The sequence below is a fragment of the Schistocerca serialis genome, chromosome 9, assembly GCF_023864345.2.
Source record: "Schistocerca serialis cubense isolate TAMUIC-IGC-003099 chromosome 9, iqSchSeri2.2, whole genome shotgun sequence".
NCBI classification, from domain to species: Eukaryota; Metazoa; Arthropoda; class Insecta; order Orthoptera; family Acrididae; genus Schistocerca; species Schistocerca serialis.
The window spans coordinates 205,133,433-206,244,059 of NC_064646.1; the positions used below are offsets into that span (position 1 = coordinate 205,133,433).

The 1,110,627-nt window shown below is 42.9% G+C and overlaps 1 protein-coding gene and 2 non-coding genes across 4 annotated transcripts; 1 reads left to right on the top strand and 2 right to left on the bottom strand.

Moving 5' to 3' along the window:
* Positions 1–4,582: 4,582 nt before the first annotated feature.
* Positions 4,583–4,659, bottom strand: Trnas-cga (transfer RNA serine (anticodon CGA)). The gene has a single exon. It is a non-coding gene; the product is annotated as a tRNA-Ser (tRNA).
* A 416,761-nt stretch (positions 4,660–421,420) lies between these two features.
* Positions 421,421–956,648, bottom strand: LOC126419105 (protein vestigial-like). 2 transcript variants are annotated; one of them, XM_050086203.1, is made up of 6 exons: positions 956,366–956,648; positions 658,794–659,028; positions 654,023–654,298; positions 556,080–556,347; positions 552,399–552,635; positions 421,421–424,248 (listed from the first exon to the last, which is right to left on the bottom strand). In XM_050086203.1, exons 1-6 carry the CDS (start codon positions 956,489–956,491, stop codon positions 423,966–423,968), a joined length of 1,425 nt encoding a protein of 474 aa, XP_049942160.1. In that variant the 5' UTR covers positions 956,492–956,648; the 3' UTR covers positions 421,421–423,965. The 2 variants fall into 2 exon arrangements, with proteins under 2 accessions (XP_049942160.1, XP_049942161.1); XM_050086204.1 differs by having other exon boundaries at positions 424,058–424,248; positions 552,399–552,640.
* On the top strand, positions 455,926–456,032 carry LOC126420172 (U6 spliceosomal RNA). Its single transcript, XR_007576036.1, has one exon. It is a non-coding gene; the product is annotated as a U6 spliceosomal RNA (small nuclear RNA).
* Positions 956,649–1,110,627: the final 153,979 nt, after the last annotated feature.

The following is a 1,110,627-nucleotide window of genomic DNA, read 5'->3' on the forward strand; positions in this document are numbered from 1 at the left end:
TCAATATTTGTTCTTTGAGCCATGTTGAACACACAGTCACCATTAGCACGTCTGAAAACGTCTTCAAACTTACTCGCTCCACCGTACTCTGACATGCACCAACACTCCTCTGAGTATGTGGACTACTGCCAGCGCCACCGTGCTACGACCGCAGGTCAAATGCGCCGCATGGTCATACCCCGAGGTGATTTAAACCCGCAAACCGCCCACCAGAGCGCTGTTTCACCATGTATCAGCATTATCCTTAATTTATGCGCATGAGTATATGTGCAAGTACATATGCGTTTTACAAACAGTAAAACGAATCATGAAAAGAACATCGCAGTTATCAACTCATTATGTCAACAGACTTGGGGGTACTACTAGAGTATAAAATATGAATAAAATACGTAGGGTGGCGCTGCATGAACAATTAAGCAGCTTTACTACGTGTTCATTTTTAAAGAGAAATTCTAAATCTTCAAGTAAGTTATACTTATTTCTATACATATTACCCGTCGCTGCTTTAAAAGCAGCGTTTAGAAACATATTCCACTAGGAGAACAATAGATCCCTCCAGACATTTGGAGAAAAGAGAAGCAGCTGTATGAATATCAAGGGTTTAGATGGAAAACCAGTGCTAAGCAAAGAAGGGAAAACTAGAAGGAGGGATCGGTTGATAGGATATTTTCTGGGACATCAAGGGATCACTAAGTTAGTATTGGAGGGAAGTGTGGGAGGTAAAAATCGTAGAGGGAGGCCAAGAGATGAATACAGCAAGTTGATTCAGAATGATGTGGGTTGCAGTAGTTATTCGGAGATGAAGAGGCTTGCATAGGATAGAGTAGCATGGAGAGGTGCATCAAACCAGTCTTAGGAGTGAAGACCACAACCTCAACAACTTATTTCTAGTATTGATTCCCTGAAGTGAGCTGTTGATTTCAAACTGAGATACGAGGTGCGACAATAAAGTAATGACACTGATTTTCTTTGCAGTATGTGGCAACCCTGCAGGCTTGCGTATACACAATATCTTTGACCTTGGCCTATAAGCTGCTTCTAGTTCAAGTGGCACAGTGCTCAGTCGTGAGTTGTGCTGTAATAAGTTAACACACGTTTGTGTCTCTCGTCACGGAAATGGAAACGCATAATAATGCGCAACGGTATGCCATTTCTTTTTGCGCTAAATTGGGTGAAAACGCGACGACAACTTACGGTAAGCTTCAGAAGGCTTTTGGAGAGAAGGTTATGTAAAGAGCTCCAGTTTTTCGTTGACATAAAATGTTTAGTGAAGGCAGAACGAATGCTGGAGATGAAGACCGTAGTGGACGACCATCAACCTCACGGACGGATGTCAAATGGCCAGGATGCGTGAACTCGTGCGATATGATGGAAGATTATCCGTGAAAATGATTGCAGAAGAACTGAACATCAATCGAGGAACGGTTCGTCTAACAATAACTGAAGATGTTGGTATGAAAAGTTTTGTACAAAAATGATTCCCAAAAATCTCACACCACAGCAAAAAACACGGAAAAATATGGCAGCCGATCTGGTAGAGCAAACGGAAATCAATTCACAATTGTTGAGCCGTTTTATCAATGGTGATGAAAGTTGGTTTTTTCAGTACTATTCAGAGAAAAAACTCCAAAGTTCGCAATGATGCTCCAAAGGATCACTCAGATCAAAACAAAAACTCGCATGTCAAAGTCAAAAGTGAAATGCATGCTTGTGTGCTTCTTTGATTCCAAGGGAATTGTTCATAAAGAGTGGGTGCCTCCTGGATAAACAGTTAACCATTATTACTACAAAGGAATTTTAGAAAGACTTCGTAAAAGGAGTTCTTCGTATCCGTGCCGACATTGCTGATAACTGGATTGTGAATCACGATAATGTGCCATCCCACACTGCTCTGTCAGTATAGCAATTTTTAACCTCAAAACAAATTTCAGTACTACCACAGCCACCTTATTCGCCAGATATCACTCCGTGAGACTTTTTTATATTTCCAAGAGTCAAAATGACGGTCAAGGGACACCATTTTCAAACAGCACAAGATGTCCAAAAAGCTGTGACGAAGGTCTTCGAGGATATTACAGAAGATTAGTTCCAGAAATGTTACCATCAATGGCAGAAGCGCTGGAAAAAGTGTGTGCAACCAGAAGGGAGCTACTTTGAAGGAGACAACAGTAAACTTGACTAACAAGGGGAGGCCATGAAGTTTGGAACGCGGATTTACTGCAAACTTCGTACACTCGTAGTACTCAATTAGTACAACAAAATGTATAAGCAATAGCGCGTACTTCTCAAGCGTTATTGAGAAAATCACAAGATAATTTTGGTCGTCAAATATATACACTTATGCGTGGCCATTTTTACCGTGAAGCGCCGGCAACCGAGTGGTTACCGTTCAAGTCCCGTAATCGCTGGGTCGCTGGATCGAGTCCCGCTCGTCAGTCTTTTTTTTTTATTTCTAACACAGTCATTTTCCTTACTGTTTATATTACAGTTGATGTAATGGGAAAAATACGTGTAATCGGATGAACTTTCATTAAATTTACAATGTTATTTGGCAGCCTACAAATTTTTATTATCACAAATAATATAATATTCATAACTACCTACTAGTAAACGACCAAACGCATAAAGTGATACTGGAAATGTATGCTTGTCCGTGTCTTCAAAATTGTTCGTATTTAATCGAAAGAGAACGAGAAATTGCTTCTCGTGAAGACGCTATTAAAATACACTCGATACTGCATGACCAACGATCAGCGCCGATATTTAAGGGAATGCTGCGTTATGCGTGGTTTGCTTCCAAATTATCGGCTGAAAGAGAGGTTTTTGAAAATGTTAAGGTTTGTTTTTCCACGGCAAACCTGAAAAGAACTTGCGTGTGCGGAAACATAGTATTTCTTCAATGCAGCTGGCGCCGTTTAACTTTGTTTTTCATGATTTTACGAAAAATACCATCCCGCAACTTGTAATCGAAATACCGAAAGCGACGATTAATTGTACATCTTTCGAAAGCCGTCTGTGTCGGTCAAAACTTGGAGGTAACAAGTCGTTTCGGGCTTCTTCCAGGTATAAGGGATTTCTCAAATCACGGACAAGCATACATTTTCAGTATCACTTTATGCTTTTGGACGTTTACTAGTCGGTAGTTATGGATATTATATTATTTGTGATAATAAAAATTTGTAGGCTGCCAAATAACATTGTAAATTTAATGAACGTTCATCCGATTACACGTATTTTTCCCATTACATCAACTGTAATATAAACAGTAAGGAAAATGACAGTGTTAGCAATAAAAAAAAGACTGACGAGCGGGACTCGATCCAGCGACCCAGCTATTACGGGGCTTATACGCTAACCACGGCCACGCATAGGTGTATATATTTGACGATATTGGACGACCGAAATTATCTTGCGATTTTCTCAATAACGCTTGAGAAGTACGCGCTACTACTTACACATTTTGTTGTCCTAATGGAGTACTACGAGTGTACGAAGTTTGCAGTAAATCCGCGTTCCAAACGTCGTGGCCTCCCCTTGTAAAATGGTCAGCAATTTTTTTTTTTTCACATTAGTCTCATTACTTTATTGTCGCACCTCGTATGTTATTAATGTTAATGGACCAATTTATCGGGAAATAGCGGGTAGTTAGCTCTTGCGGGTAATCCTCGCTACTGGTCCAGAGGAGAGGCCCTCCACAGGCCGCTGGAGCGCGCGCGTGTGTTGCCCCCTCGCTACCGAGTTTTTCCCCGGCGCGCGACCAGAATGCCGCAGCCGCCGCCTCAGATTCCGCGCCTAATTTGAGCGCCTGCCTGCACGGCGGCCATCATTAATCTCTGAGCAGCGCAGCGCCTGGTACGGCACCCTGGCTACACTTGCAGCGCTCGTGTCGACACATCCCCTGCCGCAAGGACCAGCCTGCGTCTCATTCCGCCCTGCCGACTAATGGACACTCTGCACCCAGTACTGCGCCCTCTCCCCTCTGCAGTGGCGGGGATAACGTCCAGACTATCAGCTGACACGTAGGACGTGTTTCCGTGATGATCATAAACAGTCTCAGTTAACGGTAAGGAAAGAGGAAGTGTAACGAAGAATCGGCGAGGAAAACACTGGCAAGAAGAAGGGGTAGAATGATAAGACATCTGTTAAGTTATCAAGGAGTAACTTTCATTGCACTACAGGGAACTAGAAGGCGTAATGGCACAGGAGTGGAATTCGTGGCGGTCCGCATCCAACTAGTCGAAAGACTTAACTTGGAGTGAAACTTCCTGCAGATTAAAACTGTGTTCCGGACCGAGACTCGAACTTGGGATCTTTGCCTTTCACGGGCAAGTTCTCTACCAACTGAGCAACCCAAGCACGACTCACGACCTGTCCTCACAGCTTTACTTCTGCCAGTACCGCGTCTCCTACCTTCCAAACTCTACAGAAGCTCTCCTGCGAACCTAGCAGAACTAGCACTCCTGAAAGAAAGGATATTGTGGAGACATGGCTTGGCCACAGACTTGAGGATGTTTCCTGAATGAGATTTTCACTCTGCAGCGGAGTGTGCGCTGATATGAAACTTCCTGGCAGACTAAAACTGTGTGTCGGACCGAGACTCGAACTCGGGACCTTTGCCTTTCGGGGGCAAGTGCTCTACCAACTGAGCTACCGAAGCACGACTCACGCCCGGTACTCACAGCTTTACTTCTGCCAGTACCTCGTCTCCTACCTTCCAAACTTTACAGAAGCTCTCCTGCGACACTAGCAGAACTAGCACTCCTGAAAGAAAGAATATTGGGGAGACATGGCTTAGCCACAGCCTTGGGGATGTTTCCAGAATGAGATTTTCACTCTGCAGCTGAGTGTGCGCTGATATGAAACGTCCTGGCAGATTAAAACTGTGTGCCGGACCGAGACTCGAAGGAAGGTAGGAGACGAGGTACTGGCAGAAGTAAAGCTGTGAGGACGGGGCGTGAGTCGTGCTTGGGTAGCTCAGTTGGTAGAGCACTTGCCCGCGAAAGGCAAAGGTCCCGAGTTCGAGACTCGGTCCGGCACACAGTTTTAGTCTGCCAGGAAATTTCATATCAGCGCACACTCTGCAGCAGAGTGAAAATCTCATTCAGGAAACATCCTCAAGTCTGTGGCCAAGCCATGTCTCCACAATATCCTTTCTTTCAGGAGTGCTAGTTCTGCTAGGTTCGCAGGAGAGCTTCTGTAGAGTTTGGAAGGTAGGAGACGCGGTACTGGCAGAAGTAAAGCTGTGAGGACAGGTCGTGAGTCGTGCTTGGGTTGCTCAGTTGGTAGAGCACTTGCCCGTGAAAGGCAAAGATCCCGAGTTCGAGTCTCGGTCCGGAACACAGTTTTAATCTGCAGGAAGTTTCACTCCAAGTTAAGTCTTTCGACTAGTTGGATGCGGACCGCCACGAATTCCACTCCTGTGCCATTACGCCTTCTAGTTCCCTGTAGTGCAATGAAAGTTACTCCTTGATACCTTAACAGATGTCTTATCATTCTACCCCTTCTTCTTGCCAGTGTTTTCCTCGCCGATTCTTCGTTGCACCTCCTCTTTCCTTACCGTATCAGACCACTTAATTTTCAACATTCTTCTACAGCAGCATATCACAAATGCTTCGATAGTCTTCTGTTCCGGTTTTCCCACAGTCCACGTTTCTCTACCATACAACGCTCCATCGTACATTATCCACGGCTACGTAGAGAAGTCACTGAAATACCGGGTGGTCAAAAAAGGATAAATTTGAAAACTGAATAATTCACGGAATAATGTAGACAGAGAAGTACAAATGGCTCTGAGCACTATGGGACTCAACTGCTGAGGTCATTAGTCCCCTAGAACTTAGAACTAGTTAAACCTAACTAACCTAAGGACATCACAAACACCCATGCCCGAGGCAGGATTCGAACCTGCGACCGTAGCGGTCTTGCGGTTCCAGACTGCAGCGCCTTTAACCGCACGGCCACTTCGGCCGGCAGAGAAGTACAAATTGACACACATGCTTGGAATGACATGGGGTATTATGAGAACCAAAAAAATACAAGCGTTCAAAAAATGTCAGACAGATGGCGCTTCATCTGATCAGAATAGCAATAATTAGCATAACAAAGTAAGACAAAGCAAAGATGATGTTCTTTACAGGAAATGCTCCTCCATCATTCCTCAACAATAGCTGTAGTCGAGGAATAATGTTGTGAACAGCACTGTAAAGCATGTCCGGAGTTATGGTGAGGCATTGGCGTCGGATGTTGTCTTTCAGCATCCCTAGAGATGTCGGTCGATCACGATACACTTGCGACTTCAGGCAACCCCAAAGCAAATAATCGCAAGGACTGAGGTCTGGGGACCTGGGAGGCCAAGCATGACGAAAGTGGCGGCTGAGCACACGATCATCACCAAACGACGCGCGCAAGAGATCTTTCACGCGTCTATCAATATGGGGTGTTTTTTTTTGTTCTAATAAAACCCCTGTCATTCCCAGCACATGTGTCAATTTTTACCTCTCTATCTACATTATTCCGTGGTTTATTAAGTTTTCACATTTATACTGACTTTTTGATCACCTGGGAATAATTTTAACAGGAAAGAAGAACACATGAAACTCAGAGATATATGGACAGTGGCGTTACAGAATCGATGAGAATTTTTTATCTTTGACGCACTGTGATCGATAGTGATATTTTCTCATTGACAAGGTTTATCTCTGCTGTAACGTGAAATCCAGACCATACCCATTTTCCATGGTATTTAGGCCGTTCTTCGACGTCCGACTCATCAGTCGGCAAGACTCATCAAAATCAGGAACACCTCCGAAGATGTCCAGCGTAGCTTTGGACGAAACGACAGAGATAGAAGAGTTCCATGGATCACGGCCATACGACCCGGAAGAATTCTCGGTAGCTGAAACATCCGGTCGAGAAAGCCTTCATTGTATGATCCAACGTACATTCTCAGAAATTTCTTCCTGATATTAAGGCATTCTCTTGGCCAGAAATGCCCTTTTTGCTGATCCTAGTCTCCTTTTCATGTCCTCCTTCCTCTGTCCATGCTGGATTATTTTGCTGCTTAGGCAGCAGAATTCCTTAACCTTGTCTGCATTGTGATACGCAGTTGTGATGTTAAGTTTCTCGCTGTTCTCACTTCTGCTACTTCTCATTATTTTCGTCTTTCTTCCATTTACTCCAATATGTTGTACGCATTAGGCTGTTCATTCCATTCTACAGATACTGTAATTCTTCCTCACCTTCGTTGAGGATAGCAATGTCATCAGAGAATCTTAGCACTGGTATCCTTTCACCTTGAATTTTAATCTCATTGTTGATCCTTTCTTTTATTTACGTCATTGCTTTTTCGAAGTATAAATTGAACAGCAGAGGCCAAAGACTACATCCCTGTCTTACACTCTTTTTAATGCGAACACTTCGTTCTTAGTCTTCCACTCTTATTGATCCCTCTTAGTTCTCGTATGGCCTATAGATTGTGCATTACCCATTCCTCCAAATACCCTACCCCAATTTTTCTCCCAATTTCTATCTTGCGTCATTTTATACTGTCGATCACTTTTTATCGTTGAAAATGCTGTGGACGTGTCTTGATTTTCCTTCGGTCTTGCTTCCATTATCAAGCACAATGTGAGAACCGCCTCCCTGGTGCTTTTATCTTTGCTTACGCCAACTGATCGATACATCACAAATTATCACTTCTCTTCTTGTCAGAAAATTGGATGCATGAGTTTTTAAGCTGACTATGCGATAACTCTCGCACATGGCGGATCCTGCTATTTTCGTAATTGTGTGGATGATGTTTTTCCGAAAGTCTGATGGTGTATCGCCAGTCTCATACATTCTATCCACCAAACTGAGTTGGTGCCCCTTTCCCCATCATTTTAGAAATTCCTGTGGAATTTTTATCGATCTCTTCAGCCTTATTTGATCTTAAGTCTTTGATCTTAAGTGCTCCAAAGCTTTTTTAAATACTAATCCTAGCACTGGAACCTCTATCTCTTCCCTGTCGACTACTGTTTCTTTTTCTACCACGTCACCAGACAAGTAAAGAGAGGTAGAAAAAAATGAGAATAGCGAGAAACTTAACATCATAATTGGTGGCCACGAAGTACATCACGTGAAGGAACTCTGCTTCCTAGGTAACAAAATAACCCGTGACGGACAGTGCAAGGAGGACATAAAAAGCAGTTTGCACTGGCGAAAATGGTATTCCTGGCCAAGGATGTCCAGTAGAATCAAAAATGATCCTTCACTTGACGAAGAAATTTCTGAGAATGTACCTTTGGGGCACAGCGTTGTATGGCAGTGAAACGTGGACTGTGAGAAACACGGGTCAGAGGGAAGAGAAGCATCTGAAATATCGTACTTCAGAAGAACGTTCAAATGACGTTCTCCGCGGAACCAGCGAGGAAAAGAGTGTATGGAAAACACTGAAAGAAGAAGGGACGGGATGACAGAACGTCCGTTAAGGCACAAGGGAATAACTTGCATGGTAATTGAGGGAGCTGTAGAGGAAGACAGAGATTGGAATACAGCCGGCAAATAACTGAGGATGTAGGTTGCAGTTCCTACTATTGGCACAGGAGACGAATACGTGGCGAACTGCGTCAATCAGAAGGCTGATGATATAAAAGAAAGAAAAAAAGAAAGAAAGAAAGAAATCCTGGGGCAGAAGTCATGTGTTGGCTACAGAATGCAGCTGGAGCGTCGGCACAATGCACGACGTTCTCTCTGGTCCCTAACACCTGATAGACATCGTGTGCACCACCTCTTCACTCCTCTGATTGTTTTCACGCTTTGTTCCCACAGAACCAAATATTTGTACAACAGATTCATTGGCTAATTGTCTGGTATTCTGCCATGGTTGCGCTCTATTGAATGGGAATACTGAGACTCCCCAAATGTCCATTTTGCGACAAAATTGAGTTACCTATGATTTTGTACATATAGGCCGATCATGTAGAGAAACCCTATGAGTTACGGTATTTTCTGCGTTGTTATGTAGTCACTGTATCACCTAAGCTGAGCCCGCATCTCGTGGTCGTGCGGTAGCGTTCTCGCTTCCCACGCCCGGGTTCCCGGGTTCGATTCCCGGCGGGGTCAGGGATTTTCTCTGCCTCGTGATGGCTGGGTGTTGTGTGCTGTCCTTAGGTTAGTTAGGTTTAAGTAGTTCTAAGTTCTAGGGGACTGATGACCATAGCTGTTAAGTCCCATAGTGCTCAGAGCCATTTTGAACCTAAGCTGAAGAGAAACCTCACATATACGAAAGAGATAGGCTTTCAAATTTGGGCAGCCACAAGTGGACACGTGTCGCACATGTGAAATGCTTGGTGTAAAAGGCAAAAGTCCATCTCTGATTGATGCTGCTAAAAGGGGAGCAACAGCTAAGTTAATATTACGCTTGAGGCAAACTGATAAATTCTTCAAGAAATTACTGAAACAAACCAGTTGTTTGATTTTATGCCGAACCTACAAGTTGCCCCTGATATCTATACAAGAGATACACAATGTGATCAAAAGTATCCGGGCACCTGGCTGAAAATTACTTAGAAGTTCGTGGCGCCCTCGATCGATAATGCTGGAATTCAATATGGCGTTGGCCCACCCTTAGCCTTTATGACAGCTTCCACTCTCGCAGGCATACGTTCAATTAGATGCTGGAAGGTTTCTTGGAGAATGTCAGCCCATTCTTCACGGAGTGCTGCACTGAAGAGAGGTATCGATGTCAGTCGGTGAGGCCTGGCACGAAGTCAGCATTCCATAACATTGCAAAGCTGTTCTATAGGATTCAGGTCAGTACTCCATTACAGGGATGTTATTGTCGTGTAACCACTCGGCCACAGGCCGTGCATTATGAACAGATGCTTGATCGTGTTGAAAGATGCAATCGCCATCCCCGAATTGCTCTTTAACAGTGGGAAGCACGAAGGTGCTTATAATATCAATGTATGCCTGTGCTGTGATAATGTAACGCAAAACGATAAGGGGTGCAAACCCCCTCCATGAAAAATGCGACCACACCATAACACCACCGCCTCCGAATTTTTCTGTCGGCACTACACACGCTGGCAGATGACGTTCACCGGGCATTCGCCATACCCACACCATGCCACCGGATCGCCAAATTGTGTACCGTGATTCGTCACTCTACACAACGTTTTTCCAGTGTTCAATCATGCAATGTTTATGCTCCTTACACCAAGCGGGCGTCGTTTGTCATTTCCTATGTGATTGTCTGGATAAATGTCTGCCTATTGCACATTACCGAACTTCTTCAACTGTCGGCGGTCTCTGTTAGTCAACAGACGAGGTCGGCCTGTACACTTTTGTGCTGCACGTGTCCCTTCACGTTTACTCTTCACTATCACATCGGAAACAGTAGACCTATTGATGTTCAGGAGTGTGGAAATGTCGTGTACAGATGAATGACACAAGTGACACCCAGTCAGCTGACCACGTTCGAATGTCTAAAGATTACTGATATGGATTACCTGGCAGTAGGTGGCACCACAATGCACCTAGTGTGAAAATCGTGTGTTTCTGGAGGTGTCCGGATACTTTTGATCACATAGTGTATTTTACTTACATCAGCTTTCAGTAAATGTTCCTAATGTGCATGACTTTGTGGAGTGGATGAGCCAGGTTTTGGCTCATCATGAAGGAATAACACAAAAAAGCCCCGATGAAGTCTATTCATTTCTTTCTGATCATATAAATAAAAATGTTGGACAACATGTTAAATACCTTTACTTGTTCTCCGGCTCTTGCGGAGGCCATGGTGCATGCAATGGTGAGATTTTTTTCAATGCTTATGGCACAGGGAAGCTAAAGCTCATCACTCAATACTTTCCAGTAAGAAGTCATTCCTACCTTCCGTACAGAAGAGTTATCAGGATGTGAAAAAGAAAAATTAGAAATATGGATTGTCCAGCAATAAACACTGAGTTATGTACTGATTTATGATTGTTTATTACAGTTTCCTGAGAAACTTCACATGTTCACAAAATAAATTTTGGCTTATCGCCAAAGAAACGTATAGAGGTTGCCTGCACTGTATTCATATTCATCCTCATTCACTGGCTACCGTGCATTAAAATTCTTCCCTCTGCATTCAATTTAATGAAAAATGCAGAATTTTAAGACTTGGGATTCGTATCTCCTGAAAATTTTAGTTTTTTTTGAAATTATGGAGCTTTTCAATATTCCCATACAATTGAATTCTGTACAGCTGAACACACAGTGTTGTTCAAAAGAGCAGGCACCTCATATATATATTGTAAGATGGCAAGAACTGTGCCACTTACATGAAGTCATTAAAGATCACCTAACTCACGTTGAGCGAACAGCAGGGCTGAACAGAATGACTGACAAGGCACAATGCATCTTGTAGAGGGTATAGTATGGACGTATTGGAATAATTAATGTCGGGTGATGGTTTTAAAGTAATTCACACGACATGAAAGCTTTGTGGAAACGAGTCGATTTACTGGACGGTAGTTTACACCAGGGAAGTATTTAGAGTTGACTGTGGCTGGCTGGGGAATGGCGAAGGGAAGCGACAATAGCCAGCTTAGGGCGGCTCAAGCTCTGAGAAAGCGGTAATGCGGCGCGGCCTCCAGCCGCCTTAAGATGAGTAACAGTGACTCGGTGGTTGACCCCATGCTGTTGTACCGGGAAGCAGACGGAGATCTTGTATGCTGTTGATAAATGTCCGTCGTCCCATTTTCAGGGAAACATGCGAGAAAGCCGCACAAAGCTACAGTGGAGCAGTCAACAGAGGTCAAAATATGCGTGTTCGTGACTATAGCAACTTCACGCTGAATTCACGGTCCGCAGAGTCTGAAGCAAATCAGGTGAAGAACGACAGAACGAAATACGCCGGCCTCCGATGAAAATGTAGGACCAAGGAATTTGAAGTGCTCTCCTGGGAGTCAGAATTCCGGAAAAATTGGTGTTTGTGCAGACGTTAACCTTGATGGGTGGTCTGGGAGGAGCCAAAATAGAGGAAGTTGAGAGGATGGGAAATTTTGTGGGAATTTGTTCACTTACCAGAGCAGGCATTGGTCGGTACCGGGAAGCGACACATAATTAACGCGACTTACGCTGCAATTGGCGTAAGTGATTTTGCTGGAGGGGAAACCGAGGCGACGAGCGGACTGGGAGAAGTCTCAGTAGAGGTCTTCCGTTTCCAGCTTGCCTAGAGTGCGGACGTGGCATTCTTTACTCAGCTTGCCTGAGAAAGAGTGAGCAAATTGTGCAGTTTAGGACTTGAAACGATTGAGCTTGGAGATAGAAAGTTTTGGTTCAGCTATGTACTGAGCAAGATAGCTAGGAGTGAATAGATGAGTGCAGCCTTGCAGCACCACGAGGTCGGGCAACGTCCGCACAACGACACCGCTCCGCCAAGCTGAATTCAGTGATATTGCGCCTGCTCCGGCCACTGATTAATTTGCTGGATCACGTCGGCAAAATTTCCATGAGGGTTTCATGGGCCGTGTATTGTAGAATTCTTCTCGCACTTCGCACTACGCCTGGGTCAGTCGATAGGAATTACTTTTGATTTATCGAGCTTTACTCCACGCAAACGCAATTTATTACCACTGCCAGTTAGGAGAGTCATGTAATATGATGATTGAAGGTCGGGAGTTAAAATAAATTTGTGCTAATCGACTGCATCTGCTTTCAATCAAGTAGTTGAAATCCCAAGTCACTTTCTTTATTAATTTCATGTTCACCATTTGTATCTGGTGTTCAATAGCTGAATACAACATCAATGTGCACCCTTTTTTAAATTAAAAGTGATCAATTCTGAAGAAATTAATGTCAACACTACCACCACACTTCAATCAGGAGTCACAGGGCCATATTACTTTTTTGCGTTATCCGATATTGCGGCAGTTTTGCACTCCCTGTTGATCTGTTAGTCAATTAGTGGGGGTGAACACACGCCAAAACCAGCTAAGTGACGGGTGGGGTGTCTTTTTTTTTTTTTTTTGGTTATCAGTCTACTGACTGGTTTGATGTGGCCTGCCACGAATTCCTTTCCTGTGCTAACCTCTTCACCTCAGAGTAGCACTTACAACCAACGTCCTCAATTATTTGCTTGACGTATTCCAATCTCTGTCTTCCTATACAGTTTTTGACCTCTAAAGCTCCCTCTAGTACCATGGAAGTCATTCCCTCATGTCTTAGCAGATGTCCTACCATCCTGTCCCTTCTCCTTATCAGTGTTTTCCACATATTCCTTTCCTCTCCGATTCTGCGTAGAACCTCCTCATTCCTTACCTTATCAGTTAACCTAATTTTCAACATTCGTCTATAGTACCACATCTCAAATGCTTAGATTCTCTTTTGTTCCGGTTTTTCCACAGTCCATGTTTCATTACCATACAATGCTGTACTCCAGACGTACATCCTCAGAAATTTCTTCCTCAAATTAAGGCCGGTATTTGATATTAGTAGACTTCTCATGGCCAGAAATGCCTTTTTTGCCATGGCGAGTCTGCTTTTGATGTCCTCCTTGCTCCGTCCGTCATTGGTTATTTTACTGCTTAGGTAGCAGAATACCTCTACTTCATTGACTTCGTGACCATCAATCCTGATGTTAAGTTTCTCGCTGTTCTCATTTCTACTACTTCTCGTTATCTTCGTCTTTCTCCGATTAACTCTCAAACCATACTGTGTACTCATTAGACTGTTCATTCCGTTCAGCAGATCATTTAATTCTTCTTCACTTTCACTTAGGGTAGCAACGTCATCAGCGAATCGTATTATTGATATCCTTTCACCTTGTATTTCAATTCCACTCCTGAACCTTTCTTTTATTTCCATCATTGCTTCCTCGATGTACAGATTGAAGAGTAGGGGCGAAAGGCTACAGCCTTGTCTTACACCCATCTTAATACGAGCACTTCGTTCTTGATCGTCCACTCTTATTATTCCCTCTTGGTTGTTGTACATATTGTATATGACCCGTCTCTCCCTATAGCTTACCCCTACTTTTTTCAGAATCTCGAACAGCTTGCACCATTTTATATTGTCGAACGCTTTTTCCAGGTCGACAAATCCTATGAAATTGTCCTGATTTTTCTTTAGCCTTGCTTCCATTATTAGCTGTAACGTCAGAATTGCCTCTCTCGTCCCTTTACTTTTCCTAAAGCCAAACTGGTCTTCACCTAGCGCATTCTCAATTTTCTTTTCCATTCTTCTGTATATTATTCTTGTAAGCAGCTTCGATGCATGAGTTGTTAAGCTGATTGTGCGATAATTCTCGCACTTGTCAGCTCTTGCCGTCTTCGGAATTGTGTGGATGATGCTTTTCCGAAAGTCAGATGGTATATCGCCAGACTCATATATTCTACACACCGACGTGAATAGTCGTTTTGTTGCCACTTCCCCCAATGATTTTAGAAATTCTGATGTAATGTTATCTATCCCTTCTGCCTTATTTGACCGTGAGTCCTCCAAAGCTCTTTTAAATTCCGATTCTAATACTGGATCCCCTATCTCTTCTAAATCGACTCCTGTTTCTTCTTGTATCACATCACACAAATCTTCACCCTCATAGAGGCTTTCAATGTATTCTTTCCACCTATCTGCTCTCTCCTCTGCATTTAACAGTGGAATTCCCGTTGCACTCTTAATGTTACCACCGTAGCTTTTAATGTCACCAGAGGTTGTTTTGACTTTCCTGTATGCTGAGTCTGTCCTTCCGACAAACATATCTTTTTCGATGTCTTCACATTTTTCCTGCAGCCATTTCGTCTTAGCTTCCCTGCACTTCCTATTTATTTCATTCCTCAGCGACTTGTATTTCTGTATTCTTGATTTTCCCGGAACATGTTTGCACTTTCTCCTTTCATCAATCAACTGAAGTATTTCTTCTGTTACCCATGGTTTCTTCGCAGCTACCTTCTTTTTACCTATGTTTTCCTTCCCAACTTCTGTGATGGCCCTTTTTAGAGATGTCCATTCCTCTTCAACTGTACTGCCTACTGCGCTATTCCTTATTGCTGTACCTATAGCGTTAGAGAACTTCAAACGTATCTCGTCATTCCTTAGTACTTCCGTATCCCACTTCTTTGCGTATTGATTCTTCCTGACTAATGTCTTGAACTTCAGCCTACTCTTCATAACTACTATATTGTGATCTGAGTCTATATCTGCTCCTGGGAACGCCTTGCAATCCTGTATCTGATTTCGGAATCTCTGTCTGACCATGATGCAATCAAATTGAAATCTTCCCGTATCTCCCGGCCTTTTCCAAGTATACCTCCTCCTCTTCTGATACTTGAACTTGGTATTCGCTATTACTAGCTGAAACTTGTTACAGAACTCAATTAGTCTTTCTCTTCTTTCATTCCGTGTCCCAAGCCCATATTCTCCTGTAACCTTTTCTTCTACTCCTTCCCCTACAATTGCATTCCAGTCGCCCATGACTATTAGATTTTCGTCCCCCTTTAGATACTGCATTACCCTTTCAATATCCTCATACACTTTCTCTATCTGTTCATCTTCAGCTTGCGACGTCGGCATGGATACCTGAACTATCGTTGTCGGTGTTGGTCTGCTGTCGATTCTGATTAGAACAACCCGGTCTCTGAACTGTTCACAGTAACACACCCTCTGCCCTACCTTCCTATTCATAACGAATCGTACACCTGTTATACCATTTTCTGCTGCTGTTGATATTACCCGATACTCATGTGACCAGAAATCCTTGTCTTCCTTCCACTTCACTTCACTGACCCCTACTATATCTAGATTGAGCCTTTGCATTTCCCTTTTCAGATTTTCTAGTTTCCCTACCACGTTCAAGCTTCTGACATTCCACGCCCCGACTCGTAGAACGTTATCCTTTCGTTGATTATTCAATCTCTTTCTCATGGTAACCTCCCCCTTGGTAGTCCCCTCCCGGAGATCCGAATGGGGGACTATTCCGGAATCTTTTGCCAATGGAGAGATCATCATGACACTTCTTCAATTACAGGCCACATGTCCTGTGAATTCACGTTACGTGTCTTTAATGCAGTGGTTTCCATTGCCTTCTGCATCCTCATGTCGTTGATCATTGCTGATTCTTCCGCCTTTAGGGGCAATGTCCCACCCCTAGGACAAGAGAGTGCCCTGAACCTCTATCCGCTCCTCCGCCCTCTTTGACAAGGCCGTTGGCAGAATGAGGCTGACTTCTTACGCCGGAAGTCTTCGGCCGCCAATGCTGATTATTTATCAAAATTTAGGTAGTGGCGGGGATCGAACCCGCGGCCGAAGACGTTTTGATTACGAATCAAAGACGCTACCCCTAGACCACGTGTACAGCGTTACAAAATATATATATATATATAAAAATGAAGTCCCACACTCCGTGTCAGAGCGTAGGGGAACGAAGAAGGAGACCCGCACCGCCGTACTGGGCAGGGTCCTGGTGGAGGTGATTTGCCATTGCCCTCCTCAGATATGACCAGTGATCTTTTCAGTGCGGATGCACACCAGGTTCGAGCTCTTACGGGAATCTGTGAAATGCCGCGGGTAATGGCGATAATGGGCTAGGAGCCTTCATTAGTAGTGTGTGGACAAGAGTTGAGATGTTGGTTTTGACGGGAGACGTGCAGTCGCGACAACCGCTGCATCCGGATGCCACAGTGGTCAGCTCATCTGCCTACTAAGCGTGAGACTCGGGTTCGAATCCAGGTGCGGTACAATTTTTCGACTTTCCCCATTGATTTAAATCAATGCCCCACTAGCAGCTGATGTCAGTCTTTTAATTGTGTCTGGAAATCTTTTATTTAATCAATAACTTCCTCTTGAAGCTCAGATGCTAAATCATCCTCAGCAGCCATTGACACCCGCACAGCACATCTCTCGTATGATGCGGGCTAAAGGAGCAGAATACAATTTTTAAAAAATTCTGCAAGCATTACTCTCTTCCGTTTAACGCTTGTCCTTTTCGATCTCTAACTCGTCGTACGCCCCTCGTCGGTGTAAGAACCTTTTCGCTAGAAGGCAGCCGAGACGGACTTTCGTTCTCAATTCGTCTGCCCCTTGCATCACGGGCATCGTCACAGAAGCGAGTCTATGCCTCCCAACTTGGGTATCGGTGCCGCAGTCGGGCGTGCAGACAACCTGCCATAACAGAGGCCTGTCCAGTGCAGATCACGAGGCGAAAGTCGGCTCGCTGCGTGACCGCGTGCGATCCGCTCTGCTGCCCCACGTATCTGACTTCTCTGCTCTAGGAGAACCACGTAAAGCGTGAACCACAACCGGTGTACATGATGGATATGAGTTTTAATATTACCCACAACTAGATTCCTTCAGTGTTAGAGAATTGTTGTTTAGAACGCAGAGCGCTAAAAGCGTAGGTTATTGCAGCGGTCTACGTGTAGCGTATTTGACTACTAATCAATACGACCTGGGTCCTGGGTTCGAATGAAACCACTGATCCAATTCTGAATAAAAAAAAAAAAAGAAATCAGTAACGGCGATCGAACAATTTCGCTGTAAAGAGTCAACTACATTCTAAGAGTCAAAGATTGAGGAGGAGCGGACAATTTTTCGGAGCACCTCTTGTTCTTGGGGTGCGAAATTTCTCTTAAGGGATCAAAGGGATGAGGATGCAGAAGACAGTGGAAATGGCTGCATTAAAAACACTCAATGTGTATCCTATAACACCCCAATTACAGAAACCCTAATAAACAACCCTTTGTTGTAAAAGAAGTAGGAAAATTAGTCATCCTGACAGTGACGGAAGCTACTGACGACAACAGTTACAATTGTGATAATTTGATTAACAGGAATGTCATGTGAATAATAATATTTATCATGAAATAGAGACTAAATGACAGAGTATGATAGGTTACGCAACAAAAACATCAAACAAAGAATTGCAAAATAATTAATAACGAAGGTTAAAGGGCAGATGGTAAACTGGCCAAAGATTACATTTACCATAGAAGAGAGTTGTAGACGCATCGAAAAGGAAGTTCGATGTAACTACAATGTTACTCGGAAATGGAAATGTTAGCTTCAGCTGCCATCTAGTCGCTCTCTAGTACTATTGCGATAGTAGCATGCATGTAACCGTTATTAGACTGTTTTAAGCTAATCGGAAGTTTGAATGTATTGCGACATAGACTGAAGCATTATTCAGAAGTCATACTAAAGCAAAGTCATCTTTACCGTTAGCAAGATAACGGGTTACGGAGATTGGCGACGAAATTAAATCGTGTGAGATTTGTGATGGGACTTAGCCTTCGTGATACTGAGTAAGCACGAACAGCCGGCCGGAGTGGCCGAACGGTTCTAGGCGCTACAGTCTGGAACCGCGCTACCGCTACGGTCGCAGGTTCGAATCCTGCCTCGGGCATGGCTGTGTGTGATGTCCTTAGGTTAGTTAGGTTTAAGTAGTTCTCAGTTCTAGGGGACTGATGACCTCAGAAGTTAAGTCCCATAGTCCTCAGAGCCATTTTGGAGCACTAACATTCAAGGACCTTGAAAAGGAAAGATCTCCGACAGAAAAACAATTATTAATCTCGAGTAGACAACAGACAAACGCAAACACGAAGAACGTACAATTGCGCCGAGTTGCCAGAAGCTGTCATCAACGACAGGATTACTGATTCAAACGGAAGCAATTCCCTGAGTGGGAAATCGGTATGCTTGCTCAGCGTAGGGACAATTAATTACAATGAACAATAAAATTCGATTCAAACTTTAATTCTTCGTGTCGCCAACATAATTGAATAGACATTATCATGTGCATTAGTGACAATTAATTGACTATTAGAATATTATGAAGTGAAAAGTGAATTCATGGTTAATTAATAGTGAACAGTCATCGATTTGTCCCAAGATTATGCAACAAAAAAATGGTTCAAATGGGTCTGAGCACTACGCGACTTAACTTCTGAGGTCATCAGTCGCCTAGAACTTAGAACTAATTAAACCTAACTAACCTAAGACATCACACACATCCATGCCCGAGGCAGGATTCGAACCTGCGACCGTAGCGGTCACTTGGTTCCAGACTATAGCGCCTAGAACCGCACGGCCACTCCGGCCGGCATTACGCCACATTCTCAACATTGATTAAGTATATGTTATCTCTGGAATTACGTCGTGTAGTTACTGAACACGCAACATGGCGACGTCTTGACGGCAGAACAACAGTTTATTAACTTAACATCCTCATAATTCCATAATGTGGCCACGACTTGGGTGATGAATAGAAGATTCAAGACTTTATATTATTATTAGTATTGAACATCCATTATCTAACCGGGCATAATACCAAGAAGAACTACAGTTAGCCAGTTCGCGCAAGCTGAAAAGTCTGTCGCGGACTCACAACAAAAGAAAATCACGCAAGGTGTTTGTGTTTTTCTACTAGTTACAGGGTGGCGTTGTCGTGAGCGACGGACGCCGTTCCACGCCATACCGACTGAGACAACCATCACCACCGAGTCGTGTCAACTCTAAGGAGACGCAGACGCCACAATCGGTAGAACATGTCGTCTGTAATTGGAAAAAAGTGTCACAGTTGCCTCTACGGGGCAAAATATTCTGGATTTGTCCCCCATTCGGATCTCTGGGAAGGGCTGCCAAGAGGGAGTGACCTCTAGAAAGAGATTCAACATCCAACGAAAGGATAACGCTTACGAGTGGGAACATTAAATGTCAGAATGAAAATGAGGTTAGGAAGATAGAAATATAAATTGGGCAATACAAAGGCTCAATATGGGTATAATGGAGGTTAGTGGGGTGAATACACGATCCACTCACGTTAATGTGACCACGCCTTTTTTCGACGTCAACGTTCAACAACCACTCACAGACGGCAGGTAGGTGGCAGCACTAATGTTATTGGGTACATAAAGCGTGTTTGAAGAGGGGGGGGGGGGGGAGGGACACGGAAAAACAGTGCAGTCTTTAATGAAATGATAATTAAATCGAAACCCTTAGCTGCCGACAGGTGTTACTGATACATATCAATGGGGGCAGTTGAAAACGTGTACCCCGACCGGGACTCGAACCCAGGATCTCCTGATTTCATAGCGGACACTCTATCCATCTGAGCCACATTTTTTTTCCTCATTTTGTTCGATTTTGTTCGTTGCATTTGTTCGGTGCGGATGTCCCATGACACCCGTTCAAGTTCATTGTTGAGCCGTTGCCTCAGTTCTTTTATTACAGAGGGCAGCTAACCCTCTGACCGAACACGCTGAACTGCCATGCTAGACGAGGGCACAGAAGATAGTGTGACTGCAGGGACTTTATCCCTTGCACGCCTCCCGTGAGGCCCACATTCGCAGCTGTCCACAACCTACATTCGTGGTGTTCCTAATAGATATTTGCCCATTCACTCATTACTCGCGCCAGACTAAGCTGACGAGTCCCGTAAGAGTTCGGGCAAAGCGTGCGCATGTGGGTCTCAGGAGAGGCGTGCAAGGGATAAAGTCCCTGCAGCCGCACTATCCTCTGTGCCCTCGGTGGCTCAGATGAATAGAGCGCCTGCCATGTAAGCAGGAGATCTAGGGTTCGAGTCCCACATTTTCAACTGTCCGCATTGATATATATCAACAACACTAAGGGTTTCCATTAAATTATCATTTCATTCTAGAGAAGCTGCACGTTTATCAATGGTATTTGTTCTTTTGGGAACAGATACGATGCAGTCTTTGTCGCAATGCGGAAGCGGAGTGATTTATATTACGTCCAAAACGACATGATCATTGCCTCTCGGCCCAAGCGTGGAAGTATGTCCAAAACGACAAAGATTGTAAACTGTCCGCGTGCAGGCGTAGTTAAAGTAAAACGCCGTACGTGGCAAAAAGGCGCTATCCAAAATTAACGCCTAGGCAACTGTGACGCATCAGGGGCCAGGGCTGAACGACAGCGGCGGATATGTGTACGGGTATATAAGCACGCAACTGTTGAGTAACTTTAGCCAAAACTACCCAAAAGATAACATTGGCTGCTTGTGCGCAGAACGCTCAATTGCCAACTGTACTTGGAATGTTATGTTGAAGTTGAAACTTCAGCAACTTCGTTAAACAGTTATCATCAAATAAAAGTATATTAGACAGCCAACGGAAGGCAGGCTGTCCAGACCAGAGAGAGTTCAGTCTTGTAACCTACTCCGACCGAAAGGCGAGAGCCGAATCCCCTCAGCACCCGTACAGGCCGAACACAGAACATTCCCGCCCCCACGACAGTGGCCGTGGTTAAACGTTCCAATCAGCAACTCGAAAACCGGCGGAAAATTCCACTCCATTGCCGGAGCACTACCATTCCACCAATGGAGATTCTTGGTGCCAATTTCTGCGCTGATTTTGCTACGTCACAGAGCTATGCCCTGAGCAAGCCAATCACAGTTACTATTTTGCAGAAAGCGCGGGAATTTTCCCGCCACAACTGCCTGGGTACACAAGTCATTCCCACGCCTCGCTGGTAGCCCACCAGAAAGTGTTTTCGCTAAGTTTCTGCGAAGTAACGGAACCTCTAGCCCAGCCGCTACTTCAGGCCCCTCCGGGCGTGTCTTTTGACAATGTCGGCGTCTGGAAAGCATTCACTCGACTCCCTCACACCCATCGGCTTACCCTTTCAGAATCAACAGAGCCCGCCTATCACCGGACTAGCCGGGTGACGAGAGACGCTGCGTGGGAAGTCCGCATGTGAAGGAATAGCAACTTTCCACCGCATGCAATTAGAGAGTAGAATCGTAAGATAGAAATATGAGAGGGGGCTCATGCCACCTCTCATTGCCCCTACGCCATTTTAGATTGTAACTGGTGAGTGGTTGGCTCACTTAGGAGCAAGGTAGTGAGTCAATCGCCCAAGAACAATCTTGCAAACTGACTCCACATGCCGCACTCTATAAAGAAAATCACTGCAACTGGAAAATGCAGCTCATAGAGGGAGGATCATTTATGATGTAGCCAACATCACCTTCTTAATATGGAACTCTAACACTCACATCACACATCCATACCCAGGGAGCCCCTTCCAAACATCGATTCACACAGGCATTCACATTCTAAATATGGCATGGGCATGTGAGCCAAATATGGAGCAGTTTATTCTTTACAATCAGAGTTGGAGTGCTCCGCAATTAAATGCCCAAAATATTACAACAATTTGTACCATTAAACTAACCTGAACTCACTCACACATGATACTATTTAAGTTAACAATCTCTTTGTAAGCTATCAGAATCTAATTACAACCTCCAATTCATTCTGTCTCCCTGCAGAAAGAATAACCTTTACAAAATGTTCCCTGAACTGATGATCCATTCACAATGACAGTGGTGGTATCTGCTTCAGTTTATGGGGACGTCAGGCACACTGTTTGCATACACACAACAATAAATACAAAATACAAAAAAAAACAACATGGTGTGGAGAACAATATAGTAATTTGTAATTTGTGCGCCCTACCCTATCACTTACATAAGAATTACAGTGAAAAACACAAACACATATAAGGTATAACATACATTACAAAAACAACACTAGAGAAAGAAATTTAAGAAAAAAAACAAGGTTCATGGGGCATCAAATTGTGCGTGCACATTGCACAATGTTCACGACTGTGCTGAGAATGAGGCACTAAATCACATTGTTAGAAATATTCGAAGCACTTCACAAATTCCACAGTACTGACATCACATAGGGCTAAACGTCGGGTGTTGTTGCTACGTTGTTGCAACAGCAATAGGGTGTGCTGGAGCATCTGCAGTACTCTGTTGATATTGCAGCAAGACCCACGGATATGATCACGGCAGTACGGTAGGAAGACACAGTGATAGGCTCTCCTCACATCGATTAATTGTCTCTGAGGTCTACTTGTTGAGATACATCACTAGTCTAGGTCTCTTCTCTCGCTGGACAGTACATTACGTTTCCAAATATTGCAGTTCGATGAGGGATGATGGCACGTGGAGTGATTCCATAAGTGTGTGAGGTCATCCATACAGGATCGAACTAGTAGCGACGATTGCTATAACTGCTCTCTAATAGAGAGGAGAAGTTAGAAATGAGACAATTCATTTGTTAGAGTTTGTGGCACGATACTGCTTTGTGTATGCAGATCGGCCAATGCTAGTGAGCTGTAGAAACCCAAACAGGTGAGTATATAGCGTCCCATTGTGTCCTGAGGCACATGAGATGCCGGTTATGACACCATATGTTATCTTCTTCGTGTACTCACGACAACGTGGTCTGCCACAGGGAATCCCTCCAAACGGCTGCCGCGTCCGGAGAGCTAGCTGGCTGTTGCGTGTTGGTCGCGTGTCAGAGTCAACGGCCAGCCTCACTTTCGCTTGTGGCCCGGCGAGGGCTGTCTGCCGCCTAATCCCTCAGGTATACGGCCCGGTGACTGTCAGCTTGTAGGACCGGATGCTCTCGCACCCTTCACGTCAGGTGGCGCGCTGACGCTCTCCTTCCTGCAGGTAGCCGATGACCTCTTGTTTTTGCTCCGGCTGGCCTCTGCATTGCCATGATACCCATCATCTGCACAATTCTGACAAAAATCTTATGCCTAACTTTTTCCCATGACCTTCTATGTTATAATAAATTTACATAACGACACATTGATGGTCTGTCATTTCAAACACTCTTATTTTACTTTTATAGTTATTAATCTATGGCTATCATTATAACAAAATCTTGGTGTATCTAATCTAGACATGGAAATGATTTATCTTGATATTTGTGTTGAGACCGATCTCACTATTGTATATGGTGTGTGACAACTGATGCCATGTATTGGATGAACAACTAAATGTGCGGGCCCGCACTAATATTACTATTAATTATATATATCGACAGTAGACATGCTCAAGAATTAACTACCATTTGCCAACGATCTACGTTCTATGTCTTTTAATTAAATTATGTTGTTATGCAGGTCTAAGTTTTTCTGTGCTATAAAGAACATGCAACTATTCTACTTTCGCTCGCCCGTCGTCCCTCCATCTCCGGTCTGTGGTTTGGTGACCTGAAAAGTAGCATCCCAACAGGCGCGCGCCAAACACTTGTGGTAGAAAACCGCCACAATATTAAGGATTTAGTTATTGTAAAATCCTATAGTTTAATTTATCCTAGTATATGGTACTCTCTCTATTTTTTTTACCTTATACAACACTCTTACATAATTCATGTTACGCTGAGATGTCTCGCTGCTCGCCGCTATTGGCGACAGTGATGTGCGCGCCGTACGACATGGCCTCCGAGTTCTCACTACGCCTCACTGAAACTCCAGAGACTGGGTTAGCCATGGCTATACAAGACAATAAATTTATAGTTGCAACTTCTTTTTCTATGTTATGCAGTATTCGCGACCAAAGCACAGCTTTCCAGAGGCAATGTAATATGACCAAGCTAGGACTGGTTCCTGTTGAGGATTCCGTCGCCCACCACACACCAGCTACACAGTATGTCACGAATTTCCAAGTATAATTCCTTGGTTATTCATCTGTGACAGTCACAAGCAGCACGCTAAATCCCCAACCAGCACATTGGCATGGTAGGCTTTATGCCCGCATTTCTACCGTCTAGGCCCTAGGGCACCATTGGAGTCAAACGCTCACAGGTTCACCCCGACTTGCAAGACAACGATGCTGGCGCATCACTGTAAAAACTATACTGCCCATGTTCATCCTCGAAATCACGCAATATACCACAATCTTGCAGTGCACTGACGCGTGCCTGCAAGCATTGGTATGAACGTCTCACGAACTGGTTGTGGCCGCTATGGAGCGTATCACGACTTCTCAGAACGCTTCTGAGAGCACGTTCTTGTATGCGCCCGTTTGTGCGACATCTCCTCACTCATCATTATCCCTCAACATGGATACCAGACAGGAAAGGACTAAAACATTGCTCATGGAAAGATAGTGTCTCCTACTCCACCGACATTGGAAGTCGCGAACAGAAACAAAAAAAGGATAGCAGCAGTAAATTCTTATGCGAGACAACGAAGCGTGTTAATACTCGTACTTTAGCAATCTTAATCTATTAATGCAACGATTATCGTTCCCCGAAGAAAGGTTCATATATTTGCCTATTCTACTATGTACACCACTTACACTACTACTATAGCAAGGTTCATGTATTTGCCCATTCTACTATGTACACCACTTACACTACTACTATTCCACGAACTCCTTTATGTGAGAGATGTGGTGGAGTCCTATGGACTTCTTTCCTTTCAGCGTCTCCAATTCATAAGCATTGTGGTGAGCTGCTCTCCTTATACTGTAGGGGCCGTTGTAAACAGAATAGAATTTTTGGCATTTCATTTTTTGTTTGTTCGAAAGTCGGAAAGACTTCACGAGCACCTTTTGTCCAATTTGGAAGTGTCGTAGACGAGCTCCCCTGTCGGCACGTCTCTTCCTGACCTCTGCTGCAGCCCGTATCCTCTTGAGAGCCAAATCCACTATGGCTTGGTGCTGCGTTCGCGCCCTTGGTGGGAAGTTTACGACCTCGGGTATCAGGTCCTTAGGAATCCGGTTTTTCAGTACTGTAATGGGTGCCAATTTTGTTATCCCAAGGGGTGCCTCATTGATCACCTCCTGGAAGTCTTTAAGGAAAACGTCCCATGTCGTGTGCTGTTTGTTGCAGTACAATCGGAACAAGTTTCCGAGTTCCTTAATAACCCGTTCTGCAGCATTCGAGCTCGGATGGTGTGAAGATATAAAAATGGGATCAATTTTACATCCACGCAACGTCTCCTTCCATGTTTTTCACTTAAACTGTGGCCCGTTATCAGAAATAATTTTACTCACATGACCAACCTGTGGTAGGAAATCCCGGATTAGGGCTCGTGATACAGTTCGTCCTGTCACCCTCTTCAGTGGCGTAAAGGTAACGTATTTGGACGTTAGTTCAACAAACACTAATACGTGAGTATATCCTCTTCTTGTTCTTGGCAAAGGTCCCATCAAATCTGTTGCTGCTAATTGTCTTAATTTGGTCGGTACGATTGGGTATAATGGTGCCTGCATGCTCACAGTGGTGTGCTTAGCCCTTTGGCAGTCTTTACACACCGACAGTACCCTCCGAATTCGACGCTCCATGTTTCGAAAGTAACACATGGTCCTTAGCTTGAGATTGCACTTGCGTGGTCCGAAGTGTCCATAACTGAGGTGAGTATGCCATATAATCTTGTTTATTAGGTGTTCAGGGATGCATACCCCCCATTCAGTGTCACTGGCATAATTTCGGTGGAAAATTATGCCTTTCCGCAAGAGGTAGAACTGCCTGATGGTGGCGTGTCTTCTGTCTATCCATTTCTGTTTCAATAACACTAGGGCAGGGTCCTTGTCTTGCTCCTTCTTGATGTCCTGCATACTACAGGTAATAAAAATTTCAAAGGCTACTTTCTGCATATAGAAAAGGCAGTAGTGATTTTCCTCCAGATCTTCTTCCACGTTGTGCTCAAATCCGATCGGTGACCGTGATAAGGCGTCTGCAATAATGTTCTGACTGCCGGGAATATATTCTATCGAAAAGTTGTACTGCTGCAGATATGATGCCGACCTAATGAGCCGCCTGTGATTAAGCTTTGCAGTCATCAAGAACTCGAGTGCCTTGTGGTCTGTGTAGACCCTCGTCTTGCGACCAAACAGAAGGTATCTGAATTTTTCAAACGCCCATACAATAGCCAGCGCCTCTAACTCGGTTACTGAGTAATTCCTCTCACTCTTGGCTAGTACTCTGCTACCAAACGCAATTGTCTTCCACACCCTGTTTCCTTCATGTACATAGTCTTGGAACACCATGACACCCAGACCTGAGTATGAACTGTCCATTACTATGCAAAGCTCTTCTGCTAAATTAGGGTGTGATAGGATCGGTGAATTAGGATGTGAGAGGATCGGTGCTTGTAATAATGCGAATTTTAATGCTTTCCATTCGGATTCGGCCGCCTCATCCCATTCCCAAGGAATCTTCTTTCCTGTAAGTTGATGCAACCTAGGACTGCTCTTAGTTTTAACATGTATAAAGCGGTTGTAAAAATTTATGATCCCCAAGAACCCCCTTAACCGCTTCTTTGTCGTAGGAATGGGAAACTTTTCAATCGCTTCGATCTTTTCGGGATTTGGCGCAATGCCCTCACCCGTGATGATATGTCCTAGAAATTTGACAGAGGACGTCCCAAAGTTCACCGAGGACCGCATTGTGCTCTCCCCAAGATTTCTCCGCGATCAGCAAATCGTCCACATAGCTGGTGACATGACGTTTCAAATAATCGCTTAGTATGCCGTCCAGCCCCCGAATGAATGCGGCAGACGAAATGTTCAAACCAAATGGGAGACGACGAAACCGGTAACATCTTCCAAATGCTAAAAAGGCTGTGTACTGTCTGCAATTTGGATGGAGGTCGATCTGCCAGAAACTCGATTTTAGATCATCTGATGAGAAGATTGACATTCCATGGAAGTTTTGTAAGAGTTCCTCTAATCGTTCCGGTCTGTCTGTTTCGGGTTCTATTATGGTATTAATTTGTGGCGAGTCCAAGACTAAACGAATACTACCATCTGCCTTCTCGACTACTCTTAACGGGTTATTATAGGCTGAAGCCGTAGGTTCTATTATTCCTTCACTCAGCATTCGCGTAATTTCAGCTGCTACTTTCAGTCGATATGCCAAAGGGATTGGATAGGGTGGCACACGAAACTGGTTGTGCGGACGTACACGAAATTCATATTGGAAGTTCTCTATTGATCCTGTCTTGGGGAGGAAGACCTCCGCATTTTCTACTAGTTATTTATGAAGTTCTTTGCGGTGGTCGCACCTTATATTCTTTATTGCTTCCACTTTGCTCCTATTTTCTCCTTTATTTCTCCCATTATTCCGACTTCATTCTCATCCGAGTCCTCTCCCCTACCCGCAACGTCGACCTGTTCTTCCTTTCTGTCTTTCAGACACGCATAGTTTATCCGTACACAGTTAGACGGTAGTTGAGCTTGGATCAGCTGGTCGTCGAACTTAGTGTGGACGGGATTCCCTTTCCTCAAAACCACTTCACCTCGTCCTAGATCAACTATCGCTTCATGTTCATTTAGGAAGTCCGTTCCTATTATCACGTCGATCGCCAGATTTGGCACGATCCAGAAGCTAGACTCTATTTTGTGTCCTTGGCAGGAGAATTCCAGTCTTGTTTGTTGGGTGACCTCCGTACATTTACCCGCTAATGCCCCTTTTATTTTGGTTTTCTTAACCGATAGGACAGGCCAGTCCATCTCCTGAGAGCACCTCTTGTATGCTGCCTCAGATATTGCTGTTATGTAGCTTCCACTATCTATTATCGCATTCATACTCTTTTCAGCTATTGCTACTGTGATAAGAGCCTGCCGATCTTGTCAAGGAGTTGTTTTATGTTCCTCGAGCAGGATTTCTGATAAATCTTCGTAATTTATCATCCGTAGTTGGCCAGGTCCGAAATTACGTGCGAAATTCCGGCGGCCTGTGTTCGCACTAGTCTGGGGTGAATCGCTTGTTAAGCTCCCCCTCCTCTGACGTGTATTAGGATTTGCGGGTCTAGTTTCAATCTCCTGGTTCCACTGTTGTCCTTGGTTTCGCTCTCTCCAATTACGGTCGCTTTGCCGTTCGTTATTCCTCCTATCCCAGATTCCTTGTCTAGATTGACCCTGCTCCCTGACGTTCTGGTTTCCGTGTCTTTGGTTTCCATAACCTTGAATAGCGTAACCTTGACTTCTGTAGCCCTGGTTTCCTAACTGACCAGAGCGATTATGCGATCTGTTGTCGTCTTCCCTTCCTGGCCCGTGGTATTTGTTACTTTGCCCCTTCTTCCTGTCCTTTGCGTCTTGTTTATCAAAGACTACTTCGAGTTCGCGCAATAGACTCTTGAATGCTTCTATGTCAGATCCACACTTCCCGACAAGTGTCTGTTGGTACCTAACTGGCAATTTGGAAAAGCAAAATTTAATGATTTCTCCGTTGCTATATGGACTATCTAAAAATTGATTCTTCTTGTGTAAATCATCAAGAAATTTGGCTGCGCTCCTATGCCCGGACACTTCCAGTTCAGGACAAAATATTATTTCCTCTTTAATCCTGTCTTGCGTTTCCTTTGACCAGTAGGGCCGCAGGAATGCGCCAACAAATTCCTGATAAGTCCGACACGTCGCTGCCACACCCCGCATCTTTTCCGCGGCTTGGCCTTCGATGTGTCCACACATGAATTCTAGTTTTGCCTGGGTTGGCCATGATACCGGTAATGAATTTGTAAACTGCATCACCCAGCTCTTCGGATGCATCGACCCTCCATTTTCTTTGAACATCTGGAATTTTAGTATAGACAGGAAGTGATCGTGATCAAAATCCTGTCTGATCCTCGCACTGGTGTTGTCATTCGTTTCCGATACTTGCACGTCTGCTGAGTGTCCTGTTCTATCTTGCTGATAACTGTGATGTGCTACCTCTGTATCACAGTGGAAGTGGCACTCAGAATTCGCTCTCCTAAGTGGGCTATAATTATTGGAGCTATTACTCGCTGTTTCTGCGTGTGCATTGTTAGTTCCGCACTCGGTCATTGGGCTAGAGCACGGCGGGCTTTTCCTCGGAGACACAATTCTGCGTATTCCATCATTGGTATCCGAACGCGCAGTGCTCGTGTGCCCGTTTTGCTCTAGTTTTGCTATCCGACTCTCTACTTCTTCCATTCGATTCGTGGTGTTCGCAACCGCGATATTACCTTGAGTTTTTAAGAATGCTAGGGATTTTGAGTGGGATTGTGTTGTACGTCGCAAGCGCCCTGCGAGTTTAGAAGTTGCTTCCACGACTTTCATTGCCCCTATTGCTGCCGTTTTGGCCAGGCCTGCTACTTTTTGTGCAGCCATTGACATTTGTTTTACTTCTCCACATTCTTTCTTTATTGTTAGTAATTCCCCACGAATTTCCCCTATATGCGAAATTATTGCCTCAGTGTCCTTCTTACGCTTTTCGTCAGCTTCTTCCTTCTCCTTCTTACGTTGTTTCTCCTCTTCTCCCTTCTCCCTCTTACGCTGTTCTTCAGCTTCTTCCTTCTCCTTCTTACGTTGTTTCTCATCTTCTTCCTTCTCCTTCTTACGTTGTTTCTCATCTTCTTCCTTCTCCTTCTTACGTTGTTCGTCAGCTTCTTCTTTCATTGATCGTAGGAAGCTCAGTATTGGGTTTACATAATCTTTTTGATCCTCTTCAAACGTAGGAGATGTAACTCTGGACACCTGGGCGCTAGAGCTCTGAAGTGGCCGAGCTAGTCCCTGTCTGCTCTCGTTCGTTTGATTATAAACTTTTGCTACCGTCTCGACCTGTGTGCCTGTCTCTGTTTCATCCTCTACTTCACTATCATAATCACGGCCGCAACGCTGCTCTGAGATCGCGTCCAAATCACCTTCCTCATCAATGACCCTGGCGTCCTGTCCTGCTAAAAATGTGACCATCTCATCTCCGAACCTATTCCCGTCAGTAATCTGCCCCTTATCCATTATGCTATCCTCTTTTGTTTTAGCTTCGCTCGATAATAGTCGTGCCTTACTTCTCGTTATCATTCATGAAAAACAAATTTATCTAAAATGCACAATAAAATTAACCTACTCCATATATTTTTACACATAGACATAAAATTTCAACAACGCCTCTCCAACGCTGTAATTATACGCACGATTTGTTGTGGTACAGAAACCGCACACAAACCCGACAAAGTGTGATGTGGTACGGATACACCATCAAAGGAACACAAAAACAATGAACAAAAGAATATATACACTGAAAACAAAAACTGTAATCATGCGCCGCTACTTAAAACTAAACGCGGAACTACCAGAAAAAAACTAGGGTATAATCAATAAAAAATTAAGCAAAAAAAAATTCTGAGTGTCCCTACTACTAATAATACTTGCTTATCAGCGATTCACAGGAAAGATCCGAGGCTAAGGGTCGCTATTTTATGCGAGGTGCCGGGGCTAGCAGTGTATTTAACACTAAATTCTTCTAGAATCTACAAATGTAAATGATGCTCTAAGCCCCCCCCCCCCCCCCCCTTTTCTAACTCCGACTTTTGCTGCTGCACATGGATCAAAAAGATACGCGAACTGACTGTAACAAACCCTGTAAGTGGAGTAGAAAAAGATTTTTTGGACACTTGCAGTAATTTAATTTGATAAATAAGTTAAATAAAGGAAGGTTTCATTAACGTAGTGAGAAATGATAGGGTTGCTCTACCGATTAACAGAATGAAAGTTCTGTCCAAAATAACAACATGATTTATTAAGACTAAACACAAAATAATAAACATAAACACATGAAACATTTACAATACATCAAATTGGCTCAAATTGGATACTCAAATAAACGCTGTGAAGGTGAAGTTGTCCCTAAACTAGACTGTGACGTTTATGATGAAGTGGTATGTGGAGCCAATTCCTTGCAACTCAAATCTTAAAAGAGACACACAGCTAACCCAACATTAATTGCTGCTACGTTAGTGAGAACTCAGACAATGAACATCCAAGATAGAACAAAGTTAGAAAAGACGAACAGGCGCGCTCTGCTGAGCTCTGATTATCCCGTAGGAAAAATGCCTGCTGTGCCGGTGCTGCGGACGTACATTACCAAGCTGTCTTCTTAGCTGCAAGGACACGATCTGGCGTACTGGAAGCGATGGCTGGTTGCTTCGACGTCCTGTCGTGGTGATGACAATGTCGCGAGTATAGCCCGAAACAAATTGTCCTGGTCTGGTTGTTCCAGACTAAAGACTTCCTGCCAATACAAACGTGCCTCTGAGGGAGACGAAGAAGGCTCGCCACACAATCACTGACGGTACAGTGATTGATTTTAACAAGTGAAGTCACACAGTAACACCGATACAGTCAACTTTAGCCAAAACTGCCCAAGACAGACAACATAGGCCGCTTGTACGCAGAACGCTCAATTGCCAACTGTACTCGGAATGTTACGTTGAAGTCGAAACTTCAGCAACTTCGTTAAACAGTTATAATCAAACAAAAGTTTATTAGACAGCCAACGGAAGGCAGGCTGTCCAGACCAGAGAGAGCTCAGTCTTGTAACCTACTCCGATCGAAAGGCGAGAGCCAAATCCCCTGAGCACCCGTACAGGCCGAACACAGAAACATTCCCGCCCCCACGGCAGTGGCCGTGGTTAAACTCGAAAACCGGCGAAAAATTCCACTCCATTGCCGGAGCACTACCATTCCACCAACGGAGATTCTTGGCGCCAATTTCTGCGCTGATTTTGCTACGTCACGGAGCTATGCCCTGAGCAAGCCAATCACAGTTACTATTTTGCAGAAAGTGCGGGAATTTTCCCGCCACAACTGCCTGGGTACACAAGTAATTCCCACGCCTCGCTGCCGGCCGATGTGGCCGATCGGTTCTAGGCGCTTCAGTCTGGAACCGCGCGACCGCCACGGTCGCAGGTTCGAATCCTGCCTCAGGCATGGACGTGTGTGATGTCCTTAGGTTAGTTAGGTTTAAGTAGTTCTAAGTTCTAGGGGACTGATGACCTCTGAAGTTTAGTCCCATAGTGCTCAGAGCCACTTGAACCATTTTTGAACGCCTCGCTGGTAGCTCGCCAGAAAGTGTTTTCGCTGAGTTTCTGCGATGTAACGGAACCTCTAGCCCAGCCGCTACTTCAGGCCCCTCCGGGCGTGTCTTTTGACAATGTCGGCGTCTGGAAAGCATTCACTCGACTCCCTCACACCCATCGGCTTACCCTTTCAGAATCAACAGAGCCCGCCTATCACCGGACTAGCCGGGTGACGAGAGACGCTGCGTGGGAAGTCCGCATGTGAAGGAATAGCAACTTTCCACCGCATGCAATTAGAGAGTAGAATCGTAAGATAGAAATATGAGAGGGGGCTCATGCCACCTCTCAAATTGTCTCATTGAAGCTCATTGGCCTGGTTATATATATATGGAAATTTGGAAGCAATTGAGTTTGTATCTTCTTCTTCCTTCTTGAAGGTGTTAACCGTGTCCGATTGTCAGAGTGTTCTTAAAGATTCCGAAGATGAAATAAAACTAACAAATATTACTGGAATACAGTATATTCAGTATGAACAGAGAAGTTGACGTCTTACTGAAGTAAACTGCATCTACAGGAATTGTTGTCGATGTGAGATTACCGTGTACAGACTACTTTCGTGAAGTCAAGAGCCACTGCTAACAGCAATTGCAGCTTATGTGGCGTGTGTCCCAAAAAACCAAAGTTGGACATTATGCGGCATTACAACATCAAATTACTACAATGCCGTGGTTTACAAAAAAGCATTTTGACAGATATACGATTTCGACCATCACTCGACTCCGCTTTAACCATACCTCGTTGCTTTTACATCTGTACAGAATCAACATTTACGATTGCCCTGGATGTGAGTGTGATTCCGAGTCAGAAGCTGATGTGCACCATATTTTGTGTTCGTGTTCCAAATCTGACAATGAACGATTGAAATTTCTGAATATTTTGATCAATATGTTTTACCTTCTGCCTTAATCAGCGTCGTCTCTTTTGGTTTCTAAATACTTTCGTCTGCATAAACTGATTGTCAATTTTCTTAAGTGTATAAGGAAAAAATCTGTATGGCTTATATTTTCATTTGTGCGTATCAGTTGTCATTAAATTTGAGAGGTAATGTCAATTGATTACATAAACATGTCTAGTTTGCTTATCAGTCGATTAATTAAACATTAGTTGTAGTAAAAGCTTGAGATTTCCATTCTGTAACTACGCACTTTTGTATTTCCTTTGTACAATTATGTATTCTGTGCAAACATGTATTCCGGCTGGCTAAATAGGGCGTAAACTCTGGAGGCAAAATAGAACGAAACAAAATAAAAAATATACTCCATTATTAAGCAGGAGCCAACTGTGCAGGCTGCAGCTGTGTCAGACAAGCACACTGTTGACAATCAGCATTGTGACGCCTGTTCAGTGGTAGTAATTCCTGTGATCCTGTTTGGTCGAAATGACACCGTGACAGCAACGTACTTTTAAAGAGGCCGGTCGAGGGCCAGGCAGAAGACTGGAACACGAGGAGTAGGGGAACTCACGTACCTCTCCCAGGTTCTCTTAAATCTGTTTTTTTTTTTTTTTTCGCTCTCTCTGTGCCTGCGCACTTGGGAGGAGGGGGCGGGGACCTATCTCGCTGAGGCCTCGGTATGGCCCAGGAAATAGGGGACAAAGTGTCTCGGATATGACAGAAGAGGCAGCTAACTTTGACGTGGACGCGGGCAGGATATTCGACTTCACGAGAGAGAGCGCCGTCAGCACACACGGGACGAGCTGGTAAACGTCATTTTCTCTCTTAGCGCTCTCCAGCAGGCGTTGTCGGCTTTATTTGGCTCGTAGACCACGCAGGTTATTTGCGACAATGTTCACGAGAAAAACAACTGCGCTAACTCTCTTAGCGATGATCAAAGAACAGCGGAGAAAATTGCGAAGAAGATTCTGGACTCACCGATGGTCTAGACAGCGAACTGCTGCTATAGGAAGATTGCGTAAGGCCGTACAACTATCTGAGATACGTACTAGTACAAGTTATACGCTAATTCAATTGCATTATCGTCCCATTTTCAGTTTTACATATCTACAAACGTCATCAGTTGATATTTAATATTTAAATTGTACCAAAAAAGACTTACTTTTGATAGTTTATCAACGGGCCGTAGCATTGAAACGGTACACTTTCATAGCACACAAGTAATAAGACTATAAACATCAACTATAGGAAACCGTTCGTTAGCTACTGACATGCTGTTTCCTGTCATTTTATTATAACAAATTGTATCTAAAACTACTTGTATCTCAGAGATCCTCAATTTTCTGACGCTTTGCAATAGCTTAAACAGTTTATATTCGTACGACGTGTTCTATCGGAAAGAAAACTCACCAAATATTATATTTAACCATATAGAATATGGTAGTTCCTACGTTCTGCTTGGGACGTAAAACGAAGTCGCATCTCATTGGCCACGCTCCTCTCCACGACGGAAACATCTAACATGCCAGATGTTTTATTTCACCTCCGTGCATTAGGGGAACGTTGAATTCCACGCCGTGACGTCACCAGCTCCACGTCCACGTGTATGTCCACGTCCCGTGGACAACGGCTTTAAGATATTACTCATCAAAACAACTGCGTTTATTGGCGAAACGAGAGCTTTTGTAGAAATTTCAATCATCAACTTGCTACTCCGAATGCGAAAATATTTTCTTCCAGACATATACGCAGGAACAAATAATGGTTACAATGAAATAAGAGAAATCAGCGACTGTACAGAATGATTTAATTGTTCGTTTTCTCCTGAGCGTCGTTCGAAATTGGAATGGCACAGCAATACACTACTGGCCATTAAAACTGCTACGCCACGAAGATGACGTGCTACAGACGCGAAATTTAACCGACGGGAAGAGGATGCTGTGATATGCAAACGATTAGCTTTTCAGAACATTCACACAAGGTTGGCGCCGGTGGTGACACCTACAACGTGCTGACATGAGGAAAGTTTCCAACCGATTTCTCATACACAAACAGCAGTTGACCGGCGTTGCCTGGTGAAAGTTTGTTCTGATGCCCCGTGTAAGGAGGAGAAATGCGTACCATCACGTTTCCGACTTTGATAAAGGTCGGGTTGTAGCCTATCGCGACTGCGGTTTATCGTATCGCTACATAGCTGTCCGCGTTGGTCAAAATCCAATGACGGTTAGCAGAATATGGAATCGGTGGGTTCAGGAGGGTAATACAGAACGCCGTGCTGGATCCCAACGGCCTCGTATCACCAGCAGTCCAGATGACAGGCATCTTATCCGCATGGCTGCTACGGATCGTGCAGCCATGACTCGATCCCTGAGTCAACAGATGGAGACGTTTGCAAGACAACAACCATCTGCACGAACAGTTCGACGACGTTTGCAGCAGCATGGACAATCAGCTCGGAGACCATGGCTGCAGTTACCCTTGACGCTGCATCACAGTCAGGAGCGCCTGCGATAGTGTACTCAACGACGAACCTGGGTGCACAAATGGCAAAACGTCATTGTTTCCGATGAATCCAGGTTCTGTTTACAGCATCATGATGCTCGCATCCGTGTTTGGTGACATCGCGGTGAACGCACATTGGAAGCGTGTGTTCGTCATCGCCCTTCTGGCGTATCACCCGGCGTGATGGTATGGGGTGCCATTGGTTACACGTCTCGGTCACCTCTTGTTCGCAATGACGGCACTTTGAACAGTGGACGTTACATTTCATATGTGTTACGACCCGTGGCTCTGCCCTTCATTCGGTCCCTGCGAAAAAAATGGCTCTGAGCACTATGCGACTTAACTTCTGAGGTCATCAGTCGCCTAGAACTTAGAACTAATTAAACCTAACTAACCTAAGGACATCACACACATCCATGCCCGAGGCAGGATTCGAACCTGCGACCGGAGCGGTCGCTCGGCTCCAGACTGTAGCGCCTAGAACCGCACGGCCACTCTGGCAGGCTCCCTGCGAAGCCCTACATTTCTGCAGGATAATGCACGACCGCATGTAGCAGGTCCTGTACGGGCCTTTCTGGATACAGAAAAAGTTCGACTGCTGCCCTGGCCAGCACATGCTCCAGATCTCTCACCAATTGAAAACGTATGGTCAATGGTTTCCGAGCAACTGGCTCGTCACAATACGCCAGTCACTACTCTTGATGAAGTGTGGTATCGTGTTGGAGCTGCATGGTCAGGTGTACCTGTGCACGCCATCCAAGCTCTGTTTGACTCAATGCCCAGGCGTACGAAGGCCGTTATTACTGCCTGAGGTGGTTGCTCTGGGTACTGATTTCTCAGCAGCTATTCACCCAAATTACGTGAAAATGTAATCACATGTCAGTTCTAGTATAATATATTTGTCCAATGAATACCCGTTTATCATCTGCATTTCTTCTTGGCGTAGCAAGTTCAATGGCCAGTAGTGTTTTCTGAAGTTGGTTCGATGAACAGTCCGCCAAGCACTTAAGTGTGAAATGCGGAGTAGTTTGCAATGTAGATATAGACGATAGAAAAAAGATACGAAGAAGTTAGTCTGGCACTGTAGGAGCCGCTGCAGCCCTCGGTCCCTTTAACTGTGCTGTAATTGCACCTGTCGGCTGTGGGCTTCCCTGACCTACGCCGGCGTGTGACAGGGAGGCGGTGTGCGCCGCCCACTGTGTCCGCTCCCGCCCCCGCTGCCGCCCCCCGCGTCGCAGGCGCGCCGGGCCGCGCTCTCACGACGCCTCGGAGCTTCACGCCGCCGGAAACAGCCCTCTTTTTCCCCGGCGTTTTTCCGCCTTCGCCTCCCGGCGCGTTTCGTGATTTATGCGTTAATTACGCACCCTGCTCGGTTCGCACTCGCCGCGCTTCCCTACACTTCTGGCCGTCGTTCTTGCACCCGTCTCATCTTCTTCCTCCTCCCCCCCTCCCACTCTCTCGTTTTACTCGTGTGTATGTGTGTGTGTGTGTGTGTGTGTGTGTGTGTGTGTCTTCCTAAGACTGAGCACTCCGCCACGAGGCATTAGCTGCCGGCGGGCCGTGATGCGTGCGCCGAAGTTACGCCTCGAGGCGTGCTGTGGAACACGTGCTTCGCACCGAGTGCGTCTCTCGTTAGCCTTCCCTCTTCTTGCTTCCTACCGAGGCATATGTCATTTGCAACGTGCCTGTGTAAAACACCATTGCTGGGTGGGGCAGCCTTTGAGAACTTACTATGAGAACACGGCATGTGCCAAACCCGATTTCTCGGGAACTGCGCTCAGTGGAAGAAGAAGCAAAATAATCGAACTCGTGTCTCGCCTTATCCGTAGCTACTCAACCATTTCTGAGAAAACGACGGTCAAAGTTTTCGACGTAATTTAGATGCCTTTTAGCGGGCGGTAACTTCGACACAACTGGTGGCATAGTGGATAGGGTCGTGGCCAGTAACTTTTCGGTTCTGTGTTCGAAACCCAATTATTGTTTGTATTTATTTTACTTCATTTCATTTTTTTAATTTTTGTTATTGACCTAGCCATATTCTTAGAACGTTACTACACGAATGCTTTTTTATCAAGTTAGGGGACACAAAGGGGTTATATTAATTGTAAAATTACAACTGGCTCCACAATAAATGTCGTATATTTATTGTACGTATAATATATCTGCATGCTATTTCCAGCAGTTGGAATCTTCTTAAATCCTTATATTCTTATATTTCATTCTTATATCACTTCCTAATTCTTAAATTTTATTCTTCAGGAAGCTTCGGTGCATTCCGTTTGATCATACCACTCTTAGAAACGATCTAAATATAAAAATTCCGAGCACCATGAGCATCGCTCAAAAGAGGTTTGCCACTGTGACATTTCTTGATATCAAGCTCACTCGGGTAGGAAATGTCGTTAACATTGGTCAGGATTTTGTGTTTGTGTGGATCTGCAACCTCCAGATGGTTAATAAACGTAAACATTGTCATAAATGAAAAGCACTTGTTTGATTTCGTTCTACAAAAGGTGCTTTTCATTTATTATAATGCTGTTCTAGCAAGAACCGACGGAAGATTCTGTTAATATGGTAAACATTGTCGGTAGTAGGCTGCAATGCGATGTTTATTTGATAGCGCGGTTAGCTAATTTCGATTAGGCGTCATTATCAAGCACCTGTAAAATCAACATTGAAAAGCAATACATTGCCTGCATTCAGCGCCATGTATAAATAACACTTTGCACGCCTCACACTATGATAAGGCACTACTGTACAAATTTCTTATTTACATTTTTAACATGTGCATAACGGATCACTTTTACGGAAACTAGCGCTTCCAGTTAATTGTGAATCAAGCTACACTGCAGGAATTTCATCGGAAACAATTGTAAATAATTATTTCCATTCATTTATTTTTTTAAATTCATTCCCTAAACGTACAATTACTACACCAATAAGAACAATGTTATTTCAATATACGTTGTAAAACATTCGTGTAGTAGTAATCGTCCACAAACAAGGGTAGATAGATGAGAAACAAAAATAGAAATAGTACACCCTGCTCGAAAGACTGAAGCCTTGACCCTAGCCACCGTGCCACCGATTTTGTTGGGCTATTCATACTTTCGTTAAAAGATACATAAAACAGCTCGAAAACTTTGTCGCTGTCTCAAAAACGGTAGAATATCTACGGATAAGCTGGAAACGTGTTCGCTTATTTTGACCCCTATTCCTTTTAGCGAAGATTCTGGGAAATCGGGTTATGATATTTGCAGTGTTCTCTACGTTAGTCTCGCAATGGGCTACAGAGAACGGGGCTAGTCGCATTGACGTTTTTCATGGTTTCCCAACGCACTGCTGCAAACTGCATGAAAGGTCTCTTTAAGAGACCGACCGCCGATTTCTATATCCACGCTCTATAAGCCACCTTGCGGTGAGTAGCGGAGGATACATTGTGTACCTCAGTCATTTCCCTCCTTTTTCTGTATCAGTCGCGAATAGTTCGCGGAAAGAACGATTGCTGGTAAGCTTCCGAGTCTCTCTGATTATTTCTTCACTATCTTTTCGCGAGATAAACGTAAGAGGAAGCAATATATTTAACGACTCTTCTAGAAAAGTACGGTCTCGCAACTTTAAACCACAACGTGATGCTGGACTCCTCTTTTGCAGCTTCAGCCACTCGAGCTGGGTAACCGTTTCTGCAACAATTTAGCGCCTTCTTCAAGAATTCGTAATGAAACTACCTGTTCTTCTTTGCATCTTCTCTGTTTGCTCCATCAAGCCTTCCTTGTACAGATCCCATACTGGGGAGAAATATTCAAGCATTCGTGGAATGAGAGTTTTATAAGATACTTCCTTTGTTCAGGGATTCTTCCAGTGGATCTGTCTGGCATGTACCTTACTCGGAACTTATTTTATGTAGTCATTCCACTTCAAATCGCTCCGATGCATACTCCTAGATATTTTTCGGAGGTAGTGCTTCCAGTGATAGTTCTGAAATCGTGTAATCATAGAATGACTAGTCTTTCTGTCTTTGTATTTACAGTACGTTACATTTGCTTGTGTTGAGAGTCAATTGTCACTCTTTGCAGCAAGAGTCGATCTTCGGCAGGTCTTCCCCCATTTAACTACAATTTCCTAGCGTCGTCACTCCTTTGTGAATAACAGGGTCTTTCGCGAAAAGCAGGGTGGAAGATGAGGTGGTAGGAGCCAGAAGTGGCGTAATGTTTGAGGCCGTATATCATAGATGGATTAAAATCGGTAATGGTGACAGAATTTGGAATGCATGTCTTGGGTGGGTGAAGTCGATGTTGTGGTTAGAAGTGGAGATCAAGAGACGGGGTGACTGAAATGATTTAAAGTGTTGTTGGTCTCGAGCCGCTGTTTATAGTCGCATACAATCCCCGGATCTCCCTGCGCCATTTGATGCTCTTTTCTTTTTCAGAGCTGGCACTGATATCCCGTGAAAGATAAATTCTCCTAGTAGTTTCCTTCTCTAGTCAGTGTGATTGGAGGCGACATTTTAACAAACTGAGCGTCGGATGACAAGCGTTATTTAAATTGAAATTATTTAAATTATTTTTAACTGAATTAAATTGAAATATCGTGGTGCAAACGCCAAGTTTCTGGGGCAGCGTAACTGAGGAGTCTGACGAAGTAAAGACAGAAAACCTTATAAACAGTAACAGAGGTTTCAATGCAAATAACGCTTGGAATCCCCGGACAGGAGTCCAGGCAGCGAGTACACATAACAGCAAAACTCGCAGCGCCTAAGGGAGACGATTGAGTGCGTCGTCGAAGTATTGTGCATGAAATGGAAACAGTAACCCGACGAACACGTGGAAGCTCACGATTAATCAGTCACCCGGAGGAAACGTGAGAGACCGCAGCATGAGAACCAACAGTCTCGAAAATGTTAAGGAATTATAGCACAGGACACTTTCAGTTGCTTGCGTGAGGGCCTGGCTGGTAATTTTCGGTCCATACAAAGGCGCGCTGACCGCACCTGTGCCGAGAGCAAATCCGACGCGCTTCGTGAGTCGACTGGTAGAACTTTCAGAACGCAGCAAGCTGACTAACGAAAGACAGAAAGGGCAAGGCCATCCACTAGGGTAAAAATTTGCAGTGCGAAACAGCATGATTACAATAATGATATACAAGTGCTCTTTACACGATTTCTGTTTCGTAACTCGTAATGCACTCATTTCGGCATACTGCCATCGTCGAGTGTTCTGTAAATACATTAGTATATATAAACTATAACTTATCTAAATGTGTTACACATTCGACTGACGCTTTTATCTTACGTGCTACCATATGATGTCTTTCTTGGAATTTGTATTTAGACCTTACTTGGACATTCGTCGTAGACGTAGTGATACATCTGATTTTTATATGTATATTAATCGATTTTCGTGCTTTATTTTCCCTCTTGACAGCTTGCATGACAGCGGATCAGCGATGATGTGTGGACATTCGGTTATGTTTTGATTATGCTTACAAAATATGAAAGAGAAGAACATATATACTCATGAACCCTAGAACACCAATGTTCCACGGACGCCCTAAGGTACCCAAACGATCTGTTCCTACACATCTTGTAGTAGACAAACCTAGCCCCACATACTAAACAAGCAAGAAATTAAACAATCTCCTCAATCAATGTTACACATATAACAAAAAATATACAGGTGGCTGAAAACATCAAAGGCAAGATTTGTTTCTTTCGACATTACTATCCTATACACGAACATCCCAATCCAAGAAATAACAGATATTATTGAAGAAAACCTACTGAAATACATACAACTAATAAAACTAGCCTTACACAAAAATTATTTCGAATTTGACAATATGATATGCACGCAAAAGAAATGGTGTCGCTATGGGATGCAGCATTGCTGGAACCATAGCTGACATATTCCTTAACAGCATGAATGAGAAATTCTTCAAAACGTAAAACTTGACAAATCAAAAAATCATATAGTACTATAGATACGTAGATGACACTGTAATTCTTGTAGAAGGTAGTCTCACTGACACAGCTGAAAAACATATGGCACTCGACCAATTAGACCACAAAATGAAATTTACCATATAACTAAACTAGTAAAACAATTAACTTTCTCGACTTAACTATTCGAAACGTCAACAACAAATTATTTCCAAATTTCCAAAATTCTGTAAATTATTTCCAAATTTACAGAAAGCCTACCAAAACGAATTGTTTTCTCAGCGCACACTCATGTCATCACAAAACCCACAAATTCACATTTTTCCACGCTACGCTTAACAGAGTGATAAATGAACCAATAGAAGGCAAAGAAATCCAGAAGAAAATGAAAATAGAATACATAGCCCAACGTAACGATTATGAATCCAAGATTGCTCCAAAACTATAAGGCAATAAAGCGCAGCCAAAAAGCCTCAGTATACATGAAGACATAATACTAAACACACATACACAAAACGAAAAAGCAGAAGGCAACATAATTAACCGCAGATTATGTAGGAAATGTCTCAAGTAAGATTAACCAATTATTCAAAAAAATCTGCATCGTCTTTGCATATCAAGACAGACACATCATCAAACACAAAATCTATGAAGGCAACTCGACAATTCCCATACATAACAAACCTGGCATTTATAAAATTCCATGTAATGTATTTCACAAACTCTACGTAGGACAAACTGTCAAAACTTCAATATTGGATACAAAGAACGCACCAGAGACGGTGAAAACAACCCATCCACGTTCTCCCAATATCTGCAGACCCTAAAACAGGACGTAAAATCCAAAAATGAAGCACTGGAAACCCTCTATATTAAGCAAAAGGAAGCAATTATGAACACTCTAGAAGAAACAGAAATGTATTCACATGCACACAATAACCCTCTAATTTTACTGAACGAACAAACCGATCTCAAGCACAAAAAATACGCTGAAAACTTCATTGATACTATAAAGCAGAAAAACTGGGGAAAAAAACAGAGGTAGTAAGTAACACACATCCATAGTAACAGCATAAACACCATACAACAGACACATAACGCCAATAAAAACATCACAAATCATAAACCATCCAAAACTTGTTAAGTAAAAATAAAAAGTTAAAAGTAAAATATAATGATTTCAAAACAAACCAGACGTAATTTTACGAAAACACATAATCAGAACGAAAGCCAATAAAACAATCGAAACATAACCGAATTTTCGCACATCCCCTACTTCTAGTGGTAACTATGTGAACATGTGATATCGTCGATCGACTGTCACCCAAGCTGTCAATAGGGAAAATAAAGCACAAAAACTGACTGTATCTAAAAACCAGATAAAATAGTTCATCTACAACGAACGTCGAAGTAACGTCAAAATGCAACTCGAACAAAGAGAGCATATTGCAGCATCGTTATCACACGCAAGATAATCTAATGTATAATACCTTTATAATCATAGATACAGTTAACAATAGTAAGATTATCCCCTATTACTGTATTTACATAACATCTGACGATACCAATACGGTGATATGAGCTCATTGTGATTTACGCTATAAAACTCCTACAAGGAGCAGTGTAACTGCTGTATCATTATCGTAGCTGAAAGAAACAGCATTCTTCTCATTTAAGCGCACGTATAGCCGTAGTTTACCGACTAGTGTTCACAATCGTAGTGTTCTGCGAAATATAGGTAACTGTAAATGCATACTTCGATTTTAGATCGTATAAGTTATGTGAGAGTCTGTTGTAGATTTAAAGTTAGTTGTGTGACACATGTATTTCTCCAGTTTTCTGACTTATGATTTTCATAAGCTACGTGCTTCTGAATTGTAATTTCATGGACATTATGCTGCAGCCTACCTGCTGTTCACTTATGCAAGAAAATTATTATTACTGAGGTAAAATATTTTATATATTTTATGGCAGCTAAACAATTTATTATATTAAAATATTTATTATATTAAAATATTTTATATGTTTGATTGTTGTTGTTGCTATTAAAATCATACACGTCTAAGGAGCGTTAAAAGTGGAGGTGATGGCAAGTTATTGTTGAGAAAGAAGTGGCGAGAGGCCCAGACAAAGACAGAAAGAAACTGAGAACCGTCCACTCCCTCTTTCATCCCCCCCCCCCCCCCCCCCCACGACCCTGCTCCCGGGACAGAACCTAGGACTCCCCCTCCCCTGGGTTAACTGGCAATTTGAAGGTAAGATGAGAGTTTTTTATGGTTATGGCTCCATTTTATGACAAACAGATGATTTGTCTCACAATACGTAGCTGTGAATTAACTGACGTGTGTTGTCTGTTGCTTACATGTAACAACAGCTATCATTTAATACGGACTGAATATATTCTCATAGATAATATGTTCTGTTATGTAAAGGTTTTCAGGGAAGTCGCTGAAAGAAATATCCCCATTGTGGAGAGCTACGTCAATGGTATGCTGAAGTCATATCTCCATGTGGCCAAAACTTTTGAGTCGTTTCTGCCAGAAATGAACCAGCGAGTCCGACACGTGCTCGAGAGTGCAAATCTCGCACAACAAAGCGCGTTTACTTTCTAATCGTAGTTGGATACCAGGCATTAGGCATCAAGCAAGTTATGCTGTTTAGAAAAGCTGAAAGAGCGCACACTTATTCTGGTTACAAGTTGAATACGAATACGAAAGACACAATTGATGATTATTTTTCATTCCTAAACACAAATCACATCTACTAGGAAAAACATGCTCTCCACGATGTTTATAGTAGTGCTGGAATTCCTTATATAAAACATTTATGTGAACACGCTAGAAAAATTAACTCCATCCGAACAGATCTCGGAAGACCCAACACTACCGACCGACCGCCTTGTCATCGTCAGCTTATAGGCGTCACGGGATACAGATAAGTGGCGAGCGTGTGGTCAGCTGGGTGTATCCCACTTGGCAATGGTGTTCGGCAGACCCGCCAGTCACCCACCCATCGAAGTACTTGCCTAGCCCGACAGCGCTTAACATGAGTGATGCCGGAATCTGGTGTTACCACTGCAGCAAGGCCGTTGACCTGTGTTGACATACACGTGTTGATAAACATAATCCCTTCTTAAAGACTTATTTATTATGCTTTATAACTCGTTATTAGAGCCTCGTAAGTCGTATATTGCATGTTAGATGTCCCATGCTTATGTAGATGGACTGTGTAGATACATGAATAAAGTATTAGGTAAATTATTCGTTAGTATAATTTGTAATACGTTGTTTAAGAAAACTAAGCAGAGGGAAGACGGCAGTAGCTTCGTGGAAGCGTAAAGGAAAAAGTTAAACAACTTATTTTGTAGTCACTTGTGTACGCTTCATTCTTGTTACTGTAAAATGCAGCTACCACCTATCAGGAAAAGGTCTGTGCCATTGGAGGGATAAGGAAAATTCTGAGCATAGGCTGATGATTTAGTTACCTTTCACACATATATTTTCTTCAGCTAAGTGCCTTTCATGCTTCCTTACAGTCCGTCTTCGTATCGTTCACTATTAATACAAAATCCGGCATCAATGTTTTTACGTTTTACTACATTGTGCTGCATCGTATTTATGTGGAAAGGCATCAGAGTTCCTCGAGGTTGCGTTGATTTACATTATTCTTGGTTATACTAAATCCCTCTAGTGAACTCCTAATAAAATTCTATGTAGAAGGCTCTCAACGTTTTTTTAAAAAAATTTTCTTTTTGTTGCGAAGATCATTCTGCGTAAAACATTCGCATTTACTTTTTTCAATTGTTGTTTAGTTTTATCCAGTAACCTCAGTTCACCTGCACAGCTGTATCACAGAATTTGTTTTTCTGTTTGCAAAGAAATGTGCGCTGATTTGAAAATTCCTGCCACATTAAAATTTTGTTACGAAACGTGATTCGAACCAGGAACTTTTGATGCGAGAGCAGGTAACGGACAGCGCTTGAATAGCACAGAAAAAATAATAATAATAAAAAAATAAAAAGCAGAGATAGCACTTGCCCCTGAAGAAAAGATCCCGGTTTACTTCTCGCTCTGACATACAGTTTCAATCTGTCAGCTAGTTTCAGAACTTATTGTCATGCTCATTCACTTAAAATCGATTTCACCAGTAGGGCTTTTTCATCTGATCAACAGGTAGCATATGTGTCTAAAAATCTAAAGATGTAAGCCCCACGAGTCTTCGTCCAGAAAGTTCTTTTTCTTGCTGCTGTGCGTCGATGTTATGAGGATCGCATTGCACACTGGACGTTAGTTGATTTCCTTATGGCATCATCTTGTAATGTAACAAAGCTGCTGTACTTAGGGACAGATGATCGTAGCAGTTAAGTCCCATAAGATTTCACATACATTTGAACGTTTTTTGCTGTACTTAAAGCATTGGGTTTTTAGGCACGTCTGGTATCTGATGGTGAGACTGTATGGTCTTCAAGCCGACTAAAACTTTAAATGAACGTTAAAATAAACTGTGTAATACAGATGTATGGACAGACTGACAGTGTTACTGGTATTAAAAAGTTATACGGTATTTTCCAACTGATTTTCTGCTTCACTTCTACCATGCTCCACTTCTATTTCTTTCAGTATCGACGCGTCGTTGGGTCTGCGGTAGGGATAGAACACAGTGGGTGCGGATGCGTGAAATTCTCCTTTCAGTAGTGGGTGTTAACGAACAAATACATATTATGTCACTAATTTAGAGGCCGGGCGGAGTGGACGAGCGGTTCTAGGCGCTAGAGTCTGGAACCGCGCGACCGCTACGGTCGCAGGTTCCTTAGGTTAGTTAGGTTTAAGTAGTTCTAGGGGACTGATGACCACAGCAGTTAAGTCCCATAGTGCTCAGAGCCATGTGAACCATTTGAACTAATTTAGATCAAATGTTTCAGCGGAGCGAAACTCCCTAGCAATTACCCAAAGGACTTTTTTCTGAAATTTCACAGCTAAACGAAGAGACGGAAATGGACAAACTGGGTATTAAATTACAACCGTAGGTCTAGTTCTGCGATAAAAACGTTTACTTGCTTGAAAGCAATCAGGCTAACTAAGGAAAACTTAATTAGTGATTTGAGGGAAAATTAAAATATTTCAGGAGCAGCTACTGCTAGCTATGTAAATGAAGTGCAAAAAAGAATATCTTTTCAGAGTCTAGCTATTCCCCGCATGAGAATTTACACTGATGCAGAAACTGTGAAGTTCTTTCTTTCATACTGAAAAGTAAAATAAATACCACGTTACTGCATAAAATGATTGTCCTCTTCTTTCTCTTGATCTATGCAGGGTGTTCGGAAATTCACGTTAAAAACTTCTAGAACTTGTAGAGGAGAGTGATTAAATAACATTTTGGATAGGAACCCGGAAACATACCGTTTCCGTTGCACGCGATTTCAGTTTAGATGTGTACATGCCCACATCTACCCACATCTACTGACAGAAAGAGAAACGTCACAGAGTTGCGTGTCCTGGTATGCAATAGGATGGACAGGATAACGTTTACTACGTCACATGGTCACCTGATGTATGTATGCGAAGCTTAATTTGTGGGGCTCCTGTAGAGACAGAGGAAAACTGAAGAGACATCTGGCACGAGTTCTGTCCTCTGCACTAGAAACTGAAGAGACACCAGGTGGTAAGTCGAGTGTGTACCACAGCATGCTTCGTAAGTACAACGCCTGTAACAACGTTGGTGGTCACCACATCGAGCCGCTGTTGTAATGCATCAGTGTTGTTCTCTACTTACGATGTGGTGGGTTCTTTTTCGTTTTGGGATAACGTAAACACATAGTGTTTAAGTGTTAATACAAACAAATGTGATGAAGTGATAAATGGATGTTTCGTTACGTTTCCTTTAGAATTGTTACCTAATACTTGTTCTGCGTCACGCGTAATTCAATTCCTGAAGCAGAAGCGGATGAGTGAAAAATCTGAATTGAAACCATTGCAGAGTGGAGACAGTAGCTTTCCGGACTTGGGTTCCTGTTCAAAATATTGTGTACTCACTTTCCCCTACAAGTCCTGCAGGTCTGTGACGGTAATTTCCGAACACCCTCTATGGTCTTAATAATAACGAGAATGATGGTGATGAGGTCCCATACTGCGGGTAGCGTGAGACCCGCACCGTCGACTAGACAAGGTCGTAGTGGAGGTGCTTTGCCATTGCCTTCCTCCGTCCGTAATGGGGATGAATGATGATGGTGATGAAGAGAACACAGCAACACTTAGTCATCTCGAAGCAGGGATAATCCCTGACCCCGCCGGGAACTGAACCCGAGACCCCGTGGTCGGAAATCGAAAACGCTACCGCAAGACCATGAGCTGAATACAGATCGATATTCAAATACATTAATTTCATGATTTCTGAAAAAAAATTGAAAATAAAAAGTATGAACAAAGGGTCACATGTTTTGTGAAATGATTTATCTAAAAGCAAGAAATAAAACAGATTAAAAAAATTCGATGGTCCTAAATTGATTTACATGAATTATAGCATCATTCAAAGGTGTGTCAAATGTTACTCTCATCTATTTTATTTTTTACTTTTAGACAAATCATTTCGCAAAACCTTTGACTGTTTTTCTTTTAAATTTTTTTCTCTGTAATGCATTTTTACAGATGATGCCAGTCCTTGGATATCGAAGAAAAATGTGAAAAATCGATAACTTCAGTGTCCAGATACCCTATTCGCTACAATGTTGGCATACACCCTCGACCATAATGGCAGTTTGAGCATCGGCACTTCAACATCGATCACAGAGTATACAATTGTTATCCTTACACACTGCCATAAGGGTTGTCGCGCGCTCGGCGTAAATCCAGCGATCCATAATTTTTGCCGCGTCTTGTTTATCAGTTGTGAAGCAGATGGTGCACGGCTCCCGGCATGTGGAATGCTTCTTGGCGGCGGAGCGGGGAGGACAAAAAAGCGCGGCGATCATTAATAAAGATGCAGTTATGCGCCTGCTCTCGACTCAATGAAAACGCAGAATGCAACCGAGTGCGTGTCGTCGGCATGCGAGGGGGAGTGCGTACGACTGCGTGCGCCGCGTGGCTTCGCGTCGTCTTCTTCTCGTCCCAGGCGGGACGCATGTGCTGCGTTCTGGACCGGAGAGGAGCGGCGGCCAGCTTCATTGAGAACAGAGCGCCACAAAAACGACCCAGCTCCTCCGTCGCCGCTTTCCGCTCCTGTAACATCTTATTCTCCCTTTTTTTTCCCCTCTCTTGCTGCGATCGCGTGATATCGTCCTGCTCCGCGCTAAAGTCTTACGCAACGATCCGCGCAAAAGGCGTGGCGGGTGCGCTTCCGGGCTCTTGCACAGTAACTGGAGGGCAAATATAAACTACAACAAATCATTGTTCGAGCAAAAACTTTAACTCGTAGCGGGAACACAGCATCCACGTCACTTTTCAGCTGCCGGAAACATACAAGCCCAATGGATAGCAGTCAAGCGGATCCACCCAACTTTTCTGAAACTGGTAAAACCGAGTCCATAGCTTACAGGCAATGCAGACTCATTAATCGTGTCAATATTTCTATAAACTATTTGCAGTGAAACTTTGTAAAGTTGTAGCAATTGTGAACAAACATGTATATTGCAAAGGAGCGTTACACGCTTGTTCATCCTAAGACCATTTTACAATGATATTAGACATCTCAGCAGAATGCAGGTGTCCCACATAAAACCAGTACGCCTCACGCCCGAGATTCAAGTAACATTCAGCTAACAATAAAACAATAGATAATAGTAGCGTTAAAAACAAGTTACTTGTTTAAAAGAGATACTGGAAGGGGTGGCATCCAGGCATCGCTGAGTTCATGTGATGACGTTACCAGTAACACGCTGTAATTCTGCCGGCATGATGTTGTTAATTACTGTAGTATGTTCAGTTCAATATCATCTATCGTGCGAGGACTGTCAGCATATACTTTGCTTTTGAGTGTTCCCCATAGATAAAAAATCACACGATTTTAAGGCCGGGGACCTAGGGAGGCCAGATGCCTCTATTGACAAGTCTATCTTCAGGGAACATCCTCTGTTTGGATGTGTGACCGGTTGATCCATCATGTTCGAGGGCTGCTTTGAGCTTCTCTGCATATCTTAATTTTGCGTAGAAAGTCCCAGAGATCTCTGGAGATGAAAAATGTGTGACCAATAGGCGCATGTCGGACAACGCACAAAACACCGATCTTCTCTGAGTGGAGAGGTACTTCACACAGAATATGTGGGCTGTCTTGCGACCAGTACCTGCCATTCTGGGAGTTAACATAACCTGACAAATGAGACCAGGACTCATCTGATATGAAGTAAAGCAATGTGTCCAAATAACTGTTAGTAACTGATATTAACAGCCACTTAATACATCAAAAAGCTAAAGAAATTTTTGTGGACTGGCAAGACAGCCAATCAACGAGGACGGGAGGCCGAAGGGCACGCGTTTAGCTCACGCAGGCTGGCGTGAGGTCTGGAACAGGCCAAGGTCTTATAGTAGCAAAACTAGTACGTAGCTTCTGGAATACTTAACTTTAATCCACAATTGGTAAACATCGGTCTGACGGTACATGCATCACAAGATAAATAGCAATTGATAATGGCGCCTTGCTAGGTCGTAGCAAATGACGTAGCTAAAAGCTATGCTAACTATCGTCTCGGCAAATGAGAGCGTAATTTGTCAGTGAACCATCGCTAACAAAGTCGGCTGTACAACTGGGGCGAGTGCTAGGAAGTCTCTCTAGACCTGCCGTGTGGCGGCGCTCGGTCTGCAATCACTGATAGTGGCGACACGCGGGTCCGACGTATACTACCGGACCGCGGCCGATTTAAAGGCTACCACCTAGCAAGTGTGGTGTCTGGCGGTGACACCACAGAAACTGTTACACCTCCTAATATCGTGTGGGGTACCAGCGAGCACGCAGAAGTGCCGCAGCACTACGTGCCATGGACTCGACTAACGTCTGAAGTAGTGCTGGAAGGAATTTACACCATGAATCCTGCTGGGCTGCCCATAAATCCGTAAGAGTATGAGGCTGTGGAGATCTCTTCTGCACAGCAAGTTGCAAGGCATCCCAGATGTTCAAGTCTGGGTAGTTTTGGTGGCGAACGGAAATGTTTAAACGCATAAGAGTGTTCCTGGACCCACTCTGTAGCAATTCTGGACATGTGGGGTGTCGCATGGTCGTTCTGGAATTCTCCAAGTCAGACGGAATGCACAATGGACATGAATGGATACAGGTGGTGAGACAGGATCCTTACGTAAGTGTCACCTGTCAATGTCGTATCTAGGAGTATTAGGGGTCCCATATCACTCCAACTGCACAGGTATCACACCATTACACACCCTTCACCAGCTCCAACAGTCCCCTGCTGACATGCTTGGTTCATGGATTCATGGGGTTGTCTCCATACCCGCGCACGTCCACCTACTCGATGCAATATGAAACGGTACTCGCCCGACCAGGCAACATGTTTCCAGTCATCAGCAGTCCAATATCGGCACTGACGGGCCCAGGCGAGGCGTAAAGCTTTGTGTCGTGCAATGATCAAGGGTAGACGAGTGGGCCTTCTGCTCCGAAAGCCCATATCGATGATGATTCATTGAATGGCCCAGAATTGAAATCTGCAGCAATTTGCGGAAAGGTTGCACTTGTGCCACGTTGCAAAATTCTCTAGAGTCGTCGTTGGTCCCGTCTTGCAGGATCTTTCCCCGGCCGCAGCCGTGTCGAAGATTTGATGTTTTACCGGATTCCTGATATTCGCGGTACACTGCGAAATGGTCGTACGGGAAAATCCCCACTTCATTGCTACCTCGGAGATGCTGTGTCCCATCATTCGTGCGTTGACTATAACACCACGTCATACTCACTTAAATCTTGATAACCTGCCATTATAGGAGCAGTAACCGATCTAACAACTGCGCCAGACAAGTGTTGTCTTATATAGGCGTTGCCGACCGCATCGCCTTCTTCTGCCTCTTTATGTATCTCTGTTTTTGAATATGCAGTCGGTCGGAGCGGTCGTGCGGTTCTAGGCGCTGCAGTCTGAAGCCGAGCAACCGTTACGGTCGCAGGTTCGAATCCTGCCTCGGGCATGGATGTGTGTGATATCCTTTGGTTTGTTAGGTTTAATTAGTTCTAAGTTCTAGGCGACTGATGACCTCAGAAGTTAAGTCGCATAGTGCTCAGAGCCATTTGAACCATTTGAATATGCATGCCTATACCAGTTTCTTTGGCTCTTCAGTGTATAATGAACTCTTTTTTCCTGATCCTCAAATTTCAATTTTTGCGCCACTCTCATACGACAAGCTTTTAATTTCGCATCTTTTAGCAGACGATGGCACGATGTACGAGATAGACCAACCAGCTGCGGTAGCCTCCTCACTTGTTGGGGCTTCTAATAATGTTCATGCGCCTTCTGTTTGTAGTTTCAGGTGTCCTCACTGTCGGCCGCCTCTTCCTCTGCACATTCTGAACGGATACTGCAGCCCTCCATTTCATTTACAGATCTTGAATAATGCTGGTCGTGGGGAGATTCCTACCGATTTATGTGGGACACCCTAATGGAAATGTACCGTAATTAAAAAATAGCAAACAACTAACTTACCGGTCAACTTAGTTCCAAATCAAATGCTGCACCATGTAGTGACATCTCCAGTCACACTACGCATTTCAGTCAAGCTTAGACTTCCATCAGGGCCATAATGCTACCCTTGCCTTTCTATTAAAGTCCTCGTGCGTTCGTACTTGAAAAGCTGAATCAGCGTTCCGGCGAAACAGAGACCTCTAACTCAGGGACATGTTTCATCTATTTTAGTTTTACCGACGGAATTACTTTTAATAATCCCTACTTTGTGTTATTTAAGGAATCCTTCACTGTATACTTTGTGTTATTTAACTGTTTGGCTTTAACATGTTGGTTTTTTGTCGAAGAGATTTCGATATTGCAGCTAGAAGATGTCGAATTTTTGGCGCCATATTTCGGATGACAAGCGGGCAGTCATCTTCGCTTGACTTTGACAACAGTAAAATTCTTTTTCCACAGCATTTTGGTTGAAAACCATACAGTCATCTCCAGGGAAAAACAGTAGACGTTGTTAGCCGAAGTATCGTGGCAAGAATTCAGCATCATCCAACAGCAATTCCGAATCCTCACAGAATACTCGTTACATCTAGGAAATGTCGAGGTACACGTTTTGAAGTATATATACAGACTGAAGTGACGAATGAAAATTTTTACCAATACCAGGATTCGAAGCTAGGCCTCCCGCTCATTAGGCTTGTGGGATAATAACTACGCCACCCTGGCAGAATGGCTACGTACTACTGCATGGAGTATCCTAGCTCCTGTCCCTCCTCAGTCCAAATTCCCATTCACACCTCAGCCCCCTTGGTATTCTCCATAGTGGTTAGTGCATCTGCCTAGTGTGTACAAGAACCAGGCTCAAATCCTGGCGTTGGAGATGGTTTCAGTTTGGTTTCTTATTGTTTGGTTATACATTATCAAAATGTGAACTCTTACAGTAATTCATCAATTCAGTCTGCATACACACACTACAGAGGTTTGACATTTGAAAAGATATCTGGAACTATATAGTATTATTTGACAAGTTCACAAGTTTGTTTTCGTAATTTCTTTCATTTACTTCAGAACACTATTATATTGTAATTTTTTTCGCTGCTGGAAAATTCTGTTTTGATTTTTTTTTGTTTAATTTTCCTCATGGCACATATAAGTTAAGTCTGACACTGGTACCATGTTAATGAATAGAGCTGTTAGTGGAACAATTACTAATGCTTTTTCTTAATGGACAGAATGCATTCGTAGATGTGCGGGGTGTTCAAAAAGTCTCTCCGCAGTGCCGTATGATTGTTAGCCGCGCGTGCCGTATGATGGTTCGCCTGCCTGGGTTACTTCCCTTCAAGTGCACTCTCCCAACATTCCACTGTTTCGTTTATCTCAGCCAGCGTCAGTAGTATCGCTGGAGTGTGTCCTTACGTTTTGACGTGAACGTTTAAGTTTAGTCCCTTTGTTCGTTTGTCTGGTTTTTGTCACTGTTAAAATGCTAACGATTGAAGAACAAGTGTTTTTAGTCGAACAAGTGTTCAAAGCTGACGGTTAATACACAGTTTCAGTTGGTCAAACATTTAATTCAGTTTTCTCGGAGACAACACTCCCACACCACGATACTGTGCGACATTTGATTAAAAAATTTCGAAGTACGGGTTCAGTGACAGATGCACCTAGAAGTGGTCGTCCTAGCGTATTCTCTGAGGATAAACTACTTAATATTTCCTGTAAAATGTCCATGAGTCCGAACAATTCAGTAATGAAACTCGTCCAGGAAATCGATGTTAGTGTCGGAATTGCCCACACAGCTGTAAGGAAAAAATTAGAACTTTTCCCATACAAAGTGACAGTCGTGCAAGAACTAAAAAATGCTGATAATGGCAAGAGACTGCATTATTGTAAGAAATTCCGTTCAACAAAATGGAAGGGACATTGTCAATGAAACGTTTTTCACTGATGAGGCGTGTTTTCATTTACACGAACTCGCAAAATTCTCGTATGTGGAGTACTGCAAATCTATTGTGTATTCATGAGGAACCACTTCATTCTGTGAAAATAGGAGTTCGGATTGCAATTTTTAGACGTAGGATTGTGGGTCCCATATTTCTTCAACAAAACAATAAACACACAACGATACTGCAGTGATATTCTGTACCCTTTCATAGGAGAACTTGTGTTAAGTGAAATACTGAACGATTATTTTCGACAAGACGGTGCAATCGCGCATACAGCTCGCGTTTCAATGTCACTGCTTGCTGATGTTTTTGGTGATCGCATAATTTCACAGGGGCTTTAGCTTCCACGATCGCCTGACCTAACACTACCTGATTGTGGTGGTGGTGGTGGTTAGTGTTTAACGTCCCGTTGACAACGAGGTCATTAGAGACGGAGCGCAAGCTCGGGTTAGGGAAGGATTGGGAAGGAAATCGGCCGTGCCCTTTCAAAGGAACCATCCCGGCATTTGCCTGAAACGATTTAGGGAAATCACGGAAAACCTAAATCAGGATGGCCGGAGACGGGATTGAACCGTCGTCCTCCCGAATGCGAGTCCAGTGTGCTAACCACTGAGCCACCTCGCTCGGTAACACCACCTGACTTTTTCAGCGAAAGCAAGTGTGTATAAAAACCGTCCAAAATCCATCGATGAATTGAAGACTGCATTATCCACTTTCACTGCTTCTGTTACAGAAGAAATGTTACAGCTTGTGTTTGGAAACATGATTAGACGAACTGAATTGTGTATTGAGCAACAGAGGGGACACTTTCAACATTTAATGTGAAAATCTGTAAGTAAAAATGAGTATTCAATAAATTAATAACTAGTATTTCATTTCACTGAGTTTCATTTCGGTATATGCATTGCGGCATATGGGACACGCGGTTAACAATTGCGGCATATGGGACACGCGGTTAACAATCATACGGCGCTGCGGAGAGACTTTTTGAACACCCCGTATTATGCTAGAGCAGTTAAAATCTCCGATCATTTAAAGGTACTGTCAGGATGACTTCTATTATTGTTTTCAGCTATTATTCTTATGGCGTTTTTCTGTAGTTTTAATACTGTGGACGTATTTTGTGCTCTTGACTCCCAGTTATACTACTCGTAATATCTGAGTACGCACACAATTATTGTGTAACTACGAGACCACTATCTGCTACACTCGTATCACAAAACTTTAAGGAGGAAACATGCTGATGACATGTTCTTTCCTAGTGTCATTACGTGTGCATACCACTTCAGCTCATAGTCAATAAGCATTCACAAATGTCCGCCACCGGTAGCTGAGTGGCATGCCGGCAGCGTGATCGGTCAGAGGATTATCAACCCTCTGTAATAAAAAAAAAACTAAGCTAGTCGATGAACAAGGAACTTAAACGGATGTCTTACGACGTCCACCCCGAGCAGATGCAACGAACAAAAGCGAACAAAATGAGATTTAAAAAAAAAAGTGGTCAGCGCGACGAACTGTCAATCCTAAGGGCCCGGGTTCGATTCCCGGCTGGGTCGGAGATTTTTCTCCGCTCAGGGACTGGGTGTTGTGTTGTCCTAATCATCATAATTTCATCCCAATCGACGCGCAAGTCGCCGAAGTGGCGTCAAATCGAAAGACTTGCACCAGGCGAGCGGTCTACCCGACGGGAGACCCTCGTCATACGCCATTATTATTTAACATTCACAAATAGTTTATGTTTGTTACACACTTCATGGAATTACCACTAACATTTAACGCGCCAGTAGTGTAATCCTCCTCAACCTGGTTTGTTTTCTTCATGTACAATGTTAGTTTTTTGCTGATTGGCCATTGCAAAACTCACTGAGGGTTTCACTTCGTTTTTCCATTAAGAGTTCTCGCCTTTTATCTGTAATTTCGATGTTGTCGTCATCCACGAAGTATATTCCTCCCCACTGCCCCCAGAACACTATGTGAAAGTTGTGGTTTTCTTGTTATTAAAGTCTCGTGATACATAGACGGTGAAATACACATCCTGCAGCGTCATTTCAGTGAGAACTGTTGCAAGCCAGGTAAGAGCATCATCAGCACCACGGGAAGTATCGTGCATTTCCATCTTTACTCCCCCCGCACCTCTAGCAGGGTCTTAATTAGCGGGCACGGTACTTCCTGAGCTATGACACGGCTCGTTTCGTCTGTCAACCGCTTGCGCTTTCCCGACGATTTAATATCGTTTTTTGTTCCGCAAGCACACCTAATTTAAAACAATTACGGCTTTGCGCGTCTCATTAAGCGCTATCCGCAGAATCTCGCCGCTCGGCGCGCGGCCACGGACGACGGGCTGCAAATTGAATTCTCCCACTCAATTAACGGCGGGCGCCCTGTCCAGGTAAGCCGGCGAGTCGACGCAACTGCGCTTCCTCATTTATACGGCCCGGGAACGCGAGCCCTCGACAAGACGGCCTGCGTCCTCGCGAGAAAGAAGTGCGCCGCGCTCCGATAGATTTGCCGTAGCCGAGGACAGTGCCACTGCGTACCAGTCGAGTCTATCTCGCAACGGCGCTACGCTGCACCAATCCACGACACAAAACATCTGACATTTATGTGACCTCGGTGGACTAACACGTGTTCTGGTGCACGGTCATTAAAAGTAACATACACTGCTTGACAAAAAGCTTGAAGCACCCCTAAGACATGGTCGGATGTCTGTTGAGTGGTACTTAAGATAGGTAAATATATTAGTGAAATCAATGGAGAGTGAAGTAGAAATTAGAAAATAAATGAAAGACTTAGTTTAGTTTAGAAGAATTACACACTGGCAAACAGCGGGCAAAGCAGCGGTGACAAACGGCCGGCGCTTGCAAGTCAGCGCAGCACGTTCAGAGGGAGCCATCGCCCTCCCCACATAAGCGGAAGCTGTCGATTCAGCCGTCAGGGCATCGCCCGACCGGCTCACGTGTTTCTCAATTGACACATGTGATCAAAGGCCCTCGCCTACATTCCGAGAGCCAATGACCGACGTTAAGAAGATTCTTCGAGAAGCTTTTCAACGTGACAGAAGAGGCAATGACCGTGAAGTCGTTCACCTCCAGCGAACTGAAGTGAATAAATACGCGAGACGCAGTGGGCCCAACAAGAGGAGTAGTTTCCAGTTCAGTTTCGGTGCTGAAGACCGTCACGCAGGAAGAGACTACATCGTACACAGAAGCACCTAGTCCGCCACTGTAATGGAATAGCAAGCAGCAGCCTCGCCGCCTGAAGACAGAAGTTAGAAGGAATTTGAAGACTGATTTTTACGTACCCGGGTGACTCGTGAGGACGGGAAGGAGACGGCCTCACATCAGCAGTCACCTGTGAGCTGGGGTGAAGATCTGACAGCCGAAGACTGGCAAGCTGGATTCCGTTGTTCGAGTCCGGGACACTGGCCTTCCCCCGCCGCGCCGCTCCGCTGGCCGACGCACAACGCTGTCACACGTGGCCTCAGAGAGAAGAGGAACACTGGGACGCCACATCCAAGGTATCACCATCGGATTCACGACTTTGTTCTCAATAATTAAACGGGCCGCTTCACGGTGCGCGTCTCCAGTCAACTGGGCGAGACGGCGACACGAGATACACACCACCAGGCGTAATCAGACGCCGCCACTGCCGTAGCAGAAGGCTTCGCAAACGACACAGCTGCCGCTCTCCCAGCCAGAACATCCAGTAAGGAAACAGTTGTACAAAACTTTCAATAAAAGTTATCTTATGTAAAAATGTTGTTTCTTTCTACCTCATACCCGAGCCAAGGAAGAACCCACCCTGCCCACATGTTGTTAAGAGAGAAAAAGTAATTTATTTAGTGTTTTTCGCCCTGACATAATGCTTTAGAATCAAATGCCCTTTGCAGTAATGCTCATCCTGTCAATTGACTAGCATCAAAAGAGAAAACCGAGTTACATGTCAAAGTAAATTCATACACGTACACAACATCTGAAGTATGTAAATAAAGCGACAGGTGGAGTGGCCGCCGGAGTGCATTAGTGTTAATGAAACAGAAATTTTATCTCAGCTGCATACGACTATTGCATTAAGTGCAACAGCGACATATGTATATCTGTGCTGGACCAGGACTCAAACCTGAATGCTCCCGTCCTCCATAAGGGTTGCCTCAACCTCCTCTGTCATCCAAACACGCCTACGGTTCAGCCCAAATTCCCACATGCCGCACACTTACATGTATAGTGTCCTCCGTCCATTTTTCCCTAATGCGACGGTACGTAACAGTTACTGCCGAGTAGTTGCCCTTCCAAAAAGCAGTCCATACGAGCAAACCAGTTGAGACTTTGCTTGGTATTGTTCGCACCATAGGTAGTCGGGTTATGCATTGCTCTATTTAAAAAAGAATAGCTCGATGTAATGATTTTATCTTGGAACTCTTCCATTTGGTCCGCGTTTGCATAGAAAAACAGTAATATCAGAAACTGAGTCCGCCTCGATGCAAAACACCTTGTTATTCGTTTATTTCTTTACTCTCCCAAACTAGTTTCGGCGACAGATATCATCATCGTCAGAGGGTCTTTTTTAATCTAAAACATGCAGAAAATAGCATGGTTATACAAACACAGTAGCACATTATTACATTTTTACTATTCGTTTTTTGAAATATAGTTTTCTGTGGATTCTTTCATACTACCTTATTTAATGTATGTTACAGCGTGTTTTAAGTAATTATTGGCGCTGTTTGCGACATATTTTCTGTGCGATTTTTTTCTGTTGCCGTTTTTTTCTTAGCGAACATCATGTCATCTGCAACCATGTGAGCGCCTGTTAGTAAACAAAATACCAAAAGGTGAACTTCGTATGTCAGCAACCCCAAGTATATGTTGCTGACATACGAAGTTCACCTTTTAGTATTTTGTTTACTAACAGGCGCTCACATGGTTGCAGATGACATGATGTTCGCTATGTAAAAAACGGCAACAGAAAAAAATCGCACAGAAAATATGTCGCAAACAGCGCCAATAATTACTTAAAACACGCTGTAACATACATTAAATAAGGTAGTATGAAAGAATCCACAGAAAACTATATTTCAAAAAACGAATAGTAAAAATGTAATAATGTGCTAATGTGTTTGCATAACCATGCTATTTGCTGCATGTTTTAGATTTAAAAAAAACGCACTGATGATGGTGATATTTGTCACCGAAACTAGTTTGGGACAATAAAGAAATAAACGAATAACAAGATGTTTTGCATCAAGGCGGACTCAGTTTCTGATATTACTGTTTTTAGCTCGATGTAGTCATAAGGTAGAGCTGCGCACATCTGCTTTCATGCCCCACAGCTAATTCTCTGCGATCCTGCAGTCAAATAGGCAACGTATTGGCAGAATTACAAGTTAATAAAATATACAGAAATACAAAATAGAAGTTAATTTAAGAACAAGGGTTCCATTCTCATGTCTGTGACTGATGTAAACGACAGATAATTATGTCGAATAATGTTTCCACAGGAAAGGACGTCTCAAGTAAACAGGAAATGGTCCTACGACAGTCAATGAAAATACAGACAGGAAATACCCTTACCAAATGTAGTAAAGTTCCGTTGAGAGCATTACGAGAACGATAGCGAAACCCCAAACTATATTCTAATGAAAGATGCGCGAAAACTAAGTACATTTAGTAATCACAATATACGGAATATTCAACAGGTCAAAACAGTCAAGAGTTCAACATTATGATTTACTAATTACCACACACGGTACAAAGAATAGTAACACATACTCTATCTGTTTTCTGTTCGGTATTACAAGCGGCAAACGTTAGAGTCATACGCTGAAGCACATTCAAACCTTTCCAAATATAACTGTCTTCAGAAGTTGAAGTATGTCAGCAGCTGTTCACCGCCCAGAATCAATCACCTAGACAACCGAATCACACACGTTACTGCAGACAGGTACACCTTTTTCTAGAACTCATGTAAAAGTGTCCAGAATCCCTCCCTTGAGCTCTTCTCTCTAAAAGGCACAGTCCCCACTTCATTCCTATATTTTTCCGCCATTGTCTGCTTTTCCATTGGCTGAAGGCAGTACCTACCAAAACACATCGTTCTGAAGTTCTACCTGCATGATTTGACTCATCTCACCACTTTTGGTAATAAATGTAATAAATATAAATATAAATATAAAATATAAATATAATAAATACAACAATATTTTAATATGAGATGTTATAAATATTCGGGCACCCTCAAATCATTCATAATAATTACAATTAAAGGTATGTTCATAAACAAATAAGCTAGTATTCTTGCAGAAGTGCACTCATATTAAATTGACAACGAATTGTCATAAAATATTGTTTAATCTCCTATTTATACCTTCTTGGGAGAATAATTTTTTGGTCCTCTTTTCAACTGTGTTGTCCGTTAACTCATGCGACTCAGCACATTCAAATGAGCACAGTCTTTTAATAGTACTTGGAATCAACATTTGAATAAAGTTACTGGCGAAATAGTAAACTGCTGATTAAGTAACTACACGAGTATAACACTATGCGAGACAGTCATGCTGCATTCATTTTCTGTGTAATTGTGGAGAATACAATGTCCTGACAACCATTTGCATAATAAGAAAGATATAAAAGACATCGTAAATCAGTAAATAAGATAGATACAGATTAATGGATTTCTGGAATCATAGCTATCATGTTATCATCTGATGTATTATTTGTTGAAATCGCATGAAGCATTTCAAGTTTCAGTCACTGTGAAATATCAATTTCAGTAGTATTAAAGATATTGAAAATATTGTTATTCATTGGATGCGCCTCATTTTTCTGAGATCGCAAATGTTTTCAGATCCCTTTAACACTTTGACAGTTAATTATCATAGATTCTCGAAGAGTTTTAAGAACACATATTTCAGCTTGTCTCACGCCCCACTATTTTTTGGAGTGTTGAGCCCTGCACAAAGGAAATGCGAACAACAGCCGTCCAAATTTACAGCTTTGGGATTTACCCATTTCTGGCGACACTGTTCGCCTTTGTGCCTAGACTCCCTTGTGCCAGTCATCTAACCGAACCTGCTGCAGCGCGCTCTGAGCCCTGGGCCGACTATCGTTCAGCCGTATAACAATTTCATCTTACCTCATGTAAATAGGCTGTTTAGGTTTCTATGTTGGTAACGCCACATAGCGCTCTGTATGAAAATCACTGACTGTACTGTGTGCAGTCTGTGGCTGGTTCGCATTGTTGGAATATTTACTATTGTAGTGTTGGGCAGCTGGATGTGAACAGCGTGTAGCGTTGCGCAGTTGGATGTGAGCCGCCAGCGGTGGTGGATGTGGGGAGAGAGATGGCAGAATTTTGAGAGCGGACGATCTGGACGTGTTTCCATCAGAAAGAGTAAATTTGTAATACTCAATATTATGAACTGATGTATATGTATGATGACTTTCGAAAATTATTAAGGTAAAACATTGTTTGTTCTCTATCAAAATCTTTCATTTGCTAACTGTGCCGATCAGTAGTTAGTGCCTTCAGTAGTTAGAGTCTTTTATTTAGCTGGCAGTATTGGCGCCCGCAGTATTGCAGCAGTTCGAGTAACGAAGGTTTTTGTGAGGTAAGTGATTCATGAAAGGTATAGGTTATTGTTAGTCAGAGCCATTCTTTTGTACGGATTATTGAAAGTCAGATTGTGTTGCGCTAAAAATATTGTGTGTCAGTTTAGTGTTGATCAGAATAAGTAAAGAGAGAAATGTCTGAGTACGTTCAGTTCTGCTCAGCTGTTCGAAAATTAAATAGCGTAAGACGTTTATCAGCACAGTAATTCATTAATTTTTCTAAGGGGATGTTTCACTCATATGTACCAATACTAGGCAACCACATCGCTCGACATCATGCGAGTAAAGTTACACTAATTGCTTACAGCAATTCAGCTGAGTCCCACATGAGTTCATACGAGTGAGTACATCTGCACAGAAAATATCATTTCGCCATCAAGACGCATACATGTACATGTTCATATGTGAAGTGTCTGTCCTTTCGGATGTGCCCAAAACAAACGTCCCCACATAAATTAGCATTAGTGTTGCTTGCGTTTAGTGTTGTTGTCAGGTCTGGTACTGTATATAAGTGCTGTGAACAGTGTCACATGTTCACCTGTTGACTGATCGCTGTGAAGGCCAGTGAGATGTTGCGTATACATATGAGGCAGCGTTGTCAGCAGCAGTCACAGTTTGTAAAGGCCATCATTGTGAGTCTCTAATTTCATGGATGGTCAGATCGTGCAATATTCAGATCAGTGGCGCATTTAGATGTGACAGTGGCTCGATATTGGACTCTATGGGAACGTGAGGCAGGCATACTCTTTGTCAGGGTGTCCAACAACCATGATCACCGTAAGGGAGGATCGACATACTGTGCTTCAGGCACATCGCAGCCCTTCCACACTGGTACTTGCAGCTGCAAGGTGGCTTGGTTTGTAAGATAAGTCCAGCAATAATATTAGGGTGCCCTGCAAAATAACTACTGAGAAGGTTTTGACTACTTTTGAGGCACAAATCACAGTTGGTTCAAAATGGCTCTGAGCACCATGGGACTTAACATCTGAAGTCATCAGCCCCCTAGAACTTAGAACTAATTGAACCTAACTAACCTAAGGACATCACACACATCCATGCCCGAGGCAGGATTCGAACCTGCGACCGTAGCGGTCGCGCGGTTCCAGACTGAAGCGCCTAGAACCGCATGGCCACTGCGGCCGGCACAAATCACAATTACTTTGATTTATTCAGATACAGTTATTGACAAAACGAATGATAAACAATGACAATTTTCATATAATAAGGCCTTGATATACCTGACTTAGGGGTCAGGGGGAAGGTACTAACAATCGTGCATGTGAATTAATTGTAATCACGACGTGCCTAATGACTTTCATCTTCATTTTAATTGAAAACAACTGTACTGCAGGCGAGAACACCTCATTCCTGTGGTCAAAGCTGAACGTACACATCATCTTGTGGCTGCGTTTCGATCTCACCATAGTATTGCAGGTGGGAGCTGAAGTGGCTGCAGAACCAGTCATTGTCAGAACCAACGATCCTAGCCATCCGCTGGGTGCAGATTAGCCAGAAATTTTTGGTTCAAATGGCTCTGAGCACTATGGGACTCAACATCTTAGGTCATAAGTCCCCTAGAACTTAGAACTACTTAAACCTAACTAACCTACAGACATCACACACACCCATGCCCGAGGCAGGATTCGAACCTGCGACCGTAGCAGTCCCGCGGTTCCGGACTGCAGCGCCAGAACCGCTAGACCACCGCGGCCGGCCCAGAAATTTTTCTCCGAGTCGTCAGTACATCGGTTCCGGCGAGCAGGCCAGTGGAGTCGATGGTGAATCTCAGCGCAGAAGTCTGGCAGCAGAGGCTCCGCAAGATCGAGTGATTTTGTGATCGAATGTTTATTAAAAAGAAACCTCGCTTTCCTGTGTTTTGCGTCTCCTACGAAATTCGTATTGGCTGGGTTGGCTCTGAGCACTATGGGGCTTAATTTCTAAGGTCATCAGTCCCCTATAATTTAGAACTACTTAAAACCAACTAACCTAAGGACATCACACACATCCATGCCCGAGGCGGGATTCGAACCTGCGACCGTAGCGGTCTCGCGGCTCCAGACTGCAGCGCCTAGAACCGCACGGCCACTTCGGCCGGCTCATATTGGCTGGCCTCCGTATCTTTCGAGCACCGACTGATAAAAACGCCCCTTCGAAAACACCAGGCCCCTTCCTGTAGCCGGTTAACCAATAATGTATGTGCCTACCATTTTCTACAGAAAACAGTCGCTTCAATCTCTCTCTCTCTATCTTTGTTGTTGCTTCTGGATCACGGAGCCTCAGGTTCAATTTCCGGAAACGTCGTGGATTTTCCCCGAGCGGGGTCTGGGTATTTGTGTTGTCCTCATCATTTCACTAGCATTCAGGAAAATTGTGGGACTGGAATTACATATTCCAGTAACGATTGCTTGGGCTTTTGTACGGGCGCTGATAACCAGCCGTTGGGCGCCCCACAAACCAAAATCATCATCATCATATCTGACCTAGAGTTTATTTACATTAACCAATGTGGGCGGTTGTTGTATTATACTGTGTTGTATTGTATGGTACTGTGGACCTAGAAACGACGGAGAGGCTTCGTCCCCGCCGTAACCCTCAGTGGTACGCAACCCCACAACGGGCTACAGCAGTCTACTCACCCCACCGCCGCCCCACACCGAACCCAGGGTTATTGTGCGGTTCGGCCCCCAATGGACGCCCCTCCCTCCCCTCCCCCCCCCCCCCGACCCCCACCCCACGAAACGTCTCACACCAGACGAGTGTAACCCCAATATTAGCGAGGTGGAGGAATGATGGTGTTTGCATATGTAGAGAAAAATGTTCAAATGTGTGTGGAATCTTGTGGGACTTAACTGCTAAGGTCACCAGTCCCTAAGCTTACACATTACTTAACCTAAATTATCCTAAGGACAAACACACACACCCATGCTCGAGGGAGGACTCGAACCTCTGCCGGGACCTAGCTGCACACTCCATGACTGCAGCGCCTTAGACCGCTAGGCTAATCCCGCGCCGCGTACGTGGAGAAAGTGTTTGCACAGAAATCGCTAACATAGTGTAACTGAGGCGGGATAAGGGGAACCAGCCCGCATCCGCCGAGTCAGATGAGAAACCGTCTTAAAAATCATCCACAGACAGACCAGCACACCGGACCTCGACACTAACCCGGTGGGCGAATTCGTCGCGGGGACCGGCAAAAATTCCCACCCGGAAAGCAGTGCGTTAGACCGCACGGCAACCTGGCGGGCGTTTGTTATATCGTGTCACCATTTCCTTTTCTTTTTTTTTTTCTTGCAGAGTCGTTATGTTCAGCGATGCCTCACATTTTCAGAGGCTCAATACTGTGGCATCACAATATGTCTTCGAAAAGTTCATCTCCAGGATACGGTGCTTTCTGGAGAAGCATTCAACTTTCTATATTTGAGCACAATAGTGCCTCATACTCCGTGTTTGCGCCGTGGAAGACACCATCTGTGTTCGTTCAGAACGAAGCTGGATATCCCTGCGCGTCGCTACAAAAGCGTGACCAATGGCTGGTGAGCTATTGAGCCTCGCCTCTCCCTCAGTAGGACTTCCACGAATTGGCTCTGGCAGTGGCGACCGACTCTATTGTTCTTGGTGATGTTCTTGCTTTTTCCTCCTTTGAGAATTCTTTCGACATTCTCTGACTTCTACAACACATGCTAATCCGAATCAAGATTAAAAGAGGAGTAATATTGCCTTAGTCGGCTTCTGACTATCACTAGTGCTGCTGTTTCTTGTGTTCCTGGGCTTTTAAATATTGTAAAAATGGTTCAAATGGCTCTGAGCACTATGGGACTCAACTGCTGAGGTCATTAGTCCCCTAGAACTTAGAACTAGTTAAACCTAACTAACCTAAGGACATCACAAACATCCATGCCCGAGGCAGGATTCGAACCTGCGACCGTAGCGGTCTTGCGGTTCCAGACTGCAGCGCCTTTAACCGCACGGCCACTTCGGCCGGCTTTAAATGTTGTAGTCAGGTGATTCTTACATTGTGGGTCTGCATACATTATGCGACAGTTCCCAGGTAAACGGTCGGGTAACACCACCCAAGAAACGAGTAATGAGGTGCCAGCAACCGTGGCCGATCCGGTCTAGACGCTTCAGTCCGGAACCTCGCTGCTGCTACGGTCGCAGGTTCGAATCCTGCCTTGGGCATGGATGTGTGAGCTATCTTTAGGTTAGTTTAAGTAGTTCTAAGTCTAGGGGACTGATGACCTCAGTTGTTAAGTCCCATAGTGCTTAGAGCCATTTGGATCATTTGAGTAATGAGCTTCCTGCAAAAAAATGTGTCATCCCGCGTCAGTAGTTGGAGGCTAACAGCTGACCGACAAGGACCATGCGTAAGCTGCCATTAATACCACAATACAAATGGCTTGGTGCTGTGACCGGAAAGCATGGACTGCTGATAAATGGTTTCAGCGATGAATGATGGTTCTATTTTACCCAGGATGACCATAGTCGTCGAATGTGAAGGTGATCTGGGGAGAGATTCCATTATCGGAACTAAATCGACAGATACTGAACTAAACTCCGTCCGAACAGGCCTTGGAAGGCCCACCGGTACCGACCAGCCGCCGTGTCACTCTCAGGCCACAGGCGTCACTGGATGCTGATATGGAGAAGAATGTGGTCAGCACACCGCTCTCTCGGTCGTATATCAGTTTCCGAGACCGGAGCCGCTACTTCTTAATCAAGTAGCTCCTCAGTTTGCCTCACAAGAGCGAAGTGCATCCCACTTGCCAACATTGCTCGGTTAAATCGACAGACTTACAGGTAATATTCGGAGTATCACAGGGAAGTGTGATAGGACGGTTTCTGTTTCCAATATGTATAAATGTTTTAGTAGAAAGTGTCGGATGCTCTTAAAGGGTATTCGCAGATGATGCAGTTGTTTATACCAAAGTAGCAACGCCAGAAGATTGTAAGAATTTGCAGAACGACCTGCAGAGGACTGATGAATGGTGCAGACTCTGGCAGTTGACCCTGAACGTAAATAATTGTAACATATTGCACATACATAGGAATAGAAATCCACTACTGTACAGCTACACTATCGATGACAAACAGCTGGAGGCAGCTTCTGCCGTAAAATATCTAGGCTTAACTATCCAGAGCGACCTTAAGTGGAATGACCATATAAAACAGATAATGGGAAAAGGGGACAGAAGACTCAGATTCTTCGGAAGAATCTTAAGGAAATGTAACTCATCCTCGAAAGAAGTGGCTTATAAGGCGCTTGTTCGCCCGATTCTTGAGTATTGTTTATCTATCTGGGATCCCTGTCAAGTAGGACTGATAGAGGAGATAGATAAGATCCAACAAAGAGCGGCGCGTTTCGTCACGGGATCGTTTAGCTGGCGAGAGAGCATTACGAACATGCTAAACAAACTCCACTGGCAGACGTTACAGGAGAGTTGTTGTGTATCACGGAGAGATTTACTCTTGAAATTTTGGGACAGCACTTTTCAGGAGGAGTCAGACAAGATATTACTTCCTCCCACATACATCTCACGCATTGATCACGAGGAGAAAATTCGAGAAACCAGAGCCAATGCAGAGGATTACTGACAATCATTCTTTCCACTCACTATTCGCGAGTGGAACAAGGTTGGAAGGATCAGGTAGTGGTATCGAACGTACCCTCCGCCACACGCCATTAGGTGTCTCACGGCGAATGATGCAGATTTAGATTATTGCAATGCTTTGGACAGTCATAGCGTTATTACTCTCCGCGTCAGGCATGAATTCAGGTCAGCTGAGAAGTCTGACGCCACAACACAACTGCACGGCCATCTTGCGTCCATATGTGTTAGGTCTCATACGAAAATATCGTGGTGCCATTTTTCAATAGACAACGCTTGTCCACATGTGACACGAGTCTGTATAAACTCCTTTGGCTAGAAAAATCCCCCGGTCAGTCCCTGATAGAACATGAATGAGACTACCACGTATGTATAGTCCTTCTCAGTGCCAGTATCCTGGATGTCAAGGACCAGTTACAACAGAATCTGTATGTCCATCTTTGTGATGGGAGGTCTGAGAGACTTCGGCCGTTCACTTAAGTAATAGAATTGAACACTCACAGCCGTCCTTACGATGTCATTTATTACATGACTACCAGTTTCGGTGCTTCAATGCACCATCTTCAGGCCTTAGCTGACACTGATGGGGGTTAACTCCATCCGTAGACACGATGCATCAGTGGCTACAATCTATAACTGGTTTTCGCAGACTACCTGTAACAGGGATTTTGTCTCTCCATCAACTATCAACTGACTTAGGAGTAGTCGGTAGTTGGTGACTGTAGACACAACATCGTTGTTACATGTAGTCTGCGGAAACCTGTTGTAGACGTCGGCCCCTGATGCATCGTGCATATGGATGGTGTTAGCCCCCTCAGCGTCAGCTAAGGCCTGAAGATGGTGCACTGAAGCACCGAAACTGATAGCCATTCAAAAAATGACATCGTAAGAACGGCTGTAGGTGTTCCATTTTATTACACACTTACAATAGACGTTCGCTAATTTATTTTAGGAAGAGAGACGATAGCCTTATAGCACTCTTCCCATCCATATCAGTGCATACATCCAGGTCAGATGGTGCGCAATGGCATTATGGCACGTGGGCTCATACTGCCAGTTTCTTTGTAAATGCGGTTTGACCTTTTAATCTGTGAAATAATCATATGCCCTCTTTGACCCGCGAATGAAATAAATCTTATATTAGACAACTCTCCTCCATAGCAAGGGTAACATCCTGCATGTGAGCACCTTGGATAGATGTTTTTCTATTTCTTTCAGATACTGAAGCCATGAGCCTTCCTGTTCAATGGAATGTTTGCACTCTAAGCACATTGTTGAACCTGTGGCCCGACATTTTCAGTTACAAACGCACTGGGCATGGGACCATCGAGTTTGGACTGCGGAGCAAAGGAAATTTCTCACCTGTTTGGATGAATTATGTTTCTTGTTACACCAGGTCTATGGTCAAGTTTTTATATGCCATCATCCAGACGGACTGCTCCTGGAAACCTACACCGCGCTACAGATGCAGTAATGTGCTGTGGGGGAGGGACGGAGGGACATCCACCTGGCTTCCAGATGACCTGTGGTAATAATCGAATGCACCATCACAGCTGGCGACTACTTGTACATTACAGTAGACTGCCTGAATTCCTTCATGACTGATCTCTTCCCTGAAGATGATGGTATCTTCCGACAGTAAAACTGTCCGTGTCACAAGGACAAAATCGTGCTACAACAGTTTCAGTAGCACGATAACCACGATAGCGAATTCAGATTGATGTCTTGGCCAGAATTCAGCCTGATATGGCCCGATTTAAGATACCTGGGAAGTTATCGGGGGTCAGATCTGTGCCCACAAACCACGGCGTGGGAGGGGTGGGTGGGGGGGGGGGGGGGGGAGAGTAATTCACAGCAATTACGTGACCTGCAGGTCACAGCAATAAATTAGCTGTTAAATACGCCATATTTTAATGTCTTGATCATGGCTGTGATCAGCAACCGTAATTAATTACGTCACAAATTTCCAGCCAACCGGTTGCAAATAGAATTTAAAATTCTTTAACTAGTTTTCACCGCTAACTAGGGGCGCCTTCTTCAGAAGCAACTGTTACCTTACCTAACAATATCACAGGAGGGTACATTAATAGCTTGTAGGCATTAGAACAAACACTTAATTTTTACAAATTTAGTTACATAAAAATGTGGGTAAAAGGAAATTTGAGCGACATCGCTCTAGTCAAAACATTAAAACCGCGTGAATACATAACAGGTATAGTCAAAATTTTAAAACAACATGTAAATATGCCACTAAGGGCACTAAAGTGGTATAGGACACAAGTGAGCAACAGCGACTGCGCGAACGGGCCGTAGCAAATTACGACGTGAACATGATACAGCTTTACAAAGGTTTAATAACATCTATACGAAATTAATATAATAGTGATTGACAAATTAACAGGATGTAAATAATAAAAGTAAGGGAGAGGAAAACAGTATTTAAGGGCCTAACAGGGAAGCGGATAACCAACATTAGCTGTCAGACATCTTTAAGTAACGGCTTTAAGCCACTGAAAAAATTTTTATTACGTGACTGCAGTTGTTCGTTTAATATGAGGCCATCAATCAGAGACAGATGTTTGAAGATCTGTAACTCGTCCAAAATATTTAGTCTAAAACCTTTTCTTTCACAGTGCAAAATTCCGATGTCATGAATTTCTATAGGTTTGTGGCCTGTGATCAACAGGTGGTCGACAAATGTTGAGTTATGAATGTTAGAACCATTTTTCCCTAAAAGATGCTCCTTGTATCTAGCAGAGAAATTAATATAATAGTGATTGACAAATTAACAGAATGTAAATCATAAAATCAAGGGAGAGGAAAACAGTATTTAAGGGCCTAACAGGGAAGCGGATAACCAACATTAGCTGTCAGATATCTTTAAGTAACGGCTTTAAGCCACTGAAAAAATTTTTATTACGTGACTGCAGTTGTTCATTTAATATGAGGCCATCATTCAGAGAAAGATGTTGTTGTAATTGTCTTCACATGTGTCCTGATTCCTGAGTTCTGGAGGGGAGACCGTTCTGATTTTAAATTATGTGTAAGGTTGCTATGCAAGCTGTTGTTAGTAGAAAAGGCTACGTTGCAGTTATATTTGTTCCTGAGTAATCGATGAATCCTGTAAGTTACTGGCCCTACATTCGGAATGGAAAAATATGTTTTTGTTTTCGTCAACTTCGTTATTAAAAGGAGTGCTGAGAGTAGTAATTCTGGCTTTAGTCTGATTTCTGAAGATTGTATCTACTATAGTCGGCTTATATTCGTTATTAAATGCAATGGTCTTTTGCAGATTTACCTCAGTTGCAAGATTTTCGGCAGACCGTGGTGCGGTGAAAAAAAGCTTTTTTATGGGATTCAGGATGCGTTGAAGAGGCTGGTACAATCTGGTCCGTGTATGTTTCTTTGCCGGAAATGTTAAAGGATAGTCCATCGTCAGCTATCGTTACTGTAAAATCCAAGTAGTTTACTAACGATGTTCATTTTCGCGCTCACAGGTGAACGTAATTTTTTCGTGCAGATTTTAAACAGATGGTCAATATTAGATCCAGGGCCTTTGTAAATACTCAAAATGTCATCAATGTATCGGCAATAAAATAAAGTACCTAATGTTGAGCCTGAAAAACTTTTAAAGAAATTTTCTTCTAAGGAATTTATGAAGATATCGGCTAAGACACTTGCTAACAGATGGCCCATAGCGAGTCCGTCATGTTGTTGGTATAACTATCCATTAAATTCGAAATAATGATATTTCAAAGCGATATGTAGTAAATTCATAACATCGGTAATTTGCTCGTCAGTAATGTCTTCTTAAAAGACCGTAATTTTTTTTCTACAATATCTGAGGTCGTGAGTACAGGTACATTCGTATATAAATTCTTAATATCAAGAAGAAAGCGCCCCTAGTTGGCGCTGAAAACTAGTTAAAAAATTTTAGATTCTATTTGCAACCGGGTGGGTGGAAATTTGTGCCACTGGGATTTCAAGATGCAGTTGAGCATCGCTTCAAAGCCCGAAATGACTGTGTGAAATAAATGAACAGTTAACAATGTAATGGCGAAAATTTCTTTCAAAAAATTTATATGACTGTGCTCTCCAACGAAGGAAAGGTCATTAACGTACTCAAAGTTTCAAGAGGCACCGTATCGACGATTTATACCGCATGTAGGAGAAGCGGAAAAGCATCATCCGCTAAGTCACAACGCAGACACAAGTGTGTGCTGACTGATCGTGACAGACGGTCACTGAAGAGGATTGTGACAAAGAGTACGGAGACGCTGAAAAAGTCTCTGCAGAACTGAATGTCACACTCCCGAACACCGTCAGCACCCAGACGTCGCTACATAAGCAAGGAATTTCGGGGAGAGCTGGAAAACCAAAACCATTCATCAGTGATGCAAATTCCCGTAACAGGAAAACGTGGTGCCGAAGCTTCAGGATCCAGACTATGGAGGAATGGAAGAAAGTCATTTGGACGGATTAGTCTTGTTACCAACTTGTGGCCGAGTTTACGTCCTAAGAGTGAAACATGGCTGGGGTTCGGTGATGGTTTGGGTAGCAATATGGCGGTATTCCAAGGTCGCTTTGCCCTTTCGGCTGATCCATACCGAGATACAGTGTTTGTTCCCATAAATGTGATGCTGTATTTCAAGATGACAGTTGCCCTGTTCACACAGCTCGCATCGTCCAGGACTGGTTTTCTGAGCACAAGGATGAACTGTCGAATCTTTCCTGGCCACCACAGTCACCAGGTCTCAATATTGTTGAACCACTGTCGTCTGCTTTGTTGAGAAGGGTGCGTGGTCATTATCTACCTCCAAAATCGTTACCTGGCCTTGCCACTATTTTGTGGGGTGAATCGTATAAGACTCCCTTGGAAATCATACAGGACTTGTATTTATCCATTAACCCCTGTATGCTTCATGTTGTTGGTGTCCTGCCAGGGTTTAATGTTTTAACTATAAAAAAGATTTGCTAGCGTTGTCGTGAGCTCTCGTGACGCGCTCTGCTGTCTTCATCGTCAGACTTTCCGACTGTTCCCGGGTAGAGGAAGAGGGCGAGAGAGGAGCTATCTGGTCTGCTCACACCGTGGCTCACTGTGAGCCGTTACCAGGCTGTTCTCGTAATTGACACAACTGCGCTGAGCGATATACGAGCGAGTAAAACGGATACGCTGGCGGCTGCAGCAGTGGAGCAGGGTGGGAGGGGGAAGGGAAAGGAAAGGAAAAACGTCGTTTTCCGGCCTGGGCCGCTTTTTGCTGCTCTGCGTGGCGCCGCGTGTCGTTTCTTTCGCAGCCATTCAACAAACAATTATCTCCTTACACTGTTACCGGGTTGCGCAACATATTTATTAGGTACTCGCAGCCTCCCCTCTCTTGCAAGACTGCAGGGGAGATGCGTTCACGTGCTCGTGTCTTATACAAGTCCCCTGGACTGAGACACACCTACTGAAATTTTCCTTAAAACTTTTTACCCTCGATCTAAGTTGCAAGGTGTCAAAATGTCAGTTGACTGTGAGAGAGCTCGTCTTGACACGGCTCGCTCAGCTCCCCCCATCCCCCCCCCCCCCCTGTCGGAGGTTCGAGTCCTCCCTCGGGCCTGTCTGTGTGTGTTGTCCTTAGCGTAAGTTACTTTCATTTGGATTAAGTAGTGTGTAAGCCTAGTGACCGATAACCTAAGCAGTTTGGTCCCTTAGGAACTTACCACAAATTTCCAAATGAAATATCTTGTGTATGAAATTGCTTATTTTCATCTGAGGTGAAATGACCACATAGCATCATTTTATTTATTTATTTGTGTAACTTGATCAGAGTAGGACCATTGGGTCCTCTCCTACATAGAACCAGGGTTTCACACATACAATATCTGTTACATCATAATTCCCTGAGAACTACGTTTCCACGACTAAACCGCTGAACCGATACCCATGAAATTGGTTATGAGATAGCTTTAACCCTGGGGAAGAACATAGGCTGCTTTACACAGTATGTAGGACAAAATACTTATTGATTTGAATAATATTACGTGTATTAAGAAAAAATATTTACTCTTTGAAAAAGCTGTTTACTCTTTCAATTTTGTACTTTATCGTAACTTTGAAAATATTTTTGTTCATTGGTATGTTCTACGTAATATGATTCAACGTAATCAATAGAATGCCTATTGAATAGACAACACGTTTAATCCATACTTCCGTATTAATACCAGTATTATTAAATGCAAAAGTAAGTCTGCCTGTTACATTTTGACGACTCTACCGCTGAACTGATTCCGATTAAATTTGGTATGAAGATAGCTTGAACACCGAGGAAGATCATAGGCTACTTTAGAAAGTGTTCTCTTTTTTGAGTACTATTAACATTTTTAAATGCTGTATACGTGAATGGGATGCAGAAGAGGCTGGCGCGATGAACGGCGACTCTTAGTGTTTCTAGATTATTCCGTGACAGTGCGAATTTTACGAGTGGTTTATAATATTGAGCTGCTACAGCACCTGACAGAGCTGGAGAGTTTTTGTACAGATACAACACAGAATGCAACGGTAAGCCCGAGAACCATATTTAAAACTATTACGATAAGGCTAATGTAGCGAATAGTTCTAAGAGAGCTCGAGCTGCGAAGTTACTCGAATCCAACAAACCTTGAAGCAGCCTCAGGTCCAGCATAACTTGGATGCTGAACGTCAGGTACCCGTAGGAACTACAGAAACAGTAGAACACTCAAAATTCCATCTATTTTAGACACAGAGCGTCACCTATCTGTTACGATTTTCGAGGCGCTTGAAGGCCCCTGCGATAGAGAGGCATCCTACCTTTCCTTGTGGAACGTGACAGGCTTTTGGTAAGGCTGCACTTGATTATGATCTGTTGATGCACTATGTTAATAAAAATTAGTCATCTAAGGGGGATGGATAAAAAGTATAGGCACTGTAATGCATTGAAATGGAAGAAAGAAACGGTTCGTGTGTGTTGCTCTGTTAGCAAAATGTTACATCCAGTACTAGATGATCCACAAGAACTCACAAAAACTCTACTTCTGTACGAACGTGATAAATCGAGGGATCTTTTAAATATAGTCAGAAAATATGATGCATGCTTTCAGATTCCTCATACAGAAGAAGCGCATTTGTTATGTACCGGTACAGCATACATTTTTTATACAAACGTCTCTACACCGCTATACAGGGTGGACAAAAATTGTGTCACGAAATTTTAACCGTGTCTAGCCGGTGGCAGTAAGAACCAAAATTCTAGGTGCGCAGTCAGGAACCGTGCGACTGCTACGGTCGCAGGATCGAATCCTGCCTCGGGCATGGATGTGTGTGATGTCCTTAGGTTAGTTAGGTTTAAGTAGTTCTAAGTTCTAGGGGACTGATGACCACAGCAGTTGAGTCCCATAGTGCTCAGAGCCATTTAAGAACCAAAAAGACTAATGTTGTGTCGGTCGACAACGTACAATTTTTGCATTGAACACATGGTGTGTCGTGGGGCGATCACTCTGTTTTTAAAATAATTGAAAAGCCACGATCGCTTCAATACCGTTTGCTAGATGGCCGGTTTCCGCACTCTGAAGGTGCCATCATCGGATCTGTAAAGGTATAACATAACAGGTTTGAGGAAGGGCTTACATGAGTTAACTATATACATTACAATTATTACAGAACCACATACCTGAAACGTGGATTAACATTTATAAAACCATATGAACATCATGGCACATGAGGCAGACCATCTGATAAAAATCATTGTCACAACCAATAAAAAATAATTAAAAACCACTCTCATGGTCTTTCTTTCCATAAAATATAAAACTGAAGTCACCAGATGAAACTACCACTGTCCGCGTAACACCGGTCGGCATCATCACCGCCCTATTCCGCGCAGGCTCACCTGCTGTGGTTCCAGCGGTTCACAACCGGCCACCAGATAGCGCTGTCCAAGCAGCGCATACACAGTCCCACGGTATAACCACTCACTACTACTAAAACACAACTTTACTATAACCGCTTGCCACATACCCATGCAAAGCCCACATTTGCTCATACATTTCCTGTACTTACTATAATCACTATAAAGTACGTCAATTACAAAGTGAAAGCAATTGAGGCACAGACATCCGTTAGCGCCTTACAAAACTACATATTATAATTTACCTTTATTCAGTTTCATAGTTGATTCGTGTCTTGCTCATAACGAATGTATAGATGGCGAGAGACATTGTAGTAAGTTAATACGTTCTTTTTTAGCGCTTACAATACCTAAGACCATAGTGCCTAGACAGGTAAAGCCCAGCATACAGGTTTTAATTGCTCGTCACATTGTAGCTAAGTCGTGTTATGAACAGCGCTCTGTGTGCATATTCCTGACGTCCTTATATGAATAAAGGTAAATTATAATATGTAGTTTTGTAAGGCGCTAATGGATAATGTCTGTGCCTCAGATGCTTTCACTTTGTCATTGACGTACTTTATAGTGATTATAGTATGTACAGGAAATGTATTCGCAAATATGGGCTTTGCATGGGTATGTGACAAGCAGTTTTAGTAAAGTTGTGTTTTAGTAGTAGTGAGTGGTTATACCGTGGGACTGTGTATGCGCTGCTTGGACAGCGCTATCTGGTGGCCGGTTGTGAACCGCTAGAATCACGGCAGATAAGCCTGCGCGGAAGCCGACCGGCAGTGATGAAGCCGACCGGTGTTACGCGAACAGTGGTAGTTTCATCTGGTGACTTCAGTTTTATATTTTATGGAAAGAAAGATCATGAGAGTAGTTTTTTATTATTTTTTTATTGGTTGTGACAATGATTTTTATCGGATGGTCTGTCTCATGTGACATGATGTTCATGTGGTTTAATAAATGTTAATCCACGTTTCAAGTATGTGGTTCTGTAAGATTTGTAATGTATATAGTTAACTCATGTAAGCCCTCCCCAAAACCCAGGCGATCATTGTAGGCAAAACCACCCCTTCCTTCCGCCTCCTTGATTTCTATCTCACCATCTATGGCCGTCCTATCGCCCTCACCCCCACCCTTAAGTACCTTGGCGTCACCCTCAACCGTCGCCTCTCCTGGACTCCCCATCTCCGGACAATCCAAGCCAAGGCATGCTCCCGACTCCATCTCCTCAAGCTCCTTTCCAGCCGTACGTGGGGTCTGGACCCCTCCACCATCCTCCACACCTATAAATCCCTCATCCGCTCTATCCTTTGTTACGCCCATCCAGCCTGGATCCCCGCCCCCCCCCCCCCCCCCTACCTTTTATAAATCCCTCCAAATCCTTGAACGCTGGCAGCAAAAATGATTCTATGAGCGTCCAAGGTAAATTCTAGAGGGAATTTCATCATTACCTGATGCCTTTTCGTTTTAACTGGCCTTATTCCTTTTGGTATAGCGCGCGCAGAATAGTGTGGTCGGTAAATGCACAGACGGCAGGGCAGGTGTGGGGAGAGTGGTGGTGGTGGGGGCTGTGGGCAGGTGTTGTAGGGGAAATGCCGAGTGCTGGAGGGGAAGTGCCGTTCTAAACTGAAGCCCACGCTCCCTATTTCTGTAAATATTAAGTGGATCCCCTCCATGCCCACACTTGCTTGGTGACCATTCAAAAACATATCTGACCTCTGCTTTGACTAGTACCTAGAAAGAATTCCCGCGAAAACGCAGCGATTTATTTTCGCCCAGCTTGTTAAGCATTTGTAACTTTCAGAGAAGCGTCATGAGTGGCGAATTTTGAGTAAAACCTATAAATTTCTCTTTGTTGCCATGTTAAAATTTACTTCTTTTGCCAAAAATCAGTGGAGTATACGCAGTCTCACCTCACTATCATGTTGCACAGAAACAGCTGTAATATAATTCTGAAAAAGTGGTTTACTAAATTTATTAAGTGAGGAAATGAGGAAAAATACGGTCAGTATCTTATGAAGAAGCACATTCTCGGTACAAAATAATCGTGTAATGTCTTCACTTATGTTGTTCCAAAACACATAGCTATTCTCGTTTCATTAGCTATCGATGGCCCTTAAAAATTACATTATTTCATCTGCACTTAGTGGAATAATGCAGTGGATCATGAAGTTTTGCACAATAACCATACGGAAAAATACCCTCCTCCTTGTTTTCTGCCATTTACTAAAACCTCATTTCGATACCCCAAACCGTTTATGAAGTATGAGGGATGTTGTGGACATTTCTCTCTGGCCTTATTTCTGACGCGGCGCGGTCGCAAACGAGTGTGCTACATCACATCAGTTTACTCAATATTGGTGACAGGTAGAGATCTCCACCCAAGTCTAAAGAAAAATTCTACATTTTAGCCAAATCTCATACGTAGTAGTATAATATGTAATATGAATCAAACGATCATAGCATCCCTATTTTTCATTGAAAACTTTCTCGAATTTCGCACAGGGTCTTACTTCCACGTAAAAATCACAATAACCATGTCCATTAGTGAAATGATCGACACACCATAATGAACCTGACATATAAAACTACAAGAAAAACATAAGTGAAATATTTTTACCAAATAGTTTCTGTAAAATCGTTTGAGAAAGACTGCATGTCGTGCACTTCGATTCTATCGTCGCTGACCAGCCGAAAGGTGATAGACAGCGCCTTGAACGAAAATTGGTCACTGCGCTTCGGCCACTGTATCCTGCACGGCTCTACTGAGAGTGAGTTAGGGTGTATGACGGTCAAAAATCAGTACAGTTGAAGAATCAATTTGGGTGAAAACATTCTTAAACGTAGAATTTAATGTTATCTGTTTCTGTCTGTGTGTTGTCGCCAGTTTGAACACTACCCAGGTCTAGGAGAGACTGGTGAGATCATATAGCAGAACTTACTAGTCAGTTTAGTATATTCATGAAGACCCCAAGAACACCCTCTTATAGAGTTTCAAGAGCCAGTGAAGGAGTGAGAAATCTGGAAATGTGCTGTAGCACACTATGTACCAGTCTCCTAATGACTGCAAAATTGCGGCGTTCATAGAGGCATTTAAGCAGTTTGCACTTCACATGAAAATGTAGGAAGAAGAATAGTATGTTATACAACAGGAAGCCTCATCTGCCGTAAATTTCACAGTGGTCTGTGAGACCTGGTGATCAAGGAAGGCGGCATTCGGTTACGATTGTGGACGGGGCCGTAATCAGTTCATATTGGTTGGCTTTTCTTTTAATCACACACAGTTTATTTAAAATCAAAAACAAATTAAAATAATGGAAATAATTTAAGAATTATTTCACGGCTGAAGGCCTTAATGGCAATAAATTAAGAATTGTTTAACAGCTGAAGGCCTTAATCGCAATAAATAAAGAATTGTTTAACTTGTTGCAACTTACAAACTACAGTTATTAAAATATTGACATCAAATCACCAATGTTTTAAAGGTTAACTGCTAAAATACAATTGCCACATTAGAATTTTAAGACAATTAGCGACAGTCACGGCTGAATGCCTTTAACGCCAGGAATGGCAGTTATGAAAAAATTTAACAAACACTCTGTCTACAGCAAGGCAATAGCAAAAGTTAATTTGAAAGACAGGTAACCGATCACCAAGCAAGTGAGACAAAATGATAGTAAACTTGGTAGCACAACCGTTTAAACTTGCTGTAACGACAAGAATGGCAATTATATTAAAAATTTGGAAACATACAATAAAACAGCAAATATAATAACAAGGTTAATTCAAAAGGACATGCAACTGATCACCAAACAGGTGAGACAATGATGATAACTTGGTAATACAATAATAAAATAATAACACAATAATAAAGCATAAGGGATAGTCACGGATGGTGCTCCAGGAATGGACCTCTGAGTAGGTCAGGCCAAAAACAGTTTCGCGAGCGACGAGAAAGGAAGCCAAGAGTTGTATTCACTTCACAAGATGATAACTCAGACTAGTGGCGGCCTAACGACTGACTAATGATAATCTACTGGAGTTACCCAACGTCCGATAACCAATGCAATGTTGGAACACCACGCCAAAGCCGGAACCGCCGGTCAGCACTACGTCCTCAGAATGCTGTATTTAGAGCGTCCGAAAGGAGAAAGGAACCACTGCTACCAGAGTAGAAGAAATACCAACCGACCTACAAATGAAGGAAACTGTCAAAACTACACGCGTTACCGGACAGCAGCGGCAAGGCAAGGAAACCCACGCTGCCATTACGTACACTAATCTCCAGGTTAGGTCACTGGGGCGTTAGCGGCCATCAGGCAGGAAAAAATACCGCTGGTTGAACTTAACAAATAGTAACACATAGAATGTAGCAATTAGTAATGAGAAGTCGAAGAAAGCTAATTAGATCCGCCTTCCCCAAGCACTCCACTCGCTACTCTTCATCTCGGCGACACTGCGAGCATCAACATGAACCCAAGTCACTGGAGAATCGCGATATCTCACAATGGTGGAGGTTTCACTGCTGGGATTAAAATCCACTCAACTTAAAGCTTGTTGGATCCGGTTGACGACTAGGTCGTGTAACCTCACGACCACAGCCCTTCCATCCGGCAGTGGATGCGTACCGCCAGCGGGCCCACCATGTTCTCGCACTGCCCTCTTGGCTCCTCCGGAGTCCCCAACCGAACTGCTCACTCACACGACCCGGAAGAATCCCGACGTTACCCCAAAGATAGGGCCACAGTTACTACATATAGAAAACGCCGCTGCTGCCAGTAGTGGACAGGCAACGCTTGCCAAACCAAGTGGCGCCAGTCAACACAAGAAGAAGACAAAAACCGAAACCATGTCAATTAAACGCTACAGTCTGGTCTTGGGTGTTAGGAGACTAAATAGTGGCCTAACCAAACTTACTGGTACAGTTGTCCTTAAGTACAGGGATGTAAGATAACTCTACAAAAACTGAAAGACACACACAAAAATGAGACATCACTGGACAGAGCATCTCTGCAAGTTTCGAGTCGTAACACGTTCCATGGCGTATTTGCACTAGGGCACAGGCGTGACCAAACATTTAGAAAAATCATACGCTCCATATTGTGGCGTTGAAACATACTACGCCTGCAGAAAGGCAACCAAATGAATCAGTTTTCAAACTGGAGACAGTATCTCGCCGGGTAATAGCTCTGTACCACGAGCACCCTCCACCGCCGCGATTAAAGACAAATAGCGGCAGCTACACAGGCGACCCCCACTAGGAGGGACTTTGGTACGTGATGTTAAAGAGATGCAGCTCAATCGTGGCCCTCGCTATCGCCCATGCATTAGTTAAGGGAGCCTCTCCCTTCGATGCTGTTGTTGCTATTGTATAAGGGGAAATTTATTGCTGTATGTTCATTTGTAAAGACTCTTCGTACACTTGGAGAAATCTATCAGTTAAGTAAATATTCTGTTCACTGCATTTGCTTATTCTGTAACACCACACCCGTCACTTATCTGGTTTTGGCGTGTGTTCACCCCAGCTAATTGACTAACAGATCAACAGAGAGTGCAAAACTGCCGCAATATCGGATAACGCAAAGAAAGTAATAAGGCCCTGTGACTCCTGATTGAACTGCGGTGGCAGTGTTGACATTAGTTGATTCGGAATTGATCACTTTTAATTAAAAAGGGGTGCACATTCATGTTAGATTCAGCTATTAAACACCAGATGCAAATGTTGAACATAAAATTAATTAAGAAAGTGACTTGGGATTTCAACTACTTGATTGAAAACAGATGCAGTCGATTAGCACAAATTTATTTTAACTCCCGACCTTCAATCATCACATTACCTGACTCTCCTATCAGGCAGTGGTCATAAATTGCGTTTACGTGGAGTAAGGCGCGATAAATCAAAATTAATTCAAATCGACTGACCCAGGCGTAATGCGATGTGCGAAAAGAATTCCCCAATACACGGCACATGAAACCCTCGTGGAAACTTTGCTGACGTGATCCAACAAATTAATCAGTAGCCTAATTCAAGCCAGAGCAGGTGCAATATCACTGAATTGAGCGTGGCGGGGCGGCATCGCTGTTCAGACGTCAGCCGGCCTCGTGGTGCTGCAAGGCGGCACTCGTCTATTCACTCCTACCTATCTTGCTCAGTACATAGCTGAACCAAAACTTTCTATCTCCAAGCTCAATCGTTCCATCTGCTAAGTCCTAAACTGCAGAGACTCTCACTCTTTCTCAGGCAAGCTGAGTAAAGAACGCCATGTCTGCATTCTAGGCAAAATGGGAACAGAAGACCTCTACGGAGACTTCTGCCAGTCCGCTCTTTGCCTCGGTTTCTCCTCCAGCAAAATCACTTACGCCAATTGCAGTGCAAGTCGCGTTAATTATGCATCACTTTCCAGTGCCGACCAATGCCTGCTCTGGGAAATGAACAAATTCCCACAAAATTTCCTTTCCTCTCGACTTCTGCCATTTAGCTCCTCCCAGGCCACCCATCAAGGTTAGCGTCTGCACAAAACACCAATTTTTCTGGAATTCTGACTCCCAGGAGAGTACTTCAAATTCCTTGGTCCTATGTTCCCATCAGGGGCCAGCGTATTTCATTCTGTCGCATTTAACCTGATATACTTTAGATTCTGCAGACTGTGAATTCAGCGTGAAGTTGCCATAGTCACAAACACACATCTTTTGGCCTCTGTGGACCGCTCCACCGTAGCTTTGCGTGGCTTTCTCGCATGTTTCACTGAAAACGGGATGACAGACATTTATCAACAGGCGTACAAGTTCTCCGTCTCCTTCCCGGTACACCAGCATGGGGTCAACCACCCACTCACTGTCACTCATCCTAAGGCAGCTGGATGCCGCGCCCCGTTACCTCTTTCTCAGAGTTTGAGCCGCCCTATGCTGCCTATTGTCACTTCCCTTTGCCGCTCGCCAGCGGCGCGCTGCCACCTGGCCGTGGTCAAATCTGAATACTTCCCTGGGATAAACTAGCCTCCAGTAAATCGATGCATTTCCAAAAAGTTTTCATGTCATGTGAATTACTTTAAAACCATCACCCAACATTAATTATTCCTATACGTCCATACTATACCCTCTACAAGATGCATTGTGCCTTGTCAGTCATTTTTGTTCAGCCCTACTGTTCGCTCAACGTCAGTTAGGTGATCTTTAATGACGTCATGTAAGGGGCATAGTTCTTGCCATCTTACAATTCATTTATCATTTCCGCTCGTCTCCAGCTGCTGCACCACTCTCTAGCCCACCTATCCTTACCATTCATTGTGCATGAGGTAGTGCACAACATCTACGACTGCAGCTAGAAGACACATACACTGTACACTGGACTAATAAGAGTCATGGAATATGCCCTAATATTTTGTCGGACCTCCTACTGCCGGGAGTAGTGCAGCAACACGATGTGGCATAGACTCAACAAGTCGTTGCATGTCCCCTTCAAAAGATGTGAGTCTTGCAGCCTCTATAGCAGTCCATAACTGCGAAAGTGTTGCTGGCCCAGGATTTTGTGCACTAACTGACCTCTCGATTATGTCCCTTACCTGTTCGAGAGGATTCATGTAGGGCGATCTGGGTTGCCAGTACGTTCGCTCGGCTTGTCCTGAATGTTTTTCAAACCAATAGCAACCTATTGTGGCCTGGTGACATGACACTGTCGTTTGGTAACATGAAGTACATAATGGCTACAGATGGTCTCCAAGCAGCCGAGTATATCCATTTTTAGTCGATAATTTGCTCAGTTGGACCAGACGACCCAATCTATTCCGTGTAAACACAGCCCATACCAGTACGATGCCACAACCAGCTTGCACCGTGCCTTGTTGTCAACTTTGGCCTGTGGCTTCGTTGGGTCTGCACCACACTCGAACCCCACTATCAGCTCGTATCAACCAAAATCAGGATTCATGTGACCAGGGAACAGTTTTCCAGTAGATGTGGTCACAATCTCAGGAAAGGCGCTGTAGATGGTGTCCTGCCTATAGCAAAGGCCCAACTTCGGTTGTCTGCTGCCGTAGCCCATTAACGCCAAGTTTTGCCGCACTGTCCTATGGGATACATTCGTCGTATACCCCACATTGATTTCTGCGGTTCTTCCACGCAGTGTTGCTTGTCTGGTAGCGCTAACAATTCTTCCAAAACACCACTGTTCTCTGTCGTTAAGTGAAGGCCGTCGGCCATTGCCTTGTCCTTGCTGATAGTTAATGACTGAAATGCGGTATTCTCCCCACACTCTTGACATTGTCGATCTCGGAATATTAAATTCCCTAAAGATTTCCGGAATAAAATAACTCATGCGTCTACTTCCAACTACTATTCCGCGTTCATAGCCTGTTAATACCCGCCGTGTGGGCTGTAATCACTTCGGAAACCTTTACACGTGAATCACCCATGTGAAAGTGACAGCTCCGCCAATGCGCTGCCCTTTTATACCTACTGTACGTTATACTACTGCACATCTGTATATGTGCATGTCACTATCCCATGTCTTTCGTCACCACAATGAATATTACACAGGGTGTTTGTTTGAACTTCATACAGCTACATATCTCGAAAACTACGTGTCTCACGAAAAAAAGGTTCTAAGTTGGGAAGTTAATATCAGTTTGTGCTACAACTGGCCATCCTGCATGGGCGGAGTCAGCTTTGTGTTTTCAAATGGGACTCCCCTCCCCCTTTTTAATATACATTCTCATACATGTCAATATATTTCATTCGTGGTTTTTTTTTTTTTTTTTGTCGTCAGTCTACTGACTGGTTTGCTGCGGCCCGCCACGAATTCCTTTCCTGTGCTAACCTCTTCATCTCAGAGTAGCACTTGCAACCTACGTCCTCAATTATTTGCTTGACGTATTCCAATCTCTGTTTTCCTCTACAGTTTTTGCCCTCTACAGCTCCCTCTAGTACCATGGAAGTCATTCCCTCATGTCTTGGCAGATGTCCTATCATCCTGTCCCTTCTCCTTATCAGTGTTTTCCACATATTCCTTTCCTCTCCGATTCTGCGTAGAACCTCCTCATTACTTACCTTTTCAGTCCACCTAATTTTCAACATTCGTCTATAGCACCACATCTCAAATGCTTCGATTCTCTTCTGTTCCGGTTTTCCCACAGTCCATGTTTCACTACCATACAGTGCTGTACTCCAAAAGTACATCCTCAGAAATTTCTTCCTCAAATTAAGGCCGGTATTTGATATTAGTAGACTTCTCTTGGCTAGAAACGCCTTTTTTGCCATAGCGAGTCTGCTTTTGATGTCCTCCTTGCTCCGTCCGTCATTGGTTATTTTACTGCCTAGGTAGCAGAATTCCTTAACTTCATTGACTTCGTGACCATCAATCCTGATGTTAAGTTTCTCGCTGTTCTCATTTCTACTACTTCTCATTACCTTCGTCTTTCTCCGATTTACTCTCAAACCATACTGTGTACTCATTAGACTGCGTATTCCGTTCAGCAGATCATTTAATTCTTCTTCACTTTCACTCAGGATAGCAATGTCATCAGAGAATCGTATCATTGATATCCTTTCACCTTGTATTTTAATACCACTCCTGAACCTTTCTTTTATTTCCATCATTGCTTCCTCGATGTACAGATTGAAGAGTAGGGTCGAAAGGCTGCAGCCTTGTCTTACACCCTTCTTAATACGAGCACTTCGTTCTTGATCGTCCACTCTTATTATTCCCTCTTGGTTGTTGTACATATTGTATATGACCCGTCTCTCCCTATAGCTTACCCCTACTTTTTTCAGAATCTCGAGCAGCTTGCACCATTTTATATTGTCGAACGCTTTTTCCAGGTCGACAAATCCTATGAATGTGTCTTGATTCTTCTTTAGCCTTGCTTCCATTATTAGCCGTAACGTCAGAATTGCCTCTCTCGTCCCTTTACTTTTCCTAAAGCCAAACTGATCGTCACCTAGCGCATTCTCAATTTTCTTTTCCATTCTTCTGTATATTATTCTTGTAAGCATCTTCGATGCATGAGCTGTTAAGCTGATTGTGCGATAATTCTCGCACTTGTCAGCTCTTGCCGTCTTCGGAATTTTGTGGATGATGCTTTTCCGAAAGTCAGATGGTATATCGCCAGACTCGTATATTCTACACACCAATGTGAATAGTCGTTTTGTTGCCACTTCCCCCAATGATTTTAGAAATTCTGATGGAATGTTATCTATCCCTTCTGCCTTATTTGACCGTAAGTCCTCCAAAGCTCTTTTAAATTCCGATTCTAATACTGGATCCCCTATCTCTTCTAAATCGACTCCTGTTTCTTCTCCTATCACATCAGACAGATCTTCACCCTCATAGAAGCTTTCAATGTATTCTTTCCACCTATCTGCTCTCTCCTCTGCATTTAACAGTGGAATTCCCGTTGCACTCTTAATGTTACCACCGTTGCTTTTAATGTCACCAAGGGTTGTTTTGACTTTCCTGTATGCTGAGTCTGTCCTTCCGACAATCATATCTTTTTCGATGTCTTCACATTTTTCCTGCAGCCATTTTGTCTTAGTTTCCCTGCACTTCCTATTTATTTCATTCCTCAGCGACTTGTATTTCTGTATTCCTGATTTTCCCGGAACATGTTTGTACTTCCTTCTTTCATCAATCAACTGAAGTATTTCTTCTGTTACCCATGGTTTCTTCGCAGCTACCTTCTTTGTACCTATGTTTTCCTTCCCAACTTCTGTGATGGCCCTTTTTAGAGATGTCCATTCCTCTTCAACTGTACTGCCTACTGCGCTATTCCTTATTGCTGTATCTATAGCGTTAGAGAACTTCAAACGTATCTCGTCATTCCTTAGTACTTCCGTATCCCACTTCTTTGCGTATTGATTCGTCCTGACTAATGTCTTGAACTTCAGCCTACTCTTCATCACTACTATATTGTAATCTGAGTCTATATCTGGTCCTGGGTACGCCTTACAATCCAGTACCTGATTCCGGAATCTCTGTCTGACCATGATGTAATCTAATTGAAATCTTCCCGTACCTCCCGGCCTTTTCGAAGTGTATCTCCTCCTCTTGTGATTCTTGAACAGGGTATTCGCTATTACTAGCTGAAACTTGTTACAGAACTCAATTAGTCTTTCTCCTCTTTCATTCCTTGTCCCAAGCCCATATTCTCCTGTAACCTTTTCTTCTACTACTTCCCCTATAACTGCATTCCAGTCGCCCATGACTATTAGATTTTCGTCCCCCTTTACATACTGCATTACCCTTTCAATATCCTCATACACTTTCTCTATCTGTTCATCTTCAGCTTGCGGCGTCGGCATGTATACCTGAACTATCGTTGTCGGTGTTGGTCTGCTGTCGAATGGGGGACTATTCCGGAATCTTTTGCCAATGGAGAGATCATCATGACACTTCTTCAATTACAGGCCACATGTCCTGTGGATACACGTTACGTGTCATTCGTGGTAGATGACTGAATAATGGCAAATATCAAGTATACCTGTTTTTGCAATTAATAACCGATGCATTTGGTTCTACATTTGATCTACGATGTAAATTCACTGAAGAACCAAAGAAACTGGTACACCTGCCTAATATCGTGTAGGGACCCCGCGAGTACGCAAAAGTGGTGGGACACGACATGGCACGGACTCGACAAATGTTTGGAGTAGTGCTGGAGGGAATTGACACCATGAACCCTACAGAGCTGCCCATAAATCCGTAAGAGTACGAGGGAATAGAGATCTGTTCTGAACAGCACGTTCAAGGCTCCCAGATATGCTCAATAATGTTCATGTGTGCAGAGTCTGGTAGCCAGCGGAAGTGTTTAAGCTCAGAAGAGTGCTCCTGGAGCAACTCTGTAGCAATTCTGGACGTGTGGGTTGTCGCATTGTTCTGCGGGAATTACCCAAGTCCTTCGGAATACACAACGGACATGAATGGATGCAGGTGATTTGACAGGATGCTTACGTACGTGTCACCTGTCAGAGTCGTATCTAGAGGTATCAGGGGTACCATATAACTCCAACTGCACGGGCCCCACACCATTACAGAGCCTCCATCAGCTTGAACAGTCTCCTGCTGAAATGCAGGTCCATAGATTAATGAGGCTGTCTCTGTACCCATACACGTCCATTAGCTCGATACAATTTGAAACGAGACTCTTTCGACCAGGCACCATGATTCCAGCCACCAAGAATCCAGTTGACGGGTCCAGACGAGGCGTAAAGCGTTGTTTCGAGCAGTCATTAAGGGTACACGAGTGGGCCTTCGGCTCCGAAAGCCGATATCGATAATGTTTCGTTGAATGGTTCGCAGGCTGACGCTTGTTGATGGCCCAGCATTGAAATCTGCAGCAATTTGCGGAAGGGTTGCATTTCTGTCACGTTCAACGACTCTACTTAAGTCGTCGATGGTCTGTTCTGGCAGGATCTTTTTTCGGCCGCACAGATGTCGGAGATGTGAGGTTTTACTGGATTTCTGATATTCGTGATACACTCGAGAAATCGTGAAACGTCCCCTTAGAAAAACTATAAATTACTTTGCCGGTAAACGTCTACGTTATTTGATACAGACAGCTGAGTAAAACTGAACGTACTCAGAAATTTCTGTCTTTACTTATTCTGATCATCAATAAACCGACACACAATATTTTTAGCGCAACGCAATCTGACTTTCAATAATCCCTACAAAAGAGTGGCCCTGACTAACAATAACCTACACCTTTCATGAAACACTTACCCCACAAAAATCTTCGTTACTCGAACTACTGCAATACAGCGCCAATATTGCCAGCTAAATAAAAGATTCTAACTACGGAAGGTGCCAACTACTGATAGGCATAGTTAGCAAAATGGAGAATAAACAATGTATTTACCTTAATAATGTTCAAAAGTCATCATATGTATATCAGTTCATGATATCCAGTCTTACAAATTTCCTCTTTCTGACGGACACACGTCCATATCGTCCGCTCTCAAATCTCTGGCATCTCTATCCCCGCATCCACCGCTGCTGGCGGCTCACCTCCAACTGCGCAACGCTACGCGAGGTTCCTATCCAGCTGCCCAACACTAGACAAGCGAATACTCCAACAATGAGTCCAACCAGCCACAGACTGCACACAGCGCAGTCAGTGATTGTCATACAGAGCGCTACGTGGCGTTACCAACACAAAAACCTGAACAGCCCACTTACAATCGTCGTACGTGAAAATCCCCACTTCATCGGTACCTCGGTAATGCTGTGTCCCATCGCTTGTGAGCCGACTATGACACCACGTTGAAACTCGCTTAAATCTTGATAAAATGGCGTTGTAGCAGCAGTAACCGATCTAACAACTGCGCCAGACGCTTGTTGTCTTATGTAGGCATTGCCGACCGCAGCGCCGTATTCTGCCTATTTAAATAACTCTGTATTTGAATAAGCATGCCTATACCAGTTTCTTTGGTGATTCAGTGTGCTCGCTTGTTTCCGTACGACAGGTGTCGGCGTCTGACCGAAACCTGTATTATAAGCAGTGTGGAGCAGGCCACCTACACTCTACCAGCCAATAAAGTAGAAGAAATACGCCGTGAAACGTGCCGTGCGCTCACCAGGGCTACACCACTGAAACAGAACATCTCGAAGGAGCAGAGAGCGGCCATCCGCGAGTTATGCAGCGATCCTGAGTTGGTGGTCTTGCCTGCTGACAAAGGCAATGCTACAGTACTGTTCCTGCACTCAGAAAATAAGAGAAAAATGTACGCACTTCTCGATGAAGTAGCGTACAGAAGGATAGAAGGAGACCCAACAAGTCGCCTTCAAAGAAGAACCGTTGAACGTCTTCGCAGTACCTTTGATGGAAAAACTGTCGAGAAACTTCGACCACGAGTGGCTGCACCGTTGCGACTGTATGGGCTACCAAAGGTCTACAAGGATGGGACACCTATGAGTCCAATAGTCAGCAACATAGGAGCAGCAACCTATGAACTGGCACAAAATCTGAGGGGACTCCTTGGTCCATTTGTGGGAAAATACGAACACCACATCCGCAATTCCATCCACTTTGTGCAACGTATACAAGAACGTCGGCTCCAGGATACCGACTTGTTAGTGAGCTTCGACGTAGTGTCCCTCTTCACTAGGGTACCACTGAAAGACTCCATAGATCTGATAAGCAAGAAATTCGACAACAACCTAACAAGGCTCTTCGAGTTCGTGCTCACTTCATCATACTTCCTGTTCGACGGAAATTATTGTGAACAGACAGATGGCGTCGCCATGGGATGTACGCTTTCACCGGTTGTAGCCAACTTTTTTACGGAGAATTTCGAGGAGAAGGCACTCAGAAAACCTACACACACCGATTTGTACCAAAATGACTTCAGTTGCAACCACAACTCCCAGCGTGGAGGAGTTTTGCGCACACTTGTTCACAGGGCACGATCTATCTGCGATCAGGAGAGCCTTCCAGCAGAATTGCAGCACCTCGAGACAACATTTCGGAAAAATGGGTACAACCAGAAGAAAATGAGACACGCACTCAGACAGACTGTGCCAAGAGAACAAGAAGAAGAAACAGAAGAACACAAGTCATTGGTGTGCATTCCGTTTGTCGGAAACACCTCAAGAAAAATCGGTAGAATCCTGGGGAAACACAATGTGAAATGTGTATTCCGACCCCCTGCTAAAACCTTGACTCTACTGGGTTCAGTGAAAGATGACCTAGGCCTTCGAAAACCAGGCGTTTATCAAATTCCCTGTCAGTGCGGAAAATCATACATTGGGGGAAAGTCCGCACTTTAGAAGAGAGGTAACGCGAACACAAGCGCCATACCGAATTACGCCAGGCCACTAAATCAACCGTGGCTGACCACTGTATAAAGACTGGCCGTACTATGGACTATGAAAAAACAAAAATACCCTGTCAGTCCTCCTACTTCTGGGACTGCGTTACTAAAGAGGCCATGGAAATTCGACTGGAGGACGACCTAATTAATAAAGACAGCGGCCTTCAATTCAGTCAGCCTTGGAACCCTGCACTCAGCCTGGAGAGAAAGATGCGGGCCCAGAGATCGAGGACCGCCTCCGACGACGGCAGCGGGGAGACTGCAGTTCAGACCCAGGCGCCGCTTCCCCCACCACCTCCAGTAGCTGTCGCGCCGGCCGCACCGAAGACATCAGGAGAGGAACGGTGGAGGGGGTAACGTCTAGTATATATAGGGCGCCGAGAGGAACAGCACAGCATTCGTCAGCAACCAACTGAAGATGGCAGCGTGTACGTCTGCCGAAATATTGTGGTTCAAATGGCTCTGAGCACTATGGGACTCAACTGCTGAGGTCATTAGTCCCCTAGAACTTAGAACTAGTTAAACCTAACTAACATAAGGACATCACAAACATCCATGCCCGAGGCAGGATTCGAACCTGCGACCGTAGCGGTCTTGCGGTTCCAGACTGCAGCGCCTTTAACCGCACGGCCACTTCGGGCGGCGAAATATTGTGGGGAAATTACGACACTACCCGGTCGGATACTCGAGGACTGTTCAAACCTGCATTGCCATTGCCAACTCTGAGACGCCTGTGGGGTGGTATGAATATGTGATACCACAGGAGAGACCCACTTCCCTGTCAGTACCGAGTCCTGGGCCCGCGGCTGCTTTGAAGTAAATGTTCAGTGCGCCATTTCTGGGTTGCCCTGTGTTCCAGTTAATAGTACAATGCTGACTGGCAGTGCCGACTCGCGGCTGAGGCGCCTGCAGACAAATCGCAGGGGACGCGGCGACAGCTGGGGGCGTCGCCGGCTGCAGACAGCTGGGCCCGTAGCCTGCCCGCTGCTCGACCCTTTATTTATGGGGACCTGGCCGTGCGGCGCCGCTAATAGATTCACCACGGCTGCCGATGGCCGCGATAGCGCCGCCGATATATTCGCCAATGCAAAGCGGCCGCTCTCGCTCCTTTTTCCCGTATTTCCGCGGCCTTTCTTTTCAGCTGTCCCCGGGACGGAAATTGGCCGCATTTCTTTCTTGCGCTTAGCTGCCACGGCGCTCGCAGGGAGCGCCAGTGGCTCCGGAGACAAACGGGCGCCCATTTCGCAGTCCAAATTCCTCTGCTTCCGACGCTCTTCCGCGATGTCACCGCCAGTAACGCAACGCTGCATTTACGGACAGAGGACGATTGATTGCCATTCTGCGCTCCTCAAATGTAGGACTCGAGATTTTAGACTAACGTTTCAAACTTTTCGGAAGATAAAATGATCAGTTTTTGTCCATTTTTAGAGTATCTGAAACGTAACGTCAGCCTTTTTCTTTAGCGAACAATTTACAGCAAACGCTTACTAATTCGGATGCTCTAATTCGGAATTTGTAATAGTTCGGACTGGCTTCTGTTGTGAAGTGAAACGCCACCTTACTATACGTGACATCACTCGTACCCAATTCATTTCATTGCCTGTTGAAGAAAATTCACGGTAAACGCAAGCGTCTATTCACATTTGGCACAATTTTGAAACACGATAAGGTCTTCAATACACAGTTCTTTATTAAGCGTCGGGCGCTTCAAAATTTCATCATCAGACAGAAGCTGTGGGATGAAGTGCAAAAAGAATTAACGATAGTAAATATGAGGATTAGAACTTTAATAGTGGCAAATATTTATTTACAGTTCGTACAAAATAGATACGTGTTTCAAAGTTTTACTCGCATTCAAAGTAGTCACCACTATTGTGTATAACCCGTTGCCAGCGATGTGGAAGTCGTAGGATAGGATACTCTTAGAAGTGCCAGTTGTGTTGACAGTTCAAGCGGCGCGGTCTATTGCCCGACGAATTTGTAGCAGTTCTGAAGCGAATGCCGTGAAGTGTTTCCTTCAGTTTAGACATCGAGTTGAACTTACGAGGGCTTAAGTCAGTGGAGTGCAGTAGGTGGTATAGCACTTACCAGCCCCATCAGTCAAACAAATACGTAACAGCTTGCACTGTACATGCTTGATCAGTGTCCTGCAAAACGATTGTCAGGTCCTGCAGAAAGTGTCATCACTTCTGTCTCTAAGCTGGTCGTAGGTTGTGTTCCAGAAATGAACAGCATAGAGGCAGAAGTGATGAAATTTTCTGCAGGACCTGACCATCATTTTGCAGGACAATGCTGAAGTACGTACAGTGCAATCTGTTACTGATTTGTTTGACTGTGGGGCTGCTAAGTGCTATACCACCTACTGCACTCCACTGACTTAGCCCTCGTAAGTTCAACTCGATGTCTAAACTGAAGGAAACACTTCACGGCATTCGCTTCAGAACTGCTACAAATTCGTCGGGCAATAGACCGCGCCGCTTGAACTGTCAACACAACTGGCACTACTAAGAGTATTCTACGACTTCCACATCGTTGCCAACGGGTTTTACACAATGCTGGTGACTACTTTGATGGTCAGTAAAACTTTGAAACACGTATCCATTTTGTACTAGCTGTAAATTAATAGTTGCCACTATTAAAGTTCCAACCCTCATTTATACATAGCAACTTAACTATGTGTATTAGTGATCCTTATACAGAATTTGTAATTAACATCAGCCTTACGTTTTAATTAAAGTTCAGTAAAAGGCTCACGAATCTGGGCACACATACTGAATTTAATACAGATCTCATCTCATACAAGTATGTTTGACAGAGAGGTTGTGTATACTAAGAGAACCAGTACCAAACTGACTGTGGCAATTAAGTTATCTAAGAAGTACAAGAAGACCGATAGTTGGCACTAGCGCTGACTGTAGAAATGCAATCGAAGAACAACTCTACAAAGAAACCATACGCAGCGACGAACCACATGTCAGAACATTGTGGACAACTTGGAAAAGATACAGTTCCGCTACATGCAAAGGGAAGAATCTCATACTGACACTAGAAATTTTTACATAGCATGAGAAGTGCGACGTAAGGTAACATTGTGAATAACGTAACACAGATAATGTTAGTCAATAAACAAACCAGAATATATATATTTGCAACGTTTAACTAGTGTAGAACAATGTACATCACAAAATAAAGTGAAATATAAGTTATGGAAGAATAAGTTTACAGTCATCAGAATCTAAAATTTTACGTGAGTGTGACTAAATGCAGTTATATTGCAATAGTGGAACATATAATAAATGACATAAAAGAGAACCATCTAGAAAACATTTACAATCACTACAAGCTAAAATGGTACCAGAGTATGACCAATGTGATCATATTGCGATAATCGAACGTATAATGAATGGCATACAACACAACCATTTAGGTAGGCATGACAACAGCTTGAAATAAAATAAAGCTAATATTACAATTAAAAGGATGTAAATATTTTTAAAAAATCCTGATGATATAATATTGGACCGTTGTAACAGTCTAGCTGCTGTAAGTTTTCAACCATGACAGGCTAAAATGTTACATGAGTAGCGGTCTATGACCAACTGTAGTCATACTTCAATAATCGGAAGATAGTAGTTGACATACAACAGAACCACATGTCTAAGCCTAGATGAGTGGCAACAACTTGAATTAAAATAGAGCCTAATATTGCGGCTGAAGAGATTTTTTAAAAATCCTTTTATTAAAAAGCATAATGGTATCAGATTATAGGGAATAGCAGACTAGGTTGTGGTAGCTGCATATCAAGGTTAGTTATCAAAAACTGATGGTTCGGCATGCATAATGCTAAAAAAGTGTTCGTACTATTTCGAAAATAATTCTGTTTGTACATGTTATATGCAATGTTGTGTAATGCGAACGTATATAACAGTGTAACCATATTAAAGATGAGAAGTAAAAATTTCTTGTGTCCATAATGTTAAATCCATGGAATAGGAAGGTACGCGTATTGCGTTGAAATTGTAAATTGAATCAGATGAACAGTATGAAGTCTTAATGTTAGCGAAATGCAAAGTACAGATGCGTTTGTAATTAATGGAGCATCGCATCGCTACTTTGTGTTGTGAGATCAAGACCTTTCCATATTTCAAAGTTTGTCAAACTCATTTTTTGCAAAGTGATGCCCGCCTCGATAGCTGAGTGGTCAGCGCGACGGATTGCCGTCCTACGGGCCGGGTTCGATTCCCGGCTGGGTCGGGGATTTTCTCCGCTCAAGTATTGGGTGTTGTGTTGTCTTCATCATCATTTCATCCCAATCCGGAGCTCAGGTCACCCAATGTGGCATCGAATGTAATAAGCCCTGTCCCGCAAGAGGCCTCCCGGCCAATGACGCCAAATGCTCATTTCCATTTCCATTGCAAAGTGATGAACGCATCCTCTCCTTCTCCATTAGCTTCACCCGTTGCCGACATTAAGTAATAAGCACGCAACCGTGGTGGCTTGCCGTCGCCCACATGACGAGCTGCAGTAAATTTCTTCTGTTTGATCGCTTAAAAGTGTATTAACGTATCATAGCGTGCCAAGTGCGGCACTATTTTTCCTGGGATTCGTAGGTTGGCACTACTTCCCGTGGTTTACCGCTGGATAGAGTGGCGTGGCTCTCTGGCAGATGAGCGGGTTTTCTGTCGACGCAGAGGGCTGAGTGGAAGAAAATGAGCGGAGCCGTGAGTGTTGACGGCGCTGGTCGGCTTCTGGCAGAAATTTGGCCGCAAGTCGACAGCCGGCTAATTTATGTGAGGTCGCCCACATGCACAGTAATCGTTCTGCCCCTGTTGATCTGTGCAGACATGAGGCGCTGAAACCTGTGGCTTAAGTATAATGCAACAAATGTGTTCTCAATTACGAATGTCATCAGAGTCCAGTTTCAAAATGTACCGATGAGAAAGAAAGCTTTTACTGGATCGGCGATCGCACCCAGCTGTCCTGCTTTTACGCGAGCTGTCGCCTTAACCGCTTTGGCCAACTGAGTCCGCTTTCCGCTCCAGTGTGTCTACATCCCGTACTTGCAGAGCTGCTGTGAATCCTGCACAGGGAGAGAGTTATGATTATTGTTGCGGCTTTGTCGTGGTATTGTAACACTTATATCGATTAGAAGTAAGTTTACATTATGTAACTCTGTAATTACGAAGTGTGTATCCTTTGTTGATTAAGGTTATTGATTTGTGACAGGAAATTTAAAGTATTGTAATCTATAAATGGAAAAAGCCAAATAATGTTTAAAATAATGATATTTTATAATACGTGTATATTTAGAAGAAAACGTAGTGTATTGGATGCTGCTTCATGCTTAGGGCACTTGTATTGTAAAATGTAAAAGATGTAGAGAAGTCCCTCCGCAACGGAAGTGGCTCTGCGCGATGTAAAAGGTGGTTTCGACGGTCGAACTGGGCGGCTCCTTGGTGTGAACGGCACGCAGTCAGTGGCTAGCCGTTGCACGGTATACATCGACGGTGCCAAGAGAGGCAATTGGAAGCCGCTTTGCAAGCAATTTGGGATCGGATGTGGATTTGGCTGGTGCATGGTACTCTCAGCAATAAGAAATGGCTCTAACACGATAAAAATCCATCGCCAAGAAGAAATTTTATAGAGCATTCAGACATCAAGAGCCGTGAGTACAGTTAGCCACCAAGTCGCTTGACGCCTCAGCTTCGCCAGTGATCCACCAACTTCATGCATACAGATATGTATCAGAGCATGGACCAGCTAATTTGTGTGAGTGATTTTAATAATAATCCAAGTGCTATAAACCTGTGTTTAGTACCATAACTTTTATCCTGATCATGAACGTATGCAGTGTTTATGAAACCGAGTATCCTGTTTCAAATGCTCTATTATTTTTTATTTATTCTGAGGTGTGGGGTTGATCTGTTATTCTGCGCAACGGATTAATCTGAGATGTACCCTTTACCCTGTGGCTCCTGCAAGATGCAATTTCCACCTCCACACTACTACAGAAGTCAGACAGACGCTCCTAACCTTCTAAAGAGAAATGCCTGAAAAACTCTCAGCAATAAATATCTTCTGGAGTCGTCCACTGTAAGGAAATGACACAAAAATTCACAAAATTTCTTACGTAACTAGTGGGATACTTCGGTACTGGAGTAGTGATAGTGTAAACAAATAAAAAACAACATGAAACAAACGAAAGTTATTATTTATTTTGCAAAAATTCTGAGAAATCACAATGGCACTTTTAGTTATGAATTGAACAAGTTCTTTTTGGAATGTTACCTCTCAAGGATAGGATTCGCTAATGAAATTTCTATACAAAGTTTAAGATGGTTGTTGACTTGGCAGAATGGCTCAGAGACGCGCCTACTCAACTTGAATAATTATCGTTAGGAATGTTTCTAGGTACGGTTGAGGCTGTCGCGTGTGAAATGCAGTGAAGCGTACTGTTGTGGAGGAAATATGGGGCTTGCAATAGCTGTAGCACACAATACCGTAAGCTGCGATGACTACTGTCTGAGCGGCTCGCTGCTGACAAATAAGATAACTCTCGTTCTATCTGGATTGACCTTCGCCAATCAAACTTTCCCTATGCCTTGATGAAGTCAAGGATTCCTATTCGCCCCTAGTCTAACTCTTGGCGTGGTACACCGGTCAGATAACCAGTCCACCGCGATGCCACTCAAAATTCGCTCACAGGCATTTAACTATAACTCTGTCCGTTCATACCGCACAATAAGTGTGTCGGCCAACACAGTGAACAACGCTTAATTGCAAGGACTAAATATAGAGTAGCACTTCGAATCGCTCTCAACAGAGGTGCTCTCCCAGTGAAGTACTGAGAAGAGACTTGTTCCTCGCTCCAAGAGCGACAACGGAACGGCGCCTCTCCACGCCAGACGTAAAGGGGTATATCTTCCGGTCTCTTCCATTATTCCTTCAGCTCAAGGCATCAGAAATATCGTCTGCCAATCAGCATTGCTCTTCTAAAATGGGAGAATGACGTTTCGTTTAAGGCAACTAATCCCGAAACCTGTAGCATTGGCATTTGGCGTTTGCTGTCTCCCTGTGAAAATCTCTGAAACTGCGTGCTATGTGTAAAGAATGCGTAGGCTGGCCGCTCCCACAGAATGTAGCGGAATTTGCTTTTAAGGCAAACACGGGGTTGTTCCCCCCTTTCACTCAGGCCCATGCTGTCCGCTACACGGGCGGTCACCGGCCGACATAGGCTGGGTTGTCCTCTGAAGGGACCGGTGTCCCGTCGTGCGGTTTCTCTCCCAAACTAAAAGCTTCTGTGACCGCCGTGTCTGGAATGTATGTGTGTACGCCAGCCTCGAGTATTTCAACCACGGTGCACTTACTTGTTAATTGCATATCGTTTACATGAATTCATACAACATTGACTTTATCTTATCGAGTTTGGGTTCGAATGAAGCGTCTTGATGTGCGGAATATGATTGTGAGGGCGGAATATGTAAGCAATGAAGGTCAGGAGACCACGAAATCTTACATTATGTTGATCAGATATGCAAGGACTATTAAAAGTGAAGCTAGTTAGAATTTTACTAAAATACTCTCAGCTTATTACAAAGCATCGAATTGCAAAAATCCAGTGCCAGACTGTGTAAATTTTACTGTTCAAAATACCTGCTTCACAAGTGATGAAAAAAATGGAAATAAGTTACACTCATTTCAAACTTAATTTAGCTTTTATTACTATCATGAACGAATTTTTGAAGGTAATTGAGCCCAATGTTGAATAATTTGCCTTGAAAAGTAAAAACATAAACTATTTCAAGTGAAGCTAAGAATTAAATTTAGTTGAATTGAATTTTGCTACTGAAATAATCGTAGAGTTTGACTAGTAATACAATATTCTTTTCATATTAGAAAGATAATTTGAATGTTATTGCTACTAAGGAAATCTGATACATTTCTATAAATGGGAGAATAAACAGTCTAATTCAGGTACTAGTTATTTTTATTTGTGGTACTTATATGTCAGTTAAGTCAGAACCCCCTCCTGGCCAGTTTTAGTTCTGCACTTCTCGCAGTAATATTTCAGTACTGATCCAAGTAACAATCTTGAGTGTAGCTCCTATTAGTATGAGTTTGGTACAGATTTTGCTTTCTATGTTTAGTAGTACGTGCAGTATTGGTGACAGCTGCTATACACAGCTCAGAGCGACCTGTGTCCATTTGTATCCTGTGAAGTATTCAAAGGGAAATATTAATGACAGTAACTTCAATAACTAATACTTAATTTTCTTAAACATATATTTACAAATTCATGTGCGTAATTGGGCTGGTGACCGTTCATTTTGTTTTATTCAGATACGAAATTCACGACGTTCGTTAGACCCCAAAGCTTAAAGCCTGTTTAGCTTTTCTATTAATTGCAATATCTTCAATATTACAGTCCGATACCTTTATCCATTAGATACACACGAGGTCAAAATTCCCAAATACTCTCAGAGGGAACATTAGTTTGTGTCACGACAAAAAAATGGTTCAAATGGCTCTTGACACCATTATTATTATTATTGGACTCCAGCTGCACAATGTATTGCTGACGATGAAAATTTGAGCTGATCTGGTGATAACAATGTGATGTCACTGTGACAGACACTCCACGTGGAGGCTGAGAAGCACTAGGCTCCACACCATTGTCCGAAAAGTACAGTATTCAATTGAAGTTGGCCAACAAGCACTTGTGGGAGAGAGAGGAGAGAAAGAGAGTATGTATGTGTGTGTAAGTATGTGTGTGTGTGTGTGTGCGTGTGTGTGTGAGAGAGAGAGAGAGAGAGAGAGAGAGAGAGAGAGAGAGAGAGCACAATTACATATGAGCCTAGTTATCGGACGTTGTAATTGCGTCAGGGTCAATGTCGTAAATGTCGATGAAGTTATCAGTGATATACATATACTTTGGGCCAGAATTGTCCTGGAATAGCTACCGACTCGAACCACATATCTGCAAGTCGAGAGTCAGCGTGAGCCTTAGCTACCGAATTACGGTGCGGGGTCCCTATTAACACAAATGATAATAATCTATTCAGTTTTAGTCCGGAGAGTTTAATGGAAGGTAACTACGGTAAATCGATCTAGGTGTTCTTTGAACTACGCACGTCCATTGTGAGCAGTGTGACACGCCGCATTGTCCTGCTGCTAGACGCCATTATTCCGGGGGGGGGGGGGGGGGGGGGAACTTCACGCAGAGGTGGACATAGTCGCCAAGGATAGTTTCATACTTGTGAAGATCTTTCTACCTTCCAGAATGAGGAAATCACCACAGAATGCCACAAAAACATTCCCCAGACCACACGCCAAATGCCGTCTGTCTGATGGAGCGTAAAAGGTAATTCATTTGGGAAGGCCACCTGATTTCACTCTGTGTACGTCTAATTGGTATTGTCGCACAAATTTCAACCTTTGTCGCTGGTGAACAGCGGTCAGCTTGGGGGTATGAACCAGCCGACTGTCGCGGAGGCCCATACGCAGCAACGTTCGCTGAACGGTCAACGAAAATACATTGTTGGTAGCCCCTAGGTTCATCTGCGTGGTAAGCTGCTCAACAGTTGCACGTCTGCGGCGCTCGTACACACCTGCGCAACCATCGTTCACCACTGTCGTCCATAGTCCGTGATGTATCACAGCTGCTTCGGCGCCGGTTTTGAATAGCGCCATTTTGCCACGCACGGTGTACTTGAACCAAGGCGGTTCTTCAACATTCAACAAACTTAGGCGTTTAGGAATCTGTTCCACCCTTTGCCCGAAAGCCATTCATCATATCCATTTGGGCGTCAGATAAATCGCTCCGTTACACTGTTCTCCGCGTCCCCACTCCACGGCTAGTGCTGCCATCTCTCGTCTGTGAATGGTTATTTCAACGTTGACTTCGAACATCGATGATGACCACATTAATATAATTATACAGGACTTAAATTGCAGAACTCATTATATTTACAGACGCTGCACGAAATACATATAGGTATGCGTATGCTCTGCTAACGTGTATCAATGACGTTTACAAAGATAGGCAGATGCCAATCCCTTAACTGTTCGTTCATGTTATAAAATATGGTTCAATTTGGTTTGCTTTAAATAGCCTTTGAATCTTTGGTGCTGTGTAAAGAATAAATAAAACAGTTTGTGAACCAAGATAATCGATATCAATGGTAACGATCCGCACTGACGAATTTTCGTCCTAAGTGCTGGGCGAGTTAATTTGTTTGTTCGGAAGGGGAGGGCTTTCGGCCAGTCGCCAACGCGATGACGGAAACGAGGTCCACGCCCTACAAACGTTCTCAATCGATTTTACAGAAACTGTTCTTTTTAAAAAAAAGAAAAACATCATATTTGCATCACTTGTAGTTTTAAATGTCAACTTCGTGATGAAGTCCTCATCATTTCGTTAATGATCATATTTGCATTTTAATAAGATATTGCACGAAATTCGAAAACGTTTGCAATGAAAAACTCGGGTTACTATGATTTTGCGTTCGGTGCATATTACATCACATGTTGCTGCACATGAAATTTAGCTGACATATCGAATTTTTCTTCAAAAATGGCTCTGAGCACTATGGGACTTAACTTCTGAGGTCATCAGTCCCGTAGAACTTAGAACTACTTAAACCTAACTAACCTAAGGACATCACACACATCCATGTCCGAGGCAGGATTCGAACCTGCGACAGTAGCAGTCGCGCAGTTCCAGACTGTAGCGCCTAGAACCGCACGGCCACTCCGGCCGGCGAATTTTTCTTCAGACTTTGCTGGAGACCTCTGTCACCAATTTCGAGAAAACTGATTTTATGTATCGCACTCATTTTCGAACGTGTGTGCCAGTGATAAAACTAAAATGAAATATCCAGAACATTCTTCATATCTCGTAAACAGTTTGAGATATCGAAATGACATTTTGCCAAATGATAGCCAGCAAAGCGGAGAGTGTTTTACCAGATGGTTAATATGATAAACTTCATTACACACAGTGTTATTGAGCTAACTACAGACTTTTCGATGAAAGGATATAATCTGTAAAGGTCATCGATAGGTAGTGAAACGAGTATTGTTGTGGGCCTGGAAACAACGTAAGTGAAGACATTGCACATTTATTTTTGTACCGAAGACTTGCTTTTTCATAAACTAATGACCTTACTTGTCCTAAGTTTCTGACTTAATAAACTTTATTAACCACCGTTTCAGGATTATGTCGCAAATGCGTCTGCACAATATATTAGTGAGGTGACATCGTGTAAACTCCGCTGTGTTTTGGCAAAAGAAGCAAATTTTAACACAGCAACAAGAGAAGCGAAGAATGTACTCAAAATTTGCCACTCATGAGGCACCTTTGAAAGTTACATGTGGTTAACCTGTCAGGCGAAATAAATAGCTGCGTTTGTCGCATTTTCAACGGAATTCTTTTCAGATACTGTGCAAAGCAGAGGTGACAGCAAATTATAATATCCCTCGCACCACTACCTCGCTGCATGTTGTCACATAACTTAACGTGTCCACAAGTCTCCGATGTCTGCTAATCTCCCTGTCTGCGAGGCTCAGGACATCCTACGAAGTAGAGAGGTCAAGGCTTTGCTAGACAAGTCACCTACACAGTTTATCTAATGGGAAGGGCGGAGTAGCCTCCACCGCTGTACTGGAGTTCCGCACCTTTACAATCGGTCGTTATTGATGTAAATACGCAGACTGAAGCAACGAATGAAAGCTTATATCAAGGATGGGATTTGAAACCGGATGTCCTTCTCACCAGGCAGATGCGCTAACCACTACGCCACCCTGGCACAGTTGCTTTTCACAAGTACACGGACTACCTGGCATGCCTCCCTCCTCGATCCGAATTCTCACTCCCGCTTCAGCCCCTAAATTCGAACAGCAATGTACAGGCTCTCAAACTGTATTGGAATAGCACCTCAGCATCAAACGGAATGCGGGACCCTGCCTGAAACCCAGGTATGGGTGCTTTAAGCAAGTGAAACAACATGGTTCCAGAGATCTTTTCAAGTCTCAAACATCTATGATATTTTGTATACTAATGAAGCGACGAATGAAAATTTGTACCGAAACTGATTCGAACCCAGGTCTCCTGCTCACTTGGCAGATGCGCTAACTTCTGTGCTGCTCTGGCACGGTGACTTTCCACATCTGCATGTACTACCTTCTCTGCACGATAGCGATGGAGATACTATCGAAGACAGTACTGCCAAAGCCGAGTTACTAAACACAGCCTTCCGAAATGCCTTCATAAAAGAAGACGAACTAAATATTTCAGAATTAGAATCAAGAACAGCTGCCAACATGAGTAACGTAAAAGTAAATATCCTCGGAGTAGTGAAGGAACTTAAATCACTTAACAAAAGCAAGTCTTCTGGCCCAGACTGTATACCAATTAGGTTCCTTTCGGAGTATGCTGATGCATTAGCTCCATACTTAACAATCATATATAACCCTTCGCTCGAAAAGATCCGTACCCAAAGACTGGAAAGTTGTACAGGTCACACCAATATACAAGAAAGGTAGTAGGAGTAATCCACTAAATTACAGGCCCATATCGTTAACGTCGATATGCAGCAGGATTTTAGAACATATATTTTGTTCGAACATTATGAATTACCTCGAAGAAAACGGTCTTTTGACACACAGTCAACATGGGTTTAGTAAACATCGCCCTGTGAAACACAACTAGCTCTTTATTCTCATGAAGTGTTGAGTGCTATTGACATGCGATTTCAGATCGATTCCGTATTTCTGGATTTCCGGAAAGCTTTTGACACTGTACTACACAAACGGCACGTATTGAAATCGCGTGCTTGTGGAACATCGTATCATGTTAGTTATGTGACTGGATGTGTGATTTCCTGTCAGAGAGGTCACAGTTCGCAGTAATTGACGGAAAGTCGGCGAGTAAAACAGAAGTGATTTCTGGCGTTCCCCAAGGTAGTGTTATAGGCCCTTTGCTATTCCTTATCTCATCACCATCATCATTTAAGACTGATTATGCCTTTCAGCGTTCAGTCTGGAGCATAGCCCCCCTTATACAGTTCCTCCATGATCCCCTATTCAGTGCTAACATTGGTGCCTCTTCTGATGTTAAACCTATTACTTCAAAATCATTCTTAACCGAATCCAGGTACCTTCTCCTCGGTCTGCCCCGACTCCTCCTACCCTCTACTGCTGAATCCATGAGTCTCTTGGGTAACCTTGCTTCTCCCATGCGTGTAACATGACCCCACCATCTAAGCCTGTTCGCCCTGACTGCTACATCTGTACAGTTCATTCCCAGTTTTTCTTTGATTTCCTTCACTACTCCTAGGATATTTACTTTTACGTTACTAATGTTGGCAGCTGTTCTTGATTCTAATTCTGAAATATTTAGTTCGTCTTCTTTTATGAAGGCATTTCGGAAGGCTGTGTTTAGTAACTCTGCTTTGGCAGTACTGTCTTCTATAGTATATCCATTGCTATCGTGCAGAGAAGGTAGTACATGATATGGGAGACGATCTGAGCAGCCGTCTTCGGTTGTTTGCAGATGCCGCTGTCGTTTATCGACTAATAAAGTCATCAGAAGATCAAAACAAACTGCAAAATTATTTAGAAAAGATATCCGAATGGTGCGAAAAGTGGCAGTTGACCCAAAATAACGAAAAGTGTGAGGCCATCCACATGAGTGCTAAAAGGAACTCGTTAAACTTCGGTCACACGATAAATCAGTCTAATCTAAAAGCCATAAATTCAACTAAATACCTAGGTATTACACTTACGAACAACTTAAATTGGAAGGAGCACATAGAAAATGTTGTGGGGAAGACTAACCAAAGACTACGTTTTATTGGCAGGACACTTAGAAAATGTAACAGGTCTACTAAGGAGACTACCTACACTACGCTTGTCCGTCCGCTTTTAGAGTACTGCTGCGCGGTGTGGGATCCTTACCAGAGAGGACTGACGGAGTACATCGAAAAAGTTCAAAGAAAAGCTGCACGTTTTGTATTATCGCGAAATATGGGAGAGAGTGTCACAAAAATGATAGCGGATTTGGACTGGACATCATTAAAAGAAAGGCGTTTTTCTTTGCGACGGAATCTTCTCACGAAATTCCGATCACCAACTTTCTCCTTTGAATGCAAAAATATTTTGTTGACACCGACCTACATTGGGAGGAACGATCACCAAGATAAAATTAGGGAAATCAGAGCTCATACGGAAAGATATAGGTGTTCGTTCTTTCCGAGCGCTATCCGAAATTGGAATAATAGAGAATTGTGAAGGTGGTTCCATGAACCCTCTGCCAGACACTTAAATGAGATTGGCAGAGTGTCCATGTAGATGTAGATGTAGATACTACCGTTGCGTCCTCCCTCAACGGTACAAATTCCCATTCATGCCCCAGCCCGCTTGATATCTGAGAGCTGAAAGTCTGTTGCTGTTGTAGTCTTCAGTCCTGAGACTGGATTGATGAAGCTCTCCATGCTACTCTATCCTGTGCAACCTTCTTCATCTCCCAGTACCTACTACAACCTACATTCTTCTGAATCTGTTTAGTGAATTCATCTCTTGGTCTCCCTCTACGATTTTTACCCTCCACGCTGCCCTCCAATACCAAATTGGTGATCCCTTGATGCCTCTGAATATGCCCGACTAACCAATCCCTTCTTCTAGTCAAGTTGTGCCACAAATTTCTCTTCTCTCCAGTTCTATTCAATACCTCCTCATTAGTTATGTGATCTACCCATCTATTATTCAGCACTCTTCTGTAGCACCAAATTTCGAAACCTTCTATTCTCTTCTTGTCTAATCTATTTATCGTCCATGTTTCACTTCCATACATGGCTACACTCCATACAAATACCTTCAGAAACGACTTCCTGACACTTAAATCTATACTCGATGTTAACAAATTTCTCTTCTTGAGAAATGCTTTCCTTGCCATTGCCAGTCTACATTTTATATCCTCTCTACTTCGACCATCATCAATTATTTTTCTCCCCAAATTGCAATACTCATTTACTACTTTAAGCGTCTCATTTCCTAATCTAATTCCCGCAGCATCACCCGATTTAATTCAACTGCATCCCATTATTCTCATTTTGCTTTCGTTGATTTCATCTTATATCCTCCTTTCAAGACACTGTCCACTCCGTCCAGCTGCTCTTCCAAGTCCTTTGCTGTCTGTGACAGAATTACAACGTCATCGGCGAACCTCGAAGTTTTTATTTCTTCTCTATGGATTTTAATTCCTACTCCAAATTTTTCTTGTGTTTCCTTCACTTCTTGCTCAATATACAGATTGAATAACATCGGGGAGAGGCTACAACCCTGTTTCACTCCCTTCCCAATCACTGCTTCCCTTTCATGTTACTCAACTCTTATAACTGCCACCTGGTTTCTGTACTAATTGTAAATAGCCTTTGGCTCCTTGTATTGTACCGATGCCACCTTCAGAATTTGAAAGAGAGTATTCCAGTCAACATTGTCAAAAGCTTGCTCTAAGTCTACAAATGCTATAAACGTAGGTTTGCCTTTCCTTAATATATTTTCTAAGATAAGTCGTAGGGTCAGTATTGCCTCACGTGTTCCAACATTTCTACGGAATCCAAACTGATCTTCCGCAGGGTCGGCTTCTACCAGTTTTTCCATTCGTCTGTAAAGAATTCGTGTTAGTATTTTGCAGCAGTGGCTTACTAAACTGATAGTTCGGTAATTTTCACATCTGTCAACACCTACTTTCTTTGGGATTGGAATTACACTCCTGGAAACTGAAATAAGAACACCGTGAATTCATTGTCCCAGGAAGGGGAAACTTTATTGACACATTCCTGGGGTCAGATACATCACATGATCACACTGACAGAACCACAGGCACATAGACACAGGCAACAGAGCATGCACAATGTCGGCACTAGTACAGTGTATATCCACCTTTCGCAGCAATGCAGGCTGCTATTCTCCCATGGAGACGATCGTAGAGATGCTGGATGTAGTCCTGTGGAACGGCTTGCCATGCCATTTCCACCTGGCGCCTCAGTTGGACCAGCGTTCGTGCTGGACGTGCAGACCGCGTGAGACGACGCCTCATCCAGTCCCAAACATGCTCAATGGGGGACAGATCCGGAGATCTTGCTGGCCAGGGTAGTTGACTTACACCTTCTAGAGCACGTTGGGTGGCACGGGATACATGCGGACGTGCATTGTCCTGTTGGAACAGCAAGTTCCCTTGCCGGTCTAGGAATGGTAGAACGATGGGTTCGATGACGGTTTGGATGTACCGTGCACTATTCAGTGTCCCCTCGACGATCACCAGTGGTGTACGGCCAGTGTAGGAGATCGCTCCCCACACCATGATGCCGGGTGTTGGCCCTGTGTGCCTCGGTCGTATGCAGTCCTGATTGTGGCGCTCATCTGCACGGCGCCAAACACGCATACGACCATCATTGGCACCAAGGCAGAAGCGACTCTCATCGCTGAAGACGACACGTCTCCATTCGTCCCTCCATTCACGCCTGTCGCGACACCACTGGAGGAGGGCTGCACGATGTTGGGGCGTGAGCGGAAGACGGCCTAACGGTGTGCGGGACCGTAGCCCAGCTTCATGGAGACGGTTGCGAATGGTCCTCGCCGATACCCCAGGAGCAACAGTGTCCCTAATTTGCTGGGAAGTGGCGGTGCGGTCCCCTACGGCACTGCGTAGGATCCTACGGTCTTGGCGTGCATCCGTGCGTCGCTGCGGTCCGGTCCCAGGTCGACGGGCACGTGCACCTTCCGCCGACCACTGGCGACAACATCGATGTACTGTGGAGGCCTCACGCCCCACGTGTTGAGCAATTCGGCGGTACGTCCACCCGGCCTCCCGCATGCCCACTATACGCCCTCGCTCAAAGTCCGTCAACTGCACATACGGTTCACGTCCACGTTGTCGCGGCATGCTACCAGTGTTAAAGACTGCGATGGAGCTCCGTATGCCACAGCAAACTGGCTGACACTGACGGCGGTGGTGCACAAATGCTGCGCAGCTAGCGCCATTCGACGGCCAACACCGCGGTTCCTGGTGTGTCCGCTGTGCCGTGCGTGTGATCATTGCTTGTACAGCCCTCTCGCAGTGTCCGGAGCAAGTATGGTGGGTCTGACACACCGGTGTCAATGTGTTCTTTTTTCCATTTCCAGGAGTGTATTATATTCTTCTTGAGAAAAGTCTATGGAATCATATACTTACATTTCATTGAAGCACGTATGTCTGGGTTTCAAGCAGGATATCCCGTTTCGTTCGATGCTGATGTGCTATTCCGACACAGAGAGCCTTTGCAATGCTGTTCGAGTTTAGGTGGATTACAAAATGGGCTGAGGCGTGAATGGGAGTTTGAATTGAAGAGTGGGATGTGCTAGGGTAGTCTCGGAGGTTGTGCGCACTGTGCCAGGGTGGCGTAGTAGTTAGCGCATTTGCCCAGTGAGCAGCAGATCTGGGTTCGAATCCTACTCTCTATAAAAATTTTCACTCGTCGCTTTAGTCTGCACTTATACATCGTAGATGTTTGAAACTGGAACCACGTAGTTTCATTTTTTCTTTTTCTGTAGTGGGTACTTGTAAATAGCAGGGGCGAGGAGGAACTTAATGTGAATGGGACTGCATTCCGAAAACATAGTCAAGAAAGAGAACTGCGCTCCGTTGGCTAGGTAGCCTGGCAGCCGAATCGGTCCAGAAGTTCCAGACGTGAGAGCCCAATAACACACGAGGCCGAAGCAATTGCTGGTAGTAGGCAGAGCTATCGGTGGGCGTACCAGGCAGGGCGGGAGCCGAGTGGAAGCGGCGGCCCCTTGCTGGAGCCGGCAGTCCAGACGTATGGGCGGCCGCGGCCGCAGTCGCCGACAGCGCTCCTCCATTTGGGAGGCGCTTTGTGCTCGCCGCCAATCGCCGCCGTGGCCAACCAGCCGCCGCGGATTCCTTCTGCCCCTCTAATGAGCTCCGGGAAGGCCGCACGCGCCTCCGCTGCTCCTACAATGCCGAGAAAAAAGTAGTTCACTCTTTTAGAGATTTCCGGTTCACTCAGAGCTGTTGTTGCAATAGAGCATAGTGGAGCACATGAAATGATTACATTTACAGATCAACAGTACAAGTGGTTCTGAGCTACCACTTATCGACCCAAGTTCAAACACACATATTAGTATGTTGTGTATCCTCCACGGGCGGCAATGCAGGTACTGTCTCTGGTTCAAATGGTTCAAATGACTCTGAGCACTATGGGACTTAACAGTTGAAGTAATCAGTCCCCTAGAACGTAGAACTACTCAAACCTAACTAACCTAAGGACATCACACACGTCCATGCCCGAGGCAGGATTCGAACCTGCGACCGTAGCGGGCGCGCGGTTCCAGACTGAAGCGCCTATAACCAATCGGTCACACCGGCCGACCACTGACTCTGGCATCCAGTATATTGTTCAAATGATTACTGTTTTGGGATACGTAATGCCACAACTGCTCGATCTGTTCACGTAGTTCAGTAAGAGTTGTTGACTGAGAAGTCGTACGGGTCACTTCTCAGCCATCAAATGGTTCAAATGGCTCTGACCACTATGTGACTTAACTTCTGAGGTCATCAGTCGCCTAGAGCTTAGAACTAATTAAACCTAAATAACCTAAGGACATCACACATCCATGCCCGAGGCAGGATTCGAACCTGCGACCGTAGCGGTCGCTCGGTTCTAGCCTGTAGCGCCTAGAACCGCACAGCAACTCCGGCCGGCTTCTCAGCCATCGTATCTCACACGTACCCGATTGGAGACTGGAGGTCATGCTGACCAGGGTAGTTGCTGCAAACCTCGCAGAGCACCTTCAGTTTCAAGGGCAATGTGTGGACGAGCGTTATCCTGCTGAAACAACACCTTCGTGTTGCAAGAACGGCAAAAGAAAAGGTCTAATAACATTCTGCACATACCGAGCGCTGGTTATCATCCCCTCCAGAAACACCAAAGGTGAACGACAGTTATACACACTACTGGCCATTAAAATTACTACACCAAGAAGAAATGTAGATGATAAACGGGTATTCATTGGCAAATATATTATACTAGAACTGACATGTGATTACATTTTCACGCAATTTGGGTGCATAGATCCTGAGAAATCAGTACCCAGAACAACCACCTCTGGCCGTAATAACGGCCTTGATACGCCTTGGCATAGAGTCAAACAGAGTTTGGATGGCGCGTACAGGTACAGCTGCCCATACAGCTTCAACACGATACCACAGTTCATCAAGAGTAGTGACTGGCGTATTGTGACGAGCCAGTTGCTTGGCCACCACACACCAGACATTTTCAATTGGTGAGAGATCTGGAGAATGTGCTGCACCAGGGCAGCAGTGGAACATTTTCTGTATCCAGAAAGGCCCGTACAGAACCAACAACATGTGGTTGTGCATTATATTGCTGAAATGTAGGGTTTCGCAGGGATCGAATGAAGGGTAGAGCCAGGGGTCGTAACACATCTGAAATGTAACGTCCACTGTTCAGAGTGCCGTCAATGCAAACAAGAGGTGGCCGAGACGTGTAACCAATGGCACCCCACACCATCATGCCGGGTGCTATGCCAGTATGGCGATGACGAATACACGCTTCCAATGTGCGTTCACCGCGAAGTCGAAGTCGCCAAACACGGATGCGACCATCATGATGCTGTAAACAGAACCTGGATTCATCCGAAAAAATGACGTTTTGCCATTTGTGCATCCAGGTTCGTCGTTGAGTACACCATCGCAGGCGCTACTGTTTGTGATGCAGCGTCAAGGGTTACCGCAGCCATGGCCTCCGATCTGATAGGCCATGCTGCTGCTAACGTCGTCGAACTGTTGGTGCAAGTGGTTGTTGCCTTGCAAATGTCTCCACCTGTTGACTCAGGGATCGAGACGTAGCTGCACGATCCGTTACAGCAATGCGTATAAGATGCCTGTCATCTCGACTGCTAGTGTTACGAGGCTGTTGGGATCCAGCACGGCGTTCCGTATCACCCTCCTGAAACCACCGATTCCATATTCTGCTAACAGTCATTGAATCTCGACCAACGCGAGCAGCAATGTCACGATACGATAAACCGCAATCGCGATAGGCTACAATCCGACCGTTATCAAAGTCGGAAAAGTGATGGTACGCATTTCTCCTCCTTACACGAGGCATCACAACGTTTCACCAGGCAACGCCTGTGAACTGCTGTTTGTGCATGAGAAATCGGTTGGAAACTTTCCTCATGTCAGCACGTTGTAGGTGTCGCCACCGGCGCCAACTTTGTGTGAATGCTCTCAAGAGCTAATCATTTGCATATCACAGCATCGTCTTCCTGTCCGTTAAGTTTCGCGTCTGTAGCACGTCATCTTCGTGGTGTAGCAATTTTAATGGCCAGTAGTGTAGTTTATCGCACCCCAGACCTAAGGACTGGGGTGAGGACAGTGTTTCCTGGACGAATGCGCTTCGCGAGGCAGCGCTCACCATGTCTACGTCGTACGAGTATGCGACCATCCCTTGCATGGAGGGAGACTGCTTTCATCGTTGAAGACAACGGCGTGCCGTTCCATCTTCGAAGAGAGCTTCAGACAGCACCAGTCGAGCTGCGCACGTCGATGCTGTGGCGTGAGTGGAAAACAGGCTAGAGGCGTGCGTACCCGTAGTCCCAATCCTAGAAATCGGTCCGCAACATTTGGTATTGACACGTGAGGGCTCACAGGCCCTTTTATCTGTGCTGTGGTAGCTATAAAATCTTCCACTGCTGCCCTTACGATGCAACTGTGTTGGCGGTCGTCTGTCCTGCGTGAAAGTCCAGAATCTCGTCTGCAGGTGTGAGAATGTTCATGTGATTACTGATACCGGCATCGTTGCACAACTGTCGCAGCACATCCAGTTTGCGTGGTAATTCTCCAATAGGATCATCCCACCACTCGGAATGTGACAGTTTGACCCCTTTAAAACTCGCTCAGTTGGCTGTAGGAAGCACGAGTGCGGCTCCATGGCATGGTTGCCTACTTCCCTCACACGTTTGCACCACGCTCTGGCTTCTTGCTATGAACACTTCCTATTAAAGGCTAGACGCAAAGGGCGTTTTGGTTGCTATGCAGCTACGGTATCTGCTGGAGGACGGCGTTGAAACCATTATTAGTACAGATACTGTCCCGCAGTTGGCATACGCCGTCATCTGATTAAAATCGACGTCGTCTTTGCAGGTGGACTAATTTTGTCGCGAGAGTGTATATTCGCCATTCACCATACTCTCCCGTTCGACTGTAGCAGTAAGGTTAAAGTTTATCTTCGAAACCATGTGTTTTTCGTTCTATTTTTTTTCCCATGCCCGTTTAATCCGTCTGTTTAAAAAATAAGCGGTTTTCTCTTCCTGCTAATTCCTTAGGTAAACGTGGAAATCGAACAAAACCTGAAAAATTTTGACTTCCTCAGTTTCTAGAATAAAAACATAAATTTGTGTGCATCTGCATATATACTCCATAAGCCACCGTACGATGCATGCCAGTGATTTCCTTGAGCCGCTACTGGTCATAAAACAATAAACAAGCAAATAAAAGATAACCTAGTCCGTCTACCGTTCGCTGCTTTTCTCGAAAAGTGGTAACTGGTTGAATCACCAGGATGCCCCTCTTAATTCCAATTTTTGAAACTCCTGTCAAAAACCATGTTGTGATCGGGAATCATACCACTGTTTGAGCATTACGAATAGCCATTGCTAAAGGGTAATCTGTCCGTCTTCAAAGGGCTACCAGCAGATAAAGGCATATAATGTAGACACACGCAACAGATCAGCTTTAAGTTTTTAATTTATTACTGTCACCGTAATTTCTTTCCTCTTTTAATACTTCTCAGAAATAACGGGCATATCTTTAATCTATTAAAGCAAATGAATCATTGTACTTCCTTGCTACGGCCCTCCGTGAAAATATTTGCAGCCAAGGACTGGTGCCATTCTGCAGTACAACAGATGTCTGTGAACGACGACAAGGAACAATAGTATAGGCCAGGTTGGGAGTTGGTCCTGGTGCACTGCACCTACACGCTTACCTTCAGCCACGACACACGGCAAAAGGGGCATTACTCTCTCAATAGCACTAGTACCAGTTCTTACACTGTGTATTTGTCGCTCGTTTCTGTCGCCATTATTTTTAAAGTAGCATCGTTCCCTTTTCCCATTTTCATTTCAAACCAATGCAAATTTTACGAATAAAAATTACTCCTTTTCTAAAAGAAGGTTTATTTAAAAACAAAAAGTTTTTGCTCTGCTGCTGTAGATAATTGACATTTGTTTTTTTTTATTCGATTGCAAGTAGAAACAAAAAACACCTTTTATCACCGAGACCAAACAAATACCGAAAAACACCGGTTACTCAGAACTAAAATAATACTATCGGTTTTAAGCCGTCGGTTTTTCCCATCCCCATGCTGTAGCTGTGGTCACATCATTGTCTACGACAAACAGTTGCGAAGCTCTACAAGTATAGGTCAAACAACTGCAGCGTTTTGACAACTGAAGCGATGCTAGCGCACAAAGCGGCTACATTACTGATAGAATGGGATTGTCAGGATCAGTAAACAATGCCCTTGAATATCTGAAACTAGCCTTTACAAATAGCTTCAGGTACATGAATATGTCACTCACTTCACCAAAAGAAATAACTTTCATAGTAAAATCTTTAAAAACAAAGTGTTCTAGTGGTTACGATGAAATATCAATAAAGTTAATTAAGGCATGTTCTTGTGAGTTTACTACAATTCTAAGTTACTTGTGTAACCAGTCAATTATAACTGGGATCCACAAGGCTCCATCGTAGGGCCATTGCTTTTTCTTGTGTACATTAATGATCTCTCATCAGTTACACTGTCAGAAGCAGAGTTCGTTTTGTTTGGAGATGACACAAGTACTGCAATAAATAGTACGTCGAGTGTAGTTCTAGAAAGATCTGCTAATGATATTTTCATGGATATTAATAAATGGTTTAAAGCCAACTCACTGACATTAAACTTCGGAAAGACTCACTATATGCAATTCAGAACCTGTAAGAGGTTTCCACCCAGCATATGCATAAAGTATGTAAAAGAGCAGGTAGAAGAGGTTGACAGTCTTAAATTCCTGGGATTACAACTTGATAATAAATTCAGTTGGGAGGAGCACACCACAGAACTGCAGAAACGCCTTAACAAATCTGTATTTGCACCTCGAGTGTTAGCAGACATAGGCGACATAAAAATGAAAAACATGCATACTTTGCCTACTTTCATTCCATAATGTCATTTGGTATAATATTTTGGGGTAGCTCTTCAAGTCAAACAAAAGTTTTCAGAGTCCTAAAGCGTGTAATACATATTATTTGTGGAGTAAATTCACGGACGTTCTGTAGAAACCTCTTCAAAGAACTAGGTATACTAACTACTGTCTCTCAGTATATTTACTCCATAATAAAATTTGTCCTAAATAATATATCTCTTTTTCCAACAAACAACTGAGTTCATAAATACAATACCAGGAACAAAAATGAACTGCACAAGGACTTAAAAGCACTTACTTTAGTTCAAAAAGGAGTCCACTACTCAGAAACACTCATCTTCAATAATTTGCCAGCAAACATAAAAAATTTTGTTACAAATAAATATCAGTTTAAAAGGAGCCTGAAAGACCTACTAGTGGCCAACTCCTGCTCCATTGACGAATTTTTTAAATAGAAACAAATCATGTATTGTATATACTCATACTATTAGTATTGTTATTTCAGCTTTTAAAAAATGTAAAAAAATGATGTGTTGTATATACTCATACTATTAGTATTGCTATTTCAGCTTAAAAAAAAAGACATGTTCCACATCCACGAGGATCTCCCCAGCACGGATCTATGGAACGAAAAACTAACCTAATCTAAGCAATGTAGTAACAGAAGAATGGCATGACAGTAACTCAGAAATTGTTATTTTTAATGCTGTTACTTCTGTATTTCCCGAACGGGGCTGTGATTTTTCCACAACGAATAGCAAAATGCAATTATACTAACATACCACGACCCACTAATGTCAACGTATAATAATAAAATTCAGGTGCAGTGTCGTATATACGGTTCACAGTGGCCGAGTCGTAAACACATCATCGATAATCCTGTAAGACGAGAAATGAATAGAGGAGAACACAAGCAAATGGGTATATTGCCTCTTATTCTAGTTTCGAGAAAACTCAGTTAATGTCCACAAGCTTTTAGAATTCTCTTGAGACTGCAAAATGGAATTTCAAATTTTTTATGTATACTACACATAAAAATAGTTGGTAGAATTTTTTGTTCGCATGTTGGATTAACAGGTAAGTGCGAATGATTAGTTTAATATCATAATTCGTACAAGTCTGTATGTACTTGTATCCCTATGCTTCCAGAAAATTGTGACTTAGAATAATGTGATTTATATTTTCTCTATAATGCTTTATTATTGATGTTTTCAATTAACTTATTGCTAATTAATTGATACTTAGTGCTATAACAAGATAATATGCATCAAAATGTATATACAGTGTGGACATAAACAGTCTGAAAAACTTGGAAAGATATTGCAGGGTAGATTGTGCTGCGACCTAATTGTTAAGAAAAAAAATTCGATACGTTGTTCCTTTTCCAAGCTAATCAGCATTCATGTTAGCCAATCGGACCGTTCCGTGCGCAAATTCAGGCGGCCCGCCGGATACATTTGTCAAATTGTTCTCATGTTATACCTCTGCATCAGAGTTTGACAGTTATTACCGTCCCACGTCCAATTTTTGTACCGTTCTCTTATTCGGTTGTAAGAAAAACTGGAAATGAGCGTACGGCATTCTGGGCCGGGAGTCCCCCATTCGGTGGAGTTCGGCCGCCGATGGCAGGTACTTAATGCATTCGGTGGCAGGAGGAACAAGACTTTTGGTCAGGTGAATACAGGGTTATAAACACAAAATCAAATAGGGGTAATGCAGGAGTAGGTTTAATAATGAATAAAAAATAGGAGTGCGGGTAAGCTACTACAAACAGCATAGTGAACGCCTTATTGTGGCCAAGATAGACACGAAGCCCACGCCTACAACAGTAGTACAAGTTTATATGCCAACTAGCTCTGCAGATGATGAAGAAATTGAAGAAATGTATGATGAGATAAAAGAAATTATTCAGGTAGTGAAGGGAGACGAAAATTTAATAGTCATGGGTGACTGGAATTCGAGTGTAGGAAAAGGGAGAGAAGGAAACATAGTAGGTGAATATGGATTGGGGCTAAGAAATGAAAAAGGCAGCCGCCTGGTAGAGTTTTGCACAGAGCATAACTTAATCATAGCTAACACTTGGTTCAAGAATCATGAAAGACGGTTGTATACATGGAAGAATCCGGGAGATACTAGAAGGTATCAGATAGATTATATAATGGTAACACAGAGATTTAGGAACCAGGTTTTAAATTGTAAGACATTTCCAGGGGCAGATGTGGACTCTGACCACAATCTCTTGGTTATGAACTGTAGATTAAAACTGAAGAAACTGCAAAAAAAAAGGAATTTAAGGAGATGGGACCTGGATAAACTGAAAGAACCAGAGGTTGTACAGAGTTTCAGGGAGAGCATAAGGGAACAATTGACAGGAATGGGGGAAAGAAGTACAGCAGAAGAAGAATGGGTAGCTCTGAGGGATGAAGTAGTGAAGGCAGCAGACGATCAAGTAGGTAAAAAGACGAGGGCTAGTAGAACCCCTTGGGTCACAGAAGAAATATTGAACTTCATTGACGAAAGGAGAAAATATAAAAATGTAGTAAATGAAGCAGGCAAAAAGGAATACACACGTCTCAAAAATGAGATCGACAGGAAGTGCAAAATGGCTAAGCAGGGATGGCTAGAGGGCAAATGTAGGGATGTAGAAGCTTTTCTCACTAGGGGTAAGATAGATATTGCCTACAGGAAAATTAAAGAGACCTTTGGTGAAAAGAGAACCACTTGCATGAATATCAAGAGCTCAGATAGAAACCCAGTTCTAAGCAAAGAAGGGAAAGCAGAAAGGTGGAAGGAGTATATAGAGGGCCTATACAAGGGCGATGTACTTGAGGACAATATTATGGAAATGGAAGATGATGTAAATGAAGATGAAATGGGAGATACGATACTGCGTGAAGAGTTTGACAGAGCACTGAAAGACCTGAGTCGAAACAAGGCCCCAGGAGTAGACAACATTCCATTAGAACTACTGATGGCCTTGGGAGAGCCAGTCCTGACAAAACTCTACCATCTGGTGAGAAAGATATGTGAGACAGGCGAAATACCCTCAGACTTCAAGAAGAATATAATAATTCCAATCCCAAAGAAAGCAGGTGTTGACGGATATGAAAATTACCGAACTATCAGTTTAATAAGTCACAGCTGCATAATACTAACGCGAATTCTTTACAGACGAATGGAAAAACTAGTAGAAGCCGACCTCGGGGAAGATCAGTTTGGGTTCCGTAGAAATATTTGAACGCGTGAGGCAATACTGACCTTACGACTCATCTTAGAAGAAAGATTAAGGAAAGGCAAACCTACGTTTCTAGCATTTGTAGAAAGCTTTTGACAATGTTGACTGGAATACTCTCTTTCAAATTATAAAGGTTGCAGGGGTAAAATACAGGGAGCGAAAGGCTATTTACAATTTATACAGAAACCAGATGGCAGTTATAAGAGTCGAGGGGCATGAAAGGGAAGCTGTGGTTGGGAAGGGAGTGAGACAGGGTTGTAGCCTCTCCCCGATGTTATACAATCTGTATATTGAGCAAGCAGTAAAGGAAACAAAAGAAAAATTTGGAGTAGGTATTAAAATCCATGAAGAAGAAATAAAAACTTTGAGTTTCGCCGATGACGTTGTAATTCTATCAGAGACAGCAAGGGACTTGGAAGAGCAGTTGAACGGAATGAACAGTGTCTTGAAAGGAGGATATAAGATGAGCATCAACAAAAGCAAAGGATGTATGTTGCAGTGCGTTCTGGGAGATTGGGCTTGCACAGGATAGAGTAGCATGGAGAGTCGCATCAAGCCAGTCTCAGGACTAAGGACCACGACAACAACAACCACGTTACACTTCTTGCTTAATTCTTATAGACATTAGCTTCTATGGTACTACCATATGACGCCTCTTGAATTACTCCTCCATAGAATGCACAACAGCAACCACGTTACACCTCTTGCTTAATTCTTATAGACATTAGCTTCTATGGTATTACCACATGACGCCTCTTGCATTACTCCTCCATAGAATTCGAAACTCATAGAATGCACAACAGCAACCACGTTACACCTCTTGCTTAATTCTTATAGACATTAGCTTCTATGGTATTACCACATGACGCCTCTTGCATTACTCCTCCATAGAATGCGAAACTCCTACATTGCACTACAGCAACGTTGGCTGTTTTATAAGTCATATAAGACTAAAGCGCCTGCGAGAGAAATTATCGCTGTTGTCCGCCAATGAAAGTGAAGTTATAGCATCCCGGTCGCCTAAGCTGGCAGAAACGAACAATCGACACGGAGTATCTGCCTCTGCGTGGCCGAGTAAATAGACTGTAGTTTTTTAAAATGAGATAAAACGGGATTCCGCATCATAATTAAATGATACCTCCTGTCTTTATCGCCGAGCGATGTGGCGTAGTGGTTAGCACACTGGACTCGCATTCGGGAGGACGACCGTTAAAATCCCTGTCCGCCTATGTAGATTTAGGTTTTCCGTGATTTCCTTAAAACGCTGCAGGCAAATTTCGGAATGGTTACTTGGTCGATTTCTTTCCCCATCCCCGAAACAGTGCGAGCTTAGGCCCCGTTTCTAATGACTTCGATCTCGACAAGATCCTTTGTACTTGTCTCTGTCTGCAAGTCTAATTTCAATAGTTTCCTTTAACACGTAGTCCCAAAAGTGAGAGGCAGTAGCAGTTATCTTTGTCTCATCATGCATCATTCTGTGCCGTCGTTTAGACAGTGCTCCGCCATCACATTTCTCCATTTTAAAAATAGTGTGGGGCAATCAATGGTGTTCAGTACGTATTACGTACGACGTGAAACGCGCAAGTCACTTGGCCAATAAACGTTTCCACAAATTTCCTGAGAGATGTACCAGAGACGTCTAGATCAGCTAGCGCAGGCGCTAAAAGGTATACTGCATTACGCACTTGTGTTTTGGTTGACAGTACCTTCGGTTATGACTGATCAAACTATTGCATCATTGCAGCTTGTGGCTGTCGGACAACGTTAAACGTCTAATACACATACGAAAAATAAATCGCAATATCAAAAACTAATTCATGTAGAGTAATGAAATTTCGGGAATACATTTGTATAGGTAACATACAGGGTGACAATTATTGAACTATGTGAACAAAAACGTAAATTAGTTACAAACCACGGGGTGAACACACTTTATTCAACATGTAAACGTCGCTACAAATATTCGGATTTTGGGTATGACATGTTCGACATGCCTGCCATCATTGGCGATGATGTGACGCAGACGAGTAGCGAAATTGTGCATGACCCGCTGAAGTGTCGGAACATCGATGCTATCAGTGACCTCCTGAATGGCTGTTTTCAGCTCAGCAGCGAATAGGCAGCCAGGCCAGATAATGGATTTCCTGGCTACAAACATGCGGACAAATCAAAATAAAAAAAGTTTTAAAAATGGACCTTTTCAGGGTCAGATTAAGAGACTTGGCCCTTCAATCTGAGTATGCCATTTGAGTATAGAAGATATTAGCCTAGCTAAAAGCGAGTACCTATCTAAACTCCTTGTAGATAATGATATTAAGGTAGTTCTAATTCAGGAAACACATGCTCCAACTATGGAAGACCTGTGTAGAAGAGGTAGGACCCAGGGCTACGATCTTATGGGTGCTACATATCACAGTGTGTATGGTGTTGGCACCTAAGTAAGGAGTAATATCGAGCATGCTCATCTCATTTCAACAAATTCAGAAAATGAGATCCATTATGAGTCTACGCAAGTGGAGGAAACCATTATAAATATTATTTACAAGCCACCAGATGTGCCATGGCTACGGGATGTTCTGCCAATTACTGCCCATCCATCGATTTATGCTGGAGATATTGATAGTCGCCACAGTCTCTGGAACTATGCACGTGACAATGAGTGTGGTATTGCACTCAACGACTGAGAATGAAAATGAAAATCTATACCTGGTTTATGATGCCATGGATTTGGGAACTTTCAGATCGGCCGCTTGGCGGAGAGTTTACAACCCGGATCTCTGCTGCGTGTCCTGGGACTACAGAGGGCACCCAGTGTCTATATCCAGAGAGGTCTTACCTAATTTCCCACACGGCCAGCAGAGGCCAGTAATCCTCGATATGGGGCTCTCTGTCCCGATAGCGAGATCTGTACCACGACCCACATGGAATTTACGCAGGGCTGACTAGTGGAGTTTTGCTGACCATATAGATAAATATGTCTGTTTTATTGCACCAGAACCTAAAAACTACCCTAGAGTCGTCGGTGCTGTTCTTACTGCTGCTAAGAAGTTTTATTCCTCGTGGGTACAGAAAGGGATATACACCAGGCTGGAATGGACATTGTGAACAACTTTATGAACAGTATAGCGAAACTGGGGACAGCGAAGTTGCAGACGACCTCCTCCAAAGTCTTGACGCTGCTGGAGAGTACGATGGTGTGATATGGTAGAAAAAGGAAACCAAAAAGTAAACTTCAGACATTCAAGTAGAAAGGCACGTAGCCGTCTTCGTAAGCTCGGCGGAGCTTCCAATAAACCCGGGCAGAAACCTGGTGTTTCAGGTAACCAAATCGCTAACCATGTAGCTGAAACATCTACATCATCTTGTGACAAACAACACACTTCTAAAATAAACCACCAATTCACCTCTCTAAAAGCTCAGTGCCCGAATGAATACAATTTCTCTTCACCATTTACACTGACTGAATTGGATGAGGCCATGAAACAAACGAAACACGGCAAAGCACCTGCTCTGGATAATATACCCCCGGAATTTCTGATAAACATGGTTAATGGTGGAAAAAATGGCTGGTCCACTTTTTCTCCAATATCCTAGATAGTGGATGACCGCCCAGCGAGCTAAAGAGAACAAAAATAGTGGCAATTTTTAAACCAGGTAAACCAGCTGACCACCCTCAAAGTTTCAGACCAGTTTCCCTTTTGGGCTGTGCTTAAAACTCTTGGAGAGACTCATCTATAATAGAATTAGCGGCTTCATTCTGGAAAATATCGCAGCTGAGCAACTGGTTTTCAGACCACAGAGAAGATGCTGCGACCAGGTACTGGCCCTAGCAACTTTCATAGAGGCTGGTTTCCAAGAAAACGTAAAGACATCTTTCGCATTCTTAGATCCATCCGCAGGATATGACACAGTCTGGAGAGAAGGAGTGATATAAAAATTACTAAAAACAGTCCGATGCCGAAAAACTGTAACTCTTATCAACACCATAATAAAGAATAGATATTTCCGTGTTTGCTTGGGAGAAAATGTGAGCAAGGAGAGGAAATTAAGTAATGGTCTACCACAGGGCTCCGTCTTAGCCCCTCTGTTATTCAACCTATATCTCTCCGATCTCCCAAATACCAGGTCAACAAAATTCTGCTAGGCGGACAATATTGGCTCTAAGCTCTATGGGCTTAACATCTGATGTAATCAGTCCCCTAGACTTATCCTGGTCCTACTATAGGAAATAACTGTGTGAGTTAACGAGCATTTCGCTCTCATTTAAGTATACAGCCGAGAGAGTCAGCCTTCAGGAATTGTGAAACGAGCCCTACCGTCGAGGACTGTGTGCTACAAAGAGCGCAGATTCGCCACGAGATGGGGAAATTCACAGGCGCCTATTGTGCTGTAGTGTGCGAGTGAGACAGACGAGAACGTACGTCACAGGGAAACTCCGTAGAAGCCGTTTGTGGCCAGAGAGACGCAGCAGTGTTAAATATAAGGGGCAACATTTATGAAAACTATTTAATTCAGTAATAATGCAGGGAGTGAAGCAACAGTAGATTTAATCTACCATCCTTCATAAGTTTTCAGGATGATCCCAATAAAACTTGAATATTGATCATATCGATAGTAGTTTAGGATTTACTGTTAAAGTGAAATTCATAAGTTTTGTAACAAAGACCTGAATGCTAAAATCTGAACGCTTTAGTCAATCATTACGATCGACATTTCATATAGAAGCGCATCATTAAAATGACAAATGTAAATATCAGCTGTGTAACTTCATTTATTTAAAAGATACAGTAAATTTAAATTACGAGTATTTTCAATTAAGTATCAGATCTTCATTTCCTCAACACAAAACACATTGAACGTTGACAGCATTACACCTTATTGAATCATTGGGAAATAGAATATTTGTTGTAAAGTTTAATGCATAATAGTTAATCCTGTTCTTTATTTATTTATCAGAAAGCACATTGGTGCAAGGCTATTGCCCGTGACATTCAAAGTAAAGAAGGAAATTGTATTGGTTTTATGTAAAAGAATTTAACAATGGATATTATTGTTACTTTATTTAGAATGTGAAAGTGGTCAAGATTTGGTTATTTAAATATGTTGAAATGTAAAATAATGTAGAGTAAGCTGTAGCCAATTAGATGGATTGGCTCAGGAAAAGGAACTACCATAGTCAGATGAGCGGGTATGCTCAGTGCCCAGGAAACGCGGCTGGGAACGAGCAGAGGGACAGTGCTGGCGCAGACGCGAAAGCGGACAGATAGTTCGGCTGGAGACACCAAAGGGTACAGTTCGGACTGAGACGCGAAAGCGGACACGCGGTCCTTAGGCAGCTAGGACGTGAAACGACTTAGAAAATTTCGCGTTGTGTGGTATCGTGGGTCTTAGTCTCTGAGCAGTGAGCAGCCAAGCGCCTGGTGTGAACTCTTAACTTTTCGCATGGTTGACGAGGTGCAGTACCGAACTTTTAATTCACGATGAGATTGTGAATGATCGAACTGTGTCAAATGGTTATGAGCTCTAGTGTAATAGTAATTCTAAATACGACCACTTTCGCTATTAGTTTTCTTTCTGAATAAACATTATTCTAACCAAATCGCAACTGTGTGGCCTACGCCATTTAGGGGTCGTTAATTTAGTTCCCGATATTATTATTGCAGCTATTATGTGTTACATTAACTTTGTTTCATACCATTTCGCAAACTTGCCGTCAGCCAGACAATTTAACCAAAGGATCACAGGTGACTAATTTAGGGCGTCTAATGCGATACATGTGGGTCAACCACTAGACGAGTTTGAACCTAGACATTTCGACGAAGAGAAACCGCATGTGAGCCGAACATCTTTGGGATGTTAGTTCGCAACCTGGAGATTGTATATATTAATCACTCATTGATTATGAATTAGTAGTGGTATTACTCTCAATACAAATTTTACTAACAGGAAGAATATCCGCTAGTTGATCCGACTCGTAAATTTTCTCAGCACTCGTGTTATTAATCAAAACTGGACCTCTTGAGAATCCAAGTGTTGATCCTATTGACCCTCTCCAGCCAAGTTCTATGTTTTGTCCTTTTTAGTTCTGTTTTAAATGGATTAACATTTAGAAGTAAACGAAAGCCTTTTATTGATCGTTTCATAATTGCACCTGGATTTTCGTACGAGCCAGGAGGAATCTCCATGGCCTTGCTGCCTGCTAGCCGAAGTTCATTGTTCAACTCGATGATGTCTGGAATCCTGTTATGGGTTTCCAGCCAATTGGTGCAATGCTCTACTCATTCTTGCTTTGATGTATTGGAGTGAGGGGGAGGGGGGAGGTATTTGCACTTGATACAGATGAGCACTCTTGTAGAGTCCTCACAGGCTCAGCTGACGTGGTGATGTGCATGCTGCTTGTTTTAAGGATTCATCAAGAGAAAAATTATACGTAAAAGCAACAGTTCTTCTGGTGGGCGTAAATACCCTTACAAATGGCTCTGAGCACTATGGGACTTAACATCTGAGGTCATCAGTCCCCTAGGACTTAGAAATACTTAAACCTAACTAACCTAAGGACATCACACACATCCATGCCCGAGGCAGGATTCGAACCTGCGAACGTAGCGGTCGCGAGGTTCCAGACTGTAGCGCCTAGAACCGCTCGGCCACACCGGCCGGCTGTTTTTAGGAGTATTAACTCCACCAAACCAGATGCCTGCTCAAACTCCTTGTCTCTAAAGTGGATGGTGCTCTTCGTTAAGCGTATAGGTAGCTTTGCCAGCTTATATAGCTGATTTCGACTCTCCCCATATATATTTCATAATTCATTAGGACTCTGACATTTGATGAAATCGGAGATAGAGTTCAAATGGTTCAAATGGCTCTGAGCACTATGGGACTTAACATCTGAGGTCATCGGTCCCCTAGAACTTAGAACTACTTAAACCTAACTAACCTAAGGGCATCACACACATCCACGCCCGAGGCAGGTTTCGAACCTGCGACCGTAGCAGTCGCACGGTTCCGGACTGAAGGGCCTAGAACCGCTCGGCCACCGCGGCCGGCGGAGATAGAGTATCTTTTTCTTTCTTTGACATTTTCTCTTCTTCTTCTTCTTCTTCTTTTACTGCCACCTGACGCTGTAATTACGAGTGAAAACTGTTTAATAATTTCTGTTACTGGTCTAGACGTTTCAGAGACTGTCCCAGTTTTAAGAGTCACAGTTTGCTACGAACGGCTTTCCAGGCCTCTACGACCTTGCGTTTTGTCATGATCCCGCATACTGATCACTACCCCTCATTCTCTCTCGCATACTGATCGTACTTCAAGAGAGTGCGCATCTTGTATAGTTTCGTACACAGCTTTCTCAAGCTTGTCAGTCTTTCCATGAGTAACCTCAAAAGAGTTTCATTGCCTTCTTCTCGAGCTCTTCTTTTTGTAATATCTTTTACAATGTTTTTTGAAACTTTACAGTAGCCACAAGAGCCTCGTTGAGTTTTTCGTTTGTCGCCTCGATTATATTCTATCATTCAAGTGCCGCGTCTGAGATTCACCTCTCGTAGCTGCTGCCTTGATAATGCCATGCAATTCGACGTGTAAATACATGTTTGGTTTATACTTCGTCCTATTGGGAAGAGCACACCGCATCCATGAGAATTTGCCCATAGCCTACGTTGTACTGCTTGAAAGCTGTATTAAATTATGCATCACCCCGGGTCAGCTGCTTTGGGAGTACGTCTGGCTCAAATAAATTTATAGACGAATACAGAAACATTTCTTGATTTTATCCTGGTTCTTCACTGCGACGTCACTAAATATGAGTACACTGTTTGATTTCACTTTTCAGTACATCGCTGCTTTCGTTGAATATCTGGTACGTCACCGCCCTCAGTGCTGGACAATATCTCTTTGAAAAGCTGATATTTTGGCTGAAACATGTTTTTTAAAAAAAGCTCGAAGGGACCTCTTTAGAATGTCTTAGAACTAAGTTAGATTTTCCATAACGTGAAGAACCCATAATTAAAGAACGTAGGTTATCGGGAAGTAATGAGCCACTCTTCCTCTTCCTTCTCCGGTTTCCAGATCACCATTGCAGGACCAGTTGGTCACCAGAAGACTCTTGTGTTTCGTCCACTACATTATGACAATAACTAATCGTCCTCATTGCCAAACAGGGCATTTTATAGGGAACATATTCTAGACTATTTTATAAATTCTTACACACCGCAGGGAATATAGAAGCTTAAATATGAGCGCAGTTCTATGCCCATATCTGGCACACTTGGCTCATGCACTTCCACCACCATTCTGGTGCAAAATGAATCAAACAAATGAGGAGCGGTTTCTTCCGATGGACTCAGAGTTCAGCAAGCAGACTCCAAAAGCTTACTCCACAATGCCTTGCAGACTCGGCGAACGTATGTTTGCCACCTTAGTCAGCAGTGTGCATCACACTTTACGCTATGACTTGTGTACGTTACATCCTTGAACGTCTGTTCCCGTAGATGTCTGCACTCTGCTGTGAAATATTTTAGTTGTTACAGGGAAGTCTCCTACTGTGGTGTTATTATCCCTCAGCATTACTGACGGCGAACGAACGTTGCCGTGCAACAATGCGGAAATATGCATTGATGTATCACATGGTCGATGCCACTCATCTCCGAATAACGGCACTTTAACTTCACAACATCTTGGATTTTCCAAGACGATAACTGGATGGAACTCTGGATCAGATATCATACCGCCATATCATACCGTCACTGATACATTTACACCTGTGGTGGTTCAACTGTAGCTAACGTTAAACGATATAATTACCACATCATGTGGCTTTTTACCTCAGCTACTACTGCCATACACCTCGACACCTTCGCCCTCTGCCAGCGCTCTCACGACTGGGTGAACTAGTCATCGACTGCTGTTTATGTACAATTTTTGCACCACGGTGACCACTTTTTAAAAATAAAGTCCTTGTATAAATGAGGGATACGCCGTTCTTACAGCTTGTTCACAGTCAGGATGAACAAGGTAACGATGGTTTGTGGAGCAACTGCGCTCATCATTAACTTAAATGAGGGCTGTGAGTGTATACAGCAAGTTATATCCGCTGATATGTGTGCCGTTACATAGCTGTTTAGGAATAGCAGTGACTGCACAGATTTGATGAGGTCTAGAAGACGGCTTAACCTAAACGTTCTGGATATTCATGAATGTGTTACGACAATTCAGCTGGAGGATTATGTGTTCCAAGAGATGACGATTCACTTACAACTGCCTATTCCATGCTCAAGCGGTTGAATATGCGAAATATTTGTAAAGTGCTCTTGGTTATTTATAGGAAACTTTCTGAAAGATGTATCAGTTTAAATGCAGTAGACTATTATACAGGGTGTCCGAAAAGTCTTTCCCTGATTATATAAATTGATAACTCAGGCTAGAAGTAAGATACAAATATGAAACTGGTGTCTAATTGTTTACAAACTATCAAAGTTTTTTTCACACATCAGTAAACTCCCACTTCCATTGTTGCCCAATGACAGTACACGTCGATATGACTTTGCGGTCGAAATGCTATCACGTATTGAGGACGATGATGGTTATCTCAGACGAATTGCCTTTTCCGACGAAGCCACCTTTTCTGTCAGTGGAGTAGTGAATCGCCATAATGTGCGCATTTGGGGTTCACAACCCCCTGGCGAGGTCATGGAGTGCACCAGAGGCAGTCCAAAGGTGAATGTTTGGTGCGCGCAATTGCACGATCGAATTATCGGGCCATTCTTCTTCGCTGAGGCTACCATCACATCTGCAGTGTATCTGGACATGTTGCAACTGTATGCTGTTCCTCAGCTGCTTCAGTATCACCCTGATGTCTTGTTTCAGCAAGACGGTGCACCGCCTCATTGGGGTTTGAACGTCCGTGCCTATCTCGATATGACTGTTCCTGGCCGATGGATTGGTCGTGATGGGACAACGGTTTGGCTTCCACGCTCTCCTGACATAACCCCATTAGACTTCTTTTTATGGGGTTAAGTCAAGGACGAGGTCTACTGAAAACGTGTACCAGATCTTGAAACCCTGCGGCAACGGATAACCACAGTCGTTTAATAGATCCCTCCAATGATGTTGGCTAATGTGTGGACGGAAATTGAATATCGCCTAGATGTGCTACGTGCTACCAAGGGTGCTCATGTGGAAGTTTACCGATGTGTGAAAAAAGCTTTGATAGTTTGTAGACAATTAGACACCAGTTTCATATTTTTACCTTACCTCTAGCCTGAGTTATCAATTTATGTAATCAGGGAAAGACTTTTTGGACACCCTGTATATTCACAAAACAGTTTATACCTTGGCTGTATGATATTTCATACATATTTAAGTTAAAGCCTCAAGTGTTAAAAGATGATGAAATTCTTTCAACGTATAGGCCCTCCTATAACCATTATGGCATACATGCTCGATGCCATTTTTAAGGACATCCACTCACTAAACTCCATTTTGTTGTAAAATGGAAAACGATTGATGATTTGTTTTCCTACTCAGTGTATTTATTGAAGATGCAGAGGTTTACCAAGCCACAACAAGTTATTAGAGGCAGCTAGGCCTCACCCGCTCCATCCATTACAGCCAGATGTATGAGCTGTTCACACATCGCAGGCCGTTTGTCAGAGGCCTGATAAATGGCTTGCACTGTGGGCTCTTCATATCTGATACTGCCCGCCCCGATAGTTCAGTGGTCAGCGTGACGGACTGTCGTTCTAAGGGGCCCGGGTTCAATTCCTGGCTTTATCGGAGATTTTCTCCGCTCAGGGACTGGGTGTTGTGTTGCCTTCATCATCATTTCGTCCCCATCCGGCGCGCAGGTCACCCAATGTGGCGTCGAATGTAATAAGACCTGCACCAAGGTGGCCGGACCTGCGCCGCAAGGGGCCTCCCGACCAATGACGCCAAACGCTAATTTCCACATCTGATACTCATTCAGTGCTGACTAACTTGGTGAGAGAGGCCGGTCCAGAGGCAGTGACACCCTGACAGGTGGAACTGACACCTCTGGGTGCGGTAGAGGCAGTGAACAACGGTCCAGGGGTGGCGGCAGAGGGTTGCAGCCTGGGGGTGGCAGTGAGAACGGCGGCAGCGCCATGATTCGTGATATGACGAAACTGTATATCCTTTTAATAGGTCGTCGGATAGGACATGTTTCTGTCGGGAACTGCGACTGAAACAACATCTCTTTACACGCGGCAAGCCTTATTCACTTTAGTTACAGTACGTAGTAGCAGCACAAAGTTTCGAAAATAGCAGCCACCTGTACGTCTTAAACTTGGCCTGAATGGTGTTCAAGCCAACTGGCAACATTACCCACACAGGAATTCCGCCAGTGAAGTGTTTCTCTACAGTCTGTACAGGTCCTACAATAACACAGTTTGGCACAGGGGATATGCAAGAATTTATACACTGCCCGTTGTAATACCGTTTTGGTTTAAATAGTACACAAATTCATAGAAAGCAGCTCTTACATGTGGCTGTGAATGACACAATATTTCTGTGTTAATCATTATTGCACAATAAATATCATCTAATTACACAACATTCAAACCCATGAAGTTAACGCCAACATGGCCTCATAATGCATATTAACTATAGTGACTCTACGGCCTAGCATTCAAATCTCAATCGGAGTATGGAAAGCATAATTCTAGAATGTCACCTTATTTCTTATATAAACCATCATATTGCTTACATACTCCCATTAGTACCATGAACTTTGAGCTTTGGGATCAACAGGTTCCGAAGTTTCAATTTCAGTAACCATAGCAAAGTCATTTTCCGGTTTCAGACCCACATTTACTCGTTTAGATCCACATGCAATGACTTTATGACCTAGCATTTGAATGTCAATTGGAGTGTGGGAATAATCACACTCGTCCATCATCCTGTTCTTTATGTAACTAATCATACCTCTCATATATTCCAATTTGTACCACGAATATTGAGTTTTGTAATGAACACATTGCGCGATTTCAATTTCAGTAACAACAGAAAAATCATTTTCCAGATCCATATACATATTGATGTGTCGACAGAAGTGCCGACACAGTGTTATTTTGAGGGGGCCGATAGGCACGCTATCTAACGCAGATGGGCGTGAAGTCTGGAACAGGATAACTATTGAATGGTAGCAAGAAAAGTACGTAGCTGGAATATACTTAACTTTATTCACTCCTTGTGATACATCTCTCTTGACTATACAAATGAGACTCGTAAGATACATGCACTGTTACAATTGGCGCCTTGCTAGGTCGTAGCCATGGACTTAGCAGAAGGCTATTCTAACTGTCTCTCGGCAAATGAGAGGAAGGCTTCGTCCGTATTGTCGCTATCAATGTCGTCCGTACAACTGGGGCGAGTGCTCTATCGTATATCGAGACCTGCCTTGTGGTGGCGCTAGGTCTGCGATCACAAAGTGGCGACACGTGGGTCCGACATGTACTAAATGGACCGCGGCCGATTTAAGCTACCACCTAGCAAGTGTGGTGTCTGGCGGTGACACCACACATATTTACCTGTTTACATCCACAAGCAGTCACGTTATAGGAGATTGCAAACAGTGGTACTCTTGATGGAAAACTTTGCTACGCTTCTGTGATCTGCGGCAACTCTGGCGCTGGTGGCGACTGCTGCTGCTGCGTCTGCTTTGGAACTAGCTGCTAGGGCTGGTGCTGTACACTTGGAAGATACCAGGTCAGATAAACTAGGAAGCCCATCTGAAGACTGCTGATTGATGTGGGTCAGGAGAGTGTTGTGCTGCGGGAACAATAACCAGCCATAAGTGTAAATTCCAATGTATTTGTTAATGACAATAGCAATAATTATATTATTATTAGATACTTACTTTCACATCTAACAGTCTTATTCCTCTTGTTCCTGGGAGCACTGGGCGGCCCTTTCTGCAGGCACTTCATCATCCTCCCACTATGAAGTTCAGACCTCAAATGACGGATGGCGTTGGCTGATGGATTCACAACATAATAAAGGGAGTGGAGGGGATAGTTGTGCTCCTATTGATTCACTGGGTTTCCCCCGTTTTATTGTGGACAGTTCGACTGAGAGGGGTTATTGCTCTTTTCATGTGATGTGACACGATTGCTTACGGCCTGTGGTAACCTTGCCTTGAATTTACGTAATCCAGGTGTGCAATCGCGTACAAGTTCTTATTAATGAACCATCCTGAAATAAGGTTGTTATCTGGGCAGGAACGTACACTGATATTATACTGACTGGTAACCGACGGACAGCTATTTTGAGTCTCACTTTGGTAGTTATTTTTTACTTTTTCCATGTTCTTTTTTTTCCATTCAGTTCGAATATCAGCGTTTTTTAAACATATGATTCATCAACTATATGCAAATATTTGGTAACAAACACACATAAGATTGTCATTTTCATGAAAAATGCATGTCTTCCTATTTATAATTACATATCACACAAAAATCCAATTTCCATGGCAAATATAAATTTTTTTCATCTATCCTTTATAAAAGATGTTAGTAATAATTGTTTGAATTAAAAGACATTACAAATTAATTTTTTATCTTTACGTATTTTACACTTCACAGAAACGCTTACAGAACCTTTGTTTAAAAATATACCAATGCCACGAATCGAGCGCTTGCTGCCCAAAGGTCAGACAAGAATTCCATCACAGAGTCACGCGATCCGTCGAAAAGACGATAATGCTTTAGGGCATTAAACAAACATCGATTTCCTCGAGAATTGTTGAGAGTTGCACCGACATGCTTTGGGGGTTTATGTTTGAGTCCTGATCTCCACAAACCATAAATACAAAATATCTTCGATTGCCTTGTCAGTAAATAAGCCTCGGTTGGATCACACAAGGTTCAGTCCATCACATAGTAGTTCTCCCACCAAGGAGAAAGATCCGTGGCAGTAGGCCTACGAGAAAGCGAATCCGTGTCCTCCGCGTAAGCACCCAAACACACTGACCACTGAGCTATGGAGAACTAGAGCTAAATGGTGTCATTCACGGAGCGCAAACGGTCTGCCTGCGAGATAATTGTGAATCTATGGTTTTGAGTCGCCAGTAATCTCAGTATGACTACTGTCCTAGTTAGTACAAATGTACCTGAAATGTAAATTTATCAGTTGTAAGTCCCCAATGTAACTGAGCTAAAATTTCAACCCTGACCCACGGGTGTGGAATCTGGTACATGCGCAACATCTCGTTTTAATGACGGTAAACGACGGCATCTACGGCGCCAACACGGCCATAATGGACAGAACGAGCACAGCATGTACCTTGGCCTCCATGGCCATCTCACCTTAATAATCGGTATTTTTCTCGCTGAGGTCATCTCAGAAGTGAAGTGTACAGAACTGTCACTAACAGTGTCGAAGAACGGGAGCAGTGACTGGCACAGTCTTGTGAAGATTACGAGATAATGAGGGGGTATTTAAAATAATTGCTATCTCATTGTAGAAACAAGTGCAGTATTGGCTCCAAATGTGACGACGATCCTTCAGCAGGCACAAGCGTCGAGAACATTATATCATGCAACACAGTAAAGTAGAATTTTACTTCTTGTTAAGGTAATCCTTGGCTGCAATTTGAACCACAATAGATGGGGAGTTTATCAAAAAATCCACATTTCAGATACAATCATACTAACAAGGACATTAGTAGATACTGAAGCCAGTGGCGGCTCGTATTCACACATTTGCAATCTCCTCATAGACGGATCGTTCGTGCACCCATGCTTAGCTGAAATCTTTTGCTTTTACTATGACGTGTTTACAGCCGTGTCACTTTTCGCTACTATGATACAGCCTGTACAGGAATTTTGCACTTGGCACCTGTCTCAACCCAAACTGGCTACTTGTGACGTTTGCGGCATAAAGCGGCCCTTTCACATAACCGCCCGTCGTGGGACGGTGGGCTCGATCCAGCATGAGAAACACGTATGGAGTATCAAATGGTTCAACAGTAGGAGAAGGCAGTCCAGCAGTGAAACCCAAAGACTCAAGCACATGCTCGATGGGATTTACGTCGGCGGAACAGGAAAGGCAGACCATTCGCTGAATATCCTTTCGTCCCAAGAGCCCCTGCAACCGCTCTGTTCAATGGGGTCGATCATTTTCATTCATAAAAATTAATGAAATGGGACTGTACAGTTCCAGAGACGTTTCAAGTCTCAAGTATAAATATACAGGATGGTCCATTGATCGTGACCGTGCCAAATATCTCACGAAATAAGCGCCAAGCGAAAAAACTGCAAAGAATCGCTTGATACGGGCAAGTCTTCAGGTCCAGATTGTATACCGATTGCGTTCCTTTCAGATTACGCTGATACAATAGCTCCCTACTTAGCAATCATATACAACCGCTCGCTCACCGATAGATCTGTACCTACAGATTGGAAAATTGCGCAGGTCGCACCAGTGTTTAAGAAGGGTATTAAGAGTCATCCATCGAACTACAGACCTATATCATTGACGTCGGTTTGCAGTAGGGTTTTGGAGCATATACTGTATTCAAACATCATGGATCACCTCGAAGGGAACGATCTATTGATACGTAATCAGTGTGGTTTCAGAAAACATCGTTCTTGTGCAACGCAGCTAGCTCTTTATTCGCACGAAGAAATGGCCGCTATCGACAGGGGATCTCAAGTTGATTCCGTATTTCTAGATCTCCGGAAAGCTTTTGACACCGTTCCTCACAAGCGACTTCTAATCAAGCTGCGGGCCTATGGGGTATCGTCTCAGTTGTGCGACTGGATTCGTGATTTCCTGTCAGGAAGGTCGCAGTTCGTAGTAATAGACGGCAAATCATCGAGTAAAACTGAAGTGATATCAGGTGTTCCCCAGGGAAGCGTCCTGGGACCTCTGCTGTTCCTGATCTATATAAATGACCTGGGTGACAATCTGAGCAGTTCTCTTAGGTTATTCGCAGATGATGCTGTAATTTACCGTCTAGTAAGGTCATCCGAAGACCAGTATCAGTTGCAAAGCGATTTAGAGAAGATTGCTGTATGGTGTGGCAGATGGCATTTGACGCTAAATAACGAAAAGAGTGAGGTGATCCACATGAGTTCCAAAAGAAATCCGTTGGAATTCGATTACTCGATTAATAGTACAATTCTCAAGGCTGTCAATTCAACTAAGTACCTGGGTGTTAAAATTACGAACAACTTCAGTTGGAAAGACCACATAGATAATATTGTGGGGAAGGCGAGCCAAAGGTTGCGTTTCATTGGCAGGACGCTTAGAAGATGCAACAAGTCCACTAAAGAGACAGCTTACACTACACTCGTTCGTCCTCTGTTAGAATATTGCTGCGCGGTGTGGGATCCTTACCAGGTGGGATTGACGGAGGACATCGAAAGGGTGCAAAAAAGGGCAGCTCGTTTTGTATTATCACGTAATAGGGGAGAGAGTATGGCAGATATTATACGCGAGTTGGGATGGAAGTTATTAAAGCAAAGACGTTTTTCGTCGCGGCGAGATCTGTTTACGAAATTTCAGTCACCAACTTTCTCTTCCGAATGCGAAAATATTTTTTTGAGCCCAACCTACACAGGTAGGAATGATCATCAAAATAAAATAAGAGAAATCAGAGCTCGAACAGAGAGGTTTAGGTGTTCGTTTTTCCCGCGCGCTGTTCGGGAGTGGAATGGTAGAGAGATAGTATGATTGTGGTTCGATGAACCCTCTGCCAAGCACTTAAATGTGAATTGCAGAGTAGTCATGTAGATGAACGAAACTTGTCTAGCTTGAAGGGGGAAACCAAATGACGATACGGTTGGCCCGCTAAATGGCACTGCCTCAGGTCAAACAGATATCAACTGCGTATTTTTTGAATAGGAACCCCCATTTTTATTACATATTCGTGTAGTACGTAAAGAAATATGAATGTTTCAGTTGGACCACTTTTCTTGCTTGGTGAAACATGGCGCTGTAATAGCCACAAACATATGGCTCATAATTTTAGACGAACAGTTGGTAACAGGTAGGTTTTTTAAATTAAAATACAGAACGTACCTACGTCTGAACATTTTATTTCAGTTGTTCCAATGTGATACATGTACCTTTGTGAACTTATTATTTCTGAGAACGGATGCTGTTACAGCGTGGTTGCCTGTAAATACCACATTAATGGAATAAATGCTCAAAATGATGTCCGTCAACCTCAATGCATTTGGCACTACGTGTAACGACATTCCTCTCAACAGCGAGTAGTTCGCCTTCCGTAATGTTCGCACATGCATTGACAATGCGCTGACGCCTGTTGTCAAGCGTTGTCGGTGGATCACGATAGCAAATATCCTTCAACTTTCCCCACACAAAGAAATCCGGGGACGTCAGATCCGGTGAAGGTGCCGGCCATGGTATAGTGCTTCGACGACCAATCCATCTGTCATGAAATATGCTATTTAATACCGCTTGAACCACACGTGAGCTATGTGCCGGACATCCATCATGTTGGAAGTACATCATCGTTCTGTCATGCAGTGAAACATCTTGTAGTAACATCGGTAGAACATTACGCAGAAAATCAGCATACATTGGACTATTTGGATTGCCATCGATAAAATGGGGGCCAATTATCCTTCCTCCCATAATGCCGCACCATACATTATCCGGCCAAGGTCGCTGATGTTTCACTTGTCGCAGCCATCTTGGATTTCCGTTGGCCAATAGTGCAAATATGCCGGTTTACGTTAGCGCTGTTGGTGAATGACGCTTCGTCGCTAAATAGAACGCGTGCAAAAAATCTGTCATCGTCCCGTAATTTCTCTTGTGCCCAGTGGCAGAACTGTACACTACGTTCAGAGTCGTCACCATGCAATTCCTGGTGCGTAGAAATATGGTACGGGTGCAATCGGTGTTGATGTAGCATTCTCAATACCGACGTTTCTGAGATTTCTGATTCTCGCGCAATTTGTCTGCTACTAATGTGCGGATTAGTCGCGGCAGCAGCTAAAACACCTACTTGGGCATCATCATTTGTTGCAGGTCGTGGTTGACGTTTAAAATGTGGCTGAACACTTCCTGTTTCCTTAAATGACGTAACTATCCGGCGAACAGTCCGGACACTTTGATGACGTCGCCCAGGATACCGAGAAGCATATATAGCACACGCCCGTTGGGCATTTTGATCACAAAAGCCATACATCAACACGACATCGACCTTTTGCGCAATTGGTAAACGGTCCATTTTAACACGGGTAATGTATCACGAAGCAAATACCGTCCGCACTGGCGGAATGTTGCGCTATACCACGTACTTATACGTTTGTGGCTGTTACAGGGCCATCTATAACAAAGCGAATTGGTCCAACTAAAACATTCATATTTCTTTACGTACTACACGAGTATGTAATAAAAATGGGGGTTCGTATTTTTTTTTTAAAAAGCAGTTGATATCCATTTGACCTTGGCAGCGCCATCTAGCGGGCCATCCAAAGCGCCATATGGTTACCCCCTTCAAGCTAGACGAGTTTCGATCTTTGTAAGTTTTTTCTTATTTCGTGAGATATTTGGCCTGGTCACTAGACTGAAACGACGAATGGAAATTTATACCAAGGCTTTGGTTCAAGCCTGGGTCTCGTACTGACTTGGCAATGTGCTAACCACTACACCATCCTGATACAGTGGTTTTGCACAACTGCACGGGCTACTACGACACACCTCCTTCCTCATTCCAAGTTCCCATTCACACCTCAGTCCACTTGATAGTTCCCCTAAACTCTAAAACTGTATTCGTGATGAGCAGGTGCTATTCCAATACATTGCAGAGCCTCTGCAATGCTTTTCGAGTTTAGGGGAATGCCAAAGGAGCCGAGGCATAAATGGGCATTTGGACTGAGGAGGGGGGTGTGCCGTGGTAGCCCGTGCAGTTCTGCAAAGCCACTGTGCCAGGGTTAGCACATTTCCTAGAGCAGGGTACTCGGGTTTGAATCATGACCTAGGTACAAATTTTCATTCGTCGCTTATTGGGTGATCTGGGTGGCCATATCATTCGCTTGAATTGTACAGAACGTTCTTCAAACCAATCGCAAACAATTGTGGACTAGTGTCAAGGCACATTGTTATCCAAAAAAATTCGTTCGTTGTTTGGGAACATGAAGTCCATGAATGGCTGCAGATGGTCTCCAAGTAGCCGAACATAACTATGTCCAGTCAAGTTGTTCCACTCAGAGATGGACTCACTTGGACCAGAAGATCCAATCCATTCCACGTAAACACAGCCAACACCATTATGGAGCCACTACGTGCTTGCACAGTGCCCTGTTGACAACTTGGGTCCGTGGCTTCGTGGAGTTTGCACTCTTGTATCCATCCTGGAAGGCGGCGCGTGGGTAGGCCGAATTTAGGAAGTGAGTAGGAGCAGGAAAAGGTGATAATCTCTCGGTACTGCTCTTAGAAATGGTTTTACTATACCATAATATTAACTGAATATATAACTTTGCACTGAGGTGCGAAGCCTTAGACCCGTCGTAAGTAGTACATAGTCTCATTAGCAAGCGAAATGTCCCTGCCGTCTACTCTTGATCTGATGGGCAGAATCTGGAGTGGAGCTCGTAGAGCTCTCCCGCTCCGGCTCGACTGCGCTGTCGTCGGTGTCTGTGGTAGTGCCAACATAGCAGAGCGCACCTACGTTGTGGCATCGTAGCTATCGATACCACACGCACCACACTCGAAACTTACCATCAGTTCTCACCAAACAAAGTTGGGACCCATCTGACCAGCCCATGGTTTTCCAGTCGTCTTGGGTCCAATCGATATGGTCACGAGGGCAGGAGACGCATTGCACGTGAAATTGTGCTGTTAGAAAAGGCACTCGCGTCGGTCGTCTGCTGCCACAGACCATTAACGCCAAATTTCACGAGACTCTCCTAACGGATACATTCGTCGTACGTTCTGCAGTCATTTCACACAGTGTTGCTAGACTAGCAACAGCTCTACGCAAACGCCGCTGTTTTTGATGGTAAAGTGAAGTCCGTCGACCACTGCATTGTCTGTGGTGAGAGGTACTGCTTGAAATTTTGTATTCTCAGCACACTCTTGACACTGTGGATCTCAGGCTGTTGAATCCCCCACGAATTCCAAAATGAAATGACCCATGCGTCTAGCTCCAACTACTATTCCGCGTTCAAAATCTGCTGATTCCCGTCGTGTGGCCATAAGAACGTCGGTAAACGTTTTACACCAAAAACCAAAGTACAAATGACAGATCCGACAATATAATGTCCTTTTATACACTACTGGCCATTAAAATTGCTACACCAAGAACACATGCAGATGATAAACCGGTACTCATGGGACAAATATATTATACTAGAACTGACATGTGATTAAATTTCACGCAATTTGGGTGCATAGATCCTGAGAAATCTGTAGCTAGAACAACCACCTCTGGCCGTAATAACGGCCTTGATACTTCTGGGCATTGTGTCAAACAGACCTAGGATGGCGTGTACAGCTCGACACACAGTTCATCAAGAGTAGTGACTGGCGTATTGTGACGAGCCAGTTGCTCGGCCACCATTGACCAAATGTTTTCAGTTGGTGAGAGATCTGGAGAATGTGCTGGCCACGGTAGCAGTCGAACATTTTCTGTATCCAGAAAGGCCCGTACAGGACCTGCAACATGCGGTCGTGCATTATCCTGCTGAAATGTAGGGTTTCGCAGGGATCGAATGAAGGGTAAAGCCACGGGTCGTAACACATCTGAAATGTAACGTCCACTGTTCAAAGTGACGTTAGTACGAACAAGAGGGGACCGAGACGTGTAAGCAATCGCACCCCATACCATCACGCCGGGAGATACGCCAGCTAGGCGATGACGAATATACGCTTCCAGCGTGCGTTCACCGCGATGTCGCCAAACACGGATGCGACCATCATGATGCTGTAAACAGAACCTGGGTTCATCCGAAAAAATGACGCTTTGCCATTCGTGCACCCAGGGTCATCATTGAGTACACCATCTCAGGCGCTCCTGTCTCTGATGCAGCGTCAAGGGTAACTGCAGCCATGGTCTTCGAGCTGATAGTCCATGCTGCTGCAAACGTCGTTGAACTGTTCGTGCAGATGGTTGTTGTTTGACTCAGAGATCGAGACGTGGCTGTACGATCCGTTACAGCCATGCGGATAAGATGCCTGTCATCTCGACTGCTAGTGATACGAGGCCGTTGGGATCCAGCACGGCATTCCTTATTACTCTCCTGAAACCACCGATTCCATATTCTGCTAACAGTCATAGAATCTCGACCAACGCGAGCAGCAATGTCGCGATCCGATAAACCGCAATCGCGGTAGGCTACAATCCGACCTTTATCAAAGCCGGAAACGTGATGGTACGCATTGCTCCTGCTTACATGAGGCATCACAACAACGTTTCACCAAGCAACGCCGGTCAACTGCTGTTTGTGTAAGAGAAATCGGTTGGAAACTTTCCTCACGTCAGGACGTTGTAGGTGTCGCCACCGGCGCCAACCTTGTGTGAATGCTCTGAAAAGCTAATCATTTGCATATCACAGCATCGTCTTCCTGTCCGTTAAATTTTCGCGTCTGTAGCACGTCATCTTCGTGGTGTAGTAATTTTAATGGCTGTGTATGCGATACTAGCGCCAACTGTACACGTGGATGTCGGTATCCTATGACTTTTGTCGCCTTATCGTATAATTGGTTGGAGTGTGAGAATTTGGTTGTGCCAGGAAGTACCATCTCATCGGTGATTACAGTGTATCCCCCAAAATGTGATGCAGGGCAGCGCGAGTCTTACACCTGCTACGTATTGCTGGACGTGGCGGTCGGCTCGAAAGGCAGAGCGGCAGCGAAATTTGTCAGCGCGGTCGCCCGGTCGGCGAATCCGGCAGTCGGCGGGCAGCTGTCGCTGCCGGTTCTGCCGGGTCCCTGAAGGGCCCTGCGCAGTGCCGCGGCTATCGCGCGCCATCGCACTCGATAGTGGCCGGCGGGGCGGCCCGCGCTCTGCGTCACAGCTGCCGGCCGCTCGCTCTGAATACAATGCGGACCCGGCCGGCCGGCCCTTATCTGCGCCACCCTTTTGTCTCTGCGTCGCATCCGTCTTCCTGCGCACCGGGCACGCGTTTCCGATGATATGCGGTGCGGCCCTGCCGACTACGTTCCGAAATCGCTGTCAGCCTCGAAAATCTCTCAGAACCATAAGCACTGGAATGGTACTACTACTACTACTACTACTTGATCAGGCCCAGTGGACCGCACGCATCTATAAGTTTCCTCCCCCACTGCATTCTGTCCATTGCTGCTATCCGCCATCCGTTCACATCTATTGATGCTTGGTTTAAATCTTCATGGACTCCATCCCTCCAACGCTTCTTGGGTCTCCCTGGCGCTCTCTTTCATGTAGGTGTGAAATCCAGGAGCTTCCGAGGCCATCTGTGATCCTCCATCCGGGCCACATGGACGGCCCACTGCATTCGTTTGGCTTTGACAGTTCCTGCTATGTTGGGCTGCTGGTATAGTTCCTCAAGCTCTTGGTTGTATCTGATCCTCCATTCCCCTGTATCTGCACCCAGAACCGGACCGAAGGTCTTCCGAAGCACTTTTCTCTCAAAAACAAGGGGCTTATGGAAGTCCTGTTTCCGCATACTCCATGTCTCACAGCCATAAAGTACAACAGGCTGGATCAGGGTTTTGTACAGTCGAATCTTAAACTGTCTGGAGAGATATTTGGACCGAAGCAGTTGTGCTAGGCTGTGGTAAGATCGGTTTCCTGCTAGTATTCTGGCATTGACCTCTGCTTCACATGACGAGCTCTCAGTGAAAAGTGCCCCTAGGTATTTGAATTTTTGCACTCTCTTGTAGGAATGGTCCCCAACCTGCAGTGGTTGTAGATGATCAGCAGTCTGACAATGACCACGCGTCATAACAAGGTACTCTGTCTTGGCTTCGTTTATGTTTAGCCCAAATTTGCTGGCAGCCTCCTTTAGTGCTTTGGTCATTTGCTCCAACCCCTCTTCCGACCTAGAGAGTAAACAGACGTCGTCTGCATAGGCTAAGTATGACAGTCTCTTTCCTTCGATTTCAATCCCTTCGTTCTTTTGGAAGGTCTCGCGTACGACCTTCTCGAGGGCAAAGTTGAACAGGATAGGTGACAACCCATCTCCTTGCCTGAGTCCTGCCACAATTTCAAACTCCTCAGTAACGCGATTTCCCATCTTCACCCGTGCACGTGTTTCGTTCAGACAGATCTTTATTAGATTGATGAGTTTCTCTGCGCCGGCCGAAGTGACCGTGCGGTTAAAGGCGCTGCAGTCTGGAACCGCAAGACCGCTACGGTCGCAGGTTCGAATCCTGCCTCGGGCATGGATGTTTGTGATGTCCTTAGGTTAGTTAGGTTTAACTAGTTCTAAGTTCTAGGGGGACTAATGACCTCAGAAGTTGAGTCCCATAGTGCTCCGAGCCATTTGAACCAAAGTTTCTCTGCTATGCCAAACTCCCTTAAACAGTTGAGCAGGCTCTTCCGATGTATGCAATCATAGACCTTCTTAAAATCAACGAATAAAATATGCATATCTTTACCACACTCACCCAGTTTCTCAGTGAGCTGCCGGAGACTGAAGATGTGACCTACTGGAATGGTAGCAACATCAACTAATCCTTGCCACACACCTTAAGCTAGCTTCCTGACTATAGGTGCAAATTTAGGTGTAGACGCAGATGTAACCAAAAATGTAACTTACGAGGCTTTCCCAGAAGGCAAGCCGGCCGGAGTGGCCGAGCGGTTCTAGGCACAACAGTCTGGAACTGCGCGTCCGCTACGGTCGCAGGTTCGAATCCTGCCTCGGGCATGGATGTGTGTGATGCCCTTAGGTTAGTTAGGTTTAAGTAGTTCTAAGTTCTAGGGGACTGATGACCTCAGAAGTTAAGTCCCATAGTGCTCAGAGCCATTTGACCCACTTTTTGACCCAGAAGGCAATACACCGCATTCTTTTTTTTTTCATCCGAAAACAATTCCACGAATGCGAAACGCTACGTATGTATGTCCGTGAGTGAGCACGCCAAGTTTCCGTCACTTTCAAAATGGCGTGTATAGGTGATCTACGTTACAAGCAACGTGCCATCATTGAATTTCTCACTGCAGAGAAAGAAACTGCGGGGAATATTAACAAACGCTTGTGTAAAGTCTATGGCGCATCTGCTGTCGACAGAAGTACAGTTAGTCGCTGGGCACGGAGGGTGAGGTAATCAGAAGGTCGTTCGGCGGAGCTCCACGGTTTGCAGCGGTCGGTGAGACCATCCACGTCTGTCACACCTGACATGTTGCAGCGAGTTGATGGTGTAACTCGCGAGGACAGATGCATTACGACTCGGCATTGACGCTGCATCTGTCAATCAGCAAAGGAAGTTCGCACAGTGAAGCACTGGCTCCGCCACCAGGAAAAGGATTGGTACCGACAGGGCATTCACGCCCTTGTTTCTCGCTGGAGGAAGGCCATAGAATGGGATAGAGATTATGTGGAAAAATAGGGTGTGTAGATAAAACACCATTCTTTTGTGTGTGTAATTGTCATTTCGTTCAATAAAGAATCTTTCTAGAAAAAAATGCGGTGCATTACTTTCTAGGCAACCCTCGTAGTATAACTGAAGCTGAATTTTCTGTCGACGCTGAACGGAAGTGACAATGACATCAAAAAGGTCTTTCCTGATGTGATGCAAAATATTATTTATCTAATCACAAAGCTGCTTTCGGCTTCTTAACCCATCGTCAGGTAACAACTGAGTATCGTTGACGACAGAAGATAAAATGACGTGCTGTTTATCCAAATATTACTGATACAGCTACAGAAAATATAAGAAATTATGATATTCGTAGTGTTTACAACGGAAAATGGTTCAAATGGCTCTGAGCACTATAGGACTTAACATCTCAGGTCATCAGTCCCCTAGAACTGAGCACTACGTGAACCTAACTAACCTAAGGTCATCACACACATCCATGCCCGACGCAGGACTCGAACCTGCGACCGTAGCGGTCACGCGGTTCCAGACTGAAGCGCCTAGAACCGCTCGGCCACAAAACGGTTACGACATTCATGTGCCGCCTTACGACAGTCTAACAAAGTGGAAATCATTTCATGAGCAGATATACAATATTTTCTAAAACATCCAAGAATTATTTCCTAGTCACTGTCATAGCATATTATGGCTAAATAATTCACTCTTTTCTGTGCCGTAGGTACGTTTGAACATTTTATTCCGGTTGTTCCAATGCGATACATGTACCGTTGTGAACTTGTCATTTCTGAGAAAGCATGCTGTTACAGCGTAATTGTCTGTAAATACCACATTAATGCAATAAATGCTCAAAATGATGTCCGTCGACCTCAATGCATTTGGAAATACGTGTAACGACATTCCTCTCAAAAGCGAGGAGTTCGCCTTCCGTAATGTCCGCACATGCATTGACAATGCGCTGACGCATGTTGTCAGGCGTTGTCGGTGGATCACGATAGCAAATATCCTTCATCTTTCCCCACACAAAGAAATCCGGGGACGTCAGATCTGGTGAACGTGCCGGCCATGGTATGGTGCTTCGACGACAAATCCACCTGTCATTAAATATGCTATTCAATACCGCTTGAACCACACGCGAGCTATGTGCCGGACATCCATCATGTTGGAAATACATCACCATTCTGTCATGCAGTGAAACATCTTGTAGTAACATCTGTAGAACATTACGCAGGAAATCAGCATACATTGCACTATTTAGATTGCCATCGATAAAATGGGGACCAATTATCCTTCCTCCCATAATGCCACACCATACATTATCCGGCCAAGGTCGCTGATGTTTCCCTTGTCGCAGCCATCTTGGATTTCCGTTGCCCAATAGTGCATATTATGCCGGTTTACGTTAGCGCTGTTGGTGAATGACGCTTCATCGCTAAATAGAACGCGTGCAAAAAATATGTCATTGTCCCGTAATTTCTCTTGTGTCCAGTGGCAGAACTGTACACGACGTTCAGAGTCGTCGTCATGCAATTCCTGGTGCATAAAAATACGGTACGGGTGCAATCGATGTTGACGTAGCATTCTCAACACTGACGTTTTTGAGATTTCCGATTCTCGCGCAATTTGTCTGCTACTGATGTGCAGATTAGCCGCGACAGCAGCTAAAACACCTACTAGGGCATCATCATTTGTTGCAGGTCGTGGTTGACGTTTCACATGTGGCTGAACTCTTCCTGTTTCCTTAAGTAACGTAACTATCCGGCGAACAGTCCGGACACTTGGATGATGTCGTTCAGGATACCGAGAGGCATATATAGCACACGCCCGTTGGGCATTTTGATCACAAAAGCCATACATCAACACGACATCGACCTTTTGCGCAATTGGTAAACGATCCATTTTAACACGGCTAATGTGTCAGGAAGCAGATACCGTTCGCACTGGCAGGATGTTACGTGATACCAAGTACTTATACGTTTGTGGCTATCACAGCGCCATCTATCACAAAGCGAAAAAAGTGGTCCAACTAAAACATTCATATTTCATTACGTACTACCTGAATATGTAATAAAAAATGGGGGTTCCTATTTTAAAAAACGCAGTTGATATCCGTTTGACCTATGGCGGCGCCATCTAGCGGGCCAACCATAGCGCCATCTGGTTTCCCGTTTCAAGCTAGACGAGTTTCGATCTTTGTAGTTTTTTCGTTTGATGCTTATTTCGTGAGATATTTGACCCGGTCACTATCAATGGACCACCCCATATACTACACACACAATTACACACACACACACACACACACACACACACACACACACACACACACACACGGACACGGACACACACCCAGACAGAAACAGAGAGAGAGAACTTCAGACAGCTAAAATATCTGGAAAAAGAAACGAGGCTTCGTACTGAAGAAATGCTCTGAGCGAAAAGTTAATAATAGTAAAGGGGACACCCGTCTGTGCTACAACTAAGCACCTGCTAACCACGCCCTCCTGTGTGGGCGTTGTCAAATTTATATTTTCTAATGGAAGCCCCTCCCCCCCCTCCCCCCTCCACATTTCATTGCACATTCGGATTCTACGCCAAAAAATGCTTGCGGATTACTAAACCATTGTTTTCCATTCGTGGTATATGGCGCAGTAATAGACACATATCTACTGTGCCTGTTTTCGCAATAACGAATCGACGCATCTGTTTCAACATTTCATCATCATCATCATTATCATCATCATCATTTAAGACTGATTATGCCTTTCAGCGTTCAGTCTGGAGCATAGCCCCCCCTTATACAGTTCCTCCATGATCCCCTATTCAGTGCTAACATTGGTGCCTCTTCTGATGTTAAACCTATTACTTCAAAATCATTCTTAACCGAATCCAGGTACCTTCTCCTCGGTCTACCCCGACTCCTCCTACCCTCTACTGCTGAATCCATGAGTCTCTTGGGTAACCTTGCTTCTCCCATGCGTGTAACATGACCCCACCATCTAAGCCTGTTCGCCCTGACTGCTACATATATAGAGTTCATTCCCAGTTTTTCTTTGATTTCCTCATTGTGGACACCCTCCTGCCATTGATCCTATCTACTAGTACCTGCAATCATCCTAGCTACTTTCATATCCGTAACCTCAACCTTGTTGATAAGGTAACCTGAATCCACCCAGCTTTCGCTCCCATACAACAAAGTTGGTCGAAAGATTGAACGGTGCACAGATAACTTAGTCTTGGTACTGACTTCCTTCTTGCAGAAGAGAGTAGATCGTAGCTGAGCGCTCACTGCATTAGCTTTGCTACACTTCGCTTCCAGTTCTTTCACTACGTTGCCATCCTGTGAGAATATGCATCCTAAGTACTTGAAACCGTCCACCTGTTCTAACTTTGTTCCTCCTATTTGGCACTCAATCCGTTTATATTTCTTTCCCACTGACATTACTTTCGTTTTGGAGATGCTAATCTTCATACCATAGTCCTTACATTTCTGATCTAGCTCTGAAATATTACTTTGCAAACTTTCAATCGAATCTGCCATCACAACTAAGTCATCCGCATATGCAAGACTGCTTATTTTGTGTTCACATATCTTAAACTCACCCAGCCAGTCTATTGTTTTCAACATATGATCCATAAATAATATGAACAAGAGTGGAGACAGGTTGCAGCCTTGTCTTACCCCTGAAACTACTCTGAACCATGAACTCAATTTACCGTCAACTCTAACTGCTGCCTGACTATCCATGTAAAGACCTTTAATTGCTTGCAAAAGTTTGCCTCCTATTCCATAATCTTGTAGAACAGACAATAACTTCCTCCTAGGAACCCGGTCATATGCGTTTTCTAGATCTATAAAGCATAGATACAATTCCCTGTTCCACTCATAACACTTCTCCATTATTTGCCGTAAGCTAAAGATCTGGTCCTGACAACCTCTAAGAGGCTTAAACCCACACTGATCTTCATCCAATTGGTCCTCAACTAATACTCGCACTTTCCTTTCAACAATACCTGAGAAGATTTTACCCACAACACTGATTAAGGAGATACCTCTGTAGTTGTTACAATCTTTACTGTTTCCATGTTTAAAGATTGGTGTGATTACTGCTTTTGTCCAGTCTGATGGAACCTGTCCCGACTCCCAGGCCATTTCAATTATCCTGTGTAGCCATTTAAGACCTGACATTCCACTGTATTTGATGAGTTCCGACTTAATTTCATCCACCACAGCCGCTTTATTGCACTGCAATCTATTGACCATTTTTCCACTTCCTCAAATGTGATGCTATTTCCATCATCATTCCTATCCCATTCTACCTCGAAATCTGAAACATTACTGATCGCATTTTCACCTACATTGAGCAACTCTTCAAAATATTCCCTCCATCTGCCCAAGGCATCCGCAGGATTCACCAGCAGTTTTCCTGACCTGTCCAAAATACTTGTCATTTCCTTCTTACCTCCCTTTCGAAGACTGCTAATTACACTCCAGAATGGTTTTCCAGCAGCTTGACCCATAGTCTCCAACCTGTTTCCAAAGTCTTCCGACGATTTCTTCTTGGATGCTGCAATTACCTGTTTGGCTTTGTTTCTTTCTTCAACATAACTTTCTCTGTCTACCTGGGTTCTGGTATGTAGCCATTTTTGATACGCCTTCTTTTTCCTTTTACAGGCTGCCTTGACTGTATCATTCCACCAAGCTGTTTGCTTCATCCTACTTTTACACACTACTGTTCCAAGACATTGTTTAGCCACTTCTAGTACTGTGTCCCTGTACCTTGTCCATTCCTTTTCCAATGACTGTAATTGACTACATTCAACTAACTGGTACCTTTCTGAGATCGCTGTTATGTACTTGTGCCTGATTTCCTTATCCTGAAGTTTCTCCACTCTTATCCTCCTACATATGGACCTGACCTCCTGCACTTTCGGCCTCACAATCCCAATTTCACTGCAGATTAAATAATGATCAGTGTCATCAAAGAATCCCCTGAATACATTTTCTATGTAAATATAAGCTTTTGTGTTTTAACGGTAACTTAATAACAACGAAATACTCGATTGGAAATACCATGGATTTAATTAATCAGTAAATGGAAAATTCATCTTGTTAGATATCGCTAAGTTCCATTGCTGTAACGTTAAACATTGTAAGAAATAACCTAGTAGTATTGGGCAAGATGTACCAACTAGAAATATATGAACTGATCAGTCATATAAAAAAGTACTATCCATAATTACTTCTATTTTTGAGGAGAAATGTAAAGGCAGAATGATGTGTTGGTTTTGGAAAGTTGCCTTGCAAGAACCCTGAGAATTATCTTCCTAGATCACTTAGAGAATAAATTTCTCAGAGAATAGATCCAATGGGCTGGTAAAGTCACCAATTACCGAGAACACAATTGAACCATTAAAATGCCAAAACTTTGATGAAACGCTATGGTGAAGAACATCAATATGTAAAAGCTTGAAAATGTTATGGTCTCTGGAACTTCTTAAATAAATGGTTTTTGATATATGTTGCTTAGATTGAATGACGCCACTGGGCTACAGTGACACTTTCATTGGTATCGAATGAATCTTCTCGAGCTGCAGATCAAGTTGTTCAGTAGATAGAGGGGGGGGGGGGGGGAGTAGAGTTATACACATATTCTGATTATCTGTATTTATTTGCATATCAAATGGTGGACAATGATAATTAATGGAAAACCAGAATTTTGATACTTAATGCTTCATGCTTATAAATGGAAATCTATGATAATTTCTTAATGAACATTGGTTAATGGCTACCTATTCAAAGCAAATCTCATAAATTTTACATGAGGGTCAGGGCGAAAAACTGAAAATAATTGTAGTAAGTATATAGTGATCATTGTGAAAATAGTTAATGTACAATAGAATAGAATACGTAAGACTATTGAAGTTAATACATCACACCTGTCGTAGATTCTGCTGGTAAACTATTCATGATTTCACAGGGGAAATCTTCAGAGTGGTGCTCTGAATTGGTAATATTATAAATTGACTCGAAAGTCCCTATGACTCACTCAGAAGTGGCTTGGTTTCACCGTAAGTAGCTGTTGGTGACTGAAGTACTGAAATATCTGTGTCAGTGTCAGCGGCTCTCGCCTACGCTTAAGCGTCAGATGACCTGAAAATGTATATAAGTGCCGCAAACGCATGAGACCAGCCGGTGGCTGAAGCTGAGTAAGATAGCGGATCGTGAGTCGAAGCTATGAAGTAGAAGTTACGAGACGAAGTTAGGAGATGAAGTGATTTCTGACTAACTGTATCCGACAAGGGAACTTTGCTTTCTTGCGTTTCCTGTTTAAGATTAATCAGATTGACTGGGATCTGAATTTTCCGAGTTCCAACCGATCGCAGTACTCCTTAGAGAGCTCATGTCCCCTTCTCTAGGGTATGTTTTACTTGGTTGTCCAACAATATTCTCCTCTGAAAAAGTCGCTCCTCACTATTCCTGTCTCTCTCTTCACCCAATGAGTCAGCTTCCCTCTGGCATTGTTCTGCTCTCCATCCGGAAAAAGTTTAGATAAACCAATGTTCACAGTTTTTACGTCCATAAACAACGTTTTTTGTAAGAGCTATGCGATCGGCGGCGTCTCACAGTTTACAAAGGCTTAGATTGAGGTTCCCTCCTTCGGCAACGTACTGATCTCCAGCGTCCATCCCAGAAGTTAGCTTTCTACACTCGACAGACGAGAGTGCCCCTCACTAAAAATTCTCCTTGACTTCACCTTGTAAAGCATTTGCAAGAACGGTCTCTACAGGACATCTTAACTGTTCTCTACCTGCACGGCAGCTGTCTGGGTTGACCCAGGGGAGCGTGCAGGCCTGCAGCGGCAGTGGTCACTTCTCATCACTGGACGTCTCATGAGGATGCGGCAGGGTGCCTAACAATTATGGCACTTGCCTCTGCACTTTTGTCAGCCAGTGTGCCTCCAAAACATTTCTCTTATTTCCAGCTAGCATGCAAATCTGTTTCAGACTATTAATATTCATATCATTACTCCGATTGCAAGTAGTTCTTGAGATCGATGGTCGATCTAATATGAGATTACGTGAATTTGCATATGTTGGTGGACTGTTCCAGAAAACAGACCCATAACAATCGGTCAAAACTGACTCAGAAGTGAAAAACAGTGCGCAACATAAACGACTTGGAAATTAGTGGCCCTAACAAACAAGTCAAAGGTGTGGTCCTTTCCAAAACCAGTAGTAATAAATGGAGTTACGGGGTTCATCTGTTCACTGAAATCAAAGATTAGTCGACTCTGACTGTAGGTTATTGTATAAAATGGAAACAGATGATTTACAAGTGATACAATAACTTCTCCAAACCGACAGAGGCAAGAAAAACTTAGAACACAAAATACTTACAATAAATTCAATTAGATACGATCACTGAATGGCCAAGTCCAGAGGGAAATAGTGGAAAGAAAATTAGCAATTAATCCACGCTCTACCAAAATAAATCAAATACCACGTTGGACGTGACGATTGCAGTGATCTGCTGTGGGCTAAAGGTGATCACATGCAGTCGTGTGTCACCCATGGAACAAGAAGTGTAATTCGTAACAAGATTTCGTTAACTTTAGTAAGAACCACCCGTGCGACTGTCTCGTCATTCTGATTCTGCTGTAGGAGTCCGGTCTCAGACTCCTAAAGTCGTCAGAAGAGAGCGAGGCGGGGTGCGGTGGTGGGATCCTAGCTATGCTCGAGAACTCCAAGAAAACAATAGAAAATTAGGTAGTAATAAAGGAACGTCTTCCAAAGCGCCGTGCCTCAGCCAGGGCAACAGGACAACGCCTCGTCAGCAGTGGAAAGCCAGTATGTGCACGACTTGTAGAGTGCCAGCACAGCCAAGCATCAGGTGGCGGCTGTTAACATCACAGCCGGCTGTCGACCCTATGAATCGATCTCCAAAGTGCCCTCGTAGATGTCGAACATTTGCACTCAGGTGTTAAGCTACAGGTCCACATGAAGTACTCGCTGACACGCATGGGTCTGCTGTCAGCCAGCAGCATCGGTGTCTGCCACAGGAACTGGATGAGAAGTAGCGGTGCCAGCCCTCTCGTAGGCGGATGACGGACGGCATCCAGATCGCACAGGTCAAGCCTATAGCAGGACTGCGCCGGCCGGGGTGGCCGAGCGGTTCTAGGCGCTACAGTCTGGAACCGCACGACCGCTACGGTCGCAGGTTCCAATCCTGCCTCGGGCATGGGTGTGCGTGATGTCCTTAGGTTAGTTAGGTTTAAGTGGTTCTGAGTTCTAGGGGACTGTGACCACAGCAGTTTAAGTCCCATAGTGCTCAGAGCCATTTGAACTATGTTTTTACCGCAGGCCTGCAGGGTGACGGCAGCCTCCACACTACATCAGTGTTGCCTCAGAAGTTGGTGAGCTGTGCCAGATCGAGTCTAATCTTTGTCTGATGTACTGACATCTCGACAGGTGATGTGATGGTAGTGTAGCGTCTCTAGGCTGATCGTTGCCCTGGCGACGTGCAAACAAGCCCTGCGCGCCCGCCGGGAGTTCGTAAGAGCCGAGTCCTGGAGTACGACTCTGACTGGCCGCGGTCAGCTCTTCAAGCCCTGCCCACCGAGAGAGACAGTGTGTGACTTGCCGTTATTGGTGTAGAGAGTCGTCTCCAATTTTACTGAACTGGCGTAATTGCAGATTTGGATGTCCTTTTGTTCACTGAAATTTTAAGTGTTTGGATTGGACAGCATTTCTTGTGCAACGGTCGTTATTATTTATCTGGAGTCTCACTCGGTTCGTGCCGTGCATGGCTCTCTGAGATTTGGTGCAGTTTGATTTGATGGAACAGTTACCATACGGTTTATGCAGAGTGCGTTGTTGTGTATCTAGTTCACCTTATGTGATTTTGGGAATTATGAGCTTTTATGGGCCAAATTGTGCCGTAAATTAGGAAGATTAATGAGTACTTAGGGATAGTTTTAAAATTTGTTCCATCTCATTTATTACTTTATAGAGATACGAGTTTTTCTTGAATTTTTTTGATTTTAGAGGCCATTGTTAAATGTGTTTAATTGTTTTAGACCCTGTTGTGCAAACTCAAGACTTTGATGCGTTCTTGGGGGCTGAAGCTTTGTGCTAAATACCATCAATTTTAGATGTAAGGCATTTCGACCGCTTAAGACACTGGCTCCATTAACAGACCTTTGCCGGATCTGTACCGGCAAGACCTTACGTTTAAAGTATGTTTTCCGGGCTTTAATTTGTTCACTTCGTTTTGTTTGGTTCGAGTTAGCTTTGGTCTCTGAGATACATTGGCGAGTGGTGTAAATTTTTCTTTTTTTAAACTCCTTGTTATGTTAAAATTTGCAAAGGTACTTTTGGATGCGTAACTGACTAATTTTCTGGCTTCTTAGCATTAGCTTCTAACGAGCCTTTTGGCGAGTAACGTTAGAATACGCTTGAAGTATCTTGGCTTTGTGCATAAGCTACGGTATTCTTGTTGACAGCTCTTGCTAATTGTGTTCCTGAAATTGGGGCCCTCGCGTGATTGTAGCGTGCTTGCCGCGAGCGGAAGGCCCGTTGATGTGTTTTGGGGTATCGGCTTGCATCTGGGGCGGCGAACCGTGGTGCGAAAGTTTACATCGGCTGTCTACAGATTAAGTTCAGTTTTACCAGCCATTCTCTTTCCCACCTGAAGGTCATTATTTTAACTCGTGCCTGTATACGTAGAGGCCATGTTGTCAAGTTGTTGTGAGCTTTAAATTCAGTCAGTTATACAGGGTGTTCCACTCAAACCTCCCTGATTTCAAAGACCCAGGGGGAAAAAACACAGTAGATACGACAATGAAAAATGCACCACATTCTAGAGATCTCAAAGAATTTATTTATCACCAATACACCTCTACATATGGACCATTTGTTGCACGAAGAATATCGAGTCTATATTCAATTTCTTGCCAAGTTCTTTGTAACCTTTCCTCTGTTATTGTTGCAATTGCATTAGTGATACGATGTCGCAACGTAGGAATATCGTCCACTTTGGTCGCATACACGCCGTCCTTCACATATCCTCACATGAAGAAATCAAGCGCCGGCCGCGGTGGTCTCGCGGTTCTAGGCGCGCAGTCCGGAACCGCTCGACCACTACGGTCGCAGGTTCGAATCCTGCCACGGGCATGGATGTGTGTGATGTCCTTAGGTTAGTTAGGTTTAAGTAATTCTAAGTTCTAGGGGACTGATGACCACAGCTGTTAAGTCCCATAGTGCTCAGAGCCATTTGAACCAAGAAATCAAGCGGCGTAATGTCGGGCGAACGTGGTGGCCGGGCAATGGGTCCTACATGTCCGATCCAACTATTGAGAAATTTCCTATCCAGAAGACAGCCGTTGACCAATGTGGTGGAGCCCCATCTTGTTGAAAAATGATGTTGGTTTGCAAGTCTTGTATCTGAGGGTACACAAACTGGTCCAACATATCCAGATGCGCTGACCCATTGAGTGTTTGTACCGCAAAGAAGAACGGTCCAGCAATCCTGTCGTGCATTAGCCCACACCAGACGTTTAGTTTAGGGGTATCATGAACATGTTCAATGACAACGCGCGGATTTTGCGAACAACAAATCCGAACTTTATGCCTATTAACCCTTCCTGATACGTGAAGGGTTGCCTCATCTGAGAATAAACATCTTTCCAGGAAGCTGGCATCCATATCAATACGCTGCACCATATCCGTAGTAAATTGTTGTCGGCGTGGTTTTTCGTTCGGCGCCACATGCTGCAGAATACGCAGTTTATAAGCACACATACGAAGACGCTGGTGAACTACATGATGCAATGTTGATTGAGGTACATCAGGTTGCCTAGATGCTTGACGAATTGACTTCCTTGGCCTACTGAGAAATGTTTGTCTGATGTCCTCAACTGTCTCTCCTGAAATTAATTTAATTAATATGCACCGCCAGAATGTTTCAGATCACTTCCTGTTGCCAGAAACTTCCTATACCATTCCTTAATTGTTTCCACATCAGGTGGATCACATTAATACACACGACGATAATTTCTTTGCACAGTAATCGGCGATTTTGTTTCTGCAAACCAGACTACCGCTAGCGCGCGCTGCTGTGGAGTTGGCATTTTCACTTCATGCGACCATGCTGCACTGTGGCGACGATACTTGGCGCTTCTGACGTGGGAGTATAAATCCTTTGAGGTGCTTTACAATGTGGTGCAGTTTTCATTGTCATATCTACTGTGGTTTTTCTCTCCTGGGTCCTGGAAATCAGGGAGGTTTGAGTGGGACACCCTGTACTTATTTCACTTTGGTTGATAATTACAATGAGTATCCTACGACAGTGTCTTGCATACAAAATTTTCCCAAAATCTGAAGGTTGTTTTTTTAAGTCCCAATTTTTAGCAAATAATGTTTTAATATAATGTCACCTTGATTCATGTAAATATTATTTCGTTTTTGAAGAAAATGTATACAAATTTAGATCGTTTGTTAAGGGTATTTGTATCTACCTAACATAGTGCGAAGACTGTCTGTTGGTGGCTTGGAGAATATGTTTTACCGAAAACTTTTATGTAACTTTCATGAAATATTAATTGTAAAGTTACAGCCTTAAGAGCTGAGATAGTTTAATATTTTTTCTTTAATATCATATCTTTTTAAAAAATTCCATTATGGTGCTACTGGTTGTAATTATTAGTTAATCTTAAGTGATGGATTCCAGAGCATATTTAAACTGGCAGGTATTGTTCATGCACTTTGTTAAAGTACTATCTTTATTAAAAAAGTAAATATGAATTTGTAAATGACAAATGATAACTGTCGTGGGCCTGTCCTTCCAAGTCTTGGTTTCTCATCCCATCCTGTGTTAAGGGATTTCAGTTGGCAGAGCAGCTGGCAAGAGCAGTGCCTTTTCAGCTAGACTCGCGGTACCATAGACGATCAAAGACAGCTAGTCCTGCTGAGGTTGACCTCAAAAACCTCTCCTTTTACTGGATAAATGCAACTGACACAAGGGCTGAGGCTACGTACTTGCCAGTCGGCAGTCAGTAGTCAGACATTTGTTAAGAAGGGTGGAGTATTTATTTATGTTAGCGCTTCCAGTTCGCTCTCCAAGGCCGGGGATGACTATGACATCATGTGACCTGATTTTCCCACCCTGCCAGCTCTTCTAGTAACCTCAGACTTTGGCAATTTTCCGGCCGCGGTGGCAGAGCTGTTCTAGGCCCTTCAGTCCGGAACCACGCGACTGCTACGGTCGCAGGTTCGAATCCTGCCTCGGACATGGATGTGTGTGATGTCCTTAGGTTATTTAGGTTTAAGTAGTTCTAAGTTCTAGGGGACTGATGACCTCAGATGCTAAGTCCCATAGTGCTCAGAGCCATTTGACCCGTTAGAAACTTTGGCAATTTCACTTTTCAGAGACTCTTATCTACTGGAGACTTATTGTTGCGTTGTACCTAGTCTTCTTCCTTACGAAACTCAGCCTTGTCAGAAGTGTGACGGTATCTCTCGGCTTCCATGATGTCATTATGCTTCGTTTGTTGACCTGAGCGCTTAGTCGTTCCTCCGCGCTGGGATAGTTTCTGTGTTTACCCCAACTCGCTCAGCATTTCTGCCCAGCTGACAGCATACTGGTCATTGACACAGGTGGTTCGACGCTGCCGGGGTAGCACTTGGACAAATTTTTAGTGTCTACTGGCGATACTAACCTGGGGCATAACATCTCTTCCTTCGTTCAGAAAATTCGTCTCGAATTTTGCGGGTTTGGAGTACCTGTAATAACCTTGCCCTAAATATTTTGTTGCAGTAGCTACACATTATACAACTTTACTCGTTCTTCCATTACCATACAGCTCATTTACGTGATTTTCAGCGGTTGATACACTGAAGAGCCAAAGAAACTGGTACAGTTGACTAATATCGAGTAGCGCCCCCGCGAGCTCGCAGAAGTGCCGCAACACGACGTGACATGGACTCGACGTCTGAATTTGTGCTGGACGGAATTGACACCATGAATCCTGCAGCGCTGTCCATAAATCCGTAAGAGTACGAGTTGGTGGATATCTCTTGTGAACATCACGTTGCGGGGCATCTCAGATGTGTTCAATAATGTTCATTTCTGGGGAGTCTGGTGGTTAGCGGAAATATTTGAACTCAGAAGAGTGTTCCTGAAGTCACTCTGTAGCAATTCTGGACTTTTGGGTTGTCGCATTGTTCTGCTGGAATTGCCCAAGTCCGTCGGAATGCACAATGGACATTAATGGATGCCGGTGATCAGACAGGATGCTTACGTACGTGTCACCTGTTAGAGTCGTATCTAGACGTATCAGGGATCCCATACCACTCCAACTGCACCCGCCCCTCAGCATTACAGAGCCTCCAACAGCTTGAACAGTCCCCTGCCGACACGCAGGGTCCATGGATTCATTAGGTTGTCGCCATACCCCTACACGTCCATCCGCTCGATACAGCTTGAAACGAGACTCGTGCCACCGGACAACATGTTTCCAGTCATCAACAGTCCAATGTCGGTGTTGACAGGCCCAGGCGAGACGTAAAGCTTAGTGTCGTGCTGTCATCTACGACGCACGAGTGGGCCTTCGACTTCGAAAGCTCATATCGATGATATTTCGTTGAATGGTTCGCACGCTAACACTTGTTGATGGCCCACCATTGAAATCTATAGCAATTTGCGGGAAGGTTTCACTTCTGCCAGGTAGAACGATTCTCTACAGTCGTCGTTGCTCCCGTTCTTGCAGGATCTATTCCCGGTCGGAGCGCTGGTTGGACATTTCGTGTTTTCCCGGATTCCTGATATTCCCGGTACATTCGCGAAATGGCTGTACGGGAAAAATCCCACTTCATCATTATCTCGATGATGCTGTGTCCCATCGCTCGTGCGTCCTCTATAACATCACGTTCAAAATCACTTAAATCTTGATAACCTACCATTGCAGCAGCAGTAACCGATCTAACAACTGCGCCAGGCACTTGTCTTACATAGGCGTTGCCGACCGCAGTGCCGCTTTCCGCTCGTTTACATCTCTCTGTATTTGAATACGCATGCCTACACTAATTGCTTTGGTGCTTCAGTGTACATCGGAGCTGTAATTTAGGTATTTGCAAAAGTCGTTTCTCACCCACTAAAACAATTATTCATATACATATAGGTTCATTTGTTAGTTTACACGTAAATTGCTTATTATGTCTGAGCTTCATTTACAATCTAATCAAAGGGTATTTTGTGCACTCGTAGATCTGAGACGTGCACTGACATTCGTTAAAAAGAGAAACCGATTACACAAATCACAATAAGAACAACTCCAGCCCTGGTAGATCACACTTACAGTCGTGATCCCACGGTGATGTATATCGTGGTATTCTTGTATGTGCTGGAACATTTGTTTGGTTGTAATTATCCCTTTTTGCGTTGCTACAACTTCGTCTAGTGAGCGTAGAATGTTTGGATTCTGGGTACTATTTAGGAATGTTAGGTGATGGGTGGGGCTTCTCCGGCCAATACAACACAGGTTGTTCCCACTTGAGTGCACTCATACCAGTGATCGTAGCTGGTAGAGGAAATGCCGCGCCTGGTAAGTCACAAATCGTACCGTTTGTTATTATTTCACCATTCCATAATTCCACTCTGTTCCTACCTATTGGTTTCCCTTGTTCGTAACGGTTTGTTATGAGCACTTCCAATGAAAAAATTGAGTAGGCTCATTGGGTGCCTCCTCTCTGGAAATGTAGATACGACATTAACACTTCCGTTTGACATTAACTTCATTCGGCTTCTCCCAGGAATAATTGGACCTCACATGCCTGTACGCCTATCTGTACCATCCTATTTGGGCAAATCGTAACACTTTCCCTCTGGAAACTCTGTAGGTCCTCCAACAACACTACAGCGTAGCCATCTCCTTGCTCTGAAATTATTAATACATCTTTGGTCTGTACATGCACCGGTGTCGGTATGTGACCGGAGAGAAGGAACCATAATCATTATCTCCCTCTCCCTTCAGAAGGCGAGATTACCCAGTCAACTATACGCACATATACAAAAACAACATTCTATAGATTACATGATAATTAGAAATAAAAAACACTTTGAAACATACCATAAATAAAACAAAAGAAAACTGAAATACTTCCTGATAATCTACACAAGAACAAACTAGGCATACAACAATCTGAAATCTTATCTGGTCTTAGGGTTTAATGCTTTTTAGACGTACTGTGGTTATCAGTCGCCTGTTTCTTCTTTGTTCCACCAAACTTCGCATTCTGTACTTCAATGCTGCTGGTATCTGTGGCAATCCAAATGGCTCTGAGCACTATGGGTCTTAACTTCTGAGGTCATCAGTCCCCTAGAACTTAGAACTACTTAAACCTAACTAACCTAAGGACATCACACACATCCATGCCCGAGGCAGGATTCGAACCTGCGACCGTAGCGGTCACGCGGTTCCAGACTGTAGCGTCAGAACCGCTCGGCCACTCCGGCCGGCTAAGGCTGTGGCAATCCATATACAGCTTCTGAAAAGGCTTAATATGTTAAACGTGAATAATTGAAGTCTTCGTTGGTTCTGCGTTTCAACACTGACGGGTAACATTATTTCCACTACTTGGTATGGTCCATGGTAGCCGGCCAATAATTTCTTGGTTTTGCCTATTGGTGTATATGGGTTTGTTACTAACGTCCATTGCCCATTCCTGTACTGAAGTAACTTCCCTACGCATTGTCCTATCTGCTCTTGCCATTCTAAGGCTTTCGTATTTGTGCGTTTTAGTGTTGTTAAATGTCTCGTAATTTCTTACCAATCTTTTTTACTGATTCAACGTCGGATCAAAGCTTCGGCTTCATCACTTGGAAAGGCGAGTGCTTTTTTCTCCCATATATTATCTCGCATTATGGAAGACCAGTAGCCGTATTTACTTTAGAATTACGTGCAACGTTTACAAACTTTAAATATGCATCCCAATTTCCATGATTTTGCTAACGTAGCAGATCAACATATTCGAAATCCTGCGATGAAGTCTCTCTGTTCTCGCTTTGGCTTGAAGGTGGAATGGGCTTCATAAGTATCGAAGCAGTTGCTTCATAAGATCGAACATGAAATTGGTACTCTGATCTGTAAAACGTTTGTCTGGAATGACCAACGTGAACAACCAATTATTTACTAACGCTTGAGCTCCAGTACTCGCTTTTTGGTGAGGAATAGCAACCATTAGTATATAACACAAGGAATGGTCAGTTATAGTCAATATGTATTTCTTTCCTGCTGGTGTTTTATAAAAGGCCTGAAATGTCCATCCCCAGCGTTTGAAATGGTTCAGATGCTTCCAGCATACGTTGTAACGGACTTGGTCAGTGGCTAAGATCAGCTAGTTGCGCACTAGGTACGCAGTTCCTGACATATTGCTCGACATCTCGTTTTCTAGTCCTCGACCAAAACTTTTCAGCAATTTGTCTATCAGTTGCTCTTTACCCACCATGGTCTGACGACATATGGTCATGTGCTTGTGCCAACACTTCGTTCTGGAAAACTGCAGGTACTGCCACTCGTAATCCGCATTTTGCTATTCTCCACAGTAAGCCGCCGTGCGATTTGGACTGTGGTTGTTACTGAACAGCTGACATTCAGCATCAGCATCCTGAGCCTTCTATCATTCAGTAACGATCCTACCCAGTGCCTGCAGAAGACAACTCAAACTATCGGTGTTAGGATGCCTTTTCGCTGACTTGTGTATCACCTCGTAATAAGATTTACTCAGTCTCTCAGCGCCCACCTTGTTAATTTGTCGCAAGTGTCCTTCAATCATAATAACCATTTGAGAGCAGCGTGATCTGTCATTACCGTAAACGTAACAGAGGAAGTATGTAACACCATAGATTACTGCTCTCATCTCCTCGATTGTGGAATATTTGTTCTCTGCTGTGTTCAACTGTTAGGACGCGTACGCTACAGGAAGCTCTTTACCATTTATATTCTGTCCTTGTACAACCCCCCGAGCTATATTACTTCCATCACAAAACAGAATAAATTCTTTGTAAAAATTGAGGAATATCAAAACTGGGTCTGATGTCAGTGCTCGCTTTGAAGTGTCGAACACAGTCTGATATTCGGTAGACCATTCAGATTTTGCTCCTTTCCGTAATAAACGGTTTAAAGGTCCAGAAATTTCAGCAAAGCCCTTTACGAATCGACAATCATAATTACACAGAATGACGAAACTCTGCAGATGTTTAATTGTTTTTCATGGTGAAAAATTTCGAACTTCTGAGATCAAGCGGGGATCCGTTCTCACGCCTTCCTTGCAAATTATATGCCCCAGATAATTTACTTTCCTTGTTGCAAAATATTTATTGATGGTTAGATGTAGTCGTGCTGTTCTCTGTCTTTCTCCTACACAATGCTTCACTGTATTGTCCTAGTTGCGTTGTAGTTCGTAACAACGCTGCTATCTGCCCGTCCATAGCTTCCACCAATTCATTCAGAGTCGCTGCTCATGTTTCTGGCATTGGTGTAAATTCCATCTGCTGTTACGCGCAAGAGAATGAAACTGCACACACAACAGGCAAAAACAAGGAATTGAACTACAATTAATATTTACGTAGTATCATAGACCAACGAGACTCTGTGCCATGGTGTGCTTCTTGACTAATACTCCTACACATACCACGTAAACAGCTTGAACACATGGCAAGCCAAGTCCAGATAAATTGCAGTACATACACCTCAATGGCTGCAAGTAAACATCACTAGTGTTCCAACGGATCTGTAACAAGTCTGTAGGTTCCTGCGGTCTAACAAACGACAGTTTTAACGTACTCTGAAGATCCCTATGGCTCGACATCGCTATGCGAAAATGCAGAACAAGCAAGCAAGAAATATCAATCACACACCACACCTAATCATTACTAACTTCAACTCGTAGCCTTTTTTCTCACTCTGGAGCTGCGTAGATGGTGAGCTGCTGTCGTCCTAGATGGGTGGGTGTCGCACCACTGCCAACCATTTGCTGACACCAGATATAGGAGTCCGATCCCAGACTCCTACAATCGTCAGTAGAGAGCTGAGCGGATAAGCGGTGATGAGATCCTAATTATACTCAAGAGTGCAAAAGAAACATCACTGGCAATAACACATTTATTAGGCAGTGAAACAGGATTGTCTTCCAAAGCACCACACCTCAGCTGGGCTCGCGGAGCAACGCCTCATCAGTAGTGGAAAACTGGTGAGCGCTCGACTTGTAGTTTGGGCAGCACAGCGAAGCATCAGGTGGTGGCTGCTACGTCACAGGCTTCGATCGGCCCGCAGCCTCTCGAATAAATCACCAAAGTGCTCTCGTTGACGTGGAGGATTTGCAATCAGAAGCTATGCCCCGGGCCCACCCATGCAGGGGTTGGTTCAGCACCTGTTTAGGACACAGGAGCCAGCAGCATCGGTGTCTGCCACAGTAATGGGATGAGCAGCAGCCACCCCTCTCGAAGGCTGATAATGGACAGCATCCAGGTCATGCCTCCAGCAGGCATGCTGAATGACGGCGGCCTCCAAGCCCCATCAATGTTACCTCGAAGATGGCGGAGCAGCTGGTACCCTGTAGTGTCCTTCCAGCCAGACTTGTGGTTCCAAAGACAATCTAACACAGCTAGGCAATCCAAGGGTCAACCTCCAACCTCGGATCCCACGTGACAGATGCAACTGACAAGGTGGTTGAGACTATGTACTGGGCAGCCAGCAGTCAGCACTCAGCAATCAGACATTTGTTAAGAAGGGTGGGGTATTTATGTGCTGCGGTGCGCTTTGCGACTGTGGAGATGACTATGACATCATGTGTCCTGGTTTTCCCTCGCTGTAAGCTCTGTTGGTGGCTTTATACTTTCACAACGTCACCTTTCAGAGGTTTCTCCTGCTGGCTTGGCAGTTCGCATCTCGATACTTACTGCTTGGTTTTACCTAGCCATTCTTACGAAATTCCACTTTGTCATTAATATGACGGTATCTCGAAGCTTCCTCGCAGACCTGGGCGCTCAGTCATTCCCCCGCACAGCGATAACTTCCGTGTTTGCAACTCGCTGAGCATTTCCCCTATCTGGCAGTCTACAGGTCAGTGACACTGATGGTTCGATTTCCGGGAGCTGCCCAAGTATAGCCCAGACGAATTTTTAGTATCTGCCGGGGATACTATACAGGGATGTAACGCTGTATTCACCTTGGCAACTAGGACTTACCATGATTCTTCATCACAAGAAGGTGGACTGCCACCACCACCTGGAGAAACGGACTCCAAAGCCGAAACCTGCAGAGCAAAGATGACCTCCCGTCTCCAGGTCTCCAAGTATAAGTCAACTCTCTCTTTCCTAGCCTGTGAGTTAACAAGTGATCTGCAAAATCACGCTTCCCCAAATTATGTGAGGAGAAGTTGCCAAAAACAGCTGTTTGCCAATCAGAAAGTTTGTTACATGCACTTCCAATGGAAAGCTACATAACAAACCTCTCGTTCTCTCCTTCAAAAAGTTTGTTTCACCCGCTAGTCTGTCTCGTATTTTTTCAAGTTAAACAAAATCCTTACAATTTGGTATCAAACTCCCACTCAAGAATAGTTGCAGCTCAGTCCAATGTGATCAAACCTCCGGTTCCTTTTCTTGGAAAGTGGTGATGATCATCACGTGTTACATTCTCATCTCCAGCAATGGGATCAAAAAGCCTATGGCCTAGCCACAGAAAGCCGCTCCAGCTTTTTTTCAAAATGGGACCAACATTTCACAAGATTTTACCTCGCATGGACATGGCAAGATGCTAGCTGCTGTTCCGGCCACCTGCACTGTGTACATTTATGACCAGTATCCGACCTGTGGTTGTTAAGCACTGCAGTGGGCAGTTTGGTTGTATAAAGAAACGCACAGGTCTCCTGTTAGTGCAGCTATTTTTTTCTTCTACATTCCTCCAAGCTATTTGTGCAACCTGTACGCCAGACTCCTGTACAGTTACTCGAAAAATGTCTCCCAGTTACACAACCATGGCGTCTATGGTACACAATGGTCAGTGGAGCAGCGACGGACCCCCGGGACAGGGCTCACCAGAGGGCAGGGCAGCTGGCACGTGGAAGCAGCACAGGCTTTAGAACTCGGGTTAGGCTGTCCCTTGGGGGCCTTCCCCATGCGGCTGGCAGGACGCCCGTTGCTACGGTGGCTCACCAAGAGTCGCCTGATTTGCCAGACTAGTACCACACGCAGACCAAATACTCAGTTAATAGGATTTGCTTTATTAGAGGTATGTTGTGACTGCTACAATTATCTGCGTCCCACACGAGCATGGAAGTTAGCATTACTCTAGCAAGGAAGAAAAAAAAAAAGAAACCTATTACATGATCGAAGAATGAATAATAGCAGTAATAAATGAAATAACAGACTGACTCCATCCTTAAGTGTTTCAAGATAAAACAATATAATAAAAACATTATTTATAAAACTGTAACTGAAGGTGACACTTCTAGGGTATTGCATTTTCTGAAAGTCACTTTTCAAATGTACAGCTGCTTAAGTTGGGGAACCACACTGCTATTCCTTTGGGCGTCTTCTTTGGTTGATCTTGATGCACCAGCCGGTGTGTGCAGTAGTGAAAAGCAAGCAGGCAGCAGGGAGGCTGAGTGTAAGAGTTTCAGATGTCCATATGAGCCTCTGCTACAGTTGGAACAATGGCTGAGAAGGCGTCTTGGAGGATCGTATTAATTAACTCAGCCAGAGACCTGCTAAAACGCGTAGAATTTTTTGTCACAACTTATTTCGATGGCAGATCAAGATGAAGGCAAGATTTTTATATTACTTGTTCTAGATAGATGTGTTACGGAATATCAGTCATCTTAGTGCAAGTATTGGACAAAGTTTACTTGGAACAATATAAATTTTATGTTCTCAGTAGGTCTGAATTTCACTGCAGTAAGGCATTTGATGATCCCATGCCCTATGTAAAGTTCTGATTCATGATTTTTGTTAAAACTACCATTTCGTATATTGTACTTGCATAAATCGACAATGTCTGTGTTTGACACATATAACAAAATGTTGACTTGTAACCTCAGCAGCAAAGGATTTTAAATATTGCATTGGCTGCTTGCGTTAATTTTTGTGAAATACCTATCAGGTTTCAATAAATTATTTTCAGTAATTACTTGTTTTCAAATTTCAGAAATGCATACAAAGTAACAATACTGCTTCCATACATCTTATTTCAAGTGTTACTACATCCCTAAATTAAATTCTGCTTCAAAGCCATTCAACATAGTTCAGAACAATAAACCAAATTAGCTCATCGAGAGAGATATGTGGAAAAAGTTTGGTTGAAATCGATGTCGTCGTTTAGGAGGAGATATCGAACGTACTTACAGACAGGCAATGATATTTATAAATATTTACCAAAGCTATTCATTAATTAACCTTCGACTGGCCTTTAAAAAAAGAAAAAAGAAATTTTTTAATATAAAATCTGTTGTTACATCTTGACTTTGCTTCTCTGTAGAGTCACCATCCAAATTCAAACACTCCTCGTTCTGTGACACAAGCTTCTTTAAACCCCGTCAAAATGATTCCGACTGGTGTTTCAGCCAGCTGTTGACAGCTACTTTGAGCTCATCGTCGGTCGTTAAGTGCTGGGAAGACAGACAGGCCTCCATATTGAAAAGAGATGAAGGTTGCTTGTGTCAAGTCCAGATTAAAGGAAGGATGTTGAAAATTCTTCCACCCAAAAAGTCCGGATTTTTTCTTCATTTTGTTTGCAGTGTGGGGTCGTGTATTGTCGTGAACGAGAATGATTGGTTCGACAATCATCCTACCCCGCTGGTTTTAGACTAACGTTCGAAAATTCGTAAGAGTCTCTCAATTAATCTATAATGTCACAGTATCCTCATGGATTACTATCTTGAACTCTGTTGTTAAAACTCCTTTCCTATTCCCAAAAATCGTAGCCATCATTTCCTGTTGTGTTTTGACAGCGTCTGCGTGAATATTTTGGGCTTATCGGGAGAATGAGTACTGTTTGGACTGGCCCTTAGTTTCAGAGCTCACGTACTGCACCAACGTTTCGTCTCTAGTCAAGATTCTGTTCAGAAATTCCTCCCGATCTTCGTGGTAGCACTGAAGGAATATCAAGGTCGAATCGATTTTTTCACCTTTGTGATCATCAGTTTGACATTTTCGTACCCGCTGTGCACAAAACTTGTACAAACCTGTCTCCTCTGTGACAGCATCAAAGGGAGTTGTCCTTGAACCTCGGAAACGTCGGAAATGGTGAACCAACATCACAAAGAATAGTTTCGTCAACATGCTGTACAAGTTCATCAGTGACGTCTGAATGTCTTTTTCGACCACGTTGATAACACACATCGCTGTGACCGTTGTTGAATTCTGAAGCATGGTAAGTATTTTCTATGCGTGTTTTTGATGTTATAAAACACGATTACTGGCAGCAGTGCGCCCTGTGTAATTTGCAAGTATCTCTTTATTAACGCAGTGACGGTTTTTAATAGATTATGTATGATGATGGGGTGCGTGCAAACTTGAGACAGGGCAGCTGGAAACGCTTGGGCCAAGCTGGTTGGTGACCACTGGACGGAACCGCACACTGGGTGATGCAAGACTCTTGGAACTGAAGTCGGTCCAGAACCCACAGGGGAGGCGCCAGAGTAACACCACTGCTGTAGTCATCACCATCACTATCAAGGGACGCCATCAACAGGCAGCTAGCTGTAATAGAAGTCCTCTCCTGGGGTGCGATGTGGTAACACACTGTCGCCATCATCCTGGGACGCTGCCTTCACAACCACTGTGACTAGGGTCGAAGATAGGGACCCGGCCCGCCGACACTAGACATCCGCCGCCGGGAATGGTCGCTGAGACAGGGCACTGACCTAACCCACTGCCGCAGCCGCCCAGCCGCCCCCCCCCCCCCCCCCACGCTATCACAACAGATGCCCACGGCGCGTGGTTCTGTAAGTAGGCTGTTTAGGTTTTTATATTGGTAACGCCACGTAGCGCTCTGATGAAAATCACTGGCTGTGCTGCATGCAGTCAGTGGCTGGTTGGCATTGTTGTAATACTCGCCATTGTAGTGTTGGGCAGCGGTAGCTGGATGTGAACAGCGCGTAGCGTTGGGCAGTTGGAGGTGAGCCGCCAGCAGTGGTGGATGTGGGGAGAGAGATGGCGGAGTTTTGAAATTTGTAAGAGTGGATGTCATGAACTGCTATATATATTATGACTATTAAGGTAAATACATCATTTGTTCTCTATTAAAATCTTTCATTTGCTAACTATGCCTATCAGTAGTTAGTGCCTTCCGTAGTTTGAATCTCTTATTTAGCCGGCAGTAGTGGCGCTTGCTGTATTGCAGTAGTTCGAGTAACCAAGATTTTTGTGAGGTAAGCGATTTGTGAAACGTATAGGTTAATGTTAGTCAGGGCCATTTTTTTGTAGGGATTTTTGAAAGTCAGATTGCGTTGCGCTAAAAATATTGTGTGTCAGTTTAAGCACAGTCATCTATAATTTTTCTAAGGGGACGTTTCATATGTCGACCCTTAGCCGAGGATACCTCGCTGGAATCTTCTGATTTTTTCTTGTAGTTTGTGTAATTAGTGTAGCCTTTGTTTATTGCTAGTGTGTAATTGTAGAGAGAATCTCCTTGGTAGTTGCAGTCTTACATTGTTGTACAGTAAAACAGGTGTGGCACGCATGTAAATTTGCACCAAGTATTTCGCAGCTGCGCTTGCAATTAACTAGATATTATTTTCAGCGCTATGCTAATGTGTTCTCTTATTTTCTGTATTATAGTGTGAAATATTGTGACAATAATGGCGTGTGAAAAACGTAACAAAATGGCTCTGAGCACTATGGGACTTAACATCTATGGTCATCAGTCCCCTAGAACTTAGAACTACTTAAACCTAACTAACCTAAGGACATCACACAACACCCAGCCATCACGAGGCAGAGAAAATCCCTGACCCCGCCGGGAATCGAACCCGGGAACCCGGGCGTGGGAAGCGAGAACGCTACCGCACGACCACGAGATGCGGGCAAAAACGTAACACTAGGCTCCAAAGTAAACAGAGAAATAATACTGATGACGAGCGTAGCTTACCAGCACCGTTGTGTAATGAATTAACAGACATTCAAAGTAGTAATTTGGTAACTGTGCATAGGGAAATGGAGCCGGCGTCAAATAATGGTGTAGACAGTGAAACAGGTAGTGAACAGGGAAGCATTATCGATCGATCGGTTGGCAGCAGCTCGCCTCAGGAATCGGAAATGACAGAACACAATATTGCAAATACTGTAGACTCAGGTTTTGGGTTCTCACCATTTTCTCAAATGAGTCAAGACACATTTTCCGCTTGTCAAAATGTGAATGTTGGCGGTGCAAATTCACTGCCGAAAAGCACTGAGGAACATGTTTCAGACACCAGTGCATTGTTATTACAATTAATGCAACAAATGGGACAAAAGCCTCAAAAGTTAGACACAATGGAACAAAATCAGAGGCAAACACAGCAAAAGCTTCAAAAGTTAGACACAATGGAACTAAATCTTCAAAAGTTAGACACAATGGAACAACACCAGAGACAAACACAGCAACAGTTAGACGCAATGGAACAAAATCTTCACACCACGCTTGAACAAACACGTGAAGATTTAACTACTGAGTTACATAAAATCGAATCGAAATGTCAAAAAGTCTGTAACGACGTAAAAACACAAATTTGTGAGCATTTTGAACCTATTTTTTCGCGGCATGAAAATGCATTACAGAATCACGAAGCAGCCATAAAAGAATTGCAAATTATTGTTCATGAAAATCATGAGACCTTGCAAGCTAAAATGGACTCAGTTGCATCTACCGATTCAGTTACGCAACTTGCAAAAACTTAGGAAAACTTAAAGGACACAATAGAAAGACACATGGAGGAAATTAGTTCATTATCACTGAAAGAAGTTGAACTTTCGGATCAGCTAAATAATTTATCTACAAAGGTAGATGATAATCTGAATGACAAAAAACCGGCAGTCTTTAATGACACAGAAGAGTGCGAACAAATTAGGAAATTCAAACAAAATCAGAATCAAATTAATACGCAACACCAAAGAGAAATCCGGGAAGTACAAGATCAGCTGACACAAGTAATACAAAAATTACATATTTCAGAGGACACTCGCGCTCCAACACAGGAAGAGGGACTTAGAAATACGGAACAACCACAGAATAATAACACAGGACACTTCGGAAATTATGAAAGAAATTGGCAAGGCACACCGAATTTTGAGATGGAACCGCCGAAACGACGTAACAATGAACGACATGTGACTCGCCGACATGATGATTTTGACTATACGCTGTTCATTACTACATGTAAATTCAAAACATTTAAGAATTCTGGCAACGACATTCATCCACAAGCATGACTCCATCAATTCTCTCATTGTTTTCCTCCCAACTGGTCATTAGAGCACAGATTAGAATTTATGTGTGGCTACTTAGAGAATGAACCAGCTGTAAGAATGCGATCGATCATTCACGATTGTCACAGTGAAGGAGAATTTTACCATGCCTTCCTCTCAGCATATTGGTCTCAAGCTACGCAAGACCGAGTAAAACATAGCATCATGATGATGAAACACTTTGAACACTCTGAATTTTCCAGTCTTATGAAATATTTTGGAGACATGCTGCATAAGAATCAGTATCTTTCAAACCCATACAGCCCCTCAGAACTCATCCACATTTGCTTAATCAAACTACCTGAACATTTACAGCATATTATTTTGGTAGGACGTTGCAAAGATGACATTGAATCTTTTCAGGGGCTGTTACAAGAATTGGAAATTGACACTGACAATCGCGGAACGCGAAAGCAGGAACACAACAATTACAGGTCACATCCGTCGCAATTCCGTCATGAAAGAAATAACAACTGGACACGACAAGGCTATTCTTACAACGCAAATCGTGAACAAAACAGACCCCACCCATATGACACTCACTGGCAGAGTAGTAATAGTTACAGAGAAAGATCGTATTTCCGTAGTAATGAATATGACAGAGACAATCATAGAAACAGACAATGTGGCAACCAGAACTATTATTATCACGGGAGACAAAATAACTTCAGACGCAATGGTCCACCGTGCAGTGATAATTCAGGGAGAAATTCTCCACCACTTAACCGACAAGAAAGAAACTACAGGAACTACCAACATGACGACAGACGATATAATCATAACGACAGACCTGAATTTCATCAGAACTGGCGGGATTCAAACAGGGCAGGGCACTCTCGACAAGGTGAATTTGTGGAAGTTAGATCTCCAAATCCCAATAACGACGCGCGCCAACAAAGAGACAGACAATGACTTGCACCACAAGCAGCCACGTGCGCCAGCCGGCTCAGCGAAAAATAACATAGACGCTAACCTTGAGAAAAATTTTAGCATTCCTTACCGACGTATACGACATGATGATTGTGTTCAAGTTGATATTCTGCATACTAGGAAGAGTAAAGGTTTAAACCACATTTCACATGTAAAACCGTTTATTGAAAGATAATCTGCTTTTTAACTTTGTCTTTGCCATAAAATTTTTCACTTCACATTTCTAGTATGCGTTGTCAATCTTAGAAACTGTTACCATGCAACAATGTTTGAAGTTAAATATGCAATCAAGAACCAAGAGAACTTATCTAAACAGAAGTTACGAATGCATTATTATAGTGAACAGATGTCAGAGTGTTATTGTGTGTGTACATTCTTGCTTGTTAGTTGCATTGTAGTTCAGAATATATCGAAAAAAATGTATAGGCCATGAATATAAATCATGTTAGCAAAAATGATTTTCACTATGTTACAAGAATTAGGATAGGAAAGGGAACGATTGCATCATGGTTGTAGCACTTTAGGTTGCACGCAGCTGCACTGAAGGTCCATATCTTTCCAAGGAAGTACAACACCAAGTGAGACAATCTGAAGTTCTTCTCCCAAAAGTATTTATCAGCGTACCCAAGACACTGAAATGTCGTAGTAATATTCCATGTTATCATTTTGGCAGTACATCAGGTACACCAAACAGTGGGACCATAATAACGTCTCCATCGCTCACGGTGGTGGACAGCACGTAGAATTAGTGCAAAAACCAAATATAGTGCTCCATGATCAAGAGGATAAACAGGACAAATGGATATTGCAGTAATTCAGGGTAGTTAGGTCAGAAGGTGAAGGACATTAAGTCACATACTAGTCTTCATTGGGAATTACATTAGTAGTTTGCAACATTCATAGCCCAGTTATTGAACATTTCTGTACCATGTATGTAGTATTACAGAAAAATGTTCATTAATTGTTTTACAGACAACTTTGTCATTGGTCATTTCAATACTGTAATCAGTAGCGTTCATTTCCCAGTTTCAAAGCATAATCAGTAGCATTCATTTCCTTGTTACAAAGCATAATTAGTACCATTCATTTCCTAGTTACAAAGCATTATTAATTAATCATTGGTCATTTAAATACAGTAATCATCTCAATACAGTAATCAGTAGCATTCTTTTCCCAGTTACAAATCATAATCAGTAGCATTCATTTCCTAATTACAAAGCATTATTAATCATTGGATGCATTGGTCATTTCAATACAGTAATCAGTAGCATTCATTTCCTAGTTACAAAGCGTAATCAGTAGCATTCATTTCCTAGTTACAAAGCATAATCAGTAGCATTCATTTCCTTGTTACAAAGCATAATTAGTAGCATTCATTACCTAGTTACAAAGCATTATTAATTACTCATTGGTCATTTGAATACAGTAATCATCTCAATACAGCAATCAGTAGCATTCTTTTCCCAGTTACAAAGCATAATCAGTAGCATTCATTATTCAAGTGACATATTATTCATAGCTGATCAGCATTACTCAGAACTCTCTTAAACTGGTATCATTATTTGGGACTGGTAATACATTTTTTTGTTAGCAATGCATTGCTTTGGGTAATTATAGGGGAAAGCAAGAAAAAAATTTGCTTCTGGGTAAATGAAAAGTAGTGAACTTCGAATTAGCAGGTAGAGAAATGTGTATAAAATTGTGTTCCATAGCTGTCCTTTCCAAAACCTTCCGTCATTATACTATGCAATATAACACCTGCTGTCAAAGCAAACTGCAACAAATACTTAAATAACTGCATAGGATAAATACATAACTTCAACAATATCCTCATCTGTAAAGAAAATACTTCATTATCCATCACTTCATTATCATAACTCCATTATTATCATCACCTGTAAAGAAAAACTTCATTATCCATAGTGGCATATTCTTCATCATAATTCATCAGCATTCATTATCATCTGCAAAAAAAAATCGTTTCATTACTCATTACATAACTATTCCTTATCTCTAGCATATTCCATCACTAAAACTAAGATGTGCAGTTCTGTATGACAGCCTGCATCAATCGCCTTGTATTCTGAAAGAAAAAATTAGTTAAGACTGCTATTCTACGATGTGTATAGTATATTCTTGTTAATGCTTGTTAATCCTGATCCATTTACTCTTCATCACGAAGTTTGCATCTTCTTTCGTTCATTCCGAAGGTGAAATTCCCATTTCTGTTTAATTTATTTCTTTTACGCATCATTTCATTCTGAAATTGATGAACAAAGATTAACGTCTTGCATTTACATCATATACTCACTAAATAATGACTGGTTTATTTTAACATAATTAAGCATACAGCATACCATGACAGAAAACGTAATATGAAAAAAAAAATAGACAGTGTTCAAATGCAAAAATGTACAAAGAATATCACAATGCAGCAGCAAAAAATGTAAAACAGTCACAATGTTGAGATATCATAGGGCAAATGTCAAAGTCAACTGGTGTGTGTTATATCTTAATTATTTCACAGTGCATATAAACAAATTATGAAAACAATCGTACATACATAAAAAAAATGATGACAAGAAATGTGACCTTCTTTGAGTTCACCTTGTATGTTGTGTAGTTAGTAGAGGCGAGAATTAATGACTTTAATGAACAGAGAATGTAATAAAATTAATATGTCACTAGATAAAATTGCATAATTATTCATAGCATACGTAATTTTATCTGTAAAAATGTGCACAGTCTGATATGTAACGACAAGAAGAGCGACCTGCTAATCTTACTTTGCCGGGCACTTGCCAAGAAAAAATACGACAGTCATCAGTAAGTAATCACATAAATGTAATTGCATAAATGGTCATAAAATGTGTAAATTCATCTCGAAAAATATGCACGGTCTGATGTGTAATGACAAGAAGAGCGACCTGCTAACCTTACCTTGCCGGGCACTTGCCAAGAAAAAATACGATAATCATCAGTAATTAGTCATGTGAATATAATCGCATAAGTGATCATATAAATTAGTAAAATACATCACATAGTATGTTGAATCATAAAGTGTCTTCATTCAATAAAGGGTTTAATATTGGAGACATGGTGGTTGCCTTTACTTATTCTGGTTCTCAGAGTTTCGACGTGTACAACATTGGGGTGAGGAATGCTGCGAATCCGATATGGACCTGCGTATAGAAGTTCAAACTTACTGCACTTACCTTTTATTCTGCTGGATAAATAGTGTGTACGTACTAATATCTTCTGTCCAATGTGAAAGTCACGGCGTGTACAAACCTGTTTTTGCAGTCTTCTCCGGCGCTCTACGGCACGTTTGATGTTGTTCAGCGCAATGTTAATTATTTCATGGTGCCGTAGTCGACGAGATGTAGGAAAAGTTACTAATTCTTTAATTTTGTTAGGTGGTTCAACATTTTTCAGTATAACAGACGGAGAGAGCATTGTGGATTCATTTGGTATGGAATTGATTACATCTTGGATAAAGACTATGTGTGTGTCCCAATCAATATGTCTTTTGTGGCAGTATATTCTACACAGTTTACCAATTTCTTTCATTAATCGTTCACAAGGGTTCGAAGAAGCATAGTACCTGGATATATAGATCGGAGAAATGTTTTTAGTTCGTAACATACATGTCCATATAGCAGAACGAAATTGTGATCCATTGTCAGAAATTACTTTCAACACATGCCCTACATGAAATAGAAAATGTTTTACAAATGCTTTCGAAACGGTTTTAGCAGTAGCTTTGCGTAACGGAGTGAAAGTAACAAATTTTGAAGTGAGTTCAACAGCGACAAAGATGTAGCAGAAACCTCTATTAGTTCTCGGAATTGGACCAAAAATGTCTACGGCGGCCATATGTCTCAATTTAACAGGTACAATTGGATGTAATGGAGGAATATGTAAAGTTGTGTCTGACCTAGCTTTCTGGCAGATTTTACATGACGCTAAAACTCGTCGTATACGTTTTTCCATGTTGGTAAAATAACAGTTCTGTCTCAGTATAAGAAAACATTTTCTGGCCCCGTAATGTGCATAACTTAAATGAGTATACCAGATTAATTTGTTAACCAGTTCGTCAGGAATGCATAATAACCAATTGTTGCTGTCAGGATGAGAGCGGCGAAACAGAATGTCATTGCGTACAGTGTAATGGTTTCTAATCGTAACATTTTTCTTATCTTGCCAAAGGTGTTTAATCTCTTTCCACACGTTGTCTTTATTCTGCTCTTGTGCTATATCCTGTAATGACGACGAAATAAAATTTTCAATTGCAACTTGTTGAATGTACATAACGCTGAAATTTGCTTTGCAGAAGTTGGTTGCGATGTCTTGCTGATTGTTGCTGAGAGAACGAGATAGTGCGTCTGCTACAATATTTTGTGTGCCGGGAGTGTGAACAACTGTGAAATTAAATTCCTGTAAATAAAGCTTCCATCTGCTTAATCTGTCGTGTGTGAATTTGGCTGAAAGTAAAAATTGTATAGTTCTATGGTGTGTGTAAACGGTGGTGTGTCTTCCATAAAGAAAGTGCCGAAATCTAGTAAAAGCCCAAACAACACATAACGTTTCCAGTTCTGTAACAGAATGATTTCGTTCAGCAGGTGACAGAATGCGGCTTGCAAATGCGATGTTTTTAATTACTGTTGAGCCATCTTCTTCAATTTCCTGAAAAATATATACACCTAAAGCGGTGTTAGAACTATCGGTGGCAATGGAAAAATTTCTGGTAAGATCTGGGTGCGATAAAAGTGGTGCATTCAACAGAGCATGTTTCAGGTTCATAAATTCAGAATGTGCTTGCTTATCCCAAGACCAAATAGTGTTTTTACCTGTCAATTGGCATAATCTAGGTGTGTCTAAAGCAGAGTGATTAATAAATTTACGGAAAAAGTTAATTAAACCCAAAAAGCTGCGTAGTTGTTCCTTCGTTGTAGGAACAGTAATGTCACGTAGAGCTTGAAGTTTTTCCGGATCTGGCGCAATGCCTTCTGCTGAAATTACATGTCCAAGAAATTTTACAGAAGTTTTACCAAAGTGCGATTTACTGAGATTAACTGTGAGTCCTTGAGCATGAACAGTTTGTAACAGTTGCTCTAGAATCAGATTGTGTTCAGTCCAGTTAGCTTCTGCGATAAGAATGTCGTCTACGTACGTCGTGATTCTGTCTTTAAGTTCTGTCGGAAGTATTGTGTTTAAATCGCGAATAAAAGCTGCAGAAGAAATAGTTAAACCGAATGGTAATTTACAAAATTGGTATCAGTCGCCAAAACAGAGAAAAGCTGTATACTTTCTACAATTCTGATGGAGCTGAATTTGCCAAAAACCCAATTTCAAATCTAATGTAGAATAAATAGCAGTACCACGAAATTTCTGTAGTAGTTCTTCTAGTGTCTGTGGTCGATCTGTTTCATTAATAATAATGTCATTGATGTGACGCGAATCAAGTACGAGACGAAGTGAGCCATCTTTTTTCTTGTTACAAAGCATAATTAGTAGCATTCATTACCTAGTTACAAAGCATTATTAATTACTCATTGGTCATTTGAATACAGTAATCATCTCAATACAGCAATCAGTAGCATTCTTTTCCCAGTTACAAAGCATAATCAGTAGCATTCATTATTCAAGTGACATATTATTCATAGCTGATCAGCATTACTCAGAACTCTCTTAAACTGGTATCATTATTTGGGACTGGTAATACATTTTTTTGTTAGCAATGCATTGCTTTGGGTAATTATAGGGGAAAGCAAGAAAAAAATTTGCTTCTGGGTAAATGAAAAGTAGTGAACTTCGAATTAGCAGGTAGAGAAATGTGTATAAAATTGTGTTCCATAGCTGTCCTTTCCAAAACCTTCCGTCATTATACTATGCAATATAACACCTGCTGTCAAAGCAAACTGCAACAAATACTTAAATAACTGCATAGGATAAATACATAACTTCAACAATATCCTCATCTGTAAAGAAAATACTTCATTATCCATCACTTCATTATCATAACTCCATTATTATCATCACCTGTAAAGAAAAACTTCATTATCCATAGTGGCATATTCTTCATCATAATTCATCAGCATTCATTATCATCTGCAAAAAAAAATCGTTTCATTACTCATTACATAACTATTCCTTATCTCTAGCATATTCCATCACTAAAACTAAGATGTGCAGTTCTGTATGACAGCCTGCATCAATCGCCTTGTATTCTGAAAGAAAAAATTAGTTAAGACTGCTATTCTACGATGTGTATAGTATATTCTTGTTAATGCTTGTTAATCCTGATCCATTTACTCTTCATCACGAAGTTTGCATCTTCTTTCGTTCATTCCGAAGGTGAAATTCCCATTTCTGTTTAATTTATTTCTTTTACGCATCATTTCATTCTGAAATTGATGAACAAAGATTAACGTCTTGCATTTACATCATATACTCACTAAATAATGACTGGTTTATTTTAACATAATTAAGCATACAGCATACCATGACAGAAAACGTAATATGAAAAAAAAAATAGACAGTGTTCAAATGCAAAAATGTACAAAGAATATCACAATGCAGCAGCAAAAAATGTAAAACAGTCACAATGTTGAGATATCATAGGGCAAATGTCAAAGTCAACTGGTGTGTGTTATATCTTAATTATTTCACAGTGCATATAAACAAATTATGAAAACAATCGTACATACATAAAAAAAATGATGACAAGAAATGTGACCTTCTTTGAGTTCACCTTGTATGTTGTGTAGTTAGTAGAGGCGAGAATTAATGACTTTAATGAACAGAGAATGTAATAAAATTAATATGTCACTAGATAAAATTGCATAATTATTCATAGCATACGTAATTTTATCTGTAAAAATGTGCACAGTCTGATATGTAACGACAAGAAGAGCGACCTGCTAATCTTACTTTGCCGGGCACTTGCCAAGAAAAAATACGACAGTCATCAGTAAGTAATCACATAAATGTAATTGCATAAATGGTCATAAAATGTGTAAATTCATCTCGAAAAATATGCACGGTCTGATGTGTAACGACAAGAAGAGCGACCTGCTAACCTTACCTTGCCGGGCACTTGCCAAGAAAAAATACGATAATCATCAGTAATTAGTCATGTGAATATAATCGCATAAGTGATCATATAAATTAGTAAAATACATCACATAGTATGTTGAATCATAAAGTGTCTTCATTCAATAAGGGGTTTAATATTGGAGACATGGTGGTTGCCTTTACTTATTCTGGTTCTCAGAGTTTCGACGTGTACAACATTGGGGTGAGGAATGCTGCGAATCCGATATGGACCTGCGTATAGAAGTTCAAATTTACTGCACTTACCTTTTATTCTGCTGGATAAATAGTGTGTACGTACTAATATCTTCTGTCCAATGTGAAAGTCACGGCGTGTACAAACCTGTTTTTGCAGTCTTCTCCGCCGCTCTGCGGCACGTTTGATGTTGTTCAGCGCAATGTTAATTATTTCATGGTGCCGTAGTCGACGAGATGTAGGAAAAGTTACTAATTCTTTAATTTTGTTAGGTGGTTCAACATTTTTCAGTATAACAGACGGAGAGAGCATTGTGGATTCATTTGGTATGGAATTGATTACATCTTGGATAAAGACTATGTGTGTGTCCCAATCAATATGTCTTTTGTGGCAGTATATTCTACACAGTTTACCAATTTCTTTCATTAATCGTTCACAAGGGTTCGAAGAAGCATGGTACCTGGATATATAGATCGGAGAAATGTTTCTAGTTCGTAACATACGTGTCCATATAGCAGAACGAAATTGTGATCCATTGTCAGAAATTACTTTCAACACATGCCCTACATGAAATAGAAAATGTTTTACAAATGCTTTCGAAACGGTTTTAGCAGTAGCTTTGCGTAACGGAGTGAAAGTAACAAATTTTGAAGTGAGTTCAACAGCGACAAAGATGTAGCAGAAACCTCTATTAGTTCTCGGAATTGGACCAAAAATGTCTACGGCGGCCATATGTCTCAATTTAACAGGTACAATTGGATGTAATGGAGGAATATGTAAAGTTGTGTCTGACTTAGCTTTCTGGCAGATTTTACATGACGCTAAAACTCGTCGTATACGTTTTTCCATGTTGGTAAAATAACAGTTCTGTCTCAGTATAAGAAAACATTTTCTGGCCCCGTAATGTGCATAACTTAAATGAGTATACCAGATTAATTTGTTAACCAGTTCGTCAGGAATGCATAATAACCAATTGTTGCTGTCAGGATGAGAGCGGCGAAACAGAATGTCATTGCGTACAGTGTAATGGTTTCTAATCGTAACATTTTTCTTATCTTGCCAAAGGTGTTTAATTTCTTTCCACACGTTGTCTTTATTCTGCTCTTGTGCTATATCCTGTAATGACGACGAAATAAAATTTTCAATTGCAACTTGTTGAATGTACATAACGCTGAAATTTGCTTTGCAGAAGTTGGTTGCGATGTCTTGCTGATTGTTGCTGAGAGAACGAGATAGTGCGTCTGCTACAATATTTTGTGTGCCGGGAGTGTGAACAACTGTGAAATTAAATTCCTGTAAATAAAGCTTCCATCTGCTTAATCTGTCGTGTGTGAATTTGGCTGAAAGTAAAAATTGTATAGTTCTATGGTGTGTGTAAACGGTGGTGTGTCTTCCATAAAGAAAGTGCCGAAATCTAGTAAAAGCCCAAACAACACATAACGTTTCCAGTTCTGTAACAGAATGATTTCGTTCAGCAGGTGACAGAATGCGGCTTGCAAATGCGATGTTTTTAATTACTGTTGAGCCATCTTCTTCAATTTCCTGAAAAATATATACACCTAAAGCGGTGTTAGAACTATCGGTGGCAATGGAAAAATTTCTGGTAAGATCTGGGTGCGATAAAAGTGGTGCATTCAACAGAGCATGTTTCAGGTTCATAAATTCAGAATGTGCTTGCTTATCCCAAGACCAAATAGTGTTTTTACCTGTCAATTGGCATAATCTAGGTGTGTCTAAAGCAGAGTGATTAATAAATTTACGGAAAAAGTTAATTAAACCCAAAAAGCTGCGTAGTTGTTCCTTCGTTGTAGGAACAGTAATGTCACGTAGAGCTTGAAGTTTTTCCGGATCTGGCGCAATGCCTTCTGCTGAAATTACGTGTCCAAGAAATTTTACAGAAGTTTTACCAAAGTGCGATTTACTGAGATTAACTGTGAGTCCTTGAGCATGAAAAGTTTGTAACAGTTGCTCTAGAATCAGATTGTGTTCAGTCCAGTTAGCTTCTGCGATAAGAATGTCGTCTACGTACGTCGTGATTCTGTCTTTAAGTTCTGTCGGAAGTATTGTGTTTAAATCGCGAATAAAAGCTGCAGAAGAAATAGTTAAACCGAATGGTAATTTACAAAATTGATATCAGTCGCCAAAACAGAGAAAAGCTGTATACTTTCTGCAATTCTGATGGAGCTGAATTTGCCAAAAACCCAATTTCAAATCTAATGTAGAATAAATAGCAGTACCACGAAATTTCTGTAGTAGTTCTTCTAGTGTCTGTGGTCGATCTGTTTCATTAATAATAATGTCATTGATGTGACGCGAATCAAGTACGAGACGAAGTGAGCCACCTTTTTTCTTAACAATATGTAGCTCAGTCCGTCAGTTCACCTGATGATGGCGACATGTATGATCGCCGAAATATTGTGCCCGTTGGACACTATCGACCGGCAGCACACCCGTGGATAATTTGACTGACAATATGTAGCGGGTTTATGTACGGACTAACTGCTGGTTCAATAATTCCTTGGTCAAGCATATCCTGTAATTCTTTCTTAACCTGTTCTCTGTGGATATATGGAATGGGATAATGCTTTGATTTAAATGTGTCGTGCTGTTTGACTTGAAATTCATACATCAATCCGGACATAGTACCAGGAACATTGTCGAAAACTGGAGCTTGCTGTAAAAGAATTTTGTGTAGTTGCGTGCGTTCGTCGTCTGTATTTGCATTGCTTTGTTTAACTTTGTCAGAAATCATCTGCATTACGTCGTAGTCAGCTGCGTCTGGAGTGTTATAGTTTTGTACGTACGTATCCGTGAACAATGTGGAATTACAGTCTATGTTACGTGATACGGAAATGACCTCTGTGCGATTAATTGTTTGTTCTTCCGCATATAGTGAGTGCTGAAATTATAAAGCCAATTGTACATTTTCATCCTTCAACATTAAGTAGGAATTCTGAAAATCGATAACTGCGTCGTGTTGTACCAGAAAATTCGTATCTAAAATAATGTCTGTCGTCAATAACGGAATAATCCAAAAATTTGAGTGAAATGTGTGACCTGCAATGCAAAATGATAAGTGTATCCGTAATTTAACGTCTACTCCTTTATTCGATACTACTCCTTTCACTTTCGTTTTACTTAGTGGTAATGTAGGATAGGTATTCTCTTTGTTACGCTCGTTGAAAGTCTCCTCATTTATAACTGACATAGGTGATCCGGAATTGATTACTGCTGAGAATTTCGATGAACCAATTTTAATTTCGATGACAGGGTGTGATATAGTTTTTTGAACAACTGGTGTTTCCTGCAAAAGAGTGTCTCTGATGTCGTCAAAAGTAATAACATTTTTGTGAACAACATTCTGTGTGTCAAAGGTAGTGCTTGTGTTACTGGATGATGCGACCTGTACAGTATCTAGTCAGATTCTATCTGACGTGTTATTATTATCTGGAGGATGTTGTGGAATTTCTACTATTTGAACTGTTCTATTATTTCTTCCAGACGTATTACGTTCTGGATGATATCTACTGTCGGGTTCATTCATGAGAATATGTTCTTGCGGATGATTTTGGTGTTGGTAAGACCGACTGTTATTATATGAACGCTGAAAATTTTGCTCATTATTTTTACGTTTGTCATAATAGTCATTCCTATACGGTGCATTGCGATAGGAATTGAAATACTGTGTTTTCTGTACGTAGTTGTTCCTTTGCTGCGGTGCGTTACTATTTGTTGTACCAGGGACTATACGTCCACGCGGCGAAACTTTAAAGTTTGGTTGACCTTGTGCATTACATTGTTGCTTAGGTATGCTAACCGGCTGGTTTTGTTACTGTTGTTGTGAAAAACCTCTATTGTTACTAAAATATGGTTCCTGCTGCTGATAATTTTGACGATATTGATAATTAAAATTCTGTCTGCTATTAAAGTTCTGTTGGTTATCATTCCTAAAGCGTCTATTACCTTTACTATTAAAATTACGTGACTGATCGTAATTACTGTAAGTTTGTTGACCTTGGTTATTATATGAAAAATTTTTGTTTACAAAGGAATAATCAGATTGTTGTACTTCCAAGAGCTGTAACAGATCTCTGAATGCTGAAATATTTTCTTTTTGCTGACCCGTTAGAAGTGACACTCTTAATGACCGTAGTAATTTAGAAATGCATAATGGTATAAGTGCAGATTCACTGTACGGTTCACTTAGGTACTGGTTTTTTTGCACCATGTGTCAAAAAATTGCGTCACACTGGGAAAATTAGAGTTCTCATAATTTGGTAAACTAATTAACTGATCTTTAATTCCGCGCTGTGTCGTCTTCGACCAATATGCTGACAGAAAGGCATTCTGAAACTCTTCTACTGAGTAACATTGTCTCGCGATCGGTCTCATACGAGTTGCCGGTTCGCCTTCCAAAAAACTGCAAATAAATTCAAGTTTATGTGTTACAGGCCAAGTCGGTGGAAAAGCAAAGCTAAATTGTTGAATCCAATCCAGTGGGTGAATCTGTGTTCTGTCATTCCTAAACACTTTAAATTTTCTTACTGATAAGCAATGTTTGTAATCGAAATTATCATCTCTGTATGACGGAACAGGTTCAGGATTGTTTGGGAATCTGTTTGACTGTGACTGTTCTGAATCTAACTCACGTACTCTCTGTAGATTACCTAAATTACACGCGCTGCGTGAGTCTGACAAATGTTTGCAAAGTGGCGTCTGCTGTGATGTGTTATTAACTGAAATATTTTTTATCTCTGTTACCTCTTGCTGTAAACTTGACAATTTTCTACGCAATGTGTTATTAGATGAATCGATCTCATTGATTGTCTGTTGTAGATTTTGAAATTCAGGTGCTTGATTAAATGAAACCGGTGAGGTATCGTCTGATTTACTGTCATTATTACTTTCAATAACGTCAATACGACTGGCCAATGCATAATATTTTTCAGTCAGTATTTTTACCTGATCATCGGTTTTAGTGTCACAAGCATTAATTTGTTTTTGAATTTTACGTGTGGTTTCGTTCAGTTTTTTAACGTCAGCTTTGACGACATCGGAATCCTGTGTTAGTTCTAATTGTTCGAATCTGTCTGTCACTGTCTGAATATCTGCTGTGTGTGTATCTGTTTTTGATTTAAGATCAGAAATTTCATCACGTAATTCGGCGTTCAACTGTTCGATGGTATTAATTTTGTCGGATACTGTAGCAATATTGTTGTCTACGTATGTTTTTGCCTTCGCAAACAATTTACGTTTGTCTTCCTGTCTCTGGGTAGTGATTGTTTCCATGACTTGACGTTTTACTTTATTTTGATCCTGTATAAATTTGCGGAAACGCGTATCACTGTTTTGTATGTGGTGATTAAAACGTTCGTCAATCTGAGTGTTTTGTTGGTCGAATTTCGCGTCTATCTTTGCATCCATTGTGCGCGAAAGTTCTGCTGTCATTAATTTAAACTCGTCGCGTAATTGTGTTGCCTTTTCAGAGCATTGTTTAGCGACTCCGCTAATTTCGTCTCTAAGTGTTTCTGTTGTAGCTGTTTGCGTTTCCCTTAATTCTTGAGCAACAGATCTAATTTCTTCGCTACTTTTTCTTGAACAAGCCTCAATTTCCACGTGTAACTGTTCCTTAGTATCATGACACTGCGCAGCAACGTCTCTAATTTGTTCACTAAGCTGTCTGGAATTGTTGTCTAATTTTTCATTTAACTGCCTGGAATTGTTGTCTAATTTTTCATTTAACTGTCTGGAATTGTTGTCTAATTTTTCACTAAGCTTGTCTTGTTTTTCATTCTGTTGTCTGACCTGTTAATTAAATTGTTTGAAATTTTCACTAAATTGTTGTTGTACCAACCTTGCCATAATTTGTTCAAAGTCAATATTACCGGCTCTATTCTCGGTGCTGCTTGATTGCGTACCTGCAATTGTCGCGTTTTGTGTGACCATTTGGTCATTCTGTAATTTACAAAAAGGTTTCCCAGTCAAATGTACACTGTCGGTCACTATTTCGGAATTAAATAAATCCATCGTACTTTCAGAACACTGTCCATTTTCATTAGAAAAATTTGTCTGTTCATTACTTGAATTTTCCAAACCGGGTGTGTTAAGCTGGGCAGCGCTCATCACAATAGAGTGCCCCGCGTCATCAATTGTCGTCAAATTAACAGAGGAGATAATTGAGTTCGTTTGTTCATCATTAAGATAAAACTCATCATTAGTGGTTGGAACGCACTGATTGTCAGTGAACGCAGGATTGTTATCATTACATTGCGTGTCACAATTACTATCGGTCAAGTTGTTTAATTCGGTTATTTCACTCATTAGACCTCGCGATGCACTATTAATAGTCTTTCGTGACATTTTTACAATAGTCACAATTATTCACAAATGAAATAAGCACAATGTAAAAAGCAACAAACACAAATACAACAGAGCAACGAATTGCCGATGATCTGAGGAAAGAAAGTCACAAAATTAGTAAAAGCGTTGCGCAAAATATGCTAATTATATTTTAGTAAATAAGAGCAGATATCTGGCTACTTTTCAGAAGATTCTCGAAGAAATACGATCCTGGACCGGATGTGGCCAAGTGTAACCTCCCCGCAAAAATGGGCATCGTGCTAAGTGTAACCTTCCCGCAAAAATATGAAAATGAAAAGAATTGAATAGAATTGCAAATAGTGCCAAATGTTAGCTTCCCGCAGTAATAAAACTCAATGATATTAAAAATGTGCAAAAGTGTTAAGTCCCCACAAAATTAACGTTAAGGTGAACCTGATAAATTTTATAAGGGCAGCTACGCTGACCTTAGGCCCTGTGCAATAATTAATCTGATAAATTAATTCAGGGAGGAAAAGCATTGGAAATATTGTTTCAATTGGAATGATGCTTTTTTTTTAAAAAAAAAAACGATTGCTTTGAAAACAGAATTATTATTGGGGCATTTCTTGAACAAATTAATTATAATTAACATACATTACATTATCAGATATGCGCAATGCTGCTTCATTACCTTATTTAACAATATATCTCGTCCAGAACCTTGACCAGAGACCCATGTCGACGCCCGCCGACTCCTCACACACAACTCCGACTGAGTACAACTCGCAACTGAGTCCAACACGCAACAGCGTCCAACTCGGAACTCTCCCGCAGTCAAGCGCAGACTAGCAACGATAAACAACTCTCTGGTCAGAGATTCTGTCATGCCTCGCCATCGCTGCTACTGAATACATACGTGTTTCAACGCAAAGCATTTCACTTTTGTTTATCATGAGGTAAGTACATTGACTTCCACAGAACTTTGCTTATGGGCGACGATAATTACGACACTTGGCACATTTTTTACCCTTAAGTAATGACAGAGATTATGTTACAACAAGAAGCAGAATTTAGCGCTACAGGACACGCATTTGAGTGATTAATTTTGTACTTAAAACGTTTATTTTTAAAGATATTTGAAGTACAATGATACAAGGGTTTTCCGTGATACATTTTATTCCATTGCTGTAATCTGTAACACCTGAGGGTATAATTACATTAATACTCAGGGGGGTACACGCTTACTTTGTGTACCATGTGTCTGGCAAGCACAAGGAGCCCTAGTTAATATGGTATTTGCTTATACAACTTTACATGTCGGTACCATATTTCTCTAACACATAAATTACACAGCTATCTGATCATTTAACTGAGAGAGACAAACATTTATTTTACTACATCAGTGACAGATGTTTACGCAATTACACAGTTGGGTAACTTCACAGTTATGAAATTGTATTTTGTCTGTACTTTGTAAACTGTTCATATTTTTTCGGAACCATTGTGATGTTATGAGAGCTTTGAATGATGTATTTGGTAAGGGAGCATGATTTTAAAGTACGTTTGAGGTAGATGACACTTTTGACATGCGCAGAGAATTTTTTTTAGGTTTTGAAATTATTGGAGGAAGCTATGACGATTTTGAGATTTGGCTGAGGTTTTATGATGTTATGATGACGATGTGTATTACGCTGTTGCGGTATGTTTATGATCAATAAGCTGATGCTATATGAGGAATTTGATTATGCTACGTATTTATTATGATGAAATATTGAAGAAGTGTCTACGAATATGTATATGTGTAATAAAGCAAGGAATAATGTGTAGTGGTTAGGGACTCTGGTTGGTGAAAAAGGATACTGGAGACCAAGAATCATACTTTAAGAGTTATGAAATGTGTGTAAATGCGTGAATCTATCAAACGCTGGCGAAAATTTTTTGGACACTGTTATATTTATAGGATTTTGTTTCTATAGATTTGCAACGCAAATTCTCGACCTGTGAAATTTTTTATATGAGACTGTCACTGTAATGCAAACTGGTGTCGTAAATATTTCAGTAAGAAAGTTAAGTGACCACCTGCACGTAATGAGTCGTGGGCACCCAGCTGCGCGACAATGGCCTGGAAAAAAGCCATTTGTGTCTGCCTTTCAGAGGCACAGGTGAAAAAAAAATAGGGGCCATTATCCTCACTATTGACATTCCTTTGTAGAAAGCATCGCAAATACGACACGCTCAAACTTGAAAACATATGATACCACTGTGGAGCTCTTAATTTGTGATGTTTACTGAAATGTCTAATGAAATGACGAGAAATATTTTATGTCTATACACCTGATTATGACTACTGTCTTTCTAGTTGAGAGATTTTTTTTACTACCTTATGAAATGCCATATGGCTAATGAATGATGTTTCATGCCTTCCTTTGTGCATATTTGCTCATTTTCTTTAATATCTAGTTTCTAGCTGCACTGCAGCATTGGTTAAAATAAAATTTTATAGATGTACTAATATAGGTATTTTATGCCTACAGATCCAGTAAATAAATAATTTAATGATCTACTTCCAAAAAAAAAGAAAAAAACAAAAAAACAAAAAAAACGAGGGAGCACAAAAAGACATTTCCCTTCACAGGAAGTGCATAGATAATTTTTGTCAATGACTTGGTACATTTTTGGTACAGTAAGTAAAGGTGATGCATCACCCTAGTGTTAGGATGTGACATAGGTATTAAACATGGCCATTTTTATTTTTACTGTAATATTTTTACTGCTTGAGCTTTGCCATGTTTAGGTATAAGTTATTGCATTTGGTGCTGCTGTGTGCCAGGCATAGTGCTACTAAATTTAACTTTGTATTACTCTGTTAAGCCAGTTTTACTACTGATTTATTTTTCTTGTTGCTGCACATTGGCTCATATTAGTTGTAATGTTGCATTTTATCTGTTAATTTAGATTTACTGCTGCTTGCTTTGCAAATTGGCATTTTTTTGTCATTGCTGTTTTTGTTGATTGTTATGTGCTGCTGCATTGCCTCATCCATTAGTTTAGCATCTGTGCTCAGTAGACTTAAGTTAGCTTAAGATGGGGTAGGCTATATGAGAGAACGAGTTGTGATGAATTGGAAGAAATGCATTGAGAAGCTGTAAGAAAATGGTTTGGCCAAAAAAGTATTTTGAAAGAGGATATGAACCAAAAAAGTAGGGTTTAGGGACAACAGGTTTAGGGAGGATTTTCTTGGAAATAAATAATGAGATAAGAAATATGTGAACATATAAATACAGAAAGCATGCTTGGATAGGATATTTTTGGTGGAAACAAATGTTGAAATAAAACGAAAGATCTATGGAATGAAGTTTTTGGGTTGGACTGCAGTACCAAATGTTACACTGAAAGCAAACCCTGTCCTTTCCCCCTGTGTTATTCTGCTATGTGTTTGTGTACTCTTGCATTTTTGTGTTTTTCCTGTCTTTATGTGTTTAGCTAATAAGATTTATGTTGTAGAATTTTTCTAATACTCAGCTACATGAACTATGATGAGGAATACTGTTGTCTTCAAATATAATTTGCATTAATAATATGTTATTTACTTTGTAAAGATGTTAGACATTATTCATTCTGTTCCGTTTTAATGCTCATGTGTGAAGTTGATGTTTCAAAAGTTATTCTGATCTTTTATGTATGAACTTATGTCATAATTCCTGTAACACTGATGTATATGTTATTTCGATTCTTTTGTAAAGCCTGTACTACAAATGTTATCTGTATTGTTATGTTCTTTAATGATGTATTTTGTACCTTTGTAATTGTATTCTTATGTTATAAAATTGTGATTGACACCAGTTCATCAAATTAAGTAACTTGTAAGTTCCATTTCACTGCACACATTTCTGTTGGTCATAGTATATGGACAATATGTGAGAAGTAGGGACTGTTAGTGTTTGCACGTGTGTTAAAAATTCAGCAAGGGACTGGATAACAGCATTGCTGGTTCTAAGGACAATTCCAAAAACTTTGTGAGTTCACAAGTGGTGGTTATGGACTTGCTTTATTATCCGCAAGACTCTTCAATGGTGATTGTGCACCTGCACAGTCACAACAGATGGCTGCTGGCCATCTCTACAAGGACTACATTGGGTCTACACCTTTGCTGACTCACCAGTACCATTATTTCTACAAGGACTGCAGTGGGTCAGCACCTCTGGTGGCCCACCAATACCACAATCTCTACCAGGACTACAGTGGGTCTGCTCTGTGATGACCTACCTATCAGTAGTCTTCAAAACTTCGAATGACTCTGTTGTGGGTTTGCTCTGTTGTGGCCCATTACCTGTCTGCATGTCGAGAGTCAGCACTGTCTTTCCGTTGGAAGGACAACACTACTTCTTCAGGACTGCATGGAAATCCACTACTGTGGTGTGCATTTTCTTTTACTGCTCAGACTTTGAGAAAAACACTGCAATTTTACTGTGATGAATGATCAGGACTGTCTTTATGGACTGTGAGAAAATTTTAGCTTTTGACCAACATTGTATCAATAAGTGTGTGCTTTTGATTTCTTTGTTATTGTAGTTACGAAAAATTTTTTCAAATCTGTATTGGCCAGTGCCCAAAATAATTTGCAAAATTTTTTGTGTGGAGCATGGGGGCTATGTAAGTAGGCTGTTTAGGTTTTTATATTGGTAACGCCACGTAGCGCTCTGATGAAAATCACTGGCTGTGCTGCATGCAGTCAGTGGCTGGTTGGCATTGTTGTAATACTCGCCATTGTAGTGTTGGGCAGCGGTAGCTGGATGTGAACAGCGCGTAGCGTTGGGCAGTTGGAGGTGAGCCGCCAGCAGTGGTGGATGTGGGGAGAGAGTTGGCGGACTTTTGAAATTTGTAAGAGTGGATGTCATGAACTGCTATATATATTATGACTATTAAGGTAAATACATCATTTGTTCTCTATTAAAATCTTTCATTTGCTAACTATGCCTATCAGTAGTTAGTGCCTTCCGTAGTTTAAATCTCTTATTTAGCCGGCAGTAGTGGCGCTTGCTGTATTGCAGTAGTTCGAGTAACCAAGATTTTTGTGAGGTAAGCGATTTGTGAAACGTATAGGTTAATGTTAGTCAGGGCCATTTTTTTCTGTAGGGATTTTTGAAAGTCAGATTGCGTTGCGCTAAAAATATTGTGTGTCAGTTTAAGCACAGTCTTGTATAACTGTTCAAAAGGGGACTTTTCATAGTTCCAACCGCCGCGGTATGACACAGCACAACTGTAGCGCTGCTGCCAAGGAAGTGGATTCCAGTTGTGCCGGCGCAGCTACAAATTATTGGAGTTTCTACATCACCTCAACTCCATTCATAGGAACATCCGGTTCACCATGGAAATAGAGAAAAATGGTTGTTTGCCTTTCTTGGATGTCCTGGTTCGAAGGAAGAATGATGGTTCTCCAGGGCATTCAGTTTATCGGAAGCCCACTCATACTGATTTGTACCTGCAAGCAACGAGTTGTCCTCACCTGTCGCAAACAATGAGTGTGCTTAAAACACTTGTTCATAGAGCTCATACTGTCTCAGATCTACATAGCCCACCTCAAGAACTCGCCCATCTAAAGACAGTACTCAGCGAAATTGGGTATTCTATCCGGCAGATTAACAGGACACTAACAGTTAAAACTAACAAGAGGAAGTGGATAAAGAGAACATGCCGGAACAATCTTTAGCTTTTCTTCCTTTCGTTGGCAACACTTGGTTTAAAATTGCAAGAATCCTCCGACAATTTCAGACAAAAGTGGTTTTCCGCCCACCATCGAAGACTGCGGACCTTGTGGAATCAGTAAAGGACAATCTGTTACTACGAAAGGCCGGAATTTACAAGATACCGTGCCAATATGGTATGGCTTACATAGGTCAAACCACACGCACCGTGAAAGAACGCTGCAACGAACATCAACGTTACACCCGCCTTTTGCAGCCAAAAAAGTCCGCTATTGCTGAACATCGTATTTCCACGGGACGTTCAATGGAATATGAGAAAACAATGATTTTGCCTACACCAACATCTTTCTGGGACTCCATTATTAAAGAATCCGCAGAAATACGCCTGGCGAAAAATCTGTTGAACCGCGACAGCGGCTACCAGCTGGACGGTGCTTGGAATCGCATCTTCACGATTTGCTGAAGTCGAAGACGACAGAGTGCGCCGACGGCCGCGGCAAACAGCAACGTAGAGGGCGACTGAGTTCTGCTATTCCACCGGCGAGGGCGCTGCCGGCGGGCAGTGTAGTCCATCTATCAAGTCTTCGACGCATACGCAGAATAGTTACAGCTTGCTATATATTGCGGAACGATGGACGTTTTCGCCAGTCAGCGACGGCTCACCTGAAGATGACTAGCAAGTGCCAAGTTGAAATATCGTGCGAGGTATTGAACGACGACCGCCTGCAAGCCCGAAATTTGTTGGAACATACGTATGAGCGTCTGCCAGCCGCTTTTGTCCCCGCTTAGAATATTGCGAGGAGAAGCAAACCTCGCCCAGAGGGCCAACAACTGATGCATTGCAGTTGAACAACAAATGTTTTTATTCTGTCATCTGGAGCCATTTATGGACAGACCCCCACCACCCTCTTCGTCACGCCCAGCAGAGAACCCACTTTCGAATCCGGCGACGTTCAGTGGAGTCCCATGCCTGTTTACATCTCTGAATTTCTCGAACGCAATTATGCAGCTATGAACATTTGCGGGAGAAAGTGCGGTTGATGTAAAGGTGTGTGACCTCAGATTGCAGCCTTGAAATAAAAGATTTTTGGCAGTATGGGAGGGTTTAATATTGTCATTTGAGGTTGGAAAAGGCACAATACGTTAGGCGGGATCCCCTTTTGAAGGGAAACCTTATGATTGGGCCGCATTGGTTCGCAATTTAGCGACAGGCAACTGGTTTCTTTTGGTGGCAGGGAATACGCAGGGTGTAAGTAAGCACCACATGAGAAGCACTCGGTTTTAGGATGCGAGAGCGTCTACTTTAACGCTACGGTAGGACGCAAAGCTCTCCTTTCGACTTGGCGCAGCAGCGCAGTTGATGCTTCCACGTCTTGGAGCTCCACAAGGTTGCTGACGACTTGTCTTCACATATGGGCCAGCACATCCGCAGTGTACAGCTTTCCACAGCCCAGTCATACTTATGGTGAGCACTGTTCGCTGCACTGGCAGAGTAGTTCAGTTTGATTTCACACTTGTGGAATCTAGGAAGATCGTCTGCCTCATCTCATTTTGCAATGGTAATGAATGTATGGACTTTTGGGTTTTAGTCACCATCTTCTACTCACTGTTTCGATCCAGAATCACAGGATGAAATAGTTGTCCTGTATCGTGAAGTTTAGGAGACGATAAATTCTTTCGAGAGTAAAAAAGACATGGTTTTTCCATTTAATCCTCATGCAAATTCGGATAGGTATAATTATTACAGGTTTTTAATTATTCATTCTCTAGGTTCAGTGGGGAACGCTGAACATTTGTGCCAGACTGGGATTCGAACCCAGGTCTACTGCTTACTAGGCACACGCGCTCACAACTGAGCCATCCGGACACAGTGGTCATAACACCTGCGTGGACTACCCTAGCACAACTCCAGTCAGAGCCCAATTCTCAACTTTTCCGCACAGTACTGACGCAGAGCCCCTTGCTCGTTACCTTCATTAGTTGCGGCATCTCGCCGATTCACGCAAGTGTTTGAGATTGCTGTGCACCAGTACTGAAGTGATCATGTCCGAAAGAACAGACACGATTTTGATCCTGCAGCCAATATAAATCAAGGCACAAAGAAATTAAAGACATTAGCTGCCAGCGGGTATTGATTTAAGTCAATAGGGAAAGCTGAAAATTTGTACTGGCTTGGGATTCGAACACAGAGCATGTCTGAAAAACCAGACACCATACACATAATTCAGGTGAGTACGAACAATGTTTCCTTCTGTCTGGATGCAAATCAAACTCGAACTCTTTCGGGAATCTGCGACTAGCTGCTAATAATGACGGTAATGTGTAAAGGAGACCCCATCAGTAGTGTGTGGCTAAGTTGAGAATTTGGGTCTGGCGGAAGGCATGCTAGGGTAGTTCGTGTAGGGTTGACGTGGTTGTGTTCAGATGGCACAGTGGTCAGTGCATCTATTTCATAATCCCTGTCCGGCACAAATTTTCAACTTTCTCCATTGATTCAAATCATTATCCATTGGCAGCTAAAGTCTTTAATTCTTTTGTGTTCCTATTACGTGTTACATGTCGTAATTGTAAAATGAGAAGTCGCTGAAATTACAAATAGCACAATTTAAATAAAGATAGTCTACGTTACAGCGTACTACTGATTCTGATTTCTTTTATTAAGCATCTGGGAGCTGTAGACCCTCACCAAAAAAATAAAAAAAGAGTAAAGGTTACTTCTTAAAGAGGTTGCCTGTCCACATTTAGTTTTGGAGGGTTAACAGAAATTCTACACTGCAGGGTTTTGCAGTTTTCTGCACCTCTACCTCACAACACCAACACTCATGATTCCATCCCCACACACTTCACACAGCAAACGATCTCGACTTGTTATGTTTGGGGGCAGTGAGTGATAGAGCGTACCTCAGAACTGGCTGTAGATGCAGTAACACCGTCCATTGCAATGGCTTGCTACTTACATACTGATGAACACAAAGGAGCTGACTCAAGCAACTTTACCTTCAAAGTCTCCATTTCCAACTACAGAAGCATCATGATTCAGTAAGCCATTGTTTAATTTTGATAGCTAATCGGAAGTTAAATTATGAACAGCCCTCACAGATACACTATGTGATCAAAAACATCTGGCTGAAAATGACTTACAAGTTCGTGGCGCCCTCCATCGGTAATTATGGAATTCAATATGGTGTTGGCCCACCCTTAGCCTTGATCAACGCTTCCACTATCTCAAGCATACGTTCAATCAGGTGCTGTAAGTTTTCTTGGGGAATGGCAGCCCATTCTTCACGGTGTAATGCACTGAGGAGAGGTATCGATGTCGGTCGGTGAGGCCTGGCACGAGGTCTGCGTTCTAAAACATCCCAAAGGTGTTCTACAGGAATCAGGTTAGGATTCGTGCAGACCACTCCATTACAAGGATGTTATTGTCATGTAACCACTCCACCACATGCCGTGCATTATGAAGAAGTGTTCGATCGTGCTGAAAGATGCAATCGCCATCCTCGAATTGCTCTTCAACAGTTGGAAGCAAGAAGGCGCTTAAAACATCAATGTAGGCCTGTGCTGTGATAGTGCCACGCAAAATAACAAGGGATGGAAGCCCTTCCATAAAAAACACTACCACACCACAACACCAACGCCTCCGAAGTTTACTGTTGGCACTACACACGCTGGCAGGTGCCGTTCACCGGGTATTCGCCATACTCACGCCCTGCTATCGGATCGCCACATTGTGTACCGTTATTCGTCACTCAACACAACGTTTTTCCACTGTTCAGTCGTCCAATGTTTACGCTCCTTACATCAACCGAGGCGTCGTTTGGCATTTACCGGCGTGATGTATGGGTTATGAGCAGCTGCTCGACCATGAAATCCAAGTTTTCTGACTTCCTGCTCAGCTGCCATAGTACTTGCAGTGGATCCTGATGCAGTCTGGAATTCCTGTGTGATGGTCTGGATAGATGTCTGCCTATTACACTTTACGACCCTCTTCAACTGTCGGAGGTCTCTGTCAGTCAATAGACAAGGTCGGCCTGTACGTTTTTGTGCTGAACGTGTCCCTTCTTGTTTCCACTTCACTATCACATCGGAAACAGTGAACCTAGACATGTTTAGGAGTGTGTAAATCTCTCGTACAGACGTGTGACACAAGTGACACCCAATCACCGGGCCACGTTCAAAGTCCATGAATTCCGCGGAGCGCCCCATTCTGGTCTCTCACCTGGCAGTAGGTGGCAGCACAATACACCTAATATGAAAAACGCATGTTTTTGGGGTTACACATAGTGTGTAATGTTCTTTAAAATATAATTACTTAATGTTCTTTAAAAATAATTGTGCTTCTTATCCAAATTTACTGTGTGTTCTGTTGTTGAGAAAATGGTGTGCTTAATCAGTTTTACGGTAATCCAAAGAAAAATTAAACAATTTAATCTGGAAAACTAGTATTTGATGCCTATAAAGAAATCTGTCTCACCGAAATTTACTCAGTCTCGTGAACACCGCGTTCTGTGGCCCCGTGCAATAAACTTATAAAATTCCCTATGCAAATAAACAATGAAATACATTTTTCTTAGCTCCGGACTCGCAGCGGATGTAATATTGGTATTCTGTTCTCTCCATAGTACACGTACAAAGTATTCAATCTTGGCTCAGCGAAGTTCAATGCCGGCTGTAAAATAGCTTCATCCAAACGTTAATACTTTTCTGAATCCGGCACATTAATTTTTTTCTGACTCTGATTGAAAAATCATTTCTTTTAAAAAATAATCATTGGGTTTAAATATACACAATGTGGAAGACGATGAGGTACTGATAAGGGGATATGCTAAGACCGAATGGTTGAGTCTGAAACTTGAATTCAAAATAAAGTGTCTCCTTCACAAAATCTGACATAAAACTTTTAGGTTAACATCAAAATCAGTGAACTTCTCAACTGTTGTACATTACTCACTTACTGACGTAGTTAACAGTACTGGGATAGTTACACAACAAAAGGTCTTACATCGTTTGACACAATAGATTCCAAAATTAACTTATCTGTATCAGGATTACAAAATACTCAAAATGTTAGAAATCGGGTCTACCTGTGTTAGAATTAGCAAAATCCACATTGCGTTGCTGCATACTTAAAACTAAATATACCATATTTCATTACCACTATCCTACTTGTCTTACTGCTTCCCACCTTCCATCATCCAATTTTCTCCCTCTGCTCATGGCATTGGAGCTATTGGAGATCAGCATTAATACTTCAGTGTGGCTTTGTAGAATAGGGATCGATGAAGAATCTTCAATTTCAAATGTACTGAGGATGATGATCATCACAATACTGATGTACTGAGAACAATCAACTTTGGGTGTTGGTAAATATGGTGCCACGTACCAATTGCACCTTTGTACTAGAATGACACTATGGTGACTTGTTTAACTGTTCTTGGACGGTGGACGAACCTACTACGGCTAATGTTCAGATGTGAGACTGCAAATAATTGGACTTTATAATACTGTCACGTCTATATGGCAATAAGCTTCAGCCATGCAACAACTTTTCCTTAACCATTTTCTTGATGACTAGGGATATACTTTACTCTTAGCTTCACTAATGTTGTGCATCTTCTAACAACATGATTTTAGAACATTATGTGCATGAGTTGAGAGACTTTACGTTTGCAACTTATGCACCAGAGCACCAGCTTGCTCAAGAGCTCAATGATTTGTACTGTCTTTAGGATTATATTGTAATGATTATGCAACACCAATTATCCATACTGTAAATACTGACGTCAAAAAATTGCCATACAGTTGGTGTCCAGTGCACATCCAAACAGTATGGCAAATTTAACAAATCCCACTGGCGCCCGATATTGTAATATATTTCATGAAAAACGACTTGAAATGGCTGTCACATGTAGAACAGATTGTATGTTTGACGCCACTGACCCAAAGATGTTACCTGAGTGGCAGAATCAATTGTAAGCAGGGGCGCGCAGAGTGCAGTAGCAGTTCCCGTTGCATTCTGTTAAAAGGTAGAATGTAAGACTTTAAGCTAGCGGCTACCAGTGAGAATTTAGCTGTTGGCCTATGGAAGTAGCATAATACAGTTTTGTAAGGTAATGAAACTTGGTATATTTAGTTTTAAGTATGCAGCAACGCAATGTGGATAAATGTAGCAAAATGTCTATTTAAGTTCTAAATCAGCCTATACTGAGTGTTGCAACATGACAACATCTAATAAATGTTGAAACAGTGAACAGTAAAGCTGCAATATCCAAATAAAACCATGAACTGGACTAAGCCATAGTGCTGTACATTATGACATGTCAATTCTATACAATATAACGAAACAGTCTGCCTGTACGTATAATAATCCTCAAGGAATGCGGCGTCAGTCTGTCTGTCAGTATATCAATATTAGGATATAAGCTAAATGAGCAAGACATAAAGATTTAAGCAAACAAGGAAGACAATATTATTGGTAATGGATAATCCTTCATAATGACCTACAATGGCCTATATACCTATCATAATGCATATAGCAGTGGTTAGACATATTAGAAAAATAATGAGATGGCTACATGCAATTTGCAGTTCCTGAAAAATAGCAAGAAAATTTATACGAAACTGACGGGTAAAAAAACAATTTAATAGCAGTAGTGTAATGTCTTCAGAATGCAAGACGTCGAACTAAAAAAATAATTTCGTAGAATAAATGCCGGAAAATTTTCTTTTGAAGTGAGTGCTGCTGAAATATGCGTGCATATAGTTTAGTTCATAATGGTAGCCGTAGTCTTGGCGCTAAAACTTACCTTATAGGTATTTCAGTCATTTCTCACTATTGCTACATGATAGAAATAGAAATTCAGTACATCTTCAGTACATATTCAGGTGATGCATAGCTACAAAAGACGTAAAAGGAAATGGACAAATTCTGTGTGTCAGTGTCAAAATCTTGTGTAACGTCGTAGTCTGGGAAAGCAAAAACGTATAAAAATTAATTTACGTAATGGTAGAATGTGCTATGTTGTCTTTGCTTAGCGCAATGTAATTGATCCAGTTCTGTGTTTGGCTTGGCATAATATTTTTGCGATGAATGTAGATGTGCTTACTTTTCGAAATCGATGTTTTCAAATAAATCTGCTTGACAGTTTGGTGCCGGTGATATTGAACTCCGGTTATTTTGCTGTGGACTGATTTGCTACTGATAATTTGGAGATTAATCTCATAGGATCTGTGCACCGCTGTTAAATCAGAATGGCATTGCGAGTAAAAGAACGTAGCTTTGACGTCAGTGGGCCTGATGTATGTGGAGCAGAGTTTTGTTTTGGTCGGCATAGCGCTACATTGCCTTGAAGTAAGCTGTGGCGTGCCGCTGTGCTACCCGACAGTACTGTTGACCGCGTCGCTGGTGGTTTCAAGGACGGCATGGCACTTAGAGACCTGTTGCAGATATCATACTTCTTCTGTACGTAGCCTGTATGGTTTCAGTTGGCTGGGCTACCCACTGCCCTTGACCTTGACTAATTTGTATCATTGGAAAAATCTTAGCGTTATCAGAGCTGCTTTCAGTTTGTACAGGATGACTGTGCGGGGTCGGCATATCGGAATCTGTATGTTTGCTTGTATTAGATAAATGGTGAATTGAATATAAAATATTTTCTTCCCCTTGCGTAGTCTGTTGCGTAGATAATTTCCAACTTTTTTTGGCATTGCTCTGACGGGCTGTCTCGTTAGATGGAACTGATTGATCGTAGATAGTAAAATCCTTTTCACACAAAATGACATCTGCATCTATACCGGTCTTCTGAATATGCTTCCTACAACGTTGCTTTCGTGGCTTAGGCTTTTCTGTGCTGGTGCTGAAAGTATTACTCTGAGCGGTCTCTCAAATTTTATCTGAAATATCAGAAATGTTGCTTGACAGTGTAAGGTCAACTGTGCCTGAAGATATTTTATTTTATGAAAGCTGCTGTTAACTGCAGTTCTCTAACGTAATCAGAGTCAATATGTTGTTCGTTAGAATTAGAAGTGGGCTGTTGAAATAAATTCGAACTGTTGTGACCATCATTCTTACTGGCTGTGACGTCAGATTGGGATGGCTTATCGTTGATGATAAAACTCTGTTTGCTCAAAATAATATCTGCATCTGTGCTGAAATTCTGAATGTGACTTCCACTAAGTTGCTGGGTTTTATTTTCTGTAGTAATGGACATTAGTAATGGACACGTCTTGTTGTAGCTGTCAATTATGAGTTCAGACCGTGTGTTGTCACGATTGTACATATCTGGTTTGAAAGAGATGAACGGAATGGTGATATAGTGCGTGGTTCCACAGGAATCCGTATCAATAATAGATCGAACAGAAGTGTTGTTAGAAAAATTTTGCTCCTCAGAATGAGTTGCAAAGTATGTTAGTGGTCTGTGAACGGTGTACATAGTTTGCTTTTCCACGGTATTAATTCCACAATCCAAAGATTCAGTGTAAGGGAAATCGTCTTGTTCTTCAAAAAATTTTGCGTTGTGACGCAGTGACACTGTAATATTTCTTGTATGCGTCACGGAAGGAAACAAACCCTGTTCATTGTTGAGACTGAATGTGGCATCTTAGGTTTGATTGTTGGCATCATTAATCTGAGGGAAACAAAAGTTATTTCTTAAGGTTTGACTTTGCTGTAGGAACCTGTTCTGAAAATCGATCGGTGGGGAATAGCATTTATCAGCACAAAGGTTGACTGAGGCAGAAGTGTTCGCAGATGATGAAGCGGAAAGCTGTGGTGTGAACGGAAGGTTTTCAGTACAAAGGGTGGTGTTATGTGTACCATTTTTGTCTTGATAGAAAACTTATTTACAGTTAGTGTCATCATGATTAATATGGGCCATGATAACTTCACTATTAACTGTTTCAGACGGTGTGGATGATTCAACAGAGCGATCATGTGCGTTACTCCAGACGGTATTGTCGTCAGTATCAATCGAATGTAATGAAATTTCTGACGTTGGAAACTTGCCTTGCCATCAGATTTGGTGAGCACAATGGGTTCATTAATGATTTCCGAAATTATCAAACTACTGTCGCTGACGGTACCGTGGTAGGAGAAAATGACAATGTCATGCCGTTTAATATAGGTCATGGTTAATTTCTCAGTAAAATTTTGCTTTCTATTGTCGAAGTAATTTTCAATAAAATGTGAGGTTTGCGACTTCGCAACTTTTCTAAGGGCTGTATGGAACTATTTTCAATGGCCTTAATATTTGCATCTATCTGTTTGACACGGTTATCAGTCGATTCTGTGTACAATTTAGCTCGTTACGTTTGATGGAAAATTGTTCATTGAGTTGAGTAAACCGTTCATTCATCAGAGTAATGAAGGCGTATTATTTTACTTGTATCTCTTGTCTTAACTGAGTATTCAGGTTAATCATCATTTGCATGAGATTTTCAAGCGTCGCTTCTGTATTGTTTTCAAGTGGTGCGTCGGGTGTCGTCTGTTTAGTGTTTTGTGGTGTCGAGACGTCGTCTACAACCATGGACGTCTCGTTTGCAGCATGCTCTGCACAATTACCGTTAATAAAATCTGACGGATTTTTAAGAACTGACTGAGTACTGTGCGCTATTGCTTCCTCTGACATACTGTTGGCAATCTGATTAATTGTGTGAAAAGTAGGCAAATCACTGACCTCATTCGTTAAACAATCAAGTTTTGAATTATGCACATCAGCCATGTCCAGATCAGCAGCGTCCGCAATACCGGAATGTACCGTCTGACTACTAGTCAAATTAGTGGATGTAATTATAGTGTCAGGGATTTGTTCATTATTTGGAGAAGCGGAACCCACGTTTTCTGTGGTGCTTTGCAACTGTTGCGCGGCAGAATGGTCACTATAATTCTCAACATTGTTGTCAATAATAGGAAAATCATTCTGTTTCGGTATTTGTAATTGTGAGAACGTTAACAATTTTAAGCGGCATCGTAAATAAAATCCAGGGTACAAAATCAAAGACAAAAATATTGAGCAATACAATCAATGGAAAGCAAAATGGAGCATAAGAATAACGATGAACTGTGCAACATTTTTATACAAGTTAGTAAACTGCATTGCACCAAAAAAAAAAAAAAAAATGTAACTACTATTATTGCTACAGAGTGGTTGTGAGAATAGAATATATATCCAGAATGAGATTTTCACTCTGCAGCGGAGTGTGGGCTGATATGGAACTTCCTGGCAGATTAAAACTGTGTGCCGGATCGAGAGACGAACTCGGGACCTTGGAATGTAGGAGACGAGGTACTGGCAGAAGTAAGGTTGTGAGGAGGGGGCGTGAGTCGTGCTTGGGTAGCTCAGTTGGTTAGAGCACTTTCCCGCGAAAGGCAAAGGTCCCGAGCTCGAGTCTCGGTCCGGCACACAGTTTTAATCTGCCAGGACGTTTTAGAATATATATGTCTGACTACAAAGCAAGCGACTGGCAGAGCTGTTGCCCAGTGTAACGTTCTTTAAAATGTAGCTTAGTGTAACATTCTTTCATAATAATTGTGCTTGTTATCCAGATTTACTCTGCGTTGTGTTGTTGAGCAAATGGTGTGCTTAATCAGTTGTACTGTAATCCAAAGAAAAATTAAACAACTTAATCTGGGAAACCAGTATGTGATGCCTATAATGAAATCAATCCCACTGAAATTTACTCAGACGCATGAACACCGCGTTCTATGGCCCTGTGCAATAAACTGATAAAATTCCCTAGGCAAATAAACAATGAAATACATTTTTCTTAGCTCTTGGTATTCTGTTTTCTCCATAGTACACGTACAAAATATTCCATCTTGGCTCTGCGAAATTCAATGCCGGCCGTAAAATAGCTTCATACAAATGTTAATACTTTTCTGATGATGGCAATTAAATTTTTCTGACTATGACTGAAAAATCGTTTCTTTTAAAAAATATACATTGGATTCAAATAAACACGATGTGGAAGAGGATGAGGCACTGATAAGGGGATATGCTAAGACCGAATGGTTCAGTCTGAAACTTGTATTCAAAATAGTTTATCCTTCACAACATCTGCTATAAAACATTTTACGTTACCTTCAAAAACAGTGAACTTCTCAACTATTGTATAATTCTCACTTACTGACGTAGTTAACGGTACTTGGATAGTTACGTGACAAAAGGTCTTACATAGTTTGACAATATAGATTCCAAATCTTCATCTTGAGGTTGAAAAATTGTAAAGAAAAACAGACACAGTAAAAACTTTAAACAGCAGGAAAACCACACCATGTGGTAAGCAGCCATAATAAAAAAAAAAAAAAAAAAAAACCACTGACGATGCTGCAACGGCAGTGAAACGTGTCTGGGACAAAAAACAAAATTGTGTTTTGCTAAAGGCGGACACCACCCAAAAATATATGTTATACACTACTGGCCATTAAAAATGCTACACCACGAAGATAACGTGCTACAGACACGAAATTTAACCGACAGGAAGAAGATGCTGTGATAAGCAAATGATTAGCGTTTCAGAGCATTCACACAAGGTTGGCGCCGGTGGCGACACCTACAACGTGCTGACATGAGGAAAGTTTCCATCCGATTTCTCATACACAAACAGCAGTTGACCGGCGTTGCCTGGTGAAACGTTGTTGTGATGCCTCGAGTAAGGGGGAGAAATGCGTACCATCACGTTTCCGACTTTGATAAAGGTCTGATTGTAGTCTATCGCGATTGAGGTTTATCGTATCGCGACATTGCTGCTCGCGTTGGTCGAGATCCAATGACTGTTAGCAGTACATGGAATCGGTGGGTTCAGGAGAGTAATACAGAACGCCGTGCTGGATCCTAATGGCCTCGTATCACTAGCAGTCGAGATGACAGGCATCTTATCCGCATGGCTGTAACGGATCGTGCAGCCACGTCTCGATTCCTGAGTCAACAGATGGGGACGTTTGCAAGACAACAACCATCTGCACGAACAGTTCGACGACGTTTGCAGCAGGATAGACTACCAGCTCGGAGACCATGGCTGCGGTTACCCTTGACGCTGCACCACAGACAGGAGCGCCTGCGATGGTGTACTCAACGACGAAGCTGGGTGCACAAATGGCAAAACGTCATTTTTTCTGTTGAATCCAGGTTCTGTTTACAGCATCATGATGGCCGCATGCGTGTTTGGCGACATCGCGGTGAACGCACATTTGAAGCGTGTATTCGTCATCGCCATAATGGCGTATCACCCGGCGTGATGGTATGGGGTGTCATTGGTTACACGTATCGGTCACCTCTTGTTCGCATTGACGGGTCTTTGAACAGTAGACGCTACATTTCAAATGTGTTACGACCCGTGGCGCTACCCTTCATTCGATCCCTACAAAACTCTACATTTCAGCAGGATAATGCACGACCGCATGTTGCAGGTCCTGTACGGGCCTTTCTGGATACAGAAAATGTTCGACTGCTGCCCTGGCCAGCACATTTTCCAGATCTCTCACCAAGTGAAAACGTCTGGTCAATGGTGGCCGAGCAAGTGGCTCGTCACAATACGCCAGTCACTACTGTTGATGAACTGTGGTATCGTGTTGAAGCTGCATGGGCAGCTGTACCTCTACACGCCATCCAAGCTCTGTATGACTCAATGCCCAGGCATATCAAGGCCGTTATAACGGCCAGAGGTTGTTGTTCTGGGTACAGATTTCTCAGGATCTATGCACCCACACTGCGTGAAAATGTAATCATATGTCAGTTCCAGTATAATATATTTGTCCAATGAATACCCGTTTATCATCTGCATTTCTTCTTGGTGTAGCAATTTTCATGGCCAGTAGTTTAGATTCCAAAATTAACTTGTTTGCATCAGGATTACAAAATACACACAATAGTACAAATCTGGTGTACCTAATCGACCTATACATTAAATAAGATGGAAAATACTTGGTTCCTTCATTCAAGGGACGGTACTGTTAGAATGAGCAAAATCCACACTGCGTTGCTGCATACTTTAAACTAAATATACAAAGTTTTATTACCTTACAAAACTGTATTATGCTGCGTCCATTGGACAACAGCTAAATTTTCACACTTAAAGTTTTACATGCTACCTTTAACAGAGTGCAACGGCAACTGCTGCTGCGCTCTGCGCTCCCTTAGTTACATTCGATTGGGCCACTCAGGCATCATATTTGGTTCAGTGCTGTCACAGATACAATCTCTTCTACATGTGATAACCATTTCATGTCATTTTTCATGAAACATATTATAAAATCGGGCTCCACGTACAAGTGGACCCCTCACAAGTGGAGGTGTCCTTTATTAATAACCGACAACAATTAGAAGGTACCAACAGAGGCGGTGTGGGGAGGCTCCGCTGCTGGCGTACATTGTGGGTTCTTCAGAGTGACAGCTGGCGGTGGCTGTCTGCGCAGATTACAGGTGCAGGCCAGGGCAGGCTGGTGAGTTATAGCGGCAGATGAGGTGGCGGATAGGCCGATAGCGGTCCGTCATTAAGGGACAATGGCGCGCCCGGGACGGGCTGAGCAACAACACGTCACACATACACACACACACACACACACACACACTACTCACACGTGGGCAGCTGCGTCCGCACATAATTCCACAAGGCGCCACCTGGCTGTGTCAGCTACCGGTGTCGCATAAACGTGTTGGGACTGAATAACTGGTACACTACAGCGGCTTAACGAAGTTTCTCGAATATCGCCATTATCCTTATCGCTTCCTGTTTCTCCAGAATCTTCCTCTCCACCTCCGCCTGCCGTTCGTTATCTTCCTCCGCCAAAATACGCTAACCTGTGGTAGTTCGATACATGTCGGTCCTGGTTTATTTACTCTTTTGTAATTCTGAAAACATTCGTAATGAAGTCTCTTCATTGAAGTCTCTGGTGTGTGTACCTAAGCTTTCTGGTACACCTGTCCATTGCAATGAATGTGAGAACGAAAATACTTGGTGGAGTAAGTTTGGTTCGGTTAGTGAAAAGTATGAATTTTTTATGGGCTAGTCGGATGTGATTTAAATATTTGACATGTCAGCTCTCAGCGGAATTTTTGCAAACTGTGTAAGGTGTATTCAGTGCAGTCAAGTTGGCCTGGAACACTCTATAAACATCACGTAGGACTTGCCAGTGAAACTGAACTGAAGTGTGGCAAGTGTTCATACATCACACCTTTTTCAGAACAGTGTTGCAGTAACTCCAAATGAAGAAAATGGTTGCAAAATCTACGAACGCCACATTAGATTTGTTTATGCCTTGCGTCCAATTGGTAAAGTTGTTACAGCAGGTGCAACCAAGCTTACGAACTATAATAGGTTTATAGGGTCTAAAGTAGAAGATGTCTGTGTAGAATCTATGAAGAAAGCTGTGGAAGAGGCACTAATAGACAACAGTGATAACAGAGACTGGACTGCAACATTCGATGGTATCTGGCGTAAACGGGAACACACGTCTCTTCATGGTGTAGTAACTGCCACCAGTATCTATACGGGGAAAGTTTTAGATGTAGCAGCAATATCTAAATATTGTAGGTGTCCACAGAAAAATAAAGGTACACTGGCAAATAATTACACAGCTAACCATAGTGGCAGTAGCGGAGGAATGGAAGTGGCTGGTGTTGCTAGCATTTTTTCAACGTTCCGATGCGTTTGATAAGGTGTGATACGTGAATTACCTTGGTGACGGTCAAATGGTTCAAATGTCTCTGAGCACTATGGGACTTAACTTCTGAGGTCATCAGTCCCCTAGAACTTAGAACTAATTAAACCTAACTAACGTAAGGACGTCACACACATCCATGCCCGAGGCAGGATTCGAACCTGCGATCGTAGCGGTCGCGCGGGGTGACGGTCATTGTAAAGGCTTCAAACATATCCACGAACTGAAGCCCTATGGTAATGATGTCGCAGTGTGGAAATTAGAGTGTAATGGACACGTACAGAGGCAGCTTCATTTCTCGTCAAGCCATCCATTCCAGCCACTAATTAAGAGACTAATGATTATGCTACCTTTGCACGGTCAAAATACCGCGGCTCTTTAAAAATCCGCTCAGTGAGAAGGCCAGACTTCGACGACTGAAAGCTTCGTACAAAAAACAAAAACACCGTGATGGTAAAGGGTATGATGGGAAGGAAAGGTAGTGTAGTTGACAAAATACAGAACTATTAAGGAATGACTATTAGGCAAAACACAAGTAGTGTCTATGAAATGAAATAGGGCTCTTTTTTTCACATTCTTTCAACCGATGAAAGTACCCATCATTACTTGTGTCCCAAAGGAGAAAACAGTTGGTGTAAGTACAACTAGGGATTGCTAGAAGGTGAAGTGTACACTCATAAACATAGTCTGCCTGATGCGATAATGGAGGTGATAAAATCTATTTTCAAAAACTTAGCAGCACCTGAACTGTTGAAAAAGTGTGTTCATGAAAAATCTGAAAACCCCAATGAAAGTGTAAATAGTGTTATATGGCCAATAATCCTCAAGATTGGGTGTGGTGGAATAGAAACAATTCACTCCGGTGTGTATGATGCTGTTGCTGCATTCAATTATTGCAACCTTCTAAGGTGCAAAGTATTTCGAAATAAGGAAATGAAGATGGGTTTCAGCATTGTAAACTTTAGACAATGAACGTCTTCGGGCAGCTGACAGGACTGTAAATAGCCTAGAAATAGAAGCCAGTGTAAATAGGAGGAGGACAAAGAGGAAGCTGGAGGAGGAGTTTGCAAAAGACGAAGGTAATCCATCCAATGGACCTGGAGTGCACTAAAAACGTAATCCAAACTTTTTCGCTCCGTTCTGAAAACTTTTATTTTTTCATACAAATTACATGTTTTCTCAGAACCTATCAAACCAAATTGCTTCAAAATTTCCGCAAATGTTACACAGTTCTTTCTGAGTGACTTAACTAACCCTTTTTCCAAAAGCCTGTATATTGTTGAATTTATAAACAGAAATGGAACAAAAGTAGTGAATTTTCATTACAATAGAAAAAATTAATCTCTAACAATTGTGTTTATTTTTTTAAAACAATCCCTGTGTTAAGTTGTAGCCAATACTTCAATATGTAGCCTGTAAAAATTTCAACTTCCCATCTCAAATACTTTCTGAGAAAACATGTAATTTATAAGTGCTATTTTAACATTGGAAAGATAGCGTTTTCCGGAGCCCCATAAGCCCCGGTCGTGTGTCGTTGAGTGCGAGTTAAAGAAGACTGCACATGTCTTTAATCAAGACATACTGTGCTTTTACCTTCTTATAATGATAGCTTGTTAACTTTGGTTTCAGTTACCTCCTTTATTGCTATAAATAGCTTTGATTCTTGCTAGTTAACTTGTTAATACAGTGAGAAAAAGATTCGTGCCAATTACTCGGTACTTAAGGTACTGTTTGCTAATGTAATTGATGTTAGTTTGCCAACCGTGTGCGTCCATCCAAATCGTGTTGATTTTCCGTCTTGAGTGGGGGCTCCTTGTCACCGTTACGCCATCGGGCGCTGTTTTGAAACTGAATTGCAGTTGGCGGGTGTACTTTATCACCTTGTTGAGATTTTAGTGCGTGTTCAGCAATAGGGCTCAGTCTTTTTTTTTTTTTTTTTTTTTTTTTTTTTTTTTTAATACTGAAGCGCTTGGTTTCTGCCCCCTTTACTGGTATGTGGGGGTATAATTACGCTCTTAGCCATATTGTGTCCTGTTCATGATTGAGGAGTTAACGATCATTTATGATTTAATTATTTGTTGAACTTAAAAATTCTTTTTCTTGCCAGGGAATTCTAGCAGTTTCTCCAGATTTCCAGGAGGTGTCTGATCTGATTTAATCGAAGTAGCTACCCGGGTGCAATCGATTTCATTGTAAAGTCGCGGATTGCGCTGCCTCTTGATCAACAGTACTCACGTAACAAAAAAAAAATCCTTGACACAACATTGTACCTGTCTACATACAACACGAGCCGTGTACCTCCATCTTCTTGGAATGACTGGAACTGATCGGTTGTCGGACCTCCTCCGTCCAATAGGCGCTGCTCATGCATGGTTGTTTACATCTTTGGGCGGGTTTAGTGACATCTCTGAACATTCAAAGGGACTGTGTCTGTGATAGAATGTCCACAGTCCACGTCTATCTTCAGGAGTTCTTGCAACCGGGTTGATGCAAAACTTTTTTTGGTGTGTGTAGGAATGCGTTAACGTGGAACCACTTTACGCTGGTAAAAAAAATTAATTCCAATTTTAGGCACCACTTGCCGATCTGGCTCTGCACAGCTTCTCGAAGACGTCTCCGCTTCTCATATTGAACAACTTGTGTAAGTGGTGGCTAATAATTCAACATTCTCGCTTTCTCGCTTGTTTGACCTTTTCTGCCCACGTCCGGTGTAAGATGGCTATTTTGATGATGTTATTGGATGTCTTAATATTTGTAAAGGAAAACGAAATATTTGAAGAACTGTGGACAGAGAAACAGTCGTTAGGTAGCAGTATCTGTGTCTGCGATGGCAACACTGTGGAGTCGAAGAATCTTTGATAGTCAGTAGTGGATAGCTGCGGTGTGCAGGACGCACCGTCGGAACTACGTTGAGTTGCAGATTTATTACGAGGAGGATCGATGTCTCAGAACAATGGCTGGATAGCATACGGACATAGAAAAGGTTTTGAAATGAAGAACAAGGTATTATGTGATGAGGTAAAATGTTTATTTCTATTTTTGTAGACTTGTATTGTTGGTCCACTTCACCCTCGTCAAAGTCGAGGTTTTGATACTTGTTCTAACGACTGATGTTCTGAGTTAGTTTACTGTACCATGGAAACCATTAGATTAAATGAATTTTCATATTAGAGTCTAGATATTTTCTTTGATGGGTTCCTTCCCAACTGAAATATCAGTGCTTGACGGTTACGTTATGTGTTTGATTGGCATTCTGTGTAAGTTTTTGAACCCGGTTTTCCTGGACCAGCTGCAGTTAGCTTTTGGCGGTGTTTTTTTTTTCTTCGCAGTCATGCTGTGTATCTGTTTCTGCCAGTACTTCATTTTGCCCGTGAGATTCATAATACGTGACTGCTTCGTTTCCTTTGTGCAGTGTTGGTTCCGTCGATTTCTTTGTTTTACCAGGGCTATACGTCAGGGCAGAAATTTTCATGTGTTTCAGGTTACATTCTTAAGCAGATCGACATTACAGTTTTTACGCGGTCAAGTTTTTTTTCTGACCAGGTCTGCTGAACGTGAATTTATTGATTTTTCTTTTCAGTTTCATGTCAGTGATATGGCATTGTACTCAGTAGCACATTCAGGTTGTCAGCTCACATTCCCAGAATTTTATTTACGATAACACACCCACAGGTAAAGGCTAGTCACTCCTGTACCTAATCCACTGCATCTCGAAATAGTCCTAAACGTCTTTCTCGCATTGACAGCTCCAGATTTGTATCTGGTGGCTAAAATTGAAACTAATTTTTTTCCAGCGTAAATCGATTCCACATTAACACATTAGAATACCTACCAACTTTCGTTGCCAAACGTCAATTACAGCCCAAACTTTATTTCTGTGAGTAGCTCCACTTCAATTACGAGTATAACCACGCTGTGGATACATGTGAGGAAAGCATGAATAGTGTAAAACATGTGAGGTAGATACCTGTTCACTCTCGGGAAGAAGGAAATCAGGATATGCACTACGCTGATGCTAAGAGATAAACCTTAAATCACCTTTTAAATACTGAGTAGTTTTCGATAAGACGCAGGTTGCTGGGTGGTTTGTTCCACAGTCGTATCGCTGCAATGGAGAAGGAGACGGAGAAAGATTTAGTGTCACACACTGATGCAGTCAAGACGTTGAACGTATCCGATCTCGTACTGCAGTTACGGAATGGATGATAGGCCTCTGATACGTGAGGAGAGCTTCAGAGTAAACCAGTGAGAGGAACGTAAGCTCCACCGTCTGCACGATTTCATAGGCAGCAAGTGTAACATCCGCTATCCTTGGATCTTGTTTACGAGCAAGAATCCCGACATGCCCTCAGCACAAATACTTCCAAGTGTTTCTGAAATGCTAGAAGGTAAAAGCAGTATCAACACTGAGGAGTTATCGCATTCCTCCATCTTTACTGTGCCTCCACGTTGGACTACGTCTTAATTAGCGGAGCGGGTGCTTCTGAAGCTAAGTCGTGGCTCGTTCCGTTTCGCCTGCCAGCCCATTGCATTTCTCGACACATTTTTCGCATAGAGATCGTAATCGCGCGATAAGAGAACTCGATTCAAGGGCATCTGCAGTACCATCGACGACCGGAGGTGACCGCAGGGCGGTGGCACCATTCAGACCTGGCGGAGGTGCGTTTTAGGTGACAGTGATAACGTTCTCAGCGCATGTTACGCAGTACCATCAACACTTCACTACAGCCAGTGACTCAGGATGAGCAGGATATCAGAATCACGAGCATTCCGAGCTAATTGTCGTGGCATTTAAGTTGCTTCGAGCACCAAAATTCTCGTCGTTCTACATTTTCTCTGAGACGTTTAGTGCCACAGCAGACTTGAACAACAGTCTAACCTACTTGTTTATTTTTGTGCTCTCTCGGCATAAGGTTTGGTCGCGTGGAGCAGTGACTGATGAATTCAGCAGAGATTACTACAACCAATAAATACAGCAAATTCATGACAACGAGCTGTTACAGTATCTGGTCCATCATATTTCGGGCTTGCAGCCGGATCACGTTGACATCTTGGCACGATATTTCGGCTAACAAACATGCAGCCATCTTCAGGTGAGTACGAGACTGAAGATTACTGTTTTTTTTTCTTTATTGTGATTTTAATACCAGTATAACAGGTAGGCTGGCAGCAGCACAATACGCCGCTCTTCAGCCAAAGATAGTACAATGATAAAACAGAGAAGACACATGGGTTGGAACAAAATGGCGGGAGAAAAACAGTAGACACATGAACAGAAAAAAAACATGAAGCTGTTCACACTCGAAGACAATGCACATTACAAATTGTTGACACGTGGCACAAACACTGAAGATGTCGATGGCACTGGTGAACGATGGAGTGTGACGGTGAACACTGAACACTAAACATGACGGCACACACGAAACACTGATGGTGGTGATCTCCGGCGCGCGAATGTCCACTTAGCGTGTGCGAGTCCGGGGACCTGCCAAGAGGGGAACAGGGGTGAGGTGGGGAGAGGGGAGAAAAAGGATGCCAATGGCTGAGGAGACGGGGGCAGGAGGAGAGGGACAGGGGAGGGGAGGCCCGGGGGAGGACGGGGGAGAAAAGGAGGAGGGAAGGAAATGGGAGAGAAGGGAGGGAGGGTGCCCAGAGGAGCAAGCACAGGAGGAGGGCGGGAGGGTCAAAGTTGGTAGGAGGGGTAGATGGAGGGGAGGAGGGCATAGTCAGGGAGGGGGAGCTGGCGGAAGTCACCTTGGGAGAGGGTAAGGAGGGTGGAGAGATGGAGACCGGGTCGGACGTGCAAATACAGGCGCAGCAGCGGGCGGGGGTGGGAGAGGATCGGGGAGACGAGCGGGTGAGGAGGATCGAGTTTGCGGGAGGTGTACAGGATCTGTATCCTTTCAAGGAAAAGGAGGAGGTGGGGGAAGGGGATGAGATCGTACAGGATCCACGTGGGGGAGGGGAGGCGGATGCGATAGGCGAGGCGGAGAGCATGACATTCAAGGATTTGTAGGGATTTATAAAAGGTAGGGGGGGTGGAGATCCAAGCCGGATGGGCATAACAAAGGATAGGGTGGATGAGGGATTTATAGGTGTGGAGGATGGTGAAGGGGTCCAGACCCCATGTACGGCCGGAGAGGAGCTTGAGGAGACTGAGTCAGGAGAGTGCCTTGGCTTGGATTGTCCAGAGGTGGGGAGTACAGGAGAGGTGACGCTCGAGGGTGACGCCAAGGTACTTAAGGGTGGGAGTGAGGGCGATAGGACTGCCACAGATGGTGAGATAGAAATCAAGGAGGCGGAAGGAAGGGGTGGTTTTGCCTACAATGATCGCCTGGGTTTTGGAGGGATTGACCTTGAGCAACCACTGGTTGCACCAACCGGTGAACCGGTCAAGATGGGATTGGAGAAGGTGTTGGGAGCGCTGTAGGGTGGGGACAAGGACAAGGAAGGCGGTGTCATCGGCAAACTGGAGAAGGTGGACGGGGGCTGACGGCGGCGGCATGTCCGCCGTGTACAAAAGGTACAGAAGGGGGGAGAGGACAGAGCCTTGGGGCACACCGGCAGAGGGGAAAAAGGTGTAGGAATCTGTTATGTATGGTGACATAGGAAGGACGGCAGGAGAGAAAGGAGCCGATCAGACGGACGTAGTTAATGGGAAGGGCGAAGGTTTGGAGCTTGAAGAGCAGACCGGAATGCCATACATGGTCATAAGCCTGTTCGAGGTCCAGGGAGAGGAAGATGGTGGAGCGACGGGAATTAAGCTGTTCGGAAAGGAGATGAGTGAGGTGAAGGAGAAGGTCGTCAGAAGAGAAGGACGGCCGAAAGCCACACTGGGTAACGGGAAGGAGGCGGTGCTGGCGGAGATACTGGTGGATGCGTCGGGTGAGGATAGATTCCATGACCTTGCTGAAGACCGAGGTAAGGCTGATGGGACGGTAGGAGAGATGGCAGACGGCAGTGTGCCAGGTTTAAGGAACATGAGGATACGGGAGGTTTTCCACAGGTCGGGGTAGTAACCGGTGGACAGGACTACATTGTAGAGCCTGGCCAGGGTGGAGAGGAAAGAGACAGGAGCTTCACGAAAGTGACGGTAGGTGACACGATCATGACCAGGAGCGGTGTTGCGTTTTGTGCGGAGTGTATCAATGAGATCCTGTGTAATGATAGGGGCATTGAGTTCCGTGTGTGCAATGTTGTCCAAGTACTGGAAACCAGGAGCGAGGGGAGGGACAGAGGTGTCAGTTCGATCGCGGATATCTGGGAAGAGGGAGTAATCGAACTGGGGATCATCGGGGATGGAAAATGCATCGGAGAGTTAGGAGGCAAAGTGATTGGCCTTACTAAGGGTGTCAGGGAAAGGGTGATCATCATGGAGAAGAGGATAATAGGGGGAGGGTTTAGTTCCGGTAAGGCGACGGAAGGCCGACCAGAACTTGGACGAGTTGATTGGTAGGGTAGCATTTAAACGGGTGCATGTCTGTCGCCAGTCCTGGCGTTTCTTAGCCGCGAGCAAATTACGAATGTGTCGCTGGAGTTGCGGGTGGCGTCGTAGTGTGTCCGGGTCACGCATGTGGAGGAAGGCACGGTAGAGACGACGGGGGAGGAGGAAGACGGCCTGTGGGGGTAAGGTAGGATGGTGTGGGTGGACGGCGACAGTAGGGACGTGGGCCTCCACGGCCTCAGGCAAGGTCTGCTGGAGAAAGGAGGTGGCATGGGTGACATCGTCATGGTGGTGGTAGGTGAAGGGGTGGCTATCGACCTGGGTGGAAAGGGTATCCCGGTAGGCATTCCAGTTGGCACAGGAATAGTCATGGACTACTTAGGGGGAGGGTCATTACGAGGGTCGGGGCGGGGGCGACGACCGTCTGAGATGGTGAGGAGGACAGGGAGATGGTCGCTACCAATAGGCTCCAGGACATCCACCGTTATGCGGCCAAGGAGGTTGGGGTAGGAGAGGATAACATCAGGAGTGGAGTTGGATTCGGGACGGGTATGCTGGGGGATGGGGATGAGGTCGCCTTGAAGGGAGGAGAGGAACAGATGCCACCGCCGTAACTGGGCAGCGGAATGACTATGGATGTTGAGGTCGGCGGCGATCACGTAGGAGGAGAAGGTACGATCGATGTGGGAGAGGAAGTCGAAAGGAATAGGGGCGTTGGGGCGGACATAGATGGTGGCGCAGGTAATGGTAAGGCCGGGGAAGAAGAGACTAAGGATCAGGTGTTCGGTGGGGTCGGGAAGGAGAGGTTGGAGCCGAACGGGGATCTGGAGGTGGTGACCAATGGCAACTCCGCCACGCGCAATTGGGAGGGGATTATCGGAGCGGTGGAGGAGATAGGGTGAGGTGTGGATGGAGTGGTGGGGTTGGAGGAAGGTTTCATTGAGGAGGAAGGCATCCACGCAGTGGGTGGCAAGGGTGTGCAGGAAGAGGTTCTTGTTGGCGGGAAGGGAGCAGATATTGTTGAAAAGGGTACGTTGCTGTCGCGCCATGACAGGGATTTAGACGAGGGTGTCAAGACGGGAGAAGGTGAAATGGGCCTGGTTGTTGGAGTAGAAGATTACTGGTGCGCGTCGTTCTATATATACCGAAAATTGGCGCGGCGGCGCCTGCGCAGTGGAGAAGGCTAATACCGCGCCCCCTATCTAATTTGGCGCGCTCTGCAGCAGAAGCGGGCCGCGCATGCGTAGTGGTGTACCTACATTTGCGCTATCTTTCGTAAAGCGCCTTCGCGCAGCTGAGGTGCGGTAGTCGAAAGTATAAAATCAATTTTCGTCAGCCGTCTCACTAGATGCAGACCCATGTCTCTGTGAAGCGATTAAAGAAATTACAGGATTCCATGCTTTAACCATCTGAAAGCCGCCGTCTCGATTAATAAGATCTTTTGCCAATTGTATCTCCACGGACTCCTTGATAATGGATTCCCAAAAAGATCTAGTTGTCGCTAAAATTTTTGTTCCACAATAATCCATGGAGTGTCCCGTCGAAATACAGTGTTCTGCTATGGGTGATTTGTTAGGCTGTAGTAGACGTGTGTGGCGCTCATGCTCCACGCATCTTTCCCGTACTGTGCGAGTAGTTTGGCCAATGTAGGATTTGCCACATTGACAGGGGATCTTATAAATACCCGCCTTCCTCAGACCCAGATCGTCCTTCACAGAGCCAAGCAAAGCTGATATTTTCGTAGGTGGTCGGAAGATCACTTTAACACAATGCTTCTTTAAAATCCTTCCTATCTTACAGTATCTGTTAGTACATCTGCAGTGTACGTTTGTCAGATGTCACAACAGTCAAAGGAATAGTATGGAGCCAAATACGCCGTACATACCTGGTGATCAAAAAGTCAGTATCAATTTGAAAACTTAATAAACCACGGAATAATGTAGATATAGAGGTAAAAATTGACACACATGCTTGTATTGACATGGGTTTTTATTAGAACCAAAGAAAATAACAATGTATCGTTAGATGTGTGAGAGATCTCTTGCGCGCGTCGTTTGGTGATGATCGTGTGCTCAGCCGCCACTTTCGTCATGCTTGGCCTCCCAGGCCCCCAGACCTCAGTTCGTGCGATTATTGGCTTTGGGCTTACCTGAAGTCGCAAGTGTATCGTGATCGACCGACGTCTCTAGCGATGCTGAAAGACAACATCCGACGTCAATGCCTCACCATAACTCCAGACACGCTTTACTGTGCTGTTCACATCATTATTCCTCGACTACAGCTATTGTTGAGGAATGATGGTGGACATATTGAGAATTTCCTGTAAAGAACATCATCTTTGCTCTGTCTTACTTTGTTATGCTAATTATTGCTATTGTGATCAGATGAAGCGCCATCTGTCGGACATTTCTTGAACGTTTGTATTTTTTTGGTTCTAATAAAACCCCATGTCATTCCAAGCATGTGTGTCAATTTGTACCTCTCTATCTACATTGTTCCGTGATTTATTCAGTTTTCAAATTTATACTGACTTTTTGATCACCCAGTATATACAATGAGGTGACAAAAGTAACGGGATACTTCTAAATATCGTGTCGGACCTTCTTTTCCCCGGTGTAGTGCAGCAACTCGACGTGGCATAGACTAAAGAAATCTATGGAAATCCCCTGCTTAAACATTGAGCCAAGCTGCCTCTGTAGCCGTCCGTAATAGTGAAATTTTTAGCGGTCTATGGAATTAACGTCGGCCGATATGGGTGACCAAATCATTCGGTCGAAGTGTAAAGAATTTTCTTCAAAACAATCGCCAACAATTGCGGCCTGGTAACATCGCACATTGTCATTCATAACAATTCCATCGTTGTTTGGGAAAATGAAGTCCACAAATGGCTGCAGACGGTGACCAAGTAGTCGGACATAAGACTTTCCAGTCAATGATCGATTCAGTTTGACCAGGGGGCTCAGTCCATTCCATGTAACCACAGCACCCATTAATATGGATCCACGACCAGCTTGCACAGTTCTTTGTTGACAACTTGCGTACATGGCTTCGTGATATCTGCGCCACTTTCGAATCCAACCATCACCTCATACCAAGTGAAATTGACCCTCATCTGACCGGTGCGTAGCCGGCCGTTGTGGTTGAGAGGTTCTAGGCGCTTCAGTCCGGAACCGCGCAGCTGCTACGGTCGCAGGTTCGAATCCTGCCTCGGGCATGGATGTGTGTGATGTCCTTAGGTTAGTTAGGTTTAAGTAGTTCTATGTCTAGGGGACTGATGATGTCAGATGTTAAGACCCATAGTGCTCAGAGCCATTTGAACCATTTTCACCAGGGCACGGTTTTCCAGTCGTCTAGGGCTCAATCGCTGTGTTCTCGAGACCAGGAGAGGCACTGCAGGCGTTGTCGTGCTGTTAGAAAAGGCATTAGTGCCTGTCGTCTACTGCTATAGCCCATAACGCCGAGTTTCGCCATACTTTAACCGATACGTTCGTCGTACGTCCCACATTTATTTCTGTTATTTTAAGCAGTACTACTTGTCTGTTAGCACTGAAAACTCTACGCAAACAACGTTGCTCTCGGTCGTTAAGGCCATCGGTGAGAGTTAATGCCTGCAATTTGATATTCTCGGCACACTCTTGATACTGTGGATCTCCGAATATTGAATTCTCTAACGATTTCCGAAATTGTATGTACCAAGCGTCTAGCTCCAACGACAAATCCGCATTCAAAGTCTGTTAATTCCCGTAGTGCGGCCATATCACGTCAGAAACTTTTTCACATGAATCACCGGAGAACAAATGAAAACTCCACCAACGCACTGCCCATTTTTACCTTGTGTATGCTGTACTGTCGCCGTCTGATTACGTTCAGATCGCTATCCTCTGGCTTTCGTCACCTCAGTGTATATTACCGGAAAAAAGTAACATCCTAGTTCAGTGGTACCAGAGTATGATACGTGCGTACTATGGGGTTATAGAGTTATTGACTCATTCGTCACGATCATCGGCAATTAGAAGGCGCTCAGGACGCCTGTCAGTACACCCTCTGTTTTTACTCTGCAGTCAGCAACTGTGCCGAGTTTAGAGGTGATAGTGTTTGCAACCTTCATTCCATGGTACAACCACGTATGTACTCCCACTGAACAGTTTGAACCATGTGAACGATGTCGCGTTGTGGGCGTATGGGAAGCTTGATAGACGTGTCGACGGATTGCTGCACATGTCAGCCAGTGTACCGGTTGTGTGTCGCTGCTGTCATCAGAGGCCTGTGGAACATTACCAACTCTGTATACCGTATTTTGGATGTTCTTCTAGTACAGTCAACATCATCGCATTGTGCGAGCAGCAACAGCCAACCGAACATCAAGCGGGATGAAATCCGTGCGTATGCTGCACTTGCCGTGTCATCAGTTGTCGTTGGGGATATTGTGGACCACCTGTTTCCAACAGGACTAAGGTCACGTGAGCCTCTAGCCAGTCTACAGCTGACACCAAGGCACGGGCAAGCATGGCTACTCGTGTGTTGTGAGACTGGATTGGCCCTGTTGTAATCAGCGACGAGAGTAGGTTTTGCCTATATGTGAGCGACGGACATTAACGTGTATGACGTAGACCCGGTGAGCTGCGTTCTTTCATGACATTCAAGATCAATTCCAGGCTTCACAATGTGGGAGGTGTGGCGGAACGGGTTTATAGTATTTCGTGACTTTAATTACTTATAAATGATATTTCAGGTAGACCAAAAAAATATAAAACCAGTTACGTATTGTCAGCGTAACAATTCGTTTGATCTCAAAAATGATTATCCCAGATAATACACTACTGGCCATTAAAATTGCTACACCAAGAAAAAATGCAGATGATAAACGGGTATTCATTGGACAAATATATTATACTAGAACTGACATGTGATTACATTTTCACGCAATTTGGGTGCATAAATCCTGATAAATCAGTACCCAGAACAACCACCTCTGGTCGTAATAACGGCCTTAATACTCCTGAGCATCGAGTCAAACAGAGCTTGGATGGCCTGTACAGGTACAGCTGCCCATGCAACTTCAACACAATACCACAGTTCATCAAGAGTAGTGACTGGCGTATTGTGACGAGCCATTTGCTCGGCCACCTTTGACCAGACGTTTTCAATTGGTGATGGATGTGGAGAACGTGCTGGCCAAGGCAGCAGTCGAACATTCTCTGTATCCAGAAAGGCCCGTACAGGACCTGCAACATGCGGTCGTGTATTATCCTGCAGAAATGTAGGGTTTCTCAGGGATCGAGTGAAGGGTAGAGCCACGGGTCGTAACACATCTGAAATGAAACATCCACTGTTCAAAGTGGCGTCAATGCGAACAAGAGGTGACCGAGACGCGTAACCAATGGCACCCCATACCATCACGCCGGATGATACGCCAGTATGGCGATGACGAATACACATTTCCAATGTGCGTTCACCACGATGTCGCCAAACACGGATGCGACCATCATGATGCTGTAAACAGAACCTGGATTCATCCGAAAAAATGACGTTTTGCCATTCGTGCACCCAGGTCCGTCGTTTAGTTCACCATCGCAGGCGCTCCAGTCTGTGCAGCGTCAAGGGTGACCGCAGCCATGGTCTCCGAGCTGATAGTCCATGCTGCTGCAAACGTCGTCGAACTGTTCGTGCAGATGGTTGTCGTCTTGCAAACGTCCCCTTCTGTTGACTCAGTGATCGAGACGTGGCTGCACTATCCGTTACAGCCATGCGGATAAGATGCCTGTCATCTCGAATGCTAGTATACGAGGCCGTTGGGATCCAGCACGGCGTTCCGTATTACCCTCCTGAATCCACTGATTCCATATTCTGCTAACAGTCATTAGATGTCGACCAACGCGAGCAGCAATGTCGCGATACGATAAACCGCAATCGCGATAGGCTACAATCCGACCTTTATCAATGTCGGAAACGTGATGGTACGCATTTCTCCTCTTTACACGAGGCATCACAACAACGTTTCACCAGGCAACGCCGGTCAACTGCTGTTAGTGTGTGAGAAATCGGTTGCAAATTTTCCTCATGTCAGCACGTTGTAGGTGTCGACAGAGGCGCCAACCTTGTGTGAATGCTCTGAAAAGCTAATCATTTGCATATCACAGCATCTTCTTCCTGTCGGTTAAATTTCGCGTCTGTAGCACGTCATCTTCGTGGTGTAGCAATTTTAATGGCCAGTAGTGTATTAGCACAACGCATTTCGGCAGCGTGCTGCCATCATCAGGTGCATTATACAGTTACTTATACATCAGTGATAGGTTATGTACATTAGCTGTGTGTGTCAGTGTAGTTAAGGATCGAAAAATAAACGTGTGTGGTAGGATAAATCCGTTATTTCTTCAAAAACTTCTCTGACATTAAATGTTTATTTCATTGACAGAATAGTTTTCATTTAGTATTCATGTAACATCCTCCATATTGGCAATACATCTCGATAAAAGTCCTCATCTTCACTACTGGTTTATATTACTGTTTTTTTGAAACTGTAAACAGTTTAGCTTACATCCTGTAATCTCTGGTAAGATGTTAACAGTCTTTGAAATTGTAAGTAATTTATCTTAGCTTTTAAAACTCTTTGGAAAGATGTAAACAGATGTTTGTGAAAATGGTAAGTTGTGTTTTACCTGTTACTGCGCTCTGTGTGCCAGAAAATAAAATCGCCAACAGACATGTAAGTAAACGTGTTAATATATTACTTAGTCATGCTATTGACGTAATGTACACACTGTAACAGATTTATCCTTTCACACAGGTTTATTTTTCGATTCTTAACTCCAATGGCACACATAGCTAGTGTACATAACCTATCAGCTGACGTATAAGTAACTGTATAATGCACCTTATGATGGCAGCATGCTGCCAAAATGCATTGTGCTAATAAAATACTAGTAAAAAGTGACTGCATCAGTATAACTTATACCAGACAATCTTATAATAAAGTCGGAAACCTCGAACAACAGCCATATAACGGATAAATTTAAATTTAAAGATAAATAAACTGCCGGAAAAAAATAGTACATCTGATTCGATGTCGATGACCTGGGGGATAGTAGATGTACTGGGTTAAACGACGTCCGCTAACAGATAGGGTGCTACCAGTGATCTGTGCCACCCTTTAACTGGGAATGCTCACAACCAGAAGGCTGTGTGTGGTGCAACCGTGCAAAGCACTCCTACTTCCTACAGCCAACTGAGTGAGTTTGAAATGGTTCAAACCGTGGCGACATCCTACGTCAATTGTTCAACGATGTCGGTATCAGTGATCACGTGAACATTCTCACACCTGTACACGAGGTTTGCAATGTCCACGCAGCACAGACACCCGCCAAGATCGACGTATCGTAAAGGCACCTGTGGCAGATCGTACAGCTTTCGAAGCACAGATAAGAGGGCTTGTGAGTCTAGACGTATCAACACGAACAGTTGAGAACCGGTAATTAGCAGTGGGACTACGGGCACGCAAATCTTTAGCCCGAGTTCCATTCACGTCACAGCATTGACGAGCCCAGTGCGACTGGTACTGTCATAGGTTCACCTGGAAGACGGAATGAAGCGCTGTGGTCTTCAGCGATAAAAGCAGGCTCTTCCTGCACGCAAGTGATGGTCGTTTGCCTAGTGGAGGAGCAGGAGGAGCAGGAGATTATCACTTAACGTCCCGCCGACAACGAGATTATTAGAGATGAAAACGAGCTCGGATTAGGGAAGGACAGGGAAGGCAATCGGCCGTGCCCGTTCAGAGAAACCATCCCGGCATTCGCATGAAGCGATTCAGGGATATCATGGAAAACCTAAATCGGGATGGCCGGACGCGGGTTTGAACTGTCGTCCTTCCGAATGCAAATCCAGTGTGCTAACCACTGCGCCATCTCACTCGATGTAGATCTGGTGAGCGGTGTCTCGCAGAATGCATTTGTCGAAGACACAGTGGCTCTACTTCAGACCTTATAGTCTGGGGTGCGATAAGCTACAACTCTCGTTCACCTTTAGTATTTCTGGAACAGACTCTAACCAGCACTAGTTCATTCAGAATGTTGTTAGACCATTTTTCTGCCGTTCTTGCAACCGGAGAGTGATGTGTTGTTGCAGCAGGATAATATGCGTCCACATACTGCCAGTGAAACTCGTCGTGCTCTGCAAGACGTTCAGCAAGTTCCCTGCCCGGCACGATCTACGGACTTGACTCCAGTCGAGCACGTGTGGGATGTGATGGGACGAGAAATCAATCGTGCATTTCGTTAAGGGGGTAGGACGTGAAACGGGCCGACTTGGAGCAGGAGAGGCACCACAGGACATTTTAATTTGCACTGTCTATACTTTTACAAATAAATACATAAAACTTTGTTGGCATGACCAGGAAGGAGTAAGAATTCACACTCATAGCAGAAGAAGTTCAAAAACGCAACAAAACAAATTTTTTTTACATGTGAAATTTCATCATTTTTTTCACTTGGTATTGGCTGCATTTGTTGCTGTTGGTACACTTTTCTTCATAAGTAAGAGAGATTCGTCGATGAATTTTGCACAGCATACAAACCATACTTACAGGTGCATGAAACTCTAGAATTTCCCAAATCTGTTAAAAACTGTGGTAAAAATTGAGATAATCAACTATAAAATTCGAGTTTTCTCTAAACACGAAGTTTAAAACGTAACAGCCCATTCATTTTTCCACAGATTAAGTAAATTCTAGAGTTTCATACACCTGTAAGTATGGTTTGTAATCTGTGCAAAATTCATCGAAGAATCTCTCTTACTTATGAAGAAAAGTGTACCTATAGCAACAAATGCAGCCAACAGTAAGTGAAAAAAATCATGAATTTCACATTTTAAAAATGTTATTTTTTCGTGTTTTTGAACTTCCACTGCTATGACTGTGAATCCTGAATCCTTCTTGGTCATGCTGTCAAAGTTTTATTAATTTATTTGTAAAAGTATAGACACTGCAAATTAAAATGTCCTGAGGTGCCTCTCCTTCTCGAAGTCAGCCCGTTTGGCGTCCTACCCCCCTTAACCAACAACGCTCATAGAACTATGTGAACAGGTCGAGCAGGTGTGGCGTAACTTATCCCAGGACAGTATTCGCCGTCTGTACGATCAACTAAAAGCCAGAGTCGACGCCTGCATTGCCGCCCGTGGACGCTACGCCGCGTACTGATATGGGTGCTTCACCATAGGTCGACACCGGGTACCTCAGAACGCCTTGTGCTATTGATCAGTAAATGTATCATTTCATGTACTCCATATGCACTTTGTAACAATAAATCGTGCGTTAATGGGAAACCTCTAAAAGGGAGTAATAATTCTTTTTTCCGATAGTGTGTGTTCTGAGAAAAAATTGCGGGGAATTATTTACTGAACGATCGTCTTAGTTTTCGTTTACAATCAACACGTCAATACTGCTACATTTCTAGCTCGACAATCGCTGCACGTCCTGGGCCCTGACTTTCTTGGAGCTGAATCATGGTTATCATTGTACTACTCCCAAATTAAAGAATTCCCGCAAATATGACGGCAGTTGGTTGATGATTATTCTTTTCTTTAATCTCCGTATATTATAGCAAGATCGTATAAGGCAAATTGGCTCTTTCGGGAAAACATAACTGCTCTTTTGACATCATCAACAGTTTCCCATATTCAGTTTTGAAGTGCATATTGCACAAAGACATTTAAAAAATGGTGGTACATGATTTCTTGTTTGATGATATGTCCGTTGTTATGGCAGTGATTTTAAACTTGATATTACGGTCGGCCGCTGTGGCCATCGGTTCTAGGCGCTTCAGTCTGGAACCGCGTGACCGCTACGGTCGCAGGTTCGAATCCTGCCTCGGGCATGGATGCGTGTGATGTCCTTAGGTTAGTTCGGTTTAAGTAGTTCTTAGTTCTAGGGGACTGATGACCTCAGATGTTAAGTCCCATAGTGCTCAGAGCCGTTTGAACCATTTGATATTACATTTGGTGGTAACAGACTTTAGCCAGTTTAAAATACTTTCTGCATTTTTTTTTTCCAGATTCGAAGCATTCTGTATAAGGGATTTAATTGAGTCTTCGCATGTACCAAAAGTGCTGTGAGTGCTTACAAACAAATATTACTTATAGTTCTCCACCTGACGCTGACATTGCAGCGGTCAAGTCATTTTTATTTTGTGATGTTAGAAATTTTCCCGGCGTACTGATTGTTCCATAAAAACACGGGAGAACTTCCGTAAGTCAGTAACATCTTGCCACCATATTTCGGCACAAAGTCTTTTGGCCATCTTCAGGTGAGTACAGCTGGAGAAGTACTGGCGAATACGCGCTGAGCTCTGCTATTTAAAGCCAAAGGGGCTGCATTGCGCATGCGATGCGCATGTACTGTTTAGCATGCGCGTTCACAACTCCGTGCGCTGCGCCTGGCGCCCTCCGCGGTGAAAACTTGGCATTTCGATATCAGGTCGATCTTCATCTTTATACCGGTAACTACGTTGACTACGAAGTTTCTCTACAATGGGATTCCAGACGGAATTTAACTGGTAACTGCTATCTCGATTGGTAAGAGTCTCGCTGTCTGACAATTTTATTTCTATGGAGTCATTTATAATTGAACTCCAGAAATTTAATGTTTGAGCCACAATTATTGTATCATTGTAATTCATAGAATGGCCAGTAGAAATGCAATGTGCAGCGATTGCGGACTTGGTGGGTTGGAGAAGGCGAGTATGCCGCTGGTGTTCCACAATACGTTCCTGCACCGTTCTTGTTGTCTCCCCTATATATGACTTGCCGCAATCACACGGAATCTTGTAGACACCTGATTTACGTAGGCCCAGGTCATCCTTAACGGATCCCACCAGTGATGATATTGTAGGAGGAGGGCGAAAGATGACTCTAACTTGAAGCTTCCTCAATATTCTACCTATCTGTGACGAGATGTTCCCAATAAAAGGTAGATAAGCCGTTGACCTGAACACCTCTTCTTCTTCCTTGTTGCGTCGTTTGTAGGACTGCATAGCTATGAATTGCAATGATACAATAATTGTGGCTCAAACATCAAATTTCTGGATTTCAATTATAAATGAATCCATAGAAATAAAATTGTCAGACAGCGAGACTCTTATCAATCGAGATAGCGGTTACCAGTTAAATTCCGATTGGAATCCCATTGTAGAGAAACTTCGTAGTCAACGTAGTTACCGGTATAAAGATGAAGATCGACCTGATATCGAAATGCCAAGTTTTCACCGCGGAGGGCGCCAGGCGCAGCGCACGGAGTTGTGAACCCGCACGCTAAACAGTACATGCGCAGCGCATGCGCAATGCAGCCCCTTTGGCTTTAAATAGCAGAGCTCAGCGCGTATTCGCCAGTACTTCTCCAGCTGTACTCACCTCAAGATGGCCAAAAGACTTTGTGCCGAAATATCGTGGCAAGATGTTACTGACTTATGGCAGTTCTCCCATGTTTTTATGGAACATTTTTATCGAATCACAGGGCAATATAAGGTTTCGTAACGTTTTCTAATTTATAAATTATGATTTGTGAAAAGCATAATCAGAAATTTTCTAAAATGTTGTGTATGTAATGTGATAACTTTATTAATGCAATCGGCTTTGTAACATTGATTTGTTTATGGTTTGTTGAAAAAGCAGATCGAGAAGGCGTGAGGGCATTTCAAAAGAACGTAAATCAGTATCTGGTCGGGAACAAAATGATAACTGCAGGCTGGATAATGATTGGACCCTCATCGATTTCCTGGAAGAAAAATTTCTTCTAATGTGGAAACACACATCGGTGACGACCATTCGTAAGAAACAATGTCTCTAACTTATGCAGAAGAATTATTGGTTGATTGTGATCTTGCTGGATTTCGTGACCCACACCATTCCAAAAGTACTGTTGGATACTTCGACTTTAAGCGTCTCTTCAGGTCTGATGAGAAGCCAAAAAGCAGGAGGTCATCTGGTGACAGTAAAGAGATTTAAATTTTTGAACCAGTTTGATGAAATTACACATACGAGTGTACCGTTTCAAGCTCTCTTAGGCGAGGTTTTTTTAAGAGTTGGAGCACCTCCACGCCCACACCGGCATTATGGCCAGCACAAAAGGTCTACTGCCATCTCTGCATAAGGGTTAGTTTTCACTAGAGTGAGGTCTCACTGGATGTGGGTAATGCGATGTTTCCGTACTTCTGGTTAGGGATAACCATTAATACGCGCTCATCTGGAGATAGATTGGGTCGAAAGTTGAACGAAGGGTAGCGGCGAGGACGACAGGGTTGACTTATATCCTGAAACACTGAAATACATAAATTATGGAGAAAGTAAAATACTTCCTATTAATATGCACGTTTTTTACAGTAAAATCTTAAAATTGGAAAATGCAATGTCGTGTGGCTAGGGCCTCCCGTCGGTTAGACCGTTCGCCTGGTGCAGGTTTTTCGATTTGACGCCACTTCGGCGACCTGCGCGTCGATGGGGATGAAATGATGATGATTAGGACGACACAACACCCAGTCCCTGAGCGGAGAAAATCTCCGACCCAGCCGGGAATCGAACACGGGCCCTTAGGATTGACAGTCTGTCACGCTGACCACTCAGCTACCGGGAGCGGACTGAAATTCTGTAATCTGTTCATGCCTAATTAATTATATAATACACAGCCCATTATTACATTGTCCAATCACATTGTGACGATCTCTCCTTGAATAAGCACCTTTTGCTGCGCGGAAAGCGGCGAGACGCGCAGGAAGAGAGTCAGTGAGGTAAGGGGAGGCAGCGACAGGGATGTGGAGCCATGCCGACGACTCCAGTGCCGTGGCCATCTGCACTAGGCTGCCCCGTTCATGATCCATGATGCGAACAGTCCGATCGAGTTGATGGTACGTTTTCTCCATTGGGTTTAAATTTGGATCTTTTAGAAGCCAAAAGAATATGGTACACACATCCTTGAGCTATTCGAACCTCGCACATACACTATGAGCTGTGCAATACATTGCATTGTTATACTGGTAGATGCCATCGTGGCGAGGAAAAACAAATTGCATATAGGCGTGGACATGGTTCCCAAGGATAGATGCATACTCGTGTTGATTCATTGTGCATTACAGAATGATATCACCCAGGGAATGTCATGCAAGCATTCCTCAGACCGTAACGCTCCCTCTATTGCTGCAGGGTGTTTGCTTACAGGTAGCTCACGTAATACATGTCAACGGCTATCTGTCCCATGGAGCATGAAACGTGATTCATCTGAAAAGGTCACCTGTCGCCACTCAGTGGACGTTCAGTTTCGGCACTGGCTTGCAAACTCCAACTTTCAACGCTGAGGAACAGTAGTTAGCTTGAGTGCATGAATGAGGCGCCTGCTGGGGAGGTCCATACGCAGCAATGTTCGTTAAACAGTCGTTGAGGAGACACTATGTAGCCTCTTGGTTCATCTGGGCAGTCAGTTGCTCAACAGTTGGACGCCTATTCCCTTATACAAATCTCCACAGTTATTGTTCAGCCCTGTCATTCATCGTCTGCAGTGCTTGAATTGTGTAGCATTCTGAGAACGCAGCATCCTTTAGGCACTGTATATGAGACGAGTGGACAGGACTCCACAAAGAGTACGCTTATATACCTTGCTGTTGTGAACAGTTTTTATCAACCTTGAAAAGAATTGAAAGCAAACATGTGTCAGCTCTTTAGAAGGCTGTGTTAACGCTCAAAACACTTTCTCGTCTTTTTATTTTCTGCTAATGATTTGAAAAGATGGCTTGCTAGCAGCTGCAATGCCAGCCCATTCGATAGTTCACTGCGACAGATAATATGTGGCGTAATGAAAGACCTAGGCAACTCAATAGGAAGCGAGCTGCAAGGAACTGACTCACTGTCCCTCACTGAGGAATCACCTTGCTCTCGGCGCTCTTGGGATCACTCACTCCTTTAGTTTCCAGCAACTGCTCTCTGCTCCCCTACTGCTACTGAAGTGTTGGCATAAGAGCCAACACTGTGTTGCTAGAGGAGGCCGAAATGCACACGTTTAATTACACGCTGACTGGCATGAGGTCTGGAACAGTTAAGGGAATTAATAGTAGCAAATAAAGTACGTAGTTGATATAATACTTAACTTTAATCCACAATTGGTGTACATCGCTCTTGACGGTACATGTTATAATCTCAATATCAAATGCTATGGCGCCTTGCTAGGTCGTAGCAAATGACGTAGCTGAAGGCTATGCTAACTATCGTCTCGGCAAATGAGAGCGTAGTTGTCAGTGATCCATCTCTGGCTAAGTCGGCTGTACAACTGGGGCGAGTGCTAGTAAGTCTCTCTAGACCTGCCGTGTGGTGGCGCTCGGTCTGCAGTCACTGACAGTGGCGACACGCGGGTCCGACGTATACTAGCGGACCACGGCCGATTTAAAGGCTATCACCTAGCAAGTGTGGTGTCTGGCGGAGACACCACAGCTACCAGTTCCCACTCCCCTACTGTTCACTGCTCCACTACCACTCACCGCTCCCAACTCACTTACTGATTTACCTTGCAGTGCTCTCGGTTCGTTCATTGATTCAGCTCACAGATCCCATTGATTCTATCTTGACTATCCATTGGAGTTTGGCTTGCTGTACATATTTTTCTTTCACATTCCAGTCACATTAATGTGAGCACTGCCTGTGTTTGACATCAATGTAAGATAACCACTGACAGACGGTACATGGCAGCACTAGCAATGGAGGCTATATAAAATGTGTCACAGAATGCAGTTGTAGTAATGTTGAAATGGAGCAATTTATCTCAAGTCCAAGAGTACATAATAATTTTGTTGGGGCGAAGAGTGGAAGCATTTCAAGCATTTCCGAAATGGCTACACCTGCAAACTGTTTCCATGCTGCTGTGGTTGAAGTATACCATGCATGGTAAAACGGCACTATCCAAAACTGGCGCCAAGGCAACTGTGGTGCACCACAGATGATGGATGACAGGGTTGAACGATAACTGTGGAGATTTGTATAAGAGAATACGCATCCAACTTTTGAGCAACTGACTGCCCAGATGAACCAAGAGGGTACAACAGTGTCTCTTCAATGACTGTTTAGCGAACATTGCTGCGTAAGGACCTCCCCAGCAGGCACCTCATTCATGCACTCAAGCTGACTGCTGTTCATCAGCGATGAAGGCTGGAATTTGCACGCCAGTACCGCAACTGAACATCCACTGAGTAGTTTTATTTCAATAAAGCAGATTGACAATACCTAACTTTGTATTTAGAACAAGTGTCGTAAGCGATGGGCGACATGCAAACAGTAATGTTCTTCGGTATAGACAAAGTCCAAACAAGCAATGGATATGGATCATTAATAACTGATATCGTAGCACTCTCTGCTAGGCCATGCTAATACTGTCCACTAATATCCGGTCGAGGCTGGCAGGAGTGGCGCTTGTATTCTAGGGCGTGCTAAAACAGTCCACCAGTATCCATCCAGTTGAGGCTGACAGGAGCAGCGCTTATATTCACTTCTTGCAGAGGTCGCTCGTGTCGCGGCGCGGTCCTCGTCAGCGGACTATTGGCTGACATCGCCTCACCGCCTTCTCTGGTCTTGCATTCTTCCTCTTCGTTCTGGCGCTTGTGGTTAAGCCAGAACACACTTCATTTACAGCATTCTTTCCTGCAGCATGGTCTATATCATAGTGACTAATTTAGCGTTTTACATTGGACACTTCTGTACCAGCCTGCTGTAGAATCATGTCTCCACTCAATGAGGTCACTGGAAAGAGATTTCTGATTCAAAGAGCTACCGCTCCTTTATTCTTAGTTACCAGTCACTCACTCTGCAGATGGACCTAGCTCTTTGAACCAGCCCTGGAGCAGTATGTTCATCTCTGCAAAGGATGGCAAGGCTCCTTCACAGCATCATATGGTGCTCAGAGTCTGATTTTGGAGCTTAGGAAAGCTACACACTTACAGTTTGGCTAAACAAATTCCATTCCAGGATCAAACGGGTGGTGGCAAGAAGGGCAGTTTATGGTGTAAACACAGTTTAAGTTAATTGTCATAATCATAGAGCTGCCACTGGAGAATGGTATGGTCGAGGATGGTGGTGATTACTTTTTGAATAAAAGCCTGTATCCATGTACATACCTGCAGGTGTATCTGCGGATATCAGCAGTAATAATTACGTTGAGGTTAAAAGTTAAGACACTGTCAGTATTATGATATTTATATCTTTGCATTAAATGCAGTCGATGATGATGATGATGATGATGATGATGACAATAATAATAATGATTGTTTAAGTCACTTCTATTACCCATTTGGAATGGAGTGGCACTACATTGGCTTCAACGTGCAGTGTCATAGAAACAGCACATTGTATTGTATTGTATTGTATTGTATGTTAACCGGGGACCTAGAAACGACGGATAGGCTCCGTCCCCGCCGCAGCCACAGTGATCCACAACCCCGCGACGACTACCGCAGTCCACTTCACTCCTCCGCCGCCCCACACCGAACCCAGAGTTATTGTACGGTTTGGCCCCCAGTGGACCCCCCAGGGAACGTCTCACACCAGACGAGTGTAATCCCTATGTTCGCGTGGTAGAGTAATGGTGGTGTACGCGTACGTGAAGAACTTGTTTGCGCAGGAATCGCCGACATAGTGTAACTGAGGCGGAATAAGGGGAACCAGCCCGCATTCGCCGAGGCAGATGGAAAACCGCCTAAAAATCATCCACAGACTGGCCGGTTCACCGGACCTCGACATAAATCCGCCGGGCGGATTCGTGCCGCCGGGGACCAGGCGCTCCTTCCCGCCCGGAAAGCCGTGCGTTTGACCGCACGGCCAACTGTGCGAACAGTAGATGCTTTGGTTATACCTGAAAGGCAGTTGTTTCTGTATTTCTGTAAAATTATGCACACAATCAATTTTCATATAAGTCAGAAGCTACTTCGCACATACTTTTGAGTCATTCCAGTTTCGTTTGTAGTAACAGAAGTAGCTCGTGCAATTCATGAAAGATGCCAGATATCTACCTGAAGGCATTTCTAGGATATTCCTTCTTTTCGAATCTTCACTTCATGTTCAGTAGCACACTCAGCGTCGTCAGTCATCTAGTCTAGGTCTTCGCCTACAGTTTTTCTCCTCTACAGCGTGCTCAAATACCGCGGAAGATATTCCTTGGGGTCTTAACCGTCATCCTCTCATCGTATACCTTCTTGTTGTCAATTTTATTCACGTATGACTCCTCGTCGAGAACTGCTTCATTTCTTATCGTGTCAGTCGACTTAATTTTCAGTATCCTTCTATAGCATTTCTTGAGAAACGCTTTGATTTTCCTTTCTCGGCTTCTCCATGGTCGAATGCAATGCTCTGCTGTAAAAGTATATTCTCACAAATTTTTCCTCAAGTAAATGCCGATGTTCGATACTATCAGGCTTCTCTTGGGCAAGAATGCCTTTTTTTCCCGTGTTACTGTGCCTTTTAGTTCCTCCTTGCTTTTTCCATCAACGAAGCATAGTAGGATCCTTTCACTTCCTTTACATTGTGGTGCTCAAGTTTGATGTTAAGTCTATCGCTTACCTTATATCTGCTTCTACTGGTTATTACTTTCCTCTGTCTGCTGTTTATTCTGGATTCGTAGTGTGTGCTCATTAGCCTGTTCACGTCATTTAATAGGTCCTCACATGCGTCACAAATAATGTCCGGTATTCGTATCAAACGTATCTACAATTACAAAATGCAACGTTTATTAGGATGAGAAGTAAAGCATGTTAACATTACTTAACATTATGCTGAATTAACGTACAACTGATAAATGAAGTAGATGACTAAATTTACGCAGCTGCGCACGTGGTTCGCCATGCCACGGTAACACGCCACTTGTAGGTTTCGGGGAACCATACCGCCCACTAATCGAATCCACTCAGTGGATAAATAACGAGGGTCGACATGCCAACCAATATCGGGTTGGTAGCCGTGTCCCACTTCAGACACACGATTCGCAAACATTTAGAAAACGTTCGCACACTTCTACATGGGATAAGGCTACATACTTACAGTTTGGGTAAACAAATTCCATTCCGGGAGCAAAAGAAGTGGCGGCAAGAAGGGCATCCGAATCCCTCTACCACTAAAATGGCGAAATACAATTATGAACTTGCTGACAATGTGAATATTGGGGGTAAAGGCCAGGAAAAAATACGAAGAAGGATAACTTCAAATAGTAAGGAGATGTAACGGCAACTTGTAACAAGTCATTTGTTGACCTAACGTTCTGAGAACATTTAGCAGAAAATCTTACATCTTTATCGTTCATTTTGACAGCATGCAGACTGTAGCAGGAATGGCATAGGCTCAGTGGTACTAAAATGTAGTTATGATCGGCCTCCACGTTCTTCAGCAGACAATAATTTAGATCATGCGTCGCCAAACAGGATCACGGGGGTGAATGCACTGATCGCGCTCCTGCCTAGAACTCTGAGCGCAGTGCCGAGTGGTGCTGAGGGATGAGGAGGAAGAGGAAAATGGAGGCTGCAGCTGGACACCGCTGGAGCAAGGCAGCCGGCTTGTCACAGTTCGCTAACAATACTAACTGTGCTATATTAAATTTACTCTGTGCATTAGGAATACCATGTCAACCATGCACTTGTCCAAAAGAAGAAAAAGTGGAGCAGTCACATTATTCAGTTCGGAATGGAAATTGCTTTAGTTTTCTTATAACTCAAAAGCCATGGAACATGCTTAATACGCCACCACACTGAAAAGACTCTCATTGCATCATCATTACTAGTCACAAACACGGCATGATTCACTTGTCTTCTGATCAATGAGAGTGAATGCTGACTGCACTTAAGAGAGCCTGTAGAGAAAAACTGAGTTAACGTTACATAGTGCAGTGACAAACAATTATGGCCAACATTACCAGTTATTTGAATTCGTTGTGTTAATGAATGGGGAGAATCATTTGGTAAAAGATAAGGTGGGCTTGATTGATGGTATTAAACAAAAATTAATTTTGTAAAAAAATGGGCTTAAGATTCATGACACGGAACATTTCCCGGCACGCAAGGCACTAATTTGTGGATCGGATATGACTGACTATTTTTCAATAATTCAAACATTTAATCATGCTTCCTCAAAAAGATTCCAAGAGGCAGAACGTTGAAGACTGATTTCGATTTATTTGTCAGGCCATTCTCACTTTCGGGTGCTGATGTACCTTGTTATTACCTGCAACTTAAGTTGATAGCTGTACAGTGTAGCACAGGGCTCAATGAAATCTTTGTCCAGCCCATTTTACAAAATGTTATCCCAAGAGCAATATCCTTCACTGCATAGACAAGCCACTCAAGTTACTTCAATGTATGACTCAAAGTGTATGTGTGAACGGTTTTATCTGTTGCGAAATTGACAAATTCCAGCCAACATTGTGTTTTAACAGGTTTTAATCTGGGTAGCTAAATATGTTTGACTAAATGACGAAACATAGTTTCAGGTACATGCCATATTCTAAAATCCAAATGTCTAAAAATTTATGAACATCACGACTTAATGTTAAAAGTCTGTATGTAAAGCCTTTTGTAGTTAACCTCAATGTGTCATCACGGTACAGTATACTTACTGAATTAAGTAGTAAGGTTATTACTTTGACAGAAAAATGAAAAGTTCAACATAAATGTGAGTGATGCAATACTGATTATAAAAGTATGCTGTAATATTCACATCTTAGAAGTAATAGCTCTGTGCTGCAAACACGCCTTTCTAAGTGTCCTGCGTGTACGGCGTACAGCCATTGCCAGACAGCTATCTGACTCGCACGCGTGCTCACAATAGCCCAGTGGTGGATGAGACTCGGCTGCTCTCGCAGAGAGCGGGCGCGCTCCAGGAGCGCAAATCTTGGTCAGGCTTGAAGTACGCCGAGAGCAGACTCACTGTTGGAGATCTGGCGTATCGAAAAAATTAAAGCGCTTTACAAATATTTAACACTATGCCGTCCGGCGACACCACAGTGGTGTCGTGCGCGAAATAGTAGTCAACAGCCGGCGACACCATAGTGGTGTCGTGACCATAGCATCGTTCAGTGGCCGGTGACACCACAGTGGTGGTGTGAGCACAGTATATCGCAGTGGCCGGCGACAGTACTTTAGTATCTTTTGCATTCTGTTGGTGTTTGTTTTAGGTTACAATAAGTTACACACGTCATCAAGTACGTAACCTTTCATGATGGCAGACAAAAGAGACGATACGACTATTTACGATGAATGCGCGGACGTCTAGTCTGTCGTTTCGGACGAAGTGGCCGAGTGGGAGGAAGACCTGAACATCAAAAATATGAAAGTGAGGCAGAACTGTTGGAAGATAGTGAAATACGTCCAAGCAGAATTCGGCGAATGCTGCAGTTGCCAACTGATTCGGATAGATCAGAAGAAGACGACAGTGCACAGTGGTCAGACTTTGATTTATTGACGACCAATAACAAATCTGAAGGATCGCCCGGTCGAAACATATTTCCCAGAGATACACAGAGCGTCGAGGTTATCGTAGAATTGTATACTGGGAACGATCTATTTGAATATATTAGCAACGAAACCTACAAGTACTACCGTCAAAATTGCAATAGAAGAAACTGGATAAAAAATGCCAAATTTGTCGACGTTACGGGACCCGAACTTATTAAATGGTTTGGGCTTGCTATCCTTATGGGAACTGTAAAAAAAGCAAGCATCGATGATTGTCAACAAATCCGTTGATATACACAAATATTTCGCAAAACGATGTCCTGCAACCGATTGAAACAAATGGTAACATTTTTACATTTTTGAGACAACAATAATCTGGATAATGCCAATCGGCTTTTCAAAGTGCAATTCGTAATTGATTATTTTTCCAAAAAGTTTAAAGAAACCCTTAATCCAAGTCAAAACATCTCAATTGATGAAGGAATGATACCATGGTGTGGACGGTCAAATTTTAAAGTTTACAATCCGTAGAAAATTACGAAATATGGCATATTCATTCGTATGCTGTGTGATTCGAGTACGGGATATATTTCCTCATCCAAGATATGTAGCGGCGCTGGACAGCCTTTAGCAAAAACAGAGATGGAACTATTGACACCTTCTTATGGAAACTGGCATCACCTATACATGGATAATTATTACAACCGTGTAGTACTTGCAGATAAGTTACTTGAAAGAAAATTCTAGTTTGTGGAACGATACGACAAAATATAGGAATTCCGGAAAAATTAAAGCGCGCAAAAGTCAATGTGTTTGTCGCTTGTCATCAACGGAAAGGTGAATCCTCGCACGGGTATGGAGAGCTTCGAAAACTAAACCGATAAGAATGACATCTACAATACATAACGCCACTTTGACTGACACACAAAGAAAATGTAGAAAAACCAATTACACAATAAAAAAACCTGAAGGTGTATTAGACTACAACAAATACCTGAAAGGAGTGGATCGGGCAGACCAATATTTGAGTTATTACCCTATATACAGAAAAACTATAAAATGCTCAAAAAAGGTTTGCATGTACCTCTCTAATTGCGCATTACTTAATGCGTTCCGTACATGGCAATATTTCAATACCGACCACAAGAGTCTCCGATTTCACGATTTTTTATTAAAAGTATCTGATTCGTGGATAAAAGACCATGTACCTGCTTCTCAGCAAAACTTGGGGGTTGCCACTACCTCGCGTACGTGTCATCATGATCCGGTTGGCAGACTTTCCGGTCACATATGGCAACAACAGCTAATACTTATTCCCGAAAATAACAAATGAAAACGAAGGAACTGCCATGTATGTTCCAAAAACAAAAAAAGGAGAACAACAAACTTAATGTGCAAGTCTTCTGGAGTTGCGTTACATCTTGGAGACTGTTTTGCTGCATATCGTACGAAAAAGAAGTACTAAGTACCAAAGGATATGCAAATACACAAATATGTGGAACAAAAAAATTTTGTATTTGTGATGCTTCAGTTTCTCCCGGCGTATTTGTTGCTCGAACAGTCCACGAGTATACTGCCGGTTCATAGTGTCCAACGGGCACAATATTTCTACTCAAGGACGCGCATCTACCAGAGGGAGACGCCAAGAAATTGTCACCTCAAGGACCTGTACCACCAAGACTTTATGGACTCCCTAAGGTTGGAGCCGGTTGCGACACCTGCAACGTGCTGACATGAGGAAAATTTCCAACCGATCTCTCATACACAAACAGCAGTTGACTGGCGTTGCTTGGTGAAACTTTGTTGTGATGCCTCGAGTAAGGAGGAGAAATGCGTACCATCACGTTTCCAACTTTGATAAAGGTCGGATTGTAGCCTATCGCGATTGCGCTTTATCGTATCGCGACATTGCTGCTCGCATTGGTCGAGATCCGATGACTATTAGCAGAATATGGAATCGGTGGGTTCACGAGGGCACGGAACGCCGTGCTGGATCATAACGGCCTCGTATCACTAGCAGTCGAGATGACAGTCATCTTATCCGCATGGCTGTAACGGGTCGTGCAGCCCCGCCTCGATCCCTGAGTCAACAGATGGGGACGTTTGCAAGACAACAACCACTTGCACCAACAGTTCGACGACGTTTGCAGCAGCATGGACTATCAGCTCGGAGACCATGGCTGCGGTTACCCTTGACGCTGCATCACAGACAGGAGCGCCTCCGATGGTGTACTCAACGACGAAGCTGGGTGCACAAATGGCAAAACGTCATTTTTTTCTGTTGAATCCAGGTTCTGTTTACAGCATCATGATGGCAGCATGCGTGTTTGGCGACATCGCGGTGAACGCACATTTGAAGCGTGTATTCGTCATCGCCATAATGGCGTATCACCCGGCGTGATGGTATGGGGTGTCATTGGTTACACGTGTCGGTCACCTCTTGTTCGCACTGACGGCACTTTGAACAGTAGACGCTACATTTCAAATGTGTTACGACCCGTGGCGCTACCCTTCATTCGATCTCTACAAAACTCTACATTTCAGCAGGATAATGCACGACCGCATGTTGCAGGTCCTGTAGGGGCCTTTCTGGATACAGAAAATGTTCGACTGCTGCCCAGGCCGGCACATTCTCCAGATGTCTCACCAATTGAAAACGTCTGGTCAATGGTGGCCGAGCAACTGGCTCGTCACAATACGCCAGTCACTACTCTTGATGAATTGTGGTATCATGTTGAAGCTGCATGGGCAGCTGTACCTGTACACGCCATCCAAGCTGTGTTTGGCTCAATGCCCAGGTGTATCAAGGCCGTTATTACGGCCAGAGGTGGTTGTTCTGGGTACTGATTTCTCAGGATCTATGCACCCAAATTGCGTGAAAATGTAATCACATGTCATATCTAGTATAATATATTTGTCCAATGAATACCCGTTTATCGTCTACATTTCTTCTTGGTGTAGCAATTTTAATGGCCAGTAGTGTACATTTGTACGAGACAAGCGCACGGCAAAGTGTTAATATTCGCAGCTGCAAATGTGGCTCTCATCTCGCTTCACTGCACAGACCTCTTCCTATCGCCGACAGACTCGGAATGGAAGTTCCTATGCAAAAAGATGTGTTAGAGATAGCACATGAGAAGTTTCTGTCTGATGATGAAGTCAAAGCTGCGACGATGTCTCAAACGGCACGAGAGTTGCCACATGAGGCAGACGTCCGTGTTTGAATTGGAGATGGGTACAAAGTCTTAGCCTGTCTTTATTGTAGTGTAGCAGTTGCTTCACAAAGCGGTGACTGCGGTGCTGGTCCACTGTGCTCGGACGGCCAGGCCAGGGCAGGGCAGGAGGCGGCGCCGGCAGTGCCAGCAGCGGCTGAGCCGACGCCGAGCTGAGTAATTGGCGTCGGGCGACAGATGGACGCCGCGATAGCGGGACAATAGGCAGGCGGCTGGCGAGAGGCTGAGAGCCAAAAGCGAGCCAGCGGCGGCCACATCTCCACCTGAAACAACTGCTGAACACACACACAACTATACCAGGAAGCGAGATTCTTCTAAATAACACGTCGTAGGGCTTGATTCAAATTATGATGCAGGTATGAGGCATCTACTTTATAATTATCACATAGATATGATACTGCGTGAAGAGTTTGACAGAGCACTGAAAGACCTAAGTCGAAACAAGACCCCGGGAGTAGACAGCATTCCATTAGAATTACTGATAGCCTTGGGGAAGCCAGCCCCGACAAAACTCTACCATCTGGTGAGCAAGATGTATGAGACAGGCAAAATGCCCTCAGACTTCAAAAAGAGCAGGGGTTGAAAAGATGTGAAAGTTACCGAACTATCGGTTTAATAAGCCACGGCTGCAAAATACTAACACGAATTCTTTGCAGACGAATGGAAAAACTGGTAGAAGCCGACCTCGGGGAAGATCAGTTTGGATTCCGTAGAAATGTTGGAACACGTGAGGCAGTACTGACACTACGACCTATCTTAGAAAACAGATTAAGGAAAGGCAAACCTACGTCTCTAGCATTTGTATACTCAGAGAAAGCTTTTGACAGTGTTGACTGGAATACTCTGTTTCAAATTCTGAAGGTGGCAGGCGCAAAATACAGGGAACGAAAGGCTATTTACAATTTGTACAGAAAGCAGATGGCAGTTATAAGAGTCGAGTGGCATGAAAGGGAAGCTGTGGTTGGGAAGGGAGTGAGACAGGTTTGTAGCCTCTCCCCGAAGTTATTCACTCTGTATATTGAACAAGCTGTGAAGGAAACAAAAGAAAAATTCGGAGTGGGAATTACAATCCATGGAGAAGAAATAAAAACTTTGAGGTTCGCCGATGACATTGTAATCCTGTGAGAGACAGCAAAGGGCCTGGTAGAGCAGTTTAACGGAATGGACAGTGTCTTGAAAGGAGGATATAAGATGAACATCAACAAAAGGGAAACGAGGATAATGGAATGTAGTCAAATTAAGTCAGGTGATGCTGAGGGAATTAGATTAGCAAAAGAGACACTTAAAGTAGTAGATAAATTTTGCTATTTGGGGAGCAAAATAACGATGGTCGAAGTAGAGAGGATATAAAAAGTAGACTGGCAATGGCATGGAAAGCGTTTCTGAAGAAGAGAAATTTGTTAACATCGAGTATAGATTTAAGTATTAGGAAGCCGTTCCTGAAAGTATTTGTGTGGAGTGTAGCCATGTATGGAAGTGAAACATGGACGATAAATAGTTTGGACAAGAAGAGAACAGAAGCTTTCAAAATGTGGTGCTACAGAAGAATGCTGAAGATTAGATGTGTAGATCACATAACTAATGAGGATGTATTGAATAGAATTTCGGACAAGTGGAGTTTGTGGCACAACTTGACTAGAAGAAGGGATCGGTTGGTAGGACATGTTCTGAGGCATCAAGGGATCACCAATTTAGTATTGGAGGGTAAAAATCGTAGAGGGAGACCAAGAGATGAATACACTAAACAGATTCAGAAGGATGTAGGTTGCAGTAGGTACTGGGAGATGAAGCAGCTTGCACAGGATAGAGTAGCATGGAGAGCTGCATCAAACCAGTCTCAGGACTGAAGACCTCAACAACAACATGGTGAAGTCAATGATATTTTGTCTTTGCCAAGTTGCAGCATGTCTCAATAATGTACCACATATTAACTGAAATCATTACCTACTGTGTTGGAAAAGTTTTGGAATTTTATCAAAGAAATTATCAAGATGTCTTTAGAAGTAGACACACAGGGTGATTCAAAAAGCTGCGAACAGCTTGAAGAAACTGACAGAGGAGTCTAAATACAACTTGTGCTCTCAGAAGTAATCGTGGACCACTGAAAGCTTTGGAATGCTTAGAACAACGGGGATAATCAGTGCACACGCTCCGTAAGTTTGAAGGGGTGTCTGGTGGCCAGGTGAAACTACTCCCTTGCTTTGAGTAAAACCTTTTCTGAAGATATGCGCCACCCCAGGAACTTTCACTCTCCCTGTAATGTGCTAAACATGTCTGAATGCAAAAGAATATACTGGTCCCTGTATTTAATGACAGTTCATGGGTTGACCCCTTCACATAATTTACAATGCATTGAACAATGTCTCCAAAAGTGTGATTAAGTGCAGGGTGTTCTAATTTCGTCCTGTAATTACTGAAATCATAGAAGGATGTAGTATCCCAATGACATTTATTGATTTAATGAACAAATAAATCCAATCTTCAAACATTTTGACAGTCGTGGCTCGTCAAATACATAACTGAAACAAGAATCCATGAATAATTAGTTAACGAAGTTGAAATGGAGGCTGATAATGTGATTGTAATACCCTTTCATCTACTCTTAGTTAGCTCATTATCCTGAAAGACTGCTAATTTCTTGAGGTAGGGTGATCGAATAGCAAAACTCACCTATAGAATCCCACATGTAAATTGGCCTGCTGTAGGCACTGTCTGGGCAGGCACAGTACTGGGGGATACAAAATAACTGAGTCCCTATTTTGCTAGAGCTGTCAAATCCTTTATGAAATGCTGTGCTCGATTCGTGCAGAGTCAGTTAACAGCGATGGGCTGCATTGCAGGCTGCAATTAGAACTGGTGACTGATCTTACAAGCTGTATCCGTTGTCGATGTTCCAGTAAGTTGCGAAATCGAACCCAGGTCATACTGACCGGTATGCTGACCACCGGTCCAAATCGGAGCTTACAAAAACTCCTTCTGGGCTAAAGAGACAGTGAACTAACTCAGCCGATCACCAGGTCTCTGCTTCACGTCTTCTTTCTCTGGGAGTCCGGAACGGAGTTCGCTGAGAAGTCCTGTTCTCTACACGAACTCTGAAAAAATTTAAGATGCATCATCCTCACCAAGTCGCGTGGCTACCAATAATGACTAGTCGTAAAGCTTAGCTCCAATCACAAGTGTAAAAATCGCCACAGCCAACCCCTTCAAAACACCACGAAAAATCCTATTCCGAACAAGAGCCTTGCCACTAAAAACGAGCACCTTGTTACATCTGCAAGGTTCGCCACCTGTCTGCCAGTCGGCTTGCTCTTTTAAAGCATGTGTGGGAAGACAGAGCGAAATATTGTACTTCGTGAGGTACCGGTGTGGCAGACAGTCTGCTGTAACCGAGTCTCAGCTCTTAGAATGCAGCTGGTAGAACCACGCAATATCCTCATTGCCTTCCCTCCAGTTGAGGGAAAGCCGAGGGCTTCTTTGAAAGAATGCACCCTCATCCCCCCCTCCCCCCCCTCCACCCCCCAAGGGGGCTCGCCACTCTTTGGTGGGTTGGTGCTTGGCTACAACAGGGCCCCAGCCTTTGCAGCATTTTTTCCCTTCCGTGCTGCATTTCTATCTTCTAGCTATTCTTTTTCCCCTCCCTTGGGGAACATGTCTGGGGTATTATTGTGAATGTTCACCATTGTTTTTCGCTCCATTTTCTTTTCATTATTTCCCTTCTCCTCTCGTTTCTCCGCTTCAGTGATTGAGGTTCCTGTTTCCTTCTTCCTCCCTGTGCGCTTCTGAAGGCCGGCTCACGCGTCTGACACGGAACAGGTGACTGCATAACACGTAATTCCCAGCCCTGGGTCGACAGGTAGGGTTTGCACGTGCCCCCTGGTACAGGCCAAGCCCAGGGAGAGGTGTTTGCCTGAGCTGCAACTTTTCCAAATTGCCAATTGGTCCCTCTGCCAGGTGTTCGGGAGGTGTGAACAATCACCTAAGGCGGGTGCGCCCTCTTGTGAAGGGGGCCACATGCTATCGCAAACGCTCGCAGTCATGGGGGATTTTCTCTCAATGAGTCAGTCATCTTCACACTCAGTGTCTACGAAATGTAAGCGTAATGAGGCTAATGAATCAAAGACCCTTCCAGATGTGCACGGTTCCCGTGCATATTGAAGATGGTGAGTCCTTCGCCACTATAAATCCATTTATTATTCAGAAAGGTGTTGATGCAACTGCAGGCCCTGTGAAATCCTGCTCTCATTTATGGAATGACACTTTGCTTTTGGAAACTACTTCTGATTCTCAAGCACAACAACTGATTGCTGCCTCACTTCTCCACGGCTATCCTGTTCGTGTCGAGGCCCATAGAACTCTGAATTCTTCCCGTGGCGTTATTTACATTAGGCTGCTCAACGGTCTGACTGAGGCCGAAATCCAGTCTTATCTTCCTAATCAGGGTGCCATTGCCGTCCATCAGATGATGAAAAAGGTAGATTCCACCTTAGTGCCCACCCACACTCTTTTTCTCATGTTTGATAGAGTGGTGCTTCTATCCAAGATCAAAGCAGGCTATGAAATTATCACAGTCCAACCGTACATTGCAAACCCAATGCGCTACTACCAGTGTCATCATTTCAACCACACCATAACGTCTTGTCAACACCGAGCCAAATGTGTAACCTGAGGTCCGCACATGAAGGAGATTGTCCACCTCCTTCTCCCCACTGTATCAACTGCAATGGCGACCACGCTGCCTCCTCTCTGGTTTGTCCCATATGTCTTGATGAGCGGGCTGCCCAGGGGATCTGGGTAAAGGAAAAAAATGCCTTATCCAGTTGCTCGCAAGTTATTGGCTAGTCACAAACCCTTCGTTCTCTCATCTGACACCTGTAGCCCTGTTCTTGTTACCTCTCGCTCCATGAAGGACATGACCATTCAGACATGCCACCTGAAATTCAGCTCTGAGATTGTGAAATCGCCCAGTGTCAACGTAGCAACGCCGTCACCCTGTCCAACTGTGCAACAAGCCATCAAACTCTCGCCTCAAGGCGAGACAACCAGTAGGCCAGAAAGGAGAGGAGTACTCCTATGAAGACTTCCTACGTCCCTCCAGCCAAACAACACCCGAGTCTTCCTCTAACTGGAAAAGCTCGAAGAAGTCCACCAAAGGCAAACTATCTTCTCCTTCGCCGACTCAAAGATCCTCTTCGACGGTATCGCCAGGTAATATCTTAGCCCAGCTGGCCTCCATATCGCCGGTGTGCACCACCAACCGTTTTTCAGCGTTGGGCTCCACAGACCGATCGCATAAGCAAGCTGATGCTCCTGTGGACCCCAAGGAGCAGGATACTCCTACATCTGTGCCCTGTAGTAGCGACTCTCCACAGGCTGTCACTCGGCAGCTGCCGAGGTGACACCCCTACATATCTTCATCATAACTCCCCTCCAATGGAACGTTCGCGACCATTGGTCCCACAAAGAAGATTTACGACTGCTTTTAGCATCGCAACGTTCCCTTGTACTCTTCCTTCATTAAACGAAATTGCGCCCTCATGACCGCTTTGCACTTCCACATTTCTTACTGGTTTGTTTTGATCTTCCCCCAGAGATCGGCATTCCATCTCATGGGGGCGCCATGCTGCTCATACAGGATGACACTCATAGTCAACTCATCTCCTTGACTACCCATCTTGAAGACTTCCTTCAGCTTATTGGGCAGCTACCTCCGCCATTTTTGCTACTCGGCAACTTTAATGTGCATCATCCCCTTTGGGGTTCTCCCAGGACGTGTCAGAGAGGTGCCCTCTTGGTTGACCTTCTTAACCAACTTAACATCTTCTGCCTTAACACTGGAGCACCCACTTTCCTTTCCGACTTCTCACACACCTATACTTCTGCACTGCCCAGCCTGCCCATCCTCTTGAGTGGTCCGTTCTTTCTGACACCTATTCGAGCGACCATTTCCCAAGTGCTATCCGTTTGCTGACTCCTACCTATGAGGTAACATCCCAAAGCTGTTCGGGCTCACATGCGGTTCCTTTTCGTCGAAATGGCTTGGCTCAAACTCGTCAAAGGGTTTAACCACATGTGTCGCATTACACGCCCTACATTAGACACTTGTGACCCTTTGGTTAAATTTTCTGGCTGCTGGCAAGTTTGCGAATTTGTATGAACCATTCAAAGTTAATATAAGATATAGCAACAGCAATAATAATATTGGGAGCTAAATTAACGACTCATAAGTGATGTAGGCCACACAGTTGCGATTTGGTTAGAATAATCTTTATTCATAAAGCAAACCAATAGCGAAAGTGGTCGTATTTAGTTACTGTTACACTCGAGAGCATATCCATTTGACACAGTTCGACCATTCACAGCCAAATCGCGAATTACAAGTTCGATTCTCAACCTTGTTAACTACGCAGATGCGCGGCTGCTCACCGCTCAGAGACCAAGTCCCGCGATACCACACAACGCGACGTTAACTAAGTCGTTTCACTTCCTAGCTGACTAAAGACAGACTGTCCGCTTTCGCGTCTCAATCCGAACTGTACCCTTTGGTGTCTTCAGTCGAACTGTCCGCTTTCGCGTCTGTCCCCGGCCACGTTTCCCGCGCGCCGAATATCTTCGCTCAACTGACTAGGGCAGTTCCCTATCCTGAAGCCGTCCATCTTATTGGCTAACGTTTATCCTACATTACTTTACATTTTACTCTATTTAAATAATCAAAGCTTGACCAGTTTCACGTTCTAAATCAAGTAAAAATAATATCCATTACATATACTAAATTAAAACTACGTCCGAACAGGCCTTGGAAGGCCCAACGGTACCGACCACAGGTGTCACTGGATGCAGATATGGAGGGGCATGTGGTCAGCTCACCGCTCTCCCGGCCGTATGTCAGTTTACGAGACCGGAGCCGCTACTTCTCAATCAGGTAGGTCCTCAGTTTGCCTCACAAGGGCTGAGTGCACCCCGCTAGCCAACAGCGCTCGGCTGACCAGATGGTCTCTCATCCAAGTGCTAGCCCAACGTGACAGCGCTTAACTTCGGTGATTTGACGGGAACCGGTGTTACCACTGCAGCAAGGCCGTTGGCAATATCCGTTACATAATAAACGTTAAATTCTTTTACATAAAACCAATACCATTTCCTTCTTGGGTTTGAATGCCGTGGCCAGTAGACTAGCACCAATGTGCTTTCTGATAAATAAATAAAGAACAAAAGCAAGTATTACGCACTAAACTTTACAACAAATATTCTGTTACCTAATGATTCAATAAGGTGTCATGCTATCATCGTTGAATGTGTTTTGTGTGGAGGAAATAATGATCTGATGCTTAACTGTAAATACTGATAATTTAAATTTACTATATCTTTTAAACAAATAAAGTTACGGAGTTGATATTTACAACGTTTGTCATTTTCATGATACACTACTGAATGAAATATCGGTCGTTAAGATCGACCAAAGCATTCAGGTTTTTGTTACAAAACTTGTTAATTTCACTTTAACAGTAAATCCTATACTATTGTAGACATGATCAGTATTCAAGTTTTATTGGGATCACCATGAAAATTTATGCAGGATGACAGATTAAAATTACTGTGGCTTGATTTCCTGCTTTACTACAGAATCAAATATTTTTCATAAATGTTTCCCTTTATGGCCGATCTTAGGTCCGCCGTATTTAACACTGTTATGTCTCCTTGGCCACGTAGGGCTTCTACTGGATTTCCCTATGACGTAGGTTCTCGTCTGTCTCACTCGCACACTACAGCGCTTAGGCCTCGATAGACAATAGATGCCTGTGAGTTTCCCCATTTTGTGTAGAATCTGCGCCCTTTGTGGCACATGGTCCTGGACGACAGGGCTCATTTCACAATTCCTGTAGGCTGATTCTTTCGGCCATATGTTTAAATGAGTGCGCAGTGCTCGTTAACTCATACACCTCCACTTCATAACATGTTGGCGTGCCATATATGTAATGAAGTAGCACCCAAATTTATAAGACACAAATTCATAATACAATAACATAAATACTCTAAGCGCTAGATCAATAGTGTAATTATTTGTAGTGGTGCTGATGCAGAATGCTTTAATTTTAAAGAAATCTAAAATAAATTATGAATTGCGGAGTATTAATTAGATGCCACATAAAACTATTCTTTTATCAAAATCGACTGTCTATTGAAATTCTGCAGAAATATCAGTGCCACTCTGCTCACTTTCACATAACCTTTATGTCACAATGAAGTCTCCAGCGGTGTTCCACAAATTCGGAGCCGAGTGCCCCACCGAAATTCTGTATGGCTCTGCATTCCATCGCCAACGTTTTCCGGGAACAAGTCTGTTGAAAATCGATCGTGTGTAGATTCCAGGATCTGCACTGAACGCTTCCCCCAATGCAATCGATATGAGCTGATCTAAACTACACGGTAAACAATTAATTTACAGTGTTTGCAAGATGATCGTAAATTCTTCAATGATTCTGACTCGTTATTCACATCCCACTAGAGACATGCATCTTGTGACAGAGTCCCAATAGACTTAACCGGCAAATTAATATTTTCTTTTAATTTAAATAACTCTCTTAGATTCAAAACTAAAGACAAATATGAACAAATCACATTCCTCGTTTCATTCGGCGCAGTGAAGCTGCGCACACAAATCGTTACTAGATATAAAAATAAATTATTCCCCCGAAATATTCTCAGATAAGTAGATAAACACACATCTGTCGTCCTAGGTAAGCATTATTAATTTTCATTTTTCCAAATTTCTCCAACCTCCATGCACCCATATTGGCGTGACCATAAGTTATAATTTGGAAATTACAAAAAACATAAGACCATCTAAAACTTTTAGTCTGACACATAAATACAGATAAATAAATCCCTCACATACCCCAAAAACCTAATTTCTTTACCTACTTTCCCCTTCTCTTCCATCTCTAGACTAGACATATCCTACTCGACCCACCCCTCAATTTCGTACTCGTCCCAAAATAATTCATTAAATGCTTCTTTCGCCCCAATTTCATTTTTTCTCCCCTCTAGACCTCTCGCTATCCTAAGCTTCTCTCGAGTCCACAAATGAGGCAATAACGATCGTGATGCTCTACTGTACAATCGCCAATTAGTTACAGTAATATCACATTCCTCCTTAAGATACCATTCTGTCCAAATATCACTTTCTATGTTAGAATCAAACTCATTGTGCTCTCTCTTAAAATTATCGACATTAGCAGTTAACATCAACATTATCATGAAATAAAGCATTACTTTTTACTTCCACGTCATTACAAACACCTTCACAAACAACACTTTCAACAGCCACTGATACATCTTACAACTCGCTACATAAAACCTCATTTACCGTCGTCAACAAATCACCAATATAAAAATTCTTCATAGTTTCACATTCCTCTGCCGTTACATCACATAAATTGTAGCTATAGCGTCGTGCAATTTCAGAATCAACAGTACCATTAAATTCCGCTGTGTTTTGATTTAAACCTGAGCGTAACACCTTTTCCTCTCCTACACATTCCTGTGCCACATTCATTTCAGATCATACATCAAATTCAGATCCTCATTCATTCTCAAACATGCATTGAAGATCCACAGATCCATCGAGAATTTCGTGTTCACCTCCATTAGTAGGAAGATACGCACACATTGCTTCCTCTGAAGTAACAATACTAGCGGCTTCAACTTCCGTAACTTCAGCACATAAAACATCATTACTACCTTCCTTCAAAAATAATTCATCAATATCCGCCGATACACACACAAATTCATTAACAGCTGACGAGACTAATGCTACGCAGCCCTTATTAACCTTCTTAACAACTTTTGCGGTCACAGTGTCACCTGAAACATCACCACCTATATTACTATAATCGTTACCGCTGATTAGTGCCTCTTTAGAAATTTCTGTACCATCTAACTGCACCAAATTCAGCTCCACCTCAGCCTCCTTTAAGCACATAGAATCTTTCATTGTATTAATATTCACACACTCTTTCGTCTCACACTCATAAAACAAATCATTTATCCCTAAATCGTCGTCATCGTCTTTATGGTGCTCTTTGATTCTCTTAGGATTACATCTTTTACATATGGTCTAATTTGAAAATTTACCTATTTGGTTCTCATCTCTTCCTAATTTCATTTCAATATTCTGACGCCTTTTTGCCGATTTATTAACACCTATCACATCCTCGCTTCCTATTCATCGCCATCTCCGGACCTGAGATGCAGTGAAAATTAGTTTCCCGATGTCCCATTACGCTGGATCATTTCGCCAGGTGCCGGTTCTTCAAATCTATTTTCTTGGTATCGATTCCAGTCACGAAATTATCCGTACCCATTACCCCTTTGAAATTTATCACTGGATGTGTTCCTGTTACCGTTTCCCTTATCAAAACTGCTGTTTGTGTTCCGTTGATAACTTCCCGGATTTCTTTCATAGTAATCACTCGGACTGTAGTTATGATTTCCTCTCTGAAAACTGTTTGTCTGCTTACTTGGCGGTTTAAATTTCAACACCCGTTCTAATTTTTCTACAAAGTCCAAAAATTCATCTCTTGAGTTGTTAGGACTGAAAATTTTTCGGTAACCGCCTTATTAACGTCTTAATTTCAGTGTGCAAGCAGTAAAGGAAACAAAAGAAAAATTCGGAGTAGGTATTAAAATCCATAAAGCACAAATAAAAATTTTGAGGTTCGCCGATAACATTGTAATTCTGTCAGAGACAGCAAAGGAGTTGGAAGACCAGTTGAACGGAATGGACAGTGTCTTGAAAGGAGGATATAAGATGAACGTCAACAAAAGCAAAACGAGGATAATGGAATGTAGTCGAATTAAGTCAGGTGATGCTGAGGGAATGAGTCACTTAAAGCAGTAAAGGAGTTTTGCTATTTGGGGAGCAAAATAACTGATGATGGTCGAAGTAGAGAGGATATAAAATGTAGACTGGCAATGGCAAGGAAAGCGTTTGTGAAGAAGAGAAATTTATTAACATCGAGTATCGATGTAAGTGTCAGGAAATCGTTTCTGAAAGTATTTGTGTGGAGTGTAGCCATGTATGGAAGTGAAACATGGACGATAAATAGTTTGGACAAGAAGAGAACAGAAGCTTTCAAAATGTGGTGCTACAGAAGAATGCTGAAGATTAGATGTGTAGATCACATAACTAATGAGGAGGTATTGAACAGAATTGGGGATAAGTGGAGTTTGTGGCACAACTTGACTAGAAGAAGGGGTCGGTTGGTAGGACATGTTCTGAGGCATCAAGGGATCACCAATTTAGTATTGGAGGGCACCGTGGAGGGTAAAAATCGTAGAGGAAGGCCAAGGGGTGAATACACTAAGCAGATTCAGAAGGATGTAGGTTGCAGTAGGTGCTGGGAGATGAAGCTTGCACAGGATGACATTGTAATTGTAATTGTAGCATGGAGAGGTGCATCAAACCAGTCTCAGGACTGAAGACCACAACAACAACAATAACAATTTCAGTAAGCACTCCCAATGGACGTTTCACGTGCATTAATCTCGCAAGTTCACGTTTACAAAATACTCGCATCGACCCGTTCCCATATTGAAATGTTGGCCCGTTTAGATACTCATTTTGGAGTCGCGTTTGCTTCGCTTCACTGCAGAACGTGTTCAGGAAACTGGTTTCAAATATTTCGTAGGTAGTGAACGTATCACTGAGTATATTTTTCCACGATTGCGGCTCATCTTCCAAATGGCTTTCCACTAATTTTACCTTCGCCTCGTCGGACATTCCCCTTATAAAACCATCCCTGCATGCTGCTAGAAAATTTACTGGGTGATATTTCCCGTCGGCTCCAAAACACTTGACCGACTTATTCTTTTCCTTTCAACTTGTAACAACAGAATGATTACAAGCTTACATTGATATGTACATTACATTACAGTTATATTCTTAACGTTATAGGCTTCAGCAAAATTACAACAAATGCGATGTCTAAACCTTTTAATGTTAGACTGGTGACAATATGATACTAACTAACAAGCCACCTGCACTTCCTTCACTATCTGCTATATTTAGAGATGCGTAATCAGTACTTGCATGACCGTCAACAGCCCGCATCTCGTGGTCGTGCGGTAGCGTTCTCGCTTCCCACGCCCGGGTTCCCGGGTTCGATTCCCGGCGGGGTCAGGGATTTTCTCTGCCTCGTGATGGCTGGGTGTTGTGTGCTGTCCTTAGGTTAGTTAGGTTTAAGTAGTTCTAAGTTCTAGGGGACTGATGACCATAGATGTTAAGTCCCATAGTGCTCAGAGCCATTTTTTTTTTTTGACCGTCAACAAATGGACCACAGTCGTCATCGGCAAAAAGCCGTCTCTTTGCTCAGGATTTCGATATCACTGGCATACTGACACTGTGGCATTGCACTGTTTTCATCCAAAGTCAGGAACATAAATATGTTAAGACAAGGAAAAGTATGTATAGCTGACAGCGCTTTCAAACGATACGAATGGAAATTCATGTTGCCAGGATGTACAGCAGTTGGAACCACAGCAACAGCATTATCAGACTAATGCCACTAAATATGCGGTTCGCAGTTCCTTCTTAATTATCACAAATATTTAACGGGGGAAAAGAAGCTATAAAATATAATTACTTAGCGTTTATGAATCATACTCGGAGTTAAGCTACAGAAAACCCCCGTCTACCAGTATAAGGCTTTCTACAGGCTTCAGTAGACCTCAAGCTGATACTTGTTTCATTCATACCTATGCACAGAGCGAGGTGGCGCAGTGGTTAGCACACTGGACTCGTATTCCGGTCGACGGTTCAAACCCGCGTCCGGTCATCCTAATTTACGTTTTTCGTGATTCCCTATATCGCTTCAGGCAAATGCCGGGATGGTTCCTTTGGAAGGGTACGGTCGATCTCCTTCCCAGTCCTTTTCTAATCCGAGCTTGTGCTCTGTCTCTAATGACCTCCTTGTCTCCTCCTGAAACCTATGAATCAAAAACGGGGGAGGGAAAGCACATTCTCTTACAGCAGCGTGAGAACCGCATACTAGTGCAAATGTAATGACGATGATGATGTATGATTTGTGGGGCGCAAAATGTGCGCGCTTATTAGCGCCCGTAAAAATTCTCAACCTTTGCTTAGTGCAGACTCCCCACTTTCATGAATGATGAGGACAACACAAACACCCAGTCATCTCGAGGCAGGTGAAAATCCCTGACCCCACACGGAATCGAACCCGAGACACCGTGCTCGGGAAGCGAGAACGCGACCGCAAGACCACGAGATGCGGACTAGTGCAAATGTAACTTGCATTGCATGTTGTGAGCCGGCCGCTGTGGCCGAGCGGTTCTACGCACTTCAGTCTGAAACCGCGGGACCGCTACGGTCGCAGGTTCGAATCCTGCCTCTGGCATGGATGTGTGTGATGTCCTTCAGGTTCGAATCCTGCCTCGGGCATGGTTGTGTGTGATATCCTTACGTTAGTTAGTTCTAGGGGACTGATGACGTCAGATGTTAACTCCCATAGTGCTCACAGCCATTTGAACGATTTTTTGCATGTTGTGAGACTTTTGAAGAGAACTGCATTCATTGCCGTGCCCTTGAAGGCTGAGCATTTGAATATTGGGTCGATTTATTTTACTATTTTTGTGACCATTGTACATTCAAGAGGCAATAATGCGTGAAAAAGTCATCAGGAATTAATTAACTCTGAAGTGCTTCAAACGAGGTTTTCCTTAATTAAACCGTTTGTCTCTGTATACAGGATAGGGCTATCGTACTTAAAAGTTGCACTGTCAAAGTGTATCTCATTCATAACATTATTTACATGTCACGTAATATTTCGGCCATATAACATACCTCTTACCAACACATCAATCTGTCGTCGTATTTGTTGTTAGTTGTATTCTAGGATTCTTACTCATTCCGAAGGAATATGATGTCGATACCTATTTCTATTACTATTATGAAAGGAACCATTTGAATAGACATGTTTGATTTCTCGGGACAGTTAAATGACGTGGAAGGAAGTGAGGTGGCAGAGAAAGACCTCTGAATATGGAGAATCCGGCGACAGAATGGCGCTGGAGCCTTTGATGAGACCAGTGGGGCCCACAGCGCATGCCAAGTCACGCGCCGCGCCGCACCGCACCGCAATATCGCCACCTCCGTGATAAACGGCCGGAGCCCCACCCCACGAGACAATGGCCCACAGTCAGCTATGGCCACCATTAATGATGGCAGGTTGAATGATCGCTGGCTGTTGCATCTGCCCGAAATGAGATCGCCACGGAATGGAGCGAACCTTCTCGTAATAATCTCTATTATTACTGGCCGCATTGCATAATTTATTTTACAGCGATAGCCACGTCATAGCAATAGGGAGCAATAAAATACTTTGCAAGCAAAGGAACTGTCTTCTGCAATAATGGTTACACAGTACTCTGAGCTGAAAAAAGTCGTGAGATGCCTCTTGATGTTGTATCAGACCTCTTTTTGCCCGACGAGTGCAGCAAATCGTGGTGGCATGGAGACAAAGATCGTTGGAGGGCAGCTGCAAGAGTATTGAGCCATGCTCCCTACATAACCGTCCATACTGGAGGAAGTGTTGCCGCTGCAGGATATTCTGCACCAAACGACCTCTCGATTATGTTCAATAAATTTTCGATGGGATTAAAGTCGGACGATCTGCGTGGTCAAATTATTCGATGTGATCGTCCAGAATATTTTTCAAACAAATCACAAACAATTTTGACCCAGTGACATGGCACGTTATCTTCCATAAAAATTCCATCGTTATTGGGGGAAATAAATTCCATGAGCGGCTGCAATTGACCTCCACGTAGCCGAGCATAACCATTCCAGTCAATTATCGGTCCAGTTGGACTGGAGAGCGCAAATCATTCCATGTAAACACAGCCCACACCACTATGGAGCCACCACCAGCTTGCACAGTATCTTGTTGACAACTTGGGTCCATGTCTTCGTGTGGTCTGCGTCACATTCCAAACCTACCATTAGCTCCTACCAACTGAAATCGGGATTCATCCGACCAGGCCACGGTTTTCCATTCTTCTAGTGTCCAATCAATATGATCACGAGCCCGAAAGAGGCGCTGCAGACGATGCCGTGCTCTTAGCAACGGCGCTCGTGCCGTTCGTCTGCTGCCGTAGCCCATTAACGCCAAATCTCGCCGTACTGTCGTAGCGGATATGTTCGTCATTCGCCCGACATTGATTTCTGAGTTTATTGCACACGATGTGGCTTGTCTGTTAGCACTGACAACTCTACACATACGTCGTTGTTCTTGGTCGTTAAGTGAAGGTCATCGGCAACTCCTATGTCCACAGTGAGAGGTAATGCCTGAAATGTGGTTCGACGCAGTCTTGACACTATGGATCTCTGAATACTGAATATCCTAACGATTTCCGAAATGGTCTGTCCCACGCTCCAACCACCATACCGCTTTCAAAGTCTCTTAATTCCCGTCGTGCGGCCATAATCAGGTCGGAAACCTTTTCACCTGAATCACCTGAGTACAAATGGCAGCTCCGCCAATGCACTCTCCTTTTATAGCTTGTGTACGCTATTCTATCCGTATGTGTACATGTGTCTAACGCTATCCCATGACTTTTGTCACCTGAGCGTATATGGCGAACGTCAATACAGCTCCTAGACGTATGGAAAGAAGGTAAAATTTAGAAGCTAGAGAGATTTAATTACCTAGGAAAATGGACAGAAACTGGTCCGACATGAAAAGAAACTAAACGAGTAACAATAAATCAGTTTAGCGTAGATTTTAGCTATGAATATCTTCAGTGAGAACGATAGTTTGATGATTGTAACATTAATATATCTTCAGATGGTGCTCCATCCTGAGGCTTACACGCAGTGCAGAGTCTGAACCACGTAAGAACAGGATTGTGTAAGAAAGGAACGATATACACTCCTGGAAATGGAAAAAAGAACACATTGACACCGGTGTGTCAGACCCACCATACTTGCTCCGGACACTGCGAGAGGGCTGTACAAGCAATGATCACACGCACGGCACAGCGGACACACCAGGAACCGCGGTGTTGGCCGTCGAATGGCGCTAGCTGCGCAGCATTTGTGCACCGCCGCCGTCAGTGTCAGCCAGTTTGCCGTGGCATACGGAGCTCCATCGCAGTCTTTAACACTGGTAGCATGCCGCGACAGCGTGGACGTGAACCGTATGTGCAGTTGACGGACTTTGAGCGAGGGCGTATAGTGGGCATGCGGGAGGCCGGGTGGACGTACCGCCGAATTGCTCAACACGTGGGGCGTGAGGTCTCCACAGTACATTGATGTTGTCGCCAGTGGTCGGCGGAAGGTGCACGTGCCCGTCGACCTGGGACCGGACCGCAGCGACGCACGGATGCACGCCAAGACCGTAGGATCCTACGCAGTGCCGTAGGGGACCGCACCGCCACTTCCCAGCAAATTAGGGACACTGTTGCTCCTAGGGTATCGGCGAGGACCATTCGCAACCGTCTCCATGAAGCTGGGCTACGGTCCCGCACACCGTTAGGCCGTCTTCCGCTCACGCCCCAACATCGTGCAGCCCGCCTCCAGTGGTGTCGCGACAGGCGTGAATGGAGGGACGAATGGAGACGTGTCGTCTTCAGCGATGAGAGTCGCTTCTGCCTTGGTGCCAATGATGGTCGTATGCGTGTTTGGCGCCGTGCAGGTGAGCGCCACAATCAGGACTGCATACGACCGAGGCACACAGGACCAACACCCGGCATCATGGTGTGGGGAGCGATCTCCTACACTGGCCGTACACCACTGGTGATCGTCGAGGGGACACTGAATAGTGCACGGTACATCCAAACCGTCATCGAACCCATCGTTCTACCATTCCTAGACCGGCAAGGGAACTTGCTGTTCCAACAGGACAATGCACGTCCGCATGTATCCCGTGCCACCCAACGTGCTCTAGAAGGTGTAAGTCAACTACCCTGGCCAGCAAGATCTCCGGATCTGTCCCCCATTGAGCATGTTTGGGACTGGATGAAGCGTCGTCTCACGCGGTCTGCACGTCCAGCACGAACGCTGGTCCAACTGAGGCGCCAGGTGGAAATGGCATGGCAAGCCGTTCCACAGGACTACATCCTGCATCTCTACGATCGTCTCCATGGGAGAATAGCAGCCTGCATTGCTGCGAAAGGTGGATATACACTGTACTAGTGCCGACATTGTGCATGCTCTGTTGCCTGTGTCTATGTGCCTGTGGTTCTGTCAGTGTGATCATGTGATGTATCTGACCCCAGGAATGTGTCAATAAAGTTTCCCCTTCCTGGGACAATGAATTCACGGTGTTCTTATTTCAATTTCCAGGAGTGTATTCTCAGGAGGATACGGGGAGTCGAAGAACAGGAGATGGTCAGTACAGAAGACGAGCGAGGCAAGAATTGTACACCCAAATTCTAATCTCTGACATAGTAAGAGAAAGACGCATAACTTTCTTCGTACGCTTCCTTAAAATGGACCAACTGGTGTAGACCCAACGTCCTTTCTTTGTGAAGAAGGTGAACAAATTATGCAGGATGCAAGAGGTACGTAGTATGTAGAAGAAATGGGAATACCGAAGGAGATTTATAATAGAATACTTTCAAATAATCTTCCACAAAACCCAAAGAAATTTTGTCGCATGTAAAGGCTTTTAGTGACACCAAAGTTAGCGTCCAGTCACTCATGGACGAGACGGGATCTAAAGTTGAAATAGCAATACAAAAGAGGAAATGCTTAACTCCATTTTCAAATGTTTCTTTACAAAGGAAAATCCGGGCGTATTACTCCAGTTTAATTCTCGTATCGCTGAAAAGATGAATGAAATAGATATTAGTATTAGTGGCATTGAGAAACAGATGAAATCGTTAAAATAGAACAAAGCTCCTGGGCCCGATGGAACCCCTATCAGATCCTATACGCAGTTTTCGGCTGAGCTAGCCACTCTGCTAACTATAATCTGTCATAAATCCCTCGAACAAAAAACTGTGCCCAGAACTCGGAAAAAGGCACAGGTTACATCTGTCTACAAGAAGGGTACCAGAAGTATACCACAGAACTACGGTCCAGTATCCTTGACATATATTTGTTGTACAACCTTAGAAAATGTTCTGAGCTCAAACACAATGGGGTTTCTCGAACAGAACGACGTCCGCCTTGCCAACTAGCATGGATTTCGGAAACACAGATCATGCGAAACTAACTTTTCTCAGATGATTTCTTAAAAGCCGTCCACCAAGGTAGACAGACACAGTTTTTCTCGATTTCCGAGAAACATTTGACTCAGCACCACATCTATAGTTATTGTCGAGAATACGATCATGTGAGGTGCCAGATGAAATACAGGGTTATTACAAATGATTGAAGCGATTTCACAGCTCTACAATAACTTTATTATTTGAGATATTTTCACAATGCTTTGCACACACATACAAAAACTCAAAAAGTTTTTTTAGGCATTCACAAATGTGTTTCAGGAGAAACAAAGGAACAATATACACACAGGGTAAAACAAATAAGTTGCCAAGTTTATCAAGGTAAAGATTTGGAGTACTTACAAAAAAAGCTCTGCATTAGATGGGCATGCAACTCAACTTTCAATTAAATAAACTGAAAACCATAAGAGTAGTAAAATGCTTACAGAACCGCGTATAATAATTCATGCGTTCGATATTACCACAAACCCGACTTCATTAGATTACGCGGGACTACCACCACCATAGTAATATGCTGATAGACCTCTGTTGACATTAATATATCAAACGAATTATGTACATTTGTGAAATCTGGATACCTTACAGTGTGAAGATCATTTTTCAGTAATCGATTTGTGATACATACAAAGGTATATATTTTCAACGATCAATAATATATTAAGGTCCGTCTCTGGAAGTACCCCGTGGTTATAGTTAAAGCAACTACTCACGGAGGCCAAGTGCGGGCTGAAATTGTCGTATGCAGCGAAACTTGGTAGATATGCTAATTCGTTAATGCGGAACCGATTTACACCGAAAAAAATTAATTCCAGTTTTGGCCACAAAATGCCAGTCTGGAGCTGTACAGCATGACGGCGGTGTCTCTGGTGCTCACATAGAACAAATCGTGTAATCAGCGGTTGATGATATCATTATTATACCTTTCTCACTTGTTTAAATTTTTCTGCCTAAGTCTCGTTCCTAATCATTTTGAAAAGCGTATGTATTTAGTACAGTGATGGCGAGGCATGACAGAATCTCTGACCAGAGAGTTATTTATCGTTGCTAGTCTGCGCTTGACCGCGCGAGAGTTCAGTTGCATGTAGGGAGTCGGCAGTTGCAGTTGCAGTCGAGTTGCGAGAGAGTTCAGTTGTACGTAGCGAATGGCGAGAGCATGTAGTTGCGCGCGAGAGACAGTCGCTGTTGTGTGTGAGGAGTCGGCGGGCGTCGACATGGGGCTCTGGTCAAGATTCAGGACGAGGTATATTTTTTAAATAAGGTAATGAAGCAGCATTGCGCTCATCTGATAATGTAATGCATCTTAAGTGTAATTAATTTGTTCAAGAATCGCCCCAATAATAATTTTGTTTTCAAACCAAGCATTTTTAACAAAACAAACATTTTATTCAAAGAAAATTTCCCATGCATTTCCTTAAAGAAAAAATTTACTTAAGTTCAAAGAATTATTGCGATGCATTTCCTCCAAGCTATGGCGAAAATAAGAGCAGATGCAGTTTTACTGAGGTAAGAATTTGAGTTTAATTATTTGACAGGGCCTAAGATCGACATTTCGGTCTATTTGCGTTTTCATTGTCACTGAGATTTCATTATCATTGAATTGTCTTACATTTTTGTGGGCAGCTTACATTTGGTTCAGATTGCTAGTTCACACATTTATTGTCATTGATTTACATTTTTTTGTGGGGAGGTTACACTTGGCGACATCCGGCCAGGATCGTATTTCTTTGGGAATTTTCTAAGAAACTGTCAGATATCTGCTCTTATTTTCTTAAATATAATTAGCATTTGGCGCAAGGCTTTTACTAATTTTGTGAGTTTCTTTCCTCAGATCATCGGCAATTCTTTGCTCTGTTGTATTTGTGTTTGTTGCTTTTTGCATTGTGCTTATTTCTTTTGTGAATAATTTTGACTGTGAATAGTGTATCGCGAAGTATTATGAACGAAATTACCGACGTAAACAACGTGACCGATAGTAATTGTGACACGCAGTGTAATGATGACAATCCTTCGTTCACTTACAATCAGTGCGTTCCAACCACTAATGATGATTTTTGTCATAATAATGAACAAACGAACTCGGTTATGGCCTCCGTTGATTTGACGACACTCGATGACGCGGGGCGCCCTATTGTAATGAGTGTTGCCCAGCTTAACACACCAGGTTTGAAAAATTCAAGTAACGTACAGACAAATTTTTCTAACGAAAATGGACAGTGTACTGAAAGTACGAAGGATACATTTAATTCCGAAATAGCGACGCACAGTAGAGATTCGATAAGCAGACCTTTTTGTGAGTCACAGAATATCCAAATGGATACACAAAACGTGACAATTGCAGATACACCATCAAACAGCACAGATAATAGAAATGCTAGTTTTGGCTCGGATCCAATTATGGCAATGTTGCTACAATTTAGTGAAAATTTCAAACAGCTTAATGAAAATTTCAAACAACAAAATAAAAAAAACACTTAACTGAAAAATTAGACAACAATTCAAGACAGTTAAATGAAAAATTAGAGAACAATTCCAGACAGCTTAGCGAGCAGATTGCAGCCGTTGCCGCGCAGTGTCATGATACTAAGGAACAGTTACGCGAGGAAATTGAGGAAATTGTTCAAAGAAAAGTAGCGAAGAAATTAGATCTGTTGCTCAAGAATTAAGGGATATGCAAACAGTTACAACAGAAATACTTAGGCAAGAAATTAGCGCAGTAGGTAAACAATGCTCTGAAAAGATTACACAATTACGCGACGAGTTTAAAGCAATGACAGCAGAACTTTCGCGTACAATGGATGCAAAGATAGACGCGAAATTCGACCAACAGAACTCTCAAATTGACGAACGTTTTAATCTTCACATACAACACAGTGATACGCGTTTCCGCAAATTTATTCAGGATCAAAATAAAGTAAAACGTCAAGTAATGGAAACAATCACTGCACAGAGACAGGAAGACAAACGTAAATTGTTCGCGAAAGCGAAGACACACGTAGACAACAATATTGCTACAGTGTCCGACGAAATTAATACCGTCAAACAGTCGAACACAGAATTATGTGACGAAATTTCCGATCTTAAATCAAAAACAGACACATACACAACAGATTTTCAAACAGTGACCGACAGACTCGAACAATCAGAACTAACACAGGATTCCGATGTCGTCAAAGCTGATGTTAAAAAACTGAACGAAACTACACGTAAGATGCAAAAACAGATTAATGCCTCTGATTCTAAAACCGATGATCAGGTAAAAATACTGACTGAAAAATGTGATGAACTGGCCAGTCGTATTGATGTTATCGAAAGTACTAATGACAATACATCAGACGATACTGCACCAGTTTCATTTAATCAAACACCTGAATTCCAAAATCTACAACAGACAATCAATGAGATCGATTCATCTAATAACACCTTACGTAGAAAATTGTCATGTTTACAGCAAGAGGTAACAGATATGAAAAATATTTCAGTTAATAACACATTACAACAGACGCCACTTTGCGAACATTTGTCAGACTCATGCAGTGCGTATAATTTAGGTAATCAACAGAGAATATACGACTTAGATTCCGAACAGACACAAACAAATAGATTCTCTTCCAATACAGAACCTGTTCCGTCATACAGAGACGATAATTTTGATTACAAACATTTTCTATCAGTGAGAAAATTTAAAGTGTTTAAAAATGACAGAACACAGATTCATCCGCTAGATTGGATACAACAATTTAGTTTTGCTTTTCCACCGACTTGGCCCGTAACACACAAACTTGAATTTATTTGTAGTTTTTTGGAAGGCGAACCGGCAACTCGTATGAGACTGATCGCGAGGCAATGTTACTCAGTAGAAGAATTTCAGAATGCTTTTCTGTCAGCGTATTGGTCGAAGACGACACAGCGTGGAATTAAAGAGCAGTTAATTAGCTTACCAAATTATGAGAACTCAAATTTTCCCAGTGTGACGCAATTTTTTGAGCATATGGTCCAACAAAACCAGTATTTAAGTGAACCTTATAGTGAATCTGCACTTATACAATTATGCATTTCTAAATTGCCACGATCATTCAGAGTGTCACTTTTAACAGGTCAACAAAAAGAAAACATTTCGGCATTCAGAGATCTGTTACAGCTCTTGGAAGTACAACAATCTGATTATTCCTTTGTAAACAAAAATTTTTCATATAATAACCAAGGTCAACAAACATACAGTAATTACGATCAGTCAAGTAATTTCAATAGTAAAATTAACAGACGCTTTAGGCACGACAACTACCAGAACTTTAATAGCAGACAAAATTCTAACTATCAATATCGTCAAAATTTTCAGCAACAGGAACCACATTTTAGTAACAATAGACGTTTTCCACCACAACAGCATGAAAGTCAGCCGGTTGGAATACCTAACCAACAATGTAATGCACAAGGTCAACCTAACTTTAATGTTTCGCCGCGTGCACGTATAGTCCCAGATCGAACAAATAGTAACGCACGGCAGCAAAGGAACAACTATGTACGAAAAACACAGTATTTCAATTCCTATCGCAATGCACCGTATAGGAATGACTATCACGACAGACGTAAAAACGATGAACACAATTATCAGCGTACATATAATAACAGTCGGTCTTACCAACAGCAAAATCATCCGCAAGAGCATATTCTCATGAATGAACCCGGCGGTAGGTATCATCCAGAGCGTAACACGTCTGGAAGAAATAATAGAACAGTTCAAATAGTCGAAATGCCACAGAATCGTCCTGACAATAATAACACGTCAGATAGAATTTGACTAAATACAGTACAGATCGCATCTTGCAGTAACACAAGCGCTACTTTAGACACGCAGAATGTTGTTCAAGAAAATGTTATTACTTTTGACGATATCAGAGACACTCTTTTGCAGGAAAGACCAGTTGTTCAGAAAACCATTTCACACCCTGTCATCGAAATTAAAATTGGATCATCGAAATTTTCAGCAGTAATCGATCCTGGATCACCTATGTCAGTTATAAATGAAGAAACTTTCAACGAGTGTAACAAAGAGAATACCTATCCTACATTACCATTAGGCAAAACGAAAGTGAAAGGAGCAGTATCGAGTAAAGGTATAGACGTTAAATTACAGACGCATTTATCATTTTGTATTGCAGGTCACACATTTCACTCAAATTTTTGGATTGTTCCTTTATTGACAACAGACATTATTTTAGGTACGAATTTTCTGGTACAACACGACGCAGTGGTTGATTTTCAAAATTCCTATTTAATGTTGAAGGATGAAAATGTGCAATTGGCTTTAGAGTTTCAGCATTCTTTATCTGCGGAAGAACAAACAATTAATCGTACAGAGGTCATTTCCGCAACACGTAACATAGACTGTAATTCCACATTGTTCACTGATACGTACGTACATAACTATAACACTCCAGACGAAGCTGACTACGACGTAATGCAGATGATTTCTGATAAAGTTAAACAAAGCAGTGCAAATACAGACGACGAACGCACGCAACTACACAAAATTCTTTTACAGCAAGCTCCAGTTTTTGACAACATTCCTGGTACTATGTCCGGATTTATGTATGAATTTCAAGTCAAACAGCACGATACATTTAAAGCTAAACATTATCCCATTCCGTATATCCATAGAGAACAAGTTAAGAAAGAATTGCAAGATATGCTTGACCGGGGAATTATTGAACCAGCAGTTAGTCCGTACATAAACCCGCTACATATTGTTAAGAAAAAAGATGGCTCACTTCGTCTCGTACTTGATTCACGTCACATTAACGACATTATTATTAATGAAACAGATCGACCACAGACATTAGAGGAACTTCTACAGAATTTTCACGGTACAGCTATTTATTCCACACTAGATTTGAAATCGGGATTTTGGCAAATTCAACTTCATCCGAATTGCAGAAAGTACACAGCTTTTCTCTGTTTTGGTGACTGTTATCAATTTTGTAAATTACCGTTCGGCTTAACTATTTCTTCTGCAGCTTTTATTCGCAGTTTGAACACAATCCTTCCGACAGAACTTAAGGACAGAATTACGACGTACGTAGACGACATTCTTATCGCAGAAGCTAACTGGTCTGAACACAATATGATTCTTGAACAACTGTTGCAAACTTTTCATGCACAAGGACTCACAGTTAATCTCAGTAAATCGCACTTTGGGAAAACTTCTATAAAATTTCTTGGACACGTAATTTCAGCAGAAGGCATTGCGCCTGATCCGGAAGAACTTCAAGCTCTACGTGACATTACTGTTCCTTCAACGAAGAAGCAATTACGCAGCTTTTTGGGCTTAATTAACTTTTTTCGTAAATTTATTCATCACTCTGCTTTAGACACACCTAGATTATGCCAATAAACAGGAAAAAAAGCTATTTGGTCCTGGGATAAGCAAGCACATTCTGAATTCATGAACCTGAAAGAAGCCTTGTTGAATGCTCCACTTTTATCGCACCCAGATCTTACCAGAAATTTTTCCATTGCCACAGACAGTTCTAACACCGCTTTAGGCGTACATATTTTTCAGGAAATTGAAGAAGATGGCTCTACAGTAATTAAAAACATCGCATTTGCAAGCCACATTCTGTCACCTGCTGAACGAAATTATTCCGTTACAGAATTGGAAACATTATGTGTTGTATGGGCTTTTACTAGATTTCGGCACTTGCTTTATGGCAGACATACCACCGTCTACACAGACCATAGAGCTATACAATTCTTACTTTCAGCTAAATTCACTCACGACAGATTAAGCAGATGGAAACTTTATTTACAGGAATTTAATTTTACGATTGTTCACATTCCCTGCACACAAAATGTTATAGCAGACGCACTATCGCGTTCTCTCAGCAACAACCAACTTCTGCAAAGCAAATTTCAGTGTCATGTACATTCAGCAAGTTGCATTTGAAAATTTTATTTCACCGTCATTACAGGACATAGCAAAAGAGCAAAATAAAGACAACGTGTGGAAAGAAATTAAACACCTCTGGCAAAATAAGAATAATGTTACGATTAGAAACCATTACATTGTACGCAATGACATTCTATTTCGCCGCTCTCATTCTGACAGCAATAATTGATTATTATGCATTCCTGACGAACTGGTTAACAAATTAATCTGGTACACTCATTTCAGTTATGCACATTACGGAACCAGAAAATGTTTTCTTTTACTGAGACAGAACTGTTATTTTACCAGCATGGAAAAACGTATACGACGAGTTTTAGCGTCATGTAAAATATGCCAGAAAGCTAAGTCAGACACCACTTCACATATTCCTTCATTATATCCCATTGTACCTGTTAAATTAAGACATATGGCCGCAGTAGACATTTTTGGTTCAATTCCAAGAACTAACAGAGATTTTTGCTACATCTTTGTCGCTGTTGAACTCACTTCAAAATTTGTTACTTTCACTCCGTTACGCAAAGCTACTGCTAATACTGTTTCGAAAGCATTTGTAAAACATTTTCTATTTCATGTAGGGCATGTGATGAGAGTAATTTCCGACAATGGATCGCAATTTCGTTCTGCTACATGGACACGTATGTTACGAGCTAGAAACACTTCTCCGATCTATATATCCAGGTACCATGCTTCTTCGAACCCTTGTGAACGATTAATGAAAGAAATTGGTAAACTGTGTAGAATATACTGCCACAAAAGACATATTGACTGGGATACACACATATTCTCCTTCCAAGATGTAATTAATTTCATACCAAATGAATCCACTATGCTATCTCCGTCTGTTATACTGAAAAATGTTGAACCACCTAACAAAATTAAAGAATTAGTAAACCTTCCTACATCTCGTCGATTACGACACCACGAAATAATTAACATTGTGCTGAACAACATCAAACGGGCCGCAGAGCCCCGGAGAAGACAGCAAAAACAGGTTTGTACACGCCGTGACTTTCACATTGGACAGAAGATATTAGTACATACACACTATTTATCCAGCAGAATAAAAGGTAAGTGCAGTAAATTTGAACTTCTATACGCAGGTCCATATCGGATTCGCAGCATTCCTCACCCCAATGTTGTACACGTCGAAACTTTGAGAACCAGGAAAAGTAAGGGCAACCACCATGTGTCGAACATTAAACCCTTTATTGAATGAAACCACTTTATGATTTAACATGCTATGATGCCATTTACTAATTTTTATGACCACTTATGCAGTTATATTCACATGACTAATTATTGATGACGATCGTATTTTTTCTTGGCAAGTGCCCGGCAAGGTAAGGTTAGCAGGTCGCTCTTCTTGTCGTTGCACATCAGACCGTGCACATTTTTCCAGATGAACTTACACATTTTATGACTACTTATGCAATTATATTCACATGACTAATTATTGATGATGATCGTATTTTTTCTTGGAAAGTGCCCGGCAAGGTAAGGTTAGCAGGTTGCCTTTCTTGTCGTTACACATCAGACCGTACATATTTTTCCAGACAAACTTACGTATTTTATGAATAATTATGCAATTCTATGTAGTGACGTATTAATTTTATCAAATTCTCTCTCCATTAAAGTCTTTAATTCTCGCCTCTATTAACTACACTACATACAAGCTAAACACAACGAACGTCACATTTTGTCTTTCTTATGTATGTACGATTGTTTTCATGTTTTGTTTGTATGCACTGTGAAATAGTTAAGGTATAACACACACCACTTGACTTTGACATTTTTTGCCCTATGATATCTCAACATCGTGACTGTTTTACATTTTTCTTTTTTTGCTGCTGCATTGTGATATTCTCTGTACATTTTTGTCTTTGGACACTGTCTATGCTTTTGACATATTACGTTTTCTGTCATGTTATGCTGTATGCTTAATTATGTCAGCATAAACCAGTCATTATTTAGTGGGTATATGATTTAAATGCAAGACATTAATCTTTGTTCATCAATTTCAGAAAGAAATGATGCGTGAAAGAAATAAATTAAACAGAAATGGGAATTTAAACTACAGAATAGACGAAAGAAGATACAAAAATCCTATGAGGAAGAGTAAATGGATCAGAATTAACAATCATTAACAAGAATATACTATACATCGTAGAATAGCAGTCTTAACTAATTTTTTTCTTTCAGAATACAAGGCGATTGATGCAGGCTGTCAGACAGAACTACACATCTTAGTTTTAGTGATGAAATATGCTAGAGATAAGGAATAGTTGTGTAATGAGTAATGAAGTGATTTTTTGCAGATGATAATGAATGCTGATGAAGAGTAATGATGAAGAATATGCTACTATGGATAATGAAGTTTTTCTTTACAGGTGATGATAATAATGAAGTTATGATAATATGGATAATGAAGTGATGGATAATGAAGTTTTTTCTTTACAGATGAGGATGATGTTGAAGTTTATGTATTTATGCTATGTAGTTATTTAAGTATTTGTTGCAGTTTGTTTTGACAGTATGTTTTATATCATATGGTATGATGACTGAAGGTTTTGGAAAGGACAGCTATGGAACACATTTTTTATACACATTTCACTACCTGTTAATTCGAAGTTCACTACTTTTCAGCATAGTATGCGTTTCTTCTTTCAGCTCAATAATCCATTTTGTATTTTTTCCAGGAGAAGCCTTTCATGATACTTACTAAACTTGTTACTTATTATACCTATACTAGTACTTGCATTTTTTTTTACCCAGTTGTGTCACAACCTTGCTACAGCTGACTCATGACGAATGACGTTACACATTTTTCATTTACAGGAACAACCCAGAAGCAAATTTTTTTCTTTTTCTCTTCTTGCTTTCCCCTATAATTACCCAAAGCAATGCATTGCTAACAAAAAAAATGTATCACCAGTTCCAAATAATGCTATCCATTTAAGAGAGTTCTGAATAATACTGAATGATGAACAATGTTTTGTACTATTCAATACTTGCTAGCCACTGAGTGCCAATAATTAGTTTAACTAAATGAATTATGTTAATACTATACCATTCATTAGCTCCTGTTTTTAATGATGACTTTTGATGTTTTGTAACTCGCCACTGAGTGCCAATAATTAGTGTAACTAAATGAATTATGTTAATACTATACCATTCATTAGCTCCTGTTTTCAATGATGACTTCTGATGTTTTGTAACTGGCCACTGAGTGCCAATAATTAGTGTAACTAAATGAATTATGTTAATACTATACCATTCATTAGCTCCTGTTTATAATGATGACTTTTGATGTGTTGTAACTGGCCACTGAGTGCCAATAATTAGTGTAACTAAATGAATTATGTTAATACTATACCATTCATTAGCTCCTGTTTTCAATGGTGACTTTTGATGTTTTGTAACTGGCCACTGAGTGCCAATAATTAGTGTAACTCAATGAATTATGTTAATACTATACCATTCATTAGCTCCTGTTTTTAATGATGACTTTTGATGTTTTGTAACTCGCCACTGAGTGCCAATAATTAGTGTAACTAAATGAATTATGTTAATACTATACTATTCATTAGCTCCTGTTTTCAATGATGACTTTTGATGTTTTGTAGCTGGCCAGGAGTGCCAATAATTAGTTTAACTAAATGAATTATGTTAATACTATGCCATTCATTAGCTCCTGTTTTCAATGATGAATTTTGATGTTTTGTAACAGCCAATGACTGCCAATAATTAAAAATGTTGTACTATTCAATACTTGCTGGCCAATGAGTGCCAATAATTATTATAACTAAATGAATTATGTTAATGCTATGCCAATAATTGACTCTCCTTTTCAATGATGACTTCTGATGGTTTATAATTGACCAATAAGTGCCAATGTTCACTATAATCAGTTAATTTTATGAACATTATTCTGTCATACTAAATATGCTTTGTAACTGGCCAAGGACTGCCACTGTTTATCGTAATACGATTACCCATGATGCCAATAATTGCTATAATCAGTTAATTTTATGAACATTATTCTGTAATACTAAATACATGGTACAGAAATGTTCAATAACTGGGCTATGAATGGCGCAAACTACTACTGTAATTCTCAATGAAGACTACTATGTGACTTAATGTCCTTCACCTTCTGAGCTAACTACCCTGAATTACTGCAATATCCATTTGTCCTGTCCATCCTCATGATCATGGAGCACTATATTTGGTTTTTGCACTAATTCTACGTTGGTGTGCCTTGTAAGAGCGTGGTGTTGACACGACATGCTGTCCACCACCGTCAGCGATGAAGACGTTATTATGGTCCCACTGTTTGGTGTACCTGATGTACTGCCAAAATGATAACAGGGAATATTACTACGACATTTCAGTGTCTTGGATACGCTGATAAATACTTCTGGGAAAAGAACTGCAAATTGTCTCACTTGGTGTTGTATTTCTGTGGAAAGATATGGACTTTCAGTGCAGTTGCGTGCAACCTAAGTGCTACAACCATGACGCAATCCTTCCTATACCTTCCCTAATTCTTGTAAAATGAAAAAGTCACATACAGTGCGTGTGCACTTCCTTTCATTTGTTAATAAGATCAGTTATCCTGAAATTACTAAAGACTTCTATAGTGCATGTGCACTTTATTACATTCCTTGATTTGTTTGTTTGTTGTAGAAAAATACTATAGAGTACTACAGTGCGTGTGCACTTTTGTCATTTGTCAATATCATTTGTACTCATTAGGTTTATTTGTCGTAAAAATATTAGAGAGTTTTTCAGTGCGTGTGCACTTTATGCCACTTGTACTCATTACGTATATATTTTGTGGTTTTCTGATATGTTCTGTACCACAGTGCGTGTGCACTTTTGCCATTTATTAATACATTTTGTGATTTGCTGATATATTCTCAACTGCAGTGCATGTGCACTTATGTCACTTGTCAACATGATTTTTTTACCATTGCGTTTATTTGTTATGAAAATGCTAAAGAGTTTTTCAGTGCATGTACACTTATGTCATGTGTTAATATGTTTTGTGCTGAACGTCAGTAACTGTGCACTTATGCCATATGTTCTGTACTCATTGTCATTGTCTGAAATGTTTTGTACTCGGTGCATGTGCACCACATTTAATTCATGTACTACATCTGAATATTCTGTAAATTGTAAAAGTTAATTAATTGAAAAAAAAAAATTGTTGCTCATGGCAAGTCCAAATGACTCACCATCGCTGCCAAATTTTTGCCCCCCCCCCCCCCCCCCCCAGTGGAGGGTTATGAAACGCGTATGTATTTAGTACAGCGATGGCGAGGCATGACAGAATCTCTGACCAGAGAGTTATTTATCGTTGCTAGTCTGTGCTTGACCGCGCGAGAGTTCAGTTGCATGTAGGGAGTCGGCAGTTGCAGTTGCGGTCGAGTTGCGAGAGAGTTCAGTTGTGCGTAGCGAGTCGCGAGAGCATGTAGTTGCGCGCGAGAGACAGTCGCTGTTGTGTGTGAGGAGTCGGCGGGCGTCGACATGGGGCTCTGGTCAAGATTCAGGACGAGGTATATTTTTTAAATAAGGTAATGAAGCAGCATTGCGCTCATCTGATAATGTAATGCATCTTAAGTGTAATTAATTTGTTCAAGAATCACCCCAATAATAATTTTGTTTTCAAACCAAGCATTTTTAACAAAACAAACATTTTATTCAAAGAAAATTTCCCATGCATTTCCTTAAAGAAAAAATTTACTTAAGTTCAAAGAATTTTTGCGATGCATTTCCTCCAAGCTATGCCGAAAATAAGAGCAGATGCAGTTTTACTGAGGTAAGAATTTGAGTTTAATTATTTGACAGGGCCTAAGATCGACATTTCGGTCTATTTGCGTTTTCATTGTCACTGAGATTTCATTATCATTGAATTGTCTTACATTTTTGTGGGCAGCTTACATTTGGTTCAGATTGCTAGTTCACACATTTATTGTCACTGATTTACATTTTTTTGTGAGGAGGTTACAATTTCTATACGTGTTTCTTGCATTCGCAGCACCAGATTTGCACCTGGTGGCCAAAATTGGAACTAAATTTTTGCCTGTGTACATCAGTTCCGCATTAACGCATTAGAGTATCTACCAAGCTTCGCTGGCATACGATAATTACAGCCAACACTGGACCTCTTTTAGCAGTTTAATTTTAATAACCATACCATTCATAACATATCCTCAGAGCAATAAAACGTAGACTATGAAGTTATTTCAAGAAAGAATTGAACTAGGCATCTTAGTGAATACAATAAATCTAATCTACATATTTGTAAAACGAGATAAATGTATAAAGAAATCACAAAAACCTATTATGCCTTTCTCTGGAAGAACAAATACATCTAGAGCATACAGACTATACCTCTGCCACCGCACAACCTGAACCTCAGGTACTGATCACCTAGATAACAAGCGCCATATAACCTAGACGGCTCTTTTTATGACCTACCTTGAGTGGACGTTGCAGTCGTGTGCATCTAAGAATTAGTGTTTAGAGACAGACACTACTTTGTGGTGTCACCAGCGAGCTCTACCTTTGCCACCGTCTCACACGCTCCAGCCGTTGTCTACCATCTGTCTTGAAAGTGAAGAGCGACCAGACGAGTACCCACTCTCTCTACCCAGCTAAATCACATGAAGTACATACAGGCTATTACACAATCTGCTCAAAAGTATCTGGACACCCATAAGTAACGAGAAATCGACTACTAGATGCCATGACAGGAGGATGGGTCGGTATAAAAGGAGATGGCGACTATTCTGGTGTCAGGGCAGGAGCAAAGAAAAGGAGTAACAGCAGAATGTCGACCAGGAGCGCTCAGAGATATAGAAACAAAAACCAATCATTCGATGCCACCTGTGTAACATATCCATCAGAAATACGTCAACCTTTCTATAGCTGCTCATGTCGAGTGCTGGTGATGTGACTATGAAGTGTGTAAAGCCTTGTACCATAGGGAAGCAAGGGAGAGGATGTTACTCTGGGTTGTCAGTATCCTCTTTCTACAACACAAAGGCACACTGGATTGATACTGCTCTTTATTTACAAGAAGCTGCTACTTAACTTGAACAGAGTCCACGTTCGTGGTACAAGCTCATCAGCAATAGTCCTCTTGCAGACAATATCTGTACTCCTGCTATTATACTAATCTGGTCACTACATACTGTTGTACTTTGTTACTAAGCAAGGCCGCTCTGAGAATTTACAGCCGCCAAACTAGAAGTCATTTATTGAGTGAGGCACTCCGGTCAGTGGCGACGGCGGCTAAATACATACTGTCGAGAGGGCGTTGGCGCCATGGTGTTTGTCAGTGTGTCTCTAGCCTCTCTCATGATAGGTGCGCATCATCCAGCGCCTACTGTCGATCTTCGAGCTACATCTATAGCGACTGGTTTGCTGGCGATAACCCACGCCATCACAAAGTGGAAACGTGAAGCAACAATCATAACTAAAACAAGACCAAACAGACCACATGCATTGACAGACAGGGACTGTCCTGCTTTGCGGAGGACGTTTCTATAAAGTAGCAAAAAAATCGATGGAAGAAATCATACGTGTGTTCCAAAGTGCTACCGGCAGTAGCAGACCAACTCGTACAATGCCTGTTAAAAAGAATGGGGTAAAATGTCGAACACCTCATAAGTCACACATTTCTACTTTGTGGCAGCAATCCGATGGAAGGGTTTGTGTTTTGCCACTGCCTGGAAAACGTTACCAGCCATCATGTGCAATACCATCAGTTAAGTATGGAGATGTTGATCTAGTGTGAGGGTGTTTTCCGGGCTTGGGTTGAGGACACTTTGTAGCGCTTAATAAAACTCTAAATATGCAAGGTTATGAACATATTTTAAAGCGCTGAGTGTTGTATGCAGTAGAGTAATAGTTTGGTAAACGGTGAAGCAACTGTAAAATAAATATTTGTGGACAGTGACATCCATGAACCGGACTAGCTGTCTGGAGTCTCGACCTGAACCCAATGGAACATCTATAGAAGGAGTTCGAACGTCGACTTCGCTCCAGGCCACAGAATCCAACATCAATACTTCCCTGGTTTTCTGTCTTGAGGGAGCAAAGACCCCCATTCCTACCCAGACTTTTAGATACCTCACTGAAAGTGTCCCCAGCAGAACTGAAGTCGTCACAAAGACCATGTCCGCGTACTTTCGATCATATTGTTTGTTACATAGGCCTTTTTGCCGTGAACCTTTTAAATGCATGGCACCACATCGCTCAGGCACGCCTATAAGGATTTATTTTCAACTAACCATGTTAAACATACAGAATACAGAAATTAGTGATATAACTAATGCAAGAAATTCACTCCAGATAACCATGCGCTGCGCTGTGCTGCTAGGTAGGAAACTGATTCTTAGGTACATGGTTCTTCAGGAGAGACAGCGGCCTTGCCGCATTGGTAACACCGATACCCGTGAGATCACCGAAGTTGAGCTCTGTCGGGCTGGGCTAGCACTTGGATGGGTGACTATCCGGTCTGTCGAGCGCTGTTGGCAAGCGGGGTGCACTCACCACTTGTGAGGCAAACTGAGGAGCTGCTTGATTGAGAAGTAGCGGCTCCAGTCTTGTAAACTGACACACGACCGGGTGAGCGGTGTGCTGACCACATGCCCCTCCATATCCGCATCCAGTGACGCCTGTGGGCTGACGATGACACGGCGGCCAGTCGGTACCGTTGGACCTTCCAAGGCCTAATTGGACGGAGTTTATTTTAGTTTAGTTTTTTCAGGAGGAGGCTACTTCCCAGAATACGAGCATTGCCCACTCACCAGATTACCAACTATAACTGGTGAGCCGAAACCAGAGAAGTGGTGATGTTGGATGCTGTGGGGTGGAGCGAAATTGACGTTCTAATTCCTCGTAAAGCACTTCCCTTGGGCCAGGTCATTTCAGGAATGTTATTATCCACAAAACATTGCCTCATACATGCTGCTATATGAGAGGGTACATTGCCATTCTGCTGTATGAGAGCCGGCCGCGGTGATCTCGCGGTTCTAGGCGCGCAGTCCGGAACCGCGCGATTGCTACAGTCGCAGGTTCGAATCTTGCCTCGGGCATGGATGTGCGTGATGTCCTTAAGTTAGTTAGGTTTAAGTAGTTCTAAGTTCTAGGGGCTGATGACCACAGATGTTAAGTCCCATAGTGCTCAGAGCCATTTTTTTTTTTTTTTTTTTTTTTTTTTGCTGTATGAGAGCATGCATTATCATCCTGATACAATCTTAGTTTCCAGACTGTAACTCTACTTTACTCAGTATGCATTGCTGTAAAATGTGTTCATATCCTTTTGTATTTAGTATTTTATTTAGCATCTTAACGTAGAAAGACTCCTTCAGTACGACCACCTCCTGTTTACTGCTGACAGTTCAGCTGATGGCAGGTAACGTCCTTCAGGCTATAGACAAACCCAAACCCTTCCATCGGATTGACACATGGTATAGCATAATTTAGCAATCCTAATCACTCGTTTCCAGTCATCCACTGTCAAGTGGCGTCTCTCTCTGTATCACCTCAAGCGTCATCAAGCACTGACTACTAACGTATGTCGTATATTATAGGCTGCTCAGTAGTTGTATTCCCTTCTTTTTAACTCCCTATGCACAGTCATTGTGCTAGCAGGACAACTGGTAGTATTTTTTATCTCACGAGTAAGTCCCTCTGCTGTTTTCATGCCATTTTTAGAACCCCTTCCCTCCACAACGCGCCAAGATCCCTGTCTGACAGTACATAGCGTTGCCTGTTCTTGACTTAACTGTGGGTGTTCCTTCTCATTTGCACTTGATAGTCATATCACCAACATTCAACATGGACTGTTTTGAAAGAGACATGTCTCTGGTGGATCTGTTACTCAGGTCACATATATGTTTGGAATCACTGAGTCTCCTGACAGAGCCATTCTGCTGCTACCGTGTCTCTACTGACAACACTGTATTCTCTATCTCCTTTTATACTTGCGGGTCCGCCTCAAGTGACATCTGGTGGTCAATCCCACATTACGTATGGATGCCTGCATAATTTTGTTCAGATGGAATGTGTTGGGAAAACTATCGCTGTCACCTCTTAACGTGTGTGTGATGCAACATACGATGAACATTAGAGGTTAAATACCCTAATCATACCTAAACTAACGGTAAATGTTCTACGTGCACACTTACATAACGATACAGACAGACGCAGTGGAATAACGCTGTTGGCTGGATCGTCACGTGATACACTCCCCATTGCCACTGTGCACAACCCACAACTGGCCAGTTGATGTGCACACTACTATACAGTGAGGTGATAGTAATCATGGGGATACATCCTATATTGTTTCGGACCTCCTTTTGCCCTGTGTAGTGCAGCAGTTAGACGTGGTAAGGACTCAACAAGTCGTCGGAAGTCTGCTGCAGAAGTACTGAGCCGTGCTGCCTGCGAAAGCCTTGCCGGCACAGGATTTTGTGCGCAAACCGAGCTCTCAATTATGACAGTATTCAATGGGATTCACGTCAGGCGATCTTGATGGCCGTATCATTCGCTCAAATCATTCAGAATGTTCTTCAAAAGAATAGCGAACAGTTGTGGCTCGGTGATATGGCACACTGTTGTTCTAGAGCATGATGTCCAGGAATGGCTACAAATGGTCTCCATGTAGCAGACCATAACTATTTTCTGACAATGTTAGTGTCAGCTGGGCTAGAGGACCCAGTCTATTCGCCGTAAACACAGCGCACACCCTTATGGAGCCGTCACCAGCTTGGAAAGCGCCTTGTTGACAACTTGGATCCATGGATCCGTGTGGTCTGCGGCAAACTCGAACCCTACCACCAGTTCTTGCCAACTGAATTCGGGACTTATCTGACCAGACCACGGTTCTCCAATAGTCTAGGGTGCAATTCATAACGTCACGAGCCCAGGAGATGCGCTGCAGGTGATGTCGTGCTGTTACTAGAGAGCCTAGCGTCGGTCGTCTGCACCCATAGCCCATTAACGCCAAGTTTCGCCGTACCGTCCTAACTGATACGTTCACAGTACATCCCCCATTGATTTCTGCGGTTATATCATGCAGTGTTGCTTGTCTGTTAGCACTGACAACACTGCTCAGATGCCGTTGCTTTCGGTCGTTAAGTGAAGGTCGTCGGCCACTGCCTTGTCCATGGTGAGAGGTAACGTCTGAAATGTAGTATTCTCGCCTCATTCTTGACACTGTGTATGTCGGAATACTGAATTCCCTAATCATTTCCGAAACGGAATATCCCACTTTAATAAACATTTTTGGTACAGTGATCAAAAATTTTTAAAATTTTTCTTTTTAAAATTTAGTCTTGATCACAGCACGTATAAGAACATAGACCGGTTTCGGTCATATCACATGACTATCATCAGACCCATGGCATCCTTCGAAGATGGTAGGTGGAGCATTCTTCTCAGCTGGTGTGATGTCAACTGGTTGGGCCCCTACGGCGCGGCGCCACGTGGGTCGACAGCGCCTAGTAAAGTCATGTATTTTCGAGCCTTTCGACTCTTGAAACAGGTTTTGAACCTTACACCTAAATTTCAATGCAGCCATACTAAGGAGAGCATCTGTTTCAGTCTAGTTTTAAACGTAAACAGTCACAGCTGTATTTATATTTATTTCTTAGACACAAAAACAGTGTAATATTGACTGTAATGCTTGTTTGGCACTGATCTGAACACATCCTTTCTTGCTCTTGCATAAATGCCGGCTGGAGTGGCCGTGCGGTTCTAGGCGCTACAGTCTGGAACCGAGCGACCGCTAAGGTCGCAGGTTCGAATCCTGCCCCGGGCATGGATGTGTGTGATGTCCTTAGGTTAGTTAGGTTTAATTAGTTCTACGTTCTAGGCGACTGACGACCTCAGAATTTAAGTCGCATAGTGTTCAGAGCCATTTCAACCATTTCTTGCATAAATCAAAACCTTGCTTCTGCATAAATAAAAAGCAATGAATGAACTAGTTTTATGCTATTATATATGACCAAACATGAAATCATCACAGATAACTACAGAACTATCTGTAATATTTTCAAACATGTCTAATGAGACACGTATTATGATGAGAGGCTTCTGACACAAATAATACCTACGAAATGCTAATTTATAATCAGCAATTGTGAAATGACAAATGCCTGCACCATGTAAAACAGGAAAAAATATTAATACTGTAACAAAAATAAAGTCTCGGAATAATCAGCTCCAAAAGCAATAAAGCGATAAACTATTCATATCCAGTGTCAGTAGTTTATGAAAGCAATACTAAGAAATATTAAGAGTAGAACAATTACTTCTGCTGGAAACAGTGCTTGTGGGAAAAGCAAGTTTTGCTGTCTGATACAGTGAATCTGTTAATTACACTCTGTCTGCAGAATAAAATTTGAAACTACTAACTTAACAAAGAGAAAATGGAGTTTCATTGTGACCAGTTGATATCACAGCAGCTGAGAATAGTGCTGGACCTACCATCTTCGAAGGATGCCATGGGTCTGATGAAGGTCATGTGATATGACCGAAACCGGTCTATGTTCTTGTAACATACGTGGTGTGATGAAGACTGAATTTTAGAAAGAAAAATTTTGGAATATCCCATGCTTCTTCGTTAAACGGTAATGGAGTTAAATCGCACGTGCGTTTGAGTTGAGAACTATTAAGCTCGGGAAAAATCCGCCGTCGCGCAGCCTCCCAGCTTGTTGGCGGGACAGAAACGAGCGGCGAGTAGCCGGCTGCGGGATACACTCTGCAGGCTGACGTCCGGCGTCCGCGCCGTGATGTAGGACGTCGGCTTTGCGCTGCCACGACGGCGTTTGTGTTCGGGCCTGCTGCGCTCCGCCGTTCCGTGCCGTGCTGTTCTCTGCTGCTCGGCGAAACCCCGCCGACAAAATAAAAGCAGACGCGTCGGCGCTACCTGCTTGTAGGGACACAGGAAAGCTTTTTGGAGCTGCCGGGTCCTCCGGCCGAAGATACGAATCTCATATTTATGGTGTCCTATTGAGGCCGTCTGACGCGTTGCGCCAGAGGTCTGTAAATAAAGGGGCAAACGGCAGCGCGGTGGCGATTCCGCGCGCTTTCTACTCGCCGGCCGCCGACCAGTAGGAGAGTAACGCCGAGGCGGGTTCTTATGAGTAGCGCCGGAAGGCCACCGGGTTGTCATTTCACTGCACGTCCAGCGGGATGGACGGCTTACCTTAGCTACCAGTTTCCTGCTTTTTTTTTTTTTTGTTGCTTTACGCTAGTTCGATATTTAATCAGTCTTGTACAGCCCAATCCTCTAGAGGTTCAGCCGCCTTAGACTGGTGCAACCCATCAGCCACGTTTCGTCTGCAAAGCGTGACTGTTGTGTTTTACGTAACTGCTTTTGCGCAGGTAACTACGCTGAGTAAGTATGAAGTGGAGTGTCGTGTTCCTTCTTGGGATGTTGATAAAAGAGAAATGAGAAGGTGCAAATCGATGCCGAAGAACAGACTGTTCCTCCGAAATAGCACCAAGGCGGTCAACGAGTTTGAAGTGAACATTCGTAAGACGAATCACCGTCAAAATTGCCGGAATAAAGACAAAGGCAACTTTGAGAAAACTCAACAAAAGTAGAAGTCTCGTGCTCTAGAGGTTCACCCACTTTATTGGAAAAAATTGTCTGGTCGAACCCATCAGCCACCTCTCGTTTGCAAAGCGTTGCGGACAACTGCGTTAGTTGACGACGACGATGATGATGATTTTGGTTTGTGGGGTGCTCAACGTTGTGGATATTAATAACTAATAAAGGAATAACCTGAGGAACGTCATATTTGATGTACATCCTTCTGTTGTGAAAACAAACAATATGTCAAAGTCGGAGATCAAAGTTTTGGAAGTTATTAAAATTAAAAAAAAAACGTAATTTTCCGACAGTCAAGAATTTAAATAAATACAGTGATGTAATAGTTCACCTTCAGTGACTATGTACAATGATCTGATAACACTTTCAGTGTTCATATATAAATTTGGAAAGTTTTTAGTTTCAGAAAACCTCTGTAACTTTTCTGTAATAATAATTTCAAGACTTCTAAGTAAATATGTGTATTGTGTGTTAGGGTGCGTGTGAATGAGAATGCGTGCGTGAGAGTATGTGGGACGTTCGGCATTATTAAAAATCATTCATGTAATTCTCTACAGGAACTGGCAAGTGTTCCAACTCCGTAACGTGGGAACGAATCCACTAGTGGTTCCCCTACTTGTGAATGTCGGATGTCCAAATATGTATGCTTATGTATAAGACAGCCAGAACATTCGCCAACACATAATAAGTTTCCAGATGTAGAGTAAAGCTTATAGTTCATTTTGTTTTGTTTATTTAATTAGGGAGTTTTGTGTTAATTTGATGACGTCAATGAGCCTAGAGAAGTGGTTGGTGTTTGCTAGATTTTGGCGCGAGCCGCGCCCTGGAAGTGAGTTCTCATTGGTCGTAAGTGCTGACAGCCAATGAGAAGCGAGGCGGTTGGCCGCCTAGCGAGGAGATAAGAGTTTTGAGCGTGGGAGAGCGAGAGGAGAGTCGCGAGCTAGCTTTGATTGGAGGCGGTTATGCTGGATGTGACTTTTCGCATTATGTGTAAGATGAAGTCTTGGGATGACTTCCGCGTTATGGTCCAGTGTTAATGGTATCTGGTAGTGACCAGAAACTGTTTATGAAAACTTTAGAGTGTTGTGATAATTCGTTCCGACGAAAATCGCGAGTGAACTTTGAATTATATAGCGTGGCGGTACTGAGTATATTCTTACTGAGTATTTTATGGCGAGCATAAACTTTAACTAAAGACAACCATTGAATATCGTGTGCAGAAGAAATTGGCAAATCATTGACTGTGTTACAAGTAATTGGTTTCGGAATTTGGTAAGGTAAAAGTTCTGGCTGTTTTAGGTATGGTGATAACTGTGAGCAGAAACTTTAGTAATTTTCGTGAATGTGGGCTGATGATCTTGCTTAACGGCAATAAAGATCTATTGAAGGCCGAATCATTTCTTTAAAGTACATAGAAAATTTTCAGAAAGTTTTACTTATAGCGGCCTCCGGCGTGTAGCTATGAGGTTACAGTCTCCTCAACACTGCTTTTCTGTGATCTCGTAAGTAGCTGCAGTCAGAAGTTTACGTGCGAAGATCTACCGCTGTAAAGAGGTAGGTGAACAAAAATTATAAAAGAAATTGCATTGCAGCAGCAACGTATAATCCGTCGCAACTGGTGCATCGCACCTACGCGCGTAAAAAATCCGTCGCAAGCGTCCGTACAAATTCCCAACCTTTTCACTGACGAGTCTCGCCATTTTCCCGAATGGTGATCAAGTGATGAGGACAACACAAACACCCAGTCCCCGGGCGGAGAAAATCCCCAACACGGGACCCCGTGATCCAGAGGCAGCAACGCTAACCACTAGATCACAAGCTGTGGACAAATGTGTTAGTGTAGGTAACTGCTGAGTGTGTGTGAGGTGGGGTGTCATGTTTGTCTTGGGGCTGTTGATTAAAGAAAAAGAAGAAACTGAAACTCGCTGCTGAAATACAGTGTGTTATCCCCATGTACCACCAAAGGGGCCAAAGAGCTAAGATTCACCATCCCTTCAACCAGTCGCTGTCAGATGTGCTGCAATAAAGACAAACGCAGCTCCGAGACAATTCAACAAAACTAGAAGAAATCCAAAACGAACTTTTTAAGTCTACTCGTGAGCTGTGCTCAGACAATGCTTTTGGTAGGCTACTGCATAAGTACAGCAGGGCTATACGTCCGTGTCCTGGTCATATCAGAGTTACGTGACACAAATTTTTATTCTATCGAGTACTCCGCTAGAGAATAGGAATACGCCTTTTCCACTTACAATGAACACATTTATTAAAACAGATGCTTGCTGCACTAAACAATCATGTTCCCCTTATGGCACTGAGCCAGATGCAGTCGATTGCCCTCTTCCATAGTGAGACTCTCGATCCGGAAGGTCTGGCCATTCACGAAGGGTGAGTTTGCTGGTAGCTGGGAACTCCATTGACAGGCGCATAATGGGGTCCCTTAGCGCACTGACTGCCAAGGAGGGGAAGAAATCCAGTGTGAACTCAGTGTATACACCAGATGTGGAACGAGTGCTTCCGGATGTCATGAAGAGCACAGGGTGCAAGTAACTGCATGTCGATACTGGCGATGCGTGCCGGTCTCGACCAGAAGAGATTCTTTATTGTTCCGGGTGGCTAGCTGAACTGATAGTCGGGCAATCATGCTTACGAGATGAAGGCAGAGCTCGCTATCTCTAGCATCGTCGACAGGAGCGACTGTGGACATTTGGTACAGATCCGAGGGGAGGATCTGAATCAGAGGTTTAGACGGTTCTGCGACAGTTCAATTTGCAGGTTTCTGGACTTTCCACATAGGGTGGTGGGCTTTCGCATTCCGCTTAATACATCAGATGTCCACTATACACAGGAAGTGGTTAAACAGTTAGTGGGAGCTGTGTGGGGTGAACTGGGCGGTTTTTTAGGTTAGAGGGTCTCGGAAAGGTGCAGAAAGGGCTTCAATCTCAAAGAGTGCAGGACGAACACAAGGAGCGGGTAGACATACCAATAATCAATATTGTAGTTGTACACTGTCGTGGCTGCGTTTGGAAAGAACCAGAATTCCAATCGCTAATAGAAAGCACTCGTTCTCAAATCGTTACAGATACCGAGACATAATGCCGGAGGTATGCTCAGCCAAAATTTTTACATGGGACCTAACAGTGTTTAGAAGTGATAGATTAAATACAGTTGTTGGTGGTGGGGCCTTTATTGTTGTTAGAAGTAGTTTATATTGTAGCGGAATCGAAGTAAATATGTCCTGTAAATTAGTATGAGTAGAGGCTATACTTGACAAACATAACAAAATAATAATCGATTCCCTTTACCGATACACCAACTCAGGAGATACAGTTGCTGAAAGGCTCAAAGAAAACTTGAGCGTAAATTCAAACACATACGCGACTCACACAACTATAGTTGGTGGCGACTTCAATTTACCCTCGATATGTTGGGGAAAATACATATTCAAAACCGATGGTAGGTACAAAACATCGCCAGAAATTGTCCTAAATGCTTTCTCCAAAAATTATTTCGAACAGGTAGTGTAGGAGCCCATTTGAAGTGCTAATGATGGCGAAAATATACTTGACTTCTTAGCAACAAATAATCCTGAGCAAACAGAAAGCATCGCGACGAATACAGGGACGAGATTGTTGTTGCAAATTCAAAAAGTAAACGCTAAATATATCTATTTAAAAAAAGGAGATGAAAATTAGCTTGACGATTCCGATAAACGCTTCCACTCATTCCCAAATAACTGCATAAATGTAGAAGAGATGTGACTTAAATTCAGAGAAATAGTATCTAAGGTATCTGAGAGATTTATACCAAATAAATTAATAAAAGATGGTGCTAATCCACCATGGTACACAAAACAGGTCAAAACACTGATGTACAAGAAACGAAAGAAAGCATGTCAAATTTAAAAGAACACAAAAGCTTCAAGATTGGCGATGTTTCACTGACACTTGAAACTTAGCACGGACTTCAATGCGAGATGCTTTTAATAGCTCCCACAATGAAACTCTGTCTCGAAATCTTGAGGTGAATCCAAAGATATTCTGGCCGAATGTAAAGTACACCAGCAGCAAGACAATCAATACCTTCACTATGCGATACCAATTATTGTATAACAGGTAACAGCGCCGCTACAGCGGAATTATTGAACATAGTTTTCCGAAACTCCTTCATCAGGGAATGTGAAGTAAATATTCCAGAATTCGAATCGGTAAGAGGTACAATATGAGTAACTTAAAAGTAAATATCCTCGGTGTAGCGAAGCACTTTATAAGGGCAAGTCTTTCGGTCCAGACAGCATATCAGAAAGGTTCCTTTCAGAGTAAGCTGATACAGTAGTCCCATACTTAGCAATCATGTACCACCGCTTGCTTGACGAAAAATTCGCACCAAAAGATTTGAAAGTTTGCATAGGCCACACCAGCACTAAAGAAGGAAACAGGAGATATCCGCTGAATTGCAGATTCATATCACTAACACCCAATTGCAGTAGGAGTTTAGAACATATACCGTGTTCGAACATTACGAATCACCTGGAAGAAAACGATTTATTGAGAAATAGCCAACACGGATTCAGAAAATATCGTTCTCGTGAAATAAAACTAGCTCTTTAGTCGCACGAAGTAACAAGTGCTTTCAGCAGTGCATCTCAAATTCGTCCCATATTTCTAAATTTCCTACAGGCTTTTGACACTGTTCCTCACAAGACGCTTCTAATCAAATTGCGTCCGTATGGAGTATAGCTTAAGTTGTGCAACTGAATCCGTGCTCTTCTGTCAAAAATGTCGCAGTACATACTAATCGAAGGCAAAGCATCGAGTAAAACATAAATGATATCTGGGGTTCCAAAGGAAGTGTTATAGGCCCTCTGCTTTTCCTAATCTATGTAAATAACTGTGAATATAGTCTCACCAGCCCTCTTAGACTGTTTGCAGATGATGCTGTCCTTTGCCGTCTAGTAAAGTCATCAGAAGGTCACAACGAATTACGAAATGACTTAGATGCGGTATCTGAATAGTAAGAAAAGTGGAAATTGTTTATCAGTAAGGAGAATCGTATGGTTATCCAAATGAGTACAAAAAGAAAGCCATAAAATACCGATTACACGATAAATCACAGAAATTTAAAGGCTGTCAATACATATAATTTGGCAGAATTATTAGAGGAGATAAAAAAAGAAATACTATTGCTCTGTGACACTATTACACAGGTTCTCCGCTCTACCGCTTGGGGTCCTTGAAGGCTTTGACACTAACCTTCCTTTAGGCTAACGTTCACAGTTGTTTTGACTGGTTCTTACGCAGCAAGATGACACTGGAGTCCGTTTTGTAAAACGCTACATCTTACGGTAAGAAAGGCGAAGTTTTCATTATTCCTTGCAGTGTACTACACCTCTGGATAAAAATTAAAGTAATATTGTTTATGTTGTATTATGTGTATTTGAAAGTTTCTACTCATACTTGCAGATTCTTTATGGCTGATTACATTCTAATTGAGGCAGCTGACAGGTATCTGATTTATGGGGAGACACGAGCAGCAAGGCGCCTGTTTTGCAGAACGATTTCCGGGGACGAGGTTACCAGCTCATGTCACATTTCAAGACTTGATGGCCGTCATCGTGAAACAGGACCCCTTAGAGAGGACCGATGGAAAAATGGCAGTCTTCGCAATGTGCGAACTGTTCAGTTTGAGAAAGCTGTATTTAAGCAAACTGAGGAGACGAGGCATTCAAGCAAGAGAAGGTACAAGACCTATCAGTTGATGACTTTTCCCAGCGCGAGAAATTCTGCTAATAGTACCTACAACAAGTTCTAAACATCCCTGATTTCCAAACGTGTATTTTGTTTCCTATAAAGGCCGCCTTTACTATGGAAGGCATGATCAACAGCTACAAGAGCCATGACTGCGAGATGGAAATGCGTAAGTCTATTGCGTTCCACTATTTACAGAGATTTACCATAAATTTGAGGACTAGTATTGTTCCGACTATCTGATTGGGCCGTATTTTCTGCAGAGGAAATTACAGTGACGTACCAGGTGGCTGTAAATAAAGTGCAGCATTCAGGCCACTCCAGAGTGAGCTGTAAATATCGTATGCCAGTGAAACATGGTAAATATTCTAAGGCATAAATGCAGAACCGATTTACGCTGGAAAACAAGTTACTTCCAAGTTTGGCCACCAGGTGCTAATCTAGCGCTGTGAATGAAAGTAAGACGTACAGAAATGTTTCCACAAGTAATGGATTACGAACGGGACATGTGCAGAAAATATCAAACATATGAGAAAGCTATAATGTTGATTTTATTATAACCCGCCGCTTGCACAGTTTGTTCAGCATTAGCACCGGAGACGTCGATGAGACGCAGCATCCGTAAAACGACCTGATCAACAGTCGCTCGCAGCAGTTCTGGTGGAATCTCAGCTACGTACTCCTGCACACCAGCTTTCAGGTCAGGTTGAGATTGAAAGTGTGCCAGGTAAACGCGTTCTCTTAGATATCCCTAGAGAATGGATTCAGATCAGGTGATCTTGCAGGCCAATCATCTGGAATACCTCTGGAGTTAACACGTTCGTGCAAGGTTGCATTAAGCCAGCAACAATTGATGTCACCTCATTTTGCATGGAAACTGTGGTTTCCACACTTTGCGCTCTTCCAAAGCAAGAATCGCCTGCTGTACAAGGTGGTCTCATTAACGAGCGGACGTCACGGTACACGTGGGAGGCCCTCAGGGTGTAATTTTTTCAAGGAAGGACGGACCGAGAATGAAGGTGCATTTGGATCCACATCACACAGTCACATACGGCGAGTGCAATGGCCCTTAGTACACAGAACGCGGCTTAACAGCACCCCTGTATTTATTACATCTGTCACTCCAGAGAAATTTGCCCGGCCACACGTCATCAACTTCTATCTCTGTCAGAAATCGAAGAGAAAATTCAGGGCGTTACTGCACTGCCTGGTCTTATGTGGGTACACTGTAAAGTAGATCGCAAAACTTTTCACGTGGCACTGCACGAGCGCTAGCTCTATCCGGGGCACGTGTTCGATGGTCTGTTACAACATCGACCTCGTCAGTAACTTCCACCAGATAGGACTCCTTCACCTTCCAGGTTCCACACCAAGCTCACCCCTGTTTTTGAATTTCGATATCATCTTCTTAAAACCACTTAATGACATCGCGCTTCTCCTCAGACCTTTCAGTCGGCGATACTCTCTCAATGTAGCATTGTAATTGCTACCGTTCACATAAAACAGCGCATGGCCTCTCTTCTCGACGGCCATACTGTTTACTCACGTTATGACTTGTCAAGTGACAGCGTGGATGTCATTTTGACATGCAAATAGTGTACAGCGCCAGATGCCCAAGTCGTGGCCAATATTGGAACTAATTTTTTTCCAAGGTAAACCAAATCTGCATTAACACTTTAGCATATTAACAGTTTCGCTGGCATATGATAATTGCAGCCCATATGGGACTTCCGTGAATAAGTGTACTTCAATTATAACCACCCGACACTTTCAGTAATGGTGGGGAATGTACTTCTAGTCCTCAGGCAACGTTTACGGTTCCAGCATGACTAAGCCGCACCACATATTGCCGTTCGTATCAAAGAACATTGAGACAATGTTCTTCCCAATTTTTGGCTTGGGAGGGCTGGGCCAACACCATGACCACCTACTTCTCCAGACCACACTCCTAATGATTTATCTTTGTGACGGAGAAATGAAGCGTTTGGTGTGTGAGACACCGATAGGCACTCCAGAAGAACTGGTGCAGAATTGGCTGAAGCTGCAGCCATTATTCGTGAAACAACTGATTATTTTGGCCGTGACAGACAACCATTAGTATGCGGATGTTAGCAGATTGTGCAATAACAAAAAAAAAAAACGAAATTTTCAGCAACGTCTCTAAATAGTTCACCACTAGCATCACTAACGTCACAGCCTTCACGGTCAATTAGAAGGTAAACGGTACAACTATGACATATTTGCCACGTAAAAAATTGTCTGTTTATGTATCTCCTTTAAACATTAATTTTGTGTATGAAATCCTATAACCTATGACCACACATTGAACTATTGATTGTATTTAAGTGGAGGCTAAGGTCTGATGTGAATAAAAATTTCTGAAATAGATGACAGCTACCCACAAGGCAAGTATTATTTACACTAAAGATAAAATTTAAAAAATCACCAATATTCAGGGGAACTAAATGGACACTTAATACTCATCTGTTGAAAATACTTACCTACAAAAATACAATAGAAAAATATATGTTAACAATACAACTACATAAGATAACAATCTGCAAAACATATATGAAAGAAGTCGTTCCACCCTTTTATTGTTAATTCCCTACTAACATTTATATCTTCTTTAGCCTTATTCAGTATGCTACTGAAGAAAAAGAAATGGCACATAAAATCAGTTTACGTAAAAAGGGCGTGTATGAGTTCTGCACCATATCACTTATTATTTTCCACGCAAATTCATTTATGTCTCTATATCAGTCACTCGCAAATAATTACGGGTCTTACTGATTTGTCTTCAAAACAGTTACTGCAGTATCGTGGATTTCATTCAAAATATATTTCGCAGGAAGAGGTTCCACCTGAAAAAAGCTTTAGAGGACTAGGCAGTCAAATTACAAAATACGTATCGCAGAAACAGAGATAACTGCAAAACGATTTCATTTCCAGTTCATAATGAAGCACTTACGCCGTAATCATTTAACATGCTCTTCAGTTGTTTAGTACACTCTCGAAACTTGTTGTAGTCTGTTGTCATAGTACACAGCACCAAAATCGATTGTACTTAGTGACCTACAGTATTCTGGCTCAGGACAGCTCCAATTCTCTGCGCATATACATGAGCATAAATTAGCCTCAAATGGTTTAAATGGCTCTGAGCACTATGTGACTGACAGCTGAGGTCATCAGTCCCCTAGAACTTAGAACTACTTAAACCTAACTAACCTAAGGACATCACACACATCCATGCCCAAGGCAGGATTCGAACCTGCGACCGTAGCGGTCGCGCGGTGCCAGACTGAAGCGCCTAGAGCCGCTCGGCCACTCCGGCCAGCAACTTAGCATCCACTCTGCAACTCACTACTCATCACATTTATCTTTCACATTTACTCTACCAATAAAATTTAAAAGAAATTGCAATTTTAAGAAAATGGTCTGTAAACTGGGCAGATTACAAAAGGAAACTGAGTTGATGGAACAATATTTACGGCAAATAGTTCTGTGCTTGCTGTGGAGGATGGCCAGACAAACAATCTCGTTAATATAACAATGTTTATTTCAATGCTTTAGCTCGGGATTTGATCTCCGGAATAATGCAAGTGGTGATACAGTAAATTCATCCAGTTTACTTCCTGACCACATATCACATAAAGAAAGGTACTGAAGTTCAATAACAGCAATTCCAAATAAACGAAGCGTAGTCATTAACAGCTATAACTATTCACATGACATCAATGCTACCGCTCATAGCTCATCACTCATCACACGGAAATATCGTATTCTAATCTCACGTCAAAATTTTCGGCGTGTGTTTTGTAGCACTGCAGAATAAATAAATAATCATCACCCTACGGATTATGAAAACAATAAATGGTACCCCCAAATTTCTTCAAGAAACTTTCCACATGCAGCAATATAATGTAACTTCCTAAAACTAAAAAAAAAAAAAAAAAACTAACTGAAAAAGCAGGCGTACAGATATAAATAATAAAACACTGTAATCATAATTCATTCACACTCCATCCATTCTCAAACATTTCATCATTCACTGATCTAGTATACATCTTCAGCCCACAAATTTTCTTCGTCCTAGCAGCCTTTTGGTTTGAGGATACTTTGTTTTATAAGCATTGGTGTCGACTACGGCAAAGTTAAAAAGAATCTTTATCGATGTTAGATGACCTTCGTGAAAATATTTAGATACAGACGTCTTTCTTACGTGCTAAATAAAACTTGGAACTTAGTGTCAAACTTCGTCTGTTTTACTTTCTCAGCATACATTTTGTTCGTTCCTAAAGCTTCAGAGAGTGAATTTCTTAAAACAATTTTGATAAGCAATTTTCTGCAGCGACTGCAAGTTTCAAATTACAGTAGAGTCTTGATTATCCGAACTTCGGTTATCCGACCTTCTGTGTTACCCGACCCTTTCACCGCGCCGGCCGTGCGCCAGCCGACGACAGATCAGTGACTAACGTGTTGTTTGTTGATACTCAGTTCATTGTCGCCGTCTGCTGCTCCTCACTCCTCAGTGCTAACTTAGATCTGTAGTGGAGTGGACGTGTTGCACTTTGTTTATTGTAAAAATTTGTGGTGATGGCTTCAAAACGGAAAAAGGTGGTCGTTTCAATGGAAGAAAAACTGAAAACTTTAAAAAGAATAGACAATGGTGAATTTTTATTAAAAGTGGCGCAAGATTATAACGTCGGGAAAACAACAGTTGAGACTGGAAAAGAAACCTCAATGAAATTGAGAAGTAGTGTTCTCAGCGAGCAACCTCGGCTGTTTTGGAAGATCGGAAAATCATGAAAAAATGTGATTATGAAAAAGGAAGTGAAGCTTGTTCCTATGGTTTACTCAACATAGAGATAATGGTGTACCCATGTCGGGACCTATTTTGCAGGAAAAAGCCTTAAAGTTTCGTAACGAACTAAACGAAGGTGAACCTGATGTGTTCACAGTTAGTGTAGGCTGGCTCGATAGATTGAAGAAAAGATAGGAATTCGGCAACTTAATGGCGGTGGTGAAAAGCATTCAGCAAATTTTGAAGCTGTTCAATTGTTTAGGAATGACTTCACAAGGTATTGGACAATGAAAACTTAACAGACGATCAAATTTTTAACTGCGACGAGGCTGGTCTCAATTACAAAATGTTACCGGAAAAAACATTAGCGTCAAAAGCCGGAAAAGCAGCGCCAGGCTACGAACGTAGCAAAGAAAGAGTGACAATTACTGCACGCAGTAACGCCACAGAAAATTTGAAAATGAAACTGTCTATGATAGAAAAAACCAAAAAAAACGAAAGCAATTAAAAATGTATCTAAAAATGCATTGCCAGTGAAATATTACATTCAAAAAAATGCTTGGATGAGCTCAGACATTTTTAAAGAATGGTTTTTTAACGAGTGGCACAAACTGAAAAGTTTTTGAAAGTCAACAACTTGCCTCGCAAAGCACTGTTGCTTCTTGGCCGTGCCACTTGTCATCCTAATGAAGAATAACTTCAAGATCAGGATATAAAGGCCATGTTTTTGTCTCCAAATGTCACATCCTTATGTCAGTCTATGGACCAAGGGACCTTAGAGACACTGAAGAGAAACTACCGCAGAAACTTGCTTTCCTCTTTAAATAATGCTATCGACAAGGGAGAAGACATGCTAGAGCAGTTGCCCCATATTAATTTGAAAGACGTAGCTTATGACGTGGCCCAATATTGGGACAGTGTTGGAGCAAATGCAATTGCAAAATCGAGGAAAATTTAGCTACAGGAAAATCAAAAAAATTCTCCAGTTGATGAAAATCTACAGCAGCAGACCGAACCAGAAAATACTACACTGCTTTCATTGTTACGAAAAGTTCCGGGATGTGCTGACGCCACAGAAGATGACATAAATGAATGGATTGTCCAAGATGAAGAGTTTGAAGTGACGGATTAAGAAATAGTCAACATGGTAAACGAAAAAGAAGAAGACGAAGAAGCGGATGTAGCGAGGGAAAGTGCGCCCAAGATTTCTCATAACGAAGGACACAAGGCCTTAGAAACTACTTTAAAATACGTAGAGCAACTGGAGGGAACATCGTCTACCGAGGTTTTACTTCTTAAGAGACTACGTGCTTTAGCGGCAAACAAACGGCAAACAGCAGGCAAACAAAAGACAATTACTAACTTCTTCACACAGTAAATATCTATTCAGTCTAATTTGATTTGTATTGTATTAAATGCTTAACTCATTCGGCCTACTTTAGTTTAATTTTTGTGTTTTTTTTTGTATTATTTTCCGTGTCATCCGACCTTCCCGCTTATCCGACCTTGCCGTGGCCGGTTTAGGTCGGATAATGGAGACTCTACTGTACCATAAAATAATTTAAGTCCCCTCCCATGGCGTATGCTGTCTTACATTCTACTGCAGATGAATTTATTAACTTTCCAATGATTTACGTATACAGAGAAGGGTTGACCAAAAATATGGAAACATCAAAAACACGGCACACAGCCATGCGTAATACGTTGTAGGAAACGGATCGGCATTCAAAACAGGTTCTAATGGCCTCGCGACGGAAAAATGAAAGACCCGTGCGGTTTTCAGGCGAATTTTATACCATTCTTCTGCAGAATAGTGGAAAGTTGAAGTAACGATGATGGAGGTGGAGAGCGATCATGCACCTTTCTCTCCACAAAAGCTCAGAAATAGATCTGGTGACTGTGGAGGCCAGGGAATTGCGACCGTTCGTACTCGTGCTGACAAAACCGGTCCCGGACGATGCGAGCGGTGTCAACAGTGGCCTTGTCTTGAAGCACAGCACTACCATTGGGGAACAAAAACTCTACTGTAGGAAGGACCTGATCAACAAAGATTGTAACATAATTATTGGCAGTAATGCAGCCTATGGAATACCACGATATGACTCCCGAAATCATCACCGAACCTCCGACACGATTTTTCTCGGGACGTAAACTAGATCCAAAGTTAGGGAGGCACCGCCATCCGAACACCAACACTTTTCCCACGTTCGATATGATTTAGCTCCTACACAATGGTCTCACAACCACACTGAACTCTGTTCTGACCGCGACTGATACTTCCAACGTATGGAAGACATTGTACAGTCGCCGTTCGTGGTCAAACACAACAGCACAACCTGAAGGCTTGTATAGCATCTATATATACATATTCAAGCTTTATTTCTTGCACTATTTCCAAATGTTTGGCCAAACCTGCGTCTGCCTGGAACTTATAGGAAAATCCATACCTCTCCCTCTGACTGTAATTTTTGTAAGTCCAACTATCTCCCACTTTTGTTTCATATCCTCCCAGCATTATTTTCAAATAAATGTATGGTAAATTTAAATATTAATAAACAGTAAAAGAAGTATAGTAGCACTAGGGTTGAAAATTTAAGTCTTACTTATTCTGGAACGTAAATAAATCGGTGGGGCTGTCAGACCCAGCCCGTCCATATGCTGAATCGACCCTAAGGGGCCCACGGATCTAGCATTGCACCATAGGCTTCCAAGGCAGCCAGATCTCCAGATAACTGATTTTCTTTTAGTGGGTGTCAGTGATAGACTCCGTCTACGTGGCTCCTACACTCCTGGAAATTGAAATAAGAACACCGTGAATTCATTGTCCCAGGAAGGGGAAACTTTATTGACACATTCCTGGGGTCAGATACATCACATGATCACACTGACAGAACCACAGGCACATAGACACAGGCAACAGAGCATGCACAATGTCGGCACTACTACAGTGTATATCCACCTTTCGCAGCAATGCAGGCTGCTATTCTCCCATGGAGACGATCGTAGAGATGCTGGATGTAGTCCTGTGGAATGGCTTGCCATGCCATTTCCACCTGGCGCCTCAGTTGGACCAGCGTTCGTGCTGGACGTGCAGACCGCGTGAGACGACGCTTCATCCAGTCCCAAACATGCTCAATGGGGGACAGATCCGGAGATCTTGCTGGCCAGGGTAGTTGACTTACACCTTCTAGAGCACGTTGGGTGGCACGGGATACATGCGGACGTGCATTGTCCTGTTGGAACAGCAAGTTCCCTTGCCGGTCTAGGAATGGGAGAACGATGGGTTCGATGACGGTTTGGATGTACCGTGCACTATTCAGTGTCCCCTCGACGATCACCAGTGTTGTACGGCCAGTGTAGGAGATCGCTCCCCACACCATGATGCCGGGTGTTGGCCCTGTGTGCCTCGGTCGTATGCAGTCCTGATTGTGGTGCTCACCTGCACGGCGCCAAACACGCATACGACCATCATTGGCACCAAGGCAGAAGCGACTCTCATCGCTGAAGACGACACGTCTCCATTCGTCCCTCCATTCATGCCTGTCGCGATACCAATGGAGGCGGGCTGCACGATGTTGGGGCGTGAGCGGAAGACGGCCTAACGGTGTGCGGGACCGTAGCCCAGCTTCATGGTTGCGAATGGTCCTCGCCGATACTCCAGGAGCAACAGTGTCCCTAATTTGCTGGGAAGTGGCGGTGCGGTCCCCTACGGCACTGCGTAGGATCCTACGGTCTTGGCGTGCATCCGTGCGTCGCTGCGGTCCGGTCCCAGGTCGACGGGCACGTGCACCTTCCGCCGACCACTGGTTACAACATCGATGTACTGTGGAGACCTCACGCCCCACGTGTTGAGCAATTCGGCGGTACGTCCACCCGGCCTCCCGCATGCCCACTATACGCCCTCGCTCAAAGTCCGTTAACTGCACATACGGTTCACGTCCACGCTGTCGCGGCATGCTACCAGTGTTAAAGACTGCGATGCAGTTCCGTATGCCACGGCAAACTGGCTGACACTGATGGCGGCGGTACACAAATGCTGCGCAGCTAGCGCCATTCTACGGCCAACACCGCGGTTCCTGGTGTGTCCGCTGTGCCGTGCGTGTGATCATTGCTTGTACAGCCCTCTCGCAGTGTCCGGAGCAAGTATGGTGGGTCTGACACACCGGTGTCAATGTGTTCTTTTTTCCATTTCCAGGAGTGTATTCAATAACTTTGAGTCAAATGCAACGCCACTTAGCAACAGCAATGGACACAGTGACTCCTGTTCTGCTACCGAAAGTGTGTAGTGTTTCTGGCTATCGACTGGAAGTTTGTATGTCTAGTGAAGGGCGACAGGTGTGTGGAACCTTTGATAACCAAGGTTGTGTGTACGTGCAAGTAAAACTTGGGTGGTTCTTTTAAAATAAAAACTACGTAGGCCTATGAGTAAGTTGAAATTCTCTTCAAGTTCTATCTTTATACTTGTAAAAGCTATAGCTTGTGAACTCGAATAAATATTTCTGAAACGTATTTTACTTTCATCTTTCTGCATGATTGAAAACGCCAGTAAATATATTATTCAAAAAACAGGTAGATTTGATGATTTATTCAAGAGAATGAACTCCATAAATTGTGAAAGTCAATAAAGCGTTCGTCCACCATTGGCCCTTATGCGAGAAGTTATTCGACTTGCCACTGATTAAAACAGTTGTTGGATGTCCACCTGAGGGATATCGTGCGAAATTCTGCCCCACTGGCCCTTCGGCTCGACAAAATCCGGAGCTGGTTGGAGGTCCCTGCCCAACAGGCTCCAAACATTCTCAACTGGGGAGAGATCTGGTGACCTCAGTGGCCAAGGTAGGGTTTGGCAAGCACGAAGTCAACCAGGAGAAACTGTCGCTGTGTGTGGGCGGGCGTTATCTTACTGAAACGTGAGCCCATAACGGTTTACTATGAAGGGCAGCAAAACTGGGAGTAGAATATATCGACATACCAATGTGCTGTAAGGGTGCCGCGGATAAAAACCAAAGGCGTCTTGCTGTCGATTGAAATGACACCTCAGACCACCATTCCTGGTTGTCGGGCCGTATGGCAGTCGACAGTCAGGTTGGTATGTCATTGCTGTCTGGGGCGTCTCCAGACACGTCTTCGGCCTGCAATCTCATTGACTGGAGTACAGTTGTCTTCAGTGATGAGTCCCTCGTCGAAGTCAGCCTCGATGGGCAGCGAAGACGTGTCTGGGAACGACCCGAACAGCAGTGGGATACCAACCTCACTGTCGACTGCCATACGGCCCAACAACCAGGACTGGTGGTGTGAGATTCCAGATGCACGATGAACTGACTTCAGGAGGATGCTTTGAAATGCAGATTGCTCCCTACCTGCACACGGTTGAGACACAGACTTCGAGGAAGGTCTTGACACTGCCTGTCTCTTTAAAGTTTTTAACTACGCCATTTTTCTTGTTTTGTCCGGTGGCGTCCTCCGATACTGGCGTCGATAATTCAGCAGTAGCGTTATCAAAGATTTGAATTTTGCGTATCAGGTAAAACATCGGCATTTCTCTTGATGTGTCATCATTTTAATGCTGCAACAAAGGTCAAATGAAAAAAAAGAAAGAAGAAAAATCTTAGAGCTGCTAAACTTTTTGCATGCTCTGTCTCTAATAATTCTCCAAGTTACGATTTTTTAAGTGATAGCAGGACTTTATGGACATCCCGAATTTTTGTTTATATAAACTACAAAGTGTTTTGTTTGTAAAAACTGTACATAATCGTCACAAAAGTGTTCCCCGCGATCCCTGTTCGTACAAAATTGTGTATTTTTATCAAACTGCAGACTCATACTTTTTATTTCCAAATTACCGATTGCTGGCAGTGTCGCTTGTCTGCAGGTGACATTTTTTAGCTACAGAGTAGCCTCTCGTAAAGGGACTCTTAGTTCACTGTCTCTATCGTGTCATGTATGACAATGACTGACAGTTCCTTTAGAACTTTAACGCTGTTAATGAGAGTGAAATGACAGTTCCTTTACAACACGCTAATCTGTAACTACAACATATGATCTGAAGACGTGCGTCGATGTCCGAAACGGAAATTCGGAAGTAAAAAGCAGCGATTCTCGAATGAACTTCACTTTCATACATTGAGCTAAAACATTCTATTACATGGCAAATTTTTGTATACCCTTGGCGTGAATAAACGAAATTAAAGTGTTTTATGGAGTGTAACGAACATTCATTGAATTATACCTACTACCTTACTTACTAAAGAGGAAGATAATTTCAGTTCATTTACTGTGGAATTTTAACTAAGCGGCTGAATCTGAAAGAAGTTATTTAATTTGAGAAGTATTAAAAGCCAGATCTATGGACTTATAATACCTTAACAATGTGAATTTAAAAAAGGATATTTTGATGCTTAAGCTACACACTGAATGTTAATGAAGATTACGCAGCCTAGTTATCTGGGAATCAACCCTACGGAATATTAATGTCGAAAAATATTAGTTTCAACTTGTTGCTAGTAAACAAGGCAACGGTGTTGCTGAGTACCTATTGAAACAGCATCGCTGGTTGTTTGAGCAACGAAGAAAATCAATAACTGAATTTCTGAATGTGATAGTAGAAAAGAATTTTCCTTTCTTTACGATATTCTTCTCCAGGCGAACCTGCAGAAATTAACGACTTACAATCAAAACAATTATTTGCTGATAATAGAAGTCTACGACATTTATGAATATAACGTAGGCTCCGACGTGACAGTTCAAATTTATTAAACTGAAAGAGACAGTGAATCATAATAACTATATAGTATCGAGTATCAGACTTCGATGTACTGGGTACTGGTCACAGGACCGAACGGTGCCTGGATGCCGGGATACCATAGGAACAGTCCTTAAAAAAAAAAAAAAAAAAAAAAAAAAAAAAAAAAAAAAAAAAAAACGTGGCAGGGAGGAAAGAAAGAAAATAAAATTTCTCGAGTTGACTTGGTATGTGACGTTATTTCAGTGATTACAAAACTGAGCCAAATTTACAAAGAATTTGGCGGTATGAGCCCTCGAACTACTTTGGTGCCACAGCGCCTCTGTCGTGGATACACGCACTGTTTCAACTGGAAAGCGTGTCAGAAAACTATTGTATTCTGTCCTGAGGCAAAATTTTCCAAAATTACTGTTGCAACTGATCAATGATATCCTTGATACTGGCGCTCGGACGGGTTCGACATCCAAGCTGGTTCCAGACATGTTCTATCATGAACAGTTGTGAGGATTATACTTGCTATGGGAATACCTCAACATCACGCAGGCAATTTTCAGAGACGAGTGACATGTGTAGGCGAGCATTGTTTTGTTTAAAAATAGCATCACAATACTGTCGCATGAGAGGTAACACAAGAGGACGAAGTATATGCGTAACATACCGCTGAGGCATCGATTCGTTCAGTCACCAAGTGCCCCGACATGAAGTCATACCCGATGGCTCCACCCATCATCACACCAGGAGGAACAGCGCTGGGCCTGGCTATAACATTGGAAGAACGGGATTTCTCCCAGGTAGCCGCTATACTCGTCGACAATGGTCATTCCGGGTAGTAAAGAACCGTGATTACTTTTCTCGGATTTGTTATTTTTATTTTCGAGTCCAGGACATAAAAAATTACAAAAACTAATAAGTACTGATTCACATAACGAATTTGCAAAATTAAATATGTACAGTAGTATTTATGACACAGATTCAATAATATATACAAACAAGCAGCAGATAAACAAGCAGTAAGATGATTATATTTTTTGACGAGCCCAGCATTCGGCGGTTATCACAGCAGTTTGGCTGGCTGCAGCAAGATCACAGATAGTGCATGCAGCCGGTAGGTTCCTGCAGACTAGCAGATGATGTTCGTCCTGTACATCACCACACTGACAAGTTTCCTCCTCATTACTGAAGCCCAACTTCCTGAGGATGGCTTTGCACCTTGACACCCCCAACTCGCAGTCTGTTTAAAGTCTTCCAGGTCACGTATGACAGGTGTGAACATTCGGCTATTTCCTCCTTGACCGTTATGTGATTGTCTTCAGCTTGGGAATCTTTACCAAAGCTCCTCTCTGCGAGTTCTGGGAGATGAACGAATTGCCATAGTTTTCTGTAGGAAGCTTTTTCTTGACATCAGTCTTGGCTGTTGAGGGTCATGTCCGAACGAAGGATGTCTAGGGTCGATTTCTTGTTTTTTCTTCCCCACTTCTGTTGCAGCTTGCCTTCGAAAGCGTGGCGATGCTATACCCATAATTTGGTACAGCTTACTGAGAGGAGTAGGTCTTAAGTAGCCTGTAACAATGCGTCCTGTCTCGTTCAGGGCTGTATCTACATGTTTAGCATGTGCAGAGTTTTGCCAGACAGGTGTTGCGTATTCTGCAGCGGAGAAACACAGTGCCAAGGCAGATGTTCTAAGCACTTTTGGCTGGGCACCCCAGGGGGTTCCTGTAAGTTTGCAGATGGTGTTGTTCCGCGCTTTTACTTTGAGGCTCGTTTCTTCACAGTGGGCTTTGAATGTGAGGGAACGGTTTATCTTCACCCCAAGGTGTTTAGGAGTTTCGCAGTGGAGTATTTGTTCTCCTCTTCAAGTGATGTTCAGTTTCCTTTTGGCTTCCCTATTTCTAAGATGGAATGCACAGACTTGGGTCTTTCCAGGTTTCGGTTTCAGTTGGTTTTCATCGTAATACTGATGGCAAGGGGTTACGAGGGCTTGGTGCACAACACGGCAATCTTCGCTTCTGGTGGTCAGACACGGTGGACTGGGACATTGACGATGAGTACGCGGCTTGCCCTCACGTTCGTATTCAGTCCAACACTGGACCACTGTCTCATCCGTATGCCCCGCAAAACCGGACACTGCACGATTCAACCTGCCGGCCTACCACAATGAAGCCCCCTTTAATTTTGTCGAGTGCTGATAGCGCTCTCTCACAGTAGTACGTTGCATCTTCGTGTCCTTCACAATGGTCACTAAACGTCTGATATTGTTCACAGCCCCTATACGAGGTGCGGTCAAAAACTGAGAAACGATTTTTTTTTTTTGCATCAAATGCTAACGCAACTTTCATTTGCTGTAATTTGTCCAGTAGCCTGATCCGTTGAGACAGGCAGCGGCAAGTTGGAACACGTCCTGACTTAACAGTCAGTGTACAGAGACGCTTGTGTGAGATTGTGTTCACCGTTATAATTCCGTAGGCTTCCGCGCCCAGAGTCAGTCGACATAAAAGTTTTCTGGGTTTGGTACCGCGTCATAATGTAAAAACTACTGCTGCTAGCAGCTGTATAGCAGCAGTAGTTTTTACATTATGACGCGGTACCAAACCCAGAAAACTTTTATGTCGACTGTGTTCACCGTGTTTATCGAGCATTATAGATTTCGAACAACGTGTGAATATTTAAGGTCCGGTTCAAGTTGCAAAAGAAGCGTCAAAGAAACTCATGAAATGTTGAAACTGGTGTATGGCGATAATGTTGTAGCTCTGTTTTCGAGTGGTATGAGCGATTTAAAAGCGAAAATGAGTCGATAGAAGACAAGAAATGTTCGGAACATCCATTAACCTCAATAACAGAAGAAACGTTCAGAAAGTGGCAAAACGTTCTAACAGGCATATAACTATTAGAGATCTTACTGAAGAACTTAGCATTTCGTAAGGCCCGTGCAAAGAATTTAATCGATAGTTTGCAAATAAGACGAGTGAGTGGAAATTTGATCCCAGACTACTGAGTGTCGAACAGAAGGAATATCGTGCGTCAGTTTGCCCGGAATTGAATGATCGTCATTCAGATCCGGGATTCTTGTTCAAAATTGTAACTGTATATGAAATTTGGCTCTATGAATATGACTCTGAGAAGGGAATTGATAGTTCCCAATGGAAAACTATTGAATCTCCTGGCCCTAAAAAGATCTGTCAGTGAAAATCGAATTTCATGCTACTTGTTTTTTTTCGATATTAAGTATATAATACAATCAGAGTTCATTCCATTGAGAAAAACGACAAATGGGGAATTTTACAAGGACGTACTGCAACGTTTGCGAAACGATGTACGAAGAAAGAGACGAAAAAATTGGTCAGTGGCTTCCTTCTTCGTCACAACAATGCACCATGCCTTACCTCGCTTTTGATTAAGGAGTTTTTGACCGGAAAAAGCGTTCCTGTCTCTCCACATCCGCCTTACTCACCAGATTTAGCACCATGGTACTTCTGGCTAATCCCAAAAATTAAAGTCGTGGTTAAAGGAAAACATGTTGACACCATTCCTGACATTGAGAGGGCCATACCAAAGCAGCTGGACGCCCTTCCAAAAGAAGGCTCCCAGAATGCATCCAGTCATTGCTTCAACGTTGGGATAAGTGCATTGCTAGTCAAGGACAGTACCTCGAAGGAATTTAAGTCATATTGCATGTAAACTTATTTTTTTGCTTCTAATAAAATTATTCAAAAATGTTCAAATGTGTGTGAAATATTATGGGACTTAACTGCTAAGGTTATCAGTCCCTAAGCTTACACACTACTTAACCTAAATTATCCTAAGGACAAACACACACACACCCATGCCCGAGGGAGGACTCGAACCTTCGCCGGGACCAGCCGCACAGTCCATAACTGCAGCGCCTTAGACCGCTCTGCTAATCCCGCGCGGCAATAAAATTATTCACGGTATTTTTGGATCATACCCCATATACTCCAGCAAACCTTGTAACGACAGAAAACACGAACAACATTGATGTACTGTGGCAGCTGTTCCAGTTGTCACAGAGAATTCAATTTTCCAATCATACCCGCCGATGGTGTATGCGTGTACGAAGATACGCTGATATCCGACCATGCCTTCTGGGTGCCTCAGTTTTTTGTCGGACAGTATGTATTCTCCATGAACTCTTCGTGTTCAGTATGGACACGCTAGAGACAGTAGAGCAGGATGGCTACATCCCCGGCTATACGGAGTCCTACAGAGCGCGGGCCCGCCTCCCCGCGGCTCCACGTGCAGCGAGCGTCGCGGGGATAGGGCGGCAAAAACCGCCGCTTCCGCAGCGGCTGCTGCTGCCGCCGCCGCCGTCGCCTCCACTGCCACCAGCGTCCCGCCGTCCGCTATTATTTAGCCGGTGATTTATCGCGCGCCAGCCGGGGTAACGAGCCACACGTGACAAACCCACTCTCGCAGAAACCCACTCTCACCCGTATGCAGGGCTCACCCGCCCTGAGGCCCGCTCGGCAGCCTTGCGCCACAAGAGCGCTTCGTCAGGTGCACACCCGCACAGTACAGTACGCAAGAGCTTCAGCTAAGCTCTCCACCACAAATACACTTCCTGAAAGAAAGTTAAGCATCCAGAAGACGCAGTTGGATGTCAGTGGAACTTCGTACACGTACCCACCACTGGCGGGTATGTACACTACTGGCCATTAAAATTGCTACAACAAGAAGATATGCAGATGATAAACGGGTATTCACTGGGCAAATATATTATACTATAACTGACATGTGACTACATTTACACGCAATTTGGGTACACAGATCCTGAGAAATCAGTACCCAAAACAATCACCTCTGGCCGTAATAACGGCCTTGATACGCCTGGGCATTGAGTCAAACAGAGCTTGGATGGCGTGTAGAGGTACAGCTGCCCATGCAGCTTCAACACGATACCACATTTCATCAAGAGTAGTGACTGTCGTATTGTGACGAGCCAGTTGCTCGGCCACCATTGACCAGACGTTTTCAATTGGTAAATCTGGAGAATGTGCTGGCCTGGGCAGCAGTCGAACATTTTCTGTATCCAGAAAGGCGCGTACAGGACCTCCAACATGCGGTCGTGCATTATCCTGCTGAAATGTAGGGTTTCGCAGGGATCGAATGAAGGGTCGTAACACATCTGAAATGTAACGTCCACTGTTCAAAGTGCCGTCAATGAGAACAAGAGGTGACTGAGACGTGTAACCGATGGCATCCCATACCATCACGCCGCGTGATACGTCAGTATGGCGATGACGAATACACGCTTCCTATGTGCGTTCACCGCGATGTCACCAAACACTGATGCGACCATCCTGGATTCATCCGAAAAATTGACGTTTTCCCATTGGTGCACCCAGGTTCATCGTTGAGGACACCACCGCAGGCGCTCCTGTCCGTGATGCAGCGTCAAGGGTAACCGCAGCCATGGTCTCCGAGCTGGTAGTCTATGCTGCTGAAAACGTCGTCGAACTGTTCGTGCAGATGGTTGTTGTCTAGCAAGCGTCCCCATATGGTGACTCAGCGATCGAGACGTGGCTGCACGATCCGTTACAGCCATGTGGATAAGATGCCTGTCATCTCGACTGCTAGTGATACGAGGCCGTTGGGATCTAGCACGGCGTTCCGTATTACCCTCCTGGACCCACCGATTCCATAGTCTGCTAACAGTCATTGGATCTCGACCAACGCGAGCAGCAATGTCGCGATACGATAAACCGCAATAGCGATAGGTTACAATCCGACCTTTATCAAAGTCGGAAACGTGATGGTACGCATTTCTCCTCCTTACACGAGGCATCATAAAAACGTTTCACCAGGCAACGCCGGTCAACTGCTGTTTGTGTATGAGAAATCGGTTGGAAACTTTCCTCGTATCAGCACGTTGTAGGTGTCGCGACCGACGCCAACCTTGTGTGAATGCTCTGAAAAGCTAATCATTTGCATATCACAGCATCTTCTTCTTGTCGTTTAAATTTCGTGTCTGTAGCACGTCATCTTCGTGGTGTAGCAATTTTAATGGCCAGTAGTGTAAATACACTGCTGGAAAAAATTAGCACACCTGGAGAGTTGACGTCGATTTTCATCCGATGACGGCATATGCCATCTGGCGGATAGTACTTGTACCGATAATGGTTTCAAAGTCGTCCGCCAACAGATAGCAAGAGGCCTAGCTAGCAGAGCGCCGTCTGTGTCTACTGCTTAGTAGGAACTGTCACGCCAAAAGGTTCAGTGTGGTGCAAACGTTTGAAGAAAGTAGGCAACCATGCCACGGGGACGCAGTCTTGATTCCTACAGTCAACTAAGCGAGTTCGAAAGGGGACAAATTGTGGCCTTCCGAGTGGTGGTATGGTCCTTTCGGAATGCACAAAAGTTGGATGCGCTGCGTCAGTTGCGCAACGATTCTGGTATCAATAGTCACGTGAACATTCTCACACCCAGAGACGAGGTTCTGGACTTCCAAGCAGCACAGACCCCCGCCAGGATCCTCGAATCCAGTGGCATATCGTACAGCTACCACAGTAGAGACAAGAGAGCTTATGAGCCCAGACGTTTTAACCATAACTGTTGCAAACCAGTTATTAGTAATTGGACTTTGGGCAAGCACATATCTAGCCCGCCACAGCATCGACGTGCATGGCTCGATTGGTGCCGTCAGAGAACCACTTCGAAAATGGAATGGCGCACCATGGTCTTCAGCGATGAAAGTAGATTCTGCCTGCATGCAAGTGGTGGCTGGTCGCGTGTAGGACTTAGATCTGCTGAGCGATGTCTCCTAGAGCGTATTCATACAAAAGTCACTGGCTCCACCCCAGTTGGCTGCGATAAGGTACAATTCTCGTTGACCTTTGGTGTTTCTGGAGCAGATACTAACCAACGCTCGGTACGTGTAGAATGTTGTAAGACCCTTCCTTTTGCCGTTCTTTCACTCCTGTGCACGCCCTGCAACATTCTGTGGCTTCCACACCATCGGTCCGATTGGACTACGGAATCACCACCCCTGTGTAGGCTTCCATTAAGACAACAGGAACGGTTGCGTTTTGAGTGCTGCTTTCACCCGTATCCATGCACTGATGATGAATCTCTCTCAATGTGTTCAGCGATGAATCGCAGTTCTGCGCCACTCCGGATAACCATCATTGGCAATTATGACGGTGACATGGGAAGGAGTCCCGTTCTTACAATTTTTTGATGCTACCATCATGATGTAGGGGCCCATCAGGTGTAACTCCTGGTGACAGTTGCTAGTGACTGATGCACAACGGTATGTCACGGATCTCTCGGGTCCTCAGGTGTTACCTCTCAAGTGACAGTATCTTGGTGCCATTTTTCATCAGGACAGTACTCTTCCATACATGCCACGTGTCTCCATGAATTGTCTGCATCATAGCCAGGAATTCCCGTGGTCAGCAAAATTCCGAGATCTGTCCCCACTAGAGCATGTGTGGGACCAGTTCAGATGTCAACTCCATCCCGGTGACAATAACCAGGATATCAAGGGGCCAGTTCCAACAGCTGTAGGCCAGAGTACAAGGGCTTGATGGGACCCTTCCCATCAGAATCAGTCCATTTATCCAGGCCGGACGGGTTACAATATCATACTAATAAATGAGTTCATACTGCCAACTTCTTTGTCAGTTTGCTTATGTTTTGTTAACTCCCCAATAAAAACAGTTACCTTCACACCCTGTGAAGTTTTATTTCATTTTATCATCCTCTTCTGTGTTGTGCTTCAGTTTTTTTGTCTGGCACTGTATTTTCGGAACGGTTAAACCCATTATCTAAATGAGTTGTGTGAAAGTCCTTAGTCTTTTCATAGCTATATTCATTGCAGAGATATTAGCACCAACTTCATTTCTAAAATGCAACTTTGGTAGTTTCTACCGCTAGTATCGCAATTCCAAAAGAGAAAAAATCAATAGCGTTTGACACTTCAAAACCCGATTATTAATCTCGGTGCGATTTCAATACTTAGAACTAATGCTTAGTCTGTTTTGAACTGCTGTCTTATGCCGAAGTTATTGATTCCGTATCCAAATACGTATACGAGAGGATCGCGAGTAGTTTAGTCCTACACGTACGGGTATCCCAACAGGCGGGGTCTAACACGAATGTCATTTCAGAGAATGTGAAAAAATTGTTATCAGAAGAAACTGAAACACTACTCAGAGGGTAACGAATAAGCTAGGAAAGAGATAGGCGAACGAATTACGGTAAATGTTCTGCTGGTGTCGCCCACACTCCACGTGTTACACCCGAGAAAATGCGAGTGCCTCTGATATTAGTCAACCCGGTTTTGTTCGCATTTTGCGTGCAAACAGCTTCCACAGATCTTCAGTCCGCCCAGTAACTGCAAACGTGTATTGCATTAGACGATTGCACTTCGAATATTTAATACCGTAAATGGAATTTTAGGGAACAGTTTTGTTTAGTGACTTCATTTTTGTTGTGTACCTGAAGCAAAATTTGCGATGTAAGTAGGTATCTTACATTAATCTAATGATGCGAAGTTATTGTTGAACAACCTTTACATCTCAACTTTCTCCTACAGATCCATTCAATATACGATACCTCTTTCACAACTCTGGCAGAAAAAAGAGCAGATAAGTTACCGTAGTTAACAGGTGAATCACTCTTAGATGCAACGCCCTCTGATTTCCAGTTGATTTGATAGTCACACCACACGTAGCTAGCTGTGATTAGTATCAGTATTAAATTAAGCTTCTTTCAACAATTCATCTTTTGTGAGCAGACCGTCTTGGCGGCGTCAAGTCTGACGCGACAGTTCATGTAACAACATGAACTTCTGCATAAGGCAGCAATTAGTTTTTTTTATTCAAAACAGAGAGATGTTCAATTCTAAATAATGTAATTATTTCGAAATTACTAATCTAATTTTGTCTCTTTTTGATTACGTTACTAGCAGCAGAATTTACCACACTTCCATTTGAAAACCCTAAGTTAATATTGGTATCTGGTTACACGACAATAACATTCCTGTAATGGACTGGCGTGAGAAGAGTCCTATTCTGAATCCTATAGAACACCTTTGGGATGTTTTGGAACGTCGACTTCATGCCAAGCCTCACCGACCGACATCTATATCTCTCAACTACATCCACATCAACGTGGATACTCTGCAAATCACATGTAAGTGAGTGCCTGGTAGAGGACTCATCGAACAACCTTCACAATTCTCTGTTATTCAAATCTCGTATAGCATATGGAAAGAACGAACACCTATATCTCCTCAGTGCAGCATTCCTTGAAGAATGGGCTGCTATTTCCCAAGAAACCTTCCAGCACCTGACTAAACGTATGCCTGCGAGAGTGGAAGCTGTCATCAAGGCTAAGGGTGGGGGAACACCATATTCCAGCATTACCGATGAAGTGCACCATGCACTTTTAAGTCTTTCCACCGAGGTGTCTCGATACTTTCGATCACGTAGTGTATAAGGTAAAGGTGAAACACTTTTGAATTACGATTTTCCACACGAATTGTATCCTGAATGCGTATGTAAACTTAAACGTGGTAGTAGTGCATTGCTATGGTTACCACAAAGTGACTGGTAGCAAGCAGTTCATTATAAAAATTAATTTTTTGACTCTGTCACGGATGTGAATGTAACAGAGGTAGATGTAGATACAGAAACATGGCAGTATGACTGCATATTAGTTCCTAATTATGTAAATCGTTAGGATCCACTCCGTAGCCACTGTCTCTAACTTGGTGGAGGGCAAACTTCTGGTGGGTGGAAGACACTTAAATAGTCGTTATTTGTCCAGCAGGGGTATGTGAGATGATTGCGTACAGTTCTTCATCACCAGGATTTTCGCCAATGACGTAAGTTAAATTTCAAACCTCTCAATGGCGCCTCATGAGATGAGGGCATTATTCACTTTTGATGGGGATTTGTCAGTCGGATAAAGATACTACGAGTATATTCGGCAGTCCCCTTAGCACCGCTTGCGTGGAAGAAGCTAAGAAGGAAGTCCTACCAGGTTTTGCGATGCCCTTGGTTTCACTCAGCACTTACCCATAAGACTTAAAACAGTTCGCTACGTTGCATAAGCAGTTACTGTAGTCTTCCACACGAGACGTCTATACACATTCGCACTTCTCTTGCAAGTTAGAGGCAGTTAATGGAAAACCACTCCTACCAGTACCTCGCCAAGGGAATTACGTCAGCTCCTCCGAGTTGCCACAATAGAAAGATTGGTAAAGTGAGATGCGTAAATTTAGAAGCTGGGATAGTATGGTAGATAGACTCAACTTTTAAACTCCAGTTACAATGAAATCAGCAACAAAAGCAGATTGAGCTGGCAATAGAACAGGAAAAGCAAACATCAGTTGTAGCGGCAGTTGGCGACTGCAAGAACAGCACCTGAAACAGTATTAAGAGTAAACGTAGTCCTTGTTAACCAAAACATAAGTTACATCGCATTCGGCTCTGGCATTGTTGTTTATCTTCACTGAAGTTTTATATGAATGGGAGATCTACCCTCACCGCTTGCAACGGCATTTTCAAGCTTCCCTGCACTGAATTTTCGTGTTTTTTTTCCTTTTTTTTTCTTACTATGGAAACTGAAGTCAGTAGCTATCCCAAAGCATTTCAGAGATTTCTGATTTGTTCACTGCACACTTTTCATGCCAAAATATGATGTGCTTACGCGTTCCAATTCTTACAGCAGCAGGAATTTTCTCGTTTGCTGAACTGAGAGGAGCTTGCAGGCTTCATCATATTGTTTGTAATTCACGATCTCTAAAAGTCCCAACAAACAACTCTTGCACATCAAATTTACCTCGCCTAGAGAGAATTTTTCAGGGCAAAAATGCAGACTGCAGTACTAAATATGTTTCACAATGTTCTATTCTGTCCTCGACCGTTGCGTCAACGTCATAACTTGGCACATGTAGCCCAAACTGTCGCAGAGAAACAAATGTTAAGTCGCATTGACTTTGCCCGGCATCGTCTTCAACGCGTGGTTCTAATTAATTTTTACCTGCTTCCCTGAGACTTCCCTCAAACCTGACTTATTTTAAGTCACACAGTTGGCCTGACTGCTTTCATAAGTGAAATATACGACTGCAGTATCAAAGCATTGGCCACATCTGAAATTTGTGTCAAAGGGCAACACGATATGGCTGTAATGTCTATTTGATTAAAGCAGCTTGCAATCTAGCGTTGAATATCTAAGGAGGGATGGTCTCAAATAATCTGCTTCTTCCAGTGCAAGTTAGGTGTGGACTACGTTGCTGGTGGACGCAAGTGTGCCCGTATCTTTGGTAAATTTAGAAATGTATGTCTGTCATCACCACAACGTAAACCGCAATGCGTGAATCCCGATTAACCTTTCTGAAACAGCATTTACAGGCAGTGGATTAAGAGCAGTCTGAATGTGTTGTTGGGTTGTGATGATGTTGGTTTGTGGGACGCTCAACATCGCGGTCTTCAGCGCCCGTACAAGACCCCAATCTTTCCATTTCCAATCTCGCCGCGTCTCGAATGATGATGAGATCATGAGGGCAACACAACTACCCAGTCCCGGGGCGGAGAAAATCCCCGACCCGGCCGGGAATCGAACCGGGGACCCCGTGATCCAGAGGCAGTAATGCTAGCCACTAGACCACGAGCTGCGTACCTGGAGTCTGGAGCTTAGTGCTCTCAGTGAGTCAGATTAAATGGTCGCAGCGGTGACCGCATTGAGGAAACAACTTCAGAAGATTATGAGAGGAATTACCCGTCGTGAATTCATGGCAGTTCTTAGTGAAAGTTTTATTACTAGGAATCGTCCGAAAAACTAAAAATAAAATAATTTTTTTGGCTCCTCTAATCCTTTATGCGCCACTATTTAAGTGCAAATCTCTGACGGACTCTCCTCTGTGCTCGGTAAATTTAATGCGTAAAATGGGGAAAAATTAGCAACTTTCAAGAATATCTCCGGATGAAAAGCACAGCTGCCCGCTCACCCCAAAAAGGGAATGAAATGCAGTAATAAAAGAAAATCATTCACCGCCGTCATGGAAAAATAGCTGACTGTCAACTCTATAAAGGAGCCTATAAAGCTACAGCCGATTCACCATCTTTGGTACCGATATAATAGCCCCAGAGCGGGAACGCTACATCATATGTGGGTTCTACGCATCTCTTTGACAATCAGTCTCTTTCTTGGCGAAGGAAGTGGAGGATATTGTAGAAATCTAGGAATATATAGCAGTTTGACGTGACAAGTTCACCGAACACGTTTTATGCAGCTCTGCCGCGAAGGACATCGTGTTTGTACCTGGCGGAGTAGTAATTAAAATAGTAAAGCACAACAGTGTGCTTTCAACAATAAGAGAGTTTCGCTAATATGATCGCCACTAAATAACCATACCTCTGAAAGCGCAATATATTCAAAGGGCACTTCCTCTACGTAGAAAGGTAGAAAGAAGTTAGTTGATAAATTTATCCCACGATGTCATAGCACCTCTCGGTGAAGACGAGGAAGAACTGAAGCACCTGTTGAACTGAATGAACATTCTGGTGAGAACAGAATACGGGTTGAGAGTAAATATGCAAGAACTGACGATTGGCAGAAATGAAATTAGCAAAGAACTTAACATCAAAATTGTGAAGTTAGGTGGTATCCTTACCTTGGAAGCGAAACAATAAGACAACAAAGAGCAGAGCAGCACAGGCAAATAGAGCATTCCTGGAAGAAAAAACGTCTACTACTGTCAAACATCAGCTTCAATTTGAGGAAGAAGTTCTGAGAATGTACGTTTGGAGCACAACTTTGTGGATTATGGAATGCGGGAAAACCGGGAAAAAAGAGAATCGAAGCGTTTGAAATGTGGTGCTGCAGCAAGATGTTGAGAATTAAGTAGAATGATAAGAAATTAGAAGGCTTTCTGCAGAATCTATGAGGAGAGAACATACGGAAAATATGGACAAGAAGAAAGGACACGGTGGTAGGACTTGTGTTAAGGTATCAAGGAATAACTTCCATGGTGCTGGAGGGTCTGTAGAGTCTAAAAGCTGTAGAGGGAAGCCTAGACTGGAATATATTCAGTAAGAAATTGGGGACGTAGGGTGAAAATGCTGCTCTGAGATGATGAGTTTGATACAAGAAAGGAATCCTTGGCGGGCCGCATGAAACGAATCGGAAGACAGTAAAAAAGCACATAAAGTTAAATAGCAGTGCTACAGATAGAACGGCTTCATACTCGGTAAATCTCTGGCTGGAACTGCTCCGTCCGAAAACTGTGTGTTTGGAATAATGAGGTAAGTTTTGTCCTCACGATTGTTTTGCGTAAGATGATACAGATAACCGTTAAAAAGATTTCGGACGTTTACAAACAAGAGTTCAACGATATCCTACAACATCTAGCAGCCAGGATACAAATGGTATTACCCGAGCGAACAGCTGGAGCGTAACATGACGCCTGGGTAACCGCTGTCGGAATTGGCCCGGGTATTAGCAGGCGCAAGGAGCTGCAGAGTTTGATCAAAGACTGACTGCTGCCTGGCCTCATTAGCGACACCTTTGAAGTGGCGGAGCCCCGCTCTGCTCTCCAGCGATCATCTTCATTAGACTCCAGCTGCCGGCACCTCCTCCGCTGTCGACTCTCAGTCCTCACCCCCCACGCATCCTCTCTGTATCAACCAGCAGCTAGCACGGCCATTCCGTAGCGATGTTTTTCAAGTGACGATACATCACTGACTCTTTTCGGATTTAGACTTGGACGGAATTAAGAACTACTGAGAAAGATTAGTCATCCTAAAACGGACGTAACCTATTCTTTATTTTGGCTTATTCCGATTTACTACTGCTTTTCGGTTAAACTGTTTATGGAAAAACTTACATGGACTGTCATTCGGTTACGTATTCTGTAATGAGTTCCACAGGGTCCTAAAAGTAAATACGCGACTGATATCTTCCGTCACCTTGTCAGTTACCTTGTAAAATCTGAAAGTGACATACTGCACGTAACAAGTAAAGGTTCTATAGCAAACGTACACCAAACCACCTCGTAAAGTACTAGAATTAAAGCGCAACACACACTTTCCATTTAATCCAACCTCTACTCAATCTGTTTCTATAATCTCATCTGCTAGATAGCATCCATTTCTGAGAAAGATTGACTGACATCGCAAGTATGGGATACAAGCATACTTCAGTCCCATACAAAACAAGTACATATTAAGTGAGACACATAAACAGATAAAATATCTACAAATATTATTTAACAAGAGCTGCTGTAACAATAAATAAGATTGGGATACCATTGAAGATGGATATGTGGGTGGGTAGTGCAACTTAGTTATACGAAAACGTCTTTCATAAAACTAGTAAATCTGAAGCGTGTCGACTTATTATTGATAGAAATTTACGTCTGTTTGAATTCGGAATGTCCTTGGTGGAAAACTGTCATTATTAAACAGTGCAACAAACAAGTAAATGATCCCTCATTGGAAGAAAGTCGACGTCAACACTGAAGAAAGAGTGATGACCTGGCTTGAAATGACGCAGCTGTAAACAGTTTCAATTTCAAATTTTTGTTAACTGATTATAAATGCCATTATTGTTTCACGAGCACTGTCTTAAATAATGCGCGTTCACAGCATCAGTAGAACAAAATTGTTGAATCTTTGTCACTAGTGTCTTCAAAATATCGTTTGTTATATTATAAACGTTAGATCAATACACTTTCTTATGTGACAATTACGTAAATTTCTGACATTGAAACTGCCCTTAACAGCACAAATGAAATTTTAATTTGACGTGTTACTGAAGGACAATTGTGAAAAGGTAAACTTAAAACTGACTCAAAGCTATGTAAGACCCTTTACTAATACATTCCTATAGCAGTTTATTTGTATTGCATTGATTCTCCAGAGCAATGAAATGTCGGTTGACAATGTGATTGCAGAGATCTGCGTTTGGCAGCAACCTACCTGAGACGACTGCTGCAAGATCTTTGGTGCCGACGTTCAGCTTTCTTGCCGATCGCCGGTCCGTCAGAATACACCACAAATAAAACTTCAGTGGTTCAAAAGCAAACGTGACAAGACAAATCGAGTTAATTTCATGCCAAGAGCGCAGATTTCCGGAAACGACAGTGGACGGTCAGCCAAGCATCAGCCCCGACGCGCAGTCCGCCCGTTCATTTTTCACTTATCCGAGATTAAACCTTTGATGCGCTCATCCCCTCCACATAAGAGTATTCCAATACACTTTTGACATACTAAACCAGACCATTGACAGCTCACTGTCCCAAGTGAAGGCAGTTTATTTCACTCTTAATGTTCAGTGTAACTCGTACTTGCAACGCAACGTAGCTCACCTTCGCTCCTCAACTGTCTGTTCATCATATCATTCACAGATATTAATTTTTCCTAACGGGCAGAAACTCCTAAAGTTGCATCAAAATTACATATATATTTGGAATTAACATTTCTCAATAAATAACAACACTGAGCCTACGTAGTACATTACATTGCATTTGCACGTACAAAACCATTGCAATACAAGATAAGCAACCTTAACAAAGAAAAGAGAAAAAACGCAATGACAAGTGGCATCTACCCCTGGTATTGTACGTACGTATGCGAGCCCACTGGGGTTCGGCAGTTGTCTGTGCAAGCTCCCTGCCACATTCACGAACTCAGCACACAGAAGACCAAACAACCAAATCTGTGTTCAGATAGAATCCATCACTATTTTACAACCGTTAAGTTGATAATCATGCACTCTGCTGTGTACTAATGCAGCTGAAGTTTCATTATCAACCAAATGAAAATTTGATTAAATTCATAATAATACAAGACAACCCATTTAACTTTCAAGATTAAGGGAGCATGCTCATGAAAAAGACCAAAAATTAAAAAAAGAAAAGAGCATTTCATGCTGATTCCAAAAATATATAGTTTATGGGCATTATCATTTTCCGTTCGTTCTAAAATTGAGGTTGAACGTAATGTTGCACAGGGGCCACGCCCATGTGTCAGTTTGAAGTGCGTCAGAATACGTGTTGAATTATTTTGTTCTTCCTTTTTTTCCGTCGTTAGTTACGTATCGTTAACACAGGTGTATTGCACAAGGCATTGACTCCTAGAACCAAAGTACAGGCATTTTTAGAAGGCTATGGGTCGAATGTTAACAAAGATCTGAGAATATACGATTTCGGAATTTCACACGCGTGTAGTTTTGTGGTTATTGTGTGTTGTTTTGTTTCTGTGTGTGTGTGTTTCCTGTGCTACAAATGCTGAGAGTAAAGAAATTTTGACCCAAACAAAAGCTTCGCGGCAACCAGTTCCAAACACAACCGAACAATGCACATCAGCTGCTCCAAAAGTCGCCCACAGAAACTGTGTCTACAGGCAGTGCTTCTAGACGTAAACTTCCGCTTTCTGAATGTAATAAGAAAAAGCCTAGTAGTATTGTGAGCAGCATTAACGACAGAAATGTTATTGTGAACCTAAATATGCTGTCAAGACTTTTGAGGAATGCTGTGAAATGTAAGTACTGCAATTGTGAAGATAGTGTTGACGTTTCTGAGGACATTCCAGCAAGTAAGAATCTTTCAGTTCGGTTAGTGATTGCCTGTAACTCTTGTAGATGCACAGTGATACTACGATATCGCCAGTAACTGACAATCCACATTACACTGTAAATATTCAGCTTGCTTATTCAATGCGATGTATTGGAAGGGGAAAGAGAGCTGCTCAGACTTTTTGTGCAGTAATGGATTTGCCTCCACCTCCACTGAGGTTTGACAAATACAATAAATTAATACATAATGTTTTATGTGGTATAAGTGAACATTCAATGAAAAGAGCAGAAGAAGAAGCAGTGCCTTGTCTGAGACTACAGACATTGTAGCAGCATTTGATGGATCTTGGCAGAAGAGAGGTCATACTTCTCTGAATGGGGTTGTAACTGCCACATTTATAGAAACTGGTAAGATACTAGATTATGAATGTCTAAAAAGCACTGCCAGGGTTGTTCAAGTAAATTTATTGGCATCCACGTTTGTGTAAAGAACTTTGATGGCCGAAGTGGAAACATGGAAACGAAAGGAGTTCTAAACATTTTTATAAGATCAGAGGTCAGTCGTGGTATGAGGTATGTAGGCTACCTTGAGGATGACAGACCGCATGGGAACACTCTGATAGAAAAGCTTGAATGTGTTGGGCTTGTACAAAAAAGAATGGGAGCTCGGATGAGAAAATTATGTAAGAACTTCAGTGAAAAAAAAAAAAAAACCAGTCAGACTGAAAACACATAGGTGTTCCATGTCGTCTTACAAAAAGTGAAATCGTTTCTTTGACTACATATTATGGACTAACAATAAGGTGAAACATGAGACGAGCTGTTTGAGCAACATGGTTTCACAGAGTGTCAACAGATGAAACCCCACAGCAATGTTTGTGTCCAAAAGGAGAAGATTCTTGGTGCAAGTACTGGTTGAGCAATGTTATCTGGCAAACAAAAATCTACTTAGGAAATGTATGCATGGTCTCTCTCAGAATGCAAATGAAAGCTTCAACAGCTGTATATGGGAGACAATACCCAAAACTTATTTGTTGGGCTGACAATGCTGAAAATTGGTGTAATGAATGCAATAATAACATTCAATGATGGTGCTATGTCAAGGATCAATGTTATGAAGAAATTTAACATCCATACGGGAAGGAATATGGCTTCACCTCTAACTGCTATTGATAAGCGGAGGGTAACCGAAGCAGAGACAGCTGCAGAAGCTGCTACAAAGGAGTCAAGGTTCATATGGTTCAAATGGCTCTGAGCACTATGGGACTTAACTTCTGAGGTCATCAGTCTCACAAAAATTCGTATAGATATTTAGAATGACCTCCTCTACCTCCCTTGCCTACTTGAAAAATTTATAACATGATGATGATGTCGGTGATATTTGAGCTACATTTTTAAATATTTTTGTTGTGGTAAAATAACTTACTTGTCTTCTTCACAGATCAGCATCAGGGAAGGGAATTGGAGGCATAAAACACTTATGTGAATGTTGTCTGTACTCTGACTCTTTCTCCAAGCTGTGCAGTCAGTAGTTCCAAAGAAAATGGTACCGCAGTGGAATAGTGTTCCGTTTTTCATACTATTATAAATATTGTTGTCAGTACCAAAATATAATAAATATCTCAATTGTTTCTGGCAAATGCTTTGTTTAATGACCCTAATTGTGTATAAGAATTTCGAGCTATCTCTCATTTATAGATCAGTTGCACTATGACGGTGAAGATAATTCTAAAACTGCAGCCCGTTCAGGGGCGTAACCCTTTAGAAGAAATCAATATGTTTCTCCTTTTGCACCTGCATAACATTGGAAACACTGTCACACTGAGACTGAAAATGAGTGAGCAAGAATACACTGACTATATTCTTTGTTATCAGCGTCTCCTCATCAGAATGTTGAGGGGAATATGATGAAGTGAGGAAAGTTATTTTCAAATATAATAATTTATTTCGTGACAATTACTGTGAATTAAATTGAGGCTGTATTGAGCCACAATTACTTTCACCGGAAACGTAAATAGCAATATGCTAATAATTTCTAGGTTCCTCTGTATTACCAACGTGGTAATATTCAAATTAATAAAAACTGTATCGGTGCAGGTCGCACCTGAATGCACTATGCAAGACTGTAGCTTGACATGCAAATCACTTTCCAAAGAGCTTACACTGAATAGTATCAAGTCCAGATCCCAAGGACATCGCACACATCCATGCCCGAGGCAGGACTCGAACCTGCGACCGTAGCAGTCACACGGTTCCAGACTGTAGCGCCTAGAACCGCTCGGCCACCCCGGCCGGCTGTAGGAGGGGAGGAAATTATATGGTTTGCCACAATGACAGCTGAAAATCTTCCTCTTTCTTCCTGTAGAATTCTCATCCAGATTTTGTTGCTTTCTCTGTTAGCGAACTGAAATTAGTAGAATACCGGCCATCGACTTATGACTGGAGGAAAGATATCATGGCGCCTAAATGCAGCCCGCTTAGTGGGAACTTAGTGGTCGCCCTGCTTTCCTGTTTTCGCCTTCCGGACCAGTTACAGGCTTCGTTCATATCTCCGAGGACCTCTCGTGGCTATTACGGCTTTGAAAGGCGCTTTTGTAGCACTCTGGCTTAGGGGGCACTCAAAGTATCTTACCTGCATGATTGCTGCCCGTGAAAACTTATATTGGGGAATTTCTCTATATTTCACTATCGTCAACACACTGTCGATGACTGGCTGGTGCCACACTTCGCCACATTCCACAAATTGAGGAAAATACGAGCTAATATGTCAGAATTCAGAGACAGTGCTTTTCATTTCAGAAAGTTTATGAGAATACGCGTAAAATGAGTATATATATTTTTCCTTACATACGGCAAATAAGTGTCGTCACAACCAAAAGGAAAAAATACATACTGACTTCATGAATGTCTTACAGAATTCTAAACTATTAGTAATAGAAATGTGCTGCATAATATCAAAGGCCAAATAAACCCATTACAGTCCCCAGGAGACATCACACTAACAATGCGCAAAGCCACCTCTAGCTTTGATATCGGCCTAACTTCAGCCAGGAAGACACTCTACCAGTTTCCTAAATTATGCTAAGTCCAGTTGATACCACTTACTGAATATTAGGAGCTGTAGAGCTACCGTATTTGGGGCAGGTCGATTGCTACGTTGTAACTAGTGTTCCAAATTACACTAAACATTTTCTGTAAGACTAGGATCTAGTGAATTAGCGAGACAGTCGAAGTCTTATAAGGTGTCTGAGAGTTAGTTCAACCAAGAACGTTTGTACAGTGTCTGTCCATGAAGTTCCGAGAGTAATTTTATTCCTGGCGTATAAGCGACGTCAGCGCGCGAACTATCGTGACAACGTGAACAAACAACTGTAACAGATGCGAATTCTACCAGTCAGTTGTGAGCTTGCAGTGTTAGTAGAGGACGTAAGACAGTATGTGAACGTTGTTGGGCCACAAGTCGCAATGGAATATCATTTCTTCATCAAGTGTTCAAGACATTCTCCAGAGCGTTTTGAAGAAGAGGAAAGTATGTGCAAACTTTGTTCCGCACTCCTTGACTCCTGAACAGGAACAACAAATTGTGAACATTTAGACTTGACTGAAATGCGAAAAGCGGACAATTCTTTACAGGAAAAAATCGTCACGAGATTTGGTGTTATTAAGACCAACCCAACACAAAACGACAAAATGAAGAAATTCACATGAAGGGTCAACGCTTTGACGACATGACCTGCATTCAAGTCAGTGTGATACGCGAGTTGAACAACATCCCAAAGAAGGACTTCCGTGACAGTTCCACGTGATTGTATGAACGTTCTCTACATTGTATTCCAGTGCGCAGAACACCTTAAGCATTGAAATCCATATTTAAACTTTTCTGTGTTTTAATATTAATCCAATTTAGAGATCTCTTGAATTGATGCAGCACTGTGAACACAACTGGTTTTGCATGAGGTCATCGGGTTGCCCGATCTGCAAGTTTCGCAGGAGAGCTTCTGTCAAATTTGCAAGGTAGGAGACGAGGTACTGGCGAAAGCAAAGCTGTGAGGACGAGGCATGCGTCGCGCTTGGATAGCTCAGACGGTAGAGCACTTGCCCGCGGGAGGAAAAGGTTCCGTGTTCGAGTCTCCGTTCATCACACAGTTTTAATCTGCCAGGAAGTTTCATATCAGCGCGCACTCCGCTGTAGAGTGAAAATTTCATTCTGAAAGTATGTTGATTGGCCCTGTCATCTGACATGACCTTCCAAAATAATGTATTATGAATTCAGCAACTACCAAATGAAACAACAATTCAGTTTATTACGATAAAGCGACTCATAAATCATCTGACAAGTAATAATAATTCTTAAGTAAAACTTCGGCACATCTGCCTAAGGGATTTGGCGGAAGGTTTATTCGAATCAGGAAGCAAGTCATCAGAGTAATGCTTGAGGTCACTGTAAGTCTATAAAAGTGACTTTACTGTCCCTACGAATCATCTGACTGTCACACTTCGGTCTGACCATATCGATATTTAGGTAGAGGCTGAAGCGGCTGTAGAATCAGTCATTGGCGGCGCGCCACTGACCCGCGCCTACGGATGATTTGTAGTCACCCGAAATCTTTTTAAGTCCCTCAGCTCATCTGCTAAGGGAGGGACCTTGGCGGCGACGAATGCTGGCAGAGGAGATGGCTCCTGGTCCTCAAGCAAAGAAGAAGTCAAAGTTTCGGATGATGGGTATTGAATTAATTTGTACCGAGTGACTGTAAAATAGAGAACTCGTATTTCTGCATTTCGCATTCTTTACTCTATTCGTATTGGCTGAGCTACAGATATTCCGAGCACCTACCAGTGAAAAGATTCATAAAAACGTGCTGGCAGGTCATCCCAGTGTGCTTCCAAATGGCTTAATACTTATATATGCCATGCAAATCGGAATGCAAATTTAAATTAAGATAAATCACTGTCGACTGTCACTGTTACTAATATGTGTTTCAGTTCCCCGTTGTTGTTTAATGATTGTAGTTTAATGTTTTTGTATATTAGTTATAGGACCGTCTTGGAAAAAATGACTGTGTGACGTTGTCTTGGACGACGGGTGTGTCCTCACAAGACTCATCACGAAGATTTAGAATAAATTCCAACACTTTGTCACTGACAGTATTGACACAAATGCACTGGTGTATATTCAGAGTAATGTAAATGGGTTGGCCCATCTCACGGTGCAGATAACACACCAAACATCACGAAACAAGTACATGATGAACCCTCCTCACATTGCAGCTGAAACATCTCACTAGGTACACAATCGGTGCATTTGGCGCCTTGCTCCATTTGGAAAGGGGCCACACCATGTGCATCCAGTCAGATTCTGTACAGTTTCTATGCTGTTTGGTCTCTGAAATACGCTCAGAATTACGCACCAATATATGCAATGGCTTCTTCAGAGATATCTGACTTCAAATGCCCAGAGCTTGTCGTTTCCTTCGCAAAGTTTGGTCGTAAACTCGTTGAAATGGACCATCATTCACTGGCAGCAGAAATTCCTGTTGGGTATCAAACCGACTGTCGTTGACATGGTGTGAAACTCGTCTCTGGTCGCTCCAAATCAGGATCTTTATACGATGATTATTATTAAGCGGTGTTATGTGGTAGTGAGTGGTACACCATTTCTTGTAGACAAGCTAGACCACGCTGATGGACCAACGAATGGGAAAACTTCATTCACAGTTTGACGACGGGGACCTCCCTACAGGACGGGTCCTTTCAGCAGTATTGTGACACTATACTTCTACCCAGTGCGCACCTTATCAGGTGTGCATTTCGCCCTGACCATCCATGGATGACAATGCGCGACCAAATCGAATAGAAGATGTGGAGGAGTTGTTGAAACGAGAGGATATTCGGCGAATTGAGTGACCGCCCGTTCCAGCGAATTAAATCCCTACGAGCGCTTGTCGGATGAGATGGGTAGGCGTATACCAGCACAGTCACATGCGCCAAAGATGGCCAGCTGTTGGCATCTGCGCTGGTGGAGGAATGTAGTTCCCTACCACAAGAACTCCAACCTTCTGCCCAGCATGGTTCAAATAGTTCTGAGCACTATGGGACTTAACTTCTGAGGTCACCAGTCCCCTAGAACTTAGAACTACTTAAGCCTAACTAAACTAAGGACATCACACACATCCATGCCCGAGGGAGGATTCGAACCTGCGACCGTAGCGGTCGCTCGGTTCCAGACTCTAGCGCCTAGAACCGCTCGGCCACCCCGACCGGCTGGCCAGCATGGGAGTATGTTTCAGTGGTTACACTTCCTTCCATGATGATCAAACACCCTGTTAAGAATATTGTCCCGTCATTTGTAATGCCCAGGGGACTATCATGAATTGTGGTGTTTCAGTGTAATCATTGTCTTTGAATAAATGTATCACTTCTGTTCGTCTCATTGCACATTTATTTCCGTTACCTTTTCCGGCTTACTGTAGCAGTGATTTCTGTGTACGGTCCAAGTTTCGTCGAGCCATGTTATTTGGCAGTGGCATTCTATGCTAAAGTAATTTTCGTCCTTAAGTTTTCCTTATCACTGTACCAGGTGCTCCATCCTCTACAGTTTTATTATTTCCCGAATACGTTAGTGCAAGAAGGGTTGCCTCGTCACAACTGTCGAAAGGGGAAGTGCACTTACACAAGCGAACCTCCACCGAATTTTGCCGCCACCTGCGTGCGTTTTCCTCCAGGTTCCGCTCTGATACGTTCGCGTGGTCGTCTGGTTACAGTTAGAGTCAGGTCTTACAGTCAAACACGTAACACCGAAGCGAAATGCAGGAAGATCTGCAGCAGATAGGCACTTGGTGCAGGGAGTGGCAACTGACCCTTGACATAGACAAATTTAATGTATTGCGAATACATAGAAAGAAGGATCCTTTATTGTATGATTATATGATAGCGGAACAAACACTGGTAGCAGTTACTTCTGTAAAATATCTGGGAGTATGCGTACGGAACGATTTGAAGTGGAATGGTCATATAAAATTAATTGTTGGTAAGGCGGGTACCAGGTTGAGATTCATTGGTAGAGTCCATAGAAAATGTAGTCCATCAACAAAGGAGGTGGCTTACAAAACACTCGTTCGACCTAGACTTGAGTATTGCTCATCAGTGTGGGATCCGTACCAGATGGGGTTGACGGAGGAGATAGAGAAGATCCAAAGAAGAGCGGCGGGTTTCGTCACAGGGTTATTTGGTAACCGTGATAGCGTTACGGAGATGTTTAGCAAACTCAAGTGGCAGACTCTGCAAGAGAGGCGCTCTGCATCGTGGCGTAGCTTGCTGTCCAGGTTTCGAGAGGGTGCGTTTCTGGATGAGGTATCGAATATATTGCTTCCCCCCACTTATACCTTGCGGAGTATAAATGTAGATGTAGACTACAACGATATGGTTCAAATGGCTCTGAGCACTATGGGACTTAACATCTGAGGTCATCAGTCCCCTAGAAGTTAGAACCACTTAAACCTAACTAACCTAAGGACATCACACACATCCATGCCCGAGGCAGGATTCGAACCTGCGACCGTGGCGGTCCCGCGGTTCCAGACTGAAGCGCCTAGAACCGCTTGGCCACACCGGCTGGCCTACGACGATATGATACTGAACTATAGGGAGACGAATTGGAATGCAGCAGAGGACCGAAGGCTGTACTCACAACGTTTTACAACGCGATGTCTACTTTCTGCGCTTGTTTTTAGACGCACAGAGATGCGTTTGAGAACCAAGGGAGCTTTCCTCGTACAAAGTGTCATGGAAAAACCGATCCGCGGCGCACCCGATGTTGCCTGGAACGTTATTGAGTATTTTGGAGCACATCCAACGCACTGTAAACATAATTTAAAGCCGCGCGGTATTAGCCGAGCGGTCTCGGGCGCTGCAGTCATGTGGACTGTGCGGCTGTCCCGGCGGAGGTTCGAGTCCTCCCTTGGGTATGGGTGTGTTTGTTTGTCGTTAGGGTAATTTAGGTTAAGTAATGTGTAAGCTTAGGGACTGATGACCTTAGCAGTAAAGTCCCATAAGATTTCACACACACTTCATTTTTCATAATTTAAATGAAAATAACACGTACTTTCAATCCAGTGTCAACGGAAGTGTTTCGTGCTATTGGATTTAGGTTGCAATATTAGTCGAACCTGTAGTAATAATATTAATAATAATATGAATATTATTATTAATATGGTGAAAGTCATTACATCTAGCCCAGTAATGCTTATTTCTCATCGCAACTAGGACAAAGATGTATTGCAGTAGATCAGGGGATATCGTGCTCTTCGGTACAAAAGATTCTGCAGGAATGAAAATGGCACACCTTTAAGCTGCATCTACACCAACTGCTGTATGGAAACGGTTTCCAAAATCGGGTATCTTTCTGCAGACGTCTAGTAAATAAAGTAGCCGTCAATCCAGATTTCACAAAAATGTTCAAATGTGTGTGAATTCCTAAGGGACCAAACTGCGAAGGTCATCAGTCCCTACACATACACACTGCTTAAACTAACTTAGGCTAAGAACAACGCACACACCAATGCCTCCTCAAACAGCGCGGCCACTCCGCACGGCAATCCGGATTTCATCAGGCAGATTTTATGGGGAGATTAATGCTGTTTCTCCAATGACGCCACTGTCAATAGACACACTCCACATGACTGCATTCTAGAAAATCCTCACTGGTTACCACCACATCACATGCAAGCGCTGTAGGATATTGACGTATGGTGCGGCATTCTAAGAGACCACATCATTGGACCCGTTTATTTGGCTCCCAGACTAACTGGTCGGCTGTATTTGCAATTCTTACAGAATGAACTGAATGTTGGGCGTCTCCTAGGAGACATCCCACATCAGTTAGCGGTGAGGCACTGGTTTCGGCACGATGGTGCACCACCCCATTATGGTAGAGGGGTCAGGGAATATCGCAACAATGTTGATCGCGCACCTTGGATAGGTCTTTCGATGGCTAGCGAGATCGCCTGATCCAACGTCCTCTGATTTTTTCTTATGGGGTTATACGAAAGCCGGTATTTACGAAACGGAACCGAAAAATCCAGATGTGTTAAAAGAATAAATACGTTAGGTTGCGCTTCAATATCTGCAGAAATGGTTAGAGGTGTCCATGCTAATACCGAGAGGCGCTTACATCAATGCACACAAGGCAGAGCCCGCATCTCGTGGTCATGCGGTAGCGTTCTCGCTTCCCACGCCCGGGTTCCCGGGTTCGATTCCCGGCGGGGTCAGGGATTTTCTCTGCCTCGTGATAGCTGGGTGTTGTGTGATGTCCTTAGGTTAGTTAGGTTTAAGTAGTTCTAAGTTCTAGGGGACTGATGACCACAGATGTTAAGTCCCATAGTGCTCAGAGCCATTTGAAAAAAACACAAGGCAGATATGCATTTGAACATTTGCATTATGAGTAACGCAATTATAAAGATCTGTCAGTTTATAACACAGGTTTAAAGGAACATCATTCATTATATTCATTGTTCTTTATTGCAATCAATGATATGACAGCATTTGTGCAATACTGCCAATTGCAGAACACGAATTGGTGCGTTATGTGTTGTTAATAAATTGGCTGCCATATGTTGATAATGCCTTGAAACAGATAATTAATACGCCTTGGCCCTTGTGCGCGTTCTTTTGATCATTCTTCTACACAGACACCTTTCCTGAGCTCAGGAATCGAACCCAGCACCCATCCGATAGCAAGAACATTATCTAGACACGAGCTAAAGAACCAGTTATAGCTGTATAGTGTTTGTTTTCAAGTGCTGGTCTTACGTTTAGCAAGATCATCTCTCTGTTGGTGTGGAGTCCCCTTTCTGTTCTGCATAGGGAAACCTTTCGGCGTCTGTAATATCTGGGATTAACTAACGTTAATAGGGGACGGTGTTTGTGAGCCACCTGGTACACGTGCTTTGCTAGTTTTTAGGGTTTTGTACCTCAATCGGTAAAAACGGAACCGTCACAGGATCACTTTCGCATCCGTTTGTCTGTCTGTCTTTATGTCTGCTTGTCCATCTGTCTGTTAAAATCCCTTTTGTTCAGGAACTGATAAACGTATTGTGGTGTCACCGCCAGACACCACACTTGCTAGGTGGTAGCCTTTAAATCGGCCGCGGTCCGTTAGTATACGTCGGACCCTCGTGTCGCCACTGTCAGTGATTGCAGACCGAGCGCCGCCACACGGCAGGTCTAGAGACACTTCCTAGCACTCACCCCAGTTGTACAGCCGACTTTGCTAGCAATGGTTCACTGACAAATTACGCTCTCATTTGCAGAGACAATAGTTAGCATAGCCTTCAGCTACGTCATTTGCTACGACCTAGCAAGGCGCCATTATCATTTGCTATTTATCTTATGATGCATGTACCGTCAGACCGATGTTCACCAATTATGGATTAAAGTTAAGTATTCCAGAAGCTCCTTACTTTTTTTACTAGACGCAATTCCTTTAACTGTTCCAGACCTCACGCCAGCCTGCGTGAGCTTAAACGCGTTCCTTTCGGCTTCCTCTAAACCCCGTGAATTGGCTCCTGCCAATTCACAACACGTATCAAATTCAGATTTATTTGTTGTATGGATCTTCGGTGGTGTAAAAAATTAAACTTCTAAGTTAATGCTATCAGGAGATACGGCCTCCCGTTGACATACAATCATGAAATTTGACAAGAAAAAAATGGTTCAAATGGCTCTGAGCAATATGGGACTTAGCATCTGAGGTCATCAGTCCCCTAGAACTTAGAATTACTTAAACCTAACCAACCTAAGGACATCACACACATCCATGCCCAAGGCAGGATTCAAACCTGCGACCGTAGCGATCGCGCATTTGACAAGAATCAAGGTTTCAAATTACAAGTACAGGGAAAAAAAATCAGAAAAACTGTTGGTTTGTAATTACATCGCACGAAAAATATATTTCCTTTGTCTTTGTTCTCCGAACTCAAAATTAAAACTAAAACGTTCTTCAAAGTCTCAGAATTTGCGGAACAGATATCCTGCTACTATGAATGTCGATGAAAGGCAAAATTCGCCGAGATTCTCGGTTCGCGTCATGGACGGTCTATATACATAGCTGAGTTTTCATGGAACCCTCGTGCGGGTCCAACTCGCATCTGGCCACATTTTTTTTTTTAAGACAGAGCCATACAGTGGCAATCCTATACCTGACAGAAAACGAATAAGGAGGCCAGGGAATTCAGAGATGTGCTACGAAGAAGCAAACAAAAGACATTTTTTGTTTGATTATGCAGTCTCTTTGCCTTTTTCATGGGATTGTACGCTCTTGTTCAGTGCACCATCAGCAACGCAAGATAACTTTTTGTGAATGTTAGCCACTCGCACAGGCAAAAGGTGTTACTAGCCACCGTAAAGCCGTCAGCAGAACCACGCGCAGGTCGCGCGCCCTCGTGCTGCCAGTCCCGAGACCTCTCCGATGCGATGTCGGCAGAGCTGGTGGCGGCGACTTGGCAAAGGGCAGAGTAATGGGCTACGTCGTGTGGCGGCCGTCGCCACGAGGGGCAGGTGTGCCCAATTAAAAGGGCAGCTCGCGATGCCTTCTTGCTGCCGGACAAGGCGTCGGGTGGAAGGGGGGAGAGGGGAGCATGGCTGGACACTTTTAAATGCGACCGCCCTTCGGCCTCAGTACAAATTACCCAAGCGACAAGCACGTAATGGCTGACGCGCCCTGCATCCGGAGCAGCGCCCTTATCGCGCGTGCTGCACGCGTGGCCATCAGCGATCCACCAGAGCCAACCATTCACCACTTAACATCCAAATCCAGCTTCAGCCTCACTATTCTGTTTTAGGTATTGGCAGAGAGTTCAAGAATGTCAGTTATTCATTACAGACGGAATTTTTTCAGCTTTATTTGCCATTACTATAGCTAAGTACCGGGTGTAGCAATGATGTGTATTTATTCCTCTCTTCTACTGATCCGTCTCCTCCTTTCTCTGTCGATCTCCACCTCTCCCTCTGTCCATGCCCTCCTTCCCCCTCACTCTGTTCATCTCCTCCTCCCCCACTGGTTCAAAATGGTTCAAATGGTTCTGAGCACTATGCGACTGAAGTTCTGAGGTCATCAGTCCCCTAGAACTTAGAACTAATTAAACCTAACTAACCTAAGGACATCACACACATCCATGCCCGAGGCAGGATTCGAACCTGCGACCATAGCGGTCGCTCGGTTCCAGACTGTAGCGCCTAGAACCGCACGGCCACTCCGGCCGGCCTCCCCCACTGTTACCGTCTCCTCTTCTTTTCTTCCTCTGTTCATCTCCCCCTGTCCCCTCTCTGTATCCTCCTCTCCTCTCTTTGCCCATCTCTCACTCCTCCACCCCTATGCCCATCTCCTCTTTCCTTACTCTACATCGCCCTCCTCCATATCTCTGTCCCTCTCCTTCGCTTCCCCTTCACTGTCCATTTCCCCTTCCTCCCACTCTGAGCATCTCCTCCTCCCCCTATCTGTGTCTATCGCCTCCTTCACCCACTCTATCTGTCCATCTCCCCTACACCCTTTTCTCCACGTTATCATCGGTACCCCAGTAGGTTCTAATCCCCACAGTATTTATTTCCAGATACATAGAAGTGAAACATGGACGATAAATAGTTTGGACAAGAAGAGAATAGAAGCTTTCGAAATGTGGTGCTACAGAACAATGCTGAAGATTAGATGGGAAGATCACATAACTAACGAGGAGGTATTGAATAGGATTGGGGAGGAGTTTGTGGCACAACTTGACTAGAAGAAGGGATCGGTTGGTAGGACATGTTTGACGCATCAAGGGATCACCAATTTAGTATTGGAGGGCAGCGTGGACGGTAAAAATCGTAGAGGGAGACCAAGAGATGAATACACTAAGCAGATTCAGAAGGATGTAGGCTGTAGTACGTACTAGGAGATGAAGAAGCTTGCACAGGACAGAGTAGCATGGAGAGCTGCATCAAACCAGTCTCAGGACTGAACACCGTAACAACAACAACATAGACGAAAAAAAAACAGCAAGAAAGAACTGTACGACATAAACGGAAGTTGGTAAGCGTGTTTCTACATCGGAAAGACTAAGTCTATTCAGATTTTGCGTCAGTTGCGTGGGAGTGGCGTTAGTAGCGCCGCTAAAGGATACAAATCAGGCCTGGTTTAAATACATGCTGTAACGCTCAAGAGCGTTAGTTACCTTTGAGATTGGACGTTGTGAGCTGATATTAGTAAAGAACGCCTTTAAGGCGACAAAGAGGCCATTATCAACACCCCACTGAGTTCAAATAAGGTCGTGCAATAGGGCTACGAGGAGCTAGAAGTCCCTTCTGTGATATTGCAGAAAGACTTGGGAGAACTGTAGCCTCTATACAAGGCTGCTGGCAGCGAAGGTCACGAGAATGTACATTCACAAGAACATCAGGCTTCGGACAGTCACGTGGCGCTACTGAGAGGGGACACCACAGTGTTCGACGTATGGCTCTGGCGCATTGTAATGCATCTGCAGCAGTAATCTGAGCAGCAGTTGGCACCACTGTGACACAATGAACTGTTACAAATCAATTACTTGAAATGCAGCTCCGAGCCAGACGCTCTGTAGCGTGTGTTCCACTGGCCACGAACCAAACCCATTTGCGACTTCAGTGTGTCAAGCGAGAGCTCATTGGAGAGCAGGGTGGAGGTCTGCTGTGCTTTCTGGTTCCGCCTCGATGCCAGTAATGGTCGTTTGTTGGTTAGAAGTAGGCCAGTCGAGGGCCTGCAACCAACTTGTCTGTGTGCCAGACACTCTCGACCTACACCTGGAGTTATGGTCTCGTTTGCGATTTCGTATGACATCAGGAGCAGTTCGTGATTATTCCACGATCACTTACTGCAAATTTGAACGCCATTCCCGTGATTCGACTTGTGCTGCCCTTCATAAACTTCATTCCGGGTGATATTTTCCAACAGAATAACGCTTGCCCATCTACCTCTTTTGTAACTCAACATGGTCTACAGCGAGTCGACATGTGCCTTGACGTGCTCAGTCAGATCTGTCTCCAGTCGGGCATATACGAGATATCATCGACCGACAGCTCCAGAGTCATCCACAAACAGCATTAACCGCCCCTATATTGACCGACCATGTGTAACAGGCATGGAACTCCAGCTCACAAACTGACGTCCGGCAGCTGTACAATACAATGCATGCACGTTTGCATGCTTACATTCAACATTCCGGTGGTTACATCGGTTATTAATGTACTAGTATTTCAGATTTACAATGGTTTATCTCGCACTTGCATTATCCTGTGATCTTGCAATGTTAATCACTTAAACATGTATCTAGACAAATGTATTCCCGAAATTTCATTACTATAAATTAATTATTTTTTGGTGTTGCGATTTTTTTCAGTCAGCGTAGTAAATAATATGTGTACTAAAGTTTTTGTGTTTGATCTAGGGGTTCAGAAGGAGGTTTTTATCCGTGTCTTTGCCTGCGTATACACATGTCGCATATATTTCACTTACATTTAACATGTTTCACTCTTATTTTTGTACGTAGACCCCTTGTATCTCCAGCCAATTTCGTCATACAGTTTCGTTTTCACACAGCTCAACATTCATGACGCCACATCTCTTGAACTATGCCTTCGACAATGATATAATTTTGCATGTACATTCAGTGGTACATGTGGATATTGTCAGCGAAATGTGTCACTACTCCGCATAGTAGTAAAGTAATAATAAGTTAAAACGTCACACCTGATACGGCAGTTTTACAGCATGAATCACGAAAATGTAGTAAGCTATAAAAGTTTTTTCCTTTCATTATTTTCTAGACGTTGTCATCGACGAAAATTTTCTTAAGGCTTTGAAATTACGTGTAAAGTTTGTTGCAAATCACTAAGTGCTCTCATTTTCGAATAATGGTAAACAAAACTGGGTATGTGCGCATTGTGACCTACACTTCTTATTCACCCCCACCCCATACCCGTTTGATAGCTATGTGGTTTCTACATCCAAAGCGATGTTTGCCATATAGTAAGTAATACGTGTTCAAAGTTTGGTTGAAACCGATCCAGCGGTTTAAGAGGAGATGTAGAACATACATACGTATATTTTTAATGTGTCTGGATTTAACTAGTGGTCTAGGGATAGCGTCTTTCACTACTAAACAAAACCCCTTGTGTCTCATGTTCGAATCCAGCCACTGCTTAAATTCGGACATCGACAACAGCGGCCGAGAATTTCCGATATAAGGGAAAACCTTCTTTCTGGCTATGGCCTTGTCAAAGAGAAGCAGACAGAGGTTCGAAGGGATCGGGGGGGGGGGGGGGAATGGTTAGTACCCTCTTCTTGAAGTGGAGAACTACCCCGAAAGGCGGGAGAACCAGCGTTTAACAAAGACATAAAAGTGGAGAAATCAATGGAAACGTCTCCGTTAAAGATACATCACGTGATATGTGGCTTGTATTTGGAAAAAATGTCATGGTGATCTCTCCACTAGCAGATGTTTCGAGTTTAGTCACTTTCGGATCTCCGGGAGGGAACTGCAAAATGAGAGGTAACCATGAGAGCGATGCGGAATAGCGAACCAAAGAGTAACAGTCTATGAGTCGGAGCGTGTAAGGGTAGGAGAGAGGACAAGGAAGGCGGTGTCATCAGCATTCTGCAGGAGGTGGACTGGACGGGGGGGGGGGGGGGGGGCGGGGGGCAGATCTACCGTGTACAGGAGGTAGCGGTGAGAGGAGAGGACAGAGCCCTGGGGTACACCCATGGTGGGGTAGAAGGTGCGGGAATCGGCGTTATGGATGATAATGTAAGAGGGGCTCCTTTCAGGTAAGAGAATCCGTATATATATTGGCAAGCAAAGACCTTCTAAGGACACAACCCACAGATACCAACTCTTTCTCATAGACGTTGGAAATGGGGCCGCAAGAGGGATAGTCGATACTACCCTTGAGCCAGTGGCGCCAGACAAAACAGTCTACTAACTCAATGGCACCATGGCTCAGTTGTCACTCGTCGCCTCTGATTCCGCATGCAGCCCCAATGTACCTGACGTCGATAGTCCCTTTCCTTTCTCACCCTTGCACGTACAATTTACAAAATATGTATCACAGTTGCGGATTTTGAAAAAAGCAGACCCCATGCATTCCCTTACTCTAGGAGACACTGCACAGAGGCATGGGATTTAAGCCAAAATTTTGGCACAAGTTGCATTGTTTAGGAGTTTCACGTCACCACCTCATCTTCGTTTGCTAGCTAAATACTCCAGATGAAAAATTCTTACACCATCACCATTTTTTCAGAATAGTTTTATTTTATTATTCTGGTGAACTTACAGATTTACACAATAAATCAAAATTAAGGTATAAATGAAACAATTTACGAAAGTTAGAACGTGACACATTAATAGAAAAGCAGAATATTAGTAGTACATGGGATTAGACTCCAACACATCGTGCAAGCGAAGTAGGCATTCTCTTGTATCTGTTACAAAATTTTATTTTAGTGGGTAATGATGATTAAAGACTTTCTACTTGATGAAATGCTTAAATTTTCCTTTACCCTTTCACCCTTGGTGATGCTGCTCCGTTCTTCTCAAATGCCGTTTCTAATATCCTCCCAAAATAAATTTCTCAAAATACTGTCTCCATGTGCACTTGGAAATCAACTACGTTAGCACAGCAAGAATTGTTGATTACGTTCTTCAGGTAATTCCGGAGAAACTACATCACAGTGTTTTTTTATCTTCTTTTTGAATAAAATTCTGTATCTCCATAGTTTACTTTCGTACTTATCCTGAGCAGTGCTAATCTCTGTCGCACCTATTTCCGTTTATTCATCTGTTCACTGCAAGTGAATATGTGGACACATCATCCTATATTTTAAATATGTATCACTGTCGTACACACCTATGTGAAAGAGTTTTTCATTTGTTTGCACCGACTTGCTGATGCAGATATCTGAGCCACATAATATACGAACCGGCTACCACGATGTCGCCAACGTGGAGTGACTCTTTAGATCAGTGTCACGGGTTCCTTTCTATGGGTCTGCAGTTGGCGAGACGTTTAACATGTGGGATCCAGAACGCTCAACGTAACTGAGTTGGCAGTGGCTGCTGGCGAGCCGTAGCCGAAGTGATGGACTGTTGAAACACACGCCAAAAGTGTGCAAGGTATTTCTCTAAGGGATTTGGTTGGAGGCCAGTCTCCGACAAAGCGGTGGAGTCACTTAAAAGCTTTCTCCACGTGACCCTCAATCTAATTTCTGTGTCTCCGTGCTATCATTCAGCTGCTGAACAATCGCTAGTTGTGTAGAATTGTTTTCGATTTTCATTTAAAGATTCTCTTGTACTTTGTTAATATTTAACAATTTTCCACTCCGTATTTCCTTATCTATTATTGGAAGTTGATGATGCACAGGTTGTGACTCAAAAGTTACGAGAAAATGTTAAATTTTCATTTTCTTTAGTTTCCTGTCTTAAAAAATACAAATATCTTATATCAGTGTCTCCACAGACACCTGCTTTCGTAATTTTTCAATAGATGGCTGCTGTAGTTGCCGTGGGCTAGAGGGAATATAAGACACTTCCATCGAAGTTCAAAGAAACTTGGGCATGACTTCGCCTAGTGTCGCATCGTAGACTATTACCCTAAATTTCAGGTACTGCTGTTTCAAGCACTTTATTTTTATAACTGGTACCTGGCATCAAGACCAAGATAACAGGCGAAGAATGGTGTATGTTCTACAAACATCGCCAGTTCACTTCACTTAGTAGAATGTACCAGCATTGTTCTCTCTCTCTTTTATCTTCCGCTTTTTTGTAAGTTGAGATTGTGGAATACAGAGCATGTTCAAAAAGTATCGGAAATTTCCATTTTTTAAAAAATAATTTTATTTATTCGTCTACATTTATCTCATCTCTTTCAAAGTAGTCACCATTAGATATTATACCTCATGCCAGCGCTTCTTCCAACCCTCGAAACACTTCTGGAACTCGATCTTTGGGATAGCACTTAGCTATTTTAGCGATGCGCTTTTAATTTCATCTAAGCTTGTTAAACGACACCTTTTAATGTACACTTTCCATATCTGGCGAATATGGAAGCTGGGGAATCATAACAGTGTTGATTTGCGTCAGAACCCCACGACAAGCAGTGAAGTGGAAGCGGGTGTATTACATCTACTTCTACGTGATTACTCTGCTATTCACAATAAAGTGCCTGGTAGAGGGTTCAATGAACCACCTTCAAGCTGTCTCTCTCCCTACTGTTCCACTCTCGAACGCGCGCGGGAAAAACGACCACTTAAATTTTTCTGTGAGATCACTGATTTCTCTTATTATCATGGTACAAAAGCCACGAATTGTTTCGCTACAGCTCCGGTAGTTGTTTTCGGATTGACTCCTCCCACAAACGACGTTGAACTTGTAGGTAGTACCCCTTCTTGATTGTCTGATCTTTTGGCGAGAACCCATGATGCACTGTGCCGTTAAAATCGAAGAAAGCATTACATTCGACAGCACTTGCCGAGCTGTCTTCGGTCTTGTCGATCCAGAATGTCTCCACTGGGACGTCTGAGCCTTAGTTTCACCGTCATACCGTATACCCATGTTTCATCACGTATCACGACATGTTTCAGTAGTTTTGCGTCATTGTTGACCAGTTAGCGACTCTTGAGCAACTTCCATTAGCCGTTATTTTTGTTCGACATTCAACACTTTTGGCACAAATTCTGCTGTCACAGGTTTCATAAGAAAAACATCCGAAAAGATTTCATTGCATGAGGCAATTAATACGTCAACATCATCAGCAACTTCTCTGATGTGATTTGGTGACCCATCATAATCATTTCTTTACTTTTTCCACGTTTTCATCGATTGTTGACGTACTGGCGTTCAAAACGTTCGTCATCAGTTTCTTCACAGCCATCTTGGTAATGCTTATACCTCTCGTAAATCCTTGCTTTGCTCACAGCACGCTCATGAAAAGCAGTATTTAACATTTCTACGATATCGTTACTTTTTATTCCATTTTACAGCAAAATGTAATGCAAATTCTGATACATTTTTGAAACAAATCAATAATCGTCACTCGTAAGCAAATACGTGTTACCTTCTTGACAACCGTTCAAATGTTCAAATGTGTGTGAAATCTTATGGAACTTAACTGCTAAGGTCATCATTTCCTAAGCTTACACACTACTTAACCTAAATTATCGTAAGGACAAACACACACACCCATGCCCGAGGGAGGACTCGAACCTCCGCCAGGATCAGCCGCACAGTCCATGACTGCAGAGCCTCAGACCGCTCGGCTAATCTCGCGCGACTCTTGACAAGTGACGACCGACTAAGCAGCCAATGTTGCTACCAGTGTACAATTACTTTTCAGACAAGTTTATCAATACAACAATGAAAAATCGCGCGAATCGAACTAATACGACCCGCGAAATTCCAAAATTCCCGATACTTTGAACATTTTATTTAGTATACTTATTGCTCTTATCATTTTTAGTGTGCGAAACTGTGTCCTGGACTAGATTTTGAAGCAGGTTTCATGTCACTTTCAACGAGGTGACTAGTAACAACAATTCCTGCAAAAAGCAAGTGTTGACGTGGAATGTGTGAAGTCCAAACAGCCGTGTGAATTGATCTCTAGGTGTGAATATTTTTTTCTGTCATATTTAATCTGGGAAAAAGCTGCAGCGTGATTCGGGTTTCACCATAAACTGTAGTTCTCCCATCCGGTTCGATTATACAAAGACAAAAGCAAGCCAGTAACCTTCCCAGCAAGGCGCAGCACTATTAGCACCATCAGTTTGATAACAAGCGCTCTCTTGATACGAATACTCAAGTCTTGAGCATAAATTGTATGTAATTACTTATTCTTAAAGTAGCTCTTCGACAGGCAATTCTTTGATGCAGTACTCTAGCGCTCCAGGACAACCAGAGTGTGCCGGCCGTTGTAGCCGAGCCGTTCTAGGCGCTTCAGTTCGGAACCCCGCGACCGCTACAGTCGCAGGTTCAAATCCTGCCTTGGGCATGCATGTATGTGATGTCCTTAGGTTAGTTAGATTTAAGTACTTCTAAGTTCTAGCGAACTGATGACCTCCGATGTTAAGTCCCATCAGAGCCATTTGCACCATTTGAACCAACCAGAGCGTATGGCAATTGCTAAATGCACGGTGCCTCTTGCCACCACGTGCTGCCATAGCTGGAAGGCCGACACACGGTACATTTCATTATGAGTGAATGAAGTCGAGACCGGTAACAAATGGTTCAAATGGCTCTGAGCACTATGGGACTTAACATCTGAGGTCATCAGTCCCCTAGAACTTAGAACTACTTAAACCTAACCAACCTAAGGACATCACGCACATCCATGCCCGAAGCAAGATTAGAACCTGCGACCATAGCAGTCGCGCGGTTCCGGACTGAAGGGCCTAGAACTGCTCGGCCACAGCGGCCGGCTTCGGTAACAACAACAGTACATTTTTGTACTGCACGACACTCGACGTAGAAGAAAAAGACTATTATTAACAAGAGAAACTTCCCACCACAACCCCGTCGGATGTAGTAGTAAGGTGGCCCCGTGGACAGACAATCAAAAAGTGAACATAGATCAAGCATGAAAACAGGGGGATTGTGTTCTGAACTGTGAAATTAGAAGCAAAATCGAAATAGTGAACGGTCCATGCTCAAGAATCTCAACAGCGAGCGAACTTGCATTGCCACGGCGTAGTGGTTGGGTGGTCACGGTGTTGGGCCGCAAAGGGGTGAGATCCGTGTTCAAATCTGCCTTGTTCTCCATATTTTTTTCACAAAATTATGAACCACCTATCCAGTCAGTCACATGTCTGTTCGCTGTATTCAGATTTTTGCCTGTGCCGTGGTGTAACGTCCGTTTGCAACAGTTAGTTGTAAGGAAGGGAAACGGCCGGAGTGGCCGAGAGGTTCTAGGCTCTGCAGTCTGGAACCGCGCGACCGCTACGGTCGCAGGTTCGAATCTTGCCTCGGGCATGGATGTGTGTGATGTCCTTAGGTTAGTTAGATTTAAGTAGTTCCAAGTTCTAGGGGACTGATGACCTCAGATGTTTAGTCCCATAGTGTTCAGAGCCATTTGAACTATTTTTAAGGAAGGGACCTCCAGACGTAAGTGCATCCGATTTGTTGTACGTTGTTATGACTCTTGCATTCCGTTTTGGAAGTTTTGACTCCTGAATTCCTTTGTTGTAACGTAGTTCACCACGTTCATTTGTTGTTTTCATTTCTGTGAGAGGTCTATGCTGCATCTCGCCTGCTCTCACTATTCATCACATTTACTAACGACGGTAACATATTCTTACCACATGACTCATATTCTGTAATCAGTGTGTAATACGACAACTGCCAATACTACAGAAGGAGAGCAGACACGTCACACACCGGACGGAACGCTCATAATTTTCGTGGGAAAAAGAGTGTGGCTCGAAATAGATTTGAAGACGGGTCTCCTATGCTCTAGTCCAACATCTTCACCACACAACCACGGTTCTAATTCGCTCGACGTTACATACCTTGAGCTTGGCCCTTTCAAGGTTTCTATTTTGCTTCTTTCCTCACAGCTGAGTACACGTTTTTCCCGTTTTCGTGCTTGATCTCCGTTCAGTTTTTGACTGGCTATCCATTGGCCTATTTTATCACTAAATCTGTAGAGTGTGCGACTGGGAGTTTCCCTTGTTAGCAACAACTTGGCAAGGCTTATAAGTGCATGACAGTTTGCGCCACTGACCAGAGTTCGTAAACTGTGACAGGTCCGATCAAACTGTGTCACCTCAGTGGCAGGAAACTAGCAGTTTATGACACAGCGCAGATCTACGTAATAGCTCTGAGCTGTGAAGCGAACGAATTCAGACATCTAGAGGCAAATGGGCCCTACTTTGAAGGCCCCAGCTAATTGAACAGTTCGGTAAACGAATAATTTGGCAGCATTAAGCTCGTTCTTTCATGTCAGTCGGTACATACGATAATTTCCTGCGGTGCACAAGAACAGCCCTGAAGAAAAGCATTCAGGTATTGCCAACGAGGAGATCGATTTGAGTAAAACTTCGAACCTTTATTTCGTCTGCTCTTCCGAACTTTTGTGGCGCCTCATTGATGGCTGCGGCCCGAATTCAAGCATTCTTAGCGATGCGCGCCTCACAAGAGACATTAACCGAAGGAAGTGAAACGAGGACGACCAATATGCTCTAACGAAGGAAAAAAAAAGATTACAATTCCAGAAAAATTGAATGATTTATTCAAGAGAAAGGGCTTCACAAATTGAACAAGTAAACAACACTTTGATCCACCTCTGGCTCTTATGCAAACAGTTATTCGCTTTCACTTTGATTGACAGAATTGTTGGATGTCCTCCTGATGGATATCGTACCAGATTCTGTCCAAATGGCGCATTATATCGTCAAAATTTCGAGCTTCTTGCAGGGCCCTGCCCACATTGCTCCAGACGTTTTCAGTTGGGGAGAGATCCAGTGAACTTGCTTGCCAAGGTAGGATTTGGCAAGGACGAAGGCAAGCAGTAGAAACTCTCGACGTGTTCTGGCGGGCATTATCTTGCTGAAATGTAGGCCCCGATGACCAGCGAAGACTGCTCTGGAGACGTGGGATACCAACCTGTCTTTCGGCTTCCATACGGCCCGATAACCAGAACTGATTGTCTGGGATGCCATTTCTTTTCGTAACAGGACCCATTTGGTTGTCATCCGCGGCACCCTTACATCGCAGCGGTACGTCGACGATATTCTACAACCCGTTGTGTTGCCCTTCATGGGAAGCCATCCTAGGGCTACATTTCAGCAAGATAATTCCCGTCGGCACACGGCAAGACTGTCTGCTGCTTCTCTTCCTGCTTGGCAAATACAACCTTAGCCAGCAAGTTCACTGTATCTCTCCCCGATTTAAAACGTCTGGAGCATTATGAGCAGGGCTCTGCAAGAAGAAGCTCCGGATTTTGACAAGCTAACGCACCATAGAGTCATGGATGTCAGGTCGTATAGAGGAGCCGACTGTGCGTCAGACTACTTCCTCATTGTGTGCAGGCTTAAACTCATGTTCTCCTACATGCATAAGAAGAAGGGGACACTAGAACCTGCTCTGAATGTTGTGAAATTACGAGAACGTGCCATTAAAGAACAACATGCTATAGAAATCAAAAACCGTTTTGAGGTCTTAGAGACCCTGGAACAAAGAGAAACAGTGGAGGAAAGGAGGAAAGAAATAAAGTCCACGGTACTAAGTGTAGCGGAGGATATATTGGGAAGAAAGAAATGAAGAAGAGGAAATGATTCGACGAGACATGCCAGAATGCTACAGAAAAGAGAAGGAAGAAGAGGGGGAAGTGGCTAGCTGACAGGGAGAATGAGCAGAAAAGGGAACATTTTATCAACATCAGAATGGAGACAAACCGGATCCTAAGAGCAGAGAAGAGAACGTATCTAACCAGTTTTCTCTTGAACAAGTTGAGGCAGAGAGGCAAAACAAGAACTCAAGGCAATTCTTCCAATACATAAAAAATCGGAAATGTGGATTTCAGTGCCCAAATTTTTCCATAAGAGATAAGAACGGCTACTTTTAAATGACAAGGAAAGAATTGTAGAAAGGTGGAAAGAATACTTCTCAGGACTGTTTAATCGCCCGTACCAAGATGAGATATTACCTGCAAACACTACGGTGGGAAGAAGGCGTGAAGATCGCAATCTAAGGACTCACTCAGAAACAACAAAGCCCCAGGGGAGGACAGAACAACATCAGAATTAATCAAGGAGGGAGGTGAGAGCTTACACTTAGAGATATATAAACTGATCCAGTTGATCTGGAAGAAGGAGACACTGCCAGAAGAATGGAAATTGGCTATAACATGCCCAATATACAAGAAGGGAAGCAAAATGGAATGTGGTAACTATAGTGAAATCATCTTTTTGAATGTAACGTATAAAGTGCTGTACATCATTATCCTCAGAAAATTGCAACCATTCATAGAGAACAACATACAGGAGTACCAAGCTGGCTTTCGATCAAACCGATCGACAATAGATCACATCTTCACACTAAGACAATTGTTTGGAAAACACTGGGAATATGATAAAGATATCTACAGCCTGTTCGTCGATTTTCAACGTGCATATGACAGCATCCACAGGAATAGCCTATACAGTGCAATGCGTGACTTCAGAATCCCTGAGAAGCTAGTGAGAATGGTGCAAGCTTGTATGGAAGGGTCAAAGACAGCAGTACGTTTCCGAGGAGCCACATCAGAAACATTCGAGACTGAGATAGGCCTCAGACAAGGGGATGCTCTCTCATGTGTTCTGTTCAATGTCATCTTAGAGAGAGTAATAAAAGAGTGTAGGCAACAGGAGTGGGCTGGAGTAGAGATGGCCGGTGACTTCTATTGTCTCGCATATGCAGATGACATAGTACTACTAAGTGAATCAAAGCACGAGTTGAAAGAAATGTACCAGAAAATGGACAATTACGCACAGAAGGTAGAGCTCAAAATTGAATCGAGACAAAACAGAGTTCATGCAATTAGGAAGAAGTTAAGACCAGGAAGAATTTTTTGAGATAGATGGGAAGAGGTTCAAGAGAGTACAGCAGTTCAAATACTTGGGATCGCGGTTTACCATAGAAAACAACATAAAAATGGACATCAAGGAAAGAATAGCAGTGGGAACGAAATGCATGCATTCCCTCAGAGAGACGCTCGGCTCTAAATTGATCTCAGTGAACACTAAGATGAAAATGTACAACACAGTGATTTGCCCAGCAGTAATGCACAGTTCATAAACATGGAGCATGACTAAGCGAGAAAGGGAAAAACTATTAATATCTGAAGGAAGAGTAATGAGGAAGATATGGCGACCAGTTTTAGATAACGGAGAATGGAGGTGGAGGAAAAACGAGGAAATCTACCTTCTGATGCGACAACCAACTATCCTACAGAAGATAAAGAGCAAAGGAATACAGTGGGTGAGCCATGTAGCCCGTATGCCAGACGGAAGACAGGCAAAGTGGCACTAGCGGGGAAACCAAACACCAAACGTCCCATTGGACGACCAAGGCAACGCTGGATGGACGACCTGGCGAAGTACCTAGCAGCCCTGAGAATTGAAGACACCTGGAGGAACCGGGCCCAAAACAGGAAGGAATGGAGGCAGTTTGTGGAAGCAGCGCGTGGTCTGTAGGGCCTGTGATCGCTGAATATCTCTAACGCGCCAACTCGACAGAAATTGACGCAGTATCCATCAGGAGGACATCCAGCAACTCTATCAATCAATGCCAAGGCGAATGATTGCTTGCATTAGAAGTGGATCAAGGCTTTATTGGCTTGTTCTATTTGTGAAGGTCTTTCACTCCAATAAATTATCCAATTTTTCTGGAACTGTAGATATTTATTTGTCTGTACATGTACACCACATCTACCGATTTCCCTCTCATTCGGCTAATTCTTCGTGGTGTGCAGCCTTTTTTTTTTTTTTTAGAGTGTAGTTCAGACAAGAATAGAATAGACGCTTTTGAAATGTAGTTCTATAAAAGAATGTTGAAAATTAGATGGGTAGGCCGAATAACGAGTGAGGGTGTACTGAATCGAACTGGGCAGTATAGAAGTGTGTCACAACTTGACTAAAAGAAGTGATCGATGACAGGCCAAATACTGGGCCATCAGTGAATCGTCAATGTCGTACTGCAATAATGGTATCATCAATATGGTAATGGAGCAATGGAAGGAAGTGTGTGTGTGTGTGTGTGTGTGTGTGTGTGTGTGTGTGTGTGTATGTGTGTGTGTTAAGAGGGGAGGAGGGGAAAGAGGTAAAAGTGGTAGAGATACGCCAACACTTGGATGTAGGCATGTAAATAGGTTCAAAGGGTATAGGCTTGTAGACAGCAATAGTTACACATAGATAAAAGGGCTTGCATAAAATAAATTAGTGTTGAGAGCTGCATCAGATGAGTCTTCAGACTGAAGACCACAACAACAACAACATCTTGGAAGATTAATTGGAAAACCATCACTGTTTCACTCTTAAAAGCGAGTCTAAAAAGAGTCGCCAGCGTTTCTATAACTCGCGAGACAGTCAAAATTATCATTTTCCCAAATCAACAATCTAGTACCATATAGCTATCCACTAACATTGAGCAAAATTGCAAGACAGTACCACTGGAGTTAAAAACGTACGCCGGTAATAGTTTACACGTCGCCTCCAGCTTCTCGGTAGCAACTATCGTCTACAATCCCAACAAAGCCAAAAAAGAATAATAGTTCGAAGTATGTTGGTCAAAAAACAAAAATACCAAACTTCGCGTACGACAGAAAGAAATGGAATTTATTGGCTTCAATTAGATGTCGCGATGTCCATCTTATTCATTAAAGGCTACCTCCAGCCTTCAAATGGATCTGTTATATGATATAGGGCCTCTGCCGACCTAACTCTGTGAAATTCCTATTGTTTTACACTGCATTTGATTACCGAAATTTCATACTTTACTCCGACACTGCAGATAGCCGAAGTGATTCACTGCCGTAAGCATCGCTGCAGAAGTCAATTGCACCGATTAAGAAGCTGCTTCTGACGAAGATATTTGTAAAGGATGAACCATATGGCGTGCTAGTGAATCAGTGCAATGGGAAGACGTACTCGAGTCTTCAGAACGAATATTGCTCTGCCATGGATATACAGTGGAACCACAGTTGATCTTGTGCAAAACACAGAATTTTCTTTTTTAAATATTAATTATCAAATTCCACTTTTGGCACAGTAAACACTAGGAGGAGCCTATGGGTCACTAGAGATTTAGTATGGCAATACTGCTACGCAGTAAATCAATTAAATTGCTAGACAAACAATTATTGTTAAGCTACCGACGATGTACAAGTAGCTGCAAAGTTTTATGAAGTACACAACAGATTTCGGCTGCTTGCCACAATCACCACTCAGCGATAGTATGTACTCGGAGCCTCTTCTTACGTGACAGTCAGCATTAAGAGGTATTCAGACCTCCTCGTCCTGTGACTGTCGGTTTTACCATGCTCTCAAATTTTATTAACTTTTTGAAATGAATTATTGCAGTCTACTTATTTGTGACTGTTTTACATGTTGGACAATAAGCACATCGTAATGACATCCTCGGACTTACTTCTAATAAAAAACGTACACGCTATCCACTTATAATCTCAGGTAGTCTGCTTGCATCTACAGAAGAATTTAATGAATTACAGAAACTACTTCCAGGGACATCATCAACGAGATATTCACTGAACACAAGTAGGAGGAAATCCTATGCCCGGTTTCATTAACATCTGCATACAGACTCCACAAGACACCGCTCGGTGCATGGCAGAGGGTACATTACACCACTACTAGTCACTGTTCCAACCGCAAATAAAGTGAAGTAAAAACTACTGTCTATATGCCTGTGTACGATTCATAATTTCTCTTATCTTCATGTCCTTACGAAAAATGTAAGTTGGCAGCGGCAGTATCGTTCAGTCAGTTTAAAATGCCGGTTCTCTAAATTTTCCGAATAACGTTCCTCGAAATTAAAGTCGCCTTTCCTCCAGTGATTTCCATTTGAGAGCGATATGAAGTGGGACAAGCACGTAATGGCAGTTGTGGGGAAGGCGGATAGTCGTCTTCGGTTCATTGGTAGAATTTTGGGAAGATGTGGTTCATCTGTAAAGGAAACCGCTTATAAAACACTAATACGACCTATTCTTGAGTACTGCTCGAGCCTTTGGGATCCCTATCAGGTCGGATTCAGGGAGGAAATAGAAGCAATTCAGAGGCGGGCTGCTAGATTTGTTACTGGTAGGTTTGATCGTCACGCGAGTGTTACGGAAATGCTTCAGGAACTCGCGTGGGAGTCTCTAGAGGAAAGGAAGCGTTCTTTTCGTGAATCGCTACTGAGGAAATTTAGAGAACCAGCATTTGAGGCTGACTGCAGTACAATTTTACTGCCGCCAACTTACATTTCGCGGAAAGACCACAAGGATAAGATAAGAGAGATTAGGGCTCGTACAGAGGCATATAGGCAGTCATTTTTCCCTCGTTCAGTTTGGGAGTGGAACAGGGGGGAGAAGGTGCTAGTTGTGGTACGAGGTACCCTCCGCCACGCACCGTATGGTGGATTGCGCAGTATGTATGTAGAGGTAGATGTAGATGTAGAGTTCCCGAAGCACCTCCGCAATACATGCGTGTTGATCGAACAGACCGTTGAAACACTATGTGATGAAAAGTATCCGAACACGCCCCAAAACATACGTTTTTCATATTAGGTGCATTGCGCTGCCACCTACTGTCCGGTACTCCGTATCAGCGACCTCAGTAGTCATTAGAGATCGTGAGAGAGCAGAATGGGGCGCTCCGTGGGACTAACGAACTTCGAATGTGGTCAGGTAATTGGCTGTCACTTGTGTCATATATCTGTACGTGAGGTTTCAACACTCCTAAACATCCCTAGGTCCACTGTTTCCGATGTGATAGTGAAGTGGAAACGTGAAGGGACACGTGCAACACAAAAGCGTACAGGCCGTCCTCGGTCTGTTGACTGACAGTGACCGTAGACAGTTGAAGAGGGCAGTAATGTGTAATAGGGAAACATCTATCCAGACCATCACATAGGAATTCCAAACTGCTGCAGGATACACTACGAGTACTATGACAGTTAGGCGGGAGGTGAGAAAACTTGGATTCCACGCGGCTGCTCATAACCCACAAATCAAGTCGGTAAATGCCAAACGACGCCTCGCTATGTTAAAGGAGCGTAAACATTGGACGATTGAACAGTGGAAAAACGTTGTGTGGAGTGAGGAATCACAGCACACAATGGGGCGGCCCGATTACAGGGTGTGGCTATGGCGAATGCCCGGTGAACGTCATCTACCACCGTGTGTAGTGCCAATAGTAAAATTCGGAGGCGGTGGTGTTATGGTGTGGCAGTGTTTTTCATGGAGGGGGCTTGCACCCCTTGTTGTTTTGCGTGGCACTATTACAGCACCGACCTACATTGATGTTTTAAGCACTTTCTTGCTTCCCACTGTTGAAGAGCAATTCGGGGATGGCGATTGCATCTTTCAACACGATCAAGAACCTGTTTATAATGCACGGCATATGGCGTAGTGGTTACACGACAATACATCCCTGTAATGGACTGGCCTGCACAGAGTCCTGACGTGCAAACTATAGGACACCTTTGGGATGTTTTGGAACGCCGACTTGGTGCCAGGCCTCGCCGACCGACATCGATACCTCTCCTCAGTGCAACACTCCGTGAAGAATGGGCTGGCATTCCCCAAGAAACCTTCCAGCACTTGATTGAGCGTATGACTGCAAGCGTGGAAGCTGTCACCAAGGCGAATGGTGAGGCAACATCATACTGAATTCCAGCACTACCGATGGAGGGCGCCACGAACTTCTAACTCATTTTCAGCCAGGTGTCCGGATATTTCTGATCACACAGTGTACATCTAGCAGTCCAGCCCCAAAATGCCTTGACGTATTCCTTTAATCCGACCTGATGGGGATCCTAAACATTCGAGCAGAATTCAAGAACAGGTCGCGCTTGTGTTCTATATGTGGTATGAATTTTTTCAATATTTTCGTCGTTTCGAGCAGTTGATGGACGTCCAGAATGAGGTTTGTCATCAGTCGACATGTGGCCCATTTAAAATGGAGCAAATCTCTCATATACTTTAGTTTTACTATAGCGTCATCTTGGTAAGCTGTTTGAAACATTAAAACAGTTTTACCAGCATTTTACCGAGAAAAAAACAAAATTTCACAACTGCACGTTGTTCTCTTAAACTTGCCGAAACAAGAAAAATACGGGCTAGGAAAAACAATCACTGCAGATGAACAAAACAAGCCAGGTCGACAACACAGGCGTCACTAAACTGGCAATTAGTTGCGCTATTCACGCCTACCGGCAGAAATGCGTACTACAAGAGCTCCGCCCATTGCAATGTTATTCTGGTTACTTTTTGGGTACCCCCAAGCATACTGTGGGTTACATCGCAGCTGATTTGAATGTGAGGCGTCTGGAGCCCAATTGTACCGACACTGTACGAAGACAACTGCACTGCACTGGTCTCAACAGCCGACAATCGAGATTACGTGTCGTGCCTTGCCTTGACTTTTGGCTGTTCAGTTTATAACGTTCGCCACTTACAGTGGCGCAGTTTTCCAAACAATGAGGGACGCAGCCGGCGAAAGCACCGCACGTCCCACCGGATCCACGTGTGCTTCGGGTTATTTGTTTACTTATTTTTTTGCCGGCAGGTGTTGGCCCCGGGACCTCGTCCGCTTTACTCGGGCCGCTCGACGCCGGCCGCGGTGCCCACTCGTTTCCCGTATCGCCGGCTGTCCGGGACCTGGCCGGCTATCGGCGATCTGGAGGCGGCGGCGTATTAATCGCGGGCGCGCCTATTAGAGAGCGGCGCGCCGCCTTTGTGCGGCCGCGATACAAATTAGCGGCTCGTTACGTTACGCCCCCGCGACTGATGGCCGGCCGCTATCGAGCCGTGTCCGCCATATGTCTGCCGGCGCGCCGGACACGGGCCATTCCCAGCGAGCGCGCCGCGGCGGCGGCTAAGCGCTCCCACGACTGCGTACCGCTAAAATAAAGCGCCTCCCGGCTGCAGCACAAAAGAACGGTCCTCTAAAATATAAGTAGTGTACATCGCCGCCTACTCAGGTGCCGACCTAACCTCGTTACGTTGTACCGAATGAGTTTATCAGTCCAGTCACATTAATGTCACCACCGCTTAAATTCGATGTCAATGTGCAATAACAGCTCACAGACGACAGGTGGCAACTCTAGCACTGGTGCGTTCATTAACGGTGTCGGAGGATGCGGGGAACAATGCAGTCGTTGTCGTTACAAAATGGTTCAAATGGCTCTGAGCACTATGGGACTGAACTTCTGAGGTCATCAGTCCCCTAGAACTTAGAACTACTTAAACCTAACTAACCTAAGCACACACGTACATGCCCGAGGCAGGATTCGAACCTGCGACCGTAGCGGTCGCGCGGTTCCAGACTGTAGCGCCTAGAACCGCTTGGCCCACACGTGCCGGCTTGTCCTTATACGCACACAGAGCGATTTAACTGACGTTCAGATGGACACGATCAGTTGTTTTAGGGCCAATGGAGTATGCATTTCCGAAACGAATAAGTTCTTATATTGTTTACGTGCCTCCGTGGTTAAGGTATACACTGCACGCCACGATGGCGCTATCAGAAACCGACGCCAAGGCAGTTGTAGTGCACTACGGGCCATAGATGACACTGATGAATGACGGCTGCGGAGATGACCATAGGCGAACAGGTGTGCAATTGTTGGGAAACTGATCACCTAGGTGAACCAAGAGGCTATCATCAATGCATCGCCGCGCGGGATTAGCCGAGCGGTCTTGGGCGTTGCAGTCATGGACTGTGCGGCTGGTCCCGGCGGAGGTTCGAGTCCTCCCTCGGGCATGGGTGTGTGTGTTCGTCCTTATGATAATTTAGGTCAAGTAGTGTGTAAGCTTAGGGACTGATGACCTTAGCAGTTAAGTCCCATAAGATTTCACACACATTTGAACATTTTGAACAATGTATCCTCAACGACCGTTCACATAATGTTGCTGCGTATGGGCTTCCGTAGCAGGTACCTGATTCATGCACCCGTGTTGGCAGCTGTTCTTCGGCGATGGACGTCGGAATTAGCACGCCAGTACCGCAGCTCGACGTCTACTGAGGAGCAATAGGTGGCCTTTTCAGATGAATCACGCTTTATGCTCCATCGGACAGGTGACTTTTGGCCTGCACGGCCCTGCCGCAGTTGGCGGACAGGTTCAGGCTAGAGGAAGAAGCGTTATGGTCTAGGGAATGTTTTCGTGGGATTTCCTGGATGATCCTGTCATTCTGGTGTGCTATGGATAAATAAAAATATAAATCTATCCTTGGGGACTAAGTCCACCCCTACATGCATTTTCTTTTTCCTCTGCACCATGGCACTTACCAGCTGGACAATCCAACGTGTCACACAGCTCTTGGTGCATGTGCGTGATTCGAAGAGTAAATGGAAGAGTTTACCATACTCCCCCTACCAGCGAACTCCCCGCATGTTCGCGCCATGGATACTCAACCGGGAAACCGGTCGCAGTTGACCACAATACTGAAGTCGCCATGGTTCTACATCCATGTCGGTACATTCTACAACGTCACTGACTCTGTTCCTGCAACTCTCGCAGCGTTCCGCACTGCAAAAGCTGGTTATTAAGGACTTTGATAGGTGGTCACATTAGTGTGACTGGACCGTGAAATTAACAGTCATTGCTTACACGTGTGGGATTGTGAGTCAAAAAATTAAATAAAACTCACCGTCTAACAGAGTCAACAAATTTGCTCTCAAATACTCTCCATGAACCTTTACTTCCATGCAAAATATAGGACCAAGAAAATTTAATCAACATCATGCTCTCCAGTTAAATGAAATTCTCACACTAGGTGTCAAAATAAAAAACAGTGCGGACGGCAGTTCCCGGCCAATCAGAACTAAGTACATTTACAATAGGGTCACGCACACGCAGTATCGTGGCGGTTGGCAACTCTTCTCACTGTGCAAAAATACTTACAGGTGTCCTACAAAAATATGGACACACGCCGAGAAACGCGTGCTTCAACGTAAATGCGAAGCCTGCAAGTGGACCACGAAGGGCGCCTGTTCTCTGTCATCAATTCCCTGCAAGCGTCAGTCGTCGTCAGAACAGTGTTGCGTATTATTGTGAGTGCATTACGTCGGAAGTAAGTGAATTCGAACTTAGACAAATTGTTGGTGCTCGTATGGTCTATGCTCTGGTAACCAAGGGAGCCGAATTATTAGTGTTTCAAGAGGCGCCGTATCGTAGATTTATACTGTATACAGGATAAGCGCAGAAAACATCATTCTGCAAGTCGCAATGCAGGCGATTTGTTGAGTGTTCATGACAGACGGTCACTGAAGGACTGTGACGAAAAATAAGGGGATGACAGCAGCAAAAGTCACTGCAGAACTAAATGTCGCAACTCGCGAACCCGGTCAGCACTAAAAGAAGATGAAGGGGCTCCATAAGTAGGGAATTGTACGGCGAGCTGGTGTTCCAAAGCCTACCTCAGTGATGTAAATGTCAGAAACAGGAAAACGTGGTGCCAAAGCCATGAAATCTGGACTACGGAACAGTGGAAGAAAGTAATTTGGTCCGGTGAGTTTGGTTTCATACTGTTTCAACTTCTCGCCGACCTTACGTCCCAACAGTCCAACATGGCGAGGCCTCGGTGATGATTTGGGCAGCCATGTCGTGGTATTCCATAGGCCCAGTGGCAGATGCATATGGGGGACAACAGCATTGCCACCAGCGACGCCTCCCGCCATTCAGCCCGCACGCTATTCGTTCGTATCTTCGTATTCGTTCGTCAGTCGACTCGACTAAATCGAGTTACCGAGTAGTTGTACTTACCTATGTAGCACACGCGGCAGCGTCATTATATTTTATACATTTCTGTCTGGCACATGGATACACTACGTGATCAAAAGAATCCGGAAACCTGGCTGAAAATGACTGAAAAGTTCGTGTCGCCCTCCGTCGGTATTGCTGGAATTTAATATGGTGTTGGCCCACCCTTAGCCTTGATGATAGCTTCCACTCTCGCAGCCATACGTTCAATCTGGTACTGGATGGTGTTTTGGGGAAAGGCGACCCATTGTTCACGGAATGCTGCACTAACGAGAGGCCTGGCACCAAGTCGGCTTCCTAAACGTCCCAAAGGTGTTCTATAGGATTCAGGTCAGGGGTATGCAGGCCAGTCCATTACAAGGATGGTATTGTCGTGTAAACACTCCGCCACAGGCCGTGCATCATGAACAGGTGCTCGATCGTGTTGAAAGATGAAATCGCCATCCCCGAATTGCTCTTCAACGGTGGGAAACAAGGAGGTGCTTAAAAATCAATGTAGGCCTCTGCTGTGACAGTGCCACGCAAAACAACAAGCGGTGCAAGCCCCCTCCATGAAAAACATGACCACACCATAACACCACCGCCTAGGAATTTTACTGTTAGCACTACACACGCTGGCAGATGACGTTCACCGGGCATTCGTCATACCCACACCCTGCCATCGAATCGCCACATTGTGTACCGTAATTCCTCACTCCACACAACGTTTCTCCACTGTTCAATCGTACAATGTTTACGATTCTTACACCAAGCGAGGCTTCGTTTGACATTTACCGGCGTGATGTGTGGCTTATGAGCAGCCACTCGACATGGAATCCAAGTTTTCTCACCTCCCGCCTAACTGTCATAGTACTCGCAGTATATCCTGCAGCAGTTTGGAATTCCTGTAAGATGGTCTGGATAGATGTTTCCCTATTACACACATTAGACTTCAACTGTCTACGGTCACTGTCAGTCAACAGACCGAGGTCGGCCTGTACGCTTTTGTGTTGTACGTGTCCCTTCATGTTTCCACTTTATTATCACGTCGGGAACAGTGGACCTAGGAATGTTTAGGAGTGTTGAAATCTCGCGTACAGACATATGACACAAGTGACAGCCAATCACCTGACCACATTCGAAGTCCGTGAGTTCCGTGGAGCGCCCCATTCTGGTCTCTCACGATGTCTAATGACTACTGAGGTCCCTGCTATGTAGTACCTGGCAGTAGGTGGCAGCACAATGCATCTAATATGAGAAATGTATATTTCTCGAAGCGTCCGGATACCTTTAATAACATAGTGTCGCTAACACATACCTACGAGAAAGTCGAGGCCACTCTAGTGATCTCGATACGTTATTCCGTCTGGCATTTGTTCGAGGAAAGTCGCGAATATTCTACTGTTTTCTTGTACAGAGAACCTTCGATAAGTAGTGTTATAAGTACTTACCATTCGTCGAATAGGAAGTTAGTTTACATTCAGAAGCAGAAATATTAAGACTGAAGAATGACTAAGTAAGAAGTCCTAGTTGTAGCAAGTGCAAGTGTGAAGATTAGTCAAGAGTGAGAGTGATCAGTTGATGGTGAAATATTAATAATAGTAATTCACAGTAATTTGGTTCGAATGGCTCTGAGCACTATGCGACTTAACTTCTGAGGTCATCAGTCGCCTAGAACTTAGAACTAATTAAACCTAACTAACCTAAGGACATCACACACATCCATGCCCGAGGCAGGATTCGAACCTACGACCGTAGTGGTCGTTCGGCTCCAGACTGTAGCGCCTAGAACCGCACGGCCACTCCGGCCGGCACAGTAATTTCTCAGTAAAAATGTTCTTACGGGACTCGTAACAATATTTTTACTAATAACATGACAATAGTTTCCCATACATATCCCTTAATATTAGTTAGGTATGGGAAACTATTGATGCGTATATTTATGATCATAGTGATTTTCGAGAAGATTCCTAAAAACACATTGTTACTGAAAAGCCCGCTAAACCCGCTGGGCAGAACAGGTGATTAGGATTGTGGAAAGGGCCAAATAAGGTGTCGGTCAGGTTCACTCAAAATTGTAATTTATTGTAATTTAGAAACACCTTTAAACCAAAACGGCACATAGCCGAACCTTTAGAACTTCGAGTTTCAAAAAGGCAATTATTTGACGGCTGAAGGCCTCCAAACAAGAAATCTTAAAGCAACAAGATAAATCTCAAGTGGTAAAAACATGCAGTTAAAATTGCAAATAAATTAATTAACATATGTATACACAGCGAGGCTGAGAGCCTCAAGGCAACGGTGAATAGACAAACATAAACAAGATGCAAGACAAACAGCTGAAGGCCCACAGTAAAAATTTCAAGATTTTAAAATAAATTACCATAACCTTTCAAAAGGCAGGAGGCCCACAATTGATTATCCAAAATTCAAAAATACATAAAATCGAGTAAAAGCAAGAATTTTTTAAAATCATGGTTATGATAGATTAAAAACGGACAATTAAACACGGGTGAGGAGGACAATAAAGAAAACGGCACTCAGAAGCTTCCAGGGAGGTCGGTCTTTCAGTTAGGTGAAACAGATGGTAAGCCCAACTACACTTGATCCATTAGAACCCAACCAGGGGACAGCCACGGACCGACCGACAAAACGACTTGCTTGCCACCAATCGGTACAAGAGAACTCAAACACAAAAGTTACCAACGTGATTATCCACAATGAAATATGTATTAGCTGTCAAAACTACAGACCATGTTGGAGAGCGATAACAGGTGAGGAAAGGACGCTGCGCCCGCATCTCGTGGTCGTGCGGTAGCGCTCTGGCTTCCCACGCCCGGGTTCCCGGGTTCGATTCCCGGCGGGGTCTGGGATTTTCTCTGCCTCGTGATGGCTGGGTGTTGTGTGATGTCCTTAGGTTAGTTAGGTTTAAGTAGTTCTAAGTTCTAGGGGACTGATGACCATGGATGTTAAGTCCCATAGTGCTCAGAGCCATTTTTTGAAAAGGACGCTGCCTGAAATTACGTTAGTGGCCAGGGCAAGTAACCGGGACACTAACGGCCACAAGGCAGAAAATTACGCTGGTACACTTGAATTTGAAATACGGTAATATAGTTAACTTCACCGAAAAAGAACACTGCCTGAATTTACGTCAGTGGCCAGGGCAGGTAACCAGAACACTATCGGCCACAAGGCACAAAATTTCACAGCGGCTCGATTTTACCACTATAAATACTCGGTGTTGCTCACAGAAAAAGCTCCCCAACAGCGAACCACCGAACCGAACGGCACAACATGAACGTACGTGGCTTGGGTAGTTGAAACCAGTACTCAACTTTGACGTCCTGGGTCGGTGAACCACGAAGCTGGTAACGATCGGACAGCTCCACACACGCTCCGACACTGCGCAGGGACCACCAGCGGACCCAGCCGACTGCACCGTGCGGAGATAACTTCCCTAGTCCTTAGCAAACGACCGACTCCTCTCAGAATGCCGACATCATCTACAATAGTCGACAGTGGAAATAACGCCAACTACACGCACAACCTGACAAACAGTTGCACGAAGACCTGAACGATACGCAACAGTAACTATGCACGCACGAAGACAAATCGGGAGTCGTTGCGCGCACACACACACACACACAGACACAGTCAACTAATGAACGTTCGGTGGGCCAAAACGCGTCGTCCTGGAGGACGACCGACCGACGATCCACCAAGACTGTGGCTCGGCTCAAGTGATGCGTGGCGGCAATGGTCGGGCGAGCCATGTCAATGCAGACCTCACTGCTGCTCCAACCCGACTGCAGTAGTGCCGCATTGCAACTCCCCGACTGGTAGGCCCGGACTGCGCTCCAGACGCGGTCCAACTGACTGGCAGCCCGAACTCGCGACCCGAACTGCCTTACGACAGTCAACGACCGGGAAGTAATAGCAAGTCATACAAAGATACTACGAGAGTGGATATATCACGGTCAGGCAAAGGTGCAACTCAGTGACTGCAGTAATTTAAATTAACGTAGTGAGGTGGAAGTACGTTAAAAACAGGGTCTAAAATACATGATGGCGGGAACATGAGCCACGCACGGCCCAGTTACTATACTGTATAATCAGTTTAAATAAAACTTTCTTAAACTTTGCACGTGACTTGATTATTTTTTATTGTGGTTAAAAGTAAAGGTTGCTCAAAATATCTTTAGCGCCCCCTCCTTGAGGTTTTTCTGTATTCGCCACTGCGGTAGTCCCCATGGTTACTCAGCAATGCCGCATTACTGCCAAGGATATGTTGTTGTTTCGGCTGATCAGATCCATCCCATGCTGCAATGTTTGTCCCACAATGGTGATGTTGTGTTCAGAGACAACAGGGCCCTTCCTCTCTCAGCTCGCATTGTCGAGGAATGGTTTTGCGAGCACGAGGATGAATTGTCGCATCCCCCTGGCCACCACAATCAAGAGATCTCAGAACTATTCAGCCTCTGTGGTCTGCTTTGGTGAGAAGGGTGCGTGATAGCTATCCACCTGCATAATGGTTACGTGATCCTGCCACTATTTTTCAGTAAGAATAGTATAAGATTTCCATGTAAACCATGCGGGAACTTTATTTATCCATTCTGTGACGATCAGAAGCTATTTTGAATGCCAACGGATTTTCTTCGCCGTATTAGGCATGATAATGTGTTGTGTTTTCGATGTTTCCTCGTTTTTTCGCAACCTGTGTAGTTACTATGTGGCAAAGCAGAACCTGAAAATCATCGTTAATGGCTCTGAGCACTGTGGGAATTAACAGCTGAGGTCATCAGTCTCCTAGACCTTAAAACTACTTAAACCTAACTAACCTAAGAACGTCACACACATCCATGTCCGAGGCAGGACTCCAACCTGCGACCGTAGCGGTCGCGCGATTCCAGATTGAAGCGCCTAGAATCGCTCGACCACACCTGCCGGCCATCATTTATGCACTGAACTAATGGCGTTCTTTTACAAATAATCAGAAAATTGTGTAGTAGACGAGGGCATGCGGAGCTACCATTGGATTTATATGCTGTTACTGCAGTAGCCGTTGACAGAAATTAGTAGTAAGAAAGTCACTGCACTCCAAAGACGGAAAATAAATCCGAAATTCATCTTTTAAGCAGAACAGCCTATAGTCGAAAGGAGAAACACTGACAGAGACTCACCGCAATACAGGGACCTCAACAAAAACGTAAAGACGATCAAAAGAGATCAGAAAATACAAAACACAGGACTGATCGATTTGACCGTAAAACCAATGTGAACACAGAGCGCTTCGACCTAGTCAAGCTTATGTTTCACAAAATTGGGTTGGTCGAGGAGAAGTTGTTACTGGAAGATATCGAATTATAAAAACTGTCAACATCTCTTATCGAAAACTGTGCAGACAGTCAGTGACAAGCCGAAACCTGCGAGGTGAATCATGATGACAAGTCGCGAATGTGGGATCGTAAGAACTGGAACCTCTCGATAATAATGAAAAGGAAGCACCTCTGAAATATCTCCAGAATTGTAAGGCGTCAGCAGGTCAGATCAAGAGCGATGTACTTAATACTTGAAGCGAGAAATTTGACGAATCACATCTAAAATAAATAAAATAAGTGGGTCGAGGAAGGGAAGAGTCCATATTCACGGAAAAATGCAGAGGTAATTCTCCCCTTCACAAAGGAAACAGCACAGACGTCGATGATTACAGACCTATTACCTTTTGTAAGATAGTAAAATTCAATACCCTTGGAGAAGTCCATGATAACAATATATTTATTCACTACCGGTTTCGATCAAGGACATTCTTTACAGTGCTAGCAAAAAAATTGAAACAAAGTGAAAACTATAAATTTCAACAAAAATCACATTTTCATGAGAATTATTAGTAGGAAAAATTAAGTGTAATTATGAAGAACATATTGTGACAACTCCGCGTGTTATATATAGTATTCAACCAGAAAAGTATACCCCATTTCTGACTTGAAAACGTTAAAATAATACATAACGCTACAATATTAGCTTCAGCCAGCAGAAAACTTTGAAAACACGAAAAATGTAACAGCAGTAAGTGCACAGCACCATCGCTCAGGCGCAACAACGCCCAGTAGGTTAATATACAAGTGTTGATCAAAGAAGCGACAAGCCAAAGTCAAAACTCAAACTCAGAGATCAAAGTAAAAGATGAAGGTCAAAGAATAAGTTCCAAAATATGTGTACACAATAGCACAGCCCAGCAGAGATACACATGCACTCATGTTACAATAAAACAAATACAATAAGAAAAGATGCAAATGTATAAAAACACTTTTTCCTCGGTAAATTATTTTATTTTTATTTATTTTTGCCTTCTTATTCTCACTATTTTCATGTTTTATTTTTCACTTGTTTTCAATACAATATTATGTAATATATTAGTCACATAATGTTATTACTATGTGACATGATACAATGTCACACGAAAAAACAAACCTGCCATTTTGAGAAAACCGCCACATATAAAAATAAACATTATGCGCAGCTCGTGGTCTCGCCGTAGCGTTCTCACTTCCCGAGCGGGGGGTCCCGGGTTCGGTTCCCGGCGGGTCAGGGATTTTCCCCTGTCTCGAGATGACTGGGTGTTGTTGTGTCGTCTTCTTCATCATTAACATCATCATCATTCATCCCCATTACGGACGGAGGAAGGCAATGGCAAAACCACCTCCGCTAGGACCTTGCCTAGTACAATGGTGCAGGTCTCTCGCATCGACCCCTACGCTCTTTCAAGGAGTATGGGCTTCATCATCATAACGTTTTCAAGTCAGCAATGGAGTACAATTTTCTGATTAAACAGCATGTATGACGCGTAAAGTTGTCACAAGAGATGTTTCTCTTAAGGACACTAAATTTTCCCTAATAATAATTCTCATGAAAGTGTAATTTGTGTTGATATTCACAGTTTTCACTTTGTTTTCATTTCTGTGCTAGCACCGTGAAGATGGTCTGTGATCGAAATCGGTAATGAATAAATATATAGTAAGACAGCACAATGAATCATGCAATTCTCTTTGTATATCGATGCTTTGACAGTCGCCTGAAAGAAATTTGAAAATCATTACGAATCACCTCAGTTATAACTTTGACTTTTACAAGCTATTCTCACACGCATGGTTCAGAAAAGGAGTCAGTTCAACTGACCATATCCAAGCAGAACCCTCACTGATAGAGAAATGAACAGAGTACAGTATCTCACGTCACATGGCCTTTATGGACAACCAGAAAGAGTTCGACAAGACAGAAAGCTGAGCAGTATTGAGAGCGATCAACAGAGCACACATCGACTACAGATTTACGAGAATGCCACTCTACATGTTAAAAAAAGAAAGATTGGACGACTGGAAAGGTTCCCTTGAGAAGAAGAGTCACCTACGTTACTCGCTTTGGCCCTGAAGGGCGTGTTAAAGTTTCTGTCGTCATGATAGATTGAAAACGTCCCAGACCTCCTTTGCTTTGCAGATGATATGATCATTTTTAGCACCGACACAAGCAGTTAACAATAACGCATGTTCAAAGGTGCTTTCCAAACTGTAGCCCTCAGAATCAGTACGCTGGCTTTCTATAGTTTCCATAGATACTGTCAATATATTTACATACCTTTATTGATGATTTATTGCCGCTCGGGATCAGCCGAGCGGTTTAAGGCGCTACAGTCATGGACTCTGCGGCTGGTTCCGGCGGAGGTTCGAATCCTCCATCGGGCATGGGTGTGTGTGTTTGTCCTTAAGATAATTTAGGCTAAGTAGTGTGTAAGCTTAGGAAATGATGTCCTTAGCAGTTAAGTTCCATAAGATTTCACACACATTTGACCATTTTGATGATTTATTCATGTCCTCACACATGAAAGACAACTCAAGAGCCAAGCAGAAACATAAACAATCACCGCCCTTGCACTCGGTAGTTCCGTTGTGATATCCGAAAACAGGGTCTCTCAAAGAAAGATACATGGGGTACATACACAATGAAAGATTTACTGTTTGCTCTCCAGAATACTAGTCACTGGCATCAGAGTGTATGAATTTGGAATAACAAAACACAGTTATACTGAAAGCGAATTCCTAAATCGATGGAACTGGACCGCGTGCATATTAGTACCGGCGATCACTTTTCTTGTAGTCCAGCTGTCTATTAGGGTAAGCGTCCATCTCTTAATTATTCCATAAGTCATGGTAGATTTAGTAACTGTCTCATCTCTGCACAACAAATGGTTCAAAAGGCTCTGAGCACTATGGGACTTAACATCTGTGGTCATCAGTCCCCTAGAACTTAGAACTAGTTAAACCTAACTAACCTAAGGACATCACACACATCCATGCCCGAGGCAGGATTCGAACCGACGACCGTAGCGGTCACGGTTCCAGACTGAAGCGCCTAGAATCGCATGGCCACACAACGGCCGGCTCTGCACAACATCTGTGTTTATTTGCACAAGGAATATTGTAGCATTCATAGCAATTCCTAAATTAAATGACGCCATAGCGTTCAATTACACATTTCAGCATTAAGAAAATCAGTTGTGGCACCTTATTAACCACGAAAATTCTCTGAAAGAGCCTAGCACAAAACACATCACGCTCCCTTCTTTCTAAAAAACCTACCAGTTCAAATTAAAGTTCACTCTTGTTTTTTTGCATACACAGTTAAGGAAACGCGCAGCGCGGAAGAATCTAGGTATAAATAAAAGTCGCTTACAGCGAACTTGACGTTAAATAACGTGCTTATTTCGCTGTCGTCCTACAGATACTGTATATTCTTACCGCTGATACATTAGGATGCCCTTCGTGGGAACGAGATTTTTTTCATGAACATATTTTGTCCCCACTATGGGTACGTTTATTGACAAACAAATACTATTAGTGACTACTAGTCAATACGAAAAGGAACAGTAGGAAAAGTAGTAGGTGAATGTCGAATGGGGGTAAGGAATGAAAGAGGAAGCCGCGTGGTAGAATTTTGCACAGAGCATAACTTAATCATAGGTAACAGTTGGTTTAAGAATCATGACAGAAGGCTGTATATGTGGAAGAGGCCTGGAGACACTGTAAGATTTCAAATAGATTATGTAATGGTTAGACAGAGATTTAGGAACCAGGTTTTAAATTGTAACACATCCAGGGGCAAATGTGGACTCCGACCGCAATTTATTGTTTATGAACTGTAGATTCGAACTTAAGAAACTGCAAAAAGGTGGCATTTTAAGGAGATCAGACGTGGATGAACTGAAAGAACCAGAAGTTTTAAAGAATTTCAGAAAGAGCGTTAGGTAACGATTGACAAGATCTGACGAAAGAAATACAATAGAAGAAGAATGGGTAGCCCTGAGAGATGAAATAGTGAAGGCAGCAGAGGATCAAGTAGGTAAAAACACGAAGGCTAGTAGAAAGCCTTGGGCAACAGAAGAGCTATTAAATTTAACTGATGAAAGGAGAAAACATAAAAATGCAGTAAATGAAGCCGGCACAAAGGAATACAATGTCTCAAAAATGAGATCGACAGAAAGCGCAAAATGACTTATCAGAGATGACTAGAGGACAAATGTTAGGATGTAGAGACATATATCACTAGGGGTGAGATAGATATAATCTACAGGAAAATTAAAGAGACCTTTGGAGAAAAGAGAACTACCAGTATGAATATCAAGAGATCATGTTCCAATACCAAAGAAAACAGATGTTGACAGGTGTGAAAATTACTGAACTATCAGTTTAATAAGTCACGGCTCCAAAATACTAACACGAATTATTTATACACGAGTAGAAAAACTGGTAGAAGCCAGCCTCGGGGAAGATCAGTTTGGATTCCGTAGAAATGTTGGAACACGAGAGGCAATACTGAGCCTACTGTAAGTAGGCTGTTTAGGTTTTTATGTTGGTAACGCCACGTAGCACTCTGTATCAAAATCACCGACAGTACTGTGTGCAGTCTGTAGCTGGTTGGACTCATTGCTAGAATATTCACTATTGTAGTGTTGGACAGTTGGATACGAACAGCGCGTAGCGTTGCGCAGTTGGAGGTGAGCCACAAGCAGTGGTGGATGTGGGGACAGAGGTGCCAGAGTTTTAAGAGCGGACGATATGGACGTGTGTCCGTCAGAAAGAGGAAATCTGTAAGACTGGATATCAAGAAAAGATGTATATATGACGACTTTTAAATATTATTAAGGTAAATGCATTGTTAAAATGAAGAACAAACCGCGCTCAGTAACAAGTTGCGTTTATTTACCGCACTATGCATTTCGAGCCCTGGAGGCTCATCTTCAGGTGCTTTTTAGTGATTTACATCAGGTTTTTTAGTTGTTTGCCTGTTGATATTACATTCTTGTGTTACAACATGGTATATTGTAGATATAAGTTTAACAGCGTTAATAATATGAAACTAACTTACAGTTTAACATTGTATGATGTCTGCTTCTGTTGTGCAGTTGGTATACACAATACACATCTTTAATGTTGCAGCACATACTGGGATATATACATTGTCACATACTTTTTCGCACATTGTAGTAGCAGAACGTAACATGCCAAAGATTTTCGTTCAAACAGACGTTCTACTTCTAAATATAATCTATTTTCTTGTTTCACGGAAGATAATATGATATAGTATAACTAGTACACAGGTATTATTAAAATAATTATTTGGCACCATGTTGTAGGTTGTCAGCTGTTTGTACTATTATAGATTTGATTCCTCAGGAAAAAATAAACTTTTAAAGGTGTAGAAAAAATTGTGGCTGTTAAACTCTGTTTGTTCATTCAACAAGTTTTCGGCATATTTTTCTTTGTGTAGCATTATTTCTAACTGTTCTAGTAGATTAAGTTTTTTACTGTTGGGTTCTGTGTGAACTACAGTTAGGCTGCTGTGGATGTCGTCAAGTCTGTGTTTATTAATATACATGTGGTTAGCTATTGTAGATTTTTCAAAATGGTTTAGTCGAAAGGCGTTGGTGTGTTCTTTATACCGTGTGTGGAAGGTTCTTCCAGTTTTTCCTATGTAAAATGCAGGGCAACTGTTACATTGTAATTTATATATTCCACTGTGTTGTGTTATTGGCTTGTTTGTGTTCACTGTGTGAGGTAAGTGGTATCCAAGTTTGCTGTTTGTGGAGAAAGATATTTTAATATTGTTTTTTTTAATAAGTTAGCTATTTTTTGTGATACTGTGCCTAAGTATAGAATGCTTGTGAAGATTTGTTTTGTGTCAGTAATTTTCTTTTCAGTGTTTTTGTGAGTCATGTTGGTCTGAATTTTTCTAGATAGTTTATCAATTCATTTTACAGAGTAACCTTTATTTACTGCAATTGTTTTGATAGTATCTATTTCTTGTGTTAGTGCTTTGTGTTTTACAGGTAATGTATGTGCCCTGTTCAACATTGATCTAAATGCAGCATACTTATGTGTGTTCGGGTGGTATGAAGATTCATGTAATGTGATGTCAGTGTAGGTTGATTTTCGGTAAATGTACAAGTTATGTTCTTGTTGTTCACTCACAATTGTGAGGTCTAAGAAATTTATGGATTGTTTTGTTTCATGTTCTATTGTGAACTTTATTTTATTGTGGAGTGAGTTGAACGATGTGAGGAGTTCTTCAAGTTCATCTTTAGTGCCATCAAATAAGAGTAGTGTGTCATCTACATATCTCTTGTAATACACACTTTTTTGAACAAGTTTATTTTCTCCTTTGAAGAACTTATTCTCTAAGTGGTTGATGAAAATGTCAGCTAGGAAACTTGACATGCAGTTACCCATAGCTAAGCCTTCTTTCTGTTGATAGATTTTATTATTAAATGAAAAGTAGTTGTGGGACAGTACTTGTTCAAGTAGATCTACCAACTCTGTAATCTCTGGTATGGTTAGTTTTTTGTGTGTGGTGAGGTTTTTCTAATTATTTCAATTGTCTCTTTAACAGGTATATTTGTGAACAGATTGATAATGTCAAATGACGCAAATCTAGCTTCTCTGGGGATTTTCACATCTTTGAAGAGTGTTGATAACTCATGTGCATTTTTTATTGTGTATGTTGTTTCAAAAGTGTAAAATTCTCTGAGGATATTATTTAACAACTGTGAAAGTTTACATGCAGGTGTGTTCTTGGAGCTAACAATTGGTCTAATTGGAGAGTTCTGTTTATGGATCTTTGGCTGTGCTCTGAGTTTGGGGGCAGTGGGATTCATTAATGTGCAACTTTTAATTTGTTTATCAGACAGGAGGAGGTTACATTGGTTAAGCATTTTCTTCAATTTTTTCTGAAACTTAGTGGTTGGATCATGGTTCAGTTCAGTAATGTTATTTTCCTGAGGAATCAAATCTATAATAGTACAAACAGCTGACAAACTACAACATGGTTCCAAATAATTATTTTAATAATACCTGTGCTCTAGTAATACTATATCATATTACCTTCTGTGAAAGAAGGCGGTTTGTTCTTCATTTTACGAAAGTAAAACAGTCGCGGACGAAACACTGAAAAACAATGGATAAAATTAAAATACATTGTTTGTTCTCTATCAAAATATTTCATTTGCTAACTATGTCTATCAGTAGTTAGTGCCTTCCATAGTTAGAATCTTTTATTTAGCTGGTAATATTGCATTAGTTCGAGTAACGATGATTTTTGTGAGGTGAGTGATTCATGAAATGTATATGTTATTGTTAGTCAGGGCCATTCTTTTATAGGGATTATTGAAAGTCAGATTGCGTTGCGCTAAAAATATTGTGTGTCAGTTTATTGATGATCAGAATAAGGAAAAGAGAGAACTGTCTGAGTACGTTCAGTTTTACTCAGCAGTCTTTGTATCAAATTACGCAGAAGTTTACCAGCAGTCATTCATAAATTTTCTAAGGGGATGTGTCACTAAGAATTATCTTAGAAGATAGATTAAGGAATGGCAAACCTTTGTTTCTAGCATTTGTGGACTTAAAGGAAGCTTCTGACGATGTTGACTGGAATACTCTCTTTCGAATTCTGAAGGTAGCAGGGGTCAAATACAGGGAGCGATGGGGGATTTACAATTTGTACAGAAACAAGATGGCAGTTATAAGATTCGAGGGTCATGAAAGGGAAGCAGTGGTTGGGATGTTATTCAATCTATATATTGAGCAAGCAGTAAGGGAAACAAAAGAAAAATTCGGAGTGGGAACTAAAATCCATGGAGAAGAAATAAAAACTTTGAGGTTTGCCGATGACATTGTAATTCTGTCAGAGTCAGCAAAGTACCTGGAAGAGTAGTTGAATGGAATAAACAGTGTCTTGAAAGGAGGATATAAGATGAATATCAACAAAAGCAAAAGGTGGATAGTGGAATGTAGTTGCATTAAATCAGATGATTCTGAGGGAATGAGATTACGAAATGAGACACTTTAAGAAGTAGATGCGTTTTGCTATTTGGGGGACAAAATAACTGATGATGGTTGAAGTAGAGAGGACATAAAATGTAGACTGGCAATGGCAAAGAAAGCGTTTCTGAAGAAGAGAAATTTGTTAACATCAAGTGTAGATTTAAGTGTCAGTAAGTCTTTCTGAAAGAATTTGTGTGGTGTTTAGCCATTATGGAAGTGAAACATGAACATGGACGATAGATAGTTTAGACAAGAAGAGAGTAGAAGCTTTCGAAATGTGGTGCTATAGAAGAATGCTGAAGATTAGGTGGGTAGATCATGTAACTAATGAGCAGGTACTGAAGAGAATTGGGGAGAAGAGGAATTTGTAGAACAACTTGACTAGAAGGAAGGATCGGTTTGTAGGACACATTCTGAGGCATCAAAGCGTTCAAATGGCTCTGAGTACTATGGGACATAACTGAGGCCATCAGTCCCCTAGAACTTTGAACTACTTAAACGTAACTACCCTAAGGACATCACACACATCCATGCCCGAGGCAGCATCCGAACCTGCGACCGTAGCAGTAACGCGGTTCCAGAATGTAGCACCTAGAACCGCTCGGCCACTCCGGCCGGCTCTGAGACATGAAGGGAACACCAATTTAGTATTGGAGGGAAGCGTGGAGGGTAAAAATCGTAGAGAGAAATATAGGAATTAATACACTATGCAGATTCATAAGGATGTGGGTTACAGTAGTTACTCAAAGATGAAGAACCTCGCACAGGATAGGGTAGCCTGGAGAGCTGCATCAAACTAGTCTCTGGATTGAAGATCATAACAACAACAATAACAACTAGCCAGTCTCTAGTATCATGAAGCTGTGGAGTGTACAGATTGCAGCAGAAATCATGATAATACAGCGGGATTTTCGCTGCCCAGGGACTGGGTGTTTGTTTTGTCCTCATCATTTCATCATCATAATCATTCGTGACAGTGGCTATATTAGACTATGTCTCTATGATGTTCATTTTTGGAACACAACTTACGACCAGCTTAGAGACAGAAGTGATGACACGCTGTGCAGGACAAGACTATCATTTTGCAGGATAATGCTCAACCATGTACCGTGCAAGCTGTTACTGATTTGTTTGACTGATGGGGCTGCTAAGTACTATACCACCTACTGCACTCCCCTGACTTAAGCCCTCGTGAGTTCAGCTCGATTTCTAAACTGAAGGAAACACTTCACGGCATTCGCTTCAGAACTGCTGCAAATTCGCCGGGCTATGGACAGCGCCGCTCGAACTGTCAACACGACTGGCACTGTTAAGAGCATCCTACGACTTCCACATCGCTGGCAACGGGTTATACACAATGCTGGTGATTACTCTGAAGGTCAGTAAAACTTTGAAAAATGTATATGTTTTGTACGAGCTGTAAATAAATATTTGCCACCATTGATGTTCCAAACCTCGTATTATATACAAGTCCCTACTCAGTTTTCTATAAAAAGAAATCATCATTAACCTATACTTAACCTCTTAAATAATACAAGCTACATGCAGATGCCATATAACTTATTTTCTATTCATCATCATTTTACTATAACGAATTCTCTGGTTAAATCTCGCATCAAGCAAAATACTGTTTTAGATCTTGTCGTGGGTAAAGACCTTTTATTCTGTTCTTTCCGCGATGGCCAAGTAAATAAGTTCATGAGTGTGGAATTCTTAACATACTGAATGGTCTGACATATAAAAGCTGCCACTTTCTATTTCTTTTAGTCAATAACGAAGACTGGCGATGCATCCTTAAAAGCACTAGTTCTCCAATTGCACATATTAGCCCTTATAATCTTTAATTCCCATCAGACTTTTTTCCATTGTTTCACCTTTGCTGTTAAATTCACTAGTGTGGCTCTTACCTTTCCTTCCCATTGTTATCTCTAGGAACGTTATTTATCTTATTGACGCACACATTGTGCTCTTCCTTCCCATACATTAGTCCCGCTGGTGTTCACCCAGCTAATGTGCTAGCCACATTATTGATCATTTCTTTAAACTTCTCAATGTAGTCAGTCCACACAGTTTCTCCTGCATGACAATAGTGACAATAGGTACACATAATCGGTTTAAATCCCAGAAAAGCCATGCTACGGCAGAATTTCTCTAATGCTAGGTTGTGCTAGAGCATTTCTCCAGGAGAGTTTTAGTTTTAGCGAACCAAAAGTAAATAAGTATTTTCTATTTATCCGAAACCATATTCCACGCAAAAATGAGAACATGGATTTTCTTGAATTACAGCGCCAACTACCAATAATCAAAATAAATGTTTAAGACAAAATGTATGTAGTTTTTATGTAGAATCTGATAATGCAATAAAAATGGGGGAGGGGGTTCCTATTTGAAATTTTAAAGTTGCGTCCCGCTCCACCCCCAGGGGAATGGGGTAGCAGGCTAATTTTAGCACGAGCAGATGTCCCCCTCGAAAATAATCAACTTTGGATTCTACACATTTTTTCGTGTGAAGCTTATTTTTCGAGTTATTCTGGTTTGTCAACTAAAAATTTGCACTCTGTATAATGACAGTATCCCCTAGCTGTTGATACGGGATGGCTCTTGGTATGGGGCTACAAACATCTATACAATCAATAGTCAGCGGTTTGTCAGGCGCAACTGAATGTGTGCAGACCTAAGGCATCGATTGCACACTGACCAATGCAGTGGTTCGGAACCACATCAAGAAAGTGCTGACGCATGCACCAATGGAAAGAGCGGGCAGAGCCACACCTCTAGGAAGACAGAGGTAAGTGCCCTACGTCAATGCTGACTCAAGCAGCCGCCCACCACCGGGCGGCCCAGTTTGGTGGCATCTTCAAGAGCATCAGTACTCAGGAATCGGAAGGCATTACTTAGCCTGCATTCTGTGAGTGGTAATAGAGTGTGCAGTACTTGCATATAAGAGGACCGGAATCAAGATAAATTATGTTCAATTTCTTTTTTAGAAATAAAGTGTGTTATTAATCAGCAAGCATTTTGGATTCCTGCATGTTCCTTACTTCCTTTTTTGTGTCGGTGCTGGTTCCCACAGTAGGTGACACAGTAGAATGAAGTGGGCCTTTATTCTTCGATTGTTTGGTTTTGTCGTATGAAAAATTTGGAACAGGCTTGTTTCCTTCATCACTTCATGCATGGTGTCTGTGGAATAACAACAGGTTTGGTAGAGCACTTGCCCGCGAAAGGCAAAGGTCCCGCGTTCGAGTCTCGGTCAGGCACACAGTTTTAATCTGCCAGGAAGTTTCATATCAGCGCACACTCCGCTGCAGAGTGAAAATCTCATTCTGGAAACAGGTTTTTAACTTATTCGATCAACTGAGGACTTCAAAGGGGCGTCATAAATAATGACTATATCACATTAACTTCTTTTTGTATTCTGAACAAATAAAAATGCACCAGTTTCTTGCATACTCACGCTCCCTTTGCTGTGATAGGATTTATGTAAAAAATTATTCAATTCCTGTTGAAGTTGTTGTTGATCCTTCGACCATCAATCACCTTGTTCTTGCAGCCTATCCATGCTTTGAAACAACACCAAGTAATATTTCCTTTTAATACCACACTGTATTGACAAAATTGGAAATTTTCCCACTTCTTCCTTTGAAACTATTTCTTGATTCTGCAGATGAGATTAAACCTCGGCAATAATGTTATCTTTCGCACTGATATAGACCATACTAAAATTACACTCCTGGAAAGCCACTACCCATCTTCAAAGTCTTCAGTGCAACAATTTACATGTTTGCAAAAAAAATAATGCCCGTTGATCGCAGTATTCTAATGTTTGGGAACTGTACGTGCAATAATTGAACCTCTGATAAGCCCAAATGACTGCCAATGCCTCCCGCTCAGTGGTAGAATAGGGTCTTTCAGAGGGGGATAATGCTCAGCCCAGAAAGGAGAGAAGACAAGAGGTAGATGACCTTCTATTATTCCTGTTCGAAAGAGACATGCTCCCAATCCTAGCGAAGATGCAAACTCTGTTTATACAATAAATTTGAGTTGACCAGTGGGGTCTTTATGTCATTGAATGCTGAGAGACAGTTTTCTCTGTCCACTGCCAAACTGAGTTTTTCTGCATCAAGTTAAATAATACTTCTGTGTTTAAAGACTGATCTGGGTCAAAATGTTGGAAAAACTATGCAAGCCTGAGAAACAGTTTTAGTTGCTTCTTCTTTCACAGCGTCAGGAAGTTCCTAATTGCACATGTCTTTTTAAAGACAAGCAAAATTATCTCGGAATCAATCGGACAGCCTTAAGTTATATTTTTTTCTAGAAAAAAGTGGTATTTTCGCTTGTTAACTGTTACTCCTGCCTCTCGAAAAGTAACTAGTACCCAAGTTAAGATGGACAGATGTTCTTCCCATGTCGAGGTATCGATTAATAAGTCATAAACAAATAATGTCAGGCAGCTCCATACCACTGGTCACAGTACATACTCTGCATCTACAACTACATCTACACAGATACTCCGCAAGCTACCGGCGGTGCGTGGCGGAGGGTACCCTGTACCACTACTTGTCATTTCCTTTCCTGTTCCATTCGCAAATAGAGCGAGGGAAAACGTCTATGTGTTTCCGTATGAGCTCTAATTTCTGTTATCATCATGGCACTTACACGCAATGTATGTTAATGGCAGTAGAATCGCTCTGCAGCCAGCTTCAAATGCTGGTTCTCTAACTTTTCTCAATACTGTTTCTTGAAAAGAAGTTCACCTTCCCTCCAGGGATCCCCATTTGAGTTCCCAAAACATCTCTGTAACACTTACGTGTTGTTCGAACCTTCTGCTAACAAATCTAGTAGCCCGCATCTGAACTGTTTCGATGTCTTCCTTCATTCCGACATGGTATAGATCCCAAACACTCGAGTAATACTCATGAATAGGTCACATCATCGTCCTATATGCGGTCTCTTACATATGAACCACTTATTCCCAAAACTCTCCCAATAAACCAAAGTCGACCATTCGTCTTCCATAACACAGTTCTCAAATATTCATTCCACCTCATATCACCTTCCAACCTTAATCCCAGATATTTAAACTACTTGACTATGTCAAGCAGGACACTTGCACTACTGTATCCGAACATTACAGGTTTGATCTTTCTACTCATCCACATTAACTTTCATTTTTCCACGTTTAGGGCTATCTGTCATTCATCACACCAACTGAAATTTTTTTCTAAGTCGTCTTGCATCTTCCTACAGTCACTCAACTTTGACACCTTACCGTAGACCATGGCGTCACCAGTAAACAACCACAAATTGCTGTCCACCCTGTCAGCCAAATCATTTAGGTATATACAGAACAACTGCGGTGGGATGAACAGTCCAGTGCTAACGTTGAGACCAAATGGCAGCACTCCGAACTGATCATTTGCACCAGCATATAAGAATGCTGTATACTTTCTTGACACCTCTCAAAGGTAAACCTGCGATTATGAAGTTCCCGTATCTAACGCCAAGAAATTTCTAGGTAAGCTCGCCAATATACTCTGGACGTGTTTATACTGGCACTACCATTGTGTTCAGCACTTGGGTGTCGAGGACTCAGCAGAAATTACAACCGGGTTTCGATAGCACCAGGACTGGACTGTAGTAGGGTTTCTTCGAGATTGTGATCGAATTCATCTCAATCATTCTGTTGATTTCCTCTTCTACTGTTTGTTTCAGTTTAAAGGGTATGGGATAAAAACTGTGGCAGAATGTTTTGTGTGGTAAAACTTCAAGATTACATGTATATCCTTTGATTTTATTGGGCGCTTCCTTGAAAGCCTTGTAATAGCTGTTAAGGATGCTTCAACCTGATTCTTCTGCTCAGTTGTCAGATGCTTTGGTTCTTTTTTATTTTTCTAGCACCTGTTATAAGAGTCGAGGGGCATGAAAGGGAAGCAGTGGTTGGAAAGGTAGTGAGACAGGGTTGTAGCCCCTCCCCGATGTTATTCAATCGGTATATTGAGCAAGCAGCAAAGGAAACAAAAGGAAAATTCGAAGTAGATATTAAAAACCATGGGGAAGAAATAAAAACTTTAAGGTTCACCGATGACATTGTAATTCTGTCAGAGACAGCAAAGGACTTGGAAGAGCAGTTGAACTGAATGGACAGTGTCTTGAAAGAAGGATATAAGATGAACATCAACAAAAGCAAAACGAGGATAATGGAACGTAGTCGAGCAGTTGAACTGAATGGACAGTGTCTTGAAAGAAGGATATAAGATGGACATCAACAAAAGCAAAACGAGGATAATGGAACGTAGTCGAGTTAACTCGGGTGATGCTGAGGGAATTAGATTAGGAAATGAGACACTTAAAGTAGTAAAGGAGTTTTGCTACTTGGGGAGCAAAATAACTGATGATCGTCGAAGTAGATAGGATATAAAATGTAGATTGGCAATGCCAAGGAAAGCGTTTCTGAAGAAGAGAAATTTGTTAACATCGAGTGTAGATTTAAGTGTCAGGAAGTCGTTTCTGAAAGTATTTGTATGGAGTGTAGCCATGCATGGAAGTGAAAGATGGACGATAAATAGTTTGGACAAGAAGAGAAAAGAAGCTTTCGAAATGTGGTGTTACAGAAGAATGCTGAAGATTAGATGGGTAGGTCATATAACTAAGGAGGAGGTGTTGAATAGAATTGGGGAGAAGAGGAGTTTGTGGCACAACTTGACAAGGAGAAGGGACCGGTTGTTAGGACATGTTCTGAGGCAAGGGATCACAAATTTAGTATTGGAGGGCAGCGTGGAGGGTAAAAATCGTTGAGGGAGACCAAGAGATGAATACACTAAGCATATTCAGAAGGATGTAGGCTGCAGTAGGTACTGGGAGATGAAGAGGCTTGCACGGGATAGAGTAGCATGGAGAGCTGCATCAAACCAGTCTCAGGACTGAAGACCACAACAACACAACAATCATATAAACTGAGTACTTTAATCTCTTTCTCCTGACCTGTGGTGGTCTATCTACTTCTATCCTCTCATCAGTATCTATCGTGTGTGCCTTCCTTCCACAACAGTCTAGTAGGATTATCGTCTCATCAGACTGAAATAAATCTTTCCATCAAAAATGTCGATTTTACCGTTCTTCTCACAAAGACACTCCAATTCCATGATGAAATCGACTATTAATGTATTTATAACGGAGAACACATATGGAATAGCTGTATTTCCTAGTTTTAATGTCAACATTGTTTGCATCCTTACTGGCTGAGGTCGATTACCCATGGCACCAGCTCTCCTACAGTTATTCACAGGAAGAGTTGGCTATTTCCTTCATTGAGACAGATTACCAAAAAGCCTGCTCAAGGTGGCATTAATCATTGCTCCATTATCCAATATTACAGAAAAGTGAATTCCTGCAGTTGTTGCTTTTACGTCAGATATTGGTATGGCCTCATAGGTAGCTTCACATCTATTTGCATCGTCACAGAGTTTACCAGTTAAGTTTACACTGCGATCGTATCAGAAGAATTGAACCCTCTGCTCATAGCCTGTGAAAGTATCTTGAACTGCTCCTTCAGGGTGTGATGTGGCGGTAATTAGTTTGATGTGCTAGTCCCATGTTGAAGCGCACGCTCAAATTACATGAATTATTACAGGTGCGTGCTCCATCTAGACCTGGCTCTGTTGCTGTTATTGAACCTGGTGAGTCAGCTGATTCCACTGATTGTTATTGTTCGCATTTAGATTGTTGTTATAAATGGGACTGAATCTTTGGTCCAGTCTTTTTTGTCTTCCTTAGATCTAAAACCTAATCAATTAGCATTCGATCTGTTCTGGTTATTACAGTCACTCTGGCCATTGCTTCAGTAATCATTATACTGTGGTGGGTTATGTCGATCAGTTATGTGATCATGGAACAGATTGAAAGTATTTGCATCCCGCCTTGAAGTGCTTGGACCTTACATATTTCCACTCTCTTGTTCATATCTTAGACTCTTATCTCCTTGAATTAAGTCAATGGGGTCTAAGACCGACGTAAATTTCTCCACATTATCTTCAGTCACATGCATCAATTGATCTCGTATTTCAAATGGTAGTTTCGCTTTTATTATTCACAAGAAATCTTTATGTGCTATCTTTTCATCCCAAAACGGACCCTACTCATATTTCCCAAAATATATCTATAGATTCCCACATATACACGAAAACTTGCATATTCAATCTCTTTTGCAAACCACATGACCAGTATTCAGAAAGAAATGCGCACTCAAACTTCTCAAATGATTTATAGGTATCCATCACGTTGGTAGCCCAAAGGACTGAATCTTATTCATTTTATCTTGAATTTCTTCCATTGGTCCATGTTTGTATAAAACGACAATATGGAATTGTGGACCCACTTTGATGCAAAACATTTTTGTCTTTATTTATTTTATTTTATTTCCTATACTAGTTCCAGCGACAATAGCGTCATCATCAGTGGGTTTTTTCTTTATTCTAACACGTGGAAAATAGCGTCGTTATAAACATTATATGATTGTGTATGTTTGGTTCTAAATATTGTATTCTGTGAATAGTTTCATACTATCTTATTTACTTTAACTCACAGAATGTCTTTTGCGTTTGTTACCGTTATTTCCGGAATATTTTCTGTGATTTTATTGTAATTTCTTCGGCACACAGCAGGTCATCTGCAAATGAGTCAGCAGCTGTTATTAACGAATATGAAAAAATGAACTTATATACGTCAGTGTTATATAATTGGGAGTTGCGGTAGTGTGGTGGATACAGTTTTGGTCTTCGCTAGGTTTTTAAATAATATGGCTTAAAGTCACGTTCCTTGGTCGGCTTGTAGTTGCTTTTAAGCTCAGAAAAATATAGCTTTAATACCTTGGTTAAAATTCAAAACATTACACCATTTTACTGTTCGCGTGTGTCGCGAGAATGTTTTGCATATTACGAGAAGATTTTGAAATTTATCGAGGGAGTTCTGACGCCTTCTGTTCCTTATTTATGTAACTGTCTGTGAGGGGGGAGTGATTTTGTGTGTGTATGTGTGTGTGTTTCCTATTCTGTGTCCTGTGTCAGTTCTCTTAGAACCATGAAGAGTGTGTCGTTGCAAAGTTTTGCGTTTTCATTTATTACGTTTTTCCTTTCCACTGCAGCCTATTGTATGTAATAATTTTCTTCAGTTGTTAGTTTTCGCTGTAAATTGTTGCTGTGCTTCGGGATGTGCAAATCAGTTTCGATATTAGTGGAATGGTGGTTTTTATCCATTAGGTACTCTGTGAAAGTGGAATGTGTACTGGCAGCCTTCAGAGCTCTCATGTGCTCTTTGCACCTTGTTTGGAAGTTCGCGCTTCTTTGTCCTATGCAATGGGCCTGACAAAAGCTACATGTGAGTTGGTATATTCCTGCATTGCTAAATTTGTTTGTTATTCTTTTGTCTGATCTTGGCCGTTGTTAAATTGTGTTGTTTGTTGTAAATGTTATTGGTATCCCTTGCTTTTCAATATGCTTTCGATTTCATGTGATACTTCATTATTGTATGTTAATGTGTACCATTTGTTTCTTTTTCCTGACGTGGCATTGTTTGTTGTGTTGTCTGTGTGTTCTGCCTCTGTGTTTTCAGACCTTTGGTTGTGCTCTTGAGTGGGTGACTACTATTATTATTTTTCATTTTTACCTTGTTGTTGAGCTGGTTTATTGTGTCAATTTTGTATTCATTTTCAACAGCTATTTCTTTGATTATATTTAGTTCCTGTATGGAGTTTTCTGGTTTTAGCATCCACAGCATCAAGGTGGACCAAGAATCCCATATTGCTCTGCAGCATACCCTAAGACATAGCTGATTGATACTCACTCAACACATGTGGTAAAACACCTCTGAATCCTCTTATCAAAACTTGTTAATAGTTCTCCTGTCTGCTGAGTGATGTTGAAATTAGCTATTCTTAAGCAACTATTCTTCTGTCAGCAGAGCCATATAGAGTTTCTGTAGATCCTTGATGTGCAAATGGATTGGGACTGCGGTTGGTCAAAGGCTTGAAGAACATAAATACCGATGGCCGTAATTTTATGAATTATTTAATTTGGATACCTGTTTCGTTGCCTCATTGGCACCATGTTCAGATCCCTCCACATGTAGCAAGGTATGTCATCTAAAGATCTGTGATATTATAGGAATCACTGGTTTCAAATGGGTACTATAGATTTATGAAACTTCTTTCTAGATGTGGAGTCACCACACCTCTCGTTGCAGGGTGGTTCTTTTAAATAAGATATAGTCCTTATTCTTCCCCATCCTCTCCCTATCCCAATACTGCGCTCTGTCTCTAACATCCTCGACATCTACAGAACTTTATACCCAATCTTCATTTAACTGCTGTTTATGTGTGAAAATTTGGTTCTTTCATTGAATGATCAAAAAATTCACATTTCAAACAAAGACAATAACATGAACCAACTTGAAGAAAGAAAAACCTATTTTTAGAGGTGCACATCCCCAAATGATATCCCAAATGACTAAACAGACTTACACAACAAAATGTTTCTATGAAATTTTCATAAATTACTAACATTACAACCTACACATCAAGTATGGTCCTGACAAGAAAACAACAGTAATAATATATAAAAGGCAATAATTTTCTGATCTCCGTCCGAATGTTACTATTTGGTACCTGCACCAAAAATCAAATGGCTCCAAGCACTATGAGACTTAACATCTGAGGTCATCAGTCCCCTAGACTTAGAACCACTTAAACCTAACTAGCCTAAGGACATCACGCACATCCATGCCCGAGGCAGGATTCGAACCTGCGGCTGTAGCATCAGCGCGGTTCCGGACTGAAGCGCCTGGGACAGTTCGGCCACAGCTACCGGCCAATGTGAATCAATTACATCTTGATTTGTTCATTCTAAAATGATAGTACAATATAACAACCTATTAATTTTCTTGTTAATTTACTTATTTGGACATGTCCAAAACAAAAATCAAGCACCACACATTCCTGTAATTGGTTCACCTCGTTGGACATTGAATCCACAACCTTCAGAGTGGATGCACTTTTGTTCAACCTCCAGTACGAATTTAAAATTAGCGAGCATGGAGGACTGCGAATAGATGGCTCTGGGTAGGAGTGTTCAAATGGCTCTGAGCACTATGGGACTCAACTGCTGAGGTCATTAGTCCCCTAGAACTTAGAACTAGTTAAACCTAACTAACCTAAGGACATCACACACATCCATGCCCGAGGCAGGATTCGAACCTGCGACCGTAGCGGTCTCGCGGTTCCAGACTGCAGCGCCAGAACCGCGCGGCCACTTCGGCCGGCCGGGTAGGGGTGTGAGTCGGCTGGAAGCCTGCCAAGGTAGCCAACGCATTTGAGGTAAACAATGTTTCTCGATGGCGCAGTGATTAACGCATTAACGCAATTGTCCAGTAAGCAGGAGATCCCAGGTTCGAGTCCCAGTCCGCCTCGCAGATTCTGCACAAAGGTGTTATCATAAGTTCCTTCCCTTTCCTTTCCTTTCTGCCCCCTCTACCTTCAGTTACATAACGGCTACGAAGAGTATTCCATTTAATGAACTGTTTTCTAGCATCAGTGCAAATATTTTTGGTTTAAAAAAATGGCTCTGAGCACTATGGGACTTAACAGCTGAGGTCATCAGTTCCCTAGAACTTAGAACTACCTAAACCTAACTAACCTAAGGACATCACACACATCCATGCCCGAGGCAGGATTCGAACCTGCGACCGTAGTTGTCGCGCGGTTCCAGACTAAAGCGCCTAGAACCGCTCGGCCACTAAGGCCAACTTTGGTTTAAACGTGCTTGATTTGCTCAACCAGTAGATGCAAGACAAATCATGTTTTAGTGCTTCATACTAATGCTTCTCACTTATGCAGTAAGTTCAGTGAAGTTTTTGAAACAGGGTTAGGAAGAGCTATGGATTTTGAAGCTCATATTACGCTTAAAGGCAATGTGCAACTTCGACTTTCTCATTCTCGGCCTGTCCCCCATGTAACATGTTAGCAGGTTGCGCAGGAACTGCAACGATAGAAAGAAAATGGAGCAATACAAACCATTTCTGTAAGTCAGTGGGCATAACCCTTGATCGCATTATAAAAGCCGTCAGGAGTTTTATGTCTGTGTGCTGAAACAAAGCAACAATAAACCCTCAAACTGTCTTGGATTCGTTTTCTCTCCCACAACCAGAGGAATTAATTGACAGATTTGCACAAGGCAAATTCTTTTCCAAGTGTGATTTACGTGAGAGATACAGTTCCCAGTGGATGAGCAGTCCAAGCAATATTTTGTTATCAACACTTGCCTGATTTTACTCGTTTCAAAGACTGCCTCTTGGAACTGCTCCTGCTCCTGCTGTTTTTCAATGGTCCCTGGAATAATTAACAACACAGGTCCCTTCATGTACAAACTACTTGGATAATATTATTGTTACAGGTCATCACATGCTGTACATGTGGAAAATTTATAATGTTTCTTTAAAGTCCTTGCTGTGGCTGGATTGAAGTGTAACAAGGAAAAGCGCTCCTTTTCCCATAAAGAACCTGAATATTTACGATACGTTATAAATGCTCAGGGTATTCATCCTGCTTCTTTGCACTCGTTTGCAACTGTCAGTGCCTTGTAACATTAAGGAGCTAAGGGCCGTCATGACTAACAATAAGCTCACATATTACATTATGTTTCCTGCAAACACTGCACAAATTGCTACTCCACTGAATTGGTTGCTCCAGAAAGGTGTTCCTTTTGTGTAGCCCTAAGAATGTTAAAGGATGTATTGTTAAGTCCTCGTTGTCTGATTCATTTTCATCCAGCTAAGCCCATTGTGTTTCCTGTGGATCGATATTCTTACAGGACTGTAGCTGCGCTCTCCCATAGAATTGGTTCATCTGATCGGCCTGTTGCATAAATTCTCAACAAAGAGGAATGTAATTGTAGTCATTAGAATGGGTGAGTCAGGGAGAAAAGTACCTGCTTTGAGGAGTGACAGTATTGGTGATTATCAACAAAAAAACTTCAAATGAATATACGCCCTTTATTTAACCGCATCCAGCTCACATCCGTTGGAAAACGAAGGGCACTAGTCGAATGTCCTACGTCACCGGCACTGATATGTGAATACAACATATAACCAAAGAGACATTAGGCTACAGCATGTTGTCTTTGCTGACAATTTCAATGGGAACGTCAGTTTTGCATGGTAAGGGAACTTATGGCTCAAATTTTACGAGTGTGCGCGCAAGGCAAGGACCGTACAAATGAGTTCAGATCAGCAACAAAACAGCTTTCTACAGGAGCTGCAAAACGCATTGTAGTTGGCATCTTTTGTGAGGAAATGTACACAATTAAACAAAACATTATATCACAATGCTTCATTTACTATTAACCACATTTCTTCTATTCCCCACTGTCTTCGTTAGTTGCTGTTGAGAACAGGAGTTACGTTTATATGACCTTTTTTTTGAGAATGATTTATACTATCACCCCTCAAGTACTATTTGATTGAAGTTCCTCAACCTTTAACGGCTTTAACTACACAATTTTTGAACGCTGACTAGTTGTCTCAGTTACCAGTCGGCACTGACATAGCACTGGATTCGTTTGAGCAATCATGTTATCAAACCGATACATAAGGTTTTGAAATTCTTCAAAATTTCGCTCTAGATTTTCCGTGTATTGCTGGGGCAACTGTCTGCATAATTTTGCAATATGTGTGTAATCGATGGTCACGTTTCCTGGAAGAAATTCCCAAGTCAGTGGCGTATCGGTACCTTTCGCATCATGTGTTATCCGCACTGTCAGATGTTCTTCTGTTGTATAAAGAGAGTGACTATGTATGGGTTGTGACTCGTCCTTCCCACCAGAGGGAATTTTTTTCTTCGTCGCACGAAGTTCATTGGTATGTAATTTGTATAAAGCAACTCGACCTACATCATTTTACTAGACATGGCGTGGAATCCCAGATGTAGAAAATGTCCTCCCCTTGTAATATCCGTGCAGAACATTCATCTACTCCGCCACAACACTTTTTTCAGTGCTCACATCTGTCCACACCGTGTTAGAGCATCCATTCAGGAACACGCAATGGTTGTTGGTTGATTGGCTGATTCGGGGGAGGGGACCAAATGGTTAGGTCATCCGTCCCATCGGATTAGGGAAGGATGAAGAAGGAAATCGGCCGTGTCCTTTCAGAGGAACAATAGCGGCATTTACCTGAAGTGATTTAGGGAAATCCGCCGTAATGCGAGTCCAGTGTGGTAACCACTCCACCACTTCGCTCGGTGATAGTTTTTGGCTGCAGACGCATACAGTAAATTTCCTTTTGTAGTCTCCATGACATCCAGCAGTACTGCTAGTACTGTATCTATTTTTTCTTCTACTTTTTGTCTTGAAGGTTTTCCTGAGGTCCTTGTCTCAGACAATGAACCACAGTTCACGCCAACCGATTTTCAACAGTTTTGTGCTGACAAATGAGTAGACCATGTAACTACCCCTTCTTTTCATCCTCATGGTAAAGCTGAAAGGTACGTATGAACGTTCAAAAATCTGATGAAGAAACTCCTTTCCCTCCACACATAGGAGCAAGATTTAAGATTTTTCTTTCCTACCGCTGCTCCTTGCCATGTGACAGGAAGTCGCTGGCAGAATTACTACACTGTCGTAGTCCAAAAAAATGGTTCAAATGGCTCTGAGCACTATGGGACTTAACATCTGAGGTCATCAGTCCCCTAGAACTTAGAACTACTTAAACCTAACTAACCTAAGGACATCACACACATCCATGCCCGAGGCAGGATTTGAACCTGCGACCGTAGCTGTCGCGCAGTTCCAGACTGAAGAGCCTAGACCGCTCGGCCACAGCGGCCGGCACTGTCATTGTCACGACACCCTGTAGCATCTTCTGTGATGGCAGTGGATCATTTCGTTTCGCCGGGTCGGACAAAATTTCAGCCGCACTACGAAGTTTTCGTAAAATTTTGTGGCACAAAACAGCGTTGGGAGATCGGTATCAACACGCATGTTTTGGATCGACTGCTTAGTCTTTCAAAGTTCCTCTGGGTTCCATAGGCGTCACCAAAACCAGATGCGGCGTTCTTATATCAGTAATTTTGCTGCGGAATTCTTGCCCACAGACTCAGCATGATGCTTGGTCTACAGCAGTCATCTCTGCCTCTCCACCTCTCCGCCCGTAGCGGTCGGCGCGCTCGACACCTTCCAGAAGGGTATCAAAGGGGCCGAGGTCGCGTCGTCGCAGTCGCCGTCGCCATCGTCGACGCCGCCCACGGTCCTGCAGCCTGAGCCGAGGTGCGTGGAAGCACGGCCGGCAGACAGCCATCGCGATACTCCTGAAGTTCCACTTCTAGTCAACCCGACCACAGAGTGTGCATCAGTATGTGTGTCAGCGTGTGTTCCCGGTCGCTCGCAAGGTGGATATTGGAGGGCGGACACGAGTTGCCATCCGCCGTCGTTACATTCACCGCCTTCTCATCTACATCCATATTCAGGCCTCAGGAGAGCGGTATATGGAGAAGAAAAGGAAGATATATGTTGTGTTCATTGATCTTGAGAATGCTTTTGACTGTTTCAGATGGGACAGACGCGGTCCCAGGTTCGAATCCTGCCTTGGGCATGGATGTGTGTGATGTCCTTAGGTTAGTTAGGTTTAAGTAGTTATATGTCTAGGGGACTGATGACCTCAAATGTTGTCCCATAGTGCTCAGAGCCATCTGAACCATTTTTGGGACAGACTGATGGAAATCCTAAGGAAGCATGGTGTTGACTGGAGGGATAGACGTCTAATTAGGAATTTGTATTTGATCCAGAGAGAAAGAGTAAGAATTGGAGTTGTGATGAGTGAAGAAATTGAACTGGGAAGAGGTGTAAGGCAAGGCTGTTGTTTATCACCAACACTGTTCAGTATCAATCTGGAGAAAATTATTAATGAAAGTTTTGATGGAAGGAGTTCGTATAGGGGGTCGGAGAGTGGAGTGTATAAGATTTGCTGATGACATGGTTGTGATGGCAGAGAGTGCAAGAGAGATGGAACAAATGTTAGATGATCTAAACACAGAATTAGAAGAATATAGAATGAAGATTAACAAGAAGAAAACGAAAAGCTTGGTAAGTGGAGGAAAGGGGAGAACATGCCGTATGAAAACAGAGAGAGAGAGGAAATACGGCAGGTAAATAACTTCAGTTACTTGGGAAGTGTAATAATGGTATTGCTCAACAGAAATCAGGAAAATAGCTGTCAACGGCAAAAGACGGATTCAAGAGGAAACAGAAATTACTGTGCGGACCACTAAACAAAGATCTGAGGTAAAGACTTTCCAAATGTTATATCTGGAGCGTGGCACTGTATGGTGCGGATACCTGGGCATTGAGGAAGGAAGATGAAGGAAGATTGGAGGTACTAGAGATGTGGAGATGGAGAAGAACGGAAAAAGTGAAATGGGAAGACCGAGTAAGGAATGAAGAAGTATTAAGAAGAGCTGGAGAAGAAAGAAACATGCTGAAAGTCATCAGAAAGAGAAAACGGACCTGGATTCGACATTGTTTGAGGAGAGACCGTTTATTGAAGGGAGGAGTAGAAGGAATGAAATTGAAATTTATAGTCAACTATACACTGAGAGGAGATTATCATTCAGTATTCAGTAAAGTAACAAATACGTTGATATTCCTGTGGAAAAGGGTTGCTTCTAAGTTACATGTTTTAGATTGTTCAAAGTTTAATAAAGTGATCTAACATTTTGAATGTATTTTAGTATCCACTCGACGTTCTCCAGAATTAACTATAGCCACAAGGGAATTAAATATATTATCTGCCTGTGAGCATTGGTTTTGAAAAATTGAAAAGTTGAAATTTGTGCCAGAACAGCATTCGAACCCAAGTCTCCTGTTTACAGGGCAGATGCGCTGCCCACTACGCCACTCGGACACGGTGGTCATCTCAACTTCTCGAACTACGCCGGCCGGTGTGGCCGTGCGGTTCTAAGCGCGTCAGTTTGGAACCGCGTGACCGCTACGGTCGCAGGTTCGAATCCTGCCTCGGGCATGGATGTGTGTGATGTCCTTAGGTTAGTTAGGTTTAAGTAGTTCTAAGTTCTAGGGGACTGATGACCTCAGTAGTTAAGTCCCATAGTGCTCAGAGCCATCAGCCATCTCGAACTACCCTAGCACGCCTCCGGTCGGAGCCACATTCTCAATTTATCCACACACTACTAATGTAGTGCCCATTGTTCATTATCCTCATTACTCGTGGCATTTCGCCGATCCCCGCAAGAGTGAGAACCTGGTGTTCGTTATATACACTCCTGGAAATTGAAATAAGAACACCGTGAATTCATTGTCCCAGGAAGGGGAAACTTTATTGACACATTCCTGGGGTCAGATACATCACATGATCACACTGACAGAACCACAGGCACATAGACACAGGCAACAGAGCATGCACAATGTCGGCACTAGTACAGTGTATATCCACCTTTCGCAGCAATGCAGGCTGCTGTTCTCCCATGGAGACGATCGTAGAGATGCTGGATGTAGTCCTGTGGAACGGCTTGCCATGCCATTTCCACCTGGCGCCTCAGTTGGACCAGCGTTCGTGCTGGACGTGCAGACCGCGTGAGATGACGCATCATCCAGTCCCAAACATGCTCAATGGGGAACAGATCCGGAGATCTTGCTGGCCAGGGTAGTTGACTTACACCTTCTAGAGCACGTTGGGTGGCACGGGATACATGCGGACGTGCATTGTCCTGTTGGAACAGCAAGTTCCCTTGCCGGTCTAGGAATGGTAGAACGATGGGTTCGATGACGGTTTGGATGTACCGTGCACTATTCAGTGTCCCCTCGACGATCACCAGTGGTGTACGGCCAGTGTAGGAGATCGCTCCCCACACCATGATGCCGGGTGTTGGCCCTGTGTGCCTCGGTCGTATGCAGTCCTGATTGTGGCGCTCACCTGCACGGCGCCAAACACGCATACGACCATCATTGGCACCAAGGCAGAAGCGACTCTCATCGCTGAAGACGACACGTCTCCATTCGTCCCTCCATTCACGCCTCTCGCGACACCACTGGAGGCGGGCTGCACGATGTTGGGGCGTGAGCGGAAGACGGCCTAACGGTGTGCGGGACCGTAGCCCAGCTTCATGGAGACGGTTGCGAATGGTCCTCGCCGATACCCCAGGAGCAACAGTGTCCCTAATTTGCTGGGAAGTGGCGGTGCGGCCCCCTACGGCACTGCGTAGGATCCTACGGTCTTGGTGTGCATCCGTGCGTCGCTGCGGTCCGGTCCCAGGTCGACGGGCACGTGCACCTTCCGCCGACCACTGGCGACAACATCGATGTACTGTGGAGACCTCACGCCCCACGTGTTGAGCAATTCGGCGGTACGTCCACCCGGCTTCCCGCATGCCCACTATACGCCCTCGCTCAAAGTCCGTCAACTGCACATACGCTTCACGTCCACGCTGTCGCGGCATGCTACCAGTGTTAAAGACTGCGATGGAGCTCCGTATGCCACGGCAAACTGGCTGACACTGACGGCGGCGGTGCACAAATGCTGCGCAGCTAGCGCCATTCGACGGCCAACACCGCGGTTCCTGGTGTGTCCGCTGTGCCGTGCGTGTGATCATTGCTTGTACAGCCCTCTCGCAGTGTCCGGAGCAAGTATGGTGGGTCTGACACACCGGTGTCAATGTGTTCTTTTTTCCATTTCCAGGAGTGTATGTGATGTCTGTCCTTTTGAACATGTGCTACAGTGCTGTCGCGAATGTCGCAAGTGATTTTCGTCCAGCACTACAAATAGATTACTAGACCACGTTAATGATTTTAATAGTTGTGATTTTATCGTTATTTGGCATTATTCAAAGCAAAGTGAATAATATTACTTGTGCCTATATTCCCCTTGTTGCTAGTTGCACGCTATTTATCTTGCAGATAAAAACAACTACTCCATGTACTTTTCAAATTTAATTTTTTTCTTGAGAAACATATTTCACCTAATTGTTTTACGCGTCTGGAGTGGATGCTGTCGTCTATCATTGGCGTTCGCAAGGGGAAGGGTGAGCAAGAAACGTCACAACGCCGCTTCCCCTCTGGGATTTGGAGTAAGACAGTTTTTTTCCATATATTGAGCGGATAACCTTAAATTATCTAGGATAAAAGTTTTTTTTTGTGTCAGCTGAAAGCAAGGGGAAACTACAGCCGTAATTTTTCCCGAGGACATGCAGCTTTACTGTATGATTAAATGATGATGGCGTCCTCTTGGGTAAAATATTCCGGAGGTAAAATAGTCCCCCATCCGGACCTCCGGGCGGGGACTACTCAAGAGAACGTCATCATCAGGAGAAAGAAAACTGGCATTCTACGGATCGGAGCGTGGAATGTCAGATCCCTTAATCGGGCAGGTAGGTTAGAAAATTTAAAAAGGGAAATGGATAGGTTAAAGTTAGATATAGTGGGAATTAGTGAAGTTCGGTGGCAGGAGGAACAAGACTTTTGGTCAGGTGATTACAGGGTTACAAATACAAAATCAAATAGGGGTAATGCAGGAGTAGGTTTAATAATGAATAAAAAAATAGGAGTGCGGGTTAACTACTACAAACAGCATAGTGAACGCATTATTGTGGCCAAGATAGACACAAAGCCCATGCCTACTACAGTAGTACAAGTTTATATGCCAACTAGGTCTGCAGATGATGAAGAGATAGATGAAATGCATGACGAGATAAAAGAAATTATTCAGGTAGTGAAGGGAGATGAAAATTTAATAGTCATGGGTGAATGGAATTCGTCAGTAGGAAAAGGGAGAGAAGGAAATATAGTAGGTGAATATGGATTGGGTGGAAGGAATGAGAGAGTAAGCCGCCTTGTAGAATTTTGCACAGAGCATAACTTAATCATAGCTAACACTTGGTTCAAGAATCATACAAGAAGGGTGTATACCTGGAAGAATCCTGGAGATACTAAAAGGTATCAGATAGATTATATAATGGTAAGACAGAGATTTAGGAACCAGGTTTTAAATTGTAAGACATTTCCTGGGGCAGATGTGGATTCTGACCACAATCTATTGATTATGAACTGCAGATTGAAACTGAAGAAACTGCAAAAAGGTGGGAATTTAAGGAGATGGGACCTGGATAAACTGAAAGAACCAGAGGTTGTAGAGAGTTTCAGGGAGAGCATAAGGGAATAATTGACAGGAATGGGGGAAAGAAATACAGTAGAAGAAGAATGGGTAGCTCTGAGGGATGAAGTAGTGAAGGCAGCAGACGATCAAGTAGGTAAAAAGACGAGGGCTAATAGAAATCCTTGGGTAACAGAAGAAATATTGAATTTAATTGATGAAAGGAGAAAATATAAAAATGAAGTAAATGAAGCAGGCAAAAAGGAATACAAATGTCTCAAAAATGATATCGACATGAAGTGCAAAATGGCTAAGCAGGGATGGCTAGAGGACAAATGTAAGGATGTAGAGGCTTGTCTCACTAGGGGTAAGATAGATACTGCCTACAGGAAAATTAAAGAGACCTTTGGAGAGAAGAGAACCACTTGTATGAATATCAAGAGCTCAGATGGCAACCCAGTTCTAAGCAAAGAAGGGAAGGCAGAAAGGTGGAAGGAGTATATAGAGGTTTTATACAAGGGCGATGTACTTGGAAATGGAAGAGGATGTAGATGAAGACGAAATGGGAGATAAGATACTGCGTGAAGAGTTTCACAGAGCACTGAAAGACCTGAGTCGAAACAAGGCCCCGGGAGTAGACAACATTCCATTAGAACTACTGATGGCCTTGGGAGAGCCAGTCATGACAAAACTCTACCATCTGGTGAGCACGATGTATGAGACAGGCGAAATACCCTCAGACTTCAAGAAGAATATAATAATTCCAATGCCAAAGAAAGCAGGTGTTGACAGATGTGAAAATTACCGAACTATCAGTTTAATAAGTCACAGCTGCAAAATACTAACGCGAATTCTTTACAGACGAGTGGAAAAACTGGTAGAAGCCGACCTCGGGGAAGATCAGTTTGGATTCCGTAGAAATGTTGGAACACGTGAGGCAATACTGACCTTACGACTTATCTTAGAAGAAAGATTAAGAAAAGGCAAACCTACGTTTCTAGCATTTGCAGACTTAGAGAAAGCTTTTGACAATGTTAACTGGAATACTCTCTTTCAAATTCTGAAGGTGGCAGGGGTAAAATACAGGGAGCGAAAGGCTATTTACAATTTGTACAGAAACCAGATGGCAGTTATAAGAGTCGAGGGGCATGAAAGGGAAGCAGTGGTTGGGAAAGGAGTGAGACAGGGTTGTAGCCTTTCCCCAATGTTATTAAATCTGTATATTGAGCAAGCAGTAAAGGAAACAAAAGAAAAATTCGGAGTAGGTATTTAAATTCATGGAGAAGAAGTAAAAACTTTGAGGTTCGCCGATGACATTGTAATTCTGTCAGAGACAGCAAAGGACTTGGAAGAGCAGTTGAACGGAATGGACAGTGTCTTGAAAGATGAACATCAACAAAAGCAAAACGAGGATAATGGAATGTTATCAAATTAAGTCGGGTAATGCTGAGGGAATTAGATTAGGAAATGAGACACTTAAAGTAGTAAAGGAGTTTTGCTATTTAGGGCGTAAAATAACCGATGATGGTCGAAGTAGAGGGGATATAAAATGTAGACTGGCAATGGCAAGGAAAGCGTTTCTCAACAAGAGAGAAATTTGTTAACATCGAGTATAGATTTAAGTCTCAGGAAGTCGTTTCTGAAAGTATTTGTATGGAGTGTAGCCATGTATGGAAGTGAAACATGGACGATAACTAGTTTGGACAAGAAGAGAATAGAAGCTTTCGAAATGTGGTGCTACAGAAGAATGCTGAAGATAAGGTGGGAAGATCACGTAACTAATGAGGAGCTATTGAATAGGATTGGGGAGAGGAGAAGTTTGTGGCACAACTTGACTAGAAGAAGGGATCGGTTGGTAGGACATGTTTTGAGGCATCGAGGGATCACAAATTTAGCATTGGAGGGCACCGTGGAGGGTAAAAATCTTAGAGGGAGACCAAGAGATGAATACACTAAGCAGATTCAGAAGGATGTAGGTTGCAGTAGGTACTGGGAGATGAAGAAGCTTGAACAGGATAGAGTAGCATGGAGAGCTGCATCAAACCAGTCTCAGGACTGAAGACCACAACAACAACAACATATGATTTACTTCCTGCATCATGACCTGTCTCTAAACTGAACAACTGATTTACTCATATATGAAAAAAATGTTAATTTGAGGCTTGCCGCCCCACAGCCTGATCAATTTCAGAGGACGTCCATGTTTACTGTGTAAGTACTTTGGTTCTTTTTCGAACTTCTGGAATCAAAGTACCAGTTATCGATATCTACAAGACTGAAGGAATTTAAATGAATAAGGTTAGTAGGACATTTCGAACAATCATCAGGTATGTAAAAATTAGAACCACAAACTGCCCAAAGCACTATAAGCTGGTTGCTGACACACCATCTTTTTACGTTCAAATGAGTCTTTTTGAGTCACCAGTATCATGAGTGGTTTGATGTGGCCCACCAAGCTTTCTTATCTCCTCTTCGTCTTAGAGTAGCACTTGCATACTGCACCCTCAATTATTTGTTATAAGTATTAGAATCACTGTCTTGACTACAGTTTTTACCGTCTACAGCTCCCGTTAGTATAAAGGAAGTTATTCCCTGATTTCTTAACACATATCCTATCGATCAGTCCTTTTTTCTTGTCAGTGTTTTGCACACGTTTCTTTCCTCGCCGATTCTATACAGAATCACCTCACTTCTTCTGTTATCAATCCATCTAATTTTCAATATCATTCTATAGCACCACATCTCAAATGCTTCGTTTCTCTTCTTCTCTTCTTTCCCCAAACTCCATGATTCACCACTATATAAATCTCTGATTCAAACGTATATTCTCAAAAATTTCTTCCTCAGATTAAGATCTATATTTGGTGCCATTTTAACCCGTACTTGCCTGCTTTTGATATACACCTTGCATTGTCCACGATGTGTTAATCTACTTAAAATGTATTTAAATTTTTTTACTTCGCTAATTGCTTTCTTGATGTAGATTAAACAATACGGGCGAAAGAATGCATCCCCTTCTTACACCCTTTGTAGCCAGAGCACTTCGATTTTGGTCGTCCATTCTTATTGTTCCCTCTTGATTCATGTATGTATTGCACATATTCCGTTTTTCCCAATACCTTACTACTATTTTTCTCGGAGTTTCAAACGTTTTGCACCGCTTTACATTATTTAACCATTTTTCTATGTCGTAAATAGTTTGAATGTGTCTTGATTTTTCTTAAGTCTGGATCATCAATCGAAATGTCAAAATTGCCTCTCTGATGCTCCTGCCTTTCTTAATTACAAGTTGATCGTCGTTTTTATAGATTCTGAATTTTCTTTTCCTGTCTTCTGTATATTATTCATTATGGCAACTGTCAGGCATGACCTATTAAGCTGATTGTGCGATTATTGTCACACTTAGGTGCTCTTGCCATCTTCAGAATTGTGTGGGTGATGTTTTTTCGAAAATCTTATCGTATATCTTACATCACATAGTGTCTACCAACGAGATTGAATAGTTGTTTGGTTTTCAGTTCCGCCATTGATTTTAGGAATTTTGAAGAATGTTACCCGTACCTGCTGCCTTATTTAAACGCTGCCTCTACTACTGGATCCCTTATATATTACATACTAACAGTTATTTCTACTTCTGTCACATGAGACTGGTCGTCAAACATACAGAGGCATTCCATGTACTTTTTAGCAACCCACTCAGTGAGCTCCAGCTATTAAATAAGGAACAAGAAAGAGATATTAAAACAGTCCAATGATATTTTTAAGCTTTAATACTGCATGTAGCAGAACAGGCACAGATAGAACTGAAGACTTCTTCACATTATTTGTATGCAGCAATATTAGAAAAGAACGTGAAAAGATGGAACGAATGCCTTCGGAAAGTTGATCCAGAAAGATAGCAAATCAAATTTAAAAATAATTAATGTAAAAAATGGGAAGGAAACTAGCAGACTAAGGGAAAGATATTAGTGACAGGCACAAAGTCGTCTAATGCATGAAGGGGAAGAGGAAAGGAAAACCAAAAGATGTTCTGTTTCAGGAAAGAAGAACGCAATGAAATTCTTCTGCTTATAATTAATAAGGGAAAACATGTAAAATTAATTTATTTTCACTGTGCATCATCCGCTTTTTTAAAACTCAAATATAGTAATAATCGCAAAACTTCGCTGGAGCCATTTTGGGAAAACAGTTTTTACATCAATATGGCCCGCAAGCAACTTGTAGGTTTTTTTTCAGAAACGGACCACGCACAGGGCCATCAGTCTACTGACTGGTTTGATGCGGCCCGCCACGAATTCCTTTCCTGTGCTAACCTCTTCATCTCAGAGTAGCACTTGCAACCTACGTCCTCAATTATTTGCTTGACGCATTCCAATCTCTGTCTTCCTCTACAATTTTTGCCCTCTACAGCTCCCTCTAGTACCATGGAAGTCATTCCCTCATGTCTTAGCAGATGTCCTATCATCCTGTCCCTTCTCCTTATCAGTGTTTTCCACATATTCCTTTCCTCTCCGATTCTGCATAGAACCTCCTCATTCCTTACCTTATCAGTCCACCTAATTTTCAACATTCGTCTATAGCACCACATCCCAAATGCTTCGATTCTCTTCTGTTCCGGTTTTCCCACAGTCCATGTTTCACTACCATACAATGCTGTACTCCAGACGTACATCCTCAGAAATTTCTTCCTCAAATTAAGGCCGGTATTTGATATTAGTAGACTTCTCTTGGCCAGAAATGCCTTTTTTGCCATAGCGAGTCTGCTTTTGCTGTCCTCCTTGCTCCGTCCGTCATTGGTTATTTTACTGCCTAGGTAGCAGAATTCCTTAACTTCATTGACTTCGTGACCATCAATCCTGATGTTAAGTTTCTCGCTGTTCTCATCTCTACTACTTCTCATTACCTTCGTCTTTCTCCGATTTACTCTCAAACCATACTGTGTACTCATTAGACTGTTCATTCTGTTCAGCAGATCATTTAATTCTTCTTCACTTTCACTCAGGATAGCAATGTCATCAGCGAATCGTATCATTGATAACCTTTCACCTTGTATTTTAATTCCACTCCTGAACCTTTCTTTTATTTCCATCATTGCTTCCTCGATGTACGGATTGAAGAGTAGGGGCGAAAGGCTACAGCCTTGTCTTACACCTTTCTTAATACGAGCACTTCGTTCTTGATCGTCCACTCTTATTATTCCTTCTTGGTTGTTGTACATATTGTATATGACCCGTCTCTCCCTATAGCTTACCCCTACTTTTTTCAGAATCTCGAACAGCTTGCACCATTTTATATTGTCGGACGCTTTTTCCAGGTCGACAAATCCTATGAAAGTGTCTTGATTTTTCTTTAGCCTTGCTTCCATTATTAGCCGTAACGTCAGAATTGCCTCTCTCGCCCCTTTACTTTTCCTAAAGCCAAACTGATCGTCACCTAGCGCATTCTCAATTTTCTTTTCCATTCTTCTGTATATTATTCTTGTAAGCAGCTTCGATGCATGAGCTGTTAAGCTGATTGTGCGATAATTCTCGCACTTGTCAGCTCCTGCCGTCTTCGGAACTGTGTGGATGATGCTTTTCCGAAAGTCAGATGGTATGTCGCCAGACTCATATATTCCACACACCAACGTGAATAGTCGTTTTGCTGCCACTTCCCCAAACGATTTTAGAAATTCTGATGGAATGTTATCTATCCCTTCTGCCTTATTTGACAGTAAGTCCTCCAAAGCTCTTTTAAATTCCGATTCTAATACTGAATCCCCTATCTCTTCTAAATCGACTCCTGTTTCTTCTTCTATCACATCAGACAAATCTTCACCGTCATAGAGGCTTTCAATGTATTCTTTCCACCTATCTGCTCTCTCCTCTGCATTTAACAGTGGAATTCCCGTTGCACTCTTAATGTTACCACCGTTGCTTTTAATGTCACCAAAGGTTGTTTTGACTTTCCTGTATGCTGAGTCTGTCCTTCCGACAATCATATCTTTTTCGATGTCTTCACATTTTTCCAGCAGCCATTTTGTCTTAGCTTCCCTGCACTTCCTATTTATTTCATTCCTCAGCGACTTGTATTTCTGTATTCCTGATTTTCCCGGAACATGTTTGTACTTCCTCCTTTCATCAATCAACTGAAGTATTTCTTCTGTTACCCATGGTTTCTTCGCAGCTACCTTCTTTGTACCTACGTTTTCCTTCCCAACTTCTGTGATGGCCCTTTTTAGAGATGTTCATTCCTCTTCAACTGTACTGCCTACTGCGCTATTCCTTATTGCTGTATCTATAGCGTTTGAGAACTTCAAACGTATCTCGTCATTCCTTAGTACTTCCGTATCCCACTTCTTTGCGTATTGATTCTTCCTGACTAATGTCTTGAACTTCAGGCTACTCTTCATCACTACTATACTGTGATCTGAGTCTATATCTGCTCCTGGGTACGCCTTACAATCCAGTATCTGATTTTGGAATCTCTGTCTGACCATGATGTAATCTAATTGAAATCTTCCCGTATCTCCCGGCCTTTTCCAAGTATACCTCCTCCTCTTGTGATTCTTGAACAGGGTATTCGCTATTACTAGCTGAAACTTGTTACAGAACTCAATTAGTCTTCCTCCTCTTTCAGTCCTTGTCCCAAGCCCATATTCTCCTGTAACCTTTTCTTCTACTCCTTCCCCTACAACTGCATTCCAGTCGCCCATGACTATTAGATTTTCGTCCCCCTTTACATACTGCATTACCCTTTCAATATCCTCATACACTTTCTCTATCTGTTCATCTTCAGCTTGTGACGTCGGCATGTATACCTGAACTATCGTTGTCGGTGTTGGTCTGCTGTCGATTCTGATTAGAACAACCCGGTCTCTGAACTGTTCACAGTAACACACCCTCTGCCCTACCTTCCTATTCATAACGAATCCTACACCTGTTATACCATTTTCAGCTGCTGTTGATATTACCCGATACTCATCTGACCAGAAATCCTTGTCCTCCTTCCACTTCGCTTCACTGACCCCTACTATATCTAGACTGAGCCTTTGCATTTCTCATATATCAGTTTCCAAATTTTGCAGCTAACTAATTGAATTGGAAGAAACACATTGATGATCTGCTGAAACGGTTAGGTTCAGCGACTTATGCTATTAGGGTTATTGCAAATTTTGGAGAAAGAGTACTTGCCATCAACAAAAAATATGACACAATCAGTAAATTAGCCTACTATGCCTATTTTCATTCACTGCTTTCATATGGCATCATATTTTGGGCAGTTCGTCATTAAGAGAGAAAGTATTCATTGCACAAAAGCGTGTAATCAGAATAATAGCTGGAGCCCACCCAAGATCACCTTGCACACACTTATTTAAGGAACACGGGATATTCATAGTACCTTCGCAATACTTATATTTACTTATCAGATTTGTTCTTAATAACTCATCCCTATTCAAAAACAGCAGCGGAGTGCATAGCTACAAGACTAGAAGAAAGGAAGATCTTGACTATTCTGGATTACATCTCACTTACTCACGAAAAGGGGTGAATTATGCTGCCACAAAAATCTTTGGTCATTTGCCAAATAGTATTAAAAGTCGGACAGATAGCCAACCAACATTTAAAAGCAAATTAAAAGAATTTCTGAATGACAACTCCTTCTACTCAACAGATGAATTCTTACATATGAAGTAATAACTGTAAAAAGAAGTAGTAACTGTAAAAAAAGAATTAACTAATTATTTTGTCTAAATAAAACTTACCTTAAAGTGACACGTTCCACATCATTACGAAATGTCGTATGACACCTTCCACATAATTATGAAATGTCGTATTCATGATCTATGGAACAAGGATTAATGTATGTATGTAATGTATGTATGTATGTACAGGGTAGCATGAGAACGAAGTGCCTCGGAAATGTCCGGGAATTCTGTGAGTTGTATAATCAGCACAGTATACTAAAAAAATGGCTCTGAGCACTATGGGACTTAACATCTATGGACATCAGTCCCCTAGAACTTAGAACTACTTAAACCTAACTAACCTTAGGACATCACACAACACCCAGTCATCACGAGGCAGAGAAAATCCATGATCCCGCGGGGAATCGAACCCGGGAACCCGGGCGCAGGAAGCGATAACGCTACCGCACGACCACGAGCTGCGGACAGCACAGTATTCTGTCCAGTTACTTGTGTGACGGGCTCCTATTGTCTATAGTCGTATCACTTGGTCGGTAACATTTTAGCCAAGCAAAGGCGCACATTCCTAGATTCATCGTACCTGCCATCAACAAAAAATATGACACAGTCCGTAAATTCACAGGTAGAGCCGACAAACCATAGGATGTTGGGTAAGGGAAGACAGTAAGGAAAAAAACTAACCACTAAGAAAGAAGATAACAAAAACTTGACTGTAGACTGTCCACCTGATCGTAGGTGGAAACGAGTGAAAGAAACAACACTCACTTCATTTACACGCTCACATATCTGGTGTCGACAGTTGCACTGGTAAGTGAAATACTGCTAATGGTGAGCACACACTTCGATTTTATATTGTGTGCTAGCCGAGTACTCGGTGTTCCTCCTGTGTGTATTTATTCCAGTCTTCTATCAGTCCATCTCCTCCGTTCCCCTCTCTCTGTCCATCTGCTCGTTTCCCTTTCCCTTTTTAGGTCTCCTCCTCTCCCTATCTGTGTCCATCTCCACCTTATCCTTCCTTGTCTGTCTACCTGCTCCATCCCATTCTCTTACCACGTTATCACAGTATTTCATTCCATAACGTAACCGACATGTCTACCAAATTTAATTTAGGTGAAATAGTCCCAGAGATTTACGCTCAGCTTTTTAACCGTCGTTTTGCCCGCTTACGCAGACGTGAATTGTATTTCACATATTTTTGACGTATTTCACACATTTGTTACAGGTATTTCAACGGTACCTCTAGCGAATTTCGCCTTGTAGTTTCATTTACACGCAACTCAGTGTTTATGACATCGTATCTCCTGAACCAAGTGTCGTAAAAATATGTAATTCTGCAGGTACATCCAGTGCTATATGTTGCACTGTTTGCGGAATGTATTGTGAATAGAGTTAGTAGTAAAGAAGTTATACATTAAAACAACATGCATGATGTGGAACTCATATCTACTGAACTACGTGACATACAATGATTCAATTTTGTCGGCGCATTCAGTGGTACATGTGAATACTGTCTGAAAAATGTATCGCTATTACAGCTGGTAGTAAAGATGTAGTAAATTAAAACGTCATGTTACATGAGGCAATTTTACTGCTTGAAAAACGAAACTGTAAGCGATAAACTCTTTTCCTTTCATCGTTTTGTGGGGGTCGTCAGCTAGAAAAATTTCGTAAAGCTTTCAAATTATGTGTACAGTTTGTTGTCATGCTCTCATTCTCGAATACTGGAGGATAAAACGTGGATATTCACGTGTCGTGGGCTACGTTTTCACTCCCAGGGCCCCAATGTAGTAGGTAGGTAGTTCTTAGCCAACAGAGATTTTTTCCAGACAGTAAGTGATATGTATGCCAAGTCTGGCTGAAATCGGTCCAGTGGTTTAGGAGGCGACGTGGAACATGTACACCTACACTGAAGTGAGGAAAGTCATGGGAAACCGCCTGAGATAGTGCCGGACCTCCTTTTGCCCGACGTAAAGCATGAACTCGACGTGGTATGGACTCAAAGGGTCATTGAAAGTCCTCTGCAGAAATATTGGGCCATGCTGTCTCTAAGGCCGTCCATAATTGCAGGATTTTGTGCACGAACTGACCTCTCGATTATGTCTCACGAATGTTCAATGGGGTTTATGTCAAGGGATCTGGATGGTCAAATCATTCGTTCTAATCGTTCAGAATGTATTTCAAACCAATAGCGATCAACTGTGGTCAGTTGACATGGCGCATTTTCATCCATAAAAATTCCGAACATGAAGTCCATGAATGGCTGCAAATGATCTTCAGGTAGCAGAACATTGGCATTTCCAGTGAATAACCGGTTCAGCTGAACCAGAGGACACAGTCCATTCCATGCAAATACAGACCACACCATTATGAAGCCACCACCAGCTTGTACAGTGTCTTGTTGACAACATGGGTCCATGGCTTCATGGGACCTGCGCCACAATCTAAACCTATCATCAGTTCTTACCAACTGAAACTGGGACTCAACTCAGCAGGATATGGTTTTCCAGTAGTCTAGGGTCCAATCGGTATTGTCACAGGCCCAGCAGAGGCGCTGCAGGCGATGTCGTGCTATTAGCAAAGGCACTCTCGTCAGTCGTCTGCTGCCGTAGACCATTAACGCCAAATTTCGACACACTGTCCTAATGGATATGTTCTTCAAAGCTGAAGTCAACATTTTCATCTCTGGAAATGGTTATACTCTGTAGATGCAAAAGTTTAAAATCTTTGATCCAACAAATTTTCACTGCACGACATACTTATCTTTGTACTTGATAACGGCGTAACAGCCGAAAACCGGTTTGTGAAATAAATAATCATAAATATTATGGAATACTACACCAGTACTGCGTATTCACAAAATATTATTATATTAAAAATTTTATGTATTTTGTTATTAAAGTATCCTAAATTGGACTCCCCTCCATCAAGAGGACTTGCTTGTCTTTTGACTTTGCATTCTTCTGAACTCCAATGGGACCAAGTGTAAATAGTGGTTTAGTCTCGTACCGGTCTCTAGTGGGGTGCACAAGTCGCTCGCTTCACTTGTTACTTAGCAGTTAAATATTAAATGGAAATATAAAAAGTTTTTACATTATTTGTCTTCCCGAGTTAATTAATTTTGAAGTTAGCCAATCAGGCCGTTTGTTCTTTTATAATAACTTGTCATCATACACTGCTGGCTACCCAAAATGTGACACCGTGAGGGAAGCATCCAAATCAGATGAAACTGGCAGCATGCATTTGCCGCGACGACAGTTGCTCATGATTAGCATTTCAGCGCAGGCGCACATCACGGGCGCCAGCATCACCACCTGCAAGCACCATATAAATGGGAAACTGACACCCATGTGGACGTACTGGTTCATCCGTGCGGTTCTTTTGCGTAAGAAGCTTCAGTATGCCTCGAAGAAGACAGCGAGTGTCTTTAGGGTACACTTTAGAGTTCGACAGAGGACGGCGCATTATCCTTCAGAAAAATCGGTGATTGCGTCGGACGGAACAAATCAACTGTGATGCGGATGTGTAATCGCTGAATGCAGGAGGGAACGAGAGACCGACGACACCGACACCACCCACCTCGCTGCACCACTACGAATGATGACGAGCATATTGTGCACATGGTAGTGACGGATCGCTCTGCTACGTCACGAACCACATCAAACAAAATACTGTCTGTTACGTAGCAAGTAGTGTCCGCGCGTACCATTCGACGTCGTTTGCTGCAGCGACTGTCCGCAATGCGTCCATTGCTGCGATTACCGCTGAGTTAACGCCTTAGGCGTTTGCGTCGGTAACGGCACCATGAACGGCGGACGTGGACAACCAAACGGAACGACATTGATTTTACCGACGAATCCCGACTGTGCCTACACCACCACGATGGTCGGATTAGAGTCTGGAGATAGCGTGGTGAGAGATTGTTTAACTGATGCATCGCCATACTGATCCTGCACCCGATACTATGGTTTGGGGTGCTACTGGATTCCGCTACCGCGCCCCCCTTGTAGCCATTGCCAGTACACTAACTAGCCAGCGTTACGTCTCTGAAGTGTTGGAGCCTGTTGTTCTCCCATACCTTTGGAGCTTGGCGAAAGCCACATTGCAACAGGACAATGCGCAGCCCCCCCCCCCCCCTCCCCCCGGAGACACTCAATGTTCAAGACTTCTTCGTCGCCCATCGGACTGCATTGCTGCCTTGGCCTTCCTCTTCTCTCGACATCCTTCTTATCGAAATCGTCTGGTCGGTGATTGCTTGACGACTCAGCCATGATACACCGTCCGCTGCTACACCAGACTAACTTTGACAAAATGTGGTGGAAGCAGCAGGGACTGCTGCACCCAAACAACACATCCTCAGTCTCTCTTTGAATCGATGCCAAGGTATGTAGCAGCGGCTATAACCAGCAATAGTGGCGACACTCAGTACTGATAATAATGAATCGAAACTCCCAGCTGCCAACAGGTGTTGTTAATATACCTCAATTGGGACAGCTGAACATGTATGCCCCGACCGGGACTCGAACCCGGGCTCTCCTGCTTACATGGCAGACTGTCTATTCATCTGAGTCACCGAGGGCACAGAGGATAGCGCGACTGCACGGACTTATCCCTTGCACGCTTCCCGTGAGACCCACATTCCCAACTTCCACAACATTCTTAATGTTCCTTAAAGTTATTTTCCCATTCACTCGGTACTTGCGCCAACTAAGGTGACAATTCCCGTAAGAGTTCGGGCAAAGTGTGCGCATTCGCACATAAGAAGGTAAGTGGCCGGGTAGCCTTTAACTATATGAAGATAGTAACTGTTCCGAAAGAACAGATACCAATAATTACCACGCAGCTTCTCTAGAAAGAAATGATAATTAATCGAAATCCTCAGCTGCCAACAGGTGTTGGTGATATACCTCAACTGGGACAGCTGAAAATGTGTGCCACAACCGGGACGCCAACCCGGGATTGGGCAAATATCCTTTAGGAACGTTACGAATGTTGTGGGCAGCTGAGAGTGTGGGTCTCAGGAGAGGCGTGCAATGGATAAGTCTCTGCAGTCTCACTATCCTTTGTGCCCTCAGTGGCTCAGAAGGTTAGAGCGTCTGCCATGTAAGCAGGAGAACCCGGTTTCGAATCGCGGTCGGGGCACACATTTTCAGATGTCTCCATTGAGGTATATCAGCAACACCTGTTCGCAGCTGAGTGTTTTGATTAATTGTCATTTCTTTCTAGAGAAGCTGCACGGTCATCATTGGTATCTGTTCTTTCGGAACAGTTACTATCTTCACTTTGTATTGATCTCGTCATCTTCCTCACTTCAAATGGGGCCATATTTTCCGTAGTGACTTTTCCACCTGTTATTTCCCAAACCAGTCTGGCTGCAATATCTCCGGTTCTTCTTGATGTTGCATATTGGGTGGCCAGCAGTGTATTTTCTAAGAGTAAAATGTAAATGGTGTACAACACTATATAAAAAAAATTAAATGCTTTTAAAATGGTTCAAATGGTTCTGAGCGCTATGGGACTTAACATCTTAGGTCATCAGTCCCCTAGAACTTAGAACTACTTAAACCTAACGAACCTAAAGCCATCACACACATCCATGCCCGAGGCAGGATTCGAACCTGCGACCGTAGCAGTCGCACGGTTCCGGACTGAGCGCCTAGAACCGCGAGACCACCGGGGCCGGCAAATGCTTTTAAAACATAGGTTTTTACTATTTTCTGTTTTCTAAAAATCAAAAGCAAAATAGGGGCTTGTTTTAGGCAATTTTCTCTGTTGAATTCGTAGGGACATGTGGGACGTTAAAATTTATGGGTGTTCGCGAGTGGCATTTCGAGGTTGGGACGGGAGGGGGGGGGGGCGGGGAGTGGGGAGAGAGGAAGTAGTTATAAACTGTGAGCAGTTCGCTCCTGCTGCTTTGCTACCTCTGTGGTGGCAATCACGACGGCACCCTGCAGCCAGGCAGCTGCGCCGGTGGTCAGTCGTAGTTAATAGCGGCTGTGACCTGAGCTGGCAACTCGGTTCCGAGGTCGCGTATCGCGACGGGTGGAATGGGCCCTGACAGGGTCGGCTACTCGCAACAAATTAGAACGCTCGCCGATGATGTCTATCGGCGCCGGCTCGCTCTACGAGTGATGGCACCTGCTCCACCCTGCCCTCGCCCATCAGGATAGGGACAGCCTACAGCCTATCCTCTACTGAACAGGCCCATTCCCGTTCTCCACCGCCAACATTTATTCTCTCAGAAATGACGTGAACTCGTCGAGTAGATAGCCGATGACCCAAAAGTTACTTCTGAAAGACACACAAAAAGTAAATGACATCCTAAAAACCCTTTAAAGCTTCCTTAGTAAATAAAACAGATAATCATGATTATGTGAATGTGCACCTGCTTGCTTTACTTCTGGATTGTCTCCCTCTCAATGTACACAGGGTGGTCCATTGATAGTGACCGGGCCAAATATCTCACGAAATAAGCGTCAAACTATAAAACTACAAAGAACGAAACTTGTCTAGCTTGAAGGGGGAAAACAGTTGGCACTGTGGTTAGCCCGCTAGATGGCGCTGCCATAGGTCAAACGGATATCAACTGTTTCTTTAAATAGGAACCCCCATTTTCTATTACATATTCGTGTAGTACGTAAAGAAATATGAATGCTTTAGTTGGACCACTTTTTTCGCTTTGTGATAGATGGCGCTGTAATAGTCACAAACGTATAACTACGTGGTATCACGTAACATTCCACCAGTGCGGGCTGTATTTGCTTTGTGATACGTTACCCGTGTTAAAATGGACCGTTTACCAATCGCGGAAAAGGTCGATATCATGTTGATGTATGGCTATTGTGATCAAAATGCCCAACGGCCGTGTGCTATGTATGCTGCTCGGTATCCTGGACGACATCATCCAAGTGTCCGGATCGATCGCCGGATAGTTACGTTATTAAAGGAAACAGGAAGTGTTCAGCCACGACCTGCAACAAATGATGATGCCCAAGTAAGTGTTTTAGCTGCTGTCGCGGATAATCCGCACATCAGTAGCAGACTAATTGCGCGAGAATCGGGAATCTCAAAAACGTCGGCGTTGAGAATGCTACATCAACATCGATTGCACCCGTACCATATATCTATGCGCCAGGAATTGCATGGCGACGACTTTGAACGTCGTGTACAGTTCTGCCACTTGGCACAAGAGAAATTACGGGACGATGACAGAATTTTTGCACGCGTTCTATTTAGCGACGAAGCGTCATTCACCAACAGCGGTAACGTAAACCGGCATAATATGCACTATTGAACAACGGAAAATCCACGATGGCTGCGACAAGTGGAACATCAGCGAACTTGGCGGGTTGATGTATGGTGCGGCATTATGGGAGGAAAGATAATTGGCCCCCATTTTATCGATGACAATCTAAATGGTGCTATGTATACTGATTTCCTAAGCAATGTTCCACCGATGATACTACAAGATGTTTCACTGCATGACAGAATGGCGATCTACTTCCAACATGATGGATGTCCGGCACATAGCTCGCGTGCGGTGGAAGCGGTATTGAATAGCATATTTGGTCGTCGAAGCACCATACCATGGCCCGCACGTTCACTGGATCTGACGTCCCCGGATTTCTTTCTGTGGGGAAAGTTGAAAGATATTTGCTATCGTGATCCACCGACAGCGTCTGACAACATGCGTCAGCGCATTGTCAATGCATGTGCGAACATTACGGAAAGTGAATTACTCGCTGTTGAAAGGAATGTTGTTACACGTATTGCCAAATGCAGTGAGGTTGACGGACATCATTTTGAGCATTTATTGCATTAATGTGGTCTTTACAGGTAATCACGCTGTAACAGCATGCGTTCTGAGAAATGATAAGTTCACAAAGGTACACGTATCACATTGGATCAACCTAAATAAAATGTTCAAACTTACCTACGTTTTAATTTAAAAAACCTACCTGTTACCAACTGTTCGTCTAAAACTGTGAGCCATATGTTTGTGACTATTACAGCGCCGTCTATCACAAAGCGAAAAAAGTGGTCCAACTAAAACATTCATATTTCTTTACGTACTACACGAATGTGTAACAAAAATGGGGGTTCATATTTTAGAAAAAAAAACGTTGTTGATATCCGTTTGACCTATGGCAGCGATATCTAGCGGGCCAACCATAGCACCATCTGGTTTACCCCTTCAAGCTAGACAAGTTTCGTTCTTTGTAGTTTTATAGTTTGACGCTTATTTCGTGAGATATTTGGCTCTGTCACGATCAATGGACCACCCTGTAGTCTCTTCATGAGTGTAAGCTGTTACACACCCAAAAATTCCATTCATAGAAAAGACATATGTGCATAAGGTAACCTCATGCTCACAGTTAAGAACTAAATCTGTCTGCGAGAAGGAGAAGCGAATCTGACTGCGAGAATGTAAGTATGTCCTGCCTCAACCAATACTGTCTGTTAGGAAAAAGTAAATTGACTCTAAACTTCAATGAGAATAATTACACTCATCACTGTTAATTGACCCCGTGAAACTGAAAACTCTTATCCCCTGTATTTGGCTTACCTGTGTCGCCGTGGAAAACGCCATGTAGCTGCTAGCGAAGAAGTAAAGGTGCTTGTCAATTACTGAGCTGCTACTAACTAAAGAGAATCGCGGTAGTGCAATGTGACATCTCAAATACGAGATCTGTTCAAAAAATTCAGGAACATTCGTAATTACGCGCCTGTGGTGTGTTGGAGCGAAATGCGGTTGGCATCCCTGAACACGCCTGTGTTTACTGTGTAACTTCCGGGAGTTTCATTTGAAACGTCCCCTTTGAACAATTATACAAGACTGTGCTTAAACTGACTTACAATATTTTTAGCGCAACGCAATCTGACTTTCAAAAATCCCTACAAAAGAATGGCCATGACTAACATTAAACTATACCTTTCAGAAATCACTTACCTCACAAAAATCTTCATTACTCGAACTACTGCAATACAGCGAGCGCCACTACTGCCAGCTAAATAAAAGATTCAAACTACGGAAGGCACTAACTACTGATAGGCATAGTTAGCAAATGAAAGATTTTAATAGAGAACAAACAATGTATTTACCTTAATAGTCATAATATATATAGTAGTTCATGACAAATTAAAAAACTCCGCCATCTCTCTCCCCACATCCACCACTGCTGGCGGCTCACCTCCAACTGCGCAACGCTACGCGCTGTTCACATCCAGCTGCCGCTGCCCAGCACTACAATGGCAGACAACAATGCAAACTAGACACAGACTGCACACAGCACAGCCAGTGATTCTCACACAGAGTGCTACGTGGCGTTACCAATAAGAAAACCTAAACAGCCTACTTACATAGCCCCCATACTCCCCACAAAAAATTTTACAAATTGTTTTGGGCAGTGGCCAATAATGATTTGATAAAATTTTTCATAATTACAATAACAAAGATATCAAATGCACACACTTATTGATACAATGTTGGTCAAAAGCTAAAATTTTCTCACAGTCCATAAAGACAGTCCTGAACACATTGCAGTGTTTTTCTCAAAGTCTGAGCAGTGAAAGAAAATGCACACGGAAGTAGTGGATTTCCATGCAGTCTTGAAGAAGTAGTGCTGTCCTTCCAATGGAAAGACAGTGCTGACTCTCGACATGCAGACAGATAATGGGCCACAACAGAGCAAACCCACCACAGAGTCAGTCGAAGTTTTGAAGAATATTGGTAGGTAAGTCGTCACAGCACATACCCATTGTAGTCCTGGTAGAGATTACAGTATTGGTGGGCCACCAGAGGTGCAGACCCACTGCAGTCCTTGTAGAAATAATGGTATTGGTGAGTCAGCAAGGGTGTAGACCCACTGTAGTCCTTGTAGAAATAATGGTATTGGTGGGTCATCAAAGATGCAGACCCACTGTAGCCCTTGTAGAGATGGCCAGCAGCCATCTGTTGTGACTGTGCAGGTGCACAATCACCATTGAAGAGTCTTGCGGATAATATAGAAAGTCCATAAACCACCACTTGTGCACTCACAAAGTTTTTGGAATTGTCCTTAGAACCAGCTATGCTGTCATCCAGTCCCTTGCAGAATTATTAACACAAGTGCAAACACTGACAGTCCCTACTTCGCACATATTTTCCATATACTATGACCAACAGAAATGTGTGCAGTGAAATGTAACTTAATTTGAAGAACTGGTGTCTATACAATTATAAATTTACAACATGAAAATAAAATTACAAAGGTACAAAATACATCATTAAAGAACATAACAATACAGATAACATTTGTAGTACAGGCTTTACAAAAGAATCGAACTAATATATACATCAGTGTTACAGGAATTATGACATAAGTACATACATAATAGGTCTGAATAACTTTCGAAACATCAACTTCACACATGAGCATTAAAACAAAACAGAATAAATAATGTCTAAACATCTTTACAAAGAAAATAACATAGTATTTGAAAAATTCTTCAACATAGATCTTATTAGCTAAACACATAAAGACAGGAATAACACAAATATACAAGAGTACACAAACACATAGCAGAATAACACAAGTGGAAAGGGCAGGGTTTGTTTTCAGTGTAACGTTTGGTACTGCAGTCCAACCTCAAACGTAATTCCATGGATCGTTCGTCTTATTTCATCATTTGTTTCCACCAAAAAAAATCCTATCCAAGCATGCTTTCTGTATTTATATGTACACATATTTCTTACCTCATTATTTATTTTCCATTATCTTACCTCATCATTTATTTCCAAGAAAATCCTACGTAAACCTGTTGTCCCTAAACCCTACTTTTTTGCTCATATCCTCTTTCAAAATACTTTTTTTTTTTTTGACAAACTATTTTCTTATAGCTTCTCAATGCATTTCTTCCATTTCATCACAACTCATTCTCTTATATAGTCTACCCCCTCTTAAGCTAACTTAAATCTACTGAGCTCAGATGCTCAACTAAGGGATGAGGCAATGCAGCAGTACAAAACAATTAACACAAATAGCAATGACAAAAAAATGCAGAGTGCAAAGCAAGCTACAGTAAATCTAAATTACCAAGCAATTCAACATTACAACTAATATGAGGCAATGCGCAGCAAACAAGAAAAATAAATCTGGCTTAGCAGAGTAACACAAATTGAAATTCAGTAGCACTATGCCTGGCAAACAGCAGCAGTAAATGCTATAACGTATACCTAAGCATGACAAAGCTCAAGCAGAAAAAATAGTACACTAAAGACAACAATGCAGATAAAGGAAATGTATAATCGCATCTTAATGTCTATGTAATTAAAGTGGTGGACCACAAGAAGTTATTCTACCAAAAAAGTTACCAACTACTAGAAAAGAAAATTATGAATGCAGTTCCTGTGAAGGTAATTGTCTTTCTGTGCTCCCTCATTTTTTTGAAAAAAATTATTATTTACTCGATCTGTAGACAGAAAATATTTATATTAGTACATCTATAAATTTTATTTTAACCAATGCTGCAGTGCAGCTAGAAACTAGATATTAAACAAAATGAGTAAATAAATGCATAAAGGCAAGCCATATGGCATTTCTCTCAATTAGCAAGACAATAGCCATGAAATGTTTCTCATTGTTTCATTAGGCATTTTAGTAAATATCATAAATTAAGAGCTCCACAGTGTAATCATGTTTTCAAGTTTGAGGGTGTCATATTTACGATGCTTTCTACAAAGGAATGTCAATAGCGAGGATAATGGCCTCCCCTTTTTTTTCTACCACCTAATGGCTTTTTCTCAAGGTGGCTGGCACCCCTGGCCGCTCACAACGAATTACGTCACGGTCACTTACCTTTCTTACTGAAATATTTACGACAGCAGTTTCCGCTAGAGTGACAGTCTCATATAAAAATATTTCACAGGTCAAGAATTTGGGTTACAAATCTGTAGAAACAAAATCCTATTGATATAACAGTGTCCAAAAAATTTTCGTCGGCATTGTAATACATTCACGCATTTACATACATTTCATAACTCTTAAAGTACGATTCTTGTTTTCCAACATCCTTTTTCACAAACCAGAGTCCCTAACCACTACTCATTATTCCTACCTTATTTGTCGACACTTCTTCAATATTTCATCATTACAGATATGTAGCATAATCAAATAACTCATATAGCATCAGCTTACTGATCATAAACATACCGCAACAGCATAATACACATAGTCATCATAATAATAACATCATAACACCTAAGTCAACTCTCAAAATCGTCGAAGCTTCCTCCAATAATATCAAAACCTAAAAAAATTCTCTGCTCATGTCAAAAGTGTCATCTGCCTCAAACGCACTTCAAAAATCATGATCCCATACCAAATACATCATTCAAAGCTCTCATAGTATCACAATGGTTCCGAAAAATATGAGCATTTCGCAAAGTACAGACAAAATACAATTTCATAAGTGTGAAGTTATCCAACTGTGTAATTACGTAAATATCTGTCACTGATGTAGTAAAAAAAAAATTTCTTTCTCTGTTAAATGATCAGATAGCTGTGTAATTCTGTGTTAGAGGAATATGGTACCGATGTGTAAAGTTGTATAAGCAAATACCATATTAGCTAGGTCTCCTTGTGCTTGCCAAACACATGGTACACAAAGTAGGCGTATACTCCCCTGAGGATTAATGTAATTATACCCTCAGGTGTTACAGATTACAACAATGGAATAAAATGTATTACAGAAAACCTTTGTATTATTGTACTTCAAATATCTTTAAAAATAAATGATATAAGTAAAAGATTAATCACTCAAATACATGTCCTGCAGCGCAAAATGTGCATCTTGCTGTAAGATAATCTCTGTGGAAGTGTCGTAGTTATTGTCCTCCGAAACCTAAGTTCTGCAGAAGCCAATGTACTTACCTCATGATAAACAAAAGTGAAATGCTTTGCATATGGATATCCTAGTTATTACGCTTATTGCCGTGATGAAGAAAGTACTGTGCTTTAACGTATTGTTGTGCTACGGAAGAGGCTGTCTCATTGTAGCTATACCACAAAAGTTACAACTAAAACATGTTTTACTTTCCAGAATAATTCAGAAAAACTGTGCAGATATAAAACAGAAACACCGCAAAAGCAACAAGGTAAATTGTGTCACACATTAGTAGCATCGTGATGTAGTCGTGTAGCTGTCAAGTAAACTAACCACTGTGTCACCTGGTATCTCTCAGAAAGCACCTTGAATCCATAATGTATTTGCAAGTAAACGAAAATGTTGCATTAAAATCTCATTAGTAGTACCAGTATATGTTTTAAGTATGTGAGCCTTATGGTCGTTACGTAATCGTGCCACTAACAAGCAAGAATGTACACACACAATAATGCTGTATCGTCAGTTCACTATAACAATGCATTCGTAATTTCTGTTTAAATAAGTTCTCTTGGTTCTTGACTGGATATTTAACTTCAAACATTGTTGCTTATTAACAGATTCTAAGTCTGACAAAGCATACTAGTAATGTAAAGTGAAAAGTTTTATGGCAAAGACTAAGTTAAACAGCAGATTATCATTCAATAAACAGTTTTACATGTGAAATGTGGTGTAAACCTTTACTCTTCCTAGTACGCAGACTTTCAGCTGAAAAGCAATTGTCATGTTTTATACGTCGGTAAGGAATGCTAAATCTTTTCTCAAGGTTAGCGTCTGTGTTATTTTTCTCTGAGCCAGCCGGTGCAGGTGACTGCCTGCAGTGCGAGTCATTGTCTGTTCCTTTGTTGGCGCGCGTCGTTATTGGGATTAGGAGACCTAGCTTCTACAAATTCACGTTGTCGAAAGTGCCCTGCTGTGTTTGAATCCCGCCAGTTCTGATAAAATTCAGGTCTGTCGTTATGTCGGTAGTTTACATAGTTTCTTGTTTGTCGGTCATGTGGTGGAGAATTTCTCCCGGAATCGTAACTGCGCGCTGAACTGTTGCGTCTGAAGTTATTCTGACTCCTTTGATAATAATTGCTTTGGTTCCCATATTGCCCGTTTCTAAGGTAATCTCTGTCATATTCATTACTACGGAAACGCGATCTTTCTCTGTAACTATTATTACTCTGCCAGTGGTTGTCATGTGGGTGGTGTCTGTTTTGGTCACGATTTGCGTTGTGAGAATAGCCTTGTCGCGTCCAGTTATCGTTTCTGTCGTCACGGAATTGTGACGGATGTGACCTGTAGTGATTGTTTTCCTGTTTTCGCATCCCGCAACTGTCTGTGTCAATTTCTAATTCTTGTAAGAGTCCCTGAAAAGCTTCAATGTCGTCTTTGCAACGTCCTGCCAAAATAATATGTCATAAATGTTCAGGTAATTTGATTAAGCAAATGCGGATGTGTTCTGAAGGGCTGTATGGGTTTGTAAGATATTGATTCTTATGCAACATGTCTTCAAAATATTTGACAAGACTGGAAAATTCAGATTGTTCAAAGTGTTTCATCATCATGATGCTATGTTTTACTCGGTCTTGTGTAGCTTGAGACCAATATGCTGAGAGGAAGGCATGGTAAAACTCTCCTTCACTGTGGCAATCGTGAATGACCGATCGCATTCTTACAGCTGGTTCATTCTCTAAGTAGCCACACATAAATTCTAATCTGTGCTCTAATGACCAGTTGGGAGGAAAACAATGAGAGAATTGATGGAGCCACGCTTGTGGATGAATGTCGTTGCCAGAATTCTTAAATGTTTTGAATTTACGTGTAGTAATGAACAGCTTATAGTCAAAGTCATCATGTCGGCGAGTTGCATATCGGTCATTGTTACGTCGTGTCGGCGGTTCCATCTCAAAATTCGGTGCACCTTGCCAATTTCTTTCATAATTTCCGAAATGCCCTGTGTTATTATTTTGTGGCTTTTCCGTATTTCTAAGTTCCTCTTCCCGTGTTGGAGCGCGAGTGTCCCCTGAAATACGAAATTTTTGTATTACTTGTGCCAACTGAACTTGTACTTCCCGGATTTCTCTTTTGTATTGCGTATTAATTTGATTCTGATTTTGTTTGAATTTCCTAATTTGTTTGCACTCTTCCGTGTCATTCAGATTATCATCTACCTTCGTAGATAAATTAGTGACCTGATCCGAAAGTTCGGCTACTTTCTCCGATAGTGAACACATTTCCTCAGTGTGTTTTTCTGAACCAAGTTTCAGAGTGTCCATTTGTGTTGAAATCGAATCTACTGTGTCCTTTAAGTTTTCTTGAGTTTTTGCAAGTTGCGTAACCGAATCGGTAGATGCAACTGAGTCAATTTTAGCTTGCAAGGTGTCGTGATTTTCATGAACAATAGTTTGCAGTTCTTTTATGGCTGCTTCGTGATTCTGTAATGCATTTTCATGACGCGAAAAAATAGGTTGGAAATGCTCACAAATTTGTGTTTTTACGTCATTACAGACTTTTTTACATTTCGATTCGATGTTATGTAACTCAGTAGTTAAATCTTTACGTGTTTGTTCAAGCGTGGTGTGAAGATCTTGTTCCATTGCGTCTAACCGTTGCTGTGTTTGTCTCTGGTGTTGTTCCATTGTGTCTAACTTTTGAAGATTGTGTTCCATTATGTCTAACTTTTGAAGATTGTGTTCCATTATGTCTAACTTTTGAAGATTTTGTTCCATTATGTCTAACTTTTGAAGCTTCTGTCCCATTTGTTGCATTAATTGTAATAACAATGCACTGGTGTCTGAAACATGTTCCTCAGTGCTATTCGGCAATGCATTTGAACCGGCAATATTCGCAGTTTGAAAAGCAGAAAATGTGTCTTGACTTATTTGAGAAAACGGTCAGGACCCAAAACCTGAATCTACAGTATTTGCAAGATTGTGTCCTGTCATTTCGGATTCCTGAGGCAAGCTGTTGCCGACCGATCGATCGATAATGCTTCCCTGTTCAGTAATTGTTTCACTGTCTACACCATTGTTTGCAGCCCGCTCCATTCCCCTATGCACAATTACCAAATTACTACTTTGAACATCAGTTAACTCATTACTCGGTGACGCTAACACACTGCTTTCGTTTTCACTGTCATTTCTCAGTTTACTTTGAAGCCTAGTATTACGTTTTTCACACGCCATTATTGTCACAATATTTCACACGATAACACAGAAAAGCACAATTTGAAGAGCAAAATAAGAGAACACATTAACATAACACTGAAAATAATATCTAGTTAATTGCAGCTGCGAAATACTTGGTGCAAATCTAAATGCATGCCACAACTGTTTTACTGTACAACAAAGAAAGACTGCAACTACAAAGGAGATTTTCTCTACAATTACACGCTAGCAATAAACAAAAGCTACACTAATTACACAAACTACAAGAAAAAATCAGAAGATTCCAGTGAGGTATCCTCGGCTAAGGGTCGACATATGAAACGTCCCCTTTGAACAATTATACAAGACTGTGCTTAAACTGACATACAATATTTTTAGCACAACGCAATCTGACTTTCAAAAATCCCTACAAAAGAATGGCCATGACTAACATTAAACTATACCTTTCAGAAATCACTTACCTCACAAAAATCTTCATTGCTCGAACTACTGCAATACAGCGAGCGCCACTACTGCCAGCTAAATAAAAGATTCAAACTACGGAAGGCACTAACTACTGATAGGCATAGTTAGCAAATGAAAGATTTTAATAGAGAACAAACAATGTATTTACCTTAATAGTCATAATATATATATATAGTAGTTCATGACAAATTACAAAACTCCGCCACCTCTCTCCCCACATCCACCACTGCTGGCGGCTCACCTCCAACTGCGCAACGCTACGCGCTGTTCACATCCAGCTGCCGCTGCCCAGCACTACAATGGCAGACAACAATGCAAACTAGACACAGACTGCACACAGCACAGCCAGTGATTCTCACACAGAGTGCTACGTGGCGTTACCAATAAGAAAACCTAAACAGCCTACTTACACATTATTGTATGACTTTTAGTTACTGTTCCGTACTGTATTGAGTAGAACATTGTGTCGTGAATTTCGAGACGGCAGAGTTGGAGGAGCAATGCGTCTGCATTAAATTTTGCATGAAACTCATGAAAACTTCTACAGGGACGCACCAAATGATGCGGAAAGCCCACAGTGATGAGTACTTGGCCCGTCCTCGATGTTAAGAATGGTTCACAAGGTTTAGAAATGGCCGGACGAAAGTTAAAGATGACTGTCGTTGAGGACAGTCTTCAACGTCTACCGACGATAGTTATGTCTGGAACGTCAACGAAATTGTACGTGCCAATCGAAGACTGACCGTCCGAGAGATGCAGAAGAGTGTAACATTTCAGTTGGATCATGTCATGGAATCCTGACACAGCCACTTGGAATGCATCATGTTGCCGCCGTGTTCGTCCCGCGGCTCATGAGTCAAGACCTTGCAATCTGTGAAGACCTTTTGGATCGCGAAAATGAGAACGATATGTTATTCAAGAGAATCATACTTGGTGATGAGACGTGGGTCTACGGTTATGATTCTGAGACCAAGGTTCAATCTCATAATGGATCGGGAAAAGTTCTCCAAGACTAAGAAAAGCTCGTCAGGTCAATCAGATGGAAAGCCATGCCGACAGTTTTCTTTGACTTTGAAGGATTAGTTCATCACGAATTCGTGCCACAGGGACAAACTGTTAATCGATGGCACTATCCGGACGTGTTGCGACGCCTGCGAGAAAATGTCCGAAGGAAACGGCCCGAAATCTTATGAAACAATTCGTGGGTCTTTCATCACGATGACGCACCTGCAAAATTCATCTCTGTTGGTGCGTCACTGTTACGCAAGAAACGAAATCACTGTGTTACATCTTCCTCCATACTCTCCAGACATGGTCCCTGCGGATTTTTTTTTTCTTTCCAAAGTTGAAAATTCCGTTGAAAGGACGAAGATTTGTAACGATAGACGAGATAAAATAAAATTCTTAGACGGCGCTTCGCTCGATCCAGCAGGGGGCGTACCAAGATTGCTTCCGGAAGTGGAAACGGCGTTTGGCAGCAGCGTATCAATTGTGAAGGAAAGTATATTGAAGAAGTACATGCACAATAAAAAAAAGGTAAGCATGGAAAAATTTTGTTGAGAAAATTCCAAAATTTTCTGAACAGACCTCGAACGTGCAGTGCAAACTTGAATTTCATTAAATTTATCTCTCATAAAAAAAAGTATGTTCATCGAGTAATGGGAGCTGGATAATGACGTAGGACTATCTGAGTTCTGCCTAGTCAAAAGTTCTTCTCAAGGAAATGTATTAAAACAATCATCTTGTAAAGTTCTTTTAAAAAAATTGTGAGAAAGATTACGATTTCGTTCAATGAATTCTTAACTGTGGAATGGATACTGATCTCGAATTGTCGTGTCGCGTGTTGTAAGTGCAAGTTGTGTGCTTACTCTGTCTTATTGTTAACAAAACTTTACGAATCGATTTTGGCAATGCAAATCCCAATACCAATAACGAAATACAGTCACTGTAAAATACATTCAGCCCCTTAGGCACTGAATCATCTGGCCTTGTTCAAAACTGATAACTTTGGTCCCTGTGCACATAACAAATAAATTAAATTGTCTTACCTCTTAAGCTGGAACGGAGTAACACGATACACTGTGGTCTCTCATAAAAAATATGAATATGCTAACTACAAGCTCAGCAGTATGCAGTGCTGGCCTTAAAAATGAAATGCACTTGATAATTCTTTTGCCTGATAAACGAGACCATTTAAGAAAATGCAACTTCTTTAAAAAATATATATGACCTGGGCCGTTAGGCGGTACTGATTATGGTGAATTACTAACACTCAGTGTTTTTAGCAAAATGATATTGCAAATTATGTTTGACTTTTCTAGAACATCTGACAATCGAAGCTACATTACTCATAGTTGATTCACAAACAATGATATTTAACAGCAAGTTGTATTTAACTTCATTAATCCAACATAAATGCAAATCATCAGATAACACTTAGGTCTATTAAAAAATATTAAATCATTACAAAAATGAAATATCTAACTAGATTCTTTAACAAAAACGTTTACGTACATTCTGAGGTTACTCAACAACTGAAAATTATCAGCCAACTCATCTATACTAACGCGCTCGCAAAAACAGTAATCATAATTATTTAACGCTTTTACCTTATTTGCATGAAGACTTCTGCTTCGATGTTCAACAATACAGACATACCTACATTAATCTAAATCTTGCTGGCTTCACACACCACACCCCAAAAACTGCCTGCTCCATCGTCTTTCCTCATAGACAGCTACCTACAACTCTGCGTCTAGAACTCTCTTACTCTAACACACGAGGGATCCATTTGTACGTGCAGCCTGATTTTCTAACATAGTTCATGAAAAATGACATGTAATGGTTATCACATGTAGAAGAGATTGTATCTTTGACACCGCCGAACCAAAGATGTTGACTGAGTGGCAGAATCGATTGTAAATACGGGCGCGCAGAGCGCATTAGTAGTCGTCTTTGTACTCTGTTAAAGGTAGGATGTAAGACTTCAAGCTAGTGGCTATCTGTGAGAATTTAGCTGTTGGCCTATGGACGCAGCACAATATAGTTTTGTAAGGTATTGAAACTTTGTACATATAGTTTTTAAGTATGCAGCAACGCAATATGGATTTTTCTAATTCTAACAGTACCGACCATTGAATGTAGGAACCATCAGGTTGATTAGGTATACCCGATTTGTAATATTTTGTGTATTTTGTAAACCTCATACAAGGAAGTTCAATTTTGGAATGTGTTTTGTCAAACGATGTAAGACTTTTTGTCATGTAACTATCCAAGTACTGTTAACTACGTCAGTAGGTGAGAATTGTTGAACAATTGAGAAGTTCACTGATTTTGAAGTTTATGTAAAATGTTTCGTATCAGATTCTGTCAAGGACAAACTTTATTTTGAATACATTTTTTGAACTAAAGAATTCGGTCTTAGCATATCCCCTTATCAGTACCTCATCGTCTTCCATATCGTGTTTGTTTAAATCCAACGAGTATTTTTTAAAAGAAATAATTTTTCAATCGCGGGAAGAATGATTGAGTGCTTCTGTTCAAAAATGATTTAAATGGCTCTGAGCACTATGGGACTTAACATCTGAGGTCATCAGTCACCTACACTTAGAACTACTTAAACCTAATTAACATAAGGGCATCACACACATCCATGCCGGAGGCAGGATTCGAACCTGCGACTGTGGCAGCAGCGTGGTCCCGGCCTCAAGCGCCTAGAACTGCTCGGCCACAGCGGCCGGCTGAGTGTTTCTGTGCATGCTGTAATTAGTCTAATGTCGTCCTCGCGATACGTAGGGGTTGTTGTATATTCCTAGAGTCATTTAAAGCTGCTTATTGAAACTTGGTTAGTAGACTTTCTCGGGATAGTTTACGTCTGTCTTCGAGAGTCTGTCATTTCAATTTCTTCAGTATCTCTGTGATATTCTCTCACGGGTCAAACAAACGTGTGACTATTCGTGCTGCCCTTCTCTGAATTCATTCAATATCCTCTGTTTGGTACGGGTTCCACACACTTGAGCAATATTCTAGAAAGAGACGCACGAGTGATTTGTAAGCAATCTCCTTTGTAGAATGATTGCACTTCCCCAGTATTCCACCAATACATCGAAGCTACCAATAAACCTAAGTCTACCATTTTTTTGATCCAAAACTGTTGCTTGAGGCTAAGTGATCATTCTACGTAACATCCCTACAAAGTGCTACACTTAGGTATTTGTATGAGTTGGCTGATTCCAACTGTGGCGCATTGGCACTATGGTCATATTATACTCCTTTTTTGTTTTGTGAAGTGCACAATTTTACATTTATAAACATTTAAAGCAAGTTTCCAATTTTGAAATTTTATCAAAATTTGACTGAATATTTATGCAGCTTGTTTCAGATAGTACTTTATTACAGATAACTGAAACATTTGCAAAAAGTCTAATGTTACTGTTAATATTGTCCATCAATTTGCAGTATGAACAGAAAGGATGCCAGCACACTTCCCCAGGGCACATCCGAAGTTATTTGTACTCTTGACAATGATTCTATATCCCAGGTAATATGTTGCGTCCTCCCTGGCAATAAGTCCTCAGTTCAGTTACAAATTTCACTTGATATGCCATATGATCGTACTTTTGAAGCGTGGGTGTGGTACTGAGTCAATTTCTTTTCGTAAATAAAAGAATATTGCATATACTTTGCTGTCTTGATCCAAAGTTTTCGATATTTCTTGTGAAAAAGGTGTGAGTTAGGTTTCGCATGATCGATGTTTTCGGAGTTCATGCTGATTGGCATGGAGGAGGTCATTCTGTTGGAGATATCTTATTCCGTCGAGCTCGAGAGTCTACAACAAATCAATCAAGGATAATGGATAGTAGTTTTGTGGATCACTTCTACCCTTCTTGTGGACGGACGTGACCTATGCTTTCTTCCAGCTTCTGGGCACCGTTTTTTGTCTGAGCGGTCTACAACAGATTGTAGTTAGAAGAGGGCTAACCTAGAATTTGGTGTAGAATCTGACAGGAATTCCCTCAGGTACCGGAATTTAGTCCAGTTTCAACGACATTGACACTAACACATTGACACTAATATTTACTTCACTTATCTTTCCAGTAGTACGAGGACTATATTGGGGCAGTTAGCCTGGATTTTCCTTTGAAAACAAAGTTAAGAATTTCATCTTTTGCTTTTACTAGCCTTAATTTCAGTACCTGTCTCATTCGCTAGGGACTGTAAAATAATTCTAGTGTAATATATGCAAGTTTTATTCTGTTCTTACAATATGCATACACAATAAAGTGTTGGTTGGAGTGGAAGTACGCTAGCGTTCGCCGTTTTCATGACAGTGGGTAAAGGAGAAACGTGGTGAAGTACTAAACTGAACCGTGATTTTTAAAAAGAGTATTAAATGTTGGACTCGTCGTTATCTTAAGAAGCAGGGGAATCGATACCTGTGGCAAGGAGGGAGGAAGGGTGGCAGGCTCTCAGGGAAAGGTGAAGATACAGTGTGGTCTGGCGGTTTTCGTTGAAAAAATGATTTAAAAGTTAGTATTACACAGGCTTCTAACAGGGTCGGAACTAAAGCTTTTTATGGTTACTTACAAGTCACCATTCGTCTTCCAGAATATTAAAAATACTTCAAATCCCCATCCTAACTCTCTTATGGACGTCCTTCATAAGAGATGGAACTGGATTACGATAGTGAGGGATACAAGTCAATCAATACAGCTTGGCGGGACATTTAGAAGCTAGATGAAATATTAAAATAAACTAAATTAATTTTGTTATGAGTATTTCTACGACAGAACCACAGCAGCAACAGCTAACTGTTCTTACCTGTTACGATACAGGCGAAGTAAGGTTACTCGCATCAAAGCTGCAAAACAACTCTATAAAATCTTAGTTGAAAGCGCTGACCCACACTGTTTAGCCTCTAAGCTGGTCTGGATTCACGGAATGGAGCGGTATCTTACGTCGAGGCTGTGCACTGAATAGCAAATTTGTTGGGGTAGACGTCAGGAAGAGCCAATTGACGTACATCTGCTGTTCTTATTTCGAAGCAAACTGTTTGTCTTAAATCAGCGTACAGCATAGGAACAAGCAATCGCAACAACTTGAAGAGGGCGACTGCTCAGTTAGAAACGTCGACCTCCGAAAAACCGGAGGAAGCAGGGCCGCAGAAAAGACAACAACAGATCCAAGAAGAAGAAATCCCTTATCTGGACTGATACGGCTATCAGGCGTTTGTCCAAAATACCGGGGATGACTGGACTGAGATCCATGGGACCTGACAGATGATCTCCATTATGAATGCAAAATCACACCGATGAATAATGATAACTCACTTGACATCCGGGCATTCTGTTCGAGTGACCAGGACAAAGTGGTGAAGATGATGAAGAACCATATTATTGGAGATCCGATTAAGACAATTCTTGAGAAGAAGACGCGACAAGTTATGGCTCTGCTACGAAGACTAACGTGGATGTTCGTTATGAAAACAGTGCGACAGGTGCTGATGAACCGTGGATAGGACGCCACGGTGAAAGTTCACAACCGAACTAATAAGAAGAAACAGCCACTGCTCACTCTGGCAGTAGATCCTACTACTGACGCGGTTAGTTTGAAGAATACATAAGAGATCTTCGAGGTGACGGAATTGGTTGGCATCGAAGTAACAACAGAATCTCTCCCAGCAGGATTTGACATTAAACCACGATGTTATAAATGTCAAGAGTAGGGGCATATAGCTGAATATTGCTAAAATAAAGTGAACTGCGTTAACTGTGCCGGTAGTGATGACAGTCGCAACTGTGTTCAGAAGACTGAAGGTAATCCAATGCGTGCCCGCTGTTGGGGGTCACACGTTGCGAGCTGGCGTGGCTGCAAGGCCTTCAAAGTTACTGACAACGTTGGAGATAAGAAACAAGAGAAGTCGGTAAGAAGAGGAGGAGACGAAGAAGACGCGAGAATCGCGGGACATCATAGCTTGGGAAGTGGCCCAGCAGCGGCTCTGAACCCCGCCACCAACCATCACCCCTGCCAGTGACAGTAGTGGTGGGGACCGGTCTCACTGTGGGGAGCCGGGGCTGGTGGAGCCGAGACACTGAGATGGAAAAGTCGCAGCAGTGCCAGAAGGCAGTGCAAGACTACAAGCCATGGATTCTGAAATGGAGTTATTAGTGAAGATAGAGGCACTCGCCGATTGTTGCAGTGAGGAAACTTTTCCATCAGCTCGAGATCAGGCTCCTGAAGAGAATAGAAGAGGTGGTTCAAGCCGCAGTTGACACATTGCGCGTTTTTCATTCCCAGCCTAGGTTTTTAGAGAGGTTTACCTTAAGGCTGTATGGCAAATGCCGGGGAAAACATTTCCTCCTGTGCTCGGTAAGTGCTGTACCTATCTGCCCTTGCAACAAATCCGACCCTAATTAAAACAAGTAAATGGAGTTAAAACAGAATAGCTGAAAAGAGGTAAGCTCTAGATACAGCCCACCTTCAGCAGAGAGGATGAATGATGTAAAAATGACCTCATTTACGGTTTGAAGTTGTTACTAGCTCAAGACGTCAATGCTTCAATTTGTATTTCGTGTATACATTCACTGCCAATGTTACCATATGATTAATTAACTGCCCTTGAAATATGGTTCGCCTTATTAACGGTTTGAAGGAGTTAAGGTTGTAACATTTTCGTGGATTATTGTAGTCAAAAGAATTAGTTCAACTCTTAAATTCGACTAATAAGCAACCTAAATTATTTTCAGAGTTCCTTACGTATCATTAGCTCTAAATACCACAGTTTTAATTTGTAGTTTATGTTTACATTCGCTGCCAACGTTACCATGTGATTATCCAAAATATTTATGCTGTATTGAATGGATGGATAAGCATTATCAGAATTGTTCACGAATAATTAGCTCCAGATATCACAGCTTCAATTTGTATTTTATTTATACATTTGCTGCCTGAATTACTACACGATTAATTGTGACCTAAGTTTGTCCAGAGTATTTCTGATGCGCTGAATGAATCGATAAGCATTGCATGCGTATAGTATACGCGCTGAATACAGAAGTAGTGCTATAACAAAGAGTCATACACATCGGGTTCCATCATCTTTTTGTGTGTGAAAGAATAATAGTTTATATGTTGAACGGATGCTTAAGAATCGGTTTACCAGTGGAAAGACAAGAGATTATTGAAGAATCAGCTTGTTTTAGAACAACAGTTTACTGAAGAAAGGGTAACAATCGTTTTTAGCGAAGAATAAAGATTTAGTGGAGTGGATAAATATCCTTCGCTTCACAGTAGCTGATAGTCTCTTGTGCAATTTTTTCTTTTCTTTTTTTTATTTTTTTAATTTTATTTTTTTAATTTTTTTTTTTTTTTTTTTTTTTTTTTTTTTTTTTTTTTTTTTTTTTTTTTTTTGAAAGTGCTACTTGTCTGTCATATACCGCGGAAATCTCAAGAAGAGCTGCCTTTGCTCGAAATCTGTAACGGCGATGGAATTGAAAACGATTTAAACATTATATCTTTTTAGTGGTTACGGTACTAGAAAATTTCCCATGAAGGAAAATGTCGGTAATATTCATGATATAGTGCTTTTGACGATAGAATTTTGTCATGCTTCAATACCGTCAGAGGTATCTTAAATCAGGGAAAAATAACGGTATAATACATAATAAATTATTTTCCGCTAAAGCTGACAAAAGACGTTTCAAAACTGCTTCAGTTTGAAACTTTCGCAGAGTTGCGAAAAGGTCTTGGAGTACCTCGGACAGGACATAATTAGTACTTGGTTCGTAAACGAGAAAAATTTGGCCTCGTTTTTCTGATATTCAGCGTAATTTGTATCCATTTTCCTTAACATAAAAGTACTACAGTTGCGTAAGTTAAGCGCGTAGTCGAAAAATTAATTTCTCCGGAAGCAAAGCATGCACACTGAAGCTATGGAACAGAAATAATGCCTGCGAGTCTGTGTTTCTACAATTGTCTGTAACTGTTCGGTAATGTAAAGAATATTATTTGCATGCCATGTAAAACAAGTTGCTCGTTCTCAGCCCTGAATTTTTGCACAACATTTTCTCATTTTTTCATCTCGTCTTGTAATTTTATATTTAATTATCCTCTCGAATTTATCTTCACCACTGCCATTATTTTTCACTTGGCCTTTTGTTTCGTTTTACGAAGGGGTTATAAAATGCAGCCCTCGCTGCACATGTGCATCCCTCCATCTTTCTCGTTCTTCCTCAGCTCTCCCCTTCTTTCTCCGTTGAAACACATTAAAACATCTGGATATTACAAATCAGCACTTGTGAATCGTACATTTCACTGAATAATATTTCATCTCTACCCGCAGAGATACCGAGAATGTTGACCCTAAACGCTGAAATGTCTATGAAATTTTTCTCCATCTGTTGATTCAAATGAACAGCTTTTAATCATGTACATTGAGATACTGTTTCCTCTAATGTACAGGAAGGTATATAAACTTGTCCATGGGCTCTTTTCCTTGTATTGTGTAGTGTAACTAGGTAGAAAGAGTGCCAGAAATATTTTTTGTAGTTAAATGTGAATTAAGTCGTTTGTATGATGTACCGTTGCCTAAGGAAAGAAGGCGTCTAAGATGCGATCGAACAGTGAAGAGAAAAGCAGGCCAAAGTTTAAATCTGCGGAAGGCGAAATATCTTTAGGTGGTATTCCAGCAGCGCAAGATGAAAGCAGTTAAGCGCTAATGAGAGATGAGTGCTAAGAAAAAGGAGCGGTGTTAATGCGCACGGTTATTTTCAAGGAATTATTTTGCTGTCTAGAATCGGTAGTCTTTCGATTGTAATTTTGAGACACGAAGGAAAACTGTGTGATAAGATGAGACTTGGTTGTATCAGTGTTGCTTGATTATAATTTTCCTAATGATAATTTTCTGGCGTTTAGTGTTACAATAAACGCCGCAGTAAGTAGGACTATGCGGAACGTTTGAGAACCTCCCAGGACACAGTGGTAACTTTTGAATTACATTCTCCCTGGCATGAATAAGACTGATACGCAGCTTAGCCGTTTATTTACACCTTTCAGAAAACGTGACTGTTGTTTGCATCTGACTGGAGAAGGCGACAGACTTAATTATTCCACAGCGAGGCCGGCCGCTGGTGGCCGAGCGGTTCTGGCGCTACAGTCTGGAACCGCGCGACCGCTGCGGTCGCAGGTTCGAATCCTGCCTCGGGCATGGATGTGTGTGTTGTCCTTAGGTTAGTTAGGTTTAAGTAGTTCTAAGTTCTAGGGGACTTATGCCCTCAGCAGTTGAGTCCCATAGTGCTCAGAGCCATTTGAACCATTTTTTTCCACAGCGAGTAATTATAGCTGAAGACAGATTCACGCAGGTCGCCTAAACCAGAGATCATCGGTCGACTATCTGTCCGCTTTCATCAAAGAGGAAGGAGAACCGTCGTTTGTTTGTATCACGTCCGAACTTAACTTCGCTGCAATGAATTTCTGAGGAGAGAAACATAGATAAATGATAACGACAGGGAAAATTCGGTACAGGAATTAAATTACCGTACCCATAACTGAAATGACACGAGCTTCTTTGCATATAAGAAGCATAAATTTGGGAAAGGAATTTCAACTGCACGAAACATACTACGTTAGCTATGAAACAGATGTTGCTGCAGTGTTTTATTTGTGGCAAGTAATTTATGAGTTTACTGAAAGTTTTCGGAAGACAGGAAAACTTAGGCAATTTCAGTTTGCTGTATGATGAACTATAAATAAATCTGCACAAAATAATACTTCCAGTCTTAACCAGTAGAATCCAGCAGTGAACTGTGCTTGTTATTAACCCTCCCAGAACTGATATTTTTCTGGAGGAAGGAAAATTTTTCTTTATGCGGTAACGCTCTTAGGAGAGTTTTAATGATTTTAGTTGCAAGGTTTATACAAAAAAATATGTACATGTTTTCAAAACATACTTTGTGCACTTGGCTTCATTTTATGGACTAAAACAATTAATCAGGAAATATTCTCTATTGTAACAAATAGTGAAATGATTATTCAATAATTACCACCCAAAATAATAATAAAAATATACAGTTAAATATGGCGAACCAACCACACTTCTGTGTTCTCGTGGTCAAGAGCTCCTGCCCACTGCTGCGTTGACTTGCTGATAGTTTCGTAGTGATGCCCAACAGTTGGCAGCATGATAAAAAGCTGAACATCCGCAAATGTGTAGCTCAGGTTTGCATTGGTAAAAAATACTTCTGTTGCAGATAAGACACAGTGAAATTTAATATACACAACTGCTGCCAGTCACATGTATAAGGTAATCAGTGAACCTCAAATCTTCGAAGAATCGATAACCCTTATGTAAAACAGCTGCAAACATCTGATAAGCTGCAAATAGGTTGATGTGTTGAATATTTTGCTTAAGCGTGTAACCTAGAAAGAGTTTAGGCAAGGTTTGAAATTATGGTTCAAGCTTCTTGGGAATTGCTAAGTGTTCTCATATGTTATTAAACACAGCATGAATTTAATCTGGGAAATTTGCTTTACAGTTTGAGCCAAAACTAGTTTTCCACGCATCTGAATGTTTACAACGCCATACCTGCTGAAGTATTGTCGTACCGCTATATAATTTTGAAGGTACATTCACTGGTATACGGGGAAAAGGTCTGCGGACTGTATTGCATGTAGAGACAATAGTAAAGAAGTAATAAATGAAAATGTAAAGCGTGATGCAGAAGTTTGACTGCAGAAACTGTGAAAATGTAGACAACCACTAACTTTTTTTCCTTTGTAAGGTGCATGTATGTAATTTTATGCGTGGTTTCCTTGTTTTGGTGTCACATGTAACATTTGTATCGTTGAGTTATGCGCCTGCAGCTAGGTCAGAGACGTTCGCTGCCCAGAGACTAGTCAGGTCATTTTTGCTCTGCGGAGATGCTCGGACGCTGAGTATACTAAGTGTTAATCGCAAGGAGAGGGGTTTCGTGGCAGTGAGCGTGTACGGAGAGGACGCAGAACATCGGCTCTTAGGAATTATTTTATTAATATGGTGAAAGTTATTATTATTACAAAAGGAATATTATCATTATGTTTTGAATGAGATGCATTTTTTAAGACAGATACTATTTTAAGAACACTGGCATTTAAGGTAATCAATGAACATATTTTACTTTATTGCAGTAGCGTTTAGTTAGGCATTCTTGGTGAAACATAGACACACAAATCAGAAAGTTCTTGCTATTTTCATAATGTTTTGTCACAGTCAGTGTTAATGGATTTGAAAGACGAAAGGAGTTTAATCATTAGTACGAAGCTTTTTGTGTGAGAATCAATTTTCATGTTGAGCTACATTTTTTTCTTTCTCCAGTGTTGATCTAACGTAGTTGTAATTTCTAATGAAATATTTTCTTATTGCTTGCTAAGCCTTAAATGACGAAATTTTGTAAATGGATTACAATCAAGAAATTCTTTTGACATGCATTTTTTAAATACAGTTTCTTGAGAAGAATTTTTTGCAGCAGCCATTACATGATGAACGTTCCATTTTTATGTAAGATAAAGTTCGTCAGAACCAAGTTTTCACTGCACGTATTTAAGAGATCGCATACCACTACCGCAATTGTCTGTAGTTAGCATCAGCACCGAAATTGAGACGCCCCTTTATTTGTACTTCAGCAGTTGCACGGTGTTTTCCATTGTGACATAGGAAAGCCAAATACAGGGGATACGAGTTTTCAGTTTCACAGGGTCAATTAACAGTGTTGAGTTTAGTTATTCTCATTAAAGTTCAGTGTCAATTTTTTTTGTAACAGACAGTGTTGTTTCACACAGGGAACACGTCATTTACATTCTCGCAGTCAGATTTGCTTTTCATTCTCGCAGACTGTTCTTTACTGCCAACGTGAGGTTACCTTATGTACACGTCTCTTCTCTATGAATGGAATTTTTTGGTGGTAACAGCATACACTCATAAAGAGACTATATATTCAGAAAGAGGCCACCCAGAAGTAAAGAAAAACAGGTGCACGTTCACACAGTCTTCTTTATCTTTATGGAGATAACTTCCACCTTTTATCAGTTTGTGGGGAAAGTCAACGAGAAAACGTTTTGTAATCGTTTGAAATTATTCCTAAAGTCTGATGGAGGTCGCTAAGTGCTCTGATTCTCAAATACTGGATGAATAAAGTCCACGTATTAGCGCGCCGTCTGTTGCACTGCCGTAAGACAAACACGCAATTTCTGACTCTATTTATTGTATTATTGTGTGAAACTTCCAACATTAGATTATGCCTCTTAATGAGCAGATTAAGACGGCATATGCAATTGGTCAATAGCTACGCGAAATATTGAAGGTAAAATATTTGTTTCCCTCTAGAATTCACCGGTGTGAGGCAATAGTTTATGGATTATAACATTCCTGAAATGGTATAGCCTGACAGGAATCCTGACTAAACCCAACAGATCACCTTTGAGGTAAATTAGAACGTCGACTTCTCTCCAGGCCCCAGCGCCCAACATGACTATCTTCTCTGGTTTTCGGCTCTTGAGCAAGAATGGGCTAACATACCTCAACAGGCATTCAGACACGTCATTGGAAGTGTCCCCAATAGAGTTCAAGCGGTAATGAAGGCGAATGGTGGACACCTTGTAACCGATAGGGAAGTGCTCGGAGTTGTGTAATTTAGCGCTGTGCAGTCTGTAATCTATTTCTTATCTAAATAAAATGTTGTTTAGCAGAATAGATGAGTTAATTGCGGCGAGTGGTAAGTTTCTTACTGTACTCGTATTTCTATGGAGTGAAGCAGTTTTATGTTTGTGCTCTCACAACAGCCTGATCTGTGGAGGGGCCGCACGTATTTACGTTGTCATATTTGCGGCGTACAGCTTCCGCCGTCACAACGAGAGGGAACATGCTAGTATCTTGGATAAAGCGGACAGAAGAATAGCCTGAAACAATGGCCGGTGCTTTCTAGCACCTTGTTGCGGACACATAGTGAAATCGTCCCAACCGAACGCTTGAAACCACTTTGTGCACTGTCGAGTTTTCAAAATATTTAAGAACTCTGCTTTCAGAACGTAATTCGTCATTTGAGTTATTAGACGAATTTTCGAAAATTTGGAAAATCCGTAACAGCGTGTGTCTTGCAGCATCCACATCAGGTGGAAAGCCAAAGGCGCACCTTGGCAGTATAGATCCGATGTAGAGAAAGTGAATATTTTTGACATTGTTATATTAGGTGACATGTTACTTTTTATTTTTTTATTTTTCCACGGCAACATTATTCCAGAAATAAATTTAAAATAGTTAAATCCCCTAGTTCCGGCAAAGGTTTGTTATACTGTGAATGCTATACCCTCCCATCCACTTCCAACTGAGACCACTTCTGTGCCTTTTCAAATTATAGCTTGATTAAGTTAGGTATTTTCAGTAATTATACACCAAAAATAGCTTACCAGGAGGCTGCATAACGTCTTTAAAACGAACTACAATAGATCTCTGGTGATTCGATCCCCGGTATTCCGAGGTTCCGCGTAATTCGAGCTAGTCTTAAAAAAAAATTAAAATTTTACATGATAAGTTTTCATACGTTGTCCACGTCTACGTTTTACGCACTTTCGAGGGGTTACAATTTGAACTTCCTTTCAATTTTACATCTACAATACCGGTAAAACTGTCCCACTTAGGATTCTTGTTCATGATGTACAGAACTAACCTTGGCCTCAGAGGTCGAAGGTTCGAGTTCTCCCTCGGGCATGGGTGTGTGCGTTGTCCTTAGTGTAAGTTAGCTTAAGCTAGATTAAGTAGTGTGACCTCAGCAGTTTGGTCCCATAGAAACTTATCATCACAACCACCACACGCTCTCAGATCACGTTTACTTACGGATCACTCACTCAAAATAAATAAATAAATAAATGAAAACGTTAACACTCACAGATACAACAGCTAGCGAGGTTCGAATATGGGCACCAAGACGTCCTCTCTGACGTCATGCATACAACCTCAGTAACGTGTTTCCTTCTGTGCACTGTTTACTGTATAATCCCGATATGTTGAAGTTCATTTGTAACAGTCGTAGAGATACCCTGATGGATCCCAGTCACAATAGCGGTCGAAATGTTGGTTCATTAAAGACATGACGCGGTGAAGAACCGAAAATTTGGTAACATTCTTGTTCTCACTAGGTAGTCCAGTTTGACACAGCTCTAAAAGTATGTTTATCCTGTGCTAATTCTTCATCTGTACATAGTTATTGCAACCTACATCCTTTTGAACCTGTTTGTGGCAATAGTCAAACATTGATTGTTCTTCTCAAAGAATCTTCCCCATTCCAAAATGTACTTTTCTCCCCATCATCAAATTGGTGATGCCTGATTGCCCCAGGAAAAGTTCTATCAATTTCTTTCTATTTTAGTGAAGTTATGTCGTAATGCACTTTTCTCGACAATTCTATTCAGTACATCTTCATTAGTTAACTGATCTACGCATCAAATCTGTAGCATTCTACTGTAGCAACGCGTTTCAAAACTTTTTGTTCTCGCCATGCCTATATCGTTTATCGTCCACGTAACAATTCTATACAAGGCTCCACATAAATAACTGCAGAAAATACTACCCAACATCCAAATGTATGATCGAAGTTAGCAAATTTCTTTTTTAATACGTGGTTTTCTTGTAAAAGCCGATCTAACTCCTGAGTTTTACCATTAGTAGATTTTTTCCTCCGAAAACACGTGAAATACACAAAGATTAAATTTGCGTCATTTTGAATTTTCTTAACAGTTAATTGCTGACGTATTCAAAAACATTTACCTTTCTTTCCCCTACACGTCGCAAACCTACAACATTGTGTTTTCTCATAGAGCACGCCATTTGTAAAGCGTAAACTTATTGAGACTGCGATTTATTGTTCACGTTAAATACGTTGTTGCAAAGCTTCTCTCTAAAATTAATTTGGGTATTGTTCGCAGTGTTTTGTACCAAGGCTACAAATGGATTATGGCATTAGTAAAAGAACTACAAGATGCCGAAAGAGTACACCAAACAAAATTTTAAATTTTTATTTTTTTCATCAACCGATAACTGGAGTGTAACTCTATGCACCGTGCAGAAGGATCAACAAGATATACCCACTGGAATATGGCTTCAGTGGCTGTTGATTATCTTGAAAGATCCAGAATGCACATATCAAGCACAGGTGCAAAGTTGGGAGTGTCGACCATGTGGCACTGTACGTTTACCGTCAAGAAACTGCTAAGAGAACGCCTGATGAAATTTTCGCTTTATGTTGGTCTAGAGTCAACAAAATATTAAAGAGTAAGATGTGCGGCATCTGATGTTGTCCAGTGACGTATCTTCTGGACAAAATAGAAATCATCCACTCGTTTGTTTTCTGCTGTACTGTTGATGGCAATATATTGAAAACTATGACCTACTACTTCCCTGTAAGAGCAAAATACTTTTCGCCCCGCACTTTCTGCCTTGTAACAGGGATTTCGGGGATATTACACGACTCATCAGGAAGAATGACAGAAGATACAGGATGTTGCAGGGTAGTATGTGTTGATAAATAATTATTTAGAAAAAAATTCTATGCGTTGCACCGTTCCCGAATTGATTAGCGTTGAAACCAGCCAATGAAGCCGTTGTGAGAGCAAATTCAAGCGGCTCGTCAGAGACGGTGTCACCAAAACGCGTTCTTCGTTTGCTTTCCTAAAACCGAATAAGACAGCAAGGGAGGGGTGGGGGGTGGGGGGGGGGGGTGGGGGTAGTAAGGATCGAGCACAAGCCAAAGGCTCGTATCTTGTGGGCCACTGGCATTTATGCGCCCAACAGTCCGATAGGCTAATTTCAGTGCTAATTAATTCGGGAACGGCGCAACGCATAGAGTTTTTGTCGTAACGTTTATTCATCAACACAACCTACCCTGCAATACCCTTACAAGATTTTCAGACCTTTTTTGACCACCCTCTATCCAATGGAAGAATACTGTGAGCTTATGAAAAAAGAACAGTGCTCCTGGACCTTTCTCCATCACAGTGCTGAATTCAGATGATATTATAGCTTTCAAGAAATGGTGGCCCAGGTACTATAAAAAGGTGAGTCTATCAGATGATTCAGCAGGAAGTGGTATCTCTAAGGAAAATAAAATTACTTTTCGACTGCCCAATGCGAAGAGTATTGAATATAAATGAGATATGAAAGGGACGATTGTTGCTTATGAATATATTGATGGACTAGAAAAGCACACATATTCTCTTAAATGCTTCAACACACCTCTATTCATAAGAAAGCATACATCACTAATGGTGTTCCAATAATTATGAACAAAGTGAAGGCTCTGAAAAAACTTGCACAACATATTCCTGCAGGGAATGAGACGCTTTTAAACAGCCCACAACATACAAAAAAGAAGAGGATAATGAATGAGAAGAAAGCTCTCTGCAATTAATCTATACTACGTTTTCCTGGAAATTCTTATCAGTTTTGCTCGCTCCCTAATTTTCTGCCATGTGAAATAATAATAAAAGTTTTTTCTGGTAGTTTATTGTTTATTTCATTAAAATTTTTAAATTCCTTTGGTTGTGAAAATCATACTTTCCAAAAAAGGTATACATACACTACATATAATGCACAAAAATTGCCTGATACCTTACATGTTGAGTGATTTTCCTTTTGGTATTGTGACAAAATTGCAAAGCTGCAGAAAAATTTCATGTGCAAACTGTGTTTCAAACTATCTACAAAGTTTTTTGTGTCTACTGAACATTTTTACTTGTTTTAGATACGTTCTTTCTACATCTTGTAGTTCTAATGTACTATTGTAGTGACTGGTTGATTTTACCTACCGCACAGAGTGTCTAACTGAATCATAATGGCTAAAACTGCCAAAGTAAAGTAACAGAGAATCATTTCAGTACTTGCCGTTAACAATAGAACAAGTAATAAGGAATAAAGCCAACTTATTCGTTACCTTAGTCTAAAGATAGCTTTAGGAAATGTATGTTACTAATAAGATGTCCCCCTTGTAAAAATGAAGAAAGATACGATTAAATCCTTAGCATCGTCGGGTTGAAATTGCAGAAGCAGGCAAGTAATGCATAGAAACCGAAAAAAACGTGAGGGAGTAGTAAAAGTGTAAAATTCAGAAAGACGATTTAGTATTACGAAGCTTTCAAGGCAGGATTACAGGGGACCAACACTCGCTTAAATAGCACGTCGAAAACGCAATACAGAAGGCGACGGAAAATGTTGTTGCAGGATTGAAAGTTCAGAGATACAAAAATAAGGTTTTAAAATGATGGAGCGTATGGAGTATTTATCAAAATTGTTGGTTCCAATAGAGGTCTACTTTGGGTTCAGAATAAACAGAATAACGACTTAATTGTAGAAAAATAGAAACGAAATTGCTGTCTCTGTAATCATCAAAACTGAGGAAGACGTATTAGCAGCAATGCAAGATCTTCAGATCATGAAGAACGGTGAAGCAGACAAGTGACGCAGGGTAATGCTGGTATGAATTGTCGATGTAGACTTGAAAATGATGCGTATGAAACGAGAAACCTGACTCCGGATCACAAGAGTGCAAGATGCGGTACACACTGGAGGGAAAGGAGTTCCTGCACAGAATCATCATAGGTGATGAGACGTTGGTGCACCACTTTACCGGGGTAATGGCCCTTTCAGTGACATCGAAGGATCCTAGTTCACCATTGTGGAAAAAAATTCAGACTGTATCCCTCCACAGGAAGGGTTATGGCCACAGTGTTCTTGGACCTCAAAGGTTTGAGTCTTGAGGGATTTCTCCAGCAAGTGCAGTTTGATGCGGCACTATACTGTGACACCCTCACCAAACTCGGGTCCGCCATTCGACGAAAGAGACCAGGGCTCTTGAGTGAAGGTGGTGTGTTGTTGGACGACAACGCAAAACCACACACAGCAAGGCACGCATAGGATCTGACTTGTCACTTCAAATGGCAGAGACTGGATCATCCGGTCTACAGCCCCACTCTTGCCCCATCAGACTTTCACCTGCATTCAGCATTGAAAGCCACATTCTCGGGATGTGACTTCCAAATCAATGCTGAAGTGAAGCAGGCTGTGCGACAATTCCTTGCAGCGCAAACTACTTGCACGCTAAGACAAATGTTGGTGGTGACTACGTCGAAAAATAGTGCAAAGTGTGTATAGTTCATGATGCTAAGGTGCATTTGTTTTTGGCAGTAATTTTCCGTGTGAAAAACAATGTTGAAACTTCCTTTTGGAACGTCCCTCGTAATTGGCGGTGGAATATATCATTGTCTGCAGTTCCTTGATTCTTAAAGTCCTCGCCCTTCTTACCTGACAAATGGCCACTCACTATGCGAGAGTAAGCTGGACATCAACAATATACTTACTTTTTGAGTGGCTTGCTTCCTGGTGCAAATTCTCATGCTACGCACCCTTCCGACGGCTTGCGTGTCTTGACATATCTGTAACTGTATACTGCCTGAAGCTGTGATGAGTGCCTGTAAAGTTCAATATTGCTTATTGAATGAATGTTTTACATGCGCAGTAAATGATAACTTGGTTTTGTAGGAATATATTTTCTAAACGACTACATAAGAAGGGTGATTTTCACACTGATTTCTTAATCACTTGTGTCCTCGGTAGCTCTCCTCAGTTATCTGATACCTGTCGTAATTCCATAACTACAATACCATGTCTGGTGCGTCCAGTATCTTGGCTGTACCTTTGTATCGTTCTCCATCTAGTTTGCCAATTCATCAACACGACTGTGGGACAAATTACCCTATAACTTGTGTCTTATGCATGATCATTCTGCATTCAAGAGAAGATTTGCCTTTTATTATCGGTGTAGCTTTCCTTTCGGCGTTTACCCGATAGGAAACATACACAACTGTCACACTGTAAACTATCTGTGTTTTTCTTATCACTTTCTATTTCTGCTTTCTCATTCCACCTCACCTGCTAAACTTACACTATTATATCTCACTCTTCCCCTGACCACTCGACATTTACTTTATGTTGATTCCTTCTGTACTGTTCTCACAGGTATTTTTAGCTCTCACTACTTGCATTTGACAAAAACGTAATGAGTAAATTGCTTAATATTGATCAGACTGACAGTTCTTAGATTCCAAATATTCGTTTCTATGTATCATCATCATCATCATCATCATCATCATCATCATCATCCACCTATCATCCACCAATAATACACTCTAAGATAAAAAAAGGCGCGCCACGAAGGAGTTAGGCAGATTGGTCACAAATTGATATTCATACAAGTATAGACGCTAAATGGAAAACCGTAAACTTCGGCGGCCGCTGGATCAATGTGTGACGCTTGCAGCACAGTTTCACCGCGCAGCTGGCAAGGATAATGAACAGGGGACATGTTGATATCAGGGCATAACGTATTTGCGAATTTCATTCCACGTACTGAGTTGGACAGTAACTATGCCTCGCAGACGGCCGCGTGAGCGATATACAGGGTGAAAAGTATTTAAACCGACGAACTCTGGGAGGTTGTAGGGGGCATCAAAACAAATATTTTTCCCTAAAGTCGTTTTTTCCTATGAGGAGTATTTAAACCGGTAGAGGAAGATTTCTCTGGCGGCGAATTAATTAAACCGACGAACACTTTTCCATTTTTTTTATGACCAAGAGACAACAACTAGGTAGCAGATACGGCCCAATTAAACACCGACCCACACATTAACGAAGAACCGCACTTGATGAGCGCTAGGAACTGTGGCATGTAGGTTATCCTCACTCCAAACATGCGAATTGTGCATGTTGAAGACTCCATCACCCCCGAACGTTGCTTCGTCGGTAAACAACACAGAGGATGGAATTGTAGGATGCATTTCACACAGTTCCAGGTACCACTGCGAAAACTGTGCTCTGGGTGGATAATCAACTGGTTCCAGGTTGTGGACACGCTGTACGTGAAATGGACCTAACAATTGCTCTCAAAGTACTGTTCTTACATTCGTCTGATTCGTCCCCATGTTACGTGCAATTTCACGTGTGCTGATTGAAGGATCCCGCTCTACATGCTGCAAGACAGCTTCCTCAACTTGCAGCGCTCTTACCGTGCGACGGCGTCCCTGTCTGGTAATCTGCTAAATCACCCGGTCTCATGCAGACGTTGGTACACAGCAGCAAAGGTCGTATGATGCGGGATACGGCGATTAGGGTATTGTGGTTGATAAACCCCCTGTGCAGCTCGTCCGTTGTGGTGCGCTGCGTAGTACGCAACAACCATATCAGTGTACTCACTCCAGGTGTATCGCTACATTAGTAAACTGAGACAATGCACTACTGCACTGGTGGACAGCAGTTGCCTACAATTGAAGAGCGTAATACGCCTTCTAACAACTGAAGATCGTAATACGGCCTCTCACAACTGAAGAGCGTAATACGGCCTCCACCGGTTTAAATAATCCTCATGGGAAAAAATGACATTAGGGAAAAATATTTGTTTTGATGTCCCCTACAGCCTCCCAGAGTTTGTCGGTTTAAATACTTTTCACCCTGTACACAGATGTCAGCATTTGGGAGAGAACGTGTAATTGGGGTCATAGAAGCCGGCTAGAGTATTCGGCGAGTCGCTCGACGTTCGGACAGGAGTGATGTCACTGTTCGACGATGTTAGCAGGAATGGGCATACCATGGCTGAACGCGGCGTCAAGAAGGAAGTGGTCCAGATAGAGAGTCGACAGAACATGAGGACCAATATATGGTCAGAGGGGCAGTCGGAGCCTCGGATTCATCATTATCAGATATCCAATATGCATCTGCTGCTTCGGTGACCTCAAGGAGCATTAGTAGGCGGCTCACAGAAAGTGGGCTGAGCTCACAGCGCCCCTTGCACCGACTACCACTGGCCTCTCTACACCAACAAGCGCGTTTGCAGCGGTTCGGTCTGAAATCTCATTTAATGGAGTAGAACTGATGAGTCCCACTTCGAACTGAGCCCCGATAACCAGCGAGGACGTGTCTGGAGACGCCCCATATAGTGGTGGGAACCAACCTGACTGTTGCTCGCCAAACGACCCGACAACCTGTAGTAATGTTCTGAGATGCCTTTTTATTTCATTTAGTAGTAAGACCCTTTTGGTTGTCATCTGAGGCACCCTTACACCCAGTTTTGTTGCCCTTCGTGGTAAGCCACAATGCCCGTAAGCACATTGCTAGAATTTGTACTGCTTGCCTCCGTGCTTGCCAAACTACCTTGGCCACCAAGGTAGCTGGATCTTTCCTCAACGGAGAACATTTGGAGCATTATGGGCAGGACTCCCCAACCACCTCCTGATTTTGACTATCTAATGTTTCAATTGGAGAATTTGCGATGATATCCCTCAGGATGACACCCAACTGCTCTATCAGTCAAAGTCAAGCCAATCAACTGCTTGCACAAGGACCAGAGGCGGACCAAGCGTTATTGGCTTGCTCAATCTGCGAAGCTCTTTGTCTTGAATATCTCATCAAATTTTTCTGAAATTGTAATCATATGTTGGTCTGTACATGTACATCACATCTACCGATTTCCGTCCCATTCGGGTATTCCTTCGTGGTGCGTCTTTTTTTATATGGGTTTAATTATACTAATGGAGAAGGGTAAACGTTTCAGTTTTAGGTAAGACACTCTAGTCCGGAAACGACCGAGTCGAAAGGTAGAGGCGAAAATCTAGTCAAGTTCCACCTTAGCCTCGCGCAGCGCTCAGACTAAGTGCCCCAACTTCCGAACCCTTATGATGAAGTACAGATTACCCACTGAATACTCTCCAACACCCTACGATTATTTCCCCTGTTGATAAACTAGTAACTGTGCACGTAACTTGATGTCAGAGAGAACAAAATCCAAAGTCTACGGTACAGTAAGAATGAGTGCTATTTTCCTACACAAGTTTCACAAGCTGCTACATTTACAACAGTTATTCAGAATGGCGTCCCCCAGCGTCAAGGCAGGCACGGTACCATAGCACAAGTTCTGTCCCAACCGTTCTAATATCCCTGGTGTCGTTTCAACAATGTGGCAGGCAGCAAAACTTGTCGCCAGGGAATGCTCGTCCGTCAAAATAGGCGGCTCATATGCAAGACTTTCCATACGGCCCTACAACAAGAAATCAAGTGGGATGGAATCAGGCGAATGTGCCGGCCACGAAACAGGACATCCTCTGCCTATCCACTGGTCATCAAATGTCTGATGCAGGTATACGTGAACCCTCTGTCCACAGTGAGATGGAACAACTTCCGTTGACGAAGAACAAGTGGGATATGCTCCAGGAACTTGGGTAGTGTGTCTCTGATAAACACTATGTATACTGGTGCATTTCAGCTGGGAGGAAGAAGAAACGGGCCTAATACATAATCACTGACTATGCCTGCCCCAGATTGGCGGATAACCTGTGTTGATGACTCTTCACAGATGTAGCGAGGGAATTCTCATGGGCCTAAAAATGAGTACTGCGACCATTTGGAACTCCACGTCTGGTGAAACAGGCTTCATCCGTGAAAAGTACATATGCAGTAAACAGAGGATCGATGACCTCAGCGGCATGATCCCACAGGAACTTACCACAAAATCCAAGCCTCATTCACTCGAGCAAGCACTGCATCTTCTAAGTCGGGACATCGTGTAATTCGTCGCCGTCCTCGGTCTTTGTATTGTGGTACCAATTCCCCTGTTTCACTTAATCGCTGCAACAGTTTTGGAAACACAGTGTGAGCCGAATGTCTCCTATGCAGATATTTGGCCTTTTACAACCCTTCCGCTTCTCTGCTCCTCCTATTTGCTTACCCACACACGAGAATCATGTTTACAAGGTCCAAGAAGGGATACAACTCCTTTTGGTTAGCGCTGATCGACATTGGTACTTCAGCTAGTAAACACAGACTGCAATCTACAATAGTACAGACGTTGTACACCAGGACTGCTCATGTTAGTACAGAGCATTGGATTATTTGCGTTATTATCCCAATCTCTACACCTAATTGTTCATAGGGATTACCTTCCAACAGTCTTAGCAACGACGCTTGCAGAATGATTTTCGTTTACAACTTTCGACCCTGTCGTTTCCGGATCAGGATCCCTTCCATCATATTGACACATTTACACTTCTCTATCACCACTGAAAGTTTTTAACATCATAATGGAATCACCTAGCATATCACTCATGTACCATACAAATTGTCATGTTCACTAACCGAGGAAGTCTTGTTAGATGTAAGAAAGAACCTGAAGGCCCAAATCTTGCCAGTTTAAATTAATACACGAAAAAAATAAATAGCCACTTGTACTTAGTTTTACAGAGATTATGACTAAAGATAGCTTTCCTCATGTAACGCTGTTCATCTTTCGTTGCGTATGATTGAAATTGGTTCCGTACAATTATAGTTATAAAATACCACACTGTCCATGAAGCACCAAAAGAAAAGTCACTGATGATTAACAGTGAGTTCAAATAATAAAAATTTTGTGCGCTACATGTTATGTAGGCTAAGGAGCTTGCAACAAGCTTCGTATCTGAAATCGTGGAATCGGAGGTGGGAGGGGGAGGAGGGGGGGGGGGGGGGGGGGACAGAAGGAGCACATTTAATAAAAGCACACATAACTTAGTTTCAATAAATTGTTTACTTGCAACGTAAATGACAAGAAACAAATGGCACATTCAAAAATCACGTTTATAACTATCATACATTTACTTACACAACGGTGTCTATGAGTGATACGTCATACGAACGCTGCATGATACATACGTAATAAAGAAATATACACATACAGAGCATAATGATGAGTCGATAATTCCGCCTAATTAAGAGAAAACTGAGTGCAAATCGAAAGCACGCTGTTAAAGTGGCTGGCAGTTTGATTTGCTGTTTCAGCGAGCTTCCCAGCTTCCGTAAACTTAACACACCATCTTTAACGACCAAAATTTCAGTAGAGTGATTGATTTATAATGTGTCTAATGAGAATATAATTTTAGTGTTTTCAGTTATCTGGAACACTCGCCGCTGCAACAGTCCTTAGGTGCAATTTCAGGATTGGAATCCAGTTCTTCAAAATTAAAGACCTCCAACACTGTAGAGCTTCTACAATGAGAATGAAATCCCATCCATAACACAATGCACCCCAAGCGAATCTCTGTTTAAATACAATGCAGTATAATTCTGCAGGCAGTATAGACTACTACTGAGACAAACATCGTACAGTATCATCATTAGAGGACGCTTAATCTATGCCAAACATTTTCCGTTACTATACAGTCATCCGTATGTAGCCTAGAATATTATTTTGGAACAGCTGGTAAGAAGCTGCAAGAATGGTTCATATTTCATCGCCATCACTGAAACAGCACCTCGCTAACTGCCTTGCCGTACTGTACATATACTTATGTTGGAGAGCAAAGCAAGTGATCTGCGTCAGTCATATTAGTGCTTATGTCACTATAAACGGTAATAACTTACTTACTACCAGTCGAAAATTTTGCCATCTTTCAAAATCATCTCTAACACTGAAGCAAACCAAAATGTTTTCAAAGATACCAGAGTTTTCTTATAGTTCGTTGAAGCAGCTTCGTCTTAGATAATATTTGTTGCCACGGTAGCAGTGGCGTTAAGCAGCTTTCGCTGAACAAACGAAGTAAATTATTATTTCTATTATTACAAAGACAGTAAACGATAAAAATAATTTCTACTATGTCGCACAGCACGAAAAATACAACAAACTTTGAATCGATAAATAAATTATGAAAAGTCGCAGCACAAAACGTTCTTAACAGTATCATTGCACATATTTGTTAGTAGCCTTACTGTTTACAGTGAGATAATCATTAATATAATATTCCTAACATGGAAATAGTGGCAACATTTATCCACTTAATCGCAAAGGTTGGCTTCTCGTACGATCTCCTGGCGAAAGCCTTAAATTACGAGGAATACATATTTGTTTGCTCTATTTAATACAACAGGGCATGGAGGAAAGCGCAGAACCATATGGTGGCACACGGTGAACGATATACTACAAAACAATCTACTCACAACGGCTATGTATGAAACTCCAATGTCTTTTTCTGTGCTGCCGATCAGCTGCAGTCATAGCAACTGCTACTCTCATTTGGGTCACGTGGATCTCCACTAGCGAATATTATACTATTTACACAAGAAAATCGTAAGCAGTTCTTGCGGGCAACAGCAGCCGCACATTTAGTACGTCAGAGCTTCGTGGCGTCTGTACACATCAAAACACACACACACACACACACACACACACACACACACACACACAGAGCTCCAAGTCGCAAGCACCTGCGAGATCAAAATGCCTCCTTGTTAGTTACATCTGTCTTGAGAAAAAACTATTTACAAAACTCTTGCTGCACCTGTGTGACGAACAGCCTGTGCAGGCACACCCGCCAAACAATGACTGACCCAACTCGTCACAATATTTCTTGATAACGTGGTTACCTGCTATCTGAAAACGCAAAAATAGTCTTCAATGCAAATTATCACGCCAGAACATTCTATATTTGCACGCCTAATATTTTAAATACCTAACTTTTGCTATATGTAACGGAAGGTTTCTGCGGAACCTCACCACGACTCAAATGGTACAAAGATACACGACATCTGAAATCAGATTAGTTTGGCTTATTCCACAATAGGCTTCCCACAAGAATGTTGCGTCACGTTTTTACATATACTCTTCATTAAATTCAGACTTTAGGCTACAGCACTGTCACCACAGACATTACGTCCTACATTTCTCATTGCTTACACGGCTGCAACAAACATTTCGATTCGAACTGAAATGCGTGAGAGCCGTTTACTTCATTTCTACACAGGCGCTAATTCTGCACTGTGCTTCTCACTTGTACAAGTCCTGTGACCCAAGAAAAAAAATTCTCCTGGCCTTAAGTCACCAACACCGCAATGAACTCTCTTTCGTCGTTCTGTAGCTCGGATATCATACTTTTAAGTGTGAAGTCTCTTATTGCACTCTTTCGCGGTTGTCTTCGACACCACAGCTCCCACCTTTGACTGAAATACTAATAAATATCAGAAATCTAGAAGTATGTAATTGCAGATGATTTTTGAGAAGTCCACTGTGTTATTCGTATGTCACGTATGTACGGCTAAACAGTAGGACCGTTGGCTGCGTTCAGTGCTCGAGATCTGGAAGAGATTCGCACTTGATGTCCAGGAACGCCGCGTGCCGAGCGCCGAGTACTGGATGGACACTTAGGCCCGCGGAGTCGGCTGTGAGAGGCTGCTGCGGTGTGGCTGTTTCGGCTGTGGTGGTGCCGTCCTCAGGAGCGGAGCAGATGCGAGCACGCGCAGGCGAGGTCCTGGGGCTGTGGGTGCGCCGGCTGGAGCCCAGCGGCGCGCCTAGCCTCAGAACCAGTACAGGTCCTTGGACGACTCCTGCACCTGTGCCTCCAGCCCTGGAACACGACAACACACACCATTAGCGAGACCTTGTAGCACTTGGATTCCAAAATGTGGGGTTAGGGGCTGCATCTGCCCTTCTCTCTTTACAAACATGTACGAGGGACATTTCATAAATAATGCACAGATTGGTATTACTCTGGACTGTTTGATACAACAACAATGGCAATTACGTCAGATATAGTCCGTAGCTTGAGGAAGAAGCACGTGTTTTTGTTTTTACAAAATGGTTCAAATGGCTCTGAGCACTATGGGACTTAACATCTATGGTCATCAGTCCCCTAGAACTTAGAACTACTTAAACCTAACTAACCTAAGATATCACACACATCCGTGCCCGAGGCAGGATTCGAACCCGCAACCGTAGCGGTCGCGCGGTTCCAGACGGAAGCGCCTAGAACCGCTCGGCCACTTCGGCTGGCAGTACGGTTGCACGTTGGGTTAATCGTTTTGTGGTGGTCGTATGAGCACAGACGATAATCCAAGACCCGGAAGACGCAAAACGTCAACAGATGAACGAAGTGTGATACTTGTGGCAGATGCTCTTGAAGAAGATCTCAGTGCGAGTTCAAATGGTTCAAATGGCTCTGAGCACTATGGGACTTAACATCTATGGTCATCAGTCCCCTAGAACTTAGAACTACTTAAACCTAACTAACCTAAGGACATCACACAACACCCAGCCATCACGAAGCAGAGAAAATCCCTGACCCCGCCGGGAATCGAACCCGGGAACCCGGGCGTGGGAAGCGAGAACGCTACCGCACGACCACGAGATGCGGGCTCAGTGCGAGTTCGAGGAACTGTCTGAAGTCACGGGAATTCTCCCATCAGTATTCTGTATTCTGGCAAATGATTTGAAGAAGCCAGCCGGAGTGGCCGAGCGGTTCTAGGAGCTACAGTCTGGAACAGCGCGACCGCTACGGTCGCAGGTTGGAATCCTGCCTCGGGCATGGATGTGTGTGATGTCCGTAGGTTAGTTAGGTTTAAGTAGTTCTAAGCTCTAGGGCACTGATGACCTCAGAAGTTAAGTCCCATAGTGCTCAGAGCGATTTGAAACATTTTTTGATTTGAAGATAAGAGAAATTCCTGCGAGATGCATCCCACACTGTTTGACTGCTGAAGAGAAGCACAAACGCTGGACATTGCAACCTTGCTCAAAGAAAGATTCGACCGTGAAGATCAAGGATTCTTGTGTGGAATTGTCGCTATTGATGAAACGTGGATTAGAGACGTTGAACCGGAGTTGAAATCACAGTCCAATGAGAGGAGAGCGTCAGATTCTCCACGTCCAGAAAAATTTCGAAGAAACCAATCAAAGCTCAGTCAAATGATGATTTTTGCTTATGATCGCCAAGGAGTCGTCATGGCAGATAGAGTCCCACGTGGAAAAAGTATCACAGCATTCTACTATGGTAACTTCATGCCCGCCCGGTTGGCCGTGCGGTCAGTTGCACTATGTCGGCGATTGATGCGCAAACAAGTTCTCCACGTACGCGTACACCACCATTACTCTACCACGCAAACATAGGGGTTACACGCGTCTGGTGTGAGACGTTCCCTGGGGGGGGGGGGGGGGGGGGGGGGGAGGGGTCCACCCGGGGCCGAACGGCACAATAACCCTCGGTTCGGTGTTGGGCGGTGGAGGGGTGAAGTGGACTGCGGTAGTCGTCGTGGGGTTTTGGACCACTGTGGCTGCGGCGGGGACGGAACCTCTCCGTCGTTTCTAGGTTCCCGGTTAACATACAATACAGTACAATACAATGGTAACTTCATGCAAAACCTGAGCAGAAAACTGCACAAAACCCGACCTCAGTTGCTAGAAGTTGGAACACTCACTCTCCAAGAAAATGCACGAAGAATGGATGGGAAGTGTTGCCGTATCCTCCATACATCCAGCAAATAAGTCCATCAGACTTCTACTTGTTACCAAGTTGACAAAACCTATGCGTGGACGTCGTTATCTATTTCTGGAAAAGCTTCTACCATCTTTACCTGAGCCATTCGACAGATGAACAGACGTGGTGTCCTGTATGGAATAACAGAGCTTCCGAGACGTTGGGATTCAGTCATAGAGAAGCAGGGAGAGTATACTGAAGGACTGTGAAGAGATATTTAAAAAAAGCAAATAAGTAAAAAAATAGTGCATTATTTATGAAATGTTCTTCGTAACCAAAATATTCAAATTAGTAGGGAGTTGCCATTAGTGTATGACTAATCTCTCAGTGTGAAAGAAATTAACAAAAGAGACCTATCCTTAGCTTGACAAACTTCAGTAGCCCAATTTAACATGATGTTTGTAAATCGCCGGAACAGTTAGTCAGCTCAATAAATCATCGTCTACTTCTACGTTCGTACCACCAAATATTACACTGATTATACATGTAACAAATATGGCTCTAGGAGCCATAATATTCCCTCCAAAATCTCATTTCGTTATTGGGAAAGTAAATGTTAGCTGATGTATGACGCAAGAAGTGAAGTGCAGACATCTTCAGTTAATACTACTTCTCTAACACGTAATTCAGATTTGATCGACATTTATCGCAGTAATTCTCCATAGTAAGCTATCTTACACAAAATTTTGATTCGTTTCATTACCTTTCTAAAGAGCGGTGAATGGTCTCAGAAAATACTGGAAAAAAGCGTTACAAAGAAAGTATACTGTGCAACAAAATTAAAGGATCACTTTTTCGAAACGCGGTAGGTGTTTCCCACAGCGGCATGTAAGTTTCAAATTTGACTCAAAGGTGTCTACAACATTCCTCTGTAATGGTACAGAAGCATGGCAACCTGTGACGTCACCTTCGGGCTCGGCGATACTTCGAACAGCAAAGTGTCGACACATGCGAAAGAAAGGCTACAGTTCAGAAGCTCATCTGACGTGTAAGATGTGTTAACGGCTAACGGCGTCACATTGTCTCCAAATTGCACCACAGTTCTGCTCAGCAACACCGTGGACGTATCATACCATGGGAAGGTCGTCGCATCCCCTCTTACCCACATTTCAGCCCTTCTTTGTCTCCTTCGCGATCGAGGCCAAGACTGTGACGCCCAGTATTAAACTCACGCGCTTTTCTTCTGGGTGGCCGAGAAGAAGATTTCAGACGCATCGCCGCTCAGAATCGACAAAAGTATTTACTGAAGTTAACGAAGACGATGTTGGCCTGATGTACTCGACGATGCCCTTTAGCTACACTGTTTAAAGGATCGTCCTAAGAAATACCAAATTAAGATCAGCCTGAAGTTGCCTAAATAAGATGAAACCCGTAGTTGATAAATAAAAAAACTAAAATTGCAACCAAGACTGTTTTCATTTAATACTTAGAGGGTGGCAAAAGAAAGGACTTAAATGGAACTCCTTTTTCCTACGGGCGTACACACCCGCACATTTCGAGGTCGAAAAGGGCAGATGTCAGTGTGACGAGCAACAGGACGACATTTTTGACAACCTTTGACGCTGCTAACATCTCTGGACGTGACAACCCTTCTCTAAGAACACTGTGAGGCTGCATCTCCATTGAACGTAATCGCATCCCTTTGGAGTGCAGCGCGACTGCAATTGTTGCTCACGTGTACAGTATGGAACTACTAGTAACAGTTCAAAATCAACTGAGAAAATTTGAAAGTAATTTGAAGCATCAAAGGGTGCTTATGTTTTTTAAATCCTCCTATTTGACGCCCTCCTGTAGCGGAATCACGGAAGGGTGAGAACACACGCGTGAAAACAAGGGCAAAAGGTCCCTCTAAGATCCCCCCCCCCCCCCCGCTGCCACCCCTCCCCCCACTTCAGCAAAACCTCAGTGGCACTCATCCACATTCACTGAGGATTTTAAAATGTGTGCATTAAACCTACGAAGTAGTTCTAAAACCTGGAGGCAGCCAACTGGCATCAGAAGGGTGTAAAGTGGTTGCCAGTCAGCAGACATGTAGGTCTAACTCACAGTTGTCCTCTGTAAAGGCCCATTTTTAAAGACCTCAATAAATGTGGGCAGGTGCTACCGAAGATACTGCCGAACGCATGAGAGGGGGCGGGGGTCTCAGAAGAAGCCTTTGTCATTGTATTCACATATGTGCTAGTGTCGCACCTCTCCGTGATTATACGGCAGGAGAGATTGAAACAAGAGGGCTGAAAATGCACAAGCACCCTTTGCTGCTTCAGTTCACGCTCAAATTTTGTCGAATGATTTTGAACGATCCCTAATGGTTCCATTAAGTACACGAGAGTGAAAACAGCGGTCGCGCTGCACTCTAAAGGGGTGCCATCACGTTCAGTGTGGATGCCGAGAGAGTTTAAAAAGTCTAGGGGTGTCAGCAGCATGAAAGGAGTCAAGAACGTCGCACTGTTTTTACCGCGATATGTGCAGGAATCAACGCGACAAGGAAAGGTGTGATTTCATTGACTCCCTTTATGCCACCCTCTGACGCCTTTTCGTGTCGACTTTGAGCGGCAGTGTGTCAAGTGTTTTCCTCCGCCACTTGCAGGGTGTAAATTTTAAGTTGACAGAGCAGAATAACTCGAAAAATAAGCTTCAAATGAAAAAATGTGTAGAATCCAAAGTTATTTTCGAGGGGGACATCTGTTGGTGCTAAAATTAGCCCGCCACCCCAGCCCCCTGGGTGTGGGGCGGGAGGAACTTTAAAATCTCAAATGGGAAACCCCATTTTTTATTGCAGAAGCAGATTCTACATTTAAAAAAACGACGTACATTTTGTCTTAAACATTTCTTTGATTCTTGGTAGTTGGCCCTCTAATTCAAGGAAATCCATGTTCTCATTTTTGCATGGAAAATGATTACGGATAGATAAAAAATACTTATTTACTTCGTAAATTTTGATTCGCTAAAACTAAAACTCTCCCTCTCCCCCCCCCCCCCCCATAGGGTGGGGTTTGAGAGAGAGGAATTATAGCTTTACAAATGTTCATCCAAATATTAATTTTTTCCACAGATTCGGATGGTCATGAGGCCACACAACTTTATATAGCAAACAGATTATCGAACTAGCTAGAATGAAATTCTCACTCTACAGCGGAGTGTGCACTGATATGAAACTTCCTGGCAGATTAAAACTGTGTGCCGGACCGGTAAAGCACTTGCCCGCGAAAGGCAAAGGTCTCGGTCCGGCACACAGTTTTAATCTGCCAGGAAGTATCTAACTAGCTAACTAACTAACCAAACATCCTACTTACTGACGAGTGAACTCATTAACTCACAGAGTAAACAAAGTAAAAGACTAACTGAGGAAGAGACTAACCCACTCGCCAGCTAAAGATGAACATATTCCCCTTTAAGATTTTCTTGAATTACAGAGCCAACTACCAAGAATGAAAACAAATGCTTAAGACAAAATGTACGTAGTTTTTTATGTAGAATCTGATTCTGCAATTAAAAAATGGGGGGTTCGTATTTGAAATTTTAAAGTTGCCTCCCACCCCACCCCCAGGGGGCTTTGTGGTGGGCTAATTTTAGGACCAGCAGATGTCCTCCTCGAAAATAATCAAGTTTGGATTCTACATATTTTTTCCTGTGAAGCTTATTTTTAGAGTTATTCTGGTTTGTCAACTTAAAATTTACACTCTGTATACGAAAACCGCGTCATTTCAACCCTGGGTGTCGCCGTTCTTGACCCTATCGCAGAGGCGTCAAAATAAGGGGTGAAATATGGGTAATAGGGCGTCAGCCTAAATTCCCATCGTGCGACACATCCACTATGACGCTGGGTAGAATAGTGGTGAAATTTGGTGCCAATGAGACATCATTATGGTTCAAATGGCTCTAAGCACTATGGGACTTAACATCTGAGGTCATCAGTCCCCTAGACTTAGAACCACTTAAACCTAACTAACCTAAGGACATCACACACATCCATGCCCGAGGCAGGATTCGAACCTGCGACCGCAGCAGCAGCGCGGTTCCAGACTGAAGCGCCTAGAACCGCTCAGCCACAGCGGCCGGCAGACAATATTAACCCGTCTTCCAACATACATGAACATCTGATTTCCACCGTCACCAAAACTGCAGAATACGAACGTCTCCTGCGAGTGGGCAAAGTATTCTAGAATGCTTGTGCAAGGGAGAGACTATAGTTACTACTGTTAGTCGCATTCACTAGACCAATCTGTCATTACAATTCAGAATGAAAAACTGTAAACATGGGCTGTGCCGTAACAACACCTGCTAAAGTAGAATGACGTAGTATTTGCTGAAACATTCATTCAGAAAAGTGTTGCTGGCTAATTGCTTACACAAAATAGAATGACAGCGTGTTAAAAGAAACTTCTAACGATTCAGGAAACCGAGAGGACAGTTCACTAAATCTGGAAAGTAGTGCAACATCTTCATCTTCTTATGGTAAATAGCTAGTAAATCAACTGTGAAATTAGCTTCTGCCCTATAATGTGAATATAAAATTAAACGGATTAAAATGTAAAATACTGAAATCTATACTCCTTAAGCATTATATATTGGTGACTGAACAGGCACAAGTCCTATACAATAGCGAGTCAGGTCTCGTTTGACGAGGGAAGCAATCAAGTAATGTGTCGCCCACTTCACTCATCCTTCCCTACGACAGTCGGACACACTTCGATGTAACGAGTGCTGCTGAAGTACAGTGTCCTACTCAAACGTTTTCGAGAAATCGAAGTTCAAAGCTTTGCGTGCCCGTTGAACACCAACAGAGAGCGCCAGTCATCGAGCAGCAGAATTGACGCAACCAGCTCGGACGGGAAACTGCAAATCTGCCCATCCTGCGATCCTGTCACGTGACAGGAACCACCATAACCACTACAACGAGTCAGGTTATTTCGGAACTGAATAGCAGTGGTGTTGATGCCGGAGCTGCTGCTTCTACTGCTGCTGCTGACGACGACGAAGACAACGATGGTCAGGATGATTACTCTTATTGTTTCTTGCTGAAGAGAAATGTTTGGTTGTGGTGATACTGGTGTTTGGTAGAGGATCAGGAAGAAATACGACATTATGGAAATCGAGCTCTGTCATGAAGATTCGTAGAGCGCCGCCTTGGCTCGTCGCGCTTAATGCTACTGCTCAGTGGCTGGCGCTCTCACATGGTATTCAACAGTCTCGTAAAACTAGGAACTTCGATTTCTCCAAAAAGTTTAGAAGAACATTATACTACAGGCAGCATGCTTTACTACAATCGTGCGAAAGATGAGCAAAATCGGAGACTCGTTGGGCGCATTCTTCTTATTAGAACGATTAAAAAGACGTGCGTACGCTCGAGTAGTTGGCTTCATCAGTCGCCGCTTGCAGTCTCTCAGTCCAACCGACGCTTAACTCGGTACGCCAACAATTCAACAATGATCTGACGACATGAGATGACACACTGCGCCATATTTACACTGAGATGACAAAAGGCATGGGGTGCTTTTTGGTATCGTGTCGGACGTCCTTTTGCCCAGTTTAGTGCAGAAAATCGACGTGGCATGGACGCAGCAAATCGTTGGAAGTCCCCTGCACAAATGTTGACCCATGCTCCCTACATAACCGTCCATAAGTGTGAAAGTGTTACCGGAACAGGATTCTGAGCACCAACTGACCTCTCGATTATTTCCGATAAATATTCGATGGGATTCACGTCGGCGATCTGAGTGGCTAAATCGCTCGCTCGAATTGTCCAGAATGTTTCACAAACCAATCGCGAATAATTGTGGCCTGGTGATATGGCGGATTGTCACCATAAAAACTTCATCGTTGTTCGGGAACATGTCTGGTCTCGGAAACTGACATACTGCCGTGAGAACGGTGTGCTGGCCACATGCCCCTCCATATCGGCATCCAGTGACGCCTGTGGTATGAGGATGGCTTGGCGGCCGGTCGGTACCGTTGCGCCTTCATGGACTGTTCGGGAGGAGTTTAGTTTTTAGTTTTTGGGAACATGAAGTCCATGAAAGACTGCAAATAGTCTCTAAGTAGTCGAACATAATCATTTCCAGTCTATGGTCGGTTCAGTTGGACTATAGGACCCAATCCGTTCCATGTAAACGCACTCCACGTCATTATGGAGCCCCCGTCAGTTTACACAGTACCTTGTTGACGACATGGGTCCATGGCTTCGTGGGGTCTGCGCCAAACACGATCGCTACTGTCAGGTCTTACCAATTGAAATAGGGACTCATTTGACCAGGCCATGGTTTTCCAGTCGTCGATGGTCGAGACGGTATGGTCACGAGCACAGGAGAGCCGCTGCAGGCGATGTTGTGCTGTTACCAAAGGCACTCGCCTTCTGAATCCATAACCCATTAGCGACAAATTTCTCCGCCCCGTCCTAACGGATACCTTCGTCGTACGTCCCATATTGATTTCTGCAGTTATTTCACACAGTGTTGTCTGTTAGCAGTGACAACTGTGCGCAAATGCCGCTGCTCGTAGTTGTTCAGTGGAGGTCGTCGGTCACTGCGTTGCCCATGGTGACAGATAATGCCTGACATTTAGTATTCTCGGCACACTCTTCACGCTTTGGATCTCGGAATACTGAATTCCTAAACGATTTGAGAAATGGAATGTCCCATACGTCTAGCTCCAACGACAAACCGGCGTTCAGAGTCTATTGATTGCAATCTTCCGGCCATAGTCAAGTCTGAAACCTTTTCACGTGAGTCATGTGAGTACAAACTATAGATCCGCCAATGCACTGCCCTCCTACACCTTGAGTAAGCGATTTGTATACGAGGTGCGACAATAAAGTAATGAGACTGATTTTCTTTGCAAGACGTGGCAACCCTGCAGGCTTGCGTAGGCACAATATCTTTGACCTTGGTCTATAAGCCGTTTCTAGCCCAAGAGGCACATGGATGCAACTGCTCAGTCGTGAGTTGTGCTGTAATACGTTAACACTTGTTTGTGTCTCTCGTCACGGAAATGGAACCGCATAATATTGCGCAACGGTATGCCTTTTCTTTTTGCGTTAAATTGGGTGAAAACGCGACGACAACTTACGGTAAGCTTCAGAGAGGGCTTTTGGAGAGGTTATGTCAAGAGCTCAAGTTTTTCGTTGGCATAAAGTGTTTAGTGAAGGCAGAACGAATGTTGAGATGAAGACAGCAGTGGACGACCATCAACCTCACGGACGGATGTCAACTTGGCCAAGGTGCATGAACTCGTACGATCTGGTCAAAGATTATCCATGAAAATGATTGCAGAAGAACATCAATCGAGAAACGGTTCGTCTAATGATAACTGAAGTCTTGGTATGTGAAAGATTTGTGCAAAAATGGTCCCCAAAAATCTCACACGACAACAGCGAGAAACACGGAAAAATGTGGCAGCCGATCTGTTGGAGCAAACGGAAATCAACCCATAATTGTTGAGCTGTGTTATCACTGGTGATGAAAGTTGGTTTTTTCAGTACAATCCAGAGACAAAACGCCAAAGTTTGCAATGATGCTCAAAGGGATCACCCGGATGAAAAAAAGCTCGTCAAAAGTGGAATGCGTGCTTGTGTGCTTCTTTGATTCCAAGGGAATTGTTCATAAAGAGTGGGTGCCTCCTGGACAAACAGTTAACCAATATCACTACAAAGAAAGTTTAGAAAGACATCGTAAAAGCGTTCTTCGTGTCTGTGCCAACATTGCTGATAATTGGATTCTGCATCACGATAATGCACCGTCCCATATTGCTCTGTCAGTACAGTTATTTATAACTTCAAAACAAATTTCAGTACTATCACAGCCACCTTATTCACCAGATATCGCTCCGTGCGCCTTTTTTCTATTTCCAAGAGTCAAAACGGCGGTCCAGGGACACCATTTTCAAACAACACAAGATCTCCAAAAAGCTGTGACGAGGGTCTTGGAGGATATTCCAGAAGATGAGTTCCAGAAATGTTACCACCAATGGCAGAAGCGCTGGAAAAAGTGTGTGCAGTCAGAAGGGTACTGCTTTGAAGGAGACGACACTAAACTTGACTAAAACGGTAAGCAACATTTTTTTCACAGCAGTCTCATTACTTTACTGTCACACCTCGCATGTGCATATCGCTATCTCATTACTTTGTCAACTCATTGTATTTGAGTACTTGATTGCCCGGCTGGCAACGTCTGTAAATTCGTGTCGGTGAGTCGTGTGAACAGTTTTTGTGCAGCAAGGTGTCGTCTGCAGAATCGGTGGAGATAGGGGGAGCAGTTAGCTTACAGTCAGCGTACTGTGGAGAGCGTGGTGCGTCGCAGCTGATCAGACGGCGGCTGGGGAGACGACACGTGCAATATTCGCCCCCCCCCCCCCCACCACCATCGCCCCTCCCATGCCGCGGACCCCATCGCTTTGTTTGCGCAATATTAGTCTTGGAGTGGCCCCCGCTGAGCGGAAAATGCGAACATCAGCCCTCTCATGTTGGGGTGTGCAGCAGCACATACTTCCTAGGGGCGCAGGGTCACGGCTTGTCGTGGCGAACACACGGATGCGTCGGGGGTTAGGGGGTGCTTCTCTCCATGTGATTACACCTCAAGTGCCGATTCGAGAGGCACGTTATTGAACGTCTACAGAAGAGGCTCTATCAGTTCCACGTTTAAAATCAGGCGGCCTTCCATAGTGTAAAAAAAAAATTGGTCTGCTCTAAAATAAATCGAGGTGTTATCGGCTGTACGCACGTGCATAATAGATAGCTCCGAATTGACGTAAATTCTTATCCTGGGAAAGTCAGCTACTGATCGCTTGTTGCAAACATTTCGCTGTATTCTGAATATTTCCAACGAGATAGAGTGCACGTACCACTTAAAGAGTGCAAAAAGAGACACCTTTAACTAATGCAGTGATTCCCAAACATTTCCGGCTCCTGTAATTCATCAAAAATTTTTCCGCGGTGCCATTAGTCGCAACACTGGTCTATCTGCCGCTGCTGAAGTGCAGTTAATGCGCTTAGATTAGTTTTCAAATAAAATAATAAATGAAACACATTTTAAATTCACAAACTATTTATTGAACAGGTTTATTATTAACATGGAATACGAAGATTTTTTGGGAATTAATAGGTGTACACGTACCCTCTTTTCCTGTTTCACGTAATCAGAACTTCATGCCACGTGCCTTACAATGTGTTACGAAGTCAATGAATTTTTATGCGTTGTGGAGGTATGTGTTCCTGCTGCAGAACATTTGTAATAAAATGTTTATCGGTCGGAACCGCTAAAAACTCTGCACTTTTTACAACTTAAGCACAATTTTTGTAGTACCCAAACAACTCAGTCACAAGTCGTTTTTAGCACAACACGTCATTCTCTAAGAGGTAGTGTTTCTCTCTCTCTCTCTCTCTCTCAATTGTTAAATCCTCATTAAACATTAAAACCTTCCACACAAACAGAATTCAGCCACTGATAAGCAAAAAACAAAAAATGGTACGCTTACTGCATACATCGAAGAAAGACGTTTTTAGCACTCATAATCTGATGTACAGACACCCACTACGCCTTCATAGTATCGTCTACGACGTATAGCTCTAGGACCTAAATAAAAAGTAGGTTCTGAAATATTTTTGGCAAGTACTGTTCCACAGCTGCAAAATATCTAGTAAAAGGCAAATTTATTACGTACACCATCAGTTCCAGTATAATTTTTATTAAAATGTGCTTCTAGTTTCCGTCTATGTTTACCATCTTCTGTCAGTGGCCAAAAATTCGTTGTAGCATTTTCTTTGCTGTTGTATTAAATATAGTTGCATTAATATTGACTGCCGGCCAGTGCGGCCGAGCGGTTTTAGGCGCTACAGTCTGGAACCGTGCGACCGCTACGGTCGCAGGTTCGAATCCTGCCTCGGGCATGGATGTGTCTGATGTCCTTAGGTTAGTTAGGTTTAAGTAGTTCTTAAGTTCTCGGGGACTGATGACCTAAGCAGTTAAGTCCCATAGTGCTCGCCCGCATCTCGTGGTCGTGCGGTAGCGTTCTCGCTTCCCACGCCCGGGTTCCCGGGTTCGATTCCCGGCGGGGTCAGGGATTTTCTCTGCCTCGTGATGGCTGGGTGTTGTGTGCTGTCCTTAGGTTAGTTAGGTTTAAGTAGTTCTAAGTTCTAGGGGACTTATGACCACAGCAGTTGAGTCCCATAGTGCTCAGAGCCACCATCCCATAGTGCTCAGAGACATTTCATTTTCAATATTGACTCATGTAGCCAAACTTCAGCAGTGACATGTAATACAAATAATGACACTACAATGCTTACGTACGTACAGGGCGATCAGCTGCCCCTACCTACGTGTTTTACACAACTCGCAACGCCTTCAAGAACCACGCACGACATTTTCATATTCTCTCGCTCGCTAAGCACAAACTGTGAGTACCACAGAAAAAATGTAGAGAACATTCTTGTAAGAACTTTAATGGACGTATTTTTTGTACTGGGATACCTTTTCGCTAGAGACTGTAGTTTTCCAATTATTCAAGAAATATTTACAAAAATGACCTTCAAATGCGTTTGTCTTGATAACTCGAAAACCGTGATAGCCCGCAAAAACGTATTCCAGTACTGAATTTAACTACATTAATTTTCCTACTAAAAGGTCCTATTCATTTTTTTCTGTGGGACTAATAGTTTGCATGTAGTGACTGAGAGAATACGAAAATCCCGCACATTGTATTTGAGGGTGTTGCAGGTTGCATAAAACCCACAGCTGAATCACCCTGTATTTCTCATCTGCCTGTATCAGCTTTACTTGAAATACAGTGTGGCTACTGAACCATTAGACAGCTCATAAGACAAATAGTCTATACCGGGGACAACACAACTTCGCGGATCTCAGTGACTCTTGAATTATAATACGGCGCTTCTCTGAAAACGACGTGAAAAGAAAAAAGTCTGTTGTTAATGATGAGTGAGCGATATACTTGTACCTTGCATCGTCTGAAAAGTGTGTCTGAAGGACTGGATCAAACAGTAGAGAATAAGATGTGAAAGGGGGCAATAGGAAGGGAGGAGGGGGGGAGGGGCGTTGATAAAGATATACTAAAAACGAATCGTTTCGACTCTTTGATCGTCAGTTTAAAATACTGAGGAATTAATAGAAACAGCAACAATCCGGTTACTGTTGCGTCCAGTTTTTATTTTATATGGCTGTATGATGTGTGGGTTACATATCCAGCTACTTTTACACAATCTGATGATGCCCCAAAAGGGTTAAACGTCTTGATGGATTACGAATCACGGGGGACTCTATTACCTGTCCTTATTGGGCTCGATCTCTCTCTCTTTTTCACTCTTTCTCTCACTCTCTGTCTGTGTCTCTGCAGAACTCAGGGAAAAGTACTTCGAACTGCTGCAGATGTCTCTACAGCAAGGAGAAACGAATTATTATCGATAGAAAGCTTTAGATTTATCGACAAAGAGGGTACCTTGTGAAGCCTGAAGTCTGAAGCCTTTCGCCCATTGCACCCAGACGGCTGGGGTCGGGGAAAGGAAAAAGATTTCAATAAGAGCCGATTAGCGGCGACGCGTAACGCGAGTAGAGTTTCGGGCGGGGGGGAGGGGGGGGGGGGGAGGGGAGAGGAGAGGAAACCGAATCCGCCGTGTCACTCGTCGCCCCTGCAGGCCGCTTTTTAATTACACCGGCCAGCTATATTGCACTCTGACCGCCGCACACGTCACTGCACCGAGAATTCAAATAAATTTTGATTGGTTTTCGCGGGAGGCTCAGACGGCTACCGGGGAGGGTGGCGGCGCATTGACGGCCCGCGATATTGAAAACCCGCCTGAGGGGGACTGGGGTCGGGTGAGGGGTTGGGGGTGCGTATCGTGTTGCACGGCCGCCTGCCCTCAACAGGTGACCGGGCGCGACCCCCTGCGCAGTATTTATTAGCGAGTAATGTTGCGCAAACAATGCGCTCCGCTTCACGCTGGGGTAAGCACCCCCGTGCCCGCTTTTGTTGCCTTTTACACTCGGCGCTGCGACCCCTGCATCCCACTGGAGGGTGAGTCCTCCCACCGCGGCTTCCGCACCATTTCTAAAACGAATGACCTGCAGTAAAGAAACGGACCAATAGGCCCATTTGTTCTGCACTAAACGCATAATCGCATCTCTGTATGTGCAGGTGTTACCACCATAGAGTGCACTCCAGCTGTAAGCTTCGTAAAATAGTGTTAAATGGCTAGAATGATACTCTGAAACACGCATATTCAGGATTACTGGCGCAAATATTACGATCTGTCTTTCTTAGTCTCCCTTGTTTTCTTTTTCTTCGGAAGGATATATGTCTAGTCTATCTGTAGCAGCATCTCCTTCGTTATACAAAGTGGCGCACATAAAACCGGCCCCTGCGCTGAAAGGAATTTGAATGAAGAAAATCAACATACATCATCGCTTTCTTAAATTTTTATTGCACAGTTTCATTATTAACTAGTTTAAGTAACAGATTTACTTTTATAAGTTTAATAAGCGTATTTTAGAAAGGAATTTAAAGTCTGTGTTCAAAATGTTCTCCGCCAACAGCCAAGCAAAGTTGTGCACGTCGAAGCATTTTAAGGAAAACACTTTTCACAACTCTTTGAGGAAAATCATCACATATGTTGTTTTTTAAGAGGGGGTAGGACGTCAAACAGGCCGACTTGGAGCAGGAGAGTCACCACAGGACATTTTAATTTCTACTGCCTATACTTTTACAAATAAATTCACAAAACTTTTTTGCCATGACCAGGAAGGATTGAGGATTTACCCTCATGGCAGTGAAAGTTCAAAAACGTAGCAAAATACCTTTGTTTACATTTGAAATTTTATCATTTTTTCACTTATTACTGGCTCCATTTGTTGCTATAGGTACCCTTTTCTTCCTAAGTAAGAGAGATTCTTCGATGAATTTTTCATAGCGTACAAACAGTAGTTACAGGTGTATGAAACTCTAGAATTTTCCAAATCTATTAAAAAAACTGTGGAAAAAATTGAGATAATTAACTATAAAACTTGAGTTTTTTCTAAACTTGAAGTTTAAAATGTAATAGTTCATTCATTTTTTTCATAAATTTAATAACTTCTAGAGTTTCATACACCTGTAACTATGGTTTGTATGCTGTGCAAAAGTCATCGAAGACTCTCTTTTACTTAGAAAGAAAAGTGCACATACAGCAACAAATGCAGCCAGTAGTAAGTGAAAAAATGATGAAATTTCACACGTAAAAAAAAGTGTTTTGATACGTTTTTGAGCTTCCACTGCTATGAGTATGAATCCTGAATCCTTCCTGGTCATGCTGTTAAAGTTTTATTTGTAAAAGTATAGACACTGGAAATTAAAATGTCCTGTGGTGCCTCTTCTGCTCCAAGTTGGCCCGTTTGACGTCCTACCCCCCCCCCCCCCCCCCCTCCCCCCTTGATGTGTCAAGTGTTCTGGATTGTTGCGGTAGACTCTAGCCTTTAGAAGATTGTTGCGGTAGACTCAAGCCTTTAGAAATCCCCAGAGTTAAAAGTCACATGGTGACCAGTCGGGAGAGTGGGGTGGCCACAAGACTAATTGTTCTCTCTTCTGTAAAATCAGTATCTATACGAGATAGAACAAATCCGACGTATGAGAAGTTGCCCCATCTTGCTGGAAATATGCACAACATTTTTCGTTTGGAGTTATCAGAGCCGAAATTTCAATGTAGAATTGCAAGTCGCCGGCCGGAGTGGCCGAGCGGTTAAAGGCGCTACAGTCTGGAACCGCACGACCACTACGGTCGCAGGTTCGAATCCTGCCTCGGGCATGGATGTGTGTGATGTCCTTAGGTTAGTTAGGTTTAAGTAGTTCTAAGTTCTAGGGGAGTTATGACCACAGCAGTTGAGTCCCATAGTGCTCAGAGCCATTTGAACCAATTGCAAGTAAACATGTGTGTTGACATTTCTTTAACGTCAGTACCGCCATTACACTGTTGTTTATTTACAGTGATACACTTACACTTCCACAATCATGATTTCGGCTTCAAAGTGCCATTATCAACGGCTGAAGACAAAATTACACTTGATAATGGCACTTTGAAGCCGGAATCATGATTGTGTAAGTGTAAATGTAACACTGTAAATAAACAACAGTCTAATGGCGGTACTGACGTTAAAGAAATATATTATGACTGTGGCCCGGCATTATGAAAAAAATTGTGTGTGTTGATAGTTTCGTTGAAGAACAATGGCCCGATAATTCTGTTACCAGATACAGCACACCATAGACCAATTTTTAAATCACGTAACGGCTTTTGCAGCGTGCCATGATCATTCTCTGTAGCCCAGTGTCTTCTGTTTTGCGAATTAACGTAACCCGACAGATGAAACCAGGCTTCATCCTTCGAAAAAAGGAGGAACGGATCAAGATGAGCCGGCCGAAGTGGCCGTGCGGTTAAAGGCGCTGCAGTCTGGAACCGCAAGACCGTTACGGTCGCAGGTTCGAATCCTGCCTCGGGCATGGATGTTTGTGATGTCCTTAGGTTAGTTAGGTGTAACTAGTTCTAAGTTCTAGGGGACTAATGACCTCAGCAGTTGAGTCCCATAGTGCTCAGAGCTATTTGAACCATTTGGATCAAGATGTCCCCCAGCGACATTTTCCAGCAACTAATTACAGTAATGTGTACGCCTACCCTTCTCCGCTTCTTTGATTTTCTGAACAACACTCACACGGTAAGGTTTTATTTTCAAGCCATGAAGGATGCGTTGACATGACCTGCAAGATATTCTACATTGCTGTGATGATCATCGTGTTGACTTGTAGGGATTTTTTTCAATGTTTGCACAACTTCAGGTGTACGTACAGTCGGAGCCTTATTTCTCTTTGAATTAACAACATTGTCTGTCGAACGCCACTTTCTCACTAGATCCTGAATCGTTGATTTTGCAGGAATATTACTTTCAGGAAACTTCTCATGAAAAGTGTCACGAGCAGCTTTAATGGATTCAGACTGCACATATTCTTCAACAATGAACACACGTTCTTCAATTGAGTAAGGCGTGACAATGAAGTACACGGTTTATAACGACTATTTTCCGTATGAACTACTCACACGCTACTGCTGTTGGAAGCTGACAAGCTAGTAATGCTATTCACGCGCGTTCGCAATCCGGTTCGGGCCGGTTTTATGTGTCCCAATCTGCACAATATTGCAGTGCCTATGTAATGCAGAAGTGAGATGCAAAGTTCCTTCAGTCATGCATGCATGCATGTCGGAAGGAACAGGTGCTGCGGCGAGTACAGCCGTTATGAAATACATGAAATGTGTTCGCGGTTGCGAATATGAACAAGCAGCAGCTGTATAATCGAATGACGACAGTGAAAATTTGCGCCGGACCGGCAGTCGAACCCGGATTTCCCGCTTATCGTTGGCGGTCGCCTAACCATAAGGCTATCCGAGCACGGTTCACGGCAAGACCCAAACTTCAATACGTCGTCAACCATATGTCTCCAACTTGCACTCGTATATTCCCATACAGGAGAGACATTTTAATGGTAAGTCACTTGCAACGTTTCGACGGATAAATACGATGCTGCAGTCCCTCCTTTGTTCAGAAGTACGATGCGAAGTTCCTTCGCCTGTACTAGAATATACTGTACATAATGGATATACGAGCACAGGTTGTAGACACATGGTTGACGACAGAGGGAAATTTGGATCTGGCTGTGAGGGTGCTCGAATGCCTAATGATAAGGCAACAGCTCGCTATAAACGGCAAATACGGGTTCGACACTTGGTCTGGTACACATTTTCATTGTTGTCATTCCATTATACAGCTGATGGTTGTCCATATTCGCAACTGCGAAAGCATTTCATGTACCTACTTCGTTAATCTCCTCATTAGACCATGCAATGTTTCCTTCTCTTCTGTAGCACCAGAAAGGGTTTCCGTCGATTTTCATTCTCTCTTAATTTCTCTGATGCTAACTTTAACTTGCTAAGTCACTCCGCAGCATAGCATGCGAAAACCATTTTTTACCCTGCTTAATCTTGAATTTAATTTTCTGTCACGCTGCCCTTCTTTAAATCTTTTCAATGTCCTCAGTCAGTCCTGTCTGCTAAGGATCACTTAATGCAGCAATATTTCAGAAAATAACGGGGAAGTTAGTGTAGGCAGTCTGCTTATTAGATCTGTTGCAGCTACTAAGTGTTCTGCAAACAAAACGCAGTCTTGGTTCTCCTTCCTTCCTCACAACATTAGTACGTGATGGATCCCACTTCCGCTCTTCGTATTTGTAATATGTAGGTGCTTAGTTGATTCGATAACCTTTGAAATGGTGTGATTATAGTGCAACAGGAATTTAACGTTTTTTTTTCTTTTTTTTTTTTTGTACTCGTGTAGAGGACATCAAACTTTTTATTCGTTAAAGTTAATTTGTCGCACCATGCAGATATCTCCTGTAATATTTCTGCAATTCGATTTGATCTTCTGACAACTATTGCACACGAAATGATCGTATGGTATTTTTACCCCGGAGATCACAAGTGGGCTTGTTAGGCCGCCTAGCTCAAATTTTTTATTTGATGCCAGTTCGGGGACTTGCGCACCGATAATGGTGAAATGCTGATAAGGATAAGACAATATTCAGTTCCCGGGTTGGCAAAATCTCCGACTGCAAAATCTAAGAGGGCTTCTAAATTAGTTTCCTAAATGCTTTATTTAAATTAAGAAAAGCTTCGTTGGGAATTCCAAGGTATTATTTCTGTTTCACTCGGTGACTTACCGTCAGTTTTTACGAGCAGTGATAAATCTGACAGGAAATCGTGCAACTAAGACGATATTCCACACGCATTTTGTATCGTTATACGATTAGAAGCTGCTTTTGAGGAACGGCGTCAAATGCTTCTTGGCAATCTAGGTAAGTGGAGCCATCCTGAGATCTCCAGCCGATTGCACCTGTCGCTATGTGTGAATAAAGAGCCAGTTGTGTTTCACAAGTACGATACTTTTCTGAATCAGTGCTGGTTGTGTGTCGATCGATCGTCTTCTACGACGTATTTCACAATGCTGGAACACAGTACACGTTCCAAGATCCTACCGCAAATCGATGTTAATGATACGGATCTATAACTCAGTAGATTGTCTCTAAAACTACATCAGCACTTCGCAAACGAAGGCTTCTTTCGGCACTATTGTCTCAACCCATTTCCCCTCCCCCCCTTAACCCCTTTCACTCTACCATTCGCGAACAGCGCACAGGAAGAATAGCTGCCGCTCTAATTTCTACAATTTTCTCGTTGTGGTCATTTCGCGAGACGTAGGTGGGAGGAAGTAATACATTGTTTAACGCTTCCCGGAACGTACTCTTCAGAATTTCAATAGTAAACCGCTCTGTGATGCTCAATGCCTCTGTTGTAGCGTCTGCCAGTGGAGTGTGGTGAGCTGCGTCGGATCTTTTCTATCTCTTCCATTAGTCCCACCTCGGTCGGATCTTTTCTATCTCTTCCATTAGTCCCACCTCGTAAGGCTCCCAGCACCCAAGAATCGATCGAGAAGTATTTTGTAAGCCACTATTTTCTTGGACGAGTTAAATTTCCTTCGTATTCTTCGTATGAATCTCAGTCCACTATCTAGTTTGTTTTCTTACACTTGAGGTCGCTCTGGATGGTTACCCCTAAATATCTTACACTATGTGATCAAAAGTATCCGGACACCTGACTGAAAATGGCTTACAAGTTCGTGGCGCCCTCCATCGGTAATGTTGGAATTCAATATGGTGTTGGCCCACCTTTAGCCTTGATGACAGCTTCCACTCTCGCAGGAGCTGGAAGGTTTCTTGGGGAATGAAAATCCATTCTTCACCGAGTGCTGCACTGAGGAGAGGTATCGATGTCGGTCGGTGAGGCCTGGCACGAAGTCGGCGTTCCAAAACATCCCAAATGTGTTCTGTAGGATTCAAGTCAGGACTCTGCGCAGACCAGTCCAATACAGGGATGTTATTGTCGTGTAACCACTCCACCACATGCCGTGCATTATAAGCAGCTGCCCGATCATGTTGAAAGATGCAATCGCCATCCCCGAATTGCTCTTCAAAGTGGGACGCAAAAAGGTGGTTAAAACATCAATGTAGGCCTGTGCTGTGAGAGTGCCACGCAAGACAACAAGTGGTGCAAGCCCCCTTCAATGGTCCAGTGTTTACGCTCCTCACACCAACCATGGCGTCGTTTGGCATTTACCGGCGTGATGTGTGGCGTATGAATAGCCGCTCGATCAGGAAATCCAAGTTTTCTCACCTCCCACCAAACTGTCATAGTACTTGCAGTGCATCCTGATGCAGTTTGGAATTCCTGTGTGATGGTCTGGATAGATGTCTGCCTATTACACATTACGACCCCTTCAACTGTCTGTGATCTCTGTCAGTCAACAGACGATGTCGGCACCTACGCTTTTGTGCTGCACGTGTCCCTTCACGTTTCCACTTCACTATCACATCGGAAACACTGGTCCTAGTGATGTTTAGAAGCGTGGAAATCTCGTTACAGGCTTATGACACAAGTGACACCCAATCACCTGACCACGTTCGAAGTCCGTGAGTTCCGTGAAGCGCCCCATTCTGCTCTCTCACGGTGTCTAATGACTACTGAGGTCGCTGATATGGAGTACCTGGTAGTAGGTGGCAGCACAATGCACCTAATATGACAAACACATGTTTTTGGGGGTGTCCGTATACTTTTTATCACATAATTTATGTTAGATATGTTTCCAATAATTGGTCATCAATTGTGTGCTTGTGCTGTAGTGGATTTCTTCTCCTATGTATACGCAATATATCACATTTATTTACATTCGTCTTCACTTACCAGATCCTGCACCATTTATCAATTCTCTACAGGTCATTCTGCATATCGGTACTGTCTTCTGGCGTTGCTACTTTCCTACTAACAACCGCACAACATGCGAACAGTCTTAAGAAGCATCCGACACTTTCTACTAGATCATTTATATAAATTGTAAACAACAACGGTCCTACCACACTTCCTTGGGGTACTCCGAAAATTACCTTCACATCAGTCAATTTTATTCCGTTGAGAGAGACAAGTTGAGATATACCTGAAAGGAAGTTTTGAATCCAGTCGCAAATCTGGTCCGATGCTCTGTAACCGCTTTCCTTTTCTTTCTTTTTTTTTTTTTTCGCTAACCATCAGTTCGGGACTGTGTCAAATAACTTGCTGAAGTCAAGGATCACGGCATCAACCTGAGCGCCGTTATCTTCAGCACTGTAGATCTCACAGAGAAATAGGGCGAGCTAAGTTTTGCAAGATCTGTGTTTGCAGAACCCATGCTGATTTTTACAGAGGAAATTTTCGTTCTCCAGAAACGTCGTACCTCTTAAGCATAAAATATGTTCCGTAATTCTACAACTGATGTGCGTGGACATTATCAACCTACAATTATGTGCATCTGTTCTACGAAAGAGGAATGACCTGCGGTTTTTCTAGTGGCTATGTACCCTTCGTTGCTCCAGAAATCTACGATAAACTGTTAGTTGGAGAGCAATTCGATTGCATAAACTCTGCAGAACCTTGCAGCTATCTCTCATCTGATCCTGATGTCTTTCCACTACTAAACGATGTACTTCATTTTCTGTTCCGCTGTTGTCTATCTCAATATCCGCCATTTTGACGTTCGTACGATGACTGAATGGTGGCATGTATTACGATCTTCCGCGCTGAAGCAATTTCGAAAGACCGAATTCAGTAACTCGGTTGTCTCCATCATCTTCCGTTTCGGTGCCAGTACGCTACCTGTGTGACTGAATAGATAATTACGATCCGCTTGCTGATTCTACGTAAGATCAGAACCTTTTAGGGTTTTTAGTCAGATCGGTTGACAAAGTATTACTTTCAAAGTCAATGAACGCTTGTCTCATCGATCTCCTTACATTAATTTGCGCTTCAAAAATGGCTCTGAGCACTATGCGACTTAACTTCTGAGGTCATTAGTCGCCTAGAACTTAGAACTAATTAAACCTAACTAACCTAAGGACATCACACACGTCCATGCCCGAGGCAGGATTTGAACCTGCGACCGTAGCGGTCGCTCGGTTCCAGACTGCAGCGCCTAGAACCGCACGGCCACTCCGGCCGGCTATTTACACTTCGTTCAGCTTTTGTTTGCCTACTGGGTTTTGACTTCTCTTGAATCTGTGATGAAACTTTCTTTGTTTATGTAGTAGTTTCCTAACAAGGTTATTAAACCGCGGTGGGTCTGTCCTATCCCTTAACACTTTGCTCGGGAAATGCTTGTCTAAGGCATATTGAACGATACTTCTGATCTTCTTTCATTTGTACTCTACTTCTTCGGCCTCAGCAGTGAATATTTGGTGTTGACCACTCACTCAAATAGTCAGCAATTTGTGTCCTGTCACGCTTGCTAAGCTAAAATATTTTCCTGCCTTTCTTAACATCCTTGTAATATCCGTCGTCACATACGCTACCAGTGCCTCCCTCGTGTATTGACGTGACGTATGCGACTTCCCAGTCTCTAGATACTTCGTCGATCTAGCATTTGTGGATGACTGCCAAAAGTAGAACTACTTGATAAGCATATTCCGAAATTAACGTAATCGGTATACGGCCTGCACAGGAAGACTTACGTTTATTCAGTGACTTACGTTCGTTAAACTGAAGGTATCTCCTTCTAAATTCCACATGTCAGATGTGTGGATTTCATCAAGTAGTTAACAAGATAACAAAGCTGCAAACCACTGTTTTGCGATCAGCAGGAAAGTACTGTTGGCCAACGCATTCAAATAGTGTGACTGGTGTCAGCTCTTCACAAAAGGAACCTCTCTCTCGTACGATTCAAATTTCCATGAAAAATGGTTAAGTTCTACCCTTAAACTGTGACGAGAACCTGTGGAGAAATGATTGGTAGAAAATGAGAGCTAGAGGTCTCATCAGCTAGCTCACATTGATGTGACTGAATCTTATATTTGTTTTATCATGAGGAAAATAATGTCAGGTCTCAAAACAAGCAAATTAAGAGCAAGAGCAACGCAGGACTTCTCTTTGTTTATAATAAAAATGTTAGTTCTAAGCAGTTTCATGAAAAAAGTGAAATTTTGTTTAAAATCGAAGTAATAATTAAATATTCCTGCGGAGTGCACTGGTCAGTAGCTCAGGAACCGTCACCAGCGATACAGCGGTAAACGATCACGTGCTTTTATTTGCTCGTCGTCTCGAGCTGTAATACTAGCTCGTCAGTAAATAGAATTCGCTGACAAGCTCTAGTGTGAATTGTAATGGATATGCTAAATTATAGACTAATATCTTTACTGTCGGTCTACACCTACACTTCCCAAGAGTGCTTGGTGGAGAGTACTTCGTTTCCAGTGTTAGTGATTCTCTGTCCAATTCCATACGAGTATTGAGCGAAGTGAAAATTAGACACACACAAGTCACAGACGGCCGAATGCACCAGCCTCTATTAAAAGTTAACCGCGGTAATGTCGCCATTTAAAGCTACCCTACCCAAAATTCTGGTGGACTCACATCGATCAAATTTGAACGAAGGAGTCTGACCGTAGCTCACACCCGATTTTCACGAGATGACCAGAGATTTTATAAACGTACGGTAGTAAGATGGCTCCGCGTTTCAGTGTACTGAGATAGACTCGAGGCCACCGTGCCCTATACTCCAGATGAATCCGGAAAGATTGTTAATTTATGACTCAAACGTACCAGGAATAGAATTAAATTGTGTCTCTGCATGTGCCCACATTGTTTTTCTCTAACAAGGTAATCACTCGACTGTCAGATTTTTGTAAATTTTTATATTTATGGTATGTGAAGTTCAAATTTCAAATTTAGCTGTCTCAAAACAGTTCGATAAAACTCTCGAGAAAATCGAATTCTACGTTTTCCGACCATGTTTAATATGCTAAAATAAGGTAGAAAATTTTCAATAGTAAGTTGGTTGCTACGTGCTAAAGTATTTTTCGCTGGTTTGGAGACTTGGGTTCGATATCACTTGTATTCAAATTTTAGAGAAACGTAAAGTAGAAAAAGTTAGAAAAAAGTTTTTGTAATTTTTTTAACCCTTTCGTCGTGATTGACAATCTTATAAAAGATCGTATTTAAGAATTTCTGTTTGCAATGCAAATTGCAGTGCGCGATGTATAGTTTTGTTTATAAAAATTATTATTAGATTTGTTGCCGGCCGCGGTGGTTTAGCGGTTCTAGGCGCGCAGTCCGGAACCGCGCGACTGCTACGGTCGCAGGTTCGAATCCTGCCTCGGGCATGGATGTGTGTGATGTCCTTAGGTTAGTTAGGTTTAAGTAGTTCTAAGTTCTAGGGGACTGATGACCACAGATGTTAAGTCCCATAGTGCTCAGAACCATTTGAACCATTTTTTTATTAGATTTGTTAATTAGCATATGTTTGATGAATTTTATATTTAAATGACGTAGGTGTTCGAATAGAACAAATAAAACAAACGAAAAAGCGGTGTGCTACTTCTGTTTCCCATCTCGCTGAACATAAACGAACGGGCTCGTAGCCAGGTATAAATACACTTCTCCTCGTTGACGAAACAGAGAGCGTGAGACAATGACGTCAACTACCGGCGACTGTCTATAAAACTTATGAATATAGCTTGAAACCCCAATAAGAGGAGATGCTGCTACAGATTAAGCTGTAAGTTGCTTTGAAGCCGACGCCGCTGTGTCAGATGCTCCAAAACATTATCGGACGACTGCTTCAAGTCGCATTTCCTCTCTCGTGCGCACAAGAGTTGTTTTAAATGGAATATCTTACAGTGCTTTCGCGAATAAAACAGTTTGTGGAAGCCATTTTCAGACGTTTTTCTGGTCTTAAGTCCATATCTGATACAGTAATAAGACCCATTCTGCGTCGTTTTTGTTTTACATTTCGAATAACCAAGGAGAGAAGTAAGTGGCGCTTCAACAAGTTCACTTAAGAATGAAATATGAGTCCTTCACATTTTAGACTATGATCAGAATGATTAGTACACCAGTAAATGACGCAATCTGGCATCTCTGATCGAAACACTTCCACCAGAAGCTAATATTTGGGGCAACTAAAATGGCAGATGTAGTTTGTGACGTAATAACAGCACCCCTTATGTTATATCTCCATGGTAAAAAGGGTCTATTAACATCTTTTCATCCCCTGGGCGCCTTCCATTGCTATACACGGAATTAGCCGCGGTCAAATGCACTGGTGGCTGACGACCGTTTGCTGACCGGCGGATAAGGTTGGTGCAACACAGAAACAGTTTGAACGTTGTTTACTTTTAACTGTGATCCCGGGGCCTTGGTTATCTGGCCAACCGAGGTCGGTGCACTCGATCGGTACTGTTGTTGACGCTGCGGAAAGCGGTTCACCTGTTACTTTACGAGTACTTTTTTGCACAGCGGTGTGGTGAATTTCCCCCTAGGAGACGGCGGTGTGCGCAGACGCCGTCGGGCTTGTGTGCCGGCCACAGAGGCGCGAGGGTCAGCGAGGCCCGAGACCAATATCTGGCTTCCGCGCCGCGGAATATTAAACGCGCCGCATTCCTGCCTGCCCTCTGCCGCCGCCGCTGCCCCCGCCTTTTGTCCCGGCCAAGCGCAATATCGCTCCTCTCCGTCCTATTCCGCTCTGGTCAAGGCCCCTGGTCGCCGTCGCCCGCTCTCTTTGGGCTCTCACCCGTGGTTCACATTTTCACCAGCACAACCTTCCGAAATGTTCAGAGTTTAATTAGATTGCAGTGCAGTTGCTTAAGCTCGATTATTTAAGTTCATGTCTCTAATGTTGAAAATACAAAAGCAACGGGCTGCTAATGAATGTAAAGAAGACGTCGATTTTGATCCAATGACAGCATTTACCACCCGGCGGGTTGGTAAATGTGCTGGTAAAGATTTCAACGTCGTCCGCCAAAAGATAGCGTAGTGGCATAGCTGCCAAAGCGCCATCTCTGCCTACCATTTAATAGAAAATTCTTGCAGCCAGAAGGCTCAGGGACCAACAGATAGCGTAGTGACATAGCTACCAAAGCGCCATCTCTGCGTACCATTTAATAGAAAATGCTCAGGGTGGTGCAAACGTGTGCAGAAATTACGTCACAGAGATTCACTCGTGCTTACTACAGCCAACTCAGCGAGTTAGAAAGGAGTCATTCTGTGGCCTCTTGAGTGGCGTGATGCTCCATTCTGAGAATCGCCTCACAAGTTAAAAGTGTTGCGTCAGCTTGTAAGTCGGCTGTTTAGGTTTTTATGTTGGTAGCGCCACGTAGTGCTCTATATCAAAATCACTGACTGTGCTGTGTGCAGTCTGTGACTGGTTGGCTTTGTCGAAATATTCGCTATTGTAGTGTTGGGCAGTTGGATGTGAACAGCGTCTTGCGTTGCGCAGTTGGAGGTGAGCCGCCAGCAGTGGTGGATGTGGGGAGAGAGATGGCAGAATTTTAAGAGCAGACGATCTGGCGTGTGTCCGCCAGAAAGAGTAAATTTGTAAGACTGGATGTCATGAACTGATATATATATTATGACTTTTGAACACTATTAAGGTAAATACATTGCTTGTTCTCTATCAAAATCTTTCATTTGCTAACTATGCCTATCAGTAGTTAGTGCCTTCAGTAGTTTGAATCTTTTATTTAGCTGGCAGTAGTAGCGCTCGCTGTATTGCAGTAGTTCGAGTAACGACGATTTTTGTGAGGTAAGTGATTCGTGAAAGGTATAGGTTAATGTTAGTCAGGGCCATTCTTTTGTAGGGATTATTGAAAGTCAGATTGCGTTGCGCCAAAAATATTGTGTGTCAGTTTAGTGTTGATCAGAATAAGTAAAGAGAGAAATGTCTGAGTACGTTCAGTTCTGCCGAGCTGTTTCATAATAATATAACGTAAGAGGTTTATCAGCACAGTAAATCACAAATTTTTCTAAGGGGACGTTTGAAGCTGTACAACGATGCTGGCATCAGTGGTCACGTGAACATTCCCACACCCGTAGATGAGGTTTCGAACGTCCACAAAGCACAGACGCCCACCAGGATCGTCAAATTATAAGGGCAGCAGTCACAAATGCTACAGCTACCACAGTACAGAAAGGAGGGCTTGTAAGCCCAGACGTGTCAACACGAACTGTTGCGGACCAGTTATTAGCAGTGTGACTGCGGACACGCATACCTGTAGCCACGCGCCGGCGGTGCAAGTTGTACCTTATACGCCACTTAAAGTGGATTCGCACTGTTTACTATGTGTCCAGCATATGCACACAGATGTGCTACTGTGTACCGTATTTCCATCATGTAGTAAGCATCTGTGAGCAATATGGTCTTTTGGACCAGATGATGTGCGTTTTTAAATATTTTAGCGATGACAAACGTTTATAATGTGCTGAGTGTTATCCACTTGACATCCTGTGCCTGAGGTTCGGAGTAAAATGAACAGGTTTTATTACAAAAAAAAAAAAATGTTTAAGACCTGAAGATGACGGATAAAACTGTTGAAACCGGTATTTACAATGTAGAAAGTGTTGGATGTTCTTTAAGACTGTCCACAGATGGTACGGTTGTGTGCAAGAAAGCAGCAACGCAAGAATGGTGCACGCTCTGGCGGTTGTCTCTGAACGGATTAGATGTAAATATTGCGCATAAACAGGAAAAGAAATCCACTACTGTACAACTACATCACTGAAGACAAATTGCTTGGTACAGTATCTAAAGTAAAATACCTAGGAGTAACTATCCAGAGCGACCAAGTGGAACAAATAGCAGCAAATGCTTATGCAAGACAGGTTCATAGGCAGAATCTTACAAAAATCTACCTCACCCACGAAATAAGTGGTTCAAGAAATACTTCTTCGACAGCCTCTGAGTACTGCTTATCACTCTGGGACCTATACCAGATAGGACTAATAGAAGAATTTAAGAATATCCAACGAAGAGCGCTGCGTTGCGTCACTGAATCATTTTGTCGCCGCGAGAGGGTTAGACATCTATTCAAGCGTTACAAGAGAGGCGTTGTGCATCACGGAGAGGTTTACTACTGAAATTTCGAGAGAGCACTTTCCGGGAAGAGTCGGACATACTACTTACTCCCACATACATCTTGCAAAATGACCACGACTAGAAAATTGGAAAAATTAGAGCTAATATAGAAGTTTACCGACAATACTTCCCACGTGCCATTCGCGAGTGTAACAAGGAACGGGGAAATCTGTTTGTCGTACCAGAAATACCCTCCACCACACACCGTTAAGTGGCTTGCGGAGAATGATGAAGATGTAGACATGTGATACATAATGTCCTTCCTGTGCGGTGGAAAATCTTAGTGGAGAGTTCTGAGCACATTGAGACACACTTGTGCTAGCTAGACTATATAAGCTTATTTTCCGTCATGACTGCACGACAATTACTTGATGACCGGTTTCGGTTTTTAAGACCATCTTCAGATCTGTAGTGTCGGTCTGCGAATGTGGGCTTACGTGCCAATGGCAAAAGTAACGTGAAATGAAAGAAATGTTGGTGCTGTCCTCGACTCCATACCGTAAGGTGGCTTTCACAGTGCAGACAAGTATATTGTTCTGCAAAACTAAAGGACGAGGTATATAAAGTAACATAACATATCAACAACATGGTGGAAATGAGTTAAAGTGCGGAATGACGTTATCAGAGGTCTCCCAGTCGTGCACAGAAAGCTGGACGTCACATGGTGTGAGGTGAGCGTGATTATAGCATCATATGGGGCTGAGGATGTCAAATTAAACACCTTTCAGCCGTCAGTTTTCGACCTTATTTTATCAGGCAACCAGTTTCTGCGCTGTATTACACCATCTTCAGGCCCCTGACCGACGTATAGGAATAATCTACCTCGCTTGTGATCCAAGCAGGGGCCAGCAAGTAGATATCTACTTGCTACAGCGACCACTTCAAGCATCACCCGCCGACTGTTCAATCTCAAGCGAGGTAGAGTATTCCTACATGTCGGTCAGGGGCCTGAAGATGGCGTAATAAAGCGCCGAAACTGGTTGCCTAATAAAATAAGGTTGAAATTTGACGGCTGCAAGATGTTTAATTTGGCATCCTAAATTGAACAGTCGAGTCCCGCGACCATCGCTAAAAGATGGACATACAGAGATCAAATGGGGCTGGTCCCGCTACAGGAGACAGTTGAAGAAATGGGAAAAGTCAGTTTGTGTCAATCAGCGAGCAGTTACACCGCACTACTGCGGTGCTCTGCATTGCAACACGGACCGAAGACATTTGGTGGACTTCAACAGTAAAGAATTATCGGGTAGCTGAAGGAAAAACAAGGTGTGACGAGCGGAGCCCAGGAGTTTCGTATTACTCACAGCATTCTTTCGCGAGCACGTTGAGCGATCCGAAACACAGGCTTTGCTGCCCGAATGAGCAGAGCTGGTCGATCACTGTCAACTACAGCAGTGGATGACCACTACATTGTGTAACAGGCAAGAGGGGATCAACTTTAAACAATGGCTGCAGATGCAGCAACATTTCACAGGACTGCGAGGCACGCTACCTCACGATCCACGGTGGCTCGGCGTCTGCATAGTAGTGGTACCTCCACCCGAAGGCACCGTTTGCGATGGTGCGAAGAGAATTGGGACTGGACCAACGAGGAGTGGGACCGCGGGCTATCCTAGTATGAGAACAGATTCAGTCTGAGTAGGGATTCTGTACGTGCCCTCAAATGGCGGATTTGGCGTTATGGTGTTTCGTGGGCGTTCTAGCCTCCAAATCTCTGCACACGGCACACTCACCGGTTAGAGTTATTGTAACAGTACTCCTTCCCCATGTGGGTCCATTCAGAGGTGCATTCGGTCCGGGCTTCATTTCTATGGCAGACAACCGGCGGCCGCATCGAAAAGCGCATGTGGAGGAGCTCTTCGAACGAAAGAATATTCGGCGAATGGACTGGCCTGCCCGTTCACATGACTTTAATCCCATCGGGCAGGTGTGGGATACATTGGGGCGAGGTATTGCGGCACGCGCACGTGCACTGCCGAGCATCCAGCAGTTGCTAACGGCACTGATGGAGGGGTGGAACACCCTTCCACAGAAATTTCTTGTCACCATTATGGTCAGCATAGGAACACGTCCCAGAGCATGCATTCCCGTGGTAGCACACCCTAATAAGAATCATGTCCTGCCTTTATTCAAAATGGTTCAAATGGCTCTGAGCACTATGGGACTTAACTGCTGAGGTCATCAGTCCCCTAGAACTTAGAACTACTTAAACCTAACTAACCTAAGGACTTCACACACATCCATGCCCGAGGCAGGAATACGAACCTGCGACCGTAGCGGGCGCGCGGTTCCAGACTGTAGCGCCTAGAACCGCTCGGCCACTCCTGCCGGCCTGCCTTTATTAATGCCCAGTGGAACATCATAAATCGCGGTTACTTCAGTGTAATTATTATCAATGAATAAAAGTGTCCGGCCATCCTGATTTTGGTTTTCCGTGATTTCCCTAAATCGCTTCAGGCAAATGCTGGGATGATTCCTTTGAAAGGGCACGGCCAGCTTCCTTCCCCATCCTTCCCTAATCTAATGAGACCGATGACCTCTCTGTTTGGTCTCTTCTACCAAATCAACCCAATGAATAAAACTGCCGCTTAAGTTCGTCTCGTTGCGTACACCATCCAGTTACCTTCTGTACTCTACTCTAGCAATTCGTTCTATGTACTGTCCAAGCCGCATCGAGTTATGTTACTTGTCAGTGACACGTCATGCGGAAGTTACTTTCTTCCTCGAGTTTTGCATACCAGTGCAAAAGCGCCCACCTAAGCTCAGTCAGTCGCACTCTGACGACACGGCAGTGGCCGCTACTTTCTCAGTAATTGTGCCGGCGACAGATCCGCTGTTATCGCCTGTTAAGACGCCACAAGCGGTGGACAGCTAGGAGCGGAACCCTTTAAAGGTCGCGCGCTGTCCGAGGGCAGAGTGCTGTTCCTGATAGCGGGCGCTTCGAAATTAATAAAGGGAGCCAAGCGCGGCGCGCACTTTATCTGCCAGCTTCAGCTCTGCGCTCGTGAAATTCCAGCGGGGGCTCACTACAGGCGGCGGAATGCGTGCGGCTTCCTTTGAAAGAGAGAGAGAGAGAGAGAGAGAGAGAGAGAGAGAGAGAGAGAGAGAGAGGGGGGGGGGGGGGCGGGGCGGGCGCCGCCGCCGTTCTTTGCTCCGCTTGTATCGAGGAAACAAATTATCGGAAATTGGCGTCGGGATACGCTCGCCTCGCTGCTCCCGCTACGGTGAAAGGAAACGTAAAAGATCCGGCGGCAGTTCTTTGCAGCTGTATTTCCTGTAGGTGAAAAGTCGCAGTCCAAAACATTTGCCGATGTGGTCAGTTATTGTACAGTGGTTCGGTTCTGTAGAGTCGCGCCGACGGAGATCGTTTTGAACCTTGTGTTACTGTGTAACAAACGTTCTCTCCTCCGGTGGCGTGCTTCATACCATCCTGGTATTTAGTCCAGCTGCATTTTGCAATACAGATTTGCGACTGCAGTAATTGAGAAAAAACTTAGACGAGTCATTCTGCCGGCCGCAGTGGCCGCACGGTTCTACGCGCTACACTCTGGAACCGCGCGACCGCTACGGTCGCAGGTTCGAATACTGCCTCGGGCATAGATGTGTGTGATGTTCTTAGGTTAGTTAGGTTTGAGTAGTTCTAAGTTCTAGAGGCCTGATTACCTAAGATGTTAAGTCCCATAGTGCTCAGAGCCATTTGCACAGTTTGAGTCATTCTGCGGTTTTTCAGTTCCGTTATAATATATGTGCAGCTCGAGGGGTCAATGATGTACTTGCTTTGGCGGTACATGTACTAAAATTGGATCGATACAGACAAGATTAGCATGGCCCCTATGCAAGGATGACACCCAAAATCGTGAAGTGTTTCACAGTGGCAAACTGGCGAACTACCAGTCCAAAGGAATATTGTTAGATACCAGGTCAGTCCTAGGATTTTATATGTGTTATGTATCACTTCTTTCACCTCTGTAAACCCTTCTTATTGAAAAACATATGCCGAGTTGTACTGTGGTTTGGAGTCCATGTTAAGTTGTAGGAATCCCTATAATTATCTGCGTAAGTCAGTTCGAAAGGTGGCTGCAGTTTATGTATTTTACATCTTTGCCACTACAGCATTAAGTAGCGGCTTTAATTCAACGAAAGAGCCTTGTAACGGAGTAAATATATGCAGTAGACGTCTATGGCAGTCTGGTTTAGGTTGATATTAAATGATATCAGTGGTCTTCCGCCCACTTTTTTTTTCTTTCGTTTCATCTCTTTGGCTCGTTGAGCCATACTGCCAGCAGCGTGGTACATATATATCTAAAACATAATGGGTGATTCACCTGCCCCTACCGATGTTGTTTTATGCAACCCAGAATGTTATATTTAGCCTTCCAACACAAATCGCTAGATTTTCATATTCTCTCGGTCACTATGCGCAAACGGCTAGCCCTAGAGAAAAAATGTAGAGGATTCTTTTGTAGAAAATTTATAGTAGTTAAATTTTGTACTGAGATACTTCCTCGCCGGGGACCACGGTTTTCGAATTACTCAAGAGAAAAGTACAAAAGTGACTTTCAAACGCACCCCCAACCCCACACTCACCTCTCGCTATGCAGGATTTCTAATATGTTGTTCGTGGTACTCCCTCCTGCTGCCGCACAAAAATTTCCAACTACACGAAATATTCCCGATATTCTACCGTTTCTGTTTGTATTGTTCAGGCTATTAGCTACCAGTATAGTCGGCTACTTCGTTAACATTATTAATTTAAACGTTTGCGTGGGGGTAATGAAAGAAAAATGGTTTTTATGAACATTGCGCTAAGGCAAATAACATTGACAATTCGACCCAAATTCAATCCTTACAAGCACACCAGTTTCGTAGTAATGGAGCTTAAAGAATACAACGATGTAATTGTTTATTTCATGTTGTTAAAATTTAAAAAATTGTTAGGTAAAATTTACACAAATGCCAATTTTACAATTTTACAATTTCTAAAATTTTACAACGCTATAATATGGACAGTCTATAAAGACCAATATGGTGGAATGTGGGAAATAATTCGTGCCGTCGCAAATTTTTGTGAGAGGTAGAGCCATGAACAAAATACCAGGAATCCTGCCCAGCGTGTGCTGAGTATCGTAACCGGGATGCGTTTGAAGGTCACTTTTGTAGGTTTTTTCTTGAATAATTAGAAAACTACGGCCTCTAACGAATATCTGAGTATAAAATTTAACTACATTAAATTTTTTATAAAAAATCCTGTTAATTTTTTTCTATACGATAAATAGTTTGCACGTAGCGAGCGAGAAAATACAAAAAAGTTTCTTTGGGCATTGAAATGTGCGGTGCATATTTAAATACCTTTCGGGACTCGAAGATGAACAGATTCATAAAATACATCGAACGTCTTTAACAAAAATGTATTGGTACAGTTATGTACAATACAACGCGATTTTCAACCATAAATAAATGTTGCAGTAGTCGCTCCTCGTCTCTCCATAGCTTCTCTTACATAGTTGGTCACTTTAATTACTGGAACTGCTGTGTTGCACGCACTGTTAATATTCATTCCTCTTGCTGCACCAATAGTCGATATTATATTTTGGAAATGTGGGCTTAGTCGCTCGACATGAAAGAAAGAAAATAATGCTAGTCATTGCGTTTTCAACAAGTGCACACTCTCAGGATATCAGAAAAAATTGACGAGTGGCTTTTTTCAAGGGGGATGCGACGTTGTAGAAACGTATTCGTACGCCATTATCTTCCCTCCGCTGGTGTACCATCTGTGCTTTTGTACAGTTTTGTTCCCCATAATTTATGTCAACTACTCAGGTAATATTTTTAGATACAAATTTACATTTAGTTCCCATTATACATATTGCAACTTTCTTGTGTGCAGATTAACCATTTGTCTAATTCTGTCTACTCCCTGTCGCCGTGGCATTATAATGTGGTTCTTGTTGATTACGTGGTGTCATGCTTGATCTTTCGACTATTAATATTAGCTTTTGCCTTGGGTAACTATTTTTGTTGCTTTTAGTCACGGCAAAATTTTTTCTTTTTTCTGTCTTTGCAACACTTGCTGTAAAGTTGTTTCTGTTAGAACGCACAAACTGAAGATGTTGTATTTCTGAATCGTCAAGTTGGTAATTATTACCTCAGTCATATCCTTAAGCCAAAGGATTTTGCTCAGATTTCTAATTTTATAGCGCCGACCTCACAATTCAGTATTCACTGAACCTACTAGCTTTGCTCCTGTATTCTCTACCGATACTTCGATTAATTCTACTCATTTGTCGTTGGCTGTGAGCTCCACTCTCGTCGGCTATATTTCCAAGAAGGCTCTAGCCTTTCGTGTATCATAGCCGTACAACTCGGCAATAAAAATTCCTCGTGGATTTGTCTTATTGACGTTAAGAAAACAGGAAACTAAAATTCCCTACATTGCCAAGAGTTTTTTACTCCGAATTGGTATTATAGAGTCTGCTAGTGATTTACTGGCTAAACAACACAATGAGACGTCATAAACTACACAATAATTATAAACGTTGTTAAGCAAGTTTTTCCCTGACTATTACACAATATTTTAGACGAAGCGGTCGTCATTTTTTCCCCCTTTCTTCTTCTTTCTTCCTTTCTGTCGGACGCCCTCTGAATGATAAACCACTTGCTGTCGCTGCAGCTTCGAGACACTGATTCACATGTAACAAGCTATGATCTTTTTATAATTTAAAAAAAATGTTCACTCAGTTTCGTACCACTAGTTTCTTCAATGTAGAGTGCACTGCGTTAACAATAAGATTTTTTCGTGTTGTGATGTTGTGATGGTGCTTGTGATACCAGTGGCGGCGGTCGACAAAGACGTACAGGGTATCTACTGCACAAAGTCGTGCTATCACTTCAAAAAGTCGTAACTTGGAAATTATTAGAGCATCCTAGTTTGTTGTACAACGTTCAGCAGCTCTCAGGTATTTCTTTCCTTCGTCTTTTGTTGCAAATTTGACTTGGAACGCATTAATATGGCGACAGGTGAGCAGAAGGCGCAATGTCTCATCTAGTACGTAAAATCCAAATCTGCGGCAGAGGTACTGTGGAATTATCGACGCCGGTATAGAAGGACACCACCGGCAAAAAGAAGAATATGAAGTCGTTAAAAAACTTTAAAGGGTCCTTCCACTAAGTGAACGTACCCTGTGCCTCAAGCGCGTGTCGACAGAGTGCATCTTGCATTCAACTCACCCCCCAGATTTCAATTCGTCGTTATTACGTGAACTGCAGGTAGTTAGGTCAACTGTCCAAACAATGTTACATAAGCTGTTACGGATTTCTGTGTTCAAAGTGCAAATGTTCCAAGAAATATCGCCACACTCTAACAGCGCTTGGGAAAAGTGAACACTTAAATTTTTCTGTACAAGCTCTGATTTCTCTTATTTTACTACATTTATCATTTCTCTCTATGTAGGTTGGCGACAGTAAAATATTTTCACATTTAGAGCAGAAAGCTGGTGGTTGAAATTTCGTGAAAAGATCTCGCTGCAATGAAAAACGCCTTTGTTATAATAAGTGCCATCTAAACACGCTTAACATATCCGTGGCATTCACTCCCATAATTTGCGATAAAGCAAAACGAGCTGTCCTTCTTTGAACTTTTTCGATCTCCTCCATCAATCATATCTGGCAAGGATCCCATACGGCACAGCAATACTCCAGTAGAAGACGAACAAGCGTAGTGTAGGCAGTCGGTTTAGTAGACCTGTCGCATCTTCTAAGAATTCTGCCAACAAAATGTTTGGTTTGCCTTCCCCAAAACATTATCTATGTGATATTTCCAATTTAAGTTGTTCATAATTGTAATTACTAGATATTTAGTCAAAATGACAGCCTTTAAATTTGTGTGATTTATAGTGTAACCGAAATTTAAAGGATCTATTTTTGTACGTCGGGCATTATCTCAAATTTTTCTTATTGAGAGACAATTGCCACTTTTCATATTTGCTTTTGACCTTCCGATGACGTTACAAGATGGCAAATGACTGTATCATCTGCGAAGAATATAAGAGTGCTGCTCAGATTGTCCCATAAACCGTGTATGTAGGTTAGGATCAGCAAAAGGCCTACAACACTTTCTTGAGGAACGCCAGATATCACTTCTGTTTGACTCGATGATTTTCCATCGATTGCTACGTACTGTACCTTTCTGACAGGAAATCACGAATCCAGTTGTACAACTGAAGCGATTCTCCATAGGCATGGAATTTCCTTAGAAGTCTCTTGTGAAGACCTGTGTCAAAAGCCTTCTGGAAATCTGGAATTGGAATCAGTTTGAGATCCCATGTCCACAAAAGTCATTACTTCATGCGAATAAAGATCTAGTATTTCACAAGAATGAATCCGTGATGACTGTGTTTCAATGGACCGTTACCATCGGGGTAATCCACAGAGTTCGAATACAGTATATGTTCCAGAATTGCACTGTCGATGTTAGTAATACTGGTCTGTAATTCGGTGGATTACTTCTGTTTCCTTTCTCAAATACTGGCGTGGCCTGTGCAACTTTCCGGTGTCTTGGTAAGGATCTTTCGTTGAGCGAGCGATTGTATATGATTGTTTAGTACGGGGCTGTTGTATTGGCGTACTCTGAAAGTAGCCCTCCAGGTATGTTATCTGGACCGGAAGATTTGCCTTTAATAAGTAGTTTAAGCTGCTTCGCTACACCAAGAATATCTACTTCTATGTTACTCATGTTGACAGTTTTTCTCGATTCGAATTTCGTATTCTTTGGTACAAGAATTTCGGAAAATTGAGTATAATAACTCAGCTTTAGTGATATTGTCATCGGTAATATAACCATTCATATCACGCAGTGAATGTATTTATGATCTCCTGCCGCTGTTGTACTTTACATACGACCAAGGTATATTTGGATTTTCTGTCATATTTCGAGAGAGTTTTATTGTGGAAGCTATTTCGTGTGTTCTATACTGGCCTCCAAGCATGCTGAAAATGACTGCCTGAAAAATGTGCATGTTTTCAGATGATGGAACGTATCCCACTTCTGGATAATTTAATCATAGGAACATTATGATTTGGGGTTCAGAAGACCCGCAGAACACACGTGAGTTTATCCGTGATAACCCCAGGCTTAATGTATGGTTTCTCCTAATGCACGACAGGGCCCATTTTTCTTCGCAGAGAAAACCATAACGGAAAATGTTTACCCGGACATGCTCCAACAGTTCCTCCTACCACAGATCGAAGTGCTGCAGCCGGCTATCATCTTACATGATGTTGTTACACTTCCACGTTGGAGTTTGAATCTGCGGGGTGTGATGACTGACACATTAGCCAGGAGATGAGCGGATGCTGACAGTCCTATCGCAAGGCCATATGCTCTCCCGATGTCACGGCATTAGACTTCTTTTTATGGGGTTACGTCAAGGATAACGTGTGCACAACACCAGTCAGTGACACGCTCCACTGATTCGTGTGGGACAGATAGCAAGAACTGCCGATGCTGCAGTGTTGACCCGTACATGGGCAGAACTTGATGGTCTGCCAAGTAGAGAAGAATTGTAGCACAATAGTTTCCCAGTTAACTTTCTGAAATCATAGCGTGACTTTACGGACTTCTGTTTATCATGTTAGCATTCCGGCTCCTATGGGTTTATTTATCGATTGTCATTTTTGTTTGTAGTTCACTGTTGCTATGTGCGTTTACATACTGTCATTTTGTGGCACGGGGATAGTGAATAGAGCGGTGCACGCTAGAAAATGTAGTGTCAAGTGGAGAAATCGGAACATTTCCGACATATTCTTCTGTTTGAGTTCAGCAGAGGGGACGACAGCAGCGGAGGCAACCAGAAACATTAGGGTCATGTGTGGGAATAATGTCACTGTACAAAGTGTGACAAGAAAATAGTGTACTCGTTTTAAGGAGGATCGTTTTGACACTAGTGGCTGTCCACGTTCAGAGAGACTTTCGGGGTTTGATGGAGATCGTTTAAACGCATTAATTCATAATGATCCACGTCAGTGGACTGGAGAACTAGCAAATGAGATGAATTGTGATCATTGCATGCAGTGGGAAGGTTCAAAAATCGGTTGTACGGATACCGCATGCTCTAAGCCAAAATCACAAAAATCAGCAGATGGCCATATGTGCATCTCTGCTTGCTCATCATCAACTGGCTCGTGAACAACACCGATCATTCTTATCCTGTATCGTTACTGGTGACGAGAAATGGTATCTCTATGCTAAAATAAGGAAAAGAAAGGAATGGTTGTGTCCAAATAAAGCTGCAACTATCCGTACAAAGTCATGACACATCCGCAAAAGATAATGTTATGGATCTGGCGAAACAGTGACGGCGTGGTGTACTACGAATTGATTCCCCGAGGTGTAACCGTCACTGCTGACATTTACTGCCAACAAATTACACGTCTTGCAGACGCAATCCAAGAACAACGACCAGGGAGACAGTGTGGAATGATTTTACTCCAGCCGGCGGCGGTGGCCGAGCGGTTCTAGGCGTTTCAGTACGGAACCACGCGACTGCTACGGTCGCAGGTTCGAATCCTGCCTCGGGCATGGATGTGTGAGATGTCCTTAGATTAGTTAGGTTTAAGTAGTTCTAAGTTCTAGGGGACTGATGACCTCGGATGTTAAATCCCATAGTGCTCATAGCCATTTGAACCATTTTTTTTTTTAATTATTCTACTCCACGACATCGCTCGCCCCCATTCCACTAGACTGACAGGATTGGGAAGTCATTTCGCACCCACTTTATTCGTCTGATCTTTCATCCTCAGATTTCCACCCTTTCCGTTGTCTGTCGAATAACCTTCAAGGAGTTTCCTTTCCAGATGAAAATGCGCTCCGAACATGGCTCAACGAGTTCTTCCACAGAAGAACACGTTATTTCTACAGTCACGCAATCTAAAAGTTACCCCATCGTTGGCAGACTGTTGTAAAGACTTAGAGTATATTAATGATGAACTGAAGTTTATGTTATATGTAACTGTTGTCTTTGTTAAAAAGAAAACAAGAGTATTTTATCGATGAAGAGTTGATGTCATTGTTTGTCATAATAGGCTGCAAACAAAATGTAAATTTTTAAAATGTATGTGCAAACTGATTTGCTTTCGTTAATTTCGCCAACATAAATTAAGTTTGCAGTAATTTGTACGCCACGACCAAAGCAGAGAAAGAAATTTTGTATTTAAAGATAGCTGGAACTGCCTACACTGTTCCGTTAATGAGTCATAAGCCTCTTAGTCTTGATGTATTTTATTCCATTTTTAGACCCTATCGATTGGGGTTTACATATGTAATGTAGTGAATTTATTTATCAGCTTGGTCATTGTTCCATGAAATTGTGTGAGAACTGCAGGATGTCAATAATTTGGTGCCACGATACATCGGCGCAGAGTCTTTGGGCCTTTTTCAGGTGAATACTGGCGAAAGTTGGGGATGGGCAAACGATACTCACGGCCGAACAAGCTCGAGATTTTCAACACACCGCAAACTTCGACAGAGTATCGAGTGCTGTTCGAACATTCACGTGACATTTGATTCATCCAGCGTGACAGAAAACAATCGTGGGTATAAAAAATTACCACAGGAGTAAACTATGGTTCCGCTTGAAATTTGACAGTTTCGTGAAACGTGGGTTCGAATGGTAAGAAATCCTACCACCATACAACCTCCTTTTGCATTTGAACTAATTTACCTAGGAAGTTCTCGTGCAGTATTTACGGTTACCCTACATAAGCATTTGTGATGATTTTTTATGTAATGCTAAAAATCAAAAGCGAAAAAAATTGCCATTCAAAAATATTACTCTACTCTCAACGTAACACAATGTCTTCTTTTCTTGTAATTGACTATAATAAATCACTAAGTGAGACACAAATGAGGATACCTGTTCACACATTACAATGATGTGTAAAGAAGTTAGCAGTTTTTGACCAGCTTTAAAACGGCCTGGTAGCATTCAGGTGAAAAGAGAAAAGAAATTACTTGAGATCTGAATGTGTAATAAAAGAAACATACAAAACTGACAGTAACTGCGATAGCAGAATAAATAACAGTGGCAAGACCTGGAGATAGTATCAACAGATGTCAGTAGACTGCGGGACAAGCTAAAGCTCTAGTTACATTGAATCATCATTGCGATTATTTATTTATTAAATGCTGTGTTTACATACGAGCTCTACTATGAGCTCTACTCCATAAGACACAGTATGTGTTTCACATTTATTTTTAGGATTAAAATCTATATTATGTAGATAGTACCATCAGAAGTTGCTAGATAGTGCGGTGATTGAAAGCTCTAACAAAGCCACATGTAGAGTGGTACTGCAGCATAGCACAAGAGAATTCCATTTGAGACCCTGCTGGTGCATGCGTGGTGTAGTCAGTTGTCACTGCGCATGCGTTGCTAGAGCGCATGCGCTTCTGCTACAAGTCTGTACGCTGCTGTGAGCGCCCTCCGTGGTGAAAGCTCGCCTCAGCCATAGCCGATCTGTCATTTTCACACCGTAAAAATCGCAGCACGACGCCGGATATTCAGAGCGCGAAGTTTTTCTATTACAAGATCCATGTAATATCTGTCTAGGAACCTATACATGGTGGTCAGAACCAGTCTGAATAACTTGTAAAGGTGTTGCAAGGGAGGTTGTGCTAAAAAATAACTGTTCAGAAAAAAATTCGATAAGTTGCGCCGTTTCAGAGTTATTTAGCATTGAAATTAGTTAATCGGGTCGACGTGTGCGCAAATTCAAGCACCCTGCCAAGGACAGTGTCGCCGAACTACTTCTTCGTTTGGTTTCCACAAAGTGAAAAAGCTTAGCTTTTTCTCATCTAGCTTAAATATATCTCTTCCGAAAAAGGCACGTTTTAACACGTTATGAGCATTTGAACAAGTGGCAAGAGTATCACTGCATTTAAGTGAAGATAAGTTGCGCGCGCAATGACATGATTGTCTAACTTCAGTACTTAATAACTCGGAAACGGCGCAAAGTATCGGATTCTTAACAAGTATTGTCGGTACAACGTACCCTGCAACTACGTTACAAGCTTTTCAGGTTGTTTCTGATCACCCTGTATAAGATTTTCCGCTACTTCTTTCTACTGATCGTTAGATACATGATTCCACATTAACAAAATTCACAAAATTATCGCAATTTATTCCTTTTTACGCATTGATTTCGCTTCTAAGATAATTGTTCCAGTACCTTCCGTGATAGCGCGAAACTCTTATTAGGAACGTTGTCACAGTTGCTTCCTCCACACAGATGTGTTGAACATGTGATGCTATAATCATTACAAATTCATTTACTGTGATGCAGCTCAAGTATACGAAATTAGCTAATAATAAAACAAAGTTGTTAAGTAAAACGGCCTACTAAGGAAAAATGATTTCCGTCAAGAATATCATAGCGGCCGTGACCCAACTCTCACAAAAGACTGCAGGCCCAGGGAAACCGACGAACTAAAATTAAAAAGTAACAGGTGTTCGGACGGAAGATGGGTGATTATGGTATTTTCTCTAAGTTTTCTCCATATCTTCTCACAATATGGCCAAAGACCTGAAGAATTTTTTGGTTGACTCGAGAAGAAGACACCTGGAGACACTGAACTGCTCAATAATGGACACATTTATTGTTCTTTCAGTCCATTTTATGGGCAATATCCTGCGCCAGCACGGAAGCTCAAACGCTTGGAACCGCTGTTTGTCTTTGGCTTTAAGGGTTCATCTATTGTAACCATAACAGAAGACGGGAGACACGAGTGTTTCAACAAGCCAGACCTTCGTGGTATTTGTTATTGCTCTGTTCTGGCAGATCTTGAGAGCTTCTTCACAGCCACTCACCTAGTGTGATCCGTCTTCTTATCTTCACAGCTTCCCGTGTCACAGACGGTCGACCTAAGGTAGATGAAGAACTAACTACACTATTTATTGACTGGCTAATACGTTAGTGAACACACTAGGCTAACTCTCGCAATCTCCGCGAGAAGGCTTTCCCCTGAACACCCGGCAACCCAGCACACAGTATTTCCCCATACGCGAGAGGGAGCCGGCGCGATCGATATGGCATGTCCCTGCACACGACGCTCAGCTCGAGTGGGATGTGCATTCTAACCCAGGACAACATAAGCTCTGGACAGATGTTTTACTCGACAAAGGGAACCGTAAAACCGGCCGTACAGAGAACCAGCCCGGTCGTGTGACTGAGTGCAACCACGTTCTAGCTAAATCAGCGCTCGTTGCTACCTCGCAGTGTAAACGTCTGAGCAGACGCGGCGGCTTGCTGGTAACGTCATTAAATTGACTGACAGTGAGAAATAGAAAGGAATGACAGTGCTAACAGAAAAGGTAATGGAACGTTTAAGCAAAATGCTCAAGTTGAGTAAATCGTTCGCGTGCGGGGTGGAATTTAATTATCTACAAACAAAATGCACCAAGTTGTCTCAGAAAAACCACTTTATGTTTCTGTCTCTTATTCAGGACCATACAGTGAGACTATTGCACGTGCTTTGAGGAATGTGAACTTACAGGCTAAATTTCGTACGCGGAAGAAATTGTGTGTTTTGTCGGGTAATTCTATTGATGACAACCGTGATAAATACAACAGCTCAGAAGTCTATAAAATTAAATGTGGCTCCTCTGATTCGATTCACTTGGGTCAAACTGTCAGGAACTTTCTCACTAGATTTCGTGAACACTCTTATAAAAATAGTTCTGCACTTGGTTGCCATTTATCATAGGAGGGGCACCTTATGTTACTCGTAGATAAAGGACTGCAGATACTCCGTGTTGAGGCAAAAGGGCGTGAGATGGATATATTACAGGAATTAGAAATCTTTATACACCAATCGCGCAACCCATTTTTAATTTTGAACAAACAGCTCTGTTCTGGTCGCAAGTGGTTCTTTAAAATACTCCGTGAAATACTAGGACTGTAGTATCAACCATACCCGCAAGAATAATTCCATTCTTTTTATCTTTTCTTCCATACAGCTGTTTCCCACACTTACCCCTTTGCTACATGTATTTCTTGAGGATTTGAGTCCCCGGCATCCTTGACATTAATATTATAATTAATGCTCATTTACCGAATTGGTTGTTGTTACAGATTAGCTTACTGGTTTTGGATTTTATAATACGGCCACTATTTCCCTTTGCGTTCATGTGGTGTTTTATTACTACATTATTTATTTTGTCTTTTAACGAATTTCACCTGCACGATCTCCCTCAACTAATCTTGCGAGTCATTGTCCTATCTTACGATTGCTTTGACTATTTCTATTTTATTGAAAATTATTAAATTGTTTTCCTTCACTTGTTTTATTTATGTAACTTTGTATGTAGGTTTGAATTTATATAACTGTTCTGGAATTCTTATTCTGTTTATCCGTCATTTTACATGAACGTCTTTTGTCGATAATATTTTCTATGTAACTGCAAAATTCTCTTCTTTGTTCATTTTGTTATTCATACTCTGTAAACTTTTGTAAAATTTTAATTCTGTGTTCTACATTTCTTATGGAAAAGGAAAAAAGTTCAGCTTTTGTCGCTACGGGGCACTACTTTCGTATTTATCACTGTCCTCTGGTAGCTTAAGCTGTCTTCCTGGTTATCGCGTTGTAGCCAGTCCGTTAGTCTGTCATGACAGCTTCATTTGTCACATACCGTCTTTATATATCAGATCAACAAGATGTTCATGGTGTGTAATTCAGTTGTTTAGCTCCGACGACACTTGTAGTTTCATATTCTTGAATATACTTTGTAACATTTTCTGGTTTGCAGACACTTGAGGGCGGGTTCTACCCGAAGCGCGCCAAATAAAATCATTAGTTTATCAGCTGGTGGCTTCTTATTTAGTGACCAACACAGCAATTGTGCAGTGTTACTATTGATGGATAAATGTGTTCAGAAGTACCGACTTTACGAAAAATAACTGCAATTTTTGTCGCTCAGAACCAGGCTTAAAAGTAAGCAAGAAAACTGTGAGAAAAGTTATTCTGTTAATGAGATTTGATTTTAAAAGGTGCCAGGAAAAGAAGTCGCCATGTGTGAGAACGAGACTGCATTAATTTTTTACAAAAAATTAATCATCAGAGTTTATGAGACCAGTGGTCTGTCAGACTATACAAGCGTTCATAGACTTTAAGTGACGAAGAACTTGTGTGTTCGTAATCTATCTTAAGCCTTGTATCGTTTGAGTGAACCGTACTCCCATTGTCTGACGAATGTTTCAATATAGTCCAATAGTTCAACTCACTGCAGTCGTATGACGACGTAGTTTTTCGCGGCGACGTTCTTAAATAAGTGCTTTGCAGAGATCTTGCAGCGTCAGATTGATATTCACTTTCAAGCTTCCGACGATTTCCTACGTCCTCAGCGTCGGGAGATTTCAGTAGGGCGTTAGTTATTTTATTTAGCTGCCCGAATTGTGTCATGGAGACCTCAAGAAGTCGTGGAGCTTCCATATGCTACCAGAGGTTAGGTTGATGACTATGACTGTTGGCGGTGCTGATACCTTTCGATAGTGGATGTCTGAGCACTCACAAGGGCCCGTTTTATGCGCCGCTAATGGTGTAGCCACTGTCCCTCTTAAAGCTGTTATTACACATTTTAATTTCAACGGCGTCTTTGGTGACGGAATATCAGTAGGTACATGCATGGGATAACGCCTCTATTTCATCAGACCTAATAGTAAGTTTGTTCACGTTCGCCAACAGCAGATTCTGTTTGATAAAACGAAACTATTATCCCAAGCATCTACCGACTGAGGCCGCTGAAATCAGAATCTGTAACAGCAACTTTAACGGAGGCAGTTGTTGCACGCTTTTTAGTCCATGACAACTGCCATCTGATACTGAAAAGCAACAGAGAAATCAGCTGAGACATGCACTATCAAACTATGTCAGCCTCGCTAACAGTGTGCAGCAGTCATAGTTATCGACATAATCTCTTTTAACATGTGATGTCTCCATGACACAATTCGGCCGACTAAATAAAGCACCTACCTGCCTACTGAAATCTTGTAACAATGGCGAATGAGGAAGTCGTCGAAAGCTTGAGACTGAATACAAACCTGACCAGGTTAGAACACCGTGAAGTATTTAGTCATTATAGTCATAATTGCACAGATTATGACTGTAATTGCTACTTCACGATGTTCTAACCGGGTTAGGTTTGTAGAACACCATAAAATGAGTGCTTTGAGGTAAAGGGAAGAATATTTAGTTTCTTGTTGACCTAAACGAGTTACACTTTTTGACAACCCCTTCTGCCCATAGCAATAGTTTGAAAATGACTGCCGGTCTCAATACATATCAGGTGTGATCAAAGAGGAACGCAAATTTTTTAATTTCGTTGGCTTTATACATCCGATTTTCAAAATATTTTTTTCTTGTTCCTACACATGTTCCTGATGTATGTTTGAATTTTAAAATGTTTTGAATATTTATTTTATTGTGGACAGTCGCAAAATTCCACGTGTTTTCCAAAAAATTGCTCCAAGCACTATGGGACTTAACATCTGAGGTCATCAGCCCCTTAGGGTTAGAACTACTTAAACCTAACTAACCTAAGGACATCACACACATCCATGCCCGAGGCAGGATTCGAAAAAAATGGCTCTGAGCACTATGGGACTTAACTTCTGAGGTCATCAGTCCCCTAGAACTTGGAACTACTTAAACCTAACTAACCTCAGAATATCACACACATCCATGCCCGAGGCAGGATTCGAAACTGCCACCGTTGCGGTCACGTGGTTCCAGTCTGTAGCGCCTAGAACCGCTCGGCCACCTCGGCCGGCACAGGATTCGAACCTGCAGCCGTAGCAGCAGCGCGGTTCCGGACTGAAGCGCCTAGAACTGCTCGGCCACAGCGACCGGCTACGAGTTTTCCATTATTCGGTGAATTTTTGCTTTCGAAAAAGATGGAGCAAGGAATTCGCATTAAATTTTGCGTGTAAAGTCGAATCAAGTGCAGCACCGCTTTCAGAATGTTGACTGCGGCTTTTGGCGAATCTACTATGAGTAAAACAAAAGTTTACGAGTGTTATAAAAGTTTCAAAGTGGGTAGAGAATACGTTGAAGATCCAAGTATATAAATTACTGACGACACAATGCGGAAGAAGTAAAGAAAATGGATCTGGAAAACCGCGAATTATCGTCAGAGAGGTTGCTGATGTCGTCGGCATACTCTTTGGGCCATGCTAAGCAACTTTTTCGGATATTTTGGGCGTGAAGCCTATAGCAGTAATGTTTATTCGGAAATTGTTGAATTTCGACCAAAAAGGACATCGCGCAGACATCGCACAGGAATTGTTGAACGAAATCGACAACGATCCTAACTTCTAAAGAAGGTTACAAAATGTGATGAAACATCGATATACGGGTCAGATGTCGAAAACAAAGGCCGAAAAGTCCCAGTGAAAACTGCCTGAAGGGCTAAGACAAAAAAATTCGACAAGTTCGAAGTGAAGGATCTTCTCAGTGTTTTTTCGATAAAAATGGGCTAGTGCACCATGAGTTTCTGCCTTATTGTAGTACGGTCAATAACGAATATTACCTGGTAGTGTGCGCCTTTGCGTGAATCAATTCGAAGAAAACGACCAGAATCGTGGCAACACCACTCGTGGAAACTGCTTCACAATAATGCTCCCGCTCACACCTCAGCGCTTGTTCCCGATTTTTTGGCAAAAAACAAAGCCGTTGTGTTGCGTTAGCCACCGTACTCGCCGAACATGGCTCCCTACGACTTCTTTTTATTCCCGACGCCGAAGAGAACCACGAAAAGACGTCGTTTTGCCAGCATTAGTAACAAAAAAACGTTATCACTGAAGGAGGTGAACACCATAACGAAAAATGAGTTCCAGAAGTGCTTACAAGATCAGAAAAAACGCTGCCGTAAGTGTATTATATCTGAGGGGTATTACTTTAAAAGGAACAAAGTTGATGTTGATGAGCAAATAAATATTATTCAAGAAAAAAAAATTCCAATTAATTTCTGATCACACATCGTAGATTAAAATCCCTTTTAAAATTATGTCTCAGTCTCTCAAATACTCCTGTGTTCTGTTGCTGTATAATAAATGACAGATGCAAGTAAGACACAGTTTCTCTCCACTTTATACTGGAGTGGCATACACCGTCGATTTTATGTAATCCCACACGGAACAAGTCATAGGAGGGGGATGCGGCAATAGCGCTGGCCGTTTGATAAAACCTTCCATTCCAGTGATGAAGATGTCTGTTGATTAGACGTTCACCGATGTTAGTATCGAAGTACGATGATGTATTTTCGTGTAGAAATAACGCTCGCGAACGACAAGAGGTATAGTCTCCAGCAATAGTTGTAGCATGTTTGGAATGAACATCAGGCAATGTGCACGATTCAAAATGGTTGTCCCACATAACGTCCTAATGCCCTACCTGCGATTAGTTTTACGTGGCCGTTTCACTTTAAATCATTCCGTACTGGTTGATCTTTTTCAATTTCAGTACATGAACTGATAGACAGTCTTCGCTGATGACCGCAGAAGAGTATGATGTACGTGTTTTCACCATTCCAGCTAGCTGTAATAATCTACTAACTGAACTAACCCCTGGACTGAATAACGTCTCGACAGAGAGCCACGCGATGCTGAGCGGGCGCCGTGTCATCCTCTGCCAAATGACGTCATTTAAATGCAGAATGGAGGGGCATGCAGGAAGCATACCGCTCCCCCAAGCCATTGTCAGGTTTGCAGAACTTGGAGCCGCTACTTTTCATTCAAGTAGCTCCTTAATTGGCCTCACTAGACTGACTGCATAACAATTTCAGTTCACCAAGCAAGAAGAAAAAAAATATAGCAGAACCGCGAATTAAACCCGTGACCTCCGTCTGTCAGTCAGTCCCATCGTCTGCTCAGTAACGAGGGCAGGCAACACAGTTTACGATGAAGTTGTAAATGATGCATCAGCTGTGTTGTCCACAGTGTATTTTTTCAGGTGCACGCTTTACGGCCAAGTTCACGGCAGATTGTTGATAAACCTCCTCTCCAACGATCCAACATCACGGCCCTAAATCCTACTGCATGAACAATTTTTTGTCGATAATGTGGCTTGACTAACCCGGTTGCTCCTACGTTTCTCTACAGCGTGATAGATTGCTTCCATTGAGGATGTCACCTGCTGTGAAACTTTTCTTTGTGCATTCTTTGTGATTTCCGGGCACACCATCCTGTTGCAACATAGGTCAGACAGGTTTGCCAGTACCTGCATTAATAGAAACTCATACATAGCAATGTAGATCCTCCTCTAAATCGCCGCACGAAAGTCAATGTGGCAGATATAGAAACAAGACACCGTAGGATAGAAAAGCACTTGAAATCGCTCAACAGAGAAAAGGCCAGCGGACCTGACGGGATATCAGTACGATTTTACATAGAGTATGCGAAAGAACTTTCTCCTCTTCTAGTAGCAGGATACCGTAGGCCGCTGGAGGAGCAAAGCGTTCCTAAGAACTGGAAAAAAAACATGTCATCTCCGTTTTCAAGAAGAATCGTCGAACAGATACGCAAACCTGTAAGCCTATTTCTCTGACGTCGTTCTGGAGTAGAATTTTTGAACATGCTTTAGCCTGCGTATTATGACATACCTGGAGACCGAAAATCTCCCCTTTGTGAATCAAAATGGGATCACAAAACAACGATAGCGTGAAACCTAGATCACTTAGTTCGTTCACGAGTGTATCGGTGCTTTAGGTTGGTGCCCTGCTCCTTGATTCCGGAAGGTGTTTGAAACAGCTCCACTGTGCTACCTAATTAGTAAATTACGAGCGTATTAATATCAGGGCAGATGTGCGATTGGAATGAAGAGCTTGTAGCAAACCCAACACAAAATGTCATTCACTCCGGAGAGAAATTTCGTACGTAACTTAGGGTGTACGTAAAGGGACTGTTCTAAGACTATTATGTTTCAAAACATGTATAAATGACATGGTGGATAACGTCGGAAGGAGGCTTTACGCAGATGATGATTCTGTTTAAAGAAAAGTCGCAACGCTAGGAAATTGCAGCAAAATGCAGGAAGACATGCAGAGAATCGATGTTTGATGCAGCGATTGGCAGTTGCCTATTAACATGAGCAAATGTAAGGTACTGTGCAAAAAATGGGTAGAAATCCACATCATTATACGATTAAATGGTAGCAGAAGAATCATTGGAAGCGTTCACATCAATTAAATGCCTGGGAATACGCATACGGAGCGTTTTAAAGTGAAAAAAAAAACACATAAAATTAATCCCAGGTAAGGCAGATGGCAGACCGAGATTGATCGAAATAATTATCGGGAAGTTTAGTCCATCAGCGAAAGAGGTAGCTTACAAAACTCTGTCTCGACCGTGCCAGATAGAACTGAAGAACGAGAAAGAGACAATCCAAGGAAGAGCAATGCGTTTTGTCAGAGCTTCCTTTAGTAAGCGCAAAAGCGATACAGAGATGTTGAGACAACTTGCACACGCTGCAAGAGAGGCTTTCTGCATTATACTGTGGTTCGCTGTTAGGGTTCCGAGAGCGTACGTTTCTAGAAGTGTTAGCCAATATATTTCTTAGGAATCTCTCGTGAAGAGACCGTGAAGCTGAAAGTCGGACAGAATTGAGCTCATACGAAGTTATTCTTCCCGCGAACCTTTCGCGACTGGACAAGGAAAGCGGAGAAGTGAGAGTGAAATGCAAAGTATCCTCCGCTCGCGGAGTGTAAATGTAGATGTAGATAAACCGTGTACAGTACTTCAGTCTTGTGTTGACACATCCTAGACGATTATGTATTGTTTTTGAAGGTAGCGTCACCAAAGGCTTGTTAAACACACTGACTGCGATGATGCCGCCGGTGGACATTCTTTCATTCTGCTTAGTACAATATATACTGCAGTACTTTGCATTAATTTCTACTTACTGAATGAGCTGACGTCAGTGTAGAAGAATTCAAATACAATATGTTGTTCAGCGTTTCGTATTCTTGCAACTTCACCTTTCACAAAGTTTCTATGACCAATTTTCACCGAGCGAGGTGGCGCAGTGGTTAGTCACTGGACTCGCATTCGGGAGGACGACGGTTCAATCCCGCGTCCGGCCGTCCTGATTTAGGTTTTCCGTGATTTCCCTAAATCACTTCAGGCAAATACCGGGATGGTTCCTCTGAACGGGCACGGCCGACTTCCTTCCCCATCCTTCCCTAATCCGATGAGACCGATGACCACGCTGTCTGGTCTCCTTCCCCAATCCAATCAACCAACCAACCAATTTTCATCAAATTTCAACGTCGCTCTATATCCATTATAAATCTTGCTGCTGTTTATATTTTGGTATGAACAGTGAGACTTGCTTTATCATATAACATGGGCATAAATTTTTCGCTCAAATGGATCTCATACCGTCAGCCAGTTGGACTGCACGGCATTGCAAACGTCGAAAAATTACTGGTTTTCACAAGGTGAATTTTTGAGGTTGTTGAAATAAACAGTTTTTGATGTCGGTTATTCAGGCTTGTCGGAGTTTTATGACGAAGGAAACGCATTTATGGACACATCTGATAGTGACAGCAACCACGGTGATCTGTGTTGGTAATAGTGATGGCTATGGACCGCAGGATATCTATAGCAAGTAGAACTCTTGGAAGCCACAGCTGCAACTGAGGCTAAAATGATAACATAAGAAACTATCAGCCTCGATTGCGGTAATGCAACCAACCTTTACCTAGGTTTCAGCCCATGTAATTGAGCCTTCTTCAGAAGATAAACCTGATTCTATAATATGTCTACGAGGGCACGGTCCAGAAATAAAACTAAAACAGCCTGAATACGCGTAGTCACATTTTGAAAATGCGGTATATAGGTACTAAGTCACCACCAAGACTTGCGTTTTTAAAATGTGACTACGCGTATTCAGGCTGAGTTTTATTTCTGGACCACGCCCTCGTAGACATATTACAGAATCAGGTTCATCTTCTGCAGAAAGCTCAATTACTTGGGCTGAAACCTAGGTAAAGGTTGGTTTCATTACCGCAATCGAAGCTGATAGTTTCTTATATATTAGATTATCACGATTGCTGACTGGGCTGAAATCTTAAAAGTACTAAAATGATAACAGTTTGCCAGCCCAAGATTGCATCTTGGCCACATGCAACCAAGTATATGTTTCATGAACATGCCTCACGTGGCTGTCATTATATTAGAAACTCGCCATTCAAGGATGTGCTACACTAAACACAATCGAGCTTTTTACGGCATTATGCGCAAGGCTCTGCTGTTTCCACCGGCGGCATCGTGGCTAAGTGTTATTGACGTTGCCACTGACTATGTATTAAAGTAAAACCTTTGCGAAATCCGATTGGTATGTAGCTTAAATTCGTGCAGAACTCGAAGTGGGAAACAAAGTTTGATATGACCAGACGAAACTACTTTCTTCCGACTCTAACTGAGGGGGTCTTTGATTGTTCTGATAGAATGCTCATCTAACTATAACACATGAAGTATTAGGTCACTTTACTACATAAATGAATAAAAGATTTACTTAACTTTGAGACACTATTTTGCCACAGAAGTACTGGGTAATTCACAACTGTCAATGACTGGAAAAGCATCACCTGATGCTCTAATTACAAACTATTACTTGAGGTACAATATTAAACCTCTACTGAAGTACAAGTTCATCTCAAAATTTGACAACTATCAGTGTCCTACACGATGACGCTGACTGTTGTAGCTGAGGTCTCGAACTGAGGCAGAGCTCTTGCACGCTAGACATTATACTGATCTCAGCATGAGGACGCTACTATACAGAGAGGGGGGGCGTGTCTTCTGGAGTGTCTCCCATTGCTTTTTGCGGATTGCAGCGAGCCATCGCTAACGTTTGATATCGATGCCTGTTGTCGACTTTGGTGTGGCAGCTCGATCCCCGGACGTTATCACAAAGATAACCATCCTGGCATTCATCTGCAATTTCGCTTCGTGCACACGTTTCAAACAAGTGTTCTGAAAAGGAATGGAGGAAAGGAGTTTTGTGGTTTTAACGTCCCGATGAACTCGAGACCGAGCACTAGCTCGCGTCGGTCAAAGATGGGGCATTAAATCAGCAGCGGCTTATTTAAGGAAACCATCCCAGCGTTAAGCTGAAGCGAAGTAAGGCAACGTCTGGAAACCGTAATCACATTCATCGAGCGGAAATCGAAGCCACACTCCTTCCAACTACCGATAGAGGCGATCTGCAATGCTTCCCCAACGAGTTGCTTTCTGTTCAATCGTGAGGGAAAGTGCCACTGGTACGCGAGCAATATAAGCGAGCGATATATCGACAGATACGACAGAGGAAAATCCTGCTTTCTTCACGCTGTACTGTGTTTGCAAAACGCTATGTAAGTGTTGTCTGCCACTAGAGGCACTTTTCTCTTACGTACCGTTAATCTAAAGAATGATCTGTACAGTGCAAATCTGACACTTTGAAAATGCTTCATGCTGCAGTCCTAACAAAAGAAATGTCATCTCTTACTGCATAAGCATGTAATACGAATATGTTATGTTGTGTTACCATACTTCCACACATTCCGCATGCCGTTTCGTTCTCATTGCGCAGTTTGTGTTGCGTTATGTAATTAATTCTTAACAAACGCTCTATGTTTCTGACAATGTGAAAAATTTGTAATTGCGGGTAGATCGAGATAGCGAGCTTTACACCGAGTTCATTCCAAGTGAATCTTCTTAAGTGGATCAGTGACGACTCCCAACAAGCCGCAAGGGCTTTTAAAGTCGACGTTGAGTGACTTAAAATGTACGAATAGTAAACACTGACGAGAAAATTGCGGAGAAAATGTTGAGAGCGGCGGTTCTGCGACGGCTGTATAGAGCTTTCTCTAGCAGGAGGCAAGATAAATACCAGTGTTCTCCACCATGTGCTTAAGAAATCGCCTGGTGGAAAATGGTGCAAAACGAGACGAAAGCATTCAGCTTTCTAAAATTTTTACTGTAGCGTGCCTTGTGAAACTTTTTTTCTGATGTAACTAAGGGTCACCAATGTTTCAGAGAGGGAGTAGAGTTTATTGTTGTTATTCACTGACATAAAAGACAAAATCAAGTACAGCAAGTGAGATCACTATGATGGTTTCCTTATTTCATCACAAATCGGCTATTTCCCAAGCCCATTCGACTGCGTGATGTATTGTGGAACAATGCCTGCCTAGCACAGTTCAAATGGTTCAAATGGCTCTGAGCACTATGGGACTTAACATCTATGGTCATCAGTCCCCTAGAACTTAGAACAACTTAAACCTAACTCACCTAATGACATCACACAACACCCAGTCATCACGAGGCAGAGAAATTCCCTGACCCCGCCGGGGATCGAACCCGGAATTAGGTTGAATTAGGCTGAATAAACATTCAGTTGCAAAACACGGAATTTTTCACATCTACCTGGTCGTGGTGAAAAGTAATGTCTCCAAATTCTTCATGTGAAAATTCGTAAAGCATTTTAAATAAAATGAACTTTACTAAGATGCTACACTTTTATTCTTCATTTGTACAAATTTGCAGACCTCTGCCACTGGCGGGTTCCGAACTGTAGCATGTAACATGGCGGCGTGTAAAGTAGCTATGTCGGTGCATGAGAAAAAGCGAGTTCGTCCACACAAGGAGCACACTCTCAACGTAACAGTGCCAGACCCACACACGAAAGCGGCGACATCTATGACAATCCGACGCCACAGTTTAACTGTGACTATAATTCTCCATGCAGTCCCTACTTGGTCATATCTGATTTTCATCTGTTTCCAAAACTTAAAGAACTCCTTCGAAGACTTCACTTTGTATTGATGAAGCGGCACAAACAGAAGTGAGGTTATGGCTCCGTCAACAAAGTAAAATATTCTACAGTAACGGCGTCAACAAAAACTGGTCACTCATTGGGAGAAACGTTTTCACCGCCGGAGTAATTGTTGAAAAATAAATACGTAGACAAGAATAAAAACAATGTCGAGTGTTAATAACGTTTGTTTTGCTTTGAAATCTTTTACTAGTTTTCGCACAAAACATTCGAAGGCGTTGCTTCTCAGCACATCCTCGTACATGATAAACATAAAAGTAAGTACTGAGGAAAAACAAAGGCTAATATTAAAAATAATAAATTCAGATGTTAGGGATTCTTTATCGTAAGTTACTTGTGGAAAGTTCAGCTTTTTACTGAACGGAACTTAGACAATTCAGACAAGAAGGTAACAGAACCCTGTGAAATGTGGTGCTACATTCTGAAAAATTAAATGAGTAGATCGGATAACTGATAGGGGAGTGCTGAATCACATTGGGGAAAAATTAATTTTTTCGTAAAGCTTGACTAAAAGAAGAAATCGGTTGATGTGGCATCAATGAAAGGTAAATTTGAAAGTGGGAGAGGTAAATATTGTAGGACACAAAGGCTTGACTATGGCAAACAGTTTCAAATTCAAATAGGAAGCATGTATGAAGATGCGTGCACACGACCGATTACAGTCGTTTTTGGACTGAACGTACAACAATAGATTATTTAGGAGGAGTAAAGGCATGTGTAAGCATTTCAGCTCCGAAAAATATTATGTTGTTTTACGGTCTGTCGCCGTTTACGCTACCTCCACAAGATGTCGCCTACTCTATTGTTGGCCATTTAAATCACGTACAAGCGCCTGGTCAAGAACAGCAGCGCAGCAGATTCCGCGATGACACAGTAATAGTGGGGAATATGCGGCTGGGTTGATTTGCGCGGCGTCCTTTGTTTATCCCGATCAGCGGGGGAGGTGCTCCCGCAGAATTTACGAGGTCGCCTCCCGGGTAGGCGCCGCCCTTTGTCGCTGGCGTGCCATTCCCGTCCGAGTTGCAACGGATTTAAATAAGCGAACGGCTGCAGTCTGCGCCCGGCGGCCATAATAAATTAGCTGCAAGGTCGCGGAGTGGGGGCACATCCGCAGTAATTGCGCGCGCGCCGCGCCGGCCAATGGCTGACCGACACCCCCCACCCCGGCCACGCGCGGTGCCGGACAACGCCGCGTTGCCATAGCGACCGCGCTGCCGTGACGTCACAGCGGCCATTAGCATTCCCCGTCCCTCCCTAGCCGGCAGGCGAGCAGACTCTTCGCTACTGTTTTGCAGGATGGAGGGGAAATGGCGAATGTAGTCTTCGATCTGCTGATTTAACAAGTGTCGGCTACTGAAAAAAAAGAGGCAATAATTTCAAGGACTCACTACGGCACACAGAAACTCGCTGGGAGAAATGTAAGTTTCAAACGTTCATCTCTCTGACGAGCGCAATACAATCGACACGCAAGGCTGGTTACAGAATGACGGGTAATAGATTAATTCAGTGACTTTCTCAACATTTTCATTTATTTACTACTATCATTTTGTTTCCATTTTATTGCTTGGTTCAACTTGGTCAGTTTTATTATTTGTTCATTTTATGAGGAGTTACGGCGCGGTGACCGACGGGAATAGCAATTCCAAATCATCGCGGTCGGTGGTAACAGCTTCTTCAGTGCAGCCAACCTAGTCAGTCAGCAGTTGACAATGTCTTCAGAGAGCATGCGTTCACGTAAACAAAAGCTGATATACAGGAGTTAGAGATCGCATAACTGTTATCTGTAATTGGTTTTGAAAGACTTAAATTCGTTCATATGCTCAGTGATGGCACTCTTCACAAAAGTTACTGAAAGCTAAGGTAGTTAGCAACCAAAAACAAGAGAATATCGATTCGACGTTGTATACAATTCATTGAAATAGCTACTCCCATCAGCCACTGCGCTGTAACTCTTCATAAAGTGAACACGTAATAGACAAAATGCGTCCCAAACAGGGCTATTCACAACGGCCTCTGCTGTTCGTTTTCGACATTTTTTAGAACTTATCGATAACCCTCGAAGGGTGAATGTACTGCTATAATTTTAGGAGCTATACAGCAACGTCATCAGTGTCTGCTTCCAATAAAGTTTATCAACAGTCACTCTTCTTGAAATTGAAGGTAAACGATAACAGGAGATTCGGGCATTATGGAAAAATCTGGCAGTACGGAATACTGCGGTTCTCCTCTGTCAAGCTACTTCTGAGGCCGGCCGGTGTGGCCGTGCGGTTAAAGGCGCTTCAGTCTGGAACCGCGTGACCGCTACGGTCGCAGGTTCGAATCCTGCCTCGGGCATGGATGTGTGTGATGTCCTTAGGTTAGTTAGGTTTCATTAGTTCTAAGTTCTAGGCGACTGATGACCTCAGAAGTTAAGTCGCATAGTGCTGAGAGCCATTTGAACCATTTTGAACTTCTGAGGACTCCCATGACGCTCTGTGGGGAGCGTCGGCCACTTGGCAGCATGCATAATCTTCTTTGCTTTTCAGCAATGTTTGTTTCAGTTTTGTGAAATTTCTTTACGTAATCAACTACATTTTGCGTCAACTGTTAGATGTGTGCCTTACACACTTAGATTAAATGTAATGCACTTTCAAAGAGTATTGGTTTACTGGCTGACTGTGACGACTTTCCCTTCCCCGATAGGAAGAATATTTTCCAAGTTGGTGTGTCAGCTTGTATAGAATATCTCAGCGTTATGGCGCAACTGTTCCTTGTTCTTTCACGTGTTGTTATGCTCCGGCTCGTTGTCCATCGAAAACTTTGGTACTGATCTTGAAGATACCACCATCATTAAATAAAAGAAAGCTGTTCAATAGCAACAGAAAAATTAGGGCAATACCTATGGTAACTATTCTCCATACCAAAGCGAACTGGAACTCAAACCAAAAACGAAGCAACGCACCAAAGGCAAAAACATTCTAGGATCGAAAACATAAAACACAAGAAGCCATAAGCTTCCGAACAAAATAAACACTCTAAAAATTTACAATTACATGTACGAATGATTTAAGTGATGTGTCGTTTGGAATGGACCTCGTATCCCCAGCTTTACTGGAAGACAATGACTGTGAAAGTCTCTTCTTCGAAGGCAATTTATCCGTACATAAACAAGGAATATTCTGGGTGCAATGTTTGGCTTGCTCTCTTTGGGCACACCTCGACATTGATGGCACAGAAAATAAAGAAAATAAGCTAAACTGGTTTAAGAAAGGTGAAGAACTGTATTGTCTGTCAATAAATCTTCCTTTTTGACATGTATAATTTGTTTTCTATATTTTGAATCCTCTATGCCATATTATCTGACTGTTTCGTATTTCCCTTCATTTGGCGCTTGTCCATTCCATTTCTTTGTAATAAGGAGACTGTTTTCAAATTTCTTTCTCAGAATGTATAACATTTCACAGTATGTTTCAGTCTCTATTCGTTTCGGCTTTCGGCATTCTATACATGCCGATAGCAAATTATGGTCACAGTGGTATTCCTTAATGACCGAACCTCCTACGTAACAATTAAAATGTTGCACATACATTGGTCGTACTGTTCTCGTATATTTAAAGTATTGATGAAACAGTTTAGTGCGTCAGTATGGCTGTAAGGAGAGCGCAGTTAATAAGACTGAACAACTTAAAATCTCCTTCCAGTCAAAGGGGGCAGGAGCTCTGACAACACACGAAAATTTAACAGTGTTCTGATCGCCGCATTAACGGCTAAAATTGATGGTAAGTCTGTCGTTAGGCCAAATGTCTAATAAAAATATTGGCAATTAATGAAACGGTACCCACCGACCTGTTTCGTCCTAAATATGCAGGAGGTAAACGATGCATCAGGGTAAACCAGTTTCTTAAATCCGCAGAGCTAGAAATAGGCAAAGAAAATAAACCATTTTGAATTTGCGAAGATTTTTCGTTGGTTGATGTAATTCTTGCCCATGGAATTTTCTATTCCAGTGGTGTAAAAAGATTCAAATGGGTGTGGGAGGCTGTGAGAGACTGTTACGCTGAACGCCTCCAAAGAGAGAATTTAAAATTTTTTGCTGCTCTCCAGATATCAAAAATTTTCTATTATGTTTTCCTTTGTCCAAATTAGAATATGGACGACGTTCGCCAACAGGTACAACTGGACCTGATATTGTCTTAAAAAACATATGTGAACACCATAAGCGTTTTCATCTAAGCCAGATCCATAAGTTTGAAAACTGATCTTGTGGAGAGAGTAACACACAATCTGTAACTGGTGGGTATTGATGGTTATATGTTCAGTTTGCTCGACAAGGTGGCCATTACAGCCCGTATTCTATTTACTGCATCTACGGCTATACTCCGGAAGCTACTGCCTCGAGCTGATTGGGTGTGTTGTCCTCATCATTTCATCATCATTCATGAAAGTGGCGAGATTGAACTGAGAAAAGGTTGGGAATTTGTACAGGTGCTGATAACCGCGCAGTTGAGCACCCAACAAACAAAACATCATCATCATCATCATCCGGAAGCCACCTTGAAGTGTACCCTCTCTCTTTTTCATTTGCAAATGGTTCGTGGAAAGAACATGTTGATATACCTTCGAATGAGATCTATGTCCTGTGATTTTTCTCATCGTGATCATTTCGCGAAACATGTGGAAGGACGTCATCTGTTGCTCAATTTTTTTTCGAAAATCAATAGTAAACTACTCAGTAACGAAGCCCCACGCCATTCCTGTAGTCTGCCAGTGGAGTTTGTAGGGTATTTCTGTAATGGCCTCCAACGTATTAAAGGACTATGTGATGAAACGTGCCGTTCTTATCAAGCAAGCTCATGAGCGATACTCAGGTGCCTGCCTTATAAGCAACTTGTAAACCAGTTCTTTGGCGATGTTTTATATTTCCAAGGTCGTCCCAAGGAATCTCAGTCTGTAGAAAATTCCGGAAAATCTCTAAAAGACGATAGAGATAAAAATATACATTTCAAGAGACAAGTATGGAAAACAATGTTTATAAAAAGTCGAGTATGTGTTGAAATCCAAAGTGAAGTAGTGAAACAGATACAGGTGGAAACAACAACCCAGATAAATGTCAGCGATTTATCACTGATCAAAAAGAAGGCTACAACGGACAACACAACACACACTAAAATATGCTACTGCAACAGCCCCACTCGCCTAGCTATAACTTTTACGTACGTTCAGGCTGCGGCTAACGTTCCAGTCCTTGCCAAAATACTTGTGTTTTCTTATTATCATTAAGTGAAACTTAAGGCTCAAATGGCTCTGAGCACTACGGGATTTAACATCTGTGATCATCAGTCCCCTAGAACTTAAAACTATTTAAACCTAACTAACCTAGATGACTGGGTGTTGTGTGATATCCTTAGGTTAGTTAGGTTTAAGTAGTTCTAAGTTCTAGGAGGCCGATGACCATAGATGTTAAGTCCCATAGTGCTCAGAGCCATTTGAAGCCTAACTAACCTAAGGACATCACACACATCCATGCCCGAGGCAGGATTCGAACCTGCGACCGTAGCGGTCACGCGGTTCCAGACTGAAGCGCCTAGAACCGCACGGCCACACCTGCCGGCTGAAACTTAAGGGCCTGGATGATGACTGTTGAAAGTTCTACTTTAATGGCAAAAACAATTTTAGCTGAAACATGCTGATGTAACGAATGGCGAATTTCCATGAAAATCATCTGCTGACAAAAGTAAGTATACTGTGTCCCGTAGTTTGAATAATTTCCCTGACTGATATCCTAAATTACATGGATTTTAATTACTTCAACATCAATATTTTTCCCCCTCTGGCCCCCTCTCTTTCTCTGACACACATACATACACACACACACACACACACACACACACACACACACACACACAGGCGCGCGCGCACACACACATACCCTGCGCAGTCAGCGTTGTTAGACTCTAAAAGTAGCTCTATTAATAACAGCGGTTACGAATTTCGAATTTCGCTTCAGTTCCGCAGTATTATCTGCAGGACCGGTTGGAGAGCATTTTTCTACACAAGCGGCATCCCCTCTTCCCTCCCTCCCTCATACATTAGTTGACGTTTCTTAGACTCTTGCTAAGAGATTTAAAAATAAATCTTATTATATATTGAGTGCATAAGTAGCTTTCTTTTGCTACTGTTTCTCATATAAACTGTATACACGCCCCTCTTAGCTTGGCGCCCCAAGCGGCCGCTCGTGTCGCTTGGGCCTCAAACCGGCGCTCATTATTCCTGCACAATATTAGCAGGCGTACAGAAGTACAGAAATAAAGAAAACAATTGCTATTCTGAGCGTACTCACACTACCCAATGATCTAGCCAAGAGTCGGAGCAGCATACAAAAACTCAAGACAAATTGCTGTCCGTTCACCAAAGCAAAAACACAGTCAATCATAATACAGTACACAGTACCTATAAACTGTACGACAGAGGAGGGGGCCATTTGTGAGAGGACGATGCTTTATTCTTAAGCGCGTTAAAGGCGCTATAACTGTGTCGGCATCCGCCGCCAGAGTCAATGAAGGGGAAGTTTTCTATGAACGGTACCCGTCATACTATAAGTAGCTATCACTGACAAACCAAAATTCCTGCTACTTTTCAGTCTACTGAATACCCAGAAGAAGGCCATTTCAACGTGGCCTAAACGTTGGTTCATGCATTTGTAGTACGACGTGGTACCACACCCAGAAAACTTTCATATTCACGTTAAACTCATTTCTCTCCATCTTTGTGATGAAAGACTCTACTTTGTTGTTTTGTATCTTCAGACACTTACCCTCGTTTTGACACTGCGCAGTGAAATCGGGCAAGTCTCGTGAGATACCTATCAGGGTACTATAATCGGAACAAGCTGAGGCCACCCCTTTCTAAGACAGAATTCTGTACACTCCATCTAGGGAACATAGAAGCTCATCGTGAGCTCCGAAACACTTGACAGTAACGCTTGACACAAATTTTTCATCCAAAAACATTTTTTACGGGCAACAAAATAAAAATCTCCGCGTAAAATAATTTGATTCGTAAACGGGTAGTATCAAAATGTGGCTCCCATCCTCGAACAAATGGTACACAGTGGTACCTCTGAACCCCTTTTGGACTGACGGCGTATGCTTCGGTACCTTCGGTGCCCAACATCCAACACGAAAGATATAATCATTCTTCCCACGTCGATTGTCTTTTACGTTGCGGAGTTCTCGGCACCTGTGATATCAATATAGGAAGTAGCGCATGCATTGTATTATCCTGATTTGATTGTCGCCCTGCTTTCTTTTTGTGTTTCTGATTGGACGTAAATATCCTCTCACTAATACAAGTTCTCCTGAAGAACTAGGTAATAACACCCAATGAGAAAGCGTGTGCTGGTGGCTTGTTTTGATTGAAAGCACCATTACGACCCTGAGAGATACATCACTTGATTGTACGTGCGTGACCTGCAGCAGAATGACACCGCCTTCCCTTGTCCTTGTATCCTAATAGATGAATGGTGTCTTTGGATCTATTATTTTTCGTCTGCTATGTACATCTGCCTAATTACCTGAAAGTCACCCGGGGAAAAAATGGAAATTGCTCCTAGAAGACGATTCCTAAATATATAATCAGGGAAACGCATTAAGCAACCTGTACGTGAACTGGAGATTTTCGGTGCTCATCTTAATATAGCAAGCACCTGATCATCACAGGGTGAAATGTTCTACTATAATTTGAACTAATATTTACGTATGGAATACATTATTATGTATATTACTGTTTCTTCTGTGCACTGTCAAAAATCCCCGAAATAGCAGAATAAATTTTCCTTCTACAGCGGAGTGTGCGCTGATGTGAAATCTTCTGTCAAATTATAACAGTACGCTGGACCGTAAATCGAACCGGGGAGTTTTGCCTTTATGGGCAAGTGCTGTGTCGCAAGGTAGGCAGGAGAACCTCTGTAAATTTTCCATCTTTTTTGGGAATATTATTAACTCTCGCACCGATATTTCGGCTGACAACCGTTCAATCATTCTCAAGGTGCGTCATTTGCAAGATTTTCAAAGCACTTTACACTGTGGAGTAAACGCGCCTGTGTCAGAGATAACATTGCCGGTAATAAGAGCGTCAGTCACAGATAAAACTTTACACCCCAAAGAGTAAAACAAAGCAACCGCAGAGTCAGCGAATTCACAGTATTTGGTTTGGCCGCCTCGGTAGCTGCGCGGTCAGCGTGGTCGATGGCTAATCGAAGGGGCCCAGCTTCGATTCCCGACGCCGAAGGAATTTTCTCCTCTCGGAGACTGGGTATGATGTTGTGTTATCGTGCCCTTACGTTTGTATCGTCAGAAATGACATACTACTGTTGATATGGCTGTATTGGCGCATCTCGAAAGACAATAAAAAGTATTAGGTTGATCGTTGTGTATAACTGATGCTGGAATGCGAGTCCATGAAGACATAGAACAATATTTCCTTTGAGAGCGTACACGTCAAATGAGGAATGTCCGTGATTTTGTCGAGTGAGAAACCCTCGTCTTGGTTTTACTCTTAGAGGCGTGAAGTTTTATCTGTGACTGACGCTCTTCTTACCAACTGTATTACCTCTGGCGCATGCGCGTGTACTCCGCAATGCCCAGTGTTTCAAAAATCTTGCAAAAGCGACACCTTGCGAATGGCTGAGAGATCTTCAGTCGAAATATCGATGTAAGAGTTAATAACACCTCGGGCACACTCCCGAAAAATTATAGAACACTCGATCTGTCAGGAAAAGTTCAAGAAAAACTTCTGAAAAGTTTGGAAGTGAGGAGAGGGGTACTGACTGAATAACAGCTGTAAGGGCAGCTCATGAATCGTGCTAGAGTAGCTCAGTCGGTAGCTCACTTGGATGCGAAATGCAATGGTTCCCGGTTTGAGTCCCAGTTCGGCACACAGTTTCAGTCTGCCAAGAAGTTTCATGCGTACACTTATCTTTCTCGTTGTACCTTCAGGTAAACGCGTCGCTTAAGAATTCTTGTTGTGTGTTGAATTGCAATGAAGGCGCTATTGCCAAACAATGCCAGGAGGAATGTATTGTTGATTACACTTTTCTAGCAGCCGACAGACCTGTGCAACAGTGTAGCTTCTAAAATGATATTAACCTCAGTCACTTTCGTAGTTGTTTAAGTTACGAACGGTCTGCCTGTGCTAGGAAGGTGACAGAGAAACGGAAACGTTGTTCCAGCGAGTTAGAAGTAACTAGAAGTTCTAGATTAGTCTAAAAAGGGTGAAACTGCAGTGAAAAATCGGGCTTATGGGGTAGACATATAAACACTTAGAGACTTTAAAAAAACAACGAAAAACTGCTCAATTTTTCAACCAGAGCTGACGGCAGTTTTCGGCGAGCAAAGGATAAAAAAGCAGTGGGTTTTCAAATTGAGAAGTGCTACTTTTTATAAATATAATCAAAAGCAGTTTCCGGTAAAAAAAGTGTGTATTTTGAATTTTCAGTGTTGTTGGGTTATCCATGTAGTCTAGTGTCCACATTGATACGGATAATCGGGGGCCTTCTGTATACGTAGAAGCACGTTTAAAAATTAATATTATTTGCCAGACATCTTGTGCTCCGTCGAATTTTAAATGTGGCTGAACCTTGCTACCGACCAGGGAGATTATTTGCTCCAATCCCGCAATGGCACATTCTAGTCTGTAATAGGAAGCTCAGCAAGTCGTTCCTTCGCTTGGATCCCAAGCGGGCACATAGAGTGCTTAGGTTCAAATGGTTCAAATGGCTCTGAGCACTATGGGACTTAACATCTGAGGTCATCAGTCCCCTAGAACTTAGAACTACTTAAACCTAACTAACCTAAGGACATCACACACATCCATGCCCGAGGCAGGATTCGAACCTGCGACCGTAGCAGTCACGCGGTTCCGGACTGAAGCGCCTAGAACCGCTCGGCCACCGCGGCCGGCTAGAGTGCTTAGGACTGTGGGACTGATCGGGCCTAATACACATGTGTCTCCGTTACTCTGTGCTGTTGCATCAGCCGTAGCACAAGAGTTATTGAATGGCCTCGCGGAAATAACGCGACGTATTGACCTTCTCAGAGACCCGTGTCACTGGCTGCAAATGATCTTTGTTTATTTCACATCGTCGACCTTGATTGTAAGGCCGGAGTGGCCAGTAATTTCCAGTCTGCCCATCCAGCTTTAAATTGAAAGAAATGTCACTGGTTGTATGCAGGGATGACTCCCTGGAAATGATACGACCAATTTCCTGCACAGCTCTCTTAACTCTGAGCTCGTATTCCTCCTCCACAATGTGTCAGCTGCACTAAAAGTCCTTATATGTCACGTTGGAATTCATCTGAGAATCTTTGCAGTACAGTTCAGCTTAAGTCGAAACGCTTTTCATCCAGATATATGGTGTTTATTATTCCCCTGTTTTTCTAAATTATTAAGACAACCTACCGCTCCACAGACAGAACGACACAATGTCGTAGAAATGTAAAAGAATCTTCGATGTTTTAAATTTGAACTAACGTCTGTCGAAACAAATGATTCACCTTTCCCTAGCACGAGGTCTTGTCTCTCTCACTCTCTCTTCTGCCTTTGCTTCCGATGTAGATGCACGCTGCAATTGGAGGTGCAGTATTGTAGTGCACAAATGGTTCAAATGGCTCTGAGCACTATGGGACTTAACATCTATGGTCATCAGTCCCCTAGAACTTAGAACTACTTAAACCTAACTAACCTAAGCACAGCACACAACACCCAGCCATCACGAGGCAGAGAAAATCCCTGACCCCGCCGGGAATCGAACCCGGGAACCCGGGCGTGGGAAGCTAGAACGCTACCGCACGACCACGAGATGCGGGCTGTAGTGCACGGATTCTGTGTCAATGTATCACTAAAACTCTGAAATGTTCTTATTTAAAGTGAATTTACTGCATCTGCCTTTTCCACAACCGTATTTATCTGTTTCAGCCTTAATTTGAGACAAGGTGACGTGGAAGTCTGGATAAGGTGATGCAATTGATCGGCCGCCATTGTGGTAACCCATGGGCAAATTTGCATGATCAATGATAGGATCTGCCTTCATTATTTTACAAATTGTTATACGCAGTTTTATGCACGCCAGCATTGGCGATTGAAACCTTTGTGTCCGATACACGGTCTAGCATCTGTTAATGACTGACCACGAAAACCAGTTTTTGAAGTATGATTTTTATTCATTTCATTTTCTTTATCAGGACGTCTCGTGTTTGCTTGTAATATTGCTGTTCTCGTCAGTTCCATTAGCAAACATTTTCAATGATTAACTCGGAACCAGAGCAGAAATATGTGTTGTCATCGTAGTCGAATTAGACATGGCGTGCATTTTGCGTGCTGACCGATCTCTCTCTCTCTCTCTCTCTCTCTCTCTCTCTCTCTCTCTCTCTCTCTCTCTCTGTGTGTGTGTGTGTGTGTGTGTGTGTGTGTGTGTGTGTGTGTGTGTGTGAGCGCGCGCGCGTATGTGTGTGCGTGCGTGTAATCGAGATTGCTCATGTTACTAAGGAAATATTTCTCGACATCTGTGTGTGCGAGACTACAGATATTTTTCTTCCACGAATTGCATCTTTAAGCTGTGACAAGTTTCATCAACTCAGCGCCAGTGGACAAGGAGTTTACTTAACGCGTTTGCAAATGCGAAATTTGAGCAGTTGAATTTCTTAGTATGATTATTCATTTACTCGTTGCTGTCCACTACGTTAATCACAGCTACTTCGCAAATATTCCGAACACCCTCACAGCCACTTAGTGAGGAATCGTCGAGCCTCCCCATTATTGACTGCTCCGTCTGCTGTGATAAAAGAAGTTTAGGGTTTAACCTCCCATTGACGACAAGTCATTAGAGAAGGAATGAAAACTCCGTATTGAGGAAGGATGCGAAAGGGAAACGGCTGTGCCTTTCCGGAGGAAACATCCCAGCACCCATCTAATATGATTTCGCCAAATCACGGAACACCTAAATGTGGATGGCCGCCTCCCCGAATAAGAGCCCAGTGTTCATATTGCCTCTACAGAAGTGGTATGGACCACATGACAACAGCAATATGCTGCATGCATCTTACTGTTGACACTCGCAAATAGTGCGATAGTTATAATCTTCTGAAGAACTGGTTGCTGATTATTTCGATATAAATAAAATGAAACTCCATCCATAACATGTATGATGTTATTCCTTACTTGGTTTATTTATTTATTATTCCGAGGTTTCGAGTGGGAGTCTACACCATTTCAATTACTTCAGTCTGAAGGTCTGGTGCAGGCATTATAATATATACCCATTGTGATAAAAGAGACATGAGGGTAATGGTTAACGGCATCTAAAGGCATTTATATTACTGTTCATTTCTGATTAGTTGCATCAGATAAAGAATTTTTTTAATGCAACATAAATATTGGAACATGTTAATCAAGAACCGACTCGATAAAGTTTCTCAAATTTCTTACTGCTTGTATTACTAAAGTAGGCAGCAACAATTATTTTAAGATAACGAGCTAGTACACAAAGCATTAAAAATGAATAAAAACTCCGTGCTGGGGAAGGCTGCGAAAGGAAATCGGCTGAGATAACTTATTTCAAGGTTAAGTAACACCTGTCTCTCTGGTTAGTAAATAGCATCTAACGTGGCTAGAGACGATTCGCACAACAGCTAAGGCCAACTGCTGAGATGTAACTACATCTTGCGTCTTCTGTAAAAATGCTACGGAATATCTTTGCAAACTACCAAATTAACAATAGCACCACTAAGAAGACGATGAGAAATAACAACACAACAGTAAATCGAGTATCTGTTAACGAATTAGTACACTGTAATCTCAAAAATAAAATTACAGTCGTTTTACAGCGCTTAGCGTCACGATTAATCGCTGCGCGCCGCTGACGTGACTTCACAGCCCCATTACAATTACAGGCGCTGTGACATGAGCGTTTAAATACAGACACATACAAGCTACTCGGTGCAGCCAGGACGCCGATCTCGCGCTTGATAACTGAGTACTTAGCCGGTGGGGGTCATTTGCACCAGAGTCGCAGAACTCACGAGTTGGTTTTCAGCAGCTGCCATAAGGCATTAGCGTACGAGTAATTAAGATATATTACTTCCTGTCTTGTGATAGGCGCAATGACCTGTTTAGCCTGTCCGCTTGCAACGCTTGTTAATACGGCGCGATGAAATATCACCTAGCACACCAGACATGTCACATGTCCACGGCAGGCTACTGTTAACTATTAATTTCGCGGTTGAATGACATTAGGAGAAACTTTGCCGCCTGCATGAGTGTTACTGCTAGTTTCATTTCCGAATCCGTAGCGGCTTCACCTGAGTAATAGGCAGAGGGAACTACATCATACAGTTATTAAAAAGCATCTGTTACTTGCTTGTAACATCAATGTATTACAGCGAACACCTATTTCATAGTGGAAGATTCATCTTCGTGGTTCTGCAGCATATTACCGTTATCAACGAAAATTTAGTTCCTGTTTCATGTACGTAAAACTTCAGAAGTATATGTACGACGATTTTTTCCACAGACGTAAATAAGAATTAAGGTCTAAGCAAAACGGCCACTTCTCCAAATTTCAGATACAAAGCTCGACGTGCTACCTACTTAACTACTTACCGCGATTTATCAATGGGCGCGACAGTTTTCGGTCTTAAGTTGTGTTCTTACTTTGTGATAATTTTCATCAAAATCGATCAATATTTTGCCAGTGGACGCCGTCCAGGGCATAGCGCACGACGCACTACATCTTGTCTTCACCGATTATTTCCAAATCGCTGGATTTGACGGACGAAGTGATAATGTATCTTGGCTGGTCTCCGTTCACTGTATTTCACGTCCCTTGATTCTTTCTTCCCTGGGGAAAACTAAAATATACTATATACAAGCACATACCGACTACACCAGGTGGTATGCGTACTACTGCTGCCTACGATGAAATTTCAGATGAAATGCTGGAAAGTGTGCATTGATCTTTACAGGATGGACTGAAAGCCTTTATCTAAGCAGATGGTCGGCATTTTGAACACCACCTTTGAAGGCAAACTCTTTCTCTTCTTCAGCAATTGAAGCATATGTTACATGTTTATTCGCTTTTTCGCTGAGGTTAGTGCTGACACATGGAGCAGACAACTGCCGGTATTTACAATTTCCCAACTGTGATTAATCGTGGATTATTTGTACTAGAAGTTGTGAACACCCTAACTTGCCCACTTCATTGACATTTACTCCTCTCCTTGTCTGCTGTGGTTGTTCCGTCGTTAGTATTATTTAATAATCGGTTGGCTGGAGTTCACAAAGTACAACATATAGAAATGTCACTATTAGTATATCATACCAATCGTGCTTAGTGCACTCCATCCAAACGATTGTCAAATAATAGTAATGATGAAAAAATCCCCAAACGGCATCAATGAAGTGAACAAACTGTGAGGCAGTGAGGCAGCAACGGCGATTTCACAAAGCTGAAGGAAAGATTAGATTACATTCTAATTTATTCTAGCTTCTTTTTGTTATTGTCAATAGGCACTGAATCCTTTAAAAAATGACTTTCTAAAATAGACAAGCTTTGTAGAGAGAATTGAGATCTGTGTGTAGGGAGCAAATGTGCGTCCTTGGATAAACTTCATTTCTTAAAACACAGCATCAGTAGTAACTTCAGTCTCTCTCTCTCCCTCTCCGTCCATATATATATATATATATATATATATATATATATATATATATATATATGTGTGTGTGTGTGTGTGTGTGTGTGTGTGTGTGTGTGTGTCGGGGGGGAGGGGAGAAATTAATACAACTATAAAAATTCTAAAAAACAAAAAATTTGCGAGGGTGATTGAATTTCAAACAGAATTCTGAAAAGTTATTCCAGCTTAATAAGTGATGTCCCTAGTAATAAGTGCAATGTATCACTGGCACATGAAATTTTTCCAGACAGGTTAAAACATGCAGTTGTTAAACTTCTTCATCAAAAGGTGACCAGGCAGATTTAAACAATTATCGCCCAGTTTTCTTACTAACATCGTTTCCCAAAATATTCGAAAAAGTAATGTACTATAGAGTAGTCGCACCCTTAAGAGGAAACAATTTACGTAGTGTATCATAGTTTGGGTTCGAAAGAGGTTGCTCGTCTCAGGATGCTATTTATACATTCATTCATCAAATAGTACAAGCTTTGAATAATAATGTATCGCCAATTGGAATTTTTTGTTATCTGTGCAAGGCCTTTGACAGTGTGTATCTTGATACTCTCTCTGAAAAACTCGAGTTCCATGGAAATAATTCGTTTTCACACCGTTGGTTTAGAATCATACTTGACAAACAGAATGCAAAAGGTTCTGCAGAATAATTCAGACAATGTCTGAAAGATAGAAATATTTAGTGAGTGGAATAAAATCACAAAGTGCGTCCCACAGGGTTCAATATTTAGTACGCTATTATTCGTTATACATGTGAATGACCTTCCACTTAACGTTCAACAAGCAAAATTGGTACTTCTTGCAGACAATACTGTTGTTACAATAAACCCAATTAGAGAGAAAGCAACAGAACAGTTAATAAATGATATTTTCCAAGGAATTATTAAGTGTTTCTCTGAAAATGGAGCCTCCATAAATTTTGAAAAAACGTGCGACATTCAGTTCTCTGCAACGAATAGAGTCATACCAGCAATTGATGTAGTATATTAGCAGGAGGCCGTAAGTAGGGTAGAATTCTACAAATTTTTGGGTGTACATATTGATGAAAACTTGAACTGGAAGAAGCATATTATTGAGCTTCTCAAACAGTTTAGTTCAGCTACTTTTGCTCTTCGTATAATTGCTAACCTTGGAAACAAACGTATCGACTTACTGACACACTTCGCATATTTCCACTCAATAATGTCGTACAGAGTAATTTTCCGAGGTAACGCATCACGTAGAAAGAAAGAATTGATTGCACAGAAGCGAGCAGTAACAATAATATGTGGTGTTCACCCAAGGACATCATGTCGGTACCTCTTCAAGGAGCTAGGCTTTTTAACTCCGCCGTCACAATACATATTTCGCTTATGAAATTCGTCATGAATAAGCCATCACAATTTGAGAAGAACAGTGACGTACATACTTACAGCACTACAGGGAAAAATTAACTTTTTTAACCACTGTTAAAGCTGTCAGTGGCTCGGAGAAGTGTTCAATATCCAGCAATAATTTTTTTTATCGTTTGCCCAAAAACATAAAATGCCTGAAAGGTAGCGAAGCGAGTTTTAAATCTAACTTAAGATCATTTCTCCTAGACAACTCCTTCTATTCCACTGATGAATTTTTATTTAAAAACTGGTGGTCAGTAAAAAATAAAGAAACTTAATTTTTAAGTGTAGTTGCAGGAGTAGGAATACAAATTTACGTGTTCGTTAATGTTAACATTGATCATGCATACATATCCTGTAAACTGACTCGTTCCACATCATTTCGTTATAGAATCGTTCACATGATCAATGGGATACGTAACCAGCTAATTAACTAACCACTTTTAAACACTTTGAATGGATATTCCCAGGTATTTTATTGATTTGACTGCTTTCAGTGATTGTTCTAGAGTCATGCAAGCGTACAATAATGGATCTTTTTGCCTTATTTCAACGCAGCACGTTGCATTTGTTATTACCAAGAATTAACTGCGAATCCATGCATCAGGCGTCGGCGCTCTGCTAGTCTTTCTTGCATTTCGCTGCATTTTCTATCGTTGCGACTTCACTACATGCAACAGCACCGTCCGTGAAAAGCCTCACTTTGCTTCCGGAGCTAATCACAAGGGCTTCCACGTATACACTGAGGTAAGGAAGATCATGAGATACCTCTCAATATCTTGTCGGACCTACTTTTTCCCGGCTCGGTGCAGAACCTCGACGTAGCATGAACTCAACAAGTCATTGGAAGTTCCCTCCAGAAAAATTGGCCATGCTGACTCCTTAGCTATCCATAATCGCGGAAGTGTTGCAGGCGCAGGACTTCGTGCAAGAGCTGACCTCTCGATTATGTCCCATAAATATACGACTGGTGGCCAAATTAATCGCTCGAATTGTCCAAAATGTTCTTCAAACCAGTCGCGGAAACTGTGGCCCGGTGACTGATGCACTGTCATCTGTAACAATTACATCGTTGTTCGGGTATATGAAGTCCATGAATGGCTGCGAATGGTCTCCAAGTAGATATAACCATTTCCGATCAGTGATCGGTTCAGTTGGGTCAGAGGACCCAGTTCATTCCATGTGAACACAGCCCACACCAATATGGAGCCACCAACTGCTTGCACAGTGCCTTGTTGACAACTTGGGTCCATGGCTTCGTCAGGACTGTGTCACACTCGAATCCTACCAACAGCTCTTAGCAACTGAAATCGGGACTCATCTGACCAGACCACGGTTCTATAATCGTCTAGCAACCAACCGATATGTTCCGGAGCCCAGGAGAGGCTTTGCAGGCGATGTCGTGCTGTTAGCGAAGGCACTCGCGCCGGTCGTCTGCTACCGTAGCCACTTGATGATATATTTCGCCGCATTGTCCTAACGGATACGTTAGTCGTACACCCCTGCGGTTATTTCACACAGTGTTGCTTGTCTGTTAGCAATTGCAACTCTACGCAAACAACGCCGTTGCTCTCGGTCGTTAAGTGATGGCCGACCGTCACCGTGCCATTGGTGGTGAGAAGCAATGCCTGAAATTTGGAATTCTCGGCACACACTTGACACTGTGGATTTCGGAATATTGAATTCCTTGACGATTTCTGAAACAGAATGTCTCATACGTCTAACTTCAACTATCATTCGGCGATCAATTTCTGTTAATTCCGGTCGTTCTGCCATAATCACGTCGGAAACCTTCCCATGTGAATCGTTTGAGTGCATTTGAGAGCTCCGCCAATGTAGTGCAGTTCTATTCCTGATATGCGCGATACTGCCGCTATACATATACGCGCATATCGCTATCCCATGACTTTAGTCGCTTCCGTGTACTGTATTGTGTAAATTAATGGTCGCATAACACTACCTTGTGGTACGCCAAAGTTACTTTTACGTCTACACATTTCTCTCCGTTGAGAATGACACTCTTGTGTTCTGTTTCCGAAAAATTTTTGAATCAAATCACAAAGTTGGTACGATATTCCATAATTCGTATCTGTTCATCAGGTGTCTTTCCTGAGTCAAGGAACACGGATTCAAACCGAGCGCCGGTTTCTACTGCTTTCTGGGTCTCGTGGATGAACAGAGCCAGCTGTGTTTCACACGATCGATGCTTTCGGAACCCAGGTTGATTTATACAGAGGGGATTTGGATTTTTCGGTCTCCACAATTTTTTTTTTCGTGAAAATCGTTGAGAAACTGTTACTCAGACATCTATGAAAAGACGAACGCCTGGAATTGCGAGACACGAAAATGAATAAACGCGCCAGGGAACAGACTGAAGTGGAGAACGTAAAGAACGCAAGTCTGATCCAAATGTAACTCGAATAGAGATGGGTGGAACATGCAGCTAATCGTTTGGACAGTACACGGACCAAGGAAGTTCACTGCTTAATTCCACGAGACAAGCAAAGAAACTGGGAGAGAGAGAGGGGGAGGGAGGGGGCGTGAAGGTTGAAGTGATACGATTACTTTAGTGCACATGCTGAAGCATTACAGATGCGTTTATCTGAAGACGGTAAGTGGACGAAAATTCTAGAGGCACACTTTAGCATTGGGTTTCAAATTTCTGATGGTCGTGATGATAGCGACGATAGTTATCAGGTACAATAGAAACACTTCTGATAAGGAGCTAATCATGAATGAACACTGGTGGAGAAAACTGTCATCTATGATGGCGATTCTTCCGCCACCATGATTCGAAATTTTACCTAATGGTAGAGCGACGTCAAAAAAAGCGTCATTAACTATGGATAAAGTGAATAAAAGTTGACAGTGAATAAAACTGACAGTCAGTGGTTTTTACTCCTAACGACGATGGCGGAAACAGGCATCAAAACGTCGCGAAGTTTACACGAACTGACGCAGCTTGAAAACTGATAAGATTTTATTCAGACATGCCACCGCGAAAGACTCCTTGGACATACCGATAAAGTATCAGACGAGTTCCAAAAGTCAATGGAATTCCTTTCCCCTGGACAAGGGGATCTAGACAGTGACCGTCATTTTTTAAGGACAAATATTTTAGTACTTCTAACTTTTTTATCTGGGTGAAGAAAATAAAAATATTTTTTTGAAACTTTCTTGTAATGTTAGCTTTTTCTTCGTAACAACTGGCTAACTATTCTATCATGTTCAAGAACTAAAATATGGGTGCAAAATATATTTTGAGAATTTTTAGTGGCATTTGAAGTTATCAATACCTGGCAACGTATAAGTAGGTGACCTTAACACGCCTAGTTTCGTGACAACCACTACACACACACACACATCTGTCTTACAAGCTGTTTTGAATAAGGTGGGCAACTGCCGTTTCAGTCGGAATGTCACTGTATAGAGCAGGGAAAGCCTCAAGGAGCCAGCTACGGAGAGCAGGGTGGATGCGAAACAGATATTTTCATTTTGGGCAAGAACTGCTTGGCACTCAGCGCTGCCTGAGTGAAGTGACGTCGTGGTGCAGGAGCCAAACCTCCGACCGTTTCTTCCTCAACGCCTCCTTCAATTGCTTTACAACTTTAAAGTAATAATGCTGGTTAACTGATTTTCTTCGTGGATGAGATTCGTAGTGAACCATCTCCTCTTCACGCGGGAGAAAAATACCAACATAGTTTCCACACACCTAGTTCTCAGTTGTTTTGTTTTCTTCGGATGTGTCGATGATTCAACTACTGCTTCATTTCTGCTTGTAATGGTTTTTGATAGAATCTTGATGTCAGTAAGTTAATCTGTCACGGTGTGCAGAGGTAAAATCACAGATATGTGAAACATCCTTTGCAAAAAGAAGCCCTCCGACCTAAGTTCCTCTTTCGAACGTATAACTGTTAGTCACACGATTTAAAACACTGTGTTGTAGAAGCACCTAGCGGGAGAGCCGGCGACTACGATCTCCCTGCCTACAGGAAATAAATTCTGGTTATTTGTTTGCCTCCTCGCACCCAGACACCTGACTTCGGCCAAAGAATTTAATGTGTCCTCTTTTTTTTTTTTCAAATTTCGAAGTTACAGTCAGTGGCTCGGCTTGTGCTGCACACGTTTCATAGTTGCACGCAATACTGATTCCGGAAGCTCTGCCTCAGTAGATGGAAAAGTTTTTGACTCTGAATATTATATTCACAGTGTCTCGAAAACAGTAAAAAACTTCAGTATTTAATTGAATCAGTCCAGAACGACTGACAGTCTAATCGATAGAGTTGATTAGTAAAAATCACGATTACATTTTAAACAAAACTTCATCGGACTCTGCAGGACATTCTAGAAGAATTAAATGTCCATTACATCATGTCTTAATGTTCTGAGAAATGAAGATAAATAAGTGAGAGGGTAATGTGAGTTAATCAAATACACCATAAAAAGGAATAAAAAAAAGTGTGAAAGTGGCAGAAAGCGGTCGGGGAATTTACGTCATTGTTACCATTTTCGGTATACTGTAGATAAATTGTAATGCAAAACGCATATTAGGTGAATCTTTCCTGTCAAAAACACCTTGAAAACAATGAAATAAGACAAAAATAAATAATGAAAAAAATAAATTGAGAGGATCTTGATAAATATTGTTCAAGTACGAGTTCGGTTTCAGGGAAGGACGTTTTAGAACAGAGAAGATTTTCAACTTGAAAAACATGATCAGATACAAGACGACTGGGAGGTACGACTGTTTTGAGTATTTGGTTGTATTCATTGCTTTTAAAAAGGCGTGTAACTCAGGTGACGGTGTGTCTTTATTGAATGTCCTGAAAGAATTTGGGGTGGATACTGCATTTAGAAATCTGATTAAACAGAATCCGACTGACACAGTGTCAAAAGTGAAATACGTTGCATGGTCTCGGACCTTTTCTAACTCAAAACAGGCGTGAGGCTAGTTGATGGACTCTATCCACTCCTTTTAACTGTGTCAAGGAAAAGATCATTTGAGAATGGAGGAAGGCACCGAGCCAAGAAGAGGGAACTAAAGAACGGTTCAGAGTAGGGCCCAAAAGTGAAAGAAGTGTACGTTGATTGCTTGGTCTTTGCAGATGACCTAGCCATTTTTGTCAACAACATTAACTCAGCAGTCACAAAGATTAATTGATTGGCGGAGATAGCTCAGAAAGTAGGCTAACAGATCTTTTTGAGGGAAAGAATGTATGACAAACATCAGCAATGGTCGACACTGAATGACTTTAACCTAATCAATAGAAGAAATTTAGATATCTAGATGACATACTTCAACAGAATGGATTATCACCGGAAAAATTATCACCGGAAGTGATCATTGTTAGGATTTGCAAATGGGACCGAGCTTGTCACCTGACGAAAAATGTCTGTAATAAGAAATGGCTGAGCAAAAAAGTAATAAGAAATGACTGAGCAAAAAAGTCGAGTTAAATCACTACATCATGGTTGTCAAACCAGGAAGATTGTATGCTCCGAAAACTTTGTCAATAAAGAGACGAGTATTAGCTGACATAATAGTCAAAAGATCGCAGAATATTAAGGTAGATTTTAGGTAACAGATGGTTTAATGGACACACTGTTTGAAATAAAATGATGAAATGTACGGAAAGACAGAACCAGCATCATCGGTTAAAAAGTAAAGCTAGTTCTCTGGGAACATCTTCGGAATGGAATTTCATAAAGCCGAAGACAAAAATATTGTGATGCTTCTAAGAATGAGATAAATATCTTAAAAGAATCTGTAGCTCAAAGGAGAAAATGATGGATAAAAATGACTCTATACAAGTGATGAAAAATTGTCGGGGTTTTGAGCTAGGAGAAGAACTGGAAACACAGAGGGGGCCTCTGCCAGAATACCAGAAGACGGGCTGAAGAGATACTGGCAGGACATCAAAGCTAGCGGACGAACAAGAGCTAAAAATAGAAAATGACTAATAATAGTTCAAGTATGAAAAAATATAACTGAAAATGATCATAAAATAAGACGTTTATACAAATATTGCCAACGGCCTTGTTGCAGCGGTAATACAGAAGTTAAGCGCTGTCGGGGTTGGCTAGCAGTTGGATGGGTGAACGTCGGTCTGCCAAGTGCTGCTGGCAAACAGGGAGCTCTCAGCTCTTGTGAGGCAAATTGAGGAGCTACTTGATTGAGAAGCAGCGGCTTCGGTCATGAAAACTGACAACTGCTAGGAAAGCGATGTGCTGATCTCACGCACCTCCATTTCCACATCCTATACCATGAGGATGACACGGCGGTCGGTCAGTACCATTGGGTCTTCCGGGACCTGTTCGGACGCAAGTTTAGAGTTATTATACAACTATTTGGTTAATTTATATGTCGTCTAGCTGGGAGACCTGGGTGCCTATTTATTCCAATCTTCTGTTAGTGCAGTTCCTCCTCTCTCCATCTCCTACTTCCCCTCTCTCTTACCTGTCCACCTCTACTTCCTTCTCTCTCTATTCCTCCCCCTGTCCTTGTCCATCACCTCTACCCTTCCCTCTCTCTGTCCACCTCCTCCTCTTCCTCTCTCTGTCCATCTCATTCTCTCAACTTTCTCTGTCCATCTCCTCCTCTCCCTCTTTTTGTACATCACCTCCTCCCCCATTCTCTGCCTATCTCTTTCTTCCCCAGTCTCTGTTCATCTCCTCCTCTTTCCTTTCTCTGCCCATTTCCCATGCCCCTATCTCTATCCATCTCCACCTACCTAAGCCTATCTCCTCCACCTTCCTCGCTGTCTATCTATCTCCTCATCCTCTCATCTCTCTCCACCTAATCGAACTCACTCTACTAGGCCTGGTGGTCCCTACCCCTACAGTTTTTCTTTCCAGAGTGTAACAAATATGTTTGCCAAATTTGATTGAAATCGTTCGAGGAGCTTACGATGAGTTTTAACCGGTGGCTTTACTCGCATAGGCTGATGTCAAATATATTTCACACATATTTAACAAACTTCACACGTATTTGTATATTCACTTGTATGTCTAGCGAATTTCGCCCTGCCGTTTAATTTTCACGCAGCTTAATGTTTATGACGTTTTATCTCCAGAAGTACGTACTGTACAATGATATAATTTTGCAAGTACATCCATTGGTACGTGCGCCTACAGTCCGCAAAATGTGTTGTGAACAGATTTTTAGTGAAAAAGTATTTAATTAAAACGCCATGCATGATGCAGCAGTTTCTCACGCATCTCAGAATTTGATGTTGTATCTCCTGGATTATGTGTCGTTCAATGGTGAAATTTTTCTGGTGCGTTTAGTGGTATGTGTCAAACGCGTGTGCAAGTTACTACAGTTAGTAGTTAAGGAGTACTAAATTAAAACGCCATGCTTCATGTGGCAATTTTACTGCATGATCAGCAAAACTGTAGTAAGTGACAAATCTTTTTACTTCCATAATTTTGTGGGGGCCGTCAAGGAAATAAGTTTCGTAAAGGTTTAGATTATGTGTGAAGTTTGTTGCAAGTCTCTAACTACTCTCATTCTGAAGTACTGGAGAAGTAGAGTATGGCTATTCGCATAGGGTGGGTTACGCTCGTTTTTCGCCCCTCATCCACCCTCCCGTCCCCTTTGATAAATGTTTGGCCTGACCAATACAGTAATTCTTTCCAGACAGTAAATGATATGTGTATCAAGTTTGTTCGAAATAGGTGCAGCGGTTTAGGAGATGCAAAACGATCATTTAAACATACATACATTTTTATAATTTGTATGGATACAATATCGAAATCAAATATGACAAAAATAAATAATGAGGAAAAAAACTGAAAGGAAACACTCATGAAATAAAACGCATTTTTCCTGTTTTTAACAACACGCGACTGCGTCACCCTGCAATATGGTGTGTCTTACGGCAAAACGGACGCCTTCCCACCAGAGAGGAAGGCAGGCTTTGGTGTGGAGTGGAGTTTGCTGTTTGAAGGGCGGTTAGACGCCGCGGTGGCCTGCGTCACATAGACGGCTCGTTGCCCCCCCCCCCCGTTCTTTTCCTTCCCTCCCTCTCCTCCCCCCCCCCCCCCAACCTCCACCGGACTGCCAACGACCTCTGCCTCTACTTGCTCGCACTTCCTCCTCTAATTGCGATAAACTCCACAGCGGCCTAGTCTCAGGTCACCAACTCTCTGGCCTCAATGCAGGCCCTAACACATTCACAGTTACATCCATACGTGTGTGTGTGTGTGTGTGTGTGCGCGTACGCGCGCGCGCATATATATGTGAGTGTGCATGCGTGTAGTATGTATGTATGTTCACATCTCCTCCTAAACCACTAGACCGATTTCAACCAAACTAGTACAAATATCATTTACCGTCTGGAAAAAACCGCTCTGGGAGTAAGAACCATCTACCTATCAAAAGAGTGGGGGTAGGGACAAAAAAGCAGTGCAGCCCACGACGAGCGAATAGCCATACTTAAGTCATCCAGTGCTTGAGCATGAGAGCAACAACCTTTACACATAATTTCAAACCCTTATTCGTTGCTCATGCAGTAAAACTGCTGCATGAAGCACGACGCTCTAATTTATTACTTCTTTACCACCAACTACACACATTTTGCAGGCAGTATTCATGTGTAACATTAAATGTAGCAGCAAAATTACATAACTGACTGACACATAATTCAATAGATAAGGCGTCAAATACTGTGATCCGTGAACAACTTCGGCGTTATGTATGACGTTTCAATTTATTGCTTCGTTACTTCCAACAACACTATTGGAGAGACATTCGCAAGCAGTACGCACATACGCCGCTGAATTTACCTAGAAAAACATTTGTTTGTACCTCATATCGCTCAGGAGATATAACTGAGATGCGTAAAAAACGGCCGCGTCAAGCGTGACACTTTAATTTATTACTCGCTTACTATCAACTGTTTTCTGAACACAGTTCGCAGTAACTGCAAAATTTATCATTGTAAAGTGCACAGTTAAGGAGATATGACTTCATAAGCATTAAGTTACGAGAAAATGATATTGTAGGGCGAATTTCGCTAGATATACAGGTGAAATATGTGTACAAATAATTTGTGAAGTATGTTACATATATGTGAAATACATTTGATTTGTGCAAAGGTGGGCAAAGTCACCGGTAAAAATTTCGTCCTAAACCCATGGAACGATTTCAACCAATTTGGTACACATATTACTTACTCTCTGGAGAGAAATACTGTGGGAGTAAGAACCACCAGCGTCTTACTGGTATGAGCGTGATAACGGGGAGACAGAAGAGGTGCTGAGGAGGTCGACAGATAGCAAGAGGGAAGGAAGAGATGAACATTGATGCAGGGGAGGTGGAGATCGGCAGAGAGAGGGGGAGGGCTAAAATGGACAGATAGAGGGGAGAGAAGGAGATGGGCAGAGAAAGAAAAGGAAGAGATGGACAGAGACAGGAGAAGGGAGAGGCACGCAGAGAGAGGGAGGAGGAGGAAACGAAAAGTGAGGTGGACAGAGAGGAGGTGAAATATGAGGTGGACAGAGAGGGGGTGGGGGGGGGGGGAGGAGGAAATGTACCAATAAAATATTGGAATAAATACATACCTGGGCAACTTCGGGTAGTCAGCTAGTTTGTATATAAATGGCATGTTCGGAAAGTAGCCTGCCTTTGACTATCAATAAAATACTGCAACAGTTAAAGCAAATGTGTTAGACAAATCTTAAAACTACAAATTCCCGTAACTCTTCCGTTTACTCACCATATTTAATCGTTGATCAAAAGTTTTGCCGGCCGTTATGGCCGAGCGGTTCTAGGCGCTTCAGTCCCGAATCGCGCTGCTGCTACGGTCGCAGGTTCGAATCCTGCCTCGGGCATGCATGTGTCTGATGTCTTTAAGTTAGTTAGGTTTAACTAGTTCTAAGTATAGGGGACTGACGGCCTCAGATGTTAAGTCCCATAGTGCTTAGAGCCATTTGAACCATTTTTCAAAAGTCTTAACCAGCTGACAAATTCCTTCTGTACAATATTCTGTCGTCTGAGATTGCAGCCAGTCGGTGGCAGCGTCATAAAGTTTTTTCGTCGAAGTCAAAGCGTTGGCAGCAAAACCACTTTTATCAAATGCATGAAATCACTTTGAGCCTATAGCTGACATAAAGTGAAACGCCGGTTTTCAAGAACTTTGACGTGAATTTTCTGCACCACATCACTCTGCCTACAGACAAACGACTTCTGTCGGCTTCTCGTACAGTCTTTCTTCCAATCTTGAACAAACGACACCACTGACGCATAGCACCATGACTCATCACATTCGGTGCACATAAAGCATAAATTTGAATTTTTTTCTGAAAACCGAGTTACAGAACAGAACGTATTGTACATCTGAGGGGATATTCAACTGCAGTCTCAGAAACGGTAACTGTTGACGAACTAGAAAGTAGAAGCAATGTCCTTCTCGCTTACCCACAAAGGAGTATGCTTGCCTCCGCCTTTGGTTCACTTTGAACACCGACACGACTAGTGCGTGGTAAAAGCTAGTACGGTGTCACTCGAATCTTGCGCAGAAGTGACGTTAAAATGACGTGTCACTCGACGCAATATTTCTCTTGATCGTGATAAAGGTATAAAGAATAGCAAAATTTCAGGGTGTCTGCGGAAGAATAAAAAGAACAGTAAACAAAATGACAACTAAAGAAACGCAAAAGAAATTCTGTAAAACACTGGCTGTTCCATTGCTCTTTACGTATCTGAGGTTTGATATTAACAGTAACCAAGGAGGCCATAAATCGAAGAGTGATGTGAGAAATGAAGTTCCTCAGGTCAGTTAAAGGATGTAAACTATAAGTAAGAAACGAAGCGGTAACCTTAACATATTTCAAATGATGAAAAATCGACCACATATGAGCAGAAATAGAAGGAACATATAAACGTAATGCAACAGACAGATATCTTACAGATGCTTTGAATATACACCAAAAGGGATAACGAACATAGGTGGGCCCAGATAGCGATGGAGCTAAGAAGCTGACGCAAGTTTGCTGGAACCAAATCCATTAATGTTTATGATGATGATGATGATGATGATGATGATGATGATTATGATGACGATGATGATATATCTTACGTTGACTTTTTCCTAAAACTGGAAGAATTATCGGTGCTAATCGACTTTTGTCTATGAAAGTTGAATTGTGATTTTAAGAGTGTGTGTGCAAGAGCTGAGAATCATAGTAAATTATATTTGATAATAAATGTTAAAATGTCTTGGAACTTGACTTGAATTGACATTAGCGGTATACGTGAATACTGTCTGAGAAATTTATTGCAAATACAGTTAGTAGCGCAGAAGTAATAAATTTAAACGTCATGCATCATGCGGCAGTTTTCCACGCCTCTCATTGTTTATGATGTCATATCTTCCTAACTATTATAGGTAGGTTTATCTCCTAGACTACTATAGGTACGCGGTTCTCAACATCACAGCGATTGTTGAGTGACATAAGGGATAAGTGTACCAAGTTTGGTTGAAATCGGTCCGGTTGTTTAAGAGGAGCTGTGGAACGTACATGTCCAAGGCACACTGGGCAGACCCTAAGCCTTATGGTCTGGAATGCGGTAAGTTACAGCTCTCGTTCACCTTTGGTATTTCTGGAGGGGACGCCAACCAGCGCTTGGTATGTGCAGAATGGTTTCAGACCAGTTCTTTTGCCATTCTTGTAGCAGGAAGTTTATGTGTCTTTCCAAGAGGCCAATGCTCGCCCACACACTGCCCGTGAAACTCAACGTGCTCTGTAAAACATGCAGCAAGTTCACTGGTTGGACTTATTTTCAATCGAGCACATGTGGGATATGATGGAACGAAAAGTGACCCGTGTGACACGTCCCCCGCCCCTGCCCCATCCCCACAACAACACTTACAGTACGTGAACAGGTAGAGCAAGCACGGAATAACGAACTCCATAACAATAACGTTTGATCGACTGGATCCAAGAGTCAGTGCATGCACTGCCCGCCATAGAGTCTAAAAATTGCTCTAAGCACTATGGGACTTAACATCTGAGGTCATCAGTCCCCTAGACTTAGAACTACGTAAACCTAACTAACCTAAGGACATCACACACACTCATGCCCGAGGCAGGATTCGAACCTGCGATCGTAACGCCGGCCAGAGTGGCCGAGCGGTTCTAGGCGCTACAATCCGGAACCGCGCGACCGCAAAGTACGCAGGTTCGAATCCTGCCTCGGGCATGGATGTGTGTGATGTCCTTAGGTTGGTTGGGTTTAAGTAGTTCTAAGTTCTAGGGGACTGATGACCTCAGAAGTTAAGTCCCATAGTGCTCAGAGCCATTTGAACCATTTTTTGCGACGTAGCATCCACGTGGTTCTGGACTGAAGCGCCATGGAGTCTACATCGCGCACTAATATTGTTACTTCAACACGGGTCTATACCCGCTACCTCAGAACCGCTTGAGCTATTGATCTCTAAATGTTATCATTTTATGTACTCCAAATTCACTGTCGCAGTAACAAATCTTGAACGAATAAATTTATAAAAGGGTGAATTAGTTTTTTTCCGGGAGTGTACACACAAACACACACACACACACACACACACACACACACACACACACACACACACACACGCATACATTTCTATTATACGAGTATAAGAGGAATGCTGAAAATTAATGCTTCCAAATTTTTTATGTAAAGACTCTTACATGTTCTTAAAGAAAACGAACGTTATTAACATTCTTTATATTTAGTCTTCATGTCTATATATTTATTTCTCAACACATTCACCCTGGCGACGAACACATTTCTCCCTACGAGAGACCAGTTAGTGGATACTGTTATTGTCGAATGTTTGTTGCTGGAGTCACAGCCTCACCCTGCTTGCACCGCTTCATCACTATTTAAGTGCAGACCTCTAAGGTGTTTTGGAAACAGATGAAAACTGGATGAAGGCAAGCCAGGACTGTATGGAGGGTGCTCGATGACGGTGAACCCAAGGGCGTGCGATTGTTGCAGATGTCACAGGGCTCGTATATGGTCAGGCATAGTCATGCAAACGGAGAGGGATCTCCATGCGGGGACGAACTCTTCGAATACGTGTTTTCTGTTTTCCGAGGCTCTCGCAGTGCCTTGCGACTTTATACTGGTGCCTTTTCGCATCAAATCCAAATGCACCACGCCTTGAATATCCCTGAACATTGTGAGCTTGATTTTGCCTGCTGATGGCATGGTATTGGATTTTTTTGGCGTCAGTGATCCTTTGTGGTAGAGCTCCATTGCTGCTCTCTTGTTTCTGGGGTCAAAATGGCGAACTAAGCTTTCATCACCTCTCACAATGTTAATGGAGAACCCATCATCCTACCGGTCAAAACGCAAACGGAACTGTTGACAGACGTCCAGTCTGCTATGTTCTTGAAAGGAGTGAACATTCGAGGTACCCACTGTACTCAAAGTTTTCTGTACCACAGTTCTGCGTGATAGCCTGTACACACTCTCGTCGTATACCACACTTACGTGAAAACTGTGTCTGTATTATCTGACGTTTTCCCCGATAAGCCCATCAACTCGATTCTGGCGAGTCTCGCCGTAAACGGTCGTCCACTCTGATCTCTGTCGCACACGGTGAGGTTAGCACCACCGTATACTTCACTACGAGCACGAACAACCTACCGTCGGCCATTACTGATGTACAATTGTCACCGCCTTCATTCTTCTAAGGACGTCAATGCTCAAGGTACGTTTTCTGCGGTTAGAAACATGATTACAGCACGCAGTTTCTCACCCACCGACATAGTTACGTTACTCACCTACAATTTAAAGCCGTGTAGCGGCAGTGTGTTACAGCTTGCGTCAGCAAAGAGGGAAAGTCAACTGAGTAAAATGCATGACATTTAACACCATAAGTGATATTGAGAAAAGAATAAAAAATCAGGAGGCATTACTTTCCAGTACGCCTTCGCAGGTACAGTGTGTCTCTCCTAACAGTCGTCATGAGCATACAGGTCACCATGTCTTTCGAGCGACGCCCAGTGTCGAAGGAAAACGGCAGCTTGCTTCACGTTACAAGCAAAATAATATATGGAGCGGAATTTAACATGCCCCTCAGATTAGCCTAGCGTGACATTTGTTTTATTGATTTGTGTTAACAGAGACTGTAAAACCCGAAGAATAACCACATTCCCAGCAGTGACGGCATCGCTCTGGTCCGCGCTGACGTACTACCTTGAACCAGCGCTACTCATTCGCTGCTGGAGTACTGCTTATCCTTCGTGTTTCACTGTCCCTGTTAATACGTATCGCTGAAACGAATATCGCAGCAGACCAATCCGGGACCGCTCTATCGAATGGGAATGTAAAATTCCGGTTTAAAAATCATTTCATGTGTAACGGGAAAAACGACGGTTTCCACTGTCACTGGGTGTTGCACGAATGACATGATGAGCAGTATTTGTTTTAGGTGACTCCAGATACACATTGCAGAAATGGAATTGCAGACATCTGCCGGAACATCAGAGAAAATGCGGTTTCAAAGTCTTTGCATCAAACGTCTAGGGGTGATAGATCGTGTAATGGGGAATAGCTTTCCTTTGAGACATGATCTTCGCCGACACTTCCCAGTGATACTAGGCGTCTTACAGTAGTTGACGGTCCAGGGACCAAGAGTTTTCTACTAACAAGGTGTGCAACATACGACCTATCCGAGTAAGCTGAGAGTGATCTTCAATAAGAATACCATAATAATGGCTGTGTATAAGCGGATAAAGATAAGGAAGTTTATGAGGAACCTCAATTTTGCACGGCTCACCGCCTTTCACGTTGAGCAGATGACTGGGTGATAGGCAACACACATTGCACGCAAACGCTGCAAAGTATCTATGGCCTGCGTCTCTCATGAGCATAACCAGTCTTAAACATTTTATCTCCAGTAAACATTGTTCCCGTGAACTGATTCATCACCCCTACCCTAGAAGTTTGTCACAAGTACTTCGAATCAACCGGTATATCTAGTTTTACTGTTTCATGTTATTCGGTCTTACCTTGTATAAAATTAATGTATCTAATTTTATATTAGTTACTTTCGGAAGTAACGCCATGAGAGCGGGTAGAGAGTCGTGTTTGGACTGCTCAGTCGGTAGAGCATTTGCCCGCAAAATGCAAAGGTTCCAGGTTAGAGTCCAAAAATGGTTCAAATGCCTCTGAGCACTATGGGACTTAACATCCGAGGTCATCAGTCTCCTAGAACTTAGAACTACTTAAACCTAACTAACCTAAGGACATCACATGCATCCATGCCCGAGGCAGGATTCGAACTCGCGACCGTAGCAGTCACGCGGTTCTGGACTGAAGCGCCTAGAACCGCTCGGCGACCGCAGCCGGCGGTTCGAGTCCCAGCATACAGTTTCAATCTGCTCGGAGGTTTCTACGTCTAAGCTAGCTATGCACGGGATGGACACGTTGTTGTCTGCTAATGTTTTTAGCGCCATTCGACCACTTTCAATAGACTAAAATCGGTAGCTCATTAAAATTTAATAAACAATGCCAATGAGATGGGAGCCTCTGGACCATCAAGAGCCGCCATTCTCAAAGTGGAAGAAGTAAGATTAGGATTTAATATCTCGGCGACGATGAGACTGTTAGTGTGTGCGCGATTACTCATTTTTGGCATAAACTGGAAAGCAAAACGTTTTTCCTTTTGAGACGTAATATAGCAGCATTCGCCTCACCAACGTAACACCAGTACGCTAAGCAGGTTGCTCTGCTCTCTATTTTAAAACAGCAGCGCTGTGCTTAGCAAAAGGGTTCGCCTTCGGGAGGAACCCGGTTCATATCCTCATGCGGCCATCCATATTAACCTTTCACTAGTTTTCCTAAATAACTTATGATGAATGTCGAATCGTTCCTTTGAAATGGCCACGATCGATTACCTTATCTGTTGGTGCCTAACATGAAACTGATAAACTTATTACCGGAAGAATGTTTATGTCTAATCTTCCTTTCGTATTTCCTCCTCCTGAAAATCAACGGTACCAGCACTAGCACTAGACGTACCACAATAATATCTATTTCAGGAAGCTATTATACACTGATAAACTAAAATATCATGACTGCTGTCAACCTCGAGTTAAAATTTCGACTGATGGCGTTGCGATCACCCCGCATGGTAAAGTACGGGGGGGCGTTCAAAAAATAATGCAACCCATTTTTTTCCTCGGCCTATTTCAGTTGCAAATATATGAGATTTCCTGTGGGACGTCGAGGAACATTCACTCTTCAGCCCCTGTAGTCTCATGCAGTTATGGAAGGTGGTGGCCCTGTAAGCAGGCTTCAAAATGGCGTTTGTAACGGAGGTGTCATTCAGTTTCTTTAGGCAATATGAGTATCGCAGATATTCACAGACGCTTGCAGAATGTCTACGGAGACATGTCAGTTAGCAAGAGCACTGTGGGACGTTGGGCTAGGCGGTGGTTATCATAGCAACAAAGTAGCGCAAACCTGTCCCATCTCCAGCTTTCCAGTACGAAACACACAGCTGCGGCTCCCGGAATGTTGGTTCGTGTGGACACTTGCATTCACAACCAAACATTTCTCTGCTCAACACGAAAGTCGCTGTTCGTAGTGCTGATACACTCACCAGCAAGTTGGGATACTCAAAGGTGTGCACCCGCTGGGTTCCCCGCCACCTAACAGAAGACCATAATGATAAACGAAAGGCTTGCGCGTTACGAGGCTGAGCGCGAAAATTTTTTGTCGAACATCGTTACGAGCGATGAAACATGGGATCGTCACTTCGAACCGGAAACAAAACGGCAATCCACTGAGCGGCGCCACAGCACGCCTCCTCCGAAGATGAAGTTGAACGCCGCACTCTCAGTAAGTAAAGCCATGGCGACGGTCTTCTGGGACTCTGAAGAGGTAATTCTGATGTCCTCGGAAGTGTGCTGGGCTATCCTCAGGAAATTGAAGAAACAACTCCAGCTTGTTCGTCACCATAAAAACGCAAAGGAAATTCTCGTTCTGCATGACTACGTATGGCCTCACACTAACCTACGCACCTGAGAAGTCCCCACTAAACTTTATTGGGCTACTGTTCCTCATCCACGCTACGGCCAGGATCTCGCACCTTCCGGCTTCCACCACTCTGGTCCAATGAAGGATGCACTCCGCGGGTACCCGTGATGCGGAGGTTATTGATGCACCAAGACCTTGGCTGCGACATCGACCAGAGCGGTACCATGTGGGCATACAGGCCCTTCCAGTAAGGTGGCGTAAGGCCGTCGCACTGAACGGGATTATGTTGAAAAATAGGTATTGTAGCCAAAAGAGTGGGGAATAATATGGGGTATTAGAATCTTGAATAAAATCTAAATGTTTTCAGAAAAAAATGTGTTGCGTTACGTATTGAACGCCCCTCGTGTACAAGCAGAGCAGATACGAAACGTCAGTCATTCTAGTAACGATATGGGACGCAGATGGCGAAATCCACTGAAATAAGCGACTTTGACAGAGGGAATATTGTCATATACCGAAGCGTAGAAACGAGGAACGAGGCTCTCGGAAACGGAGAAGCTGATCAGCTGTCGCGAGCACCAATGGAAAGAAGGAGTAGGAGACAAGGTGTCGAACGTCCACATCTCATCTAAGAATATAGAGTTCGGAGACTTCATCGATTTCTAAAGAAGGATGGGCGGCGATTTGTGGCAAAGCTGATGACAGCCCAGTGCCGGCGCAGGTCCAAGTGTTTCTGAGTACATCGTTCAGCGCACAAATGCTGATCATGGGTTTCCGCAATACAACCCATACGTTAATTCTTATGTCGTTCCAACCAAAACGTAAATTATAATTGAAGAAGGCACGGATTCATCAAGATTGGATCGTACATCAACGGTAACGTGTCGCTTGAGTTACGTTCCTTGTTAAACAAGGTTGATGATTGAGTACAGATGCACCATAATTCAGGCACACGGCTGCTCAAAACACGCATCGGGCATAGTTATGTTGTGGGGAACATTCACCTGGGCTTTCGTGAAACCAGGGGTGTGCAGCTGGTCCCGGCGGACATGAGTGTGTGTGTGTGTTTGTCCTTAGGATAATTTAGGTTAAGTAGTGTGTAAGCTTAGGGACAGATGACCTTAGCAGTTAAGTCCCATAACATTTCACACACATTTGAATTTTTTTGAACCAGAGGTAGAAATCAAAGGCACCATAAAAGCATTGGATTACGCGAGCAGCATATCGAATCACCTACACCCCTTCATGCTTGATATCTTCTCCGACAGAGATTGCATCTTCCAGCACGATGAATGTCCGTCAAAAGGCCAGAGTCGTGCTACATTGGTTTTTAGGATACAGCTAGTGAGCTCATGTTGGTGTCTTGGCTTCCATATTCGGCTGTTTTTTATCTGCTGGTACACACCCGAAACGGTATTGGGCGCCAACTCTGTGCGGACAAACCACCAGCCTGTATTTTAAGTAGACATCCGGTGGGTCTTACCTCTAGAAATCTACCAAAAATTGGTCGAATACTTGCCACGCATCTATTACGCACCAAAACTGGCCCGTGTGTATCTTCCTTAATGCGACGGGAGCTGTTCAGGCGACTAAGAATAACTTATTTCAAAAACCGAATGTTGTTGACAATTGTCTCGAATAATTCGGTAACGATGTACGGGAGTGTGAATGGAATGTGGAAATATCGGTCTCGTATGTGAGCTATCTGTAGTTCTTATAGACACAAGAACTCCTTATCAACCTTGTGGCCACCATAGGAGCACCTCGCAGAGCGTGCATTTCTGTGCGTGGTGATCATAAACACTATTAAGAGCAATGTCCTGTCCTTAGTAATGCCAGAAAGATCATCCATCGCGTTGACTTCAGTGTAATTTTTGTCTTTGAATAAAAATGTCATTTATGTATTTCTCTCAGGCAGCTTCTGGACTATACTTAACAGTCCTTACTATGTATGGTCCAAGTTTCATCGAGCTATGTTACCTGGCGGTGACACATACGAAGGTTGCTGTCGTCCTTAATTTCTTCACACTAGTGTATTAGACGTGGCAGTGATGTAGAAGCAGAGCACGAACGTCGCAACTCTTACACAGAACAAACAACACGCATCGTTCCGGAGCATTTCGACGATCGTCAACAAAGAACACTGCGTTTCCCAAGGTCACACGATGGACAATAATTAAATCTGTGACCCATCAAGCCTGCCGATGTGGCCGAGTGGTTCTAGGCGCTTCAGTCTGGAACCGCGCGACCGCTACGGTCGCAGGTTCGATTCCTGCCTCGGGCATGGATGCGTGTGATGTCCTTAGGTTAGTTAGGTTTACGTAGTTCTAAGTTCTAGGGAACTGATGACCTCAGATGTTAAGTCTCATAGTACTCAGAGCCATTTGAACCATTTTTTGGCCCATCCATCCACATCAGGTCGGTGGCTAATAGGAAAGGTAATTCGATTTCATGTCAATCAAAAGATTGTTTTTGCCACTTATCGCTTCTTTCACCTATCGTTATTGAGTTTCTATTGTTGTTATTGCCTTCAATCCAAAGAGAGGTTTGGCAGAGCTGATTCATACGGTGCAAGACTCTTCATCTTTGCATAACTGCTGCAGCCTAAACCCAGCCTGCCTTTCTCGCCAAATTTTGCACATCATATTATCCTGTGCTAGAAAACTCACAAATCATTGATGCCCCAGGATGTGTCCAATCAACAAATCCCTTCTTTTAGTCAAGCTGTAGCACCACAAATTTACTCTTACCATTCATTTTATCGCATCTTCGTTAGTTACCCGATTTACCCCTGTGATCTTCAGCATTCTTCCGTAACGCCACATTTAAAAAAAATTATATTCTCTTCTTGTCCACAGAAGTCTACTCACTAGACAAATAACTTCAGGTAAGTATCCAGACCCTTTAAACTTACAATCTTCAGAAATGCTTTTCCAGTTATTACCAGTACACATTTTACACCATCACTCACTATCTATGGCAATCATCAGTTATATTACTGCCCACATAACACTAATCTCTTACTTTTAGTATCTAATTTCCTTATCTAAGCTCCTCAGCATCAACTCGCGGTCACATGTGGTGTTCCTGATGGGTAAAGTAACAAGGGCTCGCTATGTCCCAGAGGCTGTTAGCCGCGTGCTACTGCCATTTCTTCGACAGCAAGCTGGAATTTCGCGGACGTTCACATACGGCAGCCGTTGTGCAACGTGTTCTTCGTGGTGTACAACAACTGCCCTGGACAGCAAGATCACCGGATCTCACGCCAATTGAACACGTCGGGGACGTGATGAAGCGGAAAGTAAACTCTTTCCTCAGGGCGTCCAAAAACCACCGCCAAAATGCACAAGATGCTTGGTACAATCTATCGCAGCCTGCCATTATGCACCTTATTACCATTGCGAGATTACGTGCCTGCGTTGGCTCCAGAGGGGGTACAGTGCACACTGATGCGGCTGTACGGGCACCCTTTACCGTGACATTTCTTTCGTTTGGTGTGAATTCGTTATTGCATACTCCTAGAATGATGAATTACCTGCCACCGAACTTGTTAATAAAATGTCCTTGTCCTTGAGGGTGTTGCATTTTTCCCTGGCACTTTATTTGGGTCAACGAGATTCGCCAGGGATGACAAGACGCCTATATTTTAACGGTGCCCTTTATACCACATGTTACTACGACAGAGAAAAATATTTTGTAAATATTCCTTACGGAATATTTTACCTACGTACTGGCGTACCGATGACAGCACTTGGTACCGAAAACAGTAGTCATTAAAGAGCGACTACATCCTAAAGTAAATCATTTTTTTATCATTGTGTTGGTTGCAGTTCCAGTCGACAGTGGGGTATATATACATTCTAAGAAAAAAAAAAAAAAAAAAAAAAAAAAGGAACAACGTTCTACGAAGCAATTTTCCGAATGAAACGGACATCGGTAGCCCATATGTATAAGTACAGACAAATAAATGATTACAATTTCAGAAAAATTAGATGATTTACTCAGGATAAAGAGATTCACAAATTCAGCAAGTCAATGACGCTGACCCACCTCCCGGTTATTCGCATGGCACTGACTGACAGTGTCGTTGTTTGTCCTCCTAAGGGAAATCGTGAAAAATTCTGACTAATTGGAGCGTTAGATAGTGTAGATCCTGAGCTGGTTGGAGGGTCTTGCCCGTAATGCTCCACACGTTCTCAACTGGGGTGAGATCCGGCGACCTTGCCGCCCACGATAGGGTTTCATAAGCACGAAGAAAAGCAGTGGAAACTCTCGCCGTATGCCGGCTGCCATTACCTTGCTGAAATGTAAGCTCAGGATGGGTTCTCACGAAGAGCAGGCCAGCGGCGTGGCCGTGCGGTTCTAGGCGCTTCAGTCTGGAACCGCGTGACCGCTACGGTCGCAGGTTCGAATCCTGCCTCGGAGATGGATGTGTGTGATGTCCTTAGGTTAGTTAGGTTTAAGTAGTTCTAAGTTCTAGGGGACTGATGACCACAGATGTTAAGTCCCTTAGTGCTCAGAGCCATTTTTTGAACGAAGAGCAGCAAAACAGGGCGCTGCAGTCATGGACTGTGCGGCTGGTCCCGGCGGAGGTTCGAGTCCTCCCTCAGGCATGGGTGTGTGTGTTTGTCCTTAGGATGATTTAGGTTAACTAGTGTGTAAGCTCCCCCCTCCCCCCCCCCCCCCCCCCCCATGAACCATGGACCTTGCCGTTGGAGGGGAGGCTTGCGTGCCTCAGCGATACAGATAGCCGTACCGTAGGTGCAACCACGACGGAGGGGTATCCGTTGAGAGACCAGACAAACGTGTGGTTCCTGAAGAGGGGCAGCAGCCTTTTCAGTAGTTGCAGGGGCAACAGTCTGGATGATTGACTGATCTGACCTTGTAACACTAACCAAAACGCCTTTGCTGTGTGGTACTGCGAACGGCTGAAAGCAAGAGGAAACTACGGCCGTAATTTTTCCCGAGGGCATGCAGCTGTACTGTATGGTTAAATGATGATGGCGTCCTCTTGGGTAAAATATTCCGGAGGTAAAATAGTCCCCCATTCGGATCTCCGGGCGGGGACTACTCAAGAGGATGTCGCTATCAGGAGAAAGAAAACTGGCGTTCTACGGATCGGAGCATGGAATATCAGATCCCTTAATCGGGCAGGTAGGTTAGAAAATTTAAAAAGGGAAATGGATAGGTTAAAGTTAGATATAGTGGGAATTAGTGAAGTTCGGTGGCAGGTGGAACAAGACTTTTGGTCAGGTGACTACAGGGTTATAAACACAAAATCAAATAGGGGTAAAGCAGGAGTAGGTTTAATAATGAATAGGAAAATAGGAATGCAGGTAAACTACTACAAACAGCATAGTGAACGCATTATTGTGGCCAAGATAGATACGAAGCCCACGCGTACCACAGTAGTACAAGTTTATATGCCTACTAGCTCTGCAGATGACAAAGAAATTGAAGAAATGTATGATGAAATAAAAGAAATTATTCAGATAGTGAAGGGAGACGAAAATTTAATAGTCATGGGTGACTGGAATTCGTCAGTAGGAAAAGGGCGAGAAGGAAACGTAGTAGGTGAATATGGATTGGGGCTAAGAAATGAAAGAGGAAGCCGCCTGGTAGAATTTTGCACAGAGCACAACTTAATCATAGCCAACACTTGGTTCAAAAATCATAATAGAAGGTTGTATGCATGGAAGAAGCCTGGAGACACTGACAGGTTTCAGATAGATTATATAATGGTAAGACAGAGATTTAGGAACCAGGTTTTAAATTGTAAGACATTTCCAGGGGCAGATTTGGACTCTGACCACAATCTATTGGTTATGAAGTGTAGATTAAAACTGAAGAAACTACAAAAAGGTGGGAATTTAAGGAGATGGGGCCTGGATAAACTGAAAGAACCAGAGGCTGTACAGAGTTTCAGGGAGAGTATAAGGGAACAATTGACAAGAATGGGGGAAAGAAATACAGTAGAAGAAGAATGGGTAACTTTGAGGGATGAAGTAGTGAAGGTAGCGGAGGATCAAGTAGGTAAAAAGACGAGGGCTAGTAGAAATCCTTGGGTAACAGAAGAGATATTGAATTTAATTGATGAAAGGAGAAAATATAAAAATGCAGTAAATGAAGCAGGCAAAAAGGAATACAAACGTCTCAAAAATGAGATCGATAGGAAGTGCAAAATGGCTAAGCAGGAATGACTAGAGGACAAATGTAAGGATGTAGAGGCTTATCTCACTAGGGGTAAGATAGATAGTGCCTACAGGAAAATTAAAGAGACCTTTGGAGAAAAGAGAACCACTTGTATGAATATCAAGATCTCAGATGGAAACCCAGTTCTAAGCAAAGAAGGGAAAGCAGAAAGGTGGAAGGAGTATATAGAGGGTCTATACAAGGGCAATGTACTTGAGGACAATATTATGGAAATGGAAGAGGATGTAGATGAAGATGAAATGGGAGATATGATACTGCGTGAAGAGTTTGACAGAGCACTGAAAGACCTGAGTCGAAACAAGGCCCCGGGAGTAGACAACATTCCACTGGAACTACTGACGGCCTTGGGAGATCCAGTCCTGACAAAACTCTACCACCTGCTGAGCAAGATGTATGAGACAGGCGAAATACCCTCAGAATTCAAGAAGAATATAACAATTTCAATCCCAAAGAAAGCAGGTGTTGACAGATGTGAAAATTACCGAACTATCAGTTTAATAAACCACGGCTGCAAAATACTAACGCGAATTCTTTACAGGCGAATGGAAATACTAGTAGAAGCCGACCTCGGGGAAGATCAGTTTGGATTCCGTAGAAATATCGGAACACGTGAGGCAATACTGACCCTACGACTTATCTTAGAAGCTAGATTAAGGAAATGCAAACCTACTTTTCTGGCATTTGTAGACTTAGAGGAAGCTTTTGACAATGTTGACTGGAATACTCTCTTTCAAATTCTGAAGGTGGCAGGGGTAAAATACAGGGAGCGAAAAGCTATTTACAATTTGTACAGAAACCAGATGGCAGTTATAAGAGTCGAGGGGCACGAAAGGGAAGCAGTGGTTGGGAAGGGAGTGAGACAGGGTTGTAGCCTCTCCCAGATGTTATTGAGCAAGCAGTGAAGGAAACAAAAGAAAAATTCGGAGTAGGTATTAAAATCCATGGAGAGGAAATAAAAACTTTGAGGTTCGCCGATGACATTATAATTCTGTCAGAGACAGCAAAGGTCTTGGAAGAGCAGTTGAACGAAATGGATAGTGTCTTGAAAGGAGGATATAAGATGAACATCAACAAAAGCAAAACGAGGATAATGGAATGTAGTCGAATTAAGTCGGGTGATGCTGAGGGAATTAGATTAGGAAATGAGACACTTAAAGTAGTAAAGGAGTTCTGCTATTTGGGGAGCAAAATAACTGATGATGGTCGATGTAGAGAGGATATAAAATGTAGACTGGCAATGACAAGGAAAGCATTTCTGAAGAAGAGAAATTAGTTAACATCGAGTATTGATGTAAGTGTCAGGAAGTCGTTTCTGAAAGTATTTGTATTGAGTATAGCCATGTATGAAAGTGAAACATGGACGATAACCAGTTTGGACAAGAAGAGAATACAAGCTTTCGAAATGTGGTGCTACAGAATAATGCTGAAAATTAGATGGGTAGATCACATAACTTATGAGGAAGTAGTGAATAGGATTGGGGAGAAGAGACGTTTGTGGCACAACTTGACTAGAAGAAGGAATCGGTTGGTAGGACATGTTCTGAGGCATCAAGGGATCACAAATTTAGCATTGGAGGGCAGCGTGGAGGGTAAAAATCGTAGAGGGAGACCTAGAGATGAATACACTAAGCAGATTCAGAAGGATGTAGGTTGCAGTAGGTACTGGGAGATGAGGAAGCTTGTACAGGATAGAGTAGCGTGGAGAGCTGCATCAAACCAGCCTCAGGACTGAAGACCACAACAACAACAGTAGTGTGTAAGCTTAGGCACTGATGACCTTAGCAATTAAGTCCCATAAGATTTCACACACGTTTGAACAAAACAGAGCATAGAGTAACGTCGACCTGCCGCTGTGCCGTAAGGGTGTCACGCATGACAATCAAAGGGGTCCTGCTATGACAGGAGATGGCACCGCAGACCGTCACTGCTGGTTATCGGGCCGTATGGCGGGTGGCAGTCAGGCTGGTATCCCAGCGCTGTTCGGTGCGTCTCCAGACACGTCTTCGGCGAGGAATCTCATTGACTGGATAGAATAGTCTTCAGCGATGAGTCGCACTTCGAACTGAGCCGTGATGACCAGCGAAGAGATGATCCGGACAGCACTGTGATACCAACTTGGCTGTTGGCTGGCATACGGCTCGTCAACCAGGAGTGATCGTCTGGGGCGCCATTTCTTTTCATAGCAGGACCCCCTTCGGGTGTAGTCCGCGGCGGCATCTGTACAGCAGAGCGTTATGTCGACAATATTCTACGTCCCGTTTTGTTGCTCTTGATGGCAAGCCGTCCTGGGCCTATATTTCAACAAGATGAAGCCCACCGACACACGGCGAGGTTTCTACGTCTTGGCTTTGTACTTGCCAGACACTAACTTGGCCATCAAAGTCGCCGGACCACCCCCCCCCCCCCCCCCCCAAATGGAGCAACAACTTTGGCGATCTAGAGCGCCAATTGAAACAGAATTGGCACGATATTCCACAGGATATCCAACAACTCTTACAATCAATACGAAGCCGAATAACTGTTTGCATGAAGGCCAGAGGTGAACAACGCGTTACTGACTTCTCAGTTTGTGAAGACCTTTCTCTTTGGTAAACCATTCAATTTTTCTGAAATTGTAATCATTTTTTTGTCTGCACAAGAACAATACTGGCCATTAAAATTGCTACACCAAGATTAAATGCAGATGATAAACGCGTAATCATTGGACAAATATGTTATACTAGAACTGACATGTGATTACATTTTCACGCAGTTTGGGTGCATAGATGCTGAGAAATCAGTACCCAGAGCACCACCTCTAGCCGTAATAATGACCTTGATACATCTGGGCATTGAATCAAACTGAGCTTGGATGGCGTGTACAGGTACACGATACCACAGTTCAGCAAGAGTAGTGACTGGCGTATTGTGACAAGCCCGTTGCTCGGCCACCACTGACCAGACTTTTCAATTGGTGAGATATCTGGAGAATGTGCTGGCCAGGGGAGCAGTCGAATATTTTCTGTATCCAGAAAGGCCCGTACAGGACCTTCAACATGCGGTCGTGCATTATCCTGCTGAAATGCAGGGTTTCACAAGGATGGAATGAAAGGTAGAGTCACGGGTCGTAACACATCTGAAATATAACGTCCACTGTTGAAAGTGCCGTCAATGCGAACAAGAGGTGACCGAGACGTGTAACCAATGGCACCCCGTACCATCACGCCGGGTGATACGCCAGTATGGCGATGACGAATACACGCTTCCAATGTGCGTTCACCGCTATGTCGCCAAACAGGGATGCGACCATCATGATGCTGTAAACAGAACCTGGATTCATCCGAGAAAATGACGTTTTGCCATTCGTGCACCCACGTTCGTCGTTGAGTACACCATCGCAGGTGCCCCTGTCTGTGATGCAGCGTCAAGGGTAGCCGCAGCTGTCGTCTCCGAGCTGATAGTCCATGCTGCTGCAAACGTCGTCGAACTGTTCATGCAGATGGTTCTTGTCTTGCAGACGACCCTATCTGTTGACTGAGGGATCGAGACGTGGCTGCACGATCCGTTACAGCCATGCGGATAAGATGCCTGTCATCTCGACTGCTAGTGATACGAGGCCCTTGGGATCCAGCACGGCGTTCCGTATTACCCTCCCGAACCCACCGATTCCATATTCTGCTAACAGTCATTGGATCTCGACCAACGCGAGCAGCAATGTCGCGATACGATAAACCGCAATCGCGATAGGCCACAATCCGACCTTTCTCAAAGTCGGAAACGTGATGGTACGCATTTCTCCTCCTTACACGAGGCATCACAACAACGTTTCACCAGGCAAGCTGTTTGTGTATGAGAAATAGGTTGGAAACTTTCCTCATGTCAGCACGTTGTAGGTGTCGCCACCGGCGCCAACCTTGTGTGAATGCTCTGAAAAGCTAATCATTTGCATATCACAGCATCTTCTTCCTGTCGGTTAAATTTCGCGTCTGTAGCACGTCATCTTCGTGATGTAGCAATTTTAATGGCCAGTAGTGTACAACACATCTATTGATTTTTGTCCCATTAACCTATTAGGATAATTCCCGCTCGGTACTATTTTTTTCCCCCTCTTCTTGAGAGGGAGAAGGGGTGGTAAGGTGGCCAGCTTGGATGAGGTTTTCAGGCGGTGTACCACGCTACTTGGCTGGTAACCACGTAGCGTCTCAGATACATGCTACACAAACATGTAGGAAACGTTCTCACACTTGCACATAGGATTTACTCTAGACGCAGATAAGTGAGTTATTGTTTCTTTGGTGGTGGTGGTTGCGATGCCTTCAAACTCATAAAAAGCAGCAGCAACAGATACGGTCCTCAAAAGAAGGGGACAGTTGGAGGAGATCCCCATCAGACCCCTGGTCAAGTTCTGCCCTGCAGCGAAGCCACCGCCGCTGGTGTAGCTGGCGCAGCGCAGCGCCTGCCTTTGGCGCCAGAGCGCCGGCGCTCGGTGTCGCTGGTCCGGGCTGCCCCCACCAGGCGGGTCTCGCTGCCCGCTCGCTCCGGGCACAGGGCTAGGACCGAGAGCGCGCCGCGCCGGCCGCCGTATTAATTCGGAGGCGGCGAGCTGTGAGCGCGGCGACTTCAGTGGCAGCCGCGCCGCTCGTTAAGCCTTTTTGTCTCCGGCTGCGGTGTCCGCCATTTGATGTCGGACGTGTAAGCCGGCCTATAGAAAACACGGGTACGTGGCGGCAAAAACGAGCACGCCGGCGAGTCGCGCGGGCGCCTCCGGCCTGGCCCCTGCCTGTCGTTTTTATTGTCTCCGCTGGCCGGCGATGGCCCGGCCGGGCCGCGCAAGAAGGCCAATGGACGGCCGGCAGATTGCTTCGCGGAAAGCGGCAGCAAACTGCTGACCCCGCTGATGAAAGTGCCGGCGGTAAAACCGCAACTGGCTCATCCGCGCTGGAATTCCGAGGCCGCGGGCCCGCCGCCACCGGAAATGGTTCTGCCGAACCACTCACTACCTCTTGGCTATAGATGGCGTATCGCATCTGTTGCGCTCTCCATTTCGTTTTGGTACTAATAGCTGCAACGTCGACGTATAGTTCTTGTCATTGACTTCCTTATCGTTGTTGCTGTTACATCAACACAACGATGACAACTGAAAGTTGTAGAAGTAGTTGCTGCAGTAAAATCAAAGTGGTTAGAGCAGCAGGTATTCGTCCAGACCGTGGAGGCCAAGGGATGTCTACCGGCAGGCGTGTCATCCTCTGACTCGCGACGCTACGCGGATGCTGTATGGACGAGAGTGTGGTCAGCAAACCGCTGGGCCGGCAGCTCTGCAGACTTTCCAGACTGTGGAGCCCTACTATTCGGTCGAGTAGCCCCTTAATTGGCATCACGAGGCTGAGTTCACACCATACCTGTCCTTCCACTAAAATAAAATCCTTCGCAGAACTGGGAATCGTATCGGGCCCTACGCAGGTCAACTATCTACACTGACCACTCACGCTACGGAGGCGGACGAATAGTAATAAGGATTTCTGACGTTTGTTACTGTTGTTGTTGCTGGATGTTGCTTGGACGGTCCGTCACTCCGTTTAGTCCGGCCACGCTCAGTGCTCAGGCTCGCGAGCCTGTGCCGACTTGTCACTGACTGGGAGCCTGTCGGGTCATTGTTGCGGTGTCTATCGCTGTGCATATTGTTATACTGTACGTTATTGTGCAGTTTTATCCTTTGTTGGAATTAAAAAATGTCGTTGTTCGCTTTATTCCGTGTTCTCTACGGTACCTATTACAGTAGATTCATTGTGTGTACAGTTGTCCGTTTTCAACATGTCTAGATTCAAACGTAAACACGTAACTCTTTCACTAAATCAAACATTAGCAGTGCTACAAAGACTGGACGAAGGATAATCGCTCCAAAAAAATTGCAAAGGAACTGAATATAGGTATTACGACAATTAAGGCTTGGAGGAAAAATCGGAAAGACATTGAATCCAATAGAGTTACGATTGATGGTGAAAACACTCTGAAGAATAGCAAAGCATTAAAAAAGCCTAAACGTGAACTGCTTGATGTGGTTTTGTCAAGAAAGAGGGAAAGGAACTCCAATATCCGGGCCAATTCTCAAAGAAAAAGCTACAGTTTTGCACAAAAAACTGGAAGCCGAAAGCAAATTTGCTGCCAGTGAAGGCTGGATTGATCGTTGGAAAACTCGTCATGGTGTCCGATTTGTTACTATTTCCGGTGAAAAACTATCTGCCGATGCCGCCGCTGCTACGAAGTTTTCTGTTAAGTTTCAAGAAATTTGCAGAAGAAAATGAACTGTTGCCCTGCCATGTGTATAAAATCGACGAGACAGGGCTGAACTTTAAAATGTTGCCAACAAAAACGCTCGCAGCTTCAAATGAATCCGTCGTAGGAACGAAACTTATAAAAGATAGAACAACAGTAATGCCTTGTAGCAACGCAGATGGTACCCACAAGCTCCCATTGTTCGTCACTGGCAAATCCAGAAGCCAAGGGCATTCAAAAATATAAACTTTCTTCCTTGCCGCTTTATTACCACAATCAAAAATCTGCTTTGATGGACTGCAAGCTTTTTAAATCCTGGTTTTGCGACGAGTTTGTGCTATCAATCGAAAAAGACTTGAAGCAAAAAAATCTGCCTGCTCGTGCTCTAATGCTATTGGATAACGCGCCATCACATCCATCTGAGGAAGATTTGGTGAAAGGGGACATAAAAGCTCTCTTTCTGTCTCCTAATGTGACCTGATTCATCCAACCAATGGATCAGGGCGTTATCGAATGGTTAAAAAGGCGATATCGCAGAAAGTATATCAGCTCAGTCTTGGAAAAATCTGAAGGAGGTTATAATTATTTGAGGCAATGAAATCCCTGAACATCAAAGATGCTATCTACAGAATCGCTGCAGCAAGGGATGAACTGAAACCTGACACACTGCGGAAATCGTGGCGTAAGATTTGGCCACAAGTTATAACTGAAAATGAGCATACCGAAGATGAGCAAACCAACGACGCAATGGAAATCGTTAAAGATCTACAAACTCTGGATCCGAACGTCCCTGCCAATGAAGTTGAGGAGTGGATCAACGAATGTGACAAAGACTGTGACACTTTTGAAGAGCGACCAGATTGTTGCCGCTGTTAGCCAGGAAAGTGTGAATGAGGACTCGGACGGGGAAGACGAACTCCCCACCCGGATTTCACACAACGATGCAAAAGACGCTTTTGACATCGCCCTTCAATACATCGATCAGAAGCCAACTTCAACTCCAATGGACGTTTTGTGGATAAAAAAATGGAGGGAGACTGCAGCTAAATCTAGAATAACACCTGCTAAACAAAAATGTATCACTGAATTTTTTTGCAAGTAATTTGTTTTCGTTTTTACTGTAAAAATAATGGATACAGTGTAATCACTTCTTAGTTTATACATACAGTAGTTTATTTCTTTGTAAAAAATTTCTTTTTTATATACAGTGCTATAAACATATTTTAATTTACAGTATATATCGTGTATACGTTATTAAGTACAGTAGAGTACTGTAATTTGTTTGTCGTTTTTTCTTTTAAAACCAGTACATATTATAGTGTGTGTAGACGTTTTTTAGTTAATATATTGTTTAACACTGTGTAAAAAAACATCTTTTTATATTCTTGTAGACGTCTTTTAGTTCTTAAATCGTTTAATTTTTTGTACTAAATGTCTTTTTATATTTTTTGCAATAAATATTAGATTTTTCGCATAATCCGACCTTTTCTTCGTTCTGAGCATTGGCCCGGTCCCGAAGGTGACGGATTAGAGGGGTTCTACTGTAGTCACCTAAATGTTAGAGCGACAGTAATGGAAACAAACTCAGACAAGGAATAACAATATACAAAATCGCAACACCAAGTAGGAATTGTTTGACGCGAACTAAAGTTTATAGGCGTGTTTCTGCATCTGAAAGATGATTTCTATTTATACTTCGCGCCAGTCGAGTAAGAGGGGCGCTAGTAGCGCCACTGTGAGGGTGCAAATAGGGTTTGCCTTTAAATACACGCTGTAACGGTCGTGAGCGTTAGTTACCTCTGAGACTGGACGTGGTGAACTGGTGTTAGACAAGAATGCCTTTAAGGCGACAACGATGCCATCATCAAAACGAGATTGTGTATTAGGGCTATGAGAAGCTGGATGTTCCTTCTGCGATATTTCAGAAAGACTTGGCAGGGATGTAGCCACCGAGCATGACTGCTGGCAGCGCTAGTCAGGACAATATGCGGTCCCAAGAAGACCGGGCTCCAACGGCTACGTGGCACTACCGAGAGGGAAGACCATCGCATCCGGCGTATGACTCTAGCGCATCGTACTGCATCTGCAGCAGTAATTTCTGCACCAGTTGGCACCACAGTGACACAACGAACTGTTACAAATGGTTCACTTCAGGGACAGCTGTTAGCCAGGTGCCCAGTAGCATGCATCCCACTGACCCCAAGTGAGAGCTCATTGAAGGGGAGTGTGGCCGCGTATTGGCTAGGAAGAGGCCAGCTGAGGGCCTGCAACCAACCTGTCACACCAATTGTGTGATTGGATTAAAGAGTTCATAGATAACAGGACGCAGCATGTCATTCTCAGTGCAGAGAAGTATTCCTAAGTAAGAATGATTTCAGATGTGCCGCAGGGGAGTGTCGTAGGACCATTGATATTCACAATATACATAAATGACCTTGTAGATAACATCGGAAGTTCACTGAGGCTTTTTGCGGATGATGTTGTTGTACATCGAGAGGTTGTAACAATGGAAAATTGTACTGAAATACAGGAGGATCTGAAACGAATTGACGCATGGTGTAGGGAATGGCAGTTGAATCTCAATGTAGACAAGTGTAATGTGCTGCGAATACATAGAAAGAAGGATCACTTAGCTACAATATAGCAGGTCAGCAACTGGAAGCAGTTAATTCCATGAATTGTCTGGGAGTAGCCAGTAAGAGTGATTTAAAATGGAATGACCATATAAAATTAATCGTCGGTAAATCAGATGCCAGACTGAGATTCATTGCAAGAATCCTAAAGAAATGCAATCCGAAAACAAAGTAAATAGGTTACAGTACACTTGTTCGCCCACTGCTTGAATACTGCTCACCGGTGTGGGATCCGTATCAGATAGGGTTGATAGAAGAGATAGAGAAGATCCAACGGAGAGCAGCTGCGCTTCGTTACAGGATCATTTAGTAATCGCGAAAGCGTTACGGAGATGATAGATAAACTCCAGTGGAAGGCTCTGCAAGAGAGACGCTCAGTAGCTCTGTACGGGCTTTTGTTGAAGTTTTGAGAACATACCTTCACCGAGGAGTCAAGCAGTATATTGCTCCCTCCTACGTATATCTCGCGAAGAGACCAAGAGGATAAAAGCCTAGATATTCGAGCCCACACAGAGGCATACCGTCAATCTTTCTTTCCACGAACATTACGAGACTGGAATAGAAGGGAGAACCGATAGAGGTACTCAAAGTACCGTCCGCCACACACCGTCAGGTGGCTTGCGGAGTCTGGATGTGGATGTAGATGTAGATGTGTGTTGGACGCACTAGACCTACACCTAGAGTAATGGACTGGGCTGCGATTATGTACGACAGCAGGAGCATTCCCGCGCTATTCCATACACTCTGGCTGCAAATTTTTACGTCAGTATGGCGGTTCGACCTGTTTAGATGCCATTCAAGAACAGCATTCAAGGTGGTGTTTTCCACTAGAATGCAGATCGCCCACATACCGCTGTTGAAGGCCAAAATGCACTACAGAATGTCGGTATATTACTTGGGACTTCTCGATCACCGGATCTTTCACCAGGCGAGCACATGCCGGACATCAAGGGACGACAGCTCCAGCGTCCATTACCAACAGTCCCTGTACTGATCGACCAAGTGCAACAGGCATCTCCATCCCACAAACTGGCATCCACCCCCTGTACAACACAAAGTATGCATGTTTGCATGCTTGCATTCAGCATTCTGGCAGTTTCACCGGTTATTAATGCACCAGCAATTGCAATGGCTTATCTCGTGCTTCATTAACCTGTGCTCTTGCAATGTATTCACTCAAATATGTTACCTAGAAAAATGTATTCCCGAAATTTCATTACTCTACATAAATTTTTATTTTTTTTTTTTTGTCGTTACAATCTTTTTTTCCGTCAATGTAATTGAGGTTCTCGTGGGCGCTTGTTGACGTACTGCCCTTTGGCTCGCATCTCGTGATCTTCGGATAACGGTTGATTACTGATTTTTCTGACGTTTTGCCAGCAGGAGTGATTCTTCTTTTGAAAACTCCCCCTTATTCCGCTACCAGCACTCAAGGTAGAATCTTTAACAATTCCAGGTACGCATGTTGGTGAGACGTCGGAAAAATCTTTAAACGAACGTCGGTCAAAGATCGCGAGACGAAACAAAAAGGCAACATGAAAAATAGTGTAACAAATACAGTAAACTTCGTTGAGTATTGAGAAAAGAAGGAAAACCGATTATCGTAATGTTCATGAATGTAATTTGATAGGTAATGGTTCATTGTTACCGGAATGAAAGTAGATTAATGTGAATAAATAAATACAGAGATCTGCTTTTTTGCCTCTACTGCTAACATCTTTCCATATTTTCTATCCTTCCTTTTGTAGTCCTCTTCTCAGTCTTATTCGCTATTTTCCCTGTATCCTCTCACCTTCAGCCGAATTTCCTTTTCATTACTTAGTTTTCACCGTTTTAAATGGTTAAGTAATTTAATCGCATTGGGTTTCCTTGTTGTGTAGATAAATATTTGTAAAAGAAGAAAACAATTTATTAATGTGATGTCTAATGCATCAAAAATAATAACTGTGAAAACCGCCCTTCAATTTCTTCAGAAATGCATGTTATATGTAACTAATAAACTAAAATATGGAGATAACTTTAAGAATCTCAACAGTTCGCTTGAGTTATGAAACTTTAGTACCCAAGTGAGTAAACTGAAGAACAGTAGAGTATAGCATCTCCAATATTCAAGACGAATCTCGGGCTGCAGAATAAACAGGAAAGTGACTATCACTATTGACATCCATACTGCTTGAACACAAGAATATAAAATAGAATATAACTCTATACATTGGTGTCCTCATCTCCCCATACAAACTTCCAAAACGTTTCGAAACCGTGCGGTGTGAATAGGAACCTATGGGCAACACACAGGCTTACCACATTCGCGTTACACGACGGACATATACATGATGCAAAGCAATAACTGATGATGACGCCAGATCAGGGTAAGGGGCATCGAGACGAGTAAAATTTTCCACATAAACTAATTCAGACACAGAACAATGAAGAGCTAAAGTTTGACAACAACTGACTTCATTTCAAACACTTACCTTGAGATAATTTAATTATAAGTATCCTCATTAGTGTAAGGGGAACATATATGGTAAGCTAGATTCCATTTACATTTTCTAAGGCTCGAATTTCAACATAAAAGTATGAAACGATATGAAGGAAAGAGGGTTTAGTTAGTCGTCAATAGTGCAGACATTGGAGACACAATGATTGGACAGGATATAGTTCGCGCCTTTCTCTAAAGAACCAGCCCAGCATTGACCTGGAGTTATTTGCGGAAGCAACGGTACACCTAAATCGGTATACAGTTGATCGCTATTTCTCCCATGTGAGAGTTCAACATCGTTCCACTATTGCGCATGATTGCATGATAACATGAAACGAAGAAGCTTGATAATACGAAATGAAAAGGCAGGCAAAGAAGATGCAAAACATCTAAATCTACAGCTACACATATACCACGCAAGCCACAGTACAGTCCATAGCGAAGGGTACTTCGTACCAATATCAGCGATGTCTGTCCTATACTATACGCGGGGAGAAGAAAATATATTTTGTCCACGCTGTATCTTGTCAATTTTCGTGGCTGTTATTCAGTTAAGAGTTGTTGATGACGAACGCAAAGAGCCCCAAATAGTTTTAAGAAGTGCTTTTACACTGCCATGACCGGTTTCGGCTGTCACGCGTTATCTTCAAATGACTACTGTTGTTTTATTGCAGTATCAGATTCGTCAGCAGCATGTTGTCTGTTCCTGGGCTGCATAAGAATATTTGAGTAGTTAGCGCTGTCTCATATGCTCAGTGGATAGCTTGCATATGAGAGATTAACATGCTAGTACTACATTAATTAAACATTTGTTCTAGAGGGCGGCGTTTTGTCTCCATTTGCTCCTTATTAATTTTTGGACGGTTTCTGTAATTGTGTGTAAATGTAAACAGCACACACATATTACAAAATCAACTGTGGCACGCAGACATTTCACAATATTCTTGATGTCCCTTGCAGCTTTAGACATGTACTAAACGTATTGTGTTTCTGTTTACAGTTCAAAGCTTACCACTAAAAACGCTCTCTTAACATTAAGATCCCTACGTAAGAGATATGATGGTGGTAACATAACGGTCGACAGTGTTCTACGAAACCAGATACTCTAAATTTGGCCAAAACTGTTTCACGAAGAAAGTGCGGATAGTCTTTCTTGCAGGGAGTCCCATTTAAAATTTCCGAGCGTCATTGTTACACTTTCGTATCAGCTATGCCGACCTGTTAGAACCGTACTAGCGCATATCTGAATTGCTTGATGTGTCTTGTCACGCTTGCTTGACAGGAATCCAAAAACGAAAAACTCTCTGGAGCTGGTTGCAATAGTGTTTCGTATGCGGCTTCCTTCTACGACGCTATACACTTTCCCAAAACACTTTCAAAACACTTAAGTATTGCATTACCCATCCCTAATAATGAGCCGGACGGGGCGGCCGAGCGGTTCTAGACGCTACAGTCTGGAACCGCGCGAGCGCTACGGTCGCACGTTCGAATCCTGCCTCGGGCATGGATGTGTGTGATGTCCTTGGTTAGGTTTATGTAGTTCTAAGTTCTAGGGAACTGATGACCTCAGAAGTTAAGTCCCGTAGTGCTCAGAGCCATTTTGAGCCTAATAATGATTTTACGTTATCGTCCCATTTCATATCGCTTGTTGGTATTACTCCTATGACGTGCTCACGGCGTTCACCGCTAATGTCGTAATAGTATATTGTCAGTAACCTCCGAATCTTTAAGGAATCGAAGTCCCATGTTTAAAACAGCCACCAGCGTCAGACTACTTTGCAAATGAGTTAATGTGCTAAATATCTGACTTAAACCAGATAACTGAGAAAACGTCTAGGAAATGTTTGAAATTCTGCTTAAAGTTTGCTTGATGTCGCGAACTGTTCTCATTATCAAACCCTCTATGTAAACAGTATGGGCAATTTGCGCTCCATTATTAGCAAAAGCAACTTTTTCAAGCATATAAAATTTTATGGCGTATGTTCTGAAGTACGTGTCGTACAATGATAGAGGATGCTCCAGGAAGAAGGGTCAGTATTCAGGATTGTGACAGGAACGATCATTGGAAGGGAAAATGTCTCATAAACATGGGCTCTAAGATGCAGATCTTAAGAGCCATGAGCACTGTTCCATCTTCGATGCTGTGAAACAAGAAAACAATCCCTAGTGAAGTACATACCGTTTGAACCATGGGTACCTGTTCATTTGCGCTACTGTGAAACACATCTCATGTACTGAACAAGTGCTCATGGCTCTTACGGTATGCTTGGTAGAACCCATGTTTACTAGACTTTCGTACTTCGAATGATCGTTTATGTCATATGTCATATCCCTGAAAATTGAACTCAGTGAGGTATGTAGATATCGTCTGCAAAGGATGCTGCAATAGACTTATTAATCAAGAGGTAATAAACTAAAAAGGCAAGCCTGATGCTACCGTTTTACTGCATCAAAAGCGAAAATGTAGTAAACGATAACATTTCTTTTCCTTTCCTCATTTTGTGGGGACGTCAGAGGGGGGGAAGTTTCGAAAAGGTTTGAAATTATGTGTAAAGTTTGCTGATAGTCGCTAACCGCTCTCATTCTCAAATATTGGATGAGTGAAGTCGGTTGCCCTGCCTCAACACAACATAGAATTTGTGACTGTAATTCTTGTGTCACTGTGTTAAGATTTTAACATAAGATTATGCCTCTTAATAGGTAGATTGACAGTATTTTAATTTTTTAAACTGCGTCAGTACTTTCGTGAAAGACCGAAAATTAGATTTTTGTTGCTCCTGGAAGCTGTTACATAGAAAATCTGCAACACGTCCTGCATTCGGGTTCCGGGATAGTAGACTATTAATACAGATTGCTTCTTATCTTCTGTTATCGGCTTCTAGCGTTTTATTTGACAATGGAGCGAACGGCAACAACAAGCCGTAGGAGCCTACTGGCCGGTTTATTAAAATGGTACGTTAATTGAATTGCTTTATCAAAGGTACAGGAAAGCATCATACGTTTTTGAAACTGTTTTGCTGCATAACAATACACGTACCAAAAGACAAGGATTTTATTTAAAAAAAACAGTCTTGGTTACGAAATTATTTAATATCAGTCACGCGTTTCACGCTTTTGGGGCGCCTCAGATTGGGTGCTCCGCAGAGGGGCATTGTGCTGCGTGCAGCTTAAGCCGCGTCTATTTTATAAGGTAGACCCTATTTTGCTTTACGATGGTGGAGTCAGCTGGAGTGTTCAAGGTCCACCTTGCATTTTGTACCTTTTTATGACGGATGGATTAAACATCCCGCTACTGTTGCGTCCACATTCCATTTAATGTGGCTTTCAGACGAACAGGTTTTATATCCAGCCACTTTTACTCAATCTGACGATGCCCCAAAAGGGTAAAACGCTTCTCTGATATTAAATAAGTTCGCAACCAAGACTAATCTTAATCTGAAATAATTTGGCCGACCTCGGTGGCCGAGCGGTTCTAGGAGCTTCAGTCCGGAGCTACGCTACTGCTACGGTCGCAGGTTCGACTCATGCTTCGGGCATGGATGTGTGTGTTGTCCTTAAGTTAGTTAGGTTTAAGTAGTTCTTAGTTCTAGGGGACTGATGACCTCAGATGTTAAGTTCCATAGTGTTCAGAGACATTTGAACGATTTTTTGAAATAATTTGAAAATGGTTGCTGTAGTACCCTATCACAATGTGATAGAATAATTTTTATAACAATTTTATTTAATTTTCGTGTTTATCACTCCCCATTAAAGGGCAAGCGCACGTGTGTGTGTGTGTGTGTGTGTGTGTGTGTGTGTGTGTTTTCACGCACAAATTACGTATCTGCGTCATACGTTAGACACGATGAGCGCCTTGGTTTCTCTTACTGACGCAGTTACGCTGTTTCTTTTCCAAGTACTGGCGATGATTCAAAAGACCCTTTCTCAAGTTAACAACAAACCCACTGTGGCGCAGTTGCTCTAACGGCGTTAACAGTTTCATTGTGCCTTTCTTCACATGTCCGTTGAAATCGAAAAGTTGAAATTTTAAATGCTGTGTCAGTGAGATACGTTCTCATTCTTGAGTCACTCTGACTGGTACTGGGAGCTCTGCGCAGGCGCTAGACCATTGCAGACTTTAGCGACAGCGTTAGCAGTAGAGATGGGCAAACTGAAACACGTAACTGTTTCGAAACAAATGAAACAGTACAATGTAATGTTTCGATACGCTGTTTCGAAACAGTGAAACAGTTTGTGTTTTGTAATCTAATAAACCTACACATTTTATCATCTTGAATGCCTACTCTATAAGTATGTCCATATAAACACAAATGAGGTGCGAGAGCGCTAATCATATCGCAGAAAGCATGAAACTATCACTTAGGCGTCTTGGCAGTTTAGTATTTCCTGCAGCAAATGCGCTGCTTTCGTGTCGTATGACTTCCATACTTTTCAATTGGCTGAGGACAGCCATAGCTGAAGACAGAAGAACCACCACGAACGGAGCTGGAAGTGGGAGCAAACTGCAGAAACAACGGATATGCTACTGGGATTCCCATATTCTGTTAGTATGGGTAATATACCCAAAGGGAATCATTATGGATAATAGGCACAGTGACTATAGGCTCACAAATAACGCCAAATAATTCGAATAAATAACAAAATATGACAGAAAAAAATTTTGTCTTTCAAGGTGCTTCGAACTGTTACTATAAATTCACCATGCTTCCCAGCCTTTCCCGTTCACCATTACACTATCAGTGATACGTCAAACAGATTGCTTGCAATTATACCTACATCAAATTTATGTATATGTCTAATAACTGTCACTCTACGCCTTTTTTTATTCAAAATGTTGTAGGCTTACTTGCATTTCGTAATGTGATTACTGTACATGAACAGAGAAGCGTATGTTATAAAAAAGTGTGATTTAACTGAATGATTTTCACATATTTATTATTTTGAATGTGAATAGTATGCGTTGTTTTATTGTTTGGTTAGTGTTTATAAAGCAGATGTTACGCCATTTCGTAATAGGACAGTAAGCTAGAAACGAAGCTTTATTTTCGGATATCTTAAGCTTCATGCTATTGCTTGTCAAAAAGATTTCGACACTCTTGAAAGTGTTTCATGAAGTGTTATGTTGTGTTTCAGTACCTGTGCCGAGCCCGAATCTCGTCCGACACAGAGCGGAATGAAACATCATTGTTTCGAAACAATTAGTCCGTTCCAAGCACAGGTGGACTGAAACAGCCTTATTTTGAAACAACGATACAATTCCTGTGTCTGGCTCGAGATCGAATCTGGTCCGGTTATCCGAGACAGGGGCGGAATGAAACACCAGTTCCGAAACACTGAAACAGTTCCACGTATCGATACACTGTATCGAAACATAGAAACAGTGGCCAAGTCTAGTTAGCAGCGACCTATTTTTTTGTGCGACAGCGAACCGTACACACCACGTATTGTAGCTGCCTGCATTTATTCATGAGGTTCTGCAAACTGGAAACTTCATCTGTGGGCGTGGCACTGTTCTCGTTGCCGCGCACGTGTATACGCGGCAAGCCCTTTTCTTGGTTTATAATCTTCTGGGTAAAATATACTATTCGTTAAATTTTCCATAGACTCACCAGATTTCATTTCATTTTATTTATTCAGGTGGTTTCTAACCTGGTGTTACAAGCGTCTTAAGTGTGTCTCGTGTAGTTGACTGTTAAGTGTGCGTTTATAGTGTTGCGTCGTCGTCGATGGTGGTTTGCGGTGAAGGTGGTGGTGGTGATGATGTGGAAAGAAGCGACGAAGTGGAGGGAGTGAAACCAGGTGACGTCACATAATCTACAGCTCTCGACTAGCACCCAGGGATCCGCCGGGATTAGAGTTACCTCAACAGTGTCACATGCGGCACTCCATGAGGCATTACATGGAGGTTCAGCAGAACTATTTGTAAAATCAGAAAAGTTCGTTTAGGGATAGTCTTTTGTCGATGACTGAATGTATTCGTAAAATGGAAACTAAAGGAAATTCATACATCGGTTAGAATATCTCGTTAAAATAAGGAAGGATATGAGTTTTGAGAAGTCGCGTAAAACATCACACAGCGAGATTGTTGCATTTCGTTCCGCTAGCAATGCGATAGTTTCACGTAGATTTTTGAAAGAATACACTGTCATTTGACGTCTGTTACTATATTTTCCTCATGCACAATATAGATTTCGACTTTTCCACCGTTCTTGAGTAAAATGCTAAAAGTTCTTAGACCATTAACACAACATATCTGGTAAAGTCTAGGAGCCTTTAGCATTGTACCGGATAATAGCGTGAAAACTGAAATCTAGATTGTACAGAAGAAAATTACAGTACTGTACAGTCAAATGAAGGTGTATTCTTTCAAAAAATACTGTATGACTGCGGCTCAGCACCATCGAAAAAATTCACCTTAGTTCCGTCGTGAGTGAGTGAGAAGCGAATAGTGGTAACCGAAGTCCTGACAAGAGCAGACAGGACTTATTTATTCTGTCTCGAGGATTAAACGCTTGATAGTAACAGAATCTCAGTGGAGACATTTATCAACACATGTGGCGGATTGGCAACAGCCAAAGTAGACAAATGCCACACTGTTAAAAACACGCTGTTAGCAAGCTCGTTGCTTCCGTCAGTGTAGCCAGACATTATTCTGAAATACATTGCCAACAAACACACACACACACACACACACACACACACACACACACATACAGCTGTGGTAAGGGGAGGGAGGAGGGTTTAAGCGTTCGGCGAGCCATCAAAAATCACACAGACGATACACTTTATTAGCAGTTTCTGTTGACACAGCAATCATTTTCAGATCATGCTATTGCCATGGAAGTACATCAATAAATTTTTAACTTTCGAATACATACGACGACAAAACTCAGTTCAATAGCATAAAACCAGAAAAGATCAAAACGGAATACTCGAAGGCACTTATTTTGTGGATGTGTCTGACTCAAACACGAATGATAGCACAACTTCAAATAGTTCGAAAAAGAGCCTTCTCATAGTTTTATAAACGTTGCCAAATGCTTGACGGCCAATGGAGGCGAATAAATGTACTCTGCTGTTTTCCTATTTTGTACCATAAATTGTAGAACTCTTTGGTAACAACATGCGTTAAAAACCTCACAATATGCTGGTGAAGTAATAAAAACTATTTGAATATCTTCCTTAAAAATATGCTCTATTCGTATGACGTATTGACTAACGGCGACTTTCAGAGTGACGTCTGTGTGTTGGATGTAGTTTCCTTATAATCAGAAGCGATGCAGATATTTAAGTGGGTAAACGAATAAGAAAAACTACAGTTTCTTCGAATCTCACACTTATGAAAAAATGGTTCAAATGGCTCTGAGCGCTATGGGACTTAACATTGGTGGTCATCAGTCACACTTATGATTCAGAAGAAATATGAAGACCTAACCAAGGTTGCTTTGTTCACACACTTATGCTTAATTTTATTCTTATGGCTAGAACAACACAGATTTACCACTAGCGATCGTAGAGTCGTTTTGTTAGTGACTGACTGCAGTGATTGCGTGATGGATCATCTGGTCGATCTCATGTTTCAATTCATTTATTATATACCACCGTGTAAATCTTTCAAGCGGCTTATTCAGCAAAGTTTTTTAATTTCTGCATGAAGGTTTGAGAGGACAAGGACTTCCAACACATACTATAGGGCCTGAGAATTTGAACATGGTAAATATCAATGCACTACCAAAGAAAAAACCGGTAACTTATTTCAACAAGAAGAGAATGAATACCATGGACGTCAACGTACAGAATAACTTTGTTCTGTTCTGTTCTGTTTTGAAAGTTAATAGTCCCCGTGCAGAGCCAAACTTACTTACTACACTAGAAATTAAAAAAAATCCATTGTTGTTATATTTTTTTCATACTTCGGTCTTAATCCCTGTACTGGTTTCTGCTTTGAAGAGCGAAAAGAAATTAAATGAAACCTAATTTGCGTGTTTGTTGATACCCAACCCAGATGTGAGGATGAAATCTTTCTGACTGGGGCTGACGTAGGCCTTGACAGTGACATTTCGTGTTTCCTTCAAAGCTGATATGCACGGTACTAACTGTTAGTGAAACTGCCGCAGGAAAAGTCTAAGTTAGAACGTTAGTTTAAGCTGACTGCACGATGAGCCGAGAGTATTAGTCCTGCTTGTCGTTCCATGCCGGAAAGACGCTAGCACATTTATCCTAGATGACTGGGCAGCCAAGCAGTTTCACGGAAAACATTTCTGCGGAGGCGAGAAGCGAGAGAAAACCAGGAAATGTCCCTTCACGCACGCCTTGAAACAAGTTGCCTGCTCGCTGACTTGCTACTTCAGGTACAGGTGCAGTTTTTGCGTCCGTAATTGTTCTAGAATGCGTTCTAGGACGACACGGTCACTTTGCTGCAAGATTTATGGCTGTACAGTCGTCTAGAGTGTCAGTCCGGTTGTGCACGTGAAGTTATGCCAACTGCAAGTGAACAATATGAGCCATTACTGAACTGGGAATATTTACAAAGAGTAAGTGTAAGGAAAGTCATTATTGCAGTGCATTTATTTAACTGTAACGCCGGTAGACAATGGCGAACTTTTCGAAGTCATGCTACGATGTTAAGCTCTTTTAAATAGGCCCTTTGTCATGTACTACAGATCGACTCTGATTTTGGAACGCTGGCGCTCCAGCTTTAAGTCATCTGTGGTTTCTCTAAATCATTGACGATTCCTTCGAAATTACAGCTCTTTATCCATTCCAGTTCATCTGCTCGTCGAAGATAGCCTGCGGAAATGTAGCTCCCATTCTTTCTTTATTCGTTTAACCCCATGCCACATGAACAGCTATAAACAATACCCGTCCACCTTTTAAACAGCAGAGAATTTTTGGCAGAACTGCAGTTACCATTATCGTTAACAGCAGTTTCTGCAGGTACAGAGTCTCTGTCCTTGAGCTGACAAAATGTACACAATACTCCCAACTTTCTTAAGGTGTGTTTTCTCTAGAAAGTAAACTTCCGCAAGTAGTTCGCAGAAGCTACCTCTGCAAGTCCTCTGGCGTTGACACAACCCGAGCAAATCGACTTCCTCGAGTTCTTCCAAATTACAGATGGAACTATCGCATTTTAGTAAGTTTCTTGCGTCTTATCGCAAGTGCTTGCCGAATTTGCCAGTTGCTGAAAGTTATTCTCAAACTTTCAGAACTTTTATGTGTTCGATTCAGGTTCGAAAATATCAGTGCCGAAAAGAAGAAAGGCTCAATGACAGCTGGGCCGAAACAAACGTACTGTCGGAACCTCTAAACATACCGTGTGTTAGGCGTATAAGTGCAGACGATGTGATCATTGGTACCTTCCTACAATCATAATCATCATCATCATCATTTATTGCATTAACGAGCCTTTGAGGCCTACAGCAGAGGAACAATAGCAAAAAAAAACATTATAAACACAAGAAACCCCAATAAAAGGAATGTCTGTCAGTCAAAAGGGAGGAGGTATTTGCTGCAGATGGTACTCCATCTTTTCCGGTCTCTAGCATCTTCCTCCATGGCCGCCGGGTCCACTTCTTGAAGGATCGTCTTCCCCCGATCCTTCCATCGCGTTCTTGGTCGTCCTCTCGGGCGTTTTCCTTTGGGTTGAGAGTGGAGGACTCTCTCAGGGAGGGATCCGTCCGCTCGTTAGAAAAATGGCTCTGAGCACTATGGGACTTAACAGCTATGGTCATCAGTCCTCTAGAACTTAGAACTACTTAAACCTAACTAACCTAAGGACATCACACAACACCCAGTCATCACGAGGCAGAGAAAATCCCTGACCCCGCCGGGAATCGAACCCGGGAACCCGGGCGCTCGTTAGATGTGGACAAACCAGTGTAGTTGCCTCCGTCCCAATACTTGTCTAATGTGTGGCTTTCCAAACCTCTGGTACAGGTGTTCTAATTTTCTTCTTTCCCATTTACCTTCCATGTTATTGTAGACCGGTCCATAGACCTTCCGAAGCATCTTTCTTTCAAATGCGCATATTGAATCTTCTGTCGTTGCTGATGTCGCCCAAGTTTCACAACCGTATAAAAGTACTGGCCTCACCAGTATCTTGTAGAGATGGACTTTGTTCTTCTGGGATATCACACGAGATTTAAAAAGATTGTTCAGTCTAAAGAACACGCGATTAGCACTTGTTAGGCGTTGATGTACTTCTTTGGTACCTTAATACAATGACGCAAAAAATTCGCAACGCCAAGATAGAGTTGTGCAAAATAAAGGAAAGTTGGTAGGCATGTTTTTATATATGAAAGACGATGTCTACTTAAATTTCGTCCCAATCGCATAAGAGTGGCGCTAGGAACTCAACTGTGAGACTACAAATCAGATTTGCTTTAAATACACGCTGTAACGGTCGTGAGCGTTAGTTACCTTGAGTTGATGTTAGTCAAGAATGTCTCTTAAGCGACAGAAACGCTATTGTCAACACTTCAGTGAGTCTGAGCGATGTACCGTAATAGGGCTTCATGAAGATGAATGTTCCTCCTGCAATATTGCAGAAAGACTTGGCAGCAATGTAGCCACTGTCCATGATCGCTAGCAGCGCTGGTCACGGGAATGTGCAGTAGCAATATGACTTTGCTCCTGACAGCCATGTGGTAGTACCGAGAGGGGAGACCATCGTATTCGGCGTACGTCTCCGGCGTATCGTACTGAACCCGCAGCAGCAATCTGAGCAGCAGTTGGCACCGCAGTGACGCAACGAACTGTTATAAATCGGTTACTTCAGGGACAGCTCCGAGCCAGACGCCCTGTAGACGCTCCGAGCCACGCGTCCAAACACCCCCATTTGCGACCTCAGTGGTGTCTGGCGAGAGCTCAATGGAGGACACAGTGGTTAAAAGGACACTTGAGGGTCTGCAACCAACCAGTCTGCGTTCTACACACATTGGACCTACCGCTTGAGTTATCGTCTGTGGTGCGGTATCGTTTGACAGCAACAGCACTATCGTGGTTATCCCACTCCCCATGACTGCAAATTTGTATGTTAGTTGATGATTCGATCTGTTGTCCTGCCATTCATAAACAGCATTCCAGGGGGTATTGTCTAACAGGATAACGCTCGGCCATATACCGCTGCTGTAACGTGCATCTACACCTACATACATACTCCGCAAGCCACCTGACGGTGTGTAACGGAGAATACCTGGAGTACCTCTATCGGTTCTGCCTTCTATTCCAGTCTCGTATTGTTCGTGGAAAGAAAGATTGTCGGTATGCCTCTATGTGGGCTCTAATCTCTCTGATTTTATCCTCATGGTCTCTTAGCGAGATATACGTAGGAGGGAGCAATATACTGCTTGACTCCTCGGTGAAGGTATGTTCTCGAAACTCCAACAAAAGCCAGTACAGAGCTACTGAGCGTCTCACTTGCAGGGACTTTGACTGGAGTTTATCTATCATCTCAGTAACGCTTTCGCGATTACTAAATGATTCTGTAACGAAGCGCGCTGCTCTCCGTTGGATCCTCTCTATCTCTTCTATCAACCCTATCAGGTACGGATCCTACACCGGTGAGCAGTATTCAAGCAGTGGGCGAACAAGTGTACTGTAACCTACTTTCTTTGTTTTCGGACTGCATTTCCTTAGGATTCTTCAAGTGAATCTCAGTCTGGCATCTCCTTTACTGACGATTAATTTTATATGGTCATTCCATTTTAAATCACTCCTAATGCCTACTCCTAGATAATTTATGGAATTAACTGCTTCCAGTTGCTGACCTGCTATACTGTAGGTAGATGATAAAGGCTCTTTCTTTCTATGTATTCGCAACACATTACACTTGTCTACATTGAGATTCAATTGCCGTTCCTGCACCATGCGTCAATTCGTTGCAGATCCTCCTGCATTTCAGTACAATTTTCAATTGTCACAACCTCACGATATACTACAACATTATCCCCAAAAACCTCAGTGAACTTCCGATGTTATCCACAAGGTCATTTATACATATTGTGAATAGCAACGGTCCTACGACACTCCTCTGCGGCACACCTGAAACCACTCTTATTTCGGAAGACTTCTCTCCATTGAGAATGACATGCTGCGTTCTGTTATCTAGGAACTCTTCAATCCAATCACACAATTGGTCTGATAGTCCATATGCTCTTACTTTGTTCGAATCCTGCCTCGGGCATGGATGTGTGTGATGTCCTTAGGTTAGTTAGGTTTAAGTAGTTCTACGTTCTAGGGCACTAATGACCACAGCAGTTGAGTCCCATAGTGCTCAGAGCCATTTGAACCATCTTACTTTGTTCATTAAACGACTGAGGGGAACTGCATCAAACGCCTTGCTCTACTGAGCGTCGACATGTTGGTATGGGCTGCGCGATCACCAGATCTGTCTCCAGTCGACGACATAATCGGACGACAACTCCAGCGTCATCCACAACCGTCGCTGTACTGATCGACCAGGTGCAACAGACCTGGAACTCCGTACCATAATCTGACATCCGGCACCTGTACAACACAATTCATGCACGTTTGCATGCTTGCATTCAACATTCTGGCTTTTAATGTACCAGAATTTCAGATTTGCGATGACTTGTCTCGCATTTACATTAACTTGTGATCTTGCACTGTTAATCACTTAAACATGTTACCTAGAAAAATTTATTTCTGAAATTTCGTTATTCTAAATTAATTATTTTTTGAAGTTGTCATTTTTTCCCGACTCTGTATGTATCCATTTCAGCGTGTTCGTTGGTTTTTCTCCGCATCTAACGGTCTTCCCACAAAAAAGTCACATAACTTAACTACCAGACGTATTCTACACGGTCGTAACTCAACTACTTTTGGACTACGCCAGTCAGTATAGACTAAGCGTTTTGCGTCCCACTTAAACAACTGATCTGCTTCCCAGGAAAAAATAAGCATTAATGGTTTCCACTTGCCACTTGGAGAGACTAATCAACCTAAAACCATAATACTCCTGACAGCTATAATTATAAGACTGCAAATGAAATAAATACTGTTGTAGTGTTGTTCAGTACTCTATCCTCAGTCACCAACAGAAATATCTGCACTTACAAGCTTAACACCGGTTATGTAATTGGACATCGTCAGCCAAGGACGTGCAAAATAAATTTACAGATTACTTTCTTTCACCAGAAAAGTAGGATGTCAGTACAGACGTATTTAAATTTTAGGTGACTTTTAATATTAGCGTCAACATAAATGCATTATGAGTACATTTATAACAGAAGTAATAAATACTGTTTACAAAAACCGAAGTGTAATTGAAAGGCGAAGTAGATACAGTTTGCGAAATTTTTGTTACCGTTTTTGAGTATTTTATTGTACAACAGACAAGAGAAGTGAAACTTGCATACAGCATTCTCACGAATCTTTTAATCTGAACGAAGTTCTTTAGTTCTGTTTTTCTTCACGATTTTTTTCCCATAATAATGATGAGACAACAGTGGCGACTGCTTTGGTTTTTCAACACGACACCGTAAATTCCCAGAAGTTTGCCTATCTCATGACGCAACTATAGTAAAAACACTTCTGCAAGTACCTGTATCAAGTTCCTGAAATTAAATTACTCAAGCGACTTCCAGAAATAAACTTGCGCAAGCTTTTTTGTAATGTAAACCCTTCACCAAGTGCTTGCAGAAGTTACTTGCGGAAGTTACTTGCTAGCAGACAAACGTCTTTACGACGAAATCGATGGAACAGGTTCAGAGCAACTACGTAGAAGTTTGTTGTTTCAGTTTTTTCAAAATATTAATCGTCGGCATTGATTTACCTTAAAGGAAAACTAATATACTGTAGCTTCAACATGAAGTGACGCTTACTCAGAATACAATTCCCCTTTAAACGACTGTTGATATTTTTCATTTTTGTGGCCGTAGTGTCCGTAGTTGCTTTATAATTCTTGAGGATATTTATGATCTGTCGTTGCAACTACAAAAATGCGTGAATTTTTTTTTACCAGACGCGTCTCGCTTTATTGAAGTAAAGCATCATCAGTGGTCTGTAATTAAGTTACTTACAGTTTGATTTGCTTTTAGGTCGAAAAACAGAGTAAGTTAATTTGTACTTACGGTGTTTTCGGTTGATTTCTCGCCTACATCGGGAAATGCTGTCTGCCCGCACATTTTTGTTTTTCTGCATTAGACACTGATAATTTTGGTCTAACTTTGAGTTGTTCTACAGCACTATGCATTTCTTATATTTTTCACAACACACTTTTATTCATACCGCTGTATAAAGTGGAAAGGATCCGTCAACAGTACTGATGGTTGATCGGAGGTTGTGCAGAGAAATTAAGTTGTGAGACTTGAGTTTATCCTGGCATTTACAGTGCTCAAATAACTTATAGGAATGCAGCCGAGTGTCGTCGTCGACAAACACCGATATTTCGACGAGTGACCATTCTGTCATTCTGAGGGCAAGATTGCAGCAAATAAGGGCTGTGCAAGTGAAATTAAAACCTCGCAAAATATTACAAAATTTTTTCTAACAGTTCGTACTAATTGCCGACTCATCAGTCGAGTGGTATCCATAACTACAAAACAACTTTCGATATATTTAGCATGTTGGCAGTAACCATGAATACCACAGAAATATTTCTCTCTCACCTCCTCCACTTCAGACATACACTCCTGGAAATTGAAATAAGAACACCGTGAATTCATTGTCCCAGGAAGGGGAAACTTTATTGACACATTCCTGGGGTCAGATACATCACATGATCACACTGACAGAACCACAGGCACATAGACACAGGCAACAGAGCATGCACAATGTCGGCACTAGTACAGTGTACATCCACCTTTCGCAGCGATGCAGGCTGCTATTCTCCCATGGAGACGATCGTAGAGATGCTGGATGTAGTCCTGTGGAACGGCTTGCCATGCCATTTCCACCTGGCGCCTCAGTTGGACCAGCGTTCGTGCTGGACGTGCAGACCGCGTGAGACGACGCTTCATCCAGTCCCAAACATGCTCAATGGGGGACAGATCCGGAGATCTTGCTGGCCAGGGTAGTTGACTTACACCTTCTAGAGCACGTTGGGTGGCACGGGATACATGCGGACGTGCATTGTCCTGTTGGAACAGCAAGTTACCTTGCCGGTCTAGGAATGGTAGAACGATGGGTTCGATGACGGTTTGGATGTACCGTGCACTATTCAGTGTCCCCTCGACGATCACCAGTGGTGTACGGCCAGTGTAGGAGATCGCTCCCCACACCATGATGCCGGGTGTTGGCCCTGTGTGCCTCGGTCGTATGCAGTCCTGATTGTGGCGCTCACCTGCACGGCGCCAAACACGCATACGACCATCATTGGCACCAAGGCAGAAGCGACTCTCATCGCTGAAGACGACACGTCTCCATTCGTCCCTCCATTGACGCCTATCGCGACACCACTGGAGGCGGGCTGCACGATGCTGGGGCGTGAGCGGAAGACGGCCTAACGGTGTGCGGGACCGTAGCCCAGCTTCATGGAGACGGTTGCGAATGGTCCTCGCCGATACCCCAGGAGCAACAGTGTCCATAATTTGCTGGGAAGTGGCGGTGCGGTCCCCTACGGCACTGCGTAGGATCCTACGGTCTTGGCGTGCATCCGTGCGTCGCTGCGGTCCGGTCCCAGGTCGACGGGCACGTGCACTTTCCGCCGACCACTGGCGACAACATCGATGTACTGTGGAGACCTCACGCCCCACGTGTTGAGCAATTCGGCGGTACGTCCACCCGGCCTCCCGCATGCCCACTATACGCCCTCGCTCAAAGTCCGTCAACTGCACATACGGTTCACGTCCACGCTGTCGCGGCATGCTACCAGTGTTAAAGACTGCGATGGAGCTCCGTATGCCACAGCAAACTGGCTGACACTGACGGCGGCGGTGCACAAATGCTGCGCAGCTAGCGCCATTCGGCGGCCAACACCGCGGTTCCTGGTGTGTCCGCTGTGCCGTGCGTGTGATCATTGCTTGTACAGCCCTCTCGCAGTGTCCGGAGCAAGTATGGTGGGTCTGACACACCGGTGTCAATGTGTTCTTTTTTCCATTTCCAGGAGTGTATATCCTTGGGGAAAACTACCAACTCATATACGTCTGATTCATGACCATACTGCGGTCTAAGACTATGGATATCATTGGCGTACCTTCTCACCTATCTTCCTCCTGTCTAACTGCGAACCAGAATTTCCATCCCATTATTAACCAACTCTCAGTTTTCCTCAGTTTTTTCTTCAATTATTTTCTCTCCCAATTACTACCTGTCATTTCTCACTTATCCCCGTTCCAATTAACATCCTCATCAGGTTTGATTATTTTGATACTGCTGCCTTGCCTTTCTTTTGGTATATCAATAACCGAATTTGGCAAGGACGTAACATACTCGAATTTGGCAGGGACTTAATATTATCAAAATGGTTTTTATCACAATGTTAATAAGGCTTACATTATTATTATATTCATTACTTTTCTTACTTTCTTTGTTATTACGTTCATAATAATCATTCTGTGTGGGTGACCGAGTTTCTATTCACACTTCAGCGTCGACTGTCAAGAAAAACTAAGAACACCTTGTTAGATCTAAGCTGTCTGCGCAGCTAGGTGCCTAGTAACTTCGTATGCACTCTACAAGTGGAGTATAGCGGACCCCGTCTAGACGGAATTAACTCTAAGAAGTAATCGAAGACTGTAAGTCAAGAAATGTTATTATTTTCATTACAGATTAAAATTAAAAAAAAACTGAAACTTGAAATATGAAATTACAGACAGGTTATCAGAAAAACAGCCGAATGGTACGGAAAAGTACGACGGTGCCTGGAAAGCAATGCCTCACATTTCTTTCTTCAAAAACCATTTGTTCCGCACAAAGAAAATTACACACACGAAAGACTGATCTTTTATCCACAAACCCTAATTTTCCACGTAATCTCCTTCCTCTTCTACGGCTTTCCTCCAGCGTCACACAAGAGAGTATATGCCCTCTACGTACCATTCCTTATTCTAGTCCTGAAGCTATTTCTTCACTATGCGAATCACCTCGTCATCCTGAAAATGTCTTCTTCTCTACAGCCGAAACGTGTATAAGTCCGAGGCAGATAGGTCAGGGATGTCGTGTGCATGGGTTAACACTGCCCAGCTCAGTTTCGTGATGTATTAAAAAGTCCTCAAATTCCTGTGACGCCGTGTGTTATCGCATTGAATCAGAACATCCCCTGGGTTGGTACGGCGCCGAAGCCGCTGGAAGCCCATCTTCAGAGCGAGACCCTCAGCACGTTACAATGTCTCGTGTGTGTCAGTCGTGGACGATCTTCTCCCTCGCTCTAAATCTTGGAGCTCCACCGAACCGACTTCTGATGGCCTCATCCTCTGTGCCGCGAACGGCCTTGCCGCGGTCAGTACACCGGTTCCCGTGAGATCACGGATGGTAAGCAACGTCGGGCGCGGTCACTACTTAGATGGGTAGCCGCCTGGGTACGCAGTGTGCTGTTGGCTGCTTTCCCTTTGCCTTTAGGGCAAAAGGCAGGAGGGGTGCTGGCGTTAGGTCCGAAAACACCAGTCTTTGCGCTAATGTTCTGGATTAAGTTCCAAACCTCTGCAGCGTCTCATGAAGTGAGGGCATGCAGCACTAGTGATGGTGATTCGTCCGCCCTTGTTGCTCTTCGATAGAGGTAGGCGATGTGGCGGTACCAGGTTTCGCCCTCTCCCCTCTCTCATCGTCATCCAACACAAACATGACATTACACTATACACACCCTTTACAGTCACACCTATTACATACACTTCCACATACATATCAGATACACTTAATCACACAACTCTCCCACTTCGCGAAAGTAAGATGTCATTGTACGCGAAGGACTGGAAAACATTCTAAATTAGACGGATGAAAGTGAAATTCGGGGTTTCCCAGGCGATAGTGCCATACGACTTTACTCTTAAGCGTCAGTGTCTAGTGCCAACTGTACTCCTGTCGATTGCAGATGGTCTATAAACTTCACACAAACGTACGTGACTACGAAGTTGTCGATGATGCTGATCCACAAACATACAATATTTGCTGAAAGAATTCACCGCCATTTGACTGTATAATAATGTATTTTTCCTCTGTACATTCTAGATTTCGGCGTTTCCGCTAATATCGAGTACAATTCTAAACGGTATTAGACCACTGACACGAGGTATCTGGTAAAGTCAGCCCAAAACATGTTTGCAGATAGTATGACAATGGTCATGGAGCCGAAATAAGCTTGTAGCACCAGAAAATATTATTTTAATAAAAAAAGTCTTTGAATATAGCAGCGTTTTGACTTACTACACAATGTCATTACAAATCAACTATTTGTTATTAAAAACGCAATGGGTTATAGGATTACAACTAAACTGCAACAGAAGGAGCGATTTATTTTCGCTTGGCTTCTAAAATGTCTTTTTTACCTTGTTGCCATGTAAAAATTGGCTTACTTTACCAAAAAACATTGTGCTTTGCACAATTTCACCTCATTAGCATGCTAATACAGTTGCAGTACCGACAGAATCCGGAAACAGAGTACTATTAAACAAACAGCTGAGGACAAGTTAGGTATCTCATGAACAGCTCAGTATAAAAATAATTGTGTGATTCCTTCCCTTATGTTGTTACAAACCTATGCTGTCATTTCATCAACTGTGGATGTCGCTCAAAATGATTACCTTTTTTCATAGTAAAAAATCTGAAGTTATTTTTATATTTCAATAAATAAGAGAGTTTCACAAATTAACTAAGTGGCAAAATATTTTTCGTGATATCATTGGCCAAAAACTCGCTTCAGTGTCTCGAACTATCTATAAGATATGAAGTACGTTATCGATGCTAACTGTCATTTCACACAGCTATGGATGGCGCTTAAAATGATTACCTTATTTCATTGTAAAAAGTCTGTATTTATTTTTATATTGCAGTAGATAAGAGAGTTTCACAAATTAACTAAATGGGAAAATACTTTGAATTTGCGTAATAACATTGGCCAAAAACTCATTTCAGTGTCTCGAACTATCTATAAAATATGAAGTACGTTATCGATATTACAGTGTCAGTCTATCGTTTGCGCGTGTGACTGGAAGTGACTACACTACATACAATCAATTTTCTTGAGACTGTAGGTTTAAACTTTACATCAACTTTAAAGGAAAGCTGAATATGTTAGCTAAATTTCGTACACAGCAATGTATGGCCTAACCTGCACCAAGTCATGGTGGCTTATTTTTCATTGCAAACTATTCGAATTTCGCACAGTACCTTATTTAATGTCGAAATATCAGAGTAACTACGGCAATTAACGAAATGATAGACAGTTCATTATGAAGCTGATGAATATGGCTACGAAATGCGAGAGGATCAAATTTTTTTACCGAATAGTTTTTTAATAGTTTGAGATACATTTCCTATTAGCCGCCGTGCGTCCATTCCCGCGGTCTGGTCTAAACGGGCAGAAGCTTTTCCGTACGTAACGGACTCAGTAGGCACAGCGAACTGAGGCCCTTCCGAACCGAGGTGTGGACTCGCCCAGCACAGAAAAAGCGAAAGGCGTTTCTGTGCAGGGGAAAGTTATGTCGCGCAAACTGTACTATTGTGGTGTGATAGATCGATACGGCCTTCACCGGCGTGTCACAGTCAGCAACGGAAGCGCACTTTCCCGATGGATGGTGATAGAGGTCACGTAGCCACCAATCGGATCCAATGATGATGCGCGCCCGCTGAGCCCCATCTTCAGTGACTCCTACTACAAGCACCCTCTGCCGCCGCCATCTAGGGTGTTCCAGTCTGAGTCGCAGTCGCAGAGTTCAACAATCTTCAGTCTTAGTCAGCCTTCGACAGATCGCTCGTGCATTAGTAGCAGGAGTCTCACATTGCATGACACCCATACTTGCTTATTATCACACAGGAATTCTGATCAGGATCAGAATCCACTGCAAGTACTATGACAGTTAGGCGGGAGATGAGAAAACTTGGATTCCATGGTCGAGCGGCTGCTCATAAGCCACAAATCACGCTGGTAAATGCCAAACGATGCCTCGCTTGGTTTAAGGAGCGTAAACATTGGACGATTGAGCAGTGGAAAAAGGATGTGTGGAATGACGGATCACGGTACACAATGTGGCGATCCGATGGCAGGGTGTGAGTATGGTGAATGCCCGTTGAAAGTCGTCTGCCAGCGCGTGTGGTGCCAACAGTAAATTTCTAAGGCTGTTGTGTTATGGTGTATTCGTGTTTTTCATGGAGGGGGTTTGCACCCCTTGCTGTTTTACGTGGCGCTATCACAGCAAAGACCTACATTGATGTTTTAAGCACCTTCTTGCTTTGGAGTGGCCGAGGGTTCTAGGTGCTTCAGTCTGGAACCGCGCGATCGCTACGGTGGCAGGTTCGAATCCCGCCTCGGGCATGGATGGAACTTAGAACTACTTAAACCTAACTAACCTAAGGGCATCACACAACACCCAGTCATTACGAGGCAGAGAAAATCCCTGACCCCGCCGGGAATGAACTTGTAAGTCATTTTCAGCCAAACGTCCGGATACTTCTGATCACATAGTGTATGGTAAACAGTAAGTAGAAAAAGGGACAGGATGATAGGACATGTGTTAAGACATCATGGAATAGCTACCACGGTACTAGAGGACGCGGAGCTAATATCGTAGGGGAAGACAGGCATTATACTACACTGAAGAGCCAAAGAAACGGGTACATCTGCCTAATATCGTGTGGGACCCCCGCGAGCGCCCAGAAGTGCCACAACAAGACGTGGCATGGACTCATCTAATGTCTGAAGTAGTGCTGGGGAGGGGATGGGGGGGGGGGGGGGGGAACTGACACAATGAATCCTGCAGGATGTCCATAAATCCGTAGGAGTACGAAGGGGTTGCTGTTTGTTCGTTTGTAAGGTTTAATTGCAATGAATAGAGAAATCTACAAGTTAAATAAATCTTTAAAAAATGGGTCTGAGCACTATGGGACTCAACTGCTGTGGTCATAAGTCCCCTAGAACTTAGAACTACTTAAACCTAACTAGCCTAAGGACATCACACACATCCATGCCCGAGGCAGGATTCGAACCTGCGACCGTAGCGGTCGTGCGGTTCCAGACTGTAGCGCCTTTAACCGCTCGGCCACTCCGGCCGGCAAAATAAATCTTCAGTTCACTGCGTTTCTGCTTCTGCCCAGCTTCACTTTGACAACAGCTGCTGCACCATTTGTACCCCAGTCTCCTTACCAGTGTGTGTGAAGTTGTACACAACAGCTGCTCTATTTAAAACTTGTGAGAATCGATAGTATTGAGCCGTGCGCGGCTCGTGTTCATGCCGTGTATTGCTTGTCATCTTGTGTTTACGGTACTGCCGCATCGTTTCTTATTCGATTTACTGGTATCACTAAGTTGCTAGCTTGCCTGCCCATGAATGGCAGCAGCAGCGCTTATCGACAAGAGCACTGTCGTATTATCTTTGGTGCGGCCGCTAGTATTTCCGAGTCGTCGTGTGTCGGGAGTTGAGTTGGGACGGAGCAGCAGTGAGGTCTGGACAGCCATGACTCGCCCGACTGTTGCCGACACTCATGACTTGAGTGGGGACGACCTTGGTTGGTCGTTCGGTCCGTCGTCGTATCGGACGGCGTGTATTCGGTCGCCGACCGCTTCTGGGTTCTTTGTGTGTGTCGACTTGTGATTCGTCCTTGTTGTTCCACAGTGACCATTTTAGTATCGTTCGAGTTGTTTGCCGAAGTGTTTGAGCGGATCCGTGTGTAGCTTGTGGTTTTGACTGACCACTTATTGTAACGCTGTCTGCGTGTTGGATGCAGTCGGTCGGTTGAGACAGAGCAGCGAGGAAGTCTCCTCAGCTTGAGGTCAGGCCAGAACCGCTGGTGGTGTGCACGCGCTGTCCGATTGTGAGGCGCTAGCTGCGAGAGCTACAAAGTTCATTGCCCTCCAAAGCTGGACACTGAAATTGAGTGATCAGTTAACCTGTTATGACACCCCAACTGCTGTGACATCTCTTCGTTCATTGCCGGTTGTTGCTACCTGGGTCGTTCCAGCTAGCAGCAATGCATGGCGTGTTGGAGTCGGCGAAATTTTGCAGGCATCTTCTTGTATGGTCTTTAACTATTAAATTGGTTGTTACTTATCAGTGAAGTGCACCAGCGGTATTTTCTGCTTTGTGGCCGTTAACGCCCCAGTAACCTGCCCTGGGTGTTTTCCGGCAGTGTGTTTTTCCTCGCCGTGTTGATGTTGTCCGGCACGGCATGTACTTCTACAGCCTTTTAGTTGTTTGTTCATTTTTTTCTTAGAGTGGTTATTGTGCCTTGGCTGTTTTTAGACACCAATTTTGAAGACGTAGTGCAGCTGGTATCTTTGTCCTCTGCTGATACTTCCCGTTGTCGTGCCGTTGGTCGGGCGGAAGGGAATTGATTAGGTTGCTGGACAGTCCTTCAGCTGTCCCTGGGTCGGGTTGCCATCCGGTTATTTAACCTTACTTCTGGCTGCCTGTCTCACTTCATCTTACGTTACAGCTAGCTCCTCAGGCCGGCCTTTGGAACACTTCTGAGCGTTACTGTTCTGTTGGTTTTAGATTGCGATTTTCATTTTAGTCTCAAGTACTGTGCGAGGCCTTCAGCCGTCTATTAATTTAGTTTGTTTTAGTTTTTAAAAAAGGCCTTCAGTCGACTTGAGTTAAAATTTGAAGATTGATTTGTTTAAAAACTAAATTTTCGAAGCCTGTTCCATCTGAAATTCTTGTTATCCAGGCCCTAAGCCCTCAGTTGTTCAATGTCTTGTGTGTGGCCTTCAGCCGAGTATTTGTGAAATAGTTTTTTAAGTAAGGCCTCCAGCCGCGTATATTCTTTAGACCAATTTTTTTTATAGATTGTCGACTCCATGGAGTGTTCTGTGCACCACGACCTAATAGTGGATAAAATTGGAAGGAAAATCAGCATTGGCCGTATTTTGTTGTTTTTATTGTCCGAAAAATCGATTTTCGGTCACTTAGTGACCATCCTCAGTGCTATAATATACAATTAAAATTGATAGGCACTGGTATCAACAAGCTTAGAGCGAGCACATAAACTGAGCAGTTTATGTGATCGCTCTAAGCTTGTTGATACCAGTGCCTATCAATTTTAATTGTATATTACAGCACTGAGGATGGTCACTAAGTGACCGAAAATCGATTTTGCGGACAATAATAACAACAAAATACGGCCAATGCTGATTTTCCTTCCAATTTTTTTATAACTTGTGTTCAAGCCTCCAGCCATTCTTGTTTTTGGTGTGGCTTCGGGCCTCCAGCCCAGGAGGCAACTCAAGTTTTCTTAACTAAGCCTTCAGCCATATTGTTTTATTTTGATTCTTTTAAGGCAATGCGTAATTAAGTGGTTCTTAGGAAAATAGAAGTTTGTGTGTTTTGTTTAACTCACAGTAACTGATTACGGCCCCCTCCACAACCGTAACCTGATCCGCTCTATCCTGCGAAACCAGATTTCATGTATCTCAATCACGGATAGATTTTACAAACAGTGATGGATAGATTTGAGCTGATGGGGAGTATCTACCAGAATTCTTTTATCAAAGATAAGCTTTGGTACCTCATGACATCGACGTTTTTGTTATTGTATTTTTATGGGTACGAAACTTTGCTTATGATACTTTTCGTTAGTACGCCGTGCCCCCTAGGCGCACAGCGCCGTACTCACCCGCCATGGAGGCGGCCGGGTAGGCGGGGTAGGCGGCGGCCGCGGCGGCGTCGAGGTGGTGGGCGGCGGCGGCGGCGGGCTGGTCGTGGTGCAGGCGCGCGCCGTGCGCGGGGGCGGACACCCACGCGTCGCCGGCCGCCTTGCCGCCGTACTGCGGCAGCCGCGCGCCCGGCAGCAGCAGCCCGCTGTAGCCCGCCATGTTGTGGTGGTGGTGGTGATGGTGGTGGTAGTCGTGCACTGCCCTGCGCAACACGTCACGCACTCAGTACCTCACTCCGGCACCCAGCACCCCACGACACCCTAGCCTGCGTCGGGTAATTGGACATAGCACGTCGGCGCCCTGGTTGATGCCGCGTTTCTTGACATCCAGAAAGCGTTTGATACAGTCTGCGCTGCCGATTAGTGAATAACATACGAGCTCACTCAGAGTCGCACCGGATTTATGACTCGGTTAAGGGGAATAGTACGTCAAACGGGCCGACTTGGAGCAGGAGAGGCACCACAAGACATTTTAATTTCCACTGTCTATACTTTTACAAGTAAATTCATAAAACTTTGTCAGTATGACCAGGAAGGATTCAGGATTCACACACGTAGCAGCGGAAGTTCAAAAACATAGCTAAATAATTTTTTTTTACATGTGAAATTTCATCGTTTTTTCACTTACTATTGGCTGCATTTGTTGCTATAGGTACACTTTTCTTCGTAAGTAAGAGAGACTGTTCGATGAATTTTGCACAGCATACAAACCATACTTACATGTGTCTGAAACTCTAGAATCTATTTAAACTTTATGTTTAGAAAAAAATCAAATTTTGTAGTTAATTATCTCAATTTTTACCACAGTTTTTAATAGATTTGGAAAATTCGAAAGTTTCATACACCTGTAAGTATGGTTTGTATGCTGTGCAAAATTCATCAAAGAATCTCTCCTACTTGTGAAGAAAAATGTACCTATAGCAACAAATGCAGCCAACAGTAAGTGAAAAAATGATGAAATTTCATATCTAAGAAAAATTTATTTTGTTATGTTTTTTCACTTCCACTGCTATGAGTGTGAATCCTGAATCCTTCCTGGTCATGCTGACAAAGTTTTATGAATTTACTTGTAAAAGTATAGACAGTTGAGAGGGGGGGAGGGGCCTTGTTCACTAGGGGTCGAACCGCATAATAACCCTGGGTTCGGTGTGGGGCGACGGTGGGTTGGGTGGCCTGTTGTGGGATTGTGAACCACTGAGGGCTACGGCGGGGCGAAGGCTCTCCGTTGTTTCTAGGTCCCTGGTTCAATACACAATGGCTTTTTACGAGGCACCTGACTCTAAATGTCTACGTCTATTTACTGACACAGTAACTTTAGCAGGTAGTCAGAATGAGATTCCTCTGGAAAAGGATTAGGCAATAGTCATGTTGCTTGTACGAGGAAGTCAGAGAGATGCCACATTCGTAACAAAGGAACAAGGCAGATGAGCTCATGAATATCAATCTTATATTTACACTCTCTGACATAAAGCGAAGCACTCAGAAGGGGAGAGGGTGGGGGAAACATTATGGCACTTATGGACTGAGAGGGTATGTGATGTTGTTTCAGTGACCACAAAGTCCAGTCAAATTTACAAGAACTTGGTATGTGAGCCTACTGGTCAGTATGCACGCATGCATACTGGACGCATGCACTGATCCATGTGGAAAGGATGTTTAAGGCCGGTGTATCCTAATCATGAGGCAAAATGGCCGACTATTGTTATCATTAGTCCTTGATATGCTAGATACTACCACTAAGAGGAGTTGACGTCCAAGCTGCTCCCTCACAAGTTCTGTCTGGGCAGATCTGAGGATCTAGCTGGCCACAGGAGTAACTCAGCATCACACAAACATTTCAGAGAGGGACGTGCCGCATGAGCATTCTGCATCTTTAAAAACGGCACCACAATACCGTCGCACGAGTGGTAATACATGAGGACGCAGGTTGCCGGTGAATTACTGTTGTGCCGTCAGAGTTCCCTCAGTCACTACCGGCTGTATCATGAAGTCATAACTAATTGCAACTCATAGCATGACCCCAGGAGTAACACCAGTCTGCCACTCCAAAACATTTGAAGAATGGGACCTCTACCCAGCTCATCGCCATCTGAGGAGTGCAAAACCGTCATCGCTGAACACAATGAGACGCTATTCATCAGCAGTCAGTGCTTCCCGATCACGGCCCCATTCCAACGTAACAGTTTGTGCTGTGGCGTTAACAGCAGCCTATGCATAGGTTGGTAATTATCTAGTCTGCCTGTTGCTGGCCTCTGACTAATGGTGCTGATGACAGAGTGTTCCACTGACTACTTTACTAGTTCTCGGATGGCAGGCGTAAATGTGAAGGGGTTACGATATATCTGGTGCACATTAAGGGGGGTAGGACGTCAAACGGGCCGTCTTGGAGCAGGAGAGACACCACGGGACATTTTAATTTCCACTGCCTATACTTTTACTAATAAATTCATAAACCTTTTGTCAGCACGACCAGGAAGGATTGAGGATTCACAATCATAGCAGTGGAAGTTCCAAAAAAAAAAAAAAAAAAAAAAAAAAAAAAAAAAAAAAAAAAAAAAAAATTACATGTGAAAAATCATCATTTTTTTCACTTGTATTGGCTGCGTTTGTTGCAATAGGTACACGTTTCTTCATAAGTAAGAGAGATTCTTCGATGAATTTTGCACAGCATACAAACCACACATACTGGTGTATGAAACTCTAGAAATTATTTAATTTATGAAAAAATGAGTGTGCTGTTATATTTTAAACTTCATGTTTAGAAAAAACTCAAATTTTATAGTTAATTATCTCAATTTTGACCACAGTTTTTAATAGATTTGGAAAATTCTAGAGTTTCATACACCTGTAAGTATGGTTTGTATGTTGGGCAAAATTCATCGAAGAATCTCCCTTACTTATGAAGAAAAGTGTACCTATAGCAACAAATGCAGCCAATGGTAAGTGAAGAAAAGGTGAAATACAAATGTCAAAAAAATAAATTATTTTCTTATATTTTTGAACTTCCGCCACTATAAGTGTATATCCTGAATCTTTTCTGGTCATTCGGACAAAGTTCCATGAATTTATTTTTAAAAGTACAGACAGTGCAAATTAAAATGTCCTGTGGTGTCTCTCCTGCTCCAAGTCGTCCCGTTTGACGTCCTACCCCCCTTAAGGCGCTCCTTCCTCGTAGTGGTCAGAGGTGGTCGACCGAATCTCGACGACGAGTATGCGTGCCTTCACGTTCCCACACATCCAACATCGAGCCACTGTTAGATCCAAATGCCCCACAAACTTTGCTATTGAGCGATCCAACCATTTGGCCAAATGGAGACTCACAATGAGGCCCCTTTCAAACTCTGCCGGGTGCTGATAACGCTGTCTCACATGACTACGTCTTATCTCTTTATCCTTCTGAGTGGTCACTATACAACTGATGCTGTTCATCCCGCTTACACACCCTACCAGGCGTGTTAACATCATCAAGTCCTCTTCACATTTTGTGTCGGGCGGCGTACTTGGTTTTTTGCTACAGATCGACAAAAGAAAGGATAATCAGGAGAATGTGGTAGCTCCTGTCACAACCAGAAGGGACCGTACTCTTCAACAAGCAGGGGGTGCGCTGAAGCTCTGGCGGAGCGCGAGACTGAGGCGGCTTACCTGTGGTGCGTGTACTGCTGGTAGTGCGAGTGCCACGGGTCGGACTGGTGGTGTTGGTGGTGGTGGTAGGGGTCGGTGGCGGAGGCGGCGGCTGCCGCCGCGGCGGAGTACAGGTCGTGGTGCGCGCCGCCAGCTGACCCGCTGCCTCCCGCCCCGCCCACTGCCGCCCCCGCAGACGCCGCCCCAGACGTCGCTGCTGTGGGTGGCGGCACGTAGTTGCTGTTCCAGAAGCTGGCGGGGAAGTTGCGCGCTGACATCGGCGACGACTCTGTATGCACAGCAAGTGGCAGCCTCGTCACGTACTTATTAATTAAGGAAGTTGCTGTTGGGTCGCTACTTAAATGGATGAGTAAGAGATTTTTTTGCATATTTTAATATCATTACATGCTACTCTGATTTGCACTCTCGAAACTTTGCAAACTCCATTAATCCCACCTATAGAAACTACCCTTCCTACTTAAATGCTAAAGTACATAAACAATTAGCAATGGGACCGTGAGTGCAAGGGATCACCACCTACATTCCAGAAAGCAAACAGACAACATAATTGCTTGGACTTCAGCGGCCAGAGTCAGTTGATTAGACCCAGAAGAGGGCCGCTACAACCGTGGCCGAAACGTTGGTTTTCTGCAGCAGTAGTTTTATATAGTATGACGCGGGACCATACCCACAAAACATATATGTCGACATACGACATGCTCGAGGAAATTAACAGCAACTTTTTTTTAGTGTGTTCAGTACAGTTTTGGCATATGCTGTCGTCACCCTCGGAGATGTAGAAGGAAACCTAATATGACGGAATATTCACTTCCTTTATTGGTCAGCCGTTCATATCAAGAATTTTAAACAGCCACTCATTTTCCTCATATGAAGTAGCTGTATTCTTGTGGTGTGTTTAGTTGCCTCCATTACTATGGCTTCTTGGTTCTTGTTAATCACATCTCATTAACTTCTAAGGAATACATAAAACATGACATCAAAAAAACAACTCTATTCTGCAGTAGACACAATATGGTGGTTTCAACAAAGTTAGTTTAGATTCAACAATCGATGTGTCGATTCTGGTATTATTACTCACTTGTAGTGTTATCTGCACATATTGCCGTCGCACCTCTGATGTTGGTCGACGAAATATACTCCAAGACAAAAAAGCGACGCATCGCGGTGGGATTAACCGAATATGACGGAAATCTGTAGATGCGATGTACGTGTACAGACAAACAAATGATTACAATTTCAGAAAAACTGGATGGATTATGCAAGAGAAACAGCTTCACAAATTGAGCTAGTCAATAAGACGTTGGTCCGTTTTTGGCGCCTACACAAGCAGTTTTTCGGCTTGGCGTTGACTGGTAGAGTTCTTGGATGGCCTCCTGAGAGGTGTGTAGTTTGATGTGCTCCTGAGGGATATCGTGCCTAACTCGGTCTGATTGGCGTGTTACATTAGCAAAATCCCGAGCTGGTTGGAGGGCCTTGCCCATAATGCTCCAAACGGTATCAGTTGGGGAGAGATCTGGTGCCGCTATTGGACAAGGATGGGCTTGGCAAGCACGAAGACAGGCAGTAGAAACTATCGTTATCTTGCTGAAATTTATCCCAGGATGGCTTACCATGAAGGGCAACAAAACGGTTAGTAGAATATCGTCGACGTACCACTGTCCTCTAAGAGTGTCGCACATACCACCAAAGGGTCCTGATTGAAATCAATTGGCAACCCGAACCATCACCGCTGGATGTCGGGCCGTCTGGCCAGCAACAGTCAGGTTGGTGTCCCACCACTGTCCGGGACGTTTCCATACACAGCTTCACTCGTCATCGTGGCTCAGTTGCAAGATTCATTCGTCACTGAAGACAATTCTATCCCAGTCAATGAAATTCCAGGCCGAAGACGTGTCTTGAGACGCCACCAACAGCAGTGGGATACGAACCTCAGTCGTTCGCCGTATGTCCCGACAACGAGCAGTGATGGTCCACAGGGCCATTTCACTTCATAGGAGAATCCCTTTGGTTATCATCCGCGACATGCATGCAGCACACTGGTACGTCGACCACATCCTATGCCCCGTTTTGTTGCCATTCGTGGCAAACCATCCTGAGCTTACTTTTCAGCAGTGAGAGTTTCTTCTGCTTATCTTCGCGATTGCCACACCCAACCTTGCCCAGGAGGATCACTGGACCTCCCGCAAAAGAGAGAACATTTGGAGTATTATCGGCAGTGCCCATAACCAGCTGGTGATTTTTGGCACGACATCCTCAGGAGGGAATACAACAACTCTCTCAATCAATGCCGAGCCGAATAACTGCTTACACAAGGACCAGACAAAGGCAAACATATTCTTCACATCCCAAATTTTTTAGACTCTTTCTCTCGCATAAACCAAGCAATATTTCTGAAATTGCAATCATTAGTTTGTCTGTACATGTACATAATCGATCTACCGATTTCTGTCCCATTCGGAAAATTCCTTCATCTGCGTCTTTTTTTTCCTTTTTCCTTTTTTTCGTAGAGGTTGTTTTAGTACTCTTATTGGAGCGTAAGCACTAGGAATTTTAACAGTAAATCTTTCCGTGGTGCACAGAGCCTCTGACGTAGCGTCTACCACTGCAGTCTGAAGAGAGTTCCTGAGACGCCCTCACACTTACTCAGTGAATCCGTTTGGTCCAACTTCGCTCTGTTTTGCATGTTGTCTGCCTCCTCTATGAATGTATCCTAGCAAAGGTTTCAGACTGACTAACAACACGCGACTGTTTTGTAAGCTTCCTTTTTGGTGTGGATGAATTCCATTTCCTCAAGATTCTTCCTCTGAATCACCGCCCGGCACCTGCCGTCCTAAAACAATTTTTAAAGCGTCTTTACACGTATGATCTATCCAGGTGCATGCACCTAGACATTTTACAATTATTAATGCGCCCTGTAATACATCGCCAATAATGTAGTCGACCAGTAATATTATCATCCGTGTGTGTGTGTGTGTGTGTGTGTGTGTGTGTGTGTGTGTGTGATGATCAGTAATGGCCCCATTTAACACTCGTGGGGCACTTCGGAAGTTATACAGCGAGCCCGAGGTCCGAAGAGGAATGGCCAATATTCAGGGATTTGGCAGGAACGATCATCAGAAGCGAAAAAGTGGAGCTAACATCGGCTCTAAATTGCACACCTTAAGAGCTACGGGCACTACTTCGTCTTAGATACTGTGAAACATATATCTACTACAGACTGAGTGCTCATAGCTCTTAAGGTGTGCAGTTTACAGTCCATGTTTGATGGACTTTTTTTGTTTTGGTCCATCCTAGTACCTCTCAAAATATGGAAAGCAAAGGGCGTGCAGTAGAAGAGAGTTTTTTCACAGCACCGAAGATGAATTTCTCATAGCTCTTAAGGTACGAATTTTAAAGTCCATGTTCACTAGACTTTTGGGCTTCGAATGATCGCTCCTGTCATGTACCTGAACACTGAATATTCCTTCTGGGACAACATGTGTATTCGACGATTTCACACAGTTAAAAACTATTGTTGACTTTTATCTAATAGCAAACTGAGAACACCTGAGATGGCATCTTCTTAGAAGCGTGACCGAATATATTGATACCTGCTACGCATATCTTGCGAAACGACCACGAAGGTATGTTTTAGGGAGGTTCGGGAATACACAGAGGCCTACCAGCAATCGTTCCCGAGCACTATTCCAGAATGAATCACGAAAAGAATGTGGTGCCAACGCTACACAAAGTACTCTCCCCCACAAGTTAAAAAAAAAATGTTAAAATGTGTGTGAAATCCTATGGGACTTAACTGCTAAGGTCATCAGTTCCTAAGCCTACACACTACTTAACCTAAATTATCCTAAAGACAAACACACACACCCATGCCCGAGGGAGGACTCGAACCTCCGCCGGGACCAGCCGCACAGTCAGTGACTGCAGCGCCTACGACCGCTCGGCTAATCCCGCGCGGCGATCCACACGTCCTAATATGTGTTGTGACCAGGTGAAACTACTTTCGTCCGCCCACAACTCTGGGTTCTTTGATTGCTCTGGGAGAAGGCTCATCAAACTAGAACTCACGAAATGTTAGTTCAATTTAGTACATTAATGAATAAAAGATTTACTTCGACACACATCTTTGCCGCAGGAGTATTGGATAAACACAGACGCCATGGACTAGCATCACTTGATGCACTAATTAACTCTTATCTTGAAGTACAGTGTTTAACATTAACAATACTACAAGTTCATCTGAAATTTTAACACTTCATTGGTCCCACACTGTGATGTTTATATGCTGTAGCTGACGTCTCGAGCCGGTGCGGAGCGCTTGCATGCTCAGCACTGCATGGACCTCAGTACGAGGATGCTGCAGTTGCCGTATGGGGGAGGCTTCTGAAGCACTCCCATACCTCGTTGTGAATTGCACCGACCCTTCGCTAATGTCTGTGATATGGTATCGATTCGGATTGCCAACTTTGGTGTGCCAACACGATCTCACAAAATGCCTTGCGGAGTGTGTACCTGTATGTAGGTGTACATGTAGAATGTCATTAAGCTTGTATGATATTATATTTACTGAAAGATAATGTTGGTGTGTAGAATGCCTGCGTCAGTTCATAAGATCTCTGTTTATGGAAACCATGTTGATTCGTACAGAGGAGACGAAGCACTTGTTGAAGAAGTTTCGGAAGTCTCACTTACTACTTGGCAATATTCCACGTAGAAAAGTGGAAGAACGTTGCCTGGAGTGTAGTTACTTGAGCAGCATTGTCTTACATAATGGACTGTTCGAAATACAGAGTGACAGTCTAGCCTTATTACTGTATCCATCAACGTCCATTTAGTAACAACCTCTCTCTCTCTTCCTGACTTAATAGTTTACTTGGATGGGAGACAAAGGCTTCGCGCAAATTTACAAGGGTTGTGGGTTTGGCAGACGGACCCGCACTCCGTTTCGCAATGACTGCGCAGCAGCGGGCGATATTTCGCAGCGACACCGGGCATCGAGTACAAGTGTCGCCGCTGTCCCCGGGAGCAAATTCGCGCTGTAAACAGCCACTTGCCGGCTGTCGCTTGTCGCGTCCGCAGGTGGTTCGGCTCGGCGCTAAGTGGGCCGGCCCCGGCCAGCCAGAATAGACGAGCCCGGCCGTGTCGGCATTCCGCCGCGCCGCGCCGCGCCGCGCCGCCCCTACCGGCTATCTATACTCGCGTCGCCGCAGCCCGCCTCCGCCACGCACACGTCGACGCCTCGCATTCCTCCCTGGTCGCCCAGGCGAGCTGCTCGCCTCATCGCGTCGCTATTTCGGCTTGTGTGTGAAAGTCTTTCTTCTCGAGGTGGGAAAAAAAAAAGAATCCAAAAGCGTGATAACATTATATGTGCCACTAACAAACTTGATGCCACGATTTGACACTACTACACTAGTAACATCGGCAAAGCAGTTCACACCGTCAGCTTCGACATAACGCTACTATGAGAATGACAGCTAAAATTTTGAAATACTACGCTAAGTGGCTTGGAAGCCACCTCTAAAAAAGACAGCAACGCATCGTCTCTGGGAATCAAAAGTTGCCCTGACAGCATGTTCTCTCAGGATTGCCGCAGGGGTCACCCTTGGGCCCAACAATCTTTTCCTTGTATGTCGACGATATCTCGTCGCATCTGTCCCGCTGTAAATATTTGTCCGCAGCTCGTGGTCGTGCGGTGGCGTTCTCGCTTCCCACGCCCGGGTTCCCGGGTTCGATTCCTGGTAGGGCTCAAAAAAATGGCTCTGAGCACTATGGGACTTTAACATCTGTGGTCATCAGTCCCCTATAACTTAGAACTACTTAAACCTAACCTAAGGACATCACGCACATCCATGCCCGAGGCAGGATTCGAACCTGCGACCGTAGCAGTCGCGCGGTTCCGGACTGCGCGCCTAGAACCGCTAGACCTTCTGGCAGGGTCAGGGATTTTCTCTCCCTCGTGATGACTGGGTGTTGTGTGATGTCTTTAGGTTGGTTAGGTTTAAGTAGTTCGAAGTTCTAGGGGACTGATGACCATAGATGTTAAGTCCCATAGTGCTCAGAGCCATTTGAACCATTTTTTTGTAAATATTCCTATGCTGGCGATTTCCAGCTTTAACTAAGCGTCAGACGTGAAAACATCAATACTGCGATTGTCTACATAAATGATGCTGTGCCTTATGGCTCTGAGCACTATGGGACTTAACATCTGTGGTCATCAGTCCCCTAGAACTTAGAACTACTTAAACCTAACTAACACGAGACTGGAATGGAAGGGAGAACCGGTAGAGGTACTCAAGGTACCCTCCGCCACACACCGTCAGGTGGCTTACGGAGTATGGATGTAGATGTAGATGTAGAACCTAAGGACATCACATACATCCATGCCCGAGGCAGGATTCGAACCTGCGACCGCAGCGATCACGCGGTTCCAGACTGAAGCGCCTAGAACCGCACGGCCACTCCGGCCGGCTGCTGTGCCGTAAGTGGTACGAGGTGGCGCAGTGGTTAGCATATTGGACTCGTATTCGGGGGTGGGCGACGGTTCAAATCTGCGTCTGCCAATCCAGATTTAAGTTCCCTGTGACTACCTTAAATCGCTCGAGGCAAATGACGGGACGGTTCCCTTGAAAGGGAAGGCCGATTGCCTTCCCCATCCTTGAAGCAATTCGAGCTTATGCTCCGTCTCTAATGATCTCACTGTCGACGGGACGTTAAACCTAATCTTCCATAATTCTTTCCTTCCCTTAAGTGACATGGTGGGCGCAAAATCTAGGACTTTGTGAAAGAGTTCCAAGTAATTTTAATATCCATCAGAAGTTACTATGTTTTCAAGTCCGTGAGCAATTTCCTCCTGTTCTTCTCGACAGTATTTCGATACCTTACCAAAGGAACAATGAAGAACTTGGGTGTAGTTTGGATGTACATTTGGCTCTGAGCACTATGGGACTTAACATCTATGGTCATCAGTCCCCTAGAACTTAGAACTACTTAAACCTAACTAACCTAAGGACATCACACAACACCCAGTCATCACGAGGCAGAGAAAATCCCTGACCCCGCCGGGAATCGAACCTGGGAACCCAGGCGCGGGAAGCGAGAACGCTACCGCAGGACCACGTTGGATGAACACTTCACCTGGGCAAAGAATAGTGTCGTCATATACAGAACTTGCCCTTAAAAAGCTTTGCAATATATTTCCACGGGATGTGAAACGTAAACTTGTGCAATCAATCGTTCTACCGAATCTCCACTATTGCGATGTCATCTAACACAGCACGAGTAGTAACAACACTAGATAGTTAGAACTGACCGTGAGTAGTTGTGTTCGTTACATCTGAAACATCTGTCTACTTCACGGTGTCAGTGTTTTATGCGTCTAGTTAGGCTGGTTGCGCCTAAACAAGTTACGTGACTACCACGCGCCATGTTTACTTCATCGGCTCCTCAGTGCACACGCATCCCAGTGTCTGACATACGAAATTAAATAACTGTCGTCACATCATAATCTAAACATGAGGTCGCACTTACGTAGTACCGCAGCTGTACTCGTCATCAAAACAAAAACATTCGAAAACTACCTCTGTTATTGCCGTCCACCACTAGAACAATCTGCCCCGTTGTTTTCAAATGCCGGCCGGGGTGGCAGAGCGGTTCTAGGCGCTACAGTCTGGAACCGCGCGACCGCTACGGTAGCAGGTTCGAATCCTGCCTAGGGCATGGATGTGTGTGATGTCCTTAGGTTAGTTAGGTTTAAGTAGTTCTAAGTTCCAGGGGACTGATGACCTCAGAAGTTAAGTCCCATAGTGCTCGGCCAATCTGGTCGGCAATCACGTGGTAGGTGCGGGCCACCGCTAGGTCTATGCGTCTTCCGTTATCATTCATGCTATTGTCATGTATTAATACGAAACGTCTACATATATACTCCGCTAGCCACCAAGCGGTGTGTGGCGGAGGGCACAATTCGCGCCAAAGTCATATTTCCACCCCTCTGTTCCACTAGCGGATCGCGCGAGGGAAAAACGACTGTCTGAACGCCTCAGTACGAGTTCTGATTTCCCTATTACAATTTATGTTGACAAGATCCTCTACCTGTGGGCAGTTACTAGTGAGCATTCATTCTGAAGTACGATATATGTAAGCTGGCTGTCGTCTAAAGCCATGGCTTGCGATAATTCTCGTTTTGTCAGTTTGGTTTATGACAAGAGCCGCTCGGCTTCATCTAATCTAATGTACCAACATGTGATGTAACAAGACCCACTACTTCTGAAGAAGATATCTCTAGAAATATCGAAAATTAGGTCAAGGGCTAATAAACCTTTATTTTCAACTGGTTGGCTGATTTTTCAACCTCTTCACAGATTTAATTATTTACAGTGATTAAAAGACATGACACTCGGGGACTGCATCAAAATGAATTAACGTTCAAGTATCAGTTTGTCACAGTGGCCAATATTACGTGAAGAGGAACACCAGAGGAAGAATCGATCGAGATTTAGTAACTAAATGGTTCTGCAGTAATCATTCACCTCACGGAGGATAAACTTACGTCAGTCTGAAATAGCTACAGACATCCTCATTTTGACTCCTAGCATCTATTTCAACTTCAAAAGAAAACTCATATTCTCTACTCGTAATATACCAAGTCATGTAAACAATATGTTAGGTTCAAGAATGGACTGTTGTGTGTAGACAGTATCGCAGTGACAACTGCTTCCAGATACGTCGTTGAACAATTCAGAATTGTTACTGAGACTGCTGCCATGACAAGATGAGCTTGTCGGGACTGAGTTGGCTGTCAGAGCTCGGGGCAGAAGTGACTAACTTACGGCCGATACTCTGACTACTGCTTCTGTTGGAGACACCTCCGTCCGTTACACAGTTTGACAGCGCATTCCATCAGACCGTTAGATCCGCATGTTCCCTCAACCTTTGCACCTTCAACAGAGCACTTCGCTTTCGCGACTGAAAGATTTACAATTACCTACTGCTACAAAGGAAGAAAATGAGACTGTGATGGATATTTATGTCTGCTCCTCCGGAGCGAGGGGCAATATTTTTTACTGCGCCTTTGGCACACAACGATTCGCGATGCGGACAAATCGCAGGACGGGAACGACGTATGCTCTTTGCCTGAAGATATACATTTGTCCGAAACATCGTTTTTTTCTGTCGTTGTCGCAGGGATTCTGAAATCGGTCCTCATCTCTGAGGAACTGCAAGACAGCTTCAAGAATATATTTGAATTTGTTTCGGATACAATTCGTCCCTTGTCACATGACTAAACATGGTTCCTACTGTGCAACTTACGTTACATCTTGATCGTTGGAAATATGTATCTGAGATGATACATGATACGCCGGATATCTTTTAAGTTCGTTTTTGGAATTTAAAACTACGTGTGTGGAGCTGGCACAAATATAGTTATTAGCTTTTCCTTTTTTCCCTTTCATTGTCCTGGTAATTACGTAGGCTATACAGTCTCTCTTTTGATTAAGATGAAATTCTGATGAAAGGAAGGTGATGTGAGAATTTTCGTCAAGACTGAATGTTTGGCTTTCGCTTTTTGCAATAATTTCATCCGTCTCGGTTCCCTCAAAATCTCTCCTTCTGGGAGACATGCTCAGAAACTCGACGAATGATGGTAGAGAGAAAAACCGCGGTGGCAATGCATGGCTTAAATAGCGGACAATGACTGGTGTGCTTTGAGGCAAGAAGATCCCGGACCGATGGAAATCTAAAATATAGCGCTCTACAGTAATTCCAGTTGCGTTGTACGGTGTAGATATTGACCTGTGTCAAAAGAACCATAACAGTGACCTGCTAGAATGAAAACCAAAATGTTTCGGTGGACGTTCTATCTCACACTTCATGATCATGCGACAAATGGCGAACCTATTTCTGAGAAGATGAGGGGAAGTCGTCTACGGAGATGTGGAGACCGAGCAGTCCAAGATGCAACTGCAACACACTCGTTTCCACAGGCAATCGATGATGAACAAGCTAATGGGAACCTATGCACCGTTTACTAGGTGCCCTCCATATAATCTGAACAAAGGTATCCGGACACTTAATAGTATACATCAATATGGGTGTGCCAATCTTTCGCCTATATGTCTCGAAGTCTGCTGGGGACGTTTTAAATGAGGTATCAAAATGTCTTTGGAGGACTGGGAGCCCATTCGTTCTAAAGAGCCGAAAACAGACAAGGCAGTGACACTGTATGCTGTGTCTGGAGCGAATTCGACGTCCTGACTCACTCCAAAGGCGTTCCACTGTGGGTTCAGGTCGGGACTCTGAGCAAACCAGTCCATTTCAGGAATGTTATCGTCCACAAACAACTGCCTCACGTAAGCTGCTACAACAGGGTGTATTGTCATGTTGATACATACGATCATCGTCACCGAAATGTTTACCTATAGAGCGCAGAACAAAATGCTGTAAAAAGTGTTCATAACTGTCAGCATTTACCCCATTCTTAAGCGCAGTAAGAGGAGTAAAACCTGACCACGGAAAATACCGCCACACAGTTACATAATCGCCTCCGTATTTCACAGCTGCCACTACATATTATGATAGGCAAAGTTCTCCAGGCTTCAGCAAATCCAAACCCTTCCATTGGGTTGCCACGTGGTGTAGTATGATTCATCGCTGCAAATCACTCGTTTCCAATCACCCACTGTCTGGTACAGTCGCCCCTTACGCCACCACAAGTGTCACTTAGCACTGAATACAGAAACGTGTGACTTATGCGGAGTTGCTCGACCATTGTCACTCACTTTTTTCTGCTTGCGCACAGTCAGTCTGCTAGCTGGACTGCTTGCATCACTCGAAGTCACGAGTGGCTCTTGCGTTGGTTTTATGAACTTTTTACAACGACAATGTGCTATGTTCGACGATCCCTGTGCGTCAGTACATGAGTTTTACCTGACTTTGTTTAGCTGCGGTTGTTCCTTCGCGTTTCCAATTTATAATTACTTCACCAAAAGTCGAATTGGGAAGCCTTAGAAGGCTGAAAGATCTGTGATCAATTTGCTTCTCACGTGAGATCGAATGGCTAGCCCACGTTGGAAGTCACTCACCTCTCCTGACCGATCCAGGTAGCGGATCCACCTCTCCAGACATCTAGTGACCAATTTCGAATTATATAGAGAAGTCTGGTAGACCTCAAGATAGCGGGTCTCCACACTGACCAAGCATAACGTTGCTTCAAGTGGAGACAGAGCGCCAAAAGATCGGGACAAGTGCTGAGGAGGAGGAGTGGGAGGAGGAAGAAGAAGAAGAAAAGAAAGAAGAAGACGACTGTATTACCGTAACTACCTTGGGTAGTTTTTAAACTGCACTGTACACTCTACTAGATTTTCTTATGCACTGTTCCTACCTCACTCTGCTCTATTCTGTTCTATTGCTCGATTATAGCATTAATTTTCATACTTCAAGAATCTGGACTATTTATCTTCTGTTCTTATGTTGCAAATTGTACACCAAATAGTCTGTCCGTCTAAACTAACATTACGCTAAGTATTAATTTACCAAGGCGTTATGTCACCACTGTGCTCACAGTTCTCGTTAGACATTAACAATGCTATTTTTATCCAGCCTTTAATGAAGTCTTCGTGTAAAGTTGGGCATTGAATGGTGATGGGAACAACCGAATGGTAAAAACGTCTATTTGTCGGTTGCTGGAAAACAGTTGACTTATTCGGGTGTAGTTTTATGTGTCGGTTGAATTAGTTATTCATTCTTTAGTGTGAAACTATGGGAGCAACAGAATGAAACCAGTCGCTGCAGTCCGGTGCATTCTGTTCTGATGGGAAACATTCGATCGTTTTGCCGTTTTTCAATCATTGACTGCATTCTGTTATCTGTCGTCACTGTTATTGTTGTTACGATATTTGCATTTTATTGAGTGCTAATAAATAATTGCTAATTCAGTTTTTCATCTGTGATTATGAATAACATGAATAATTGTTAACAGCGAATTTCGCGTCTGGATCAAAATGCCGAAGCGCTCACTTCCGCGAGAATGAAAGAAATTATACGACTGGATAGAAAGTGATCGAGATAAATTACATTCCTATACAAATACTGCAAGGAAGATTCATGTTACGAAACTACATGATGAAGATAAATTGCTACACTTGGCGGTCACCGCAAGACGAAAGTGTATCTATGAAATTGCAATGAAATGAATACCCTTAGCTGCAAACATGCGTTGATATAAGTCAACGGGGACAGTTGAAAATGTGTGCTCCGATCGGGACTCGAACCCGGGATCTCCTGCTTAGATGGCAGATTCTCTATCCATCTGAGCGACCGAGGACACAGTGTGACTGCAGGGGGCAGGAACACTATGAATATAGTGCGGGACAATAAGTTGCGAATGTGGGTCTCACGGGAGGCGTGCCAGAGGTACGTCCCTGCAGTCGAGTCGCACTATCCTCTGTGTCCTCGGGGGCTCAGATGGATAGAGCGTCTGCCATCTAAGCAGGAGATCTAATTATAACAAAATGACGAGCAGAACGCTTACTTGGCAGGCATAATTAATGTAAATAGTATATCGCAAAGGAGGCCTAGACGACCAGAAATGAAGCTACATTTCGTGACAAGAGTTACCCATATAGTGTAAGACTGAAGAGGGAGATTCTGTCACTGAAGTAAATATTTGTTCTAAACCCTTTACATCTTTTCATGGAATACCTAAAAAAATAGAAAGTAAAGGTGTGAGTCCTAAGGACAGCCGTTACAGCTTAAAAACCTCTAAGAAAGTGTATCTCCCACCAGATCTAAACACCTGTAAGATGTATGAGTTATTTAAGAAATCATACCCTACTCAATCTGTGTCGTGTGAAAAATATAGACTTGTTTTCAGTACAGAATTTAACGTCGGTTTCGGGTACCCTAGAATGAACACTTGTAGTTATGTGATAGGGATGCTCCCGAAATCCGAACTGTTGAACATGCTTTAAAATCGTACCCGGAAAATAGCTGAGAAAGAGCGAGTGCAGAAAAATAATCAATCAACTGTCAACGGTGAAAAACTTCAATTATTAAAATCTGACATGTTTTATATTCGTAAAACAAGTTCTAAAGCAAACAGCAGGGCATAAAAAGAAACGGTGAAAAATCTTCAATTATTAAAATCTGACATGTTTTATATTCGTAAAAGAAGTTCTAAACCAAACAGCATGGCATAAAAAGAAAGTGAAAGTATTACCAAGGATTTCCAGAACAACTTACCTATCTCTAACATCACAACTAACGACGTGTACTACAAGAGACGTTAACGTTGTGCATATTTAATATTCATATATTGTCAACCGATAAATCATATTCCTTCGAATATGATGAAACAGTAGCCTACAAAGGGTTTTATTTTATGACAACAATTCTTGATCCCTCTGTTAGAAAATTAGATGTATTTTCAGACTTTTGCGGGGGGAAAGGGGGGGGGGGGCAGAACAAGAATTGGACTATTTTCCTTCTGCTGTATTACATCGTTCACCACGTCAAAAGACTTGACTACGTGAAAATGACTTTTCCAATCCGTGGCCACTCGTATCTCGAACGCGATCGTAGTGTGGCCAGTATCAACCCAAAAAAATGGGTTGAAACGCCGGGAGAAAGGATCCCCGATTCTTGGAATACAGAAGTACATTCCATGGCCATTGGGGTTGCCATGTTATCAACAAGCCACTTACGGTTCCAACAGAACAACCTCAGCCTCAAGGAGAGTTCTTTCTGCCTGACTATGCATATAAGACTGAGTGTTTTTTGTTTCATCCTTATTTTTATCATAACTTTTATTGTATTATTTACTTAAGGCAGTTTTTATTTTAAATTTTGTAAACAACTACACCTATTTACTTTTTAAAAAATCTGCAAGAAGGTGTTTTTGTTGTAGGTGCACAACTTATTACTTACGACAAGTATGCAGACCTACAACAGTTAAAAATGTTTTGCGGAGAAAACTGGAAAAGCCGGCCGCGATGGCCGAGCGGCTCTACGCGCTTCAGTTCGGAACCACGGGACTGCTACGGTCGCAGGTTCGAATCCTGCCTCGGGCATGAATGTGTATGATGTCCGTTGGTTAGTTAGGTTTAAGTAGTTCTAAGTTCTAGGGCACTGATGACCTCAGATATCAAGTCCCATAATGCTCAGAGCCATTTGAATTTGAAAACTGTAAAAATGATAAAAGCTTAACAAGAAACTGTGCCATCAAGATGACGCAGTTTTTCCAAAACCAATAAGTGCAAGTGTAAGGAGGAGACCCAGAGCCCAGAGCGGAAATGAATAAACGATGAATGAACATAGTTTACAAGGAAATTGTTTGGGCCTACAAAGTTTTGTTTGTTTATAAAGAATTAATTTTAGTGTATAATTTTCTATTTTACGACTTTTATGGTTTTTCCGTAACTAATAAATTTATGCACATTCATTTGTTACAATTTTTAATGACATCTTAAATAATACTGGTAGTTAGTTCTAATTGTACTAGGTTTAACAAAGTTAACGAATTAGCGAGATTTACTGACATTCCTCCTTCTATAATGACTTACCTCCTTTTTCCCTACAGAAAATTGAAGTTATTCGATACAATATTTTGTTTAGGTTGTTACAGTACGTTTACACAAAAACCTTGTAGAGCTATCTAACGACTATAAGTAAGGTTACACTTAACATAAATTTCAAGAGGATTGGCTAAAAATTGCATTTGGTACTGAAAATTTGGTGCTAAAATCTTCTTTCCTGAAAAATTAAGAAGAACTGACTTACCCCCTTTTTCCCGTGGACCCTTCATTTGCAAACACTTCGCTACTCGCTGGACCCTACGCAACACACCTGCATGCACCATGCCGAAGCGGCATGCACGCAAGCTATTAGGTCGTTTACATCCATGGGTGGAGATTCCAGCCCACAGGTTTAAGCCAAAGTGTGCCTGAAAGCCACGTTTACGGGTGACATGTGCGTAGTGTTTCGAATGTAACGGCTATTGTTTAGGTTGAAAATACCTTCAAGAATGAAACTAGATTCTTCAGTTTATATCACGTCAATTATAAAATGTTCGTTATCTTCCGCTTGATGCAAAAGCCATTCACAAAACTGAACTCGTCGAATGCGGTCTTCTGACCACTGGTGTTGAGTTAACGCGTAATGATATGGGTGCATTTCTTTACCGTGCAACACACGAACAACCAGTCTTTGAGATATCTGGAACTGCCTTGCTACATCACGGCTGCTTCGCGAAGGTGATCGGTGAACGGTTTCAAGAATCGTATCCTATATCGCTAACATACTTCTAGTCCTTGGACGACCTCTGTCCATTACTTGTGGACGAAGATTACAGGTTTTCCTAAGGTTTTGTTCCAGCCGACGAAAAACATTCTCATCGGGATGGCACCTTTGAGGGTACCATGCAGAATACACCAAGGCAGCAGCAGCAGCTTGGTTGTAGCATGCACCAAAAACATAGCTACGTTTTCATCGTTTGTGTACTCCATTGGAAAGTCTCCCTACGTGAACCTGCCAGAACTAGTTAGTGGTTGTCCACTGCACGTTTATAGGCACGTTTATAGGCACATGCATGCATTTTAATGCATCCCACTATCATGTCACAACAACTAGGTGCAAACCAGTGGGAAGATAGAGACAGAACTTGTAATGTATTTAAAAGTAAATGTATTTAAATATAAATTTATAAAGCAACACCAGTTATCAACTTTTTACAAAACCAACTAAATATATTTAATGCCAAAAGAACGAAAAATTAGCACTGAAGTAAATAAGAACACATTACAAATATACTTTTTTATTTGTCTCTCACTCACGATATTAGTCTCTAAAAAAGTTGGCAGCCCTAATAAGGTTTCACGCATATCCGCAAAAGCACAGAAAGTATGTAAATGAAATCACTCAAAGCCAGAGACTGAGTGAAAATATTCATGTAACTGACATTGTCGCAGAATAGTTTCATTTGTTTGAAAAAATAGACTGAACGAAAAAACCAGTCGATTGTCCCGTCACTAGCACTGGAGACGAAGGCACAATGTGAAGAGACATGAAGCTCGCTTCGTAGGTTCTCTATGTGATAGAATTTTTATGATAACACCACTAAACGCCATATATGACAAGGAAGATCATTTCCAAAAAAAATATTCCTGTATTTCCTGAAGTTATATAGGAGAATAACCGAAAAATTAAATCCAAACGATCGCACGTCAATCTCAACTTACTCTTGAATGCGACAACACTGTCTTAACCGCTGTGCCAATTCTCTCGATTTCAGAAGCGGTGTCAGTTTTGTTTTCTTGTCATGAATAAACTAGCGCCGATTTCAATGTACAGTTTTTTTTTACAAGAACAAGCTTTCATTTTCATTCCGGAAGGTATTTCTCTTCAAGAATTTTAATATATTTAGGCTGATATCGTTCTAGAGAAGCAGCTGCAAACGGTTAAATTGAAAACGTTTCTAAGGTCGATTCTTTCACAACTGGTACCTGGAAAATAGGTGTTACTTCGATTACGGCATCCTTTTCATACATTAGAAACGACGCAAAACTGTCTCAGTAGAGACCCTAGTCCAATGAATTCATTTAAATGTATTCTGCAGTTGTTAGACCAGGAACATTATTCCCAAACACAATGTCACACTTAGGTTTATAACATGTTGGGAAGAATTGCAATGTAAATGTGTTGGATGACGAAAAAAATAAAATATTTGGTTCACAAATCGACTATAGTAATACGTGGTAATTTCATAAAAGGAGTAAGAAGCTGAAATATTTTAGCACAAAAAATCCCTATGAAAAGTGATTATATTACGATGCCATCACCGAAATCACTAAGAAAAAGATGTGCGCCTACCAAGTATTCATGTGATTCCTACGCCAGCTCCAGAAAGAAAGGATGTTCTTTTTAAGTGTTTAAATATTTTATTGTTCAAAATCTGGGAATTTTAAACACAGCGTGGGCTACTGATAAGGTAGGTAACATCAACCCACAAAACTTAGAAGAAAACCCACATATCAAGCACAATAATCCTGTCTCGTTCACAGAATAGTACACGAATCATCGGCGACACTATTTACAAGAGCTCCAACCAGAATATGTTGTGTGACTTTCAGTTTATCAGTAAACTAATGGTTATTAAATGGGATCTGGAGTCTTGCTACGCGTCATCCGTCATCAGAAGTGCCGGCCGAAGTGGCCGTGCGGTTAAAGGCGCTGCAGTCTGGAACCGCAAGACCACTACGGTCGCAGGTTCGAATCCTGCCTCGGGCATGGATGTTTGTGATGTCCTTAGGTTAGTTAGGTTTAACTAGTTCTAAATTCTAGGGGACTAATGACCTCAGCAGTTGAGTCCCATAGTGCTCAGAGCCATTTGAAGCCATTTTCATCAGAAGTGTTGCTCTCTAGCGACACTAGCTTACGTTATGGCTCCATTAGCGGTGCCTCAATACCATAACTGTAGTCAGCTACCGGATACGCCTACTTCTTGTATACGACAGCACATGTTTTCCTTAACATTTGTACGGACATTATTTAACGTCCTTGTCAATACATACAAGGATCTTACATTGTACGAACTTAAGTTCTTCAAGATTGAACACTGTTAATCTCATTTGGGATTTACATGACCTCGCTTCTTTGGTAAAGCTGTATGGTATGATATCATCATTTGCACTTCTCTTTATTATTTCTTACCAAGTCATATGATGATGGGCTATAACCAAATCGCGTCATTATTCAATACCATCTGGATCTGTACAACTTAGGCGGCTTACCAGCAATTTTAAAGTGACTATCATAACACTTATTAAATAGAAGAGTGCGTAAGCATATCAACAAGAAATGAATTAATACCGTTACATAGTTCTACAACGTAAGTTATGAGTTTTACACTCACTGTACCCTTACGGCACCAGATTTATTTTGCCCAGTACGAAAATTTTTGAGTTACACCAATACAGCATTGTTCCTGATCACTGAGAACTTGTGTTACCTTAACATCATCTGTAACCGGTAAGCTAATATTGAAGTGATGAGCCTGACTGTCTCGGTTTGCGTAAATTCATTGTTTGTTTTATTGCGTAGCGCTGCAACTCGATTCCCGTGATTCTTGAAAAATTCCGTTTTAAAAATGATGACTGTAGCTTTCCGCGGAACAAACAACGTGTTTCTTGCAACACCTCGAGGCCTGACGTAAGAATGTGAGTGGCGAACGTGTGCTGAATAAACAAAATCCTCACCACAGCGGCCTGCGTTCTTTGAAATCGCTCCGCGACTTTCGCAAAAACGCCAAAGAAAGGGTCCTGGGATCGTTTTCAATGCGGAATCCAATATTTTTTTCAGTTTAGTAGGTGCTTATGAAGAGCCTGTATGTCCCCACGGTCAGGTTTTTGACAGGGATAACTAATACTGTAAGATAACCTACGATACGTTGTAGCACTTTATTACTGCAGTAGTTTATTTATCTTTATTTGCACCTGTCAGCTTAAAATAACTTAAATTGTTAAGAAAAATGATTGTTAGCAAAAAGAAACAAAGAATCAAGATTAGGGCTTTACGTCCCGTCATTCGAGAGCGAGGGCAATATCGGATAGTTTTGTTTTTAAGGTTGGGGAAGGAAATCGGCAGCGCCTTTTCAAAGGAACCATCCCAGCGTTTGCCTGGAGCGATTTAGGGAAATTATGGAAAACCTAAATATGGATTGACAGAAGCGGACTTGAACTGTGTTCCATCAGAATGCGAGTCCAATGTGCTATCCATGGCGCCACCTCGCTCTATATAAGATTTAGTAGTAAACATGTTGTTTCTTACGACTGCCGACGATAGCCGGTGAAGATATAGTCGGTCACTTCAACGCACAGGAATTATTCAGTGGATTGTAATGGAGGAGGATTATGTGGAAAACATCCGGTGGCCGATACCGAACAAAAACACTGTCACGAGTAACTTCCTGTGATTTGTGCCAAAAATTAACAGCTCATCAGCCGTTCAAACTTTCTACAGAATTATATACACCGAATTGGCAAAAGTCATGGGACAGCAATGTGTACATATACATATGGTGGAAGTATCGCATAGACAAGGTATAAAAGGGCAGTGCATTCGCGGAGCTGTCATTTGCACTCTGTTGATTCCTGCGAGAGGTTTACGATGTGATCATGGTCACATGACAGCAATCAACAGACTTGTAACGCGGAATGGCAGCTGGAGCTAGAGGCATGGGACACTACATTTTGGAAATCTTTAGGAAATTCAGTATTCCGAATTCCACAGTGTCAAGAGTGTACCGCGAATACCAAATTTCAGGCATTATCTCACACCACGGACAGCCCAGTGGCTGACGTCTTCACTTAACGGCCGACAGCAGTGGCGTTTGCGTAGAGTTGTCAGTGCTAACAGGCAAGCAACACAGTGTGAAATAAAAGCAAAAATCGTTGTGGGACGTATGACGAACGTATCCGTAAGGACACTGCGACGAAATCTAGCGTTAATGGGCTTTGGCAGCAGACGACCGAGGAGAGTGCCTTTGGTAACAGCACGTCTTCGCCTGCTGCACCTTTACTGGGCTCATGACCATATCGGTTGAACCTAAGCGACCGGAAAACCGTGGCCTTGTCAAACGAGTGCTGATATCAGTTGGTAAGAGCAGTTGGTAGAGTTCGAGTGTGGTGCCGTCTCAACGAAGCCATGGACCCAAGCTGGTGGTGTCTACATAATGGTGTTGTGTTTAAGTGGCTCATTGACTGGAAATTGCTATTATCAATAACCTTAACACAGTTGTTGGAGGATTTCATTGATATTGGTAATTACTTAATCAGCTGATGTCCCCTGTCCATGGTGGACCAACAGAGAGGAAACGGCTATGTTCGGCTACTGAAACGTCCCCTTAGAAAATTAAGAATGACAGTGCTGGAAAAACTCTTACGTTATCTGATTTTCAAATAGTTGAGCAAAACTAAACGTACTGAGACTGTTTTATCTTAACTTATTCTGATCATGTCTAAACTGACACACAGTATTTTAGCGCAACGCAATCTGACTTTCAATAATCCCTACAAAAGAATGGCCCTGACTAACAATAACCTATATCCTTCATGAATCACTTACCTCACAAAAATCTTCGTTACTCGAAGTACTGCAATACAGCCAGCTAAATAAAAGATTCTGACTACTGAAGGCACTAACTACTAATAGGCATAGTTAACAAACGAAAGATTTTGATAGAAAACAAACAAATTATTTACCTTAATAGTGTTCAAAAGTCATTATATATGTGTATATATATATATAAATTCATGACATACAGTTTACAAATTTCCTTTTTCTAACGGACACACGTCCATATCGTCCGCTCATAGTAACCTCTCAGAACTGTTTCATCTCTCTCTCCACATCCACCACTGCTGGCGGCTCACCTCCAACTGCCCAACGCTATGCGCTGTTCACATCCAACTGCCAAACACTACGCGATTAGCTTCCAACAATGTGTCCAACCAGCCACAGACTGCACACAGCGCAGTCAGCGATATTAATACAGAGCGCTGCGGGGCGTTACCAACATAAAAACCTAAACAGCCTATTTACACTACTTGGAGATCGTCCGCAGCCACCCATGGACTGCCGGCCGGAGTGGCCGAGCGGCTCTAGGCGCTACAGTCCGGAGCCGCGCGACCGCTACGGTCGCAGGTTCGAATCCTGCCTTGGGCATGGATGTGTGTGATGTCCTTAGGTTAGTTAGGTTTAAATAGTTCTAAGTTCTAGGGGACTGATGACCACAGCAGTTGAGTCCCATAGTGCTCAGAGCCATTTGAACCATTTTAGCCACCCATGGACTTCGTGTTTGCAAACAAAGATAGAATTTTTATGGATGACTATGCGCTATGTCACCAGACCACAGTTCGCGACTGCTTTGAACAACGTTCTAGACAGTTCGAGCGAATGGTTTGGCCACCCAGATCGGCCGACATAGTCCCATCCAACATTCATGGAACATAATCGAAAGGTCAGTTCGTGCGTAAAATCCTGCAGTGGCAAGACTTTCGCTATTATGGACGGCTATAGAGTCAGCATGACTCAATATTTCTGCAGGGGATTTCCAATGACTAGTTGAGTCCATGCCACGTCGAGATGCAAAAGGATGTCCGATGTAGTAGTTAACCCAGGACTTTTGTCGTGTACACTCAGTGGCCGATAAGAAGTGTGTCCAAGCCCAGCAGTGGAGTTACGCCATGCTGAGCCCTGTCTGTTATACAGCTGTCTTCCTGTGTGTTCCTGGAAGGCGTCTTGAGCTGCGTATGTATGCCATATACAGTGGTTCCCTGAATTCTGGCGCATGTTGTTGTTAATAAGCTCTTCGATATGATTGGCAGTGTGCTCATAGGAGAGATCAGAGGTATTCTATGCACATACTGTTGTAGTTACTCCTACAGCGATTAAAGATTATTGCGTGCATCCACAGTCCTGTTTCTAGATGGAGTATGTTAGTTATTGACAGCAACTGTGCCCTATTACTCGGTGCACCGCACATTTTATTGTACCTGTTGTCAGATGATGTGAGCACATACAATTGAATGAGAACTTGTGAACATTTTATTATATTTCAGATTTCTTCGCAATTGCTGGCATCTGACAATATTGTCGGTAAATTATAAATGTATTATTGGGCAGACTGTGTACCATTATTTAGAGCAAGTTTTCATATAAGGGTTCTCAGTGTTGTGCTAAACCTGCATGTGGTGCTCTGGCCTAGGCAAAATAGTTCGTTTTGAGTATTTTATGAATTTTACTGTTTGTTTAATTCTGGTTTTTTGTCTGGCAGTACCTGTAATTTTATTATTCAAATGGTTTTGGCGGTATGTGTGTACCCTTGGGGGTCTGATACCTGTATTGATCATTTTTGATTACTGCAACGGATTGCGATTTTGGCTTGATTCAGAGGCTACCTATATGTTGATACCACTGAATGTTGCAGTTTTAAAAACAGTGCTGTGTTTTAAAAATTTGTGGAAATCTACCACCGCGTTGTCGACATACACGGATGCGACCATCATGATGCTGTAAACAGAACCTGGATTCATCCGAAAAAATGACGTTTTGCGATTCGTGCACCCAGGTTCGTCGTTGAGTACACCATCGCAGACGCTCCTGTCTGTGATGCAGTGACAAGGATAACTGCAGCCATGGTCTCCGAGCTGATGGTCCATGGTGCTGCAAACGTCGTCGAACTGTTCGTGCAGATGGTTGTTGTCTTGGCTGCACGATCCGTTACAGCCATGCGGATAAGATGCCTGTCATCTCGACTGCTAGTGATACGAGGCCGTTGGGATCCAGCACGGCGTTCCGTATTACCCTCCTGAACCCACCGATTCCATATTCTGCAAACAGTCATTGGATCTCGACCAATGCGAGCAGCAATGTCGCGATACGATAAACCGCAATCGCGATAGGCTGCAATCCGACCTTTCTCAAAGTCGGAAACGTGCTGGTACGTATTTCTCCTCGTTACACGAGGCATCACAACAACGTTTCACCAGGCAACGCCGGTCAACTACTGTTTCTGTGTGAAAAATCGGTTGGAAACTTTCCTCATGTCGGCACGTTGTAGGTGTCGCCACCGGCGCCAGCCTTGTGCGACTGCTCTGAAAAGCTAATCATTTCCATATCACAGAATCTTCTTCCTGTCGGTTAAATTTTGCGTCTGCAGCTCGTCATCTTTGTGGTGTAGCAATTTTAATGGGCAGTAGTGTATTATGTGCGCTTCGTGGCGCGTCTCAGCACACGTGACTTTTCCCCGTTCGCGCCAGCGCTCGTCTTGAGGCGAGCTTTGAGGCACATGTGGGAGACGCGCCTGGGGCGGGCGGGCAGAGGCGCGGTCGCTCGTGATGCAGACGTAACCCGCTGGCCGGGCCGGCGGCGTGTAGGCAGGCGCCGGACAGCTGGCCGGCCCACGCCGGCGCGGCGCGCCCGCCGCCGGCGCTGCATTATTCATGGCGCTCTGCGGTGAAAGTCACCCTCTCCCTCTGCCTCTGCCCCTGCCGGCGCCGGCTTCCTTTTTTGCGGAAACCGACGCACCGGCAACGGCCGCGCCACCGGCACGTATCTGGACGATCGCCTCGCAGACTCTGGCCGGGTCACCAGCTCCCGTCGTACCAGAGTCATCTCGCAGTAATAGACCAGCCTAACGCATCAATAAAACTGCGTTGCATGTCTCAGGTCATTTAGTGTCATTCGTGAACGCCACTCAGGTGAACTTACTCTGCGAATTTTGTCATTTCGTTCCGTTGGGGTGGGCGGGGGCACAGGACACGGTTGCTCAGATAACACCAATAACGAGCCCATTTACCCTCCTGTGCAACAGGCAGCTTGGAAGGTATTGTATGCCCTGATGGCATCGCCTCAGTAGACAGTAACACACGCTGTCCAGTACGGCACAGTTGCGTAAGTCGCTTATTCCGTCCTTAACATTCCTTAAGTTTTGTGTTTTTGGTCGTTGGAGTGTTCAGCACACTTCTTCAGCTATCACTATGAACAGTGGTTTTGAATTACACTACTGGCCATTAAAATTGCTACATCACGAAAACGACGTGCTACAGACGCGAAATTTAACCGACAGGAAGAAGATGCTGTGATTTGCAAATCACCATGGCTGCATTTACCCTTGTCACTGCATCACAGACAGGAGCATCTGCGATGGTGTACTCAACGACGAACCTGGGTGCACGAATCGCAAAACGTCATTTTTTCGGATGAATCCAGGTTCTGTTTACAGCATCATGACGGTCGCATCCGTGTATGTCGACAACGCGGTGAACTCACATTGGAAGCGTGTATTCGTCATCGCCATACTGGCGTATCACCCGGCGTGATGGTATCGGGTGCCGTTGGTTACACGTCTCGGTCACCTCTTGTTCGCATTGACCGCACTTTGAACAGAGGACGTTACATTTCAGATGTGTTGCGACCCGTGGCTCTACCCTTCATTCGATGCCTGCGAAGCCCTACATTTCAGCAGGATAATGCACGACCGCATGTTGCAGGTCCTGTACGGGACTTTCTGGATACAGAAAATGTTCGACTGCTGCCCTGGCCAGCACATTCTCCAGATCTCTCACCAATTGAAAACGTCTGGTCAATGGTGGCCGAGCAACTGGCTCGTCACAATACGCCATTCGCTACTATTGATGAACTGTGGTATCGTGTTGAAGCTGCATGGGCAGCTGTACCGGTACACGCCATACAAGCTCTGTTTGACTCAATGCCCAGACGTATCAAGGCTGTTATTACGGCCAGAGGTGTTTGTTCTGGGTACTGATTCCTCAGGATCTATGCACCCAAATTGCGTGAAAATGTAATCACATATCAGTTCTACTATAATAAATTCGTCCAATGAATACCCGTTTATCATCTGCATTTCTTCTTGGTGCAGCAATTTTAATGGCCAGTTGTGTAGCTGCAAGCACAGAGAGCAATGTGTCGCGGCGCCGAGTGTAACAGGAAATAACGTACACTTGATTTCTCCGCGGCCGCTGCATAATATGTCGTATCAGTGAAAAGCACGTAAAGAAAAAGTTCATTATACGTGGAGGAATGGGTAAGCAGACGGGAGGAGAGGGGAAACTTGACACTTCTACGAAAATAACTCCTTTTAGAGGATGAATACTCGTTTTGTAATTTATTGAGGAGGAGCGAGTATAGCTATCGAGCTCTGCTAGACCAAGGGCAAGAAGAATTAAGCACAACGCTGTGATAAGAAATGAAATTATTTCTTCTGCGAATTTATAATGTGCCCTTTCGTTATAGCTGTTTATTCTGATATGGTAAATCAAATATAATGTGCATCCTAACTTGTCCTGGCATGAGATGACATGGTGTAATATATCTACTGTCATCTGTTAATGACTATGCACAGCAGAATTTATGTGTTTGTCCCTGTTATTGAATCAGATTGGGTTTACGACTGGAAACTGACTGCAAGCAAAGTTACATACTGACATTCACAAGTCTATAGAAACTATATGCTGTAACTTCTGTAATAAAAATCCGTTAGTTGTGACTTTAACATGACGTTAAGATTCGGTGGAGTACGTCGATACTTTTTGGAGGTACATTTCTAGAGCCGGTTGGAGTGACCGGGCGGTTCTAGGCGCTACAGTCTGGAACAGCGCGACCGCTACGATCGCAGGTTCGAATCCTGCCTCGGGCATGGATGTGTGTGATGTCCTTAGGTTAGTTAGGTTTAAGTAGTTCTAAGTTCTAGGGGACTGATGACCCTAGAAGTTAAGTCCCATAGTGCTCAGAGCCCTTTGAACCGTTTACATTTCTAGGCAAATTATTTACTGAATTGAGGAAGGCCTGAAGTTGTTCCTTTTGCATTAATACTATTTCTTCACAAACGGCTTCTGATCAAATTTCTTGCCTTTGCATTACCGTCTCAGTTGCGCCACTGGATCCGTGATTTCCTCTCAGAAAGGTCACAGTTCATAGTAAATGATGGAAAATCACCGAGTAAAACAGAAGTGGTATTTGGCGTTCCCCAAGGAAGTGTTACAGGTTCTCTGCCGTTTCTGATCTGTCTAAACAATTTAGGAGACAATCTGAGCAGCCACCTTAGACGGTTTGCAAATGATGCAGTCTCTTACCTTCTCGTAAAGTGATCTTTTACACAAGACATCTGTATGGTACGAAAACTGGCAACTGACTCTTAAACAAGAAAAACAGTGGAATCATCCACACGAGTACCAAAAGCAATCCGTTAAATTTTCGTTACAGGATAAATCACACTAATCAAAAGGCTGTAAATCCAGTTAAATATGTAGAGATAACTATAACCAACAATTAAAATTGGAACGATCACATAGATAACGTTCTGGAGAAAATGAACCAAACACTGCGTTTTATTGGCAGAACCCTAAGAAGATGCAACAGGTCTGCTGAAGAGACTGCCTGCGGTGGGCTTTCTGTCCTCTACTAGAGTACTGCCATGCTGTATGCTTACCTTACCAGATTGGAGGACATCGAAAAAGTTCAAAGAATTGCAATTCATGTTTTACCATCGCTAAATAGTGGAGAGAGTGTCACATATGAGTTGGGTGGCAGTCATTAAAACAAAGGCATTTTTCTTTGCGGCGACATCTTTTTACGAAATTTCTATCTCCAAATTTCTCCTCAGGAAGCGAGACACATTTTATTGAAAACCACCTACACAGAAAGAAATGATCGTCGTAATCAAGTAACAGAAATCAGAGCTCACACGGAAAGAGTGAAGTGTTCGTTTTCCCCTCGCGCTATTCGAGAGTGGAACGGCAGAGAAATACTGCGAAAGTGGTTCGACGATCCCTCTGCCATTCACTTAAGTGTGCGCAGCAGAGTACTTACGGGGATGTACGGGCGAAAGTGTTATATTATGACACCACGTCTTACCATGTACTGTTGCTGACTATTGTACCATACACTCATGAGCCAAAACGTTATGAACACCTGGTTAATAGCTTGTTGGTCCGTCTCTGGAACGAAATACGTCACTGATTTTGCGTACCAGAGATCCGACAGTTTTTCAGTGGGTTTGTGGACATACACTATGTGATCAAACGTATCCGGACACCTGGCTGACAGTGACTTACAAGTTCGTGGCTCCCTCGATCGGTACTGTTGGAATTCAATATGGTGTTCGCTCAACCTTAGCTTTGATGACAGCTTCCACTTTCGCAGGGATACGTTCAATCAGGTGCTGGAAGGTTTCTTGGGGAATGGCTGCCCATTTTTCAAGGAATGCTGCACTGAGGGGAGGTACCGATATCGGTCGGTGAGGCCTGGCACGAATTCGACGTTCCAAAACATCCCAAAGTTGTTCTGTTGGATTCAGGTCAGGACTCAGTGCATGCCAGTCCATTGTCTTGTGACCACTCCGCCACAGGCCGTGCATTATGAACAGGCGCTCGACTGAGTTGAGAGATGCAATCGCCATCCCCGAATTGCTCTTCTACAATGAGAAGCAAGAGGGTGCTTAAAATATCAATGTAGTCCTGTGGAGTGATAGTGCCACGCAAAACAACAATGGGTGCAAGCCCCCTCCATTAAAAACACGACCACACTATAACACCACTGCCTCCGAATTTTACTGTCAGCACTACACACGCTGGCAAATGACGTTCACCGGGCATTCGTCATTCCCACATCCTGCCAACGGATTGCCACATTGTGTACCGTGATTCGTCACTCTTTTTTCCACTGTTCAATCGTTCAATGTTTACGCTCCTTATACCAAGCGAGGCGTCGTTTGGTATTTGCCGGCGTGATGTGTGGCTTATCAGCAGCCGCTCGAACATGAAATCCAAATTTTTTCACCTCCCGCCTAACTGTCACAGTACTTGCAGTAGGTCCTGATGCAGATTGAAATTCCTGTGTGATGGTCTGTATAGACGTCGACCCTTTTGAACTGTCAGCGGTCTGTGTCAGTCAACAGACGAGGTCGACCTGTACGCTTTTGTGCTGCACGTGTCCCTTCACGTTTCCACTGCTCTGTCACATCGGACACAGTGGACCTAGGGATGTTTAGGAGTGTGGAAATCTTGTGTACATACTTATGACACAAGTGACACCCAATCACCTGACCACGTTCAAAGTTCGTGAGTTCCGCGGAACGCCCCATGCACTCTCACGATGTACTGTATAATGACTATTGAGGTCGCTGATATGAAGTACCTGGCAGTAGGTGGCAGCACAATGCACCTAATATGAAAAAACGTATGTTTTTTGGGGTGTCTGGATACTTTTTATCACATAGTGTATGGGGTATTGATGTGTATGCACGTCTCACGTAATTCGCGTAAATAACGGGCCGCTGATTCGCTCACTCAGTGATGGCGCCCGATAGCGACCCAGATGGGTTACATAGGATTTAAATCATGCGAACTTTGTCACCGAAACATCAACGTGAGTTCGCTATAACGCTCCTCCTATCACTGTAGCACGGTTCTGGCTCCGAGCCACGGACAATTATACTGCTGAAAAATTATATCGCTGTCGGGGAAGACATCAAGCATGAAGGGATTCAGGTGGTTGGCAGCTGCCAGCGAGTCTTCGATTACTACCACAGGTCCCATACAAGCGCAGGAGAATGTCTCCCATAGTATAATAATGCTCCCACCAGCCTGCGTCCGTGGCGCGCTGCACGTTTCGAGCCGCCGTTCACTTCGGTGAAGGCGTTTGTGGAGACGACCATAGACCTAGCGTCCCAAATACGTGATCCACCCGAAGAGTCGAAACGTTTCCATTGATCGACAATCGATTCGTGATGTCCCATGCCCACTGCATTCGTAATTAACTGTGTCGTTGGGTCAACATGCGAACACGTAAGGGTGGTCTGCTGCGGGGATCCACGTAGAACAATGTACTATGAACGGTGTGCTCCGAAACACTTGTGCGTGCACCAGCATTGTGCTCTTTCAGCATCGATGCCACACATAACGATCTGGTTTCCAAGCCCCACGTTCTGTGGAGAGTCGTGGACGTCCAACCATTTAGCGCCTAGTGGTAGTTCCACTGCCTTTCTACCTATTTCCGTAGATGCTCACGACAATACCACTTGAAGATTCGACCAAATTCGCCTTTTTCGAGAAACTCGTTCACAGGCTCTGCATAATAATAATGTTCCCTTTGTCAAAGTCGCTTATTTCAATGGATTTTCGAATTTGCCGTCCATACCTTCGCTAGGATGATCCCCCGCCCGTGTCTGTTCCGCTTACATACTCTAGTTACCGCGTCACGTGCCCGCAACGCTACCAGACGGTGTCCAACGTCGCGGTGGGCATTCATAAAAGCACCGGCCGAAAAAATTAGATCTAATACGGATCAGAATGAAACCGTGTGGGAACTCTTATTGACAAGAGTAACCTGTGGCTGTGAGCTAGGATTATAAATGTTTCTAACCGTTTGGTGCTCTCTTCACCCCAGCTCCGGTGTCGTACTCGCCATCCGATTCCAGAACGGGGACGAACATTAATCACGACATCAGGCACTTCCTTACCCGGCACTGACCGCAGTATGCTTGCACATCAGGTAGGCTATTTAGGCTATTTATTACGCCACGCAGACATTCTGGCTCATTTTGATCCTCACGAACTCCCAGACTGTGTTTCAGAAACTACAACATACGACGATTGTAGACCAACAGGCATGTCTGGGATGTATTGGAGGTCACAAGAAACGCCCGGACATTGGGCATTGACATCCACTTACTTTGGATAAATGGGCATCAAGGCACTCTCTATAATGAAACTGTTGACTGTCTCTCTAAGTGGAGCATTGCGGATGGACAGTTCCGCCCAACACCAACCCCTTACACGGATTTCAACCTTACGGTCAAGAAAGCTGCTTATTACGACTGGATTTATGAATGGCACATATCTCAGGTTTAAAAGGGCGGCCACCTGGTAGTCATACAACCGATTGTCTCTTCTCGACCACGGATCGCCTCGGTGAAGATTAGCAGACGTCATGTGATCTCAGAGATCACATGGGACACGGACGTTACTCCGCCCACCTCTGTCGGTAGCAAATCATCGCTTCTGGTTACTGACTACGACTCAACGGTGGTGGCGGACCCGAACTGCGTCTTATTGGCGTTTACCAAGTACTCGGCCGCACAAAAAATTTGTTGGGAACGGATACCCCTTCCCTATAAATGTTCGACACACATAAGTATTTTTTTCGCGTACTATTTAAAGGACGCCGGTATCCGGCTTTGACATATAAGTTTTGTGGATTTCGTCCTCTCATGGAACCGGACTGGTTCGAAAACTGGGGCGTATGTTTCCGTTTGTACTTTGCATTAAGAACTTATCTCTGTGTATTGAACTTGTACGCTGTTCTGCTCTGTAAACTACAATTATGTTAAGGTGGTACTTTTGTATATACTACTGGATGTATGGTCTTTGGTGTCCAAATTCAAAAATAAATAATCGAAATGAAATGTCTCTAATTGCTGCCATATTCACGTATATCAATCGCAGAGTCCTTTGCAATCAACAGCACAAGCATTGTACGACAGCACATACCAACTTACGGGTATCTAGACGGCAATAAATACAAAAAATATTGCAGTAAAAGTGCTATACGTGTTGTCAGAAAGTTGTGTCGAAAATGTATTTTGACGGCCAATACGTCAGAGAAATGTTTTAGACCCATTCCCTACAAGCAACGATGAGAAGACAACAGCTCAATACACATACCTTGATGAGCCAGAACGTTTTCATAGCCAATGATGACAGGAATGCCGCCAGGCAGTGGGGCGGGCACGTCAAAACTATGTAGGCGGTACAGAGGCGAATGAGGAATCATTCTAACTACAATACGCGCCGCTAATGGGGAAATCTACTGACATAAGCAACTCTGATAAAAAACAGACTGTTATGGCCTGGCACGCGGGACCAAGCGTCTTGTGAACGGCGTAATTGGTCCGCAACAGATGTCTCCTGCGTGCTCCCATGTTGAGCCAACGAGGTCGTCATTTACCATTCCAGTAGGCACTAAACATCCGAAATTGGACTTGGATGAATGGCAAGTGTTCCCAGTCAGTTGAATCACGTTTGATGGTACATGAGGTCAATGGCCTGACCACGTACGCAGGCCAATAGGGTAGTAGTATGTTGTGGGTGACATTGACCTGGGTTTCCTTTGGACCTGTTGCAGTAATCTAAAACACCACACGAACATCACTCCGTACCACCTGAATCCCTTCGTGCTTGATGTCTTCCTCGACTGCGCTAAGCTCTTGCAGCAGAATCACTGTCCTTGACATACGCCCTGAATCGTGCTACAGTGGTTTCAGGAGCGTGACAGTAAATTCACGTTTATCTCTTGGCCACGAAATTCACGTCATCTGAATCCTACACGGTCCAGTCAGATTAATGTGACCACCTGTCAAAATCCTGAATAACCACATTTTCCAGCACGGACCGCTGCGAGACGTGCGGAAACAGAGTCAGTGAGTTTCTGGAAGATACCGACAAGGATGTGGAACCATGTCGACTCCAGAGCTGTGGCCAGGTTTCTCTGGCGAGGATCCATGGTGCGTACAGATACTCGATTGGATTTAGATCCGGGAAGTATGGTGGACGGGGGGGGTGCGCTAAACCCATCCTGGCGCTTTTCAAACTACGCACGTACACTGCCAGCTGTGTGCCACGTTGCAGTGTCCTGCTGGTAGACTCCATCGTGCCGAGGGAAAACAAACTGCACATAGGGTGGAGATGGTCCCCAAGGATATTGCATACTTATGTTGATCCACTGTAGCTACCAGAATGACAAGACCACCCAGGGAATGCCACGAAAACATTTACCAGTTCATAACGTTCCCTGCTCTGGCCTGGACACTTCCGACAACTCTTGCAGGGTCATACATGCCGAAGGCCATATCTCTGATGGAGCATAAAACGTGATTCACCTGAAATGGCCACCTGTAGTCACTCACTGGACATACAGTTGCGTGCAAATTTCAGCTTTCGGAGCCGATGAATGGCAGTCATCGTGGGTGCATCCGAGAGGTCTGCTGCGGCGGCCCATGCGCAGCAACGCTCTCTGAACGGTCGTTGAGAAGATACTATTGCAGGCCCGTGGCTCATCTGGCCGGTCAGTTGCTCAACAGCTACACTTCTATTAGCCGATACACATCTCTGTAGCCGTCGTTCAGCCCTTCATCTATCTGATGACCTCAGATGTTAAGTCCCATAGTGCTCAGAGGCATTTTCAGCCCTTCATCTATAGCCCTTGCTGCACCACAGTAGCCTCGGCGCCGGTTTTGGATAGGGTGATTTTGCCGCACGCGATATACTTCACCACGGCAGGCAGGCGAACAGTTTACAAACTTAGCCGTTTCAGAAATTCTCCCACCTCTGAACCGAACGCTAAGGATCAAGCGTTATCGCCGAGCAGTTCCTCATAAGGCAAAGACTTCTGAAGTTAGTGCTAGGCGACACCTAAGGTGATGCAAAGAGTGACGCCACTGAACAGGTGATGACTGAGTGGCTTTAAGTGATAATTACTCAATATCCCGTATGAGTCACATGGAAAGGTTTGGGTTTGGCTAATGCCTGTAGAACGAAACGTGCCATTACGTGTAGCGTCAATAGTGAAATATGGGAGGTGCTGTTCTCGTATGGGAATGTTTTTCGACTTTACGAAGTGGTTCCGTTATTGCCCTTATGAAAACGCTAAATTTGGAACGATCTGAAGAATTTTACAGCATTCTGTAGTGCGCGCAATGGAGGAACAGTTCAGAGACGATAATCCTTTGTATCAGGCTGACAATGTACGCTGTCATAAAGCAGCATCTGTGAGATTATGGTTTGTGGACAACACCACTCCTTAAATAGACTCTCCCGACCTGAACCTAGTGGAATAGCTTTGGGAGGAATTAGAACGCCAGCTTCTTTCCAGATTCCATTGTCCAACATTACTAATATCTCTGGTTTCGGCTCTTAAGGAAGAATGGGCTGCCATTCCTCCACAGACATCCGGACACCCCATTGGAAGTGTCCCCAGCGGAGTTCAAGCCGTCAGGAAAGCAAAGAGTGGTCTCACGTTGTATTAGTAGGTGTACGGATGTTTCTGATCGCAAAGGGGTACGCTTAGATGTAGACAAACACAAAAACTGTGTTCCTTCAGAAGTCGGACATCGTTAATCGTCTTTCGTGCAACACGACGACAGAGCTAAAACTTGAGGATCATCGACTTAGTGACACTGAAACTAAAATTGGCAACTGCAGATCAGATTTAGGGTTCAAATGGCTCTGAGCACCTAGGGACTTAACATCTGAGGTCATCAGTCCCCTACTTCGTGTCTTGTGGAAAATAATTTGATGCTAAATCACAGTAAGACTCAGTTTTTACAGTTTCTAACTCACAATTCAACAAGAACCGACATTTTGATCAGACAGAATGGGCATATTATAAGCGAGACGGAACAGTTCAAGTTCCTAGGCGTTCGGATAGATAGTAAGCTGTTGTGGAAAGCCCATGTCCAAGATCTTGTTCAGAAACTAAATGCTGCTTTATTTGCCATTAGAACAGTATCTGAAATAAGTGACACTTCAACACGAAAAGTAGTCTACTTCGCATATTTTCATACGCTTATGTCGTATGGTATTATTTTTTGGGGTAATTCTTCTGATTCAAAAAGGGTATTTTTGGCTCAAAAACGGGCTGTTCGAGCTATATGTGGTGTAAGTTCGAGAACCTCTTGTCGACCCCTATTCAATAACCTGGGAATTCTGACATTGCCCTCACAGTATATATTTTCTTTAATGTCGTTTGTTGTTAGCAATATTAGCCTATTCCCAAGAGTTAACAGCATTCACTCAGTTAATACTAGGCAGAAATCCAATCAGCATGTGGAATGCACTTCCTCGACTCTTGTGCAGAAAGGAGCGCAGTATTCTGCTGCATCCATTTTCAATAAGCTACCACAAGAACTCAAAAATCTTAGCAGTAGCCCAAACTCTTTTAAGTCTAAACTGAAGAGTTTCCTCATGGCTCACTCCTTCTATTCTGTCGAGGAGCCCCTGGGAGAGCTAAAAAATTAAGCAAATTCCAGTGTTACATTCTTGATTTTCTTTATTTAAACTTACGACTTGTCACCTGAATATTTTTTTTATGTATTTCATTTCATCTGTTTTTAATATCGTGTTATAATTTCATGCATTGACTCGTACCATGACCATGGAGACTTCTCCTTAATTTGGTCCCACGCAACAATAAATAAATAAATAAATAAATAAAAGAACTTAGAACTACTTAAACCTAACTAACCTAAGGACATCACACACATCCATGCCCGAGGCAGGATTCGAACCTGCGACCGTACGGTCGCACGGTTCCAGACTGAAGCGCCTAGAACCACTCGGCCACAGCGGGCAGCTCAGACTTAGATACCAAGCTCGACAGACGATGCGGTAAATAAGTTGTGTCACACGCCAACACTGTCACGATTTACCTGTCTGTCCACAGTCGCAAATATTTTCATCAGTTTTGCGGTCACCATCTTTCTCCTCAGTTCACCCCGTGTGGACGAACCTCCGTGGAGTTTTAGGACAGCACCTACAGTACGGCAGCTCGGCGGGCCGCCACCTGTTCCGCGGGTTGTCGGTCGTCTGCGTTGGCGCGGTATTAATTGACAGCGCCTGCTTTACGCGGGCCGCCCCTATCTGCGACCATCTGCTCGTTACTGCGCGCACCCACGACCCATCACTCAAGCCGCCGGGCCTGCGGAAGAATAAAAACCGCTGCACCCGCCGCCCCCGTGATGGGACCGTGATAGAAATGTAAACTCGATTTTAAACTCTTTCATTAATTTTCGTGAGCCATGCTGTGGAGGGATGCAGAAGAGCTAAAGGCGGGCTGGTGGAAGGAGGGGAAAGGGGGGAAGGGGCAGAGATAGTTGGGAGGACAGTGGAACGGGGAAAGGTAAGGTGCTCGCGCGAACACAAAAACACGATTATAAATTCCCGGCGGCGCAGGCAAAGATGGTCCGAAACAAAAACGGGCGGCCGGCTGTTGTGTCCCGTGTCGCCGGACGGGTCCCGCCAGTTCCCACGCGGCCGTTGGATCCTCTTATCTGCGCATTCCTCAGAGGTGCTCCGGCGGCGCAGTCACTGGGCAGCGGTAAAGGATAGAGGAGCGCCCGATCGGCTGTCCGCGTGTACAGCAGTCAGGGACGGCAGTGGCTCACTTCGAGCGCACCCGTTACTCGGCAGTACGCTACCCGAGACCACGCGGCAACGTCACAAGGAGAGGCCATACGCTGGGTCCCGTCAGTTTCAGCCACCTTAGGCATGCCAGACCGGAACCACGTGGCGGCAACTCTAGTGGGTTTTGTCACTACGCGTCCCTTTTCACAAAATCCAGGTCGAAGGTTAACTATGCTTTAACTTGAAACATTAGTACTGAGAACGACTTTATCATAGCTCTTTGGGGGCTAACAACAATAGTCCACTGGTTAAAACTTTTTTTATTTACGTGTTTCGGGTATCCCATCATCAGTATATCGGATAAATGAACTTAGTACAGAATTGAACGAAACAATGAGTTTACTGTTACCAGTTACTGTTTATATATGTCCACAGCGCGTTTCGAAGGTTTAAACCTCCATCACCAGGTGGCTTTACATGTTGCCATGTGTGTGTTGTGTTACGAATTTGGGGTCAGCCGTGACACTTCCTAGTGGAGAAACAAAAACACTAGTCAGAAAGTTTTGGGGCGGTTTTTAACTAAATATTGGACGTATATCTAAATGTGGAAATGAAACAAGTAAAATGGATTATCAGTAGTGCTCACAGGTCCTTTCTCTTCCGTAATACATCACATGTAAACTGTCCTACTTGTAAAGAAAGCCGGCCGGTGTGACCGAGCGGTTCTAGGAGCTTCAGTCTGGAACCGCGCGACCGCTACGGTCGCACGTTCGAATCCTGCCTGGGACATGGATGTGTGTGATGTCCTTAGGTAAGTTAGGTTTTGTAGTTCTAAGTTCTAGGGGACTGATGACCCCAGAAGTTAAGTCCCATAGTGCTCAGAGCCACTTGAGCCATTTGTAAAGATATATGGTTTCTGGAAACCACTATATGCAAAGAACGTATAGCGAAGCAGAAAGACGAAGTACGAAGAATATATAGCAACAAACACTATTATTTCAGAATAAGTTTTAAAGGATTTTGGAGATCTTTGTTCTAGCTGAGAAATACATGCGTTAGAATAAATATTTCAAGTGGCATATAAGATATTTTCTGTCAAGTTTATTTAGCTTAAACGTCATACTCGTTTATATAATCAGCCGACAGATTGCAAAGCATAAATAAAATAATTATGTTGCCAACAGTGGTAAAAATGTACATAAATAACAATTTTGGCTGGGATTCAAAGACAGAGGATGAAAGGTTTACGAGAAAGAGAGCTACTTTTTGGATATGCTAGGGCTGTGGGTTCGTTAAACTTACATTTATTACGTGTTATCAGCGTCATCATCATTTTCTTTGGGCCTTTGTCCCACTTCAACGTGGGTTCGGCCTTGTTACTACGGATTTAGTATCAGAGGATGCCCGGATGCCCTTACTGTCGCCACATCAGTTACGTGTTATAACTAAGTAAATACGCGGGTTGGAACTTGAATAGTGGCAACTATGTATTCACAACCGATACAAAAGAGTTACATGTTTGCACCTGTTACTGTACTTCAAAGTAGCCACCAGTGTTGTGTAGAACCAGTTGCCAGCAGTGTGGAAGGAGTAGTGTAGCGTTAACAGAGCCTGTTCTGTTGATGGTGCGAATGGAACGGTCTACTGCCTGTCTAATCTCTGGAACAGTTCTGAAGCGAATGCCACGAAGTGGTTCCTCCATCTTCGGAATCAAATCAAAGTCACAAGGTCTTAAGTCCGGGGAATATGGTGGATGGTACAGTACTTCCCAGTCCCATCGACCGAACAGAGCAGCCACAGGTAGCGATGTATGCGCCCGCGCATTGTCGTGCAAAATGATGGGTGGGTTGCGCAGAAAGTGTCACCGCTTCTTTCGCAAAGCTGTCGCAGGTGATGCTCCAAAAACGAAGAATAGTACAGTGCATTGACGGTCTGCCGTGGAGGAACGTAATGCGTTAGGATAACACCATCACAGTCGTACGCAAGAATCACCATAACTTTCACCATACTGGGGATCTGATGCTCTTTCGACTTTCACAACCATTCGTTGGATTGGCGTTTCAGTTTTGACTTCGTGGCATTCGCTTCAGAACTGTTCCAGAGATTCGACAGGCAGTAGACCTCTCCACTCGCACCATCAACAGAACAGGCTGTGCTAACGGTATACTACGCCTTCCACATCGCTGGCAACGGGTTCTACACAACGCTGGTGGCTACTTTGAAGGACAGTAACAGGTACAAACATGTAACTCTTTTGAATCGGTTGTGAATAAATATTTGCCACTATTTAGGTTCCAACCCTCGTATTAAAGTAAGGCGTTGGGACCGAGTTAAATATATGCAGACAGATATGCTCTTAATAACCTAAACAGATACATGTAACATCAGGCTGAAAAAAGAGACACATGTCGTACTAGCACACGTAAATCGACCTGAAGATAACGGTTTAAATCTTCGAAACACGTTGTGGACACAAATAAACAGCGACTGGTAACAGCAGCTTTGTTGTTTCATTAGATATCAATAACAATAACGGTAAAGCCTAGCCTAAAAATGTTAGCGCTTAATGTTAATACGGAATATCATGTCAAACGATTTCTAACTCACTGCGGTGCATCGTGATAACACAGTGTGTCCTGTCAAGCGATTTCTATACCCCAGTACCTTTTATGTGACATTCTTGATGATGGGTTACGACCGAAAAGCGTAAATAAAAGAGGATTGAATAACAAGTGGATTGTTGTTGTTAGCGACCAAAATGTGGCGAAAAAGAGGTGCTCATTGGTTAACTGACGAAAAGGCCTGATATGGAAATTTTATAGACGAACTTGACAGAACGAAAGGTAAAATGCTATCGTTTCCTAATACAATCCCAGAAAAAAAATTCGCACACACTTGTAGAGGTTTCCAATTCATTCAAGATCTATTGGTGCAACAGTACGTATGGAGTACATGAAACAACTACATTTACAGATTTGAGCACCAGGTATCGACCCTTGCTGAAACATGCATATCAGTGTGTGATGTAAGACTACGGATGGCAGTCCATGCGCTGAATATGACATCCAGTCGATCGTACAGATGGCGAATACTCTCCTGAGATACCTTATGTCATGCCTGTTCGACCTTTTCACGTAATTCTGTATGAGTTGTTGGTTGACAAGTCGTATGAATCACTTCTCGTCCCATCTCTACTGGAGAAAAGACCGGGAGACCGTGATTTCAGGGAAATTGCTGAACGTATGGCAGAGCACGTTGAGTTTCATGGGCAGTGTGTGGGCGAGCAATATCCTCTTGGAACAATACATCACCTTGGTGTTGCAAGAACGGCGAAAGAATGGGTCTAAACACAATCTGGATGTACCGAGTGCCGTTTAGATCCGCCCCAGAAACACCAAAGGTGAACGCGAGTTGTAGCTTATAACCCCCCACACCGTAAGTCTTGGGGTGGGGCCGTTGTATCTAGGCCGAATGCACTCTACGAGACAGTGATCATCAGGTCTACGCCGTATGCGCAAACGACCATCACTTGCGTGCAGGCGGAATCTGCTTTCATCGCTGAAGACCACGGCGCCTTCACATCATCCAAGCAATCCTCTGACGGCAACGGTTTAGCCGTGCACGTCGATGTTAGGCGTGAGTGGATGACGGGCTAGAGGCGTGCGTGCCCGTAGTTCCACTGCTAATAATCGGTTCGCAGCAGTTCGTGTTGACACATCTAGTCTCACAAGCCCTGCTATCTGTGCTATGGTAGCTGTACGATCTGCCACTGCTGCCTTTACAGTAAGACGATCCTGGTGAGCCTCTGTGCTCCGTGCACGTCCAGAACCTCGTCTACGTGTGTGAGAATGGACACGTGACCACCACTGTTGCACTACTAGTACGTCCAACTTGTGTGGAAGTTCTTCGAAAGTTCCATCCCGCCACTCGGTCACAATTGAACCCTTTTCGGACTCGCTCAGTTATGTGTAGAAAGCACGAGTGCGTCTCCGTAACAAGGTTGCCTGCTTGCTTCACATTTTTGCACAACACTAAGCCTTCTCGCTGTGAGTATGCCCTACTATAGGGTAGACACAGATGGCACTCTAGCACCTATGCTAGTGCGCTATTTGTTGGGTTGGGGGACGATGTCGAAACCGTTATCTGTATATCTAACCCCCCCCCCCCCCCCCAGGTGACTTATGCTGTCTATCCATCTATCGCTTGCGCCTTGTCCCGCGGTTACGCAGGGTCGGCCATGTTAAACGAGTTTGTCATGTTAATTTTAAGGGGTGGCCGGATGCCCTTCCTGCCACCACCCCGTACCCCTCCAGGACGGAATTAGTGTACCCCAGCTGTCTGCGTCGAGTGTAGATCGTGAAATTGTGTAATGTGTTTCAAATGTCTGTGAGTCGTGTAACTGAGGTGGGATGTGGGGACCAGCCCGGTATTCACCTATTAGGATGTGGAAAACCGCCTAAAAACCACATCCAGGCTGGCCGGCACACCGGCCGTCGTCGTTAATCCATCAGGCGGATTCGATCCGGGGCTGGCGCGCCTCCTCGAGTCCAGGATGCAGCGTGTTAGCGCTCTCGGCTATCCTGGCGATTAGGTGACATATGCAATCATCGAACAAAATCGGTATTTCCGCATATATTAAGTTTTTTATCGGGATTGTAGAAGGAATCATCTTTCATCAGGGCATATTTGCCCACAAGACCTCTTCATCAGTCTGAAGACTTAGCGATTTGAAATACCAATAGTCGCTCGTAGAAAGTCCACTATGTCCATCAGATTTGCTTACCTCTGACTTCCAGTTATTGCCGCTTGCAAATTCTTTTAAAAAAATTTGGCTGGAAAACTGTGAGAAAGATTATGGGGGCTCTAGAAAGCTATTTCGCAGACCTTCTGAATCGTACTTCAAAGCTGATATCTGCTGAGTTTAAAATCGTGGAACATAGTTCATTGACCTTAAGAAGAGAAAGTCTAGAAAGTAAGTATCTGAGCTAAAAACCGTATTTTCACTCCTGGAACGAGAAAGTTTCTCCTGCCCTCGTACTCCCATGCCCTGACGCAAAAGACACGACAGAGACAATATAATTATTTCTCACCACCTCGCATAACAATTCTTTAAACTTTCCTTATAATTCCTCACGGCAAGAGCACCGTGTGTCTTCTGATGATTCTTATTTCAGTTCCTTTATCTTTGTAATGGACTGAGCCGACTTGTTACGATCCACGAAGCGGTCATTTCAATTCCTTCAACTCGTGATGCCTTGCCTCGTTGATAAGGACTACGAACACTACAACACTAATCTCGAATACGTCACACTAACGTCCTGCATGTGGTGTCCTTAACAGAAGCTCTGCTCTTCGCAGAATCTGATAAAAAAACTGTACCTACCGAGTGACGGAGCGCAGAGATTAAACCACGAGACCCACGACTGGAACACCCGGGATTGAAAGACCCGGGATTGAAATCCTGCGTCCGGCCATCTAGATATAGTCTTTCTGTGGTCTTTCTAAATAGCTCATGGCAAACACCTTAATAATTCTCTAGAAATCACATGGCCAATTACCTTCCCCGCCGTTGTCTAAATCGAGCATGTGCCCCTTCTCTAACCACACTAACAAGATTTTCAACCCTCATCCTCCTCCTTTTCTTCTCAGTTTATCAACGTCTTCCTTCCTTTATCCTACTAATGAATCCGCGTGCTCATTCCATCTGTTACCACAATAAATAAAAAAACATAAAATGCAACACATTTTTTGGCCAATTTCGGTTGAAAAAAATCTGGAATTGGAATTTGTTGTGGGACATTGTGAAATATTCTCTCTTCAGCCCATATAGTTTCATAGTTTAATTTACGCGTAGCCCGTACTAGTCTTTGATCGTTTCAACATCTACGTCACCAAAGAATCACACAAGCTCTCGGCGAGTTAAGAAAGCCTTTTCTTTGCTCTGCGGAGCGGAGTGCATGTTTCTCAGTGGATTGGACACTGCGCTGTGGTCGAATTACGTAGAGTGCTGAGCCGAGCCGAGGGGACGATGACACGACAACGCAGCGTTTCAGCGTAAGGAATATTCCGGCCCCTACAAGGAGGTTTGGAGGCGGGTGGAGGGATGAGGGGGGGACCGTGGCTCAGGCATTGTGCTGGAATCTGCAACAGCACGCAGGACAGCCTGCGTCGCTTGGTGGGTAGTTCCGAGCGTACACAGCAATATGGAGCAAGCTGGGAGTCAGAGAACCGTCAAGAGGTCTTCTGTGCGTGACGGAGGCGGGATGGAAAGTACAGGGCTATTCAAAAAGAAGGAACAGATTTCAAACCTTTATTGCTTCCAAACTACAGAAGGTAGAAACACAATTTCAACGTTCCTGGAAAGAGAAAAGTTCAAATTTTCTAAGCATGCCCGACATTACCTGAATGACACCGTTCCAGGACGTTGGATTGGAAGAGGAGGAACAGAAGATGAACCTCGCGCCGTTGGCGTCCCAGGTCCCCAGACCTCACACCTTGTGACTTTTATCTGTGGCGTTACGTGAAAGATCGCGTTTTTATCCCCTCTACGCCTGCGAAATGGCATTGTTGAAGATGTGAATCCGATAACGAGAGACCAGCTGCTTCGTGTGTAGCAGGAAATGAGCCACATTTCGATATTTGTCCAGTAACACACGGTGCTCGCATTGAATGCATAAAAATTTCAACTCTTCTCTTTCCTTGAACCCTGGAATTGTGTGCCTACCTTTTGTAATTTGGAAGCAATAAATGTTTGAAATCTGTTCCTTCTGTTTGAATAGCCCTGTACTTTAATCGAGAAGCACTGCAACTACTCGATATAAGGATTAGCATGGCTGACAATGCATTTCATTTACCGCTAGTGCTACTTTTCTTGGCGATCTTAAAAATCCTGCACTGGTACCACTGTGGTATTAATTTACGGGGTCTTATAAGTGATCTAGTTGGTTATGCTTGTGTGATAATGTCCAAGGAGTTGGCATTGGCCAATAGCCAAGATTATTAATAAATACAGTCTTTATAGAAAAAAATTTATTTTCGCCGTGGACTCAAATATGTAAGAGGCAACTGATACACAATTTTTCATAGGGATAATACTGATAGCTGTATCAGTTGAGCAAGAGTATGGGATGTCGGGGTAATAAGAACAATTCCCTGACACGTGTAGATTAATGTGTCTCAGTTCTAAACCAGTATTCAAACTTGGCTAATATGAGCGCCAATACTTTAATGGAAACGTTTACAATTTTCATGGGACGTCTAGAAACGACAGAGAATAGACTAAAATCCACATGCCAACCTTATTTAAAGTTTTATAAGTTGACAGAAACATAAGTAGGCGAAAACACTACGTAACGTGAAATACATTTAATCTTACTAGTGTTTTTTTACTGGGTCTCTCGAGCGTAATGAAAGTGAAGACTTGAGTTACAATACAGTAAGGCTATGCGAAACCAGCGAGTTTAGGCAGAACTGTGAAGAACGGTAACAAAAGTACATGCGATGATGGTGCAAGGTAAAAGCAGAAAATGTGTTAGCAACTGACTCAAACGCCTTCTGGACGAAACTCAACTACAGACCATGAGCTGCGTTCTCGTCTATCAACATGCATAGTGACATACGACATTTTTCAGGTATGACAAATCTAAGCAAGAAGTCGGCGAGATTGATAAGGCAGAAATTAGGGACTAACTAAGACCCTTTTAATGCCATCCACCTCAAAGCCAGACGTTGCTGGCACTACTACTGGAAATATTTACAAACCTCCGCAAGTCAGCTAACCAAATCCGCCTGTAAGGTTCTTCAGCCATCCAGTTGTGTATGTTGATGATTTTATCAGCCATAGTCACGTCTGGGGATATCAGGATGAAGACAGCAACGGAGCTATTCTAAATGAATGGATGGATACGCACAATCTCCAGTTCGTGAATAACGCAAAAGATCCAGGAACATTTCGATCTAGCAGATGGCTAGAGGACTGCTCTCTTGATCTCTGCATCATATCTAAATAAAGACACGATTCAATGAAAAGTCAAAGACTTCCCCACACAGCCAGCATAAGCCAGTCATAATTCACTATGGTACTTAAAAAATTCGATTAGTCACGTAACCTCGACGGAATTTTCAACTTGCGAACTGAGAACCGTTTCAGAAATGTCTTTGTTGTGACTTGGCAAGACAGCCAAGTCACTATGAGGTGAAGCCGAAAGGCACGCGCTTAAGCTCACGCAGGCTGGCGCGAGGTCTGGAACAGTTAAGGGAATTAATAGTAGTAAATAAAGTACGTAGTTGATGTAATACTTAACTTTAATCCATAATTGGTGTACATCGCTCTTGTTGATACATCAATAATAATCTCAATACAAACTGGTAATGGCGCCTTGCTAGGTCGTAGCAAATGACGTAGCTGAAGGCTATGGTAACTATCGTCTCGGCAAATGAGAGCGTATTTGTCAGTGTAGCATCGCTAGCAAAGTCGGCTGTACAAATGGGGCGAGTGCTAGTAAGTCTCTCTAGACCTGCCGTGTGGCGGCGCTCGGTCTGCAATTACTGACAGTGGCGACACGCGGGTCCGACGTATACTAATGGACCGCGGCCGATTTAAAGGCTACCACCTAGCAAGTGTGGTGTCTGGCGGTGACACCACAGTCTTAATAATAGCGTTCAGTGGATTCCCCCAGTTCTGTCCATTATGAACGATTTGCGGGTGTGATTAAAGTTAATGCCAGGAAATACATTCCACGTTCGAAATAAATACATCCCCTGGCGGTCTCAAGAATATGATAAGCTATATACCAAATATCAAGAATCCCACAATGACACGATACCTGATAACCTCTTAAGAACTTCCAATAAGAACAGAAGAAAAAAGTGGTGTAAAACAACGTTAGGGCTCAACACACTCTAGTCGGAAAGCCTTGAACCTTATAAGAAAATCTGGTGCAAACCTAAGGTTGTCACGTACAGTTACACATCTAAATGCCAGTTGTGTTGCAGCCAGACTAATGAAGATTTCGAAGATAGACAAGGCAAACACACGAACCATGAAAAAAGAACTTTGTATAAACGGGTTCTATCTAGAACCACATTCAGACTAATCAAATGACTTCCGCATTGAGGAGCTTGATATAACCATGAATATGCTAAAGGTAAATTAAGCTGCTGGCTTTCATGGCATATATCCAGAGTTTCTTAAAGCCGCTGGACCTAAAACAAAATTGTGTCTAACTGGAATTTTCAGTGAGATTCTGAGAACTCGAAAATTACCAAAACTTTTAAACAGGTCCCATCCAAAAACCAGGCTAAGACGGAACTGATGCTTCTCGCTACCGACTAGTATCAAGGCTCAGTATAACCTCTGACTACTAGAAAGGTTTATTCTAAATCGCATTCAAGAGGCCAATGATCAAATCACTTCTGCCAAACAAGGTGGCTTTAGGAAACATTGGAGCTGCTGCGACCAGATCTTAAGGTTGTCAACTCTAGTAGAGCTGAATTTCAGCGAGGTCTCAAAACAACTGCAGTTTTCCTGGATCTTACGGCAGCTTATGACACTGTCTAGAGCGAAGGATTGAAGTTTACTGAAATCATCCCATGCCAAAAGCTGGCGTTTCTAATAAACAACATGCTTTCCGACAGGCGCTAAAGGTCTTCCTGAACGAACAATCTAGGTGATAGAGATCTATAAATAATGACCTATCTGAAGGATAAGTCCTAGCCCCCATCAAGCATACAGACGACCAAGCATCAATCTTTCACAGTAAAGACCTGATGCTGTGTGAGAGTGTGCTGTCAAATGATCTGATGAAAGTCAATGATCTGATGAAAGTGAATGATCGCTTCTATAAATTGAGACTTCAGCCTAACCCAAATAAAACTGAGGTTACTGTATTCAACCGAAGTAATAAAGAAGCCCAAAGGAAGCTAGCTACATGTGACTGTCAACAGACTCGAACTATTACATGACTACAACCCAGTGTATCTAGGAACCACTCTGGATCGGTCGTTGACATTCAAACAACAGTGCATCAGATTACCTAAGAAACTTAGATCACGAGTAAATCTACTTCGCAAAATCGCCGAAAGCAGCTGGATTGCGGACGCTAATACTCTACGCTCTGCTGCAATCGCTCTTGTGTATTCTGCTGGAGAATACTGCGCTCCTGTGTGGGAAAACAGTGCCCACACAACGAAGTTTGATTTGCACCTTAATGAGGCCATGGGAGTTATCACAGGTACTGTGAGACCTACTCCCAATCAGTGGCTGACTGACTAATATTGCTCCACAAGATCTAAGGAAGAAAGCAGCTAAGATAAATTTGCCCAAAAAGATTACTTCTCATAGCAACTCTCACTCGTATGATGTCCTACAAGATCCACCATCAACTCGTCTGAAATCACGCAAACCAACTTCGGCTGTTTTAGAAACTGTCGGTTCGTTTGATGTGACCTCCGAATGGCGACAACGCTGGAACGGACATCCACCCAACAACGTACACCTGGATCAAGACCCAACAAAGAATATCGAGGGATTCGAGTTACAGCGCCAAATCTGATAGAGGCTGAACCGCATTAGGACTGTCCAAGGAAGATGTGGTTACACCACGGAGAAGTGGGGTTTCCGTCCATCTGCTGACTGCGACTGCGCGGCGGATGAGCAAACAGTAGATCATGTTGTTAAGAAGTGCCCACTTCGAGCATCTGACGGTGATCTAAAGACTTTACATGAAGTGACTGAAAGTGCTCTTGACAGATTGTCACATTTGGATATTTCCAGTTGATTGTAGATGCTCTTGTGTAGTTGTAAAACCATACGATAAATAAATAATAATTCCGTAGAAGAATTTTATTTAGTAACCTGTAGCTTATTTCGTTCAAAATTGTTACATTCTTACCTGTGTGTGTGTAACTTAAATTTTATTTTCTGGTATATCAACTCGTTTGTAAATGATCAACGTCCAACCATATTTAAAAATCAATTTAACTGAGTCACCCATGAAATACGTAACGATCTAAGTAACTAAGCTATAATGTTATCCTACTTATTCACAAAATTAACTGTTCTATTTCTTACGATTATGTATTCTAATGTGATCGATTTCGCAGTAAGGCAACTAAGCAGACACCATGAAATTATTGATGCCACTAGTGCTAGCTTAGAAGAACAATCGTAAGCATCATCCAGGACATTAGAACTGCTGATAATGTCACAGTTCTGACAAAGTTGCATTCGTAGTAAGTGGCTCTATCTGTTAACAGTTTGATCCTTCCCATGAGAGCCACTTCGCCTGAGTTGTGGCATTATGAGCGTATCAAAACACTAGATGGTATCTACGAACGTGCAACTGAGCAAGTTCATGCGACATGGATGATTTCATGGCGTCTGATATGAGATGATGGAGTTTAGCGTTTCTGAAAGTAATCTCGTTTGGGTAAATGGATGTCAAGAACACAACTGCTAATGGGGAATAAAACATCTTGCGAATATAGAGAACAAGTAAAGACACAGGTCATATCTTCTGTGTTCTTTGTGTTGCGGTAACATCACGGAACTTTTCAGGCTTACCTCCGTCTAACTTTTCACTCAGGTGAGTACTGCTACTTTCACAACGGCACCTGTTCTAATCTAAGGCCAAAAATATGATAACTTGAACAATGAGCGTACCCCACTGGACTGTTATGCGAACATTATTGTTCTCAATATGAAAACAAAACTGGCTAAGTGTGAGCAGTACGCGCTCTGAGGGTACCGTAAAAACTTAATTATGTACAATGACAGTTCATCGATAAAGGGAGCTGAGAATCTCTATGATTTTTGACTGTTTGCCGATATCGATAGTGGCAAGAGCAAAAGGCACCAGTCGAGGACGGCCAGTGCTATTGTCTCAGAACACAGCGACCCGCATCCTGACGAGGAAGGACCTGGTGCGGGACTTGGTCACCACATCAAGCCGAGTGTTGTGATCTTAATGGCCGTTTTGCTGAACTGTAATCAGTGAGCATGTGCCGGATTTTACTGTTTCCTGTAAAGAGAACGTTGTCCCCGTCTATGCCTTTGACTGATAACATAGACAGGTTCAAGTGCCGCTGTTTACTCTGTGTCTAGAACATTAGTGCTGGATACGCGGTCAGCTATGGTGTCACTCAGATTTAAATCTCCCAAAGAAAAGTAAGAATTCAACTCACGTCCGTTCTATTGACTGATTGCCTGTCTCATGATCGTTGGGTCAGTTATTGCTCCCGTGATTTGATTCAGTACTAGACTGTGCACGATTATTTTGCTACAGGGTGACAATTATTGAACTACATGAAAAAAACGTAAATTAGTTACAAATTACGGTGCGCACACACTTCATTCAACATGTAACCGTTATTAGAGATATTCGGATTTAGGTTATGACATCTTCGACATGCCCGCAATCATTTGCGATGATGTGATGCAGACGAATAGCGAAATTCTGCATTATCCGCTGACGTGTCGAAACATCGATGCTGTAAATAATCTCCAGAATGGCTGTTTTCATCTCAGCAATGGTTTTGAGGCTATTGCTGTACACCTTGTCTTTAATACAGCCCCATAAAAAGGAGTCGTACATCTTCAGATCCGGATAATATGGAGGACAATCGAGGCCCATGCCAGTGGCCTCTGGCTTCTCCAGAGCCAGAAACCGGGCCCCTAAGTGCTCCTCCAGGACATCACCCTCCTGCTTCGATGGGGTCGAGCTCCGTCTTGCATGAACCACATCTTATCGGAATCAGGGTCACTTTGGATAATGGGGACGAAATCATCCTCCAAAACCGTTCGGTAGTAACCGTGGCATCAAGGAATATCACACCGATTATGCCATGACTGGATATTGCACACCACATAGTCACCCGTTGAGAATTAAGAGACTTCTCGATCGCGAAATTCGGATTCTCAGTCCCCTAAATGCCCCAATTTTGATTATTGACAAACCCTTCCAACTGAAAATCGGTTTCGTCGCTAAACCAAACCATACAGGGTATACTAATTCCCATCATGCCCAGCGGCCAACCGTGCAGTTTGAACGTCCTAACGCAAACCGTTCAGAAGTTCAATGACTGCCACCCTGTACATTGGCTAAAAAATAAATCAGTTTTCTTATTTATATGCCAGTTCTTGCGAGGCACGTTAGAGGAAGTTTTTGGTGTGCATGAATTCCTTCTGCGTTCAAAATGTTCAAATGTGTGTGAAATCTTATGGGACTTAACTGCTAAGGTCATCAGTTCCTAAGGTTACACACTACTTAACCTAAATTATCCTAAGGACAAACACACACACCCCTGCCCGAGGGAGGACTCGAACCTCCGCCGGGACCAGCCGCACAGTCCACGACTGTAGCGCCTAAGAGCGATCAGCTAATCCCACGCGGCTTCTGCGTCAAATTGTGCATTATTACCTTGTTGCTAAATTTAAATGATTTCGCTTTTTATGTGCCTTTTCTTATGAGGCTCGGTAGAAGAAGAGTGCGTGGATATGACTGCTTTGTCATGACACGTAACCTTAAATGGTTCAAATGGCTCTGAGTACTATGGGACTTAACTGCTGAGGTCACCAGTCCCCTAGACTTAGAATTACTTAAACCTAACTAACCTAAGGACATCACACACATCCACGCCCGAGGCAGGATTCGAACCTGCGACTGTAGCGGTCGCGCGGTTCCAGACTGTAGCGCGTAGAACCGCTCGGCCACACCGGCCGGCACAGGTAAGCTTACTATGTTTTTCTCCCCTGTAGAGGCTGAATTGCAAGTTGTGCATAGGAAGGCGTCCGAGCTCAGGGTATGGCTCACGGGCTTATTTTACTTATGTCCTGTTTACGAAGGTTGACTTCCGCCTGGTACGCCGTCTTTACGTGCAGCTGCCACCGATACGTTTATCTTAAAGATTATTACAGTAACGTCGTGTCTACAAGTTTTCTATCTAGGACTACCCTGGCCCCTAATGTAGTAACTGAATATTTTGGGCAGTGCCATACTTGAACTGTCATTTGTGTTTTAACGACATCAGACAGTTTATTTGCTTTTTTTCATTTTAAATGTTTTTATTGCAGTTATCAGTTGCGACAAAGGTTTTTGTGAGTCCACTTACTCGAGAATTTAAAATTTGTCATTCTAAAAAGTTATCTGATTGGATTAAACGTTTTGCGACTGGCCTTGTCAATTCTGCCATAAGGTTTTCTGGCTAATTAACTTGTTCTCTTCTGGAGTTACGTTGTTCAAGTACCAGTGTACGGAAGTATTTTACATTCACTAAATACACTACTGGCCATTAAAATTTCTACACCAACAAGAAATGCAGATGATAAACAGGTATGCATTGGACAAATATATTATACTAGGACTGACATGTGATTACATTTTCACGCAATTTGGGTGGATAGATCCTGAGAAAGCAGTATCCAGAACAACCACCACTGGCCGTAACAAACAGAGCTTGGATGGCGTGTACAGGTACAGCTGCCCATGCAGCTTCAACACGATTCCACAGTTCATCAAGAGTAGTGACTGGCGTAATGTGATGAGACAGTTGCTCGGCCACCATTGACCAGACGTTTTCAATTGGTGAGAGATCTGGAGAATGTGCTGGCCATGGCAGCAGTCGGAACATTTTCTGTATCCCGAAAGGCCCGTACAGGACCTGCAACATGCGGTCCTGCATTATCCTGCTGAAATGTAGGGTTTAGCAGGGATCGAATGAAGGGTAGAGCCACGGGTCGTAACACATCTGAAATGTAGCGTCCACTGTACAGAGTGCCGTCAATGCGAACAAGAGGTGACCGAGACGTGTAACCAAAGGCACCCCATACCATCACGCAGGGTGATACGCCAGTATGGCGATGACGAATACACGCTTCCAAGGTGCGTTCACCGCGATGTCGCCAAACACGGATGCGACCATCATGATGCTGTAAACAGAACCTGGATTCATCCAAAAAAGTGACGTTTTGCTATTCGTGCACCCAGGTTCGTCGTTGAGTACACATCGCAGGCGTTCCTGTCTGTGATGCAGCGTCAAGGGTAACCGCAGCCATGGTCTCAGAGCTGATAGTCCATGCTGCTGCAAAAGTCGTCGAACTGTTCGTGCAGATGGTTGTTGTCTTGCAAACGTCCCCATCTGTTGACTCAGGGATCGAGACGTGACTGCACGATCCGTTACAGACATGCGGATAAGATGCCTATCTTCTCGACTGCTAGTTGGGCCGTTGGGATCCAGCATGGCGTTCTCTTTTACCCTCCTGAACCCACCGATTCCATATTCTGCTAACCGTCATTGGATCTCGACCAACGTGAGCAGCAATGTCGCGATACGATAAACCGCAATCGCGATAGGCTAGAATCCGACCTTTATCAAAGTCGGAAACGTGATGGTACGCATTTCTCCTCTTTACACGAGGCATCACAACAACGTTTCACCAGGCAACAGCAGTCAACTGCTGTTTGTGTACGAGGAATCGTTTGGTAACTTTCCCCATGTCAGCACGTTGTAGGTGTCGCCACCGGCTCCAACCCTGTGTGAATGCTCTGAAAAGGTAATCATTTGCATATCACAGCATGTTGTTCCTGTCGGTTAAATTTCACGTCTGTAGCACATCATCTTCGTGGTGTAGCAAATTTAATGACCAGTAGTGTAGTTGTAAGTGAACTATTAAAACAAAGGGCCAATGGCTTGTCACGTACGGTTCCTTGTAGCCAATCTATGCTGCTCAGCCGCACTTAGTGCATATCACGTTTGTCTCGTGCATCGTGCAGCGTCAAGCGGGGCTTCGCCCGACGCTATGGGACCTCAGAGACGACGAATAAGGTTTTGACCTTAAGAGCGAAGCTCCTTGCTACGAACCGAGTACCCCATGCCTCAACAAAGGATGGTGCAGCCTGTCCGTCAGAAAGCGCTGTTCTCGGAAAGAAGCACACCGACTGTTTAACCTCTTACTGTCAGGTCGTCTGCTTAAGTACGTATTTTCTCATCTCACAACATTCGTCAGATTGAGGGATGGAGAGAGAGTCGTAAGGGATACAGAATAAAAAAAAACAAACAGCGACAAATGGTTAATCGTCATCTGTACCGAAAGGAGATAAAAATACGAAGGCTGATTTCTTTTTAGCTGTGAGTTATTGTGGTGGCGCCCAAGTAAATTATACTGGTAATGAAGCATCAATATGCACAAATTGCAGTGCCGACTTACAGACATAATGTGACTTTTATACCAGACGGCAGTCCTCGCTGCCCGTTTAAGAACGACTTCGTTGCCATTACGGTCTATGAATTTTTCATGCGATCCACGTCCGCCGAGAGCGAGCGAGGAGTGGTACGCACTACTCCGAAAAACGTAATTAAGATTTCCGTGCGCGATGCGACGGCAGCCATATTGAGTGATTTACGGAGTCTGTGGTAGCAGCTGCCCCACCAGTGGGCTGTTTAATTCGCTCATTCTGACGGCCGCTGCGTTGTGCTGCCGCAGTAAGGCTATAAATGATACCTGAAGCCCCCACGCCGACGGTGTCTTCGTTGTTCCAAGTCTTCGAATTACTGTTAATGGAAACAGGTCCGCCTAGGAGACACATAACGCTATTGTGTGCCTTCGAAACCTAACACTTCCAGAGACTGTCGCTCGTAAGATACGGCTCATAATTACAGCAGTCTTCACTGTCATATCGCTGACAGAAAATGAAAAAAGTTTATGTTATAGTTACTCCTATCCCTAAATGTCTGCTTGCTCTATTATGTCGGTACTGTTTTCTGAGTTCACTGTTAAAAGCTATTTTCAGACATTCTCTAACTAGAAGCATTCTGTGTGTAATACCAGGGCTTAATTTCGCCTGGAAAGTGCCGGAAGAGTGTTCCGACAACTCCCAGGGTTTTTTAAAGCATTCGTACAAGTCGGCACCAGAGATTTGAAACAGTATACGCGTATTAAATGGCAAGGTAACTATGAACTACCGATGCGCCGACACCAGTGAACGTGATAAAGAGTGAACAACGTGTTTATACGAAATTATGTTTTAAACAGCTGAATTTCAGAACGGTATTCCGTAAAACATAGTTTCCCATTGCAAGTTTTATCACTACTTTTCAAAAATTGAAACCTGATTTTTATGACAGGGGTGGGGAATGAGAGTGGGGGATGGGGGTAAGGGATTTATGTAATTGAAGAGGTGTGTTGTGGCACCTAAAATTTTAGATATTTAGCACTGGCTGGTACTACTTTGATATGCGGAATTATTCGTTCCTTTCACTGCTTCTTTCATTCCACTCTAACGTACCTGTGTACTCTATACTTTTTCTGGTAGCTTCCAATACAATTTTTTCAATGTATAAGAGGATCATCGAAGAGCTTCGACGCAAGGACAAGACCACGTGGTTTACACATTGTCATTCACACTATTCCATACAGCGTTCTCCTGAGAACGTGAATGGGATGAGTGCAGCCTGCAACATTCCGAGGGCGGAAAGACCTCGAGTACGTCACTGTCTTCGTTTTATGGTAAACATCATAATGTTGACACCCTTCCCTTTAAAGTCGTGACCTGGTTGCAGACTGATTGTAGTAAAACTAATATTTTTAACGTACAGTTGTGTAGTGCGACTGCTTTTCCGGAAATTCAGCTACAACTTAAATAAAAACCTATATGTTACAAATACATGAAGCAATAACAAATGGTTGCTGTGCCGCAGCCGGCCGCGGTGGTCGAGTGGTTCTAGGCGCTTCAGTCCGGAACCGCGCAACTGCTACGGTCGCAAGTTCGAATCCTGCCTCGGGCATGGATGTGAGTGATGTCCTTAAGTTAATTAGGTTTAAGTAGTTCTAAGTTCTAGGGGACTGATGACCTTAGATGTTAAATCCCATAGACTCAGAGCCATTTGAACCATTTGCTGTGCCGCACGAAATTACACTCGCCAGTGCAAAGTGGATTCTTTAGTTTGCTCCAGGAGGAGATTGAGTGGAACGATAAAATACAAAATATTAGTTCACTTCATTTCAATATACAGAGTGATTCAGAAGTAACTGTATACATTTCGTGGGTGTAAAGTCTGGATCAAACTGTGAGTAAAATGTTAAATAACGTTTCGTCTGAAACTGCTTTATTTTACGAATTCTGATCCATAATGTCATTTGTGGTACGCATTATATCATAGGCCAGTTCATGCTTTTGGCGTGTTGTCTTCGCCGGCATATCGACTGATGCGTTGTCTACGATGCCCCTGCACATTTCAGTCGGGTGTTAAGAATGTATTGCGAATACATAGAAAGAAGGATCCTTTATTGTGTGATTATATGATAGCGGAACAAACACTGGTAGCAGTTACTTCTGTAAAATATCTGGGAGTATGCGTACGGAACGATTTGAAGTGGAATGATCATATAAAACTAATTGTTGGTAAGGCGGGTACCAGGTTGAGATTCATTGGGAGAGTGCTTAGAAAATGTAGTCCATCAACAAAGGAGGTGGCTTACAAAACACTCGTTCGACCTATACTTGAGTATTGCTCATCAGTGTGGGATCCGTACCAGGTCGGGTTGACGGAGGAGATAGAGAAGATCCAAAGAAGAGCGGCGCGTTTCGTCACTGGGTTATTTGGTAACCGTGATAGCGTTACGGAGATGTTTAATAAACTCAAGTGGCAGACTCTGCAAGAGAGGCGCTCTGCATCGCGGTGTAGCTTGCTCGCCAGGTTTCGAGAGGGTGCGTTTCTGGATGAGGTATCGAATATATTGCTTCCCCCTACTTATACTTCCCGAGGAGATCACGAATGTAAAATTAGAGAGATTAGAGCGCGCACGGAGGCTTTCAGACAGTCGTTCTTCCCGCGAACCATACGCGACTGGAACAGGAAAGGGAGGTAATGACAGTGGCACGTAAAGTGCCCTCCGCCACACACCGTTGGGTGGCTTGTGGAGTATCAATGTAGATGTAGATGAATGTGCCTCAGATTGCTTATCCCGATACGTGGACAGGTCGTGCAAGACCAGTTGTCCTGCCAGATCTCCAGATCTTAACCCCTGGACTTCCACCTTTGGGGCCGCCTCAAGAAGCTCATGTATGGTGTTGCGATTGAGAATGCGGCACAACTACATCAGCGAACTGAAAATAGCCGTGCAATTGCGCAGAATGGGATGAGTGCAGCCTGCAACATTCCGAGGGCGGAAAGACCTCGAGTACGTCACTGTCTTCGTCAACATGGACATCATTCTGAACATGTCTGGGGTGTACAGCACGTAGTCGAGTTGAATTTCGGGTCCCATCGTGTCGCTGCTTTCTCAGAAGAATTAATTTTTGTATTGCACTTGTGATCCCTCGTCTACTGCATACCTCTGACATGAAGCAATTGCAGACAAAACTTTATTTAACGTTTTAGTCTTATTTTGATGAAGTGTGTACGTTTGATTTTAAATCACCTTGTAGATATGAAGAATTTACTTAACCTGGTACAATTCATTTCCACAGGAATGTTCTGAGTATTTACTACTATCTCTGATTACTTAGGTTTCACTTGACACAGACAAATGTACAAGGCTCTTCTCTTGAAGTATCACTGACATAATGTTGACATTAAATTGTTCCTAAGGTAGTTAATACACTCGTGGCCTACCTAGGCGATGCCGTCATCTTGATCGGTGACTGTGAACTGGCCCGAGCGTTACTCTGCTCAGCCGTATCTGGATCACTGACTGCGGTGGCATTGCAAAGCTCTAGGAAGCGTGGCTACGCCAACGTTTCTCATTCGTCGGTGTGGCATGCAGTGACTATACTCTTCTATGGTTTCGTTGCGAGGCGTCGATCTTGCTTCGGCACCCCGTTCTTCGGACGACATCACAATTATCACTTCATTCGAAGAGTTGACTTATACAGCTGAACGCGAACTGGAGCGATACGAAGAGGGAGCCAGATACCGTTCTAATCCTTGCTGCTGATTAACAACCTTTACTCTGATACACCAACCAGCTTAATAGTGGTATTACGCCGTTTTCCACGCGCGTTTAGGCAGATGCTGGGCTGATCCCGATTCCACACTTCAGACAACGCGATACGCAGACAGCTAAAATACGATGACACTCAGGACAAAGTTAACTAGATTCTCAGACGACGCACATCCCTTCCCTCCTTTAGGGTAACTGACGATTGTTGCGACAGGAAAATCATAGGGCCACGAAGTTAAAATAACAACAAATTTCCTGAATTATGAGAACAGTGGATCCGTTAAGACAGGATAAATGCAAAGAAAGAGGGAGAGGGAGAGAGAGAAAGAGAGAGAGAGAAAGAGAGAAAGAGAGAGAGAGAGAGAGAGAGAGAGAGAGAGAGAGAGAGAGAGAGAGAGAGAGACTTCACTAACTGAATCGACAGCCAATGGTATGCATAATTAACATCTGCGAACGATTTTTTTCTGGCATCCATTATCTAAGAGTGAGGATAGAATAGAAATTAGGAGATAAGTTCTATTCAAAAGAAAATAAATGATTTGCAAAGAACAAATGCATTCTGTTTGTAGGTATATAACTAGTAAAATAATTAATTACCATTCCACTGTTAATACGTTGCAATGGTATCCCTCCACCTAACTGTGTTCCCAGACCCAACAAGTTTGTAGGTATATAACTACTAAAATAATTAATTACCTTTCCACTGTTAATACGTTGCAATGGTATCCCTCCACCTAACTGTGTTCCCAGACCCAACAATTAGTAATTAGTAAGATCAACTTCCACGTCTTCAAATTGATGGTTCAAATGGCTCTGAGCACTATGCGACTGAACTAATTAGACCTAACTAACCTAAGGACATCACACAGATCCATGCCCGAGGCAGGATTCGAACCTGCGACCGTAGCGGTCGCTCGGTTCCAGACTGTAGCGCCTAGAACCGCACTCCACGTCTTCACTAGAACAGTTTCTATAAAATATAGTTTTTTGCATGCTACCAAATTAAAATCTGAGTCTGGTATTCCTATTTTAAACAGACTGGAAAAGTTCACATACATTTGCTTCACTTACTAAACTGAAGATACCATAAAAAATATTGGAATGTCTTCAGAAAGACACTCAGTTTTGAGGAACACGACGCAGTGTTGGCGATCATTGCAAGAAGTCAGACGTTTCGACATGCTTTTATGATGAACGAATTATTAGTTCATTCTAAAACTGCTCTCTTGGCGCTGGGAATGACCAAAGACTATCAGATAATATAAGTTGTCTGATAAATGTATACGACTCAATAGTATGAGGTAAATGAAAGCGAACGTAACCACATTTAACTAATGGCTGTTTTTGTTTACAATTGCTGCAATTGAAATAAATACCTACATTAGTAATGATTCTGCCTGTAACTCTTGTATCTGTAATGGGATTGTTTGCCTAATAATAATATTACAAATTCGCTATTTAAAAAACTCCATGTTCTGCTAAAATTAAATACAGAACACCCTTTACTGTCATTCTCAGAATATACGAAAATTGATTTTTGAGTAAAGAAAAATATTTTCAACTACTTGCGGATGAAATGCTGCCAAACAATCAAATGCACAACAGTAGGTCAACCTTTGCAAGTTACCCTTTACATACATGCAGCTTCAAGACAGTAGTCATACCAAAGCCAACCGAAAGTTTACCTTTTACAGAAATAAAAACGAGAACCGCAGAGTATGATAAACAGATGTTGAAACATCTGTGGATAAATAGTAAGAAAACAGCTGCAACAGGGACTTAGCGTGAAGAGTAATCTTCTACTACCTTTTTAAGCCAGGAATGTCCTTTAGGTATCAACAATTATGTTCTAATTTGCATTAATGTTACTGATAAAGCAAGATTCGCCGATAATTTAAGTAAGGGACTTCAGCTTCCTTTCTCTAGTACTCGTCTCAAGCATCGCATGCAAAGCAGAGGAGCTCATTATGGCAACGAACTATGGACTGGTTTCTATGCTTCAGTTAGTTTCCGAACTATGTAAATAAGGAAACGAAAAAAATAACTGCAAGTACTTGTTACATTTTCGCGGGCGAATACAGACGTTTTTTTAGCTCTACCCATCGTTCCGGTCTTTAATACGTACATTATAATACGTTAACTTTTTCATGGTAAGACTTTAAAACGGTAGAAGAACACTCAACTATAACACGGCACGAACGTATTTAGCTGAAGCACTTATCAGTGGCAACGGTTGCTAAGTGTTCACCACACAGATTCGTAAATTGCATAACTCCTCCAGCCTTAAATTTCTTGAAAAATTAATGTTTATCAGTGATACCAATTACATAAACGCAAGTTAGTTTAGAAGTAATTAAACAGTTTACGTAATTAAGGCTCCAAATGCAGAAATGAGTTCTAGAAAGTCGTAAACATTATGTACACATTAACAAAAGAGCAATAATCTACGTGAAATACAAACGATATGAGAGAGCGTAGTACGTAGTTGTGAAAATATCAACAGAAGAGCAATAATCTACTTGAAATACAAACGATATGAGAAAGCGTAGTATGTAGTTGTGAAAATACTGATAAACGATAAAAGAACATGAGACGTCGTCGAAACAGTCGAAATACTGACGATAGTGTTATACTCTGTGTACGAAAGGTCAGTTAATACAGCCAGTTCGATATTGACAAATGAGGTCACTGAGAACGGAATTGTACGCTGCATAGGAAGTTTATTGAAGGGGGTTCAAAAAATGGTTCAAATGGCTCTAAGCACTATGGGACTTAACATCTGAGGTCATCAGTCTCCTAGAACTTAGAACTACTTAAACCTAACTAACCTAAGGGCGTCACACACATCCATGCCAAGGCAGGATTCGAACCTGCGGCCGGTCGTGGCGGTCTAGCGGTTCTAGGCGCGCAGTCCGGAACCGTGCGACTGCTACGGTCGCAGGTTCGAATCCTGCCTCGGTCATGGATGTGTGTGATGTCATTAGGTTGCTTAGGTTTAAGTAATTCTAAGTTCTAGGGGACTGATGACCACAGATGTTAAGTCCCATAGTGCTCAGAGCCATTTGAACCATTTTTTTCGAACCTGCGACCGTAACGGTCGCGCGGTTCCAGACTGAAGCGCCTAGAACCGCTCGGTCACAGCGGCCGGCTATTGAAGGGGGAAACGTGTCAATAGCCCTCTGTGTCACTGCAGTTTATTCACCATCATAATTGCCTTTTATTTTTTTCAATTTTGTATGGTAGTTTCGAGGACCTGCTGACGCCGTTTTCGGAGCAAATTGCTCTGTAGGATAGTAAGGAAACAAAAATAATCAGTGTGTCTGCTGAAAGATCGACTCGGGAGATCGCGAGGAGTTGTTTGTGCTAAGCACGGAAATCAGAGATCAAATTGGTCGATGCAGAGTCCATTGTTCTATCCAGCGTGCCATTTCGACCGGCCCCTGCGCACACCTGCTTGCTTAGCAAGCGGTGGCTATTTCCGGAAATAAAGCTCTCATATCGGCGACGAAGCGCTTGCGCAGCTAAGGGCAAGCTTCGGCCTCGGCGCTGACGTTTCTGCCGCATCGGCGCCGGCGTCGTGAGGTCGGCGTCGCGCGCCGGCAGGCCACGTCCTTGGTCGCCGCATTCCGTGGTCGCCTTCCGGCCCGGAATATCGGCGCTCGCAGTATAAATGGAACGGCCTGGCAGCAAAAACACCGCCTCAGCGCGCAGCTACTCCTGCTCGTCAAGTCAGACACTGCTACCCTTCGCGCTCACGGACTGAAGTCCCTTCCCCTGCGGAAAACGTGCTGTCGCTACACAAGATAAAGGACAATTCCGTTTTCACCTTAGCTGTACTAAGATCACAGTCATTTACTTGAAACGATCAGCTGATTTCGGCATTGTGCCATTTTCAAATGCACACTCGTAATTTTACAATTTTACACAATCACACCGTTTGTTTGTGTCTATACAATGTACTGTTGTCGCTTAAATACATTATCTGATCAAAAATAGTCGACACCTATTATGGGACGTTAATAATGGTTATGGCCGCCACCCTTCGCCATTATGTTGGCATGAACTCTGCTGGGGATGCGGCATCACAGACAGACTTACCGACTCTTCCCCCATATCGAGTGAAATAATTACTAAACGACAGCGTCTACTACGCTTAAGAGAAAAATATATAATTTTATTGGTTCCACTATGAGCTGCAGCGATGCATGGACCTTGTAACTAATACTGAGACAAAAATTACGCAAAGATAACACTGTTAGAATGTTATTAAAGGATATGTACGAGTGTAAAAAGCTCTTGTTCTCTTGTCAGTAGGTCTTGGATGGAATTAGGCCTTTGTAGCTTAGCTGTAACAGTAAATGTGAGCCGTATTTACTTACATAAACTGCTAGTCTATTAAAAGCATTAAAATATATTGTGACATCAAGAGTGGGTTATTTGAAGGACCTCTTTCATTATGGGCAAAAAGAAAAAAAAAAATTCATTTGCTGCAACTGCGATAGTTAAATACGGGTGTTTTCCATTTTGTTCTTAATTATTTCAGAGGCCATTTTATGTGTGATTACTAGTTGCGTATTCCACTCATTAGAACCCGCAGTCATTTATTTTTCTCGAAATCTGATAACATTTCTGGGTGCAACTGTTCCGAAAGGAAGCTTTATTTCTTTACATGGTCAACAAAAACCAAATGAATTGTTTCCAATGTAACTATAGGCTATAGCTACTTTGCAGTTTTAAAGTAAATGAAAGTCAACAGTATTATTATTGACTTTTACAAAAGTAACTAAGATTAAACTAAAGATATCATTTGGACCCAGTATTATAGCCAAAGAAAAAGTTCCAATAAGTAATTTTAATGCTCTTTATTATCAGATTCAGAATATAAACAAAATTTCATGTAATTACAGGCTGTAATGTTACAGGGACACATTCAATTGGGTATCTTAATATTTGTAAAGAAATTGCAGCCCATTCTTTCGCAAAGGCTTTCCACTGCGTTCACGTCAGGACTGTGAGCAGACCATTGCCTAACTGATAATTAATTGAAACCCTCAGCTGCCGACAGGTGTTGTTGATATACCTCAAAGGGGACAGCTGAAAATGTGTCCCCATCTAGGTATATCAACAACACCTGCCGGCAGCTGAGGGTTTCAATTAATTATCATATCATTTATTCAAGAGAAGCTGCACGGCCATCAAAGGTTCTTTAGGGAACAGTTACTATCTTCTTATAGATTTGAAAGGCTACCCGGCCATTGACTTTCGTCTGTGTGAATGTGCACAGGTTCTCCGAACTCTTACGGGAATCGTCGCCATAGTGGGCGCGAGTAATGAGTGGATGGGCAAATATCTCTTAGGAAGATTACGTACGTAGATTGTGGACAGTTGGGAATGTGGGTCTCACGGGAAGCGCGCAAGGGATATGTCCCTGCAGTCGCGCTGTTCATCCGTGTCCTCAGTGGCTCAGATGGACAGAGCGTCTGCCATGTAAGTAGGCGATCGCGGGTTCGAGTCCCGGTCGGGACACATATTTTCAGCTGTCCCCATCGAGGTATATCAACAACACCTGACGGCAGCTGAGGGTTTCAATTAATTATCATTTAGTCTAGAGAAGCTGCACGGTCATCAGTGGTATCTGTTCTTTCGGGAACAGTTACTATCTTCATATATAGACCATTGTCTTTCAGAAGCGTTACTGCCCAGAAACCGTTGCCTTACAATACTAGTGTACGACGGGGTGCATTATCATGCTGACACAGACAATCATTGTTTTCGAAGTGTTCTTCTACTGTACGCAGTACACTAAGAAGTAAGATGTGTTCGTACCCGTCTGCATCTAGCGTTTCCTTAAGCGCAATACTTCGGCCACACGCTAACCACGAGAAACACTCCCACACCGCAACATCACCTCCTCCGTCCTTCACTGTTGGCACTTCACACGATAGCAGGTAACGTTCTCCAGGCCATTCGCCAACTCAGACCCTTCCATCGGTTTGCCACCGGGTGTATCGTGGTTCATCACACCAAATCACTCGTTTCTTGTCATCCATTGTCCAGTACCGCCACTCTTTACGCCACCTCAAACGTCATTTACAACTGACCACGGAAATGTGTGGCTTTTGAGAAGGTTCTCGACCATTGTACTTCATTCTTTTATTTTCCTAAGCACAGTCACTGTGCTAACTGGACTGCTGGTAGCACTTTGAAACTCGCGAGTGATTCCTTCCACTGATTTCATTCAATTTTTTACAACCACTCACCGCAATGCTCGAGGTTCGCTGTCCGCCAACACATGCGGTCCCCCTGATCTTGATTTAACTGTGCTTGTTCCTTCGCGTTTCGACTTCACGATCACATCATCAACACTTGACCTGGGCAGTATTAGAAGGGTTGAAATGGTTCTGGTGAGTTTGATACTCAAGTGATACCCAACGGTTAATCCATGTTCGAAGTCACTGAGCTGTCCTGACCGAAAACTCTCGGTTAGCGCTTCTCTATTGACAATACAATTCTCCCCGTCTCCTTTAATAGTGGGGTGTGCACCTCTTGTGACATCTACTAGACAATTCCGCATTGCTTAAGGGTGTTCTCGTATGGGTCTACTACGACAGCATTTATGTATAAGTATCCATAATGTACCGCTATCAGTTAAAAAAACTGTTAAGTATTAGAGAAACGTGTAGCAGCTATCAAAGTAGTTTTCCTTCGTCCTTTGTTGCAAATTTGACTTTCAATGCATCAAAATGACGACAGATGAGGGCAACGCCCAATGTGTCAACTGCTATGCAGAATCCGAATCTGTGACAACGGTGGTGCGGCACAATCGACTCCAGTATGGAAGGGCACCACCGGCAAAAGCAAACGCAACGAGATAGTTCAAAGACCGTAACGAGAAATGTTTACCTGGACATTTGCAAGTAGTTCCCTTTTTTGAACAGGCCTCAGGAGGTGGCATAAAAGGCGTCAATGAAAACACACCTTTCCTTGCGCCCTTGATTCTTATACATCTCTTGGTCGAAAACGACAGTCCTCTGTGCAGTGACAACAGGACGACGTTCTTGACAACCTCTGACACAGCGACACCCCCCGGGCATTTCAACCTTTCTACGAGGGCAGTTCAATAAGTAATGCAACATTTTTTTTTCCTCGGCCAATTTTGGTTGAAAAAACCGGAAATTTCTTGTGGAATATTTTCAAACATTTCCGCTTCGTCTCGTATAGTTTCATTGACTTCCGACAGGTGGCAGCGCTGTACGGAGCTGTTAAAATGGCGTCTGTAACGGATGTGCGTTGCAAACAACGGGCAGTGATCGAGTTTCTTTTGGCGGAAAACCAGGGCATCTCAGATATTCATAGGCGCTTGCAGAATGTCTACGGTGATCTGGCGGTGGACAAAAGCACGGTGAGTCGTTGGGCAAAGCGTGTGTCATCATCGCCGCAAGGTCAAGCAAGACTGTCTGATCTCCCGCGTGCGGGCCGGCCGTGCACAGCTGTGACTCCTGCAATGGCGGAGCGTGCGAACACACTCGTTCGAGATGATCGACGGATCACCATCAAACAACTCAGTGCTCAACTTGACATCTCTGTTGGTAGTGCTGTCGCAATTGATCACCAGTTGGAATATTCAAAGGTTTGTTCCCGCTGGGTCCCTCGTTGTCTAACCGAACACCATAAAGAGCAAAGGAGAACCATCTGTGCGGAATTGCTTGCTCGTCATGTGGCTGAGGGTGACAGTTTCTTGTCAAAGATTGTTACAGGCGATGAAACATGGGTTCATCACTTCTAACCTGAAACAAAACGGCAATCAATGGAGCGGCGCCACACCTACTCCCCTACCAAGAAAAAGTTTAAAGCCATACCCTCAGCCAGTAAAGTCAGACGCTGAAGGGGTTATTCTGTTCGATGTCTTTCCCCATGGTCAAACGATCAACTCTGAAGTGTATTGTGCTACTCTTCAGAAATTGAAGAAACGACTTCAGCGTGTTCGTAGGCACAAAAATCTGAACGAACTTCTCCTTCTTCATGACAACGCAAGACCTCACACAAGTCTTCGCACCCGAGAGGAGCTCACAAAACTTCAGTGGACTGTTCTTCCTCATGCACCCTACAGCCCCGATCTCGCACCGTCGGATTTCCATATGTTTGGCCCAATGAAGGACGCAATCCGTGGGAGGCACTACGCAGATGATGAAGAAGTTATTGATGCAGTACAACGTTGGCTCCGACATCGACCAGTGGAATGGTACCGTGCAGGCATACAGGCCCTCATTTCAAGGTGGCGTAAGGCCGTAGCATTGAATGGAGATTACGTTGAAAAATAGTGTTGTGTAGCTAAAAGATTGGGGAATAACCTGGTGTATTTCAATGTCGAATAAATCAACCCCTGTTTCAGAAAAAAATGTGTTGCATTACTTATTGAACTGCCCTCGTACAAGAACATGATGGGGCTGCATCCCCATTGAACTTGATCGGACCCATTTGGAATGCTACGCGATTGCAATTTTTGCTCTAGTGTACAATTTGAAAACATTAAGGACTATTGAAAACCACTCGATGACATTAGAATGTGATTCGAAGCAGCAGAGGATGCTTATACTTCTTCAGTCCCCTGCTTAGCATTCTCTTGTTGCGTGATGATGGAGAGGTGCGGCAATGACTGTGCGTGAATGAAACAGCAAAGGGTTTTTCTAACCCCTCCTCCTCGATTCTGCAAAACCATCGATAGCACCCACCAACCACTTTATTGAAAATTTTAAAAATGGACTTGTTCAAGAACAACCTGTAAAGAAGTCCTAGTCGCCTGCAAGCAGAATCAGAGGGGTGTCACGGGATTACCTGCCAGCAGGCGACTAGGACTACTTCAACGGTTGTCTCTGCATCGTTTAATTTTAAAATTCTCAATAAAGGTGGGAGGGTGACACCGGGGGTTTTTTCGAACTGAGGGCTCTTGGAGAGACCCTTTTTATTCACGCACGTGTCAATTTCCCACACTACCATGATCACCCCTAAGGAGGACGTGAAACAGGGCATCTGGAGAAGCCTAGGTACTATTATATGCTTCGGATGGCGTTCGAATTTCGTAGAATGCTTTTAAACGGTCCCCATTAGTTCCAACCTGTATGCAACAACAAAATTTGTGTTCGAACTGCACTCCTAAGGGTTCAGGTCCGATCACGTTCAATGTGCTTAGAGAAAATTTGCTATGTCTAGGGGTCTCAGCAGCGTCAAACGCTGTCCTATTAATCACCGCACTGCGAATTGTCGTTTGCGACCGCGATATTTGCGGGAATCAGTGCCTCAAGGAAAGAGGTGGGTCACTGATGCCCTTTATGCTACCGAAATATTTTCCTTGGTTAGAAGAAAACCGTGTGATTTCAAAGCTGGGCGTCGCGGTTCTGACCTCTATCGCAGAGGTGTCAAAGAAGGTGTAAAATGTTTGGAAGAGTGGCTGTTACGACCTTACCAGGCGTGTGCCACGCCCACGATGGCGTTGGGCGAAATTGTGGTGAAATTTGGCGTCAGTGATACATCAACAACGCTCCTTACACGTCACATGAAATTCTCAGCTGTGGCCTTTTTTTCCCACGTGTCGACACCCTACTGTCTGAAGCGCCACCAAGCACGAAAGTGACTCCGCAGGGAGCCGCGCTTTCGCACCGTTACAGAGGAAGTACGAAGGCATCTTCGAACCAGTTTTCAAACTTCTGCGTTGTAGTGGAAGACAATTAAGGGACTTCGAAGAAGTGAAACTTAAATTCTGTTGCGCAGTGTACTTGACAATGACACATAGAGTAAAATGTATAAAACGAGAGCGATCCGTACGTTTCATTGTATTTAGACCCTGTTATCTTCAGCGTGAATGCTTGAGACATCATTCGTAACACGGTCAAAATTGATTGTGCCAAAAACGTAACGCAACTGGCAACGAAAAATTTTCAAAGACACAAGCAACAGTGGCGAATGAACTCCGGCATTTCGAGGAGTGTCACGTCAGTAACTGTCTTGTAAGAAAGACAGGAAGTGTGACACTGTCAGTTTATTAAGTCTCGAATATTGTTATTCGAAGAAGAACATAAAGAACAATCTGAGAGGTCATTGAAAAAAATTCGTGTCAAGAATGTTAAAAGAGGCAGAACATGTATCCTGACTTGCTCTTAGAAACGAAAGTTAGAATAAAGGATAATGAGTAATCTCCTATACTATCTGTTTTCATGGTAAAATGTGTCAGGATTACAGACAGACTATGATATCTGAAATCCTTCGGCTAATGAGGATAAACCACAGACGAAACACCCACTACGTCCAGAATGCAGGACAGCAGCCTTTGGCTACTTCTGTTTAACTTACATGGTGAAGAAGCAAAGAAGGGATAGAAAGAAGCCTTCGGAACGCATGTCAAGTGAAAGGGAAGCCGCGCGGAGTGACCTCGAGGTTATAGGCGCCATGTGACTGATTGTGCGGCCCCTCCCGCCGAAGGTTCGAGTCCTCCCTCAGGCATGGGAGTGTGTTTTGTTCTTAGGATAAGTTAGTCTAAATTAGTTTTAGTAGTGTCTAAGTATAGGGACTGATGACCTCAGCAGTTTGGTGCCTTAGGAATTCACACACATTTGAACATTTCTGAAAGGGAAGCAGATGTTTAAAATTAACAGTTCGCAAACGATACAGGTACTCTCTCACAATGAAAGGCTTTACGGAAAGGGACAATGAACACAGCACAGAATTTATAGTAAGGATGAACACGACAAATACTAAGAGAAATGGAAGTAATGATGGACTTAACAATCAAATTGGTGGATGGAGGGAAAGAGTGAAGGAGGGAGGAGGGGAGGAAAGGAGAGAGAGAGGGGGAGGGGGTGAGAGGAGAGAGGGGGTCTGTGAGGTGGAGATAAATATCGATAGCGAAAAAATATTCTTGTCAACCAAGTAATATTACGCAGGGCGATTTCAGAGAGCAACGTATCACAAGGAGACTGGCGCAGGTGGACAAACCCCTCGTCAATTAAAAGAGACCTACCTGAAATAGATATTAACTTGGTAGGTGTAGTTCAGAAGCACGGTATTGAATGAGAATGAAAACTAGATAAAACTGCACAAGAAGTATATGAAATGCGTTGTTATGAAAAAAATGTGAAAATTTAATTGACAGACAACGAACAGAAAAAAGAGATTCTAAAATGATAGGCAAAGAAGGTTGACTGTCTCTGACTACCGCTCGGGAAAGGATTCGTGTACCGGTCTGACAACAGCTTTACAGTGCCGGGAAGTTTCAGTGTGTTTATTGTTATCAGTTGGAGAGACGTGTTTTTCTAACTACTGATACGCAACAACAACTAGCTCATTTGACCCGATGGGGACGAAAATATCTAGGGCACCGAGATGTATTACAATATACGCAAAGAAGCGATTTCTGAGGTTTTCTCAGGGTGACTAATAGTGCATTTACGGGTGTTCCGCCGAACTGTTGTTTCCATGTTATTCATAATATTTCGACAACCGACTCGTCCAGTAATGTGCTCCCGCTGCCTCGACTGCAACCAAACTGTGAACTGTTGTTGGTCTCGCGTCGCTATTAATAGCAGAGTTAGACTCTAACAATGATAAAAAGTCTTCTTTGTAATGTTAAAGACGATCTATGTCTCCGAAAACCGTGTTTGTATCACATTCCCTGTGAATATGGCATGTCTTACATAGACCAATTAGAACAGTCGATGAGAAATTCAAGGAGTACCCGACTGAAACAATCAAGCATATAGGATATCAACGAGCTCTGCCTTAAATAGAAACGTGAAGTTAGATACGAGGAAACCGTATTCATGAAGCAAACGCCACGTTCCGGTATTGGATAACTAAGGTGTCTGTCTAAATACATACATCGGGAAACCTAAAAAAAAATGGGCAGAGGTTTCATTTTAGCAAGCTTTCGCGTCCGGCGCTCAGTTTGTTGAGCTCTCACTGGCCGTCGCACCTACCAGGGGTGTAAAACGCCGAGAGAATGGGCGTTTCGCGGGGCCTCGTGTTGGCTCTGAAAAACAAAAGAGCATCAAAGAGCATAGTGGACACTGGGAGTCGTACTAAGCTACTAGGGGGTAGTTTCTAGACTGGATCTATAACACGCCGACAGATGCAACTTTTTCAAGAAGATCGTTGGAGAACAATCCACAACTTTGCTGCCGCCATTATCAGTTTTTCGTGCGGAACAGTGCAGGCAACCCTTAACGTGTGTTGCTGCTAAGTTCGTCCCCAGGGCGCTGACCCAGGAGCAGGAGGAACACCGCGTCGAACTGTGCCAAGACCTCTGTCAGCTTTTCATGGATGACCCATCCTTCATGTTGAGGGTAATTACAGGTGACAAAATGACTAGGATCGCAGTTCTTCCACTTTTGCGCAGTTGTCGCGCTAGTTGCAGTGGGTGTTCGACACGTTTCGAAAAGAAGGCTTTCAACACACATTTCAGCTGTGGTAGAAAACGAGAGCAACACTATTCTTGTTGGAGTTCAGGCCGCAAGTACAGATGACAGTACATCTCGCAGCACCTGAAGAAGGAACTGGATCGGGTGTCGAAATATTGTGTATAAAATGGGAACAACAACTCGGCTGAACACCCAAAAGCATGCAATATGCAAAGAAGATTGTAGAGCAAGAGTGACCAAGAATTCAGCTCGTGAGCCATGCGCTGGCATCTGTGCCACAGCGCGCAGTACCGCTGCACACTTCTCCCTGTGTCATGGCACCGTGACTGAGCGGGAAGAGGGGGAAAATGCGAACACACCACCGTAAAATGGCAGTTTAGTCGCACTGCATACCATTGCTTTATATTTCACATTTCTCAAAAACATAGGCCACAAACAAAACAAATTTTTAGTATTATTTAATTATTTTTAGCGCACTAGAAACATAATTTTTATCTGGTACAAACTGTCGGCATACGGAGAGAAGCAGAAAATTTTATCGATTTTTGCACTCGGGCTGCCACTAATCGAAAAAAGGCCTCTCACAAAAAATATGTCGAGGAAAATATTGTAGCACTTATTTTTTTGCAACCTCATCATGGGGACGTGGAAACTCTACCTGAGGAATAGCAATATATACGTCCTAGAGAGTAAAAGTATCTGTCATCAAAATGGAAATTAAACGTGCAGGTTAATCAGTTACAACTGCACATGCACAGATGCGCTTTCAACTGAAATGGAAGCGATCTTGAAAACGGCTGGAAAAAAAGTTGTAAGATTGTCAGTGTTCTCAAAAAGCTTAGGAAACTATCTTTGTAATTCTTTCAAGGCTACAATAAATTCTTTACTTTAAGGGCACTAAGCTTATGGAACGGACAGTGTTTCTCAGAAAGTGTCCCTTCTGTAGCCGATTTTCTTTTTAAATGCATCCCCATGAAATCAGAATGAAGTGATTTTCTCACATTGCAGTGTCTTTCCATGGACAATATGTAGTCACGTTCACTTAAAATAGGCCGGCGTGGGTGGCCGAGCGGTTCTAGGCGCCACAGTCTGGAACCACGCGACCGCTTTGGTCGCAGGTTCGAATCCTGCCTTGGTCATGGGTGTGTGTGATGTCCTTAGGTTAGTTAGGTTTAAGTAGTTCTAAGTTCTAGGTGACTGATGACCTAAGAAGTTAAGTCCCATAGTGCTCAGAGCCATTTGAACCATTTTACTAAAAATATGATATTTGCAATTCATTTCGGATGTTCTAATTTTTGTTCTTTCACTCCTTTTTCCTTCATAAACTCAACAAGATCGAGTTTTAAATCCAAAAATCGTTCCGGGCATACCGCTTAACTTAACTAACGTACTTTACAGTGATGATGTTTGGTTTATGGGGCGCTCAACTGCGCGGTAATCAGCGCCCGTAGAAAGTCCCAATTTTTTCACAGTCTACGTTTTTTGAACAGTCCAATCTAGCCACTGTCACAAATGGTGGTGGTGATAATGAAATGATGAGGACAACACAAACGCCCAGTCCCCGGAAAGAGAAAATCCCCAACCTGGCCGGGAATCGAACACGGAACCCCGCGGCCCAGAGGCAGCAACGCAAGCCACTAGACCATGAGCTGCGGACGTAATTCACAGTAACATATAAGTTCTCCATTCTCTTCTTCCAGTTCCATCAAAAACTGTTGCAACTGACAGTGTCAGTTCAGAAATTTTACTACTCGTACCGTCAGTTTCTTCATGTGCCTGCAAATTTAGCACAGAGTCTTTCTCGGTGTACAGAATAATGAAACCCGACTGTCGATCGCTGTAATTTTTTTTTTATTGCTCTTTCATTGTCAACTCAATCCTTAGATTCTTTCTGCAAGGTCACTTATGCGACAACATAACGTATATTGTCCGTCCCGATAGCTGAGTGGTCAGCGTAACGGATTGCCGTCCTACGAGTCCGAGCTCGATTCCCGCCTGGGTCGGTGGTTTTCTCCGCTCAGGGACAGGGTGTTGTGCTGTCTTCATCGTTATTTCATCCCCATCCGGCGCGCAGGTCGCCCAATGTGGCGTCGAATGTAATAAGACCTGCACCAAGGCGGCCAAACCTGCCCCGCAAGAGGCCTCCCGGCCAATGGCGTCAAACGCTCATTTCTTTCCATAACACATATTGAAAACCAGGTGTGGACAGACGTGAAAATTACCGAACTATCAGTTTAATAAGCCTCGGCTGCAAGATATTAACACGAATTCTTTACAGACGAATGGAAAAACTGGTAGGAGCCGATCTCGGGGAAGATCAGTTCGGATTCCGTAGAAGTGTTGGAACACGTGAGGCCATATTGACCGCACGACTTATCTTAGAAAATAGATTAAGGAAAGGCAAAACTACGTTTCTAGCATTTGTAGACCTAGAGATAGCTTTTGACAATGTTGACTGGAATACTCTCTTTCAAATTCTAGAGGTGGCAGGGGTACAATACAGGGAGCGAAAGGCTATTTACAAATTGTACAGAAACCAGATGGCAGTTATAAGAGTCGAAGGGCATGAAAGGGAAGCAGTGGTTGGTAAGTGAGTGAGACAGGGTTGTAGCCTCTCCCCGTTGTTATTCAATCTGTATATTGAGCAAGCAGTAAAGGAAACAAAAGAAAAATTTGGAGTAGGAATTAAAATCCATGGAGAAGAAATAAAAACTTTGAGGTTCGCTGATGACACAGACAGCAAAGGATCTGGAAGAGTAGCTGAATGGAATGGACAGTGCCTTGAAAGGAGGACGTAATATGAGCATCAACAAAAGCAAAACGAGGATAATGGAATGTACTCGAATTAAGTCGGGTGATGCTGAGAGAATTAGATTAGGAAATGAGATGCTTAAAGTAGTAAATGAGTTTTGTTATTTGGGGAGCAAAATAACTGATGATGGTCGAAGTAGAGAGGATATAAAATGTAGACTGGCAATGGAACGGAAAGCGTCTCTGAAGAAGAAAAATTTGTTAAAGTCGAGTATAGACTTAAGTGTCAGGAAGTCATTTCTGAAAGTATTTGTATGGAGTGTAGCCATGTATGGAAGTGAAACGTGGACGATAAACAGTTTAGACAAGAAGAGAATAGAAGCTTTCGGAATGTGGTGCTAGAGAAGAATGCTGAAGATTAGATGGGTAGATCACATAACTAATGAGGAGGTATTGAATAGAATTGGGGAGAAGAGAAATTTGTGGCACAACTTGACTAGAAGAAGAGATAGGTTGGTAGGACATATTCTGAGGAATGAAGGAATCGCCAATTTAGTGTTGGAGGGCAGCGTGGACGGTAACAATCGTAGAGGGAGACCAAGAGATGAATACAGTAAGCAGCTTCAGAAGGTTGTAGGTTGCAGTAGGTACTGGGAGATGAAGAAGCTTGCACAGGATAGAGTAGCATGGAGAGCTGCATCAATCCAGTGGTGGTGGTGGTGGTTAGTGTTTAACGTCCCGTCGACAACGAGGTCATTAGAGACGGAGCGCAAGCTCGGGTTAGGGAGGGATTGGGAAGGAAATCGGCCGTGCCCTTTCAAAGGAACCATCCCGGCATTTGTCTGAAACGATTTAGGGAAATCACGGAAAACCTAAATCAGGATGGCTGGAGACGGGATTGAACCGTCGTCCTCCCGAATGCGAGTCCAGTGATCAATCCAGTCTCTGGACTGAAGGCCACAACAACAACAACAACAACAAATATTGAGAATTCTCAACCTCCCCTCTGTAATTCCCGTTCATTTTCGAAGGGTCGTGACGATGGACCGCTATCTGCCTACTTTCGTGCAGCCACTGGATCTGTGAACATCTTTCACACAACGAACAAACAGCGAAGGCTAAACGGCCTGGCAGCACGATTCTGCCTAACTGAAGAGAGTTGTGCCAACCGAAAAATGAAACAGATGGACGGTGGCACATAACAAGTCGACAGATTTACACGTTAAAGGAATTCCTAGTATGCCATTACCCACAGAATGCCATACTGACTTTCGTGCAGCTACTATATGAGAGACGTAGAAGGCGAGGTGCGCGCCTTCTAGTACACTGTTCTGGGTTGGCGTTGGACTCATTTTGATACAGTGTGCTACTCTGCATTTCTCACCGTCACTTGAGCGCGTGTGACAGGATCGCTGAGTGAAGTGCGTGAGCCCAGGCGGTCCCCTTTGTTTCTGGCGGCGCAGGCCCGGTTACGGGCACTTGGCCCGCCGCTATTTGGGCTCTCCAAGACACACACGCACAATGCTGCCGCGCTGATTCAGCCGCATTCCGTGGCGCGCTGCCAGCTTCCGACACAGCGCCCAACACACACGTACACACACGAAACTGCGCTGTCTCAGTGTAGCGGGGGCACCTCATTGTAGACACTTCTAGCTGTCATCTCGCGTGCCACTCGGGTTACTAATTTTGCTTACCTTTGTAGTACACAAGGTGTGATCAAAAACTAAGGTAAATTTTTATTTTTCTTGAACAATCTTTTTCATTCAGAATGAGATTTTCACTCTGCAGCGGAGTGTGCGTTGATATGAAACTTCCTGGCATATTAAAACTGTGTGCCCGACCGAGACTCGGTAGGTAGGAGACGAGATACTGGCAGAAGTAAAGCTGTGAGGACCAGGCGTGAGTCGCGCTTCGGTAGCTCAGATGGTAGCCGGCACGGTAACTCAGCGTGTTCGGTCAGAGGGTTAGCTGCCCTCTGTAACAAAAAAACTGAGTTAATCGATCAACAACAAACTGAAACGGGTGTCTTGCGACGTCCACACCGAGCAGATGAAACGAACGAAAACTAACAAAATGAGATTTAAAAAAATGGTAGAGCACTTGCCCGCGAAAGGCAAAGGTCCCGAGTTCGAGTGTCGGTCGGGAACACAGTTTTAATCTGCCAGGAAGCTTCAATCTTTTTCATTGATCAACATCAGCTTTGTCTCCATCAAAATAGTCCCCCGCAGATACAATACACTTGCGCCAGAGCTTTTTTCGAACCTGGAAGCACTTCCGGAACTCACTTTTCGTTATGGTGTTAACTTCTTCAGCGATTCAGTTTTTATCTCATCAGTGGTGGCAAAACAACGCCCTTTCATCGTTCCCTCCATCCTCGGTAATAGAAAGAAACTGTAGAGGGCGAAATCCGGCGTATATGATGACTGAGGCACCATAATGGTTTTGTTTTTTGTGAAAACATCACGAACACGAAATTAAGTGTGGGCGACAGTATAATCGTGATGGAATTTCCAATAATGGTTTTGCCACAATTCTAGTCGTTTTCTTCGAATTTCTTCACGCAAACCGCGCATACATTCGCTGTAGTATACCTTAATGACCATAAGGCTGGAGCTTATGATGCACTATCCAACAGCAATCGAACAAAACAGTAAGAAGAACCACCACATGTGATCGAACTCGTCGAACTTTTTTCCGTCTTAGTTCTTCGGGCAATTTCCATTGGAAAGACAGGACCTCGGTTTCGATGTCAAACGTATTATCATGTTTCGTCGCCTTTTATAATCTTCTTAAGAACTTTCGGATCGTTGCCGACTTCATTGATCAACTATTGAGCGATGTCTAAGGGACGTCATTTTCGGTTGAAATTCAACAATTTCAGAACGAACTTTGCGGCTACATGCATCATGCTCAAGACACCTGAAAAAATTGCCCACATTATCAGCAACCTCTCTGATGATGATTCGACGATTTTCCAGAACCATTTTCTTTACTTCTTCCACTCTGTCGCCAGTAACTGACGTGCTAGGGAGTCGAGGGCGGTCGTTGCCTTCAACGTCTTTTTGACCCTCTTTCAAACGTTTATACTACTAATGTCTTTTCTTGTTAATAGTAGAGTCACCAAAAGCCACAGTCAGCATTTCGAATGTGGTGCTGCACTTTACTCCAAAAAATGGTTCAAATGGCTCTAAGCACTATGGGACTTAACATCTGAGGTCACCAGTCCCCTGGACTTAGAACTACCTAAACCTAACTAACCTAAGGACATCACACACATCCATGCCCGAGGCAGGATTCGAACCTGCGACCGCAGCAGCTGCACTGTTCCGGACTGAAGTGCCTAGAACCGCTCGGCCACAGTGGCCAGCACACTTTACTCTATTTTTCAAGAAAAGTGAATGCAAATTCTTTACTCCATCTTTTTCGGAAGTTAAATTCACCGAATACTCGAAAGCACGTAAACTTTTTTGACTTTCAACGATCTAAATATTTTATACAAGTGAAAATGCAAACATATTTCAGGAACATGTGTAGCGACAAGATAAAAAATTTGAAAGTCGAATGTATAAAGCCTGCCAAATCAAAGAATACCCGCTACTTTTTTATCTCACCTCTTACAGAGTGTCCCATTTGTCTTGACCACACCAAATAACATTCTGCCGAGAAGCAAACTAAAAAATGTATCAATGTTGCTACCAAGGGGACACTGATTAGTACCACTGCCGTTCTTGTAACTTGGGTCGTTATGAATATTTGAGCAGCAGTAGTTTTTCTTAAAATAGAACCCTGCATTTTTTATTCGCTAATCCACTTCTTCTCCTCGAGACCAGTCCAAAACTATTTCATACTATACCATTCACCTACACATAACGGTAATGGTATTACAAGCATAACTGACTCTCAGTAAACAGTAAAATACCCGCGGTAGCGTAACTTTATCATTTGCTGAAAGAAATTGAAACAAGTAAAATGCACGCCAGTCATTCACTCAACAATCTACAGATGAAGGTAATGATGATGCAGGTTTAATCAAGGACTGTTTTTACTGTGCACAGCATATCGTTTAAAAGTTCTGTGCTGTAAACTGAGACGACAATAGTCGTGGGATAGCGACATGAACAAATACAGATGGCGGTAGTATCGCGAACGCTAGGTATAAAAGGGCACTGCATTGGCGAAGTTTTTATTTATACTCAGGTGATTTATATGAAAATGTGTCTGACATGATTTTGGTCGCATGACGGGAAGCAACAGACTTTGAACGCTGAATGGTAATTGGAGCCAGATCCATGGGACATTCCAGTACGCAAATCGTTAGGGAGTTCACTATTCCGAGAACCACAGTGTCAACTGTGTGCTGAGAATACCAACATTCAGGCATTACCTCTCACCACTGACAACGCAGTGAACGAGTGCCTTCACGTAACGGCCTAGAGCAGAGGCGATTGCGTAGAGTTGTCAGTGCTAACAGACAAACAATATTGGGTTGAATAACCGCAGAAACCAACGTGGGACGTACGACGGACGTACCCGTTAGGACGGCGTGGTGAAATTTGCCGTTAATGGGCTGTGGCAGCAGATGACCACCGCGAGTGTATTTGCTAAAGCAAACATCGCCTGCAGTGCAGCTCTTGAACTCCTGACAATACTGGTTGAACCCTAGACTATTGGAAAATCGTGGCCTTGACAGATGATCCCTGCTTTCAAATAGTAAGAGCTGAATTATAGGGTTCGAGTGAGGCGCAGACCCATGGAACCCATGGAACCATGTTGTCAGCATGGCACTGTGCAAGCTGGTGGTGTCTCCATAATAACGTGGACTCTGTTTACATGGAATGGACTAGGTCCTCTGGTCCTACTGAACTGATCATTGACTGGAAATCTTATTTTCGACTACGTGGAGACCTTTTGCAACCATTCATGGACTTCATGTTCCCAAAGAACGATGTAGTGTCACTGGGCTACAGTTGTTACTGATTGGTTTGAAGCACATTCTGGACAGTTCGAGCGAATGGTTTAGCTACCCAGATCGCTTGACATGAATCCCATTGAACATTTGTGGCACATAGTCGAGAAGTCAGTTCGTACACAAAATTTGGCACCTGCAACGTTTTACAATTACGATCGGCTAGGTAGTTATTCCTGCAGGGGAGTTACAAGGACTCGTTGAGTCCATGCTACGTCGAGTTGCTGGACTATGTCGGGCAAATGGAAATCCAAAAGGATATTAGGAGGTTTCCTAGGACTTTTGTCACTTCAGTACACTACATGTAGGCGTACTGTAAATAGGGTACTTCATTTCAGAATAATATATAGCGATATTCCTTCAATTGTGAGTGGGCGAAACTGATGCTAATGGCAGTGCTTCCTAAACTGCAATCCGCCCAATACTTGTGTTATGCAGGGATTGAATAAATGCTCCGCGAAAAACTGTTACTAATATGGTGTTTTCTTTTTGCGGAATTTTGACGATACTATTTTTTAAAATTTTATTATGATTTACTTTTTATTAGTTGTGCTTTAGAATTGAAGTAATCATCAAATAAATTAAGTTCTTCTAATTTCTTAAAAAAAATTCTTAGCCTTCATGAAAGTACAGGATCTCCCAGTGTGTCCTGTCAGAAACCTCCTCCTTACTGAAATCCAGGGACAGCCCGCAGAAGAGGAGTGTTGTGAGATCGCTATTTTTAATTAAGAGTTTGAGGCGAGGAGCATTTGGGGCCTGTATTTGATGCATTGTTGCTTCTCATTAACGTGGTACTTAATACAATACTAGGATGTCATTCCACGTGAGGAAAAAAGTACAAAACAGCTAAAATCTACACACAGATCAGCACAGAGAGTCGATGCCACTGATTATCCTCCATGTCTCACAAGGTACGCTTTACGAGTTGTCTTCTAATCCGAAATTTAGCGTCACGGATCCATTTGATGCCGTAAGTCTCGGCTTCAGTAAAGCTTCGGAAAGTCGGGACTATACCTACGCTTCCTAACGGTAATAAAGATTATATGGGGTACCAAACAAAGTTTGTGACAGGATTGAAGATTTTTTCGGTTATCTGCCCGGCGCAATGCGCAGCACGCTAGCTTGCGAAACAGAATGTTGAGTTACACAGGGATCGAACCCACACTCTTGGTACTCCGGCCAGCCTATGTGGCTTATAGGTAGCTTCCCACGCTCGTTTAGGCAAATCCTGGGCTGTTCCGTAAATTCTGCCCCACAGAAACGATACGCAAACAGTTGAAATGAGATAACACACAGGACAGAATTTACACGATACACAAACAGATGGCGCACACTACCTGCTTCCCTTAGGTTACCTTGACGGCTACGGCGTCAGGAAGGACATTCGGCCACAAACTTAAATAATAAAACAAAATTTTATAAATTTTGAATAGGTTGACCCCTTACTAGATGCGATGAACGCTAAGGGACACAACAGAAGATTGACATGTTCTTGGTACGGAGAACTTGGAGTGGATGATGGATGGATAGTCATCGAAATAGATAGAGGTAACTTCAAGCATGCACCAGGGAAGTGTGTTGTGGCTCTTGCTATTCATCTTGTATTTTAATGATATGACAGACAATATTAACTAGATCACTAAAACTTCGTAAAATTTATGATTGTAGTAGGGTATAAAACAAGACACATCATACTGAATTTGATATGTAACATACCACTGGAGACTTAATAATGCCAATTAACTAATGTATAAACTAAAAATAAAATTTTCTAAAAGCAGTCTTGATCGCATAAATACTGATAAACCTGAGATCGCTGTTTGCCTAGAACAATGTTTCAAAAAATATGTAATGCATAACTCATAAATTATGACTTCCTTTGAATGATATGTGGAATAGTAAAATTTAGGATGGTTTAGTAGCATTTCAACATTTCGCATCCCCCCCCCCCCCCCCCCTTAGTAAAAATGTAAATGTGTGTGTAATTTTATGGGACTTGACTGCTAAGGTCATCAGTCCCTAAGCTTACATACTACTTAACCTAAATTATCCTGAGGACAAACACACAAACCCATGCCCGAGGGAGGACTCTAACCTCCGCCGGGACCAGCCGCACAGTCCACGACTGCAGCGCCCAAGACCGCTCGGCTAAACCCGCGCGGCCCCCCCTTTAGTGTTCTATTGTTAAAAGTAACCTCTGATTTTTTGTAGATGAGCATTCATATTGAAGGAAGGACTGTTTGAATAAATCTGCAGAAATATTCAGTCTAAAATTAACGAGACATCAAATTGGTACGAAGTTTGCCAACGCTTTAAATCTTCATATACGTAAAACTGTTCACTTCACAAAACGAAAAAGAATGTCTGTTTCTTGTGACTGGAATATCAATGAGCTGTACAGCTGTACTCAGGTAACTCGTACCAATTTATGGGTGTAACAGTTTCTAAGAATATGATAGACTCAGGAAAGCAGGTGACAGCCTTCGGTTCAGCGATAAGATTGAAAATGCAGTCCTCATTTTCGGTAACTATATCTGTGCTAAGCAAGTCACTTGATAAAGTGTTTGGTGGAGGGTACTTCGTGTACCAGGTCACTTCCCCTCCTGTTCTAGTCACGAATGATTAGTGGAGAGAACGAATCCCAGTAAATCTAAGTGTGGACTCGAAGCACATCAATTTCATCTTCCGCGAGATTGAGGAAGCGACATGTTTGTTGACTCTAATAGCAACGAAACGCTCTCGGAAGTTTAACAGTAAACCACATCGTAAGGCACAACGTATCTCATACATCGTTTGCCACCTGAGTTGGTTGACCACCTCCGCGACTCTTTAGTGGTTACTAAATTAGCCTGCAACGAAGCGCGCTGCACCTCTGTGCATCTTCTCTATTTCCTCTACTGTTCCTGTCCAGTGAAGGTCCCAGATTCATCAGTATTATTCAAGTATAGGGCGAATGAGTGTTTTTTAAGCTACCTCCTTTATTGAAGGACTACTTTTCTGAAGATTCTTCCAACGAATCTTAGTCTGACCTCTGCCTTACACTAGATGAATTTTATATGGTAGTTCCCTTTCAAATGGCCGTGAACGTATACCTCAAGACGTTTTGTGGAAGTAAGTGCTTCTAGTGATTGTTTAACTATTTTGCGGTCATAGAATAGAGCATCTTTCATACAAATAAGGGTGGCACGAGTCGACACAGACTTTCCTTGACTCACAAGAAACGAAATGCTAGCTTGAAGACAGACGTCAAGTATCTCGCTAAAGGCTAATTACAAAATTTCAAGAAGTAGCGTTAAGGAATACAGAAATTCATTACGGCCCTCCACGTATCGCTCCTACATCTACATCTACATCTACATTGATACTCCGCAAGCCACCCAACGGTGTGTGGCGGAGGGCACTTTACGTGCCACTGTCATTACCTCCCTTTCCTGTTCCAGTCGCGTATGGTTCGCGGGAAGAACGACTGTCTGAAAGCCTCCGTGCGCGCTCTAATCTCTCTAATTTTACATTCGTGATCTCCTCGGGAGGTATAAGTAGGGGGAAGCAATATATTCGATACCTCATCCAGAAACGCACCCTCTCGAAACCTGGCGAGCAAGTTACACCGCGATGCAGAGCGCCTCTCTTGCAGAGTCTGCCACTTGAGTTTGCTAAACATCTCCGTAACGCTATCACGGTTACCAAATAACCCGGTAACGAAACGCGCCGCTCTTCTTTGGATCTTCTCTATCTCTTCCGTCAACCCGACCTGGTACGGATCCCACACTGATGAGCAATACTCAAGTATAGGTCGAACGAGTGTTTTGTAAGCCACCTCCTTTGTTGATGGACTACATTTTCTAAGCACTCTCCCAATGAGTCTCAACCTGGTACCCGCCTTACCAACAATTAATTTTATATGATCATTCCACTTCAAATCGTTCCGCACGCATACTCCCAGATATTTTACAGACGTAACTGCTACCAGTGTTTGTTCCGCTATCATATAATCATACAATAAAGGATCCTTCTTTCTATGTATTCGCAATACATTACATTTGTCTATGTTAAGGGTCAGTTGCCACTCCCTGCACCAAGTGCCTATCCGCTGCAGATCTTCCTGCATTTCGCTACAATTTTCTAATGCTGCAACTTCTCTGTATACTACAGCATCATCCGCGAAAAGCCGCATGGAGCACGAAGACAATGTTGTTGTTATTGATGTGGTCTTCAGTCCTGAGACTGGTTTGCTGCAACTCTCCATGCTACTCTACCCTGTGCAAGATTCTTCACCTTCCGCCACCTACTGCAACCTACATCCTTATGAATCTGCTTAGTGTATTCATCTCTTTTGGGCTCCCTCTATGATTTTTATCTTCCACGCAGCCCTCCAATACTAAATTGGTGATCCCTTCTTGATGCCTCAGAACGTGTCCTACCAACTGATCCCTTCTTTTAGTCAAGTTGTGCCACAAATTTCTCTTCTCCCCAATTCTATTCAATACCTCCTCATTAGTTATGTGATCTACCCATATAATCTTCAGCATTCTTCTGTAGCACCACATTTCGAAAACTTCTATTCTCTTTTTGTCCAAACTATTTATCTTCCATGTTTCACTTTCATACATGGCTACACTCTACACAAATTCTTTCAGAAACAACTTCCTGACACTTAAATCTATACTCGATGTTAAAAAATCTCTCTTCTTCAGAAACGCTTTCCGTTCCATTGCCAGTATACATTTTATATTCTCTCTACTTCGACCACCATCAGTAATTTTGCTCCCCAAGTAGCAAAACTCATCAACTACTGTAAGTGTCTTATTTCCTTATCTAATTCCCTCAGCATCACCCGACTTAATTCGACTGCGTTCCATTATCCTCGTTTTTTTTGTTGATATTCATCTTATATCCTCCTTTCAAGACACTGTCCATTCCGTTCAACTGCTCTTCCAAGTCCTTTGCCGGCTCTGGTAGAATTACAATGTCAGCGGCGAATCTCAAAGTTTTTATTTCTTTTCCATGGATTTTAATACCTACTCCGAATTTTTCTTTTGTTTCCTTTACTGCTTGCTCACTATACAGATTGAATAAGATCGTGGATAGGCTACAACCATGTCTCACACCCTTCCCAACGACTGTTTCCCTTTCATGCCCCTCGACTCATATCTGCCATTTGGTTTCTGTACAAATTGTAAATAGCCTTTCGCTCCCTGTATTTGACCCCCGCCACCTTCAGAATTTGAAAGAGAGTATTCCAGTAAACACGAAGACAATATTAGGCTATATGCAGTCAAGCAGTCATCCATCCCCCGCTCAGTTATTCAAAATTGTAATCATTATCTTTTTTCGCGAGATCTTGCAGAACTATTCAAATATTGTTCTAAGAAATCTAGAACTGTAGCACATCAATCACAGGAATTTAGAATGCATACTTATCGAAAGTCGGCTGCCTGCTTCACCAGACTCCCGTTGCATGCGCGAATGAAAAGCAAAGAAACCCTCATAAAGCGGTACAACGAGAAATACCGTCAACCGCGAACTTCACAGTGGTTTGCAGAGCACCGATGTAGATGCAGATTTCCGGCGGGCTTGTACCAGCGAGCTGCGTCAGGTGTCGCTCCGCTGGGAAGAGGGCAGCGACTCTGTCGGGGCCGTATTTACGCATCGCCGAGCGCCGAGTAAATAAAGGTGGCGGCCGTGGCGGCAGTGGCGGCGGCTCGGCGAGGCCTGACTGAAGAAGTGCCGCAATAACAGCGCCAGCAGCTGATACTGGACAGACCTGTTGTACGGCCGCAACGCTTGCGAGGTCGCGCAGGGTCACTCTCCGCGCAGCGCCGCAGTGCCGGCGTACACCATCCACAGCCACCACTAACTGTCCGAATTATAACATCGTATCATACTACCATAGGATGAAGTAAAGCTTTCACACCATAACTAGTAGGTACCTGACTCGGTGAACTTTCCCGGCGCAGTCATTGATGATATTCATATCGTGTCTCCAGCCGGAACATAACGTCTTCTTGACACAGAGAACAAGATGACGTTATGTTCCGGCTGGAGACACGATATGAATATCATTGTACATATCGATTCTCCTCCCTGTATCAGTTCAATTACGCCGGCCGAAGTGGCCGTGCGGTTAAAGGCGCTGCAGTCTGGAACCGCAAGACCACTACGGTCGCAGGTTCGAATCCTGCCTCGGGCATGGTTGTTTGTGATGTCTTTAGGTTAGTTAGGTTTAACTAGTTCTAAGTTCTAGGGGACTAATGACCACAGCAGTTGAGTCCCATAGTGCTCAGAGCCATTTGAACCATTTGAACCATCAGTTCAATTACAGTTTGTTTCATACTAGCTGACAAACCCGGCGAACTGTGTTTGTAACACCGAAGAATTTCATTTTCATGTATTCGTGAAAAAACACCCTTGAAAGTATGAAAGAGTTGTACAAAGAAATATGCATAACGTACAAATCTGTAAGTAAGGCTGCTTCGCGATTTTGTAAACGTCTGTAGGGCAACGCCTCTTGATAGCTGTATAGACGGGTTCTATTCTCGCATACAGGCGTTTGCACTTCGCAGATGAAAGCTGTCGAAAGCGATAGCAGGTGTTAGTTGATTCACCTGTAAGTGTGTCTTCGAAGTAAAGAATAACGGCATTACAACTCTATGCATGAAACGACATCTCTCAGCCGTCGTTTCTAGGCGCTTCAGTTCGGAACCGAGTGGCGGCTACGGTAGCAGGTTCGAATCCTGCCTCGGGCATGGATGTGTGTGACGTCCTTAGGTTAGTTAGGTTTAAGTAGTTCTAAGTCTAGGGGACTGATGACCTCAGATGTTAATAGTGAGCCGCGCAGGATTAGCCGAGCGGTCTATGGCGCCGCAGTCATGCACTGTGCGGCTGGTCCCGGCGGAGGTTCGAGTCCTCCCTCGGGCGTGGGTGTGTGTGTTTGTCCTTAGGATAATGGTTCAAATGGCTCTGAGCACCACGGGACTTAACTTCTGAAGTCATCAGTCCCCTAGAACTTACAACTACTTAAACCTAACTAACCGAAGGACATCACACACATCCATGGCCGAGGCAGGATTCGAACCTGCGACCGTAGCGGTCGCGCGGTTCCAGACTGTAGCGCCTAGAACCGCTCGGCCACTCCGGTCGGCTGTCCGTAGGATAATTTAGGTTAAGTAGTGTGTATAACCTTAGGGACTGATGACCTTAGCATTTAAGTCTCATAAGATTTCACACACATCTGAACATCTGTTAATAGTGCTTAGGCTCATTTGAACGATTTTGAAATTTCTCAGGCATCTCAATGCTTATGATGTCATATCTCTTGAAGTGTAAGTCGTACAATGATATTTGTGTGGGGTCATTCAGCTGCATATGTGGATGCGGTCTGCAACATTTGTTGGTGATGTTTGGTTTATGGGGCGCTCAACTGCGCGTTCATCAGCGCCCGTACAAAGTCCCAATTTTTACACAGTCAAACTTTTACACAATCCAATCTTGCCAATGTCACGAATGATGATGATGGTGATACCAAAACCCAGACCCCGGGCAGAGAAAAACCCCAACCTGACCCGGAATCGAACCAGGGCCCTCGTGTTCCAGAGGCAGCAACGCTACCCACTAGACCACGAGGTGCGGACGCAACATTTGTTGCGAATAGAGTCAGCAGCAAAGAAGATGTAAATTTAAATGTCATGCACAATGCGGCAGTTTTTCACGCATCTCAGTTTTTACGGCGTCATATCTTCTGAACTGTAGCCGGCCAGTGTGGCCGAGCGGTTCTAGGCGCTTCAGTCTGGAACCGCGCGACCGCTACGGTCGCAGGTTCGAATTCTGCCTCGGGTATGGATGTGTGTGTTGTCCTTAGGTTAATTAGGTTTAAGTAGTTCTAAGTTCTAGGGGACTGATGACCTCAGTAGTTAAGTCCCATAGTGCTCAGAGCCATTTGAACCATTTTTCTGAACTGTAACAGGTAGATGGTTCGTACCCCAACAGCGATTGTTGCCTGACAGTAACGAATATGTGTTCCAATCGGCCCTGTGATTTAGGAGATACGGGCATACACACATACGTACGTCTACTTTTGTAATAGGAATCAATACAAAGCGGGTAGTTCTAGTTGCTTGGTGGTGGCTGAAAGGTTCTCACGCAAAGCTGGGAATTCCGGGACATTCGGTGTCTACTGTAAGATGCAGCAGAAGGCTTTGTTGAAGAGTTACATTGCGCCCTAGAGTAGTTTCTAGTGCGCTTTTTTTATTCCGGACGCGCAGCCGCATCGGTGCCTTTGCCCTCAAAGGACCACTTGAGATATAGAAAATATCTGTTCAGCTTGGATGTCAACAAGAATCCTGTCTTTCCTATCCCATGAAAATTATGTGTATTGCCTCTCCTTCGAGACACTGTGTATACTTCGTCAACCAATTTTAAGAGACAGTTGAAGCTCGGACGGCATCAAGTTTATAAATTGTCTACGCTCGTTTGTACGCCTTAACAGGGAAGCTTTTGCAGCGTTCACCTATATTTCCATGCTTTTAGGGCCAGTTACGTTCGACACATTGACTACAAGTTTCCTACCGCCCATGCAAAGAGACCTTGGATTGAAAACAGAGAACATGATACTCTGGTAATTTGTTTGCTGGGAGGCGTCCCGCCAGCTATTCATTCCCTTCCTGGCCATCATCAAATCAAAGTGTCCTCTTTTCTACGGCATGAGTTGTTACTTTCGTATCTCGGAGTCTGTCCTCTGAACAGCCTGCATTTACGTTGTTTCATTCTGGAAACATGCCCTAGGCTGTGGCTAAGCCATATATCCGCGATATCCTTTCTTCCAGGAGTGCTAGGTCTGCAAGGTATGCAGGAGAGCTTCTGTGAAATTTGGAAGGTAGGAGACGAGGTACTGGCGGAATTGAAGGTGTGAGGACGGGGCGTGAGTCGTGCTTGGGTAGCTCAGTTGGTAGAGCACTTGCCCGCGAAAGGCGAAGGTCCCGAGTTCGAGTCTCGGTCCGGCACACAGTTTTAATCTGTCAGGAAGTTTCATTTATATTGTTGTTTGAGCACATTGGCTGGTTCAAATGCACTATGAGACTTAACATCTATGGTCATCAGTCCCCTAGAACTTAGAACTACTTAACCCTAACTAACCTAAGGATATCATACAACACCCAGTCATCACGAGGCAGAGAAAATCCCTGACCCCGCCGGGAATCGAGCACATTGGATTCGGAGTTTATTGCACTCTCTTGTTTGTTTGAAAATGAGAGTTGTGCAGCTGAGGAACTCTGTTTTGTTGTTCCTTCAATCTTCCTTGCAATGTCATCAAAGTCCCACATGTTTGACTACAGTATTTCATGTAATCTTTCTGAGTTTTTGCTTTTTAAGATTCACATTGCATTAAGATGTCATGTACGTAATTAATTTGAACAGATGATTAGTACTGTGATATTCATATCCGTCTAGGAACAACACTTCCTACTACTTTTCCCATGATAAGGCCAATCTCGTTTAACAAACATTTTGCCGAAAAAAAATTAGAACTCCATTTTAGAGATTTCCAGTTAACTACAGATTTATTGTTGCAACAGAGCATATGGAGAACGTGAAATGACTACATTTAAAGACCAATAGCTCAAGCGGTTGTACAGTACCAGGGACCGACCCATGCTGAAACACGCATGTCAGTATATTGTGTAGTGTCCACGGGCATCACTGCAAGCACTGACTCTGGCATACAGTCGACCGTACAGATGGGGGATACTGTCCAGGGATACGTTACGCCACGCCTGCTCCACTGGTTCACGTAGTTCTGCAAGAGTTGTTGGCTGACGATTCGCACTCACTTATCGTCCCATCGTATCCCACACGTGCTTGGTTGGAGACAAGTTTGGAGATCGTGCTCTCCAGGGAAGTTGCTGCACTTCTTGCCGAGCACATTGATTTTCACGGGTAGTGTGTGAGTGAGGATTAGCCTGTTGAAACAACACATCACCATCCTATTGCAAGAGCAGCAAAAGAACGGCTCTAAGAACATTCTGCACGTAACGAGCGCTGGTTAGCATTCCCTCCAGAAACACTAAAGGTGAACGAGAGCTTGTCATACCCCAGACTGTAAGGCCTGGGTGCGGCCAGTACGTCTTGGACGAATCCATTCTACGAGATAGCGCTCACCAGGTCTACGTCATACGCGCAGACGGCCATCATTTGCGTGCAGGCAGAATCTGCTTTCATCGCTGAAGACCCCAGTGCACCATTCTATTTTCCAAGTGATCCTCCACGGCACAGGACGAGCCGTGCACGTCGATGCTGTTGTGTGAGAGGAAGATGGGCTAGAGGTGTGCGTGCCCGTAGTCCCACTGCTAATAACCGGTTCGCAACAGTTCATGCTGACACATCTGAGCTCACAAGCCCTCATATCTGTACTGTGGTAGCTGCACGATCTGCCATTGCTGCCGTTACAATACGACGATCCTGGCAGGCATCTGTGCTGCGTGGACGTCCAGTACCAAGTCTACGGGTCTGAGATGTTCACGTGACCACTGATACCAGCAACGTTACACAATTTACGCAGCACATCCAATCCAACTCCTCTGGTAATTCCCCGAAAGGACTATCTGGCCACCCCGAAGGTCCCACTTTCACCTCTCTCAAACTCTCTCAGTTGGCTGTAGGAAGCAAGAGTGCGTCTCTATGGCATGATTGCTTGCTTCATAGGTTTTTCACTCTACAGCGAGTGTGCGCTGATATGAAACTCCGCTGTAGAGTGAAAATTTCATTCTAGAAACAACAACCAGGCTGTGGCTAAGCCATGTCTCCTCAATATCCTTTCTTCCAGGAGTGCTAGTTCTACAAGATTCGCAGGAGAGCTTCTGTAAAGTTTGGAAGGTAGGAGGCGAGGTACTGACGGAATTAAAACTGTGAGGACGGGGCGTCAGTCGTGCTTGGGTAGCTCAGATGGTAGAGCACTTGCCCGCGAAAGGCAAAGGTCCCGAGTTCGAGTCTCGGTCCGGGACACAGTTTTAATCTGCCAGGAAGTTTCATATCAGCGCACTCTCCGCTGTAGAGTGAAAATTTCATTCTATATTAACATATTTATAACGGAGACTTTGATATATATCTGTATTCGACGTCAAGATCATTTTTATGAGTGTTACTCATCTACGTGGTTTTTATTTTTGTTTACTTTTTTCATCTGTTAGCGGCATTTTTAATGAGTTACTCGACGACGCAAGAGGTAGTTTTTATTTAACTTTATGGTTGTAACTATTCACAAATACTGATGATAATCTGTTCCAAATAGAGCAATGAATAAAAAGATTTATCATAGCAGAGTGTGGTGGTATCGACTTTCACTAAATGTGCATGATCGGGATTTGAATCACACTGCTTCCAAATGCAAGTTCAGTGTTGTCATTAGGAACGGAACGCTTACACACTTGGTAGAGAATGGAGGAAGTAGTCGGATCTGGCCTTAAAAAGAAACGATACCTGTCTTCATCTCAGTCAAACACAATAAATCTTGAATCAGAATAGTGTTGGATGTCAACTCTTCTCCTCCCTCCCCCCCCCCCCCCCCCCGGCCACTTAATCAACCTGATTCATCAGTAGTCGTTGCAGCATAATTGTCTGAGTGTTTTTCCGAACGTTATCACTACGAGATGCTCATTAATAGATAACCCAATAGGCCAGGAGCTCAAATGACCAGAGATACTGCCGTGACGTGCGCTAGATCAACGACGTCGATATATACCGGGTTACTACAGGGTCGTCTCCATTTGGTGCCGAGCGGCTATAGGTACGCCATACGTGTGTATAGCCTGTTGAATATGACGCGGGCCCGGCAGTCGGCTGCAGCGTGTAAATCACGCCGGCAGTGTTACCAGCACAATGCACTGCCCTGTCGATATGCGCGGCCGCTGGGTCGGCCGTTATTCACAGCACACGACACACACCGGGCATCAGTTAGACTGCCAAACACGTCTCGTTCCTGATTCATCGCTTCTGCAGTCATCTGCGTCCCGTTTAGTCTGCCCTTCCTTCCCTTAGCGCGATTTGCACTGGCATTTATATTGAGAGAAGACTCTGAAGGTAGGAGCTCACATTGTTTTGACCTTAAAATCCTTTTATGAAGAGTTTGAATGGAAGGACAGCCCTCGTTTTGACTTTGTCTATATTTACGTTTCCTTTACGGACACAGTTCACAACAAATTCTTCCAAATGTCACGCTATTTTCTTTCGAGTCTGTGTATAACAAACCTCACAATTTAGTTTGTTCGCTCATGCCCGCCTTTAGGACTGTTTCAAAAAAAGGAATGAAGGAAGATTGGTGTTTCGCGTCCTGTCGACAACGAGGTTATTAGAAACAGAGCACAAGCCTGAAATACTGAAGGAAATTGGTCGTGCCCTTTCAAAGGAGCCATCCCTGCATTTTCATTCAGCGATTTAGGGAAATCACGGAAAATCTAAATCATGATGGCCGGTCGCGGATCTGAACCGGTGTCCTCCCGCATGCGAGTCCAGTGTGCTAACCACTGCGCTACCTTGCTCGGCAGAACTATTTCAGGTGTGATACCCTGCGCATCGATTGACTACCCTTCAGTGTTTGCTTTCCTGCCGGCGGTGGGGAACTGAACGTCGTCTGACGCCGCCCACAAGCTACAGGCGAGATGCGCCGCGCGCTGGGTCCCTATGCGACTTAATTATGCCAACTTGGACAGAGGAAACCGTAATTACCAACCTGGATCAAATTCCTACAGTCCTATAATTGTAAAATTAATGTTACATGGGACACTAGTCTCGCCTTTAACCGCAACACGAGCTTGCAAAATAAAGCTGCTACTTCATCAAGTTACCACTCGCATTACCACTTAGCGAACCCACTAATACAAGCCCCGCACCATACCACTGCTTCTCGTCTTCGTTTATCGTCTACTGGTTTAACACATTAGGACTAAAGTCTCTGCATAATAGCTATAAATAATAAAACAGTTCCGATTATTAGGTTTCCACCGCAACGACACGTGCTTTCACGTCAGCCCCACCTAGACATGTACATTTCCCTCAACTATTTTATCACAAAGCTGGTTATTACCTCTATTCTCTTAAACAGGCATCTCGCCAAATGCGATAAATACATCGAAGTCCCTCCAGTAAGCGGCTAATTTCAAGCTGCACAATTCTAGTTGCAGTTTGCCTACCTAACGCTTTCAGCGACGACAGAAACTTCATTTTCAGTATCTCATAATTATTGACCAAATTTCATCATCATTTACTTGCGCCTTTGTCCCACTTCAACGAGGGGCCGGCCTTGCTACTATGGCGATGTTAGTGTCAGATGGTGACTGGATGCCCTTCCTGCCACCACCCCATACCCCATGGGACAGTATTAGTGTGCCCCAGCTGTCTGCATCACGTGTAAGCCATGAAATAGTGCCAACGTTTTCAGATGTCTGCGAATCGTGTAACTGAGGCGAGACATGGGAACCAGCCCGGTATTCACCTAGTGGGATGTGGAAAACCGCCTAAGAATCAAATACAGGCTGGCCGGCACACCGACCCTCGCCGTCAAATCTGCTTGGCAGATTCGATTCGGGGCCAGCGCGCCCACCCTAGTCCAGGAAGCAGCGCATTAGCGACCTCTGCTAACCTGGCGGGAATTACTGACCAAATTTAAAAATTAAAAATGCTGGCGTAATCTGGTAATTGTTCTTATAGTTTTTGTGGTCTGCAGTCGGAAGACCGTTTTTATGCAGCTCCCCATCGTACTCTATTTCGTGTGAACCTCTTCATCTCCGGATAACTACTGCAAGCTACATTTTTCTGAATCTGCCTACTGTATTAATCCCTTGGTCTCGCTCTACGATTTTTACCCCCTACGCTTTCCTCCACACACTAAATTGGTGATCCTTTGATGTCTCAGAATGTGTCCTATCAACCGCTCCCTACTAATTAAGAGGTACAATTTTATGTAAAAACTTTAATACAGCAAGACAAATATTATAGTTAGGAACCGCGTATACAGCGTGTTTGTTTTAACTTGGGTTAACTAAATATCTCGAAGCCGTCACATCGTGAGAAAAAATGTTCTTGGTGAAAAGTTGGTATTAGCAAAGGGGACATCTGTCTATGCTACAACTTTCCGCCACCTACCCACCCCTCACGCATTGGCGACGTCAACTTTGTATTTTTAAATAGAGACCTCCCGCCGGCCGGTGTGGCCGAGCGGTTCTAGGCGCATCAGCCTGGAACCGCGCGACCGCTACGGTCATAGGTTCGAATCCTGCCTTGGGGGATGGATGTGTGTGCTGTCCTTAGGTTAGTTAGGTTTAAGTAGTTCTAAGTTCTAGGGGACTGATGACCTCAGATGTTAAGTCCCATAGTGCTCGGAGCCATTTGAAGCATTTTTGGAGACCTCCCATTCTTATTGCATATTTGGATTCTACGGCAAAAAATTCTTACGGTTTACTCAAACTATTGTTTTCCAATCGAGGTAGATGGTGCTGTAATCGACAAATATAAAGTGTTTGTGGTTTTGCAATTTGATTCTACATTTCATGGACGATGTAAATGTAAACCTTTGTGTTATACAGGTTGATATTTTTGTTCGAAATTTATTTTAGTGTTGTAAATTTGATAGTACAGTACAGTATGGTATGGTCAGCCGTTACAATGTCTGCTTAGAAACTACGTTTACTGTCATGCAGAAACAACGACCACTTGCCTCTCACCATTTGGGTGCTTCTCACCGTAACTGTAATTCACAATAAGTGCTCAAACACAAAAGTTTAAATTTACATCGTAAATGAAACGTAGACGCAAATGCGTCGGTTCTTTACAGCAAAAACAGGCATATTTCATATTTGTCAATCAAAGCGTCATCTACCGCGAATGGAAAACAATCATTTGAGTAAACTGTACGTACGTTTTGGCATGGAATCCGAATATACAATAAAAATTGAACTTTTCCATTTGAAAATACCAACATGACCCCGCCGATACAGGATGGTTTTAACTTTTCACGCAGAACATTTTTTTCGTACGATTCGTCGTTTTCGAGAGATTTACTTGTCTCAAGTCAAAACAAACACCGTGTATCTCTGTAGGCAGCGTAACTGACGGCGCGCCAGCTATCCAGCCCACATTCATACAGTATTTGAGACAGAGTACCTATCGACTTCCAACGAACTGCATACGAATTTCAAACTTTTACGACATTCTTCCTCGCTAACATCCCCCACAAAATGAAGAAACTTGTTTATGTAGCAAAACTTCAGCATCCTTCATGATGTTTCAATTAATTACTTTTTTACTGCTAACTCCATTCACAACACATTTTTCAGGTAGTACCCATGTATACCGTAGAATGTATCCGTATAATTATATAATTGTATGACCCGCAGTTCAGGAGATATGACGTGATGAACATTGAGATGCGTGAATAACTAGCTTTTGTTTGAAACGGAACCCTAATCGCCTAGACTATACTCATCCAGTGTTGACAATGAGAGCACTTAGCGTCTTCCAAAAAACTTTAAACGTAATTTCAATCGTTTTCTAAACTTTTCCTCGGTTACATACTTAACATCAACTATCTAACACATTAACTATTTTGCAAAGTAATCAGACGCTGAAGCTGTTTTATACGGGGGAGTTCCATTCTTTAAAGAAAGGGTTGTTTACTGCTCTCAACCGTTCGCCTTCAGAAACATTTGCAGCCCGGCCAGATGAATCTTGTTCGAAAGTCTATGGAAGTCTTGTTGATTGGGTTACTGAGAATAAAGTTACTCCCATTCTCTAACATTTTTGATGTGATGCCACACATAATGGGCACAAGCTCACTCAAGTAATTAACATCTAGGTCACATGACGAAGCAGATTCATCAGATGAAATATTAGTTACCCTCTTAAAAGATCACAATGGCCGTTGTGGAGCGCTGCAGGTGGTGTACAGCTAGTAACAGGCCGCCGTGTTACCCTCCCATGTTCTACATTCACATCTGCATCTACATCTACATAGATACTCCGCAAGCCACTGTATGGTGCACGGCGGAGGGTACCCTGTACCACTACTAGTCACTTCCTTCCTGCTCCACTGGCGTGTGTCTCCGTATGAGCTCTAATTTCTCGGATCTTATCTCTGTGGTCCTTATGCGCAGTGATTGTTGACGGCAGTATAATCGTTCGGCAGTCAGATTCAACTGCCGGTTCTCTAAATTTTCTCAATAGAGTTTCTTGAAAAGAACAACGCCTTCCCTTTAGGAATTCCTGTTTGAGTTCCCGAAGCATTTCCGTAACACTTACGTATTGTTCGAAGCTACAGGTAACAAATTAGCAGCTCGTTTTTGAATTGAATCGATGTCTTCCTTCAAACCGACCTGGTACATATTCCAAACATTCTAGCAACATTCAAAAATAGGTCGCCTCAGCGTCCTACATGCGGTCTCCTTTACAGATCAACTTTTTCCTAAATTCTCTTCAATAAACCAATGCCGAACATTTGCCTTTCCTATCGCAGTTCTCACATGCTCGTTCCATTTCATATCGCTTTGCAGCTTTACTCCCAGATATTTGAGTATGTCAAGGACACTAGTAATACTGTGCATTTTAAACTTCTCGCGGCGTAATGAATAGTCCACAAAATTTCGGGCATGCAGCCGGGCAAATAAAATTTCCTCCACTGATATTTCGGCCGCGTATCGTCCGGCCATCCTCAGAGTGAGTCACATGACTGACGACAAGATGCCAAGCGCGGCCTTATAGGCTCCAACGCGGCGGTGCCGCGCATACGAGGCACAGATGCTGGTCGGCTCACAATTTTAGACGAACAGTTGGTAACAGGTAGGTTTTTCCAATTAAAATACAGAACGTAGGTACGTTTGAACATTTTATTTCGGTTGTTCCAATGGGATACATGTACCTTTGTGAACTTATCATTTCTGGGAACGCATGCTGTTACAGCGTGATTACCTGTAAATACCACATTAATGCAATAAATGCTCAAAATGATGTCCGTCAACCTCAGTGCATTTGGCAATACGTGTAACGACTTTCCTCTCAACAGCGAGTAGTTCGCCTTCCGTAAAGTTCGCATATACATTGACAGTGCGCTGACGCATGTTGTCAGGCGTTGTCGGTGGATCACGATAGCAAATATCCTTCAACTTTCCCCACAGAAAGAAATCCGGGAACGTCAGATCCGGTGAACGTGCTTCGATGACCAATTCACCTGTCATGAAATATGCTGTTCAATACCACTTCAATCGCACGCGAGCTATGTGCCGGACATCCATCATGTTGGAAGTACATCGCCATTCTGTCATGCAGTGAAACATCTTGTAGTAACATTTATAATGGCATCGATAAAATGGGGGCCAATTATCCTTCCTCCCATAATGCCGCACAATACATTAACCCGCCAAGGTCGCTGATGATCCGCTTGTCGCAGCCATCGTGGATTTTCCGTTGCCCAATAGTGCATATTATGCCGGTTTACGTTACCGCTGTTGGTGAATGACGCTTCGTCGCTAAATAGAAAGCGTGCAAAAAATCTGTCATCGTCCCGTAATTTCTCTTATGCCCAGTGGCAGAACTGTACACGACGTTCAAAGTCGTCGCCATGCAATTCCTGGTGCATAGAAATATGGTACGGGTGCAATCGATGTTGATGTAGCAGTCTCAACACCGAAGTTTTTGAGATTCCCGATTCTCGCGCAATTTGTCTGCTACTGATGTGCGGATTAACCGCGACAGCAACTAAAAAACTTACTTGGGCATCATCATTTGTTGCAGGTCGTGGTTGACGTTTCACATGTGGCTGAACACTTCCTGTTTCCTTAAATAACGTAACTATCCGGCGAACGGTCCGGACACTTGGATGATGTCGTCCAGGATACCGAGCAGCAGACATAGCACACGCCCGTTGTGCGTTTTGATCACAATATCCATACATCAACACGATATCGACCTTTTCCGCAATTGGTAAACGGTCCATTTTAACACGGGTAATGTATCACGAAACAAATACCGTCCGCACTGGCGGAATGTTACGTGATACCACCTATCTATACGTTTCTGACTATTACAGCGCCATCTACCACAAAGCGAAAAAAGTGGCCCAACTACAACATTCGTATTTCTTTACGTACTACACGAATATGTAATAAAAAATGGGGTCTCCTATTAAAAAAAAAAAAAAAACAAACAAACAAACGCAATTGATATCCGTCTGACCTATGGCAGCGACATCTAGCGGGCCAACCATAGCGCTATCTGGTTACCTCCTTCAAGCTAGGCGAGTTTCGTTCATTGATGTTTTTTCGTTTGATGCTTATTTCGTGAGATATTTGGCCCGGTCGCTATCAATGGACCACCCTGTATACCGGCAGCGCGAAACGGCCGCGCGGTTAGAGGCGCCCTGTAACGGATTGCGCGGCCCCTCCCGCCGGAGGTTCGAGTCCTTCTTCGGGCATGGTGGGTTTGTGTTGTTCTTAGGACAACTTAATTTAAGTAGTGTGTAAGTCTAGGGACCGATGACCTCAGCAGTTTGGCCCCTTAGGATTTCGCACACATTTGAACATTTTCTTATATCCTGCAACTGTTTTTGGCTGTCATCCTTTATCGTGAAGATTTTCTTATATATTGGAGTCATCTGGGCTTTTTTTCCAGTCGCTTCAGACTTTGTGCTGGGGGAGGGATTCACGATAAACGCAAGCTCGGTAAGGGGTCAGTGCCGTAGAGTACTCTCTGTAAAACCGAACTGAGATTCCATCCGGACGTGGTGATGTCTCTCTACGCCATGGATGCTTAGGCTTTGTCGGCTATACGGGAGTCTGTCCTATGTTCAAATGACGGTATGTTTGTACGATTCTCCTGTGTGAACGATTTCTTGAATGTGAAATTTAAAACCTCGGCTTTCGTTTTCCTGTCTTCAGGCTCCCAGGTAGATGCTATCTTTCTTGACTTCCGGAAGGCGTTCGATACAGTTCCGCACTGTCGCCTGATAAACAAAGTAAGAGCCTACGGAATATCAGACCAGCTGTGTGGCTGGATTGAAGAGTTTTTTGCAAACAGAACACAGCATGTTGTTATCAATGGAGAGACGTCTACAGACGTTAAAGTAACCTCTGGCGTGCCACAGGGAAGTGTTATGGGACCATTGCTTTTCACAATATATATATATAAATGACTTAGTAGATAGTGTCGGAAGTTCCATGCGGCTTTTCGCGGATGATGCTGTAGTATACAGAGAAGTTGCAGCATTAGAAAATTGTAGCGAAATGCAGGAAGATCTGCAGCGGATAGGCACTTGGTGCAGGGAGTGGCAACTGACCCTTAACATAGACAAATGTAATGTATTGCGAATACATAGAAAGAAGGATCCTTTATTGTATGATTATATCATAGCGGAACAAACACTGGTAGCAGTTACTTCTGTAAAATATCTGGGAGTATGCGTGCGGAACGATTTGAAGTGGAATGATCATATAAAATTAATTGTTGGTAAGGCGGGTACCAGGTTGAGATTCATTGGGAGAGTCCTTAGAAAATGTAGTCCATCAACAAAGGAGGTGGCTTACAAAGCACTCGTTCGGCCTATACTTGAGTATTGCTCATCAGTGTGGGATCCGTACCAGATCGGGTTGACGGAGGAGATAGAAAAGATCCAAAGAAGAGCGGCGCGTTTCGTCACAGGGTTATTTGGTAACCGTGATAGCGTTACGGAGATGTTTAACAAACTCAAGTGGCAGACTCTGCAAGAGAGGCGCTCTGCATCGCGGTGTAGCTTGCTCGCCAAGTTTCGAGAGGGTGCGTTTCTGGATGAGGTATCGAATATATTGCTTCCCCCTACTTATACCTCCCGAGGAGATCACGAATGTAAAATTAGAGAGATTAGAGCGCGCACGGAGGCTTTCAGACAGTCGTTCTTCCCGCGAACCATACGCGACTGGAACAGGAAAGGGAGGTAATGACAGTGGCACGTAAAGTGCCCTCCGCCACACACCGTTGGGTGGCTTGCGGAGTATCAATGTAGATGTAGATGTAGAACTGCCGCAGCAGACTGGTCAACAAAGGACTGAACGGAAGCCTTAAACCCATAAGTCATGGCAGTGAAGCGGAGTGTGTGTGGTAGTCAGCTGTAAACGATCAGTGGAGTAAGATGGGTCGGGATAGAGACGTCAGTGACAGTCTGTGGAGCAAACAACGTCGAAACCGACTGGAGGCGTGTCGTGTGGCATAATAATAGCGATGTTGCCCCTTGAAATGGGGCGGTGTCGACTTCACCGATGTCCCAATCAGCCGTTTAAGTTGCAATTTGTGGAAAGCGTAGTTTCAGGCCGCAGGCGGTTGTTTGTTGTTATGGGGGCGCTTTTAGCGCCTCGAGTTGAGCCACCCGGTTCTGGCTACCGTTAACATGAATCAAGATGTTTAATTCAATAACCTCGGTGACCCAACGCTGCTCTTTCTTCTACTCCTTCGTGACGACTATGCTGTGGACACTACCCGCTAATTTAGTTGAACTTAATCGCGTAGAAAAATAACTAGGAGTAAGAAAAGTAGGTGACGTGAATCAATAACGACACCCCTAAATTGATGCTCCTACAGGATCTAATCGACAGTGAATGGCGTCAGTTGCGTATGGCAAGCCTGAAGGAGTTTGTTTACACTCTTTCTCACTGATTTGAGACCATTGTTATGGCAGAGACTATTTGCATGATTTAAGAGTTATGTCTGCAGGGGTAATTAATGCAGCAAATTTACATTGACAGATGGAGAAGAAATTGGTACGCATGCGACGGCAAAAAAAGCCGAGCATTTTTTTTCGGGGCTCATACCTCGCATTCTGTTCATGATAGAAACGTAGGGAAAAGTGTTTTGGGTAGTCCTTCGGCTGGAATTTGAATATTTCACATCCCCAGCAGCTTAGACAGATGGAGGAAATTGGTTGGTTCTTTTTGCATTAGATGTTGTTTGCAGTGTGTTTTAAGGGGTTTATGGAGGCACAATTTACTTCTTGGGCGGGTCCTGAGAACACCCGAAAAAAAGCGTTTTTCATCATTTTTTTCACCATCAGCAGCGGATGTCTAAATAGCTAACTGCAGCAAATTTCTCACATTTTTAACGATATATTCTCTAGGCTTTTATCTAGAGATGTCCGTTGTCAGCGTGGTGGTCTGTCACGCCAAGGGGCCCGGGTTTGATTCTTGGCTGGGTCGGAGATTTTCTCCGCTCAGCGACTGGGTGTTGTATTGTCCTCATTACTATTTCATCATCATCAGTGAAAGGCAACGGGAAACGACCACTGGAATCACTTCCCTAGACGCTCATGCGGTAGGCCTGTCTGACGAGGCTTCCCCCATGACAAGACCTGCCGTAAGGCAGAGCACAAAGTTAAGTTATCTAGAAATACCATCTCGCTAATTTCAAAAATACTTATCCGTTACCGAGTAACACCGCACCAACATCGTTTTTGGGTAGCAAAGACGAGCCGCGAATTTCAAGACGGCTATGCACAGCAAATTGCTGAAATTTTTGCCATATATTTCTAAGATCCCGACATCGAAAACCTTTGAAAGTTTTCTTTTCCGTACGCGAGATGAGGGTCAAAATTACCTTATTTCTACACGTAAAATCCGGTGTGAGACGAAAACGTAGTTTATAAAGTGACGCACGAGAAACACGCTGTAGCCGGCCGCGGTGGTCTCGCGGTTCTAGGCGCGCAGTCCGGAACCGTGCGACTGCTACGGTCGCAGGTTCGAATCCTGCCTCGGGCATGGCTGTGTGTGATGTCCTTAGGTTAGTTAGGTTTAAGTAGTTCTAAGTTCTAGGGGACTGATGACCACAGCAGTTGAGTCCCATAGTGCTCAGAGCCATTTGAACCAAACACGCTGTAAAGTGTCTCCATTATCATCAGAAAGGTTCTGGGAACACCTTGTTTTAGCACTGAAGCGCATGCAAATTTTTTTTGCAAGTAAAAATCCTATCTGAGGTGTAAAATTAGTTTTTCGTCATTTCCATTTCCCATACGTAAACTATCAAAATTTTAGAGATGCATAAAGGTCTTTTCATATGACATGCTTTGCTGTAACAGGCAAAAGAAGGAAACGACCGGAAAAACACCTGAAGGTACTGAGGAAGGTAGAGTGAGGCAGCTGGTACCCCACTATTCAGTCTGAATCTTTTAAACAGGAGCATATTCGCCTTTTTTTGCACTGCAATAGGAGCATTTTGCTGCTCGTACTTGGATACCCGGAAATGGCGGCCAGTTGTCATAAGCATTTTTCAAAACCATCTCCGTCTACTGATTGCCTGATTCGGGGAAGGGGACCAAACGGCGAGGCCATTGGTTCCATTGGATTAGGGAAGGATGGGGAAGGTAGTCGGCCGTGCCCTTCCAAAGCAACCATCCCGGCATTTGTCTGAAGCGATTTAGGGAAATCACGGAAAACCTAAATCAGTATGACCGGACGCGGGTTTGGACCGTCGTTCTCCTGAATACGAGTCCAGTGTGCTAGCCATTGCGTCACCTCTCCCGAGCCACCGTGTGTACAAAACGCGATAAACCAGAGTTGAGACGGCTGAGTTATGGAGTACCGTGCTTACGGTGCGATCGCCCAGAATGGCAAATCCGCATATGTACTAGGCCGTTGATTATACGTCGATATATCGATATTTATACCGGTACATATCGATATATATCGGCTTCCCGCATCCTCAGAGTAATGGTATCGAAATGCTGATATCGAGTGTGTGATATTTTTATTGCATGTTGTTTTTTCGCACTTTTCGTCATGTATTTTAATACGTGACGAAACCGAACGACGGAATCATCGGACAGCTTTTATTGTATCACTTACATGCACTTACCATTGTTAGCAAAGCGGTTACCGCCAAATGTGAACGTACATTGTCTTCCTTTCAATTCTTGCTCTGTGGGGGAATTCTTACTCTGTGGGGGATAAGCAGGCTGCTGGCTTGTTGACGTACAGAATATCTAATAATAGATCTATATTTAAAAATACAGTCTAAAACCGGCAGCATATTTACAATATGCAGCCGACATTTTTATAAGCCTAAACGTCAATCTGGTCCATCGATATATCGATACTTCACCTCGATTAATCAGCAGTTGCTAAGGATGTATTCTTAAATATCGATATACCGGATTTCCGATATGTTTAAAAATACCAAGGGGCCTAGTGTTTACTCACCCATGTGGTTGGGCGAACCGCTAGCTTCGCGCAGGGAGCGGTTGAAGTGAGACTCGACGGCCAGTTTCGGCGTGGGCTCGGGGTAGCTGTTGAAGACGACGCAGTTGGCGCGCAGGTACTGTGCGCAGCGGCCGCTGCTGCCGGCCGAGGAGCCCGCGAAGCCGCCGCCGCCGTCCACGTCGTCGTCATCGTCGCCGTCCGCCACGCTGCTGCCGCCCCCGCCGCCGCCCACGCTGGACGGGCCAGCCGAAGCCGCGGGTGGCGGCACGCTGGGGGCTGCGAACACAACAGTCCTCTCCAGTCACGGCACGAGACTACTCAGCCTCGGATGAACTAAGCCAGCCGACGTGGTGATCGGTGGTAATTTGTAATGCATTTAATAGGACATTCAGACCGTGCCATAAGCATCTGTGTAGACACCAGAAATAAGAGGAAGCGAAAAATTGTTAAAACGAAACGATTAAACAAACATTAGCAGATGAAATAATTGTCCACATGCGGGAGATCAAGAAAATAAAAACAGAAAATTGATTTTTAGCACATTTTTATTAGGTCGCTTTCTTGCCTGTTACTTCGGTACAAATTTTGCAACTGATTTCACATTAACTTGAAACTTTCAACACAGCTCGAAAGACTATGACAATACAATATTAACTCGCTTTCGTGTCTGATGTTTGGAGGAGATGTTTGGAGGAGGGCGCTTTGTGAACCACTGCTAATTCCATCTTTTCCTGTTCCAGTCGTGAGTTTTTCACGGTAAGAGCGATTGCCTCTAAGCTTCCGCGTGAGTTCTAATCTCTCTTACTTCCTCCTTCACAGTCTTTTCGCGAGATATTCGTAGGAGAATGCGATAGAATGGTTGAGTCAGGTGAATAATAGTTTACCCTCCCATGTTCTACATCTACATCTACATACACACTCCGTGAGCCACTGTATGGTGCACGGCGGAGGGTACCCTGTACCACTACTAGTGACTTCCTTCCTACTCCACTGGCATATGTCTCCGTATGAGCCCTAATTTCTCGTATCTTATCTCTGTGGTCAGGTCTCATTGATTTCATAGTTCGACACTTTACTTCGGAAGACGTCTCCCGCAGTGACAGAGAAACTGCATCGGAAGATAAAAAACCTGAAATTTGCCGTATGTCTGTTGCAGTCTCATCAAAATGTTTGAAAAATTTCACAGACACGAGACTAAAAAACATAAAATAGCTATTTAAATAAAATCATTAATGCAACACGGTTTTAAAACGTACTAAAAGTATAAAATAATTTGGTATAGTCCCAGACAGATCATCCTGAAAACTTGGACTTATCAATTTTTATTAGCTATTACAACATTTCTAAAATTTAAAAGCAAAATCGTGGGGCACTTCAAATAGATAAACGATACATCAATAATTCACCTTTAGTCTCTAACAATTTTATTAAACTGTAAATGATATGAACCATTCTGTGATTTCGTAGTTCACACTTTACTTCGCAAGACGTCTCCCGCAGTCGGAGAGAAACTTCATCGGAAGATAAAAAGGGAATGGGAAAGAAAGCAGACTGTAGAATTGGAGAAAATCGGAAAAACAAATGAGGTCACAAAATTCTATCTGAAAATTAGTAGTGAAAGAGGAACATTTAAGCCGCATATTAACATATGGAAAAGTAAAAATGCGGAATTACTAACTGATGACTGAGAGATATTGGAACGTTGGGTAGAATATTTTAGTGACATGCTGGATGATCCAGAGGCCCCTACTGAAGAGATCCTAATTCATCCAGAAGAAGATGTTAAGGCCATAGTTCCTCCCCTCTCTCAAGGACAAGTAGACAAAGCAATTAGCCGACTGAAGAACAATACAGCACCAGTGACGGATAATATAACATCAGAATTATTTAAAGCCGGAGGAACTAAGTCGCGGGTGCACAAGATTTTGTGCCTTATTTGGAAAAAGGAAGAGCTGCTACAAGAATGGAATGTAGGGATAGTGTGTTTGATACACACGAAAGCACATATATTCAAATGCTGCAACTACAGAGACACAACACTCCTTAATAGTGCATATAAAGTATAGTCACTTATCTTGTGTAGTAGACAGTCATCCGTAGCAGAAAACATTATTGGAAGTTATTAATTTGGATTCAGACCAGAAAGGTTAGCTGTGAATCAGATATTTACTCTCTGCCAAATAGCAGAAAAGACCGTCGAATTTAATGTTGGTGCACAGAAGCCCTTCATTGATTTCAAATCTGCGTATGACACAATAAATCGCGCAAAATTTTATGAGGCAGTGTTGGAATTTCGGGTGCCTAAGAAGTCGGTGCGTTTCATGGAGGCTATCCAAAGGTATCCCCAGTTTACTGTGCGAGACCAGTCTAGGCTACCACCCCAGTTCCCCATACGAACTGGGCTAAGACAAGATGTTGGGCTTTCCGGCCTACTCTTTAATTTGGCACTGAAAACGTACTATGTGCAAGGGGTATTCAGACAAGAGGTACTATTTGCTACATGTCCGTACAACTGTTGGGATATGCAGATGATTTGGACCTAATGAGTAGAACATTTAGAGATCTACAAAGTGCCTTCTCAGCTCTGAACTGAGGACCGAGAAGACGGGCTTGAAAATTACTTTAGAAAAAACCAAATATATATAATGGCACAAATCAACCATTCAGCCCACAGCAACCCTTGATGGAATGACTTTTGAGCGAGTGGAATGTTTCACTTATTGAGGCGCAAAGGTAGAAGGAAATGGCAGCACTTCGACTGAAAGTATGGTCCGCATAAGTGCTTCTAACCGATGTCATTTTGGAATGTTGCGACATTTTAAATCCAAGTTTCTGTCACGAGAAATTTACATAAACGATCTGGTTGATGGTACTGACAGCGGCATTAGACCGTTTGCCGATGATGCTGTAGTCTACAGGAAAGTAGTATCACATAGAAGTTGTGAAAAAAATCAATGAGGATTTGCAGAAAATAAATGCGTGGTGTAATGACTGGCAGTTACCTCTCAATATTAGTAAGTGTAACCTACTGCGTATAACAAGGCGAAAATCCCCGTTAATCTACAAGTACAAAATAAATGCCCAGTCTTTGGACGCGGTAACATCCGTCAAGTGTCTGGGTGTGACTATTCGAAATGAACTCAAATAGAATGATCAGATTACACAAGTAACGGGCAAGTTGAACTCTAGATTGCGGTCTATTGGTAGAATCCTGAAGCGATGCAGTCCTTCAACAAAGGAAATTGCTTACAATACGTTAGTTCGTCAAGTCTTAGAGTATTGTTCGTCTGTATGGGACTCTTACCAGTTGGGTCTGATTTAAGAGACTGAGAAGGTCCAAAGAAGAGCGGCAAGATTCGTGACTGGCACATTTAGCCATCGCGAGAGCGTTACAAATCTCATAGAAAGTTTGAAGTGGGACACATTTGCAGAGAGACGACGCGCTAAACGTAAGGGGCTGCTCACTAAATTCCAAAATCTGATTTTCGCCCAGTATGTAGAGCATATATTATTACCACCAACTTTCGAATCGCGCAATGATCACCAATCGAAAATAAGGGAAATTAGAGCTCGTTCTGAGGCGTTCAGACAGTCGTCTTTCCTTCGCGCGATCCGCGAGTGGAACAGAGGGGGGAAAATATGACCTTGGCGCGAATTGTGCCATCCGCCGCACAACCCTTGGTGGCTAGCGGAGTATATATGTAGACGATGAGATGATATATCATCTGGAATGTCAAAGCGTGATGAAGGCTTGTTAGACAGATTAAGGCAGAAAAATCTTTGCAATGCTACCACTGCTCCTGCCTCAGCAGCCAGATACACTTGTGACAATTGCGTCAACAGATGCCGTGCTGCCATGGGCTTGACAAGTCATATGAAAAAATGCAACCCATAAACACACAGACACTGCAACAATCATCTACCAAGATGTCGTGGCCAATGTATATATATATATATATATATATATATAGAGAGAGAGAGAGAGAGAGAGAGAGAGAGAGAGAGAGACACTAAGTGCCAACTCTATAAAACGCTGATACGCTCAGTACTTACGTATGGTTCAGAAACATGGACGATTACAATGTAGGGTGGTGGACTAAGATCACATCAAAGAAGTATATTGAGGATTTGGACCTATGTGTGGAAACTGGAGTCGGAGAAAGCGAACGAACGACGAGCTGTATGACTACTTCAAGGAGGATGATGTGGTCAAGTTCATAAAGTTATGTAGGTTGAGACGTGATGAACATTTAATACGACTCGATGAGACAGGTTCTGCAAGGAAAGCCTGCTGCAGTACAACTGGAGGAAGAAGAGCAAGAGGACGACCGAGGCTGAGATGGAGTGATGATGTTAGAGATAACGCTGCCCGAGTTGGCTGCCGTAACTGGAGATCCAGAGAAGAATGGCGGAAAATTATCGAGGACGCCAAGTCTCATCCTGGGATGTAGTGCCAGTATATATATATAAAAAAAAGAAAAGAAAGGGACCCCTCTACCTTAATATGCGACGTTAATTTAAACTTGATACCTATATCCGCTCCTGAGAAAAAGACGTCTTAACAGACGGACAGACAGACAACAAAGTGATCCTATATGGGTTCCATTTTCGTCGACTGAGGTACGGAATCCTAAAAAGAAAAGGAGTAGAAAGTAATGTGGGCTCACTGGAAAATTTACAATATTCGCTGTACTTTGTTTCTTAGGGTGCTCCTATTTTGTGATTTACGTTTGGTTCTTTCATTGGAGCGAGCTGTGTAATGGTAAGTCACCTTCTCCAGCGTTGCTACTGTCCTCGTCCTTGTGGCGCAGCGCGGGCCCTGGAGGCGGTGGTGGCGGGGAGGCGGGGCTGCCCCCGGGCCCGCCGCCGCTGCTGACGGAGCCGCCGCTGCCGCCTCCGGCGTGGTGCGCGGCCGCCGCTGCCGAGAAGTGGTGCAGCTCCAGGGAGCCGTGGTGGGCTGCGTGGTGCGCCGCGTGGTGGTGCTCCAGCGACCTCTGCACGTTGAACTGCAACATCGACGGCCGCCAATGAGCGATCTGCCCGAGTCACCCACTTGCTCAGCTTTGACATTGATACCGGGTGGTTATGCACTACTGGCCATTAAAATTGATATACCACGAAGATGAAGTGCTACAGACACGAAATTTAACCGACAGGAAGACGATGCTGTGATATGCAAATGATTAGCTTTTCAGAGCATTCACACAAGGTTGGCGCCGGTGGCGACACCTACAACGTGCTGACATGAGGAAAGTTTCCAACCGAATTCTCATACACAAACAGAAGTTGACCGGCGTTGCCTGGTGAAACTTGTTGTGATGCTTCGTGTAAGGAGGAGAAATGCGTGCCATCACGTTTCCGACTTTGATAAAGGTCGGATTGTAACCTATCGCGATTGCGGTTTATCGTATCGCGATATTGCTGCTCACGTTGGTCGAGATCCAATGACTGTTGGCAGAATATGGAATCGGTGGGTTCAGGAGGGTAATACGGAAGGCCGTGCTGGATCCCAACACCCTCGTAACACTAGCAGTCGAGGTGGCAGGCAACTTATCCGCATGGCTGTAACGGATCGTGCAGCCACGTCTCGATCCCTGAGTCACCAGATGGGGACGTTTGCAAGACAACAACCATCTGCACTAACAGTTTGACGAAGTTTGCAGCAGCTTGGACTATGGACTCGGAGATCATGGCTGCGGTTACCCTTGACGCTGCATCACAGACAGGAGCGCCTCCGATGCTGTACTCAACGACGAACCTGGGTGCACAAATGGCAAAATATCATTTTTTCAGATGAATGCGGGTTCTGTTTACAGCATCATGATGGTCGCATCCGTGTTTGGCGACGTCGCGGTGAACGCACGTTGGAAGCGTGTATTCGTCATCGGCATACTGGCGTATCACCCGGCGTGATGGTATGGGGTGCCATTGGTTACACGTCTCGGTCACCTCTTGTTCGCATTGACGCCACTTTGAACAGTGGACGTTACATTTCAGATGTGTTACGACCCGTGGCTCTACACTTCATCCGATCCCTGCGAAATCCTACGCTTCATCAGGATAATGCACGATCGCATGTTGCAGGTCCTGTACGGGCCATTCTGGATACAGAAAATGTTCGACTACTACCCTGGCCAGCACATTCTCCAGATCTCTCACCAATTGAAAACGTCTGGTCAATGGTGGCCGAGCAAATGGCTCGTCACAATACGCCAGTCACTACTCTTGATAAACTGTGGTATCGTGTTGAAGCAGCATGGGCAGCTGTACCTGTACACGCCATCCAAGCTCTGTTTGACTCCATGCCCAGGCGTATCAAGGCCGTTATTACGGCCAGTGTTGGTTATTCTGGGTATTGATTTCTCAGGATCTATGCATCCAAATTGCGTGAAAATGTAATCACATGTCAGTTCTAGTATAACATATTTGTCCAATGAATACCCGTTTATCATCTGCGTTTCTTCTTGGTGTAGCAATTTTAATGGCCAGTAGTGTAGTTAATTTACGGCTGCTCACAGATGTGATAGCGAAAGTGATATGCTAATGTGTTAATGCGGAACCGATCAACGCTGAAAAAAATAGTTCCAATTATGGCCACCAGGTGCAAATCTGGCGCTGTACACTGTATGACGGTATGACACCCACGCTGCCATTTGACAAGCTACAACTTGAGTTAACTGTGTGGTTATCGAGAAGAGAGACCGTGCACTTTTAGTGGTGAAGGGTAGCAATTACAGTACTGCACTAAGAGAGTATCGCCGTATGAAAGATCTGAGAAGAGGCGCGCTGCCGTCAATTTGTTTAAAGAAGACGATAATGTAATTCGAATACAGGGATGAGCTTGGTGCGGCACCTGGAAGAGGAAAGCGTCCTATTCCAGTGGAAGTTAGTGACGAGGTTGCTGCTGCTGTTTACTGACCACGCGAAACACGCCCTGGATAGTGTTAATGCTCTTGCAGGGTCACGAGAAGTTTCATCCCCTGGCCGACAGTACGGAAAGGTACCCGTAACAGATCCAGACGGTGCAGCAACTGAAACTACATGATCCGCAGAAGGGTTCTGAACCTGCTCTTCGGTTTTTGGCGTGGATCACAGTTGTTGACATATGGTCAGACAATTCTCTATGGAGTGACGAGACACATTTTTCACTGCAGGGTGCAGTGAGCTCACGGAACCGCCGAATTCGCGGTTCTGTTAATCCGTGTGTTACGCACGAAAAGCCACTGCATTCGGAGCATGTGATTGTGTGGAATGGATTCACAAGCACATTTATTCCCGGTCCGTTCTTCTTTGATAAAATGCTCCCAGAGAGCCTCTCAAGTGGACCGTGACGTCAGCACGTTGTCGAGACCTCCTTGTACAGCAAGTGATTCCATATTTGGAAAAGCGCAGCTGGGTGGAAACCACAGTTTTCATGCACGATGGGGCAACACCTCATGTCGCTCGCCCAGTGAAAGACCTGCTTAATGCAGTCTTTCACGAACGTGTTATCTTCAGAGTTTTCCAGATGCACAGTCTGTAAGGTCAGCTGATATGAGTTCATGTAACTTTTGTCTCTTGGTATATCTAAAAGAACGCATTTACCAGAGACACGTTAACACGTTGTCCAGATTCCACCGAGCTGCGAGCAGCTGTTGATAAAGTCGTTTTGCGGATGCAGCATCTCGTCAACATCTCCAGTGCTCATGTTGTACAAATTGTGTATGCGGCTATTAATAATTAAATCAACACTATGTTTTTCTCTCTTGTTTGACCTTTTCTGCCGACGTACCGATCTTACTCCATAACATATAGAAACGTTTCTATAGGTCGTTCTTGCATTCACAGATTTCCAGCTGGTGCCCAAATAGGTTCCGCATTAAGGCATTAGAATATCTACCAAGTTTCGCTCGTACACTATAGTTTCAGCTGCACTTTAATTGGGTGTTGTGTGATGTCCTTAGGTTAGTTAGGTTTAAGTATTTCTAAGTTCTAGGGGACTGATGACCATAGATGTTAAGTCCCATAGTGCTCCGAGACATTTTTTTGCACTTTAATTATAACCACCCAGTATCACAGATTTCGCGTTACGTGGTCCTTATTGCACACATTTCCTAGATGCGACTGATGAGACACATGTTAGTTGTGCAGTGGTGATGGGCCCGTCATTTCTCCTCGAGCAATGTTTGAAAATTCCATTTCTAGACGCAAAATGCTCTGGCATCGTAACACTTCTTTATAAGTGTTGGCCTCACATCTTATCAAATGACTTAATACATTAAACTGACCACAATAAATTAACGGGAACATTGAATTAAGGGCACTACAGCTTTATGAACGAAGAGTGCATCAAAGTCTTTGAAGGACACCGCGAAGTGTGAAACGCCAACTCAGGGTCTCAGGGTGCTGAAGGGAATAATCAATTAACAACATGCAAAGCCACGGGTCGCTGTTGAGGAGAAATCATTCTTTGTTATGGGGAGCCTTTGCAAACATTAATGCGTTATCGTTGGTTCATTCTAATGGTTGATAGGAACCGCATTCTGCTTTGGGTCGAAATGAAGTAAAATGGCCATAAACTCATACGACCAACGCTAGACATGTAAATAAAAGTACTGCCATAGCAGATACCTTATTCTATTGTTCCCTCAACGATTGAGGTTATCTTAAGACGCTAACCAATAATCAACGATCATTAATTACATAGCTTTCCGTAAAATTCCATACACATGTGTTTATAGAAGTGCCTAAGACGAACTGAAGACAACGTAGGGAGCACGTTGGTCGTTTTGAGAAGCAGCATTGTAAAGTTTGAACAAAATCTCGTAAATAAGATATCTCAATTACATCTGTTGTGGTTTTTTATTAACTTAACTCGTTGCTTCAAAGCCACGGCACCTGCGGAGAAAACCTTTACCAATAGGAAAATGCTTCATCTTTCCAATGTGACTGTAACACTGAGCATCAGACTATCAAACACATTGTAACAACCTGTAGCAGACGAGATTACCCTGGAAATCCACAAGGTGTCTCTGAAGTGATAGAGGCAGCCTTGAATGGACTGAAAATTTAGGTATTAATTCATATATTTCGTTCCTTAGACCTAATTCTATTTATTTTTTAAAATTATGCAATTCTTTAATGTTACTTGCAGTGCAGTTTGTATTGCCATACGTTAAATAAATAAATAAATTTCTTTCAATTATTTCTGGAGTAATGACATGTTTTAAAAATTGTAAATTGTATCCAAAATTTTATTCTTTAACGTATGCCATTAGTTGTTTAACATTCTTTACTTGTAAACTGAGTGCACGTAACATGGGCAAACTTACCACTGTTTGCTTGCTGGGCAAGTTTGCGAAACTTTACTGTGAAATCTGTCAAAAATAGAAACTTAAAATGTCTAAACTGTTTCAGTTTATGATACTAAGATCTTAGGTACTAAAGTATGACAATCTTAAGAATCAATGCATGATTCAGCACAATATAAAATTAATTTTATTTTCGCCTTACTACATAGCACAAACAATGTTAAGACGGTCATTAAAATTTCTGGCATCACACTATCACGTAAATTGACGAAAACTATGGTACGAGACACAACTTAAATTTGTTTACTTGCTTAAGCAATAATTACGATTACATGATTAGGAACAACTTTTGAACAGCATTTTCGTTCAGGAAGGAATTCAAGATCTTTATCGGAGTCGTAGTGATACGCATCATCCTCTGATTCGCGCAATTCGTCCCTGAAAATCATATTCCTGGCACGAATACCGCAATTGTTACAACTTTTGGCAAACCGTGTTTTTGGCAGTAACCACTGTTTACATGCACACATACTGGCAAAGTTGCAATTAGGGAAAATCCGGTATTAGAGACAGAGCTGTCATTTCTGTTTATAGTGGAATTATCAACTAATATGAATAAAGCACATCACGTACATGTTCTACGTGCAATAAGTCTGTTTCTCACTGATTGAATCTTACCACTGTTTACAGCTAAGATCTTCAATTATCCCCATCTCAGTTTACGGCCACATTTAAAACTCGTGCGCTTTCTTTTTTTGCTTCACCTGCATGGCACTAGTGGCTTTCATTTCCGTAGAGTTTGAGGTCAGGTTGTTAAAGCCTGTGACTGATTAGTGCGTGTAGAGCTTAGTACCGTGCGTACGTTTTTAGTGGCGATGATTATGAGAAAGATGGAAAACTGTTAAATTATGTACCAGCACATAGCGTATTCAGCTCTAATAGTCATCGAGGTGGCCGCTTGAAGTAAATGTCTCCAAGCAAAAAAGCGATCACGATCATCAACAACAGTGTTATATGTGCTGAATTCGCCACGCTTTATGAGATGATTTGGCTTGTAACTTTGTTTACTGAAAATCGGATGAGCAGGACTTTAAGGCCAACTCCTCCGATTTATCTTTCACTTCCGGCCAAATGCTACCGATTACAATGGTCAGAGTTATATGCACTAATGTCCTTCCATAACTCTCCACTGTGTCTAATGAAGTGGTATTACATTGTTGACAACAAACCGTTAGTTAAATGAGGCCAGGCAATTCTCTTGGTGCTATTTAAAAACAGTGGGTCGTGGGCAGTTATCGAGTTTCAAAGTCTCCTTTCTATTCATTTCTGTAATCATAAGTCATAACGCATTATTGCTCAAGTACTCATCTACAGCACACATACTGGTTTATTATGCTAAGGAACGAAAAGGGGAGGAGGGGTTTCCTGAGCACATTCCAAGGAAATTATATATTGGCCTCTAACGAATGACTGAATTCTAAAAGCAGGACATAGCTTCCACAATGGAACATCCTAGTGTGTATATCGTTAGCAGTTTTCAGAGTTTGCTATGCAGTCGACACATATTACACTTTTCATAACGTTATTTGTTACCCGGCTTTTGAATAACGCACCATAAAGTGAATTATATTGCATGTACTCGTATTTTATTTTATGAAGACTGGACATAATTGCTGTCTTGATCCTTATATATGCAAGATACGCTTATTTTATGTCTGTCGATCACTGTTTCTATTTCAAAACGATCGGTTTCGGGCAATTTCGCCCATCTTCACATAAAGTTTCTCAGTTACAGCGTAACCAGTTTTAATAGAGGAATCATTTGAAACTTCGGTTAAGATTGGTCACGTTGTATCTACGACATATGGCATGAACATGGGCGCCATTACCCGAAACGGAAGCAGCGATCGACAGACAGAAAGTAAGCCTATTTCATATTTAGCAACATGAAGTCACTTAGTTTAGCAAAATCGACGCTAGACGGCTAGCCGAAGCAGAAGAAACGACTGTCGGTGGATTTTCATATTACCAGTTATTTCTCCTATTCATTCTCATCGTCATTCGAAAAATATATGTTGAAGCAATATTTTGTTTAGGCGAAAATCAACAGCATGTACAAGCTTCAAAAAATGTATTACACTTTGTTGTCTGTAATAATATTTATTTGCTACCGGTTTCTATTTAAACCAAGTTCGCTGGAGCTACATAACACACAAAAGTAGACCAAATGTGACACTGAAATCCACAGACGAAACAGTAGCAACCATCTACGGAAAATATTGCAGATGTTCCATACATCATATAAGCCTTGAGACAGAGTTGACAAGAAATACTTGACCTGCAACTATTATATCAGCACATACCATAAATCGGTTTCAACAAATGTGGCGAAACAAGAAGTTAACACGAGGACTGAATGAAGCAGTCACACCAAGTGATGTATAAGCTGAAAGCAAAACAAGTCAAAAACCTTAAGAGTCATGAAAAAATAACATCCAAATGTAGATTTATACACTGAGATGACAAAAGACATGGAATACCTCCAAATGTCGTGTCTGATCTCCTTCTGACCGGCGCAGTGCAGCAACTCGATCGTCGTGGCATGGATTCTACAAGTCGTTGGAAGTTCCATGCAGAAATACTGACCCATGCTGCCTCTATAGCTATACGTAACTGTGAAAGTATTGTCGGTGTAGAATTTTATGCACGAAATGACTTCTCTGTTATGTCCCAAAAATGTTTGATGTCGGGCGATCTGGAGGCCAAACCATTCGCTCGAATCGTCCGAAATGATCTTCAAACCAATGCCAAAATGGCGCACTGGCCCGGTGATATGGCGCACTGTCAGCCATAAAAATACCATCGTTGAAACTTCCTGGCAGATTAAAACTGTGTGCCCGACCGAGACTCGAATTCGGAGCCTTTGCCTTTCGCGGGCAAGTGCTCTACCATCTGAGCTACCGAAGCACGACTCACACCCGGTACTCACAGCTGTACTTCTGCCAGTATCTCGTCTCCTACCTTCTTTACAGAAGCTCTCCTGCGAACCTTGCAGAACTAGCACTCCTGAAAGAAAGTATATAGCGGAGACATGGCTTAGCCACAGCCTGGGGGATGTTTCCAGAATGAGATTTTCACTCTGCAGCGGAGTGTGCGCTGATATGAAACTTCCTGGCAGATTAAAACTGTGTGCCCGACCGAGACTCGAACTCGAGCTTCTGTAAAGTTTGGAAGGTAGGAGAAGAGATACTGGCAGAAGCTGTGAGTACCGGACGTGAGTCGTGCTTCGGTAGCTCAGATGGTAGAGCACTTGCCCGCGAAAGGCAAAGGTCCCGAGTTCGAGTCTCGGTCGGGCACACAGTATTAATCTGCCAGGAAGTTTCATATCAGCGCACACTCCGCTGCAGAGTGAAAATCTCATTCTGGAAACATCCCCCAGGCTGTGGCTAAGCCATGTCTCCGCTATATCCTTTCTTTCAGGAGTGCTAGTTCTGCAAGGTTCGCAAGAGAGCTTGTGTAAAGTTTGGAAGGTAGGAGACGAGATACTGGCAGAAGTAAAGCTGTGAGTACCGGGCGTGAGTCGTGCTTCGGTAGCTCAGTTGGTGGGAACTCCGTGGTCTCGTGGTAACGTGAGCAGCTGCGGAATGAAAGGTCCTTGGTTCAAATCTTCAATCGAGTGAAAATTTTGGACACGACAATCCTTCCCTGTGGAAGAGGCATGGCTGTTACCATCTTCGACACGCGCGTCATCAATATCTACGCTCCGTCTGGCTCCACGAACCGTCGGCAGCGGTCTACTTTCTTCGGACATGACGTGGCGCCCCTGTTTTCTGGACGCTATGATCGCCTTATCATGGGAGGCGATTTCAACTGTGTCCTCCATCCGCAGGACCAAGTACCTGGTTATTCGCCATGCCCGGCGCTGCTCACCTTAATCGAAGATTTTCATCTAGTGGACGTTTGGGAGAAAATTCATGGCAATACCCCCGGTTTTACCCATTATACAGCACATTCTGCGAGCAGACTGGACCGGTTTTATGTCTCTGCTCACCTCGGCAATGAAGTCGCCCAAGCTGAACGATGGCCCCTTGCATTTTCGGACCGTTGCGCCGTCATTTGCTCCCTGGCTCTGCCACCTCAGTCAGTGTGGCGCAGCAGAGGTTACTGGAAGCTTAATACCTCCCTCCTTAATGATCCACACTGCCGACAATGTATTGCCACTACATGGGCGTCTTGCGAAAGACGCCTTCCGCAGTACACATCCACGTTCCATTGGTGGCTCAAATGTGCCAAACCTGCGATCAGAAAGGCCTTCATACAATGTGGCAAGGAAGCAGCATCGAGACACCACAAATTTTCACTACGCCGTCCTCCGTGAGCTCGATGCGCTCCCTCCATCACCTGACACCCACAGGGAACGACAACGTACTAAAGCTCGTCTCCTCTCTCTTCAACGTGCACGACTGCATGGTGTCGTGGTGCGTTCCCGACGACAAGACCTCCTCCACGACGAAACCCCATCCACAATCCATGCCGCATCCGACCATAGTCGTCGACGTCGGCTTTTCGTCCCCAACATCACGACCTCCGATGGTGTTCACCACACAACACAGGCGGCGGTCGTGTCCGCCTTTGCTGAACATTATCGCCAATTTTATAATGATGAACCGATGGCGACGCCCATTCCTGATGATCTCCGTCCTTCCCCTGATCGGACCCTCACCGTAGCGGAGTCAACGTCCATGATGTCTGCAATCACCGCAGAAGAGGTGGTAGATGCGATCAACAAAGGGGCCAAGAACAAATCACCCGGACCAGATGGTCTCCCAGTGGAGTTTTACCGGGCGTTCACCACGTTAATGCTTCCTCGCTGGACGGAAATGATTCAGGAACTCTTTACTCCGTCCTTCCCAATTCCACCTGAATTCGTCACTGGCATTCTTCTACCTGTGCCTAAACCGAAGGGAGGGTCTCATGTCTCTGCATATCGCCCCCTTACACTACTGAATGCAGACTATAAAATCTATGCACGCCTCTTAGCAGCGCGCATACGCACCGTCTTACCTACGGTCCTTTCACCTGAGCAGACTGCACGTGGTTGTGGGGCCACCTTACAAACAGCCCTAGGAGAATGCCGTGACCTCATTGCACTGGCGTCGGTTTGTCGCCTTCGTGCAGCACTGGTATCCGTCGATTTCACGAGTGCCTTTGATCGCGTCCGACACCCATTCCTCCTCATGGTGGCGACACGTATGGGGTTCCCATTGCTTTTTGTCGATGCCATTCGCCGGTTACTCCTTCCCGCGGTCTCGATGGTACAAGTCAATGGGAGGCTTGTAGGACCGATTCCTATACGCCGCTCTGTGCGTCAAGGATGCCCTATGTCTACTTTACTATATGCCATTGCACTTGAGCCCCTCATCACTGGACTTACCTCTAGACTGCAGGGCCTCACTTTGCGTGACCACACCTTTCACTGTAGGGCTTATGCGGACGATCTCCTCTTTCTCACCTGCTCCTCCACGGAACACAATGACGCCATCCAATGGATCCACCAGTATGGACGTCTTTCTGGTAGCATTCTTAATGTCCGTAAATCGACTATGATGCACATTGGGCGCGGCCTCCCGGCTATGGTGCCGACCCCACTCCCAGTTAGTGCCACCCTTCGTTACTTGGGTATCGAATTTACGAGCTCCACACACCGCACAGTGGCCCTGGCTTACCGGCGGCTTTTGCAGTCGATTCGGCACCATGTCCGCGGTCAAGTGCACCGTAACTTAAACCAACTCCAACGTGTGTCCTATGTCAACATCTATGTCGCCCCTAAACTGGTACACGTCGCCCAGATCCTCCCAATGCCGTTACTCCTTGGCCGCCGCATCCAATCAGCCTTTGGATATTTCGTGTCAGCAGGGGCACTTTTCAAAGTCCGCTACAACACTCTAACACTGCCTCCTGCAAAAGGTGGCCTCGGACTCATCAACGTGCGGGCACGCTCTTCTGCACTCTTTGTCCACACTCTGCTGCGGCACTGGCAGGGGCCGGTCCCGTCTTTAACACGCAGTCTCTTAGATATCCTCCGACCAGCTTCTCTCGATCCACCGATCAATGTGGCACCTATTTCTCCATTATTGTACTACGTCGCCAATTGTTTCATAGAACTCAGCTACGTTCGGGCCGATCTTCCAGTCACCCGTCCTCCCCGTACAAAAGATTATTATCGTTTGTTTATGCTGTCCAACCCTTGCGACCCCATGGTTCTACAGCATCCTGACATTAACTGGCGCACGGTTTGGGGGTGTGTGCATGCACCCTTTTTACCGTCGTCTGTGTCTGCACTCTGGTATGTTTTAGTCTATGGAAAATTCCCGACTAATAGTCGACTTTATCGCATAGGACTGGCCACCTCCCCACTCTGCCCTGACTGTCAGCTCGAAGACACCGACGAGCACCGTCTTACGTGCCCCCTGAAACAAAACGTATGGCTCCTCATCCAACGAATCGTGGGCTTTTACCTACGTGCACCGCCAACGACGTTAACCCCGGATTTCCTGTTGTTGCCCCAGACATTTCACTACCCTCTTGCTAAGCACCATACCCTAATCTGGTTTCGAGGACAGGCTTTAGAATATCTCTTTCGGAGTGGTCCGCATACAGTCCTTGACTTCTGGTACAAAGTTGTGACCGCGCATAGCACCCTCACCCGAAAACCATCTTACCGGCAAACTTTTGCCGGTTATCTCCGCAGTGTCTTCCTTGACCCCCCTCAAAGTTGGGGTGTACCATGCCTACCTGTCACATGATGCAACACCCTTATCCACGTTCTCATGCATCGACCAAAAACAAACACATTTTTTTTTTTTAAAAAAAGGAAGAAGACAGAATATGTTCTATTTTGTTGTATTTAATGTTTTTCTTTTTTAATATTTTTTTGTTATTTAACTAACAGTCATTTGTATATTTTTAAATGGTACCTTGAAGAACTCTTGCATAGTGAATATATATGTACTTTTAGTTTGTTCAATACAAATTTTTAAACAAAAACAAAAAACAAAAAAACCAACAAAAAGGAAAACAGGATATGTTCTAATTTGTTGTATTTCATGTTATTCTAATAATTTGTTTACCTAACACTCATTTGTATATGTTTAACTGGTACCTTGAAGAACTTTTGCTTTGTATATATATATATATATATATATATATATATATATATATATATATATATATATATATATACTCTCCGTTTCTTAAATAATAAAGATTACAAAAAAAAAAAAAAAAAAAGTTGGTAGAGCACTTGCCCGCGAAAGGCAAAGGTCCCGAGTTCGAGTCTCGGTCGGGCACACAGTTTTAATCTGCCAGGAAGTTTCATATCAGCGCACACTCCGCTGCAGAGTGAAAATCTCATTCTGAATACCATCGTTGTTTGGAAATATGAAGTACATGAATGACTGTGAATGGTCAATGATCAGTTCCGTTGGATCAGAGGACCCAGTCCATTGCATGTAAACACAGTCCACACCGTTATGGAGCCACCACTAGTTTGCACAGTCCCTTTTTGCAAACTTGGGTCCATGGCTTCGTGGAATCTGCGCCATGCCCTAACCCTACCGTCAGCTATTACCAGACTATGGTTTCGAGTCGTCTAGGATCGAACCGATGCGGCCAGGAGCCCAGCAGAGGTGCTGGCAGGTGATTTCGTACTGTTAGCAAAGGCCCTCGCCTCGGTCAAACTCTAGCCCATTAAACCAAATTACGCGTCACTGTCGTAACGAATACGTTCGCTGTACGTCCCACACTGATCTCCGCGTTTACTTCACGCAGTGTTGCTTGTCTCTTAGCACTCTACACAAACGCCGCTGCCCTCGGTTGTTAAATGAAGCCAGTCGGCCACAGAGTTGTCGATGTTTAGAGGTAATACCTGAAATCTGGTATTCACGGCACACTCTTGACACTGCGGATCTCAGAATATTGAATTCCCTAAAGATTTACGAAATGGAATGTCCCATGCATCTAGCTCCAACTGCCATTCCGTGTGCGAAGTCCGTTAATTCACGTCGTGCGACCACGATCACATCGGACACCTTTTCACATGCGTCACCAGAGTACAAATGACAGCTCCGCCAACGCAGTACATTTCGTTATCCCGTGAGTTTTGTCATCTTAGTGTATGACTGTTTTTATCTTCAGTATGACTTTCTAAACCCCCAGTTACCCTCCGTTGCCCATCTCCAAACTCCTTCTCCTTCACGCTCCTGAACCCCCATCAAAACGCCCCATTGCTCTAAAGCTCTGTAACAGTTTTATATGTCACTGTCCACAACCCCCGCCTCCCTTCCCTTTCTCAGCTTACCTTTCGTCAATAATTAGGTCTATATATGACTTAAAGAATGGAAGTGATATGGACATTTTCCTCTTATTAAATAAAATTTTGGTAACGACTCCATTAATATCTTTCATGCGTTTTAAAATACTAACTTCTGAATACGATCTATTTCAGGTAGATGTTACTCTAAATGCTCTACATTTATTTTGTATTTTTCCCAATTATGCTAAAAGTATGCTATCTTCCTACTATTTTTGTGTCCCGCTTCGATCTATGTAATGACGTTATTTTATATTCCACGTGTGTTTATGGCCGAGCGGTTCTAGGCGCTTCAGTCTGGAACCGCGCGAACGCTACGGTCGCAAGATCCAATCCTGCCTCGGGCATGGATGTGTGTGATGTCCTTAGGTTAGGTTTAAGTAGTTCTAAGTTCTAAAGGACTGATGACCTCAGATGTTAAGTCCCATAGTGCTCAGAGCCATTTGAACCATTTTTTGAACCACTTGTGGTCACACTGCAACACTTCTGGCTTTACAGCCATCATATTCAGGTACAAGAAGCTCTTCTTAGAGCAGCTGAGAAGGCAGCAGTGGTAAGATTATGTAATGTGATGTGATGTACCGATGACAGATGGTTTTTTTCGGTACGGGTTTCGCAAAAAACACCGCCTCGATTGTGGTCCTTCTCTGCGTGCGGAAGATGCACGCAAAAATTATAATCTTCTGTTATTAGTATTGGAAAAACTACACAGCGTATTTACTTCGATTTCATGTAAAAGCATCTCTCAATAGAGCGCTGTCATTCAATTATTTCAGAGGTACTGATAACCAGCAGAATAATAAACAACTGGTAAACGAAAAGGCAGACGAAGCACTTCGGAGGTCTCCGGATGGCGCCACCTAACTTGGATGGCGGACGGAGTGGTGCGGCGGTAAGATCACAGCTGGTCAGGCAGTCTCGGAGAACAGACATGTCTTCCACGACAAGTTAAGACTTAATTTGCAATGCCTAGTTTGTAAATCAGAGCTGGTTCGGCAGTCTCGAGGGACAGACACGTTGTCTGCCGCGGTCGATATAAGTTAACTCCTTATTAGCAAATATATGGTTATTTGTACATGTAATTGAGAACAGTGTGATAGTAATTATAGAAATACGAAGTTCATTACTTTGATGAAGAATGAAGATTATTTGTGACTCTAAACTGGAATGTACAGGGCGTTTCAAAAAGAAAGAGCAGATTTCAAACATTTATTTCTCAAAAACTACAAATGATAGAAACACAATTCAAACGTTTCTTGTCAGAGAAAGGTTCAAAGTTTTTCAATGGTCCGCGCAGAAGTTCCATGCAAATCCGCAGTGGCGCTGGCGTTTGTTTGTAGGAAAATGGCGACGACACCACAGGAACGATCATTTTGTGTGCTGCAATTTGCAAAGTTAGAGTCCATTGTTGGTGTGCAACGTGCATTCCGCCGTCAATTCAACAAACAGCCGCCTCGTCATAAGCAAATTTATGAGTGGCATCACAGATTCGTAGAAGATGGTTGCATCTGCAAGCGAAAAAGCACGGGTCGTCCACGCACATCGGATGAAAATGTCGAGCGTGTCCGTGCAGCTTACGAAAGGAGCCCTAGAAAATCCACGACACGGGCAAGTCACGAACTAAACATGTCTAAAACAACGGTATGGCGCGTTCTGAGTAAGCGTCTGCACATGAAGCCGTACAAACTGCAGTTATTGCAAGCATTGCGTCCTGACGACCACAACAAAAGGTTCGAATTTTCAACTGCAATTCTACAGGACATGGAAGAGGACAATTTTGCCGAACGATTAATTTTTTCAGATGAATCAACGTTTCACATTTCTGGTAAAGTTAATCGGCATAACGTACGAATTTGGGCGAGTGAAACTCCGAGGGACGTTATTCAACATGAAAGAGACTCACCAAAGGTTAACGTCTTTTGTGCAATTTCGGTAAACAAAGTTTATGGACCTTTCTTTTTCATGGAGAAAACTATCACAGGAACCATTTACCTGGACATGTTAGAAAACTGGCTATTTCCTCAACTTCAGGAAGATTCAAATCACTTCATCTTCATGCAAGATGGCGCCCCACCACACTTCTCTGAACCTGTACGACGGTACCTAAATAACACCATTCCAGGACGGTGGATTGGAAGAGCAGGAGCACAAGATCAATGTCATCGTCTGTGGCCTCCCAGGTCACCAGACCTTACTCCCTGCGATTTTTATTTGTGGGGGTACATAAAGGACTGTGTTTATGTCCCACCTATGCCCGCTACTCTTCAAGAGGTACGACATCGAATTGTTGCGGCCGTGAATTCGGTAACTAAAGACCAGTTGCGTCGTGTGTGGCAAGAAATGAGATACCGGTTTGATATTTGTCGTGTAACAAATGGTGCTCATATTGAGGTACAGTTTTGATATTTGTTGTGTAACATTTGGTACTCATATTGAGTGAAGGACCGTTGGAATTGTGTTTCTATCATTTGTAGTTTTTGAGAAATAAATGTTTGAAATCTGCTCTTTCTATTTCTGTAGTTTCTCGTGTTCTGCTCATAAAAAGCGAGTGGCGTCACGTATAAACAAATTAATTGAAAATTTAATTACTTCTAAAATATTTGTTCCTCGCTAAGAGGTTCTTACAGCCCCCATGATAACGTGCTGTTTACTGCGCACGGGACAACAACTGTAGAAGACTGCAGAATGCTGAACGTTCATTAGAAGCCGCGCGGAGCGGCCGCGCGGTTTAGAGGCGCTATACGCAGCCCCTCCCACTGGAGGTTGGGTTGTTTGGGGGAAGAGACCAGACTGCGAGGTCATCGGTCTCATCGGATTAGGGAAGGACGGGGAAGGAAGTCGGCCGTGCCCTTTCAAAGGAACCATGCCGGCATTTGTCTGGAGCGATTTAGGGAAATCACGGAAAACCTACATCAGGATGGCCGGACGCGGGACCGCCGGATGTATGAGTCCTGCCTTGGACATGGGTGTGCGTGTGTGTGTGTCTGTGTGTTGTTATTAGAATAAGTTATCGCGAAATAGGGGACATAGTGTCACAGACATGATACGTGAATTGGAGTGGCAATCATTAAAACAAAGGCGTTTTTCGTTGCGACGGGATCTTCTCATGAAATTTCAATCACCAGTTTTCTCCTCTGATTGCGAAAACATTCTGTTGGCACCCACCTACATAGGGAGAAATGATCATCACGATAAAATAAGAGAAATCAGGGCTCGCACGGATAAAATTTAAGTGCTCGTTTTACCCGCGTGGCGTTCGAGAGTGGAACGGTAGAGACACAACATGAAGGTTGTTCATGGGACCCTCTGCCAGGCACTTTATTGTGAATAGCAGAGTAATCACGTAGATGTAGATGTAAGTAGTGTGTGAGTCTAGGGACCGTTGACCTCAGCAGTTTGGTGCCTAAGGAATTCACACACAATTGAACATTTATTGGAACTCACGCATTCCACTCAGGGCAGTCGAAACAAATAGGCACCTCGCGTGTACTGCAATCTTAGTACAAAACAGATCAGCGACACGTCATCTGTGGCAACACGGAGGAGGTATGAAGGAACCACTCGACTGGTCGACGCCAACCGCTGTGGCCGAGCGGTTCTAGGCGCTTCAGTCCGGAACCGCACTGCTGCTACGGTCGCAGGTTCGAATCCTGTCTCGGGCATGGATGTGTGATGTCCTTAGGTTAGTTAGGTTTATGTAGTTCTGAGTTAGAGGGGACTGATGAACTCAGATGTTAAGCCCCATAGTGCTCGGAGCCATTTGAACCATTTGACTGGTCGACGTCGGAGCCAACGTCTTGTTGCACCAATAACCACCCCATCATATAAGTTCTGCTTGCCGTGGAGTGCACCCTTCATTAGCCCAAACAAATGGAAGTCGGAAGGTGCGAGATCCGAGCTGTAGCGTGGACGAGAAAGAACAGTCCAATGAAGCTTTGTGAGCTCCTCTTGGGTGCGCAGACTTGAGTGAGGCCTTGCGTTGTCTTGGAGACTGAGTAGTTGGTTTGCTTTTTTGTGGCGACGAACACGCTAAAGTTCAGTAGCACAGTAAACTTCAGAGTTGATCGTTGCACCATGAGGGAGGACATCAAATAGACCAACTTCAGAAGACCGTCGCCGTGACTGTAACGACTGGGGTGCTACTTTGAAATTTTTCTTCGGAGGAGAGGTAAATGGAAATGAGCGTTTGGCGTCATTGGCCGGGAGGCCCCTTATGGGGCAGGTCCGGCCGCCTTGGTGCAGCTCTTATTACATTCGATGCCACATTGGGCGACCTGCACGCCGGATGGGGATGAAATGATGATGAAGACAACACAACACCCAGACCCTGAGCGGAGAAAATTCCTGACCCAGCCGGGAATCGAACCAGGGCCCGTAGGATGGCAGTCCGTCACGCTGACCACTCAGCTATCGGGACGGGCGAGGAGAGGTGGTGTAGCGCCACTCCATGGATCGCCGTTTTGTTTCAGCTCCAAGTGATGAACCCACGTTTCATCGCCTGTGACGATTTTCGACGAAAAATTGTCACCATCAGCCTCGTAACGCGCAAGCAATTCCGCACACATGCTCCGTTTTTCTCTGTGGTCTTCTGTTAGACGGCGGGGAACCCAGCAGCCACACACCTTTGTGTAATCAAACTGGTGGACGAGCCTGTCAGCACTACTAACAGAGACATCCAGTTGTGCAGCGAGGAGCCTGATTACGTCCGTCGATTTCCTCGAATTGGAGTTTCCGCACGTTTCAACATTGCAAGAGTCACGGCTGCGTGTGGCCGGCCGGCACGAGAGAGATCGGACAGGTTTGCGCGACATTGTTGCGATGATGACATGCGCCTCGCCCAACGACTCACCGTGATTTTGTTCACTTCCAGGTCTCCGTAGACGTTCTGCAAGCGCGTATGAGCATCTGCGATGCTGTTTTTCTGCTAAAAAGAAAATCAGTGACAACTCCCTTCTTGGAACGTACCTCTGCTACGGACGTAATTTCGGAGGCTACATATTGCGCCGCCACGCCGCCACCTACCGCAGCTTCTCGAAACTATGAAGGCTGAAAAGGGAACATTCGATAATGTCCCACAGCAAATTAATTTTTTCAGCAGAAATTGGCCGAGGAGAAGGTATGTCGCATTACTTATTGAATGCCTCTTGCATTTTAGACGGTGCAGTGTAATGCATTTCTTGAAGCATGTTGGAAGAATTAAATACAGTGATTGGTACAGTAAATCTCTCCGTTGGTACTATTGTAGCGTCTGCCACTGGATCTGAACGAACATTACTCCGACACTCTCGCTTTCGCTAAGCAAGCCCATGATGAATCGTGTTCTTGTGCTTCGAATAACATAATCTACTTTCTTCATTAAGAGTCAAATTTCGAGAAATATTTAAGAAGACGGAGAACGAAGGTTTTGTAAGCTATTTCTTTGGTAGACAAAATTAGCGTACTTAACATTTTTTCAATACATTTGCTATTGGTTTCTGCCTTTCCTGCAAAATATTTTTACACGACTTTTTCCATTTTAAATGGCTCCGAACGTTCGATTATTTCTGCTGTTCGATTGCCGATGGACAATTCTGTAATCGAACAATAATGATCATTCTGGCTACTTATGCCCAATGCGTTACAACTGTTTAAGATGAGCTCCTGAACAAGAAGCGACGGTCTGAAGATCTTAATGCATTTCACTACAATTTTCTGGTGTCACAGTAATCATGTGCAGTATGACATCATCCGTGGGCAGCCTAGGTCATTTATAAATTTCGTGAACAGCGACGGTTCTAGAACAGTGCCCTGTGGTACGCGTGGGTCTTCTCTCGCAAGTGACGATTTCTCGTCGTTACGAAGGACATGCTGCGTTCTGTTGACTAGGTAGGTGGTACTCTCGTGTCAGCGCTGATGCACACTCATACGGAACTGGATCCGCTGTATATCGTGTGGCGGGATGACTCAGCTGAGCTGGTCTCAGCACACAAGACATCACAGTAGGAGCGCGCCGTCGCTATCTTTAGCCCCGGCGCTCGTCGCCGCTTGCCAGGTGCTGTGGTCACAACGCCGTGCTGTCCCAAGCAACTGCCCGACCTCAAGGCATATCACATGGACACGCAGCAGTTCATGCGGCAGCAAAGCCAATATGCAGATTAGTACCTCCCGAGAGAGAGGGAGAGAGGGACGGGGGGGGGGGGGTGTGGAGTGAGTGTGTGTGTGTGTGTGTGTGAGAGAGAGAGAGAGAGAGAGAGAGAGAGAGAGTTAAGGGGGAAGAGGGGAAGAGAGGAAGCTCTTAGCGGCACTGCGTGTAGACAGAGTCCGTAGCCCGATTGGTGTGTCGTCGAACTTGTATAGCCGTCTGAGTAACACTCGAGTCGCAAGATGGGCAGGTGGCGCGTTATCAGCGCTTCTGATGGTTGCCAGGGCGTGTAGACCCGATGACGCGTACAGTCTGTTCTGTTCCCCGCCCACTGTGCGAAACTAAGACTGTGAGAACCTCTATTATGAAAAACCGACGGTGCTACAGCTTAACACCATTAACAACAACATGATTTTGGCAGGGATCGCTGTCGTCTGTCGTGGTTTCTAACGCAGATATTTTCTTCTTCTGACTGCATTGAAGCGGTTTGGCGTGACTTTCCTTCCTGTGCACTTAGCGTATACGAAATGTCCTCAATTATTTGTTGGATCTATTCCAATCTCTGTCTTCTTCTAAGGTTTCATCCCTCAACGGCTCCCTACAGAATCATGGAAATTATAACACGACGTTTAGACACATGTCCTATCATGCTTCAGTGCGTACTTTTCACATATTCCTTTCCTCAGTGGTTCTTCAGAGAAACTCATCATTTCACATCACTCCAATCACATCTCAAACGCTTCGATACTCTTGTTAACTGGTTTTCGCAGACATCAGTTATTTCTCACAATACTGTGCTCCAAACGTACAGCCTGAGAAATTTCATTCTGAAATTAAGGCCTACAATACCACTAGACACCTTTTAGCGAGGATTTCTCTGTTGGCCAACTTTTGTCAAAACTGCCAATACCACAATAAAACTCCTATATACTAATAAATCCTGCCAATCTAAACCAACCCCAAGCAAGAAACGAGGGTACAAGTATGATTAAAGTTAATGTCTGTGACTGTCACATCCAATTGCTATATTTCCATAATTCTTCTGTAGGTCTGTTGAAATATAGTAAAACTGGGCAAAAGTCAGCTGACCAGGGGAGATAGTCAGCGCCTGGCCGTTATGAGTCGGCCACAGACCTGTTCACAGGACAAATAGCGCCACCGTAACAAGAGAGTGAGAATCAGGTAGGAATTTAAGGACAGTTTATTGTGTACAGGCTAAACTCCGCCAAAGAGGCGCGATCCGTTTTGCGTCCCAAACGACGAAAAGCCATTGTACCGTCGTTTTAAAGTGGGTAATCCGCTGGTGCCAAGAACACGTACCGTGAGCATAAAACGAGAGAGCGCTGTATCGTGGTGCCTTGCCCTCTGCAGGAAGTCGGTATACTGGGAAATGCTAGCAGCTAAGCAGTGAAAAGATACGATCTCTGGAGTGAGTCTAGAGGCCATCCGGCCCTTTTGTGTTTAAGAACCACGGACCCACAGCCATCAGGCTGGCACCAAGTTAACTCCCTTGTTCCTGACCCTGCTAAGAAACAGCTAACAAATTAGGTGGAATAGGAGAAAATAAATCGCTATGTGCACTTGGATAAGGCCTTGTTGGCTAAAATATGAAATAGGGCAGATCATGGCACTCACACTAAAAACCCACAAATTAATTAATAATGTTTAAAACGAGTATGGGAAGGAGATTATTGCAATCCAATATCGTGTCGGACCTCGTTTTACTCGGCGTAGTGCAGTAACTCGACGTGTCAGGAACTGAACAAGTCGGTGGAAGTGTCCTGCAGAAACACTGTGCCATACTGCCTCTACAGCCGTCCGTAATTACTAACAGGTTACCAGTGCAGGATGTCGTGCACGAACTTACTTCTCGATTATGTCCCATAAATGTTCGATGGGACTCAGGTCGGCCCGCCGGCCGCTATGACCGAGCGGTTCTAGGCGCTTCAGTCCGGAACCGCGCTGCTGCTACGGTCGTAGGTTCGAATCCTGCCTCGGGCGTGGATGTGTGTGATGTCCTTAGGTTAGTTCAATTGGCTCTGAGCACTATGGGACTCAACTGCTGTGGTCATAAGTCCCCTAGAACTTAGAACTACTTAAACCTAACTAACCTAAGGACATCACACAACACCCAGCCATCACAAGGCAGAGGAAATCCCTGACCCCGCCGGGAATCGAACCCGGGAACCCGGGCGTGGGAAGCGAGAACGCTACCGCACGACCACGAGATGCAGGCCTTTAGGTTAGTTAGGTTTAAGTAGTTCTACGAGGTGCATTCAAGTTCTAAGAGCGATTTTTTTCTCCGGACTGGAAAGAGATAGAAACATGCGCATTGTTTTACAATGAGGCCGCGTTCATTGTCAATACGTCCCAGAGATGGCAGCACCGTACGGCAGATGGAATTTTACCGCCAGCGGCGAGAATGAGAACTGTTTTAAGTACTTAAAATGGCGACGTTTTCCTTACTTGAACAGCGTGCAATCATTCGTTTCCTGAATTTGCGTGGTGTGAAACCAATTGAAATTCATCGACAGTTGAAGGAGACATGTGGTGATGGAGTTATGGATGTGACGAAAGTGCGTTCGTGGGTGCGACAGTTTAATGAAGGCAGAACATCGTGTGACAACAAACCGAAACAACCTCGGGCTCGCACAAGCCGGTCTGACGACATGATCGAGAAAGTTGAGAGAATTGTTTTGGGGGATCGCCGAATGACTGTTGAACAGATCGCCTCCAGAGTTGGCATTTGTGTGGGTTCTGTGCACACAATCCAGAATGACGACCTGAAAATGCGAAAAGTGTCACCCAGGTGGGTGCCACGAATGCTGATGGACGACCACATGGCTGCCCGTGTGGCATGTTGCCAAGCAATGTTGACGCGCAACGACAGCATGAATGGGACTTTCTTTTCGTCGGTTGTGACAATGGATGAGACGTGGATGCCATTTTTCAATCCAGAAACAAAGCGCCAGTCAGCTCAATGGAAGCACACCGATTCACCGCCACCAAAAAAATTTCGGGTAACCGCCAATGCTGAAAAAGTGATGGTGTCCATGTTCTGGGACAGCGAGGGCGTAATCCTTACCCATTGAGTTCCAAAGGGCCCTACAGTAACAGGTGCATCCTACGAAAATGTTTTGAAGAACAAATTCCTTCCTGCACTGCAACAAAAACGTCCGGGAAGGGCTGCGCGTGTGCTGTTTCACCAAGACAACGCACCCGCACATCGAGCTAACGTTACGCAACAGTTTCTTCGTGATAACAACTTTGAAGTGATTCCTCATGCTCCCTACTCACCTGACCTGGCTCCTAGTGACTTTTGGCTTTTTCCAACAATGAAAGACACTCTCTGTGACCGCACATTCACCAGCTGTGCTGCTATTGCCTCAGCGATTTTCCAGTGGTCAAAACAGACTCCTAAAGAAGCCTTCGCCGCTGCCATGGAATCATGGCGTCAGCGTTGTGAAAAATGTGTACGTCTGCAGGGCGATTACGTCGAGAAGTAACGCCAGTTTCATCGATTTCGGGTGAGTAGTTAATTGGAAAAAAATATTCGGAGGCCTTAGAACTTGAATGCACCTCGTAAGTTCTAGGGGACTGATGACCTCAGATGATAAGTCCCATAGTGTTTAGAGCCATTTGAACCATTTTCAGGTTGGCCGATCCGGGTGGCAAAAGCATTCGTTCGAATTGTCTGGAATGTTCTTCAACCCTATCGCGAACGATAATGGCCCACTAGCATTGTGCATTGTCATACATAAAAATTCTATCGTTGTTTGGGTGCATGATGTCCACGAATGGTTGCAAATGGCCTTCAAGTAGCCCAGTCTACTCCATGTACACACAGCCCACACCGTTATGGAGTTACAACTAATTTGCACAGTGCGTTGTTGACAACTTGAGTCCATGGCTTCATAGGATCTGCCCATCACTCGAACACTACCATCAGCTCTTAGCAACTCAAATCGGGACTCAATGGATGAGGCCACGGCTTCCCAGTCGTCTAGGACCCAACAGTTAAGGTCATCAGCCCAGGAGAGGTATGCATGCGATGTCGTGCTGTTAGTAAAGGCGCTAGTATCGGTTTCTGCTGCCATAGTTCATTACCGCCAAATTTCGCCACACTGTCCCAGCGGATACGTTCGTCGTATATCCCGCATTGATTTCTACGGTTATTTTACGTAGTATGATTGTCTGTTAGCACTGACAACTCTACGCCCCTGCTCTCGGTTTTAAGCGAAAGCCATCGGCCACTGCGTTACCTGAAATTCGGTATTCTCGGCACATTTTTGACATTGTGGATCTCGCAATATTGAATTCCCTAACCATTTTCGAAATGGAATGTCCCTTGCACCTACCTCCAACAATTATTCCGCGTTCAAAGTCTGTTAATTCTCGTGGTGCGGCCATAATCATAACGGATGCCATTTCACGTTAATCACCTGGGTGCAAGCGCCATCTCCGAGAATGCACTGCTCTTTAATGCCTAGTATAGGCGATACCACCGCCATGTGTATATGTGCATATCACTATCTCATGACCTCAGTGTAATTTAACACTGGAACAGGCAACCCACTATCAGTATCCGGACTGTGGCAGGATGAAATTTCGACAATGACATTGATAACAAGATCCTAAAATTTAAAGTAATTTGTGGTACGATCAGAAATATCCCACAAAAAGAGTCACGAAAGGGGTACAGATATAGTTTAATAAGCTATAGTAGTACCTACAATGTTCTATGGATCTGATACATGGGTTTTCATGCAGATGGATATAAGCAGTATAGTTCTTCGTAATGTTAATGGGTCAGCCACAGAAGAACGCTTCACAAATGAAGGCATTAGAAATTAATTATATTTTTATTCAATGCGTAAGAAAATAGATATAAAAAAAACAGTTAGTGGGAAAATGTAGACGGAATGCATGAAAATAAACTTCAAAAATGGTTCAAATGGCTCTAAGAACTATAGGACTTAATATCTGAGGTCATCTTTCTCCTAGACTTAGAACTACTTAAACCTAACTAACCTATGTACATCACACACATTCATGTCCGAGGCAGGATTCGAGCTTGCGACCGTAGCAGCAGCGCGGTTCCGGACTGAAGCGCCTAGAACCGCTCGGCCAAATCAGACTTCCAAAACAAATTTTTGACAATAAACCTAGAGGGACAAGACACAAGAGAAGAGCGCTGAAGAGATGGTTTCACATTTTTGACCAAAACAAGTGAAATCACGTAATCCACGGAGGTACTAGTAGAAGAATGATACCGAGTCCTTAGCTGTTGATCCCCTTGCCGGTGGCGCGGAAACCAGCCGAAGTGATAAAAATGCGAATCGTGTAAGGGAGTTTCTTCACGCAAGCCCACAAACTAGCACCAAAAACATCGCACGTCAAATCGGTGTTGGTGCAGGCCTCAGAATCTCCATGCGCGATAATTTACGTGTACGGAGGGAGTGTGTGATGTTTGTACCGAACTCAATGACTCCTGAGCAAAAGGTGCAGCGCTTGCAGGCGTCCCAGAATTTTCTTAAGTCAAACGATATGGACGCTAATTTTTTGTTGAATTTTCTTATGCGTCACGCGTTACGCGGAATGGAATATGGATACGATCCAACGACGAAGAGTCAATCGGCAGTGTGGCGGTCACCTGCAGAAGACTGCCCGTTAAAATTGCGTGCTTAGAAATGAAACCTGAAGGCCATGCTTATCGCATGTTTCGAGTCTCGAGGAATTATTCATCGGGAATTTGTAATCCCGGGCTAGACTATGTTGGGGACATTCTACCTGAAAGTTTTCAAACGCCTGCTGGTAAGAAGTGGCCGATTCATACTGCATAAGCACGGAAAAGGTGCCGGCAACACTAGTGTTCTTAAGCATCGGTTTTGGCCAAAAGATGGCAACTCCTCAACTAACCTCCCACCATCTCCACCCCACCACCAGTTCGTCTTATTTGGTCCCAGCAGACGGAATTTACTGAAGCTGCACATTTTCTCGATTTTTGTGAAAACCAGATTATGACGGCGTACTTTCGGATTACTTTTTTTTCGGTAACCACAAGGAGTAGAATCTCTCACTCTCCAACACAGTGTGTGCTCCTTCTTCTGGCAGTCTCCCTTACCTACCGTCCAAACTTCACAAAAGCCGTCCTGTTTTTGAAAGAAGGGATACTGCGGAGGTATGGGTAAGCCACATTCTAGGGGCCTGTATCCAAAAAAAATCCGCTCTCTAGCGGAATTTTCCATATTTGAAACTGACCGATTTAAGTTACGTATGCAAGGTTCCAGTTTCGAGCCCGGATCCAGTCAACGTTTTTATGTGCTAGAGTAGAACTGGCTGCCAGAGCGGCCTTTCATGGACAACCCTGTTAGCGAATGAGCTATCCAGGCTATCCAGCTAACAGCTTCGGCCGCAAAGTACCTGTCCTGTTTTTCAAACAATCGACTGTGTGTCTATTAGCGTGCTTCTTGACGTTCAGCAGAGTTGTAGTTTACATGTTATTCACAGAATTTCAACCACTGGGGCAGTCGTCTCCTTCAAGTCCATAGAGCTCGGCTCGACTTTCATACAAGGAGAGGAACTCCAACTCTAACGTACAGTGTTCCGAAGAAATGTTTCATCGTATCGTCAAACTAAGAAAGCGTTGCAATCACAATCAAGAACGCCTGAGACAGAGGCTGAGATTGAGCCAGAGGAAGAGAAGTCAAGATTCGCTGATCTAGCTTATGCTGGCCAACATCTGAAAAGATCGGCAGACTAAGGAAAGATGGCATCCAGTTTATTTTGCCCTTGTCAACAAAGACAAAAGATCTTCTTTGTAATGTTTCAGAAATCCGAGTGGGTATCGCATTTCAAGCGAATGTGGCATGTGTTACTTGGTACAATTGGAACAGTCGAGGAGAGACATAAAGATCACCGACACACCAGATTATAGCGTCCAAACAAACTACCTGTCGTCGAACACTGCTTCGAACAAAATCAGGAAATGAAGTACGAGAAGACCAGCGCCAAGATTGTGGGGCACCCTAATTAACTTCCATAACAGGTGAAGAAATAAGAGAAACGCCAATTAGAGGTGCGACGGTCAGACAGCTGGCAATGGTAGTGGGCACTTCACACATAGACCAGCCGACTAAGGCACATATATGAGGGCTTGTACAGCGCGATTGGAGACTAAAGAGCATGTAAAGGCATCAACAGCACGGCAGACTCGATCTCAAAGGCCTTGTACCTTCAATACATCAACTAACGACAAAATATACCTCACATGAGACCCAGGACACAGCAAACAATCAGGCATCAACAAGATGGCGAGACTCACCCAAGAAACAACATAGACGATGATGTCAACACTTTCTCCGATCAAATCACTGAATATAGAGGCCGTAATAGGTTATTGTATCGGAGTCACGTAAAACCTATATAGTAGACGTTGACACAAAGCCTAGTGACAAGAAGAACCAGTGGTGGGCGGACGGCTCGATGGCTTTTCCAGGTATCCCGCCCCACCTTCTCCCCTACTGTAGTATGGTAGTGGGAGTCTACAACTCTGATCTTTCCCATCATCTTTAAACTTCCTTAAATTTCAACAGTTTGCTAAAAATCTTATTTACCACCCTCTGTTATATTTTAATTTAAATTTTTTCTGTGTAACTCATTATTACCAATTCGATTTTTATGCTGAATACAATATTTGCTTTATGTCAGCACATGAAAGTTTGTAAAATGCACAACCCGTTTTAAAACATATCTCTAAATGTGCAATAAATGAAATAAAAAAATTATAGAGTCTATCGAAATAAATATGACGCAGAAACTTAACAAACAGTGACAGAGGTTTTATTTAAACAAGGTCTGGCATCCAGCACCCAGTATTTATTAAGATGTCGCTGATCATCATACACACCAGCGCCGGGAAACCCTGAGAGAATGTGTGTTTCACGGAATACCAGTGCGGGCTATGGAGAGAAGAAAGAAACATAAAGAGGCTTAACGGGCGTGAGAAGTCGAACTCGGCTATAAATTGCGCTGTGCAGCCAACAGCACAGTCTGGTGTCCAGGCAACGAGCACAGATAACAGAACAACTCACGGCAGCTGAAGAGGAACTGTTTTGGTCGTCGAAGCACTGTGTTTAAAACAGAAACAACAATTCCGCTTAAGACCTGGAAGCATACCATTAATTAGTTACTGAGAAAATGTGAAAGATCACGATCTACCACGTGGCTATTTACCAGCGTACACTTCGCGGTGGCTTGAAATATTCCTTCTGTTTTTTTTTTTTATCTTTCTTCCACTGTTGAATGAACAGATGCTTTCAGAGAATAAACTTCAGACTACTGTTGTGGTAAAAATGTGTATATCACATGCCGATACCACCCCACAGGCGTCACTGCAACGGAACTGGAAGTTTGCGTCTGACGCCGACAGCAGTCGCGCGGGATCTAGAGGACCCAATGGTGCGCGTCCGCTGAGCCACACCTGCAGCAGCTATATGCTTCGAACGCCCTTTGCCGCCGCAATGCAGGACGGCAGGCGGCAGCGGTTCAGCCCACGCTCATAGCTACTTCGCCACTTGGTGCTGCCAGACGCTGCCTAACCGTGGCAGCAAGCTTTAGCACACAGAGCTCTTCCTGTTGACATCGATACCTGGGCTCTATTTATTCTCGCCTCATTTGTAACGAGTCTTGGTACACTTGGCGAAATGCAAGTGAAATAAATCTTCCGTCTGCTGTGTCACTTGTTCACTAAACATTTTCGCCTCTGCCCAGCTTTCCTACGACCACTGTTGCCACACCGCTCTGTAACCCTCCTCTCCTTACCGTTGTGTCGTACACAACAAAATGCGACCCGCTTTTCATGGCGAGGTAAAGCTTTCGACTGCCTCGTTGCTAGGACTTCACACAGAGGTTTCATATTCGTACTCTTCCGAGCGTCCATAAAACTGCCAGAGACTTGGAAGACGCGGTAAGAGCGCAATAAAACGCGGCAGCCCCTCGCTTTGTCCGCGATGACACCGGCTGAGCGCCGGGGCGGCTGGCCGCGATTAATCCCGGAGCGCCGGTGGTGGCAGGCGGGCGCGAAATGGGCCGCGGAAGCGAAGCGGCGCCGAGCGATTTATACGACGCGAGTCGGCCGCTGATTCAGCCGTTTAAATGCGGCCCCCGGCCGGCCTGGCCTTGCGCCTGTTGTTCGCCGCGCCGCACCGCGTCGCGCTCTAGCAACAGGTTAGCGGCTCGCCACCTGTCGCACAACACCAAAGCTGCACCGTGATTCACAAAAATAAGAACCCATCCACCAATTCCCATATCCTGTATCAATATCCATACACGTTATAAAAATAGATATACGTAAAAACGCTAAAGGAAAAAAATCGCAACACCGTTCGGGAATACATTCGTCTAGATCAGTGGTTCCCAACAGGTGGTCCGCGGACCCCCAGGGGTCTGCGAGCTATGCCAGAGGGGTCCGCAAGATACTATTAGAATAAAAAATATATTAAATACATTTCGTATGATAACAATTTTTTTGTTTTGGCCGCTTCCTGCATGAGCAGAGCTTTAGCGAACGCTAACTTCTACGTTTAGCGTCGTCCTAGAGTGTAAAGACATCGGCAGTGAGCATCAGCAACTTCTTATTCATACGGAAGTAAGATGGCTTTCTCGAGGTAGGATCTTGTCAAGATTTTTTTGAACTTAGAAACGAGGTTCGTGTGTTCCTTCTTGACACAAAGTACGCGGATTTTCTCACTAACTGCTCTTGACTTTGCCCAGCTGCGCTCGTAGCTGATGTGTTTGAACACTTGAATGTGTTAAACTTGAGTTTACAAGGAAAAAATGTAGACATTTTCAAAGTTGAGGATAAGATTGGTGCTATGGTCAAGAAGTGTCAGATCAGGGCGTCAAGAATAGAACACGAGTCACTAACTAAACTTTTCTACATTAAAACAATTCTTGGAGTCATCAGAGGACAGTTTGCCTGACCAGATCAAGATCAATGTAGCCGAGCGTCTACGCAGCCTAGCCACCACTTTTAGAGAGTATGTCCTTGAACCTAACCCTAACGACAGATGGATTCGATATCCTTTTAGCTGTGAAGAAATAGACAAAATCCAAGGCCTCACTGAAGAAGAGCAAGATCAACTTATGGATCTGTCCAGCTGTGATACGATAAAATTACAGACTTCTGGGCAACAGTACGTACGGACTATAAGAAACTTGGAGATATGGCAATGAAAAACATCCTTCCATTTGCAACCACATACCGGTGTGAGCAACCATTTTCGTCCATGTGTTTCACGAAAAACAAATATAGGAATCGGCTCGGCATGCGGTCGGATTTCAGAGTGAAAGTTTCAAGTTTGGAACCTAATAGTTCAGAAATAATGGACTCAATGGTCAGATTGAACTCATCTCATTAAGAACTGAAAATTAAAACTAACTGTACTCTGATGGAGCACTCAGTTTTAACTGTACTTTTTCAAATAAATAATACCTTGTATGAAATTAGTGTTTTCTTATTTGTCACACGTCTACTCACTGCAATCTCAAATGTAGTACACTTGAAAGACCAATACACTCAGTTTTAATTTTTTCCTGTCATTTTCAGTTCATACTCAGTTTTTATTTTTTTAAGGATTTTGTTATACGAAAGACCCAGACTTGAAGACAAAGATTTTTAGCAATAATCAAAAATTTAACAATAACAATGATGGCTAAACTGAGAACGCTTTAAACTCAATATTTTTTCAATAATGAATACGTCGATGTTTTTTCGAAGTACCAAAAATAGAAAACGTATAAAAGACTCTTAATTTGGCTTTTTTAGGTACTTGATACTGTGATATGGCAAGATACCAATCATGCTCGATGAGGGGGTCCTCGAGAAAATTTTGTTGAGAACGCCTGCTCTAGATAACGCATTTAAGTGAATAACATTGCAAGATCACACGTTAATGTAAGCGCGAGATAAGCCATTGCGAATGCGAATCCTGGTACATTAAAAGTCGGCGTAACTGCCAGAATGTTGAATGCAAGTATGCAAACGTGCAGGGCTGTCGCATGCCAATTTGTGGAATGGAGTTCCACGCCTGTTGTACGTGGTCCGTCAGCATAGGGACGGTTAATGCTGTTTTTGGATGACGCTGGAGTTGTCTTCCTGTGATCTATATGCGCTTGACTGGAAATCTGCTGCTCGAGCAGGCCAAGGCAACGTGTGCATACTCTGTAGCGTATGTTGGATTACAACAGCGGTATGTGGGCGAGCCTTATCCTGTTCGAAAACACAGCTATTTATGCTATTAGGGTCACTGCAAAGTTTGGCGATATACATCCCAGTAAATTAGCTTACCACGCCTATTTTCATTCTCTGCTTGCGTATGGCATCAGAATGAGATTTTCACTCTGCAGCGGAGTGTGCGCTGATATGAAACTTCCTGGCAGATTAAAAGTGTGTGCCGGACTGAGACTCGAACTCGGGACCTTTGCCTTTCGCGGGCAAGTGCTCTACCATCTTTCTTTTCCTTTTTTTAAAAATAATTTTGTTCGCTTTCGTTCGTTGCATCTGCTCTGGGCGGACGTCGTAAGACACCCGTTGAAGTTCGTTGTTGATCGATTAATTCAGCTTTTTTGTTACAAAGAGCAGCTAACTCTCTGACCGAACACGCTTTTTTTTTCGTTATTGATCGTTGTGTTTGGTCGTTGCGGACGTCACATGACATCCGTTCAAGTTGGTTTTGTTGATTCTTCCACTCAGTTTTTTATTACAGAGGCAAACCAGCTCTCTGACCGAACACGCCGAGCTACCATGCCGGCAAAAAAACCATGTTCGTTGATCCGTTTGTTCACTTGTTTTTATTAGAAAAGGGTAGCTAACGCTCTGACCGAACACGCTGAGCTACCATGCCGGCACCCTGAGCTACCGTGTCGGCTGTCCATCTGAGCTACCCAAGCACGACTCACGCCCCGTCCTCACAGCTTTACTTCTGCCAGTACCTCGTCTCCTACTTTCCAAACTTTACAGAAGTTCTCCTGCGAACCCTGCAGAACTAGCACTCCTGGAAGAAAGGATATTGCGGAGACATGGCATAGCCACAGCCTGGGGCATGTTTCCAGAATGATATTTTCACCCTGCAGCGGAGTTTCAAAAGATTGTTCATTGCACAAAAGCATGTAATCAGAATAATTGCTGGAGCTCATCCAAGATCATCCTGCAGACACTTATTTAAAGAGCTAGGGATCTTCACTGTAGCCTCACTAATATATATTATATATTCACTTATGAAGTTTGTTATTAAGAATCCGAATGAATTCAAAAGTAATAGCATTGTACATGGTTACAACACTAGGAGAAAGGATGATCTTCACTACTCAAGGTTAAATCTAAATTTGGCTCAGAAGGGGGTAAATTATGCTGCCACAAAAGTCTTTGGTCACTTACGTAATAACATCAAAAGTCTGACAGATAGCCATATAGCATTTAAAAGGAAATTAAAAGAATTTCTACTCATTAGATGAATTTTTGGATATAGTAAGTGGGTAATTCCCCCCCCCCCCCCCCCCCCACAACCACCAAAAAAGTAAAAATATTAAGTGTCATGTAATATTTTGTATAATGTAATATCTTGTATAGACACCTTTTATTAACCTGACACGTTCCACATCATTACGAAGTGTCGTATTCATGATCTGTGGAACAAGTACCGATCTAATCTAATCTCTAATCTACTCTGGAATGCTGTTCATGACTGCCAGCACAACGGGTCAAACGACCAGAGTGACATGCAGATTCGCAGTCAGATGGCGTGGGAGTGCTTCTGCTGTCATACGAAATCGCACGACAGAGCACAACTGCAGTTGTAGGTCCAGCGCGTTCAGAACGGAGACAGGTTAGTTACAGGCCCTTAACCTGGCTCTGCCCATTCAACACTCGGCAATTAACGACAGTACCAGGCTTCATGAGAAAACACAATAGATCTCCATCCTGCCCTCCACTGAGCTCTCGCTTGACACCACTGAAGTCGCTTATGGCGGTGGTTTGGCGTTAGTGGAATGGACGCTGAAAGGCGTCTGGCTGTAAGCTGTTCATGAAGAAACCTATTTTCAACAGGTCGCTGTGTCACTGCGGTGCCAATTACAGCTCAAATTGCTGCTGCAGATGCAGTACAATGCGCCACAGCAACACATCCAACACGATAGTCTACCCTCTCGGTAGTGCCACGTGGCTGTCCGGCGCCCTGTGTTCTCGTGACCGTACATTTCCGTGACCACTAGAGACGGCTCGTTCGCGAGCTAACGGGTCCAAAGGAACGTTTCACCAAGATGAGCGAAACGAGCGAGGAACGAATTCTAAGGAACGGTCTTTCATAGTTCACTTCGGTAGCAGCTTTCTAGTTACAGTTCCCGTGAATGGGAAACGGCCGGTCTCGTTCCCGAACAGCACGTCGGCCGGTCTCTTTCCAGCCTCGGTTCCGTTCCCATCTGTCTCGAAAAAAAAATGGTTCAAATGGCTCTGAGCACTATGGGACTTAACATCTATGGTCATCAGTCCCCTAGAACTTAGAACTACTTAAACCTAACTAACCTAAGGACAGCACACAACACCCAGCCATCACGAGGCAGAGAAAATCCCTGACCCCGCCGGGAATCGAACCCGGGAACCCGGGCGTGGGAAGCGAGAACGCTACCGCACGACCACGAGATGCGGGCCCATCTGTCTCGGCCTCGCTCTCGCTCGGCCGGACTCGTCCTTCGCGTGGCCACTCGTCGCAGTTCCACTGCCCACTGCTCATAATTAGTTCGGTATCGAGTTGTTGTTGTTCCTTTCGTTCGCTTCGCACGCCCCTTCTAGATCTGTTTCAAACCTTTTTTGAACTCCTGGTTCTTTTCGTATTCTATTAGTGCCCACGACCGGTAATTAAAGTGTATTTTATAATTGCGTAAACTACATAAAAATTCGACATAAAAGTTTTCTGGGTCTGGTACCACGTCATAATGTAAAAAACTACTGCTGCTGGAGAAAAACCAACGTTTCTGGTACGATTGCAGCGGCCTTCTTCTAATAGACCCAGAAGAAGGCCGCTGCAACCGTGGCCGAAACGTTGGTTTTCTCCAGCAGCAGTGGCTTTATACATCATATGCGGTATCAAACCCAGAAAACTTTTATGTCGACTGACTCTGGCCGCGGAAGCCTACGCAATTATATATAAAAATTGCGTGTTATGTAATACATAATTTTTTCGCTTAACAAAACGGCGTACCAGCTTACTTCACTATTATGAAAAGCAGCAGAAGAAATATTCGTAAAAAGGCAAGATTTTTTGTTATTACACATGCAAAGGACGTCGGCATGGCACACACGAGTGGCAATTTTCCGTCTTTTTTTTTATTCAATGTAAAAAAGCATATTCATTGTTATGGAAGGCAGACAGACTTACAACCGAATGAAGCCTGCACTTCGTAATCGGGTATATGGTGTCACATTTTGTAAAGAGAATATAACTATTACAATATTATTTCAGTGGTACAGAGTGGCGCACGAAAAATCGGCCCCGAGTACTAGACTGCTCATTGTCTCTTACCAATCGTCATCTATTATTTCGAAGTTGTTTGCATTACTTTATTTGTTATTTCTTCACTGCCTAATTATTACATGTTTATTTTATTCTGCTCGTAGCGATCAACAAATGGTGCGTGATTGGCGAGCAGTCAGTACTCAGGGCCGGTTTTTCGTGCACCACCTTATATTGTTTCACTGCGATCAGCCACATAACGCTACAGTTGACTAAACGAGATGTTCTGCAGAATCACGAAAATTGCAAGTGTGTGAGAATTCTGTTATGAATAAAAACCCTTTACTGCAGGGGGGAGGCAAGTGCCCCCTCTTGGCGCCTTCCATCTTCAGTCACCTATGCTACTAATTTTCAGTTTCTCATAAGAATCATATACCAAGCACAGTGAATGGTGAACGAGTAACAATGAACGGTCCCCAAAAAAGAGCGATCACCAGTGAACTAGTTCTCAAGGATGGACGACTTTGCCCATCTCACCACTGCCACCAATCATGTACATAGCTACACTCCTGCCAAGTCTTTCTGCAGTGTCGCGGAAAGAAGATTAAGTCTCTCGTAGCCCTGTTGCATGATCTCGTTCAGCCGCAGTGAAGTGTTAATTACGGCGTCCTTGTTGCCTTAAGGGGGGTAGGACGTCAAACGGCCCGACTTGGAGCAGGAGAGGCATCACAGGACATTTTAATTTCCACTGTCTATACTTTTACAAATAAATTCATAAAACTTTGTCAGCATGACCAGGAAGGATTCAGAAGTCACACTCATAGGCGGCCGGACCTGCCCCGCAAGGGGCCTCCCGGGCAATGACGCCAAACGCTCATTTCATTTCACTAGTAGTGCGCTACTTGAGATAGTTTAGGTCGAAAAATATCTACGTGTAACTTTGCGAAGCGATATGAAATGGAACGAGCATGTAAGGATTGTAGTGAGCAAGGCGAACGGTCGACTTAGGTTTACTAGGAAAGTGTGATTTATCTGTAAAGGAGACCGCGTATGTAATACTAGTGTGACCCACACGTGAGTAGGGTTGGAGTGTTTGGGATGTCCATTAGGTCGGATTTCAGGAAGACATAGAAGCAATGCAGAGGCGTGCTGCCAGATTTGTTAGCGGTGGGTTCGATCAAGACTTGAGTTACGGAGATGCTTCGTAAACTCAAACGGGAACGAGAATCCCTAGAGTGATGGCGACGTTCTTTCCGAGGAACACTTTTGAGAAACGTACATTCACTTCTGGCAGAAGAGACATCATTGACGATCCATAGCTGTGCGAAATACTTCGAAATTAATTCGCTGACTGCAAATTTCTTGACATCAGCTGTATTAGGTATAGATCCACTACCTACTAGCGACATATGAAAATCTGTACCGGACCGGGGCTCGAACGCGGATTTTAGTGATTTATGATATAAAGGTGTGGCGAGAGTGACATATGGAAGCTTGGATCAGTCCGGTGAGCTTTCACGGACAGCGGAAGTGGTTAAGGTGACCGCTCTTAATAGACTGGAAAACCGAGCTCGAGTCCCATAAATGCATACATTTTCAAACGTCACTATTTGGTAGCTGTTCTATACCCAAAACAGCTGATGTCAAGGAATTTGCAGCCAGCGAATTAATTTCGAACATTCCACTTGGGCACTCTTGACGGCACTCTCGTTTTTGAGGGACTAATTTCGAATTAATTTCGAACTAAGAATAAGCATTTGGCAGGTGGCTTCAGAACGATTCTCCTGCTGCCAACGCACACTTCGCGTAAGTACCGCGAAGATGCGAGAAATTATGGCTCGTAAGGACGCTTTTTTACAGATGTTTTTCCCTCTCTCCATTTTTCAGTGGAGCTGGAAATGAATGACTGGCAGTGCTACATGGCACCCTCTGCCATACACTACACGGAGCATGCTTTTAGATGCAGATGTAAATGTCAGCTTCGTTCCATTGCCAGTGTCCACGATATCACTGATCAGTGGGCCAGCTTGACCGTTTATGGCACCCTTTCCAATCGAACTAGTGTTTTATGCAAGTAGGAGAAGTTGCAACGTCATACTGGTAAGTGGCCTCAAAAAGTTCTTTGTGAATCTGACTCGATGTTGTAATCGTTGTAATAACATCAGATACCCTCTCAATGCGCAAAATTTCATTTAGATTCCTCCTTCACGTTTTTTTGTTAGGATTTGTAGTTCTAACATTATAATGCTCGTAATGAGCCATCTATTTTTCAACAGCTATAGGATGAAATTGTGATTCTTTATGGATTTCCACAGAAAAGTAAAGATCGCGACGCACTTGTGAAATATTTATGAGGCACTACGAGTAGGAACACCTGCACTTCGTGCATATTATGAATTGGAGACCTCAGATGGTAAATATGATAATTAATGAAGCTAATGTTCTCATGATACGCCTCGACAAAGATGGGTTCCGAGATAACAAAACTTGTTGGCTTTAGATGTATTAACTTTCCTGTAGAAGCGACAGTATTACACTAGCTGCAACATTATAAATACCTGCGTATAACGAAGCGAGTCTGGTTACCGGCAAAAGCTGTGTAAGTTTAAACAACAAAAATAAAGGGGTAGTGAGTTAACGCGAATATGCTCGCCCTAACTATCATAATTCCTGATTCAGACCGACGGGCAAATGAGCCGGCGGGACTACAGACTGCTGTCGAGCGCCGGGAAATTTGCCTTTGGCCTCGCGCCGACACGGGGCGGAAAGCGGAGAAGTGAGAAGCGCTGGAGGTGCCGCCTGCCCCGGGCCATATACTCGCTGTGCGCCTCTACACCGCCGATGGTATCTGCGGCGAACGCAACGGCGACCACGGAGATGGCATCGGGTCCCGCGGCTGACGGAACGTAACAGAACGTAACGAGTGAGACAGGCGCGTGGCGAACGCCGCGCCGCTACCTATTACTTTCGGACGATAAAGCTGTCCGCACCGGCAGGCGAACCGTAGCTTTTGTGGCTGCACTACCACTCGCGAATACAGGTTTCGCTCGGGCGCAGTGCAGCTAAACCTCGAGAGGGACACACAAGACGCGCCCGCGCTCAGTGTTTTATGCGAGTAACTACTTGCCTCACTTTACAGCTGGCCTGATGGCCGCGCAGATAACGGCAAATAACGTGTTTTAAACTCTTACTTCTTATGACCTCTTCTCCGAGAACATATCACGGTATTATATTACATCCGTACTTTCGTACCGCCGCCGTCACGCGATATTGAGATGCGCTCGGACTAAGGTGACAAAGATATTACTCGGACAGCCACTAGTTCTGCCAAAGGGGGACACAAATGCGTCACGGTAAACGCGTGTTGTGGCCGGTGATATTGTCTTCCAACAGGAAATAAATCATTTTAGCAAATCACCATTAAATTTATTTCAGTACTTACGAAACACAGACAACATTGCGAGACTGGTAAAAACGCATCTTTTACTAAAGCTTGACGTTTGGTGGCATCAGGAAGTTTGTTTACGGTAATACTAAGATTTTCTGAAACCGACTGACCTCGTAAGCTTTGCACGGTGTCCTAAACAAATTCGACAGTTGGGCGAACATTTACGTACTAGTGGAGTTTAACACACGCATTGTAGTGGTGGTGGTTAGTGTTTAACGTCCCGTCGACAACGAGGTCATTAGAGACGGAGCGCAAGCTCGGGTTAGGGAAGGATTGGGAAGGAAATCGGCCGTGCCCTTTCAAAGGAACCATCCCGGCATTTGCCTGAAACGACTTAGGGAAATCACGGAAAACCTAAATCAGGATGGCCGGAGACGGGATTGAACCGTCGTCCTCCCGAATGCGAGTCCAGTGTGCTAACCACTGCGCCACCTCGCTCGGTACACGCATTTTAGAATCATGATATGCCAGCAATGAAGATACGTCTGTTAATACTAGATTTACTCGTATTAAACCCTTTAAAATACAAATAAACTAGTTAAACAGTGCCGGTATCTAAAAAAAAAATGGTTCAAATGGCTCTGAGCACTATGGGACTTAACTGCTGAGGTCATCAGTCCCCTAGAACTTAGAACTACTTAAACCTATCTAAGGACATCACACACATCCAAGCCCGAGGCCGGATTCGAACCTGCGACCGTAGTGGTAGCGCGGTTCCACACTGTAGCGCCTATAACCACTCGGTCACATCGGCCGGCCGGTATCTCAAGTAAGACAAGCTATATTATAAATATTTAGGCTTACATACAGTACAAAAGCAAAAATATGTAAGATGTTTCTGGTTACAGTAAGTTCCACAGGAAATTGTACGTCGCTATCTGTATGAAATAATAGACAATATTAAAAATATCCGTTTACGTGGAAAGATGTTATTAGTCTACTCTTTGCACAATTACCTAATAGTTAATCCCTTCGCCGCCCTTATCGGTTATAAAAAAAAGCACTCCTTCTTCAGGCCACGAGTGGCCTACCGGGACCATCCGACCGCCGTTTCATCCTCGTGGGGAGGATGCGGATAGGAGGGGCGTGGGGTCAGCACACCGCTCTTCCGGTCGTAAGATGATATTCTTGACCGAAGCCGCTACTATTCGGTCGAGTAGCTCCTCAATAGGCATCACGAGGCTGAGTGCACCCCGAAAAATGGCAACAGCGCATGGCAGCCTGGATAGTCACCCATCCAAGTGCCGACCACGCCCGACAACGCTTAACTTCGGTGATCTCACGGCAACCGGTGTATCTACATCTACATTTATACTCCGCAAGCCACCCAACGGTGTGTGGCGGAGGGCACTTTACGTGCCACTGTCATTACCTTCCTTTCCTGTTCCAGTCGCGTATGTTTCGCGGGAAGAACGACTGTCTGAAAGCCTCCGTGCGCGCTCTAATCTCTCTAATTTTACATTCGTGATCTCCTCGGGAGGTATAAGTAGGGGGAAGCAATATATTCGATACCTCATACAGAAACGCTCCCTCTCGAAACCTGGCGAGCAAGCTACACCGCGATGCAGAGCGCCTCTCTTGCAGAGTGTGCCACTTGAGTTTGTTAAACATCTCCGTAACGCTATCACGGTTACCAAATAACCCTGTGACGAAACGCGCCGCTCTTCTTTGGATCTACTCTATCTCCTCCGTCAACCCTATCTGGTACGGATCCCACACTGATGAGCAATACTCAAGTATAGGTCGAACGAGTGTTTTGTAAGCCACCTCCTTTGTTGATGGACTACATTTTCTAAGGACTCTCCCAATGAATCTCAACCTGGTACCCGCCTTACCAACAATTAATTTTATATGATCATTCCACTTCAAATCGTTCCGCACGCATACTCCCAGATATTTTACAGAAGTAACTGCTACCAGTGTTTGTTCCGCTATCATATAATTATACAATAAAGGATCCTTCTTTCTATGTATTCGCAATACATTACATTTGTCTATGTTAAGAGTCAGTTGCCACTCCCTACACCAAGTGCCTATCCGCTGCAGATCTTCCTGCGTTTCGCTACAATTTTCTAATGCTGCAACTGTGGCAAGGCCGTTGCCCCTATCCATTATAGCTTGGCACCTTTTTGCCATGCTTTTCACAAGATTTTCTGCATATGCTCTCGGTAGTGACCTCCAAACCGTCCTGATTTTATTTGAGAGCTGCTTCAAAGCATTATTGGCGTCCCGTTAAGATTCATTTTAATATACGACCAAACATATTGATCAGATTTGCATCCGGAGACATTGCAGGCCAATCCATCGTGTTACTATGCTGTACAGAGACGGCTGCGATGTTTCGGATCATTATCATCTTTAAGTAACCAGTTTGCCTCGTTCGAACCAAATAGCTCCTTAGCGATAGGCAATTTTGATAGATGTTGCACATTTTTTTCAGCATTTAAATTGGCTAAGGATGAGTGTATATAGCCAAAACTGCAACCGATAAAACAAAACAGTCACCTAAAAACTAAACTCCGTCTGAAAAGGCCTTGGAAGGCTCAACGGTACCGACCGGCCGCCGTGTCATCCTCAGCCCTCAGGCGTTACTGGATGTGGATATGGACGGGCATGTGGTCAGCATACCGCTGCCCCTGCCGTATGTCAGTTGACGAGACCGGAGCCGCTACTTCTCAATCAAGTAGCTCCTCAGTTTGCCTCACAAGGGCTGAGTGCACCCCGTTTGCCAACAGCAGTCTGCAGACCGGATGGTCACCCATCCAAGTGCTAGCCCAGCCCGACAGCGCTTAACTTCGGTGATCTGACGGGAATCGGTGTTACCACAAAACATTCAACTCTCACAGTATTTATCAATACACTGTGCAAAAGCGCAGTGAGTAGAGATTCGAGACTACGACCATAGATGTCACTGCGGACGTTACATTTAACATTATGGCGTACACTTTCTTGTAGTTCAAATGACTCTAAGCACTACGGGACTTAACATCAGAGGTCATCAGTCCCATAGAACGTAGAACTACTTAAACCCTACTAACCTAAGGACATCTCACACATCCACGCCCGAGGCAGGATTCGAACCTGCGACAGTAGCGGTCACGCGGTTCCAGACTGAAGTGCCTAGATCCGCTCGGCCACTTTCTTGTGAAACATTTATGCTTGCACCGAGACATCTTCCGTTCCTCGTATTTTCCGTCTTCTGCAAGTAACATTACAGCCAAACACGACGTATGTGTTGGCCATTATGTCAAAACTCTAAATGTAACGTCGTTATATCAGTCTAGCTCCATTTATTACGACTGTTTTATCAATAAATAGCTTTTTACACGTCCTTTGCGCACGCTACCATATTGCGATTCTAAAGTGCCTGGCTTCAGTGAACCAGAGATACCGCATACGGTATTGGTTTTCTAGGAACGTTATCTGTGGTACGAACAACGAAATGGAAGATACAAAGATAAGTGATCGCGGAACACAAAAGCAATAGTGGAAAGGCATCAGGATCAGATGAGGTACTTGTAAGACTCTAGTACTTGTAAGATTCTACGGAGATTATGCGAAAAACCTTGCTTCCCTACTAACAGCAAGAGCAACGAAGGACACTTAGTGACTGGAAAGAAGCGCAAATCATTCTCGTTTTCAAAAGGGTCGTAGAATAGATGCACATAACTATTGGCCTATATCACAGCCGTCACCCTGTTGTAGAATTATGGAAGAGATCTTCCGAAACCAGAAACTCAGCTCGCTCTGTTTCACTATGAAATCCGCAGTGCTGTACATATCAGCGCTTGGACTGACGCGGTTGATGTATTGTTCTGAGATTCCAGGAAGGCATTTCATACTATCCTGACTGGTGTTTAGTGAAAAAAATAAGAGCTTACCGAGTAACTGGCCAGATTTGCGACTGAATTCAAGACTTCCTTGCAGAGAGAACTCTACATGTCGCTCTAAACGGAATAAAATTGACAGGTGCAAAGGTTATTTCAGGAATAACCGAAAGAAGTGTGATAGAAGCGTTACTGTTTCAAATATGTGTAAATTATCTACTATAAAATGTCAAAAAAATCCATAAAGCTGTACGCAGATGACTCGGTTGGCTACAAGAAGGCAGCAAGGACCTGCAGAGGATGGATGAAGATGCACTCACTGGCAGTTGATCCTGAACGTAAATAAAAATGTAACATATTTCCCATGTATCGTGTAGGAAAAGAAATCCACTACTGTAAAATTAGACCATTGACGACAAATTGTTGGAAACAGTATGTACAGTAACACATCTTGGAGTAACCAGATGGAGAGACCTTAACTGGAATGACCATATGAAAGAAATATTAGGAAAAGCAGATGCAGACCAAGTTTCATAGAAAGAATCTTAAGTAAATGTAACTTATTCACGAAAGAATTTTTCTTACAAAACACTTGTTCGACAGATTTTTGTGTATTGCGCATCACTCTGGAACCCTTGACAAGTAGGACTGGTGGAAGAGGTAGAGAAGGTCCAACAAAAAGCGGCGCGTTTCGTCACGGAGCCGTTTAGTCGGCGCAAGAGCGTTACGGAGATTCTCAGTAAACTTCAATGACTAACGCTATACGAGAGCCATTGTGGACCACGGAATGGTTTATATTCCGAGAGATTCCGACAAGATAATACTGCCTTTCATATATGTCTCGCGAAGTGACCAAAACGAGAAAATTCGATAAATTAGAACTAATATGACGATTTACGACAATCGTTCCTCCCACTCGTTAATTGCCAATGGAACAGGAAAAGGGGGGGGGGGGGGGAGACATCAGTACCACAAGTACCCTCTACCACACACCGTCAGGTGCCTTGTGGAGTATTGATGTAGATGTAGATATCCACCCAATGTTCACATACGTTGTTTAGTGGCCATACCTCTTTCAACAGTCTGGTCATTCCAGATGAGATTTTCACTCTGCAGCGGAGTGTGCACTGATATGAAACTTCCTGGCAGATTAAAACTGTGTGCAGGACCGAGACTCGAACTCGGGATCTTTGCCATTCGCACTTGCCCGCGAAAGGCAAAGATCCCGAGTTCGAGTCTCGGTCCGGCACACAGTTGTAATCTGCCAGGAAGTTTCAGTCTGGTCATTGTAAATAATTTTTTTTTTATTTTATTTCACGTATATCATCACAGACTTGTAGGTCCTCAGACCAATGGTCCCGTGACAATAGACGTGGAATAAAAGAAATTTATGCCACTTTTTCGAGCCATTGTTCCATTGGCGACGCTGTCGCAGCTTGTGAAATCATTGTAAATAGTCCATAAAAAGTTCTTGGCCGATAGCTGCATCAGAGCATGCTGGGAGTCAACATGTGTTTGAGAAGACGGTGTAAGCACTAAGCAATAAATGTGTGCACTGAACGACCGAAAGAAAAAGGGATGTTGCGGTGGTAGACCAAATGTTGCACCTCTCTCATCTCCTGGGACACCCGCTTCCGAAAATCCCTTGGCGTGGGAAGAGGCTATGAGTGTGTACTGTACGGCGTTCTAGTCTCCTCTTCATGATGTTCGCCTTATCACTTCCTTTCTATGCAATCAAGCATCCTTAGTCACCACAAAGGACGCATATTCCCATATCTACTCCATGAGTTCCCAGAACGTCAATTCCGTACCTAAGCTTTCAATAAGACGCAGGACAACAAATCCATCAACTATTAATCAGTCTGCTACAGGACCGGCGACCAATTTATGAGCGGATGATGAATCTTCTTTCGCCTCCTAAGGTACCTAAATCACTGTCAAAACACGAATTTCGTCGCATACCACTCATACACAATCCGTCCAAAAAAAAAAAAGAGATAAAAGATTTTATTTCCGTCGTATAACCGGCATCAGTGCAATAACTACGCTATTAGCTTGAACTGAAACGGCAAAACAACAGATACCGTTTGTGAGCAGGCAGTGGTGGACGCGTGAGCGTAGTGCTCACCGTTGTTGTGTCACAAATTATAATGGAGCAACATCTCTAAATCAGATATTGAAGACATTCTCTAGTTTGTTCTGAGGAAGAGGGAAGTATGCACAAATCCGTCCCGCACACCTTGAATCTCGAACGAAACCAATGACGCGTGGACGCCTTCCGCGAAATCGGGGTCATGAGACAGAATATTTGGATCACATGATCACTTTACCTAGATCTTACAACGCCATCATATGCCGCGCTAAACTGGAAGCTGTATTTAATTCCCTGTTGTTACTATACAACTTTATGTTGAGCACAGGCTAGCACGCAACAAATAAATTACTCCTACTGTATCTAATCAGAAGACAATAATAAATCTAGTCACCAGGCATAATATCTGCAAGAATTTTTGAAGACGTCGATAAGAGCTTTCGTGTTAAATTCAGCAAACGCTAAGACGAGTTTACAATAAGGCTCAGCAATGACGACTTTAGGTATATAGGCCTACCTTACACATTCCGTGCGCTTGGTCGTATTATAAGACTGGTTCTTGCTGCGACACTCCGTGTCTCGTTGCACTCATATACTGGGTGGTTCATAGGTGCATGACCATTCATTTTGTAAGTCGCCATCTTGGATGCAAGTTGTAATTTTCATATGGAAAGGGAGTCTTCTGACATATCAGATAGATAAAGAATGACACGAAAAAGACAATGGTGCGTTCCATTCGAGCACGCTTTAACCATTTCCGATTTACTACTGATGCCTCTTTCTTGGAGCTGCTGGCGCTATCAAATGGAGATCGCACTGACACTAACCTGATATTAGGAGAAAGCAGAACTCGTGTTATCACACAGGATTTCAACCAATGCCACTCAGACAGGCAACCCATCACCCACAAGGACGTGGTGACATTTCTCGCGAAATTCCATGAAACTGGCTCTGTCGCAGGTAAGCCGAAAGCAGGACGATCGGAAACGGCTAGGGGTAAAGCAACACCAACCACTGTTCTGGCACCGTTCAGTAAGGTTCCCGAGCGTAGTATTCACCACGTCATTCAGGAAACTGTGGTCAGCCATAAATCAACAATGAAGGCTTTGGTCTCACATAATGCACCACAGCTCAAAAATGAATAATGCATACTCAAATCAAAGGCACCATTTGCTTTTCTCTCGTAGTTCTCTATCTGCTTAAGACATCAAATGGCCTCATTTCCATTTGAAAAGTACGAACTGCGTGCAATATGTCGGTTTCCAAAATATACCATCCCATAAAGCATCCATTACTGTATGATTATATGATAGCGGAACAAACACTGGTAGCAGTTACATCTGTAAAATATCTGGGAGTATGCGTACGGAACGATTTGAAGTGGAATGATCATATAAAATTAATTGCTGGTAAGGCGGGTGCCAGGTTGAGATTCATTGGGAGAGTCCTTAGAAAACGTAGTCCATCAACAAAGGAGGTGGCTTACAAAACACTCGTTCGACCTATACTTGAGTATTGCTCATCAGTGTGGGATCCGTACCAGATAGGGTTGACGGAGGAGATAGAGTAGATCCAAAGAAGAGCGGCGCGTTTCGTCACAGGGTTATATGGTAAGCGTGATAGCGTTACGGAGATTTTCAGCAAACTCAAGTGGCAGACTCTGCAATAGAGGCGCTCTGCATGCGGTGTAGCTTGCTGTCCAGGTTTCGAGAGGGTGCGTTTCTGGATGAGGTATGGAATATATTGCTTCCCCCAACTTATTCCTCCCGCGCACGGAGGCTTACTGGCTGTCGTTCTTCCAGCGAATCATACGCGACTGGAACAGGAAAGGGAGGTAATGGCAGTGTCACGTAAAGTGCCCTCCGCCACACACCGTTGGGTGGCTTGCGGAGTATAAATGTACATCTTAAACCAATGAAGGAGGTTCTGAATTACAATTGGTAGGCCACAATATGTAGACAACTCAGTGTACTCCATTTCGAACCCAGCGGTAGAGCACAGGCGCAAAAGCGAACAGATTTTAAGACTGCTGATTGCTGCTGGGTTCTTAACAAACCTAAGACTAACGACGAAACGAACGGCGGCTTACTTTTCCGCCAGCAGCAACTGAAAAATTACGCGCCGTGGCGTTGCTAAATTTCGTAATTTGTAATAACCGACTACAGTTTATGGCGTGCGGACAAATGTTCTGGGGAGAGGATCTGAAAGAATCGTGACACGGGCCGCTGCTCGCCGTGACAGCAACCTGTGCTGGGCTGCCGAGCGCTCAGGCAGACAAACGATCCGCCGGTGGCCCTCATAACCAGTCATTAGTCCTCAAGTGCCTGCCGAGCTTCTGTAGAGAGCGAGCGCGACAGAGACAGAGAGAGATGGATGGATGGATAGGTAGGTAGATAGAGAAAGCGAGAGCTGAGGCGGGGGGTGGGGGGCGACTAGGAATCGCTAGACACGCAAGAGACTACTGTGCATATATACAGCGCGGGTAGGAACACCATGAATTTTCACAAGTTTCTCTTTCCTTACTGAGTTTGAAGAATGGTGAAAAATAAAGACCCCTGGTAACATTCAAGCTTGTTTGTCGAATCTACTGTTTTCTGTCGACGGGCTAGTCAAACAAGTGCGCAGACGTGCCAACCAAGTTTGTAAAATTTAACCTCACATTTCAAGTAGCCGTCACACTTGTGCCGGGAGCTATGTGCTATGAATGCAGACAAAGCGATTCTTGCATTGCCTCTTGGACTTGTAGAGCGGAGTGAGTACATAATGTTTTGAATAGGAACCCATCTTCGTGCTACAACCATTTTATAACATGTTGGTAACGCAAACATTTTTATAAGCAATTTATTAGGCGTGACCCAGTACATTACTTGTTTTACAATTCCACTCACTCATAACCAAAGAAAAATAATCTGTTTTCACAACCTCTCTTCCAATTCGTATGTGCGGCGTCTCCCTGGAGCACCACAGTCACGCCTGGAGTGACGCTGAAGATACTTCTTTCTGGAAGCCGTTGCGTAATTGTGGCGAAAGGGATACACAAGCGATGGAGTAGGACGTTATGGATAACTATCTCGAAAAATGCGTCGAGCAACTCTTCAATTACAGTGAGCTTCGCTATACAGAAGGGTGATGTCGGTGTATTCTGCAAACGTTCTCAACCACGTTCCGCTAATAATCACAGACATGTGAATGAGGCTCGAACCAGGTCAGGGAGGTTGGATGGACGCCAAATGACGTCAGCCGATCAGACGCAACTACCCCCCACCATGACTACCCTGTTGCAAATCTACATTTCAAACATGTTTTCAGACGGCTGTGGCACGAAAGCGGTACGTTTCCGGGTATCGGTTCCTGTTAAAATATTATGTTCTCAGTCTCCTTTGCAAGTCCCAGAAGTTTGTTAAGTGTAATTTCTCAACACCCTGTATAAAGAAGGAAAAGACAACAGGACACTAGTGCAGCTGAGAGAGAAATATACTCAAAAAACCAGTTAAAAGAAATACTACACTCAGAACCTGATGATTACATCAACTTTCTCCTTATGGACAGTCAAACATTTAACACTTGCGATATTGTTCTTGTATGTAGCTGCCCTTGCCTGTTCTTAACAACTGGCAGTTTTTTTAAAGTTATAACTCGTGCGCACAAATGTGTCGTTGGAATTTCAAAACACTTTTAGGTTTATTGGACTTTTTACTTTAAATATAAATCTTTTGTCAATGCTAATGTTAAGTCTGAATACAGGTTCATCTTAAATTTAATATTAGCAATTGCAAAAAAATTAAAAGGAGTTTCAGTATTCAAATACACACCCTGGTAAGCAAACAAGGAATCTTTCTGTTTATTTTATTATTTTTTTACAGGCCATTTATATCTAAAGAAACACACAAAACACTAGAACAAAACAAAATTTGGCGTTTGCAATGGAGTACAGTGTGATACAAATAGAAACATAGAGAGATGCATAGTCCAACATTCCACTCGTTGGAATCATATGCTCCGATTGATATCTTTATTTACCTGCAGGAAAATCCTGCATAGCAACACAATATGCGAAAACAATACGATAAACGTGTACCCCAGATTGTCATCAAATATTTCGTTCTCATCAATGATTTAATAAATTAATTGCTCCAGACGTTTCTCCTCTTCATGGCACATTTTGAATACAAAAGCACACAAAACGCGTGAAACAGAGAACTTGAACGGGAGCTAATACCTATGAAACAGGGGACGATAAGAAATGTTTCAATAACTACGAATTTTCCAGTGATATCGCTACTATCATCTAGCAAAAACTACGCAGTCTTACCATACGTTTGTGGGAGCCGTCGATGTACGTTAGACACCGAAAAAATCATAATAATTGGCGTGACGTAATATTACGTTCGTCGCGCATTCCCATTTCCGCACCGCCGTAATATTATGTCAGCCTCACGCTAAGTGTTAATAAGTTGTTATAACGATTTCGTACTCCCACTGAAAACACAGTTATGCGAAATTCTCTTATTTTTCATTAAAATGCTGCAACCTGGGAACATACACATCGTCGTGGAAGAGCAGTAGAGCTTCGATTTTTTTTAAAAAAATTTATTGCACTACTGCTTGTATGGTGCGCGTATAATACTGATTTTCCCCTTAACGCCTTCTTGCTTAATATTTGGTTGGGAAAGACGAAACATTTCTACCGTTTTGGTAAATGTTATTTCAGTTTTGTTTTTATCCTTGATAGTAGTTTCCAAAACTGTGGAAATTCAGGATACATTGAGAAGAATTGTAATACAATTTCTCTCTAAGCGGCGAAACAACACAATGTCCGCCATCTTGTCAAGTCGGTTGTCAATCAAAATTTGTCTCGAACAACACCACTGTTTGCGAACACGTCAAACAAAGTAGCACAATTGTCAAATAATTTGATAAAATAGTAATGTTTAGCAAATTGTTCGCTCGTTTACGCGGATTTTAGAACACACAGTCCTTAGGTACTAAATGCTTAATAATTTGGTATTGATTTGCATATGTATTGTTCCCGGATGCGTGACTTAGTTTTATAATAAAACTGAAGTATCTGCTACTCAGTTACTGTAAGACAATTTCATATGAGGTGTGTGGGAAAAGTAATGAGAGAGAACATCGCGAGCGATCTGGCAGCGCTTTGTTGTTATAATTGTGCAAACTGGTATGTTCATCCCTTCCAGATGCTTAGTTCGACTTTCTGCTCCGTACAGCCATCATGTCATTTTTAGAGTACCACCAGTGAAGTTGTGCTCTTGTTGTATGTTACGTATGTTACGAATATGGAACAGCGGAATTCAGAGTAACGTTATGCCATCATGATCAGGGGCGTTGGTAGGTGTTTTGCCACCCTAAGGCATAACTGAAACCCGACGTCCCTTTTTTTCCCACCTTTGGTCTCCCCGATTCTCTATCTCCCCCCCCCCCCCCCCTCTACCACCAACATCCAACGGTAGAACAATACAAATCTCCTATTATACTTTTATTAATTAAATAAAATGACCAGATGTCTTCATTTTATGGGGACAGTCCACTGCTTTCATGCTTTGTCCTCAATTCCTATAAAACAATTTCTACAATTATGTCCTGTCTGTAAACATGTCATGACACTTTCTTCCTAGCTATTATTTGCATATACGTCAAATTTTAAGAAAAGACAGCTGGTTTATTTGAGAAAAGACAATGCAGTTCTTTTCTTGTGCTGCCTGTCTCAGACGCTGAGAGACAGACTTACAGACAGACACCATTTCATTCTAATGTATGGGTATGAAGAGCACTTACTTTCTCTATTTCTCCTTTTAGGTTTGTTGAAAAAGAAGTAAAAATGTAGATTAAAAGTGTGTGCTGGACCAAGACTCAAACTCGGGACCTCTGCCTTTGGCGGGCAAGCGCTCTACCAACTTTTTTCTTTTTTTTCCCTCGTTTTGTTCGGTGTTGTTCGTTGTGTTGGGTCTCGGCGGACGCCACAAAACATCCGTTCAAGTTGATCGTTGATCGTTGATTCCCTTACTCAGTTTTTTTTATTACAGAGGGCGAGCAATCTTCTGACCGAACACGCTGAGCTACCGTGCCGGCGTTGAATGTGTGTGCCCCGAAACTGAGCTACCCAAGCACGACTCACTACCCGTCCTCACAGCTTTAATTCTGCCAGTACCTCGTATCCTACCTCCCAGACTTCACAGAAGCTCTTCTGCAAACCTTGCAGAAATAGCACTCCTGGAAGAAAGGATATTGCGGAGACATGGATGTGAGGACCGGTCGTGAGTCGTCCTTGGGTAGCTCAGTTGGTAGAGCACTTGCCCCCGAAAGGCAAAGGTCCCGAGTTCGAGTCTCCTCGATCCGGCACACAGTATCGATCTGCCAGGAAGTTTCATATGAGCGCACACTCCCCTGCAGAGCGAAAATTTCATTCTGGAAGTCAAAACGTAGCTTGAGAATGTGTGATCGATTCTCCACAGGAAACAATGGTAGAAATAGAGACATCAACACAACCACTTTGTACAACTGACACTTGACAAACGATCTTCAGAGACAAATAAAAGATGTCATGGTGTAAAAGAACATTTGCATCAATGTCACGACTAAACCTGGTGATTGAGTAGTTTATTGATCCCAAAATAAGAAGAAATTATAAAACTAACATCATTTCCTACGCCTGCCTGAATTTCACCGCTAACAGAACGGCAGGGAGCGGACATGATCTTCTGACGTTTTATTGTTATTTGGCACCACAAAGATTTTTTAAAAAAATTGGCGAAGCTGGACTCCAAATCTGTTTTGCGAATATCCTGCTTCTCACAATTACTTTCGCGTTAGTAAATTTCCATTAGCTTCCAATGCAACCACGCATAGTCACGTTTCGACGTCTCCTTAGTCTGAAGACATGAGTGTTTTCCGGAATGTGTTCTGCCGTTCCAGAATTCTCAGCACACCCTAGACTAAGCTCGTTTCTGGATGGAACAGGCGGCTATAGTAGTCAAGTGTTTATACGGGAGGCTACAGATGAGCTAAAATTCATAAGAAAATAGTTCAAATGGCTCTAAGCACTATGGGACTTATTATCAGAGGTCATCAGTTCCCTAAACTTAGAACTACTTATACCTAACTAACCTAAGGACATCACACACATCCATGCCCAAGGCAGGAGTCGAACCTGCGACCGTAGCAGCAGCGCGGTTTCGGACAGAAGCGCCTTGAACCGCTCAGCCACAGCGGCCGGCGTAAAATTCATAAGAACTTTTGACAGTGAGACAGGTGTCAAAAGAAGGTAGCACACAAGTAATGATGCGAAACAACAGCAGGCATGCTAAGTAATAGCTGAATTCTGAAGATAAACGGTGCTTCTGCAGGATGAATATTAGAGATGAGATGCACACCTGTTGGACTATGGCATAATTACCCCAGTAGTCTTTATATACAAAATAATTATTTAACAAAAGCGTATGTGATACGTTATATTTTTACTGACGAGCACACAGTTTATGGTCTTGCGCTCTATCCCAACTTGACAATATAATAGTTGATGAGTAAGCATATTTTTGATAAGGAGGCTAATGTAATAATGTATTCATAGTAAACAGTTCATCGAGGAATATAGATACTTCCATCGACAGCCGCTCCTTCTTTGCACAGATTATATGAAAGCTTTTGATAACTCACGAAAAATCGAGACTTGTGGTTTTATATGGTACCCTCGCTCACCATCACTAATATGTGTGAAAATTCACGTTTGAAACTTTCCCTCCTTCAGTAAGTATTGAAGTAAGACAAAGCTGCAGAATGTCACCGTCCACATTTTAGCTTTTATCTTAACGAAGCTACTAGCGGAAACATCAGTTGGAAATTTTTAACGCTAGAGAAAATATGGAGCGACCGAAATTTCTGAGGAGAATTATGTGTACTGATGACCAAGTGACCTTCGCAAATAATAAAGATTTTTACAAAGGAGACTATTTGAACACTGTAAGATAATTAAGAAATTTAAATCATTCATTTCTGAAATAGAAGCTTTTGAAATCTGGTTTTGCGACAGTATACTGAAGATTATACGGGTAGATCGGATAACCAGTGAAGGGGTACTGAATACAATTGGAGAGAAAAGGTATTTATGACACTTCTTGACAAAAGAAGGACTCGATTGATAACACACATCCTAAAGCGAAACATTTAACCCTTCCAGTACCAGCGATTTCTGCCTGAAACGACCATTTTATTAATTTTTATATAAATCAGTGCCTTTAGCATGAAACCACCGATGTTGTTGCAAGACAGAGACTGCTATTGGTATACTGAGGTGCTTTAACGTATACAGTTCATTGTAGCAATCACTTTCCGTTATAGCATTCAGCGCAACAGTTGGTGCTGTTACGTGATTGTAGGATCTTGTGACATATCATTTTTTTAATAGTGGCTATACTAAGGATATCACTGACAGTGCAAGCAAGTACATCTAAAGTTACTGTAACATGAATTTCATTTTGTACTACTGCTTTTACGAGTGGATTCGAAATGAGAAGGGAATATGTGTGAAATCTTATGGGCTTAACTACTAAGGTCATCAGTCCCTAAGCTTACACACTACTTAACCTAACTTATCCTAAGGACAAACACACACACCCATGCCCGAGGGAGGACTCGAACCTCCGCCGGGACCAGCCGCACAGTCCATGACTGTCGCGCGTAGATCGCTCGGCTAATCCCGCGCGGCGGGTTCGAAATGAAACCACTGGAACAGTATGTAGTTTTAATACAAAAATTATTAAATTTTAGGCCTGTTTTTGTTTGCTATTTAGAACTTATTTGTTTTAGGCATTATGAGTTCATGGACGTTTCGAGATACGGGAGCGTCTAGGAAAATGCGAATTTGCTATCAAATCCATCACATGAAATGATGGATGGCAGGAGACTGTATGTCCTAGTAGTTCGAAAGAGAAACCACCTTCTTAAAACAACTGACTGTTTACTTTTTGCCAATTTCTCCTTGTATTATGATAATAAAGATTTTCGTGAAAAGTTTTATTATATTTGTTTTTATACTGTTGGAACAGAAGCCAAGTTTAAGTAATCGAAATGCGGTAGCTTAGAAGAGCTGAATGGATCACAAAAGAAATGAGAGAGTGAAAGACATCATCAAAGCGCATGGTGTTCTGGGTTCCGCTGACGAAGGTAAGAAAAGAAGGAAGATAACGATGTCAGGATGCCATTAGAGACGGTTAGCAGACAAATGCTTATAGCAATACCAATGAAACAGCCGGTTCCACGAGTAAGTTTGAAACTATTAGACTGTAGAGAAACGAGGTCTCGGACGACCAGTAAAAAAGATGTGAGCCGCAGTAAGCCTTACTGTGAAATGCCTGTTTCCTTTACTTTCTTTCTTCCTTTTTTTTGTTTTTTGGGGGGAAGAAAGAAGAAACATAATTTTACTTTAACAACAGGGCAGTTCGTAGGAGGAAAATTTAAAGAGAAATTTGAATTACACACTTTTCCAGAATGGAGACACGAATGAACAAGTATCTGACTGCTGTCACTCAAACGATAGTCGATGAGCCTCTGAATTTCTCTTCCCATAGTTGGAGAGCATGAATAACCAAACCGCCCGACCCGCCTGCGGCGCCACCATCGAAGCATTTCACTGCCGCCGGAATGTTCCTGCGGTAGTAAAACAGTCTACAGCTATCTCAGCAAGAAGATGTCGTGTAGCTATATATTCCGCGTTAAGCCGCGAGTCACAGGAACAAAACTCTTCTGCGCCTCTGGCACAACAAAAATACTCAAATAAATAAACTAATAATTAATTAAGAGAAATAAAGCCGGCAGCAGAGCGCCAGCTGCGAGTCTGAGATTTACCACTGCGGAGGCGTCAACAAGTAGCTAATCTGCTACGCGGGGCGCCGCGCCGGTGTAAATCACACGCGGATGGACACTTCGTTAGCGGCCGAGCAAAATAGAATGCGTCGGCCCGGCTGACACGCGCCGCATTCCAGGCGGGCACATGTGCTCTCTAAAGGCAACGTACCGAGACGAAAGTCGCAATTTAAGCAGGTCCGTCTCTGAGATTCAGCGCTGATACCGCACGGAGACTTCACGTCCGTCTAAAATAATCGGTGATAGATATCGAAAACCAGAGGTCACAAAAAAGGCACATACGAAACACCTTTATTCAACAACATAATCCACCATTTTACATGTAAAATGGTGTAAATGTTCGAAATTTTCCAAAAAATAGGACTAGCTATAACGACAAACAGTAATACACAAAATGTCGAAGAACCAGTTAGAATGGAAACCCAAGAACTAAGTGTTCGGCCTAAGGCGGAGAAAGAGTCTTCCTCTTATATTTTTCAACCCTTACATAGAACAAGCAACGACAAAAATGTTACATTGGCTCAGAAATTCATAACGTTTTTGTTTTACAGATTGATATTCCGGTTGCTATGGGTTTATTTATCTATTCCCATTTTTTATTTTATTGTTACCATTTGACTTTACCATTTTAATTTTGTCCTTTTTGTCATTTGGAGATAGTGAGTGGAGATGTGGACGCTAGAAAACGGACTATCAAGTGGAGAAAGCGGAACATTTGCGACGTATTTTCTGTTTGAGTTCAGTAGAAGGGTGACAGCAACGGAGCCAGTTAGACACATTAGCACCATATATGGCGACAACTCCATTGGACAGAGCACGGTAAGATAAAGGTTTGCCGGCCGGGATGGCCGAGCGGTTCTAGACGCTACAGTCTGGAACCGCGCGCCGCTACGGTCGCAGGTTCGAATCCTGCCTCGGGCATAGATGTGTGTGATGTTGTTAGGTTAGTTAGGTTTAAGTAGGTCTAAGTTCTAGGGGACTGATGACCTCAAATGTTAAGTCCCATAGTGCTCAGAACCATTTGAACCATTTTTGAAAATGGTTTTCTCCTTTTAAGGAGGATCATTTTGATATTAGTGATTCTTCACGTTCAGGCAGACCTTTGGGATTTGATGAAGATCGTTTAAACTCATTAATCCGCAATGATCCACGCAAGTATGCTAATAAACTGGCAACGTCATGTTGTGCTAGAAAACTGTGACGAACTGTGATCATTCCACCGTCGTGCGACGCATTGGGGAAGGTTAAAAAAAATCAGGTGTTTGGGTACCGTATGCTCTAAAGCAAAATAACAAAAATGCGCGGTGGCCACATGTGCGTTTCTGCTTGCTCGTCATCAACTGAATCGTGGACAACACCGACCACTCCTATCCTGCATCGGTACTGGTGCGAGCATCCACAAAAGATAATGTTATACGTCTGGTAGGACAGCGACGATGAGGTGTAGATGTAAATCACTGCTGATATTAATTTTCAACATCTGAGACGTGTTGCAGATGCACTCTGAGAACAAAGACCAGGAAGATTGCGTGAAGTGATGCTACTCCACGATAAAGCACGCCCGCATTCTGCTAGACTGACAGTAAACACTACACAGCAGCTGTTTAGGGACGCCATTCCGCACCCGACCCTTATTCACCTGATATTGCACCCTCGATCTCTGTCGATCAACCTTCGCCGGCTGCGGTGGTCTCGCGGTTCTAGGCGCTAAGTCCGGAACCGTGCGACTGTTACGGTCGCAGGTTCGAATCCTGCCTCGGGCATGGATGTGTGTGATGTCCTTAGGTTAGTTAGGTTTAAGTAGTTCTAAGTTCTAGGGGACTGATGACCACAGCAGTTGAGTCCCATAGTGCTCAGAGCCATTTGAACCATTTGATCAACCTTCAAGGATCTTCCTTTCCGGATGAAAATAAGCTCCGTGCATGGCTCGACGAATTCTTCGCTTCAAAACCACGTGATTTATACAGTCTCGGAACCGAAAAGTTACGCCAGCATTGACAGACTGTTGTAAATAGTGAAAGAGAGTATATTATTGACGACTAAAGTCCTTGTTACGTGTATCTGTTGTGTTTATTTAACTTATAAAAGACGCTATGAACCTATGCATCAATACATTAAAAGAAAGGTTCAGTAGCATGATTAAAATTCAGAAGAATTACATGACTTGTTGATTGAGCAACGACTATGGTTTGAGAGTATGTAAGTAGGCTGTTTAGGTTTTTATGTTGGTAACGCCACGTAGCGCTCTGAATGAGTATCACTGACTGTGCTATGTGCAGTCTGTGGCTGGTTTGCGTTGTTAGAATATTGGCTATTATAGTGTTGGGGAGCTGGATGTGAACAGCGCATAGCGTTTGCAGTTGGACGTGAGCCGCCAGCAGTGGTGGATGTGGGGAGAGAGATGCCAGAATTTTGAGAGGTTACTATAAGCGGACGACCTGGACGTGTGTCCGCTAGAAAAAGGAAATTTGTAAATTATATATACATATATATATGACTTTTTAACATTATTAAGGTAAATACATTATTTGTTCTATATCAGAACCTTTCAGTTGCTAACTATGCCTATCAGTAGTTAGTGCCTTCAGTAGTTAGTGCCTTCAGTAGTTAGTGCCTTCAGTAGTTTGAATCTTTTATTTAGCTGGCAATATTGGCGCTCGCTGTATTGCAGTACTTCGAGTAACGAAGATTTTTGTGAGGTAAGTGATTCATGAAATGTATAGGTTATTGTTAGTCAGGGCCATTCTTTTGTGGAGATTATTGAAAGTCAGATTGCGTTGCGCTAAAAATATCGTGTGTCAGTTTAGTGATGATCAGAATAAGTATAGAGAGAAATGTCTGAGTACGTTCAATTTTGCTCACCTGTTTGAAAATCAAATAACGTAGAAGTTTTACCAGCGCAGTCACATTCATAATTTTTCTAAGGGGACGTTTCAAGTAAACAAAAGAAAGAAGAAAGTATTGAGGAGTATTGGAAATGAGATTGATACGCAAATAAAGGTTATCGCGGAGCAATAAATTTTTTTCCGGATTCTTGCCTTGCCAATCCACAATGTGTTCGGCGGTTTGTTATCTAGTTCTACCGTCTGCCCAATGCCTGATCGGATGAATCACGTTTCTTGTTACAAGAGTTCAACTGCTGTGTCCGAATACGTCTTCATCCAGGCGAACGGTTGCTTGAAATATGTACAACGCCACGGACGCAGGCGGGTGGAAGCATTGTTTCGGCTTGCAGACATTCACCTAGACTTCCATGGGATTTGTAATAGTAATCGAAGGTACCATTGGAGTTGTAGACTACGTGAATATTAATTCGGTCGACCTGTACCTTTTCATGCTCGGTGTATACCCCCACGGTGATGTCATCTTCCAGCAGGACAACTGTCCATACCACAAGGCGAAAGACGCTGTATCGCCTGGAATTAGCATTGACAGCGTCGAAGACAAATGGGTGTCTATAATAATCAGTAACGAAGAAAGTAAGATCTTCTTCGTTGTTAGACCACGCCATACTTCCTCTATATGATCGACGTTTCGACCCCTCTACTGGGATCTTCTTCAGTATCTTCTCGTGTGCGCGATTGACTAAACACTATGTCGCGTTCTCCGATATAGGCTGAGTTTGTGCTGAGTAAATGGGATTGTTGTGTAAAATTTCTGTGGTACCATTGGTAGGCCATCGTCATTGCATAGTAAGTGAAGTTTCCCACACGAATGCTGAAGAAGTGGGGTTATTGGCTGAAATTCTTGTGACTACCGTTGGTGGTCTATCGTCATTGGACAGGAAGAGATTTCCCACGCTTGGGTTGGGGAAGAGATATTGGTTAAAATTGTTCCTGGCGTTGTTGGATGGGCCACCGTCATTGCATAGAAACGAAAAGGGTAGAGCAGGAGAGGAGGAATGTTTACCAAAAATATTATTGTTCGTAGAGATGGCTTCCCGAAAATTGTTTGTATACTCGAACACCGCGGTCGCATATTCACATCCTTGAAGTGGAGAGGCCACGAAGCCCGAAGCATATTGTCATCCTCTCTGCTGAAGTTACGAGCACATGACTTCTTAGAAATTTCAATCGCTCCTCCGACTTTTCTTCTGTAAACGTTGGTTTGTTTAGCCAACACAGGGACGTTATTGAACGGTTTGATGAGCATGATAGTGAACCGACGTTGATGTCTAGGCTAACGAATTCGCCTAATTTTAACCTGATGGGACACATCTGGGAAGCTATCTGGCGTCAGATCCATGCCATGAAATCGCCGATCTGTAAAGCATGGTAATTTTGTGGTGTGGCGGCTCGAAGCCACCACTACAATCCAAAGACGCAACTAGCGCTCAATCACAGACGACGACCTGTCTGATTAGTAGAAACGAGACGTTTCCACGCCGAACGGCTTGGGACACTGACCACCCTCCAGGAAATTTCTGTGGTTCGACCCACTCCCACGTGACGACACCGGGCCACGGTCGTGGCGCTTGTTCGAGACGTTTCCGAGAAACGCAGAAATGCGACGGCTTCAGCACAGTGCTAAACTGCGTTATTTAAAGCCACTTAACAACCTCCCCTCCCCACCTCCAGCGACCAGCGCGTCATCGCCAAACAGCTGAACAGTAGCATAACGTCCAGTCTGTACGCCCTGCGCCATAATGATGATGCTGCCGCCAACAGTGTCGCCGAGACTCGAACCTCTGTCCATCACCTCACCAACCAGACGCTTGGGCAGCTTAGCACTCTGCTGCCTTCATGAGAGTGCGCTGGCGGAGGTTCTACCGAGGACCCCTTCGCCCTGTGCCACACGGGCGAGAGTCCCTTTGCGGCACGTCAGAGCATCAGACGCCAGCAGTCCAGGTACGGGCAACGTAACACAAGACTTTCCTTGACACAGCAGCTGCCGTGGCGGCGTAAGGCCGGCGGTGTCGCTGACAAGGACGCCGCTGCAAGGTCAATACACTGCGAGAAGCCGTGTCGGTGTATTTGCCGCGATTGCCTGGAATTAGCATTGAAAGCATAGAAGACTAATGGATGTCTATAATAATCAGTAATGAAGAAGGTAAAATCTTCTCCGTTGTTAGGCCGCCTCATACATACTCTATACAATCGACGTTTCGACCCCACTGTTGGTATCTTATTCACGATCTTCAAGTGTCCGCGATTGACTGAACACTGTCAGAGACCTGTGTCGCGCTCTCCTACATAAGGGGAGTTTTCCCACGCTTGTGCTGAATAAATGGGATTGTTGGGTAAAATTCATGTGGACCAATGGTAGGCCATTGTCATTGTATAGTAAATCAAGTTTCCTGTGCTAATGGTGAATAAATGGGGTTACTGGCTGAATATATGTGGCTATCATTGGTTGGCTCTCGTCATTGGATAGAGAGATTTTTCCAGCACTTAGGCTGTGGTAGAGATATTCCTGCTGTTATTGGTGGGCCACCGTCATTTTTTGTAAGCAAAACGGCCAAAGCAAGATAAGGGTAATGCCTACCAAAAATATTATTGCCCCTAGAGGTGGCTTCCTCATAATTGTTTGTGTGGTCGAACACCGCGGCTGCGTAGTCACTTCCTTGAAGGAGGGGAGCCACGAAGCCGGAAGTGTATAAAAAATGGTTCAAATGGCTCTGAGCATTATGGGACTTAACTTCTGAGGTCATCAGTCCCCTAGAACTTAGAACTACTTAAACGTAAATAACCAAAGGACATCACACATATCCATACCCGAGGCAGGTTTCGAACCTGCGACCGTAGTGATCGCGCGGTTCCGGACTGTAGCGACTAGAACCGCTCGGCCACCCCGGGCGGCCGGGAAGTGTATAGTTATCCTCTCTATTGATGTTACACGAGTTCTTAGAAATTTCAATCGCTTCTCGGACTTTTCTTCCATAACCGTTGGTTTCCTTAGCCTGCACATGTACGTTATTGGAATCAATGTCAAGGCCACATTTCTCGTGATATTCCGCAAACACAGATTTCATTTTTTTCCACATTAGTTATGCTAATAGGATTGGAAAGACCGCCTTCTTACTCTCAAAGCTATCGTTTGTTTCTGGGGTCACTGACTGCATAAGCAAAATTCGCTGACAGGTGGCGTCCTGACCTATTTCTACAGCCGAAACAAAAAGAAGACTTCTGCTGATGCAGAACGGTTGCTCCTGATCACCTGCATACTCTTCGCGCCTATGAAATGGTGTGTGGATGTGGGAGCTGCATATATGCGAAACGGGAAAGCTGTTAAAGAACGTATCAAAGAACACGAACGCTACACGTGGCTAAAATAAAGTGTGAAATCTGTGCTAACAGAACTTCACGAGTACTACCGCCCTCACAGTGATTTCACTAACGCACGCGTGTTGGCTATGGAAGCCAAATTTATAGAAAAAAAGTCCATGATGCGATTGAAATTTCTAAGAACGAATGTAACTTACTAATTAATACCAACAACGTTTAGAAAGCCACCTCTGCGAACAATAATATTTTTGATAAATATTCCTCCCTCTCTTGGTCTGCCCGTTTCGCTTCTATTCAATAACAGTGGCCCACCAACAACAACAGGCAGAATTTTAACTGACCGCACTTCTCTATCATAAGCGTGGGAAAAATCGCTTTCTGTCCGATGGTGCTGACCCCAGTAACCTCATTTCTTCAGCATTAAGAGGGAAACTTTTCACTCACTATCCAACGACGATGGTCCACTGCCCATAACTCCTAATTGTCCAGCAGAAACTCGAGTAAACTCCCGTTTGGTAACAGAACACGACACTGGTCCTCGACAATGTTTAGTCAGCCGTGGACAGTACAAGATGCTGAAGCAGATCCCATCAGAGTGGTCAAAACGTAGATCGTATAGAAGAAATATGACACGTCTAACAACCCAGAGTATTTTAATTTCAGTGACAGAGGCCAAGAAGCCTGCAGATGTAAACGGCAATAAAGAGTCCCTTGCGTCCTTCGAACAGCTTCTTTTGCAGCGCCCACAATCGTCCCCAGTAGAGAATCACCGGCCATACCAAGTCATACCAGGACACTGTTATAGTGGCCTGTGCGTGGATATCTGGTGCCACATATCTCAGGAAACCTACTAAAGACTTGTTGAGCCTATACCATGGAGAACTGCTACTGAAATATTAGAGCAAGATGCTTTAGCTCATCAGTGTATGTAAGCAAAGGATGTTGTAACTGCATAGCATTTGTGTATGAGCACAGAATTATAGTCCGTTAATTGTTGGTTGTTTCATGAAGTCTTGCAGGGTTCCGTACATCAATCGGTAGAAACGGAACTCTTACAGGATCAGTGTGTTGTCCATCTGTCCGCCTGTCTGTCTGCCTGTCTGTCTGTCCGACTGTTAAAAACGCATTTTGGTAGATGTGTCTAGTTGAAATTTATGTCACATACTAATGTCTACGGTCCATTCACGGTGTCAGCGCTATCAAAACGTACGGCCATTTATGGCACACATTTTGATACATGCAAACTCACTCGTCAAAACCTGTAGAGTACTTCCTGTCGATCTAGAATCACGATACTAGACAAGAAATAATTTTTCACAGTAAAAGCAAAGGAAAGACCCCAAAATTGTGAATTTATCATTATATGACATAAAAAAACATATTTTTTGCGCCCTCTAACTCTTGGAATTCCGGCGACCAATATCTTGCAGTACCGATATCGATGACAGACAAAGAAACTGTCGATTTCCGCGATGTATGAATTGTCGACATATATAATTAAGTTTGTACGGAACCCCCTCGGCGCTTATCTGGATTTTTTTACTGTATGGCCACATTACGCAACTATTCAGTATGGTTTATCTAGTGCTTTTCTATTACGCTCGTGCAGACTGTATATGACATCTCTTTTCCATCCAAAAGCCGTTTCTTCGCTTCAGTTTCATTTTTTATTCGGATAATATTTTCACACCTTTTCCTTACACGTCTCTACACTGCTTAAATCTGGATCGCGATGTCCATCATATATATAATCTGCACATTGCAGATCATGTCCGTTGTTACCAATCTATAGGGGGTGGACAAAATAAAGTGAATACCACGCTACATAGTACATCTTGTTGCAAGTTGGCACCGCTGCGTACGTGCAAATACTGCGACGCGGCTGCAGTGCACAGCTGACGTGCCAAGTCTTAGAGGTCACCCTCCAGTGTATTATACTGTTTGTTCTTCGACAGTGAACACAAGCGAACAGTGAAATTAGATATCTGTCACTCTTCCAAAAAGGGCATCCCGTTGGTGTTCGGTTAGCGAGAGCATCTGAGACGAAAACGGCTGAACTGTTTAACATTTCACGAGCGATGGTATCCACGGTAACGGCAGGATACACGAAATACGGTAAAACATCGTTGGCAAAGAGGCGTAGCGGACAAAAGTCGAAGTTAACTGCTAGAGACTGACGAGCATTCAAAAGGATTATGATATGACAACACAAAACTACTGCGGTAAAAGTGATTGTAGAACTTAACACTCTTTTGAGTGATACTGTGACGACAAGAACAGTTCGGCGGGAGCTTCACAAGGCTAACATTCATGGAGGGGCTGCAATTGCGAAACCGTTACTGACGGAAGCCAGCGCAATGCTGCGAAATAAATAGCGCCACGATCATAAAACCTGGGCACTTGATGGCTGGAAGAATGTTGTATGGTCCGCTGAATCATCGTTTACATTGCTTCCCACAAACAGCTGCATTTATTTATGGAGACCACCAAAACAACTCTATGGTCCGGCCTGCCTGCTTGCTATAGTCAAGCATAGGCGAGATTCCGTTACGATTTAGCCGGCTCCGTCGCGGTATTCAACTGGTCCTATCGTTAGCATCACTGTCCGGATTAGTGCAAATAAGTATCTCGACATCCTTGTCGTTGAAGTATGATTAGCATATTGCTGCCGAACACTGCCATATTCCAAGATGATAATGCGCCCATACACCCAGCCAAAAACGATTCAGGTGTCATTTGTGGAGAATCATAATATCATCACATGCCTTCCATGACCTGCACAATCGCCAGACCTCTACATCACTGAAAAGTTACGGGAATTTAAAAGTTGAGACTGAGGACCAGATTTGCAGCCCCAATATCGCTGAAGCAATTAGGACTTATTTTGCTACAAGAATGAGAGAAGCTATTCCGCGAAGAGTAGCAGCTGTTCTCAAAGCCAATGGTGGCCCAGTTCCTTATTAATAAGTAAATATTGTGTACATGTCAGGAGTTCATATTATTTTGCCCGTCTCCTGTATGCACTGTATCCTTGTCTCTGAGTGTACGAGCTCGTATTTGACAGTCTTATACATACCACATTAGATCGCTGTTCGCATTTGCAATTCTACTGCTATAGCATTCGTCTAATGTCTTTTCAACGTTTTAATTCGTAATTTTGTTTATTTCACAGCTGTGGTGCACCTGGCGTTCTTCTTTTCGATAATTTTGCCAAAAATCTTCTCAATTATTGAATTATATGTAGACAGGGTACTGTATACATTTTGAGTCGCATAGTATTTATTTATTTATGACTGGTGAGGTTTGTCGCCGTATCCTACTCGTAAGGACTGACAGAGGTGGTGCAGTGTTTGGCACACCGGACTCGCATTCGGGAAGACGATGATTCAACCCCACGTCTGGCCTCTTGATTTAGGTTTTGCGTGATTTCCCTAAATCACTTCAGGCAAATGCCGGGATGGTTCCTTCGAAAGAGCACGGCCGGCTTCCTTCTCCATCTTCCCCTAATCCGATGAGACTGATGACCTCGCTGTTTGGTTTCTTCCACTAAATCAACCCAACCCTACTCATAAGGTTTCCTGGCGAACATTTTGCTTTTCCCGCATGCATTCTGTGACGAGTAACTTTCATCTCATGTATAGGCGCAATGATGTTCGTCAGTCTACCGGAAATGACCAATGTGAGTCTTCCGCGTACTACATATGAGAAAGTGAGCACTGTATGCATCCATACAGCGCAATTGTACATTAAACTTGATGTCTTAATTTTTATACGCTCGTTTTCGTAAATTTCACGGAGTTAGAGCGGGATATATGCAGCCGACACAGAATTAATTCTCTCACTGGCTATTTCTCACTGGCTAATGTTAATCTTACGCTGCGACACTTTTTGTGAAATATGTGCGGCAATCCCCATAAACTAGCCAAGTAGCACACCTTATTACCGCCATATATAGTGTCATCTTCGTTTCTCCGTCTAGTATGCTTCACCATCTTGATCATAACTGTAATTAACGGGAAGTACATCATTACTGTATCACAGTATCTCTCGCGTATAGTGAATGCCATTTTAGTGGGAGGTAATGTTCAGAGTCTTGTCTGTGTTGCTGGCTGATGTCGGTACTGGAATTGCAATTAGTCTTTCTCCATCTGCTTCCTTATAAATTTAGAAGCATTCTCTACTTGCATTATATTGGAACACGAATATATACCTATTTAATAGTCCAATGTATGATGTGACATATAAAGATATTTAACTTTAGAGTTACGCAATAGCTGGACTGCTGTATGTATTCAGCATTACTTTGTTTTTAATGGCTTATTGGTTATGTTGATGCTTATATTTACTCCTTATTTACACGCAGGTGCCTCACGTTGAAAGCATAAAAGGCTTCTAAATCGACTGCAATTAACGTAAACAACAAACAGAACTGAGTGGAAAATTAGTCTGGAATCATCCCAAAACAAAATATTTCCCAGCTGAAACCCCTACTAACCAGCGTCTTAGAAGCAATGAAATAAAACTGAGTTTTTTAAATACAGACAGATAGCACCCTGAATTGCAAAACCCGCACCATAGAATAAATGAAGCACCTTGCTTCAGCTACGTTTGCAAAATGCTTGATAACTGCTACAAATGATTTAAAGACAAGGAAATTGGTTCCTTCAACATATTTCAATTTACTAACAAGTTACAGTATTAATTTTTGAGAAAACTCAATTTACAAGAATAATATTTTCAAAAATCAGAAGCATGTTATAATGAGTAATTCCAGAATTTCTGCAGAGAGATTTCGAAAAACCTTGGTTTCTCTACATCTGTTTCAAAGCACATATATTCAGTAATTCCCTCTATCGTTAGTAATATTCCCCGTTCCTCAAAAAATAGTGCAAACCATGAGTAGAGCACCGGAGCCAAAAACAGCCTCTACAAAGACTTGAACGGCTTAACATTAATAACAAAAGGAGTCCTATACATGCGTATGCATACATTAAACAATCTTCCAGAGTACACAAAATGCGTTATACATAACGTGGGTGAAGACGTGGCTGAAGTAAAGAGCTTTATCGTTGAACTGCACTGTGTTTCACTGTAGCTGCACGAGTTACGCGTGTGTCTGACTGTTGCAGGAGAATGCAAGGAGTAATTGAGGATATCCTGCTGGCGCAGCACGCTTAACATCAAAATTACAGAAACCGGCAAGCTGTATGAAACATTTAGCAATAAAATGAGTATCAGCAGCTGAAAGCGGACTCTACAATTATTTGAAGATTTTGGCGCAAAAGTTTACATAACGTTTTTTTAACAATACGATTAAGCTGCGGTTGCCCACACTGAAAACTTACGTTAACATTATTTTACTATTAGCCATTATCTGCATTTATGTTATATAGCAACATGTCGTTTCCTACATTATTCGTTTTTCATGTCGTAATAAAACATCTATTCAGTCTTTGACAACATTTTGCGTTTTAAAGAAAAGAACTATTTCCCTTTTTGACGTTGTTCATGTTGCTGCTTGTTCGTTGGCAGCCCTTGCAGTAGCCAACAGAAAATATAGTCCTACGTATTCTAGGAAACTGTAAATTTAAGTATAATATTTTTATTCAGGGTGAAGTGGAACTCTATGAGTTGTTTTCACGCAGCGCATTTGGGTGCACAACAGGTTAAAACTGTGAAGGATAGCATAAGGCATCATTGTACGAAAATGAAACCCCTACAGTCGTCCTTATGATCTTATTTCTTGTGTAGCTACCACATTCGGGGCTTCAATGCGCCATCTTCAGGCCTTAGTCGATGCTGAAGTGATTATGACGACCGATGTATATGGACCGTGATAACCTCTTCAGCATCAGCTAAGGCCTGAAGATTGCGCAATGAAGCGCCGAAGCTGGTAGCTACATAACAAATAAGATCATAAGGACGTCTGTAGGCGTTTCATTTTCCTACAATAGTGAACGGCCCCGGTCCCCAAGCCTGCAATCAAAAGGATGCACATACAAAAAGATAATGCATCAAGTTGCAACTACTATACCGCCAGAAAACCGATCAGTGGAACGTGCGTTTTCCCTCCTGCTCGGATAGAAACAGAAAGGGTAAGACGTTTTACAATATTACCGTCATTGCTCGCTATCTTGTTCTTCCAAACTATTATTCCTACGAACGTAAAATTCACAAGGAACCGTTTGCTAAAAAGGAACGACGTTTTACGAATACAAGAAGTTATAAATGAAAAGCATAATATTGTGTATATAAAGAGATAGAAGCCTTGAATTACATCCTAAAAGTCGATTACCTTCCTTTTAGTTTTTGAATGTGCCATCAAAAATGTTAAAAACCTTGACAAATAAGACACTGCAGATATGTTTGAAATTCAAGAAAGGTCACCGACGAAAGAGGTGCTGATAGAGATCCATATGCTGATTCCATCAGTCACAAGGAGTCGAGCCGAGTACGTTAGATTCTAGCGCCACAGCGACAGCAGCGGATGCCTAGGTGGCAATCCACAGGAGTGAGTGGGGGCTGAAATTCCTATCGAGTCAAGCTCATTCACGTCATCTGTGGTAAATCACATGGGTACATTGGCAGTGTAGCTCCTTTCACAAGACAACGACTAATTTTCCTCTCCCCTTCCGCTGTAGTTGGCAAGCAACCGTGCAGCTTGTGGCGGAGGATACGTACTCACATACACATTTCGATCCCCTGCTGTGCTATTCAGGGGGTGCACACGGGAGTAAAGGCTGTCGGAGCCCTTCGTATGGGCCCTAATTTCTGAGATTTTATCGGCAGGTTCATTTCGCGAGAGGAAATATTTTGTTTCTTGTCTTATTTTTGTAACGAGGGCTCTTAAAAATGGTTCAAATGGATCTGAGCACTATGGGACTTAACTTTTGAGGTCATCAGTCCCCTACAACTTAGAACTACTTAAACCTAACTAACTCAAGGATATCACACACATCCATGCCCGAGGCAGGATTCGAACCTGCGACCCTAGCGGCCGCGCGGTTCCAAACTGTAGCGCCTAGAACCGCTCGGCCACTGCGGCCGGCAAATCTAGTATAGCATCAGTAACATCTCTGTAGTGTTATTCTCTTTTTCTGTTTCGGTGGAGTAGTCTATTGAAGTTTCCCCTATGTAACCGACACCGGTCACAGACTGTAAATTCTTTTAGATCAGGAAAAAAATGAAGAAACGAAAAACTTCTGTTTCCCATGTGGGGTTCTTCACAGCACGCCCGAGCAACTTCAATGCGAGCTGTAACGTCTCCTTGCTCGGATGCACGCTTGAATACGTCGTGGCATAACATCGATGAAGCCTGCCTTGGTCCGATTCGTCCCAGGCTTCAATGGCGATTCTGCGTAAGTCGCGGAGAGTTCGTGGGCGATATCAACATCCAAAACGAGTTCCTTTCAATCGATCCCACACGTGTTCGATTGGGTTCATGTCTGGCAAACAGGCAGGCTACCCCACTTTGGTGATCCTAGCACGACAACAGCACGCTGAGCACGCAAGTTAACACCCATGAAGACGAAATTAGCACCAAATAGTTGTCGATACGGTCCCTTATTGATCGCAGAATCTCGTCCCTCTACGACAGAACAGTGAGATTGTCTTCAACTATCACGAGAGGTTTACGGCAGCCCCATGTAATGCTGCTACAAACATCGCTCCATCATCTTGTTGCACACTTGAGACACTGTGTTGGAGACGTTCCATATTACCGTGTTGTCTCCAGACACGTTGTCTGCGATTATCAGGGTACAAACAGGCCCGAAATTCGTCAGTAAATAACACCCGACGCCAATCCTAGAACATCCATTCTGCTGGGTTTCTTTCCCATCGAAAACAGAGTATCTAGTGCGGGGGGTACGATGTGGTGCTGGCCATGGTCGTCGGGAATAGAGATTCAAATAATGCAATCGTCTCCAACTTTTGTGGGTGTATGTATAACAGACACGGCTGGTTTTTTTCTAAAATTTTACACGATTTCCAGTTACAAGTAGCGGCTAGAAACCACACACACTCATACAAGCATGTATGCATGTTGTGGTCCAGCGTAACTTTACGTTAATCCTCGACGAGATTTATCAAATACTTAGGTGGTTTGCTGAGAAGAAGAGAACTTCTGAAATAAACTGCGGAGTAGTCACTACTGATAATGATCTCACATCAGCATTAAATTCTGGCAAATTTTCGTACGCATGTGCGGGTGCCTGGAGCTGCCACAAGCAAACGGCAGGTCCTGTGCCTCGGCAGCTGGGCAGTGACGCAGTAAAACCCACGGTTTAGTGTCGGCGGTCCGGAGCGCTACGGCACGCTTCGCCACGCCGCGCCGCGCCGCGCCAGATAGCAGCCGGCGGCTGCCCGGTAGCGCTGATGGATGGGGACTCGGCTCACATTATGCGTCGGCCGGCGACACGCGGCGCTGGCGTCGCATCGCGTCGCTACAAGCGGCCGACAGCCTCCCGAGGCAGATACTCACCGACACGGCCGCTGCACATTCCAGACACGTCGACCTCCCACCGTACAGGCGCTAAGCCGTACGTGTACCAGTTCTTCAAAACCGAGTACTGCCCGTCATGTCTACCACGACATCGGGCGTTCACGTCGCAGGCTTCCGCGGTTTGGGGTTAACGTCACGACCCCAAGTGCCTTCAAGATCAAGCAACGGTAGCAAGCGAATACCTAGAAAGAAAGATCCTTTATCATTTAGCTACAATATAGCAGGTCAGCAACTGGAAGCAGTTAATTCCGTGAATTATCTGGGAATAGGTATTAGGAGTGATTTAAAATGGAATGATCATATAAAGTTGATCGTCGGTAAAGCGGATGCCAGACTGAGATTCATTGGAAGAATCCTAAGGAAATGCAATCCTAAAACAAAGGAAGTAGGTTACAAAACACTTTGTTCGCCCACTGCTTGAATATTGCTCACCAGTGTGAAATACGTACCAGACAGGGTTGATAGAAGAGATAGAGAAGATCCAACGGAGAGCAGCGCGCTTCGTTACAGGATCATTTAGTAATCGCGAAAGCGTTACGGAGATGATAGATAAACTCCAGTGGAAGACTCTGCAGGAGAGACGCTCAGTAGCTCGGTACGGGCTTTTGTTGAAGTTTCGAGAACATACCTTCACCGAGGAGTCAACCAGTATATTGCTCCCTCCAACGTATATTGCCGCGCGGGATTAGCCGAGCTGTCTAGGGCGCTGCAGTCATGGACTGTGCGGCTGGTCCCGGCGGAGGCTCGAGTCCTCCCTCGGGCATGGGTGTGTGTGTTTGTCCTTAGGATAATTTAGGTTAAGTAGTGTGTAAGCTTAGGGACTGATGACCTTAGCAGTTAAGTCCCATAAGATTTCACACACACACCTACGTATATCTCGCGAAGACATCTTGAGGATAAAATCAGAGAGATTAGAGCCCACACAGAGGCATACCAACAATCTTTCTTTCCACAAACAATACGAGACTGGAATAAAAGGGAGAACCGATAGAGGTACTCAAGGTACGCTCCGCCAAACACCGTCAGGTGGCTTGCGGAGTATGGATGTAGATGTAGATGTAGAAAACAAACTACATTGTTTTGGGAAAGAAAGAAAGCTCTCATAAGGGAAGAAAGACAAGAAATTAAATTTCACGGGTTGAAAGCGTATGTGTCGGTATCGAGTCACATTTACGGCGAACTTAATTGTATCAGTTCGACTATTTACTATGACGTTGCGGCACCCTCGCCTTTATGCGTACACTGATTGTTTGGGAGCTCTGTCGTAAGGGTCGTCTCGCCCTCGATGCCCTGAATATTGGTACTGGGACCCTGTTGACGACAGAGCTGGTCAAAGACGCGTCACATCGGCGAAAGATACGGGGATCTTGCCACGGGAGTACCTTAACATCACGCAGATAATTCGTAGATAGACCTGCCTGGTCGAGCATTGTCCTGTTGAAAAATGGCAGCCCGATACTGCCGTAGGAGAGGTAACACCTGAGGACGCAGGATGTCCGTGGGCGTGCTATTGTGCCATGAAAGAGGCCTCAGTTACTACCAGTCGTGATCTTAAGTCACAGCCTAAGGCTTCTCACAACATGACGACAGGAGTGACACAGTTGGTCCTCTCAAAAACATTGCAAGAAGGGACTTCTGCCCTACTCGCCGCCACACTCGCTGACGATGGCGAGCAGTGCGATTCAGCGCTAAACACAATGCGACGCCATTCATCAGTGATCCACGCTTCCCAGTTACGGCGCTACTCCAAACGCAGCCGGCTCTGTTTGTCTCCTGTTAAAGGTGCGGGATGACAAAAGAATGTTTTGCTCGGTGCCCATTTCTTGTTCTCGGATGGCAGGCGTAGATGCGAAAGGATTCCGATCTACTTTGGTGCACTGTACACTTAGCGTCAATTGTGGTGGTAGGACGTGGTTGGCCGGAACCTTGACGACGAGACCCTTCAAGTAAGTACCTTATGCAAAAATGACTGCTTCTGGTGACCGACTACCGCAACTGGTTTCTCTCGCTTTGAGGAACAGGAAGAAATCGGCTAGTTTAGATTTACATACTGAATTAAGGTGTCTCTGGACCCCAAGTATTTGTTTCCGTAGTGCGTCCTCATGGTGGAGCATGATCCGTGGACTGCTTGTTTTGTACGCTTGTCGTTGATCCTGTGGTTTGGGTAAACCTGTATTACCAATATTCCACGAAGAATATACATACTATTCTTTCCTCCAGACTTCGTTGCCTTTTCTGTTTTTTGATTTATCACCAGTTAACATATTATAAATTACTTTTTACCACCTGTGCCTGCCGCTCTGGCCGAGCGGTTCTAGGCAATTCAGTCCGGAACCGCGCTGCTGCTACGGTCGCAGGTTCGAATCCTGCCTCGGGCATGGATGTGTGTGATGTCCTTAGGTTAGTTAGGTTGAAGTAGTTCTAAGCCTAGGGCACTGATGACCTCAGATGTTGAGTCTCACAGTGCTTAGAGCCATTTTTACCACCTGTAATCAAATTTTTCTACCATTTGCTAACCAGTTCCAACACGCATAGGTTTTTTTTAGATGTTAGAAGATGCAGTACTCCTTACTCCGAAGATTCTCAAGCATGGTCTTATAGATCATGGCTTGTACCAAAGCAAGAACGCATTCAATTCGTTGACAGGTATGGCGGGAATCCCCTCCAATCATCGTCCGGATTCGCGTTTTGTTACGGCTCCCTGCTGGCTATCGTTTTCAAGAAAGTTTGTCTCCTATCTGAACTCATTAAACCAGCGGCGAATTGTTGTTGAGGTAGGTGAAGAGTCTCCTTAAGGCTCATACGAATGTTTCAAACGCTGATTTGCAGTCATTCTACCTTGTACAGCATATCACGTTGTATTACGAGGCACGAGTTTTCTGTATGAAGTGGGTTTCACAGGATATACTAGGTTGGAGGAATGCATCAAGTCAGTATCTGGACCAAAGGCAACAACAACAACATTCCAGAATGAGATTTTCACTCTGCAGCGGAGTGTGCGCTGATATGAAACTTCCTGGCAGATTAAAACTGTGCGCCCGACCGAGACTCGAACTCGGGACCTTTGCCTTTCGCGGGCAAGTGCTCTCCCATCTGAGCTACCGAAGCACGACTCACGCCCGGTCTCACAGCTTTACTTCTGCCAGTGCCTCGTCTCCTACCTTCCAAACTTTACAGAAGCTCTCCTGCGAAAGTTTGGAAGGTAGGAGACGAGGCACTGGCAGAAGTAAAGCTGTGAGACCGGGCGTGAGTCGTGCTTCGGTAGCTCAGATGGGAGAGCACTTGCCCGCGAAAGGCAAAGGTCCCGAGTTCGAGTCTCGGTCGGGCGCACAGTTTTAATCTGCCAGGAAGTTTCATATCAGCGCACACTCCGCTGCAGAGTGAAAATCTCATTTTGGAAACATCCCCCAGGCTGTGGCTAAGCCATGTCTCCGCAATATCCTTTCTTTCAGGAGTGCTAGTTCTGCAGGTTCGCAGGAGAGCTTCTGTTAAGTTTGGAAGGTAGGAGACGAGATACTGGCAGAAGTAAAGCTGTGAGACCGGGCGTGAGTCGTGCTTCGGTAGCTCAGATGGTAGAGCACTTGCCCGCGAAAGGCAAAGGTCCCGAGTTCGAGTCTCGGTCGGGCGCACAGTTTTAATCTGCCAGGAAGTTTTTTAACAACAACATTATCTGCGCTGGAGGCAAACAGGACAGTGTTAGCAGTCACACGAAGTGCGTTCAAGTACGTTCACATATAATTTGCTAATGCCTATTCGTGTCTTAATAATTCATAATGCTATAATTGGTAATCTTATTTTGCGTGAGTAATACTACTTAGCTCATACGTACGTTGGTGTAATCTCTAGAATGCAATCACAGTTTCATAACAGCTCTACTCAATACACCTACCTTCGACCTACGCGAAATTCAAACGTTTTGTTTCTATCTGCGATATCTCAAAGCTATTACTTATCTGTACAACAGTGCAAGTATCGACGATGTGCGCAATGTGTCTTGTTAGGAGACAAACGTGTTCCACTCACTCGCCGTACTCACTGTTGACAACAGCCCTCAAGCATGCATGCAGTACAGCTCGGTTCTGTATAGGGTTTGTTTTTACGGCAGGGTTCGTTGTACGTTACCAGTGAATCACAGCAATATGGATAAGTTTACTGATGAAGAATTTGCCGACGTGTTGGTTCACTGAATGCAGTGGATGTGCGGTGCAACGATAGTTTGCGGAGATGTTGGCGCAGCGACTATAGCTTCATCACAGCAGTTTTGTTTCTACGTACGTTGTGGGGACTGCACATGGAAGGCTTTTTCCTCTGTTCTGGTGGCATTCTCACGAAGGTACGTACGGATAACGAGTCCAAACCTCATAATTACTTTGGAGATATGTATCGAGCCACTTGACATCAAGGACCTGTTACACCAAAATACTTAGAAAATACCCCTGAATAACCGTGGAAACTTTGTCGGTGGAATTCGGAATCATCCTTTATATCAGTTTTTGTATCCAGACCAGTTGAAGACAATGGTTCAGTACCAAAAGAAAGGCGAACGTGATTTATTGGTAACCTAAATAGGATTTTCGAAACTAAGTTTCTGATTGACGATGGAAGTTTACAATCAATGTGAGTTACCAATTTGGACGTGTGGTGGTGAGACATGGATTTTAAAGTATAAACCTGTCAGTGATCAATGGAGACCTGCATGTTGAAATTACTAGGAGAGACAGTAAAACGAATAAAAGGACCAGGGAAGAAAATGAAGTAGAAAATGTAATTTTAAACGTAATGAAAATGAAGTCGAATGTGTTTTGTATGGACGAAGGAAATTCTTTACTGGATTCCAAGACATAAGAAAAGACCGAGTTATACCTAACGGAAGGTGTATAGATGACATTCGAAAACTTGCAGTGGTTTCATCTTTATTGCGGACCTTATAAGAAAATGAAAGAATGAGGTGCACGACGCTATACAACTGAAAACGATTATCATCTAAACGCTGTGTCACATGCAGATGTTGTAGTCTTAATACAGAATACTGAAGCATATTTACAACATTCGGTGTATAGAGCATACGAACTAAGGAGACAATGCTAAAATCTGAAAACTCAAGTTGTGGTTCCCTATAGAAAACATCCCCTAGAATGAATCTCCAGTTTTAGATATTTCGGGTGAGATGTCGACTTGAATAACAATAATGATAAACAAAATAAAATCTGTTAATTGCAGTACTTATGTGAAACGATGAATAAATATAAACTTAAAGACAATAGAAACAAAAGACAATAAATTTATTTTACAAAAGAATGGCAGTGTCCGTCTTGCTCTGTGGCAGTGAATCTTCAAGAAAATAAGAAAGCCACATCATACACAAGGCTAAAACGAGAATTTACGAGAAGAATTACAAATATTTAACTTCAACGACAAAGTCGAAGAATATAGGACAACTCGAAGCAGTATCTTAAATGTAAGGATGAAGCCAAAATTTCAGTGACTGTAAGTCACTGCAAGACCGCAGGATGAAAGAGACTTTGGAAAACTAAGAATAAATGGTTTTAAAATTGTGAAGTCAGAACAGGCATTCTATGTAAATCTTAAAGTGAAGAGGAAGAAGAAGAAGAGGCTATATGAGTGTATATAAATCTGAACACTATAACGCCTGGGAAAGTCCAGAGGACTCCTTTATTCAGAAGTGGAAGTGATAGTTAACGATGGTACCATGGGTAATTGGACACCTAAGCATCTCTCTCTCTCTCTCTCTCTCTCTCTCTCTCTCTCTCTCTCTCTCCCTCCCTCTTCCTCAAACCCTTTTCCATGTCCCATCCGAAGTGGGACTCGAGCACACTACGTCACCTTCACGGCACATCGGCGTCGCTACTCGAGGCCACTGAGTTTAACAACTCTTATATCAAAAGGTTGAAAAACCCTAGTATTTTCCCTAACGTATCCTTCGAAATTTCGGTTCGCTGGAGAGGTGATTGAAGTACGGCTAAAAAATTTATTTGGGGGACATTCATAGCTGTTCTGCAACATGTTCATGGTAATCAAATCCGCCACAGTTATAAAATCTTTAATACGGTAGTATTGCATGAGAGAAGTTGCTGTACGCTACCACTCTTTCGGGGCCTTAGCCCCATAATCAGGGGTATCTCAAATCTGAAGTAAAACAACAGTTGTACAATTTCGCGTGGTTCGCCTTATCAAGTTGTAAGCTGACTTGCGCTTTAACTTTCGTTTAGCAAGTAACTCCCACCTAATGTTCTATGGTGGCTTTATTGTTACAGACTGCATGGGTTCCCGGTGGCAGTTTTGAATCAAGAGGAATTTTACCAGGCCGCGATTGAAAAGTTGGGTTGTTTGCAGTCACAGTTTGGGATGTTACTTGGCGGTCCACCCACGGTAGAAGTTTGCCTATTAGTTGTTAGGGCACGGACATGACGTCCTACTACCGCTAGGTAGGCTTTTGTTCAGTCAATTTTTTCCAGTTTCTAAATGTCAGTCTTTAATTTCTTTTTTTAAATTTCTTAATTGCCTAATGGAGTAGCTTGCAACTCTTGTTTTACTTTAGATTTCAGATACACCTGATGATGAGGCTAAGACCCCGAAACCGTGATGGTGTATAACGACTTCTGTCGCGCCAGAAATCGCCCAAAAAAGTATTTTACAACTGCGGCGGATTTGTTTATCAAGAATGACTACTCGTCCGCGAAGATGAATCAGGACTGCCGAGGAGGAAATGCCACGACGCAGGCGTCAGCGTTGCTGAAGCTGAAGACGGATGAGGTTAGCCGCATTGATCGATTGTTACTGCCGATGTGGGACAGTGGCGTCACAAGCTCGGAGTTTCTCAGGAAAAGTGCGCGGCGAGCCCAGCGGCTCTGCAAGGGCACGCATCAGGAGGCGGCAAAAAAACCGAGAGACGGCGACCTTCCCAGAAACGCGAGTAAACCTGAAATCGCCAGGAGGCGCGAGTCGTGAGCTACTGGCGACAGCTCCGATGCGTGCCTGGCGCGCCGAGGTCGTGACGGCACCGCCGTGCTCGCTGGAGTTCCTCGCGTCAGGCAGTGTGAACTACCCTAAATGCTTACATCTACGACACGGCTGCTTAGACTAATGCGCACGTCAGGCTAATCCGTACGGACACGTGTATACACTGGATATTCCTCAAACCAGCATGAGATTGGTTCAAATGGCTCTGAGCACTATGGGACTTTACATCTGTGGTCATCAGTCCCCTAGAACTTAGAACTACTTAAACCTAACTAACCTAAGGACATCACACACATGCATGCCCGAGGCAGGATTCGAACCTGCGACCGTAGCAGTCACGCGGTTCCGGACTGCGCGCCTAGAACCGCTAGACCACCGCGGCCGGCCCAGCATAAGAAAAGTACCAACATTTACATATACATCTGTTGACTATTACACGACATCGTGTATACTGATACACAGCTTGATTAATATTATGGACGGTACCGCGGTGGAGTTGCTTGTGAGCCTCACCCATACAGAGAGCTATATCGTAGGTGCGACTGCGTGTGGTAAGGATGGGAAAAACCGACAGTTTAAATCGATAGCGGTATTTTAGTTCTGAATTACCGGCATTTTTTGGTATCTGTTTGATCTCGTCTATAACAGGTACTCTCATTTTTTACTGATAACTGGGTATAAAGCGGAGATATCAATTTGCCTCAGCAGTGGTGCTAAAATTTTGGATTTTTAAATAAAACTTTTTTAAAAACGAGCTTGGTAGTAAGTTCTGTGGCTTTTGAAAGATTGTTTCTGATGAAAGGAGTCAACTTACAGATCAACATATTTATAACGAATATTGTAAACAGATTGGACACTAAATATTGGCCAGTGGGCTAATTCGTTACTGAAATGTTAAGAATTGACATGTAATTTTTCCTGGTAAATGTTAAATTTTGCCTACTATCTAAATTATAGATTCGAATTTTTTAAAAGAGTATTTTTGGTTTTGTCAGTAGATAATCAATTGTACTCAAGGTCCTGTTAAAAAGTAAACTTGCATTTTAGCAAAAACGGATTTTTCATTTTAAGTAATCAATGGAAAAATACTACAAATTTTGCACAAATGTTCAATATTTGTCTGTTGTTTCTATAAAGTAATAAAACAGAAAGGAAGTTATAGCAACATTAAAAATCAAAAACTTAACAATTCGTTCATTGTTTACAAAAAACATAGAAAATATGGGTTTATTTGCTGTAGCGTTTGGAAACGGACAGCTTAAGACGACAACTATAGAGTTCTCGAACCTCAGCTTTCAGTCTTCGGCTCATTATGGGCAGTGAGCAAGTAGTGGTACGATCCTCGATTATAACATGGTATTTGAGTAGAGATTTACAAAATTAGAATCAGTAGGATAATACTGGTGAATTTTTTGTAGTATTCAACACCTCATTACTTTTCGAGAAAAGCAGTGAACGTTGGACAGACTAGGTTTTTTAGAATTGATCTACTTAATTTGAGATCTTGATACTATGTCTATTGAAACATTTAATGCAAAAGTCTTTGTTTGATTGCTGGAATTAATAGCAATAAAAAAGCGAAAATCATTTACTTCAAAAACCGATTATTTTGAATCGTTTTAACAGTCAGGTTAAACTGGAGGTGGAAAAAGACCGAATAACTCAAACCCGGTTGTTTCAGCGATAACTGACATCCCTAGTGTGGTTCCTGAATGAATCAGCAGCCTTTTCAGAAATCGCAGTCGCAACCGCCTGTGTGTTGACTGTCTGGCCCTTGTACCTTGTTGGTACGGCTGAAAGCAAGGAGAAACTATACCCATTACCAAGACACGAAGGAATCAGAGACATTAGCTGCCAGTGGCCATTGATTTATACCGATGGAGCAAGTTGAAATTTTGTGCCAGATCGGGATTCGAACTCGAGTATCCTACTTACTAGACAGATGCGCTGCTCACTATGCCATCCGGACACAGTGGTCATCACAACTGCGTGACTACTCTAGTACGCCTCCCGTCAGACCCAAATTCTCAAATTATACCACACATTGTTGATATAGTGCCCCTGCTCATTAGCCTCATAACTCGTGGCATTTCGCCAATTTCCATAAAATTTCTGCATTGAAGTGATCATTGGCCATCATTGCCTTACTGTCCGAAAGAACCGGCTCCACATACACACATACGTAGCTGTTATATTTCACATAACATGCAGCTCTATTGTTCAATGAATGATAACGGCATCCTGTTGGGTAAAATAGTCTCTAATTCACATCTCCGGACAGGGGGTACTCACGATGTCATAAGAAAATTATAAGTTCTTGAAAAAGTTAAATATTTTAACATCCAACAGGAACTTAAGTGTTAGGAAGCTTTCCTGTATGTGTTTGTAGTCTTACTGAAACGTGGACGATAAGAAGTATGAACAAGAGGAGAATAGAAGCTTTTGAAATGAAGCGCTGCAGAAGAATGGTCGGTACTAGATGAGTAAATCTGGTAACTAATGAAGAAAGAAACTACAGTGAGAAAGTGTAAGAAGATGTAGCCTGCAATAATTATTCAGAGATGAAAAACCTTGCCCAAGATAACTGCATCAATTGCATGAAGCACTCTTTGAACTGAAGACCGTAAGAACACCAAAACCAAAATAATTTTTTCGTGCCATCTGTATCATTTCCAAGCAATATTGTGAATGTTAGTTAGTAGTGAACTGAAAAAAACCCGAGTCTGACACAAAGTAAACTGCACTGATGGAGAACATTTTCATACTTGTCAGATTCATTCGTTACCCCCACTGTTCAAAACATTTATTTATGTCGTTTGCACAGACGCTCTGGCGTTTATGCCTGCATCTCTTCCGCATAATGAGTCATATTTCTAGCTCAGATTTCATTTTCGGAAATTAAACAAGGAAAATAAGTTGCACGACGTGAAGTTACGTGAATAAGGTGATGATCAAGGCCGTGATAGTTTTACAGGCCAAAATCAGATACCAGATACGCGCTTCCAGTTCATTCGTCCACGAGACTTTCCAAAAATTGTGTGCAATAATTTCGCTGAACTGTTTGAAATCAACGTAACACTTTTTACATGAAATTGCACTGGATACCGTAGACAGTGACATGCATTGCATTTGTCTTCAAACTACACAAGCGTTCTTTTTCCACTTGTGGGGAAAAATTGTGACTTCCAATGAGTTAGCTGCCATTAGTTTGTGAGTGTACTTAGAACGACAAGTATAAACAAGTACAGTAACAATTTCTGAAATACGGTGCTATTTGTTACTAAAAGGTCACGCCGGAATTGCTCCATCGCTTACTTTTGTTCAGTAGAGAACTTTGGAAATCCTCGTGCTCAACCACGGTGTTAAAATACCTCCACTCTCCACGCACCATATTTTAGCACTAACACGGACACGATCTTTTATCTTTCCTTCTTTATCAAACTTGTCCTAGTTTGGATCTGTGTGTCTTTCAAGCCAGTTGGTTAAGGCCTTGAACAGAATCCCTACCCTAGTGAAACCACTAACGCCAGCAGTTAATGGATTGTTCGTTTTTCGATATTTTTTGAAGATTTTACTTATTTCGTATATTATTGTTAATGTATGGTGTAAAATATTTTTTTTACGGAGTATCTGTTTGTGTGCCTTAAACAATTCAAATGGTTCAAATGGCTCTGAACACTATGGGACTTAACATCTCAGGTCATCAGTCCCCTAGAACTTAGAACTACTTAAACCTAAATAACCTAAGGACATCACACACATCCATGCCCGAGGTAGGATTCGAACCTGCGACGGTAGCGGGCGCACGGTTCCAGACTGAAGCGCCTAGAACGGCTCGGCCATCAGCGGCCGGCCCTTAAACAGTCTTTTGTCGCTGCTTGTCTGATATACAACACATCAACTAAATCTAGCACCCCAGCGAGATACGTAAAGTGCCTCTGACATTTTCTATCGGTAATGTTGCAGTGTTTGGATGCATGTGTTATTTTAACAACGAAATATTAGATGCTGTTAGAGTTCAGGCAATACTTAGATCAAAGTTCTCAATATGATGTTTGCGGTTGTCAAGGTGGATATACACTGTACTAGTGCCGACATTGTGCATGCTCTGTTGCCTGTGTCTATGTGCCTGTGGTTCTGTCAGTGTGATCATGTGATGTATCTGACCCCAGGAATGTGTCAATAAAGTTTCCCCTTCCTGGGACAATGAATTCACGGTGTTCTTATTTCAATTTCCAGGAGTATATATACATATATATATATATATATATATATATATATATAGAGAGAGAGAGAGAGAGAGAGAGAGAGAGAGAGTGAGAGGGAGCGGGAGGGACGGAGGGAGAGGGAGAGAGAGGGAGAGAGAGAGAGAGAGAGAGAGAGAGAGAGAGACAGAGAGAGAAAAAGAGAGAGAGAGAGAGAGAGAGAGGGAGAGAGAGAGAAAGAGAGAGGGGGAGAGAGAGAGAGAGAGAGAGACAAAGAGACAGGAGATTGGGCCCTGGTACTTGGCCGCCGTCCTCCTCGGCATTCCCATCCCGTCCCATTCCTACTCCTATTCCCATTCCCATCCCCATACACCGTGGCCGGCCAGGAATGCGACGCTGTCGTCGCGCCACTGAGTAATCGCCAGCGGCGACGCTTGGAGAGAACAGCAGCGGCGTGGCCAGACGTTCTCCGGCTCGTGCGCGGCGGCTAACCAGCCCAAATTCCACGCTTCCTGTCACACCTGGTGTTAAGATGCCGACTGTCCGCCCCTCTCGCACTCAAGCAGTGCTTGTCAAAGATACACAGGACATCCACCTTGACAAGTATCGAGAACCTCAAGTTATTCGCCAAGACCGTAAAAGACAAGATTCTAAGCGTCTTAGATGTGATGTTAAAGAAAGATGATGAAAATTAATTGGGACGATGAAATAAGAAATCTGCAGGTTCTCCTCATAATCGACGAGGAAAACAATATGTAGTAATAATAAGCAAAAGAAGTGATAAGATAATAGTACACGTGCTAACACATCAAGGAATAACTATCATGGTATTCTATCGGGGCATAAACGGCTCGTCAGTTAAGAGAACGCAACATCTTTCAACCATTTTTCATCCCAAAAGTTTTCTTGCCCATCTTCCTCGTGCTGTACTGTTGGTAAAGGGAAGGGGGGGGGGGGATTATATTGTATTTGGTTATTCATTTAGCGTATAGAACAACATATGAAATACAATCCAAAATACAGGAAAGAGACAGAAATAGAAATGATAAATCAAACTAACAAGAATTTGTTATATTCTAATGTACTCTTGTTTCCTCAGCTACGAAATTGGCTACGTTAAACGTAAAAGGTTGTTGGAGATTTTGACGTCGACTGGTATTGACCAAAACAATTATCGCATCACCAGCGCTGTAATGGAATCACAGCGCAGATGTATGAACTGGGCACGGAACGTTAAGAGACTACAACTAGTAAAGGCGTTCGGCAGGGCTGTATACTGTCACTTCTCTTTTTTAACGTTTACCCCCAAGCAATTTCCGGGAAAGTGTTGGCAGAAGAAAGCAAGGGTATCACTGTAAACGGAAAGATAATTAACAGTATTAGGTACTCAGGTGACACAGTTGTCATAGCAAATGATCTACCTAAGACTAAAGTTGTACTCTTCTCTAAGAGAAGAATCCAAGAAACCTTGTCAGTAAAAGGAAATAAAGGTGAACAAGTATCCGCCTTGAAGCGCTTGGGTACTGTGATGGATAAGCAGTGTGACTGCAAGAAAGGGGTCAGGTGCAGAATAGAAGGGGCCAGTAGACAACTTGTTTGCATGAAAAATCTTTCATACGATCCAATCTTACACTACACCTAACAATGTCGAATGATTCGTTGCTACGTGTTCTACATTTTTCTCTATGTATGCGAAACCTAGACCATTGACCGATACCTATAGAAAATAACTGAAACGTCTAAAATATATCTGTATTGCCGTCTCTGAAGCATCCTTAGGTCTGAAAATTCCGAACGAAGAAGGCCTGCATCAGATGAAAAATCAAAAAGAATTATTAAAAGAACGAGCTCCTCGCCAGGTCGCGAAGGCCGAAGGGATGTCAGCCGCCATGTCATCTTCAGTCTTGCAGCGTCATGCAGATGTGGTATGGAGGAGCATGTGGCCAGCACACAGCTCTCGGGACCGTTTTGCAAACGTTTCACACCGTGGAGACATTACTACGCCATCAAGTGGATACTCAGCTGCCATCACGAGGCTAAGTACACCCCGTACTAGTCCCCCACCCCCACTTAGGAAAAGTCTTTGGCAGTATTGGGAATCGGAATCCACCACCTGGATGCCATCTACGTGGACAAATGGTTCAAATAACTCTGAGCACTATGGGACTTAACTGCTGTGGTCATCAGTCCCCTAGAACTTAGAACTACTTAAACATAACTAACCTAAGGACATCACACACATCCATGCCCGAGGCAGGATTCGAACCTGCGACCGTAGCGGTCACGCGATTCCAGACTGTAGCGCCTAGAACCGCACGGCCACTCCGGGCGGCTTCTACGCGGACAACTGAGCTACGAAGGCGGACCACAGAAACAAAAGAAAACTCAGTATCTAGAACACATTGTAAGAGGCGAAACATACCAGTTATAGGGAAACGGTATGGTGGAAGACGAACGAACTCGTGGCTGAAGACATTGGGGTACAGTACAGTTACACGTCGGAAGATGCCTTCCATGTTGCAACTTCAGCAAAAGTCGGCTTAAGAAGAATAATGTCTATTCTCCTGATCCAGTCAAGGCTTGACGATGTATCAGCAAAATAGTCATCTGTATCATCCTGGCAGGCTCTCGATTTACACTCCTTGACAATTTCCTGAGTGGTCTGATTCAGTGCTCCCCAATCACTGCTTGGGCTTGCCTGCTTACCCTATTTGCGCAGAATGTAGTACACAATCCGCGTCCTATTCGAATGCCATTCGTATTCTTCCACCGTGCGAGTTCAGAGCCTTTTCGTCTCCGTACAGGATTAATAAAACCCCACTTCGGTTGTAGTATTCGTAGTTTAGGTTTCACCCCATTCGCTGTCAATGGCGAAGTTTCCATCATTCTATCAGCAAGAGGTTGGGCCAGTTGCAGGTGTGTAAGATGTGGCTACAACATGCATGGAATAAAATTTAGTATTTTTGTTAATGGACGCCTAGAGCGAAATCTGATCATGTAAGACATACCGTCGGGTCTGCACAACCTTCCCAGTCCGGAGTTCTAATGCATTCTCTCCGAAATACGAGCGAGCCGTAATTAATAGGTAGCAGTCATCAACTGGTTGAGCTCTGGCGTCCACTTCGAGGCAGGTCTTCAATGGTCTCTATCCAACGACAGTCGTTGAATGTTCGAATAACATCACCACGGTAAGCCCCAATTAGTCCAGCAATTGATAGTGATGACATCGCTTCCTGACATAAAGACATAAAGTGTCAATGTGCGCACGTCCTAAGGTTGCAATGTCCCTACGACGTACACTGAGACACCAGACTGTGTATACGAGCCAAAGTGTCCCGTTCGCGATTCTAGCCACGGTATTGAGAATTTAGGCTTACCTTTAAATGCGCTATCTGAATAAAGGTATACAGAAACGCCTATGTAATGCAGAACTGACGATAGAAGCAGCGAGAGGAGTCTGCGGCAGTATAAATGACGGGGATTGGGGGGTGGGGGTGGGAGGGGGGGGGGAGATAATGTGTTCGGGAGTTAGGTATTTGAACTGCTCCGTCATAAATAATCCATCTCAATTTGATAAGAACTCGGATGTCCGTACGTACAACACCATAGGGAAAAGTGGCCTCTATCGCCCATTATCAGGGCTGTCAGTGGCTCAGAAAGGAGATCAATATGCAGCAACAAAAATCTTTGATCATCTGCCCGATAAATCGTCTGACAGGGAGCAAAGCAAGTTTTAAATCTACCTCAAAATCATTTCTCCTGAGCATCTCCATCTATTCCATCGACGAATTGCTGCTGAAAAACTGGTAGCCAGCAAAAGAAAATCTTGTTTTTAAGTGTAATTGCATGAACAGGACTAAAATAATAATGTATTCGTTAGTCCTCGCACTAATCATATATACATATCCTGTAAACTGACTCGTACCACAACATTTATACACGAGAATCGTTCATACGATCTATGAAACATGTAAGATGTAAGTCATTAGAGAATCAGTAACAGCAGAAAGGGTCGTTCAGGGTAGCTCGGTGACTTCGATCGCGCACTAGTCATAGGATGACACCTGAGCAACAGTTCCATGAGGGACATTCCAAGCCTTCCAGAACTGTCCAGTTCGATGGTTGGTGATGTGGTTGTGAAGTGGAAACGCAAAGGAAGAACCGCAGCTACACCAAGATCTCATGTACTGACGGACAGGGACAGTCGAGCGCTGCAGGTGTTGGTTGTAAAAACTGCACGAAAACAATGAAAGGTATCATTCATGAGGTCCCTACCAGCAGTCTAGCTAGCACAATATCCTACTGTAGGTAGTTGAAAAGAATGTCGTACAACGATCGAGTAGCTCGGCGTAAGCTACACATTCCCGTAGTCAATGCTAAGCCACGCTCCAGATGTGTAAAGAGCGACGCCATTCGATAGTGGATGACTGGAAACGAGTGATGTGGATTGATGAATCAAGCTAATCCTCATAGCAATCCTTGAAGGACGTTCCTTGTTATCACGTAGAGCGCCAACAGCGAAGAACGGAGGAATACGTGTTACGGTATGGAGAAGTTTTCATGGTTAGGGTGTGGCCCCTTATTGCTCTTAAGAATACACTAAGTACTCAATGATATGAACACATTTTGCAGCAATGTGTACTGCTTACAGTAGAGAAGAAGTTCGTAGACTATGATTCTTTGTATCAACAATACAATGCACCCAGTCATAAAGGAGCATCTCTGAGGCAGTTGTGGACAATGATATTCCTGCAATATACTGACCTGCCCAGAATCCCGACCTGAATCCAATGGAACACCTTTGGGATGAGTTAGAAAGTAGACGTCGCTCCACACCCCGGCGTTCGACGTCACTACCTTCTCTGGTTCCCGTTCTTGGGGAAAAATGAGTTGCCATTCCCTCAGAGACATCCCGACACCTAATTGAAAATGTCCGCAGTAGAGTGCAAGCCATTATAAAGGCGAAGGGCGATCATTCGCTATATTAACGTCCACTAGTGTGTCGGGATACTTCTGATCCAGTAATGTAATTTGCTATACATACACTACTGGCCATTAAAATTGCTACACCAAGAAGAAATGCAGGTGATAAACAGATATTCATTGGAAAAATATACTAGAACTGACATGTGATTACATTTTCAGGCAATTTGGGTGCATAAATCCTGAGAAATCAGTACCCAGAACAACAACGTTAAGCCGAAATAACGGCCTTGATACGCCTGGGCATTGAGTCAAACAGAGCTTGGATGGAGTGTACAGGTACAGCTGCCAATGCAGCTTCAACACGATACCACAGTTCATCAAGAGTAGGGACTGGCGTATTGTGACGAGCCAGTTGCTCGGCCACCATTGACCAGACGTTTTCAATTGGTGACAGATCTGGAGAATCTGCCGGCCAGGGCAGCAGTCGAACATTTTCTGTATCCAGAAAGGCCCGTGCAGGACCTGCAACATGCGGTCGTGCATTATCTTGCTGAAATGTAGGGTTTCGCAGGGATCGAATGAAGGGGTGGAGCCACGGGTCGTAACACATCCGAAATGTAACGTCGACAGTTCAAAGTGCCGTCAATGCGAACAAGAGATGACCGAGACGTGTAACCAATGGCACCCCATACCATCACGCCGTGTGATACGCCAGTAAGGCGATGACGAATACACTCTTCCAATGTGCGTTCACCGCGATGTCACCAAACATGGATGCGACCATTATGTCGCTGTAAACAAAACCTGGATTCATCCGAAAAAACTGACGTTTTGCCATTCGTGCACCCAGGTTCGTCGCTGAGTACACCATCGCAGGCGCTCCTGTCTGTGATGCAGCGTCAAGGGTAACCGCAGCCATGGTCTCCGAGCTGATAGTCCATGCTGCTGCAAACGTCGTCGAACTGTTAGTGCAGCTGGTTGTTGTCTTGCAAACGTCCCTATCTGTTGACTCAGGGATCGAGACGTGGCTGCACGATCCGTTACAGCCATGCGGATAAGATGCCTGTCATCTCGACTAATAGTGATATGAGGCCGTTGGGATCCAGCACGGCGTTCCGCATTGCCCTCTTGGACCCACCGATTCCATATTCTGCTAACAGTCATTGGATATCGACCAACGCGAGCAACAATGTCGCGATACGATAAACCGCAATCGCGATATGGTACAATACGACCTTTATCAAAGTCGGAAACGAGATGGTACGCATTTCTCCTCCTCACACGAGGCGTCACAGCAACGTTTCACCAGGCAACGCCGGTCAACTGCTGTTTGTGTTTGAGAAATAGGTTGGAAACTTTCCTCATGTCAGCACGTTGTAGGTGTCGCCACCGGCGCCAACCTTGTGTGAATGCTCTAAAAAGCTAATAGTTTGCGTATCACTGCATCTTCTTCCTGTCGGTTAAATTTCGCTTCAGTAGCACGTCATCTTAGTGGTGTAGCAATTTTAATGATCAGTAGTGCATAATCCGATTACAATTACTTGGTAACTGACGTCTGTCACTTGCCGCCACAGTGTTGTTACATCGGTTGGCGGCTATGCTCAATTATAGGTGACACACAAACAGAACAAGTCACTTCACAAATTCTGTTAATTGTAAGGCGGTCAATGCAAGTGGCCCCCGCGAAGTGTGTCGCAAATGTCAGATTGTCTGTCCACAGCTGATTTAAGGTGACCAACGACCGAACTGTACCCGACGACGTGTTTTGTAGCCCTGAATTTGAACTCTGTCCTTGGCTAACCACAGTCTCGTGATGTGCAATGCATCCGAGAAAACGGCGGTCTACAATATGCGGCAGAACTAAAATCTCGGTCGATTTGTTCACAGAGATTAAATCTAACTTCTACGAGCAAAATGAGTTTCAGCGCTAAAAGCAAACTCTAATTTATCGTTGTAATTCTTTACCTGAAACTAAACGAGCTGCCACGTTATCAACCGTCAACCGATGAGCTACACATTGTTAGGCGACACGGGCAGATTCCAAACGCAAAATTAATGTTACGAAAAAAATAAGAGCAAAATAAAAAGTCAGTAGGATGATGAAAATTGCGCAGCAATGAAAGCAAAATAAAAGAATTACGTTTAAACCAGTTAATTGAGAAAATAATAATCAAACTCTCTCCAATAGATTTCAAAATTAAAAAGAAGTGTTTAGTTCCATTCAGTGAGATTCGAATCTACGACCTACTACACGGAAGGCTTATATGTTAGCTATTGTGCTACGTCATAACGGTGCGTTATGTGGTTCAATTTACGATTGTTGTGCCCCAGTCGTACGGTTGAATTGCAGCCTTCAAAAACTCGCCTCGACGCAATGTCGTGCGAAGCTTATCTAATATATCCCTATCTCTGCTATTAAGGTAACTGTATAGGTGACGCTGAATAGCGTCTTGTGCGGAAGTATCCAGTGCTATTTGGCACTTTTTTTTTTTACAGGGCCGCCTTGATCACATAACTTTTTTTTTTTTTTTACATTTCACTATGACCGGTTTCGGCCACTGCCATCTTCAGATCATAAAAATTCTGAGGTAGTATCAACGTCAAACTAAACATGTAGGTACATAGTAAGTGCCTACATGTTTAGTTTGACGTTGATACTACATCAGAATGTTTTGTGATCTGAAGATGGCAGTGGCCGAAATCAATCATAAAAAAAAGTATGTGACCAAGACGGACTTGTAAAATAACGTGTCAAACAAATAGTCACGGACTAATTTTCAGACTTTATGTCTTCAATTGACAGTACTATTTGGTTGGTGCTGTGTATGAAACGTGTGTATTTCGTTAGCATCGTTGTGTGTGTGTGTGTGTGTGTGTGTGTGTGTGTGTGTGTGTATCATATGTGATGAAATTTGAAATAAGAGTGCCAGACCCTTGATTCAGGATGCAAATAAATCCAAAAAAGAATGCCCGACAAGGAACTGGAAGTGAACTGACCAATAGTCGTGGCAGTCTGGCAACGGCGAACGGTTCGGTTATGACACTGAGCGCTCTAATTGAAGGAAATCAACTCCAACGCACGAGGTGTTAACTATCACGTAATTTTAATCGGACTATAGTTGTTTCCCTTGTTGAAAAGCGTTAACAAAGCGATTCGCAATATATAGAAAAATCACAAACTAAGTAAACTTTTATTCATCAGTTTTAAGTGCTTTGAGACTTCTTTGCCGATATCCTGCCACACTTGTCACGGAGCAGTCCCGCGGAGTGCGGCCTGGGAGCGCAGAGCACGGGCTGCCGCGCCGCCGGTTGCGGCGTGACCGGACACGGGCAGCGGCCGGGCTGCGCTGGTAGCGTGTGATTTAGGCGCCGGTCCCCACTACCTGCGGCTGCTCCTGCCGACAATTACGAGCGCGGCGCGGCTCCGCTCCGGACTCAAAGGCGCACCCGTCCTCCTCCCCCCCCCCCCCCCCCCCCTACCCCCTCCCCGTTGCTGCAGATTTATCAGGCGGCGGCGTCCGCCGGGCCCGGAATCTGATTGGAATGCTTTGAGCACCGCCGCCGCTGCCGCCGCCGCGCTCGCCTGGAGTGGAGTGGAGTGGAGTGGAGTGGGGGCAGGACACGACCCAGCCGTAGCCCGGGCCCGGTAGTTGGACGCCGGCCCAAACCTATCCCCTACCACAGCTCCCTCCAGAAAACTTCAAAAGCAAAGTACTCCAGTAACACAACCCTTCACGTCATTCGTAATTTCTATTGTTTACAAAAAAAAACGTTTTGCTTCTTTTACTATTTTCATTTTTTAAATTTTGTTTTGAGTATGGGAAATTGCTATACGTGCAGTAGAAATTAAAAAAAAAACATCATGTAGTTTATTGGTCCATGTATAGGATCGATAGAATTATAATGACAGGGTAGAGTTTGCTGGACGGAAGTGGATCTGTGTCAGGGTGAAGCGTGCCGATCGAAATGGCGGAGGCCGCTAGCAGAGCGCGCCGACTGAGAATAAAGTATCTACATCTGATGACGAATTTCAGTTTCAAGTACTGGAATTTACTACCGAAATTCAGTTTAACTGTAATAGGTATAGATATACTATCTAAAACGACGCGCGGTGGCCTTACCTTTTGCACTATCCGAGCACGATCCCCGGACCAACTGGTGCTTGCACATGTCACGTAGCTATCTATTTCTTCTTACAGATTATTAACTAATTTACCGACACTAGCAAATCTCGTGATTCCCGTGCACCTTTTAGAATCGAGACATCGAGAAGTCATAGATTATCGTTGTCATTTTCGTCACACGCCTGTCTTCGTCTTGCATATATTTGATGAACTACACGTGCCGGATGTGTGAGCGTGGGTGAATTAATAATCTATGTGAAAAAATAGATAGGTGTGTGTCATAAGGAAGTTAGGGTCGGTCTGGGGAGCGTGCAGATAGCCTTAGGCGACTGCTCGCTATAAGCGGAAAATCGGGGTTCGAGTCCCGATCTGGCAAAAAATTTCGTATGTCGTTTTAGGTAGTATATCTATACCTATTACAGTTAAGTAGAATGACACGAATAAATTTAAAATGAAAATAAAATTCAATTTGGTGGTTATCCATTAGCTGTGTACATCCCAGTGCAAAGGCGAAGCTAAAATACGCGTCTACAATTCTAAAGAATTAGGGCCTCGCATGCATCTTAGTTCCACACTTAACGATCTAGATTGATTACACTGCGGTGCCGTATGGCAATTTCAAATAAAAATAGACATGTGTGAGCTATGTCAACGACGAGGCTGTGTCTATGTAAAACCCGCAGATGTCGTCGCAGCCTCTAGCCAAAGTACTGTTTTAGTTAGTGTCGGAAAAACGCAAGACCAGTACTTATTGTCTTTTGTCTTTTTGGGAATATTGTGGAATTTACGTGTGTAGGAAGACATTTATGTATTCAATTCGTATTCCCTGTGATAGGATCCTAGTTTGATTCCTAAAATATATCTTCGACCAGTGATTTCTGACCACACTGAGACTATTGAAACCCAGTGTGATCAGATATTGGTGAGAAGTCCCCACCATTTTTTTTAAAAAAACGATGATAATTGATATGTAGTGTTTGTAGGTGTATTATTAAACTACGAAGTTATGAGTCAGTGAGACAAGTGGTATTACTTATTTCCAACAACTTTTTGCCATGGAATGATGAACCAACTGTCAGTGCATCGTGAGTACTACCTACCCGTCTTTCCCATAAACAATGCTAACAACTCACACTGAGCGCAGACACTCTTTTACAAAATATGATTCCTCTGCATCAGTCCTCTCTCTAGCGACATTTTCTGCACCCAAATTAAAAATCAACCAATTTAATGTATGAGCACTATACTTATTACTTGAAAATCACTCGATTGCTGGACGCCTTACGTCTGAACTGACAGATATTGAAAGACTTCAAGCAGCCAATGTCACTAATAATAATAATAATAATAATGTCTAAGCCCTACAGTGTGGTAGCACACAGGACTCGTACTCCGGAAGACAAAGTTTGGTTCAAATCCGCATCTGGCCATCCACTTTTAGATTTTCCGTGATTTACCTAAATCGCTCTACGTGAAAGTCAAGATGTTGCACGGTCGATTTCCTTCCTCATCCGCGAAACAATCCGAACTTTTACTCTGTCTCTAGTGATCTTGATGTCGACGAGATGTTCAACCCCAGTCTTCTTTTCTTCCTTTCTTCCACGCACTAATACCAGTATCTGAAAGAAAATGTAATTATTGCTAACTTACGTAATCTGTACTACAATCCTACGAACTGGTGATGATAGTAACGATGTTTTTGGAATAATTCTGTTTTTCAACTATGAGAAAACTTTGATTTATCGTAACGAAGGCTGTCAGAGATTAGTAAAATTCTGGAGAAATAATTAATGGTTGAACAAAACTAAGAAGGTTTCCACTGAGTTCCGACGTGGTACTGAGACAATTTGAACTGCATAAAATTTCAGTTTCAGTTACGTATTAGTATAAAATAACTTGATTCTGACAGTGCTATTCAACAAACATTCAAGATAAATAGGAAATTAATAGATACACAAATAGAGCATAAATGTAAAGAACGGAGGCCTGCATGTTAACTTTCACAATCAGTGATGTTACTTTATTCAGAATGAGGTTAATTTCGCTGTTGTGAGGCAGTGATTTGCTTGTTAAATAACACCCCAAAATAAAAGGCCAAATTAATAATATAACCGAAAGCTGATTCCATGGAACAGTTTCCTCGTGAAACAGTGAGGGGAAAATAACGTATTTATTAAAATTTTGGATGTAAAGATTACAGTAACCTTGTTTACCAAAATGTTTGCCAGATTTGACAGGTGACTGTAATTTTATCTTGCTACAACTCGTAACGACAGCTTTGTGTGACATAACATAAACGCTTCATGATCCCAGTTTTTGTGTATCGCTGTGATGTGTTCTGGAGAAGAATAAATAACTTCAGATTGCCCATGAAAACCACTAGAACCACGATCACGTTCAAAACTTAGTGAAATAACAGCAAACGACTTACACAGTTGTGGGGTGGTGTTATAAGCTCCTGTCAAAACACTGCATTGGGCCGAATATAAGCAACACTTTTTTCTAAAATTCGACCACAAAATATCAGAATGTAGTTTATGTGCGCGACCTCATACCATCGAAATTTCAGTTGTATTTCTTGATGCTTCGAACCAGGCCTGAATCTGCCTAATGTTTGGAAATTAACCTTTGTATGTAAGGTAGCACTGTAACCTGAAAAGCACCAATGCGTTTTACCGCATTTTGCACTTTATTTACGGCCCTTTTTCTACACTTTATTAACAAGAAGGCAGGAACAGCATATACATGTGGTCTGTGTTACGTAAATCTTAGTAATGTGATTCAAACCGGCTCTGTGTTATGGATATTAGCTGTTTACTTAATGTAGGAGAACATCTGTAGTTATTAGATACTGTAAACTCTGAAGTTGTTACGGTGTAGAATTCATTTTCGCGTTTTGTTCTTACGTTCTGTAAATTATTACCACAAAAAGCAAATAAACTGAATGTATTTTACGTTTATTGTACCTGTAGTGAGACTATTATCGCGTGGTGAGAAAATATAGATTCTCTGAAAGCAATATCGATTACTTTTACTTGTGGATTAACCTTGAAAGTGAAATCGCTGTTGGGAAAACATATCTTTAAAAACATCCGTTATCGCTAAAAGTGAAGAACCAGTCGAGAAATTAACGATATTTGTGATAACGATTTCATTTCTTTTATACGATCGCGTGACAATGAACAAATAGTTGAACAATGATTAATGAAGATGTATGGCGAAATGTAGCAAATTGTCTTTAATTTTTGAGGTGTCCTTCGGGCAGTGACTGTTATCGTGCTCACCTTTCCGCTGCTTTACGCCACAGGAAAATTTTTCTGCAAATAAGGTTGTAAGATTTAGTCTTCATCATTTAGTGGTGACGTCGAAAGACGGAGTAGTTATGATATAAATTTCACACTCGCACTTAGTTGTTGCGCAAAAAGTACATCGAATATAGAAGCTTTCAAAAACACATATTTATAGATACACACACTCAGAAATTAGTTAAACTAGTTCCACTCCCTCAGTCCGACCACGATTTTAGGATGATTTCCTTTAGTTGTCAGGCGCTTGCCGGAACTGGAAGTCTCCTTCCAGATATTCCCCTCCCCTCTTCCTCTTCCCTCACAAAAAAATCAATAGACGTGGTTGAAAAAGTGCTGCGATCTGGTATCCTGGATGTCAATGTGGACAGTGATGAAACAAATAGGCCTACGGGCAGTGAAGGTAACAGTGAAACCAGTGAAGACTAGGTAGTAGGCTGGTATTTCTGTGTAATGGATCTACATTACGGCTTAAAAACGTGATTAAATGCAAGCATATGGTGAACCATTTTTAAATGTGAGACTAGAAGTCCTCCCGGCGCCTACAGCGTTCAATTAACTTGCGGGAATGCAGCCGGGTGACATCGTCGAGAACCGCCGATATTTTTAGAGGAGCACAACCTGCCACTTTCAAGGCACAACTGGCAGTCACGTCTTGAAAATGCCAAATGTGCTCCTGTCGAAATTTAGGCTGTTGTCGACGATGTCACGCAGCAGCATTCCCATAAGTTATTTGTTTTTAAATGAGTAATGGGATAAATGTTTCTCCACTTTTACCCTTCCCTCCCGCCCCCAAGTGCGATAGTTTTATTTTTCCTCTTTCTTTTGCGGTACTATTCGAACCTATTGATGTGTGTACCTGGGCCCTGTAGCATACTTCCGCTCTTCTCTCCAAGAAACCGTAAAATACTGTCACATACAAAAGCTAGTGAAATAACTTCATGTGAGTATAATTTAATTCATCCTCCCCCCCTTTGTTTTCCCTACACAGTATCAACCTATTACTGCGTGTATTGCAGCATGCTGAAGCTAGTAAAACAGCTTCGTTTCAATATACATACCAGCTCAGCCTCTTGCTAAGTATGCTTGAACTGTTTTGGTAAATTTCTGGGAACAATGACACCAGAGTCCAAGATGGTCCACGCAAGTCGCTAACCTCAAATGTTCCGGGAATATTGAAGGCATCGAAACTATGCACGCTCTCCTCGTACCTAGCAATTTATTTCTCGCTCTTTCCTGGACCTGTGACATCTTCTCTAAATTTTTTTTGTTTCTTTAACTACCCCATACATATCTGTTCGATGTGATAACTTATATTCTGCATGAAAGTAATACAGGAATTGCTTAACGTAATATCAATAATACCATATACTCATCACCATCGCCATCACTGACTCATCACGTTCTATGCTTATTACAATGTTAACTTATCAAGGATGCTTGATTGGATGTAAGAGATTATGTGAAGACCTCAATCGTGCCAAGTGAAGTAAATAATAACTACTGTGGGGAGCAAGACAAACTTGATTAAGGGGAGTAAAATTCAAGATTCTGGCTATTGTTATGTCAGAGAGGCGATGAAATATGTGACAGAAAAATTTCAGAAGGAATATAAGTACAAGAGCAACTGCCAGCGCCAGCTTCCGGCAGAAAGTAAGAAAATGTTAGAAGATCAGCTGAATGACACCCACAGCGTAAACAGAAGGGAGTATGGTTTAAAAATCTAAGACGATGTTTAAAATTTTATATATGTCGTAAATGGCTCCGTATCGCAAATTGATGAATCAACGTTTTTGTCACTATTCCAAACGTCCTTTGTCATACCCTCATGGAAGCCACTCACAATTGTGGCGAAAGCGTTGGTTCAACAGTTTATAACACGACGCAATCTACAACGGCGAAGAATTGTATGGCAACTTCGGCGAATATCAACGAACGTACTTAAGCAAGAAGTTATTCTTGTTACTATTACTCCTAATTAAAAATGTATCGTCCTCTTCCAAAAGTGACAGTTGCGTCCCCAAACCGTGTTCCCCCGGGACGTGAGTGAGAGCTCCGCAAAAAACTATTACTTACATGCCGTTGTTTCTGTCAACATTTTGGCAATATTAATTACTGTTTTAAAATTTTATGATTTCAAATTGAAGTAATCAGTGAATAAAATTTGTTTTTCTTATTTTGAAAATTTTACTTATCTTCAAAATAAACAAAGTGTTCAATCAAAGTATTGCGACTGTCAAAGCGTTCCGTAGCGGAAAAGTTTGCGAACCCCTGCGCTAGGAGATTAAGTCTGTGCTTAGGGCCTCGTTTCAGAATCCTTCTTCCGTATCTTTACAGTTTACACGAACATTTGAGGTCACACTACGTATTAATATTAAAAGTGATACAAATAAAGAAGGTGGATACAGCACTCTGAGCCGTCCACTGATGATGGTGATGATGATAATTATACAGTAATAGTAGTATAGTTCTAATAATAATATTAATAATAGTAACAATAATAATTTCCTATCGATTTTCATGCCTCGTCTAGTAGCTTGAAAACAGAGACAATTCTCTTGAGGTACGCCACTGTGACGGGCTCCGACGGCTTATGAAGATGATGTAGTCTTTAAAATATTGCTTGCGTATAAGATACCGCGCCAGTTTTATTTTAATAAATAAATTCTGACAGATTAGTTTACTATAGATTACGAGGACGCTGCTCAAATGCTTTCTCGTATTCTTGCTAACAAAAAACTGTAAATATTCGTTATGTGCTGAAATGCTTTCTCACAGTCTTAGGATCTGAAACCTGAAACTATTGGTTACACTTCGGACAGAACTTCGGATTTCCGTAAATCCTTCTTCTAATAGCGAGCGATTCGTTTTCTTCATACATCAAATTATTAGGCAGAACTTTTTACCAGGCCTGAAACTAGCAGTAAATACAAAGGTTGATAGATAAACAAAACTTTGAGATAAATAATAAATATTCTAGATATGTCCACTACGAACAGGCATCCATAAAAGGTAACACGTGAGTTAAAAAGAAACTCCAAGCAGAAGTGATTGCTAATTCTTCACCCTCTACAATTCCACCCCCCCCCCCACCTCCCCACCACCACTCACCTACACACACACACACACACACACACACACACACACATGCTTCACTCCATTACTATATTGACACTTCCTTGATGCCTCTAGATGGGCCAATGAACCGATCTCTTATTTTACTCAATTTGTGACATAAATTTTATTTTCTACTCAGTTCGATTCAGTACTAGCTCATTCGTTATTCGATCTTTAGAAAGCTTCTATTCTCTTCTTGTCTGCACTGCTTATTGTCCACGTTTCACTACCATACAAGACTACACCCCAGACAAATATCTTCACGACTTCTTAAGACATAAGTTTATTGTAGATGTGAAATTTACGTTTGATTTTATCCAGGCAGGAAATGAAGACTCGCGACAAAATATCACCAGTATAGAGTCAAAAGTTTGCTTAAGTTTCGGGGTTCTGCAAGAATAGAGACGAGGGCCACTACATTATCGAAATTGACTGTATTTTTGAAACCAAAAATCGTAGGAAGTTATCTGCCACAAGCTTAAAAAAAAAAAAAAAAAAAAAAAAAAAAAAAAGAAAAAAAAAGAAAAGGAAAACAGCAGCAACGTATGGGTAATTCGGAAATTGAGATCTGAAGAAAGGCTAACGCATACATTACTACTAATTGTAAAACTATGTATGATTCGAAAGGTGATGAGAACAAAGTAATCAATCGTTTTCAGAAAAAAATAGTACTGGAATATTCTATGTGCCTTACAAAATTTCTCCAAGCAATTAATGCTGTCTAACAAGACTACTGCAATCCCAGCACATCAAGTGGAATAATATTTTCCATTATTTTTCAAATACTTGTGGTAAACTTAGTAGCATTACCTTACATACTGGACCATTGGAATCGAAAGATATAGAATATGTCAAAGAAATGCTTCCAAAGAGAGATCTAGTTGAGATGACTCGGTATAAATCTTTTAGGTCAAGTGGCCACAGCGAATATTGACCAAAAATCAGTAGGTTCAAATAACTGACCCAAGTGAAAAGGACACAGGTAACGTTGTTTCCTCAGTGGAAACATAACAACTAAATAAAAAATAAAAAATAAAAACTGTAAGATTAGCTGTCTTGAATACAACCCAGTCAGGGATACTTGGAGTCGAGGAATGTCGAGATATTCCTGCAGAAACGTGTGTAATAGTATATGTTACTACTAATATGTTTACAGGTGGTACGTGCTTGACAAACCTCGAGTAATACCAAAAAAACTGGTAAAAACTGATGCAAAAAATACTGTTGACAGTCAATTCATTTTCGTTTTGTTTCGCTATTATTATTACTGAATATTAATTGTGTTTGTTAACAGCATTGCTTCTTATCTAAGTTGATGTATTCCGAAACAATATGCGTAACTACAAAGCATGAAAACTGTAAATTTGTGACATGTTTTAGGGACACGAGAAAGCAGGTTTAGAATTTGTGGTCGAATAAATTTATAAATTAAATACATTTATGTTTCATTATTCAACGAACTTAGTACTGACAGGAACGATTTCAGAACTTCATTCGCTTGTTTTGCTCTTTACTCATTGTTCCCAGATATATTCTATTAAAATGTACAAAATATCATCATCAACTAAATAGTAATTAACATATCGATATAAAATACCGTCATCAACTAAATAGTAATAAGCACATCGGAGAACGTATTAAGTACAGCAGGAGCTTCACATTGTAGGTATCCGTATCACCAGCTCTTAATCTATGAATGACAATTTTCATCCTGTTGAGACAAGAATTTCAGAACCGTGGATGGTGTGGTATGCGCTGTTGAACAACTCAGTACCAAATTCCTTTCAAGTTAGTGATCTTGTTGCCTTTCAAGTTAGTGATCTTGTTGCATAGCACTGACATTCTAGTAGACGATAGTGTTCACTGCGCGCAAAGGAATTTAACTTGTGTCGCAAGAAGTTGAGTCTCAGTCACACAGTCAGCGGCGATAGCGTTATCTACATTGCGGGACGAGTGGAACACAGTGATCAAGGTGAATGCGGTACGCTTCCATTCGTATGAAATCAGGGCAGCAAGAAACACCAGTGTCATTACCCTCAACCCAGTTCTTAACAATTTCCTGTGTTCTTTCAAAATAATATTCAATTACCTGCTGCATTAAATATGTTTCAACATGAACATTAATATTCTTTCACTGATACAGTGTGTAAGCTAGTAAGCATTATCGTATTGGATCTAGCTAACACTCAATATGAATCCCATATCCTATCACACTACACTGTTGGAAGCTTACAGGTCTTGTGACACAAAACGCACACACTTGAAGTGGCATCCATGTATAATGAAGAGAGGTTTGGTTGTAACAAAGGCAATCCGTCTCTTTCGCTATTTGGAAGACAAAAATATACTAATTATAGCTGTCCTTTTTCAGGTTAGAATGACATAACGTCTTTTTTGCTTTGACAGTGTTGTTGTTGTTGTTGTGGTCTTCAGTCCTGAGACTGGTTTGATGCAGCTCTCCATGCTACTCTATCCTGTGCAAGCTTTTTCATCTCCCAGTACCTACTGCAACCTACATCCTTCTGAATCTGCTTAGTGTATTCATCTCTTGGTCTCCCTCTACGATTTTTACCCTCCACGCTGCCCTCCAATACTAAATTGGTGATCCCTTGATGCCTCAGAACATGTCCTACCAACCGATCCCTTCTTCTGGTCAGGTTGTGCCACAAACTTCTCTTCTCCCCAATCCTATTCAATACTTCCTCATTAGTTATGTGATCTACCCATCTAATCTTCAGCATTCTTCTGTAGCACCACATTTCGAAAGCTTCTATTCTCTTCTTGTCCAAACTAGTTATCGTCCATGTTTCACTTCCATACATGGCTACACTCCATACGAATACTTTCAGAAATGACTTCCTGACACTTAAATCAATACTGGATGTTAACAAATTTCTCTTCTTCAGAAACGCTTTCCTTGCCATTGCCAGCCTACATTTTATATCCTCTCTACTTCGACCATCATCAGTTATTTTGCTCCCCAAATAGCAAAACTCCTTTACTACTTTAAGTGCCTCATTTCCTAATCTAATTCCCTCAGCATCCCCCGACTTAATTAGACTACATTCCATTATCCTTGTTTTGCTTTTGTTGATGTTCATCTTATATCCTCCTTTCAAGACACTGTCCATTCCATTCAACTGCTCTTCCAAGTCCTTTGCTGTCTCTGACAGAATTACAATGTCATCGGCGAACCTCAAAGTTTTTATTTCTTCTCCATGAATTTTAATACCTACTCCGAATTTTTCTTTTGTTTCCTTTACTGCTTGCTCAATATACAGATTGAACAACATCGGGGAGAGGCTACAACCCTGTCTTACTCCCTTCCCAACCACTGCTTCCCTTTCATGTCCCTCGACTCTTATAACTGCCATCTGGTTTCTGTACAAATTGTAAATAGCCTTTCGCTCCCTGTATTTTACCCCTGCCACCTTTAGAATTTGAAAGAGAGTATTCCAGTCAACATTGTCAAAAGCTTTCTCTAAGTCCACAAATGCTAGAAACGTAGGTTTGCCTTTCCTTAATCTTCCTTCTAAGATAAGTCGTAAGGTCAGTATTGCCTCACGTGTTCCAGTGTTTCTACGGAATCCAAACTGATCTTCCCCGAGGTTGGCTTCTACTAGTTTTTCCATTCGTCTGTAAAGAATTCGTGTTAGTATTTTGCAGCTGTGACTTATTAAGCTGATAGTTCGGTAATTTTCACATCTGTCAACACCTGCTTTCTTTGGGATTGGAATTATTATATTCTTCTTGAAGTCTGAGGGTATTTCGCCTGTTTCATACATCTTGCTCACCAGATGGAAGAGTTTTGTCAGGACTGGCTCTCCCAAGACCGTCAGTAGTTCCAATGGAATATTGTCTACTCCGGGGGCCTTGTTTCGACTCAAGTCTTTCAGTGCTCTGTCAAACTCTTCACGCAGTACCATATCTCCCATTTCATCTTCATCTACATCCTCTTCCATTTCCATAATATTGTCCTCAAGTACATCGCTCTTGTATAGACCCTCTATATACTCCTTCCACCTTTCTGCTTTCCCTTCTTTGCTTAGAACTGGGTTTCCATCTGAGCTCTTGATATTCATACAAGTCGTTCTCTTATCTCCAAAGGTCTCTTTAATTTTCCTGTAGGCAGTATCTATCTTACCCCTAGTGAGATAGGCCTCTACATGCTTACATTTGTCCTCTAGCCATCCCTGCTTAGCCATTTTGCACTTCCTGTCGATCTCATTTTTGAGACGTTTGTATTCCTTTTTGCCTGTTTCACTTACTGCATTTTTATATTTTCTCCTTTCATCAATTAAATTCAATATTTCTTCTGTTACCCAAGGATTTCTACTAGCCCTCGTCTTTTTACCTACTTGATCCTCTGCTGCCTTCACTACTTCATCCCTCAAAGCTACCCATTCTTCTTCTACTGTATTTATTTCCCCCATTCCTGTCAATTGCTCCCTTATGCTCTCCCTGAATCTCTGTACAACCTCTGGTTCTTTTAGTTTATCCAGGTCCCATCTCCTTAAATTCCCACCTTTTTGCAGTTTCTTCAGTTTTAATCTACAGGTCATAACCAATAGATTGTGGTCAGAGTCCACATCTGCCCCTGGAAATGTCTTACAATTTAAAACCTGGTTCCTAAATCTCTGTCTTACCATTATATAATCTATCTGATACCTTTTAGTATCTCCAGGGTTCTTCCATGTATACAACCTTCTTTCATGATTCTTAAACCAAGTGTTAGTTATGATTATGTTGTGCTCTGTGCAAAATTCGACCAGGCGGCTTCCTCTTTCATTTCTGTCCCCCAATCCATATTCACCTACTATGTTTCCTTCCCTCCCTTTTCCTACACTCGAATTCCAGTCACCCATGACTATTAAATTTTCGTCTCCCTTCACTACCTGAATAATTTCTTTTATTTCATCATACATTTCTTCAATTTCTTCGTCATCTGCAGAGCTAGTTGGCATATAAACTTGTACTACTGTAGTAGGCGTGGGCTTCGTATCTATCTTGGCCACAATAATGCGTTCACTATGCTGTTTGTAGTAGCTTACCCGCATTCCTATTTTCCTATTCATTATTAAACCTACTCCTGCATTACCCCTATTTGATTTTGTGTTTATAACCCTGTAGTCACCTGACCAGAAGTCTTGTTCCTCCTGCCACCGAACTTCACTAATTCCCACTATATCTAACTTCAACCTATCCATTTCCCTTTTTAAATTTTCTAACCTACCTGCCCGATTAAGGGATCTGACATTCCACGCTCCGATCCGTAGAACGCCAGTTTTCTTTCTCCTGATAACGACATCCTCTTGAGTAGTCCCCGCCCGGAGATCCGAATGGGGGACTATTTTACCTCCGGAATATTTTACCCAAGAGGACGCCATCATCATGTAATCATACAGTAAAGCTGCATGCCCTCGGGAAAAATTACGGCTGTAGTTTCCCCTTGCTTTCAGCCGTTCGCAGTACCAGCACAGCAAGGCCGTTTTGGTTATTGTTACAAGGCCAGATCAGTCAATCATCCAGACTGTTGCCCTTGCAACTACTGAAAAGGCTGCTGCCCCTCTTCAGGAACCACACGTTTGTCTGGCCTCTCAACAGATACCCCTCCGTTGTGGTTGCACCTACGGTACGGCTATCTGTATCGCTGAGGCACGCAAGCCTCCCCACCAACGGCAAGGTCCATGGTTCATGGGGGGTGTTACCGTGACTAAATTTATGTAGCTTCATGGATATTATTACCAGAATGTCTGTGTGGCTCACGGTAAAGAGGTCGTTCCTTCCTCTTGACTAACGAGAAATGATTACAATGAATATAAAGAGCAAGGATTTAAAAACAATCTGAACAGGCTCCTTATACGTAACAAAGAGCCACTTTCCACTAAAATTTATTAACAAAGAGAATACCTGTTCTTATGGCAGTATCTAATAACAGTGTGCAATAGTGAAAATGTAATTCTTACCAATTCCATTGTGCAGCTAACAAATACCGCAAATAAAACTTAAACTTTTTTGAAACTGTTTTACAAAGGTTTTTATCCATAAAAGAAATTTGTTGTTAACACACATATAATTGTCAAATATGTAAAGGATGAAACAATGTAGGAAAGTAAACCATTACTAAGCATCTTACTTCACTTACTATTGTAGGCGGTAGTGATTGTAACTTGTGTTTCTTTTCTAAAGTGATATTTATATAACATACGAAAAATTATGTGAAGAAAGTCAGGCACGAAGTTGAGATCTATAAGCACCTGAAGGAACTTTCCCACGATTGCGCAAATCAAATGTCTCAGAGGGTATCTTCACTGGCCCATGGGCTCGGGAGCTTTTCGGGGAACAAGCAGTTTACTGAAATGTTACATGGCGGTGAGAAGTTAAAAATTGTTTTTTCCAAATTCGTAGGAAATAAGAGATCGCAAAATTATAAGGAGTCTATTGGAGAACTATTGTCATATTATGAAAAGTTTGCCTGTAACGTCCCTCTGAAATACACTTGCGTCATGTCCACCTCGATTTATTCCTCAAACTATGAAGCAGTTGGCGTCGAACATGGTGAGCGATTCAGTCAAAATACTGCAGTCATGGAGAAGATTATACGGGGAACTGGCCTCCAGATGACAGACCACTGCTGGACATTTGATAGGCATGTTCCAGGTCTAACTTACAAGCGAAAAGCCACGCCGAAGCGCGTAGCCGATTTATAATTTGATCAGAAGTTCTGCAAAATGTCAGTACAGACATTAATGACCGTAAAAGTCTTTACAGTTGGCCTACTGTAGGTCATGTACTCTAGGGGTACCTCACGTTATTTTCTTTATTCATTATAAAATAATGGACTGTTTGTATGATTTTTAATTTTTATAATAAACTGTAGGAAGAAACATAAAATTCCTAAGTTTCTTTGGGTTTAATTTAGTAGTTTGTGAACTGATATTTATTGAAATTTAGCAGCGTAAGTTTTTCATATGATCAAATGATTCTTGACTTCATGAATGTACAGTTTGTTAACAAATTTCCTATACTAAACATTTTAGGGTATACTGCACATTAAATAAATATGTATATTTGTGGCGTAAAAAAGGAGATGTATTTTGGCTATTTTTCATGATACTATGTCTAAATAAATATAGAAAATTGGATGCAACACCACAAGATGATTAAATGTAAAAATCCTAAATACAACTAATTTAAGAGTGTAATCTGCAGCTTATAAGAGCACCTTTCAATAGCTCTGTAAGTCCTACTCGGTAGCTGCGAGGTCAGCTCGGCGGATTGCTAACATAAGGGGCCCATGTTCGATTCCCGGGCGGGTCAGATATTTTCTCCACTCGGGAACTGGGTGTTTTGTTCTGTTGTCCTCCCGTTCGTATCGTCATAACTGACAGTCCACTACTGAGATGGCTGTATAGGCATGTCCCGGAAGCCGATAAGTTAAAAAAAATTGTTCTACAAGATCATGTTTAAATACCCAGGACACATACATGTTAACGACACTGGTAGCACCTTCCACAACCAGTTTATTGCCCTGAAATCCACGGTCTACCCGATGACTCTGTCTTGTACGATTACTGGCACACAATCAATGTAGTCAGTCGTGCTCAAACACCGACTGCTAACGGCAACAAATCGTCCAGACTTGGCTAATGATTAGCGTATTGCATTAGTGTCTGTACTTAACACTGTCGTTTCAGATTTTAAAAAACGTACATGCACAGTACCCTGTTAAACTGTAAACAAAAGGAAGGGACTGTTGATGCATTACATCTTATTGTCTACATTACGCAATCGTCATGATTTAGAGTCTACGTTCTTTTAGTAAGTATCCCGCTAAATACTGCAGGAAATGGCTTCCCGCAATTGAGATCTACCTCGATCTCCGGCTGAAACTTGGATCATTAAAGTACATAACAGAAATGATACGCAAACAGTTCTAATAGAGGTCCTCAGTTGCTAGTACGCGCTTAGTGTCTAGAACAATGCAGTATGCTGTAATCACAAAACTAATGCCGTGGGGAAAAAACTGACAGCACAAGTTTAAAAGTTATATAGGTCCGAGCGAGAGTGAACAGTAATAGAAGTGGCAAATGCTCTATTTCGATAGGTATTTCAGTACCTTCTATCTACATCTACATGATTAATCTGCAGTTCACAACTACCGTTTCATTCTCGAACAGCACGGAAAAAACACTTAAATCTTTCCGTGCGAGCTCTGATTTCTCTCATTTTATTGTGATGACCTTTTCTCCCTATGTAGCTGGACGCCAACAAAATATTTTCACCCCGTGATGAGAAAGTTTGAAATTTCATGAGAATGTCCTACCGCAGCGAAAAGCGCCTTTGATCCTAATTCGTGTATCATACCCACGGCATTTCCTCCCCTATTTCACGATAGTATAAAACGAGCTGCCTTTCCTTGAACTTCCTCGATGTCCTTCGTCAGTCCTATCTACACAGATCGCACACCGCACAGCGCTACTCCAGACAAGACAGTGTAAGCAGTCTCTTTAGTAATCCCTTTACATTTTTCAGTGTTCTGCCAAAAAATAGCAGTCTTTGCTTTGGTTTCCCCAGAACATTATCTACTAGATCGTTGTTATTTCAATTATTCAAAATGTTCAAATGTGTGTGAAGTCATATGAGGCTTAACTGCTAAGGTCATCAGTCCCTAAGCTTACACACTACTTAACCTAAATTATCCTAAGGACAAACACACACACCCATGCCCGAGGGAGGACTCGAACCTCCGCCGGGATCAGCCGCACAGTCCATGACTGCAGCGCCTGAGACCGCACGGCTAATCCCACGTGGCATTTCAATTATTCGTAATGGTATTTGAGTTTACAGCCTTTGAATCTGTTTGATTTATCGTGTAACTGAAATCAAGCGGATCATTTTCCAATTCGTTTTGATCACCAGATGACATTCGATGACAGTAAATGACAGTATCACCTGTAAACAATCTGTGAACACTGCTCAGATTGTATCTTCTAAGTAGATCAGGAACATCAGAAGGTCTGTGATACTGCCATGGAGAACGCCAGATATTACTTCTGTTTTACTCGATGGTTTTTTGTCAGTTATTATGAACTGTGACATATCTGGCAGGGAATCATGAGTCCTGTCACACAACTGAGGTGATACTCCACAGGCACGCAGTTTGATTAGAAGTCTCTTGTGAGGAACGGCATCAAAAGCCTTCTGGAAACCTAGAAATATGGAATCAGCTTGATGCCCCCTGCCGATAGCACTCACTATTTTGTGAGAATAAAGAGCTAGTTGTGTTCCACAAGAACGACATGTTCTGAATCCGTGTTGGCTGTTTGTCAATAAATCGTTTTCTTCGAAGTGATTCATAACGTTCGAGCACAGTATACTCGTATGTTCCAAAATCCTGCTGGAAATCGACGTTAGTAATATGGATCTGTAATTCGGTTAATTACTCCTATTTCGTCTCTTGGGTTGTTTTGGTGTGACTTGAGCCACTTTCCATTCTCTGGCTACGGATCATTCTGCGAATAACTGGGTGTATATGATTGCTGGGTATTAAGCTATTGCCCGCATCTCGTGGTCGTGCGGTAGCGTTCTCGCTTCCCACGCCCGGGTTCCCGGGTTCGATTCCCGGCGGGGTCAGGGATTTTCTCTGCCTCGTGATGGCTGGGTGTTGTGTGCTGTCCTTAGGTTAGTTAGGCTTAAGTAGTTCTAAGTTCTAGGGGACTGATGACCATAGATGTTAAGTCCCATAGTGCTCAGAGCCATTTTATTAAGCTATTGCATCAGCATACTCTGAAAGGAACCGGACTGGTATACAATCTTGACCGGAAGTTTTTTAAGCTGCTTCGCTACGCCGAGGGTATCTGCTTCTATGTTACTTATGTTGGTAGCTGTTCTTGATTCCAATTGTGGAATATTTTCTTCGTCTTCTTTTGTGAAGGAATTTCGGAAAATCCTGTTTAGTAACTCTGGTATAGTGTCGCTGTCATCAATAAAATCATGATTGTTATCGTGCAGTAAAGGAACTGATAGCGGGTCCTCTACATGTGACCAGATTCTCTTTGGTTTTTTTTTTTTTTTTTTTTTTTTTGTCAGATTTCGAGACAGGGTTTCGTTATGGGAACTATTAAAAGCATCTCTCATTGAAGTTCACGCTAAATTTCAAGCTTCCGTAAAACGTCACCAATCTTGAGGTTTTCGCATTATTTTAAATTTGGCGTGCATTTTTTTGTCGCTTCTGATACAGTGTTCTGGCCTGTGTTGTGTACCGTGGAGAATCAGTAACCTCTCTTATTAATTTATTCTGTATGTATCCCTCAATTGCCATCGACCCTGTTTCTTTGGATTTAAACCACACGTGGTCTAAGCTTACACTGTCTCTTAGTATAGTGTCAAGGAACTTCTTTAAATAGATGTGTTTTGCGTTTATTTTTGGTGGGTTTGGATCTTACGGTATTCAGTCTAGCTACAACAACCTTGAGGTCATTGATACCTTACGTGTCGTGATGCCACTTATTTGGCCTGGGTTGTTTGTTGCTACGAGGTCAGGTATCTTTTCGCAACCATTTATACTTCAAGTGAGCTCCTGAACTAGTTGTTCAAAATAATTTTCTCAGAAGGCATTCAGTACGATTTCCGTGTGTAGTAAGTGTTATCCTTGTATGGTGGATAAAGCTTTACAAAGTATCTGTATATCGTGGCGTATTAATGTGTGAATATTTTTCGATCCATAACGATGTCCTTACACAGACAACCTTCATGAAAAACGACAAACTAAGTGGTAGTGAAGTGACAACACGTCACTGCATCTGTCGTAAGGTTACAAATGGCGAAAGTACTGTGAAATCTTGTGAAAAACGTGTTGAAATTGTTTGAACTGTAGTAGCCACGAACATAGGTAGTTGTGTGTGCGTTTGTGTGTGTGTGTGTGTGTGTGTGTGTGTGTGTGTGTGTGTGTGTGTCTGTCTGTCTGTCTGTCTGTCTGTATGTGTGTGCATTGCTCTGAAAGCGACATCCACTAACTGAACGTATTTGGCGAGTATACAAATTTCCAATTTCGTGTTCCACACGGCAATTTCCAGTAAACTGACAATAAGTTGATAGATTTCAATGAGCTTTTTCACGGAGAAAATAAGCTGTTGAAAATTGAAAATAGCTCTTCTTAGTAATGAAACTTTTCCAGTTATTCGTAAACAAAACTAAGAGAAATTCCCCCTCCTCCCCCTCATGTCGTTAACATTCCAAAGTGGCTCAACTGTGCCATATTATGCATCACCAGAGCACTGGCAACAGGTACAATAGGCACTTAGTCGCATGACGATGGCTATGAACAAACAGTCCGACTGACACCTCCTTAGTGGAGCTCCTCAAAGCGACTGCCCCAGCTGCTGGTGACTGGCTGCTCTTTTAGTGAGGCTGTTAGCGGTGGCTTTTATGTGCAATTAAGAACGCTGTCACAGGATTCCTCACCACTATTTCTTCTACATCTTTTTACTCTCTACCAGCTGGCTAAGACAAAGTAAAGTCCCTCATTTAAACGTCACCATTTTCCTTTCTAGTTAATTACAAAAGCAGAAACTACGTGCCATTCGTCCGAGAAATCATAGAAATAATAACTCAGGAAAAACTTTTTTAATTTGACAGCAATCTCAGAGACTGTTTACGAGATCAGCATCAAGTAAGTGCAACGACTGTTACATTGGGTCTCGTAAAATACCACGTGTATGAGCGTAATTACTTACGACGCTGTCCGTAACTGTCATCGTTCGTTTCAAAACCCAAAACAGTCCAACCGCTGCCTTTCGCTCTAATGCTAACTGCTACGTGTTCCAAAAGCTGCTTCAGACACGAGTGTTTTTCTAAAATGGATAAGTAAATAACTCTAAGCTACAGGCAGCCACGCACATGGTGACCAACTCTCCAGTATTTCCTGCAATCTTCTGTATTATAAGATTTCTTTTAATCCTCCCAGCTCCTTTATTTACTGCCTGTTTCTCTCGTAAAGTTTTTCATTGATCACTGTTATAAATATTAATCGCGCGAAGTACTACCGATATGTCTAACATTTACAGAAACAACACAATGAAATACATTTCTCATACAGAAAAATGCCTAATTACTTGACTAATGAAACCAAGTATTTTAAAAAATGAAATATGATGGACATCTTACCCTAAATTGGTCTAACGGTTCCTGTGAAGTAAGCAATTCATCTCTGGTGTGGAAGGAGTTGGTCACCAAAAAGAATTTCGAACTCTGTTTACACTGTACTTCGACTGAAACTAAGTTCTTAATAGCTCTGGCAACTTGTTGAAAATGTGTGTCCGTGAATATTGGACCCCTTTTTGGACCAAGGTAAGTACTTTCATGTCTTTGTGTAGATCGCTTTTATTTCTAGTGCTGATAGTGTGTACTTAGCTATTGGTTGCAAAAAGAGACATATTACTTACGGCAAATTTCTTTAAGGAATGTATATAGTGAGAAGCAGTAGTTGGTACATCCAGTTCTTTCAATGCATTTTGAGTCTTCTTACGCACGTTTGCGCTCTAAAAGCTCTCCTGTCGGTTTGTGAAGTTACCCCAAACTACGGTCCCGTATAACATAATAGCGTAAAAGTAAGCAACATATGCAAGTACTTTTACATTTACATCTCTATTGTTACCCGTTCCAAGGAAACGAGATGTAGCTGAGTACTTGAAATTTATTGCGACTATCTCTCCTTTAAAACCAATTTTAGATTTTGGTCATCTCCCTTAAAACTATGATCAAATGTAGGTCGCCATAAGTACACAAAAGATACAACGTACAACACTCATGTACACATACGCAATCACATAAATTTGGACTTCTGTCTGGAACAACGGACAACAGAGTTCCAGAAATAAATTAAGATGGTTCCAGTTTCTTGGTTCAAACAATGGTTTTTGATCACGCGAATGCCGAAAATGCAAGTCTCCACCCAAATATTTCTAACTGGGTTTCCCTCTGCCTCTACTTTCAGCCTGTTGTGATATTTGGTTGAAAAGAACGAAGTTCTACAACCGCCAGCCCCCCTCCCCCATCCCTCTACTCTCTCGAGACAGGGATGGACGATAAAAAAATCACTACGTTTAGAGCAAATCATCGAGTTTATTCTCTTAACCACATTAATAGATATACTAACCACCATAGGTCTAATATTATCGAGGAAATAAATAAAAAAATTGTTCAATTCTCCCGACCAGACAAGCTTTCAGGCGGTTTTCCTTTGTTGTAAGCAAACTGGAGATACCCCCAAACATTCACAACGTCACTGTGCTAAACAGTTAAAGGATCACTTTTTCGAGACCCCGTAATTGTTTCCCATCCGACGTAGAAGTTTGAAATTTGACTCTGTGGAGGCTACAAACTTCCTCCGTAATGGCTCATAAAAGTGGCTCTCTTTGGCTTGGCAATACTTCAAACCACCAAAGTGTCGACTCATGCGGAAAGGAGGGCAGAACTCAGTATGTCATGTGAGTTGTAAGCAAGGTTAGTGATGTCACTTGGGCACCACATTTCCCCACAGTTCTGCCCAAGGCCACCGTGGACATGTCATACGATAAGAACTTCATCGCAGTTCCACTGAACTACACTTCACCTCTTCTTATGACGCGCCTGCGATGCGGGCCCGAACAGAGAGACCCACGGCTGAAATCACGCCGATTTCTTGCGGATGGTAAAGGAAATCATTCCAGACGAACTGCCGCTCAGAATCGACACAAAAATAACTCACGGGGTGGCGTAAAGATCGTTAGTGAAAGCACCCCTTCCCTCGAGGCTTTGGTTTCCACACATTTTGCGCTCGAATGGGTCAGCCAGCAGTGTGACGAGCAACAGGGCGACGTTCTCGACAATCTTTGAACGTGATCGCTTCTAGTTGGAGTGCAACACGGCCGCTATTTTTGCTCTGATCTATGAATAGGGACCGTCCAAAACGATTCGACGAAATATGAACACGATCCGGAACAGCGAAGGGTTCTTATGGTTTTTCAGCCCTCATGTTTCGCACACACCTGTGGCGTGATCACTGAGAGGTGCGATATCGACACTTGGGCGAATAAAACGGCAACTGATCTCTCCAAGAAGCCCCAATTCGACAACACCGTCGCTGTCATCCTTCCACGTTTGTTAACCACTTTAAAAATCTTGCTATGCACACAAAAAAGCCGTGAGGGCGTCCTACGCACGTGGTAGTGCTGGTAGTGGACATTCAGGATCAGAGAGGTGCGAAGAGGTTGCCTTCATGCAGGCGTCTAGGACTCTCGTCATGGGTTTTCTCTATACACATAGATTTCTACAGAGCTCAGCAAACGTGGGTGGATGCAACAGTGCATCTTTCCAAACGGGGTGATCTTGGAGGGATCCTTTGCAGTTTTATTCACACATGAGTCAATGGCGCGACCCTCTGTGATCACGTCCCAGGATGGTGCAAAGCAGGAGTACTGAAGAAACATAGCAACCCTCTGCAGATTTCGATCGTGTTCAGATTTCGTCAAATGGTTTTGAACAGTCCCTAGTCGTTTCACACTGTTCACCAGAGCAAGGTCGCACTGCACTCCATCAGGGGTGCCATCACAGGGCAGGGAGGGGGAGGGGTGTTCGGTGCATTGTTGCCCACTTTGTCCTTATCGAAGGAGTGAATCCTTTGCTGGATCTCAGAATTGTCAATAATGTCATTCTGTTGCTCATCGCACTGCGAACTGTCGTTTTCGACAGCGAAATGTTTTAAAATAAACGTCACAATGGCGGGGTGGTTTGATTGATGCCCTTTATATGAGCCTCCTGAGACCTTTTCCTGTCGATTCGATTCTGAGTGGCAGTGTGTTTTCCTCGGCTATCTGTAAGCAAACCGTGTGATTTCAGCGATGGACGTCGCCGTTTTAGCCTCCACGTGGAGGTGGAAAAGAAGAGGCGAAATATGGGTAAAGGAGGGTGTGACGACCGTCCCATCGTGTAACACATCCTCGGTGACATCGGGCATAACTGTCGTGAACTTTGGTGTCAATGTGACATCACTGAACCACATTATACCTGACATGACCTGAGATCTGGCCTTTCTTTCTGTGTGTCGACTCCTTACTGTTTGAAACATCGCCGAGCCCGAGGGTGATGCTGCAGGGCAGTAATCTGAGTCAAGGAAGGAAGGAAGGAAGGAAGGTGGGTAGGAAAGAAATTAAGGGATTTGGAAAAGGAGATCCTTGAACTGTGTTGTACACAGTAGGAATGCCCTGTCTCAACACAAATCAACGGGCAGCCTCGTCCACTGCAGTCCAATTTCAAGGGTGACAGCTACCGGGCTGAATCGCTGCCAGTAAAAATATGGGACCGTTCCCACCAGCAATACGCAGCTGGTGACTGTACTGGATTGTCGGCTCCCACTTTGTAGCCACTTCATCTGCTCGAGGCATTGTGCCTCACAGATCTCCATGAGCATCTGCAACAGGAGATTCATGTAACGTTTAGTTACGCGTGCGTTACAGCGTGTGACAGAAGCAGATGGTAAAGGGGAGACTCGTCAGATATCGTTACCTATGTGAATTTCATATTTTTACATCATTTTCGTTGATAAGGACTCTGTATCCCTGTACTTAGAAAAAAGTGTGGGAACTAAGTGGCTAATACAAATTGCATTGGAGATTAAAGTTATGCAACTCCAAGCTAGTTGAAGGAAAAATACGATAAAATTGTGGAACAGAAGGTAGATGAAATTATGCCATAAAAAAACAGAGACTGAAAAACAAGCGCAAGAACAGACGCAGAGTATGTGTCAGGAAATATTAAAAAGGAACCGAAAGTGAAAAACTTACCGAATCACAAAATAATCTCACTACCCACTACTTCGTAAGTTTTACGCAACTAAATTGATAATATGACACATTTTCGCTACTACCTGTAAGAAACGAAAACCACATTCTTGAACGGATATCTATAGCTTCCCATCTTTTGATGGAAGCCTGATACTGAAAACCAGGTAACTACATTCACTTAACACAGACTTTAGTACTCAGTAGGAACTGTGAAGTACACATTTTTTATTTGGTTCTTTGGTTTCTTTTCGTTAACTCTCGTACCCGTTAAATTAAATGCCAGTATTCACATTAAGCCCTGTAAATTTCGGGGTTCAATTTGGGAACAATTGCTTCAATTCTCCGCTACGACGTGGTAGAGGGCTTGCTTTTTCTACCAGACACTGCTTCCTCTCTAGGTGGCCAGCTCGTAGCTCCCATCACTGTCTGAACATACCTCTCCAAACGCCAATTGAATATTAAACAGTCTCGTGAATCAGTCTATTAATTAACGAGAATAGTATCAAAATCCCTACAGTAGTTCCTGAAATTAAGATAAACATACACACAGAAATCTCGGCGAGGGACTTTAATTTATATGTACAGATATCAAAGACATCTATAAAAATCTATTTATATATATATATATATATATATATATATATATATATATATATATATATATATATATATGTGTGTGTGTGTGTGTGTGTGTGTGTGTGTGTGTGTGTGTCCATTTTATTTTTCCATTTTCCGATTCTCCTCCAAACCACCGAACTGATTTCAACCATACATGGTACACATACCACTTACTCTCTGGCAACAAGATAATAAGAACCACCTACCTATCATAGTTCAGAAGATAAGTCGTCAAACTTTGAGATGTGTGAATAACTTACTCGTACATCATGCGTGGCGTTTCAGTTTCTTACTTGTGGCTACTAATTCTATTCGCAACATATTTCGCAGTCAGTATCCACATATGTCGCTAAATGTACCTACACAAATATATCATTGTACGAGACATAGTTCAAGAGATATGACGTCATAAACACCGAAATGCGGGAGTAAATGCCGCAACATAAATGAAATTTAAATACGTTTATTCTCAGTACTAAGACACTCCTGTAGTCGAGTCAGCTTAAGAATATCCCTGACCCCTGGTAGCGCTTTTGACTGCTTTCAACTGCGAAGCAAACAACTGCAGGCGAAAACAATAGTCACCTACAGACCTATAAAGGGGCGTTGCCACGGAGTCATTTACAATATCACGTTGTCAACTCGCAAAGCAGCTGCACCCAGCGTTCAGAAACTGTTCGGACCACTGTACTTACACATCTGTACATTATGCATATTTATTTGTAAGACTATTTCGTAATTTCGATGGCGTTTTCAAGGACTCATGGAAATGAAACTTTTTCGATGTTACGCTAAAAACACAGTTAACTTTTCGTTCTCGTTTCAAATAGAAAATTGATAAAATGAATACCTAGCAACGCAGGGTCTGTCATCTAGTAGACAAATAAAGATGAAAATGTCCACTACAACGATGCAACTGCTGTGGCGTTCCTGGGTATAACACACCGTACTGATACACCGATTATTATTTCGAGAGGATCTGCGGCTAGTTCTGTAAGTTACACATGAACACCTTACATCAGCAGTTTGAGGAAAACACGCACGTGATCACTGATGATAATAGCGTGTGTCTAATGAGTCTAAAAGACAAGAACCAGTTTCGTTAATGCTATAATAACAAAAGGAAGAAAGGAAGAAAGATCAAGCTTTAACATCCCTTAGATTACTAGAAAGAAAGCACTAGCTAACACTGAACAATGAAGGGACTTACGACCATCTACCTCTTTTTCAGAACAATCATCCTACATTCGCTTTAATCGATTTGAAGAAACTGAAGGAACCCAAGTTTGTCTTGACGGGACATCCACAACTAATGATGTTCATCATCAATGATAAAAACCGCTACGATTGTACAAATTATTTATAAAAACGAAAGCACAACCCTCTTTCAGAACCTGTGTCCCATCTTCAGGTGGCACTGCAAAATTATAAACCAATAATAACACTTATCCCTGTTGTTAACATAAGAAAAGCTAAACAGAACAAATAGAAATTCGTAGAGAAAATACACTGTACATACATTAAAATGTGTCATTAAAAGATGCATAATTGAGGTAAAAATAGCTTAAAATATGTTAAAATAGTGCATCTGTGGTACATGGCATGATACAGGATATCCTCTTCAGTCCTAGGTCTGCCAAAAAGCGTGTCGTAGAGGTGGACCTACATAAAGGACAAAGGTCACCAATTAAGAGAGAGAAAACCACCTTTAAATCAAATATGAAGTATTAACGGACCCAAATCCCCATTACAAAACTTACAATGGTCCGGGATTAAGGGCATACCACAAATGGCTCCACCTGAAGACAGATAAGCGGTCATCCCAACACAGAAACGTCCAAGAATGAGGGGGTTATACAGATTGTGCACCAGGCATTTAAGCAAGGATTCGAAACCGCGATCTCTTGCTAAGTAGGCAGTTGCGTCAACCACTCCGCCATCCGGGCACAGCGCTTATCGCAACTGCGCACACTACCACGGCATACCACCCGGCCGACCCACATTCCTGTCTAGCACCCCTATCCACAGTCCCTGTCCACGTCCTTCATGCTCACTACTTTGAGATTCCCGGACTCAAGATGGCCGATTTATTGCCCATCGAGGCGAATCAAATATATAAACGCGTGGCGTCTGTTCTTTCGGACACATCCGAAATGAAGCGTTTTCGAGAGATCCTCATTGCGCTGACGCTTTGAAACAGCTTATATTCATAAAAACGTTTTCCATAACAAAGTATCATAAAAAACACCTAACACGGAGTTTAATTCCAAAGAATTTCGTGTCTTCTAAGTTCTGCTTGTGACGTATATCTGATGCCGCATCTCACTGGCCACGTTCGTCTCCACGAGGCAAAACTCTGGCATGCCAGATTCTTCATTCCGCGCTTCGAAATGTGGCGTAACATGGAATTCCACGTTGTGATGTCACAGCTCCTCGTCCACGCACGTTTTCACGTTGCTTGAGAGGATGGCTTGAAAGCCGAGGTGATGGCAGAGAGTGGTTCGCTGCAGCGGTTGGAGCTCCGTTCGCTCTCGCTCGCGGACATCCAGAGCTGCAGGCTGCAGCTGACTCAGCAGGTGCTGCTCCGTAATTGGGAACACGTAAGGACAGGGGGAGGGGAGCGACGCGTGTTGCTGTTAGGTTGTTGTTGTTGTCGACTCGATTCCACATAATGGAGCGGACTATCGGCTGCCGCCGAAGCAATTACTGCAAGCAGCACGCTCATGAATTACAGATAGACAGACCCGTAATGACGTCTTCTGTACGCCATATTCCAGCCGCTGTGGTTGCGACCGCAGCTTTCTGTAATAGCCATTAATTGGCCGCCGAGGCAAACAAGTGAGCGGAAAACGTTGCTGGGTTCTTCCTTATTCGACTGCACACGCAACTAATGGAAAGCAGTACAGGCGGATTGGTGCTGTATATTGGTGAATTTACATTACCTTTATTGGTTCAAGTATATACATGTAGATGGCTACACCGAGTCCCTGTTTAAATGGCAAATAAATGGAAAAAAACTGACGGATAGACCCCGACGCAGAGCAGCTTATATCGCTACAAGCCACCACTCATAATGACTCAAAATCGTATCTGATTACGGATGCACTCACTACTTCGATGACTTCATTACTGAAACGCGTGATACATTATCTAATCATAAGTATCCCGACACCCCCAAGAACATACGTTTTTCATATTAGTTGCACTGTACTGCCACCTAATGCCAGGTACTCCCTATCAGCGACCTCAGTAGTCATTAGACATCGTGAGAGAGCAGAATGGGGCGCTCTGCAGAACTCACGGACTTCGAACGTCGTCAGGTGACTGGGTGTCACTTGTGTCATGTCTGTACGGGAGATTTCTACACTCTTAAACATCCCTAGGTTCACTGTTTCCGATGTGATAGTGAAGTGGAAACGTGAAGGGATGCGTACAGCACAAAAGCGTACAGGTCGACTTCGTCTGTTGACTTACAGAGACCGCCCACAGTTGAAGAGGGTCGTAATATATAATATGCAGACATCTATCCAGACCATCACATAGGAATTCCAAACTGCATCAGGATCCATTGCAAGTACTATGACAGTTAGGAGGGAGGTGAGATAACTTGGATTTCATGGTCAAGCGGCTGCTCGTAAGCCACACATCAAGCCGGTAAATGCAAAACGACGCCTCCTTTGGTGTAGGAAGTGTAAACATTGGATGATTGAACAGTGGAAAACGTTGCGTGGACTGACAAATCACGGTACACAATGTGGCGATCCAATGGCAGGGTGTGGGTATGGCGAATACCAAGTGAACGTCATCTTCCAGCGTGTGTAGTGCCAAAAGTAAAATTCGGAGGCGATGGTGTTATGGTGTGGTCCTATTTTTCGTGGAGGGGTCTTGCACCCCTTGTTGTTTTGCGTGGCACTATCACAGCACAGGCCTACATTGATGTTTTAACCACCTTTTTGCTTCACACTGTTGAAGAGCATCCGCGGATGGCCACTGCCTCTTTCAATACAGTCGATCACTTGTTCATCATGCACGGCCTATGGCGGAGGGATTACAAGACAATAACATCCCTGTAATGGACTGTCATGCACAGAGTCCTGACCTGAATCTTATAGAACGCCTTTGAGATGTTTTGGAACGCCGACTTCGTGCCAGGCCCCACGGTCCGATAGCGATACCTCTCCGCAGTGCAACACTCCGTGAAGAATGGGCTGCCGTTCCACAAGAAACCTTCCAGCACCTGATTGAACGTATACCTTCAAGAGTGGAAGGTGTCATCAAGGCCAAGGGTGAGCCAACACCATATTGAATTCCAGCTTTACCGACGGAGGGCGCCACGAACTTGTAAGTAATTTTCAGCCAGGTGTCCGGATACTTTTGATCACATAGTGTATATCCCTTGCGTAAATGCCGTGTTAACATTTTAGCTGCCAATTCCATCCAATGACAGCCGATCCTCTCATTCGATGGCGCAAGATTTCTTCCGCTTTTAAATAAGAAATCACGTATATTGAGGAGTTGGATCGTCTGTATTCTGCTGCCATTCTTTTATGTGAAGTCAAGCTGCTGGAGGGCGACACTTGTTCGTTGAACACGTAAAGAAACGAAAGACGTTGCTTCACGCTCTTTCATGCACGACGAAATTTTGCATGAGCTGGAGTAAGATTCTGTTGGCAATGGCTGTGAGTATGACGATTAATATGACGATCCTTTGTGCAAGAAGAACTGCGTCAAATGTCAAGTGATCAATTCTCATTCTGATTTCGTAAAACGTTCGCTAAAACGTAGCGTTCTCTCGTGTTGTTTCTTCATTTCCTGAACCATGAAATCCTTTTTTTTTTTGTTACAGGCAGACAGGAAAGACTGCAAGAAAAGACACAGCACAGCAGTGCACTGGCTGCAAGAGAACCATGTGCAGAAATCCTTGTTTCAAAGTATATCACACAAGAAAATTACACCATGTGAGAAAAATGTGTAACAGTTTATAGTTTTAGTCTGTAAGTTTTCAATTTATGAAAGTAGAATAAAGGACCAGGATCATAATTAAAAACTAGTTCGACCTTGGTGAACTTTTATATTTTTTTAAAAACTTAACATTCATTAGAAATAAAACGGAAAAACTAAACATTCAAAGACGATGGAAATATGTAATTCGAAAGGAGAAGAGTTTTCAGGCTTCCATAAAAGGTTAATATCAAAGTTTCGGCTGGTGTTCTTGATAAAAAGTATTGCAAACCCATTCTAACAAACGACAAGGTTTATATGGCAGGCCGTAAAGGTGTTAGTAAAGCGGAGAAGATGAAATATCAGTTTTGGAAACATGTCTAGAAAGTTCTGGGACTAAATAGCTTTGTTACCAATCAGGTACTAAGTCACTGACGGACTCATCGAATCTTCATAGTCTAGCACAGAAAAAAAAAAACATTTTCTTTATATTCTCAGGAATGTGAAACGTATTTCTAGTGTCCGCACTGCCTAGGAAATTCAAACCATCAACTGTTGCAGATTTGGATATCATGTGGTCCGCAGTACGTTGTTGGACGGTGTAATAGATGGCAAAAGACCGTCTCGGCCACCTTATCAGTTGACGTTAATGGTATCACCCGTAGCCAGCAGTGAATACGTGCACTGCTGACTTTACTCTGTGTACAATTTAACAAATACACTTACACATTCTCTACCGTTTCAAACTATGGTCTGTGATTCATTTTTCCACAATTCAATTAAAATTAATCCACCTACTTCTATTGAACACCGAGGTTTGCGGATCGTTTCCTTCGCTTGAGGGGGAAACCTCAAAATTAGAAATCCCTTCCAAAATATTCCCAATTGACACTCCCTATTTGAGTGAAAAGAACCTGATTTTACATTCCGTTAGAACTCGGACAGTCCGCTCTACCATAAGGGTAGAAAGAGAGAGAGAGAGAGAGAGAGAGAGAGAGAGAGAGAGAGAAAAGGAACGCGTCATGCAACCAAAGCGAGAAACGAGCACCGCTCGTAACACGAGCTGAAGCCTTTAGTGTCACGCAGCGTCATTGCTATCCCCTGCGCCGTAGTCTGTCGATTGTGTGCTTTGCTTTCCCACTCTGCCATTACCTACGTTTATTCTGAAGTGTATCCAGAATATTTGGTCTTCTGAATCTGGGTATAGTTGTTTAATTACATACTGGAGGGAATTTTTCTATTAAATGTTATATCGTGTTCACTGCATTGGATAAACTCGTATTCCGAGGCATTGCCGGTGCGGTCTTGGACTTGGAGTAAATAGAATAAAACATTGTTGTCTGTTCCCTCTCAGCGGTTGTACATATGTACTCGAGGAGATCCTGTACAGTACAAGGCAGCAAGTATTTCCTGTAAATGCTAGTCATTCCCTTCCCCACTGCAAACGAAAATTGTGCCAAGTGGCAAAATGTTTTCATGCCTCTGTACGAAATGTAATCTTCCACATTTTACTTTGGGGTCCATACTTCCACAGCAAAAAATTACAATACTTCTGCGTGTCCGTTTCTGTGAAGCAGCGCAGAAGCTTCCCCTCCCAGCACAGAGCAAAGACAATTTTGTTCACATGCACTGCGTAGAATCGAGTTTGATGAATCTCTGTACACTGTAAAAACACAGTCCATGATTGAGAGATTGTCACGCACTTATATGCTGCAACAATTTTTTAAAATAATTCCAGCAGTGTGGATTCTCTTGTATGTCTATAGTACTTGATGAAGAACCACATGGAAGCTTACTAAATTGTAAATATTTGCACATGTGGAGAAGTTTGTGGTTCGCTTACGAAAAACAGCATAATCCCGTCAACAACGCATCCGGTAACGCAAATTTATTTTTTGCATTTCTGTCCATATCTTTTAATCTACTTTCGCATATCACCACCATAAGCGTGTTAATCACCATGATCATCACTACGACCTCCTCTTCTCGCCCACCTCCACCACCACCACAACCACGAGCCTCATTGCTCATGAAAGCCAAGGTTTAGTTTTGTCTTCAGGTTCGGAACACCGTTTTAATCTGATAGGAACTTCCTCCGCAAAACAGTTGTCTTAGTCCTACTCTTCCTCCAGCTGCTGCTGGCGTTGACGGTTGAATCCAACGTATCTGGAGGTGCATGACTAGAGTTCACCAATTTGCAGTCCCTATAGCCACTACCGCCATCACTATAGCCTTGCACGCTCTTAAAGAGCCACCGAGCTAGGTGGCGCACTGCTTAGCACACTGGATTCGCATTCAGGAGGACGACGGCTCAAATCCGCGTCCAGTCATCCAGATTTAGGTTTTTCGTCACTTTCCAAAATCGAACCAGACAAATGCCGGGATGCCTTTTTTGAAAGGGCACAGCCGATTTCCTTCATCATCACTGCAGTATTCGAAAGCTTGTGGTCCAGAGCGTTAAACGCAAATCTTCTTTCCTTCCTTCCTTCCTTCTCAGTGGATTAAAAAACGCAAGTCCGGATCTCTGCAGTTAGGGAAACCCCTGTAAATGTCAGGGACTAGCTTAAAGCGGGTTACTCGTCACCATGTCGATGTCCTCTATTAATTTCTGATAGATACTAAAAACTGTGTTTTTACTCTGCGTACGTAAAGAGGAAATGGCTGTATTTTGAAGCGTACAGCAGCGGGCCAAGGTTGGTATTACGAAGGAAGAAAGATGAGTATTTAGCGTTCCTTCGATGACGAGGTCATTAGAGACGGGACATGTCAGATAGGCAAAGGAAAGCGCTCATGTTCTCTTCAGAGAAATCATACTGGTGTATGACTTAAGCCATTTCAGGGACCCATAGAAAACCTAAACCTGGACAGCTGGACGAGTGCTTGAATCACCGTCCACCCGAAAGCGATTCCAATGCGCCAAGATATTTGTTAGCTTATAAGGCTAAACGGTAAACAGCTGTTAATGCGCGGTTTTGGATTCTTATTCCCAGATCATTTTCACGGACGATCGCGGCATGCGTAACTCTGCATGGCAAATGACTTTTTTATATAGAAGGCGAGTAAAATGAAACTGAGCATAAAATATTTGTAAGACTGTTAATGAAGAGAAATCGTGATTTCCGTGCACTGATCGGTGGCTGTCACACTTCTGCACATGCACGTCACCTGCGTCGTCTGTCCCGATTACTTCGCTGTGTCATTATGCTTGAGCCAGTGAGAGGAGCAGACTTGTTTAGCGACTGCGATAAAACAGCGCGTTTTCATTGTCCAGTGTTATACTAAGCATAGCTGTTGGAAAACGTTTGCGGAACTGTTTGCGCAAGAACTTAAAGACTAGAAGTGTTTTGAAAAAACCTCCAGCAAAGTCTGAAAAAATGAGGCTTTGTAGCGAATAAAAACTAAAATGTCCGGAAAGAGTTCAAGAGAACAATAGAAGAAGTTGTTCGAGTGAAGGAAAGCGTGGAACGAAGTCTGTCGAATTCTCAACGCCATTTATCCGTGCAAGTGGGAATTAAGGGAGTGTCGTGACGAAACATCAGAAAGGATCTGCATCGGTATCCTTACAAATTTAATGTCAGGCATGAATTAAAGCGTCCAAACTATCGGGTTTGATTTTTTTCTGGTGCTCTCTAAGTGAAGTGAAATTGGACTTCCGGATCCTCAGTTTTTCATATCTCCAGATAAGGCCTGCTTCAGCAAACCATGGTTTTTTTTTTTTTTTTTTTTGGTCATCAGTCTACTGACTGGTTTGATGCGGCCCGCCACGAATTCCTTTCCTGTGCTAACCTCTTCATCTCAGAGTAGCACTTGCAACCTACGTCCTCGATTATTTGCTTGACGTATTCCAATCTCTGTCTTCCTCTACAGTTTTTGCCCTCTACAGCTGCCTCTAGTACCATGGAAGTCATTCCCTCACGTCTTAGCAGATGTCCTATCATCCTGTCCCTTCTCCTTATCAGTGTTTTCCACATATTCCTTTCCTCTCCGATTCTGCGTAGAACCTCCTCATTCCTTACCTTATCAGTCCACCTAATTTTCAACATTCGTCTATAGCACCACATCTCAAATGCTTCGATTCTCTTCTGTTCCGGTTTTCCCACAGTCCATGTTTCACTAACATACAATGCTGTACTCCAGACGTACATCCTCAGAAATTTCTTCCTCAAATTAAGGCCGGTATTTGATATTAGTAGACTTCTCTTGGCCAGAAATGCCTTTTTTGCCATAGCGAGTCTGCTTTTGATGTCCTCCTTGCTCCGTCCATCATTGGTTATTTTACTGCCTAGGTAGCAGAATTCCTTAACTTCATTGACTTCGTGACCATCAATCCTGATGTTAAGTTTCTCGCTGTTCTCATTTCTACTACTTCTCATTACCTTCGTCTTTCTCCGATTTACTCTCAAACCATACTGTGTACTCATTAGACTGTTCATTCCGTTCAGCAGATCATTTAATTCTTCTTCACTTTCACTCAGGATAGCAATGTCATCAGCGAATCGTATCATTGATATCCTTTCACCTTGTATTTTAATTCCACTCCTCAACCTTTCTTTTATTTCCATCATTGCTTCCTTGATGTACAGATTGAAGACTAGGGGCGAAAGGCTACAGGCTTGTCTTACACCCTTCTTAATACAAGCACTTCGTTCCTGATCGTCCACTCTTATCATTCCCTCTTGGTTGTTGTACATATTGTATATGACCCGTCTCTCCCTATAGCTTACCCCTACTTTTTTCAGAATCTCGAACAGCTTGCACCATTTTATATTGTCGAACGCTTTTTCCAGGTCGACAAATGCTATGAAAGTGTCTTGATTTTTCTTTAGCCTTGCTTCCATTATTAGCCGTAACGTGAGAATTGCCTCTCTCGCCCCTTTACTTTTCCTAAAGCCAAACTGATCGTCACCTAGCGCATTCTCAATTTTATTTTCCATTCTTCTGTATATTATTCTTGTAAGCAGCTTCGATGCATGAGCTGTTAAGCTGATTGTGCGATAATTCTCGCACTTGTCAGCTCTTGCCGTCTTCGGAATTGTGTGGATGATGCTTTTCCGAAAGTCAGATGGTATATCGCCAGACTCATATATTCTACACACCAACGTGAATAGTCGTTTTGTTGCCACTTCCCCCAATGATTTTAGAAATTCTGATGAATGTTATCGATCCCTTCTGCCTTATTTGACCGTAAGTCCTCCAAAGCTCTTTTAAATTCCGAGTCTAATACTGGATCCCCTATCTCTTCTAAATCGACTCCTGTTTCTTCTTCTATCACTTCAGACAAATCTTCACCCTCATAGAGGTTTTCAATGTATTCTTTCCACCTATCTGCTCTCTCCTCTGCATTTAACAGTGGAATTTCCGTTGCACTCTTAATGTTACCACCGCTGCTTTTAATGTCACCAAAGGTTGTTTTGACTTTCCTGTATGCTGAGTCTGTCCTTCCGACAATCATATCTTTTTCGATGTCTTCACATTTTTCCTGCAGCTATTTCGTCTTAGCTTCCCTGCACTTCCTATTTATTTCATTCCTCAGCGACTTGCATTTCTGTATTCCTGATTTTCCCGGAACATGTTTGTACTTCCTCCTTTCATCAATCAACTGAAGTATTTCTTCTGTTACCCATGGTTTCTTCGCAGCTACCTTCTTTGTACCTATGTTCTCCTTCCCAACTTCTGTGATGGCCCTTTTTAGAGATGTCCATTCCTCTTCAACTGTACTGCCTACTGCGCTATTCCTTATTGCTGTATCTATAGCGCTAGAGAACTTCAAACGTATCTCGTCATTCCTTAGTACTTCCGTATCCCACTTCTTTGCGTATTGATTCTTCCTGACTAATGTCTTGAACCTCAGCCTACTCTTCATCAGTACTATATTGTATATGAACTCATAAAACAGGCACCATTATGCATCAGAAAATCATCATTACTATTGTGAAGAGCAGTTGCACATTCTCAATATTGGTGTTTGATGAGCAATATCTAGTGTCCGCATTGTAACACGATTCTTTCATCAAACTATTACGCTAACCAATGTGTTCAGAAACAGTTTAATACATATGTGGAGCGATTCACAGAACGTGAATGTCTGTATGGATATTTTCAGCAAGACAGAGCAACAGCACTTGCTCCCTTGACAACCTTGTCACGACTGCATGAGGTGTTCGGTGAGAAGAGAACAATCAGCGGTGGCAATGCAGTCTCTTGGCCACCTCGAATCACCTCATCTCTGAGCCTTTTACTTGTGGGGCAAATTGAAGGGCCAGGTGTTCTCAAATAATCCTCACACACTGCAAGAGGCACAGCACGCACTGACAAAGCTATTGCTGCCATCCCTCAGACAGAGCTACTACAGTCTCTGACAGTTTAATAGAGCGACCACAGGGCGGCATCGACGTCAATGATGGTCATTTCCAGCATCTTCTGTGATGTTCATTAACAAAGGTAGATGCTGCTTCAGCCTTATATTAAATTTTCCCCGGACCAGTGTTATTTTGCTCACCCTATACTTACGAGGTACCATATAATTACAATTAAAGTGTAGTTACTCAGAGGGGTGCAGCGTGGGCAGCAAAACTTGGTAAGTATTCTAATGTTCTAATGTGGAACTGATTTACACTGAAAAAATTAGCTCGAATCTGGCGCCGTAAATGCAGGAACGACGTATAGAAAACATTCCATATGTAATGGATTGATAACGGGACGTGCGTAGGAAAGATCAAACAAATGAGGAAGGTATAATGTTGATTTTATTATTAACCGCTACTTAAACAATTTGTGAAATATGATCACTGGTGACGTAGACGAATTGCTGTACAGCGCCAGATTTGCATCTGGTGGTCAAAATTGTAACTACTTTTTTTCCTGAGTAAACGGGTTTTGTATTAACGCGTTAGCATATCTACCAAGTTTCGCTACCAAGCGATAATTACACCGTACACTAGACCTTAGTGAGCAGTTACACTTTATTTATAACCACCCGGTGCTAGATCGATTTTCATGGTTGTCAGTGTACTTTAATTATAACCACCCAGTAGATACATTCACACTCATTTGTGTGAATGAGAATGAGCACACGCATAAAACTAGCTAGTAATGCTTGATAGAGTACTCAATTAAAATAAAAGCTTAGTGGAAATGATTACATTCCTTTACTTCATAGAGGCTTTGATGTCCATGCAGAAGACATCATTAGCTCTGAATCTAGCACCGTATGAAATAAGACAGTTGGTCTAAGCAGATACTTGCCATGTTCAATAACACCTCGTTTTTCTCGTACGAACGTATACGCATACAACAGATCAAGTTTCATGACCACAGGTCTCTGTCTGTCACGCTGCCAAAGAATTCGACGTCCACGTAAACACGCCAATAAACCGTGAGTGACTGCTGTTGATGCTGGCACGCGTAGCGGGATGCTCTGTGCGCTTACGTATCGACGTGTGTGTGTGTGTGTGTGTGTTTGTTCCGTGCAGCTGGTGTGGGGGCAGAGCGTGGGCGGGGCCGTGTTAATTACTGGCATTCTCGCGGGATTCCTGGCGTAGCGATGCTCCGAGCAGGCGCGTCCCGGCAGGAAGTCCGCGAACGCTGGGAGCGCTGGTGACGGAGGGGGTGGTAGGGGGAGGCAATGGGGGAGGGGTGTGGTCGAAACCCGCAGGCGCAGGGTCTGCTCCGCCTGTGACTCAGTGCTGCCTATCACACAGGGCGTAGACTTGCTGCCCGTGCCAGAGCCTCGAAGATAACATCTACTAAGCCGAGTAGATATCTAGCGACATCATCAACACAGCAGCGACATGAATTCAAATGAAAACGCTAAATGTGAACCCGACAAATTCAGGAGTTGGGTGTAGGACGTTAGATGTCTGAAATGCTCAGACAAATAAGTATACATTATAACGAAAGTCGGATGATATACAATATGCACAAGAACCAAGAAGAACCGTGAGAATGCAATATCAAGACAGGAATTTTCAGGTCAGTGGGGTGAAAGGCAGCGCTTCAGTTTATCTCTTCTACTTTCCAGTCTGTACGACGAAGAAGCACTGAAGGAAGTAACCATGGGGTTCAGAAGTGGAATTAAGATTCAGAATGAAATGACATCATTTATTAGAATCCATTATGACACTGCTATCCTCTGTGAAAGCGAGTAAGAATTGTAGTCCCTGTTAAATGGAACGAAGTCTGCTGAGAACAGAATACGCACAGGTATTAGATTTAAGAGACACGAGAGCGATGAGGAGGAACAGAAAGGATATTAACGACAAACTTAACATCCAAATTGGGGATCGCGTAGAACACGAAGAGAAGGAATTCTGATAGCTTCGCAGAAGACTAGAAAATAATCGAACGAGCAGGGAGAATATATGAATGAGAATAGCACAGGCAAAGAAAGTATTCCTTGTCAGAAGAGGTCTGAACTTAATCTGAAGAAGTAGGTTCTGGGAATATACCTCTAGAAAACTGCATTGTTTGGAAATGAAACATGAACAGTGGTAACAATGGAAAACAAGGAATTTGAGACGCGGTATTGTAGAAGTACTGACAAATTAGTGGAAGCGTAAGGTGGGAAATGGGGACTGGCGAGAAGAGGATATGTGGAAAACAATCAAGGAGTAAGACGACAGAGCGTTGTTAGGACATTTAACAAAATTTCTATGAAAGGACTGGAATATACAAAGTGTTAGGGATATAAGTGCAAACATTTCTATAGATGACTGAGGATAGTGTACTGAACTACATTACATCAGTATATATTTACAGACTAATATTTGTAGCTGTTACGAGTAGTGTGTTTTGAGGTTGGAGACAGGTTTGCGAGACTTTCTGGCATGCTGACTGATGCTTCACCCAAGTTTCATCGTGATTTTGTTCACTGACATGTCTCCACAGATATTACGCTAGTGCCTAAGAGTATCTATGATGCTATCGTTTTTCATCAAAAGAAACTCGTTGACACCTCTCTGCTTAGAACGCACCTCCGTTACAGACGCCATTTTGAAGGCTACGTATAACACCGCTACCTACTGGAGTTTCAGGAAACTATAGGGGCTGAAGCGGGAATATTTCAATATGTCCCACTACAGAATTCCGTAGCTTTTCAACCGAAATTGACCGAGCAAAAGTGTGTTGCACTACGTACTGAATGCTCCTCGTACTTCTTTGGGCAATAAAACGTTGCCTCAACCCTCGTATTCTTGTGACATGACATGCAGTAAGTTCTTGCTCTTTGCTAAGACGAAGAAAGCGTTATGTGACTGGCATTTGCAGTAAAACGCCGGGATGATTTTCGGCCTGCAACGTTTCCTGAACGAGCATAAAGTAATTTTCTACCATCAAGGAATCTACCAAATCATCCACCGTTGGGAAAAATGCATCACGTTGAAGGTTGAATATTGAGAGAGGGGCTGCATCAAATATTCATGGTCACAACTTGATTTTTTTCGGAGTACTAATTCACACTTTACAACAACCCCTCTTACTAGTTCACAGGGATGCAGTTTAGCGAACAGAAACGCTGTGTTTTCGACAAAGTGAACTGAAATTAGTGGTACTTTCATGTGTTTGTTTATTTGGTCTCACTTTAAGTTAATCGAAACTGACCGACCAAAAGGTGTGTTGAATTACTTATTGAACTGATCTGTCAAGATTTTTTAGCTGTAATTATTGTTCCTACGTGAACATTGAAAAATATTCTTAAATTAATCTTCAAACGACTTACTCTCTAATTTGTCATCAAAAGTTGTCCCATTTCCAGTGAATGAGAGGAGCGCAGTAGATGCACGAATCCTGCATTGCCGTTCTATGGAAGATCCTGGTGGAGTGGTCTCCCGTTGCCGTTGCCGTCCTCCGACCTGTTAAGGAGGGTAGAGTGTGTGTCTTTGCCGTGTGCCCGATTGTGATGATACTTGTACTGTGTGATGTTGTGAATGGAAGAGAGAGGGCGAAAACAGCTGCTGGTACATAGCCTACTCCACTCAAAAAGCACCGTGGCGACCGTTGGGCTTTACTTCCCCATCTAATGGACGGAACACCATCAAAACTGTCGCATGCCCTCACTTCATAAGACACTGAGGAGAGGTTTCGAATATAATCCAGGACATTGCCGCAAAGACTGGCGATAAGGAACTTTAGTGCCTCTCCTCCACTTACCGACCAACTGACTTACGTCTCCTCTTGTTTCTGACAGTCCCAGAAGGGGTTATCCGTGATGCCTTTTCGACGTAATTGGGAAGGAGTATGCGGTCGTACAAAGATAGTTATTAGCTTTCTGCTTGCCTGAAATTTTCGAAACCAGGGCGAGCTACTATTGCCAGTTGTGGCAGACGGAAAGCAGCGATTCCTCTCTCCAATATTCCTCAGCCAGTTTCAGTATCCTCGACTTAAAACCTGAGGATAGTAGAATGACGTTCGCTACAGCGTCTTCTCCAACAGTTGGTAGACCTTTTCATTGTAAACCAAACCTACATGAGGTAGGACCTATAGAAATTCGATTCTCATGAGACCGTCGGTATCAGCAGCGCTGTGGAGGCGGCAGGCATGCCAGGCAGTCAGCCTGGCTTGGTGTGGCAGCCGGCAAGACGCGCGTGGCTGCCTCGCGCAGCGCGGCGCTCCGCGGGTCGGGATACCTCCCAGGGGCAGCGCCCGTGTCTGGTGCGCGCGGCAGCCAACACGAGGGCCGGGGTCGGGCGAGCTGAGGCAATTACTGACAGTGAGAAGCAGCCCACCGACAGTCAGGGAAGGCGCATCTCCCAGCCTCGAGATTAACTACTACGATGATCCTTCTCTGTGCACCAAGGCAAGCATTTATTACGGAAAGGTAAAGGTTCACGGAATTTACAGCATGGCACGAATATAAGCCGAACCTTTGCCCCGAAATTCGGCCGCGACAATTTAGCGTGCAGCTTATCTGCGTGATACTACTAATCCTCTACCTTTCAAATGATGAAAACCGAAATAAATACGTCAAAACGATTTATTGATCACGTTTAGTTTCAGGAGATTATTGTCACAAAAATTGGAAATTTGTGGTAAGGACTACGGGACCAAACAGCTTAGCTCATCGGTCCCTAGGCTTACGTACAACTTAAACTAACGCTAAGGACAACACACACACCCATGTCCGAGCGAGGACTCGAACCTCCGACGGGGAAGCCACGCGAACCGCGACAAGACGCCCTAGACCGCACAGCCACCCCGCGCGGCCTATCGTCACATCTCCAGGTAACAAACTGTTGACCTAAGAAAGGTACAAAAACCGTAACTGTAACTATTTTAAAACAGGAACTATCGAATTAATACAATGTTTATCAGAAAGTTAGGCAAACAGTCCTTTCATATACAGCGTCCTTAAAATCTCCGCAACGGTAAATAAAAGAAGTCCACTAGCTTCCTGCGCCGACGGCCTTCCCTGAGTAGTACACCGGTTCCTGTCAGATCACCGAAGTTATGCGCTTTGGGGTTTGGTTGGCACTTGGATGGGCGATCGTCCGCGTCTACGGATCGCTGTTGGCATGCAGTCCGCACTCAGCCCTTGTGAAACCGATTGAGGAGCTACTTGATACAGAAATAGCGGCCCCGTTCACAAAAACTGACAACGAGCGGAACAGCGGTGTGATGACCACAAGCCCCTTCCATACCCGCATACCAGCCTTGAGGATGACAAGGCGATCGGTCGGTACCGTTGGGCTTTCCAAGGACTGTTCGGTCGAAGTTCAATTTTAAACTATCTTTTTGGACAAAACTGGTGTCATAAAATACGCAACCAAGATGATTAAAATAGCCAGTGCGATTAGAGAAAGATGTAACGATAGAAACAAAAAATGTCGAACAACAACCGGCATTATACAACAAGAAACAGAACCCCTAATCTAAATGGTCTCACCAGACGTTAGCTGCTCGTCTTCTCTGGTACAGCGGCCAGCACCACGAGTGCAAAATAGATTGACTGAACAGGTCCCATCCAAGGAAGAACGCACAGCAGAGCATTCGCAGAATCAAGGGAACCGACTTAGCGGGCCAGAGGCTGCAAACAAGTGCGAAACCAAGGCATCTCATTAATTCTGCTTAAAACGTTGAGGAAATGAGGAAATGGCCTTTTCGTTTTTTATGTAAAATTTTCGGAAACAGTAATGTCATGTTCCTCATCGTTCCCTTTTGGCAAATTTTAATTGGCTGTACAAAACTCACACGAGTGACCCAAAGGGGGGAGGGGGGGAGGAGTGGTGGGCAGGGGAGTAAGTAAGTTACCATCTTTCTGTGACTTTTTTGGCATCGTTACCATCCCCCTTCTGCGGCTTAATGTTTTGCATGTTTTTGTGATGCTGTGTTGTATTACTGTAATATCTTCTTGTTAATTGTAATATTGTTAAGACATGCTGGCCCGATTTTCTGTTGTGTGCAGAAGTTTCCCTGTCTTTCAAAACAAACCCGCATTTATAAATCGTTTTTTGTCTGGCTCTTTGCCGTTGCTTTTCGCGTTTGTATGCCACTTCCAGCCCGCTATGTCGGTTCTCCTGGTTGTGTGCATGTGCTGTTGCGCGTTCTTACTAGGAATGGACCTGCTTAGATAGTTTGTGTTGTACTCTTGGCGCTGGCCGCTGTTCCTGAGAACTTACAACACAGATGTCTGGTAAGCCCATTCAGGTTGGGTGTTTTTCCCACGTTGTATGATGTCTACTCTTGCTCAACATTCTTTACTGTGGCTAATACTTCTTTGGTCCCAAGGGCTGTTTTATTCATTACAATCGGTACTTTACGGCGCCAATTTTGTGCAGAATGATAGGGAACTTCCATTATTTACGCTTACGGAGACTTTTACGACATAATATACTGAAAGGTTCGTATACTACACTTGCTAATCAACAGTATATTAATTCGGTAATTCTTGTTTTAAGGCTGCCGTACTCACGATTTTGTACCTTCTTTAGGTCAACAGTTTGTTTCCTGAAAACGTAACTATAAAGGCACAAAAGTTGTCTCGATTAATAAAATCATTTTACGCAGCTGTTGCGGTTTTCATCATTTGAAATGTATCATCACAGCTGTGGTTTCCTCTCGTAGCAAATGATTTATAAATCGGGTGTATTTTGACGGTGTAGAAACTTCAACTCTAATGCTCGTTCCTTAGATCCAAATGGAGCAACCATATCGCTAATGTCTGGACATTTTTTCAGTTTTGCTATGTTACATTTGGAAATCAAACCCGCAATATAGGATTTTAAAAACAAATAATTTTACGAGTGGAAAACAACCATAAAGTTCTTCAAAAAGGGTTGATCGGAGTGTAAAATCAACCAAGAAAAAGCAGCTGATAATGTTGCTCGTCGACTGCCCTAGATCGAAAGTGTTTCGTGTTCTCCACAACTGTTTACGGAAAGTCATACTGTGGGATGCGTAAAATATTTCAGCTCGGTAGCTTAAAAAATTGATTTTCTGATAAATTTTCATAACATCTCTACTTATAAATTTAGGAACAGTGTACAGGAAATAAGAATAAAAGGATCAATGAAGTGTAGCGCCTCTTTAGTGACGATGTATCAGATCGTGACCGCGACATTTCTAAAGGAAACGTACAATATTTATCTTAGGGAGTTTGTGGAGAGCTAGAACCTTGACGGCAGGGCGGGTATTAAAACTCCGGTCCTCTCGACTGCTCTTTCAGTGACTTAATTTATGTACCATTTCGCTCGGGAGACAGACTACTGCGGTGAAGTGCTTTTCACGACGTGTCCTCTTGTAGGGGAGGTGAGACTCTCGACTGCAAACTATATTAATTAATAACCGCACACGACCTGAAGAGCTCCCATGAAGGTATGAGGTTGCTCTAAAGTTTGAGAGAAAGTTGTGCTATCAAAGAGAGAGAGGATGGGAGGTAGGAGGTTCGGAAGGAAGGATGGGGAGAGAGAGGATAGGGACGTGATTGATGGGAAGGTGTCAGTGTACTGCGAGTAAGTCTATTTTCTCAGACCATTGTTTCACTTTAATGTATTGCACTACTACGTGAAAAATCTAACATTACACAAATTACGGTATTCTCAGCCCGCCCGGCTAGTCGCGCGGTCTAACGCGCTGCTACCCGAGCGGGAAGGCGTGCTGGTCCCCGACACGAATCCACCCGGCGAATCAGTATCGAGGTCCGGTGTGCTGAACAGCCTGCGGATGGTTTTTAAGGCGGTTTTCCATCTACATCGGCAAATGCGGGTTGGTTCCCCTTATTCTGCCTCAGTTATATTGTGTCGGCGATTGCTGCACAAACACCGGTTCCATATATACACACCCCACCATTATTCTAACCATGCAAACATTTGGGGTTACACTCGTCTGGTATGAGACGTTCCCGGAAGGGGGGAGGGGGGGGGGGACACTGTAGGCCGAAAGGCACAATAGCCCTGGGTTGGGCGTGGGGCGGCGGTGGGGTGGGTGGCCTGCTGTGGCATGTTGTGGGGTTGTGATCCACTGAGTGCTACGGCGGGATGAAGCCTCTCCATCGTTGGTAGGTCCCCGGTTTAATACAATACAATACAATACGGCATGCTTCTGTCCTGTACGTACTACAACCTTCCTTTCGCCAATTGGCCACATATATCATATTTTACTTTTCCCTCATATCTTACCCTCACCTACGCATTGAAATAGAGTGACTTCCAAACGAGCTCTGTTGAGCTCACACTAAGGTTTTGGAGAGCCTTGTGAAATATTCCAGAAACTAAAGTGGAATGTCTTATCTGAACATATACATTTCAGCTATAAAACAATGGAATATATAGCTGTGTCCGCCTGCTTAGCTAGGTGGTAACGTGTTCGCCTCCCATGCAAGCAGGCCCTGATTCGATTCCCGACCGGGTTGGAGATTTTCTCGGCTCGGGGACTGAGTGTTGTGTTGTCCTCATCACCATTTCATCCTCATCACAGGTCGCCGAAAGTGGCGACGACTGAAATAAGACTTGCACTTGGCGACCGAACTTCCCCGGATGGGACCTCCCCGCCAGCGATGCCAATCGCTCATTCCATTACATAGCTGTGTAAAATCATGCTTCATTCCTCTCCCTCGTACGGCTAGGCATTCATGAGAGTTGAATTTAGAGGTAGATGCTGTGTTCATAGAGACCAGTAAGTAAAAAAATTGCGAAACCATTTTCACCACGTCTGTCAAAAGGTTTATTTACAGAATAAGTCTTTCATTGTCCGGCGTAGTGAATGTTGTTTCGAAACTGATTGCTTAAGATTATGTGTTGTGTCGGGACTCGAACACGGAACCTTGCCATTCGTGGGTAATGGTGTTACCGACATAGCTACACCCCCGTCCCCTTACCTCAAGAGCTTTTTCTTTTTTCAGCCCTACCTCACGCTTGCTGTAATAGCCTTTTTCGACGCTGGTCTTACGTAGAGGAATATTCTTTTCGTAAAGTTTCTCCCTTTAATCGATAAAGTTGACGAAATGTCCACACACGGCTCTTCTCTCGATCACCAATTGGAATAAAGTACAATATTAGCACTCCACTTCTTTAGATGCAGAACCAACATACACCCGAGGCACTATTTCCTTAGAACTGGAGATACGTCAGCCTAGAATTCATCCTGGGATGTGCACGTGATGTGATGGCTAACAACCGACTGGTACTTAGGTCTTAGTTGGTGCCCTCTCTGAGCACTATCCACCTATTCCTTTGATGCGCTCTTGCCTCCCTAAGAGAGAAGGTCTTCTCAGCAGGATTACCTATTATATCTTTACAATTCTGTCGATCCTACTACATGGACCACTAAACTATAAGATATTTTACAGTACACATACAGAAAATGTATATATTCAGTGCAAAATTGCAAATCAATATAAATGCGAACAGAGTGTGTGTAAAATAAATGTAAAATGTTGTTCACGAACAAGTAGAAATAGCGACTGGCGTGAAGTTTTGGTGTTAGAGGGTGACTAATTTTTTGTCTAGTGGGCGCCAGACATTAGATTACCTGACACTGCTGTTGCAACTTTCCTAACAGTAATGTGGAGGAGCACCAGCGGCACAAGTGCGTTAACGGCAGACAGAGTTTTGCTGGCAGCTGCGAAGGCACTGCCGACAGCTACTGTGCTGTGGTCGGCTGCCTCTCTGTGGCTGAGACCCGGGCAGTGGGCGGTCGTGATGCACGGCGCTCCTGCATCCTGCGGCTGTCTACCTCTGTGATGTACGGCGTGCCGGGCTCACGGGACGCTCACCAGACGGGTCCGGTAGCGGCCGGCCAGCCTGTTACGCGATAACGCCCAGCTCACCAAGTTTCGGCGAAAGGCGTAGGCCTACTCTTGCGTGAAAAACTCCCCTGTCCTTTCTTTCTTACGCCGTCCATGATGAAATGACGACTAGGATCATCAGCTATCGCTTTACATATTACGCCAAACATACACTACCGGAAAAAGCAAGGACTGTGTTCCTTGGCATCATGATGTAATATACGCTATGGCGCTCAGCAGGCCTGTCTGGTTTGAATCTGCAGACAGTAACTGTGTTGAGTTTGGAGGTGAACTGTGTTCGTAGCATTCATTCTAGCGTACAACCATGCCCCAATGACGAGTGCGCATTCCTCTTCAAAATTTTCATCAATTTGAATTGGGTCAGATTGTGAGCCTGCGCGAATCTGGATGGAAGTATCAACGGATTGCTGCACATTTTGGTTGTATCAGCGGGATGTTGCTGCTTTCAGCAGTGGTCTATGGAACATTGTCAGACTTGTAGACCAGGTTCTGGAAGTCCGTGTAGTAGAGACACGCGTCAAGATCGCCACATTGTGCAAGCAGCAGTGGCCGACCGAACGTCGTCCAGGGAGGAGATCCGAGCACGTGTTTGACCTGCTTTGTCATGAGGGACCAGGTGCCATCTTCTGTTTGCTGGAGGATTAAAATCACATGTGCCTGTGGTCAGCGTAGCACTGACACTATAAAACTGCCACACATGGCTACTTTGGTGTCATGAAGTAACTGACTGGAGAGTGGCCGGCCGTAGTGGCCGAGCGGTTCTAGGCACTACAGTCTGGAACCCCGCGACCGCTACGGTCGCAGGTTCGAATCCTCCTTCGGGCATGGATGTGTGTGATGTCCTTAGGTTAGTTAGGTTTAAGTAGTTCTAAGTTCTAGGGGACTGATGACTTCAGAAGTTGAGTCCCATAGTGCTCAGAGCCATTTTGAAATGGAGAGTAGAATGGCGTTCGGATGTCTTCAGGGATGCGAGGGATGGACGTACACGTGTATGGCGTGCAGCTGGCGAGGTGCCTGTTCCAGAGTGCATTCGCCCTCGACACACAAGTCCCATCGCGAGCTTCATGCTGTGAGGCGAGCAGTTACAACTCGCTGTCACATTTGGTGTTCCTGCAAGGCAAAATAACACAGCCCGTTACATTTCACAGGCTGTTATTCCCGCCCTACTGCCATTTATTCGAGAAGAAAGTGATGCGCTTTTTCAGCAGGCTAAGGCACATCGCTTTTTGCTGTGGCGACACAACGTTCTCTTCGTAGCGTACAACGACTTCCTGACGAGGATCATTATCAGATCTGTCGTCTTATTTGACATGATGAAGCGGGACCTTACTAGTTTGCCAGGGCCTGCAAGAACCATTGCAGAACTGCAGCAAAAAGCGCAAGACGCTTGGTACAATCTGTTACAGGATGGCATTCGGCACCTTTATGATTGTTTGCATCCGAGAATACACTCCTGTACTACCGCCAGAGTGCGGTACATTGCGTATTGTAGCGACCCTTTGGGTACCCTTCATTGTGACATTTGGGTACGCTTTACAGTGACATTGTTACACCAAATTCATTTCATCTAAACTTGTTATGGGTACATACGCCTACAATGATAAACTTCCTGTCATCTCACTTGTCTATAAAATTATCCAGCCCTTGAGGGCGCTGAATTTTTTTCACGTCACAACATCATCACCTCACAGTAGAACTTACACCCAATATCCTTGATTATTTGTTACTTCAGTTTCTGTCTTCCCCTACAGTTTTTGCTGTTTTCTAGAACCATGGAAGCTATTTCCTGGTGTCTTAACTCACGTCCTACCACATTGTCTCCTCATCTAATCAGTGTTTCCCACTTATCTTTCCCTCATCATTTCATATTAGTTCACTTTCAATGTCCTTTTGCAGCGCCACATATTAAACGTTTCTGTTTCATCCTTTCTCCATGTTCCTACAGTCCACAGTTCATTTCCATACAGTGCCGTATTCCAGGCTTACATTCTCAGAAATTTCTTCCTCAGATTAAAGATTATGTTAGTCTGTTTCTTCCTCGCTTCGGCCATCATGCGTTATTTAATTTCAAATACAGCAAAAGATCCTTACATCGTCTACTTCTCGACAACCAATTCCAATATAAAGCTTGTCGTTTCTTTGTTTAGCTTACCTTCTGTTCTCACTGGACTGTTCATTCGATTCAAGAGGTTCTTAATTCTCCAGATTCTGCACACTAACTTGAATAATCACTTAGTAGTCATTTTCTCAATTTCCCCCGACGATTTCAGAAATTCGTAAGCAATATTATTTACCCCTTCTGCAGTGTTTAAATGCACGTTTTCCAAAGTTAAAAATTCATACTTTGCTGGACCCTTGCGTCTTCCTAACCGACAACTACTTCCAACACTGTCCTGCCGGTAGACAGCTTCTCCTCCTTGTAAAGGCCCTCAGTGCACCCTTTTTAACATTCCACCTATCCTATAGTACCGTGGTTTGATTTATTGTTATGAAACAAGGAAGAAAACTTAGGACTATACGTCTCGTTGACGATCACGTCATTAGAGAAGGGGCACAAGCTCGGAATGGGGAATTATGGCTAAGGGTGGGGTAGGAAATCGATTGTGTCCTGTTCACAGGAGCCATCCGAGCAATTGCCTTAAACGTTTCAGAGAAACGACGGAAAACGTAAATCTGAATGGGCGGACGTGAATCTAAACCGCCGTCATCTTGCATGCGAGTCTAGTGTTTTAACCACTGCGTCACATCGCTCGGGTTTAGCCGGCCACTGTGGCAGAGTGGTTCTAGGCACTTCAGTCCGCAACCGGGCTGCTGCTACGACCGCAGGTTCGAATCCTGCCTCGGGCATGGATGTGTGTGATGTCCTTAGGTTAGTTAGGTTTAAGTAGTTCTAAGTCAATGGAACTGACGACCTCAGATGTTAAGTCCCATAGTGCTTAGAGCAATTCGCTCGGTTTTAGTCTTGGGGACACGCCCTCCAACACAGATACTATTTGTAGTCGGAGTGAGACAACCTACTGGTGATTTAGTCCTGCTGAAATTGTGGGTACTTTATCTTCTCCGATCTTTTTAGAAAGCTTCGACTTGTGGATGCCCGATTAAGGATGCCTGAGGATGTAATCCTACGATTCCGAAATCGATCACAGAGTAATTCTAGCTCTGGAATACGTAACACAGCTGAAAAGAAAATATATTCAGCAACAAAGCAAACTTCTTCAGTAACCCCCAGAAATTAGACGTTCTCAGCGGGAGACAGTTGCTGCTTCCTGTGAATGTAGCACACCATCGCTTGCTGCTGCGAATCGTAGATGTTTCGCGTGATACTAAATTTACGGGAAAAGGGGATGAGGCATGCGGATGGATTTAAGAAATTATGGAGGGATCCCTAAAAGCACAAAGACAATGAGGATAGAAAAGGTTACTAAAACAGAACGAGTATCATAATGGAAAAAGCCCCAAAGAACAGAGGAATGTTGAAGAAAAAGAAAAAAACCAACACACGAAATTAGGAACAGGGCTTTACTGTGATTTCATTTTCAGTTGTGACGTGAAAGAATGTGCTCTGCGTACAGATTCAGGGCTCAGTGGAATTATGCCTATTTGTAAATCACTTAACACAGGTCTTCCACACACTGTCACTTATACCAAGGCATTTTTAAGACTTAAAATGTGAAAACTTTATAATCATAGCACATCTACAACCTCTGTGAAAAAGATTTGTCGTTAACGATGTTTACGAAATTATTCCTCTTCTGGATGATTTATTAAAATCAATTTAAAATTTCATTTCTTATATGCTGTAGTACAATTTAACTGGCGTTCTTATCAGTCTACTACGGGTCGTTACGTGCTTCATACGTAAGCACAATATCATGGTAAATTTGCTAATTTAGTTCCTAATTAAATAATTAACTTTGAGGTCGCTTAATATTAGAGTCTGAATGTGAATGAAATAAACATGCCATTCAAACTCTGAAGAAATGTTATACAAACTAAAATCTATTCTGCTACTAAATCTCTCTTCTACGAAATGGAAATGAGCTACAGCTAGTCCCATTATAGAAGTGAAAACAGTTTTGAAATATCTATGGAAATTATAAGAAACGTAAAACCAAATGAATTGAGACATCCTCGAACCCAGTATTTTAGAATAAGAAGGTTAAGGATACGTAGCTTGTACGCTAGCATCTAGTATAATCAAAAATGATAATATCCCTGTGTCTGTGAATGCGAAACATGACGGCCTTGGGACGTTTATCGCCGCGTGAAAATCATTGTAATGCTCAGGGTGGTAATAATTACATTTTCGCTACATGAGAAGGCCCCCCATGAAAAGCGGATGGTCGTAGGACAATGACACTTTTACGGAACATTTGTAAGGACATGCGGAAGAGAAATAACGAATAAATCATTGAAATAAAAACATTTTAATTTTCACAGGAGAGGGTAACATTTATTAATTGCACACGAAGTGCACGTTCGAGGTAACAATCTTTGCTCAATGTGGCAAGCGTCTGCATCCACGACAGCCTGGAACCGCACTGAAGATTGCTCTACTGCTGGCCGAAACATCTGGAATGTTCAGTTGTCGTGACACAGCTCGTGCACTACTCGAGATCGCACATTGCGTCCAGCATTCTCAGCTACGGCAACAGTAACTTCTTTAACCATTTTTGGCGCAACTGCCCGTCGGCGTCTCCCAGGAGCAATTCCTAAATCGCCAGTTAATTCGAACTTCCGAGCCATGTTCCTCAACCGTTGGGGAAAGATGACCTCTCCGTATTTCTTGAATTGCCGAAGCGCACCAAGAGCAGCAGGACTATTTGTGTTGTTTTGATAAAATAACTTTACGAGTAAAGCCTTGATGGCCTTGCCCAGACCTAAGTTGACTGTCTGCAATTGTAAAGTGGGAATAAATAACGGGCTAAGTGCCAATTTTGCCCTTTTTTAAGTTAGACCCGAAATTACGAACATAAGTGTCGTTGCCAACCAAGCGAAAGCGGGCTAAGCCGCAACGCTCAACTCCAGTAGCGCATATAAGGCCCGAAAGATAAAATGAGTGTTATGTTCCCGCCCACTAGTGAGACTAAAGCGGTCTATGTGCCGCTTGGCTTTGTTGGCAGCGTGTGACAGAGATTTTGCCCACACCGAAAAATGTAAGACGCTGGAAGAGTATCAGAATGCTATGCACCTAAGGACCTTCTAAAACTTATGGAGAATGGACACCTTTGTGTTTACTATGTTCCAGGCTGAGGACGTGTTTATTTTTTTAAAAAAGCAGCCCATGCCCATATTAACACAAGGAAAATAAATGTTTCCAAATGTAGTTGAATTCAAGAGAAAATAATTGCACCTGGTGCTGTCAAGATGAGACTGGAGCATCTACAAGATTTTCAGGAAACAGTTACCACTGACATAACAAAGAATTTTGTTTTACCGTCACAACAGCGTAAACATAATTTGTCAGCTGAAAAGAAAAAGTACCTGCAACAGATGCTGCCGTGTTGTAAAATAGCTAACAGAACAGTTTTCAAACAGTTAATAGTAAAAATTGCTTTGTGGCTCTATAAAATTAAAAGAAGGATAAAAATAGTTTAATCACAGGACAATATAACTGTAAAATGATTATCATTAAGAAAACTGATAAATGCTTGAGATTTCTTTCACTGGCACTTAACTCGTTTCTTCCGACACCTGTATGGCATTTTTCACATTCTGCGTTTTTCAGAATAAAATATTTATTTTCATTCATAAAAAGAAGGGTACTTAAAAATGCAATAGTTGTGTGACTCTTTCTGTAGAAAATAAATAAAAAATATTGTTGAGGATTTTTCATTAAAATATTTTTGTCAAAAAGGAAAAAAATCTGAATTACTCAGAATTAGTCTTTTGATAGTATCCCGTTATTGATTTCCACTCTCTAGCAGTACCGGCACCTAACGGCAAGTCATGACACTAACACTAATAATAACGCAAATCCTGCAGCGCACAGTCTGAACATCATTCCTATAAAGTTGGGTATCCATACGATAAATATCTTTCCTTCTGCACTGACTGTACTACCTAAAGTTTAATTATGACGACACTGTAAACCGCGTCTGTATAGTTATTTAATTCACAGGAAGCGGAATCTGTTCGGTCTCTTCACTCTAAAAAATGATTACATAAATGATGTGCAGACGTCTATTCGCCAAAGAAATCACTTCTATAAAACGTTAAGCACGACGCCAAGTACAGAATAACGTACTTAACCCAGATTCGGAGTATTCTACCAGTTTTCACGTTGTGATGATCTCCATTCCTTGAGAAGGAATTCTTCAGTAAAGTGCCTCTATACAGTAATTCACGACCGCCAACGCTATTGTCAAGAATGGCCTCATTTCAAAGAGCGAGACGTCCGGGTTTCTCAGCAGAATGGAATGCACTGACGCAATCTCGCTTCCCTACAGTCCTCAGCTTACTCTACACTTCTCTCCGAGTACTCTTGCCTTCTACTGCCGTGATCTCTAGACATGAATCTTTGAACCAGTCGCCGACAGGTATCGAAATTCACCAGGCCGACTATAACGGCAACGGTTTCTACATCAAGCACATAATACTTCGCCGTTATCTGGAAGTAAAGTTCTTTGGAAACACAGCGATGTTCTCACACAGCGTAATATGCTATGGTGAAAATATAAACAAAGTAAAATAATCCCGGCTGTTATGCCGTGGTCGAACGAATCTGTGAGAGAAACGTAACGCTTCGTCGCCATCTGCGAATGACACCTTCTAGGATGGTTCAGATCACACGCTGACTCGATACTTAACTAAGTAAAATTCCGTTTCTGCGTAATCCGGCGGAGAACATGACGTCACGTTCTCAAAATTCGAGAGCTACTGGCGGTGGTCATTGCTGTCGTCCGTTAATGTACTCACCGCGCAGTGGAAGACCGGTATACACCTTCTTCAGCACCGGATCCACATACTTTCCAGTTACGCACCCTCCTCCTTCTGATTAATATTACTGGCGTTTTTAATAATATCTGTCGCCTCTCTTTGTAGCTATATAAAACAAATAGTCGGAAAAACTGATGCCAGACTGAGGTTCATTGGAAGAATATAGCTCATCCACGAAAGAAATGGTTTACAAGTAGCTTGTTCGACCGATTCTTGACTATTGCTCATCAATCTAGAACACTTACCAGGTGGGACAGATAGAAGAGGTAAGGAATATCCGATGAAGAGTGGCACATTTCGTCACGGGATTGTTTAGTCGGCACTAGAGCGTTACGCAGATGCTCAACAAATTCCAATGGCAGACGCTACAAGAGAAGCATTGTTCACCACGGAGAGATTTACTATTGATATTTCGAGAGATCACTTTCCGTAAATATTCAGATAACGTATTACTTTCTCCCACATACGTCTCGCGAAATGACTGGGATGAGAAAATTCGAGAAATAAGAGATAATATAACCGACAGCCATTCTTCCAGCGCGCCATTCGAATGGAACAGTGAAGGGGGGAACAGTCAGTGGTACCAGAAGTACCTTCCGCCGCACACTATCTGGTGGCTTCAGGAGTACTGATGCAGATGTAGGCGTGCACGCCCTTGGCAGTCAGCATGTGGTAGGGGACTTTTCATTTATTTATTTATTCCATTGTAGCCTGTTACCCCTAATTAAAACACAGGCTGCAATCATTCTTACAGAAATTATGTAATATTCTAGTACATTATTGCACACTATGCAATACTACTCCCATCACCATTATTATTTCTTCTATTAATAATAAAAATTATTATTGTTATTGTTACCATTATTATTATTATTATTATTATTATTATTTAGGGAATGTGTAGCCTACTGAAATGTACGCTTCTGCCATCCAGAACCTGTGTATTTCAATGGCTTAAGGACAGGAAAAACGGTGGTTTAGTAACAAAATTTGAAAAGCACTGAGAAAGCGAAGACTCTTGCACTCTCGATTCAGAACGACAAAATGACGAAGGCAAAAGTTCGTAGAAATCTGTGCGTCTATAATCGATGCGAGAAGCATACAACAACAACCACCGCCATACCTGACAAAGGATCTAGCCGAGAACGCGTCAAAATTATGGTCTTACGTAAATTCGCTATGCGTGGGGAATGGGCAAAGCTTCTAACCAGTCACTCGTTGACAAAAAATGGTTCAAATGGCTCTGAGCACTATGGGACTTAACATCTATGGTCATCAGTCCCCTAGAACTTAGAACTACTTAAACCTAACTAACCTTAGGACATCATACACATCAATGCCCGAGGCAGGATTCGAACCTGCGACCGTAGCGGTCACGCGGTTCCAGACTGAAGCGCCTAGAACCGCACGGCTACACCGGCCAGCCATTCGTTGACCAAGCCGGTATGGCAACAGAAGATAGCAAAAGGAAGGCTGAAGTTTTAAATTTCGTGTTTAAGAAATCGTTCACACAAGAGGATCGTACAAACATAACGTCATTTGACCATAGGGCAGAGTTACCTGTAGGACATAGCAGAGAAACAGCTAAAGTGGTTCAAGTGACTGTGAGCACTATGGGACTTAACTTCTGAGGTCATCAGTCCTCTAGAACATAGAACTACTTCAACCTAACTAACCTTAGGCCATCACACACATCCGTGCCCGAGGCAGGATTCGAACTTGCGACCGTAGCGGTCGCGCCGTTCCAGACTGTAGCGCCTGGAACAGCTCGGCCTCGTCGGCCGGCGAAACAGCTAAAAGAGTTGAAGACGAATAAGTCACCGGGTCGAGATAGAATCGCAATTCGATTTTACAGATGGGACCTTACGGCAATGTACCCTTATTTAGTTTGCAGTTGTCGCGAATCTCTCATCTAGTGCAAAATAGCGACTGAAAAAAAAGAAAAAAAAGCGGAGGTGAGCCCTGGATGTAAGAACCGTAAAAGAACCGATCCGTAAAATTACAGACCAATATCCATAACATCGGTATGCTGCAGAATTCTTGAACATATTCTCTGTTTGAATATAATAAAGCTACTGAAGACTGAAAAGATCCTGTCCACAAATCAGCATTGTTTTAAAAAACATCGTTCGGGAAACTCAGCTTGCCATTTTCTCATGTGATATCCTGCGACCTTTGGATGAAGGGCAACAGGCAGATTCCATAATCCTAGATTTACGAAAATCATTTGACGTGGTGTCTCACTACAAATTGTTAACGAAGATACGAGCATACGGAAAAGGTCCCCAGATATGTGAATGGCTGGAAGACTTGTTAAGTAATAGGACCCAATACGTTGTCCTCGGCGGCGAGAGTTCATCAGGAGTACGCAAGAAAAGTGTGATAGGACAGCTATTATTCTCTGTACACATAAATTATCTGACGGAAAGGGCGCGCAAGAAAACCAATCCCTTAATGGTCGAATACAGGATTAATAGTATGTTATTTAAGACAGTATTCTCAGAGTAGTTTGAGGAACACTACTTGGGCGTGGGGATACCCTTCCCCCTATAATTCCTCCCTACCCTACCGTATGACATTATCTCAATCCTATTGAACATATTTATGACGCAACAGGAGAGATGAGCGGCTGCGTGGGTCTAGCTCTGACCAAAGTCCGCGAGCTGCGCGTGGCGGCTAAATGGTCGTATATCAGGATGGCTTCCGAAAGTGTCAGTGCCTCAAGGACTCCGTGATAACACGCGTCACCGCCGTAATCGGCGGAAATGTTGGGACTACACACGACTATTAACGCGTGTATCTTTAATTTTCACTTTAGAACAGGGTCTCTCTCTCTCAAAGAATAGGGGGGAAACCACATTAGGAGGTTCAAAAAATCCGAATTTTTTATTGCATAAATCGTTAGCTTAACTATCCAAAAAGACGCTGTGAAAATTTCAAAGCAAAATTCGCATTTGTTTAGATTTTATGAGCATAGAACCGAGTGCATAGTTCTCCAACGTATGAAGGTCTATCAAGGGGTGAATTACTGAGAGATGTTTAGGTGGCCACACACAAAATTCTGATGAAAGTTTTAATTCCACTATTTGGTGATTAGCTCCTAAACACTTGCACTCCGGACTAAAAGTCGTTGAATTGGCATCGAATTTAGCTGCGGGGCTGTTCAGTGAAGGAAATTCATCCCTTCTGATGGGCATGAACGAGCAGGGAATCGTAGTAGGTACGCAAAGCTTCAATTATGCCGAACAAATGGATAACCAGTGCGTGAGCCGTCAGAATGACCGTTGTTCATTGGAATCGAAGGAAGGTCGGAATGCTCGGAAAGTACTGCTGCAAGGCCAAAGCGAAGCCTATGAGGAAGAAGAAGTACTACTTTATGGTGCTGGAATCGCAGACTAATCGGTAAGCATTTTACTTTATTGTCAACTTCCTTGAATGTCCAGCTTCCGATAATTTATTTTGCAAACGCGTTTATCTCGAAATGACTTTTTTCACATTTGCGTGCAGTCTAACTCAAAAGGTATAGAACCGATCACTATGAAAATTGGTAGTATTATTCTTTATAAAATTACGAATTATATGAATCAACTTGTGAGATCATATGATTTTCAGGGTATTTTTCTTTGCATAAGTAGAGAAAAAAATCGTGGAAATCGAAATAAATTGTTTCAACGCCTGCAAAATTTTTAATTTTCATTATTTGCACCTGCATTGAGGTTCATATTCTTAGAAAATAAGCTATTAATGTAAAATCAAAAGTTTTTTGATTTCAGATGAAAATCTGAATGGCACGCAATTGCAGAAGTATACTCACAATCTTCAGCGTACATCACAGCGTAACTTTGTTATTTTTGGCTGAAATCATTCAAAAAAATTCACAGAAGCTGTGCGAAATTTGAATATAATGTCACAATTTGATTAAATTCTAATTAACTCTTCCCACCCAAAAAAATCCCAAAACATTTGTGTGAAACAGCCTCCTAATGTGGTTTCCCCCCCTTAAAGGAGGCACGGCTGCTGTTAGAAAAGTGGCATGTTGGGAAGGAGCTCTAATAGTATCATCGTCTTTCCAATATTATTCAGGTTTCCCGTGATTCCTGTCAATCATTTAGACGAACATCTGGACTGTCCCTCAAAATCCTCTCCTCTCTCCGTCCTCTCGGTGTAAACTAGAAGCCGGCCGAAGTGGCCGTGCGGTTAAAGGCGCTGCAGTCTGGAACCGCAAGACCGCTACGGTCGCAGGTTCGAATCCTGCCTCGGGCATGGATGTTTGTGATGTCCTTAGGTTAGTTAGGTTTAACTAGTTCTAAGTTCTAGGGGACTAATGACCTCAGCAGTTGAGTCCCATAGTGCTCAGAGCCATTTTTGTAAACTAGACGTTGACCTGTTAATCGCAGCCCCTTCCTCGGCAGTGTCCAGGGAAACTCCTGGATAGATTAAAATTGTGTGCCGAATTGGAACTTGAATCAGGAGCTGCTTCTTTCTCCCGCAACGCTCTTATGCATTGAGCTGTGTAGGTACGACAGACGACCAGCCCCTGAACAGTTTGCCAGTCCTGGGCCGGTACACAGTTTTGACAGAGAGATTAAAAACTGCTTGCACCCTGTTGCACACTGACAAATTCATTTCACACAAAGAAAATGTACCGTAATTAATAATAAATATAAACTTATCATGTTACTTTCTTGAAGTCACCACCATTTGGAACTCAACAGGAGACGCGAGACACAATTTTGCATGAGGAATAACCGAAAGATGTTGATATGTATGTTTCTCGTAAATAGTAATATAAGTACTTCCACCAACCATTGACATAAAATTAAAGAGAGGTGACAAAAGGTGATCATAAGTCTGAACTAAGCGTGTAAGCGTGTCTCCTTGACTGCAGGGCACCAGTAGGGCGCCTGTCTTGGAAAAAGGGGTGGCGGTAAGAATTTATGTTCCATTGGCAGGCCATAATAGGCTGAGCTGTTACATGGGCTGAAAGATAAACGTGTCATGAGAGAGCCATCGCATAGCATTTGGTTAAACTGTTTTGCTGGGAAGGTCAACCACCGTAGCACTGGAGACTCAGCCTCACATGCAGTAGATCTGCTTTAAACAACGCCTACAGTTTTGGGACCAGGCACTTGTTTGCCTTCGGATGGAAAGAGCTGGCCGTCGCCGGCTGCGTCATCAGAAATACGCGGCAGCGCGGGTCAGTGATCTCGGCCGAGGCGCAGGGCGCAACCGCTACGTCTGTCGCTCCAGACGACGCCAGGTGAGCACCGCCGTAAATCTGGGAGGCGGGAGGCGGCGGGAGGCGTAAATCCGTCGCCAGCAGCTCTTAAGTGCGGGACACCGCTTAAATAGTCCGCTCTGTTTCTCAGCTAATGGGACCTTCAGTAAGACACGCACAACCAATGCGGCACCAGTGTTCCAAGTATCCACGCCGAGAGACTTCCGCTGTGGAGTTCGCAGTTCTTCTTCATCTGCCTCTACATATATACTCGGCAAAGACTTCGTACGATGCTTAGCGAAGGGTACCTTGCATCACTGCTAGCCATTGTATTTCTTGTTCCACTTGCAAATGGAGCGAGGCAGAAGCGACTGTCTATATCCTTCTGCACGAGCCGTGATTGCTCTTAACTTGTCTTCTCGGTCCTTATGCGAGATGTATGTTGGTGGCAGCACGATCATTCTGCATTCTTTCGGAAATACCAATGCTCAAAACTTACTTTATAGTTCCCAGAATGAGATTTTCACTCTGCAGCGGAGCGTACGCTGATATGAAACTTCCTGCCAGATTAAACCTGTGTGCCGGACCGAGACTCGAACTCGGGACCTCTGCCTTTCGCCGGCAAGTGCTCTACCACCGAGCTACCCAAGCACGACTCACTCCCTGTCCTCACAGCTTCACTTCTGCCAGTACCTCGTCTCATACCTACCAAACCTTACAGAACCTCTCCTGCAAACCTTGCAGAACTAGCACTTCTGAAAGAAAGGATATAGGTTTTCGTGAAAGCACGTCTTTTTCCCTCCATGGATTCCCATTATAGTTTACTGAGCATTCCTGTAACACCCACGTGTTGATCAAACCTACCGGTATCAAATCTAGCAGTAAGCCTTTGGACTGCTTCAGTGTTTATCTGGTGGGGATCACAAACACTCCAGAAATGCTTCAGAATGGAGTTCTGAACGCGGTCTCATTATACAGGGGGGGTCTCCTAAGAGTCGTCAAGCGCGTTTTCTCTGCTGTTTCAGAAGGTATTTGGATTTCAGTTTTGCAACTTGTAACGGGAGTCATGCCAGACAAATACTGCTCTTCACGTCTTTCGTGTGACGCCCAGCGTCGATGGCAAATGTCGGTTTGTTTCTTATTACAAACAAAATTATTTTTAAAGCACAATTTCACGTGTCCATTCGACAGAGCGGTCCAAAATTGGTGTAGTTCTAAATCTGTTTTAGCGATGCGCATTAACAGGGACAGTAAAACATGAAGCATAACAAGTAGTACAGCAACGACAGCACCACTCTGGCCCACGGTGACAGCTACCGCCATGCAGCGGAGCTACACAGTCGCTGCTGCAGTTCTGATTATTCTTCGTGCCTTACTACTCCTGTTAATACACATCGCTAAAACGAATAGCGCACTAGACTAAATTGGGACGGCTACGTCGAATGGGCACGTAAAACTTCACTTTAAGAATCGTTTTGTTTGTAACGACAAACAAACCGACGCTTTCCACCTACGCTGGGTGTCGTATGTGAGACTTGATGAGCAATATTTGTTTGAGCAAACTCCAGCTACACGTTGCAAAAACTAAACTGCAGATATCTGCCGAAAAGCCAGAAAAGTGCGCCTGACGACCCGTAGGAGAGATACACGGCAGATGAACTACACTGTCCTAGAATTTTTCCAATAAATCGAAATCGAACATTCGTCTTCTTTACAACCGACTTTACATGCTCGTTCCACTTCGCGAAGCTTTGCAACGTTACGCGTAGATAGCTCACTGACGTTACAATGTCGAGCAACCCACGCAAAACTAATAATGTATTCGAACTTTACAGGATTGTTTATTCCGCTCATACGCATCAACTTCCATTTTTGTACCCTTAGAGCATGCTGTCTGACATAGTAATGCTTGGGTCTAAGGCAAGCAGCCACTCAACGCTGACACGTTTCCTGTTTAAGTATACAGAGAACAAGCGCCGAGCGATCACGTGTCCCTGGGGCGCTCCCTTACGAACACTTGCCGTCCAAGAGAATCTACTGGTTCTGTTATTTAAAAAGGCAACGTTATGTCCCCCACACTATAACCCGTGGACCACCAAAATTTATGTATTTAGTCGTATGGCTAGGGCCCCGTCGGGCAGGCCGTTCGCCGAGTGCCGGTCTTTCAATGTGACACCACTTCGGCGACCTGCAGTCGATGAGGATAATAGGGTGATGATGAGGACAGCACAACACCCAGTCCTTGGGCGGAGAAAATTCCCCGGCCCAGAGGGAAATCGAAACCGGGCCCAGAGGATGGACAATCCGTCACGCGACCATCCAGCTACCGGGGGCGGACACCACCAAAATGATCATGTTCGACAGTGTTCCTAACTGCATTACCTATCCTGATATGGCGAGAGGTAATGCAACATTGTCGAACATGATCGTTTGACTGATCCACGTGTAATGGTGTGGGGAGGCATAATGTTGCACGGGCGTACCCATCTCCGAGTTTAGAACACGGTATAATCGTCTGTCAACGCTATTGTAATACTGTACGACTTCCTTTTGTGCGTCTTTTCATCTGCCTACTAGGCCCTGACCTCATTTTTATGGAAGACGATGCATAACCGCATTAAACCTTGCAGGTGGGGGAGCTTTTGGAACGAGAGGATATTAAACGAATGGATTGGCCTGCCCGTTCCCTCGACTTAAATCCCATCGAGCACGTTTGGGATGCGTTGGTGATAGATATTGCAGCAAGTCCACATCTACCGAACACCATCCAAAACCTGTGAACCGTGCTGGTAGAGGAATGAAACGCCTTATTACAAGAACTCCATACCAACTTTGTGGCAAGCACTGGAGCACGATGCAGAGCACGCACTGCCGTTCGTATTGTTCACTCACTCTATTAACACCCATGAACCGCCATTAGTAGTTTGCAGGAGACCAACATGAATCGCGACAAGTACAGTGTAATTATTTTGTCAGAATAATAGTGTCATTTCTGTTCATCTCAGTCTGTATTTCGTTAAGCTACCTTCTCCACTGCTGTGTAACAGTTCTTTCTACGTATGGTCCAATTTCATCCAGCTACGTTGCTTGTCAAGTAACACATCATGCGAAAGTACCTTCCGTCTTTAATTTTCGCACACCAGTGTATATACTGACGACATGATGAGGCAATGGATATGTAAATTAAGATTTTATACTTATGGCTTCACGAAAGGAATTATTCTATAACCCTCAATGCTAATGATCAAATTGTGATTTCTGAGAGCGAGAACACACTCCAAATGCCTGCTCATATTTTATGCACAACAACTAAGGTTCAAAAATTCAAATGGCTCTGAGCACTATGGGACTTAACATCTGAGGTCATCAGTCCCCTAGAACTTAGAACTACTTAAACCTAACTAACCTAAGGACATAACACACACCCATGCCCGAGGCAGGATTCGAACCTGCGACCGTAGCGGTCGAGCAGTTCCAGACTGAAGCTCCTAGAACGGCTCGGTCACACCGGCCGGCAACAGCTAAGGTATGTAATCCATTATTCTCTTTAAATAAAATAGATGTTAAGAATTTCAGAGGCCTGGTGTCAATTTCAGCAAAATAGTAATAAATGATTAGAAAGCAGAAAAAGTAAATTCGTTCAATTTCTTTGGAAATACTACTTCATTTATAATGGAAGTATATATATATATATATATATATATATGTACAAAAAAAGTAAAAGATGTAGTTATACAAACGGAACAACCTATAAAACCCTCAGAACTAAGTTATGAAACGAAACACTACTTAAATTCCGCAAAATGATGTCTGTACCAATCACGATATTTTGAAGTGAGTTGCCGACTGTAACAAAAAGAAACGAACAAAGGATACAAGCTATTACGGAGAACAGTAGCTGGACACACACTACCACACAGGAAGAGGAAGTATTTCGAGTGAAAAGCTTAAACGAGCAGATTAAAGAAAACAGCAACAACTGGAAGGACGGTTTCACAATAATGGAGTACGTCAGAACACCAAAATCAGTGAGGAATTATTAGTGAACAGAAGATATTTGGGAGTCAGAGGAAAAGGTGGAGAGATCAATAGTTTCCAAGAAGAAGGCGTAAGTGGCAAATGCCTCATACATGCAGAAAGAAGAAGAAGAATTACGAAGGAGATGCAGATCTTACGTGAAATACTAGGTCCAAATTATAAAACAAAAAACTGAAATGAGAAATAGTTCTAAGAAGAGTAAATTACGAGCACAACACTCACATGCAGAGGTCGGTTTTATGGCTGCATAAGAAGGGTGAATGATTCCAGATGTGCGAAACTCAACTTCTCCTTGATTCAAAAGCGAGAACAAGAATACGTGGTACATAGAAGAGGTGGCTATACAAAAAGGAAGGAAGGAGCACAAAACCGATATGCCAGAACTGCTGTACTGCCGTTGGAGTCTTACCAAAATGAGAAACAAACCATGGGTGCTAGACAGTCAGATGATCGCCATGCTATACATACTTTACAGATGAAAACATCTGCCTTAAACTAAAAAAGAGACAGCGAGAACAACTGTCGTAATGGATTGATGCCCCACCGACGAAATACGTACATGTATACACTAAATAAACTCGCAAGGACGGAACGCTCACAAGATGAATCGAAATATTCACATTAAATGATTCAGATTATGGGGGTAAAAAGAAACCCTTCTCTTATAAATGAATATAACAACACAGTTTATTCTCAGCCGTGATCCTAAAGAGATGTAGCGGCACTGACAGCATAATACGTGTACAGCTTTATACCTCAAAGGACAATAGTTTTGAAACACCTGGTTCCACAAAACACGATAGTTCCAGCCGGCTTACTAACACACACTGAGATGACACTTGTCATAGGATAGATAAACTGATGGCGTACGCAAGGTACAGAAAGTCAGTGCGTTGGAGAGAAGTCATTTGTACTCGGATGATTCATTTGAAGAGGTTTCCGACTTGATTATCGTCGCACGACGGGAACTAACAGACTCTGAACGCAGAATGTTAGTTGAAGGTAGAGGCATGGAATATTCCATTTCGGAAATCGTTAGGGAATTCAATATTCCGAGATCCACAGTGTCAAGAGTTGCCTGAAATACCAAATTTCAGGCATTACCTCTCAGCATGGACAACGCAGTGGCCTTCATTTAACGACCGAGAGTAGCGGCGTTTGCATAGAGTTGTCAGTCCTAACTGACAAGCAGCACTGCGTGAAATAACCTCAGAAATCAATGTGCATCCGTACGACGAACGCATTCGTTAGGACAGTGCAGCTAAATTTAGCGTTAATGGGCCCTGGCAGCAGACGAGCGACGCGAGTGCCTTTGCTATCACCACGGCATCGCTTGCAGCGCTTCTACGGGACCCGTGACCATATCGGTTGGACCCTAGACGACTGAAAAACGGTGGTTAGATAAGTACCGATTTCAGTTGGTAAGAGCTGATGGTAGGGTCGAGTGTGTCGCAGACCACACGAAGCCGTGGACCGAAATTGTCAACAAGTCACTGAGCAAGCTGGCGATGGGTCCATAACAGTTTGGGCTGTGCTCGCATGAAATGAACTGGGTGGATCATCTAGTACGACTGAACCGATCATCAACTGGAAACGGTTGTGTTCGGCTGCTTGGATGCCATTTTCAGCCATTCACGGGTTTCATGTTCCCAAACAATGATTTCTCACCGGGCCACAGTTGTTCGCGATTGGCTTGAAGAACATTCTGGACAGTATGAGCGAATGATTTAGGCACCCACATCGCCTGATATGAATCCCATCGAGCATTTATGGGACATAATCGAGAGATCAGTTCGTACACAAAATCCTGCACCAGCAAAGCTTTCGCAATTATGGACTTCTACAGAGGAAGCGTGGCTCAATATTTGTGCAGGGGACTTTTCTCGGATAGTTGAGTCCATACCACATCGAGTTGCTATGCCAGGCAAAAGGAGGTCCGACACGCTATTAGGAGGTATCCCATGACTTTTGTCACTCCAGTGCAATAGTATCTCGGTGAATAAGCATGACACGCGTTACATTCCGCCGAGGCGTCACCGCAGAACGCTATGGGTTTGCAGACGTCGGCACGCGAACTTGGCCGCGCGATCGGCCTTCGACGGCGTAGTTTCGCAACAGGCAGCTCACCTGTAGCCTTCCGCGGATCCCGTCGGGCTCTGGCAGCGTACGCTCTTTCCGCTGAACGGCGGCTGACGTCAGCCCGCGGCGGCACTGCTGTAAGCCGCTTGCGCCACCGGACACCGCCACTTCAAACGCGCCGCCGTGTCCGCGTCCGTGGCTCGCCTGCCGGACCCAACAGGTTCTGCCGGCCGGCACGTCTTCCTTCAGCTTCTGCCGTCCGCTGCGTCCGCGCACCCCAAGGCCGAGCGACGATCCCAGAGGCTGCCTCACTTCGGAATTCTCGGTCCACCTTGCCAGTAGAAATTTAGACGACGAGGCCTTGTACATTATACCTTCACCGTGACGACGTGTTCCTTCGCTTTCAGAAAGACTTCGATACGGTCCCGCAGTGTTGGCTAGTAAATAAAACTAAGGTTCCAGTCACATTACCGTGACCACCGTCTATGTTCGACGCCAACGTGCAATATCAACTCACAGTCGGCAGATGGCGGCACTAGCATTGGTGGCTATATAAAGCGTGTCGTGGGACGCTCTCAAGAAGGGCAGTCAGGGATTGGAATGAAAAGATAAAAAAAAAAAAAATTAAATTAAAAGGACGCACACAACAGTCCCACCGATGTAGTAACGCAAGCGATTTATCCGACGTCCAAAACGGCATGACTATTGGTTTTCGGGCCAAGGGTGGAAGCATTTCCAAAAAGGCTAAGTTTACGAACTGTTCGCTTCCTGCCGTCGCTAAAGTATACTGTGCATGGCAAAAAGGCACTATCCAAAACTAGCGCCTATGCTGACTGCTGTTCATCAGCGATGAAGGATGGAAGTTGCAAGCCAATATTGTTATTGAAGGTCCACTGATCGCTGTTGGCGTCTACGGCCTTGCAACAATCGTCAGAAGGGTCCATGAAAGAGGAGGAAACGTTGTAGTTTGGGGAATGTTTTGGTTTCATTCCCTGGGCGGTGACGTCATACTGGAAGGCATAGTGGATCAACACAAATCTGCTGCTATCCTTGAGGATCGTCTGTATCCCTAGATGCAGTTTGTTTTTCCTCGTCACGATGGCATTTACTAGCAGGACAATGCAACGTATCATACAGCCCGCATTGTTCATGTGTGATTTGAAGAGAACCAGGCTGAGTCTGCCATACGATTCTGCATACCAAATTCCCCACAATAAGACTCAATCGAGAATCTATGGAACCACCTCGCTGGGCTGTTTTTGCCATGCATCTTCAACCGAGAAACGTAGAGCAGCTGTACACGTTACTACAACGTGCTCACGATGGCATTTACTAGCAGGACAATGCAACGTATCATACAGCCCGCATTGTTCATGTGTGATTTGAAGAGAACCAGGCTGAGTCTGCCATACGATTCTGCATACCAAATTCCCCACAATAAGACTCAATCGAGAATCTATGGAACCACCTCGCTGGGCTGTTTTTGCCATGCATCTTCAACCGAGAAACGTAGAGCAGCTGTACACGTTACTGAAGTCTGCTTTGCTCGACATCCATGATTGTGCTTTGCAGAACCCGGCGGCCACAGTGGCCGAGCGGTTGTAGGCGCTTCAGTCCGGAACTGCGTGACTGCTACGATCGCAGGTTCGAACCCTGCCTCAGGCATGGATGTGTGTGATATCCTTAGGTTAGTTAGGTTTAAGTAATTTTAAGTCTACGGGACTGATGACCTCAGATATTTAAGTCCCATAGTGCTCAGAGCCATTTGAACCATTTGAACCAGAACCCCACTAAGTCTCTTCCTGCACGTCTCGCAGTGGCCAGTGCTCCAAAAGGTGGTTATTCAAGCTTCTGACAGGTGGACACATTAATGTGACTTGAGTAGCGTATATCTGCATATATATCACCACAAGAAGAATATAGGATTGTTCGACAGGTTGTGACAAGTACACAGTTGAAAATGTTCAGCCGGCCGGAGTGGCCGAGCGGTTCTAGGCGCTTCAGTCCGGAACCGCGTGACTGCTACGGTCGCAGTTTCGAACCCTGCCTCGGGCATCGATGTGTGTGATGTCCTTAGGTTAGTTAGGTTTAAGTAGTTCTAATTTCTAGGGACTGATGACCTCAGATGTTAAGTCCCATAGTGCTCAGAGCCATTTAAACCATTTTCAAAATGTTCAAATGTGTATGAAAACTTATGGGACTTAACTGCTAAGGTCATCAGTCCATAAGCTTACACACTAAGGACAAACACACACACCCATGCCCGAGGGAGGACTCGAACCTCCGCCGGGACCAGCCACGTACAAAGTTGACAGTAGTTGAAATCATGGCAGGGGTTATAGGCACTGTGTCACCAAGAGTCATTGGGAAGGTGGAGTGAGATCTTGTGTTACCATACAACATTTACATATGACACCATAACAGACAAAAAGAAATTTACACAGTCCAGTGACATTATTGTGATCATTGGTCAAAAGCCTGAATGACCACCTTCTGCAGTGCGGACTGCTGCGTGACGCGCAGGAAGAATGTCAATGAGGTTCTGAAAATGGTTCAAATGGCTCTGAACACTATGGGACTTAACATCTGAGGTCCTTAGTCCCCTAGACTTAGAATTATTTAAACCTAACTAACTTAAGGACAGCACACACATCCATGCGCGAGGCAGGATTCGAACCTACAACCGTAGCAGCAGCGCGGTTCCGGACTGAAGCGCCTAGTACCGCTCGGCCACAGCGACCGGCCTTGAGGTTCTGAAAGGTACTGATAGGGATGTGGAGCCATGCCGACTCCAATGCTGTGGCCAGCTGCAATCGTTTCTCGGTTGAGGATCCATGGCACGTACAGCCCGATCGAGGTGGTCTCACAGATTCTCGATTGAGTTCAGATCCTCGGAGTTTGGTGGCTAGGGGAGCACCGTTACCCTCAAGCTTTTCAAACATGGACGATCTGTGTGACACATTCCACTGTCCTGCTGGCAGATGCCGTCGTGCCAAGAATAAACAAACTGCAGATAGGGGTGGATATGATCCCCAAGGAAAGATGCATGTTGATCCAGTGTGCCTTCCAGAATAAGAAGACCACCAAGGGAATACCCTGCAGTATGGACCCTTCTAACGATTGTTGCCGGATGTTTAGTTTCAGAGTTTCAAGCTGTACTCGCCAATGGCCATCTATGCGATGGAGCACGAAAGATGATTCATCGGAAAAGGCCACCTGGCGCCACTCATTAGATGTCCAGTTGCGGTATTGGCGTGCAAATTCCAGCTTTCGTCGCCGATGAACAGCAGTCAGCATCGGTGCATAATCCAGACGGCTGCTGTGGAGGCCCATACGCAGCAACTTTCGCTGAACAGTCATTCAGGAGACTCTGCTGTTAGTCCCTTGGTTCATCTGGCTGGTCAGCTGCTCAACAGTTGCACGTCTGTTAGCCCAAACACATGTCTGTAGCCGTCGCTCAGACCTTCACCTACAGTCCGTGGTGCACCACAGTTGCCCCGACGCCTGTTTTGGAGAGCGCCATTTTGTCATCCACGGCACACGAACAGTTTACATTCTTAGCCGTTTCGGAAATGCTTCGTTCCTTGGCCTGCAAGCCAATGAAACTGATCTTTTGAACTTCATACAAATCACTCCGTTTTCGCATTACTACAATGATCGCACTGTTTTCCGCGTCCCCCATCACATGTTGCTGACGCAATTACTTAGACTTCAGATGATCCAGAGTGATCGAAACATGTAATCGAGCTGAAAAAAAGTGTGGAACGGAGGTGGAGTAATAAATGGGAATTGCCTTAAATATCTGCTTTGAGGAATGTACAGGATACGTCTGCCCCACCGGGTCCCCTGATTTGTCGCCTATAGTGTGTGTACGGGAGGCGATTGGAAGATGTGTACCTTCATACCAGCCTCCAGCCAGCAATCTCCACAAACTGACACAGCATGTATTTCCGAGATGGCAATAAAGTCCTCAAGGCGACATTCGTATTGTGTTTGCTGCCGCGCCAAGCTACGTGTGTTACACGTCGTGCTGGTGTTTACGACGGGCATCAGTTACGGACATGGTGAATATTGCATCATTTAATACCCATTATTCGATTAACTTCTTAAGAAAATTTTATAAGTATCGGACTCATGTATTGTGGTGTAACACCTCCCACTTTCCTTGACGTATATTAAAGGTTGACTTTTCAAAGTGTACCTACACTACAGGCCATTAAAATTGAGATAACGTGCTACAGAGGCGAAATTTAACCGACAGGAAGAAGATGCTGTGATATGCAAATGATTAGCTTTTCAGAGCATTCACACAAGGTTGGCGCCGGTGACGACACCTACAACGTGCTGACATGAGGAAAGTTTCCAACCGATTCCTCATACTCAAAGAGCAGTTGACCGGTATTGCCTGGTGAAATGTTGTTGTGATGCCTCGTGTAAGGAGAAGAAATGCGTAATATCACGTTTCCGACTTTGATAAACGTCGGATTGTAGCCTATCGCGATTGCGGTTTCTTGTATCGCGACATTGCTGCTCGCGTTGGTCGAGATCCAATGACTGTTAGCAGAATATGGCATCGGTGGGATCAGGAGGGTAATAAAGAACGCCGTGCTGGATCCCAACGGCCTCGTATCATTAGCAGTCGAGATGACAGGCATCTTATCCGCATGGCTGTAACGAATCGTGCAGCCACATCTCGAGTCAACAGATGGGGACGTTTGCAAGACAACACCCATCTGCACGAACAGTTCGACGGCGTTAGCAAAAAATGGTTCAAATGGCTCTGAGCACTATGGGACTTAACATCTGAGGTCATCAGTCCCCTATAACTTAGAACTACTTAAACTTAACTAACCTAAGGACATCACACACATCCATGCCAGAGGCAGGATTCGAACCTGCGACCGCAGCAGTCGCGCGGTTTCTGCCTGAAGCGCCTAGAATCGCTTGGCCACACTGGCCGGCACGACGTTTGCAGCAGCATGGACTATCAGCTCGGAGACCATGGCTGCGGTTACCCTTGACGCTGCATCACAGACAGGAGCGCCTGCGATGTACTCAACGACGAACCTGGGTCCACGAATGGCAAAACGTCATTTTTTTTCGGATTAATCCAGGTTCTGTTTGCAGCATCATGATGGTCGCATCAGTGTTTGGCGACATCGCGGTGAACGCACATTGGAAGCGTGTATTCGTCATCGCCATACTCGCGGTATCACCTGGCGTGATGGTGTGATGTGCCATTGGTTACACGTTACATTTCAGATGCGTTACGACCCGTGGCTCTACCCTTCATTCGATTCCTGCCAAACCCTACATTTCAGCAGGATAATGCACGACCGCATGTTGCAGGTCCTGTACGGGCCTTTCAGGATATAGAAAATGTTCGACTGCTGCCACATTCTGCAGATCTCTCACCAATTGAAAATGTCTGGTCAATGGTGGCCGAGCAAGTGGCTCGTCACAATACGCCAATCACTACTCTTGATGAACTGTGGTACCGTGTTGAAGCTGCATGGACAGCTGTACCTGTACACGCCATCCAAGCTCTGTTTGATTCAATGCCCAGGCGTATCAAGGCCGTTATTACGCCCAGAGGTGGTTGTTATGGGTACTGATTTGTCAGGATCTATGCACCCAATTTTTGAGTGAAAATGTAATCACATGTCAATTCTAGTATAATATAGGTGTATTTGTCCAAGGAATAGCCGTTTATCATCCGCATTTCTTCTTGGTGTAGCAATTTTAATTTCCAGTAGTGTATATTAGGTACTGATAGGAGAGCTAGCGTATTACTGTTTCGGTATTTGTAACAAGAATTTCAAAATATTTCGACAAAGGTACAAGTGCACACATGTGCTTGCGTGTGTGTGTGTGTGTGTGTGTGTGTGTGTGTGTGTGTGTGTGTGTGAGAGAGAGAGAGAGAGAGAGAGAGACGAAATTGGTCCGGACAGGGCAGCATCCAGACGCGGGTTGCAGAGCAGTCGACGACAAACGGTGCGAAAAAATATGCCACGCTCATTAAGCGCGAGGCCCGCGAGAAATGACGCACCATCACGCCACGACACGCCAGTGGGAGCGACACGCGAGCCGTGGCGTGGTGCAGGGAATTCCGGCCTAGCACGGGGTGGGGGGCGACATTCGTAGAGCGCCCCCCCCCCCACACACACACACACACATTATATATAACACCAAGGCAAAATGAAAAGTTTAGGAACTAGTATAATGACGCTGATATTAATAAAATTTCGTTCAAAATGGTTCAAATGGCTCTAAGCACTATGGGACTTAACATCTATGGTCATCAGTCCCCTAGAACTTAGAACTAATTAAACCTAACTAACCTAAGGACAGCACACAACACCCAGCCATCACGAGGCAGAGAAAATCCCTGACCCCGCCGGGAATCGAACCCGGGAACCCGGGCGTGGGAAGCGAGAACGCTACCGCACGACCACGAGATGCGGGCAATAAAATTTCGTTTCTGTTACTTTGATACAAGTTGCACTGTAACGCTGGTCAGTTGCCAGCCTGATACTGAGAAAAGTTACGTTCGTGCGTCGTTTTATAGCTCAAGTCTATGTTCGTTCTAATCAACAAATCAGGATTCCTGTGACTCCATAAAAATTCTTTTTTTACATCCAACATAAATTGAACAAAGTTGCTTAATGTCCAGAAAGAATCATCTCCATCATTACAAACAGTTAGGAAATTTATGGCTGCATTTAAAAGTGGACAAATTTCCGCACAGGACGATCTTCTTGAACGACTCCGCAACACTGCAACCTCAAATTAAAAGTTCAATAAAGAACAGAATATGTATGGACGATCAGCCATCAAAATTGTACAAAATTTTTCCATGGAGAACAATGTCCATTCTTTTACTACTTTTCTTCCACTCAGCTATGTCTGGTTTTGATTTATTCGAAATCGAGCTCTGATCAACTACGGCTTAATGGTCAGGCACTTTAGCACAGAATCTTACAGTTATCACAGTGGAGGTCGTTGGTGTGCGGTAACAGAGTATACGTCCGGTTGTCTATCACACCGTGAACTGTGCTCGAGTTCCTGAAGATTATCCTCGAAACTGATTGCAAATAAATTAAAACGCCGAACACTGTTCAGTGGAAGAAAAGCAGTAAGAGCATAAGGTTTGCTCTCCATAACACAATGTTTCACAAATGAGATCCTCATCTTCCAGCGCTATTGTAGCAACTGCACAAAATTACGTTACCAATAGGTTTAGCACGGTACATTTTTCACAATGAACTGCCGGAAAGCTTTGTGCAAGATGGGTGTAGCATTTGTTGAAGACTGACCACAGGTAAGTGCGAAAACTAATTTCACGGAATTCTTTTGATAATTTTAGACGGGGCACAACTGATTGTGACCGACAGCCTGGTACTATGAATAACATGTGGGTTCGGCATCTCCCCACCAGACGTGAAACAGGAATCAAGGCAATGAATGGGGACAGACGTCCTTGCGCCAATAAACGTGTAATCGATTTCATTTGTCGCAAACAGAGCGGCCAGCTTTTTCAGGGATGTAAAATGGTTCTTCTCGTCGATCACCTTGTACATAGCAGAGCATAAAAAGGCCAAAACTACTAAAGTACTCTTGTCAATAGGATAATATACATGCGAGAAGGAACATCTGTGGTAAAAGAAATTTTAAAAAAATTAATTTTTTTGCATCAGGATAAAATAACTGCCAACGAAGGTGCTTTCTTAGCTGGAAAATGGATCGAATTGGAATACGAACTGCGGGAGCATCAATCGTACATATTTCAGGAGATACGACGTCATAAATATTGAGCTGTCTGAAAATGAAACTGTTGTGCAAAATTCGCTAGACATACAGTTGAAATATGTGTACAAATGCGCATGAAATTTGTTAAATATATGTGTAATATTTTTTACATATGCATATGCGGGCAAAGCCATATTTAGGAAGGTCATACTAAATCCCTGGAACGATTTCAATCAAATCTGGGACGCATACAGGGTGAGAATCATTGAAATATACGAAAAAAACGTAAATTAGTTACAAACCACGACGTGCACACTCTTTATTCAACACGTAAACGTCACTACAGATATTTGGATTTACGTTATGACGTGTTCGATATGCCTGTCGTCATTAGCGATGATGTGGCACAGACGAACAGCGAAATTCTGTATGACGCGCTGAAATGTCGGAACATCGATGCTGTCGATGACCTTCTGAATGGCTATTTTCAGCTCAGCAACGGTTCTGGGGTGATTGCTGTACACATTGTCTTTAAAGTAGCTCCACAAAAAGGGGCCGCACGTGTTCAGATCCGGACAATATGGCGGCCAATCTAGGCCCACGTCAGTGGCCTCTGTGTACCCCAGAGCCAGAATGCGATCCCTACAGTGCTCCTCCAGGTCATCAAACACTCTCCTGTTTCGATGGGGTCGAGCTCCATGAACCACATCTTGTCGAAATCAGAGTCACTTTGGATAATGGGAATGGAATCATCTTCCAAAACCTCCACGTACCGTTCGGTAGTCACTGTGCCATCAAGGAATATCGCACCGATTAGTCCGTGACTGGACATTGCACTACACACAGTCAATTGTTGAGGGTGAAGAGACTTCACGATCGCGAAATGCGGATTCTCAGTCCCCCAAATGCGTCAATTTTGCTCATTGGCGAACCCGTCGAAATGAAAGTGGGCTTCGTCGCTAAACCAACATACTAAATCCCATCACGCCCCGCGGCCAATCGTGCAGTTTGAGCGACCTAACACAAAACCGTTCAGAAGTTATGACGATTTTATTTCATATAGCTCTGTAATTAGTAATTGTCATAGTGTATTAGTTACAATCAGGAAAGAAATACTGTAGTGGTAGAAACAACCTGCTTCATGTTGGAGTGTGTGTGATAATGTGGAGACAGAAAGGAAGATGAGGAGATGGACAGATAGCGAGCGAGAAAGGGAACAAAGGCACAGATGAGGAGGAGAAGAAGGAGTAGGAGGACATAGATAGGGGAGGGGGAAAGGACAGATAGAGAGGAGAGCAGGAGATGGACAGAGACAGGTAAAGCAATAGAGAGGCAGGAAGATGCAGGAGGAGGAGATGAACATACAGAAGGTGAGGAGGAAACAGACATAGGAAGGGGTTTGTGAGAAGGAGATGAATAGCGGAAAGCTAGAGACGGAAATGGACACAGAAAGGAAAAGGGAGGAGATGAAGGATGAATGAGGTGATGGACAGAGGGGGGGGGGGGAGCAGGCTAACAGAGAGATGGGCGGAGGATGATGGACAGAGAGGGGGGGGGGGGGTTGGAAGAGATGGACTAATAAAAGCAAGAGTAGATATATACCTGGGCAATGCCGGGTACTCAGCTAGTGTAACATAGGAGGAAACGCTAAGTGAAAGTGATACAGCATTACCGAGACTTGTCGAGGTATCAAAAAAAAGTAGGAAGTAAAAGCAGACGCTGCATCATGAAGCTGTCAACACTCACTGTGAACTGCGAATACATCGTCTGTAATGACTGCAGCTCTTTATCGGAAAGTAAATGTTCTCATTAATGGAACCAGATAATTTAAAGCACATTCTCCACATTTAATGTCTTCTGTTGAGGGGAAACAGATTACCGAGCTGATTTGTTACCTCACTTTACACCGTTCTATCAGATGAAGTGTATCTCCGACAAGCGCTCTCTAATGTGACCAGTTTGTGGCACCTGTGCCTCTGCCGAGCACACAGAAGCACGGGCGGGCAGGTGCGTCTGCGAAGGCGCCGCAGCGGCTGCGTGTGGTCTCTTGTCTCTGCGTCAGCTGGCAGAGGAGAAGCACACAGAGCAGGACCTCTGCAGCTGCCGGCGCTGCAGGGCGCGGATGGCTGCCTCGGGCTGCTACCACGACGTCGCAAACACACTTCCGTAACTTAAGGTATCTGAGAATGGTCTCGCGTTCGAACACCAACAGTAACACTCGATTATGTAAATTTAGGAGGAGAAAGGAAAGAGAAGGAAATATTGCTGTCAGCTGCATCGAGACTTTATGTGGAATCGGCGGCGACGAGTAAAACGTATGCCGAACCGAGATTCGAACCCGGGATCTACTGCTTACCAGGCAGTTGCGAAGAAGCGAGCGTGGAGGATACGTGCCTGGGCTGAGGATAGGTGGCCCTAGGTGGGAATGTGAGCGGCTGGGATGTGTGCAGAGTCAGTCGCGATTAACACTGTGTGTGATGGTTAACGCAACTGCCTAGTAAGCACGAGGTCCCGGATTCGAATCCCGGATACCGGAGCAACACACATGGTCTCTCGTCGCTGCTAATTTCTCATAAAGTCCCTCTGCAGCTGGTATCAATAGTTCCTTCCCTTTCCTTTCCTTTCTCCTCACTCCATCCTCAAATCAAATGGTTTTGAGCACAGGTCATCAGTCCCCTAGAACTTAGAACTACTTAAACCTAACTAACCTAAGGACATCACACACATACATGCCCGAGGCGGGATTCGAACCCGCAACCGTAGCGGTCTCACGGCTCCAGACTGTAGCGCCTAGAACCGCTCGGCCACCCCAGCCGGCACATATCGGTGGTTAAAAGCCTTCAGCATTTGTAAGTACGAAACTAACTCAGGGTGTCGGAGCGCCGAGGATGGCGTAGTGGTTAGAAGTGTCGTGTTACGTAGATAAGTACAGTCGGAACACTGTTTCTCTTCCTGCTGCTCCTAATGTGTTTTCTTTACATTCACTTTTCTAATAGATTTTGGGACCGTCTTATTAATTAAATAATAGTGTGTCCTGTAATATTCGGTGTTATGTACAAACATGTAAGAGCAGTCTGTCCCAGGAGTGAATTGCCATTGCCAATAATTTACAAATTAAACATGAAGCACGCAAGTGCCAGTAAATACACAGAACGAGCTGATCACCTGGTGAAAAAAATGAGTCTAGGTATCACTCAGAACAAAAATATGGAAAAGACTGATACAATTGAAAAAGAATTAAAGTTTAATTTAGTCTCAGCTGTCTATAAACCACAAAAGAATATTTAGGAGCTATTTATTTTACGAGACTTATTTTCCAAGCAAGAACATCTTCAATTAAATCACACATGCAGACGAAATGCATTCTGTTACTGGTACAGGAATGCTCCCGCTGCTGTTTTTTCTTGTTGCTGCTGTTACCTTACCGTGCAAAGGAAAAAATTTATTTTTTATTCCCAGTGAACTGTAATTTTTCGCGCAAATTAGAATATACTTCACACAACAAGTACACTTTAACCATTGTGCAATCTTAATATTAATTACTTCTCGTGATTCACATAAAAATAACGAGTATGAAGTTGGCAGGTTCTAACTTTTGAAAACAGAAGTAGTAGAAAAAGTTCCGAAAATCGCATTGAATGTACCATTTGAACATATGAGCTGCTGCTTCAATTCGTGTGCAAGAATGGCTACCACACTTACAACTGTACTCCGAATTTACAGTCTTCTCGCGGTTTCAGAGGAGTGTTAAGGTAAATTACATTTATTATCCCGGTATGGAAACGACCCATATTTTGTATATGCAACCAGACGACGTTACTTGATGTATATGGTCCTCAAATGAATAAACAGATCAATTAAAACGAAGTCATTAAAGAGGTCAAATCGAATGTGGGAAGATGTGGATTTCTGAGGTGAACATAACGTGGTCAGTCGCACTTTTCTTTCATGCTTGGAAGTAATTAGGTATTGAAAACACCAACCAGTACACTACATTTGAGAATACTTTGGTTACGGCAGCAAGCTTACCAGATTTGAGCCTAGTTGCACGGGGGGCTCACTGCGTTCAGAATTGATAAGACCGCGAAAGTCGAGCCCAACGGTCGAAATTGGACACCGGTACCTCAAAGTGACTTACGTCTCCCTGGTTTGTGCTCTTCCCTTCCCGGATGGCGGAAGTGTGGAAGTGTTTATCTTGCAGCATTCGTAACACCGAGGTTGTTGGTCGGTTGCTGGTCGGAGCCACCAAAGGAAAGGTGGTCGCTTGCTCGCTCGGAAAGAGCTTTCCGGCAAGCGGCCAATGCTGTTTGTTTACGGTAGTCTGAACTTAACGGTAGTGATTATAGTGTGTCTGGTCAAGTCTGAAGCACGGAATAAATCCACGTACGCTTCTGACTGAAACAGTCTTGGTGTGGGCATATTGTCATTTTTTAGTTAGCACTGACAGATTGTGAGCCGAAAAAATGGTTTAAACTGTGTTAACGGATCTGACTATACATTCTGTCCTCCCCCGGTAGCTGAGTGGCAGCCGGCACGGTAGCTCAGCGTGTTCGGTCAGAGGGTTAGCTGCCCTCTGTAATAAAAAAAGAAAAAACTGAGTTAACCGATCAACGACGAACTTAAACGAGTGTCTTACGACGTCTGCCCCGACCAGATCCAACGAACGAAAGTGAAAAAAATGAGATTAAATGCCGGCAAGCTCAGACTGTTCGGTCAGAGAGCTCGTTGGCCTCTGTAATAAAAAAACTGGGTGAAAGGATCAACAACGGACTAGAACGGATGTCATGTGACGTCCGCAGCGACCGAACACAACGGAAAAAAAGAAAGATAGAAACGTGGTCAGCGCGACAGACTTTCAATCCTAAGGGCCCGGGTTCGATTCCCGGCTGGGTCGGAAATTTTCTCCGCTCAGGCACTGGATGTTGTGTGGTCCATCATCATTTCATCCCCATCGGCAAGCAACTCGCTGGAATGGCGTCAAATCGAAAGACTTGCACCCGACGAACTGGTCTACCTGACGAGAGGCCCTAGTCACACGACATTTATATTTACTATACATTCTGTTCTCTGGTTCTGTGTAGCGGTAGACTTCGCATGAATGTATGTTCTGAATGGAGAGTTGCGTGATCACTTTTACCATCTACGAATCAGGCGGATATTTTAATGTTGTTGTATAACTTTTAGATACTCGTTCTGCAACTGTTCTGTAACTGTAGCCTTGTAGGACGGCACGTGATTGATGGCAGTGTGCCTATTCATTTGTGCAAGAGGTTCTAAGGCCGTCTGCCTGCGCCAAGATTTTCTAGTTTCCTGTTGTTAACAGACACGTACTGCAAGGTAGCCTGTGACCATTCCTTATATGTGAACTGAATGGTGGACTGAGATTCCAGTACCAAGGCCTATGTGACGGCGCTATTCTCATGAGAAATATTTGGGTTCCTGCCAAGGGACGATTCGTTCTTAATTACTGTGTTGACTGTAATTATTCTTCGTGATTAATTGATATTCTTCTTAACTTGTAAGGTGTCAGGCAAATCCAACACCTTCCATGAAAACCCTGACATGATAAGCAAATCCAGTAGTATGTCACATAGCTCCGAATAAATCGTGACATTAAATTAACCAAAGTAATACGAGTAACGAGTGAGCAAATGGAATACCACAGACTAACACAAGAATGCCTAAATGCATGTCATACCTTCCAAACGTGAGACAGACGCAGTTCCGAGGGGAGAAACGAGAACAGAAGCCCAGAGCAGAACCGTGTTAAGCTGGAAGGGACGGACACCCACGTCGCCAGCTAACCGCTAGGACCACACCCCAGCCGCAAGTTTTAGCGTGAGACTTTTTCGCGTCTATGTTACGTCAGGACCACCCCCCAGCCCATGTTAAAAGCTAGAGCCCCCTAGAAGAACAGTATAGATCTTACGATAACACAAAAAGGGCCACCCCAACCGCAAGTTTTAGCGTGAGACTTTTTCGCTTCTCTGTTACGTCAGGACCATCCCCCAGCCCATGATAAAAGATAGAGCCCTCCAGAAGAACAGTATAGATCTTACGATAACACTAAAAGGACCACACCAGCTGCAAGTTTTAGCGTGAGACTTTTTCGCGTCTCTGTTATGTTGCAAACTTTAAAAACATTGCCCCACCACGAAAAGTATAACGTTTCTCATTGGATAGACAGAATTTTTGTAGGCGGAGCTTAAGGTTATCACATGCCTTTCCATTCTGCATCCAAAAGACGCTATTGGCAAAGGATCCAAAAGTCGCTAGTGGCAAAGGGTCATACGGCGGCCGGACTGCTTTGCATACCCTTCAGCAGCTTCTTGCGTTCTTTTCCTGTTTACATAAAGTGTGTACTCTAGAAGTTTCCATTAACGCAATGTACGGACACCAAAGGGTTGGTTTTGTGATGTCACCGCCAGACACCACACTTGCTAGGTGGTAGTTTTAAATCGGCCGCGGTCCATTAGTACATGTCGGACCCGCGTGTCGCCACTGTGTGATCGCAGACCGAGCGCCACCACAAGGCAGGTCTCGAGAGACGGAATAGCACTCGCCCCAGGTGTACGGACGACGTAGCTAGCGATGCACACTGACGAAGACTCGCTCATTTGCAGAGCAGATAGTTAGAATAGCCTTCAGCTAAGTCAATGGCTACGACCTAGCAAGGCGCCATTAGTAACATTGCATGTATCTAATGAGTCTCACTTGTATCGCCACAATCTCCAGATGTACCAAAAGGATGGATTGAAGTTAAGTATTCCAGCAGCTACGTACTTTTCTTTATAGCATTCATTACGTATCCTGTTTCAGACCTCACGCCATCCTGCTTTAGCTTAGCGCGTGCCTTTCGGCTTCCTCTCATTGTGTCTAGGCTGTCTTGTCTAGACAAAACAGGTTTCTCGGTTGACATTAAGTTATATGTATTCACATTTACAGAGGATCAACTTTCAGTACACATAACGGAACTATAAGTTGAAAATATTGCGACACTATAGGCTCATCTTATCTGAAAGGGCTTCAATGATTTTTCATTTAGCTTTATTTCATTGGTTTCATCTCTACTGACTTGGATTCCATTCCAGTGAATTTAATTCAACTGATACTGTTTAGGTAGCTGTGTATTTAGTTGCAATCGTCCAGCAATTATGCTTTCCTCCCCGTGACAGTGAACGGTCACAGAGTACTGTTGATAGTATTTGATAAATCGTGTATACTGAGAGCTTCAGTGGTCCTATCACACATCTTCCGGGCACTTTCGATCTTATTTCTTTTAAATATTGATCCTCAATGTAATCCACAGAGATGTATTATTAAATTCGGGAGCCAATCTCAAGTGCGAAATGGCTGTAAACCCATCTCCCACTTTCTCTCAGTTCGTAGGGGAAAAGTGTTTTGTTTGTGCCTTGTACTTCCTTTGGTTTGTTATCAACATGTTTAGTCCGCATACCACTGAACACTGCTTGGTAGAAGATACTTCGCGCGACTATTAACGATTTTTTCACCTATTCCATTTGCGTTCTGAGTGAAGGAAAAATGAATGCCATTACGTCTCTTACGCAATCTAATCTGTCATCATATTCTCATGACCTCTACTCGAAATGTACAACAAGGTTGAAGAACAAAATTGTCCTAGAAATGATTTCATTTGCCTCAAGATATGCAACCGAGTTAACATCATCTGCACCAGCGACGATGGGTTGTTTCTATCAAGGTACAAATTTCTGGACCAGTTTCGTTTGATCGTCCTGTATTATGCTGGTAGCAGAATTGTCCTCAAACATCGGTTCTGTATATATGGGCAACAGGGTGTCGCGAGAGCAACGTTTTCCTTTCTCCAGAGACTCTCATTTAAGTTCTGTTGAACTTTCACATGATTTAAACCGTCCTCTTTCGATTCTAACAGCGTGTCTCTGAACTAATTCGATGTTTCCTGTCATACTTTGTAAGAACTCCAACCGCTGGAGAAATACTCTAGAATTGTTCGCACAAGCATCTAGTCTGCAATTTCCTTTACAAATGTATTGCACTTTTGCTAAAACTATTCTACTAAATCTAGCATTCGCCTTTCTCAGTAGGTAGCTTACGTGTTCTTCCCACATCAGATCGCTCGTCACTAATCGCGTAAATATTTTTTTCGGTTTTTCATGTCGCTAATCTTGTTCTTTCTCTTAGTTACACGCACGATCTAACATTTATCCACACTTAATGAGAGTTGCTATTCAGTACACAGACAATGGGACCTTCGATTTTCTTCATACTTGGAGGATTTGAAGGTCAGTACCAGGACATCAGTTTCCTGAGACAAGTCGACGCAGTTGTGGTAGAACTCGAAAAAATGGCGTTTCAAAATTAATACATTAACAAGCTGTCTTACATATAAAATATGTTTGGTTTATTAACGTATTGGCCGATAGATAAATGTATAGCGTGATAGGACTGCAGTCGTGAAGTCTCTAGTTCGAATCTCGCAAGCAGCAGCCTTTTGCACTTTTCTTTGAATTACAGTGATTGTCAAATTGAAATATTTGTTAACGAATACTGAATCGTAATTTTTGTAAAAAATTACATGTTTTTATTTTTAGTTATTGGTTTCATGAAATTCCGATACTCACAAGAAATTAAAATTTGGTATAAACATGGCAAACATCAAACATTAAACAAAAAACATTTTTATTTCTAGAGACGTAACAGTATTATTGATATACATAATTTTTTTCAGTCAGCAAAATGGCTTTTCGCACGTCTGTATCAAATTTTAATTTATTTACATACAACCAAGAGCGAAAACTAAAAATATATGGAATTAAACGAAATAAAAAAAAAATAGTTGATGCTAGTAAGACTCCAACGAGCGACTTTACATTTTAAAACCCTTAACGCTGCACTCTTACATATCGATGAAAACGTTATCAAGGTAGAAATGTTGTTGGTTGGTTGGTTGGTTGTTTCGGGGAAGGAGACCAGACAGCGAGGTCATCGGTCTCATCGGATTAGGGAAGGACGGGGAAAGAAGTCGGCCGTGCCCTTTGAAAGGAACCATCCCGGCATTTGCCTGGAGCGATTTAGGGAAATCACGGAAAACCTAAATCAGGAAGGCCGGACGCGGAATTGAACCGTCGTCCTCCCGAATGCGAGTCCAGTGTCTAACCACTGCGCCACCTCGCTCGGTAGAAATGTTGTTCTACTTCACTGCGCTCGGGTGGCTTCTAATTTTCAAAGGTGATTTTTTCCTATTTTTTTTTTTGTCAATTGTGTGGTACTGCTTCAGGGAATTGATGTCCGGGGAAATGAACTTCAGATCCTGCAAGTATAAAAAAAAAGTCGAAAAGGGAGTATATGTCAGGTCATATCGTAAGCGGAAATTTTGTCCGCATTTTTTTTACGACATCCAACAACGGTACTTTCCTGCAGACAACAGTATCACCAAAGGATAATTTTATCATTTCAGATGCACCTTGATTTTCTAAGTGCTTTTTTGACATACTGTGCTGTAGGAGCTCCAAAGATCACCATCGAGAAACTTGGGCAGGACATGTTGGTGGTACTATCCGCACATTCTACACGGCTACAGTGGGAGCGTGCGACACCGACGCGCCCCACGGAGTGTGGGCGGCGCCTCCCCACCTCAGCGCAGAACAGGTGTCGTCGCGGGCGCGAGATTAATCCCCGCGCCAGCTATGAGGAGTCGCCCACCCGGAAATAAGACGCGACGCCCTTGTAATTACTGCAGCAGTCGTCTCGTCTTTATAAATAGCGGCGGCGCAGGGGCGGCGCCTCGGGGCCCGGTTCACCGCAAAAGACACAGCCGTGGCGCGCCGGGGGATGCGACGGCCGCTTAATTACCGCGACCGCCGCACCGCGCTCTGCCGTCGCTCCGTGCAAGCGGGGAACCTTATTGACGAGTTGCGAACTGCTGTAGGAGCAGACGCCGTCGTAGATGTCACCGCCCGAGTTGAAACATCGTGGCAGACAAGATCGTCGAGCAGTGGCAGTTTTCTGCAGTCGTTTATTTTATTTTGAAGCTCAAAGGTTATTTTAATATTGTGTTGATGCATAAGTTGGTAGTTCTTCCGTAAGTTTAATAAGCAAAACAGATACCCATAACAGAGACTTCAACTCTTCGTCAATGTTTAAACAATCTGCCTACACTAGGATAACTTTTCGTTTCCGCGACTGAAGAACTTACGTGGTTTCGAGGCGAAGAACTCGCCAACCCATGTTCCGAGCGCATTTTCATCCGGTAAGGAAGTTATTCGAAGGTATATTACGGTATATTAATAATTTTTACTTATGGACCGTCTGACAGCAACTGAATAAAACACAATTTTAGTGCCATACGTGTTTCGCCTTTATTTTCTGCAAGGCATCATCAGTGGCAGGTTGCGTGGACAATTTCCTACATATTACGCTCCTGTTGCATTTTTGGTGTTGTTCTTCTTATGAACGCCAATTTGCGGTTTTTTCCCCATTCCACAACACTATGCACTGAACGCTTGTCCACGCAACCCGCCACTGATGATGCCTTGCAGAAAATAAAGGCGAAACGCGTATGGCACTAAAATTGTGTTTTATTCAGTTGCTGTCAGACGGTCCATAAGTAAAACTTATTAATATACCGTAATATTGCACGCAACTGAGGGAGGCAGGACTATAAAAGTATTCGAAGGTAGTTCGATAGAGTGGAAAAGGTGGAAATCTGAAGGGGCAAGATCAACTGAATAAGGTGTGTGCGGAATGCCATACCAACCCAAGTCCTCTATAGTGTTTTTTCTTTTTTTCCAGTCTCAACAGAAAGCGGGAGGGCGTTATCGTGGTTCAAAATGGTTCAAATGGTTCTGAGCACTATGGGACTTAACTTGAGGTCATCAGTCCCCTAGAACTTAGAACTACTTAAACCTAACTAACCTAAGGACATCACACACATCCACGCCCGACGCAGGATTCGAATCTGCGACCGTTGCGGTCGCGCGGTTCTTGACTGTAGCGCCTAGAACCGCTCGGCCACTCCGGCCGGCGGCGTTATCGTGGATTAGCATTACTGCACGCATTCTTCCAGGTCGTTGTTCTTGGATTGCGTATTGCTAGGCGTCCCAGTTGTTGACAATAAATATCAGCAGTGATGGTTACACCTCGAACAACCAATTTTCAACACACAACACCGCCGCTTTTCCATCAGATGCAAGACTTTTTTTTTTTTTTTTTTTTTTTTTTTTTTTTGTGGATACACGCAGGTCTTTGCCCGCGGAGTTGCTGCTTTGTTTGTGCTCAACCATTCGTTTCTACTTATGTTAACACAAGGACACCATTTCTCGTCACCGTTAATGATACGTGATTGAAATGGTCGGTGAGAAAGCAGAGGTGCACACAAGGCCATCCAGTGATTTTGGCTTAAAGCATGCGGTAGCCATACACCCGACTTTTGAACTTTCCCCATTGTATACAAATGTCGCACAATGGTGGAATGATCGCAGTTCATCTCATTTGCCAGTTCTCGGGTACACTGAGGTGGATCATTGTGGATTAATGCGTTTAAACAATCTTCATCAAGTTTTGAAGGTCTTCCTGCATGTGGATGGTTACTAATGTCAAAACGATCCTTCTTGAAACGAAAAAACCATTTTCATCCCGTTCTCTGACCAACGGCATTATCCCCATACACGGCGCAAATATTTCTGGCTGCCCCCGCTGCTGTCCCCTCTCTGTTGATCTCAAATAGCGAAAATGTTTCGATTTCTCCACTTAGCATTCCATTTTCTAGCGCCCACAGCTCCACGCACTATCTCTCAATGACAAAATGACGATATGTGAACTCAAATAGCAACAGTGAACGACAAATAAAAAATGACGATCAATAAATAAACCCATAGAAACTGGAACACCAACATGCGAAACAAAAACGCTACGAACTCACGCACCAACCGAATACCAAACCTCCACTCAGCTCCGTTTTTTGTTTACTTTATTTGCAATAGATTCTGAAATCCTTTCATGACTTCCTCAGGCACTTGCATATCAGTATAAAGTACAATACCGTCATCGACGTAGCCAATGAGATTTCATAAACTGAGAAACTTTGAGTACATATGTGTCTGCATTACTGGCATATCATTTATTAGATAGCCGGTTTCAGTCGATAACGACACCTTCAAATTTATAAATATTTAGAATAAGAGAACGGCTAGTGTCATTTTAAATTTATGTACTGAAATAGTTCAGTAGTATAGTGAAGGGGTGGGACTTTTCTTAATCATTTGACGCATAAAATACTTAGCGGTCAAAGTGTGAGTTTCTAGTGATGCAGGAAGTTCCAGTACTTTTTGATTCACCTCCATTGTCCCAGACGTGCTGAGAGGATAGTGGTAGAACTGAAAGAAGCCTCACAGCATAAGGGACTGGAGACTAACGAATCAAAAATTTAAAATACGAAACTCCATAACTTGGATAACTGGTCAGCAGCAAGTTTTAATTTTCAGCATGTAGTGGTTTTTGAATACCTAGGAGCTAGTATTAATCAAGTTAATTCCATCCACTGAAATAAAACCCCACATTTTAAGTGATAGTAGGTGTCATTATATATTTAAAAAGCTGATGACATCTAGGATGGTAAACCAACACCATAAAATGACTATGTAGGGCTATGATTAGGCCCGTGGTTACGTGTGAACGTGAAGCATGGACGCTAACCAGTACTAATGAACAACAACCCAGAATATTGGAACGAATAATACTATGGAAGGGCCGGCCGTTGTGACCGAGCGGTTCTAGGCGCTTCAGTCTGGAACCGCGCGGCCGCTACGGTCGCAGGTTCGAATCCTGCCTCGGGCATGGATGTGTGTGATGTCCTTAGGTTAGTTAGGTTTAAGTAGTTCTAAGTTCTAGGGGACTGATGACCTGAGATGTTAAGTGCCATAGTGCTCAGAGCCATTTGAACCATTTTTTGGTATTCTGTGGTGTCAACTTGTAGAAGGTGTCCAATTTTGCTGTAGCATTTATGTTAACTATGACTCTGAGTCAACGTGATATTATGATGCATGCTACTCACCAACAAATTTTTAATCTTCAAGTTATCATTACCGGCTGCTTTTACAGGGTCACAGAAATCCAGCTGCATGCAACAAAACAGGTGAAAACTGAGCCGCAGTAGGACGTAGCTCATGCCACACGTTGACGGATGATATGAGAGTGCAGGAAGTGAGGGCGACGAAGAACGGCGTAGACTAAGGGAGGAGCGTATTGTCTGTTAAAACATCCGGTCGCAGACCGGTTCCACGACCAGCTCGCGAATAAATGAATGGCAAACTACATGACAGAGCCGCTCGTGGCATCAGCAGCCGGAAATGTGGCTGGCAAAGCAGTACCTCGGCGATATATCGCCTCCAAGCTGGCGTGTGGTATTTCGGCTCTGGAGAAAAAGTAGCGCCTCGCCCCCAGCGCGGAGACACCAACAGGGGCGGTGGCGCAGGAAGGACGCCACACCTCCAGCTGTCGCAGAGAAAAATGCTCGGGCTTGTCGTCTGTTACCATAATCTGATTACGAAGAGTGCAAACCCTGTCAACACTTTTAGGGGATGTAGAGGCCCGTCGCGCGGGATTAGCCGAGCGGTCTAGGGCGCTCCAGTCGTGGCCTGTGCGGTGGTCCCGGCGGAGGTTCGAGTCCTCCCTCGGACATGGGTTTGTGTGTTTGTCCTTAGGATAATTTAGGTTAAGTAGTGTGTAAGATTAGGGACTGATGACCTTAGCAGTTAAGTTTCATAAGATTTCACACACATCTTTTTCTAGAGGCCCACACCGTGAGAGAAGCGCAAGTCAAACTAGCAGATGCGGGAATTCCACCTTGCGTCCTGGGCAAAGTCCCCGTCAAGGTGGTTTGCCATTTCTTCCCTCAGGACTGTTATGAAGTGTGTATCTGCGTCGTGTGGTTGACTGAATACTCTGTGGACAGTTTGGTGTAGTGTTTGAGTGAAACCAGGTACCGGCACATAGCGTACTCTTTTCGCGTAGCACCAAAAAGGCCACCGAACTTAACCGATCCCATTCCACGGACGTATCACCAGCAACGTGACACATGCCCTCTTCCAACGAGACGCTGTGCAGAAGTTTGGAAGTATACTCAGGACGTTGTCGCAAATTCTGGTAACAGGAACAATACGCCACCACGACTCCTTCCGTTGCTAGCCAAACACTGGAGATGGAATTTTCTTCCACCACCAGGATTCCAACAGGCTACCTCCGAGACGGTAGCCACTAAAAAAGAGCGCTATAACTGCCTCGGCTACGGAGCCAGCGGGGTAAGGAAAGATGGCTCAGTTTCAGCTTTGTTGGCATTAACGTCCTCCATTTCTTTGTTTCTGCTGTCAATAAAGACTGGCAACCGATTTTACATTTATAGCTGGAATATTTTCTACGACTGTCGCCGTACACGTACTGAATTATGCAGATGGCACTTCAATATTTAGCAAACAACCAACGCAGTAGATAATGAATGGAAGAGCGAAACTTGTCGAAGTCGACCGTGAAATAAGAGAACAATGAAGGAAAGTAGTGTGTGTGTGTGTGTGTGTGTGTGTGTGTGTGTGTGTGTGTGTGTGTGTGTGTGTGTGTGTGTGTGTGTTTATGAAAAGGGAGCGATAGGCCCAAAAAAATGGAAACCTATAGTGTAGTTGCTACTAACTGGCCGTTCCACAGTTATGAAAACATTGGCATTAAATTCTGATTATTTGTTTTAATAAATTTAAGATATTAATAATCAAAATTTGTTTCTGGTATCAATTAACGCTTCATAATATGATAGTTTTAACAGTGAATCCGAATTCTGACTTAATATGGCCCGAACTTCGGTAAATTTTGTATGAGTGCAAGAAGGGCAAAAAATGTGTGTGAATTCCTAAGGGACCAAACCGCTGATGTCATCGGTCTCTGGACTTACACACTGCTTAAACTAACTTATGCTAAGAACAACACACATACACATGCCCGAGCGAGGACTCGAACCTCCGGCGGGAGGGGCCGCGCAGTCCGTGACATGGCGCCTCACTCGCGTGGCCACAAGTTGGCGACTTTCCGTTAGATACATTGTATATAGCCGGCATCTTCCAAATCGTGATGAGAAATCATGCATTAACTTTGAAGGACGAAGTTTTAACCAGATTAGCATTTTCGCTATAATATCTGTATTGAACAAATTTTTGCAGTTTTAGTTATCTACGTTTGTGTGACCATCCATTCACCGTTCGGAACATTCAAAGTGCAAAAACAGCGGACATGTTCTAGACTCATGGTAGTATCCCCACATATCTTAAATGCTAAGTTGCATTAAATGAGAGATTTAGTTCTTTAAAAGGAAAAGGTCTAATAATTAGACTCAACATTCTAGAGGCATTCTCACGAAAGGAAATTTCTAGAAGTTCAGTTAAGCCGATGGTGAAGGTGACACCAGCATAAGCGTATCATCGGTTTGTCCAACGATCCGGTAAATGGCCACGAATGTGCTGTATGAAAAACAAATTTGCGGAGATCTTCCTCTGGTTAATTTATGAATCACTGTTGTAACGTACCGTGACAGTAGTGGCCACTAGCAAATGTTAATTTCTTACATACTCCTCATATACGAACCTCTTACCTTCTCCACCGCTCTTGGTATCAGCGGACAGCCATCACTCTTTACGGTGCGCTATCTTCCAATAAACACACTGTCTGATCAAAAGCAACTGGATACCTGTTAGCAGAGATTAATATGGGATGCGCCCGTTCCTCGCCCGTATGATGGTTTGAAGTCTGCTGGGAACACTTTCATGAAGTGTCTAAATGTCTGTGGAAGAAGACAGCCCATTCTTCTTCAAGAGCCGGAAACAGAGAAGGTAGTTAGGATTGCTGGACCCTGGAGCTAAACCGACGTTCTAACTCATACCAAAAGTGTTCCATTGCGTTCAGGACGGGACTCGGGACAGGCCAGTCCATTTCAAAAATATTATTGCCCACAAATTATTGCCTCATAGATACTGCATTATGACATAGTTCATTGCCGAACTGTTCCTCTACCGTAAGCACGAAACAATGCTGTAAAATGTACTTAAACCCTTCCACATTTTAGCGTTTTCTTAAGCACAGTAAGCACAGTGCATCTGCAGAAAAGACACAAACATTTACAACACTATCAACGAAATTAACTTATTGTCATCCTCTTCACGTATGTTGTCAAAGACGACCAGATGTAGTACCCTCCGGGCAGATAATCTTCCTGTAAATGCGTTATTTAATGTCCTGTTGAGATTAATATTTTGCCGCACTTACAGTATGTGTCTATGGCACTAAGTGACGATATGAATGTTGACGAGTAAAATATTACTTCCGATATCACTAGGCAGGTAGAAATGGATATCACTTTGCACTGAGGTGACAAAATTCATGGAATGCCTCCAAATATCGTGTCGGACCTCCTTTTGCCGGCATAGTCCGGCAGCTCGACGTGGCATGGACACAACAAGTTGTTGGAAGTCCTCTGCAGAAATAACGAGTTGTTGGAAGTCCTTGTAGAAATATCGAGCCATGTTGTCTCTATAGTTGCCCACAATTACGAAAGTGTTGCCGATGCAGGATACTGTACACGAACTAACCTCTCGGTTATGTCCCATAAGTATTCGATGTTGGGCGATCTGGGTGGCCAAATCATTCACTCTAATTGTCCACAATGTTCTTGGAACAAGTCGGAAACAATGGTGGCCCGGTGACATGGCGCTTTGTCATCCGTAAGATGTCCATCGTTGTTTGGGAACATGAAGTCCATAGATCTCTGCCAATGGTCTCCAAATAGCCGAACATAACCATTTTCAGTCAATTATCGGTTTAGTTGGACGAGAGATCTCAGTCCTTTCCATGTAAACACGGCTCACACCATTATGAAGTCATCACCAGCTTGCACAGTGCTTGTTGATATCTGAGGTCCATGGCTTCGTGAGGTCCGCGCTAAGTCATCAGATGATCAAACGACTTGCAAAATGATTTAGATAAGATATCTGTATGGTGCGAAAAGTGGCAATTGACTCTGAATATGTAAAAGTGAGAAGTTATTCACATGAGTACTAAAAGAAATCAGCTAAATTTCGATTACGCGATAAGTCATACGAATGTGAAGGCTGTAAATTCAACTAAATACTTAGTGATTACAATTACAAATAACCTAAATGGGAACGATCACATAGATAATATTGTAGGTAGAGCAAACCAAAGACTGCAATTCATAGGCAGAACACTTAGAAGGAGCAAAAAAAAAAACAAAATGGCTTTGAGCACTATGGGACTTAACTGCTGTGGTCATCAGTCCCCTAGAACTTAGAACTACTTAAACCTAACTGCCCGAGGCAGGATTCGAACCTGCGACCGTAGCGGTCACGCGGTTCCAGACTGTAGCGCCTAGAACCGCTCTGCCACTACGGCCGGCCTAGAAAGCGCAACAGGTCTACTAAAGTGATTGCTTACACCACGCTTGTCCGCCCTATTCTGGAGTATTGCTGTACGGTGTGGGATCCGCATCAGGTGGGACTGACGGATGACATCCAAAAAGTACAAAGAAGGGCAGCTCGTTTTGTATTACCGCGAAATAGGGGAGATAGTGTCACAGACATGATACGTGAATTGGAGTAGCAGTCATTACAACAAAGGCGTTTTTCGTTGCGACGGGATCTTCTCATGAAATTTCAATCACCTGTTTTCTCCTCCGATTGCGAAAACATTCTGTTGGCACCCACCTACATAGGGAGAAATGATGATCGTGATAAAATAAGAGAAATCAGGGTTCGCACAGAAAAATTTAAGTGCTCGTTTTTCCCTCGTGCCGTTTGAGAGTGGAACTGTAGAGAGACAGCTTGAAGGTGGTTCATTGAACCCTCTGCCATGAAATTTATTGTGAATAGCAGAGTAATCACGTAGATGTAGACTCGAACCCTATCATCAGCTCTTACCAACTGAAATCGAGACTCATCTGACCAGGCCACGATTTTTCAGTCGTCTAGGGTCCAACCGATATGTTCAGGGGCCCAATAGAGAAGCTTCAAGCGACGTCGTGATGTTAACGAAGTCACTCGCGTCGGTCGTCTGCTGCCAGAGCCAATTAACGCCAAATTTCGCCGCACTGTCCGAACGGATACGTTCGTCGTCAGTCTCACATTGATTTTTGCAGTTATTTCACGCAGTGTTGCTTGCCTTTTAGCACTGACAACACTACTAAAACGCCACTGCTCTCGGTTGTTAAGTGAAGGCCGTCGGCCGCTGCGTTGTCCGTGGCGTAGAAACTCTTGCACTGCAGATCTCGGAATACTGAATTCCCTAAGGATTTCCGAAATGGAATGTCCCATGCGTGTAGCTGCAAATACAATTCTACCTTCGAAGTATGTTAATTCCCATCGTACGGCCGAAATCACGTCTGAAACCTTTTCACATGCATCACCAGACTACAAATTACACTAAAGCGAATGCAATGCCTTTTTTTTTCTTGTGTACGCGTTGCTCCCCACATCTGTATATGGGCATACTGCTATCCCACGACATTAGTACACATAGAAATAACGTCCGTTTTGGTATAAATTTATGCTTACTGAGCAGTTGCGTAGGTCATTAGTCATTTTTATCACAGATCATGACACATCCGAGCAAACAATATCAACCTTGTTCAAGAGGCGTCTTAGCTGTTTATCACACTTTGTTTTTCGAATTACACGTACCCAAATGTTAGGCTTAAGTACCTGATTTAACTATTTCTACAGCTTACCATGGCGTTGTTTTGGACTACAATGGAATGAATGAACAAAGAATACGTGAAGTAGAGAGAGAACTCAAGACTTTTGAAAAGGCACAGCAGAACTGTCACTGTTATTTGTACTAACTTTGAAACAGTTCATATGTAATATTCGATGTAATACGCTCACGTGGGCTTAGATTATGGAAGTATTCACTTTTGCGTTCTAGTGACTCTTCGTAGTCGTCGCGTTATAGTAAGACAAGAAACGACACGCAGGGATCATGGTGTGACGTTCTTCGTCAGCAGTAGTTCTAAATCCAGTTTAGGCAGAGATCAAAGCGCAGTAGTCCGTCTTTCTTTTTATGCGACGCCGCTTCCGGTCGAGAATACGTGAACTACAAAGAAAGGGATGAACTTCTGCAGAACAGGTTGTCTGTCACTGCGTGCCGTTGACAGTAGTGCGTGTAGTTCTGCTGTAGAATAAATTAGAGCTATATTTGCGATGTCCTTTTTCAATAAAGCCTTGTAGTTAATCTGAATACAGGTTTTGTAATTAGAGTACGTGGCTAATATCAAAGACAGACTTAAGTCCGATTTAAAATAATTTAAAATAATCGGCATTTACAGCTAGTGGGGTAGATTGCTCCTGCCACCAATACACCGCAGGTAGACTGGAATTGTCGACTCCCACTGTGTTGTCACTTCCGCAGCGTGAGAAAACGAACTTTTCCTAATTTTGCTAATGGTAAGAAAAACATAATTCCAGCCGTAAGGAAATTTAGGAATATATTTTTGACATGTTTACACACATTATAGAAATCTATACCATATGTGAATTTCCGAATGTTTACGCGATTTTTTTAGGAGTTAAAGGTTTGAAGCGATTTGCTATGATCGCCGGGCCGGAGCGCTTTGGTGGCTGCATGCAGACAGTATTTGCAGCAACATCGTAACAACTTTGGACCTTAAAACGTCTGATGCTATCTAACTAAATGAGACTCTAGAATGTAAGGACAACGCATCGCAGCAGCTCCTGAGCGAGAGTAGGAACACGGTATCGAAAGCAAAGTTTCGATAAGAAATGTATCGTTCTTATAAATCTATCGAAAGGAAAGTATTGACGCCTTGAGGTATTCTGAAGACTAGGGTAGATACTCTCTAACGTCTCGAAATCCCTCAGTCTCTACCTACAACAAAGAGAGATAGTCGATTTTTACAAATTTTAAATGGAATAAAGCAAGCGTGAAACCATGCAATGTTTTTATTTACGTTCTGCATTACAATTTTTAAAAATTCTAGAACTTGAAAAATTAAAAGAAAGGTTGTCAGAAAAACAGCTGAATAATACCCACAAATAAATAAACTGCATCTTACCTTAACTTCCCATTTTTTTCTCCGTACAGTCACCCAAAACAAAATGTTGTCCAGTATTTTCGTTGACACTCTACCACATGAGTTTGATAACAGGCTGTCTGCCTTTGAAAATAAGAGCTCGGAGGGCACTGATGTAACTGGAACTGCCAGGTATTCATTCGCTAGCTTGTAACTTTGGGGGAATAAAACTCGCAAATCTTCCCATTGCTCTAAAGGATTGGCCGAGACAATCGTCACAGGTATTTCAAATAAAGGCTCATCTCATTGTTCTGTGAAGTCAAAAAAGCATAAGAGGCGCCTGCAGCACCTTTTTTCTTATGTTTGCTGTGTACTAAGTCTTCAGACAACTGCAAAAGCGATATACCGTTTTCAGACAAGAATCGGTATGTAGTTCGTTAGGGTTGGTGCCAGAGGTAAGATCAAGATTAGTTGCTGACAGCAGCCTTGTTGTAGACAGTGATCTCGCAAAAACTCTTGCATACTGAAAATGTATATTTTTGAAACTTAGGACGAGCAAGCAGGATATGAAAGCCATATGAGTGTTTCCAGTTTGACCAAATTGCGTTCTATTTTCTTGGTTAGCTCATCTATTACTGGCTCTACTATATTTCTGCCAATGCTTTCATCAGGCTTCCTTAAACCATTTATCTACAGTTTTAGGCAGTTGAGCATTGGTATAATTTTGCTTAGGGTTACATACTGCTCACCTGATGGCTCGCTGGTGAGATGTTCTAGTGGCTTCAAAATATTAAGCTGTGATAAACAATGAAAATATAATAAACCATATTTGGGATCACTTTTTCTCTGCAGGGCCCACAGCATGCATGTGGTCAAAATGTGAATTTTTATAAACTGAGTCCCAGTTATATGCAAAACATTCGTTTAACTTCTTGTGCTGGTCGTATTTCTACACTACAAGCTTGTTTCTAGAGGTATGTCATTGTCAAGTGTGCCTGTTGATGTTACAATGAATATAGCTTACCTACGTACGAGATGTGATCAAAAAGTAACGGGAATCCTTTAATTTAGCAGGCCTTAGACATATGATTTACAAAACTTTTTTATCTTGCTGGTACACATACCTCTGATGTATATTGGCATTTTCAGCTGTTTTGAATATTTAGTTTATTGTTGACAGTCGGAAAGGTTATACTTGTTTTAGAGTGCTCGGCGAATTTTTACTTACGAAAAAGGTGGATCAGAGACCTTGCATTAAATTTTGCTGGAAAAATGGAATACAGTGCAGCAGCGCAATCGAAATGTTGACTGGCTTTTGGTGACTCTACCATGAGTTAGACAAGTGTTTACGAGTAGTTCCGGTAGGAGCCGAATATCATAGTGAAAAGTGAGTTCCAGAAGTGCTTCAAAGAGAGTAAAGAGCCAGGGTAAAGAAGATATTGAAGATGAAGATCGCTCTGGAGACCCTAGCACATAATTACCGACGACAATGCGGAAAAGTATAGAAAATGATAAGTTACCTTTAATTTACGTCTATGGTCAAAACAAAAAGTTTGTGACCATATACGTAAATTAAAGGTAACTTATTACATATAAGGGTCACTGTTTTTTTTTTTCGCGAAGATGTCGCAGCTTGTGAGTATAGAAAATGATTCTAGAAAATCACCGAATGACAATCAGAGAGCTTGCTGATGATGTCAGCATATCCTTTGGCTCATGCCAAAAAATATTTTGTGATGTTTTGGCCATGAAAAGTGTAGCAGTAATGTTTGTTCCGAATTTTTGAATTTCGACCAAAAACGACGTCGCGCAGACATAGCTCAGCAATTGCTGAATGAAGTCAATAACGATCCAGAACTTCTACGGAAGGTTATAACAGGTGATGAAACACTGGTATACGGGTTGACGTCGAAACCAAGGCCGACGCATCACAACAGAAACTGAAGAGCCAGGACAAAAAAGTTCGACTACATGTGAAAGTTCTTCTGTTTTCTTCGATTACAATGGGATAGTGCATCATGAGTTCCTGCCTTACGGTCGTACGGTCAGTAAGGAATACCATCCGGAAGTTATGCGCCGTTTGCGTGAAGCAATCCGAAAAAAAATGATCAGAACTGTCTCAAAATCACTCGCGGAAATTGCACACGACAATGCTCGTACTCACGCCTCAGTGCTTGTTTGTGATTTTTTGGTAAAATAGAAACCCGTTATGTTGCCTCAGTCACTGGTTTTGTCGGACAAGGCCCTCTGCGACTTCCTTTTGTACCCTAGGCTGAAGAGATCCATGTAAGGACATCGTTCTGCCACCATTGACAAGAGAAAAAGGGATTGAAGATCATCAAGAAAAGTGAGTTCCAGAAGTGCTTTCAAGATCGGAAAAAGCGTATTATACCTGAGGAGGTTACTTTAAAGGGGAAAAAATTGATGCTGTTATATTTTGAATGTACCTCGTATATTTACGTTTTATATAAAGTTGTTTTACAGTTTTTCTTACGTCTAGATGGAATGACGTTCGTAACGCATCTTGGAGCGAATATTTGTCTGGTGACAAGTTGAATGAATCACGTAATTTCACCTGTGTAGAATAGCGATTTGACAGATAAAATGATAGTTCACGCTCCTGCGACCCTTCATGTTTACAGTGTAAATCGTATCTATGAAGGCCAGAGATGGTGGTTGTATAACATATAAAGTTTTGTTGGTAACTGCAGTTAAGGGTCGTCTATTGTTTTTGTGTATCATGTGGTTTTTATTCGTTCTCTTTTTCTAAAATTTCAGTGAAGTTTTGGAAATAATTTTTATGTTTCAAATCGGTCTGTTCATTATGGATGTCATCGGGATATTTATTCGTATCTGTGTAAACTTCAAATTCTTCCAAAATGTTCACAGGAGGGTCTTTAAGTATTGCTTGTAGAATTTTTAAACCATTTTCGACATGTTCTGCTGTGTAGTTTTGGTTCTTTAGGTGTAAGTTGACGCGTGACTGGTTCCTTTCACATTTTCTCTTTTTTACTTTAAATAGAATTGTAAATGTTCTTCCCGGTTTCCCAATATAAAATTTAGTGCAGTCATTACATAAAATTTTGTAGACACTTGGGCTGTACTAATGTGGGCTTTTGTCTTTCATGATTTTAGTTTTATCACTAGACAATCATCGCTTATATGAAACGTGCATAGAAGTAAGTGTGCTACATTAATTGTAACATCAACAGGTACGCTTGACAATGGCATAGTAGCCGAAAGAAGCTAGCAGTAAAGATATACGACCAGCACAAGCTGAATACAATAATTTGCAGCTAATTGGGAATGTGTTTATGAAAAAATTGGGGTCATTCGATACATAATATGAGTAAAATTAGCAAGCAGAAAGTATGGAGTAAAAAAGTATAGATGAAAGAACTCGATACCAAGAAGTACCAATACGTTTCCCGCGTCCCCACCGCGGAGACAGGAGCGCAATGGTGGCAAGATGAAGACAGTTCTTCCAGTAGCAACGTCACAACTTAGGGCTTTAAAACGTCATATGAGACCTAATTTAAATGGGACTCTAGAATGTAAGGACATTCGTATCACAGCAGCTCCTGGGCACGAGCAGAGGACGTCGCGTGCACCTTACTGGCGCGTCGCTTTTGGCGGCGCAACAAATATTACACCGGCCGAAAAGCGGTGCCGTCCATCAGGGGAGTCACGTGACCGGTGCAGCGCAGAGCCCAGCAGCGAGCGGAAATGGATAAGCGCGAGTAATTAACTCCTTTTTTTCCGGCGCGGGAGCGGTCCTCGGTCAAAGGGGACCGGACTGGGAAATAATTAACCAGAGAACTGTGCGCGGTGCCGCTATATCAGACCATAAAGGAGATTTACGAGCGCGCGCAGCTCGCGGCTCCCGGGGGCACTCAGGGAAAAACCAGCAGCGGAGCAGCCCGGCCCAAGGCCGGGGACTGGCAAAAAGCCCGGCAATCACTCCGTACAGCCCCAGCCGCACCCCCGGCCGGGGCGCGCCAGGCTCATGGGCCGGGGTCACGCGACGGCGGACTGCCATCGTCTCTCCTCTCCACCTAGGCACCGTACTCTCTTTTTAAAATCACGATGTAATAAAAATTATTACTCGTGTCAAGGGTGACGCTGTCGGCGCTACGTTGAACTTATATACACTGACGAAAAAAAAGCCGCAACACAAGAAAGATTTGTGCGATATAAACGAAAGTTGGTAGGCGTGTTTCTTCATCTGAAAGATGTCTATTCAAATTTCGCGCCAGTTGCATAAGGGTGTCGCTAGTAGCGCAACTATGGGGATGCATATCGGGTCTGCTTTGAATACACGCTGCAACAGTCATGAGCGTTAGTTACCATTGAGACTGAGCGTGATGAGTTGATGTTAGTCAAGAATGCCTTTAAGACGACAAAGACCGCTATCAACATTTCGCTGAATTTGAAAGAGGTAGTTTAAGGGGGTTACCCGGAGCTGGATGTTCTTTCTGCGATATTACAGAAAGACGTGGCAGGAATGTAGCCGCTGTACACGATTACTAGCAACGGTGGTCACGAGAACGTACAGTCCCAAGTAGACTGGACTCCGGACGGCAACGAGGGAAGACCATCGTTTTTGGCACACGGCCCTGGCGCATCGCACTGCATCTGCAGCTGAAATCTGAGAAGCAATTGACGCCACAAAGACAGAACTAACTGAAACTTTCTGGCATATTAAAACTGTGTGCCGGACCGAGATTCGAACTCGGGACCTTTGTCTTTCGTGGGCAAGTGCTCTACTATCTGAGCTACCCGAGCACAACTAACGACCCGTCCTCACAGCTTCAATTCTGCCAGTACCGTCTCCTACCCTAGAAACACCACAAAAGTTCTTCTGCGGGTCGTGCTTTGGTAGCTCATATGGTACACCACTTGCCCGCGAAAGGCAAAGGTCCCGTGTTCGAGTCTCGGTCCGGCACAGAGTTTTAATATGCCAGGAAGTTTCATATCAGCACACACTCAACTGCAGAGTGAAAAAATCATTCTGGAAACATTCCCCAGGCTGTGGCTAAGCCACGCCTCCGCAATATTCTTTCTTCCAGGAGCGCTAGTTTTGCAAGGAAATGGGCAATTGAATCACATACATTCTGCTCCGGGGACTGACTGACTGAAATATCTGCATGTTAAAACGATTTTTTTATTGTTTTTCTAATCAGCAGTAAGCCGGCAGCCCTCGCGAAATTAGAACGCTTGGCGTGGACCCTGTGGGGCGAAGCAGAGGTTCTAAAAGTATTGCATGTATGAAGTCGACAGTGTGTGTTTCTCAGTGATCAACGAAATTGTTACTCTGCTGCGGAAAACTGAACGAGTTGGCAAATGCATTTCCCGTACATTGGTTCAGCTGTTTTTCAGAGTTGTTCTTGTGGGCTGCAGCAACTTTACGAGTCCATTTTGTAAAAGTTCCATCATCTGGTATAAATCGTAATAATGAAAATATCGTGTTAGAATACAATGGGAGGGGACCCTCACAGTTTTAAGCAAATGTCTGCTGTGGATCTACACAGTTAAAATTTGTGAATTAATAGAGAGAACAGGACATTTTTGCATCTGAGGTCATCCTTGCCCCAATATAGTCATGTAACAAAAGTTCCGTGTCAAAAGAGTAAAAACGGGGTAGCCTAGAAAAGTCCCAAAAACCAACATCACGATCGGACTCTGAAAGTCACCAGAACCGTAAAACGATGTAGTATGCAATAAATATGAGAAAATATGTGGGATCACTTACGCAAGTTCCATAAAAAACCATTCCCCCGTGGCAGCCGACCGGGAGCACTACTCAGGAAACCTGTGCAATAATACAGGGCTATTACAAATGATTGAAGCGATTTCATAAATTCACTGTAGCTCCATTCATTGACATATGGTCACGACACACTACAGATACGTAGCAAAACTCATAAAGTTTTGTTCGGCTGAAGCTGCACTTCAAGTTTCTGCCGCCAGAGCGCTCGAGAGCGCAGTGAGACAAAATGGCGACAGGAGCCGAGAAAGCGTATGTCGTGCTTGAAATGCACTCACATCAATCAGTCACAACAGTGCAACGACACTTCAGGACGAAGTTCAACAAAGATCCACCAACTGCTAACTCCATTCGGCGATGGTATGTGCAGTTTAAAGCTTCTGGATGCCTCTGTAAGGGGAAATCAACTGGTCGGCCTGCAGTGAGCGAAGAAACGGTTGAACGCGTGCGGGCAAGTTTCACGCGTAGCCCTCGGAAGTCGACGAATAAAGCAAGCAGGGAGCTAAACGTACCACAGCCGACGGTTTGGAAAATCTTACGGAAAAGGCTAAAGCAGAAGCCTTACCGTTTACAATTGCTACAAGCCCTGACACCCGATGACAAAGTCAAACGCTTTGAATTTTCGGCGCGGTTGCAACAGCTCATGGAAGAGGATGCGTTCAGTGCGAAACTTGTTTTCAGTGATGAAGCAACATTTTTTCTTAATGGTGAAGTGAACAGACACAATGTGCGAATCTGGGCGGTAGAGAATCCTCACGCATTCGTGCAGCAAATTCGCAATTCACCAAAAGTTAACGTGGTTTGTGCAATCTCGCGGTTTAAAGTTTACGGCCCCTTTTTCTTCTGCGAAAAAAACGTTACAGGACACGTGTATCTGGACATGCTTCAAAATTGGCTCATGCCACAACTGGAGACCGACAGCGCCGACTTCATCTTTCAACAGGATGGTGCTCCACCGCAGTTCCATCATGATGTTCGGCATTTCTTAAACAGGAGATTGGAAAACCGATGGATCGGTCGTGATGGAGATCATGATCAGCAATTCATGTCATGGCCTCCACGCTCTCCCAACTTAACCCCATGCGATTTCTTTCTGTGGGGTTATATGAAAGATTCAGTGTTTAAACCTCCTCTAAAAAGAAACGTGCCAGAACTGCGAGCTCGCATCAACGATGCTTTCGAACTCATTGATGGGGACATGCTGCGCCGAGTGTGGGAGGAACTTGATTATCGACTTGAGGTCTGCCGAATCACTAAAGGGGCACATATCGAACATTTGTGAATGCCTAAAAAACTTTTTGAGTTTTTGTATGTGTGTGCGAAGCATTGTGAAAATATCTCAAATAATAAAGTTATTGTAGAGCTGTGAAATCGCTTCAATCATTTGTAATAACCCTGTAAATACTTACTAGCCGTGAGTATTGGGGGCGCACGCGACTTGTAACTGAGGTGCGGTATGAATCAGGTATGTGACTGGTAACTGTTTAAACCGGGAAATCAGGAACTGACAGCAGAAAGGAGATGGACCCATCATTTTTACTGTATAGGTTCATATCCAACATTTTTTAAAGACTTGACGATACTTTCCCATTGTTTTGTAACATAATATTTTCATTATTACAGTTTACATCAGATGATGGAGCATTAAGTGCTCGGAAACCGGTCGTGTTCGTTGTCTTAGAAAATATTTTGCAGTGGTCTCACGTGAAGACGTGGAGGCAAGAGCTAGCTGGAGGTAACGTTCGATAACAACGTGGCAGGCTTGGCGAGTTGGTGTGGAAGACAATAAGTCCCATTTGTTCCAGTGGAAATTTGTGATGTATCATGTGTGTTCTACTTTCTAAAATTAGACTTATCTTGTCTTGTTTCTGGTAGAGTGTCTAGAAACCGGTTAGGTGAAGAGTAGTGACTGTTTGCGGTGCTCGTTCTCCAGTCCTGAGGTCGGATATGAGTATTTGAAACAAGCAGTATTGTACAGGCCACTGATCAGTGGTACAGGTGTAAGCGAGCCCGGCGACATTTATTTAGCTTGACAGTAAAACGTCACGAAATTTGCGGATCTTCGCCCGGTGCTACACGGGCTACGAAGCACAGACGAGGAGGAATGTTACTTGTTCAGCCTCGTACGCAGGCAACAGTGTATACAGTAGCTAGCAACAGTTCATTAGTTGCCAGAAACCTTCATATAAGGAGCATTCAAATGAAACCCGGTCAACAGCGTAAAGTAACGTAACGAATTTATTAACTCAAAAATATAGTTATACTTAGCACATATACTCAAAAATAGCCGCCAAAGCCGTTGGCACATTTATCCCATTGCGACACTAGCCGGTCGATTCGATCCCTGAAGCCGACCGTGGTGGCCGAGCGGTTCTAGGGGCTACAGTCTGGAACCGCGCGACCACTACGGTCGCAGGTTCGAATCCTGCCACGGGCATGGATGTGTGTGACGTCCTTAGGTTAGTTAGGTTTACATAGTTCTAAGTTCTAGGGTTCAAATGGTTAAAATGGCTCTGAGCACTTTGGAACTTAACATCTATGGTCATCAGTCCCCTACAACTTAGAACTACTTAAACCTAACTAACCTAAGGACATCACACAACACCCAGCCATCACGAGGCAGAGAAAATCCCTGACCCCGCCAGGAATCGAACCCGGGAACCCGGGCGCTGGAAGCGAGAACGCTACCTCACTAAGTTCTAGGGGACAGAAGTTAAGTCCCATAGTGCTCAGAGCCATTTGAACCATCCTTGAAGAGGCTAGTAGGCTGCTGTTGGATCCAGGCATGGACCCAGTCACACACTTCATCGTCCGTTGCGAATCGACGTCCGCGAATATCTTGTTACACAGCCTTCATCCGTAGATTTACACTGCCTCCAACTCCCTCCGCCGTCAAAAATCGAATCACTTCTCGTTGTTCCTGCTTACTCACCGGCATGTTCGGTAGTGGACGATAACGTTTGTGACTACAAATCTTTAACATAACGCAGCGCGTTAGGTTTCGATTCCAGCAATGGAATCTTCTTCAGAACCTATAAATTAAACCACATACGGGCATATATCACTCACTGAAATGCATCATCAGTCTAATGATTGAATAATAAAGAAATCGCGATACTTACAAAAATTAAATTATTTTGAGAGCCAAACACTGGCCATGTCACAGATTAAAAATTAAAACAATAAAGACGCATAATCATAAGATTATGCCTGTTAAAATTAAAACCATTAAGGCGAACGTAGACGGAGCTACTCCGGCCAGAAATAAGGACCACACGTGAGCGGCACGGAAACTAGGCGTCGCGAGCAGTTCCGCGGCGAGGCTCGGCCGCGGCCAAGCGCACGCGCGAGCGCAAGCGAAGGCGCGATAGACAAACTGTCTCAAAATTACTTAGAGCAAATATACATATAAACAAAATGTGACTGAAAGCCGTCCTACAAATGGACAAATCTATCTATTGGTATAGCAACATTAAACAATTTACCTGAGAACAAACTACAAAGCCAAGGTATATATTTTTTTTTTATTTTACATAGTAGGAGGGCGAAGCCCCGCTACAGTAACTAAAAAATTAGTGTCGAAACCATGCGTGCTAAGCATAAAATGTCTTTAACATAAAAACGCCTTAGCAACTATGTGTCATTACCAGGCATATTACGAAATACAAAGTCACACATGTACAGGGTTATTACAAATGATTGAAGCGATTTCACAGCTCTACAATAACTCTATTATTTGAGATATGTTCACAATGCTTTGCACACACATACAAAAACTCAACAAGTTTTTTTAGGCATTCACAAATGTTCGATATGTGCCCCTTTAGAGATTCGGCAGACATCAAGCCGATAATCAAGTGCCTCCAACACTCGGCGCAGCATGTCCCCATCAATGAGTTCGAAAGCATCGGTGATGCGAGCTCGCAGTTCTGGCAGAGGAGGTTTCTGGTAGAGGAGGTTTAAACACTGAATCTTTCACATAACCCCACAGAAAGAAAGCACATGGGGTTAAGTCGGGAGAGCGTGGAGGCCATGACATGAATTGCTGATCATGATCTCCACCACGACCGATCCATCGGTTTTCCAATCTCCTGTTTAAGAAATGCCGAACATCATGATGGAAGTGCGGTGGAGCACCATCCTGTTGAAAGATGAAGTCGGCGCTGTCGGTCTCCAGTTGTGGCATGAGCCAATTTTGAAGCATGTCCAGATACACGTGTCCTGTAACGTTTTTTTCGCAGAAGAAAAAGGGGCCGTAAACTTTAAACCGTGAGATTGCACAAACCACGTTAACTTTTGGTGAATTGCGAATTTGCTGCACGAATGCGTGAGGATTCTCTACCGCCCAGATTCGCACATTGTGTCTGTTCACTTCACCATTAAGAAAAAATGTTGCTTCATCACTGAAAACAAGTTTCGCACTGAACGCATCCTCTTCCATGAGCTGTTGCAACCGCGCCGAAAATTCAAAGCGTTTGACTTTGTCATCGGGTGTCAGGGCTTGTAGCAATTGTAAACGGTAAGGATCCTGCTTTAGCCTTTTCCGTAAGATTTTCCAAACCGTCGGCTGTGGTACGTTTAGCTCCCTGCTTGCTTTATTCGTCGACTTCCGCGGGCTACGCGTGAAACTTGCCCGCACGCGTTCAATCGTTTCTCCGCTCACTGCAGGCCGACCAGTTGATTTCCCCTTACAGAGGCATCCAGAAGCTTTAAACTGCGCATGCCATCACCGAATGGAGTTAGCAGTTGGTGGATCTTTGTTGAACTTCGTCCTGAAGTGTCGTTGCACTGTTATGACTGATTGATGTGAGTGCATTTCAAGCACGACATACGCTTTCTCGGCTCCTGTCGCCATTTTGTCTCACTGCGCTCTCGAGCGCTCTGGCGGCAGAAACCTGAAGCGCGGCTTCAGCCGAACAAAACTTTGAGTTTTTCTGCGTATCTGTAGTGTGTCGTGACCATATGTCAATGAATGGAGCTACAGTGAATTTATGAAGTCCCTTCAATGATTTCTAATAGCCCTGTACAATCGCACTATAATAAAGGGACAAAGCAGATAGACAAACAGCATCGGCCATTCGAAGCGGACTGTGGGTCAACTCCACTGGAGTAAAGGTTGAAGTCCTTCGAAATAACTTCTATTTTTTAGTTGCAGCTGATCATTAAGTAAGCTGTCTCTATCAATAATAAGATGCTTAAAAATTTGCAATTCTTCGAGGGTGTCTAGCCTACATCCCTTGACTTCATTATGCAAAAGCTCTGCGTCATTTAGAGGCTTGGGAGCATGCGCCTTTTGGACCAGATGTTCAGCAAATGTAGATCCTCGTGTCCCATCACCGCTTTTAGTCGGCAGATGCTCTTTAAACCTAACAGAGAGGGCCCTTCCTGTCTGGCCAATGTAATAGGAAGGACATTCAGCACACGTGATCTTATACACACCTGACAGCGATGACTTATTAGTACCTTTATCCAGGGTGTATAGTTTCATACTCTACCACCAACAACCTCAAAAAGAGCTTAGTTCATTCTCTGGATAAAGGTACTAATAAATCATCGCTGTCAGGTGTGTACAAGATCACATGTGCTGAATGTCCTTCCTATTACATTGGCCAGACAGGAAGGGCCCTCTCTGTTAGGTTTAAAGAGCATCTGCCGACAAAAAGCGGTGATGAAACACGAGGATCTACATTTGCTGAACATCTGGTCCAAAAGGCGCATGCTCCCAAGCCTCTAAATGACGCAGAGCTTTTGCATAATGAAGTCAAGGGATGTAGGCTAGACACCCTCGAACAATTTCAAATTTGTAAACATCTAATTATTGACAGAGACAGCTTACTTAATGATCAGCTGCAACTAAAAAATAGAAGTTATTTCGAAGGATTTCAACCTTTTACTCCAGTGGAGTTGACCCACAGTCCACTTCGAATGGCCGATGCTGTTTCCCTATCTGCTTTGTCCCTTTATTATAGTGCGATTGTACATGTGGATCTTTGTATTTCGTAATATGCCTGGTAATGACACATAGTTGCTAAGGCGTTTTTATGTTAAAGACATTTTATGCTTAGCACGCATGGTTTCGACACTAATTTTTTAGTTACTGTAGCGGGGCTTCCCCGTCTTACTATGTTAAAAAAAAAAAAAAAATTATACCTTGGCTTTGTAGTTTGTTCTCAGGTAAATTGTTTAATGTTGCTATACCAATAGATAGGTTTGTCCATTTGTAGAACGGCTTTCAGTCACATCTTGTTTATATGTATATTTGCTCTAAGTAATTTTGAGACAGTTTGTCTCTCGCGCCTGCGCTTGGCCGCGGCCGAGCCTCGCTGCGGAACTGCTCGCGACGCCTAGTTTCCGTGCCGCTCACGTGTGGTCCTTATTTCTGGCCGGTGTAGCTCCGTCTACGTTCGCCTTAATGGTTTTAATTTTAACAGACATAATCTTATGATTATGCGTCTTTATTGTTTTAATTTTTAATCTGTGATATGGCCAGTGTTTGGCTCTCAAAATAATTTAATTTTTGTAAGTATCGCGATTTCTTTATTATTCAATCATTAGACTGATGATGCATTTCAGTGAGTAATATATGTCCGTATGTGGTTTAATTTATAGGTTCTGAAGAAGATTCCATTACTGGAATCGAAACCTAGGTAAACGAGTAAAAATTACCTTGCAACTGAAGGCTGAAAAAATTGTTTATTTTCTGTTTTGTGACTACCTTCTCTTCGGCGCAAAACCACACTGGAGCTATGCAACATCAAACAGTGCGCTACGAGTTAATCTCTCTACCAACAGATGGCGTCCCATACACGCAGTTGCGTGGTGCCATTTTACGTGTAAGGCATTTGGTAAATGCACTGACCAGGTTTCATTTGAATGAACCTCATAATATGACACCGTGCCCGGGGTTTACGTAGCTTCCGTTGCACTCGTACGCACTACTTCGTGCCAGCAATGCTGTGCACAGAAACTACACCCACCCTTTTCGACAAAAGACTAGAGCGATATATGCAGTAAATGGAAAATATATATATAGCCAAGAGATGGTAGAACGAGAATTTGATCTCTACACGTAGCAAATATGAAATGCACATCAATAGCTCACACCGACCGGCTGTAAATTTGGCATTTCAGAAACATCAGAAACTTATTTTGGAAGACTACTTGGAGTAAGAAAAGTACTCCAGTACCGTCTTTACCCTTCTGTTTACTTATTTCTTACCAATCCGGTCCTTGATTTGGATAACCTAAACAGAAACTAACGTTCTATGACTACGTATAGTTTTGTTCTCTATGTGTTGATAATACACTCCTGGAAATGGAAAAAAGAACACATTGACACCGGTGTGTCAGACCCTCCATACTTGCCCCGGACACTGCGAGAGGGCTGTACAAGCAATGATCACACGCACGGGACAGCGGACACACCAGGAACCGCGGTGTTGGCCGTCGAATGGCGCTAGCTGCGCAGCATTTGTGCACCGCCGCCGTCAGTGTCAGCCAGTTTGCCGTGGCATACGGAGCTCCATCGCAGTCTTTAACACTGGTAGCATGCCGCGACAGCGTGGACGTGAACCGTATGTGCAGTTGACGGACTTTGAGCGAGGGCGTACAGTGGGCCTGCGGGAGGCCGGGTGGACGTACCGCCGAATTGCTCAACACGTGGGGCGTGAGGTCTCCACAGTACATCGATGTTGTCGCCAGTGGTCGGTGGAAGGTGCACGTGCCCGTCGACCTGGGACCGGACCGCAGCGACGCACGGATGCACGCCAAGACCGTAGGATCCTACGCAGTGCCGTAGGGGACCGCACCGCCACTTCCCAGCAAATTAGGGACACTGTTGCTCCTGGGGTATCGGCGAGGACCATTCGCAACCGTCTCCATGAAGCTGGGCTACGGTCCCGCACACCGTTAGGCCGTCTTCCGCTCACGCCCCAACATCGTGCAGCCCGCCTCCAGTGGTGTCGCGACAGGCGTGAATGGAGGGACGAATGGAGACGTGTCGTCTTCAGCGATGAGAGTCGCTTCTGCCTTGGTGCCAATGATGGTCGTATGCGTGTTTGGCGCCGTGCAGGTGAGCGCCACAATCAGGACTGCATACGACCGAGGCACACTGGGCCAACACCCGGCATCATGGTGTGGGGAGCGATCTCGTACACTGGCCGTACACCACTGGTTATCGTCGAGGGGACACTGAATAGTGCACGGTACATCCAAACCGTCATCGAACCCATCGTTCTACCATTCCTAGACCGGCAAGGGAACTTGCTGTTCCAACAGGACAATGCACGTCCGCATGTATCCCGTGCCACCCAACGTGCTCTAGAAGGTGTAAGTCAACTACCCTGGCCAGCAAGATCTCCGGATCTGTCCCCCATTGAGCATGTTTGGGACTGGATGAAGCGTCGTCTCACGCGGTCTGCACGTCCAGCACGAACGCTGGTCCAACTGAGGCGCCAGGTGGAAATGGCATGGCAAGCCGTTCCACAGGACTACATCCAGCATCTCTACGATCGTCTCCATGGGAGAATAGCAGCCTGCATTGCTGCGAAAGGTGGATATACACTGTACTAGTGCCGACATTGTGCATGCTCTGTTGCCTGTGTCTATGTGCCTGTGGTTCTGTCAGTGTGATCATGTGATGTATCTGACCCCAGGAATGTGTCAATGCAGTTTCCCCTTCCTGGGACAATGAATTCACGGTGTTCTTATTTCAATTTCCAGGAGTGTATATACTTTTATTATCTACGATTTTTAATGCATAAATTTTTATTGACGGCATAGCGAGGGACGGATGTGAAAGTTGAAGTCTGCTCCCATCGTAATTCAGCAGTTGACTGATACAAAGTGAGACAAGACACGAGTAACGGATCTCCTTTCGCTTAGACAGCAGCACAATAATTTATAACTAGCTAATGGCGTGTCTTTCAGCACTAACATGATGAATATACCACCAACGTACTAGCACTCATATGGGAACCAACTCACTTTAGACCTGTATGTCTGTGTGTGGACTTCCTCTCGTTGGGTACCAGATGCTGAGCTGAGTCATTACATAGTTCTTGCTGAACCACTGAAACTGCGTTTCATCTCAGCGACTCTAATCACCAGATGCATACTTCTGTGAATAGTTAAATTATAAATTAGCAACCAATTTTACCTTTTCATTTCGAATAGCGCAAAACTGTTTTGCGACTAGGTAAATGTTTCCATGGTCGAAATCGAATCAGTATTTGGCTACGACAATAGGAAGTGCACACTAAATAATGTTTTCCGTACAGGGAGGGTATGACCCCACACTTCCCAAAAACAGTTTCTTAAATATTGCGCACCTCGATTGATAACTAGAAATCATACCACGAAATATAAGCGGTGATAGCGTGTACGATACGTAGAAGAAATTATCTGGATCAGGCGCTATCCAATATGTTTGTTTCCATCTAATAGAAATGAAAAAGAAATACAGTTCTCATACAACTGTGGAATGTCCCGACCCAGTCTCCTTCAAACGGATCGTGACGGCAATCTCGGGGCAGAAATTGCTAGTGGAAGCGAAGCTCCTCTGCTTAACGAATCAAGAGATCGCGACCTTGTAAAAGCTAGCAGGCAATAACCCTGGATTCACAGTCGATTATTTGTCGTCACGTCTTCGCCCCCCTTCTTACTTCGACACACCTCACAGGCGCCAGAGAATGCCATCTCTCGTTGGAAAGATTTCGCGAATAAATCTCGAATGATTAAAAAAATTGGTTGTGCTGCCCGATGTTGGTGTTCATCAACCGATCTTGTCGACATCGTCTGGTACAGACAGGTCGATTACCTTGCCTGTAGACACCAACAGACGTCATAACGCCCGTGAATTACTTTGTCATCGAATGCGACTTACGAAACTGAAGAGACACCAATTTCGAATCTCAAGTGGTAGTGGACTGACCTTCAGAACGAATATGAGAGATCTGAAATTGTAAAATTTCACAAAATAAGCTCTCAGAAAATGGAACATCTTACGGAAGCTAGCCCATTTGTTCTTTTATTCTTTAGTTACGTTGTCCTTTCACCAACTGCTTGCGCCTTGTCGTCTTGGACACTGTTGCTCTAGGTCTACCTAACACATTTGCTTTCTTCGTTACACTTGCTCTTAACTGCGATCTTTTTCTCGCGCTGCATGTCAGCAACATATTCAATTCCGCCTAACGAGGAAGAAACTGGTTATCAGCCTGAAACTTACTTTCAGCACAGAACTGTACTAAGTGTGGCGGTAGTATATATTAGCCTTCCCCAGCAATTTCACCCAATCAGTTATAGAGCAATAGAAGGAGCAAAACCGAGGGAAGAATAGGGATTTAGCGTTCCCTCGGCGACGATTTCATTAGGAACAGGAGGTCGGACTGCACAAAGATAGGATAGAAAATGTGCTGTGACCTGTTTTTTCAGCATTCGAATTAAGTGATTTAAGGTGAAACTATGGAAAGCCTAAAACGGATAGTTACACGGGGATCTGAATTCCACTCCTCTCGAAATCGATTTCAATGCTTCAATGCTGCACAGCCTAGCTCCGTTGTTTCGTTGTAAATCCATATTTGACTTTTCCATTACTGCAAAGTAATTCTTACGGAGAACGTAACAATGGGTGTCAGAGGAAATACCACGGCCGTCAGCGGATCGACACAAATATTTTAAATTTAAAATGTGGCATTTACCGTCTACAGCAGTTCATGTTTTAACATACTGATGGCTGACTTCTTCCTCTGAGGTAACAAACGACAGATGCAGCTTCCTTTCATGAATGATCGATATTGCCGTATTCCAAATTTTCCTGTGCTGTTGTTCAGAACCTGGAGAGGAAAAGTAAAATTGGCATACACACAAAAGTAGCTTTCCTTTTTTGGCCTTTATAGAAGCTCTAGTAATCTTTCCTAATAAAAGTCAAGAAGTCAAAAACTATCCTGAGAAAGTCCATGGCATTTCAGTGAGAAGTGGACTACACATGGCGTACACGAAACCTCAGCATACTTAAGCGTGCGGCGAACTTTTGATAATTCAGAATTACATACTGAAACTATTTTGCTGAACAGATACCTAGTAAAATCATCCGCGAAAATTAAACTGTGACGGTCACAATGGCGGGATCATCTATTACTTTTTCTTTGTGACTGATTTGTGATATGCTTTCGGGCCTCCTGCGTCGAAATTGCAAAGACACTTTACTGCCTATGTGGTGGCCTACAACACAAAACAAAATATCGGTGTCTCAGAACACAAAATTACGAAATAGGAAAGAAAGGAAGACTAGATTTTAACGCGTGTTCAGGAGAGACGGAGCATAAGCTCGGATGACTAAAGGATGCGGAAGGAGAGCGGCAGTGCGCTTTTCAAAGGAACCATGCCGGCATTTGCCTAGAGCGATTTAGGGAAATCACGGAAAACTTAAATCTGGATGGCGGGACCGGTATTTGAACCCTCATCCTTCTAAATGCGAGTCGACTGTGCTAATTACTGCGCCACATCACTCGGTAAAATCACGAAAGCTCAACCTAGTAATTAAGGGGGAAGCAACATGTGCATCAGAAACCTTGATCTTTGGCGGTACAACGTCAATTAGAACTACAGAAAAGCAAAAAAAGAAACTTCAAGACAATTTTTTTTTCGTTCCGCTCTGCACAAAGGGAATCTGAATGAAAATATCTCACGATTTATGTAATATTTTGAGCAACTCACTGGCACAAAGGCGGCGGCGAATAAAATTTTGCGTCCAGTTTACGGAATGATGAGTTCTATTCCCGTCAAAATAATCTACTACGGTGCGCTGAAGAGTAATGACTCTGGGTTTTTTTACGTGAAAGCTCATAAAGCTTTTTAAATAAAACGTCAACATTCTTCATGCCTACATATTTATTTCTCAACATAGTCACCCTGATGACGAACATATTTCTCCCAATAGACACCAATTTGTCGATACCGCCACTGTAAAATGTTTGACTTTGTTGACGGAGCCACACCTTCACCTCTGCTTTTATCGCTTCATCACTATCAAAGTGAAGTCATCGAAGGTGTTCTCTAGGTTTTGAAAGCAGATGGAAATCGAATGGCGCCGTGTCGGTACTGTATGGAAGATGATCGATGGCGGTGAACCCAAGGCGTCGGATTGTTACAGATGTCGCAGTGCACGTGTGTGGCCTGGCATTGTTCTGCTGGAGGAGATGGTACTGCACGCGTGGACGAACTCTTCGAATGCGAAACTCGATTACAGCACGCTGTTTCTCGCGCACCAACATTGTTACGTTACACGCCGCCACATAGCATGGTACGATTCGGAGCCCTGTAGCGGCAGAGAGCTACACGTACATAGACGTGAAGAACAAAGATGTACAATGTTAATAACGTTTGTGTTATTTAAAAAGCTTTAGTAGTTCACATACAAAATTCGGAGGCATTACTGTTCACCACGCTCTCGTAATTCCTCAGCTCAGCTCCGTCTGGAAATAGTTATCAGAAAGGACGTTACACAAGACGGAACTAAATTCAAAATTTTATTCAGTAATTATCGACACTAAACGCTAGATCTAACAAGGGAACCTCCCCATCGCACCCCCCTCAGATTTAGTTATAAGATGGCACAGTGGATAGGCCTTGAAAAACGAACACAGATCAATTGAGAAAACAGGAAGAAGTTGTGTGGAACTGAGAAAAAATAAGCAAAATATACAAACTGAGTAGTTCATGGGAAGATAGGTAACATCAAGGACGCTGGGGCAGCGGGAGCTCCGTGGTCTCGTGGTAACGTGAGCAGCTGCGGAATGAAAGGTCCTTGGTTAAAAATCTTCAATCGAGTGAAAATTTTAATTTTTTATTTACAGTTTATGTGACAAACTCTTATGTTTTCATCACTTTTTTGGGAGTAATTATCACATCCACAAGAAAACCTAAATCGGGCAAGGTAGAAGAGTCTTTTTACCCATTCGCCAAGTGTACAAGTTAGGTCGGTCGACAACATATTCCTGTCATGTGACGCACACGCCGTCACCAGTGTCGTATTGAATATATCAGATGTGTTTTCCTGTGGAGGAATCGGTTGACCTATGACCTTGCGATCAAATGTTTTCCGTTCCCATTGGAGAGGCACGTCCTTTCGTCTACTAATCGCACGGTTTTGCGATGCGGTCGCAAAACACAGACACTAAACTTATTACAGTGAACAGAGACGTCAATGAACGAACGGACAGATAATAATTACGCAAAAATAAAGAAAGTAAAATTTACACTTGTGGGAAGACTTGAACCAAGGACCTCTGACCTCTTCATCTGCAGCTGCTTACGCTACCACGAGACCACGGCGCTCCTGAACTCGCGAATTCCGTAATGTTGCATATGTGACCCATGGACTACTCAGTTTGTATATTTTGCTTATTTTTTCACAGTTCCACACAACTTCTTCCTGTTTTCTCAATTGATCTGTGTTCGGTTTATCAAGGCCTATCCACTGTGCCAACTTATAACTAAATCTGAGGGGGGTGCGATGGGGAGGTTCCCTTGTAAGAAAATTTGCACATTTTAACGTGGGAGAAACAACAAGAATTTGAAGAACTTTGAAGAGCTGAATAGAGGAAAGATATCAGCTAATTAAATTCATTCGTGTTACTGTGCTGGACGTCACGGCGCAAAAAGACGTTATATAATTATTGCATTATTTTGAGATACATGTTGCGTCGTCCTTTAGTTGTTTTCCCCATTTTCGACATGTTTGTCCCTGAATCGAGACATAAACAAACAGCTGTCTTTCTAAAAGTTCGTAACAGCCTGTCCTACGTCTGTCAGCTCCTCGCAAAGTAACGGCACTCTAAATGCCGTCACACTTTCAGGTTGGGCGCTGATTTACTGCCACGCCTAGCTATTAAGCGCTCAGGCGCACAATGCGCGTCAATTACTCCGTTTAATGCCAATGGACCATTGTCCGGTGACAGCGTCCACGTCTCAAATGCGCCTGGAACTTCACTTGCACATTCTACTAATTCCCGACAGGTCGCAGTTTTATGATGCAAGTATAAAAAGAATGACCGCTCACGAATGTCGCTAATACTTCTTCCACGTCAACCTGATGGTCCTTAACCTCATCTCTAAAACGGAGGTCAAGCCGCAATTACTAAAATCTGAATGTCTTTAAATATTAAAAATCTGGTCAGTCAATGACTTTTTGTAGAACTATTTTGACACAGAAGATATTAAAAAAGAAGCAGTGCAGTCCCGCGCTACTGACATATTTATATAACTTGGCAAATCAATGAAAAAAAGTCTGAGGTTGTTCGGAGATGGTGTATGCAGCAAAGTGACAACATCAGGAAATGGTAACAAAGTGAAGAAAGGCTTGAAGATAGACCTAATACAAGTATTGCTAGCTGATCTTCCGCATAATATAATGCGTGTAAGTATATCAAAACTGCCGGTATCTTTTGCGACGGGCGATCACTGGAATCGTCACACTGCCAAGTATGTATCTAGGAGTATCTCTCGCGTGCGATTTAAGGTACAGCGACCATACAGACCTAGCTGTTGCTTGTACGAAGCAATTCGCTTACAAAATCCTTGTTCTTTGTTTGTCAGAATCCTTAACATATTGAATTCACGGAGGACAGAAAGAAAACTGAAAATAATTGCTGCGCGTTTCGTCGTGGGTTCGTCTATTCACCGTGATTGTCACGGAGATTATCAACAAACCGACAAGGAATTCTCTGTAAACGTCCCCAAGAAACGAAAACAATTGCACAAATGGCGATAGAAAATGGTTTTGGTGTGTGTTTGGATACGACTGAGCCAACTGCAGGACACAGAAATCAACTGGAATGTAGTGTCATACCATATTGTAGATTTATCTCATATAAACTGGCGACATTATTCAACAACAAAAGAAGTTAAAACTGCATTCCAAGCAGATACCAAACCCGAGCAAAGGCTGTAGTTTAAGATTAGGACGGGTGAGAACTGGATGGGGAAAGCGGTAGTTTATGAAATAAAGTGGCAACATTGTGAGATGAGGTATGTTGGTCAGACAGGGAGAAACCTTAAAATAAGACTGAAAGAAAATAGCGAAGAGTATGGTTCGTCGGCGGTAGCAAAGCACCTAAGGAATGAGTAGCTTACGTTTGGAAGCATGCCGGACACCTGGAATCTATTGCACTTAGAAGAAAATGGATGGCTGCTCTCAAATTTAGAGAACATAGAGACATTAGAGACATTTTGCGCTTTAAGAGACGAAGGTAGAAACATGTTTAAAAAAATGAAGTGTCTAAGGCGCATTTCGGGAACCACTTTAGCGATGTTCTCGTGAAAAACAGCCACCAACCTAATCTTAATTTTGTAAAGTTAATGTTTCCTGCTGGTTATTCTGTATGGATGCTACAATTGCAACATATGCGCAATGTTGGTGTTTATGATTTCCTAGGACTGACATATAAACTTTGAAAGATTTTGCTGTAGACAGCAGCATCATTGCGGCTGGGATATACACGTTACGTGACAGTACAATCTTTCAGTACGTGAAGGCAGTTGCCCTTAGCCAAAACTGAGCTTTGTGATATGTTAGGCATCAACATGAGATGTGCGAGCATATTTCTTGATATGTTTCACAGTACATGATTGCTGCTGGTTTTTTACTGTCGACAGTGCCTAACAGCTTATTAGATTTTAGGTACGTAACACTACACGGCAGTACAGAGAGTGGTTATAATTCAAGTGCAGCTATTCACAGAGGTCCAGTACGAGGTGTAATTACCGTAAGCCATCGAAACTAGGTAGACATTCTAATGTGTTAATGTGAAACCAATTTAGGCTTGAAACAAATTAGCTCCAATTTTAGCCACCAGGTTCAAAATGGTTCAAATGGCTCTGAGCACTATGGGACTTAACATCTATGGTCATCAGTCCCCTAGAACTTAGAACTACTTAAACCTAACTAACCTAAGGACATCACACACATCCATGCCCGAGGCAGGATTCGAACCTGCGACCGTAGCAGTCGCACGGCTCCGGACTGAGCGCCTAGACCCGCCACCAGGTTCAAATCTGGTACTGTGAATACAAGATAGACACATAGAAATGATTCCATCTGTAATGGATTACTAATGGGACGTGGACAGAAAAGGTCAAATAAGTGAGAAAGGCATAATTTTGATATTATTAACCCTCGCTTACACAATTTGTTCAATATGAGCGCCGGAGACATAGACTAAATGCTGTATAGCGCCAGATTTGCACCTGGTGCCCGAAATTGGAACTAATTTTTTTCCAAAACATTACATCTTATTACTACACTGACAACCATTACGCTATAGAATACGCTATAGAATATCACATATAGCATTACGCTATAGAATATCACTAAGTTCCGCTGCCATACGATAATTACAGCTTACATTGAACCTTTGTGATTAGTTACACTTTGATTATAATCACCTGGTGCTAGATCGATTCACATGGTTGTCAGTGTAGTAATAAGATGTAATGTTTTGTGTTTCCTTGTTTCGTAAAACTTGATAATGATACACTGTAGTCTGGTAACGTGTAGTGATAAATAAATCACACATTTTCGACAACTTGTGCGTAATGTTCTCAACACTGCTATAAGAAAGCGTTCATCATCGTGGAGAGCATTATATACAAAACTTCGGAAGCCATGTTGCAAAATGGGTGAAGAAACCAATTACTTACATCTCGCGTAATTATAAGAACGAATGGTTCAAATGGCTCTGAGCACTATGGGACTTAACATCTGTGGTCATCAGCCCCCTAGAACTTAGAACTACTTAAACCTAACTAACCTAAGGACATCACACACATCCATGCCCGAGGCAGGATTCGAACCTGCGATCGTAGCAGTCGCGCGGTTCCGGACTGAGCGCCTAGAACCGCTAGACCACCGCGGCCGGCAATTATAAGAACGGTATTACAATGACAGTTCTACCTTCAACGACTCATTAGAGAATGGAATAAGTAGAGAGAGAATCTGTCACGCACGGTATCATGGCTTGCGTAATACACATGTAGATGTAGGCTATTTCTGCAGTTGTAGACATATGTGAGCTTGACGTCACATTTGTTGCTGGATTAGGTGTAACTGTTACAGAAGAGGCGCTTGAAATGAGAGCGAGTGGAATTTTGTCTTCATGTCTTTACATTGTTAATGATGAGAGAAAGAGAGTGGAGGGGGACATAGCCCTCATACAGCCATCTTCAGTCGAATAACAAAAAAAAAAAAAAAAGTATTAACGTCCCTATCCCTCCCGTGGGCAAACCACAATTAACTCACTATAAACAGTTCTGCATGCCTTCGCTCCATGAAGCATTGCAGAAAATGTGTGCTACACGTATTTCGGGATATTGGCGTACAGCCTGGTCCTGCAGCTCCGTAATCATCGCTCCTCTATTTCCCGGTCAAACTCCGGTCGTGAAACACTCTTCCACCGCTCAAATCTCAAATTCGTACCGAGTGACTCCGGTGCGTCAGTCTGTGGGATGCACCGTTTTTAGACTTCACTCTCTGTTGTCTCCCAGGCAGCTCTGAACCTAAGGCAGTAAATATATCGCAAAGAAACACCCTCAAAGCAGACATTAATAACGTTCCTTGCGTAATTCTCACCTTCTAGTATTACTCAAGCTCATTTCTCCAAAATATAACTTAAAGGAGAATAATTTTTGACGTCAAGCGGTTCATTATCCCTATCTACTCCAATTTTTAAAATGTTATGATCTTTCTTCTCTCTGAAGCCTGATAATTTGTATCAAAAGTTAGAAAAAGTCTCAGAAAGAAAAACTCCGTGCAAAGTTTGTGTTTTTGGGCCGAAGGGAGAAATGGTATCATTTAACATCCAGTTGAAGTCGATGTACCTTAGAGAGGGACCACAAGCTCATCTAGGGAAAGAATGGAGCGGAAAGTTGCCCGCGATTTCTTTTGAAGAATCATCCTTGCATTCGAGAATGATAAATTAGGGAAACAGCGAGAGAACAGAAAAGACAAAAGTAACCGTGAGAATTTGAATCACGCTCCTCCCCAACATGAGTAAAATGTATTAACCGCTGTGTCTGTTCGTCGGTGAGTATTTGTGGAACGAATCGAACGAGACGTCTCTTCTCCTTCGCTATCGAAAACATCAGAGACCACGATGTCCTAGGAATAAAATTTGAAAATCTCTTCCAGACACGTCGTAATCTCTTGACAACTGTTCACAAGTGAAAGCAAACTGATACGTATCACCATCACATGTTTTAGAAACTGCTTTGATATGAAACTGACAACCTTGAGTAAAGTACTCTGACTACAAAAATTCTGCGCTTTTGGTAAGAAGTTAGACGCAAAGATGTTGATGGCAAAATCTGTTTACCAATTGTCAAAACGCAAGGGGATTTGTACGATGTGTTGTGTACACGCTTAATTCTCGAAAACATTAGACTTTCATGCTACAGCGGTTGAAAAGGTGTTTGTTTTATTCTCATTTTCGTAGGGAGAAAATAAGCCTCTCATATTTATCAGCGTGAAAATATGACCGCTTTAAGCGAACGGTATAACCTCAATGTAAGTAAGACTAAGATTAAACGTTCTGTCGACAGCGAAGTCATTAGGGACGCAACAAGTCCTTTCGAGAACTACTACAGTAATCCAGGATCAATACTTTTAAGTCACATTCAATATTCCTACTGGATTCTGAGCAAATTTCTAGACAAGTTATCTTTCACCTGAAACTGTATGCAATAATATCATTTAAAACGGAAATGCAAAGGGGAAAAAACAGTTTTTTTATTACTTTTTCTGAACGAGAACTGCCGTACTGGGCAATTACACTTTACCATCATTGGCATCGTTGGGTATCCTCACCATAGCGTTCAATTGTGCGAATTTTCCTCATGAGAAAAGTTTAATAATAACAAATATCGCCTAATAAATTTTATTAACATTGAAGATAAAGCAGCTGCAGTTACGAGTGAAAAAATTTCCTCGTGGTGAGGAGAGTAACCTCCCCTTCTCTCTCTCTCTCTCTCTCTCTCTCTCTCTCTCTCTCTCTCTCTCTCTCTCTCTCTCTCACACACACACACACACACACACACACACACACACACACACACACACACACTCACTCACTCACTCAGATGTAACAAAATTTTCTTATAAAATTCTTTCTAATATATGATGCAGACGACTTAATAAACTACAAAAATATATGAATCATAATGAATTAGACATTTCTTTGAATGTATTTTTCATACTGCACTTCCTCAGTGTAATTTCTTCTAAAGGATTTCACAGTCGTAGCAAATTACTTTACAGCGGTTGTCGTTCCTACATATTGCCAACCACACGCAAATAACGCTCCCGTGAGTAGAAACTGTTTAATATCTAGTGGCAATTGTCCGTAGTTTCTTCAGTCACGTGTTCTCAGTCCGTTTCGCGAATGGCTACTGCAACTATTGGACGAACGAACACTTGTTAGATATTCACTGCGGGGACATTGTGGACAGGACGTTGAGAACCTGCCTCTGACAGCCAAGTGCTAGTTACGCCGCAGGCATGCATGCTATGTTGATACTGTGCATGTCCCCTAAGTACATTTGAATATAATTCACTAAATAACTAGATTAATGTGCTATGTATCTTTTAGATGCAACCCGTCCTTATGAAAGATAGTCTCCCTAAGGGTTATTGAACTTACCGAACTGTTAAATTTCAAAAATTAATTTTAAACAAAAAAAACTAACTTAGTTGGCCTTAAGCCTGGACCATTCACACCATTTCCACTCCGATTACAAATAAAATAAGTTAATTCACTTCAGTGTAATGGCCATACTTAAAGCAATCTAAAACGCAGAGCAGACGTACATCGGGTGCATTAACCTATCTGTCGTTCACTCTGAATTAACCATACGACAATTTAAATTTTTTTGCTGCTGAAATGTGTCCGAAAAATTAATTATTTCGGCATTTTTGACAATGACATTCGGCGTATCGCGTTTCCAAAACATAAATTGTCTCAGTTTAAGAGAACTGTCGCTTTGGGTGGAAAAAATAAAAATTTCCGTTAGGTTAACAAGACGGTGACGTGGTTGTCGTTAGAATGGATAAGAAAAAAAAATCAACGTTGTGGCCCTACAAGACACCGGGAAGGCTTAACGAAATTCGTTTGTCGCCAGCAGGCAAGCGGTTACGACATCTTGTGGCTGACAGGTAGCTACGTTGTTATCATTAGTCGAGGTAGGAAAGGACAGAGAAAAAAAGAAAGGAGCCGACGAATGATTTGCTTTAATTAAGTGCCAATTAAGAAGACCAGCGGCTCACTAACTGTATCTGATCGGCCTAGTTTAATTGGAAGCGCGTAGCCGTATGAAGGCCGAACGAAATTTGTTCCGAGCAAAGACAGATTTTGACGAGAAAAGCACATTACCGACAGGCGGTAGAGGAGAAGGCGAGGCAATAATGCCGGCGGCGCTGCGACGAACACACAAGTTTCGTCTAGAGACCTTCATCTATTATTCATTTGTTGGTATAAAGGCAGCGCTTTCACTTTCTCGAACACGCAAGCGCGTTTACCTTTTTGTTATACAGCAGGGCAGATGCCCTTGTCATCCTGGAATGCCATTTCAGAAACCGAGAATGATTTAAAACTCACCGATTTCCAATGGTTTGAAGCTACGACGAATATAAACGTAACCTATAATGCTCGTTCATTATGCAGTGTTAACATCAATAAAAGCGACAAACGGCAGGGGCGGGCTCTTGACTGTAAATGAAAGAGAAGGGTCCTATGAATATGTGTCCGGAATACATCGTTGCCACTGAAAATGGCGTTGACGATTGAAAGTCCCTCTGACCACGTGCTGGGTGTTCCTTGCGTGTTGCAGGCTATATGATTGACGCAGTGTACTGTAAGCAGCAGAACGGTCCGGTATTCATGTCGGGTAAGCAGCAGAATGGTCCGGGATTCATGTCGGGAACAAGCCGAGATGGTGTTTGCTTACGGCCAAGCAGATGGAAACAGTCGAGAGGTATAACGGCTACATCCCAAAACAAGTACCTCACAGGCACCAACCACGTCACACAACATCTCAAGCCCTTTTTTGGCGTTTGTGTGATCACAGGTCCTTTCAGACAGACGAATGTGCAGAGAGGCGGCCGACGTTTCATACACCAGATTTGGAGGAGTGGGTTTTACAGAATATGGAGACGAACCCTAGAACAAGCTCCTGGCAAGTGGCCCAACAGCATGGTGTAAGGTAAATTAAAAGCCCAAAAAGGGTTTGAAATGTTGTGTGAGGTGTGGTGTCACCGCCAGACACCACACTTGCTAGGTGGTAGCCTTTAAATCGGCCGCGGTCCGTTAGTATATGTCGGACCCGCGTGTCGCCACTATCAGTGATTGCAGACCGAGCGCCGCCACACGGCAGGCTAGTCTAGAGAGACTCCCTAGCAGTCGCCCCAGTTGTACAGCCGACTTTGCTAGCGATGGTTCACTGTCTACATACGCTCTCATTTGCAGAGACGACAGTTTAGCATAGCCTTCAGCTACGTCATTTGCTACGACCTAGAAAGGCGCCATATTCAGTTACTACGTCTTCTGAACAGATAAAATTGTGACTGATATACCGCCAAGAGCGACGTTCATCATTAATGGAGTAAAGTTAAGTATGAAACTAATTACGTCCGTTTTCTGAATTCTAATTCCTTGTCATGTTCCAGACCTCACGTCAGTATAGTTCTTCCCTCTTCACGCCAGCCTGCGTGAGCTAAAACGCGTGCATTTCGGCCAACCCAACATGAGGTGGTTGGCGTCTCTGAGGGTACTTGTTTGAGAATACAGCCGTGATGCCCCTCGACCGCTTCCATCTAGTTACCCGTACACAAACACCATCTCGGCTTGTTCCCGACGTGAATGCCAGACCATTCTGCTGCTTACAGTACGCTGTGTCGATCACACAGCCTGCAACACACAAGGAACACAGGACACGTGGTCAGAGGAACTTTCACTCGGCGGCATTGTCTACCGTGCCAACTACACATATTTGACGAATGTTCGTAGGACCTAATTTCCTCCATTTCTAGTTAGGAATATGTCCCTGCAGTTTGTCGGTTTTATGACTGTTCACCCTGTGTATTACTATGCGGAACGTATAAACCACCCATTAAACTTTTTTCTTCAAAGACCGAACATTTGAAATGCTTTCGAATTTTTCTTTTTTTACTCAGTTCAAGTAGGAACCGTCTCAAAAAACGACCTTAAAATGTCGATTAATAACACTGAATCAAGTTTCATTTGTAACCCATGGAATTAAAACCGTACGCATTACTATATAGCCCACGAAGACGAAAAAAATGCTGACAACAATTCTGAATGAATTCAGAATTCGGAAAGCAGCCGAAATGTAATTACACAAATTCTGCTCCTGAAGCCAGAATGTGAGACATCACGGGCGACCGTAAAACTTTACTCATGAAGTGCAAGACGAAGGAAACACACAATCTGGATTAACTGAACTCGGAAAAAAAAGAGTAAAATCGTAGCATTCGTAGCAGTCAAGCAGTTTTATTAACTGTTATTTATTAGACTACCTGTTATATCTCTTCTAACGCCAAAAATATTTTTTTGACATACTTAAAGCGGCCTAAAGCTCAGCTGCACCTGGAATAATAGAGAGATGAATGAAACTAAAAAACAGTACATTACAATAAGAGTATCTATTGCCTTTGGTTCAATGGATACATGCAAGAATATAGGAATCAAGATTTGAATGCTGCTCCCTAATCTGCTCACTCGCTCTATTGGACTATATCTGTTAAGGGGTTACGTGTTCCTTCGGGAGGGCCGGCCAGTGTGGCCGAGCGGTTCTAGGCGCTTCAGTCTGGAACCGCGCGACCGCTACGGTCGCAGGTTCGAATCCTGTCTCGGCTATGGCTGTATGTGATGTCGTTAGGTTAGTTAGGTTTAAGTAGCTCTAAATTCTAGGGGACTACGTCCCATAGTGCTCATAGCCATCTGAACCATTTGAGCCTTCGGGGAAAAAAAAGGAAAGAAAGAAAAAGAAAAGAAAAACCTGCCCAACTGCCGTCAACAGTCTTAGGCTCTAGCAGCATACGGGTAAATGCAAAACACTAAAATCACAACCACAGCTATTTGGGCCTTGCACTACTGCCTGCGCACGATATTAAAAGTATTCGCACAAAGCGTTTACGGTCATTTTTCCGCCTGTAACGAAAACTCATGCTCACAGGCATTATTTGGACTGGTTTTACTGCTGATACTTTTCCACTGTTCAAAGTTACGAAATGATTTTAGTAAACTATAGTCTAAGCGAACTATAATTGCCGGCCGTTGTGGCCGTGCGGTTCTAGGCGCTTCAGTCTGGAACCGCGTGACCGCTACGGTCGCGGGTTCGAATACTGCCTCGGGCATGGATGTGTGTGATGTCCTTAGGTTAGTTAGGTTTAAGTAGTTCTAAGTTCTAGGGGAATGATGACCACAGATGTTAAGTCCCATAGTGCTCAGAGCCATTTGAACCATTTTTTCAACTATAATTAGATTGGATTTTAACGCTTTGCGGAGAACTGAACGATATTTTCTCACTTCAAATTAATATATTGGCTCTGAAAGGCACTGAATAGTCATGACGTTAGGTACTTCGTTCTTATACTTGCGACTTGGCGCCCTGTTCCCGTCACGTATGGAGCGAGGTAAAATCATTTTCTGCATACTTCGCTCTAGATACTTTTATTTTATTTGATTATCCCTATGCGACATATACGATTTAGTCTGTAAAATGGCTGCATATATTTCCTCAAATTTTAGTGATAAAAGCGTCGTCTTGTACCTTAAAATCCTTCAACGTGTACCGTCATGTCATTCTATAAAACACTTAAAATGCTAAAACAACTGAGGTTTCGGCCGTGTTGTGCGGCCATTTGCGGGACGTAGCCTAATTTTTCTGTCGAGTGGGTACTTCAGTGTGTCGTGTCTCTACTGTTCTCATAATTATGATCAACGTTAAATATCCTTCACCAGCCCTAAAAAGCCACAGGTCGGTGTTAGGAGAGAGGGAGGGGATATATGACTATTTGTTACCCCACTGCGAATCGGCGACCACCTTGTGACGGCCGTGTTTTCCTGCTGTTAGTGCAGGTACGGGTGGCGACACTTCTTCCTCGACTGTCAGTTCGACTGTCTTATGCATCACTATGCCAAGCACCGATTCTTTAACCTTTCTGATGTGAGCGCATTCTGCTGGAAAACAGCATAACCTGTTTCGAAAAAAATCATCGTTCTCGTAGTAGCAAACGGCTGCTATGGAAGACTAGAAGAAACTAATTGCCACTTCGCCTATGTTCGATTTTCAATTTTGCGTCACAAATCCTTAAGTCACAATCCTAACTGTAGTTTTGCAACAGAAGATCAAGCACCACTTACTAGTCTCTGGTTTACTGATAGTAAACGGAACGTGTGGAAACGCTGGTTTACAGCATCGGCTGTTTTCACAGACCAAACAAAACGCCTTCTTCAGTTGCTCTGTGAGCTGTGCGGTGTTTACGGACTTAATAAAATGGAGGAGGAGGAGATTAGTGTTTAACGTCCCGTCGACAACGAGGTCATTAGAGACGGAGCGCAAGCTCGGGTGAGGGCAGGATGGAGAAGGAAATCGGCCGTGCCCTTTCAAAGGAACCATCTCGGCATTTGCCTGAAGCGATTTAGGGAAATCACGGAAAACCTAAATCAGGATGGCCGGAGACGGGATTGAACCGTCGTCCTCCCGAATGCGAGTCCAGTGTGCTAACCACTGCGCCACCTCGCTCGGTTCTTAATAAAATGGTTCTGAGCACTATGGGACTTAACTTCTGAGGTCATCAGTCCCCTAGAACTTAGAACTACTTAAACCTAACTAACCTAACGACATCACACACATCCATGCCCGAGGCAGTGTTGGAACCTGCGACCGTAGCGGTCGCGCGGTTCCAGACTGGAGCGCCTAGAACCGCTCGGCCAACGGACTTAATACTAAGTTATCTGTAGTAATGATATGATTACAAGGTGCGATAATGGATGCATTCAAAACAAGGACACAACGCCTACTGAAAGTGCAACAAGGATGTCAAATATATCTGGAGCTTTAAAGATACGAAAATGTAAGAGTCTTTTAGGTGGTGACCTCAGAATTATCCAAAAAGACCAAAACATAATGTCACGAACTTTATGCATTCCGTTCTTCTTCAGTTCATTAGGGAGAATATACATTCTTAGGTCCGAACTTTCCAACTCATTATTCTCCTCTCAATGAAAATAACCCTAACAATGATTTAATGTCAAGTGTAGTAGTGGGTAAGGAAACCGTTGATGGGGCTGTAACTTGAAACGTATATGAGAACTGGAGACCTGGCAGTACCCACGCTGACAATGGTGAAAGGTAAATAAACGTAAATGTAGAGATCCCGCAGCAAAATGTACGTACTAATGACGTACAAGATAACATTGCTGAACCAGACAGAAGTAACTGCAAGGGAGGCCAAAAGAGAGACAGAAACGTAACTAAGAAAACCAAGACTAGAAGACTAGGAAACAAAATGTTGCATCCAAAATAAGGGCTATATGGCTCAAAGAAGTATCTTCTAAGAAACTAAACGATTCCGACATTAGCTCTGCCCATGCAAATGACTGAAAAAAGTAGGGCACGACAATGTAGGAAACAATTTGATAAATTTTATAGTGTTGAATCTCACGTTACCAAGCGTGCATTGATTTGATCATTGACTGCAGAATTTTAAACAAAACTGAAAAGAGAGAAAACATCAAACAAAAGTAAGTTTAGTATGTTGTAGGAATTTTGAGGGGTGGTTGTATGCAAAACATTATTTTTACAGACGTTGAGGATATCAAGTTGTAAAGAGGATAACGATTTGCAAACTAAGAGACGCCCTGGACGAGTTTGTGACTGTCGTGGAGTAGGTAGTGGGAAAAATAAAATTGATGATATCCGTGTAAAAGAGGTAATTGAGCAGATCAATAAATTCCCCAAATGTAAATGTTTAATGTTAGTTGCATTGTTACAATTGTTTTGTGTTTCATAACAGTCAATAAAATATACTCCCATGCTACAATAACTAGAGTTTTGTTACCTTCAGCATGTTTTCAAACAATTTTTAGCTTGCAAGTAATAACTTTCTATTTATTTAACTTCGTTTCCAATAAAGTAACCACATAAAATTGTTTCAGACTATGAAAGGCATGTGGTTTACTAATGCTTTATGATTACAGGCATAAAAGACTATTCATAACGCATAATTAGACCAAAGGACTTCCAAGTCTTTTAGTAGGTTGATGCATAACAAAAGCTAACAAGTAACACTCAAGGGTAAATAAGCTAACGACCGTGGCCTACAAATGTTACTCCATTCATAGCAGATGGAGAACTTGACTTCCCTCTCATAGGGTAAGTGATGGCTGCGAAGACTGGAATGGCATCGAGCTAACTGTCCTTGCTTAGCGAGCTCTGTCATGGTGTGATACACACTGAAGAATAAGATTTGATACAAAGATATAATATTTAAGAAAAGGCCGAATTTAATTAATATCAAGTCACACCTATAGTACTAGAGGTAGAAGCAGAAGAAATCAGTCGGACAGAGAAATTTAAATATCTAGGAGAGTCGACAGGCCGGCCGGGGTGGCCGAGCGGTTCTAGGCGCTACAATCTGGAACCACGCGACCGCTACGGTCGCAGGTTCGAATCCTGCCTCGGGCATGGATTTGTGTGATGTCCTTAGGTTAGTTAGGTACAAGTAGTTCTAAGTTCTAGGGGACTTACCATGAATAGAGAAATTAGAAATAAGAGACACACAAACCTTGAGAAAAATCCTAGGTCTGGTCAAAGAAAATAGTGAATTCAGGAAGCGACACAACCATGACCTCTGCTTAGAAACCATTCGTAGGGGCAGAATTGTTTTCTAATGCCACACTGCTCCTGAATCCCATAAGGTTGAGCAATAGGGTTCTCCTTTACCTCAACATGAAAACCAGGAGATGGGTTCACCGAAGTCGTAAAACACCTGCTATAAGTGGGGACATCACTGGACGCTATCTATAAACACACACCTCATGGAATACGCCGATTCCTATCAGATCACGGAAGTTAAGCAACACCGGGCGTAGCCGGTACTTGGAAGGGTTACCGCCGGGTCACTTCACGCGCCGTTGCCAGTTTTCCCCTTGCGTTTCCAGCCTGGTGGCGTAAACTTCCTGATCACCAGACTTTGCGCGAATGTCGTGGATTAAATTCCAAACCACTCCGCAGCGTCTCAGGGAGTGAGGGCATGAGACATTGTTGATGGCGATCCGTCCGTCGAATGGGGCCTTGCGATCGGTGGCCGTTTTTGTGTTATCGAGACGAGAAGGCTACGTGCCGATACCGGATTTTACCCTCTCTCTTCTACCACCTTTATAAAAGGCAAACACTGCACTTCACACACACACACACACACACACACACACACACACACACACACACACACACACACATACATTACAGTTATATATATGTATCAGAAACAAATAACACCAAACTCTCACACTTCACACGAAGGATAGGAAAGATGCATGCGAAGGATAGAAAAGCCTTTCCAAATAGGCGACTTAACCTGGCCCTCGTATCAATCGTGGCATATGCCTTTACTTTTTACAAACGGATTCCACTCAAGAATAACCTCTAAGAGCACCTGTGTTTCAAAGTAAACTTAAACTAAGAATTGGCTAAACGCAAAGTGAAGCGAGGAAGGAAAAGCACAAGAAACGAAAGCGGGAATACTGGGCTAAAGTTAAAACCCAGCACAAGAGAAAGGAAAAGTGCAGACGAAATAGCGTGGTCAAGATACGGATAATAAGAAAAGAAAAAGAAGAATATCATCCAGTGAAGTGAAATATTTCGAAAAGGGTCGTGGAACTGTAATTTAGAAGTACAGGAAGTGTATTCAAAGATGTTCAAATGTGTGTGAAATCTTATGGGACTTAACTGCTGAGGTCATCAGTCCCTAAACTTACACACTACTTAACCTAAATTATCCTAAGGACAAACACACACACACACACACCCATGCCCGTGGGATGACTCGAACCACCGCCGGGACCAGCCGCACAGTCCATAACTGCAGCGCTCCAGACCGCTCGGCTAATCCCGTGCGGCGGGAAGTGTTATCTCAAGTGCGAACATGAACCACTATCGCCTGTATATTGGAACGACGACAATGAAAACTTGTGTCGGACCGGGACTCGAACCCGAATTTATTGCTTTGCACGAGAGTTCGCCTTAACCGCCTCAACCATCCGTGCATGAGTCACGGCCAGACCCAAACTTGCACGTGTCGTCGTCCACGTGTCACAACCTGCACTCGTGCGCTACGTATTTCCCGTCCAGGAAGGACATTTCTATTGAGAGTCGAGGGCCTGGTATCGTCGAATAAGTACATAGGGACTGATGACCTTGGCAGTTAAGTCCCATAAGATTTCACACACATTTGAACATTTTTTTTTGAATAACTACAAAATAGCATGTCCGAAGGAACATTGCATCATACTTATAGTAAAATAGGCAGATGGAAGTTTGGGTCTGGCCGTGATTCGTGCACGGATAGCCGAAACGGTTAAGGCGACCGCTCGTATAAAGCGGGAAATCCAGGTTCGAGTCCCGGTCCTGCACAAATTTTCATTGTCGTCATTCCAATACACAATCGATAATGGTTCGTACTCGCAGTTCCGAATACATTTCCCCTATTTCTTGTTGACTGTAGTCGCTGCGGTGTCTGTTCCATCGGACATGCATGTGTGTCGGAAGAACATTGCTTCGTACTTCTTAACAACACAGGCACTGTTATTTCGTAACATAAAAGTCTTTTGTATGTGTGTGTTTGTCTATGTGTTTTAGTTATACGTTACAGTTTCCATAGGGCCTAGCCTTTAGTGGTTGCATTCAATCATTATCTGATGGCACTCCTGCAGGCCACATAACGAGAAGGGCAGATGCGAAGCGGCCTTTTTCAAAAGGCACGGAGAAGGGACAGGCCGTCCACTTAGTAGTACGCTTTCAGCGAGGCGGGAGGGGCCTCGGCCGTGTAAATCACTGCTGGAGACCCTCAGCTGGCAATTAGCGGCCGGGCTGGGCGCGCATTAGAGCGAAATGGCGGCCGTTCATCATCGCAGCCCCACATCGCTTGGCTCGACTCCAGGCCGCGTCTATTCGCGAGCTGCCCGCCGATAGCCGCATCGGCGCACTGCGATTCCGCGCGCTACCGTGGCGGCACCGGCGGCAGCCGTGTGCAGAAATCTCCAGACCCTACTGACCAGTCAGCCTCAGCAGTTCGGCAACGGGATCAACCAAACGTATTCCGCAAAGTCTGTTACATGCAGCGTGTTCTGAAAACAACGGCCAATGTGTGTATGTGTATGTGTGTGTGTGTGTGTGTGTGTGTGTGTGTGTGTGTGTGTGTGTGTGTGTGTGTGCATGACCGCATGGAATCAACGCAATGAGGCTGGTTGTCATGGGGATTGCACACAATGGCAGGGAGGAGCTATCAAGTTTGAACATGCCCAGGAACACACTGTGAATGGAATTACTCGATTTGCTGTAGTATCCAGTGCCTCTACAGGGAATGGTGTACCACTTGCAGCCTTGTAAGGACAGCGGTCGCAAAAAATGACTATGACCGACAGTGTCTGGGGACGAGTGTCACGCTTTGTCAATGACAAATACAGTAGGAATTACAGCTGCCAATAAATAGATATTCAGTTCAACCAGTTTCAGAGCGAACATTGTGGAGAGAAATGCAAGTTTGGAGTCGGGTACCTAACGAAATGCAATTGCTCACAAAGGCATGCCCACTCTATGGCAAAAAAAAAAGTAGCACCACGAAGGAATTATGGGGATGGAACAGAAATCAGCAGATGTAATGTACATATACAAACAAATGAGTACAGTTTCACAAAAAATTGGATGATTTATTCAAGAGAAAGAGCTTCACAAACTGAGCAAGTCAATAGCGTGTTGGTCCACCTCTGGCTGTTCTGCAAACAGTTATTCGGCTTGGCATTGGTTGATGGAGTTGTTGGATATCCTCCTTATGGATATCGTGCCAAATTCTGTCCGATTCGCGCATTAGATCTCAGAATCAGGAGATGCTCAGGAGACCTGTCGATAATGCTCCGAACATTCTCAGCTGGAGAGAGATTCGGCAACCTTGCTGGCCCAGTTAGGTTTGCGGAGTACGAAGACAACCAGTCGCCGTGTGAGAGCTGGCATTATCTTGCTGAAATGTAAGACCAGGATGGATTACCACGAAGGGCAACAAAACGAGGCGTAGAATATCATCGACGTACCGCTGTTGTGTAAGGGTCCCACTGACAACAATCAAAGGGCTCCTCTGTGAAAAGAAATGGAACCCCAAAACGTCAGCCGGCCCGAGTGGCCGTGCGGTTCTAGGCGCTACAGTCTGGAGCCGAGCGACCGCTACGGACGCAGGTTCGAATCCTGCCTCGAGCATGGATGTTTGTGATGTCCTTAGGTTAGTTAGGTTTAAGTAGTTCTAAGTTCTAGGCGACTGATGACCTCAGAAGTTAAGTCGCATAGTGCTCAGAGCCGTTTGAACCAGAACGCCACTTACGGGGGTGGGCCGTTTGGCGGGCCGCCGTCTGGCCGGAATCTCGTTGATTGCAGTAAAATTATCTTCGAACTGAGTCCCGATAACCAGAAAAGAAGAGTCTGGAGACGCGCCAGACAGCGCTGGGATACCAGTCAATAATTAAATCACTGAAGACTAAGGACTCTCATGGTTATGATGGAGTGTCTAGCAGAATATTAAAGTACTGTGCTGTACATGTTAGCCCTGTATTTAGCCATATTTGTAATTTTTCCTTTAGGAATGGTCAGTTCCCTGAGCGATTAAAGTACTGAGTAATAAAGCCGCTTTATAAAAAGGGAGAAAGGGATAATGTAGATACTTTTAGACCTATTCTATGCCATCAGTGTTTGCAAAAGTTATTGAAAAGGTTGATCATTTTATATCACACGATTTGCTATCAAATGTACAGTTCGGCTTTAGAAGTCGTTTAACAACTGAAAGTGCTATATTCTCTTTTCTCTTTGAGGTACTGGATGGGCTAAACAAAAGGTTTCGAACGCTAGACAAATTTTTTGATTTAACTAAGGCATTTGCTTGTGTTGATTACAAAATATTGCTCCAGAAGTTGGACTATTACGGAATACGGGGAGTAGCTCACAACTGGTTCACCTCTTACTTTAGCAGCAGGCAGCAAAAGGTCTTTATTCACAATGTTGATAACGGCTGTGATGTGGGATCTGAGTGGGGTACTGTCAAGTGGGGGGTGCCCCAGGGATAAGTGTTGAGGCCACTCCTGTTCCTTATTCATATAAATGATATGCCTTCTAGTATTACGGGTAACTCCAAAATATTTCTGTTTGCTGATGGCACTAGCTTGGTAGTAAAGGATCTTGTGTTCAACAACGGCTCGGTTTCAATATTGTGCAGTACATGACCAAAGTGCATGGCTTGTAGAAAATAAACTAATACTAAATCACAGTAAGACTCAGTTTTTACAGTTTCTAACACACAATTCAACAAAACCTGACGTCTTAATTTGACAGAACGGGCATATGATTAGTGAAATTGAACAGTTCAAATTTCTAGGTGTTCAGATAGATAGTGAGCTGTCGTGGAAAGCCCACGTTCAGGATCTTGCTCAAAGACTTAATACTGCCATTTTTACTATTCGAACGGTGTCAGAAGTGAGTGATCGTTCGACACGAAAATCAGTCTACTATGCTTATTTTCATTCGCTTATGTCGTATGGTACTATATTTTGGGGTAACTCTTTCCATTCTACAAGGAGATTTTTGGCTCAGAAATGGGCGGTTCGGGCAATAAGTGGTAAAGTTCACGAACCTCTTGTCGACCCCTGTTCACGAGTCTGAGTATTTTGACATTGGCCTCTCAATATAGATATTCCTTACTGTCATTTCTTGTTACCAATATAAGTTTATTCCCAAGAATAAGCAGCTTTCACTCGGTTAATACTCGGCAGAAATCAAACCTTCATTTGGATCGCACTTCCTTAACTCTTGTGCAAAAAGGTGTGCAGTATACTGCTGCATCCATTTTCAATAAGCTGCCAGACGAATACAAAAATCTTAGCAGCAATCCACGCGCTTTCAAATCGAAATTCAAGGGTTTCCTCATGGGTCACACTTTCTATTCTGTCAAGGAGTTCCTTCAAACATTAATCTGATTCTTATTGTATTGTTGATTGCGTTTACTTAAACATTTATTTTTATCTGTTATTACTTTTATGTTGTAATTTCATGTACTGACACGTTCCATGGCCTTGGATATTTGCTCCTCAGTTTGGTCCTACGGAACTTCACGTGTAAATAAATAAATAAATAAAAACCAACTGGACTGTCGTTCGCCACACAGCACGACAACCAGGAGCGACAGGCTAGGATGTCATTTCTTTTCATAGCACGGATCCTTTGGTTGTATTTGCGGCACCTTCCCAGAAAAGCAGTACGTTGCCCTTCAAGACAAGCGATCCTGGACTTATAATTTAGCAATATAATGCCCACGTGCTAACGTGAGAGAGCTAATGCTTGTCTTCGTGCTCGCCAAACTCTACCTCGGCTAACGAGGTCTCCGAATCTCTCCCCAACTGAGATCGTTTGGACCATTACTGGCAGCCCCCCCCCCCCCCCCAAACATCCTGGGATTTTGAGATCTAATGCGCGAATCGGGCAGAATTTGCCACGACAACCCTCTGGAGGATATCAAACAACTCTGTCAATCAACGCCAAACAGAATAACTGCTTGCGTAAAAGGCAGAGGTGGACCAACGAGCTACTGACTTGCTCAATTTATGAAGCATTTCTTTCGAACAAATCATCCTATTTTTTTCTGAAATTGTAATCACTTGTACGTCTTTATATGAGCATCACATTTACTGATTGCCGTGTGATTTTGACTACTCCTTCATGGTGCTTCGTTTCCCTTTTTCTTTTTTTTCTTGGAATGTATAATATTTTAATTTTTCTCATGGTCCATACCATCTTTTCTTCCATTGTCCTATTTGTAACAGCGTAGTTATACTTCAGGAACTCATGAAAGAATATTACAAAACAAATTTAATGTCAGTCTGTAAATCAATAAGATTGGTTCATGGGTGATAAGAATCCATATGAACTGAATTTAAGAGCTGTGTGTTTATGTCGCCACATGTGCTTGGAAGTGGTTAACCTCGAAGTGACCGCTTGGTAAGCCGGCCGAGGTGACCGAGCAGTTCTAGGCGCTACAGTCTGGAACCGCGCGACCGCTACGGTCGCAGGTTCGAATCCTGCCTCGAGCATGGATGTGTGTGATGTCCTTAGGTTAGTTAGGTTTAAGTAGTCCTAAATTCTAGGGGACTGATGACCTCAGAAGTTAAGTCCCATAGTGCTCAGAGCCATTTGAACCATTTGAACCACTTCGTAAGGGCATTTGTTATTTCATGTCCGAGTGTAATCTTTTAAGGAATCATTTCAGCCACTTACAGCTTTCCCGAAATTCCTTGTAGTGAATGTCGCCTGCTACTTGATATGCAAGCCATTGTGTCTCACCACCATGATCTGCCTGGGAAAGTCCTCAATCATCCATAGAGGGTGATGGGGCAATGCAACGCCCCGAGTTTGCATTCGGGAGGAGTGCTAGATGAAGGTCCACCCGTACATTCGCCGGTTTCTGAAGATCGCCTAAGGTGGGATGATGTAAGCTTGCTTTGGAAATGACAGTTTCCCTCTCCATCCATGTTCCATCTCTATGGCCTCTTCATCGGCGGTGGAATAAAGGCTCTCTTCGTTGCTTGGAAAAAAAGCCAAAGGTAAGACTAAAGTGATACGTAAGTTTTGAATCAGAATCAGAGGAGCCACTCTGTTGTCACCTAAAGACTTGACTGCTAATAATGTTTTCAGTGAAAGAAAGAAAGAAATTTTCTGTAAACAAATTGCGAAAATTTTAACGATAGCAGTGTTTCTGCGTTTTTGAGAATTTTTCTACTGATAAGTAACGACTAAGTATAGTAAGTGAATTAGAAATTCCTAGCTGTCTATACTGTCTGTTTGTCATTGGAAGAGAAAGGTAGATCAGTGTTTAACTTGACGTCGACGACGAAGTTATTCGAGACTGAGCACAAGCTATCATTGGGGGAAAATGAAGAAGCAAAGCGGTAGTGTCCTTTGGAAGGACCGTCGTGGCATTCACCTTAAAACGCAGGAAACCTACATCTGGATGCCCGGAATGGATTTTGAACGGACGTCCTCCCGGATACTTGTCTTATTACCGCGCCACTTCGCTCTTTGCTTGCCACCGGCTATTTCTTAAATAGAAAATCTGGCCAATTACTCATTACAATGCAATGTTTTAGCGCAAATGGTGTTAGGTTAAAGGTAACACGGTTTTAACATCCGGATGTTTATAATTCAAGCGCAGCTACTCGCAGAGGTACAGTGTGGGTTGCAATTATCGCATGCCAGCGGAAATAGGTAGATATTCCAATGCATTAAACCGGAACCGATTTACGTTGGAAAAAATTCCAGTTTTGGGCACAAGGCGCAAATTTGGCACTGTACAACATTTCGTAGACGTCTCCGCTGCTCATACTGCACCAACTATGTAAGCGACAGTTAATAATAAAGTCAAAATTTTGCTTTCTCACTTGCGAGATATTTCTGCCGACGTCTCGTTCCTAATCCATTACATATGGAAACATTTATGTACGCCTTTCTGCATTCACAGCGCCAGATTTGCATCTAGTGACCAAGAAATGAGCAAACATTTTTTTCTAGTGTAAATCGGTTCCGCATTAACGCATTAGAATATCTACCAAGTTTCACTGCTACATGACGATTACAACCCACTCTGGACGTCTTTGAGTAGCTATGCTTTAATTATAACCACCAAGTAGTTAGTGCAACGGAAAATTACGAGATTTAATAACACTGTCGACTTGATAAATGGCGTTACAAAGCTTTCGGGCTTGTAACAACATCGGAGGCGACTTTTCTGTAACAGCGGCGTCGGCTGTGGCGGCCCTAGCAGAGTCTCATTACGTCGCCATGTTTCTGGGAATCCCCAGTTTAAACGGTTGTGCAGACAGGTCACGTAAGAGTAGGCAGAATTACGTATGCAAAGCGCAAGTAAATTAGAATCACTGCAGAATAAGCAGTCCCAAATGAGCTTTCGCTGCCCCATTAGGCAAGCAATCGCCGAAGTGGCTTCGTGAAACAATCTATTCTCTGTCAAGCGCCCTCAGAATAATTCCTTGAAAGTACCTCGTGAGAAGAAAATTACCTTGCTGTCTAAAATACCGACAGAGTGGGCACAATGTGTACCTCGTTATGGCTATCCGGTTGCTGGAAATGAACTAAGGTAGCGGATATTTGTCACCAGTTATTAACGGTCAGAAGGGAAGTGGCAGAGCTGTTCTAGGCGCTTTAGTGTGGAACCGCGCGACCGCTACGTCGCAGGTTCGAATCCTGCCTCGGGCATGGATGTCTGTGATGTCCTTAGGTTAGTTAGGTTTAAGTAGTTCTAAGTTGTAGGGGACTGATGACCTCAGATGTTAAGTCGCATAGTGCTCAGAGCCATTTGAACCATTTTTGGAAGGGGCGGGGAAAAGGATTGGAAAGCGTGCTGAATGATAATTTAGTTAAGGCCCAGGTTATCTCACCCTAACGCCATTCGTCCTGGTGGGCGTTCGTACAGGAGATGAAACCATTACAAACAGCCTCGGTTGTCGCAGTGGTGAGATGGCAAATGCATATGTTATTAGACTGGCACACTTGGGGTAATTATTACAATAATTACAGAAATGGAGATAAAATATAGTTGATTTCCTACTTAATAATGTGTAGGCGCAAATAAATTATTTATTATAATGTGATTCACAATTTTAGAGCGATAGGTGCCATAGAAACATTGGTAATACAACCCGTTCTTGCCTTATGAACGATGCCTTACCACAGTGGCCTTCAGATATAAGGGAAAATCTTTGTCTGAAAGCTTCTGAAATATTGGTTTTGAATCTGTTAATTTTTATCCATGCCATGTACACTCTATCATTCAGGAAAGGTAGGTAATCTTAAAACCTAATGACCAAGTGCCTGAATTTTAACTGCATCACTGCATTTAGGAATTGCCCGCATTATCTGGAAAGTTCAGATGTACTTTGAATTTTCTTAATTATATTTGAGCTGCCGGCAGAATTATGCATCACAAGCCCGACACACAGCCGTGCGGGATGGTTTGGTGTGTAATGAAAAGGAGGATCAAACGAAAGACCCAAGTGTACATCTCTCTCACCAATACGACAACTGAAGCCATTTTAATGGATGATAATCCATCTCGTACAATTTCCAAAGAGGAAATCCTTTGCGCGAAGGTCCACCGGGGTAAAAGGCTTTAGGGTGAAATACCTGGCAGCTTAAATTACTTAACCATTATGCCCATTCGAGTCCACACAAAGTGGTCGTTCAGACACAGTACTCCTTGCTCTGCTGTCGCTTATCACTTACTAATGCCCCCTTGTGCTATGTCCACTTCCACAGCCGGTTTATTCCTTTGTCTCATTAAAAACTAATGGTACCGAGCGAGGCGGTGCATTCCGGAGGACGACGGTTCAATCCCGCGTCCAGTCATCCTGATTTAGGTTTTCCGCGATTTCCCTAATTAGCGCCAGGCAAATGCCTGGATGGTTCCTTTGAAAGGCCACGGCCGAGTTCCTTCCTCATCCTTCCATAATCCAATGGGACCGATGTTCTCGCTGTTTGGAAAATCGGAAATTTGTGGTAAGTTCCTACGGGACCAAACTGCTGAGGTCAACGGTCCCTAGGCTTACACACTTTTTTTTTTTTTTTTTTTTTTTTTTTTTTGTCATGAGTCTACTGACTGGTTTGATGCGGCCCGCCACGAATTCCTTTCCTGTGCTAACCTCTTCATCTCGGAGTAGCACTTGCAACATACGTCCTCAATTATTTGCTTGACGTATTCCAATCTCTGTCTTCCTCTACAGTTTTTGCCCTCTACAGCTGCCTCTAGTACCATGGAAGTCATTCCCTCATGTCTTAGCAGATGTCCTATCATCCTATCCCTTCTCCTTATCAGTGTTTTCCACATATTCCTTTCCTCTCCGATTCTGCGTAGAACTTCCTCATTCCTTACCTTATCAGTCCACCTAATTTTCAACATTCGTCTATAGCACCACATCTCATATGCTTCGATTCTCATCTGTTCCGGTTTTCCCACAGTCCATGTTTCACTACCATACAATGCTGTACTCCAGACGTACATCCTCAGAAATTTCTTCCTCAAATTAAGGCCGGTATTTGATATTAGTAGACTTCTCTTGGCCAGAAATGCCTTTTTTACCATAGCGAGTCTGCTTTTGATGTCCTCCTTGCTCCGTCCATCATTGGTTATTTTACTGCCTAGGTAGCAGAATTCCTTAACTTCATTGCCTTCGTGACCATCAATACTGATGTTAAGTTTCTCGCTGTTCTCATTTCTACTACTTCTCATTACCTTCGTCTTTCTCCGATTTACTCTCAAACCATACTGTGTACTCATTAGACTGTTCATTCCGTTCAGCAGATCATTTAATTCTTCTTCACTTTCACTCAGGATAGCAATGTCATCAGCGAGTCGTATCATTGATATCCTTTCACCTTGTATTTTAATTCCACTCCTCAACCTTTCTTTTATTTCCATCATTGCTTCCTCGATGTACAGATTGAAGAGTAGGGGCGAAAGGCTACAGCCTTGTCGTACACCCTTCTTAATACGAGCACTTCGTTCATGATCGTCCACTCTTATTATTCCCTCTTGGTTGTTGTACATATTGTATATGACCCGTCTCTCCCTATAGCTTACCCCTACTTTTTTCAGAATCTCGAACAGCATGCACCATTTTATATTGTCGAATGCTTTTTCCAGGTCGACAAATCCTAGGAAAGTGTCTTGATTTTTCTTTAGCCTTGCTTCCATTATTAGCCGTAACGTCAGAATTGCCTCTCTCGTCCCTTTACTTTTCCTAAAGCCAAACTGATCGTCACCTAGTGCATTCTCAATGTTCTTTTCCATTCTTCTGTATATTATTCTTGTAAGCAGCTTTGATGCATGTGCTATTTGGATTTTGTAGATGTTTTATTAAACCACGAAATTATGAGTCAGTGAGACTACAGGGATTGCTTATTTCCGCATTAATATAACGGTGAAGCAATTGTCAGTGCACCGTGATTTCTATGTACAGCCTCTTCTGATACAGGAAAACTATTGTCATAGAGAATAGGTAATGCCCGTATCTCGTGGTCGTGCGGTAGCGTTCTCGCTTCCCACGCCCGGGTTCCCGGGTTCGATTCCCGGCGGGGTCAGGGATTTTCTCTGCCTCGTGATGGCTGGGTGTTGTGTGCTGTCCTTAGGTTAGTTAGGTTTAAGTAGTTCTAAGTTCTAGGGGACTGATGACCATAGATGTTAAGTCCCATAGTGCTCAGAGCCAGAATAGGTAATGGGTACAAAACATTCTTCCGCACCTCTGCTCTCCCTAGCGACATTTGCTTCACCCACATCCAGCACCCCCATTGAAAATCAAAAATGTTTAAGTATGTGCACCAAACTTGAGATTGTAAATCACTCCTTACTTCCGAACTGGCGTAAACTGGAATTCTTCAGTCTGCTAGTATCTTGCGTCTCACCACCGCCACTAGTAATAATAATAACTCTGAGTAGGCCCTATAGGAATGTTGCATCCATTACGTAGCTACTACTGTGTTGTGCTGTGAACTAGTTGCTTCACAACTGTTGAAAAGTGAATAATGATGTAATTTGTGGTTTATTGAGATACCTGCCTACAGTTCGGAGAAGGTAATTTCATGAGATATTTAAACAAATACGGTGTATACGTATCAATTTTATGGTTAACCAGTCTGACCTGGTTGTCTATTGGTGCCGAAAAAATGGTTCAAATGGCTCTGAGCACTATGGGACTTAACAGCTGAGGTCATCAGTCCCCTAGAACTTAGAACTACTTAAACCTAACTAACCTAAGGACATCACACACATCCATGCCCGAGGCAGGATTCGAACCTGCGACCGTAGCAGTCGCGCGGTTCTGGACTGAAGCGCCTAGAACCGCTCGGCCACCGCGGCCGGCATCAGTGGCGACACAATACTCGGCGTATTCGGTCAGAGGGCAGGCTGCCCCCTGGAAAAAAAATATGAGTGAAATATTCAACAATGGACTTGAAAGGGCGTCATGTGACATCTGCCCGTACCAGATGACAGGAACAAGAACGAACAAAATGAAGGGAAAGGCGCTTGCCTGAAATCTGGAAAGTCGCGGGATCGAACACCGTTTGGCCCACATATTTTTCCAGTTTTCGTATGAACCTAGCCTTCACTCCTCATCGATGTGGGAAATCGCCAGAAACGAAACGTGGTTCACATTCCACGTAAAGCTGCGAATCAGCTTTCCCCGGTTGGATAACTACGGCACACTAGTGACACGGAAGTCGCCGACTTCGACTGGGCCACTGAGGCACTATCATAGATGCATGGTATGAAGTACAAAGCCAGAATTACAGTCTCATAAAATGGTAATAACAGTAATGATCTTTTAAAAAATAATTTAGTTTCGTGACCAAAAAACAATCGAACCCTTTCGTTTTTCCTCCTCAGAAAATTTCATTTAACCTCATTGCGGGTAATTGCTCAAGGTTGGGAACCACTGGTCCATACGACCATTGATAGAACAACCAAAAGGAATAGGCACACACGTCGATCACGAATGTCTGCTGTTTAATAATAACACGGATGCGGAATCGCGGTAGATCTCCTCGCTGACGAACTTTGGAGGCGGTATGCAAAGCTAGAGGCGCCCCAGCGCCCGTCCTGTAAATCGCAGTCGCTCGCTGGCTTTCATCGCCGGCTGTTCCCGCGGCACGCCTGGACCGCGCGCGACGCGCGTGCCTGCGCTGCCCAAGAAAAATTGTTACGAGGCAGCTGCGGCGCTCGTACGTTTGGGGGCGGAGCGAGTGGCCGGCCTGCGACACTGTTTACAAACACGAGCGCCCGACACAGCGGCTGCCGGCGTGGCGCGTTAATAAGGAGGCGTCGGGAAAAACTGTACTACAAGGGCCGTTTGTGTTGCTGCGACCCGTGGAATACTGCCATCGGGGAGTACGCCGATCTGTAAGCTGCGGTGAACCGGCTCGCCAGGGAAGCACACACAGAACGCCTCACCGATTCTCATCTCGCGTTCGACTGTAGTACGTACGTAATCGTAATAAATGCTTATCTAGTACGACACGCTTCTCACGCAGTTGAGAGAAATCGAGGTTCAAATCTTTACGAGCGCGTTGTTTGCCAGACGAAATCAGTAGCTGTCTAACAACGGCGTTGGTGCAACCGATATATAACTGCCGTACTTCGCCAGTCCGTACTCGTTTCAGTTACACTACTGGCCATTAAAATTGCTACACCAAGAAGAAATGCAGATGATAAACGGGTATTCGTTGGACAAATACATTATAGTAGACCTGACATGGGATTACATTATCACGCAATTTGGGTGGATAGATCCTGAGAAATCAGTACCCAGAACAACCAGCTCTGGCCGTAATAACGACCGTGATACGCCTGGGCATTGAGTCAAACAGAGCTTGGATGGCGTGTACAGGTACAGTTGCCCATGCACCTTACTGTGTTAATCTCTTATGTTAAAAGTTTAACACAGTAAGACAAGTACCACATTAAGAAGCTGAGTTTATGTCTTAAGGCATTGTACATCTTAATGAGCAGATCATGTCAGCATTTTAAATTCGGTCAATAATAACGCGAAATACTGAAAATGAAAGTTTTGATGCACCTGGAAGCCGTTAGATAGGCAACCTGCAAACGATCCCACATTCCGGGACAGTCGCTTACACTATATAGATATTACTAAAAGACTAACCGAGACCTATGTAACGGCTTCCAGGGTCAACAAACATTCCATGTTCAATATTTAATATAGTTACTGACGGAATTTAAAAATTTAAAATACACTCATAATATATTCACTAAGAGGTGTAATCTTATGTTAAAGGCCTAACAGAGTAACACAAGTTCCACAATTCGGAACTGAGTTTTCCTTGAGGTAGCGTAACTCATGGTGCGCAAATAATCCGGACTTATCCATCCAGTATTTAGAATGAGAGCATTTAGCGACTTCCAACTTTACACGAAATTTCAACCATTTTCGGAACTTCTTCTCGCTGTACCTCCCACAAAATAATAAAAGTAATAAAGTTTACTGCTTGCTACATGCTGTTCATGTCGTAAAATTTCAACATTAGGCACGACGTTTTAATTTATTACTTCCTTACTACTAGCTGCCCCTGCCTATGTCGTTTTATGCAACCCCACATTACGTAACAATGGCCAGCAATTGGCCAGTTCGCTCTGCAGATGTGGAACACATTGCCAAAATGTCGCAGAATAACTGGTAAAGTATACGAAGTTACTGTTTGACATACATCACTTGTAGACCATTTCTCAACAATGGGACACTTCTTCATGGTTCACAGCCATGCTTACCTACCTTCTGATCTTGATTATGGAAATTCAAAACTGTTTCTTAAGAGCGGCGTTTACTGGGATTCAGTATGGCCAACAAATAAGCAAATTAACACGGCAAGTCATTTATTAACAGTTTCATGGGCTATAGACCTTCCTATTTTTGATATTTCCTGTTACTTTCGTTGTTTCCGATAGCGAAACTTACTGTATAAGGCAGCCGTTCTGAACCACTTATGAGATATTAAGTACTATAAATTTGTATGACTACATCAATAATTATACAAAGGAAGTTTGGACAAACTTGACTAAGTGTGACAGAAAGATACGTCTTGGTCCAGAAATACCGCGTAGCTCTTCGTCAGTCCTCAATTGTGTTTTTTACAATAAGATTCCGTTTGCGAACAGTCGTCCAAAGATCTGAGATAGAACTTATATGGATTACCTAGTTGTTGCCGGTCTGGACGCCGTTCCAGATACAAACATATTGCGGGTTGCATAAAATGACATCGGTAGAGGGAGCTGAGGCATCCTGTGCACCACTGAATGTACCTGCAAAGTCATATCATCGTGCTGCATATGGTTCAGGAGATACGAGTTCATAAATGTTGAGTTTAAAGGATGTTCAATACATGGAAGTTCGACTCTCTCACGAATCGGTGATGGGGAGCGGCTACTGGTTTTAATTGTTTGTATGTCGTTCTCTGAAGCATTTACCTTATCGAGCGTGGGGAACTACCTAAAAACCAACCAGTGGTTGTCATTCCGCCGCGCGGATTCGATCCGGGTCTGTCTCTCAAGTTACGCTATAGGAGCAGATCTCAATAATACACTACTGGCCATTAAAATTGCTACACCAAGAAGAAATGCAGATGATAAACGGGTATTCATTGGACAAATATATTATAGTAGAACTGACATGTGATTACATTTTCACGCAATGTGGGTGCATAGATCCAGAGAAATCAGTACCCAGAACAACCACATCTGGCCGTAATAACCACCGTGATACGCCTGGGCATTGAGTCAAACAGAGCTTAGATGGCGTGTACAGGTACAGCTGCCCATGCACCTTCAACACGATACCACAGTTCATCAAGAGTAGTGACTGGAATATTGTGACGAGCCAGTTGCTCGGCCACCATTGACCAGTCGTTTTCAATTGGTGAGAGATCTGGAGAATGTGCTGGCCAGGGCAGCAGTCGAACATTTTCTGTATCCAGAAGGCCCTTACAGGACCTGCAAAATGCGGCCGTGCATTATCCTGCTGAAATGTAGGGTTTCTTAGGGATCGAATGAAGGTTAGAGACACGGGTCGTAACACATCTGGGATGTAACGTCCACTGTTCAAAGTGCCGTCAATGCGAACAAGAGGTGACCGAGACGTGTAACCAATGGCACCCCATACCATCACGCCGGGTGATACTCCAGTATGGCGATGACAAATACACGCTTCCCATGTGCGTTCACTGCGATGTAGCCAAACACGGATGCGACCATCATGATGCTGTAAACAGAACCTGGATTCATCCGAAAAATTGACTTTTTGCCATTCGTGCACCCAGCTTCGTCGTTGAGTACTCCGTCGCAGGGGCTCCTGTCTGTGATGCAGCGTCAAGGGTAACCGCAGCCATGGTCTCCGAGCTGATAGTCCCTGCTGCTGCAAACGTCGTCGAACTGTTCGTGCAGATGGTGGTTGTTTTGCAAACGTCCCCACCTGTTGACTCAGGGATCGAGACGTGGTTGCTCGATCCGATACAGCCATGCGGATGAGATGCCTGTCATCTCGACTGATAGTGATATGAGGCCGTTGGGATCCAGCACGGCGTTCCGTATTACCCTCCTGAAGCCATCGATTCCATATTCTACTAACAGTCATTGGATCTCGACCAACGCGAGCAGCAATGTTGCGATACCATAAACCGCAATCGTGATAGGCTACAATCCGACCTTTATTAAAGTCGGAATCGTGATGGTACGCATTTCTCCTCCTTACACGAGGCATTACAACAACGTTTCACCAGGCAACGCCGGTCAACTGCTGTTTGTGTATGAGAAATCGTTTGGAAAGTTTCCTCATGTCAGCACGTTGTAGGTGCCGCCACCGGCGCCAACCTTGTGTGAATGCTCTGAAAAGCTGATCATTTGCCTATCACAGCATCTTCTTCCAGTCGGTTAAATTTGGCGTCTGTAGCACGTCATCTTCGTGATGTAGCAATTTTTATCGCCAGTAGTGTAATAATGGAAATGGAAATGTCGTGTGGCTAGGGCCTCCCGTCGGGTAGACCGTTCGCCTGGTGCAGGTCTTTCGATTTGACGCCACTTCGGCGACCAGCACGTCGATGGGGATGAAATGATGATGATTAGGACAACACAACACCCAGTCCCTGAGCGGAGAAAATTTCCGACCCAGCCGGGAGTCGAACCCGAGCCCTTAGGATTGACAGTCTGTCACGCTGACCACTCAGCTACCGGGCGGACAGTGTAATAATAATATCATTATTGTGGTACATTCACAGCGACGTATAATCAAGGTATAGTCGGGAATTGTGATGAAATGATGACGTATATATCGATGTAGTTTTGTACGTATCGCAGTGAAGCCATACAGGGCTGCAACTGCTTGGAAAAAAGTACGCTATATCTATGATTTGTACAGAACGTATCGATAGAGAAACTTACTTGCCACCACGATAATTTATTATACGTCGATTATACCTAGGCGCGAAAGTGCCACTATAATTGTCAGTACTGTTATTCTTACTTTCTGAAGAATCATTGTTCGTAGGGCAACTGTTTGGTGGTAGATTACAAAAACAAATTTACATGACTCAAGTGCGATCCTATTCGGTCACGATAACGCCGCTGCCTCACGAGTGGTGCTGTTATGTGGTATTCAACAGGCTGGCAAAACTCTGAACCTAGTTACTGGAAAATGTTTGAGAAGCGCATCATACAACAGCAGCACATATTACATCGAAGTACGTGCTATCGTCTTGTGCAGGATGGGAAAAGCGATTATCCGTTTGTGTATGTTTCCCTTGAAGTCAGGCTTTGTTGACAGCAAGTACGTACTTTTCAGGCACTCAGTCGCAGGCAGAAGGCTTACTACACAGGAAAGATCAGATACGTCTTAGAGTCAATCACTACGAAAATTCCACAACAGCTAAGCAAGTGTACTTAAATAGATACATGTGAATCATATCCAGGTCAGTCTCACTGGACTTGACACAAATTAAAGGAAAGAAAATGGACCTATTACAACAGCTTTAAGAACCCGTGCATAAAGAAAATTTTTCCGAATACGTAAATTAGGTTAATGGTTACAGTTTCTTCAGTAGTTTACAGACTTATTTGCCCTTAAACAACAATCTAATCTAACTACTATAGTTACAAGAGGGATGGTCAAAATGATTTAATTATCACCTTGGAAAAACAAAAATATGTAAGTAATTTTTGTTAGTTTGCAGGAACAGGGTGTTCGAATGGTTGCTGTGCAGTTACAATGTATGTGGAGATTGACGCTCACGGCCGGCTATACAAGTACCTGACACGTCCCCTGCCGCAAGATGAATTACGGCACGATACTTAACTTCATCACACTGTTTTGGCTCCTCAAGCAGTGTGCTACGGTACTGTTAGACGGGAATTTCAGTGTGTACCACGTCTGCAGAAACATACCTGTAAATGAACAAAAAATTAATTATGTAGCTTAGTTTTTTGGATATGATAGTCTCTAAGATATATACAACAAGGCATCACGAAGGAATTATCCGAATGGGACGGAAATCGGTAGCTGTGTTGTACAAGTACAGACATACAATTGGTTACAGTTTCAGAAAAATTAGATGATTTATTCAAGAGAATGAGCTTCACAAATTGAGCAAGTTAATAACGCGTCGGTCAATCTCTGGTTCTTGTGCAAGCAGTTATTCGGCTGGGCATCGATTGATAGAGTTGTTCGATGTCCTCCTGTGGGATATCGTAGCAGGTTCTGTCTAGCTGGAGCGTTAGATCGTCAGAATTCCTAGATGGTTTGAGGACTGTGATCATAATGCTCCAAACGTTCTCAATTGTGCAGACTTTGCTCGTCGAAGTCGCGCTGATATCCCACCGCTGTCCGGATTGCCTCCAGACACGTCTTCGACCTGGAATCTCTTTTAATGGAGCGGAACTGTGTTCAGTGATGAGTTCCGCTTAGAACTGAGTTCCAATAGCCAGCGAAGACGTTTCTGGAGTCGCTCCAGACAGTGGCGTAATACCAACCTGACCGTCGCCCTCCATGCGGTCCAACAACCAGGAGTCATTGTCTGGGGTGCCATTTAATTACATTGCAGAACCCCTTGGTTGTCAGCCGGCCGGAGTGGCCGTGCAGTTCTAGACTCTACAGTCTGGAACCGAGCGACCGCTACGGTCGCAGGTTCGAATCCTGCCTCGGGCATGGATGTGTGTGTTGTCCTTAGGTTAGTTAGGTTTAATTAGTTCTAAGTTCTAGGCGACTGATGACCTCAGATCTTAAGTCGCATAGTGCTCAGAGCCATTTTTTGAGCCTTGGTTGTCGGCCGCAGCACTCTTACAGCACAGCAGTACTCCGACGACGCTTCAGGCCCTGTTTTGTTGCCCTTCATGGAAACCCAAAGCCATCCTTGGCTTACATTTCAGCAAGATAGTGCCCGCCTGTCCAGTGCGAGAGCTTGTACTACTTGCCAAAGCGTACGTTGGCCAATATGGTCAGCCGGCCGGGGTGGCCGAGCGGTTCTAGGCGCTACAGTCGGGAACCGCGCGACCGCTACGGCCGCAGGTTCGAATCCTACCTCGGGCATGGATGTGTGTGATGTCCTTAGGTTAGTTAGGTTTAAGTAGTTCTAAGTTCTAGGGGACTGATGACCTCAGAAGTTAAGTCCCATAGTGCTCAGAGCAAGCCAATATGGCCGCTGAAGATCTCCACAATTGAAAATGTTGGAGGAATATGGTCAGGGTCCTCAAACCACCTCGGGATTTTGACGACCTAACGCACCAACTGGACAGAATTTGGCACTAGACCCCTCAGGGGGACATCCAACAACTCTGGCAATCACTGCCAAGCCGATATAACTGCTTCCTGGTGCGTCGTATATATATATATATTTTGTCTTAGAATGTAATTAAAACTTCATGACTTCACCTCTTATACACAAAATGTTTAAATAAAAACGCCCGAAGTCAGAATTTCTCCACGTTTGCTAAATTACACGTTGCAATTTGGATCCTATGGGTCAATCTTTATACGTAAATGGTCTAATACATAATTTACATTTGTTCTTCATTAAGGTAAAATGCATGTTCCCATTATGAGAAAGTTAGATGTTAGGTTTGTATTTCACGAATCAAGAGCAAGAGAGAGCTTCTGTAAAGTTTGGAAGGTAAGAGACGAGGTACTGGCAGAAGTAAAGCTGTGAGGACGGGGCGTGAGTCGTGCTTGGGTAGCTCAGTCGGTAGAGCACTTGCCCGCGAAAGGCAAAGGTCCCGAGTTCGAGTCTCGGTCCGGCACACAGTTTTAATCTGCCAGGAAGTTTCAAGAGCAAGAGAGCTTCTACTGCTTGCCAACCCGAACCTTGGCCAATATGGTCACCGAATCTCTCCACACGTTGGAGCGGAAAATATGTGAGAAACAGTCGCAAAAACAGTGAAAACTTTCCGCACAAACCAGGAAGAAGATTTTGAATCTTTTGGGGTCAGCATATGCCGGTTTGTTCATTTTGCCATCGCACATCACGTCATTCAAGACACATATTTGATTGCACGTCTTAAAAACCCTTCACTGATATAGTTTAAGCTGGTATAATAAAAAATGAAGTTTATCACGTTATACAAGAGATCTGAGTATTATGAAATTTACACACGCAAAGAATGCTTTTGAAATAATTATTTAAAATTACTAAAGTAACTATGGCTAGAGAGATCTGTCAGTCCATTTTCATAGATTCAGAATTTTTGATTTTATGGAGATATATTTCCAATTGTTAAGAACCTAAATCTGTTACAATAACTGGAAATCAAAAAGCCTGAACGTACATTAAATAGACAGACAGATTTCGCTACTCATGGCTATTTTAGTAGTTTTAAAGACTAATTTTAAATATATTACTTGTATATGTAAACTTCTTAATACTCTGATCTCTGGCACAACGTGATAAACTTCGTCTTTGAACAAACCAGCTTAAACTAAATCTGTGAAGTATTTTTAAAATGTGTAAACAATTGTGCGCCTTGACTAAGCTGATATGCGATGACAAAACGAATAAACCAACGTACGCTGTCCTCAAAATATTTAAAATCTTCTTCCTTGTTTGTTCGGTAAGTTTTCACTGTTTTTTCGACTGTTTCTCAGATATATTTTCCGCTCTTGATTCACGCAATACAAAGCTAACATCTAATATTCTCATAAGAGGAACATGCATTTCACCACGCTCAAGAAAAATGTAAATCGTGTAGTAGACGTTCCATCCCAAGGTGGACCCACAGGCGCCGAAATGCATCGTGTAGTTTAATAAAACACGAAAATTGTGACTGAAGGCGTTTTCACTGAAACTTGGCGTGCACTGAATACAGTCACGCTCACAACTGCAAAGTATGGATAAAATTAAACCTATTATATTTGTACAACACACGGGTCACCTTCGAAAAAAAGTCAGTGGTGTAGTGCAACGTCGTATTTTCATATATTTGTGTGATCATACCGTTGCAACGTAAGCAGGTGTTCAAAACAAAAGTGCGAAAGAAAAGCCAGTGTACACGCAACATTTGTCTTTTGCGACGCAAACTATCGTTATTTCAAGTCGGAACATTTTATACAAATATTTTATTTTACTCATACATCTTTCCTCGTCAGTCCAAACCGTATTTATGTAACAAGTCCATTGGCAACTGACATCTATAAATGGCGACGAGAAAAGGGTTCCGAGCATCTGAGAACTGACACTGGGCTCGAAATTCATCGCCCTTTTTAATGAAAAAGGCAATTTGCGACTGAAAACGGATGTTTTACATTTAATGGACGAATGTGAGTCACAGCACCACAAATTGTTATTAAGGTGGAAATTAATCCTTTAGTGCTTGGTGCGTCGAAAAAACGACTTAGTGTGATCCAACATAAACGCAGGGCAAACAGATATCACCCACGAAAAGTTTTCATTACGATTCAATCACTTCATTTGCGGTAGGTAGCGTTGTGGAGTAGAAGAAATTTACAGTTGAGCTCCTTGTTGACAGCTGAGGCATCGAAGAGGGAGAAGGGTAAGGGGGAAGAGCTCTATCCGCACTTCTTCAAAAGAACTTAAAGGAAACCAGATTGATTTAGGAAAAGCACGCAAAATCAGTCGGCATAGCCAATTTATCTCCTATTTACACAGTGGAATTTAGTAAAGTCAAGTGCCTTCAAATTGGATCGAAAGACGTTTTACTGTTTACAGGAAGCTCCTGATCAAAATTTAAGAGAACATGTTGATGGTAACGTAAATACTGTAACGAGCATCCGATATCTACCTAAGTTTCACCAAGTATAGAGGCTTGCTGGCAACAGGCCGTCAGTCACAGGTGTAAATAAAGTAAGTGATTATAAAAATATTTAGCGTACAACCTGTATAATAAGTGAATTATAATTAATTCTTAAAAGTCATTGCTTAAAGTTATTGTATTTTTGAAGTTTCGCTTGTGGCAGTGAAACAGGGTCTCATTTCTCTTTCAAGGGCTAGCAGAACAGCTAGATCGTTCTTTAAAAAAAAGGCAGTCAGATGAAAACGACGCAGATGGAGGAAAAGTAAGTAAACTGTTTATTATTTCAACAATAATCGGCATAGCTGTTAATACATTTGTTTCACTGTGAGACAAGACGGTCAGTGCCTTCATGGAAAAATGTCTGTGGCGGCCTACGGAACCACGATTGTACCCAAGTTTAAGTACCAAGAGTGCACCTCCTTGTCTGAAGCAAATAGACGGCTATGAATGTCTTTCTTCTGGGCTCAAAAACACGGAATTCGCATTGGAAGAAATCGGGACTGTATGGATGGACAATAAATAGTTTGGACAAGAAGAGACTAGAAGCTTTCGAAATGTGGTGCTACAGAAGAATGTTGAAGATTAGGTGGGTAGATCACGTAACTAATGAGGAGGTATTGAATAGGATTGGGGAGAAGAGAAGTTTGTGGCACAACTTGACTAGAAGAAGGGATCGGCTGGTAGGACATGTCCTGAGGCATCAAGGGATCACAAATTTAGCATTGGAGGGCAGCGTGGAGGGTAAAAATCGTAGAGGGAGACCAAGAGATGAATACACTAAGCAGATTCAGAAGGATGTATGTTGCAGTGGGTACTGGGAGACGAAGGAGCTTGCACAGGATAGATTAGCATTGAGAGCTGCATCAAACCAGTCTCAGGACTGAAGACCACAACAACAACAACAACAATGGATGATCCGTGATGGCTTCCCATCGATACTTCTACAATGTAGGCGAAAAAATCTTGGTAACACATGGGAGGACACACTCGTTACACGTAATTGAAAAACAAATATAAATAACACAAAACTATAAAATTTTTGTTTGCTTAATAGGCTACACTTGTGTAACAAATTACTCTCCCAGTTGTATCGTCATTCCCCATTGTGAGGAAATTCTAACAATGTGCATGTCTGGAAATAATGTCAAATCAGTGGCATTCCTGATAGCTGACCACAAGGAAAAAACATGCGCTTAATCTATAATAATGGTGTTAAATTGTAAGGTAATTCGCGTTGAAATAGCTATAAAACATTCTTGTACGAAAGTTGTGAAATAACTTTTAAGATCCAGCCCCGCCCTCCCCTCTGTTTCTAACTGAATGCTGCAACAGACTTATATCGTGCACATTCTAGCTATTGTGATATTTACATGTGGATGTTTTTATATTTATTCCAATTGGCGGTAAGATTCAAGAAACTTGAGACACCTAAAAAAAATTCAGATGACGTATTACACTTTTGTACAGTATGTTGCTTTGATATATCAACAAGCGGACTAGGACATCACGTTCATCCAAAAATATTTTTTGTCGTATTTTTACAGATGGATTTCCCCAACAGTATTCAGAAAAAAAAACTGATAAATCCAGTGCTTTGAACGCTACAAAATAAGGAGGAGTTAGTGCCTCTTAGCTCATTAGAGGAACAAAGACACGAAAAACCCATAATTTAACACGCTTTATTCCCTGTTGCAACTCGTGTCAAATGCCTTGTGTAGTGACAGAAAAATGAAATATAAGTCGAGATGATACATACCACTATCGCTATACTTCGCCACACCATTCCACGCTGCTCAACTGTAAATCAGTTTTATTGCGTTTAAATGTCGCCTTACAAATGAGATATATTTCGTCTGGCGCCAAGGAACAGAACTACGAGGTCGTAACAATCCGTTGCTCTTTAACTTCAGCTACAGTTTACGTGTTCCTAGCTAGTAATTTATCTGTACATTAAAGCAACAGCACCGCTACAGAGACACAGAAAGTGCCTATGTCTGAAACGCAAACTACAATAAGTGCGGTCATAGTATATCCAGAAACAAAGCTTTTTGTTCAGCCTCCTAATAGTGCTTGACAGTGTAGTCTCTGCTGGCTCTAAAAAGGCACTCAAACCGCACAAAACTTGTTGAAGGCGGCGCATCTGAAAAAATCTGGTTTCTTTCGGAGTCATCCCAGATTACACAACGGCAACCAGGAGGAACCTGCAGTTAATCAAACACACTCTAAAGAATGCTATTTTCGATATTCAAGGTAAGCTGCTTCTGTTGCTTTTTCGGCCCAATGCCCAAGCGTAGTTAAAACAGTTGCCTTCAGAAACCTAAACGGACACAGATACATTGGAAAATAAGAAAGCTGTTCATGTGAAGATATGAGTTTGTTTACCTAATCTTATCAACTTAATTTAGATTTTCAGCTGTTTTCTCAAATCATTCAAGGTGAACGTGGGATGTATCTTAATAACAAGCAATGGCTAACACGTTTCTAACTCCTTGATTAGTATTAAAATTTGTAAAATGAAGTTATTTCTGAAAGTTTATTAAAAATGTCGTCAGTTATCATTATAATTATTGATTTCCAGTGTTTCTTTCCCTCTGGAATCACCTATTATCAACTTTTGCTTTCTTTAAAAGAGTCTAGCTGTGTTACAGTGTAGTCTGTGCCACTAGCACGGATATCAGGTAGGATATGAATAAAATTAATTGCTTAAAGTAAAAATGAAGTAATTGACAACTCCGCTAATTTCCGTTAAACAGTTCAATATAGCTGTCTAGTTCTATAATTGTGACCGCTTTCTCGTTGCAGTTTACTGTTTGGCGGAGATACGATCTTCAATAGTTTCATCGATTGAGATATTTGTGTAGGTAGGAAGGCGAGAATGAGGGAGGATGGGAGAAAGTATACGATTCCTGAGTCACAGAAGCGGTGATGCTTAAACAGCAGCTCAAAGCTCTGAAAAGTAAGCTAAAATGTTCTTGCTTATAGTGGAGTCACCAAATGACCTATGTTGCCTTTGGATGCAATATGAGTGGAAATTTAATGACTACAGCTGCCAATGGCGTTCCTCAGACTGCGGAAGACTGATTAAAACTACAAAACGATAACGGGATTGGTAACACAATGCATTGTTTAACTTTGGACATTGAGGAAAGAAGGGTTGTTTAGAGCGGGTTGAATTTTATTCTTGATCACGTGAGAATACGCAGCAAATTTCAGAAAAGGAATATTAGCCTACGCGTTTGGGACGTTGCCCAGTTTGTCAAACCCCGTGCGTTACTTACAAAATCGAGTTACAGTTTGCCCAATTCTAAAACCACATTGGAGAACACAATTATTTCTACTTTGCTATCGGAGAAATGTGTGACTATTCATGCAAACGTCAGCGAAAAAGACTCAATATAGTTGTTGACTTATTTTGGCTTGCAGTCTAAAACTATTAAGGTTTACGGTCACAGGTTAATTAAATCTATTCCCACTACACGCCGCAGCAACGCAAGGGAGTCACACCCACATCTTCCGTGTAATAAGCGTGTCCATTTCAGTGACAACACCTCAGAATGAAGGTGCAACGTTCAGAATGCAAAATAAACGCAATGACCAAACTCCCCAGGTTTAGTCAGGTGACTCAAGGTATCTCTTCAAAGTTTCAAACAGACACACACAATAATAAGTGTCTTCCATAAACTTATTTTCCAAGATTCTAGAAACGAGAGATAAAGGACTTCAATTCAGCCAAGCTTTCAGATACACAAATCAAATTTTGAGAACTATGGAAGTAGATTATCAACATTCTATAGCTTGATACTGTGAATCGATTTTCTGTTATACGCCTTGCAGACTATGCATACCCACCTGCGACAACAATAAACAGAACATTCATTTCTTTTTCATTTCATTCAAACTATTACATTTTTTTCGTGCAGTAATGGTAGAATCAGTTCACATGTTTTGTAGCTGTACAATGTCATTATTCCGACTTAAACCTGGATATCAAAAAGAAAAATACGAAAAAAATTGATGAAAAAGGAACAAAAAGAATAGTTCCCTCGCAGCTCTATAACATAAGCTCTGTACCATTCCGTTTGCTACTCAAACTTGTGCAATGTTACGTTAGAATCGCAAACAAGAAGAACAAATAATTCTACTTGTATGACGCCTTTTAACATCATTTTTGGGTAGTTCACTGAAAAACTTGGTTTATTCATGTTGTGAAGCCAAACTATATGACTGCTTTGCTACTAACACTAGTTTTAAAAGGTGTACTTCGATTGAATTAGCACTATGAATCTCCATAATGACACAAAAACGAATAAATAAGTGCAACTTGTGGAATATTGAAGGAGATGTATGCACGCAGCAGTTTAACCCCTTTGCATCATTTATTGATATAAACCTATTATGATAGCTCGAAACCGATCCTGGCAATAAAATAAAGCGTTTTTAAAAACATTTGTGGCTGTATTCTCCATCAGAAGTGAAAAGAAAAAGCCTTGGAGTTCAACAATGTTCTGCATGGATCTTATTTAGTTTTCAAAGAGTTTCCCGAAGTTGCGCAAGGAGTAATGACTGACTTTCCTGAAACATGATTGGCCGACGTCAATAAAACTCTGCAAGAAACGCCGTATTTATTAGTATTTTCAAGAAAGTGGATTGCTTAAAAGAGCTCCTCTGCCAAATTTTTATGCCAGCCAATTTAAGAGCGGCAGCGAAAGTTGCATCTGATAACCCATAACGTCTGTCATGGATAAATCAAGTTTGGTTACACTTGCCGTTAGAGTTAACAGCGTTTATGGGAGATCGACATAAAAAAATCATGCTCAGGAAAGAGGAGTTTTAGCAGTTATCTGTTTTTGCGTGAAACATAATCAGATCACTACGTGTGGATGACAGGATGATTTCCACTGTTGGACTGAGGCCAACGTCATCCTTTTCCCTTCCTTATTTTTGAGATTTGTAAACTGAATATCTTGTATCTTATGTTATTATTTTTAACAGTAATAATAATAATAATAATAATAAATTACAGTTTTATTGTTAACCTTCTTATTAGACACAGTTCATTTCGATGTATGGTTATTTTGCAGTTCCGCACATTGTTATGTAATATGGAAGCATCATTCTTTGAGAGAATAAAGATGTGTTTACCTCAACGATAATTTTGTGTCATGTATCATCTGCTTAAAATTTACTTCGTCATGTTCTCTGTTAACGGAACAGAAATGTCTCTCTAGTGATCATTCAAATGTGGTGAACAGAATTTTTTTGTCATCAACATTTATTGCTTCACAGATTACATGAATCTGCGGTACTTACCAACAAAAAGAAAGTGCCCTCTATTACGCATTTTAATTTGCATCCATACCAGCATAGTCGTTCACTATTGCTGTTCCTTATGAACGTGTAAAAGGAAATTAAATACGTGAAGTACCTAACATTAAATTATTGCGTGGTATAAGAAACACTATTATGCTTACGTAACGTGACAGCCTCGGATTGAAGCTGATAAACGCAGTACGCCATGCTCACTCCATAGACATTCCTACTCTAACAAGCAAGAAGCAGTGATTTCTGGCGCTGAGACTCAACAGCCCAACGCTTCGACCATAGACACTTGCATCTATGGTCGAAGATCCAACCTCGCACACAAGCAATGGATCACGGGCGATACTTCCAGTGACAATGCGTGCAATCGCTCGCTCGCTTTAACACCGACACACGTGAGCGATTCGCCAAGCAGTTCCAGTTAGTATTCAACTATGTGGAGAAGTTCTGCTGTGGGAAATAAAATTCTGTACTTAGCAGCGGTGAAAGTCCGTATCCCCAAGAATACTTACAAAAAATAAATGTAAAAAACGGGAATTGTAGTTAATTAAACTTGTTTTGAACCGCTGGCGCTTCCTTGGAGACCGTGGGCTTCCTCTCTGAATTTATTAAATGTTTCAGTGACGCCAAGTAAGTCGTGTACATCTTTTCAGTGTAATAATACAATTTTGCATTTATTGGTTCTTAACTCATTTTTCATTCTTTAGTCTTCTAGTTTAATTGCAAGTATTTATACAATTTATTTTGCAATCTCGATGTGTCTATAGAAATGCTATCAATAACACTGCTGATTGCCGTAACTCTTGTTATAAATTGTATGAGTCAAGTTATATTATACGGAAAGACAAAGGACTGGAGTAGGTATATTAGAGATTTGCCCTAAACATTTAAATCAAAAAGCTCACTTAATACTACTGTACGTCGTTCCATTTAAAAATTGAAAACTTTAGTAATGCATATAGTTGTTTCATCAATACTTCAAAATTATCAGATGGGGCCTTTATGTATTGTGACTATTACCAGAAACTTATCGTGAATTCTACTTCTTCAGTACAAGCTAATCACCGTAAAATCGGAGGGGGTCAATTTTTTTTTTCGTTACATGTTAATATAAATGGCAACCTTAACTTCAACTTCATTTGTCAGAGTAGTTCGTGGTCCCGGAATAACTATAAATTCTGACGTAAAGTTCTAACTCAACGCGGGCAAAGCGAACCGAAACGATATAAAACTACAGAGTACACGACCACGGTTGATAATTAACAAATGAGTCGCAGCCAGGCAGCCATATTGCTATGTACCGCACGCGTGTCATCAGATTGCATGACGACTGCAAGCGATCAGCGATCGATCGCTGCTATTTGTCCACACACGTGCGATTTCCGGACAGTTCGCACAACTTGACGACGTATCGCTGGCGATATCGCCTGCTACTCACTACGACCCCTCCTCATCCGAGCGATTTACCAAGCAATTCCAACTAGTACTTCGAACGCTACTTTGTCGTGAAGTTCTGCCATGGAAAATTAACAGCTGAATTTAACAACATTGATATTTTATGTCGTTATGTCCAGTAATACTTGCAGAAAACAAGTAACAAATAAATAAATTCAGGAAAAGGGAACTGAGATTTATTAAACTTGCTTTGAAAAGCTTCCCTTGGGGACTGTAGGCTTTGTTACGGAGTACATTACATTTTCCCTTAGCGTCAGGGGTAGTGCGCACATCTTTCTAGTCTGTATTTCGCAAATACATCTTCAAATCCTCAGTTCGTTATTCTTTTATCAGTTTTTAAGTTGGATGTGCAGCCTCTAATCGTTTTAGGAAATGTTATCAAAGCAGCACAGTTTGTTTCTACAACTACTGTCGTAAATTGTGTGAGGGAGAGTTAGAGAATTCTAATTTCATAAATAACTCAAAATCACCAGCTCGAGCACAATATACCGTGACTACTATGGTCTTCTCCCCCCTTCAGCTTCACTTTTCAGAGATATTATTGCTCCCTGAACAATTGTAAATACTAATTAAAGTTCTTACTCGCCGTCGAGATACAGAAACGAAACAAAACTACGTAAACACTTTTGACAGCCAGACAGCCATATTGCCACGCGTCGCCGATGCGTTCATACGATTAATCTGATTGCACAGGATTTCCGAGTCATCGGCGATCGATTACTGCGATCTACGACTTGCCCACACACGTGCGATCTACGGTCAGATCGCGTAACGCGAAGGCGATGTTTGGTGGTTGGTCACTCGTGTGTGGGGTTCTTGAAAATGAGATAAACATTTGACCATTTAAATGCGTCCTACTTCGTTGACCGACAGTTATAATTTGTAACAGAAGCCAGTATTCCCGCTGCATTATGTACCTTAATTTTTCAGAAATCTAAAAATTATTACAGAAGCTGTTACTGTGTATCAGTGATTGCACGTTGAATAGAGTGTCGAAACTACCTCTCTGCAAAGCCAGCATTAGTAAAAGGTCTGCAGATTAATCAAGTGCGTGTCACTAAATTATAACTGCGCTTTTAAATAAAATTGTGTAACTGTGTTAAATAATTCCACGCAAAATTATCTATTTCGGATTTGACTACAACTGTAAATTTTAGTTTGCTAGAATATTTTGTTTGAATATCCATTTTGAAAGAACTAGGGAATTACACAGAAGATCTTTAGACGTGATTTCAATCGCGTTCATCAGTCAACTTCTGTATGACATACTGAGTTAAAATAACAAATTTTAAACCGACATGGATATGCTACTGCTCTCCTCACTGAAAGTCAGAACATTAAAGACGTAAGTGTAGGACTCTAATACGTATGTAATTAGTCAATAGCGCCGTCATTAAAAAAACTAACATTACTAAAGGGGATACGCTGTAAAGGTTGACGACTTTCATACTATTTATTTCATTCCTAAAATTCGTGAATCCATGCGAAGGGATACCAAATTATCTATCTTTAATTAAATAAGGTGATTTACACAAACCGCAACGGCGAGCCGGACGGAGTGGCGGTGCGGTTCTAGGCGCTACAGTCTGGAACCGCGCGACTCCTACGGTCGCAGGTTCGGATCCTGCCTAGGGCATGGATGTGTGTGACGTCCTTGGGTTAGTTAGGTTTAAGTAGCTCTAAGTTCTAGGGGACTGATGACCTCAGAAGTTGAGTCCCATAGTGCTCAGAGCCATTTTTTGAACCGCAACGGCGACATCAGTGCGAAGATGTCTGCGAAGATGGTGTCCGACATACGCCACTTGATGCGGCGAGTTTTCACGTCTTTTTGCAACCCAAACACACTCACGGAAAATAAATATCGAATACGAGCTGACCCACCTCGTTACAGTTTTCAAAAAAACAAGTGTAGTAGGGCAGAGTTCAAGGGGGTTAAAATAAAATAAAATATTCTAACTTCCTTGGAAGAGTTAACTGCTCTTCGATGTATCGTGCTAAGTACCTGGGTGTTAAAATCACGAACAACTTCAGTTGGAAAGACAACATAGATAATATTGTGGGGAAGGTGAGCCAAAGGTTGCGTTTCATTGGCAGGACACTTAGAAGATGCAACAAGTCCAGTAAAGAGACAGCTTACACTACAGTCGTTCGTCCTCTGTTAGAATATTGCTGCGCGGTGTGGAATCCTTACCAGGTGGGAATGACGGAGGACATCGAAAGGGTGCAAAAAAGGGCAGCTCGTTTTGTATTATGACGTAATAGGAGAGAGAGTGTGACAGATATGATACGCGAGTTGGGATGGAAGTCGTTAAAGCAAAGACGTTTTTCGTCGCGGCGAGATCTATTTACGAAATTTCAGTCACCAACTTTCTCTTCTGAATGCGAAAATATTTTGTTGAGCCCAACCTACCTAGGTAGGAATGATCATCAAAATAAAATAAGAGAAATCAGAGCTCGAACAGAAAGGTTTAGGTGTTCGTTTTTCCCGCGCGCTGTTCGGGAGTGGAATGGTAGAGAGATAGTATGATTGTGGTTCTATGAACCCTCTGCCAAGCACTTAAATGTGAATTGCAGAGTAGTCATGTAGATGTAGATATAGATGTGACAAGTGATAAATCTATCTCTGTCATCGGAATTGGTCAGAGTATTTTCTTTACACATAGTATCACTGTATTTTCATGCTTTACTTGCTAAACTACATAAACTAACATGCAGACGTAGGAAAACATTCCTATCAGTCAAATGTGGGTGTTGGTTCACTCTGCAAAGCCACAGAACGTTATATAATCATGTAGATTTGCAGAGTAAATCCACACCCACAATAAACGGGAGAGGTTACTTCGACCAGAATTAGCAGCTTTATAACCTATTCCATTCACGATAGAGCAGGAAGAATAACTGGAGTGCACTCGTATGCTTCAGTAGGCGACCTGAACTTGGTCATATTTTTGTATATGTACGTAAGTACGAAATACGATGGAGACCGCTGAAATATTGTACGATTTTCCGCTAGTGTCGGTTTTCGAAATTCATCCAAACACATTATCTTGAGAAAAACGTCGAATGTCTTCCAAAGATTTCCATTTACGTCTGTGAGCATCTGCGTTACACCTTTACACAGACTATATCGACATGTCAAATTGCTAGCACGGCGACTCCTCAATGCGTTCGATGCGTGTTATCATGCCTGCTTGATTAGGATTGCAGACGCTGGTGTAGTGCTCAAAATGTAGGTCGCGTGCCAGCTTCTTGTATGCGGTTTCCTTCACAGATCTATCACAATTTCCCGGGTTCCTCTCATAAATTCTAAGCCTTTCGTCAATTTTCCCTGCTGCGGTATCATCCGATTTCAAATTGCTTCGTAGTATCTTACACCCACACATTTAAATGACGTGATAGGCTCCAGAAGTTTATCACTAACTTGAAACATTTATACAGTTTTGGACGTGCACAGATATTTAGGTTGTTTGATTACTTTAGTCTTCCAGTCGCTACGACGCCACGTTAATTTAAGATAGAAAGTTGCGTATGTCATCAACATATGAATCGTGCAGAGTTTTTTTCAGAGGCTTTCCATATTCAGCTGTTTGGTATTGTGTTTCTGAGGCGAGGACGGAGAACAAATAGTGCTTAAAAACACGCTCAGCCTGACCGGAGTGAGTAAGGTGGTTTACGAGTGAAAGGCAGGGAAGACATATCAGATCTAAAAGACCAGCCCAGGCTGATGTATTTGATGAAGACATTCTAAATATGTCTTACGGGTAGCAGAAGATTGTGAAAGCAATCTAAAATTAATACTCAGGCTCAGATGCATTTCACTGAACTTGTAGCATAGCCTGTTTGGTTCAAAACTGCTTGACAGAGCTGTGGTAACATATTTAACTTACCAGCAACTGGTGATTGTCAGGTCAAGAAAATGTACATGCACGTACGGTGCTGGTCGAGGTGATCCGTAACCATCTCATATCCGTGTTCTAGGCACTTAATCTCATGGATTCGCCTTTAGTAACAGCCAACTCAAATACTTCTAAAGGTACTTTTAAGTGAGCGAGGACGTCGACTAAATAAAATGGGTTCGTTTTTAATCGCCATGTTGTTGTTGTTGTTGTCTTCAGTCCTGAGACTGGTTTGATGCAGCTCTCCATGCTACCCTATTCTGTGCAAGCTTCTTCATCTCCCAGTACCTACTGCAACCTACATCCTTCTGAATCTGCTTAGTGTATTCATCTCTTGGTCTCCCTTTACGATTTTTACCCTCCACGCTGCCCTTCAATGCTAAATTTGTGATCCCTTGATGCCTCAGAACATGTCCTACTAACCGGTCCCTTCTTTTTGTCAAGTTGTGCCAGATACTCCACAACAGAAAAATAATACTGACCTGTACGACTGCTGTCATAAATACATCAACTCCCACGAGAAAAAAATTCACTGATATCTTGTAGCTTGGAATGGTTGTCATTCTTGCACTCACCGCATTTTTCAGCTCTCAGAAATGCAAACGAGCTGTCAGGAAGCATTTTCGTCAAGCCCAAACACGTGATAAGACCAGTTATCTGGTACTAAACGTGTTTTACGGCTCGCAAAGTATTTCATATCGGTATGTTAAAGCGAATCGTCTAAGCAGAACTATGTGTACGACAACAGCGTTGTTTAATGTACCACCTGCGGCTTTATTTCGTGTAACCTATGAATTGCATGCGGGAAACGACGTCCGATACTGTGCTGCCAGTCACGTAATTTTGGACGCAAGCAGATATATGACAAAGTTCAGGTCTTGGAAGTTTGCTAGGTGCAAACAAAGCTCGACTAAGGTAGACCAAAAATCGTTCCGAGTTGTAGTGTGTTTACCGGAGACTTTTACTCTACTATAGCGCATTAAGTAGCAAATATTAACGACTCCTCCCGTCCCCCCACCAGACCTCGCCCCTCCCGGTCCCGGTCACGGAACGTGAACGCCGCGAGGCGAAAATTTTATCGCTCTTTCAACGGTTTATTAGGGCTCAACAAGCCGTCTGGTCGCCATATTTCTGTCTGCGTCACACGCACGCGAGGCCGCGTGTTTGCCGCAGGAAAGCGGCGTCGACGTTAACGGTGTGTCTGCCGAGGGGAGACGGCGGCGCTCCTCCATAACGCGGCACGCCAAGCTTCCTGCACGAACACTGTGCCTGCCGGCCGATGACTTCTGTCAGCGACTTTATTACCGCAATAATGCGAGGCACAGTAAAGAATATTCCGCACATTGTGCCAACCATATTGCTGCGTAATATTGATATTTATGATCATAATTTAACAGTTTCTTGAATAAATATTTGTTGCAAAGTTTACATTACGGTTCTTAATGATAAACGGTGTCCAGTCGTAGCACGTTTACGGTTTCGCTGAAAAGACGTACGATAAATCAGGAAGTTTATGATCATTAAATATCCCGAGCAGTAAAGGGAAGAAAGAAGAAATTTGGAAAGAGAATTAATGTCCAGCGCAAGAATTTACTGCTTTAAGGTTTCCCGTTGACATTATAATTCTGTCAGAGACAGCAAACGACTTGGAGCAGCAGTTGAACACGAAGGGTACTGTCCTGGAAAATGGTTATCAGATGAGCAACAACAAAAGTAGGAAAACGGTTACGGAATACAATCGAACTCATTCAGGCGATGCTGAGCGAACTAGTTTAGGAAATGCCACAGAAAGTAATAGACAAGTTTTGCTATTTGAGCTGTAAACTTATGATTGCCGAAGTGCAGAGGACGTAAAATAAAGACTGGAAGTAGCAAGAAAGGCATTTCAATTTGTTAACATCGAATATAAATTTCAGTGTTCGGAAGTCTTTACTGAATGTGTTTGTTTGGAGTACGAAAGTGAAACGTGAACGATAAACAGTTGATACAACACGTGAATAGAAGATTTTGAAATGTGGTGCAACAGAAAATGCTAAAGATTGTTATGTGGGTAGATCAAATAACTAATGAGGAGTTGGAGGATGGGGGTGAAAGGGAGTGAGGGAGGGGGGAGGAGAAGAAGAAATTTGTGATACATCTTGAGTAAAAGAAGGAATCAGTTGGCAGGGAACGTCGTGACTCATCAAGGAATCTTCCATCTGGTAATGGCTGGATGCGGTAAGGTTAAAACCGCGGAGCCTTGAAAACAGTTAAGTAGCCTCGAATGTGTGGAAGCTGAAGTAGTTAGGCAGACTAGAAATGTTATGTTGTAACAGTCAGGTGCGTTCGCCCACGCATGCAAACACACACACACACACACACACACACACACACACACACACACACACACATCTTGAAGTTCTTGCAACAACAGCCAATTTCATTTCATAATATAATGCGTGGTCAAACACAAACCCAGAAATATTTTAGTGTGTTGATTCAGGTTGAGGAAGCCTAAACACCTTAACACAGCTTCTACAGGTTGACTGATTCACACAGGCATCCTCCAACACTTTGACAGTAATTTTCCAGTATTTTACAAAACCTTCTTTACAACTGCTTCATACTTTGTATGAACAATGTTTTTCTAATACGTGTTGCCAAAAGACATAAAACCGTATTATGGATACAGACCAGTTTGATTTTAAGAGAAATTGAATATTTTAGATACAATTACGTGAATTATTGGAAACTAAAGCTTACAATATCTGATAGTATTCTCTTTCTAAAATAAGTATCGTAGATGAGTGCTCCTTTCTTTAATTACGCTCGCATGTAGGCGTATTTCAAAACAGATGGCAGCTTAAATTATGTTAGTGTGTGGATTTGACGGTTAAGAGTCGGTTACAACTCCGGAAGTCTGGAGTTCAAACCTAATTCGGTCCTAAAACTTTTTGTCACCTGTCATTTCCTTTTACCTCTGGCGAATATCTATTAACGTGAGAACGTCAAGTTGCACGATCGTTCGGTGTTCACGTTGATCTGTAGCTCCATAACCACTGAAGTGCATGAACGAGGGTAATTGCCACAATATCACTTATTAGTGTTCATTATCGTTCCATTCGTGTTTGGAGCGCCGGAAGAATGACTGTTTAAATACCTTTGCGCGCTCATTGGTTAGTGTAATTGGGCATTGGTTAGTGTAATTGCGCCTTGGTGGTCACTACGATAGCAATACGCAGAGGGTAAGTAGGCTTTGAGATGACAGTTGCCCTCTACTTCGTAAGTTCAGGTTTTTCGTCAAATTCAAATGGCTCCGAGCACTATGGGACTTAACATCTGTGCTCATCAGTCCCCTAGAACTTAGAACTACTTAAACCTAACTGACCTAAGGACATCACACACATCCATGCTCGAGGCAGGATTCGAACCTGCGACCGTAGCAGTCGCGCGGTTCCGGACTGAGCGCCTAGAACCGCTAGACCACCGCGGCCGGCAGGTTTTTCGTCATTTCCGTGACAGTCTCCCAAGAGTCGAATAAATGCGACCATTTGTGCAGCCGTTCTTTATACACTTTCGCCATCCCCTATTAGTCCTATTGATAAGGGCTCTACGCCTTTGAGCAGTATTGTAGGCTGTGTTGCACGAGTGTTTCGTTAGTAGCCTCCTTCAAAGATTGTTTGCGTTTGGCCAGCGAACAGAAGTATGTGACTTGCTTTACCTCCGACTGAGTGTTTGTGATCAGTCCGTCTCATATTGCGACAAACTGTTACACTCATCTGCGTGTATTAGTTGATGCATTTCAGTTGTGACTCATTGAAACTGTAATAATAGGATACTACGTTTTAAGTTTTGCGAAGCGCACATTTTTCCTTTTTTTGAACATTTAAAGCCACTTGCCATATTCACAGTATTTTGCCTAGATGCCGTTCAATTAATTAAGCCACCTCCTCTCACAAAAAAAAGTATCTGCCTATTTTCCATTACTTACATTTCTCTACCTGACGAACTCAAGTGACTACCTCGCCTTGCTAATCAAAAAATACTCGAGCTCCAACATTCAGGAGGTACCAGTTTTTCGTTGCGAAGAACGGGATCGACAGTTCAGAGGAAAGTTTACAGCGATTTCATTTCTACAAAGAAAATTGCGGTTAGAAGCTCGCCAACTAATACGTGATGTTCGTCTTCCGGTAGAAGTAAGGCATTTGCCTCTAAAGCTATGAAAAAAGAAGATACGCCGATTACGACAGCTACTACGATACACCTAAGGGCAGGCCGGAGCGGTTACAGTTGTACAGGCGCTGAAGTGAAGTTCCGAAAGTAATCTTCAGGGCAATATTGACCCTAACAAGGCGACCGTTACGCAGCGAGTAATAGGAATAGACCAAGCTAACACGTGAACGTTCTGAAAAGTCGGAACGTTCGCCTTATTCGGGCCGTACTGGCAACTGCTTAAAGAAACAGCTCAGCGCAAGACGGCTTCGCGCTCTGAGGATGTCATGGTGGTGTGCAGTTCCTTTTACCGATTCTACCTGAACTGAGTTCGATTTTACTTCAAAAGAAATTAGCACTCTTGCATAACCACATTCGCAGCATGCAGAACAGTTAGCAAGGAAAGACGAGAAGTTAAGGATATTAACGTATCGTTGACGGCCAGGCTATTAGACAAACTCTTGCGAACGAGGAAGGGCCAGAATATTAGGCGGGAAGTTGAATAAAGTTTCCAAATTATACTGAATAGAGAAAAAGGGGAAAACTCAATCAGGACGAACAGAGGAAGATTTGAACCGCGCTGCTTCAGCATACGAAGGCAGAGTCGTAGTTATTACGTCACGTCGTTGGATGCACCATGATAGAACACAAAAGTCATGGAACGACCTAAAGTACAATGTACACATAAATACAATCGTAGAAAAAGCAGACGGCAGTCTGACATTCAATGGAAGGAAAGAAAATGTACTTCATCTACACAGACACTCAGAAAGCCGCCGTCCAGCTCGTGGCGGAGGGCACTCTGTACTACTTCTAGTCATTTCCTTTCCTGTTCCACTCGCAAAGAGAGCGAGGGAGAAATTGTCTATATGCCCTAATTTTTCGTATCTTATCTTTGTGGTCCTTACGTGCCATATACTCCATATACTGTATGTTGGTGGCAGTAGAATCGTTGAACAGTCAGCTTCAAATGTCGATTCTCTACATTTTATCAACAGCGTTCCTCGAGAAGAACTTCACCTTCCCTCCATCTCCGTAACACTTACGTGTTGTGCAAACCTACCGGTAACAAATCTAGCAGCCCGCCTCTGAATTGCTTCGATGTCTTCATTTAATCCGACCTGGTACGGATCCCAAACGCTTGAGCAATACTCCGCTGTCCTTTACAGATGAACCACTGTAAGCAGGCTGTGTAGGTTTGTATGTTGGTGGTGCCACGTAGTGCTCTGTATGAAAATCGCTGACTGCGCTGTGTGCAGTCTATGACTGGTTGGACTCATTGTTGGAATATTAGCTTGTGTAGTGTTGGGCAGCTGGATGCCAACAGCGCGTAGCATTGTGCAGTTGGAAGTGAGCCGCCAGCAGTGATGGATGTCAAGAGTTTTGAGAAGTTACTATAAGCGAACGATCTGGACGTGTGTCCGCCAGAAAAAGGAAATTTGTTAAGACTGGATGTCATGAACTGATACATATATGATGACTTTTGACACTATTAAGGTAAACACATTGTTTGTTCTCTATCAAAATCTTTCATTTGCTAACTATTCCTATCGGTAGTTAGTGCCTTCAGTAGTTAGAATCTTTTATTTAGCTGGCAATATTGGCGCTCGCTGTATTGCAGTAGCTCGAGTAACGAAGATTTTTGTGAGGTAAGTGATTCATGAAAGGTATAGGTTATTGTTAGAGAGGGCCATTCTTTTGTAGGGATTATTGAAAGTCAGACTGCGTTGCGTTAAAAAAATATTGTGTGTCAATTTGGTGATGATCAGAATAAGTAAAGAGGGAAAGCTGTCTGAGTACGTTGAGTTTTGCTCAGTTGTTTGAAAATCAAGCAACGTAGAAGTTTTCCAGCACTATCATGCTTAATTTTTCTAAGGGGACGATTCACCGCACTTTCCTAAAATTCTCCACGGCACTAACCTTTCGTACCACAGTCCATACATGCTAGTTCCAGTTCATATAACTTTGCAACGTTTCGTCCAGATATTTAAACGCCGTAATTGTGCCAAGAAGGACACTACTAATGCCGTATCCGAACATTACAGGTTTGTTGTTCCTACTCATCTGCATTAACTTACATTTTTCTACATCTAGAGCTAGTTGCCATTCATCATACCAACTATAAATTTTGTCCAAGTCATCTTGTATCCTCCTTCATTCACTCAATAACTTACTGTACACCACAGCACTATCAGCAAACAACCGCTGACTAAAAATGGCTCTGAGCACTATGGGACTTAACATCTATGGTCATCAGTCCCCTAGAACTTAGAACTACTTAAACCTAACTAACCTATGGACAGCACACAACACCCAGTCATCACGAGGCAGAGAAAATCCCTGACCCCGCCGGGAATCGAACCCGGGAACCCGGGCGTGGGAACCGAGAACGCTACCGCACGACCACGAGCTGCGGACAACCGCTGACTGCTGCCCACATTGTCCACCAGATTATTTATGTGTATAGGAAACAACAGTGGTTCTATTACACTTCCCTGGGGCATTGCTGACGATACCCTTGTCTCTGATGACCACTCGCTCGTCGAGGACAACGCACTGCGTTCTATCTATTACTTAGATCTATTACTTAGATCTATTACTTAGATCTATTACTTAGATCTATTACGAAGTCTTCGAGCCACTCACACGTCTGTGAACTTACTCCGTATTGTCGAATCTTCGTTAACAGCCTGCAATGGGGCACCGTGTCAAATGCTTTCTGGAACTCGATGAATATGGAATCTGCCTGTTGCCCTTCATCCATAGTTCGCATTATATCATGCGAGAAAAGGGCAAGCTAAGTTTCGCAAGAGCGATGCTTTCTAAAACCGTGCTGATTCGTGGACATAAGCTCATCCACGAGAGAAGTTGCTAACAAAATACTCGTTCGACCGATTCTTGAGTACAGTTCATCACTATGGGACTCTTTACCATTCCGAATTAATAGAGGAGTTGGGGGGGGGGGGGGCGGAGGAATCCAACGGAGCGTTTCGCCACAAGATCGTGTACTCCGAACGAGTGCTTTACAGAAATGCTCAACAAACTCGGCAGACTATACAAGAGAGGTGTTGTGCTTCACGGAGAGGTTTACTGCCGGAATTCCGAAAGCGTACGTCCGCAGAACTATCGAGTACAGATTTCTTGTTACCACATACGTCTCAAGAAATGACCACAACGAAAACTCAGAGAAATCAAGAGTTCATTCGGTGAAGACACATTTCGAAGTACACACGTCAACAAAAGTATTTCGAAATTCCTGGCACAGAAAACAAAAATTCATTTGTGTGACGACAAAATCATTTGTTTCTCGTCGGGGGGGGGGGGGGGGGGGGGGGGGGGGTGCTCACAGCACTCCTGAGCAACGACGTCAGTACGCAGTGGAAAGTTCCCTCGCTCGGAGGCAGGCTGGAATCCATTGTGGTATATTAATGATGAGATCATCAAGCCATCCCTGGCCCAAATAGTCCTACTCTTCATTGGCGATACTGCATAAGTCGCACAGATTGCTAGGGTCTTGTCGACGTCCACAAACAGTTCATTTCAATCGATCCCACACACGTTCGACTGGGTTAATGTCTAGGGAACAGAGTGGCCACTACATCCTGGTAATCATACCATAATGAAGGAACGTGTGCACGACAACAGCGCGAAAAGCACTATAGTTACCATCCATCAGGATGAAACTGGCACCAAACCGTTCACGATACTGTCCCACTATTGATTGCAGAATCTCGCCCCTGTACCGTAGAGCAATCAGACTGCCCTCAACAACCAGGAACGGTATATGGCAGCCCTATGTAATGCTACCCAGAACATCTCTTCATCGCTACATTGTTGCACATATTTGATACAGCATTGGAGGCGTTCGATATTAGCGGTTTGAGTCCAAACACTTTGTCTGTGATTATCAGGGTACAATCGTTTCGTCCGTAAACCAAACTTGACGCTAATCCACTCTGCATGATTTATTGCCTATCTCTAACGGAGTCCAATGTGTTGTGATGTATGATGTGGTGCTCGCCACGGTCGTGAGTGATGGACATTCGCAGCCGTCTCCCAACAGTTTCGTGTGACACAAAACATCCCGTGGATTCTTCAAAGGGCGAATTCATTTCTGGAGCACTCGGTCAACGGTTCCTTTGACTCAAAACTTGTAAATATTGGATCGTCCTGTGCACCTGCCGAACGTGAACGGCCAATTGGAACCGATTCAAAGGTTCCACCATAGCACTTTGACTCCGGTGCAGACGTCTGTCAATTCCCTGGTTGACAAGCCTTCTGCGCCTAACGTGATGATGCAGTCTGGATCACTGGTCGCGAGTGTACTTCGTGCCATCATGGATGTTCACTCTACTGTTCCACAGACGTCTACTGGTACTTTCAGCTGAAATCCATTCGGTTGCGGCATTCTTCCCGCAGATAGCTCTCATGGTAACTGTTTATAAACAACGTCAGGGATAACCTCCCAAACGTTACAGCAACAACCGCAGTATCAACTCAACTGAACGACATACGCCGGTCGCGGTGGCTGTGCGGTTCTAGGCGCTCCAGTCCGGAGCCGCGCTGCTGCTACGGTCGCAGGTTCGAATCCTGCTTCGGGCATGGGTGTGTGTGATGTCCTTATGTTAGTTAGGTTTTAGTAGTTCTAAGTTCTAGGGGACTGATGACCACAGCAGTTGAGTCCCATAGTGCTCAGAGCCATTTGAACCATTTGAACGACATATCAGGATGATGCAATACTTTTATTGGTGTGTGCAGTAGCGTGTCATTTACAAATTACTCACTTTGTTAAAGACCATGATTTGATTTTTTCTAATTACTTTGTAAGTAGGCTGTTTAGGTTTTTATGTTGGTAACGTTACATAGCGCTCTATATTAAAATCACTGACTGTGCTGTGTGCAGTCTGTGGCTGGTTGGCATTGTTGAAATTGTATTGTAGTGGTGGACAGTTGGATGTGAACAGCACGTAGCGTTGCGCAGTTGGAGGTGAGCAGTGGTGGATGTGGGGAGAGAGATGGCAGAATTTTAAGAGGGGACGATCTGGACGTGTGTTCGCCAGAAACAGTAAATTTGAAATACTGGATATCATGAACTGATATATGTATTATTACTTTTGAACACTATTAAGGTAAATACATTGTTTGTTCTTTATCAAAATCTTTCATTTGCTAACTATGCCTATCAGTACTTGGACTTCGGTAGTTAGAATCTTTTATTTAGCTGGCAGTATTGGCGCTCGCTGTATTGCAGTAGTTCGAGTAATGAAGATTTTTGAAGGTAAGTGATTCATGAAAGGTATAGGTTATTGTCAGTCAGGGCCATTCTTTTGTAGGGATTTTTGAAAGTCAGATTGCGTTGCGCTAAAAATATTGTGTGTCAGTTTAAGCACAGTCATTTATAATTTTTCTAAGGGGACGTTTCAACATTTTTTTAAAATAATTATGCTTAGGATTAGGATAAATATACTGGCGCAGAGACTGCTTTGATAGCAATTACATTTATTTTTTATAATAGCTGAACGTTCTTCGAAATAAAACGAGCCAGGTCAGGGTTTTTTAAAAAATGCTAAACTTTTTCTAGCAGTTATGTCATGCATGTTTCGTTCAAAATGTGAAACTTGACTATCGTCCCAACATAAGACTCCTTTTGATAGTTTATAACCAACGCATATTCATCCAGACATGTGCAATTTTAGAGTTTCATGGTGTATATTCGACTGCTTTCGGGAACTTTCTTCATATGGCAAAATCTGGACAATGATAACTCAGTATATATCGCTAATGACGACAAGCAGCTTGCTGAAATGCCGCAAATCGTGAATGAAGCTGTCTCCCTGAACAGCAGAGAACAGTTCAAAACCAGTCGTTTTACTGACGGTGTACAAGGAGTCTAAGGAGTGACCAGTTTACAATGTAGTGGCTAAATTTACACGTGGCCCACTGAAGGACGTCCAGAATGAAGTAAACGCAGCTGAAAACATGGATAAATTGCACAATATGGTATTGAACTATCAGCTATAGAAGTTGTATGAAATAGTGACGTCAAAGGAATATCAGAGGAAAGAGTATCGAACATTGGACATGAATAATTGTGTATTAAAGAACTTTGTGGAAGATGGGTGCTGTTGACAGATATTGGAAAGGAAACACGAAAACTAAGTTCTCAATAGATTTTGGAAGATTTTGAAAATAATTCTAGTTATTTAGTAAAAACATCTGTTAATGTGGATAGAGCGTGGGTCAGTCACTTCAAGAACGAAATGACAGAGTAATAAAGCAGTGAGGGGCAGCCAGTGAGTCAGTACCAGAAAAAGCAATGGAAGTTGTCGTAAACTGCCAGAAGCGCTATGAACAGTGCTTTGTAGGATGGAAACTGCATTTTTCTTGGAGGTTAGAGTGCAAATAGTTGGCAAATATGTAAAGGATAGTATGCACTCACTGGGCGAAGAGATACTCGCGGAAAAGCAGAGACCGGAAGATAGTAACCATAATCACAATAATGAAATGTGCACTGGGAATGTTAAAAATAATAAGTCTGAAATAGGAATTCTTGGAATACGTCCTTTTCACCACACCTGACGTCCACTTGCAGCTTCATCAACAGATATATGTCCCTGGAGATTTTAAGCACAGTGAAGAGAACGCGACAGTTGTAAATGCGAACGTCTCAGACCTTTCGGAATTATTCGAGGGTCGTTCAACAAGTAATGCCCCACATTTTTTTCTCAGAACATATTTATTGTTAAGAGTTAAATTTGGTGACAATATACATCAACATTTCTTGTGCATGTCCTATTTTTCTGCGTAGTCTCCATCACGTTCTGCGGCCGTACGCCAACTTTGTGGAAGAGCATGTATTCCCTGCTAGTAAAAGCTCTTATCCTGTAGGCGTTGCCATGTTTTCACTAACTGACTGACACTCTCGTCATCTTCAAAGTGTGTTCCCCGTAGAGAATCTTTAAACGGCCTAAAGAGATGGAAGTCCTAGGGTGACAGGTCTGGACTGTAGAGGGGATGAGGCAATGATGTCCAACCCAATTCGGCGATTGTTCCCGGGTTCCCAGACTTGTACGTAGACGTGTATTATCGTGCTGGAGCAAGTCTTCACGTATGCCTCTCAATTGATGGTTGACCCTCTCAGCATCACATCCACTAGTATGACTCCATCACAACCCCAGAAGACTGTCACCATGACTTTTCCGGCAGAGAGGATTGTCTTCAATTTCTTCTTTTGTGGTGAACGAGGATGATTCCACTCCATGGACTGCCTTTTCTTTTTCGGCGCATACTGGTGCAGCCAGCTTTCGTCCCCCGTAACGATCCGTGACAGAAAGACCTCTCCATCGGTCTCAAAACGCTCCACCAACTCAGATGAAATGGCCTTTCTTTGAATCTTGTGGACCACTGTGAGCATTTGTGGAACCCATTGTGAGCACTTCTTTCAAAATGGTTCAAATGGCTCTGAGCACTATGGGACTTAACATCTGTGGTCATCAGTCCCCTAGAACTTAGAACTACTTAAACCTAACTAACCTAAGGACATCACACACATCCATGCCCGAGGCAGGATTCGAACCTGCGACCGTAGCAGTCGCGCAGTTCCGGACTGAGCGCCTAGAACCGCTAGACCACCGCAGCACTTCTTTGAATATCCGAGAGTCCCGATCATTGCAGATGCATTTCCAATGCCGACCAACAACTGTAGAACCAATTGTTGAGTTGTGATGCGCCGGTCGGCACGAATAATGAAATCCGCATGATTCAGCATGTCTGGAGCAATGGCTGTGACAGGACATCCCGAGCGTGGCTGATCATGGAGCTCTGTTTCTGCATTTCCTGAGGCTGTAACTTTCTTTATCCATTGCTCAACCGTACTCCTATCAACTGTAGCATCGCCATACATTGCACACAAACGTTAATGGATGGTCACCACGGAGGAATTCAATAACAGCACGCTGCTTGTGACGTGAGTCGTATGAAGACGCCATTCTGACGCTGTGCTACGACTTTGCCATCTGTCCCCGAACGGTTCGAAACTTAACCAGCCCACAGAACAAACATCAAATGTGAAGCACCAGAAGGACGTTTGTCTATGTATATCAATGGCTTTTTAAAAAATGTGGGACATTACTTATTGAACAACCCTCGTAGTTTCTAAATGAAATCTGCTCAAAAGAAAAACACTGAACAAAGTGCACTGACCTGAAAGGTCAGTACGTCGAAAAACCTAAGTGCAGTTCTAAGCTAAAAACCTAACAGTTCACATTCAAGCCGACCAATCGTCTACTTGTCTTCGTAGCAATCAATTTTGTACTGCATTCAAGTATGTTTCAGGTGACTGTCTGGTTACTTTGTAAGTAGGCTGTTTAGGTTTTTATGTTGGTAACGCCACGTAGCGTCCTATATGAAAATCACTGACTGTGCTGTGTGAAGTATGTGGCTGGTTTGCATTGTTGGAATATTTACTATTGTAGTGTTGGGCAGTTGGACGTGAACAGCGCGTAGCGTTGCGCAGTTGGAGGTGAGCCGCCAGCAGTGGTGGATGTGGGGAGAGAGATGGCAGAATTTTGAGAGCGGACGATCTGGACGTGTGTCCATCAGAAAGAGTAAATTTGTAATATTGTATATCATGAACTGACATATATATGATGACTTTTGAACATTATTAAGGTAAATACATTCATTTGAAACTTCCCCTTAGAAAAATTAATGATTATTTGATTTTCAAACAGCTGAGCAGAACTGAGCGTACTCATACATTTCTCTCGTTACTTATTCTGACCAACACTAAACCGACACACAATATTTTTAGCGCAATGCAATCTGACTTTCAACAATCCCTACAAAAGAATGGCCCTGACTAACAATAACCTAATACTTTCATGAATCACTTACCTCACAAAAATCTTTGTTACTCGAACTACTGCAATACAGCGAGCGCCAATACTGCCAGCTAAATAAAAGTTTCTAACTACTGAAGGCACTAACTACTGATAGGCATAGTTAGCAAATGAAAGATTTTGATAGAGAACAAAGAATGTATTTACCTTAATAATGTTCAAAAGTCATCATACATATATAGCAGTTCATGATATCCAATATTAAAATTTACTCTTTCTGATGGACACACGTCCAGATCGTCCGCTCTCAGAATTCTGCCATCTCTCTCGCCACATTCACCACTGCTGGCGGCTCACTGCGCAACGCTTCGCGCTGTTCACATCCAACTGCCCAACACTACAACAGCAAATATTCCAACAATGCAAACCAGCCACAGACTTCACACAGCACAGTCAGTGATTTTCATATAGAGCACTACGTGGCGTTGCCAACATAAAAACCTAAACAGCCTACGTACAACTTTAAGAAATGCATATACATTAACATTTATACAACTACGATCTGACTCCAGTAGCTAACGAACGGAGGTACGTGGTAAATTAGTTGCTATTCCTGTACGGTGAAAAGATATTGTCTACATTCCTCTCTCTGAGTCAACTTTTTCTAATTACGTTAATTTTCTTCGTGAAGTGCATGAGATGTAGCGTGCAGGGAGGGGAAGGGGAGGGGGTGAGAGGATGGGGAGCAGAGAGAGAGGGGGGGGGGGGGAGACTGCTAAACGAAGTTCAACTGTGTTTTTCATAACTGTATCACTGGTACGTACCTTTTTACGACTTTTCTAGTAAAAGAAACCGTGTAAGTCCAAAATATACAGTTTTCGTAGCAACCAGAGCCTGGGCTATAGAAAGGTTGGCTGCAGTGGACTGAAGTGCTCCTACACATATGACTGGGAAGGCGGAGAAGCATTCCGCAAATAATCCAACACACTCTTTGACGCAAAGCACCAACTGCGACCGCTGTTTATCTTGCAGGCGTTCCTAAATCACCTGCTGACTTCTGAAACAATAGTTCTTCTACCGCAGCTGTTTCAATAAATCAGGGTCGCCCCTAGAAGTGGAAATTGGCACGATCGATTCTGCTTAAGCAAGCGCTCTGCAGCCGTTTGCGAATATATTACTGCGCAATTCCTCAGTAAACGCATGTACTGCCTTCTCTACTTTCCCAGTTACCATTTCTGTACAGAGCATATAGGTCATACAGATCTATGTGAAAGTTGCTTGTCTGACCAGTCATTATCGTAAATCCGTAAACTAACGTCATCATCAGTGGTGAATTCGTAAAAATGTTCGATCATTCGCCTACGACAACAAAACGAACCCATTGTTTCTAATAAAGTAGTTACGTCGGTATTTCTCGAAGTTTCTGCTGCGGACCAGGAAACATGATCATCGCCTTGTGCCAAAGATCAGGACGACATTAATAACAACACTGTAGTAGATCAGCTGAGTTACTACGGTGGAACACCGAAAAGTGTGAGGCTGTTCTCTAACCAGAATTAATTGTCTGCAGATCTTCGATGTATGGTAGTAACACTGCTGCTGAGAAATAGCTGGAGACTGGTTCAGCTGCTTTCCGAAATCTTAACAGTGATTCAGAACTGTTGTGGTGAACTTAATGGCCCTAGCTATCACCACCGGAAATTCTCAAACCAGCCTCTGTTCAAAGACAATTTACTGGCAACCGTGGTTTCGCCGATCATTTGCACCAGAGCTCGGAAACGCTGGAAGAATGTGCGTTTCTCGGAATACCACTACAGGCTCCGAAAAATAAATAATTATCAAAAGAAGGAGTTCAGGAGTCGAACTCGGCCATAAATAAGGACGCGACAGTCTGACTGGAGTCCATGCAGCGAGTACGTGTAATCAATGCATCTCGCGAAACCTGAAGAAGACAACGACTTGTTCAGTCGCCAATATATCGTTGATTAAAATTGAGTCAACAGCTACGATGAACAGCCACAAGGACACAATCACTTGCAAAAGGGTACCGGGTGGTTACAATTAAAGTGCATCTACTAACACAGGTCCAGTGTGGGCTGTAAATCATCGTATGGTAGCGAAACATGTTACATATTCCAAAGCGTTAATGCGGGACCAATTAACGCTGGGAAAAAAATTGTTTACAATGTTTGCCACCAGGTGCGAATCCGGCGCTGTACAGCATCTAGTCGTCGTCTCCGATGCTCATATTGAACAAATTGTGTAAGTGGCGGTTAATATTATCAGCATTACGCCTTTCCCACTTGTGTGACCTTTTCTGCCCATGTTTCGTTTCTAGTCCATTACATATGAAAACATTTCTACACATCTTCCTCGCATTCACAGCGCCAGATTTGCACCTGGTGGTCAAAATTAGAAGTAATTTGATTCCAAGCGTAAAAAAGCATTAATGCATTTAGGATAGTTACTAAGTTTCGCTGCCGTGCTGTAGTTACAACCCACACTGGACTTCTGTGAGTAGCTGCACTTTAATTATAACCACACGGTATGTTTCTATGTGATAAGCAGAACTGTGAAGTTGCTAAAGTATGATAAACCCCGCGTGACGAACTTGGTTAGTTCTCACTGGTTATTCCCAAATAAGTCCATGTCAATGGCGGAGAATGGGCAAGACAAATTCTTTGCACATTATCACCAAAACAGACCTGTGACTGTAGTGATCACAGTTAAAGAAGGGAATTCAATAAAGCTACAGTACTAGGACAGTTTTCATGAAATCGGGAAAGGAATACAGGGTAAACATGATGTCTACTTTGAATTTCTTCCTGTGGCATGTATAAGAGGTATGTTCAAAAAATTCCGGAACATTCGTAATTTCGCGCCAGTGGTGTGTTGGAGCGAAATGCAGTTGGCATCCCTCCACACGACTGGGTCTAATGTGTAACTGCCGGAAGTTTCATTGCTGTGTATCTGTTAGTTATTATTCAGCGATGTACTGAGTAAAATGGGTCAAACAGTTTGCGAATTTCGATATGACAGAGTAAGAGGAGCAACGCATCTGTATTAAAATTCGCGTCAAAACTCAAGAAAACCTGTGCAGAAACACACCAAATTATGCAGGAAGCCTAGGGTGATGAGTGCTCACGCCGGATTCGGTTTAAAAATGGCTTGACGGAAGTTAAAAATGACTCTCGTTCAGAACACTCTTCGACGTCTACCGAAAGATTAGTTCCTCATGAATTCTTGCCATACGGACAAACAGTTAATCGATGGTACTATCGGGACATGTTGCGACGCCAGCGAGAAAATGTGAGGAGGAAACGGTCTGAAATGTGTCGAGACAATTCATGCCTCTTGCATCACGTTAACGCACCCGCACATTCATCCCTGTTGGTGTCTGGCCCTTGCACAAAAAACGAAGTCACTGTGCAACCCCATTCTCCGTACTCTCCAGACCTGGCCCCTGTAAACTTTTTTTTTTATTTCCAAAGTTGAAAATCCCGTTGAAAGGACGAAGAATTGCAACGATAGACGAGATAAAAGAAAATTCGCAGATGTCACTTCGCGTGGTCCAGCAACGGAAGTATCGAGACTGCTTCAGATGGTTCAAATGGCTCTAAGCACTACGGGACTTAACATCTGAGGACAACAGTCCCCTAGACTACTTAAACCTAACTACCCTATGGACATCACACACATCCATGCCCGAGGTAGGATTCGAACCTGCGACCTTAGCAACCGCATGGCTCCGGTCTGAAGCGCCTGGAACCGCTCGACCACAGCGGCCGGCGAGACTGCTTCCGGAAATGGGAACGGTGTTGGGAGCGGTGTACAAATTGTGGAGGAGAGTATTTCGAAGGAGACCTTGCACACTGACAAGGGGAAGGCCTGAGACATGGCCAACCGATTCGGCTCAGATTTGGCAGGTCGCTAGTGTAAAACCTAAAACGAAGGAATCTAAGATATTTTTGGTCAACACCCCCGCGATTTTGTGAAAATCACTCCTAAAGGTTATGACGAGCAACCGACTCAAAATTGGCGGGATCGATAGATGATTGTAAATAGAGCATTTTTCATCACCAGCTATGGGGTCCGAAAACGCTTACCTTTCCAGAAATCGAGTTAAGAAACTTTTACAACTGCCGCTTCTGTACCCACATGGTAAACGCTTTTCGCCGACAGCACCGACAGCAAAGTCTGCTTTCGGCTGCGGTGGGGCGAGGACGTCCGCTGCGCCCCGCCGTGATCCCTCCAACCACGAGAGCCTCGAGTTTGCAAATGTATTTCGCCGGGTGACGAGGCATTTGGCTACCTTAAGAGAGTCATAGTTACTGCGCCCCGCCGTGATCCCTCGTGAGGAATTCGCAGCACTCTTACTCGGAGTTGTTTTGATGTGACAAGGCTTAAAAGTTTAATACTTTACTAGCTCACGGCGTTTGGGAAATTAGTTTGCCTACTTTATTATTATCATTGCTTACTGATTTACTTACCTTATTAATCCTCCTATTCCTATCAATTGAGATAAGGAAAAATTCAAACGAAAAGAATAACATCCGCGAGGTTTCTTCGAGATTCGGACCCGGGTTTTCCGATTCCCAAACAGTTAACTTGGCCATTGCGCCATCTCTGCTGTCGGCGAAAAGCGATTACCATGTGGGCCCGGAAGCGGCAGTTGTAAAAGTTTCTTTCCTCGATTTCTGGAAAATTTTGCGTTTGCGGACCCCGTACCTGATGGTGAAAAATGCTCTATTTACAATTATCTATCGATCCCTCCTATTTTGAGTCGATTGCTCGTCATAACCGTTAGGGGTGATTTTCTCAAAAATGCGGGGGTGTTGACCCAAAATATCTTAGAGTCCTTCGTTTTAGGTTGTAGACAAACGACCTGCAAAATTTGAGCCGAATCGGTTGGCCGTGTCTGAGGCCTTTCCCTTGTGAGTAAAAGATAAGCGTAGAAAAATTTTGTGGACAAAGTTCCGGAATTTTTTGAACAGACCTCGTAAATGATAATCGTAAACATTTTCCCCTCTTTCACGCACAAGTTGTTACAATTCGTTAAAATGCGATGTCTAAGTAGATGCGATTTCCTTCACTAATGTATAAGTCCATCAAATGACAAGTTTTCTGTACCCGCCAGCAGACTCTGATTCCTTAAAGAATCGGACTACCACTCATAAAACAGCTTCAAACGTCAGATTACGAATGAGTTAGCGTGTTAAATACGTTACTTTAAGAATGTAGGCAAGAATAAGCTTCGGAAACGTTTGAAATTATTCTTGATGTTTGATGGAAGTCGCCAAGTGCTCTTATTATGAAACACTAGATGAATATCCTGTAAGTAATTTACTCTCCATTCTAAGCGATAAATAGCTTTTGACGCACCTTCATTTCTATGACGTCATGCCTCTTGAACTATATCTCGTACAGCTATAATTTTGCAGGTAAATTCAGTTATATAAGTAGATACTGTCAGCATACGGAGTTAGCAGTAAAGAAGTAATAAATTAAAACGTCATGCCTTATGTAGAAGTTTTACTGGGCGCCGTTTGAAGCAAAAGCCAGTTTTTCAGCATCTAGATGTTTATAATTTCGTATCACCTGAACTATGTGCCATACAATGACATAATTTTCCACGTTCATTCCGTGGTATATGTGGACGCTGTCTGCAAACTATGTTGCGAATGGAGTCGGTAGTAAAGAAGTAAAAAATTAAAACTTCATTCCTGATGTTGAAATCTGACTGGATTATCAGAGAAAATGTGGTAAGCGATGAATTGGTTTCCTTTCATCATTTTGTTGGGGTGTCAGCGAGAAAAAGCTTCGATAAAGATTGACATGTGGCTTGATCGCTGCGTAGCAACACCAAATTATGATCACGGTTTTTACGAGTTCGGCACCCAGTCGGCGTATTTCTGTCATGTAGTAATTCTAGTATGCACCACGGTCTGTATTCCACGTTAAACTGTAGCTGGCAACCCACGTCAAGCTGACGTACACTTGTTTGACCAGTCAGTATACAAGTCGAGAGAAGACTAGTCCAGTCTTTGCGAAACGCTGTTGTGTTCAAACTCTGGATTTAATATTACTTTAATTAGAACTAGTCTTTAATCTCTAAACGGCGAACCATTTGCCAAAACGAGGTAAAAATGAAAGAATAAAAATATGTTTCAGATTTTCAGTTCTCAGATTTTTAATACCTTCAGTAATATAATATTTGTCCTGCTGTGCAAATGAATCACATGTCTCAGCTTTAACCTTATCATTTGACATGAATTTTAACACCTCAGCCATTTGGAACAAATTCGACGAACACACCATAACTGGCAGCACCTGGGAGCTGTCATGCAACGATGCGAGAAGCGTGTGTGGCCGCGTTATCACGATGGAAAAGAACTTCCTTGTGTACAAGATGTACATGTTTAGCAGGAGCATCTGTCTTTAGTTTGTGCAATACCGCAACGTAATACTCTACTCGTAGTTCTGGCCTTAAGGAAGTCATAACTTCTTTCTGCAGAAGGAGAATGTTTGTCTGCTCATCATCAAAAATTTGAAAAACAAAGACTTAGTATATGCGCCAACAGGAACATGTCGCCTTATAGTTCATCTGAGCGCCAGTTATACGTGCTCTTAACTCTGCCGTCTCGAGTTTACATCGTCTAGAGAAACAGGCGCCGAAGTCAGTGCAGGTCTGCTTCGCTCAAAGTGCCATTTTATTTATAGTTTTTAACTGAAATTAAATTGTATGTTAAACGATACTGGTTTTTTTCACTTACAATTTTTCATTGCACAAAATTTCGAGAATTGAACATATTCACTGCAGCATGTTTTAGATATACTTACACTATTACATTTTTAGTAAGCAAACGGACTCAATATGACTGTTTTTCTTGCAAGTTCATCTTCCATTACACACTGTTTCGACTGCAGTACTGCATCTGCGGAGCGCCTTTGTTTTGAAAGGGGTAATTTGCTTTTTGTACAATTTTAACAGCTCTTCATCACTGTTTAATTCCTTTGTGGTCGAGAGGCGAGACAGGTTAAAAGCTTTGTCACCCAAAAAATGTGCAAAACCTGATGTGTACGTATAGGCAAGGTAATTTCAGTTTTAGCAAACTCCGTTATCTTCAGTCACAGTATACAGCGTTGTGAATTTTCTTACAATCTCGCTCAGGTTTTCGGAAATTGTGAGCTCTCATAAAAAAAAAATATGAAATGATCTGATGGCTCATAAATAAATGAAATGATCGGATGGCATTGTTGGCCCGGAGGCCCCTTTCGGTGGAGTTCGGCCGCCGTATTGCAAGTCCTTTTTAGTTGACGCCACTTCGGCGACTTGCGAGTCAATGATGATCAAAGAAACACAACACCCAGTCTCCTACCGGGAACTGAACCCGGGCCCCCTACGTGGTAGGCGGTAACGCTATCGCTACGCTACAGAGTCGGGCGTGGGCGATCATAATTTTCTTGTGGACTCACAATCACGGTTGAGCACTGTATCACTCTTCTTACTCGCGGAAAAAGGAAATGGAATATTTCTAATATATCTAATCTGACCTCTCTAATGTTAACTACAACTAAACTTTGTCACAGCTTTCGAATCAATTTTCTCCATTTTTCACGAACATCTCAAAGTGAGGCAAAAAACTAACGCACTTTACAAAGCATTTCATCCGAGACCGTGCAGAACGCTCCCCTTACATGAACCACTGTCAAGTTGCAGAATTTTGGCTCGCCTCTTAGTGCAGGCGCTGTGCGACGCGCATCAACAACTGCGACAGTGGGGTATGCTCGATGCAGCACTGAAGTCGGGAGCCATGTGGCGGAGCTACGTCAACGAAGCGTGAAACAAGGTGCTCGGGAGCCATTCTAGCGAGACGATATAGCTCTGCCCTCACTCGCCAGAGTAGCACGACAGTGAAACTCTTTTAAAGGTTACAACGAGCAGTGCAAAGAGGAGATTAATCTATTTTACATAAACGCAAAACAAAAGCACTAGTACTGATTACCGGGACGCGTTCGACGCAGTTCCACACTGTCGCCTAATGAACAAAATACGAACGTACGGAGTGTCAGACCGACTTAATGATTGGATTGAAGAGTTCCTACAAATAGAAATGGTTCAAATGGCTCTGAGCACTATGGGACACACGCAATTGTGAGGTCATCAGTCCCCTAGAACTTAGAACTACTTAAACCTAACTAACCTAAGGACGTCACAAACATCCATGCCCGAAGCAGGATACGAACCTGTGACCGTAGCGGTCACGCGGTTCCATACTGAAGGGCCTGGAACCGCTCGGCCACACGGCCGGCCTAGTAAATAGAGCACAGCATGTCATTCTTAACCGAGAGAAATTGTAAGTAGGCTGTTTAGGTTTTTATGTTGGTAACGTCACTTAGCGCTCTATATGAAAATCACTGACTGTGCTGTGTGAAGTTTGTGGCTGGTTGGCATTGTTGTAATATTCGCTATTGTAGTGTTGGGCAGTTGGATGTGAACAGCGCGTAGCGTTGCGCAGTTTGAGGTGAGCCGCCAGCAGTGGTGGATGTGGGGAGAGAGATGGCGGAGTTTTGAGAGCAGATGATCTGGACGTGTGTCCATCAGAGAGAGTAAATTTGTAAGACTGTATGTCATGAACTGATATATATCTTATGACTTTTGAACACTATTAAGGTAAATACATTGTTTGTTCTCTGTCAAAATCTTTCATTTGCTAACTGTGCCTATCAGTAGTTAATGTCTTCAGTAGTTAAAATCTTTTATTTAGCTGGCAGTATTGGCGCTCGCTGTATTGCAGTAGTTCGAGTAACGAAGATTTTTGTGAGGTAAGTGATTCATGAAAGGTATAGGTTATTGTCAGTCAGGGCCATTCTTTTGTAGGAATTATTGAAAGTCAGAATGCGTTGCGCCAAAAATATTGTGTGTCAGTTTAGTGAATGTCTGAGTACGTTCAGTTTTGCTCAGCTGTTTGAAAATCAAATAACGTAAGGGCTTTATCAGCACAATCATTCATAAATTTTTCTAAGGGAGATGTTTCAAAATCTTCAGACATAAAAGTAATTTACGTCGTACCCCAATGGAGTGTTACAGGCGCATTTTCTCTGGTGTTTCGCAGATTTTTGCAATTCCGTTTTAGCAATGTGTTGCTAGAGTCAGTCCAATCAAATACTGCCCAGCACGTCTTTCATGCAACGCCCTGTATCAACGAAATGAGTCGGTTTACATACAAAAAAACTATTTTTAAAGTGGAGTATTACGTGGCCATTCCATAGAGCGGTCTCAAATTAGTCTAGTGCGATGTTCGTTTCATCGAAATTAACAGGGACAGTAAAACAATAAGAATAATCAATACTCCACCAGTTACAGCATCTCTGCTACCGCCATGCAGTGGTGCTGCTCAGTAGCTGCTGGAGTCCTGGTTATTCTTCCTGTTTTGCTGTCGCTGTTAATATCGACGAAACGAACATCGCTGTGGACTAATTTGAGACCGCTCTGTGGACTAGGCACGTAAAATCTCGCTTTAAAAACCACTTTGTTTGTGGCGGAAAAGCAGACGCTTTCCGTCGATTGAAAGACGTGATGAGGAGTATTTGTTTGGGCTGCCTCCTGCTATACACTGCAAAATAGAAACTGAAACTATATGCCGAAACACCAGAGAAAATGAGCCTCATGGCTCTTTGGAGTGACCTAGTGGATACCGCCGGAATATACATCGGGCTTTTCGCAGATACTGCTGCTGTATATATAGAAGTTGCAACGCTAGCAAATTGTAACAAAATGCAGAGGATCGAACCTTGGTGAAGGCATTGGTAATTAAGCATCAACATAAACAAAAGCACGAAATGGGCGCAAATACCCATACTGACTTATTACACGGTTGCTGAACAATCACTAGAAACACCGACTTCCATTAAATACCTGGGAGTGTGCGTACGGAGTGATTTAAACTGGAACGGACACGTAAGACAAATCGCACGAAATAGATAGGCCGTTTCGCTATCGCGCAAAATTCAGTTGATTCTCTGAGTCGGGCAACAGCAGAATATCGTAACCTGCCTTATCAACATCTCGCTCAGAGTCGTACAAAAGCAACCATTCTCTCCAAAATCTTTATGTTAGTGCGTAGCAAAATTTAATTTTTATCTCACACAAAAATAGCACCGCCGATGTGTTGCAGTATAATCTACTGAGAGCTACTGCAGACGTGCGTATTCTAATAAAATTATACAGTCTGAACCAATATTTAAGGAAAGTAATAGGAATAATCCACTTAATTACAGCTCATATCGTTAACGTCGATATGCAGCAGGATTTTAGACTAATATGTTTTCGAACGTAATGAATTACCTCGAAGAAAACGGTCTATTGACACACAGTCAACATGGGTTTAGAAAACATCGTTCCTGTGAAACACAACTAGCTCTTTATTCACATGAAGTGCTGACTGCTGTTGACAAGGGATTACAGATCGATTGCGTATTTCTGGATTTTCAGAAGGCTTTTGACACTGTACCACTCAAGCCGCTCGTAGTGAAATTGCGGGCTTATGGAATATCGTCTCAGTTATGTGACTGGATCTGTGATTTCCTGTCAGAGAGGTCACAGTTTGTTGTAACTAACGGAAAGTCATCGAGTAAAACAAGTGATTTCTGGCGTTCCCCAAGGTAGTGTTATAGGCCCTTTGCTGTTCCTTATCTATATAAACTATTTGGGAGACAATCTGAGCAGCCGTCTTCGGTTGTCTGCAGATGACGCTGTCGTTTGTCGACTACTAGAGTCATCAGAAGATCAAAACAAACTGCAAAACGATTTAGAAGAAATATCGGAATGGTGCGAAAAGTGGCAGTTGACCTTAAATAACGAAAAGTGTGAGGTCATCCACATGAGTGCTAAAAGGAACGCGTTAAACTTCGGTTACACGATAAATCAGTCTAATCTAAAAGCCGTAAATCCAACTAAATACCTAGGTATTACAATTACGAAGAATTTAAATTGGGAGGAACAGACAGAAAATGTTTGGGAATGCTAACCAAAGACTGCGTTTTATTGGCAGGACACTTAGAAAATGTAACAGACCTACTAAGGAGACTGCCTGCACTACGCTTTCAGAATACTGTTGCGCGATGTGGGATCCTTACCAGATAGGACTGACTGAGTACATCGAATAAGTTCAAAGAAAGGCAGCACGTTTTGTATTATCGCGAAATATGGGAGAGAGTGTCACAGAAATGATACAGGATTTGGGATGGACATCATTGCGACGGAATCTTCTCACGAAATTCCAATCACCAACTTTCTCCTCCTAATGTGAAAATATTTTGTTGACACCGACTTACATAGGGAGGAACGATCACCAAGATAAAATAAGTGAAATCAGAGCTGGTAGGGAAATAAATAGGTGTTCATTCTTCCCGCGCGCTATACGAGATTGGAATAATAGAGACTTGTGAAGGTGGTTCGATGAACCCTCTGCCAGGTATTTAAATGTGATTTGCAGAGTATCCATGTAGATGTAGATATAGGAAGAGTTGAGTATGCTACGTGTAGTATTCAGACTGGCTAAAGCACAATTACCTCATTTTGTTGTTAAGATATTATTTATTTATTTATTTATGCATTTATTTTACCTGGCTAGATTAGGGCCTTCAGGCCCTCTCTTACACCTAACCAGGCGTACTCAGATTGAACAAATTTCAGTTTCTACAGAACATTAAGGACATATAACATGTTATACAGTATTAATGTTAAAGAAAAAAAATAGAGATTATAACAGTAGTACAATGATAATTATAACAATCAAAAAATAAATAATCAAGAATAATAATAATAATAATAATAGTAATGACTATGTATATGAAAGTAAGTAAATTTATGTACTTAAGGATATACATTACTTTCAAGATATTTGTGAGTTATCAAGGAAGAAACTGTACATCGCGTAATGATCAAGACAGCAAAATTCAAGAAATTCGGGAGTAAGTAGTGCAGTAGGCCTGCGGTCAACACATCTCACGAGCACTGTCGGCGCATGGAATAGGATGGCGGGAAATTATTCTGATACACGCTGTGCCCTCTGTGACAAGCCGAATACTGGCTGAATACGAATTATAATTCACCTGCGATAAAATACTGGTTTGATAAAAAATGGATCAAGTGTTCGTTTGGGTTTAATATTACGTATTTAATAGTCACTTGCGCTATAAATAGATCTTGAGTAGAGAAGTCCACTCCGAATGGTTGAAAGGCGCGCCGCAATCGTTAAATGCACTCCGTTAACTTATTGGTACGATAAAACCTGTGGTTAATGACAGCGCGCGTTGCGTTAGACGTTTATTTCTCAGGGGCGGCGCAACTGAACAAAAAAACTGACGGTCCTAAGTGAGGTGAGCGGTGTGGGTATTCAAATTACCCCACGCAATGTGAGCTCCACAAACGGGCAAGGGAGGAAAGAAAATGCCATTCACCTATCAAATATCTCAGTTGTTAACAGTGAAACTATAACGCAACATTATGTCCAAGAGTGTACAGATAAAAGAGCAATTAATTCATCTTACGCGAGCACCTTTACAACTTACGAAAGTGTCTTCTTGACAATTGGCAGAAGTGCACAAAGAAAGTGAAGCGGGATGGTGTGAGAAAACATCTGCTGTTATTTGAGATGCGGACAGTAAATTGACTCATCTACAATAATTGTAGATGATAACAGGAAATAAACACATGTCTTAGATCTACGCTAGTAAATCAGAAGCTAGAATTACTTTAATGAACCTTTACAATTGGTGCCGCAAAACTTGTATCTGTACGCCTTCATCAACGTCGGGCACAGCGATCCCAAATTTAATGACCAGTACACTCCAGCAACTAACTCTTTCCTACAAATCATTATTTTTTGGATTGTCAGAGCAAGTTTAGAGCAGTTTCGCTCATCTCAGTTGCCAGAAAAACCGGAGGATATGGAGACACATGGACGACAAGCCACGTTATCATTATTTTCTTTTAGCAGTTAGGTCTGTATTAAAGGAATATGGACGCTGCAGGAAACGAGATAAAAAATGTTGTTGTTGTTGTCTTCGGTCTAGTTTGATGCAGCTCTCCAGGTTAGTTTATCCTGTGCAAGGCTCCTCATTTCTAAATAACTACTGTAATCTACATCCATCCGAACCTATTTACCTATTTATCCCTCTGTCTTCTTCTACAGCCCCCACCCCACTCACACACACACTCACGCACTCACTCACTCACTCACACACACACACTCCCTTCAATAGCCTACTGACAATTCTTTGACGTCTCAGGATATGTCGTCTCTACCGATCTCTTCTTTTAGTCAAGTTGTAGCATAAATTTCTTTTCTCCCCAGTTCGGTTCAGTACTTCCGGATTTGTTACACGATATATCCATCTAATCTTCAACATTCTTGTATAGCACTCCATTTCTGAAGCTACTGTTCTCTACTTGGCTGAACTGCTTGTCACTCACGTTTCACTTCAGTACAAGGCTACACTCAAAGCAAAAGTTAAGACACAAAACACGTTATCGAGAGGATATCAAAACATGGAATAATCTTTTGAGGAACAAAGTGAATAATGCTCAGACGTGAAGCAGAAAAGTATGAGACACTGGTAGAAAATGGACAGTGCAGCTACGGAGTCAGAACAGCAACGAAAAGTTAGTTATGTGTTTGAGTTACTATTGTTTTGTTTGGTCTTTGGCCCTTCGACCAATCGTAAAAGGGTCTGTTAATAGGTAGATTCTATGACATTCTGGTTTCAGTGGAAAATCTTAATTGTGCTCGTCATCTACTCAATTCTACCATAATGGACACATTAAAAATAAAACAAAAAACCACGGTCATTCGAACCTGTGGCGTCCACCTAAGGAAACTGCTGTGACCTGCAAATTAAAGAAGGCCACAGAGAGAAGAACGAACCTCAACAACTAAACCCACTTTATTTGTTGAACATTGAACACACCACGAAAAAATAAATGACGTTCGTGAAAGCAATCACAAAAACTACGGTTTTGCAATTGTCTAATGTAACGAGGACCGCAGCATTGGTACGTAGACGTAGCAAAAGACCGGGATTTTAGTATCATAAAAGAAATCGGGAAAGATATATTCGTATTCAGATAACTCTGTTTGTAATGGTCACTGTGGTAACGACAGAACTAATGAAACAGTACGTGTTTAGGAATCAAATAATAATATAACTATATTGTTATTGTTATTACTGTTATGTGAGGTTCTTTACTCTTTATCGAAATTAAACATCTAGTGGTATTAGTTACAAGAGGGAACAGAGTCCAACTTATAGAAAATTAAAGCATAACATTTTCGCTTTAAGTTCCTGTTTCCCACAGGATTTTTGTCTGTCCTTCTCGTTGGAAATATCGCGCCTTTCTGCAGTGCTCTTCGGGTTAGCATACTTCCATTAGATAATCATATAGTGAGAAGTACAACTATTGTGCTTGAAATGATTATTGTGAGACCAAGCGACACACGGAACTGAGTATCTAATGGTTTCGAAAAAGAATGGTTCAAATGGCTCTGAGCACTATGGGACTCAACATCTCAGGTCATCAGTCCCCTACACCTTAGAACTAATTAAACCTAACTAACCTAAGGACACCACACACATCCATGCCCGAGGTAGGATTCGAACGTTCGACCGTAGCGGTCACGCGGTTCCAGACTGAAGCGCCTAGAACCGCATGGCCAATGCGGCCGGCTTAATGGTTTCGACACTTCAGCACAATTCTTTATTTTACCCATGTGTGGCAGATGTTAGTTGGCGCTATGCCAGTGTGATACGCTTGTGTACGATCTGTACGTTGTTCACTTTCTAGTAGTTGAGGTTTTTATCTCAAATAAGCCTATTTATCTTGAGATATGAAATTGTATTTCTGTGCAAGTTCTCGTATTTTTTTTCTTGCAGGTGAGTCATGCCTGATAAATTTTTTAATGCAGTCAGTAACGTGCTGCATCGTCCCTCTAGCATTGTAACTACATCGACAGCGTTCTTATTGTAATTTTCTGCCATGCACCGATGGAGAATTCAATTAATACAGTCATTACGCATTATGTAAGTCGTTTTGGGAAAAAGATAGGTGACACACGCAACCCCCAAACATCTGCTGAGTACACACGGAAAGCTTCCCAATGTCGCCAAAACTCCGCTTTGCAGAAAAAGCAGACCTGACGATAATGCGCCCCGTGCTGGCAGCTGCTCAGCATCCGAATGAAACGCAAATAAGTCACCTGTTCCTGAAAGAGTTCGTCTGTTTCCTGCCCAGACTGTAGCGAACCAGCAACTGTTTGCCTTGTCGCAGCGTCGAAGCAAAGGGTATCTATCACAAGTTACTTTTCTTTCCTTTTCAACAATCCACTCTTCACAGAATTTTTTCAGTCCTAGTGCCGAATTTCACGCGATAACGAAAAGTCACTCAGTGTCATGTCACGAATTAATTCTCCCTTTCGACTTATATTGACACAAATAAACAAGTTCCGCTTCTACGTATCACAAACCGTTTCGTCGCACGGTACTGCACATGAGTTGACGCCCCTGCGGAACTTTGGAATTATGCTATTGTTAGAGTGTAAACAAGTCGTTAAACCTACAGTTCGCATCTGTTCCAAACGGAATTGACATAAGGGCACCTGACCTTGCGTATGCGCAAAGCCCTCTCCTCCTTTCCTCAAACACCTAAATATGTGCGACAACGAAGAATTTATGTATCACATCTGCGATTGAAGCTGTCCTATTAGGTCCCTGCCTAAGCACACGGAAATCACCACATATTCGTAAATAAACAACCAAATATTTATTTCGTTCTTCGTTTCCTCCTCAGATGGAAATATAAATAACATCAAATATTTAAAACGTACTTGTATTACATCCATAAGAAAGTTCCAGAATTATACGTATATACGTTGTGTATTGTAATCCACGAGGTTTCTCATTACACTACGGCGCAGTCTATGATTCAAGTCTTTGACTTGGGTATCATAACATCTATTAAAGGTTTATTTCGTTGATGTGTCGTTAAGTGGCATCTAATGATACGGGTGAAAAGTTTGTGATAAATCCTCAACGTGCCGTTACTTCGGAATCACATACTGCGAGTTATAACACAAAACAGTTCAATACGCCAAAATAAATGTAGCCTCTGCCGCATCGAGTCACTTTGTAATAGTTGCCTGTTGTAGGTTTCAAGTCTTCACAGGTGTAGTAGGCACACTGCACAGCGTATGCTTATTTTCCAGAAAAAAAATAATAGTGTGCGTCTGTTAGTTCACTCTTGTCGCTCTAATCCTTTCGAAAGGAAGGAAGGCAGTTTATAAATTGACGTATCGTCGACAACGAGGTTATTATTGACGCACAACAAGCTCTGTTTTGCCCTTTTCAATAGAGTCATTCTTGCATCCGCGTTATGCGATTTAGTGGAGCCACAGGAAACTTAAATTTTGATCGCTGGACGGGGGATTGAACCGTCGTCCTCCCGAATGCGAAGCCTGTGCCGTCATAGCAATGCCCCAACTAGGCCGCTATCTTGCTCTATGAGCTCTAGTGCGTGACTGCAGGCAACAGCGACAGATTTCTTGCAATCATGAGGCAATTAAAGTCCGTGTACAGGATATTTCCACATCGTTGCAGTATTGGTGAGGTTTGGCCGAAACGAGGCATATTTGTAATCGATGAGTAACTACACCTGTCAATTTATTCCTGAAATTTAATTTAAACGCAATAGGTGTTGATGCGCTACCTACGGGGAGTCGAACCCGGATTTCCCGCTTATCTACACCTATTTACAGTTAGGCTGAATTTCAGGTTCAAATGGCTCTGAGTACTATGGGACTTAACTACTGTGGTCATCAGTCCCCTAGAACTTAGAACTACTTAAACCTAACTAACCTAAGGACATCACACACATCCATGCCCGAGGCAGGATTCGAACCTGCGACCGTAGCAGTCGCGCGGTTCCGGACTGCGCGCCTAGAACCGCTAGACCACCGCGGCCGGCTGAATTTCAGGACAAATTTCAATATTTGAAACTCCAGTTCGTCTTAAAAAATATATAAAGCCTAGACGAGCCTGCGACGAAAAAAATGACGATAATCCATCTCTTTGTCATTGTCTTGAGTTTAAAACCTACATGGGAATCACTAGATGTGCGAATGTGGGTAAACGAGTTAGTAATCCGTGAGAAGAAATAGATGGCTGTGTGACATATAGCAGGTTGGGTTGGTCTGGGGAATGCGCTCTGATAGCCTAAGTTGTAAGGCGAGCACTCAAGATAAGCGGGAAATACGGGTTCGAATCCCAGTCCGACACAAATTTTCGTACGTGTTACGGTTAGACTGAATTTCAGGAATACATTTGAAGAAAAAAAGAGATTGTTGGCATTACTTACGAACTGCTCATCGAGAAGTACCAGGCGGTTGTAATTCAACGTAAATATTCACGGAGGTCCAGTGTGGGCTGTAATTATCGCATGGCAGCGAAACTTGGTAGATATGCTAAATTGTTAATGCGGAACCGACTTACGCTACAGAGAATTAGTTACGATTTTGGTCACCAGATGCAAATCGAGCGCTGTACCGAATCTCATCGACGTCACCGGTGCTCAAATTGAACAAATAGTACAGGCGGAGGTTAGTAATAAACTCAACATAACGCCTCTCTGACTTGTGTGACCTTCACTGCCCGCGACCCGTTTCTGAACCATTACTCGTGGAAACATTCCTATACGTCCTCTTTGCATATTCTGCGTCATATTTGCACTTGGTGTCCAAAATTTCAACCAATTTTTTTTCCAGCATAAATCGATTCCGTTTTAACGCGTTAGAACATCTTATCAAATTTCGCTAGTTACAGCCCACACTGGACCTCAGAGAGTAACTGCACTTTAATTGTAACTACCCGGTATGAATACGCAAGTGTTTTCGACCTTGAACCCAGAGTACCAGGATTAACATTAAACACACGATTTTTGTATTTACGAGACACGTTTCACTTACAGCGATCGGAACCACTTGAGCCCACACACACACACACACACACACACACACACACACTTGTATTAGTTCTTTCCTCGCTCAAAACATTTTTATGATTCCCATTTCACATAAGGTTGCACAGGAACTCCATCGTGTTAGTCTTCCAGCGGAGTACAAGAACGCCTCTGCGCTAAAATTCTCGTTTAATGACCCTAAGTCAATAGATTTTAATTAAACGTTTCACGTCGTAAGAACATAATTTATGCTGATATGCTGCTGTAACTAGTTCCCTGGTTATTCGAGCATTTGTTTGGTCAGTCCTCGTTCGTACAGATAAAATCTGAAATAAGAAGCTAGCTACTGTAAACGCAGGTTGGCTGGATAAACCCGACTGATTATGCGGGCAGAAGTCCGGCTGTTTGACGCAGTGTGCCGTATGTTAAGCAGGTGTGGAAGAGTCGGCTACCAGTGTGACGATGTGGATACGTGTCTCTAAAGAAAAGAACGAGGCAAAAAGAAAAAAAGTATCTACAGAATTTGCACTCCACTTTCGCTTCAAATTTTGTAGACATTGACAGCACAAGTTTAATTAAACGTTTGCAATGCCAATAGAAACTCGAATATATACTGAAATATGGAAGCAATATCCGATGACACCTAGCGTCGTTCATGTCGTTAATGGAAATGCAAATATTGTAGGTCTATTAAGTGAAGTACCGAACTGTTACATCTGAAATGAGAAAAATAAAATTTTTGTGACCGATGCTATTCGCGTAAATGTCGCTGAAATTTTACACTCGAAGCCAGGGACTAAAGTGATGGCAGTTATCATTCTAAAGAATAGATGGAACGGACGACGTGCAAAAGTAATTACCAAATGTACGGCTGGTCTGTTCTGATGCAATTGTATCTTATATATCCACTGATTATAACTGGATAAACGACGTTAATTTTAAACTACAATATGGATCATAAACGTCAGGCAGGAACAAATGTTCATTATAAGCACGTGCAAGTAATTGTAGTTCATTCAAACGAAAACGGTGCAAGGAAAGATAACGTATATTCAGAAACTATTGCAACTACCATACGGGTTAAATAAAGCTTTAAGCCTGTGACTTAGGGAGAATGAAATTCCATGTTTGTATTTAGCGGCTCTAAAATATGAAGTTACTAACTACGCCACACCTCTTCTGCAAAAACTATTTACCGAGCGAGGTGGTGCAGTGGTTAGCACAATGGACTCACATTCGAGAGGACGACGGTTCAAAACCCTGTGCAGCTATCCAGACTTAGGTTTTCCGTGATTTCTCTAAATAGTTTAAGGTGAATGCCGGTTTGATTCCTTAGACAAGGCAGAGCAGATATCCTCCCCCATCCTTCCTTAATACGAGCTTGTGTTCAGTCTCGAATAGCCTCAATGCCGACGGGTCGTTAAGCACTATTCAATCTTCCTTCCTTCCTTCCTTCCTTCCTTCAGACACAACAGACAATAATCAATATTGCATCTTTCCTCAAAGTTACGCTTAGCTATTGCTAACCTTTCCGTTCTCATCTCGCCCTTCTGTGAAATAGATTTAAAGTTCTATGATGTTCATTCGTTTACAAATGCTTAAAGGCACGCTTCCTGAATTGTAGACGCGCGAAGTGGACCGTGGATTGTAGTCACCGATCGGCTGCCAGGTGCATCCAGCAGTATTGGTTTAAATGATATCTAATCTACACCTATGGCCTACTAGTTTTTGTCACAAATTTATAAAACAACTTGCTAGTTACTGCGCTGTCTTTTCTCTTATGTGCCTAATTCGGAAAAAATTATTAGTTTCAGTATAAATAAGGATAATTGAGATTGTTCTTCTTTGATAATCACATAAATCGGTTTTTATTATTTCGGAACAGGACCTGTTACTGCAGAAAATTACAAAAGTAATGAAGTACGTAAGTGACATAGGAAAGAATATTCTCGGCGTGTCGAAAGACACTGCCTACGACCCCTTAGTTCTACTAAATACTATGATCTGACGGATGATCTGCAAGTACTACGTTGACACTGAAAATGGCTATTTAACATAAATATCTGTATCGTATCATCTTTGTTACTGATAAAAATAATAGATTCAGCCACCACGAGAATATTATTGTCAATTGCACTGTCATTGTGTAGTAATTACAATATCGTCACTGGTCGTTGTTATCGGCTAATATTAGGAATTTTAAAGGTTTCCACTGTTGATAAATATACACTACTAAACAGTCTCAAAACACTCTCCACGAGACCTGAATTCCATATACCAGGAAATCATAGACAGCAAATGTGATCTACCAATTTTTTCTAGGAAGTAAAAGTTCTTCTGCAATTCAATTTTTAAGGACCAAGTAATTTGTGCACAGTGATTATTTTCTTCGATGGTTTTTTTATTTATTTTACAGAGGTTCACAGGGTTAACAAATAAGAGACACATTCGGGAAGACATCGTTTAAAATCCTCGTCCAGTACCCATATTTAGGTTTTCCGTCGCCTTTCCTAAATTCCAAATGCTGGGCTGATTCCCTTGAAAAGAACATGGCCGACATCCTCCCTCATCTTCTGTGCTAGCTTTGACAGTTTTTACAATTAGTAATACTCTGCAGCGCTAGTAGTTGTCACGTCACAAGTTCCTCTAGCCACCAGCAGATCCATAATTTCGAGAAACGGGAAATTAAAAAATGGTCAGGTAACATTGCGGACACCCCGTGCAAGTAGTGGACCACGTAAATTGTGGTTGCTAAAACTTAATTCCGAAACACTGTTTTAGCAATCTTCAGCCGCTCTTTCATATCGGCTCCTTGAAAATAAAGTTTGAAGTGAAACTCCTGTGAATCCATAGGTGATTTATAACAGTACTGTGCTTTAGTATACACTGTCTTGTTATAACAGCGAAAGTTGTAAGTTTATAGTTTCAAACATGAGCAACAGCATGCCTCGAAGCTTACGGGGCACAGACAATTTAGAATGAGTCTTTTGCACTTTCACAAAACTATACAATTCGGGAAGCATTAAAAAGTCAGATAACCAACAGAGGATAGAGTCTCTAATCTTTCTATTGTTCGCACGGCACTCAACCAAACTAACCCGACCGGTAGGAAATACACCCCCCCCCCCACACACACACAAACACACGCACAGAAAATTTGGCGAAAGCATTTCTTTACCTTAGGGTTGAAGCGTGGGAAATTTCTCTAGCACTTAAAAGTATTTCACAAGTTTTCTAACTGCAGCAACTACCAGTACCAACAACGACCTCCTTTAGTGAACCCTTCTACGTACGGCTTTAGTCTTCATACGGTGGGTGCGGCAGACAATACATTTAAAGTAGAGGCGTGTATTCTTGTTGCTGCGCAAATTTTTTGTATTGCATTCCGCTCATATCTCTGTAAACATTCGTGTAGACAACAAATCTTTAGGTTTTACACTCTACGTTTTTATGTTGGCCACTGTATACAGAATCTTTCGCATGTTTAAGACATGTATATCGCCACTTCCCAGTAAGAAGAAATCTGGCATTACTTTAGCACTTTTTGCCATGATCTTAAAAGAATGTTTCTTATGGCTAAGATCTTTACCCCTGTAGTTATAGGTATCATCAGGTTCTTCCTTTGTTGGAAACAGTTGTTGCGACATTCATAGAGAAGCCTTTTTTTTTGTTACGAGTCGCTTGCACTCTAGTTCCTAGAAATTTATGGAATAATTCTGTGTGTATAGTTGTAACAAAACAAAATCTCTACAACACGTCCAGAGAAAAGTTAGTCACACACAACGAGGAATACCTCTACGAGCAAATAAATTAAGTGGAACAACAGCAGTGAAATATTTTTATTTGTGTGCCAAACAAACGCTGTAGGTATTATTATCTCAATGAACTAATGTTCTCTTCGCTGCAGAACCTTTTGTTCGTACTCAGTTACTGTGAAATCCCTCTATCGGTGTCTTAACTGAACGATATTCGCTATACCTTATAATCAGCAATGAAGTTTTCCACAATCGAAAAAAAATCTTCACTTTAATCGCACTGGCGAGAGGATCTTGTGGACTGGCCCTCTTCGATTTCCTGCATACTTACAGCTTTTGAAATTCAGGGTCGGACGTTTATTTCCTAAAACAGTATGTCGAAATTCTCAAAAAAGAAATCTCGAAAAAATTGACTTTGAAAATAGCATCGCTGTTAACTACAAAATGTTTCAAAATTATTAATAAGGTTGCCGGTAGTTGAGGCTTATCGCAAAAGTTAACGATCGTAGAGTTGTTGGTTTGAATCTCACTGGTAACACCTTTTTTAACTGTTATTTAAATTCTATATTTATTAATAAATAAAAATGTTAATTGTCAAAATTGACAATCATAATTTTTATTAAAACTTACATCTTTCTGTTTTTCATTAGTGATTCCAGTTTGGCAGATACGTGAAACGCATTGTTCTGAAATGAAAAAATCGCAATAAGTAAGAGTAGGCATTCTCGTGATCCGAAATTTCGTGATATTTTTGTAACTGCGGGCATACTGTTGGAGGGCAAGGTGCGAATTTAGCTTGTAGTTCGTTGCGGCGAAGAGAGAAAAAAGATAGTACTTTTGTCAAAGTTGCTGTAAAATTCGATGGTTGTAGCAGTACGTACATTTTTTCTTAACCAATAATGTTGTTAAATTGTTATCCATCATCATTCGTGTTATTTACGTGGCAAAAGCTACAGCTTAAGTTTGGAAGGAAATTCTTAGCTTCATATTGTTTGTATGGATGAAATGTATGCTCGGTCCACTGGTTTAGGCTACGGCTCGGTTTCTTTGTACATTATGAACGTAGTGTACTAAGCAAACTTGAGTGGCTGAGTAGCTAGATTCATATCCATGTAAATATATTTTTATTCCAGCATGTCGTGAAAGTACCTAACTTAAAACACTTTTTTCGTACTTCAGATCAGAATATGCATGGCAAAAAGAGACAAAATATCAAAAATATCAGAGAAATATCGACTAGAGTGCCCGTGTAAGGTTTTACCACTTAGCAAAGAATGGGTGGGGTAAAGGGAGTTATTTTCGTGGTAGACTTAATTTCGTGATACATTTTTGCTGGCTCACTGCAACCCCGTATGTTGGCGGAGGGCAACGCACCACTTCGCCTTGAGGTCTCTTGGGACGTCATTGTTGGGTAATAATGTTGACCTAGTTACTGCATTCTTCTAATCATACCGAGTGAAGTGGTGCAGAATTAGCACACTGGAATCGCATTTGTGAGGACGACGCCCGGTCATCCTGCTTTAGTTTTTTATTGATTTCCCGAAATTGCTGTAGGCAAATGGCGGAAAGGTTCCTCCGAAAGGGCAAGGCCGTATTCCTTCCCTAACCTTTGCAACATTCTGAACTAGCGCTCCGTCTCTAATGACTTAGGTCAACGGTATGTTAAACCATAATCTCCTTCCTTCTTCTGCTAATCATCTTACAACTGTCACCAAATTTACTTACACGTATCATGAAATTAACCTACCCGTATCACGAAATTACGTAATAGTGTCTAAGGTACTCGATCATCATTTAAAATATTGTTACACTTCTTTTTTGTAGTTGATTTTGTTAATATGATATGACTAGATGAAGCTCTTTCATGTCAGAGAGTGGAAAGAAATGTAAGTCTATCGAGAATATACCTCTCTTACCTTACATCGTCATTCCTGTTCGATGTTTAGAAATAAAAAAAAAAGTTTTACTCTCTGTTTGAGGTTTCGCATTTTTGCCAAGTTTTAATACACTGTAAATAATCGCATTTTCATCCTTTTAGTGATTATAAATAGGAAGAAGCTATATTTGTTAAAAAATTATGATTCAATATTTATTAAATAAACTAACATTTACACTTGTTAATAACTATAGAATTTAAGTAAAAGTATAACAAAAGTTACTACCAACCAGATTCGAACCCACGACTCTTACTAGACATTTACGCGACGCACTCAGCTACTGGCAACTATTTTAATAAGTTGCAACTGTTTTGTTGTTGACAGCGGTGGAAACTTAATTTTCAAAGATCATTTTAAGAACTGCGTCTCACCAATTTAGGAAACTGATGTTTAGGGACTAACCTTAAAATTCTGTAATATATAGAAAATCAGACGTCAAGGACACCTTATACGAGCGCCGGTGTCTTGACCCTTGCTGGCATAATGCGGCGCAGCTAAAAACGAGAGTTAATTGCGTACAGTTGCAGATGCATTTAACCTGGCTGCTCGTCAGTGTAATAGTCTAAGTAGATTAGTGTGGCACGACTGGCTGGGAAACACTAAAGAGGGATATGCAACCTCCTGCTTGCAAATTCTTTCAATTGGACACCACCCCAGCGACTTATTTGTCCCTACCACAGCAACCTTGCCGGGGGAAAGGAACCTACAATTTAACGTGGAAGCCGAACGGATCCTGCCGTATCTCCACATGAGAGAGGTGAAGGCTAAGTAAAGACAGACTGAAAAATTTCGGTGTCTGACCGTGATTCGACCCCGCAACCTTACTACGGCTTCCAGATTCGCACTTTACCAATCTAGCCCGATGTCGTGTGGGTGTGAATTGCTAAGGGACCAAACTGCTAAGGTCATCGGTCCCTAGCCTTACACAATACTTAAACTAACTTAGACTAACTTACGCTAAGGACAACATAACACCCATGCCCGTGGGAGGACTAAAACCCCGGACGGGGGCAGCCGCAAGAAACGTGGTAAGACGCCCTAGACAGCGCGGCTACCCCGCGCGGCAAGCCCAGCGTCAGTGGTATAAATTTGTCCTATTAAAACGTATGGGACGAGATAAGCTGTAGTCTGAAACTGCAAGACGTACGTGTGTGGCAGGGAAACTTGTGTCCATTTTTCTTCTTCTTCTTGAGCGCTCCGCGCTGCTGAAGCAGAACTTCGCATGACTATCTAAAGTGTCGCTGTAAAAGGGAGAGGGAGAGTGAGAGGGGGAGAGAGAGGGAGAGGGAGAGGGGAGAGAGAGAGAGAGAGAGAGAGAGAGAGAGAGAGAGAGAGCGAGAGAGAGAGAATTTAGCGGGCCTGAGCTGTCAGCCGCTGTGACAAACGCGCGGCCGTTACCTGCCAACACGACGCACCAGAGACAACATCCCGCCTCTAGTCCAGCCATGTCCGCCCTTTACTGTAACACAGAAATTTTGTTTGTGCGGCTACACTAGATGGCGCTGACGACGCTATCGGAAAGCAGTTCGTACCTGTCGTTCGTAATTCGCGTGGCTGTCGACTGGAGACGGAACGAAGTCCTACTAACCTGAAATTAATTTCTTTTTGATGGCCTGGGAGGCTAACGAGCTGAACTTGATAATCTAAATCTCTTCTAAAACTATAACAACATGTAAAGGGTGGTATGAATCCGCACTCATAGTCGTGCACGTTAAAGAGCTGCTTTTGAGACGGGGAGTTGCTACGGCCCCGTATCAAATAGGCCCGGCGGAGGTCGGCATACTGGCAAGCTGGGATTGGTTTTTAGATCGTTTCCCACGTCCCACTAGGTGAATACCGGACTAGTACCCAAGTCCTGCCTCCCCTTTGATTCGCAAACATTTAGAAAACTTTAGCTCACTCCCACATTTTCCGCCAAACAGTTGGGGTACACGCAACATGGATTCCGCAAACAGAGATCCTGAGCGTAATTCAGGTTTCTCTGTTCCTCTACTAGACCCATAGCTCTGTGGACAAAGGCGCTCGGACTGATTCCGTGTTCCTCGACTTCAGGAAGGCATTCGACACCATCCAGCACTGCCGTTTAGTGAAAAAAATACGAGCTTAAGAATATCGGACTTGATTTGCGACCGGACTTCCTTACAGTTAAAACTCGACACGTCGCTCTTAACAGAATAAAATAGACAGATGTAAAGGTGATTTCCGGAGTATTCCAAAGAACAGTGATAGGACCGTTACTGTTTACAATATATATGCGTCGGAAGCTCTTTAGGACAGTTCACAGATGACACAGTTGTCTACAAGAAAGTAGCAACGGCTGGAGACAGTAGCGATTTTCAGAACGACCTGCGGAGGACTGGTGAGTGGTACAGGTTCTGGCAGTTGACGCAGAAATTAAATAAATGTAACATACTGGGCACACAAAGGAAAAGAAGTCCACTACTGTATAACTGCACTATTAGTGACAAACTGCTGGAAAAAGTATCTACTATAAAATATCTAGGAGCAACTATCCAGAGCGACCTTAGGCGGAATCACCATATTAAAAAAAAATGGAAATTTGTGGTAGTTCTATGGGACCAGACTGCTGAGGTCATCGATCTCTAGGATTACACACTACTTAATCTAACTTAATCTAACTTAAACTAAGGACAACACACACACTCATGCCCAAGGGAGGACTCGAACCTCCGACGGGGGGAGCCGCGCAAATCGTGGCAGGGCCCCCAAGACCGCACGGCTATCTAGCGCGGCCGACCTTATAAAACAAACAGTAGCGAAAGTAGGTGCCAGACTGAGATTCATAGGAAGAATCTTAAGGAAATTTAACTCATCCACGAAGAAAGTGGCATATAAGGCGCGTGTTCGACCGATTCGCAGGTATTGTTCATCAGTTTGGGATCCTTACAAGGTAGGACTGACAGAAGAGGTAGATAAGACCAACAAAGAGCGGAGCGTTACGTCAAAAGATCGTTTAATCGATGCGAAAGCGTTACAGGGATGATCAACATACTCCAGTGGCAGAGGCTGCAAGAGAGGTTTTATGTAACACAGACAGATTTTCTGTTGAAATTTCAGGAGAACGCATTCCGGGAAGAGTCGGAAAACATATTATTTCCTTAGGTTCGTTTATAAATAACTCATCTGCTACCAGTCACGATTTTCTTTATTTTATTTTTGGCACGAAGCGTTTCGGAAAATGATTTCCATTTTCAAGTGCGTTTTGTGTGTTTGTTATGTCATTCCTTTTGACACGAAAAACGGACTTGAAAATGGGAATCATTTCCCGAAACGCGTCGTGAGAAAAATAAAATAAAGAAAATCGTAACTGGTAGCAGATGAGTTATTTATAAACAAATATGATGTTTTCACAGTCGCAGGCTTTCAGAACCGTTTATAATGGATCAAATCAGATATTATTTCCTCTCACAGACATTTCGTGAAATGACCACGTCGAGAAAACTTGGGAAATCAGAGCTAATACAGAGGTTAACTGTCAATGATTCTTCCCAAAAGCCATTTGCGAGTGGAACGGGGGGAGGGGAATCTGTTAATGGTACCAGAAGTACCCTCCGCCATACACCTTTGGGTAGATGTAGAGTATGATGTAAATGTGGCTATTCCGTACCGGAAGGAGGGGGCTTAGGGGGCGGCGACAAGCAGGGCATCCAGCCAGCCCTTAAACAACCATGCAGATTCGTTAATAACCATGCCGATCCTGCGTCGATGCGGGGCAAAGGCACAAGGCGTAGTAAAGGGTGACATGAAATGGGACAAGCATGTGTTATCTGTTGTACGGAAGGTGAATGGTCGGATTCAGGCTGTCGGGAGAACTCTAGTAAGTGTGACTTCAGGTTGTGGGGAGAATTCTAGTAAGTGTAGTTCATCTATAAGGGAGACTCCGTACATAACACTTTTGAGAACCACTCTTAAGTACTGCTCAAATCTTTGGAATCTCCACCAGCTCAGATTATAGGAATGTATAGAAGCAATTCAGAGAGAGTACGAAGAAGCTACGTGAACTCAAATGGTGAGAAGGAAACGCTCTTTTCGCGAAACTAATGAGAAAGTGTAGTAAAGCCGCATTCTGCGTGAGAGAGCAGAACGATCCTACTAGCGTAATGACCGAGAAGACAAGATAACAGAAATCAGGGCTCTTACTGAACCTTACAGACTTCCGTTCTCCCTTGCTCCATTTTTTGTAAATGACACCGGAAAGGGAATGTAGATACCCTTCACCATGCACCGTATGGTGGCTTGCAGAGCATGTATGTAGATGTCGATTCTCCATTTGATTGGCCGTATTCTCGGAAGCTGCTTTATATGTATTGAACCATTTTGATTCGTCTCGGAAGTAAAAGAATATGCGCGTTTTGTCACCAAACGTATTTCATTTTATTGAAATAAAACATCAGTGATCTGTAATGAAAAATACTTACAATTCGGGTTGCTTTAAAGATGGAAAAACAGTTCGTTACAAAAGACTTCGATTTTACTTAGCGGATTTTATGCTTGGTTTTTTTCCTCGTTCACATCACGAAATGCCGTCTGCTTGCACGTTTTTAGAATATTCTTTCATTGGAAAAATAGATAAAGGAAATTTTATGAAAATTCAATCCATTCCGCCTCAAATCCACGTGTAACGTGACCAACTTATTACTCTAAAGAAAAAAAGAGATAACTTATTATAGAGGGTGATCACCAAGTTTCCGTTTGAGGTCGTTACCACAGCGTACATGCAACCCAGCGCGACTTCGATGCGGGCTTACAAGCACCAACTAGCAAGCAAGGGGTAAGTGTGGTTTTCTAAAGGAATTTTTTTCGATGGTCCCTTATATATTCGCAGGGTGTAATGCCTTTGCTAATAAGATCGAAGAAATGCTTCGGACGAGGCAATTCATAAACAGTTTCTAATTATTTATGTGCCTGCTTTTCTTCGGCGAAACAGCAGAACAATTACGACGGTGGAACCTAATTCGAACTAGGATAATGCCTATTACTAGTCTACCTTTTTGTTTGATTTGCTCTGCGTCGAGCTGGCAAGAAGACGGGAATATTTCGTTCCTACGGCGCTCTGTAGTCTTTGGAGTTGTAGAGTTCAATGGCTGCTGACTTCTTAGACATAGACATACACACGCTTCACGGTAGACACTTCACGACAACAAAAGGCTAACGACAACGAAATTTCGCCAGATCTGTTCCGTAGATATTGGTCCGTCATATGGCAGAACTTCCTGGAAAAAATACTGTATATATTTTGGAACTGCAGATCTGCTACATATTATGGAACACCAAGCCTAATGAAAGAAAATATCCCGCTTTACAGTCATAATATCATTATGCCAGAAAATGTAATAAACTGTCTGGAAAATCAGTCCCAGTCGTGTCCGAAACTAACACGCGTTTATTGCAGACAACCTCTATAAACCAAGTAAGGTGGTGAGATATTGGAAGAACATTCGGGAGGACGCCGACTCAAATCTCCGTCCGGCTGTCCAGATTCAGGTTTACTGTTGTACCCCTAAGGCCTAAGGCAATTGCCGGGACTATGTTGATGAAGATGATGATGGTGATGCAGTGGTGATGGCGTTGGTGGTGGGTGGGGTGGTGGTGGTGATGGTGGTGTTTGTTTTAGGGAATTTAATGGTGTGGTTATCAGTGCCTTTGTTGAATATGAATGTGTGAATTTTATGAACTGACGGAAGAGTTTTTATTCATAAATAATGTTACTGTGGTGGTGAACCATGGAAATATATCAATAACTCTTCGTCAGCGTATGATCATTGCAATTTTGGTAGAGTGAACCTGACCAGTGCCAACACCGACCCACTCAGTATCGACTGAGCTTAAGAAATTATTTTCTGCTACTGAATCTAATGTTAATGCGTTAAAAGTTAATTTTTAAATAATTAAAGTATTAATCATTTAAAATAAATACATTAAAACAAAGAACAAATCTATCGATAATTATCTGTGTGCCACAATGTCCGCTTAAGCGCACTTGAATAAAATTTTGGTACAAAATATTTGTTCGTGAAATTTTTCTCTTACGAGGAAAGTTGTTCTCGTCCAAACTGTGAGAGCTCTCTCCAACCAACTTTCGTCGCATCTGCTATGTATAAGCCTACTCACTGCAAAATACGCAGAATTTATTATGTCGCGAACGTCGTCGAACTGAAAAGTTTACACCTCCACGGTGCAACGTCACTAGCGTACATTCAAATAAGTTTACGGACATTTCGTCCGCGCTGAAGGGGTACTATACAACGTAGCATACAAACGGAACTAGACGTAGTGAATTAACCTCATGGGTAACTTAGTAATCAATGAAAAATGAACCACTGAATAGTAGCAAAACTTAGAAATGCCCATAGTGGAACAATAGTAGAAGTATAAAAACACCTGTAGTAAATAATAATCTGGCTGCAGTAATTATAATGCAAATGTAAACTTAGGACTCACTAATGTACTTAGGTAGTGGGTTAATCATGTATCATTTGTAGTTTTGAATAAAGATTTTTTTTTAAAAAAAAGCTGAAGAGGTATTTATCTAGCATGTAACTAAGTGTCTTTCTGTGTACTTACAATCATTCTCTTTCCATATATTATACGATCTAATGAGTGTGTTTATATCTCCCTCTCTCATTTTGCATTATCAAAATGCCACTGTAAAAGATAAATTGTGTTTCAAAGCAAAACGTAAAAATAGTCAACGTATAAAATAAAGAAGGGCGATTTCGAATAACTGAAGGCGGACAAAAACCGTCATACCTAATTAGTTGCGATGAAAAATGACCGGAAAAAAAGTGAATACTTAGAGACAGTCACAGCTTTTGTTGCTTCCTTGTTCTTATGTTAAAGAATCAAAGAATTCAATGAATTGGCTGTGTAACTAACGACTAATGCTTTCAAAAAATGGTGAAAGGGAGTGGTAGGGATTTCGAAACACTTTGTACACAATCTGTGTTGAAGTTCTACTTCCTTAGCTTGCAGAAACAAATACATGACACTGCCGATAATTCCAAACTGACTCCAACCCTTACTGTAGTTTCCTGTTAAGTATCTTGCAGTGTCGGCACAGAGGGCTGTACACAAATAAAGACAGACAGTAATACCGTGGTTTATAAAGCGGCAACACCAAATGTTCACGCGGATGATGGACGGGTAGTTAGCACGCTCTCGAGACAGTTCGCATTGTTAAACGGATTTGAGCACTCAGGTGTCCTGAAACTGAGTATTAAAACGCTTAAAAAGAGTAGAATTTAGCGACCCATGGACAACGGGGTAATCAGAGACGGAAAACGCTCGAACTCAGTTGCGGGGCGTATCAAATAGTCCGCTAATCCGGCCGCGATTGTTTCAGATCAGTGTCAGTCATGTCCGGTGTCAAAAGATCTCCGTACACGTAACAGAATATCGCTGCAGCCTCACCTATTTCGCAAATTTTAACGGTATGTGGAGAAAATTCTAAGAACTACACACATTAAGAAGGTTTTCAGTTTTATTTCTCACGAATAGTACAGCCACTGCTTTCTCCAAACACTCTCGCCCTTACAGTAAAATCTTTGAAGTCATTTGTGGAGCTACGAAAATGATGAGTACGCATGGAATGAATAAAAATGGTTCAAATGGCTCTGAGCACTATGGGACTTAACTTCTGAGGTCATCAGTTCCCTTGAACTTAGAACTACTTAAACCTAACTAACCTAAGGGCATCACACGCGTCCATGCCCGTGGCAGGATTCGAACCTGCGACCGTAGCGGTCACTGTAACGCCTAGAACCGCACGGCCACTCCGGCCGGCAGAATGAACGTGTGTGACGCAGACACTACGCAGACATCTAGTTCAGCGTTTATCTCTCTTAGTAATTTATTTATTTGTCTTTAGTAATTTACAAACCTAAATCGAAATGTTAGGTAGAACGATAAAAACTCGCAACACTCTTCCTGTTTATGCAAGCATTTTATTTAGGTTGGAATGCGTTTTGGTGATTCTGGCGCGCAGGGGTTTCCTTCTGTGCATCAGTGTAGTTTTCATTTCATTCCCGCCGGCCGGTGTGGCCGTGCGGTTAAAGGCGCTTCAGTCTGGAACCGCGTGACCGCTACGGTCGCAGGTTCGAATCCTGCCTCGGGCATGTATGTGTGTGATGTCCTTAGGTTAGTTAGGTTTAATTAGTTCTAAGTTCTAGGCGACTGATGACCTCAGAAGTTAAGTCGCATAGTGCTCAGAGCCATTTGAACCATTTCATTCCCTGTCAACGTTTCCGAAGCAACAGTAATGTGCCGATCCAAGTTTCCGAAACAACAGCAACGTGCTGATTATTCACTGTTTGAAATACAGAAATAAGTAATTCCAAACATATTGGCAAATTATGAAATTCGCAGGAACTGAGATACGAGTATTTACTGTGCTATAAGTTACCATTATAAACACTCAGTTGATACAGAGGTAGCCAACTAGATCACTGAATAGAAAGCGGTGTCGGAAGAGATGCTACTCGAAGCAATATATTTAAAAAAAAAGTGTTCTACCTGGTAACGTCGGCTGAGCTTGTGAGTGATCGTAATTTATGCTGTCTCTGGTAACTACTGCTTATATAACGTTGTAGCATTGCCTTGGCTGGGGTGCCGACGAAACTTAACAGTACACATGCGTCTCATAACACACGTCATTGCCGATCAGCGTGCTTTTCGATTACTGGAACATTGATTAGATTTGGTTATTGTTATCTAATTAATTATTTGCTTATACATATGTAACTATAAGAAGCGCAATAAATTACAGTCGCTCTTACTTTCAGCAAACGTGAGAATAGAACGGTTCACTCCTCCCCTATTGTACGGTAACTGACCATAGTTTCACTTTCAAATCACCGTATATCCAGAGAACTTCGAGCATTTTTGTAAGCGGAATTTAGGAACATTCTCTGCCAGAAACTATGTAAACGCCGGACGGCGCCTGAGAACTTGCAAACGTCACGATGATCTTCAGGGGTGGCGCCGGTGAAGTAGAAGATACGGACCAGCAAAGAAACACGTCGGGAAGAAAATGCACTGTATGGCAACTCAGAGCACGCTACACAATACTTCACCGCTACACGCATCTGACTCAACCCACAACTGATGCTTTATCAGTGGCGAGATCCAAAGCGCCGCACAGCATTCCGTAGCGTAGATGTAATACCTGCAGTTCTGCTTCCAAAACAGCACAAACACACATGAAAACTTGTACCTATTTAATTATGAGTTACAAACAAGCTCGACGCCTCCACATGGGGGAATTTAAAAAAATGCCCGTTTTGATATGTCATTTACATATGAAAATTCAATACAATTTTATCTCGCATCCGACGACTCTGTGACTTTATTAAGGTCCTTCGCTAAGTGGCTGCATAGCAAACACGCAAAGAACAACAGGTGCTATAACATTACCTATTGAACAGTCCTAACACTCAAATAAATCGCAGTATTTTAGTTCCCGCGCGGCGTTATTCGCATGTAAACAAGCAAATGTTAATTATTTCTATTTGCAAATGTTGATATTCTCATTACACACTAGCAGAAGTGTGTATAGATTCTCAGGTACCTACAGTAGGATTCTTTACAAAGAGGGAAGCAAACTGAACTAAATGTTTACATTATTTAGTATGTCCAAGTCCGCTTTAGGTGCAGTAGCTAGGATTGACTAACCGTATACAAATAAAGGTACGCTTTATAAACAACCCCACTGACGATACATCGAAAAACTAAGCAAGAACGCTTCTCAGGAGTAATAAATAATTCCATTCGTAGAAACACTGCAAACATGTCGAGAGCAGCAGAAAGCAGGTGACCTTCGCGGGCGTGCTTATAACACAAGCTCACAGATAAACCCGAATATCCCTGATGTTTCATGAACGATTTCAGGTTTCTTAAAACGAATGATAACACGGAACTTTTTTTTATTCTAGCGGTAATCGAGTAATGCTGTCAGTAATTGAGATTGCATGAAGTGTATTACTGGGACCATTTCAAGAGCATTGCACCGGCTTTTGGAGCACATATCGTGTCTGCAGGTGTTCATAGCCCATACTAAAAAATTTAACGAATGAGTGCGAGAAATTGCAGCATACCGGGAATCTCTGGAAGACATATTGCTCACACGAAACCCTGTTACGTTAATTTAGAAAAACACTATTATACGAAGACAATGACAGTTCTGCTGACACCATCCTAAATCTCATTTGAGGATCATGACAGTAAGATAACAAAATCAGCTCACTTTCGTGGGCATAGAGGAAGTCATTATTTTTCCTTTGCTAAATTCACGGACAGAATTGAACTGAAAATCGCTACGGTAATTAATACTGGTACGACGGCTTGTGGTGTATACATGTTTATACGGATATTCTGGCAAACAGGATCTAATTGTAAAAGTACTAATGTTCTGAACCTGCAGGGAAAACATCGGTCCGAGCTATGTTAGCCAATGTTTACATGACACAGTGGAGAAAGGATGCTTGGTCGACGGCTTCCGTCCCTGAATTCAGAAAATTTTTGTGACTAGTCTCACTATGAAGTTTAGTAGGCGTTCTGTCCCTGAACTCATACTTTCAAGATTCTTCGAATGCAACGAAAATGGAAAGTATTTGTCAGCCAATAAAAAAATTGTTTTCGCACATGTACGTACCATTATTTGATGATAACCTTACTTCGATATTCCGAAACATTCATGAAACGATCATCATTGGGATATGTTCTTCAGTAACAGCGCATCCAAAAATTACGGTAGGAAATAGAATTCACCGGTTTTTGGAAATCACAAATTTAAGTATACTGTTTCATCCAGTCTTATTTCTGCACATCTTCAGATTTTTTATGTCATACCTTAACACTAGTTTATGAAAAAAGACATCGTTTGCTGGAGAACTTGTGATCAGACACTATTTTAACACAGTCATGCTATATGACGTACTCAAAAAACAGACGTAGTGGCATAGTACTAATACGCATGACCTGATGTAAAGATAGTTTGCATAAGAAATCCGCCCCAAAAAAGACATTCGTTCCTTATTTACCTTGTTTTTATTTAACAAGCGCACAAATTCTCGTCGGAGATGAAGCGCGTTAAATATGGAATGAACTCTATCTTGAACTTCAGTCTGTCATCTCAACTCTTAATTTGTATTTACATCTCTGGGTTTTGTCACCTCACGACCAAATTGTTACCTTCCAACCTAATCTACACCCCGACGAACGATATAGATCGGTGTGTCACCGAAAAAAAGTTTTCGAATGAGAACACACACTCGATACCATGAACGTGAATAAATATTTTGCTAATCGACGATTTTATTATGAATAAAGCCAGCTACCCTGCTATGTAAATTGTTTACATTTTATCTAATTCACGATTGTTTTCCATGTGTGCTATTTTTCTGACAGCTTGGATGACAAGCCGTCAGAAAAATAGCACAAATGGAAAACAAGTAATATCCGACGTACAACGCCACTGTACATCTGGGAGAAAGTAATAATTCTAAAACAGACAGGACATGACCGCAACGATATTACACAGCACCTGACGATGGCAATTTTCCGAAATGGGATCATCGTGGATTAGATAAATATAAACAATTTATTTAGGAGTGTAGCTGGATTTATTCATAATAATCATGTCATTGAAAGACATATTTTGCACTGCGGGCTCCAAAGAACAAAAAAATCACTGATTTGTTTGATTGTAGGACGTAGTGATCAAGTTGCGCATTAAGGATTCTCAGGTGCTGAAGCTTGTGGATATCACGAACGAGAGGATTTTATGTTTTGTTCGATCATGCCGATTTTGTTCCTGACGTTCTTGAAATAACTGCTTCACGCGGGACGTCCACTCTAGATCGTGATCCTTACGGATACCTGTACTACTTCATTCCAAATTTCTTCAATCCTAGTGCTTGATCGCAAATGTACATCAATTTTTTACTATCGATTTCGGTCTGTTATGAGCATGTTCATATGTTTTACGCTGGAAAAATATAAATACCTATAAATGTGCAGTGTAGGCTGCACCAGGTATGGTAATAGTAGGCACTGTTGCCATATGTGTGTAATGTACTACATAATCGTTTTTATTTCTGTGCATGCTGGATTAGGTCTATTCCGAAACTGATTTTAACTGCCGCCACCTTTTTGGCGTATTTTTTTATTTCGTGTACTTTTTTAAATATTGACTTTCAGGTATGTTTATCACCGAGTCTGTATTTAATATCTACGGATGTATGGAAGCACTGCCTGGCATTTTACCTTATGTAGTTAAAAATAAAATAATTAGTGTTTACATCAGAAAATAGATCTGAAAATGGTCATCACAGTCCAAAACCGATAATAAACCAATATTCGGTTGAGAATAAGCATTGGGGTTAAAGGGAATTAAAACTAAATCGCTGTCTTTCCTCATTGCAACGACATCGCAACTCATAAAAGATGCAGTAGTTTCCAGAAAGCTGGAATATTCTACACTTCGGTGTAGTCACAATTCTGGAAGGATTTTCGTAGGGCCACCTGCAGCCTTAGGGTCAACATTATGGGAACGAACAGCACAGTAATCGACAAGCAGCATAATAAGCCTGCAGACGACGGTGAGGTAGCGTGGGGAGGAAGATTAGGGGGGGGGGGGGGGCAGGGAACTAACCAGAGGCTGAATAATATTGCATTAATCACGTATTTATTTCGTTATACGACGTAATAAATAACATCTGCAGTAAGGATTCGCAAATGCTACAATGTGTGGGTAAAACAGACCACAAAAATTTGTGTTTTGCGAGAATAAGCTAGCCTCCTTTCTGACATTATTTATGAAAACATTTACGTCACGCAGTATACTCTTTGTATATGTCGTCACTCTGACGACGGACGCTTGTAATAGTTCCAGAAACGTCGGAATATCTACATTTAAAAAAATTGTTGAGACTAACTACAGCCGTGAAGTCAAAACAGAGTGTGCAGATCTTCAACATGATAATGCAACTCGTAATAATGTACGAAACGTTGGGATATTCTACAGTTTGGCGCGGTCATATATATGAAACAATTTTACAGAAACTAACTGCACCCGTGTAATGAAAGCATTACGTAAATAAAGACGCAACTGTTTTGACACAGACAACCTAGCCAAGCGCAATTAGCAGAGGGTAGTGAGTTCAGTGCGTCTTCATAGAGTAGTAAGCAAAAACAGACGTAACACACGAAGCTCGAAAATACAGAGATGATATACGTATTTGAAATGAAATGATTTAAATTTGATAATATGTTCACTGAAGCTACAAAATACGTAGCAATTATTCTATAAATTCGCCAGTATGAGTGTTACTACACTTTCGGATATTCTTTGGGCTGACCACGTTTTTTCCTGTGTAGGAAGCAGCTCGCTTTCTCGTCTGAGCAACCGGGTATAGCAGTTCGCTTTGCTGTTTCTCAGTGTCGCAGCATTTCACAACCTTTAGCATCATTTTGCGTGATCGGCTCCGAAGCACAGCTATCTTTCCACAAACAGGAGTGAAATGAGTTGAAAGTGTCACTCTCAATGAAGCAACATCATGTTCGTCACTCATTTATAAAACGATCGCTTCACAAATCACAACTCGGCACAGGGGAGTTAACCCGGAAACAAAATATCTACAACAAAATCAGCATACTAGCACACATTATTGAAAGCTAAGGTTGGTTGCAACCGGAAACAAGTGAATATAATTTCGAAGTCGCACACAGTCTTTCGACTTTCGCTAAGTTACCGTGCCGAACGTACTTAGAAAGCGAACAACTGATACAGGGGGACTCACCCAATAGTTGCACCACAAATATTTCGATAGCTGAAGGCGCCATTGATATGCAGATTTCACAGATTGGAGTGTTCAAAATGTTCAAATGTGTGTGAAATCTTATGGGACTTAACTGCTAAGGTCATCAGTCCCTAAGCTTACACACTACTTAACCTAAATTATCCTAAGGACAAACACACACACCCATGCCCGAGGGAGGATTCGAACCTCCGCCGGGATCAGCCGCACAGTCCATGACTGCAGCGCCTTAGCACAGATTGGAATGATAGGCAGGGGCCCGCCTACGCAGACTATACACAGAGTGTTGGGAGTTTCATGTGTGTATTTATTTTAAGAACGTACAAATATTTCAATGGAATAATGCCTGTTGATAGTACCACAATCAGAGGATACTAAATGATAGCATCAGTGGTGTTTGTTACAGAAGTCTAGAGCAAGTAATTTACGACATATCGCAGTCTGAACATTGTAAACATCGAAGTTGTCCGTTCCATGTCATAGCACAAAAGAATGTGAATTTCACATGGATGTGTATGTGCAGCCCAACACAAATGTTAATGTCACCGGGATGTCTTGTTAAATAGGACATTGCTGAGGACATACGAACGACAAACAGGGGTGAATGCAGTACCTCTTTGGAGTCTGACATGTGAAGAACCAGTGTAAGCTCAAAGCCTGTGATCAAAATGACCACCACTAGTGTCAATTCAAGCTTGCAGTCTGACGTCGAACGATTCCTGCATACGTTCTTACATTTCAGCGGAAACTGCAGTGCTGGCAGCGGTGACAGCCGTTTCGTATCATCTGTAATCCTTTTGAGAAGCGTACACGGTACACGAACGAAAGGCATACTTCCTGCATTCATCATAAACCACAAGCATGTCCACCTTTCTTCCCATTGGGAAATACCATCTTCCAAGCACGAACTACTACGTCATCTAACACAAGCTAAGTGTCAGGATCGTCGCAGTGCAGTCACAGTGTACACACAACACAGGGTAAACAACGTAACATCGTCGCGTAGGATGTAAGCAATGAATTGGCTGCCGATGTTTGCAAAGTTCACAATACGATAACTCGTAAACTACCTGCACTAGCTTCCTGCAACGAACAACACTGACATTCTCATTTACTCCACTTCTAGGATTTTGTCTATACGCACTGTCCCTTTTAAAAGTTTGAAACTGTTGCAAAAAACTGCACTTTCGTCAACGTCTCAAAATCTGTGTACTGGGTGCAAACACGCGCTCTTGCCTACAGTTCAGTTCTGTGGAAACCGCGTATCGACAGTGCCTTCTATGTGAAACAAATGTGAGCCACTTTGGTGCCATTGTTCATAATGCGCTGCCAACATACATAAAGACGCTGGAGATGGAAACAACTTTTAGATCAGAGTTAAAATCATTTCTTGCTCAGAAGTGTTTGTGCAACGTAAATGCTTATGTTAGCTTATAGTGTTACTAGGTCTTCCATTATTGTTGGATTCTTTTGATTCTGTTAACTAAGTACGTCAGTGCTGTGTTTGTCTCTACAAAGAATGTTTCTGCTGTTGGTCTTCTGTTGCCTCTGTTGCGGACGCAGTGTGGCACACCTCTGCTGAGGAAGGATCTGATGCTAAACTAATTGTGATGGTTTTAGTGTCGGTAGGTTTTCGTGTGCTCGTGCTTCATATCTTTTAGAAGTACCTACTATATAATGTGCTCCTGTATTTTATTTTTTTGAGGAGCGTATTAATTCAAAGTTCATGTTTTTTATTTTAATCACTCATTGTCTTATTGAGCATTTTGTACTTGAATGCAGTGTCATGTAACTTGCTCATGTTTTGTTTTATTTTTTCAGTAGTGTTTTTATTTTCAAAATTTCTTTTGACTTGCTTACGTATTATGCGTGTTGTTCTCACAATGTAAACGTTGTATTTTGTTGCTCTCCCTTCTAATCATGTAGCGAGCGATGTGGCTACTGCTGTCTTAATATACCGGACTTGCATACTGAAGGACTGAGGTTTGTTCCCCGTCCGGCCATCCTGATTTGGGTTTTCCATGGTTTCCCCTTGTCGGAAAAGCGAATGCTGGGATGGTTCCTTCGATTCGGCCATGGACGATTTCCCTCCCCTATCCTCATCCTATCCTGATTTGTTAATGTTTTTCGTGGACACAGGGTGAACATTACTAAAACCGACAAACTGCACGGACAGATTCTTGACTGGAAAGGGAGGAAAAAAGGCACTATAAAGAAATGTCCGGAAATGCACCGTTGTCACGGTAGATGCCACGAAACAAAGGTCCTTTGACCACGTGCTGAATGTTCCTTGTATGTTGCGGGCAGTGTGATTGACTGCAGCGTACTGCAAGCAACACGATCAGGATCAAGAAGAGATGGAAACGATCGAGAGGCAACACGGCTATACCAAAACAAGTACCCTGACGGAGACCAACCACATCACACAACATTTTAACTCCTTTTTGAGCGTTTGTGTGATCATGGGCCCTTTCAAAAAGACGAACGTGTAAGGATGCTGCGGACTGTGCATATACTAGATTTAGAGGAGCGTGTCCTACAGGCTCCAGGCAAGTGGACCACCAGCATAATAGAAGCCAAAGCACGATTATGTGTATTTGGCATGACAACCGCTACTATCCGCACCACCTAGAACGAGTGCAATGATTATCTGCAGCGGATATCCCTCTACAGCCGGCCGGTGTGGCCGAGTGGTTCTAGACGCTTCAGCCTGGAACCGCACGACAGCTACGGTCGCAGCTTCGAATCCTACCTCGGTCATGGATGTGTGAGATGTCCTTGGTTAGTTAGGTTTAAGTAGTTCTAAGTTCTAGAGGACTGATAACCTCAGATATTTAGTCCCATGGTGCTCAGAGCCATTTGAGCCATGTCCCTCCACGGGATGGATTTTGTTGATGGTTTCTGCACCAGACCATCACAATTATGGGATTTCTGTCGTCAATCCTCTTTACCAACGAAGCAACCTCTACCAGAACTAGTATCATCAGTCCATAATCAACGTCTGTGAGCTACAGAGAGCGCACGTGATCAGAGGAACTTTTATTTGTCAGCGCCACCTACCGTGGCAACGATGCGTTTTCGGACGCATGTCCGGGGGACCTTTCTTCTCCCATTTCCAGCCAGGAATCCGTCCGCGCAGTTTGTCGGTTTCAGTAATTCTCAATCTGTATGTTATTTCTACTTGTTCCTGACATGTTCGATGTGTCTGTACCAAATTGTCTACGGACAAATATATTATTAATAATAATAATATATTATTAATAATAATAATTTGTGGTGCAAGTGTTAGGTGATTCACCCTGTATAGTCGTCGCCCTGACAATTGACAGCGTCTGAAATGTTGAGTATTGTAGTTCGGCGGGGTCACACATCCGAAAGAATTTTACTAACTGCAGATGTGGAATCAAAATGTTATCGCAACGAACAGCGCGCTGGCAACCGAACACCACAGCACTCAGCAACTAGCACAGTAATCCAGACGGCGGTGGAGGCGGCGTGTTGCGACGTACCCGGTCATACTGCGAGAAGGCCGGGAAGGGCGGCGTGCGCGTGGAGGCGGCCGACCCCGCGGCGGCTCGCTGGTACAGGTACGGGTAGTAGGCCTGGTACACCACCTCCGGGCAGCTCATCGTCATCGGGCCGGGCGTCGCCGTTACGAGCGGGAGAGCGCGGGCATGGGCATGCCGGCCTCGCAGCTACGCTACGCTACGCCACGCCACGCACTGGTGTCGGCGCCGAGCGCAGAGCGCGCGTGTAAACAAACAGCCGAACAGCGGGCAAACGATCGGGCTGGCGGCCAGAGCCGGACTGGCGAGCGGCGACGCGCCGCGCCCCTCCCGCCGTCGGCCACGCCTCCCCGAGCGGCACCGCCTCGCGTCACGTGACGGCGGGGCACTGCCCACAGCGCCCCTCCGACCCGCCCACCGCCGACCGGACTGTCCAATCGCGACGCGGCGCAGTCGCCGGAGTGGACCAATCGGAGAGCCGCCCGCGCGGCGATGAACTCTTGCTGCGGAAAGGGTTCAGAACAACTTCTCCTCCCTCCCTGCCGTCTCCATCCTACTCTGGTAACTACTAACTAGGTGACCTCGGCTTTAAAATAAAGAGAGCGACCGATGCATTGTTAGTCCGCCGTTGGCATAATCTCCGCCGCCCCTTTCATCTGTCCATCCATTATTTAGAGACCTCCGGACGGTACGCTTCGTTACATGATTTAGAGCTCATTTGTTCAATGGACGGAGCGTTTCTTTACCCTCGGCTATTTATGAGCCATTATCTTCTTCATGACGTATTAGTCTGCCTGCCTCGAGTCGGTGGAGAGATAATGCAAAAACGCATTCCCGTTTTTCGCTTATCCTCGTGTAAGTCGTTCCAGAGACTCTCCGCTAAGATCTACGCTGACGACTGCGGAGTGGCTTTGCTCGCCGCTGTATGCCCATTCCATTTAAGCCTTCGCAAGTTGTCAGCGACGGTCCTGCAAATGGATGTGATGCACTGTGTTCCACGGTTCTGCCGCCAATACCTGTACTTGTATGATGCTTCCAAGCTGAGTAATTCACAATGAGCCCTGCAGTTCCCTTGTGCATCTTAGGCCATCCTTCAACAACTATTAGGGAATCCGGAAAGTAATGTCGTTTATATGCCCGTGTCCATATTCGTTTGTCATTTATCAGATCATTGTGAACTTCAAAGTCGTGCCAAAGACATTTTAAAGACTAGTACATAATTAAGTCATTTTTTTTTTTTTTTTTTGCAGTTTGCGGTTAGACTAAGTGGTCAGCCAAATATTAGAAGGGCATTGTATGCTTTTTGAGCTGGGTAACTCAACAGTTACTACCAAAAAGTTCATCAGGCATTCGAAAATTCAAAAGGTAGTTTACAACGTCCAAATCTGGTAATTTTTATCTTCCCGACAACTTTACACAACGTCATTTTAAGGGCGGAATTTTAAGCATATCCGTGTCGTTCGCGGAGCTGCCAGACACTCTTAACCAACCTTGGTCGACCATCCGAGCACATCTGCAGCAGATTGGTAAAGACAAACAGAGCTAACCGATACACCACATGTTATTTATTGCTTCCCGGTACAGCAAAGAAGCGGTTTTTGATCGCTTGATCACTGGAGATGAAAAATTGGTCCTCTACGATAACCCAAAACTCAGAGAGAATCGCCACCAAGTAGGTACAGCAGAGCCAGGTTTACTCCTCAAAAAGGCGCTTTGCGTGTTTGGTGGAGTACTCGTGGAGTCGTTTATTTTGAAGTGCTGGAACCTGGAATGCAGACATTTGCTGTGAAAAGTTGGATGGAGCAGATCAATCTTTTATTGAAAATTGCCCAGCGGTTGTGGACAGGGAAGGCGCTATTCTGCAACGCGATAACGGAAGACCGCAGAGCGTAAAGCAAAAAAAAAAAAAAAAACTCTGAAACGAAATCAATGAACTGGGGGTGGGAGGTATTACCTCATCCACCGTACTCGCTCGATATTCCGCCATCGGATTTCTATTTACCCCGTTCGCTACAATATTTTCTAAGTCGCAAAAATGAGAAAATGTGGATTATGTTCAAGAAACCATCTTCAGATATTTTGCCCAAAAATCTATTGATTTTTATCGATAGGCCATTGAATATTTGCACACTCGATGGCAAAAGGTTGTTGATAACGAGGGTGACTACATCACTGAGGTAGTCTTAACTTATTAACAATTTATCTTTTCTCATTGAATGTAAAAGCAACGACATTTCTTTCCGGACCCCTAATATTTGATGTTCCTCAAGGGTCATTTTGCCACCGGTATTGTTACCTCAACGGATGAACTTGTATTCAGCTCGTGAACGTGGTGTGTTGCCGTTGTGCGCAAGTATCTTCATCTACTTCCATTTGAAGCTGCTTATTATAGTCGTGCCTACACCTCCCTCTACGATTATCACACCTCACACCTACGTCCATTACTCCTTGATGCGCCAGACGGTGCTATGAAGATCTTTTCTCCCAGACTCGATTCAGTGCGCCTTCGTCGGTTGTCCTGTCCACCCATCTTCTCTGATACCACACTTCAAAAGCTGTTATAGGCCTACTCTTCTCGTCTGCACCCTTTATCTTTCATATTTCACATCCATATAAGACAACTACTCCTGTAAAAGACTTCCTAATACTTAAATTTATGTTCTGTATCCCTTTTTCCTTGCTATTCAAAATATGGTGATTTTTCACATTACTTTGTTGTTTGCAACCCAGCGAACGGTATATCTACATCTACATTTATACTCCGCAAGCCACCCAACGGTGTGTGGCGGAGGGCACTTTAAGTGCCACTGTCATTACCTCCCTTTGCTGTTTCACTCGCGTATGGTTCGCTTGAAGAACGACTGCCGGAAAGCCTCCGTGCGAGCTCTAATCTCTCTAATTTTACATTCGTGATCTCCTCGGGAGGTATAAGTAGGGGGAAGCAATATCTTCGATACCTCATCCAGAAACGCACCCTCTCGAAACCTGGACAGCAAGCTACACCGCGATGCAGAACGCCTCTCTTGCAGAGTCTGCCACTTGAGTTTGCTAAATATCTCCGTAACGCTATCACGCTTACCAAATAACCCTGTGACGAAACGCGCCGCTCTTCTTTGGATCTTCTCTATCTCCTCTGTCAACCCGACCTGGTACGGGTCCCACACTGATGAGCAATACTCAAGTATAGGTCGAACGAGTGTTTTGTAAGCCACCTCCTTTGTTGATGGACTACATTTCCTAAGGACTCTCCCAATGAATCTCAACCTGGCACCCGCCTAACCAACAATTAATATTATATGATCATTCCACTTCAAATCATTCCGTACGCATACTCCCAGATATTTTGCAGAAGTAACTGCTACCAGTGTTTGTTCTGCTATCATATAATCATACAATTAAGGATCCTTCTTTCTATGTATTCGGAATACATTACATTTGTCTATGTTAAAGGTCAGTTGCCATTCCCTGCACCAAGTGCCTATCCGCTGCAGATCTTCCTGCATTTCGCTGCAATTTTCTAATGCTGCAACTTTTCTGTATACTACAGCATCATCAGCGAAAAGCCGCATGGAACTTCCAACTTTATCTACTAGGTCATTTATATATATTGTGAAAAGCAATGGTCCCATAACACTTCGCTGTGGAGTCTCCATATTTTCGCAATATAATAACACCCACGCCCACTCTCATTTCTTTGACTTCTCTGGTCAGGGCCCATTCTCTCTGATTCTGGCCGTCTCCGAAGTTGAGGTCGATAACGTACGCCTGGGCGGTGGCGCTCAATTCGGAGATAAGCCGGTTCGAATCCCGGGGGCGAGATGAAATTTTCACTGCTGTTATTAGGCCGGCAATGGGGGAATAAAGTTTGTGGCATAGAGTTCCCGATCACTAGACTTCCCGTCACTATCCCGGGTTACATTCCGAATGTTTCTGCAACTTCTCATGAAGTGCGAATATCACTGTTGGTGGTGATCCGTCCGTCAGAAGGCTGTCGCACCGTCAGATCGCGACGTCAAGCCCAACAGTTCACATGGTGCTAATCGAGAGGGCAGGCTGTGCGCCGACAACGTATTTCAGCCCCTCGCTTCTCTCATCATTATCACGCGTACTCACTGGGCCAACGAAGGCAAACAAACGACAGAGACTGGATTCGACGGAACGTTGGTCGCCAATGCGCTGGCGTTTGGCATCTCATCCACACCAAATAAAGGACTAGCAGCCGAGGGATTCGGCCAGGTGCCATCACAGCCGGCTCTGATAACTTTCCGACGTTGGTCTCGTTCTGTTATTCTCTCTTATTATAGTTTCACCGGCCGAGATCATGAGGGAAGAAGAGCACTAAGTAGTCACTGCACGTGCAGCATCTATTTTACTGCAAGAAACTGATCATCAGAAAAATAAGAAGAAACGACTCTGATGGACGATGTCTTTTAAATGCTAGGGAGAAGCGTGGTGGACAAAATTAATGTTTGCCTTAAAGCTGAACTGGAATATGGATTATCTCATAATTTTTTTTTCGAATGAAAGCTACGTGTTTCGAATTGTTATTGAATTGTATGGGCTCTAAACTTCCCAAAGGCAATATCTCTTTTAGAAGTACTGTACCTGCAGCAGAGAGTTAGTAGTCACTCCCAGTTCTGTTTCTCTTTGTTGTTCCTGGCAAAGACATGTCGAAGTACCACTCTCTGTTTCACATCGTGCACATCACACTCTAATAGCTGAATTATTTCCCTCCAAGCGTCTAGACTTTTCAGTTTGTTTTTAAAATCGCTGTTCTTAAAGGCCCATAAACATTCCTGTTCACGATAAAGGTATCAACTTTAATACTGTCTTCATATTCCACTCTATACTACAGTATTTTTAAACACAATAAATACACACCCTTAGCGAGAGCACATATTTGCCGCAGGGGGAACAGCGACTGTTGAAATTACGTTCTTGAGGAAAGCCACAAGCCGAACTCGGTAAGTTGTGTTCAATTTAGTAGCCAACTACTGTACTGTAAACTGTAAATTCCAGTGTTTCTGATGATGCTATTGTTAAATTAAAGAGCGAAAACGGTCAATAAAACATACTGAGTGCGACTTGTGTCTGTCCTGAAAAACTTAAATACACACCCATTCTAGAGAGATAAGAAATCACTACCGAACCAACGCACATTTGATCTGGCGTCCACACTGGGAGAAGGAACCCAAAGCAAACCAATCGCCAACGCTTTGATGTTACCGCCGGCAATCCGAACCACAAACAAGGCCAACTGCTTCATGGCTCCGATTTGCCGCCCCCCCCCCCCCCCCCCCCGAACACACTAAGCAAATATCGGCCAGCGAAGCGCTTGGCTGTCGTTAGTTGACCTTCTTTCGCCTAGTGTGAATGCGCCTTTACATGACACAACTCTCAAATTTATGCAAGGAAAGGGGCGGTAAGTGCGCCGGAAGGAAACCCTTTCCGACTATGCGGCTGAATTTACCCTTTGAGATCTCTCAGCCAACAATGTCATACGACTTTACTCTTTTCTTTAATTCTGCACAATCATTACATTCTTGAGATAAGTGTTGGAGGAAGTTAGATGTTTTATTCCTCATCTTGTGGCGCTGGATGCCATAGAGACTCTAGAGGACTTTCTTTTAGTGTATCCCAATGGCATTTGATGAGCACGTATCTGGTGATCTCAAGCTGATTCACACTCCGATTTAAATTCACGGTAAAAGAACTTAAAAGGAAATCATGATCATAGCCATTCAAAATAAATTGTGTGTGTTGGAAATAAGCCAAGCATGCCCGCAATAGTACGCTAGCTTACCCATGATGCTGTAACTTTCACGTCGGAGATAACTAAAATAGTCTATTTCGGAACTACGCTTCAGAGAGCTGTATCAGGGAGTATCTCGATATGGTCACGGAATCGGAAAAACCGCAACCTGCTTTTCTCGTGCAGTCAAATTTATCTTTAGATGCACGCTCCACAGAAGAACAACTTGTAACCTGAATAAAGCTGCACTCGCCATGTTCGTCACAAATGCTTCAGTCATTCCACATAATTCGTGTCCAACCAGGCTCGGATCCAGGGCTCTGTGGTGGTGTTGACGGGGTGGCGGGGAAGGGGGAGGTACATTTTCGTATTCTCTTGGCCCGCCCTCTTATAATATTCAATCATCTCACTTTTAACGTACCGCTGTCAGCCTATCTAGACTTTAATAATAGAGGAAAGCGCCAAACCGGATCCCCCGTTTTGTTTTGGATTAAAGAACACAAAATAGCATAAAATTATTGTTTTAAAAACATGTAATATTTACGTTATAATGCTATGTGCCATTTACATTTTATTGTTAGAAAATATAATGAAAAGCTGTTATGAAGAAAAATTATTTTCAAAACTTTTCAATTAGCGAGTTTGAAAAATAGCTGCCAAAATTGGAACCCTTGTAAAAATAGCGAAATATCGCTAAACAAAATTAGAATAAGGTATTTTATCAGAGAAAATGTAAGCTAGTTTCAAAGTAAGTACAACACAACATTTTCAAGAAGGTTATAGAAATTCTCTGTGTTTGCGTTGCCGAGCCCAAGAGCCCTCCTATATGATGTTGCTGCAGTCGTTATTTCTGACAGTTTAAGAAAAAGATTAACCTCCTTTTTCCCAGCAATTTCGTCTTTGAAAGTATGTTCAGTGTCATTTCTCTCTGACAACTGGCCATTCTTCCCGAGTCGTTACTAGTAAGTGTACTAGATTCCTTAGCAATACGTTACTAGACCAGCTCTTGTCAAAGATATTTCCTCAAAATTGTAGTGCTCCTTTCCTTTTTGCTGCTTCCTCAGGTGTAATGCACTTAATGCTGGACAGCCTCATAAGAGTTGTTTCTTGGAACATTAAACTGTTCTTCCAACCCATCCTCTTTTTATGAAGTGCATCAATAGCTTTAATCATTTTAAACGGACTCCACTTTCTTTGATCAATCTCCCCCATTATCGTCTTGGACTCTGCAAAAGAATTTCGAGAGAATGAGAGTATGTGCAAGTGCAGCTAGACTTTAAACATGAACAAGTAAGATGTTAGGTTTAAGCAACTGAAGGGGTCCAGTTTAAGCGACTACAGCCTTCATTTTGTTCACAAGATAAATTTTTAACCAGATATCTTAATGAAACGATTGATCATAAACATTAATCTCAAAACTTACTATTCAAGAACAAGCATAGGCTGAAAGGTTTACCTGCTAATATCTAGAAGAAATAACGATAGTTTTAGCACAGTGTAAAACCTTTATCCAATGTCAAAACTTGCAATGGTGAACACAAACGTAACAAACGCACCCTGCTATGGAGTGTTGGAAGCCTAAACTACTATTTGCACTTAACACCACCAGAGACTGAGCGAGGTGGCCCAGTCGTTAGCACACTGCACTCGTATTCTGGAGGATAACGTTTCAAACCCGCGTCCGGCCATCCCCATTTAGGTTTTCCGTGACTCCCCTAAATCGCTTCAGGCAAATCCCTGGATGGTTCCTTTGAAAGAGCACGGACGACTTCCTTCCCCATTCCTCCCTAATCCGATGGGACCAGTGAGCTCGCTGTTTGGTCCCCTCCCCCCAAACCAACCAATCAATCCCACTACAGTTCAAGAGAATGTAAAGCAGAGAGACCAGGGGTCGGCTTTGGAGCTGTAGGGGGGGTATCTAGTTTGGGACTCTTTCTTCTACTACCAATAAAATCAATTGTTGTGATATAATTCTTCTTTGAGTATGGACCGTCTCCGCTCCACGCAGCTTCAATTGCACTTTTCCTTTTCCTTTTCCTTTTCCTTGCGCCTGGACAGTCGGTTTGGCCCAGCACTCCCGCATTCGCTTCCTGTTCTTTTCTTTCGTCTCTATGGCGTTCGTTCCGTCAGTTTTTAGTTTAGGCTTTTCTTGAACTGAATGCGTTTGTGGGTATACTCCAGTATCATCCCCACTTAACGCATGTCTCCCTTTCTTTTACCTATGTTTTCTTGTTCAGAAAGTAACGTGAGATCCGTCTGCTTAAACTTGTAGGACTCATACGGGCCTTGTTGCCTTAGAAAACCATTCTACTTCTACAAATTGGTGTCTGTGAACTTCTCTACATATGCATAGCTGAATGCACAATAATTCTACTGCCACCAACGCAGATTTCGCCTAAGGACCATGAAAGAATAGAGAAATTAGAACTTGTACGGAAGCTTGTCCTTTGCTCCATTTGCGAGCGAAATAGGAAAACTAAATGACTATTCGTGTGTAACGGAGTGTGTATGTAAATGTAGTTCATGATTGTGTCATCTTTTGAAATGACTACTTCATTTGATCGGGTCTAGGATTTTCCTCAACATCAGTCTTTCTGTTATTTGTAATTTCTGGATCAGACCTTCTCTCCAAAAAATGGTTCAAATGGCTCTGAGCACTATGCGACTTAACTTCTGAGGTCATCAGTCGCCTAGAACTTAGAACTAATTAAACCTAACTAACCTAAGGATATCACACACATCCATGCCCGAGGCAGGATTCGAACCTCGGTTCCAGACTGCAGCGCCTAGAACCACAGGGCCACAAACCTTCTCTGTTCACAGCAAGTATAAATTATACGTTGTCGTGTTGGAAGTCAGATCTGGCAGCCGGAAAGATCTGTAGAGACTGAAAAAGATTCCCTAACCGTTCTTTCCACCAACCTGTCGTCTTCTAAAGTTGTGTATCCAGCGCAGAAGACAGCTCGTCGGTCGTGAGATCTTCTTCGGCGGAAGCTGCTAAGCTGTGATTTCGAATTTGAACCTGTGTTTGTGCTTCTTTTTTTGTGGGATGCCACTTGTCCAGGTTAGTCTTTGTATCTACAGAGGGCAAGATCTGTGGTACTGACAATGATGGTAGGCGACACCTCTCATTAATGCATCCTGTTTGTTTATATTTTGAATAATCACTTTTTACACTATCTTCTGGAACACTTGACATAGTACGGTAACTTTTCTGACAACTTCCGATATAGAGTACGACGTGTCCGTCCGAAACAGAGATACACGTCCGGCTCTGAAGAACACCCGAAACAGAGTGACTAGCGCAGCCGAAGTACTTCGTCTCCCAGGCACGCCAAAGCGACCCGAAGTTGTCCGAAGCACTTCCGTTGTAATATCATTACTTTTATGTTTCTCAAAACCAGTGAAATTTAAGAAACAAAAACGGTAGACTCATAGGGTAGTCATGTGAGATTGTCAGACTAAAAACTGGGTTAAATACAACGGAAAGTACATGAATAATTACTAAGAGAAGTTAGGCATTTTGGCGCCTAACACCCGAATGTGCCGACCAATCAGAGGAAATTCTGCTGCTTGTACCTCGCTCCACTTTTGTACCATATGCTACTTCACGCGTATCAAGCTGCATCAAGACGAGCTTCTAGCAAGATAAAATACCGCCGGCAACAGCCAGGAATATCACACAAAACGTTCTGCGACACTCAGGGTGCCCCAGGAGGCATGGTCAGTATCCAGTGATATGACAGCAACGATAATTTGAAGCAAAAACTTCACTTGGACATATGCCCTATTCCGAGTGGTTTCCTAGATAGAAGTCACTTAATATACGTTTATTTCTGAGACAGTGCTGCACACCCATGTGCCTTGCTCTCCCAGATTACTTGTAATTTTTGGAAAACTAGTATGTTGAACACCTTGAGGACGTTTCTTTAGCCACACGGAATGCAGTGTACTTCCAGATGACGGAGTCCCTTCACATTTTACCAGACGTATGGAAGAACATCTCAGCAGCACTTATCCTATTGCCAGACCTTACACCATTAGTCTTCTGCTTATGGATTTGGTTGAAGTCTAAAGTGTCAAACGAAAGGTGAATAAGCGAGATGAATTGGTTGGCCCCATCATGGACGGTGCTGCTCTCTGTAGGGAACATGGAGAGGCACTCAGATTAGCAACACAACATGTTCTCTCCGGACTGCACGAATGCATTATGGTTAACAGTGGGAACATCGAATATTTTCCGTGAACTGTACAACAGCTGTAACGGAAGGGTACGTTAATGCTTAGTGGCTAATGTATAGGGTTATTCTAAATGATGGACCTATTTTCAAAAATTCGTATGTATTCAAGTACAAATCCAGAATGAGCAAGCTTTATACCAATGAAAAGAGGAAGTTTCAAAGGTTTTTTAAATAATGTTTTATATCAATTTAATAAATTTAATAATTTCTAATTATTTGTAATTAATTAGTTTTTAATAATTATTTAATAGTTAGAAATGTTATAAATGTTCAATGTGGGTACCATTGGCTGCGCGTCAAACATCGACGCTATAGCCAAACTCGTCCCACACACAACGAAAGCGTGTCTGCTGTTACTGAGTGCGCGCAGCGGTGATCCGGTCCCGCAGATCGTTCAGAGTAGTCGGTAGAGGCGGGACGTAAACAGTTTCTTTCACTTAACCCCGGTCGCAGGTTGGGAGATCAGGAGGATATCTCGGTGGCCAGAAGTGCAGGGCCAGGTCCTCAAGTCCTCTGCGACCGATTTAGCGCTGAGGAAGGGAGTCATTTAAAAAGCCTCGTACATCACGACGCCAATGGCGCAGAGCTCCATCCTGTTCGAAAGTAAAGTTCTGGCAATGTTCCATAACTTGAGGGAACTGCCGTTGTTCCAACATGTCCAGGTACGTGATTCCCGTTACGGTTCTTTCCTCAAAGAAAAATGGTCCATAAACCTTTGTACGGGCTACGGCATAGAACAAATTGATCTTCGGTGAGTCTCTTTCGTGTTGCAATGGTAAATGTGAGACCATAGTGTCTGTTGACTTTTCCACTAAGGTGGAACGTCGCTTCATCGCTCAAAAATTACACACTGTAGAAATGCGTCATCCTCCATCTTTGCTAGCACATAACCACGAAATGCAAGACGCTTCTCCTTGTCATTGGGGTTGAGAGCCCGCGCAAGTTGTAATCAGTGGGCCTTGTACAGCAAACGCCGTCTCAGAACTTTCCATACAGTTGGTTGGGATATTACAATTTCTCCACTGGTTCTGTTGGTAGACTCACAGGGACTGTGCACAAAGCTTTCTTGAATCCATCGGACATCACCTTCTGACACACGCTGTCAGCCGGTTCTTTTTCCTTCGTACACACTCCCAGTCTGTTTAAAGTGCTTAAACAAACGGCTAATGCTTTTGCGAGTTGGTGGTTGAATACTGAATTTGGTATGAAATGCAGGCTGCACTGCAATTTGCGACTCACTTTTTGCGAACTCATGAACGCAGGAAACCTTGCACTCCACAGTCGCCATCTCATTCACAACTGACAGCTAAACGGGGTGACGGCCGTATTGGCACGCGAGCTCTACAGACCGCTTCTGAAACCATCACCACCCGCCCACCGTCGCCTGCCAAAACCTTATAAACTTTCTCTTTTCATTGGTATAAAGCTTGTTCATTTTGCATTAGTACTTGAATACATACGAATTTTTGAAAATGGGTCCATCATTTAGACTAACCCTGTAGTACAAATACTTATTTTCCAGCCGATGCTTTGTAAAACACAAGTTGTAATGTAACTGACTGTTGTACATGTATAAACATGACACTGCATTGAATAATATTGAAAATAAATAACAATGCACAAAAAATATATTCTGTCTCGGAAGGCTTTCGGAGTAGGGCATATGATCATATGAAGTTCTCTGTTTCGAATGATTATCCCCGTCATATCCCTGAATATTAACCATTCATCCTGGGACACGTTATGTACGCCCGCCGGCCGTGTTACTGTACTGTAATGTAATCTGGAGTTAGTTGATACCGAGTTCTTCCAGAAGACACATTCCTAGATTTTTAAACCTTTCCGTCCGTTTGGTTTACGCTTTTTCTGCCCATAGAAGGCCTTCTCCGGATGGTAGCTTGGCATTTGTAATAAATTCAATTTTCTCGCAGGAGATCTGGAGTCCCGCCTTTGCTGCTTGTGGCTTCAGTTCATTAATCTGTTCTGCAGTTGCGTCTAGAGAATCGGAAAAAACGCGGGAGGTCATCTGCAAAGCTAGGTAGTCAACATCAAATTTATGATTCTGTGGCCGAGTATGAGTCCATTTTCGGCCCTTTGTCACTCATTCCTTTTGCCACTAGCAGATAACTTTCTCAGGTACGCTGTTGAAAAGTTGAAGCAAAAATCCATCTCCTTTCCTGACTTCCGGCCATATGAACCATTTGAACTTGTAAATTGTCATAGTGCATGTAAAAGGCTCTGCAAACGTGCTCATAATGCTTAAACAGCCGAAAATAATGCTATGCACAAACAGTGCACGTAAAAAACGATTTCGAACTATCGTCAACCGCAGCGTATCAGAGGCTACAATGCACACATGTGCTTTGCAGGGCCAGCCAGATACAAGCCAGCTCCGGAGCACGAGCCATCGATCTCACGCCGCTGCCGCCTGCAGCAAGCAGGTGAAACTCGCATCTATTTTCGGGTATACAGTTAGAATTCTTAAAGTGCTATACTGACGTCACACGTCGTATGTAAATATGTAAATAAGAGCCAAGTCAACCTCTGGAAGAGCACGCCAACCCCACCGATTCTGGAGCCAATACGTCTATCGGCCGCACGCACATTTCTAGCGTTGCTGGCGTGGTGCCTCTCTACCTTCGATCCAACAAAAATCCAATTGCCGAGCGACACAGCTGAAAGGTTCTCAATGTTATTCCGACGTCACAGATCGCGTTATAGAAATATGTTGAAATGCTTCCCAGAATAGTACAGGATACATTGTTCCTAGTGATCACAAAAAGACATGCGAGAGGCATCTACCCGTGCACATGTTTACTGTGGCTGACGCATAGCTCCAAGTCCACCGTCAAGTGAGAGACATCTGACTGGCTACTCATCATCGCAGGTGCAGGTAAAAGGTCCTCAGTGTTATACTGACATCACATGGCTATGTAATAAGAGCCAAGTTTACCTCTCGAAAATTGTGTCGCAGAAATACACTCCTGGAAATGGAAAAAAGAACACATTGACACCGGTGTGTCAGACCCACCATATTTGCTCCGGACACTGCGAGAGGGCTGTACAAGCAATGATCACACGCACGGCACAGCGGACACACCAGGAACCGCGGTGTTGGCCGTCGAATGGCGCTAGCTGCGCAGCATTTGTGCACCACCGCCGTCAGTGTCAGCCAGTTTGCCGTGGCATACAGAGCTCCATCGCACTTTAACACTGGTAGCATGCCGCGACAGCGTGGACGTGAACCGTATGTGCAGTTGACGGACTTTGAGCGAGGGCGTATAGTGGGCAAGCGGGAGGCCGGGTGGACGTACCGCCGAATTGCTCAACACGTGGGGCGTGAGGTCTCCACAGTACATCGATGTTGTCGCCAGTGGTCGGCGGAAGGTGCACGTGCCCGTCGACCTGGGACCGGACCGCAGCGACGCACGGATGCACGCCAAGACCGTAGGATCCTACGCAGTGCCGTAGGGGACCGCACTGCCACTTCTCAGCAAATTAGGGACACTGTTGCTCCTGGGGTATCGGCGAGGACCATTCGCAACCGTCTCCATGAAGCTGGGCTACGGTCCCGCACACCGTTAGGCCGTCTTCCGCTCACGCCCCAACATCGTGCAGCCCGCCTCCAGTGGTGTCGCGACAGGCGTGAATGGAGGGACGAATGGTGACGTGTCGTCTTCAGCGATGAGAGTCGCTTCTGCCTTGGTGCCAATGATGGTCGTATGCGTGTTTGGCGCCGTGCAGGTGAGCGCCACAATCAGGACTGCATACGACCGAGGCACACAGGGCCAACACCCGGCATCATGGTGTGGGGAGCGATCTCCTACACTGGCCGTACACCACTGGTGATCGTCGAGGGGACACTGAATAGTGCACGGTACATCCAAACCGTCATCGAACCCATCGTTCTACCATTCCTAGACCGGCAAGGAAGCTTGCTGTTCCAACAGGACAATGCACGTCCGCATGTATCCCGTGCCACCCAACGTGCTCTAGAAGGTGTAAGTCAACTACCCTGGCCAGCAAGATCTCCGGATCTGTCCCCCATTGAGCATGTTTGGGACTGGATGAAGCGTCGTCTCACGCGGTCTGCACGTCCAGCACGAACGCTGGTCCAACTGAGGCGCCAGGTGGAAATGGCATGGCAAGCCGTTCCACAGGACTACATCCAGCATCTCTACGATCGTCTCCATGGGAGAATAGCAGCCTGCATTGCTGCGAAAGGTGGATATACACTGTACTAGTGCCGACATTGTGCATGCTCTGTTGCCTGTGTCTATGTGACTGTGGTTCTGTCAGTGTGATCATGTGATGTATCTGACCCCAGGAATGTGTCAATAAAGTTTCCCCTTCCTGGGACAATGAATTCACGGTGTTCTTATTTCAATTTCCAGGAGTGTAGTTAACCGTCCCTTTTGTAGGAGCTTTTCAGATGCCTCCGTTGGTCTGCATGAAAATTCTTCTCCTAACAGAACCTGTTTACGAAAATAGCCCAGAATAACTCCGAATGCATTCCTCCTGATGATTCTAACGTGGCACCCTGTTCATCACGTGTTACACTTCCTGGAAATCGTTGAGTCCAGCTTTCAACAAACATCTCCGAAAGGCAAACGTTCTAACTGCTATGTAGAAGCTCCTACATCCTGGTACAAAGGATGTCTTGTGAATGACTGGAACATTCTGATTGTCTCTTAGTGAATTTACCCGCCAAATCACTGATGCTGCCGATGTGGAAGCACTGTCCGCTTTTTTCTTTCTGCAGACAAGACTTTCAACGGTAAAACTATTTTGTGCAGATCGCCATATTGCACTGACAGTTAAACCCAGCAAAAGTACCCTAGATATCATCAAATATGGAAAGACTCTTGCTCAATTACACTGCTCTGCCACTAAGGACAGAAGCTTGAATATAAGAGCGTGAAACTGATATCCAACCCTGTAATATATCATTGCCTACTATGTCGATGTAGTAAACATACAATTCGTATACTGCGCCATACAGAATCGCCCGTTTTGCATCATGCATATAGCTATCGACCGTCAGACTGTCATACATATACCGCGAAGACAGACAGCATAAGCAGTACATATTTTTCCACGAGGTCGGGTGGCGATCCACTTCAGCCAACGGTTACAAGTCATCCACCCACCGACGCATGACCAGAGTGTACTCAGCATACCAGAGTCACTCTCAAAACTGTTCTACAAAGGCTGGGTTGGTTCCCCTCACCACAACGGCGTTACTGTTTCTGGTCCCAACCTCCTTGCTTGCCTGCTTGCTTTCTGCACCAATCTCCAGACTCTGGAATTACAAAAACACATTTATTTTCACTTGGTTTCCCTGAATATAATACCTTTTACGCTACACTTATCGATATCAAGCACACAGCAATACTGCTTGCATAGCAATACCGCTCTCACACCGAATTCCGAAGATATAGGATGGAGATTATTTCTCTAGAAACTCGAAACTTTATAGAGGCGGAGCGTGCTGTAAACCACTGAGTAACTAGAAACTTATGCCGTCTGCGAAGACGTTTACTAGAAAACTCGAAAAAATAGAGGAAACATATTTCCACTCGCGAATACCGATGTCGGTGATGTAACAGATTCCAAATCATCCCTATAATTTATCAAGTCAACTAAGATGTTTTTCATGTCTAGAGAACCATCAAATGTGTCTTCCACCCATCTTTCGGCTGCTAGATGCACACACCACAATTGATGTTCCCTCAACTAAACAAAGGCGCGAAATGTGCAGAAGCAACAATCGGACAATTTACATGGGAGGGAATAATGGTCCAGAGCAAACACACGTCCATATTGAATCTTCTCAAATTTCCACATGGTCACGAAAGCTGTCCTTCAAATACAAAGTATTAGTTCGCTATTCGGTCGTCTAGAGGACAATACAGTTAAGCCAGCTACATTCCTGCATCCCAACAGACTTCTCCGTCTGTACCAGACTGGAAATATGTAGAGCAATGTCTGGTATACTTTGATGTTGTATGCATTCGAGAATTAACAATGAATGAACATACCGCACAGTAATATATTACATTTACAATGATACAAAGTACAGAAGGGGCGGTTTAGCTGTGATACTGAAACTTGGAAACATGCTACTGCATCGTAGGTCAGTGTTGAAATTACTGTAAAATTGCTAAAATTGTTCACACTATCAACTGTGATGCTTATTACTACAGTACATCGACGGTATCTTTTCCATCCAATCTGTACACTGGTACGCTGTTGGTTACCACATAATGAATTGATTGACATCGCTTGTCTGACTTGGAGAAAGGGTTTTGGAGGAGGGGAAACACCATCTGGGGACGGCTAGCACTGAAACAGTGACCGCGTACATGACTGCAGTATGAGGAATCAGTCGAAACGGACACAGAGCTACCAGCTATTCCGTCACTGTGACAGATGAATTTAAATATAGAGGTCGTCAATCACCTTGGGACTGCAGTTTGGAAACTCTCCACAACGCCACCAAACTCTTCCAGTTTCCTTATGTTGTAACTGTCTTTTATTTAAAATCGTCCAATGTGTGTGGTGTGTTATGGTAGCAGCAGCAACAACATGACTTACACCGTGCGACATCTAGTTTTCTGTGGGAAGGAGTGCATCAGAATGTGTTAATGTCAGCTTAGAACCTGACATAGACCTTGAGCTCGTGGTGGAAAAAACAAAATGTGTGGCAGTGTACAAAGTGTGTTACAGCGTAAAAATGCAATGTTTCAGAAACGACATAGGGCCAGAGGGAGGGTCTCTTTGACTTACAGTATAGTTTGTGAGATATGGTCATACTCCTACAGTATATGTGATGCAACTTTACACTGGTCCATGCAATGGATCAATAGCTGTATATTTAATACGATCGTCATAAGTGCTTGATGCCGGCACACAGACGGTATATGTTTTCGATATATGTGGAAAGAGAGAGATGCGGTAAAAATCTTATCGAGTTCTCTATCGGATGAAGTTAGTCGACCTTTTATAGTTCGTAATTTTTCTCTGTTGGACTGTACAGAATAACAAAAGTAGCATGTTGGGATGATGGACGTGAATGGGCCCTGAGGGACGCGGATCTATTTTGGACAGCAGTACTTGTATGTAGTTTGGCGATGCACCACAATGCGGTAGCAAAATCCTCGTCCTTCCCCCAGTTCCTGTACTGTCTTTTATACTATCTCGTGTTGCAAGAGCAGGCTTCGTTTGACACTTACCTTACACATCGTACACTGTTGGGGGAGCTACGACAACACGTTCCCATTTCCACCGAATGGTCAAAACACGGTCCTGTCGTACTAACCCAGGTCACTCTGTTGCTACAAGGGCTGCAGAAAGTGGTAGATACAGCTCTCTCCGACTTCTGCTCAGTTCCTACTTAAATTGGAACAGTCACATACGCAAAGCTGCAGTTGTGGTGGTACTTGCAAGAGGTATAGGGACTATCTAAAATTTTACTGTAGGTTACAGGTTCGAAAATGGCGACTCGTTTCAAGATATGAGAGTGCCAGAAATATGATTCAAATGGGTTCAAATGGCTCTGAGCACTATGGGACTTAACACCTATGGTCATCAGTCCCCTAGAACTTAGAACTACTTAAACCTAACTAACCTAAGGACATCACACAACACCCAGTCATCACGAGGCAGGGAAAAAATACGATTCAATAGTGGCTGTAATCATTAAAGGACTTCTCTATAGGATCCATTGCAGGTATGTGGTTGAATGTAAAGACTCGATTCCAAATCCCAGACAGCATTTCTACCGTAGAGTGTAACACTAGAGATCTGAAAAGCTAGTGTACATTTCTTACAACCTCAATCAGCACACCATCCACTTTCTGTGATCCTTCTGAATCAACCATCACCTATAGCCCAGTCGATATATCACCGAACCTCTGACATGGCATCCAGACAGAATGTGTTACAAATACTGGAGAAATATCTAGCGGCGGCGTGAGGGAGTTGCAAATACCGATTTCATAACACGTTCCTTAGCTGAATCACTTTCTAAATTCGGTAATATTATTACGAGGTTGCACCGTTGGTGATGTGTAACCGCACTGCTGGTCTAATAATATACACTCCGGCGCTCACCGTCTATATTCAGTGTCATTGTATTTCTCTGGAAAAACCACTTCATTCAGAGGTAATGCCATACCTCGAGTTATAAAGCCAGTATATCTTTTAACATAAATACTTGTATGCACCTGTAGAATCAAGACCGCTTGTGATAGTAATACGGTCGTTGCTATCATGTTTTTTAACATCTGGCGGTTTGTAAGGCGATTACGCCTCTCTTTCCAAGACACAGTGGTACCACTCACAAGAAAAACTTATGAGATATGTCCACCCATTGGCGATTTCGTATCACAGGCAATTAGTTAGTGGGCAAGTATTATACTTAGTAGTTGGGGATGCGTGATTGGTTCGCCTTGAGCAACAGGCTTGTAAAGTGTGTGTTTGTGTTCCGATGTGTGCAAAGGAAATCACTATGTCCAGTATAAGGAAGGTATGGATTTGACGTGGAATACTGCGACAGCAAAGGGAAGAATATGTCAGGTCGTAAGAATAGTACAGATATTTCTATTTCCAGAGCCACAGCCGTCAACACGGTGTATTTCCAATACTTTGCTCATTGTCAAATGTCGTCCAATTCAGACCGCGATCGTAATATTTAATTGAGACTACAGTGATAAAATATATATGTAGTCGGTTTTCCTAGGACGATTCTGTCTATGCGTACTTGGCGTGCAGCGCCGGTGACCTGTGGCGGGAATGATTCACGTTTCTCGCTAATGGTAGGAGCTGTCCGAATGGGGAGATCTGTTGGGATGCAGGAATGTAGTTCGCTTAACCGAGTCGTCCTCTAGACGACCGAATAGCGAACTAATACTTAGTATTTGAAGGACAGCTTTCGTGACCATGTGGAAATTTGCGAAGATTCAATATGGACGTGTGTTTGCTCTGGACCATTATTCCCTCCCATGTAAATTTTCGGATTGTTGTTTCTGCACATTTCGCGTATTTATTTAGTTGAGGGAACATCAACTGTGGTGTGTGCATCTAACAGGTGAAAGATAGGTGGAAGACATGTTTGCTGGTTCTCTAGGTATGAGTATCCTAAGGAAATGCAATCCGAAAACAAAGGAAGTAGTTTACAGTACGCTTGTTCGCCCACTGCTTGAATACTGCTCAGCAGTGTGGGATCCGTGCCATATAGGGGTGATAGAAGAGATAGAGAAGATCCAACAGCGAGCAGCGCGCTTCGTTACAGGATCATTTAGTAATCGCGAAAGCGTTACGGAGATGATAGATAAACTCCAGTGGAAGACTCTGCAGGAGAGACGCTCAGTAGCTCTATACGGGCTTTTGTTAAAGTTTCGAGAACATACCTTCACCGAAGAGTCAAGCAGTATATTGCTCCCTCCTACGTATATCTCGCGAAGAGACCGTGAGGATAAAATCAGAGAATTTAGAGCCCACACAGAAACATACCGACAATCCTTCTTTCCACGAACAATACGAGACTGCAATAGACGGAAGAACCGATAGAGGTACTCAGGGTACCCTCCGCCACACACCGTCAGGTGGCTTGCGGAGTATGGATGTAGATGTAGATGTAGATGTAGATGTAGTTGACATTGTAAATTACTGGTGTGTAGAATATATGAGTCTGGCGATATACCATCTGACTTTCGGAAAAGCATCATCCACACAATTCCGAAGACGGCAAGAGCTGACAAGTGCGAGAATTATCGCACAATCAGCTTAACAGCTCATGCATCGAAGCTGCTTACAAGAATAACATACAGAAGAATGGAAAAGAGAATTGAGAATGCGCTAGGTGACGATCAGTTTGGCTTTAGGAAAAGTAAAGGGACGAGAGAGGCAATTCTGACGTTACGGCTAATAATGGAAGCAAGGCTAAAGAAAAATCAAGACACTTTCATAGGATTTGTCGACCTGGAAAAAGCGTTCGACAATATAAAATGGTGCAAGCTGTTCGAGATTCTGAAAAAGTAGGGGTAAGCTATAGGGAGAGACGGGTCATATACAATATGCACAACAACCAAGAGGGAATAATAAGAGTGGACGATCAAGAACGAAGTGCTCGTATTAAGAGGGGTGTAAGACAAGGCTGTAGCCTTTCGCCCCTACTCTTCAATCTGTGCATCGACGAAGCAATGATGGAAATAAAAGAAAGGTTCAGGAGTGAAATTAAGATACAAGGTAAAAGGATATCAATGATACGATTCGCTGATGACATTGCTATCCTGAGTGAAAGTGAAGAAGAATTAAATGATCTGCTGAACGGAATGAACGGTCTAATGAGTACACAGTATGGTTTGAGAGTAAATCGGAGAAAGACGAAGGTAATGAGAAGTAGTAGAAATGAGAACAGCGAGAAACTTATCAGGATTGATGGTCTCGAAGTCAGTGAAGTTAAGGAATTCTGCTACCTAGGCAGTAAAATAACCAATGACGGACGGAAATAAGGAGGACATCAAAAGCAGACTCGCTATGGCAAAAAAGGCATTTCTGGCCAAGAGAAGTCTACCAATATCAAATACCGGCCTTAATTTGGGGAAGAAATTTCTGAGGATGTACGTCTGGAGTACAGCATTGTATGGTAGTGAAACATGGACTGTGGGAAAACCGGAACAGAATAGAATCGAAGCATTTGAGATGTGGTGCAATAGACGAATGTTGAAAATTAGGTGGACTGATAAAGTAAGGAATGAGGAGGTTCTACGCAGAATCGGAGAGGAAAGGAATATGTGGAAAACACTGATAAGGAGAAGGGACAGGATGATAGGACATCTGCTAAGACAAGAGGGAATGACTTCCATGGTGCTAGAGGGAGCTGTAGAGGGCAAAAACTGTAGAGGAAGACAGAGATTGGAATATGTCAGGCAAATAACTGAGGACGTAGGTTGCAAGTGCTACTCTGAGATGAAGAGGTTAGCACAGGAAAGGAATTCGTGGCGGGCCGCATCGAAACAGTCAGTAGACTGATGACAAAAAAAAAAAAAAAAAAAAAAAAAAAAAAAAAAAAAGGGCATGATTTGGAATCTGTTACATCACCGACATCGGTATTCGCGAGTGCAAATATCAGTTTTTTCGAGTTTTCACATAAATGTCTTCGCAGATGGTTTAAGTTTCTAGTTACTCAGTGGTTTACAGCACGCTCCACCTCGCTTAAGTTTCGGGTTTCTAGAGAAATAATTTCCACTCTATATCCTCGGAATTATGGTGCGCGAGCAGTACTGCTATTATACCGAGAAATATCGCGTAAATGGTGTCATATTCAGGCAAACCAAGTGCAAATACATGTGTTTTTGTAATTCCAGAGTCTGGAGATTGGTGCAGAAAGCAAGCAGGCAAGCAAGGAGGTTGGGACCAGAAACAGTAACGCCTTTGTGGTGAGGGGAACCGAACCAGCCTTTGTACAACAGTTTTGAGAGTGACTCTGGTATGCTGAGTACACTCTGGTGACGCATCGGTGGGTGGATGACTTGTGACCGTTGGCTGAAGTGGATCGCCTCCCGACCATGTGGGAAAATATGTAGTGCTCATGCTGTCTGTCTTTGCAGTATATGTATGAGTGTCTGGCAATGATATAATACGGGGTTGGAGATCAGTTTCACACTCTTTTATATTCAAGCTTCTGTCCTTAGTGGCAGAGCAGTGTAATTGAGCAAGAGTATTTCCAATTTGATGATATGTAGGGTACTTTTGCTGGCTTTAACTGCCAGTGCAATATGGCGATCTGCACAAAATAGTTTTACCGTTGAAAGTCTAGTCTGCAGAAAGAAAAAAGTGGACAGTACTCACACACTGGCAGCATCAGTAATTTGTCGGATAAATTCAGTAAGAGCCAATCAGAATACTCCAGTCATTCACAAGACATTCTTTGTACCAGGATGTAGGAGCCTCTACATAGCAGTTAGAACGTTGCCTTTCGGAGATGTTTGTTGAAAGCTGGACTTAACGATTTCCAGGAAGTGTAACATGTGGTGAACGGGGTGCCACATTAGGACCATCAGTAGGGATGCATTCGGAGTTATTCTAGGCTATTTTCGTAAACAGGTTCTGTTAGGAGAAGAATTTGCATGCAGACCAACTGAGACATCACGAAAGCTGATACAAAAGCGACCATTAACTATTTCTGCGACACTTTACAATTTCCGAGAGGTAGACTTGGCTCTTATTATATAGCCATGTGATGTCAGTATAACACTGATGACCTTTTAGCTGTGCCTGCGATGATGAGCAGCTACTCAGACGTCTCTCGCTTGATGGTGGTCTTTCAGCTATGCGTCAACCACAGTAAACACGTGCATGACTAGATACGTCTCACGTGTCCCTTTGGGATCACTAGGAACAATGCACCCTGTGCTATTCTGGGAAGCATTGCAACATATTTCTATAGCGCAACCTGTGTCGTCAGTATAACACTGAAAACTTGTTGGTTGCTTTGCTCGACAATTAGGTATTTATTGGATCGAAAGTAGAGAGGCAGCATACCAGTATCGGTAAAAATGAGTGTCAGAACAGAGACGTCTCAAGTCCGGAGTCGGCGGCGTCGGCTTGTGCATCGAGAGGGTGACTAGGCTCTTATTTACATAGACATGTGACATCAGTGTAACACTCGAGGAATTCTAACTGTATACCCGAAATTTTCACCTGCTTGCTGTAGGCGGCAGGAGCATGAGAGCGATGGTTCGCGCTCTAACTCTGGCTTACGTCTGGCTGGCCCTGCAAAGCACATGTGTGCATTGGAGCCTCTGATACGCTGCGGTTGACGATAGTTCGAAATCGTTTTATACATGCACTGAGTGTTTGTGCAGAGCATTATTTTCGGCTGTTTAAGCATTATGAGCATGTTTGCAGAGCCTTTTACATTCACTATTTTTGACAATTTATGAGTTGTTTGCGTATCTGTACATAAGTGTACCGCATTATTTCGGTAATTCACGAGTTGTGTGTCTGTAGGCTATGTAGCATGACTGCAGTCATGTCGGGGTGAGTGTTTTGCATCAGTGTAATGAATGAATTCCTAAATAAATTGTTCCAAAATAAATACAGTACACTCCTTCCTCTCTCCAGCAGCCCAGCACAGGCTAAGTCCTTTTCCCACCATTTCCTCCTCCCCAGACAGCCATTTTTGGTTATGTCATGGAAGGGACGACAGCGCCCACCTAATTAAGTATGGAGTTCATGGTGAATGCACTGGATGGAGCTGCTGCCTCAAATTGTTTAAATAAACACTGCAAGCGAAATAAAGACTTATGTCCATCCTATCAATCAACCCCACACAGGCTGAGTCCTTTACCCGCCAATTCCTTGGAAGAGGTGGCGGTCGGACGACTTAGGTTAGTAGACCTATTTTCCCGCAATTTTCTTAGGTTAGTGGAAGTAGCCAAATTGACCTTTTCTCCTACAAAATTTGAACTTCCTGCCATTTTCTGGGGGTGAGCAGGGGGCAAGGGGGGGGAAATGGGACGGGGTTATGTTAGCGGAGGTAGCAAAATTACCTATTTTTTCGCCAAAATTTGAACTTCCTACAATGAGGAGGAGGAGGAGATTAGTGTTTAACGTCCCGTCTACAACGACGTCATTAGAGACGGAGCACAAGCGCGGGTTAGGGAAGGATCAGGATGGCTGGACGCGGGATTGAACCGTCTTCCTCGCGAATGCGAGTCCAGTTCCCGCCATGACGTCATTGCGACATTGCCATATCTATCGCCATCATTTTGGATCCGCCATCTTGAATTCATTTGGCAAAAAAACAGAGTGGGGTGATGCCGACCTGGTCTTACTACTTCTATACCTCACCTCATTTCTGCTTCCTCTACAGTCTACAGTGAGCAGAATATACTCCAACAATGTTTTTTTTTCTTTAACCATTTGTGCATGGAAATCCCGGAGCGTCAGACCCCATTCTTCCCCGAAATCTTGCAGCACAGACATCCAGTCAGACAGTGGTAAGATATGAAAGAGAAGAACAAATTGGCAATCTGAGTAGGCCTACAATATCAGTGAGTCACAATCGAAATTATACAAATAGCTAGATGTAAAAATTTGGAAGGTATGAAATTAAATTCTCACCCACACTCAGTCACAAGTAAAGCATAGTACAGACTTCGGTTCGTTAGCAGGATACTTGGAAAATAGTAAATCTACGAAGTAGATTACTTAGAAAACAGTTATACCTCGCTTCTTAGGACTTTGCCCAAATGTGTGGGACAAAGACCAAATAGGACTCACAGGTGATATTGAACGTATAAAAAGAAGAGCGACGTGAATGGTTTGATTCATTCATGGAATGTTATCAGGGAGATGCTGAAACCTGAAGGCGCTACAGCCTGGAACCGCGCGGCCGCTACGGTCGCAGGTTCGAATCCTGCCTCGGGCATGGATGTGTGTGATGCCCTTAGGTTAGTTAAGTTTAAGTAGTTGTAAGTTCTAGGGGACTGATGACCTTAGAAGTTAAGTCCCATAGTGCTCAGAGCCATTTTGCTGAAACCTGAATTCGAAGGCACATGAAGGTAGACGCGAAATTATACCACGGAAGCCTGCAAGCCTCTGGGAGCCATAAGCCTGTTTCCTGTGCTTCACGTCTTACTTGCAAAGGTATGGATTACCTGACGTGTGACGTCAGGTTGTGGAGTGAGGTGCTGACAACTAATGTTACAGAAAATAAAGTTTTCATTAGCAATTGTGCCAACTTATTAGCCCTCTAATCTGACTGGGTGTCATGATATAAAATGGAGAGATTACCCCCGGGTCAGTGCACCAAAGCTCACATTTTCATATATATTTATCTTTAGTGAAGTGTAAGTCAGATTTTGTCGACAATCGTAGGGGAAAACCACCTCAATAATAAGCTTCCACCCACTCAGACAAATTTACAATTTAAAATCAATTTTCAAGAAAATCTGAATAACAAATACAGCCGAATCAGTTCGTGTGTCATCGGGTTCCCATCAAAGTAATTCAAACTGCCCACTTCGATCTTAGTCGAAGGATCGTACAGAACACTTGCTAGTTGGGCACCAAACAGTCATTAAGGAGGGGCCGAACAGGTCAAATGGATGTCGATGCGCGCAAGAAATCGCGACCCTGCGAGCAAAATGGAGAGTAAGTATTGGAGAGTAATGTGACATGACTGTCACATATCGTTCTGCGATATTGTCTCATTTTCTGCCTCTATCTGAAAAGCGGCAGACCATCTGTTTGGTCTCTTCTCATAATAATTCACTTTTTATAATTATTCAATTATGAGGCCAGGAAGTAGTAGATACGTGGCAGCGGATATGAGATTAACCAATAGAAAGATTTATTTGCATTACAGTGGTTGATGAAACCGATATTCATTTTTCAGTGAACACTCAAAATAACTTGCTGCTGGTAACTTTTGCTTCTGAATTTGAAAGCGAGTCGTGAGGTTCATGGGCAATTAGGAACGGCTAACGGTGCGCCTCAGAGCCGCTTGTGTCCCTTTGTGAATCGCGGCCAGTGACTAAACTAGACCAGGCACTGTTCATTGTGAACCGCGGCCACAGAACAGACTTCGCTGCTGGGAACGAAGCGGCGGTTCACCTGAAGTTGGTGGTCTGTGGTGTGTCGCCTTTGCCCCTGTGGTAAGATCTGCCGACTGTAGGCATTCTTCCGAAAATGGCCAAAACAAAGAGTGGGGAAAGTTCCAGGAGTGTGAGGAACTAGCCTCTCGCAGACTGTGCATTTGGCAGAAGGCACAGATTAGCCAACGGCTTTGTAATGTCAAACGAACGTTGGAAATTGTTAAACAGGTGATGGGCTCGCGCAGCTTTTTGGAGGGAAACTAGTGGCAAGGCAGCTTTTAACAAGGAAGAATTCCAGGGCGCCAGAGAGGGAAGATCTACACCAGAAGTGCAACTAGGCAAATTGTACATGACTCGGTCGGTGCAGTGTGGTCCTCTTCCATCGACAGTCCTCAGTAGAAGATCATAGCAAGTGCTGCACTGGTTCACAGCCTGTCCCCTCGACTCTGCTCAACTCACACGGCAACATGACTGGAGCATCGGCGTGTTAGGAAGTCAGATATTAGTGTCCCATCAACGGTTAGGGTGTGCACTTGCTGTTCATCAGCTGACAGTCAGAACCACAGCTCATCTATCACTTCGTCTAACTAACGACCAGCCACTGAAGGCAACTAAAAGGCGAGACAGCTGCTCAGTACTACGTTAAACAAATGAGCAGCTAATTTCATCGTCCTCCTGTGGCTTTGCCACGCAAAAGCTTCTGGTGAAACTTTATATTCAGCACTTTAAAGCAACATTTCTAAATTATTAATAATCTGTGGTTAATTAAGATTTCACAAGAATCAGATTTTCACTCTGCAGCGAAGTGTGCGCTTATATGAAACTTCCTGGTAGATTAAAACTGTGTGCCGGACCGAGACTCGAGCTCGGGACCTTTGCCTTTCGCAGGCAAGTGCTCTACCACTTCTAGAGCTTCTGTGAAGTTTGGAAGGTAGGAGACGAGGTACTGGCAGAATTGAAGCTGTGAGGACGGGTCGTCAGTCGTGCTTGGGTTGCTCAGATGGTAGAGCAATTGCCTGCGAAAGGCAAAGATTCCGATTTCGAGCCTCGGTCCGGCACACAGTTTTAATCTGCCAAGAAATTTCATATCAGCGCACACTCCGCAGCAGAGTGAAAATCTCATTCTGGAAACATCCCCCACGCTGTGGCTTAGCCATGTCTCCGCAATATTCTTTCTTCCAGGAGTGCTATTTCTGCAAGGTTCGCAGAAGAGCTTCTGTGAAGTTTGGAAGGGAGGAGACGGAGTACTGGCAGAACTGAAGCTGTGGGGAGGGGTCGTGAGTTGTGCTTGGGTAGCTCAGATGGTAGAGCACTTGCCCGCGAAAGGCAAAGGTCCCGAGTTCGAGTCTCGGTCCGGCACACAGTTTTAATCTGTCAGGAAATTTCAAGATTTCACAATTTTGCTTTTATGGAAATAAACCAGCTAGTTAAAATATCCATCTGGTTCTGATTCCATTAGTGAATAATTCCGTTAAAAAAATGTTCAAATGTGTGTGAGTTCTTAAGAGTTCTGCAGAGGTCATCGGTCCCTAGACTTATACACTACTTAAACCAACTTAAACTAACCTATGCTAAGAAAAACACACTCACACCCATGCCCGAGGGAGAACTCGAACCTCCGGTGGGAGGGGTGATTCCGTTAACATTTGCAATAAATTCAATAGTAAAATTGTGACTCTCGCCTTGAGTTTCAGTGCTAAGGCCGCGATCTTCTTTGCGTTTCAAATCTATTGTGCTTATCTTACCAGCAATGGATTTTAAGATTGAGTCTGGGTTAGGATCAGCACTCACACAACCGGGATTTCACATTTTTCATCATTATTTTGTGGGTGTACTGGACAGGTGTCTCTCGGAGGAAAGCATCGAGTTTTTCTCGCTAGAGAGGTGTGCTCCTGCTGTAGTCTCAGTTCCTGATTATCAGCAGGAGGTGACGAGTGTGATTAGGAGGGGCAAGTATCTCCAGGGAGTTCGGCAGATTTAGCGGAAGTTGGGCTGCAGCCTGCTCCGTGCCCTTGTTGGTAGAGCCGGCACCTGCTCTCACTCCGGCAGAGGACGCTTTGCTGTCACTGCCCTACCCATACAATAAGAGGGCATGACATTTTTGTCTTTTGTGTACGTACATCAAAGGATAGGACACTGTGGCGCTGTCCGACGAGCATGGGAAAGTCAGTTGATTTCGCTACAAAATTTTGGTATATCCCCACTATCGAGCTTGGCGCAAAGAGGCCGACCAGTCAAAGAGACATCTCCACAGACGAGTATCAACCTTGTGTTATGTGCGTTTTGTTCTCCAAAAATGGGAGGTTTCTGCGGCATTTCCCCATGTCTTCTGAAAAATAAGTAGTATTCGTCACATTGGCGACAACATCGAGTTGCACCGAGCGAGGTGGCGCAGTGGTTAGACACTGGACTCGCATTCGGGAGGACGACGGTTCAATCCCGCGTCCGGCCATCCTGATTTAGGTTTTCCGTGATTTCCCTAAATCACTCCAGGCAAATGCTGGGATGGTTCCTCTGAAAGGGCACGGCCGACTTCCTTCCCCATCCTTCCCTAATCCGATGAGACCGATGACCACGCTGTCTGGTCTCCTTCCCCAAAACAACCAACCAACCAACCAACAACGTCGAGTTGTCCCCTCCACGCCAAGTCTTCTTTTCAAAGTGAGCATTTCAGGATTTTGAACCAAGATTCCGGGCGATTTGTCTCCCGGCCACCGTCTGGTGCTGATTTTTGGGGAACTGCTGCAATTGCGGTTCTCAGCAGCTCGCTACTTACATACTCTGCCACACAACTTCTGTGACTTCCTTTTGTCTCGGTTGATTTCGTGAGCTACCAGGATGAGGAGATCTTGTTGCGGTTTCTCTGCGCAGTCTTCCATGTAAGGTGATACCTCCCCAGGGTGTAGCGTGATTTTGTAATTTCGTCTCAGCTTTTAGAGTACTTATGTGAATTATGGCATCCATTAAGAGGAAATAAAAGTCTGTTACTCTCAGTCTTGACTTACATTTCAAGATCCCTTACTTTCCTACAACTTTTCCATAGTTAGGCGACCCACAAATAATAAATATGACCTATGGTGTTCCTAACATGTCGATATCACTGAAGATATTTCCGTTGTGCACAGGGGCCAAACTCAACGAAGTTATTTTTAAAAAAATTGAGAAGGGAACGAGCATTGAGCACGACCGTCTTCTGTGATAATAGATTTGTTTATTGATCAGAGAGAGGGTTCAGATTTCACCTTGGTCTGTAACTTGGCTTTAAGTACAAGGATTGTATTCGTGAATTATATGGATTGGGCAATCAGTTACGTTACTTGCTTGTAGACATCCGTTTGTTACGATACAATATCCGTGATAAGTTTACGGTTTTGTCTGATGACGTTGCTATTATGCTGATAAATTTCTGGCGCTGTGAATGCAAGAAGCACGTATAGACACGTTTTCATACGTAATGGACATAGATAAAAAGATCAAACAGGTGAGACTTTATTATTAACATATTACATAGTTTGTTTAACATGAGAAGTGGATCCGTCGCCCAGATGCTGTACAGTTCGAGATTTGCACTTCGTGGCCAAAATTGGAGCTAATTTTCTCCGGCGCAAAGTGGTGCTGCATTAACGCATATCTACTAAGTTTCGTTGCCATACGATAAGCACAGCACGCAATGGAGCTCCATGAGTAGCTGCACTTTAATCGTAATCACCTGGTACCTCTAGGGACTGCAAAGACACGGGCGCACAATGGCATTAAAAAAAAAAAAAAATGTTCTAGCGCTCTATGCGCGAATAGAACGGAAAGAAACCACAAAACATGGTGCAATAGGAAGTGCCCTCTGCCATGGACTACACAGTAGGTTGCAGAGTTTCGTAGTCATGCTGGTGTAGACGTAGACTGCGGCTCAACGTCAAGCCAGCTCGGTGTCGACAGCGTGGGAACTCCGGAAATTCCATTCTCAGATGAGAGACGATTCGGACTGGGCCGCCGTAAACGGTCGCATTGGAACTAGCAATGGGAAGACGAAACGCCACGTCTCAAGCTCACCAATGATTCCTCGTGCGTCAAATTCTCGGAGCAGCTGACACGGCAGCGTAAAGACAGCGCTCGCACAGCGCGCCGAAGCAACAGTCAGGTGATAGGAAAACATCACGGCTGTGTTTGGGCTGTGGGAACTTACAAGAGGACCGTGCGAACTTCTCCTCACCTATTATACTGACAGGATGTGTAGGGCACGACAAGGGCTCCAACACAGCTAAACAGGATACGCAACTCTCAACAGTTTTCCAGGGAATCGAGTTCGAGCATTGTAGGTGTGCTTATAATCTGTATATAAAAGGCTATGTTCTGACTGACTGACTGACTGACTGAATCACTCACTCACTCACCATCGCCCAGCCCAAACCTCTAAGGACAGAAACTTGAAATTTGGAGCAGGCGTCGTTTAAGAATTGATTTTTCAAAATTCTTACCCTAGAGAGAATGAAATAGAGGAAGAATATTTCCTTTGAAAAATGTCGCCATTAACACATTGACTGCGACGTGAGCCAATGTTGGCTCGCAGTTGCACGGGTTGTGAAGTCACGTGAGCCATATTTGGTTCTCATATACATTGTACTGTGGACCGCGTGAGCCATAACTGGCTCACACGCTGAATTTTGTTTAGATGCCTCGTGAGCCTCATAGGGCTCACAGATAATGCGTTTCAACTATGGGTTTAAAAGTGGTGGCTCCACTGAACGCTCTCATGTTCGTAGCACTCAATATTTTTGCAGTTGGTTCAATACGCTCTAACCACTATGGACTTAACATCTGAGGTCATCAGTTCCCCTGACTTAGAACTATTTAAACCTAACCTAAGGCCATCACACACATCCATGTCCGAGGCAAGCGTAGAAGCAGCAAGCGTAGAACCTGCAAGCGTAGAAGCAGCGCGGTTCCGAGCTGAAGCGCCTAAAACCGCTCGGCCACAGCTGCCGGCTTTGCAGTTCGTAGTCATGGTGATTCCTAACTGCAACCGTCAGAGATACGTATCAACATAACGATGGTATGGTGCCTGCAAAACGTAAAAATGGCGCTGAAGTTTTGATACCCAAAGCAGTCGTGGACTACAATGCCACCAAGTCATTTACTGACGTATCCGATCAGATGAGCTCATACTCAACGACACTTTGGCGTACGGTTAAATGGTACAGAAAGATCATTCATTTCTGAAATCCTTTTTGGAACATTGTTGGAATGCTCAAGTGCTGTACAACTTGGCAATCAAAGGATCCAAGTCTTGCATACAAATAATTCCTTTCAGAGAGCGCTTTACTCTACTGCTACTGAATGACAAAGATCCACAACCACGAGCAACACTACAACCGTTCCGTGGAGATAATAGCCATCGCCTTGTGACAGTAGAGGGACCGCAGTAGAGCAGTTTAAGATTTTCGGGCTGTTATAAATGCCTGTGAAGGACAGAAGAAAGAAAGGATGCTGCTAGGAAAGTGCAGAGGGTGTGCACTAAATGCAATAGATGTGACAGTTTTATGTGCAATGAATGTTTTAGTAACATTCACAATGCTGTGCTGAAGAAGTAGAATATTGTAAGATTGAAATTTATTGTCAGAACAAGTGAAAACATTGTAAATAATACAGTGTTATATGTAAGTAATATAATCAAATAACTAAGTGTTTGAAACATTTCATGAAAAACAATGTTTTTTATACCTATTGTGCTTTTAAATCATGTGAGCAACATGTGGCTCATGTGGCCACAGGATCAAATGGTTCTGAGCACTATGGGACTTAACATCTATGGTCATCAGTCCCCTAGAACTAAGAACAACTTTACCCTAACTAACCTAAGGACATCACACACATCCATGCCCGAGGCAGGATTCGAACCTGCGACCGTAGCAGTCGCGCGGCTCCGGACTGAGCGCCTAGAACCGCTAGACCACCGCGGCCGGCAATGTGGCCACAGATTATAATTGTGTTAAAATGTTGTTGTTGGGCCTGTTATCAGTCCAGATCAGTCATAAATTGACATTTTGTCATGTAACTTAATTCTACACGTACAAAAGAAGACATCTGATGCAAAAAATCAATTTGGCTTCAGAAGTAATATTCGTGATTTCAATGCGGCATAGGAAATGCGTGATCCAAATTTCATCAGTCAACGTGTTAAGGTACTTTCGAAGCCAGACCTGCGAAAACAGGTATTTGGTTACTCAGTCAGAAATAAAATAAAATATGTGTTTCAGTATTTTTAGAATTTCAACCACTAATGGGGTAAAATAGTGGGTGAAAGTTTTTTTAAATAAATAGTAACTAAAGAACTACTAAAGGATTTGTAAGGCTACATCCATGTCTATTAGCACTTGACATCTCGATTAGAAATTTAAAAAAAAAAAAAGAAAAAAACGTGTTTCGGTGTTTCTGCAAATTCAACACCTAAGGAAGTGGCATAGGGGATCAAACTTTTAAAGAAAATATTTCGTTACATTAAAAACTTTTAAAACTAAATATATAAAAATTGTTATTTCTCTTCTCGGTTATATATAAAGAAACGTTTGTTAGGAATAGAAAATTGGTGTGGAAATAGCTCCACAAGAACACAAGAGGCATGATTAACAAAATCTTTGGATTCCAGGAACCAGAATCGCTTTTTGGTTAGAAGAATATTCGGAAAAGACTTGCTCATATGGCCTCGCTTAGTATTAATTGCTTATAAGGTGTTAAAATATGTGAATAACATAAAAATTCAATTAAATAAGAACACAACAAGTCGCTGCAGGCCATACAGTCTATGCGAGCCAAGCAGAGGGTGTTAAGTTAGTCTTTGTATGATAGTAACCAAAAAGTCCGCAGCCGAGCGAATAAGCCATATTTTACTTCATGATCTTGCAGCTGTCGAAATATTTTTTTTTATCCGAAACGTATTCGGTGAATTGCGAATTCTGTACCCAATACAGCTCATACTAAAGGAATCGCAATTCAGCGAATATATTTCGAATCAAAAGAGGGAATAAGCTCTTAGTTTCATTGGGTAAGGTCGCTGGATCGATTCTCTCTCTCTCTCTCTCTCCCCCGGTACTTTGTTTTCATTCCCGTGCAGTTATAACAAAAAATTTATTATGATTGTGTAAATCATCAGATTTGATTCTGGATGCTCTCTCGTTAGACTGACGATACCAATCTTGTGATCCAGCAGAACATAATCGCTGTCCACTTTCGCCTGCGTCTCTTCGGGCTCGTAATCGTCTGATGAAGATGCCACTATTTCTTCAATTCCTGCAAACAGACGTTTTCTTTTACAACGGGCTATTTCTCTGCTAGCATTTCGAAAACATTGCAAAATATTTATTCTCCAGTATCCATATGTTCTTGTATTATTACAGCAAAAGGATTCTAAGTGATGAGATTGTTTTGGAGAAAGAGCTGTTCGCTGTAAGCAACTGCCACTTTTAATAGCACTTTTGAAAATCCTCTGTAAAAGCGATCCAGCTTCACAAACAGGTCCATTTTCTGTTGCTGAAAAAGTACTGTGCACAACACCACATTTACTCATAAAATCGCCGCTCTGGGTAGCCGCGTGGTCTGAAGCACCATGTCACGGTCTTAAGAGCCAAGTCACGGTCCGCGCGACTCCCCCCGTCGGAGTTTCGAGTCTTCTCTCGGGCATGGGTGTCTGTGTTGTCCTTAGCGTAAGTTAGTTAGATTAAGTAGTGTGTAAGCCTAGGGACCAATGACCTCAGCAGTTTGGTCCCACTGGATCTTACCATAAATTTCCAAAATTTTTACTCATAAAATCAGATGTCTTGGAGCGCTGGAAAGCAAATATCTAGGGAGCTAACATACGAATGAAGTATCAAGTGGTTTTGTGGATGCTGTTCACTATTTTCCTCCATCAACAGAAAGTCGTTTGTGCACATACAGCCGGCCCGGGTGGCCGAACGGTTCTAGGCGCTTCAGTCTGGAACCGCACGACCACTACAGTCGCAGGTTCGAATCCTGCCTCGGGCATGGATGTATGTGATGTCCTTAGGTTTAAGTAATTCTTAGTTCCAGGGGACGGATAACCTCAGATGTTCAGTCCCATAGTGCTCAGAGCCATTTTAACCATTTTGTGCAATTACAGCTGTTTCTGGTGGCTCAAAACTAGCGGAAAGAATATCTGAAAATGGGTTCATACGCTGAGTCACATTCATAATAAATCTGTTGTTAGAATTACGTGGCAATGGAAAAAATGCACAAGAATCGGCCGGGAAAATCAATCAGAGGGCTTCTCCATATTAGACTAAACGCTAACTCGCTTTATTGTGTACTCCTTGAATACGAGCGACCAATAAAGATTATAACCGCGCCGAAATTTTTCAAACTAGATCTTCTCGGAAAGGGTTGAGAATTGTGTCCTCCTATTTATATTTGTTGGAATCCTAGTCGTGCCCCACACATCCTGTCAATATGAACCAAATCGGTGAGGGAAAGTTGTTAATGCTGTAATTTACATCTAACAAGGGAACCGCGTCTACCCGTCACCACCGATTTCGTCCAAATTTATGATGTATGCAGGTCTTGACTACAAATGACACTGACAAAAGTGGGAACTCCAGGTGAGCAAGCGTTTAGAAAACATAGCATTTTTGGGGCGGCTCGGATGAGGCATGAGTCATTTACACTGACGAGCCAAAACATTATGACCATCTGCTTAATAGCTTGTTTGTCCGTGTTTGGAACGAAATACATCACAGATCCTGTGTATCAGGGATCCGACAGTTTATCGGTAGTTTTCAAGAGGCATGTGGCATTAGATGTCTAAGCGCGCGTCATGTAATTCACGTAAATAACGGTCCGCTGATTTGCGTACGTGGTAATAGCGCCCGAGAGGGAACCATATGCTTTCGTAGGACTTACATCAGGGTAGTTTAGTCGCCAAGACATCAACGTGAGTTCATTATAACGCTCTTCAAACCACTGTAGCACGGTTCTGGCTCCGATAAACGGACAATTATACCGCTGAAACATGACGTTGCCAGAGGGGAAGAAATCAAGCATTAAGGGATGCAGGTGGTTCGCAGCTGCCAGCGTGTCTTCCATTACTACCACAGGTCCCATGCAAGCGGAGGAGAATGTCTCCCATAGCATTATACTGCTCCCACCAGCCTGCGTCCGTGGTGCATTACATTTTTCAAAATGGTTCAAATGGCCCTAAGCACTATGCGACTTAACATCTGAGGTCATCAGACCCCTAGACTTAGAACTACTTAAACCCGACCAACCTAAGGACATCACACACATCCATGCCCGAGGCAGGATTCGAACCTGCGATCGTAGCAGCAGCGCAGTTCCGGACTGAAGAGCCTGGAACCGCTCGGCCACAGCGGCCGGCTTTACATGTTTCGACTCACCGTTCACCACGATGACAGCGTTTGTGGAGACAATAATCGACCTAGTGCAGCAAAAACGTGATTCACCCGAAGAGCCGACACGTGTCCATTGATCGAAGGTGGGGTGGTCTGCTGCGCAGTTCAATGTTCAAGAATATACGATGAACCGTGTCTCCGAAACACTTGCGCGTGCACCAGCATTGTGCTCTTTCGGCAGAGATGCCACAGATCACCACGTTCTGTGAAGAGTCGTGAACGTCCAGCCATTTAATGCCTAGTGGTTGTTTCACTGTCTTTCTACCTCTTCCGGTAGATGCTCACGACAGTACTAAGCGAACATTCGACAAGCTTCGCCCTTCCAGACACTCGTTCTCAGGCTATGGATAATAACAATCTCCCTTTGTCAAAGTCGCTTATCTCAATGGATTTCCCAATTTGCAACCCATATCCTCGCTGGGGTGATCCCCCGTTCGTGTCTGCTCGGCTTACGTGCTTTTGTTACCACGTCACGTGCTCACAACGCCTCCAGGCTGCATCCAACTTTGCAGCGGGCAGTGCTCACAATGTTCTGGCTTATCAATGTATGTTAATTTAGTTTCCAGGGAGCAGGTGGCAGAGCGGAAAGAATACATAACGGTAATTCGAGAGTCGTGGGAACGAGATACTACGCGGAGGGTTATTTTATTTTCAGTCCTTATGTTATGCACAGTGCAAATAAAACGAAATGCTCGATATATAGTATTTATAAATACTTCCATAAAAGACATGAACAATAAAGGAGAATGAAAATTTGGGATCGCAAATGAAGTTCCAGGAAGGGATTTTAAGGCGGACATAAGTACTTGGTATACAAAATTAGACACTTTTATTATTTTACAGTTGATGATTTATAAGCGCTAGTGTCCTATTAGTCGTAAAAACAGGGAAAGAAGTAATTTCCTTGGGATCTTGCACACATGATAAGCGCCGACTTTTTACAATTAAATACTTGTTTCGTGTTCGTAACAGTTTTGCCGGCCGCCGTGGTCTAGCGGTTCTGGGCGCTCAGTCCGGAACCGCGCGACTGCTACGGTCGCAGGTTCGTATCCTGCCTCGGGCATGGATGTGTATGATGTCCTTAGGTTCGTTAGGTTTAAGTAGTTCTGAGTTCTAGGGGACTGATGACCACAGATGTTAAGTCCCATAGTACTCAGCCATTTGAACCATTTTTTTTTCGTAACAGTTTCTCTCTCATTCCAAAGTTTGGCAGTAAACAACACGTAACTCTACGGTATGTTGATGATTTTCACCTATGGACCGTCTGACAGCAACTGAATAAAACACAATAAGTGAAAATCATCAACATACCGTAGTGTTACGCGCAACTGAGGAGGACAGGACCAAAAAATTGAAGATGTCAATACAGCTATGTCAAGCATTCCCTGTCAACGTGTACAACAGGTTCAAGAAAATACATCTGAGACTCCATAAGACGATACAGCATATAAAATTCAACAGAACATGCAAAAAGAACGATTTAATTCCAAGCTACATTAATGTAAAGGTTAAAAACAGTTCTACAGTGGCACAAAAGTCGAAATCATTTGCAGAACGATATTGGTTACTACATGAAATTAAGATGCTCTATTCGAAAAAACAGCACCTAAACATGATGCTCTATGAAACTCATCTAGAATTGGCAAAAAACGTAGGAAACGCCGCAGTTTTCATGGCACTAATAGAAAAGACTGAGCACAACACATACATAGCAATGAAACATTTACAAAACAAACATAAACACAAGATAATGAAACTAACAGTAAAAAAGACGCAAAAATACATTTACATTTTAAATGTGAAACCACATGAACACCAACACTCATTCCATCCACGCTTAGTTAACCTAACAGAGACAGAACTACACGAAAACGAAAAAATGCTCTTGGAAAAAGGTTTGAAACACTGCACCAATAGCAAGGTGAACAATCAATACATAGAAAATCTCATAGTAGAAACCGAACACATCCTTACACGTGAAGAACAACAAAATAATTGTGAAATAAACATAGGACTGACAAGAGAACTAGTAAAAGAAGAAATAAAAGGCATAATAAAACAAACACAGCAGACACACAATAAGAACAACCAAACAGAAGCAGCTACTATGAAAAGGTTAAAACAAAAGTTAACAAACAACAACGTATTAATAACAAGAGCAGACAAGGGAAATGTAACAGTGCTCATGGATAAAGAGCAATACGTCACAAAAACCATGGAATACATAAACACCAACGCAATACAAAAACTGAAGTCAGATCCAACTACACGATTCCAGGCAAATGTGAAACGAACTCTGAAAAACATTGAACACACACTCACAGACAAACAAAAATACTACTTAACACAGAAAAACCCACAAGCACCAACACTCCGCAGTCAACCGAAAGTACATAAAGACGAAATGCCAATGAGACCTGTTATCAACTTCAAGAAAGCCCCAACATACCGCATAGCCAAACACCTCCAAAAGTTAGTTACAAAACACTATAAAGTAGAAAACAACAGAACAGTGATAAACACAGGAAACCTAATAGAAAATATACAGAACATACAGGTACCACACACAGCATCACTGATTTCATTCGATATAGAAAATATGTATACCTCCATCCCTATCACAGAAACAATAGAAATCATAGAACAAAATCTCTCATCCCACAGCAACCTCACCACAGACGCAATAAAAGAAATAACAGATATGCTCAGACTGACAACTGAACAAAACTACTTTCAGTTTGAGGAAGAATATTATCTACAAACTGATGGACTGCCCATGGGATCCCCAATATCAGGAACACTAGCAAACATTTTCATCAGTCACCTTGAAAATCAGATATTTGATAAGATAACCACAAATGAAAGTTTCAAAATCATATATTGGTACAGATACGTGGATGACATTATTTGTTTGGTAGACGAGCCAAGTGAAAAAATAGATGAACTCCATTCAGAAATAAACAAAGCTCATAAGAACATAAAATTCACACTTGAAAAAGAAAAAGAAAATCAAATAAATTTTCTTGACATTACAATTAAAAAAGAGAATGGAAAACATACATTTAACATCTTTAGAAAACCAACAGCCACGGACACAATAATACATTCCACATCCAACCACCCCCAAAGCCAGAAATTTGCAGCACTAAGACACATGTTACATAGATTAAACAGAATCCCACTCAGTAAGAGAAACTATGAACAAGAAATGAACACAATCATACAAATAGCTAGGAACAACGGGTATGACACACATGTGGTACACAGGCTCAATCAAAAAATAAAAACACAAATAAAAAACAAACACACCATTTCCACAATACAAAAGAACTCACTAGCTGAAAACTTACAAACACACTCAACAAACACACACAATTACAACACCACACAGAAAAGAACCAGATGGTACACCATGACCTACACACATAAACTAACACACAGAGTTGCAAACATCCTAAAGAGACAGGGCTTCAAAATAGCATATAAGCCTGGGCAAACCCTTCAATCACACCTAAGCCAGCCAGCTACCAAGAGGGACAAATTTCAACAATCAGGAATATATAAACTTGAATGTCAAAGTTGTGATGCAGTATACATAGGCATGACATGCAGGAATTTTGAAACAAGATACAAAGAACATATCAGATGTTGGAAGTATGAAACAAACCATTCCACATTTGCAGAGCATTTAAAACACTACAACCATCATCCTACAAACATGGAACAAGAAATGAAAATAATGAGAATAAGCAACCATGACAAACATCTTATACAAATGCAAGAAAACTTCCACATCCAGAAAGCCATAGCAGAAAACAAACATGTGATAAATGAACAAACACATATCAGCACAGGCTCCTTACTACACTTAATAAAGGAAATGATAACATAAAAAAAGTATATAACACCAAAATACACACACACACACATACACAGCCCCACCACTCAAAAAAAAAAAAAAAAAAAAAAAATGCATAACACCAAAATACAGATAGACACACATACAAAGCACAATATATATATATATATATATATATATATATATATATATATATATATATATATATATATATATATATCACACCAAAACACACACACACACACATACACAGGACATAAACAAAAATAAATAATTAAATACAATAAAATAAAATAAAATAATATGACACCAAAAAACACACACACACACACACACACACACACACACACACACAAGCGCACACACAAATGCATACACGAACAGACCACAGATACTTCGATAGTTACACTCACAAGTTTGGCAGTAATATTCGATCTTTGGCAAAAACATTTGACAGTTGGCAACAGAAACCAAAACATTGCATTAAAAGCGTTCAGTGCATAGTGCTGTGGAATGCAGAAAAAACAGCAAATTGGCGCTCATAGGAAGAAGAACAAGACCAAAAATGCAACAGGAGCGTAATATGTAAGAAACTGTCTACGCAACCTGTAAGTACAGTTCAAAACATTACTACTTAATAGGAAATACCAACCACCAGAACTGTTTATAACCTATAGGCACAGTGACAAAAATGTAAATAAAATAGCTAACATATGTACATATTACAGGCCACTGATGATGCCTTGCAGAAAATAAAGGCGAAACGCGTATGGCACTAAAATTGTGTTTTATTCAGTTGCTGTCAGACGGTCCATAAGTGAAAATCATCAACATACCGTAGTATTACGCGCAACTGAGGAGGACAGGACCAAAAAATTGAAGATGTCAACACGTAACTCGTCATTTCTCCAAACATTGGCGAGAACAGCTGGTGATTTACAATGGAATGCATTTTGATGCCGGGATGTGATTTGCTTTGTTTCTCGGTGATATAAGAGGAGTATTGAAACTTTTTGATCGAATTCACTACCTAATGAGAGCAGAGATAGCAGGACTGCACCAGCGGAGCGTATTTTGAAGGAAATCACCTTAATAATGCACGATGGCGAACCTTTTTCACTTTAAAAATTTCGTATTCTAACTGTGGATTTGCTTGTCGTCACGACGAGTAGAAATCTGTTGTCCAAGACATAGGGCTTCACCATACCAGTCAAAAATTTTTGTGTAACGCTGATGTAAATTTCCCGGATTATGATGATGACGACATTACTATATTTTGCAGCGTGGTTTTCCACCGTTTTTTGAATCCTCGATCCAAAAGAGCCAGTCCTCTCTTGTATCATTCGTAGACTGTTGGCAGTAATTTTCCAGATGGGTTACAGCATACTGCGCTGCATATGACTGGTTCACTTTTTTCTAATCCTATCGTTTCACGAGAACTACTTTTGCCCCTCGACGGTCCAGAGTTGACTATAAGGCAATCTGCAAGGAGAATATATGAATGTAAAATATTTTATCATAGACCAACATGTTGCTACAAAGAGTATTTCGACTGAGGTTGACGAATGAGAACTGTCGACATACTTGTTTTATTGGTGTCGATACACTAAAAATTGAAAATAATAATAAGAAAAAACGATGTTATCGCATAAGGGATATGAGGCAACCACCCTCGGATTACCAGCCTGTGTTCTTCCCGCTGCACCAGACGCTACGTGGTGTAAGATGGCAAGAACTATGCCCCTTATATGAAGTCATTAAAGATCACCTAACTCACGTTGAGCGAGCAGTAGGGCTGAACAAAATGACTGACAAGGCACAATGCATCTTGTAGAGGTTATAGTATGGACGTAGTGGAATAATTCATGTCGGGTGATGGTTTTAAAGTAAGTCACACAACATGAAAGCTTTGTGGAAACGAGTCGATTTACTGGACACTAGTTTACCCCAGGGAAGCATTTAGAGTTGAGCGTGGCCGGCTGGGGCAGCGGCTAAGGGAAGCGACAATAGGCAGCTTAGGGCCTCAAGCTCTGAGAAAGCGGTAATGGTGCGCGGCCTCCAGCTGCCTTAAGATGAGTGACAGTGAGTGGGTGGTTGACCCTGACTCCATGCTACTGTACCGGGAAACAGACGGAGAACTTTACACCTGTTGATAAATGTCCGTCGCCCCTTTTTCTGTGAAACATGCGAGAAAGCCGCGCAAAGCTACGGTGGAGTGGTCAACAGAGGTCAAAATATGTGTGTTCGTGACTATAGCAACTTCACGGTGAGTTCACGGTCCTCAGAGCCTGAAGTAAATCAGGTGAAAAGCGACAGCATGAAATACGCCGGCCTCCGATGGGAATGTAGGACGAAGGAATTTGAAGTACTTTCCTGGGAGTCAGAATTCCGGAAAACTTGGTGTTTGTGCAGAGGCTAACCTTGATCGGTGCCCTGGGGGGAGCTAAATAGAAGAAGTTGAGAGGAAGAGAAATTTTGTGGGAATTTGCTCACTTCCCAGAGCAGGCATTGGTCGGCGCTGGGAAGCGACGCGTAATTAACGCGACTTGCACTGCAATTGGCGTAACTGATTTTGCTGGAGGGGAAACCGAGGCGAAGAGCGGACTGGCAGAAGTCTCAGTAGAGGTCTTCCGTTCCCAGCTTGCCTAGAGTGCGGTCGTGGCATTCTTGACTCAGCTTGCCTGAGGAAGAGTGAGCATCTCTGCAGTTTAGGACTTAGCAAAGGGAACGATTGAGCTTGGAGATAGGAAGTTTTGGTTCAGCTATGTACTGAGCAAGATAGCTACGAGTGAATAGACGAGCACAGCCTTGCAGCACCACAAGGTCGCCCAATGTCTACACAATGACGCTGCTCCGCCACGCTGATTTCGGTGATATTGCGCCCGCTCCGGCCACTGATTAATTTGTGGGATCACGTCGGCAAAGTTTGCACGAGGGTTTCATGGGCCGTGTCCTGTAGAATTCTTCTCATACTTCGCATTACGCCTGGGTCAGTCGATAGGAATTAGTTTTGAGTTATTGAGCTTTACTCCACCCCAACGCAATTTATTACCACTGCCTGGTAGGAGAGTCATGTAATGTGATGATTGAAGGTCGTGAGTTAAAATAAATTTGTGATAATCGACTGGATCTGTTTTCAATCAAGTAGTGGAAATCCCAAGCCACGTTCTTAATTAATTTTATGTTCAACATTTGCATCTGGTGTTCAATAGCTGCATATAACACCAATGTGCACCCCTTTTTAATTAAAAGTGATCAATTCTGAATCAATTAATGTCAACACTGCCACTGCAGTTCGATCAGGAGTCACAGGGCCTTATTACTTTCTTTGCATTATCCGATATTGCGGCAGTTTTGCACTCTCTGTTGATCTGTTAGTCAATTAGCTGGGGTGAACACGCGCCAAAACCAGATAAGTGACGGGTGGGGTGTTACAGTGGAAATTACACTAAGTGTCTCGTTCTTCGCCCGATCCGCACCAAAAATTCTACTTTTTCTAAACGTTCAGCCACCAGAAACACCCACGTCCGTCACTTTCATTTCTCGTAGATCGGAGTCAACGTCTAAATGGAGATATGCAACCACAATTACAATCAATATAAATATGACTAAAAATGCTGACAGGCTGCTGAAATGATGGAGATGTTTTGTCATTTTTCATTAAAATTATGAAAATGTCAACATCTAGAAAGGGCCGCCTGAAACTTTCTAGTTTCTCTTCAAACTACCCCACAGTTATCAGACGAAAATTTGCGGTACTCCCGCTAAAAGCCAAGTCTACCATAAATCCGGACAAAATCGGTGATGATAAGTGTGTGCGGTCCCCTTGCAAATTCAGACTACGCCAGCCGCCTTCCTGGAACCACTGTCTGTACCTCCTCTTTCTCTGTTCTGTTCGTGAATGGTTGCGGGAAGTTCGACTAGCGGTAGGCCAGATTTTCCGCCCTGATCGTTTCGCGAGATGTGTGACGGAAAAAAATGATTGCTATTTTCTGTTGGATGGGCACCAAAGCCGCGAAAAATTTGAAGAAAGACCTCATTCCATCTGACTATATTTTAAAAATCATATTTTCCCCACCAGCGTTGATAACTCATGGATTGTCGTTGGCGCATGTCTCCCCAACGCATCCAACACGTGCTTGATGGGATTTAAGTCGGGATAATTGATGGTCCAGTGCATTCGACGAATATCCTCTTGCTGCAAGAGTTCCTCCTCCTCCTTCACATTTACGCTATGTGATCAAAAGTATCCGGACACCCCCAAAAACATACGTTTTTCATATTAGGTGTATTGTGCTGCCACCTACTGCCAGATACTCCGTATCTGCGACCTCAGTAGTCGCAAACATCGCTAGGTCCACTGTTTCCGATGTGATAGTGAAGTGGAAACGTGAAGGGACACGTACAGCACCAAAGCGTACAGGCCGACCTCGTCTGTTGACTGACAGAGGCCGCTGACAGCTGAAGAGGGTCGTAACCTGTAATAGGCAGACATCTATCCAGGCCATCACACAGGAATTACAAACTGCATCAGGATCCACTGCAAGTATTATGACAGTTAGGCGGGAGGTGAGAAAACTTGGATTTCATGGTCAAGTGGGTGCCCATAAGCCGCAAATCTCGCCGGTAAATGCCAAACGACGCCTCGTTTGGTGTGAGGAGCGTAAACACTGGACGATTGAACATGGAAAAACATTGTGTGGAGTGACGGATCACGATGCGCACTATGGCGATCCGATGGCAGGGTGTGGGTATGGCGAATGCCCGGTGAACGTCATTTACCAGCGTGTGTAGTGCCAACAGTAAAATTCAGAGGCTGTGGTGTTATAGTGTGATCGTGTTTTTTATGGAGAGAGCTTGCACCCACTGTTGTTTTACGTGGCACTGTCGCAGCACAGGCCTACATTGATGTTCACATTCTAGCTTCCCACTGCTGAAGAGCGATTCGGGGATGGCGATTGCGTCTTTCAACAACATCGAGCAATTGTTCATAATGAACGGTCTGTGGCGGAGTGGTTACACGAGAATAACATCCCTGTAATGGACTGGCCTGCACAGAGTCCTGATCTGGGTCCTTTAGAACACCTTTGGGACGTTTTCGAACACCGACTTCGTGCCAGACCTCACCGACCGACATCGATACCTCTCCTTAGAGCAGCGCTCCGTGAAGAATGGACTGCTGTTCCCCAATAAACCTTCCAGCACCTAACTGAACGTATGCCTGCGAGACTGGGAGCTGTCATGAAGGCTAAGGGTGGACCAACACCATATTGAAATCTAGCGTTACCGATGGAGGGTGCCACGAACTTGTAAGTCATTTTCAGCCAGGTGTTCGGATACTTTTGATCACATAGTGTAGGTGAAATCGCGCATTTTCATCCATAAAAATGATTAAGATTTGGTTAGGATGACACCCCTAACTGAGCTTCATAACAGAGTCATTCAACAATTTACAATTGTCACAGTTACTTATCTGACTCTACCCTAAAAACGCACCCATGTAAAGCCGCACATGGGGACGAAGTACAGTGCCATAACGACGTTGATTGGTGAGTGTACTGTGTTCAAAGATCTGGACGTTAGTAGTGCACTGAATTTGTACTGAGGTCAGATTGTACTAATACTCGCGTGACTTGACATTATTAGTAACAACAGACACTTCAGCTGGTTCTACTGAGAAAGTCATCACTACAATTGAAGGACTTGGCTACCAAGAATCCTTTAGGCGCGTCTTAAACTGAACTTTTCACTCGTTTAGGAAATTTCGTGCGGTAGTTTTCAACTAACGTTTCTTATTGTTTCTAGTGAAATTCTTCTTCTTCTTCCTCTTCTTCTTCTTCTTCTTCTACTTACGCTTGCACCTTTGTCCGCAATATCGATAGGGTCGGCGTTGTTACAACGGATTTGGCATGGTTAGTTAGAAGGGGTGGGCGGATGCCCTTCCTGCCGCCACCCCGTAACCTCCGGGACGGAATCAGTGTACCCCAACTGTCTGCGTCTAGTGTAAATCATGCAGTAGTGCGAATGTGTTTCAAATGTCTGTGAGTCATGTAACTCAGGCGGAACGCGGGGACCAGCGCGGTATTCACTAAGGGGGAAGCGGAAAACCGCCTAAAAACCACATCCAGGCTGGCTGGCACACCGGCTCTCGACGTTAATCCGAAGGGCGGATTCGACCCGGTGCCGGCGCTCCTACCCGAGTCCAGGAAGAATTAGCGCTCTCGGCTAACCTTGCGGGCTTTTATTGTTTCTAGTGAAATATTTCAGTAAAATTTTCATTCACTGTTTTAACTTCGTTAAGTGTTCCAGTGGGCATTTGAATTTTTGTTTTAGCTAATAAATTGTGTGAAGTTTGGTTGGTATTGGTATTAGCTGTGGTTTAGTGGTAGTAATAGAAGTTGTTGTTTACTTAGTAGAGAGAGAATTTCGAGACTACTATTGTTAGTTCTATAAATAGTTCTACTGGTGAAACTGAACTTAGGCAACGTAGACGATTAGTTCTTTTCCGTAACTGTAAATTTTACCATGAGTGTGAAGTGTGGTTTGTGAGTAGTGGGTCACGGCGTGGGATTTGAACTATTTTCATTGGGGGGAATATAGTGGGGAGGTCAGTGGGCAGTCTAGCGAGATCCTTTCCTGGGAATGCAGAATATGTAGTAGAAATAAGTTGATAGAGAAGCAGGAGCGTAAGATATGTGCCCTTCAGGTGCAGTTACAATTCGCAGAGGAGGAACTAGATAGGTTGGGGAGGGTGAAGAGTGTTGGGGAATGGGAACTGGCAGTTAGCAAGAAGGTAGCTAGAAGGAGGAGGAGGTATTCAGACAGTTGTACTTTGCGTACATGCAATAGATTTGACCAACTGTCAGAGTTGAGTGGAGAGGAGCCTCTTGTAGCTGTTGGTGTAGGAAACACGCAGTAGTTCTCAGTAGTTAGAAGGCCTAAGTCAGTTGCAAAGTCTAACAGAAAGAAGAAGGTTCTGCTGCTAGATAGTTCGCACGGTGGAGCTTTAGGCCAGCACTTGCAGGAAGTGTTGGGGAGTGAGTACCAGGTCACCAACGCTGTGAAGTCTAGTGCAGGGTTGGCTCAGCTGACTGACAGCATTTAGGGGAGTTATGTAGGAATTTTACGCAAGAGGATCAGTTGGAGATTTTTGGGTGGAGCAGGGAATAGTCTTGTTAGGGACTGGGAATATGATGTAGTTGGTGACCTGGTGAAGAAAGCTACTCAAACTGGTGACACTAATGTGCATTTAGTGCAACTGTTTCAGCGTCATGATCGGCCTCACCTTAATGTAGCTGTTAGGCTTGTTAACATGGGGCTGGAGAAGCCACTGGTGGCAGAGAGCATGGGTCACATTGCAGTGTTGCCAGCTGAGTCTGTCAATAGATCGGGTTTCACTAGGCATGTCCTGCACCTAAGCAGGAAGGGGAGGGTGGCAAAACTATGGAACCACCTTTAGAGAAGGTCAGGTAACTGACACACACCGTGGTTACGGTTACTACAAGCCACACCACAAGTTGGGAAACGGGGCCAAATTTCTAGAAGTTTACTGTCGAGTTGAGATTTTCACAAATGTTCTATTCGTATCTTACAGAAATTAGCAGTACGGCAATAAACAGCCTTTTAAACACACCGCTAACGGCAATCAAGTTATTTATAACAATACAACAATTTTTAGAAAATTTAAAAAGAAACCACATAGGCTAGCAGTAAGGCAATAAATACCCTTCTAAACGCGCCGCTAACGGCAATCAAGTAATTTATAGAAGTACAACAGTTTAAAATTTTTTTTAAGAAACACAGAAGCTAACAGTACGGCAATAAATACCTTTTAAAACACGCCGCTAACGCCAATCAAAGTAATTTTAACAACATTTGTAAACAGGCTACTGTAGTAAATACAGAGCTATGCTAATAAGGTACGGTGAGGTAATCAAGCTACCAACACCGCCATTAAAAAGATTAAACAGGCGTCAGCAAACACACGACTAATGGCAATAAAAGGAATTTACAAACTTGGAGGAATTTAAAAAAAAAATTTAAACAAAAGTGTCCTGGAATATCATTAGAACATAACAGATTTGACGGACCCGTGTAAGGCGGACACAAATCACCCACTCAGGGATGCTCAGGCTAGACAGAACACCGACCAATTTAAATACGCCCGTAAACAAAATTGCCACTTTCAGGCTGGTCACTGCACCGACTTTTAGCCAGCGAAAACTTGTTACAAGCTGGCTTAACTTGCTGACAGAATTAGAGCTAACCTCGTGCAAGGAAACATTACACCACACAGTACTGAATGAGCGACCACATGATCAACCAACAAGAAGCATTAATTTACTCATAACCCACGACAGAATAGCGAAACAATTAAACTGCCAAAACTACACCTCCCATCGGACAGTAACTAGAGGAGGAGGAGGAAAGATCACTGTCTTCAATTACTCCGGTGCCAGGGACAGGAAACCCGGCCGCCGGAGGCCACAAAGCAGAAGAGGCGCTGGTTACACAAAATTTTTACTTAATGATTAAACCTTCCACGAACTTAACTTGCAATTATGCTCGAACAGGCAGTACACGACCTCCGATGGCAAGGATCCACACATCCGACCGCGCACTCGTCGCCAGCGTACCCAACACGCCACGGACACGCTACAACACGCTCTGTCACCGGAGTTCACGTCTTCTCTGCAACGTTGACGGGTAGTAACCGCTCCTTCATGTTAGGTGTCTCCTTTTAAACTCCAGTGTTGAAACGGAGGATTTAAAGAAGCTTGTTAATGTCCCACCAAGCCGAAATGAGCGGAAACTACTCGTGGGGCGATTCTGTATACAACCAACACACGGGGAGCTCTTCCGTCAACTCGATCCACTCGTTACACACAACCGACATACATCACGTGGCGACTCGGTACAACTGACCACGTCTGCTTCGCGCTGGAGAGCCACACTACCTCCCCTGTCCACCACACTCTCTGCGCGCAACGCCCCTACTTCCGCGCCACCACACGAGATTACAACCGGTCAAAGATCTCACTTCCTCCATAGCAGTTTCCCGGAAGCAAAAACGCAGATATCGATAGCAGAGGGAAAAGACAACCAAGCAGCCACTTAATGACAGACAACATATCAAACAAACACGTCAGGGCAAGAAAAGGAAAACCAATGCAATCTAAATACATGGTGTAGCACGAGTCGATACACGGCTCAGTATCCAAGTACGGTAGAGAAGGAATTAGCATATTTCATCAAAATATAAGAGGTTTTAGAGATAAAGTTAGTGAACTTCTTATAGATGTTGACTCTGACGTTATTGATATATCAGAGTACCACTTAAGTAATTTGACAATTCACAGGCTTCCTTTACCAGGATACATATTAGCTGCCTGTTTGTCAAGGAGTTCCTTGCAGAGTGGGTGAGTGGCCTTGTATGTAAAAAGCAGTATTCCGTTTGAGTCCATAGACGTATCACGGCACTGCACAGAACAGATATTCGAACATTGTGTAGGGGCAGTTGAATTTAGTGAAACTAAACTTCTAATTCTTGTTGTTTAAAGGTCCCCTAGCTCTGACTTCAGAGCATTTCAGCTCAAGCTGTAACACCTATTTTGTATCTATACTGATATTTCTTTGAAATTTTGTATTATTGCTTATGTATAATATTGTATATGTCATGGAAATTCTTTGAATATGTATACTAGTTTCAGTTACGAACGATATTGCTTAAATTGCGCTTGTGAATTTAAATAACTACTGATATGATTGTTATGTAATGTACTATAAATAACTTGATCCATAATTAGGGAACTTAGGGTTAAATGTAAGATGTGGGGAAACCCCGCAGCTACGGAAGTAGCCTATCGGAGTGAAGAAGGTGTGGTAGGAGCGCAAGTGGCAACTCGTCCTTTGTGACGCGTAACGAGTCTGGGCTGAGCAGTGCTGTAGTTAACACCTCACTAGCAGCAGCGGATCATAGTGCCTCGTATTCCTGGAGTTTTGAGGTTTAAGAGCTTAAGGGAAGTATTTATGGGCCTCGGATGCTGCATTTGGTGATACCATTATCATGGCATGCTTTTTTGCCCTATAAAAATATTATTTCGACGCCAAGAAGATCAGTAATAGGGCGAGGCCGACAGTACTGCCATGACTGCATAGCCACCCGGTTAATAGCCACTGTAAATTGCGCCACCAGTGCCGCCAGCCTTCCACTAAATTTTTTTGTTTTTCCTATCCTAGTGAATTTAATTCCGAGCGTCCTAATTTATTATGAGAAAGTGGCTGAACTTGAATTTAACGTTGTGTTGTTATTTGTAAACCCAATTACAATTTTGAGTAGGTCAAAAGACTGCTTATGGAAGCTCATTTGTTATTTAAAGGGTTATGGTTTGTTGCGCATTACTTAACTAATAGTTAATGATAAGGATACTTACCTTTTCTCATACACACCAGTGTAGCTCTGTTAATGATCATGGTTCTTCAAACCATGACAGTTTAAGGGTCCTCATGTACCAGCCTAGTTATTTAATGAAGCAATGCAAAGGCTCCTTCAGAGCCAGCCTAGTTAAACTTGCACTCTGTTTAGTTGATTCAAACCGAGTTGAAGAAAGAACTGTTGACTGTGTTATCTATTCTAATGCAAGTTGGTTAATGCGCAGGCAATGGAGTTATAGATTATGATCATTATTAGACCCCCTCCAGATTCATTTCAAGCTTTTCCCTGTTCAGTATTGCCACTAGTTTCATGTGTGTCGGTCTTTGGTTTTATAAACTGTTGCACCTAGTTCATTTAAGATACGTGTTTTTGAGAGGCATATGTTACTGTTAACATCTACATCTACATCTACATCTGCATCCATACTCTGCAAGCTACCTGACGGTGTGTGGCGGAGGGTACTTTGAGTACCTCTATTGGTTCTCCCTTCTATTCCAGTCTCGTATTGCTCGTGGAAAGAAGAATTGTTGGTATGCCTGTGTGTGGGCTCTAATCTCTCTGATTTTATCCTCATGGTCTCTCCGCGAGATATACGTAGGAGGGAGCAATATACTGCTTGACTCCTCGGTGAAGGTATGTTCTCGAAACTTCAACAAAAGCCGTACCGAGCTACTGAGCGTCTCTCCTGCAGAGTCTTCCACTGGAGTTTACCTATCATCTCTGTAACGCTTTCGCGATTACTAAATGATCCTGTAACGAAGCGCGCTGCTCTCCGTTGGATCTTCTCTATCTCTCCTATCAACCCTATCTGGTACGGATCCCACACTGCTGAGCAGTATTCAAGCAGTGGGCGAACCAGCGTACTGTAACCTACTTCCTCCTTGGCCATTTACTTATCTGCAAGGTTAGGTTACTGTGTTGTAGTGTGAACAGATATAAGGAAAGAGTTTAGTGTGTGTGTCAAGGAAGGTTACGTTAGCCTTAGCACTGCCTTCTGCGTTATTCTTTTGCTTGATACAAGACTGCCTAATTAGGCTGGCGACCTGTTGTAATATGTAATGTTACAACTTGCTTTTGTTCTGGGAGAACGTCTGCTCCTGACCGACCGTTTACTATTGCTTATACTCTGCTGGAATATTTCGGAAACGAATCCCAGCTTGATTGTTCTGTTTCCATTAGGTTATCTCACTGTCATAACTTTCAAAAATTCCTCGCAGAGCTATAGCGCTAGTATCGATTGCCGTTTGAAGGTTCGGTGGTACCGTTACAAACCGCCCGAGAGGGATCTTCTTTCAGTTTAGAGCAAGTATCAAAAATTAGTTATATGTGGTGACTTCAATATTAATTTGGTATATGATTGTGTAAGAAAAAGGATGTTGGTAGATCTCCTAAACTCATACGATCTGATGCAGACTGTGTTTTTTCCAACTAGGGTGCAGGGGAACAATAGCACAGCCACAGATCATATTTTTATTCATTCTTCATTACTAGATGGGCATTCTCTTAGTAAAAGGGTGAATGGCCTTTCAGATCATGATGCACTAATTTTAACACTGAAAGGCTTTTGTATTCAAACAAATGTCACATTTAATTACTGACTTTGTAGGAAAGCTAATCCAATGCCAATAGAGAGTTTTTTAAGACACATCTCTCCTACTCTTTGAGAGTTGCTTGCCATTAGAAGGTTCTAAACGGAGTACTAGCAGTTAAAGGCAGACTAGTGGGAATTATATCAAAATGTTAGCAGTAGTCTCAATCACGCTACAGTGGCTCATTACAAACTTTATTGTAAGGTGCTTAATAACGTTATTAGGAAGGCAAAGAGTATGTGGTACGCAAATACAACAACTAGTTCACAGGATAAAATTAAAACCTTATGGTAAGTTGTGAGGGAAGTGTCTGGTCAGCAGCTCAAGGTCGACGATATAAAGTCAGTTCCTAGTAAAATTATTTCTGTTGCTGATAAGTCAGATAATTATATGTACAGTATTTAACAATCATTTTCTGACTATTGCTGGTGAATTGAATAAAAGCTTAGTTTCTACAGAGAATTATGTAACTCTCTTGGAAAATGCCTTTCTAAGACTGATGTCTGAAACACTCCTGTGTGATACTGACACGGGGGAGATGAGTCAGTAATTAAATCACTGTCGACTAGGGACTCTGATGCATATGATGGAGTGCCTAGCAGAATATTGAAGTACTATGCTGCACATCTTAGCCCTGTACTTAGCCATATTTGTAATTTTCCCTTTAAGGATGGTCAGTTTCCTGAGCAATTAGAGTATTCAGTAGTAAAGCCGCTTTATAAAAAGTGAGAAATGGATAATGTAGACAGTTTTAGACCCATTTCTACGCCATCAGTGTTTGTTAAAGTTATTGAAAAGGCTGTGTGTGTAAGTATAATTGATCATTTTATATTACACAATTTGATATCAAATGTGCGGTTCGGCCTTAGATGTCGTTTAACAACTGACAATTCTATATTCTCTTTTCTCTGTGAGGTAATGGAAGGATTAAACAAAAGGTTTTGTACGCTACGCATATTTTTCTATTTAACTAAGGCATTTGATTCTGTCGATCACAAAATATTGCAGGAGTATACCATTACAGAATACAGGGAGTAGCTCACAATTGGTTCACCTCTTACTGTAACAACAGACAGCAAAAGGTCATTATTCAGTGTTGAGAATGGCCGTGATGTGGGGTACGGTGAAGTGGGGGTTGCCCCAGGTATCAGTGTTGGGGCCACTCCTGTCCCTCATTGATTTAAATGATATGCCTCTGGGATTATGGGTAATTCTAAAATATTTCTGTTTGCTGATGACACTAGCTTGGTTGTAAAAGAAATTGTGTGCAACATTGGCTCTGTTTCAAATAGTGCAGTTTATGACATAAGTTCGTGACTTGTAGAAAATAAACTAATGTTAAATCACAGTAACACTCAGTTTTTACAGTTTATAACACAATTCAACAAAACCTGACGTTGTAATTTCACAGAATGGGCATATGATTAGTGAAACTGACCAGTTCAATTTGTAGGTGTTCAGACAGATAGTAAACTGTCGTGGAATGCCGATATTTAGGATATTGTTCAAAGACTTAATGCTCCTATTTTTACTATTCGAAAGGTATCTGAAGTGATCTTTCGACACGAAAATTAGTCTACTTTGCTTATTTTCATTCGCTTATGTCGTATGGTATTATATTTTGAGGTAACTCTTCCCATTCTAAAAAGATAATTTTGGCTCAGAAACGGGAAGTTCGGGCAATAAGTGGTGTAATTTCACTAACTCTTGTCGGGTCCTGTTCACTAGTGAGGGTATTTTGACATAGGCCTCTCAATATACATATTCTTTACTGTCGTTTCTTGGTCTTATTCGCAAGAATTAGCGGCTTTCACTGAGTTAATACTCGGGCATTTGGATCGCACTTCCTTAACTCTTGTGCAGAAAGGTGTGCAGTATACTGCTGCATCCATTTTCAATAAGCTACCACTAGAATTCTAAAATCTTAGCAGTAATCCACGCGATTTCAAATCGAATCTGAAGAGTTTCCTCATAGGTCACTCCTAGTCTGTTTAGGAGTTCCTTGAAAAATTTAGCTGATTCTCATGTTACATCGTTGATTGATTTCACCTAAACGTATGGCTTGACGTTTTTAGGTTCATAAACATTTTATTTTATCTGATATTACTTTTACGTTGTAATTTCATGTACTGACACATGAGCTTGGAAATTGGCTCCTCAATTTGATCCTACGGAACTAAACGTGTAAATAAAATAAAATAATACAGTTCCTAGCAAGTTGTTAAAATGTGTTTTCCTGAATAATGGACACGTTTCTGGACCAAAGTAAGTGACTTCAAATTTTTGTTAAGATTATTATTCTTCCTTGCAGTTTTGATTCCATGAACCGCATTATCGGTTTGAAAAAAAGGATGTATTTTTAATGACAAATTTCAATAAGAAATGTATTGGGAAGCCTCTTTAAGAAAAACTATCGGCACGTTGTGCTAGTAATTCATTTCTTCAACGATAGAAATCCACTCGTTGGACACGAAGCCATTCGAGAAGCGTTGCTTGAATGTCCTTATCGCAGGAAAATCTCTTTCCCATCAGATGTTGTTTTCCCTTGCTGGAAAGCTGGATATTGCAAGGTGCAAGATATGGACCAATATCGTCCAATTGATCAAATTATTGGCAATATTTCATTACGGCTGGACACGACATTACGTTTAGTCCATAAAACACTAGAATTTCTCGGTGAATTTATGTGAAATTTATACGTTTTGGTGACAAGAATCGCACTGTCCCGCGCATTTCAACTGAAGTTGCCGCGCCATTTCAGTCACATAGTGATACTGCTGGATTTATCTGTGTCCCCAGACTGTCTTCAGTGGACAGATCAGGCAATCTCATAGTACTATTCTCAGTCTGAAACTTCGCCTCCGTGAGTCTTACCGTAATGCGGATGATTGATTGTATTTAAGGTTCATGTCTTCAATTATCACCTCACTATTACAGTTAGAACTTGTAGGGAAGCGACCTGATACCTGGGTGATTTTCAATGAACATATAGAAATAAGTTCACCAGTATCTTATAAAGAGTGCAGAATCGGAAAAATGGCTTTCAATGAATTTAGGCTACCTGTAATTGCATATGTGCATATAACAGAGTGATCATAAGTGCTGCAGCACGTTTGGACGCAAGTTTACAGGCACACAAACCTCGCAATGTTTGGCACATTAAAGCCTGGCATAAAACATATAGAGGAACACTTCTGGGACTCACTAGGTAATGCATAACCTAGGTCAGTTAATTTCAATGATTTACATCCAGGAGTACTTGGACATACAGTATATGAAATGCGATGCTGCGTACTGGGTCCGTACTGGAGACCTGGATAAGACATTCTACATCACAAACACAGGATGGGAACAAGGACAAACGAAAGAAATGCTTAGACAACGACAGGCAAGAAATGTGAATACCATCTGGTAGAATTCTTCAGCAACTTACAAATATTAAGTAAGAAAAAGAAGAGCAATTTAAAATAGTCACGGGGTGTTAGATCCATCGAACATACCTATACGCTCTTAAATTGAATCAAGATAATAAAAAAAACTGCCCAGTCATATTAATGTGACCGCCTGTCAAAAGCCTGATAACCACTTTTGCAGCGTAGACCGCTGCGAGACGTCCAGGAAGAGAGTCATTAAGATTCTGGAAGGTACCGACTCCACTGCCGTGGCCAACAGGTTTCTCGGTCGAGGATCCATGGCACGAACAGCCCGATCGAGTTAGTCCCGCAGATTTTCTAGTTGGTTTAAATTCGGAGAATTTGGTGGCCAGGGGAGTACGGTGAACTCATCCTGATTGTCTTCAGACCACTCACACACACAGAGAGCCGCGTGACACGTTTGTTTGTCCTCGTGCCTAGGAAAAACATACTGCAAGTAGGGATAGAAATGGTCCCCAAGGACAGATGAAGACTTGTACTGATCCAGAATGATGAGATCATCCAGGAATTCCGCGAAAACATTCCCCAGACCATAACGCTCCCTCCTTGCTCGCTTTAAGATGGTCCACGCTGAACACGCCAACGACCATATGTCCTATGGAGCAGAAAACGTGATTCGTCTGAAAAGTCCACCTGTTCCCAATCAGCAGACGTCCAGTTGTGGTACTGGTGTGCGAATTCCATTCTCTGTCGCCTACGAACAACAGTCTGCATGGGTTAATGAATGAGGCGCCTGACGCGGAGTCCCATAGGCAGCAACGCTCGGTGAACAATCGTTGAGGAGACACTGTTGGTAGCCCCTTTGTTCTTCTCTGTGGTCAGTTGCTCAACAGCCGCACGTCTACTCGCCCGTACACTTCTCTGCAGCCGTCGTTTATCCCTGTCATCAATGGCACATGGTGCACCACAGTTTATTGACTGTGCGGCTGGTCCCGGCGAAGGTTCGAGTCCTCCCTCGGGCATGGGTGTGTGTGTTTGTCCTTAGGATAATTTAGGTTAATTAGTGTGTAAGCTTAGGGACTGATGACCTTAGCAGTTAAGTCCCATAAGAGTTCACACACATCTGAACATTTTTGAACAGTTTATTGAGTTATCAGTTTTGGAAATGCCTTCACCCTTGGCCCAAGAGACAAAGATGATGCCCTTCCGTAAGTCGGATAAATCGCTCGGTTTTGACTGCACTGTTTTCCGCCTCTCTCAACACGCATGATATACCCTCCACCGCTAGTGTTGCCATATGTCACTGTGATTGTTTATTGCACGTTGACGTCGAGCATAGGCGATGGTCGCACTAATGTGTGCATACGTTTCGTGCTACACACACCAGAGTAGAAAACACGACGCCAAATGCTACATACCATTTTCGGATCGCGCCTTTTTCTCGTTTCCGTGGGTACCGCGCACGACACGGAAAAAGGTTTTCTCCAGAGTGGGGGTAATAGGCCGGTATTTGCCTAATCCCTCAAACTGCACGGTAGTTGTAGCTCCTAAAAGTTATCGCAGGAAGCAGCACCTTTGAGAAGCGCCATAATCAGAAACAGCAAATGTCCGCTGGAGGTGCCTACGCCCTGCTCCTGATTCTGACTTTAAATAATTTTATGGAGCAATAAGGTCTTGTGAAATCGATCAGTTGACAGACAGCCAAGTGAGTTGCAGAAATCGTTTGTCCTCCTGGGCAGAGGTGTTGTTTCTATAGTGCACTTCGGAAATTGGGAGAAGGTGATCTTTCATGATCAAAAAAGTCATTCGTTGCAGTACCGTAAACTGAGAGATTCTGACAGAGCGTTCCCGTGAGCGAGAGGGTATTTCCGGATAAACGTTCCAGGTTTCGAGGCGAGTGTCGCAGTTTAGAGAGCATGCACGCCATCAGGAGGCAGAGACCTCAATTCACGTTGTGGAGCCACGTAGCTTGGCGGAGTTTTCATTAAAGCCAATTAATTATGTACTTTCCTGTGGTAACCTTTGTGTGGAATTTTCTCGTGGCTTTGAACTGCATTTCGTGTTTTGTTACTGTGAATGTTGTGGGATGTTGCTACAAGCCAATTGGAGGCGGTGTACGAATTATTAGTGGTGCACTTATTGCAGACCAGTGATCAGGTTTCGGAATCTTTCTGAAAGTGTTTGGAATGCTACAGGGCTTTGATTATTGATGTGGGAGTGCTGAGACGTTTTACCTCGTCTCACGGGTGAAAGCCAAGCGACCATTATTTCAAATGATTGTACATGTATAGCAGTGCAACGAATTAATCCGGGTGCGCCAATAAACTTACGAAGCAGTACGTCCCGCAATTTTTTCTCAAGCGCAACACATTGCCAAGAATGTATAGATTCTGCCCGCAACCGCGAGTGTTGTATTTTTGTCGCCACGGAAGCTCCGAGGCACCGCTGAACTGAATGCTTCACAGTAACAAATCGATGCGCCAAATTCTGGAGAACTTGTATACGATGTTTTCATGTCGGATTGAAAGGATGTATTGGGAAATACTCGCTGAGGAAAAAGAATGCGCCACGCAAGAGTTATGCAAATTGGTCATCAATTCAATCTGTATATTGATCAAGTAGTAAAGGAAGCAAAAGAAAAATTCGGAGCAGGATTTAAAATCCATGGAGAAGAAATAAAAATGTTGAGGTTTGCCGATGACTTTGTAATTCTGTCAGAGACAGCAAAGGACCTGGAAGAGCAGCTGCACGGAATGGACAGTGTGTTGAAAGGAGGATATAAGATGAACGTCAACAAAAGCAAAACGAGGATAATGGAATGTAGTCGAATCAAATCGGGTGATGCTGAGGGAAGTAGACTAGGAGACGATACGCTTAAAGTAGTAAATGAGTTTTGCTATTTGGGGAGCGAAATAAATGATGATGGTCGAAGTAGACAGGATATAAAATGTAGACTGGCAATGGCAAGGAAAGCATTTAACATCGAGTATATATTTAAGTGTCAGTAAGTCGTTTCTGAAAGTATTTGTATGGAGTGTAGCCATGTATGGAAGTGAAACGTGGGCGATAAATTGTTTAGACAAGAAGAGAATAGAAGCTTTCGAAATGTGATGTTACAGAAGAATGCTGAAGATTAGATGGGTAGATCACATAACTAATGAGGAGATGTTGAATAGGATTGGGGAGAAGAGAAGTTTGTGGCACAACTTGACTAGAAGAAGGGATCGCTTAGTAGGACATATTCTGAGGCATCAAGGGCTCACCAATTTAGTAGTATTGGACGACAGCGTGGAGGGTAAAAATCGTAGAGGGAGACCAAGAGATGAATACACTAAACAGATCCAGAAGGATTTAGGTTGCAGTAGGTACTGGAAGATGAAGAAGCTTGCACAGAATAGAGTAGCATGGAGAGCTGCATCAAACCAGTCTCTGGACTGAAGACCACAACAACAACACGTATCAACGGAAAATGCACAATTATAAAGAATTAATGTGTGACGCTGCAGTGCAGTTTGACGGTGTTGCTGGCAAGGATAGTAAACACGGGATATGTCGATACCAAGTCATATCGTCCTTGCTAATTTCTTTCCCTGTAATCAGTTGGACAGTAACTATACCTCGCAGACAGGCACGTCAACAATATACGCCAGTGTCAGCATTTGGGACAAGACATGAACTTGGTCTCAAAGAAGCCAGTTGGAGTAATCGGAGAATCGCTCAACATTTGAATAGGAGCAATGCCACTATTCGACGAAGAATCACTGCCGAAAACAGCGTCAAGAAGGAAGAGGTTAATCTAGAGAGACGATAGAACTGGAGAACTGAGTAATAGTCAGAGAGGCACTCAGTGCCCCGGATTCACCATTACCATCGATCCAACGCGCAACTGGTGCTTCAGTGACCGCAGGGATCATTAACAGGCGGCTCGAGGCGCTCCTGTGCCAGCCGCCATTGAACACTAAATAACAAGCTCGTATGCGGTGGTGCCGGCCTGGATTATCATTGACTGGAGTATAATTGTCTTCATTGATGAGTTCCGTTTCGAACTGACCCCGGGCGAGCGGCGAAGACGTCTCTGAAGATTCTCCAGACTGCAGTGGGATACTAACCTGATCGTCACCCATCATACCAGGAGTAGTGGTTTGGGTTCGCAACAGGACCACTTTGGATGTCATCCGAGGCACCCTTACAAGCACAGCGGTACTTCGACGATATTCTACATCCCATTTCGTTGCCCTTCATGGCAAGCCATCTTGGGCTTGCATTTCAGCAAGATAATGCCCAGCCTCACAAGGCGTGAGTTTCTACTGCTTGTCTTTATGCTTGCCGAACCATACCTTGGCCACCGAGGTCGCCGGATCTCTCCACAATTGAGAACTTTGGAACATTGTGGTCATAGTCCTCAAACCATCTCGGGATTTTGACGGTCTAAAGCGCCAATTGGACAGAGTTTGGGACGATATCCTCATAAGGACATCCAACAACTATCACTCAGTGTTAAGCTGAATAAATACTTGCACAACAGTCAGAGGTGGACCAACGCGTTGTTGACTTTCTCAATGTGTGAAGCTCATTCGCTTGAATAAATCATCCAGTTTCTTCTAAAATTGTAAACATTTATTTGTCTGTACAAGTGGTACAAATGGCTCTGAGCACTATGGGACTTAACATCTATGGTCATCAGTCCCCTAGAACTTAGAACTACTTAAACCTAACTAACCTAAGGACATCACACAACACCCAGTCATCACCAGGCAGAGAAAATCCCTGACCCCGCCGGGAATCGAACCCGGGAACCCAGGCGTGGGAAGCGAGAACGCTACCGCACGACCACGAGCTGCGGACTTTGCCTGTACAACTGTATGACATCTAACGATTTCCGCCCCATTCGGATAAGTTCTGCATGGTGCGTCTGTTTTTTGTCTTATAGTGTAATATCTGAATTACCATCTAAACTGCAGATTTAAAAGACAAGTGAGTTAATGCATGCGTCAGCTGCTGTGACCGAGCGGTTCTAGGCGCTTCAGTCCGGAACAGCGCTGCTGCTATTGTCGCAGGTTCGAATCCTGCCTTGGGCGTGGATGTGTGTGATGTCCTTAACGTTAGTTAGGTTTAAGTAGTTTTAAGTCTAGGGGACTGATGACCTCAGATGCTATGTCCCATAGTGCTTAGAGCAATTTGGATCTGAATTAATGCATGAACCAAGCAAATGTAACACGCTCAGATGCCCTCGGTAAGTATTGCCAGTGTTCATCAACGAACAATACCGTCCCGAAGACTTACGCCCCACAAAGCTTTTCTGGAAAGTGTATGTTGTGTGTTCAGAAGAACCCTAGGATGGCATATGTGTATCAGTATCCTATCGCCTCTCTGTGTATCGTCACACAGTGGAGTCGCCGCCCTACGCTCCGTGACGTAGTCCTCCTTTGTTCAGCGCCACCGCGGCATCTCCTCCGTCCGCCGCCCACGGAATGCCATTGTCTGCGCTATAAATACCGCCGGCGCGACGTATCCTGACACACTAGCTGCAGTGGCGATGCACCATTCTCCTGGCAAGCGGTCCACAGATATGTTTCGTATGGGCTTTTTCTTTTGAGGCTACAAACGGTAAAACGTGAAGATATGAGCGTGCGTGGCATCATGGTTCTGTAACACATGACCTGGTTATTCGAAGCAGAATTGCAAATACAAGAAAAATTGTAACGTCTTTACATTTTTCCTGCTTATTAGAAGTTTCATCTTTTTCCTTAGCTGAGTGGTACACATCTCTGTCTGTTACACACAGGAGGAGAATTAAATCATCGATACCTGTCAGGGTTATTTTGTTTGATGGGAGGACTGGAATTTGGCCGAATCAGATTTGAGGGAAGATTTTGTAATTGTTGTTCATAGTACATCAACTACGTGGGCACGCTGTGATGTAGGGCCTCCGAATATTTTATTCTGTTCTCAATATCGATTGAGGTATTACATGTCATGCATATTACTCGGTCGCTGACGCAAGTTGTAACCCTCTGCTGCTTGACGGCTCGGAACTGTAGCGTGTATCTTGGCGGTGTGTAAAGTAGCTACGTCCGCGGATGAGAAACAACGTGCTGTAATCGAGTTTCTAATAGCAGAAAACATGCCTCCAACTGAAAGCCAAAGAAGGATGAAAGCTGTGTACGATGATGATTGTATCGATATTAGTAATGCGCGAGTTCGAGTTGCTCGTGTTCGTAATGAAGGAAACGGTGGTGCAACCCTCAGCGTTTGTGACAGAGCTCGGCAACCGAAGAGACTCATCGCAATCGGGTTGATGAACTCAAAAGAAAAGATCGTTGCATTACTCAGTCGCACCTTTCAGGAAAGCGTGTGGATGTCATCACTGCAACACAGCGGTACAGAAATCTGTGTCACGGCTGGTGCCTGGAACGCTCACTCCTGATATGGAAACAGAGGAGATCAGACAGCTGTCAGCAATCTATTTTACGTTTGGAGTGTGAGGGTGATGGGTTCCTTAACAACACTGTGACCGTTGGTGAAAGCTAGGTTCACAGTTTTGGCAGCAAAAACAAGAGAGCATCAACAGAGTTCCTCCGTAAAGGGTAATCGACGCCATGAAAGTTGAAGACCACACCATCAGCAGACAAAGTTATGCTCACAGTGTTCTGGGACGTTCAGGGTGTGGTTCATTTGGAATTCATGCCTAAAGGCAGCCCATGAACCCTGAAAGTTGGTACGAAACCTTCAGCAAACTGAAAGCACGAATTCGAAGAGTTCGTTCGTACATGGAGTACCCTCTCCCTTAGCGTGAAATTACCAGATCGTGCACGAGCGTTGCGACATCTACAACAATCTGACGCCTTGGGTTCACTATAATCGATCAACCTCCACACCTTCCGGACTTGGCCTCATCCGATTTTCGTCTGTTTCCAAAACTTAAAGAATGCCTTCGAGGACTTCATTTTGATAGTGATGAATCTGTGCAAACAGGGGTGAGGTTGTGGCTCCGTCAACAAAGTACTGAAAATATTGAAAATACTGAAGGTTAGCCCTGTGGCCTGAATGTGTGGCTATAAACATTGTTCACATTTCAAGTACCAGGTCAGCCTTCAGCAGACGAAATATCTGCTGAATCAAAGAGGGATGACAATATCGACATTCGTGAAACAGGAAATTCTTTGGGCACAAGATACACTTGAAACTTTGTTAAGTTTGTAAGGGAATGTCACGAAAAACGCTATTTGTGTGAAAACACACTTTCCTTGGTCACCACGAAACAGAGGAGCTATTCTGGGCGGACTGCACCGAAACCTGTGGGTGTAACGAAACTTCCATTGTTCTTATACATGTTTCCCAAAAGGCCTTTAACCAATCCTATTATTTGTGATAGTCGAAATTACAGCGATATTCTGAGCATGTTATGGTCACAGAATTTCAGTTAATTGTTTTCGAGAACATTAAACGTGCATAACGAACAATCGGTAATTCGACACGTGCAAGTTCTTGCTTCCCACATTCTTTCTCTTTGTATTCTCTTATACCCTTTCTCAATATCCTTTTATAACTTTTATAACTGTTGTAAGAGTTTGAGAGGCTTGCACTTTTGGTAACATCTAGTCTCACATTGTGTGTTGTTAGTATTTTGTCATGTGTATGCTTACTCTGTGACTGGAAGCTCCCATTGTTTTTACTATTTTTATCTCAATATAGATTTATTTTAAATTGTTGTTACTTATTTTAAACACTCTCTGTGTAATCGTCCGTAATCCTCGACCCAGTACAAGGTAATTTTGTCGCTGCATGAGTCTACGTGTTGCAGGACAAGGGCACAGAGAGACTCCGTTCACAAATTGTTATTGATTCATTTCAAGGATATGATCAGTAAGATGGATTGTTAATGCGCATTATTTATGGGCCTCACCCACTGGTAGGGGTAGTCTATTTTCAGTAAGACAGACTGCTAATTACAAGGGCTTTTGGAAATTAAGTTCCGATCGGTCACAAAATGGAAAACAGTGTGAAAATCTGATTAAGTGCTGTACACAATGTGCTGGGTAGTGTCTCTTAATATGCCGTCGATCGCGGCACTTCGCTCTTTTCAGTTCTGAACACACCGTAAGCACCTAAAGATGCCTGGAAATTACTGTCTCCTGCCAAGTATGAGGGCCTGGTTAGAGATTTCGCTTGATGTCGTGCAGCCCTTATAACGTAACTGTCACGCGTTTCATTCTTCATGACGATTCTCGGCCGCACTCTGCAGGGGCCATGGAGATGCTCCTGCAGCGTTTTCGATGGGAAGTGTTTGATCGCCCACAACACAGCCTATAGTTGGCTGCTCCTGACTTTCATCTCTGCTCACATGAACCGCTGGCTATGAAGACAATATTTTGACACAGACAACGAGCTGTACACGAGCGTAGAGAATTAGCGTGAAGCACGGGCGGCTGTGCTCTATGACGAAGGTACTGGAAAGCCGGAACAATGCTACGACAAAAGCCTTATGTTGGAATGGCTAGTATATAGAGAAGTAGCTAACTATTGCAAATAAAATTTTTTTGAATTTCACAGTGGTTTCAATTCCGCAACCGATCGGAACTTACTTTCCGAATAGCCATCGCGTAAGATAAGTATAGGCAATCACACGAAACTTTCAGAACTATTTCTGTTTTTAATTACAATATTTATTCCTTCTTTGTATCTGCTTATCTACAGATGTGCCAATTTTTCTTGCAGCTGGCCGATTTCCGTTCCTGCTACTGAGAACCTCTCCTGCAATTTACCACCACATCATTCATCATCATCCACTGCTGGATAAAGGCCTCATCTAAATTTTTTACGAGCATAATGCTCTTCAACTGTCCACATCCATGTTTCTCCTGCCTGTTTTCTAATTCGCTCCTCATCTTTCGTTACGTCGCCCGTTCATCTCAGCTCTTGCATCCACCGCGGAGCTTTCAAGGTCGACGTATAGCCGTTCGTCTGACAACGTGCCCAGCCCTCTTCCACTTTATTTTTATTATTCTCTTAATTAGGTCATCCGTTCCAGTCCGTTTTCCGAACCTATTCCGTTCCTGTCAGGCCTGGTAATTCCCAGTATCTTGTGATACGACATACAGCACAGGGTAGCTGTAAAAGAATGGCCCAGTTATAAATTTTAATACTATCAACTTAAGCGCTGTGGAGTGTTGGTTCAAGGTCACAGTTAAAGAGAAATTGAAAAAGTTGTAGATAAGCTGACGCGCGAATACTGATTTGTTGTTTGCCCTTTGCAGAGCCACATATGCACGCAAAATGGCGACTCCTGACAGTAAATCGTTTCGTGCTCTGCAGTTTGCTAAGATTGAATCTGTAATTTCATTTCAACGTGGCTTTCGGTTAAAGTGTAACTGGTATCTCTCATCCGGCAAAAACATCCGATGCTTGAAATGACTAGAAGTGCGCGTAAAGGGAAAAGCACGAGACGACCAAAATTGTCTGAAGAGGATGCTGACCATGTCAGAGCATCTTATCTTCGTAGAACTAAGCAGTCTGTTCAGAAAGCAAGTTTTGCACTTCAGTGGCCAAAGACGACAGTGTGGGACCTTTAAAGAAGACGTTATCACATGCGTCCATACCGGTTACAGCTGGCGCATGCCTTAAAGCTAAATGACGGTGGTGTACTTTAAAACTTTGCAACTGAGTGTTCCAGTGAGAAGATGACTGTCTTGACCGTGGGGTGTTCAGTGGTGAGGCAACTCTTCATCTAAGTGGCAAATTAAATCATTGGCATCTCTTTTCACGAGAGTGGCTGAACGTCCGAGTCCCTGACCATTGGATTGGTCGTAACAGGAAGAATTGGATTATAGGTTGGCGCCAGACCAGACATCGCGCCTATAATAGTCTGATAATATCAGTTAGTTTCAAGTCGGTATAAATCACGACTGTCTCGTGTCAGATGTGTGTTATTTCGATCCAGCAGATGGTAATGGTTACGGCTCCAGCTGAGAGATGACACTATCCTGCAGGCAGTGAAATCCTAAACAGTAAAAATAATGTATTTTTGTAAACAACTTTTATTTCTCACTAGTATCTTACCTCAATTATCACTGATTTAACGTGTTTGAGTATTAGAGTGAATGAAGGTGTAAATGTGTGGTAATATGATATGTGAGTAATTGCATGTCTGTCAACTGAGTAAATGATAGCGCGAGAATTGTAGCTGGACAGAATGCGTGTGTCCTATGTGCAGGGGAATTTTGTAATGTGTAATTTGCCAGTTTATGGTACTCAGGAAACGAGAAACATATTCAGACAATCCAGGTAAAGAGATAAATATTTTGGTATTTCTGTATTTTCTAAAGTTGTTCATTTAATAAACTGTTCCTAGAAGATGTTAATTTTTTACTGGACCAAAGTAAAAGACGGAAGAACTGTGGTTTAGAACTACAAGCTGACTGCGTATGATCTTTCTCCGCCAACCAGAAGATAGTAGATTTGCGCGTATTTTTCGTCCTAGAGAACTACTTTATTTAGTCTAGAGACCATCATCACGTTCGGTCACGTTTAAATGAACCCTGAAAAGATAATTGACTTTGCGGGATTGTGGCTTTATAAAGATCGTAAAGAGCCGTAAAGTGTTAACAGGTGAACGCTAAAACTGAGTGTGCACATTGCAGATTTTCTTTGTAGACTGTGACTTTTCGACCAACTGAAATCCGCATAGCGTATTGTGCAAGTCGCGACGGAGGACTGCATTCAAAGTGACCGATTTGTGTGACATAGAGCAGGCATTCTAGTTCACAGACAATCTGTATTGTAAATTTTCTGATAACAGGTTAGGTGCATTCCACAAGCTGGCTATTAAGAGTGACTGGGTTTGTGTGTGAATGTCGGAACTGTAATTTATGATTAGATTCAAACTTGATAGAACATTTTGTATCCAGGAAGTGAGAATGTATCGAAACTTTTATCCATAGTCTTTCTATCATTTGATAACTAGTGAAGCCTGGCAATAGAAAAACTTTTGATGCACCCTTTTAGATACGTTTAGCGCAACTGGTTCTGCTACAGCTTGTCAAACCGAGGAACAAATGTTTTGAAGAAGATATCACAGAAAGATGACTGAATATTTTTCTGAAGGCGTTAACACTAACACCACGCCATCGAAAAGTGTGCCGTATACTTAAAGGTGTATATATTGAACATTTTTAAGAAAAGTTAGGTTACTTTAGGTTCAAGTTGACGTATGATTTGTTGTAAATAGTGTAAACTGTACTGTTATAAAATACCATTGAAAGTGAGACATTGTTTTATGGACACTGTGTATATCTGAGTATTAGTGTTTGATTCGCGTCATACGCGATGTTTAACAAGGGGAGGCCACGACGTTTGGAATGCGGATTTACTGCAAACTTCGTACACTCGTAGTGCTCCACGAGGACAGCAAAATGTGTAAGCAGCAGCGCATACTTCTCAAGCGTCATTGAGAAAATTGCAAGATAATTTCGGTCATCAAATACACTCCTGGAAATGGAAAAAAGAACACACTGACACCGGTGTGTCAGACCCACCATACTTGCTCCGGACACTGCGAGAGGGCTGTACAAGCAATGATCACACGCACGGCACAGTGGACACACCAGGAACCATGGTGTTGGCCGTCGAATGGCGCTAGCTGCGCAGCATTTGTGTACCGCCGCCGTCAGTGTCAGCCAGTTTGCCGTGGCATACGGAGCTCCATCGCAGTCTTTAACACTGGTAGCATGCCGCGACAGCGTGGACGTGAACCGTATGTGCAGTTGACGGACTTTGAGCGAGGGCGTATAGTGGGCATGCGGGAGGCCGGGTGGACGTACCGCCGAATTGCTCAACACGTGGGGCGTGAGGTCTCCACAGTACATCGATGTTGTCGCCAGTGGTCGTCGGAAGGTGCACGTGCCCGTCGACCTGGGACCGGACCGCAGCGACGCACGGATGCACGCCAAGACCGTAGGATCCTACGCAGTGCCGTAGGGGACCGCACCGCCACTTCCCAGCAAATTAGGGACACTGTTGCTCCTGGGGTATCGGCGAGGACCATTCGCAACCGTCTCCATGAAGCTGGGCTACGGTCCCGCACACCGTTAGGCCGTCTTCCGCTCACGCCCCAACATCGTGCAGCCCGCCTCCAGTGGTGTCGCGACAGGCGTGAATGGAGGGACGAATGGAGACGTGTCGTCTTCAGCGATGAGAGTCGCTTCTGCCTTGGTGCCAATGATGGTCGTATGCGTGTTTGGCGCCGTGCAGGTGAGCGCCACAATCAGGACTGCATACGACCGAGGCACACAGGGCCAACACCCGGCATCATGGTGTGGGGAGCGATCTCCTACACTGGCTGTACACCACTGGTGATCGTTGAGGGGACACTGAATAGTGCACGGTACATCCAAACCGTCATCGAACCCATCGTTCTACCATTCCTATACCGGCAAGGGAACTTGCTGTTCCAACAGGACAATGCACGTCCGCATGTATCCCGTGCCACCCAACGTGCTCTAGAAGGTGTAAGTCAACTACCCTGGCCAGCAAGATCTCCGGATCTGTCCCCCATTGAGCATGTTTGGGACTGGATGAAGCGTCGTCTCACGCGGTCTGCACGTCCAGCACGAACGCTGGTCCAACTGAGGCGCCAGGTGGAAATGGCATGGCAAGCCGTTCCACAGGACTACATCCAGCATCTCTACGATCGTCTCCATGGGAGAATAGCAGCCTGCATTGCTGCGAAAGGTGGATATACACTGTACTATAGTTCAATTCTTTTATCTTGGCGGCTCGCGCATGCCCGCCTAGACGCGGGAGATTGCTGCGTTGCCAGTTGCACACGACGCAGGCGCCAAGAGAAGCAGCACCATAGTATAGTATAGTTCGCAAGCTTACGTTTAGCGGGGAGTGCGCAGTTCATGAAGTAAATCCACCACGGCCGCATCAAGCCTTTCGCTGCTACAGAGACGTGCTCCCCACATTCCGCGCTGTGGGCGATTTTGTCACTGCACTGCTCGCCTGTGCAGACACATTGTGTTCCGACTGCTTTGACACTCTTTATCATTCGATTCCACAAAAACTATTTGGCCCAAAAATTAGATTTTTACACATCTTCTTGACTGATACCTTCCCCCCATAAATGACTTAATTTTGTTTCGATGTTCAACGCAGTTATTACGCAGCATTAAATATAGTAAACCATTGCACGAAATTTTGAAGAGTTTGCAGAGGTAAAAGTCCATAGAGTATACTTTCCGGATGGTCGATTTTAGTTGCCACAATGTTGAGAATGAAATGTGGACAAGATACTTATATATTTCTTTTAATTTAAGTACCACATAAGTGTCGTATGTAATATTGAGAAATATTCCACCTTTCGCGACTGTAACAAAAGTTTTACTTACGCTGGGCACGTTTGGGTTTATTTTAAAGCACTTCAATCAATCAAAAAGAAGTAGACAAAATACATTAAACAAAACTGTGGACTTACAAAAACATTAGGACTTGAATATACCGTCTGTCAGTGAAGTGCTCAGAGCTACGTCAAATATAATTTTGTGTGTGGCACATACAAACAGCATTTATTTGCTAAAACATGAGCCAACACAAACGTTGAATATTGTGCTACCGCAGCACAAAACTACGAAAGGTGACTTGGCAATGGAGGACACAAAATACATGATGCTTCAAAAGAGAGAAACGCGTCTGGTCTAAATAAGTCGCTTATTACAGTTGCAGAAGAGGGATATATTTCAATACCATTGGTAAAACTGCGACTGTGGAACAAAAACAAGAAATAGAACATGAATACCATTGTGTATGTGCCATACCTTTCACCGATGGAAGTGCTTTAAAATAAAGCCAAACGCGCCGTGTGTAAATAAAACTTTTATTACAGTCGCGAAAGACGGAATATTTCTCAATATTACATACGACACCTATGTGGTACTTAAATTAAATGAGATATTGTTATACAGTAAATATTATATGAAATTTAGGTATCTTGACCACATTTCATTCTCAACATTGTGGCAACTAAAATCGACCATACGGAAAGTGTACGCTATGCACTTTTACCTCTGCAAACTCTTCAAAATTTCGTGCAATGGTTTACTACATTTAATGCTGCACATCAAAACAAAATTAAGTCATTTATGGGGGGAAGGTATCAGTCAAGAAGACGTGCAAAAATCAAATTTTTTGGCCAAATAGTTTTTGGAAATCGAATGATAAGTGTGTCAAAGCAGTGGGAACACCATGTGCAGTGCAGTGATGACAAAATCGCGCACAGCGCGGAATGCGGGGAGCACGTGTCTGCAGCAGCGAAAAAGTTAATGAAGAGGCAAAGCACTAGAAATTTCATTCAAATGAATAAAATTTGTGAAGTAAGCCACTCCAATATTGTTTTTAAATAAAGAAAATATTACGCACTGCACAAGGTTTGAACTCATAATCTTTCACTTGGCAGCCCAACACCTTAACCGTTCCACTATCTCACCTCATCAGACAGAGTAACTCTATAAGGACTCTAACACCTCATGCAACTACTTATAAACACTGTCGGTATGACTATGAATTACTCACGCTTCGTCGAAGTACGGTAGGAAATAAACAATTACCGCTGTTGTTTATTGCGAAAAAGCAGTTCGTGAGATTGAAACAAACACCTTTCCTTGCTATCGCCTGAATTAGGAGTCTTATTGCTTGTTTGGTTTAATTAATTAATAGAATATGAAGCAATTGGTATAAAGAATGCTTTTTCCAAACTTTCTATAAAAGAAAGTCTGCTATCAAGACATTGCTTTTGTTCAATTACCTTATTCATGACTGAACGTTTCTAAAAGTGAAGACATTCGTCCGTGCTCTGCACTGCAGTCGAGATGTGGCAACGTCGTTCTCTGTTCATTGGCTGACTGTGTTTTGTGACGTCAGATGCGCAGAACGAACCTAAACTCGGCCGCCAAGATATATGTCGCGCACTTTAGTGCCGACATTGTGCATGCTCTGTTGCCTGTGTCTATGTGCCTGTGGGTCTGTCAGTGTGATCATGTGATGTATCTGACCCCAGGAATGTGTCAATAAAGTTTCCCCTTCCTGGGACAATGAATTCACGGTGTTCTTATTTCAATTTCCAGGAGTGTATATACACCTGCGCGTGGCCATTTTTACCATGAAGCGCCGGTAGCCGAGTGATTAGCGTTCAAGCCCCGTAATCGCTGGATCGAGTCCCGTTCGTCATTTTTTTTTTTAATTTCTAACACAGTGATTTTCTTTACTATTTATATTGCAGTTGATGTAATGGGAAAAATACGTGTTATCGGATGAACTTCTATTAAATTTACAATGCAATTCGGCAGTCTACAAATTTTTATTATCACAAATGATATAATATTCATAATTACCGACTATTAAACGGCCAAACGCATAAAGTGCTACTGAAAATGTATGCATGTCTGTGATTTGAGAAATCCCTTATACCTGGAAGGAGCCCGAAACGACTTGTTACCTCCAAGCTTTGACCAGCACAAACGGCTTTCGAAAGATGTACAATTAATCGTCGCTTTCGGCATTACAGGTACAAGGTGCGGGATGGTATTTTTCGAAAAAAACCCATGAAAAACAAAGTTAAACGGCACCAGCTGCATTCAATAAATGCTATGTTTCCGCACACGCAAGGTCTTTTGAGGTTTTCCGTGGAAAAAAAAACCCTCGTTAACATTTTCAAAAACCTCTCTTTCAGCCGATAATTTGGAAGCAAGCCGTGCATAACGCAGCACTTCCTTAAATATCGGCGCTGATCGTTGGTCATGCAGTATCGTGTGTATTTTAATAGCGTCTTCACGAGAAGCAATTTCTCGTTCTCTTTCGATTAAATACGAACAATTTTGAAGACACGGACAAGCATACATTTTCAGTACCACTCTATGCGTTTGGTCGTTTACTAGTCGGTTGTTACGAATATTATATTATTTGTGATAGTTAAGATCTGTAAACTGCCAAGTAACATTGTAAATTTAATAAAAGTTCGCCCGATTACACGTATTTTTCCCATTACATCAATTGTAATATAAATAGTAAAGAAAATGACTGTGTTAGAAAAAAAAAAAACCTGACGAGCAGGACTCGATCCAGCGACCCGGCAATTACGGAGCTTTAACGCTAACCACTTTTTTTTATTCCACAAAAACAGTAAAAAAATGGCTACAATGAAATGACATAAATAAGGTGACAGATAATTGCAGTCATAAATTACAGCATTCAAAGAATGAGTCTTTAGCAGTAGCACAACTTAGCACCTTCACTGTCACCTTCAACTGGTGGCAGCATGCACATTTTCTTCTTCTGCAGCCTGAGGTTCCTCATTATCATTTCCCAGACCCAAATTAATCGTTCAGTAAATCCTTGATGTGTGATCCTTCCAGGGTAAATTACGTGGACAGAAGAGCAGTCCCGAACAGCGACATCACAAAATACTTCACTGCCTTGTTATTTTTGTCAGTTCCAGCCTTCTAAACGCATCCATAGGGAGTTAAGATCTTCCTTTATATCAGACACCAGATGTTTGTCGCCATCTTCTTGTATTTGCTGTACTACTGATTTATTTTTCATGTGTGACTTGTAGGTGAGGTTAGAGTCGGGAACGTGACCCAACCCATTCCCTCTCTACTAGGAATCCAGTTCCTAACCTACACCCATTCTGTTGAAGACAATTCGGAGCATGTTACCATATTTCTTATTGTGATTCTGATATTTAGTATTTTCAGGAATTCATTTTCCATATACATCTTGTATTCAAAATGTTCATCGCTCCCAATATTATTAAAAACAAAACTTGTATATCTGGCCATTAACCAAATCACTGCGTTATTTTTTGCCAGAGGGTAGTAACTTTCCTCTGGTCTGAAGAAAATATTAGTCGGTACACTGTTTGCTGAAGTTCTTGTTATTTGAGCAATTTTCTCCCAGGTCCACCTCCAGTTAATAATCCGATCTCCACATGTGCAACGATGAGGCACACTGTCAACGAGGTTGCATTTGCTGCAGAGGTTAGTGTCACTTAAACCGGTGGCAAAGAGACGCTCATTAGTGCTGATGATGTTATTGACTACCTTGTACCACGCTGTTCTCACGTCAGACGAAAGAACATCACTACTGATATTTTTCCAGACCACATTCCATGCTGTTCCAGTATATTTAGTTTCTATGTTATTTTTCCTTTCATGTTTCCGTCTTTCAGCTAAAATCGCCTTTGCTTTAACGTTTTTGAAGTTTAAAAGCTTTTTTCTGAGATAACTTAGTTCAAGATAATACTCCCTAATGTGTTTCAGCTTAAAACTTATTTTTTGTATATTTATCGGCGGCTCTACACTTTCTGGCCTGACAATATCGTATAGTTTTGCTGTAATGCAGCCATTATGCTCCATGTTCGTTTGACATACGATGCCATAGCTTTAGACTTGATGTCGGTTAGACCCATTCCTCCATTGCTTGGATCCAAAACTGCTGTCTTCACCGGCACTCGAAACAATTCCCCTTTCCACAAGAACTTTCCTAAGGTCTACATGATCGTCTTCGCCACCATTGATGGAATGGGGAGAACCTGAACTATGTAGTAGGCCTTGGATAAAATATACGTGTTGATAAACAGTATTCTCTGGAACTGGTCTATGTTACGTTGACAGTTTTCAATCAAAGCTCCCTTGATTTTTCTTGCCACCTCCTGCCAATTTATTGCTATCGTTTTTAAAAGGGAAGTTGCCAATGCCATTCCAAGAGCTTTGTGTTCATTAACATGGTTCGGCCATTCAATACGCAAGTTATCAAGCCGCTTTATATTTAGAAACCTACTTTTGTTTTCATTTACCCTCGCACCTGGTGCGGAACTGTATTTTGCAAGTATCATCTCTAGTTGTGTCACACCTGTTTGGTCTCTCGGCTGCCGGCGCTTCGTGATAAAAATGGCCACGCACAGGTATATATACAGGGTGAGTCACCTAACGTTACCGCTGGATATATTTCGTAAACCACATCAAATACTGACGAACCGATTCCACAGACCGAACGTGAGGAGAGGGGCTAGTGTAATTGTTTAATACAAACCATACAAAAATGCACGGAAGTATGTTTTTTAATACAAACCTACGTTTTTTTAAATGGAACCACGTTAGTTTTGTTAGCACATCTAAACATATAAACAAATACGTAATCAGTGCCGTTTGTTGTATTGTAAAATGTTAATTACATTCGGAGATATTGTAACCTAAAGTTGACGCTTGAAACCTCCGACGTTCAGTTGCGTGTTGTAACAAACACGGGCCACGGTCGGCGAGCAGCATCTGCAGGGACATGTGTACGATGACGACCGTGTTTACGAGTGTGGCTGTAGTGCACTGTTGTGGTTTGGTCTAGCTGTCGCAGTGTCCGCATGTAGCGCTTGCTGCTATTGTTATTCAGCATTCGTCTCCGCACGCAGACCAACTGTAGTACACCGTGTTACCAGACGTCTGTGATAGTGAAGTGTTGTAGGAACTGTGACCATGGTGTATTCGAACTCTGAAAAGGCGGAGATGATAATCATCTATGGTGAGTGCCGACGAAATGCAGCTGAAACCTGCAGGGTGTATGCAGAACGGTACCCGGACAGAGAGCATCCAACGTGCCGCACATTGCAAAACATCTACCGCCAACTGTATGCAACAGGTATGGTCGTGGCACGCAAACGGGTCCGTAACAGGCCCGTCACAGGAGAAGCGGGTGCAGTTGGTGTGTTAGCTGCTGTTGCCATGAACCCACACATGAGTACACGGGACATTGCGAGAGCCGGTGGACTGAGTCAAAGTAGGATCATCCGAATACTACATCGTCACCGCTTTCACCCGTTTCATGTGTCGCTACATCAGCAATTACATGGTGATGACTTTAATCATCGAGTGCAATTCTGTCAATGGGCATTAACAGAGAATGCGTTGCAGTTCTACCTGTTTACCGATGAAGCGGGTTTCACAAACCACGGGGCAATGAATCTACGGAACATGCATTACTGATCCGTGGACAATCCTCGCTGGCTCAGACAGGTAGAGCGACAGCGACCGTGGACTGTAAATGTATGGTGCAGAATCATTGGCAACCACCTCATTGGTCCTCACTTCATTGCAGGGACCCAAACAGCTGCAAAATACATCGCGTTTCTACAGAATGATCTGCCAACGTTGCTCGAAAATGTCCCACTGGAAACGCGTCGACGTATGTGGTATCAGCATGATGGTGCACCTGACATTCCGCAATTAACACTAGGCTGACCCTTGACAGGATGTTCGACGGGCGTTTCGTAGGACGTGGAGGACGCATAAATTGGCCAGCCCGTTCTCCTGATCTTACACCTCTGGACTTCTTTCTGTGGGGTACGTTAAAGGAGAATGTGTACCGTGATGTGCCTACAACCCCAGAGGATATGAAACAACGTATTGTGGCAGCCTGCGGCTACATTACACCAGATGTACTGCGGCGTGTACGACATTCATTACGCCAGAGATTGCAATTGTTTGCAGCAAATGTTGGCCTGACATGTCGGGACACACTCTATTCCACTGCGTAATTCAAAACGGAAACCACGTGTGTACGTGTACATCACCCCTCATGGTAATGTACATGTGCGTCAGTGAAAAAAGACCAATAAAAAGGTGTTATCATGTGGACGTAATATGTTGTTCCAGTCTCTTCTGTACATAAAGTCCATCATCGTTCCCTTTGGATCCCTACGTAATTCGGTGCTCTCCGATACAAACGATCGAACAGCGGAGGAGTGGTACTCAAGCGTCAACTTTAGGTTACAATATCTCCGGATGTAATTAACATTTTACAATGCAACAAACGGCACTGATTATGTATTTGTTTATATGTTCAGATGTGCTAACAAAACTAAAGGGGTTCCATTTAAAAAAACCTCAGTTTGTGTTAAAACACATACTTCCGTGCATTTTTTTATGGTTTGTATTAACCAATTACACTAGCCCCTCTCCTCACGTTCGGTCTGTGGAATCTATTCATCAGTATTTGATGTGGTTTACGAAATATATCCAGCGGTAATGTTAGGTGACTCACCCTGTATATTTGACGACCGAAATTATCTAGCGATTTTCTCAATAACGCTTGAGAATTAGGCGCTGCTGCTTACACATTTTGTTGTCCTAATGGAGTACTACGAGTGTATGAAGTTTGCAGTAAATCTGCATTCCAGACGTCGTGGCCTCCCCTTGTAAGTTGCGCATGCTGTGGCACAGGGGCCAGCTTGCGCGCTTCTGACGGACGGCTGGCAGGTATGGCGGCCACATCGAGCAGCATAGCTGGGACGTGCAGTACTGTCTGATTTCAACGTTCTCTGGACATACCGTCAGATGCACCCGGTAGCGAGCACAAAGGAATAGGTTGTACTGTACATGTTTGTGCACATGCAGTGCAGGAAAGCTAAAAGGCAACGACCGACCGTCGTTTCATCCTCAGCCCGTAGGTATCACTGGATCAAATGGTTCAAATGGCTCTGAGCACTATGGGACTTAACTGCTGAGGTCATCAGTCCCCTATAACTTAGAATTGCTTAAACCTAACTAACCTAAGGACATCACACACAGCCATGCCCGAGGCAGGATTCGAATCTGCGACCGTAGCGGAAGCGCGGTTCCAGACTGTAGCGCCTAGAACCGCACGGCCACTCCGGACGCCTCACTGGATCAGAACGCGGATATTGAGGGACGTGTGGTCAGCATACTGTTCCCCCGGCCGTTGTCAGTTTTCGTGGCCGGAGCCGCTGCTTCCCAATCAAGTAGCTCCTCAGTTGGCCTCAAAAGGGCTGAGTGCACCCCGCTTGCCAACAGCGCTCGGCAGACCCAATCACCCATCCGGGTGCTAACCAAGCCCAACGCCACTTAACTTCGTTGATCTCATGGGAACCTAACTTCGGTGATCTGATGAACCGTAACAAAAATTTTCATTTGTTTAACAATAATTCGTGGGCAAACCACAGCACGCAAAATCAAATGTGATACATCACCGCGCGACTGCTACGGTCGCAGGTTCGAATCCTGCCTCCGGCATGGATGTGTGAGATGTCTTTAGGTTAGTCAGGTTTAAGTGGTTCTAAGTTCTAGGGGACTGATGACCTCAGATGTTAAGTCCCATAGTGCTCAGAGCCATTTGAGCCATTTGATACATCAATTTTGTTTACATTTTTAGTGCACACTTAATGGAACATTCAGATTTATGAAAGGATTTTGTATAAAAAGTAGGTAGAGAGGCTGGTGGTAGCTTGAGATCATTAAATGACACAAAGGTGAAGATTTTCCAGGAAAGGGGGCCACTGAGGGTAAATAGAATGACCCCATTAATAAATATAGACTTCGATCAGAAATCGGTAGCTAAGGTATAATTTTCAAAATTTCTAGGTGTATGCATTGATGAGGGGTTCAACTGGAAAAAACACACTGAGGATCTGCTGAAACGTTTGAGTTCAGCTACTTATGCTATTAGGGTCATTTCACATTTCGGCGATATACATCTGAGTAAATTAGCTTGTTGTTGTTGTTGTGGTCTTCAGTCCTGAGACTGGTTTGATGCAGCTCTCCATGCTACTCTATCCTGTGCAAGCTTTTTCATCTCCCAGTACTTACTGCAACCTACATCCTTCTGAATCTGCTTAGTGTATTCATCTCTTGGTCTCCCCCTACGATTTTTACCCTCCACACTGCCCTCCAATACTAAATTGGTGATCCCTTGATGCCTCAGAACATGTCCTACCAACCGATCCCTTCTTCTGGTGAAGTTGTGCCACAAACTTCTCTTCTCCCCAATCCTATTCAATACTTCCTCATTAGTTATGTGATCTACACATCTAATCTTCAGCATTCTTCTGTAGCACCACATTTCGAAAGCTTCTATTCTCTTCTTGTCCAAACTATTTATCGTCCATGTTTCACTTCCATACATGGCTACACTCCATACGAATACTTTCAGAAATGACTTCCTGACACTTAAATCAATACTGGATGTTAACAAATTTCTCTTCTTCAGAAACGCTTTACTCGCCATTGCCAGCCTACATTTTATATCCTCTCTACTTCGACCATCATCAGTTACTTTACTCCCTAAATAGCGAAACTCCTTTACTACTTTAAGTGTCTCATTTCCTAATCTAATCCCCTCAGCATCACCCGACTTAATTAGACTACATTCCATTATCCTTGTTTTGCTTTTGTTGATGTTCATCTTATTTCCTCCTTTCAAGACACTGTCCATTCCATTCAACTGCTCTTCCAAGTCCTTTGCTGTCTCTGACAGAATTACAATGTCATCGGCGAACCTCAAAGTTTTTATTTCTTCTCCATGAATTTTAATACCCACTCCGAATTTTTCTTTTGTTTCCTTTACTGCTTGCTCAATATACAGATTGAACAACATCGGGGACAGGCTACAACCCTGTCTTACTCCCTTCCCAACCACTGCTTCCCTTTCATGTCCCTCGACTCTTATAACTGCCATCTGGTTTCTGTACAAATTGTAAATAGCCTTTCGCTCCCTGTATTTTACCCCTGCCACCTTTATAATTTGAAAGAGAGTATTCCAGTCAACACTGTCAAAAGCTTTCTCTAAGTCTACAAATGCTAGAAACGTAGGTTTGCCTTTCCTTAATCTTTCTTCTAAGATAAGTCGTAAGGTCAGTATTGCCTCACGTGTTCCAGTGTTTCTACGGAATCCAAACTGATCTTCCCCGAGGTTGGCTTCTACTAGTTTTTCCATTCGTCTGTAAAGAATTCGTGTTAGTATTTTGCAGCTGTGACTTATTAAGCTGATAGTTCGGTAATTTTCACATCTGTCAACACCTGCTTTCTTTGGGATTGGAATTATTATATTGTTCTTGAAGTCTGAGGGTATTTCGCCTGTTTCATACATCTTGCTCACCAGATGGTAGAGTTTTGTCAGGACTGGCTCTCCCACGGCCGTCAGTAGTTCCAATGGAATATTGTCTACTCCGGGGGCCTTGTTTCAACTCAGGTCTTTCAGTACTCTGTCAAACTCTTCACGCAGTATCGTATCTCCCATTTCATCTTCATCTACATCCTCTTCCATTTCCATAATATTGTCCTCAAGTACATCGCCCTTGTATATACCCTCTATAAACTCCTTCCACCTTTCTGCTTTCCCTTCTTTGCTTAGAACTGGGTTTCCATCTGAGCTCTTGATATTCATACAAGTCGTTCTCTTATTTCCAAAGGTCTCTTTAATTTTCCTGTAGGCGGTATCTACCTTACCCCTAGTGAGATAGGCCTCTACATCCTTATATTTGTCCTCTAGCCATCCCTGCTTAGCCATTTTGCACTTCCTGTCGATCTCATTTTTGAGACGTTTGTATTCCTTTTTGCCTGTTTCACTTACCACGCCTATTTTCATTCTCTGCTTTCGTTTGGCATCATATTCTGGGGTAACTCATCATTGAGTAAAATAGTGTTCATTGCACAAAAGCGTGTAATCAGAATAATTGCTGGAGCTCATCCAAGATCATCCTGCAGAGACTTATTTAAAGAGCTAGAAATCTTCACTGTAGCCTCACAATATATATATTCACTTACGAAATTTGTTATTAACAATCCGAACGAATTCAAAAGTAATAGCAGTGTACATGGCTACAACAATAGGAGAAAGGATGATCTTCACTACTCAAGGTTAAATCTAACTTTGGCTCAGAAGCGGGTAAATTATGCTGCCACAAAAGTCTTTGGTCGCTTACCTAATAGCATCAAAAGACTGACAGATAGCCATACAGCATTTAAAAGGAAATTAAAAGAATTTCTTAATGGCAACTCCTTCTACTCATTAGATGAATTTTTGGATATAGTAAGTGGATAATTTACCAACCTCCACAAAAAAATATTGAGTGCCGTAATATTTTGTCTAATGTAATATCTTGTATAGACACCTTTTATTAACCTGACACGTTCCACATCATTACGAACTACTTTAAAATATTTTGTAAATAGTCAGTGGGGACTTGAAGTAATTTGCGATCAGTCAGACTTCAACCCAGTTTGATAGTGAGGACTGATTTGTCTTCATCACTGATTGACGGTGATTAGGATTATTACACCACGTCTCGATCAGACTTGCATCCATTCATGTTAGAGTGAATTTAGTTTCCAAGAATTTATCTGCAAGCACCACCTGTTCTTTCCACCTATTTTATTTTTGTATATAGGAGGCTCAAGCCATCTTCAGTTCACTTAATTACGTTGCAGGACTTCTCACCAGACTACTTATTTCCATGTAATTTAAGAACAATAAAATTTGTTTATTAGACCTCAGCCATGTGGTATATTTAAATTTGCAGTACGAACGACAAACCTAAACTTATTTTAAAATTAATTGGTATGGTACATCAGACAATTCCAGTACTTTATCTATTCATTATTAAAGCGACAATATCTGTAAAAACAATCAATCATCTCAAAGAGTACCCAGTTACATTGTTGCAATCCCATCTCTACAGTGCCTGCTGCATAACCATCAGTTTTTGAATAGTCTGCGTATTAAAAGTCCATATCTCCCTGGCATAAATTAAAACTGATAATGCATATTGATTGTTAGTTGTCCTTTTCAGACACATGTTAGGCGTATTTTTCAAAACAAAATTTGTTTTAACCAAGGCACGGCAGGGCACTTCTACTCTTCTGTACATTTATTTCGTTGTCCACCCCTTTGTATTTCAGTTTTACTAAATACAAAAATTTGTTAATTGGGTGTACATTTACATAGTTAATAGGACAGTTTTGTTATGGAATTGGAGTACACTGTACATTACCTTGGTTTTATTATAATTGATTGTAAGGCTAGTTTCATTCTTGAATCATTAACTTCTTCCATTCGCTGTTGAAGTTAACCTCTATTAGAGTCTAATCGTGCGATATCAAGAGAAAAGTAAGGGCAGTTCTGATATATTCCATTAAGCCGTATTCCTTCTTGGTTATCTCAGTTAAAAGACCTGAAAACTCCCTTTAGGAATTCTAAGAATAATTTTGGTGTTGGGGAATCTCGTTGCCTAAATCCCTTTCCAGTTTCAAATTTTTCACTATTCCGATTACGTCTAATGGCTGTAGCACTGGTATATACACTTGTCGGTGTACTAATGTAAGCTGAATCAACGCCTTGATCCTCAAGGGCTGATAGCCAAATTTTTTTGGAACCGAGTCAGAAGCTTTCTCAAAATCTATAATCACAGACAAAGAGCTAATTTATATTGACTGCACCGACCTTCAATTTCTTCCACAGTTTCTGAGTGATCAATTGCACTACATTCACTTCAAAAGTCAGCTAGTTATTTTGCCAGGTTAAAATCCAATACATCTGTGATAATTTTACCGGATGTCTGCATATACAGGGTGGTCCATTGATCGTGACCGGGCCAAATATCATACGAAATAAGCGTCAAACGAAAAAACTACAAGGAATGAAACTTGTGTAGCTTGAAGGGGGAAACCATATGGCGTTATGGTTGGCCCGCTAGATGGCGCTGCCATAGGTCAAACGCATATCAGCTTCCCTTTTTTTAAACAGGAACCCCCATTTTTATTACATATTCTTGTAGTACGTAAAGAATTACGAATGTTGTAGTTGGACCACTTTGTTCGCTTTGTGATAGATGGCGCTGTAATAGTCACAAACATATGGCTCACAATTTTAAAAAATGTTTTAAATGGCCGTGATCACTTTGGGACTTAACTTCTCGGGTTATCAGTCCCCTACAACTTAGAACTACTTAAACCTAACTAACCTAAGGACATCACACACATCCATGCCCGAGGCAGGATTCTAACCTGCGACCGTAGCGGTCGCGCGGTTCCAAACTGTAGCACCTAGAACCGCTCGGCCACTTCGGCCGGCGCTCACAATTTTAGACGAACAGTTGGTAACAGGTAGGTTCTTTAAATTAAAATACAGAACGTAGGTACGTTTGAACATTTCATTTCGGTTGTTTCATTGTGATAAATGTACCTTTGTGAACTTATCATTTCTGAGAACGCATGCTGTTACAGCGTGATTACCTGTAAATACCACATTAATGCAATAAATGCTCAAAATGATGTCGGTCAACCTCAGTGCATTTGGCAATACGTGTAACGACATTCCTGTCAACAGCGAGGAGTTCGCCTTCCGTAATGTTCGCACATGCATTGACAATGCGCTGACGCATGTTGTCAGGCGTTGTAGGTGGATCACGATAGTAAATATCCTTCAGCTTTCCCCACAGAAAGAAATCCGGGGACGTCAGATCCGGTGAACGTGCGGGCCATGATATGGTGCTTCGACGTCCAATCCACCTGTCATGATATATGCTATTCAATACCGCTTCAACCGCACGCGAGCTATGTGCCGGACATCCATCATGTTGGAAGTACATCGCCATTCTGTCATGCAGTGAAACATCTTGTAGTAACATCGGTAGAACATTACGTAGGAAATCAGCATACATTGCACCATTTAGATTGCCATCGACAAAATGGGGGCCAATTATCCTTCCTCCCATAGTGTTGCACCATACATTAACCCGCCAAGGTCGCTGATGTTCCACTTGTCGCAGCCATCGTGAATTTTCCGTTGCCCAATAGTGCATATTATGCCGGTTTACGTTACCGCTGTTGGTGAATGACGTTTCGTCGCTAAATAGAACGCGTGCAAAAAATCTGTCATCGTCCCGTAATTTCTCTTCTGCCCAGTGGCAGAACTGTACATGACATTCAAAGTCGTCGCCATGCAATTCCTGGTGCATAGAAATATGGTACGGGTGCAATCGATGTTGATGTAGCATTCTCAACACCGACGTTTTTGATATTCCCGATTCTCGCGCAATTTGTCTGCTACTGATGTGCGGATTAGCCGCAACAGCAGCTAAAACACCTACTTGGGCATCATAATTTGTTGCAGGCCGTGGTTGACGTTTCACATATGGCTGAGCACTTCCTGTTTCCTTAAATAACGTAACTATCCGGCGAACGGTCCGGACACTTGGATGGTGTCGTCCAGGATACCGAGCAGCGTACATAGCACACGCCCGTTGGGCATTTTGATCACAATAACCATACATCAACACGATATCGACCTTTTCCGCGATTGGTAAACGTTCCATTTTAACACGTGTAATGTATCACGAAGCAAATACCGTCCGCACTGTAGGAATGTTACGTGATACCACTGCCGGTTAATATTAAAAAAAAAAAAAAAAAAAAAAGACGCAGTTGATATCCGTTTGACCTATGGCAGCGCCATCTAGCGGGCCAACCATAGCGCCATCTGGTTTCCCCCTTGAAGCTAGACGAGTTTCGTTCTTTGTAGTTTTTTAGTTTGATGCTTATTTCGTGAGATAAAGCCCGGTCACTATCAATGGACCACCCTTCATATACCGGGTGCGCAAAAAGCCAGCATAAATTTGAAAACTTAATAAACCACGGAATAATGTGGCATGAAAGGTAAAAATTGACCCACATGCTTGGAATGACATAGGGTTTTATTAGAACCAAAAAAACAAAGTTCACAAAATGTCCGACAGATGCGCGTCGTGTGCTGATGATCGTGAACTCAGCCGCCACTTTCGTCATGCTTAACCTCTCAGATCCCAAGACCTCAGTCCGTGCGATTATTGGCTTTGGGGTTACCTGAAGTCGCAAGTGTATCGTGATCGACCGACATCTCTAGGGATGCTGAAAGACAACATCCGACGCCAATGCCTCACCATAACTCCGGACATGCTTTACAGTGCTATTCACAACATTATTCCTCGACTACAGCTATTGTTGAGGAATAATGGTGGACATATTGAGCATTTCCTGTAAAGAACATCATCTTTGCTTTGTCTTACTTTGTTATGCTAATTATTGCTATTCTGATAAGACATTTTTTAAACTTTTGTATTTTTTTGGTTCTAATAAAACCCCTTGTCATTCCAAGCATGTGTGTCAATTTGTACCTCTCTATCTACATTATTCCGTGATTTATTCAGTTTTCAAATGTATACTGACTTTTTGATCACTCTGTATGTAGTGCAATGCAGAGGGCACAATGTATCAAGAATTCCATCAGCTGTTCTGCAACTTGGTGGAATTGTGTGTAGCGTAGTTGCCAGTTCGAACTCCATCACCAGAAATACGAGGGCCGTTCAGAAAGTAACCTCCGGTTGATTTAAAAAAATACACCAAGTTAAATAAAAATATTTTAATATATACATCTTACAACTACATCTTTGCACTATTTTTCTACATAGTCTCCATAGCGATTGAGGCACTTATCGTATCTCTTCACAAGCTTTGAAATTCCTTCTGCATAAAAATCACCCGCTTGTGCCTGGAGCCAGCCTGTGACCGCATCTTTGAGCTCTTCGTCGTCATCAAACCGCTGTGACCCGAGCCATTTCTTCAAATGCATGAAGAGGTGATAATCACTTGGCGCCAGGTCTGGGCTGTAAGGTGGATGGTTGATAACGTCCCACTTGAAGGACTCAAGAAGGGCCATTGTTCTGCGAGCAGAGTGAGGACGGGCGTTATCGTGCAAAAAAACGATACCGGAAGTCAGCATACCACTACGTTTGTTCTGTATAGCCCGTCGTAACTTTTTTATTGTTTCACAGTACACGTCTTCATTAATGGTCGTACCACGTTCCATGAATTCAACCAACAACACCCCTTTGGCATCCCAAAACACCGTTGCCATCAGTTTTCTGGCAGAAAAATCTTGCGAGGCTTTTCTTGGTTTGGTAGGCGAATTTGAATGTGCCCACATCTTTGATTGTTCTTTTGTCTCAGGGTTCACGTACTTAATCCAGGTTTCGTCACCGGTCACGATTCTGTTTAACAATGGTTCTCCTTCGTCCTCACAACGTGACAAAGTCTAATGCAGAGGCCATTCTTTGAGTTTTGTGGTGGTCGGTAAGAATTTTGGGCACCCATCGTGCACAGAACTTACGGTAACCCAATCTTGCTGTCACTATCTCGTACAAGAGAGTCTTAGAAATCTGTGGAAAACCAGTAGACAACTCCGACATTGAGAAACGTCGATTTTCACGAACTTTTGCATCAACTGTCTGAACGAGTTCGTCAGTCACCAATGATGGTCTACCACTCCTCTCTTCATCATGAACGTTTTCTCGTCCACTTTTAAATAAACGTACCCATTCACGGACAACTCCTTCACTCATAACTCTTGGTCCGTACACGGCACAAAGCTCACGATGAATAGCTGCTGCAGAATATCCTTTGGCTGTAAAAAACCTTATGAGAGCACGCACTTCACATTTGGCGGGGTTTTCTATTGCAGCACACATTTCAAACTGCCACAAAAACTAAACTAGCGCAGGTACGACGTTCACTCGACCACGGCTTGATGCCGACTGACCTGTTGAGTGCGTGAACGCACAGATGGCGTCGCTACTCCCCCCACAACCCGCACTGTGACCAATCGGAGGTTACTTTCTGAACCGCCCTCGTATTTTTTAATTAGTTTTACTATTTCTGCAACGTTCTCGAAACTTCTTATGTTTATGACGTTTGCATATTTCAGAATATTTTGCGTTTGTGTGAAGAGCAGCGCTCTGGAGTTCAGTTCTATTCTGGCTGTACGTTGGTGCTTTGAGTGTTGTACTTCACAGACGACGCTGCTTTAGAAACTGGACTTTATTGTGGTTATGATGTGCCGCTGTGGAGGCACAGGTACGTCCAAACATTTACGTTATCGTGGCTCCAATTAGGCAACGTAAAAGCCGTCGTCGATGTGTGCAGGAACCGACAAACAAGCAGTATATCGTTCCTAAAGTTTGTATATGCTGGATACCAATGGATCCCAAAATAGCAATAAGTCAACTGCACACCAGGCATCCAACAGCATTATTTGGAGATGCGGAGACTAGACTAAGTGGCTGAAAGGATTCGCCGTAGTCGCTGAATGGGTTCACATGATATTTTTGACAAGTGTGCTCTTTCACTTCGACAGCACAACCCAGCAGTGGTTTGAGAACAACCAAGGGAATCTCCATAGCTCAACAAACTCCAGGCTGAACTAAACAAAATATTTTGTGACAATCAGCAGTAAGTCTGCTTAGCATAAGGACAGATGAAGATTATGGCCCAACGTTAAGGGGAAACGAAGCAATCTTACATATAGAATGTTTTAGCACTATGTCACATTGTGGACCCGAATGTGACACAAGCTAACAAAATCCCACATTTTTTGAGAAGAGTCGCTGAAGACACAGTCCAAGTTCTTACAGTAGAGGATGTCACAACAAAAGAGGGATTCATCAAACGATGTCAGTACATCGAAGAAATGCAACAGATAAGAAGAGCTGTGAGTGATCCCCGAGAGTTGCCTCTTTGGCAATAGCTTAGACCACCATGACCTCACCAGCGTAGTGAGAGAAGAGATAGAGCATTTTATATCAACCATAACTGTAAGTCCGAGTAACCAAGAGAAAGTAAGCATGAATATCGACCCTATACGTCGGAAGGTAATACAGAAAGTTGAAGAAGAGGTGTGTCGACGTTTTCCACCAATCTCCGCCACCAGTCGAGCCCGTGAGAAAGAATGGTCTTGACCAGACCGAACTTATGCTGGGGCTGTAAAACAACAACCCAGCATCCAGCCATCGAAGGTAAGAACAAATCGTCCACTGAAGAAGAGATATTTGGACGATGGAGAACAATACGCCGTTATATTTTCACTGTGAGTGCCCCAGACACTTCGTCTGCTACAGCAGAGAAAGAAGACGAGGGAATCGTCGATAATCATAAAGCCACCAGGCATCAATCATCACAACAGTTCTATTCACGCCAGTCAGCCGCAGACGATTATAGTCGATCTGTGGGATGAAACTTATCGCTGTACTCTGGAAGAGGTCATATCCCAAACAGCCGAAGCCGTTTACCACCGTCATACAGATCGATGCAACAATGTGTAGAAAGATTCTTCATCAAAATTGTATAACAATATTTTAGCGTTTTCTTACTTTTACTTCAAATCTTAATTCTTCCATATATCCTTAACACACAACACTGAACTTATTACACTGAATATTTAATACTAAGCGACTGCCCACTCCGGAACATCGTAAAACACACTGCCAGCCTCTGGCGCGCTACTCCTACTACTCCTGAGCAACAATTGCCTACTACTGCGAGACCTAACATAATCTCTTTCTTACTCTTACTCTGCCTCAGCAATAGCTGCCTCAGTCTTCAATCACACGTACGTCTATGTAATCTATACATCGCTCATGCTCTTGGATAATACGTTAAGATTTACAATTTTCATTATACGCCAAGATTCACAGGGCCGCTAGCGTTTGCTTTAACATGGTCGTAGTCAATTCTATAGTCGTTACATCAATCAGGGGAGCAACGACTTCCAGTACAAATAAGACTCAATATCAACCTCAGTGGTCACTAACTCACGTGGCGGACTAGAATATATGACAACTAATTTATGGCTGGCTCTGAGCACTATGAGACTTAACTTCTGAGGTCATCAGTCCCCTAGAACTTAGAACTACTTAAACTTAACTAACCTAAGGACACCACACACATCCATGACCGAGGCAGGATTCGAACCTTTGACCGTAGCGGTCGCAAGGTTCCAGACTGAAGCGCCTAGAACCGCTCGGCCACTCCGGCCGGCCAACTAATTTCTGGCCCGAATGACAAGAAGACACTGAACAAGTTGCAATTAAAAGAAATTTTAAAAATCATCGAATATGGCATTCAGATAATTTCAAACAGAGGCACCAAAAGGTAAATTTAACACTTGATACAGAGTCATGGAGAACCACAGGCAATTCCGCGTAGCGGCAGCAACACGGGAGCACATGTGTCCATCACGTAACGAGTACCTTATACCCAAAGAGCAGAACAGACGGCAACAGAAAATGAACAGCACTCCAACACCGACATCAGTAACTATATCACCTTAATCTAGGGTAAACCGACTGAGTTGATATGAGGACCACGTATTGCGGACCAAAACAACTCTACCGACCACCGGCCGCTTAGGCAAGTGCACGCCTGTAAGCTCCGTGAACAGCTCAACGTACGTCACATGTGCCTCTTCTCTCTCTCTGTCTCTCTCTCTCTATCTATCTATCTATCTCTCTCTCTCTCTCTCTTCCTGACTACGACCGACTGCCTGTCCATGTGGTCAACAACCCGCTCCAAGGAACTACAGCCAAAGACTCAAGTAAAAGCGATCGAAGCGCCACCCGGCGACTAGGCAGAGACGGATCGCGCCAGTAGACAAAGCTGTAAAAAAATAGAACGAGCCAACACGGCTCAAATGGAAAATTGTGTAAGAGGAACTATGATCCAATGGGGTGGAAATGTTTGCTCGATATCCTAGCTCATCTGCAGCCAGCTATCCTGAAGAACTTCCACGATGCTCAAACAACTGGTCACTTTGGATTCGTGAAGACTGTAGACAGAATCAGACACAGGTATCGCTGTCCAGATCTCTACCAATCTGTTAGGCACTAAGTGTTTCTCTATCAGGAATGCCAACGACAGAAACACCAGTTGCAGTTACCTTTGGGGCATCTGATACCAACTCCGCCTGAACCAACGTTTTCCACCTAATCCAAATCGAACTCTTTGGGAGGTCCCCAAAGTCGACGAACAAGATTCGACTGATCTGCTCTACTCCACTTGCTATGCTGTCAGAAAAGCTGTGCCAACTGCAAAAGCTCCAGAGAAGGCAAAGTTCCTTGTAGAAGGAATAATTTTGAAGTATACATAGTGATGATCTCTGATCGTGGAAAAGTTTTCCAATAGAGATTAACATCAGAGGTAATTTCACTTCGTGACATCATCAGCGGAATGATAACTGGCAATCGTCCACAGACGAGTGGTCTCTCAGAACGCTTTAATAAGACGTTGGTAGATATGCTCTCGATGTACAGGGTGGTCATAATTAAACTTTCGCTATATGAGAGAGCTCCCATGAAAGACGAGTGATCGTAGGACAATGAAACATTGTGGGAAGGTTTGTAAGGACATGATGAAGAGAAGAACGGAATAAATCACTGACGGAAACACATTTTAATTTCAACATGAACGGGTAACATTTGTTAATTGCATACTATGTCTGCGTTCCATGGATACCATTTCACAATTGCGAATTTTTCGAACGGTGGATCATGGAATATACAGGGTGGTTACAATTAAACTTTGGCTACTTGAGAAGACGCCCATGACAAAGTGATCGTAGGACAATGAAACTTTGTGCAAACATTTTGTAAGGACAAGCAGAAGAGAAATAACGAATAAACCACTGAAAGAAACGCATTTTAAATTACACATGAGAGGGTAACATTCGTTAACTGAGTGCCCTGTTTACGTTCCAGGTTACAAACGTTGCTCAGTGTGATGACCATTTGCGTCCACAACAGCCTGGAACCGCGCTAGAGATTGTTCTACTGTTGCCCGAAACAATGGTAGACCAAACAATGGTAGACCATGGCATGTTCAGCTGTCTTGACACAACTTGTGTACTGCTTGAAGATCGCACATTGCGTCCAGAATTCTCAGTCATGGCACAGTAACTTCTTCAACAATTTGTGGCGCAATTGGTTGTTGGCCTCTCCCAAGAGCAACTCCCAAATTGCCAGTTAATTCGAACTTGCGGCATATGTTCTTCAACCCCAATGCAGAAAGAAGACCTCTCTGTATCCCTTTAGTGCGTCGATACGCGAAAACACCTTTACGAGTGAAGCCCTGCTCACGTTGTCCAGGCGCATGTTGACTGTCTGCAACTGCAATGCACACTGATACCTGTGTTTTAGCCCTAGGTCGCCGTACCAGTACCGGCACCTAATGGCGAGACATGACACCAACCCCACTAACAACGCAAATCCTGCAGTGCACAGTTCTGTGAAGTTGGGTATATATACGGTAAATAGTTCTCTGCTTACACTGGCTCAAGAAGCGAAAGTTTAATTATAATCTCCCTGTATGTTGATGTCGAATACAGAGACTGGGACAGAACACTGCCTGTCGTGACATTCGCATATAACACAGACAAGTAAGACACTAGAGCAGCAGTCTGCATTGTTGTGGGATGTATCCAAGATGGTAGCGATGACGTTATCCAAGATGGCGGCGTGTAGACTTGGCAGCAGCGCATGACGTCATCCAGATGGTGGATATGACGTCATCCAAGGCGGCGGATTTTGGCGGGAAGTTTGAATTTTGGTGGGAAGATAGGTCACCTCCACTAACCGAAACCTCCTCCCCTCCGGCAGGAAGTTCAAATTCCAACAGGATAATGCATCATGCCACTGTTATCTCTACTAATGTAAGAAAATCACGGGAAGATAGGCCACTTGGCTACCTCCACTAATCTAAGCCACCTGACTGCCCCTTCCTCCTATGAACTGGCGCCAAGTTTGAATTTTGGCTGTAAACAAAGGTATATTCACATATCTCTACTAAGCTAAGAAAATGGCATGATAGAAAGGACACTTGTACCAACTGTCAGTGACCCCACCGCCACCTCTTCCTCCTAAGGATTCATGGGAAAAGGACTTGGACATAAGTCTTTATTTAAACAATTCCATGCAGTAGAGCCATCTGGTGTGTTCACCATGAGATCTAGACTCCAACAGACTTAGTACACATCGCCACCACCAGTGGGCTCTCTCATATGTGATGTAATTCAAGATGGCAGCAACCAGTGAGTTGAATACAAGGTCCGGACTCCAACTGACTTAGTACACAGTAATGGTACCAGAGGGTGCTACTGTGATGTAAGGTGATGATGCAAGTACTGTTATCCAAGATGGCGGCGCACAACGTGTTCACCAAGAGCTCCACACTCCAATTGACTTAGTACACAATACTGGCACCAGATGGCACTGCCGTCCATGACATCATCTGATGATGCGACTACCGTTATTCAAGTTGGCGGCATACATTACGCTCAAAACGAGGGCTAGTACATATTAACACCACCAGGGAGCGCAACCGTGAACTTGCAATGAATTTTCGTGAATGCCACGCCCACCTGGACTTGGAAGGAAATAGTCTCCACCACGATCCCCAACCTACCGCCACGTTCCCTTACCAACCCACGTTGTCGGGCTAACGTACACTAACATGCACAAACGTGTACTAAAGTGTACTAACGCATACTAAAGTGTGCTAACGTGCACTAATATGTGCTAATGTGCACAGCACATGTCGACATTCAAGATGGTCGGGGGAAATGGCGGGAAAACGACTCCGCCTATGATGGACATACATTTTTATTTTGCAAGCAATTACTCTACCACAAGATCTAGACTCCAACTGACCTAGTACACATTACTGCCACTAGAGGGTACTGTCATCCCTCCTGTGACCTAATCCCAGATGGTAGTCTGCATGGGGAAAAAGGTGCGAGAATGACTCAGGCTGTGCTGGGCTGCTGCAGAGAGTAAGGAAGGAGTGCACTCTGTTTATTTTGGAACATTTTATTTATTGATGGAGTATATTTGTCAAACTGACGCAAAAAACTCGCCCTAATGTACTTGGGGTCACAATATACACAGTCTGCAGACATTCAAACAACTCCCAATTTACCGAAATACTTTCAGTACATATATGCAGACTTCATCTAAATAATGCAGCACAATGATGTGTAGACACACTGTAAACTGTCCAAATAACGCATAGCACAGCCTACAGACCCGCTCGCAAAATAATGCAATCAACACAAACAAGCACTGTCCGCCACCCCCTGTCCACACAGGAGGTTAACAGCAACCACTGCCAAGTGATGTGGTCATCAGCTGTCAGACCACATACATGCCCGTTAAGGTCCTGCACACAATGAGGCCGTGGCGCCCCTTTCATATTTGACACCAGAGAAATCCATACCTAAATACGTGTTCACCTAGACAAAGGTGCTGGCACGATGGGCCAGGGACTCGCGTGCTGTCACAGTCGCGAGCCACCGCCGGACGCATGTGAAAGTTGCATCCATTTTCAGGTATACAAGCACTGTTATACTGACATCACAGAACTCCAAGGCGCAGCCCCCATATGCGAGACACCCTTGGGCAGCACGTGTCTTTACCGCTGATGACAGAATAGCACGAGCTGCTTCCCCCCTAACGGAACATACGAACTGCATTCAGCTGTGCGTACCCGCACTGGCGTGGCTGATGCCTCGCCGTGAAACTTCCACATTGTGACTCGCAGTCTAAAAGCTTCTCAATCTTATACTCATGTCACGTGACTATCTAAAAAACAAGAACTGAGTCGACCTCGTGGAAATTGTATAGTGTCCCAGAAATAGTTAACGTTCGCTTTCTTGATGTCTCAGCTTGTATGCACGAAAATGCTTGCCCTAACAGAACCTGTTTACGAAAATAGCGCAGAATAACGTCAAATAAACTCCTCCCAGCGCTCCTAATGTGCTACTCACTCCGTGTTACCCTTCCTGCTATCAACATACACAACAGTTCTCACCGCTATGTAGAGGCTCCTATACCCTAGCACAACAGATGTGAATGAATCGAGCATTATGATTGGCTTTTATCGAATTTACCCGCCGAATTACTGTTGTCGTCGGTACCGAAGCACCAACCTTTTCTTTCTTTCTGCGGACGGGACTTTCAGCGGTAAAATTATTTTGCACAGATCGCTAAGGTGCATTGACAGTTAAACCCATAAAGTTGTCTATAGATCATCAAATACACTCCTGGAAATGGAAAAAAGAACACATTGACACCGGTGTGTCAGACCCACCATACTTGCTCCGGACACTGCGAGAGGGTTGTACAAGCAATGATCACACGCACGGCACAGCGGACACACCAGGAACCGCGGTGTTGGCCGTCGAATGGCGCTAGCTGTGCAGCATTTGTGCACCGCCGCCGTCAGTGTCAGCCAGTTTGCTTTGGCATACGGAGCTCCATCGCAGTCTTTAACACTGGTAGCATGCCGCGACAGCGTGGACGTGAACCGTATGTGCAGTTGACGGACTTTGAGCGAGGGCGTATAGTGGGCATGCGGGAGGCCGGGTGGACGTACCGCCGAATTGCTCAACACGTGGGGCGTGAGGTCTCCACAGTACATCGATGTTGTCGCCAGTGGTCGGCGGAAGGTGCACGTGCCCGTCGACCTGGGACCGGACCGCAGCGACGCACGGATGCACGCCAAGACCGTAGGATCCTACGCAGTGCCGTAGGGGACCGCGCCGCCACTTCCCAGCAAATTAGGGACACTGTTGCTCCTGGGGTACCGGCGAGGACCATTCGCAACCGTCTCCATGAAGCAGGGCTACGGTCCCGCACGCCGTTAGGCCGTCTTCCGCTCACGCCCCAACATCGTACAGCCCGCCTCCAGTGGTGTCGCGACAGGCGTGAATGGAGGGACGAATGGAGACGTGTCGTCTTCAGCGATGAGAGTCGCTTCTGCCTTGGTGCCAATGATGGTCGTATGCGTGTTTGGCGCCGTGCAGGTGAGCGCCTCAATCAGGACTGCATACGACCGAGGCACACAGGGCCAACACCCGGCATCATGGTGTGGGGAGCGATCTCCTACACTGGCCGTACACCACTGGTGATCGTCGAGGGGACACTGAATAGTGCACGGTACATCCAAACCGTCATCGAACCCATCGTCCTACCATTCCTAGACCGGCAAGGGAACTTGCTGTTCCAACAGGACAATGCACGTCCGCATGTATGCCGTGCCACCCAACGTGCTCTAGATGGTGTAAGTCAACTACCCTGGCCAGCAAGATCTCCGGATCTGTCCCCCATTGAGCATGTTTGGGACTGGATGAAGCGTCGTCTCACGCGGTCTGCACGTCCAGCACGAACGCTGGTCCAACTGAGGTGCCAGGTGGAAATGGCATGGCAAGCCGTTCCACAGGACTACATCCAGCATCTCTACGATCGTCTCCATGGGAGAATAGCAGCCTGCATTGCTGCGAAAGGTGGATATACACTGTACTAGTGCCGACATTGTGCATGCTCTGTTGCCTGTGTCTATGTGCCTGTGGTTCTGTCAGTGTGATCATGTGATGTATCTTACCCCAGGAATGTGTCAATAAAGTTTCCCCTTCCTGGGACAATGAATTCACAGTGTTCTTATTTCAATTTCCAGGAGTGTACATACCAGACTCACAAGGACATTGGAGGCCAGGAACATATCTACCAGTGTAACTACAATTAAATATTACGATTGCTGCTACAGTCTCACACCGATCGATGTACAGGTAATGTCTCCTCTTGACGGCTGTGCTTCTGGAACGATTCTCAGTATCTATAGTGCACATAATTTTTCACGTAAAAAATCTCTCGCGGTTATCGATGTGCTGAATCTATACATACCTCACGACAGGACACACAGTCATCCTCTCTAGTCATGCCACAACATAAACCACAGTAACTATACAATGCAATATATACACATTTTAGACAACATAAGCCATAGTACCTTTACAATGCAATATATACACCTTTCTCACAAAGAGTGCAGTCATCTTTTATATCTGTACAGCACCTGAAAAAAATTATGGTATGCCTACACTCACACTAGCTATATGTCATGATGCTCCTCAGTCCTAGGGAAGCACCGTCCGCCTCTTCTTTCTTTCTACAGACGAGACTTTCAGCGGCAATAAACTATTTTACACTGATCGCCATATTACAGCAACAACTAAACCTCTCAAAGTGCCATAAATATCGTCAAATACAGAAAAACTCTTACTCAGTTACACTGCTCTCCCACTGATGACAGGAGCTTGAACACTAGAACACAAGTATTTTCGGATGGTTTAAGTTAATATTATATCATTTTCACGGTACTTCTCGATATCAAGCACACAGCAGTAGACTCCCGATCGCTCACGCAACATAATTCCGATGACGTAGACTGGAAATTATTTCTATACAAACCCAAAACCTTAGCTAGGTGGAACGCCCTCTAGACCACTGAGTAACTAGAAAAAAAAAACAAATGAAAAATGGTATTTACCCGCGAATACCGATCTCGCTGATGTAATAGATTCCAAATCATCCCTATAATTTACAAGCGAACGAAGGTCTTACCCATGTCTAGAGAATAGGCAAACGTATCTTCCACATACCAGATGCACACACCACAAGCGATCTTCTATCAACTAAATAAAGGCGCGGAATGTGCAGAAGCAGTCAACCAAACAATTTACAGGGGGGGGGGGGGGGGGGGGGGGAGGATGGAATAACGGACCAGCGCAAACACGTCTCCATATTGACACCTCCCCGCAAAGAAAATGTCAATGAAAATGTAAATGTGCCAAGCGTAACCTCCTCAAATAAAAAAATGAAAATGTGAGCCAAGTGTAAACTCCCCACAAAATTAATAATTAAATGAATTTTTCTTATAATGTAACCTCTGAACAAAATTGGGTCCGATTTATAGTCTCTGTGCATAGAATGCATCACACTTAATATTCCCACAAAATTCTTTTCTCATTTAATGTCAAATTCGAAATAGAAAAATTCCTAAACACCAAAATTAATAAAAAAGGTTCTGTAACCTGATAAATTTCATGAGAACAGCAGCGCTGACCTTCGGCCCCGTATTCTGAATAAAAAAAGCAAACAATTCTTACCTCAATAAAAACTGCGAATATATATATATATATATATATCTGCTCTTATATGGAGATTTTTTTTTGGCACAGCTTCGTGCAATGCTGGCGTATATTTTTATTTTTTATTTTTGGATCCAATGACAATGCATTGGAAATTCTTTAAATTGAAATGAATGCTTTTCTTTAAAACAGTTGCTTTATATTATAAAAATTATTATTGGGGCATTTCTTTGAACAAATTAAATTACAATTAACATACATTATTAAATATGCGCAAGGCTGCTTCTTTACCTTCTACAACAATACTCATCCTCCAGAGTCCTGACCAGAGCCGCGAGCAGAGCACACAGCCGACGCATGCCAACTCCCGCCGACTAGCACGGACCAGCACGGACTGACGACTACTACCGGACTGACTACTACTACTACTGTCTCGCTACTACTACTGTCGACAGACCACTACTACTGTCGACAGACCACTACTACTGTCGACTCGCGCGGTCAAGCGCAGACTAGCAACAGCTAACGATAAACTACTCTCTGGTCAGAAATTCTGTCATGCCTCGCCCATCGCTGGCAATGTATACATCTTACATAACCCTCCATTGAGGGGGCAAAAATTTGGCAGCGATGGTGAGTCAATTGGACTTATCATGAGCAACAAATTTTTCTTAATTATCTAACTTTCCAATCACAGAATATATACAGATAAGTAGGTGCAGAACATGAAGTAAAATATAGTGCACATGCACAGAGTACAGAACATATCAAGCAAAGACAAAATGTATACACAATGAGTACAAATCTTATTAACAAATGACATAAAGTGCACACGCACTGTAGTACTGAACATATCAGGAAATCACAAAATGTAAAGGCAATGAATACAAATCATATTAACAAATGACATAAAGTGCACACGCACTGCAGTTCAGAACATATCAGCAAATCACAAAATGTATATGCAATGAATAGAAATCATGTTAACAAAATGACGAAAGTGCACACGCACTGTTGTACAGAACATATCAGCAAATCACAAAATGTATATGCAATGAGTACAAATCATGTTAACAAATGACAAAAAGTGCACACGCTGTGTAGTTCACAACATATCAGCAAATCACAAAATGTATACGGAATGAGTACAAATCACACTAACAAATGACAAAAGTGCACACGCACTGTATATACTTTTCTTTACTATTTTGCAAGAACTAGGATAGGAATGGGAAGGATTGCGTCATGGTTGTAGCACTTTAGGTTAGCCGCAGCTGCACTGAAAGTCCATATCTTTCTACAGAAGCACAACACCAAGTGAGACAATCTGAAGTTCTTTTCCTTGAAGTATTAATCAGTGTAGCCAAGACACTGAAATGTCGTAGTAATATTCCATGTTATCATTTTGGTAGTACATTAGTTACACCAAACAGTGGGACCATAATAACATCTCCATCGCTCAAGGTGGTGGACAGCATGTCGTGTCAACACCACGTTGTTGTAAGGTACACCAACGTAGAATTAGTGCAAAAACCAAATATAGTGCTCCATGATCATGAGGATACACATTACAAATGGATATTACAGTAATTTCTGGTAATTAGGTCAGAAGGTGAAGGACATTAAGTCACATAATAGTCTTCATTGAGAATTACACTAGTCTAACAACTGATTTGAGTAATTGGTGGCACTCATCACCCAGTTACTGAACATTTCTGTACCATGTATGTAGTATTACAGAATAATGTTCATAAATTGTTTGTTTACAGAGAGCATTGGCACTCATTGCCCAGCTACAAACCATCAGAAGTCATCATTCAAAACAGGAGCTAATTATGGCATAGTATTACAGAATAATGTTCATAAATCGTTTGTTTACAGAGAACATTGGCACTCATTGTCCAGCTACAAACCATCAGAAGTCATCATTCAAAACAGGAGCTAATAAATGGCATAGTATTAACATAATTCACTTAATTATAGTAATCATTGGCATCATAGGTCATCTTATAACAGTAATCAGTGGCATTCATTGGCCAGTTACAAAGCATTTTTTTTGTGCTAGCAATGCATTGCGTTGGGATCGATAAATAATAACAATATTTGCTTTTGAGTCACTGCTGCAAATGAAGATGTGCAACGTCATTCGTCATGAGTCAGCTGTAGCAAGATTATGAAACAAGTAGAGTGTATGTGATCACATTCATAAATGACATAGGTTTAATGAACAACTGCTTATAGCAAATTAATTTCATGAATAATTTCTCCTGCAAAATGGATTATTAAACTGAAAGAAGAAACGCATATTATGCTGAAAAGTAGTTGTTGTTGTTGTTTGTTTGGGGGGAAGAGACCAAACAGCGAGGTCATCGGTCTCATCGGATTAGGGAAGGATGTCGGCCGTGCCCTTTCAAAGGTATCATCCCGGCATTTGCCTGGATCGATTTAGGGAAATCACGGAAAACCTAAATCAGGATGGCCGGACGCGGGATTGAACCGTCGTCCTCCCGAATGCGAGTCCAGTGTGCTAACCACTGCGCCACCTCGCTCGGTGAAAAGTAGTGAACTTCGAATTAACAGGTAGTGAAATGTGTATAAAAATATATATGTTCTCTAGCTGTCCTTTCCAAAACCTTCAGTCATCATACTATGCGATATAAGAATACTGTCAAAACGAACTGCAACAAATACTTAAATAACTACATAGCATAAATACTTAAACTTCAACATTAGCCTCATCTGTAAAGAAAAAACTTCATTATCCATATAATCATAACTCCATTATTATCATCACCCGTAAAGAAAAACTTCGTTATCCATAGTAGCATATTCTTCATCATTATTCATCACCATTCATTATCATCTGCAAAAAAGTCACTTCATTATTCATTATACAACTATTCCTTATTTCTAGCATATTTCATCACTAAAACTAAGATGTGTAGTTCTGTCTGACAGCCTGCATCAATCGCCTCGTATTCTGAAAGAAAAAATTAGTTAAGACTGCTATTCTACGATGTGTATAGTATATTCTTGTTAATGCTTGTTAATTCTGATCCATTTACTCTTCCTCACGAGGTATTGCATCTTCTTTCGTTCATTCCGAAGGTGAAATTCCCATTTCTATTTAATTTATTTCTTTTACACGTGATTTCTTTCTGAAAATGATGAACAAAGATTAATGTCTTGCATTTAAATCATATACCCATTAAATAGAAACTGGTTTCTAGTTATATAATTGAGCATACAGCATAGCATGACGGAAAACGTAATATATCAAAAACACAGACAGTGTACAGGTGCAAAAATGTACGCAGAGTATTACAATGTAGCAGCAAAAAAAAAAAAAAGTAAGATAGTCACGATGTTGAGATATCATAAGGCAAAAAGTCAAAGTCAATTGGTGTTTGTTATATCTTGAATATTTCATAGTGCACACAAACAAAACAGGAAAACAATCATACATGCATGAAAAATGGAAAATGTGCACAGTCTGATGTGAAACGACAAGAAAAGCGACCTGCTAACCTTACCTTGCCGGGCACTTGCCAAGAAAAAATACGACAATCATCAGTAAGTAGTCACATAAATATAATTGCATAAGTGGTCATAAAATGTGTAAGTTCATCTGGAAAAATATGCACGCTCTCATGTGTAACGACAAGAAGAGCGACCTGCTAACCTTACCTTGTCGGGCACTTGCCAAGAAAAAAATACGATAATCATCAGTAAGTGTTCATGTGAATATAATTGCATAAGTGGTCATAAAAAAATTAAGAAATGGCATTACAGTGTGATAAATCATAAAGTATGTTCATTCAATAAAAGGTTTGATGTTGGAGACGTGGTGGTTCCCTTTGCTTTTTCTGGTTCTCAAAGTTTCGACGTGTACTACATTGGGGTGAGGAATGCTGCGAATCCGATACGGACCTGCGTATAGAAGTTCAAATTTACTACACCTACCTTTTCCTCTGTTGGATAAATAGTGTGTACGTACTAATATCTTCTGTCCAATGTGAAAGTCACGGCGTGTACAAACCTGTTTTTGCTGTCTTCTCCGGCGCTCTGCGGCACGTTTGATGTTGTTCAGCGCAATGTCAATTATTTCATGGTGTCGTAGTCGACGAGATGTAGGAAAGGTCACTAATTCTTTAATTTTGTTAGGTGGTTCAACATTTTTCATTATAACAGACGGAGATAGCATAGTAGATTCATTTGGTATGGAATTAATTACATCCTGGAATGAGAGTATGTGTGTGTCCCAATCAATATGTTTTTTATGGCAGTATATTCTACACAGTTTACCAATTTCTTTCATTAATCGTTCACAAGGGTTCGAAGAAGCATGGTACCTGGATATATATAGATCGGAGAAATGTTTCTAGCTCGTAACATACGTGTCCACATAGCAGATCGAAACTGTGGTCCATTGTCGGAAATTACTTTCAACACATGCCCTACATGAAATAGAAAATGCTTTACAAATGCTTTCAAAACAGTTTTAGCGGTAGCTTTGCGTAACGGAGTGGAGGTAACAAATTTTGAAGTGAGTTCAACAGCGACAAAGACGTAGCAAAAACCTCTATTAGTTCTGGGAATCGGACCAAAAGTGTCTACAGCGGCCATATGTCTCAATTTAACAGGTACAATGGGATGTAATGGAGGAATATGTGAAGTCGTGTCTGATTTAGCTTTCTGGCAGATTTTACATGACGCTAAAACTCGTCGTATACGTTTCGCCATGTTGGTAAAATAACAGTTCTGTCTCAGCATAAGAAAACATTTTCTGACTCCGTAATGTGCGTAACTTAAATGAGTATACCAGATTCATATGTTAACAAGTTCGTCAGGAATGCATAATAACCAATTGTTGCTGTCAGGGTGAGAGCGGCGAAACAGAATGTTATTGCGTATAGTGTAATGGTTTCTAATGGTAACATTATTCCTATCTTGCCAAAGGTGTTTAATTTCTTTCCATACGTTGTCTCTATTCTGCTCTTGTGCTATGTCTTGTAATGACGACGAAATAAAATTTTCAAATGCAACTTGTTGAATGTACATGACGCTGAAATTTGCTTTGCAGAAGTTGGTTGCGATGTCTTGCTGATTGTTGCTGAGAGAACGAGATAGTGCGTCTGCTACAATATTTTGTGTGCCGGGAATGTGAACAATTGTGAAATTAAATTCCTGCAAATAAAGTCTCCATCTACTTAATCTGTCGTGTGTAAATTTAGCCGAAAGTAAAAATTGTATCGCTCTATGATCTGTGTAAACGGTAGTGTGTCTTCCATAAGGAAAATGCCTAAATCTGGTAAAAGCCCATACAACACATAATGTTTCAAGTTCTGTAACAGAATAATTGCGTTCAGCAGGTGACAGAATGCGACTCGCAAGGGCTATGTTTTTAATTACTGTAGTGCCATCTTCTTCAATTTCCTGAAAAATGTGTACGCCTAAAGCGGTGTTAGAGCTGTCGGTGGGAATGGAAAAATTTCTGGTAAGATCTGGGTGCGATAAAAGTGGTGCATTCAACAAAGCATGTTTCAAATAACATTCTCGTGAAGAAGATTCTGTGTGTCAAAAGTATTGCTTGCGTTACTGGAAAATGCAACCTGTACTGTATCTAGTCAAATTCTATCTGACGCGTTATTATTTTCGGGAGGTTGCTGTGGCATTTCAACTATTTGAACTGTTCTGTTATTTCTTCCAGACGTATTACGTTCTGGATGATACCTACTGTCTGGTTCATTCATGATAATATGTTGTTGCTGATGTTCTTGCTGCTGATGAGATCGACTGTTATTAAACGTACGCTGAAAATTGTGCTCATTATTTTTACGTCTGTCGTGATAATCATTTCTATACGGTGCATTGCGATAGGAATTGAAATAGTGTGTTTTCTGTGCGTACTGATTTCCTTGTTGCTGTGCGTTACTATTTGTTGGAGCTGATGCTATACGTGCACGCGGCGAAACATTAAAGCTCGGTTGACCTTGTACATTACATTGTTGGTTAGGTATGCTAACCGCTTGGTTTTGTTGCTATTGCGGTGAAAAACGTCTATTGTTACCAAAATGTGGTTGCTGTTGCTGATAATTTCACACATACTGATGATTAAATTTTTGTCAGGTATTAAAGTTCTCATGGTTGTCATTTCTGGAGCGTCTAATGATAACTGTCACTTTCGGTAAAACTTGTCTTATAGGGTTTTCTTTACTCATTCTTAATACCAGATAGAGCAATAGTTGAAGAGCTGTTTTGATGGATATAAAGGATAGTAGACGAGAAGGCAGCAGTGCAGAAAACTAAAGATGAAACAGCACTACTACGGCTCGGGGCCCTGTGCACACTACGGCACATATTCATTAAAGCGTAATGAATCCCCTGAGGTCTATTATGCGCTGCAAATAAATTTTAGCTTTTGCGTTACATGCAATGGCGCTGAAAAATCAGAAGCAAATTGCTGTATCCTTACTAATTCTAGTTTCTGCATTACAGGTAATGGCGGTGAAAGTACAAAAATAAATCGACGTATCCAGTTCACAGCGTGTACCCATGCTCTGTCATATTCAAATACCTTAGATTTTTTTACAGATACAAATTGCTTATAATCAACGTTATCGTCACTGAATGTGTGAACATGTTCACGATTACATAAGAACCTGTTTGTATCTATTCGGATTCTAAGTCGCGTAGTCTCTGTAAATTACTTAAGTTGTACTGGCTGTGTGAGTCTGACAAATGTTCGCAAAGTGGCGTCTGCTGCGACGTGTTAGTGACTGAAAAATTTTTCATTTCTGTTGTTTTAAAACGTTCGTCAATTAGGCGGTTCTGTTGTTCACATTTCTTATCGACTTCCGTATCCACAGTGTGTGAAAGTTCTGGTCACTTTAAATTAAACTCGTCGCGTATCTGTGTTGCGTTTTCTGAACATTGTTCAGTGACTGCATTAATTTCATTTCTAAATGATTCTGTTGTGCCTGCATGTCTATTCTTTAATTCTTGTACAACAGATCTAATTTCTTCACTACTGTTACTAGCACAAACCTTAATTTCGTCACGTAATTGTTCTTTAGTATTATGACGTTGCACGGTAACGGCAGTAATCTGTTCACTAAGTTGTTTATTCTGTTCGTTAAGGTTGTCGTGTTTTTCATTCGACGGTTTGAAACTTTCATTAATTAGTTCATTAAGTTGTTTGCAATGGTTGTCGAAATTTTCATAAGTTGTTTGTAATGGTTGTTAAGTTGTTGTTTCAAATCTTCACTAATTTGTTGTATGAGATTTTCACTAAGTTGTTTATTAAGTTGTACATTAATGCTATAACTCGATCCATGCTAAAATTAGCTGCTGCATTCTCTGTGCTGTTTGATGGCGTACCTGCAATTGTCACGTTTTGTGTAACCATTTGGTTATTCTGTGATTCTCGAAAATGTTTGCTAATCGGATGTGCACTGTTGGTCACTACACCGGAATTAAATAAATCTGCCGTATTTTGAGTACACTGTCCATTTTCGTTAGAAATAATAATCTGTTCATTACGTAAACTTTGGAAACCGGGCGTGTCAAGCTGGGCAGCGTTCATTGCAACAGAACGCGCCGCGTCATCCATTGTCGCTAAATTAACAGACGACACAATTGAATTCGTTTGCTCATCATTAGGATAAAAATTGTTACTAGTGGTCAGTAGGCCCTGATTGTCTGTAAATGAAGGATTGTCATCATTACACTGAGTGTCGCAAACACTATCGGTCAAATTATTTGAGTCAGCATTTCACTCATTACACATCGCGATGTACTGTTAACAGTTTTTCGCGGCCTTTTTCACAAATCAGAATTATTCACAATTGAAACAAAGACAATGCAAAAATGCAACAAACACAAAGACAACAAAGAGCAACAAATTGCCGATGATCTGTGAAAGAAAAAGTGACAAATTAGTAAATGCGTTGCGCCAGATGCAAACTACATTTAAGTAAATAAGAGCAGATATATGACTACTTCTCAGAAGATTCACGAAGAAATACGAACCTGGCCGGATGTCGCCAAGTGTAACCTCCCCGCAACATTTAATAATTAAATGAAAATGTGAGCCATGTGTAAACTCCCCACAAAACTAAAACTAAATGAATTTTTCTAATACTGTAAACTCTGAACAAAACTGGCTCCGATTTATAGTCTCTGTGCAAAGAATGCATTCACACTTAATATTCCCACAAAATTCTTTTCTCATTTAATGTCAAATTCGTAATAGAAAAATTCCTAAACACCAAAATTAATAAAAAAGGTTCTGTAACCTGATAAATTTTATGAGGACAGCAGCGCTGACCTTCGGCCCTGTATTCTGAATAAAAAAAGCAAAAAATTCTTACCTCAATAAAAACTGCGAATATATATATATCTGCTCTTACATGGAGATTTTTTTTTGGCACAGCTTCGTGCAATGCTGGCGTATATATATTTTTATTTTTATTTTTGGATGCAATGATAATGCATTGGAAATTCTTTAAATTGAAATGAATGCTTTTCTTTAAAAGAGTTGCTTTATATTATAAAAATTATTATTGGGGCATTTCTTTGAACAAATTAAATTACAATTAACATACACTATTAAATATGCGCAAGGCTGCTTCTTTACCTTCTACAACAATACTCATCCTCCAGAGTCCTGACCAGAGTCGCGAGCAGAGCACACAGCCGACGCATGCCGACTCCCGCCGACTAGCACGGACCAGCTCGGACTGACGACTACTACCGGACTGACTGCTACTACTACTGTCTCGCTACTACTACTGTCGACAGACCACTACTACTGTCGACTCGCGCGGTCAAGCGCAGACTAGCAACAGCTAACGATAAACTACTCTCTGGTCAGAGATTCTGTCATGCCTCGCCCATCGCTGGCAATGTATACATCTTACAATATACAATCTTTTGAAATTTGCACTTGATCACGAAAGCCGCCCATCTTACGATCGCGGTCTCAATGAACATCATTCGACAATGAGCAAAGTGGCTCTGGAAATAGCTTTCTTATGACTCGATATACTCTTTCCTTTGCTATCACAGTACTCCAAGTCAAATCCATACCCTCCTTACGACTGGACATAGTCATTTCCTTTACACAAACACATACTTTATAAACCTGACGCTCAAACTCGGACCTATCACGCATCCCCTACTGTCAAATCCATACCCTCCTTACGACTGGACATAGTCATTTCCTTTACACAAACACATACTTTATAAACCTGACGCTCAAACTCGGACCTATCACGCATCACCTACTAACTGATTGCCTACGATACGAAATAAAACTGAGACAAAATTAGCCATGGGTGAACATGTCTCATAAGTTTTTTTTCTTGCGAGTCCTACCACCGTGTCCTAGAAAGAGAGACGTAATCGACCAGATGTTAAAAAAACTCGATCGCAACAACTACTGTATGTTACTGTCACAAGTGGTCTTGGTTCTACAGGTCCACACAAGTATCCATGTTAAAAGCTCTACCCGCTTTACAAATCGAAGTACAATATTACCTCTGAATGAGGTGATTTTACCAGGACAAATACCATTACGGTGATCGTAGGAATGTCTATTATGAGACCAACATGTAGCCCAGGTGACTACAGGGTTATAAACACAAAATCAAATAGGGGTAATGCAGGAGTAGGTTTAATAATGAATAGGAAAATAGGAATGCAGGTAAGCTACTACAAACAGCATAGTGAACGCATTATTGTGGCCAAGATAGATACGAAGCCCACACCTACTACAGTAGTACAAGTTTATATGCCAACTAGCTCTGCAGATGACGAAGAAATTGAAGAAATGTATGATGAAATAAAAGAAATTATTCAGATTGTGAAGGGAGACGAAAATTTAATAGTCATGGGTGACTGGAATTCGAGTGTAGGAAAACGGAGAGAAGGGAACATAGTAGGTGAATATGGATTGGGGCTAAGAAATGAAAGAGGAAGCCGCCTGGTAGAATTTTGCACAGAGCACAACATAATCATAACTAACACTTGGTTTAAGAATCATGAAAGAAGGTTGTATACATGGAAGAACCCTGGAGATACTAAAAGGTATCAGATAGATTATATAATGGTAAGACAGAGATTTAGGAACCAGGTTTTAAATTGTAAGACATGTCCAGGGGCAGATGTGGACTCTGACCGCAATCTATTGGTTATGACCTGTAGATTAAAACTGAAGAAACTGCAAAAAGGTGGGAATTTAAGGAGATGGGACCTGGATAAACTGAAAGAACCAGAGGTGGTACAGAGTTTCAGGGAGAGCATAAGGGAACAATTGACAGGAATGGGGGAAAGAAATACAGTAGAAGAAGAATGGGTAGCTTTGAGGGATGAAGTAGCGAAGGCAGCAGAGGATCAAGTAGGTAAAAAGACGAGGGCTAGTAGAAATCCTTGGGTAACAGAAGAAATATTGAATCTAATTGATGAAAGGAGAAAATATAAAAATGCAATAAATGAAGCAGACAAAAAGGAATACAAACGTCTCAAAAATGAGATCGACAGGAGGTGCAAAATGGCTAAGCAGGGATGGCTAGAGGACAAATGTAAGGATGTAGAGGCCTATCTCACTAGGGGTAAGATAGATACTGCCTACAGGAAAATTAAAGAGACCTTTGGAGATAAGAGAACGACTTGTATGAATATCAAGAGCTCAGATGGAAACCCAGTTCTAAGCAAAGAAGGGAAAGCAGAAAGGTGGAAGGAATATATAGAGCGTCTATACAAGGGCGATGTACTTGAGGACAATTTTGTGGAAATGGAAGAGGATGTAGATGAAGATGAAATGGGAGATGTGATTATGCGTGAAGAGTTTGACAGAGCACTGAAAGACCTGAGTCGAAACAAGGCCCCCGGAGTAGACAACATTCCATTGGAACTACTGACGGCCTTGGGAGAGCCAGTCCTGACAAAACTCTACCATCTGGTGAACAAGATGTATGAAACAGGCGAAATACCCTCAGACTTCAAGAAGAATATAATAATTCCAATCCCAAAGAAAGCAGGTGTTGACAGATGTGAAAATTACCTACGTTTCTAGCATTTGTAGACTTAGAGAAAGCTTTTGACAATGTTGACTGGAATACTCTCTTTCAAATTCTAAAGGTGGCAGGGGTAAAATACAGGGAGCGAAAGGCTATTTACAATTTGTACAGAAACCAGATGGCAGTTATAAGAGTCGAGGGACATGAAAGGGAAGCAGTGGTTGGGAAGGGAGTAAGACAGGGTTGTAGCCTCTCCCCAATGTTGTTCAATCTGTATATTGAGCAAGCAGTAAAGGAAACAAAAGAAAAATTCGGAGTAGGTATTAAAATTCATGGAGAAGAAATAAAAACTTTCAGTTTAATAAGTCACAGCTGCCAAATACTAACACGAATTCTTTGCAGACGAATGGAAAAACTAGTAGAAGCCAACCTCGGGGAAGATCAGTTTCGATTCCGTAGAAACACTGGAACACGTGAGGCAATACTGACCTTACGACTTATCTTAGAAGAAAGATTAAGGAAAGGCAAACCTACGTTTCTAGCATTTGTAGACTTAGAGAAAGCTTTTGACAATGTTGACTGGAATACGCTCTTTCAAATTCTAAAGGTGGCAGGGGTAAAATACAGGGAGCGAAATAATTTTAATAAGTCACAGCTGCCAAATACTAACACGAATTCTTTGCAGACGAATGGAAAAACTAGTAGAAGCCAACCTCGGGGAAGATCAGTTTGGATTCCGTAGAAACACTGGAACACGTGAGGCAATACTGACCTTACGACTTATCTTAGAAGAAAGATTAAGGAAAGGCAAACCTACGTTTCTATCATTTGTAGACTTAGAGAAAGCTTTTGACAATGTTGACTGGAATACTCTCTTTCAAATTCTAAAGGTGGCAGGGGTAAAATACAGGGAGCGAAAGGCTATTTACAATTTGTACATAAACCAGATGGCAGTTATAAGAGTCGAGGGACATGAAAGGGAAGCAGTGGTTGGGAAGGGAGTAAGACAGGGTTGTAGCCTCTCCCCAATGTTTTTCAATCTGTATATTGAGCAAGCAGTAAAGGAAACAAAAGAAAAATTCGGAGTATGTATTAAAATTCATGGAGAAGAAATAAAAACTTTCAGGTTCGCCGATGACATTGTAATTCTGTCAGAGACAGCAAAGGACTTGGAAGAGCAGTTGAATGGAATGGACAGTGTCTTGAAAGGAGGATATAAGATGAACACCAACAAAAGCAAAACAAGGATAATGGAATGTAGTCTAATTAAGTCGAGTGATGCTGAGGGAATCAGATTAGGAAATGAGGCACTTAAAGTAGTAAAGGAGTTTTGCTATTTGGGGAGCAAAATAACTGATGATGGTCGAAGTAGAGAGGATATAAAACGTAGGCTGGCAATAGCAAGGAAAGCGTTTCTGAAGAAGAGAAATTTGTTAACATCCAGTATTGATTTAAGTGTCAGGATGTCATTTCTGAAAGTATTCGTATGGAGTGTAGCCATGTATGGAAGTGAAACATGGACGATAAATAGTTTGGACAAGAAGAGAATAGAAGCTTTCGAAATGTGGTGTTACAGAAGAATGCTGAAAATTAGATGGGTAGATCACATAACTAATGAGGAAGTATTGAATAGGATTGGGGAGAAGAGAAGTTTGTGGGACAACTTGACCAGAAGAAGGGATCGGTTGGTAGGACATCTTCTGAGGCATCAAGGGATCACCAATTTAGTATTGGAGGGCAGCGTGGAGGGTAAAAATCGTAGAGGGAGACCAAAAGATGAATACACTAAGCAGATTCAGAAGGATGTAGGTTGCAATAGGTACTGGGAGATGAAAAAGCTTGCACAGGATAGAGTAGCATGGAATGCTGCATCAAACCAGTCTCAGGACTGAAGACCACAACAACCTTCGTTCAGTTGCAACAACAAACACTGGCGATAGATCTATGCATTACAATTTACTGTACATTCTACCACAACCTAGCCAAGAGAGTACTTTGATCATTTCATGTAATGCTGGTACAGGGTGCAGCGCGGAACTTTATTTGAAATGAGCGCCGTTCCTCTTTGTTGTGTGGGGTTTGAGTGTATTCGAAAGGCCATGCTTACTTTTTTTTAAAGGTTAGTTTAGTAGCGATCAAGCAGTGAACGAGACAGTACAGTGCGTTCGCCATAGCGAGTAACTTTTCCAGTGGCCATTCAGTCATCGCAACCCAGTGTGCATTGAGAAAACATTTTAATGTCACTTCTGCATATCGTGTTCATCAAAAATCGATTGTTATGTGGGTGGACATGTTTATAGATATTGGTAATGCGCAAAATAAGAAATCACGAATTTCAAATACAACCAGAAAATGCCGACAAAGTAAGACTGGCGATTCTGAATTCCCCAAGCAATTTGCACACAAACATGCAGCTGCTCTAGCAATTTCTGGTCGTACAGTGAACCAAATTCTTCATGAAGTCTTGAAATTTCATCCATCCATACAAACTGGCAGTTGTGCACACATTTCATAAATGCGATTTTGTTTCACGAAAACCTGCCTCGTGACGCCCTTGTGTTCTTCAGCAATGAGGCACATTTTCGTTTGTCTGGATGCATTAATACACGAAATGTACGATATTTGAGTGGCACGCACCACGAGAACTTCACGAACAGTCCCTGCATGCTGCACAGGTGTCTGATATCCATTATCCAAAATCGGCATTGACCCGTGGTTTCTTGAAGACAACGATAGGACAGTTACATTGTTGAGCGTTATGTCCAGATGACTGAGAAGTCTTTTCTTCCCGAACTTGAAGAAATGGATGTGGGGGATGTCTGTTTCCAACAAGACGGTGCCGCAGCTGACACGGCACGAATGTCAATGACACACTGCCACGAACACTTTCCTGACCATCTCATCCCTTTGAGGGGCGATCTTCAGTGACCAGCGTGCTCACCAGATTTAGCCCCTTGCGATTTTTTTTTCTTATGGGGCTATCTTAAATCTTTGGGAAGCCACTTTCGAGATCATTTTCAAAACCTAATGAAATAAATTTTAAATGTAGCTCTGTATAAATAAAAGAGAATTAAATTGATATGTCCAGTACTTGGTTTTATGATTTTTTTTTAAAAAATGAGGAAGTTCCATGTATTCCGTTTCTCTCTGTTTCCCATGATTGATGTGACTGAAGAGAGAAGCAGAAAATGAGAGTTAATATAAAAATAAAGCATTTTAAGGTGACTGTCCATAATACACATTTTATCTCTCTACCTATGAGGAATGTTTCCTGAAAGCTTTGGCCACAGTTTTTGTTATACCGTCAGCGATAGCAGCACCGCTAGTTCCTGCTACTAATAGGCGAGTACGCCGTTCGCTTGTTACATATTTTTACGAGCTTCAAACAGGAGCGACTGCAGTAATGGATAGGAACTGTGATTGTTGTGTACAGATGCGAGCTGAGCTGGCGACCATTCGCTCACAGCTTCAGGCTGCGTTGGCTTCCGTCACACAGCTTGAGGTTGCTGTCGAGAACGTCCCACGTGTCCTCCTGTCGGTCCACTGCTGTGACCTCCCCGGGTACTGCCTGCACTGAGGTTGACCCCTCACCCGTGGTCGAGTGGGAGATCATTCCAAAGTCTGGCAGACAGCGAAAAACTTTCCTTGCGGCCGATCGTAGGGCCTCCCCGTTTCGTTTGACGAACAGGTTTCGGACGTCATCTGTGGCTGACGATGTCTCTGAGCCGGATGCATTTGTCCACCCTGTTCCAGAGGAAGCTTCTCGGCCCGCAAGGTCTGGGTATTCACAAGGATAGGTTTGCTGGTAGTTGGGAGCTCCAACGCTGGGCGCGTAATGGGGCTCCTTAGGAACATGGCTGCCAAGGAGGGGGGAGTCATTCCGGTTGTAGAAAGGGTGCTTCCGGATGCCATGAAGAGTACAGGGTGCAGCCAACTGCAGGTGGTGGCTCATGTCGGTACCAATGAAGTGTGTCGCTTTGGATCGGAGCAGATTCTGTCTGGTTTCGAGTGGCTAGCGGAAATGGTAAAGACTGCCAGTCTTGCTTCCGAGATTAAGGCGGAGCTCACCATCTGCAGCATCGTCGATAGAACAGACTATGGTTCTTTGGTGCAGAACCGAGTGGAGGGTCTGGATCAGAGGCTCAGGCGCTTATGTAACCGTGTAGGATGCAGAGTCCACTACACACAGGAGGCTGTTAACATGGGTAGCGGGGGCTGTGTGGAAGGGATTGGGCGGTTTTGTTTTTTTTTTATTTTTTTTAGGTTAGAGGGTCTCAGGGAACCACAGAAGGAGCATCCGCCAGAAAGTAAGGTAGTTGCAGAAACGATTGGTATTGTAGTTGTAAATTGTTGCAGCTGTGTTGGGAAAGAACCAGAGCTCCAAGCCCTAATAGAAAGCACTGAAGCTCAAATAGTTGTAGGTACAGAAAGCTGGCTAAAGCCGGAAATAAGTTCAGCCGAAATATTTCAAACGATCTAACAGTGTTCAGAAAGGATAGATTAAATACAGTTGGTGGTGGAGTATTTATTGCTGTCAGAAGTAGTTTGCCTTGTAGCGAAATTGAAGTAGATAGTTCATGTGAAATACACTCCTGGAAATTGAAATAAGAACACCGTGAATTCATTGTCCCAGGAAGGGGAAACTTTATTGACACATTCCTGGGGTCAGATACATCACATGATCACACTGACAGAACCACAGGCACATAGACACAGGCAACAGAGCATGCACAATGTCGGCACTAGTACAGTGTATATCCACCTTTCGCAGCAATGCAGGCTGCTATTCTCCCATGGAGACGATCGTAGAGATGCTGGATGTAGTCCTGTGGATCGGCTTGCCATGCCATTTCCACCTGGAGCCTCAGTTGGACCAGCGTTCGTGCTGGACGTGCAGACCGCGTGAGACGACGCTTCATCCAGTCCCAAACATGCTCAATGGGGGACAGATCCGGAGATCTTGCTGGCCAGGGTAGTTGACTTACACCTTCTAGAGCACGTTGGGTGGCACGGGATACATGCGGACGTGCATTGACCTGTTGGAACAGCAAGTTCCCTTGCCGGTCTAGGAATGGTAGAACGATGGGTTCGATGACGGTTTGGATGTACCGTGCACTATTCAGTGTCCCCTCGACGATCACCAGTGGTGTACGGCCAGTGTAGGAGATCGCTCCCCACACCATGATGCCGGGTGTTGGCCCTGTGTGCCTCGGTCGTATGAAGTCCTGATTGTGGCGCTCACCTGCACGGCGCCAAACACGCATACGACCATCATTGGCACCAAGGCAGAAGCGACTCTCATCGCTGAAGACGACACGTCTCCATTCGTCCCTCCATTCACGCCTGTCGCGACACCACTGGAGGCGGGCTGCACGATGTTGGGGCGTGAGCGGAAGACGGTCTAACGGTGTGCGGGACCGTAGCCCAGCTTCATGGAGACGGTTGCGAATGGTCCTCGCCGATACCCCAGGAGCAACAGTGTCCCTAATTTGCTGGGAAGTGGCGGTGCGGTCCCCTACGGCGCTGCGTAGGATCCTACGGTCTTGCGTCGCTGCGGTCCGGTCCCAGGTCGACGGGCACGTGCACCTTCCGCCGACCACTGGCGACAACATCGATGTACTGTGGATACCTCACGCCCCACGTGTTGAGTAATTCGGCGGTACGTCCACCCGGCCTCCCGCATGCCCACTATACGCCCTCGCTCAAAGTCTGTCAACTGCACATACGGTTCACGTCCACGCTGTCGCGGCATGCTACCAGCGTTAAAGACTGCGATGGAGCTCCGTATGCCACGGCAAACTGGCTGACAATGACGGCGGCGGTGCACAAATGCTGCGCAGCTAGCGCCATTCGACGGCCAACACCGCGGTTCCTGGTGTGTCCGCTGTGCCGTGCGTGTGATCATTGCTTGTACAGCCCTCTCGCAATGTCCGGAGCAAGTATGGTGGGTCTGACACACCGGTGTCAATGTGTTCTTTTTTCCATTTCCAGGAGTGTAGTATGAGTAGAGCTTATACCTGACAATCGGACTTAACTATTACTTGGATCGTTTTACCGACCCCCGACTCAGAAGACATAGTTACTGAACAGTTCAAAGAAAACTTGAGTCTCATTTCAAATAAGTACTCCACACATACAATTATAGTCGATGGTGACTTCAATCTACTCTCCATATGCTGGAAAAATTATAGGTTTAAAGCCGGCGGCAGGCATAAAACGTCATCCGAAATTGTACTGAATGCTTTCTCAGAAAATTATTTTGAACAATTAGTCCATGAGTCCACTCGAAGCGTAAATGGTTGCGAAAGCATACTTGACCTTTTAGCAACAAGTAATCCTGGACAAATAGTGAGTGTTGTGACGAATACAGGGATTAGCGACTACAAGGCAGTTGCTGCTAGGCTGAATACCGTAACACCTACAACCATCAAAAAGAAACGCAAAGTATATCTATTTAAAAAAGCTGACAAAAATGCCCTTAACGCCTTTTTAAGAGACAGTCTCCAATCCTTCCGATCCGATTAGAAAAGATGTGGAACGATTTCAAAGAGACAGTATCAACAGCAATTGAGAGACATATACCACATAAATTAATAAGTGATGGTATTGATCCCCCATGGTACACAAAACGGGTCAGATCGCTGTTGCAGAAGCAAGGAAAAAAGCATGCCAAATGCAAAAGAATGCAGAATCCCCAAGATTGGCAAAGTTTTGCAGAAGTTCGAAATATGGCGCGTACTTCAATGCGAGATGCTTTTAATAATTTCCGCAACGAAATTCTGTCTCGAAATCTGGCAGAAAACCCAAAGGGATTCTCGTCATACATAAAGCACGCCAGGGGCAAGACGCAATCAATACCTTCACTGAGCGATAACAACGGTCAAGTCACTGATGACAGTGCCACTAAAGCAGAGTTATTAAACACGGTTTTCCGAAACTCCTTCACCAAAGAAGACGAACTATACATTCCTGAATTCCAATCAAGAACAACTCCCAAGCTGAGAAACATAGAAGTAGATATCCTCGGAGTAACAAAGCAGCTTAAATCACTTAATAAAGGCAAGGCCTCCGGTCCAGATTGCATACCAGTCAGGTTCCTCTCAGAGTATGCTGATAAAATAGCTCCGTATTTAGCAATTATATACAACCACTCGCTCACAGAAAGATCCGTACCTAAAGACTGGAAAATTGCTCAAGTCACACCAATACCCAGAAAGGGAAGTAGGAGTAATCCGCTGAATTACAGGCCTATATCGCTAGCGTCGGTTTAAAGTAGGGTTTTAGAACATATACTGTATTCGAACATTATGAAGTACCTCGAAGAAAACGATTTATTGACATATAGTCAGCACGGACTCAGAAAATATCGTTCTTGTGAAACACAACTAGCTCTTTATACTCATGAAGTAATAAGTGCTATCGACAGAGGATGTCAAACTGATTCCATATTTTTAGATTTCCAGAAGGCTTTCGACACCGTTCCTCACAAGCGTCTTCTAACCAAACTGCGTGCCTACGGAGTATCGCCTCAGTTGTGCGACGGGATTCGTGATTTCCTGTCAGAAAGGTCACAGTTCGTAGTAATAGACGGAAAGTCATCGAGTAAAACAGAAGTAATATCCGGCGTTCCCCAAGGAAGTGTTATAGGCCATTTATTGTTCCTGATATATATTAACGACATAGGAGACAATCTGAGTAGTCATCTTAGATTGTTTGCAGATGATGCTGTATTTACCGTCTTGTAAAGTCATCAGATGATGAAAATGACTTGCAAAACGATTTAGATAAGGTATCTGTATGGTGCTAAAAGTAGCAGTTGACCCTGAATAAAGAAAAGTGTGAAGTTATTCACATGAGTACTAAAAGAAATCAGCTAAATTTCGATTACGCGATAAGTCATACAAATCTGAGGGCTGTAAATTCAACTAAATACTTAGGGATTACAATTACAAATAACCTAAATTGGAAAGATCATATAGATAATATTGTGGGTAGAGCAAACCAAAGACTGTGATTCACTGGCAGAACACTTAGAAGGTGCAACAGCCTACCAAACAGGCTGCTTACACTATGCTTGTCCGCCCTATTCTGGAGTATTGCTGTGCGGTGTGGGATCTGCATCAGGAGGGACTGATGGATGACATCGAAAAAGTACAAAGAAGGGCGGTTCGTTTTGTATTATCGCGAAATAGGGAGATAGTATCACAGACATGATACGTGAATTGGAGTGGCAATCATTAAAACAAAGGCGTTTTTCGTTGCGATGGAATCTTCTCATGAAATTTCAATCTCCAGTTTTCTCCTCCGATTGCGAAAACATTCTGTTGGCACCCACCTACATAGGGAGAAATGATCATCACGATAAAATAAGAGAAATCGGGGCTCGCATAGAAAAATTTAAGTGCTCGTTTTTCCCCCGTGCAGTTCGAAAGTGGAACGGTAGAGAGACAGCATGAAGGTGGTTCACTGAACCCTCTGCCAGGCACTTTATTGTGAATAGCAGAGTAATCACGTAGATGTAGATGTATCATGTTTTGTGGTTTAGATATACAGGGTTATTACAAATGGTTGAAGCGATTTCACAGCTCTACAATAACTTTATTATTTGAGATATTTTCACAATGCTTTGCACACACATACAAAAACTCAAAAAGTTTTTTTAGGCATTCACAAATGTTCGATATGTGCCCCTTTAGTGATTCGGCAGACATCAAACCGATAATCAAGTTCCTCCCACACTCGGCGCAGAATGTCCCCATCAATGAGTTCGAAAGCATCGTTGATGCGAGCTCGCAGTTCTGGCATGTTTCTTGGTAGAGGAGGTTTAAACACTGAATCTTTCACATAACCCCACAGAAATAAATCGCATGGGGTTAAGTCGGGAGAGCGTGGAGGCCATGACATGAATTGCTGATCATGATCTCCACCACGACCGATCCATCGGTTTTCCAATCTCCTGTTTAAGAAATGCCGAACATCATGATGGAAGTGCGGTGGAGCACCATCCTGTTGAAAGATGAAGTCGGCGCTGTCGGTCTCCAGTTGTGGCATGAGCCAATTTTCCAGCATGTCCAGATACACGTGTCCTGTAACGATTTTTTCACAGAAGAAAAAGGGGCCGTAAACTTTAAACCGTGAGATTGCACAAAACACGTTAACTTTGGTGAATTGCGAATTTGCTGCACGAATTCGTGAGGATTCTCTACCGCCCAGATTCGTACATTGTGCCTGTTCACTTCGCCATTAAGAAAAAATGTTGCTTCATCACTGAAAACAAGTTTCGCACTGAACACATACTCTTCCATGAGCTGTTGCAACCGCGCCGAAAATTCAAAGCGTTTGACTTTGTCATCGGGTGTCAGGGCTTGTAGCAATTGTAAACGGTAAGGCTTCTGCTTTAACCTTTTCCGTAAGATTTTCCAAACTGTCGGCTGTGGTATGTTTAGCTCCCTGCTTGCTTTATTCGTCGACTTCCGCGGGCTACGCGTGAAACTTGCCCGCACGCGTTCAATCGTTTCTTCGCTCACTGCAGGCCGACCCGTTGATTTCCCCTTACAGAGGCATCCAGAAGCTTTAAACTGCGCATACTATCGCCGAATGGAGTTAGCAGTTGGTGGATCTTTGTTGAACTTCGTCCTGAAGTGTCGTTGCACTGTTATGACTGACTGATGTGAGTTCATTTCAAGCACGACATACGCTTTCTCGGCTCCTGTCGCCATTTTGTCTCACTGCGCTCTCGAGCGCTCTGGCGGCAGAAAACTTTATGAGTTTTTCTACGTATCTGTAGTGTGTCGTGACCATATGTCAATGAATGGATCTACAGTGAATTTATGAAATCGCTTCAGTCATTTGTAATAGCCCTGTATATTAAACATTTCCCTTTTTTGTACGAATGATCATTTTACCAATCTAATTATGAAGGTTGATATATTTGATTTCTAGCGATATTGTTTTTTTTTTTTTTTAAAAAATATGCAAAAATCTCTCTGAAATCTTTTCATTGCACTGGTGAAGAGGGCTAATAACACCACTGTTGGGCACTCCAGATCCAGAAACGCAGATACATATTGTACTGTAGGTTTTTATACTAAAGTAAATCAATTATTATTATCAGATGTTTTTAACTGGGCAAGTTAGGTCAAAAATGTACTGGCACACACCACAAGATTTCTTGAAACGTTATACACCCCCCATTTGTCTCATTAAATCCAACATGTTTCCTATATTAATAGAAGGATGAATTTTTTCAATATTACCATCCTCAAGAGCCCTCCAATTATAGTGATGGGTGATCTTTAATACTCAATGCGTTTATAGTGTTAGTTGTGCCCCATTCTCCCTATAGCTCATATCATAAGCCTTTAAAATAAAACAAACAGTTTTATTAAATATAAATCAGACCTAACATAGATAGATCTAATTTCTCTAGAGAGAGATTATTTACTGTGAGGATAAAACTATAACTCTGTCATGTACAGTAATCCATCTCCAAAGCTTGGTATTTCCAAGGAATCAATATTCAGATTACTACATACGATTCTTCTTTGTCAGTTGTAAGGTTATTACTAACATTTAATATTTAATCATTTAGTGCTGGTGACAGATTCACAGTGTGACCTCAGTTGGTATACAAACTGTTCATGCAAACAAGCTCTGCTGTACATGGAAGTAAAGATTGGACATAGTAAAACTTACAGTATTTAGTCAAATTTCCTATACTCATGACTCGAAAAATACTGGGGTGTGTTACATTTGCAGACTATTGCTGCTGAGGTCAACATTTTTATGTAGTGTAACGGATTAATATAGAGATCATATTTCATTTAAATATAAAGTTCTGGCAACTGAGACCACATGAAGATTTGAGGAATTCATAGTGTTAAGAGGGGAAACAGTGACACCTGGGTAGGATGAATGTGAGGATGGGAACGGTGAGCGGTCAGCGTATTTTGCTGTCTTGCCAATCAGGGGAATATATACCACGCGCCTTTGAGTTTAATGTATGGTACATCTACCATGTTTAAATTGCAGTTGGCCTGAATCCATCTATACTCTTAATTAAACTGACTTTAAAATTGGACACATACACAAAACAGTGTAATTTCCACAAGAGGCTAATTAATAGTAACAAGTACGTTTTTGCAAAGAGTAGAGGAAGGCAAGGTAATAAGACAAACTTAAGCTTCAGAATTTTTCCCACAGTTTAGTAATCGCTTTAAAAACATGAAATTTAAAGGAACATTTATTTTAATCCTTTATGTTCAATAAAAAAACATTTAAACACTCTTATCCCTTCTCAAATTATGAAAAATATTTTTCGAAAATAGAAGTTTAATTTTCGTCTTAATCCATCTAGTGCGTAAGATGACGAATGGTGGTGGGTACAATTATGAATATTTAAACGTTTGCATTAAGACAGAAAATTTTTATTTTAAAAATGCAGGGAAACCATTTTTCTCACTACCCTGTGGCATGAGGTTAAAATTCGCAGCTGAAACACTACAAATACAATAACAGATTGCTCATAATGAAATTCAGTTGCGAAATATTAAACACAACAAAAACTTAGAATTGCATTAATTAGGTAGGCAATACACTTTATACACAAAAATCGCATTTCCATTGTGTGTCTTTCGCTTCATCATCATCATCCCAGTCATAACATGCACCATGTGCGTAGATGATTAGTCCAGTTGATACTTTTTAATTTTCTTTTGCTTTTTTAGCTGTTTTCGATACTTTGGAACACTTGGATTTCTGTAAAGCCAATGTTTCAGATTTTCTTTTCAGTCTTTCCTCTCTTTCCAGTTCTGGGAATTCTTTTTCTTCCTTCTTGCTTTCACGAACTCGTTTCACAGGACTTCCAGAAATGTGGTAAGAAGGTAATTCCTTCCTTGGTTTCCTGGTTGTTTTCCTGCTGGCCATTGGAGGAGGAGCTGAGGCAGTGGGGAGCTGTGGAGTGAGTATCGAGGAATCTGATGACTGTGGAGGAACAGTTGAGGAAACAGTAAGCTGTGGACATGGAACTGCTGACATTGTGGGGTCTGGAAGAAGGGCTGAGGAAATGAGCTGCTGATCAGCGGCAGGAGCAACCTGTAGATTGTTTTCAGCAAAATCATTTGTGTATGAGGCTTGAAAGCCTTCATTTGAAAAAATGTGGCTGTCTAGAAGGTCAATGTTAGTAGCTCTGAACCCGATCACAGAAGTCTGGATAGCACTCACTCCGAAGTATGCTTTGTCAAATACTTTGGTTACCTCTCTTCTGCCTAATCACAGATCCTTGGTTAGACACTAAATATTGTTTGCAGCCTTGACATTAGGCAATCTTCAATGGATCATAGACACAATGAGTGGCCCCAACCTGTGATTTGTATCAGCTGGAAAGCATAATAGGCATTTCCCATTATTCCTATAAAAGTCAATGGACTCCAGAGTGACTGTCCATTATAATTAAGACTGGATTTTGCTTGCCTGGGTGAGCAAGGCTAGTCAAGTGTTCAAGAGCTTCAGTAAATTTTGAGCAGTCATCCATCATGATTCATGAGCCACTCCAATGGTGCTCAGGCGGTGCCCCATTGAAAAAGTTAGGATTCATCATTACCCTGGGAAAGATGAGAAAAGGCGGAATGTAAGTATTGGTAGCACTAAAACCGCATAAAGCCGTGTTACTCTTCCTTCAGCAGAAAAAACTTTAATCACATGGCAAGAACCAATTGGTGAGATCACTGTAAGAGTTTTCGTTGACACTGTGGAAAACCCCATTTCATCAATGCTGTAGATGCTCTAGACTGTCAACAAACACTTCAGTCTGAGTTCTTTAAGTGTTTCATAAAATTTCCCTACTTTAAATGGACTGAAGGCCATGAGTCGAGCTACTGACATTGCCTGTGGCTTTCTCAGAGTTAGATTGCAGATGTTTCAAAAAGATATTATGAAGTCTTTTCCAGTGGCTTTCTTATCTTTATCGAACCCATGGCTTAATCCTAGTTTTTCTGAATACGAAAAGCACAGCTTCCCAAACTGTTCGTTATCCTAAACACACTTTTTTCCAAGTCTCTTACACATCATCTCCGCTATTCTGTTTGATGGCAAATGTGTGTTTAAACTCTAAGTTTCGAGGATACTCCTAAAACATAAGCTTTATCCATGAATTTAAGGATTTTTTAAGGCATTTTCAATTTTTTTTACTTCAATAGTCCACTTACAACTTCCCCATTGAGGCCACATCTCTGTTTCAAGTAACTTAAATTAAAAATTTCCATTGTGAACCTCGGCTTTAATATAGTAGTCTCAGAGACCCCACCCAAGTAGGACATAAGGTGTACTGAAATTCACGCACTTGGGCTTCACAGCGCAACATGTTACATGCCAGCGACAAAAAGAATGTCTCCCAAAATTTCGTTTGGCGAGTACATCTGGCAGAAGAAGGACGTTAAAGAGTGACAATCTGGCAACACTGTACCCACATGTACGGTGACTACCCCTGTCAGCACACATTGGTTGTTCTGTGCAGTTGGTGCAGAGTATAAAGTTTTGGTTTAGCATGCAGGAGGTCGAGGGTCAGCTCCTGGGTTCAGGCATATGTTTTTTATTTGGTAAGTGTAGTCCAGGTGGTACAGTATCTGGCATCTTAATCGTCAACAGCGATTTCAGCGAGTCCTCTACAAAACATATGCACTTACATACTACAATCGTAGAAACGGAACACTGGTCAGCTTTGGAAGAAGCCCTTTCCACATCGTGGGTGTGAACTTATTCGCACCACTTCATCTACTAGATGCGACACCTGTTTTCCTTGTACCTTCCTCCAATGGTCCCATAGATTAGTTCCAGATATTATTCTTATCTTGTTCTGGTCCATTACATTTCGTTAGGGCCTTACGTTACCAGTAGGACTAGCAACATGCTTTGTGAATAATGTCCAAACTGGGTTACTATTTGTATGTGTTATCACCATGGTCTCACTAATTATGCCTTTCAAACATTGAGTCCGATAACTGCATGCTGTTAACTACATATCTAAATGCGTTATTATTATTACTATATCAATAGGACTGCGGAAACATCAAGTCTATTACCAATAGGAAAACAGTGTAATTCGAAACTAAACATTTCACAATTAGCGGCGTGGGGATAAATCATACAGAACAACATTTGTCAGAAGGGTAATGTGGATTAGTGGAACGGCACACAGGACTGATGGCGTGTTTATACTGTATGCGCTGTCCACCAAACAGGGACTAGGTGCGAGCAGTGTAACGCACCCATGACAGACTCCAATGTACATGCGTACATGTATCGAATTTCCTCATTGTAAATCTCTAAATCAGTTGGCAGACGTATGGCACAGACAAACGATGTGTATGTGGATATGCTTCTGGTCTTTAGTGCATCTGATAACTGGGTTGATGTTCCGCTTCTGAATATGCTGCTAGATATCCTCGATGACGCCATCCAGAAAAAAATGTGTTTTGTCATCTGGAGCTGGGCCTTCGGGAGGCAGGTTGTCTCCTACCACCATCGTGTGACAGAGATCGTCCATCAGCTGCTGATGAAGTTATTCTGTAGGTCGTACACCAAGACCCTCAGCTAAGTACACACAGCATAGCAAGGCCGCTGCGTGTCTTGCAAAACACAGTCGTTAACGTGCTGCATGAGCTGCATGCCTATCATCATGCTTTCATGCGATATCTGCAGCCTGCACAGTGCCATCAGAGAATGCGGTTCTGTGAATGGTTCCAACAACAACAGGAAGCCAACAATGACTTTTTGAACACCGTAATTTGATCAGATGAACCAGCAATAACTCATGAGGGTGTCTTCAATATGCACAATGCCCACCATTGGTGTGATGTTAACGCACACATCACCTGCGACCGTGGATACTGAGTTTGCTTTGATATCAACATATGGTCCGGAATATTGGGTGACAGGTGGTTGAGCCCTACATGTTGCCTGACCAGTTGACTGCATGAAGGTGTCATGCATTACTCTCGAACTATCTGCCTGATACACTGGAAGATTTTCCACTACATGTTCGGCAGAGGATATGGTTCTAACGTGATGGTGCACCTCCACACTCTGAAATTAATGTGCGACAGTATTTGGACAGAACATTTCCAAGGAAACAGCTCGGATGAGGAGGTCCAGTTGTATGGCCAACGCTTTCACCTGACCTAAATCACCTGGATTTCTTCCTGTGGGGATACCTGAAGGAGCACATGTACTCTATTCCCCAGGCGAATGTGGAAGAATTGATAGCACTTGCTCATGCTGCTCATGTTACTGCGGATGCACCTTTGGTGTGAAGGGACCGGAACTGTATGATCCAGTGAGTTGTGCAATGTTTGGACGTGGAGGGTGATCACTTTGAGCATCTGTTGTTCTGAGGACAATGTATTCTGTTGTGAAGGTCATGCAGTCATTAATATGGACATTATTATTGTCACTGGTTGCTAATGTGCAACGTCTGAGCTTACATATTACATGTAGTATAAATGACAAGTAGATGTTGTGTTCTTGTACCGTGCTGTCATCTTTAGCATTTCGAAACTGATTTTGTTTTTGTACAGGGTTATTACAAATGATTGAAGCGATTTCACAGCTCTACAATAACTTTATTATTTGAGATATTTTCACAATGCTTCGCACACACATACAAAAACTCAAAAAGTTTTTTTAGGCATTCACAAATGTTCGATATGTGCCCCTTTGGTGATTCGGCAGACATCAAGCCGATAATCAAGTTCCTCCCAGACTCGGCGCAGCATGTCCCCATCAATGAGTTCGAAAGCATCATTGATGCGAGCTCGCAGTTCTGGCATGTTTCTTGGTAGAGGAGGTTTAAACACTGAATCTTTCACATAACCCCACAGAAATAAATCGCATGGGGTTAAGTCGGGAGAGCGTGGAGACCATAACATGAATTTCTGATCATGATCTCCACCACGACCGATCCATCGGTTTTCCAATCTCCTGTTTAAGAAATGCCGAACATCATGATGGAAGTGCGGTGGAGCACCATCCTGTTGAAAGATGAAGTCGGCGCTGTCGGTCTCCAGTTGTGGCATGAGCCAATTTTCCAGCATGTCCAGATACACGTGTCCTGTAACGTTTTTTTCGCAGAAGAAAAAGGGGCCGTAAACTTTAAACCGTGAGATTGCACAAAACACGTTAACTTTTGGTGAATTGCGAATTTGCTGCACGAATGCGTGAGGATGCTCTACCGCCCAGATTCACACATTGTGTCTGTTCACTTCACCATTAAGAAAAAATGTTCCTTCATCACTGAAAACAAGTTTCGCACTGAACGCATCCTCTTCCATGAGCTGTTGCAACCACGCCGAAAATTCAAAGCGTTTGAGTTTGTCATCGGGTGTCAGGGCTTGTAGCAATTGTAAACGGTAAGGCTTCTGCTTTAACCTTTTCCGTAAGATTTTCCAAACCGTCGGCTGTGGTACGTTTAGCTCCCTGCTTGCTTTATTCGTCGACTTCCGTGGGCTACGCGTGAAACTTGCCCGCATGCATTCAACCGTTTCTTCGCTCACTGCAGGCCGACCCGTTGATTTCCCCTTACAGAGGCATCCAGAAGCTTTAAACTGCACATACCATCGCCGAATGGAGTTAGCAGTTGGTGGATCTTTGTTGAACTTTGTCCTGAAGTGTCGTTGCACTGTTATGACTGACTGATGTGAGTGCATTTCAAGCACGACATACGCTTTCTCGGCTCCTGTCGCCATTTTGTCTCACTGCGCTCTCGAGTGCTCTGGCGGCAGAAACCTGAAGTGCGGCTTCAGCCGAACAAAACTTTATGAGTTCTTCTACGTATCTGTAGTGTGTCATGACCATATGTCAATGAATGGAGCTACAGTGAATTTATGAAATCGCTTCAATCATTTGTAATAGCCCTGTAGTTATTCTGTCCTGTGACAGGTTATTTGTTTCAGCTGCCTAATTCTTATTTGTCTAACGATGTATTGGTTATGTTCAGTGTTACAAAATGTTGTAAATATAGGATATGCATGACCTAAGAAATGGTGTATATTACAGAATAAAATGTCAGAATGAAATCAGTAAATAAAAAAAAAAAAAAAATGGAACCTAACACGGGATTGAACCCTCGACTTCCCGCATGCTAACCCAAAACTTTATACACTGCGCCAACTGCACAGTACAACCAATGTGTGCTGACAGAGGTAGTCACCATACATGTGGTTACAGTGTTGCCAGACTGTCACTCTTTAACGTCCTTTTTCTGCCGGATGTACTCGCCAGACGAAATTTTGGGACAGACATTTTTTATCACTGGCATGTGAGGAGTCACACTGCGAAGCCCGAGTGCGCGAATTTCGCTTCGCCCTGTAAATTACAAGAAAGTCACTTTGTGAGTTAAATGTTAATACGAATTGTTACGATTTCTGCCGATTCAGGTGTAGCAGACAACGTATTATTCTCATTGAATTTTCTTATATTGTGTGCGCTGTAAAAATGCTGTAATTTTGTTGCAATCAGAAATGGATGAAAATACAGCCGTGTCCCTGTTGAGAAATATCGATGTACGAGTTAGCGGTTCAGAATTGGTTCACGCTGACAATACAATACTAATTTTAAGTTAATGGTGATTCATGAAGGAAAGGTAACGAACAGCTGCATAACAGGAAGATAATTTGATGTTACAGTAGTGAATGTTAGTAGATGGCATCAGGTGAATAATAAATTAAAGAATGCCAGTTCTATATACCAAACTTTTGCTGGACTAAAGCAGGGATGGTTTCACGAAATGGAGCAGCAGGTTGTTCAGTATGTGCAAAAGAAACAATGAAAGCTCCCCAAATACTCGAGAAATTATCCGAATGAACGGTAAAGAGAAAATTTCCAACTACATGCGTCACGGAATTCAAAGTAGGAACTGGAATAAAAGGTGTGGTTAAGAATTGGTTTAAGTCCTACCTGCAAAACCGGATGCAGCGTGTTAAGATTTCACTTATTTCAAGATTTCTAGTAAAACACTTAGCAGATACAAAAAATATTAATATAGCATCCCGCAATGTAGCATATTAGGTCCAATCCTTTTTCTTATTTACATTAATGATATTCTACAGAGTATCAGATGTGAGGAGAAAATAGTATTTGCTGATGACAGCAACATGGTGATCACAGCCAAAACTCCAACACAATTGACAGAAAAGTCCAATACTGCCCTCAAAGATGTTCACAAGTGATCACTGAAAAATAAAGTAACTTTAAACGTTAGGAAAACTAACTATATGTACTTTCAGTTGAATACAAGACACAGTGTTGGAAAATTAACCACTGATGATAATGTAATAGAATCTGTAATGGATACCAGATTTTTGGGGTTGGAGGTAGATTGTCAGTTGAAATGGACAGAACACATAAAAGCTTCAACAAAGACACTATCCACAGCCTGTTATGCTGTATGAATACTTGCAACAGTGTGCAATATTTCATGCCTCAAAATGACATATTTTGGATACATACACTCAATTATGGAATCATGTTTTGGCAAACAAGTGATGGTAGTATTCAGTCTGTCTTCAACATATAGCAGCAATAGGGCCCATTGCACTGATTTATTCCAAAACTAGAAGTTCTGAGTGTCTCATGTGAATACATTTTCCAGACTGTAATATATATAAGGAAAAATATTCATCTCTACCCTAGAAACATCTCAATACACACAGTATGCTATATAATGGCCTAAAACTGTACAACAGGCTGCCACAGGAAATAAAAGGTGTAAAAAACTCCATATCTTTAGCCAAAAGCTAAAAACATATTTATTAAGTAAAAGTTGTTACAAGGTAAATCAGTATTTAGAATAATTGTAGATAGCTATTTAGTGAACACAAATAACACATAGGCCTATATAAAGCAACAGTATATGGCATAATTATAAATATTGTAAGAATTGACCAATAAAAATTGTAAGAATTGAATTGTAAACATTGGAAGAACCCATGTATGTTTTAGTTCAAAAGACACAATTGACAACGTCCATACAATATGTATTGTTATGCAGATGAATAAATATATCAATCAAAACGAAAATCAATAATAATGCTGGCTCAGTGACTTCCCGTGGGATTTGACGAAAACAGAACTTGTATCAGCATCATACCATTAACTCCTCCCATGTTTATAATGATCGATCTCCTGAACTACGTGTCGTACAATGATTTAATTTTAATTTTGCAGACACATTCATTATAATATTTGGATACTGCCTGCAAAACATGTTGCGAATAGAGTTAATAGTAAGGTAATAATAATAACTCTTTTTTCTTTCCTTATTTTGTGTGTGTGTGTGGGGGGGGATTGTCAATGAAAAAGTGTTACATGAACTTTGAATTATTGTTTAAAGTTCATTGGAAGTCGCTAAGTGCTCTCATGTTCAAATACTGGATGTATATGCTTCTTATGGAGCAAATTACTACATCATTTTAAATTCGGTCAGTAATTGTATGAAGTACTGCAAATCAAATTTTTCTTGTACTTGTAAACCATTCGATACATAACCTGCAACTGCCATGAATGACTTAATTATATGTTCCATAGATTATTTGAACCATTCTTTTGTTAAAATGATGTGCAATGAATTAGTTAATAGGATATGTGTATTTGATTAATTAACATGTTTTTTAATCCTACTCAGGCCATGTTTATACTTAAAAATTAGATTTTTTCCCCAGCAACCAGTTTTTAATTAAACATTCGTCCATCAAAGGGGAGCTATTCACAAGAAATTATTTTATGTTAGCATTTAAACTTGCTTTGCTGTCAGATATTTTAAGTTGTCCGGTAAATAATCAAAAAATTTTTTTGTTGGAGCTGCTAAGAACTTTAATAATGGGTAATAAATCTAATTTCTTCCTCTAGTGCTGTAGGTAAATACATCACTGCTCTCCTCTAACTGTGATGGATTATTTATGATGAGTTTCATTAGCGACTGCATGTACTGTGAAGGCACAGGTAACATGTGTAACTCCTTGAAGAGATGCATACACATCAACTGTGAGTGGACGTAAATTATTTTTAGAGTTCACTTTGGTTCAATCAACACTTTCTTTCTAAGTAACTAGTCTTCCTTATAGCACAATGCTCGCTGAAACACGGTACTTTGAAATTTTTCGGCCTTCCACTCCCTGTTATAGGGATAGGCCACGACCATTAAAAATTTTCTATTATTGATCATTTACATAAATATTAACTAAGTTCTAATCATTATACTCCATTACTATTATATTATTGTCACTTCAACATTAAATTATTATTTAAAGTAATATTCCTGATTTTCAACATTGCTGGTTTCGAGTACACTAAGCATACATTGAGAACCGCCCCTCCATCGAGTACGCAAAAATTTGGTCAATGTATATTATATTTGTCACTGCAATGACATACATCATTTTTTACGGTTTTCAGTGAAAATATGTCAAGAGGTTGATTAATTTGTATCCAAGTTCAGCAATAATATGAAGAACAAAAATAGCTGAACTTAATTGTTTAAGCACCTCAGAAATATACATTTTTCCAGTGTGAATTTTCACCAACATGTGAACGCAAAAATCTGGAGCGTTCTACCCTGTTTATATGCTTGCTATATGAAAGTGTTGAATAAGTTGTTGGTATGACCTGACTCATACAGATCTCAATATAGTGTGTTTTCTCGAAATTACAAATAATCTATTTTCAGAAAGCCACTTTATAATCATTAGAAAAATAATCATTAACAATCTCTTCTGTTGCCAACTCAGCAACACACCCAGCCAAGACTCTTCAAAAGGGAGGAGCAAAAGCAAGTAAGCATCGAATATCAGGACTAAGTTCTGACTTATAGTGTTTACCAAAATGTGCAATCGCTAATTAAATAAAATTTATGAATTTCAAATACTGCTATAGAAAGAAGTTGAAGATGTTTCAGTCCTGTGTATAACTGAACAGTGGCTGCAGGTAGAGACACTGAAAATGGTGTACCTTCCGGACTTCACACTAGACAGTCATTTCTGCAGGAAAGCTGAAGGTTATGGTGGCAGTTATACCTACATACAAGTGATATCAAATTTGTGCCCATTCAGTTCTCAGAAGAGATTCAGCAACAACAACAGACCAAATATTTACAGGCATTCTTATAAAATATAATGCAAAATGTTTCACCTCAGGTTTTGGAGGTCATATTGCACTGATAATATTAGTGAAAATAAATCACACTGTACATCCTAACAAAATAATAGTAGACCACTGCTAGGAACTTCAGTGTACAAAAGATAAATCCATTTATTTTAACTGGCTAACTAAAGAGATGTCACAGGAAGTATACAGCTTTAGCAACACAAATGAAAAATTCCTAAGCACTTTCCACCATTATTTTGAACTGTGCTTACCACTAAAAAAAATTACGGGAGAAAAAACGCAGAAACTAGTTGGATAACTCCTGGCACAAAAGTTTCAATGAAGGAAAAAAAAAGGATTTCTCTATGCCATAAAAGCAACTCCAGAATTTGATGTGTATTTTAAAAGATACAATCAGATCATAAATAAAGTTATCAGAAGGTCAAAAAAGCTAACAAATGACAACTTCATGGAAAAAGCTACAATTAAAATGAAAGCAATGTGGACAATTGTTAGGAGAGAAACTAGCAAAACACAGGAAAGACACAGTAAGATTAATATTCTTGAAAGTGGAGACCAAATTTCTGACCCACACACAGTAGTTGATGCATGTAATGTATATTTCACAGAAATAGCAAACAAGTAACAGCAAAAAACAGAGATTAGAAAGAAGTTAACTTAAATGGAAAAAACAATCTTTTTGCATCCAACAGATGAAAAGGAAATACTGAATATTGTAAAGCAATTAAAATCAAAATTTTCTTCAGGTACAGACTATGTCCATGATTACATATTAAAAAAATGTGCAGCAATATCGACTAAGCCCCTAACCCATCTTTTCGACTCTTCACTGGATGGTGGTATTTTCCCAGAAAAACTAAAAATGGCCAAGGTAAGACCTCTTTCCAAGAAGGGAGGCAAGATAAATGAACTACAGCCCATTATCTCTGCTGTCTGGTTTTTCTAAAATACCAGAATTTTTTTTCGAAAGAGTGATTCTACTCACTCAAAAAAATAATTTTGTTTCAAACATCCAACATGGGTTCAGGAAACAACAGAAACTGCCATTTTTGACTTTGTTAATGAAGCCTTGACTGTAATCGATCAGAAAGAATGTGTATCGCCCAATATTTCTGGACCTCACAAATGCTTTTGATGTGATGGACCACAACTTACTACTTCAAAAATTGGAGTATGTAGGAATCAGAAGTCTGGCACATGAGTGGGTGACATCATACCTGAAAAGCAGATAGCAGATAGTTGAAATCATGCATCAGGAAGGAACATTATGCACACCTACTAATCCGAAAGAAAGGAAAAAAGTGTAATGTGCCCAAGGGCCCATTGTTGTTCTGAATATTTATCAATGACCTAGAATCCTCTAATGATTCCCAAAAATAATAAAATTTGCAGATGACACAAATGTATTGACAAATGGCAAAACTGCTGCAGAAGTACAACAGGATGCGTACGCAGAAAAAATTCCCGGTTAAAAATACACTTTCTCCCGGGTGAAGACACGCTTTTTCCGCACTACGTGACAGTATATTTCCCTTATCAATCCTTTGAATGGTTATAGTTTTATACACGGACGTAGAATTTCCCGGCACTTTAGAAAACGAAACTCAGCGAAAAAAACACGTTTTGGAAATATATTTGGTGTTGGGTTGGGTTGTTTGGGGGAAGAGGTCATCGGTCTCATCGGATTAGGGAAGTCGGCTGTGCCCTTTAAAAGGAACCACCCCAGCATTTGCCAGGAGGAATTTAGGGAAATCACGGAAAACCTAAATCAGGAAGGCCGGTCGCGGGATTGAAATGTCGTCCTCCCGAATGCGAGTCCAAATATATTTGATGTGCAGCAACATGTACGCTGCGTATTTTCATATTACGAAAGTATACATTGGAATTCCACGAAACACCGCATGCTACTTTCCGAATTGAAATTGCGAAGCGCTTTTGTAAGCCAGTCACAGCTTATGTCACGTGATCTCGCCAGCCTATGACAGCGGATATAGCATAGGACACGTGATGTAGTCAGCCAACAGCAACATAACTGTTAGTAGCGCGAACACACAAACAGGGAAAGTTAGTTTAAATTAATATACGAGGGCCGTTCAGAAAGTAACCTCCGGTTGATTTAAAAAAATACACCAAGTTAAATAAAAATATTTTAATATATACATCTTACAATTACATCTTTGCACTATTTTTCTACATAGTCTCCATAGCGATTGAGGCACTTATCGTATCTCTTCACAAGCTTTGAAATTCCTTCTGCATAAAAATCACCCGCTTGTGCCTGGAGCCAGCCTGTGACCGCATCTTTGAGCTCTTCGTCGTCATCAAACCGCTGTGACCCGAGCCATTTCTTCAAATGCATGAAGAGGTGATAATCACTTGGCGCCAGGTCTGGGCTGTAAGGTGGATGGTTGATAACGTCCCACTTGAAGGACTCAAGAAGGGCCGTTGTTCTGCGAGCAGAGTGAGGACGGGCGTTATCGTGCAAAAAAACGATACCGGAAGTCAGCATACCACAGCGTTTGTTCTGTATAGCCCGTCGTAACTTTTGTATTGTTTCACAGTACACGTCTTCATTAATGGTCGTACCACGTTCCATGAATTCAACCAACAACACCCCTTTGGCATCCGAAAACACTGTTGCCATCAGTTTTCTGGCAGAAAAATCTTGCGAGGCTTTTCTTGGTTTGGTAGGCGAATTTGAATGTGCCCACATCTTTGATTGTTCTTTTGTCTCAGGGTTCACGTACTTAATCCAGGTTTCGTCACCGGTCACGATTCTGTTTAACAATGGTTCTCCTTCGTCCTCATAACGTGACAGAAAGTCTAATGCACAGGCCATTCTTTGAGTTTTGTGGTGGTCGGTAAGAATTTTGGCCACCCATCGTGCACAGAACTTACGGTAACCCAATCTTGCTGTCACTATCTCGTACAAGAGAGTCTTAGAAATCTGTGGAAAACCAGTAGACAACTCCGACATTGAGAAACGTCAATTTTCACGAACTTTTGCATCAACTGTCTGAACGAGTTCGTCAGTCACCAATGATGGTCTACCACTCCTCCCTTCATCATGAACGTTTTCTCGTCCACTTTTAAATAAACATACCCATTCACGGACAACTCCTTCACTCATAACTCTTGGTCCATACACGGCACAAAGCTCACGATGAATAGCTGCTGCACAATATCCTTTGGCTGTAAAAAACCTTATGACAGCACACACTTCACATTTGGCGGGGTTTTCTATTGCAGCACACATTTCAAACTGCCACAAAAACTAAACTAGCGCAGGTACGACGTTCACTCGACCACGGCTTGATGCCGACTGACCTGTTGAGTGCGTGAACGCACAGATGGCGTCGCTACTCCCCCCACAACCCGCACTGTGACCAATCGGAGGTTACTTTCTGAACCGGCACAAAGCTCACGATGAATAGCTGCTGCACAATATCCTTTGGCTGTAAAAAACCTTATGACAGCACGCACTTTACATTTGGCGGGGTTTTCTATTGCAGCACACATTTCAAACTGCCACAAAAACTAAACTAGCGCAGGTACGACGTTCACTCGACCACGGCTTGATGCCGACTGACCTGTTGAGTGCGTGAACGTACTCTTGGTGCTTCCGCATCTTCCTCGAAGGGAAAAAAGAACGAAGTACGCGGAGTAGGTAAAACTGCTCAATTTGTTCTTTTAAACGGACCTACATTGTTTTGTGGTGCGAGGTTTAATTTTTCTCTAATGAAAACTTCATCTTCTTCGAGTTTGGGTAATGGATGGATAACTGTTGCTTTCGTTGCCTGTAACAGTGCAGGGAGGGCTGGTTTGGAATCCTTTGAAACCCGTGAAATTTTGGCCTACCGTACTATACCTTACTTTCTGAACCGGCACAAAGCTCACGATGAATAGCTGCTGCACAATATCCTTTGGCTGTAAAAAACCTTATGACAGCACGCACTTTACATTTGGCGGGGTTTTCTATTGCAGCACACATTTCAAACTGCCACAAAAACTAAACTAGCGCAGGTACGACGTTCACTCGACCACGGCTTGATGCCGACTGACCTGTTGAGTGCGTGAACGCACAGATGGCGTCGCTACTCCCCCCACAACCCGCACTGTGACCAATTGGAGGTTACTTTCTGAACCGCCCTCGTACATAGTGTTGCTACAAGAAAAGAAAAGCTTTCACATATAATATTGGTCTCTAAGCTTAATAAGCTGCAAGAGCAGCTAAGCTTTCGTATACAATTTTCTTTTTTGCGCCTGTTACACTTCAAGATATATCACACAAATGGGCCAGTAAAATTTCTAATAATGACATAAATGTCTGATCTTCAGGGTTTCAAATGCTTCTAAATGGCTCGTTATCAAAGAGTTGATTTTTAAATGACTGTCAAACGCTCTGTGATTGAAGAAATTCATGGTACATTCTCGCACATAGTTCAACTTATGTAAAAGGATATTTACTTTGAAAGTAACGCTTTCGAGACCACCATTAGCAATAGTTTCCCGCGACCTGATAGAAATAGGTTCGTTTCAGCAGTTGCCACAGAATGCAGATAACAGGCGACACCGCGCTTGCGCAGCAATCATGACGTAGGAGGCCTGTATGCACGTACTTGTAAAACATTGATCAAACATTATATCATAAAAGAAACAAGACATCAGAGAATACTCCAAGAGCATCGGAATTTCGTGAACCATACTAAAATTTGCACATTTTAAAGTGCACATTCGTTTTAAGTTTTTCAGTGTGGTTTTCGGGATGTAAATTTTCTTGGAGAACCAGTACTGTATTATGTTTGGTTCTTTATTATGGTATAATGCCATACGTACTACAAGATTAAAACGTGCACTAGAAATGCACCGAACAGTCGAAACTAGCCAACACTGTGGAATTAAAAATTTCGTTTCAAATACATTGACTGCCTCTGCGGAAAAGGTTAATAAAAGCCAAATTTCTTTAGCAAACTGACAAAAATAACTTCATTGTTCCGAAAGTTGATTAATGCTTGACTGTCAGAAAATTGGAAATAAAATCTGAAACTAATAACATAATTTAGCCTTCCGTAATTACGTGAATGTATTTTAATTCACTTGATAGCTCCCGGCCACAGATATCCGCTTTGTTTTCATTTGACGTGAGAGTAAACGAAGAGGAAACAGCAAAATCACTAAATGTAAACATGGGTCACGTGGAGTCTACTCACTATACTCAGACGGCTCTGCACATCAGCCCCGGATATTTGCTTTACATGGCGTGCTTTCCATTCTGCGAAAGAATCTATTACCTCATCAAAGTTCGTCGAACGTTTTGCTGCATGAAAAATCGAAACGATGTTATCTAATACTGAAAAAGGCGTGTTAACACAAATAATACCCAAGACTGGTGTGGTTTCTCGATCTGATTACGTCTATTTTGTCATTGTCTTCTAGATAAAAACAAAACAGGCCTTTCTAATATTGCAGCAATTTTGTAACACACACCAAATAAACGAAACTGTTTTGACGCAAATGGCCATTCTTACAACACGACGGAATATAATTCATGATGTACCAATATCAAATGCCTATTAGGCCTACTACAAGCAAAAAACTTTATGTTAGGAAGTAGTTTCACATTTCGTTCATACGCACCTGTTTCTCAAGCATGAGATCGAAAAGTAGTATTACGAAATTTTTATGTAAATTTGGAATCGTCTTATTCTTCCATAATTTGCGTGCTGTCCCCGTTTCTTCTCCTTCCTCATTCTAACAATCAGTCTTGTCATCACCAATTCTACCAATTCCTACCATTGTCAAAATTTATTCGCCGATTAACTTCACTAACCCTGCCAGAATCACAGGTTCGGTTATCCCCCGGTTAGGCGCTATTACCTGTTCGTACAACTAGTTTTCCGCGTTACTTCCAGAATGGAACTTAAGCGGCTGTTAGCCGGGGACTGTACAACTGGTCCTTACTAGTGTAGCTATCTGGACAAACATGTTCTGTCAAAATTTCATTTTCTTGGATACACTGAGAAGATAATACGTAATCTTTCTCACCTGTTATTCCTCCCAGTCGTTTATTTCCATTCTGGTAGTCTGAATCTATGGATTTCGCTAGTAATTATAACAATCCTGGTCATTCGCAAACCCTGTCAGCCACATAATCAAGATAGCGAGCGTTTGGCATTCATCCGTTCGACTTTACTCCGCTCAGCTCGTATAGCCCCATCCCCTGTTGTCTGCGGGAAGTTTATTTCTAGATGCGACGAGGATTCTCCTCACAGACATCACGTACATTATGCACGCATTCAAAAATTAACTTAAAATGTGTTCAAAAACCAACAAGGAAGCGTTTCAAATTCATGTGAATGAACGATAGGCAAACGTGCGCTGGATGCTAGGCGCTTTGTGAAATGAGTTTTTTTTTCCCCTCCTCAAGAATATGAATTTGGCGCCCCCTTTTCCCGATGGCATCTAACTGCTTGCACAGCCAACAGTCACATTCCTGTAGCCAGAAGTGGGAGAATCTACTACTCAAACGCGGCTCAACTGCGCATGCGCATGAGCCTGTTCGTAACTGTTAAAACGAATCAAATGTAAACAGTTGTGACTTCACGCTCATCGGAGGAAATTTGTTATTATGAACCATTACATAGTCTTCCTAAAGCCTTTGACACATTTTGCTGTCAGCAGACGCTTGCATGAGCACTGTGTGTTGTTGTTGTAAATGGCGCATTTCCTTTGCAACTTAAGTTATTTTCGTTTTTTTCCTCTCGTTTATGTTTTATTGTTGAAGTATTATTCTGCAGTAGCGGGATACAGTAATATCCTTTGTTAGAGTATCGGTTCTTTACTTTACATGTGGCAAGTGCCTTATCGACCATACGCCTGCTCTATGAGCCTCTTCCACTTCTGCCTGTCCAATGCGCTGTTTGTCCAGTTGCTGTTGCTGTTCATCCTAGTTGTGACCTCCCGAATATTATCCCGTCATCTGATTCTGGGTCTCCCTCTTCCTCTCGTTCTGCTCTGAATTCCATTCTAGGTAGTCTATTTTCTGTCATTCTTGCTATATGGCCTGCCCAATTCAACCTTCTCCTCTTGAGCATTTCGACGATGTTGCGGTGTTTGTACAGCCCTCTTAATTCTTCATTTCTTCTTCTTTTCGTCGTATACTGGTCCAAAAATTTTCCTTAGTACTTTTCTTTCGAATATTAACAGATTTTTTTCATCTTTCTTTCTAAATATTAATGTTTCACATCCATTTAACGCCACAGGTATAATGGTCGATTGATATAAGCAGATTTTGAAGTTACTGCTAAGTGATCTTTTTCTTACAATTTTGATGAAACTAAAAAGTGTCCTATTTGCTTTTGATAAACGAGCATCTATTTCTATATCTGTTCTGTTATTATTAAAAAGACTTTCTAGGTACTTGAAGTGGTCAACAGTCTTGAAATTGAATCCATCTACTGTCAGAGGTGGATCTTTTCTGGTTTTCTTACTTATGGGCAGGTATTCTGTCTTTCCTTCATTAACATGTAATCCTGTTTTCTCAGCAATTTTGCATCATTCTGATTAATTCTCTTTTGGAACTACTTATTAGTGCTACATCATCTGCATAGGCAAGTCTTGTAATCCAGAATGAGATTTTCACTCTGCAGCAGTGTGTGCGCTGATATGAAACTTTCTGGCAGATTAAAACTGTGTGCCCGACCGAGACTCGAACTCGGGACCTTTGCCTTTCGCGGGCAAGTGATCTACCATCTGAGCTACCGAAGCACGACTCATGCCCGGTACTCACACAGGTTTACTTCTGCCAGTATCTCGTCTCCTACCTTCCAAATTTTACAGAAGCTCTCCTGCGAAGGAGTTTGGAAGGTAGGAGACGAGATACTGACAGAAGTAAAGCTGTGAGTACCGGGCGTGAGTCTTGCTTTGGTAGCTCAGATGGTAGAGCACTTGCCCGCGAAAGGCAAAGGTCCCGAGTTCAAGTCGGTCGGGCACACAGTTTTAATCTGCCAGGAAGTTTCAAGTCTTGTAATGTTCACATCCTGTAGCTGGATCCCTTGTGGACTGGTTTAAGAAAATTCTGTATTGATCTTGTGTAGGACAAGGTTAAATAAAGTAGGTGAAATGGCATGCCCTTGTCTCACTCCAGCGTAAACCTTAAATTCTTCAGTTTCTCCTTCCGGTGTCTTTATGCGACAAAGTTGAAACTATACACATTTTAATTAATCTAATTAATTTTGAAGGTATTTTAAATTCTTTCATTATATTTAGGTGTGTCTATCGGGTCAACAGAAGCGTCCGATCTTACCCGTCGGCTTTGACCCGTGACGTAAGCGTGTTGTGGTGTGTGACGTCATTACGGCGCGGAGTTTGATTTGCGATTGTGGCGTGTTTGTAGATGTCTTGTTTTTGTTTGTCGTGCTCTCTGGTGGTGTGTTCATGGTTTTCGTTTGTTTCGTGTGGTGGGGTCAGTTTTCTGTTGCTCAGGTGTTGGATTTGAAGCGGAATTTCTATTAGTGAGTTAATGGTTAATTTAATGCTCATTGCGTCCGATCTCACGCGTCGGCTTTGACCCGTGACGTAAGGGACCTACACATTGATCTGTAGCGTAGCCCTGAATACGAGGTTAGGTTGGGAGTTTTTTTTTTGGAATGCGGCCGCGGCAGCGGCCGCCTATGATTCGAAAATATTGATTTGACACTAATGAACATGTATACGTAATATGAAGCAATTTGATGAACATATTGATCTGTAGCGTAGCCCACTTGAGGTTAGGTTGGGAGTTTTTTTTTGGAATGCGGCCGCGGCAGCGGCCGCCTATGATTCGAAAATATTGATTTGACACTAATGAAGCCTGTGGGGGGATGGGGGGGGCACTGCAGACTCCCCCCACCGCATAACGACACATGATGATCAAATTTTGAAAAAAAATGAAAAATTTTCTCCGTACCTGCTAAACTGCATAAGTGCCGATGTATGTAGGTGTAAGGGAAGCTTTCGTTTCTTAGTTTTCTATTGGGGGATGTGATCGGTAGGTTCTGTTGAGCTATATAGGTTAAGGGAAGTGTCCGATTATGGATAGGAATGTGTTTTTTGGTATTTGGTCAGTTTTGTGATGTTGATTTATTTCGTTGTTTTGCGTGGTTTTGAATGGCGGTCGGTGGCTACATTTCTGTATATTTAGTTTCTCCGCACCCAAAAACCCCTAATTTCCCACGCTTGTCCCGTTACAGTCATTAGGCTTTTTGTGAAACTTGTGTATTTCAGTGTTTACAATACGTATGCGATGTTTTTATATCCGCCATATTGGAATTGTTTATAGTCGTTTCCGCGGTATTTGTGACATCATGGGTCAAAGCCGACGGGTAAGATCGGACGCTTCTGTATTTCCTGTCTATCGGTGTATGCTATCATAGGCCTTCTTAAAATCTACGAATAATATGTGGACATATACATTGAATTGCCACACCTTCTCAGTTACTTGTCTTAGGGTGAATAAGTGATCTGATGTGGATCTGTTTCTGCAGAAACTGCATTGGTAGTCCCCAAACAGTTCCTCTGTTATTGGTATCAGCCTGTTTAATGTTGTTGTTGTTGTTGTTGTTGTCTTCAGTCCTGAGACTGGTTTGATGCAGCTCTCCATGCTACTCTATCCTGTGCAAGCTTTTTCATCTCCCAGTACCTACTGCAACCTACATCCTTCTGAATCTGCTTAGTGTATTCATCTCTTGGTCTCCCTCTACGATTTTTACCCTCCACGCTGCCCTCCAATACTAAATTGGTGATCCCTTGATGCCTCAGAACATGTCCTACCAACCGATCCCTTCTTCTGGTCAAGTTGTGCCACAAACTTCTCTTCTCCCCAATCCTATTCAGTACTTCCTCATTAGTTATGTGATCTACCCATCTAATCTTCAGCATTCTTCTGTAGCACCACATTTCGAAAGCTTCTATTCTCTTCTTGTCCAAACTATTCATCGTCCATGTTTCACTTCCATACATGGCTACACTCCATACGAATACTGCCAGAAATGACATCCTGACACTTAAATCAATACTGGATGTTAACAAATTTCTCTTCTTCAGAAACGCTTTCCTTGCCATTGCCAGTCTACATTTTATATCCTCTCTACTTCGACCATCATCAGTTATTTTGCTCCCCAAATAGCAAAACTCCTTTACTACTTTAAGTGCCTCATTTCCTAATCTAATTCCCTCAGCATCACCCGACTTAATTAGACTACATTCCATTATCCTTGTTTTGCTTTTGTTGATGTTCATCTTATTTCCTCCTTTCAAGACACTGTCCATTCCATTCAACTGCTCTTCCAAGTCCTTTGCTGTCTCTGACAGAATTACAATGTCATCGGCGAACCTCAAAGTTTTTATTTCTTCTCCATGAATTTTAATACCTACTCCGAACTTTTCTTTTGTTTCCTTTACTGCTTGCTCAATATACAGATTGAATAGCATCGGGGAGAGTCTACAACCCTGTCTTACTCCCTTCCCAACCACTGCTTCCCTTTCATGTTCCTCGACTCTTATAACTGCCATCTGGTTTCTGTACAAATTGTAAATAGCCTTTCGCTCCCTGTATTTTACCCCTGCCACCTTTAGAATTTGAAAGAGAGTATTCCAGTCAACACTGTCAAAAGCTTTCTCTAAGTCTACAAATGCTAGAAACGTAGGTTTGCCTTTCCTTAATCTTTCTTCTAAGATAAGTCGTAAGGTCAGTACTGCCTCACATGTTCCACTGTTTCTACGGAATCCAAACTGATCTTCCCCGAGGTTGGCTTCTACTAGTTTTTCCATTCGTCTGTAAAGAATTCGTGTTAGTATTTTGCAGCTGTGACTTATTAAACTGATAGTTCGATAATTTTCACATCTGTCAACACCTGCTTTCTTTGGGATTGGAATTATTATATTCTTCTTGAAGTCTGAGGGTATTTCGCCTGTTTCATACATCTTCTTCACCAGATGGTACAGTTTTGTCAGGACTGGCTCTCCCAAGGCCGTCAGTAGTTCCAATGAAATGTTGTCTACTCCGGGGGCCTTGTTTCAACTCAGGTCTTTCAGTGCTCTGTCAAACTCTTCACGCAGTATCGTATCTCCCATTTCATCTTCATCTACATCCTCTTCCATTTCCATAATATTGTCCTCAAGTACATCGCCCTTGTATATACCCTCTATATACTCCTTCCACCTTTCTGCTTTCCCTTCTTTGCTTAGAACTGGATTTCCATCTGAGCTCTTGATATTCATACAAGTCATTCTCTTATCTCCAAAGGTCTCTTTAATTTTCCTGTAGGCCTGTTTAATAGGCAGCTTGAAAGATTTTGTAGGTGACATCCAATAAGGCAATTCCTCTGTAGTTATCACAAACAAGTGGATCATTCATCTTAAATATGGGGCACACAATTGCAGTTTTCCAATCTGCAGGAATGGTTTCTGTCTCTCAAATTGTTTCTATTAACGCCTGTATTTCTAATTCCAGTTGTGGGCCTACATTCTTTAACAACTCAGCGTATATCTTGTCCTCGCCACAAGCCTTAATTTCTTTATTGCTTGCTGTATTTCATTTACTGATGGGGTAGTAACTGTATCAGTTGTATCAGGTTCTTCCAATTTAAAGCAAGAGTGTGAGTCATTGCAGTTGAGAAAAGTATGTCTTCCATGTTTTTTGTATGTCATTTTTGTCGGTCAATATTTTCCCATACTGATCCTTCATAAACTGTTCCCTTTTATTGAATTTACCAAAGGATGTTTTTATACTTTGATACATCTGCCTTGTCCTGTGATATTTGAAATCATCCTCTGCTTCTCTGATCATATTGTTATAGTATTCCCTTTTCTCTTGTCTTAGGGTTCTTTGCGTTTCTTGGCAGAGTTTAAAGTATATTTCCTTCAATGTCATATTGTCCCTTTCTTTAATCCATGCATTCCTCGCGTTTCTTCTTTCCAGCATTTTTTCAGGACACTGTGTTAAACCAAATTTTATTAGGTCGTTTTCTTTCACCTATGATTTTGGAAGCTGCTTCTTGAATACAGCCCTTCAGGTGTCTCCATCTGCTTTCGACATCCTGTGGTTCTGCATTGGTCAGCCTTGGTTTTGTTAGATTGCTTTTAATTTCTTTTGTAAAATTTTTTTTTATATCTACTTTCGCCAGGTTTCCTATGTTATATCGTGTAATTTCTTCTCTATTTCTATTTACTTTCATTTTGAGTTTCACTTTCATTTTTGATATGATTAACATGTGGTCTGTGTCACAATCTGCTCCCCTAAAGTTTCTGACATCTTTAATACTGTTTTGGAATCGTTTGTGGATAGCTACATGATCTATTTGATTAACTACCTTTCCATCTGGTGATATCCATGTTCCTAAATGAATGTGTTTATGTTGAAATCTGACATTGCAAAGTTTGTAAGTCGAGCCCCATCATCTGAACTTTCCTCATGTAAGCTAAAATTGCCAATAGTTGATTTGTAGATTTCTTCCTTTCCTACTTTGGCATTAAAATCTCCTAACACTATTTTCACATTGTGCCTGCTTAATAAGTTGTACATTTGTTCCAGATGGCTGTAGAATTCTTCTTTCGTGTTGTCATTCTTATCTTCTGTGGGTGCGGGTGGGAATTTAGAAATGTAATGTCTAACCACTGCGTCTGAATAGTTATATATGATATACGGTTACTAACATGTTTGAACTCCCTTACTGAGTCATCTATTGATTTATCAATGCACAAACCGGTTCCAAATTCATGGTGCTGACCGCAGTCTCCATGCATTATTGTCCTGTCTGCTATTTTCAGTGAACCTGTTCCCTGCCGTCTTGCTTCTTGGAGAGCTACCAGTTGCACTCTATATTTTCTTAATTTGTTTGCTAGTATTTGGGGAATTCCAGGACAATACAGGCTTCTAATATTACATGATCCAAAAGAGAATTCCTTGTAGTTTTGCCAGTTTTTGTTCCAGTAAATCCTGTCCTGTTTCCGAGGCTGGCATTGAGTATTCTGACTGTTTCATATTTTTTACACAACCCCCAACCTGGAGGACCAGGAATCTTGATTTTGGGGTACTCTACCCCTACGAGGGTTGCCTTCACCATGGCTGAGTGAGCCTCTCCTGCCCGATCTAGTTTTGGTCCACCCCGGGTATTTTATTTCCCCGGTACCCCTCTATATCTAGAGAGCATTCCCCTACCCGCCACCTGGGGAGGTGCCCGAGGGGGACTAGCAAACCCCACACGGGTTTAGCAGTCAAAATTACAAAAATTTAACTGACAACTAAAACAATGAAAAATTCCTGGAATTCTAAAAAAATTCTCGGGTTTTTTCCGGATCTCCCGTGTCGTATACACCCAGTACAATATGAAGAGCAAAATTGCACCACACACATTGATTCACCACAAACAATCTTATTGTTAACACAGAGAAAACTGTTGCAATGCACCTTCATACTACATACAATAAATATCCACTAACCTCAAAATTTCTGGCATTATGGATTCAAGACAACATGAAGTGGGACACACACACACACACACACACACACACACACACACACACACACACACACAAAAGCACAAGCAGAAAGCTTAGCACAATATGCTATACCATAAAAATACTTGCTAGGTGTACAAGAACAGAAACACTACAAAAGGTGTATTATGCCCAAGCAGAAACCCTGCTGCGGTATGGGAAAATTCACTAATACACAAAAGCTGTTTCATACCACAGAAGAGAATCATTAGGTGAATTGAAAATGCCACACCCAGAAATCCTTGAAAACCCCTTTTTCAAAGCACTCCAGATACTGCTGCTACCATGCCTGTACATTCTTGACATAATTACATATATGAAGAAAATTTCTGAAACTAAAAACCACTTAGTGTGTACAAATCAAGCAATTCACACACAACACCAGGCAAAAAACAGTTTCACAGCAAACCTGCATGCACACCTCTGACAACATAGCCCACTGCAAACTGGCAAAAAACTTTACAATAAACTTGTCCACCACATCATGTAAATGAAAGAATCACAAAAATTCATCGTGGCTTTTAAAACATGTTTGCAAGACGGATGCTATTATACTGTAAATGAATATCTCTTAACATAAATCTAAGTTATTTCCTTTCTTGTATTATGTATCTGAAACTGCTTTTGTTATCTATTGTACTATGTATTAGATTGTACTGTTATATTAATTACTGTATTTTAGTGATTTACTGTACTGTATCATTTGCTTAAATTATTTATGTCACTGAATCAATGTTAATGTTACGCAGCATGTATTTCAAATTGTGTACTAATGTGCAAAGTAAGCTATATCGCATATGAAATATTCGATGAATGGATGCTTAACAAATAAAAAAATATATATATATAATATTGATGGACTCACACTTTAATCATGTGGGTTTTCCTTTGTGATGTCTCCCCAATCACTCAAATTCTTGACCTCCTACTTTCTTTGAATTACTCAGCCCAATTTTCTGCATTGTGTCTGTCATATATAAATTAAACCAGTTGTGAGTAAAGCCACGAATTCCACAAAACTTTAATTTTTCTAAGCCAGTACCATGATACACACAAACACTTGGAAAGATTGCAAAAAAATGCCAAATGGCAATATTTTATTATTTAATGCTTGTCATATTTCGTGAGAGAATGTGTAAGTAGCACACCCAGTCTAACAACCCTTCTGGAGTCCTAACTGTGAAGTGGTAAGTAAATTGTTTCTACTTAAATACAAGACTACTTTGAGTACACTACTTTCTTGAATATTTTCGAAAAAGGAAACTGGGCAGTAATTATTTGTCCTCCTTGTCACTTTTCTTTTAAAGATGTTTAACAGTTGTATATTTTAAACTGTTTGAAAAGGCAGTGATATATCACTAAGAACATTACTCATTAAGTTAGAACAAATCTTCAGAATGCTGTCAGAAATTCGATCAACACCACATAATGCTTTTGTTATTTTGAATTTTTACAATTCTATTAATTTCAATGAAGAATTTTGGTGCTAATTCTAGCTGCTTACAGTTTTGTCGAACGACATTTATAATATTTGCTTGTGTTTCTGCAACTGAACCATTTAATGCAATTTTTGCTGCTACATTTAGAAACTGATTATTAAAAGTACTTGCAGCTTGTGAATTATAAATCACAACATTGTCATTTAGTTTAACGGTTTTGGTGTCTTGTGCTCTGACCGCTTATTCTTCCTCTGATTTTAATATTTAAATCAATCTTATCTGTATTATTAATTTCTGTAAGAACATTATTTTTATAGATAACAAGCAACATCAGATTTTTACTTATTATAGCCCCTTTATAAATTTTCCTCTTCCTCTTCTGCGAAGCTTTCATCCCTTCAGTTACCCATGACTTGGTTGATTTTTTTTTTTTTTTTTTTTTTTTTTTTTTTTTTTTTTTTTAAAGGTCTTTCTGAGTAATTTTTGGCAGTATGCCCTCACAGCTTCAAGTACTAAACTTTTTAAGGCTCACCTGTGACAACTTTACAGCAAGTGGCCTCTTCAACAGACCATACAGTTATTCTACAGAACAGGCGGTTGGGGAGGGGGGAATGGGAATTACAGAAATTCTCAGTATTCTTGTTAGGCCAGTAGATCCTTATGGCATGGGACAAAACCTCAAGTGAATCTATTATGAAAGGATTCAGAAAGTGTTGCATAGCCAATGCCATGGCTAGCTCCGAATATGACATACTATGGCAGGAATTTATGCAATTAATTTGTGACTTCAGAATCTTTCTGACATTAGCCATGTTATGTATGAAGGTATTCCCCATTGGTGACACACAGAAATTTGTGCCTGACCCAGACTCGAACAAAAAATTTCCCACTTGTTGCACGTGGTTACCTAACCGCTTCAGCTCTCCATGAACACTTCCAGGACTGACCCAGACTTGCATATGTATTACAGTCTATGACCACATCGCTCGCAACTTTAAATGAATTCCCACCACAAGGTTTCATAGAATCAAGGAGAGACATATATTCATCATTAGTATTATTATCATCATTTTACCCATTGAGGCCTGTATTGTAGGTTCATCTTACAGTAGGACAAATAAGGTATTTCCCATCCTTATTTTCGATCCAGACTTTGGAATGCTATTTTGTAAGAAGTACATATCTCACTCGAGTCTTATGTTTTAAATTATTGCATATTATTCCTTTCACAAAAAATACATAATTTCACAAAACGAAGGCTAGTGAATGTTACAACATCTCTAGTCTGGAGAGGAACCATTCAAGTGAAGCTCAGTAACAAACAATGATTTTCCATATTAAAGGAGGGGTGGTTTTCTTCTTTATTACTGATATTCAGTGCAATTTTATGTGTGTATTACATTGTTGTATGATTTATTGTAGCTACAATATGATGATTTCATTTCTTTATCAACAGAAATCAATGGAAGAACTGCTAATCTGATTGGCTAGGTCGTATTTTATAACTACATTGATAACACTGAACAGTTTAAAAATGTCAGTTTCATGTCTTAGTGAGGCCACATATTTATTGCTCCAACATGTAGAGGGCTTCACTGTGAGAGCACACTTTCACTGCGACAGGCTTCATAGTCAGGAGATACACAATCGTTTGTTCGTCATACGATGAATTTTGATGTTGAAGGGCATCTGCTAAGTAACTACGAACTTGAAAAATATGTCTGTCAAACCTACAAAAGTAGTATTCATTTACCAGGATTCCAGTGTAATGTTTTTAAGGGAATGTGACAATGTGGGATCTAGGGATGCTAGTAGCCACTTTTGATTTAGAATTAGTCATATATCTCCCTCCTTGACAAGCTAAAGGCTCTTGCACCCAGAAAGTTAAGTTCAATAAAAGTGAAGTAGGCAGCCAGTGATAAACAGGTTGTCAAATCATACTGTGCAATTAATCATATTGCACGTATAATTGTCCAAACTTCATGGAAAAAATGGAAGGTCGTAGAGAAACGTTAAAAAATGGTGCTTCTAATCTACATCTCCGTCTACATCTATACTCTGCAAACCACCCTGAGGTGCATGGCAGAGAGTATGTCCCACTGTCCAGTAATTAAGGCTTCTTCCTGTTCCATTTACATATGCAGCATGGGAAGAACGATTGAGTGCCTCTGTGTGCACAGTAATTATTCTAATCTAATCCTCAAGATTCCTATGTGACCTATATGTAGAGAGTGGTAGTATAATCCTAGAGTAACCATTTAAAGCCGGTTCTTGAAGCTTCGTTAATCGGCTTTCTTTTGATAGTTTACTTCTATCTTCAAATGTCTTCCAGTTCAGATCCTTTGGTATTTCTGACACACTCCCACAGATTACAGAAACCTATGACCATTCATGCTACCCATTTCTCTATACATTCAATATCCACTGCTAGTCCTATCTGGTACGAGCTCCACACACTTTAAGAATATTCTAGAACCAGTCGCACGAGTGACCACACTTCCCCAGTATTTTACCAATAAAGCAAAGTCTACTGCCTGCTTTACCCACGGCTGAACCTATGTGATCATTCCATTGCATATCCCTACGAAGTGCTACACCCAGATATTTGAAGAGTTGGCCGTTTACAGCAGTGACTCATTGATATTACAGTCATAGGGTACTACTTTTTTCGTTTTGTGAAATGCAAAATTTTACATTTCTGAACATTTAAAGCAAGATGCCAATCTCTGAACGACTTTGAATTCTTATCACGATCTGAGTGACTGTTTATGAACCTTGTTTCGGATAATACTTCATTATATGTAACTGAATCATTAGCAAAAAGCCTGATTTTACTATTAATATTGTCTGCAAAATCATTAATATACAAGAACAGCAACGGTCCCAATACACTTCCTTGGGAAATAGCTGAAGTTAATTCTACAACTGACGATGACTCTCCATCCAAGATAACGTGCTGTGTCCTCCCTACCAAGAAGTTCTTAAGCCAGTCACAAATTACGCTTGGCACCCGATGTGATCAAACTTTTGTCAATAAGAGTAGGCCTGGTACCTAGTCAAATGCTATTTGGAAATCAAGAAATCCAGCATCTACCTAACTGCCTTTATCCAAAGCTTTCAGTACATCATGTGAGGAAAGTGCAAGTTGGGTTTCACATGATTGATGCTGATTGGCATTGAGGATGTCATTCTGTTCAAGATACCTCATTATGTTTGAGCTCAGAATATGTTCAAGGATTCTATGATAAATTGATATCAAGGATAGTGGATGGTAGTTTTGTGGATCACTTCCAATAAACTTCCTGTAGACAGATGAGACCTGTGCTTTTTCCAAGAAATGGGCATAGTTTTTTTTGTTCATGGGTTCTACGATAGATTATAGTTATAAGAGGGGCTAACTCAGCAACAAATTCAGTATAGAATATGACAGGGACTTCTGGGCCCTGGAGCTTTGTTCAACTTTAATGATTTCAGATGTTTCTCAACACCACTGACACTTATACTTGTTTCAGTCATCTTTTCAGTGGTATGAGGGTTAAACTGGGGCAATTTTCCTGAGTTTTCCTTTGTAAAGCAATATTTGTAAATGGAGTTAAGCATTTCAGCTTTTGCTTTGCTACCCTCAATTTCAGTTCCTGTCTCATTCACTAGGGACTGGACACAAACTTTGGTACCACTAACAGCCTTCACAGATGACCAGAATTTCTGGTGGTTCTGTGGAAGATAACGGTAGTCATTGAAGGCATCACACACTGCTCTCTTGAAAGCCAAATATGTTTCATTCAGCATCTCTCTATCTGTAGCCCTACTCTGTTTTACAACTATTGTGGAGTAATCTCTGTTTCTTTAGAAGTTTCTTTACAGTAACTGTATACCATGGATGTTCCCTCTCATTGTGAACTGTTCTACTGGGTACATCTCTATCTAGTCTGGTCAACTATTCTTTCAAACTTGAGCTAGAGTTCCTCTACATGCTCCTGCCCTGTAACAAAAGTTTCTCTCATTGACAGATGATAGTGATTTTTTAAAATCTAGTTTACTGAACACATATCTTTCTGCTTGTTTTATTTGTCCTTCGTACTTTGGTAATCATTGCTGCCACAATGGTCACTGATACCAGTTTTGCTGTGGGCTTCCTCAAAGAGGTGGTTACATCACAAGATGAGTCTGGTGGGCAATGGAAGAATCTGATTATTTTTTGCCCACTCGTGATACTGCATCTTGCCCAAACCCTCTCACATGCATCTTCAGTTTCTACCTCAGTGGATTCGAGTTTGTCTACTGCGACAACATTCTTAAAAGCAACTTTTTCATGAATATAATTAAATGAAAGGAGTTGCCAAAGAAATCCTGCATACAGGTATCCAAATATCTTCAAAATGAAAAAGGTATATCTACAAAATAACAATAGTGAGTACTGAGTAATGACTCATATGTAATTTTACGTCATGAAAAGTGCTACAGCATATTAAGGAAAAGAACTGTTTTAAATTGACAGCCTAGACAGTGAACTAATTACATAATCTTTTTAAAAGGGTAAACAGGAAAACCTCACTGCAGATACATTTTTTGGAAGAGACTTGGCATTTTATGCAAGTTGGATAAAGTAGACAGATATTTTTAGCAATTACTTATTAAAAGCAAATGAGGAAATTGAGATAAGTAGCTCAGAAGACAAACCAGATCAGTACATTAAAGAAAAGAAAATTTAGTGAATTTATAATCTCTCCCACATCCCCAGGCGATGTCACCATCCTGTACAATAACAAGATACTTTGCCATCATAGCTTGGACTTTATGAGGAAGGGGGGAGGGGGAGCAAATCATAGTTTTAATTATCATATCAAAAAATTTTGTTATTCAACCTTCTAGTGGATCTAACTATGGCAAAGAAAAGGGATTAAATATACCATTACGGGGCTCAGAAAATCGGTCTATGAACATAAAATGCATCACACACAGCAACTGTTTTCAAATGACTATTTAATTGCTACTAACAGAAGGACGGTAACGCACCTTCATATTTTTAAAAATGTTATTTGGCAGATGTCAACATCTGCTTTAAAGGAAGAGATCATTTGGCACATCAGGGTCACTCTCCATCCTGAATTGTTCTCACCATTTCGATGAGCGTTCTATTTGTTGTTCTTTCTTGGTGAATTTGAAATGTGGGGGCAAATGGTGTGGCGACTGCTTGAATATGTTATCCCACCATGAGATTTCTTCATCAAGTAATTTAACTTCGTAGACTAAAGATGTACTGTTTTGCATAAACTATTTACAGAAATGACACTACAATTTGATAAGTACCCCATTATATACTATTCGAACAATAGAAACTCCACATAGGAGTATCAACAATGTAGGAAAAGATAGATTGCTAATTACTGTAAAAGAAGCCATGTCAAGTTGCAGACAGGCACAATTAAACACATACTTTTTCCTACATTGTTCCAGCAAATACTAACACCACTGTTGCTAACAAATCATAACATAGCTGTTATAGTACTGGAAATAACAAAACATTTTTGTACGCAATTAACTAATGCTTATACTCAACAGTTCTGTATAGCAATAATAATTTATTTTCCAATTGTGTGTTACAGAGGACCAGTACACATACATAGAATATTAAACTTCCTGGCAGATTAAAACTGTGTGCCAGACAGATTCGAACTCAGGACCTCTGCCTTTCCAGGGCAAGTGCTCTACTGACTGAGCACCTAAGCATATCATGACCCATCCTCACAGCTCTGCTTCCGTCAGTACCTCACCTCTTACCTTCCAAACTTCACAGAAGTTATTCTACAAGATTAGCACTCCTGTAAGGAAGGGCATTGTGGTGACAGGGCTTAGCTACAGCATGAGGGACTCTCCAGAATGAATTTTCACTCTGCAGAGGAGTGTACACTGGTATCTAACTGAATATTAATTGTTGCAAAAGTGAGCACTACTAAACAATTTACAACAATCATGGAAGGAAACTTCTGCCTTCCAGTATTGTAAAGTTCTCAGTAACAATTAACATACACAGAGAGGCTTGTAGTGTGGTACAGCATAAATATATTACCACAGTAAATGCTTATCCAGTACAAACACACCTTTTTAGTTCTAGATTTCGTACTTCCACCAACAGTTACCTGTCTTGCCTTCTATCAAGCATCTTATTAGCTTCCCTACAAACTCCTTGTCCCAATTGCCAAATGCCTTTCGTTTCCTTCCACTCATCAGGCCTAAGGAACCACTCATAAGCATTTAGTGTCAATTGCAGCTGTTGATGTGTGCCTTTGGATGGTGGGTGTGCAGAAGTATGCACATACATGGTAGTTTAGAAGCCAGTTTATGAATGCAATGTCACTGTGTTTGTGAACCACATATCAACCAGCTGTGGGTAAGTTGTCACCATCCATCTTTCCTTACTGGACAATTTACATCTCAGAAGCAACTTTATATTATAGTTCTCCCTATGACTGGCTCCAGGTTCACAGGTTTAATAAGCACTCTCCAATAAGACTGTGGTGACCAAAACAGTTTTCTAGTTGACAACAGCTTTCCTATTAAGACAATTATGTATACGCTGTGTTACCTAAATAGGTGTAATAGTTACTTGTTGATACAATTCTACAGCAAGAAGAAACAGAGAGGTATAAACAAGTGAATCAAATATCACAACACGTATTCTGAAACATTTCAGTGAAATCTGTTACTTTTTCAATCTTTATCAGATACCAATTAACTGGTTATTCTAAGGCGACACTCGGCATGATGGTTGGTGAAAGTAGCTGTTTTGATGTAAGTTTAAATACTATATGACTGCAGATCACTATCAACATTAGATTTCAACACTGTTTTCTGTTACACTGAAATTGGTATTGCCATGATGTTTCTGTGAAAACATTGCCCTGTGATTAGGATCATGTACAGACTGTACACACTTTCTACTATTTGAAACTAAAAATATAGTTTAGTTTCATGTATGAATATGTACACACACTGAATACAGTGTTGCCTGATATGTAAAGCAAACTAGGTTGGCTGCACCAAGAAAACTGTGAATTGTAAACAGGGCCATTCTATTAAAACACCTGTCCCACAAGTTTCGCAGGAGAACTTCTGTGAAGTTTGGAAGGTAGGTGATAAGGTACTGGCAAAAGCAAAGCTGTGAGCATGGTTCATGACTTGTGCTCAGGTAGCTCCGATGATTGAACACTTGCCTGTGAAAAGAAAAAAGGGTGGGTTCGGGACCCGGTCCAGCTCACAATTTTAATAAGCCTTGAACTTCCATTACAGCTACACCTGTCAGGCTCCACATTTAGTGTCTCATTAGAGTGAACAATTCGTGTCTCTCTTGCAATTCAAACTTACAACGAAACATGCCAACAACCTTCCCCTCAATTAAGTGTATTAATTCACTGTTTATTTTACAACAGATATTCTGCCATATTTTCATTATCAACAGGTGTAAAACTTCATCAGAATTTATGCAGGTTGTTTTCCACACAGAAATTTCAGGAAGCTATTTTTTTGTCATTTCCTGAACTTCTGATAACATTGAAGATTGGACTGGATTGATGGTTTTAAGGGACCAAACTACTAGGTCATCAGTCCCTTGATCCTGGGAGTGTTAAATCAATAACAGGAATGAAATGGAAACAAAACACTACTAATATTATCGATTGCAGCACTTAAAAAAACTGCATTTTGCAAGTTGCAAATGTGAAAGCCATTTTTCTTTTGAACTTCTACAACTGATGCACGGCAGTGGTGAAAATGATGACCATAAGAAACTTCACTATTATTATGTTTGTACGGGATGGAAAAAATAGAAGGGAAGTTAAAAACAGTTCTAAAGAAAGTATAAAGTAACTTGTAGTACGGGAAGAAAGTCGGCCAAGGTCCCCAAGATATGTGAAGTAGTGACACACACATATGGCTAACACACTCCCAAGCATTTTTAGATTAAGACAATGGGGAATGTAGAAGAATAAATGAATTAAATGGTGGGATACCACCAACCACAGGTGCTCCGTGACAGACCATAGCAGTAATTGACTTGCTGCACTAGCTGGACAGTGTGTCTCAGGCATTCAGCCTGACCGGGTTTCCTCCATACATGTCTCCTATGATTGTTTGATTGATTGATTGAAGGTATATGCAACCCTCATCGGTGAAGAGAACGTGATGCCAATCACAAGCGGTCCATTTGGCATGTTGTAAGGGCCAATCTGTACCACGTTGCATGGTGTTGTGGTCGCAAAAGTGGACCTTGCCATGGACGTCGGGAGTGAAGTAGCGCATCATGCAGCCTAATGCACACAATTTGCGTCGTAACCAGACATCCTGTGGTTGCACGAAAAGCATTATTCAACATGGTGGCTTTCCTGTCAGGGTTCCTCCAAGCCATAATCAGTAGGTAGCGGTCATCCACTGCAGTAGTAGCCCTTGGGCGGCATGAGTGAAGCATGTCATCGACAGATCCTGTCTCTCCTCCATGTCTGAGCATCATCACTCCGAGATGCCTGGAGACTTCCCTTGTTGAGAGTCCTTCCTGGCACAGAGTAACAATGTGGATGCAATCGAACCGCAGTATTGACCTTCTAGGCATGTTTGAACTACATACAACATGAGCTGTCTACCTCCTTCCTGGTGGAATGACGAACTGATCAGCTGTCGGACCCCATCTGTCTAATAGGTGCTGCTCATGCATGGTTGTTTACATCCTTGGGCAGGTTTAGTCAAAGGGACTGTGTCTGTGATACAATATCCACAGTCAACGTCTATCTTCAGGAGTGCTGGGACCTGGAGTAATGCAAAACCTTTTTTTGATGTGTGTACTACAAGTTCTTGCATAGTAAGAATGGTCTGCAGGATTTACAAACATGCCAGTACATTAGCTGTTGTATTGTTCACTAAAATGACAATATGCTAAGTTTTGATGATTTTGTTTGTATGACTTGGAGTGGTGATGGAGTGGGGTAGTTAAGAACAAATGTTCTTGGTTTTACTATAAGTCTGCAGGAGGGGTGTGTAACGCTCCCTGGCAGCACACACACTATTAATAAACTAAAATTTAATTGTACTATATACGCCGCTATGAAGCAATTTGTATATGCTGTAATTATTTAACAAAAAATATTATTTAATTATGTATCATTATTATTGTAATATTTTCTGTAGTAATATTCTCGATGTATTTATGATTGTAATATTTCTATACTCATAATGTAATTACGAAATGTGTCAATATCTGCGATAACAAAAATGTAAAATACAGCCGCAGATTGCAAAGAGACATTAACGGTTGATAGTGATATAAATAGGAATACATAGTGTGCATTCTTTGTCGTCTTCCTCGGAGCTGAGAGAGAGAGGAAACTGTGACATAGCATTTTATGAATGGGTAGACTTCATTTGTCTGTATCTAGATTTAGCCGCCATTAGAGGAGAAATTACAAACTAATGTAAGTTGAATTATTGTTGTGGTCTAAATACATTATAATTTATCAAAAGTGTGTATTATTAATGTAAATTAGCTTGCCCATGTCATCTATAATATTTCTTTAAAGAATTTTCAGCATTCTTAGGAATCATCGCTGGTGTTGCTGGGCTGTGCTGCGACCGAACGATTTGCAGCGGCGGCACATTTAAAAAATTGTTCCGCTAAGAAAAATTAACCAAACCCGTAAATCGGGAGCAGATAAAAATTAGCAGTGAATTAAGAAAATGTTTTTCTTTTACAGCGATCCTGAGACTGACGGAATTTAGTACTAGTTTCACATTTGTGCATTCATAGGCGGATAGTTAACACTGAAGTTTAACAATTTGTTGGTTCCTTCAAATAACTTAAATTTATAGTGAAGTGTGTTTTATCAATGATAATTAAACGTCGGCTTGGCAATATTTAACCATTTTCTGCTAATAGAGACAGTCTTGTGTTCCATAGCTAACGCCGGGAAAGAATTCAGTAAATATTAAAAAAAAAAAAAAAAAAAACACTGCATTTAGAAAATGTGTGCCAAGGCCGAATTATGTAAAAGATTTAATTCTCAACTAAATATTCTTAATCAGTTAATATGAATTTATCAGCATGAGAGGGTTGACTAAGTTCATGTAATTTTAAATGTGCTTAATTCTGTCTAAATGAATTTTTATTACCACACGTAAATAAGAGGTTCTACAACAAAGTTCATACGTACTGAAAGAAAGAGCAAATAACAAAAACAATTTAAAAAGTAACATTTACAATCTCTCCCCCCCCCCCCCCCCCCCCCGTACATTTTTCAAATCAAAATCATTTCATTTGATTTTTTATATATATATATATATATTCATTTAATTTAATTTCATTAAAGGTGGGAGGCAGAAGGTTAACAATGTAATGGCGTGCGACAACTTATAACGGAAACAAAGATTTCCTGATAAGTTATCTGGGAACACGGATCCACATGAATTTCTATTACTTGAAAAAGTTTGCAGGCAGGGAAATTTTGAAATCATTGATTGGCTGTCAAAGGGCTTAGATACTGAACACTTGATCAACCTGGCACGAAGAAACAGGTCTCCTTGGGAAAAGGGTCACTGGGGGAAAAAGGGCATGATGTGGTAGCTCCATACCTGGAAATCAATATGCAGTCTTTGAAAACAGAAAGTGAACTCTTACATCTACAATACAATGAAACACCAGAAGGACATAAAATACATTTTGGTTTCTATGACAAAAGACATTCAAGAATTATTTGCTAACATTTAAGCTTTGCCAGCTGTGAAGCACAATGCAATATTATTCCTCTACAATGACTGATGAATTATGTGTGTTTGACAGTGACACAGCAGAGGCCAAATCACATAGCAGTTTGGAGAGTGCACAGCTTGCTGTTTGATCAAACAGACTTAATGAATGTTGCTAGAATATTTATATTCAATTTTGACAAAACAGGAGGAATGTATTTAGATCACTACAGGACGAACTTTGTAAGATTATCTTATGTTGTGCTCTTAACATGTGTTGTTGTGGTCTTCAGTCCAGAGACTGGTTTGAAGCAGCTCTCCATGGTACTCTATCCTATGCAAGCCTCTTCATCTCCCAGCACTTACTGCAACCTACATCCTTCTGAATCTGCTTAGTGTGTTCATCTCTTGGTCTCCCTCTATGGTTTTTACTCTCTACCCTTCTGTCCAATACTGAATTGGTGATCCCTTGATGCCTCAGAATGTGGCCTACCAGCTGACCCGTTCTTCTAGTCAGGTTGTGCCACAAATTCCTTTTCTCCCCAATTCTATTCAGTACCTCTTCATTAGTTACATGATATAGCCATCTAATTCTTCTGTAGCACCACATATCCAATGCTTCCATTCTCATCTTGTCTAAACTATTTATCATTGCATGTTTAACTTCCATACATGGCTACACTCCATACAAATACTTTCAGAAAGGACTTCCTGACACTCAAATCTATACTTGATGTTAATAAATTTCTCTTCTTCAGAAACACTTTCTTTGCCATAGGCAATCTAAATTTTATATCCTCTCTACTTTGACCATAATCAGTTATTTGTCTTCCCAAATAGCAAAATTCATCTACTGCTCTAAGTGTCACATTTCCTAATCTCATTTTCTCACCATCATCTGCTTTAATTCGACTATGTTCCATTATCCTCGTTTTGCATTGGTTAATGTTCATCTCATATTCTCGTTTTAAGACACTGTCTGTTCAACAGCTCTTCCAGGTCCTTTGCTCTGTCTGACAGAATTACAATGTTGTCGGCAAGTGTCAAAGTTTTTATTTCTCCTGCATGGATTTCAATTCCTACTCCAAATTTTTCTTTTGTTTTCCTTTACTTCTTGCTCAATATTCTCAGATCGAAAAATATTGAAGATAGGCTACAACCCTGTCTCACTCTCTTCTTAACCACTGCTTCCCTTTTGTACCCCTCAACTCTTAACTGCCTTATGGTTTATGTTGAACTTGTAAACAGCCGTTCTCTCCCTTTATTTTACCCCTGCTACCTTCAGAATGTGAAAGAGAGTATTCCACTCACCATTATCAAAAGCTTTCTCTAAGTCTACAAATGCTACAAACGTAGGTTTGCCTTTCCTTAACCTATATTCTAAGGTAAGTTGTAGGGTCAAGTATTGCCTCGCATGTTCCAATATTTCTAAGGCATCCAAACTGATCTTCTCCGAGGTCAGCTTCTACCAGTTTTTTCATTCATCTGTGAAGAATTCGTGTCAGTATTTTGCAACCTTAACTTATTAAACCAATAGTTCGGTAATTTTTCACACCTGTCAACACTTGCTTTTTTTGGGATTGGAATTATTATATTATTCTTTAAATCTAGGGCATTTCACCTGTCTCATACATCTTGCTCACCAGATTAAAAAGATTTTTCTTTCAGGGCTATATGTAGTTCTTACCAGGGGCCTTATTTTGACTTAGGTCTTTGTGTTCTGTCAAATTTTTTATGTAGTATCGTATCTCCCATTTCACCTTCATCTGCATCCTCTTCCATTTCCATAACATTACCCTCAAGTAGATCACCCTTGTATAGATCCTTTATATACTCCTTCCACCTTTCTGCTTAGGACTGGTTTTCCATCTGAGCTCTTGATATTCATACAGGTGGTTCTCTTTTTTCCAAAGGTCCCTTTAATTTTCCTGTAGGAAGTATCTACATTACCCCTAGTGATATATGCTTCTACATCCTTACATTTGTCCTCTACCCACCTCTCCTTAGTCATTATGCACTTCCTGTTGATTTCATTTTTGAGACATTTGTATCCCTTTTCATCTGCTTCATTTACCGCATTTTTATACTTTCTCCTTTCATCAATTAAATTCAATATCTCTTCCATAATCCAAGGATTTCTACTCGCCTCCGTCTTTTTACCTGCTTGATCCTCTGCTGCCTTCACTATTTCCATCTCTCAAAACTACCCATTCTTCTTCTACTGTATTTCTTTCCCCTGTCCTTGTTAGTTGTTCCCTAATGCTCTCTCTGAAACTCTCTACAACAGTTCTTCCAGTTTGTCCAGGTCCCATCTCCTCAACTTCCTACCTTTTTGCAGTTTCTTCAGTTTTATAATCTACAGTTTATAACCAATAAATCGTGGTCACAGTCAACATCTGCCCCTGGAAAAATCTTACAATTTAAAACCTAGTTCCTAAATCTCTGTCTTACTATTATAAAAGATATCTGAAACCTTCCAGTGTCTCCAAGCCTCAT

Coding starts and splice junctions, on each gene's coding strand:
- LOC126419105 (XM_050086203.1), bottom strand. CDS start 956,491: ATGACGATGAGCTGCCCGGAGGTGGTGTACCAGGCCTACTACCCGTAC. Junction 659,029..956,365: donor CCTTCTCGCAGTATGACCGG/GTACGTCGCAAC, acceptor TCGATGTTGCAG/TTCAACGTGCAGAGGTCGCT. Junction 552,636..556,079: donor CAGCAGTACACGCACCACAG/GTAAGCCGCCTC, acceptor TGCGCAGGGCAG/TGCACGACTACCACCACCAT.